General features: G+C 41.0%; 3 protein-coding genes, 2 long non-coding RNA genes, 1 other non-coding gene and 2 pseudogenes across 12 annotated transcripts; 4 read left to right on the forward strand and 4 right to left on the reverse strand.

Annotated features, from left to right (window-relative positions):
- Positions 1 to 53,387: 53,387 nt before the first annotated feature.
- LOC124591738 lies at positions 53,388 to 150,497 on the reverse strand. Of its 2 annotated transcripts, XM_047131766.1 has the most exons (10): positions 150,263 to 150,497; positions 139,005 to 139,169; positions 137,207 to 137,364; positions 136,980 to 137,130; positions 116,862 to 117,103; positions 93,518 to 93,821; positions 83,518 to 83,655; positions 77,148 to 77,300; positions 59,781 to 59,889; positions 53,388 to 53,990 (listed from the first exon to the last, which is right to left on the reverse strand). In XM_047131766.1, the coding sequence occupies exons 2-10, from the start codon at positions 139,012 to 139,014 to the stop codon at positions 53,813 to 53,815; spliced, it is 1,443 nt and encodes a 480-aa protein (XP_046987722.1). In that variant the 5' UTR covers positions 139,015 to 139,169; positions 150,263 to 150,497; the 3' UTR covers positions 53,388 to 53,812. The 2 variants fall into 2 exon arrangements, with proteins under 2 accessions (XP_046987722.1, XP_046987721.1); XM_047131765.1 differs by lacking the exon at positions 139,005 to 139,169 and having other exon boundaries at positions 150,263 to 150,494.
- A 139,411-nt stretch (positions 150,498 to 289,908) lies between these two features.
- Positions 289,909 to 886,606, forward strand: LOC124596524 (pumilio homolog 2). Of its 5 annotated transcripts, none has more exons than XM_047135690.1 (22): positions 289,909 to 290,178; positions 290,384 to 290,483; positions 328,410 to 328,565; positions 351,980 to 352,117; positions 549,438 to 549,552; positions 586,101 to 586,291; positions 593,979 to 594,121; positions 597,671 to 597,700; positions 629,814 to 630,123; positions 813,389 to 813,485; positions 814,423 to 814,509; positions 821,003 to 821,163; positions 832,888 to 833,029; positions 838,922 to 839,050; positions 844,544 to 844,660; positions 851,858 to 851,977; positions 859,144 to 859,465; positions 864,750 to 864,999; positions 865,280 to 865,507; positions 865,920 to 866,082; positions 879,418 to 879,586; positions 880,850 to 886,606. In XM_047135690.1, exons 2-22 carry the CDS (start codon positions 290,397 to 290,399, stop codon positions 881,115 to 881,117), a joined length of 3,423 nt encoding a protein of 1,140 aa, XP_046991646.1. In that variant the 5' UTR covers positions 289,909 to 290,178; positions 290,384 to 290,396; the 3' UTR covers positions 881,118 to 886,606. The 5 variants fall into 5 exon arrangements, with proteins under 5 accessions (XP_046991646.1, XP_046991647.1, XP_046991649.1 ...); XM_047135691.1 differs by having other exon boundaries at positions 832,891 to 833,029; XM_047135693.1 differs by lacking the exon at positions 851,858 to 851,977.
- Positions 336,247 to 336,363, forward strand: LOC124597094 (annotated as a pseudogene).
- On the reverse strand, positions 578,988 to 579,105 carry LOC124597708 (annotated as a pseudogene).
- Positions 638,828 to 638,900, forward strand: Trnaa-cgc. Its single transcript has one exon. It is a non-coding gene; the product is annotated as a tRNA-Ala (tRNA).
- A 114,039-nt stretch (positions 886,607 to 1,000,645) lies between the features above and the next one.
- LOC124596090 lies at positions 1,000,646 to 1,008,714 on the forward strand. Its single transcript, XR_006978281.1, has 2 exons — positions 1,000,646 to 1,000,812; positions 1,007,817 to 1,008,714. It is a non-coding gene; the product is annotated as an uncharacterized LOC124596090 (long non-coding RNA).
- A 102,886-nt stretch (positions 1,008,715 to 1,111,600) lies between these two features.
- LOC124595055 (elongation factor 1-alpha) lies at positions 1,111,601 to 1,114,772 on the reverse strand. Of its 2 annotated transcripts, none has more exons than XM_047133621.1 (9): positions 1,114,695 to 1,114,772; positions 1,113,859 to 1,114,037; positions 1,113,589 to 1,113,768; positions 1,113,345 to 1,113,512; positions 1,112,986 to 1,113,246; positions 1,112,608 to 1,112,883; positions 1,112,386 to 1,112,506; positions 1,112,135 to 1,112,301; positions 1,111,601 to 1,112,051 (listed from the first exon to the last, which is right to left on the reverse strand). In XM_047133621.1, exons 2-9 carry the CDS (start codon positions 1,114,000 to 1,114,002, stop codon positions 1,111,980 to 1,111,982), a joined length of 1,389 nt encoding a protein of 462 aa, XP_046989577.1. In that variant the 5' UTR covers positions 1,114,003 to 1,114,037; positions 1,114,695 to 1,114,772; the 3' UTR covers positions 1,111,601 to 1,111,979. The 2 variants fall into 2 exon arrangements, with proteins under 2 accessions (XP_046989577.1, XP_046989576.1); XM_047133620.1 differs by having other exon boundaries at positions 1,114,642 to 1,114,752.
- Positions 1,114,773 to 1,134,815: 20,043 nt separating this feature from the next.
- Positions 1,134,816 to 1,135,330, reverse strand: LOC124593690. The gene is made up of 3 exons (XR_006978141.1): positions 1,135,239 to 1,135,330; positions 1,135,007 to 1,135,142; positions 1,134,816 to 1,134,924 (listed from the first exon to the last, which is right to left on the reverse strand). It is a non-coding gene; the product is annotated as an uncharacterized LOC124593690 (long non-coding RNA).
- Positions 1,135,331 to 1,153,433: the final 18,103 nt, after the last annotated feature.

A 1,153,433-nucleotide genomic window follows, 5' to 3' on the forward strand; every position in this document is an offset into this window, starting at 1 on the left:
TGTACACGGGCAGCTGCTGTCAACAAATTTTTAACAATGGCAACATACTGATGGAACAGTTCAATAACAAACTCATTCTGCACACACAAATCATAGTTTGAAAGAAGATTGTCGATTATTAATTGTTCGCTTAGTCAGTCACAAAACTATTTAATACAGGGATGTTAACAACATGAATACCAAAGATGGACTGATTGACACATTTTATTATGTATCTGGCTTCAAGAAAGTGAACAAAAAAGTACTGGTTGCAGCCAGAGGTGTATCTTGACCGAGAAAGACTAAGCAGTTGCCTAGGGTGGTGGATTTCAAGGGACTGTGGATTCTAAGTGGTGGCTTAAAAACTGTTACTGGTTTTTATATATATATATATATATATTTTTTTTAATACAACTCTTGAAAATAGAATGTGAACTTAATTCACAATGAAATAGATATGAATAGCAGTGGTAACAATAAGCTCAAATTTCATGAATGGACTAGTCAGGCAATGGAAAAAGAACAGGTTATAATTTAGTAATGTTGTTACATTGTAACAATGTGACCTTTATTCGCTTTATTTGGTGTCATGCCTTCCCATTTGGTGTTTGTTAGGATGGCAAATCTCATAGTTCGCAATTGAATTTTGTGATTGAAGATGCCATTAACATTGTTGTGGGAGTAGTTAGTGTTGACACTAGACAGTGCCCATTCAAACTTCAGATTCAAAGAAAATACTGCCAGTAATTCTAACAGCAGTTCAGTTTAATTTGAAACTATAAGGAATGCTCTTGTATAGTGTTTAATTTGTGATTTATATTTTAGTAATAATTAAAATGAGTGACAATCGGATAAGAGTAAGTGGTTCTCGGTGCCGGGAACTCACGAAAGGTGAGTTGTGAGAAAGAGAAAATTGTGAGAAAGAATGTAAAAACCGATATGCTGTTAAAAATTAAAACACAGCCAGCTAGTTGCAGCTTGTGCTGGAGTCTAGAAATGTTGTTGTTGTTGTGGTCTTCAGTCCTGAGACTGGTTTGATGCAGCTCTCCATGCTACTCTAAGTCTAGAAATATCAGAGTGTAATAATGTGGCGAACAGTAACGAAAATAGTGCAGCATGTGGTTTGCCTGCATTGGCGTTTCCGATATTAGAAAGAATAATAATGGCATGGAAACAATTATTTCAGTTAGCCCAAATGATACACACACAAATGATAGTAGTGATTCAGTTTCTGACAATCCTGAAAACTGGATAATAAATAAATTCCTACACGATCGTATCACTAAGTAAGGTCAGGTGGCACAGAATATGATTGTGATACCAGTAATTCATGCAGGCAATATACTGAATTATCCAGGTACTTAAATAAAAGTTTGTTTTTCAGAATGGCAAGAAACAACAAAGACTGCTTTTAGTATACTCTCAAAGCAAGGGAAGTGTATTTCGTGTCCCAAGTTTATTTTTTAATGAAACATCAAAGTTTTCAAAACTTAATGAGGGATTTTACAGCTGGAAAAACAGTCAGTCCAAATTAACTACCCATGAAAATTCAGCTGAACATAGGGAATATGTGATACCTTTAAAAGCTTAAGGACAAATCAGTGGGAGAGTAGGTAAGCAACTAATATCCCAGCTTGAGACAGAAGTAAAATATTGGAGGGACATGTTAGCATGAGTTGTTGCTGTGGTCAAAAACTTTTCCATGTGAGACTTATCTTTCAGGGGTCCCAACTATGGGTCTGGGTCAACACTTTGCAGAAATTTCAAGAAGGCACTATAGCTAATAGCAGACTTTAATCCTTTTCTAAAAAACATAGAACTTTATGGAAACCAAGGAAAGGGAGCACATTATATCTTTCTTTTCAAGCATGTGAAGAGTTTGTATCAGCTCTGACAAAAAGGGTGGGGAAGTATATTGCAGATGAAGCAAAGGACACTAAATATTTTTTCACCATATTAGTCGTCACGGTATTACGTATGGATCAGCTGTCTTTTGTTGTAAGGTATTTATCAAAAGATGGATTTACTGTTGGAATATTTATTTCTTTATCCAAAATTCAGGGCATAAATCAGGAGAATTAGCTGATTCCTTAATAGATTTATTAAGTGAATATGCACTTGGGGGTGGGGGGGGGGGGGGGGGGGGGGAAAGTCGTACGACAATGCAAGCAATATGGCTGGTACTTCTTTTGGGCTGAAAGGTAAAATTAAACTAATCAATCCTCGTGTTGTGCGTATTCAGAGTGCAGCTCAGCATCCTTAACTTAGTTGGATCATGTACAGCAGAGTGTTGTGCTTCATTTTTCCATTTGTTGCAACAAATTTACACTCTGTTCTCTGCTTTGATGCACTCTGTAAAACGATCTCCAAAACCACACTGGTCAGGATGTGACAATGCCCGTTATAGTCTCAATATTAACTGGGTAGAAATAATATCAGCTTTGGAAGTTAATCAGAATAATGAAACTCAAAAGGCTTCACTAAGTTGTGAGACAACTGGAATGCTGAGCAGTCTGCAGAGTCTGGAAACTGTGATCATGAGAACACTCTGGTCAGTGATATCGAAGAGATTTAAAGCAACAAATAAATTGTTAAAAAATTTTGATACCAATATTGAGACTGTAATGAAGTTGTACAATTGTTTATTTGAATACATCGAAGAGAATGTTCTATGTATGATATAGATTAAAATGCTGGTATTGGAAAGAGTAATATAAATATGTACAAAACAGCCACAAAAAGGAAAAAACAAAGAAAACTGGAAGTGGGAGAAACAGCTGAGGTTAATACTACTATTGAAGCAAAGGAAGATTTTTGAGTGTATGCATTTAACGTTATTGTAGATAAATTGTTATCTGAAAGGGAGGAAAGAAAAAATCGTAGGAAGAGTTTTACAGAAATTTTAATTTCGTGGTAATTTTCCCACATGAGGCAACACAGCTATTGAAATGTGCTGGAAAAATTCAACAGTATTACAAAGACAACTTGGAAGAATTTTTGAAGCATGTGTGAAGAGAAACGAAATGAAAACCTCATAGACTGTTGCATGAAAAACCACGTTCTAGATATGTTTCTAATTTTGAGAGTATTTTTGTCAACCACTGCAACCAGTTGTTCAACTGAGCACTCTTTCTCACTGCTCAAAAGACTGAATAATTATTTGTGATCTTATTTGACACAGGATTGTGCCGACCGTCTTGCCATCGTCACCATGAATTCTGACTTATAACATAACAGCTAGACTATACAGATGTGATCGACAAATTTGCTACGAAGAAAGCATACTGTAAACATTTTGCCTGACTTGAATGTGATGAGTTCAGTATGCATTTATTAATTATTATTATTATTATTATTAGCAGCAGCAGCAGTCATTCAGTTACATACAGATGCAGATACTTGGTGATATATTTATGTCAAAATGAGGGGCGGAAGTATTTTTCTCTGCCTAGGGGCTGAAAATAGCTAAATTTGCCCCTGGTTACAGCACAAATTAATCATACATTTTGACTTGTAGTGACTGAAAGATATTAACCCGTAGATAGTTACGTAAGGACAGCGCGAACTGTTGTTTGATGATCCTTCTTATAGACAAGTGTATGAATAATGTTGAATTTGGATATTAAATTTTATTTTATTATGAGCAAAAGGTAAAACTCAGTGGCAAAGGAATCGCAATGAGTGAAATAGTAATCTGGTTTTAACTATACGTTAGATAAATGTGAAATTAATAAAATCAGACATGCGTACTTCCACCGGGATTTGCCCTTTCCCACCGAATTTAGCTACTCTGTGTAATTTTCTATGTTGAATACCTAACACACAAACATATTTCCTGAGATCAAGTGGGTATTTAAGTAATCGGCAAAATTAAGGTTACAAAACTAAGTAACCGAACCCTGGAAATAAGCAGTGGTTAATTCTAGAATATTTACATTCTGCACGAACTTTCACAACATTTTTATGCACATAGTGTATATCCATCATGAGGCTCGTCAATGAAAAGAAATGAAATATATTCATTATTATTGTTGTTGTTGTGGTCTTCAGTCCTGAGACTGGTTTGATGCAGCTCTCCATGCTACTCTATCCTGCGCAAGCTTCTTCATCTCCCAGTACCTATTATTATTATTATTATTATTATTAGGAGTGTAATAAGTGGATGGTTCCAGCTTCCTCTGTTACATCATCCCCTCCCCATCATAAAAATTAGGTTATACAGGTAAATATTTAACTGGGTAATCCATTGCAACAGAACCAGTTGCTAAACACATGCATATAATCATTAGCACTGAACAACAAAAATTTAAACTGGTTAACAGATATAACATAAAAAATTTCATGCTATACAACCAATTTCTAGTAGTGAATCTGAAGTTGATCATACGTCTGCAGTACAAAAGTACAAAATTTTCAAAATATACATTATTCAGTACTACGTATTAGTTACAAAATAATACAAAGAATTTCAGTTTTTTAGAAAGTTTCTTTATATACATGGAAAGTGGATAAGAAATTATATATAGAGGACTATTAATGACCTGCTTATTGGCATAAACAGCTTTAATTTAAATAAAAGTGAAATGATAGGCTACTTAAATCAGTGGTACTGTGTGTGTTATTAGACTACGAGACCACCAGTCAAAGCAATTTCAGAGTATGAGGCTTATTTTATCATGCACAACCGAGAATTTACACCAACGTTACCAGGTTAGTACCGTTCCAACTTGTTTGGAGTAGATTAGTGTGGAAAGCTGTATTAACCTAGTCTTTGAACTGAAGGCCACAATAACCACGCATTATTCTTGAAATTTGTGTGTAATTTAGATAAGTCTAGATTTTCTTCTTGAGAGTGACAAGACAGGTCTGAATACAAATTGGAGACCTAACATGGAAATAATGGGAGGAAAAAGCACGTAGACTGTGTAGAAGTAAAAAAAAGAAAAAAAAAAAAAAGGTTATTAGATAATTGATGCTGCAATGCTTGAATTTAATGGGGATAGATGAGGTTTGGCTAAACAAAAAGGCTGTGGTGGATAAGTGGCATTGTACATCCAGCCAGTGCTGTTGTCATTTGCTGGTGTCATCTCCAAGGAGGGAAATAAAATTTCTGATTATAAGTGGACCTGACAATGGTATGAGTGGTTCTATGACAAGGTGATAGTCATAGTTGCATAGCACCCAACATAAAAGATTTCCAGTTTTAGAAATCTCTGGGAAAATTCTTTTCAGTGGAAGAAGTGAATTTGGCAACCACGTTTTTTTAGTTGACTTTTTTTGCTTAACCTTGTAATAATCAGTGGGTGGTCTTCGATGATAAGAATGAGTTTCACTTAGTTTTGTATGATTCTCTGATGCCATTTTTAATGTACAGTTTAGGCGTATTTAATCTTTTGATATAAGTTAATTTCTTAGGACAACAGCTTTTAAAGCATCCTTTGACACTGATGTCCCAATACAAAATTACTCGAACTCCTTTGTGCTTATAAACTTAGAACACAGAGCTGTTTTAGTCTGCTGAAATTGCAACTGAACAAGCTGATCAGTAAGCTCATGAATTCTTGTACATAAGTGGCACAGCACCACATTATCATTGTATAATGATAATGTTCGGTGCTCTGCAGCTTGCATATGCTTTACAAGAGACATATTTTTGATACACTTGTATTACTGCATCTTCAGGTGTCCAAACAAGGTGTCTTTTATATTACAAGATTCTTAAAATTTTGTAGTTATAACTAATTCATATAAACATTGGACTCAAACATTTTGTACGGAGTCATTCCAATGTGTTGCACTTAAATAAAATATACACCTTTGAATTCCCAGACTCTTCTCTACAGAATTCATCACACACACACACACACACACATTGTGTTGAAGAAGCGGTGGTAGGTTTGGATGCTGCCCATCTCACATGGATAATTTTGTACATAGGTACTGCACATGCTCTGCAATGCACCTGGGAAACAGTGTATCAGTACCACTTATGAATACCACGTGTGAGAAAAGATGCTCAGAGCTCACATGTAACCAGTCCTTGGTAACTAATTGTATGAAGCACTTATAACAATAGCAGGTCTGCACCTGTATTCCTGAATTTGTGATTACTTTTACCCCCCTTAGTGAATAAACTCCATGACTTAAGACCTCTAGTTTTACAAAACCACACATGATGGAAAAATAATGAAGTTGGGAATGCATAAAAGCACCTTCGATTCATTTTTCTTTCTCCTCGTATGCAGGGTGACCCAAAAATCCATTAACATTTAAAATGCACTGATTCACTAAATAATGTAGCAGAGAGTTAAAACTTGAGACATATGCTTAAAATAATGTGGGATTTTACTAAAACCAAAAAGCAAGTGGAATAACCAGAAGACAGGTGCTGCTGGACAGCAACACAGCAGTGCTGCTGCATGAGAACATACGTAAAATGAGCTGCAGTGAGAGAGGGAGTCAGATGCACCAGCTGTTGCAGTATGTTTACTTTACCAGGTAAGGCTTTGTTAGTAAAGCCTTACTATCAGAATGAAGAATCTGTTACTGCAGCTTTACGATCTTCTCACCATAAGAAGGATATCTGAATGGGTAAAGATCCTGTGCAAGTGTTGCTGTAAAGAAAGTGATCACAAAGCTCCGTAGTGTGTGACCAGACGCAAGTGCTATTGCTGCCCAGGCAGTTCAGGTAGAAACGGAGACTTAAGCAGATTCATCTCCACATAGTGAAGTCAGCATTCATTACTAGAATTACTAGATGGGCATTCTGTTAGTAAAAGCGTGAAAGGCCTTTCAGATCATGATGCACAAATTTTGACACTAAAAGGCTTTTGTACTCAAACAAATGTCATATTTAATTACAAACTATGTAGGAAAGTTAATCCAACAGCAACAGAGTTTCTTAAAAGTTGTCAAGAAATAAGAGTGGCAGGATGTTTATAGAGCCGATAACATAGATGATAAATACAATGCTTTCCTTAACACATTTCTCATGCTCTTTGAGAGTTGCTTTCCATTAGGACGTTGTAAATGGCATACTAGCAGTAATAGGCAGCCAGGTGGCTGACTAGTGGGATAAGGATATCTTGCAGAACAAAGTGGGAATTATATCAAAATGTTAGAAGTAGTCACAATCAAGCTACAATAGCCCATTACAAACAGTACTGTAAGCTGCTTAAAAATGTTATTAGGGAGGCAAAGAATATGTGGTATGCAAATAGAATAGCTAATTCACAGGGTAAAATTAAAATTATATGCTCAGTTGTGAAGGAAGTGTCTGGTCACCAGCACAAGGTCGACAATATAAAGTCAGTTCACAGTAAAAATATTTCTGTTATGATAAATCAGATATATGTACAGTCTTTAACAATCATTTTCTGAGCATTGCTGGTGAAGTAAATAAAAATTCAGTTTTATACCAGAAATCACATAACTTTCTTGGAAAATGCCTTTCCAAGATTGAAGTCTGAAATACTCCCCTGTGATACAGACAAGAGGGAGACTGAGTCAATAATTAAAGCACTGAAGACTAAGGACTCTCATGGCTATGATGGAGTGTCTAGCAGAATATTAAAGTACTGTGCTGCACATGTTAGCCCTGTATTCAGTCATATTTGTAATTTTCCCTTTAGGAATGGTCAGTTATTGTTATTGTTATTTATTGAGCATCCACTTTATCATATACATTGACATAGAAGTTGTCATGTTACATTATATGAGTTTGTAATTATACAGTAAATTAATAACATAGGCCTACAGTAGTAAAACATATATAAATACATATCTTGTGCAGCGTATAGTAGAGAATAACAAAACAAACAATAATTAATTATGTATAGTGCATACTATTTTCACACATTTATTTTTCATATATGACTTATCACTGTCATTGACCACTATAGTAGAGAATAACAGAACAAACAATAATTAATTAATTATAGTGTGTACAGGGAGACTATTTTCATACATTTGTTCAAATATGAATTATCATTATCATTGACCACTATGTTCTGAAAATCCATGTACTCTGTAACACTGTAAAAACATTCTCTTAACAACGTTTTTTTAAGCTCATTTTTAAAAATGCAAAACTTTTCTATCTTTTTGATGCTTAAGGGAAGAGCACTAAAAAGGATTTTGGGGTGATATATGGCACTTTTGTGATATTGGGCTGTTTTGTGTGTTTCTTTGTGGAAATCATTCCTGTGTCTTGTTGGGTAGTCATGGCACTCACTATTTAAAGAAGAAAATTGGGGGTGAGATTTGAAAAAGCAGATACTTTCGTAGATATATAAAGATGGAAGCGACATTATTTGAAATTCTTTGAAAATTTCCTTGCAGGGCTCTCATGGTGCAGCCCCTTTCATTATTCTTAATACTCATTTTTGAATAATGAATGACCGGTTTGCCAGACTTGAATTACCCCAAAATAAGACACCATACCACAATAGACTGTGCATAAGAGCATAATAAGCACATATTACTGTTTTTTCACTGCAGCAGTTTTTCAGCATTCTGAGTATGTACCAGCATTTACTTAGCTTTTTATTGAGCATTTCAATATGTTTATCCCACTTTAGATGCTCATCTAGCCAGAGACCTAAAATTTTTGTGTTTGTAAAATCTTCTGTTCGCCAAGTTTCAAAACTATATTGGGCTTTACTTTATTCGGTACGTGGCTGAAATTCATCCATACTGTTTTTTTCTCATTTACAAATAAACAGTTATCTCTAAACCATTTTCCTGCTTCTTCTTTTGTTATTTCTACTTTGTGTTGCAAGTCAGTCTCATTCTGAGCTTTAATAAAAAAAACTTGTATCGTACACATACAACACAGCGTTAGCTAGTGTTAAACAGTTTGGTAGGTCATTTATGAAAATCAAGAACAAGAGGGGTCCCAGCACAGAACCTTGTGGCACGCCATTACTAACTTTCTTATATTCTGAAAAGTAAGAGGTTCCTTCGTGAACTATTTCTACTATCTGGTATCTATCTGACAGGTATGATTTAAACCAGCTGTGAACAGTACCACGTACACCATAGCAATATAGTTTCTCAAGCAATAATTCATGATCAGTCACATCAACTGGCTTTGTTAAATCTAAAAACACCCCACAGTTTACTTCGTTATAATCTATAAAGATCAGGAGAAGTTTTAGGAAATTATATACAGCTGTTTCAGTTGACCTATTTTTTCTGAAGCCATTTTGCTCACTGACTAATATTCTCTTTGTGTTCAGGAAAGCGGAGAGTCTTTCATGCATTATTCTTTCCTGAGCAATTAAAGTACTCAGTAGTAAAGTCACTTCATAAAAAGGGAGAAAGGGATAACTTAAATAATTTTAGACCTATTTCTATGCCATCAGTGTTTGCAAAAGTTATTGAAAAGACTGTGTATGTATGGATAATTGATCATTTTATATCACACGATTTGCTATCAAATTTACAGTTCGGCTTTAGAAGTCATTTAACAACTGAAAATGCTATATTCTCTGTTCTCTGTGAGGTACTGGATGGGTTAAACAAAAGAATTTGAACAGTTGGCATATTTTTTTGATTTAACTATGGCGTTTGATTGTGTTGGTCACAAAATATTGCTCCAGAAGTTGGACCATTATGGAATACAGGGAGTAGCTCATAATTGGTTCACCTCTTACTTTAGCAACAGGCAGAAATAGGTCATTATTCACGATGTTGATAATGACTGTGATGTGGGGGGGGGGGGGGGGGGGGGCACTCCTGTTCCTTACATATATATTATTATGGGTAACTCTAAAATATTTCTGTTTGCTGTTGACACTAGCTTGGTAGTAAAGGATGTTGTGTGCAACATTGGTTCGGTTTCAAATAGTGCAGTACATGACCTAAGTTCATGGCTTGTAGAAAATAAAATAACATTAAATCACAGTAAGTCTCAGTTTTTACAGTTTCTAACACACAATTCAATAAAACCTGACGTTTTAATTTCACTGAATGGGTATATCTTTAGTGAAACTGAATGGTGCAAATTTCTAGGTGTTCAGATAGATAGTAAGCTGTTGTGAAAAGCCCATGTTCAGGATCTTGTTCAAAGACTTAATACTGCCATTTTTACTATTCGAACGGTATCCGAAGTGAGTGATCATTCGACATGAAAATTAGTCTACTTTGCTTATTTTCATTCACTTATGTCGTATGGTATTATATTTAGGGGTAACTCTTCCCATTCTAAAAGGGTATTTTTGGCTCAGAAATGGGCAGTTCGGGCAATAAGTGGTGTAAGTTCATGAACCTCTTGTCGACCCCTGTTCACGAGTCTGGGTACCTTGACATTGGCCCCTCAGTATATATATTCCTTACTGTCATTTTTTTGTTAACAATATTAGCTTATTCCCAAGAATAAGCAGCTTTCACTTGCTTAATACTTGGCAGAAATCAAACCTGCATATGGATCGCCCTTCCTTAACACTTGTGCAGAAAGATGTGCGGTATACTGCTGCATCCATTTTCAATAAGCTACCACTCGAATTCAAAAATCTTAGCAGTAATCCATGCACTTTCAAATTGAAACTGAAGGTTTCCCTCATGGGTCACTCCTTCTAGCCTGTCGAGGAGTTCCTTGAAAAACCAAGCTGATTCTTATTCTGTGGTTGATTGCGTTTACTTCAACTTATGGACTGACTTTTTTCGGGTTCATAAACATTTATTTTTATCTGTTATTACTTTTATGTTGTAATTTCCTGTACTGACACATTCCATGACCTTGAGATTTGCTCCTCAATTTGGTCCTACGGAACTTGATGTGTAAATAAAATAAAAATAGTCACACATCGCACCAGCATTATGAGCGTTACTGTTCGGAGAGCAGTAAGGTGTAACCTTTAATGCTATTGGTACAAAATCCAGCATCATTGTGAACTGTTAGCCACTGGTTTTGTGACAAGGAGAACATGTGTGGTGTGGACACTTAAAAAAATGAGGGAAGATGATGATTGGTTGTTGAATGTGTCAAGGACTGATGAAGACAATTTCACTCTCTTGAGGGTCTGTCAACACCCGCAGCTGCAGAATTTGGACTACGGAGAACACTATGACTGTTGTGGAAACCCGATTACATGACAAGAAAGTCATGGGTTGGTGTGAATTTACCATATCACTCATGATCAGACTGTTTTTCTTTGAGGAAATGTGAAGTACTGATTTTCAAACGGTCAGCATGATGCGTGTGAGGTCCTCCGATATGTTATAGAATTGTACCATCCCTAGCCTGGCTGTTAAACACCTGCTTGAAGGTTTGATTCTTATGCAGGATGGCTCTCCACCCCATATTTGTGTGCATCATTTGGTGAGGATTGTGAGCTGAGCCCCCACTTCCTTCATACGTGGCCTTCCTGGTCTCCAGACTTCAGTTCATGTGACTGTTGGTTGTGGGATTACCTGAAGTCACAAGTCTACTTTGATCATCTGACGTCATTGGGATGCTAAAAGACAACATCCAATGCCAGTTTCTCACCATACCAACTTATGCTGTGCATAACATTGTCCCTTTAGGTATTTTTGATGAATGACAGCTGACGTATTGAGCATTTGTTATAAAGAACTACAAATCACGTTATGTTAATCATTTATTTTGTATAATGTGAATCACCATCTGTTGGTCATTTTCATCTCAAGCATGTGTGTCAGTTGTTACCTGTCTACCGGCATTATTCCACAAAGTACTGAACTTTCAAATGTTAATGGGCTTTTGGATCACCCTGCACTTTGCCTGCACTTGTCATCAAATCACTCATGCAGTTGGCATGCTAGTTTATTATTACATGTTTCACCCATGGTCTCCATTTGTAAATAACTCCCAAGTCCAGACCAATTAAAAGTATGATCAGTGTTGAAACAAGGAACACATATTTACAGAAATATGGTTGTGCTTTAACATCCAAATATGTTTTGGTGAAGTTTCACCATCAGCAGGCTCATTTATTTTCTGTTGAATAACATATAAAGAAATTTTACATGGTAATATATATAGCTTTAAGATTATAATATTTATATTTATAACATTACTAGCCTTTTCCCCACAGCTTTGCTTGTGTGTGTGTTTGACAGATGTATTGCGGACATCTCCTCCTCCTCCTCCTCCTCTCCTTCCCTCTCTGTGTTCACCTCTTCATTTGTCCCATCTCTCTGCCGACCTCATCCTCCCGGCTCTATATGTCTATCTCCTCCTTCCCACTCTCTCCTCCTCCTCCTCTGCCTCTCTCTGTGACTGCATCTTCTTTCCCCCTCCTTATATCTGTACCTTCTTGCCCCCCTTCCTTTCCCATCTGCCTACTACCCATCTACCCTTTCCGCCTATGTCCTGTGAAGTGTTTCTTCCTACTTTTCCTATTTCGGTGGTAGGTGTTGACAGATAAAACAATAACATTAATGGTCTGTAGTATTTTCATAGATTATTCTACAATGTACTTGCAATATATTTATTGGTTGCCTTATTTCTTGTGCTGAAAGCATCCTGCTAATCAGTGCCCATTTAACCTTGGATCAACTCTTCTCAGTGGACTACTACTACTTTTGCATCGAAAGACGCTGAAAGAGATTTCTGTTCTTTGATGTATCTACTGGAATTACACATGATGGTAGTTTGAATGACAATAACAATTATACAAAAATATTTCACCATCATCTGTTCACTGGTGAGCATTTCTTTGATCTCATGTAGATCACATTGTGGCACCACAGAGCAGATGACTTCATCCAGCAGGTAGAAGCACCTGTCCGCAGCCTGCCTCGTTGATAGCACAAGATCAGCACAACTCCAATCCGCATAGACCATAGAACACCTCCCGAAAGTGGGGTGCCACAAGTTACTAACTACCTTAACTGACAAACATCTTTCATTAGCCAATGGAGAGCAGAGAAATGGAACATCTCATTCCCAACAAAACAACATGTTACACTTGCCCCCCCCCCCCCCCTCCTGCGCACCCATTCATCATGTCCACCAACATCTATATTTTTAATTGTGTATCATAGTAGTCTGTAATAGTACTCACTTGATATCTGTTTTGGCCTTTATGTTTACTTTCTTTTGATCTTGAAATACAGTGTAATGTAAGGTTTGTTTTTATACATCTTTGTTATTTGTATTTCAGCTTGCTTATGAAAATTTAGTAGTTTACATATTTATGTTTACGAGGGTGGTTTGAAAAGTTCTCGGAATCACCACTACAGGTCAGCTCTAGCACAACGAGTTGTTCACGTGATATTCATTGGACTGTTGCCTGCAATCACATGTCACACCACTGCTCTTGGAATCGAGCTGTGGCAGTGACGTGGCTCCGTTGTTGTTCCCGCGTAGTGGTTTGTGAAGATGGAAAAAAAATCAAGATTCGAGCAGTGATTATGTAGTTTGTGAAAAAAGGTATGAAAGCAAAGGATATTCATGCCAATTTCCAGAATACACTGAGGGACTCTGCTCCTCCATATTCAACTGTTGCCAAGTGGACAAAATAATTTTAATTTGATTGGGAGAGCTTAGATGGTGATCCGTGCAGTGGTCAGCCAAGATGTGGCACTACTCCAGAAATCATTGCAAAAGTGCACAAAATGTTCAAGGAGGATCGCCGATTGAAAGTGCACGAAATTGCTCAAACTTGCCAGATGTCATCTTAAAGGACATATCACATTTTAACTGAAGAATTAGAAATGAAAAAATTATCTGCAAGATGGGCGCCGAGACTCTTGATGCTGGATCAAAAACCCATGACGTTGCCATGGCAGAATTAGAGGAACTAAGGTATGAATTGTTGCCACAACCACCTTATTCACATGATATGGCTCCATCAGACTTCCATTTCTTCCCAAAACTGAAAATGTTTCTTGGTGGATGAAGATTCACTTCAAACGAAGAATTGATAGACAGAGTTGACAACTACTTTGCAGGCCTGGAGGAAACTCATTATCGAGATGGTATCAAGGCACTGGAACATCGTTGGACCAACTGCATTAATCTACAAGGAGACTACATTGAAAAATAAAGAAAAGTTTCAGTGATGTAAGTACTTTTTTCTGTTCCATTCCAAGAACTTTTGAAACCACCCTCGTAGTTTAGAGACTTTAACTAATATCCATTAAATTGTGTTGTACTATGCCTCTAGGTCAGTCAGTCATTTGGTTGGTTTAGAGATTTATACACTTTTAAAGATTCAGTATATAATTTGTATCCATGTCAAACTTGAAGCATTGCTATTTGTCTTTTTTGGATAGACAGACAATCTTCACTATCTTTGGAAATAAGTCTGTATAGAGCTAGAAGCTCTTGCTGATGTGATGGACTTGTTCAGCCTTAAGTTGTTTGATGATTACCTAGAAAGCCAAAGGCTTGTTCACAACAAAGTATAAAATTTTTTTTTTGTATGTAAATACTTTGCAGTTCAGTTTTTAATGTACCTGGTAAGCTTTTATCTTTTATTTATTTCAAATTCTGGAATAAACCTGCAGTGAGATATGTATTTCAGTAGATGTACAACCTGAAACATAAATTTTGTTTAATTTTTGTGGTTTTTCTTATATGTTTTGGATTTTTTGTTTGCATTGATGAATAGGCTCAGTAGATATATGTACGAGGTCTGTACAAAAAATTCTGGAACTTTGTTCACAAAATTTTTCTACATGTACCTTTTACTTATTGTGCATGATCTTCAAAATATTCTTCTCCGCAATTGATGTATCATATATGAAGAAGGTATCTGTTCTTTCAGACATGTCTGAAAAAACAGATACCATCTTCATATAGATAAGGCTTACGAGCCAATGATCTTCTTCAGTGCGGATGCACTCGCATTACTCAAACTCTTACTGTAATCGGTAGATTGACTGTCGCAAGTAATGATTATAGTGGGCAGGGGCACTAAAAATGTAGTGTGTGGGCAGTAAGTTGGAAGTGTGGGTCACACGGGGAGCATGCCAGAGGTAAATCCCTGAAGTCGCACTGTCCTCTGTGTCCTCAATAGCACAGTCGGACAGAGCGTCTGCCATGTAAGCAGGAGATCCCGAGTTTGAGTCCCAGTCAGGGCACACATTTTCAACTGTCACCATTGATATTTATCAACATCTGTAAGCAGTTAATGGTCTCGATTTCGTTGTAATTTCATTGCTAAAAAATCAGTCCCAGTGCTGTTTCCATTTCCAGAAACAGTCTTGCTGGATTGTGCGAAGCGCAGTCTGTGAATTTTCTTTTACCTCATCTATCATTACAAATCTTCATCCTTTCAAAGGAGCATTTAGCTTTGGATAAAAAAAAAAGGAGTCCAGGTCTGGAGATTATGGAGGATGAGGCAGCACAGTGATTTCACAGGCAAAGGTCTTTCTAGTCTTGACTCATGAGCCATAGGATGAACTTGGTGGCAACACGATTCATTGCCAGATGCCGAGTCAGGATTTCATGACGTGATCCATTTGAAATGTTACATTCTTCTGTGATCTCTTAGACTGTTAGTCTTTGATTGGTAACGCACAATTTTGTTGATGTTCCTGACATGAGCATCATCGATAGATGTCGAAGGGCATCCTGCACTAGAGTTATCTTTAACTTCCATCTGGCCATTTCTAAACTGTGTGAATCATTCATAACACCAAGTATGGCTTAAACACTCATCACTGTAGACTTACTGCATCAGTTGGTGTATTTCCGTACAAGTTTTCTCGAGTTTCACGCAAAATTTATTGCAAATGCGTTGCTCCTCTAAATCTGTCATCTCGAAATTCACTTACTGTGTGACACATATTCTACTTTATACAACACTGAACAATAACAAACAGACATATAACAATGAAATGTCAGGCAATTACACAGGCATAATTTTGAGTCAGTGGTGTGTTGGAGCGAATCAGGTAAAATTCTGAGGCTAACCAGCCCTAGCATGCTCTGTAAATTATGCCGATAACGAAAATGTTCCGTGTGAAGAATGTGTAAGAGTTAGTTTAGAGAATCCTGGAATGTGCCACTGTTGTTATTTGAAAGTTAAAAACGCCAACAAAATCGTAACTAGGTCAAAATCGAAAAGCAAAACAGTCACAGATGCAAACACGCAAGTTATTCGTCCTTGCGACCAATGTGTCGATTATCGCCGCATGTTAACGGTAAGAAACTGAAATCAACAAACTACAAAACTTTTCAAACAAATTTCGGGCTTGCAGCCGGTCGTCGTTCAATACTTCGCACGATATTTCAACTGGGCACCTGCCAGTCATCTTCAGGTGAGCCGTCGCAGACTGGCGATAAAGTTCTCCGCTCCGCAATATATAGCGTACTGTAACTGTTCTGCGCATGCGTCGAAAACTTCCGTAGAAATACGACTGGCGGAAAATCTGTTAAACCGTGACAGCGGCTACCAGCTGGACAGTGCATGGAATCCCATCATCTCCACGATTTGCTCAAATCGAAGACGACAGAGTGCGTCAATGGCCGTGGCAAACAGCAACGCAGAGGGCGACTGAGTTCCGCTATTCCACCAGCGAGGGCGCGGCCGGCGGGCAGTGTTGGCTCAACTATCAAGTTTTCGACGCATGCGCAGAACAGTTACACTACGCTATATATTGTGGAGCGGAGAACTTTATCGCCAGTCTGCGACGGCTCACCTGAAGATGACTGGCAGGTGCCCAGTTGAAATATCGTGCGAAGTATTGAACGACGACCGGCTGCAAGCCCGAAATTTGTTTGAACAGTCAATTCGCCGGGAAAATTTTAAAATTCACATCAGACGCCTTTACGGGGAGGAGATGGCCTCACATATCCGAAGTTTCGAGAAGCTACGTGGTAAAAGAGCAAAGCTTTTAAGTTCATTAACCTTTTTATTGAGATGTCGGGACCATGGCATAATACCAAAATTTGCTAGAGTGACTTATTTCATTAAGACAGCTACTGCACGGAAGATTACTGAGAAGGCTAGTCATGCTATTGTCAAGGAGAGGATTTGCTATACAAGACGAAGGTTAGATGCTATTTCAGCAGAACTTTACCAGTTACATCTGAAGGTTGCAAGGTATCTTTCTCCTGTATCATGGGACTGGGTTGATGGAGTGACTTCGGCCAAGTTCGAGTGGATCCACAATGATGCTAACTGTCGGCAGATATCAAAATTTGATCGACTGTTGCCACAGAAGCCGTCGCCAGAAGGGATAATGGTACGACCTTCCGTTGTCAATCTCACGGAGAAGAATTTGGACGACGCTACGCTGTCTGTATTAAGCAAGGGACTCAATTTTGCACCTACACCTACAGCACCGCCATTAATAAGTATTTTGAATGGTGTTGAAGAAGCTGTACGACGTCTTCCTTTGGATGCCGCAGACGAAATAAGAAGAGAAACTTGCCGTGCTCTGTTGAAGGCTCCTACTCAACACAGTAATTTAACCTCTGCAGAAAGGGCTGCATAACGAAATCTGAGAGAGGACCCTGACGTAGTGGTATTGAAAGCTGACAAAGGTAATGCAACTGTTTTGTTACCTCGTGGTGTGTATAAAGATAAGATGTATGGTCTGCTAAGTGACTCTACCTATAGGAGGATTGATTACGATCCTACAGGACGTGTGCAACGAAAAACTTCAACACTATTAAATTCCTCCTCCTTACCGCAAGAGACCATCAAGAGGTTAAAACCACATGGTTGTGTACCTCCAAGACTGTATGGCCTTCCAAAGATTCATAAAGAGGGTCTTCCTCTGCGTCCAATAGTGAGCAACATTGGAGCTCCTACATATGATTTAGCTAAACATCTCGCTTCCTTACTGAGACCTTTTGTAGGCAAGTGCTCACATCACATACGAAACTCAGCTGATTTTATCAATAGACTGGGGACTCTTCGTCTTAGGAGTGTAGACCTTCTAGTAAGTTTTGATGTGGTCTCACTTTTTACAAAAGTTCCTCTTGCAGACTCTTTGACACTGATTGGTAACATGTTTCCTGTTGATATCACTGCTTTGTTCAGGCACGCACTTTCCTCAACTTATTTTATGTTTAATCAAGAATATTTTGAACAGACTGACGGTGTCGCCATGGGTAGCCCCCTCTCTCCTTTGGTCGCCAACCTTTTTATGGAGGACTTTGAAGAGAGAGCGCTTGAATCAGCTGCCCTGAAGCCAACAGTTTTTTGGCGTTATGTGGATGACCCTTTCATAGTGTGGCCTCATGGAGAAGATAAATTAATGGAGTTTCTACATCACCTCAACTCCATTCATAGCAACATCCTGTTCACCATGGAAATAGAGAAAGATGGTTGTTTGCCTTTCTTGGATGTCCTGGTTCGAAGGAAGAATGATGGTTCTCTAGGGCATTCAGTTTACCGGAAACCCACTCATACTGATTTGTACCTGCAAGCATCGAGTTGCCATCACCCATCGCAAACCATGAGTTTGCTTAAAACGTTTGTTCATAGAGCTCATACTGTCTCAGATCTAGATAGCTTATCTCAAGAACTCGCCCATCTAAAGACAGTATTCATCGAAAATGGGTATTCCATCCAGCAGATTAACAGGGCACTAACAGTTAAAACTAAGAAGCAGGAAGTGAATAAGGAGGAGAACATGCCGGAACAATCTTTAGCTTTTCTTCCTTTCGTTGGCAACACTTCGTTTAAAATAGCAAGAATCCTCCGAAAATTTCAGGTAAAAGTGGTTTTCCGCCCACCATCGAAGATTGCGGACCTTGTGGGATCAGTTAAGGACAATCTGTTACTACGAAAGGCCGGAATTTACAAGATACCGTGCCAATGTGGTATGGCTTACATAGGTCAAACCACACGCACCGTGAAAGAACGCTGCACTGAACATCAGCGTTACACCCGCCTTTTGCAGCCAAGCAAGTCCGCTATTGCTGAACATTGTATTTCTACTGGACATTCAATGGAGTATGAGAAAACAATGATTTTGTCTACAGCAACGTCTTTCTGGGACTCCATTATTAAAGAATCCGTAGAAATAAGACTGGCGGAAAATCTGTTAAACCGTGACAGCGGCTACCAGCTGGACAGTGCATGGAATCCCATCATCTCCACGATTTGCTCAAATCGAAGACAACAGAGTGCGTCGATGGCCGTGGCAAACAGCAACGCAGAGGGCGACTGAGTTCCGCTATTCCACCAGCGAGGGCGCGGCCGGCGGGCAGTGTTGGCTCAACTATCAAGTTTTCGACGCATGCGCAGAACAGTTACAGTACGCTATATATTGCGGAGCGGAGAACTTTATCGCCAGTCTGCGACGGCTCACCTGAAGATGACTGGCAGGTGCCCAGTTGAAATATCGTGCGAAGTATTGAACGACGACCGGCTGCAAGCCCGAAATTTGAACAGTCAATTCGCCGGGAAAATTTTAAAATTCACAACTACAAAACTTAGTCGCCATCTTAAGAAGTCAACTGCAAGAACTGCAAGAGAAAGAAGTCATCCATAGGACATGTGAAGACCATAACCTCAAGCAACCTGCCAACTGCAACATAAACAACGATCAGAAGAACAGAGTCCACATAGGGAAAACGAGTTCAAAATCTAACCTGAACGTAAGTCTTGCACAAAACTACATTTCCCAAGCTAAGACCGCAAATATTATAATTAAAAAACGTTCACTTTCTTCAAGCAGTAAAGAACAGTCAGTGTTGTGTAGTGAAAACTGTCCAGATCGCGGTATGTCAATAAATAGCATCACCCAAAAATGCTCATCTGTTTCAAACAATAAAAAATACACAGAAACATGCATTTCGGGTACCGCTCTGATAAACAACACAGAACAAAACAATATCGACCAGCTGAGACTGTGCAAAAAAGATCGACAGGTCCTTATACTCGCCGACAGTCACGGTCGTCAAATTGCAGAAAGAGTGTCTAGCCTTTTACCAAGCTACAATGTCATGGGTCTCGTGAAACCAGGAGCTTGTTTATCGGAAGTAACAAAACCAATTGAAAACTCTTGTAAAAACTTTGGACTATCAGACTACGTGGTAATTTTTGGAGGTGCGAACGATGTTGCAAGGGATCAAGCCAACGAAATAAAAATAGCTCTTAAATGTGTACTGCAGCAGACAATCCACACGAATGTGTTAGTTATTAACCAACCACAGAGGCATGACCTACCTTCCTGGTCATGTGTGAATCAATTAGTGATTAAGATAAACTCTGACATAAAGGATGTTTGTGGAAAATTTGAGCATGCAAATGTAATAGATGTAAGCACTCTTGAAAAAATCCATGCACACCAGACACGGACTTCATCTAAATTATGCTGTCAAACAATACCTAACAGAGAAAATATATAATTTTGTAAAGCATTACACTAGAAAACTTACCAGTATGTTGGATAATTGGCTCATAACAGGCAATGAAAGCTCAAAAAACAAAGCAGAACATGTTAAAGGGGTCAAAATTGACTCACAAGGAAGGATGAAACCCAAGGAAAGAACGAATAACACAAAAATGGGCCAAAACACATTAGATAGATGGCTGGGAAGAAACACGCACCAAGGGACAGGTAGACGTTATTTAGAGTGTTTCACAGGGGAATGTGTTACAGAACAAACTTACACATACACTTTAAAAGTCGTTCACCAAAATGTACAGTCCCTACCAAACAAACTTGATGAAATAAATGTACTTCTCAGGAATGAGTGGAAGGAGGTATCAGTTTTATGTTTTTGTGAGCACTGGCTAGAGAAGGACCATTTACAGTATTCAAACATAAACGGTTTCACTCTGGCAAGCTACTTTTGCAGATCAGTATCAAAGCTTGGAGGAAGCTGCATTTATGTAAAAGAAAACATAGACTATAAGATAATAGACTGTGTAAATCACTTAGGAAGCGAAAAACACTTTGAAGCCTCAGCTATTGAAATAACATCAGGAAAAACTATAACAATGTGTGTTTACAGATCACCCAACAGCAATGTAAACATTTTCTTTAAAAAACTTGACCTTGCACTAGGGAAACTTAAAAATACTTGCAAAACTATAGTTCTGTGTGGCGATTTTAATATTGACCTTTTAACACACAGCCACGAAAGAGAAAAATTCCTTAATATTATTCAAGAATATAACCTGTGCACTAAAATAAACTCCCCAACACACGTAACAAAAACTAGTGCTACACTAATTGATCCGATCTTTGTAAACACTGACATGCACACCTCAGAAAACTTTAATACTGGCTACAGTGACCACAATGCACAGCTACTTGCCGTATGTGGAAGTGTTGATTTGTCTATGAATGGAAGTGTCATCTACAAGAGAAAATTAAGCATGCAAAATATTGAGCACTTCAAACATATGCTAAGTACCCACTCGTGGAATAAAATCTACAACAGTTACAACACAGATGAAAAGCTGGATAATTTCATGGAAATTTAAAAACATTGTTTTGAAATTGCATTTCCAAAAAAGAAAATAATTTGTAAAGGCCCCAGCAAACCCAAAACTTGGATTACATCACGGATCAAAGTATCATGTAGAAGAAAAAGAGGACTTTTTGCACTATCAAAAACAGATAGCAGCCCTGAATTTGCTCACTACTTCAAAAAATACAAGGTAACTCTGAGTCGTGTAATAAGGGAAGCAAAATTAAGGGAAAATGACAAACTTATTATGGAATCATCAAACAAAACTAAGACAATGTGGAATACGGTACAGAGACTTACTGGAAAGGTGGAAACACACAAAAATATTGTATTGCCACAGGCGGGCAGCAAGATCACTGATCCAAAATTAATTGCTAACCACTTCAATTCTTACTACACCAATATTGCTCGTGAGTTAGCGAAGGAACAAATGGGAAAAACATCAAACAAAATATTACAGGAAATTTCTGGAAATAGTGTAACAAATACATCCCTGTTCCTCCGATCAATAAGTAGGGAAGAACTGTTAAACAGCATAAAGTCATTAAAAAATAAATATTCAGCCGGAGTTGACGATGTACCTGACTATATTATACAAGTATCAGCTGAACAGATACTCGCACCACTGCTAGATATATGCAATTCTTCACTATCAAATGGTATTTTCCCACAACAGTTAAAAACTGCAAAAGTTGTACCCCATTACAAAAAGGGCGATCGGCAGCAGATGGTCAACAATAGGCCTGTGTCACTCCTATCAGGTTTCTCAAAAATCTTTGAAAAACTAGTTCTGCTACAACTAACTGATTTCTTTAACAAAAAAAATATGATTTCAGGATGTCAGCATGGCTTCAGGCCTCAGTGCAGTACTGAAACGGCCACTTTTAGCCTCATAAATCGTATTTTAAATTCAGTGGATAATCACAAAAATGTTTCGGGATTTTCCTGGATTTAACAAAAGCATTTGATCTAATAGACAATGAAATTCTCCTAAGAAAGTTAGAGTGGTATGGTGTAAGAGACCTGCCACACGAGTGGCTGAAATCCTACATAGAAAATCGCTCTCAGGTAACAGAGGTAAAACACATGGGAAAAAACGAACTCCAAGCTTATCAATCGAAACCTTCCACATTAACCCACAGTGTGCCACAAGGCTCAATTTTAGGTCCCTTTCTCTTCCTAATTTTCATAAATGACTTCCCCCTACACGTTCAACACTCCGAACCAGTGCTATTTGCAGATGACACAAGCATATTAATTGAAGGTGAAAATGAAATGGCTCTAAGTTTAAATGCTAAAGTCACTAGTGAAAATGTCTCAAGAGTGGTTTATGAGAGGAATAAATTACTGATAAACCCTCAAAAAACAGTCATCTTACACTTCCATACACAACAAAATAAAAACCCATTAAAACCAAACATGTCAATGGAAAACCAAAGAATTAACAGTGTCACTGAAAAAAATTTCTTGGCATCTACTTACAAGACAATCTTAAATGGAATTCCCACATCACTTCATTAAATTCTAAACTATCCAAAATGACTTATGCAATGGGGATTATATGGAACAACACAAGTCCTGAAACAGTTAGAGCAGTGTATTACGATTGCATACACTCCCTATTGAGATATGGCATCATATTCTGGGGAAATTCTCCTCATAGCATAACCACATTCCGGAAACAAAAAAAGATTGTGAGGATAATGAAAAATGCCAACAGCCGAAAATCATGCAAACCATTCTTTAAAGAACTGGGGATTCTACCCCTACCATGTATCTATATACTAGAAGTTGTAACGTTCCTAAAAAAAGCATGCTAAAAAATGGAAATGTATTTATTCAAAATAAATCTGTACATAAACACCATACAAGGGCAAATAGTGACATACACAGACATCATTGTTATACCACACTGTGCAAGAAAGGTGTATATCACTCAGGTTCACATTTGTTTAATAAGCTGCCAAGTAACCTAAAGGCCATAAACAAAATCCATAGCTTTAAAAAATCTGTAACATCATATCTCTTGGAAAACTATTTTTACTCAGTAACACAGTATCTTGAAAAATAAGTTAATTTTGGTTGAACAATATAAAAATGTAATGTAACAATATAAAAATGTAACAATTTATAAATGTAATGTATACAATCAATGTAACAGTGTTTAATGTAATGTCATTTTGTCCAACATCTAAGGTATGGTATATGTACCACAAAGATTCAGGATGAAAATAAATAAATAAATAAACTTAGCACAATTACCACAATGCTATCACCCGTTTCCAGACACGAAAACTGATAACACTCGGGAGAGTGATGGGCTGATGACATGCTCCTCTATGTCCACATCCACTGATGCCTACTGGCTGAGGATAACATGGCAGTTGGTGGATACCATTGGGCCTTCCGAGGCCTCTTCAGATGGAATTATCACTCATTAATTTTGTGAATAACAGTATGCTGCAAACAGCAAGAATTTTGACATAACTGCAGACAAGTATACACTGATAAGCCAAAATAATATGACCACTGTCCACTAGGAAGTTGAAAGCTTCCTAGTGGCACTGATGGCACGTGACATAGTAACAAAAGTATGTAAATGGAGCAAACATGGACAGGGGATCATCCTAGGAAATATATTGGCTGCACATGAGGAAATCCGTTGAGGTAAGTGACTTTCACAAAGGGCAGATTATTATAAGGCAGAGCTTGTGAACGAGTATCTCAAAAATGGTGAAGCTGGTCGAAAGTTCATGTGCTAGTCATGAGCACCTACAGATAGATGTGGAAGGACAGTGAAACTACTACTAGGCACTAAATGGTTGGATAGCCATGACTCATCACAGAATGTAGGTTCTGGAGGCTTTTCTGCTCTGTAAATGGTGATCCGTGGCATCTCTGATAAAAGAGCACAATGCTGGTGCATGAAAAAGTGTTTCGGAACACACCATTCATCATGCATTATCGAAAATGGAGCTCTGCAGCAGATCACTTCTAAGAGTTCATATGCTGACCCAACAACATCATCAATTACGATTGCAATCAGTACAGGACAGTTGGAATTCAACTGGTGATCAATGTAATTGTGTCAACTCTTCATATGAATCACATTTTTGCTACACTAGGTCAATGGTCGTCGTCACAAATGCCATCATGGAGGTGAACTGTGGCTTGAAGCATGCAGCATGCCACTGATGCAGGCTGGTGAGAGCAGTACTATCCTATGGGAGACATTCTCATGTGCTTGCATGAGACCTGTGTTAGTAACTGAAGACATGCTGGCTGCATTCCTTCATGCTTGATGTCTTCCCCAATGGCGCTGTCATCTTTCAGCAGTATAACTGCCCGTGTCTCGGAAGCAGAACCATGCTATGGTGGTCTGAGGAACATTATAGTGAACTCATGTTCATGTCTTGGTAATCAAATTTGCCTGATGTATGTTGTTGTTGTGGTCTTCAGTCATGACACTGGCTTGATGCAGCTCTCCATGCTACTCTATCCTGTGCAAGCTTCTTCATCTCCCAGTCCTTATTGCAACCTACATCCTTCTGAATCTGCTTAGTGTATTTATCTCTTGGTCTCCCTCTATGATTTTTACCCTCCACGGTGCCCTCCAATGCTAAATTTGTGATCCCTTGATGCCTCTGAACATGTCTAACCAACCGGTCCCTTCTTCTTGTCAAGTTGTGCCACAAACTCCTCCCAAATTCTATTCAATACCTCCTCATTACTTATGTGATCTACCCATCTAATCTTCAGCATTCTTCTGTAGCACCACATTTCGAAATCTTCTATTCTCTTCTCGTCTAAACTATTTATCGTCGATGTTTCACTTCCATACATGGCTACACTCCATACAAATACTTTCAGAAACGACTTCCTGGCACTTAAATCTATACTCGGTGCTAACAAATTTCTCTTCTTCAGAAACGCTTTCCTTGCCATTGACATTCTACATTTTATATCCTCTCTACTTCGGCCATCATCAGTTATTTTGCTCCCCAAATAGCAAAACTCCTTTACTGCTTTAAGTGTCTCATTTCCTAATCTAATTACCTCAGCATCACCCGACTTAATTCGACTACATTCCATTATCCTCGTTTTGCTTTTGTCGATGTTCACCTTATATCCTTCTTTCAAGACCCTATCCATTCCGTTCAACTGCTCATCCAAGTCCTTTGCTGTCTCTGACAAACTAACAATATGATCGGCGAACCTCAAAGTTTTTATTTCTTCTCCATGGAGTTTAATACCTACTCCAAATTTTTCTTTTGTTTCCTTCACTACTTGCTCAATATACAGATTGAATAACATCGGGGAGAGGCTACAACCCTGTCTCACTCCCTTCCCAACCACCTGCCACTTGCCACCTTCAGAATTTGAAAGAGAGTATTCCAGTCAACATTGTCAAAAGCTTTCTCTAAGTCTACAAATGCTAGAAATGGAGGTTTGTCTTTCCTTAATCTAGCTTCCAAAATAATTCGTAGGGTCAGTATTGCCTAACGTGTTCCAACATTTCTACGGAATCCAAACTGATCTTCCCCGAGGTCGGCTTCTAGTAGTTTTTCCATTCGTCTGTAAAGAATTCGCGTTAGTATTTTGCAGCTGTGACTTATTAAACTGATAGTTCGGTAATTTTCACATCTCTCAGCACCTGCTTTCTTTGGGATAGGAATTATTATATTCTTCTTGAAGTCTGAGGGTATTTTGTCTGTCTCATACATCTTGCTCATCAGATGGTAGAGTTTTGTCATGACTGGCTCTCCCAAGGCCGTCAGTAGTTGTAATGGAATGTTGTCTATTCCCAGGGCCTTGTTTCGACTCAGGTCTTTTAGTGCTCTGTCAAACTCTTCACACAGTATCGTATCTCCCATTTCATCTTCATCTACATCCTCTTCAATTTCCATAATATTGTCCTCAAGTACATCGCCCTTGTACAAAACCTCTATATACTCCTTCCACCTTTCTGCTTTCCCTTCTTTGCTTAGAACTGGGTTTCCATCTCTGCTCTTGATATTCATACAAGTGGTTCCCTTTTCTCCAAAGGTCTCTTTAATTTTCCTGTAGGCAGAATCTATCTTACCCCTCGTGAGATAAGCCTCTACATCCTTACATTTGTCCTCTAGCCATCCCTGCTTAGCCATTTTGCACTTCCTGTTGATCTCATTTTTGAGACGTTTGTATTCCTTTTTGCCTGCTTCACTTACTGCATTTTTGTATTTTCTCCTTTCATCAATTAAATTCAGTATCTCTTCTGTTACCCAAGGATTTCTACTAGACCTCGTCTTTTTATCTACTTGATCCTCTGTTGAAGTAATACGCTTAACATCAGAAGAGGCATCAATGTTAGCACTGAATAGGGGATCACGGAGGAATTTTATAAGGGGGACTATGCTCCAGACTAAATGCTGAAAGCCATAATCAGTCTTAAATGATGATGATGATGATGATGATGATCCTCTGCTGCCTTAAATACTTCATCCCTCAGAGCTACCCATTCTTCTTCTACTGTATTTCTTTCCCCCATTCCTGTCAATTGTTCCCTTATGCTCTCCCTGAAACTCTGTACAACCTCTGGTTCTTTCAGTTTATCCAGGTCCCATCTCCTTAAATTCCCACATTTTTGCAGTTTCTTTAGTTTTAATCTATAGTTCATAGCCAATAGATTGTGGTCAGAGTCCATATCTGCCCATGGAAATGTCTTACAATTCAAAACCTGGTTCCTAAATCTCTGTCCTACCATTATATAATCTATCTGATACTTTCTAGTATCTCCAGGGTTCTTCCATGTATACAACCTTCTTTCATGGTTCTTGAACCAAGTGTTACCTATGATTAAGTTATGCTCTGTGCAAAATTCTATCATACGGCTTCCTCTTCCATTTCTTACCCCCAATCCATATTCACCTACTATGTTTCCTTCTCTCCCTTTTCCTACTGTTGAATTCCAGTCACCCATGACTATTAAATTTTCGTCTCCCTTCTCTACCTGAATAATTTCTTTTATCTCATCATACATTTCATCAATTTCTTCATCATCTGCAGAGCTAGTTGGCATATAAACTTGTACTACTGTAGTAGGCGTGGGCTTTGTGTCTATCTTGGCCACAATAATGTGTTCACTATGCTGTTTGTAGTAGCTTACCCACACTCCTATTTTTATATTCATTATTAAACCTACTCCTGCATTGCCTCTGTTTGATTTTGTATTTATAACCCTGTATTCACCCGACCAAAAGTCTTGTTCCTCCTGCCACCGATCTTCACTAATTCCCACTATATCTAATTTTAACCTATCCATTTCCCTTTTTAAATTTTCTAACCTACCTGCCCGATTAAGGGATCTGACATTCCACACTCCGATCCGTAGATCGCCTGTTTTCTTTCTCCTGATAATGATGTCCTCTTGAGTAGTCCCCATCCGGAGATCCGAATGGGGGACTATTTTACCTCCAGAATATTTTACCCAAAAGGACGCCATCATCGTTTAACCATATAGTAAAGCTGCATGCCCTTGGGAAAAATTACAGCTGTAGTTTCCCCTTGCTTTCAGCCATTTGCAGTGCCAGCACAGCAAGGCCGTTTTGGTTAGTGTTACAAGGCCAGATCAGTCAATCATCCAGACTGTTGCCCCTGCAACTACTGAAAAGGCTGCTGCCCCTCTTCAGGAACCACATGTTTGTCTGGCCTCCCAACAGATACCCCTCCGTTGTGGTTGCACTTACGGTACGGCCATCTGTATCGCTGAGGCACGCAAGCCTCCCCACCAACGGCAAGGTCCATGGTTCATGGATGATGTAAATCCTATGAAACCCATCTGGGTTGCTATCGGGTGCCACCACCACGTACGCCAATCAGCATCATGTTGTTTATGTGAATTACATGAAATGTGCATAGACATCTAATACCACATACCTCCACAAACATACCAAAAAACTGTTGGATCCCTAATATGCAGAATAAGTTATGTATTTTGTTGCAAAGATGGACAAAGAAGCTATTAAGCAGGTAGTCATAATGTCTCAGCTCATTAGTGTACATTCTGATAGTGGTATGTTGTAGGAAGACAGGGGCAATTCTGAATTAACATAGGACTTGACATTCAGCAAATCTCATATGACCAGGATGCAACAAAAGACATAGAAGCAGGCAGCAGTGTGGGCATAACCGGTACCTTGCACAGCCAAGCTAATTAGTGGCTGAAACACAGAAATCACTTTGCAGAATTTTTGAGGTGTACTCCTTAACTTTCACATCTTAGGTAGCTGTGTACCCATCTGCAAGCAGCACATGCATAAACACTGAAAAAATGAGGCATTCCTGTGCATGCCTGGATCAGTTGACAGTCGCCTCCATAAATTTCTGTTGTCAGTACTTGAGTGTATTTGTCTATATCTGGATGGCAGTTCCTAATTTAGGGTAGTTTTATTAGAAAATCAGTGCAAACAATCCTGTTGGAAGAACATCCACAACTGAGCATTATACCAGAGGTTGAAAATACCCTGTTCTGCACTCATAGGTAGCACACTGCGCCTAGTACACACCCACGGCGGCACTTGGTGGCCACAGCACAGTTGCAACACCTGAGGATGGGCTTAGGAGAGACCGAAAGCAGTCATGTGATAATAAAAGAAATTTACAACTGAAGCGGTACTTTCAACCTCTGGGAGAAATTCAGTGGTAGTGTCCCAGATGAGAACAGTCACGGGAAGTAGGAAATTCATTGCGCAAAAGATAGCTGGTGATAAAGTAATGACAAAAAATACAAGTGAGTGAAGTGTTACGTATCGAAATCTATGTGTTACATTTTTGCTGGATTATGATATGTCACTAAATATGAGAGAGAATAATACAGGTGCTCCTAACTTGAAACACATGAGGTGGACAAATATTCTCCTCAATTCTCTGAAATGTATCACGTGTTAATTATCTTCTTTATGTGGAGGTTCTGCAAAGCAGCATCTCCGTAGGACTGTGCCTAGCCCTGGAAAGATATCAACTCTTCTTCCGTGCAGCTGTTACAGGTGGAAGGAAAAACGATGTCTTCTCTAATTATGAAATGTCATCAACATTTCATCATTGAGTGTCTTGTACTTGTTGTCGTAACTAGGAACAGATACAATATAAATTAAATACATCTGCCTTGAAGGCTCATCAAGAAGTAAGTTACATTTCATTTTTTTGAGATTTCTTCGTTCATTGCTGCTTTCATTCTTGGAAAGGGTGTCTGCTCCTTGACAGCTAAGACACCACCAAACCACATCACGAAAATATGAAAGGCTCATCCATAGCAGGTGAAGATGTTTACTCCCGTTGTGCTTTGCCAATTACTTGAAATGGACACCTCTCCATTCAACTCTGCACAAATGTGAAACAGAACGACTGTGTACAGTATGTGTTTTGTGACTTATTCCCTACCTAATACCACTTTACTGTTTTGTCACGATCATCTTTCATTGTTATAAATAGGGAGTGGGAAATGTTGTTTGCCTAAATGGCATGTAACACTACAGATTCCCCTACTTAAAGGAAAGCTGTCAGGATAACTCTTCACTCTGCTAGTTACCAATGCATTCTCATAACATAAAACTACAGACAGAAGTATTGTGCCATCCATTTACAGTTCTCGACACTGTTGTTAGTATTTCTTTCAGTTTTATCCTTTTAAGAAAATGATAAGTCTTATGTGTAGTTTCAGGCAGAACGTGCTACGCAGTGTTACCTTACAAGTATTCATCTTATATACTTCATATTCCATTTATTTAATGCAGTAAACTGTTATGTAATGACCAATGTTTCAACAAAGATAGATATATCATTTGAATATGTGTATGGATCTTCTTGACAAGATTTAAAAAAAAAAAAACAATTGTTAAAACCCATCCTTGAGGTCTCTGTATTTATGCCGTTAGCTACTGTATTCTCTTTAATGTAAATGTACCATATAGATGTTTTTGTTTATCTATTACTTGAGAATTACATTCGTATTTTAACTGAAAATAAGTAAGTGTACACAAATGCTTATGTGAGTTTGAACATACTTTCCAACACTTTCTTACATTATTGTTATCTGAGGAATTGCCTGTTGGGTATACATCTACTATATGATCTCTCCTCCCCCTCATGAACCATGGACCTTGCCGTTGGTGGGGAGGCTTGCGTGCCTCAGCAATACAGACAGCCGTACCGTAGGTGCAACCACAACGGAGGGGTATCTGCTGAGAGGCCACACAAACATGTGGTTCCTGAAGAGGGGCAGCAGCCTTTTCAGTAGTTGCAGGGGATGATTGACTGATCTGGCCTTGTATCACTAACCAAAACGGCCTTGCTGTGCTAGCACTGCGAACGGCTGAAAGCAAGGGGAAACTACAGCTGTAATTTTTCCCGAGGGCATGCAGCTTTACTGTGTGATTAAATGATGATGGCGTTCCCTTGGGTAAAATATTTCCCCATTCGGATCTCCGGGCGAGGTCCACTCAAGAGGGCGTCGTTATCAGGAGAAAGAAAACTGATGTTCTACAGATAGGAGCGTAGAATGTCAGATCCCTCAATCGGGCAGGTAGGTTAGAAAATTTAAAAAAGGAAATGGATAGGCTAAAGTTAGATATAGTGGGAATTAGTGAAGTTCGGTGGCAGGAGGAACAAGACTTTTGGTCAGGTGAATACAGGGTTATAAATAAAAAAATCAAATAGGGGCAATGCAGGAGTAGATTTAATAATGAATAAAAAAAATAGGAGTGTGGGTAAGCTACTACAAACAGCGTAGTGAACGCATTGTTGTGGCCAAGATAGACAAGAAGCCCAAACCTACTACAGTAGTGCAAGTTTATATGCCAACTAGCTTTGCAGACGATGAATAAATTGATGAAATGTATGATGAGATAAAAGAAATTATTCAGGTAGTGAAGGGAGACGAAAATTTAATAGTCATGGGTGACTGGAATTTGACAGTAGGAAAAGGAAGAGAAGGAAACATAGTAGGTGAATATGGATTGGGGCTAAGAAATGAAAGAGGAAGCCGCCTGGTAGAATTTTGCACAAGGCACAGCTTCATCATAGCTAACACTTGGTTCAAGAATCATGAAAGAAGGTTGTATACATGGAAGAACCCTGGAGATACTAGAAAGTATCAGATAGATTATATAATGGTAAGACAGAGATTTAGGAACCAGGTTTCGAATTGTAAGAAATTTCCAGGGGCAGATGTGGACTCTGGCCATAATCTATTGGTTATGAACTATAGATTAAAACTAAAGAAACTGCAAAAATGTGGGAATTTAAGGAGATGGGACCTGGATAAACTGAAAGAACCAGAGGTTGTACACAGTTTCAGGGAGAGCATAAGGGAACAATTGACAGGAATGGGGGAAAGAAATACAGTAGAAGAAGAATGGGTAGCTCTGAGGGATGAAGTATTGAAGGCAGCAGAGGATCATCATCATCATCATTTAAGACTGATTATGCCTTTCAGCATTTAGTCTGGAGCATAGTCCCCCTTATAAAATTCCTCCGTGATCCCCTATTCAGTGCTAACATTGATGCCTCTTCTGATGTTAAGCGTATTACTTCAACAGAGGATCAAGTAGATAAAAAGACGAGGGCTAGTAGAAATCCTTGGGTAACAGAAGAGATACTGAATTTAATTGATGAAAGGAGAAAATACAAAGGCAAAAAGGAATACAAACGTCTCAAAAATGAGATCAACAGGAAGTGCAAAATGGCTAAGCATGGATGGCTAGAGGACAAAAGTAAGGATGTAGAGGCTTATCTCACGAGGGGTAAGATAGATTCTGCCTTCAGGAAAATTAAAGAGACCTTTGGAGAAAAGAAAACCACTTGCATGAATATCAGGAGCTCAGATGGTAACCCAGTTCTAAGCAAAGAAGGGGAAGCAGAATGGTGGAAGGAGTATACAGAGGGTCTGTACAGGGGCGATGTTCTTGAGGACAATATTATGGAAATGGAAGAGGAGGTAGATGAAGATGAAATGGGAGATACGATACTGCGTGTAGAGTTTGACAGAGCACTGAAAGACCTAAGTCAAAACAAGGCCCCGGGAGTAGACAACATTCCATTAGAACTACTGACAGCCTGGGAAGAGCCAGTCCTGACAAAACTCTACCATCTGACGAGCAAGATGTATGAGACAGGCAAAATAACCTCAGACTTCAAGGAGAATATAATAATTCCAATCCCAAAGAAAGCAGGTGTTGACAGATGTGAAAATTACCGAACTATCAGTTTAATAAGTCACAGCTGCAAAATACTAACACGAATTATTTACAGACGAATGGAAAAACTGGTAGAAGCTGACCTCGGGGAAGATCAGTTTGGATTCCGTAGAAATGTTGGAACATGTGAGGCAATACTGACCCTACGGCTTATCTTAGAAGAAAGATTAAGGAAAGACAAACCTACGTTTCTAGCATTTGTAGACTTAGAGAAAGCTTTTGACAATATTGACTGGAATACTCTCAAATTCTAAAGGCGGCAGGGGTAAAATACAGGGGGTGAAAGGCTATTTACAGTTTGTACAGAAAGCAGATGGCAGTTATAAGAGTCGAGGGGCATGAAAGGGAAGCAGTGGTTGGGAAGGGAGTGAGACAGGGTTGTAGCCTATCCCCGATGTTCTTCAATCTGTGTATTGAGCAAGCAGTAAAGGAAACAAAAGTAATGTTCGGAGTAGGTATTAAAATCCATGGAGAAGAAATAAAAACTTTGAGGTTCGCCTATGACATTGTAATTCTGTCAGCGACAGCAAAGGACTTGGAAGAGCAGTTGAACGGAATGGACAGTGTCTTGAAAGGAGGATGTAAGATCAACATTAACAAAAGCAAAACGAGGATAATGGAATGTAGTCAAACTAAGTCGGGTGATGCTGAGATTAGGAAATGAGACACTTAAAGTAGTAAAGGAGTTTTGCTATTTGGGGAGCCAAATAACTGATGATAGTCGAAGTAGAGAGGATATAAAATGTAGACTGGCAATGGCAAGGAAAGAGTTTCTGAAGAAGAGAAATTTGTTAACATTAAGTATTGATTTAAGTGTCAGGAAGTCGTTTCTGAAAGTACTTGTATGGAGTGTAGCCATGTATGGAAGTGAAACATGGACGATAAATAGTTTACACAAGAAGAGAATAGAAACTTTCGAAATGTGGTGCTACAGAAGAATGCTGAAGATTAGATGGGTAGATCACATAACTAATGAGGAGGTATTGAACAGAGTTGGGGAGAAGAGGAGTTTGTGGCACAACTTGACTAGAAGAAGGGATAGGTTGGTAGGACATGTTCTGAGGCATCAAGGAATCACCAATTTAGTACTGGAGGGCAGATCATCCTTTTCATGGGTTTGCCTATTCTTACCCCTCTTGTACCTATATAAATTGGTACAAATCATTCCTCCCATGGATGCACCTGACCAAGGCATAGGCCATTCCTGCTTTCGGGTCCATTTGTCCTTTTCTTCTCCTACTCCTCTTTTGTGATTTTTGGGTGTGCCCATCGTAACTTCATCAGTAAACACAGGTATTAGCCCTTTTCTACAATCTTTATTCACTTTAAATGAGAAGTTTCACCATAATCATTTTATGCTGGCTTCACCTGATTGTTTTATATATATATATATATATATATATATATATATATATATATATAAAAAAACAAAGATGAGGTGACTTACCGAACGAAAGCGCTGGCAGCAGGTCGACCTGCATATATATATATATATATATATATAATAGAGGGAAACATTCCACGTAGGAAATATATATCTAAAAACAAAGATGATGTGACTTACCAAATGAAAGTGCTGGCAGGTCGACAGACACACAAACAAACACAAACATACACACAAAATTCAAGCTTTCGCAACAAACTGTTGCCTCATCAGGAAAGAGGGAAGGAGAGGGAAAGACGAAAGGAAGTGGGTTTTAAGGGAGAGGGTAAGGAGTCATTCCAATCCCGGGAGCGGAAAGACTTACCTTAGGGGGAAAAAAGGACGGGTATACACTCGCACACACACATATCCATCCACACATATACAGACACAAGCAGACATATTTAAAGACAAAGAGTTTGGGCAGAGATGTCAGTCGAGGCAGAAGTGCAGAGGCAAAGATGTTGTTGAATGACAGGTGAGGTATGAGTGGCGGCAACTTGAAATTAGCGGAGATTGAGGCCTGGTGGATAACGGGAAGAGAGGATATATTGAAGAGCAAGTTCCCATCTCCGGAGTTTGGATAGGTTGGTGTTAGTGGGAAGTATCCAGATAATCCGGACGGTGTAACACTGCGCCAAGATGTGCTGGCCGTGCACCAAGGCATGTTTAGCCACAGGGTGATCCTCATTACCAACAAACACTGTCTGCCTGTGTCCATTCATGCGAATGGACAGTTTGTTGCTGGTCATTCCCACATAGAATGCGTCACAGTGTAGGCAGGTCAGTTGGTAGATCACGTGGGTGCTTTCACACGTGGCTCTGCCTTTGATCGTGTACACCTTCCAGGTTACAGGACTGGAGTAGGTGGTGGTGGGAGGGTGCATGGGACAGGTTTTACACCGGGGGCGGTTACAAGGGTAGGAGCCAGAGGGTAGGGAAGGTGGTTTGGGGATTTCATAGGGATGAACTAAGAGGTTACGAAGGTTAGGTGGACGGCGGAAAGACACTCTTGGTGGAGTGGGGAGGATTTCATGAAGGATGGATCTCATTTCTGGGCAGGATTTTAGGAAGTCGTATCCCTGCTGGAGAGCCACATTCAGAATCTGATCCAGTCCCGGAAAGTATCCTGTCACAAGTGGGGCACTTTTGTGGTTCTTCTGTGGGAGGTTCTGGGTTTGAGAGGATGAGGAAGTTGCTCTGGTTATTTGCTTCTGTACCAGGTCGGGAGGGTAGTTGCAGGATGCGAAAGCTGTTGTCAGGTTGTTGGTGTAATGCTTCAGGGATTCCGGACTGGAGCAGATTCGTTTGCCACGAAGACCTAGGCTGCAGGGAAGGGACCGTTTGATGTGGAATGGGTGGCAGCTGTCGTAATGGAGGTACTGTTGCTTGTTGGTGGGTTTGATACATTGCAACAGTACCTCCATTACGACAGCTGCCACCCATTCCACATCAAACGGTCCCTTCCCTGCAGCCTAGGTCTTCGTGGCAAACGAATCTGCTCCAGTCCGGAATCCCTGAAGCATTACACCAACAACCTGACAACAGCTTTCGCATCCTGCAACTACCCTCCCGACCTGGTACAGAAGCAAATAACCAGAGCAACTTCCTCATCCTCTCAAACCCAGAACCTCCCACAGAAGAACCACAAAAGTGCCCCACTTGTGACAGGATACTTTCCGGGGCTGGATCAGATTCTGAATGTGGCTCTCCAGCAGGGATACGACTTCCTAAAATCCTGCCCAGAAATGAGATCCATCCTTCATGAAATCCTCCCCACTCCACCAAGAGTGTCTTTCCGCCGTCCACCTAACCTTCGTAACCTCTTAGTTCATCCCTATGAAATCCCCAAACCACCTTCCCTACCCTCTGGCTAAAACCTGTCCCATGCACCCTCCCACCACCACCTACTCCAGTCCTGTAACCAGGAAGGTGTACACGATCAAAGGCAGAGCCACGTGTGAAAGCACCCACGTGATCTACCAACTGACCTGCCTACACAGTGACGCATTCTATGTGGGAATGACCAGCAACAAACTGTCCATTCGCATGAATGGACACAGGCAGACAGTGTTTGTTGGTAATGAGGATCACCCTGTGGCTAAACATGCCTTGGTGCACGGCCAGCACATCTTGGCACAGTGTTACACCGTCCGGATTATCTGGATACTTCCCACTAACACCAACCTATCCGAACTCCGGAGATGGGAACTTGCTCTTCAATATATCCTCTCTTCCCGTTATCCACCAGGCCTCAATCTCCGCTAATTTCAAGTTGCCGCCACTCATACCTCACCTGTCATTCAACAACATCTTTGCCTCTGCACTTCTGCCTCGACTGACATCTCTGCCCAAACTCTTTGTCTTTAAATATGTCTGCTTGTGTCTGTATATGTGTGGATGGATATGTGTGTGTGTGCGAGTGTATACCCGTCCTTTTTTCCCCCTAAGGTAAGTCTTTCCGCTCCCGGGATTGGAATGACTCCTTACCCTCTCCCTTAAAACCCACTTCCTTTCGTCTTTCCCTCTCCTTCCCTCTTTCCTGATGAGGCAACAGTTTGTTGCGAAAGCTTGAATTTTGTGTGTATGTTTGTGTTTGTTTGTGTGTCTGTCGACCTGCCAGCACTTTCATTTGGTAAGTCACATCATCTTTGTTTTTAGATATATATTTCCTACGTGGAATGTTTCCCTCTATTATATATATATATATATATATATATATATATATATATATATATATATATATATATATATATATATATATATATATGCAGGTCGACCTGCTGCCAGCGCTTTCGTTCGGTAAGTCACCTCATCTTTGTTTTTTTATATATATATATATATATATATAATTTTTTTTTTTTTTTTTGGAAGATAAGTTAGCACGCTTATTGAGTTATGGATGTTAGCACACCATCAATTTTCCTATCCTGCTACATCCTCCAAGGGCCTCACTCTTATCACTACTTTCTTTAATTTAACTGATGATGGATTCAGTTAAGCAGAAAATGCTACATACAATTTGTCAGTCCAGTTTTCGTCAATCAACCATCACATGTTCATTTCGAAACAACTTTTTAATTTGGAGAACCAGACTATTTCCGGAGATGAATTAAAATGCTGATGTGTGGATACAAACAGTTTTTTTGTAACAAAATAATTCAAAAGACTGAGTTCGCTGGCCTACCAGGCGGCTGCACTTGGAGGAATTGCACAGTCATGTCACATGACACTGACTGGCTCATACTAGGGTATCCAAACAACGTTCAAATCTGTGCAATGTTTGAGATCCAAAAGCAGAAACACTGTACGAGGCACTGAAAACTTTGTATAGGCCAGTGACAAGGAGGGCACTGGCATATCTGCATGTACATCAACATGGATACTTCGCAAATGACATTTAAGTGCATGGCAGAGGCTTCATCAAACCATCTTTACAATTCTCTATTATTCTAATCTCGTATAATGTACGGAAAGAACGAACACCTATATCTTTCCATGCGAGCTCTGATTTCCCTTATTTTATTATGGTGATTGTTTCTCCCTATGTAGTTTGGCGTCAACAAAATATTTTCACATTCAGAGGAGAAAGTTGGTGATTGAAATTTCTTGAGAAGATTCTGCTGCAACGAAAAATGCCTTTGTTTAATGATGTTCACCGCAAATCCTGTATCGTTTCTGTGACATTCTCTCCCCTATGTCGTGATAGTACGAAATGTGCTGCCCTTCTCTGAACTTTTTTGGCGTACTCCATCAGTCCCATCTGGTAAGGTATCGCGCAGCAGTATTCTAAAATGAGGATGACAAGTATAGTGCAGGCAGTCTCTTTAGTAGACCTGTTACATTCTCTAAGTGGCTTGCCAATAAAACACAGTCTTTGGTTAGCCTTCCCCACAACATTTTCTGTGTGTCCCTTCCAATTTAAGTTGTTCGTAATTGTAATTACTTGGTACTTAGTTGAATCCACAGCTTTTAGATTTTACTGATTTATCATGTAACCGAAGTTTAATGAATTCCTTTCAGCACTTGTGTGGATGACGTCACACTTTTCGTTATTGAGGGTCAATTGCCAACTTTTGCACAATACAGACATCCTTTCGAAATCATTTTGCAATTTATTTTGATCTTCTGATGACTTTACTAGCCGATAAACGACAGCGTCATCTGCAAACAACCTAAAACAGCTGCTCAGATTGTCTCCCAAATCGTTTATATAGATAAGGAATAGCAAAGGGCCTATAACATTACCTTGGGGAACGGCCGAAATCACTTGTGTTTTAATTGATATCTTTCTGTCAGTTACTATAAACTGCGACCTTTCTGACGGGAAATATCGAATCCAGCCACATAACTGAGACGATATTCCATAAGCACACAATTTCACTACAAACCGCTTGTGTAGTACAGTGCCTTCTGGAAGTCTAGAAACATGGACTCAATTCAAAATCCCTTGTCAATAGCACACAACACTTCATGTGAGTAAAGAGCTGTTTGTGTTTCACAAGAACAATGTCTTCTAAATCCGTGTTGACTGTGTGTCATAGGCCATTTTCTTTGAGGTAATTCATAATGTTCAAACACAATATATGTTCCAAAATCCTGCTGCATATTGACATTAATGATATGGGCCTGTTATTTAGTGGAATACTCCTGCTACCTTCCTTGAATATTGGTGTGACCTATGCAACTTTCCAGTCGCTGGGTACGGATCTTTCGTCGAGCAAACAGTTGTATATGATTGTTGTGTATGGAGCTTTTTTTATCAGCATACTCTGACAGGAGCCTGACTGGGAGACTTGCTTTTGCTAAGTGATTTAAATTGCTTCACTACTCTGAGTATATCTACTTCTACATTACTCATGTTAGCAGCTGTTGCTTGATTCGAATTCTGAATTATTTACACTGTCTACTTTGGTGAAGGAATTTTGGAAGGCTGTGTTTAGTAACTCTGCTTTGGCAGCACTGTCTTCAATAGTATCTCCATTACTGTCACACAGAGAAGGCATTAACTGTGTCTTGCCGCTATCATACTTCACATACGAGCAGAATCTTTTTGGATTTTCTGCCAGGTTTTGAGACAAAGCTTTGCTGTGCAAACTATTATAAGCATCTGGCATTGAAGTCCGCGCGCTAAATTGTGAGCTTCTGTAAAAGATCACTAATCTTGGAGATTTTGCATCTGTTTAAAATTGTCATGTTTGTTTTTCTTTTTTGTTACAGTGTCCTGATCCGTTTTGTGTACCAAGGAGGATCAGCTTTGTTGCTTGTTATTTTATTTGGTACAAATCTCTCAATTGCTGCAGATACTATTTCTTTGAATATATACAAGGTGTGATCAAAGAGGGGAATTTTTATTTCTCTTAACAAATACTTATTTATTCATCAATATCAGCTTTGTCCCCTTCAAAGTAATCTCACCCCCCCCCCCCCCCCCCCCCGATATAATACACTTGTGACAGCACTTTTTCCAATCTTAGAAGCACTCCTGGAACTCACTTTTTGTTATGGTGTTCTCCTTCAGTGATTCCGTTTTTATCTCATCAATGGGGGCAAAATAGTGTCCTTTTGTGGTTCCCTTCAGCCTCGGGGATGGAAAGAAGTCACATAGGGCCATGTCTGATGAATAAAGTGGCTGAAGCAACAAACGGTTTTCTTTTTTGCCAAAAAATCACAAACAAAAATTGAAGTGTGAGCAGAAGCATTATTACGATGCGATTCCACGAGTAGTTTTGGCACCATTCTCATCATTTTCTGTGTATTGCTTCACCCAAACAGTGCATAACTTCCAGCTAGTATTCCTTTTAGGTTTCAACATCATACCTATATAACCATGTTTTGTCACCTGTTATAGCCTTCTTTAGAAGTTCTGGGTCATTGTCATCTTCATTCAGCAATTCCTGAGTGATGTCTTTGTGACATTGTTTTTGATCAAAATGCAGCGATTTCAGAACAAACTGCTGCTACATGTTTCATGCCCAAAACATCAAAAACAAAACAAAAAATCACTTAACACGAGCCAAAGAATATGCCCACCCCATCATCAACCTATCTGAAGGTGATTTTGTGATTTTTGAGAACCATTTTCAAACTTCTTGCACATTGACATAAGTAATTGATGTGCCAGGGCATCTAGGGTGCAGTTGCCTTCAACGTCTTCTCAACCCTCTTTAAATGTTTATATCACTATTAAAGTCTTGTCTTACTCTTAGAAGATTCACCAAAAGCCACAGTAAAGATTTCAAATGCAGTGCTGCACTTTACTTCATTTTACAAGAAAAATATAATGCACATTCTTTAGTGCAACTTTTTGGAAAGAAGTATCCAGGTGGTCTACTGGAATGCATGACATGCTCTACATATGAGATGTGGCCATTATTTAAGTAATGACAGATGTAATGTTGTGGCTTAAACTGTTTCAACCCTAATGTCCGAAGACAACCTGTGACTGAAACTGGTCGATATTTGGGTTTTAAATAAAAAAGCAGCCGATGGTCAAACATACATTTTATACATTACTTGATGGCCGTTAATAGCCACCTTCCAGAAATGTTTAAAACTCATTACTAAGCATATGGCAGTCAATGTGATTCAGGTCTAACCCATAGTTTCAGTATATTTATTTCTCTAAGAACTTTTATATTTGCTTCTACATTTTTGTTGGAGCCATGTTGTAAGCAGAGACAAAAATTGATGACACTTTCAAAGGTAGAAACACAAAATATAGTTGCAACCATTAACTGGCTTTGTGATCTATATGTGGCGTGACCATATAGTAATGGGAATTTTAAAATTTTGCGGGCTTTATACATCTGATTTTCAAAACTTTTTTAAAAATCTTGTTGGTACACAAGCTCCTGATGTATATTTGCATTTTCAGCTGTTTTGAATATTTGGTTTATTGGTGGCACTCAAAAAGGTTATATGTGTTTTTGAGAGCTCAGTAAATTTTTTCTTTTGAAAAAATGGATCAAAGAACTTGCATTAAATTTTACTTGAAAAATGGAATAAAGTGCAGCACTATATTTGAAAACTTGACTGTGGCTTTTGGTGAATCTACTATGAGTAAGACAAGAGTTTACGAGCGATATAAATATTTCAAAGAGTGTCGAGAAGATGTTGAACATGACGACAAAACTTCTAAAGAAGGTTATAACAGGTGATGACACATGGATACACAGGTATGATTTCGAAACAAATGCCCAATCTTATCCCAATGGAAACTGCCTGAAGAGCTAACGCCGAGAAAAATTCGACAACTTCGATCACATGTGAAGATTTATCTCACTGTTTTCCACTGTTACAATGGGATAACACATCATGGGTTCCTGCCTTAGGGTTGTATGGTCAATAAGGAATACTACCTGCAAGTTATGAGCCATTTGGGTGGAACAATCTAAAGAAAATGATCAGAAATGTGCCAAAACCACTCACGGAAATTGCAACATGATAACATTCCTACCTTAATTCTTGTTCATGATTTTTTGGGCAAAAACAAAATCGTTATGTCACCTCACTCACTGTATTCACCAGACATGGTTCCCTACAACTTCTTTCTATTTCTGAGGCTGAATAGAAACATGCAAGGACGTCATTTTGCCACCACTGATGAGATAAAAACAGAATTGCTGAAGGAACTGAACAACATATTGAAAAGTGAGTTCCAGAAGTGCTTCCAAGATTGGGAAAAATGTTGGCACAAGTGTATTACATCTGAGCAGAATTACTTTGGAGGGGAGAAAGTTGACATTGATGAATAAATAAAAATTATTTTTAAAAGAAACAAAAATGCCTGTTATTTTTTTATCACACCTTATATTGTAATCACGGATTCATTTGTTGCTGTTCTCAGTAGCTTTAGCCATTTTCATGTATACTTTAGCTGATATTACACAAAAAACACAAAGACAGTAAATGTTGCAATGAAGAAAGTAAACAAATTGTATGAAGTGTGTTGAACATGGTACCTAAGAAACTGGTTTAAATAAGCTCACTTAAGAAAATGTCAGTTACTCCAATTAAAAGAACACACTGGTCATGTGGAGCACAGTACATGATGTAGAACTGGTACCATGGTGGGCTCCATTGCTGACTAAGTCTTGTCAGTGAAGACATGTGTCAGTGCCAGCCTGTTGTTTGGAAACAGCAAAATAAGCAGGGCCTGAGCAACACAAGCCACCACTTGGAGGTACCAAGTCAAAAGGGACGACAGAGGCACCACAACTTTAGATTCCCATTTGAGACGTATAACAATTACCACTACTTTATCGGAAGTTAACATGTTGAGAACTATGAAGGTTTACAATTGAAACAGCAGCCCACTGCAAGTATCGTTTAATGTGGTTTATTCAGATCAAACAATGACTGGTTTTGGATTTTTTACAAATCCATCTTCTGGTGGTTGTTACATGTTTTGTTGTTTTCTTGCTGGGGCCTCATTTTGTATCCATTATTGGTTTAGTGCACTAGGATGGACAGAAAGTGTTTTATTCACTATTTGGCAAATTTTACAATATGTTTATTTCTTATGTCATCCTTCATAGCATTTATGAAAATGTTTTAAAATTTATAAACACGAAATGTAGTGAAAACTTATATGCAGTACATTGTGTGTGACAAAATTGCCCACATTTTTGTTGTGAATTTTGAAATTAACAAATTTGTGGATGTGCAGTATGTGAGTGCTGTTCATTTCCCTGAAAACCACACCGTTCTCTGTTTAATGGCAGCACATATGGTAAACATTACATCATGCAGCCCAGTTTCACATGAGTGACAGAAACCAGCAGTGATCCAGATTGGCAGGCATGAGAGATGATGTCATGAACTTTGTCCACTCAGCAAACCATATTTCTCGGGCTCCTTTAGTTGTGTCCTGAGACTGTATGGGCTTAGTAAAATATATCTTTACTACTGCAATAGAATTAATTTAAGAAGCACAAAAAGAAGTAAAATTATTTAAAATAGTTTTTAATAATCTGTTGGAAGAAGGGGGCATCAAATGATAAGTCACTTATGTGGAAAAAAATTCTTGAACTAGCCCTGACAATAACATGGGTTGACATGGAGAGAAGATAGAACAACAGAAAGGAGCTACCACATCATTAATAAATTAGTAGCAGCCACTAGGAGATTTGTGTTCAGTGCATATCCCCATTAGTAGTGCAAACTGACATGGATGGAGGTGTACGAAGTAAAGGGGGAAGGGGAGGGGGTGCCAAATGATAAGGTGCTCATGTGCAAAAAGTTCTTGAACGGCACTGACCGTAACATGGGTTGACATGGAGACATGGCAGAAAGGAGCTATTGGCTTTAGACATGCCCAAGACCACATCATGTACGAGGTTGCCAGTTTTGTTGATTTATCAGTGTGGACAGTCCAAAGTGTGTACAGCAAATGGATTGGTGTACCACTCACAGCATGTAACACGGAGTAAGAACAGTGGTCATAAAATGACACTCACTGACTGGGAGTGGAAACGAATGTAATGCCTTGTCAATGACGATCAGTTTCAAACCTGATAGGAACTGGTGCTGCCAAGGGTGTGTAGGCATGTCGCAACCAGCTTCCGAACAAACACCATTAAGAGAACTACCTGCTGTAGCATCTGGAGCTGGATTCTGCACAAAAGGCCATTGCCCACAGTGTAATATAAAGCTGCATGTCTTCAGTGTGCTAAACACAGAAACTGGACAGTAGCTGACTGGAGGTGTGTAGTGTGGTCCAACTAAGTTGCGAATTTTCCCACCTTTCTAATGATGTAAGATTCTGAATGCACTGACAACCCAATGAGGCATTTAACCTGTTGTGTGTGGAGGGTGTAGTTCAGGATACCAGGGGCGGTTTGATGTTTCGTGGCCTTTCTTATACCATGATTTGGGCTCATCCTTTCAGGTTACCATGAACATGAATCAGAATGTTTATTTCAACATTCCTGATGACCAAGTACTGTCCCTTCTCCTGCATCTTCATTATGAGAATGCTTTAGACACCTGTCTCTCAAGAAGACACCAGCCATGTTCACAAGCCTCTCCGAAATAAACAGTAGCAATGCCAATATTGTATTAGGTACCGAAAGCTGGTTGAAACCAGACATTAAAAGCAGTGAAATTATGAACTCGGATTGGATAATGTTTAGGAAGGATAGGACCGATGCTATTGGAGGCGGTGTGTTAATTACAGTTAAAAGCTGTTTAAACGTAGTTGAGATTGATACTGGGTCGGACTGTGAAATAGTCTGAATAATCAGACAAGGATTGACCATTGTATTAGGATGTTTTTATAGACCATTAGCATCCGCAACAAACGTCGCAGAATGTTTCAGGGAAAGTCTTGGGTACATAGGAAATAAATATCCAAATTATCCATTAGTTACAGATGGAGACTTTAATCTGGCATCCATCAACTGGGAAAATTACACGTTTATCACAGAGGCAGAAGCAAAGATTCGTGTGTAGTTATTCTAGGAGTGCTCTCAACATACAACCTCGAGCAATTGGTTAGAAAACTAACTCGAGATGGGAACATATTAGATATCTTGGCGACAAACAGACCTAATCTTTTTGAGGAAGTTAATCTAGAAGAAGGTATTAGCGACCATAATGTCATTGTGGCTTCTATGTCATTGGAAGCTGGAGGGGTAAAAAAAAAAAAAAAAAAAAAAAACAGAGCATAGAGCTTTCTTGTTTGGGAAAGCAAATAAAAGTGTCACTAATGAATATCTTCACGGTACGCTCCAAGCATACACCGCAGGATACAAAGATATTGAGCATCTTTGGTCGGAATTTAAGCGTATTGTCCACCATGTGCTAGAGAAGTATGTGCCTAGCAAAAATATAGGCGAGGGAAAGGATCCACTTTGGTACAACAAACATATTAGGAAGTTGCTGAGAAAGCAGAGAATTTTGCACAGTCATTTTAAACGTAGTCACTGCACCACTGACAAACAGAAATTATGCGAAATAAAAGCAGCTGTCAGAAGGACAAGGAGAGATTCTTTCAACGAATTTGAAAGGAATATTTTATCTGCAGATTTGAAAAATAACCCCAAAAAATGTTGGTCATATGTAAAATCTATGAATGCTACAAATAATTCAATACCTTCTCTTGCTGACAGTACGGGTAATGTAACTGATGATGATAAACTGAAGGCCGAAATTCTAAACCTAGCTTTCAAAAACTCATTTACGTTAGAGGACTGCAGCACCATTCCCCCTTTCAATTATCGAACAAACGCAAGGATGGCTGACATAGTGTTTAGTGTATCTGGGATTGTAAAACAGTTAAGATCCTTAGACGCCAGGAAGGCATCTGGCCCAGACAGTATCCCTGTAAGATTATACGTTGACTATGCTACAAGTATAGCACCATTCTTATCCATCATCTATCAGAGATCAGCGGAACAGCAGAAAGTTCCATGGGACAAGAAGAATGCCCAGGTCATAGCAATCTATAAAAAGGGTAGAAAATCGGATGCACATAATTACCAGCCAATTTCACTGACATCGATTTGCTGTAGAATCACGGAACATATTTTGTGTTCAGACATAATGACCTTCCTAGACTATGAGAAGCTCATCTGCAGAAACTAGCATGGTTTTAGGAAACAGCGGGCATGCGAGACACAGCTGGCCCTCTTTGTGCATGATATACAACAGGCTCTAGATACCGGCTCCCAGGTTGATGCCATATTTCTCGACTTTCGAAAGGTATTTGACTCAGTTCCGCACTGACTTGCTCCACAAAGTGCGTGCTTAGACCGTAAGCGCGGTCTATCCGATGACATATGCAGTTGGATAGAAAGGTTTCTAACAGACAGGGAGCAGTATGTCATCCTGAATGGGGTGACTTCAACAGAAAAAAGCGTTACTTCAGGTGTGTCCCAGGGCAGCATAATAGGTCCGCTGTTTTTTACAATTTACATAAACGATCTGGTTGATGGTATTGACAGCAGCATTAGACTGTTTGCTGATGATGCTGTAGTCCACGGGAAAGTAGTATCACACGAAAGTTGGAAACAAATCAATGAGGATTTGCAGAAAATAAATGCATGGTGTAATGACTGGTAGTTATCTCTAAACATTAGTAAGTGTAACCTACTGTGTATAACAAGGCGAAAATCCCCATTAATTTACAAGTACAAAATAAATTCCCAGTCTTTGGAAGCAGTAACATCCGTCAAGTATCTGGGTGTGACTATTCTAAATGATCTCAAATGGAACGATCAGATTACACAAGTAATGGGTAAGGCGAACTCTAGATTGTGGTTTATTGGTAGAATCCTGAAGTGATGCAGTCCCTCTACAAAGGAAATAGCTTACAATACGTTAGTTCGTCCAGTCTTAGAATATTGTTCGTCCGTATGGGACCCTTACCAGTTGGGTCTGATTCATGAGATTGAGAAGGTCCAAAGAAGAGTGGCAATATTTGTGACTGGTACATTTAACCATCGCAAGAACGTTACAAATCTCATAGAAAGTTTGAAGTGGGACACACCTGCAGATAGACGGCGCACTAAACGGAAGAGGGTGCTCACTAAATTCCAAAATCTGATCTTCACTGAGTATGTAGAGCATATATTATTACCTCCAACTTTCAAATCGCACAATGATCACCATTCGAAGATAAGGGAAATATGACTTTGGCGTGAATTGTGCCCTCCACCACACACCGCTTGGTGGCTAGTGGCGTATATTTGTAGATATGTAGATGTAGAAGCCTGCACGCACCCCCCTCCCCCCCCCCCCATACACACACACACACATTCGTGGTATTACAAACACTTAGGCAACAATCATACCTCACCTCCACTGCTAAATCACCCAGTCTTAATCGTGTGGAATGTGCCTCGGGTTAAACATAGCGACCACCATTCCTGCAGTTTGGTAGCTTTATGGGATCTAATCATCAATGAGTGACTTCAGCTCAATGTGGTGTACTGGAAGAAACTTGTCGATTCTATTCCTTGTCAAATTGAGGGTGTAACTGAAGCTAGGTCACTGTTGCACAGTATCGTTTTGGTGTCTCCGAGGGGTGACTCACTTTTTGTCAGGTGCGCTTACATACAGTGGGTGGAGATGAAACCGTTGCAAGGACACATTATGTCAGCATATATGGTTCAAAAGGAACCATGCCAATATGGACAAATATGACAGACTCTTAAGTGGACTAACAGGATAGTAGCCTCTAAAAGTAATCCAGAATTTTTCATGATTCGTCAGAAATTTCATGCACGACCCGTGTCAGGAAATGACTAGATCTCTCAAATTCTTTCTGTATTATTACTTGGTGTAGTCCGTAAGTGATGACACTATGCAGGGACATGAGCTGAAATCATATGGTGATGATGGGTGCTCAAATTTCAGTTTGTGAATGCAATAAATGGGCTACATAACAAAGCAAGGTTGGAGGGACTCTAAATTTGTTTCTTGTGCTGTGTGCTCCACTGGGTCTACAGACTTGATTGTCCTGCATCACTTATTACACACTCAAAGGGCTTCAACATGTACCGAACAATTGGAGTGTATGCTGGGGAAATGCAGTCTGAACTGTCATCGATACATCCTGCTAAAATGATAAGTCAAGAAAAAATTTCCATATGGAAAGTCAAGATTTGTAAGTTAAGATCAGGTGTTGTTCTTGAAGAATACCTTGGTTGGACAATATCCTGCCACGCTACATACATAAAGCTCTCACCTGAGGTCTGTCATCTGTCAGGCAGCAAATGTGAGGCTACAAGTGCATGTGGATCTGTCATCTGTTAGTCTAGCTAAATACTGGAAGTTGTGTGTCACCTGCTTGGGGGACGGGAGGCAGGTCGTATTGAGGATGATGATGACTGGTCTATTGTATTTTTAGAGCACATACACTTACTGTGGTCACCAGCCAGGTTACAGAGATGTACAACATATATTAAAGAGCCAATGTGCTGATCAGTTCGGTACCACATTTATCAAGGTCAGACACAAATCACTTAAGATGACTTGGATAAATTATTGTAAATTAATAAAAATGGTACAACAGTAATGAAGGTGGAGCTTAAGAAGCTCATCAAAGATAAATTATTATAAATTAATAACAGTTTAATAAAAAAAGGTACAACAGTGGTCAAAGTCTTAGCTTAAGGAACTCATCAAGACACATCTATACATACACACATTTTTGTCTGCAGTTTAATAATTAATTAAGAAATCACAATTAATTAAATGTTGATAAAGTACAAAACTGAGTTAATTCAAGATATACGATAGGTACACAAAACAGCAATGCAGCATGTGTATGTGGTCTTCTGGACCCACTGATAACAGTATTTATAATTTACATTTTTTTGTTATTTATTAGGTTGATTCCAGCCAATTTATACGTTCTCAATCAAATTCGGCCACAATTCAAATTTTATTGAATCTACTGCAAAACGGATTACACCAGCAGGAAAAGCAGTTCATTTTACATATGGATGACATGCCACTTTTATTATAAATTATGAATTATAGACATTGTAAATTATGTAATTAAATTGTGCAACCATGATTTAGTTTTTTGTTAATTATGAACAAACCATTTATTTTACAAACACCTGCAACAAATTTTAATCAGCTTGGGAGTATGCAATTGTGCATGTAACTTGTTCTGTTCTAGCCATAAGAGTATAGAATTTGGAAAATTGTACTTATGTACAGTTTGAGTTTAACAACTTATCATTAGAAAAAGCCCAGCACACTGCTGTAAATAAGACCTTCATCTTGGCACCATGACCAAGGCACGATCTGTGTCGGGACAGCTATTTGGCTGTGCATTTCAAATTAATGTAGTTTTACATGCATATTTTCTCAGCACTTGTAAACTTTTTAGTGTTGAAGTGCTTTTTGGACTCTTTAAAATATTTCGGGGGTTTTCAAACTGTCAGTTTTCTCAAGTGTTATTACAAGAACTTTTACTTTTTTTCAGTGAATGCTAGTGATAACATTGTAATTTTTCATGAGGTAGCTACACTCTGATCTTGTATTTATACTATGGTTTAATGAACTGAGTTATTTTGAGCTTCAGTGCTCAGGATTTGCACAATGTTACACTGGTGAATACACTGTATATGGGCACTCTATTCAGTCTTAAGACTTAAACTTTTATTAAGTTCACTGTGTGCTGAAATTTGAAATTAATGGGGAAATAGAGCCACTTTAGGCCCATTTTATGCACCATATATAATCATTTTTTGACACAGTTCATTTGCTCAATTGTCCCAATCTCCACCTAAATGTGTCTCCAAAACGTTAGGACAAATGCAGTGAGTGTTTGAAGAGATGTCTTATAGTCTTGGACAGAAGAAACAGTCCAGACATTCTGCCAACATTACTACCATGAATCACTGTGACATTACATACCTCAGCTCAACAGATGCATGAATGTGATCTGCAATAATGTACCGATCTCAACCAGACAATCATTAGTGTAAAAACAAAAAAAACAAAAAAAAAAAAAAAAGAAGAAGAATTTCGGGTTCAACCTGCCTCGAGCAAGTCTCAGCTCAGACAGGACAAATTAATTCACAAATATGTAACACCTTTGAGTGTGGGAGTACTCTTTATTAGTGATTATAGATTTAGGACTTTATTGATTCAGAGTTGGCTGTACTGCCCAACTTTATAAATTACTGTACCCTGTTTTGATGAACAAATCACTTTGTACCCAATTCCTTCTGGGTCATATCATCTCATAAAATCTCTAAAAGCACTTCCTGCAACCTTATACACTGACCACAATCCCAAAGGTGCTCTGCTACCTACATCTACACCTACTTATACACTGCGGAAGCCACCATTTGGTGCATCTCAGAGATACCTGGTACCGCTACTAATCATTCCCTTTTCTGTTCCACGATGGAACGATAGAAAAACAACTATCTGTATGCTTCTGTAGAGCCTTAATTTCTCTTATTTCATCGTAATGGTCTTTAAACAAAATGTACACTGGTGATAGTTGAACAGTTCTGTACACAACCGCAAATACCGTTTCTCTAAACTGCCTCAATAGTGTTTTGTGACGGCACCATCGCAACCCCTTCAAAGATTCTGATTCGAGTTCACAAAGCATCTCTGTAATACTCTGGGTCACACCAGTGTTCTATAGGTGAGCTACACTGTTCTAAAACTCTACCAATAAACTTATCTAAACCATTTATCTCCCCTGCAACCATTCTTATGTGCTTGTTCCATTTCATATTGCTTTGCAGTGTCACACCTAGATACTAAACCAATGTAACAGAGCCAACCAGCATGCCACCAATGCTGTATTCAAATATTACAGGATTGTTTTCCCTACTGATCTGCATTAACTTACATTTTTTGACATCCAGAGCATGCTGCCATTCATAACACTAAATATAAATTCTGTTAAGTCAACCTGGATCCTCCTACATTCACTTGATGATGATACTTTCCCATGTAGTGCAGCATTGTCAAGAAAAAGTCACAGATTACTGCTTACCCTGTTTGTCAGATCATTTATGTATACACCCACCACCATAGCAGAGGTCACCAATGCACAACTGTGTCAGGGTATTCAACTTGAAGGTAAGCCAGTTTGAATCCCGCTGGTGGATGAAATTTTCACCTCCAGTATTTGGCCAGCAAGGAAAGTAGAGGAGGTGACGTAATTTTTGTGACCACCAGTCTTTGGGTCACTGTCATGGATCAAATTCCAAACTTCTTCACAGTGTCTCATGAAGCGACAGCATGTGACACGGTTGATGGTGATCCATCCATGGGATGGAGAATTGAAGCTTGGTGACTCTTTGGTGCTTTTCAAGAGGAGTAAGCTAAGTGCTCGTACTGGGTTTCACCCTCTCCTTTTCACCCATAACACTACTCATCACAGTCCTACAGACTTGACACTTCATAACAGGTCGGAGGAAGGCAAAGATAAACCACCTCTACTATGACCTTGCCATGAGCAGTGAGTGGCAGGCAGAGCAGGTTTCCTACATCTGTTTCCCGCATTGTAATTCCCTGAGTATGGAACTTCTTCTTCATATAGACAACACGAGAGGTCTTATCATACTTTCTTGGGGCACTCTTGATGATACCCTTGGCTTTGACGAATACTTGCCATCCACGACATCACGCTGGAAGTTTTTGCACCACTCACGTGACTGGGAACCTATTCTGTGTGGTCGGGTCTTTGTAACAGTCTGCAGTGGGGAATTGTGTTGAACACTTTCCAGCAATCTAGAAATATGGAAGCTGACTGTCGTCCTTCATTCATGGTGCATGGGATATCATGTGAGAAAAGGGCAAGTTGATTCTCATGCCAGTGATGCTTTCTAAATCCAATCTGATTTGTGGACAGAAGCTTATATGTCTCAAGGAAATTTTACTACATTAGAGCTTAGAATATGTTCAAGAATTCTGCAGCAAACCAGTGTTAATGATATTAGTCTGTACTTTCATGGGTACATTCTTTTACCCTTCTTATACACCTTTGACACCTGCGCTTCCTTCCAGTCACTCGGGACTTTGCACTGGGTGGGAAACTAGTGATAAATGTGAACTAAGTAAGGGGCCAATGCCAAATGCTGTAAAACCAAATTGGAATTCCATCCAGCCATGGTGACGTATTTGCCTTCAACTCTTTCAGTTGCTTCTCTACGCCAAGGATGCCCTCTATCTAGGAGACTCTGGGATAGTCACCCTCTACATAGGAGACTCTGGGATAGTCACCCTCTACATAGGAGACTCTGGGATAGTCAAATGATGGCGTGTCTTTACAATTCTCCTGCATAAATGATTTCTTAAACAGAAAATTAAAGACCTCAGTTTACATTTTTCCCTCTCCTACTGTCAATCCAGATTGGTCAACAACGACTAGTTATGAGCCTTCAACCTGCTTCGTAATTTTACAGAGGACCAGAATTTTCTTCGATTTTGATAAGATCTTTAGTTATGGTGTGACAATGGAAAGTGTTATACGCTTTGCACATTGATGTTTTTATGGACAATTTGTTGCACTTACATTACATAAAGAGCACCAGTGGTCAAACAGACAATATGCTTCATCAAGGATGCATCAAACCAATTATCCAGAATGGTTGCAGGACCCAGAATTTCATGGAGACCACTGAAGGTATATACGAGACATATTTTAGAGCGCGGTGCTGCCTACACTAGGGAGGAGGCCTGTCAACACACTCACAGCAGAGCACAGATACTATGTTCAGCTGGGGCAGCAGTTCCAGGAAATCCAGGTACTTACAGGAATCACAGATGTGCACACATAAAATAAGAGAGCACACTGAAATCCTGAAGCAGCAAAACAACATCAACAGGACAGCGACAAGGTCTCAACTTTCTGGATGCCAGCAATCCTGGAATAACAGACAGTGTGGTTGCGGGGCAGAAAACTTACCGGACACTGCCGTGACTGGCTAAACAAACAGCACAGGTATAACTGGTGTCAAAACATCAGTTATTTTAGTATTTTTGCACGTCTGATATTATGTAGCTATACATCGAGAGGGGTTTTAATGAGATTGACACTGGCTGTGGAAGCTACACATTTCAACAATTTTGTGCCCTTTTTATGACAAATGACTTCCTTACTAATGAAAGTAAAATAATTACCTCTAATTATGTTTTTTCATTAATTAAGTATCAATGACAAATACTGAGCTCTCAGAACCTGAGGTGGTGTCATATTTAGTTGATGTAGGCTCTTCCTGGCCCTATCCTAAGGGCAGAAGAAAAGGATTAATTTTATTTTTATTGCAATTAAGTGTCTTACACTCACACAAACACAACTTATACACATATGACCACAGTCTCTGCCAGCTGAGGCCTGTCTGGTCTCAACAGCCCGAGACAGTGGTCATGTGGCTGTGAGTTGTGTGTGTGCGCGTGAGATGTCTATTTCTGACAAAGGCCTAGTTGGCCGAACGCTCACTTTCTGACAGTCTTTTGTTGTGCCCATCTGCGAATCAGGATCTCCGCTATACTGTGAGTAGCAGCTACCCTTTTCATACTGTTGTTATATGTCATCCTGGATTTTCTGTTGTTTGATTATTAAGTGTCTTATTTAGTTAATGTTTATAAATATGACAATGGAGAATTCGAGGTGAAATATAAACATCTATATGAGGATAATCATGAAGCAGAGGTGGTACTGAATAACAGGCACGCTTAAAGAAAAGGAAAATTACTAGTAAGCTGAGTTTTGTCTGGATGCTCAACTGGTAACCATCCTTTACTACATGCCTACTTGGTAAATGGAACTTATTACAGATATTTAGTTAGAAAATAACAGTGAGAAATATTATATCATAAAAATAGGAATTTCAAAAACATTTACTGCACACATTAATACATTTCCTACCAATCAAGGAGGTTCAGGGATAGTAAGTAAACCAACAACTACATAACATGTTTTTATTTTGGTGGTAATACTGTATAACACATTATATACACAGCACAGCCTAATCAACGCCACATATTCTGAGTTCTTTTTCTAAATTAGGTCACTAATAGAACTTTTCGTTACAAATCTTAACAGTAGTTCATTAAAAATATTATTACAACACAGTCAAGGAAACATAAGCCACATAAGCCCTGCCATATTTTCCTACATAAATCCAATGACTCACATGACACACAGTAAACACTTTGGTTTTCAGTATTCACACAGAGGAAGATTATTCCTTCAGCACACAATCACTTGTGTGTGTAGTAATAATCCAGTGTACTTAAATTTACAACCACCACTGTCAGTCTAAAAATTTTCACAGGTTTCATACCTTACTTAATTATCAGTCTTCATCATCATCTTTCATGAGGTAAAAGTTAATTCATATTGGAATATTTATTGCTTGAAGATCCCATAGTTTGCTGTGAGGGTGTAGAATATTCAGTTGATCGAGTGAATGCATTACTGATTCCTTGCTGCAGCCGTTCAGTGAATGTCCTGTATTCCATATCACTTGCTTGTCCAAAATCAAAATCAGCTACTTCTATTGTATATCTGAAAGTAGATAGAATTATACCAATTTTATTTCACTTCTTCCACAATCAGACCCTTAACTCAACCTGATAAAAAGTTAAAAATAAAAGTATTTAAGGAAAGAAAAGCTGAATTTTATTTGTTCTGCATTCTTGAGTACTGAAGAGTCCATTATGAACTGCAGACTCAGTGTAAGAGTATGTACCAAACACAAATGGAGAGATGTTCAGAAGGACCTGCATTATATAATCATTGAATACAAAAGACAGAATTGCAATATGCACTTGGATAATAAAGTGTTCAACGTAGGGGTCTTCAGTGCTGTTACCAAACACATCAAACTGAGTTTAGTTAAGGAAGTGAAAATTAAAATACACAAATATACAAATGTACATTACGCACTAGATCAGCCATTACAACCAACAACAAAACAGATACATTGCCCAACAGAGAAAAACCAAAATAGGAGTACTGCAACAGGTATGTGTGGTTGGTTGATAAGTAATCAAAAGGTGGATAAACCAGAGACTCTGAAGCACCTTATGTCAGAACTCAGACAAGCATAAACTCATAAAATGCGTACCACTCCTGGTTCCTCGTCAACTAAATGAGCGAGTGAGTCCCCAGTTCATTTTACTGTTGACACCTCATCTATATAAGAAATACACTTCAATAGCATTACAGCGATGAGTAAAGATAGACTGCTACTCACTGCATACAGATGGCACTGAGTGGCCAACAGACTCAATGAAAAAGCCTGCTAGATATTATTCAGGTATCAGACTAAGACCTTCATCAGATACAGACAAAACTAAAAACATACACGACTACTCTGTTTCTTTGGGTGCCAATGCCCAACTGAATCTGAGTCGAACAACGGTTTTTGCTGGGTTGGATAATGAGGGTGCAGAGGAGGTGTGTGGCAGGTAGGGGGAAGCATAGTGGGGTACGAACTGGGGAAAGCAAATGGGAGACGATGGAAATACAGAAGGGGAAAGGACTACACTGGTGCAGTGGCAATGGCAGTTTTCACAAGTGGTTCTGTTTTCACGAGATAGGAGATGCCTGTGACAGGACTGGAGTAGGTGGTAGAGGGAGGATATATGGATTGTGCCTTGCATCCGGATCTAGTGCGGGGATATGCGCCATGGGGAAAGGGGAGTACAAGTGTAACAGGTACAAACAAGGATGTTTCACATGTTGGGTGGGTGGTGAAATACCACTGTGGGACAAGGCGAGGAGGACATATCTTATTTCAGGGCATGATGAGAGAGAGTCTAAACCTGATCCAGCGAATATGATTCAGTTGCTAGAGGCATGGGTGGTACTTAGTCACGAGCAGAATGTCCATATGTGACCAGACTGGGGATATGTGGGGGATCATAGCTGACTGGGGAGGCAAGGCGCAGGAGATCTGTTCCTGGAGAAGGTCTGGAGGTCACTAGAGTACTACCCAGATTTGGAGCAGCTGAATCACATTCTCTGACAGTGTTTTGATTACATTTTGTCATGTCCTGAAATGTGGAATATCCATCCTACAGTGGTATTCTGCTGGTCAGCCAACCTATGCAGTATCCTTATCTGTACCTATCACGCCCCTGCTCCCAATCCCTTACCCCATGGCTCACATCCCTGCAATAGATCCTTATACCCTCCCACTACCACCTACCCCAGTTCTGTCACAGGCATTTCCTATCCCATCACAGGGAGAGCAACTTGTGAAAGCAGCCACGTGATCCACCAACCACTGTGCCATGACGAGCTGCCTGTCCACATGACTGTGGCCAAGAAACAGCTGGACCACAACATCATTGAGCATGCTGCCCGACACAATGTGCTTCACTTCAACAACTGCTTCACAACCAGTGCCATCTGGATCCTTCCCCTGAACACCAGCCTTTTCACTGGTCACCCACCTGCGAGATTGCTTTTACCCTGTTGAAGTCAAAATTACACTTTGAACCTTGCTTGGTTACTTCCAACCAGGCCAACATCTTGTTTTGGTCACAGATGCCTCCCAGTATGGCCCTGGGGATGTTCGTGCGCACAACTATGCAGACGCACCCAAACCCCCTATTGCTTATACTTCCAAAATCCCGATCAGGAGCAACAGTGCTACTCACAGATTGAAAAAGAAGCTCTTGTTATTATGTACACCCTAAAAAATGTCATATGGTTTTAAATTTCATTTGATTACTAATCACAAACCTCTGGTTTCTCTTTTCAGTCCTTTGGTATCTCTTCCAGACAAAAGCATCCCATTGCCTGCTATGCTGGGCTTTGTTTTTGTTGCGCTATAATTGTGAGATCCACTTCCACCCCATGGCACACCACACTTATGAAGATGCTCTTTCTTGGTTGCCAACTGGTCCCGATCCAGCATTTGATCAGGACGAGTTGTTTAGATGTAGAAGCCCAAAATATCATAGATAGTTTTTCCATTACCAGTTCTCACATTTCGGCGGCTGTTGCCGCTGATCCTATCTTACGTCAGATTGTTCAATTTTTCCACCACAGCTGACCACATAAAACACATGGCCAAGCATCAAATCCCTTGCACAATTATTATGCTCTCTGCCCCCACCTCTCAGGTCTTGGTGTGTTATTGTTGGCTATTCAAGAGTCGGCGCCCAGGGTTGTGATCCCATCTGCATTGTGGCGGCTCGTCACGTGCCTCCTCCTCCACTTGGCCATTGGGGTGTTCCTCATACAAAATTGTTGGCCCACTGCCACATGTTTTGGCCATGTATTGACAATGAGATCCAGTGTATTGCATCGGCCTTCACACAGTGCACCACCCGTCTAGATGCACCATGAGCCTCTCTTTTCCCATGGCCCCCACGAGGGTATTTACGCTGAATCTGTGGGTCCCTTCTTAAATCCCTTTTGGATTTTTGTAGTTGATGCATCCTTGGAACTGCCTTATGTTGTTCACTGCCTGCTCGCATCCACAGCAGCTACGGTCACAGTCCTTGCAAAGATTTGTTCCTTGGGAGGATTACTGTGTATGTTTGTGGTGGACTACGGGTCACAATTTGGGTCTCAAGGTTTTGAAAATTTTTATACAAAAAATAGCATTCAGCCCCCTGCATGTCATCCTCAGTCCAATGGTGAGGCAGAGGAGATAGTCCGTACTTTCAAACCAATGAAAAAATACATCACGCAATCTTCTCCCAAGGTAGCACTTGATAGGTTTTCAAGCTCATACAGATTTACTCCAGCTGGTGACCATAGCCCAGTGGAGCTGCTTTGCGGCCGCCAACTGTGTACACTGTTTCACCTGCTCTGGCCAATGCCCAGCCACTCACTCACTGGCATCCTCCTCGCATGAGTTCTATCTGCGATCTGCTGTCTGGGACCACGAGTTTAGCTGGTGCCCTAAGTGGATGCTAGCATTTGTCAATCACTGCCAAGGCCGCTGCCTTCATGTCATGCTCTCCTCCGATGGTTTGGTGTCACGACACTATGACCAGCTCCACCCACTTTGACTAACCACACGCTGTAGACCCTGCCGTCCCCACAGGGTGGTCCATACCCCATTGTCTCCTGCAACGTCTTCATTCTGGATGGTGCCTCTGCTGGGTGCAGTAATTAGTACTGGTCTGCCTCCATCTCTGCACGCCCTGCTGCCTCCTTTGTCTCCACTACCACCTTCATCACCAAATGGAATTTTCTCTCTCTCTCTCTCTCTCTCTCTCTCTCTCTCTCTCTCTCTCTCTGTCCTTGCCCATGCCATCTCAGACCGTATTTTCCTGTGACGGCGCAGCACCCACTTCTAATGAAGACGTGGACATCTCCACAGTGATCAGTTTTCCCAAAGGGGGAAGGAATTTTGTAGCACTATACAGCCTAAACAGGCTTCCTCACATCAGCAAAGACGGCGCAGCAAGCGCAGTTCTGTGCAAAACAGCCATATATAAGCCAGTGCACTGGCCACTCTAATATTTGTGTGACTATTCAATACTTCACTGGTAGAGTGTGCCTTAATATACTCCCTGATTTTGTGTATTGTACTGACTATTACGCCATTCAGTGTCTTAAGTATTTTCCTTCACGTAGAAGTGAATTAAAAGTTGGTTGCTGGGAATTTTGTTATTGTGTTTGTGCACTGTTACAATAGCAACTTCATCAGGTAACAATACAAAAGGAATCAACCAATGACCAGCAATTACTCATCAACAAAACTGCTATAGTTGAGCTTCATTGACAAAGTGAAGTCACTGCACCTACTGATGATTAATTATCACACAAGTTATTTCTGCAATACTGTTCAATATGGAATGCTGATATTGGGTAACATTGTTTATGTGCCTCTCCCAGGACTATGGAAACTATAGAATGGCCCAAATTTCATTCACATCGTTTTCATACACATATTCAGAACAAGTGTGTGTACTACTGTACCAATCTAATGAAGTTTGTTGAAAACTTTGGTACTGAAAAACCTCTTAAGCTGGGAGTTTGTGTGTGTCTATTATCTGCTCAATATACATTCCTGTATACATGCATATAATAAATGCTTATTGTTATATGTAACCATCAATATATTATTATAAGAAGATCATCAATTGATTTCAATTTGATGAAGAAACCCATATCAAAAATTTACGTTTCCACCACTCGATCACCCTCATATCCTTCATGTTGCCTCACTGTGAACTGTGTAAATAACTCTCCATAAATCTAAAATGAGAGAGCCACTTACCCTTAAAGTCTTATACTTATTTTTATTACTGTTTTTATTTTTCTTGTACAAGTGATTATAGCAGTTCAAAACACAAAAAGATGTGCAGTTATTGATGTCTGGAGCTGGCTAAATACTTAACAAATAAAATTCTGCACTTCCTTTGATAATGTAGTCCAGAACCACATAGTTCTTACCATAATGCTCTTTTTTGCAGGGACGTTTGCTTACTTGGAAAAAAAAAAAAAAAAAAAAAAAAAAAAAAAAAAAAAAAAAAAAAAAAAAAAAAAAAAAAAACCTCTCACTGTGGTAGTTATATACTCACTTTCTTTAACAGAAAATGTATCAAGCTAGACTTATCAACTTAAATTAGAATAAATATTTACCCAGGACAACACCCCCCCCCCCTACCCCACCCTCTCCACCTGGGGATTCAATTTGTAATCTGTTCTGCACCACAATTTTGGAAGTGTTGCAAATATACAAACTGCAGAGATGTGTTCCTTTAAATACTTCTAGAGAAATGAACAAATAAAATAAAAGATCTAAATGTTCTGCAAACAATGATGCAGAAATATTAATCAGCTCCACACATGAGAGATGAGAATGTCATTCAGTGTAATTATCTCTGGAGTTGCTATTGGTATGCAGATCCACAAAACTTCGTTTTTTCTTTCTTCTGTGGTTACACCCACCAAATAGTTTTCAATGCTAGAATTCTGAACTGATTTATGGCACCCAGTCCTCCATTACCACCTCTCACTTCATGGAGATATAAGTCACTTTGGAACGCTTAAACAGTCATTAAAATATGGCATTGCACTTATAATTACCCCAATGCGCTAATTCCACTTGTTTGTCCTTTCAAAAGATCTCTTGAGTTTTTCTATCTAGTCTACATGGAAATTACTGTGAATGTCTAGTTCACTTGATAAAATTTCTGGAACAACTTCATTGACATCATTTCTTACATATTGTGGTTGTTGTTATATCCCCAAGAAGATCCTTCTTACCCTCTTGCTTATTCATACACAATTAAATTTATTAATTCTAGAACACAAATTTTCGAGCTAAATTTAGTGTGAATGTACAAATCAAATAGTTCACACAATTAAAACTTTACGTACCTGTTCTGACTCTGAATGTAGTACGCTATTCCAAAAACAATTATTATTACGGCTACCAAACTGCATGACACAGGCACTATGATGACTGAGAGCTGAGGTTGTTTTGTTACTGCAAAACATAAGATCTTTTATAAATTTGGCAGACAGGAATGTTTATCACATAAGAAGAAGGACAATGATTTCCATAAGCAAGAGAATAGAAACAAAAATAGCAATAATTCGGGAAATAATGATATAATACTGGAAAGTTCTAAGTGGAATACAAATAATGGAAGGATTTCAGATAACCACCCACCACATACATGGGGCACTGAGTGATCGATAGGCATGTAAACATAAATGAAGAAGTTGTTGACCTTTTAGACGATGATCTTTTTTCAAAGTTAACAAAAACTGAACCACACCAAATCAAACAAAACAAAGAACACATGCACGCATGCGTGCACACACACAACAGTGCGCGTGCCCCCAAACCCAAACCCAAACACACACACACACACACACACACACACACACACACACACACACACAAAGCATGCATACGGCTACGTTGTCTGAGCTGATTACATTGTTTTTGAAATGCAGCGTGACAGAGGTGAAGGGTTATGTCACATAGAGTGAGTGAGGGAATCAAGTAGTTGGGGATTAGAGGGGATGCGTGGAGTGAAAAGATTCCAGTGGCTACTAGGGAGATACAGCAAAGGAACAGATAACAAATGTGGTACCAGTAAGCCCACCCAGGCACAGGCAGTGGAAGTTACCTGTGGCACACAGTGATGCAGGTGACGCGTTAGGATATGAGGAGGAGGTGAAGGGGAGGTAAGGGGTGGGGAGGGGGGGGGTGACTAGACAGGGTATATACGCGGACAAGAAACGAAAGTTCCTGGACTTCCCAGTTAAAAATACCCATTCTCCCCAGGTGAAAAGACTTTTTCCAGGGTGAAATTTTATTTATTTATTTTGAAAATATATTTTTTTCTGTGTTAAGGGGCCGCATATTTTCCCTCAGAGCAGTAAAACTTATCAATCATTTGAATGGTAGAGGTTTTATACACCAGCATAGAACTTATCGCCATTTTAGGAAATGAAACATAATGAAAATCAACGTGTTTTGAAAAGAGCTTTGAAGCGCAGCACATGTATACTACATATTTTCTTATTCCAAAAGTATAAATACAAATACCACCAAATACAGCACATTAGCTTCCGAAGCACTGAAGTCTACATTGCTATGCGCTTTTGCCAGCCAATCACAGCTCATGTCATGTGATTTTGCTAACCAACAATAGCAGATATTCAGAGCATGGGATATGAGATGTAGGCAGCCAATGGCAACATAATTGTTAAGTAGTGCAAACACAAATTGTAAAAGTTAACTGTTTAAATTAATAAGCATATAGGATAGCTACATGCAGAGCTAAGCTTCTAAATATAATATTAGTCCTTTTTGCATGTGTTACCCTTTAAGATATATCAAACACAAATGTGACAGTAAATTTTTAAATAATGACATAAATGGTTGGTCTTCTGGGCCCAAAATTTTCTAAGTTGCTGGTCCTCAAAGTGTCAAGCTCTGAATGGGGTTCTAACACTCCTTAATTTAAGAAATTCATAGCACATCCTCACACACAATATAATTCATCTTACATAAAAGGAAATTTACTTTCAAAGTAACACTTCTCAAATCACCATGCGCAATAACTTCCCGCAAACTGTTAGAAATAGATTTGTTTGAACAGTTAACAGAGAGCACCAAAAAAATGGGTGTTACGGCACATGCACAGTAATGATGACGTAGGAAGCCCACGCTCAATGTTTGATCTGACATACGCTTTTTGTCGCATTTCTGTTTGGGATTTAGTACTTAGTGGGGCACAATGTGGCCATGTGCAGCACTGCAGCATGTTGTTTGGAGAGGATATACGGAGTTATTGTACTTAGGACAATTGTTTATCATATCTTATTCTGTTATTTGGCGACTTAAACATACTTTTTTTTTTAATTTTTACTCTGCAATACTATTATGTGGTGTCTCCATTTGTGTTTACATCCACACAGCAGTGCAAAAAGCTAATAAGAAGGAATACAAATTTTGTGAGGGGGGTGGGACAGTTAGTTGTTTGTATACACCAGACCCAAGGATGATAAGAATTTTATGACTTTTTCAAATAGTATGAAAAATTAACAAGGTTATCTGTGAAGCCTTGAAACTGTACAAAATGGTTCAAATGGCTCTGAGCACTATGGGACTTAACATCTATGGTCATCAGTCCCCTAGAACTTAGAACTACTTAAACCTAACTAACCTAAGGACAGCACACAACACCCAGCCATCACAAGGCAGAGAAAATCCCTGACCCCGCCGGGAATCGAACCCGGGAACCCGGGCGTGGGAAGCGAGAACGCTACCGCACGACCACGAGATGCGGGCTGAAACTGTACAACTGGCAGTTTATATTCTTCTCCAGGAGTAAATATAAAGCCTTGAGGCGAGTTACAATGATAAAACACAGTGCGCTGCCAGTCTACAATTTACCAAAGAATTGCTTTCTGTAAATTTAAGGCATAATGCCTAGATGAAGCACCACGCAAGTGTTGAAAGATGTCTTGTGATCAAAAAACATTGTATTTCACGGAAGGTAGATTTGTAAAAATCTGCTAAAGCTATCAATACATTTGAAACGAAACATTTTATTCGATAGTACTGACCAAATTTGCCGGCTTAGCCATCTTCAAATGAAAAGTTATGTATATTCGTACATGCATAGCATAAACAGATCTTACATTATGTCATAAAAGAAACTGGAGATCAGAATACTCCAAGTGCATTGGAATTTCATAAACCACACTAAAATGCATAATTCGGCATAAAGTGTACATTTGTTGTCCAAATTCACACTGAAGTGTAGGCTCTGATCTGTTATTAAGCTTTTCAGTGTAGTTTTTGGGATGAAATTTTTTTTGTAGTACCAGTACTGTGTTATCCCACGTTTGATTCTTTATTATGGCATTATGCCGTATGTGGCGGAAGATGAAAATGTGCACTTTAAATTCAGTGAACAGTTGAAACTTGCTAGTAGTGTGGAATGAAACATTTTGTTTCAAACACACCGGCTCCCTTTGTGGACAAGATTTATAAAAGCCACACTTCTTTAGCAAACCAACAAAAATAACTTTATTGTTCTGCAAGACGATTAATGTGTGATTGCCAGTAACATGGAAATAAAATAAAATCAGAAAACTGAACCTAATAAAATATTTTAGTCTTCCGAAATTATGTGAATGTATCTCGATTCGCTAGATGGCTCCCAGCCACAGAAATCCATTTTGTTTTCATTTGGTGCAGAGATGTAAACAAAGAGAAAACAGCAAAATCACGAAAGCTAAACACAGGTAATGTGGAGACTGCTCCTCCATTACAACTCAGACTGCATTACGTGTGCGTGAATCTGGCAGCTTTGATCCCCCCCCCTCCCCCCACCCCACAACACAAAATCTGGCTAGTATCTGACTGCTTACTGCTCATACAGCTAACTGCAACACTTCATGTAGACAGAGGTGGGAGAAGGCGCTGCTCATACATGCTCTGCACATGCGTGTGAGCCTGCTGGCAACTAATCAAACAAAACTAAAATATCAGTTGTGTTATGCTCATCGAAAGCAGTTTGTTGTTATGAAGTATTGCATGGTTTTTGTCCTAATGCCTTTGAAACATTTTGCTACCGGCAGATGCTTGTGTGTGCACTGTGTTTTGTTGTAAATGGCACATTTTATATGGAATTTAAGTTTCATTTTGCTGTTTTTCTCTTATTTATGTTTTACTGCTGCAGTGTGTTATTCTGCAGTTCTTATCAGTCAAAATTACAAAAATTTAACTGAAAACTAAAACAATGAAATATTTCCAGAATTCTAGAAAATTCCTAGGTTTTTTTCTGGTTTTCTCCTACATGAAAAAATCCCCAAGTTTTTCCAGGATTCCTAGTTGTCTTGGGGCATGTTACAACTTGGGAGAACTGACAAAGAGGGAGATTTTATGGTGAAAATAGTTATGAGTATAGAGTAATTGACTGGAGGTGGCATGGAAACAAGGATAGAGATGAATTTGGGGTTTTGCTCCTTCAGAGCACACAAGGAAAGGTAGTCAAAACACTGGCAGAGGATGTGGTTAATTTGTTCCAGTCACAGATGGTACTGTGTGATGAGAGAAGTGCTCCTTTGCAACTGACTCAATGAGTGTTTGGTGAATTACAAGCATTTGTGGATATGGCATGGGCGATCTGTTTGTGAAATAGGTTTGGAGGGCAGTACCTGTTTGTGACGGCCTTTGTTCATTCTTAAAAATACTGAGCAAAGGATTGTATATGTGCAGTTGAGCAATGTGAGGCTGTGGGTACGGCATCTTCAAGGTGGTGACAAGGATGTGCGTCACAAGCCGTGGCCCGGTCAAACCTGCACAGTTGTCATCTGTTGGTGTAATGCCTTGGAAACAATGTTGGAATACCTTCATTATCACAAACTCTGTGTGAGATGGGCCCTGCAACTGCTTATAGAAGAACAAAAAATCATCGAATGGAGATTTGTCAGGACCTGCTAGACCAATAAGAAGCTGAAGGTGACAACCTTCTGACTAGCATTGTCACTGGAGATGAGATGTTGAGTCAGCGCTAAGAGCCGGAATTCAAAAGACAGTCCACGGAATAGCAACATGCAAATTCTCCCTCAAAGAAGAAATTCAAGACACAGTCATCTGCAGGCAAAGTACTGTTCACAGTCTTCTGGGATAGCCAGGGTATGGTTCTTTTGGATGTCCTGAAGCCTGGAGAAACTGTCAATTCAGCATACTACAACACAATACTGACAGCTTAAGCCCAAATTTCCAGGATAAGGTCAGAGAAGAAGATCAACTTTCACCTGCAACATGATAATACCAGGCCCAACACCAATTTTGAAACCACACAACTCATTGCAAAATGTCTGGAATGTCTTATGATGTTCACTGTACAGCCCCAATTTAGTGTCTTCAGACTTCCATCTCTTTGGGCCTCTGAAAGATGGACTACATGGCAAACATTTTCAAGACTTGGATGCTGTTGTCAACTCTGTAAGGAAGTGGTTAGCTTCAGCTGGTTCCGATTTTTACAAGCATGGCATACAGGCTCTGGTTCATCGTTGGCAAAAGTGCATGACGATTGGTGGCGACTATATGGAAAAATGACAGTCTGTAGCTGAAATATTGCTCTATTTAGCTGTGCTGTTGTGATTTAATTATCTCCTGTAACTTCCATGAATAAAAATAGGAGGCATTACTTTCGGAAAGACCCTCGTTTATTGAGTGTATACCTTTACTCCTTTCTCTATCAAGAAATAATTATGCAATCAAGGTAACAATTATGTCAATTTTTACCATTGTTATACTGCACAAAACCACCACATGCAAAATAATGATTATTGATATAGCAGTTGATGGAAACAGTTGATATTGCTAATGAGGTTGCACAGGATCAAGACATCATTTAGCAGAGGAATTGTGGAAGAGGGCCACTGATAGACTGGAGTCATGAAATATGCAAACACTGATGCCCAGGTGCTTAATGTTCATAGGCTGACACAACAATTTCTAACAACAACTTTGCACCCAGAATGTTCAGAATACAAAGGCCAGTATTGATTTTATGCTTTCACAGGTAGTGCTGCCTAGGATATGACCAACTAGCTATAAGTCTGCATGACTGGCCACCAACAAACAGTGGCCAAGAGAAAGTTGGACAATACACTATAACTAGTCGTTATGGAAGTGCAAAAGATGAGATGATGGCAGATGAAAGACAGCAAATTGAAAAACTGAGTAGCAGACAAAATTGAGGAACATAGAGAATTATATTTAGAATTAGAGTGTGATGAAATTTCTGGCATTGTTAACGGCAAATTGATAAAACCAGAAGAAAGTTTCCCAATTACATAACTAAACTTGCTACGTGTAACAGTGCCAATGGAAAGACAAAGAAGTGCTCATACTACCACTCGACACCAAGCCTACACTTCGCATCGGGGAATGCAAGACCTTCAAAGAGATTCATGATAAGCTGCATCAGATTCATAATGTTCACCCAGTTGAAATCATTGATCTGCTTAGAAGCTAAATTCATAACATAATGTGGGGAGCATCTGGTGGCATACAGGGCCATACAATCAAATTTGATGAAATACAACATCAACTTTCTTTGTCGGACAAGCTGATAGATGATGGAGACGTTTGCGCATGACTTTGGCTAACTTTGCCCAAAGATTTCAGTTATTTCATATTGTTGTTGTTGTTGTTGTTGTGGTCTTCAGTCCTGAGACTGGTTTGATGCAGCTCTCCATGCTACTCTATCCTGCGCAAGCTTCTTCATCTCCCAGTACCTACTGCAACCTACATCCTTCTGAATTTGCTTAGTGTATTCATCTCTTGGTCTCCCTCTTCGATTTTTACCCTCCACGCTGCCCTCCAATACTAAATTGGTGATCCATCGATGTCTCACAACATGTCCTACCAACTGATCCCTTCTTTTAGTCAAGTTGTACCACAAGCTCCTCTTCTCCCCAATTCTATTCAATACCTCCTCATTAGTTATGTGATCTACCCATCTAATCTTCAGCATTCTTCTGTAGCACCACATTTCGAAAGCTTCTATTCTCTTCTTGTCTAAACTATTTATCGTCGATGTTTCACTTCCATACATGGCTACACTCCATACAAATACTTTCAGAAATGACTTCCTGACACTTAAATCTATACTCGATGTTAACAAATTTTTCTTCTTCAGAAATGCTTTCCTTGCCATTGCCAGTCTACATTTTATATCCTCTCTACTTCGACCATCATCAGTTATTTTGCTCCCCAAATAGCAAAACTCCTTTACTACTTTAAGCGTCTCATTTCCTAATCACAGCATCACCCGACTTCATTCGACTACATTCCATTATCCTTGTTTTGCTTTTGTTGATGTTCATCTTATACCCTCCTTTCAAGACACAGTCCATTCCGTTCAACTACTCTGCCAAGTCCTTTGTTGTCTCTGATAGAATTAAAATGTCATTGGCGAACCTCAAAGTTTTTATTTCTTCTCCCTGGATTTTAATACCTACTCCGAACTTTACTTTTTTTTTCTTTTATTGCTTGCTCAATATACAGATTGAATAACATCGGGGATAGGCTACAACCCTGTCTCACTCCCTTCCCAACCACTGCTTCCCTTTCGTGTCCCTCGACTCTTATAACTGCCATCTGCTTTCTGTACAAATTGTAAATAGCCTTTCGCTCCCTGTATTTTACCCCTGCCACCTTCAGAATTTGAAAGAGAGTATTCCAATCAACATTGTCCAAAGCTTTCTCTAAGTCTACAAATGCTAGAAACGTAGGTTTGCCTTTCCTTAATCTTTCTTCTAATATAAGTCGTAGGGTCAGTATTGCCTCAAGTGTACCAACATTTCTATGGAATCCAAACTCATCTTCCCCGAGGTTGGCTTATATCAGTTTTTATATTCGTCTGTAAAGAATCGCGTTAGTATTTTACAGCTGTGACTTATTAAACTGATAGTTCGGTAATTTTCACATCTGTAAACACCTGTTTTCTTTGGGTTTGCAATTATTATATTCTTCTTGAAGTCTGGGGGTATTTCACATGTGTCATACATCTTGCTCACCAGATGGTAGAGTTTTGTCAGGCCTGGCTCTCCCAAGGCCGTCAGTAGTTCTAATGGAATGTTATCTACTCCCGGCACCTTGTTTCGACTCAGGTCTTTCAGTGCTCTGTCAAACTCTTCACGCAGTATCATATCTCCCATTTCATCTTCATCTACATCCTCTTCCATTTCCATAATATTGTCTTCAAGTACATCGCCCTTGTATACACCCTCCAGATACTCTTTCCACCTTTCTGCTTAGAACTGGGTTGCCATCTGAGCTCTTGACATTCATACAAGTGGTTCTCTTTTCTCCAAAGGTCTCTTTAATTTTCCTGTAGGCAGTATCTATCTTACCCCTAGTGAGATCAGCCTCTACATCCTTACATTTGTCCTCTAGCCATCCCTGCTTAGCCATTTTGCACTTCCTGTCGATCTCATTTTTGAGACGTTTGTATTCCTTTTTGCCTGCTTCATTTACTGCATTTTTATATTTTCTCCTTTCATCAATTAAATTCAATATTTCTTCTGTTACCCAAGGGTTTCTACTAACACTTGTCTTTTTACCTATTTAATCCTCTGCTGCCTTCACTATTTCACTCCTCAAAGTTACCCATTCTTCTTCTACTGTATTTCTTTCCCCCATTCCTGTCAATTGTTCCCTTATGCTCTCTCTGAAACCCTGTACAACGTCTGGTTCTTTCAGTTTATCCAGGTCCCATCTCCTTAAATTCCCACCTTTTTGCGGTTTCTTCAGTTTTAATCTACAGTTCACAATCAATAGATTGTGGTCAGAGTCCACATGTGCCCCTGGAAACGTCTTACAATTTAAAACCTGGTTCCTAAATCTCTGTCTTACCATCTATCTGATATCTTCTAGTATCTCCAGGGTTCTTCCATGTATACAACCTTCTTTCATGATTCTTGAATCAAGTGTTAGCTATGATTAAGTTATGCTCTGCACAAAATTCTACCAGGCAGCTTCCTCTTTCATTTCTTAGCCCCAATCCATATTCACCTACTATGTTTCCTTCTCTCCCTTTTCCTACTGTCGAATTCCAGTCACCCATGACTATTAAATTTTCGTTTCCCTGCACTACCTGAATAATTTCTTTTATCTCACCATACATTTCATCAATTTCTTCGTTATCTGCAGAGCTAGTTGGCATATAAACTTGTACTACTGTAGTAGGCGTGGGCTTCATATCTATCTTGGCCACAATAATGCATTCACTATGCTGTTTGTAGTAGCTTACCCATACTTCTATTTTTTTTTTTTTTATTCATTATTAAACCCACTCCTTTGCCCCTATTTGATTTTGTATTTATAACCCTGTATTCACCTGACCAAAAGTTTTGTTCCTCCTGCCACCGAACTCCACTAATTCCCACTATATCTAACTTTAACCTATCCATTTCCCTTTTTAAATTTTCTGACCTACCTGCCCGATTAAGGGATCTGACATTCCACGTCCCGATCCGTAGAACGCCAGTTTTCTTTCTCCTGATATTACATGGCATGATTTATCTGCTGAAGGGAAAACATGAAATAAGTTACAAAAACAGAGCTTAAATTATGAATTGAGAATAACAGATCCTTGTGGTGAAAGTGTTGGTACAGTAATGATGTCAAAGGTGAAGGTTAATGAACTGCGACTATGGAGCAATGAAACTTCACCTCACGCAGATATATCAAAAAAGTCTTATTATAAAGGGAATGAAGATAGAAAATGCTTTTCATGGAGCAAAGTAGGTGTCTTACCAAAACAGTGTAACACAGGTTCAGTTTGTTTTAAATGATAAGAAAAAAAAGACTACCAATCAAATGAGTGTCCTAGCTTTGAAAAATGGAACAACTGTGCTACATAATCATCTTCTGTAACATCAGAGGGAAACTCAATAAATTGTAGTCACACAGACACTTAAAAAATTGAGAAGAAAGTTTTGAAGGTGAGATTGAAAATTTTTTTCTGAAGACAGAAACAAATGGACTGTGATGAGTGGTACATTGACAGAGATGTGACACATCATATAACAAATCTAAGTGACTGGCACACCATGTATGAGCCATTTGAAACTGCAAGAAAGATGGATAGTACCAAAAATGGTGTATAAATCGAATCGTATGGTACAGGCTGAACTAATGTACAGGTATTCAACGGACAGAAATGGACAGAGTGATATTTTGAAGATGTTCGGTTTTGTCGGTATGGATCTTGCAGTTTATTTTCTATTAAGAAAGCTACAGAAAAAGAAATAAATCAAATAATCAAAAATGATGGCAAGTTCTGGGTATTTTTCAAAAGCAATATTGCAATTGCCATTGTTGCATACAGTGGTAAATATGGGCTTCATCGCGCGGCTGTGAAGGTTGTGTCAAAAAGTCTTGTGTTATTGTAGAAACTGATGATACCTTAACGAGATGGCATGGAAAATGGATCATCAAAATAAACACTAAGTGTACCAGTATTTGAAGTATTGTGATATGCAGACAATGACTGATAGCAGCTTTTGGGGTCTATCATAAACAACTAAAATTGGAGAATTAGTTTATGCAGATATTTGCAGACCAATGCAAGAAATTATCTGCAGGGTCGTCAATACTTAGCTATTTTCAAGTGACACCCCCCCCCCCCCCCCCCTTGCCCAGGTTAATGTATCCTTTGTGACAAAGATGAAATTAAAGGAAAGTGATCACTGCACAAAATTCCACGCACAAATGAAAGCAGTTCTTCAAAAGAATGTGTGGTATGTTATTTATTATTATGATGATAGGTATATTGTTAATTTTTTTTAAAATGTGTGTGTCATGTGCACGCAAAGTTCAATTGCAAACAATTTCCAGGGATTTTTTCTTGGTGGGTGGACTGGAATAGGGTACTCTCAGCCTTGTGATGCCAATCAAGGAACTACTCGATCAAGTAGTAGGTGCTCAAGGTCACAAAAACTGACTATGGTTGAGGCTGGTGTGTGAAATAAAAAAATAATTATAAAACCACTAAACAGTAATAATGAATCCATAAGGAGGAAACTATTTGACAAAAAGAAGAAAATACAAAACTTGCCAGTGGAAAGAAATTTAAATTCCAAAGCTCCTCAGTATGGAAGTGATTGTAACAAGGACAGTCACGTATATATTACACACAATGTGATAACTGGTCAACCAAATGCTCTAAATGAAGTTAAAACTGATTCAATACCTGCAAAATCAACATACATATATAATTACATGAGTGAAAAATAATTGAATGCAAAGTTGTTGGCATGTGCAAATGAACATAACCTTGAAAGTAGTCATGAAACTATTTCGCACAGTGTAAGAAATACTGGGTCAACTCTAGCATGTGATTCCAGTTATCAGCTCTGAGCTATGATGTCACGTACCATCATGAGTTTACAATGTGAAGGATGCAAGCAGCCAGTTATTAAATGTTGTCTGTGGTTCCCTTACTAACAGGAGTAAACTATTGATTCTATTTTACATTACATAGGTCTCTTTTCTTTTATTTCTGTGGCATATTCGTTTGTTTTTATATTGCATATTGTTTTCAGTATGACCTGTGATTCGTGGTTCATGGTTTTGGATGTGATTGTTATGCTAACATATTATTTTCATTGAGGTATGCCATGCAAGAAAAAAAAAAAAAGAGTTGTGAAACTATATCACTGAATGGTTTTCGATTTTAGGGAGGTGTGTGGCAAGTTTGTTAAGTATGGGAAATCATCAGGGGAGTGAGAGGTCAAAGAGAAGATAAGCAAGTCATGTTTTGAGAAGAGGAAGAATAGTTCAGGTTTGCATCTGGCCATCCAATTCAGGATTTTCTGTGATTTCCCTAAATTGCTCCAGGCAAATGGGTTGGGTTAGGACGGTGGGGTGGGGTGGGGTGGACAGGGGGCTGAGTTGAATTAGGTTGGTGGGGTGCAGTGGACAGGGGGTTGGGGCTGAACTGGATTGATGGATACAGGCTTTAGTTGGTTTGGTGGTGCGTGTTGTTAATGTTTCTTGTTGGGTAGGGAGGGGCTGTTTTCGTGGGGGTGGGGACGTTGCATGTATGACAGTGCTCTTATTCACTGTTTTTTGTCTCTGTTCTGGTTATGTGTACAAGCCTCAATCTCTCAACTGATTTGGAAAGTCATGTCAAGGAAGTTTCATTTTTTGAATGAATGTACTTTTTTTATGAATCAGTTGTTTTTCTATTTTGGTGTTGGTATTTTAAGTTGTGTTATACAGCTGAACTTACTTTGTCAATACTGCGTCTTGTTAGTTTTCATGATTTTTTGTTAGGTGTGTAGTGAGATTTTGTTTTATAATTTATCTTTCAATATCGGTGTGTCAGGTTGAGCTATTAGATCAATTTAGATTGTCAACAGAGTTTCATTAGTTTTCGTGAGATTGTGTTAGATTTGTAATATGATTACTTTTATAATTTACTTTCCGGTTCACCTTTATCTCTCCCCATATATTTTTATTTTCATTTTCATTTCACCTCATGTTACACTTTCCACCTTCTAATACCATGTCACCCTCACAACACCCCCACAACGACCCCATTAAGTTTTATTTACATTCCCTCCGCAAACATGCTTGTTTGTTTGTTTGTGTGTCTATCGACCTGCCAGCGCTTTCGTTCGGTAAGTCACCTCATCTTTGATTTTATATATAATTTTTCCCACGTGGAATGTTTCCTTCTATTATATTGATACTTTTATAATTTATATTTTGGTATTGGTGTGTCAAGCTGAGCAATACAGGTCAACTTAGGTTATCAATACTGCATTTTGTTATATTTGAAGATTTTTCACTTAGTGTGTAGTGCTGCTTTTTGTAAGCTTTCTGTATTGATACTGTCTTTTGAGGTAAGCTATACAACTCAACTCAAATTGTCGAAATGCATGTTGTTATAATCATGTTGAGGTTGAAGCTCTTTTGTCCATGTTTACTTTCACAATATTTGTGTTTTTGGATGGGGCCTGCCTTTAGCAAAACACAATTCTGTTTTTTTATCCCAAACATGTTTCACTCAAGTTGCAACACCATCAGTGGGCTTTTATTTTATGGCTGTTAAACATAAAGAATGTTCTTTATTGTTTGTAAACATGTAAATATTAGTTTTTAAAATCATAATTACAGATTTTTGAAGAACAAATAAAATTATGTATTCATATCTTTTTACCACGTGGTGTGGTTTTCCTGATCTATTATGTTTTTATAGTGCCAGTTTTCTTTCACAACAAACCATGCAAAATCAACAAACTTATTTGAAAAGAATGATGAACATACCACTAGCACAAACAGGGTAGGAATTCAAAAGGAAAACAAAGTGTCAAAAATGAGTTTCTATTACTTGATGACTGTCTTTTGAAAAAGGTCAAGATCCTTGCCTGTTAAATAACCTGGAACTGAATTCCATTGGATGAACAAACACTTTAAATATTGCTGATATCTGTATTATGTATATTAAGCATGGTCCATGGCATAATTCTCTGCCTAATGTTCCATCTTCCAAAGCTCGAAACATTATATGAGGCTTTAATGATACAGAAAGCTGTTACAGGCTCAAAGGTAGGTCGAACTTTATATATGTATCCATGCAACAGTCAGTTTGTACCTTCATTAGACTGCTTCCTAAGATTTCAGAGTCACGCCGATGTATGCTATGGAGCTTTTTGTGGGGAAGAGCTGGCGGTGTTTGTTTTATTTAGAACTAGGGCCTACAACTTCTCTAATTCAAGTCATTCTTTTCTGTTGACATTGTTTTTGTGCTTTTGTATTTCTATGGCCTCTCTCTACATTGTAGCATAGTAATTATTAGATCTTGGTAAAACCACAGTGTCAGGGAAACAAATTTGGTGATTTCCAGGTCCTAGTACATAATCTGCTACTGCTGATTTATCCATCTTGCCCAGGTGACAGTAGCTTGTGTTCCTTCAGGCAAGTGTTAATGCTTCTTTTTTGTGCTTCCTTGGCCACAAGGGCAAGGGACCATATACACTGAGGTGACAGAAGTCATAGGATACCTTCTAATATCATGTCGGACCTTCTTTTGCCTGGTGCAGTGCAGCAACTCGCCATGATGTGGGCTCAACAAGTCGCTGGAAGTCCCCTGCAGAAATATTGAGCCATGCTGCCTCTATAATAACTCATAATTGTGAAAGTGTTGCTGGTGCAGGATTTTGTGCACAAACTGACCACTTTATTATGTTCCGTAGATGTCTGATGGGTGGCTAAATCATTCTCTCAAATTTCCCAGAGTGTTCTTCAAACAAATCATGAACAATTGTGAACCAGTGACATGGCGCATTATTATCCACAAAAATTCCATCATTGTTTGGGAACATGAAGTCTACAAGTGGCTGCAAATGGTCTCCAAGTAGCCAATCATAACCATTTCTAGTGAATGATCGGTTCAGTTGGACCAGAGGACCCAGTCCATTCCATGTAAACACAGCCCACATCACTATGGAGACACCACCAGTTTTCACAGTGCCTTGTTGACGACTCGAGTCCATGGCTTCTTGGGGTCTCCACCACATTTGAACCTAACCATCACCTCTTACCAACTGAAATCGGGACTCATTTGACCACGCCATGGTCTTCCGGTCATCTAGCATCCAACCGATATGATCATCAGCCCAGGAGAGGTGCTGCAGGTGCTACCATGCTGTTAGCAAAGGTACTAGTGTTGGTCATCTACTGCCATCGCCCACTAATGTCAAACTTCGCTGCACAGTCCTAACAAATATGTTCATCGTATGTCCCCCATTGATTTCTCTACTTACTTCATGTAGTGTTGCTTATCTGTTAGCACTGACAACTCTACGCAAACACTGCTGCTCTCGGTCGTTAAGTGATGGCCATCGGCCACTGGGTTGTCAGTGGTGAGAGGCAGTTCCTGAAATTTGGTATTCACACCACACTCACAAAAAAGGAAGGCTATAAACTTTGTGAACAGAAAGGGCACAAAACACATTCAATTTTAGTAAGTCTCTTTTATGTTTGATGATGACACCAGGATTCTGTGACCCCCAAATTCTTACATTATGGTGGCTTACTTCACCTGATGGGTGAAACATAGATTCGTTCGGGGGGGGGGGGGAAAAAAAAAAAAAAAAGAGTCATTGAAATGCAAAACTCTTATCTTCTGTTATGGTTGCCAGGACACAACTGCTGCAGTAACTGCAACTTGCAAAGCTTCATATGCAGGCATCACTGCAAACACACCACACTGTTGTTAGAGGAAGTTGATGTTACTGGCCTAGACATACTATGGACTTCCAAGATCTCTGTGTGAATGCATCTCAGATACGCTCGACATTTTCATAATATGCGCACAGCCAACCAGTGCCCTTCTCTTTGCATTATGCAACCAACTTCCAACAATTTTGTATTCCAGTTATAAATCTGCTTGTGCAGAGGTGGCTTCTTGCTGAATCAATCTTGGAATGCATGTTAGAATTGCACAATGGATTGACTTCATGCAAATTCCAATACAAAAAATGAGTTCTCTTGTAAGGTAATTGCTACATTGCTACAAACAAACAACAGCGCAGCAGTGTCAGAGCTTTAAACTTCCTTCTATTCAATAACATGTGCAATGTGCTCCTACCATTTATAGTTTGTCTGTAATAAACAACAGAAATCTGTTCTTTGTTTTTGAATCATCCTGTATAATAATGCAACAAATATTATGTAATTATTATAATGTACAAATGTCAAGATTACTACCTAGACAATAGCCATATTTGTGAAAAAATAAATGCAGACAGGCACAACAAAATGACTGCTAAGCCTTTAGGCTGAAAGCTCAAATGTATAACTGTCTTTTTTGTTGTGTCTGTTTGTGACTCAGCGTATCCTTTATAAAGTGAGTAGCATTCTACCCTTTTCATAATATTATCTGTATGTGTGTCATATAAAAAAGTACATAAAAATGATTTGCTAAAAAAATGGAAGGAATAAACCATAGCTTTTCATGTACGTTATGATGGCCTATATCTAAACCTAAATCAGCAAAGTGAGATTAGAACGACAATGTTCATGCTCTTCACTTAAACCTATTAATAACTGTTGCTTTTCTGTTTTCATTATCGTTATCATTATCATCTTTTGTCCCCAGCAGTGAACTCTGTTCTGGAGCATAGACTCTCCAGGTTTCTAATACCTCCTTTGTTTCCTCTATTAGTACGTCCATTCCTGCTACAGACTATCATGTAATTAATAAGTAATGTAGTTTCTTTTAGAAATAGGTAAAATAAGGGAAAGGCAACCACTTACCTACAGCAGATCAATGTATGGAGTATAGAAACAACTAACAGAAAACAGCATTCATACTAGTTTTTGAGCACTCGCTCTTTTTGTAATGAGAGTACACACATTCAGACACACAGGAACGAGTGTTTGAGTATTGGTGTCGTCGTGTGTGAGAATGTGTGTCATTTGCTAGAAAAAAGAGTGAGTGCTCAAAAATTAATGTGAATGCTGTTTTCTGTTACGTGTTTCTGTACTCCATGCATCAATCTGCTGTAGGTGAGTGGATGCCTTACCCTTATTTTATGTATCGCTCCATCTCGGAATTTCCTTTATTGTTACAATTTCTTTCAGCTTCTTTTTAGAGTTTGTTATCATACATTGTTTTCTTTTACAATATTAACTAGTTCTGCATCCTTGTTCCTGCTGTTCTCTGGAGTCCAGGGCTATTTTTGGCATTATTTGTAACAATAATTTTTATGTGGGTGAACTACCAACACACAGTTTAATTATGATTTACTGCTGAAAGTTTCTCTCTTTCTTGGAAATATCCAGTTTTAAGGCACCAGAAACTCACCTTTCATCCTCTCCCATTCATTACACACTAAATGCAGTGCACTCGCCTGGAAACAAATAGCTGCTGCCTTCATACATGTGGGTGTAGCATTTATTGGAAGAACTGTTAAGAAGTCATAGTGGCATTTTTCAACGTTATGTTGCTCCAGCCTATCTGACAAGCATTGGGACCCATTACACAGTACCACTATTTTTACGCTAATCATACACTCCCAAACCTCTGTGTGGTAGGTAGCCTTCAATTGTTGCCGCACTTATCTTCAATTCCTCTTTAGAAATGCAAAAATATATTGAAATCAGTTGTTGAGCACTCGTTGTCATGATACACTGTGACAGTGCCACTGCTAATTCAAATAGACAAATATTACAGCAGTAAGATTTAAGAAAGCAGTGAACTAGGTTGAGTAAGTCTGTCTTATAAAATTTATTCCTGCTAATCACTGCATATGCTTCCTGTTTCCTTATAAAAGATGGTCATTACGTAAACATACATTCTAAACAGTTCAGTTTTATAACTGTAGTCTACAGATACAAACTATGTGGTGTAAAAATTCTAAACTGCAGCGGCAGCAAATTTAAAAAAGGATACACACACCTGTCACAGTATTTCTGAAACGTTACTCTTCAGCGCAAATAACAAGTGAATCTCGAAAAAGTAACTTCAACTATTAATTCAGTAGCTATGAGATGGATTTTAATACTATACACATATAATGTGTTATCCTCAACTGTCACATATCCAGCGAGAAACACTATGGTGATAACTTCGTCCGTGTGACACAGAAACGAGTTTTATACATTTACATATGAAACAGTTGCAGTGTTCCAAAATTCAGTTCAATGTGGACAAAATACTTTTATTTATTCTAAAAACTCACCTTCATAGACATTAATAGCTACAGGCTTGATGATTTTTGACACATCATTGCTAATGATCAGTACAATAGTGTAAGTTCCTGACTCAGAGAAATAATGTGTAACTGTGAATTTACAGGTGTCCAAAATTCTTGATGTCATACATGTTTCTTCACCTGGAAATTACAAAAAAAGTAGATGTAACAAAAATCGGCTTTATAAGTAACATAATTTTAATTCTATGAATGCATGTTTATTTATGTTTTATCTACAAGGATTATTTTGAAAATACTGCACACTGTGCACGTGCAACCACTGTGGTGGTGTAATCGAGTTGAACTTCATGTCAGTTGTGACCAAAGACATCAGGCATGACAGTTGTATATGTGTTTGCTAGTTCGCATAGCTGTGTAGTGAGTAATTCATTTCTAAAATATAAGCTTAAATTGAGTCAGATCATATTACATTGGATACTCCCTGCAGGTGCAGAGTCCTGCATGCATTTGCAGCCTCATGACTGATTAAGACAGACTGTTTAAAACAGGCAGAAGAAATGCTTGGCACTGCACATTTTAGAGATTCTGACCTAGATAAACCTATGCTAGAGTGTTCTTTGGCACAGCAGTGTAGAAGTGTGCACAGAATCATCAAAGTGAAAAATCCACGCAATATGCACATTTACTTATATATAAAAGCCGACTCAGGATTTTTCTGTTGTGTGAGACCTCTTGTACAATATTGTGTGTCAATTGAAAGTTCTAGCCTCTCATATATTACTGTCCACATCACTTTTTCTACATAATCTTTCACTGATTGTATCAATATTCATTTGTATTGTGATGTATTGTGAAATTTCGAACATTTGCAAGTGCCGCGATAAACTAGTACTGTTATTGTCAATGGTACACTTAAACTAAATTGTGCACTTTTAAAATTTTCCTAATTCAAAACAAACTTTCTCTAATTTCATCGTACAATTACATGACAGATATGTTAGTTTCACAATTTTTTGACACTTAAAAAACTATATTTTCATAAGTTAGCAGACCCGCCCCCCCATGAACCATGGACCTTGCATTGGTGGGGAGGCTTGCGTGCCTCAGAGATACACATAGCCGTACAATAGATGCAACCACAACTGAAGGGTATATGTTGAGAGGCAAGACAAACGTGTGGTTCCTGAAGAGGGGCAGCAGCCTTTTCAGGAGTTGCAGGGGCAACAGTCTGGATGATTGACTGATCTGGCCTTGTATCACTAACCAAAACGGCCTTGCTGTGCTAGTACTGCGAACGGCTGAAAGCAAGGGGAAACTACATCCGTAATTTTTCCCGAGGGCATGCAGCTTTACTGTATGGTTAAACAATGATTGCGTCCTCTTGGGTAAAATTTTCCGGAGGTAAAACAGTCCCCTATTTGGATCTCCGGGTGGGGACTACTCAGGAGGACGTTGTTATCAGGAGAAAGAAAACTGGCGTTCTACGGATCAGAGCGTGGAATGTCAGATCCCTTAATCAGGCAGGTAGGTTAGAAAACTTAAAAAGGCAAATGGATAGGTTAAAGTTAGATATAGTGGGAATTAGTGAAGTTCGGTGGCAGGAGGAACAAGACTTTTGGTCAGGTGAATACAGGGTTATAAATACAAAATCAAATAGGGATAATGCAGGAGTAGGTTTAATAATGAATAAAAAAAATAGGAGTGCGGATAAGCTACTACAAACAGAATAGTGAATGCATTATTGTGGCCAAGATAGACACGAAGCCCACACCTACTACAGTAGTACAAGTTTATATGCCAACTAGCTCTGCAGATGATGAAGAAATTGATGAAATGTATGATGAGATAAAAGAAATTATTCAGGTAGTGAAGGGGACGAAAATTTAATAGTCATGGGTGACTGGAACTCGAGAGCAGGAAAAGGAAGAGAAGTAAACGTAGTAGGTGACTATGGAATGGGAGTAAGGAATGAACGAGGAAGCCGCCTGGAGAATTTTGCACAGAGTATAAATTAATCATAGCTAACACTTGGTTCAAGAATCATAAAAGAAGGTTGTATACATGGAAGAACCCTGGAGATACTAAAAGGTATCAGATAGATTATATAATGGTAAGGCAGAGATTTAGGAACCAGGTTTTAAATTGTAAGACATTTCCAGGGGCACATGTGGACTCTGACCACAATCTATCGGTTATGAACTGTAGATTAAAACTGAAGAAACCGCAAAAAGGTGGGAATTTAAGGAGATGGGACCTGGATAAACTGACTAAACCAGAGGTTGTACAGAGTTTCGGGGACAGCATAAGGGAATAATTGACAGGAATGGGGGAAAGAAATACAGTAGAAGACGAATGGGTAGCTCTGAGGGATGAAGTAGTGAAGGCAGCAGAGGATCAAGTAGGTAAAAAGACGAGGGCTAATAGAAATCCTTGGGTAACAGAAGAGGTACTGAATTTAACTAATGAAAGGAGAAAATACAAAAATGCAGTAAGTGAAGCAGGCAAAAAGGAATACAAATGTCTCAAAAATGAGACCAACAGGAAGTGCAAAATGGCTAAGCAGGGATGGCTAGAGGGCAAATGTAATGATGTAGAGGCGTATATCACTAGGGGCAAGATAGACACTGCCTACAGGAAAATTAAAGAGACCTTTAGAGAAAAGAGAACCACTTGCATGAATATCAAGAGCTCAGATGGAAACCCAGTTCTAAGCAAAGAAGGGAAAGCAGAAAGGTGGAAGGAGTATATAGAGGGTCTATACAAGGGCGATTTACTTGAGGACAATATTATGGAAATGGAAGAGGATGTAGATGAAGATGAAAGAGGAGATATGATACTGCATGAAGAGTTTGACAGAGCACTGAAAGACCTAAGTAGAAACAAGGCCCCAGAAGCAGACAACATTCCATCAGAACTACTGGTAGCCTTGGGAGAGCCAGCCATGACAAAACTCTACCATACGGTGAGCAAGATGTATGAGACAGGTGAAATACCCTGACTTCAGGAAGAATATAATAATTCCAATCCCAAAGAAAGCAGGTGTTGACTGATGCGAAAATTACTGAACTATCAGTTTAATAAGCCACGGCTGCAAAACACTAACACGAATTCTTTACAGATGAATGGAAAAACTGCTAGATGCCGACCTCAGGGAAGATCAGTTTGGATTCCGTAGAAGTTTTGGAACATGTGAGGCAATACTGACCCTACGGCTTACCTTAGACAATAGATTACGGAAAGGCAAACCTACGTTTCTAGCATTTGTAGATGTAGAGAAAGTTTTTGACAATGTTGACTGGAATACTCACTCTCAAATTCTGAAGGTGGCAGGGATAAAATACAGGGAGCGTAAGGCTATTTACAATGTGTAAGAGTCGAGAGGCATGAAAGTGAAGCAGTGGTTGGGAAGGGAGTGACACAGGGTTTTAGCCTATCCCCAATGTTATTCGATCTGTATATTGAGCAAACAGTAAAGGAAACAAAAGAAAAATTCGGAGTAGGATGAAGAAGAAATAAAAACTTTGCGGTTCACCAATGACACTGTAATTCTTTCAGAGACAGCAAAGGACCTGGAAAAGCAGCTGAACGGAATGGACTGTGTCTTGAAAGGAGGATATAAGATGAATTAAATCGGGCGATGCTGTGGGAATTAGGTTATGAAATGAGACGCTTAAAGTAGTAGATGAGTTTTGCTATTTGGGGACCAAAGTAACTGATGACGGTTGAAGTACCAGAGGAAAATTTTGATTTCAGCTCCCCTATTGTTTTTAGCATTTCCTGTTCATCTGTTGGGTATAGGAAGAGAGACTTGTTACTAGGGATAGTTTTAACCTGATTTGCAATGACAGCATATTGAAAGTTTTGCTTCAACAGAATCTCAGCTGCGTCAGAGAAATATGAGTTAAAATTATTTGCTATCTGCTCGGGATCAAATATTACAGAAGTTTGATATTATGGTATTCTCTCTGTTTTACCCCTGTTTCATGCCTTACAATGTCCCATATGGCCTCATTTTATTTTGTGCATTTGCTATGAAGGAACTATTTGCCATTCTTTTTACTTCTTTTATGACTTTAGTTAAAATCTTTTTGTAATTATTACTGAGACACAAACAAGATTTTTCCAGTGGTTGAAGTAGTGCTATACAATGTTTTTGCAACCAATCAGTTGATTTTTCTCACATGCTGCTCAGACTTTCTATTCTATTCACAATAGCAAACTTTCCTAGATTTCATTCTCCACTTGCTACTCCGATTCCCACACAATTTCTCAGTTTTTACTCCTACCATCTACACAGTTTTGATACTGCTCAAAACTACTCAACAGTATCCTACTGTTATAGTACAGGAAATTGTGGCAAAACAAGTGCTGTATTGTTAGATAGAGAGGCAAGCAAGTGTGCTGGGACTTAACCCAGTACACTGCTAGTAGTGCCACGTACCATAACGCGCCTGTGCGTAGCACATGAATATTGCACCATAATTAAGAATGAAATTAAAAGTTAAAGTTGATTCTTCAAACTTTGTCAGCATATGCTTTAGAGTAATAATGTTTAAACTGTCAAGTATCAGATTGATTAGGTCAATATTTTACCTACATACAATGTTTTAAGAAAAAAATAAGTGATACTAAATAATAAAGCTAGGAAGCCAGAAACTGGTCATAATGTGCAGAGTTACGTCAAAATTAACTGGCACAAGTCTCAACATGATTAAAGCAATATTTTGATCACAATCCACATTTTTAAGAAAAATTGAAGGCGCTAAATATTAAGACTTAGAAATGTGCAAATTTGTATGACGCTTCAGTTCAACATAAAAATAATAACTACGTGAGCCCATTAAGGTACCTCTAATAGTTTTTGAGTACTTTACTGAAAACTAAATTTGGAAAAAGTCCTTATTTGTAGTAGATTAAGTATCTGTTATATTAAGGCTAGAAAGTTTTAGTTACAGCACATGATGAAATCTTTTAAGTAATACAGCTATAACAAGTTTTAGGACCCTTATGTTACTAACAACCAACACAAGGTCGCAAAGTTGTAGTTCAGAGGTCATATTCTACTGTCAGTTCCATTTTAAAAAATTCTAGAAGCCAAAGTTTTAATGGAGACAAACTAAAAGTTTTTCTGTGATTTCAACCAACTTACCTACATACATGCAAAAATTCTAAACTGATTCATGACATTGTTATTAAATATTGTGTGTCCAAGAAAGCAGCCGTTTAGAGACTGCTACCGTGTGCTTAGGGCAGATGACAGCAGGTATTCCCTTGGTCGTCTGCTGTGCCACATATGTACAAGTACAGCCCAAGAGGCAAGACTAGCCTTCACTTCGCACCCCAGCACAGTAAGATCTGTGTCCGTCAAACACCAGAGTGTGCGCTGCCTCGGTTTCGTCATACACAGGCTGTTACAGAATGCTTGTTTTTAGTAAAAATAGACAGGGAACTCACGAGGACTGTACACCATTCTGGATCACTCAGATTTTGCAAAAGTAACTGTTAGTGTGCTGCCCATAATATTAACAAATCCGCGTAGGTACGATACACAATTTCGCAGCAGTTTTGTCATCACACATCATTGTTTTTCGTAATATTAGTGCACAATCCAGTACTTCTTTTCACATGAGTTCAAGAAGCAACTTTCTTACTATTTTTGATTACACCAGTGGTAAGTAAAAAGTCTGTGGAACAAGTTCATGACTGGGCTACTGGTGTGATTGTAGCTTTCCTTTGTTGCAGCACTAGGAAGGGGTGGGCAGCAGACCCATTGTCCCAGGCATCTTTAATACCAAGGAAAGACCCCCAGTACTCATTTGACGCGAGGATGAGTGGACCTGGGGTCATTCTGGAGGGACTGCAATGAGAAAAAACCCTGCCCCTATCCCGGATTGAGCCTATGACATTCACTCCCATTCTCTGACTGCTAGGCTACCATGGTCACAAGATCACTGATATAAATGTTTACTCTGTGTTGATATAATCAGTTTTATATACACATTTTCCTGTTATCAGTGCAATTGTGTGTCTAATGATCATGCTGTCATGTACTAAGTCTCGAAATATAACAAAAAGAATGCAAGTTTGAGTTAAGGTGACTTCAAACACCTCCATTTCATAATAAAACTTACTTAAAATTCTCTGAAGTATTTTTGGAAATGAGGCTCCTCATATATTCTGTGTGTGTTAGTCATTAACAAATAATAGGTGTAAAAAAATCTTGTATTCAGAAGAAAACTTCAAAGGTCAGTCTTTTATGTCTCAGGAGTCTTGCAAAATGAAGTAAACACATTATCTTACATAATTTCTAAAGTAATAAATACTCCCTCACAGTGTTCTGTCATCGCAATGCAGATAATATGTTCAATTAATACTTAAAACACTTTTGAATACTTACCAGTGGCATTATATACTCCCGAATATATGTAACGGCAATAACTGAAATTAGAAGAGCCACTACAAGAGACTGTCAGATTCAGCACATCACCATGTTGTAACCAATTATTTCCAGTGAACGAGACACTCTGAACTGGTGCTGCAACATAAAATGTCAGTCAGCTAAACAAAAGAAACTGTTCAATACATGATCACAGAGTAATGGATCCTTATAAATGGATTCCAGAGGAGACTCACATTACATATAAGATTACTTATGAAAAACATAATGTGATGAAAATTCTTCAGGTTATAGTACAGTAACAAACTAAATGGGAAAACAATGATAAACTGTTGAAGAAATTCATTTCAGCTGGTGTAGTACCCTACGTTCAAAAGCACACAGAATGCTGAACAAATTCTCACATCACATTGTGTAGAGAGTAATATGACAGAAGATTAGGAACACTAAAAATAAAAATGCAGCTATTAAGAACAGCTATTGGACAGCCAATTATCAAACATCCCATTCTTAAAGGTATATTACAGTACATCTCTTTTGATTGTGGCTGAATATCAAAATAATGTTAATTGAAGAATTAAAGAACATGATATAAAAGCTAGCTATTTCTCCATGTACTGCTTATTTACTTATTTAGCCTGACCAGGTTAGGGCCTTAATGCCCTCTCTTACACCTGACCAGGAACAACACATATAGAAGGAATACTACATAAGTCAATAATAATAATAATAATAATAATAATAATAATACAACCCTTTAGATCACATAACATCAACAGATACGAAGAAAGTAAATTGGAAAAAGAAAACACTACATGGCAAGCACCGCAATCATCTAATACAGCCACACATCGATCGAGACGCATCCAACACATGGCTAAGAAAAGGCAATATATACAGTGAGACAGAAGGATTCATGATTGCAATACAGGATCAAACAATAAACACCAGATATTACAGCAAGCATATTATTAAAGATCCCAATACCCCAACAGATAAATGCAGATTTTGCAAACAACAAATAGAAACAGTACATCACATCACAAGCGGATGTACAATATTAGCAAATACAGAATGCCCCAGAAGACATGACAATGTAGCAAAAATAATACATCAACAACTTGCCATACAACATAAACTAATAAAACAACACGCAACTGCTTCAACTCCATATTTACCCTCCTGACAGAGCGGTTCAACTGGGGCTGATCATGCAGCACGAAAGCTGGCACCAGCCCAACATTGGTACGGGTAGTTGCCGAGGCTATTTTCACCAGGTCACACTCAATACTGTAGCCCTGATCCCTATCAATACTGTTTCCCACTCCACCCACTATCATCACATGATCCTGCTTTGTGAATCCTTTGCACAAGGAACCTATATCCTCTACCACCTGGGTAAGACTTGCAGTCGGCTTGAAAAAGTTTGTGACCTGGTACCTGTCACCTAATTTATTCTGCAAAATCTGGCCCACACCTCTTCCATGGCTGCTACCTAGCAACAGAACTTTCCTCTTAATTTCTACTTTTTTTTTAAATAGTTGGTTTCCTAGTCAGATTCTGTTGCATCTTAGCTACATCTACTTCCACTGGAGCCTCTTCCTTACTTAACTGTGGTAGCAAGGCAAATTTATTGGTTGTGCCAATAGGGAAACTGTCAGACACTGTCCTCTTTCTGTGGCCCCTGTTCCCAGCTACCACTTCCCACCACAGTTTGCCCTCCTCCCCCCTTAACCTCTTCAGTTCCTCCCTCGCTCTGTCCAAATCAGCCTGAAGGGCTCTAATTTTCTCCTCCTGTTCAGCTATAATCCTATCTCTTGAGCAAACCCTGCAAAAGAATGGAAGAGTCTCGTTTGCTTCCCCAATTCCCATGCCGCTACAATTTCCCCACTGAAACCAACTGTCACTACAGCTGCACAAAACCCCTGAACTAAGTTTCCTACTGCAGCTCACACACTTAGTATCCATGGTAGTTTGAAAATTAGTTATTTACTAAGTGATAACAATAATATATTAAATACCGATGCAAAAGGACACTAAATATGTTTTGGAAACCAATATGTAAGTAAACTATTACCAAATGCACTTAAATTTGTGGTATAACGCTAAATATGAACAATCAAAAATTAGGCCTAAACAGCCGAATGTAACCAAAACGAACTTTTTGCGATAAGTGGAAGAATACGTAAATAAAAGAAAAACCTTTAATGGCAAGCTTGAAGAGCACACTAATGAATGTATTTAATTAATTAATCTATACCAAATACACTTAAGATTGCGGTATGACGCTAAGTATGCACACTCGGAAAGTAAGGCAAAGCCGCGAAATGTAAACAAAACGAACTTTTCACGATTACTGGAACAATACGCAAAGAAAAGAAAAACCTTTAATGGTGAGCTTGAAAAGCACCCTAATGAACTTATTTAATCCGTTAAACTACAGCAAATCCACTTCCAATTGCGGTATAACGCTAAATATACACACTCAACAAATTAGGCCTAAGCAGCAGTAAGTAAACAAACAAACTTTTCACGATTACTAGAACACTATGCAAATAAGAGAAAAACTTTTAATGGTGAGCTTGAAGAGTACACTAAAGAACGTATTTAATTAGTTAAAAGTATTCAACTACAATCAATTACAACCTAAATTACTTATCTTTCATGAGAGCTCTGTCTCCGTACGTGCGGCCTTGTGCAGGGCTACCCCTATCACGTCTCAGAAGCACATAGCCATTGAGATTTACAGAGCTGGAAGGGCTGCTCAGCTTAAGCCATGTTTCCGACATTTGTATGACATGAAAGCTAAGGTCCTAAAATATATTTCTGAACTTACTCAACTGGGCCGGTAACAGCCGCATGTTTCCAGCCAAGATTTGTAGTGTACAGTTGTCACAAATTGTATCCGCTATAATCCTGCAAGTATGGACAGCGGCTGTCCTGGACTCTGGCATAGCTAGTGCCTTGCAGCATGCGAGGGGGATGGGACAGGGGGAAGGGACCAAAGGTGGTAGGGGGCTGGAGAAAGTGAGGAGTTCCAGGTTGATTAAACTTCCCTAGCACAAAGTATGGCAGTGCGAATATGAAGGAGTGGGGAACAGAGAGTATTCATTGTGAGGGAACATGACAGACAACAATGGTGACTGTAAAAATAATTTACCTTCTGTATTAATGGATGAAATGTAATAAGTGTTAGTTCAGGGTGGGAGGAGATAAGCAGTTGATTCACAAGGATGATACTGCCAGCAGGGAAAAATAGGTTTAACAACTAAAAGATTAATACAGAAAGTTAACAATTAAATTAGAAATTACCAAAGTATGACTGATTGCGATTTTGTTCTTGGCCATTTAAACCAAGAAGGTGAGTGGGTAATGTAACCAGGAAAAGAGTAATAATAACAGTGCTACTACTACATGCAAGATAGAGAATTCTCAGGCACAAAGTGCTAACAGTAAATAAAATAAAATTAGGTAATACTACAATTAAGGGTAATAAGTGAAGGCATTAGTAAAAAAATAATTATACAGTTACAATTAGAGAAAAAGAGGTCAAGGCACAGGTACAAAGATAGTTCTAAAGTTGATACAATTTCAATATAGTATTTACAGTACAAGGAATCTTACATTAGATAAGTATTAAACCAAGGAGAGGTGTAAAGTTTTTGCTTTGGCTCATGTAGTTTCACTTGATACTATTCAGTTCCGTCATGTTTGTAACTGCCTTCTTTCCAGCTGTGGTACTGATAATTACTCTACCATCTTGAGTCCACACATTCTGAACGCCAAAACTTTATATCGTATTGTGTATGGACTGTAAACATATTATTTGAGAAACGTACAATAAGTTGTCAGCAAAAAGTGGGCTGCTATACATTCTACGTGCTACCTGAATACATAACATAAACAGAACAAATAGTTAATATTTTCTTAAAAACCACTCTTACTCTGACTTATAGTGGACTGGTGTGTGGAGCACAGAACCATGCAACAGAAAACACAGACTTTTGTGCTCTTGCTCTTTTTCTAATAAAGGGACCACATTTACACACACAATCACACAGACACCCCAACACAAACTCCTAAAGTGATACTGATTACTGATTATCAATTATTGACAGCAGTTGCCTGTTTTGATCTCAGGTGGGGAGAGGGTAAGGATGGACATGCAAGGCAAGGAGAGGGTAGTGGGCATTGCCGCCATTGAACACTACCTTTCCCAACATCCTCCTGATACCAAAACCACTGTCTCTTTCCTAATTCTCCAAGCCAACCACATCCTGACCCACAATTATTTAACTTTTGAAGGCAAACTCCACAAACAAATCCACAGTACTGCCACAGGTACTCGCATGGCCCTATCCAATGGTAACTTATTTATGAGACATCTGAAGGAATACTTCCCATCTGCTACAGTCGCAGGTTCGAATGCTGCCTCAGGCATGGATGTCCTTAGGTTGGTTCGGTTTAAGTAGTTCTGAGTTCTAAGGGACTGACGACCTCAGATGTTAAGTCCCATAGTGCTCAGAGCCATTTAAACCATTTGAACTTCTCATCCAGTCAACACCAAAACCCCTTTGTCTGGTTCAGACTCACTAATGACATTTTCATGAACTGGACTCATGGCAGGTACAACCATTGTTCTTTCCCCCATACGACGAACAGCGACTCTTAAATTCACTTCAGCTGGTCCTAGATATCAACCTCCACATCTGAGATGGCTCCAAACTACATCTGTTTATACTAAGGGCACCAACCACCAACAGTATCTCCACTTTGACAGCTGTCACCGGTTTCATGTCAAAAAGTCGCTTCCTTACGGCCTCTCCATCTGTTTTTCAGAGCCTTTCCTGACAAGCAATATCAATCTGCCTCATCCATTAACAGATCTCTTACAGCACTGTTTCCTCTGGCACCAGTGAACCTATTAACCAGTCACTGAGCAGCACTCCTCTGATAAACCATTCGCCTTGAAAAGCTGAGCAACTTCCTTCGCCAATGCTTCAACTATCTCTCATCATGCCTTTAGATGAGGGATATCTTACCCAACTCCTACCCACATCACCCAAAGTAGTTTTCAGCTGCCCATCCAACCTGCAGAATATTCTTGTCTATATCTGTTCCCACTCTGCTCCCAATCCTGCATCCCAAGGGTCATTCCCTTGTGGTAAGGCCACGTGCAAGACCGGTCCCTTACAATCACCCACCACCTCCTACCACAGTCCAGTCACTGGCATTTCCTAGTCAACCTGAGGCAGGATGACATATGGAATCAGCCATGTTATATATCAGCTATGCTGCAATTACTGTACAGTATTTTACATGGGCTGATAAGTAACAAGCTATCTACTGGCATTAATCATCATCACAAAACTGTAGCAAACTGCAAACCTGACCATCAAGTTGCTGAACATGCAACATACCACAACATCTGCTTCACTACGTGGGCCATCTGGATACTTCCTTCCAGCACAAGTTTCTCTGAGCTACATGTGTGGGAATTGTCTGTACAGCAAATCCTGCACTCTCACAATCCCCCTAACTGCTCTAGCATTTTTCCCACAACTTCACTTTACCTTTTCTCTTCTCTCTTCTGCCCACACCATTCCTTCTGCATCCAGAACATGTACTGCTTTCTCCCACTACCCTTTCTCTCCCCCCCCCCCCCCCCCCCCCACATGCAGGCTTTCTCTCTCTCTCTCTCTCTCTCTCTCTCTCTCTCTCTCTTTTCTCTGTCTCCTCCTTCACATCCACCTTCCTGTCATTTTCCCCTCTCCCAAATATGCCTCATGCATCCCTCCCTAGCCTCACCCCACCCCCATCAGCTCAGCAACTGCTTTTAAGAAACTATAATCAATAACTATTCTTGCTGCAGCCACAGGAGTGTGCATTTGGGTGTGAGAGTGATCATGTGTTTGAATGTGTGTATTTTTAATAGAAAAAGTGTAAGAGCTCGAAAGCTAGCATGAATACTGATTTCTGTTATGTTTCTATGCTCCATACACCAGTCCACTATGGCTGAATGGTTGTCTTTCCCTTATTTTATGTACTGTTCCATCCAGGAATTTCCATTATTGTCATACTAAATCAAGTTTTCAGATGTTTACAACCTTGCACAGCACGTGACACTCAAAGTTTTACAGCAAGTACATAATGTAAATGGTAAAGTAGCAACATATTTGAAACCAATATATTTTTACACTTATGGTCATTTTAAAACATAAAACAGAAAATTGTACATGGAAAACTGACCTTATCACAAATTAACAGCTAGGGTTACTTCACCCCGGATCAATCCACTACACACATCTCAGAGGTAAGGACCAACTGACTAGGAAATAGTGTGGCCATACTGTAAATGGTTTCTTTTTGTGGCAAATTAATTGGCTGAGTGAAAATAACCCCACTGAATGTAAATCACTATCCATAGTTGATTTTTAAATGTAATGTGTGGCATCTTAAAGTCACAGTGATCTGTCTTATATCAATGGGTCTTCATATATGAGTGACAGAACAACAGCTGTGGTGTCATGCATTTAGGTATAGCATTATGAAATGTGCATAGTGTTGGTAGGACCGGCAGTCTTACAATTCAGGCATAAAACCTTATTGATCATGTGACTGGAGAAATGCTGTAAAATGATCATATCACTATCAGCTCATCTGCTACGGAATTTTTGCTTGTATCCAGAGCCAAATTGGCCCAAATTGTTGTGAGGAACTGAATTACATGGCACTGCATGCAACAAGGCTACAAAAATGACTGTCAGTTCCGAAAATGGATGTGCAATTGCTTATTTGAACTGATACCAGACCAGATTGACTCATGCATATGACCCCATGCCCTTCTGGATAAAAATTTAGAGTTTGTTCTTGAGAACGTTATCTGGAATTTAACTGCAAACTTGGGAACATATTCCATACGCAGGAGGAGCAATTTCTTATTTTATCCTTTAATACACATTGTGGCCAGCTTCTAAGTAGTGGTACTTAACAAGTTTTTGGTAGGTTGTAGTGATCCGTATGATGGCTGTACCTGGCATCTCACTTCATTTGTAAATGCAGACTACCAACATACAATTAACATTTTGGTATGGAATGCAATATACTGGGGTTCTTATTTTACAGCTCTTTGAAAAGATATGCTATTTCTTTGTATGCAATCACTAAGTATTGAATGCTACTAGTATGACATTACCGGAGAAGCTTGTTATACGAGGAATCAGAGCACAAGATGTCAATAACACAACTATCAGAACAGTTAACAAGGAATTTTACTTGAAGGCTTATATTATCTAGTATTGCAGAACCTGCCTTGTGTCGTAACCAAAGATTCTGTACTGCTGATGGTATCTTAAGTTTTTAAGGCACTATTTCCTGCACACTAGTGTGTAAGGAAGCACTAGACAATTGTCATCTAACAACAGCCTAATAAATCATCCAAAATAACATGAGAATCATTTCAGAAGTTCTACACCATGTGAGATAGAACTGAATAAAATATTTTATTTTACAAAATACTATTACATAACAATGAAAATAATCAACTATTGACAATATAATGTAAATGGATTGATAAAAAAATCTAGTCAGCAAGCAGTGGCAAGAGAATCTCACACACACACACACACACACACACACACACACACAGGTTTAGCTTGTGTAAGCTTTCAGAGCCAGTGGCTCCTCCTTCTGGCAGAAGAGTTGAAGGGGAAGGAAGAGGGGGTGAAGGAAAAGGACTGGAGGGATTTGGGAAAAGGGTACAGTCCAGAAAAGTTATCCAGGTCCCTGTGTCAGTGGAGACATACTGGATAGGATGAGAAGGAAAGACATTTTTGGGGGCTGCACCGGACGAGATTTGAAAACCTGAGAACTTAAAGGTGAAAGACAGGGTAATACGAAAGACGAGATAACTACCAAACACTGTACAAGTCTTCATAAGAGTGAAAAGCTAAGTGCATTGTACGTAACAGTAGTGGGAGGGGGATGGCGAAAAACAGATTGGAAAATGATAGGTGTAGAAAACTAAAATGGAGTGAAGAACGGCATAGTTACTGTGAAGAAATGCTAAGATGGAAGGAATTAACATAAATTAAGACCAGATGGGTAGTGAGAGCCAAGGATTTGTTGTAGCACTAGTTCACTCCTACGGAGTTCTGAGAAACTGGTGTCTGGGGCACGAATCCAGATGGCGCATGTGGTGAAACAGGCACCAAAGTCATGAAAAACAAACTCCATGTAAGTGCTGGTACGTTGACAGAGACAATAACAAACACAAACACACACACAAATTTCAAGCTTTCACAACCCACGGTTGCTTCATCAGGAAAGAGGGAAGGAGAGGGAAAGACAAAAAGATGTGGGTTTTAAGGGAGACGGTAAGGAGTCATTCCAATCCCGGGAGCGGAAAGACTTACCTTGGGGGGAAAAAGGGACAGGTATACACTCGCACACGCACGCACGCACGCACGCACACACGCACACACACACACACACACACACACACACACATCCATCCATCCGCACATAAACAGACACAAGCAGACAGTCTGCTTACCCTCTCCCTTAAAACCCACATCCTTTCGTCTTTCCCTCTCCTTCCCTCTTTCCTGATGAAGCAACCGTGGGTTGCGAAAGCTTGAAATTTGTGTGTGTGCTTGTGTTTGTTATTGTCTCTATCAACGTACCAACGCTTTCGTTCGGTAAGTTACAGAATCTTTGTTTTTAGATATATTTTTCCCACGTGGAATGTTTCTCTCTATTATCTTCAAACTCCATGTAAGGGTAGATATGGTACCCGAGGAGAGAGGTATACTTGTGTTGATCCATTAATGTCTCCTGAATTATGGAATCACCCAGGGAACGTCACGGAAACATTTCGCAGACTATAATGCTCCCTCCTCTGGCCTGGACCCTTTGCTTTCAGACATTTCACGCCATACACATCAATGGCCATGGGTCCAATGGAGCATAAAACACGTTTCTTCTGAAAAAGCCACCTGTCACAACTCAGTGGACGACCAGGTGAGGTACTGGCATGCAAATTCCAGCCTTCATCGGTGATGAACAGCATTCAGCATGGATACATGGACCAGGTCCCTGCTGTTGAGGCCCATACGCAGCAATATTCCCTGAGGAGACACTGTTTGTAGCCTATTGGTTCATCTGGGTGGTCAGGCGTTGAATAGCTGCACGTCTATTCAGCCATATACATCTCTGCAGCCATCATTCACCCTTGTCACCTATGGCCCATGGTGCCTCACAGTTGCCTCAGCGTCAGTTTTGGATAGCACCAATTTGCATGCACAGTATATTTTAACCACGGCAGCACGCAATTAGTTTACAAACTTGGCTGTTTTGAAATTGCCTCCACACCTGGTCTGAAAGTAAATCCTCATGCCTTTTTGGACATCAGATAAACTGCTCTGCTTACACATTATGACAACTGCACTGTTTCTCACATCCCCCCGACACATTATATTCCCTCCACTGCTAGTGCTGCCATCTGCTGAAAGTGAGCAGTTATTGCATGTTGGTGTCAAACATATGCAGTGGTCACATTAATGTGACTAGACTGTGTACATGAAGAGACAGTTTCTCATTTCAGGCAGGCTATAATTTTAATCTGGTCATTAAAATGAAACACTGCACAATTTGATATTTTATTTGCTTTTTTCTGAATACACAAAGAGTTTTGGGGAATGCAAAAATGGCAAAGTACCTATATTTCAGAGCTATTCTAAACAACGAAATAAATTTGAATACAAATATTCTACTGTTATATACAAAGAGAGACCCCAAGACTGAAGTTGCAGTGTATCAACTTCTACTTCCTATCATAATGGAAATTTCATGATGGAAACAACAAACAAAACTGAAAGAAGGCAACCAATGACATTACTGAACTGAAATTCCAATCTCACTTCAAAACATTATTTTTAACTCATTCAAATACAAGCACTGAATACTCATAGATCTATTACATTTACCTCAAAAGACTCACCTTTGACAGTTATGTGTTTATAAAAATAGCCATATGTTTTATTTGGATCAGGCGGTATTATAGACGAATTGAGGCACACATATGGAGCAACGACTGATCCATTAATTGGAGAAGTTGTGCTATTAGTGACTGACAGTGGCACTGGTGTAACGGGAGGGCTCACTGGCAAATGCGATGTTGCATTTACAGGTATTGTTGTTGCATCAGTTGTGGCAGACCCTGCTGTAGTTGACGAGCTTACTGTAGTTATCGGATTTGCTGTTGTTGTCGGCACAGGGATGTCCGGTGAAGAAACAACTAGTGCCTGCAAAAAATAAATAAATCACATTATTATGACATATTACATAAAAGCCTAGAAACATCATTTTATATCATTTCATAATGAATTATACAGAGTTAAGAACATCTAATGAATGTGGTATATAAATTGTACCCTCATTCTAACATCCCACTCTGTGGGCAATACTTTTGTGAGATAATTTATTAACAACTTTCATTAATCTGAAGTCACCCAGTTGTTCACCAGTAATGATAATGGCCAGCAGATGGCTAGAACAAGAAGTGCAAAATTAATTTAGCACACCATATGATAGCGTTGACCCAAAGCCTGGCTGTGGAATTAGGGGGAACCATGTTGTGGTAGCTTATTAATGAAATGCATGGGTGTTCATTAAAATGTTAACTTCTAGTAAAGAGTCTCTCATATTTCACGTTTTATCAGTTGAATCACTTTCATTGAAAAACTAGTAACAACGTCTACAAAAAAGGTCAGAAGCATCTATCTTCCAATCTGAGTGGGTTTACTTTAAACAAATTGTTCCACACAGAAAAGTAAAGTCATATAAGGATCACTGGTATGGTATTTTTAATAAAAAGACAGCAGTGGACTGGAATATTGTTGTTGCTTGACACAATAGTAGCTCTGAAAAGGATTGCTACTCACTGTAAAAATGATACACTGAGTTGCAGACAGTGTCAACAAAAGGTCTGTTACACACTTAGCTTTCGGCCAAAACCTTCTTCAGAAAAAGAAATCACCCCATCCCCTACACACACACACACACACACACACACACACACACACACACAAGTAAGCAGTAAGCTCCAACTGCAGTGCCAGAGCAATCATTTATGCTTGAGAGGTACTTGATTTTGTGTGTGTGTGTGTGTGTGTGTGTGTGTGTGTGTGTGTGTGTGTGTGTGTTCTTTTCTTTTCTTAAGAGACTTTGGCTGAAAGCTAAGAGTGTAACAATTATTTCATTGTGCCTGTCTACAACTCAACTTGTCATCTTAAAAGTGAGCAGCAGTCTATCATTTTCATAATACAGTACTGTTGATATTCCAACCTGGACTTTCGGTTGTACAATATAATCTCTGACGTATGTGATAAGAGCAAAATTATATGATACATCTACATCAACGATTAACAAAACTAGCCAGCAGTCTTTAATAACAACCAGTACTTAGGTTACCTGCCTTGTTTCCATATAAATTGTACTGATGAAATATTTACTAAAATAATGATATGTAGCTTTTGTCTGACAGTCACTTGCCAAGTAAATCCAAGCAGCTTAGCCCTTGTAGTGTGTTGGGTTAACGTTGTGCACTGAAAAATAAAAACTGTAGAGAGAGAACTCAACAGACCGCACACTTGGTGAAAACTTTTGGAATTGATCAAAGACTTTGTTAATAAAAGGCGCAGAAACTTTCCCTGTTGGCAGCTGTAGTTCCTCATTAGTCCTGGAATTCCCTCTTCTTGAATATGGTGCTCATTTTTCCTTCTTGTTGGAGTAACCATTTTTCTTAAAAACCAGCCACAAATAACCATTTGCTATCTCTCTTCTGACTGATCTTTGGCTTCCTTATAAAGGTATTGGCACATGTGTATTACTTTCTTGTACATTTTATGGCCCAAAGTTCAGTTCATCCACTTTGTTAGAGATACATGCAGGACATTAAGTTGTTCGTTGCTCTCTTTCCTTTCACATATTGAATTTTTGGGCTAACACTATTGAGGTATACCAGAAATACAGCCAACTCCTCTTCGCCACAAGTCCACCCTATGAAAGTACCATCCACAGGTGGCACCAAAGTCTTATTGGTTGCCTGATATGCTCATTGTTCAAATTTCTCCATAAACAAGTTGGCAACAACTGAAATAAGAGTGCTGACCATCAGAAGCACATCAATTTCTTCGTAAGATTCATTGCTGACTGTAATTAGATAAGAACAATAATGCCTAAACAAAACTACTAGAGTGAAAAATGCTAACACAAAAATATTTACACTGATTTCTACAAGTCATAACACCTAACATGGGTGATTTTTAAGACCAAACAAAGTAAACAATGGTTACTACTGCTCCTATGTCACAACGGCAGAGAAATCGGGGCAAAAACAAATTGTTTTTTTCACTTAAAGTGGAGATGCTATGCTTAAAGCAGTAGATGAAAAATAAATATAGAAAATGCATATCTGTAAAGAATATGGCATTGACGATTGTATGTGCACAATAATAATTAAAAGAAGAGATAAATTACAGCAATTACGTTCAAGATAAGGAAAACTTATAGAAACGTTGTACCTAAAGATGTCTAGACTGCATTGTTAGTTTGCTTCAAGTAAGTTCTGTCTCAAAACACTCCCACATCAGTACCTTCCATTGCTGGAGAGAGGTGACGAACTGATATAAGAAATGGTTACGAGTTTTCTCCACCAAATCCAGGGATGATGACAAAACATTGGTGGCAGTTTATACTGACTTCATCAATCAAACAATATGACACAGACGATGTTTTCAGTGCCAGTGAAAGTAATTTATTTTGCCACTGTTCACTCAACACAACTTCATCTACATCTACACCTTAACTCTGCAAACCACAATGAGGTGCATGGCAGGGGGTACATCCTATTGTACCAGTTATTAGGGTTTCTTCCCATTCTATTCACACACAGGCTGCAGGAAGAAAGATTGTTTGAATGCTTCTCTGGATGCCGTAAGTATTCTAATCTTATCCTCATGATCCCTTTGTGAGAGATATGTAGGGGATTGTACTATATTACTAGAGTCATCACTTAAAGCAGGTTCTTGAAGCTTTGTTAACAGGCTGTCTCGGGATAGTTTGCATCAGTCATCAAGAGTCTTCCAGTTCAGTTTCTTCAGTATCTCTGAGACACACTCCCATGGATCAAATGATCCTGCGACCATCCATGCTGCCCTTCTCTGTATATTTTAAATATCCCCTGTTAGTCCTATCTGGTACGCGTCCCACACACTTGAGTAATATTCTAGAACTGTTTGCACAAGTGATTTGTAAGCAATTTCCTATGTAGACTGACTGCACTTCCCCAGTATTCTAACAAAGAACTAAAGTCTACTATCTGCTTTACCTAAAACTCAGCCTAAGTGATCATTCCATTTCACATCTTTACAAATTATTATACCAAGTTCCCCATCTTAGTATCACTTTGAAATTTTATCAAGACCTGACTGAATATTTATGCAGCTTGTTTCACACAGTACTTAATTACAGATAACTACATCATCTGCAAGAAGTCTGAGGTTACTACTAATATTATATGCAAGATTTTTAATATATAACATGAACAGTAAGAGTTCCAACACACTTCCCTGGGGCTCAGCTGAAGTTACTTTTACATCTGACGATTAGTCTCCATCCAAGACAACATGCTGCGTGCTCCCTAATCGAAAGTCCTCAATTAGTCACAAATTTCACTTGATCCCATATGACTGTACTTTTGACAATAAGCACATGTGCGGTACTGAGCCAAATGCTTTTCAAAAATCAAGAAATACTGCAATCACCTGGCTGCCTTGTTCCAAAGCTTTCCATATGTCATGCGAGAAAAGTGCAAGTTGGATTTCATATGATTGATGTTTTTGGGATACATGCTGATTGGCACTGAGGAGGTTATTCTGTTCAAGATACCTCATTACATTTGAGCTCAGAATATGTTCTAAGATTCTACAACAAATTAATGTCAAGGATACTGGATGGTAGTTTTGTCGATCACTTCTATTACCCTTCCCGTAGACAGGTGTGAACTGTGCTTTTTTCCAAGAACTGGACATGGTTTTTTGTTCAAGGATGTATTACAGTTAGAAAATGGGCTAAATCGGGTGCATATTCAGTATAGAATCTGACAGGCATTCCATTGGACCATGGATCTTTATTCTACTTACAAAACCATTTCAGCTGTTTCACAACACCACTGACACTACTACTTATTTCATTCATCTTTTCAGTGGTACGAGAATTAAAACGGGGCAGTTCTACTGGGTTTTTCCCTATCCAGTGCATAGTCAATTATTCTTTTAAACCTGAACCATAGTTCCTCCACATGCTCCTGTCCCATGCTGAAAGTTTCAAGTTCCTCACTGAGATATGAGACTACTCGTTTCTTGTTTGTTTTGTTTTAGGGCACAAAAACAACTAAGATCATATGCGCCCATGTCAGAACCATAGAACATGAAGGCAAAAAACGAGTTAAAAGCAGCTACACATTAAGCCCAATCGATAGAAGGAAAGACAGGTAAAAACTGGGACTTTCTCTTGGAGAAAGGGACATAAAATACACCATAAAGACAACATAGGTCCTGAACTAAAGATTAAATGTCCTTCGACATACTGCTATGACACATAAAAAGTGAAACACGGTCAACAGCCTGCACATCATTCATTAAAACAGCTGATAACTCAGACGGCAAACATAAATTAGAATGTAGGTGTTTAAAAAAAGGACATTCTGTCAGGAAATGGTGACCATCAAAGGTTGAGGACAATGAGCACAAAGTGGTGGGAGATCACCACTTAACAAATGACGATGGCTAAAAAGACAATGCCCAGCAAGAATGATCTTTTTGCATTGAGAGAATGGTGCCCAAGCAGCACAAAGCCAAGGTGATGAAGGGTTCACATCCATCCATTGGGAAAGTGGCATCTAGCGTGAAGTTAGCCCAAGCAGCCCTAGGAGCTTGTTCCCATGAAGGGAAGACCTGTGGGTCATGCAGAGTGGTTGCACAGTCTGAGGTGCCATGTCATGGATTGCACAGCCCCTCTTGCCAGAGGTTCGAGTCCTCCCTCAGGCATGGGTGTGTGTGTTGTTCTTACCATAAGTTAGTTTTAAAAAAAGTAGTGAGTAAGTCTACGGACTGACGATCTCAGCAGTTGGGTCCCTTAGGAATTCACACACATTTTGAAGACCAGTGCTGATGCCAAAGAGACAGGCGGCAACACAAAGATCATTGGAGGGATAGAGGTACGAGGACTGCAGCTTCGACAGCATACCACCATGACCAGGGATCCACATAAACATCACAGTGGCTCCACCAAGAGTGAGCAAGTGAAAGCTTTCCTGTACTCATTGCATTAAGAGATAGATGGTGTACAGCACACAGATGCTCTGAAGGGCACTGAGAGAGTCAGAGCAGATGTAACAATTGAAAATCCTGTGTCACTGGATGTACTGCATGGCCCGATACAGGGAAAAGAGATCTGATATAAACACTGAGCAGTGTTCCAGAAGCTGATACTGAAAAATGTTGGTACCAATGACAAAGGCACACCCAATACCACGGTCAGTCCAAGAGCCAGCAACATACACAAAGGTTACCACGAATTTTCGTGCAAAGGTCAAGAAACTTACAGTGACAGAGTGAGTCTGGAGTGGCGTCCTTAGGAAGCAAATGAGGTCCAAGGTGAACATTGGCCACCACACAAAGCCAAGGTGGTGAAGGGTTCACATCCATAGGGAAAGTGGCACCTAGTATGAAGTTAAGCTGCCAGAGCAGTATTCGAAAGCGAGGTGTGGCAGACAAACAGTGTTCGTATCTGCTGAGGAGAAAATCACAGCAGTATGACTATGGTAATTCGGCAGTCTGCATACGAACACTCAACCGGGCTATTGCAAAGGTGCCAGTGGCCAAACAGATGCCACGATGGTAGATGGTATTGAGATGGCATAAGATGGATGGATGTGCAGATGCGTAAGTGAAACACCGATAGTATAGTTTCGAACGGACAAGGGACCAGTACAAATGGAGGAGGGTGGTCCATTCCCCAGGAAGTACCACTGAGGACATGTAGGGCATTGAGGGACCACATACAGCAGGTGGCCAAGTAAGACACATGGGAGTAACAAGAAATTTTCCTGTCAAGCATATAACCAGGAATTTTGTAGTTTCAATGAACAAAAGAGCAACAGCCCAAGATGTAAAGGCGGTGGAAGAAACTCACTGCACCCCCATAAACTCCTAAAAATGGTTTTGTCAGTGGAAAAGGGAAAGCTATTACTGATGCGCCATAAGTAAAGACAATTAGACAACGCTGAAGACGCCGCTCAAGGAGAACTGCAACAGATGGCAAAATCATCAACAAAAAGGAGCCGGAGATGCCCAGTGGGAGACAGGTCATAATAGGGATAATGGCGACAGCAAAGAGGATGATGCTCCACACAGAACCCCGAGACACACTGTTTTCCTGGATAAAGGTGTCCGACAACGGAGAACCCACACAAACCTTGAAAACTTGGTGTTTTAAAAATTCCAGAAGGAAACGGGGCATTCAGCCTTGGGAGCCCCACGTGTAGAGAGTACAAAGGATACCAGTCCTCCAGCAGGTATCACAGGCTTTCACCAAATCGAAAAACACAGCCACAGCCTGGTATTTCTGCAGAAAATCATTCATGATATAAATTGACAAAGTGACGAGATGGTCAACTGCAGAACGGTGTGCTCAAAATCCCCACTGTGCAGTGGTTAGTAAACTGCAAGACCCGAGCCACCAGACCAGTCAAGCATGAATCATATGTTCCATCACCTTGCAAACACAGCTGGCGAGAGAAATGGAACAGTAGCTAGAAGGAACATGTTTGTCCTCGCTGGGCATAGGTATAGATATGACAGTGGCTTCACACCAGAACATGATCTAGCCCCCCCCCCCCCCCCCCCCTCCATAGTAAAAGTAGCACTGTAGCACTCATGATTCTGAGAAGAGAAGGGTATCGCATGAGCCGCCTCCACTCATTTCCGATAGAGGAAGGCAGGGGGTGGGTGGAGTTCGAAATTTCCACAAAATAATGCCCCAAGGTATTGGGGATAGCAATAGGGACCACTATGACATCATCTGCTATGGTGAGGCCGGATATTGGGGAATGGTCCTTGGTCCCAGGGAGGCGTTGGGAGGTTGGTCCACATGATGGAAGAGGGAGTGGAACTGTTAAAATAAATAGCAAATGAAATCCAGCTAGCTTTTTTGCTATCCTGAGGAATGCAATGACACTGTGCACACAACTGTTTATAAAGAACACAGTTTGCCATCATAGAGTGATGGTTAAAAATGTGGAGAATACGTCTCCACGCACGGATTGCATCATAGCACGTCTCAGTCCATCAAGGGACCAGATCATGGCACAGTAAGGATGAAGCGCAAGGAATTAAACATTCAGCGGCAGCAAGGATAACATTGGTAAGGTATTCTACCTGGCCATCACAACTGGAGAAAAGTCATTCGTTGGTCACCAGGGAGGAGTAAAGCCTCTAGTTTGCTTCAGAAAATTGTCATTTGCATTTGCACGTAGGTGGGGTAGGAGTCAGCAAACGGATATCACACAGAAAATGGCTGCCGTATGTCAGAGAGAACAGACGACTCGTGATGATGGGCAAGCTGAGCAGTGTAGAATGTGAGGTCTAAATTGGAATAGGTATGCGTGGAGTATAAAAGGAATGTGGGTGCTCATCATTAAGGCAGATGAGGTCGAGTTGACTGAGAAGGTCAGCCAAGAGGGCACCTCTTCGACAGATTCTAGGAAAACCCGAAAAGGGGGTGGTGCACATTAAAGTCACCGAGCAGCAGAAAGGTGTGAAGAAGTTGCCCAATAAGCTGGAGGAAGTCTGTCCTGGTGAAACTGAATGATGGAGGGAAGTAAACAGTACAAAGGGAAAAGCTCAAGTGAGGAAGGAAAATGCAGAAATGGTTCAAGTGGCTCTGAGCACTACGGGACTTAACATCTGAGGTCATCAGTCCCCTAGAACTTAGAACTGCTTAAACCTAACTAACCTATGGACATCGCACATATCCATGCCCAAGGCAGGATTCGAACCTGTGACCGTAGTAGTCACACGGTTCCGGACTGAAGTGCCTAGAACCGCTCGACCACTGCGGCCGGCGAAAATGCAGACTGCAATAGCTTGCAGCCGGGTCTTCAGGGAGATGTTGTGACTATGAATGTTATCCCTGGTGAGCAGCAAGACTCCCCCATGGGAGAGAATGCCACCCTGGGGAAGGGAGGAGAGATGGAGGGGGGAGGGATGGAGGGAAGGCCAAAGTGGGCCAGAAAGAAATGCGGAAGGTCAAAGCAGTCGTGAGGATGCAATTTTGTTTCCTGGAGGCAGAGTCAATTAGACACTGTGATTCCAAGAGCAGCCATAATTCCTCCTTGTTTGATCTAAAGCCGCATATATTCCATTGGAGGAAAGTCATGATGAGGAAAGTGAAGGAGGGAAAAAATGAAGGGTGTCACCTCGGCAGCTGCCAAGTGCCAGCCTTCGTAGATACTCTGCTATAGCGTGCAGAGGTTGGAGGATCCTGCTCCATGAGATCTACAGAGCCATTCACATTCTCCCTCGGATGGTCTGCGGAATCCAAGTCAGAAAAACGGTGACATGGAGGTCAGCTGGGTGAGGGTATCACACGGCGACACCGCTGAAGAGGATCTCCTAGTCAGCGAACGAGAAGACCGCTTGCCTTTGATTTCTTGGAGCCTTTGTGGTTGGCAAATGATGATTCAGATGTCTGTTGGCTGGAGACACATAAAAAGTCTCCACAGGAGTATTCCTTCTGTCCTTTCTGGCCTGCGGGTTGTGTAGCAGGTGATTTTGCAGTGTGAGGTGAAAATTTAGTGGCTTGTTGCAAAGCTGGAGGAGGAGCTGTGGATGTTACTGTGACACTGAGTGATTTTCCAGATGCGGTGCAGAATTTGAGGTCACAAGTCTGTGTGACCATGTCCTTTGTGGAGCGAGAGATAGCAAGAACAGCACTGTAAGTGCCGCATGGTTTACAACTAGCCAACAACTTGTAAGCAACAAGATAAGCCACTTTTTCCTTTACCTGGATCTCCTGGATGGCCCACTGTTCGAGATACATGGGACAATCACTGGGAGGAGGCTGCATGGTCGATGGTCGCCATTGCAATTGATACAGAGGGGAGAAGAAGGCAGACAATCGCTCTCGTGACAATCCCTACCACATGTTACACATTTAGCTTGGTGCTGACAGGACATTCGAGTATGGTTGTAACAATGACACTGGTAGCAGCACTTCGGGTTCAGAATATATGGTCGGACTGTGATAACTTCATAGCCTGCTTTGATCTTTGAGGGAAGGATTACTGTATCAAACATGTGAAAAAGAGTGCTCGTGGGCACTAAGGATGCACTACCTTTTTCATCACCTGATGGACTGCAATGACACCCCGATCAAAGAGGAAGATTTGGATTTCTGCCTCAGTCAGACCATTGACCAGCCTAGTGCGAATAATTTAGCATTCAATCAGCACTGATATGAACAGGATAGCCACGAAGGGGCGAAGCTGCAAGCAGTTGATGTGCTTGGGAATCAGAAGTAGTCTAATAAAAGCAAAGTGCCACTGCATAAATGAGAGCAGGATTTCCCAGGGCTAGCAACTGCATCAACACCTTTCATAATAATAAACGGATTTACCACAGAAAAGGACTAACCGTCTTCAGTACACGAAACCATGAGGAACTGAGGTGCAGCTAGGAGGGTCTTTGATTCATTAGCCTCATTCCATTTACACTTAATAGAGGTAGACTGAGGAAGAGACGTTTGGCTCATTGCAAGAATATCCCCCATGATTGCCAACTGGAAGACCCCCAAAGATGGGGCCTCACCCACCTTAGTTCCCACCTCAGGTCACACCTCCTGAACACCTGACAGAGGGACCAATTGTCAATTTGGGAAGGTAACAGCTCAGGTAATCATGCCTCCCTGGCCCTGGCCTATATAGGGGGAGCGGGGGGGGGGGGGGGGGGGGGGGGTATGTGCAAACACTACCTGTCAACACAGGCTGGGAATTACGCGTTACCCAGTCACCTGTTATAGGTCAAATGCATGGGCCGGCATTTGGGAGTACACAGAATGAAAGAAGAAAAAGAGGAACCTCAAACACCAAAGCAGAGGAAGGATAGTAGAATGGGAAGGGCAAGAGTAGGGTGAGGGGGTGATGGAAGGGAGGGGAAGGGAAAAGGAGGGGAGGGGAGGGAGAAAGGAAAAGGAGAGGAAAGGAGGGGGAGCAGGAGGTGGGGGGACAGGTAGAGGGAGGGGGAGGGATAGAAGAGGAATGGGATGGGAGGGGAGGGGATGGGAGGGGAGGGGAGGGGAGGGATTCTTCAGAAAACAGTAAAATGGAAACTGGAATCTAAGTTCTACAACAACTGAGCTGTACACAACAGTTAAGAAATAAAAATGTGACAAAATAAAAATAAATACTGATTGTGGAATGAGTAAAGACAACAAAATATCCTGTAGATGATTTAAAGCCTGATTAGTGTAATTACAATTACAGGCCACATATAAATAGTGAATCATATATGCACTGCAAATAGTTTTAATGTTCTACATAAATTAACCCATTACCAATGGTAAATCATCTCTGTAACATGTAAACAACTAATTAACATCCTTGAAGAATGATCATCATCATCTTCTTCTTCTTCTTCTTCTTCTTCTTCTTCTTCTTCTTCACTTCATGCAGTAGGCAGCACGACCTGTTCTGGAAACCATCTTGTTCGCAGACATACTACTCTGCACTGCCCAGTGGGCAATTCTAGGCAGATGATTTTGCTACATTATTTCTAAAAGGTTAACTAGTTGCATCTCTTTAAGAACAACAAGGTATTTTAAGAAAGAGTTTCCATTTTTTAAACCAGCTTTTCATGTATACAGTAAAAATGAATGTAACTTACAGTGATATGGTTTATATACAGTTCCGTGTTTGTCTTACAGTAACACAGTAAGGAGCGTCTGTTCTTGGTTTGTTTCATTTTTAATGTTATATTACCCTGTACTACAATGAATCATTGCTGTATTGTAATTGATATCACATCTGAAAGCACTTCTGTACTAATAAATGTAGGTTTCTTGTTCTGGTTGGAATAATAATTACTGAAAAGAGTTATTTAACTTATTTTACGTAATTTTCTATCCTTTCATTATCCTGACGAACTGAAGTTAATTGTGGCCACTGTGACTGCATTAGTGGAACCTAGTGTGGATTTGTGTAATACAGTTAACTTATTTTCATTTTTAATAGCAATTTCTTGTATCTGTCATTTATCATAACCTCACTTTGAAGTTTGATGCTTTCATTAGGTCATGTGGTCTACACTAATCTTCCTAAATATACTTTTTAAATGCAACCACACAAGCCAAAGCAATCCAGTAACTTTGGCTGGGCATAAAATCAGTTTGTTTCAAGAAAGGAGGAATTACGTCAGAATAAGATGGAAAAAGAATTTCCTAGATGCAGTCTTCGCTAGCAATTCAATGCTGGATTCGCGGATATTATTTAACTCAGATAATTGTTTTCTCAGTTATGATGAATTTGTAACTAATCCTCACGAAATATTACTACAATTCAATAAAATAAAGATTTCATTACCTTCTTGTTGTAAGATAAAGTCAAATATCAATAGAAGTCAGTTACACAGTTTATTTTTTTTAAATTTTGATTTCCAAATTGATAATCTGTAACTCATGTAATGAACATATTATCGCAACATGTCAACTGAAATCATAGGTAGCCAATTCCAACTGTGTAAGGGGGCTGTACAACACAGATAAAAGTGAGAACTGTGCTTGTTAATAAAGACAATATTACTGTCACAGAAACAATATCATGTAAGTGTGTGCTTGTCAGTTTCTATTTTTCAATCAGTAGGTATCCTTGATTTTCAAGGCGCACCTGCTGCTACCACAAGAGAGGTGAATTTTTAATTCTTTGCAAAGACATTAAAGCTGAAATAATACTATGGAAATCAAACGTGAAAAAATATGTTATATTCCTCTTATTCATCAACGGATTAAGTACTGTGTGACTGGAGCAAAATGCTTATTGGAAACAATAGAGGGTAAATGCAAAACCACACGCAGCCACAGTACAATTTTGTCGCTTATTAAGTATCTCTTCATGTTTGGTAGTAGTTCTTAACGCGTAGGTTAACTGTCAGGTGTTGAAAACATTGCACTCCCTAAAATTAAGAATCATTTGAGAACAAGAGGAGGTTATAATTGCGGGCTAGATCTATTTGGAAAGAGACTTAGTCAGGTGCAGTTTTGCACACGAGAAAGAAGTGTGTTTCATGCAATTTTCATGAGAGTAGTCACTATTTACTGTGTTGTCATGTGGAAATGACTGCAACACAAAGGAACTAACACTTTGTTACTAAATGAACAAGCATGAACTGATAGGTTCAGTAAATTTTGGTAAATGCAATACTTGTCACAATTTCATCCAAACCTTCAAATGAATGCAAGGTGCAGTTGTTCACCAACTGTTGCGTTATAAGATCAGTGACATACAAATGGGTAAGGGACACTTATGTACTGTGATAAAACATTTTATTTAAAACAGTGTACTGCTGTCTAAACACAAAGTAAGCTGATGATGAATTTCATGTGGTCCTTGTAGGACTGCACATTTAGTGACTAACATAAGTTCCTGCCGAAGAAGTAGCTGTTTACATTTATAGTAATGTTTTACAAGACTTTTTCATTAAATTTCATGAGCCTGTTAATATAGTATGTACATAAAAAGCTGCACTAAAGCTCAAGTGTAGTTCTGCAAGTTGGCACATGAAAAACTGGCCCCGAGTACTAGACTGCTCATTGCCACCTGTCAGTTGTCATCTACTGTTTAGAAGCTATTATGACTGTTTTGTATTGTCAAGATGAAAGCCTCAGCAACTTTGTTAAGACGTATGTAGTAAATATATATATTAGCAAGGTGTATCCTCTTCAAGAGAGAATTGTGGTAGTGTAGGCATACGTGTCTACCGGTTCATTTAAGGAAACATGTTAGTTGGTTGGATTAAGGGACCAAACTATTATGTCACCAGTCCCTTCTTTCTTGAACAGACAGATCTACATGACTGGACATCAGAGATGGCCTACCAATGCAAATCCAGGGGAAGAAAACCCAAAGGTCAACAAAGCCTACTTAAAGGACAGAAAAGAAGAGAGGAAGACATAGGAAGAACGGCAGGGGAGGTGCTCCATCTGGGGAGCATCCAGAAGCCTCCGAAAGCAGAGTGTAGTGAGAGAACATACATCCTCCACCCCCTGCCACTTACCAGAGGTACCCCACTCAGAAATTGACAAGGAAAGATTAGCAACGTGGACAGGGCAAGAGAAGCACAGATAGACAAAGTAGAACAGACCATGCGAGAGGGGGGAAGAAGAGTAAAAGAGCAGGTACAGTGGGGGCTGGGATGGATCACTGAGCCCAGACAGCCGCAGCCCAGTCTGGGCAGAGGAGGCAACAGAAGGCTCTGCCAATCCCTCAATGGGTCAATTAGGTTCAGTGGTTCTCTCTTAAAGAGAGTGCTAAAAGCCTCCTTCATGAATAAAATGTAAAACTAAGTAAAACATAAAACTAAGACGGCCACAGAGCATCATCTCTTAACACTAGGGGAAGCGAGCCAGGGATATTTAAGAGCCCACTGCAGATTGAGTACGTTGTGACAGTTAAGCAAAATGGGGACCCCTGTTCAATGGGAACCTCGATGACAGTGGGGTTGGTGCTGGTGATTGAGGAAATGACCATGAATCAGATGAGTATGACCAATGCATAACTGTAGAGCCTTCATGAGAGGCCTGCATGGAGGACCTCTACAGATTCGTAGTCTCCTTTATCACACAGTTTGTTTGGTGAAGTCAGAGGGAGCCATTCTGTATTCCAGATCCCAAAACTTGATGGCGTAATACCGATCAGAGATCTGCTTCAAGAATATCAATCTCAAAATTTGGTTCACTGGTAGCCAGTTTGGCCAAGCTATCAGTGATTTCATTCCCCGGGATGCCAATGTGGCTTGGGATCCAGACGTAGGTTACTGAGTGTCCACATTGTTCAAAGCCATAAATAATATTGTGAATAGCCATGTCCACAGGATGGCGAGGATAACACCGATTGAGAGCTTGCAAACCGCTCAAGGTGGGTGTCTCTGCAGATGCAAAAGGAGTTATCAGTGCCGAAAGGATATGCTCAAGAGCATCTTTTGTCTCTGCAGTGAAAACACTACAGCCATCTGCCAAGGAGTGTGGTACAGTACAACACGTGAGTATAAGCCAAGCCTATATGACCTGCAACCGTCAACCCATCAGTATAGACTGCTTCTGAAACCCAGGATGCGCCAAGGATGGGGAAAAATTGGTGGTAGAGGGTAGCGGGATGAACCGAGTCTTTCAGACCTCGTGCTAGGTCAAGATGAATCTGTGGCTGAGGCACGCACCAAGGAGGTGTACGTGAGTGCGTCTGCAGGACACGTGATAGAGGAAACAACTGGAGTTGAGAGAGGAGGGACCAACACAGATTGCGACGCTAATCCCTGATCTCAGTTGCCGCTGCAAGAGATAGACGTCCGTGTTTGAAAAGAAGAGACAGTAATTCGGATGCTCAGGGGAGCTGTGAATGTGTGTAGCGTAATTGACAAGCTGCTGTTGGTGCCTGATCCACAATGGAGGGACCCTGGCCTCCATGAGTAAGCTGTTCACAGGGCTAGTTCGAAAAATTCCTCCCACAAGTTGAATACCACAGTAGTGTATTGGATCCAGTATCTGAAATGCTGGGAGCGATGCCAAATGTATGCTAGACTAAAATAATCATGACGGGATTGTATCTGGGCTTTGTAAAGTTTCAGAAGGGTAGCATGGTCCACACCCCAGCTAGTGTTACTCAGGCAGTGAAATGTCTTAAGATGCAGTCAACAGTTTGGCTGAAGCTGGTAAAGATGGGGGATCCATGTCAACCAAGTATCGAAGACCAGTCCTAAGAAGCAATAAGTGTCCACCACATTGAGTAGTAAGTCATCGAGGTAAAGTTTTGGTCATGGATGGATGGTAAAACAGTGACAGAAGTGCATGACGCAAGTCTTGGCAGCTGAAAACCAAAAACCCGTGGGTGAGAGGCCATGCTTGCGCCTTTTGTATGGCACCTTGCAGTCGACGCTTACGACATCCACACTAGAGGACCAACAGTAGAGGCAAAAGTGGTTAACATACAAGGAGGGTAATACCGAGAAGCCCACAGCTGCTGCTTGACGATTGATGGCCACTAAAAAGAGAGGGACATTCAGTATATAGCTCTGCAAGACCCCATTCTCTTGGATATGGGGAGAACTGGGGGAGGTACCAACTTGAACCTGGACAATATGATGAGACAATAAGTTCTGAAAAAAGCTGGGAGTGGACCCCGGAGCCCCACCCGCATGGTTGTGTTGCCACGTGGTGTCATAAGCCTTTTGCAGGTCGAAGAAGATGGCTATAAAGTGTTGATGTTGGGCAAAAGCTGTCCAGATGGCAGACTCGGGATATACCAGATTATCAGTAGTGGAACATTCTTGACGAAAACCACCCTGAGACAGAGCCAGAAAACCCCAAGGATCAAGGAGCCAACACAGTCAATAGCTCACCATGCATTCAAGTAACTTACAGAGAACACTGGTGAGACTAACTGGGCAGTAGCTATCCATCTCTAGAGGGCACTTACCCAGTTTCAGTACTGGGACAACGATGCTTTCTCGCCATTGTGGTGGGAACTTGCCCAAGCTTAAAGGTGGCAAGGTGGCAAGGATATGATGCTGATAATCCACTGAAATGTGCCTGAGCATTTGGTTGTGGATGTGGTCTAGCCCTGGGGCTGTATCAGGGCAGGCGGCTAGGACACTGATGAATCCCGATTCACTGAATGGAGCATTATATGGCTCTAGGTGGCGTGTAGTAAAAGATAATTGCTTTCGCTCCACCTGCTGATTTAGGACATGAAAAGCAGGTTGATGATCTTCTAACACAGAGCATAATGCAGAGCAAAATGTTTGGCGACAGCTTCTGGGTAGTGTAGACAGTGCCATTCAAGGTAATACCAGGTACAATAGCAGGTGTCTGGTACCTGTAGAGACAACTGATCTTTGTCCAAATCTGTGAAGGGGTGGTACTTGGTCCAATGTTTGAAACATACCAATCTCGGCATTCTTACTCCTATTGTTTTATTAAGTGGTGGACCCAGGTAGGGAGCTGCTTAAAGGCAATGAGGTGCTCCATCTATGGGTGCTGTTTATGGCATTGGAGAGCATGCCTATGATCTGTAATGGCCCCTACGATTTCTGATGACCACCAAGGTACTGTCTTTCCTCAAAGCAGTCCCAAGGAAAAGAAGACTACTAAATCAGCTGCCGAAAAAATGGCTGTAGTTGTATTCTGGACTGCCTCATTGATATCTGAATGCGGCGGGGAGCTGAGGGCAACAGCAGAGGTCAAAGTACCCCAGTCAACACTGTTGAGAGCCCATCTGGGCAGGTGTTCAGGGGAAGTGACACTGAAGGAGGGACAGGAAGATCGGGAGATGGTCACTATCACACAGGTCATTGTGGATCCTCCAGTGGAGGAATGAGAGAAGACAAGGGCTGCAAATGGAAAGGTCAATAGCTGAGATTGTCCCATGCGCCACACTGAAGTGTGTGGGAGTACCAGTATTCAAGAAGTAATGGTCAAGTTGTGCCAGTAAATTTTTGAGGTGTTTATCGTAGCCATTGACCATGGTTCCACCCCACAATGGGTTATAGGTGTCGAAATCATCCAAGCTTAGAAAAGGTGGGGGGAGCTAAGAAACCAATGCAAACACGTTCTAGGACACTCCACCATTGGGAAGAAGGTAAACACTGAAGATGGCAATATCCTGAAGTGCACTTATCCGAACAGCCAAAGCCTCCAATGGCATGTTAAGAGGCATAAGTTTGCTATATACTGTGTCCAGGCAAACTCCGCCCAACACTATGTCATAGGTAGCACAATTCTTATTATATCCCCGGAATTCACTAAGGGGCTGGAGTCCATGATGCTGGAAATCAAGTCTCCTGAAAAGCAATGCAGAGGGCAGGGGAAGTGCTGAAAGGGTGATGTAGTTCATCCATGTGATGGAAAAAATCACTATAATGCCACTGGAAAATAATGTACTGTGAAGGGAACAAGGAGGCCGGTTATGCCCTAGGGTCACCTTCTGCCACTGGATGAGGGGTTATGGCATCAACACACATAGGTTTTGGGTTCAGTTGTGTGGTGCGATCTGGGGCCTCAGGGACTGCCAGAATCTCCACCTTGGCTTCAGGAGGGGAACAAGCACAATCTCGTGGCCTGGGGGGCTACTGGAATCTTCGCAATCATCATCATTAATTGAAACTGATACAGAGAAGCCCATGCAATCATCCAAATCCTCTAAGGAAAGGAATGATGATGAAGAAGAAGAAGAAGAAGAAGAAGATTCCAGTAGCAGCCTGTGGCTCCCTCAGTCACTGGCTGGTGTCCAGTTGTAAACCGGCAGAAACCTTGAAAGGAAATGTCCAAAGGAACCCCTTCCTGGTGATAGAAGCCAGAGGAAGGTGATTTGTCTCTGGCTGGGAGGTGGGTATCAGTATCACCAGTGGGTGAGAAGCCAACAATCTCAAATTGGGTGTGGGGGAGGAAGCAGCAAGAGGAGAGCCTCAAACCACAGGGGATCAGACATTGTTGAGCGGCCCTGAGGGCCCATCGCAGGAGCTGTAACAGGCAGAAGTGGGTGATGTCATCCTAGCTGTAGCATATGACACTGTTATCCATGCTGGGTGCAACCGTTCGTACTTGTTCTTGGTCTCTCGATAAGTTAGTTTGTCGAGATTCTTATATACTTGTAATTTCTTTTCTCTCTGGAAAATGGTGCAAACTGGCCCAGGGAGAATGGTGCTTGCCACATATGATACAGGTTGCAACATGAAGACGTATGTCGAAATTTCAAACACTTGAAGCACCGCATGGCAGGTAGGGGGGAGGGGGGGGGGGGGGCACATACAATTTCACATCGCATAAGTATACCATCACTCTGACCTTTTCAGGCCCTCAAAGGCCAAGATGAAAGCACCGGTAGCAGCCCCCTACTGTCCTTTGGCCCCCTATATACTTTGTACATGACAGACAAAATGCACATCTCTTTGCTCCAAGTTGGTGCATAACTCCTCATCAGATTACAAGAGCGAAAAATGATGGCCAAAACAATCTTTGGACTATTATGGGTACTGAAAGTCACCAATATGTCACCCAGCTTGTTACAAGTGAGCAGCACTTGTGACAGGGCTGCGGATGCTGGTTTGATTAAAACTGACCCACTTTTCACTTTAGATATGGTTGCCACTTCCCTCAACTTGTCTTCTATGTTCTCCACAAAGAATAAGGGCCTGGGACCAAGAAGGAATCCCCATCAGTTCTAACGCAAACCAAGTACTGGGGGCACTATTTCTCTGCTTGCCACTTAGCCCTATGTTCCTCCATGGCGTAGCTAAGAAAGGGAATATTTAGGTTTGTATCTCTCCACATTAAATGAGGACTTCCCTTCCATAGATAATGCTCAGACCGTATGGCTGCCAGTGGGATGTAACTTCTTCCACTTCTTTTGCGGCTCAGCCACCATAGTGTCATCCACTCCAAACAGGGCCTCTCCCCACGGGCGCCACACAGCCTCAGCAACTACCTGGCCAGTAATCGATTGCTTGGAGTCCCCATGCCCCAGTCACAGCTGGCACATACTCCTTGGCATACATGGGAGTTTTCAGCTCCCGGCACCAACAGTGCAATCCCTGCATGGTCACCGGCTACCATGCCAAGAGGAGAATATTTTGCCACAGGGTTATTACGCAAAATTTCATTATCTGCTGTATTATTCCACTAACTAAAGAATTTTCCGATAAGAGACTCTAATTCTTAAGGGCCATAATTCTTACGGGCCATCGGCAGCTGGCGTAACGAGAAATGCTATGCATTTTGGAACAGCGTAAGTAAAGATATTACATGTTTATTTTGCACTGATGATGAGCCTTTTTGTAAGCTACTGTCCTCATTTTCCTCAGTCATAAACTTAACAAACCATTGTCACAGAATCCTCTCACAACTGTGTCTGCACAACATGTTAGTGAGGTGACACTTTGTAAACTCCGCTGTTTTTTAGCAAAAGAAGAAAATTCTAACATGACAGCATAAATTCACCATTCATGACACCTCTCTGAAAGTGCAAATGGTTAACAATCCTGGCAAAAATAAATCATTGTGTTCTCAGCGGATTTCTTTTTATATGCTAACCAAAGCAGAGGTGACAGATCTTTTTGAATGGTCACCAAACAAGTGTGGGCTTGGATGGGCTCCACTTAATATTTACAGGAAATGTGAGCGTAGGCTTCAGTTTAGAATGGTACTTCCCCTCCAGCACTCGACAATTCCCCTACAGTGTCTGCCCATAACCCCCACCACTATCGCTCACCCTTCATGTGCCAGGCCAACTGCACATCTACAACCACAGTAATCTGTGCAAACATTACAGGGATAACGAAGGTTTACAGGGACATTGACAGTCATTATTTTTGTTTAGAAGATATTTCATTAACTTTCTTCTGAAGCTACAGATGTGATTCAGTTCTCTAGTGTAATGCAGGAGGTTAATATAAAGTGGGTTCCTGTTACTGAAAAAGGACTTCAAAGAAGGGGCTTAACAATAGAACAGGGCATAAAGGATTTTGTTCCACTGAGAACAGGTGTTTCTGCCATGCTGTTCAAACACGAGTGTTAAGGTGGAGGAGAGATATGAGAGACAGTAAGACAAAGACAGAGGGTATGGAAATCTCTCCACTTCTCTGCTTGCAGCCAGGATAACTGTGCTTATGTTGGTGAAATATGATCGAAGAGTCGAACATCACAGACATAACAAACATAGTCATTCATACCCAGTTTGAGATACCATGAACTCTCCTGAAATCTTGCAGGATAACATCGCTGTAATCAGTAAATGGTAGTGTAAGCATTTGCACAAGTTTCTTTTTAAGGTCCAGAGGGAGAGCTTTTTATACTTTAGTAGGGTATGGAGAGATGCTGATGCTTTGAGATTCTTAATAGCCATTTTGAGATTTACTGGTTTTGAACTTACGTAGATGCAACTGGAAATCATCAGCATAAATGTGGTGTCTGCAGCAGTGCAAAACTAATGACATGTCATTGACACACAGTGAAAAGAGAAAAGGATCTAATACTGAACCCTGGGGGACAACTGATACTACCTGCCTCCATTGTAGCTTAACCCGAATCATCCCAGCGTTGCCATATGGTAATGCAGCGCAAGCGTTGTCATTTCCGCAACTCAGCACTACACGCTTCTTGCAGCACAGATAATCGCATCGGAATTTCATTGTTGGAAACTCTAGCAGGTGTCTGGTACAAGCTTGGGTCAGTTGTTGCTTTGCCATCAGTGAGATAAGACTTGGAAAGTCAGCATGATGTCGGAGAAAGATGATCCCTCATATACGACAATGTAAAAGTTACTTTTGAATTACTTACTTATTCAATGCAGTAATGATACCTACTGGAGATTCTTGTTGAAATATGTATCTTTATTTCAGTATTGTCATTTTCCAAAAAAATTGTATTTTAAAAATAGTTTTATGGTATATTGTATTTTTGTTGCCATATGGCAATGCTAGGTCATACAGCACTTTTCCCTATTGCTGACATTTTTGGTATGCTATTACGTGTTTTATGGTGTTTCGAATAGTTTTATTTAGAACTGAAGCTTGATTACAATAGATGGATAACTTTCTCTCTGTTTTCACATTATTTTAGGCCCATTTAACTGAAAGAAGCCCTTGATTACTTAGAGAAAATTATGGGTGAAGATGACGAGCCAACAGCATTGTATTTACAACCCCCCGAAACCGAAGATGGAGCTGTTAGCGGAGGTGATGACAAGGAAGATGAAGAAGGTGGGTTACCAGATAACGTGTGCCGTGGACAGTTAAAAGATAACTGTGAAATAATTATGAAAAATGGCAGCTGTATTGAGACTATTGAACAAATAAAATCACGACAAAATGTGGAAGCAGAAACTGGAATAGATGACAAAATTTTGGAAAGTTTTAGAATGTTTTCAACAATCTGTGAGTACTAATAATGAAGATATTATGAACAATCAATCTTGCAAGCCTTCAGTGGAGTTACAACATGTTCAGTCAACAAGGTCTACGTGTATAATTCCACCATTCAACAAGAACGCAGATTTCAAATGGGTAGAAGACAAATCTGAACCAATTACTGCTGTATATCCTCCTGCTAATTACCAGGATTGTTTGGGAATGCCACCCAATGAACAATTTGAGAAATTTTTCCATGATGCTATATTACAAAATATTTGTGATGAGTCAGAAAAGTATGCTATATTTCTTGAGAAGCCTAATCCAAACAATACCTTGGAAGAGTTGAAAGTCTTTATTGGCATTTTACTTGTAACTGACTACAACTATCACCCATGTGTACGATCATTTTGGGGCAATGATGGTGATCTGAAGAATGAAATGGTCTCAAACGCTATGCAAAGAAACAGCTTTCAACAGATACTGCAGTTTCTTCACTTCGAGGGCAGTCGGAAAAAAAGGAAGTGAGGGGGATAAAATGTGGAAATTATATCCCATTACAGACCATCTGAAAGCAAATATGCTACACATTTCCATCCCGAGCAGAATCTTTAGTACGACGATGTACGATGGCATACTTCGGACGTCATGGCTGTAAGCAGTTTATAAAGAGAAAACCACTGCGATTTGAATACAAGGTTTGGCCTTTATGCACACAAGCAGGTTACCTAATAAATTTCAAAATATACCACAGTTAAAATCCATGAACGATTCAAGAGTATGACTTGTGACTACGATTGATGAGTTTGAAACAGATGTCCAGCAGCTCCGGTTCTCATTTTATTTCGATAATTTATTTACTGGACTTCCATTGTTAGCAGAACTGAAATCTCTTGGGTTCTATGGAACAGGAAATATCTGTGCAAACAGAATTCCGAAAAACTGCCCACTTGAAATCAAAACAATTCTAAAGAAAAGGTCAAGAGGATATGTTACTTCTATCAAAATGGAGGATACTGGTATAATTGTCACCAAATGGTTACATAATGCTCTTGTAAATGGTGCACCAAAATCATATGGAAAGAATCCCATTTCATTGGTGCAGTGTTATTCCAGAGAACACAAAAAGAAAATCAGTGTTAGAAAACAACAGATCACTGGGAGGCATGGACCAAAATGGACCTGATGTAAACCTTTATTGAACCGGGAATCGTGGTAAAAAATAGTGGAATTGCATCATGGTTGGTTGATGTGGGTGTGCATAATAGAATTGCCCATCCTACCATATCTCACTTAGAATTTCGCCACCACATTGCCATCTACTACTGCAATCACTATGGAGAAAATCCAAAGGCCCAGGACGCAGGCGTGCATTACAAGATACAACTTATGAAAATCTATGTTATGATGAACTTAACCATTGTCCAGTTTCAACTGAGAAGAAAAGGAGATGTGCTGGTGAAAACTGCTCCACAATCAGTCGAACTGCATGCTCAAAGTGTGAAACTGTACTATGCATAAAATGTTTTCAAAATTACCATTTCAAAATTTAAAAAAGGTACTAAACACATGTACAATATTACTGTATGTTCATATTTCATGCAAATAATGAAATTTCTCATGTCTTTATGCAATAAAAGCTAGTACGGATTGAAAAATTCTTGGAGTATTATTTTCCTCTGTATGACCCAGCATTGCCATATGGCAAAGCATTGTTAGGAGAAAGCGAGAAGTGTGAAAAGAAAAGTATTGATAGTTTTTAGTTACAGGCATCTCTCTAGTTATGGTTATGAACATTTTTCGTACTTTTTGAAAAAAATAATTCGGGACATAATGGTTTAATGGTGCCGCGCATGATACATCACTGGTGAGACATCAGATATGAGCAAAACAATTGCACTGCAATGGCCGAGAAATTTAGCCTGCTAAATTTAGCAAGTAAAATGTTGGAAGTCAACAGTGTCATAGGCTTTCCTGAAGTCTAAAATGTACATAATACTCGCCTCTGGTGTACCCGTGGCAAATTAAAACAAAACACATCAAGTCTCTGTTGCACATGCCTCCTTCTACAAGCTAAAAATTGCATGCAGAATGTATTAAACATGTTTTGCAAACCTCCACATCGTGCTCAACTCCAGGTTGTGAATAATTGTAGTGAAACTTGAAATCTGTAGAGTGGCCATAGTAGATACAGTCAACAAACCAATAGGTAAGTGTGTGTCTGTTATTACTCAATACATAATCTCTGTCTGGAGCAGAAAGCTCAACAGTGTGTTCAACTTCTTGTGAACTAGACACAACAGAACTGATGTCTGCATTCCCTGGCTGTGACATGTTCATCTTGCCATTCAGTAGCTCTGGAAACAAGAACAACATGAAGTTAAATCTCTGCATCTCAAAGTATCTGAACTAAGATCTAAATCAAATGCCACAAATCAACAATATGAATTACATTATGCACAGATAAAAATCAGCTGTAAATGCCCAGATTTGGAGAAAAGAAAGTGTAATGTCCGGACATACAGAAACAGGTTTAATACAGTGTGTTTCAAAACGAATATACAGGTTTAGGGCTTTGTAGCATTTATTATGTTCACCTTACAAATATAAATAACGCTTCAAATGAAAGAGCAACTCAAACAGTTTTGTTTGTGTACCTGTACGCAAAGGGAAGAAACTGTAACAACCAAAAGTGACTAAAGAACATGCTGAACAAGTGAGAGCCTTTCATGGATCGCTAGTCACGATTTAGCATTTCCAGTGATTGTATATTTCAACTATTACGAAAAGGATAAAGTGCTACTCACAATAAAGATGACTTGTGGGAGTTGCAGATATGTGCAATGAAAAGACTGTTCCACACTGAACTTACAGCCAAAGCCTTCTTCCGAGAAGTCTGGCTACAGCGGACAGAGATAGTAATTGTGCGCTTTTTGTGTACTTGTGTGTGTGTGGAGGGGGGGGGGGGGGGGATGCTTGTGTAAATATGTATGTGTTTTTCTTTCTTTTCTGAAGACAGTGTTGGCTGAAAGCTCAGACTGTAACAGTCTTTTCATTGTGCCTCTCTGCAACTCAATGTGCATCTTTACAGTGTACAGAAATCTATCCTTTTCACCATTGTTGATATTCCAACCTGGATTTTGCATTAAATAATATGTTTCAGCAATACTTTGTTACATACTTCTTCCCTGCTCATTCCTTTACTCCCTTGAAGCTGGAAATTTCTCTCACATTACTGTTTACAATAGTTAGTGAAGCCTGATTATCTTTTCAGTTTTTAAATATGATTAATTCAGTAATGACTGGATATTCTGTACAATATTATTTCATTTGCAGGACACAAAATGTGCTAAAAAGGCTCAAACATTATGTCAGTTCTGAGGCTGTTAGTATCAACACCAAGTGGAGGGGGGGGGGGGGGGCAGAGGTGCAGCCATGAGAATTATTTAGTTGCTTAAACAGAAACTTTACAGATTCTTCACACTTTATATAGTTTTATATTTATAGTTCATGTAATTATATTGTCATGCTGCTTAAACTTTCCTGATGTAAGAAATGTTACTGAGGGTCCTAAGCACTGTCTGGGTCAGGTGATCTCATCAAAACTCTGCTGCTCTTTGATAAAGCACTTTAGAGTCATCTTCAGGCTTCACGGTGAGTGTTTTGCAACATTCATATAGGGGATTATGGTAACTGTCATACTGTGACAAGTCCATATGCACATAGCAATGGTCATTCACTCTGGGATCCTCATTATGACACACATTGTTGAACTGTGATGAAACTGAACTATCACATGGCCAGCAAATCCAAAGCAGCAAATACTCACTTCTTAGTTTTTAATTCCGTCCTCTGTAACCAATGTGATCCTGCTCATGTTGTATCCTATGCCTTGCTGAAATAATACACACACTATCATTACATTTTCACTTTCAAATACATGGAGGGCCTCTTTGCTGACACAGACTCAAAAACAGTAGTAAGGGTTTTTCCTGGCTGTATTCAGACAGTGCTTGGTAGCTACCTATTTTTCTACTTGCCCTAACTATGAACAGTGTTGGTGTGCTTCTCAGATGAGCAATGTAATATCTCTACCAGATGCACATCCACGAAGATCTCGCTAAGTTAAGTGATTAATATTTAAATAAGAGCTAATTTAGTTAACATTACATTTTAGACTAGTGCATTTACTTATTCGCTAGGCTATCCAATGAAGGTTTTGCTTTTCTGAGCTTATTTAGATTGAAAAGAAAGTATTTCATAAAGGCCAGTAGTTGATAGGTTTGCTTACATTTTAGGCATAAAATTCACGCGAGTGTAGATTTTTATTTCTTTGACTAGACTTAGTGGTTCAAAGTTAAATTAATTCGGGTCTGTCATATAGTGTTTCAAAAGTAAGTTTAAAGGTTTGTTTACATTAGCGTTTAGTTACGTATTAGCACAGGTTACGAAACTTCAGTGCTCTTTTGCCAAGTTATTCTCTGCTTTTGTGTAAATTTTTCTATCAAACCATGAGTGACAAATGTGGTGGTTACTGTAGAAATCTGATGGACGGGGTCTTCTGTGAAGACCGTAGGTTATCGTCACTGGGTTGAATGTAGTGGTGAAGAAGCAGGGCTAGATAATGAGGCTCTTCCATGACAATGCAGGTTATGTGGAAAGGACAGAAAACTCGCTGAATGGGAGGCAAAAATTTGTGCCCTTAAGGCTGAATTGGAAAACATGAATTTGGAATTATGAAGGCTCAGGCAGGAAAACGAGATGGGGTGCTGGGAAAAAGTAGCAAGCAATTGGAAAATAAGGGCACTGTTGAAAAAACTTTCGAATTTCAGTTAGGAAATCAGTTTGTCTTGCTATCTGAAGTAGTGGAGGAAGGGCCTCATCCAGATTTAGCTGAATGTAGGCTGAAGCAAAATATTAGCTTAAAGAAAAAAGAGAGATCAGGATCAGATCAGAACAGGAAAAGAAGAATTCTACTTTTAGGTAACAGTCATTGGAGAGGTGTAGGCAGCAGATTCAGAAGAAATTAGGTGCAGGGTACCAGGTCACAAGTTTTGTGAAACCAAGTGCTAGCCTTAGGCAGGTGAAAGAAAACTTAGATCAGATTTGCAGGGACTTTGAGAAGGAAGATCAGGTAATTATAGTTGGGTGAGCAGGAAACAGCCTGGCTATGAATCCAAGATATGGTATTACAAGTGACCTGGATAAAATAGGAGCAGAAACTAGGCACACAAATGTGGGGTTTGTGGAGGTTTTTCAGTGCCACAATCGATAACTGTGTAAACACTGCTCTAAGGCATGTTAACACTGAACTGAACAGGATGCTCCAGACAACAGCAAAATCTCACATAAGTGTTGTTCCAGTTGATGCTATTGGTAGGTAGGGATACACTACACATGGCCTGCATCTAAATAGGAAAGGGATAGCTAAGTTTGCTTCTCTATTAGCAGATGCCGTACAGGGTGCCACAGTCACACAAGAGATTATCCCTGTGGTTAATGGGACCAGGTAGACAGGCTTTTTAGGTTAAAGCCAAAGTCCAGACAGATAACAATCAAGAAAAATAGAATAAATGAAGCTTCACGTACAGTAAATAGGGATATAAAGCTATGGGTAGTATCATTTTACGTCATCAAAATATCAGGGTAACAAAAAGTAAAGTAGATGAGCTGTTAGTATGTTTTGATAATCTCAAAAATAAGAAGGATACTGACATACTTTGTCTGTCTGAACACCATGTAACTGTGTAGATAAGCATCTGTATAAATGGGTATAATTTAACGTCTTACATTTGCAGATCTAGCATGAATAAAGGAGCAGTTGCCATTTACACAGAAGAAGGGTGTAACTACCAAACCACAGAAGTAAGCAAATTTTGTGTAGATCAGCACTTTGAAGTTTGTGCATGTTAACTACAGCTACATAATGTAGTGTTGATATTAGCAACAGTATACAGGTCCACAATAGAAGATTGGGAGCCGTACATAAAATAGTTTGACTGCCTATTATGGTGTCTGTGAGACAAAAAGAAGAAGTTATTAATCTATGGTGATTTCGGTGTAAATGTTCTAAGCAATTCTGATAGGTAAAGTGAACTAGAAGAGTTGTTAATGACATGTAACTTACAATCAAAGATCAATTTTCCTACACATACAGCTCAAGATGGTAGCACATTAGCACTCTAATAGATAATGAATTTGTACAGCAAGACGATTTAAAACTAACACATACTTTCCTTGTGATAAATGGATTATCAGATCACGATGCACAGCTGATTAACTTACAAAATTGTTGGGGATATGTGAACAAACATTTTCCAGCGTGCATAGTGGCGCACAAGATATGATGTGCAGAGTGCATTAGACTCTGTAGAACACACATGTTCCGTGATTGTTGATGGGCAACGTAACATATTTGCGTAGCCAAATGTATTAATATGTGTAGTGTGAATCAAGCTAAAGTTTATTTTGTCCCTTAAATAGTTGTTACTTGTCATTTAGCTGCGTTAATCTGCATAAACTAAGACAGGTTATGGGCCCAGCTACTGGATTAAAGCTAAATAATAAGCTTTAAGGTGACGTGTATTTGCACAAAAAGTGCACGGAAATTCATATAAAGTTGGATTGTGTACGCTATATGAAGAAGAAAAATAACTGTTAAATGAGTACAACATAGATACCGCAAATAGAGTGGCTTGTAGGGGGCAAAAATTACGCGACTTGGAAATTTGCCATTGATGCGTATTTGCACTTGGACGACTTACGGGACATCGTAAACGGTAAACTGGAACATACGGAATCACGTTTTGCTACTATGGATTGGAAGGCGAAATCAAAACTAATCCTTTTGATTGATCCAGTGAATTTGTTCACATAGAAAAGGCTACGTCAGCAAAAGAGGTATGGGACATACTGAAAAACTCATCTGAAGATGGTGGTTTAACCAGAAAAGTAGGATTACCTCATGAGCTGATAACCACAAGATTGAACAAGTGTGGAAGTGTGGATGAATATGTGAATAAAATAATTTCAATCTCCAATCGTCTGAGGAATATTGGTTTTGAAATTGCACATGAATGGATTGGAACTTTATTGTTAGCTAGACTACCAGAGAAATATTCGACAATGATTATGGGTTTGGAAAGTTTGGGAATACCCATTACAGTGGATAGTGTTAAAGATTATACAGGACATGAAGAATGAACCAGATTCTAATGCTTCAGAAAAAGAAACAGCATCGGCTTTATACCCTTAGTACAAGAAAAAGCCAATAATGTGTTTCAGATGCCAGAAAATTGGACATTTTGCTTCACAGTGTAATGAAAAATTAAGTATAAAAGAAAAGAAGCATGCCAATTCTTAGTAGTCTTGAGAGAGAGACTACCCATAAAGGTAAGGCATTTTCTGTCTTTTACTCTTTTAATGAAGCAAGTGACGATCATGCAGAATGGTTCCTGGATTCAGGAGCATCTGTGCACATTACCAAAGCTCCATCAGGTTTGTATGATGTTCAGTCAAGGACTGACATTGGTATTCCACAGCTGACAGATCTAAGTTAAAGTGTGAACTTGCAGGAAAAGTGGGTCTTATTTTCTTGTGAATGGGGAAAAGGAAATTGTTATTGCTCATGATGTACATTATGTAAAGAATATTGCAACTAATTTGCTGTCAGTAAGCAAATATTAAAGAAGGGTAATAAAGTTATCTTAGCTATAGAGGGAGCCAAAGTGATAAGACTCTTGTGGTGATACTGTAGCTACTGGAAGTAATGTAAGAGGTATTTACTAAGTGAATACAGTTCAAAATACTGCTGAAACATGAAATCACTCTGTTTATGCTGCAAAAGGTCTCTTGTGGCATAGGAGACTTGGCCATTTGAATAGGAAAAGTACGACTTTACTGGAGAATGTGGCAACTGGGATGGAAAATTAAAGAATGAATAATGTCCAATATGAGGTGTGTTTGCAAGGGAAGCAGGCTCGATTGCCATTTAAATCGAATCAGAGCATATCCACCAAAGTCTTGCAACTCATACACTCAGATCTCTGTGGACCTATGGAGAATAAATCCTAAAGAGGAAGCTTCTGTTTCCTGACATTCATAGATGATTTTTCTAGCTACATGTATGTTTATTTTACAAATAGCTAGAATCAAGTGAATGATGATGTGTTGTTTATTGCAAAATAGTCGAAAGACGGACTGGGAAGAAAATTAAAATTATTAGATCAAACAATGGTTCAGCTTATGTAAACAGTCAGTTTAAGGAACAGTTGAATGGAATAGGTATTAGGCATCAGACTAACATTCGCTACAGTCCTCCTCAGAATGGAGTTGCAGAACAAGCCAACAGAACTATTGTAGAAAAGGCAAGAAGTATCTTAAGCGACGATGAGCTACCTAAGTGCTTTTGGGCAGAGGCTGTGTCAACAGCATTGTATTTAATTAACAGACCATCTACCAAAGCTGTGAGACACAAGACACCTTATGAAGTATGGACTGGGAAGAAACCGGATTGAAAGCAATTAAAAGTCTTTGGATGTGATGCCATGGTTCAGATTCCAAAACCATTAAGAGGAAAATGGGATGCAAAATCTCAAAAATATATTTTTGTTGGCTACTGTGAGGATTCAAAAGGCTACAGATTTTATAATCCTGTGAATAAGAAGATAATAAGTAGTAGAGACGTAGAATTTTTAGAGGATTGTAGACCAAAAATAAGTATTGATTAATTTCCCCTAAATCATGCATATTAAATTCTGACGGTAACTGTTTTTTAAAATGATACAGTAATGCAACCATGCGTGATGTTGATAGTGCTGAAACAGAGGAAGATGAGAATAAAGAGGAAGCTGATGTGCTACCTGAGAATCAAATTGAGGAAGGAGATTCAACAGAGGAAGTCAGTTTAAGGCGGTCTTCACATATAGCAAAACCAAAAAAATATCCAGAGTATGAAATGTAAGCTGCCCCAACAGTCAACAATGAACCAATCACAGTTGATGAAGCTTTAGCAAGTTCAAATGCTCAAGATTGGAAAAAGGCAATTGAAAAGGAGCTGCAATCTTTTGTGGATAATGATACATATGAATGGGTTGACATGCCTGAAAACAAAAAGCCACTAAAGAATAAGATGGGTGTTTAATATTAAAAATCCTGAGAGTGCAATACCAAAATTCAAAGCCAGATTGGTAGTTAAAGGATATTCCCAGAAAGAAGGAATCGATTACAATGAAACTTTCTCACTTGTGGTGAAGTATTCATCATTAAGATACCTTTTAGCTCTTGCAGTAAAGGAAGACTTATTAATTCATCAAATGGATGTGAAAACAGCCTACCCAAATGAAAGGCTGGAAGAGGAAATATATGTGATTGCATCTGATGAAGTTAAGCAACCTTATAAAGGGAAAAGGAGAATTTGGCATTTGAAGAAAAGCATATATGGATTAAAGCAAAGTGGCCATTGCTGGAATAAATGTTTGCATAAAACTTTGATAAAACTAGGAATGTTACAGTCAAAGGCAGATCCAATTATATATCATAAAAGGAGCAATGAAGAAATTGCAATCATGGCCACATGGGTAGATGACTTTTTTATTTTAATCAATAGTGATAGCCAGAGGGACATTTTAAAAAACAGTTACCGTCAGAATTTAATATGCATGATTTAGGGGAAATTAATCAATACTTAGGCATGAAGATTCTAAGAAGTGCCAACGGAGAAGAATTATGGATTGATCAATCTCTGTACACAAGGAAGATCTTAGAAAAATTCAATGTGGCAAATTGTAAACCTATTTCTACTATGGAAAATAATGCAGAACTGCTATTAACTGATGATGACAAGACATGTAAGGAAAGTGTACCCTATTTGGAAGCTGTAGGAAGTCTACTGTACTTAGCACAGACTTCCAGACCAGACATTGCATTTGCCACTAATGCAGTAAGCAAGTTTTGTAGTGATCCCAGAGAAAAGCACTGCATGGCAGTCAAGAGAATATTCAGATGTTTAAATGGAACTGCTGATTGTAAGTTAAAATTTTCTAAAACTGGAAATGTAAATTTGGAAGGATACAGTGATGCAGACTGGGGAAATGAGCTGGAAAGCAGACACTCCATCACTGGAAGTTGTTTTAGACTAACGGGAGGATTGATATCATGGTCATGTAAGAGACAAAGAAGTGTTGCTTTGAGTACTGTAGAAGCTGAATATATGGCCTTGTCCTCCACTATCCAAGAAGCTCTTTGGGTCCATACACTGATGAGTGAAATAGAATCTCGTCCAACATTAAAGCCAACTGTGGTAGTTTGTGACAATATGGCAGCTATTAAAATTGAAAAAAAATAATGTCACCAGTGTAAGATCAAACATATTGACATAAGGCATCACTTTATAAGACATCATGTGGAACAGAGAAATATAGTTCTCAGTTGTCTATGCACAGAAGAAATATTATCTGCTCTCCTAACCAAGCCTCCCAGTAAGGACAAACTTCAGAAGCTGGTGAAACATTATGGTTTAAGCTCGGATGTATAGTGTTGAGTATCTGAAAAATATTTGTTCAAGGGGAAGTGTTGCAGATATGTGAACAAACATTTTCCAGCGTGCATAGTGGCGAACAAGATATGATGTGCAGAGTGCATTAGACTGTGGAATATACATGTTCCGTGTTTGTTGATGGGCAACATAATATTTTTTGCGTAGCCAAATGTATTAATGTGTGTTGTGCAAATGAAGCAACAGTTTATTTTGTCCCTTAAATAGTTGTTAATTGTCATTTAGCTGCATTAATCTGCATAAACCACAACAAAAACCTAGCAGGGTGTACAGTTTGGAAACCATTAAGTAAAAGTGTAAGGCTGCTCAACCTGGTATTTATAGAGCATTTCAGAGAAAGTTGAAGAAGTGTTAATTGGGGAGATGTACAGGGCTACTATAATTAAAGTTAGACTTTCAAAAGCGCTGTAGAAATAACACTACTGGTCAGAATGATGTCAAATTGCAATGAAAAATTATTGGAGAAGGGGAAAAACGTATGGCAGAAGAAGAAAAATATTGCAAAAATTGATCAAAAGAAGGCGTATTTGTCAGAATACGTAAATGAAATCATTTGTCTTGTGCACCACCCACTGAGGTTGGCATACACATGCCAGGTACACAGCTTTTCCTCCTTCTGCATCTGCAATGTTCGCCATGACTGTCTCAATGCAGAATTGCTCTCTGCTTGTAAAGCTGTATTGCAAGAATGATGACTGTGCACATGTCGCTCTCAGAAGTTCCGGAAACTGAAAAGTTTGATAAAAGGTGTTGGTCTGATGACTGCCATGGGTCTGGAGAAAATGATTTGGAAATTCAAAAAGACGGGTTCTTTTGGTGTGCAACCTGGTAGAGGGAGGAAACAAATTGATTTGACATCAGTGGAAGAAATGGCCACAGCAATGCAGGAGGAGATGAGTGATGGTGTGCAAACATGTAGTGCACATAGAATTGCCTCAAGATTGGACATACTCATGAGCACGGTGCGTAAAATCCTACGAAACATTCTTCTTTGCTATCCATTCAAAATTACCCATGTGCATGAGTTGCTTCCTGTTGATCTGCCAGCAAGAGACCTTTGATTTAGAATTACTTGCTCGCATGGCAGTGGACAATGATTGGCCGTGGAAGATTTTGTGGACAGACGAAGCCCTCTTCCATCTGACAGGATATGACAATACACAGAATTTTCGAATATGGGCAACGGAAAACCCACAAGCAAATCAATCAGTACCACTTCATCCTGAAAAGGTCACTTTGTGGTGTGGGCTTACAGCATAATTTATCAGAGAGACATATTTTTTTGAAGAGACAGGTGCTTCCAGTCCTGTTACCTGTACCGTCACTGGTAAGCACTATGAGTGTCTTTTGCACAACCATGTCATTCCAGCTCTCCAACAGCATGGAAGTGTGGATGGGATCATCTTTATGCAAGATGGCGCACCTCCACACATTGCGAATCCAGTTAAGCAGCAGCTGAAATGCGATTTCGGAAATGCTAGAATTATCAGCTGCAATTTCCCTACAGCCTGGGGTTGACCCAGTCACCTGATCTTAACCCGTGTGACTTCTGGCTGTGGGGCTATCTGAAAGATGTTGTGTTCAGTGTTCCGATTGCAAACTTAGCTGCATTGAAGGCACACATTCCGCAACACATTTTGAATGTGACCCCGGAAACACTTCGATCAGTTGTGGAACATGCTGTTTCTCGATTTCAACTTCTTGCAGAAAAAGGTGGACAGAATATTGAACATGTTTTGCACCAGTCGCATGGAAGTTAATAATCCAATTTGATTTTGATTGATGTTTTTTATGCGGTTTTTGGCCCCAGGACAATTAAAAACTGATTTTTCCCATCCGATTTGATATGACCTTGCTGGGGTGGATTGGATTACACAACTAGCAGTACCACACCTGTACACCCATGCACACTGAGTAGTGCAGTTTGTTTAACTTCAAACGTGTATCTTAGACACTGTTGTGTGATTCACTTGTAGTTAACCATTACTAAATTATGATGCTTACAGCACCATCTATTTCTACATTTTGTAACTATTTATTTTTCTTCTGCCATATGTTTTGCCCCTTCTCTGATAATATTCCATTGACATCATTCTGACCAGTGGTGTCATTTCTAAAGAGCTTTGAAAGTTTAACTTGAACTATAATCACCCTGTATATAATGAGCCAAATGCTAATGATAAATGCAACATATTTCTTGATAAATTTATATCCCTTTTTGAACATTGTTGCCCCCCCCCCCCCCCCCCCCCGCCCCCAAGAAATAGTAAATGTAGACAGTTCTCAAAGAAACCTTGGATTTCTACAGGTATGAAAGTGTCTTCAGAAAGAAAAGGAAAACTGTATGGCACAGCACGAATTAGTACAGAGACAGAAGTAATTTTACACTACAAAAATTATACTGAGAAAAGCTGTCAGAAAATCAAGAAATATGTATATTAGGGATGAAATTAACAACTCAGGCAATAAAATCAAATCAGTATGGAATGTTGTTAGAAGGGAGACAGGAAAAGTAATCACTGGGTTAGGTAGCATTACTATTAAAGAGAATGAGACCATGTTAACCAACAGAACACAAGTAGCTAATGTATTTAACAACCATTTCCTAAGTGTTGGTGAAAATAGTTCAAAAGAAAAAGCCAAGCAGTACATGGAAACATCAATTTTGAGACATCCTAATCAGATTAATTTCTACATAACAACCTCTTGTGATATATGGAAAATCTTTGAAAAATAAATTTTCTGTTGGAGTATATGACATCTCTAACAAGACATTAAAACAATGTGGAGCAGTTACAGCTGATGTTCTGAGCCACATATGTAATGCATCTCTAACTCAAGGTATTTCCCCAGACAGGTTAAAATATGCCATTGTCAAGCCTCTCTACAAAAAACGGACACCGAAGATGTCAATAATTACTGGACAGTATCCTTGCTTACAGCATTTTCAAAAATCGCCGTGAAAGCAATGTACTCAAAGAGTGATTAGCCATCTCAATAGTAATGGGATAGTTAGTAAATCACAGTTGGAATTTCAAAAATGCTGTTCCTTTGAGACAGCAATATACAGTTTCACTGCCCATATAACAGTCTTTAAATAGTAAAACATCACAAACAGGAATTTTCTGTGACTTACCCAAAGCATCCGATTGTGTGAACTATGACATGTTACATAAATTACAATTCTATGGTATAAATGACATATGGGTGGTTAAAGTCATATCTACAGAACATGAAGCAAAACGTTTCTTCATGTGGTTTAAGTGATTTAAGGAAGTTTCCCACTTCATCCCCAACTGGGATGAAATTACATTAGGTGTTCCACTGGGTTTGATCAAGGGTCCCCTTCTGTTCTTGATATATGTGAATGACTTGCCTTCTTAACTGAAACAAAAAGCTAAACTGACACTGCTTGCCGAAGATAAGAGCACCAGTAAAAGAAACTCCAATTGAAAATGATACAAATAACGTCTTTGGAAAAGTTATTTATTGGTTTTCTACGAATGGGCTTGCTCTGAACTTCGAAGAAACACATTACATCCAATTTTCCATTGCAAGGAATATGGTTCCTTCAATAAATATGACACATCAACAGACGTCAGTACACAAGGTAGCACAGTAAATTTTTGGGTGTACATATAGATGAGAATCTTAATTGGAAAATTCAAATTTCAGATCTCCTAAAGTGACTAGGATCAGCAACTTTTGCAGTCAGAATTATTGCCAATTTTGAGAATACAGAAATTGGAAAACTAACATACTTTGCATACTTTCACTTTCTGATATCTTATGGAATAATATTTTGTGGTAACTCAACACTTGGGCAAAAAGTATTCACTGGTCATAAGAAAGTAGTTAGAATAATGAGTGGGGCTCATAGTCACACACCTTGTAGGCATCCGTTGAAAAGGTTAGGAATTCTTACAACAGCCTCACAGTACATTTATGCAGTAATGAACACAATAGTGACATTCATTATTATAATACCAGAAGGAAGACAGACTTACACTATCCTCTACTTAACCTATCTTTCGCACAGAAAGGGGTAAAATACGCTGCTGTAAAACTTTTTGATAAATTACCAGATGAAATAAAATGTCTAACAGACAGCAGTAATAGTTTCAAAAATAAATGGAAATCATATCTCCTTGACAACTCCTTCTATACCATAGGTGAATTCTTGAACAGGAATAAATAAATCTATAGTTGCAATATATGCTTTTGTGCCATTTAAGGGAGTGGGGTACGTAATAAAAATTTTAAGCTTTAAAAAATCTTGATTTATCCATGCATTTCTTGTGTACTTGACACATTCCATGTCATAACAGTCACCGAGGGACTGATCAAAAGATGACGTAACTACCTAACAAACAATGATGACAACAGCAATGATGGTGATGGTGGTGGTACCAGAACGCACAACCTCATCAACGTCACTGATTTTAATGGACATGAGCATATTCATTCAATGAAGAGAAAAAAAGGCTTTGCTCACAAGAAACATTACAAAGATCGTAGACGTTTACTAGCAACTTCTATTTATTTTTGGCAATGTCGGTATTTATCAGAGTGAGAATGTTCCACAGCCTTCTATGCTACACTGGGATGTCCAGTGGCAAACAATTTTCACAAACTGACAAAGTTTCAGTAAACCTGTTAAGAGGAGTGGTATCTCACTCTCCTGTTCCAAGATAACGCAATCCGTCTAGGGTGCATTACTAATGTCTTCGATCTCTGGCCAAGCTGGCTTCCCACAATGCTATCACTTAGCTTGCAACACTGAGCTGTTGCCTGTGCCACCATCTCACTTCATAGATGATGAATTCGCATTATACTACAACATTTGCAACACGTGGCAGTTTAATAAAAAAGGCCAGAGCTCTTTATGTGTATTGGCTTTTTCCTATAAAATGTATTAAAACAAATTCTCTGTACAATAATGTTCCCTGGCAGTTTTAACAGATGGCCTTGCCACAGTGGATACACCGGTTCCCGTGAGATCACCGAAGTTGAGCACTGTCGGGCATGGTCGGCACTTGGATGGGTGACCATCCAGGCCGCCATGTGCTGTTGCCATTTTCCGGGGTGCATTCAGCCTCGTGATGCCAATTGAGGAGATACTCGACCGAATAGTAGCGGCTTCGGTGAAGAATACCATCATTACGACCAGGAGAGCAATGTGCTGACCTCTCACCCGTCCTATCCGCATCCCCCTCTGAGGATGACGTGGCGAACAGATGGTCCCAATGGGCCACTTGTGCCCTGTAGATGGAGTGGTGGCAGATTAAACAGAATGGGGTGTATGACAGTGCACATTTCATCTTCATGAAAAGAAGAGTTTTGGTTTGCATGAATTAAATATTGAGATGAAACCTGGTAACAGATATGAAAGAGGCACAGATGACCCTCCCAACCTCTGCCGATGCCAACTACCTGTCCTTCTGCTACCAAAGGTTGTGTGTCTTCCACAATCTTCCCTGTCATCACCGGAAAATCCACTATGAAGAGTGGACAGCAAAGATGATTTATGGATATATGTGACTGTAGGCTTTCCCAGCATAAACTATTGATGAACGTTTCTCAGGTCTCCAGCTGGGTGGTAGCATTGATATCTCACGACGTTTCGGGAAGTGTCACACTACCCATCATCTGGCGAAGTGTCGAGATTCATGGAGAGCGGGCTATTTATATGCGCGGTCACCCCCCTCCACTAGACCTCGGGTAGCTGCGGTGGACCAGCGGCGTGCGCGCGGTGGTGGGGATGGCGGTCGCCCTCAGCAGCCGCGTTCGGTTCTCAGTGTAAACATTCTGTCTGCGTCCGCGGCAGAGGACGTTGACAGGCGCGCTCTCGACGGATTGCCACTATCGCAGGGTTCCATGCTGCGCTGAGTTGGTATCCCTCATCTCTGTTGACCAGATTGTCGCGAATCGTTGTTTCTACGGATTCTTTGATAACGCTTTCCCAGAAGCCAGATGCGCGGCACAGTATCTTTGTGTTTTCAAAGTTGAAGGTGTGTTCTTCATTTATGCAGTGTTCTGCTATGGCTGATTTTTCTGTGTGACCTAGTCGCACACATCTGATATGTTCTTCGCAGCATTTAGATACACAGCGCTGTGTTTGCCCAATGTATTGTTTTCCGGCATTCGTATGGTATGCCGTATAATCCTGGTGTGTTAAGTTTCAGCACGTCTTTGGTAGAACGTAGGAGCTCCCTCGTCTTTGGTGGTGGTCGGAGAGCGGTTTTGATAATGTATTTGCCCAGAAGTCTAGCAATTTTGGCCGAGAGTGGACCCACGTACAGAAGGAATGCGAGTCGTTTGTCTCCTTCTTCTTCACCATCTTCTTCTGGGGTTCTCACTGCTTCCGTCTTCCTTTTAATTGCCCTGTTGATCTGTGTTTGGATGTGGCCATATTGTTGGAAGACTTCACTCAGGTGTTGCAGCTCGGATGGTAGGCTGTCTTTGTCGCAGATGGCGCGCACCCTATGTACCAGGGTGGTCAGTACTGTTTGTTTTTGTGCTGGATGGTAGCAATTTGTTGCATAAAGGTATAGGTCTGTGTGTGTCTTCTTCCTATGTACTGCATGGCCTAGTGAACCATCTGCCTTCCTCTTAATTAAAATATCAAGGAAGGGGAGGCATTCATTTTCCTCCATTTCCATTGTAAATTTGGTGTTTGGATGAATGCTATTGAGCTGTTCCAGAAACTCATCTAGTGCCTGTGTTCCAAGTCCCCACACAACAGAAGTGTCGTCGACATAGCAGAAGTGCTTTGGTTTCTGTCTGGCAGTTTGAAGGGCCACCTCCTCGAAACGTTCCATACAGAGGTTTGCAATCGCAGGAGCCAATGGGGAGCTCATGGAAACACCGTTAATCTGCTCGAAGAATTCCCCGTTGCACTGAAAGTAGGTAGTTGTTACTGTGTGTTCGAAGAGGCTGACTGTTTGTAGTTCAAAGTGCCAAGGAGTCTTGAAGGGGCACTTTCGTGAAAAGCGACGCCACGTCGAAGCTCATGAGTAGGTCCTCCCTTTGTAGTCGCATGTCCCTGAGTATTTTTATGAATTCGGCTGAGTTTCTCACAAGGTGGCTGCAGTGTCCCAAGATGTGTGTGACTAGGTCACACTCAAAACTCAGCCATAGCAGAACACAGCATAAATGAAGAACACACCTTCAACTTCGAAAACACGAAGGTACTGAGCCAAGCATCTGGCTTCTGGGAAAGTGTTATCAAAGAATCCGTAGAAATATGGATTCACGACAAACTGGTCAACAGAGATGAGGGATACGAACTCAGTGCAGCACAGAACCCTGCGATAGCGGCAATCCATCGGGAGCGCACCCGTCAACGTCCTCTGCCGCAGACAGAATGCTTAGACCGAGAACCAAATGCGGCCGCCGAGGGCGACCGCCATCCCCACCACTGCGCGCACGCCGCTGGTCCACCGCAGCCACCCAAGGTCTAGTGGAGGGGGTGATTGCGCATATAAATAGCCTGCTCTTTGTGAATCTCGGCACTTCGTCAGAAGATGGGTAGTATGCCACTTCCCGAAATGTCGCGAGATATCAACACTACCACCTGGCTGGAGACCTGAGAAGCTTTTCATCAATGACTAAGGGGTATTAAATTATTGCAACAAGATACAATTTTGAAATATAAGTAGGTTTTCTTTTCTTTGAGGCAAACCCTGCAATGTCATCCCTTAGGAGATTGAGGGAGGCCACCATTCCTAGACAACCATGCACAGAATTCAAGGAATTCCAACCTCCCCATTTACATCCACATACATATTTCACAAGCCACCATATGGTGCAAGGAGGAATGTACCTTGTACAACTACTAGTCCCTCCCTTTACTGTTCCACTCACTAATGGAGCAAGGAAAAACTGACTGTTTACACCTCTGTATGAGTCTTAATCTCCCTTACCTTGTTGCACAGTCCTTATGCATGATGCACATTGGTGATAAAAGAATCATTCTGAAGTCATTCCCCAATGCTGGTCCTCTGAACGTCCCCATCAGTGTTTCTCGAAAAGAATGTCTTCTCACCTCCAGGGATTCCCATTTGAGTTATACAGCACTTAAGTACGTCACATGTTGAGCAAACTTACCAGGAACAACTCTAGGAGCACAGCTCTGAACTGCTTCAATGTCTTCCTTTAATCTGGTCTGGTGGGGATCCCAAACACTCTGCAGTACTCAAGAAGGCATAGCACTAGTCTTCTACACACATTCTGTGTCATTTACGGATGAGCTGCACTTTCTCAATACACCAAAGTCGACCATTTGCTTTCCCTACTACTCACCTGAGGTGCTCACTGCATTTCATATCACTGTGCAATGTTATGTATAGATATTTAACCAATGTGACTGTGTCAATCGGTATGCAAATGCTGTATTCAAACATTAAGGAATTGTTTTTCTACTCATCTGCTTTAATTAATTTTTTACTCATCTGCTTTAACTTAATTTTTCTATATTTACACCAAGTTGCCATTCATCACATCAAATAGAAATACTGTCCACGCCATCCTGTACCCTCCTACAGTCACTCAAGGAGGGCAGTGAACAATCGCAGATTTCTGCTCACCGTATACTGGGTTCTATTGCTTACCAAGTCTTTAAGCCACTCACATATCAGAGAAACTATTCTCTATGCTTGAATCTCTATTAATAGTCTGCACTATGGCAATGTGCAAAACACTATCCAGATATAAAATGGTTCACAGGACGTTGTGCAAGGAAAGAACAAGCAGACTTTTAGATGATTGTTGCTTTCTAAATCTGTGGTGACTTGTGAACAGAAGCTTTTCTGCATCAAGATAATATATATTTGTATTTAGAATATGCTCAAGAATTCTGCAGTGAACCAACATTAAGGATATTGGTTCGTAATTTTGTGGATCTGTTCTTTTACCCTTATTATATACATAAGTCATGTGCATCTTTTTCCAGCTGCTTGGCACTTTGCACAGTGTGTGACATCACAATAAATGCAAGACAGTGGGGTCAATGTCGAAGAGTACACTCTATAATTGTGATTCTATCCATACCTGATGACTTATTTGTTTCCAATACTTTCAGTTGCTTCCTCATGCCAGTGATGGCTATTTCAATGTCCCTCATATAGGAATGCGTGACGCTCAAACCCCATTATCTCATACACTGCCTATCCCACTGCTGCAACACATTCCCCTTGATTACAGGGACGCTAAAAGTATGTGACGAGTTATGCTATGAGTGATGATTGAGAATTAGAAAGAACTGTTCACCCATTTCACTTTCAAAAAGAGAAAAACTACAGTGGAAACGTAACTTAATAATGTAAATACATGTGGCTACTCACTGATGGAAATCATATTGTCCACTCAAATTTTAATAAATTCAAATCTCCAATCATTTTCGAGATTGGTCCAGATGACACACTAAATCACATAGCATTTCAAATGTCCATCCTAATGTTACCAATATGGATAATTTGTTTGCTTCATTACTGCATTTGACAGCTTGGTTACTGCAGCTTGTAAAAAATTTTTATTTGATAAGTAAGTCAAAATTGCATACAAAGTTGTATGTCAGTAGATTAAATAGAGAATAATATCATGTACATGAATATTTGCATACGCGCGAATGCTTATGTATGTGTCCTCTCCTCAAAATAAAATTAAAATAATTTTGACATAAGAAATTTTAAAAAATGATATGAGCCTTAACCAAAGAGTGGTATCAAACCTTTTCTGTCTACAAAAGTATGTGGCCCCAGAGATAAAACTACAAGGAATGAGATCGGGAGAATGTGATACAGTCAAGTCATTTACACCATCATCCAGTGCACGTCCCATAGTGTTACAAATAATGTGGAGCACTTATGTATAACACACTATACTAATTTGTTATGTTCTAATTCTTGAATGTTTTTCACAAGAAAACACACGTTCTTTCCAGTCACACATACAACCAATCCATGGACTATACTGATCTGCAACTTATGATGAAAGTGAATATTCTGCCGTGGTTACTTGGAACATGTATCAGGTAGCCCACCACAACCGTAATTTACAAAAGTTACAAATATAAACTTATCCCCATACTAAGACATTGTCACTGAGGAGACAATGAGTGGTTCAGCAGACTGACACGAGTGAATATTATCAGCAGATTGTCTAACAAAATGAACTTTAAGTACAGGTATTGGTTATAAACTTCAGTTGTTGCATCCCACCTGGAATGTGTTGCTCCTCAACTCTCATTATTATTAATAAAAATGAAGGACTTTTGGACATACATTTACGATATTTTTCTTTAGTTTGGAAGTTAGGAACATGCGACCTTAAAGATCATAAAAATATTTGTGACACACTGTAAATGACATCAAAGTTCAATAAGCATTTTTTTTTTTTTAAGTCTCTTTCCAGCTTATTCACTGCTCAGAAGTACCAGTCAGCAGCACTTAACAATTCCTTATTTTTATTTGTCAACCTGAGTCATCTCAGTTGTTCTGGTATTTTTCCATTCTATTTTTTTTAATATTTTTTTGTGAGCCTAACAATATTGATACATGAATATAAATCATCTTGTTGGCCACTAGCAGAATTTCATGAAGTGGCAGTGTTTTCAGATAATTAAACTAGAATGGTTCCATCAACGATCATATTAATATTACACAAAGTTTTCATTTAAATTTCCAGGATAACAACTCAATAATAGATTCAGTTGGGAGAGCACACCGCAGAATTGCTTCAGGGTAAATTGTGTGATAAGAATCATTTGTGGTGTAAATTCAAGATCATGTAGAAACCTGTTCAAGGAACTTTGTACTCTAACCACTGTTTCTCAGTAATAATTATTCCTTAATGAGATTTGTTGCAAGTAATATACCTCTATTTCCAACCAATAGTTTCAATACTAGGAATAAGAACAATCTACATAAAGACCTTGGTCCAAAAAGGGGTGCAGTATTCAGGAACACACATTTTTCAATAAATTGTCAGCAACTATTAAAAACTTGGTTTCAGATAAAGCACAGTTTAAACACAGTTTGAAAGACTTTTTGATAGGCGACTCCTCCTCCCCTATAGATGAATACCATAACAGAGACAGCTAAGCCAGCTTAATTAAAAATGACTGTTAGATTTCAGTTTTGACAGCACTTGGTCACAACAGTCAAGATTAGGTATTCTGTGTATGGTAAATTGATTAATAGTGCATAACAATATTTCATTCTGACAACATGTTAATTTTGCAAATATTAGCTGTTCCAGTTTACTGCATTGTATTCACCTATTTTGACAATCTCGTGACAAATGATCAGGGTAGTACGTATTATATTAAAATGTTTTATGTTATTATGTTATACTTTCAGACATGTTTCACACACACGAGAATCATCTCTTTTTTGGGTCTATGGAACGAAAACTGAATCTAAGCCAATCCAAGACCTGTATACCAAAGGCACACTTTTATCTATTTTTATATATCACAGTAATTTAGTAGTGTGTGGATAACTATCAATCCTTTTGGAAATATTAAATTTTGCTTATTTCAAGGAAAATTCATGTCTTGAGGCATGACAAACTTCAACCTCAAGGACTATTATATAAAAATTGAAAGTTTTAAAATCTTGCCCCCCCGCCCCCCCCCCCCCCCCTACAAATATCTGTACAACCGTGTGTGTACGTACCTGTTACATTAAACATTATTCTCTGACTGCAGATGTGCCACACTATTAGTGCTACTCTCTCTACTATTACTTGCACTTCATATGGGCCTGGAGCGTACACAGGAGAAGGGTATGACACATTCCAGTATCTAACAGTGTCGTGACCTGTGCTCTGGAAGAGAAGTGTCAATTAACAAAAGTTTGCAAAATTACATACTGATATGTACCACATTCAATCCAATACTTACACTTGACTGGTGCTGGGGTAAGGCATTATCACGCCAGAGGAACAAGAACGTCCCAGATGGAGCATCACCCAGTACATCAAACAACTCTGCCTTGAATGTTATATTTGCACCCAGTACAACAGGACCATTGTGTGACAATGTCACAAAATAGCAATTACCTAAAAAGTGTACACAAATTCAATTATTTATTAATTTCACAACTTGCTCCTGTGCTACAATGAAAATAACTACTCTTACTTCTTTGATACTAATGTTATCATAGTGCTAATAAGTTGCAGATTCTGATGAAAAACAGTGTGTTAAAAACTCCAAGTAAAATAAGGAATTTCTGCTTGTTATGTGCATCACATAGTCTAGCTCCACTGTTCTGACTCTGAATATCTCTTAAATGAAAATGGTGCCTCCTTGTCACCATCACTAGTGAGCAAATTCAAGAATATGTCATCATCACAACATATCATGGAGCAAGGGATTTGTGAATTATGCTTGTTATGAAATGTGCATGCTGATAAACATTGTGTGTTGATAGGCCTCAAACCCAGACCTTCATCTCCACAGGAATCCACATATACCACACACTGTGGTTTCAAAGTTCACATGAACAATAATGACAGCACATTGCTCTTAAATCTACTATATTAAACAATTACTTTCTTTTTTCAAACTTAAAGCAATCTATATATATGAAGACAGTAACTGTTCTCGAAAGAACAGAATACCGTTGATGACCATGCAGCTTTTCCCTGAAGTAAATGATGACTAACTGAAATCCTCAGCTGCCGACAGGTGTTGTTGATATACCTCGATGTGGACAGCTGAAAATGTGTGCCCCGCCTGGGACTCGAACCCGGGATCTCCTGCTTACATGGCAGATGCTCTATCCATCTGAGCCACCGAGGACACAGATGGATAGCGCGACTGCAGGGACTTACCCCTTGCACGCTTCCCGTGAGACTCACATTCCCAACTGTCCACAATTCTACATACGTCATGAACCTTATAGACATTTGCCCATCCACTCATTACTCGCGCACACTTTGGCGATTCCCGTAAGAGTTTGGGCAACCTGTGTGCATTCGCACAGACGAAGGTCAATGGCTGGGTAGCCTTTAACTATATATATGAAGACAGTAACTGTCCTCGAAAGAACAGAATACTGTTGATGACCGTGCAGCTTTTCCCTGAAATAAATGATGACTAACTGAAACCCTCAGCTGCCGACAGGTGCTGTTGATGTACCTCGATGTGGACAGCTGAAAATAAGGATAAGGGATAAGTCCCTGCAGTCGCGCTATCCATCTGTGTCCTCGGTGGCTCAGATGGATAGAGCGTCTGCCATGTAAGCAGGAGATCCCGGGTTCGCGTCCCAGTCGGGGCACACATTTTCAGCTGTCCACATCGAGGTATATCAACAACACCTGTCGGCAGCTGAGGGTTCCAGTTAGTCATCATTTATTAAAGCAATCTGTTAATCTCCCAACATTAAAAGTCAAACCGTATAGCAGACTAGGACTTTAATCTGGATTTTTGCCTTTTGCATGCAATAAGCAACTACCCTAGTTTTCCAGCAACCTTTTTGGTTCAACTAAGGTTCGTAAGTCTGTCAAGGCTTCTCTCTCTTAACGGGTTCAAACAATGAAAGACTGAGACTTAAACCAGAATTGTAGCCCTTTATGGTCAACACTGACATATGGATTGTCACTTTTAATAGCCTGAATCATAGCTTAAATCTATCAAGGACTGTTTCCTTTATTCTCTAACCTGGTACACTGCATAATTTAACAACATAAATTAATACCTTTCAACATGTTGTTTAAAGTTCTATTACTTCATGAAAGAAAGACTGTGCAGATGTCCCTTTGCTGATGCTGTGAATTATCTCACCAAGTGGTGATGGTACTGTTCAGTGACATCAAAAGAACTGATCTTAGTGCCTGCTCTAAAATATTACAAGGCAAATGTGCTGAAACAACGAAAAAATACTGAGTCAATCTAACAAAACATTGGACAAAAGAAGATGAAAATAAATTATAACTGAAATAATTAAAATGCTATGGGAAATAAGTGTAGTTGTGTGATGTCTACATTAAAGAAACAGATGATCAAGCCACTCTGCAACGCACTAATACCTCCCCTTGAGTTGCTGTAGTATGAGTACAGACAAATGGGAAAAAATTAAAATGTGTGTCACTACCATTTAAAAGGGTGGATGCCAAACAAAATTTATCTTTTCACTTTTCCCAGAAAATAATAGGTAATCGCTTCAAATGTTAGTATATGAGCTAGTTGGTTCTCTAACCTGCTGATGGCTGTTTAAGGCATTTGGAGCCTTGGTTACCAATGATCCGATACTATTTTTATATACCATTACTTCTTGCTACTGTAGCACAATAACCTGTACAAACATTGTCCCAGGGAGTATCTTTTATTTTATTATTCTTATCAAGACTTACTTGGTTCAAAATTCAATGAACTCAGGGAACATTTTTTCGACAATCATAGAATTCCACAGAAAACTCATTTCGCACAGATGTTACGGCATTAGCCATGTTTACTTCTCCCAAACTTCACCTAGTTTGTTTCCATAAAGACTTCTGGTCCTATAACTGTCATAAATTGTTTGTTGTACACTCAATACAAACTTTATGATGGAAGGAAGACAAATCAACCATTGTACATGTATACAGGCTGTAATTTGTGACATTTATCCCCTTCTTTGGACAACATGTGGAGACCCATATGGCACAGAAGTCACATATTTTTAAGACTGTCATTTGCAAATTACAGAACTGCATACTGCTTGATAGTGCATCACACCTTGACCATGCGACTACCCTTCCTTAACTTCTGCCAGCACCAGCAATGATATGAACCTTCATTTGGCAAAAAATTTGCTGGAACATGGCGTTTCAGGCAATTCATACTGTATGGTAAAATGTTGTGCACCAGCATTCATGAATATAATGTGGGTTCACTCATTCTACAGAAAACCACCTCTCCCAGCGAACATCTGTCACACTCCATTTTCAATACTGAACTACAACTATGCAAATGATACTCACCTTCGAATGGGCCCAAATTTTGCAATACATCACAGCGCTAAATACAGTACTGACACTGGTTGAATAATACTGTCACATTTGACTCGTGCAGAGTGAGCACTAAAGATGTGCTGCGAACTAGCCACAACAAGCTATAACTCTCCCTAAAATCTGACAGTTTTGTGAAAGCAACTGGAAGCAGTTAATTCCATAAATTATCTGGGAGTAGGCATTAGGAGTGATTTAAAATGGAATGATCATATAAAGTTGATCGTCGGTAAAGCAGATGCCAGACTGAGATTCATTGGAAGAATCCTAAGGAAATGCAATCCAAAAACAAAGGGAGTAGGTTACAGTACACTTGTTCCCCCATTGCTTGAATATTGCTCACCAGTGTGGGATCCATACCAGATAGGGTTGATACAAGAGATAGAGGAGATCCAGCGGAGAGCAGCACGATTCGTTACAGGATCATTCAGTGATCGCAAAAGCATTATGGAGATGACAGATAAACTCCAGTGGAAGACTCTGCAGGAGAGATGCTCAGTAGCTCGGTACGGGCTTTTGTTGAAGTTTTGAGAACATACCTTCACCGAGGAGTCAAGCAGTATATTGCTCCCTCCTACGTGTATTTCGCGAAGAGACCATGAGAATAAAATCAGAGAGATTAGAGCCCACACAGAGGCATACTGACAATCTTTCTTTCCATGAACAATACGAGACAGGAATAGAAGGGAGAACCAATAGAGGTACTCAAAGTACCCTCCGCCACACACCGTCAGGTAGCTTGCTGAGTATGGATGTAGATGAACAGGAAATTTATAACCAAGGTTGTAACATATATGTGGCTCCACCAATTGAAGCTGTGCTCCTAATTTCCTGCCTATCTAGACCCTCAGAAATTACAAAATACTCTGGACAAAACAAATGTTCAAGACAAACAAGATTGCGCAATGCATTGCTATACCTCAATATCTTCCAACCTAATCTAGACCTTGAGCTACAATACAAATCAGCAGGTTTTCTTTCTTTTCTTCCACATTTGTTGGCTTCACCAACTCACAACCAAACTGTTAGCCTATCTTCCAATCTAATCCACACCTCAGGCTATGTTACAGATCCATCTGTCACCAAAATCAGGCTTAATGTTTTCACATTCATTGGTTTCATCTACTCACAACTAAACTCTTACCTTCCAACCTAATCCAGACCTAGCTACTGAACAGTCTGTCACCAACACTCTTTTTGTGGCCATTCAAGCTGTGCTCTTATGTCCCAGCCTATTCATACCCTCAGAAAGTAAGACATATAATGGGGAAAAAAAGCAGCCTAACCAAACTCCTTGTATTCTCAAGCTATTTGGAGAAAAACAGTCAAATATTTGAGACAATGAAGAATATAAACATTACTGTTTCACTCACTGCAATTTAAACTGTAGTATTTTGTCTAAGCCTAACCATACTCTTGGAAATCGTTACACGGAAACTGCGGCATATTCGGAAAATAGCAGCCAAATATTTTTAACAAACATGAATAGGAATGTCATTGCTTCACTTGTCGCAATTTGAGCTTTGCTTCTACATCCCAGTCCAACCAACCGAACCCCGCCCCCTAAAAAAAGAACCCAATATTTATGACAACCAAAATTGTATGTGAAGGAATAACTCTGCTTATTCCTATACAGTATGTATAAAAATCCATGTGTGTGTACACCATAATTAAGAAGTCATGTTGTAATTAGGTGATTAGATCACATCTGCTGTGCTGCTGTAATTAACTGACAAGATCATTTGTCGTGCTCGCTGTGATTGGCTGACAGTGGCAAATCGAACATCCACCATCTTAATTTCAGAGTTTTGGAAGCTAGTATGCTATATTTGGTGGATTTCATATTTATACATGCCTACTACAAAAGTATGCAAATAATACAGCACTTTAAAGATCTTACCAAAACGTTTTGTCTGCAGTACAGTTTGTTGTGCTACAGTGGGAGGCAGACCGATAACAATATGTAAAAATTTTACCAACGTTCTTTCTGAATAGGAGTATGTGCAGTTTGTGTATCAGGCAAAGTCCGGATCCCCTCAGAATTTTAAGTTTATGCTACACTCATCAAACTGCCACTTAAAATAGAAGACATGTCACCAGTGAAACCATTTAACTCGCTCTTATCAGCATGCACACTACATTCAGTTAAAATATTGGGCACTGTCACAGTGACATCATAGGTGTATAATTATAGAAGCTTCTCATGGTGCAGGAGGAAACAATTTGTTTAACACTAATGTCAAATAAAGAGCTGAGCTACAATGATCTTATTTCATCTGAGTGACTGGATGCAAGTCTGCCATGTCCGAGTGGCCAGTTGAACAGCCCGCAGTAGGATTTTTATTTATTTTAAACACATTTGTTTACTTCATATACATATCTGTCCTCACCACTGTCATAACTGACCACAGGATGATCTCCCAGGATGTCACAGAATTCTTGACACAAGCCTGCTTGGCTGATGCATCTGCGATCTCGTTGCTGGGAACTGTGATGTCCTCCATTACCGAAGGAGTGAAGCATCTTTTCCCGCCTTCCGCAGAGGAAACAGGGTGTTCTGAATGTTTTGGACAAATTTCTTTGCTGGTTACATACTCAGTATGTTCCATGAGATGCTCTGGGAGTCAGCATGTTTAATCTACTTTAGATTCATCAAGATTGTATATAACTCAGAATCTGTAACATGAACTCCCATTGTTAGGAGAATCTGAAGGATGTTATCTGCAAAACAATGAAACTGCCAACAAAGTCCCATTGCTTGGAGACATGGGTAGATCTGTGTGTCAATACAGCACTGCTTTAAAATACAAAGAAATACATGCCAGTAGATACACTCTGCCATATTCAACTTGTCCTTGCAATCCAGGTAGTTAAGCTAAGGCTCACATACTCAATTTCACAATCATACCTCAGGGTAGCTGTTGAAGCGTTCCCAATTCGAGTTCACACTGATCATCCAGAACATTACAACCATCGATCTACCATCGATATAAACCCATCCAGATGAGAGCAGCTTCACCAGGCAAGGAATGACTGTTAGTCAGACACATGCATGGTGCATGCAGTATCGCTGAGCATGATGTCCACATGTAGAATGGGGGAGGCGTGTGATCTATATGAGTGACCGAAGGCAGACTGTGATGGTCTGGAAGCCTGGCAGCACAGGTATTTCAGAAAATGCACGACTTTTTGGGTGCTCACGAAGTGCTGTGGTGAGTGTCTTTGACACTTTGACACAGGATGAAAACATGTCCAGATATCATGGAGTTGGGTGGCCACCCCTTATTACAGATGTTGGATGTCATAGACTAGCCACACTAACAACACAGGACAGGTGGTGAACTGTGGTGGAACTAACATCACACTTTAATGCTGGGCGGAGAACAAATGTGTCTGCACTCACACAATGCACTGGACACTCCTAACTATGGGCCTCCAAAGCCAACGATCCATGCACGTACCAATGTAAACATCTCAACTTTGGCAACTACGACCTAAATAGGCACATGACCATTGGCACTGGATGCTGGCACAGTGGCAGAGCACTGCATGGTCTAATGAATCCCGACACCTTCTTCATCATGCTGATGAGAGGGTGCAAATCCGTCGTCTTCCACAGGAACAGCTCCTCGACACCCGAACTGCGAAAAGGAGACAAGCCGGTTGCGGCTCCACTATGTTTTGGGGAACATTTATGCTGGTATCCTTGGGGCCAGAGGAGCTCATGCAAGGCACCAAGACAGCCAAAGAGTATCAAGCACTGGTTGCAGAACACAAACTCCTTCATGACTACAATATTTCCCTACAACAGTGGAATTTTTCAACAAGATCATGTGCCATGTGAGAAAGCCAGGAGTGTGTGATGATGGAATGGTTCAAGAAACACAGTGGCAAGTTCCAATTTATGTGCTTCCCCCCCCCCCCCCCCCCCCAAACTCACCAGATCTGAATCCTATCAAACACATGTGATATGTGACTGAATGTGGCGTATGATCTCATCGCCCTCTCCCCGGAATTTACGGGAATAAATTGACTTGTGTGTTCAGATGTGATGCCAGCTCCCTCCAGCAACCTACCAAGGCCTCACTGCTTTCAAGCCACAATGTGTTTCCACTCCTGTCCATGCCAAAGGTGTACATAACAGCTATTAGGTAGGTGGTCATAATTTTCTGGGGATGTTATACTGAAAAGGTGCACAGCCAAGTGTTTGTAACTCGTGTAGCTACTAAAAGAACAGTTGTGAACCCGCCCCCCCCCCCCCCCCAACAGAAAGCAGCTAAGTATCAAGACCACAATGCCCAACATGGATATTTGTGGGCCCAGCTTCAGTCTGTCTCAATAAGGGAAAGGAGGAATACAGCAGCCATTTAGAAGCTTTCAATAACAACAGGAAGCTGTTTCTTATTTACAGCCACACTTTCTCTCATTGACGTATTTGCCACCTTAAAGTGAGACAACAGTTCTCATCCTAATGGAACACAGTTTATATACCCTGTATGTATCCTCGGATGGGTTATCAGTTTACTCTTTCCTTCAGTTTTCAAGTATCCTCGTTCCCAGCATAATAATACATAACTTACCTTTCCAACTTTTGTAGTATGAGAAATGTTTAGTTGGTAGTTCTGTACCGATTTTGTCTGCTGAAACATATAGAGCCCTAAATGAAACTGAGTAAAATATCAGATTCATCCCTTGTCCACATACCATCTCTTCTAGGGCCTTTAGAATCTCATGCTGAAAATTCCATAGCAGTTGCAACCTTCCTAAGCAACCAAAGAATGACTTGCTCTAAACTGGAGATAAAAGTACGACCCACAGCCACTCCCAAAATACATTTTTTCTCACTTAAGCCACAGAAGTTTGCATTGCTCACGTAAGATTTTAAAATGTCATTGATAATGAAGTATTGATATGTGATGCAGATGTCTGCTAAGCACAATAAATTTTGTACACTTACACTTAGATGTTACGTGGTAACATACTGGCATAGGCCAAACAGTCAGGAAGAGGCTTGTTCTTACACAGCACAGATCAGCCCAATTCCGTCATGCTGCGTCACATTCAACATTTTTACTTACGATGGTTTAACAGACCCATAACCCTTGGACATATAATTACGTCAAAATATTATCAAAGTTCTTTAAAGTTGTATCTTAGGAACTCTACATTCACTTCTAGATACTTCCAATTTTCAATGACGTCTTATATGTCATAGTAATACTGAAAGGACAGAAAACAGAAAAATCATCCATCAGCAATCTTCCTTACTGTTAAAGTCATATTGCAAGACGTGATAGTAAAGGCACACACAATTCAAACTCTACCCACACTGAATCTGTTCATTTCTTCATGGTAGCAAGAATGTATCCAACACAATACCAGAAAGATCACCAAGGGTAGAAGTATTGGGTAAAAGTTACAAAAACATCTCAAAAACATTAATATCCTTGCCCACACACAAAAAAATATTGTCAGGGTGAGGAGGCTGATCATGATACCCACTCCAAATTTCTAGCAGTTACTTCATCCTCTGAATACACATACAGGGTGTTTCATACATACCATACAACGACCTTTTCTCTGACATGATTTATCCAGTATTTATCATGTGAAATACATTTTAGGCAAAGTGATGAGATCTTACATTGCCTGGAAACTGGTGAAAAATGGACAGAACTAGACTATGATTTCAGATAGGGAACATGGGAAAAATTAGGTATTAACTGAAGTCTTTGATATTGCTTAGCCAACTCAAAACTCAACTGTTACTTTTCGATCCAACCTAGGTCTTCGACTCACCCATAGATCAAAATGCAACTATGACTAAGATTCCATATTCACATTTGTTGGCTTCACCATCTAACAACAAAAAGATTTCATAGTCATATATGCTGGCTTCACCAACTCACAACTAAGACATTTAACATTGACAAACTCTCAACAAAATGGTCATCTTTCAATAATATCTATATGCCAAGCTATGCTACAGATCAACCTGTCACCACAACCTACAGTCCAAAAAATAACATAGACACAAAAAATACTGTCAACATTCTTTTCTCTTCCTGTCTACGCATGCTACAACGCCACTATGCCACAAAATCATTATGTCATGGGACAACGACAACATCAAGTATTGGTACTTTCAGTTGACCCAGTTATTACAGTACTTGCAGTTAAAATGAGTGCTAAGCACATTTTTCCTTGGTCATCATTCTTCAATCAAATTTTTCCAATCCAACATTTGGTAGCAGTGACTTGGCCAACACAACAGTGAAATGAGCTCCCTGTGACTATTTCTTACAGAGGTGTATCGACCACCAACAGTGACCTACAATGTGATCAATGTGATGTGATAGCCTCATGAAGTGGACCAGTCACGCTGAGATGCACAGATACTTCGTGGTATGGGAGGTGCACAAAGGCGAACATTACTACGCTTAGAAAAAGGCAGTAAACACAGTAAATATTTATTACTGTAAACTGAGAGAGAAAACAATTTTATATTCTAATAATTTGTTGTAAGTGTTAAAACTGCACATAAAATTTTATTCAATGTTAAGAGCTTTAGAAATGTATTCTCTAACTGCGATATTAAAAGGCACATCCAATGCCCTACCAAGTTTCTTATCCTTTCCTCTAATATTGTTCAAACTGTCAATTTCAGGTAGAGTATTTTGGTATTAAAGAAACATTGAAAATTTTGAAAACATTTTAGACACTCAAATGTTCTATTTTTAGTGCTTTTTTCAACAGAAAGCCACTGTTTTCTCAATTTTCCGGCAGCTCCCAGGCAGTCTAATGTTCACCATTCTATTCAGCCTTATCAGTCTGATTTATATACATATTTTACCTAAAAAAAGACTGGATGCTCTGTTTCTGAGATATAGTGTTTGTACGATAATTCTGAAACACCCCATGTACCTCGGCACTCCCCTGCACAGAGCCAATTTACTGGGGACAGCAGTTTAACATGCAGCACCACCAGTTCTCCAGTCAATGCTGTATCTGTGCTTGCACACCAGCATAAAAAGTTGTTCTGAAAATGTCCTATGTCTCATGTTTGGTATGTCCTTGCTGTCTAACTGACACCACTGCCAGTCTTTGTTTCAATATTGCATATCTTACCAGTTTTCTAAGTTGTCTTTTAAATTACACAAGCAGTATACCTAAACTACAATTTCATAGTCTCTGTTATTATTCTCATTCAACTTGCATCTCACACAATAGCTAGTTGTCAGACTTCTAGTGAAAACTGAATAAAATTTTTGTACATCTGAATACTTTGTTTGGTAATTTTTCTAAGACTGCAACAAATTCATAACAAGCATTAAGAAACTTAAAAGCATTGTTATTTTTTCCTCCTTTCAAGGTTCATTTACACTCCACAAATAAAAAGACAAAATGAAATTCAAACTATCAACAGACACAGGTGGACAAACAACTAGAAAAGCAATAACTTCAGCTGCTACAGAAACAGGTTGAACAGCAGCAGCTGCTACAATAGCAGCAGCAACAGAAGCTAATAAAAGCCACTACACACCAGGAGCGAGCAACTACGTCAAATGCTTAAATCACCATTACTGGCAGCTACCATTAACAACATAGACATTTTGATGAAAGAGTGAGCACGAGTAGTGTGTCCAACATTGTGGGTTCTCCAACTATAGGAAAAAATGATGTTAATGTTACGAACAATGAACCACAATGACACAAAGCATAGTCAACAATGTTATTTCATCTGCTTCATGTATTATCTTCCTCTCTTCCTCGTGAGATGCAAACATGCTAATAGTGGTCCAAAGTTGAGTGTACATCTTAAACAAACAGATATAACTATGTGAATATACACACACATCAAAAAAAGTTTTGCGTCACCCCAGTCCCCAGAACTCCTGAAGATAGACATTGACTGTGGATATTGTATCACAGACACAGTCCCTTTGGCTGTTGAGAGATGTCACTAAACCCACCCAAAGATGTAAACAACAACGCATGAGCAGCGCCTATTAGACGGAGGGGGTCCGACAGCCCATCAGTTCCAGTCATTCCACCATGAAGGAGGTACATGGCTTGTGTCCTCTGTAGTTCAACCATGCCTAGATGGTCAATACTGCGGCATGATCGCGTCCGCATTGTTACTTTGTGCCAGGAAGGGCTCTCAACAAGGGAACTGTCCAGGTGTCTGAGTGAACCATAGCCATGCTGTTCGAACATGGAGGAGATACAGAGAAACAGGAACTGTCGATGACATGCTCACTGAGGCCACCCAAGGGCTACTACTGCAGTGGATGATCGCTACCTATGGATTCTGGTTTGGAGGAACTCTGACAGCAACACCAACATGTTGAATAATGCTTTCTGTTTGCAATAGAATGCATGATGCGCAACTTCACTCCCGACATCCATGGCAAGGTCCACCTTCACAACCACATCATGCAGTGCATTACAGATGAGCCTAACGACATGCCGAATGGACCACTCAAGATTGGCATCACGTTCTCTTCACCAATGAGTATCGCATATGCCTTCAACCAGACAATCGTCGGAGATGTGTTTGGAGGCAACCTGGTCAGCCTAAACACCTTAGACACACTGTCCAGCGATTGCAGCAAGGTGGAGGTTCCCAGCTATTCTAGAGTGGCATTATGTGGGGCTGACGTATGCCGCTGGTGGTCACAGAAGGCGCCGTAATGGCTGTACTATACGTGAATTCCATCCTACAACCGATAGCGCAATCACGTTGGCAACCATGTTGGTAGCATATTGGCGAGGCATTCGTCTTCACGGGTGACAATTTGTGCCCCCATCGTGCACATGTGAATGACTTCCTTTCAGGATAACGACATCACTTGACTAGAGTGTCCAGCATGTCCTTCAGACAGGAACCCTATCGAACATGCCTAAGATAGATTGAAATGGGCTGTTTATGGACGACATGACCCACCAACCAGTCTGAGGGATCTACACCAAATCGCCGTAGAGGAGTGGGACAATCTGGACCAACAGTGCCTTGATGAACTTGTGGATAGTGTGCCACAACAAATACAGGCACGCATTAATGCAAGGGGATGTGCTACTGCGTATTAGAGGTAGTGGTGTGTACAGCAATCTGGACCACCACCTCTAAAGGTCTCGCTGTATGGTGGTACAACAATGCAATGTGTGGTTTTCATGAACAATAAAAAGAGCGGAAATGATGTTTATGTTGATTTCTATTCCAATTTTCTGTACAGCTTCCGGAACTAAGCTGATGCAAAAGTTTTTTTGATATGTGCATAAGAAGAAATTTGATTCTAATACGAAGCACACTATAAACCTGACCTCACCAAGTATCTTTCTATTTAAGAATTATTCTAACTTTTACCTCCCAACACCAAACATTTTACATTCTCTCATTCCGCCCCCGTCTATTAGGCATAAAATTTCTCCATTCCTTCGCCCGCATCTCGTGGTCGTGCGGTAGCGTTTTCGCTTTCCACGCCCGGGTTCGATTCCCGGCGGGGACAGGGATTTTCTCTGCCTCGTGATGGCTGGGTGTTGTGTGATGTCCTTAGGTTAGTTAGGTTTAAGTAGTTCTAAGTTCTAGAGGGCTGATGACCATAGATGTTAAGTCCCATAGTACTCAGAGCCATTTGAACTATTCTCCATTCCAACATACCTACGCCTATTACGTGAATCCTTCCGCAACCTAATACGAATGGTTTGTGATTCATGGAAAAAGATTCCTGGGCACCTAGGTACAAAGACACTTGTTTTGAAATTGTAAGTGATAGTTATAAACTCTTATAACCATGTTTCAAGTCTCTGTCGTACTTTTAACAATAACGGGTGCACTTGCAGAAAGGAGTTGTTAACAACATGTAACCTCTCTGAATATTTCCTACTGTTACGCATACAGTAATCGAATAACGATATCAATTTATACTTTTTTTTAAACACATGTGCAGCAAATTACTCTACTCACCAAGTGTAATGAAGTATATATTGACGACCAGTAAACACAATTTATGACGCTCCATTGTTGTCTATATGTGACTGTATGCTATAAACTAAGACAAGTTTCACGTATTACTCGACACACCACTGTCATACACAGCCACTGACATTTGACAATACGACGACACAGTCCAGGCTCAAAATAAACAACACCAAAGACATTATACGCCAAAAACTTTCTCACATCTCTTCCATCTGTGAGCTCCATCAATGGTTTCCGTCCATACACATGTCTGTGTTTCCATCTAGGAGTTTAACCTCCTTGGTTTCTATGTACATCTACAGAGTAAAGGCCCGTCCACACGCAACGATCTGTCTGCGCAAATGTCTGCGCACATCAGATCTGCGCAGACAGATCGTTGCGTGTGGACAGGAGTTTTGCACCAACCTGAGGTGTGTGCAAACATGGAAGTTGGAGTTGGAGGTTTGAGCGAAACCTCTCAAATCTGTGGGTTCAAACCACATCTGCGCAGACAAGTTGGAGCGTGTGGACAGCAGATCGCCGCAAATCTGGCGCGAAACAGCTCTTTGCTCAGTCTAGTGTTTGTATTTGTGCGCACAGGGCATTAAAATGGCTGATACTCGTCGGTGTTCTCGAGAGTTTGTAAGTGAAGTCATTGAAATATATATAAACCACCCATGTTTGTGGAAGATTAAAAGTAAAGAATATAGTGACGGAGACTAAAAGACAGCAGCATACACTGCTGTAATTGAAAAATTGCCGGCAGTTGCCGACACGGCAAACAGAGAAACAGTAATAAAAAAAATAAAAAAATTCGTTGCGAACTCTGTCTAGAATTCAAAGTGAAGTTTTGCATCCTGTAACAAAAGTTTGTAACAGGTTGCTTCTACACAGTAGCGAACTGAAAATGCCTACTCAGAAACAAAGTAAACCATAGCTCATTGGTCATGTAGGTATATAATCTCTAATAATATAGGCCTACTGTGTTTCAAACACGTCTACAACATTAAAAATATTATCTGTAACTTTGCAGACTTAATTTACTTGACTTGCCTTCATGAACTCATCCTACAGGACAGCGTAAATAGCTTCACATGTGTTGGGTATTATTTCACTCAACGCTTGTTTCGATATTGCCGTTGAAAATTCCAAATCATTGTAGCTGTTGCTACAAATCTTAACGTTACTGCCAGCCGTTCATGAGGAGAAATTGCCATTCTCATGAAGTATTTTTTCTCATAATATGAGGGGTTACAAGCTTTAAGAGATAATTATAAGTTTCGACATCCATCCGCAAATAATTTCGACAGTCGTTAGGTTCGCCCTGCAACTCTCGCAGTAAATTTACGTGAGAAAACTGCTTTCGCTTTAGCAGCCAATGTCTACACCATTTTTACCGCTTTCTCTGTTTCCTGCGGTTGGTCTGAATGTTTTTTGCAACACAAGTTGCGAACACAGACCACAACAAAACTTCCTCCATTTCTATATTTCAAAGTAACTGAATTAAATTTTTGACGTTTACGGAGAGCGTAGTCGCTTGCCACTGATATTTCTTTTCTACACCGACAGATGGCGGGCGAGTAGTAGATTGGGGTTTGTGTCGTGTGAACACACCACATTTGCAGCGATCTTTTGCATGTACAGACATCTGCGCCGATGTCTGCGCAGACAGATCGTTGTGTGTGGACTGGGCTTTAGCCATAGGGTATAAAAATCTCTACTCTACAGAGGGCACAGTAAACAGTCGCAATACTTCGCCTCGATTTTGTTGCCCACTGCGCCAGCAGCGCGCCAAGCGGCGCGCCAAGCGGCCAGTAAGTTAAAGTGTAGAGTTCGGCGCGATCGTGAAAGCTAAAGCGAATAGTAGTAGTTAATTTTGGTTTATACAGTGCTTTTTACAAATGGGAATGTAGTGTAGCGGAATAAATTGCAGCAACAACAAGAAGAAGATACCACATGTATTGTTTATGTTTCCTAAGGACCCTTGAAGTATACACCATCACATTACCAAACTGTCTCGTCAGGATTCGCTTGCAAACTACATGTATATTAATGATTAATGTTTCGTTTTTAGAGCAGAAAATGGATAGTGAATAGGAGACGAGAACATCTTAGGAAAAAAGACCATGTCTACCTTTACAATAATGTTAAGTTTTGTCTATTACACGTCGAACAAAACTAGTTCATGAATGCTGATACTAATAAACTCGTGTGGAATGCAGTTAACCACATTGTCTAACATTCCACATAAGCCACCTCATTTGACGCTAAAGTGGAAAGTGCCACAGAGGTTCGACAATCCGTCTAACGCTGTAAAACACTCATATAAAGATTTGAAATGGCTGCTTCTGTGCCATAGATCAGTGCCAGGTTCATCTGAATCGTCAACACAGACCTGCTTTTGGTTTTGCTATACGTGAAGACCGCCTTAAACTGACTTCCTCTGTTTAATATTATTCCTCAATTTGATTCTCAGGTAGCACATCAGCTTCCTCTATTCTCGACGTCCTCTGTTTCAGTTTCCATCTCTGTTTCAGCACTATCAACATCATGCTTGGTTGCATTACTGTATCATTTTGACTACTTTCGTTTATTTTAGGTCTACAATCCTCTAAAAATACTACGTCTCTACTACTTATTATCTTCTTATTAACAGAATTACAAAATCTGTAGCCTTTTGAATCCTCACAGTAGCCAACAAAAATATATTTTTGAGATTTTGCATCCCATTTTCCTCTTAATAGATTTGGAATCTGAACCATGGCTTCAAATCCAAAGACTTTCAAGTGCTTTAGATCCGGTTTTATTTCCCAGTCCATACTTCATAAGGTGTCTTGTGTCTCATAGCTTTGGTAGGTGATCCGTTAATTAAATACACTGCTGTTGACACAGCCTCTGCCCAAAAACACTTAGGTAGCTCAGCATCGCTTAAGATACTTCTTGCCTTTTCTACAGTAGTTCTGTTGGCTCGTTCTGCAACTCCATTCTGAGAAGGACTGTAGCGAATGGTAGTCTGATGCGTAATACCCATTCCATTCAACTGTTCCTTAAACTGTCTGTTTACATATAATGATCATTTGTTTGATCTAATAATTTTAATTTTCTTCACAGTCTGTCTTTCGACTAATTTGCAATAAACAACAAATACATCATTCACTTAATCCTAGCTATTTAATAAAATAAACATACATGTACCTAGAAAAATTATCTATGAATGTCAGGAAATAGAAGCTACCTCTTTAGGATTTATTCTCCATAGGTCCACAGAGATTTGAGTGTATGAGTTGCAAGACTTTGGTGGATATGCTCTGATTCGATTTAAATGGCAATCGAGCCTGCTTCCCTTGCAAACACACCTCACATTGGACATTATACGTTCTATAATTTTCCATTCCATTTGCCACATTCTTCAGTAAAGTCATACTTTTCCTATTCAAATTTCCAAGTCTCCTATGCCACAAGAAACCTTTTGCAGCATAAACAGAGTAATTTCGTGCTTTGGTAGTATTTTAAATTGTATTCACTTTGTAAATACCTCTTACATTACTTCCAGTAGCTACAGTATCACCACAAGAGTCTATCATTTCGGCTCCCTCTGTATCTAAGATAACTTTATTACCCTTCTTTACTATTTGCTTACTGACAACAAATTAGTTGCAATTTTCTTTACATAATGTACATCATGAGCAGTAACAATTTCCTTTTCCCCATTCACAAGAAAATAAGACCCACTTTTCCTGCGAGTTCACACTTTAACTTAGATCATTCAACTGTGGAATTCCAATGTCAGTCCTTGACTGAACGTCATACAAACGCTTTGGTAATGTGCACAGATGCTCCTGAATCTAGGAACCATTCTGCATGATCGTCACTCGCTTCATTAAAAGAGTAAAAGACAGAAAATGCCTTACCTTTACGAGTAGTCTTTCTCTCAGGACTACTAGAATTATCATGCTTCTTTTCTTTTATACTTAACTTTTCGTTACACTGTGAAGCAATATGTCCAATTTTCTGGCATCTGAAACATCTTATTGGCTTCTTCTTCTTGTACTTAGAGTATAAAGTCGACACTGTTACTTTTTCTGAAGCATTAGAATCTTGTTCATTCTTTACATCCTGTATATTCTTTACTGTAACACTATCCACTGTATTGGGTATTCCCAAACTTTCCAAATCCATAATCACTGGCGAATATTTCTCTGGGAGTCTAGCTAATAATAAAGTTCCAATCCATTAATGTGCAATTTCAAAACCAATATTCCTCAGACGATTGGAGATTGAAATTATTTTATTCACATATTTAGACACGCTTTTACACTGATTCAATCTTATGGTAATCAGCTCATGAAGTAATCCTACTTTTCTGGTTAAACCACCATCTTCAGATGAGTTTTTCATTAGGCCCCATACCTCTTTTGCTGAAGTAGCCTTTTCTGTGTGAATATAATTCACTGAATCAATCAAATGGATTAGTTTTGATTTCGCCTTCTGATCCTTAATAGGAAAACTTGATTCCGTAGGTTACAATTTACTGTTTACGATGTCCCGTAAGTCGTCCAAGTGCAAAGATGCTTCAACGGCAAATTTCCAGGTCGCGTAAATTTCGCCCCCTACAAGCCACTCTATTTGCGGTATCTGTGTTGTACTCATTTTACAGTTTTTTTCTTCTTCATATAGCGTACACAGTCCAACTTTATATGAACTTCCGCGTAATTTTTGCGCAAATGCACATAATCTTAAAGCTTATTATTTAGCTTTAATCCAGTAGCTGGGCAGATTAACGCAGCTAAATGACAAATAACAAATATTTAAGGGACAAAATAAACTTTTGCTTTATTCACACAACACATATTAATACATTAATACATTTGGCTACGCAAATATATTACGTTGCCCATCAACAATCGCAGAACATGTATATTCCACAGAGTCTAATTCACTCCGTGCATCATATCTTGTGCGCCACTATGCATGATGGAAAATGTTTGTTCACATAACCCCAACAGTTATCCGTCTCTAGAAAAAGCGTATGGAGTATCAGAACGTGCAGATCGCTGGACTTCGTGCAAAAATGTTACAGGAAAAGGAAAGTGCCTATCATTTTAAATACAGACAGCAACGGAAACTGTATCAGAGGGATCAAGAATAAACAAATTTTGAAGACTATAAGATCCCGATATTTAAAAGAAGATGCCCCTGACTTCTTGTTATGCCAGATTAGCATGCCACCTGCAAAATGGAAAGACAAAAATAAGCTGTTTGCTTTAAATTTATTATATTACAGCACTCAGGCATACAGGCTCTGTCAGAATACTTTATGCTTCCATCATTGCATACATTACAGAGGTATGTAGAAGGCATACAAATAAAATGTGGGGTAAGTGACAATATGTTCTACCTTTTAAAGCAGAAGGTACAGCATTTCTCCAACACTGTATGAAAAGTCTCTAACAGCAAATTTAACATACGGCAGCAGTTCTAACAGTGAGTGTAAACCCCGAGACCTCAAAGTCAATGTTGTTGTTGTTGTGGTCTTCATTCCTGAGACTGGTTTGATGCAGCTCACCATGCTACTCTATCCTGTGCAAGCTTCTTCATCTCCCAGTACCTACTGCAGCCTACATCCTTCTGCTTAGTGTATTCATCTCTTGGTCTCCCTCTACGATTTTTACCCTCCACGCTGCCCTCCAATACTAAATTGGTGATCCCTTGATGTCTCAGAACATGTCCTACCAACCGATCCCTTCTTCTGGTCAAGTTGTGCCACAAACCCCTCTTCTCCCCAATTCTATTCAATACCTCCTCATTAATTATGTGATCTACCCATCTAATCTTCAGCATTTTTCTGTAGCACCACATTTCGAAAGCTTCTATTCTCTTCTTGTCCAAACTATTTATCGTCCATGTTTCACTTCCATACATGACTACACTCCATACGAATACTTTCAGAAACGACTTCCTGACATTTAAATCTATACTCGATGTTAACAAATTTCTCTTCTTCCGAAACGCTTTCCTTGCCATTGCCAGTCTACATTTTATATCCTCTCTACTTCGACCATCATCAGTTATTTTGCTCCCCAAATAGCAAAACTCCTTTACTACTTTAAGTGTCTCATTTCCTAATCTAATTCCCTCAGCATCACCCGACTTAATGTGACTACATTCCATTATCCTCGTTTTACTATTGCTGATGTTCATCTTATATCCTCCTTTCAAGACACTGTCCATTCCGTTCAACTGCTCTCCCAAGTCCTTTGCTATCTCTGACGGAATTACAATGTCATCAGCGAACCTCAAAGTTTTTATTTCTTCTCCATAGATTTGAATACCTACTCCGAACTTTTCTTTTGTTTCCTTTACTGCTTGCTTAATATACAGATTGAATAGCATCAGGGAGAGGCTACAACCCTGTCTCACTCCCTTCCCAACCACTGCTTCCCTTTCATGCCCCTCGACTCTTATAACTACCATCTAGTTTCTGTACAAATTGTAAATAGCCTTTCGCTCCCTGTATTTTAACCCTGCCACCTTCAGAATTTGAAAGAGAGTATTCCAGTCAACATTGTCAAAAGCTTTCTCTAAGTCTACAAATGCTAGAAACGTAGGTTTGCCTTTCCTTAATCTAGCTTCTAAGATATGTCGTAGGGTCAGTATTGCCTCACGTGTTCCAACATTTCTACAGAATCCAAACTGATCTTCCCCGCGGTCGGCTTCTACCAGTTTTTCCATTCGTCTGTAGAGAATTCGCGTTAGTATTTTGCAGCTGTGACTTAATAAACTGATAGTTCAGTAATTTTCACATCTGTCAACACCTGCTTTCTTTGGGATTGGAATTATTATATTCTTCTTGAAGTCTGAGGGAATTTCGCCTGTCTCATACATCTTGCTCACCAGATGGTAGAGTTTTGTCAGGACTGTCTCTCGTAAGGCTGTCAGTAGTTCTAATAGAGTGTTGCCTACTCCCAGGGCCAATAACACAATATATTTCTCCCTCTATTTGACAGTTGCTTGTCCCACTTACAATAATATAGGGGTCATACTTGTGGCAACAAGCGACAATGACTAAAACATGGTAGGCCTACTGAACGACAAATTGAGCGTCAATCCCTTTTGCATGTAGAGGTACATGTCTGTGCTTCTTATGTGTGAATCTGTGTGTTTATATTCCGTTGATATCAACGTGATAATCTGCAGTTCTACCCAATGTCAGAAGTGTTTCTTCACGAATGTGTTGTATCTTGCCACTGGTTTCATGATTTTTATCCCTACTTGCGCTTATTTTAGGATCATTTTTAGAAACATCTATGTCTTCTGTTATTACACACAGTCTTGGACGCAAAAAATTAATTCAAATATTTCGTAAACCACGTAGGAAAGGGATGCAAAACAAACATTATGCTTATGACGCATCTGAAGTTCTCCTTTCTCGGCGCTTGGAGCGCTAGTGTCGTTCCAGCTGTCAGACAGTAACAACTTTTACAACAGTGAGTGTCGCGACTGTTATGTTAGACTGTGATGGAGGCAGCATAGCCTGCTGCACATGTTCTGAACGCCAAACCAGGCAAGTCATGTGATGTGTCATATCGACATCTCGCACTTTATATATCGAAAAATAGCGAGACACTGTGTTATAAAGGCTTGTACTGTAGAGATAATTAGGCCATGGCCGTGTTTTTACGAGACAAATGCTACGTAAATTTGCAAGTAGGTTTGGGTAATCTGTCAGTTAGTGTGTACATATTGGGCTATGATGCAGATAAAATGTATACACGACAGTCTCATTAATTTCCTCCAATCTGTGGTGGTTCTAAAACCCTTGTATCTATCTAAGTATGTATGTATGAGACTGTTTCCTATATAGTGTTATATTAACGCAATTAATTAGAACAGATTCGACAATATGAACAAGTGCACTAGAAAACCTAAAAAAGATATTTTATTGGTTGCCTGTTCTTTTATTACTCCAAAATTCTAATATTGACCTTGTATTTTTTATTTATTTGTGCATAGCGTATGGTTTTATGTTTCTGATGAGATAGCGAAAAAATGTAATAGATATTTTACTTGTCCGTAAAAAGCAGAAAGGTAGGCAATGTAAAACTGAAAATAATAATGGACAAGCACCTGGCGCAAATCGCTTACCATATTTACTGTAACAATTTCAAGCTCCTAAATGTGCTGTTTTTTCATGACACTTTGTTGCTGTCTACAGTGTCATTGTGAAGTAATTAATTAAAACAGAAATTCGACAATATCAGTAAGCAAAGTAGAAAATGTCGAAAATAATGTTGGCTGTCAATTCTTATCCCATTAAGGAAAAAAGTAAATGAAGTGGAATCTGAGCTATGGTACTATGGCAAAAAGCACATAACCATCGCTCTTCACATTTCAGGCCATCATTAGTTCTTGGTATCAAATTGTTAAGATTTCTGTAAATGCATGTATGAAGTTTCATAGTATTTCTGAAAGTGATCTGTATGTAGCAGTGAAGTGATAACCTCAAAATAAGCTGAAGCTCTATACAGTCTAAAAAGTGCCATCCCAAAATCACGTGACTTGAACTGCAGGAGATGTTGTAAACAAATTCACGTTTTATGGATATGGATGCTCACTCCATTGATATTTGTACTGTGTAACTTCCACAAGAAGGTTAATATAAGGGGAGGTGGCGTTACCTATGCTCCATACAAACATTGGCTGAAGCCAGGAGGGGCAGGGGGGGTGCCAGAGCACCATGTTTCTGTGTCCAAAATAAGAGTTTCTCCCTTGAAATTCTGTGTGAAACATGCCCTCTTTACTTAAAGCCACTGAATTGACAGTTATACCTGAGTATTTACTTAAATATGACACAATTTCATGGACAAATACTACTGATCAGAGAGTTGAGAATGTATTAGTTGATGCGGAATTTCATTTGTTACGCATACCTACATAGCGGCAACAGTAGATCGTTTTAATTTAACTCTTATTATTAGTTGCATTATTTCACAGAAGAAGATCCTGCCAATCATTTTATTCCACGTACCTACCAAAATGAACGATTTCCATATTGTCATCACTGGAATGGCGCTTTTAGTCAGCTCAAAACATGGTATGAAAATTGTTTCAAGTTAGACCATTTATATATACTCACTAGAACGAAAATTGTACACTTCATTACAGGCAAAGCCTCACATAATATTATCTTCACGAAATATGTAGGTCAGTTTCAATGCTGTCTATTTCGTTTTTTTATTTTTCCATATTCTAGAATAGATACCTCTAATGAATTTTATGTAACCATTATACTCAACAGTGGAGATCTATTCAGTTATCACGTCTGTAAAGGAATATTCAACAAAGGCTATCACACTTCAATGATAGTGTTATTTACAGCTCCAGTACTCTGTCTCTCAAATTCTTTATTTATCAAAATTATTAAGTAACATAGTTTAGTGTAATTCCATAAACAGTGAAACCAAAATGCAAAATTTTTAGATGCAATAGATTTTGTCTTCCTGTATAACTAAAAAGTCAGAATGTTTAATTTATGAACCAGTACAGTACCTCACACCACAATTTTTATAGATGATATTCTTAAAGAAAAATAACTGATGAAGATTTACTCAAAGTAGATGAAAATTAATGTTTTTGTACAAAACGTATTACTTGGCTACATCACTGTTTTCAGTCAATAATTTAGAGATCTGCAAACAATTTAGAATCACTTTTTACATTTTAGAAGCATAAGATCAATATAGTTCAGGGAACACATTCACTGCAACATCCATAAAAAATTAAATGGAAAAGTTTGCCCTAAATCCACAATTTCTTATTTAGTGATACAAAAGTTATTATGCTCTTTTAATTGGCTATTGAAAAGTTCTAGTGAAAAATCATTTTAAAACACCAGGGCTGTAAGAAATGCTGTTACAGATGTAGTACTTGATGTTTCTCTTGTGTTTGTGCTAATAATAATAATGAAAAAAGGTAAAAAGTAATCATGGCGATGCACTTGATGGAGTCACAAAGTGTACGTCAATATGTTTCAGAAAGAAGTTGATACATCACATTAGTTTGAGAGGCACCCACATGCCTTGCTCATACTGTGGCATAAAGCAGTCAGGCCTGCAAGATGAGTGGTCTGCCAAGCGAGTGGATTCATTCTTATTTATCGAGTAACATGAACTCACGTACTCACAATTAAGTTACAAATTATCATCCTGTATGAATAATACACAACGGAAACGCGCATCTGACTATCAGTGATTCACAGAACTCTGACTGTTCACTACGCACTGGCAATACCACATTTTCTTTTTGTCTTTTATTTAATGGCTTTTATCAACACGTGGCCACCGCACTGAATATGAATGGCGCACACATTATAAATTCGGGACGTCATGACAACACACAATTCGAAGGAAAAGTCCACCAATCTTTTTCTTTTCACTATCTTATTTATTCCGATAAATTCTATAACATAAACACACAAATACTATAACCTACAACAATAACACATGAGAAATTCCGCCCAGTGGGCATGGCTTTACATTGGTGAATCTCTATTTTATGGTCTCGTAACTAACGCTACAGTGCACTTTCTGGATAGGATGGTGGATCTTTTATTATATCTCACACTTCGACTCTCACAATCATCATCACGAAACTTTCCTCCAGATCGAGCGGTACAGAAGAAACAAGCATAACCCACTAATCTTTTGAAACTACCTTGCTACTCTCCCATGCAAACCACACATACCCGAATTACATGACATACATCACACTACAACATGGAATACAATACACTAAATAGTCACAACACTATCGCTTTCAGCTTTCCCACTTCAATTAGTATTTATCCCAGTTTCACACGACACTGCAACACTTTGTAGTTCTACTTTCCTACTATGAACTCTGGAGATATATGCACGTCTTCCTGTGCAATGCAAGCCAAGTGGCGTTGCTGGATAGACGGCCGACTCACCTTGCTTCTCTCTCAGAGTTTGAATCTAGCGTCACACGGAATCATATCACGCAAAGTAATATTAAGAACATATTCATCACACACGCGAGTCCTCAACTGATACCATGGACGAGTACTTCTCTTTATCCTTTGTCTCATACACAGATTGAGACTCACACAGTACTCACCACGTGGAAGTACTCGTCTCTAATTTAAAGTCCTGCACACGCCATTTCTTAAATATTTCAACTTATGGTACACACGCTATTTCTTAAATATTTGAACTTATTGTACACACGCTGGTAATTCAGCTTAACTTATGCACACGGAAGTATTTCAACTTATTGCTACACATGGTTTCATTGTGACCGTTGGTCACTTCCGAAGATTACTACAATCCCGTTAATATTACCTGCCTGACATTTAATTCTCCCCACAAAAGTTCCTGAAATAGAGAAATTATTATTTCAAACTACTCTTAAATATTCCACATGCATACCATATCTCCACTCTTTTGTCTTTACGGAGCACAACTAAGACAGGTCTTAACAGCACAAGATCCAGCGGCAGAGTGCTGAAACATGGCCGTTATTCAGGTCCTCTCGCACCTCTGTCGAGGCGGGGGAAGACCATGCTACCATATTGGTCAGCCACATTTCAGGCGCTCAAAGCTCAGGTAAATTTCATCTCTTTGGTCCCACCAAAGGTGACCAAAGGATCGTCTCAAAGATGATCATATATTCACATTCACTATCTGCGGTTAGCAGACGACCATACATTCATTCATTTCACAGATCTCACCAAACTGGATGTAGGGATTTATTTTGTGGGAGTGCACATGTGATCAATTAAATAAATAAATTGTCATTCTTTCCCACACTGGTATCCGGCTTCGCTGTATTAATTGAAATTGAGTTATTTTACAAAAAAATGTGTTGTTCTGACAAAAGTAATGAAGTATGTTGTACCTATTTTCAATGTTGGGCGGTACTGTGCCCTTTCAAGTTCCCTAGTAGAAAACATAGTAGACACTTCATTACATTATTCAGATTAGAATTTCGCTTCTTGAGGTGACAGTTTTTTTTTTTGCCGAAGAAGCTTTATTTTCTTATGGTACTGCTTGTTTTCTTTACACACTGCATTCAATTTGCTCTTCATATGAGAAGTAGCGTCACCATGTGGTGTGTCTGTATTGAATGAACCATCTTGTGGCAACACTAGAAGACAGATTCAAGAAATTTCCAAAGTATCAATACATGTTACAAGATTTTTTAATTCCATAAATTACAATTTCTGGAACAGTGGCGCCCAATCTCTACTCTTTACTTCATAGATTATCTGATTTTTTAAATTAAAACAGACCAATCTTCGAGTTTGTCAATCGCTTTGCTTCATAGATCACTAAGTATTCTGCATACACCCTCCCCATCGCCCACACCATCCAATGATCACTACTGCCACTGTAATAATATAAAATAAAAACTGAATCCCATCTACCACCCTCCCTAATCACAAATCTTACACATGAGTAGCAGATAAGGAGTAAGGCAGGCTAAAGAGGTTCTACCATATACATTTATTCAGCCACAGGTGTCCACAGGAGAAAAATGTATTTGTTTCAGGATCACTGAAAACATACTCTCTTGAGAATTTAAAGACTGGTCATTCACTTGTGCATCATGTTTTACTGATAATGTGATATCCTGTGATGGTTTCTGCAAAACACGTCTTGTCTTGGAACCTGCAACATTACAGTTGCTGAAATATACAGCATTTTATCAGTAGGCTATGCTCGAGTTCTATTGCCTGAAAATGTAATAATTTTTGCATTTAGTTACGTTATTTATAAGGCTAATGGCAGATATAATGTGATAACAAAAATAGTTCATTGTCTGTTTGGAGGACTATCAATTTGTATAGAGACTGGTTGGCAGTTGTATAGTTATTGTAAACCGCTGTTTGTAACCTATAACATAGCAATAGCATACAGAACTGTTTTGTATAGCCGTTTCCAGCGGTAAATATCAGACTAGAGCCATCCAATACAGCCAACAGTATGTTAGTAGAAATTTGAACTGCCACACCATTTTCTGAAGTCTAGCAGATATTGTTGAGAATCGAACGAAATTAACTATTAAATGAAGTGAAAGTAACCATGACATTCAATTTATGGAACAGAAATATTTTTGGGCAGCTTTGTATAGCCTACACACACTAGAATATACTAATCCATTCTCAGTAGCCTATTAAATCACTTTTAAAATAGGAACCTTGTTAATTTCATAATCCCATACACGTTTTTCAAACTATATATATATATATATATATATATATATATATATATATATATATATATATATATATATATATATATACACAAGAAGCACAAAAGCTTCCTAACAGAATAATTGGAACAGAGCACAGCAATAATGTGCACAAAAAAGAAAATAAATTAGCAGGCTATGTTATAGATTTTAAGTAAATTGTCACTTTTTGGTCACAATGTTCACTCAATGGATTATTTCAAACATAAACAAAGAAGTAAAATATACATCACACACGAATACCACATTGAACCACACTGTCAGGAAATTCTCTTATAGATACAGACCATCACTTAAAAATTACAATCTTGTATCAAACATCTAGTGCAACTTACACTCTGCAGGTATGAGGGAAAATGAGAAAATGCATGGCAGGGCGCTGTCTCTGAAGCGAACATATGTTAGAGATGTCTGGTCAATGTCAGCGTCTTGAATACTCTGAACATATAATATTATACTATGTTGGTTCCCAGTCATTTCGGCAAAGTGCCTTGATACACAAATTTTTTCTTGTGGTGCCTTTTGGGAACCTATTTCTCGTAAACATAAAAGTTTGAAGGCAATGAGTGAAACCACTGAAGCACACAGCCCTTATTTAAACAAGACTTATTTGTTTAGCTACAACATTTACCTGTGGAAAGTAACAGCTGATATTCCATTTCTGTTAGTGCATCCGTAGACAACACAAGTAACTATTTTTTCATTGTTATTTCATGCACAACAGAGCTATGGGCACACGCAACACACAATGTTCTGTGGTCTTAAGGAAATAGCGGAGTTTCTGGCTTATTCTTCCGGCCTTAGGCCATCTCCATAGATTTTAACCTCTTTGAGTTTCCATCAAGGATGCTCATTCTAATTTCATTTATGTTTGGTTGGTAACCAATACTTTCGTAGTACTAGTGTACTTAAACTGTGAAAAAAGTAGGGAACAAATTAATTTCTTTTGAAATAACCATTTAAAGCAGAATCTCTGACATGTATAGCGGAGATAACAGTGAGGTAGGTCAGTATGACCTGTCCGAAACCTCAAAACTTCAGCAAATATTACCAACACCCCCATGGCTTATCAGAAGATCTCCATATGGAGACGCAAGATTTAATAACATCTCGCAAAAGACATGATCGGCATCTAAGGCTTTTAACAACTTAGTTACATCGAGTTCACCTAAGGCCAGCAAAAACCAAGATTTGGAGCATTTAAGACTTTTAACAACTTAGTTACATTGAGATCACCTTAGGATAGCAAGAACCAAGATTTGGACCACCTGATGGAGTTTGTACTTGATAAAAATTGGATTCCTCACGAGATAAACAAAATGGTTCCAACAGAACAAGAATTGGATGTAGAGGAATGTTCGATACAAGTCGACGGTTTTTAGCAGGGCCATAGGAACATGCGACGAACACTGTAGATAATATTGCGACTATAAGATGATGTTGATGGCGATTTTTTCGAATGGGCTAAGGTACAGATCAGTCTTTCACCACAATATGCCATTTTAATATCACATTCGATTAGCTTCCCCAACTCATGACCAAACTGTCACATTCCAACCTAACCTATACTTAGGGCTAAGTTACAGATCAGCCTGTCACCAGAATGCGGTTTTCTTTCTTTTCTTTTCTTTTTTTTTTCAAACTCGTTGGCTTCGCCAACTAACAACAAAACTATTCATATATGCACCAAAAGGTGGCATGACACCGGCTATTAACATTGCGTCACTGGCCAAAAGCAGGCTACTTATATGTAACATCCCTCTTGATCCCAAGACCCTTCCAGTCTCTCAAGCAGGAGCAATAAGAGTCATGATAAGATTAGTCAGTTTATCAGAAACACAAAACAAACAGTCGTGGAAAATCTCCAGGTTAACGTTGAGGATAACTCTATGCAAATAGATAACAACATGTAATGGTTCATATGGATGTTACTCCTATTCCAAAATATTCCAGCAATATATCTCTGGAGAATTGCAGACGTTTTCAGAGAAATCCTAATTTTCATGAACTTACTGACACCTGGCCACTTGTGGTCTATATAGAAAGGTGGAAAAAACGTAGATCATTTGCACCCTATGGGTTTAGAGAAATTTTTACATCTCTCCCTACCAGAAATCTCTTCTGTTGATGAAAATAAAGTAAAAATAGCACCAAAATCTTCTGACAAGCCAATTTTTTAGTTCATAACAAAGTAATAAGAACAAAAATTTACAGGCCTACACATCCTTGTTTATTATTTATAAGGTGGAAACAATCAGAAAATCCAACACAGTCATTCAAGAAATAAAGATTTTAGACATTGTACAGTTTGTTTATTCAGTTATTGGTGCTTGCATATTTACCAAGAAATATGGTTCAGATCAAATAGTGAAATTACAGACCTGTGTATTAACTTTTGATTCACAAAGCTTACTGGAGTCAGCATCAGTACATGTAACAAGGTGCCTTGTTGACTAATGTATTGCATCTGTCTCTCTGTTCTATAACTGTCTTTGATATGGACACATTAGCAAACAATGTTGTTCACAGTTGAGACGCGTCAAGTGTAATGAACTACATCAATTGAAAGCCTGCTCTTCTCCCAGTGTTCTATGTGCTTACTGTGGGGGCCATTGTATATCCAGAGGTGGGTCATGTCCATAAAACCAAGCAGACGATGAGCTCAAGAACACATCACACATAATAAAATAGATTTCGAAGCTGCACTGAGTGATGATTACTCACCTACATATGCATCCGTCACAGGGAAAGGTCGGCTATCCCTGGCTATGTCGGGTATTTCTCTTTCACCAGCTACAGCATTCTGGATGTCCAACATTATTTTCCCACCACACCCAGAATCAAAGATGCTGGATTCTCAAAATGGCTATAGAATGACCTATGACAGTTGGATACAGCACAACAGAGTAACAAAACTCATGAGACTCTGAGGAATCAGACACAAATTTCAAAATATAATGAGATCCAGTAGTGGCTGTATACAGAAACATGCTCTGTCCCACTGAACAATCTGTTATTAGTATACATTGAAATCCATATTATTCTAGCTTCCAGAATTTAACAGCACATCAAGTATCTAATCATCGAACTACTCCTAATTCTACAGAAATAATTGAGGGAATAACAAAAGTTACTGATATTACAATAAAAACACAAGATATAATAGCAACATGAATGAAAGTGATATCAGCCAATTAATAACAAACATATTTCAACCTCACTCACTTTAAATTATGAAACCTTTGAAAGTGCTGCAATGGAACACAAGGTCAATAAACTCTAACAGAGAAGGCTTACAAAAGGAATCATATATTAATCAGACTGATTTAGTTGCTCCATGTGAAACATGGTTCAAGTCATGATATACTGTTGGAATAATAAACTGCACTGTCATAAGCAAAAACTGTCTATATGGGAAGGGAGGTGTCATCAGTTTAATAATAAATACTATTCCCCACACTATGAACTCTTCTTCGTTCTGCCAACATTCTGCTACTGATATTACACTCTGCTAACTGTGTTTTATTGATATTTCAAATTAGCATGTCAAAACAGATACCATAGGTTCCAATCATTTACCAATAGAGTTTCATGTAAACATAGAGTTAGATACTATGCACTTATGTTATACTAACAGCATATGGAAAATTAAAGAAGCTAACTGGAACACTTATAGGCGCACAATTAAATGGTCTATTGAAAACGGTGACATATGGAAGGTATACGATTATTAAGCATTAACTGACTCTGTAGAAACATTAGCTTCAGTCATTATTCAACAGAAAAAAGGTATCATGATCATGAAACAACGTTCCTGTCCTTGGTGGAATCTAGCATGTTCACAGAATCTGGCAAAATGCAGACTAGCTCTGCGACATTATCACCAGTATCCAACTATAGAGAATTTTTTGGAAGTACAAAGAATTATTGTGCAAGTTAACAGACTTCTAAAAAAACTAAAAAGGAAAATTAGATCAAATTCTGCTCTTCACTCTATAGGACGACTATTAAGACGAATATATAGAATAAGGCTAAGACCTTTCGTCACAACAGACTGGCCTCACTAATAATAAACCCTGCTAAGGCATGGTTAGGAAATGATATCAGTGTACTTACTCCTCCCTCAGATCCTTACTTGAATTTCCTACCTCCAGGTGAAATAGATCTCAACCATATAATATTTTGTCCTGTCTCTATAGATCATCTCAATAAAGCCAGTAAATCTTCAAGAGACACATATCCAGGTATAGACCATATTCATACTGGATGTTAGAGAACTTGCACACTGTCAGCAAAGAATTGCTTCTGAATATTTACAATTGTTACTGGATGACACAGGATCTACCGCTATCCTGTAAGACGCAAATAGTTTTACTAGTATTAAAAACAGGAAAAGACCCTAATTTGTACTCCAGTTATTGACCGATAGTGTTATCGTCATGTGTCACAAAAAATCTGAAGCGCAATCTGAAAGGAGACCAGAATGGTGGCTGGAAAGCTTTCAGTTAATGGTCAATAGTCAATGTGGATTCAGAAAAGGGAAGGGAATCAAAGATAATTTGTACACACTCACTAATGATAAAAAAATTGCATTATGAGAGAAAGGAGCAAATGTCCATGTACATATTCCCCTTCTCTTAGATAAATTAGGGGAGCTTGGTGTACAAGGTAGGCTGATATACAGCATTAGCACACCGATCTCTCAAAGAAAAATTAACTTAAATTCAAAGGAATTATGCATGGTCTCTTTCTAGGTTTACCACTAGGACAGTTGTAACTCCCTTACTTAAATTCATAGGAATTATGCATGGTCCCTTTCTAGGTTTACCACTAGGACAGTTGTAAGTCCCTTACTATATACTCTTTTTGCACACAATTTAGAAAATTCAATTCATCTACCTTCCAAAATTTTACAATGTGTGGATTATATATGTACATATTCCACCACAGACTCCTATTTTCAAGCTAAATCGAATCAGCTCACTTCTATAACTCACACAGATAAGTGGATGTCTATTAAAGGCCTCCTGATCTCCACAGAGAAGTCGGTGATCATCCTATTTTCTAAGTTGACTGATGTTAAGGGAGATGACGAAGTTCTGTTTGGGAGCTACACCTTCAAGATTCAATCTCAGCTTAGATTCCTAGGTATGATTTTTAATTCCAAGCTAAGCTGGTCACATCATATTCAAACTTTGATTATAAAATGTGAAGAAGGTTTGAATGTATTTCATTCACTCACCCATGTCTGGTAGAATGCACATCAGAGTCCAGTTCTCAATATGTACTGAGAGGCACTGATAGATCCTGCATCGATTATGGCTGTGTTCTAGTATATACCACACTGCTGCGCAGATACTCTTTAAAGGCACATTTGCATGTTGAGCTTTTCCTAGCATAAAACGTAATAACAAGTAATGAAATAAACAATTTGAGTAGTCTACAGATGTATAAATATTGTATGCAGCCGCTGGAAACATTTGAAGATTTTTGATCGTTATATTATTGGCGAAAGAGGCAGAGTCACCTTTCGTTTTCTACATCTTGTCCAAATTGGACATAAGTGGCACACCGCCATTAATACTACACTATTTTATTATTTTATTCACTAGTTGCAACCAAAGAGCACTAGTAAAAGCATAACGTAAGTGTACTTTTAATTGTGTTTTTATTTCAGAATATGCTGTAATTACTAAATCATGTATGTTTTATTTTGTGTCTTTAGTTATTGTAAGATTGTTGGGTGACTTGGCAGGGCAAAAAGTTTCGTACTTTTAAGCAAAAAGTTCCGTACTTTTAAGCAAAAAGTCGTCCAGGTCGATCCACCATCGTCTTCAGGTACTGTTTGATGACGAAGTCTGATTTTAGAGGAAACACAGAGAGAAGAAACATGGTTAAATACATGAACATACCTTTAACGAAAATGCCATGCTCAACTGCAGAGAGTTTGTATAATTTTTTAAAAATTCATTACTATAATTGACTGTATGGTCTCGATCCAGTTAGGAATGCGCCAAAATAAATTAATTAAAACTCCTTGCTAAATTAGACACTCTACAATTCTGAGCTATTCATACCTGCCTTGGAGCTAAACCTACAAACTTACTGTCAGTGGAGCCAAGGAAGATGCTACTTGACATTCGACGGCAAATTCTTGCTGATAAATTTTGTATTCAAGGCATGGTATGTAAGGGCAGCTCAGTCTGCAGAAATAAAGACAGCATTTATTATATTACGTTAGCTTTTAACAGATCTAGTTTCAATGTATGGCACCCTATCACTTCATAAATCAGATGTTCCAATCTATTACCAGTATTCAAGCATTGTCTAGATATACTCAGTTCTCAAGTACCAGTATATTATTTTAAATGAATTGCTTGGGAAAATACATTTAACAAACTCGGCACTCACTCCTATGTTACAGAAAAGTGGCCATACTTCACTTACCTTTACACTGACGGATCAAGAAGTTCTCTAAAGGAATATACTGGATGCATTTATATTAGTCACCACCATCAAGTACTGAAGATGGCCATATTACCCAAAACAGCTTCTTCATTCATAGCATTTTAGAGGCCCTTTAATTTATATTTTCAAGTTCATTCTCTTTGATTTTAGTTATGTGAGATCCCCAGAGTGTCCTTAAAAACATCAAGCATCACTGTTAGAATAAATAAACTGACATATTATCTCAATGTGATAAGGGAATTAATCACTGCCATAAGATAGGCCTAATTGTTAATCTTCTGTGGATACATTCTCAATTGGGTATAAAATACAATGAGAAAGTGTGCATCTTAACTGAACAAGTAATATCAACATGCAGTATTCTCGACTATAAAACACTGTACACAAATTGTATGCATGACGTCATGCATCTTGCTCTACTCCAATGGCAAGAGAAGTGGAATAAATGTAAACAACAGAAAGGTAGTTATTGAATCATGCTACAATCTGAAGTCATCTCCATACTGTGGTTCAGAGGGCTCAGGTAATCCATTTCATGACATGAACCACAAACTGTCTTCAATCCAACCATGCTTCCTTCCCACTTCATTTCTATCAAATTAACATTCACAATTCTCCTGCATATAAGTGCAGCTCTTAGGCAATCGTTTGTGTAAATCACATCTTGTTTTCTTGTGTGAAAGTTGAAAACGAATACAAGGATTTTATTAAAGTGATACAGTCATTGGATTATCAACTTCAACTAGCAACTACTCCTCTGTTATCCTGTAAATACATTAATCTATATAAAATAATGATAATTTCCTTAAGAATTTGTAGGTTGAATTGAAATTTACTTCACCTATATTTTATGACATGCTCAATATTGCAATATTTTTTGACAAAAATTACATATTTGATGGCTATATAAAAAGGGTTCTATCAAGGGCAAATAAATAATTTAAAAATTCTGACTCCTTGCTTTTATACACACACACACACACACACACAGATATATATATATATATATATATATATATATATATATATATATATATATATATATATACCATATGGTAGAAGTATTTCTACCTAGGTTTGTATCTATGATGGTTTCTCATTCTGATCCTAGATATCATGGCAATATTTATACCTCCATTGACAATATCATTTCTTTTATGTTGTTTGTTTAATTGACCACAGTATTACACCATTTAGCTATTCCTCAACAATAACAAATATATTACAAGCAGAAGAATTGTTTCTCTAGATCTAAATTAAACTTTAATGTCCATCATTGAGTAGTGCCAACCTTTAAATCTTGATATTTCTGGAACATAAAAATTCGATGTTGTAAGTTATTTTAATAATAATAATAATTTTTATTCAACATCAAATAATGTAGTGGATCTTTTTTTTTCTTTTTTTCTTCATTCTTTTCTTTTTATACTTGTAAACCATATGTAACCAACAGTAAAGTAACATGTTATTTTGTGCCAGTTATAATGTTGCTATACAAAAAAAAGGGGAGAAGAGATACTCTCTTCAACTGAATAATTTCTGTATCTTCACGTGTTTGTTCCTATAAGTGGTAGCGGACAGACATATGACTAGCTCTGCCATGCCAGTGTTGTTTAAAAATGTGTATTCTAACTGTATATTAAAAAGTGTTATAAAAGTTATTAGGAAGACCAAGTTTATTTATGTAGTTATGAAAATAACACCCGTTTGTTCATCATTTCTCCTTCACCAACAATCCTGCATCAACAGGATCGGAGCAGACATGAGGAACTTGTGTGAACTGTGGAATGGTGATCTGGTAACAGCATTGTCATAATCAGCTCTAGGCACAGTGGATCTAATGAGAAGAAATACATAAATTTAAATGATGAATGTTGATCTTAAATGTATTGACATTTAAGGTCTGTTGCCTTAGTGCCAGTGAAATTGCACCCAAGATATGTGTACCTTCCAATTTATTTAAGCTTTGTTTCCAATAAAGTTCTTTTAATTTATTAAACAGTTTCCATTATATTGTTTTGCCCCCCACCCCCCATGTTTTGCCACTATTCAATGGCATCCGCTTAAAGGACAATACCAAGTGGAATATGAACAAACCTTTCAATTCTTGTGAAAATAAATTTTTTTATATAAATGATTCATTTTATTGTTACAAGAAACTAATGAGACTTAGTTTGTATTTGTTACATGTCCATGAGATTAGGTGCAAGAGAAACATAGAAGGAGCAAATTAAAATTACATTCTGCCTACAAACGAGAGGCGCCAGGACTGCTGATGTCAGCAGTAAAGGCAGGAAGCCGTTATGCTCTATGCTTATATGGCCATGATTGGCATGGTCTCTGTTGCAGTAGATAAGCTTTTAATCTTCCAATTAGTATCCTTTACAGAAAGTGCATTTCTAAAGAAAAGTCGAAAATTTGTATAAAGTCAGCATTAAAGTGTGAGATAAATCATCAAGTTCTATAAGACTGTGTCAGAAAATAATTAGGTTCATTATTGAATATGCAGATAAATCTAATTTAGTTGGAAAGTAGCGATATAGTCAAAATTTCATTTCTGAAAACTTTTTTCATAATTTTGTTTAACACTATTCACAATGGAGTCAAAGGAAATGGCCATGTTGAAAACTCATTACAAAATGCAATATGTCGGAAATTCAAGCGTGGCAATAGTTGAAAGTAATGCACCAACTCGTGAACCGGCTGATGGATAACAAAATCAATGAGTAGACATGCCACTATTAAAAAAAATGATGACACTGGTGCTACAACTAATCATGGTGTCACTTTTATGATGCTCGATGAGACAATTTCTGTGTTCTTACCGAGAATCTTTTTTTCAAATAGTGAAACTGAAGTGTGCGACAGCAAAACTTTGTCTGACCTTTTGCTCACGACATCGCGAACGCCAGAACAGGAAACAGTTTGTAAAAGCAATGTAAATACTAGTGAGACACACAATTTGACACAACTCATGCAACTAATAACACAACAATTTACAAAACAACAGGAATTTTAGGGAAGTGTAACACAACAGCTTAAGGGTGTAACACAACAGTTTACAAAACAACAGAAAATTCAGCAAAATGTAACAAAGCAACTTAAAGGTATAGGACAACAGTTTACACACAAAAATCAGGATTTTAATAATTTCAAGAATAATACTAGTCAACAGTTCAGTGAGGTGAGCAATGAATTATCGAACTATCTGGGAAGTTGACAGAGCTAGGTAAACAACTAAAACAAGATATAATTATAGACATATTCCGCAATATAAATACGTTAACGAGAAAAATATCATTTGCAGACGACAAACAGGAACAACTTTCAGGTGAGTTACAAAACCTTAGTTAAGCATATTCACAAATACAATACACGCAATCCTATGTGGATGCATCGGTAAAAAATGTGATGACACAGTCAGCAAGTAGCAAGATGTATGCAAAAACTAACCTACAGAAATACACAAGTTGAGTCTAAGAGTAGCCCAGTTAAGATTACAGTCAGAATTGGGTAAAGAACATAGACATAAGTTATGTGGGGTTATAAAAAATAACTGAAAAAGCTGAAGCTGGGATGCTGAATAGGGGCAGCACCCTTGCTGAAAAGGTAGTGTCAGAGTGCAAAATTTATGCATATACCATAGAAAAAGCTCTAAAAGAGAAAGAAAGTCAACTTTTATGTAAAATAGATACAGTTTTACAGGAAGTAGAGGAAAGGTTATGAGGCAGTGTTGCTAAAGCTAATAACATTCCAAAACAACATTGGACAGAAACCAAACCCATGCTTTTAGAGAAGATAGATACTTCCACTGGTTACCCAAATACGGAACTAGCCCATCGACGGAAAATAGAGAAGGTTGTAGAATGCAGCACCACTTGCTAGCAGCTGTAACTGTTGAACAAGTGCAGTTGCCATGCACTACGCCACAAGCGAACATAAACTCACCTGTCACTGACAGCGCAGCATGTTTGTCAACATTACTTGCAAATGACTGATTACTTAGGCATCGACAATTTCCAATACATACCTCTGAAGGGAAAAGAACACACCTTGTGGTCTGTATCAGAACATTTCGAAATCGTTTTACATCGCGCCAATCTAACAGCTTTGCTTACTTCCTCTCCGTACAACCCATGAATGAATGTGTCCAAGGCTCTCTGGTCGGCTTCGAACAACTGAATTCGATTTTCATTCTCATCTTTTAATAACTCGTACGTTTGAGTGTTTATGGTTCGAATTCTGTCGGCAAACTGCTCGACAGATATGTGTCGTTGCATTTGCAAACTGTGAAGCTGCTCTCTGTAAAATCTGATCGCCATTTTACGTTTAAATCTCTGAACAACAATCGTTCTAAACCTATTGTAATCTTCTGTTTTCATGCAAATAGGCTCAGCGCTAATGAAATCTTGTGGTGCTCCCTGAATTCTTAATTTGGCAACCACTATCTTATCGGAATCTGTCCATGATCCTAACAGGGCGGCACCTTCAAGTTTACGAAAAAACACTTTCACATCATCTCCGGGTTTCCTGCTAAACACTGGTACTGAAGGCAATAATGAAAAATTCTTTATTGTTGTTGTACTTGTATTGCATGAACTATCATTTGACAAGTCTCTCGAAATGTTACGCTCGCTTCTTTCTGCTTTTAACTGCCGAATCTCTTCTTGCAGTTCATTAATAACAGTTTGCAGATCAACAACGTTACTCTTACTGGATGGCGACATTTCGTCTAATTTAACGCCAATGAGTCACTCAAATGTAAAATAGAAATCCATCACTGCCCTTCGTATTCTAGCCAAATTGGAGTAGACCAACCTGGATTCCAGCATTGAATGTCTCCACGTAGTTGGAAAATGTTCATGCAGCTGCTGCTCGAAGTTCACGTTGTGCTGCACCTCTTCAGGACTGTAGATTTTCCATAATAATCCCACTTCTGGCACCCCTTCTGTAAGAGCGTTAGTCTGTGTTGTTGCCCCGGATGATGATTAAACGAATATTTTGTCAGGATTTGTAAGGGGTGGGTCCTTGAGATACGGCAATACGCGTACACGTGAAGTAAGTTTAAACAGTTTTATTAACAAAGGCGGATTATAAAACACGCACGCTATGCGCGCCCATCATCACTGTGTCTGACATCCTAACACCGACAAATTATGGTCGTATGAAAAGGCTCCATGGTGAGCTAAGAAAAGAGACATATTCGCGCCCGCAGTCGCACTAGTTAATACTGCACGCTGCGGACGGCGGCCAGTCGCATACTCTCCATCACAGTGCACCCGGACGCGTGTCTACTGACCAAGCAAATTGTCAGCATTCCAGACAGGTCGGCTGGCGAGCGCGTGCTATTTTACTGCACGGCTGCAAGCAATCCATATACCCTTACAGTAAGTAGAGACGCACACATGACATTAAATAAGTTTCGTGATAGCACAACTGCACACTTAAGTGAATTAATACGTGGTTTAATATATGAGATAGGTATTAGTAGCCATTGAGCCACTATATACTTATTTATGAATATTTAGTTTTAAGTTAGAATTAATTTTTTCTTCCACGAAACGATGTATCGACACATCCTAAAGTGAAGAAAGAATAATGCTTGTAGAGTGATAGGTACCATATAAAAATAAGAATGGACTGCACTGCAAGATAAATATAGTTATTAGTTTATGGTATGTATGAATGTGACAGTGAAAAAGCATGTGAAGATGAAAACAGTTGCAGTACGTCACATATCGCAATGCTGAACTAAAGCTGAGCAGTACCAAATAATCAAGGGATCGAAAACAAACTATCATGAGCGTCAACTACCCATGAAAGTGCCAAACACCTGATTTACATTGAAATTTTTATGCATATTAGTTACTTCTGTAGACACTGTTTTACACTCATTGTACATAACATGTACTGATGATACAAGTCTGTATACCTCAGCATATGAAATGGTTATCCTTTATACCATGAACATAACAAGCAAGTATTGAGCTGCACTTTTAAACACTGAATAAATATTTGATACGATTGGTATTGTCAGATTTGAGTTGTGTTGGTAATCAACAAACTATGTTGTGAATATTTTTAGCATGGTGCAGCAGAGTCAGCAACTGTAAAATGTAATTATATTAAATTTCAGCCTCCAGTTGCATAAGCAAAGAAACTTTACCTAGGTTTTGGCTATAATAATGTAGCCTTCTTCAGAAATGTCACAATATAAAATGAAATTAAAACATGCCAGACTGGCTTTGTCAAATTTAAAATGTTAGTACTACAGTTCATAGTCATAAGACTGTGTCACTTCTACTAATGTTTTCCCAATAGGTCACACCAACGTGCCATAGGCGCTAAGTCGTAACTGGGAGCCACAGGCAGCGGCGCAGCAAGCTCAGCTGGTGGTCACGCATATGGGTGTGTGGATTAATACAGACTGAAAACAGTAAATGTTAACTGAGATTATTGCGGAAATTAGTTTATTACAATAGTTCGGACTATTAATGGTATTAAAACCATAAGACATTGAAGTTACCGTTCCATAAAGGGCAAAAGACATACAAAAGGTGTACTGTACATAAGTATGAATAAACATTAATAAATAATATTATTTGTTACCACAGCTAGAAATGTTACTGGAAAATAAACCATAATAACTGAGGTTACAATTCTATGAGAGGCAAATGACATTATATAGCGTAAAGGAATCTTTTAATGGGAAAAGGCCATTAGTTAAGGTTAACAATGTCTGAAACGTGTGGAACTTAGCTAAGAATTAACACCTGTGAATGATAATAAGGACAATTGTCTCATACATTTAGCGATTAGATATACAGTATGTGATCAGCAATTAATAGATAAGAAGGTCACAGCCAGCTACTGACGTAGGTAGAAGACCACATGAAGTAATGGATTTATCGGATAATAGGTACATGCAACACCACAAAACATTATGAAGATAGTATAGCCAGTGGAGTTATATGCAGACTTTATGACGATTACGTGAAATATGTATATAAACATAAAGATAAGAGGACAATGGCGGAATCCTTCGAAGAAGTTCTTATTTTTCAATTGCAATTGGTCATTAAGCAAGTTGTCTTTATCATAAACAATGTGTTGAAAATTTGCTTTTCTTCAAGTGTATCTAGTCATTGAAGTTAGCTTTTTGGTTTAAGAGTACTGTGTTTATAAGTGGATTAGGGGCATGCGAAATTTTGATTAGATGTTCTGCAAACGTCGAGCCATGGGTGCCATCTCCATTCTTTGTGGGTAAATGCTCTTTGTATCTAGCCGATAAAGCTCTACCTGTCTGACCTATGTAATAACTAGGGCAATCGCTACAGGTAATTTTGTAAACACCTGATCATGACAATTTATCGTTAGTGTTACTTAGAAAGTGGATTAAGTTCTTTTTAAGGTTATTATTAGTGGAATAGGGGACTTAAGAGCCCCAACTCCTTAAGATGCACCCTATTTTGTAAGATGCTTTGCCTGTAAACGGGATAGAAATGAAATATAAACAGGATAGAAATGAATGTTCTTGGGAACACAGTTAAGATCAGAAACGAGATGTAACTGATCACATAAATGCCTTTCCATAGAATTTCCTCAACCCTGTCGTGTATAGATCCTTCCTGGACAATGCTAGAGAGGCAAGAAGATGGACAGTTATCTGAACGGCGCGTAGTATCTATTGTAGCAACGCTTACTTCTTTAATTCTTTGGCATTGATAACTATGCTCTGACAAGAAGTCACTATGAATTGAAATGAAATGTATGTCAATGTATGCCATGAAGGATAACACAATCTATTACTATATGAATGTTATATAAAGAACATATAACCAAACGAGAGTAAAAAGTGTACTAAAAATAATTAGAATTCAACAATGTAACGAAATTGTAATTTAACAAAATGTACTAAAACAAAACGACAAACAGACTGGAACGTATATAAGCGACGATAATGGCATGTCGCAAGTGTATAGGATAAGAGTATTTTGTAATCATATTTGGATTTTTTTCTTCTGTGTATAGTATGTGGAAGGTACACTACAGAACCTCTCCAGAGGACACCACCTTGACGAAGCACTGTCCGTGCAGGTGAATAGGCTTGTGTATCCGCTTGAAGCTGTGTGCTATGCCCAAGTTGGAGAATCTACTGCCAGAAAGGCCTCAACTGATGGATCAGACTAAGAGAGGCCCACAACATCCCATCTTCCCTATCCACTCCTAGTCTTACCCAACTCCCTGACCCAACCCAAGGCGTGATGCAATCCGTGCTGAGGGGTGCATGGCACATGGGAAGATGTGTGGCAAATGATGCCTTGGGGATACCGGGCGACATCCCTGAGAAAGTAGCCTTACACTGTGCCGTGTGTTCGTAGTGTAGACCTTGTAGATCCCCAAATCTCATGGGACTAACATAGACATGAATAAAGAAAACAAAGAAAACCAAACTGAGGGGCAAATTGAACCCTCAGATATCCAAACATCAGGGTCAGTACCGATGGAAGGCATTTCTACTACTGAATCAGGGTCCAGACCTGAGCCAGAAGTGGGAACTGTAACCGAGAAGCTAGACCAGATCAAGGTCAAAGGCTTATCTGGGGCCCAGATGAGGAAAATACGCAAGAAAATAGAGGAAAAAGGAAGGGAAAGAATGACTTCCTAAAGACAAGTGGAGAATTAAAGGGACTTGAACCTAGGACCCCCAGGAAGAAAATGTCTCAGGTTGAAGAGGATACGGAGACCCCCACAATGTCGAAGACAGGTAGCAAGTGGATAAGGGAGGAATCAAAGACCCCCTCCTCCCTGAATAAGCGAGTCCAGAAAAAACTGAGGCAAGAAACAGGCCTATAGTACTGCAGTCTCGGTGCTTAGGATGGCAGTTATCCAGGAAGGGTATCGACTGGTGGCCATCACCTCGCAGCATGATGAATTGGTACATATGGCCCTCTTTGGAAAGATGGGGAGGGGGGGATGCTGGCCCAGGACTCAACTTCCAGAGGGTCTATCTAGATCGTGGTGCCCTCATTTTTGTCTGTGAGGGGGTGCTCACGGTGGGATGGATCAAGGACAAAGTGCCCATGATATCCCCATGGGAAGATTCGACGCTGCTGGTTAAGATGGCAGCGTAGATTCTTAAGACCACAAAGATATCAATATGGGTACCAAAGGTCCTTAAGGAAAGCTCTCCTAAGACTCTGTTTGGGAAAATAGGGGCCCAGAACCCAAAAGTCTCGACAGAAGTTTGGAGAGTGATCAATCAGAAGGTTGCACCAGAAAGACAAATCCTGGTAGTGGAGGTCAGAGAGAAGTCCCTGAAGGCAATGTGGGAGCAGGACCTGACATTGTTTTTAGGGTTCTCGCAGGTCACCATCACGGTTCTCAAAGACCTCAAAGATGGCAGCAAGACAGAGACTGGAGGTGCTGCAGATTAATCTGCACCACAGTAAAGGGGCCTCTGCTACCCTAAGTCGCTGCTTGGGGAGGCAGGAAGTGGATGAGGCCCTGATACAAGAACCCTATTTATATAAAGGGGTGTATCGGGCCTCAGTGGCACTGGAGGTAAGCTGATCTATGCTAGAAATCTAAGAAACTCCAGAACATGCAACATGTAAGAAATGGCATTTCTTTCATGACGATGATGGATTTCTGCTCCAGGGACGTAGTGACCATTAAAATGCAGCAATGTGAGGAAGGTATCACGAGGGAAATTGTTTTGGCCTCAGCATACCTTCCTTATGAAGACAGCTCTCCTCCTCCCTTGCAGGTGAGGAGACTGGTAGAGACTTGCTGTCAGAAGGTGACGAACTGCTGGTGGGATGTGTCGCCAATACCTTAGATTCGATTAGATTAATTATTAATTCCATAGACCTATAAAAGAGGGAATCCTCCTGGGTGTGGAACATGTCAGATAAACACATTACAAAAATGTAATTAGAAAAAGTTGTGTTTAATTAATTTTAATGATCCTCATTCAATAAACAGTAAAATTATGCACATGAATTAAATTTAAACTTCTAATATTTACAGATTGAATACTTACATCTGCTTTCATTAAATCCGTCATTCAGACATTTGCTAGTTTCTTGGCTATTACAATCAAGTATTGTCAAAAATTAAAGTAAATTATTCATTTCAGTGATCCTCAGTTAAGAACAGTCAGATTATGTACAAGATTTAAATTAAACTTCCACTATTTACAGACTTAAGACTTACATCTGCTTTCCATACATCCATCATTCACACAACAATCCTCATTAAGGATTAATTATACTGAGAAGCTGTGATTAACAACCCAATTCTTTGAATAGGTTTCGACATGATGTTCTTGGATTTACACTACTCATTACTCTTATTATACGCTTCTGTACTCTAAAAATTTTTTCTCTGTTTGTGGAGTTACCCCAAAATATGATACCATATGACATAATGGAGTGAAAATAAGCAATATATGCCAGTTTTTTTAAATTTATAACTCCTATTTCTGACATCATTCGCATTCCAAACACAGACTTATTTAGGCACTTTAGCAGTTCGTTAGTATGTTGCTCCCAACTGAATTTATTATCAAGTTGTAATCCCAAGAATTTTACACTCTCAACTTCTCCTATTTCCATGTCATCATATTTTATACACACACCATAAGAAAATCTCTTGGAAGTTCTGAACTGCATATAGTGGGTCTTTTCAAAGTTTAATGACAGAAAATTGGCTATGAACCACTTATTAATTTCAGTAAAAATTTGTTTAGCTGCCCTTTCTAAATTTATATTTGATTTACAATTTATTGCAATGTTTGTATCATCTGCAAATAAGACAAACTTGGCATCTGGTAATGTAACAGATGACAGGTCATTAATATGTACAAGAAACAGTGGTGGACCTAGTATGGAACCTTGGAGAACACCACTTGCAATTTCTTCCCAGTCAGATGATGTCTGATTGCTTACTGCTGAAGTGTTATGTAATGACACCCTTTGTTTTCTATTAGTAAGATATTTGCAGCACTACCAGTGACGCCATAATATTTTAATTTACTTAAAAGAATGCTGTGATTCGCACAGTCAAATGCCTTTGACAGGTCACAGAATATGCCAGTTGCCTCTAATTTGTTGTCCAATGAATGAAGGACATTTTCACTGTATGTGTAAATAGCTTTCTTAATATCAGAGCCATTAAGAAACCCAAACTATGACATTGACAGTATGTTATTTTCACTAAGGTGCTTAAGTAGACACTTGAACATAACCTTTTCAAAGATTTTTGAAAAAGCTGGGAAAAGTGAGATTGGTCGGTAATTTGATGGCATTTCTTTGTCACCTTTCTTGTGGAGAGGTATAACATCAGCATATTTAAGCCAGTCCGAGAATGTTCCTGTGACAAGAGATTGATTACACAAATAACTTAAGACATGACTAAGCTCACATGAACACTCTTTTATTAACTTTGTTAATATGTTATCATAACCAGTAGAATGTTTTGATTTCAAGGACTTCATGATGGATTCTATTTCTTTGGGTGAAGTAAGTGTCAATTCCATTTTACTGAGACTGCTTGTGTACACTGGTCAAGATATTCCATTGCATTATTTAATGAACCTGAAAACCCCATGCTATCAGTAACAGAGACAGAATACTTGTTTAAATGGTTTGCAACACAACATGCTTTTGTTACCAGGGTTTCATTTATTTTTAGAGCTATTTGTTCCTCCTCAATTCTGGTCCTACCTGTCTCTGACAGCTATATCCCATATTGTTTTTATTTTATTGCTGGGTGTATTTATCTTCTTCTCATAATGCAGGTGTTTAGATCTCTGGATAACCTTCTTCAATATTTTGCAGTAATTTTTGTAATGAGCTATAATGCTAGTATCAAAGATGTCCCTATGTATCAGACAGTTTCCTTTTTGTCTCACATGATATCTTTATCCCTTGTGTGATCCTTGGTTTCTTATTAGACTTCTGCTTAATTTGAGTTACCTTCAGGGAAAACAGTTTTCAAATAAGGTGCTAACGTTATTAATTAATGTTTTGTATTTTCCATCTGTGTCTTGGATGCTGTAAACATCCATCCAATTAATTTCTGTGAGCGATCTCCTAAATTTCACAGTTTTTGGATGTTTTATTGGCCTTCTGTACTAAGTTCTCATAGATGTTTAACCCTGACACTTTTCAAAATTTAATGTTAGGTGTTGCATGTCATGGCCAGATAGCCCATTTACTACTGGTTTTGTAATGTGGTTCAGTTGCCTAGAATTGTCTATAAATATATTATCAATGGCAGTCTTAGGACATCTGTATACCCTATTTGGGAAATTTGCGGTAGAAATTAAATTGAATGACAATGTAACTAATTTCAGTAACTGTTCACTGACAGTGTTTTTCAAGACAACTATATTAAAATCACCATCAACCAATCAACCACTAGTTCTTTGTTTTTTAATTTTAGATGAGATAATAAATCTTCAAGACCATTTATAAACAGGTTGAAATTTCCTGAAGGTGCTCTGTATATGGCTACTATTATAAAGGACCTATTATGAAATTCTATCGCTGTTGCACATGATTCTAAGTGCTGATCTAAGCAAAATTTAATAATGTCAATATTCTTAAATTGAAAACTGTTTTTAACAAATGTGGCAACTCCTCCTTTCTCCATCTTTTGTCTACAGAAGTAGGAGGCTTGCTTAAATTCTGTAAGGTTTAACGTATCTATACCAGTGGTCACATGATGTTCAGAGAGGCAAATTATATCAACTGGGTTCGATGACTCTAATTCATCAATGCACATAAGTAGTTCATTAATTTTACTTCTAAGCCCTCGAATATTTTGATCCACTAAAGAAATTTGGCATTTCACATGTACCAAGATGAAATTGGGTGGAAATAAAATTTCTGCTGATTGCTGTAAATTTTTAACCAACAGCTGTGTTCGCTGATCCACTGTGCCAGGATTATACTGTTTGATTTCTTCATCAAACTGAAGGTTTGTTTCAATCTTTACTTCTCTCAGAACTTGACTTCGTTCTGTCCTACCTATCCTAAAAAAGGTGCTGCTCCAACACCTATGACCACTGGTATATTACCATTCATGGCAATGCCTGCCCCCCCCCCTTACATTTCCTGCTATTAGCCCAGCCAGTTTACCCTTCCCTTTCCTTTTGATGTATAGGCCATGTCTAGTGTAATCCCACCTACTGAGAGAATCAACAGGAACCAAAGCAATATGTGACCCCGCACCCGACCCAAGCAACCGTTCCATCTCCAAATTAACTGTCCCAACAGAAGAGTTTAAATGAGGTCGTTAATGGCGCCTCAGAACAGACACAAACTCAACACTGGTATGTCTTGTTGATGATGCAATCTTTGCCAGGTCACACTCTATATTGCACCCAGGATCTCTGTCAATACTATTGTCTGGCCCACCCAGAATAACCACGGTGTCTTCCTTGGTAAAATCTTTACAGAGTGAACCTAAATCCTCTGTCACCTGACCAAGACCAGCACTTGGTTTAAAAAAATTTGTGACCTGGTATTCTGATCCTAACTGGTCCTGCAAAAGTTGGCCTACACCTCCGGCGTGTGAACTACCTAACAACAAAACTTTCTTTCTCTTTGCTGACATCCCTACATTCTTATCCAATTTTCTACTGTAAGTTTGTTGTGCCCTCTCTACACCTACCTCTGTCTGAGGCTCATCAGTTTATAACTGAAGCAACAGGTCAAACTTATTCTTCACATTCACCACAAAGCTGTCTGACAAAGTTCTAGTGAAAGGGTCCTGTAGCCACCTTTCATTAGTCCAGTAGCCCATTTTCACTAGCATTTCTCCTTGTTTTCCTTGTTTATCTTTTCTCATAACTCATAGTGGTGTGATTGAATGAATGTCGTTGTGTGTCACGTTGCTAGACAGTGGCGTAGTCTGCTGCAGAAAGTCTGCGATAGTCATACAGATTCAGCAGCAGTTGTACAGAATAGCCAACTCTCGTAGTGGTCAAGTATGCAAAGAGGTTTGCGCTACTTGTGAGAAATCCACATACGTTAGATTGGTGGCGGAAATGGCATCTTTGGGTTTTCCGGGCCACCAGCAACACACCTGAAAATAAGACTTATCTAAAGCATTTGTTTTAAAATAAAAGGGGAAAATAATCACTAGACCTGTGCGTAAGGAAACGCGTTGGATGTGCTAACAGGAAAGCTACGAGGTGAGTGGCTTAAGTGCAAAAACGTAACCTCGGAATGTAAGAGAAGATTGTGTATAAAATCATTTATTCCTAGGATATGGATGTGAGGCATGTACACAATTCCTGATAACATTAATTCCTAAAACATTAAAGAAAAGCATCGATACACACACCGTTATAATCTACACCTAAAATCATTGGTTTGAATCATTCATGCAACTGCTGTTGCCTGATAACTGATCGCAATAACTCGTGAAACGGTACACGTTTCGCAGTACACCCGCGTGTCCACGTGGTTTGTGGAGACACAATTTCTAGGTATCGTGGCCAAGTTGCAACAATATCACATCACACAATCATGAACAGTTAACATTCTTTAAAACAAACATGAGATCAGACAGTTAGTGATGACGGTAGCCCAACAAACTCTAATGTTCAACCACGTGGTCAGCTCCCCACGGACGAAAGATACATAAAGCAAGGAAAATTTACGAGAAGGCAAAGCTATTAATATTTAGAAAAATGAAAGCTTATACAGGCACAGCTGAAGGTAAACAGACATTCATACAGAAGCGAGTGCTCACTTCTTATCGACACCTTTGTGTGGCGCTCTTCCGGTGGATCCAAGTCTGTTATAGAAATTTACTAAAAGAAAATTCTGCCAAAGTTTTGCATTCCTTGCTGCAACAAGGCAAAGCAATCTTTCAGAGCTGAAAAGCGAGACCAAGTAACAACGCGCCATGCGGTCAGTCTAGCTCACCTTTCTTCGACTGGAGCACAGCTGTGGACGCTTCCCGTACCGGCGGCAGACTGCCTCCCTTTTAGTTCTCCAGCCTCTTCCACGCTCCGCATGGCCCAGAAAACCCAAAGATGCCATTTCCGCCACCAACCTAACGTAGGTGGATTTCTCACAAGTAGTGCAAACCTCTTTACCTACTTGACCACTACGAGAGATGGCTATGCTGTACAACTGCTGCTGAATCTGTATGACTATCACAGACTTTCTGCAGCAGACTATGCCACCGTCTAGCAACGTGACACACAACGACATTCATTCAATCACACTGCTATGAGTTATGAGAAAAGATAAACAAGGAAAAGAAGGAGAAATGCTAGTGAAAATGTGCTACCGGATTAATGAAAGGTGGCTACAGGACCCTTTCATCACCCCAAACGTCCCGGAGAAGACAGTGCCGCGAATTTTCTCGCCATGCAAGGATATTCGCCAACAGTCTTCGAAAAAAACATACCCTAACGAGCAAAAATTTCAACAGGCAAACAGCAGCACAAAAAAATTGATTAATCTCTTATATCCAAATGAGTTTTACCTGACCTTAGTCAATAATTGTGACCTCATGCAGTCTGCAAGGCAAACAGAACAAATTAAATTAAGCGTGATATTGTACGCTAACATCATGTCATCTGACCTATTACGACAACAAACGTGAGATATTATTTTAAAATTGCTTTAACCAATTATCAAAAGTTAACACAGAGACATAGATGAACAGGTACACAAAATATATACATATATAAACAAATACAACGATGCAAAATCATTACCAAGAACCATAGGAGTGTCAGCTGGTGCTGACATATATAAAAACATCTAAGTGAAACTGCAAAACTCAATGTGTATAATAAATACAGTGACACAAAATCATTAATGAAACCAATGGAATGACAGCTGGTAAATAACCACCTATGGAAAATAAGACATGAGCACAAAAACACATACAGAAACCAGCTCGTTGACATGCTGTCATTTTGCAGTTTCATCACATGGTAGTTTCAGTGGGTAGTCTCTTTAGGTGCTGGGGTGGGCGTCTGTTCTAAAGGCGACTTGGAGGATAAGCTACTAGGGGACCACAACACTGAACTGGGGAGTTCGCAGCGGCGTTGATTGTAACGTCCGTCGAAACTCAGGTTGTTCATCGTAGACAGCACCCCGTGACGTTGCCTCATGCCCGTTTCCACCCTCTGCGTCTGTTGGATGGTTCGACGTTGCAGATTTGCACGACATCGCCGCTTGTTGGCCCTGCCTCATCATCGAGAAGGCGGCTTGGCGGTCGTCGTCCGTGTGTTGCGGAGGAATGTGTTTTACGACACACGCCCCTGTCTCCTGTCGTGTCAATGGAGAGACACGTGCTCTTCTCCTTCGCATCAAGGTCGGCGTAAACTCGTGCGGGTGTCGGGCTTGAGACCCGCTTATCGCCTCTTCGCACCGTCTCAGCTAATGCGTCAGTGGTGGGACCCGTGTCCCTCCGAGCAGCGGGCGTTACCTCACCGCAGCGGCCGTCTGGACTGGCGGCGGTCATGGATCGGCGGCCTCGCCTGCCATGCGTCATACTTTCCCTTTCGCTTGTCAGATGACTAGCACATGGAGTGGAACGCCGGCCATCAGCTGGTCCTGCCGTGGTGACACGCCTGCGGGCCCCGGCGTGAGCCTGGGCTTGGGGGAAGACCAGCATCCCCTCCCCTCTGATGGGGAAACAGCTGTGACCGCTCGCCGCACCACTGCCTCGCCATTGATAGCAGGGTTCTGCAACGCCTGCCGGTGGACCAAGCCCTGTGCTTTCTGACGCGAAGGCTCCCTAGGCGGCCTTGCACCCACTTAAGAACTGCGCTCACAGAGATCGTTACAAAATATCATGTGTCCAGCTTACCACAAAATCAGCGGAGTTTCTTACTCCTGATCAATATGTGGAATATTGCCCAAAATTAACTTGACAAGAAGGGCCTTGTCAACAACACAAAAAAAAACAATGAGGAAAATTACATAACCAATATTCAAACAAACAAATAATCCTTTTCATAAAATCTAGTTCCAGCATTACATCTGCTGTCTATCATTCAGGGTAGATCTTGTACAAGGTTTGGTCAGGATTTGGATGGGATTTGGCGCCACTGCTAACTACAGACACAAAACTATACCTACTCCTAACTACGCCCTCACACAATGTATAGAGCTCATACAAGTCACCATCACCATATAGCCCGACTACAATTCCCGCATATAAACAAAATATTCCTTTCAACACCAATACCCATACCGTTGTTCATTGACTGCTGCTCCAAGGTTTGCAGTACACGTTTGCTGATCTGTGAAACATTTCCGAGACTTCTTTTCTATGGACATTGCACAATATAAGTTATGATTAATGAGACACAGAAGGTTCATTCAAGTCACATCTGGAATGGTAAATGTTTCAACATCTATTCATCAGACTAATGCAAAAAGTCAGTGGGCATAAAAATGGAAATAAAAATCATTCTATCCTATTAGCAAACAAATAAACACTTCGTCCTATAAGTACATACGCGCGCTCTGTAACTCTCAGGCGACCCGTTACGTCTGGTTTGCCACCTGTATCTACGGCTGCGGCTTCGCTCGCGCGGCCGCTGCTCGTAGGCGCTCTGACCGTAATTCTGCGTGGTGCCATTCGCATCGCACTCAAGCTCTAAAAGGAAATTGCGAAACCCCTCTACGTCATCCTTACACCGTCCTGCAAGGATAACGTGCCGCAACTGCATTGGAAACTTTCCCAGGCAAATACGAATAATTTCTGCAGGTCCATAAGGATCGTCAAGATGTTCATTCGCCTGCAGCATGTGCTCGAACATCTGCACAGGGCTGGAGAACTTTAACCTGTTTAACTCTGGTAGCATAATGAGTCCGTGTTTTACACGACTTTGCGCTGCCACTGACCAATAGATCGACAGGAAGTGTTGTCGAAACTTCCCAACAGTGTAGCAAATGCGTGCAATTACCTCATCCGCGCCGCTGGCTCACCTTCGAGGTAGCCTCACATATACTCTATTTTGTGCGCCCTGGGCCACATAGGAGGAAGGGAGAAGTCGAACTGCTGTAACCAGGCGCGCGGGTGAATCCCCGTAGCCGAGTTACGGAAGACTTCAAACTTCCTCACCGTCAGAAAATGTTTAAAGTCAAATTCGTGAGTTTCCCTTGGCGAACGTTCCTGGGGGTATCCGCGCCGTTCCCACCTGGTACGAGATCTGTGATCGTGATGATGATCAAATTCGCCATCGTTCGCGGAATCATTGTCGGAATAATGGCCCTTTCGTTCATTTCTTTCAACTTCATGGGCCATTAACCCTATTAGGTGAAGTTCTAAACGGGCCATGCGCTCACATAGTCCCTCGGTAACTCCTCTTTGTTGTATATTTATTTCATACTGTCCGCGCGGACATTTCGTTATCGACCGTATTTCGTCCGCATCCGCTGATGACGAGGTAATCGTTTCCCTATTATCGTCAGACTTACGCGCCACTGCGTCTGAGATCTTGGCTATTTCTTTTCGCATCTCTCAGTGGGCCGTGTCTTGTTGTGTTTGCATAAGCCCTTGCTCTCGCTCGAGAGCTATTATCGCCTGGCTGAAGGTTTCTACCTGCACGCTAAGGTGGACCGGGCACTTAGCCGCAGTGTCCTCTATTCGGGACGCAAGAGCCGCGTGGTCACTCTGGCATTGTTCTGCTAACACGCGGAGATCCCTGGCGGAATTTTGTCCTACTCGGGATTCAAGAGCCGCTTGTTCACCCTGGCATTGTTCTGCTAGCATACATAGATTCCCAGCGAACCTTTCTTCTTGCTCCATTACCTGCTTACTAATGACTTGCTGCCCCTCTTCTAAAGCAGAGATGCGTTGGTCAATGATCGCCAGTTTCTCCCCAACACCCTGTACTATTTCACTACTCAATCTTTTATTTGCTTCCTCGATATCCCTCTTATTACTGTCTAGTAATTGCCGTAGCATAGTCTGTAATGAATTTGCATCTATCGACTGATTCGAAAACGCTACAACGGGCTCAGGATGGACAACACTTGTACTTGCGTTTTCCGAGTTTCGTTCCTGGACGGACTCGACGTTTTGGTCTCGTCCTTGTTCAGGGTTATCATCTGGCTGGTTTTTCTGATTGTGGCTCCCTGAACAGCTGCGCATCTCCATCATAAGGGTAGTTACTCCGTGCTCCAAAATACAAGAATACTGCCAATGTCTCCTAATGGACTCACACTCCTCACAAATCAGCCAAGATTTACTATATTACACCGATACACCCCACAGGACAAGAACTAACCCACACTTGTAACACAATGGAATACTAAATCACAATGTCTATACAGTAATACATAAACAAGATAAAACATGTAAGAAAAAGGACACCTGTATCATAAATTCACGTAAATTCTGTGTTGCAGAAAGACAATATACCAATTAGCACATCCAACCGAAAATAATTAATCCTCACTGCGCTTCAGAAGATCTCTCCTATGAGCAATATCATGACATACAAATTTTTATGAGTTTTTAGTCTGTGATCAAATTAATTTATTTTCCGACTCGGCCAAACCTTTGATTAGTTGTATGGTTAGAGTCAGTGGCGACCCTAATCTTCTCACATTAGTTTCACAATCAATAAGCATTACCATTCCCACTCTTAACGTACTAACCCGTAGTAACAGGTTAGTTACACATGGCGACCCTGCCAGGATACGAACCTGGAATCTTCTGATTATATCGTAGTTAGATTTTACAGTATTTTAATTACATGTGTTTCTTTTCAACAGCGCCAAATAATTTCTGCGATATTCTATGTTGCAAACAGCGTTGTTGTTGTTGTTTAGAGTATTCATTTTTTGTTTCTTTTTGGTGTTTTTTTGTGTGGCGCCTTTCCATATATTTTTAATTATGCTATGCATGTGATGAAATCGTGTTGGTTCAACTTGGGTAGTGCAGCAGTATGTTGATAATTGATTCATGTAATTTATGTACATAGGTGCGGATAACGTTTCTCTTGTGCTTTATAATTAATTGATTAAAATGATGGATATGCACAGTCGATCTAAAAGTAGGAGTCGAGAGAGGGGAGATGAAAGTGGGGAGAAAAAGCGAAATGTTAATGTGAACACAGAAAGTGAAAGCCGGGATAGTGTAGTAAACGTGAAAACGAGTGCAATAAATAATGGGGGAGAAGCTGAGAGTCGGGAATCAGACGCTAGGCGTTCAGAAGATGTAGATAAGGTGCAAAATAAGCAACAGAATTCAGTTTCGAATAATATAGGGAATGAACCCACCAGTAGTCGAACTAGCGGTGAGCAGGTGGACATGACCAGGCTTTTAAAAATGCTGACCGAAATGCAAAGCGAAAGCAAGAAACGTTTCGATGAATTAGACGAGGCCAATGGTAAACGATCAGAGGAAATGCAAAACTTGCGGGAAGAGATAGTTGGAGAAATCAGTAAAACGTTAAGTGTTGTAGAGCAGCGGCTGGGAGATGTTGAGAACGAACAGGTGCGCCTGAGTAAATTGTTTGAAGCCCAGGAACGCACAATAGAGGCGAGGTTCCAAGCTTTAGAAAGACAGTCACGGGAAGAGCGAGCCGATCTATTGTCCCAGATGCAGGTAGCGGACGAGCAGTGTTCGGTGGCGATTAAGGGGCAAGTGGACAATAACAGCACTGCTATATGGGCCCTCGAAAGAGAGTTCGCCACTAACAAGCAGCAGATGGCTGCAGAAAAGCAGGAATTGCGGAACGAGTTGGTAAAGGTTGCAAAAATAGTAAGTAACAGTTTCGCTAAGAGTTGTAGCGAACACACATTACTGGCAGAAGGTAGCGGTGTAAACGAAATACAGTCGGTGCTAAAAGTTCGGCACCAGGAGTATGGCAATGAGGAGAGGTACGCGGGAAGAGAAAGTGATATCAGTCACAGGGCCGTGATCGGCAAAACAGAAACAGAAATAGCGTGTGGCAGCCCCGTGGAAACACCTGGGGAAATGGTCAGAACCGCAGCTGCGAATATGATAATAACAGGGGCCATGAGAATAATCATGGAAATCGAGAAAACAGGAATCACGAAAACCACGATAAGTCACGAGGAGAACGTGAAGGTATTGGGGGTGCAGTAGTCATGCCACCACCCAGAGTGCAGATTCGACCAGCGGATCCCCGTCATAACCCTCTCAATCTTTGACTTGTAAGTGGGGCGGAACTAAACAATGTCAGTAACAGTATAAACGCAAGTATTATGTTAATGAAGAAGGAGAAATGCTAGTGAAAATGGGCTACCAGACTAATGAAAGATGGCTACAGGGCCCTTTCGCTAGGTCTGTTACTCCTGTTATTTCCCACCTCTCTTTACCCTTCTCCCTCCTTAACCTGTTCAGATCTTCCCTAGCCTGCTCTAACTGTGCTTGAAGGGCAGCAATTTTCCCCTCCTGTTCCACTATTTTCCTATCTCTACTGCATATCCTACAGAACCACTGATGAGTCTGATCCATTTCCCAGGCCGCTACAGTCACCCCAATGGAGAAAACTACTGCACCCATCACACCAAACCACAGAGCTAAAATTCTACGGCATGTCAGGAACTTTTCACTCATGGTAAAAATCTTACTTTAACGAGAATAAGTCAAATTAAATTACAGAAAAACAAGAAAACACGTTTACGAAAGATAAGGTCTAGTCGCAACTGTATGTAAACAAACTTATTTTAGTGACAGTAAGTTAGAGTACCAAAAAGAAGAAAAACACGTTTACAAAAATTATGCCAAGTGGCAGCTGTATGTAAACAAAGCTACTACCATATGTACAAAGTTTCCAGATACCGGAATTTAAAAAGGGATACGCTTTTCTTAACTTGCTGGAACGGAACGGAACAATTAAATGAGATTCTATAAGTTTTACTGTGCTAAAATGTATGCAACCTATTGTGGGGCAGCAAGGACACCAATAGTAGAGGTGAGTACCTTCTTGAACTTCTTTTAGGTTAAGGGTCCGGACTAGGGGTAATGAACCTACATCCAGGAATAGCAGAAGGGAAGAAGTAGTTGACATAACCTTAGGTTCCATGATGATGGGCAGCTATATCAAACAATGGCATGTGGTGTTGGAGCCATCCTCATTGGACCACATGTACATTAAATTCAAGGTTGAAATGGGAATCAGACAGACCATGGCCTATAGGAATCCCAGGAAAACAGACTGGGCGACATATAGGAGGGACCTCGATTTAGGCTTATCGGAAATTAAAACCTCGATAAGGAATCCAGTAGAATTTGAGGAAGTACCAGAGGTTGTTACCTCTGCCATAGTGACCTCTTATCAGGACAACTGCACAGTCATCAAAAAGTGCACAAATAGAAGTGTGCCGTGGTGGAATAACACCTTGGAAATGCAAAGAAAACAGGTATGGAGACTGTTTAATACTGCGAGATGTAAAGGACAATGTGCTAAATATCGCAAGGCCCTTGTCAACTACAATTTTGGAATCAGACAAGCAAAGAAGGCATCCTGGAAGGCGTTCTGTGAGGAAGTGGAGAGCATGGGTGCACAAGCCAGACTTTGCAGAATTCTCACTAGAGTATGTAATATACCTAATATACAAAGACTTAATGAAAACTTCAATGCCCTGACATCGATTAGTACAATACCTCACTTTAAAATGATTGGTATTGTGGTGTTCGTGAATTTCATAAAAATGACACTAAATTAGAGACTAATTAGCAGACACTATTACAAAATAAAACAAACGACAATGATCTTAACAAACTGTGGCATTAATTGTAGTAATGGGAAAGACTTGAATTAGTGAAAATGGTAGGAATAAAATAAATGGTATTGATCACCAACTGTAATTATTCAAATAATTGGACTTTTATGAATGTAGTTTACTCATTCAAGAAGTTATTCTGTCGCTTGCAAATGAAAAAAACATATTGTAAAACGTAAATTTAGGATGAAAGCTGTAAAGAACTTTCCATCTTAATGACTTTATTAATTAAACTCGTATTGTTGTAACCGGATATACGCCTAATTACAAAATTCTAGGCATCTGTTACGAAGTCTGTCAATCAATACCTGTTTCGTTTTACCCTCTTAGCTTCAATTATTGTTAGGAATGTGAGTCATTGTGTAATTAGCGTGCATTAATTAATTTTGTGAAATTTATTATTGTACTCATATTTATATGGAATTTTCACATTTAAAAACATTTTCACATTATAAATTTCATATAGTATTCAATTCTGTAATTTTAGACGTGTTATTCTGTGTAATCAGAACATCTTAGCTTTGGAACTTTTAAATGTAAATGCAATTAAAAATATATTGTCATTATTAAGTAATAATGGTCCAAGTGACCATCCATTATTTAGAATATATAAATAGGGAAGCAGTGAGGCTGCTGCGACGGGCAGTTTGAGCTGATATCTCGAAGTGTAACCTGTGTTAGTTATTTTAATATTATTTTACTAAGATTTAAAGTTGTGAAAAAGTATGTTTCTTGATTTGTGAACCAGTCAGTTGTTTTACAAAGGCATACTGTACAACTTGGCCTCTTTGCAACGTGTCATGATGGATTTGATCAGCTGTTACGAATGAAAGAATAAATGTTTAAAAACTGGAACCGGTCACTTTCACTGTAAACCACACACTTCATGAAGATCCAGACAATCTACGAATATTTCAGTTATGTGGAGAAAAATTCCTTTTTAACCTTCTACTTATGATTGTAGATAACATCAGATGACATGCACTTTTGATAAGTCAGTTCATCTGTCTTCAAAGCTCTGAGGATTACCTTACTGACGAGTAGATAATAATTAAGTAAAAGTGTTAAAAGTACCAACCAATCCAAGAGGTACATTGAGGAAGGAGGATGGGGAATATACAAAAAGAGCACATGAGATGCTGGAACTGCTCCTCAAAACTCACTTTCTTCAATATGCTCTGCTGGACAACACAGACCAGAATGTGATACCAGAAAGACAATGGTTCTCAGGCACTTGAAGAGAGGAGTGTGTGAACTTTAATAAAATCCGATAGGTGGTGGGAACATTCCAACAGTTCAAGTCACTTGGCCCAAATGGAATTTTTCCAGGTCTCCTGCAGCAGGCAGGAGAAAAGCTCATAAGACTCCTATGTAGGTTATTCAGGATTAGCCTAGCAGTAGGAATCATTCCCAATGCTTGGAGGGCAGTGAAGGTTGCTTTCATTCCAAAGCCAGGGAGAATTGACCATATCAAGCCTAAGGATATGAGAGCAATCAGTCTGTCCTCCTTCATTCTCAAAACATTGGAAAAACTGGTTAATGTATAGGTTGGGGTGAGGAGGCTAAGCAGGGCCCCTCTACATTCAAACCAACATGCATATCAACCATGTAAATCATGTGAGACAGCTCTCCACCAACTCGTTGTGAAGGTGGAGAAAGCACTTAACTTCCAAGAAATAGCCCTCTGCAGCTTCCTGGATATCAAGGGGTCCTTCGGTAACACAACCTTCGATTCCATGGTAAGGGCAGCAGAGGTGCATGACCACTATATGCACATGGACCAGGGCCATGCTTAATGGAAGGAAGGTAGAGGCTACCATGCTGAATGAAAAGATGGTAATTAACATCACTAGAGGCTGCCCACAAGGAGGAGTTTTGTTCCCTCTACTGTGGAATCTATTGGTGAAAGAACTCATTGAGGAATTACATTCCTGACAATGCTTCTGCGAAGGATACACAGATGACCTTCTCATTGCAATACTTGGCAAATTTACTGACACAGTTAGAAATATGGCACAAGGATGTTTGTACATTCTGCAATATTGGTTCACTAAACGGGATCTGAGGGTTAATCCTAATAAGACTGTTGTGGTGCCATTTACGAAGTTGGAATTTAAAGCTCTTCAATGAAACTCTATCTGTGAAGGGGATAGTAAAATACCGAGGGGTAACCTTAGATGAGAAACTAACGTGGACCCCTCACATTAAGAGTATCTGCTGTGGCAAAAACTGGGGCCTAAGCCTCAGCGGTATGCACTGGTTGTACACCACAGTGGCCAGACCTAGTATTTCCTACGGTGCCAAAGTGTGGTGGAAGAAGGTAGAACAGCGGGTTGCAGCTAAGGAGCTTGCTAAGGTGCAAAGGCTGGCCTGCTTAGCCATAACAGGCGGTATTGGCAGCACACCAACCGCTGGAATGGAGGCCATGCTGGACATGCCTCCACTAGACCTTTGGGTCAAGGTGGAGGCAGCAGCTTGGGCAAACAGACTTAAAACTGGCTAAAACAGTGTTTCATTCGGATATCCAGTATCACACACTAAGATAGTGAGTGAGGTAAACGTAGGAATGGCTGGGGCACTGCTATATAATACCTCCCAACTGCTTCGACAAGCCTTACAATATAATAATTGGAAGCAGGGAGCAGTGGGAAAAAACAGTTCGACACAATACGGGTCACATAATTTGGTTCACCGATGGGTCGAAAATAGACCAAGGCATTGGGGCAGGGGTGTACGGGTCTCAGCCAAGACTGGAGGGCAATATCTCTCTAGGAAAACTGGCCTCCATATTCCAAGCTGAAATTACTGCAATCAAGGCATTTGTGAAGGAGAATATGCATAGGTGCTACAAGGATCGTAGCATCTACATCTATTGATACAGCCAGGCAGCCCTGAAATCATTGGCAGCCCCTGCAACAAGTTCTAAGATTGTTGCAGAATGCCACAGGGCTCCGGTGAAGCTAGGGGGAAGCAATAGCGCAAACCTAGTGTGTGTCCCTGGCCACTCAGGGATTTGTGACAATGAACAAGCCGACAGATTGGCTAGGATGGGGGCAACAACTCCATTTATTGGACCGGAACCTGTCCTGACAATCACCAAGGCTATGATCAAATTAGAACTGGCTTAGGAAACAGCACATAGGATGTGATTCTTGAGTTTCTCCCGGCGTATTTGATAATCAAAATATCCACGGGTATGCTGCCAGTCTATAGTGTCCAACGGGCATAATATTTCGGCGATCATACATGTCGCCATCATCAGGTGAACTGACGGACTGAGATCCTGTGAACGTGCCGGCACGGAGATCCGTACGCTATGGCTGCTCGGGAGGAACTGGGTTCGGTCGCGGCGGCGGCCGATTTACATACCCTCCGCCCGCAGCGCGCTCCCTCCGCCGTCCGCGCCGCGCGCCACGGTCGCGCGGTGGAACAGATTGCGACGGCGTCTGAGATGACGTCGGTGTGATGGCTCTGCCCGATGTGGTCGTCACAACTATACGTTTGCTCGATTTACTCTTGATTAACCCGATCGCTGGTTCCCAAGCCTTGCTAAGATTATAGCCACAGTCCCGGTTTATGAGGTCATCATTGGTGCGAATTTCGATGGCCTCTCTAACAACGCTGTCCCAGTATCTCGACGTCTGTACCAGAATCCTCGTGCGGTCTACTCCATGGCGTGATTTTCCGACAAACAATGTTCAGCGACCGCCGACTTGCTCGGATACATCAGTCGAGTGTGCCTCTGGTGCTCACGGCATCGATCCTCGACGGTACGCATCGTCTGACCAATATACGACTTGCCACATTGACACGGAATCTGGTACACGCCGGCCTTTCTCAAACCGAGGTCATCTTTGGCGCTCCTCACCAGTGCACGAGTTTTATTTGGAGGACAAAACACAGTTCTGACCCGGTGTTTTTTCAGAATGCGGGCGATTTTCCCCGAGAGTGCGCCTGTGTATGGAATAAATGCAGTGCCTACCTCCTCCCTCGTGACTTCATCCATCTCAACAGGTTGTGCTGCAGTGGTTGGGCGGGGAACACGTTGAATCTGCTACTCTGAGTACCCATTTTTTCGAAATACAGTTCTCAGATGTTCCAATTCCTGGGGTAGACTCTCTGCGTCAGAGATAGTGCGCGCCCTATGTACTCTAGTACCGTGGCGCGGGGCGCGGACGGCGGGGGAGCGCGCCACGGGCGGAGGGTATTTAAATCGGCCGTCGCCGCGACCGAACCCAGTTCCCCCTGAGCAGCCATAGCGTACGAATCTCTGTGCCGGCACGTTCACAGGAGCTTAGTCCGTCAGTTCACCTGAAGATGGCGACATGTATGATCGCCGAAATATTGTGCCCGTTGGACACTATAGACCGGCAGCATACCCATGGATATTTTGATTAGCACATAGGATATTAGACCAAGGTTCATAAACAAAAACATGGTAAGGTAATGATGCCCCAGCCATGTTTTAAAAGAAGGTCTGTAATCCTGGGATTGAACAGGAAAGAGATCAAACTCATGACTGGACTCATAACTGGCCACGGGAATTTCAAAAAACGCCTACACACAATGGGTATAACGGAAGAAGACCCTAAATGTAGGATCTGTGATGAGGGTGAAGAAACTGCATCACACCTACTCTTCGAATGCATGGCATTTGAGAGTAAAAGAAACAGAATCTTCGGTACAACTACACCTGAAGAAATTGTGTCTAACAAAAAACTGGTAGAGGGACTCCTTGCACTATTTAAGGTCACTGGTTGGCTTTACTAGATATGCAGGGAGCGATAATAAACTTAGTTTTGGTGTGGGCAGTGGCGGGTTAGACCTAAGCTGTTTTAGCTTTCCTGTCAAAATCAAACTGATCACTATAGAAGCTTTATGTAATACAACTGTAAGAAAGATGGTCAAAAACTAGGCTGCAAAGTGTTAAGTATACATGTGTTAAAACAATATGTGGGTGTGCATGTGGTAAACTAAAAACGGCAATAGTAAGTGTAACATGAATTTTCTGTGCACGCAACGTCGTAAAAACATCAATTTTCTGTGCTCGACAACGACGTAAAAGCGGCAAGAAATTTACCTTGTCGACGGATGTCGGATGTACAGCTGGTGTCCCCACTGAATAAGTGAGAGCAACGAGGTGAAATAAATTCCTTGGGCTGCTGATATGGAAACCAGTTGTCACAGCATCGAAGATTTCACAAAGGATCATGCCATGCTATTGTAAAGGCACGACATCGACACTGGCTTTGTACGGAAGATGTGAGTGCCAGCTGGGATGATAACGGACATTGTTCAGCACGCACATGCTTCACAAGCTAAACACTCTGCAGATACTGACTGACAGCAATGGGAGTATGAAGTTACAGTAAGCATTTTGTTAGGAAAGAAAACATATGTATGTATGTATGTGTTAACCTCTAGGGACCTGAAGTCAGAATTATACAGGGAATCACTAATTGTAAAATATTCATGAATATTTTTTTTTAAATTTACACACTGTTGCAGGCCATGTATCACATATGATACATCAGATTGCTCAGAAGACAATCTGCCACACAGTGAAGAAGTAAATGTTACTTTATTTTTGCTTATTTGCATGACATACATTCCTCCTCACGCAAGAAAATGCACAGAATTGTTAAAATTGTCTCATTAAATGTTCTCATAGAAAAATAAATTGGTAAAAACAGAATAAGTAAATATTACAAAAACTTTTTACAAATTTTTAAAGATGTTGAAGGATATTCTTATGAAGTATGAAACTTTTTGAAACAGTTTCTTTCTGAAGTAAAGCACAAAAACACCATACATTCAGAACATCTCACATTCATTTGCTTTGTACAACTCATTCCTCTGCAGCTTGATCTTTCCTTCGGTACCCATTTCTGGCATATGGAAAGCACATTTGTATATTTTGGCCTTTGGTGGTATTGGCTGAACCAATCTTCTCTTCTTTTCATTGTCCTTTTGTTTTTCTTCACTTTCCTCTTCATCATCTTTCTTTTCATATCTATCTGGGTTTTTTGTGTTTCTTTCGGTGGTGCTGAACATCTGATTTTCAACAATATCCACCTTGGAGGAGAAATATGAAATTTGTTTCCTTTGCTATTTCTCTTCAAGTGCAGCATTCAGTGTATGATCCAGCAATAGAAAAATCAAAGAAATGGTGCAGTACTCTTATTGTCCACCTCTTCATTCTACCTCTCATGGAATATTTCCTAATGACCTGTCCATAAGATTCATACCACCCATGTGAGAGTTATACATCTTTACAGCAAAAGGACGAGGAATCTCTATGTACTGACCTTGCTGCTTGCTCCACCTTCGACAAGTTTCCACAGGATTTACCCCACGGTATGTAGAGACCAAATAAATGGCATGATTATCTTGGCGTTTTATGATTGCAATTGCATCATCATCTCCCACCCTTTGGTCGAAACTACCTCTTCACACACGTTTGAGAAGTCCATCTTTTTGAAGCCAATGCTTTTTGGTAACCTCGAGGTCATCATTGTTCCATACCCTCGAAATGCTCTGTGATTGATGAGAGAACTCATAGATGCAAAGACGTGGAATATCGCTCCATGAAAATCGACGTTCCAGCTGGCAATGTATCTGACAACTTCAATACCACTTTCCCTCCAATATCTAATTTTCCAGGCATAGCTGTGATCTCTGAATTAATTGGTCTCTGCTCTCCCTCATACATACAAAATACAAGGGGAGTCCACTTGATGAAACCATTACAAAGTTTTTCAGGCCCACTGGTTGAGGTTTTCCTCTGACATTGTTTCATGTGGAGTTGCCCATGGAATGGCACTACTTGTTCGTCGATAGAAACCATTTTTGAATGTTGTAGACACGCTTTTCTAATCACTGACAACATTGGTCTCATTTTCCAGCATCTGTCATTGTTTTTTCAGTCACTGAAAGCATTGTCAACAACAGCTTTGAGAGATGCTCTAAGGCAGTAGAAACGATCTCTGCTGACGTTTTCTGCAACCATTGGATATCTAGTACATTGTTCCTAACACATCGTAATCTTAGGAAAACCAAGAAGTGAAATCACTATACTTGCAGCCCAGTGTTTCTTGATCTCATCTGGGGTGGTGTTGAGAGATTTTCCATCTGATGAAACATGCTTCATATTTTTTTCTGACATATTACTGAAGAAATCTTCATTTAAATGCTTACTAAAATGTTCAAACTGTTTCCTAACTCCTGTACTGACAGATTCTACATCAGAACTTGATGATGTTGACATCGTGGCAGTTGAGATACTTGGCGAAAATCTAAAACAGAAAGAACAATGTTGCTGAAAAAAATTATTTTGCAATAATTAGCTTTCATGCCTATTAAAACTACTAAAAACATTATGTACTTTGTTCTGTGGCACCAGCTTTGTGTTGAATCTCTAAACGATGGAGTTCCATGAGCTTGTGTTGGCACTACTGAACTTTCACTTTCTGTAACTTCATCTTCTTCAGATGCTGTCAGTTGTGATCCCTGAATGTGAACTTCAGCATCATCACCATCATTATCATCATCATCATCAATTTCAATGTCAGAACAATTAGTGTCAAAGACCTCACCCAGAAGCTATTTCTGAACCAGATAGACCTGTCAATAATATTTAGATTTTCAGTTTTAAATCATGTTCGCGAAGTTCTGTTTGTATAGAAGGCATTAGAAATCCCATTATTGAAGTCGTGAAATGTGCACTAAAAATAATAAAATAACGTTGAAACAACAAATGGAAAATATAAAATGCAGCTGACCGCCATTTGCTCGGAGGCATATGAAATGTAGTCAGAGATGCAATGTATCAAATATGATACATCTACTAAAATACAATTTTTCCGAAGTAAAATCGTCTTTAACGTCACTTTCTTTGATAGGATTATAGTCAGGGAGATGTTAACAATATTTCAGTATGGTACTGCTTTAGAAGTAAATAAACGATGAATTAACAATACTAACATTTCTTTCTTGAAGCCATGCTTACTCATCCAAAACACATTTGTTAATGACTGCTCCTGACACCTAATGGTCATTCTGAGAACTACAAGTAGGCTGCCTGCATGTTCTGCAGAGTGTATTGATTACAATACAGTCAGAGCTTTTACAAAAAATGGCAGACATTATGTAGGAACCTCATTTGAACAGATGCATCATATATGATAAAAGGGGTTGCTAGAGGTTGAAGAAGCTGACATGCACATATAAATTGATAACCATATGGGATAACTTCAATGGCTGAAAATAAAGGCTATGCCCATACCAGTCAGCGTTATCAACCCTCAAAAAGAGAAATAAGCTCACACACTGTGCACCTCCACATGACATCAGTGCACAATGGGGGCAATTGTGATGAATCATATTATTTTTTCTTTTCTTCCTTCATTCTTTTCTTTTTATACATGTAAGCCATATATAACCAATGGCCAGCGATAATATTGTGATACAAAAAAGAAGAAGAGAGAAGAGATACAACTCTTCATTTGATTAATTCCTGTATCTTCGCCTGTTTGTTCCTGTAAGTGATAGCAATCAGACATATGACTAGCTCCACTGTGCCAGTATTGTTCAAAAATGTGTATTCCGACCTTACATTAAAAAGTGTTATAAAAGTTATTAGGAAGAGCAAGTTTATTTATATAGTTATGACAATAACACCTGTTTGTTCATCATTTCTCCCATGTCGAGAATCCTGCACCAAGAGGATTGAAGCCGACAAGAAGAATTTGTGTGAGCAGCAGAGGGGCAATCTGGTAACAGCACTGTCATAATCAGTTCTATGCACATTGGAACTAATGAGAAGAAGTATGTAAATTTAAATGATGAATGTTGATCTTAAATGTATTGACATTGAACGTCTATTGATATTAGCACCAGTTAAAGTTCACCCAGGATATGTGTACCTTCCAATTTATTTCAGTTATTTCAGTTACGTTTTTGAATTATTCAACCAGCAGTTATTTCCATTATACTATTTTGCCTGCCCCCTATATATGCCACTATTCAATAATCAGATACAATCCTTAGAAGTAATACAATTTCAGGACATCATACAGATTATTCTTCTGAATAAGTCAGTTTGTAAGTTACAAACTAAGGGTTTGTTTGCATCAATAAATTTTACATTTTGATGCATTTTACATTTGGTAATAAACAAATAGCAATGTTACAAACATTATTGTTGTCAATGTTAGATCAGTTGTGAGTTACTTAAAACTATGAGCTGGACACACTCATAAAGCACTTTTCATAAAGATAAAGTAATCATCTAGGGAATAAAAAGGGTTTGCAATTAGAATTCGTTCTAACTGGTATTTTAATTTGTTAGTAGAGAGGGGTGTGAAACTTTTAGGTAGGGCATTGGCTAGCTTCAGCCCAGCATGAAGTGCATTTCTCTCATACAAAGCTGTTCTGTGGCTATTTATATGGTATCTGAATTTTTGTTTTGTGTCATAGTGGTGCAGATCACAGTTTAAATTTGGATTTATTGTTTCCACAAGCAATATAACTTTCAATATGCTTACACCTATAATGGTAAGCACACCTAATTTTGGAAACAGGTTCTGACATTTTTCTCTAGGCATAACAACGCAAATAATTCTGATAACCTTTTTCTGTAGTGTTAATAATGCACTTAGGTTAAATTGAGTTTTGTACCCCATATCTCTACAGCATAGTTTAAATTTGATGAGAATACTGTATGATAAGCAGTTTTTAGTACACACATATCCATACAATATTTACTAATTAAGTTTGTGGCAAATACATTTTTTGATAGCTTATGGGCTAAGGAATCTCCATGCATGTCACATTTGAGGTTGTCCTGGATTGTAATTCTCAAGAACTTCATCCATTTTTCCTTTTTAACAATGTCATTTCCTATGGGTATTTTCATGCCAGATTCTATTTGTTTCCTTGTGTTTAATTCCATTATTGGAATCTTTGAAGCCTTACATGTAGATGGCTTTCAGTGAAATACTTGACTATTTCATTAGTTACACTGTTGCATAGCACCTCCAAACTGTCAAAAGCTTTGTGTTCACACACAACTGATGTGTTGTCTGCATACAATAATTTTTTACAGTTAGAAGAACAATACTGTATATCATTAACGTAACTCAAGAAAAGATGGTGTCCCGAGACAGAACCTTGAGGCACTCCATATCCAATATCAGTAATTTTGGATCTGCAGACCCACTGTTTGTTTTAAACAAGACAAATTGTTTTCTATTGCTTGCATATGATTTTATTAACTTGTAGCCAGGTCCTCTAACACCCGGGCTCCGCAGTTTGTCAAGAAATAAGGTGATGTTGAGAAAGTCAAAAGCGTTTTTCTAGACTCCTTGTTCTCTATGGAAGTTATAATTTCGTCTATTAATTGTGCTGTAGCTACTGAAGTTGTCTTTGATTTTCAAATATTAAGTTGTGTTGACTCAGGAATGTCATTAGTCTAGTATAAATAACTTTCTCATATGTCTAAGAAATGCATGCAAGATTGAGATGGGGCAGTAGTTTTCGATTTTATTTTTATCACCTTTCTTGCAAATTGCGGTTATTTGTGCTTCCTTTAGACTATCTGGGAAATAACACGATGCAATTACATCATTTACTGCTTTGGCCATGGCATCAGATACTTCGTCTACTCACCTTTTCAGTGTGTTGATAAACAATCTATCATAGCCTGCTGATTTCGTATTTTTAATGGCCTTACTATATTTCTTATTTCCTTGCTATTACTTGGGCCAAGTATATGCTTTGTTTGATTTGAATGCCTTTTTATCTATACTCAACACTGTTGAAATGGTCATTGACAGATTTTCCAATAGAAGAAAAGTACTCATTAAAAACATTTGCTATCTGATATTGGCATTTTTGATATGCCCTTTATGGTTTATAGTAAGATCACTAGCTGATTTGTCCTTACAATTCCTAAGGCTGTTTATTACTTTCCAAACAGCTAATCAATGTTAGTAGAGTTTCTTAACATTGTGGCTACATATTCACTTTTAGTTGGATGCATATAACACATATTTAAGTGTCATAGGTTGCAGTGCTTTATTATTGATGACAGTCTGCCCCAATAGCTGAGTGGTCAGCATGACAGATTGCCGTCCTATGGGACTGGGTTCGATTCTCGGCTGGGTCGGAGATTTTCTCCGCTCAGGGACTGGGTGTTGTGTTGTCTTGATCATCATTTCATCCCCATCCGGCGCGCAGGTCGCCCAATGTGGCGTTGAATGTAATAAGAACTGCACCAAGGCAGCTGAACCTGCCTCGCAAGGGTCCTCCCGGCCAATGACGCCAAACGCTAATTTCCATTTTCCGTTGTTGATGACAGATGTTAGAAACCTCTTTCCTGTACTGCCACGTAGAAAAATTCTGTCAGAAGTATGTCCCATGAACGATGTGTAAGAATGGAAGAGAAAGGAAACCTGTTTATTAATCTAAAAACACCGATTGCTCACAGTTGCAAATAAAAGCGGAAGTGCAGAAAGAGAAAGAATGCTGAAATTTAGTTAACGTAGTGTATGGAAAAATAAATGTAATTATATATTACCTATGTATGGTATCAGTCCAAGGAAACCACTTTATAGAAAGTCTTGAATGTATGAAAGTCATGTACATGTCTTCACAATATATGTGTTACACTTAACTCTACATTCCTTCATTTAACATTATGAAACATAATTCTGTATTCCTTTATTTCCTCTCCAGCCACATGAAAATAATAATACGAGGGTAGGAACTTTAATAGTGGCAACTATTTATTTACAGTTCGTATAAAATAGATACGTGTTTCAAAGTTTTAGTGACCTTCAAAGTAGTTGCCAGCGATGTGGAAGTCGTATTATACTCTTAGCAGTGCCACTTGTGTTGACATTTCGAGTTGCGCGGTCTATTCCCTGACGAAGTTGTAGCAATTCTGAAGCAAATGCCGTGAAGTGTTTCCTTCAGTTTAGAAATCGAGTTGAACTCACGAGGGGTTAAGTCAGGGGAGTTCAGTAGGTTGTATAGCACTTAGTAGCCCTATCAGTCAAACAAATCAGTAACGGCTTGCACCGTACATGCTTGAGCATTGTCCTGCAAATTGATGGTCAGGTCCTGCAGAAAGTGCCATCACTTCTGTCTCTTAGCTGGTCTTAAGTTGTGTTCCAAAAGTGAACAGCCCCACAAACCAAACATCATCTTCATCTAGCCTGTATCAGTAATAATATCTTAGCTCAATAACGGTGAGATAACAGCTTCCATTAAAAAGTGAAATTAATTTCTACTGAAATGATTAAAAACATTTCACCATTAAAATCGGGTCAGTACAGGGTATTATCACGATGATCATTGCCACAATATAGCTATGTAGGTGGTTTTATCATCTCTCTACATAGCATTGTTTGTGGCGTTCAATATTTATACGATTTTTTAACAGGCTATGCGTATAGTATATCTGGGAGCATATTTGTGTGGGGAAGCGAACTTCTGCAATGAACTACTTTAATTTGTTTCTGCCTCTGTAGCGCATTACATCGCCACCAGCATATAAAACTAGCCATTCGTGCAAATGTGAAAAACCAACACAGAAAATTATCGACACAATTAAAGGAGACAGGGATAATGTAATTGGTTCCTAATGTTGGACAGATGATATATGTATTCAATAGCTAATGTATGTTGCGGTAATTATTGATCTTTCTTTTCATGTCAACCATTGATAACGGGAAAATACATCAGTGGTGAGTCATCCTTGGCAGCAATAGAGACAATACAAGGGCCGAGGAACGTAAAATATTTAAGCAAAATAAAATAAGAAGTGAATGAGTCATTGCAAGAAATCTAGATAAGGGCACGATTGTGTGTTCCTAGATTTTTTCATGTCATTTCCTACGGTGAAGAATCTAGAATCTTACATGCACCAAGACCGCAGTATTGTATGACTTGTGAGTAACGTGTGGCGTTAAACTGAAGTATGACCCACCATAGTATATAATACTGCTCATAGCCGTATTAGGGTTTGTTAAATAATAGGCTACATTTTCCTATAGGATAGTCGATATAAAAGAATAGTATTACTTTCCATCAGAATGAATCAGGCTATGACTCATGAACGAGTGAGAAGTGAAGTAGAAATTTCTCTGACACCGAACCTCGAGACAACATTTACGAACTACAAGGCATAGGCAAGGAGTTAGGAGACCCTTCCTTCCAGGACATTAATCTAGAAATTTAGAAACTGAGCCATTTCGAACCAGGGCAAGCGAATCTGAGAATTTTATGTTGGAAGTGAGCAATCTGCAAAACATGGCATCCACTTCCACAGAGATGAGAGTAGATGCCAGTTTAACTAATACGATGCTGACTACAATGCCTAGTAATGATTTTTTTGTGTGAAGCTAAAGAAAAGTAACAATTACATCAGTTAACTTTTAAAGAAAAAGAACGTTAGTATTGGTTAGCCCTAAAGGAGAAAGACGTGAGGATTAGTTAGCCCATAAAGACAAGGAATGTGACGAGGTGCTGTTGTTGAAAGTAAGTAAGCAACAGGAGACTTATAACAAGAATGTGAGGAGAGGTTACAATAGAGGGAAGAATTGAGAACTGAAAATCCCATCCGTCAAACAAACGAAGTTTTGATAAGACAAGAAGAAGGTACAGTCAAGAAAATCGTTGAGAAGCTCGGTACAAAGTGAAATAATTCAGACGAAGGACGGTTATGAAAAGCTATGGAATCCAAGAAGTTGATGACTGATGTGCAGAAATGTCAGACATCAAAGGATGGTCTGAACGCAAAGGTACAGGAGGCAACTACTAATTGTAAGGTAGACTCGTTCACTCTGAGACAGACGGAGCAAGTAGAGGAGTATATGAAAGCTCAGACAGAGAATATTGAAGGCGAGGTGGTGAAAAGGATGGAAAAGAAGCACGAAGAAATAAAGGAATATGTAACCACTTAAATTCAAACAGTCGTCGAAAGAGTGACAATGGAAACAGCATATGGTAGAGGGACTCTGCTTCTGAATTAAGATCAGAATTAATTCACATTTGTCTGAACTTAGGCATTGACCTTCCACAATGAAGGGCAGTGATTAAGTCAAGGATTGCATGGAGAAAAATGGAACTACTGTGCATGGCAGTCAGTGAAGTGTGGTGCCAGACAGGTCAAGATATGGTAACGAGTGCTGCTACGAGTCAGCCTCCATACCTGAACCTAGCAGCCACAGTCTTGTTCGTGAGAATGCGGCAACAGCTGTTGAGCCTATGCGAATTTTTCAAGCATCAAACTACAAGAAGAAGTTAATTCACCCTATGATATTTATAAAAAGTTTTAAATATATTCTGCTGAAGATTTGGACGTAACATCAAAAAAATACAGTTCGTCACATCACACACTGTTGGTGATGCTGCTCTGAGGTCTATAGAAGAAGCAGACTGCTGTCATACACCAGAGCAATTTCCAGAACTGTTTCTGACCAAGTACTGGATAACACGCATTCAGGAGAGGATGCACAAACAAGTTTGTAGTCCAGAGATGTACAATCCAAAGCAGCATAGTATGTGTTGTACCGTGCCTATTCGTCGAATATGGGGTGCGTAGGGAGCCTGCCTTGTCACATTGTCAGACAAACAATTCAAGCAAATCGTATGAAATGAATCAATGACAATATTTAACTTTGAGAAATACATAGATGTGTCGCAAGCAAAGGGTGACTGACAATTAAGAAGTATCTTCAGTATATACATTTCGTAATACAAGTGAAGTAATACAGTGGATGCTTCTATCCAGGTCGCTGGTCTTGACGCTTCTGTCGAACCTGTAGAACTCGCCGAGGCCAGTCGGGTGCAGTGCTTATGTTCTCTTCACAGAGAAGGTGCGTTGTCGTCCTAGAGAGGGGTCGGTCCATGTGCAAATGGCTGACGTCTTCTTCACAGGCCTCTCTGCTCTAACGTTCCCGACCGGGGTTCTGGTGCTTGACTTTATGCCAGAACAGTATGCATCGTTACATAGAACGTTCTATTGGTAAAACCTGTTACTGGGATGAGCCAATAACCAGACGATATGTAATGCGAATACTTAAGCCTAAACTGCCTGTTTCAATTAGTTAAAACTGATAAATATACCTGATACTGACTTAGAGCAATTTCTGGAAACAGTGGATTCCACCGACTACTTTCATGAGGATATAAAACGAAATCATGGAAATAGTGACAGTTACAATCAGCAGTGCAGGAGAAATAGCAAAAATAATCACAATGAAAATGGCAACAGGAGAGTCGAGTACTGGAATAATAATGGAAATGGTGGTTATAAACAACCACATGGCAACAATGCCTACCAAACTCCAAACCAAATCAGTATGACAACAATGTGCAGAAAGGAAATAAGAAGCACCGTGAAGATGCTACTGGAGGTCCTAATGAGGGCTTACAACAACTAAAAGCAAGTAGATATAGCTGACAGATGGCAAACCCAACAGGCAGGGCAGTTGAGTCCGAATTGGGGTTCACCTGCCATACAAAATCAGCTCGTAAGTAACCAAGAACAATGTAACTTGCAAAGGCAAGATAGCCACGAAAATTCGGCCTAATCAGAATCAACGAGTAAGAATAGTGGAAGTCATAGATGAGAGCCGATATGGCCTGTATGCACAGGTCAACTAAAATCGATGACACCTTGCCTTCCAGTAGTGGTACAGGGTCAGAGCACAGGCACCTCATTGTACGACACTTGCATGTTAGCTACAATGACAGGATTGATAAACGTAAAGAAGTATGTGCTGAGCCGAGTGCATGTCAGAAAACTGGCAAATGTGTAGTAAACGCTGCAGCCCATGCAAGGATAGGAGACATTCCACTTATCATCCTGGAGTATGACGAGAGTGATGAGCTGTGCTTATTATAATAAACTGTGGCAGGTATACAAAAACCATCTTTTCCAGTCAAAGGACATAGAGTAGTTAGTGCTATTGGTGTCAGATAGCAGGTAGGTAAGACTGAATGTGGAATGGTAGTTGCAGCTAGACCATGGGGCCATCCATTTCAGAAATCGTTAAGAATTCAATATTCCGTGACCCACAGTGTCAAGAGTGTGCTGAGAACACCAGAATTCGGGCATTACCCCTCACTACAGACGACGCAGGTGTCCGATGGCCCTCACTTTACATAAACACTGTCGTTCTCGTTCATTGAATTGACAGTGCTAACAGACAAGCAACAGTGCGTGTTATAGCCACAGCAATCAATGTATGACGTACAAAGAACATATCCGTTTGGACAGTGGAGCGAATTTAGCGTTAATGGGCTATGGCAACAGGTGACCAACATGAGTGTTGTTGCTAACAGCACATGACCAGTAGTGCCTCTCATGGGCTCATGAACATGATATTGATATTCATTGCGAAGGCATATGGAATGTTCTGGAAGGACGTGCATTGTCGTAATTATCGGTGGATTGTTGTCATTGATAAAATTATGTACTTACACTAAATTAAGCAACTAATCAAGAAATTGAAGAAATAAGTCCTTCGAAATAAATAAATAACTAGAGACTGCAGAGATGTTAGCATGAAAAATCAATGCTTCTAATTAACAAAATTGCAATCTAAAAATCCAGTAACCATAGACCTCACTATTTTGAGAAACAGCTTAAAAGTTATTAACAAGCGGTGTATTTTCATTTGTTATTTATTTTTATACCTTCCTCTGTAATTAATATTCTTTGTAATTACATTTTAATTAACTCTCCAATTGTTTACATCTCACAGTTTTCCAGTTTCCAGAATTTGAGGCCTTATTTGTATATTCTATGTGTTTAATTGGATAAAGTATGAGCTCTGTAATACCATTACATGTTACTAACCAAATCCAAACTGTAATTAATTACATAACTAAAAATAATATGAGAGACATTATTATAATTAAAGTTCAGAATGATTTTCTTATGGAAAACTAAAGATATTACTACAAAAGATTGTCATTGAATATTGTATTTTATACTTTATTCAGCTGTAACATCAGTTTCTTTATGTTTTGTAAATTTTAACTGTAACATCAAAATTGTACGAAATAAATAAAGCATTATTTTGGAAGCTATATGCTAAAATTCTATATGAAGTGATGGAGCAATGCTGAGATGGGTCAGTTTTGAAGTTACTTTTGGAAGTCAAAGAGATCAATGAAGTCTGTCCATGTTTTGTTTACATAACGAGTGTGCAGTTCGGATGTCAATTAATGTGAATAAATTTTGTGAAGCATGAAAATTTCCCATTTATTCATCAATGGACCAGACAGAAGAAACATAAGTAACACTCAATATGAATCGTTACAAGATGAGCCCTGGTTTCAGTTGATAAGAGCTGACGGTAGTAGTAGGGCAAAGTTCTTACAAACCCACTCTGCTTGTTTTCAAGTACATTCAAGATGGCGGCCATGAATGTGGCAATGTCACAGTGACACCATGGCAGGAAGTTCAAATTTTGGCGAGAAAATAGGTCAATTGGGTTCCCTCCACTGACCTAACCCCCACTCCCCTCTCCTCCCCTCCCCCTAACCTTCCATACCCTGGAAATTGACAGGAAAAGGACTCAGTCTGTGCTAGGATGCTGGATAGGATGAACATAAGTCTTTATTTTGTATGCGTTGTTTATTTAAACAATCCCAGTTGTTCACCATGAAGTCCGGAGTCTAACTCACCTAGTTCACAATACCAGCACCAGAGTGCGCTGTTGGCCCTCCCCCTATTCCCTCCAATGATGTAATCTAAGTTGACAGTCTAGGGAAAAATGGTAGGAAAAGGACTCAGTCTCTGTCTAGCTACTGGATTGGGAGGATGGATGTAATTGTTTGCAGGTTCAATGGATGAGATGTCTCTCCAGGAAACGACGGAGTGTAATGGGCATATTAGCTGTAACTGTGCATCTGAGGACAGTGTTAACAGCGATGATATTTGGTGAAGGCGAATACGCTTCATCAAATAATGAAGATGTCACAGGATAGGGCAAAGTCACACTTCGCATTTCATGCTGATAATGCGTATGCTGTAACTGTAGATCATTCGATATAAGTCAATCAGTCCTCCAAAGGACAAGAAGTAAGATGTTCACCCCACAGTCTCCACGCCCCACTGGAAGAGAGGCCATGTGCCGGGCTGCCCAACCCAAAAGTCTCTGAGTATGCTAGAAGAGGACATGTGGCAACTGAAGGGCAGCCGCACGTGTTAAGCAGGAAATACCCACGGCCTTCCTTCCTCCTATCCCTGACGCACGAACGCCTTTTGTCGTTGAACACGAACTGCTTCAGAAGGTATTACATCTGGTGTTTAAGCAATGTGTGAAATATTGTCACATACATAACTTGAAGATGTTACAAGAACTAAATATACCACTGCACAAAGAGACAGAGAGAGAGAGAGAGCTTTGCAGATGACACAAGAATATTTAAACAATTTGCGGTGTAATTACACGCTTCATTCTGAGGAATGTCGTCACCACCACACTTGAACACAGACCCTAAAAAGATCGCGGCCCTCTTGTGAAACGACCCCCAAGACACTTCGCGCACTTTTGTGGGAAATACCTCCGTCCTTGAGCATGGGCTGCTTCAACAGTTTCTAAATCCAACTGAATATGTCTGTAAATACACTTTCAAAAAAGGTCGCTGCACAGTAGTTTGCGTCAATTTTGCGATGTGTACCGCCACACTCGAACATGGACTCAGAAAGATTGCTGCACACTTGTGAGAATAAATGGTTCAAATGGCTCTGAGCACTATGGGACTTAACTTCTAAGGTCATCAGTCCCCTAGAACTTAGAACTACTTAAACCTAACTAACCTAAGGATATCACACACATCCATGCCCGAGGCAGGATTCGAACCTATGACCGTAGCGGTCGCGCGGTTCCAGACTGTAGCGCCTAGAACCGCTCGGTCACCCAGGCCGGCACTTATGAAAACCTCCCTGAGACGCATCACATGCTTTTGTTGGAAACAGATCCCGAAACCGATATCAGCTGCAATATCTGATTTTACGGGTCAGATTACGAAATAATTATCTCTGTATCTCTGAACAGGACGCTCTCCACTTGTAAGTTTTAGCTGCTTGTTTGATGTTTGAGGAAAATTTCCGAGTCCTACGGCTGCTGTACTGCTCATCACTTTTCAGAAATGGTGAGTGGTCTTAGTTTCGTGTTTGCTGTTGCTGGCGTCAGGGATGTTATTTCCCTCACTTCTCGAAAGACACATGGATGTCGAAGCACAGGTGAGCAAATCAGAACAATCACAAACAGAATTCGAAGCGCTGTCTGACGGAGCCGCAGTGGGGTAAGTGGCCTGCTGTAGCCTGTTGTGGTGTTGTGAACCACTGAGGGCTACGGCGGGGACGAAGCCTCTCCGTCGTTTCTAGGTCCCCAGTTCAATACAATACTATACAATACAAGGTGTTTTTCATGTCTAGAGAACCAGAAAATGCCTGCTCCATCTGTCTTTCACCATCTAGATACACGCAACACGCACAACAATCGATGTTCTCTCAGCAAAACGATGTTGCCAAATATGAAGAAGCAGTCAACCAAACAATTTACATTTGGGAATAACTGTCCAGTGCAAACACACGCCCATGTTGAATCTTCTCAAATTTCCACGGAGAACACATGCGACCACTAAGGCTGCTGACACATACTGAGTATTAGTTCGATATTCAGCCGTCTAGAGGGCGACATGGTTAGGTCAGCTACATTCCAGCCGTACGCTGGAGATATCAATCGTTCTGTCCATGGGCCACCACCATCACATACTCCCCGCACACCTTGCGAATCGTCCCAGGAAATCAACAACATATATTTTATCACTGAACTTACAATTAAATATTACGATTGAAGCCTCAATCTGATGACATTCGACAAGGAGCCAAGTATCGGAAATATCCCTTCCTGGCGACGGTAGCTCTGGAAATATCAAAATGGGTGGCATTCTTATGTCTGGAAATAATTTTCCACGTAAAAAGTATTTCATTCCCCTTATGGCTATTACTGTTTTCCACATCAAATCCATACGTTCCTTACGACAGGACAAAGCCGTTTTCTTGCACATATCGGAACACTGACCACAGTGCACATACTTTATAAGCCTGCAGATCACAGTGAATCTGTCACAAATCCCCTACTAGGTATAATATTTCGCCAAGAACTGAATGCTAGTGACACCAAACAATATTAAGCAAAATCCGCGATGGATGGACATGGCCCCTTTGGTTTACTTGCGAGTGGTACCAGTGTGTCTAAGGAAGAGAGACGCAATCGTCTTATAAGCGACCAGCTATATTTAAAAAAAAGCATGGTCACATCGACTATGTTACTGTTGCCCTGGTTAAATGTGGTCTTGGTTCTACCGGTGAACACAAACATCGCTAATGACATCCGTGCAAAAAACTTAATAAACTTTAGAAATCGAGATTGGGTTTTGGTTCCGAATGAGTGGTTTTCCACACAAATACCGCGACATTGAATGGGCCTATAGACGGTAATTGCCAGGGTATGTATTAACATACAGTAAGTAGGGGAGCATGTCGCCAGCTATGTAAGCTCGTAATAAAATCACCGGTTGTAGAAAGTGATTTGGCTAAGAAACATGATATGAAGCCAGTATTTTCAACTCCCTCATTCCGCCGCTAGACATTTCTCCAGTATTTGTAACACATTCTATCCCCCTGCCATGTAAGAGTTTCTGCTATATATGCACTGTGTTATAGGCGAGGGAGGGTGATGATTGATTGAGAATGATGACATACAGTAAATAGTGTGCTACGCAATAAATCACTTTTAAAAATGCAACACTAGATTGAGGTCGTGAGAGATATGCAAAGCCCAATGATCAATACACTGGCTTTCCTGACATACAGTGTTACACTTTCTGGTAGAAATGCTGTCTGCGATGTAGAATCAAGTCTTTCCATTCAACCATATACCTGCGCTGGATGTCTTTTAATGGTTACAGCCACTAGTGAATCATATGCATGGCACTCTCACATCTCGAAATGAGCCACCTTTTTCGAACCTGTCTGCTACAGTAAAATACTAATGTGGCTTCAGACAGTCCCTCTGCATCATGTAACTGTTTCTCAGTCTCTGCCCCACCATCACTGCAGCTTTGTGCATGTGATCATTCCATTTTAAGTAGGAACTGAGTGGAAGTCGGAAAGCGCTATATACCACCTTCTGCAACCCGTGTAGAAACAGGGTGAGTTGAGTTAACATGGAAGGACTGTGTTTTGACCACTCAGTGGAAATGGGAAGGTTTCTCCCACTATACGAGGTAATAGTAAAAAAAAGACAGTACAAGTAGTTATGGGAACTGGGAGGAGGACGAGGATTTTGCTACTGCATTGCGGTACTACATACAGGTACCGCAGTCTGAAGGAGATATGTGTCTCTCAAGGTGCATTTTGTACCATTCAACAGAGTATAAGGAACTACAAACTAAAAATCTCCGCCAACATCATCCGGGGGACACGTCGATGATATTACCGAGTCCCTGTCTTTAATATATATCGAAAACAAATGCTGGAATCGAACATGTGCGCTGACACCATTAAATACACAGGCATTGCTCCACTCAGTGATCAAAGTCCCATGCACAGACCAGTGTAAAGCATCATAACCTATTCTGTAGGAGGACTATATGCTGTAGAGATATACTGGATAAATGCACTGTTTTGCGTCAAATGTTTATATACTGTATTGTGAAGTTAATGTGGTTTACATTGTGTAGCGTTTGTATATACTGCAATGTAAAGTTAATATTGATTATGTTATGTGACGAGTAGAACGGAAGTCGTAAGGACGGTAGAGATATTTCCAGAGTAACAGCGGTGAAGAGAGTGTATTTCCGATACTTAGCTCATTGTGGAACGCCAATCAAATGAGACCGCGATCGTAAGATTTAACTGTATAAATGAGATCAACGACTTCGGTATTCGAGAGTGCGAATATAATTTTTTGGTCTGTTTGTTTCTAGCTATTCAGTGGTTTTAAGGATGTTGTACTTAGATAAAAAAATTGGTGTGTTCTTGTAGTCTATGAGTCTGGATAAGTTTGTAGAAAAAAAGCGAGCAGGCAAGGAAGAAGAAGAGAGAGTAACGCATTTGTGTTGAGGGGAAGCGATCGCCGAATTTGTGGAACAGTTCTGAGAGGGACTTCCATCCGTTGATGCAGAAGGGCTGATTACCGCTGAGTGAAGCGTGTGTAGAAAGAAAGAGCAAGTTCACAGTGCTTCCTTAGGAGTTGAGAGAATTGGGGCATGTAGTGGGTATTGTAAAGTTAATGTGGCTTACATTGTGTAGGGTTTGTATATAATGGATTGTAAAGTTACTATTGCTTATATTATGGGATGAGTAGAGAGGATGGCCGTGTGTGTGTGTGTGTGTGTGTGTGTGTGTGTGTGTGTGTGTGTGTGTAGATTGAGGGGGGCCGTGGAGGTAATTTAGCGATCTCTGTAAAAGTAAGCACAGGAAGCATCAGAAAGAAAAGCAGGATGGTACTTCGATAACGGGTCCTTAGGAAGTTAGGCCAGTAAATTCGATAAGAAGGAATAAGAATGATTAATCGATTTGTGCTGGGATATAGGAGGGTTGAGAACATTTGCGTATGTTGAGAGCTGGAAAGGTAGGACGTGGGGAGCGCATTCAGTATTATTTTGGTGAACAAGTTCTGTTAGGGTAAGAATTTGAATTTACAAATAAACTGAGAAAACACAAAAGCGAGCGGTAACTATTTTTGGGGGCACTATACAATTTCGGAGAGGTTGACTGGGCTCTTATTTTTTTTTTTTTTTTTTAAATTTTCAAATGATCGTTTATATTGAGAGGGGAGAGAAGCGCTGGGATGTGTGCGGACGGTGTGTGTGTGAACTCGCTCTCGACTATTCTGACAACAGACGTGAAGGTGGAGATGTGTCGCATATAGACCGGCAAGCAATGGAATGCGGCCTTAACATGTGTGTTGGACCGCACTGAGTTAGGACGGCGACAGACGACTCGCGTGGCCTGGCTTGGATAGTCATGTTCGGCGTGTAGGTGATATGAATTTCTCAGGTGTTCGGTGTGAAGCGGCTGTTATCAAGTCAAGTTTGAAGGGTCGAACAGAGGCCTTTGAGCGAATTGAGAGCTGTCGGACGTGTGACTTAATGTGGGACAGGTTGATTGCGCGCGTCTGTTGAGTTACTTTGCTGTGCGTTATTTGGACAGATTACGAGTACTGATGGTGTTTACAGTTATGTGTACTGCATTATTTAGGAGCAGAGCAGTTTGATATTGTGCACTGAAATTAGGAGCTGTTTGCGTGTCTGCCGACTGTGCAACATGACACCAGGTATATCAGGACGAGTGTTTTTTGTATGAGAGTGATAGGTATACTCGATGCGTAAATAAAATGTACGTTAAGTATTTGTGGGACGATATAGAATATGAGAGAGTTCGAGTTGGTTGTTATTTTTTCTACTCGGAGGGTTTGTTAGTTCGACTTGCTGAGGTGAGTAGCTACGAGAGCACGAGGCATGTGACTGCAGCATATCTCCGTCTCTCAGCGGTTAACTAAAGATGGGGCGAGCAATGTTCTCGGCTTAGGTACTGGGGGTGTGCTCTGGCCATGTGCTAGACCGTGTGGATTGAATAACAGTATTAGGGTCATAGTTTAGCTAGAATATTTATACAGGAGTATGTTCGACGCGAGTATAAAGGTCCAGACTGTGATGTGGGCGGTCTCGCGCTCGTGGTGTGAGAGTGAGGCAAAGCAGACGATTTTGAGTCATCACAGGTGACTTAGGTTAGTGGCTTCGTTTGCCACAATTTTCTTGTGTTTTTGTAGAGAAACACGAACTGACCATCAAAATTGAAGCTTGGCTTATTTGTATAGACAGAATGTGATATAAGTTAATGTGGGTTAGTACACGTTAGTGCACGTTAGTAAACGGAAGCAAGCATTAGTAGATGTTAGCCAACGCACATGGGTCGGTAAAAGGACGTGGTGGTCCAGGTGGATGTGGCAGTGGCGAAAATTGATTCCAAGTCTAGGTGGACGTGGCATTTTTCCGCATCACAGAGGTTAATTGATCAGATTAATTAAATAGTCATGTGGACTTTGTTACATTCACTTGCGGAGGTACTAAGCTAGGTGCGCGCGATGGCTCATGTGTACGGATGTGTGTTTTCGCCAAGATCCTGGAGTAGATAATCGAAGCATGTGGGCTGAATAATGAGAATCAGGTGATCAGTTAACTTAGTGAGAGCGTTATTTGTCTGACAGAGCCACGTGGTCGATTGCGCGTTGTGACGGCAAGGAAGTCTCCAACTCGGTAGAAAAAACATTCCAGTTCGAACGTGTCGGTTCCTGTCTATCGGTCTTGAATTGCAAAGATTATGGGGCTGAGGGTGTCCTTTGTGCTCCATCACACATGCTGGTGGGGCGGTATGTGGCGTGAGGGTGGTTTGGACAGAGCAAGCGTGTCGGTTCCTGTCCGTTGGTGCTGAGAATTTGCGAACTTTAGGACCGATATAGCTTTTAGCGTGTCACGTGATAGAACTTTCCAAACATCTCGGGCGGTTGTGTGAGGTAGGTATCGGCAGGTTCGAACCTGTTCAGAAAAATAAATTTGGGGTGGAACGTGTGCTTTGTCCAGCTCGTGGTCGACAGGTTCCATCCTGTCCAGCGTTAAGTGCTCGCGGGCGCGGTAAGATGTTTACGTAGTCGGACTCTGAGGCGAGCGCGGCTGTGCGGGCACCGCTGGTAGCTTGACGTCAGCCGGCCAGGGAGCTGCGGATGGAGCGGGCTCAGCCGGCCGCGCGTACGTCAGCCGCGCTCTGGAGTTTCGCTGTGTGAGCATGGAGAGGTCAGTTGGGACACACCTGCATGACCGTAATGTCTGAAATAAAGAGTCATTTTCCAGGTATTTACAGAAGACTATGTCCGTCGCGTGTATGGAGGGTGTGTGACGTAAGCGGGCGGCGGCGCAGCGATACTACAGTTATTACGCGCGCGCGAGAGCGAGTCAATTAGCGTGCGTTCTGGTGCAGACCAGACGTGCTGTTATATAGTCATGGCGGATTCCACTGTCGAGCATACTTTGCCGCCAAAAGTGTAGCACTGCGTTCTCGATCGCACAAGGACACGTGGCGAACGGCTGTGTGAGGTCGGTATTTGCAGGTTCGGACTTGCTCCGGGAATGGTCGACCGTTGTGTGATTCAGCTCCGAGGCAGGCAATTTTGGCGGGAAACGTGCGGAGGCGACGAATACACGTGGTGAGCGGACAAGGGGCCGCTGTGACGTCAAACTCGACAAATTCCAGCGTGTCCAGCGAAAACATGTTTACGACGTGGAAGCGATCGCTGGGCTCGCCCCCCGCGCTAGTGGCCGACCGCCTCACGTGACAGGCATAGGCAGTGTCTCCGCGCGCTGGCCAGGGGGTGGCGAGGATTTGAACTAATTCTGTTGGAGTGCGGACGTTGTGGTGAGTGCACTGCGATATCAAAGATGTGTGTGCTGACTGTGTTGGAGAACAAGTGATGACCGTACTGCTTGAAATAAAGTCTTCAGTCCCTTCCCCCCTGCAAAATCAGAGGACAAGAATTACGTTACTATAAGTGCAGTTTATTATTTAAAGCAATTATGATAGGCTACCAGTGAAAAAAGATGAGTGACGGAGAAAGCTCGTAGATGTGATCAATTATGGTGTTGGGATTTGAATTTGTGATAGATTTTTGTTATGGATGTAAGGAAAATGGCATTCTCGCCGAGAAAAACGGACACCTTGAACAAATAATAAATGATAATAATAAATAGAAGTACAGTTTTCGAGAGAATATCGTGTTGGAATTTGAATTTGGGGTAATTTTCTAGTGCAGGTAGGCCTATAATAATAAATGATAATGAATGATAATAAATGACAATGAATGATAATGAATGTTTATAAATAATAATGAATAATAAACAAAAGTAAGGTTTTGCAGCCATTATCATGTTGGAATTTGAATTTGGGGGGATTTTCTAGTGGAGGCAGGTCAATAATAATAAATAATAATAAATGATAATGATAATAAATCACAATGAATGATAATGAATGATAATGAATGTTAATAAATAATAATGAATAATAATAAACAAAAGTAAGGCTTTGCAGCGATTATCGTATTGGAATTTGAATTTGGAGGGAATTTTCTAGTGGAGGCAGGTCAATAATAATAAATAATAATAAATGAAAATAAATAATAATAAATGATAATAAATAATAATAAATGATAATAAATAATAATAAATAGTAGTGAATGTTAATGAATGATAATCAATAATAATAAAAAGACAAGTACGGTCTTTGCATGCATTATCCTGTTGGAATTCAAACTTCGCGCCATTTTTTTTCTTCTGGAGGCTTAGGTTAGTGGACGTAGCACAATTGAACTATTTTCCTGCCAAAATTCAAAATTCCCGCCATTTTTTCTTGGGGTTAGGTTTGTGTATATAGCACAATTGGCCTATTTTCCCGCCAAAATCCGCCATCTTGAATGACGTCATGCGCTGTTGCCAAGTCTACATGCCGCCATCTTCGATTACGTCATCGCCGCCATCTTGAATAAATTTGGCAACAATCCAACGTGCACTGGCACGTAGGTTGTCCCCCTACTGACAGTCTGTGCAAAATTGTTTTGCTACTGAAAGTCTCGTCTGCAGAACATGGCAGTCAGAGCTACCCCACAAGCAGCAGTAGTTTGGCGGGTTTGACACTGATAAATTCAGGTTTTGCACGACAATAGTAGAGCAGTGTAACTGAGGAAGTGCCTTTCCGTATTTGATGCCCTGTAGATCACTTTTTCAGGGTTTAACTGTCAGTGCAATATGGCGATCTATACAAAATAGTTTTGCTTCTGCAAAAACTAGTTGCAGATATTGCTCCCACACTGGCAGCAGCACTAGTTTGGCGAGAAAATTCAGTAAGAGTCAATCAGAAAGCTCCATTAGTTCACAAGATATCCTTTGTGCTGGGGCATAGGAGCCTCTACAGACTGGTTTGAACAAGAAGGGGGAAAGGTATCTATGGAAAGTTCTGAGAGTAACATGATGTCTTCTTTGTTCAAGTGTTCAAAGACAAGTTGAAACACACCATCCATCTCTGGCGGGATGCTGTACCTCATCCACCATTGTGGCATTAAGACATCTCCAGACCAGCAGCTGTAGGATACCGAAAATTTCAGCCATTTTTTTTTCTCTTCTTTAGGATAGAGTTTGCAATTATGTTTGTGTAATTGTCCTGATTTTCCCATGTGTGCTTAGACAGTGATCTCTTTACAAACAACAAGAATGCTTTTATGATTAACAGTGTTTTCACAAGCATGCACAGACATGATGAAGGTCTCTATCAGTGAGAACAGGAGCGAACGTTTACCGTTTCAGAGACATATGTTGAAAGCAGGACGTTATGATTTCCAGGAATGGTAACACATGACGGACGAGCTATCCTGTTAGGATCGGTAGGAAGAATTCTTCCTGTGTTACTCTGGGATACTTTTGTAAGCAGTTTCTGAAAGCATTGCAACAGATTTCTATAGTGTGTCCAGAGGGAGACTTATGTAGACATCAGTACAACAGTGACAACCTTTTAGCTGCACCTGTGAGGGTGGTTCGCTAGGCAAACATCTCGCTCGGCAATTAGGCTCGTGCTGGACCTGCAGGTATCAAGGAGATGCATCAGCACACCAGTGATGGTGACTAGGTAAACATGTGCACCCAGAGGCATCTCACATGTGCGAGAGAATGGACCAGCATGTGCACTCATCATATCCGGTCATCATTTCACCTTGGACCTCCATAGGGAACAGATCGCTGATACAATGCAGTCAAATTTCTTAACGATGGCTGATGCGTTTTTATATGGAATGTGTGTTTGTGCACTGCAATTTTTCGACTGTTTAAGCGTTGTGAGCGTGTTTGCAGGGCGTTATACATGCGTTATTTTGCCAATTTTACGTGTAGTGAACGTGTCTGTACATCAGTGTACAACATTATTTCGGTCTTTTACGAGTAGTTTGCAGGTCTTTAGGCTATTTATTGTGACCCCAAGCACGTCAGGGTGATTATTTTGTATTGGCGTATTAAATAAATTGTTCCAACTCCCCACTGAAAATAAATAAATACACTCCTTTCTCTCCAGCAGCTGAACACAGACTGTGTCCTTTTCCCGCCATTTTTCTCCAGACCGCCATCTTGGATTACGTCATTGGAGGGAAGATGGGGAGAGACGACAGCGCACTATGATGACGGTACTGTGTACTAGGTTGGCTAGCTTCCAGACCTCATGGTGAACACACTGTAGGGTGCTACTGCCTAAGACAACTCAAATTGTTGAATAAACAATGCACGCAAAATAAAGATTTACGTCCATCCTATCCAGCAGCCCAGTGTAGAATGAGTCCTTTTACCGCCAATTTCAAGGAAGAGGTGGTGGATTGAATGTGTAAACGTACTGGCCCTATCCAAAATGTGGTATGCTGCACAAATCCTACTGGTTGACTGAAAATGTATTGCACAAATTAAAAAATGCATTGGCTGGTTTATTTGCAAAGGTATGTTGTTTCGAGTAGCCAGGCATCAACTGAAGGACGAAACAATTTGATGAAGGCAGGCTAGCTTAAACAAATTGTGAGGCAAAACGTTCATCCCCTTTAGTGAAAATACTCATACATACGCTCAAATTACCAGCCAGTCAGTCGAGGCTAAAGGTGCACTGGCGTATCATGACAGAAAATAGAGATGAGAGAAGGATGACAGCAAATTTAATTCATGCCTTGAAAACTGCAACATACATTTTAGAGAAGACCTAAAATGTAAGATGTTATATGAGACAGAAAAAAATCGACACTATTGGGAAAAAACTCCATGACACACCAGCAAACCAGATGAAACACAAAGACTTAAACTGGAAGACGGTCTAGTCAAATTTTGCAGACAAACCTGTAAGTTTCAGGTTGTGCAGCTTACATGTTTATAAATGCTTTGTTTCCGACAGCTGTGCGACACCATAGAATAAAACTAACTAGTCATCCATACTGCGATTACTGTGGAATGTTTGACACTGCCACACACTGCATGGTAGATTGCTCCAGAGTTGCAGGTTTATGGAAATGAATGAAGTTTAAACCTGCAGGTTTGTTGTCAACCACTATTAACTAAATAAACACCAAGAAAATAATGTATATGGATGTAAAAGCGTTTCAAGACAAGAACACTCACATACTATATCTTCAATGACGGACAAGAGTCTATATATGAATTGAAACAACACTTGAAGAACGAAAAACAGGAAATGCTGAACAATAAATGGAAAAGAGAAAAGTTCTTACCATTTACACATCTAATTTAAAGTCAATGTAAAGGTTTTTTGATATCTGTAAATAAATAAATTTATATAAACATAAAAAAGATAACATCTTTCCATGCAGGAGGATGTGAATTCAAATCTCACTGAGTGCATAAATTTTTAATTTTAAAAACTATATCATTATGATTTTGATCATCATTTTTATAAAGTTAACTGATTTAAATGTAATTTTTTATTTCCTTTCCTTTGTCATCATTTTAATCATGTATGAATTTTTTATTTTTTTCATTTTTCTTTACATCATTCTCTTTCCAATAAGAATTTTTGTGAATATGAATTTAATTGTATTTATCTGTTATAATATTCAGTCGCTTGAAAATTCCAATTTATCAGTTAAAAAACAAAATACGAAATAATTCATTTATATGGTATTTGTGCGGTGGTGTGAAAAATGTATTTTTGTTACCAAATGTGCAATTTTTTACGCTGTAATCGTCAAACAAACACTTAAATCATAACCTAAATACCTATAGCAATATAGACAAAGTATCACAAGTGAATACTTAAATGAAAGAAAGGTTTATAAGTAATAATTAAATTCAAGCAACATGTGAAATAGATATAATGAACTCAATAATTTTGACAAAAGAAGGTGATAAAACAATAGAAATTAAATCGAAATTAATACATAAAATTAATTAAAAATGCATGAATAAAGATTTCAAATGGAGAATGAATGATGGGAAGAAAAGTGAGAGCAAATAAAGTTGTTGATATTATGATTAAAATTATATGATAAAGAAACAGAATTCAAAAATTATGTTTAAAGCAATAAACTGAATAAAAACGATCAAAGTCATTTCGATAAGGATACAAAAAATTAAAAAATTGTAAGCATGACATGATTAGAACCCACAACTTTCTACACAGAAAGTCATTATCCTGTCCATTACGCCACACAACCAGTCCATCTCATGCAACATTTTTAATGCTACTGTGTGTGACACAAAATCCCGACTTTTTTCGTCTATTACTCGTAAGTGAGGGTTCACCAGGGTGAATGACTGCAGCATGTGATTCACGAGATGTTAACCTACATCACCGTATAGATGGTTCCAGAATGTACAGAAAGTAGATCGCATTGCTGGGGACCTCTCCTTGTAAGGGTATTCACTGCAGTTCTGGAAACTACCAAAGTCTTCATTTTCTTTGAAAATGTGAACCAGCCAACATTTGACAAGAGAGAGAGGGGGGTGGGAGAGGGAGGGAGAGAGAGAGAGCTCAAAATTCACCTGTAAATAATAAATTTGGAAGCCCCATCATCGACTTCATAGTGTCTTAGACAGCTATGAACAGTATCGTAGCGACAGAAGGCCTGTGTTTGAAACTACCAAAGGTCTAATTCTTTTTTAGTTCTATAATTGCCGAAAGTAGCAGCGTGGTACGCGACACAAGTAGGGAATTATCTTCAGAAATGATATAGTTATTAAAATTACAGATTGAAATGTCTAACGCCAAAGCATATCCTCCATTTTGGCGACCAGTTAGACATATTGTATCAGTAAAACGCCAAGTTTTGTTAACATTACTAATCACAATCCTAAAAGCTTAGAGAATGACTAATAGCAAAGTATATAAGAAAGGTAGTCTGCCTTGCCACATGAAACACAGATGTAGAAGGGCATAGCATGTCATAGGTTATTTTTTTCAGATAGTTTTATATCTTCCTCACATTTTACTCGAAAATAGAATCGTCCAGTCAAGTATTCATCATCATTGGAAAGTGCAATGAAATTACTCCTGCAAATTTCAAAATGTGTTGAAAGTAAGTGTCAAGTGACTAATGTTAACAAAACTTTGCGCTGTATTGACATAAAGAACCACTTGCAAATACTGTCAGCTCATTAAAGTTACATGAAACTGGTATTTGAGGAAAAAAGCTCTTTGGTGACCTATTTTCACCAAAGATGCTGCACCTGTCATGTACACAGAAACGAAATGAGAAGTTAAATTTAGCATTAGATTTGACTAATTATTTATCTGTTGTATTGTGGCACGTAAGTCAGATTTACACTGGTTGCTCTCCATGGTGAGATTGAAAATCTCGAAAGTGTATTTAGAGATGAGATTCTATAATACTAATACACATACGATACTGGGACAACTTCAGACACACTGACGCAGTTCTTTGATGACATTTGTAGCTGGTTGATAATATGGAGAACGTGCTTTGGGGTTAAACATTTCAGACCTAAATTTTAATAACTGAATCATTTCTGGAGATAATTCCCTACACATGTCGATTTTAACGTGGGCTCTGCACCATGCAGTTACTTGGAAGTTTCGAACAAGGGAATTCTGCCACGACATAGCTGCTTTTAACTGACTGAGTTACAGTGATATGTAATTCTGTGGTTTCCAAATTTATTACTCACAAAGCTTATTGCGAGCTCTTTTTTTCCCAGCGCTGGCATGTTCACAATTTCAAAGAAAATAAATACATCAGCAGTTTCCATAATTGCAGTGACTATAGCGATTGAGGATATAATGAGCTGCTTCTTTAAATGTGGAATCACACTTGATGGAAGGTCACCGTCACATCAATAGATTCTCCACTGTAGTCCAAATGGTGCCACACATCGTCAGCGGAATGTCATCGACTCATCAAAGTTTCTTGGTCAGAATGTTTCGATGGCCCATTCACGTGGTCAGATGATATTGTACTGTTGCTGCTGGCAAGTAGCACGTTGATATTTGTTTTGTTTAGTTCAGCAAAAACGCCCATGTAGACAGATCTTAGACAAACCATCAGCTTCTGCCGTGGTAAGTTGGGCGCCTAAATGTTGAATTCCTATTCGTAATTTTTATTCGTATATTGCTTAACAGATAAAAAAACTGTTGTCTGGACATTCTGAAATATTTATAAAATGATAACGACTCCTCTTCCAGCTCCTTGTAAAGAGTGTGAAACTCTCCTTTACAGTCTCGATATTTTATTGTTTTTCTAACATAGACTCTTTTTGCTTGCTGTCCCTAAACAAGAGCAAAAGCAATCATTGCAAGCTGCTTTAAACCAAATTTCGTCATTTTATGATGATCTACCACGAACTACGAAATAGGGTCTCTGGTGGGTATGTTAAGAACCAGCTGCAGCACAGTCTAACGTAACAGTCGCGATATTCGACTGCTGTAAAAGTTGTTACCCTTTGACTGCTAGAGCGACACTAGCGCTCCAAGCGGCGAGAAAGGAGAACTTCAGACGCGTTGTAAGCACAGTGTTTGATTGCATCTCTTTCCAAGGGATTTACGAAATATTTGAATTGTTTTATTGCCTTCAAGTGTTTTTGTAATATCAGAAGACACAGATGTTTCTAGAAATGGTTCTAAAATAAGCGCAAGTAGGGATAAAACTCTGAATCCAGTGACAGTTATAGTTGCTATCGATTAATGCCAAAAGCACTACACTGAAAGTTTTCTTGTAGTTGAAATATTCAGTTCCACTATGAGGTGGACACTGGATAACTTTATATTTGCCATCCAACGAACCCACACAATGTGGGGATTTACTACTGTATCCCCTTTCTATATTCATCCAATCTTCAGCTGTAGAGGGCATCTGAAAATATAATGTTAAAATAATAATTAAAATTTGAAATAATTTTTTCGTACCATAGAATTATTAATAGAACCTAATTTTTGCAGCAATCAAGATCATCAGAAACAGCTGGCGAAGAAACGGTGGACGAAGTCGAGGAGACAGAAAATTATAACAGCATGGTGGGTTCCTCGACTCCTGCATCTATGGTTTATTCACAATCTACAAGTAAATCTAAGGAGAAATCTCGTCGTCTCACTGCTTCGAATATAGTGGAACAGCAAATGGCCACAGCATTTGGTCAATTAATGAATGTACTTAGTCAACGTCCATCATGTGCAAATGCTGAAGATGATGATTGTGATCTGTATGCTAAGCTATTAGCCAAAAAGATGCGGGAACTTCCTCAAGACAACAGGAAATTATTGACATATGAAATAGATGGTTTATTTGTCAAAAGAATTAAACAGAGGTCATTTTCGTGTGAAACACCATCCCCTCATAATTCATTTCAATATTCTAGTCTATCATCAGTGTCAAGTGGATATATAGTAGCACCAAACCCCTCAGCACGCGTTCAAACGTCATTTTCTGAACCTTCTACCCCAAATCATGACCCCTTCATTACCAATTCTATCTCCAATTTTGAAAGATCCCCCACTACATTATCACCACCACCACATCCTCAAAATAGAGATGACAACATAACTATTTACTCAACCGAATCCAGCCCTTCAAAGCCCACCTCTACAATTACAGTAATACCCGTACCGGTACCTGATGAAATAATCATGCCTAGAGACAAAACATTATTAACGAAGCATTCCAGAAAGCTTATGAAGATTCCGAGCAGCATGATACTAGTGCATAAGTAATAACAATTGCACAGAACACTGATTAATATTTTTGTACACCTAGTTCTTCAAACTAATAATATCAAACATGTTTCACATTACCTTTATTTCATATTTCAGAACGTTATTAATAGCTCTGCAGACTTCAGGTATAATTTTTGATATTGCTTGGGTGGATACTTTAAACAAATAGTGTAGACTTTTGTAACTGTCTCCAGATGTTAAATATCTTAGTGTTATTGCCAGATGATATTTAGCTGGTATAGCTTCTCTGAAGTCAGTATTTTTCTTCGAAACCATAGGTGAAATTTCATTCGGCAAATATTCAAAATCAGCGTAGCTCATCCTGCAGAAGTTATCAAACTGTACAGATGGTTCGTGAAGAAGCTCATTACATTTTTCTTTCATAAATTCTCTACAATCACAAATTGTAAATCAATATTTTTTCATAGGCCTAGTTATATTAAATGAAATACACATAAGAAACTATATAATGATCATAGATATATGGATGAAGCTATAATGTAATAATTTAACAATTACTTGGTACAGTTTCTATGAATTTTTAACATCCACCATTATCTTTGCCGTATTTTTCGTTTTCTTTCCTCATTTTTTTCCTTTATAATAAAGATAGGTTAAGCCAAAGGTTATGGCCGACACAACCACTATGTCCGTCAAGCTTGCTTCTCCAGAACAAACAGGCGCACTCGCGAGAGTGTGGATAGTTCCCCAAACATGGCCAAACGTTTGTAGAGGCCTTGAAAATGGTTCAAATGGCTCTGAGCACTATGGGACTTAACTTCTGTGGTCATCAGTCCCCTAGAACTTAGAACTACTTAAACCTAACTAACCTAAGGACATCACACACATCCATCCCCGAGGCAGGATTCGAACCTGCGACCGTAGCAGTCGCGCGGAGAGGCTTTGAGTTTGCGGCAAGCACCAAGCATGTGGAAGCATCATAACGTATTGGTATGTTCACAGGTACCCAAAATACATATCAGTCACTTATTAAAGCGATAATTCAAAATATCATTGTCAACAGATCTGGAGAAATCGCCAATGCGTCCTTAGACTGTCTTCATCAGATGAGAGGTTAATTTCTAAGTGTTTCGATTAGCTTAATTACTTAAATGAGATCGTTCTTGCAAATGTGAAACATCCCTCACTGAGTGGCTTTCATTACAACAAATATTAGTAATACTACTCTGTCAATTACACTGCTTGTAATTAGTGACAGCAGAAATGTTTAATAATCCTTGTGATTTTGGAGGCATATTTCCGACTCTAATAACTGGTTGCTGTATGTATCTATTAACATCAAGGCTCTTGAGGGAGAATCGTGAAGATTCAAGACAGCTTTTAGAGGATTAGCAGTTTAAAAGTGCCATAATTATGAAATACGTGTGCAGTATGAGTGATTGAACTGTGTTTAATTGATGTTGTTATGCTATTTTAAAGGAATGATAAATGTTAAATACAGTGAGTAAATAATGAAAATCTCGTTTTCCACATGTTAAACCGTGTCTCTACCTGTAAATTTTCCGCCATTTAATTATTGGTAGAGACTTGTTGGAGAGTGACATGTCCCCCACCCCCTCCACAATCTGGGTGTGGAATTGACCTGTAACATAGGCCGAGGTTTAGAGTCTGCACATTTTGAGGCTGTTGCTATGAAAGTGGGAAATACAGATCTTCCAGTTAAATCGGGAATCGTTTAACTGCAGTACTTGAAGGTAATCCAGGAAAAGCTTACTTATGTATGTGGTTGTAGTGTCGGCAAAAAATTCTTGTGTGTGCAGTTGCCATGTATAACACCAGGTGTAAAATTTTTCTCCAGTCTTAAACTGTGTCGGAATCAAAGTGAGGCATTCATATGACTCAATAATATTGTTTTCATTTCATTACACTTACATAGATGGCTGAGATCTCATGTGTTAACATTGCCAAGTCATGTAGGCATGTGGAGTATTAATGCACATATGTCATATTGAAAGCAGAATCAAACACAGGTTACTTGTCTTTAAATGATATTTTTTGGAGAAAAAGGCAATGTTGCTTCTTATTGATATAATACATTCAGGGTCACAGGCTCACAGCTATGCTTGACCAACCATAACTTGTGCTGAATGTGCATGTCGTCATATAATATGCAGACACAGTACATTGATCTCGTGAGGCACAAGGTTCATATAAAGAATTACGAACGTCGGTCACCAGATGGCACTAGACAAAGAATGTTAGCTGCGCTTTTTAGTTGGTACTTGCGACTCTCAGTTGCGACTTGTCACAGAAATCGCAGTTGGACCTAATAGCGAATAGCAGATATGAGCGTAGTACGAACTTTGGCCAACTGCGCTTTTTAGTTGCTACTTGAGACTCCTAGCCGCGACTCGTCACTGAAATCGCAGAAACCAGTACGAAATTCGGCCAACAGATGGCTCACGGCGTTGAATGTGAAATCCTACTTGGGACTGCTAACTGTGACTGAAGTCGCAGTTAGATTCTGTAAAGTTGTTACTGTGATATCTGCGACTTCTCAATCACTGTGATTTCTAACATACACGATTTCCTGCCCACCACTACTCAAAAACGTGACCGTGGCGTTCCGACAAATGTGAATCCATGTCAATACGTCAATAACAATGGTTACCGCAGTCTCGAACGATCACAAAAATTGATACACGGCCTCTGTCGTCATCTATACAGCACCACAGTCTAACATAACAGTCGCGAAACTCACTGCTGTAGAAGTTGTTACCGTTTGACAGATGGAGCAACACTAGCGCTCCAAGCGGCGAGTAAGGTGAACGTCAGACGAGTTGTGAGCATGATGTTTGTTTTGCATCCATTCCCTACGTAATTTACGAAATATTTTAGTTATTTTCTTGCCTCCAAGGGTTTGTGTAGTATCATAAGGCATATATGTTTCTAAAAATGATTCTAAAATACGCGCAAGTATGGACAAAAACCATGAATCTAGTGGCAAGCTACAACACATTCGTGAAGAACACTTGTGACGCTGGATAGAATTGCAGCTTACCACGTTAATATCAAAAGAATATAAACACACGGATTCACATGTAAGAAGCGCAGACATGTACCTCTACATGCAAAAGCGATCCACAGCTCATTTATCATTTTGTAGGCCTACTGTGTTTGTCACTGTCGCCTGTTGCCGCCAAGTACGACCTTCATCTTTATATTATTCTAAGGGGTACAAGCAACTGCCAAATAATGGGAGAATATCTTGAAAACATTATAGTGAGCTGACTCTTGAAGTTTTCCCGGCGTATCGAATATTCCATAAGATTTCGGGATTGCAGCCGGATCTCATCGACTTCTTTCCACGATATATGGGAGACATATGGGAGAAATGCTCTGGACTTAAACACCTCCTTATCCTCTTGATCTTGTTGGTGGTCACGTTTTTTCCTGCTTAAAGCAGCTGATGTGCAGAATATCCATTGTCGGGAACATTTCATCGAAAGTAGGCAGAATTTTAAAGAAACATCGTGTGAAAGCAATCTTCCGGCCACCTACAAAGACTCGTGCTCTTCTGGGCTCAGCCAAGGATGACCTGGGATTACGGAAGGCTGGAATTTATAAAATACCTTGCGAGTGTGGGAAAGCCTACATTGGTCAAACCACACGCACAGTACACGACCGCTGCGTTGAACATGAGCGCCACACTCGCCTTTTACAGCCAAGTAAGTCGGCTATAGCCGAACTTTGTATTTCCACAGGACATACTATGGATTATTCGGCCACGAAAATCTTGGCCCCATCGAGATCCTTCTGGGATTCAGTTGTGAAGGAATCCGTGGAAATACGTTTAGCGGATAATCTCATTAATCGTGATGGCGGCTTTTTATTGAATAAGGCCTGGGACCCGTTGATTTCTTTAATTTCAACCAAAAGAAAACTTTTTATGGCTTCTGACACGTCGAGCGACAAGTAATTTTAATAGTGAAATTTTATTGTTTTGGACACGTCTGCGTGCATGTTTTACTTTTTTCACGCATTCGATTGCGCTCCATAGATCCAGTAATATTGTAGAGGGCCTTGGAATCGACAGGTGGCGAGCATGCTACGGTAACTTGCGCACGCGCGCCTGCGGCACTTTTACGTATAAATAGAGCGACTTGCACTAGCAATCTCCAGTGTCAAACACTCGCCTGAAGATGGCTGTAAGGTTGTCAGCCGAGATATCGTGGAAAGAAGTCGATGAGATCCGGCTGCAATCCCGAAATCTTGTGGAATATTATAGTGAGCTGATTACATTACATTTCACGCAAAACCAAATATCTGAATAATTTTCAAACAATGTCAGTGAACAAGGTGCTAACAACATAATGTCATGACACGAAGGAAGCAAGGAAAATTAAGTGACTAACAACAGAAGTGAATGAAATACATACCAAAAATTACGCTTTTTGCAAGATACGAATAACTGCACTTAATCTAACCACTTCATCGTCAAAGTAGGTCTGTGTTGACGGCTCACACGAATCTAGCAGTGACACCTGAAGAGTTGAACTGGCTGCTTCTGTGTCATAGCACTGTTTTACAGCTTTAGATGGATTGTCGAATCTTTGTGGCAGTTTCTTCATCGTCAGTTGACGTGGCTTATTTGGGGTGTCAAACAGTGTGGGTACTGCATTCCAAACGAGTTTATTATTATTTGCGTTCAAGAACTGGTTTTGTTCGAAATGTAGCGAACAAAAACTAATATTATTATTCTGGTAAACTGTGTCTTTTTCATAAGGTATTATCGTCTGCTATTAACTAGCCACTTTCTGCTCCTAAAACGAAACAATCATTAATACACATGTAGTTTGCAAGTGAATCCTGACGATACAGTTTAGTAATATGATGGTATATACCTCTCAGGATCCTTAGGAAACCTAAAAAAAAAGACAGACGTGGTGTCTTCTTACTGTTGTCGCTGCAATTTATTGCGCTACAAACGCTCCCGCTTTGAAAAACCATAGTAGAAATCAAAATAAACAACCACTGTTTGCTTTCACGATCGCTCCGAACTCACAGTTTAAGTTACTGGCCGGTTGGGGCGCTGTTGGCAACAAAATCGAGGCGAAGTGGCGCGATTGTTATGTTAGACTCATAGACTGTGTACAGCACTTACTCGTCATAATGACGTTACATGTGAATTTACTAGCGTGCACTAGTATTCACCCGTGTGTTACTTACCGGAAAGTGTTTACTGCATCATTTCTATGCTGAAATGGAAATGTGGAATTATCCTTCTTGAATATTATAAAAGGTTACCACGGCGTTATTAGCAAATAAACTCTGGCCACAAGCAAGGAAAAAACACGTGACAAACAGTTTTTTAACTCATTTGTTTCACGAGCTTCTGGAGTAGGAGGTTCTAGAGATGGGTTGAACTCGTTCATTCCCGTGAACTACTTCATTCGTTTCACTCTTTGCCGTGAAGCATTCAAATGAAGTAGTTCATTCATCAAGTACGGAAGCCTGGAGAACTTGGCCAGTTCGCAGCTCAGCCGCGGCTACGCCTCCCTCGTACAATAAAGCTTCGCAATACTTCATAATTTTACCAACAGATGGCCGAGTTATGCAGTAACGTGCACGCAACGTTTTACGCTCTTACAGCGTCCGAGTTAACTATAGAGCATGCTAAGTGAAACATTATTTGTTGTATTCATGGACTGAAAACTAGGGCTACCAACGAAATGCAGTCCAATTTTATGTTCCTTTTGAAATTTAATGCAAAATAGAGTGAGTATATTTACCACTGTCACAAAGTCTATACACCTACGTTAAATAATTATTCAGAAGTTTTCCTGTAGATTTTATTGTTGTTGAAAATAATAACCCTCCACATTCAAAACGTAAACTGTCACCTGTAGTCATTGGTACGATTTCAAGTAAAATCCCTCTTTCAGTGTTATTAACAAACCTTTTATTTTCATGTTGGCTGCTCATGCTCACACAGCCAGCCTCTTCGTTTGGGTCTTTAATATTCATTTGTCTGCAAGCGCTGCCGACGGTAGGCTACTCGTAGACGCGAAGTATAACTGCACAAATGGTCACGGGTAATGATGCCAGTACTGCAGGAAGCAGCTGACGCTGCCTTCCCCTCGCCCCTCACCCCCACAACACCTCGTTGTTCCACACAAATACCGCGCGATTCGTCTACAGATGGGCTAAACTGCGATTTTCCGATATCAGTGATTTCTGTGAGTGCTACTTTTCAGTATCTGTTATTCTTAACTGTGATTTGACGCAGTTAAGGAACATAGGTCGTGTATCCCTCCGCTACTGCTATTTCTGCGATTTCTGCTACTTCCGCGATTTCTGCGACTTCTCCGATTTCTGCGACTTCTGTGATTTCTGTGACTTCTGCGATTTCTGTGACTTCTGCTACTTCTGCGATTTCTGTGACTTCTGCTACTTCTGCGATTTCTGTGACTCCTGCGATTTCTGCGACTTACCACCGTATGAAAAAGTTACATCTGTCCACACAGAAAATTGCATCTCAACAAACTTGTCATTGGTATGTATGTTTTACGTTTTTTCTTCCGTTGGCTTTAATTTTGTATTAAAGAAACAACTGTGAAAATATTAATAGTGTAATTAACATGTAAGTAGCCATACAGTACCGTAATAGTTCGTGTTTAGAAAATGAATTCAAACATATTGTTATGTTCTCAGGTACCTGAACTACATTTCAGTCACTCAGTAAAGTGATAACTCAAAACATCATTGTCAACAGATGTGAAGAAATTGCCACTGCGTCTTTAGACCGTTTTCGTCAGATGAGAGGTTAGTTTCTAAGCGTTTCGATGGACTTAATTACTTCAGTGAGATCGTCCTTGCAAATGTGATATTCATTATAGCAAATATTAGCAATCTACTCTGTCAATTATATTGCTAGTAATTAGTGACAGCAAAAATTGTTTAATAATCCTTGTGTTTTTGCAGATGCAGTTCTCACTCTGATTACTGGTTGCTGTTCGTATCTACCCACATCAAGGCTGTTGAGAGAGACTCGTGAAGATTCAAGACAGCTCTTAGAGGATTTGCAGTTTAAAAGTGAAATAATTGTGAAATAAGTGTGTGAGTGATTAAACTGTGTTTTATTGAAGTTGTTGTGCGATTTTAAAGGAATAATAAATGTTAAATACAGTGAGTGAATAATAAAAATCTCATTTTCCACATGTTAAGCCGTCCAATACCCGTAATTTTCCGCCACTTACTTATTGGCAAACACTTGGAGAGCGGCATGCCGCCGCCCCCCTCCCCCCAATTCTCCACAATCTAGGTGTGACACTGACCTGTAACATATCCCGAAGTCTACAATATGCATTTTGAGGCTGTTGATATGAAAGTGGGAAGTACAGATCTTCCAGATAAATCAGGAATAGCTTAAGTGCATTACTTGAAAGTAACACAGGAAAAGCTTACTTATATAGGTGGTAGTAGTGTCAGCAAAAAGTTCTTGTGTGTGAAGTTGCCATGTGGAACACCAGGTGTAAAACTTTTCTCCCGAGTCTTAAACTGTGTCGGAACAAAAGTAAGGCATTCATATGACTCAACAATACTGTTTTCATTTCACTACACTTATACAGATGTCCGAGTTCTGCTCTGTTAACATTGTAAAGTCCTTTAGGCATGTGGAGTATTAACGAAAACTGTCATATTGGAAGCAGAATCAAACACATTTGTTACGTTACTTGATATTTTCAGGAGAAAAAGGCAATGTTGCTTCTTATTAATATAATACATTCAGAGTCACAGCAGTATTTGACCAACCATAACTGATGCTGAATGTGCATGTCGTTATATAATATGAAGGGCTTATTTCAATAGTGGTACAAGTCCATTACCACCACTTTTCTGTCTATAATGCTGCTGAAATTAATGATCCAAACAAACATAAATAAAGGTTCATCTCTAGCAAGAAGCCATATGCTTGAATATTTCTGGTATCTCCACTGCAAATTTTTCAGCGCTCATTTAACTTTAGGACTCTGTATCTCAAAATAAACAAAAATAGACTTGTACCACTATTGAAATAAGCCCTTCATATGCACACACAGCACATCGATCTCGTGAGGCACAAGGCTCTCATTTCGAAGTACGTACGTCGGTCAACAGATGGCACTAGGAAAAGTATGTTAACTGCGCTTTTTAGTTGCTACTTGCGACTCTTAGTTGCGATTTGTCACAGAAATCGCAGTTTGACTCTGTAGCGAATAGCGTAGTATGAACTTTGCTCAACAGATGGCAGTGCTAACTGCACTTTTTAGTTGCTACTTGCGACTCTTAGTTGCGACTTGTCACGGAAATCGCAGTTTGACTCGATAGCGTGTCGCAGAGATGAGCGTAGTACGAACTTTGGCCTACAGATGGCACTGTTAACTGCGCTTTTTAGTTGCTACTTGTGACTCTTAGTTGCCACTTGTCACAGAAATCGCAGTTGGACTCGATAGCGTGTCGCAGAGATGAGCGTAGTACGAACTTTGGCCAACAGATGGCACTGTTAACTGCGCTTTTTAAAAGTTGCTACTTGCGACTTCTAGCCGCGACTTGTCACTGAAATCGCAGAAAGGAGTATGGAATTCGGCCAACAGATGGCTCACGGCGTTGAATGTGAAATGCTACTTGCGAATGCTGTGACTGAAATCGCAGTTAGATTTTGTAAAGTTGTTATTGTGATATCTGTGACTTCTCAATCACTGTGATTTCTAACATACGCGATTTCCTGCCTGCCACTACAGTAGACTCTCTACACTCAGTGATGGGCTAAACTGCGATTTTCCGATATCAGTGATTTCTGTGAATGCTACTTTTCAGTATCTGTTATTCTTAACTGTGATTTGTCGCAGTTAAGGAACCTAAGTCGCGTATCCCTCCGCCACTGCTACTTCTGCTACTTCCGCGATTTCTGCTACTTCTGTGACTTCTGCGATTTCTGTGACTTCTGCTACTTCTGCGACGTACCACCGTATGAAAAAGTTACATCTGTCCACACAGAAAATTGCATCTCAACAAACCTGTCATTGGTAAGTATGTTTTATGTTTATTCTTCCGTTGGCTTTAATTTTGTATTAAAGAAACAACTGTGAAAATATTAATAGTCTAATTAATATGTAAGTAGCCGCACAGTACCGTAATAGTTCGTGTTTAGAAAATGAATTCTAACATATTGTTATGTTCATAGGTACCTGAACTACATTTCAGTCACTCAGTAAAGTGATAATTCAAAATATCAGTGTCAACAGATCTAAAGAAATTGCCAGTCTTTAGACCGTTTTCGTCAGACGACAGGTTAGTTTCTAAGCGTTTTGATGGACTTAATTACTTCAGTGAGATCGTTCTTGCGAATGTGATATAGCAAATATTAGCAAATGTGATATAGCAAATATTAGCAATCTACTCTGTCAATTATATTGCTAGTAATTAGTGACAGCAAAAATTCTTTAATAATCCTTGTGTTTTTGCAGACGCAGTTCTGACTGATTACTGGTTGCTGTACATATCTATCCACATCAAGGCTGTTGAGAGAGACTCGTGAAGATTCAAGACAGCTCTTAGAGGATTTGCAGTTTAAAAGTGAAATAATTATGAAATAAGTGTGTGACTGATTAAAGTGTTTTATTGAAGTTGTTGTGCGATTTTAAAGGAATAATAAATGTTAAATACATTGAGTGAATAATAAAAATCTCATTTTCCACATGTTAAGCCGTCCTATACCCGTAATTTTCCGCCACTTATTTATTGGTAAACACTTGTTGGAGAGTGACATGCCACCCCCCCCCCCCCCCCCCTTACTCCACAATCTTGGTGTGACACTCACTGACCTGTAACATATCCCGAAGTCTACAATATGCATTATGCATTTTGAGGCTGTTGATATGAAAGTGGGAAGTACAGATCTTCCAGTTAAATCAGGAATAGCTTAAGTGCATTACTTGAAAGTGACACAGGAAAAGCTTACTGTAGTGTCGGCAAAAAGTTCTTGTGTGTGAAGTTGCCATGTAGAACACCAGGTGTAAAACTTTTCTCCCGAGTCTTGAACTGTGTCGGAACAAAAGTGAGGCATTCATATGACTGTTTTCATTTCTCTACACTTATACAGATGTCTTAGTTCTGCTGTGTTAACATTGCAAAGTCCTGTAGGCATGTGGAGTATTAACGAAAACTGTCATATTGGAAGCAGAATCAAACACATTTGTTACGTTACTTGATATTTTCAGGAGAAAAAGGCAATGTTGCTTCTTATTAATATAATACATTCAGAGTCACAGCAGTATTTGACCAACCATAACTGATGCTGAATGTGCATGTCGTCATATAATATGAAGGGCTTATTTCAATAGTGGTACAAGTCCATTACCTACACTTTTCTGTCTATAATGCTTCTGAAATTAGTGATCCAAACAAAAATAAAGGTTCATCTCTAGCAAGAAGCAATATGCTTGAATATTTCTGGTATCTCAACTGCAGATTTTTCAGCACTCATTTAACTTTACGACTCTATATCTCAAAATTAACAAAAATGGACTTGTACCACTATTGAAATAAGCCCTTCATATGCACACACAGCACATCGATCTCGTGAGGCACAAGGCTCTCATAGCGAAGTACATACGTCGGTCAACAGATGACACTAGGAAAAGTATGTTAACTGCGCTTTTTAGTTGCTACTTGCGACTCTTAGTTGCGATTTGTCACAGAAATCGCAGTTTGACTCTGTAGCGAATCGCGTAGTATGAACTTTGCTCAACAGATGGCAGTGCTAACTGCGCTTTTTAGTTGCTACTTGCGACTCTTAGTTGCGACTTGTCACGGAAATCGCAGTTAGATTCCATAGCGTACCGCAGAGATGGACGTAGAACGAACTTTGACCCACAGATGGCACTGTTAGCCGCGCTTTCTAGTTGCTACTTGCGACTCTTTGTTGCGACTTGTCACGGAAATCGCAGTTAGACTCCTTAGCGTACCGCAGAGATGGACGTAGTACGAACTTTGGCCAACAGATGCCACTGTTAACCGCGCTTTTTAGTTGCTACTTGCGACTCTTAGTTGCGACTTGTCACGGAAATCGCAGTTAGACTCCATAGCGTACCGCAGAGATGAACGTAGTACGAACTTCGGCCAACAGATGCCACTGTTAACCGCGCTTTTTAGTTGCTACTTGCGACTCTTAGTTGCGACTTCTCACTGAAATCGCAGAAAGCAGTGCTAAATTCGACCAATAGATGGCTCACGTCTTTCAATGTGAAATACTACTTGCGACTGCTAACTGTGACTGAAATCGCAGTTAGATTCTGTAAAGTTGCTACTGTGATATCTGTGACTTCTCAGTCACTGTGATTTCTAACAGATACGCGATTTCCTGCCCACCACTACTCTACAGTAGAGGGAGGACTGAAGTGAAGGGAGGATGAGTGACGTAGCGCCGATGTAGTGGGAGAGGGGAAGAGAGTGAGTGAACTAGAAAAAAGTGTGGAGTATGCTATCTCTGAAGAGTTTGAAGTACCAGTTCATTGAGATTGAGTGGTTAGTTCACACGTTCACTGGAGTAAAGCGTTCATTTGAACGACTCATTCACGAGCTCCCCATCACTAGGAGGTTCCAACTCTGCTAATGTCTCTTCCCCACTCCCCAGAGGCTATTCCGGAGTTCACTGATTCCGACTGTAGTTATTGAGCCACAAATTTGATATAATAGCAAATTATAGCAGATGATGCTCCAGATCTAGTGGATTCAGAAATACAATATCATCAGATTCAGAAATACAATATCATCACACTAACCTGTAGCGGGCCAGAGAGAGTGCCGAAATGACGGATGTTAAGTATGGCGGGAGATGAAACTATGAATTTGTCTAATGCCGAACTGCAGAGACAAATATTACTATACCAATTGTATGTCCCGAAGAGAAAGTGGTACATTGATAACACAAGATGAAGAAAAACAATATACAATTTTATAACGTCACAGAACAACACTTTTTTATTAATTAAAATTACTTTTTAAATTAAATGTTGATTTACACTGTTCAGTTACCTAGTTCCATATCCTCTTAACTGATTCAGCACAAATTTCTTTCCAGTGAAGCAATAAGAGTAACAAGATGAAGTTATTAAAGGTTGTAAAGATGTGTGCACTTACTTTAATGTAGTATCTGGCAAATACCTTTACCACATCCTAGAAGCAATTACTGGCAAAGTGGGACAATCAGAGTACCATGTTCCAGTTAGGAATGTTGCTGATTAAACAATTAATGCATTTGTTTATTGTAGTATCTGGCAGATACCTTCACCGAACCCTTGAAACAATTTTTCATAAAAATAAAATTCATGAGTGAGGAGGAAACACTAAACTGCATTTTCTTATATGACAATAGCACACTGTTTTTTATTTTCATCAAAATGGTATTTCGTTATAACTGATAATGTTAAAATTATCTTCACTGTAAAAATTACATGAATTAGTTTTCTTTATAAAAAGTTAGGAACAAATTCCCACACACTGAAGTTGATTAACAATTTCCTATCTTTTGTGTGTAGCATATACATCTTTGCTGCTTCCTGTTCTCACAATACTGGAAGATTATTGTCAACATCACTAGGCGCCTCATCCCTCATCCTTATACTGTGAAAAACAAATCAGGTTATGAACACACAGGATTTTGTCTGGATAAGCTTTATTTTGTTTCGAAGAACAGGGAAACAACTCTTCACCATTCCAAAGCACTGTTGAATTATCACCCAATCTTAGCGTGAAATTCGTTGTACACCCCCTCATCAGGTGTGTCAAGATTCTGGAACATTATCATTAACCAAGGTGCTATGTTGTATCCTTCATCTCGTAAAATTGAAGCATTGCACTGGTTCTCTCATAGTATCTGGTACACATCTGAGTTCCTCCATATCCTACCATCTTGTACAGACCTAGGCCATGAAGCATCAACACTAGTGAACATTTCACTGTAATCACATCACCTGCATATTTATTCTGGGAAAACAGTTTAGATTAATATATTCATCTCCATGTGCATGAAGTTTTATTACTGGTATGTGAATTGCAATTGAGGGGCTCCACCACACGTGGATACTGATATCTTGATTGTCAGTTAACTTTTGCTGTTTCTAATTTGTTTACATTTCTTGGAAAAGAGGATCCGGTGCCTCTTTTTTTTTTTTTTTTTTTTTTTGGAACCTGCTAAAGAACATATGAAAATGTCAATAACACAGTTGTCTTTTGGTGTATTCCTAAGTCTTATTCTACACCACGAAATAGTGAAAAAATGTTTTCATTTTAGATTTATTTGAACGGGCACCTTCTCCTCTTGTAATTTTCAGGAAGAAAGCGATTTGCCATCTAAATAATGTTCCACTGTTAAATGTACCGTGTATAAACTTTTTCAATTACTTTCTTCTGTGATTCTTTGTGCTATGTATGTCTTCCTTCTGCCTTTCGAGCACAGTAAATTCTGCCATTTTAACTAAAAAGCACGCGACAAAACTTAACCGCAACAGAACCTACTTAGTCGAAGTATGCTACAGAGCTCACTTCAAAAAACTGAAAATGTTTACCACTAGTGACAAACTTCTCTCATTTTATTCATATAATATCTGAAAATGTTCTTTGTTTTGAGCAACTTCCCCCATCACTTCACTCATGCTGAGAACATTCTCTGGTGATGTATATTCTCCAACCTGCTTTATTCTTGTGAACCACAGGATGTTCTCCAAAATTCCTAGTAGAAAATATATTTTCATTTTATTCGTGTGGCCCCATACATAATAATCTTACTGTAGCTCTTATAAAATTTTATGAGTACAGTTTCTAGCTGAGGAAGGAAATTAGTTATATTTTCTACTAGTGCCCTGTATAGTGTGTTTAAAATAAGTAGTAACTTTCAAAAGTTCATAGAGGAGGTAGAGGAAGGAAGTGTTGTTGCCAGCATGAGCTGAGTGCATCAGCTGGCAGTGATAATGCCACGCCTGCCTTAGGCTGTGACCATTAGCCGGCCACCAGGCAATCATTATTTGGCAGTAAAGAAACTACTATACTTAACAGAGAAGTTAAATCAATGAATCTTTTATGCATACTCACAATTATGATGTAAGTGGAGTGACCCCAAGAGAAGAACCATCTCTGCCCTCATCCTCATAACTGGTACTAGCACTCTTCAATTTGTTCTTCCAGTTAGTCCTTCATGAATCCAGGTAGTCTCTGCAGTTACCTTCTTGAGATGGCCGACAACTTGAGATCAATTGTGTGGGGTAACATTTGCAATGGCTTCTTTTGTCAGAATTTCAACCTCACTGAGCGTACACATCTTGTTTTTTGCCACATTACCTTTCACCTGAGCCTATGTATTCTCAATCAGATTCAAATGAGTGTGATATCAAGGAAGGCTGGTTACATTATGCCCTTTATTATTAGCCAGTTCGTTGACCTGATAGTGTGAAGTTTTTGGTTTGTAAAGTGCTACAAGTTCCATTAAATATCCCTTATTAATCTAGGTTTAACTTTCTCTAATGGAACATTTCTTTGCTCAGCACAAAATATCCACTTTCCTCCGCTGCACTGTCAGAGCTTTATCTATTACTACAGAGTGGTATGGTGCATTGTTCACTGCTATTCTCGAATTAGGAGGAATACTTTGCAGCAGAACATTGGAAGACCATTGTATGAAAACTTTGGTGTTCATTTTCTCATGATAGTCACCTTGCTTCCTGGAACGCAACAGCAATAAACAGTCTGGAATGAAGCCATGAGCGAATCCAGCATGAATGAAGATTATCCTGCTATCCTTGCCTATCGGTGCTTTGTTGTTCCTTGTGCTATGCGATCCTTCCGCCACATTGTCAATGTGTGACATACATTAACCCACATCTCGTCCAGCCATGCAATGTCTACAAATGAAACATTCCTCACTGTCTGCAGATATTGGCTTCTTCAGGCCACTATGTCACTTCCATTAACAATAAATGTCCGAGAGAAAAACTTTTCATACCAGAAACTGAGCTCATTAAGACAATATGTAAGTGATGACCTACCCCGATTGAGCAGTTCTGCTTCTTTGAGGCTGAAGATAAGTTTATCTAAATTAGGGTAGTCCTTGCGCCGATAATAAGCATACACGTCTGCACACTGCATCCTGCTGGAATGCATCCACCTTGATTACTGTCCATCATAATTTCTTTTCTTGCCTGGAGTTCCTAGTAAAGAATGACCTGGTGTTGCTTCATCACTCACATCTTCCTTTCTTTCCTTCTCTTTCCCATTTCTCAGCATCATAGAATGTTACTTGTTGCAGCTGTTCCGTTCATCACTATTGTAATGTCTAAACTCGGACCACCACTGTGTTCCACTCAAGTTCAAAATAACTGTGCACAGAGTGAGCAAAATCGCAACCTTGTCCATGGATTGTAATTCCTCTTCCACTGCTCAATCTCTATCTTTGGCGCCAGTGAACATGTTCTTGGACAACCTCTTTCATTGTGAAACTTGTGTTCAGACATACTGCACTGTTATATTAACGCAATGCCAATAAAAAAACACTTGTTTACAATACCTGACCACTGCAGAACATTTCAACAACATACCACTTCACAGAGAAAGCTGATGAAAACAGATGCACCTAACATGTACAATGGTACTGTTTATCAACAGCATGGCAACAGGGGTGCTTTATCACTAAACCGCAGGCAGTTTTGTAGGGAAGCCAGCTCACTACTGATGTTATCTTGTCAGCAACATCACGCCCGTTCTGTTAAGCCAGAAGACAAAAGTCACAACTGATTTTAAATGCACTATACATTGTTCTAATTCTGATGGATTGTTTTCCTACTTCTAGTTTGACTGAAAAGCATTCAGTGCAACATTGACTTATGTTCTGAACCTGTGACCTAAGAAGGCTGAGAATAAAAATTGTGACATCTTTAAGTTTATTCAACAATAGTTAATGTACTGTTTTACATATATTGACTCAATTTCTGCAGCTCCTAGATGATGATGATCTTTTAAGAAAAGTACAACAGCTGTTTAGTTGAAATATCTTGTATCTTGGTGTGAATGCAGCAGCATTTCCTTTTTTTTTTTTTTTTTTTTTTTACAGGTATTTTTAGGTAATGATAATTATGACATTCATTATGCTAATTGGGGCATCTGTCAGGCTATTATAAACTAGAGCTACTTCGTAGGTACAATGTCTGTAACAATGTTTGTGGTTGCCACATCAAGCTGCTGTTGTAATGCATCAGTACTGTTCTGTACATACAGTATGATGGGTTCTTTTTTGTTTTAGAATAATTTAACCACGTAATGTTTAATTGTTAGTAAAAACAATTATGCTTATGTGATAAATGGATGTTTCATTATGTTTCCTTTCAAATAGTTACATAATAATTGTAGTGTGTCACATCTAACTCAATTCCTCAAGCAGAAATGGACGAGTTAAGCACCTGAACTGAAATAGTCGTAGAACAGAAACGGAACATTTCTGGATATGGATTCCTATTAAAAATATAGTTTACCTGCTCTCCTCTAAAAGTCCTAGAAGTCTATAACAGGAATTTCTGAACACCCTATATTAATTGTATTCTTGACTTGTACTTTGTTGATAAATTTGTCATGCTACATCATCAGGTTATCCTGAATATTGTGTGTGCCTTCTTGTTCTCGCTTCTCGCGCACAGGGTCCCGGGTTCGATCCCCGGCGGGGTCGGGGATTTTCCTTGCCTCGAGATGACTGGGTGTTGTTGTTGTTGTTGTCGTCTTCATCATCATCATTCATCCTCATTATAGTCGCAGGAAGGCAATGGTAAACCACCTCCACTAGGACCTTGCCTAGTACGGTGGTGCGGGTTTTCTGCATTGTCCCCTAATGCTCCTCGGAGTATGGGACATCATCATCATCATCATCATCATCATCATCATCATCATCATCATCATCTTGATGGTCCCGCTCAGTACTGAGTTGTTTAAGAATGTGTTTCTGGAAGGAATTATTACTTTTGGAACATTTTGTAACATTCTGTTCATTTTTTCACATTGTATACAAGATACCACCCTATTTATTTTTGATCTGATGAATGGTATTGCTAATTCTTTAATACGGTGCAGTACAGTAGGACCTTTGTACTTACAGTCTTCACATTTCCATTTCAGAGCAAAGTTCTAGTCATTTTTCACTGGGAGATCTACTTTCCCAAAGTGTTGCACTATAGACATGTAATTTTGGATTTTACAGTTATACAGCATTTGTTACAAATTTCGATTACCAAAGCAGTATTTTTAAGCAACACTCTCTTTACTTCCTTTGTTTGTTATGCACACTTTATGTTTTGGGAAAATGGCCTCATTTCTTGTCAGAGTAACGATCTCTGTAATGTGAACTTACTTCGTCAGTCTCTGGCTAAAAAAATTTAGTTTATTTTCATTTTCTTAGGCTTATCACATGGGCAGGTGGCATGTCGTTGCCGGTCACTGCATCCAATTTCATACTAGAATTAGGAATATGTTTTTTTCCCCCCTTTCTTATGTTTACTTGTTACTTTCATAGGCACCTTAGTATTTATTCAGTGTGTCTTTATGTGTGGCTTAGCCGTAGGAGGGACAATCTGCTACATTAGGGACTACACATGTAGGCATATTTCCATTTTGGGTTGCTTGGCAGTATCTCATTATGTACGGTCCACTCACTCCCACTGCAATTTTACCATCATGATCTGACATGTTGCATCAGCCCTTATTTTATTAGTCTCTCAACAAAGTTGCTCAATCACGTTTGTCATCTGTTCAGGTTATGGAGTGAGGAATCTAGTGCGAGGACCACTGCGAGAACTTGTTGCAAGCCTCATCTGAGTGGCAGAACTCTCAGAATCTGGCAGATATGCTGTCATGGTTCATCCTTAATGCAATACATGAAGGGACAGGAACTATGACATTCGGCTATTTCTTGATTGAAGCAATATGGCCACACCACCTGTGGGAGTGCCAATTCGATTCAATTCGATGAAAATATGCTGCTGTTGCCCTCAGCAACTGACTAATTAGGCAGGAGCGCAAATAGCCTCGCTTTGTTTGCGAGCTCTACCGATATTATTGTTGTTTTATTCCTGTTCACACCACAGTTGCACTGGGACATGGGATTCATTTGAGACACTACAATGGCACATTGAGAAAGCTGCGTGTGCGAGTGTGGTCGTGACTGTGCAAGTTACATTTTAGACAGAAATTCCCCATGCCATGACCCTTAACTATGACCTGTTCCATGCAACATATTCAGCGCAATACTTATTTCATGGTGGGTCCGCTATTCTTTACAGCATTTTTGGATCTGCACACTGTCTCATTTTGCATCATAAGTTTCAGGTCTGCAATTTTTGACAGCAGCACAGCTGTAAGTGGACAGCACCATTCCATGTGTTATGCAAAAACACCTCACGAGAGGATGGCCTCAACAGTTGCTGCCCTGAAGTTGGCACGGGGAGCTGCTGCTACTTCACTACTAGGGGAACGGGTATAATGTTTCGAGATGGTCATCATCAGCACTTGAGTTAACTGTCTGACACACTCTATATCCACTAAGTGCATTTCTGTGTTGCCTAATCAGTTGATCCACACATACAGTTGCTTGGTGCAGCATCAATGTTAACAGCCAGCAAATATGAAGGAACATACCCTCCAGAGATAAACAATCTTGTGTATATTTGTAATAATCTCTATACAAGTATTCCTACAGTCAAGGCATCAAAAAGCATTGCAAATACACTTAGCTTTCAGTAATTTGTGTGTTTCATTCACATAACAAACATGACAACTAACGAACTTGTTTACCTCATTCTGCAATTTTCAACACGCATAACTTGTATAAATTCAAAGTTTTAATTTTATTTTTATGAAAACACTTTTGTAACAACACTAAATTACAAATGTAATCGTTAAATTGTTATATAAGCAGCCTGTCTCAGTCTTGTACCAGTTTTTGTAGGTTGATTTTGTTTAATTCACGAATGTACCAAATGATTTCACTGAAACATGTCGAGTTGTTCATTACATAGTTAGTCCGCTTACAAAGCAATACGTTTTGAGACGCTTGGATGAAGAGTCTCAGGCACCAACTTTTATTTAACGACTAATGGATTTCGGAATACCTGATGTACACTTTCCAATCCAGATCAACTGCATCCTTGAAGTTAAGTAAATGTGGCAATGTTCACATTTCAAGCTGTCCATACTAGTCTAACATGGGCAGTCCTCTACATCTCTGCAAAACTACTGCAGTCTATATCCATTTGAATCTGACAACTGTATTCATATGCCGATTTCCCCCTAGAATTTCTACAGTCATACTTTCTTTCATTACAAAACTGATAATGCCTTTTGACTTCAAGACCTGTCCTATCAACTGATCCTTTCTTTTAGTGGAGCTGTGTCCATATTTTTTTAAAGGACATTATATTTGCCATTGATTATAGGAATTATTTATTCCACAGCTGCAATTTCGGTCTTTGGGCCATTTTCAAGTGGTACTGCAAAAATTTTGCTTCAGCACATGTCAGATTTTAAAATGCTCTGACATGCATGCATGTCCTCATAAAAAAATAGGCCTTTTCATTGTAACAGTAACATCAGACAAGTGTGAAGCTCTGTACAACATAATATGTTAATTACTTGAAACATTACCAATGTTAACATAATGAGCTGAAGTAAAATCTTTTGCAGTACCACTTGAAAATGGCCCAAAGGCCAAAATTGCAGTTGTGAAACGAATAATTTCTACAGTCAATAGTGAGTATGACGTCCTCTAAAACATTCTACATGACTGTGAACCCCAAACATGAAAAATTAATCAGCTGTACTGTGTTCCTGTTGTGATCTCTCGTCTGAAGACGAATAACTACTGCAACTTACATCCTTCTGAAACTGTTTACTCTTCGTCTCCCTCTACAATTTTTAGCCCCCACACTTCCCTCCAATGCTAAATTGGTGATTCCTTGTGGCTCAGAATGTGTCCTATCAATCAGTACCTTCTTCCAGTCATATGGTGCCACAAATTTCTTTTCTCCCCAATTCTATTCAATATTTCCTCATTAGTTATGTGATCTACTCACCTTATCTGCAGCATTCTTCTGTAGTACCACATTTCAAAGGCCTCTATTCTCTTCTTGTCTAAACTGTTTATCATCCATGTTTCACTTCCATACATAGCTACACTCCACGGAAATGCATTCAGAAAAGACTTAAGTCCATATTTGATACTAACAAATTCCTTTTTCTCAGAAACACCTTTCTTGTCATTGACAGTCTACATTTTATATCTTCTCTACTACAGTCATTATCAGTTATTTTGCTGCCCAAATAACAAAACTCTTCTACTACCTAACTGTCTTATTTTTTATTTTTATTTACACATCTTGTTTCGTAGGACCAAATCGAGGAGCAAATCTCCAATGTCATGGAACAAGTCAGTAAGTGATATTACAACATAAAAGTAATAACAGATAAAATAAAATGTTTCTGAACCCAAAAATTTCAAGCCATAAGTTTAAGTAAATGCAATCAACAATATACCATAAGAATAAGCTTAATTCCCCCCCCCCCAGAACCATGGACCTTGCCGTTGGTGGGGAGGCTTGCGTGCCTCAGCGATACAGATAGCCGTACCGTAGGTGCAACCACAACGGAGGGGTATCTGTTGAGAGACCAGACAAACGTGTGGTTCCGGAAGAGGGGCAGCAGCCTTTTTCAGTAGTTGCAAGGGCAACAGTCTGAATGATTGACTGATCTGGCCTTGTAACACTAACCAAAACGGCCTTGCTGTGCTGGTACTGCGAACGGCTGAAAGCAAGGGGAAACTAAAGCCGTAATTTTTTCTGAGGGCATGCAGCTTTACTGTATGGTTAAATGATGACGGCGTCCTCTTGGGTAAAATATTCCGGAGGTAAAATAGTCCCCCATTCAGATCTCCAGGCGGGGACTACTAAAGAGGATATCGCTATCAGGAGGAAGAAAACTGGCGTTCTACGGATCGGAGCGTGGAATGTCAGATCCCTTAATCGGGCAGGTAGCTTAGAAAATTTAAAAAGGGAAATAGATAGGTTAAAGTTAGATATAGTGGGAATTAGTGAAGTTCGGTGGCAGGAGGAACAAGACTTCTGGTCAGGTGACTACAGAGTTATAAACACAAAATCAAATAGGGGTAATGCAGGAGTAGGTTTAATAATGAATAGGGGAATAGGAATGCGGGTAAGCTACTAAAAACAGCATAGTGAACGCATTATTGTGGCCAAGATAGATACGAAGCCTACGCCTGCTACAGTAGTACAAGTTTATATGCCAACTAGCTCTGCAGATGACGAAGAAATTGAAGAAATGTATGATGAAATAAAAGAAATTATTCAGACAGTGAAGGGTGACGAAAATTTAATAGTCATGGGTGACTGGAATTCGACAGTAGGAAAAAGAAGAGAGGGAAACATAGTAGGTGAATATGAATTGGGGCTAAGAAATGAAAGAGGAAGCCGCCTGGTAGAATTTTGCACAGAGCACAACTTAATCATAGCTAACACTTGATTCAAGAATCATAAAAGAAGGCTGTATACATGGAAGAAGCCTGGAGATAATGACAGGTTTCAGATAGATTATCTAATGGTAAGACAGAGATTTAGGCACCAGGTTTTAAATTGTAAGACATTTCCAGGGGCAGATGTGGACTCTGACCACAACCTATTGGTTCTGACCTGTAGATTAAAACTAAAGAAACTGCAAAAAGGTGCGAATTTAAGGAGATGGGACCTGGATAAACTGAAAGAACCAGAGGTTGTATAGAGTTTCAGGGAGAGCATAAGGGAAAAATTGACAGGAATGGGGGGAAGAAATACAGTAGAAGAAGAATGGGTAGCTTTGAGGGATGAAGTAGTGAAGGCAGCAGAGGATCAAGTAGGTAAAAAGACAAGGGCTAGTAGAAATCCTTGGGTAACAGAAGAAATATTGAAATTAATTGATGAAAGGAGAAAATAAAAAATGCAGTAAATGAAGCAGGCAAAAAGGAATACAAACGTCTCAAAAACGAGATCGACAGGAAGTGCAAAATCGCTAAGCAGGGATGGCTAGAGGACAAATGTAAGGATGTAGAGGCTTATCTCACTAGGCGTAAGATAGATACTGCCTATAGGAAAATTAAAGAGACCTTTGGAGATAAGACAACCACTTGTATGAACATCAAGAGCTCAGATGGAAACCCAGTTCTAAGCAAAGAAGGGAAAGCAGAAAGGTGGAAGGAGTATATAGAAGGTCTAAACAAGGGCGATATACTTGAGGACAATATTATGCAAATTGAAGAGGATGTAGATGAATACGAAATGGGAGATACGATACTTCGTGAAGAGTTTGACAGAGCACTGAAAGACTAGAGTCGAAACAAGGCCCCCGGAGTAGACAACATTCCATTGGAACTACTGACGGCCTTGGGAGAGCCAGTCCTGACAAAACTCTACCATCTGGTGAGCAAGATGTATGAAACAGGCATAATACCCTCAGACTTCAAGAAGAATATAATAATTCCAATCCCAAAGGTGTTGACAGGTGTTGACAGATGTGAAAATTACCGAACTATCAGTTTAATAAGTCACAGCTGCAAAATACTACCGCGAATTCTTTACAGAAGAATGGAAAAACTAGTAGAAGCCGACCTCGGGGAAGATCAGTTTGGATTCCGTAGAAATGTTTGAACACATGAGGCAATACTGACCCTACGACTCATCTTAGAAGCTAGATTAAGGAAGGGCAAACCTACGTTTCTAGCATTTGTAGACTTAGAGAAAGCTTTTGACAATGTTGACTGGAATACTCTCTTTCAAATTCTGAAGGTGGCAGGAGTAAAATACAGGGAGCGAAAGGCTATTTACAATTTGTACAGAAACCAGATGGCAGTTAGTCGAGGGACACGAAAGGGAAGCAGTGGTTGGGAAGGGAATGAGACAGGGTTGTAGCCTCTCCCCAATGTTATTCAATCTGTATATTGAGCAAGCAGTAAAGGAAACAAAAGAAAAATTTGGAGTAGGTATTAAAATTCATGGAGAAGAAGTAAAAACTTTGAGGTTTGCCGATGACATTGTAATTCTGTCAGAGACAGCAAAGGACTTGGAAGAGCAGTTGAACGGAATGGACAGTGTCTTGAAAGGAGGATATAAGATGAACATCAACAAAAGCAAAACGAGGATAATGGAATGCAGTCGAATTAAGTCAGGTGATGCTGAGGGAATTAGATTAGGAAATGAGACACTTAAAGTAGTGAAGGAGTTTTGCTATTTGGGGAGCAAAATAACTGATGATGCTCGAAGTAGAGAGGATATAAAATGTAGACTGGCAATGCCAAGGAAAGTGTTTCTGAAGAAGAGAAATTTGTTAACATTGAGTATAGATTTAAGTGTCAGGAAGTCATTTCTGAAAGTATTTGTATGGAGTGTAGCCATGTATGGAAGTGAAACGTGGACGATAAATAGTTTGGACAAGAAGAAAATAGAAGCTTTTGAAATGTGGTGCTACAGAAGAATGCTGAAGATTAGATGGGTAGATCACATAACTAAGGAGGAAGTATTGAATAAGATTGGGGAGAAGAGAAGTTTGTGGCACAACTTGACTAGAAGAAGGGGTCGGTTGGTAGGACATGTTCTGAGGCATCAAGGGATCACCAATTTAGTATTGGAGGGCAGCGTGGAGGGTAAAAATCGTAGAGGGAGATCAAGAGATGAATATACTAAGCAGATTCAGAAGGATGTAGGTTGTGGTAGGTACTGGGAGATGATGAGGCTTGCACAGGATAGAGTAGCATGGAGAGTTGCATCAAACCAGTCTCAGGACTGAAGACCATAACAACAACAACAAGCTTAATTTTTCAAGGAACTCCTCAACAGAATAGGAGTAGTGACCCGGGGGGGAGGGGGGGGGGGGATCTTCAGTTTCGATTTGAAAGTGCGTGGATTACTACTAAGATTTTTGAATTCTTGTGGTAGCTTATTGAAAACGGATTCACATCTTTCTGCACAAGAGATAAGAAAGTGCGATCCAAATGCAGATTGGATTTCTGCCAAGTATTAAGTGAGTGAAAGATGCTAATTCTTGGGAATAAGCTGATACTATTAACAAGAAATGACAGTAAAGAATATGTATATTGAGAGGCCAATGTCAAAGTACCCAGACTGGTGAACAGGGTTTGACAAGAGGTTCATGAACTTACACCATTTACTACCCAAACTGCCCGTTTCTGAGCCAAAAATATCCATTTAGTATGGGAAGAGTTACCCCAAAATACACTCCTGGAAATTGAAATAAGAACACCGTGAATTCATTGTCCCAGGAAGGGGAAACTTTATTGACACATTCCTGGGGTCAGATACATCACATGATCACACTGACAGAACCACAGGCACATAGACACAGGCAACAGAGCATGCACAATGTCGGCACTAGTACAGTGTATATCCACCTTTCGCTGCAGTGCAGGCTGCTATTCTCCCATGGAGACGATCGTAGAGATGCTGGATGTAGTCCTGTGGAACGGCTTGCCATGCCATTTCCACCTGGCGCCTCAGTTGGACCAGCGTTCGTGCTGGACGTGCAGACCGCGTGAGACGACGCTTCATCCAGTCCCAAACATGCTCAATGGGGGACAGATCCGGAGATCTTGCTGGCCAGGGTAGTTGACTTACACCTTCTAGAGCACGTTGGGTGGCACGGGATACATGCGGACGTGCATTGTCCTGTTGGAACAGCAAGTTCGCTTGCCGGTCTAGGAATGGTAGAATGATGGGTTCGATGACGGTTTGGATGTACCGTGCACTATTCAGTGTCCCCTCGACGATCACCAGTGGTGTACGGCCAGTGCAGGAGATCGCTCCCCACACCATGATGCCGGGTGTTGGCCCTGTGTGCCTCGGTCGTATGCAGTCCTGATTGTGGCGCTCACCTGCACGGCGCCAAACACGCATACGACCATCATTGGCACCAAGGCGGAAGCGACTCTCATCGCTGAAGACGACACGTCTCCACTCGTCCCTCCATTCACGCCTGTCGCGACACCACTGGAGGCGGGCTGCACGATGTTGGGGCATGAGCGGAAGACGGCCTAACGGTGTGCGGGACCGTAGCCCAGCTTCATGGAGACGGTTGCGAATGGTCCTCGCCGATACCCCAGGAGCAACAGTGTCCCTAATTTGCTGGGAAGTGGCGGTGCGGTCCCCTACGGCACTGCGTAGGATCCTACGGTCTTGGCGTGCATCCGTGCGTCGTTGCGATCCGGTCCCAGGTCGACGGGCACGTGCACCTTCCGCCGACCACTGGCGACAACATCGATGTACTGTGGAGACCTCACGCCCCACGTGTTGAGCAATTCGGCGGTACGTCCACCCGGCCTCCCGCATGCCCACAATACGCCCTCGCTCAAAGTCCCTCAACTGCACATACGGTTCACGTCCACGCTGTCGCGGCATGCTACCAGTGTTAAAGACTGCGATGGAGCTCCGTATGCCACGGCAAACTGGCTGACACTGACGGCGGCGGTGCACAAATGCTGCGCAGCTAGCGCCATTCGACGGGCAACACCGCGGTTCCTGGTGTGTCCGCTGTGCCGTGCGTGTGATCATTGCTTGTACAGCCCTCTCGCAGTGTCCGGAGCAAATATGGTGGGTCTGACACACCGGTGTCAATGTGTTCTTTTTTCCATTCCCAGGAGTGTATAATACCATACGACATAAGCGAATGAAAATAAGCAAAGTAGACCAATTTTTGTGTTGAATGATCACTTACTTCAGATTCCGTTCGAATAGTGGAAATGGCAGCATTAAGTCTTTGAACAAGACCCTGTAAGTGAGCTCTCCACAACAGTTTACTATCTATCTGAACACCTACAAGAGTAGTTTGAAAAGTTCTTGGAATCACCACGAGAGGTCAGTGCTAGCGCAAAGAGTTGTTCACATGATATTCATTCAACTGCTGCCTGTAAACACGTGCCACATCAGTGCTCTTGGAAGAGAGCTGTGGCGAAGACGTGGCTCTGTTGTTGTTCCCGCGTAGTGATTTGCAAAGATGGAAAAAATCAAGATGTAAGCAGTGATTAAGTATTTCTTAAAGAAAGGAATGAAAGTGGAGGACGCTCATGCTGTTTCCAGAATACACTGGGGGACTCTGCTCCTTCATATTCAACTGTTGCCAAGTGGACAAATGAATTTAAATTTGGTCCAGAGAGCTTAGACGATGATCCACACAGTGGTCGGCCAAGATGGGTCGCTACTCCAGAAATCATTGCAAAAGTGGACAAATGGTATGGAGGATCGCTGATTGAAAATGTGTGAAATTGCTCACGCTTGCCAGATGTCATATGAAAGGGTATATCACATTTTAATTGAAGAATTATCTGCAAGGTGGGATCAAAAACGCATGCCATCGCCATGGCAAAATTACACGAACTAAAGTATGAATTATTGCCACACCCGCCTTATTCATCTGATATGTCTCCGTCAGACTTCCATCTCTTCCCAAAACTGAAATTTTTTTTTGGTGGATGAAGATTCACTTCAAACGAAGAATTAATAGCCAGAGTTGACAACTATTTTGCAGGCCTGGAGGAAACTCATTTTCGAGATGGGATCAAGGTATTGGAACATCGTTGGTCCACGTGCATTAATCTAAAAGGAGACTACATTGGATGCAAGTACTTTTTTTTTCTATTCCGTTCCGAGAACTTTTCAAAGCACCCTCGCAGGAATTTGAGTTGTTCAGTTTCACTAATCATATGCCCATTTTGTGTCCTTAATCTTATTACCATAGCATCATCTGATTTAATTTGACTACATTCAATTATCCTTGTTTTGCTTTTGTTGAAGTTCCATTCCATTCAAATGCTCTTCCAAATCCTTTGCTGTCTCTGACAGAATTACATAGTCATTGGCAAACCTCAAAGTTTTTATTTCTTCTCCCTGAAATTTGATTCCTACTCCATTTTTTTCTTTTGTTTCCATTACTGCTTGCTCAGTGCACAGAATGAATAAAATCAGTGATAAGCTATAACTCTGCCTCACTCCCTTCTCAACCAACGCTTTCCCTTTCATGCCCCTTGATTCTTATAACTGCCATCTGGTTTCTGTACAAGTTGTAAATAGCCTTTTGCTCCCTATATTTTACCCCTGCTACCTTCAAAATTTCAAAAAGAGTATTCCAGCCAATATGGTCAAAAGCCTTTCTTTAATCTATTTCCAAGACATACTGTACGGTCAGTATTGCCTTGCATGTTGAACACTTCTCTGGAACCCAAACTGATTCTCCCTGAGGTTAGTTTCTACCAGTTTTTCCATTCTTCTGTAAGAAATTTGTGCTAATATTTTGCAAATACAACTTATTAAACTGGCAGTTCAGTAATATTCACAGCTATTGGCACCACCTTCCTTTGGAACTGGAATTATTATATTCTTTAAGAAGGTATTTCGCCTCTCTCATACATCTTGTTCACCAGGTGGAAGAGTTTTGCCATGGCTGGCTCTCCCATGGCTGTTAGTAGTTCTGGCAGAATGTCATCTACACCATGAGCCTTGTTGTGGCTTAGGTCTTTCAGTGCTCTGTAAAAATTCTTGTCAGTCTCTTATCTCCCATCTCATCTTCATCTATGCCTTCTTACATTTCTATAATAAGCCTTCAAGTTCATCTCCCTTCGTCTATATACTTCTTACAGCTGTCAAATTTCCTTTCTTTGCTTAGAACTGGTTTTCCATCTCAGTTCTTGATATTCATACAGCTGCTGCTCTTTTTTCCAAAGGTCCCTTTACTTTTCCCTACTGAAATATGCTTCGAAATCCTCACTTTTCCTACAGTCATTCCTTCTTAGCCATTTTGCACTTACTTCACACTCATTTTTTAGATGTATGCATTACCTTTTGTCTTCTTCATTTGCTGCATTTTTAAATTTCCTCCTTTCATCAATTAAATTGCCTTACATTTCTTTTTTCCTCAATTCAGTTAAGTACTTCACCATTTGTAGCTCGATCTACTCATCTAATATTTAGCACTCGTCTATTGCATCACATTTCAAATATTTCTATTCTCTTCTTGTCTACACAGTTGATTGCCTACATTTCACTTCCATACAAGGCTACACACCAGACAAATAATTCCAGAAAAAAATTCTTAACACGTTTTTAGATGTTAACAATTTCCTCTTTTTGAGAAATACTTTTCTTGCTGCTGCCAGTTTGGATTTTATATCTTCTCTACTTTGGCCATTATCAGTTATTTTGAAATATTAAAACTCTTCTTCTAATTCTAGTGCCTTATTTCTTAATCTAAGTCCCTCAGCATCACCTGATTTAATTCGATAACATTCCATTAAATTTCTTTTTACTTTCGTTGATGTACAACTTACACTCTCTTTTCACAACTCTTCATCCTGTTCAACTGCTCTTCCAAAATCATTGCCATCTCTGAAAGAATTACTATATCAAAGTTTTTATTTCTTCTTCCTGAACTTCAGTTCCCTTTCCAAATTTCCCTCACAATTTTCTCAGTCTACAGACTGATTAACATCAAGAACTGGGGACAACCCAATCTTACTCCCTTCTCAACTACAGCTTCCCTTTCACATCTTTGAACTCATAACTGCATTCTGGTTTCTTCCCATGTTATAAATGGCCTTTCGTTTCCTGCATTTTATCCCTGCTAACTTCAGAATTTCAAAGAATATATTCTAATGAATACTATCAAAAGCTCTCTCTAAATGTACAAATGCTATAAAAGCAGTTTTTCCTTTTTTAAACTTAAGCATCAAGGATAAGTCATAGGGTTAGTATTGCCTTGCATGTTTCTAAGTAGCTCCTGGACCCAAACTGATCCACAGGGTCAGGTTCTACCAGTTTTTCAGTTCTTTTGTAAGTAATTCGTGCCCATATTTTGCAACCATGACTCACTGAACTATTGGTTCAATAACATTCATGCCTGCCATCTTTGGCATTGGAATTATTACAGTATTCTTGAAATCTGAGGGTATTTCTCCCAACTTGCACATCAGGTGGAATAATTTTATCTTGGTTGGCTCTCCCAAGGATTCCAATAATCCTGAAGGAATGTTGTCAGCTCCTTGGGCCATGACCTACACCTTTTAGTTCTTAGTTGAATTATTCTCATAATATCATACCTCCCACTTCATCTCCAGATACTTCCTCTTCTCTTTCCATAACACTCTCTCTTCTCTCTCTATAATATTTTCAAATTCATTTCCCCTGTGTAAACTCTCTATATATTCCTCCCATCTTTCTCTTGTTTGCTTAGTATTGGCTCATCATCTGAGCTCTTGATGTTCATTTCTCTTTCCACAAAAGATCTCTGTAATAGTCATATTGGCAGTATCTGCCTTTCACCTAGTAATCAGTTGTTGTTGTTGTTGTTGTTGTGGTCTTCAGTCCTGAGACTGGTTTGATGCAGCTCTCCATGCTACTCTATCCTGTGCAAGCTTCTTCATCTCCCAGTACCTACTGCAACCTACATCCTTCTGAATCTGCTTAGTGTATTCATCTCTTGGTCTCTCTCTACGATTTTTACCCTCCACGCTGCCCTCCAATGCTAAATTTGTGATCCCTTGATGCCTCAAAACATGCCCTACCAACCGATCCCTTCTTCTAGTCAAGTTGTTCCACAAACTTCTCTTCTCCCCAATCCTATTCAATACCTCCTCATTAGTTACGTGATCTACCCACCTTATCTTCAGCATTCTTCTGTAGCACCACATTTCAAAAGCTTCTATTCTCTTCTTGTCCATACTAATTGTCGTCCATGTTTCACTTCCATACATGGCTACACTCCATACAAATACTTTCAGAAACGACTTCCTGACACTTAAATCTATACTCGATGTTAACAAATTTCTCTTCTTCAGAAACGCTTTCCTTGCCATTGCCAGTCTACATTTTATATCCTCTCTACTTCGACCATCATCAGTTATTTTGCTCCCCAAATAGCAAAACTCCTTTACTACTTTAAGTGTCTCATTTCCTAATCTAATTCCCTCAGCATCACCCGATTTAATTTGACTACATTCAATTATCCTCGTTTTGCTTTTGTTGATGTTCATCTTATATCCTCCTTTCAAGACACTGTCCATTCAGTTCAACTGCTCTTCCAAGTCCTTTGCTGTCTCTGACAGAATTACAATGTCATCGGCGAACCTCAAAGTTTTTACTTCTTCTCCAAGAATTTTAATACCTACCACGAATTTTTCTTTTGTTTCCTTTACTGCTTGCTCAATCAGTAACATCATGAAAAGGACATATTGCTACTCACCGTAAAGATGACATGTTGAGTTGCAGACAGGCACAATGAAAAGACTGCCACATCTTGAACTTTCGGCAAAAAGCCTTCTTCAGAAATGGAAACACCCCCCCTTCCCACACACATCACCATCACATCATTATAGGCATTTACTCGTTGACGAGTATGAAATGTTTTTTGTAGTGTTATCTGTGGATTCTTTGGTGGCTAAATAGTTCTATTCTGGAGCCACAGATTCTCCAACAGTAATGGCATACACAGTTGGTGTTGCCTGAATGGAGTAACAGGTTTGTTCCTCTCAAGAGCTCTTGTTCTCTCCTGCAATTTCTCTTCCTATTCTCCTGCAATTGTCTCTGCTTTTCGAAATTAAGCATTCCTTGGTGAACAATCTGTTGGCATTTGGATCTATCTAGAGCTGCAGTTTCACAATCACTTGTGTTTATTTGACATTTTGTCATATTTGACTTGAGGACACCTTTATATCATTTCGTTTGCCTTCTTTGATTGCGTTGGCCATTTTTCAATTGGGAGAACATGATTTGCTTAGGTTGGTTGGTTGGTTGTTTGAGGTTAAAGGGACCAAACAGCAAGGTCATCAGTCCCTTGTTTCAAATAGACTCCATTCTGCTAACGGGACATCTCAATATAGTCAGAAAAATAAAACGGATAAAGGGGAAACGTAAAAGGGCAGTCACGTTGTCATTAGTAAAAACAAATGAGGGAAGTTGGCAAGAGAACGAACCCAACACTATGCTGAAACAGCATAGGCAAGACCACCTGTGACTTAAAAGGTACAACTGCTATAATGCAGAAAGTACGTATGGGAATAGAAAAACTAACCAAGCCTTAAAAAGAAGGGGTAAAAACAGAGTAAAAGGGAAAGAAAAGAGGATTCCGGTCAGGGAGGTGAATCGGGAATCTCTGAACACTGCCTACAGTGGGAGACACCCAAACACTCACCGCCCTGCCCCAACACCAGAGGGAGATTAAAAACTTTAAAACTGAGAATAAAAACCACTCTCCCGGAGGAAACCTAGAACCAGAGAGACCATCCGGGAATCGTCAGCCAACATCAAAGGTAAAGTGTGGGGGAGTCTGTATTTAGCACGCAGAGCCAAAAGAAGGGGGCATTCAACCAAAATGTGGGCCACTGACTGGAAGGCTCCACAACCACATAGCGGGGGTGGCTCATCACGCAAAAGGAAACCATGGGTCAGCCTGGTATGGCCAATGCGGAGACGACACAGCGTGGTCGAGTCCTTGCGGGAGAGGCTAAAGGAAGAACGCCATGGGCCTGTATTCACCTTAATGGCACGAAGTTTATTAGACAGTGGAGTAGCCTCCCAAGAATTGGCCCATGACTGTGCAAAGTGGGATTTGATGTGAAGCCGTAAATCCGCTGCAGGAGGGGTTACAGAAAACGGGGGGTAAGTAACTGCTCCCCCAGCCAAACGATCAGCGAGCTCATTACCCGGGATACCCACATGGCCCGGGACCCATAGGAAGTCAATGGAACAAGCAGCATGGTGAAGATCAGCGAGATGGTCATGGATGGCAGAGACCAAGGGATGGCGCGAAAAACACCGGTCAATAGCAAGAAGGCCACTCATCGAGTCCGTACATAACAAAACGCGGTTGTGTTGGGATTGTTTAATAAAGGTAAGGGCCCGGGAAATTGCCATCAATTCCACAGTAAACACCCCACATGAGGGTGGCAGTAGATGATTTTCCGTTCCAACGAAGGACGTGAAGGCATACCCAACATGATCAGCAGATTTAGAGCCATCAGTGTAAAAAACAACAGCATCCCGAAACTCCCATAAAATTTGGCGGAAAAAGGAACGGAACACCACCGGGGGGATGGAATCTTTCGGACCGCGGCGGAGATCCATCCGAATTCGAGGCCGAGGAACTAACCAAGGAGGGGTGGAGGGGAGGGAGCGACGAAGACAGGACAAAGAAGGAAGCCGAAAATCACGGGTAAGAGACGCAAGGCGCAGCCCAACCGGTAAACCCGCCCGAGGGCGGGAGTCAGGCGGGCGACGTCCATGGTCTGGGAATAGGATAGAATAGGAAGGATGAGCGGGAGAAGAACGGATAGTAAGGGCATAAGACACCAGAAGCTGGGACCGCCGAACAGAAAGGGGGGGGGATCCCAGCTTCAACCAGGAGACTATCAACAGGGCTAGTAGGGAAGGCACAGGTGGCCAAACGGATACCATGATGGTGGACTGGATCCAGCACGTGCAGCGTGGAAGGAGCAGCTGAACCATAAACTTGACAACCATAGTCCAAACGTGACAGAACTAGAGCACGATAAAGACGGAGGAGGAGGGAACGGTCCGCACCCCAGGAGGAGTGGGCAAGGAAGCGAAGGACATTGAGTTTACGGAAACATCCTACCTTCAGGAGTCTGATATGGGGCAGCCAAGTGAGCTTGTTGTCGAAAAGAAGACCTAGGAAACGAAACTGTGGAACCACAGGCAATCTTTGTGCAGCGAGATAGAGCTCTGGATCAGGGTGGACCGTAGTACGGCGACAGAAGTGGACCACCCGCGATTTTAAAGGAGAGAATTGAAACCCGTGGGAGAGGGTCCATGCAGAGGCACGCCGTATAGCCACCTGGAGCTGCCGTTCTGCAGATGGCATCGAGGAGGAACTAACCCAAATGCAGAAATCATCCACATACAGGGCAGGGGCGACCAAGGGACCGACAGAGGCCACAAGTCCATCGATAGCAATGAGGAAAAGAAGGACACTCAAGACAGAACCCTGTGGGATGCCCGTCTCCTGGGTCCGTGGAGAACTAAAAGCAGTACCAACTCGAACTCTGAATGACCGATGGATCAGGAACTGGCGGATAAAAATCGGGAGGGGGCCCCGAAGACCCCACTGATGAAGGGTTAGTAAGATGTGATGGCGCCAGGCCGTGTCATAGGCCTTGCGAAGGTCAAAAAACACTGCAACCAAATGGCGGCGCTGGGAAAAAGCCTGCCGAACGGCGGATTCCAAGCGAAGCAAATGATCGATTGGAGATCGTCCCTCTCAAAAGCCACACTGGTAAGGGGACAATAGATCCCGAGATTCGAGGACCCAAGTGAGCCGACGGGCTACCAGCCGTTCAAGTAACTTACAACCAACATTGGTCAAACTAATTGGCCGATAGCTGTCAACAGATAGGGGGTTCTGACCAGGCTTAAGGACAGGAACCACAATGCTATCCCTCCACTGAGAAGGGAAGTCACCCTGGAGCCAGATACGGTTAAACACCCGAAGAAGATGGTGCCGTTGTGGAGCACTGAGATGTTGAAGCAGCTGGTTATGAATGGAATCTGGGCCAGGAGCCGTATCATGAGAAGCAGATAGAGCAGAAAGAAATTCCCATTCAGTGAAAGGTTCGTTGTAAGATTCTGACTCACAAGTGGTGAAACATAAGGTGACAGCTTCAGCCTGCTGTTTCTGATGAAGGAAAGCAGCTGGATAGGAGGCCGACGCTGATGCCACTGCAAAATGGGTCGCAAGATGTTCTGCGAGAACTAATGGGTCCGTACAAATGCCATCTGGGAGGTGAAGGCCTGGGAGGGGGGACTGCCGATGGCAACCTTGGAGAGAGCGAAGTGTAGCCCATACCCGTGACAGAGGGACAGTGGAGCCAAGGGAAGAAACGAATCGTTCCCAACATATCCGCTTGCTCTGTTTGATTAAATAACGGGCTTTAGCGCGAAGGCGCTTAAAGGTAGAAAGGCTGGCTACAGATGGGTGCCTCTTAAAGTGTTGCAAAGCTCGACGGCGATCACGGATGGCAATGGCAATGGCCGTACTCCACCACGGGACTTGCCAACGACGAAATTGTCCAGATGAGCGCGGGACAGCAAGGTTAGCAGCGCGAACAATCGCGTCAGACACGTCACGTAGGACGTCATCAATACAACCCGACAAAGAGGGAGAAAACTCGACCTGTGCAGTATATAGAGGCCAATCGGCACGGTGGAAAGACCAACGAGGTAACCTCTCCATCGGGGAGCGGGAAGGGAGCGTGATAATCAACGGGAAATGGTCACTATCACAAAGGTCGTCGTGTGGCGACCAGTGTAATGAAGGGAGGAGAGAGGGAGAAGAAAGAGAAAGATCAATGGCAGAAAAGGTACCATGACCAGCACTGAAATGAATAGGGGAGCCATCATTAAGAAGGCACAGGTCGTGGTCTGCAATAAATTGGTCGATAAGAAGACCTCGTCTAGATGGAAAGGCACTGCCCCACAAAGGATGATGAGCATTAAAATCCCCAAGGAGGAGGAAGGGAGGAGGAAGTTGCTGAAGAAGGGTGGTTAAGGCAGCAGGTGTAAGAGTCCTGTCAGGAGGGAGATAAAGATTGCATACTGTGACTGCAGAGTCTAAGTGGACCCTAACAGCAACTGCTTCCAATGTAGTTTGGAGAGGAATCCACGTGCTAGCAATGTCTGTACGGACCAACGTACAAACGCCACCAGAAGCCCGCAAGGGTCCGACCCGATTTCGACAGAAAACACGGAACCCACGGAGGGTCGGTGAGTGAGCATCAGTAAAATGAGATTCCTGGAGAACCACACAAGCTGCTGAGGAGGACGAAAGAAGGGATTTCAATTCCGGAAGGTGACGATAGTAGCCATTACAATTCCATTGGAGAACCACAGAACGATGGTTTAAATGAGGGCTGAACACGCTAAATCCAGTCATACCGCCGGGTCCCCACCCGTCACCGACAAGGAGGGGGCGACATCCATAAACGACAGGTCAGAATCCGGTTGTGAAGCCGGGGAAGGGACCTCCGGTGACACCAGAGGCTCTTTGTCCCGGGACTTATGTTTCTTCTTCTTTTCAGGCTGAGATCGAGGAGGGCTGTGTGGCATAATGGAGCCAGCTGCAGCAAGATCAGGAACAGAAAGAGACCGGGCGACCTGGGGGCCGATAGACCGCGGCTCTCGCGGTCGCCGCGCTGCAGCAGACCTTTGACCTGGAAGGTGCCGGGAAGGGGCATCCCGGGAGAGGCGCCCTTGACCGGCAGACGCCGAAGGAGTGGGACACTTCTCCGGCTGGGGAGGGGGAGCGGCGCCCAGAGGAGAAGGTGTGGGAGCCGCAGTGGAGGGGGGAAGGAGAGGGGTCCGGGACGGGGGTAAGGAAGGGGGAGGAAGGGATGAAGATGTAACCAAGGCGTAACTAGATGTAATGGACACAGGGTGCAATCGTGCATATTTCTTACGGGCCTCTGTGTAGCTTAAACGATCAAGAGACTTATACTCCTGTATCTTTTTTTCTTTCTTATAGACTGGGCAATCTGCTGAACGTGGAGAATGACTACCATGACAATTTACACATACAGGAGGGGGAACACAGGGACTCCCCTCATGGAGTGGACGTCCACAGTCACCACAGAGAGGGTCCTGGGTACAGCGAGAAGACATGTGGCCAAAACGCAAGCACTTAAAACACCGCATAGGAGGTGGGATGTACGGCTTCACATCACAGCGATAGACCATAATCTTAACTTTCTCAGGAAGGGTATCCCCTTCAAAGGCCAGGATAAAGGCACCAGTATCAATACGATTATCTTTAGGACCCTTCTGAACACGCCGAACAAAGTGAACACCCCGCCGTCCGAGATTGTCCCGAAGTTCCTCATCAGTTTGAAGGATGAGGTCTCTGTGAAAAATCACACCTTGTACCATATTTAGAGACTGGTGAGGGGTAATGGACACGGGAATTGTGCCAAAATGGGTACAGGCACGAAGGGCCGCAGATTGGGCAGCCGAAACAGTTTTTATCAGTAATGAACCTGACCGCATCTTGCTCAGGGAGTCCACTTCGCCGAACTTGTCTTCAATGTGTTCCACAAAGAATAAAGGTTTGACACTGGTGAAAGTATCTCCATCAGTCCTGGTGCAAACTAGATAACGGGGGAAAGGTTTTGCCCCTAGACGATGGGCCTGACCCTCCTCCCAGGGGGTAGCCACGGAAGGGAAGGCCGAAGGGGCAAGAGAAGCAGCACTTGAGGAATCAGTACCACGCAGAGAGACGGCCGCAGAAGAGCGGCCAGAGGTTTGGACCCTTATGCGTTTCATCTGCATAGCGTCCGCCCTGATACCACCCACTCCGATCAGGGGCTCTCCTCACGGGCGCCACCCAGCCACAGCAAGGGCCGTCTGGCACGGCGGCCATTGCCGGGAGTTACGATGCTCCAGGATGACGAGCAACCACTCCAAGGCATGCATGAGGAGGTCACAGCTCAGGTATCAGAAGTGTGATCCCTGTGTGTTCAGGGGGCTCAACCAAAAGGGTACATAGCGACCCCACCACACGGGCTGGCTACCGTGCTGGCTATGCACCCTAGCATCAGACAACGACGTAGAAGAAAAGGTGGAATATACTAGGAGGGCACACGTCGGAGACACTAGGTAAGGTGCTCTTCCCCAAATGGCTCACACTACGGAAGAGAAATTTTGGAATGGAGGTCAAACCCCAGAGGGGGACCAAGGAATGCCAAAAGGAGGAGATGATTACGCAACAAAGCCAGAGTGTAAAACCAACAGAACCAGGAGGATAGCGGGGGCCAACATAAGCAAGGACACCAATAGAGGGAGAGGAGAGGGCGAGGGGAAAGGGGTATGGAGGGGAAAGGAGGGGAAGGGAAAGGAAATGCAGCCCGGGAGAGAAAGAAGGCTGCAATGGCTCGGGGCCCCGTGCTCGCCACGCACGTATCCACGAAAGAGTTGTGGACCCCCTGGGGGGAGATTTGCTTAGGGAGCCGTGAGTTTGGCACGCAGGTGGTACGACCAGCCCAGCGAAGTTGGTGTATGACAATCTTTTGCTTCAATGCTAGTGGAGGTTGTTTCTTTCAAAATACTGTTGTTTGTTCACCGATCCTGCCACTTTACATTCAATACTCTCCTTAGGCAGTGTTGGTGGTATTTTTCTGAGGACTTTAAGTGACACCTGTAGGTGGCCCAGGTTTCATTGCCATAAAGAACTGTAGGCATGATAATGACATTGTAGACTGTAAGCTTAGTTTTAACTCTCAAATTATGATTATCAAACATTCTTTTCAAAAGACAACCAGATGCACACTTTGGTCAGTGTTGAATTTCTGCATCTGTGTTTGAATTTGCTGAAAGATGTCTCCCCCAGGTATGGAAAATACTCTACAATCTCTAGAGGTGTGTGTGTGTGTGTGTGTGTGTGTGTGTGTGTGGAGGGGTGGGGGTTGTGCTACCGGGTGGAGCTGCAGATAATAGATAGTATCAGGATAAGAGCATCTGATGCAGCACTGGGAGGCAATGGGAGAGGGGTGGGTGGCAAATGGGGAATGGAAAAGGAGGGAAGCAGAGAAGGCCAGAAGACAGTGGGAGCACTGGTAGAGAGTGGCACAGAATGAGGGAACATGAATTGTGAGGAGTTGTTATGACAGAAGGAGCGGGTACTGTTGGGAGGACGATGTGCGGACAGTTGATTAACGTACGTTAAGGCCAGGAGGATTTCGAGGGGGAGAATGTGTTGTAAGGATAACTCCGATTTGTGCAGCTCAGAAAAGCTGGCCGCGGAGGGGAGGATCCAGATAATACCGGTCATGAAGCTGAAATCAAGCTTATGTTCAGCTGGATGTTGTGTGACAGGGTGATCCACCTTGCTCTTGGCCACAGTTTGGCAATGGTGATTCCTCCTGGTGGACGGCTGGTTGATAGTCACACCAATATAAAAAGCTGTGCAAGGACTGCAGCAAAGCTAGTGTATGACATGGCTGCTTTCACATGTGGCCTGGCCTGTGATGGGATAGGACAAACCTGTGACACGAACGGAACAGCTAGTGCTGGGTGTGTGGAGTGGGCAAGTCTTGCACCTGGGTCTTCCATAGGGGCATAACCTTGTGGCAAGGCGTTGGGATTGGGAGTGGCAAAGAGATGGACTAGGCTGTTGTGGAGGTTGGGCAGGTGACAGACAACCACTTTAGGAGGGGTGGGAAGGATTTTGGTCAGGATGTTCCTCATTTCAAGGTCTTATGATAGATAACAAAGCTCTGACAAAGGATATTGTTCAGTTGTTCCAGTCCGAGATGGTATTGGGTGATGAACAGGGAGTAGATGGTTCTTGAGGGGTGGTGGGAGTACTGGGGGTGTATGGGGATATGGCACAGGACATCTGTTTGTGGACTAGATCCTTCTGTGAAGGCCTTTGTGAGACATCCAGCATATTGGACAAGGGAGTTCTTTTCATTGCAAATTCATATTCCCTCGGTGGTCAGGTTAATGTGAGGGTTTTATATATATATATATATATATATATATATATAATGGAAGGAAACATTCCACGTGGGAAAAAATTATATATAAAAACAAAGATGAGGTGACTTACCGAACAAAAGCGCTGGCAGGTCGATAGACACACAAACAAACACAAACATACACACAAAATTCAAGCTTTCGCAACAAACTGTTGCCTCATCAGGAAAGAGGGAAGGAGAGAGGAAGACGAAAGGAAGTGGGTTTTAAGGGAGAGGGTAAGGAGTCATTCCAATCCCGGGAGCGGAAAGACTTACCTTAGGGGGAAAAAAGGACAGGTATGTTGTAATGCAACATGGAGTGCGAGGGATATTCACATAAACTGCAGAAAACTTAAGTTTTCTCTGCATGCTGGAAGCAAATATTATTCAAATAAGATGACGACAGGTGCTCATATTTCTTTCCACTTATGTTGGGGCTTTTGACATGTCATGTACCACACAAGTTCTCAGTGTCTTCAAATCTGTATCTGTCATGATCACGAACAAAACGTGCAACATACATCACATTCTGCAGACAGATTCGAATGTCTGTCAAAAATTCTGCATTCTTTAGCAATAGTGCCAAAACTACATTCAACATATCTTCTAGCCCTAAGGAGACTGTATCTGAAAATGCTCTGAAAACAAATTATCTCATTATTGACACAGTAAGAAAGATGACATACCGAAACCTTAATCACCAATGATTACAAGAGGAAAGAAATCACAGCCTTCATACAGTTGCCTGCTTTGAGGAAATTTAGTTTCATTGTCAATTAACTTCTTATGAAGCAATCAATTCTTGAACACTGATAATTCTGACAATCTTCTATTTGCCCTAACATCGATGAACATGAGTCTGTGGTGGGAACCACACATGGGCAGCAAGATGGAGCAGCAAGATGGAGAAAAAGTTTTTATTGTTGTGATAAAGCAACCGACAGTCAACTGCCTTAATGAAACATATATGTTTACCATTTGTAGCCACCAAATTGTTGGGAAATTGACTTTAATTCCTCTTCCTTCAAGAAATAGAGGCACCCAGGATTTCCTTTTCAATTACCTCTTTTGATTTTCTTATTCATGAAGAGAAGTAAAAGAGAAGTATCCTGCTCATCAGATGCCAGGACAACCAAAGCACGGCAGCACTGGCAGATCAAAGTGAAATCAAAGGAACTGCTTCTCTTTCCAGTAGCACCACCCTGCACAGTGCAGTGTGGAGGCACAGTATGCTGCAGAGAAGCACTTCTCGGGGGCTCATGTGAAGGGGGCTTTAGGATAAAGTTAATAAGGCATACAAGGAATGAAGTAGTGGGATGGGAGTCTGAAAGACCATGGGAGAGGTAGTGAGACATTGGGCATGAGGGACGTAGGTTTACAGGCACGATGCTCTGAAATGAGGGACATCCAACCCAAGACCCTTCCCACCCCTCCTAAAGAGATGTTCTGTCACCCAACTGACCTCCACAACATCCTAGTCCATTCCTTTGCCACTCCAAATCAACCACCTTACCACAGAGATCACATGTGTGTGGAAGACCCAGATGCACTATCTTTAAATCCCTTATTTGATCTAACCTCTAAATTCCTTTCATCTTGATATGTGATTGGAGGCTTTCCCGGTGTATGTGTTGCTTCCAGGGCTCTCGGGTGTCCAGCCAGATGCGATCATTGAAGTCCCACGATATTTCAGCGAATAACCTTTCCGTCATCATCAGGTGGTTCTGATGGAATGGTCTGTCTGCTCATTGTCAGTGTTATTTATGTCTGTCAGTCGGGATTCAATTCCCTGCGCCAATGGTCCGATTGCGGCCGCCAAACTTCTGGTTGCGGCCACCGACATTCCGTTTGCGAGTGCCGACGCTTCAATTGCGGCCGCCAACAATCCGTTTGCGGGCGCCGACCCAGGTCCGCGCCGTCCCTGGCGTCGTGCCAGGTGGTGGAAGATGCAGACTCCCATGGAGTGTCCTCTGCGGCCGTCAGAGAAGGGTCTTGTGTCCACTTGTGGCATGACTCCTTGATGGAGTTAAGTAATGGTTGCCATGCCTTGCTTAGTTGAAAACCTGTGTCTCAGTTTATGAGACTGTCCGTTACGCGAATTTCAATGGCCTCCTTGAAGATGCTGTCCCAGTAGAAACTGGTAGGGGCCAGAATCTTGGTCTCTTTGTATTTCGCGTTGAGTCCAGTTTCCAAGCAGTGTTCTGCCAGTGCCGATTTGATGGGCTGGCCTAGGTGCATGTGGCGTTGGTGCCCTTTGCAGCGGTCTTCGACTGTTTGGATTGTCTGACTAATGTAGGATTTGCCGAAACCACATGGAATATTAATTACACCCACTTTCTTGAGGCCAAATACATCTTTCACTGTCCCCAGTAGGACCCGTATCTTGGATGGTGGTCGGAAGACCGTGACAATTTTGTGTTGTTTTAGCAGTCTCCCAATTTTTGATGTCGCATTGCCTGCATACGATAGAAAGGCAAGGCTTTTTTCCTCATATTTAGATTGTTCTTCATCTGGGTTTCTGCAGTGTTTCCGTTGTTTGAGGGCTGTCTGAGTCTGTCGTTTGCTGTATCCGTTCTTGTAAAACACATTTTCTAGGTGTTTGAGTTCTTTGTACAGACTGTGTTCGTCCGATATTGAGTATGCCCTATGAACCAGTGTGCTGAGCATCCCGTTGAGTTGTGCAGGATGGCGGCAACCCGAGGCATGTAGATATAGGTCCGTATGTGTAGGCTTGCGGTACACGCTATGACCCAGTGTGCCATTTGATCTCCGCTCTACGAGTACCTCAAGAAAGGGTAACTTCCCTTCCTTCTCGATCTCCATGGTGAACCGTATGTTGTTATGGACGGAATTTAAATGTTTCATCTTGTTGTGCAGCTGCTGAGTCATCTGGCAAAAGACCTGTTTCACACTACCCTGCTACCCCCTCTTTGCCTCGCGCATCCTTCCCTAACCCCTCCCCACCTCCGTCTACCCAGGCAACTACTTTCAACAATCAGTATTCAATAATCAATCTCACTGCTAACACAAGTGTGGAAATTTGGGTGTCTGTGTAGGTGCGTGAATGTGTGTACACCAACTAGAGAAAGAACAAAAGCCCGACAGCTGGTGTTAATTGTTTTCCATAATGTGTTTCTGTGTGGTTACCTTTCTCTTATTTTACATTTTTACCATCCAGCAATTATCATTATTGTTACCTCTGAGATATTTTGATAAGGGGATGCCCTTGTCATTTAACCATAACGCAGAGCTGCATTCCTGCAGGATAAAAGTAACAGCTGTGGATTTCTTGTGCTTTCATCCATGTGCAGTACCACCACAACAAGACCACACTGGCTAACACTGCAAGGCGAGATCAGTCATTCATCCAGATGTTGTTACTGTAACTAATGGAAAGGCTACTGCCCCTCTTCAGGACCCACAGGTTAATCTGGCCTCTCGACAGATAGCTGTCCATTATGGTGGCAGCTATGGGACAGCTACCCGTATCATTGAGGCATGCAAGCCACTCAAACTCGACAAGGTCCATGGTTCACGAGGGAACATACATATTATTAGCAAAGAAAAAAATCTGCATTATTAGCTGTCATTTATTTAATGTTCAGGATTTCCATATTTCTGGTTAGCACTATAAGAAGGTAGGAAGGGTAGCTAATGCCATTTTCATTTATTTTACTCTGTGGTTTGAACTATAGGAAGTATCAGTTACTAACTTTATGGCTGATGGAAAACCATTAAAAACTGCAGCACCAGGTCACAGATATCCACTAGAATACTAAAAAAGTGTATTAAGCTCAGATAGAAATGTATATCACCATTCATCTTAAATTTACTCTTTTTTTTACTAATGGTATATGTCATGGACAGCATGTGAAAACAAGAAGTCTGACAGCTTGAGTCAAGTAATCTCCAACAACTTCAATGCTCTGGAGATTTGATAAAACCATTCAGATAATCCAAGTCGTTCAGATGCATCTGACAGTACAGGGTGTGAGGTGCAAGTCAAGTCTAGGAAGGAAACTTTTCACAAGATCAAGAAGGCCTTATTACTTTGTAGCAGTCATGGGTGGGGAATGTAGGAACTGGTACAGATCCCTTTGGGAAGTTATTACCAGGTGATTATTTTTAAGCCAGAGAACCATCTCACTCAGTTTTATGGGGCAAGGCCACATATGCAAGTCTTGAAAACTATGCCACAAATAAATTAGCCAAAGAGTCACTGACATCCTAAACGGCTTCAAACATACATTTCATTTAAATGGATTAAAATTAAATACAACATACCGGTAGGCTCAACTTACACAGTTTACAAGTAAACAATCAAAATCAAATAAATTCCAAGTTACCCATGTAAATCAGGAACTCAAGGAAACATTTTCTATCAAATTCCTGGGTATATTTCTAGGAAATAATTCATCCTGCTCTTTTTACATTGCATTTGCAATGATAATATTGCTCAATACAAGTGACAAGGACAATAACAGAGTTCTTTACCAAATCTGCTTTAAATCTGTTGTAGCAGGTGGAATAACCTTTTAGCAGAATGCAAGAAGTGTACATAGTATGTTACTACAACAAAAAACTAGTGTTAGAAATATGTGTAATATTAAGCCTAGGGATTCATGCCAACCATTTTACTGAGATCTAAATATTTTAACTATCTGTGTATTTATAGTTCTGAACTGCTTTCATTTATTTGCAACAATCCAGAATTATTTGTAGGAAACAATTTTCAACATTTGTGTGATATAAGAAACAAAAATAACTTCATGTTACCATCTCCTAGATTAAAACTCTACTCCCAATTTCTTCGGTATGTGGCTATGAAAATTAATAATGAATTATAAGTGAAAACTTTCACAGTACAGAACTAAGTTTACTGAAAATAAAATTATGTTCCATCCTCATGGAAGAATATCATTATTCAGTCACGGAATTTTTAAACGGTGATAAATACTTCTTTCTTGAATAGTGTGATAAACTTTTACTGATGGCTGCAAATTAAGATTGATTTTGAGCTCTATTGGCATACTGCAGGACTATGTACCTCGATCATATATATGTGTGGGTGGCACACAAAGAAGGTGGTGGGACAATAATAGGGAGGTGGTGATAGGACAGAGGTGGTGGAAACCATTGGCTGGAGGGTATGGGGACAGTATGTTACTGTAGGTAGGTTGGTTGGTTGGTTGGTTGGTTGGTTTAAAGGAAGAGAGGACCAAACTGTGAGGTCATCGGTCCCTTGTTCCCGAAAAAATAATTACACAAGGAAAAGAAGAAAAGAAAGGAGACATACAGCACAATAACAAGAGAATGGAAGAACCAGAAAAATGACAGGAGGACAACCAACACTACTATGGACAAAACAGGAAAAGAAAACCACAGAGAGAAGCAAGAAACAGGTAGAAGGGATAAAAACAAGAGAGCAGAAGACTGTGGCTGGCCGACCATGAGAATAAAAAGGAAAAGCCAGCCACTCTGAGACACATTAAAACATCCAACCTAAAAGCATTAGAGTGGAGAACACAAAGGGACAAAAGTACATGCGCGGAAACTTATATAGAATGATAAAACCCACTGCCACGTACAAAACATAAAACTGAATTAGCTGATGAGGAGTTGTCAGCTCAGCCAAAGGAGGCCAGCTCACCAAGATATGGGCCACTGTCAGCTGGACGCCACACCAACACTGAGTTGGGTCATCATAGTGCAGGAGGTAGCTGTGTGTAACCCAAGTGTGGCCAATGCAGAGCCAACAGAGAACCACAGAGTCCATGCAAGAGGCCCGCATGGAGGTCTCAACACATTCATAGTCTCCCTAATGACAGGCACTTTGTTGTGTGCATACTGAGGTTATGTCATTCTGTCTCCCAAAGCCTCAAAACCTTGTGGCATAGTACTGAACACGGGCCAGTTGCAGAGAAGCTGATCTCCATAAGTGGTTTCCGTGTAGCCTGTTTAGCCAGCCTGTTGGAAAGTTCTTTGTCTGGTATTCCGATGTGACCTGGGGTCCAGGCAAACACCACTGAACTAATGGACCGCTCCAGGGCACAGATGGAATTCTGGATGGGTGCTACTGAAGGATGACGAGGGTAGCACTGGTCAACAGCTTGTAGGCTGCTTAAGGAGTCAATACACAGAAGAAACGATTCCTCGGGGCATGATCAGATATACTGAAGTGCTCAAGATATGGCTACCAGCCCTGCAGAGAATGCACTGCAGCCATCGGGCAAGGAATTCTGTTCAATATGGCCTCTGTGGACAAAGGCGAAGCCAACATTATGATCAGCCATTGAGGCATCGGTGTAAACCACTTCAGAACCCCGGAAAACTTCAAGAATCGAGAGGAAGTGACAGCAGAGAGCAGCAGGGTTAACGGAGTCCTTAGGGCCATGCGAAAGGTGCAGGCGAAGCTTCGGCCTACAGTTACACCACGGAGGTGTACGTAAATGGACCTCGAGGAGAGGTGGCGAAGAGAAGGACTCCAGTTCAGACAGAAGCGATCACACGCAAACCGCAATCGTTAGCTCTGACCTGGGCCACCTATGCAGGAGGTGAACTGCTGTGGTTGGGAAAAGAAGACGGTAATTAGGATGTTCAGGAGAGCTATGAATGTGTGCAACGTAACTGGCAAGCAGTTTTACACGTCTGATCTTCAATGGAGGGACTCCAGTCTCCACCAGTACGCTTGTCACCGGACTCGTTCTAAAAGCTCCTGTCACTAGTCGAACTCCGCAATGGTGCAATGGGTCAAGCAAACACAATGCTGAGGCCATGTGACTCCAGGACCCAACCCAACTGCCAACACACCATACGTTCCAGCAGCTTACAAAGAATGTTGGTGAGGCTGATGGGCCAATAGCTATCCACATCAAGCAGGTTTTTACCGGGTTTGAGGACCGGAACAATAGTGCTCTCTCGCCATTGCAAAGGAAAGACGCCATCGCACCAGATCCAGTTGAAGATGATGAGGATATGTCGCTTGTAGTCAGATGAGAGATGTTTAATCATCTGGCTGTGGATCTGATCAGGCCAAGGAGATGTGTCAAGGTAATGCGCAAGGGCACTGAGGAGCTCCCACTCTGTAAATGGGGTGTTATAGGATTCACTGCGGCATGTAGTGACTGAGAGGACTTTCCCTTCCAGCCACCGTTTGAGAGTGCGAAAGCCTGAAGGGTAATTCTCCGATGCAGAGGCTCAAGCATAGTGCTCAGCAAAGTGCTCGGCAATCGTGTTTGCATCGGTAGGTAACACACCAGTAATGGTAACACTGGGAACACCTGTTGCAGTCTGGTACCCGAAAAGATGTTTGATCTTTGCTCAGACTTGGGAAGGTTCGATATGACATCCAATGGTCGAGATGTATCTCTCCTAACACTCCAGCTTCCATCGTCTGATAAGTTGGCAAATGCAGGCACGGAGCCGTTTAAAGGCTATGAGGTGCTCCACGGAAGAGTGCCGCTTATGATGCTGTAGAGCTCACCATCACTCCTTAATTGCTTCAGCGACTTCCGGCGACCACCAAGGGCTGCCTTATGCCGTGGGCACCCTAAAGAGTGAGGGATCGCGTTTTCTGCTGCAGAAACAACTCTTGTAGTCACCTGCTCAAACATCTCATCAGTGTTACCATGTGGGGCGAGATTCAACGGTGACAGCAGAGGTGAAAGTTTCCCAGAGCTTGTAGGTAGCGGTGGTGTGGGTGCCACCGCAATTTCTTTGGTCTTAAGGGTCTTCTTTTTGGATTTCTCTCACTGCTCCTTGGGTTTCCCTGGTTGGGAGGACTTCACTGGCTCAATCTCCGGTACTGAAGATGAGCGTGAAGCTCTACGACCAGCTGCTTTTGAGCTCTTCAGCCACTGGTGGGTGTCATCTTTTCCACTAGCAGGAACCTGGGATGGGAGTGACCCAAGGGACCCCTTGCTAGCGAGAGAAGCTGAAGAAGATTTACACTTCTCCGGCTTAGAAGTAGGGTCGGGCATCCCCGATGGTTGGAGGAGTATTGCTCCTGAAGTAGGTGATGTGGGAGCAACAGGGAGGAAAATGCCCCCCACCATCAAGGGGGCAGGTGTAGTCTTCCGGCTCTGTGAGGTGACTGGGGTTGGTGGAGGTGATGGTGCCAGAACTGTTGTAGCGGCGGCGTAAGACGATGTCATGTGTACAGGATGCAGGCATTCAAATTCTCTCTTAGCCTCAGTGTAAGTCAGTCAGTCCAGGGCCTTGTACTCCATGATTTTCCTTTCTTTCTGGAGAATCCTGCAGTCTGACAACCAAGGTGAATGGTGCTCTCCACAACTGACACAGATGGGAGGCAGGGCACATGGAGTATTGGGATGTGATGGGCGTCCACAATCTCGACACGTGAGCTGGAAGTACAGCGAGAAGACATATGGCCGAAATTCCAGCACTTAAAGCACCGCGTTGGGGGAGTGATATAGAGCTGTACATCACAGCGGCAGACCATCACCCTGTCCTTCTCGGGCAATGTATCATCCTCGAAGGCCAGGATGAAGGCACTGGTGGCAACCTGATTATCCCTCGGACCCCAGTGGACATGCTGGACCAAGTGTACACCTCGCCACTCTAAATTGGTGTGCAGCTCATCGTCAGACTGCAAAAGAAGGTCCCTGTGAAATATGATACCCTGAACCATATTTAAACTCTTATGGGGCACGATGGTTACAGAAACATCCTCCAGCTTGTCAAAAGCGAGTAACGTCCGTGGCTGGGCAGAGAATGCTGTTTTGATCAAGACTGACCAGATCTCATTTTGAACAATCCCTCCACCTCCACAAACTTGTCCTCTAAATGCTCAACAAAAAACTGAGGCTTCATCGTCATGAAAGATTCCCTATCAACTCTCAAACAAACAAAGTACCGGAGCAAATAAGCGCCACTGCCATCCTTAGCGCGTGAAATTCCTCCTATGGTGTGGCCAGGGAGGGGAATGATTTGGGGTCATACTTCTGTGCGTTGAAAAGAGCCTGTGAACGCTTAGAGACTGCTGGTGTTTGACCACCAACAAGAGATGTACTGTGCTTCATAGCGTGTCATCCTCCCTGATGCCACCCACTCCGACCAGGGGCCCTCCCCACAGGCGACACCCAGCCACAGCAAAAGGCCACCTGATAAGATGGCCACTGCCATGGTGATGGGCATCTACTCCTTGACATATGTGGGGAGTTAATGGCGCAGGCATCAGCAGAGCGATCCCTGTGTGATCAGTGGGCTACAACCAATAGTGTACACAGCGGCCCCACCACAATGGACTGGCTACCATGCTGGATATCAGGTGCAACCACGCAAACAAGTCCATCATCATCACCAGCATAGTAAATTCTACTGCACAGTCGATGGAAGAATACGCACCCAGGAGAGTGACCTCGCCCAACAGTTGGAGAATGAGCAGAAGTGCAGATCCACGTCGAAAAAGGATGTGATAGGTCTCAGCGCATGATGGACATGATGCACCATGTAAGGTGCCCTTCCCCAATTGGCTCACTCTCTGGGAAAATTATGAAAAATGGAGATAAAACCCTACAGGGGACCATCACATAAAGGCCGAAACGTGAGAGACTCCTTTTAGTTGCCTCTTACAACAGGCAGAATACCTCGGGCTTGTTCTAACACCCGGACCCACAGGGGGTGTTACTGTAGGTTGAGGGATAATTTTAGGAGCAGAGAATGTGTTGTACGGATAACTTCCATCTGTGCAGTTCAGAAAAGCTGGTGATGGAGGTGAGGATCCAGATGGCTTGTATAGTGAATCAGCCACTGAAATCAAGAATGTTATGTTCAGCTGCATGTTGTGCCACAGGGTGGTTGACTTTGCTATTGGCCATAGTTTGGCAGAGCTCATTCAACCTGGTGGATGTCTGGTTGCTAGCCATATCAATACAAAAAGCTATGCAATGACTGCAGCATAGGTGGTATATGATATGGTTGTTTTCATAGGTGGCCCAGCTTCTGATGGGGTAGGATTGGAATAGAAATGGAATAGGAAGTGCCCCCACCAGGACACTGCTTCTGTTACACGTGGCAGTTGCATTCCTGTCCGAGCTGCTGGAGATGGTGGTCTTGTGTGCGCGGAGGTGTACTTATTTGTGTGAATGTGTGTGTGTGTGTGTGTGTGTGTGTTTTTTTCCTTTTCCGACAAAGGCTGTGACCGAAAGCTAACGTGTAAGTGTTGTTTAGTTGCGCCTATCTGCAACTTAACATGCCAGTTTTACAGTAAGTAGCAATCTATCTTTTCCTTGTATTCTTAATCATATGACTTATATTGACATATCTCCTGTACATTAAACCATAGATTTATGAATGTATGTAATGAGATAAAAAAATTCTTATCATGATGGCTCAATAATATCATATGTGATTTAGTGTTTATGGGGAATGATTACAGTAAAAGTACATGTTATAATTTTGCATTGTAGCCTTACATACAGAACTGAGGACACAATCAAGGACACAAGTGAGACTGCTTCTCGTATCAGTGTGAAGATCACGTCGTTCTTGAAGCTGTATAATGACTGCTGAATTTGCATTTGTGGTGATCATCGACTGCCAGTAACTGCCGCCTGCTAAGTGCACAGTATATTGTCTTTGGACTCTGTGTTCTTTGGATGGTGTGTGCTTTTGACTTTGGTGTTCATGTTTCAGTTGTTATTGTCTGGAATGTTTTTCCTGTGTCTAGTGTAATGATACGAGCCATAATAAAAGTGCCTGATCACAGTCAGTTGGAGCTTTCTGTGCGCAGTTAGGCACTATAGCTAGAAAACCCACACATTGTAGCTTTAATTATGCAACTGAGGGTACACTCAAGGACACAAGTGAGACTGTTTCTCATATCAGAGTGATGATCATGTCATTCTTAGAGCTGTAAGATGACTGCTGAATGAATCATTCTGCAGAAAGTGTTACTGCAGAATTAGGGAAATCACTTATGGAAGGACATTCAAATATAGCCAAAACAGACGCATATAGGAAAAATTAACTGGTTCATATACTTTGTAACATTGACAAAGCCTTTGATTTTGTGAGTCATAACATTTTACTCAGCAAACTCAAGTCTTATGGAATTAATGGCGACCCTTTCTCATGGATGGCATTTTACCTTCATAAGAGAAAGCAGAGCATCGCATTGGTAGACTGTGTTACAGGCGTTAAATTACCCTCAGAATGAGGAACATGTGGGGGTTCCAAAGGATCAGTATTCAGCCCACTCTTGTTCTTATATTAGATATTAATCTTCCAATGACTTCTTCAAAGAATGGTTCAAAAACTATAATTTTTGCTGATGGTGCAAGCATACTAAACAAGAGTCTGAACTCAGTCACACCAGACACAGTTTTTCAAATGATAGCTGAAATAACTTATTAGTGGTTCACTACAAACAGTTTAAATCTCTCACAAAAACTCACGTTATATTATTTCAGACAAACAAAGATGATTTATTAGTGCCACAAGAAGACACACAATGAAACATCTTGTGTAAAATTCCCAGAGGTTCAATGGATAATAAGTTAACATGGAGTCAACACACAGACAAAGTAATCAAGGAGCTGAAACTGGTATTACCCTTCTGAGGCAGTGCACTTAAAAGTAAAGAAAGTAAGAATATAATGTACAGTAGAAATGCACATCTTGTGGAGTTCATTTTAAGGACCTTCAGTTTCTTATACTCACTTCTCAGTAGATTTACTCCTTAATAGTTTTTGGTCCTGACAAAAAAAAATCTGTTACTGCTGAACTGTGATCTTCACAATTGCAACACTACCACCATGGATTTTGAACACACAGATCACATGAAACCCAATTTGCACTTTTCTCGCAAGACATCTTGAAAGCCTTGGATTAGGGCAGTCAGATAGACATAGGATTTCTCAATTTCTGAAAAGCATTTGACTCAGTACCACACCCACAGTTATTATAAAAAGTACGATCAAATGGGGTATCAGATGACATAGGTGACTGGATTGAGGATTTCTTGCTAGGGAGGATGCAGCAAGTTATCTTGGATGGAGAGTCATCAGCAGATGTAGAAATAACTTCAGGTGTACCCCAGGGAAGTGTGTTGAGTCCCTTGCTGTTCATGTTATATACTAACGATCATGGGGACAATATTAATAGTAACCTCAGACTTTTCGCAGATGATGCAGTTATTCACAATGAAGCACAAACTGAACAAAGCTGTAATGAATGTTCATGCAGACCTTGGTAAGATTTCAAAGCAGTACAATGATCGGCAGCTTGCTTTAAATGTTCAAAAATGTAAAATGTGCAGTTAACAAAACCAAAAAACATAGTATCCTATGAATATAATCTTAGTGAACTACAGTTGGAGTCTGCAAACTCATACGAGTACTTTGGGGGTAACACTTAGTAGGGACATGAAGTGGCATGAGCATATAGGCTCAGGTGTGGATAAAGTAGGTAGAAGACTTCGGTTTATTGGTAGAACACTAGGAAAATGCAATTAGACTACAGAGGAGACTGCTAAAAAATAGCTTGTACAGCCTGTATTAGAATATTACGCAAGTGTGTGGGACCCTTACCAAATAAGACTAGCAGGATATATTAAACATATACAGAGAACGACAGTACAAATAGTCACATGTTTGTTTGACCCACGGGGGAATGTCACTAAGACATTGAAATAACTGAACTGGCAGTCTCTTGAAGACAGATGGAAATTATCCTGAAAAAATATACTGACAAAGTTTCAAGAACCTGCTTTAAATGATGACTCTATGAAAATACTACAACCTCCTGCACCGCACACCCAGAGTGATCATGAGGATAAGATTAGATTAATTACAGCATACACAGAGGCATTTTAACAATTATTTTCCCCACACTTCATATGTGGATGGAATGGGAAAATCCCCTTATTACTTTACAGTAAGACATACACTCTGTCATGCACTTCATAGTGGTTCACAGAGTGTACATATAGAGGTAGAAAAAAATAATGTGCATTTGGATTTTGCCTCTTTACCTGTGGTTCAGTGATGAGTTTCACACTATGATTTAAAGATGTCCAACAACCACCTGCCTAATATAAATCAAGAAAAGGATCTCTAGCAAATCAAAAGAAGGTTAAAAACATGCCTCCTTGGCCACTCTTTCTATAAATTACCTGAAAAATTAGATTCAAAGATGAAAAAAAAAAAATCTGTTGGCTTCACAGAAAGTAACAATGTTCATTGCCAAAGAGCACGACATGTAGTAAAGTATTGTAAGTAGAACTCTGTATTAACAGACGAAAATAATTAATTTCACTAAAAGCTACTAATCTAATCAAGTAAAATTAAGCTCTAATATCTAATTTACTTACTTAATTTAGTGAGCTACGTGTGAATAGCATTAACAAGCATACTGATAGTTTTTTCGTAACACAATATATACACCCACTATGTTCAAAGATTAATTTTTCCATTTGGTACTGTCAGTTTCCCTCCATCCCTAAAAATGACAGATGTTACATCCCTGGTGCTGACTGTACAGTCTCCGTGCCAGGTGGGGTAAAAGCTGCTAGTGTAGGCCTCTTTTGCTGTTGCCTATGCATGTCCGCACTGAACACATATGCTTGCTTAACCCGCTCCCATGACAAATCTAGAGTCTGGTCACTGTATGCTATTTAGAGCTTATGTTAATTATGTTTAGTACTCGGAAAGGTCCCAAGTATGGTGGCTGTAACAGCAGGGCACAGCATCTATTTGCAACATCACATATGCAGCATGTCACAATTTCTTTATATTGTAGTCTGAGACTGCAGACATGTGTGTGTGTGTGTGTGTGTGTGTGTGTGTGTGTGTGTGTGTGTGTGTATTGCTGACAAAGGCCTTAATGGCCGAAAGCTAAGCTCTTTTTGTTGTGCCCATCGCGACTGAGCATCTCCGCTATATGGTGAGTGGCAAATTTCCTTCTCTAATATTGTTACATTTCATCCTGGTTTTTCCATTGTTTGTTTCTTTATATGTGAACACTTTTTGAATCCCCGTGACGACATGCCAAGGACAGGATAGCGTGGCTCTCTGGAGCTTCGCCTGTTGTTGTGTATATGGCAGTTCCAGTTCCATAATTTGCTGAAAAAACTCTGATTGCAGATGCAACTCTTTCCTGTAAACCATCTCATTGGTCTACACCCCAATGAAGTTCTAACGAGACTAGTGGAAGAGCAACTGTCCAGCAACTATGGTGGTCTTTAGTGTCCTATGCCATTGCTCCACCATTCCATTGCTTGAAGGATGGTAATTCAGATAGCTCAAGCAACAAACTCAAATTATTATCCTTGGTCTGTGGTGACATGGGAAATCCGTGTACTCAGGAATGGTGTTGCCCTCATCTTCAGTGATATATTCCCAACAGGAGTTGCTTCTGCCCAAAGTGTATATCTGTCCATGGGTGCAAAACACAATATCCCTCCAATGGTGGGAGCAGGCCCACGAGGTCTATACGCACGTGACAGAACCGACTTGTTATCTTGGGGGAAACTCTCACTGGCTGGCGCATTTGTCTTAATATACATATTTAAACTCAGTAGAGATGTCATAGTTGTTGGAGACTTCAATGCAAATTTCCTAACGAACTCCTGAGACAGAACAGACCTCGAGAACTTGATGTCCTCATATAATCTTGCTTCTGTTGTAAATTTTCCCACCAGAATAACTTCACGGACAAAATCATTAACTGATAATGTATTTATTGACATAACCAAGATTGATGATATAGCTGTCAGGCAAGTCCTGAATGGTCTCTCTGATCATGATGGACAAAGACTCATCATTAACAATTCAAGTATTTGTGAGATTAATAGTGGTCCCAACTGGAAAATTACTAGGAAATCTACTGATGAAACTATTGAGATCTTTAAATCATGTCTCCAAAATGTAGACTGGGGTCCAGTATACAGGGTGTTACGAAAAGGTGCGGCCAAACTTTCAGGTAACATTCCTCACACACAAATAAAGAAAAGATGTTATGTGGACATGTGTCTGGAAACGCTTTATTTCCATGTTAGAGCTCAGTTTAGTTTCTTCCACCTACGCTCAATGGAGTACGTTGTTATGATTTCATACGGGATACTCTACCTGTGCTGCTAGAACATGTGCCTTTACAAGTACGACACAACATGTGGTTCATGCACGATGGAGCTCCTGCACATTTCAGTCGAAGTTTTCGTACGCTTCTCAACAACAGATTCGGTGACCGATGGATTGGTAGAGGCGGACCAATTCCATGGCCTCCACGCTCTCCTGACCTCAACCCTCTTGACATTTATTTATGGGGGCATTTGAAAGCTCCTGTCTACGTAACCCCGGTACCAAATGTACAGACTCTTCGTGCTCGTATTGTGGACGGCTGTGATACAATACGCCATTCTCCAGGGCTGCATCAGGGATTCCATGCGATGGAGGGTGGATGCATGTATCCTCGCTAATGGAGGACATTTTGAACATTTCCTGTAACAAAGTGTTTGAAGTCCAGCTGGTACGTTCTGTTGCTGTGTGTTTCCATTCCATGATTAATGTGATTTGAAGCGAAGTAATAAAATGAGCTCTAACGTGGAAAGTAAGCGTTTCTGGACACATGTCCACATAACATATTTTCTTTCTTTGTGTGTGAGGAATGTTTCCTGAAAGTTTGGCTGTACTTTTTGTAACACCCTGTATAATGTAGAAAATGCCAATTCCAAATCAGTAATGAAGTGGTTCTAATATTTGAAAGTACCTTCCCAAAAATAATATATAAAACCCATACTAAAAAATCCACCAACAAGCCTTGGATTACCACTGGAATTAGGATTTCATGCAAAAGAGAGAGAGTTGTACATTGCCCCAAAAATAAATCAGATGACCCTAACCTTTTAAATAACTATAAAAAATACTGTAAAACATTGAACAAAGTAATTCAGAAATCAAAAAGTACGTATCTGTGCTCAAAAATTAATAACTCCACGAAATGAGACTGGTGCAAATTACCCCAAGACCCAAAATATTGCTCTTAACAATGAAGGTAAGCTAGTTCAAAATCAAGATATTGTAGCTAGAATCTTTAATGAGCACTTTTTAAATGTTGCTGAGAAAACAGCATGCAAAGGCTCTTCAGAAAAGGCAATAAAAACTCTGAAAGAACTTTTCCCTTACTCTATAGACATGATAGGTATGGGCCCCGTAACTGTGCAAAAAAATAGTTTCTCTAAAATGTAAAAATTCATTGGGTGTAGACAATACTTCCAGCAAACTGCTAAAAGCCAGTTGTAATCAACTCTCTAAAGTTCTAGCTCATATATTCAATGCCTCTCTAAATCAAGGTACCTTCCCTGACAGAATGAAGTATGTTACTGTAAAGCCCCTCTACAAAAAAGGTGATCCCACAGATGTTTCCAACTATCTTCCTGTCTCTCTTGTAACAGCATTTTCTAAAGTCTTTCAAAAATTAATATACGTCAGGATTGTCAATCACCTTGAAAAATTAGCACTAATTAGTAAACAACAATTTGGTTTCAGATCAGGTATATCTACAAATGAAGCAATTTACACACTTACAAATAACGTTTTAGAATGCCTTAACAAGAAAAAATTACCCGTTGGCATATTCTGTGATCTGACTAAGGCTTTCGACTGCGTCGATCACAGAATACTTTTAGGAAAAGCAGCCCAATATGGAATCTGTGGACCAATGGGTAACTGGCTTAGATCATATCTAGAAGACTGACAACAAAAAATAGTATTAGGTGTTAACACTCTACAAGTAGGAGAGGTAGAGTCTGACTGGAGAACAGTACATCATGGTGTTCCACAAGGGTCAATTCTTGTTCCCTCCTATTTATTATATATATTAATTACCTGCCCCTGTCCTCAAACACTGCTAGCAATATCACTATGTTTGCAGATGACACAAGTATAGTGATAGCCAGCAAAACCTCCACTGACGTATAGTTAAATGCCAACCAAGCATTTGCAAATGCTCTGAACAGGTTCATAGCAAATTCTCTAGCAATAAACCTCAGTAAAACCAATTACATGCAGTTTCAATCCAGTTACATAAGCCCAGAAGAGATTAACACTGCACACGAGAGCCAACAGTTACTGAGCGTTCAGTGCACAAAGTTCATAGGTGTTCACATAGATAACCGGCTCAACTGGGAATTCCACATACAGCAAACACCAAAAAAGCTTAGCTCAGCAACATTTGCACATCTGAATAACCTCCAAAATTGGAGACATCAACGTATCAAAGGCTGCATATTTTGGCTACTTCCATTCAGTGATGTGCTATGGAATAATCTCTTGGGGCAACTCACCACTTTCAAAAAAAAGATTCTGTACGCCAGAAAAAAGTAGTCCGAATTTATGTGCCTCCAAGAACCTAACGTTGCAATCTTTTTAAACAGTTAGGTATATTAACAACTACCTCACAATATCTCCTTTCACTCATGGCTTTCACACTTCTCAATTCCTCTGAATATGAAACAAATGAGGCATACCATCATCATAACACAAGACGGAAAGGTGATATGCACTGAGAACGGAAAAGTCTGTCTCTGGTACAAAAAGGGGTAAAGTACACAAGTACAAAATCTTTAATGCACTCCCGAGTAATATAAAGTGTCTAAAAGAAAATAAAATGCTATTAAAAAAAAGCTAAAGGAATTCCTACTGGAAAAATGTTTCTACTCTTTAGATGAATTCTTAGCAGAAATAAATAATTTGAGTAGTAATTCAGATTATTTCCTTTGTCACTGTATCTGTATTGTTTTTTCATCACTATTGTATTTTTGTATTGTATTGTTTATTATCTCTATTATATTATTGTACTGTACCAGTTTTGAATCATTAATCTACCATGTGTAATATACCAGTATGTATTGTATTGTACGATATCTATATTGTATCTGCTTTGACTCGTTCCACATCCATGCATAATCACACCATACTGGGTCTATGGAATATGTATCTCAAATAAGTAAATGTCTGCAAACTTCACATCTTTAACACGCCCTCGTCCAAAGGTGGCAACCTTTCTTCATACCCAGCCATACAAATTTCTCAGTCATCAGCTTGACGATGGGGTTCATGCTGGAACACACAAGGTTGTGAATGTTGTGAGAAGATGATTTTCACAGCAATTGAGGCACAGATGGCCTAGGCAGGGTCCTGGACACATCACACGAAATAAGGTCTTTCCTGCCCACTGACTGCACTTGCTTGAGTTTAAGATATGCTGGTTTGCTTTGTAGCGACTGTTGTAGCTGCTCATCTGTAGTTTGCTACACTCTCCATTGGTTGTAATTTATCACATGGCAGAAATTGCACAGATCCCTGAGGAAAGGGAGGGAATCGGCCAATACGTTCTCTGCCTCTTTAATGTGCCTTATATTGATAGTAAATTGTCAGATAAAATGCAGCTGGCAGAAATACTGAGAACAACCTTCTTTCATGCCTTGGAAAGTGAACATCATCAATGTATGATTGATGCACATAATAAATGGCTGAGCTCCAACATATGGTCAGAAGGGTCGTATGGCTTCATAAATGGTCAGAAATTCCAAATCATATGCAGTCCACTTAGTCTGTGCTTCCAATAGCTTTCAGGAGAAAACCCTGAAGACTTCCTACTGCCCACTGCATTTTGACGGAGTGCTGCAGCTATAGCCAATTGTGTGGCATCTACGACAATCGCCAACAGCACTCTGTGAACTGGGTGAGATAACAGTACTGCTATTTGTAAACTAGCTCTTAACTTTTTGAAGGATTGTTGTATGGTGTGTGTCCACAGTAGGGGCTATTTACACATAGTGTAGTTACCTGCTAGTGCATATGTCAGCGGCACCTGCATCTCCACTGCCCCCAGGTCAGCTAAGGAATGATTTGTAAGGCGCTCACCACCTCCTTGAGCGAGTGGATATCATCTGCTGGTAGCACATGACTGCGAAACATCATCTGGTTTTGGCGAAGAACCCATTTTGCTTCTTTTACCACAAGCCCAAATTTCTTTAACCCATCAAATACTGCTTTGAGGTGATCTTCAGGTAACTTGGCTGCCCACAAAAATATTTAAATGCCATTCGAATAACGAAAACCAGGTAGGAATATCAACAATGTAGGAAAAGATAGATGGCTACTTACCATAAAGAAGACGCATTAAGTTGGAGACAGGCACAATTAAAAGACACTTACATACAGCTTTCGGCCACAGCCTTCATCAGCAAAAGAGAAAAACATACCATTCATACACACAAGCAAGCACATCTCACGGACACACGACCGCAAACTCCAGCAACTCGCGCAATATCACTGTAGTGTGCAATATCTTACACCCTCTACTTAGAACCTCTTGCTTCATTTCAAGTTTAACTGTATCATCAGGTAAAACAACTGTGGTGCTTGCACTTCTGCCTATCATGCCCATTATCATATCACCCCTCCACGTAACTTGTGCTGTGCTCACTTGTAACCCAGCCCAGCGTAACAGATGAAATTTCATCTACAACTGACTTGTGCACATCAGCCAGTATAAACATGCATTTGAAAACCCTGAAACCTATGTCCAATGTTGCCTCCCGTTCACAATAAGTCGTGATGGGCGAGCTGGTAGTGGCAGTTGGGTGGAGTGTTCCACAAACTGCCTCTTTACGACATTGATTAAATGGAAGTCCGCCAACGTCTGAGCAGTCAACCAGATATCACTGATTTGCGTTTCTGTCAGTCACATACAAGCAGTATGACAACGTGAGCAGGCATACTTGTTTAGATGTCTCCATGGGCACAGAAGGATTGTATCAAATAACTTGGCTGGTCCTGAGTGTCACACACTGTCTGTCTTCTATTACTCCCCCATCAATGTCTGTGGATGTAATGGCTGTCCCTTCGATCATACTCTGGCGCTCTTGTGAAGCTACATAGCTTGCTGCACCTACTGCAGGCCACTGTGGTTGTTTGGTAATGTACACGGAAATGTGCATCGCATGGCCTGAACGGTGAACATTTTGTGGTACCAACATACTCGACCATATAACCCAGGAGTGTACAACCTTTAACTTTACTTGGGCTGCATTGGAAGAAGAAGAAGAAGAAAAGAAGAAGAAGAAGAAGAAGAAGAGTATTTTTGGGCTGGACATAACATACTTAACAAAAACAGTACAAGCCAATGAGAGAATAGCATCATGAGGCTGCAATTTCAGATTTGAAATATTCAATTTTTCATAACTTTACATAAAAATAATTTTATGGATTTTTTTACCAATTTCGTGATAGACGCTGGGTCGACAGAAGCGTCCGATCCCACGCGTCGGCTTTGACCCGCGACTTAAGGGTGTTGTCGTGTGTGACGTCATGACGACGCGGAGTTTGGTTTGAGTGTGGCTGTCTCCAGTTCTGTTTTATCTTATTTTATTTACTTTTCTGATCTGTTCGTTCTATCTCTTGAGATTTTTTTTTTTTAATTTAAAAACACTTATTACTTATTTTAATTATCTGTTTCCTCCAATTTCTGTTTTAGTTTATTATATCTATCTTTCTGAACTGTTCGTTCTATCCCGTGAGATTTTTTTTTTTTAAAGACAAAAAACACTAATCAGCTACTGAAGCATCTTTATCTTCTATGGGTTGAAGGGGTTACGACCCCTGGGGAGGTGGGTGGGTATTCATGCATGGCTGTCTTCACTTACACGTTGTAGCTACGCAAGGCGTCTAAATTTGTTTATATTTAGTTTGCCCCCCACCCAAAACACCCCATTTCCCGCCCTTGTCCCGTTATTGTCATTAGGCTTCTTGTGGAAAGTGTGTGTGTTTGTTTTTGTTTCCGCCATATTTGTGACGTCATGGGTCAAAGCAGACGGGCGGGATCGGACGCTTCCGTATTTCCTAGACGCTCACTTCTTTGGCCAGATTGGTACTTGATTTGGGCTGGACACCTCTGATCTAGCCCATTGGGACTTTACTTCTGTTGGCTGGATGAATGCTCCTTTACTTTACCTCTTTGCCCATTGTCTTGCTTGTTCGACTCCAGTGCTGACGACTCTTTTTACATTGTCACCAACTGTAACTTTACAGTGTGGAGCTGCTTCTCGAAGGATTGCCTTGGACTGTGTCATATAGGCACAGCATCCACTGTGTTGCAGTCATTGGCTACCTGTGTTATTGCTAATCACTCACCTACTCCACTACTGCATGTACCTTGTCAGTGTCAGTGACAGAACTAATGTTGTCTGTCCCACAAGTGTCTACAAACATTTTCACTGACAATGGCAGCTACGAGTCACACATGCCAAAGTATCTCATCTGAAATTGCTGCCCCCTCCCCAACACTTTGGGGATGCCACCAGAATTTAGAAGGCTCCCTGGCACCAATACACTCAAACTGTAGGACTTGCTGTATCCGTCGGTCTAAAGATTTACCCATGTGCTGGACCACCATGTCCTGCAAGTGTCTATACTGATCATAAGTAGGAGGTTTAAAATGACATCTGATACTGTATCCACCATTCGAGTGAAAAGGCTGTTAACTAACACTGAAAACTTTGTATCGCCATTTGTGATATTGTTCTGTGTAAACACTAACTCTTAATTTAACAAACCATAGTTCAGGTTTCTCCAGTAGAAGCTCTGGGCCTTGTTTTTCATCATTGGACTAGCGGCTGCATTAGATGCCGCAGTTCTTTCATCTGCCACACCTACTGTTTGTCAACGCAGCTTCCTGTCATTATGTGACATGTTCTGCATTTATAGGTCCCTAATCTGTCGCTCTGGTTCTTCTTGTAAATGTGATAGTTGGTCTTTCATCCAGTCTTGTCCAGCACCATAACTTGAATTCTTCTCACTGTGCACAGTGATTGAATTTGATGTTTCCTTTTGTGCTTTCAGAGCCACCATTTATAGGTACTGCCCTTGGCATGGCCTACAAGTACATATACTCCACAGCATACTGAGCAATAATTATTTATTTTCTTGATTACACAAAAACTGCCACTTAACGTTGGATAAACAGAGAAATGTCAAAAATATTAAAGCAAAGAATAAACATGGAAACACAATTCGGCTGGTTGGCCAAAGAATAATTAAGTCTCTTCAGTCACTGACCATAGCTGGCACTTCTCACAAAGTAATAGATTTTTGTACAGTTTTTAAGTACATTATTTTGTTCAATTTTTGTGGGTGGCACAGGGTTGTTTAGCTGTTACTGTACTCTTTACCTCTATATTTTAGGGCAACCAAAGACAGTACATTTGTATTGGCATGGACCAACTTAAATAGAATTTGTATGTTGTGTTTATGTAGGATAATGATTATTATATTTACTCTGCTAATAGTGCACCATTTCATATTTTAACATCTGAATTTCTGCAGTCTTCAGTTATCGGTAATAATTTCTATGAGAACAGTTCTTAGCACACACTTATGTGGTGGCATGTGAATGGTTTTTTACATAAATATTAATTTATTTTGCTGCATATTCCCCTACTAACATTGTTAAGCTACACACTTCAACAGACTCATTGATATTCCTACCTCCTTAGTGGAATTTCAACTACATTGTTTGTAGGATTTTAGTTTCTGTATTACTGTATGCCCAGTTTTGGGTTTTGGATTTCTGCCTTTCTCTCGCCTACAGTGAGTCCAGGGTGGTTTTGAACATTTTATTCAATTGTATGAGTTTTCATATTACTGAGAGGATGAGACCAATGACATAAAATCACAATGCAGCCCACGAGTTTCCCCTGACCTAGGTTCTAGGTGACTTTTCCATAACCCTTCCCACCCCCTAAACTCCACCAATCCTTTTCCTTCATCCCTCTTCCTTTCCTTCAACCCTTCCAGCTGAAGGAGCCCTGGCTTCAAACATTGGTGCATTTCCACAACATTTGTGCATTCCCTCCTGCGACTACATACAATTGTGCTCGAAGGTGAATAAAGCATTTGTATTTGTATATATCCAGCTTATGTTACGGAATTCTTGGACTGGTATTGGGTATTCCCGTAAGGCTAATTAAGTTTTGGCTGAATTAAGATGTGTCTGTAATATATTTATAAATATAATAGATTTTGTGTGACTACACCCTTGCAAGGAAACTGTGTACAGATTAATTAATTAATTAATTAATTAAATAGATTGGTAGGCACGTAAATAAATTTATAAATTAAATTTCTACAATTTTAAAGTCATATTAATTTATACCTTGATTTGTTCCATATACCTGAATTGTCTCCTCCTTGATCAGATCTACAGAACACAATGATTGAAAAATGAATGAATTAATTAATTTTTTTGTACATGGCATCTGCAACCTGTTTAATTATCTACAATATGCAGTGTTCTTACTGGTCACTTTTACAGAATACATGTATGTTATTAATGTAGGGCATGTTATCCAAGAACACTATCACTGAAACAGTAACGAGAAAGTATATAAAATACACTAGTGTTTTTGCCGCAAGATGAATATGGTGCTGTGGAGGAAGTTCTAGATGCAAAACAGGACAGAATGATCCTCATGGTCTGCTACTCTACCATTTCAGTTCGTTATTCATTTGGACAACAAGGAATTTACAGACTGTTTCAGTTAATGAGTAACTTTTTATTCCCATAAATGGGACCAACAAAAACTGTTTGAAGTGGTTCAGAAGGGGTTTACTTCATGACTGAGCAATTCTTTTTTGTGAAAGAATTACATGCCCATTCAGAAGCTGTCTTTGCCATGTCTGGTGAAAACGCATTGCATCTGTTAACTACTATCCTTCCTCAAGGTAAACTGTGGGTGAATACTGTAACTATTCATCAAAGAATGCAAACTATATTAGATGTCTTGACAGTCATAGTGCTGAATTTTCCCCATAACCAAAATAAACAAGTAATAGGGCTACTCGAACCTTGCACCCATACTCACTTCCCTTCTTGGTTGAATCAAAGGCTCTCTTTCAATTACAATCTTTTCTCTAATCTTAGATCCTCATATGATACTGGGAAGTGATTTCATAATGTGGCTTGTGTGGCCCACGCTGTCATTTACTAGGATTGTACTCACCAAGAGCAATAGCAGTAACTTATTACCAAACAGGTATCGAAAATGCTAACATCTCAAGAGAAAGTAATAACAATCAGAAACATTAACGCAAATTAAAAATTCCTGGTAGGCCTATATGAAACAGAAATGACATGTGCACAATCAAACATATCCTTTACTGCACAGGACACCAATGAAACTTGTTTTGCCTATTGCTGTCACGCTAATTTTTTATAATGTTTTCCCTTACTGGTACTACAAAGCTAGTACACTATATTTATGCATGTTCTTAACCATGGTAGAAAAAAAAGGGCTAAGAACAAATTGCCAGAAAAATATGATGCTTCATCGTTGGCCGACGTAGGCCAACTAGTAATTGCAAGAAGATAAATATTTTTCTCCCATCTAAACTTCCAAGAATATAATAATCACTATTACAAAATTCACAAAAATGTTCCAAGTATAAAAAAACATAGCTTTTACGGGTCTGTGTTGCCATCTCACTTTTTCTTTCCGTTAGTAGGTTAAATACACAATGTAAAACCTCCTCCCAGTTCTGCTCCGGCATCTCTTGATATTTCCGTTATTCATTCTTACCTCACATGCGAAAAAAGTTGCAGCTACATTCAGATAACAACAAATGCACTGATTACTCAATGTTTGTACAAACCGCCTCTTTGGAAATGCGGAATATGCTTTCCCAGTGTTCAATGGGGCTGAAAATGTCGCGTTCATTCGATGGAGATTATTGACGACACAACATCCGTTCGTTCAAATGTGGCAAAATGTTCTGCTTGCATAGTTTTGCATGTGGCTGATAAAATTTTATTCGCTAAATAATGATTAACGTTTTCTTTTTTCTGCAAGTAGTTTAAGTGGAATAAACCACTAAAGCGCCTTGTGTAGTTCCTGTGCCCCGTCAATCTAAAGGTTGATCGGGTGTTGAATCGAGCAATTTATTTAATCCACATTCACTAACATCTTATACAGGTATAAGTTTTTAATTTTACATATCAGTTATGTTACGCAAAACAGTTAGAGGTAGATAATTAATTGTGTTGCTGTCAGATACGTACTGTTGTCCCTCCTATGTGGTCACGAAACGTCAAATCATGTCGGCGCCGCTTAGCAATTAATAATGTTCTCCGTTTTGGCTCATTATAATTACACGTACTGCATATTTTTAATGTTTCAGTTCCCATTTGCAAATGAAGTGGCTCGGTGGAGACAGTGGTAACGGAATGCTGAACCATACCAATGGGCATGCTTCGTCTCCGCATGTAATAAGACAACAGGTTAGACCTCAGTTTGTTGTGATAGAAACTGTTCAACTATGAACCTAAAATGATTGAACTATATTGTAAGTGAATAACAACATGTATCCCCGGAGAAGGACGAACGTTTGACGATTTCGTAAATAATGCTGCACGTAAATACAGAAAAATTCTCATAACACGTGATGCTATTTTGCCCTACGGAATTCTTGTGAGGTTTGCAGCAGTGTACCAAATTTTGTTCTTATTGCCGCCATATTTATGTTAAGAAACATACTAAGGCAGTAACTCATCTTAAGTGGTTCCTTGGGGAATCTTAGTTCCTGCTTGTGGTAACTTACTGCCCAGTTTCTTAAACTGAACATACATTCGCTTAGGGCTACCATTTCATGATAGCTTAATGATCTGTGGTTTTTGAACATCATCAAACAGTGTTGCATGTATTATGGATTTTATGTTGTGAAATGTATGAGAAATTCACCATACTGTTTCAGATTAAAAAGGAGGCTAACAGGAAGCAAATCATATATTATAAGTAAAAATATTGCCTATTGTAGCCCTTGCTTGACATTGCCTACCAAGGGTTTCAACATATTTGACATGTTTGGTGAACGTAACGTTGATACATGTTAACTGCAAGTAGGCCTAATAGTAAAACTGCCTGTGAGTCGTTTTAACAGCAGACTGACACATCAGGAATTAGACCTACATTTTAAAAAATCAAATAAATGTTAAGGAAAATTTTATGTGATAAAGCACAGGCTACAAATATGTGGAAATGAAGTTTCTTAGAAGAAAATTATCCTTGCATTTGCCTCGGTGATTAGGGAAAACCCAATCAGTACGGTCGGACAAGAATGGAAAGCCTACTCTTAGAAATTACATAATGAAAATTGAGGTATGATATGACAAATGATGAAAAAGAGAACAGGATATGATTGTGCTTAAACTGGAATTCTGAAGATAACTTCAGTTTTAAATGTGATTGGTTCATTGGGGAATCTGAAATGAGAAAAAATTATTCCGAACACAGCAAATGAAAGGAATTTGTATACGTCAGTGTTTCATTGCTACAGTGGATGATAAAGAAATTTCCAGAAGGATCTTTTCTTCAGCAATAGTGTATGTGTACCATTTTCAATCATCCTGGCATATTAAACTTGTGTGTCAGATTGTTATTTGAACTTGAACCTGGACCTTGCTTTTTCTGGGCAGTGCCCTTGCTAATTGAGGTATCCAGTCTCATCTCATGACCGAACACCTTACAGCTGAAAATTGTTTGTGGATCTCTCTCTCTCTCTCTCTCTCTCTCTCTCTCTCTCTCTCTCTCTCTCTCTCTCTCTCTCTCTCTCTCTCTGAGAGAGAGCGAGACACATTAATTTTTGCGAAAAAATATCAAATATTGATATTTATTCTGTATTTACTTCAGAGGTCTTTGCAGGTGGAAAGAATATTGTGTATCTGAGAATTCCATGGCAAAACCTTTATAATGTCTCGGTGCACATTTTTTATCACTGCATATGCAATATTTGTAAGTACAAAAGCTAAAGAAGAATAATTTCTGGAAGTATCACCAAGGTTCATGCCAGTGTACGTAATACTGGCTATGCAAAGGTGGACATTATTAGTTAGGTAGTAGCGTAAATTGAAGGGTTAGTGCGCACTCCTCCCTCCTCCCCCCCCCCCCCCCCCCAAAAAAAATAATATAAAAATAAATAAATATTGTGGTAACACATTGATCTGTAGTGTAGCCTGACGGCTATGCATGCATCATATTTTATGCACCTCGCTGTGTTTGATGCATCATACCGTTTTTGATGCACTTTGCTATATTCAACACTTTGCATTATTTATCGCACTTTTCATTATAAAAACTAGAAATGCAATGTAAATTCAGAAAACGTATGTTACATGGTGGCTTTGGTGCATATTATGTGTTGTTGCATCCTGCAAGTGGTACAGTTACAGCTTCCACAGCTGCTGTTATGGGATGTCTCAGTTTGTTCATTATTATTGGTAATGGAGGCACATAAACAGAATCTTTTATAACCCCCCACCCCCAAGAAGTAACCACGTACTCCAGCTGTGGGGAAAGAAAGTTCTCAAGCCTATTGAGATATGTGCTTCCTGTAACAGTGTTCTCAGCAAAGAACCTTTTCTCGAGAAACTGCACCAAACACATTAAAAGTTGGAGAATGCCTCTCATGTTGTACAACTTCATGTGATTGTTCCGTACCCCATATTCTCACATTATGCCAGCTCACATTTACATTTAAATGGAATGTTGCATCATCACTAAACACTAAGCATGGAAGGAAACTTTCATCCTCCATCTTGCCTAGAACAAAATTACAGAACTCCATATGTTGTTGTTTGCACCTTCACGAAGAGCTTGCAGTAGCTCAATTTTGTATGGTTTCATGTGTAAACATCGACGCAACACATGTCAGACAGACAATAGGGGCATGTCGAGCTGCATGGCAAACCGATTTTTTTTTCAAACTCATTGTGAAACTATGGAACTAGGGTGGATGCATTCTATGTCTGTGTCGGACACTTGGGGGCGGCCTGGCAATTTGCCTTTACACAAACAACCTGTTTCTTGGAATCGTTCATGCCATCGCCTAATCCTCTGTGCTGTAGGAGGGTCCACACCATACCTAGTACGAAAGCTATGCGGAACAGTTATTACTGACCCGCACTGTGCAAAATGTAGACCACAGAATGCTTTCTGTTGTCCTGACACCATGTTTACTAGAACTGAAGTGGGCGCACACTGCTGCTACCTAGTAGGAACCATGTAAAACTCGAGTGTTTGCTCTTTCCAACAGTATGTTGTACACACACATATTTCAAATAATGTAATAGTTATGATTTTTTTAAGTCGGATGGTTCTTTCTGATACACTCTATATATCAGAGGAGGTCTGTTCAGTTAGCTTACCATGTGGTGACTAATCGAATATTTTGAGGAATTGTGAAACTCTGTCAAGGAAGTACAAAAACATGAAGACAATATTTGAAGTGACATCCTAAAGTGAAACCATGTGAGTTTCATATTGACACCCAACCAATGCCCTTCCTTTGGTGTATTCTTGGTATTCTCTAGCAAATTAGCAGCTCTGACTTCTCCTCTTTGCATTTTAGGCATTGCATTGTCCAAATGTGCAACACCTCCCCCACCCCCATCCCCCCTCCTTCCCAGGGGAAACTTTATGGGTGCTGTCCTTAGCAACTACAAATTTTCACACAAGTTGTATTTGATTATCTGAAAGAAATACTTAATGGCTTTACAATGACAAACAAAAGAAATATGTAGTTGTTTTATCTTTTTCCTGGAAGAGAGACATGTTTACAATGAATGAGCACCTCATGCCGTGATTACAAATTTTTTTCCTCGAAGAAATGCACATTTACTTCACAATAGATGTACACTTGCTACTATGACTAAAATCTTTTTCCTGAAAGAGATGGACATTTATGTTACAGTGTTTGACATGTCATTCTATTATTATGAATCTGTTAGCTGAAAGAGATATACAGGGTGTTACAAAAAGGTACGGCCAAACTTTCAGGAAACATTCCTCACACACAAATAAAGAAAAGATGTTATGTGGACATGTGTCTGGAAACGCTTAATTTCCATGTTAGAGCTCATTTTAGTTTCGTCAGTATGTACTGTACTTCCTCGATTCACTGCCAGTTGGCCCAATTGAAGGAAGGTAATGTTGACTTTGGTGCTTGTGTTGACATGCGACTCATTGCCCTAGAGTACTAGCATCAAGCACATCAGTACGTAGCATTAACAGGTTAGTGTTCATCACGAACGTGGTTCTGCAGTCAGTGCAATGTTTACAAATGCGGAGTTGGCAGATGCCCATTTGATGTATGGATTAGCACGGGGCAATAGCCGTGGCGCAGTACGTTTGTATCAAGACAGATTTCCAGAACGGAGGTGTCCCGACAGGAAGATGTTCGAAGCAATAGGTAGCATGGAACATTCCAGCCTATGACTCGCGACTGAGGAAGACCTAGAACGACAAGGACACCTGCAATGGACGAGGCAATTCTTCATGCAGTTGACGATAACCCTAATGTCAGCATCAGAGAAGCTGCTGCTGTACAAGGTAACGTTGACCACATCACTGTATGGAGAGTGCTACGGGAGAACCAGTTATTTCCGTACCATGTACAGCGTGTGCAGGCACTATCAGCAGCTGATTGGCCTCCACGGGTACACTTCTGCGAATGGTTCATCCAACAATGTGTCAATCCCCATTTCAGTCCAAATGTTCTCTTTATGGATGAGGCTTCATTCCAACGTGATCAAATTGTAAATTTTCACAATCAACATGTGGGGGCTGACGAGAATCTGCACACAGTTGTGCAATCACATCATCAACACAGATTTTCTGTGAAAGTTTGGCCAGGCATTGTTGGTGATGTCTTGATTGGGCCCCATGTTCTTCCACCTACGCTTAATGGAGCACGTTATCATGATTTCATACAGGATACTCTACCTGTGCTGCTAGAACATGTGCCTTTACAAGTACGACACAACGTATGGTTCATGCACGATGGAGCTCCTGCACATTTCAGTCGAAGTGTTCGTACGGTTCTCAACAACAGATTCGGTGACCGATGGATTGGTAGAGGCGGACCAATTCCATGACCTCCACGCTCTCCTGACCTCAACCCTCTTCACTTTCATTTGTGGGGGCATTTGAAAGCTCTTGTCTACGCAACTCTGGTACCAAATGTAGAAACTCTTCGTGCTCGTATTGTGGACAGCTGTGATACAATACGCCGTTCTCCAGGGCTGCATCAGCACCTCAGGGATTCCATGCGATGGAGGGTGGGTGCATGTATCGTCACTAACGGAGGACATTTTGAACATTTCCTGTAACAAAGTGTTTGAAGTCACGCTGGTACGTTCTGTTGCTGTGTGTTTCCATTCCATGATTAATGTAATTTGAAGAGAAGTAATAAAATGTGCTCTAACATGGAAAGTAAGCGTTTCCGCACACATTTCCACATGACATATTTTCTTTCTTTGTGTGTGAGGAATGTTTCCTGAAAGTTTGGCCTTACCTTTTTGTAACACCCTGTACATTGACTTTACAATGGTTTGCACTCCACTCCATCCCATTATTATAATTCTGCTTTTAGCATTCATCTGTTCTAGTTATAACAATTAGACTGTGCTTTCTCCTAGTCACACAAATATCCTACGACACTTTGTGCATGCTTAGCAGGCTTGTGGAATCTGTTGAAGATTGTCACTTCACTGGTTCTTAAAGTGCTTAGAGCAAGGCAGGCAAAGGCCTTGCTGCAGTGGATACACGGGTTCCTGTCAGATCATCAAAGTTAAGTGCTGTTGGGTGTAACCGGCACTTGAATGGGTGACAATCCGCACCGCCATGCACTGTTGCCATTTTTCGGGGTGCACTCGGCTTCGTGATGCCAGTTGAGGAGCTACTTGACCAAGTAGTAGCGGCTCCGGTCAAAGAAAACCATCATAACGACCGGGAGAACAGTGTGCTGACCACACGCCCCTCCTATCCGCATTCTCAGCTAAGGATGACACGGTGGTCAGATGGTCCCGATGGGCCACTTGTGGCCTGAAGACGGAGTGCTTTTTAGAGCAGGGTGATATGTCACTGCATCCCTATCTGGGCACTGATTTACGGTAGTGTTCCAAACGTACATTTCCCACAGCTGTCTTGACCCAAATCCTTGAACAAAAATTTAAAACATTCCCTAACACACAGTATTTACAAAGACCACATATCATCACTATAGTTACTATGCCAGAGCGCATGTAACTCTAGGAAGAGAAATGGTTTATCCAGAAGTTGTTGAAGGCACTTCTGTCCTGAGAATAGCTTTCACTCTTGAGTACATGGAGCCTATGTGCTGCAGTTGTTAAGTCATCTAACTGCTTAACCACAATATGTATTGGAAAGTCTAGTTTAAGTTTACTGATACTCTTTCTTTCATTATTTACTAAGCAGTAGTTCATTTCCATGCTCAGTTTTGGCACTAAGTCAGTGCTGGTGATATTTGTTCTCATTATTTACTTAGACTGTACCATCTTTTGTGCAGTGTATCCATAACATTTGCCTAGAAATTTTTACTTTCCTGAACCTGCAACCACATTTTTTTTCTGTTGGTGGGGGGGGGGGGGGGGGGGCCATAAGAGGGAGACTTACCTTCATGAAAGATGACTGTAATGCCTTCATCCATTGGGGAAACAACCATCCATTTGTTATTATTTTGTGGCATCCATTGCCTTTTGTTTAACACTGTTATCTTCTGCACACAGTCCTTTGGAAGTTCTCAGACAGATTGCAGCTTCTTACCCCCACACGTATCTTCTGGTCTTACCTGTAGAGAAGTATAAATACTTGCTAACATATTCTGAAATTGGGATCTACTGTTTCAACTTTGCATTTTGCCACTTTGTATCACCAATTAGCAGTAGCTCCAATTGGCAGAAGCTCCTTTTCTTGTGCAATGTACATGAATGAATGCAGTGTTCCATCCACTTTTGACAGCAACAATAGTATTCTGTACAGGTTTAACACACCCTATTCTACTACCAGTATCTTCAGCACACTACTTAAAATGTTCCCGGGAATGAAAACATCCAAGTCAATAATGTTGCTCAGTTGGTAGCCACTGTCTGACATAAGGCTGACAAGGAACATCTTGTCCTTTATGTCATCCTTGATCATTTATAAGTACTTTACAGTCTGAACTGGTTTGATCAGATGTGGTACTAGAATACTCTTCTGAGTGTTTACCATTGCTGATATTAGCATATCATATTCCCACTCCACTTCATTGAAACTCATAAGTGGTGCTTGATTTGTGATGTTACGCGTTGGTATTCCATATCGTTACCTCTAATGTAAAATAAAAAGTGCTAAAATTATGTTTTAAGGTGTGTAAATTAGAAGAAAACACCTCCGGAAAGTCATAGTACCAGAAACTTACTTTTTTTTACAACTCAAGCACTGCCTGTAAGCTTTACAAATTATTCATTAATAGTGATAAAAATTAGAGCTCTCTGCAAAGGTTTGTTTGTGTTCCTTCGATATTCTGCTACACTTAAGCTCAACTGTTTCATTCCCTGTGTTATAATTTCTTCATTTTTGGGTTCTGTGCCTCAATTGTAAAAATGGAATCCTTTCAGAGTCACTTTATCTGTCTGTTCTGTCCAACTATTAAGACCCCTTCTCAGAAATGGTTAGTGGTATCAATTTGAAATTTATGACACATGCTAAGGTCTATGGTCCCTTGGCAGTATAAAAAGTTTTGTCAGTGTAATCAGAAGATATGATCATTTATGTCACATATTTTGATATTCATAAACTCACTCATCAAAAGTTTTAGGGTACTACCCACTGTTCTAGAATCATGAAATTTAGCAAGAATCAAACTTTCACAGTAAGGAAAAAATCTGAAAATTATTAAAATGTAATGATATTATATGTAAAAAATTGTTGTTTGTTATCCATCTGTCTGTCAGTCCATCCGTCTTTCTGGTGAGATCCCTTTTTCTCAGGAACAGTTAGACATAGGAAGTTGGAATTTATGTCACATACTGAAGTCGGTGGTCTGTTTGCGGTGTAAATCATTTTTTAAGCTTCTGTGTCAGCACAATTAGAAAAGATATGACCATTCATGTCCTATATTTTGATCCCTTGCCAGTATTGATATCAATAACAGGCAAAAATCATCTAAATTCTCAATGCCCAGGATGTATGAAGTATATAAATATATAATTAAGGATTGAAAATCAGGTAGAGAAAGAACTGGGTGAATATCAGGCTGGGTTTAGAAAAGGAAGATCATGCAGTGAACAGATATTCAGTCTACTCTCCATAATACAACTTCGCGCACGCACATCGAAAAATCTAGTAATTACATTCATAGACTTCAAAAAAGCATATGATTCTATTGATAGACCAACCCTGATTAACACATTAGAAGAATTTGGGATTGATGATAAAAGCAGAAGTCTAATCCAGGAAACCCTTACGGGAACAAAATCGCAAGTGAAGTTTTTGGGTAGATTGTCACAACCGTTTGTAATTGGAACAGGTGTTAGACAAGGGGATGGGCTCTCCCCACTGTTGTTTAACATTGTCCTTGAAAAAGTGGTCAGGGAATGGAGAAAGAAGATGGCAGAAGCTGGAGTGAAAAATGGGATAACGTTAGGAAGAAATAAAACAAAAATTGAATGTCTGGCATTTGCTGATGACATGGCAATATTGGCAGATGACATCGAAACAGCAAAGATTCAGATAGAAATGCTGCATGAGATCGCTGAGAAGACAGGTCTACAAATATCGTATGAAAAGACAGAACTGATGATACAGGACAAAACAGACCCAACACAGACATTGCAAACTAAATATGGAATAATTAAGAGAGTTCATAAATTTAAGTATCTAGGGGAATGGATTACACCGACAGGGTTACCAAATGTTTCACTACAGGAAAGAGCAATAAAGATGGAAACGGCATACCAGCTATGCCGAAATGTATACAATAAAAAGTCGATCTCCATCAATGCCAAGCTCAGGCACTACAATGCGGTAATAAAACCAGAAAGTTTGTATGCGATTGAATGCATCCCACTGAACAGAAAACGTCTGTTGGAGAAATTGGAAATAAAAGAGAGAAAAATACTGAGAAAGATCTTAGGACCTAAAAAGGATGGACAAGATTATAAATTGCGATCCAATAAAGAGTTATACGAGAAAATTGAAAAACTGACAACATCCTTTAAAAAGAGAAGACTGAGTTTCTATGGGCATGTCAAAAGAATGGCACCAGAAAGGACGGCAAAGAAAATCCTGGAATACATGGAAAGAAGAAAGACACAAATTAACTGGCTGAAAGAAGTAAAAGAAGACATTGCAGAAATGAACATTATACCAGAGACAGTTTACAACAGAATGGAATATAGGAATGCCATCAACAAAATACAGGGGTTCAAAGACCGAACGCAATCAAAGAAGACGGGAACAACCTGGTCGCAAGAACGTAAAGAAGCCCACTCAGAAAAAATGAAGAAGTACTGGGAAGAACGCAAGAAAAAGCACAAGAAATGACTGATGCTTAGCGTAGTCCAAAGTTGACTGTAACGAATAATAATAATAATTAAGTTTGTATGAAATCCTTGATGCTTGAGTCCAACTCACACTTACAAGGGGAGGCCGCCAATTGTGAAATTCAGATTCGATTCATATTGCGCATAATAAAAGCTCGTGGCCAGAGATGTAATGTGGCAAAGCACCAAGATGCACTTCTCAGCCGTTGTCGAGAAAATCGACAGTTAAAAGAAACCGTTGCGGTGAAATACTCTCTACGATTAAAGGTTTACTACACGGTCGTGGCACAGCGGTAAGCGCTCGGGTTTGTAATCCGAAGGTACCGCCTCCATTTTTCCGTTTTTTTAACAGAGTGTACCAAAGCTCTCCCGTCCGCACTGATTTTCGATGGTGTTATAAGTTGTGCTAGGGATCGCATCTACCTTCTTTCAAAGTTGGCAGGCAACTACGCTGTTATGCGGCGGCTCGTTTCGGCCCATTCAACATCTGTCCTTCAAGTGTAACGAGCGAGTAACGGAGTTTATATTTCATACCTGCCACAGCGAATTTGTGTTCGTGGGGTCTCTATTCTAATTCGAACATTTGACTTACGCTATACGTATTCGTTTCGGAATATCGTTTCTACGTCTTCCGTTAACTATACGTGGTTAACATTATGAAGACAATTAATAACATTTGTGAAATACAACTTTGTTTGCGGAAAACATAATGATGTTCGAAGTCGCCAGTTTTTCCACGACAAACGACTTTCAACAACTTATTGTATGCATAATTGTTGCAACTGATTGCCGAGAAATATATATATATATATTTATTTATTTGAATTAAAAAAAAAACAAATACTAAAAAAAAAATATTTGCATGGTGCGAGATTCGATCCTGCGACCTTCGGATTACAAACCCGAGCGCTTACCGCTGCGCCACGACGCTGTAGTAAACCTTTAATCGTAGAGAGTATTTCACCGCAACGGTTTCTTTTAACTGTCGATTATCTCGACAACGGCTGAGAAGTGCATCTTGGTGCTTTGCCACATTACACCTCTGGCCATGAGCTTTTATTATGCGCAGTATGAATCGAATCTGAATTTCACAATTGGCGGCCTTCCCTTGTTAGTTGGAAATTATTATTACTATTACTATTAATATATTATTACTATTATTATTATTATTATTATTATTATTATTATTATTATTCCTATGTGGATTACTGTTTGTTTAGAACTAGAAAGTATGACCAGCTTTTTTTCCCATTTTAACACATCCGCTTGCACCTTAATGTCAGTGGCATCGTCTTCATCTAACTTACAAAACTGGATTTCAGACTTTGCCCACAAAATTCAAGATTTCTCGCTTCTTTATACACAATTTGTGTTGTGCCAGTTGCCTAATTAGACCTGTCCTTTTTCAGTTTTTCCTACATGCCTATGTAACACGTGTTTCGCACTTAGACATCCTATTGCACTCATGTTCACCACGCCAATCTTCCTTTACAGAGTTCGTCAGAGAAACGTTCTCCTTCTTCGATGACTATCAGTGACAGGGATCCTTTTTCCTGTCAGCACCTGGGCTGAAATAATGGCTGAAGGAGCCATGGTCTGTGGGTCCCAGAACCATTCATGTTTTGTCTGTCCCTATGCCCATCAAAGGCTATGAGAAACGGGGCAAGGATTCTCCAGTGCCCCAGGGGTGCCAGATCCCTCCACACAGTCAGATTCTGAGCTGATGTTTGTGGATGTGGTTCCATCCCCACTAGTGGCATGCAGTGATCCTGCAGCATGGCTGCCCCTTCACACCTAAGCTGGCGACAAGTCACTTGATCATTCAGTGGAATTGTAATATATACTGCAGCAGTGACAAGTTGAAGACATCCCCCTATATTTCTCTCCACATCAGGCTGAATCCTATAATGAACTCTTCACTGACTAGGAACTAGTCCAGGCTCTTGCCTCAGCCCATGACACAACCTCAGGCCCTGATTCAATTCGCAATCAGATGATCCAGCATCTGAATGTTCCCCAAAGGCAAAATCTCCTCAAGGTCTTTAGCTGTCTTTGGCTTCAGGGTGCCTTCCCCACACACCATCTGCTTAGGTTGAAAACAGCTATCCAACAGGCTTTTTCTAAACACCAACACCTTGCCGCAATCTTTTTGACCTGCATAAGGCATATGATACTGCTTGCTGTCCTTTCATTTTACTCACCCTCAATGACTGGGGCTTTTGATGCTCCCTACTGATTTTTATTCGTCACTTTTTATCCAGCTGGTTGTTCCGGCCTGGAGTCTGCACTTTGCTCAGTTCTACATGGGTTCAAGAGAACAGCATTGCACAGGACTGTATGTTGAATGTTACTCTTTTCCTCATCGTCATAAATCAGTTAGTGACCTCTGTTGAGCCATTGGTCACCCCTTCGTTGTATGTCAGCGAGTTTTGCATTTGGTACAGCTCCCACTCGGTAGCCTCTGTCAGCTCCAATGTGCCGTCTGGCGGACCCCTGCATGAGCTCTTTCCCATAGTTTCCAATCCTCTTCTACAAGAATGTGAGTCACTTATTTCTGCTGACGTGCCACAGTACATCCTGACTCGGAACTGTGCTTAGTTACCCAGCACTTGGATGTTCTCGGGTGTTGTTTTTGATAAAAAGCTTATCTGGCTGTCCTGTATTCGTCAGATGAAGACTTTAGCTACATGCAAAAGTTTAATGCTCTCTGCTTTTTTGCCCGTATATCTTGGGGTGCAAATTGTGCTATCTTACCCATGTTTACTGGGCCCTGGTTTTGATGCAACTGGACTGTGGTTGGCAGGTTTCTGGCCTGGTGGCTCCTTCAGCTATAAAACAGTTGGACCCAGCCTATTATCATGGCATGTGTTTGGCCACCAGTGCCTTTTGGATTAGTCCCATAGGCAGTCTTCTTGCCGAAGTGAGGATCTTCCCTCTTCTGATTCGACAGTACCAGGTCTTGATCTCCTGTCCAATTGCCATTTGACAATTTCTTGATCACCCCACATACCCATTCTCTTTACATCCGAGGTGTGTTGTTCTCATGCCCATCCTCTGGTGGGACTACTAGTTGGAATGTGCCTTGCTTCCTTCTGACAAGATATCCATCTCCTCTTCCTAGGTTGTTCTCGTGTTTTCTCGTGCACTCCCAGTTGGATGGTGACCAGGCCACAGATTAGGACTGTTCTCTTCAAAAGTCCTAAAGTCTTGGTCATCCCCATGGCATTTTGGCATCTGTTAAATCCAGTTCCTCAAGAGTTTCAGGGTGCTGTCATCTTTTACACTGATTGCTCTAAAACTGTGAATTAAATGGGATGTGCTTTTACGTTTTCTGTTGATATGGAACGCCATTCGCTGCTGGGAACATGTAGTGTTTTCATGGCAGAGCTAATAGTTGTTAGCAGAGCCCTTCATTTTATTTAATGACCTTCCCTTGACTGTATTTTAATAAGTACTGACTCAGTGAGCATTCTCCAGGTTATTGACCAATGCTAGTCTTGCCACCAGTTGGTCTCCACTATTCATGTCCTCACTGATCTCCACCATGCTGCCTGCTCAGCTGTCTTTCTCTGGGTCCTAGATCATGTGGGTATTGTGGGAAATGAACTGCCGACCCCTTGATTAGAAGAGCACTTACTTGCTCCCTATTCACTTTGCTGACCCAAAGAGCAGATTTGCGGGTGGACACGAAATCTCTGCTCACTCGGAAAGGGAATGACATCTGTGGGCTACAGCCCTGTCTAATAAACTCTGAGCAGTCAGTGAGACTACTGCAGCATGAAGCTCTTCCTTCCGCTTCTCCTAGAAGGAATCCAAAGTCATGTCATCTCCATGTTGGTCATACTAGGTTAACCCAGTTTTCTTTCGTGTAACGAGCCACCCCCACATGTGGCTATGGAGCCTCACTGACGGTAGCTCATATCTCAGTGGAGTGTGTCCTGCTGTTGACCCTCCATGATAAGTATTGACTTTGGACTCATTGTGTCTAATATTGGTGGACGATTAGTGGGTGGTTGAAGGGGTTCTCGGTTTTCTCCGTGAAATGATTTTTATTTTCAATTGTAAGCTTTTTATCAACCTCCAGAGCAAGGCAAGGGTGGTTGCAGGTGAGGAGTTTTCCACTTTATGCTTGGTCTGGGGTTCCCTGACCTTACATTCTTGACCAGACTACTCTTTCATTCCTCTTTTACTCTGCTGTTATCACTTTTAGATGTGGTTTGCCTCCTTCCTTCTGTACCCAGTTTTCTATTCTGGTGTCGCACTTTGTTGAATTGTGGCCCCTTTTGACAGTGATGGATTAGGTGTGGGGCAGCTGTGGGTGGAGCGTTTCCTGTTGCATGCAGAGCTCTGGGGACACCCACCTGCAGACTTGCTTATCTGCTTCATCTTGCTTTAATTATTAATGGTACAAAAGATTTTCATTACAACAGAACCTTATTGCCAAAATGGAATTGCTTGGTATTCTTTGTCATAGCGTAATATTCCTTGCTTGTTTTTTTTATCTTGCATTGCATATTCTGTTCTCTCACATATCAGTGCATTTCTTGCATATGCTGTATCAATTCCGCCACATAATCATCGAAATTATACATCAATCTGACTGGATGCTTTTGTAGTATCCCCAGAATGTTATATACTCTTCCTGAAAAAAAAAAAAAATATGTGTCGGGGTGTTGTATTGTACACAAAACCTGCACTGAACCCAATTCTCCCAGTCTATTTGCACTTTTACATAATGTCACGGAATGTCTGTTAATGTACAATGTGACCTTTCTAATGCTCTGTTTGTTTGAAGATGGTAGCTAGTAGACTGTATTTTTTCAGGGCACAACAATTTGCACACTCTTTCCATGGTTTTACTTACGAAATTGCTCCCATGTCACTCAATAGTACTGATGGTATTCTACGTCTGAGTATAATCTCTCTACCAGTACCCAAGCTACCTTATCGGTGTCTTGCTGTTCACTGGGCTCCATTATTATAAATTTGGTCAATGCATCCTGAAACATAAGGATACACTTGTTTCCTCAGTCTTTCACGTTCAAAGAACTTAACAAATCTATGTCACATCACTCAAATATGTGTTTGGGAGTCTTAGTGACATTCAGAGGCATCTTTATATGTGTGCTAGTGAGTTTGTTCTTCTGATAGCTCTCACGTTTTCAGATATTCTCCCCTATATCCTTAGTCATACTGCCTTATAGTCAGTACTTTCTGTTCTCTATCGGAGAATTTTGATACTGTTTTAATAACATGGCTTTTTTGCCCCCAGTGAAGCTTCTACGAGTCTCACCTCAGCTGTCTTGTACTGTGTCTTTGGTGGTGGGACCTGCCTTGTTGCTGGTCTGGAATGGCAACTGTTGTGGGAAAATGCAAAAAATGATATGCCAGGATTAATAAATGGGCCCAGAGTATCCATCCCCAATGCCTTGAATGGTTTGGCACAGGACTTGGTGACTGAGATTGGCTCAGTCTGCACAAGATATATGGTTCCTGACATATTTTTCTGTGTCCTGTTTCCTTGTCCTTATGGTCTGTTGCAACTTTAAACTCTGCCATACAAGTAACAAAGGAAGTATGTCACCCTGTAAATAACAACAATCATATCCTTATCTGTGATAGAATAGTTCTATTCTACTTTATACTGCTGTCTCAATGTGTACACCACCAAGTTTTCTTTACCAGCCACATCTTGAATAAGAATGCATCCAGTCACTAGATTACTTGCACTGCACAATAAAGTAAATTTGCTACCAAAATCTGGAAATGCCAATACTGAACTTGTTGTTAATGCCAGTTTCAGATTCTGAAACACAGTTTCACAGTCAGTTGACCACTGAAAGTTTATTCCTGTTTTCAGCAACCTACTCAGCAGTTCAGAAATGTCAGCAAATCCCATCACAAATTTCCTGTAATAATTACAAAGTCTGAGAAATAACTGAAGCTGTTTTATTATCAGTGGTGGTACAAAATCAAACTTCAGAACTCAAACAGGGATCAGTTCTGATACTGTCATGACCAATGACATGACCAACTAATTCACTTGTGTTGCTACGAAGTGACATTTACTGACACAGAGCATCAATTGTGCTGTGCATAACCTCTTGAAAACTTTCTCCAGCCTCAGCACGTAATTTTCTGTATCTGTTGAAAACTGCAATGATATCGTCGAGATAAACCGTACGCTCTTTTGGCTTCACTCCTGTAAGCATTCCATTTGATAGCCTCTGGAAGGTAGCTGGTGCATTAAGACCAATGGCGTTCTGTGGTTTTGATAATAGCCCCAGGTACCATAAAAGTGGTCTTTGGATGGTCTTCTGGAACCAATTCCAACTGATGATAGGCTTTTTCCAAATCAATTTTTGAGAAGTATTTGCACTGAATAAATTTGTCGAGTCTTTGTTATAGTTGGTATAGGATATGCATCTTTAATAGTCCTTGCACTCAGATAACAGCAATTGCAACAACACCTGTATAGTTTCATGTGCCATCTAATGATTTATTTATTTTTATTATTTTATTTCTTTTATTTTTTATTTTTTTAAGCAATGATGATTCTTGCATCCTATGCATAATGTTACCATCAGCCAACTGCGGATCAATAAATTCTTCCATTGCTGGTTACAAATGCCTCAGAATTCTGTACGCTGGAGCTGTACTACCAGTTCGTATTCTACGTTTTTACCACTGACGTTGCAGGCAGTGGTTCTTCTCGATTAAACAGATACGCAAATCGTAACAACAAAACTTCCATAGCAGCTTACATTTCCTCCTGAATGTTTTGCTTTCTCACCCATTGCAGATACATCAACGGCTTACTTGTGGCCTAGGCCTCCTTCCAACCTGACGTGATCATCTTTATTCAGGACATCCAAATTGACAGTTAATAACATCTTTGGCAGGATCACCTTGTCAATATCAAAATTCTCACTGGAACCATGTTATCCCCATCCAATTGCGCGACGTGTACTACACTCCTAGCATAAAGCAGTGTGATGCATTCTACTCGTCATTACACTCCTACAGCTCCACAATATACAACATTTCATTCAGGAGATTAGCACTCACACTAACTAATAGTAGCTGTCCTATGCCTCTTTAGTGCAAGTGCCTGGAGTTTATTTGGTACCACCTTCATGATAGGTGAATCTTGAGGTGCTGTAACATTAGTGGGGATTGTTACCAATGTTACAATAACAAGCAGAATGGAGAGCTCAGAACAAGCATTCGTTGAACGCTTATTGGGACTGGTGTTCACCAAATGTTTGTTTTGACGCCCTCCATTCTGTTTTTTTATTGTGACATTCAGGCTCTCAGTGGCCCACTACCCCACATCTATAACACTGGGGTTGCCGACACTGTTTCTTAACGTGGCCTATGTGCCCACATCTGTAAAACTTCACCTTAGGCAAAATGATACCCCCTGTTTGTGTCACAATATTGACTTCCTCAAGTTGTGCAGCCACCATAATAGCAGAAGCCAAGTGCTTCAGATTTTCAGTCCTCACACTCCTGAACATATCTGCTGACAATCCTGTTAAAAACAAATCCAATGTCCTATTTTCAGCTTCTTGCAAAATAACTTTGTTCATCTCCGTGCTCTGCATTAATTCATAGGTATTTGCACTGACTACAGATACTATCTGAAAATGTCTCTGAATTTGTTAAGTTTCTGCTACAGATTATTAACTTGCTCCCTCAAAAATCTTGCCTTGAGTTGCTTAAAATACTATTGATAAAGTCCTTTCTCAAACTGTTCAGAAGTCTGTTCTTTACTCAGACCTTCGTGGCATATGATCTAGGACTTGGCTAAGCCAATTATACCTAGCTTGGCCATATTTAAACATGCCTCATCCAATCAATTACGTAACTTTGTGACAATGTTTAAATCACTAACAAATACTGAAACATCCTCTGTTGATCTACGAACAAAAGGACTCACCAAGTTAGCTATAACAGAATGTATTGAGGAAATGGGTACAGGTGATAATGCTTAACCTCTACTGGCTCAGCTTGACTATGGCCATCTATGGTTTGCTGATTGCTTACTTGCATATGCAATGTGTTTTTATATTTCTGCAATTCAAGTTGCTTCTGCAGAGCTTCAGTTGTCACCTGCATGGTCACTGCCTGTGTTTCCGGCATTTGTGTAACTTCCACCCAACAATACAATAGCAAAATTACATAATAACCCACACAATTACGGTTCAGAGTACACTAGTCCTTGCACTGCTGTCATAAACCAATGAGATTCAGAACACTGGTGCACCTCGTGGCTACATACATGGCAACTCGTGTCCAGCCAAATAACAATATGACCATCTCAACGGTGGCTAGTAAATCTCTCTGTTTACATTTTCAAGTTCCTATGATGCACACAATGCCCTACTGTGGCCATAAAATAAAATAAAAAAGGCCAAAGAAAAATAAAGTGCCACTCACTAATTTGTGCAGCATACCTGCTGAACCTGTACTGCTGGACTACTGCTGATACCAGACACAACACTGCCAGTCAGCAACACTTTTGATGGCAGATGTAACCACTCTGAAACTGAATGGTACCTTACTTGATGGTGTTATGTCATTGATGTCAGGATCAAGCTGGACTGTCACCCCTTGGGTACGGATGGCTGTAGCTCGGTGGGAGATTGCCTGCGTGGTGCCCAAAGGCACAAATGAAACATCTTTAACACACAAGCATTTATTGTTCCAAACTACACTGTTTTCTTCATTCATGACTGCCAGCGTTAGCAGCAGGCAGAAGGGTGCTGGACCCACTGGAAAGCACTGACACCCAAATGTGTTGTGCCATCTCCTGCAGCTGTGGAGGCATTTAATCAATGTGCTGCAGTGTCACAGCACATTGACCATTGATTGCTTGGTCAGTGCTGTGTGTGCCGCCTTTGTTGTTAGTGGCTCAGAGCAATGGTTACCAAAGTGCTCTCACTGACATCATAGACTACGCCCTGGTAAGCACTCACTGGTGCTCCACACAGTGTGCAATGTCAGGCTGCATTACAACTGCAGTCTCTGACAGGAGTAAGGCCCACAGCAGCATTGTATGTTTACAGGAACAGAAGGCAAGCAGTGGCTAAAGCAGACCATTCTGCAAAGACGATTGGTGACTCCTTGCTGGTCCCACAAGTTAGGCTTCCAGAAAACTGGTGGTGGATGTCACCAACAGCTTCCCATCAGTCTAGATGTGTAGCAGTTAACTCTGTCTGGTAGACACATTACATGTCACATCTGCAGTCCTTCTGCTGTGTGCTGACTAGTTCTGGTCTTTTCTTCTTCTTCTTCATCTTCTTCTCCTCCTCCCCTGATGCCTTGCTCTCTCTAGGTCCTGCTGTTGTCCTGTTTACTGACTGTTCAAGTACAAGGGTGACCTATTCCAATAATTTGTAGCATGTGGGTACTGTATATTCAAGCAGCAAACAACCGTTGATAATCCATGATCAACTCCACACACCTGACAGCATAAACTATAAACTGTTGGATCCAGCAAATGATTTAGACACTGAATGATGAAGTATCCAGGGAGGTCGATTTATTTAGCCAACAGTGGTGATGGCTAATGGGATGTTTTGAAAATTATGGAACTCTGTCAAGGAAATACGAGCAGATGAAGACAATACTTGAAAACAATCTTTTACTGCTTATGTGAGCTAAATACTTTAAAGTACACTACTTCCATCTGTACAATCTGCAAAGTCCTCAGGAGGAAGGTACACAACATCAATTACTGAAATGCGTGTCAGAGCTATGTGTGTGTTCCTGCCCCAAACCACAGCCTTCATCAGATCTCTTTTGACTGACTGTTTGCAGCATACTGACTGAACTTTTAAACCCCACCCCCCATTCATATACCGCACAGTGGCCACGTCAGTCACTGCTTGTTGGCACATGTCTCTGCATCCAGCAGCATTATCTCATGTGATGCAACTTGTGAACATATAAGGCCAACCTCACACAGCGAATGCCCAGCCATGCCCAGTGACTCCTCATGTGAGGCCATGTGAGTTCCACTGATCAGTGTCCTACCTGTGGAGTTTTCTTTGTATTCTCAAGCAAGTCTGCCTGTGGCTTCTGTCCTTTGTCTTTTAGGTGGTGCAGTGTCCACATATGTGTCAGTATGACTATTGCTCATAAACTACAGAATATGCAAGGGGGTCCACTACATAACTTTAACCAGGTTTTTATGATCTTTGTCAAGGGCACATATGTTATAGATGGCTTTTTTAAGTGTGAATGATGTGGGAAATTTAGGGTTTTGGGTGGCTTGCATGGACCATTTCTAATTTGTAAACAATATATTGGAGGTTGTTTTGAGAGTCCACATGATTTCGCTTTATATTTACTAGTAAATGCCAACTCTCAGAGAGAAGTAATTATTGCGAAGGGTGTCAACTGACCTTCTGTAAGTGGTTGGATTTTATGTATTTGCAATCAGCAATTCATTGGAAGTTACAGAATTCAGTGACATGGATGTGAGCTTGTTACTAAAAAAAATTAGAGAAAATGATATACTCAGTTCAGTGTCAGGAGAATGTCATCAAGGCTTTTAACTTTTCAGTATCCCAACCTTCACAGGTGACTAAAGATATGTCCTTAAAGTTTCTGTAGCTGTCGATTTATCCATCTTGCCAACCAGTTTGTCGCCGCCGTCCAACTGCACCAGCTGCTTATGAAAAGCTGCACATCCAGACCAAAAAGAGAGAAGCAGAGCCAGGAAAGATTTGTTCTAGAACCCTTTCAATATTCAAGTAGTGTGCTACCAATTGCACTACCATAGATTGTGCTGTGGTATCATAGCATGTACTCTGTTAGAGTAAAACGTGCCTTCTCAGTATGACAACCCTGAGACAATGGTGAAGTCAGACACTCTGTTTTTCCTTTATCCCAGTTCTGTTAGCCTAGCAGCAGAGCAGGTGAGCCACTATGGAGCTTGGAACAGGGAGGAAAGGAAGTGACAAATTGGAATGCATGAATCTGACTATCAGGCATGCACATATGGCAAGGTTGCTACATCACATCCATAGGAGGTGGTCCAGCACCCTGTCTTAACTTGGTGCAAAAAAATTTGTTTATAGCATATAATTCACAAAGGGTAGAAGTTATCTCAAAATTAGCTTCATTTCCATCTCAAAATGTAACACTTTGTAGTTCAACACTACAGTGCCATCTGGAGGAATTTAGTTGTTGATGGAGAACCTGTAGTTATCACAAATATCATTTAAGTGGTAACAGGTGACTTGACTCGGTGGAGCTTGTTCACCATCTCTGTAGACCTGTTATTGATATGATTTTTTTTCTTTTTTCTTTATCTTCTTGGCGACCTCTAAGCATCTTGTGACCATATGAATGGTCGACACAATTGCTGCCACAATCATTACAGGCACTTGTCACAATTTCTGCTCAGTACCAAAGCTTATAGTTGTCATTCTATGGGTCTTGAGGTTTCCAGTGACCACATTAGACTCCTATGGATGTTCCTCATAAGACAGTTTGTGGTACAGAAAACATTCAGCAGTGTACGAAAATGAGCCAGAGGTCTCAGGTAATTTAGAGCTTTATTCCAAACTTTATGGACATATTTTTAAGTAAGAAAACTGTGTTGTACATAAAGACAACTAACTATAGGCAATTTAAAGACTTTCATTGTCTCAAAGATAATAGGTGTAGAATGTAGACATGTTCTGTATGCTAACATTCCCCAACACTTCAGTGTGTTTGGCATGAGCTGTACCACAGCCATATTTTTAACTAGTTGATTGATTTATCTTGGTTGCATTCTACCATGAAGAGATCAGTCTTATGGTTGGGTCACGTTAAGTACCTGTATCAACTCTTTTGAAGGAGGTGATAAACTTCTTTTTTGCATATGATGACAGCTTCTCCTCTGAGGTGCCTAAGAAGCCCAGTTACTCAGCAGTTTGTGTCTCCAATAACATGTCATATTTTACTTACAACAAAGGAACACTGAAGTTTATTACTGTGTATACAAAACAGTATTACTGAATTGTCGTTATGGTTAAGATGATTGCATGAGAGGGAGTAGGTTTCAGGTTCCAGTCTGGTCGACAGATGTAGCTTTTATGTCCATCCTTAAACCAGCTCAGATGAATTCCTGAGCAGTTAATTGAATAATCACATGAATGGATTCCTTTCCTCCTCTTCCACATCCTTGCTAGTGCCAAATCTCAAAATGACTATTTACATCTACACCCATATTCTGCAAACCACCAGGAAGTGCATGGTAGATGGTACTTTCCATCGTACCTGTTACTAGGGCTGCTTCTCATTCCATTCACGTGTGGAGTGCAGAAGGAATGATTACTTAAACATCACTGTGCACACTGTAATAAGCCTAAACTGGTCTTCACAAAATCCATGAGAGCAATACAGCATATTCCTAGATTAATCCTTGACAGGTGGTTGTTGAAACTTTATAAGTGGCTTTCAGGGGATAGCTTGCATCTGCCTTAAAGGGTCTGCTGGTTTAGGTTTGCAGAATCTCCATGATACCCTCCCATGGGTCAAACAAACATATGACCATTCATGCTGCCCTTCTTTGTGTACATTCAGTGTATCCCCCATTTGGCCTATTTGGTATGGATCCCACACATTTGAGCAATATTTTAGAATACGTCACATGAGTGTTCTGCAAGTCATTTCCTTTGTAGATTATTTGCATTTCCTTTGTATTGTACTAATGAAACAATGTTTGCCACCTGCTTTACTGCGACTGAGTACAAGTGATCATTCCACATCATATCCCTCTAAATTGTTGCACCCAGGTGTTTGTACGAGTTGCCCAATTCCAACTGTGATTCGCCCCATATGATTGTACTTTTGTAATAAACTTGTGTGTGGTACCAAGTAAGATTCTTGTTGGGAGTATAAAAATCCTGCATCTGCGTGTCTGCCTTGATCCATGTGTTTCAGAATGTCATGAGAGAAAGGTGTTGATTGGGTTCTCATGACGGATGTTTTCAAAATCTGTGCTGGTTGGCATGGAGGAGTTCATTATGTTGGAGCTCAGAATATGTTCTAAGATTGTACAACAAGTTTTTTGAATCACTTCTGCTACTCTTCTTCTAGAAGTGGGTGACTTGTGCAGTCTTACATCCACCGGGCACAGTTTTTTGTTCGAGGGGTCATGATAGATATAGTTAATGGAAGAGTTAACTTAACCACAAATTTTGTACAACATTTTATGGGGGGCTGTCGGGTACTGGAAGTTTGATTAATTTTAGTGATTTCACACCATTGACACTAATATCTATTTCACTCGTATTTGCAGTGCCACAAGCATTAAATTGGGGCAATAGTCCATTATTTTCCTTTGTAATGAAACATTTGAAAATAGCATTTCTGCTTTTGCTTTCTATCCTGAATTTCATTCCTGTCTTATCCTGGAGTGTTTTTTGCTAACCGTCCTTGCACATGACAAGAATTTCTTTCAGTTTGTGAGATATTTTGGTAGTATTCTGCTACAGTAGTCATTGAAGATTCATGCATTGACCTCTCGATAGCCAAATCATTTTATTCAGCATTTCTGTATCTATAGCCCTATGTCTAGTTTTACATCTATTCCACTCAGTGTATTATAAGAAAGTTGACATATGAGGAGCAACTTTTCAAACTGCATAATGTCATAGAAGGAGCAAAAAGTATTTTATCAGTCTTTTGAATTTTATGCAAAATACTTGGGGAGGGCTGTTGATAAAAATGTGCTTATTACAAGATTTTTATTTTTTTTTATTTTCAAGATGTTACGACTTTTGTGATGGACTAAATGAGATTTATTGTGTTCTTCTGAACAACATGCCTTTTGATGTAAGGTGTTTTGGACATACATTTTGATTAGTTTCCAATGACACAAAACTGGTAAATTCATTTTCTTTTTGGAAAATTCACTTTTTAATATTCAATAAAGCACTTTAATACCAGAAGCAGAAACAAAAGCATAAATCTGCATCATTCCCAGTGATAGAGTTCACATTATTTTTCCAAAACATGCTCCTCTTCTTTGCAATTTGATCAGTATCTTGGTCAGTAAGTTTGTTACATGGAAGGCTGATAATCTTGATGAAAAACTAAGTATTTCATTCTCTCTCCAATTTTTTCCAGATCCAAGGCTTAGTAATTTTTCTAGATTGCCTTTCTTACATCTACACTCTGCAAGCCATCATGAGATGCATGGCATAGGGTACCTCACATTGTACCAATTATTAGGGTATCTTCCTGTTCCATTCATGTATGGAGCGTGGGAGGCATGATTGTTTGAATGTCTGTTTGCGTGCAGTAATTATTCTAATCTTATCCTCATGATTGCTATGTGAGTGATATGTAGGGGATTGTAATACACTGAAGTGAAGTGCCAAAGAAACTAGTATAAGCATGTGTATTCAAATACAGAGATATGCAAACAGGCAGAATATGACACTGCTGTCGGCAATGCCTATATAAGACAACAAATGCCTGGTGCAGTTTTTAGGTCAGTTACTGCTGCTACAATGGCAGGTTATCAAGATTTAAGTGAGTTTGTATATAGTGTTATAGTCAGCGCATGAGTGATGGGACACAGCATCTCCAAGGTAGTGATGAAATGGGTCTTTTCTCGCACAACAATTTCATGAGTTTAGTGTGAATATCAGGAATCCAGTAAAATATCAAATCTCCAACATCGCTGCGGCCAGAAAAAGATCTAACAAGAATGGGACCAATGATGACTGAAGAGAGTAGTTCAACGTGACAAAAGTGCAACACTTCCGCAAATGGCTGCAGATTTCAATGCTGGACCATCAGCGTGCGAACCAGTCAATGAAACATCATCGATATCGGCTTTCAGAGCTGAAAGCCCTCTCATGTACCCTTGATGACTGCTTGACACAAAGCATCCCGTCTGATCACTTGCATCCATTCGTGTCCATTGTGCATTCCGATGGACTTGGGCAATTCCAGCAGGACAGTGCGACACCTCACAAGTCCAGAATTACTATAGAGTGGCTCCAGTAACACTCTTCCGAGCTTACAATATTATGAAAAGGAAAGTTGCTATTCACCATGTAGCAGAGATGCTGAGTCGCAGATAGGCTCAATAAAAATACTGTCACACATAAAGCTTATGGCCAATAACACCTTCGTCAAAACACACACACACACACACACACACACACACACACACACACACACACACACACACACAAACGTGCAAATGCAACTCACACACATGACTGCAGTCTCAGGCAACTGAAACCACACTGCGAGCAGCAGCACTAGTGAATGATGGGAGTGGCGACTGGATGGGGGTAAGTAGGAGGCTGGGGCAGGGAGGGGGAGGGATAATATGGTGTGGGTGGCAGACAGTGAGGTGCTGCAGGTTAGATGGTGGGCAGGGGAGAGGTGCGGAGGGGGGGGGGGGGGGGGAGTAGAAAAGGAGAGAAGTAAAAAGACTGGGTGTGATGGTGGAATGATGGATGTGTAGTGCTGAAATGGGAACTGGGAAGGGGCTGGATGGGCTGAGGCCAGGAGGGTTACAGGAACATAGTACGTATTGCAGGGAAAGTTCCCACCTGCACAATTCAGAAAAACTGGTGTTGTTGGGCAGTGAAGCAGTCATTGAAATGAAGGATGTCATGTTTGGCAGCGTGTTCAGCAACAGGGTGGTCCACTTGTTTCTTGGCCACAATTTGTCAGTGGCCATTCGTGCAGATAGACAGCTTGTTGATTGTCATGCTCACATAGAATGCAGTACAGTGGTTGCAGCTTAGCTTGTAGATCATATGACTGGTTTCACAGGTAGCCCTGGTGGAGGTCAAACCTCAAAGATGGCAACATCAGTACCTCCATCCATATCAAACCTACTAACCACCAGCAATACCTCCACTTCGACAGCTGCCACCCGTTCCATACGAAGAAGTCCCTTCCATACAGCCTAGCCACCCATGGTCTTCGCATCTGCAGTGATGAGTGGTCCCCCTCAAAATATTCTGAGCGTCTCACTGAAACCTTCACAGGCCATAATTATCCTCCCAACCTTGTACAAAAACAAATATCCCCCCCCCCCCAAGGGAGCTTGCCACTCTTTGGCGAGTTCATGCTTGGCTACCACGGGGCCCCAGCCTTTGTAGCACTTTTTCCCTTCCGTGCTGTATGTCTATCCTCTTACTATTCTATTTCCCTTTCCTTGGGGAACATGTCTGTGGTATTATTGGGAATGTTCTACATTCTGTTGCTGACCTGCGAACAGTCGTAACTTTTCTTTGGCTTCCATTTCCTTTCTTTGTTTTGCTTCTCATTCCTCTGCTTCGGCAGTTGAGGATCCTCATTTTTCCTTCTTCCTCCTTGTGTGCTCATGAAGGCCAACTTACGTATCTGACTTGTAAAAGGTGACTGGGTAACGCGTAATTCCTAGCCCCGGATCGACAGGTAGGGTTCGCATGTACCCCCTGGTACAAGCCAGGCCCAGGGAGGGATGATGCCTGAGCTGTAACCTTTCCAGATTGCCCATTGGTCCCTCCGTCTCTGGAGGTGTGAACAATCACCTAATGCAGGTGCGCCCCCTTGTGAAGGGGGCCTCCAGTTGGAAGGAGCATGCCATTGGAGACACTGACAATCATGGGGGATTTCCTCGCGATGAGTCAATCATCCTCTCCATCGATGTCGACAAAACGTATACGTAATGAGGCTACTGATTCAAAGACCCTACCTGCTGCACAGCAGTTCCTTGTGGTATTACGTACTGAAGACAGTCAGTCCTTTGCGTTCAATCCATTTATTATTCAGAAATGTATTGATGCTATTGCTGGCCCTGTGAAATCCTGCTCTCGTTTATGGAATGGCACTTTGCTTTTGGAGATGGCTTCCAATTCTCAAGCACAACTACTACCTGCTGCCTCGCTTCTCCACGGGCACCCTGTTTGTGTCGAGGCCTACAGAACTTTGAATCCTTCCCGTGGTGTAATTTACACCAGGATGCTTTACAGTCTTACTGAGGCTGAAATACAATGTTACCTCTCTGTTGAGAGTGTCATCGCCGTCCATCATGTAATGAAAAAGGTCGATTTCTCTTTGGTGCCCACCCGCACTCTTTTCCTCACCTTTCATAGAGTGTTGCTGCCGTCCAAGATTAAAGCAGGCTACGAAATCATCACAATCTGGCCGTACATTCTGAATCCGATGCGCCGCTACCAGTGTCATCAGTTCAATCACACTAGAACATCTTGTTGACACCCAGCCTAATGTGTAACCTGTGGTAGGGCTGCACACAAGGGTGAATGTCCGCCTCCTTCTCTCGCTGTATCGACAGCAATGGTGGCCATGCCGCCTCCTCCCGGGATTGTCCCATTTATCTAGATGAGCAGGCTGTTCAAGAGATTCGGGTAAAGGAAAAAGTGCCTTACCCAGTAGCTCTCAAGTTACTGGCTAGTCGCAAACCCTGTGTTCTCCCACCTGGCACTTATAGTTCTTGTTACCCCTTGCTCCATGAAGGACATGGTCACGCAGATGTGCGACCTCAAATTTGGCTCTGGGGTTGTGAGACCACCCAGTGTCAAGGTAGCATCGCTGTCTCCCCCCCCCCCTCCCCCCCCTTTCCACTGTGCAACAAACTTTGAAACTCTCGCCTAAAGGGGCGAAGCTACCCCCATTACACAACTGGCAGGTAGGAAAGGACAGAAGGAGTACTCCTGAGAAGACTTCCTCTGTCCCTCCAACCAAACAATACTCTAGTCTTCCTCTAACCAGAAGGGCTCAAAGAAATCCGCTAAAGACAAACGGTCTTCTTGTTTCCCAACTCGAAGATCGTGCTCGACGGTGTCGCCATGTTGTCACTTAGTATGGCCGGCCTCTGTCTCGCCGGTGTGCACCACCAACCATTTTTCTGCGTTTGACTCCAGAGACCAGCTGCACAAGCACGCGGATGCTTTTGTGGACCCCACGGAGTAGGATCCTCCTGCTTCTGTGCTCTGTAGTAGTGACTCTCCACCAGCTGTCCATTTGTGGCCACTGAGTTGACTCCCTGACATCTCTTCCTCCTCATGACTGTCCTCCAAGGGAATGTTCGCAGCCTTCGGTCCCACAAAGAGGATTTACGGCTGCTTCTAGCATCGCAGCATCCCCTTGTACTCTGCGTTCTGGAAATGAAATTGTGCTCTCAAGACCACTTTGAGCTTCCACATTACTTACCAATTCGTTTTGACCTTCCCCCTGAGGTCAGCATCCCATCTCATGGCGGTATCATGCTGCTTATACGGGATGACCTTAGTAGTCAATCCATTTCCCTGACTACCCATCTTCACATCTTCAGGATGTTACCGTTCCCCTTTTCCTTCCCCACCTGACTTTCTCCCTCTGTACCACTTATGTACCTCCGTCCTTCGATGTAGCCAGGGCAGACTCCTTCACCTTATTGGGCAGCTACCCCCACCGCTTTTGCTACTCGTTAACTTTAATGCTCATCATCCCCTTTGGGGTTCTCCCAGGAATTGCCAGAGAGGTGCCCTCTTGGCTGACATTCTCAACCAACTCAACCTCTTCTGCCTTAACACTGGAGCACCCACTTTCCTTTCTGACACCTCGCACACCTATACCCATTTGGACCTATCCTTTTGCGCTGCCCACCTTGCCCATCGTCTTGAATGGTCTGTTTTTTCTGACGCCTACTCGAGCGACCATTTCCCGTGTGCTCTCCGTCTGTTGACTCCTACCCCATCCACATGCATGCCCAAATAGCAGCTTACTAAGGCTGACTGGGAGCTTTACTCCTCCCTGGCGACCTTCGCAGAACAAGATTTCCTCAGTTGTGATGACCAGGTGGACTATCTCACCAACATTGTCCTTACTGCTGCAGAATGTTCCATTCCTCGCACTTCCTCTTTACCACATCGTGTCCCAGTCCCTTGGTGGACGGAGGCATGCCACGACGCAATTTGCGCACGGAGATGTGCTCTGTGCGTTTTTAACAGCCACCCCACATAGGAAAACTGCATTAATTATAAACAGCTGCGTGCAAAGTGTCATCAAGTTCTTTGGGATAGCAAAATAGCTAGCTGGATTTCATTCACAAGTTCTTTTAACAGTTCCACACCTTCCTCTCTCGTGTGGGCCAACCTCCAATGACTCTCTGGAACCAATATCAATTCCCCCATTTGTGGCCTGACAGTAGGTGCTGATGTCCTGTTGTTCTCTCCAACTCCTTGGGCTGTCATTTTGCGGAACTTTCAAGCTCTTCCCAGTATCACTCTGCCTTCATCCATCAGAAACGAGTGGAGGAGGCTCAGGCGATACCCTTCTCTTCTCCAAATCGTGAGTGCTACAGTGCCGCCTTCACTATGAGGGAGCTAGATCAGTCAAGTAGCAGTAGCCGACCAAGATAGGCGCAGCAACAGATAAGTAAACCGCGTTTGTGGCATTTACGAGTTCCTAACCAGGAGCGAATTTTATTGTATCATCTGTGTGCTTTAATAGTGTAGTTTCTTGAGTTTCTGCATGTAAATTTAACATCTAATAGCCACAGTTCACGTTTGCATCAGAAAGTAAACCGATTTTGTGACGTATTAAAAGTTCAAAATCAGGGGCAAATTATTTAGTTTCACCTGAGTGTTTCGGTAGTTAGGTTTTTGAATATCTGCGTATTACTAAACACAGCCAGGGTCTTCAGTAGAGTTGCGCAGCACGTGCCGATAGTCTGTTTATCTGAATAGTTTAGTTTTCCACGGTCTTTAGTATGGACAGGGACTGTGATTGTTGTGTGCGGATGTGAGCCGAGTTGGTGACACTTCGCTGTCAGCTTCAGGCTGTGATGGCTTCGGTTACGCAGCTTGAGGCTGCAGTGGATGGGCGCCACTGTTGTGGGCTGGCCGTGGGGATCCAACGGATGTCCAGCATGTCAGAGTCCTCTGATCAGTCCACACTGGTGGCAAACCCAGTTACTGCTCGCACTGAGGCCGACCCGTCACCTGTGTTCGTGTGGGAGGTTGCCCCTGGGCGAAGCAGGTGGAGAGACTTCCCAGGCGGCTGCACCCAAGGTCTCCCTGTTTTGTATGACAAACAGGTTCCAGGTGCTGTCTGTGGCTGACAATGTCACTGAGCCGGATGCTGTCGCCTGTCCTGTTTCAGAGGAAACCACTCAGCCTGCAAGATCCGGGCAATCGCAGAGGGTGGGATTATTGGTAGTTGGGAGCTCCAACGTTAGGCGCGTTATGGGGCCCCTTAGGGATTTGGCTGACAAGGAGGGTAAGAAAACCATTGTGCATACCGGGTGGAGTCATTCCAGATGTGGAAAGGGTCCTCCCTGATGCCATGAAGAACACAGGGTGCAGCCAACTGCAGGTGGTTGCTCATGTCAGTACCAGTGATGTGTGTCGCTTTGGATCAGAAGAGATTCTCTCTTGTGTCAAGCGGCTAACAGAAGTGGTAAAGGCTGCCAGTCTTGCTTGCAAGATGAAAGCAGAGCTGACATTTGCAGCTTAGTTGACAGGACCGATTGCGGACCACTGGTACAGAGCTGAGTGGAAGGTCTGAATCAGATGCTCAGACAGTTCTGCGACCGTGTAGGCTGCAGATTCCTCGACTTGCACCAAAGGGTGGTTGGGTTTCGGGTTCTGCTGAATAGGTCAGGTGTCCACTATACACAGGAGGCAGCTGCACGGGTAGCAGGCGCTGTGTGGCGTGGTCTAGGCAGGTTTTTAGGTTAGAGGGTCTCGGGAAAACACAAGAAGGGCCACACTCACAAAGGGTGCAGGTTGAACACAGGAAGAACGTAGATACAGGAACCATTGGTATAACTGTTGTAAATTGTCGTAGCTGTGTTGGGAAAGTACCAGAGCTCCAAGCACTAATAGAAAGCACTGATGCTCAAATTGTTATACGCACTGAAAGCTGGCTAAAGCCGGATATAAGCTCAGACGAAATTTTTGCGAAGAACCTAATGGTGTTCCGAAAAGATAGGCTAAACACAGTTGGCAGGGGTGTGTTTGTTGCTGTCAGAAGTAGTTTATCTTGTCGCGAAATTGAAGTAGATACTTCCTGTGAGTTAGTATGGGCAGAGGTCATTGTTGGCAACTAGAATAAAATAATAATTGGATCCTTTTACCGACCTCCCAGTTCAGATGATACAGTTGCTGAAAGGTTCAAAGAAAACTTGAGTTTGATTTCAAACACGTACCCGACTCATACGATAATAGTTGGTGGTGACTTTAATTTACCCTCGATTTCTTGGTGAAAATACATGTTTAATTCTAGAGATGCGCATAAAATATCAGCTGAAATTGTGCTAAACGCATTCTCTGAAAATTATTTCGAGCAGTTAGTTCATGAGCCCACATGAACAGTGAACAGGTGTGAAAACACACTTGACCTCTTAGCAACAAATAGTCCTGACTTAATAACTAGCATCAAAACCGATATAGGGATTAGTGAACACAGGGTTGTCATAGCGAGATTGAATATTGTTATCCCCAAATCCTCGAAAAATAAGCGAAAAATATACCTATTCAAAAAAGCGGATAAAAATTCACTTGTCACCTTCCTGAGAGACAATCTCCACTCATTCCAAATTAATAATATAAGTGTAGACCAGATGTCGCTTAAATTCAAAGAAATAGTATCAGCAGCAATTGAGAGATTTATACCAAATAAATTAACAAACAATGGAGCTAATCCTGCTTGGTACACAAAATGGGTTAGAACACTGTTGCAGAAACAACGAAACAAACATGCCAAATTTAAACAGAGGCAAAATCCCCAAGACTGGTGATCCTTTACAGAAGCTCGAAATTTAGCATGGAGTTCAATGCGAGACGCCTATAACAGTTTCCACAACGAAATCTGGCAGAAAATCCAAAGAGATTCTGGTCGTATGTGAAGTATGTTAGCGGCTAGAAACAATCAATGCCTTCTCTGCGTGATAACAATGGAGATACTATAAAAGACAGTGCTGCCAAAGCAGAGTTACTAAACACAGCTTTCCAAAATGTCTTCACAAAAGAAGACGGAGTAAATATTCCAGAATTTGAATCGACAACAGCTGCCAACATGAGTAATGTAGAAGTAAATATCCACGGAGTATTTAAGCAACTCAGATCACTTAATAAAAGTAAGTCTTCTGGTCCAGACTGTATACCAGATAGGTTCCTTTCCGAGTATGCTGATGCACTAGCTCAATACTTAACAATCATATAAAACTGTTCGCTCGACAAAAGATCTGTACCCAAAGACTGGAAAGTTGCACAGGTCACACCAATATTCAAGAAAGGTTGTAGGAGTAATCCACTAAATTACAGGGCCATATCGTTGACGTTGATATGCAGCAGGATTTTAGAACATATATTGTGTTCGAACATTATGAATTACCTCGAAGGACCTATTGACACACAGTCAACATGGGTTTAGAAAACATTGTTGCTGTGAAACATAACTAGCTCTTTATTCTCATGAAGTGCTGAGTGCTATTGACAAGGTATTTCAGATTGAGTCCGTATTCCTGGATTTCCGGAAGGTTTTTGACACTGTACCACACAAGCAGCTCGTAGTGAAATTGCGTGGAATATCATCTCAGTTATGTGACGGGATTTGCGATTTCCTGTCAGAGAGGTCACAGTTCATAGTAATTGGCAGAAAGTCGTCGAGTAAAACAGAAGTGATTTCAGAAGTTCTCCAAGGAAGTGTTATTGGCCCTTTGCTGTTCCTTATCTATATAAACGATTTGGGAGACAATGTGAGCAGCCGTCTTTGGTTGTTTGCAGATGATGCTGTCGTTTATCAACTAATAAAGTCATCGGAAGATCAAAACAAACTGCAAAAAGATTTAGAAAAAATATCTGAATGGTGCAAAAAGTGGCAGTTGACCCTAAATAACAAAAAGTGTGCGGTCATCCACGTAAGTGCTAAAAGGAACTCGTTAAATTTCGGTTACACCATAAATCAGTCTAATCTAAAAGCCGTAAATTCAACTAAATACCTAGGTATTACAATTACGAACAACTTAAATTGGAAAGAACACATAGGAAATGTTGTGGGGAAAGCTAACCAAAGGTTGCGTTTTATTGGCAGGACACTTAGAAAATGTAAGAGACCTACTAAGGAGACTGCCTACACTACGCTTGTCCGTCGTCTTTTAGAATACTGCTGCACGGTGTGGGATGCTTACCAAATAGGACTGACAGAGTACATCGAAAAAGTTCAAAGAAAGGCAGCACGTTTTGTATTATCGTGAAATATGTGAGAGAGTGTCACAGAAATGATACAGGATTTGGGCTGGAAACCATTAAAAGAAAGGCGTTTTTCGTTGTGATGGAATCTTCTCAAGAAATTCCAATCACCAACTTTCTCCTCCGACTGCGAAAATATTTTGTTGACACCGACCTACTTAGGGAGGGATGATCACCACGATAAAATAAGGGAAATCAGAGCTCGTATGGAAAGATATAGGTGTTCATTCTTTCCACGCGCTAAACAAGATTGGAATAATAGAGAATTGTCAAGGTGGTTTGATGAACCCTCTGCCAGGCACTTAAATGTGATTTGCAGAGTATCCATGTAGATGTAGATAGGTGCTCTCAGTTCGTCCCGTTCCTCCGTCCCAGGGCCAGACGCTATCCGCATTTAGATGTTGCAGCACCTCTCTCTTGTGGGCAAGCACTTTATGCTTAACACATAAAACCGCATCTGGGCTGAGGGCACATTCCCTGGATGCTGGTGTGAAGCCACTGTCATACCCTTACGTAAGCCCGGTAAGTACAAAAACCTTCCTTCTACCTACTGCCCCATCTCTCTTTACCAGCTGTATTTGCAAGGTGATGGAATGTATGATTCATGCCCGGCTGGTGTGATGGCTTAAGTCTCGCCATTTACTCACAAATGCACAGTGTGGATTTCGAGCTCGGAGTTCTGCAGTTGACCATCTCGTTACTTTGTCCACCCATGTCATGAATGGTTTTCTGCGGAAATCCCAGACTGTGACCGTGTTTTTCGATTTGGAGAAGGCCTACGACACCTGCTGGAGAACTGGTATCCTCCATACTCTTTAAATGTGGGGTTTCCACGGGCACTTGCCCTGTTTTCTTCGGGCATTTTTACAAGACTGAGTTTTCAAGGTGTATGTGTGGATTCTGCCTTGTCAAACACCTTTATTCATAAAAATGGTATGCCTCTGGGTTCCGTCCTGAGCATCAACCTCTTTCCTATCACCATTAACCCTATAATGGCTTGTCTCCCGCCAGGTGTCTCGGGCTCCCATTTTGTCAATAATTTTGCCATCTATTGCAGTTCCCACAGACCTGACTCACTGAGCGGTGTCTTCAGCGCTGTCTGTATTGTCTTCACTCCTGGAGCATCGCCAAAGGCTTTTGCCTTCCCACTGACAAAACCATTTGTATGAATTTCTGGTGGTGCAAATGGTTTCTCCCACCATCTTTACATCTTGGACCTGTTGCCCGTCCATTCGTTGACACTACGAAATTCCTGGGGCTCGTGCTTGATAGGAAACTGTCTTGGTCCTCCCATGTCTCTTACTTGGCAGCCCACTGTACGCGGACCCTCAATGTCCTACATGTCCTCAGTTCCTCAATGGTACTTCATGGAGTGCTGATCGAACCACTCCCTTCCGTTTGTAATGATCCCTTGTCTGTTCAAAAATCGACTATGGGTGCTTTTTTTTATGCATATGTATGCCCATCTATTTTATGCCATCTCAACACTATCCATCATCATGGCATCCATTTGACAACGGGCGCCTTTTACACCAGCCCGGTTGCGAGTCTGCATGCTGAAGCTGCTGAACTACCATTGTCCTATCGCCATGACTTTCTCTTCAGCAGGTATGCATGCCGTTTGTCTGCCATGCATGGCCAGCCCTCCTATGCCTCCTTCTTTGATGATTCCTTAGATCGTCAGTATGGGGCTCGTCCCTCTTCTCTGTTTCCTCCTGGAGTACGCTTTCGCCACTTGCTACGGCGGCTTAACTTCACGCTACCTGCAACTTTCCCAGTGGGTGTGAACCCTTCACCACCTTGGCTATGTGAAGCGGCCCATGTTAATCTTGGCCTTCATTCACTTCCTAAGGATACTACTCCAGCCTCGGTCTATCACCTTCAGTTTCACGACCTTCGCATGGAACTTAGCACTAGTACCTTTGTATAAACTGATGGCTCTTGGACTTGCTGTGGGGTCAGGTGTGCTTTCGTCATTGGCACCCGTGTCTTTCGATATCAGCTTCCGGCACACTCCTCAGTATTTACAGCCGAGCTTTTCGCCTTGTAGTAGGCCACAGAGTACATCCAGCAACACAACCTTCCCAGTTGTGTCCTCTGCTCAGACTCACTCGGCGCCCTCCAAAGTCTCTGTGCGCTGTACACTGTTCATCCCTTAGTGGAGTGGTTCCAGGAAAACTCTCACTTGCTCACTCATGGTGGAGCCAATGTCATGTTTCTGTGGGTCCCTGGTCATGTCGGTCTGCGAGGAAACGAGGCTGCGGCCAAGGCTGCAGTCCACTTACCTCAGCCCACGAGTACCTCTGTTCCCTCCAATGATCTCTTCAGTGCCGTCTGTCAGGTGGTGGTGTCTCTTTGGCATTGCCAGTGGTCCTTCCTTCACGGGAATAAGTTTCGGCTTATTAAGCCTCTTCTGGCACCTTGGACAACCAACTCTCGGCCCTCCCACTGGGAGGAGATTATTTTAACTCGGCTGCATATTGGGCACTGCCTTTTTAGCCATCGTCATTTGCTCAGCAGCACTGCCCCACCACTTTGTACGCATTGTGACCAAATTTTAACTGTCCACTATTACTTGCTGGAATGCCCTTTTTTTTACCAATTTACGTTCCAGCTTGGGTTTGCCATCTGATTTATCAGCCGGTTTAGCGAATGATGCACGGGCTGTCGACCACATTTTACTTTTTATCCACCGAAGCAATATGGCGAAGGCCATTTACTTTTTAGTTTTGAATCTCCATTTTTCTACAGTGTTTTTTAGCCCTTTTTCCATGTGCCTTGTTTCGCTGTCTCCTATTCTGTCCATTGGGACTGACATATCATCATTTCCCTCGTCTCTATGTTTGTGTTCTATAGTTTTGACTTGGGTGCGTATGACAGTTGTTTTTTGCACACTAAAACAAAACAAAAAAAATCTCCCTTGGCTTATCTTTCCAGTCTCCCACCACCTCCCAAAGTCCCACTATCTGGCCACAGAAGAGTGTTCCCCTTGTAACTCAGTACCACCCAGGACTGGAGCAGCTGAATTACATTCTCCGCCAGGGTTTTGACTACCTCTCTTCATGCCCTGAAATGAGAAATGTCCTGCCTGCTATCCTTCCCACCCCCTCCACAGTGGTATTCCGCCGTCCACTTAACCTATGCCATATACTCGTCCATCCTTACACAACTCCAGCTCCCAATCCCTTACCTCGTGGCTTGTACCCCTGTAATAGACCTAGATGCAAGACCTGTCCCATACTTCCTCCCACCACCACCTACCCCAGTTGTCACAAACATCACTTATCCCATTAAAGGCAGGGCTACCTGAGAAACTAGTCATGATCTACAATCTAAGCTGCAACCACTGTGGTGCAGTCTATGTGGGCATGACAACCAAGAAGCTGTCTGTCTGCATGAATGGCCACCGTCAAACTGTGGTCAAGAAACAAGTGGATCACCCTGTTGCTGAACATGCTGTCCAACACGACGACATCCTTTATTTCAATGACTGCTTCACAGCCTGTGCCATATGGATCCTTCCCACCAACACCAGCTTTTTTTGAATTGTGCAGGTGAGAAATTTCCCTACACACAGCCATCATTCCACCACCACACCCAGTCTTTTTACTTCCCTCGCCCTCTCTCCATCTCTCCCTTGTCCTCCGTCTAACCTACAGCACCTCACTGTCTGCCACCCCTACCATACTATCCCTCCCCCTCCTCCTCCCACCCCAGCCTCCTCTTCATCCCCACCCAGTCGCCATTCCCATCATGCACTGGTGCTACTGCTGCCGTTCACAGTGTGGTTTCAGTTGCGCGAGACTGCAGTAGTGTCTGTGAGTTGCATTTTGTGTGTGTGTGTGTGTGTGTGTGTGTGTGTGTATTTTTGATGAAGGCCTTACTGGCCACAAGCTTTATGTGTGACAGTCCTTTTTATTGTGCCTATTTGCGACTCAGCATCTCCACTATATGGTGAGTAGCAACTTTTCTTTTCATAGTACTGTTACATTCCATCCTGGATTTTCCATTGTTTGATTCCTTCTGAGTTTCAACACTTCCGCTGTCCACCAAACTCCCCAGACATGAACATTATTGAGCATATCTGTGATGCCTTGCGACATGCTGTTCAGAAGAGATCTCCACCCCCTCGTACTCATATGGATTCATTGTGTTAATTTCCTCCAGTACCACTACAGACGCTAGTCAAGTCCATGCCACGTATTTTGCGGCACCTCTGTGTGCTTTCGGGGCCCTACACTATATTTGTCAGGTGTACCAGTTTCTTTGGATTTTTAGCATATATTTCTAGAGTAATCATTTCAAGCTGGTTCGTGAAACTTAAATGGACTTTGTCGCGATAGTTTACATCTGTCTTCAAGTGTCTTTTAGTTTCATTCCTTCAGTGTCTCTGTGACACTCTCCCATGGATTAAACAAACCTGTGACCCTTCTCTGTTACATTCAGTATCCCCTGTTAGTCCTATTGTGTACAGGTATCACACTTGAGGAATATTCTAGAACCAGTTGCACGAGTGATTTGTAAGCAATCTCCTTTGTAAACTGATTGCACATCCCCAGTATTCTATCAATAAACTGAAGTCTACCACTTGCTTTACCCCTGACTGAATATGTGTAGTCATTCCATTTCATATCTCTACAAAGTGTTACACCCAGATATTTGTATGAGTTGGCAGATTCCGACAGTGACTCGCTGATATTATAGTCATAGGATACTATGTTCTTTCGCTTTGTGAACAACAAAATTTTAAATTTCTGAACATTTAGAGCAAGTTGCCAATCTCTGTACCACGTTGAAATCTTATCAAGATCTGACTGAATATTTTTGCAGCTTCTTTTAGGTAGTACTTCATTATAGATACTTCTGCAAGAAGCCTGATTTTGCTATTAATATGGTCTGCTAGGTCATTAATATATAACATGAACAGTAAGGATCTGAATGCACATCCCTGGAGCACACCCGAAGTTACTCGTACATCTGACAATGACTCAAACATCCAAGATAACATGCTCAATACAAATTTCACTTGATATCTCATATGATCCTAATTTTGACTATAATTGTAGGTGTGGTACTGATTCAAATGCCTTTCAGAAATCAAGAAATACTGCAAATCATACTCTTTATGCTAATATTTCCGATTGGACAACATTTATGGGGGAAGATTGTTAAATACTACTTGTGTTGCATGTCAGAGTATTTTTTTATTGAATGGGGACTTTGAATCAGTTATTTTCATTTGAGTAGTGGGTTAACTACACTGCTGTTGGCTGCTGTGTTGTATGCTGTCTCGTGTGGAATCTCATTTCTAATGAATTTGTCATTAATAGAATATTAAACACTATTGTCTTTAACACCATTACCCCTCCCATAAAGAGAAGCAAGGTGGGAGAAGAAAAAACCTTGGAATGTCCCGAGGGAAACATCAGAATAAAGAATGGTGATTTTGGCATTGTTTTTATCTCACCACAGTGGCCGAAGTATAGGCATGTGTAAAGGAAACATTTTTATGTGCTTATAAATAATATGTATTCCTGCAAATGATTTCACTTAACTGTTAATAGCTTTTATTTATAACCATTACTGACCATCTACTGTCAAATTTCAGGCTCCAGAGAGTGGTAGACCACAGTTGGCAAGATCCCAGGATGATGCAATGGTCGGTTACATGTTCCAGCGACCACATTCAGATCCAGATTTTCCCTTACCGCCACCTTTCACAAAACAGCATCCTCGCTGGGCACTGGGAGATGAAAGTATTGACGTGAGTGGAATTTTGTGCAATGTGTTGTTTAAAATACACAAGGAAGGCAACCTTCACTGCCTCTCTCTCTCTCTCTCTCTTTCTCTCTCTCCCCCTCCCTCCCTTTCTCCCTCTCCCCTCCCCCTCCCCCTCTCCCCTTCCCCTCCCCATCCCCCTCCCCCTCTCCCCTTCCCCTCCCCATCCCCCTCCCCCTCCCCCTCTCCCCTTTCAAACCCCTCTCCCCTTTCAAACCCCTCTCCTCTCTCCTGCCCCCCTCCCTCACTCCCCCCTCTCCTCTCTCCTGCCCCCTCCCTCTCTCCTGCCCCCTCCCTCTCTCCTGCCCCCTCCCTCTCTCCTGCCCCCTCCCTCTCTCCTGCCCCCTCCCTCTCTCCTGCCCCCTCCCTCTCTCCTGCCCCCTCCCTCTCTCCTGCCCCCTCCCTCTCTCCTGCCCCCTCCCTCTCTCCTGCCCCCTCCCTCTCTCCTGCCCCCTCCCTCTCTCCTGCCCCCTCCCTCTCTCCTGCCCCCTCCCTCTCTCCTGCCCCCTCCCTCTCTCCTGCCCTCTCCCCCTCCCTCATCTCCCTCCTCTCCCCCTCCCTCATCTCCCCATCCCTCTCTCCACCTCCCTCTTCTCCGTCTCTCTGCCTCCCCTCCCTCTTCTCCGTCTCTCTGCCTCCCCTCCCTCTTCTCCGTCCGTCTCTCTGCCTCCCCCCCCCTCTCTCTCTCTCTCTCTCTCTCTCTCTCTCTCTCTGTCTCTGTCTCTGTCTCCTTCTCCTTCCCCCTCCCCCTCCCCCTTCCCTCCTTCCTTCCTTCCATCCCACTCCCCCCAGTTGTGTCTGTAGAACTGTCATTTTGCAGTACCATGGCCATACCAATTGATCCCACAGACACACTAATTTCTTTGATACAAACAATTGTGAAGAAAGTTGTTTACGCTTCCTCTCCCTTCACTCAGCTTACAGGTGTTGTGTTTCATGTCCCAACCGGTCTCTTGTGATGGAGTGAAAGTTAATAGCTGAGTTAGGATAATTATCTTCCTCATATCGTTTTTTTGAAAATCTTGTATCAAGGACTTTTTAATAATCATATTAAAATATACATATTTCTTACTCAGAAGTATAAATGAAAATTAATTTATGTATCATTTTAACTGCATTAGAACATTTGTCTGATGCCTTTAGTCTTTGCTTTGCTGCTTGATATTTGTCTTGTTCCTAGCCCAGGATTTCATATAGTGTCCTAAGTATCGTGTGCTTTTCTTAGGCAGGATTTTGCATGGTGTACCTTATCTGCCACATTTTTCTTCTTTTGTGAGTCATTGGTGTTTCTTCACTTCCCCCTTGTAGTGCTCACACTTAGGAATTCGTCGTAATGTAATAAGTATGTAGCAGTATATCTATGGTGGTTTCCTATTAACAAGACTCATGTCTGGAGCTCAAGATGATCAAGATTACATAAAATCTTTACATTGAGGAAGCAATAGACTCAGTATCAATTTTTTATTGGTGCTGCAGAGAGAGTGTATTTCATTAAGATCAATAGTTTTATTGAGAGACAGCTGTCAGACTTACAAGTGTTCAAGTTTAAACAACACATTATTCCTGCTAACATACATAGTAAGTACTTCAATTAAATATTCTTGCTTGCATATCATATATATGAGAGTAGAATGAAAAGGATAGATTACCACTTATCATATAGCAGCGATGCTGAGTCGCAGATAAACAAAACAAAAAGCCTGTCAATCAAGTTTCTATCGATCTGATATAATTAAATTTTCCATGACATATATGAGTCTCAACTGTATCCATGATAATGATGTGTTTAGTCCCCCTTAAGCATCCCAACAACCACCACCATGATAATGATGAAAGCTGAAGAAATGAATTAAAATTTGTGCCACAGCCAGGACTCTCCATTATGTCCAATACCAGAGAGTTTCGGCAGTAGAAGGAGGGGAAAATAAGCTGAAGATAGGAATTGAAGTTCATGTTGGGGAGGGCATTGGACTAGAGTAGTCCGTGCAGCTGTGTTACCTGTACTGCTACAGTTAGGTGATGGCTAGCACACCAGAGAGACCCAGGTTCAAGGAGACCCGGGTTCACGTCCCAGCCGTGGCACAAATTTTAATTAATTTGTTCAGCTTCCATCATTATCATAAGAGAGCTTTCAGCCAAATAGGCCTTCATCAGAATCATACGAGGTGGAATCCAAAATTTTTGGGACTGGTGTTGCCATCTGGAAAGTAGGAGTAGTAGATCTTTGTACTGCTAGGTGGCGAGAGCTGCATATCTGATGAGTCAGTGTGGGGAGTGGCATTCTGCTGGGAGGACGTGTTGCATGTCCACAGTAATTTCTGTAATACTCTGTGTTTGGTGTGTGGCGATTTTACGATGGATCTGCGAACAGAACAGCGCGTGTGTATCAAATTCTGTGCGAATCTCGGGAAAAGTGCTATGTAGACCCTTGCAATGATTCGACAAGTGTTTGAGGGGCAGAGCATGAGCCGTACGCGTGTGTTTGATTGGCATGCTCAGTTCAGGGCTGGCCATACAGACGTTGAAGATGAAGATGATGCTCACACTGGAAGGCCCGTTAGCCGCACAACACTAGACATTGTTGCCAAACTTCAACAATTGGTTCGTGCGGATCGGCGTGAACCATTCAAGACCTTGCGGATGAAGTGGGTATTGGTTATGGGACATGTCAATTAATGTTAACTGATGAATTGGGCATGCATCGTGTTGCCGCAAAATTTGTGCCAAGGATCTAGACTGCCGATCAGAAGGCACAGCGTGTTGAAGTGTGCACAGATTCGTCAGACTGAATCTGATGATCTAATCTTCTTGTTACAAGTTATCACCGGCAACGAGAGCTGGATTTACGGTTATGACCCAGAGACAAAACAACAATCGTCCCAGTGGAAGAGTCCAGACTCTCCAAGAACCAAAAATGCGAGAGAGGTGAAGAGCAAAGTGAAGAACATGATTATTGTTTTCTATGATACCAAGGGAGTTGCGCTCAAAGAGTTCATTCCACCCAACCAATCAGTGAATTCCGTGTACTGCTGTGACACTTTGCAATGGCTCCATGAAAATGTGCAGCGACGATGGCCCGAACTTTGGCATCAAGGGAACTGGCTGCTGCATCATGACAACGCACCCTGTCACACGTCCTTGCTCACTGGGAAACAACATGGCGGTTGTACCCCACCCGCCGTACTTGCCAGATTTGGCACCTTGTGACTTCGCGCTATTCCCAAAACTGAAACTCAAGTTGAAAGGCCCTCAGTTCGACATTCTAGAGAGGATTCAAGAAGCATTGCTGTCAGTGATAAACACCCTCAAAGAACAGGACTTCCAGAAAATGTTTCACCAGTGGCAGAAGCACTGGGATCAGTGTGTACATGCGGATTGGAACAATTTTGTGGGTGTGGTGACCATTATTCCAAAGGTAAGGTTTTTAACAGGTGGCAGCACCAGACCCAAAAACGATGGATAGCTCCTCGTACACACACACACACACACACACACACACACACACACACACACACACACACTCACACTCACAAAAGCACATGTAAGTGCAACTCTCACACATGACCACAATCTCTTTCTGCCAAGACCAGACACAGTCTGGCCTCGACAGCCAAAGACTGTAGTGTTGTGTGTGTGTGTGTGTGTGTGTGTGTGTGTGAGAGAGAGAGAGAGAGAGAGAGAGAGAGAGAGAGAGAGAGAGAGAGGGGGGGGGGGGGGGCTGATTCTGATTCAGGCATTTTTGCCAGTTTGTTCCCACTGTGGATGCCCTGGATTCATTGCATGTTCCAGCAGAGAAAGAAGACAGCTATTTGACGACTACTGAACTGCTAAATGCCTACGTGTGCCAGTCAATTGGTGACGAATATGGTTGACCTGTGATACCAAGCCCCTTTAGCCACCAAATTCAGAAACCTAAGGAAGGTGACCACCCATCGAGGTGAGACCACTGTTGCTGAAAATTCTCTGTGGACGACAGTTACCAAGATATCAAGAAATGTCATTGACATCATTGTCAGTGGCCAACTTATCTGTCATTAGCAGACTAAGGCTCCATTATCTCTCTAATGTCGAAAGCTTATCCTAATTGGAAGTGTGCATTCCGTGATACAAAAGAGGTGGTGCTGTTGTCGTAAATGTGAAATGTGTCATGCCAACAGGAATGTGTAACGGAAGAAAAATTATCAGAGAGAGAACACAGACTTTATAACAGAATTTACTCATACTGTTGTCCTCAGGTGGGTCTTCTTGTAGGCGTCATTAATAGTCATAGTCTGTGGAAGATCAGAGGTCCAGATTGACAAAGCTATTTCAGCAAGCACACATAACAAATATTGCTCTGGACAAGTGTTTGCTGTTGAAGACCTTATTATCTCGCCATCAAGACAAGTTCTAGTTGTTGACCTAGATGATCAGTTAAACTGCGAAGATTTTGTTGATTGCAAAAGACTGCTCAGGCTCACAAACAGTGTAGTGGAGGAAGCTACTATCGAGTCACTATTGACATCTGGCCTGACGGAGGAACACCGACAAAGCTGTGTTGTGACAACATTTGAATGCTTTCAAATCAGGAATGGAGAAAAGACCATATAGTGATTGGCAAAGTTCTCTATCAACACTGAGGATCATCCACCAATTAGCCAGCAATTGTGTAGGGTGTTATCGGTTGAACTATGGGTAATTGGGGAGGAAGTGGAGGTGAGGCTGCCAGATGACATCATAGAACCTCTAGAGTCCTTGCTTCTCTTCTGTGGTCTATTTGAAGAAGAAAGATGGCAATTGGCATTTCTGTGTTGACTACTGATGGATGAACAAAATAATGAAAAAACATGTCAACCCAAGGCCACGTGTTGGATGACATACTGGATTGCCTGAAATGAGCATTAAGTATTTCTCAGCTATGGTCATGCAGCCAGGTTACTGACAAATCAAGGGTCATGAAGCTGACCAGAAGAAGACTATCTTCATAACATCTGACAAAGTTATGCTGTTTTGACTCTGTAAATCTCCAGCCACCTTCAAAAGTATCAAGGACAACTTGCTTCAACGCTATAAATCACAGTGTGTCTTTGCTATTTGGATGACATTGATGTGTTTTTAAAGACAGTTGAAGAATGTATAAGCTGCCTGACAACAGTGTTGAAGTGTGTTCAGACTGCAGGCCCTTTGCCAGAGTCTGAAAAAGTGCCTCTTTGTTTGGAAGGAGACAACAAATTTCTCTGAGACAATGTGTAAGAAAGGTTTTTCTTGCCTCCTTAGGCACTAACATCTTCTCCAGGCCAAGCATGGTTTGAGAATAATGCCAAGGCAGGAATTCACATGGACACTAGCAGTTGAGGGGTAGATGCGGCTGTAGTACAAATTCAGGAAGGTGCCAAAAAAGTAATAGCTAATGGTTTCAGAATACTCTCAAAGTCAGAGGAGAACTACTCTACAACCAAGGAATAGTGCCTTGCAGTTGTTTGAGCCATGAATAAGTTCCATCTGTATGTATTTGGCTAACCATTCACTGTTGTGACCACCATTCTCAATTCTGGCTGATAGCCTGAAGTTTCTGTCAGATTGACTGGCTATATGGGCATGAGGCAATTATCTCCGAGGCATCTCTATTACCAATTCCACCTGCAACAGCACCATTCCACCAATTTGACATCAACCTTATTCGGGATATTTCCAAAGTCAACAGATGGGAATCAATGGATGACAGTTTGTACTGACTACCTTACCAGTTATGCTGTCACCAATGTCGTGCCAAGTGCTATAGCTTCGGAAATTGCAATATTCCATGTAGAAGACATTTTGAAGCTAGGATAACTCTGTGTGACGGTGTCTGATGGTGGAAAAATCTTCGCAGTGCCTGAGCGGTTCTAGACACTTCAGTCCAGAACCGCGCGACTGCTACGCTCGCAGGTTCGAATCCTGCCTCGGGCATGGATGTGTGTGATGTCCTTAGGTTAGTTAGGTTTAAGTAGTTCTAAGTTCTAGGGGACTGATGACCTCAGATGTTAAGTCCCATAGTGCTGAGACATTTGAACCATTTTGAAAAATCTTCCACTCAAGACTAATACCAGAGATAATTTCATGTTTTGACATCACCCACAGGATGGCATCTGCCCACCAGTCATAGATGAATAGCCTCCCAGAATGGTTAAATAATGTATTGGCAGACATGTTCTCGATGTATGGTGGTTTTGAATAGAGATTGGTATACAGTACTCCTCTTTGTGGCATGTAGAGAGTAGCTAGAGACTAAAGACTTCACACCATTCTTTTTCCTCCATAGTTATGAGGCCAGTATGGCAATGGATTCAATGTCCCCTTTCAGCTGGATGATATCCAGTATTATTAAGTGAAATGCCTGATCACCAGGACCGAAGAAGCAAGACAGCTGGTGTACGGACTCTGGATACCCAGGGGAAGGACCAATAATACTATAATCCCAAGCACAGTCCAGTGAGATGCATCCTGGGATCCTTGGTATGTGTTTTTACACCTGTATGGAAAGTGGCACTGCTGGAAAAGTTGCTAAAACTCTACTTTGGGTCACATCATATCCTTTGTTACTTATTGGATGCCACATATGAAGTTGATGATTACAACCCTTCATCAAGAAGAGTGCAGATATGTCATTCATGGCCTTCATATGAAGCCATACTGCAGTCCTGAGGCACAGATTGATGATGGAGACTTCTAATTCAAGGAAACTGAAGGCATGCTTGACAATAGCGAAACTTCGATGGCAGGAGCTACGTTTGACGTTCATCATAATGAAGCAGATGTGACAATGTGACCAGAACATGATGATCCTTTGATGTTGCTATAAAGAGGATCCTTGTCATGATCTAGTTCCTGGGTGCTATAATCAGCTCTAGTGAGAACTTCTAAAAGAAAAGGTCACTTTTTCTCCAGGGGACGGAGAAATGCCATGAGCCATGCTGCTTGCTTGTAGAGCAGCTTGCCCTGTGCATATAGCCAGACTAAATTAATCCAATATTTGAGAATGAGAGTACTTAGTGACTTGCAACAAATTCCACACACAATTTCAAATCTTCACGAGACTTTTTCTTGGCCACACCCCCCGCAAAATGAGGAATGGAAAACAGTTTATTGCTTATTACATTCTCACTGTTCGTGCAATTCAACTGCCCCATCTGGCATGAGGTTTTAATTGCTTCTTTACTGCTAACTGGATTAGCAACACACTTTGCAGACAGTATTCCCATATACTACAGCATGTATCTGCAAAAATATATCATTGTATGACACATAGTTAAGGAGGTATGACATCATAAACATTGAGCTGTCTGAGAAGGAAACTGCAGGGTAAAATTTGCTACAAGTTCAGGTGAAATATGTCAAATATATGTGATATGTGTACTCAGGCAAAGATGCAGGTAAAAAGCTCCTCTTAAACCCCTGGACTGATTCCAGATAACTTTGTATGTACATTAATTACTATCTGGGAAGAAATATTGTGGGTTAAGAACCAGGAACCTCCTATTGGGATCAGGGTAAAAATGTATGGAGAGAATGCAGGAGGAGATGGACAGAGATAGGGAAGAGGAGAAGATGGACAGAGAGGGAGGGCAGGGAGATTGACTAATAAAATTGGAATAAATATATACCAAGGCAACTCAGCTTCTGTAATATTTGATGTTTGTATAAATAGCGACAACGGCCTTGCCGCAGTGGATACACCGGTTCCCATGAGATCACCGAAGTCAAGTGCTGTCGGGCGTGGCCGGCAGTTGGATGGGTGACCATCCAGCCGCCATGTGCTGTTGCCATTTTTTGGGGTGCACTCAGCCTCGTGATGCCAATTGAGGAGCTACTCGACCGAATAGTAGCGGCTCCGGTCAAAGAAAACCATCACAACGACCGGGAGAGCGGTGTGCTGACCACACGCCCCTCCTATCCGCATCCTCAGCTTAGGGTGACACGGCGGTCGGATGGTCCTGGGGGGCCACTCGTGGCCTGAAGACGGAGTGCAAGGCAACTCAGCTTCTGTAATATTTCATGTTTGTATAAATAGCGGCACTCTTCATCTAGGAGTTGAGTTATGTTATGTCTGTATGTTGATATCAGTAATAAATGTGCTTTCAGTGATAAATACTGCTCTTCGTTCATGATCTTGCTTTCGGATTTGGACAGAATTGTGGTTAGAATGTGACGGTACTTCAAAGTTCTTCTTTTCTTTTCCTTTTCCATTGGGCTATCTAAGGAGCACGTGCCAATTTCATTGCTCTCTCCTAAGTTCCTTCTTTCTTCTTCCTCCAGTATTATTTCATCTTCTCACTATGTATCCTTTTTCTATCCTCAGACCATTTTGACCCTGTCTTCTTCTGCCTTGGAACCCTTCCATTTTTAATACTTTCTTCTTAAAAATCTATCTCTCTGTTGCACCTCTTTCACTTACATTGTTTGTTTCCAAATCTTTCCTAACTTCTTGAACCCAGGCTATAGTTGACTTCTTGTCCCAAAATATTTAAAAATCTGTTTGGTCAAGTTGTTACCATTCATTCTGTATAAATGTCGAAAATATGGCAGTTGCCTCTTCTGTAACATCTCATTTATGTTTTCCCTATGTTGCAATCTACTTCTTCATTACTTATTAGTTTCAATACCTCTGTGTTTCTTAGTGGTCTGAGTGTTTTTAAAATGATTCTTCCTTCTAGGACTTTAGGTGTGTGTAATTTGTAATTCAGTTCTATCTATTCACTTGCACAGAGACATTCTGGTTGCTGTGTTGTTGTGCTATAATTTCGGGTTTTTAGGCAGAGATATTTTGTTGTAAATGTACTCTTTCACGTACAGCAAATTTTTCTCAGCTATTTTCTTGAATCATACCTCCCAAATATTTAAATTTATTAATCGTCTCTTTCTGTCTAGTATCTGTTACTAGGATTTCTGGTGAACTCTTTATGTACTTCAAAATTCTGTTATTACAGTTACTTTCAATTTCACATGCAACTGTTCCATTAATGTAAATATCCCACTCTACAGTGATTTTATGAAAATCACACAGGGCGGGGGGGTCAGCTTGATGGCCAGCATACAAAACTCATAAATAGAAAACTTCCACTGTAAAAGACATGCATCAAGACACAGTGGACACAATTATAGGACACAAATCAAGAAAATTAAAAATGGTAATAACAAGCAGCAATTGGCCACGGGAGAAGATTAATACCTGAAGTCTTCCGACAGTGCTATGAGCAACTGAGGAAAGAAGTTTTATTTTGAATCCAGAATCTATAGCTGCTGCACATTATTTCAGATGTTACCTTTGATGAAATAAGTAGAGGAATTTACCATAATGATCAGAAACTTGACCAGTGTAGCAGAAGGAGGATTGCAGGTGATGACATAATTGGGGATATATATATTTTCAAAAAGTAAAAGCCCTGGAAAGTCCAGGATGGAATAACAATAATATGAAAGGAATAGAGTTCTACTCACCCCATAGAGGAGGTGTTGAGTTGTAGACAGGCACAATGCAAAAGACTGATAAACATTTAAGTGTTCGGAAAAAAAGTCCTCTTCCCAAAAATATAAAACACACACACACACACACACACACACACACACACACACAACCACTAGTTCCCACAGCTGCTGGGGCCTGACTGCAGACTGTGCTGTGTCTGACCTGAGCGGTAGTCGGCTGTGGTAGAAGGAAGCAGTTTGGGGCAGAGGGGAGGAGGGATAGCAGGGTAAGAGTGGAGCAGTATGCTTTGCTGCCTGTGAGTGTTTGCAGTGACATGCCCATGGTAGTAAGTGGCAGACCCACAGGAAAGCTGGTCTCTTTGCTACGTGGGCGCCATGAAACTGGAAACAGAGGTAATTGGTGTTCGCTGTCAGTGCTCCTGGGTGTTGAAGTGTACAATTCTGGAACAAAAAATTGTGGGAGTTTTCCGGTCCAAATGTTGATGCCATGCGAGGGCACATCTGAATATGTTTTCTGCATCAGCAACCATCCTGGAGTTGACCTTCAACCATTGCTCTACATAAATGGTGCATTATGGGAGTTGCTATCCATTGTTGGCAACTCTTGGAAAACATTAATGACACGATTTCATCCTGGAGGGAACATCAGTAACAGCTTGAATGCTGGGGACAGGAATGGAGAGTGGTAGGATGGATTAGAGACAATTGTGAGTGATGCAACTGCTGTTCAATTCTTTTGGTTGGAGTAGATCCTTCCTGTGGGAAGGAGCAGTAGGAGGCCAAAACTAAAGTGAGCACTTCGTCAAAAGTGTAGTGATGATGCAACTTTTTCATTTTTGTCCTGAATGTGTGGACAAAACATCTCTGCTAGACCATTGGAAGCATGGTGGAATGGTGCCTATGATTCAGTGACATACCATTCTCCGAACAAAACCTGCCATATTCTGCTGATGTGAACTGTGGGCTGTTCTGTATCATGATAGCTTCTGGAGCCCTTCAGTTGCAAAACCATGAGATAAATCCTGGATTGTTTTTGTGGATAATGTAGAGGTCATCTGTGAAACAAATAGAAAACCGCTGCCTACATTGATGATGACTGACCAGGAGTAGCCCAAAGTAGGGGTTGGCAATATCTAGATAACTGCAAGACTGGTAAAGCAAATTACTGACTGACTGGTGCTTCTTGCATGCTTGATAAATCGCGTGTGCCACTACCATTTGGGCAGTATCTTTGTTGACATCTCTCCAAGGAGAAATGTTAGCAAATCAGGCGTTTGGTGAGGACCATTCCCCAGAGATCTTCGTGAGGGAGAGTCAAAATGCAGTGTCAGAGAGCTTGTGGAATGATCGCTCTGGTGTAACGATTGTCCCCTTGAAGCACAAGGATGCTGTTGAGAATAGACAGCTCATACCAATGACACCAATGTGCTTGCATGTCTGGGTGGCCTAGGTTCTTGCAGTCTGCTGGCCAACCATATTTTGATAATTGCCTCACTTATCAGAGAACGGGCTCTTCTGATGACCAATGGGTAGTGACTGCTGCATCCAAGGGCAGACTCACTACCACCTACTTTGCTTCAGCAGCCATGTGAAAACAGACTTCTGGGGCAGTGTCAAACTCAGGGTAATGCCACAGTAAAAGTCTTGATAGGATATCTGTATTCTCATGTGAGCCATGGGCCGGTACTGGATATTTTAATGATACCCTGAAAGGAACACCACCCATCATTGGAGGCAGTGTGCTGGCTTGGTTGGAACCAAAATATACTGGCCAATCTGCCGAGGGCATTGACATTTTAGTCACCAAAAACCACATGGAACGACAACAACAGTGATGGGTGAATAATGAAGACAACACAAAAGTATGACAAGTCCAAAGAGTAAACCGAAGTGAGATCCCAGACGTTGCAGTATCAAGAATCAAGCTACAACACTGCATATAATGAACAATATGAGAGTGCACCCAGAACATGAGTGAGGTCTGGGCCCCTATGCTGCTAGGTGCTGCTAGCTTTATAGCATGGCCACAGGTGCCGATAGACTGCTGCATGGGGCATGGCCCACACTGAGCACTGAGGCAGCAACAGCAGCGCTCTCAGATATTAAGAGCACAGCCTAGCAGCTGTTGTCCAGGTCTGTGTGTTCTGGCGGGCTTTTGAAATGAGCAGGCCATGATACCACAGAGGCCCCTGTTGCATCTACTATGAGTATGCCGTTTGTCAAGGAAGCTGCCTGATACTGTACCCAGGTGCTGAACTGGTCCTTGACTTTAATGGTATCATTACATTAGCTTCTTAGCTGTTTGCCAAACATTTGTAGAAGAGGGTAGTGCTTGCGGCAGTATGTTTCTCAATCGACAGTGGTTGTTAAGGTTCTGGTATTGATTTGGAACAGCAATGGGACCTCATTGTTAACCACTGTTAAAGTCAATCAGAGATAGGGAGAATGGTGGGACACGTAGGATATCAAGACAATAAACACCTGCAGTATCTTCCAAGATACATGTGCTGTGCTGTGGGGTAATTGGTATGCTTGGAAATGTGGTCTACATTTCCATGTGCAATACCATCTGAGCTGGAATTCTGAGGGTTCGGTGGGTGACTGGAAGATTTCAGTTTTGTGTCTTATTTTCCGGCAGGCTGTGCATTTGAATTAACGAAAGTAGCATTGCCGATGGGTTACAGAACAATTGCTGCAGGAGGGCAATAGCTGGGACCTTGGTCTGCCCATAATGTCTTCGTTGGTGGTCAGACACTCAGGCTGGTGCAGAGGCTGGGGCTGAGGGTGCGTTTGGCAAGTTAGGCAGGTGGCAAATGCCTGCGAGTGATCCCACAATGCTGCTGGAGACCAGATTGACTGTTCAAAGGCCTTAATGAGGTCTTGAGGAGGTCATTCTATAGGCCTTCATCTGGAGAGTGGAAGAGGATCATATCCTTAACCAAATATGCTGTGTAAGACTGCTTGCACTGATGGTTTGCGCATTGGAAATGGCAATCTCTCAAAAGGCCTTGTAGCCTTGGTATCCACTTCCTATATGACTATACATTTCACTTATGGCAGCCAAAAAACTTGACACCTGACTGTGATGTGCACGAGTCAGAGTAGTCTGTTTAGCGTGACTACACATTCATAAGCAGGGCGTGAGGTTAGACATCTAGGTTGAGCTAATGCTGTAGTTGGTACACTTCAGGGCGTTTGTGGGCCAAAAAGAATGCACATTGCTGAACATCTAGTACGATGTGCCAGGAAGTATTGTGCAACATGGGTCACACAGTTGGTCCATTGCTTGATTTTCTTGTTAGACGCTTGGAATGGCAGGGGTGCAGCCTGGAATCCTTTCACTAACGAGTCAGAACATTATGGGTGGTTGGAAAGTTTAAGCATTGTCCTGTTCATGACAGCCATCTTCTCAAACACCAGTCATGAGCCTGTTGCATGTTCTGTAGAAGCAGTAAAACTTGTGTGGTCACATTCATAAGGCAAGTAGTGCTGGAATGAAGAACAAATGCCAGTTCACTCAAAACTTAAAAAACACATGAAAACATGCCGTCCACATGGGGCAAGCACACACCTGGAAATGGAGGCCACAAAAACCAAATGCCTCATTGCCAAATGTTGTATCCGACACTGATCGAGGTGCCCAGATGTTACAGCCCATGAAGTATACATAAACTCAAGTCTCCTTCTTGGAGCTCGATTTATGCCACAAAATTGGGAGTTCACTATGTAGTCTGGGTCACAGCAAACAGATACACAATGTATGCTTAATTGACAGAAGGCCAAACTGAATAACAAAATACAAATTACGTATTCAGTAGGAACTGAAAATTTAATAACATGACATGACGATGGCCCAAAAATCAGAGTCCACAATTGGCCACGCTGCAGAGGCCTGGTCTCGGCGAGCTTTAAGTTGGCTGTTCCACACAGCGAAGAGTCCCAATGGGGAAAGCGGGCATTGGAGATCTGGTTGCACGATTCCAAGTGGGCCTCCGAATTCAAGAACTGCACATTGGCTCAGAGAGTTCATCCAGAAGAACTGGTTCAGCACCACTGGGCTCTGCCCTAAATACACACCGAGTGAGGTGGCACAGTGTGTAGCTCACTGGACTCGCATTCGGGAGGACAACGGTTCAAACCTGCGTCCGGCCACTCTGACTGAGGTTTTCTGTGACTACCCTAAATCGCTTCAGGCAAATGCTGGGATGGTTCCTTAGAAAGAGCATGGCTGACTTCCTCCCCATCCTTCCCTAACCCAGTGTTACTGATGATCTCACTGTTTGGGCCCCTCCCACCAAATCAACCAACCAACCTAAATACAGTGGAGTGCCAGGATACTTGTGGACCTACCTGCACACATGTGACTGTGCGGAAACAAGCAGGTCCAAGAGGATGGTGGCCACATGTGGCGAACCTGTTGACCAGGCATGCACTTGAAGTTTCTGTGCTGGTGCTTGTTGACGTGGTCCCTGCAGCTGGCAGTGTAGGCCGTCCATGATGCCCGACATTGCACAAAATCTAACAAATTTTTACTTTCTTCTTTGTTTCTCTTGCAGGATTTTTCGGTATATTCATCTAACATATTGTTTTGATGATCTTTTTTCTCATCAATTGTGTACTTTGGCAGTCAATTTTCCTAATATAACACTGAAATCATCTGTCTTTGCTCTTTTTGACTCTCTGCATCTGTACTGTATTTGTCTGTACTTGTATGTATCTCATCACTTTGAGATTTCATGCTTGCTTTAGTAGTTTCTAGCCGAGCATTTAACTGCCCCAGAGCATGTAAAATTACCTTGCAACCTTCTTCTTTGATGTTTCTGATTACCAATGTCTTGTAGTAAAAACAGTAATATGTGTAAAATTGTTCTTCTCTTGCTGCTGATTGTCACACCAATGTGCCCAAAATATATATACCTTGTTAAGGGAATGCTTTTTGGATGTACACTTTTTTAAACTACACTGAAGCGTCAAAGAAACTGGTATAGACTTGTGTATTCAAATACAGAGATGTGTAAACACGTAGTATACGGTGCTGCAGTCGGCAACGCCTATATGAGACAACAAGTGCCTGGTGCAGTTGTTAGATTGGTTACTTCTGCTGCAATGGCAGGTTATCCAGATTTAAGTGAGTTTGAATGTGGTGTTATAGTCAGCACACAAGTGGTGGGACACATCATCTCCGAGGTAGTGATGAAGTGGGGGCTTTCCAGTGCAGCTATTTCATGAGTGTATCGTGAATATCAGGAATCTGGTAAAACATCAAATCTCTGGCATCGCTGCGGCCAGAAAAATATTCTGCAAGGACGGGACTGATGACAACTGAAGACATCTGTTCAATGTGAGAGAAGTGCAACCGTTCTGCAAATTGCTGCAGATTTCAATGCTGGGCCATCTGCGTGCAAACCAGTCAATGAAATATCATTGATATGGGCTTTCGGAGCTGAGGGCCCTCTCATGTACCCTTGATGACTGCATGACACAAAGCTTTACGCCTCGCCTGGGCCCGTCAACTCAGACATTGGACTGTTGATGACTCTGAAAATTGTTCCCTGGTCAGACTAGTCTCTTTTCAGTTTGTATCAAGTGGATGGACATACACTCGTAAGGAGACAAGCTCATCAATCCATGGACCCTGCATATCAGCAGGGGACTGTTCAAGCTGGTGGAGGCTCTGTAATGGTGTGGAGCATGTGCAGTTAGAGTGATGTGGGACCCCTGATACGTCTAGATTCGACTCTGACATGTGCGTAAGCATCCCGTCTGGTAACCTGCATCCACTCATGTCCATTGTGCATTCTGACGGACATGGGCAATTTCAGCGGGACAATGTGACATCCCATACCTCCAGAATTGTGACAGAGTGGCTCCAGGAACACTCTCCTCAGTTTAAACACTTCATCTGGCCACCAAACTCTGCAGACATGAACATCATTGAGCTTATCTGGCATGCCTTGCAACATCCTGTTCAGAAGAGATCTCCACCCCCTTGTACGCTTATGGATTTATGGACAGCCCTGCAGGATTCATGATGTCAGTTCCCTCCAGCACTGCTTCAGACATTAGTCAAGTGCATGCCATGTTGTGTTGCGGCAGTTCTGAGTGCTCGCTGGGGCCCTACATGATATTAGGCAGGTGTACCAGTTTCTTTGACTATTCAGTGTAGTTCACAACAGACACTACCACCACAATAACAAAAATATGGATTAATTGCAGCTGATTTATTTGCATGACACTTAGCAATACCTGCAACAACCGATCACCTGTACTCAGAGACGTTATTGCTATCAGACAATGTGTGGCTGATGGGGCCGTAGTTCGATGCGGTGGGGTGGTTGTGAAATTGAAAAAGCAGTCATAGTCTTTTTGCAGTCCGTGCTGCCAATCATCCAGTTCATAGATTTTAGTTAATTGAGTGGCTCTGGGGAACACACTGCTGTGTATTTTGCATTTTAGGTCAATCGGTGCTACCCATGAGCATCAGACCATAAAACACCAGAAAAAAGTTCTAAATTCACTCAACAGATGATAGGGCAATGCTTCATGGAAAATACCAGTGGCTGAATGCCATGGAAACATAATGGCTAGACACAGGTAAAATGTCTGGTGGTAAGAGGGGTCCATGTATGTCTTCTGAAATTATAGCCACATTTGATGAATTACATAAAAAACTTACGTTCTTAGTGATCCTGATATTTGTGATTGGGATCCTGAGTACATTCCCATGACTCAAAGGAACCACAATGGCAATGACAACAATGCTGCTGCTGCTGCTGCTGATGATGATGATGATGATGATAATAATAATAATAATAATAATAATAATAATAATAATCGGAAATGACATAAAGTGGAAGATTCACATTGCAATTTCTGACAATTGCCGTGGCCAAAATGAAAATTGCAATATAGTTCTATTTTGGCACGATATAATATCTGGACGATTTCAAGTCGTTGAGTACAACTTCCCCATTAGCAGTCACATGAATTTGCCATCTGGTAGAAATTTTGCGACAACTGAAAATTGCAACTGCAAATAAGGTGTGTACAGTCTGGACGAGTGGTCTGATATCTCCAGATATCGGCCAAGAAAAATACATTTGCTGTATGTAGAATGAAAAGGGAGTACTTCTTTCAGGTAAGACACTTCAAATACGCATTTGTCTTCAGAAAGAATACTGTTGATGATCTGGCTGACACCTAATGAATGTATACAACTGGGAGGTGACATGTGAAAACCCACATCTTTATTCATCAAAACATTACGTCATGACATCTGGCACAGAGTAGTTTCAGGAAACATGGGAGACAAAGTCTATTTTTTATTCTTCAATTTAAATATGATGGGCCTAGGCTCATTAAAAATAAGAAAGCTGCTGATGTCTGTCTATCTTAGATGACATCCCCCCTGTTCATCTTGGAATTTTCTTGTCACTAAACCCAACAGTGTCATGATGATGAGAGTGATGAGTGATTAAGTACTTTCAAGCAATGAGCAATGCAGCTAAGCTTTCCAGTAACTCAGTGTAAATGTTGTCATATGATTGTCTGTCATCAAGTTTTGTTGTCAGCATACATGATTTGAGTAAATAATGGTATCTTCACTGCAGTAATGTGTTTATCTTGGTATATTTCATGTATTGTACTCTGTTCTTTGTTCATTTTATTTCTTTATGTAAGAATATCGATGTGAAAAGCCATCCAGAACAAAATGGTTGTTAGAATAAAATTATTCGGATTTGTGGAATACTGCAAACTTTAATCCTCTATTATCTCCGAACTCTTATTTTGACATTTACAGTTTTGTGCCCCTAAGCAGCACCAATCTTCTGTGACACAATTATTGTCAGCCTATATATTAGTTATTCATCAACACATTAATTCTTTAAACTCAGTTATTCCTTTTTAGACACTATTACTAATGCTTGCAACTGCCCCTTTATTGTGCTGATTGAGGCTTTCCTGCTGCTTGATAGGTTCCCGGGAATTACGCCGGATAATATTGTAAAAACCGCACAAAATTTCAGCTAGACAACTGCCCGCCATCTTCAGGTGCTACTGTCGCGTCGCTGAGAAGCTCCCAGCCGCATTTTCCCGCACCGCGGCGCGCTTCCGCAGACCGTGACCTGTTTCTCCAGCAGAGGGCTCTGGTATTCGATGCCGTATACAATTGGTCTTTGATTATGTTATGCCCCCGCTGGCGCCTCTGCTGTTCTAGAAAGCCAACATATAAATTGGCGAGCTTCTCTGCAACGCGACAGTAGCACCTGAAGATGACGGGCAGCTGTCTCGCTGAAATATTTGCAGTTTTTACAATATTATCCGGTGTAATTCCTGGGAACCTATCAAGCTGCCCCTTTGTTATTTAACAGCTCTCTTAGATATCAAAGAAATGAGGAAAGAGGGTTGGTGATTACATGTTTTGAAGTCTACCATGTGTCCTGAGACCTACGTATACACTGCTTCCTAAGTTCATAGGGATCTGTTTTCAGCGATATTTTTGGAATAATAAAAGTCGCTCTACGTAAATACAGTTCATTAATTCCTGAGACAAGTAAATGGTCCCTAATCTGACTTTTACGCAGTTTCACAGCGCTAGCTCCTTCTGACCACAAGGTAAAATTTGACTTGAAAATTACATTCTGAATGATTAAAGTGACTCACTGGCTCTCAGTATAATTTCTTCCAATATCCTGTAATACCAACAGTCTCCTTATTTATATTAAAATTCCCATATGGCATTAAGGGCAGCGACACATGTAGTAATCTGTGATCTCTCTTCCACATATAACTTTTGATACCTTGCTGAAATGTTGGCAGAACTTATTCCATCATTTTAGAATAGCTTCCTCTATTCACCAGCTCATTAAAGTATTAATAATGCAGATATTTCCTACAACTAACATGAACTGTCCTGACTGTGGGGCCACGCCCCCAACTATCATCATCGGCTGCTCATTCCAGATTGAACTGTTTGTCCTGCTTCTGCCGAAGAGTGTGCAATCTAATGCGCCCACCTCCTCCTGATAGTGCTAACTGTTCCTTTCTGGAACCTTCCAGACAAGTAGGTGATTATAATTGATTATTTAGTGAGGGTATTGATAATGGTACCCTTATGAGCTTTGTCTTACATTTGTGCTATTGGCTATATTGCAAAGATCAACAGCAATATTTAGCAGTGAAATTTCCTTCTAAAATTCTCAATTTCTTCTTGATTTATATTTAATATAATCTTCTTATTCAAAGTTAGTTGATTTTTCCAGTACAGAATTAATGTGGGTCCTGTGCATGGGGCGAGTATGATGTGTTCACTTTGTCTGAAATAGTATATACGTTCAGATTGTGAATTCTGTTACTCTGAACTGTTGCATCTTGAAATACCGTTCAGATAAACCATGTAGTTTCTGTTGATGTGGACTACTTCACCATTGCTAGTGCACCTCTGCTGGAATCTGGAAACTCAAATCAATCCTCAGTTCTACCAAAATAATAGACAGCTCTTCTGTTCAGCACAGTTACATTATATCTTTATTTATAATATCATAAATAAGATAACACTTCATTTACAATTTGAGAGCATACATTGATCCGACATTAACCCTGTATAATGTTCATGAACAATAGTTCTATACAATCAGATAGATATAATAGAATTTCTCTGTTTTTCTTCCATGATGTAAGTGCCACTGTCGTGCATCCCTGTTTTCTCAATGGCATGCACTGCTTCTCTGAGCTGGGATGTCATAGTGCAGAATAACTGCTCAACCAGCAGGTACCACAACACTTAGCGAAACTGTTATCATAGTGCCATTTTTGGAGAAGCACAGCGTCCTTGAGGGCCACTGTACTTGCATGAACAATATAACTTCCCAATGTTTTACAATTGTAAACATATTAACTTATAACAAATACTTTCGCTTTGGCAATCATCATTTGTTGGTCGGCTAGACAGGGATAACGCATCAGTTAACTAAAAAGTGATGTGTCACCCCATGACATGAACGCAGGCTAACCTAACAGTGTACGCATGCCACTTACTCCTGCCTGTGAATATGTTAACATATCATTAGCAGTGTCAGTTAATACTAGCACATTGATAACTATGGCCATGGATCTGAGATAATCTCTTATTTGTTTCTAAATACAATGAGAAGTAGCTGTTAACTGAAGTGTAAACTTTGATTGTGAGCATAATCACATAAAGAAGAACATGAGAAATACAGCAATAAATTAATTATTATGAACTAAGGTGCAGCACAATAAGACACACTTCAACTGAAAAAAAATTATTTACTCCAGCTTCATGAATGATGGGTGTCTTTCCAACTTAAAAAATAATTTTGATGTAATACCCACATTTTGTATTCAGAAGTGTATCGAACATAAAGTACATATTAAATATGTTTTTCACTGCAGTGTCTTTGAATAAAATATTATTGGTTGTGTAATTTCAAAGGATTATAATATGTATGATGAGCAAAACAGTAGTCAATATATTATCAAACTGTGCTGTGGAACTGTATGATGATGATGATGAATCATTGTCCAAAATATGTCAAAAAGAACTGATAATGGAATTATAGGCTTGTTGATGGACATAAACACTAACACCTCTTAGCTTTTTCAGAGTATTACCTGTGATAATTTTCTTCCCAGTGGCAGTCATTATGAGTAGTGAACCTCTCGGTGTGTTCCACATCTTCATCCCGTCCTGAAAGATAAAACATTGACCCAATATCCTAAATAATCTGGCATGCCCTTTTATTCGCGAAATAATTCTCACTCATCTATAGCATGAAATCTGTATTACTATAGGAGAAATCAATCAATGGTTCAAAGTCGGATGCACAAAACCGCATAGGTTCTCTTTTTTCCACCGGCCGAAGGTAGTAAGGGGAGTACTGAACTGTGAAGTTAAAAAGTTGAAATGTTTTTTTTAGTTCTTATTGGTTGTTGATTACTGCATCAGCATGGGAATATACACTGCAGCTTAACTCATCATTTGATTACTTAATGTAACACAGTACTCTTTAGTGAGTCAGCCGGAAGAAAAATTATGTTGTCATATTTACCCATTCTGCTGTTAATATGATGTTTCTATGGAAATACATCATGTACTCACCAAGCAGCTGCAAGAGAAAACACTCACAAAAATTAAGGGAAAGTGCAAGCTTTTGGAGCCAGTGGGTTGTTCTTCTGGCAGAAGGATTGAAGGGGGGCGGGGGTGGCTGGGACAAATGGAGGAGAAGGACTAGTGAGGTTTAGGAAATTAGGAGAGTTAACAGAAAAGTCACCCAAAACTCCAGATCGGGAGATTCAATGGACAGAATGAGAAGGGAAGGTTGATTGTTGGGGACTGCAGCAGATGAGATTTGAAAACCTGAGAGCTTGAAGGTGCAAGGCAGATTAATATGGAGGGCAGAGTTACTGACAAAACATTGTGCATGAGTTGATAAGGGGGAAAGCTAAGGGCATTGTATGTGGTAGAGGTGGGGGCCTGGGGAAAAGTAGACAGGTCAGGAAGTAAGAGATACAGAAAGCTAAAAGAAAATGAAGAAAGGAGTAGTTACTGAACAGAAATGCTGAGGCCGGAGAAATTAATATAAATTAAGGCTAAGTGGATGGTGAGAACCAAGGACATGTAACATGAGTTCCCACCTGCATACTGCTGAGAAACTGGTGTTGGGGGAGAATTCAGATGGCATGTGTAGTGAGACAGACACCGGGACTGGGGTCATGACTGTCATTTTTAGTCTGTGCTCTGCAACAGGATATTGTGTGTTTCCAGTATACACACTCTGTCTACGGCCATTTGTCCTCGCTGATAAACTGATTATACCGTAGGTACACTATAATGCAGGAGTAAAGCTTGTCCCCCGACAACCACATTATATATTGGGCTTCTGCAGCATTTGTTACGGGTGATGGAAAAGGAAAGTACCGTATGTTACACAAACAAGTTTAAGCTATAGTGTTTTGTACGTATGCTTTCTTCAAAAGAGATTCAGCAGATTACACTTCCACACACAGTGCACATTCTATGATTGCCATCTGCCAGGCAATAGAAGCCAAATTATGTGATGTGGGATTGATGTGAGAACTGTGAAGTGGAAATAAAGGGAAGCTAATGTGTCTGATAAAGTTAGCAAATACGTAACTTCTAAGTTGCTAGGGAAGCAACACCATCCTTAGAAAGAAATAGGTGAGCTAGAAGACTTCAATGAAAATGTTTTCTGCTGCACAATATTAGATGTGTATGCTTCCTGACTACACAATACATACTAGCGAATGAACGAAGCTGTGAATTTAGTGACAGTCAACGGACAATATTAAAGGACATTTGCTTGAAATGTCCATTAGCATCAAATTACTTATGGAGAGAAGTAATACTGTGACTGCAGTGAAGTACACAAGAGATCAGAGACCATGGCACAGCATCTGTTTCATTGATAAAACATCTGTAAAACAGAACCACACTAGATCAGTGTGAAAGAAAATAACTGGTGTGCATGGCAGCCTGAAAATTCTGATGTGTAACAGAGGTTGCCTTATTGTCATTCACAAAGGATCAGCTGACACTGCCGTTATTCCTCAGAGTAACTTAATGTTTGAGGTATCAAATTTAAAAATTGCCATTGTGAAATGATGTACCATGACTTACAAACCATTTATTGTGATACCTCCCACAAATTTGCTTATTGTGGTGGACAGTGCCAACATTCACTATGTGGAAGCCAACAAAGCCCCTCTGAGACTGCCATGTAATCTGATACTATCATTTTAACAATGGGATGCCCACAACTCGTAAGAAACTGGAGTGAAATTGCAGCTGCTTCCTAAGGCCCACAAGCATGCAAACTGTTCTGGTGAAGTAGGGGAGATCACAAAACAACTTCAGTAACAAGTTACTGGACTGCCACCATACTCTTGTCATCACAGTTGTACCAAGATTACATGGGCTCAGGTAAATTTGTATGTTACCGAGAAAAACATCGTGCTTCAAGTTGCACACATTAAGAGTTTCATGCACTTAACAGTCTAAAGCATCAGAAATTTTGCATGGGCTGACTGGTAAGACATGCATCTCAAAGACCAACAGCAAGAAATTGGCATGGGTTTTTTTTTATGGAGCCTAACATCGTAAAACAACTTTGCAACTTAGATTCATCTGGGTGGAAGAACGAAGATGAAGAGACAAATTTATTGACTTGAATCAGATAAATACTAAACTAACTATAATCTTGTCTATGTGGTTATTAAGTCTGTGGTTGTATTGCAGGTTATTAGCATGTAAGGATCTGTGTTTAGAACAGTGATTATGTAATTGCAGGTCAGATTTATGTAGAGGCAAATAGTGTTCTCCAGTAGCTGTTATGTGAGTGCACATTTAAGTAATTTTTTGCATTTCATGAATTTCATAATTTCTCATTTCATAAATTCATTAAGTACAACTACCCCAGACTGATTACCGACGTGAAGCTCACTACCCTCAACCAACAACCAGTTTATTGTTTTTAGTTGAACCCAGTCATATTCGACATACCAATCACAGAGTTTTTTATTACTTAGTTCTCATTTGTTATTTACTTGTGTGTCTGTGTTGGTTGGTACGGGTGTACTTCTCTGGACTTTATCATTTGCATCTTTCGTTCAGCCATGCTGCTGCAGAAATTTTTTTATCACTTCTGTAGTTTTTGGTTGTCAATCACTTTCTTAGTCATTTCCAAATGTTTCTTTTGTTGCACACCACTAAAAATATATGGGTTTGACTCTTAATGTGCTGTCTGTGATGTCATAAATCGTAATAAGATCAACACAAAATGACAGTTTTATGAAGAGCTTTAAAATGCTACCTTGTATTTGCAATTTATCAATAAAATGTTGCATTTCTGTAAAATCTCGAGACTTCCTACTTGTAACATTATTTGGTTGCAGAGGAGTCTTGTTTGTTTTCAGCCGGCTGCAGAACATATGGTTTTCGTAAATAACCACATGGCAACACAACGGCTTGCAGCAGCTGTTGCAGCCTCTTCACACATGCAAACTACAGTACATCATCTCCAGCAGCAGCATGCACAAGTTGGCAATGGGCAGGTAAATACCCTACCAGTTATTGGCATTGTTTTTCAGTCTTTTCATTTAGAAATTTGTTAATTTGTGGAAGTGAAGGTGTCTTGTTTTGTAGTCGTTCTTCACATAGCCTTACAATGTACTTAACAAAATTTAGTTCCGCTGTTCATGTGAAGATGATTTATGTGGGGCTGGAATATGTTGATATGAATATGTAAAAGAAAATGGGGGGGGGGGGCTGATAATTTGCACACTCATTAAGCCAAAAGCCATTTCCTCTATTCTCTTTATTTCAACATTTCATCAGTAATGTAAATTCAGAAACTCATAGAGGGTAATGTTACTGATCATTTCTCGTGAAGTAATAATGATGTAATTGTTCTTCACATAGCCTTACAATGTACTTAACAAAATTTAGTTCCACTGTTCATGTGAAGATGATTTATGTGGGGCTGGAATATGTTGATATGAATATGCAAAAGAAAATGGGGGGGGGGGGGGGAGATAAGTACATGGAAAGGATAATAAATTCCTTAGATTTCAATCAGGTACTTTTATCATGAGAGACTCGATACTTGCAGCTTTGAGATTCTACTTAGAAGGCGACCACACAGCAACTTGGTTTTTGTAGTTCTTTATTTTTATGCGACGTGAAGTCCTGAACTCAGTTATCAGTATTCAATGCAACTCAAAAAAAAATTTCTCAGAGTGACTTTAATTCATGAGAGGTATGGCTGCTTGGTTCTATTGGCAGTGCTTGAGACTCTTAGTTGCTTAATCACCAGTTGTAGTCTTGTTTCAGCATTATTATTATTTTCCATTTGATTCAAATACCTAAGTCAGTTTATGTTTAAATGCATCTGTTGCAGAATGATTAGAAAGTGAATTTGAAATTTGAAATGTCGCACAGAAGAAACTTTATTAGCATGGAGTGCATATATGACAGAGATCACATAATATGTCATCACAGTTCACAGATGTAATGCAATGCAGAAACATCATTTCAACAATTCTCTGGGTCCTTCCTGCCCTGGTCTACCTCCAAAGGTATGACAAGCTGGACAGATTATGTGACATGCCTTCCATCCACTGTCACAAGGATGGCCATGTGTAAACTTCCATCTCTGCCTTCTTTCGGCTCATGTACTCATGCCCTCTTCCACAGGTGCCGTGGAAGAACTTCTTGGAGGAGTAAGAAATCACCAACTTGGATTCTTACCAATACTCCATTTCGACATTTAACTTGGTGAAAGTTATACAGGAGCATAGTGTATTGCTAAGGCCAGTGCTTCTAGAAATCTACTCTGCTATTTTTTGACAGAGTTTGAATGCTCTCATCAGGTCTGCGCAGTCAGTGCCTCAGGTCCAGTTGACAATACCGTAAGTCTCTCCCCCTTGAGGAAGTGTGCTGGAGTGACTATTTCATCCTCAATTTGAGAAATAGTCCTTGAGTGCAGAGCGGCTTCAATATTCAAGATCACAGTTAGCCCTTCTTCGTCTATAGCCGAGCATCCAAGTACTTTTCTGAGACATCTTTTCATAGAGCTCACCATTTCTCCCTGAATTCTCCCCACCACAGTTCCAGTATATCTTTGTTCAGAGCTTGGAATTTTTGAGCATTGTCTCTGTAGATGGTGCGTGGAATACAACGTCAACCAATAAATCTTTGTATTGAATCAAAGGACAGATAAATAGTGCAACATAGCATTTACCACTGGTATTTCCTACTTCTGTGTTTAATGGTCCTGCAAAATCAACACTGGTTACTGGGAATTGTCTGTGCTGTGTTACTTGGTTGGCTGGCAATGCAGCTTCTATTTCTTGACCAGTGACACCGCATTCTCTTTTACATGGAAGGCAGTGATGAATGATCGTCTTTATCATGTGTCAGGCATGTATTATCTAAAAGGAGGTGCAAATCTCTGCAAAATACTATTCTCTGAAAAATACAATTCTAACAGAAATATGCATGTATGTGTGAAATATTAAAAGCTTTATGAAATGACAGTTTCCATCTAGAGTAAGTGAGAGTCATTCTTCTGTGGTTTACCTGGCATACTGTAAATGACCACTGAGCTGTAACAAATCTTCATCCAAAAATGGATTGAGACCTTAAAAAAAATAAAAAGTGTTTTGTAGTCTTAACCTACCAGAGCTTTGTAATTTCTTCCACAGTAAATTCTCCATGCAAACTTCACCTAGTCAGTCAGTTTCCTTTTAAAGTGAAGAATCTGGGCTTTGAGTTGTAGTACTGTCCAGTAAGAATTAAACATTTCAGCATCTATTAGTGGTGTGGATCTGGGGGCATGTTTTTAGTTTTGGCTAAGAGACAGCTTTAAGATACTTATTTGGCTAGAGACTGCATTGTTGTTGTACCCAATGTATGTAGGGTCTGAAGTGTGTTTTCTATGGGCAGATGATTGCAGAATTGTCACTACAGGGGCCATCCAAAGAACTGCCGAGCTCATATCTGTGATGCTGGCCTTGCGATAGAAATGCAGAAGTCTCGTTCCTATTGATGCTGCCAGCAGTTCCAATTGTGGCAATGTAATCATTTACTAAATATTCATTGAATGGGGGACATATTATTAGCTCCCTCTCAAGACCCCTCCTCCCAGTGTCTCCCAGACTGCAGGCCTGCTGCCACATATTGGCCATGGGACCCATTGTCCAGGTACCCTAAGGTCGCCCACTCTCTCTCAATTCTGGACCTTGCTGAAGCCTGCTCTCTCTCTCTCTCTCTCTCTCTCTCTCTTTCTTCTTCTCCTCTCTCTCTCTTTCTTCTTCTCCTCTCTCTCTCTTTCTTCTTCTCCTCTCTCTCTCTCTCTCTCTCTCTCTCTCTCTCTCTCTCTCTCTCTCTCTCTCGGCGCCCTGCCCTCATCGACCTACAAAAGAGAAAAAAAGACACATACAAGTCCCAGGACAAGGCCCCTTTGGTGGCTCTGGAGGTACTGAATTCCCCATCACAACCTGTTTCTGACAAGTTGTTGGTAATGGGTGGTGATCCAGTGGTGTGACCGGCTTCAGCCTGTTCGCCTCCGATTTGGATCCCCGTTCCATGCTTATTGAATGGAATTGTAGCGGTTACTATGTCACCCTCTGGAGTTGCAGCCCTTTATTTCCTTTTAGTCCACAGCTTGTGGTTGTTCTACAGGAATGATGCTCACTCTCTGACCCTTCATGGGTTACAGGCTTTCTGTTGGAACAGGGCCAGCATTTGAGGACTTCTGGTGATGTTTGCACATTCAACCATACGGGCATTGTTAATCGTGAATCCCACTTCGTACTACAATGGAAGTGGCTGCCGTCCAGGTCCACTTGGACTGTGCAGCCATGCTTTGCAGTCTCTATCTTCCTCTTGACAGGCCATCTACACTCACTGCTGTACCTGTCCTTCAGCGACTTCCTTCTCTCTTCTTCCTCCTCCTCGAGGATTTTAATGCCCTATCACCCCTTGTGGGTCAGTGCTTTTTAGTCTATTTGGGGTCTCTTCATAGAACAGTTCCTTGAGGACCATGAGCTGTGCCTTCTAAATGATGGTTTCCACACCCATTTTAGAGCCGTTTACAGCACATTCTCTGCCATTGATCTTTCACTCACTTCCCGTCCCCCTCTCGCTTCATTACACTGGTCACAGCACAATGACTTCTGCAATAGTGGCTACTTCCCATTGATTCTCTAGTTCTCTTCCCACCTCCTGATGGCCAAGTTATCCTCCTGGGCTTTCCATTGTGCTGATTGGCTCTGTATACCTCTCAGATTATGTTCACCCTTTTTTTTGTCAGGTTGTATTGATTATATAATAAATTCCCACAGTCAGCATTGACACCCCACATACAGCAGGCCTTTTTTGCTGTTGGATGCTTCCTTGGTGGAGCACAGCCATTGCCATCCCCATCTGTGATCACAGTCGAACCTTGCAATGCAGTTAGTGGCACCTTCCACTGGTCTTGTTACCTTTGAACACATTCATGCTAAAGCCTGTTACTTAAAACAGAGCAAGGTAGTGTGTTGAGGATGCTCTGTCCCCTCCCTAGGTTCCTCTGTCCCTCTGTCATGGGTATGGGCTATGCTCCGCACCCTCCCATGATGCCAACAAGTGTCTTCCATCCTGGGCGTTTCCCTCCCGATTCACCTTCGTACATATCCATCGGTTCTTGTGGAACACCTTGCAACACATTTTGCACCAGCATTCTATCTGGCTGCCTTCCTCCCCCAGAAACAGCAGGTTGTAGCTTCCCAATTGTGTTTTACCCATTGTCAGGAGAAATTCTCCAGTGAACCTTTCACTGAATGGGAACTACTTCTGGCCCTCTCCTCTTCCCATGACTCAGCCCCTGGCCCCGATTCCATCCATAACCAGTTGCTTCAACACCTCAGTACTCCACAAAGACGATATCTCTACTGGGTGTTTTTGACTACTCAGAGGTGTCTTCCCTTCTCAATGGAGTTACAGCCCTTCTTCATCTATAGTTGAGCATCCGAGTGCTTTTCTGAGACATCTTTTCATTGAGCTCACCATTTCTCCCCGAATTCTCTCCACCACAGTTCCAGTATATCTTTGTTCAGTGCATGGAATTTTTGAGCATTGTCACTGCAGTTGGTGCGTGGAATACCATGCCAACCAATAAATCTTTGTATTGAACCAAAGGATGGATAAATAGTGCAACATAGCATCTACCACTGGTATTTCCCACTTCTGTGTTTAATGGTCCTGCAAAATCAACACTGGTTGCTGGGAATTGTCTGTGCTGTGTTACTTGGTTGGCTGGCAATGCAGCTTCTATTTCTTGACCAATGAAACTGCATACTCTTTTACAAGGAAGGCAGCGATGAATGATGTTTATAATGTGGCAGGCATGTAATATACAAAAGGAGGTGCAAAGCTCTGAAAAATACAATTCTAACATAAAGATGCATGTGTGTATGCAAGATTAAAAGCTTTATGAAACAGTGGTTTCCATCTAGAATAAGTGAGTGACATTCTTCTTTGGTTTACCTGGCATACTGTAAATTACCACTGAGCTGTAACAGATCTTCATCCAGAAATGGGTTGAGACTTTCTTATTTTTTTTCTTATTTTTAAGTGTTTTGTAGTCTTAACCTAACAGAGCTTTGTAATTTCTTCCACAGTAAATTCTCCCACAGTAAATTCTCTGTGCAAGTTCACCTTGTCAATCAGTTTCCTTTTAAAACGAAAAATCTGGGCTTTGAGTTGTAGTACTGTTCAGTAAGAACTAAACCTTTCAGCATCTATTAGAGACTTTCTGGAGGGACAGTCTCTGAACGATCATCTGCTTCCGTTGGAAACCACAATTTGGGAGGCCTTTTCTCAGTGTTACAGTTTGTCACAGTTTCCTTTGATCTTCATAAGGCCTATGAAATGGCTTGGTGCACTGACATCTTAATTACACACCACGACCTGGAGTCTCGAGGCACCCTCCTGATTTTTATTCACCAGTTTCTGTTGTTGTTAAGAGTTCGGGTTGGCACCATGGACACAGGAGAATGGTGTTCCACAGAGTTCCGTATTAAATGTCTTTCTTTTCCTCATCACTATTAATGGGCTCGTGGCCTCTTGTCAGGCTGTTGGACACGTCTGCTCTACATATGGTATCTGTATCTGGGCTAGTTCCTACACAGTGGCCTCTGCGGAGAAACAGCTCCAGGATGCCATCCAGCATGCGCCTATGAGGACTTTCTTCCACAGTTTTCAATTCTCACCCCTTAAATTTCAGGTGGCACATTTCTCACCATACTACAGTCCATCCTGATCAAGAGCTCTGCCTTGCCGCCCAGTGCTTGACTGTGGTCCCCCAGTTCCGTTTCTTGGGTCTTTTTCCTGACAAAAAGCTCACTTGGTTGCCCAAATCCACCTTCTGAATATTGACTGTTTCTGTAAACTCTAAGCCCTTTGCTTTCTTGCCCACACTTCTTGGAGTTCAGATTGTTAGAACCTTTTGTACCTTTCCAGAATGAGATTTTCACTCTGCAGCGGAGTGTGCGCTGATATGAAACTTCCTGGCAGATTAAAACTGTGTGCCCGACCGAGACTCGAACTCGGGACCTTAGCCTTTCGCGGGCAAGTGCTCTACCATCTGAGCTACCGAAGCACGACTCACGCCCGGTACCCACAGCTTTACTTCTGCCAGTATCTCATCTCCTACCTTCCAAACTTTACAGAAGCTCTCCTGCGAACCTTGATTAATCTGCCAGGAAGTTTCATATCAGCGCACACCCCGCTGCAGAGTGAAAATCTCATTCTGGAAACATCCCCCAGGCTGTGGCTAAGCCATGTCTCCGCAGTATCCTTTCTTTCAGGAGTGCCAGTTCTGCAAGGTTCGCAGGAGAGCTTCTGTAAAGTTTGGAAGGTAGGAGACGAGATACTGGCAGAAGTAAAGCTGTGGGTACCGGGCGTGAGTCGTGCTTCGGTAGCTCAGATGGTAGAACACTTGCCTGCGAAAGGCAAAGGTCCCGAGTTCGAGTCTCGGTCAGGCACACAGTTTTAATCTGCCAGGAAGTTTTGTACCTTTATCAAACCTTAGTTCTGTCCTGTCTGAACTATGGCTGTCTGTCCTGTGGTTGTTAAGTGTAACACTCAGCTCTTCTTCCACACTACTTGTCTTGCTCCCGGTCCAATATCAATAGTCTTCTGGATCACGCTGGGATCCCCAACCCCCTTTGGTTCAGCAGTCCCAGCTTCTGGTTTCCTACTCCATCACTATCCACTATTTCCCTGCTCATCCCCCCTGTTCTGTTCTTTTCATGACTCCAGATGGATTTCCTGATTGGGCTCTGCCTCGCTTCTCTTTGCCGCAGTTTCTACCTTCTCTCTCTGTTCTGTTTGCCACATACTCTCCCGAACCTCTCCCCCCCCCCCCCCAACCATCCACACACACACCACCCCACTCGCTGGCCCTGAATTCTGATAGATCTCTTTATCACTCCAGTGGTGATCCATTGTTTTTTCCACTCACTTTCATGCAAGTATCTGGGCGCTGATGTTTTGTATACTGTGGAATATGCCTTCACATCCACTGTTGACACAGAAAACCGTCTCTTGCCTGCAACGTGTGGTGTGTTTTCTGCAGAACTGATGGCCATTTACCAGGCCCTTTGCATCAGTAAATGGTCATCTCTCACTCCAATTTTGTAATGAATGGACTCAATGAGTGACCTTCAGCCTGTCGCGTAGTGTTTTTCCTACCACCTTGTGGTCTGTGCCGCACACGACCTCCTCACTGATCTTGACCGTGCTCTTTATTCGGTTGATTTCTGTTGGGTTCCTGGCTGTGCGTGTGTCCAGATAATGATCTTGTCAGTTGTATGGCTGGTAGGCAGCCATGCACCCCATCACAGCTAGGGATCAACTGCTTGTTTTGCAATCAATTATCCTCCTACACTCCATTCTACTATTGCTTCAACTACTAGTACACTGGCAGTAATTTAGTTTGTTTCACTAATGAATACAGATAAACAGAATGCTCCACTGCAAGAATGACTTGGCTGGAGGTGCATATTATACACGAAGAAATCCAGCCATGTAGTCACCACAAATTCTCTCGGAATCAATATGTGCTCGGTCTATGTGTTTTCGATATTCCTGCGGTTCTGAAAGTTCCTGTTCGTGTTGCCAGCTCCCGTGCTTGAGCACCAGAAAATGTTGGGAACAATTAGAAAGTGAATTTCAAATTTAGATTACTTTTTCCACAGAGTTTCTACCTCAAGAAATTACGTAATATGTCAATAAAAATTCACAAATATAAAACAATGCAGAAGCATCATTTCAATGTTTCTCCACAGTGTCACATATGTGTTAGTTAACACATATATAATTATCATTTTGTATTAAAGCTGCATGTGAGTTGAGGGGAACTGTGATATTAGAGTGGGTCACTATATGGAGAGCTTTAACTGTACTTGTTATCTGTATGTGGTTACAAACTTAACAGTATATATGTTACTGTTAGTTAAGATGGTTGCCTATATCGAGATCTTGTGCCACACTCTAGTAGAACTACCTGCTGAATAGGTGACAGCTGCTTGGGAACAAAAGATTTCAGTAAATTGCACAACAGTTAGAAAAGATACGACATATTTAGCAGGGGATGGCTGTGTCTGCAATAGCATTTCACCATTCATTACTGAAGCAGCAGATTGTGTTAAGTGGCATTTTGGGTGAAAATACTCTAATACAACAACAAAAGAAAGTTGTAATGTTGTGTGTGGACAACAGCAATTCGCTTGATCCGTCTATGGCATGAGATGATGTTTGACTACGTAGTAGTGTTCCAAGAGCTCACAAGGGGCACACAGTTCTTTTGTGAGTACATGGGGCCCCATCCCTTGCATTACTACTTCCCTTTCTGTGTTTGCACCTCCATCGTTCTATTCTTCCCCCCCCCCCCCCCCCCCCTTGTCTAGTTTCCCATTGGGTAGTCTTCTTAGTGCTGATTGTGCTTGGCTCTGGTTCGTGTTTTGGACACACTATTTCTTACCTTCTGGCCTTCTAAAACATTTTATTATTAATTACACAGTCACATTGTTGGATTTGGCATGATACTTCTTTTCTAAATGCAGGAAATGTCATCCAGCCCAGCTTATATTTCACCTTTTGTGCCTTTCTCTCTTTTCACCCTTCTTTCTTGCAATGGTACTACCCAGCATGGTAGCCATTCCATTGTGTAGGTGTATGCGTGTGGGGGTGGGGCAGTGGCAGCAGGCTTCATCAAGTAACTGATTAATGGTAGCCCCCTGACCATGCAGGGATTATACCGTTGGTGCCTGATCTGGGAAGTCCCCAGGCAGGCTAAGGAGTGTGTCCCCATCATGGCTGGGGCATAAGGACTTGGGGCAATGTTTTACTGGCCAGGTAATTGTTGATGTTGTCGGTGGTGCCTGTTGTATAGAGCGCCCCTGTTTAGAATGGGTAGTTTCTCGGTGGAATTAATCTTCCTTCTGCTGGTGGCCACACAGCCCAAGCAGTCTCTTCGGAAGTTGAGACATGTTACAGTGCAGAGAGGTGTGACACCAAAATGTTTCCCTCCATGGCTATGCCATGAGAGAAACGTAAGGCTCAGGGACAAAGTGAGAACTACCCCTCCCCCCAATCGTTCCCCAATACTTGGTTTGTTCTAAGACAGATGGGGATTCCTTTTTGTCTATAAAGCTATTGATTTTTGTTCAACAGCTCAAGGACAAGTTTGGGGAAATGGCAACCATTTCAGAAATGAAAAGTGACTCCATTCTGTTCAAAGCAGCTGTCCCTGCTCAGTCACAGGCGCTGTTTGCCTGCGATGAGCTGGGTGACATACCTCTCACTATAACACCCCATAAACGTCTGAATATGGTACAGGGTGTCATTTTCCACCAAGATCTCCTTTTACAGATTGATGATGAGTTACTTGCTATTTGGGAGCAATGAGGTGTGCATTTTGTCCATAGTGTTCAATGGGAAACAAAAGACAACAGAATGGATACTGGGAGACTTCATTATGGCCTTCGTAGGTGATCTGTTGCCAGAAGAGATCAAGGTGATGGTATATTGCTGTGGTATCAAGCTGTATATTGCTCCTCCCATGTGGTGCTACAAATGCATGTGATTTGGACACATCTTCTCATTGCAATATCAGTTTTGTCTGTAAGGATTGTGACCATCTGTTACAGACACACACTCCTTGTGCCCCTCTCCTCATTTGTGTCAACTGTGGGGAGCACCATACTGCTGCAACACACCATCCTCTTAGTGACTGGACTAGTGCACTCTGTCTCTTTAGCATGTAGTCCTTGGAGCTGCTCCACAACAGCCTCTCCCATGGTGTTTGGAAGTCATCGTCGTATTGCTCCCTCCACATTCCCTTTGGGAGTGTGAACTCCCTATCTGCTGGGGACATCAGTCCCCAACCCCCAGCCAGAGAAGAAATGCTCTCCTCAGGCACCACTTACCAGGAAGGGCTCCCTCAGGACACCCCCTTCCAAGGTCTCCATTGACCTGCAGTTGGATGCCAGCCCATGGCTGAAGGAGCTACAGGTTGCAGATCATAAGACTTCGCATTCCTCCTCCGTTGCAGAATCTTGGGCAGATAAGCCCTAGCAGAAGTGTAAATCATCTGTGGACAAGCAGAAGTGCGCCAAAAAGAGGGAAATCCTGGTGTGCTCTGTGCCGTGAGGCCCTGTGTGTTCCCGCCTTTGTCGTATTCGAAGCAGTGTTTCTGGTGGTCCCTATGGCTCCAAACCCTGCTCCTCTCCCCCTCCCCAAGCACTCTCATTTGGAACAAATGTGTGTTGATGGCGTATCTTCTCAACCACTGGCAGCAGGTGGCCCTGAGGTATGTCTTGTCCCTTCACGCCCCCACAGGATATTGATAGCATGATCCTCTAGTGGAACTGTGGTGGTTTTTTCTGCCACTTGGCTGAGCTACATCTTGTTTTGTGCATTTCCCAGGTTTTTTGCATTGCCCTCCAGAAAACTTGTTTCCCAGCAATGCGGACCCATATCCTCTGCAGCTATTGGAGCCATTTTAAGAATCACACTGACTTTGAGTATTGAGTATTGTTCTGGACTCTCTCTATAGCAGACATGTGCCACTCAATATGACTTTTGAAGATGTGACAAGTCGTGTGAAGGCATATCTGGAATTTACTGTCTGTAATGTGTATCTCCCTCCCAATGATGAAACGTTCCAGTCTGCATTGTTTTCTGAGATATTCCACCCTTCCTAATATTGGGTAACTCAAATGCCTGTAACACTTCGTGGGGTGGAACTACGACTACTGGGCGTGCTAAAGCTATCGGAAACTTACTCGCAAAGCTCAATCTTTGCCTCTTAAATACTGGGATTCCCACACATTTCAGTGTGGCGTATGGGCCTTGTTTCGCTATTGTTCTTTCTGTTTGCAGCCAGGTCTTTTCCCATCCATCCAGTAGAGAGTCCATGATGTTCTATGCAACAGTGATCATTTTTCAGCTGTTAGGGCACTCCCTCGCATCTCTCACTTGGGTGACCACCCAGATGGGCTCTCTCCAAAGCTGATTGTAATGCTTTCATCACTGCCATCACCATTCGCACTCCACCACATGGAGGTCCAGAGCGTAACTACATCCATTCTGTCTGCAGTTGACTCAGTGATCCCCTGTTCCTCGGGATCCCCCCATCAGAAGAGAGTACATCGATAGACGCCTGAAATTGCTGTGGCCATTAAGGAATGCAGGCAGGCTCTCCTATACTGTGAGTGACAACCATTGAAGACGCATCCCATTACAGGTCTATGCCCAGGTCTACCATTTCATAAAACAACGGGAACGAGAATGGTGGGAGCAGTATGTTGCTACCATAAGACCATATATCCCTCCTTCGGAGATTTTGGTGAAGATTCTACACCTCTGTGGACACCAGTACCCTGTTGGTGTACCTGTTACCTCTGTAAATGGTGGTGTCGCCACCAACCCCAACACTGTTGCCGAACATTTTTCTCTTTACTGTTTATAACAACAATCAATTTTTGACACTTAATGTAACTGTGGTGGTTTTTTCTGCCACTTGGCTGAGCTACATCTTGTTTTGTGCATTTCCCAGGTTTTTTGCATTGCCCTCCAGAAAACTTGTTTCCCACCAATGCAGACCCATATCCTCTGCAGCTATTGGAGCCATTTTAAGAATCACACTGACTTTGAGTATTGAGTATTGTTCTGGACTCTCTCTATAGCAGACATGCACCTGCAGAATACACACATAAAAGAAGGCTATAATTAGGCAAGCTTTCAGAGCCAGTGGCTGCTTCTTCAGACAGTAGGATTGAAGGGGAAGGAAGAGGGGTGAAGGGAAAGGACTGGAGATGTGTAGAAAAAGGGGTACATTTTGGAAAAGTCACCAGAACTGCAGGTCAGGGGAGACTTGCTGGACGAGATGAGAAGAAAAGACTGATTGTTGGGGACTGCATCGAATGAGATTTGAAAATCTGAGAGCTTAAAGGTGGAACACAGGGTAATATGCAAGACAGGACAGAGATTGCTGCTAAAACATCGTGTACGAGTTAATAAGAGTGAAAAGCTAAGTGCATTGTATGTAACAGAGATGGGGTGGGGACAGCGAGAAATAGACAGGTAAAAAATTGAAAGATGTTGTTGTTGTTGTTGTTGTTTTCAGTCCTGAGACTGGTTTGATGCAGCTCTCCATGCTACTCTATCCTGTGCAAGCTTCTTCATCTCCCAGTACTTACTGCAACCTACATCCTTCTGAATCTGCTTAGTGTATTCATCTCTCGGTCTCCCTCTATGATTTTTACCTTCCACGCTGCCCTCCAACGTAGAAAACTAAAACAGAATGAAGAAAGGAGTAGTTACTGTGAAGAAATGCTGGGACAGAAGAAATTCATTTATATTAAAGCCAGATGGGTGGCGAAGACCAAGAACATGTTGTTGCATTAGTTCCCACCTGTGGAGCTCTGAGAAACTGGTGTCTGTGGAAAGAATCCGGATGCTACCGAGGTTACAATTGTCATGTTGTAGAGCAGGCTCTGCAACAGGATATTGTGTGTTGCCATTACGCACCTTTTACCTATGCCCATTCATCCTAACTGATAATTTGGTGGTAGTCACGCTAATGTAAAAGGCCAAACAGTGTTAACATAACAGCTGGTAAATGTGTTTCCTACAATGTACTTAGCTTTTCACTCTTATTAACTCATACACAATGCTTCACCAATAATCTCTGTGTTGCATATTACCCTGTCTTCCACCTTCAAGCGCTCAGGTTTTCAAATTCTGGTGCAGTCCCCAACAATCAGTCTTTCCTTCTCATACTATTCGATAAGTCTCCTGTGACTCGCAGTTCTGGGTGGCTTCCCAAATCTACCCTTTTCTGTAGACTCTCCAGTCCATTTCCTTCACCATTCTTCCTTCCCCTTCAACCTTTCTGCCTGAAGAAGTAGCCACTGGCTCCAAAAGCCTCCCTAATTGTAACCTTCTTTTATGTGTGTGTGTGTTCTGCTGCCACTTGGTGAGTAGATTTTTTTTAATCTATCCAGTTACATTAATTCCTTTACTCTACCACAAGTCACCTGTAACCTTATAATGCTCTGTTCAGTGAGTGGGAATTCCTCAGTGCCCTAGCCCTTTGCCATGACATTGCTCCAGGGTCAGACCCTATCCACAGTCAAGAGCTCAAACACTTATCAGTGGATTGGCATTGTCACATTCTTGCCATTTTCAGCTGTATTTGGAGCAAGGGTGACTTACCATCTAAGTGGAAGAAAGCATGATTTTTTCCAGTACTGAAATTGGGTAAACGACACCTTGAGATGGGCGGTTATCACCCAATTAGTCTTGTTGTTGATCTGTGCAATTTGCTCAAATTTATGGTGAGCCAATGGTTGTGTTGGTTCCTTGAGTCTCGAGGTCTTTTGGCTCTGTCCCAGGGCAGTTTTCGCCAAGTCTGCTCTACTGCTGGCAGTTTAGTCTGCCTGGAGTCTGCTGTTCAGTCAGCTTTTGCCCTATATTCAACATCTTATCACTGCCTTCTCTGACTTGCACAGGACTTAAGTCCCTATTACACGATGCGCGTAAACTATACACCTATGCACCAGCACCCCCAAGCATGCATATCTGTAACTACATACGGGTTCATGTAGACCTATTAAACCATCCGCATGGGCTATACCTGGTGCACATGCACAGTAGATGGTAATAACGTGCGAAACGCAAATATAACTGTCTGCTCTCTTGTAAAGTTGTTCGTTCTACCATGCGAAACACAATGGGGACCATGTGGCATATTGAAATGTCATCCCTTCAAATTATTTATGTGAGCTCAAGGTTCCTATTTAATAAGAAATTTTTTTATATCATTATTTATGAAGTAATTGTTGTTTTATTATGTAGATTACTACTGTTCTGAATTACAGACTCAACAGTTAGTTATGTATTACGACACTTGGTTACAGAGGTACATGCATATCTAAATTTACATTTTGCACATGTAGGACCCACTTGTTTTTGGAGCTATTGCCCTGGCAGTGACAATAAATCTTCAGATTAGGGCTGAATGACGACGAAAATGAAAAGCCAGACATTGTTGAGTTCAACCCTGGAAAGGAACGAAGGCAGAGGATTACATTGCTTATGAAAGAAATGAGGCCCGAAGACCCACGAGAATTTCAGTACTTCATGAGGATGGAAATGGCCTGTTTCGAAAAGCTGCTGTCTATGATTGAAGATAAAATTAGCGAGTGTGACACAGTCATGAGGGACACTATCTCACCTTCTCGAAAGTAAGAATTAAATAATATGTTTACATGTTTTGTGATCATACCAGCCTAGATCACTAATAAAATACCAGTACATACCCTGTTAAGTTGCAGGCTGGTTGTAACATAACGTTTCCTGGCAGTTGGGGAATCTTTTATGAGTCTGGCTTTTAGCCACAGAATAGCACAGCCCACCATTTCAAAAGTTGTGGGTGTATTCACTGCAATTTGCAACACTTTAAAGGCCCAGTACTTAAAGGTGCACTTGTGTTATTTTTCCAAGTTTGGAAAATGAAATGCAATGTGCAATAAGCTACTCAGTTTTGCTGTCCTCATCTGTTGCGCTGTGCGAAACTGCACAGCCTTTCTCACAATCACTGCCTGTTTCTCTTTTCTGGGATGCTGAAATAAAGCAAGAGATGCAATCAAATCAAACATGAACTTTGTAAGTTGAGGAATTACGATACAGATCGAAAATCACCTTGTAACGTTATATGCATATTACTCGGAAAGAAGCAATTGCCATTGTATCGTATTATGATACAGTAGGCACATACATACATACATACATACGTACATCTTTCCTCGTTGTATGCCTCTTTGCTCCATTTCATTTCTATAACACAAAGTAATCAAAAGAAAAAAAATGCTTTCACAAATGGCTAGTATAAAAGAAAGTCTACTGGAAAAAAAAAATGTTTTTTTGCATTTATGAAAACCTGCTTACTGTAAAAAATGTGGAAAATCCCAACACGAAAATCTAAAATTAGTTACTAGCCATCGAAAAATAAGCGAATCACAAGCAGAAAGTACTGTCGTACCCCCTTCTGGGCATGCACGAGTTATCGCTACCTAGTATGCAGGCACGGATTGCTGGCAGTTTAGAACTGCTCTCAATTCTGGCGCACGGATAATGTGTCTACTAATTTTCGTAGTTTCATTCGTTCTACTGCTAGATGGCTGCCCCGCTAGACCAGTACCGTTCCTGGCAGATCGTCATGTAATACCTGCTTTATAACACATGTCATGACCATATCCTCTTTACCCTCCATGACTGAAGGCTCCTGGACCAGCTCCCCATTTTTGCCTGTAACTTATTGTCTCATTGTACTTCCCGTTTAAAGGTGGTGCTTCCCACTGTATTCCCCATATATGAGAGAATGGAGTCCCACAGGACTATGTATTGAGTGTGCCTCCTTTTCCAGGGGCCAGCAATTGTCTGACTGCAGCTGTGAGGTCTACAGTGTCCCTGTATGCTGATAACTTTTGCATCTACTATTGCTCCTCAACTGTGGATTTATCTCGACGACCAAATGCTCGATGTGATCGAGTCCTATCATTTTTTTGGCATTGGTCTTCGATGCCTGGTTGACATGGTTTCCCCATCTTCACAAACTTAAGTGAATGTGCTGATCACACCTTAATAATCTTCGCTATCTCAGTAACGCAAGCTGGGGTGTTGACAACTCTACTCTTTTGCAGCTCTACAGAGCTCTGATGCTGTTGTATCTTCATTTCGGGTGTCTGCTCTGTGGCTCAGCATCAGCTTCATCTTTGCAGTTGCTGGATCCAATACACAATTGTGAGCTCAGAGTTGTGACAGATGCTTTTCAGACCAGCCCAGCGAACAGCCTACCCGCAGAGGCTGGCGTCCTCCTCTTATGGATTAGGCTCTTCAACTACACATTATACATTCACTGGTCCTCTCAGCATCCATACTACCATGTCCTTTTTCCCGGTAGGGAGATTTATGTCTCTCAACAGAGATCAAGGTCTGGAGATATGATCATAGTTCACATACGGAATCTCTGTTCTGAACTCCATCCTTCCTCACTATCAGGTCCTGTCAAGGAAAAATCAATTGTATATGCCCCCATCTTGTGCACCCCATCCTCAGATATGCCTTGATCTCTCCTTTGGACTGAAAGACTCAGTAGACCCTATGGTTTTTTGCTGTCTGTTCCTGGACATTTCCAGGCTCAGACATGGTAGACATTTATGGCTTTATAGTCGACAGATGATCCAGTTTTGCTTACACACAAGCAAGCTGTAGTGAAGTACACATCCTGCTGAATGGACACAGTGTATTCATTGTAGAATTGGTGGGCCATTTGGCCAAGTTGACTACCAGCATACTGACTATGGAGATGGGGATACCGGAAGTGGACCTTTGGGTCGACTCTATGCCAGTCGTTGTTGGAGGCTCGGAATGTGGACTGGTGTGCCCTGGTTTCTCCGAATGAACTGCAAACCATAAAGTAGACCGTGACCATATGGCAGTCCCCCCTTCCGTGCTTTTTGCATGGAATCTACTGTCCTCTGTCAGCTCGGCAATAGCCACACTTGGCTGACCCATAGCTGCATCCTCCAGCATTAGGATCCACCCCACTGTGAGCGTGGTGCCTGTCTCATCGTGGCCCACATCCTTATGGATTGCCCTAATTTGGCCACCTTATGGCGACACCTTAAACTCTCTGACACACTAGCTCTTGTGCTAGTGGACAACTCCAAAGTGGTTGACATCTTTTTATATTTTACCCGTGAAAGTGGTTTTTACTCTTTTTGTGACTTAGGGCACATTAGCCTCATTGGCCACTTCAGGGATTGGAGGGGGCCCCGTCACCTATTCTGACCCGAGGAGCCCATGGCTGCCCCTACTCAGTAATCTGACCTGACTGCTGCCCTTTCCACCATTTTAATTCTTCTTCTCTTATATCTGTTTTTGGTTGATGGGTTCATCATCATTCTTTTCTTTCTTGGTATCTTATCTTGTCCATGTAGCTTGTTTTCTTTTGGTAATGGAGGATGTGGAAGCACTGGTTAGATGCAAAAGATGTGCCTCTGGTCGTTTAACGTGTCCAGGGGCCCCCAGTTGCTGTCTGGGTGGGCCAACTTTTCCAGTTTCACCTTTTTACCTCTCCCTCATTTCTACTTGCTACTATCTCTTGGTTTTGGTTCTTGCATATAGTCTATTTTGGATGTATCTTTTGTGTCCTTCCTCTTTGGGGACTCTTCGCAGTTTGATAGACAAAGGTTTAAGTGGCCGATGACCTCATAGTTTGATCCCTTTACACAAGAAAAAGCTTTGTAACATGTGAAGAGTTAATTATAATCAATGAGCAGAATGTAGAAAATATTTTTGATGAACCTAGCCAAAAGGAGAAAGGGCAAAACAGTGCAAGGACAGTATTCCATTGGGTTATAAAAGAAGAGTTATCAATATAGTTAGAGCTCATCTGCGATGGGTCTAAAATCTTTGTAAAAAAGAGAGTGCAGTCGCTTGAAAGGTATGGAGGAATAGCTGAAATGATAAAAATGTTTTAAAGAATGGTGGAGTCATTGTTGACAAATACATGAGAATTGATTAAACCTGCTTTGAGGAAGCCCAACAGGACTACCAACAGGCGATGACCCAGAACTTAGCATTGGGCTTTATCTGCTGCAAGCCAATTTGAAAGTTTTGAAAGCGTCATATGGGTGAGTTCATAAATTCAGATGCACCAAAGAAAAAGTTTGTTATGGAAAGAGAAAATGCACCAATGGATGAAATCCGACTGGTGCAGAAGGTTTTTGAATCCAGGCTCATGATCTCATACGGATCTTGGATCCCAACCTCATCATTATTACTGAAAACATTTTTCTTATTAAAACTAATATTTGTAGTTCTGTCAAAGTTGCAGTGAGAAAAATCCTTTATTTGTGGTGACTATTTTTGGCATGATGTCCATTATCAAACCACCTCGTCTTCATAACTACTGGCACATAATACAACCAGTAAGTTTGCAAATAGCCGCAATCGACAGTCATAAGAAACATGCAGAGTCATCTACGGTGTATTATCGGTGCTTCTTGTTGTTTGGCAAAAAGCACTGATAATGTACTGTGGATGAGATTGTACACGTTAGTCATGACTGCCAATTGTGGTTATTTGGAAACGTACTGGTTGTATTACGTGTCAATACTTATGCTGGAGGTGGTGGATTGATAACGGATGTCATATCAGAAACTAGTCATCACAAATAAAGGATTTTTCTCATGACAACTTCGACAGAGTTACAAGTAGAGGTTTTCACAAAAGTAAGTTTTACTGCAACATGCTAGAGGTTCAAAAAATTTTCTTATTGTTCATAATTAAAGTGCAGATCTTGATATGTAACATTTTTAGTGTCTCTGTTGTTTGTTTTTCAGTGTGCCAGTAGCAATTTACTTTTGACAGAATTCTGACGACTAAAGGATCTAGGGTGGTGTTCGTGACCAAACTTTGTATGGATAAAGTCACCTATTCCTATACTGTGCAGTACTCTGTTACCCTATCAGGAAATTATTGCCTCTGCTCTTCATATGCTTACAAGAAACAACAGTCTCATTTGTACCTAGGGTTAAGTTGGTTGACCAGTATTTCAAAAAATACTGAAACATCACAGTCACATCATCGAAATTTGGAAAGTAAACTAAGAGCTGTGTAAAGATTTTTTAATCAACACTTTAATGCCATATGTAATAAAGGAACGGTGTCTCTTATTAATAAAATATTGTGTTCGGCAGACCAATCCTGTGTCATACATGAAGGGTTTTGAAATGAGAAGCGTCCGCCTACTTGCATCGTGCAAGTAATTCCACCAAAATGCATTCCATTAGCACAACCTTGTGACGTGTATTTTTATTGTCAAAATTAAAAAAAAATCTTGATTACACAGCCATAAAACTGTACTACCTTGTCAAAAAGGATGTGGAATCAGTGATACAGAAGATGTGTAAAAATTAATTGAAGTTTGCATCAGCAGTTGTCCTCGAAAGTCTTCAGTAAGATGGTTAGTTATGTGTAACTAGCTTCAAAATTATATGTTGCGAGCGAAATTTTTATGAATCTGAATGAAGTTTGTTAACCAAATGATATAATGGAGGAAAAACGTGTGGCTTTACAAATGCAGCATTTGTATAATTTGCTCAGTGCCACGAAATTTTTTATTTTCCGTGGTCTTTGTAATACATATGACTGGCTCATGTGATAAAACATCTGTGGTATGGAACAACGCGCACAGTATTTGGTTTCCAACCTGACATAATTTTCATTTTAGCCCAAAAATTTAATTTGTGATGTTTTTTTATTAACAATATTTTAGAAAGGTCAATAATTAAGAATATATTTAAAAACAAAGATGATGTGACTTACCATACGAAAGCGCTGGCAGGTCGATAGAAAAACAAACAAACACATACATACACACAAAATTCTAGCTTTCGCAACCGATGGTTGCTTCGTCAGGAAAGAGGGAAGGAGAGGGAAAGACGAAAGGATGTGGGTTTTAAGGGAGAGGGTAAGGAGTCATTCCAATCCCGGGAGCGGAAAGACTTACCTTAGGGGGAAAAAAAGGACAGGTATACACTCGCGCGTGTGTGTGTGTGTGTGTGTGTGTGTGTGTGTGTGTGTGCGCGCGCGCGCGAGTGTATACCTGTCCTTTTTTTCCCCCTAAGGTAAGTCTTTCCGCTCCCGGGATTGGAATGACTCCTTACCCTCTCCCTTAAAACCCACATCCTTTCGACTTTCCCTCTCCTTCCCTCTTTCCTGACGAAGCAACCATTGGTTGCTAAAGCTAGAATTTTGTGTGTATGTATGTGTTTGTTTTTCTATCGACCTGCCAGCACTTTCGTATGGTAAGTCACAGCATCTTTGTTTTTAAATATATTTTTCCCGCGTGGAATGTTTCCCTATTATATTCATATCAATATATAAGAATTTATATTTGATATGAAACCTGGAAATTTGCATGCAGTATGTAATTAGAAACAAGATGATGTGATTTTTTTTGTAAAAAGTGATAATTAGATAGGTGCTAATTAGCACATATTTGATGAATTGCGTATGTAAATGTAGCAGTTACTCAACTGGATGGAAGGAAAGAAAACTAAAACAAAAAAGTAATGACCAAAACGAGATTACAACTAGTGATCCAGCTAGTACCAGTCTCAAGCACTACTGGTAGGCCCACACAGCCCATCGAAAATTGTCCTACTTTTAGTGAATTAGTTGCCTAGGGAACTTAGAATCAGTATTCTCGAAGTTTTGGGTCTCATCAAACTGCTTGGGGAAGTGATATTAAGAGTTCTGAATTTCACATAATGTAAGTATAAGAAGCATTCAATAATCTGATTACTATGAGGTCCCTTTGTTAATTTCTTTTATAGCTGATATTAGTAGATGTAAGCTTTATCCAAAAGCTGCGGTGTTTATCTTCCTTTTTGTATGCTTCTCCACTGCCCTGCACGTCTTCTAATGGTTAAAAGTGATCTATTGTTAAAAGCAATTTCTATTCTGAATTTTCCATGCATGCATGCATGCATGCATTCATTCATTCATTCATTCATTCATTCATTCATCTGTGCTGGTGGATGGGATAAAGTTTGTTGCTTGTTTCTTGTTTTCAATCATTCTATCTCATGTCCTTCTATTAATGATTATTAGAAACAAATCTAAAATACTTGTCTGCCAGTACCTTCAATTCCACAGAAGTTTGTTTTATCCAAAGCATCATCTTCAGCTCCACACCAAAATTTGATCATGCTGGATTAATGAAAGACATTTCTTCCTCCCAGTACCTAAAGTAAAAATAATTTTGCCTTCAACCATTTTTACCAAAAGTCAGCGCTGAAGCTTCCTCCTCTTGTTTGTACCTCTGACTGTGGTCATCCCCACTCCCACCTAACCACCCCATTAGTTACCTTTAAGTCATTTCTTATCTCCATTGTCCCATTCCCTTTTTCTCTGCCCCTTCCTGATAATAGAACTCTTGACAGATGACGAAACTGCCATCCACATCATTAAGACAGATTCTGATTTGCCCATCCCAGGAACAAAGGCGGTACCAGTGCATTGATTAGCTGAAAGAAGTTATCTGGCAATTGTTCGACTATTACATCTGCAAGCCCTACCACTGTGATCCCATGCCAGAAGTTCAGTGTAACCTCAAATCATTTCTCAGACCCATAGGTCAATCTGAGAACATCACCCCCGAAAAGTCATCTCTCGTCTCACCCCAACTAGACCGTGCATACATCAACCTGTTACAGGGTTCCCATTATCCATAAACTGAACCATCCTGGATGCCATATTGTAGCTGGCCACTGTTCTCCCACAAAAGAAATCTTAGTTCCTGCTGTCAAATACACTATTGGCTATTAAAATTGCTACACCAAGAAGAAATGCAAATGATAAACGGTTATTCATTGGACAATTATATTATACTAAAACTGACATGTGATTACATTTTCATGCAATTTGGGTGAGAAATCAGTACCCAAAACAACCACCTCTTTTCGTAATAACAGCCTTGATACGCCTGGGCATTGAGTCAAACAGAGCTTGGATGGTGTGTACAGGTACAGCTGCCCATGAAGCTTCAACACTATACCACAGTTCATCAAGAGTAGTGACTGGCGTATTGTGACGAGCCAGTTGCTCGGCCACCATTGACCAGATGTTTTCAATTGGTGAGAGTTCTGGAGAATGTGCTGGCCAGGGCAGCAGTAGAACATTTTCTGTACCCAGAAAGGCCCGTACAGGACCTGCAACATGCGTTCATGCATTATCCTGCTGAAATGTAGGGTTTTGCAGGGATCTAATGAAGGGTAGAGCCACGGGTCATAACACATCTGAAATGTAACATCCACTGTTCAAAGTGCCGTGAATGCGAACAAGAGGCGACAGAGACGTGTAACCAATAGCACCCCATACCATCACGCCGTGTGATACGCCCGTATGGCGATTACGAACACACACTTCCAATGTGCGTTCACTGCGATGTCGCCAAACACGTATGCGACCCAACCATCAGGATGCTGTAAACAGAACCTGGATTCATCCGAAAAAATGACGTTTTGCCATTCGTGCACCCAGGTTCATCGTTGAGTACACCATCGCAGGCGCTCCTGTCTGTGATGCAGCGTCGAGGGTAACCGCAGCCATGGTCTCCGAGCTGATAGTCCATGCTGCTGCAAACGTCGTCGAACTGTTTGTGCAGATGGTTGTTGTCTTGCAAACTTTCCCATCTGTTGACTCTGGGATCGAGATGTGGCTGCACGATCCCTTACACCCATGCGGATAAGATGCCTGTCATCTCGACTGCTAGTGATACGAGGCTGTTGGGATCCAGCACGGCATTCTGTATTACCCTCCTGAACCCACCGATTCCATATTCTGCTAACAGTCATTGGATCTCAACCAACGCGAGCAGCAATGTCGCGGTACGATAAACCACAATTGTGATAGGCTACAATCTGACCTTTATCAAAGTCGGAAACGTGATAGTACGCATTTCCCCTCCATACATGAGGCATCACAACAATGTTTCACCAGGCAGTGCCGGTCAACTGCTGTTTGTGTATGAGAAATCGGTTGGAAACTTTCCTCATGTCAGCACGTTGTAGGTGTCGCCACCGGCGCCAACCTTGTGTGAATGCTCTGAAAAGCTAATCATTTGCGTATCACAGCATCTTCTTCCTTTCAGTTAAATTTCGTGTCTGTAGCACATCATCTTCGTGGTATAGCAATTTTAATGGCCAGTAGTGTACCTTCAACCCATTGCCCCCAGCATAGTTTCTCACATCAAAGATGCAAATTAATTTCTTTACTGTCTCTTACCCATCCCCAGCCCATTACCACCTGGATCCTAACTAGACACTGTTGATGGCGGCTCCCTATATACCAACGTTCCTCATGCCCATGGCCTTGCTGCTGTTGAGCACTACCTCTGTCAATGTCCTGCTGGCTCAACGACCCCTACATAATTCCTTATACACTTTACAAACTACCTCTTTACTCGTAATTACTTCTCCATTGAGTGAGAGAGAGGAGGGGAGGGGGGGCGGGGGGGAATACAAAAAAATTCACTTTGCCATGGACACTCACATAGAGGCCATCTAGGAAAAAACCTTCTACCTACCCAAGACCCCAAGCCCTACGTATGTTTCAGGTTCATTGATATCTTCATGATGTGGACCAAGGACTCAGACACTATACTCATTTCTCTTCAGCCTCAACACCTTCTCTTCCATCCACTTCATCTGGCACTCCTCTGCACAATGGGCCACATTCCTGGAAATTGGCCCTGACCTCTATGGTATTCCCATATAAACCTCCGACCACATCAAGCGAGTTCATCAACAGGACCTGCCTTTTGACAGGTGCCATTTCTTCCCCACTAAAAAGCTGCTATCAAGTAGCGTGGTCAACTGTGAACCACACATTTCTAATGACAGGTAATCCCTTGCACAGTATGTTGAGTCTTACTAAGGCTTTCACAGACAGGCATTACCCCCTGAACCAAGTAGGAAATACATTTTCTTTGCATATTCACACACGTCGCAAGTCCTCTGATCAACTCCACGAACCAGCTGCAGAGGAGCACTGCATCATCCAGTATCATCTCAGATTGGAACAATTAACGACATCCTTTACCAAGGCTTTTACCACCTGTCATTGTGTCTGGAAACAAGGAAAATTCTACACAGAAATCCTTCCCATCCATGTTGTTGTTGTTGTTGTCGTCTTCAGTCCTGAGACTGGTTTGATGCAGCTCTCCATGCATCCATATCAAAGTAATATTCCACCACCCTCCCAATACATAAAATATCAGTCCATCCTCATGCCACACCTACTCCCAACCTCTGTGTCTAATGGGTAACATCACTGCAGAACACTCAGATAAAATACATTCCAGTGGGAGGGCTGCCTTTAAAAATAGTCCTATCATATGCCATATCTGCTGTTAACTTCTGAACACCACTTTATGTGGGCATGTCCACAATACATATGTCAACCTTCAAAGTAAAGATTTGCAGTGTGACTGTATATAGTTACAAGACTTGACAGGTAAATAAGCCCAAGAAAAGGTAGCAGTTCTTTTTCATTTTGAGATTAGAAATTTGTCAGAAAATAACATAAAATACATTTTCTGAAAACAGGCTACTGGACATTAACAAAAAATTCTGAAGTATCTGCAGTTAGTTATCGCAAAATGCAGTCTTTATTTACATCAGATTCACGTATGATGACAGGTTTTGCAGTCATATGTGGGAGTCAATGTGCATAACGAGTGCTACATACTCTTAGCAAAGATAAATGTGAAAACACTTCACAAATTGTAAGAAGGAGCTGCTCCACCATGAGGAAGCCTTTAACCTTACACTGATGAGCCAAAACATTATGAGCACCTGCTTAATACAGCACCAGTACTGTGTGTCATGGATTGAACAAGTGCTTCATTGCTTTCTGAAGATATGTTGCACCAGATGTCTATGCACAGACAGGTCACACAATTCCCTGACGGCCAGGACGTCTTTGTGAGTTTACTGTCACACTCCTTAAAGAAGTGAAGCACAGTTCTGGTCTTGTGATATGTACGGTTATCCTCCTGGAACATGCTATTGACATTGGAGAAGCCATTAATCATGGAGGTATGCAGGGGGTCAGCAATGAATTTAACAGAGTGAATAGCCATCGTTCATGGTGATTTGATTATTAACAGAAGTCCCATGGAAGACTAGGTGAATGTCTGCCATAGCATACTTCTCCAACTGGCCTGCGTCTGTTGTGCTATGCATTGTCTGAGAGCAGCCATTTGCATGGATGACTGCATATCCAGACATGACTATTGGAGTTTATGTAACAGGAAATGTGATTCATCCTAAGCTTGCAGTGTGATTCCATTAATCCGTGGTCCAATTTCACTGGAATTGTAGTGGACAATGTCCTTGGGTCAACATGGGGACATGTTGAGGTAGTCTGCTGCTGAGCCCCATACTCAATAATGTGCACAGGATGCTATCCCTGAAACAGTTGTGCCTGTACCAGAACTGTAATCTGTCATCACAATCTGCCACAAATTGCTGTCTATCCCACTTTACGCAGCTGGCAAGCCTCTGACTTCCAAGTTCTATGATGAGATGTTGTTGTTGTGTTGTGTTGTTGTGGTCTTCAATCCTGAGACTGGTTTGATGCAGCTCTCCATGCTACTCTATCCTGTGCAAGCTTCTTCATCTCCCAGTAACTACTGCAACCTACATCCTTCCGCATCTGCTTAGTGTGTTCATCTCTTGGTCTCCCTCTACGATTTTTACCATCCACGCTGCCCTCCAATACTAAATTGGTGATCCCTTGATGCCTCAGAACATGTCCTACCAACTGATCCCTTCTTCTAATCAAGTTGTGCCACAAACTTCTCTTCTCTCCAATCCTATTCAATACCTCCTCATTAGTTATGTGATCTACCCACCTAATCTTCAGCGTTCTTCTGTAACACCAAATTTCAAAAGCTTCTATTCTCTTCTTGTCCAAACTATTTATCGTCCATGTTTCACTTCCATACATGGCTACACTCGATACAAATACATTCAGAAACGACTTCCTGACACTTAAATCTATACTCGATGTTAACAGATTTCTCTTCTTCAGAAACGCTTTCCTTGCCATTGCCAGTCTACATTTTATATCCTCTCTACTTCGACCATCATCAGTTATTTTGCTCCCCAAATAGCAAAGCTCCTTTACTACTTTAACTGTCTCATTTCCTAATCTAATTCCCTGAGCATCACCTGACTTAATTCGACTACATTCCATTATCCTCGTTTTGCTTTTGTTGATGTTTATCTTATATTCTCATATATGATGAGATATGAACTCCAAAACCTTGTCACCAATTTGTGGTTTCATTGTATTTCACTTGGTTTCTAGAGATTCTCAAGACAGTGACATGCAAACAGCTTCACTGTTTTATCTTAGAAAAGAGACTAAGGAAAGGCAAACCTACGTTTCTAGCATTTGTAGACTTAGAGAGAGCTTTTGACAATGTTGACTGGAATACTCTCTTTCAAATTCTAAAGGTGGCAGGGGTAAAAATAAGGGAGTGAAAAGCTATTTACAATTTGTACAGAAACCAGATGGCAGTTAGTCGAGGGGCATGAAATGGAAGCAGCGGTTGGGAAGGGAGTGAGACAGGGTTGGAGTCTCTCCCCGATGTTATTCAATCTGTATATTGAGCAAGTAGTAAAGGAAACAAAAGAAAAATTCGGAGTAGGTATTAAAATCCATGGAGAAGAAATAAAAACTTTGAGGTTCGCCAATGACATTGTAATTCTGTCAGAGACAGCAAAGGACTTGAAAGAGCAGTTGAACGGAATGGACAGTGTCTTAAAAGGAGGATATAAGATGATCATCAACAAAAGCAAAACGAGGATAATGGAATGTAGTCGAATTAAAGTCGGGTGATGCTGAGGGAATTAGATTAGGAAATGAGACACTTAAAGTAGTAAAGGAGTTTTGCTATTTGGGGAGCAAAATAACTGATGATGGTCGAAGTAGAGAGGATATAAAATGTAGACTGGTAATGGCAAGGAAAGCGCTTCTGAAGAAGAAAAATTTGTTAACATCGAGTATAGATGTAAGTGTCAGGAAGTTGTTTCTGAAAGTATTTGTGTGGAGTGTAGCCATGTATGGAAGTGAAACATGGAAGATAAATAGTTTGGACAAGAAGAGAATAGAAGCTTTCGACATGTGGTGCTACAGAAGAATGCTGAAGATTAGATGGGTAGATCACATAACTAATGAGGAGGTACTGAATAGAATTGGGGAGAAAAGGAGTTTGTGGCACAACTTGTCAAGAAGAAGGGACCGGTTGGCAGGACATGTTCTGAGGCATCAAGGGATCACAACTTTAGCATTGGAGGGCAGCGTAGAGGGTAAAAATTGTAGAGGGAGACCAAGAGATGAATACACTAAGCAGATTCAGGAGGATGTAGGTTGCAGTAAGTATTGGGAGATGAAGAAGCTTGCACAGGATAGAGTAGCATGGAGAGCTGCATCAAACCAGTCTCAGGACTGAAGACAACAACAACAACAACAACAACCACTTGTGTACTGCATCACATGCTGGCAGTGCCACCATTAAATCACATGGTGTGCAGTGGTCATAATGTGTAGGGTCATCTGTGTATATTTGAAAATTTTAGCTTTATTGGTCACAGTCCTCATTCTTGTTGAAGACCTGTTGAAAATGGGACCTGTAGAATGTCCTTTGCCATTAGTACAGTGGTTAAAAAAATATGATGAAAGAACAAATTGTTTATTTCGTGTGATCACTGAATTAGGGCTGCAATCCCTTAGAATGAGCATACATTACTTATCGCAAAATTCCGTTCAGAGGAGTATGAGTGTTGCCCAAATGAGGAGATAGTTTGAGTAACATAACTGTATCTCAGAAAGTGTTAACCCTCAGTCAAGGAAGGATTACACTGATCACGAGAACTGTTGTGTATTTTAATTCGCATGTTATTACCCAGTAGTTCGTGTGCTAGTAGAAAAACCTATTATGTAAATTGTTTTGTCATACTGTGTTCCTATCTTTGAATTCGAGCAAACATTTAATATGCAATATCTCAAAATACACTCATGCGGATTAGTACTTTCTTCCACCAACCCTTTCATACAGAATGTTGCCTTTTCCATTTTGGTGTAAGCAGTGAACAGCCTTTCCTATGTTTCCAGGTTTTTAGTTGTGCACAGCCAGATGGGTAACTGGTTCCTTCAGATCTCCTCAAAGCTTTCCCCCCCCCCCCCCCCCCCCACAGCATAAGCAGGTGCCGACAAAGGGTAATAATAAATGTTTAACTGTCACATGAGAAAAATAAAGGTACATGATTCATGCCTACAGACATGGTACACATTAAAATCCGTGTGCCGCAGTACATTAACACACCACTAGGGAAGCCAAAACAAAATCTCACAGCATATTGATAAAGTGGCGATGGATTTTACCATTTTATTTTTTCTCCTACATTACTGAGAGAGGGGGATTTTAACATCCACAAGGACTGCAGGTCTACACCCACAATGAAACAAAAAACCAGTTATGTAACTTAATTATTTTTTAAGTAGTAATTAAATCCCAGTCCCTATCACAATCCGCCGGCCGAAGTGGCCGTGCGGTTAAAGGCGCTGCAGTCTGGAACCGCAAGACCGCTACGGTCGCAGGTTCGAATCCTGCCTCGGGCATGGATGTTTGTGATGTCCTTAGGTTAGTTAGGTTTAACTAGTTCTAAGTTCTAGGGGACTAATGACCTCAGCAGTTGAGTCCCATAGTGCTCAGAGCCTATCACAATCCCATGTAATGTTGCCAAGCACATCACACTCTCGGCTATGAATGATGATTCTCATATTATCACTTAGCATGGAAGTGTTGAAGTTTCTATAAGCATAACCCATTTGAAATTAGATTGTGCAAAGGTCATGCACATATATGATGCTGAAGAATTGAGAAAATCATTAGGTGGGACGAGTTAGAGTTTACTTGATTTGTCTGTTGCAGTTTCATTGCCAGTATTATAGTATCTGATGAGACTTGGTATCACCAAATGACATTGCCTTCAAACATTTTTTTTTAAAGATACCTTTGTTCCTGGAGGCTAGAAAATACTGACATTCCCTTCAGACAGAGGTGGTCCTCTACTTAGCTACTGGTTGGCACAGAGTGGAACAATTATGGTACTGCAACACATCACTGAGGCTTAAACAGACTATCAAGAATCGGCCTCTCAATAGGAACAATGCTTCTTAAAGGCAGTTTCAGAACACATGTGGTTGAGACCACCCCTGATCTGCTGAGAAAACAATAATTAGTTAGGAAGGCATGAAACAACCTACATACAGCACTGATATCTACCCATTTCACTTGCATATCTTTGGCCCCTTTATCAGTCACTGAATGGTACATGGGTGATATGCAACAAGGTAGAGCAAGATACTATAGTAGTCAGCAAAATGAGATCCCTGATGGCTTGCAGCACTGTTGCCAGCTTTCAGTGGTGAAGCACAGATGGCTGCAGTTGGAAACAGTAGCAGTCAATAGAGTTGTGACGACACTGTGACATTGTCATAGAAGGAATCCAAATTGCATTACACAATTGAGGTAAGATGCATGAAGCACCTGTATGTCATAGAAGGAATCCAAATTGCATTACACAATTGAGGTAATGAAGCACCTGTACCAAGCTCAGTTACTGTGCAGTAACTGTCAGGGATTTTCTTTCACGGACTATATTATAGGATAGCTGGATCTGTCAAGTACTAATGAATTCCTGTGCTGAAGACATAAACTGCAATCCTGTGCACTGGCATTGTTCATCAATGCCAGTGAAAATCATATGTAGTTCTAATGATACACATGAACTGTAGTTACAATATTGTGTACTTAAAATATTCTTTACAAAAAAAAGAAGTAATTTTTATTTTGACATGTACTAATAAGTTAATGTCAAAATTCGTGCATGCTTGATATGCGACCAGCATACTGTTTATGAACTAACACTACTGGCTGTTCCAATAAAACTTCTGTTGGTGGAGAGACAATTATCCTTAAACATGATGCTAAAGGAAATAATGAAGTTAAAATAAGTGAACAAGCTTTTTTATTTCGTTACATGTGAAAACTGAAATTATTCTGACTATAAAGACATAAACTCCCAGCTTCTACACAGTATCTTGAATGTGATACTTCCAACTCCTAGTCTGTCTTTAGCCAAAAGAATTTAAAATGTTGCATTTCATGCATTATTGGATCATTTCGTGATAAAAAGAGACTTTTGCTAGAAACAGTATGCACTGTCATTTATCTCTAAGCTGTTACAAAACTTAATACCTGCCAGTATAAAGGTTAGCCATAAAATTTCGATAATCACTTGTTAGTTCTTCTCTACATTATCACACTTCTAAGCATATACATTTATCTCAGTGATGAATGACTTGACAGAGACCTTTACTCCAGAAGTCTACATTTTGGTTGTTTGGAAAAAATTCCGGCTCTAAAATCATCTCATAGTGGTTTTGGAAATGCCTGCTACACACAATAGTTTCTTCATTGGAAGAAATGGAAAAAGTAATTGAATGCTCTGTTAGAAGAATATGAGGGGTGAGGCAAAATTTGATAGCCCAAAGGAGGAGCACACATGACTGTGTCCTGTGCAGAATGAACTGGAGCATTGCCCTGGAACAAAAACACCCCATCGGACAGCTTCACATGATGATACATGTTGACAGTCTTCAGTAGCCTTGCCAGTAGGTTTCGGTAGTATGTCTCATTGATGGTATGCCCCTCTTAGAAGTAAAATCTGTTATCATCACAGCATGGAAGTCCTGAAAACCACTCAACACCTTCATGTCTGACAATTGTTGGGACATTGACTTTTCAGCAGTGTTGAGTCATTATGTTTTCACTGTTTGTTTTGCTCCTTTGTCTTGGTGTAATTTCCAACTGTGGGCTATGCAGAAATTTTCAGAAGAGGGGGCAAGATTATAAAATTACCACTTTTTGTGTAACTGATTCATTATTTTGAAAATGTCTTGTCCCTCAAGAACTAAATCTGAGATGAAGTATAAAACCTTATTGTATCAAAAACGATTGATAGTTATACCCTTGGCATGTTGTGCTAGGAATCTTTGTGACAGTGTGTTGAATCAGTCTCTGTGTACAGCTCAGTAAGTGCTCTCTAAGGGAGTGACAGAAAATATTGGACAGTAGACATGTTAAGTAACTGAAATCATAGAAATATCAAATGAGAGAGCAAGGTTCATTTTATTTGGAGAATTAACTATGAATAAGTGCTGTGCAAAATGGTTGTTGTATTTATTGAATGTTGACCAAAGATAAATGCAAATTAGAATATCTGACAAGGGAACCTCCCCATCGCACCCCCCTCAGATTTAGTTACAAGCTGGCACAGTGGATAGGCCTTAAAAAGCTGATCACAGATCAATCGAGAAAACAGGAAGAAGTTGTGTGGAACTAAAAAAAAAAAAAAAAATAAATATGTAACTGAGTAGTCCATGCGCAAGATAGGCAACATCAAGGATAATGTGAGCTCAGGAGCGCTGTGGTCCCGTGGTTAGCGTGAGCAGCTGTGGAACGAGAGGTCCTTGGTTCAAGTCTTCCCTTGAGTGAAAAGTTTACTTTTTTTATTTTCGCAAAGTTATGATCTGTCCGTTCGTTCATTGACGTCTCTGTTCACTGTAATAAGTTTAGTGTCTGTGTTTTGCGACCGCACCACAAAACCGTGCGATTAGTAGACGAAATGACGTGCCTCTCCAATGGGAACCGAAAGCAGTTCTTAGGCAGTTGATTGATGTTACTCTTGTTGTCCTGTGATACCTGCTTTTCACAATCTTTTCTCTGCCATACACGCTCTTTCTGATGCCCGAGACATACGGATTTCCCAGGGAATGAACTGACAGATATTTGGATACAAAAGATGACTTGACCCCTCTAATAAACCCTTCACTATCATAGTGACTAGGGCTGTGTAGCTCTCCTTCTTCCATTCCTTCCAGAAGGAATCCACTACCTTACGACAGCTCTGCATCAGTCATACCGGATTAACTCATGGTTTTATCGTGTGTAATGTGACACCTGACACAATGTGATTGTGGAGCCTTACTGACAGTAGCTCACATTTAGGTGAATTCTCCATCCTTCTGGCACTCTATGCTGAACGTGGTCTCCTGATTGTTTGTATCTAATATTGAAAGGTGGTTTTTCGCCAGTTGAACTGGCTCTTAGTTTCCTCTAAGAAAGTGGTTTTATTCTCAGATTAACGTTTCAAACTAACAAACTAATTCAGGCATGGGGGCGTGGGGGGGGGGGGGGGGTTATGGTTGTGTTAGGGTGTCACCTGCTGCATGCTGAGGCTGGAGGATTCTCACCCTACCTTCTCCACCACCCATCATGTTCATCCCTCTTTTCTCTGTTTTAATTACTTTTAGATGCAATTCTCTTTCTTTCTGTCACACCACCCTTTACGTTTTTAGGAGTGCCCCTTCAAACAGTGCTCTGATCAAAGCAAGACTGTAAGGTTTTGTTGGACAGGTTTTTATGCTTCCTCTGATTGAGTGGATTCTATTCCTATCTTTAACACTGTGACTGTTAAGTATGGGAGAGGGAACCCATCTGCTATTTCCCTCCCCCCTCCCAACTGCAAGCTAAACCATCACCTCCAATGACTGCACTCACCCACATACTGACCTGATTGATTGTCTCTTGTCAGATATGTGCCCTGAGAGAGAGTGTGTCTGCTATCTATCCTAAAAATTGGCAAAACCCATATACTTTCATCTCTTTAAATCATTTCCCAACTCTTGTATTGATATTGCTTTCAATGCCTGTCACAATTCAGTCAGATTTCTGGCTGACATTACTAACTACAGATAAACTATACCTGATCGAGGAGCTGATGACCTCGATGTTTAGTCCCTAACTCTCCACCCCCCCTTTCCCCCTCCCCCTCCAAACAACCAACCAATTTAGTAATGTTGCATCCATGATAAAAAGAATTCATTTGACCTTGTGTGCTGATATGTTTCTGTGTTTGGTATGTGAGTCCACAACATAAAGCCACGAAACAGCTATCAAAGCAGTTGGCAGACATTGCTAACCTTATATAAAAAGAAAGATCGTCTGTCAGAAACAATATGATAAGGGTTATTAGGAATGCAAAAGGGACTCTTTGTATTGCCATAACAAGAGCAAATTGAATACCATCGAAATCTTCTACCTAAACTGAATGGAAAAATACAACGAAAGAGGCACTGACAGAGGAATAATCATTGTGTCAGCGTAAAGAATGGTTCTTTTCAGTGGGGAAACATGTCAAATTCTGTGACAGACAATTCATGAATAGCATCTCTTGATGCCAACCTGTTCTCACATACAAAGAAGTTTGTGGTTAAAAAACTTTCTGTGAACAAAATGCATTTGGCTGTTGAGAGGGCAATGTGTGAACCATTTAATGACTGCTGTAGCAGGATATTATCAAAAGAGCTCTCATGGAACTCATAGAAATTCTGATTAATGTATAGGCTATTAGCGGTACCTAACTTAGTGTCCAAACACACATGAACGAGACAGGACTTTAAATTGACAGTAGCAAGACAAAATCAGAAATGCTGTACTCAGTTTTCTGTTGTTCATTTAGAAACAAAAATTGGCGCAATTTAATTCTCATACCACTGCAGAGACCATGAAATAGATACTAGTGTCAGCAATTTCAAGAAAAAGCAGAAATACTAAAATTGATCAAAGCTTCAGGGCATGAAGGAATCCTTACTAGATTGTAGACTACATTTGTGGCTGAGTTAACCACTCTGCTAATCATAATATCCCATACAGACATCTAATAAATAACCGTGCCTGCTAGTTTGAAGAAACTTAAGTCACACTTGCCCTATATCCTTGACATCCATTTGTTGTAGAACCTTGGAACATATTCTGAGCTCAAATTTAATGAGGGCTATCAAACATAACATCCAGGCCAACAAAAATGGATTATGAAAAACATCAATCATGTGAAACCTAACTCGCAGTTCTCTCAGACAACATCCTGAAATCTATGGATCAAGGCAGACAAGTAGATGTAGTATTTCTTGACTTCCAAAAAGCATTGGACTCAGTACCACACCAATGCTTACTATTAAAAGTATGACATATCAAGTGAAATTTCTGACTGGATTTAGGATTTCTTGGTAGAGAGGGTGCAGCTACTTACACTTAATGTCAAATCGTTGACTGATGTAGAAGTAACTTAAGGTATGCACCTATGAAGCATGTTGAGACCATTGCAGTTAATGTTACTGGTTACATCAGACTTTTTTTACAGGTAATGTAAATATCTGTAGTGAAGTACTGTCTGAGAAAAAACTGTACAGATAAAAGTAAGATTTCAAAGTGTTCAAAGACAGGCAACTTAGTTTAATTGTCCAGCAATGAAAATTTTGTGTTTCACAAAATGAATAACAAAAACATAGAACCCTATCACTACAATAACAGGGAGTCATAATTGTAATTTGTCAATTCATACAAACAACTGAATATAATAATTTGTAGGAATACAAGAAGGAGCAATCACTGGGCTAAGTTGTAGGTGAAGTAGGTAGCAGACATCAGTTAACTGGTAGAATAAAAGGGAAATCAGGCAGTCTACAAATAAGATTGCTTACAAAATACTTGTGCGACTCATCTTAGAATGTTGCTCAAAGTGTCAGCCTGTACCAGATGGGACTATTTGAATGTACAGAGAAAAGGGCAGCACAATTGGTAACAGGTTTTTTTGCCCTGTGGGAAGCAACATGGGGTTCCTGCAAAAACTGAAATGATGGACACTAGCAAATAGAGGAAAACTGTCCCAAGAAGACCAACTTACAAAATTTGAAGAACCACCTTTAAGTGGTGATTCTAGGAATATACAACCCTCTACATGTTGCCCCTGTAGGGATCAGACAGACAAGGTTAGGCTGATTATAGCACTCGCAGAGGCGTTTGATATAATTGGTACAATGGGAAGTATCCTCTGCCATCACACTTCACAATGGTGTGCACAGTATGGATATAGAAATGGAGAGACCAAAGCAGTCATAGATGAATAGTTTACATAATTCCCAGAACAACATTTTGAGGATGGTACATTGGAAAATTAGTAATAACTTAAACATGGACTACGTCAAAAATACTTGCATTTTTAGATAAAACACAGGCTTTACTGTCAGAGTGTACAGAGTGGCATTAATTTTAGCCATATGAACTATTCTATCGCCATTTGTCATTCTTAAGATTGTCAGCTGCCAAAATCATGCATTTAAAATGAAAAATGTGTGTATTAAAGCTGATGGTTGCTATTTCCTGAACGCAATTAGCCCACTGTACGTAATAATAAATCCCACTAATCAGTATAACGCCTGTTTTTGTGCTGCACACAAATTAGGTTTAAAAAACGAATGAAATTATTACGACTAATTAGTTGGAGGAGCCTTCCTTAGGTTGCCATGAACACACATTTCCAACGTTGAAGCCAGTTGTGACGCAGATTGTAAAAAGAAAATATAGCGTACACATTTTCCCCTTAAGTAATTTTTCAAGGTAAATAGTAGAATACACGTGACAGTTTGGGATAATATGACATTTACTTCATGAACATTATGACGTCTTTGTGTGTTTAATGCATCTCGTGGCTACGTCCATCGCTTGTTGTAGTTGGCTAGCCTGAACACTCGGCGCCTTTGGAAGCCAATGACCTTCGCTGGTGACGGCCAACTTGGTCACCTTGGAACGTCTTTGCCAAAGAGGCAACTCCGATGCTTTCCCTTGACTCTTTTACTGTGAAATCAAAGACGATTAGCTCTTTCTACGTAACTATGGACATGAAGTACTATCAGTATCTCTAACTTCAGTAGCTTTTGGAACATACGATAGCACACTATTTGGGTACCATTTCTGTGACAATAGGATGAAAAATACGGTACAATAATTTAACTTACAAGACAGTTACTAGGTTCACATATGACAGTATGCCAGGTCTGTATTACAGAATGGTTAACGCTGTTTGTGAACATCTCCCGAGTCCGCCAGTTGCTTATTACGACCAAATAGTCCGAACCATTGAGAAGAACGTTATATGTTGCGAAGTTTGAACAGTCCTGTGAGCCATTTATTATCTGTAAGACTCATAATTGCTTTTTTGTATTCGTAAATAGTAGACTTCCCTTATACGAAATCGCTTTAATTTCGACAGCAGCATTATCAGTAATGTGCGGAGTCGTGAATAGCCTTTCTAGACTGCAGGGTCAGTATTCCATCCACAAACAAAAAGCGGAAAAAACATACATGAGGTTTCGGAAGGACCGGCGCGCTTCTAAACTATTCTCATGGTGACCACCTTCTTTGCGAAAAGTTCGGGAAGTACTAGGCTACCGTTCGGATTCCTTTCTGTGGAAGACGAATTAGGCCGAAGCGAACGAATCGGGCAGTAGAGTGTAAGAAGTTCGAATGTTTGGGAAAAGTATAGAAAATCTGGAAAGGAGGATAAAATTAGACCATCTATTGTTTCATGTGTTAATTTTTATTGCATTTCTCTCTCATGAGCCTTTACTGATTTTTACCCAGTGATTATTTGATGAATTTTAAGAACCGTTTATTCTTTTACAGCAAACGTGTTTTCGCTTCAAGAGAACTTGCTGACATGTATATGAACTACGGCATAAAAATTCTTTTCACGACTGAGAAATGCAATTGCTTGTAAATCTCCACTCCTTCCATATTAACAATGTAAGTGTAGACCAAATGTGGCTTCAATCCAAAGAAATTATATCGACAGCAATTGAGAGATTTATACCAAATAAATTAACGAACGACGGAGCTGATTCCCGTGGCACCAAAAACTGGTCAGAACATTGTTGCAGAAACAAAGAAAAAAGCATGCCAAAGGTAAACGAACGCAAAGTCTCCAGGATTGGCGATCTTTTATAGAAACTCGAAATTCACCACTGTCTTCAATTGGGCGCGTATGGCCATAGTTGTTTTTGCGCCCTAAAACAAAACAAACAAAAAAAGGTCTTAATGCGAGATGCTTATAATAGTTTGTATGACGAAACGTTGTCTCTAAACTTGGCAGAAAATCCAAAGAGATTCGGGTCATATGTAAAATATGCTAACGACAAGATACAATCTCTGCACGACAGCAATAAAATACCGTCAATGACAGTGCTGCTGAAGCAGAGTTACTAAACACATTTTTCCGAAATTCCTTCACTAAAGAAGATGAAGTAAATATTCCAGAAATCAAATCAAGAACAGCTACCAACATGAGTAACTTAGAAATAGATATCCTCGAAATAGTGAATCAACTTAAATCACTTGATAAAGCAAGTATTCTGGTCGAGGCTGTACACCAATTAGGTTCTACTCGGAGTATACTTCACAATCATATATAACCGCTCGCTCGACGAAAGATCTGTACTCAAAGACTGGAAAGTTGTACAGTTCACACCAATATTCAAGAAAGGTAGTAGGAGTAATCCACTAAATTACAGGTCCATATCATTAACGTCGATATGCAGCTGGATTTTGGAACGTATTTTGTGTTTGAACATTATGAATTACCTCGAAGAAAACGGTCTATTGACACACAGTCAACACTGATTTAGAAAACATCGTTCTCGTGAAACACAACTATCCCTTTACTCACACGAATTATTTAGTGCTATTAACAAGGAATTTCAAATTGATTCCATATTTCTAGATTTTAAGAAGGCTTTTGATAAATGTACCACACAAGCGACTTGTAGTGAAATTGCGTGCACATGGAATATCGTCTCAATTCTGCGACTGGATTTGTGATTTCTTGTCAGAGGCCACTGTTCGTAGTAATTGGCGGTAAAGTCATAGAATAAAGCACAAGTGATTTCTGGCGTTCCCCAAGGTAGTGTTATAGGCCTTCTGCTGTTTCTTATCTCTACAAACGATTTAGGAGACAATCTGAGCAGCCGTCTTTGGTTGTTTTCAGATGATGTCGTTTATCGTCTAGTAAAGTCATCATAAGAACAAAGCAAATTGCAAAACGATTTAGGAAAGGTATCTGTATGGTGCAGAAATTGGCAATTGACCCTAAATAATGAAAAGTGTGAGGTCATCCACGTGGGTGCTAAAAGAAATCCGTCAAACTCCGGTTACACGATAAATCAGTCAAATCTGAAGGCCGTAAATTCAGCTAAATGCCGAAGAATTACACTAACGCACAACTTAAGTTGGAAAGAACACGCAGAAAATGTTGGAAAGGCAAACCAAAGACTGTGTTTTATTGACAGAACACTTAGAAAAGTAACAGATCTACCAAAGAGACGGCGTACACAACGCTTGTCCGTCCTCTTTTGGAGTACTGCTGCGCGGTCTGGGATCCTTACCAGATAGCCTGCCGGAGTGCCCGTGCGGTTCTAGCTGCTGCAGTCTGGAACCAAGCGACCGCTACGGTCGCAGGTTCGAATCCTGCCTCGGGCATGGATGTGTGTGATGTCCTTAGGTTAGTTAGGTTTAATTAGTTCTAAGTTCTAGGCGACTGATGACCTCAGAAGTTAAGTCGCGTAGTGCTCAGAGCCATTTGAATAATTTGAACCTTACCAGATATCATTAACGGAGTACATCCAGTAAGTTCAAAGAAGAGCAGCATGTTTTGTATTATTGCGAAATAGGAGAGAGAGTGTCACTGACATGATACAGGATTTGGGGCGGATATAGTTTAAACAAGGCGTTTTTCGTTGCGGCAGGATCTTCTCACGAAATTTCATTCATCAACTTTCCCCTCCGATCGGAAAATATTTAGTTGGGGGCCGACATAGGAAGAAACAATAATCGTAATAAAATAAGGAAAATCAGAGCTCGCACGGAAAGATATAGTTGCTCGTTTTTTCTGCGCGCTGTTAAAGATTGGAATAATAGAACGTTATTGAGATGGTGCCTCTGCAGCACTTAAGTGTAATTTGCAGAGTATCGATGTAGATGTAAATTCATTTATTTTGTTGTGTTCACCTAGTACTGACTATTATTCAGAGTCGACCACTGTCTTCGTTGCAATACCTTATGCTAAATCTTTCATGTTTTGATTTGGTAGGAATTTAAATTGTCCATGTTTAGTGGAATTATTGGTTGTAGTTTTCGACTCTGTTCAGAAATTCCATTCATCTTTTCTTTTCCTATAATTATTGGCACGTTGCGGCAGCATGCTGATACCATCAAGAGCGTAACTGTTCTATACACATTAGTTGTTAATTATAGATTCTCGAGAACCACGAAATGATACTTTCAGAACACTATCTCGTGCCCACGTAGTGGGAATAATACAGTCTGTGGCACACACAGGGCAAGAAGAGAGACGGCACCATGATTTTTCATAAAATTATATGCCATGAAATGTACTTCGTAATTAACAACTATGGTTAATTCCATTGTTGCGGACGTAATGTTTGTACAGTTGACGAAAAGTATTAATATTAAAATAATAATTTAAAAAAGTGGAAATGAATATGAACAATAACGACGAAGATTGGATGATGGAAGCTGTATTGAATTGTCATTAAACAAAGGGACGGGAAGCCTTCACTTTTCATGGAGTGACCCTTATGTATCAATAACAGTTAGCCACTTAAAGATAGCAGCATACTGTCGAGACACGTAGTGTTAATAATGGGCGGATCCCTCCCTCGGAGGTTCGAGTCCTCCCTCGGGTGTGTGTGTGTGCGTGTGTGTGTGTGTGTGTGTGTGTGTGTGTGTGTGTGTGTGTGTGTGTGTGTTGTCGTCCTTAGTGTAAGTTAGTTTAAGTTGTGTGTAAGCTTAGGGACCGATGACCTCAGCAGTTTGGTCCCATAAGATCTTGCCACACATTTCCACACACACACACACACACACACACACACACACACACACACACACACACACATGAATGAAGCTGGAAAGGCGTTATTTTTTATAAAAATGTGTTATGAATCTCGGACACGCTCAAAGAACTATTCCCTACCAGCGAATTGGGGATCAGTTGGCTGTTGATGTTAGTGACTTGAATTATACGCTCATCCAGATCAACATGTGGACGTATTTTCAAGAATGCGCTTGTGTGTATTGTCTTACCCAACGCCGGGAAATGGAAAATACTTGTATAGGTATTCGAATTGTCTCAAAATCTTTGTGTAATTTTATAAATGTTCTTTTATCACCCTATGAAACGGCTACGTCTGTTCAAGCACACCGGTATTGTCTTCGGTAACTGCTTTCCCTGCTCGCTCATGGCAATACAATTACTGTACCAGCATCACCTCATATCACCTTCACTCCGAGCTTACACTCATATACATGTTATTATAGATGGCTTTATTAGTACTTCGCGTTTTCAGTTGTTATTAGCCCACTAATGCATCCGCATGATGATAATACAAATTTCGTTTGCCATGTTCGAACAATGTTACAAGCAGCGAGAATTTTGTTTTTCCCCCTCTGGAAATACTGTTAAACCTTTGACAGCTGTGTCATACAGGAGAAGTTCTGCATAATCCCACGAGAAGAAATCAAGCGGGGTAAGATCAGTTGAACAAGCTAATTCCGTGACAGGCTGCATCGCCATTTGACTAAGAAGAGAGTTCGCAGTTTCTAAGACCTTTATGTCACGACTGACCATGTCAGTGTACAGATTACGCCATTTGCGTCTCTTAAGAGTTTCTTTCACGCACTCATAATGAAAACCGACTGTTGGGCGTGTTATCCTACCATATGGTACTGTACCCAGGTACATTATAAATTAATATATTACATCTTTTCGTGATGGCTGGGTGTTGTGTGATGTCCTTAGGTTAGTTAGGTTTAAGTAGTTCTAAGTTCTAGGGGACTGATGACCATAGAAGTTAAGTCCCATAGTGCTCAGAGCCATTTGAACCATTTTTATTACATCTTTCAAAGAATAATTCGTAGATTCTCGTATTCCGCTGGCAGGGTCACCACAAGACACGTTTGTCTTCGTAACTTTCGACTGAGTCGTTTCCGAACTAGTCTTCTTATCTGAAATACACACATTTCCTCGGCGTTAGCATCTATGAAAGTTTATGTTATCGTATAGTTACGGATAAGCGCATGGAAGGATAATTATCTGTGTAAGAAAGGGGAGATCATTTTCCGTAGTAACATATGCAGACATATCCAATACAGATTTATTATTATCTGTGCATTGTCTGTTCTTTCTGAGACGGCCGCTGTGGTCGAGCTATTCTAGGCGCTTCAGTCCGGAACGGCGCGACTGCTACGGTCGCAGGTTCGGATCCTGCCTCGGGCATGGATGTGTGTGATGGCCTTAGGTTAGTTAGGTTTAAGTAGTTCTAAATTCTAGGGGACCGATAGTGCTCAGAGCCATTTGAACCATTTGTTTTTTCTGACATATTACAACCAGGAAACGTGGTGATGTAAAAAACGTCATGATGGTGCTTTAAATTTATGGAACAGCGTCGCTTTTCAGTTTCTGTTCAAAAAATGGTTCAAATGGCTCCGAGCACTATGGGACTTAACATCTGTGGTCATCAGTCCCCTAGAACTTGGAACTACTTAAACCTAACTAACCTAAGGACATCACACACATCCATGCCCGAGGCAGGATTCGAACCTGCGACCGTAGCAGTCGCGCGGTTCCGGACTGAGCGACTAGAACCGCTAGACCACCGCGGCCGGCTTCAGTTTCTGTCTGTTACGCAGTTAGGACACAGTTTGGCTTAATATGAATCTGCTTATATATAAATTGTGTGTTCACGCTCGCTCTCTCTGTACAGAGAACCCGTAAAAATATTAGGGAAAGTAATTGGCAATTAACTGCGAATCATTCGAAATCTGATCACTATGTCTATTTGTGACGTTAAACTTCAAACCAATTTGTATGCGCTGGAAGAGAGCACTGTCGCGGAGAGAGGGGAAGGTACTGTGATTTTTGGCTGTTAGGTATGAGCTGTAAGTGAGGCGCAATCAATTCAGGTGAGTCGAGGTACACATTTTGTCGGAAAATTCAACACTAAATGTGCCAGAAGTACGAGCAACCGCGCTAGCTCGTGTGTGATTCGCGTTCGAAAGAGGTAAGAAGGGAAGGGGGGTGGGGGCACCTAGAAAATATGACTGTCATCAAAAGTATTAAAGTATTTGATATACTGTATGTTATTAAATGTCGTCATCGTCATCAGATTGAATCTTGCAGCAGGCATTTCAGTTTGTAGACAAATGTTACTAAATCACGTATTGACGCTGTAGTAGACACAGTAGCAAAGTTGGTAGACCTGCGCGCCTCATGTCCCCCTCGCGGGAGAGTGATGAACTCGTCCGGGTCTCGGCGTTGGTTCTTTGTCCGAGTCGCTGCAGTAGGAGTTTCAGTTGTCCGGAAAGCGCGTGGATGTAAAACAATGGAGTGAGGAGACGCTAGGTTACGGAGAGTCGGAGTGTATTGTAAATAGTTTTTATCTTCTTCGTGTGTTTGTGTTAGTGCGTACATCTTTGCATTTAATAACATTTTACGGCTGCTGTGGACGGGGTTTGGGAAAGAAGCAACTAAGTGAGAATTTTGTGCTGCGTTTTCTGGTTTTCCAACATCGTGCGTCTGTGGAATACATATTTTTTCTTGGATGATACCGGCATCAAGATTGCTGATATATCGGGATATGAAAGATATGGGACCAGATATGGTAAGTTAGTGGCACGTTGATATTGTGTATTATGAGCGGAGCGAAGTTATCGATCTGGCGACCTGAGAGCAACAAGTTGTGGCTATGGCGGACTAACGATATCCAAACTAAGAAACTTGCTTTGTGTTGTTGGCACAAGAATATGCTACTCCAATTTAATTTGCCGAACCGTGTTTGTTGCTTATTAAAGTAAGCGTTGGAATATTTGCTTCAGAAGGGTGTCGGATTTAACTAAATATGTAGATCAAAGGAACGATAAATTGAGTTGCTTAAAAGATTCTGAAACTAATTTTGGCATGAATACGTTGTTTGCACCGTTCATGGAAGAACGGAGGTGGCGGAAATTGATTTTAACGGTTGCTGTTTATGTATAGCAACATAAGCTTCTTACTAACATGACGTCGCTGATAGTAGTTCACAATATATGAGGAATGAATCCAGCTGTAATAAAATAGCTATGGAAACATCTGCCGGAAATACGGAATATTTTGATTTTGCGCGCGTATGCAGCACCGAGCACGTGTTTACAACTGCCTGACGAGTCTGTTGATAACAGCGCTGTGAAAGATAATACCGCACATTGTCTTACGATGTTCAGAATTCGTTCAAGGGCGCAGTTAGTTTCTTGTGACATTTTAAAGGAGTTGGGCCTCCGATTTTCCTGGATAACAGTGCAGCAAAGAAGTGCACACAGTCTCTCTCTCTCTCTCTCTCTCTCTGTCTACTTTGTGTGTGTGTGTGTGTTTTCGTTCGTTCCGAGCCCTATATGCGTTGTTTATTTTTTTTCTGTGGGCAATTAACCAATTTTATTATAGTATTCTTAACTTTGAGTAGTTCTTAAATTTCTTACGCTTTGGTTTATGATCAGGTTATTGTAGAGAACTAGCTTATGGTTTGATTGCTTGGCGGTCATGTAACTGTTGGCCTCCGCGGTGCCAGAAATGAAATGTTCAATGGACTACAGTGATCCGATAATTAATTTGTTGATCGACAGGCAGGCTCCGAAATTGGAAAATATAAGCTGAGTGCTAACTCGGTAAATTTGATTGCTCATTGCACTCATCAGTCAGCGTTAATTAGGCAGTAGACGAAACATATGTGAAGTTTGTAACTTTTTTTTCCTTTCCAGCGTTAAGATTGCCTTAAATCATTTGTGTGGACTAAATCTTGGGCCATCCGCTTTTCCTTTTGTCATACGTTTATGTTTGACTGCATTTGAAAAAGCTAACATTGAACATCATAATGATAATTGTAGATGGATGCTGTATTTTGGTTTGAGGTGTTTCGTTGCGATACACACGACTGTAGTCTTTCTGAGTAAGTGCACAACACCTCTCATATGATGAAAACTGAGTATTGTTGTTACGAAGAGTGGAGGAAGTACTGCAGAGTATCTGAAAACCATATATTACAGACCATTTTACTTAGGATTGCACATCCAATGTTACTTGCTATGGTAAGAATGCTGTAGTCAATATGGATGTAGTGTATCTTCCGTAAGAAAACTTTTGAACTTACAGTGATGCAATAACTGAATGATGATCTGCACCGGTCAAACTTGGAGACAATAGATATGTACCAATATTTTCTTGTCCGCTAACGGTAGTGGTCTGATACTGGTGCTACTTGGTAGATCGTGAACTGAATCTTAAACGTCATAGTGAACTTTGCGAAAGAACATGTAAATAGTGTGTCCACGACACAAATGGCTACTTCTGTTCCACACATTCAGAAACAAGCTGGACATTTGTTAATCATCTCTGTCAAATATTTATTTGTCGATCGGAAACCAACTTCTTCACTGACAGGCATAGGATAGGGAGATTACGGCTACCAAGCCGGCGACTCATTCGAATGTTGCTACGTGTGACTGCAAATTTCACTCTAAAATGCTAGATATCTTACAACAAATCTGTGCAGGTTTTGCAGGTGCACTGTCATTAAGAACAGTGTAGCGGAATAATTCAGAGGTGGGCCGTTGTATCTTTTGCAAGATGACCTGAAAATATGGTGCTCCATTCAGAAAATGAAATTTGCATTGTTTTATTTACGTTGCCCCCCGTACATGGTTCTTTACATTCATTTCCTCTTCGCTTTGTGTGGATGTATGTGTTTGCCAAATGATTCATTATGACCTGCCCTCGTATCTTAATAGAGGAGAAACTTTAGTAAAGTAATCGTTCGGATTTTGCCCAACAATATAACCCCAGGTTCAGTGTAAAGGTATTAAACGCGAAACTGAGTTTTTATAATCATTGGTTATGACATCTGTGCTATTGAGCGAAGAGCTGGTCAAAATACAGTTGGATATGTCGCGGGGTTTTGTAATAACTGTTGACCACAATTTGGGGAGCTCTGTATCCGAGAGGGAAAGACGAGCAGTAATTATTTTCATACCTCTGCCGATCCAATATCAGCCTCCATAGGTTTCTCTGTGCAGTGCTGCATGTGGTTTTCCTGTTAGAACTCGCTGTCAACTATATTGCTCTCCAGATCCCATCTTGGGAAGTATGACGTAAAGGCTTCCATGTAAAAAAGTTAAAATTAGTTAAGCTACATTGTCACAGTGGCCAAAAAGTCTAGCGAACTGGTGATAAGATACTAAACTACTTTAATGTGTGGATTTCTGTTCTACCGAGCATATTCCGTGGATTACACTGTCAGCATTTTCAAGTGGAAGCGAAATACATTAGGGCCTACGTAAATAAAAATTTGAAATTTTTCACCCGTCAAGGCGAAGAAATGCACTTGATGCGAGCTGTAAGCGTTTCACATTGCAAAACATTACGCACTACGCAGGCCAAGTTGTAACGGTAGCGATCACGTAATGCTCGTTAGCTAGCCTAAAGATTTTCTGAAATCAGTTTATTTTATGTGGTTTTCCTCGTCTTTATACGTTTGACTCTTGGGTTTCATGTCATTGATACAAAATTCATATCGTGTTAGTTCTCGCAACCACAGTAGTAAACATATGCATAGATTTCATGTGAAAGGATGCGAAGGCACGGTCTTTAGAATCTGGCAGCATTTCCTTATTGGGTATGTACACCACAATGCGTTAAATAAAGTCAGAAACGCTTTGACCGCGTGTGCTCAAAAATGAATATTTTGTGCTAACTAGTCATATTGCGCATGATGAATGAATTGTTGTGTATTTTCTCACAAGAATTTTTTGGTTTCCAAGCTTTGGAATACATGTGCCATGTACTGAAACCAATCACAGGTCGTCACCGCACGATGTGGCGCAGTGCTGAGGGCACTGGACTCGCATTCCGCAGGACGACGGGTCAAACCCGCGTCCGGCCACCCCGATGTAGGTGTTCCGTGATTTCCCTAAATCGCTTCTGGAAAATGTTGGGATGGTTCCTTTGAAAGGGCACGGGCGATTTCCTTCCCCATCCTACCCTTGTGCTCCGTCCCTAAAGACCTCGTTGTCGTCAGGACGTCAAGCATTAATGCCTCCTCCGCAAGTCATTGTAGTACAGATTTGGAATGTGCTCGTAGAAAAGTCGAGCGAAGGGTGGAGTAGATTTTATGTTTGTTTCAGATTCTTTATCCCTTTTGTTTGTCACATCGCTTAATCGTCATAAAGCAAACTGTTAATTCAAACGGAAGCATCTCATTAACGACCGTCAGGCTTCCAATATTTACACAACATGTGGCAGAAGGGCGCGACCAAGTAGGCACAATTATTACTGAGCAATACTTATTGCCGGGGCGCTTCAGTTAGAACTCTAGCTTCATAGCGATCTCGCTCGGGGTTGTGGAACTCTCTTGTATTGTGATTGAGTTACCTGCTTTGCAAACATAAGTAAAAGTTGTACGGAACGGGCGAACAAAGTCCTAAAAGCTACCTGTGAATATTTCAGGTAACCATGGACTCTTTCATGGCAGCATGGATTACAAATTAAACGAGTGAACTTTGGCCTATAATTAAGTGTACATGTGCTTCTTTCTATTTATTTATTTCTTTACTGCAGTAACATTTGCAAACAATACAGTTATGCAGGTTGTAAGCTTACATGATCTTGCGCGTGCTGCAGTAACATATGAAAGAAAGTTAAACATATTGCGTCGTTGGACAATAAACGTTTCTGCTTAAAGTCATGACACCATGATACTTACTTTCTTCTGATTTTGTGAACAAGGCATATGGCGTTTTCTTATCACTCACGAACTTCATGTCTTCATAGTACCAAATAGTGTTTTCATATACGCCTTCCAGTCCACATTCTGATCTGTTACTGTGAATTGAAAAAGATCGTGATTTGTGATTGAAGGCAGGTTTTATTATTATTTTTTACGAAAGTAATAGTCTCGGAAGCAACACGGACAGCAGTGGATAAATTTAAGTTTTATAGTTTACTTTCTTCAGTTCTTTGCGGAAATTCGTTGAGTGAATGGAATCTTTCTAGATTGCGCCAGGAATCTCAAAACGAACCAAAGAAGCTGACAAAACGATGAGTTGGACAAGAAAAGAAAAATGAAAGTAGAAACAAAGATACAGTATATAGAACTGGGCAAGGAAAGAGTTTGTAAGAAGACACAGAGAAGTATGAAGAAGATATGCTAAAAGCCAGTTTGAAAATAAATCTAGTTTGAAGATGACCAAGCAGAAGCTTATGATTGGAAAGAATGAGCTTTAGACCCAGATCAGACCGTAATTACAGAAAAGAAAGAAATATTACAATATTTTGCGTTTTATAGTAACCTATGCAGTAAAGTCAGTGATACCTTAATCCTAGACGAATTGGATGCTTCAGTTTCCTAAACCCCAGAAATATTCCCCTGAAGACATGATTGAAAAAGGTGCTGCACTAGTTAGTGATGACCTGTCGATATTTTAAAACTGATGAATGATGAATCTATAAAGCATTTAGCTAAAATATTTAAAAGTTGTTAGTTCGGTGGAAAATTACCAAGAGTTTGGAATAAATTAAAATAATCGTAATACATAACAAAGATAGTATTGAATTAAAGAACTATCGTCCTATCAGCGTTTTGTCAATAATGTGCAAAGGTTTTTCTAGAATTTTGATTAACAGACTAAGCACTTCACTTGATCTTGTCCAACCCACTAAGCAAGCTGCGTTCTGAAAAGATTTAGCACAGTTGATTATATCCTCACTACCTGAAACTTAGAATGGGGCTATATTACAGTCTACCGTCAATGGGAATGCCTTTATGGTCGCTTTCATCAGCCACTGCGTGTAGTATAAATCTGGTTTTGCGTGGACATTGGCAAGTAGTGAATTTCCGCTGACAAAAGTTGCCGTAATAGTTAATTGGTTGTTTACTTACGGTGTGATGGTTAAGTTCGTGAATGTGACCGTTACTTGGTCAGCGTACGGCGGACTGACGTCTGCTCTGCAAAATGCGCTCTGTTATGACTTCAGTTTACTGTAAAACTGAATAGCACCTGTTGGACCAGCGGCCGATTTTCACGCCCAGTTGGGACAGGTGCAGAGGGCTGCTGTGCTAGTCATGGGAGCTGCAGCGTTAGGCGGGTAATGGAGCGCCTCTCAGAGAAAGAATGCCAGTGGATATCCGTTATGTTTGCCATGAGGTCTCGCCAGGGGGCCCTGGCTGCGGCTGTGGAGCGCACTGGGTGCAACCGCTTGCAAATAGTGGCACATGTCGGTACGAATGACGATTGCTGCTTGGGTCCTGGGGCTATCCTTAGTTCCTGTCGGCGTATGGCTGATGTGGTGAAGACAACTAGCATCGCACGTGGGATGCATTCTAAGCAGGCTATTGTAGCATCGTACCCAGGGTCGATCCGGTGCACTTATTTAGAGCAGATTGGAAGGTTTAAACCAGAGGCTTAGATGACTGCGAAAGTACCGGATGCGTATTTCTCGACCTCCGCTATCGCGTACAGAATGGTAGGATTCCCCTTATAGGTGAGGCGTTGCACTACATGCGTGAAGCGGCTGTACGGATAGCGGAGTACGTGTGGCTTGCACATACGGGGTTTTTGTGTTAGAGAACCTTCCTTCCCGTGCTGCACATGTGTTTTTTTATGTTGGAGAACCACCTCCCCTACCCATGATATCAGATACGAATTGCCTGCCAAAATTGAAGTTATGCCAGCCACATTGTTCTCAGAGAATTCTCGTCCTCGCAGATGGAACATAGAAAAGTGTAATATGATATTAGTAAAGTGCAGGATCATCCATGGGAAGATCCCAACTTGGCATCGCCTGTTGAAGGTTACAATGCCCAGATAGTATTAGGTACAGGAAGTTAGTTTAAACCGTTAGTGATTAGCAACGAAATGGGAAGTTTAGGCTGGAATATTTAACGAAAGGACAGGTTAGTGACGGCATTTTTTATTGCGGTAAAGAATTCAATAAAATCTAACGATGTTATCACGCATTCAGAATGTGAATTAATCTGGGTGAAGTTAAGCATGACAACGGTCGGTCAAAAATTGTAATGGGATGCTTTTATAGACCGCCTGGGTCAGGAACTGTAGTGGTAGAGCGCTTCAGAGATAACGTGTAGAATATCTTTACTAATATCAAATAAATCCGCAAAACTGGCATTTCTGTCTGTCTTTGAACACACTAACCTCCAAGACTACTTGACGGATTTTTTGGGGGTTTTCATTGGGAACTTCCTGATTTAGGCTTTCCTTGATTCCCTAAATCGCTCCAGGCAAATGCCGGGATGGTTCCTCTGAAAGGGCAGGGCCGACTTCCTTCCCTAATCCAATGAGACCGATCACCTCGCTGTTTGGTCTCGTCCCCCGAACAACCCAACCCACTATTTGAGAACAAAAGCACTTGGTGACTTGCAACAAACTTTACACGTAATTTCAAACCTTACGAAACTTTTCCTTGTGGACAACCCCCACGAAATGATGAAAGGGAAACAGTTTATGATTACTACATTTTCGTTGTTCATGCAGTAAAACTGTCATCACGCATGACGTCATTTCATTTACATTTATTGCTTCCGTGCTACTCTATTTGCGACATGTGTAGCTTGACAGTATCCACGTATGATGCTGAATGTACCTACAAAATTATATAGTTTTACGACACACAGTTCAGAAGATACAGAATCAGTTATTGTATAGGAAGGTATCAGTGATTATAAGGCGGTGATAGCAACTACAAGTTTTACAAGGATTGTTAAGTAAGGTAGTAAAATATTGTTCCTTAGGAAAGGATACAAATTGCAGAGAACCTGAGTTGTACCGTTAGCCTCAAATATTCAACGCCGAGGAGGTGACTTGGAGCAAAAATGAAAAAAATAAATTTGAAAAGCTTTAATCTGTATGTCTTACCCTAAAATGTCCCAAGCAAGGTCTTAATAGAAGGGAAAGACCCACTGTTTTAATAGCAGAGTTAGGATACCGCTATGTTATAAAAGAAAAAAAAAGCATCACAGATTCAAGAGAAGCTAGAACTTAGCTTCAAACAAGAGCCGAACGAAGCAAAAATGAGCATAAGGGGAGCATTGAGGCAGCCATTCAGTGATTTGGGACACAAAATGTTGTCAATCGCCATGAGTAATAACCTAAGTATTACGTAAAATCAGTAAGCGATTCGAAATCCTCTACTCATTCGCTCAGTTACTATACTGGCACCAAAAGGTATAAAACATAGAGAAACCCGAAATACTGTATTCGATCTTCCGAAATTGTTTCATCATGGAAGATTAGAAAACGGCCCCTTCTTTAAATCATCGTAAGAATGCCGAAATGGCAAATATTGAGATAACCTGTTGTGGAATAGAAAATCAACTTCCATTGGAAAGTAGCAGGACGAGATGAGATACCTTTAAGATTCTAGAAGGATGATGCGAAAGAACTCACTGCCCTTCTAGCAGCAGTTTATAAAAGATCGCTGCAGTAACGAAAGGCCTCTAGCGGCTGGATAAAAGAGCAGGTCATTCCCGTTTTCAAGAAGTGTCGTAGAACAGATGTGTATAAATGTAAGCCTATGTCGATGACGTCAGTTTATTGTAGAAATATGGAACATGTTTTATGCTCAAGAATTATGACACTTTTGGAGAACGAAAATGTCCTCAAAAAAATCATCATGGATATAGCAGACAGAGATCTTTCTGTTTCTCCATGAGATCCGTTGTGCTGTAAACAACGGCTCTAAGGTTGATGTCGCATTCCTTGACTTCAGGAAAGCATTTGACACCGTTCCGAACTGCCGTTTAGTGGAAAATAAATATAGAAATACGAGCTTACCGAGTATTGGGGCAGATTTGCGGCTGGATTCAAGACCACCTTGCAGACAGAACTCAGCACCTGGCTCTTACCAGAACAGAATAGACAAGTGTAGTTTAATTTCCGGAGTATGCCGACGAAATGTGATAGGACCGTTACTGTTTACACTGTCCATAACTGATACAGTAGGAAGTGTCGGAAACTCTTTCAGGCTGTTCGCAGATGATACCGATGTCTATAAGAAGGTGTCTAAGCCAGAAGACAGTATCAATTTGCGGAATGACCTGCGGAGGATTGGTGTATGGTGCATGCTCTGGCAGTTAACCCTAGACGTGAATGAATGTAATATGTTGCGCAGGCATAGGGAAAGAAATCCACTACTGTACAACTATTGATAACGGATCTTTTGTCTAACCAAAATTTACATATAAATCTGTAATATTTCAGGTAACATATGTAATGTAGAATTTTTCTTCAGTTCAGATTCGTTAAATTTCGCATAAGATTTGTAAAATATCAAAAATAAATTAATCTTAAAATAAGAGCACTGAATTTAGAGTAACTTGTATCAGGGATTATTGTTTTCACTTGCAGGCAATTCCTCTCACTAGCCTTACATGCACCACTGAATAAATAAAGTGAAGCACCCAGAAGGGGAGGAGGAAATGACATGAAACGTAATGGGTTGAAGAGGTGTGTGTTACTGCAGTGATTACAAAATAATCTAGTGGTCAAAGAACTTAAGTATGAGTCCACAGAACAGTGTGATGTTGCGCGTTCCCCCATCCGCCCTCCTCCTGGCCAGGATGCATGCACCTATTCGGTTGAGAAGGGTGTCTTGTCCTGAGGCAAGCCAGGCCACAGCCGTTGTAACTTGTCTGTGGTATCGTGGATACTGGTACTAGGACGGAGTTAGGGGTCCTTCAGGTCTCACAGTTGTTCCATCCCGCATAGTTGGGGATTTGGCTGGTCACAGAGAACTTGTGAAGGTTACGCAGGCAGTTTACAGAGATACGAGCATTAGCCTCATGAAATACGGCACCACTATACTGTCGCATGAGAGGTAACTCTCCAGGATGCAGGCTTTCAGTGACTTAAAGAGTTACACAATCAGATATATCTGTCACTACCGGCTGTGAACTTAAGTCATACCCGATGCTCCCCACGCAGTGACACCAAGTGTGACGCTGCTGTGCTCTTCCAAAACATTGCAAGAATGGGCATCTCTCCAAGTTGCCGTCATACTCGCCGACGATGCTCATCTGGGGTAGCGCGGGAGCGCGATTCGTCGCTGAACACAGTGCAGCACTGTTCATCGGCAGAGCATGGAACCTCGTCGCAGCACCACTTCAAACACAGCCGTGGTGTGGTGTTAACGGCGGCCTACACATGTGACGGCAATTCCCTAGTCGGGAACGGTTATGTTCCCATGGAGTGCAACATCGAGTCAGTCAACCAAATACAGCACAAATCTGGATATTGCACGATTCGGTTAGCTGACATATTTGAAACACAGTGAGGTCCTTTTCAAATTCTTGTTAGGTGCTGATAACGCTATCTCACAAAAGTACGCGGCATTTGCGTGTCAGTCAGTGTTCATTCAATGTCTGACGCTTTTCACACCCCTTTTATATCCAACCATGCGCGGAAACAACACTAGCCCAATGCTCCGCAAGCCACCTGACACTCTATGGCGGTGGTTACCTCTGGCACCACTAACCGTTCCACCCTTTCGTGTTCTGCTAGCGAATGGTGCATGGGGCGAATGATTCTAGGTAAGCCTCTGTACTTGCTCTAATTTCCTGAATTTTCTCGTCGTTGTCATTTCTCGAGATGTATTTGGAAGTAATATATTATCAGACTCTTCCTGGAAAGCGCTCATTCAAATTTTCGGTAGTAAACATCTCTGTGATGCACAGCACTTCTTCTATACCGTCTGCCACACTAGAGTTTTGAGCCTTACCGTTACACTCTCGCACCGTCTAAACGATCCCCTTGTCTTCTATCAGTACTTCTGTTTAAGGATCCCAAATTGATGTACAGTACTAACTAATCGGCCGAAGAAGCGCGTTGTAAGCAACATTTTTCGTGGATGAGTTAAATTTTCTTAAGATTCTTCCTACTAATCTCTGTGGAATCTGATTTTCCTACGATTTCTTTATGTGGTTATTCCACCTACGGTCGCTCTGGATAGTTACTCCTAGAAATTTTATGATAGATGCTGTTTCCAGAACTTTGTCGACAGTGTAGATGTTCGGTAACGGATTTATTTTTCTGTGTATATGCAATATAGGGGACGTATCATTAGTTTCGCTTTACTTTGGATAAGATGTTAGGTAGTTTATAACGAATATGTAACGGTTGCTACAAGGAACGAAGTAGCAGATTGCAAGGGAGCCATACAGTACATTGGATGGGTGGATTCTAGTTGCTCATATTTCACTTTGAACTTTACTGTGGTAGAAGTTAAACATGTAGTGAACTTTCATTTGATGCAAAACACGATTAATAAGTAAAATAGCCTCTTATGTTTTTAGAGTTCTAACAGATTTGAAATTACTCACCATCATTTGATCAGTTGCAAGCAGAGAAGAAAGCAGCGTGCTCCCGGTTTCGTCTTTGAAGCGTTGGACTTGTTCCTGATGTCTGTTTCTGGCCGTTTTCGTGACTGATGACTCCATTGTTTGGTCCCTCTGCCCCCAATCAATCAATCCATCCGCCGTTTTCAATTGCCACATGTTTGCCTATGCATATTTGTATTAGTCAGCTTTTTGAAGTCTCGGATTAGGTTTTTAATGCTGTATATTTTCACTTTCGTTCTTTTTGATGTGTCGCTCAAACAATTACAGAATCCGTCGACAAATAGATTGTGTTAATTGCCAGTAAGTTACATGTGCTACTTCATTTTTTCTTTTTTTGTAATGCAGTTCAATACACATCATTACATTTATTTTTAGGATATCATTAAAGGCGTGCTTCCATGTTTTTTGCCAATATTTCGACGACCAACCCAGTCTTCTGAAGTCAGCTAATGCTCGTTTTGCCGTTATGTGTACTACTACCTAGAAATCAACCAGACACAAGAGGTGTCCCCCCCCCCCCACACACACACACACACACACACACACGCAGTCTGGTTGGAGTTCAAGTAGTGAGACTACGTCACAGCAAAACTAGATGCACCGGAAGAAATCGGCTGGGTCGGCCGTGGAAATATTGCGCATAAAATGGGAAAAAAAACTCTGCAAAACACTCGTAAGCACATAATTAAACATGTAGGACGTAACTTCGAATGTACAGTCGTCAAAATAAATGTTGGATATTGTCAATACTTTAATATTGAACGTTGTGATCCAGAAATACTTTATGTAAATACATGTTTGCAGTGTAACTCTAGTGGAAACAGCCCTTGTTCCTACCGCGAGGGAGTAGTATATGCCGTCTATGGCAACCGTGTCACATGTACACATTAAAACACTTACGCAGTGTGTCACTAGGAAAGTTGTGTGGCTTTCGTATGATTTGGACAGCACTAACGTACAACCAGAGGTCTCTAGAACAAGTTTCTAGCGACAGGATCAGTTGAGAATTCTCGCAGAAGTGGCCGCGTAAGAAAAACAGCAGGTGTGCAGGACCGATATCTGCAGATAACAGCAAGTGGAAACCCTCAGCACAATGCTATGTGTCCACGGCTGCTGTTCCAGACAGCTACAGGAGTGAAGGTGTCAACACAAACGATACGAAGTAAGCTCCATGAGCAGGTATTACATTTCGCAAGACTTCTCACGACTCCTTTAAGCCGGGTTCGGGGAGAGGCTCGTGTCGCATGAGTACGAAAGCACTCCTGGTGGAATAGCCAGCAGTGGACCGCAACGCTCTTTTCTTATGAGACCCGCACCAGTCTCCGCCCTGACAATATTGAAATTTGTGTTTGGAGGCAACGAGGCCAACGTTTGCACCACAATTGTATCGTAAGCCGACCACCCTTATCAAGGCGTTTCGGTCATATTTTGGGGTGGAATAATGAATGGCCACAGGACTCTCCTTGTGCCGGTAAGTGGATGACTGGTATGAAGTTCGTCCATTTGCTGAAAATAGTGAAGCAGGATGCACGCTAATGTACAACAATGCACGCTCCCGTCGCCACAATCGCATTGAATAAGTTGGATGGAAGGCCTTCATATTCTCCATATCTCAGCTGCATTAAGGATCTGTGAGCCTCGCTAATACGAGCAGTTTTTGATAGTCCTGCCCCACCAGAAACATTACAGTGCATCTTAGAGGCTGAAGAGGGTCAATTGGTTCAGTGGGAAGTAACGACAGAGGGAAGAGACTGTAGTGTTTGCAGTGGAATCTTTTGTGAGGTTTTATTTTTCGGTTGTATTTATCAAGTGTAAATCTTTTTATCCTCTTTATTTATGTTTTGTTATGACTTACCTGACAGGACAAAATAAATTTTGTTTCCTGTTACGTCCAGTATTAACAATAAAGCAGTATGCAACACTTATTTTGACCACTATACCATTTCAGTGACGCCGAGCGCGATTTATTACTGGAGCTTAAATATGCCTAGTAACACGGGGATATAGGCCTATCCAAACACCTTTTAATTTGAACACAGTTTACTTTTGTAAATTTTCTCTTCATCTGAGTCTCAGTAATCAAAAACCACCTGAATATAATAAACACCGTCTGTAGTTTTTTTCCTCTTCAGTGTGACCGTACAGTAGTTGACACATCTTTAATTCCTTGTTTCCCCACAATTTGGCGAAAGTACTGTTCCTCTGTCTTGCTTGACAGACCTTTAACCTGGCTTTCAGAATCCCAACTATTCTCCAATAGTTATTTAATGGAACGGGTGACAGGAGACATCCTTGTATTACAAGATTGATATACTAACTCTGTGCAAGTGTTGGTTGCCAATTTGGTGCTCTCGTGCTGCATTTTTTGTGAAGAGAAAGATACTATACATTCACATCAGTTTCCATGGATCATCATATTTCTTACAACAGAGGGGGGATTTTGAGATCAGCGTCATTATTACCGGAATAATGAGACGACGACACATATTCACATGTTCAAATATTAATCCGTCGCAGTCCGGAACCGCGCGACTGCTACGGTCGCAGGTTCGAATCCTGCCTCGGGCATGGATGTGTGTGATGTCCTTAGGTTAGTTAGGTTTAAGTAGTTCTAAGTCTAGGGGACTGATGACCTCAGATGTTAAGTCCCATAGGCTTAGAGCCATTTGAACCATTAGACCGTGGAAGTCATCATATCACGTGTTGTTAAGTCACGTTTACTGACCGGTCTCGGGCGTAGCCCATAATCAGAACATACGCCATATTAAACATACTTGCACCATGTATGTGTACATGACATTAAGAGGCAAAATGCTTAAAAACATTCACTGCTAGGTTTACATTCCATATGAAATGACTTAATACAGATTATTGCGGCTATATTCTCGACATCCATGCTAAACTGACGAAGAGCTGCCACTTCAGAAACTTAATTACCAGTTCACCCCCAACAGGTGGCATATTTGTTTAGTTGCACTGGCGTTAACAGCGTACATTGAAAGTGGACGAAACAAATCAGTAACAAAAACGATATTGTTAAAATGTAAAGATAATAGGAGCAAATGCATATAAGAAAATCTAAAAATAGAAGTGTGTGAGCCAAAATACACAAGTAAATCACGTTTGGTCTGAGGACTGACAGAAAGGGTGGACAGAGGAAGCATTTTGGAACAGTACACAAGCCAATCGTGATTTGTGCAGGTAAGAGCCAATACCACAACAGTGTCGAATCTAATATTAGAGAAGAATGAGCCACTTAAGGTTCTTCAGCAAATGTATATAAACCAGAAAGGGGAAAGGAAGAAGGTGTTAGGTACGGGGAAATGCCGTTATTGACTTAAAATGTTACTATACTAAAAAAATTTAGAAAACAATGAAGTATCAAAAATTATTAGGTGTTGCATGCATTTACAGATGTAATTAGGAACGCTAACACTATTAAGCCCATCTACATCTGCATGTATACTCAGCAAGCCATATTGCTGTTTGTAGAGAACGGTACTTTGTGTACTAGTCACTTCCTCTTTCTGGTCGCGTATGGTTCACGTGAAGAACGATGGCTGGTAAGCCTCTCTGTGGCCTCGAATATCACTGATTTTATATTCATGGTCCCTTCACGAGTTGTAGGTGGGAGGAAGCGCAATTCTTGGTTGACTTCTGGGAACAACCGCACTCGGAAGATTGACGGTAGACCATATCATGATGCAGACCTCCTCTCTTGTAGCGTCAGACGCTGTTTGCCTGAGCATCTCCGCGACACTTTCGCGCTTACTAAATAAACATGTAACGAAACATGCTGCGCTTCGTTGTAGAGTCTCTACTTTCCTCTATCCTATCTAGAAAGTATAGAACGACAATGTCGTTTTGTTAGCTAGATATAGGATAGAAGTGAAAATGTTGCAGTGTGAGGATAGGAAGGGGGCACGAACTAAAATGCACCAAGGCATAAGACATGTAGCAAAATAACTTAGTGATGTAAATGCCGTCCCAGTAACAAAGTTAATAACATTACGTAGCCTTAAAAATTTCGCAAGTCAAACAAAGCATTGAAAAATACAGTTTTTAGCGAGCCAACTACTACAGACCAGATCAGTACAGGAAAATTACATACATTCGATTGGGTTTCAAAGCGTGTCATAAAGCCGTTGTATATTCACCGGAGACAACCTAGTCCACAAGTGTTTAACTGGGTCTTGATATTCTGCATACTGTCACAGGGACGGAGTTGACGTCCAAGTTGGTCCCACACTTTTTCCATCGGGGGCAAATCTGGGCATCCTACTGGCTACAGGAGAACATCAACATCAGGCAGACATTTCGCAGAGACTTGTGCCTTGTGAGGTCGGGAGTTATCCTGTTGAAAAATGGCGCCACGACAATGTTGCATGAGAGGAAACACATGAAAACGCAGGATGTCCGTGACATGTCGTTGTCAGTTTCCAAATAACCACCAACTGTGACATGAAGCCACCGAACATCATGCCGCCAGGAGGTAATACAGCCGTCGTCCCTTTCAAACACTGGGGTTTCTCCCCAGGTCGTCGCCCTATCATACTTGCCGACAATGGTCGTCTGGGGTAGAGCAGAACCGCGATTCGTCGCAGAGCACCACTCCAAATACAGCCATTTCTGCTGTGGGATTAACGGGAGCTCATGCGTGGAACGCCAGTTCCCTAGACCGACTGCTGCTAGTCTTCATCAAGTGGAGTAGAATGACACAGAATTGTACAGGGTGCCAATACCTTTACTCGAACGCAGGTGTGATGGGATTATGATGTGCTTTCTGCACAATACGGCGATCCACGCCCTTGGTGGTCGAACGGAACCTTGAAAGACGAGTATGCCTTCCCTCACTTTCCCACGCAGTCCAGTATTGGGCCTTTGTCAAATGTGAATGCCCACCCCCACCCACCCAATCGGAATATTGGACGATCAGAACTGACGGCTAGATGGAGACCTGCAATGAGACTCCTATCAAACTGTCAGGTGCTAATAACGCTGTCGCTGGTGCTACTTGTCACAGGAAATTGCAGACCCTCCGATGTGATGAAATATACGTGCATGAATTACACTGGACATCAGACTATGTCTTATGAACGTTTTTAAAAAGACTTACTTCACATATAATTACTAAATCGCTAAGGTCACCCAGTCCAATTGCAGGTTGCCCATGTAAGGGCTTTAAGGACCAAAGAAAATTAACGCTTTAACTCATTTGTTAAATTATTAGATGTTGGAAGCTGTTTTATACTCAGGCATTCGACTCGCGACTCTTAAACGAATCGGATGTGTGTGGGGATTACAGAGTGTTATTATAAATTAAACTATAACGTCGGTAGCTCCTCATTTCACGCGCTTCCAGGTTCTCCTTGTGCTCTTTACCTACCATTTTTCACTTTCGCGCAATGTTATGTTTCAAACGTTCACTCGCAGTAAATTCTTCCCCACTGCGTGTCAGCATTTGAGCTGAATACCACTTCCGTTGGAAATTCTCGTCGTCATTGTGTATCTGCTGCTGCTCTTTGCACGAAGACTTCAATGACACTACGCTGCACCTAATCTGGTAAAACATTAAAGATATCTCTGGCTGGCTCTGAGCACTATGGGACTTAAGAGGTCATCAGCCCCCTAGAACTTAGAACTACTTAAACCTAACTAACCTAAGCACATCACACACATCCATGCCCGAGGCAGGATTCGAACCTGCGACCGTAGCGGTGCGCGGTTCCACACTGTAGCGCCTAGAACCGCTCGGCCACCCCGGCCGGTAAACGTTAAAGATCTCTCTCTCTCTCTCTCTCTCTCTCTCTCTATATATATATATATATATATATATATATATATATATATATATATATATATATACAACAGAGTACAACTGTTAAATTTTGTAGTTGCTGGTTTCATCAATGATCAAAGTGACTACAAACCAGAGGGTGCTTCTGTTTGATTGGGTATATCATAAACTTTATAGGGTCAAAGGGACTAGTGAGGTTTTGACCAGTATGGGTTCAGAAGTTCCTATATGATGAACACACAAACTAGAGGGGTGGTCAGTTATAGATGCTCGCGCAAAATTTAGGCCTATCATGTAATCCGGTGGTAGAATTGCACAAGAGAACAGGGCGGGCTTTAGTTACGATAAATATAACACTAAGACTGTTCAACATGTGTATGCGTCATTGATGAGCTTCAGAATCTCGTCGAAGTTATTAAAGAACCAATTTCGACTGGAGCCTGTTTGTTCATTGATCAATGCATGAGGTTTAGTTGACGATGGACAAGGCTCAAAATGCAAAATTCTCTTACCCACATCCACAGGACGCATCACATAGTACCCAGTTGCGCTGTTATGTGTTTGTATATGATCCCCATAACTGGTCGCAAAATCTCTGGTCGGTATAGACGCCGATGCAAGACCTACAGTGAATTCTGTAAACAACCAACTTTTTAAATTTTTATCGACAAGGCTTTGCCACAGGAACATCTAAAATTTTTTCTGGGTGTGAACACCTACTCGTACCCTAGCCCTCTTAAATGCGCACGAAATTTTATCGCAACACGGGTCATAGAACGACATGGATAGTTGTTTAAACTTCGTGCTTACTATCAAGCCTGACACTGCTGTCTGTTAGACATTCGTTCCTATCTTTCGGATATGTTTTCCTTTGTTCATTGTTTCACAGCCCGCATCTCGTGGTCGTGCGGTAGCATTCTCGCTTCCCACGCCCGGGTTCCCGGGTTCGATTCCCGGCGGGGTCAGGGATTTTCTCTGCCTCGTGATGGCTGGGTGTTGTGTGCTGTCCTTAGGTTAGTTAGGTTTAAGTAGTTCTAAGTTCTAGGGGACTGATGACCATAGATGTTAAGTCCCATAGTGCTCAGAGCCATTGTTTCACAATTCAGCTAATTGGTTACACTTAACCATGCTTCTTGAACGTTTGGAAAGTCGTTCAATGCAGGTGTAACGAAAGTTCCTAACATCTCCACGTAACGATCGGCTGTGACAGTTATTGTGTTTCCCTGTTCATTTGCGAAAAAATACGGTTCGATAAGCCCGTGTGATGAAACACAACACAACACCACACCACACAGCCACTTTACTAGCGTGTAAAGAGTGCTCATGATCGTCATTAGGATTTGTGTTTGTCCATTAGTGGTAGTTCTGTTTATTCATATAATCTATGAGGTGAAAATGCACCTCATCTGACATCCACAACTTGTTTAGAAATACGTCATTGTTTATTTTTGTTATCGTTTGTCGACACTTCCAATCGTAACAGGAAATTGTTGTCCTTCAATTGTTGCACCATCTGTAGTCCGTACAGATGAAATATTAAATCAGGATGAAGAATACTGCGAACACTCTCCCGGGACATTCCACCCACTGCTGCTTGCTTGCGAATTGAACGCCGTGGGCTTCGTAAGACAGACTCGCGTACATCATCAATGTTGGCTGGAGAACGCACACTTCTTGGTCGTCCTGTTGGTTTCTTCTTGAGGACAGATCCAGTCTCTTCAAAGTTATGAATCCAACATTTTATGGCGTGTTTAGACGGAACGGCATCACGATGTCCTAGATTGTAAAGACCTCGAAACTTCCTCTGTGCCGCTTCTGTATTAATAAAATATTTTTATGGCTAACGCACGCTGTTATCCGTTCCACTGATCCATGATTACTGAAATGGCGGACTGTTTAGTCGCTGTCACGAACTTGCAGTGCTGCCACCTGCCCATGGCTGCCAATACTCATTGCAAACATGCCCGTTATTCTGTGTCACCCTGTATTATTAATTTGTATGTCTACTTTTAATGTACGCTTTTAACACATTTACAAATATGATTGACGTTGCTTCACAACAGCGCAGTTTCGGATTTAAATATGGCAGCAGCTGGAGTGCCGTTTCGTTAATTGAATATACAATAGCAAAAAAACATCTCCCCAGAACAAGGAGAAACTAATATTAATTTTGATTGCTTTAAAATACTCTTACTCTTTGTCATGCATACGTTAGTGCTTGTAATTTCATAGCTGTTGCGTTTAATTTGGCAGATGTTTCGGTTATGTGCTACTCCCGGACCCCAGAAAAAACCATTTTTCACAATTGCTCTGTTGATTTTACGTTATATATGTTCAAAGAAAATTCAAAATATTGAAAAGGGGGAAATGTCAAATGCGTGAAAATACTGACATGTTACAATAGTATTGCGGAATACATATGATCAACTTTTTCTTGTAACGTGGTGGTAAGTTTTAGTTACGTCAAAAGTTCGCTTGTAACGGACGCGTGAATTATACCGAACACTGGGCATACCGTGCTCTTTTATAGCGTCTACACTTTCGAACGCTCATTTTTCTCATTGACTTCTCGAACTATAACAAGGTCACGTAATCATGATATGGGACCTTGTATTGACCAATCAACATTGCCAAGCGGACGAATTATACATTTGTTCCTCACTTTGGTACAAAGTCACATCCCAGAACAATTAATATTTTTAGCGCCCCGAGAAGGTCGAGACTTCTGTCTGTGAAGCAGGACTCGAGGAGAAAGGACCAGAGCAGAAGCGGACGCGTGCTCGGTCCGGAACGGCGCGCTGCATGCGGGCTGACGCGGCGGGATGGGACGTTGTCCGCGCTCACGACACTTGGCAACGCCGGAGCGTGGCCTGCCATCGGCTCCAGGCCTCCCCATGGCGCGGCGCCGCGCCGGCCTCGCTCTGCCCGCATCGTGCTGCGCTCCCTGCCGCCGCTCATTAGTGTGTAGGGAGACCGAGTGGTCGCCCCGCGTTCGTGATGACCTTGATAGTTCGGAGCAACGCCACCTCTATCCGCTTAAACGAGGAAGTTTCCCACCAGTTTTGAAACTGGAGAATGATTGTTCGTCACCTTGACGTGACCACCGTACACTCTGAAAACGATTGCATGTGTTTGCCGGGACACGGTTTCGAGAGTTGTGACATAAATACAGGGTGGTACAGATAAAAGTAGCCCCTGTAAGTATAAAGGAGCTGCAGTGAAATTACGGAAACGAAGAGCTGAAATGGGCTTCCCATTTATTTACAATGAAAAGTAACCGAAAATGCATTTATAGAAGACGTTGTAAACGATCCCTTGCAATATCAATACACAACTGTGCACGTATAAGCATATGTAGATACACCCGACATGAGGTTCAGATATCGATGGCGCGGTAACTTCACGGCTGTGACCTCTTTCAGTTCCTGTATTCTGTGTGGAATTGTTTCATAGACCTTGCTCTTCAAGTGTCCCCATAGGAAAAAAAGAAAATTACACGTCAGATCCGGCGAGCGTGGTGGCCATAAATATTTTTGTCAGTTCCTCAGCGAAGACACCATGGACTGTGTCCTGGGAGACTTCAGACGTAAGGCATGTTGCCCCATCTTGCTTGAAGTAGCAGTGTTGTCTTTCATATTCAGTAAGTTGAGATCAAAATGTATAAAAAATATCCATATATGCAACGGTGTTGAGGCTAGTTTCTAAAAATATCAGTTCAATGGTGCGCTTTCATGTTATATCGCACCAGACACCAATTTTTTCATCATTGAGTGGTTGGTTGCCGACACACACTGTTAGGGTTATCCGTTGCCCAGTCGCTCGTGTTCTGTGAATGCACATGACTGCAAATACGAAACCATGCTTCATAACTCTTGATGTAAGGGGAATGGTCTAACAAACCATCGTTGATGTTATTCGAAAGCCACGTGCAATTGTCTGCAAGTTTCTGTCATCTTACAGTAATTGCAGCGCAACAGTCACACGACATGGCTTCAGCTGAAGACTCCCCTGGCAACTTCTCCTGCTTACATGCGCCTGTTGGCCAGTTCGCGTGTGACTTCTTTAGGCTCGTGAGTTATTCTTCGGCCAATGTCTTCTGGTGTTTTGTTTTGCACAGATCCGTACCTACGCCAATTTTATACAGATTCTATATCGTTCTCCTTGCTGTTAGTCCTCTATTCGGTTACTGGACCCCGAAAATTTCGCGAATTTCATTAATCGAACTTGTTTTCACATATGCTTCCACAATTTCAATTCTCTCTTCTATCAAAAAAGTAATTTTGCAGACCGCAAAAAGAAACGTCTAATTTCAGTTGTGCAATATACTGAAATGCTGGCAAAACAATGTTAACAGTCGATTATAGCATAAAACTCAATTGTTTCAGAAGCAGAAATATTGCATTCTCATTCAGAGGGGAGGCGGGCTACCTTCAACCGCGACGCCCTGTATTGCACCCCGATTATTCGTGGATGTGTTTGTTGTGGTCTCACTGCGAATATAAGTTTGATTCAGCCCTTTGCGCTACACTCTGTTCATCGTAAGAATAAACCTGATGTAAACACACAAACGCGATAATTGGTCAGAAGCCGTAGCACACGTACAATGTTGTAACACTCTTGGAAGTAGGTCCTACTTATGTATTAGGTATCTTACTAGCAAGTTATGTTAAATGAATCTTTAAAATATTCTAATCTATTAAGAACCATCGATGTTTTTCTTAATCACGCTTTAGCTTAGTAGATTTTATTTCAAAAATAGTGTACAGTGACACTCTATACTGTTGTGCTCTGATTGTCGCGCTATTAATACGCATTATGAAAATGACTAAGCCTGGTTTCTGCTCAGCAGTGAAACATGCATTTACAACACGGCTAAAAAGTGCCGAGAAATTGGTTGTTCTTGAGATTTTTCATAAATTTACAGAAACAAATCGGCTTTGAAGTTTTCCAAGGGAATGTATTTGATACAGTTAAGATACAAATAACCCTGGATGTGTAGAGAAATTGGTGGCGTGGTAGATTGATAATCGGGTGCAATCCATGGATCGCCGGTTCAGATCTTACCTTTTTCGTTCTGTTAGAAATAACAACACTCGCAATTGTAAAATTCATCTTTTTTTTGTCAATAATGCACGTCGTCTTTTTCTGTTTACATATTTCACGCGATGTTTTGTGAAAGATTGTTAATAGAGGTTGCTTGAATTGAGAAAACAGAACAGTTTCATTTTTAGGACAAAAGTTAAAATCGGATACTGTCTATTTGGGCTGTGCCCATTGTTTTATACCACAGATGTAGTCTCATACGAACCAGAGTGATGCGTGTTACGGAAACATGAAAAACAATCATTTTCACAGCATCGAGTACACCATAAAAAATGCTGCATTTTTACATTTGACACAGTACTATTACAATACGAACCCAACAGAACTGATCTGGAGCCAAATTAAGTGATTTGTCGCGGGAAATAACAAGATTGTTAAGCTGCCAGACATACTGGAACTAACGCACGTAGCTTTTTCACATGTCACTGCCGAACGCTGGCGGAATATACAACGGCCCCTCACAAAAGAAGAGGAGAAAATGCGGCTCCTGTGTGGCTTCGTGGATTCTGTTGTTGATCGACTCGTTATCTACGCAGCAGACGACAGTTCCAGAACTGAAATGCATTTCTCGGATTCGGATAAGGAAGGAGCTAACAGATCACCAGACAATTGACTAATGAATACCTTCAGTAGCTTCAGTATTGAACAATACGGTGAAACCCCTGCAGTATGCATTTGCACCACACAAAGCTCGCTCAAAAAAAAATTACCCTGTGTTTAAGTTAGGAATTTTCGTCACTTTTGTGTGTAATTAGAATACTATGTTAAGTGAGAACGAGAGCTTTTTAGGCTTTCCGTCTGGTCACCCAAGAACCGTGCTAGAGCTCACGTCGGAAGTGCAACTGTTCAAATCATAGCATGTTAGTTGGGCCAGCTGGCTGTACAGTGCTATCAAAGTTAAATGCGCTCGTGAAGCTGTTGTTCCGTATTAGAGCTCAGTCTGTGAGCGTGATACATAATTAGGTTCATTCTTATGATTAACGGAGTATAGTCTGTCCTACGCAAAACTCATTTGTGCATAATTGCAGCACCCTCCATAGATTTGAACTGAATGCTGCAGTCAGGCTTTGGTCGCCCTCTACTTTTTTTTTAACCTCTGTTACCAACGAGGGTTCCTTTTTGCTTCAGGGGTGTGCCCAGTCAGCCGATCCCGTCTTTTAGTAAAGTTGTGCTGTAATTTTTGCTCCCCCATTCGGTTCAGTTTCTAATCGGATCTCAGCATTCTTATGTTGCAACACATTTCAAAAGCATCTGTTCTTCCCTGTTTTGTCGTCTAGACTTCAGTACAATGCTATGTACGAGGTGTGGCTAAAAAAAAACCGGACTAGTACGGGTGAAACAATAAAACGAATGCAATAAGGCTGAAAGTCGCGTGGCCTGTCACGTGACTCTCGCTCCGCCTACTGCTCGAGTTTCATCTGCCTCCTGCACTCAGTCTGCCCGTGGCGTCTGTTTTAAGTAGTTGACGTTTTGTCTGTGCGTCGGAAAATGTTGAGTGTACAGAAAGAACAGCGTGTTAACATCAAATTTTGTTTCAAACTAGGAAAATCTGCAAGTGAAACGTTTGTAATGTTACAACAAGTGTACGGCGATGATTGTTTTTCGCGAACACAAGTGTTTGAGTGGTTTAAACGATTTAAAGATGGCCGCGAAGACACCAGTGATGACACTCGCACTGGCAGACCATTGTCAGCAAAAACTGATGCAAACATTGAAAAAATCGGTAAACTTGTTCAACAAGATCGCCGTTTAACAATCAGAGCAGTGTCTGAGTTAACAGGAGTTGACAAGGAAAGTGTTAGGCAGATTCTTCATGAAAGTTTCAACATGAACAAAGTGTGTTCAAAACTGGTTCCAAAGTGTCTCACAATTGAACAGAAGGAACGCCGAAGAATGATTTGTTCTGACATCCTGGAAAACATTGAAAGTGATCCCACCTTCTTACAAAATGTTATTACTTGCGATGAATCGTGGTTTTTTACTTACGATCCCGAAACTAAACGCCAATCGATGCATTGGAAAACTCCTGGTTCTCCACGACAAAAAAAAGGACGAATGTCAAAATCGAAATTCAAGGCAATGATGATTGTTTTTTTTTTTTTTTTTTTTTTTTTTTTTGACATCAAAGGGATTGTGCACATTGATTGGGTACCAGAGGGAAACCAGTGAATCACCATTACTACATTAGCGTCCTGGCTACCCTACGTGAGCGAGTACGGGGAAAACGGAACGATTTGTGGAGAAAAAAGTCATGGATCCTTCACCAAGACAATGCCCCAGCTCACAGTGCGTTGTCAGTGAAGACGTTTTTGGCAAAACACAACATTCTCATCTTAGATCATCCACCCTACTCACCTGATTTGGCCCCCTGTGACTTTTCTCTTTTCCGTAAAGTCAAGTCAGCTTTGAAAGGAACTAGATTTGAGACTGTTGAAGCAGTAAAAGAAAAAGCGACGGAAGTAATGTATGGACTTACCGAAAATGATCTGCAGCATTGCTATGAACAGTGGAAAATTCGTATGGAGCGGTGTAGAGACCGAGGAGGAGAGTACATTGAAGGAGATAACATGAAATTGTAAATAATTGTAAATAAATGTTTTTTCCAGCATCAGTCCGGTTTTTTTCTAGCCGCACCTCGTATGTTCCGGACAGATCAAAACTGATAAATTTATGATCGCTCGTAACAGCTTCCTCTCTTTCACAAACTGTTTTTCTGCTGTTGTCAGTCTGCATTTTATCTCTCTACTTCAGCCTCGTTGGTATTTTATTACACAAGTAGCAAAACTCATCTACTGCCTTTAGGGTCTCATTTCCTAGTCACTAATTTAATTCGGCAAAACTCAATTACCCTTGTTTCACTTTCATTAATACACGTTTTCCAACAGGTTCCCTTTTTTATTCGGTTCCTTTTTTGACAGATCGGCGTTGCTAATCCATGCATTCATCATTTCTCTTTGCAAACTTAGCATCATCTCCTACCAAATTAGCGTAATTACTTCGGAAGCATAAGTTTGATTCTGTTGGTCTTCGGAGACTTTGTCCTATATTGGCTCTCTGCCATCAGTGGCTGCCCATTTTGCTCTTAAAAGGACGACTTGAAGTCTATAGTCAGAAACGAAATATCGGATGGAGGATGTATTCAAAATGATCGTCAATCTACACGGCAATACCATTGATAAGATTTGGGCGTAAATATCGAGAAGTTGCACAAATAGCAAGTTTAGGTGTTTCAGTTAACACGATACAAAAAAAAAGACCAGCAGGACACGATGCATCTTACAGGAAAGTGGCTCCTTGTCCTTCGCACTTACCGAAGTAATATAACACTTTGAGCATACATGTTTGTAAAAAAATTGTTTTCAGAGTACATATTACTCAAGCGAGGAGGACAATACACCAGATTCTGTGAATTGTTCATTTTGCAAATATTTTTGTAATGACGTGATATCAATTTCGTGATATGCAAAACAGTATAGTTTTGGGTTGGGATTGTGTAATTGTGTTTCTCATCCCATGGCACAGTTCGTTTTGTTGGGATGTGCAACAGCTCGTCAAAGTGGTTAGCTTCGTTCAATTATGTGGAACTTATTCCAATTAAAATGGAGTGTATATAGCCAACTTGTTGGTACTCAGATGTGTTAATATTCTGTGTAATCATGTGTAAAACTGTGCATCCTAACCAAACTAATTTCGACTTACTGATTATTAGTTGAATCAACTCAGTTGTGTAGGAATTTTTTTTTCATTTGTCAGATATCAGTCCAGAAAACCACGGACAGCTCAAGGTGCCAGACCACGAACATTACGCTTTACCCTGCCGCCGAAAGTTCATTGTTTTAAGTTGAGTCGGCGTATGCAGTTCGATAATGTGTTTTTTGATAGAACACATTTACGTATGTTGGCTAACGATCGTTTATGTGAATTCATAAAGTTTGCTACTGTAGTTAAGTGATGGACTTTCTAGCTGCTGAGCACTTGTATCGAAGTTGCTCCCTGAGTCCTGCAGTCAAGGCCGTTGGTAGTGCCGACTTGGGTGGTAAGTGAAAGATGATGCTGAGGTGCATTTCGATGATGGAGATAAAAATGGTTCATCGGCGCAGTCACTAGGTTGTTGAAAACTAGTATTTTTGTCACTAAGTGGACTAGGATCAATTTGTCTGAGAAAACTACTTGTAAGGATGTGTAGCGAGTTGCACAGGTAGTGTATTACCGTATGTGAGCAAAAGTGTCCGGGCACCTGGCTGAAAATGACTTAAAAGTTCGTGGCGCCCTCCATCTGTTATGCTGGAATTCCATATGCTGTTGGCCCACCCCGTAGCCTTGACGACAGCTTCCGCTCTCGCAGGCACACGTTCGATCAGGTGCGGGAAGGTTTCTTGGGGAACGGTAGCCCATTCTTCACGGAGTGTTGCACTGAGGAGAGGTTCGATGTCGGTCGGCGAGGCCTGGCACGAATTCGGCGTTCTAAAACACCCCAAAGGTACTCTATAGTCAGGTCAGGACTGTGCAGGCCAGTCCATTACAAAGATGTTATTGTTGTGTAACCACTCCGCCATAGGTTGTGCGTTATGAACAGGTGCTCGATCCTGTTGAAGGATGCAATCGCCATCCCCGAACTGCTCTTCAACAGTGGGAAGCAAGTAGGTGCTTAAAACATCAGTGTAGGCCTGTGTTGTGATAGTGCCACGCAAAGCAACAAGGGGTGCAAGCCCTCTCCATGAGAGACACGACCACACCTTAACACCACCGTCTTCGAATTTTACTGTTTGCACTACACACGCTGGCAGATAGTGCCACGCAAAGCAACAGGTGGTGCAAGCCCCCGCCATGAGAAACATAAGCACACCATAACACCACTGCCTCCGTATTTTACTGTTGGCACTACACACGCTGGCAGATGACGTTCACCGGGCGTTCGCCATACCCACACCCTGCCATCGGATCGCCACGTTCAGTACCGTGATTTGTCACTCCACACAACGTTTTTCCACTGTTCAATCGTCCAATGTTTACTCTCCTTACTCCGAGTGATGCGTCGCTTGGCATTTACCGGCGTGATGTGTGGCTTATGAGCAGCCGCTCGACCATGAAATCCCAAGTTTTCTCACCTCCCGGCTAACTGTGATAGTATTTGAAGTGGATCCTGATGCAGTTCGGAATTCCTGTGATGCAGTTCGGAATTCCTGTGTGACGGTCTGGATAGATGTCTGCCTATTAGACATTACGGCCCTCTTCAGCTGTCGGCGGTCTTTGTCAATCAACAGACTAGGTTGGCCTACGCGCTTTTGTGCTGTACGTGTCCCGTCATGTTTCCACATCGGAAACAGTGGACCTAGGGATGTCTAGGAGTGTGGAAATCTTGCGTGCAGATATATGACACGAGAGACACCGAATCACATAACCACGTTCGAAATCTGAGTTCCATGGAGCGCCCCATTCTGCTCTCACGATGTCTAATGACTACTGATGTCGCTGATACGGGGTACCTGGCAGTAGGTGGCAGCACAATGCACCTGATACGAAAAAGTATGTTTTTGGGGGTGTCCACATACTTCTGATCACATAGTGTATCACAAGATAGAATATGACATGACTTACAGAGGAAAGTAAACGGTACTGCACTGCCTGCAACATTTGGTCAGGGTTCTACACACACCGACCAGTGACAAAGCCACTAGAATCGCCATTCGGAAGGTAGGGTTCAAAACCCACATCCAGCCTCCCGTTTAGAGATTTTCTGTTGTTCCCTGATCAGTTACGATGAATGACGGAATTGTTCATTTGATCCGTCTGCCATATCCTCTTCGTCCATGGAATGTTAAACATCGCCCTTTCCTAGTCAGAGAGAGTTTTGTCAAACAAGGACATGCTGATCATAGCGGCCTAATTCGAAGCGGGACTAATCGCTGAAGACAATTTTACTCCAGTCAATTAGATTCCAGGCCGAAGACATGTCCGTAGACGCCCCGAACAGCTGTGCGATACCAACTTGACTGGCACCTGCCTTATGGCCCGATGGTCTGCGGTGCCATTTCATTTCATAGGAGGGCCCATTTGGTTGTCATCCGCGCCACCCGTCAGTGGCACATCGAAGATATTATACACCCGTTTTGTTATCCTTCTTAGTAAGGCATTCTGAGCTTACATTTCAGCAAGATAATACCCGCCCTTACGCTGCGCGGGATTCTACTACTTGCCTTTATGTTTGTCAAACCCAATCTTGGCCAACAATGTCTCCGGGGAGCATTATGGACAGGGCTCTCCAACCAGCTCGGGACTTTGACGATCTAACGCGTCCGTTGGACGAAATTTGGTATGATATCCTTCAAGAGGACATCCAACAACTTATCATTGCCAAGCTGAGCAACTGTTTGCATAATAATATTTTAATGAATAAAACGCTTTGTTGGCTTCCTCAATTTGTGAAGCTCTTTCCCTGGAATAAATCATGGAATTCCTCTGAAATTGTAGTTAATTGTTTGTCGCAACATGTACATTACATCGATTTCCGCCCCATTTGGATATTTCTTTGTGATGCGTAGTTGTTGGATTTTTTAAATAGTATATAGAGTGTTAATTATGTTACTGCTCAGAAATCAAAGCTTAGTGGACACATTATAATGAGGTAGTCTACGATCATCAGACAAAATATCAGTCATGCTCGTAGTAGAGCACACTTGCCACTTTAGAGTGCGGTAGATGGTGTGGAACTGGTACCAGTCGATCATGGGAACCTCCACCGCCGACATGTTACGGCACGGACGTGGTGTTCAGTTGCCTGGAATGACTACATTAAGGCTGTTATGAGTGAAAACGTGGCAGAAGGGCAGAAAAGAGCTATCGTGTTTCGACGTGGCCATGACCACACCGTGAATGAAGTTGTCGGATTTTGTGTGTGTGTGTGTGTGTGTGTGTGTGTGTGTGTGTGTGTGTGTGTGTGTGTGTGTGTGTGCCAACACTTAATATACGCTGTGTCTGCTATGAATAGTTCATCACCCGCAGTCACCTAACACGGAGTATCAGTGGCCGTGAAAACATTGAGAAGGGAAATGTGTCCAACGGGCATTGGTAGTAAGATACCTCAGACAAGGCCGTTGCTCCCAGCACCTAAAGCTGCAGGTTTTCGTCGGCAAAACAACTCACATTTGCCAGTAGATGACTGAAGGCGTCTAGTGTGCTAGTGTGGTCCGACGACTTCGAAAGACGTCTTCCCAGAATGCAAAACGAAGTCAAAGTTCCTCAGTCCCCTTTGTCGTCAGCGCAGGCGCTTATCTCCCGGTCTCCGGTGACTCGCGAGTCGTGCTTCCGTCGAGAGCACTCATAATATGGACAGATACCCGTTACTCTGACGTTTCCAAAAAGAGTTGCAGATGGCGGATTTCTCAAACTATAATGATTCTGTCATCTAACTTGTAACATTTTAGTGTAGTTCGTGAACTTTTTCTCGCTTTGTTTCGTGCGACGAAAACGGCTACGGCCGAGGGCGATGACGTAAACAGTATCACTGTTATTGCCATTACTACGGTGACTTCATAGGATAAGCTCGTACGTATGCACACAGTAGTCACTTCTTATGTATAGGCATATTGTGAATCCGAATCGGACGGCACTTGAAGAAAAATATAGAGGTACAAACGATATCGGGAGACAACCTGTTACGAAATACAGTTAGCATCTGATCAGCAACAAATGAACTATGGTTGATATATCCTGAGGAGACCAGAGAATACTTGTAGTTATGTTAGCAGCATTATTATTGGCTCCAGTTACTGCGCTAATTCGGGTTTATTTCACCTGTAAAGCAGTGCATCAAATAGCTGTTCGGAATACTGTTGCGTGAAGCTGGTGTGGACGAAAGCTGAGTCACGGATGCGTGCGTGGCGGTTCGCCGAGCTCTCGTGATGCCGAACCTCTGTGGCCTCGGCACAATTTACTTCGTCGATATCGCAGCTTGGAGGGTATATTCACGGACGCGTGGTTCGAGCAGACTTTCCAGCCATGATTTGGTCTGCATTTTAACTGGAGAGTTAGTTGCAAGCCTGTTTTATTACTTTCGTATTGAATACCACGTTGTCAAGGATCCTGCAATCTTTTCTTTTCTTCCCAGATAGGCTTCAGGTTATTAATGAGTATCATCTGTTATTAATTTATTTGGTGTGTCTGTCTCAATTGCCGTACATATTACTACTATGAATTTAGACCGCATTTGGTCTATGTTAGTAGATTGGAAGGAGTGGAGACAGCCTTTTAGGAAGACATCAAACGAATTTTTATCTGATTTTAAAACAGATATATTTTGCATTGTTTTTGGTGGATTTGAGTGTTGCGGTATTTAGTCTTGTTACAACGACCTTGTGATGACCGAATCCTGTATCCGTCATGGTGCTCCTTATTTCCACAGGTTTATTTGTTGCTAAGAGGTAAGGTATGTTTTCGCAACGATTTGCTCCTCGAGTGGGCTCCTGAACTAGTTGTTCAACATAATTTTCAGAGAAGGCATTCTGTAAGATTCCGGACCACGTTTTATGCCTACCACCGACTTTAAACGTGTATTTTCGCCAAGATGTCGAAGATGGATTGTGAAATCACCACCAACTATAATTGTGTGAGTGGGGTATATATTTGAGATGATACTCAAGTTTTCTTTGGATCTTTCAGCAACGATTATCATCTAAATTCTGAATTGGGGGCTCAGTAGATGGAACTAGTCATTAATTTATTCAGGTTGTCAAGTACAACTTCTACCCATACTCACAGGAACTGTCTAGTTCAATTTCACTACGAGGTAAACTACTTCTGACAGCACTGAACACTCCACCACCATCAACAGTGTTCATTCTAGCCATTCTGAACTAGATTAGGTCCTTAGTAAAAATGTCGGCTGAACTGATCTCCGGCATTAGCCAGTTTTCCGTACCTGTAACGATTTAAGCTTCAGTGTTTGGAGCTCTGGTTCTTTCCCAACACAGCTACAGCAATTTACAACTACAATACCGATTGTTGCTGTCTCTGCCCTCGTCCTGCGCTCGCCCTGCACCCTTTTAGACTGACACCCTTTCTGTAATTTGCCCGAAGCCAGAGAAAATGTCTTCTGATCCAAAGCGACAAACACCGTTAATACAGACATGAACCATCACCTGGAGTTGGCTGCACCCTGTGCTCTTCATGGCAGCTGCAAGCACCTGTTCCACACCTGGAATGACTCCTCCCAGTATGCACACGGAGTAAACCTCGATTTGGCAGCCATGGTACACAAAATACGGCTGGACATTGTTTAAATGCAACTGAGAAAGAACGCAGAATCCCCAAGACTGGCGAAGTTTTATAGAAGCTCGAAATTTAGCGCAATCTTCAATGCGAGACGGCTTTAATAGTTTCCACAACTAAACTCCGTCTCGAAATCCGACAGAAAACCCAGATAGATTCTGGTCGTATGTAAAAACATCTGGTAGCGGCAAGGTACATTAAATGCCTCTACCGCGCAATAGCAATGGTAATATTACTGGTGAGAGTTCCGCTAAAGCAGAGTTACTAAACACCGTTTTTCATAAATTCCTTCTGCAACCAAGACAAAGTAAATATTTCGCGAATCGAATCAAGAGCTGCCAACACGAGTAGCATAGAAGTAGATATCCTCAGAGTAATTAGGCAGCCTAAATTACTTGCCCAAAGTCCAGAGTGTATACCAGTTGTTTTCAGAGAATGCTGTACAATAGCTCCATACTTCGCAATCATACACAACCGCTCGCTCGTAGGAAGATCCATATTATGAATTACCTCGAAGAAAACGATTTATTGACAGTCAACACAGACTCAGAAAATACCTTTCTTGTGAAACATAACTAGCTCTTCATTCTCAGGAAGTAATGAGTGAGTGCTGTCAACACAAGCTGTCAAGATTGACCCCATATTTTTAGATTTCCCGAAGCCTTTTGAAACCGTTCCTCACAAGCTACATGTTATCAAATTGCATGTCTGTGGAGTTATCGTCTTAAGTTAGTGACTAGATTAGTGATTTCCTGTCAGAGTTCATAGTTCATTGTAATTGACGGAAAGTCATCGAGTAAACCAGAAGTAACATTTGTCGTTCCCCGAGGAAGTGTTACAGGTCCTCTGCTGTTCCTGATCTACATAAACGATTTGAGAGAGAATGTGAGCAACCCTATTAGATTTTTTGCACATGACACTTTCATTTACCGTCTTGTAAAATCATGAGATGGTCAAAACCAATTACAAAAATGACGTAACCAAGATATCTGCGTGGTGCGAAAAGTGGCAGTTGACTCTAAATAATGAAGAGTGTGAAGTCATCCTGACTAGAAGAAATCCGCTATATTTCGGTTACTTGATAAATCACACAAATCTAAAGGCTGTAGCTTCATATAAATTCTTCGGGATTATTGTTACTAATAATGTAAATAGGAACGATTACATCGATATTGTTGTGGGGAAAGCGAGCGAAAGACTGCGATTTTTTAGCAGAATACCCGAAAACGCAACAAGTCTACTTAAGAGACTGCATACACTACGCTTCTCCTTTTGCATTGTTGCGAAATTAGGGTGATAGTGCCACGAATATCATACGAGAATTGGGGTGGCGTTTTTCATTGCGGCAGGATCTTCTTATGAAATTTGTGACCAACTTTCTCCTCGGAATGCGAAAATATTTTGTTGGCACCCACTCATAATGAGAGAAGTAATTATAGTAAGGAAATAAATCAGAGCTTGCACAGAAAGATTTGAGTGTTAGTTTTTCCCGCGTGCTGTTTGAGAGTGGAACAGTAGAGGTATAGCTTGAAGGTGATTCGAAGAACCCTCTGCGAGGCACCTTATTGTGAAGCTGTAAATATAAATGTGGATGTAGAATCCATGTCACCCTTACATCTCTTCGAAACATTGACCGATGCATGCTGCGTGTGAAACGTAAAACAACGTGTACCAGGCCTGGTAAGGTATCTGAGGTGTGTGAACAGCATCAGATTTTGTTTGACCCATGTAAAGGACACGAGAGACACCGCACACTCGTGAGAAAGTGTTTTACCAGTCCCTGACAGTTTGATAGAAGTCCCATTTGTAGGTCTCCATTTGGCCGGCAGGTCGAATCGTGCAATATCAAAATTAGTTGGGCATTCTGATGGCCCAGTGTTGGACTGCATGGGGACACGAGGGAAGGTATACGTGTAGTTTCGAAGTTCCGTTCGACATCCACGAGGGAGGAATGACCTATTGTGCACAATCATAATCCGTTCACACCTGCATCTGACATCCAGGAACAAGTAATTGACACTCTGCAAAATTCTGTGTCATCCCACACCATTTGTCGAAGACTAGCAGCATTCGTTCGAGGGAAACAGTCACCCATATGTAAGCCGCTGTTAACTCCACAACTGAAATGGTTGCATTTCCTGCGCTGTTCCAAATGACCCCTTACATGAAGCCCCATGGGCAACGCCAGCGCCACTGTGGACAACAGCATACTGTAGCCAGAGAGAGGAGCCGAAAGGCGCGTTTCGCAGTCGAGCCACGCTATCCCACAAGCTGTGCACTAGGTCAGGATTGCGCAGACCGCAAACTTTTGCTGGCCCGACGCTCGTCGTCGATCGTAAGGGCGAAACATTCAAGAGATTTGCAGCAAGTAAGGCGACGACCCAGGTAAGGTCCCATCTTCCAATGTTTCGGAGAGGCACGATGGAGTTACTCTTGCCGTCATGATAAGGGAAGTTGGCAGTGATTGAGGGAACTAACGACACAACTAGTCGTCACAGACATCCTGCATCTTTGTGTTACCTCTCATGCAACATTGTGGCAGCACCATTTTCCAGCAGGAAACTGTTCGGTCACAGACAGCACAGGTCGCTGCGAACTGTCTCCCTGATGTTGAGGTACTCCTCTGGCCAGTAAGACCCCCTGATGTGTCCCCGACAAAACGAGTGTGGGACCAGCTTAGACATCTACTCCGTCCGTGTGACAATGTGCAAGATATTGAGGACCAGTTACAGTTTTGGGCTAGCTTGTCCCAGTAGAGAATACAATCGCTTTGACACTACTAGAGACGAATCCGTACATACATCTAGGCCAGTGGATGTGTAACGCGATACTGATAAATTGACTCATATGCCAAGTTTTTTGTAAATTTTGGCTCGATTTTGTAATCACTGAAAATATCACATACCCACTTATCCTCTGACGCTTCGCTTCCTCCCTCACTTCAGGGTGCATCACCTTTCTTGTCAGGCATAAAATTGCTCCCAGTTGATCTGTAAAGACTAAGGGGAATTCAGAACCGAAATACGAAAAGGGAGAATAATATTTGTGCAGAACTTCCGTGTAGTGTATGACTCAGTGCGTACGATTAAGTTTAATTTCTGAACGCCACTAATTGTCAGATGTTGTTTCATAACTATCCAGGTGTTTCGTGTTGCACATAACTAAACGAAGTGAGCCGCGAGGCAATGAAATTAGCAGAATGCCTATGTCAGCTAATTGTGTGTTTAGTATGACAGCCAGTTGCACAGATAGCAGTATATGGGTTCGTAAAGAAATACTAGGAAAACTTCGGGCTGTGCTAATAATATTAGAGTTTGCATACCACCCACACATGACTAATCGCTGGTGGGACTGTTACCCCAAGGTACCAGGGCCCGCCACTTAATGTGTGTGGCTTTGAGAAGACGACGACGAATTCCTGTTGAATTACCCTTCGAATTCGCCGGTAATATGTTAACAAATTGACATCATGCCCCTCGTCTGAAACCGTTAATAATTTTTTTTAATAGCCTTAAGTTCTGTGGCCTGTGCATTTAATTGTGGTACTTTCTGCCACTGTTTACCTGCAGAGAACTAAGTAATCCATCCCATGGCAATTTGCATCTCTTTATTGTATTCACAAGATAGGCCGCTATGCTCTTGGATGTATGTTCGTATTTTTAGTTGGTTAATGTAATTTTTTGTCTGAAAGGGGATCGAAAACATTTGGAGGCTGTGGTAATTATATTCACCTGTGATCTGCTTTTCACTTTCTTCAGTGTGAGATCTACAGATGTGTTCAAATTATTAGACTAAAGACATTTTTTTCCAAAACTTTACATATATTACACATTTAAATCCACATACAGATTATATTCGTACAGTCAATACTTTGTATGCATGCAGTTATTCTTAATCAACATTTTTATGCTGATTGGCGTACTTTCTATTAACTTTTCACATGACGTTTTAATATCATTATCAAGGTACCAGATTTCCTCTAGTTTCTCCATGAGATCGTGTTTGGTGGTTATTGTAAATTTCCTTATCCTCTGTTTCACAACAGCCCATAAATTTTCATTTGTGTCCATATCAGGGCTATTCCCTGGCCAGGGCAACACTTTCAGTTGCTTTTCTTCCAAGTACTTAAAACACTTTTCGCTTTGTGGCAAGGTAACCCAACATGTACACAAATGGCATCTTTATTAGGAAACTACTCACTTATTTGGGAAAAAGTTCCGTTTCAAGGATTTCTTTATATTGTCCTTGTCTCATTGTACCTTCGACAATGTGTAATCTGCCAGGACCTTTCATGGACGTCACACTCCAGACAATAATGGAAGTTGGATACTTTACACATTGCTGCACACACTCAGCTTTGAGCTGTTCTCCAGGTCTGCAGCGAACATACTGACTGCTTTTTTCCATCGCAGTGAAAACAAATTCATCATTCAAGCATGTGCACAAAATTGTAAGTTAGTATTCTAAATTGGGAATAGTAGCAAGTTGGGAATAGTAGCATAGGAGACATCAACAGCCCCAAAATTAAAATGTGCATTTCTTCAGTATCAATAAAACATCACGATTTTAAGCCAAAGCTCCTATCACGATTTCAAGCCAAAACTGCAAACTTAGGGATCAGACACATTTAATTTACTATATCATTGCGTATACGTTAGCCCAGTCCTCACTTGTCCACTCATGAAGTTGCTAAGCCCACTGCAATCCTTTGGTTTTCATGGCAGGTGTGATTTTCTGTTTTTTTCCCTTGGTCGGCACGCCTTTAAACCACATTCAAACGGCCTCCTCCTCACTGTCACAGGTGAAACTTTAACACCAAACCTTTCAGTTGATGGCACATGTCTGTAGAAAAAAGTTTACTGTTTATTGTTGCATGTTTGTAAGTGGTCTCATTGTTCGAGGACTGATTTTCCTTTTACAACCACATTTTCCTTTCCTGTTTGGCTTGTATTCACCACCTTTCTGCACCGAAAGTTTGATTCTGCTGTCAGTTTTCTGTGATATTCTCATTCTATCAGCAATTTCTTGCTGTGTATAACAATTTTCAGCAAGGAGTGCTACCACAGCCGAAACCTTACGAGGTGAAACATTTTTTTGTCTTCCCCATAATCACGCTTTCTTTGGGAACTCCGCATTTATTCGTATAGCCAAAAACTCGTAAGTTCACAAGCTATATAATGTCTTGTAAATGTAGCAAGATATTGATAGAATAAATAAACTGAAGTACACCATAGAAACATAAAACATTGCTGTAAACACAGTTTTAAAGCATGTACACAGATAACTAACACCAACACGATTTGGAAGGAAAATGACAAATGTTTCCAGCTGCGAAAAATTAAATGATCTGTGAGTTCCTTGGAAGATGAATTTCATGAAATCAATGAAACCATTAAAACAAATCAACTATTACACTTTTCCCTCCTATTTTTCACCAGAAAACTTAAGAGTATCAAAAATAACCGTTTAGTCTAATAATTCGAACACACCTGTAAAACTGAGACGCTGGGTTTTCCACTGTTGTTCGTGATTCATATTGCTAGTAATTAACATGAAATTTTAGACTCTGCCAGTTGGTTTCCTACAGCATAAAAGTATCATTCTTAGAGAATTAGTCAGCTTCTTGTCTAGGTCGAATAATTTGTGTGTTGTGTTTGACCAACCACAGCCGAAGATTAAGCACTCCAGAAATTGTACGACAGATGGATATGTTGTTGGCGAATATCATCGAAGTGGAGGTAGACATAGCTTTGGCAAAAATATTAAAAATGAGAAAACTTTCTTCTATAGAAGTGCTGCAGTCACTTCCGACTAGCAGCACAAATAGACAAGTTCTAGGCTTTGTAGCAGATTGCTCGTTACAGTGGATATTTTGAGCAGATTCCATTGTACGGAGGTCGATCAGTAAATAATAGCCTTTTATCAGGCGTGTTATATGTCCATTTACGTACACTAATTTGATGGTTGTTCTGCACATGTGCGTAGTTTCGAAAAACACCGAACGATGGCAGAGGCCCATCAAAATGGCGTCTACACAAAACTTTCTTTACAAGCAACGTGTTGTAATTGAATTATTCGTTCCGGAAAAAGAAACAGTGGAGAACACCCTTACACGCGTGTGTGCAGTGAATGTTAATAATGCTGTTCATATGATTACTGTGATCGGCCACGTTCATGACGTTCCGTCACAGCCACTGCTTCCGACATACGCAATGCACGGATTGCAGGTATTCATGCAGACCAGCGCGTCACTAGTCGACAATGACTCTAGCTGTATGTGAGTATTGGAAGAACGTATGCCATGAGCGAGACCCTTGGATATTCAAAGGTGTGCCCAAGATGAGTTTCAGACCACAGGATAAAAAATTTCATCTGAACTGGTCGAGCAGTCAGAGGGCATACGCTTAGAAACTGACGATGAGCGTATTTTATGCTGCTAAAGGTCATAGAACGTGATGAATACTATGTAGAAAAATAGTTTAAGAAAAAAAGTTGACTCGTATTATCACCGAATTCTAACTCTTCTCTGAAGAATAAATATATTCTGAGAAAAAATTATGGTGCATTGTTTATTGAACGACCCTCGTTTGTAGAGGAAGCGTTGCTTTGTTTTATTGTGGCACCACTCGAAGAATTTGAGCTGGTGCTGAATATAGGTTAATGTTCGTGGAGAATCAGCCAATGCTACTAATAATGTAATAATTTGATAACTACCGAAGTCACACATTTGATGAAAAGTACTTAGGAATGAATGAATGTGTGAAACGCCAAATAGCACAAACTGCAGATATCTGTTTCATTGGAAGCAGAACACTATGTAGCTCATGTTCCTCCGAATCGCGAACGTGGAACGAGTCACGTCACGATTGACGATGTCGTGGAAACATTACGTGGGTTACGGCTGAGGCTGCGTCACTGCCAGCTAGGAGACGGTCAGTGAGTAACATAATTATCGTTTTATTGGCGGCTGACTGTACCAGTAAGACTCGCTTTTATGCAGTGGGAAAAAGAGTGCTACCATATCAGATAAAAACTCTTAACACATGCAATCTTTGGTTTGAACACTGAAGATTCTACGCTACGGCATCTCTAAACGTATCGAATACGAGAAGCCAACACTGTATCTGCGTTATAACGACTCAAATTAGCAACGCGGAATTTTCCCACACTGCAATATTAATGTGCTAAAGAGAACTCAATTTTGAGCGCCACAACACAGCAGACAAATATGTAACTTGGAGTGAGGTAGAAGAGAGTAAATACGCATTAGCGATGGCACTCTGGTATTTGCAGAAGGCTAATTCTCAGTTGAAAGAAAGCAATCAATACAATGCATGTTGAAAAGGAATTGTACGAGACTAATAAATGAGTGGAGAGTTAATAAATTCCAGAAACATTTGCAGTGATTTAGTTACGAAAGGTCCGTTGCTGTTCATGTAACAGAGCGCAACAAAGTCTCTTTCCAGGCATCGCTGATATTTCCAATCCTGTTCAGTTGAACAGTAAGAATGAACTAACATTAACTGACTTGTTACCGATTTTCTTCCGACGCCTTTATATTCTCTTTAAAGTTTCGTCCATGTTTTTTTACAAGGTTTAGTATTTCATAATCAAAATTTTTAAATTTCATTCTGCTTACTTCCTGTGGGTCTCCTTCGGTTTTGAGGAGATGCTTATGTAAACCCAATATAAAATACTTTCGGTCAATCCAGAACATTTCATTTTCGTAATGAGATAGTAATATGTCAATCGACGCTTCCTGACTATCTCAAATGTTGACATATTTCTTAAGAAATCGCTGTCTGTCAACCAACTGAAAACTGAGGATTATATAGACGATTTATCTTTCGCAGTTTCTCTAGCAAAACTTTTTTCAAAAACTTGTTTTTACCACTGAAGAATGTTCACTTTGGCCTCGGATACACCCAACGCTTGTCCGTAGATTGCAAAACGAACTATTACAATTAAATGTATAAAAAGGAGCGAAAGGACATAATTTCAGTACGAGGAATAAAACAGCCAAATAAAAATTTATCAGGAATGAAACACAGTCAAAAATTTATCACGTTAGTATTCTCTACCACTTTCACGGAAATAAATAGCTGAGCGCTTCATTCATCCGTGATAACAAGTCGGTCTGCAATAGTGCTGGAGCCTTCAGCGTAGTTTAGGAAGAACACCAGCACAGTTTCTCGTTACTACTACGCATGCCAACTGGAGTACAGACCAATTAAGATGTTTTTTATGGGTAACATGCAGGGAGGAGAAACGATCGCTTCATACGGTGTTTCTGTATTTCCCGAATCACATTTCCGGCACCGGAGATCTGTTCCGGCTGCATTGTCAGAGAACGACACTTGTGCTAATAATAGGATATTCTGAAAAAACGCAGACGAAATGTTCAATCGGAATCGTATATATCTAGCTGCAGTGAATGTTAGCTGAACTGTGTGAATAAAACATTATAGGATGGAACTATAGTAGAATGCGAGTCCAGTGAACTTGAGCAACTGTACTGCAATTTGTGTGTGTGTGTGTGTGTGTGTGTGTGTGTGTGTTTGGGGGAGGGGGGCGGCAGTTCGCCGGTTTGATCTTCAGGTCATTCTCAAGCGAAACATTAAATTATACATAGCAGTAATGAGTTATGCAACAATGCTGTACAACACCCAAAACAATGAAAGTGAAAATTCACATCAACAGCTCGAAACAGTACACGTGTACATGACTACATATTAACTGGAGCACACAGCGACGTTTTGCATATTGTGCAGTGTGGTTACGTACAATGTGTTGCTGCCATGTATGTAAATAAATTAAAACCAAGAGCGGAAAATATCCTTCAGAAATTAAATATGCGAGTGATACTAAGAACGTTCAGTTCAATCAAAGTGGATGCAGACTTCGAGATTTGACGGGATATTTCCTTGAGTGCGATCAGTGAAAGATAAACTAAGGTGTTCTACGCACCACAGTTCTATGAGAACCTGCTCAGTGCAAATTCCTCCAGTAGGAGGTGGTTGCTCCAAGTATTAGTAGCTGTAACTCTTAAAACTACAGCAGACAAAAAATCCATTTCACAACCACAAAAAAAATTAATAATAACGTGTACTAGCGTGGGGAGTGGTACTTTATGCCCACCCTGAAAACTAGTAACAAAATCGTTAGTTGTTGACTTTTTCACAACTTACTTTTCAAAAGGATAGGGTCCTGAGCCTGGTAGGGTAGGGGTCCTGAAGGAGGGTCCTAAAACTGAAAATACTGAATGCCGTTCATTTGTGAAAAGTCACTTCTACTACGAACAGTTAATTTTTTTGTTAATTTAACTGAAAAATTTAATATTTGACAGAAGACTTCATTAAAAACAAATCTTTTTTTCAGTACACAGTGTGTGATTAGATAACAATATTTTCAAAAAGTATGTATTAAGCCCCACCCCCACTCTTCCCCTCCCCTCCCACCCCCTACCGTTAGTGTAGCCAGAGTTAAGACTAAAGTGTTCCATTACATTTGTCTTGTACATCTTCAGATATGGCTCATCAGATAGCAGGAGAGCCAAGTTCTTCATACGCATTGGTTTAAGGTCACCTATCCACTTCGATGTAACCTAACCAGAGTAGAAACTGATACGTCTTTTCGTTTTAATGACATGACATGTGAGTCGTGAGCTTTATTTATCATCCCTATGTATATGCTCACCTCACCGTGCCACGTAGTTATGTACTGTGCAAAATACCAGACAGCATTTGAATTTCTACCAAGATATATTTCTACCAAGATATATTTCTACCAAGATATATTTCTACCAAGATATATTTCTACCAAGATATATTTCTACCAAGATATATTTCTACCAAGATATATTTCTACCAAGATATATTTCTACCAAGATATATTTCTACCAAGATATATTTGTCATTGCCAATTTAATATAGCCACAAAGAAGGTACAAGGCTTTCTTAATATGCATAAGTATTGCACGATAGAGTTAAAGGTTGCTCTGTGCTTAGTGTCTCCTCCATTATACTCGCCCAACTCCTCCAACTTTCGTGTGCAATGGCTAACGTAAAAGTACATAGTTGGCTGTTTCTTCCATCACACCGAACAATATTGTGGCCGCAATTGGTTTTAGGTCCATATACATCCCTCATGAATGTGAATAAACACTCCCGTAGACCTTGAATATGGCAGCGGCAGTGTAAGCTTATTTACTATTTGCCAACACATCCGTCTGACAAGCTCAGGAGGCCGTCTGAGAGACTTTGAAGCGTACATGCACTTCAAAATTGTTATGTTAAATATTATCTTAAATATTAGGTAGCGTCGACAGTGTTTGTACGTATTGCCATATTGAAGCCATTTTTGGATCTAACAGTCGTCTGGATGGATGTTTCTGTGCTCTTTAGAGATCGAAAAGTTTCGCTGGCCCTGAAGCCGTATAGATACACTGTACACCGTCCGGACGCCTGCAGGTGGGCGGTAGCTTCGCTATCCGAAACCCGATGATTTACTGCACCTGACACTAGTTGATGCCGCTAGTAGACAAACTGTCGTTCGGAGAGAATTAAACTTATAACATCGTCAGTATATATTCTTTCTGACATTCTATGTGAATGCTCGTAAGTTGTGTGTTTCGTAGGTATTTCCTATATAATAATCAGCAAAGTAATTTGTTAAAAAATACAGTTAATGTAAAGTTGATGTAAGGTTAGATTTACGACAGATAGGATGTTGGTACTGGCTACTGATGAGTCTGCATTCAGCATTTTAAACGTTAGTAAGAATATGTGCAAAATACTACCGCATTTTATAAGCTTTTAGTAGTAGGTGACACGGGCCGCATTCGGTTAGGTAGACTTATCTTACGCCAAACTCAGTTTTAACGCGTTATCGAACTTGTTTCAAAAACTTTTGAAGTGGTTCTTTAGAATTCAGTGAACACCCATTTCCGATAACAGACAGGCGCGTAAATGACAAGTACAACTGTGTGCATCTTATCGATTTGTTTACGTCATCAGTTGCTGATGCAAATTGTCGCATAATCAAAGATAAAAGTCGCGTGACAATTTAGATTACAGTGGGATTATTGTCGTGTCAATGCATTTTTAATCGTTCGACCAAAATAATACTGTATCTTACGAATATATAAATTTTTTTTCGCTATAAGAGGCATTGAATGCCAGTTTTAGCCTGAGGCAGTGCAGTAGCAGATGCTATAGTCCTACAACATGATTTGGGAGAGGTCTGTTGTCAAAAAATATTTTATATCCATCTTTCGCCATTCGGGAGCGCACTGTGCGTAGAAGCAGTACATATTTTTTACTACTAAGAGCGAAGCTTTCATGAAACTTTAGCGATCGGTGGTTTCTTTCGTTAGAAACAGTTTTCGTTTTTTTTTTTTTTTAAGGAATAAATAAGTATGTGATACACAAGGGCACAACATTCCGCGGAACCTGATTTTCACTTTCTTTCGTAAAGTAGCATTGTAACTGTAATCGACGTCGCATTCCTCTTTGAGAATCGGGGTGGCCGTAAGCTATATGTAACATTCCGAAAACCAAAATTTTGCTGCTAATCATTTTCAGAGTGTACCTTAATTGTATTTTTCCGGAGTTGTTGTTACACGCTGTTATGTGTAACTGCAGCAGCTAAATACTAGGTCAGTCGTCGAAATAATGCGCAGAAAATGGAAACAGCACGGCTGTACAACCTTTTATCAGTCACGCCAAGAAAACCTGAAAGGTCACAGAATGTACCTGCTCGTTTGATTGTTTTGTGTATCACGTCAGCTTGCAACAGAGCTGTTGCAACATAATCAAATAAGTGTATCAAAGTTTAGGAACAGATTAGTAGAGGAAAAATTTCGTTAGTAGCCTCGCAAATTTCTGCACAAACGCTCTAATAATTTATCAGTTGATGCGTAGATTGGAAATCCAGTTAAGGTGCCTTAATTGCTTGCTATAACAGAAACAACGTTTCAAAGTACATATGAACAAGAAATACGCATATTGTTCTTCACCAGTTGTACTCTGATTTTTTAGGTATGTCTTGAATGTGTAAATTGCCTCTGTGAATCACTTGCAATTACTTGTGTTCCAGATCTACGAAACGATATTCCGACCGTTGTTAACTCCAAAAATTTTCGATTATCATCTTACTGTTTGTGGGGAAGTGGTATTCATAAATATGAAGCTTGTGAAGCGGACACCCTGACCTTCTTGTCGAGCTTCGTCCCCGTTTGTCGCAACATTTCAGAAAGAACCATCACTGAGTCAAAATACTTCCACAAAACTGATTCTATATATATTTATTCTGAGTGATTTGTACTCGGTAGTGGTTAGTGTTTGAAATGAACCGTAAAACTTGTTGCTGTGCTCAGTTAATACAGGGTGTCAAGCCAAGGAGTCGCCGATTTCAAAATTAAGTAGCTCGAAAATTAAGATCGATAGACAATTGCAACAAAAAGATATTTATTGTGAAAGCTCTAAGAATTTTATACATCAGTCATCAGTATTACAGAAATTTCCAAATAGCCTGAAAGTCTGCTAACACCTGGCGCTGTACAATGTACAGCTCGTACAGTGTCAGCGTGCATAATTAAACTCGTCCTCTGCAAGTGGTCTTTGTAATACTATACATTGTTTTCGAAAGGTCCACCACTCGCGGAATGGAGGTAGTGCAAACTAACAATGAAATTTACCATCGCATCCTGTAGTGCCCCACGAAAATGAATTCAGATGCCACTCAGATCGGCAAATCGAACTCCTGCAACGTGTGGTATGGTACCGCTACACCCCACAGACAGTAGGCATTAGGAGTCAGATCCGGCGAAGATTGAGGCCAAACCTTCCCTGCACCAGTAAATTTGCAAAAATCCGACGCAGTGACTCTGTTCCCGAAGTATTCTTAAATAAAAAAAAAGCGAAACGCTTGTTCGATGCGATGTGGTCTTGGTCGACCCTTCAACGCTAGCTGTGTGGCGACAAATTGTTTCAAAATTACAACGTAACGTTCGCTAGTGATGAAAAAAGGGCTAATAATGGCCCTGCTACAAACCGCAGCCCAAACAGTAAGTTTGGCAGAATCCATTGGTTTCACTTCATACAAATAGAGATTGTCGGAATCCCAAAACCGCAATTTTTGTTTATTAATAACTCGTTCTGGTGGAATTGTGCTTCATCTCTGAACCAGGTCCACCCAACACCACATCGTTTATCACCAACCATTGAGAGGATCTGGTTGGAAAACTCAGCCATCTGTCGCACAGCTCGTAAAGGTATGACCTGTTGGATTTGGAGTTTGAATGGAAACCTGTGTAGGCTCTATCTCGGTATTTTCTGCGTGCTGGAACGACGCTTCATACTAGTCTCTGATGCAGTTCTTCGGACGGATTTCATTGAATTTTGTTGAATAATTCCAGAAACCGTGGCGGCATTGTCAAGAGTAACTACAGTTTGCCCAGGGCCAACATTCCCTGCCAGATCAGCAGCCACGCTGCCTGTTCGTTCAAATATGGCGAAGAGCTTGAGAATGGTTTTCGCGTCGGGTCCGTTTGAAACATTAAATCGTATTCGAAAACAGATCGCTGTTGCCGTAGACTGGCCTAACGTGCGGTATTCCAGTACCAGCAAAAAACGTTGTTCAATAGAACACGTAGTTTCAACCTCTTCCTCCAGTACGCGCTATCCTCCTTTCATGTTTCGACGGTGGAAATGACTGCTCGGAGCTGCGGAGCACTATTTATAGACACTACGTATTGCGATTACAGCGCCATCTGTTACCAGTTTTTCTAATTCGAAACTTCTGTAAAAGTAAAATTCTTATAGACTTCACAGTCGCACTCGTCTATCGACCTTAGTTTTAGAGAAATTTAAAAGACAGGGACTCCTTCGCTATACAAGTACATTATATTCGTTGAGTTTCTTCATTCAAAACTGTAATAACATTTTCGTAGAGTGCGACCCTATACTGGATTTAAACGAGGACGATAAGGCACGGAAAAAACAAGACTGTCTTTTGAAATGTGGTGCAACAGCAGAAAGTTGCTGAGAGATCAGAAAACGAATAGTGGTACTGAATTGGATTGTGGGGAGAGGAAATGTATCGCACAGTCGGACGGAAAGAAGGTATTGACGTAAGACACATACTGCGCCATCGTTAATTTGGTAATTAAAGCAAGTGTGGGGCTAAAATTGTAGAGGCAAACCCTGATTTGACTGCAGTTAGCAGGTTCAGATGGATTTAGGTTGCAATAGTTGTGATAGAGACTTGGTCTTGAAGAACTGCGTCAAACCATTCTTAAGACCGAAGACAACACTATCACTTACTTCTTGATTCCTGCAACACTCCCTGTATTGAGCCAAAGCTTTTATCTGGTATAGATTGTGCCGATGACGCTCGAGGAGTTACCTCCACATTTCCTATATCTTCTATTAATGCAACTTGGCAAGCGTTGAAGATAACAAATATGTCTTCTTCCACGGACTAGGCCAACAGCCTGTTCTGCATAAGAGTCAACATATTTCTGGACGTCCCACGGTGCGCCTTTCCTAGGAGGAATAAATTGAAGCTAATTTTCATTCGCGATTTTCATCAAATTTCAGCATATTTGATTTTTTAAGTTGGTTTGGTATCTACGGATTAGTTGTCTAGATACTTTCCTATATCCACATTTCTTGTGCTACCCACCAGGTTAGCCGAGAGCTGCTAATGCGCTGTTCCTGGACTCTGATAGGCGCGCCGGCCCCGATCGAATCCGCCGGGCGAATTAACGACGTGTGCCGGCTAGCCTGGATGTGATTTTTAGGTGGTTTCCCACTTCCTACTAGGTGAATACCTGGCTGGTCCCCACACCCCGCCTCAGTTACACGACTCGCAGGCATTTGAAACACGTTCGCACTATTTCATGGTTCACGCTAGACGCAGACAGCTATGATTCACAGGAAGGGCATCTGGCCACCCCTTTCAAGTAACCTTGCCAAATCCGATTGTAACAATACCGACCCTGCGAAAACTGCGGGATAAAGGCACAAGCAAAAGCAAAAAGCATCCACATTTCCTATGGTGGAGCAACATATGCAGTAGGAACCTCTTTTCTGGTTCTTGGATTTCAACCTTTTCCGGACCTTAGATCCGGGGTTCATCTGTATTTTGTCACTCACGCGTCAGTCCCATACATCCGATAGGTCAAGTATGATTTCACAGAATTTATCTTTTTGCAGTGCTTTTCCGGTATCTACCGCATCACACGTCATCGATAATTTCTTGTTATTACATTCAAGGTATATGGAGAGTGTGTGTGGGGAGGGGGAGGGGGGGCTCATCCAGTCTTACTTTATCCACAGGTTTTTCCATCGAGATGTGTTTGTATCGGAATGTCGTGATCCTATTTTCTGCCGTCGAGATTTTATAACTACAGATTCTCTTTCAGGAATTTTGAGTAGCAGGTCATATACGAATATGTATATGCGCAACCTTCGCCTGATTTTTTTTTTTTTTTTTTTTGCTAAATCCCAGCAGGTACATAGCTTTCAGTGGTGAGCGACACCGTCAGCGTGGAAAACCCCTGGGGTTGTTATTGGCGGATTTATATCCTCGTCAGTAGACGAAGGCCAAAATCGTTTCCGGAAATATAAAACATATTCACGCAGTACCCGACGTGCAACAAGTAATCGAGAATATAATTTCGAAACACATTGCGTTTATTGGTTAGGATAAAGACGGAAGCTATGCCAAATATGTTCTGTCAAGTGCTGTAAAAGCCCTAATTGTAAAGAAATATGAAAAATTCTTTGTGATTTACGTAATTTTTTTTATTTTTGTCTCTAGATTTCAAGAGCGGCCTGCTTTCGCTATGCTTCAGTGACTGTTTCACATTAATCGCTCTGAATTCCCATCGCTGCTGATTCCAGTAATGTGCCAGCTATTGTGCAATCGAACGAGACCGGGCTTCATCTCCTATTTACATGCATTTCATTAAGTTCAACTTATAATCAGTTTCCATATTGGCAGCATTGCCTTTCGTGACTGTGTTATGACGATTATATTCACATACAACGACGAATCACAGTTTACGGATTATTAATGTGACAACATTAACGTATTTACGACGGGCTACGAGTCACCGGCGCTCGTTTTCAGGCATCAAAAAATACAGCGCACTTGAAAACTGTTTGTTACTGAGACTGCTATTAATAAATTAGCGTTGTAAGCAGAGTTTCACACGAGCGCTGCTTTTTAAAATCATACGTGGACATAAGCTGCTTCGTCTCAAGAAAGTTCATTATATTCGAACTGAATGTTCAAGGATTCTGCAGCAAATGGAAGTTAGTGATATTGGTCTGTAATTTTGCAGGTTCGTTCTTTTACCTTTCTTATATACTGGAGACACCTGCACCTTTTTACAGTTGCTTGAGACTAGGTGTTGGGCGAGATTCACGATAAATGCTAGCTAGGGAGGGGCCATTGCCGTAGAGTAATCGAACTAGAATTCCATCCGGACCTGGCGATTTTTTTTTTTTTTTTTTTTTCACTTGTTCCTCTACGCCAGGTATGCTTTATTTCTATGTAGTCCCTAGGGAGTCTGCCCGATGGTGAGACGACGGTATGTTTGTACGGTTCTTCTGTGCGAACTATTTCTTGAACGTGAAATTCAAAACTTCGGCTTTGAATTTACAAGGTCGTGTAATAGGGCTTCGAGACACCGGACGTTCCTTCTGCGACATTGCTGAAAGACTTGGCAGGAATGTAGCCACTGTACGTGATTTTTGACAGCGGTGGTTATGACAGCGTACGGTCGAAAGAACACCTAGCTCCGGATGGCCACGTGACACTACTGAGAGGAAAGACCATCTTGTTCGGTGTTTGGCTTCGGCGCATCATAGTGCATCTGCAGCAAATGAGCAGTGACACTAAGAGCTGTTACAAATCGGTTACTTCAAGGACAGCCCCAAGCCAGCGTGCATTCCACTGACCCCAGACAGCCGCCATTTCAGACTTCACTGATGACGCGAGAGCTCATTGGCGGGCAGGGTGGAGGTCTGTTGTGTTCACTGATGAAAGCTGGTTCTACCTCTGTGCCGGTGATGGCCGTGTGTTGGTTAGGAGCAGGCCACTTGGAGCACCTGCAACGAACCTGTCTGCGTGCGACACACACGGGACTACACCTGGAGTTACGGTCAGGGATGCGATTTCGTACGCCAGTAGGAGCACAATTGTGGTTATGGCACTCGCCCTGACTGCAAATTTGTACGTCATTCTGGTGATTCGATCTGTTGTGCTGCCGTTCATGAATAGCATTCCAGGGGGTGTTTTCCAACGGGATGATGCTCCCCCACATACCGCTGTTGTAACCTAATTTGCTCTACAGAGTGTCGGCATGTTGCCTTGGCCTGCTCGATCACAAGATCTGTTCCAACCGAGCACATATGGGACATCATCCACAAACAGGGTTATTTGCCCTGTATTGGCCAACGAAGTGCAGCAAAAATGAACTCCATCCCACAAACTGACATCCGTCACCTGTACAACCTCGCGCTTATATTAACCACTGATCTTGCAGTGTTAAACAATTACACATGTCACCTAGACAAATGTATTTCCTAAATTTAATTACTCCACATTAATTCTTCTTTGGCGTTGCGATTTTTTTCTGCCATTATATGATATAACCTTCGAACTTAACTCTATCGCGATGCCGCTTTTTCATTGAATTCCAAGGAGTGAAACTATTTCTAATGTTTTTATTTCCTTGTTTTTTCACCGTTAGTAGCTAGAAATGAAGTTGTAAAACTGTTTGGTGCTTTTACTTGACCGCTTCTTTGTGGTTCCACGGGCGTCTTCAACTGTTACAAAGAGACTTAACGCCGTGCGCGCGAGTATTGCTACCGTTGACGCTCTCAGGTGACTAGGCAAAAGTGGCGAGCGAATTCCGAGCGCGGAGCTGCGTCAGCCGACAGGACTGTGGAATGCAAGCCAGCATTGCGTGACTGTTTGCTGACAGAGAACGCATACGCGGCGCACGCAGCAGCGTGGCACGGTGTGCTGTGGCGTGGCGTGTCGTGGACAAGACAGACGAGGCGCTCCCGCTCCCCCTCGCGGGTAAATTTAGCAACACCGGTCCGGCGTGGCGGCCAGCCGTCCGACAGGGCCGCGTTGTGCGCAGCGTTGCCAAGCAGCGGCAGCCGGCGACGGCGTCTCGCCGCGGGCCGGAACTGCCGAGCCGGGAGGCGCAGGCGGGCGGCCGGCCGCCCCAGAGCCGAGGCGTGCTATTGATTCCACTCGCCAGTGACTCACCCTCACCTCACCCCGTGGAAATCCGCTCACGCTACTATCGATTTGAAAGTTCCCGCGCAATTCCCCCGCTGGCATTATCTTGCAGAGGACTTGATGATCTAAACGCATGCTGGTTAGCAGTCCGCGCCTGTTTCTACATCGTGGAAGTGACGACGCGGCCGGAAGGGACAGCCGCGTGACCACAGTAGCGAAATCCACAAACCGCTAACGGCCACGGGAGGCAAAGTGCAGTAATATCGTGGTCAGGTAGTAATCCGCGACAGCGAAGAAAATATCCACTTGTCACTCAAAGTTTAACTTCCACTGTAGCGCTAGCTTACGAGCGTGTATTCGAATCATTTTTGTATCAATTCCAGTGCCATTTTGACGATGTTCTTGAATGCATTTCAATTTGTCATATTCATGTTTTGGCCATTTTGGATTCAGTTCTCTGTTTGCTCATTTAGTCTTCATTTATTTTAGTTCTTCTTTACTATCCTGCCAATCGCGAATTTTTTTTGTATTTGTGGAGGGCGGAAATGCCACTCAGCTGCTCTTTCCTTGTTGTCCTGCATGTGCTGTTACTTTCAATTTGTAGTCATCACCATTTGAATACCTTTTTTTTTTTTTTGGTCCATTACGAAATTAGCTGCTAACAAAAACATTGTACTGTTGCCGTATTCTGCAGTGACGCATCATAGGCTAGACAATGTTCTGGGTTTGTGACGGCGGGGCGGGAGGGACACTTTTCATGTTCGTCGCATCGGTGCACTGTTACTGCAAGTTGAATCCAATGTTCCCAGATAGATTAGCCGTGCTATCGAATATATGGCCAATTTTTAAGACTGTCGAAAATTTTAAATCAAACACTGGATATCGTTATATTAATTTCGAGTACAAGACGCACCTGAATTTTTGAGGCAATATTTCGAAGAAAAAAGGCGTCTTACAGTGCGTAAAATACGGTACCAGTTTCAACTAGACACCTTAATATCTCGCACGAAACATTTTAACAAGACGTATCGGTGACTGTTTTTTTGGGGGGTGAGACCGATTGACACTGGCAATTGATGTTCCCATATAACTTTATTACATTCAGTATTCATCGCTATCAACACGTTTCGTGTCGTCCAGGAGAAATAAGTTTTTAATGCACCGAACATCGTTGAGAATAACATAGCATTCCGTAATATTTGCGGACACACACGACAACTTGTATTGTGTTATTGTGGCATACTGCTCTGTGTTGATGTTAGCTATTATACTCCTATCAGTACCAAAGTGGGAAGGATGCTCCAGAACTAGAGCAGAAATACCAATAGAACTCTCACGTATTGATTCCAGTTTTTGCCCTTGTGTAAATATACATGCAGTTAAAATACCAGGAGTTATTTTTAAAAGATGGAAAGAAGTTCATTCTCTCTCTCTCTCTCTCTCTCTCTCTCTCTCTCTCTCTCTCTCTCTCTCTCTCCCAACAGATCACACACTTGGTATCTTTGGATCGACAATTACTACATTGCTAAGAAAAGATGTTGCGAAGTGTTTCACTTGAACTGAAAAGCGTACATTGCATTATGTAGTATAAAGTATAAACTGTTTTCTGTACGGGTAACATCACAACTAAGTCGATTAACAAAAGATGGAATATACAGGGTTATTACAAATGATTGAAGCGATTTCACAGCTCTACAATAACTTTTTTTTAGATATTTTCACAATGCTTTGAACACACATACAAAAACTCAAAAAGTTTTTTTAGGCATTCACAAATGTTCGATATGTGCCCCTTTAGTGATTCGGCAGACATCAAGCCGATAATCAAGTGCCTCCCACACTCGGCGCAGCATGTCCACATCAATGAGTTCGAAAGCATCGTTGATGCGAGCTCGCAGTTCTGGCACGTTTCTTGGTAGAGGAGGTTTAAACACTGAATCTTTCACATAACCCCACAGAAAGAAATCGCATGGGGTTAAGTCGGGAGAACGTGGAGGCCATGACATGAATTGCTGATCATGATCTCCACCGCGACCGATCCATCGGTTTTCCAATCTCCTGTTTAAGAAATGCCGAACATCATGATGGAAGTTCGGTGGAGCACCATCCTGTTGAAAGATGATGTGGGCGCTGTCTGTCTCCAGTTGTGGCATGAGCCAATTTTCCAGCATGCCCAGATACACGTGTCCTGTAACGTTTTTTTCGCAGAAGAAAAAGGGGCCGTAAACTTTAAACCGTCAGATTGCACAAAACACGTTAACTTTTGGTGAATTGCGAATTTGCTGCACGAATGCGTGAGGATTCTCTACCGCCCAGATTCGCACATTGTGTCTGTTCACTTCACCATTAAGAAAAAATGTTACTTCATCACTGAAAACAAGTTTCGCACTGAACGCATCCTCTTCTATGAGCTGTTGCAACCGCGCCGAAAATTCAAAGCGTTCGACTTTGTCATCAGGTGTCAGGGCTTGTAGCAATTGTAAACGGTAAGGCTTCTGCTTTAGCCTTTTCCGTAAGATTTTCCAAACCGTCGGCTGTGGTACGTTTAGCTCCCTGCTTGCTTCATTCGTCGACTTCCGCGGGCTACGCGTGAAACTTGCCCGAACGCGTTCAACCGTTTCTTCGCTCACTGCAGGCCGACCCGTTGATTTCCCCTTACAGAGGCATCCAGAAGCTTTAAACTGCGCATACCATTGCCGAATGGAGTTAGCAGTTTGTGGATCTTTGTTGAACTTCGTCCTGAAGTGTCGTTGCACTGTTATGACTGACTGATGTGAGTGCATTTCAAGCACGACATACGCTTTCTCGGCTCCTGTCGCCATTTTGTCTCACTGCGCTCTCGAGCGCTCTGGCGGCAGAAACCTGAAGTGCGGCTTCAGCCGAACAAAACTTGAGTTTTTCTACGTATCTGTAGTGTGTCGTGACCATTATGTCAATGAATGGAGCCACAGTGAATTTATGAAATCGCTTCAATCATTTGTAATAGCCCTGTACATTTACGTACATGATAGACTGAACCGTGTCATTCGTTAAGTTGAAGGCTAAGTCTGACATGACCTTGTTTAACTAAGGAAATGTCTGAACAAAGCTGTTTCCAGGCGTTGTTTGTGTAGTGATAGCGACGGGATGCGTCATAGATGATGCAATTTGTCTACCTCACGGTCGACTCGACGCACAGACAGCATTCAGATCTTTGTTCCGTACTGAGAGGGAATTTCTAGGTACTTTGTAAAGCAAAATTCGATCTGATTGTCACTACCTTCGTTAAGGAAATAATACTTTTCGCGTGTGAGCGCAATGTCGCCCTTAAATTGAATGAAAATGCCATAAAAAACATTACATTAAATCTTGTTAGAATCGTGTGTGTCGTTAAAAATCCACCGCGCAGCGAGTGATTGGCGGAATGCAGGCTCGGTGGTGATGTTTCGCTAATACATGTGCATGTGTACTCTGAACACATTGTAAAGTGGTGGGATAGCAGGGTGAGCGGCCACTGCAGAAATGTTCACATTATTATGAATTTTGTTCTTAGCAATGCGGCTGCAGTTGACCCCAGTGGTGTGTGTGTGTGTGTGTGTGTGTGTGTGTGTGTGTGTGTGTGTGTGTGCAAATTGGTAGAGTATTACGTTGTAAAGACTACCCCGACAGGAATGCATAAAGGCTGCTCATTGTTTAATTAAGAAAAAAATTCCGTCGTGATATCGATGACCTTGTTTTTTCCCTAACCAATGTGATGGAATAATATTTGGTATCCTTTCACAGTAAGAAGCAATAGGTTGTCACGTAGTTATCCGTACAGTGTCATGGATTCTTGTTAACAAACGGCCATGGTTCCTTTCGTATCGTTGCCGAATTTCGTTGCGATGATTCTGTATGTCCACAAATTGGAAAAAGTACTGTCTTGAAGAGTAATATCGTAATATAATTGGATAACACCTATGTACTTCACGACAGTGCGTGTAGACGCCCGACAGCAAATCGTTCTCGTCATTCTCAGTACGAAGTTCCATGGTTATCGATACTTTTTCTCGTTGAATAATAAAGTGTACTTATGGCTATATTTGTTTCTGTAGTGCCACGGACCTCTTCAGAGTTGAAATGTATCGCTAGTGTAATTAGTTTTCCCAGGCTTGCAGAGCAGGGTTCAGTCAATTGGTACCAACGGATGAGTTACTGTGCCATTTTAAAAGTATTAGCTCCATCACTTACAAGGAAAAGCTCTTTTAGACGCATCTCTTTGGAGGACAATACTGTATTTCTGAAAGGGCGAATGAAGGAGATAAAATAGGTATAGCAAAGTTATAGGTTATAAATTTTAGAAAATTCACAAGCAACTACCACTTTGAGGCAGTACTACACATTAACAAACTTGCATCAGTGTTAGATTTCCAGCAAACAACTTCATTTATATCTTCAGAGTTGTCTTCATTTTAACACTGTTTGGCTATGTTTCATGGTCGCTTCTGCTGCTGCCCAGTTACATTCAGGGATATCGATGATTCCAGTTTGTGTGGCCCTAGTTCTTCGTGATCTGACTGGAAACTTCAGACGCACCAAATATTCTTGGATAGTTCAGCCTCTGGAACTAGTGTAATGATGTCTTCGTAGCCATTATAATGACAGCCTTGTCGGCCTTCTCTCTTTCTCCTCTCGTGCTTTAATCAGAAGAGTGGTTTGGTATGCAATAGTAAGTGATCTTCCCACACAAATCTCGGGGAGCGGGAACGTATTGTGCGTATTGAAAGTGTGCTGGGAAGTATGGGAGTATGAATGTTGTTAAAGTCTATGCAAGTAGTCTCATGTTATCTAAGGTCTGGTGGGACGATGTCTTAAATTGCTTGGAACCAAATGTTTTCAAGTACGGGTCCAATGTGCATTGACATAGCTGGAGTTCCTCAAGCTGTTCCTGTCAGTTTCCTTATTTCTGGTCTTGAGTATTTGTCCAGTAAGCATTTTGTCAGATAACAATCAGCAGTGTTGCAAAATGGAGTTTCAAATTTTGTGTCTGCTAGGTGATTATTAAGGTGGAATATGCAACTTTGTTTCGGTTTAAGGTGGAATATGCAACTTTGTTTCGGTTGGATTTTAACTATCTAGGCTTCTCACAATTAAATTAACTTTTCCAGATCTTCAATCGCAAAGCGTTCTCCTTAATCTACTTGTTTTGCTTGGATGCCTCTTGCCATGCTGTCAACGACGACAGCGTCGGAGATACCTATGGCTAGTCCTATCACAATTAGGTTCTCTCAATTGAAATTAAATTAGTGAGTGGCAGAAGTGGATGAAATCAGTGAAGATGAAGTGTCGTGAAATAAGAATGAAAACGGGTGAGAAACTCTCGGTCCTCAGTGTAATAAATATACGTGACTAATGTAAATGTGTACAGGACTGGAAGTCGAACACGATTATTATTGCTTCGTCGTGATAAAATTAATTTCGTTTTTACCATTACGGACAGTTTTTGCATATACCTCATGTCATTGCACCTTAATTGATTTAATTCTCGTAATCTATTCATTTAGCGATTGTCGATTGATAAATTACATTTTCTTTAGAATCAGTGATGAAATTAGGTGCTCTGAAAAGTACATTCATTGGAACCTGCTTAGTTCATTCGTACCTTGGTCTCTTCCTACAGTTCTACCCCCGCCTTCCCTCCCCTCCCCCTCCCCGACGCTTCCACCCATTACCAAACTGATGATTCCTATATGCTGCAGGACATGTCCTATTAACCAATTCCTACCTTTTGTTGTTGTGCTGTATATTTCTTTTTTCACCTGTTCGATTCGATGCTGTTAATTATCTGATCTACCCGTCTCTGTAGCATTACGCTCCAAAAGCTTCAATTCTCTTCTTGTCTGAACTGTGTATCATCCTCGTTTCAAGTCGGTACAAGGTACACTACAGATACCTTCGGAAACGACTGTCGTAACACATTGTGTTAACGATTTTTTTCCTTTCTCCAAAAACAGTTTTCCTACTTTTACTAGTCTGCGTTTGCTGTCCTGCCTACACTATGTGATCAAAAGTATTCGGACACCCCAAAAACATTTGTTTTTCATATCAGGTGCATTGTGCTGCCAGGTACTCCCTATCAGCGACCTCAATAGTCATTAGACGTGAGAGCAGAATGGTGCGCTTCACGGAATTCTCAGATTTCGAACGTGGTCAGGTGATTCGGTATCACTTGTCATACGTCTGTACGCGAGATTTCCACCCTCTAGGTCCACTGGTTCCGATGTGATAGAGAAGTGGAAACGTGAAGGGACAGGTACAGCACAAAAGCGTACAGGCCGACCTCGTCTGTTGATTCGACAGTTGAAGAGGGTCGTAATGTGTAATAGGCAGACATCTACTAGACCATCACACAGGAATCCCAAACTGCATCAGGATCCACTGCGAGTACTGACATTTAGGCGGTAGGTGTGAAAACTTGTATTTCATGATCGAGCCACACATCACGCCGGTAAATGCCAAACGACGTATCGCTCGGAGTAAGGCATTGGACGATTGAACAGTGGAGAAACATTGTGTGGAGTGACGAATAACGGTACACAAAATGGCGATCCGATGGCAAGGTGTGGGTATGGCGAATGCCCGGTGAACGTCATGTGCCAGCGTGTATAGTGCCAACAGTAAAATTCGGAGGCAGTGGTGTTAAGGTGTGGTCGTCTTTTCAAAATGGCTCTGAGCACTATGGGACTTAACATCTGAGGTAATCAGTCCCCTAGAACTTAGAACTGCTTAAACCTAACTAACCTAAGGACATCACACACATCCATGCCCGAGGCAGGGTTCGAACCTGCGACCGTAGCGGTCGCGCGGTTCCAGTCTGAAGCGCCTAGAACCGTTCGGCCACAGCGGCCGGCTCGTGTTTTTCATGGAGGGTGCTTGCACCCCTTGTTGTTTTGCGTGGCACTATCACTGCACAGGCCTACATTGATGTTTTAAGCAGCTTCTTGCTTTCTACTGTTGAAGAGCAATTCGGGGATGGCGACTCCACCTCTGAACTCGATCGAGCACCTGTTCATAATGCACAGCCTGTGGCGGATTGGTTACACGACAATAACATCCCTGTAAAGGACTGGCCTGCACAGAGTCCTGACCTGAATCCTATCGAACACCTTCGGGATGTTTTGGAACGCCGATTTCGTGCGAGGCCTCACCGACCGACATCGATGCATCTCCTCAGTGCAGCACTCCGTGAAGAATGGGCTGCCATTCCCCAAGAAACCTTCCAGCACCTGATTGAACGTATACCTGCGAGAGTGGAAGATGTCATCGAGGCTAAGGGTGGGCCAACACCATATTGAATTCCAGCGTTACAGATGGAGGGCGCCACGAACTTGCAAGTCATTTTCAGCCTGGTGTCCGGATACTTTTGATCACTTAGTGCATATTGGCCATCGTCAGTTGAGTTACTGCCTAAATTGCAAAAGTCATGTACTAGTGTGAAAGAAAAGGAGACAATTCTCTCAGCATAGCCTGATTCAATTTGACAATACTTTTTCTTACTTCTTTTGTTCGTCTTACAACTCCCCCCCCCCCCCCCCCCCCCCAAAAAAAAAAAAAAAATTCACTACACGTTCAACTGCTCTTCCTAGTGATTTGCCGTCTCCTACATAATCACAATGTCATCGGCAAAACTTAGTTTTTTTTATTATTTTCTTCCGTCTTTAATTCCCTTTCAAAATTTCTCCCTGGTTTCCATCACTGCTTGCTCAATGTACAGATTGAATAACATCAGGGATAGGCTACTGCCCGGTCTCCATTTTCTATTGGTCCTCTTCTCTGACTCTTGTAACTGCAGTCTGATATCCTTACAAGTTGTATATAACATCTTAAATTGTTTAATTAGTCTTGGATGTTTGCTGGAGAAATTATACAGCAACGTGTTTCGGATACTGTTAAAAGTTTGACCAGTTATTTCACGTAAATGTAGTCCCTTTTCTGTTCAGACTGATTGCCGTTCGATTGTTGTATCAGCCTCTCACGTTTTTATGGCTGTAAGATTCTAGTTTGAGTGGTGGGTTCATGGACTAAAATTCAGTAATATATTTTCATTTGTCTTGATTCTGTTGATGTCTTCGAAGTTTCGTATATTTCCTATCAATCTGCCTTTTGTCATTAAAGAACTTCCTTTTTAGTTCTGAGATCCTAGAATTTTCAGGGAGATCATTTTATGAATATAATTACGTATTCACAATGGTTACCAGTTCGCCAAAGGGAAGTCTCAAATAATGTTTCAGACGTAGAGGAATGTGTAATCTAGACGTAAAAGATTGGCATGAATGTCACAAAAATTATCCTTGGCTTCAGAATTCACAACTACAACATAATAAAGGGTAATAAAAAGTATGGGGCATCTATGAGGTTATATTTTAACAGAGTTGAATAGTTATTACCATTATATCAAACATGAATGAATTATGTATTTTATTTCATCGTAGTCACTCAGTCCTTCATGTGTGATTTGACATACATTCATTGGAAACCTATTTGTTACGGACTTCTACAGTACTTGTTTGGAATGTTGATACAGCGTCGTATGCTAACGAATCAAAGTAGTTACGGCAATGTCGATTTGTTTACAAAGAACTATCACAAGTTAGTTTGTGCTTATAAGCATTTTCCTTGATTATTGTGAATGAAATCTCTACATATAGTCCTGCATTTGAAGTTTTTTTTTCCCCCAACAGACCTCTGTCACCCTATTTACCCAAGTATAGATTGTAATGGATGTACTTCATCAATTCCAAAAAAATACGGCGGCGATGGTAAGATCGCGCTGTTGCTGGGTAAACGTTGGACGTCTACATTACAAAGTGCCTGATTTGGTCTTTCATTCCTTGTCTGCTGTGTTCATCTGGCAGGTTGAAAAGTAATAAAGTTGGGCAGTGGTTTCGTCCGTCTGTATGTTCTGCAGTTGTCATGATATTTCACTGAAAGAATTTGCTTGATGAGAGAGAATTTGTAGACGGCTTTTAAACTCACGACATTGTAGTGTAAAAGTCTGCTGCTTCAAACGTCTTAACTAAACTGGATGACTAATTTTCCCACGAAGGCCATTGCTTCCACATCCCTAGTTCGACTGATTCTTGCATATTGCACGTTAGTCTTTGACGCTTTTAACATAATACTAAAAGGATAAATAAACTACAAAGAATAACAGGGCGTTTTGCAGTCGGATCTTGTAGTAACAGAATATCACGGAGAGAGATGGTGCGTCACGGAGATGTTTACACCTAAAATACAGTTGAATGTTCCATGAAGAACACTGACTGACAGTATATTTCCTACCACGTGTATCACCCTAAATGGGCAATGATCAGAAACGGAAACCCTGAAAAACTAGGTCTCAAATGAAACAGGCAAAATGAATAGAGACATTTAGAAATAAGATTGGCAGAAAAAATGTAAGGCTAAGCCGGAATGGCTAGAATACAAACGCAAATGTAGATACATACACAACTAGACGGCAACCTTTACTCAAAGGAGGGAAAGTTGAAATGTTGAATTTGTATGCAGTGTGTCTGCTTGAAGGAAACAAACTCGAGGACAATGTAGAAAGATAGAGGGGTAGGTGAAGACGAGGCGGGAGGTACAATACTGTGAGAGTAATTGGACAGAGCACTGAGAGACCTAAGAAGAAACAAGCCCACTGCAATAGACATTCCCATTGAGATCCTTGGGAGGTCCAACCATGGCTAAACTATTCCGTCTGGTGTGCAAAATATTGAGAGTGGTGATTTAGCTTTAACGAAGAATCCAGTAATTTCAGTTCCAAAGCAACCAGGTGCCGATAAATGTGAATAATACCGAATCTCAGTTTAATAAAACTTGGTAGCAAAATATTGACACGGTTTATTTAAGTACAGAAAAACTGGTAGAAGCCGATCTTGGAGAACATCAGTTTGGGTTTCGGAGAAATTTAGGAACGCGCGAGGTAATACAGGCAAACATACATTTATAGCATTTGTAGATTTAGGTAAAGCTTGTAAATATGTCGATTTGAATACCCTAGGTTTTGGAGGTAGCAGTGGTAAGAAGACTGACTGCCGTTGAGAGTCGAATGTCGTGAAAGAGAATTTGTGGTTGAGAAGAGAGTGAATACTAAAGGGATAGGTTACAGTCTGTAGATTGAACAAGCAGTAACAGAAATCAAGGAGGAATTTGGAAAGGTAATTAAATGTCATGGAAATGAGAAAAAAAATAGATTTGTTGATAACATTGTATTCCTTTCGCAGGCGGCAACGGACTTCGAAGAGCAGTGGAATGGCATGTATAATGTCGTGAAAATAGATTACAAGATGAATATAAATAAAAGTAAAAGAATACTGGATGTAATTGACTGAAATTTGGCGATTCTCTTTGAATAGGATTAGGAAAGGCACACTAAAAATAGCAGATGAGTTTCGGTATTTGGGCAGCAAAATATTGATGATAGCCAAAGTGGAATAGATGTAAAATACAGACGCAAGAAAATAATTTCTGAAAAGAGGAATTTGTTAACATATGTAGAAGGATGCTAGAGATTAGGTGCGTAGAACGAGTAACTAATTAGGTGGTACTATGTCTGTCAAAGAAAGAAGAAGAAATCGGATGTAATTTTTGTCACATTTTGATAATGGGAGATTCGTCGGCATATCCAATAGCGACATGGGGGAGAGGGAGAGATAGTTTTACATCTGCTTAAACTTGTATTCTTACAAGCAGTCTGGGAGCATCATAACGAGTTGGAAATTTGATTTCCATGGCACAGGAGTCTGTAAGGAAACACCAGATAGTGTAATCTCTCCAACTTTTAGTCGTCTCTTATACACGCCAGCACCATATCAGTTATCAGCACAACGTTACCAGAGTACATTCCGCCAACTGGGAAGAAATCCAACGCCAGCACACTGTGCTTTTGAATGTGTAGGAGCAGCTGTCGGGAAACTTACAGAGGAACACAGTTCAGAACGCAGGTGTTAATTTTCTTCTACACACTACATTTCAGAAAATTGTACATATGCCGACATTTAGTTTTCAATTGCTTCAAAATAAGATTAAAGAACAATCATTAAAAATCTCATTGATTCCAAAGTCTACATAAAATTTTTAGATAGCATTGAACAATATTGTGCTGAAGTCGGTCGTTTTAAGGGATTAAACTCGATCTACATATTTTCCTCATTTCTGAGGTAATTATTGTGTAGCTGACAACAGCTTTCAATAATAATACGAAAATTCCATTCATACGATTATTGTTGCGTAAGATATTCCCCGCTTAAACGGCAAGGCGATCGCGACGCTGTTCTAACAAAAATGTTGTTATAGCAAAAAACTGGAGCTTTACAAGATTGAAGCTTATTTATTTCGTGTGGGTTCCTTCGCTGCCATAGCAGCTTTTTGATCCAACAGCTGATGTGACGATATATGTACTGTATTTTGGGGTATGCTGTATGAAAGACTGACAGGGCACTGAAAAATTAGTGTCAATAGACATAGCATTAAACCAACACACGTGCTCGGAATGGACGACAATTAAGAGGAAAGTCATCCGCGATCATTCGAAGGAACAATCATATTATTCCCTGATGACTCAGGGAAACGACCGAAAATCTAATTCAAAAAGGGAAGACGGAGTTTTTAACCTCGTGCATGAGTTTTTAACCTCGTGCATCAGAAAGCTCGTGTGATGTCTGGACCATTCAGTTAGGACCTCTGGATGCTAGTCCGTTATCTTGGCCGCTAGGAAATTGGAAAAAAATCCACTCCTATGTGAATACGTTGAGAATAGCCTCAGGAATTGCCTTTTTGTTTGGACTTTATTTTAACATTCATCTGGTACTAGTACATCCTGCTCTTTGCTTTCCGTCTCACTCTTTTTGTCAAATGTCGACGTAACAGAGTACGAACCAAGGATATAACTGGTTTCTGGTGTTCTACACATTTCACCTGGCGTATACTACTTGTTATTCGAATGTAAAACTTTGGTTTGTACCTGGTGTGTAGAAACCACGTTAGGTGAAACAGAGCACTCGTATGAAAGATCTCTCATAAAGTGCATGGTAATAACAGGACCGAGCCCCCATTGACTCGCGCCAGATGTTGCACGTACTCGTACTCACAACTCGGAACTGTGCGAGCGACAGTAAATCCTAAGACGACTGTAGTTTTTCGCGCTCATAATTTACATTTAACTGAAGTTGAGTTTTACCAGGAGTACATCCGTGGAAACGGTATGCAGTCAATCATTAGCGTTTTCACCAGCATGCTTAAGAATAGTGTTGTCCAGTCGGAAAATGTAGTGATTTTTATTCTGAAAAATTACGGCACGTGGACTATGTTGAGACTTAAAATTTCAAACTTCCTCTAAATACGTTTTGCATAAAGTTTTATATTTTCTGAAACTATTCGCTTTTGTCAGGGTTAGTTTTGTGTGAAATAAAAGGTACTATCTTAAAACAAAAAACACTTTGACAGTCATTAATATAAGCCTATATTATCGCTACGTGATCATTACCACTCATAAACTATGTAATTGTATTTGTATTTCTGATTTTTCAATGCATTGCCTCACATAGGCATTAATGCACTCTGCATTAAGGACGCAAACACGCGTTAATTTGACTTCATTATTTATTTAATTACCTTCAGTACATCATGTATTATCCCTCTTCCCCATACTTTAACAATATGTATACACACTTTTAAGGTTGTTTCTTTCAGGGTACTTCTATCTTAGATCCTCTGATAAAATGGGTATGTGGAATGCCATTTTTGGGATTTGTTAATAAGTACCATTACTGTTATCAGTGAACAAATTTTGCTCGCACAGAAATAATTCTGTGATGTTGTTGGCTGCCACGATATTTCCTTTTTCTTAGAATGTAGCAGAGCAATTAGTATGCGGTCTGTAATGTTTTTGGCCTAATGGATATTCTTCCATTGGTGGTGGACATATGTCGGCGGTTTTTTAAGTTTTTGAAGACTTGAGTGCCTACTGTCTGTAAGACCTGGAATGGCAAAAGCTGGGTAATGAGTAAACAAACCAATCTCTTACACAGCAAATATTTGTACACTGTGGCACCTTTCTCTCTCTCTCTCTCTCTCTCTCTCTCTCTCTCTCTCTCTCTCCCCTGTCATTGCAGAGATTTCTTTGGACATTCCTGGCGCCTATCTCATTCATCACTTAGTGTTTACAGACAGATTATCGGATTTGTACGAGTAGTATGCCGTCTGTTTAGATACTGCTGAACCTCTCGGTGCTTGAGGTTGGTTTTTAAAGCACTTGTGTGACGAGGTGCATGCCGCGTGCAGCGTTTTAGAGTTTTCCTCCTCTAACCGCGATTGACTGCTATAGTTTTTAATCTATGTGTAATACTTTCGTTTGTTCAAAACGTCTTCTGTACGTCTCGTTATTGTAATAATTGTCAGTCGGGACTTCGGAGGAATTATGCAGAGCTTTTCACATTTCGTTTCAGAAATTTTAGTCCATTATGTACAGCAGTGCAGGCATATGTGCTCTAAACTCCGAGCAGCGTTTATGGTGATTGCATCCCATTTTTGGTTATGGCTATTCAACAACTCGGAACTGAATGAATGGCGGAACTAAACTGTTTGCTTGCTAACGGGTCATTCTGATGTTATCATCCCGCGCCCACCGCATCTTACCCGTTCGTGAAGATATGAGAACCACGAACCCTCAAGAAGGGAGGACATTCTGAACTACTGTTTTGCTTCACGCGATACCGGAAATGGAAGTCTTAAATAATGTGACATACCATGGATAAAACCGTTGGTATCTAATGGAGTAGCATACACTGACTATAGTTAACTAGTTTCTTCTCCATTACCCATTTCGTCGATTGCATGTTAACCATTAGCATAGAAACAAATTCCAGAAATAAAATATTACCTCTCCCCCTCCCCCCCCCCCCCCACTCTCGTCTCTCTCTTCCAAAAAATAAGCCTCTAATGGCAGCCTATTACTGAAGCTGTTAGAGTAAAATGTCTTTAGCATACATTTCGAATATCATTGCATACAGTCGGCTTTTTGAGTGCTCACCTCCTCGTCCACGTATTAACAGTTTTATTTGTGATGACAATGTATATGATTCCGACGTGTTTTATGTTAGGGTAACAGTGTAGCGTAATCAGTGGTACATACTTCCAGGAGAACTGGTCGTGGAACACAGACGTTACATCATTATTTCCCTATGGTAGATTTGGAAAGCAGTGATTTCGATATTAATTGCCGTAGATGAGATGGTGGTTTTGATGTGATATGTTGTCACTACTGCACTTCGGCAAGTACGTTTAGTAGCTGCTGTTCAGCAGATAACTGAGTCGCGAATAGTGTAATGTACGGCATTTAAATTTAAATGATGTGACGTTGAATTCTTTCGTGGATGTAACTGCGTGGACTTCATGCAATTCGTCTTCGAAAGGAAAAGAGATGATCGTGCAATATTAATCGGTGCGAGACTGCTCTTGTCTCCGATGCGAGGCATGTCTGCCGTGGCAAGATAACTGTTGGATTGCATTTCACCTCATCATCCGTTGTGTGAAACTTCTGCTTGTGCCTTACATAGGAGAAAGTGTTGTGATAGATGTTCATCTACATGCATTTCATAAATGCAGCAGACCTGCTAGGTAGCATTGTTTATGATCAAAGTTATTTTTTCTTTAATGTCATCAGCGTTTTGTTATCCTGTCTCTAGTCTTCCTTAAATCTGATCATAATTTTTGAATTGCTGTTGCATAAGTTCTCGCATGCTAAAGTTTGTAGGTTTTATTTTCAGTATTGGGAACCCTTCTTAAAGTAAACAGTTGTTTGTGAGATTTCGCTTTAATGATTTCCAACTTAATGTTGTAACTCGGGTATTAAGTTAGAATTGCGCTACTACTCGTGTTTTGCTCAATTTTCCTCAAGGATTTCATAATGTTTTGAAGCAATAGGCATATGGCTGCAGCCGTTGGTGTGCCAAAAGGAAAATGTAGTGTTCTTGCATGAAGTCAGCCTGCCCTATAGTGACTGGTTCATTACTAATACTTCCTAGATGCTACTGTCATCACCTGCATTGTTAACTGTCTCGACTGAGGAAAGTCCAAGGTACTTATTCCTTTCTATTTTACAACTACCTTTTCTCTCAGGTAAACCCATAATCATGTTCCGTTAAAACAGTATGGAGAGGGATGTAGAAACTTTTCCTCGAATAAAAATGGTGTACTGCTGACAGGTGCCTATTGGACGTGTAGATTGATTCATCAACTATTTGTTTGTCACGCCCCCGAGTAACCAATTTGAATGAATAGGGGACTCGCATATAAACAGCTGGAAAAAGATTCTCCACAAAAAACTTGCATTTGGTTCCGTATCACACGACGTTCGGAGTGTGATTGTAACACTTGGAGCTTTTCATCATTCTGAATTCTGTCAGACCGTTTACAGATTGTGATGCCAATAATTCACGTAAATTTGTCTTAATTTGACATATGTAGCCTTTCTCGCGTTAATGTAATCACTAGCAGTAGTATAGACATTCTAGGATGTGAAAGAAAAGCTTTATTTCGCTACGTCGTGTTGTTTGACAACAAAGTAAGTGTGCAATGTGGTTGCACGTTAGCTGTCCTTAGCTGCTGCACCTGTGGTAGTGGCGGCGGCGGCGGCCTTCGCGCCAGTGTACACGCAGATCGATGGCGGCTGCAATACCAACAGGTCGCAGTACACCACGCGACACCATGCCAAAACATCAAGGCCACGTTGCTCACGTGCATTTCGCCTAGCCTTCGTTGGATGTTTCTTCCGCGGATGTTGCGCTGCTGTGCACGGGCAACGGCGGACGAGGGGGGGCTAACTGCAGCTTAAATCTCTAAATGTGCGACTTTGCAGAACGATGATGGCCAAAGTACGGCGGGAAGGTGTAATGAGACCTTCATAAAAATCGGTTAATTCGTGCCCAGTACGTTTGTGTCTTCATAATTCCAGCGGCCTACGATGCGAACGCACGTGTTAACAAGTAAAAAACGCAAAATTAAATGTGGTTAAAGCAGTGCACTACGATATCTTTATGGAAAATGTGGTTCAAACGATCAGTCCAGCCATCAAGAATTTGGCTTTCCGTAGTTTCCCCAAATAATGCAATACGAGTGCCTAATTGTCTCATCGATACTGACACTGCTGATTTTCATGTGCTTCGGCTGTATTTACGTACATTACATTGCATTTCATTCGGCTGGTCGCTGCACCAAGCGTTGTTTGTCTACAGTTCTGTTTCATGTTATGTAAGAATCTGATGCTGAATGCGACATGCCGTTACGCTGAGTTGCGTTTTCTGCGAAGTGCCTGAGAAGCTACGGACGTTATCTAGTAAACGATAACTGCTTACCTTCTCGGAAACAGTCCATCTCTGTTAAAATTAGAACGTAAAATTCTTTCTAATGTTCTGTTGCAGGCCTTGGCAACGAATTAGAAAAAAAAAGTACATTCCGTAATTTAATCTGTTGTTATTTTATGGTTTAAAAATCTTCAGACTGGTGTGCTACATTGCGTTCTCATTCCCCGATGCTAATTTCATCAAAAGCTATTCTGCTTTTTGATAATATTCTTTATTATCGAATAAAAACATTGAATTTACACAATTGGAAGAGTTTTGTGTTCCAATATTGTCCTTGTACTTATTTCTCTAATCACTCATTACGGTCCATCACACTGTCCGAAACCCATTGTTTACATCGTACAAAACTTTCACTCTTATTGACAAACATCTCTGGAATACTGTTGCATGAGTAATAATCGTAGATGATGATGATAGCGATTTTATTATGTCGCCAAAGAGATTTTCAAATAAAAAGTCTCTTTGATATAAGTAGGCTTTTGATATAAGTAGGCTTCATTGAAATTCTCCTCAGAACATTTCTTTGTGCATTTTGTTGTATCAAGTGGCGTACAATCATCTGATAGGTACTTTATTTTTACTTCATTTCCTAAATAAATCTTTCTTCGGATTTCCAGGTGGAAATAAACCTGTACTCATTCACAGATGGAACATCTGGTGGGCTAATGCCCTTCTAATAAACTCCGCACTATCAAGGGGATTACTGCTGCATGGCGGTCTTCCTTCAGTTGCTCCCGGAAGAAATCCACTGTCGTATGCCGCCTCTGCGTCGGTCATACCGGGCTAAGCCATCATTTCAGTTCGTGTAACAGCCTTATTATTGACGATCTAACTGATGTCCATTACGCGTTTAGGCTTCTCGCGTTTGCTGGGACATTCCGTGCCAAGTGGCCTAATTACGGAAAAATTCCCGGGTGACCATAATGGATTTTGATGAAATTTTGTGTGAAGATTCGCCCATGTTCCCACTGAACGTTCGTCAAGTTTTACCAACGAAAGACACACCTTTTTCGAAGTTTTTGAATTATTCGGACCCTATCTACCTAATCATCAAGACGTTCGATTGACTTTCCCAGAGAGTGCTAAACAACTGTAGGACACAATAAAAGATGACAGATTTGAGTACCCACGGTATATGGGACCATTTTCAATGCACCTCCACCTTCTTTTTTAAGGTGTTACGTATTCCCATAGCAAAACCAGATACAGGTTCTTAGGTGGTTTAGAACACCGTCTTCATAACGGAAATGCTTCAAGAGAGTTTGCAGAAAACACTCTTTTAAAAGTGGGCTAAAAAAAGCCATTTTTGTCGGTTAGAGAAAAATCGTCAGCATTGCCCTCAATATGTAAGCTCTAACGAAATTTTATATTGTAAGACTTATTGTAAAGTTACTGCGTGCAAAGTTTCAGGTGTACCGCGCAATTATTTCCGGAGGTGCTAAAAGCTGAACTCCGAATTTTTTTCCCGAGCTGCTATTTTTTCGCACTACTTTGCTGCAAATTGCCCAGAAAATCATTTTTTATTATTTTGCTTAAGAGCACAAAAGATTGTGTAAGATGAGGTAGCTTTGTTTCTTTCAATAAAATATTGCCAGAGATACTACTCTAAGTTGCCGAAAACTCACGGGTGCTCTGTTGATAGCTGCGCTATGGGATCAAATAAATACTACACCTCGGGAAGTACGTAATTAATGATTGTAAATTTTACCAGTGTTTATTAGGGACATTTGCGATTGTTCATAAAAAAATTCATTAAAGTCCGTGACACTCATGCGGGAATCTCTAGTTCACTTGGCGTCGAATGACACTGTTTCGAGTCGGTTGACTTTCATTGCCCTGTAACAGTCTTTGCCCTTCGTTATGTTGGCGGGGGTCACAGGCTGGAGTTCCTCACCCCATGTATGAGTCCTCGGAGACCATGCTCTCACCTACGTATTGTCCCGGACTTTATATCTTCTGCAAATATTTTCTCAGCGGTGGCGTGAATATTATCTATTACGGCGCTAATACATACTTCGATCACCAGAACGCCTTTCTGGTGGACGCCACTAACTCCGGGTCATCGAGGGACCTTGCAATTTAGTCCCTTACCCCTCAATTAACCAACCATTCTCAGATATGACGTATTTCATTAGCGTCGATAGCCAGAGACATGACGTATTTCATTAGCAGTGATAGACATTTGCTGGAAACAAGTAAGATACTTTTTCCTAGAGAACGAATCGTGTTACGTGATATAAACGATATCTGCTTGCATCATCACAGTTAAAAGTTTTTTGCTTATTTATTTGCAACATCCTCCATTACAATATTTGTAAAACTACATGTACGTAGTGTGTGTGTGTGTGTGTGTGTGTGTGTGTGTGTGTGTGTGCAATTCTGTGCTAGGCTGTCGAAGTGCTATCTGTAGAATGTTGTCTACCATCATTGATCTTCATGGGTTCAACAGGTGGTAATTTGCTGTGTATTCCTTCAAAAACATGTTTTCTCAATTGCTTGATCTGGCACATACTACCGGTTTGCTTCCGAAATGTTAACTGTTTCCATCAAATCAATTATAAAAAAATAGAAAAAAATAATTAAGATAATTGAGAGGTACACAAGTTCGCACGAGGGCTCCAGTCGGTCAGGGGTGGTTACTACTAACTCCATATCCGCCGTTACGATGAAAATTGTGTGTTGAACTAATTACACCAATGGAATACAGAGTAGATTGTTAAAAACAGAAACACTATATCTACTCCTCTGTTCATAAATCCTGGAAAGTACTGGAAAACACAAAATGATTCACCCAAACTTTATACAGAATTATATTAAATGGGGGATGTGTAAGGAGTTAAAAATCGTCAAAATGAAATTAGTTAAATTACTTCTGGGCGATAAATACAGTCAGTGGCTATACGATCAGTACTGGCGATATTGGAAGTAGTAGTAATGTCCCGTGCTCTCTACCGAAAGGTGAAGAAACACTACATACGTTGCTAAAGTTTTAAGAATGCTTCCTTGTTGAAAAAAATGGTTGTATCTGGAAGTAGTACTAAGCAGTGAATGAAACTCAGTACATATATTATAACTTGATGAAATCAGGCGGTCCAATAATATTACACATCCATAATCAACGTTTACTAAAGATGCCATGAGTTTGATGCAGCCGGAACCTATATGTGGTGTGGTCGAAACAGGAGGGCTGCGAAAGTGTCCGGAAGGACTGCCACTCCCGAAATCTTCAACATTAGTCCAAATATCAGCTGCTTTACCTTCCAGGGGAAAGCTGTAGGTAACTTGCTAACCAATCGAGTCCATTTAAATGAGCGACATTTCCGGCGGATGGACAAACCAAGGCACCAGTCTCCTACGTTTATTGTAACGTGGGCGAGCGTTGTCGTATTGAAACACGGCACCAGGAAAATGTAGAAATAAAGGTGCATATTGTGATCGAAGTATTTATAGATCTGCCGGTCGCTGAGCATATACAATCCTAGCCTCATAGGGTTGTTCACAATACCAGTTAACACTCCAGATAATGGTAGCAACTGTTAGACCACGTAAGCATAGCCAAAGTAATTTACTCCAAGCGGTGCCTTGGTCGAAATTAATCATTTGCAGCCAATCGGCGAGCCTTTGTCGTGCCGATTCAGTAGTCTACGGGTGTCTCACATATGATATTAGTGGAAGTAAGCCCTAGTTTCTAGTGGTAGCGAATACGGTTTTTCTAATGCGGCATCCCGATTGACGTTAAAGTTACGAGAATCTGCGTGTCAGGATTTTAAATATTTGCTATTTGTATTACATTCGCTCATTGGCTTTATCACTTATGAATAAATAATCTGATTAATTTTGTGATCAATATATTATCAATTAACAATTTATTTTCTTTTTTATAGGTAAGTGCATCATCTGTCAAGTTTCGCTGCTGTAATTGTGAGTACAAGTACATAGTTTATAATTATGTAGTGATCTCTTTGGAAACAATCTTCACTAAACTCTATTATCTACAGTGTGCGTGATTTGCCTCATGACAATTACGGTAGAGAAACCTTGTTTTTCCTTGCTTGAAGTCATACATACTGGAATGCGGGCAAGATACAAATTATTTGAAATCTGTATGATGAAACAGGGCGGCAAGGGGCCAGGAGGGAGAACAAAAAATCAGAATACAGGATGGAAATAACCTTGTGTGTTATATATACGTGACGAAACATTTATACCAGCTTACCAGTATTTGGAAAAAAATGTTAGCAGCACAGATTGACTATGCACGTGGTCCTGGCACAGGAGATTGTGTTACATTTATATTTGCTTTGCTTCTCGCCAGAGGCCGCGAGTGTGTTGACACAGTAGTCTTATCGTTGCCCCTCTTGTGAGTCAGACGTCATAGCGCTTAGGACCTTACTTACAACAGCTCATCCATTTTCGACTATCAGGTTTCACTCGTCTGGCTCTTAATGTAGCACTCTTTCAATAGACCTGAAGGATCTGATCCACATCGCAAATATATATATATATATATATATATATATATATATATATATATATATATATATACTGATCAGCCAATGACCACAGAAGTGCATTTTTAACTTTTCACAGCGTAATGAATAGTCCATTAAATTTCGGGCATTCAGCCGCTTAAATAAAATATTTTCCACTTATATTTCGGCCGCGTATCGTTCGCCCATCCTCCGAGTAAGTCGCGAGACTGAAATTTAATGGACTATTATGGCCACAGACCTACTAGCGATATAAACCCGTCCAGGTGATAATAGTCGCCTGGCGAGGAATGACGGGTAGATACACGCACGGTGCATGCAGTATCAGTGCTGTGCATGTGTCGAAAGGGGAAGGCCCCCGCGATATTTCTGAGTTTGACTGAGGGCAGATTTTGATGGTCCTGAGGGTGGCACGAACATTTCGAAAACTGCACGACTTGTCGGGTGTTCGAGGACTGCTGTGGTGTCTTCAACATGTGGAGAAACCAAGATGAAACCATGTCTAGACGTCGTGGGGTTGGGCGGCCACGCCTTATGACAGATGTCGTATGTCATAGGCTGGGTAAACTGGTGAAACAGAACATGCGCCCAACTGTAACGGAACTGACATCAGACTTTAATGCTGCGCAGAGTACAAGTGTGTCTGTAAACACAGGACACCGAACATTCAACGATGGGCATCCGCAGCCGACGACACATGCACGTGCAAATGTTACCACGACGTCGGCAACTACGACTGTGATTGGGACGTGACCATCGGCACTGTATGTTGACGCAGTGATAGAGCGGTGCATGGTCTGATGAATCCCGATACCTTCATCATGTTTTCTTCGTATCCTGAGAACGTCTATTAACAAAGTTTCAACAACCGGCTTTAAATGATGACTCTAGGAATATGCTTCACTCTACGAATCGCTCACATAGGTATCGTGAGGATAAGATTAGAATAATTGCTGCACGACCGAGCGGGGTGGCGCAGTGGTTAGACACTGGACTCGCATTCGGGAGGACGACGGTTCAATCCCCCGTCCGGCCGTCCTGATTTAGGTTTTCCGTGATTTCCCTAAATCGCTCCAGGCAAATGCCGGGATGGTTCCTCTGAAAGGGCACGGCCGACTTCCTTCCCCATCCTTCCCTAATCCGATGAGACCGATGACCACGCTGTCTGGTCTCCTTCCCCAAACCAACCAACCAATTGCTGCACGAACGGAGGCATTTAATCTTTCTTCCCGCGCTCCATCATCAATGGAACAGGAAAAAAAAAACCTTAATAACTAGTCCAGTGGGACGTATCCTCCGACATGCACCTCATGGTGGCTTACAGGATGTAGATGCAGATGCCGGTGGGAGGGCCGAATCCGTCGCTTCCAGGGAAACAGCTCCTTGCCACCTCTGTTGGCGACCCTGTTATGCTCTGGGGAACATTCACGTGGGCATCCATGGGTCCAGTGGAGCTCGTGCAATGCACCATGACGAACGAGGAGTATCGTGCACTGGTTGCAGACTTCCAGACCACGTAAACCTCTCCATGAGGACCACGTTTCCCGATGGCAGTGGCATTTTCCAACAAGATCATGCGCAATGTCACAAGGCTGCGAGTGCGATGGCGTGGTTCGAGGAAAACAGTGCCGAGTTACAGTTGACATGATGGTCCCCCAGCTCGCCAGATCTGAACCCTATCAAACACATCTGGGATGTGGCTGAATGTAGCGTCAGGACCCATCTGGGAATCTACAAAATTTCCGAAAATCAGATGACCTGTGTGTGTGTGTGTGTGTGTGTGTGTGTGTGTGTGTGTGTGTGTGTGTGCGCGCGCGAAAAAAAAAATGTGTGTGAAATCTTATGGGACTTAACTGCCAAGGTCATCAGTCCCTAAGCTTACACACTTCTTCTTCTTCTTCTTCTTCTTCAGTAGCTCTACAGCCCTTGGTGAGCCTTGGCTACTTCAACAATCTTCCTCCACACTTCTCTGTTATTTGCTGCTCTTTTCCACCCCCGGACTCCCATATTGCTGATATCCATTATTACCTCATCGATCCATCTTCTTCTAGGTCTCCCTTTTCGCCTAACTGAATGGATCATACCTTTCATCATTTTCTTTGGAATTCTATCCTCTGCCATTCTCTCCAAGTGTCCTAGCCATCGTACTCGCTGTGATTTAACAAATTTTACTGTGTCCCTGCCTTGTATTAACTCCTGTAATTCAGCATTGTAGCGTATTCTCCAGCCTTCTTCCTCCCTTATTGGCCCATAGATTTTGCGTAGTATTTTCCGCTCAATGCTGCTTAGAGCATTTTTATCGTGTTCTGTCAATGTCCATACCTCTGAGCCATATGTGATAACTGGGCGGACTAGGGAATTATATATTAGCAATTTAGTTTTTCTTGTAACAAGGCTACTTTTGAAAAGCTGCATATTTGCAAAGTAAGCTCTGTTTCCTGCTTGTATTCTTTCCCTTATAGCCTTTCCAATACTGTTATCATTTGTTATTAGGGCTCCCAAGTAGTTAAAAGAGGACACTCCATTGAAGCATTTCCCATTGATGTGTAGGTTTTTAGGGCTTCTTCTGGCCTCAGATTATGACATTACCATATATTTTGTTTTGTTTACATTTGCTATGAGGCCAATTTTTAAGGCTTCTGTTTACATTGCCCAGTATGTTTCTAGGAGTGTATTGGTATTTCTTCCTACTATAGCTATGTCATCAGCGTATGCACATATCTGGCTAGTTTTCATAAATATGGTGCCTCTTTTGTTGATTTTATTTACTGCACTATGCAGGGCAATGTTGAATAGGACAGTGGAGAGACTATCCCCTTGCTTCACACCTTTATTAAAGTCAAAGCTTTCACTTGTTCTGCTAAGGACCTTTACTTTTGCTCTTGTCTCTGTCATTGTCATTCTGATTAGTCTTATTAATTTAGCTCATATACCAACTTCTTTCAGTACTCTGTATAGTTCTTGCCGATTTATGCTGTCAAAGCCTTGTTCGAAATCGATGAATAAGAAATGCAGATCTATATCATATTCATAGAACTTTTCCATCATTTGCCTTATCACAAATATTTGATCAGTTGTTCCTCTGCCCGGTCGAAAGCCACACTGATATTCCCCTAGTATGCCTTCTGCACACTTCTGTATCCTTTCGTTTAATATACTTGTGAAGATCTTATAAGCTGTACTTAGGAGTGTTACACCTCTATAGTTTTCACATGCTGTTCTGTCCCCTTTCTTATAAATGGGGACTATTATTCCAATTTTCCAATTATCTGGCATAGTTTCTGTTACATTTAGATTAAAGTTCAGTCTTGATCACGTTATGTCTGTTTTAATGAGTAACCGGTTTCGGTTTTTTCTATAAAACCATCATCAGACCCATTGGCTCCCTTGGGTTGGTAGGTGGAGCTCTCCTTGCTGCTGTGCAGTGCAAGAGTTGACTGCACAGCAGCAAGGAGAGCTCCACCTACCAACCCAAGGGAGCCAATGGGTCTGATGATGGTTTTATAGAAAAAACCGAAACTGGTTACTCATTAAAACAGACATAACGTGATCAAGACTGAACTTTAATCTAAATATAACAATTAATTGGTCACTGTATTCCAAAAATGTTTACCAAAATAGTTTCTGTTTCCCAAATATCTGATATTAATGTGCGCAGTTCCTTTTCATTGTCTACTTCCAGCTCCACTCCTCCCTCCTGTGCAGCTGTCTCTTCATATTCTAGGCTGGTGCTTAGTGTATCTTTGAAATATTCTGCCCATCTTCCCACTATCTGTTCTTCCTCCCTTATCATTTTCCCATCTTTACTGGAACTGGCCATTGTTTTTGGTTGGAATCTATTCTTCATTTTGCCTATGGCATGATAGAACTTTCTTATTTCACTCCGTTCCTTTAGTTCTTCTAGTTCTTGAAATTTCTTCTTATTCCACTCTCTTTTCTTTCTCTTGCACAGTCTGTTAGCTCTTCTCCTTAATTCTCTATCTTGTTCCACATTATTTCTGGTTTCTCTCTGTAGCATTTTTGTTCTTGCCCTATTCTTTTCCTCTATTGCTGACCTGCTATCTTCATCAAACCACTCCTGGGTTCTTCTGTTCCTTCTTATGCCTATTATTTCCTCTGCAGCATCCTTAATTGCTTTTTCAAACCTGTTCCACCTTTCATCTACTCCTACTGTGGTCTCTTCATTGCTCAACTTTCTGCTTAGTGTTACTTGGTATTTTTTTACTTCATCAGGGATGTTCAGTTTGTCTGTATTCCATTTCATCATCTTTCCCATTCTGTTGCCATTTGTTAGTGACAGTTTCTCTCTCAAGACTGATTTTATCAGAAAGTGGTCTGAATCACAGTTTGGTCCTCTGCAGCTCCGTACATCCGTAACTGACGTGGAGTGGCGTGCAATCACTAAAATATGATCAATCTGATTGACTACTCCATTGGCTGCAGACTTCCAAGTACCCAGATGGATCCTTTTATGTGGAAAGCAGGTACTTTTAATAATCATATTATTCCTTGCTGCGAATTGGCATAGTAAGTCTCCATTCTCATTGTTTTCTTCATGTAGTGAATATTTTCCAGAAACTCCATACAGATGTTCATTCCTCCCTATTTTTGCATTAAAATCTCGTATTACTAGCATCAGGTCATATTTAGGTACTGCACCGTATACTTCTTCCAAGTCTTCGTAGAACTGTTCTTTAATTATATCCTCTTTTTTCCTCTGTTGGTGCACGTGCATTAACTATTGATATATTCCTAAATTTACCTTTTAGTCCGAGTCTGCAAATCCTTTCATTTATGGGTTCAAATTCTAGAAGGCTTTTCCTAACTTCCCTAGTTATTATAAACCCTGTTCCAAGTTGGCCTGTTCTTTCTTCTGGTCCACTATATACCAATGAGTACTCAGGTTTATCTATCTGCCCATTCCCCTGCCATCTTATTTCCTGTAGCCCTACAATATCATATTTGAATTTTAAAATTTCATTGGCTATTTCTTTCATCTTTCCAGGCTGAAGCATTGTCCTCACATTCCATGATGCTACTGTTAGATCCTTTATCCGTTTCCTTTGCCGGGGTCGTGATACATGCTTTCCATCAGTTTCCGAGGCTTCTGTTGAATTTCCGTAATATTCTTTTTTTTACGGTATGGGGTTATTAGCCCCATGCCCAACCCCCAACCTGGAGGACCAGGATTTGTATGAGGTTTACTCCTCTAGGGAAGCTGGCTTCACTACGCCTCTAGAGCCCTCCCTGCCCTATGTTGTGGGACACACTTTGTCTGGCTCCTCTGTCGGGACCAGTCCGGCTTGGGAGACCCTGCCAGTCACTATGCTACCGCCGGCATAGCTCTCGACTTCACCGAAGCACGCAAACCCTCCCGCCCGGCACTGAAGGTGCCTACTATAAGGCAGTGTCCCCTGAGAGGGATAAGCTTACACACTACTTGACCTAAATTAGCCTAAGGACAAACACACACACCCATGCCCGAGAGAGGACTCGAACCTCCGCCGGGAATAGCCGCACTGCCCATGACTGCAGCGCCCCAGACCGCATGGCTAATCCCGCGCGGCGTGTGTGTGTGTGTGTGTGTGTGTGTGTGTGTGTGTGTGTGTGTGTGTGTGTGTGTGTGTGTGTGTGTGCGCGCGCGCGCGCGCGCGCGCGCGCGCGCGCGCGCGCGCAGATGTGGTGTTGACTCCCTCCACCGACATACCAAGGCCTCATTGCTTCTTTGCCACGAGGCGTGGCCGCTGTTATCCATGCCAAAGGTGGACATACGGATTAATTTATTTAATACACTTAACGAATTGTAGCTAAAATTTCGCCAGAAGCACTGAGAAAATTTAATGTTTGTCAGCATTTAAGCATTTGTGTAGCACTCCTTGTCTTTACCTCCCTTCTGGTCACTTTGGGATTTCTAGCACTTGGGCTTTAATCAGAATCAGCAAGGCAAAAAGAAAAGGTGTGGCTTTAAGGGTAGGGATAAAGTAAGTTTATTCAGTCTCTAAATTAGAAAGCATTTAGTTCTGATTATTTTCAAATCGTTTTATGTAAACTGAGTGAACATGCACTAAGAAAGAAGAAAAACTACATAATACATAATGCGTGTAATTGTCACATTTTGCTTGCAAAAATTTCTAAACTGGTTGCCTTTGTGTTCAGACCGTAGTAGGGTTGCCACATGTAGGTGGGACCTTATCAGGACACTCTGAGATGGAGATGTGGAAATGAAGAATAAAATTCATTTAATATTGTTAGTTTTTATTTAGAACTCAATTGCGTGGAACTTTTTGCAGCAGTAGTAGTTGGTACACCATATTTTTCGGAAGATTTCACCTTTTTCTGCATGGTTTTTTTGGAGTTGTCAGATTTGTTCCACAGCCCCTGGCAACAGTCGATTTCTTTAATTTGTCAACTGAACCGACAACAGCGAAAATACTCGTTCCACACTGGCGTTGTGTGCGGGAATAGAAAACAAATAGTCGCATAGTTGTAGCAGTCGGCATTTGCGTTTAGGATTTTCGGTTCCTCGTGAAAGTAAACTCACCTTTCTTGCACGGAATGTTTAGACTTGCATTCTGCCGAATCAAGTTTAGTTTCTAAAAACTCTTCAGATACATAAACCCCTAAAAGCAGTTGTCGCTCGAAATGGTCACACCACTTTTAGTTACGTGTATAACAGCGTCTTCAATCACCACGCAATCTGGTGTTTCAGATAGCGTCAACCGAACAGATACATGATATTTATTAAAAGAAATAGGCTATTTCGCTAAGCAATGGAATGCTGTGGTATAGAGAGCCATTGCTCTCAAATTTCGAAATCAAATTATTATTTCTTAGTTAGAGTTCTCATTCGTTAATTTGCTCAAACTCACCTTGGTTTGGATGCCAATAAAATTGCCAGTATTTCTTTCATTGAGAGATCTTTGAGTGTCGATTAATATATTTCTTATTTCAGTTATCCAGACATCATTCTTTTCCACGTTTTTTTACATTTTTTCAAACAGAGCCTAGTTTGACTGTAGAAACGTAAATTTCTTATCTGACTACTGAAAAAATCTGAAATCATTTTACGTGGCCTGTTTTCGGTGTCAAAAAATTGTTGTAATGGAATCCAAAGCTTAAGAATTCTCTCAACTGCGAGCATTAACGACAGCCGTCTTGTTTTCGCGTAAGAGGGGAGAGTGTGTCTGATTATTGACATCAATGTATAAACAGAACTTTATCAGCTTCTCTGTCCTTACTATGAATACTGAAAAATAATTTAAATCTTTTCATGACGATTATTTCAAAGTCGACAGTTACGACCCCAGCAGCGCTTGACATAATACTGTAAAGAAGATGGGTAGGGCATCCAATTCCTTGTACATTTTTTCGTAGTTCGTTTTTAATTTGGTGAAACGCATTCTGCTGCCCGCGTCGATGAAGCGCTCCGAAGTTGATATTGGTATTGCCTCCACAAAAAGCGATTACTGCATTATATGATGGAATTTGCAGTTGTCTTAAAATGCCTAGACAAAATTTTGAAAGTGTCTCCGATGTTTTCTTATTCAGTGAATCTGCTTCTATTGGATTCCATCAGTGAAATATTGATCAACTAAAGCAACAATCTTTTCAGTTTTGTAGTTCGATGCCCTGGTGCCTATGCTGTAAAATGAAACGTCTCGCAATTGTTTTATGCATTCGGGCACGAAGTGTGGTGCGAGAAGATTTTCAACAATTGCTGTAGCTTTGATCCTGGCTGTAGACTGCTTTGCGGCAACTTTCGAGTCAGGAAACATTGCGGGACACGGTATTAGGATACAACCAAAACTGGACAACTTCGTAAGCTGCTGTTAGTTCTGCGGCGGCAGCGAACAAGTCTTCGGCATTTGCTTTAGTCATGAATGTGGAAATCGTCTTGGTGTCTATGCTACCGCGAATCTACTGTATTATTCTTCGGAGAAATGTGATGCCTCACATCTGTCTTACCTCTGAGAGTTATTTAGATGAAACTTCAAAAAGTCGCTGACCCGTACGTCCTTTCAACAGACCACTCTTTCGTGTAATCATCCGAAGAGTAACACTTCCTCTTTTCATCCTTAGGCATTTTCGTAAGCTATAAGTTTATTAGACGGTAAACAGTCGACCATAATATTTTTGTCATCTAAGTACGCGTCACTGTACACTTTGCGGCATATATACCCGTAGTAAATGTGGTGTCACCGCCAGACACCACACTTGCTAGGTGGTAGCCTTTAAATCGGCCGCGGTCCATTAGTATACGCCGGACCCGCGTGTCGCCACTGTCAGTGATCGCAGACCGAGCGCCACCACACGGCAGGTCTAGAGAGACGTACTAGCCACTCGCCCCAGTTGTACAGCTAACTTTGCAAGGAACGGTTCACTGACAAATACGCTCTCATTTGCCAAGACGATAGTTAGCATAGCCTTCAGCTACAATTGCTACGACCTAGCAAGGCGCCTTATTCAATTGATATTGAGATTCTATTAATGTATCATCAAGAGCGATGTTCTACAAATGTGGATTAAAGTTAAGTATTCCAGAAGCTACGTACTTTTCTTTATAGCATTCATTACGTATCCTCTTTCAGACCTCACGCCAGCCTGCGTGAGTTTAAGCGCGTGCCTTTCGGCTTCCTCTCATTGTGTCTAGGTTGTCTTGCCTAGACACAACAGTAAACGTTTCAAACATTCCGAACTTGCACTCGTTGTTCATATTGCTTTTGGAAGGAATCGTCTTACCCTGATCACTATTCAAATGGGGACTGCCCGATTCTTCCGCGTTGCGCCACTTGAATAGATCCAGCCCAGTATTACTGGAGAAGTCGTATTTTCTCAAATGATGGCGCTAGATCTAGAAGGTGCGTGCATCGTCGATACAGGATACGCAACACGCAAAGCCATCTGTGACACGATCTTGTCAACATAAATTTGTTGGCATAAATAAAACTGAGGCTGCATGTAACATGTTGCGAAAACAGACGGTGTTACTTCAGTGATTTGAGACAACCTCGTAACGGCATTTTTCAAGATCGGGACAAAATTGGATCTTGTTGGGATGTCGGGAAAAGAAGACCCATAAAACGGTGACTGTCCCGATATATCGGCTCGGATGGCAACCCTATCCCGTAGTCACATCACTCGCGCTTCAGTCAAGAGTACAGCCAGCATAAAACACCGTAGTGTGAGTTAGAAAACTGACGTAATTAACAGTAACACTTCTAGCAGTAGATAGCATCGATTCTTAGCGAAGAGTTTGTAGTTCATGTGATGTAAAGTGGCTGATTGCGCTGCGTTGAAGATGATGAAAACGGTAATGTATTAGTATTTGTCTGTGTAAGTAGATACAGGTTACAATACTTCTGTCTGCTCAGCGGAATTCGTGTGACGCTGCACTTTCTCTGCGCAAACAGTGTTGCTTGTGAGAGGTCCGACGCAGAGTGCGAAAGAAACTTCTTAGCTGTGAGGTGCTAGCTCGCGCCGTTGACAGGGCTCAGCCGGGTCTTTGACTCTTACGTGGTCAGCTACCTCTCCGTCTTCAAGGTTACCGGTACGCCTTCAGCATATCAAGCAATAGTTGTCTGGTCAATAGCGCGGAAATGAAAAGACGTCAGTCATAGAGGCACTGCCTACGCCGACGTGGAGTCAAGTGAATGCAGTTTTATTGCGTAGTACGTCGTACTTCCGTAGTGGCACGAAGTGAAAGTATCCGTGAGGTAGATGAACATCGTGACTGTACAGTCCCTTGCTTTACTCATTGGATGCATCTTGCGAGAAAGTTCCATCCTTTGCACTAAATCATGCGGTTATTATTGCCGAATCCAATCTCGAAGGCGCAGAAGCTGCAAATAGTAGTAGTAGTAGTAGTAGTAGTAGTAGTAGTTACGCAAAACACTCAGAGCGTGTATTTGAGAGAAGTTTAACTACCCAGAAGTGTACAGATGATTGAAAGAGGCAGAATTTTCCAATTACCGTTACAGCACTAACAATAAAACAAGTTAAGCTTCTTAAGAACCCGAATGGAAATGTTAAGATTAATTTGCTATAACATATTATACCGTGTTGTAGTTTTTTTTTATGCGAAAAACTATTTCAAGTGTTGAGTATATTTCTCAGTATTGTCATGAATAATCCGGAATTAAGTACCAGTTGTGTTGGATGGGTTGTTCATTCAAATATTCCATAAATGAGACAGGAATTAGATAACTCAAACAAATCATGTGCAGAGGCAAGTGTCACACCAGTGACCCACCCGTTGCGAACTAGTATGAACGCTACGCCACGGTGGGAGACGTACGGTAGACGGTCATATTGTCGACAATGGTCTATTTGCGGTATTGTAAGACGAGGGGTTTAAATTTTGTGGCGCATGATGTTCGACGCAACAGAACGCTCAGTTGTACACAATTTTAGCGGCAACACAACCAGTGGCTGTTAACAGACCTTTTCGATCGAATAACGTGTGGCGCAGCGTTGACTGAAAATGTGATTGTCGTCCTGTGTACGGTCTTTTGCATTATCAGCAAACATGCCACCCTTTGAAATCGCTTTGAACTACCTGAAGTGATGGTTTGTAACAAACCAGTGAAGGCCATAAAATGATTTATGGAGAAAAACGAGACTTAGTGTCACCGGTAGTTACTCTACATCTGCGATCCGTACCAGATAGGATTGATAGAGGAAATAAAGAAGATCCAATGAAGAGCATCATGTTTCGTTCGTTAGAGGTTCATTTAGTAAGCGCGAAAGGTTCACGGAGATCCGCAGCCTACTCCAGTGGCAGACGTTGCCGGAGCGGTGTTCTGCGTCTCGGCACGGTCTGCAGTTGCGAGAGCGTACGTTCCTAGAAGAGTCAGTAAATACATTGCTTCCTCGCGAAAAGGCCATTAAGATAAAATTAGAGGGATTCGAGGCCACACGGGTTTACCACCAGTCGTTCTTCCCGCAAACCGTACGCGACCGGAACAGGAAAAGGGCAAGTGACTAGTACACAAAGTACCCTCCGCCATACAACCTACGGCGGCGTACGTAGTATCGATGTAGATGTAAACTTGATCGGAACAGCTTCTACAGTGTCGTGTCGGATCCACAATCGCTTATCCCATGTGGCCTGCATTGACTCTGACCATTTAGTTGACTGAAACATTTGTTCTTGGATTTTTGCAAGGATACGCGTAAGGCACAACCCTCGATTTACATTAGGGTCTTGTGGTTTCATATGTTGTATACCGAGTGTCCATAGTTTATCTTCACAACTTAGGGCTTTGATACCTTTAAAATTACACTGGATGTTAGCGCATGGTTTTCAGCTTGTGATAACTTTTGTTTCCTCACTTATACACATCTGTGTGTGCAACCATAGTAGCACGGATAATGTCTAGTCGGAAATTAGTTGCTTTCCAGGTACGATTCAAAATCTCCACCGTTTGTCTTTAGACTTTGTCTGCAGCAGCTGCATCTTGTAGGGTAACGCCTCATGCAAGACATTGTGCACTGTTGATCGTCTCATTTCCATCTCTGTGGTCACCTTACGCCCAGATTTTGCCAGACTCCTTGCAAACTTCTGCCATACCTTTTCCAAGTTGCGTCTATAACAGATGGGCGACCTGCTCCCTTTGTATAGAGAACAATACCTGTTACCGCAAATAACGTATGCCAAGCCCGAATAGTTGGTCTGGACGGTGGTTGCCTCTCGTTCCGTTTTCGAAAGTTTCGTCGCACTTGGGTATCGGACGTCGTATGTGTGAACCAGGCTACACACTGAGCTTTCTCCTGTCGCATCCCCATTTATCAGGTTTTCGTGTTCAACTTTGCGTCAAAATTGCGTCATCTCGAAGGTACAAAAAATTTGAGTTACCTTTATCACATGTCAAAAACCATTTGTTGGTATCCAGCATAAAGTTGTTAAAGTCTTAAATTATAACGATAATTTATGGACACGCTGTATATTTACACATCACTTCGTTTTTAGTAACACTCTAAAACACCTGAAGTTACTTTATATGGTGTGTTAGACCGTTAGTGTTAAACGATTTTGGTTATGCTGAAGAAAGTTAACTGAAACGCTTCACCAAGAGGTGTATTCCCATACGCACGCGATCCTGTTGATCGAGGGCAATGATTATCATTCGCGTGGTTATGAAACACTGCTCTGCGTATTTCACTTTCTATTGTAGCATTATTAAGTTTTGTAGTCATCGCATTCACACATGTATCAAGGCAAGAACGACTATTTATTCGCCCCTGTGCCAGCCTAAACGCGTGTAATACCACGGCATCAGTAAGCAGGGGCTGAGGAAAATCTGCAGTCCGCGTCCTTGGAGTTTTGGAAGCAAATTTTCGAAGTATACAGCATACTTCTGAGAGTGCCTACCAGTTAATTTGTGAATTTCCTTGAATGAACAAAGAACAGAACAATAACACAAAGAAACGAGGTTCCTTGACTTCACACATTCCAGCAGAAAAGCTTGGACTGTCATCCGGAAGCTGGGAGAAGACCCTTCCCGCAACACAGTCAACGGTCTCATGCGACGCCGCCAGTCACTTAGTTTCCAAGGTTCTAGCAGGTAAAGCAAATATTTGGCAAGTAACTTGCTGATGTCAAGAAGTCTGCATAACATAAGCCGAATTCTCTTCTCCCTTTACGAACACTGTACTGGAGGCAGAAATGTGGAAAGATGCAGATGGGCTCTACCCTGCATTTTTGGTGTCCAGTGGAAATACAAACCGAAAGTGTGTAGTTAGCTTTTTTAACGAAGTTCTTCGCATAGGAACATAACCAGCAAAATGGAAGCTAGCTAAAATTGCTATATGGACTACTACTGGTCTAGTATTCGATTTAGTATCATTCTTTACAAGAGTTCGTAAGCACCGCAAAGTAGAGATATTGGGTGAATGTGTTCTGTAGCTGTTCCTTCTTTCCCTAGGATTTATGAATAAAAGCACGTCTGGCGACATGTGACGTTTGCTTTTAGCGACGCGAGCGCGCATTCCGACAGAGGGCGGACGTGTAGTTTCAACTTGACACACGCGTCTACGCGCCACAGAAGGAACATTATTTGCAGAGCGCGCGAATTTCGATAGAGGACGCTCCGGTGACGGCAGCCAATGCCCATTCATTTCCGCGCCAATTTTTGCTATAAAGATGACGCCGTGAACTAGCAGTCTCCAGTGGCGGACAGTAGCCTGAAGTTGGCTGGACGTTTGCCAGCCGAAATATTGTGGCAAGAAATCAACAAGATCCGGCTGGAATCCCGAGACTGTTTCCGACATCTAGCGATGAGAATCAGGATGGAAGGGCATTTAAAAGATGATTGTTTTGTTATTACACTGACCATAAATGTACAGATTTCCCACCCTCTGTCTGCTGTCACTGATCGGAGACGGGAGATTTTAGATCGTTACGCTTACCAATCGCAAATAATCAAATGAATACACTTACGTCGAATATCACTAAAATCTTGCCGTAATCCGATAAGGATAATAATATACGCAAATACGACACACTATTGATCAACAACATAAACAACATTTAGAGGATAAGAACTTCATTTATTTACTTCAATTTCTGCTAAAACTACTGCTCAGAAACGGTTGTTGCGAATCATACGCAAAACCAAAAATTATATTACGCGCACCATTATTTCCAACATTAAAAACAAAATCACTCCAAATCGTTCAAAGTTATACCGCTGTTGCATGTAACCCCATTTTGCGGTAATGTTTCTTACTTCGAATCAAAGGAAGAAAAAACGTGTCTGATAGGATATGATGCTGTTACAAAGTCTAACGTCAACTGCGAGTGCAATCTTCATTTTATATCCTCTGTAAGTCGGCCATCATTAGTTATTTTGCTGCCTAAATACCAGAACTCATGTACTACCTCGTGTCGTTTCCCAATGTAGTTCCTTCAGCATCACCTGTTTCAATTCGACTATATTCCATTATTCTTGTTTTGCTTTTGTTGATGTTCATCTTGTATCCTTCTTTCAAGAAACTGTCAATTCCATTCAATTGCTCTTGAAGGTCCTTTGCTGTCTCTGACAGAATTTCAGTGTCATAGGCAAACCTCAAAGATTTTATTTATTTTTCCTGAACTTTACTTCCCCCCCCCCCCCTCCCCTCACTTTTCTTTGGTTTCCTTTATTGCTTGCTCAACGTACAAATTGAATGACATTGGCGATAGGCAATAACCTGCCTCACTTCTTCTCAACCACTGCTTCCCGTTCCTGCCCCTCGACTCTCAGAACTGCTGTCTGGTTTCTGTACTAGTCGGAAACAGCCTTTCGCCCCCTGTATTTTATCTCTACCTACCTTCAGAATTTCAGAGAAAGTACTCCAGCAAGCACTATTAAAAGCTTGTTGTTAGCGACGCGAGCGTGCATTCCGACAGAGGACGGACGTGTAGTTTCAACTTGACACACGCGTCTACGCGTTCGTCTCTCCTTACCTATCTTCCAAGATTAGTCGTACGATCAGTATTGCCTCGCATCTTCCTATATTTCTCCGGAATTCGCTGAGGTCGGCTTCAACAAGTTTTTCCATTCTACTGTAAAGAATTCGTGTTAATATTTTGCAACCATGACTCATTAAATCGATAGTTTGGTAATATTCACAGTTGTCAGCACAAGCTTTCTTGGGAATTGGAATTATTGCATTCTTTATGCAGTCCGATGGTATTTTGACTGTTGACATCTTGCACACCAAATGGAATCAGTAGTTCTGGCGGAAAATCGTCTACTCCAGGGGCATTGTTTCACCATGGGTCTTTCAGTGCTCTGTCAAATTATTTTCGCAGTCTCGTATCTCCCATCTCATGTTCATCTGTCGTCTTACCTTTTTACAATATTGCCTTCAAGTTCTCTTATATGGACCATCTATATACTCCTTGCACCGTTCAGTTTTCCCTTCTGTACTGGCTTTCCATCCGAGCTCTTGATATTCATACAGCCGCTTCTCTTTCCTCCAAAGGTATCCTGAATTTTCCTCTAGGCGGTATCTATCTTTCCCCAAGTGAAATATGCTTCTCAATCCTTAAATTTGTCCTCTACCCATTCCTGCTTAGCCATTTTGCACTACCGGTCACACTTTTTTTTTAGGCGTTTGTATTTCCATTCGCTTGCTTCATTTGATGCATTTTTATATTTTGTCCTTTCGTCAAGCATTACACATAGCTTAACATCCAAGCTTGAGTAGGCTGTGCTTGTACCGACAACACAGGGAACGCAGCCGGTACATGGCGCCTGAGAAAGAACAAAGAGTGGTTGGCGGCTAACTTCTACTACTGCGTCAAACGCAGTTATTTTAATCTAAGTCAAAGGGTAAAGCTATCATCGAGAAGGTTGGATTGTGAACACCACTGTACTCAAAACGTTACATTCGGAGGTGATGTGCCCTAGGTTGTTGCAGATTTTTGGACGGACTTACGTAGCCAGTTGTAGAGGGACCACCAGTTTAGAAGGACTTTAAACCACAGCGCCGGCTTTGCATTTTTTCATCATCAAAAATTGTCAGAGATGAAAGACGCTGTAATTTATGTACTCACAGAACTGACGGGGGATAATACTACAGACCTTTGGATCTATAGTGTGGTACTAAAACATCGAGCGAGCGAGTCTGTTAATGTTTAGTAACAACCTCTCGCCGGCCGAAGTGGCCGTGCGGTTAAAGGCGCTGCAGTCTGGAACCGCAAGACCGCTACGGTCGCAGGTTCGACTCCTGCCTCGGGCATGGATGTTTGTGATGTCCTTAGGTTAGTTAGGTTCAACTAGTTCTAAGTTCTAGGGGACTAATGACCTCAGCAGTTGAGTCCCATAGTGCTCAGAGCCATTTGAACCATTTGAACAACCTCTCGTATGTGTGCTTGCAGGCATTTTTTGTTATCCGTTTGTGTGTAAACAACGTGATAATAGCTAACATAATGTGATAGAGACTCCTCCAAACGTTTTTCTGGATGATATCATGTCGACCGTTAGTGACCAGCCTGACCCGGCTAGTAGTGCCCATGGTTGGTGTCGGTCTTTTAACGTGCGTTATTACGACCGGGTAGCACATCGGATCGTATATATATTTACGGGGAGTACTAGGAAACTATCATTTCTCGTAAGGGTTTTCGGATTCCCATGGCTGTCAGGAGAATTCCCGAACTGTTACCAATAATCCCACGCAGATAAACTGCAAAGCTGGAGACACAATTTCCCCAACCCCTGGTATCAGTAATCTTATACAACAAAAATATGCAAAATAGAATAAAATTCCCTACTAATTGCTGTAAAAATTATCACTCAAGTATCCCGCTTCTTCCATAAGAGGGAGGGGGGGGGGGGTTATGTAGCCTTGAATTGGGGCGGTCAGGGAAAACGAGTATTGGGGATGGCTGGACGAGGTAAGTTCATTGGAAAACGCATCTAATAAGAAAATAGTAGTGGGACCAAGTCCTTATCCAGTTGGCATGCAAGCAGACATAGAATGAATTCAGAAACGCGCTGCTAGAATCATAACAGGTTGGGTTAGCTAATACGAACATATGATGGATTCGTGTGTAGCGTAACATCTACATCTACATTTATACTCCGCAAGCCACCCAACGGTGTGTGGCGGAGGGCACTTTACGTGCCACTGTCATTACCTCCCTTTCCTGTTCCAGTCGCGTATGGTTCGCGGGAAGAACGACTGTCTGAAAGCCTCCGTGCGCGCTCTAATCTCTCTAATTTTACATTCGTGATCTCCTCGGGAGGTATAAGTAGGGGGAAGCAATATATTCGATACCTCATCCAGAAATGCACCCTCTCGAAACCTGGCGAGCAAGCTACACCGCGATGCAGAGCGCCTCTCTTGCAGAGTCTGCCACTTGAGTTTATTAAACATCTCCGTAACGCTATCACGGTTACCAAATAACCCTGTGACGAAACGCGCCGCTCTTCTTTGGATCTTCTCTCTCTCCTCCGTCAGACCGATCTGGTACGGATCCCACACTGATGAGCAATACTCAAGTATAGGTCGAACGAGTGTTTTGTAAGCCACCTCCTTTGTTGATGGACTACATTTTCTAAGCACTCTCCCAATGAATCTCAACCTGGTACCCGCCTTACCAACAATTAATTTTATATGATCATTCCACTTCAAATCGTTCCGCACGCATACTCCCAGATATTTTACAGAAGTAACTGCTACCAGTGTTTGTTCCGCTATCATATAATCATACAATAAAGGATCCTTCTTTCTATGTATTCGCAGTACATTACATTTGTCTATGTTAAGGGTCAGTTGCCACTCCCTGCACCAAGTGCCTATCCGCTGCAGATCTTCCTGCATTTCGCTACAATTTTCTAATGCTGCAACTTCTCTGTATACTACAGCATCATCCGCGAAAAGCCGCATGGAACTTCCGACACTATCTACTAGGTCATTTATATATATTGTGAAAAGCAATGGTCCCATAACACTCCCCTGTGGCACGCCAGAGGTTACTTTAACGTCTGTAGACGTCTCTCCATTGATAACAACATGCTGTGTTCTGTTTGCTAAAAACTCTTCAATCCAGCCACACAGCTGGTCTGATATTCCGTAGGCTCTTACTTTATCAGGCGACAGTGCGGAACTGTATCGAACGCCTTCCGGAAGTCAAGAAAAATAGCATCTACCTGAGAGCCTGTATCTAATATTTTCTGGGTCTCATGAACAAATAAAGCGAGTTGGGTCTCACACGATCGCTGTTTCCGGAATCCATGTTGATTCCTACATAGTAGATTCTGGGTTTCCAAAAACGACATGATACTCGAGCAAAAAACATGTTCTAAAATTCTACAACAGATCGACGTCAGAGATATAGGTCTATAGTTTTGCGCATCTGCTCGTCGACCCTTCTTGAAGACTGGGACTATCTGTGCTCTTTTCCAATCATTTGGAACCCTCCGTTCCTCTAGAGACTTGCGGTACACGGCTGTTAGAAGGGGGGCAAGTTCTTTCGCGTACTCTGTGTAGAATCGAATTGGTATCCCGTCAGGTCCAGTGGACTTTCCTCTGTTGAGTGATTCCAGTTGCTTTTCTATTCCTTGGACACTTATTTCGATGTCAGCCATTTTTTCGTTTGTGCGAGGATTTAGAGAAGGAACTGCAGTGCGGTCTTCCTCTGTGAAACAGCTTTGGAAAAAGGTGTTTAGTATTTCAGCTTTACGCGTGTCATCCTCTGTTACAATGCCATCATCATCCCGTAGTGTCTGGATATGCTGTTTCGAGCCACTTACTGATTTAACGCAAGACCAGAACTTCCGAGGATTTTCTGTCAAGTCGGTACATAGAATTTTACTTTCGAATTCACTGAACGCTTCACGCATAGCCCTCCTTACGCTAACTTTGACATCGTTTAGCTTTTGTTTGTCTGAGGGGTTTTGGCTGCGTTTAAACTTGAAGTGAAGCTCTCTTTGCTTTCGCAGTAGTTTCCTAACTTTGCTGTTGTACCACGGTGGGTTTTTCCCGTCCCTCACAGTTTTACTCGGCACGTACCTGCCTAAAACGCATTTTACGATTGCCTTGAACTTTTTCCATAAACACTCAACATTGTCAGTGTCGGAACAGAAATTTTCGTTTTGATCTGTTAGGTAGTCTGCCTTCTATTACTCTTGCTAAACAGATAAACCTTCCACCCTTTTTTTATATTCCTATTAACTTCCATATTCAGGGATGCTGCAACGACCTTATGATCACTGATTCCCTGTTCTGTACATACAGAGTCGAAAAGTTCGGGTCTGTTTGTTATCAGTAGGTCCAAGATGTTACCTCCACGAGTCGGTTCTCTGTTTAATTGCTCGAGGTAATTTTCGGATAGTGCATTCAGTATAATGTCACTCGATGCTCTGTCCCTACCACCCGTCCTAAACATCTGAGTGTCCCAGTCTATATCTGGTAAATTGAAATCTCCACCTAAGACTATAACATGCTGAGAAAATTTATGTGGAATGTATTCCAAATTTTCTCTCAGTTGTTATGCCACTAATGCTGCTGAGTCGGGAGGTCGGTAAAAGAAGCCAATTATTAACCTAGCTCGGTTGTTGAGTGTAACCTCCACCCATAATAATTCACAGGAACTATCCACTTCTACTTCACTACAGGATAAACTACTACTAACAGCGACGAACACTCCACCACCGGTTGCATACAATCTATCCTTTCTAAACACCGTCTGTACCTTTGTAAAAATTTCGGCAGAATTTATCTCTGGCTTAAGCCAGCTTTCTGTACCTATAACGATTTCAGCTTCGGTGCTTTCTATCAGCGCTTGAAGTTCTGGTACTTTACCAACGCAGCTTCGACAGTTGACAATTACAATACCGATTGCTGCTTGGTCCCCGCATGTCCTGACTTTGCCCCGCACCCGTTGAGGCTGTTGCCCTTTCTGTACTTGCCCAAGGCCATCTAACCTAAAAAACCGCCCAGCCCACGCCACACAACCCCTGCTACCCGTGTAGCCGCTTGTTGCGTGTAGTGGACTCCTGACCTATCCAGCGGAACCCGAAACCCCACCACCCTATGGCGCAAGTCGAGGAATCTGCAGCCCACACGGTCGCAGAACCGTCTCAGCCTCTGATTCAGACCCTCCACGCGGCTCTGTACCAAAGGTCCGCAGTCAGTCCTGTCGACGATGCTGCAGATGGTGAGCTCTGCTTTCATCCCGCTAGCGAGACTGGCAGTCTTCACCAAATCAGATAGCCGCCGGAAGCCAGAGAGGATTTCCTCCGATCCATAGCGACACACATCATTGTTGCCGACATGACCGACCACCTGCAGATGGGTGCACCCTGTACCCTTCATGGCATCCGGAAGGACCCTTTCCACATCTGGAATGACTCCCCCCGGTATGCACACGGAGTGCACATTGGTTTTCTTCCCCTCTCTTGCTGCCATTTCCCTAAGGGGCCCCATTACGCGCCTGACGTTGGAGCTCCCAACTACCAGTAAGCCCACCCTCTGCGACTGCCCGGATCTTGCAGACTGAGGGGCAACCTCTGGAACAGGACAAGCAGCCATGTCAGGCCGAAGATCAGTATCAGCCTGAGACAGAGCCTGAAACCGGTTCGTCAGACAAACTGGAGAGGCTTTCCGTTCAGCCCTCCGGAATGTCTTTCGCCCCCTGCCACACCTTGAGACGACCTCCCACTCTACCACAGGTGAGGGATCAGCCTCAATGCGGGCAGTATCCCGGGCAACCACAGTCGTAGTCCGATCAGGGGATGCGTGGGACGAGCTGGCCGTCCCCGACAAACCCCCATCCGGACCCCCACGGTGATGCCCATTGGCAACAGCCTCAAGCTGTGTGACCGAAGCCAACACTGCCTGAAGCTGGGAGCGAAGGGATGCCAACTCAGCCTGCATCCGAACACAGCAGTTGCAGTCCCTATCCATGCTAAAAACTGTTTTGCAAAGAACGTCTGAACTAATCTACAGAGAGCGCAAACAAATCGACAAAATTTAAACGGTTATGAAAATACAAGATTGCCTAGTAAATGCAGTAATGCTGCTACTTGCGCACTGCTGACACTGCTCGGCGGCGGAAGGAGACTACGCGAATTTACACTATTCAGGTACTAAAACGCGATGCTACAACTCTCAAATACTATAATACGCCCGAAATTTATGAATTAAACAATGCAAGTACCAAAAACACGCAATGAAATTAAGAATTTAACTATGTAACAAATGGGTGAGCTAGGAGTATACGACTTGCTGCTCAGCTGCTTATCCAACGGCGGCAGGGAGCACACAAGTGGGATTTCTTGGAAGAAAGACAACATAGTTCTCGGGAAACGCTGTTGCATAGATTTGGATCACTCCTATTCGAAGAGACTGGATGACCATTATGTGTAGAGACCATGAGAATAGGAAGAGAGAGATGAGGGCACACACAGAGGAATATGGACACTCATTTTCCCCTTGCTCAGCATACGAATGAAATACGAAAGAAAAAAGGATGAGATTGTACAGAGTGCCACTATAAAGAGAAGAGCATCGTATGAAAACGTATTAAATGCAGCCGAGGTCAAAATACAGTTTTCACCTCAGCTGTGGTGTGCTCTTTAACGCCGTTGAATCAGAGCGGGTCATTTCGTATTCTTTCTCATAGTAATTTTAGTGTTGAACAATATTAATCGGATCAAATCGTATTATGTGCACAGCAGCTGAGGGTTCAAAACATGTTCAAGGCAAGTTTTCCAAGCTACGTTATTAGTCCGCTCTTTTGTAGCCGTTTCCCCTTATTTCATCTTACAGTTTACAGTGTGGTGTTGCTTACTTGACTGTGCTCTTTACACGAGGGGGGGGGGGAGAAGGGGGGGTAGTAGAATGAGAATTAGAGCTGCGAAAACTAAACGACAGCGTGAAAAGAAAGCTCAGATGTGTTTTTGGAATGCCCATTTTCAGTGAAATTTGCAATGTCCTTGCTTTGATATGATATTCGCGTGGAAGAAATTGGATAAATGCATGTTTTTATACGGTGATTGAGCATTACTGTCTGCAGTTGCGACGTGAGGAGACATATTTCGTTTTAGGTACTTCAACAGAGATCACATTTAAGTAATTTTGGGCCGCTTGAATCACAAAGAAGGCAATGTTCTACTTGGCGAAAGCAAAAAATAAAATTTACAGCATACCGAACAAAGTGAACATCGCCGACTCAGTTGTATGAAGAAAGTTAAGTCTCCAAAACCACGAACAAATGGAAAGCATTATGCAGGAAAGCGCAATGTGAATTCCATTGGTAAACCGAGAGGATTGCCAGACACTTAGAAACAGGATGTCGGTAAACTATGGAAAACAAGATTTAAGGACAGCTGGAAAGAGGTTGATAGTTGGCGATTCTATGTTACGGCACTAAACATCGATGCGACAGCAGCTGAAAGTGGTTGGCTGACTAATGAGGACGATGACTGTGACTGCACGAGGAAACAGTACTAAGTACAAGACTGTAAAACCCAGATATCTACCATCAGCAACCGCGTTAATATCTTTTTCTTTCGTGATGAGCGGTGGCCAACAATAAAATCAAGAACAAATTGAAATGAAATGAACGTTTCAGATCAAATTATGTGAAAACATGATTAGATAATAACGTGTTTTGGCAAGTGAATTGGTTCAAAACGTATTAAGTAGAATCCAAAAATTAAAATGACGCTTTCATGCAGTAGGAAGTGATTTAAGTCATGACTGATTCTGGAATATTATATAAATATATACATACGCATGTCCTGCCGACGAGAATATTAATATATTTCTTTTGATTAGGAAGAGACACATTCTCTCTCTCTCTCTCTCTCTCTCTCTCTCTCTCTCTCTCTCTCTCTCTCTCTCTCCCTCCCTCCCTCCCCCCCCCCCCCCCTCTCCTGTAGAATCATGATGTGTGCACTTCATGCGATTTGAAACTATGCTCCTCGAGTATGTAGATAGTGAACAGGTGCATATTATCTACAGCACCTAAAAAATCAGTCACTTCAGAAACAGTCTCTGTTGCGAATGTATTTGCAACGAGACTCTTTTTGTTTTGTAACACTTTTAAACCGTTTGCTGTAACAGTTTGCTACAATGGAATGGGAAAGATCAGTTACCTTACATACAACCAGGAATTGACCTAAAAGGGGGACATAAGCTTCACCAAAATTTCTATTTCGTGTTCTTGGCCTTTATTCTGAAGTTGTGTGTGTAGTGCAGGTTTTTTGCCTTATAACAGTATCCGAAATTTCACGAGAAATCCACATGAGATTCGCGCACGATGTGCCCTCCGCCATGCGCTGTGCAGTTGCTTGCGGGATGTACACGTGGATGTATTGCAGCTAGTTATTTTTCGGACGTTACCGCGATACTGAACCACTGTTGGTTCCGTTGTCGAGCGGCTGTAAGTCTGAGGGACGCGCCTCGCACAGCCTGTGGCGTGGTGCTGCTACGCGGAAGCGCGGATGCTGGGGCCGGCTGCTCACCTCACCTCGCAGCTCTCATGGCTTGGCGGCTCCGCGCGAGTGCACTGACCTGCTGCAGCGGGCCGCGAAAAAAGCGGCTAGTGCAGCGCCGGGCTGTGCACCTGGCCCGATACTAGGCGGCAACGCGCGGCGCTGCGCACAAACAGCGATCCACTGGCGGCCTCAAGCAGCTTCAGTTCGGTAAGGTTTCTTCTTCCAGATCTGGGACGGTGTAATGTGGACCGTAGCAGACACATTAACCATCAGTCGTCCCTTTCCGTTCTGTAGCTGTGCTGTTAGGTTGTTCGCTGGCGCGTGGCCTGTATAAAGTTCCCGGAAATGCAGCGAGATCTGGAGGCAAGGGATGTGTGAGTCCTAAAAGATGGCTCTCGATCGGAACTGGGCACTACTCGAACACTCAAGCCTACAAGTAGAAATTGCAGATCTAGGGAATATCTGTCCCAGTTATCTCTGGAGTCCTGGATAAAACGCTAAACCGCTCGTCCAGATTTGCAGCTCACAGAATAATTTTTGCCTTTTGAGACTTCACTCCTCCAAACATTGAACGAAACTGACGAGCTGCATGACATCGCATCGCTTGGGAAGTGGTATTTGGAAACCCAATGACAATTTCAAGAAATGGGGTTATTTGTAGCGCCAATTGAACTGTTTTTAATGTGCTACGTAGAAACTACACACATGCAAAATAGTCTGAATATGGAATTAATCGTGCTAGTGTTTAGTCGATCTCTGGTAACCTTTATGTGGGGGCCGCAAGATTGATGAGGAAATCTATATCTCACTATGTACAGCAATCCGATAGTATTATTATTATTATTATTATTATTATTATTATTCCGCTGCGCATTGCAACTTTATTCCAAAAGGTATGTTGTAAACTTTTAATTTGGTGGAAAAATAATTTTCTCGCCGTCTACTATAATTGACGCTAGTACTTAGAAACACAAATTTCTCAATGTGTTTGGCGGTTCGGTTCGTTTAGCATTGACTGGCCGCGATATCATGCGTAAATCTGCCAGAAACGTTTAGCAGTGTCCTTGGAGTCTAGAAATAACGAAGAGAATCGTCTTGAAGGCACTAACGGTAGTTAGTTTAGAAGAAAGCCTTTGTATTTTCCAAAACTAAGTTTATAGTTCAAATCAAATTTAAAACTAAACTATTTTCTCGGTCTGATGGCCAACAAATACCGTAACTTTTACATTTCGAGAAGTCGATGATGTAATAACTGTGAGGTCTTAAATACGCTGCTCTGAACAATCCAGAATATATTCGAAGGGTATGTAGGGAATTAAGAAAACAAGTTAACACGTCGTCCATATGTTACACTTGTCGTCTCACGCTAAGACCATTGCGAAACAAGAATTGGCTCACTGTCAGAAGAGAGTAAATGTTCCGGGCTTCATGCAGACCCAGATCTGCCGCGTTACGAGTAACAGGTGGATCACAGTGTACTATTGAAATGACGCAGCAATTAGAAACAAGTACGCGGGTAGTACGATTCTTGTAGGAAAAATGTCAGATTGTGTACAGATTCATTGTGAAACTGACGTGGGTTAAATTGATCAGGAAATTCGGGTCTTGCAGCATGTATTTCCTGTCTTTACGGCAAGATGAACGAACATCTAGGAGAAAGATTCTCCAATGATCAGGACGTACGTACAGCGGTTTTCGTATTTCGCCGTGACCGAGGAGCGGATTTTTGTAGACGAGGAGCTGAACGATTAGTAGAACGTACTGACCGTTGTTTACAAAGACTGGGTGACAATGTTGGAAAATAGTGCCATGTATCTGTTCACTTTGATTCGTAGTGGAATATTTAATAAAAGTTGCTGTTCCTGCCACAATAGTGTGTAGGTTACATTTTGGACTCCCGTCGTGTGCGGCTTCATTTTTTTTCGCAAAAATTAAAAGTGAAATATAACTACACGGTTGTAATGATTAAGCCGTTCTTCACAAGTACATACATCATTTAATCTGATCACACTTTTGTAGCCAATGGTAAGTCCTATGCTTGTATTTATAACTGTGACCTACAGGCGACGATTGGAGTTCATAAGTGTTAATTACTGCAGAGTTTAATTTTGTTTAAATATAAACACGATACTCGATACAGAAATTTTCATTGACACTTAGCTCTACTCTGATAACACGTCTCTTACTAATAGTTATCATCCGCAACTTATACTATACTGGTTGCTGCAGAATTATTCTTCTAACGTAATTCATAACCTATTTGACATCATAATCAATTTATGGTTGCGCTGACATCAGTGCTGAGGGTCAGATAAACCATGCTTGGAACAGTGAAGCACTCGTGGGAATAGTTTAGTTGTGAAAGTAAGCTATTTTAAAAGGAATTTCAAACATGCTGCCACAATAAAAAGTACGTGTTTCGATTAAAATGATTTTACCCATATTGTCATATTTTTCACAGCCTATGATGATTGTTTTACGTACGTTTACATGTTCCCTTGGAACTGAGATGACATCACAGCACAGAGGCTATGCAAAATTTGCCGAGAACATTGCACTCATCGTATCTCATAAAACTGAGTGCTGAGTTATTCGCGATTACGATGACAAATTTACATGAGAACAAAGTAATACGGTTAAACACAGCTACTTTCGTTGGTTTCGACGGTAAGCTGCTCTTCAACTACAGGAGAAACATTGTCATCTGTGCGAATTCGCTCACCTTTGACCAGGAAGGTGTTAAGTCCAGAAATACGAATAATGAGACAGTATGACACTCGTAAGGGGTTAGTTATAATTTTATTCGAGCAAAATTATTTTGTTTTGTTTTTGTTAACGTGTAATATATATAAGAATGGTCAAAGAAGAGCAAATTATAGATATGATTTTGCCTTTATAAAGGTATTGACGAATTATAAACTTTTAGTTCAAAGCCCAGAGAAAGATTTTTAAAGTTAGGGAGTGCATGAAAAGTCGTACTTTGGGATAAGGAGGTATCCTCAAACGAATAATGGGAATTGAAAACAGTCTTTCATAATATTCTTCTTTTACATGCGATACGCTCTCTAATCTCTGTGGGGAGGGGGTGGGGGTGGAGATTCTTCTATGAATAATAGGCACAATCTTCAAAATCAAAGATGAAATTCTATGACGTTTTCAGTGATCCAAATAATATTATAGGTGTCCTAGTTACTTCAATGTGGGTTCCTTTTATCGTCCGCACTGTAAGTAAACCCGAGCTGTCACGAGTTAAGTAGGATGCCTTTGCGCATGTAATTCATAACACTTAATAAAATATAGTGTTTTAGAACAAGTTTCCTTCGTTGATTGCGTTATCAGACGTTTCAGTAATTTTTTAGACTACGTGTTTATTCTGTCCCTTGATCTTAATCAGTGAATCTATGAAACTGCTTTCCTGGTCGACCTTGGAGAAGTAATTGTGCTTAAATTACCCGGTTCATATTTCGAAGGAAGCCCAGATTTTCGTTCGACCATCCCCATTTACATTCCCATTGGTTTCTAGAAATCATGTCAGTTGAATCGATAAGTTTCTGATGTTGCCATAACGACCACGATACCGACGGAATCCTAAGCTGTGAACCTATATTAAATCCATAACGGTCAATAGCTAATTTTGTTTCCGTCGAATCTAGTCTCATTCACTTGTTGCGCCTCACGTTTGCTTCTCACCCATGCAGTCAAAAGAGGAACTTTCCAACATCCAGATTTAGGTTTTCAAGAATTTCCCAAAATAGGGTACTGAATGGTTACGTGCCTATTTTTGTTGTTGTACGTTCGTCCACCTCGATTGTTTGCTCCGTATCTGACCACACCACTCAACTTTCACTCTTTTCAAGAGTTTTAACTGCCGCGTGTGGGTTTCAGGGCAAGTAGAGGGGTGATGAATTTTCGTAATGTGTGCTCACCCTGCCGTCCGTCATTATTGCAAAACAGTTTTTTTGTCACAAGTTGCCTTTGTTGTATTGAAACGTGGGAAAGGTGGTGGTTTCATTTTCTAAATCCATGGCTGGTAGTGAAGTGTTGTGCAATACTTATTCCCAGAGAAGCCGAAAGAATCACGTCCAGGAAAACGTCACGTGGGAGCCCGCCCGCTGACGTGGCGACTGCGTGAATCACCGCCCGTGTTTCGGCGCGGCGCCTGGCGTCTGCACGTCGCGGCCAGCGTCGCATGCCGGCTCGCGAGTCTGGTGTAGAACTGAATATAGCTTGTACGTCAAATAAAAGGAGTTGTCCGTGATTCGCGGCTAAAATCTTTCTCTAATTATTAGTCCGTCTTACGGCCTCGGTAATCGGGGTATACGAATTCGATTTTACCTCTAACCGTCAGAACATTACATGCTACACGCGGTGTTCGCCACACATTAGAATCAGATGGGGACTTAATTTTTACTCACACCTGTACAGTTAAACACTTCTAACGATGCGACAAGCGTTTGTCCAATGTAAAACAAATACGAGGGAAAATTACACACATTATTTTGAAGTTACGGGACGTTATTCATCATAATTATATTGGGAGACAATTAAAAGCCAACAGGCTCTATTTTTATGAAGGTTTACTTCAAGCCATAACCTATTTCAGACATATATACTAAATGATCAAAACTATCCGGACACCGCTATGTAATGTGAAATTGTTCACAAGATTTGAAGAGAAGCGGACCCACCAGTATATACGGAGCCGAGGAGTATTGTGTTGCCGGTAGAGAAGTAGTAGGTACAGCAAAATAGGTGAGTCAGGAGAGCTCAGTGACTCCGAATCGCTCAGTGACTCCGAAAGTAGACGAGTCATCGGATGTCTAAGACATTTCAATCGTTCTAAAGCTGGTCAAGTGATTATGGACACGCGAAGGACAACCGTAGCTAAATCATCACCAGGCAGACCTTACGTATTGACTAGCAGGTGCCGTAAAACATTGCAGAGGATGGTCGTAAAAAATCGCATGAAATCAGCGGAAGGAATCTCTCGGTGTTCCCGAGTGCTGCCAGCTAGGGCAGCGACTGTGCGTAGGGTACGAGAGTCGAGCAAGTCCTCACACGCCACACGTTTCTGTGGCCAGTGCTAAGTGGCGTTTGGGGTGGAGTGAAAAGAGCGACGTCAGCGGACAGTGGATGATTTGGAGTGAAAAATCACACTATACTTGTGATAATACGATAGAAGGGTTTGGCGATTGCCTGGAGAACGTTATCTGCCACCATATATAGTGCCAACAGTAAAGTACGTAGGAGGTGGTGTTACAGTGTGTAGGACTGATTTTCGTGTTTAGGGTGTAGTCCTCTAAGTGCATTTAAGAAAAATACTAAACGCCGAAGGATATGTTCACAATTTACAGCATGCGTACTGCGTACGGTAGAGGAACGGTTTGGAGACGGTGATTGTATAAGCATGACAGTGCGGCCTGTAATAAGTGCGACAATGACTTGTGAACAAAAACTTTCCAAAAATGCTCTAGCCCGCCCACAGTCTCGACCCAACCCAATGGAACACTTCCGGGACGGGGAGTTAAAACATTCGCTCCAGCCCGCAGCGTTCATCAGTAACTTCTCTGGCTTCTGCTCTATAGGGAAAATGGGCTGCCAATCCTGAAAGTGTCCCCAGATGAGTACAAGCCGTCATAAATGTGAAGAGTTGACACACTCCGTATTAACGTCCACTATTAGGAATACAGATACTTTTTAATGATTACTTGGTGTACGCCCACGTCTGCTGTAGCACTGTGTGTGTGTGAGACAATTATTTCGTTGTCAACTTGCTATTTGTTAAATTTGTATGTCTATTGATTTAGAAATACCAAATGTGAAGAATTACTTGGCCATCAAATGTATGTGAATTGAATCATGAAAGGCTCAGTATTCACCTCTGTGTGAAGTAGAGGTGTATGATCTTCCTGATACTACTTACATAGTGAATATCAGACTCGTAGAATTACCCTTCAGGAAGTAAATAAGAAATGTAAGTATAAAGGCTATGGTGGCCATAGCTTTGACTTGGACGGTAGCGATAGGCGCGGAAGGGGAGTTGAGCGACTAACACAGTACTGGAAGTTTATCCATTATGTAAATACACTGTGGAACTGTATTGTATGGGTATTTCTGCTGTTTATTGACAACCCGCCACACCTTCGTACATCTTAAAGCTGTAGAGCCGTATCGTCATGCATTTATGTCACAAATACTGGCTATTGTTTATGTCGGGGTGACGATTATGTATATATTTGGCAATATCTTAGATACACCTGAATGTAATACTAAAATATTGATGTTTTGGAAGACTTTTTGTCGGGTTAAGGAACAATACGTGTAGCAGACAATTAGTTGCTTGTCTTAAATTACCAATTAATCGTTAGTGTAATTCACACCAGGAATGCTAAACTATTACCTTTGCGGACGTTTCTGGTTCATTACTGTTCGGACAGTAAACTCGAGCTGTTGCTGCAAATAAACTGAACGTGTCGTCAGCCCTCATGAAGTTCAGACAGCCAACCGCAGATGGTCGGACTCGTAACTTAACTTCTGCAAATGAGTGAGGTGTTCTTCGCTTTGCTGACGTCTTTTGTATCACTTAGTGTACGTTTCTCCGTGACAATCGTCGTCAGTATTTGACCACTCTAGTCGTAAAACATTCCTCTGCACTCGCCAGCATTTTTTGCTGATTTTTTAAATTATTTTTGTAGTCGACGAGTCATAAACGCCGTTTACAGTAGACACCGCTGTTAAATTGAGCATATAGTTTTCGGTACATCTAACCAGAAAACTCCCGCTTTGGTTCTCTATCAGTCAGATTGCACGGACGAATAGGCACACATCTTCCACAGCCCTGACAGTCAATAGTTACGGCATAGAAAGATTGGTCTTACATGTAAAGATGCAGAGCTTCAACACAGGTGTCTCCGTTATGTCTGTAGCAGTACTTGACAACACACTAACTATCCGCGGAAATCGAAGCCAGAGTTAAAGGCCAGTACAGCAGTGGCGTGAATGAAGTGGAAGATGCCACATTTTTCTGTTTACCTTGGGAACATGCAGACGAGGAAATATTTCTTCTACAATTTCAAGGAACTAATCTTTGTCAGTGTTCCAGATATTTTCTAAGAAGACAAATCTTTCCTGCAAACAGAATGTGTTGGTGTTATCTGCAGATGTCATGCATGTTAACTGGATGGTCTCTGTAGGCGAATAAACAATGTGATGGTTTTACATGTAAAGTGTGTCATGTTCGAATCCATAAAGTTTCTTCTTTTTTTTCAGACACACATTCTTCTGGTAAAACAATTTGTTCTCTATGAAGTTCTCCGTTGTTTTATATGAAACACATTACTGTGTTCGATGATGTGCAGCTAATTTCCCACTGAAGATGCGACGGAATTTTGGCTATAAGTCAGTGAGACACTTTTGGTGGAGAATAACCTCCTTGGAGTCGGAAACTTAAATTTACTACTTCTGTTCGATGCAGTACATGAGAATCACACAGTATCATCAATATAAGAAACCAACAGTTTGTTGCGGCGAGTTAGGTGTGCACCATTCGTTCTACACTCCTGGAAATGGAAAAAAGAACACTGACACCGGTGTGTCAGACCCACCATACTTGCTCCGGACACTGCGAGAGGGCTGTACAAGCAATGATCACACGCACGGCACAGCGGACACACCAGGAACCGCGGTGTTGGCCGTCGAATGGCGCTAGCTGCGCAGCATTTGTGCACCGCCGCCGTCAGTGTCAGCCAGTTTGCCGTGGCATACGGAGCTCCATCGCAGTCTTTAACACTGGTAGCATGCCGCGACAGCGTGGACGTGAACCGTATGTGCAGTTGACGGACTTTGAGCGAGGGCGTATAGTGGGCATGCGGGAGGCCGGGTGGACGTACCGCCGAATTGCTCAACACGTGGGGCGTGAGGTCTCCACAGTACATCGATGTTGTCGCCAGTGGTCGGCGGAAGGTGCACGTGCCCGTCGACCTGGGACCGGACCGCAGCGACGCACGGATGCTCGCCAAGACCGTAGGATCCTACGCAGTGCCGTAGGGGACCGCACCGCCACTTCCCAGCAAATTAGGGACACTGTTGCTCCTGGGGTATCGGCGAGGACCATTCGCAACCGTCTCCATGAAGCTGGGCTACGGTCCCGCACACCGTTAGGCCGTCTTCCGCTCACGCCCCAACATCGTGCAGCCCGCCTCCAGTGGTGTCGCGACAGGCGTGAATGGAGGGACGAATGGAGACGTGTCGTCTTCAGCGATGAGAGTCGCTTCTGCCTTGGTGCCAATGATGGTCGTATGCGTGTTTGGCGCCGTGCAGGTGAGCGCCACAATCAGGACTGCATACGACCGAGGCACACAGGGCCAACACCCGGCATCATGGTGTGGGGAGCGATCTCCTACACTGGCCGTACACCACTGGTGATCGTCGAGGGGACATTGAATAGTGCACGGTACATCCAAACCGTCATCGAACCCATCGTTCTACCATTCCTAGACCGGCAAGGGAACTTGCTGTTCCAACAGGACAATGCACGTCCGCATGTATCCCGTGTCACCCAACGTGCTCTAGAAGGTGTAAGTCAACTACCCTGGCCAGCAAGATCTCCGGATCTGTCCCCCATTGAGCATGTTTGGGACTGGATGAAGCGTCGTCTCACGCGGTCTGCACGTCCAGCACGAACGCTGGTCCAACTGAGGCGCCAGGTGGAAATGGCATGGCAAGCCGTTCCACAGGACTACATCCAGCATCTCTACGATCGTCTCCATGGGAGAATAGCAGCCTGCATTGCTGCGAAAGGTGGATATACACTGTACTAGTGCCGACATTGTGCATGCTCTGTTGCCTGTGTCTATGTGCCTGTGGTTCTGTCAGTGTGATCATGTGATGTATCTGACCCCAGGAATGTGTCAATAAAGTTTCCCCTTCCTGGGACAATGAATTCACGGTGTTCTTATTTCAATTTCCAGGAGTGTATAATAGCCGATGACCGCGTACGAGTAAGGTCAAGTACATCCACCACATAGTTTTCGGTCTAGTCAACATTATTCATGGCCCATGCCTCATCGTCAACAGAGTGTTCGTGAGCGCGTCATTGTTCTTAGGGGAGAAGGGAATTTGACGGTGACGGAAACTGGGGCGCCGTGTGGAGCTCCTGAGCCTACTGCGCGACGATGGATAAAACATAGATACTGAAGAACCCAGTAGGCGTGTGGGAACTGGACGTTGGGGTGTAACAAAGCCTCACTAGACTAGTGATTCGGCGCCCCCTAAGGGAAGCTGGACAACGTAGCAAACGTGCGGCCGTCAAGGAGAGGCTCCGTTATGATCATAGAGTCCCCTGAATAGCGTATGCCGAAGAGAATATCAGTCACGAGTTTTGGAACGTGATACTTTCGAACGAATGTGTATTGCCCTGAGCGAATGATAATCCTGTAGGGGTATACAGGCAGCAAATACATCTGTGAGTCATCTCGCAGTGGTTGTGTGCCTGTTGCAGTTTGGGACTGGTCATGTTCCCGTGGACTTTGGATGCGTCACAGCGTAGACAGTCGGCTTGATGCTGCCCACTATACCCATGTTATGAGTAATGTTATGGTCCCATCAGTGCGGCTATCCTGCCAGCAGGACAAGTCCCCTGTACACGTCAGTGGATGCAGCAGCGGTTCGCAAAACAGAGTGAGTTTTCTCTACTGGATTCCTCCTGCACAAGACCGAAACTCTATGGAAAACATATCGACAGAGAGGATTTGGTGGCCTTCGGATCGTCACCCTACCGGCCTGGGAAGAGTTAGCAATACGAGGGATTCGTTCCGTACTTCGTGGATTCCGTTCCTTGCATACTGCAGTCATTGACCTTTGGAAAGAATACGAGGTCTGTTAATTCTGCATCATTTGTAATTTCGCACCAATGGTGTGATTGAGTGAAATGCGGTTGGCATCCCTGCACATGCCTGTATTTAATAGTTAACGGCCGGAAGTTTGTGTTAATTATTGTTCAGTGCTGTAAGGAGTAGAACGTTATGTCGCTGCCCCACAGTTTGCGAATTTGGAGATGGCGGAGTTAAAGGATCTGCATTAAATTCTTTGTGAAACTCAAGACAACCTTTACAGAGACACACCAAATGATGCAGGAAGCCTACGATGACGAGTGCTCAAGGTGTTCCCGGTGTTAACGATGGTTCACGGGGTTTAAAACTGGGCAGGTGGAAGTTCAAGATAGCCCTCATTCAGGACGCCCTTCGACGTCTACCGACAATGCTCATGTCAGAAACGCCAACGAAAATGTGCATGCCAATCAAAGACTGACTATCCGAGGGATTGGAGAAAATGTAACATTTCAGTTGGATCGTCTCATGAAATCCTGACACAGCAACTTGGAATGCATCGTGTTGCTGCCAAGTCCGTCCTACGCCTCATGAGCAAAGAGCAGGAAGACCTTCGCCTCGCAATGTGTGGAGGGCTTTTGGATCGGATATTCCGTAAGCGAATCATCATTGGTGTTGAGACATGGATCTACAGTTAATATGTTGAGACCAAGCTTCAGTCTTGAAAGTGGGTTGGGAAAGATTTTCAGAAATAAAAAAAAAGCTTGTCAGGTCAAATGTTAAAGCCATGCTGATTTTGAAGTTCATCATGAATTCGTGCCGCAGGGACAAGCTGATAATCCATGGTAATATCGGGAGTATGCTTTAGCTGCCGACTTTTAGATACTTCTTACCGCTCCTGACTCCACATCATGAAATGCAGTGGCTTTATTAGATCTGCAGTGCTACTAATGACGCTGCAAAGTTTTCTTACGTGTTTCTAGAGGGTGCGTCCTTATGCTCTGTGTCAATTAAAACTCTTGTTTACGTTTGTGAAAAGATCTGGACCGCGTAATGTGGTTGGCTCCTACGTAACATGGCGGGGAATTCAGCTTTCAGCCACAGGTATTTTCTGTGCTGGAAAAAGTAGACTGTGAAAAGCCGTTTAATGATCAGTTGTGCTTTTTCCATTTATAATGACGCAGTTAACGGTGTGCCGTGAAAGCCAGCTCAACACTTACGGTTGAGACCACGCAACCGGCACAAACCCGGGTACCATTGGGATGGTTACTGATACTCATCTTTTCACAAGTGCGCGTGATGAAAGGTTCATCCGTCTACTCGAAAATTCAGACTTCACACGCTAACTGTTCTTGTATCGTGGACTTCAGAGATGCTATCATTTTAACCACGCGAATTCCGTGTTACGCTGGTTGTAAGTTTTGCTGAAGTTTACATTACAGCGGCATGACGTTTGTGTAACAGGCACGGGGGACGGCAGGGGCGCCTACCAAAGCTGTCATAGGGTGCAAAGTATGCTGCAAATTGTTTGGTGTCTAAATATCTGTCCCAAATGGAGGTTCTTGTTACAATTAGATTTCTCGGCATATAAGAAAGATCTTTCTTATATGCATAAAGTAATACAGTAACGCTCTCTTCGCTTCACTGTGGAGACGTGCGCGACAGATAGAGGCTTGCACCGGGACTCTGGTTGGCAGATTGCGATGTCAGACGGCGGTTGGACTCCTGATTGGCCAACGCAGATAGCATTCACACACTTTCACTAGGAATATAGCACCGGAGCGATCACCTGAAAACACTCTGAGCACCCGGCGGAGAAACACAGCCTGCTTGGAAGGCGTCGCGCATCCGTCAGGTAAACTTTCAGCAAATCTTACTCGGTGTGACACTTTCTTAAGGCTAACAACCCGAAAGAAAGGGCCTAAGAACAGTTTTCGTTTAAAATGACGTCAGCACAGCTATAAGGTGGCTCCAGAGTTGACAGTTTCCCTACGGCCATTCCCGCGCAAAGAGCACACTTCTTTCCAGAGGCTCGTCAAAGCGCCGAGAGTCGCGAGGTGCGTTGTTGTGACGGTCCTTCAGCATCCGGCGCAGAGTTGGGCCTCAGTGGTTTTCTCGGCCTGGGGATCAATGCGCCTGCGTCGGCGGAGGTAAGCGCGGCGGCGATGGCGGCAGCGGCTCCGGCACCAGCTCGGCTCCTGACCTGGTGCGCGTGCCGCGGCGCGGCCTGAAGGGCAGGGTCGTTGGCCGGCGGCAGCGACACAGCGCCGCGCCGCGCCACTCCGGTCGATATGCCCGCAGCCGAGGCGGGCGGGCGGCACGCCGCTACACGTGCTCTGCCCGTCACATCGCTTCCGGGAACCTGGCGCCGAAATTCCCCGACAGCACGTACCTGCTGTCCTCGAGGTTCCACAACTGTTCAGTTCTAGAGGCGAATATCTTCCGCATCGACGTTTACAACAGCTGTTTGGAGATAAGAAAAACAATCGGGGGCCCAATATGGTACCGTACGCAGCAGCGCATCTCGCATCTCTTGAATCCGTCACGAGTATTGACGAAAGACTGGCGTTCTCGCGCAAGGGACATCTTAAACAACATAAAAGAGGCACGTATAAAACAGTCAAGATTTTATTCACGTCAAATCTGGGTAACATCAAGCTTTCGACATAAATCCTATTGCCTTGTTAGGTATCACGACAGTCATTTACTTATGACGAAGTGAGTGAGTGTGAAAAGCGTGAGGTTTTACTCATATTTGATACAACAAATTCCAGATTGTCTCATACAAGAAGGCCGTCGTGTATACGATGAGTAAGGACTGTTTACTTATATTTAAACGTTGGCAGTGCAAGATAAAGTTGCACAAGTGCAGCGCTGTCTAGTGATTGATTATGAAGCCACAGAACATAGTTTTGATTCAGGAATAATGACTGTGGGCTAAAGCAAACAACAATGGTTTGGAAAGTCGGTGCTCCGCCTGTTACAAATGCGTGTTGTAGTTAGAGTGTTGTGTGTAAAAGCTGCTCAAATTCATTAGGCGTTCTAGGAAGTTTGTCATAGAAGGAAACACACGTGGTCTCAGGATTCGCAACCGCATGATGTCGCGTGGAGTAATGGAGTGGTCAGGCCTAGTATCAAGACCCATCTATGAAATTTTGCACCATAGTTTAATCATCAATTATTTGTGCTCTGGCTTTTAAATTTACTGCTACTGAACGCTTCAGAATTTAAAAGCTTGCCAAAGGAAAGCTCGAGTATTGCAAATTGTGTGCAACGTGGGTACCGAAAGTGCTTACCGACCAACACAAAGCAAATAATGTTAAGCTAACTATTTTTTTTCTCACATGAAACGTGATTACGTTACACCAATGCTGTGGTCCCATTCAAATTGGCTAAAGTTGGGAACATTCAAGCAATCTCCATAGCCGAACAGTTACGGCTTCCGTTTTGTGGGACAAAAATCGCATTCTGTTGTTGATTTCATCCTAAGTGGGTTATCTGTGACAGTTGAAAAGTTTGGCGAAGCGCAGGGGAACCTGCTGTCGGGGATAGGCATCTACGATAACGATCGTCCACACATCGCTGGTCGTACCAACAGTAAGATTTTGGTTGGTGACTTCTCGACCGCCACCCTTCAATCCCGATCTCGCACACAACGTCTGCTACGTCTTCCAGCTTTGAAACAGTGCAATGGTGGACAAGTATTTGAAGATGACGTGGAACTCCACGATAGCAGTTGTCAACGAGTTCAGTTCTCAGGTTGAGAACTTCTTTGCGGAGCGGTTGAAGAGCTTTCTGCGACGATACGGAAAGTATAGTATCTGGTATCTAGGACATTCGCAACTGAGAGGCATGGTTAATTTATTTAAAGAGCTCTGCTTCAGTTGTAGTAATGATTATATAAACCACGACCGGTTTCGGGATGTTAAAAATCGCCATCAAATGTATAAACTTATTGTATTTGGTAACGCATAGCATCCGGTCGGGCCAGTCAGTGCAAGGGCTCCAAAATCACAACGTCTTCGCGGAAACTGTCCGTCGTCCGGGTTGCCTAGAGGTTCCCACCGTGCGGCTGCCCGGAGGGCCGACAATTTTCGCCCAGACGCAGGGATTTGGAGCCCTTGCATTGAGTGGCTCGACCGCATGTTACGCGTTGCCAAATACAATAAGTTTATACAATTCAAGATAAGAGTTTTAACATCATGAAGCCGGTCGCGATTTGTATAATCATTACAACTGAAGCGGATCTCTTTAAATAAATTAATGATACGAAGAGTGCATGGACGTGAACTCGGCGACTACTTGTGGACGTGGATGTATGCATGTACGAAATTAAATCGACCTTTTTTCTTTTTTAGAGACTAACTGCCGATACTTTTCGAATACACCTCATAACACCTCGAATACACCTCGTATAACAATTAATATTATGAAAGGAGATTCGGACCTACGTCTTACACTTTTTCGACCTAATGCCCATTCAGTATAAAGCTGTTTGCACTAAGAGATGTGGATATAGAACAACACAGAGAAGAGTCTGTTCTAGAAAATCGCCAAGAGGACAGCTGATCCTAGCATGCCCATTTGGCAGAGTAATACTTCAGTCAGTAGTACAAAATGCCGTTTCTCCCGGACACACAGAGGAGAATTTTGGATTTCATTGGCGCGCAGTTTGATCAATAAATTGACGCCACCACATCTCCACTTGCGAATGGAATACTGGGAACGTAAATTCACCTCACAAATCCGAAGCCTCTACCTCCGGATAAAGCGCACGGGCAATGTTAGCGGCACTAAACTGGGCATATCAGTTATTTAACTTGTTTCCCTGTATATTCATTATTGCATGGTTTGTTTTCAAGTACACGATTGGCACTGATTGTTTGCAGGTCAGTACCTTTAATAGTGGATGCTATTTTCTTATCTCCCACAAAGGAAAACTTTTGTCGATAATATCGTGGTTACTCGTATTTTACAGGACTTGGATTTGGTCAACAGTGAATTTTGTTCGTCGCCTTTGCTCGGATGATTCTAGAATCCTGCATCAACGTAATTGAAAGTGGACAAGAAGACAGTAGGGCAGACTATTACGAGTTTCGTAGATTTTTCACTGACCTGTATGTGTGAGACGAGGTGACAATCCAGCCAGTCTTGGCTAGTTCAGTTTGCTTCGCGTGCCCCAAGAATACGAATATCGTTACTAGTTGATCTTTCTCTTAGCGCGTGTCGGTGAATGGACGCTGACTGTGTAAAAAGTGCTCGGAAGTATTCAGTGTACTTCTTCAGCGGAAGTACCAGGTATCCATTATCAGTACGAGAAAGGATGGCGGCCACTACCCGGGATACCCTCTCGACCTAGGATACCTCAACCCATATGCTACGCTACAGATCGACGTTGATACGGCACTCGTCATCAAACATGGTGTACCACTGCTCATGAAAGTTGGGGACCTTTCACGCCATCCGAGAATATATACACCCATCGCACAATGCTTTCCAAAATTGTCGGTCTCTAATTCTCCAGATGAAGAGATCTGAGCGCTCCAGTTTGTAAATATGCAAATATATAATCATGTTTCTAGCCAAATAACTGGGCAACGAGAGGGAATAAATATAAAAAGTTTCTTTTGTGTTGTACATCGCTGTATCGAGCGAGGAGACGCAGTGGAAAAGGTGATTTCAGGCTGAACAGTAGTGACAGCATATATCACTGATAACAGCAGTGTGTGAAAGATATATTAGGGAATGAATGACGCATTTTTTCCACTAAGGGTGTCATTTATTAAACTTTCCCTTCGTTTCACAACTGGTTCAGGCTTCCTAGGTTATTGTTCAGTGATTATTCTAGAAAAATTGCTACATGTATGAAAATAGCAGCGTCTACATATGTTGTTTCCATTGTTTTGGATTACAAAAATTTAACTTTATTTGATGTTCGGATAGTTTGTGCACTATTTCCCTTGTAATGCGCATAAACTTTCAAAGCAGTTAATTATGTTAAACAAAAACAAATGGAAACACGAAGTCTGAAAGCGCTACCATATATGTGGTGGCAACGTTTGTAGATAATAAATGGCCAAGGTCTTAAAAAGCCGAAACCGGTTGTAAAACAAAAGTGAAATAACGGCTCAGTAGGGGTCATACCTCACTCGTCCACTACCAACTTTGGGTCTGTTGTGGTAGGTGCTGTTTTTCTTAGCTAGTTGCTGTTGAAGCTACTGTGACCATTGTAAGTTCAGCTATTTCAATCGTCTTATTTGCTATTCAAAGACATTACGGCATGCTAGGGGCAAGCTTGGGAGACGCGTACTTTACAGTAGTTTGTAGAGGTTTCGTGCTCATAGTTTCCATAATAGGTGTCTGAGGGCAATACCGGAAGCTTTACTATTTTGCAAAACAGTACTGCCGTGTCAGCGCATCACACGCGTCATAAATAAATTCATATCTGTTCACGAATTTGCATTTACTACCATGGGATTATGGCATATCATGTCAGCATTGAAGACTGATTTTCTGTTGAACTGTAATGTATGAGTCACTTCGTTGTGTCAAAACCTTATCGCAGAATGTTTTCTAAAAACTGCTCTAGTATCTGTGTTATCGCCGCGATGTAATTCGCGTGTCAGACGTGAGCGCACAATAAAGATGCGAACGAGCGGCAGGAAAGACAGCTGGTTACCGCTCAGCCCACTGCGCACAATCCGCTGCAGAATATTGCCGGGCGTCTTCTCATTCACCAGGTTTAGCAGCTCATCCGAGTTCAGATGCTGGTTTACACTATCGTGCATCGTTTGGCTGTCACTTTAGTCGACAGCATCTCAGCGACAATTTCGTGGTGGCAGTGTGCGACACACGAAAACCATAGCTCGTAAACGTTTGCATTTTATTATCCGACGCCCACAAATGAGCATGCGTGTCGTGCTCAAAATGAAAATTGTCTCGCTTGTTGCCGTAAACAACGCATCTTACAAGACAGCCTAACGAAGTACCATGCAGTGATAGAAAGGTAGTTCTCGAAAGAATGAGTGATACAGGCGTAGAATGTATTGTATTATTTGAGTTTGTTACTAGTTAGGGAATTCTTTTGTTACTAGTTACCGAATGCTTCTGTTACAGGGTTTCCATTTCACTCTCCAGAAGAACAGTACCGGTTTCTGCAGATGTAATTAGTACTGATTACAAGACCGCTGTGTGCTCACGTTATACTGGGAGGAAAACGGCTGATTTGTAGAAAACTACGAAAAACTATATTGATTGCCTTCATTGCGTATCAGAGTTTTTCCTCCTTGGCGTTACCTCAGGTCGTTTAGCTCTGTTCTTCATTTAGCATTTGATTCAATATTTGTAAACACGCACCGTTTGTCATTTTCACCCTGTACGTAATGAATTTATCGCAAATTCGGTTCGAGAGTCAAGTCAATTTTGTTTTTGAAGCAAAAGACAATCTAGCATTGATCGCATAAATTTGATATATTTTTTTAAAATTATTATTGCATATAGATTTCAATCACAAAGTGATTATTTTCAGAGCAAGACTAAGTCCAGTTGACTCATATAATCATGTACAAAATATGACTTCAGACGTATGTGTTTATAATGAAGAAGATGCCAACTGCTAGTTACATACCTGTTAGATTGCATGTTCTTCATTATAAATATCCTGTGTATGAAATTATGTTTTGTGCATGATTATATGAGTCCACTGGACTTAGTCTTGCACTGACGACGAGCACTCCATGGTTCAAATCGTTATTCAATAATTTTTTTAAAAAGTTCCATATTTATACGACCAATGCCGGAGTTTCCCTTGTCTGCAATACTTGTGTGGACGTGGTGCACAAACTTCCTAATGAAATCCAATCTCAAGGGAATTTTGTTTTTCGTCAGTTCGATAAAAAAAACTCCCGAAGATCCCACTTTCACGAATAAACAGTGCAAATTTTTCTATGCTACAATTTTCGTGTTGGTTCTACTCTCATTAAAGGTTGAAATATTACATAACCGCATATAGTGTTCGTATCTTCTTGCCATATTTTATTTTTTTATCATGGTTCGTGGTAAATTAGCCTCCTAAGCTGCATCACACCCTTTTTCCTCGTAGACTTGACTGCGGGAGGCAAGGGCTTTGAGGACATCGATTAGAACGAAGGAGCGTCAACCAAGATACGGAAATACTTCCACACAAATGACTGTTCCACTCACTTTGAGCATGAAGCCGTTTATGGGTACACAGTACTTGAAATTCATAACTCGAAAGGCCGTACGTGTTCGCCACAGAGCTTACAATCTTTGATTTTCATACAATATCGGCGCGAAAACAAACGGGTCATTGTGGTCGAACACTTTAATTAACGTGACTGATGTAGCTGCACGACGGTCAAACGTATGTTCACGACTTGTCGATTATCCTTCGTTGGTTGCTCGAGCTCCCTCCTCCGGCGCTATCCGCTGTCTTCCTAGTTTGAAATTCGTCAAAGAGGAGGAGGGGGGGGGGAATTATTTGAATTATGTGTATTCCCTCTAGTAGTCTCAGGCTTGCAATCACTTATCTGCAAATTTCAGAAATCGTCAGAATCAAAGCCGTCTTCACTGTCAGACGGACATTCTAGGGTCATGATTTCTTTACATCACTTTACGTCCTCGAAAGGAAGAATTGTTTAACTTCAGTCGCAGGTTGACTTCATTATAGTCGCATATGATTTGGTATAAATTTTCACGTGAATATGTTTATGTTTAAACTCTTCTTCTAACTTTGGATTCGCTGCTTACGTGTTCCATGCCCTGAATTTTTTGTAAGTCAGCCGCCCAGGGATATCGTACTACAAACTAATTCAGTTATCTAACCTCTCTACCAGTTTCAGCATCGTTGTAGTTTCTAATGAACAAATCGGATCGTTAGACGTTTTTTGGCGCTTGTTTCATTCAAAGAACCAAAAACGACCACAGGCAGTGGCTCACCTGAAGAAAGTATTACGCAATTGTAGTAATCCCTCTTACTTATAATCCAGACTATTTTATTTTTGTAACTATTTATGTTTAGCGGCTTATCGTCCAAGTAGCGATTTTCTGAAGCAATCTTGCGGTGACAAAACTGGTGTAGGACGTGTAGTTGAATAGAGTTTTACTGACGTTCTGCTCGTGATGTGTCAACGGTACTTTCGCATACGCTATCATGGAGCTGACTTTGTATGCAGATGAAGCAGGTGTTGGCGAACGTCCGTTGTGCATACATCATCTCGAAGTTGACATACGGTCCGGTCAGTCTGAAACTTCCCTCTTTCCTGGCGGCGGTGGAGCAAGCTCCGCCCTCAGCGCCACATTATATATATTTGTAAATTTACTGAAAGATGGTTATGACTCATCCGTTTTAAGAACCCTACATTTTCCACAGTATTGCATGTACAAATGTGATTGGTGCATGAATAGAATCGTAAACTCAGAAAGTTTCCATTTTGCGGTCTCCAAAAGTTGTATGGGTGCCCCTCTGTTCACACGATACACTTCCAAACCGTGGTAAAGTTCGTTCCATACCCTGTGTAATAACGTGCCGTCAATTGTCATCGCAACAGCATTGATGCATTGGCCGAGACTTCAAACTGTTCTTGCGGTCGTTAATGTATCACAAAGGAAAAAGTCATAAGGTGATATCAGTGGGTGTACCCCGTCTTGGTGGAAGATGAAATCCTCGGAATGAATAGTCAGTTGTGGAAACAACTGCGGCAAGGTCACATCCTTCTCACAGAAAACGTCCACTGCAGCTTCGTCTGTGATACTGCGCAGAAAATATTAACCTTCGGCGAATCTCGTTCATGCACCAAAATTTCATGTAGTTCAGTGCTACACTAGGACATTTAGTAATTTACCCTGCCGAGTAAATGGAAGTTGCTTTATCGCTTAATATCATCTTGGGGTCGAAATGTTTATCCTGAAGTGGTTCTTGCATTGTGATGCACAATTGAAGGCGCCGTCCATAATCTTCCACACTGTTTGCTGCGGTATTCAAAATTTTCGCTTGCGCGTACTGTTTTTTAATTGCTTACGAAACTTTCTCTCACATGCGACGCGGTTGCACTAGGCACACTTCGCAAACTGTACTTCTTTGTTTACAGACCCAACCAGTGTCCTTATGTAGTCAATACCAACGCACAATGCTCTATTTACATGGCGGTCCTTTTTCAGAATTCCTTCCGAATGCGTGCTGTAGTGTTGTAACAGATTCCAACATACAAAAACTTTTTTTTTTCGTTGCCATTTTGTCAAGGCACGCCAACTGGTGGACACAATGCTTACTCGATATCCACACATTTAATACTTAGTATAATACTGAACTTAGAATACGAATAAATCATTTATAGTAGCCTTGTATTTTTTTTTTTTTTAATCTTAAGTATTCAACGGGCTTAACGTGAAATGCCGCAGCCCCGCTTCGTCCCCTGTGCTGAGAGACTGTTGTGATAGATGTATATCAACCAGATTTATATAAGAAGGTATCACTACTTTTTGATCATGCGCTTGAATAGTACTTCATTTTGTCTTTCTCGGATCAGTTAGCCAGTAGAAAAAAAAATCCATAGACGTAAAGATAATTTCTAAGAGTGCTCCAAGGCATTACTCAAAGGGATTTCCACAGGGCTGTCACTGCTCACATAATAATTTTAAATGATGTAGATAATGTCGAAGGCTCCATGGGCTCCTCGCAGACCACACTGTTGTCCTATAGGAACGCTACAGCGCCAAAAGGCTACCGAAATGCAGGAAGACCTTCGGAGGATCCACGTGTGGCGCATGGACTGGCAGTTGACCCTGAATGTAAAAATATGTACAGTATTTTCACCTAAACAGGCAAAGACATTCATCACTATTGGATGACAGTAGTGCCGATAAATCACTGGAAACAGTAACAGCCGTGAAATGTCTAGGAGTAACTGACCCGAGGTTCTAAATTGTGATGACCACATAAAACTACTTCTAGGAAAAAAAAAAAAGTGTGTGAAGCAAAGGTTAACTGGAGGAATCCTAAGGAAATACAATTCGTTCACGAAGGAAATCTAAATCTATATTCCGCAAGTGGCAGAGTACTTCTGGTACTACTACCATTACCTGTCTTGAGAGTCCCTTTCGCGAATGGTGTTTGCTTGGACTGAGTATACGTGCATAAAAGTGCTAATATCTTGTATTTTGCCGTCGGTGTCATTTTGCGAGACATAATGTCTAACACAGTTTCCTCATTTTGGATACAGTATCTGTCTCAACATTGCCTCTAAGCTCGCCATATATGTTTTAAAATAACATTCAACAACAGTGTTCTATATTGATAGAATTTTAATATAACACAACAAAAGTACACCACCTTCAGATTGTCGAAATGCGGACTTCAGTCGCTCCACTATTGCTTGGAATTTAAATTTGCCCCCTACATCTACATAAAGAGCGTTTGGGAGGAAATAAAACTGCTGTCGTCGTTCGAGAGTTGATCACAACGGCCATTAACAAGTCCGTTTCAGAAAGAACTTAATTTTCATCTTGAGAAATTTATATCATAGTTACGGTTTGGATTAGTGAGGACGTATTGTTGTAGCGTTAACTAAAGCAAAGTGCGCGGTAAGATGACGTAGCAATATTTCAACTCAATCTTCTAATCTTATCTTTATCTGCTTCAGTATTATGGATATGAGTTGAGATATAAAAAAATACATTCGAACAGAAATTTATTTGCTGACATTTATGAAATAAGATTTTGCAAATGGTCGTATATTTGGAAGCGAAAAGGTAACAAGTAGGCGTCCACTTGAAGACAGTAGAATTGGCTAACAAACCCAAGTGCTGAGAGTGACGAGGGATGTCCGAACGAAAGGTTGCAGAAATGGAGATGGCTCAGAAATAGTTCGTGATTAAAGTAAGGAAACAAAAGAATTGTTTGGTATAATTTACGGAGAGAGTCATTAGTTTTCATGGGAGATTAGTTTCCTTATTCTACTTAGATACTAAGTAAATTATCGATTATGAAGCTTACATTAGATGAACGTTTAATTGCTGATCCCAATTCTACCGTAGATCTCTGCCGTCAGTTACATTTGTATTGTTGTACGTAAGTCATTGATCACCACGGGTATAAGTGAAACGAAATTTAATATTTTCCACCTGTGTTTTGACATCATCCAACGTCGCACTTCGTTCTGCTATTGGTCCAGTGATTGCTACAGTTGCACCAGCAGTCGGCTCCAATTCTGTGAAACTCAGCTGTTGGAAACGCTTGGATAACAGCCAGTGATATACGACGTATACTTGTTTACGTTAGTTTCACATTGAAAGATTTCTAGAGGTCGGTGATAATGGCGTCACGGTAAAGAGTAGGACGTCCAGTAGGGTGCACACCACACCATAATGCACACAGTGTCCTTCCAGTGTACATAGCCCTAAAGGCAGTAACCTCATCACCGAATAAATTCGATTGGCCACATCAAATGTGGACGGTTGTTCATTCAACAAAACCTGCCTTTGCGGTAAGAACGGCGTGGGCCATGGAGCCTTGTGCGTTGTGGTGCGGTCGGCCATATTCGGGCTGCGGGCCACGACCTGCTAGTGGCCTTGGCTGGCTGGCCCTGCAGCTGCTTTTTGTGGCTCGTCTCTGCCCCGCCAGCTGCAGACCGACTCTTTGTTGTCTCGTACCCTCCAGTCGCTTCCGCCCAGTCGTGTAGGCAGCGTGGCCAGCGCGCCTTCCTGCACACACACACACACACACACACACACACACACACACACACACCTACGTGCTCCCCCCCCTCCGCCCCGCTCTCTCTCTCTCTCTCTCTCTCTCTCTCTCTCTCTCTCTCTCTCCCCCCCCCCCCCACCCTCCCGCCTCCCTACCCCACCCCCATTGCGGAGGCCAGCGAGGAACCATCGAGGTAAACGTTTTCCGTGGATTCCGCAAGTTAAGTGACCATTTACACTTCACTTAATGCGCACACAAAAGCGAAGGAGAAATATCGCGAAGTCTTTTGTGGCAGTACTGTGATCGCAAGGCATTTTTATTTTCTTTTTAATTTCCTCCACTGTTGCTTGCAGTCGGCACTCTTTAAGTGCAGCATATTTCTTTTAATGCTGTATCGCGGTTGTTCCTATTGTGATAATCTTGACTTACGACGTCATAAAGACGTCTTCAGTTTGTATTATTCAGTTAAGACACGCGTTCTTTGCACCATGTCACCGTATTGTACCTTCGAAATCACTTTGCCGGCGGGTCATGTGCAAAGCTGATGTCTTTCCCGCTTGCGTCATCGGATGCACTTTCACGGCCAAATATGGCACTATTCTCACTGAGCCTATACGACACGTTGTAATAAAGGTCGTGCGACGCGACGCAGATGGGTGCAACAGTCGTGTTCCCACTGCCATGACACGATATGCGTTACGATGAGCGATGCGACTCGCCGTATGACAAGCAAGCAGACAACACGAATTACGACACTAACAGTAGCGACGGATGTAGCTTTGCTTCAACTACATAGCAGTTCCTTTTTTTTTTTATTTTTAGGCCCATCGGATGACTTGAAATTTCCCTTCCTGTGTATCGTACGACACGAGTTGGTGGAGCGACCAGCACTTCGTACTCTGCCGGCCGATACGGTAGATAAACGTATCGTTAGCGTATCCCTGTCACCCTACTGTTGACCATTTAAGTCGCTTCCAGTATGTTTCTATGCGCGTCGCATCGCGCATCGTATCGCATATTACCTTACCGCCTCAGTGTGAACTGAGCCTATAAAGCCGCGTACGTCAAGCGCCGCTCACAAACGCTAGGAGCAGAACCACGCAGAATAGAGCAGTGTTCATTGGTGCGCAGCAATGTTCCTGTGTGAGCGCGCGCGTCAGCAAAAACGGAAAACGAGAAATGCTGTCGAAATAGAGCACGCATAAACTAATTATTTCCTTTGATGTAACGGCACGGCGCGGAACGTGTTCGTCGTCCACGCTGCATCGAATCTTTTTCGTTGGTTTTGCCCGGCGCAGCTTTAAAGCCGCGTCCACACTGGGCGAGAAAATGTGTTCGGCGCGGCGCTGCCGGTGTGGTCGCCAAACTGCGCCGCTCTGCGCAACCACGATCAAGTTGCGCGCGGGGCGCATACACTGGAGCATAGCTGCGCCGTACAACATTCTGCTCCATTCTGTGTTGTTCTGCGCCGCGCATCCGGTGTGGGCGCAGCTTAATGTTTCCGCGAATAACGATCAGGACCGTCATGATCATGCCAATGCGTTTTGTCGATAAGTTCTCCCAGTTCTGACTGGCCGAAAACTGTTACTGCTGGTCAGTGGATGATCAGGACTACTCAAGAAATTCTAATGCAGATTCCAAAGAGCAAAGCCACAAGAGCTACTCGTCAGTGTAAAATTCCGAGAGGCAGCTCTCCTATCGAACAAAAAGAAACCAGACTCAGATGACTGGGAGGTGTCGAGTGAATGTAAATATTCATGTCGCGTTAGGCTTAAGTAATATTATTTCTTATAGTAACATTCATATTTGATTTTAACGTTATTAGCACGTCAGACACAATTCGTCTTGTAGTACATTGAAGTTTCTTGAAATTTTTTTATTCCCTGCGTGGGTTCGTTGATAAACTAAAATGGCCTATTCTTTTTCACTGAGGATGTCAATTTGAAAATAAGTTTTTCTTCACCATTGCTTAGTCTTAACTTCAGTTTCAAGAAGCCATTTTCTACTCCTCGTACGCATAGCATCAACAGATCATATAACGTTGCCGTAATGAATCACGATAAAATACTCCAGGAAAACTGGAATCTTGAAAACCATCAGAAAAGCCTAATACCATGGAGGCCTACTTACTAGTGAATCTGGCAGTATGTGTGTTTCTCGTGCTTTGTTTCTCGTATAACATAATGTACGATGTGTGACGGCTGTTTCTACATATGTACTTTAACTTGGTCAGTAATGTAGAATAAAACATTGGGCACACAAGATGTATTTCGACACCTGTGGACGTACATAGAAGGCCTCTCCTCCAACATTCACGTATTTCACATCTTGGTAGTGCGCACATGTTGAGAACAAAGAATGCCCGTAATAAAGTAAAAAACATAACACTAATCTCATTGTTCCTACAACAGAAACCCATATAAATAAATAAAATATCCCTTTTCAACAAGGAATTCGGATGTTGAACATAAACGATGTACATTACCTTCTGTTCGTTTAGCAAAAATCTTAAAGCCCGTTTGGTTGATAATTGTTGTTAAAATGTACCTTTATACACGCATAAGTTCAAAGAAATATGAAATTATCAAGTACAATAATGAAAGATACAAGCAATTTTTCAAAATCTATGTGAATGCTCGTTTTTTGTTTACTGCAGTCTAACTATGCTAATGTTTTTGTTACTCTTGCGTGAGGGGGACGGCGGAAGAGGGAAATGTAAAATCATAATAAGTTCTCTTTTACGTAATTACGTTAAACCCGATTCGTCCGTGTATATATGGATTTACCACCACACCAAGTCATAGTCATGTAGCTTGACATCTGTTATATCTTAGCCGGCCGAAGTGGCCGTGCGGTTAAAGGCGCTGCAGTCTGGAACCGCAAGACCGCTGCGGTCGCAGGTTCGAATCCTGCCTCGGGCATGGATGTTTGTGATGTCCTTAGGTTAGTTAGGTTTAACTAGTTCTAAGTTCTAGGGGACTAATGACCTCAGTAGTTGAGTCCCATAGTGCTCAGAGCCATTTGAACCATTTTTGTTATATCTTAATACACCTATTGTCTACTTCAAGATTTTCATGCCTTTTCGAAAAGCGGTTGGGAAAACAAATAACAATACAGGGAAAATGTGTTTTTCAGAAGTGTTCCAGCCTGTTAAAATGTGCTGTAGTTGTATGTGCTTTCTACAGCTATTTTATGACAATTTATACATCCAAGCGTCGGATTCGTTTCTTACAACTTTAAAATTAGATTAATTTGGAACTGTAAACACGATAATGTTAACATGTTTATATATCAACTATTTCCAAACACAATAGTGTTAACGTGTTTATATATCAACTATTTCCTGTTGCACAAAAAACACGTTTTTGATTGTCAATATATGCGTTAAGCCAACTAAGCGTGGTATTTTCCTAGTTTGAAAATTATAATAAGGTAACTACCAAAAAGCCAGTTCAGCTTCTAAACGATAAAATCTAACATGGCGTTGAAGGAAGTTTTGCGTTGTCAACTAGCGTTACGGGTGACAAGAGAACGAGACTCACACATAATATATTATCGCAAAGAGAGCAAGGTTTCTAGACGACGAGGACAAATTGCAAACGGTTATGATCGGTCATGACACCGTCTACTAGAACGAACCTATAGACTAGTCGTTGGTTCGGTGCAGCTTTTTTCCATTATATTAGCTTTGCGCTGTACCCATCCAGCCATCGTAATCGTAATGTTAATAATGAGGATACGAAGGTAAAGACAACACAACACCAACAGTTCCCGGGCGGAAAAAATCATGTTGACGGAATTCTCCAGGAAGGGCCGGACGCTGAGATCTGCGGCCGGAACTATTCAGGCGTTACGTTTACTGTGACTTGAATTGCATTTGGTCAACCACCACATTCTATCCATGATACAGATACATCGTCTTTCGCGAAACTGGCCCTTTTACCGTCGGGTTGCCTTTATTATGACGACTGTGCTAAAACTGGTCTCCAAAAGCCTATCCGATCGCAACAGCACACTTGCGCGCTCGTTTATAAAATTAGCTATTGACTTCAAAGAAAATTACTTTCGGGCTGATACATAAACCATGGTCAAAAATGTGCAACTGACCATGTAGTCACCACTAATTCAGTGGTCGCACAGTTTCTCTGACAAGACGGCCACAGCTCATGGTCAAGTGGTCAGAACTGCTGCGTCCAGATCACGGTGTCCCGGGTTCAATTCCCGGCCGATTGGGAGATTTTCTTTGCTTGAGGAATGGGTGCTTGTGTTATCTGAATCATTTCATCTCATCTTCATTAACCCACAGTTTGCCGAAGTGGCGTCAAATACACATACCCAAGGAGGCTGAAAACTCACAGATAGGGTCTCTTAGCCAATAATACCATACAATCATTTCATTTCTCTCAAGAAATAAGCTTCCTCACTGCTAAATTGGCCGTGCGGTTAAAGGCGCTGCAGTCTGGAACCGCAAGACCGCTACGGTCGCAGGTTCGAATCCAGCCTCGGGCATGGATGTTTGTGATGTCCTTAGGTTAGTTAGGTTTAACTAGTTCTAAGTTCTGGGGGACTAATGACCTCAGCAGTTGAGTCCCATAGTGCTCAGAGCCATTTGAACCATTTGAACCACTGCTAAACGGTGGAGTCTTACAAAAGAATTTCCTTTTTCAGGTGGTGGTAGTAATATGCGATTGTCTTAAGTTTTTGGGTAATAAAGTACTTTCTTGAAATATTTCTATTATTTTTAATAACTCGGGATGACTGCTGGTTTGAACGAAAAGCAATGGAAAATCTTTCATGTGTTGATAGTGGATGTTAGGATTATATCCTGAGGATTGTTTTTAACACCAGGTACACTCAATTTTCTTTAGATTTTCTGACCCAGCTGAACATCATTTAATGGGAAGCATGCAGTTCAACGTAGAATACGGACCACGGTGCAAATCGATATCCCTTTCCCTCTCCCTCTGCTCCTACCTGCTGCTCCCACCCGACTCTCTCCATCTTAGCCCCCTCTCTCTCCTCCTTCCTCCCTCCCCCTCCCCTCCACTTTATCACTCCCACGACACTAGGAGGTTGCTGCTTCTTCTTAACCCCTACACTATTACTTTTCAGATAGTAATTTGTGTACAAAGTTTAGATTAAATTGATCCAGGGCTTTAGGGAGAGTTTCGTACCCGCTTGTTGTATCTTGATACACACGTCACATGTATTTAATATATTTCACACGTTTCACCGACATGTCGAGCGAATCTGGCCTCGCAGTTTCGTTTTCACGCAGCTCAGTGTTAATGGCGTAATAACTCTTCAACCAAATTCATACAGTGATATAATTTTATAGGTACAGTCATCGTTATACGTGGATACTGAGAACGGAATGTGTTGCGAATAGAGTTAGTAGCAAAGAAGTAATAAATTTAAACGTCATGCCTTATGCGGCAGATTTACTGCATGAACAGGGAAAATGTAGTAAGAGAGAAACTTTGGTCCCAATCATTTTGCGAGGATTGTCAGCGAGTAGTGGCTTCCTAAACGTTTAAAATTATGTGTAAAGTTGGTTGGAAGTCACTAATGCTCTCATTCTCAAGTACTGGATGAATAATGGCTGGATATTTGTGCGAGGTGGGCTATATGTTAAATCACCAACATAATGTTCTTTCCCATCATAGCATGATTCAATTTTATTTACGCTGGAATGTCGTCCTCTGCTTTAGACAGTCCTCTTATTTCCATCATGTATGGCAGTGGCAATACGGCGCCTAAATGTGAGATGATCAGTTGGCTCCTCATTACGCCTGTACAGATTACAAGCATTTTGAACAAGAAACATCGATTAGATGTGCTATTACAGGAAAAGACCACGTTTTTCCTCTTATGGATGTTCTCTTTAAGGATATATTTTGATCTTCGCTATCTACTCAACCCATACGATTATTATATGCTTGGAACAGTTTAGATTGAGACACTGACTCTGCTTCTTGGCCCTGGAGAATCGGCCTACCTGTCTCAGTGGCAGAGCGTGGTCGTAATTGGTAGCCAGAGTAACGACACTGATATCATTCGACATGACAATTGATATTCCTGAAACAAAAGAAAGTTAATTAATATGTTGATTTCTTTCGAAGCATAACGTTTTAACGTATACGTTTAGACATTTACAAGAATTTTTATCTGAACAGGATTCGTGTGTTACTCTTTCTCCTTCTTGAATTTTTCTGGTGGAGACAAAATGGAGCTTTTAGGTATTATATTCCGGCGGATTGTCCCAGTAGCTTCAGTGCCTCTTTTCTTGAGATCTTGCAAAAGTCGGCATGGAATATTTTGTATCAGCTGATCAGCATGTGGACATATAACTCCATACCCCAGACCCTTGCCCTCATATTTTTCGCTGAAAGTTCCAGCTCCCTGATAAGGTTCCAGCCATATTAAATATCCATCGCTGGTACCTACACACCAGAACTTATATCCATATTGAATTGATTTTCCTGAAACATATATAATTATGAAAACACTTGAAATTATTTGGACATAATGTAATTTTTTTTAATGAGTATTCTTAATGACTCGTGCCTTTTTTGTTGGATGCAGTATTCATTAGAGGCCATTTTACAGTTGATTCAGGAATGCTGTCATTAGTCCAGTTAAAATTTTCTTCTTTTGTAGAATTGCGTTTTGATAGAATCCTGCTTATATTTTTTTGAGGAAGGAGTAGTAGCTGACTAAGATTTCTAATGCGTATTACCAGTATCATTTCCGTTGTTGCTACACACTGAAGATGTGCCAGGTATTTGTTCTTTCTGAAAAGAATTTATTTCCATTGGTGAATTTAGAGTCAAAGTCCGAACATGTGGGTCAATAATCCAAACATTTGCATTTAGTTGACTTGCAGGTAAGTTACCCATACAAGTATTATCCTCAGCACCTGGTTCTTCGTCAGTAATGTCACCTGTGGCATTCAGAGGAGTAGTTAGGAACACATCTACACCATTATTTGGTAAATAATCATTGCTGTACAGAAGTTCGTATAGTCCATTTAGTGTGATCGTTTTCCTGCGAGTAAATAGGAAAGATGTCACACAATCCTACCATCCTTCTGGAAGGATGTTTAGAAATAAGGTCTTAAATACTATCTATGAAACTGTTTTCAGATAATATTTCTACCACTGTATGTAAGATTAAACATTTAAGATTTTATTAACGTAAAAATAATATAAATAATAAATATTCATACTAAAGTTAACTCACCCATGCTAAACTATGTCGGTCAGTTCATCCATTGCTGCAGAAGAGTGATTTTCAAAGCACAACGCAGACGACTATGCCACCAGTAAGGGCACTGTTTGGCTACACTCTGTCAACAATGGACTTAAAACTAAAGTTTCATTGTTTGAAAAATGTTCCACAGCGCCAACAGTGTTAGTTATTTTAATTATCGTACTTCTATGCAGACAATCCTTCTGGAAGGATCATAGGGTCATCTGGGTTTATATCGAATGATATTATTTTCACATCGGACAGTCTCCATGTGATGAAAATCCCAAGAAAAAATCAGAACATCAATGGGAGGACCAAAATGTTCTTCCTTTAATAGCTCCCGAATGTTTGGTTTCAAGTTAGTCAAAGCACTTCTAAGGTCATGCTGTCTCCGTACAGGCGACTGTTCTGTTTTTATGATGGCTAGTGTCGAGTATCCGGTCTTACATGTGATTTAGATAACTACTTCCTTCGCCCCAGCCCCATTTATTGAAAATCTTCTTTAGCACTCCAGTCACATTTCAATTCAATCTTATCCCCTTGTACTTCATCAGGAAGTGCAGGCACATAAATTGTAAAGGGTGAACTTGCTAGTTAACAGTGCCAGTCTTCTGAAGATATTAGAGAAAAATGAAGTTTGAACTTTCCTTGAAGACTTTTCAGGTGTTCACTAGTTACAACTACTCATTCTTTGATACCACAGTGTTAGTTCATTGCATCGAGGTAATGGCGAAAACTTAGTTGTGGGAGTATCCAGGCGCGCTTTCACAGTTGTCTTTTCCAAAAACGCATTATGGCATAATTGGAATTCATTGATGTTGCTACATTGTCGTTTCAAATTCATATTATGAAGGCTCTTCAGTGAAGACTGCACAGTATGCTAAGGAAAATATAAAGCTGCCGTAGTGAATGAATAATGAAGCTCAGCTTTCCCTTGGGTGAACAGAAATATTTCTACCTCTGGTTTCAATTCATTCTACCTGTTAAGTATATTGCTCTTAGAAAAACCACCGGACGTGCGTAATGAGGATTACACGTGGGTATGAAATAGTAAAGCTCGGTGTTCAGCATTGAGATCATTACATAGGACTGGGAAAATGATTATTCACAGCACTTTTTGTTGACTACACTGATAGCCACTTTCAGTACAGTGTTCAGTTCCTCAGGTAAAGTTTTAGAAGCTATGGCTTGACCAATAAGATCAGGATTTTTTTCTTTGGCAATGCTTTGGAATTCAGTACAAATTCCCATAACTCTCTCCTAGGACAAACCATTTTCAGCCAATTATTCATTAACTGCAGAAAATACATCAGAAGCTTTTGATGTTGTTTCCAAATTTTTAGAAAACAATAGTTCTTTCATAATTTTTTCTCGTCCATAAATCGGCTGTGTACTGTTAAGTGACATTCTTGAGCTATAGCAGTAGAATCGTCACACTTCAGGGCAAAAGAGGAGACATGTTCAGTCTTCTAACTAGCTGTCGTTCCACATTCAGGGCCATTTCTTCGATCCTATGCAGCACACTGTTGTTTGAAAAAGGTATTTTGTTCATTTTTCGCGGACTGTCTTGTCCTAAAACAATTCGGTTTGCTTTAAGAATGTTAACTTTCAACATGCCGCCAGTAGTATGAGATTTTGTGTTGTTTGCTATGTAAAGAGAAGTTTCTTGTCATGCTTCAGTAAATTTCTCATTTTCCTTCCGAAAGTTCCCTGTGGAGTCCAATTTCATATAACGCCTTTTGGTTCATTTTTTGACGCCAGGTGAGTTGTAAGATGACGTTCGTGGCACACGGGCTGCAGTGAGTTGTTACTGATGGCATTTATGATAACCCAACACACTGTGACAGTTCAGTGAACTTCCATTCAGTAAACATGAATTTATATTTAATATGTTCTTCCTTATACAATCTTGTTTAGCAGTCATTTTTCACCCAGCGTAGAAAACCAATGAAAGTGCTATTTGCTTGTACAGAGCACGACAGGCGTAGTAATGAGTTAGGGATAAAGAGCGCATGCTGAAGAATGTGAGAATGTGTTGTCAGCAACATGTTGCTGACGCGCGATGCAAAGCTGATGCTGCCAACTCTGCAAAAAAATGCACTCGCCAACTTAGTCAGAATCTGAACTTTTCCACATGTCTGACCGTAAGTTTCTGGTTCCTTCTGAACAGTATGCACCCTCTACCCCCAAAATCCCCCCCCCCCCTCCACCTACAGGTGGAATCGGTGATTTACAGCCCAAAAGATTGCTTAAAATGACAGTGTGCGGTGCAGAAACGAGCTTTATGCGAGCCAGTCTCTATGTAATCGAAGTCACTTCGAGGACATATTCACTGAATTGCGGTCGGGAGTGCATTAACAGTCAGCACTTACTGCCATGGTAGCGATATTGTACACAAGGTTAAGTGAATAAATTGCATGTTAGAGTAACTTACTGCCCTTCTGGTATGTTCTAGCAGTGGTTCACATTCATATTTATCAGCAACCTAAACCTATCTGTTATTTTTTTCTATTCTCTCTCTCCCCCCCCCCCCCCCACTTCGTCCTTCTGCTACTCTTTTTCGCCAAGGGGATCATGTCTTGGATATTTCCGGGAATGCGCGTTGTTGCTGTTTCGATAGCCCGGCATCGGAGCATCGGAACAGTTCCTTATGTTTTTTTATTTCTTTCTTTGTTCTCCATCTCCTCCAGTTCCTCCGCTTCGGCGTTTGAGGTTTGTTTCTTCATCCTTCCTGTGGGCTGCTAAAGGCCGCACCACGCTTTTGACGTGTAACAGGTAACTGCGTAACGCATAATTCCCAGGCCCGGGTCGTCACGTAGGGTTAACACGTACCTCCTGGTATGGGCCAGGCCTGGGGAAAGGTCATTGCCTGGGCTTCCCAGTTGCCAATTGGTCCCTCCGCCAGAAGTTCGGGAAGTGTGGCATTCGGTGTGAACAGTTACCTAAGGCGAGTGAGCCCGCCTCTGAGCAGGGCCTCCAGTTAGAAGGAGCGCGCTATCGGAGATGGCGGCAATTATGGAGTATTTTTTCGCAGTGACCCAATGTCCACCTCAGTCTACGGCTACTAAACGTAAACGGAATGACGCCAAAGATTCACTCCCAGCTGCACCTCGATTCCTCGAGTTATCACGTATCGGGGGAGGTCGTGCCTTTGCTATCGTTAATCCGTTTATTATCGAGAAAGGTGTTGATGCAATTGCAGGCATTGTGAAATCCTACTCTCACTTACGTGTGGAACTTCGCTACTGGAGACCAATGGTGATTTTCAAGTCGATCAAGTGCTTACAGCTCCGCTCCTCGACGGCTATCCTGTTGGTGTTGGGGCCCATAGAACATTGAATTCTTCATATGGCGTTTTTTATACTCAGCTGCTTGATTGTATGACCTAGGGAGAAATCCAAACTTACTCTCTGATCAGGACGTCACTGTGGTCCATCGGGTAATGAAAAAAGCAGATGCAACCATCGTCCCTGCACGCACTGTTTTCTCACATTTGATCGAGTAGTGCGTCCATCAGAGATCAAGGCAGACTATAAAGTCATCACGGTCTGACCGTGCATTCCAAACCCGATGCGTTGCTACCAGTGTCAACATTACAGCCACACTTGGGTGTCCTGTCAAAACAGTCAAATGTGTTTCTAAGGGTGGGGACGCTCACGAGGCCGATTGCCTGGCTGCCCCCTCCTCCCCGCCGTATCAGTTGTAATGGCGACCATGCCGACTCATCCCGTGAGTGTCCCCTTTATCTCGATGTGCGAGCCATCCAGGAGATGCGGGTGAAGGAAAAAGTACCTTACCCTGTTGTTCGCATGTTGTTGGCTAGTAGAAACCTCTGCGTTGTACCATCCGTCACTTCTGGTACCGTTCTTGATACGACTGGTTCCACTAAGGACATGACGACGCAGACTTCCGACCTCCAGTACTGCAGTTGTGAAATCACTAAGTATCGCGGTAGCATCCCCGTGTCCTTCTCCTACAGCTGCGCAAGAAGCCACCAGATCTTCGCACCCGGTGACGAAATCACCTGCCACACAAACGGCAGGTCGGAAAGGACAAAAGCCGGCCGGGGTGGCCGAGTGGTTCTAGGCGCTACAGTTTGGAACCGCGTGACCGCTACGGTCGCAGGTTCGAATCCTGCCTCGGGCATGGATGTGTGTGATGTCCTTAGGTTAGTTAGGTTTAAGTAGTTCTAAGTTCTAGGGGACTGATGACCTTAGAAGTTAAGTCCCATAGTGCTCAGAGCCATTTTTTGGAAAGGACAAAAGGGATACCCACGCGAGGACTTCTGCGTCCTTCCAGCCAATAAACCTCTGAGTCTTCGTCTGCCAACCGTAAAGGGTCTAAGATATCGAATAAAGACAAACGGTCTTTCTCCTTCACCTACTCGTAGATCCTCTTAAACGGTGTCGCCACGTGATACCCTCACCCAGCCGAACCCATTTCGCTGTTTTTCCGCACCGACTACCGTGTGTCTGCACTTGAGTCAGTAGGACTACCCACGGAGAACGTCGACGCTTGTAGATTTGAAGGAACAGGATACTCCAGCCTCTGCGCCCTGTAGCAGTGAGTCTTGGAGGGGCTGGCACTCGGCAGCCATCGAGGTAACTCTATATTTGTTCCCTCCTCTCCATTCCCGTTATGATCCTTCTCCAGTGAAACTTTCATGGCATTACACCCATTAAGGAGAAATTACGGCTGCTCTTCGAATCGCAGCTTCCACAGTGACGCCCTGATCAGAGAGTAAGTTTGGATTTCTCCCTATCATCAGGCAGCCGAGTGTAAATAACGCCATGTGAACTGCGTCCTTGCGACCACTTTGATTCCCTCGTCTCCCACTCCCCCGAGGATGGTATTCCATCTCATGGGGCAGTCATGCTGCTCGTTCGTAATTACTTTCATAGCCAAACCGTATCATCGAACACCTGGCTGCAAGCTGTTGCAGTTCGCATTTTCCTTCCTCGTTTCACCTTCTCTCTTTGTAACGTCTACATCCCTCCGTCATTCGCTGTCACGACGGCAGACTTCCTCCACCTTATTGGTCAGCTCCCTCACCCCCTTTTTGCTTCTCGGCGACTTTTAACGCCCACCATCCCCTTTGTTACTCCTCAGCAACCTGTCCGAGGGGTTCCATCTTGGTTGACATTCTTTCCGAGGGCTTACCTCTTGGATGACCTCAATAAATTCAACCTCATCTGTCTTAACATTGGAGCACACACGTTCCTTTCAGACTCAAGCGCACCGATTCCCATATGGTCCTCTCGTTCTGCTCGGCCCATCTTGCCCTTCGTCTAACATTTCTGCAGTTGTGATGAGCTGGTAGATTGCCTTGGAACGCTATTCTTAACGCCTCAGAACGTTCCATACCTCGCACATCATCTTTACCGCGCCGTGCCCCGATTCGCGCGCCAGGACGTGTTTTTAACCGTATCCTACGATGGCGAACTGTATTCTTTGTAAACAATTGCGTGATCAGTCGTCGCGTTCTTCGGGGTAGGGAGGAAAAAAGTAGCTGGTTTTCATTTACTAGTTCTTCCACAACCTTTCCGTCGGCTCTCTAGGACCAAAGTCCATTCACAGATTTCCGGCCTGATGATGTCATTGTGGACCCTATTGCAATGTCCAACACCATGGGCCGCTATTTTGCGGAGGTTTCGAGCTCCCGCTATCACCCCGCCTTCCTCTCTCGGAAAAGAGTGGAGGTGGCTCGGGTGATATTCTCCTCCTCTCGGAATAGTTAATGCTGCCTTTACTATGAGGAAGCTAGACCATGCTATCTCTTCTTCTCGATCTTCCGCTCTAGGGCTGGACTATATTCACATTCAGATGTTGGAGCACCTTTCTCCTGCGAGCAAGCACTTTCTCCATCATACGTACAATCGCGTTTGGGCAGATAGAATGCTTCCCAGACAGTGACGCTCACGCGAAGCCACTGTCATACGTATTCCTAGGCCTGGTAAGGACAAACTTCTAGCTTCCGTCCCACTTCTCTCACCAGCTGTGTTTGGAAGTTGACAGAACGTATGCCTCAAGCCCGCCTGGTATGTTGGCTCGAGCCTCGCAATTGACTAACCACTGCACAGTGTGGATTTCGAGCACGCCGTTCTGAAGTTGATCATCTCGTCACTTTGCTAACCCATGTCATGAATGGTTTTCTTCGAAAAATACCAGACTGTGGCCGTGTTGTTTGATTTGGAGAAAGCCTACGACACCTGCTGGAGGACTGGTATCCTCCGCAGTCGATACACGTTGGGTTTCCGAGGCCGCATATCCCATTTCCTCCAGGAATTTTAAAAAGAGCGAGTCTTCAAGTTACGTGTGGATTCAGCCTTGTCGGACACCTTTATCCTGGAGAACAGGGTGCCTCAAGGCTCCGTCCGGAGCGTCATAACCTATTATGACCTGTCTCTCGCCAGGCATCTGCGGTTCCCTTTTCGTCGACGAATTTACTATCTAATGCCCTTTTCCATGGATTAGTCTCCTTGAGCGGCATCTTCAGCGTTGTCTCGATCGTCTTTACTCGTGCAGAATCGACAATGACTTTCTTTTCCATTGATAAAAACGTTTGTATGTATTTCTGGCGGTGCAATGGATTTCTTCCACCGTCTGTACATCGTGTGCCTGTTGCTCTTCCGTTCGCTGAAACTGCGAAATTCCTGGGGCTCTTGCTTGATAGAAAACTTTCTTGGCCCTTCCACGTGTCTTACCTGGCCGCTCGGTGTACCCGTCCATCAATGACTGAAGTGTCGTAAGCGGTACTTCCTGCGGAGCGTATCGGACTACCCTTTTCGGTTGTACCGCTTCGTTGTCCGTTCGAAACTATAGAGTATGGCTGATGCGTTTATTAATCTGCATGCCCGTCCATCTTAACATACGCCGCCACCGTGAGATACGTTTGGCCACTGGCGCCTTTTACACTAGCCCGTTTGAGAGTGTGTCTGCAAAAGCTGCCGAACTACCACTGTGATACTGGCTTGGTGTCCTCCTCGGCGGATACGCATTCCGTTTGTCTGCCATGTCTGGCCACCCGTCCTATGCGCTCTTTCGATGACTCCTTTGACCGCCAGTATGGGGCGTACCCTTCTTTTTACCTCCCGGAGTTCGTTTTCGTCTATTGCTCCAGATGCTTAACTTCACGCAACTTGTCATTTTCCCCATGGGTGTGAACCCTTCACCATCTTGGCTTCGTGCGGCAACACCTGTTCATCTTGGACCTCATTCACTTCCCGAGGAAACTACTCCGTATTCGATCTATCGCTGTAAGTTTCACGACCTTCGCACGCAACTTAGCAATAGCACGTTCGTGTACACCGATGGCTCTAAGACTTGTCGCGTCGGGTGTGCCGTCGCCATTGGCACCGAGCGTTTTCAGTGTCGGCTTCCAGAACGCTGTTCAGTATTGACAGCAGAGCTCTTCGCCCTGCATCAGGCTATCCACTACATCCGGCGACACAGCCTTGTTAATTGTGTCATATACTCCGATTCTCTGTACCCTTCAGAGCGTAGTCCATCCCGTAGTGCAGAGGTTGGCAAACACGTTAGTCAGCAGAGCCAAATATCAACACTACAACGAGTGACATTTTTTTCGAGTGCCAAATTTTTTAAACTTGAACTATATTGTTGTTAATTATGGTACTCGTAAGCGGACCTTTGCTAAAAACTGTTTAGGTAGGTACATTGTTATTAACTTAATTGGGGTACTCCTAAGTTACCATTTGCTAATAACGCCCTCAGCCTGTTTCAGGTACGTTCGCCGAGGTCAACCTCTTCCATTCTCATCATGCATACTTGTTTCGTCTACATCCTTTAGTTCATCGTCGTTGTGTGAGCCAACCGTCTCAACAATCTCTCTTTCTCAGTGCTCGATACTGCATCTCCTTTCACTTTACAACACTCTTTAATTTTATCTTAATAAACTTTCAAGTTTTAAGTTTGATATAAATTGTAGATACGTGGAATAAAATTTGATATATTTCTTAATGATATTGTTTATCGATAAAATGAAATTTTAAGGTATCCATAAAATTAAATTGTGAGAAATACTGACAAACACTGATGTGAACAATGTCGTCGTCTTGGAAAGTTCCAATAAGTCACGTTGGTGTATCTTTGTTTTTAATTTTAGGCGCGATTCCAGGTTCTTATGGCTAACGTGACTTTTCCATTTACTGTTAATACGATTCATGATTGAAAATGATTGTTCAAATGAATATCTAGACTCGAATGAGCAAAGAAAAGCAATCTCTACTTTTATCTTTTTTCGTCGGATAGCTCGCTTTTTTCTACATACACCACGAGAAACAGTTCCACACTCTTAAACGGAATTCATATTCCTAACATGCATCATTTTGGATGACTTCCATGCATTGCCCATCTCCACTTTTGAAGACACTGTCTCAAGCAGCGAAATCGGTATGGATGGCAGAAAGTATACGTGCTCAGAGTTACGAGAGGAAGTAGCAGTTTCGCCTACAACCCAGTCTAACACCTTTTCTATAAATTAGGCTCGCTCAGGCCGAAAACCAGCATCTGCGCATTAACCACGCAGTTTCAATCGAACTGTACGTGCGCGCCCGTATTGCGTGGAAGAGCCCATATTCAGTTGCCCAAAGAGCCGCACGTGGCTCACGAGCTGTGCTTTGCCGATCACTGCTTTGGTGTAACGCGTCCAAGAAAGCTCCCTGTTGAGGAAAGCACCCTGATGTTCATTTGGGTTCTTGCTCACGTGTCTCTCTGACGGGAAATTAGGCTACTGCCAAGGGTACAGTCCCTCTACATCGGCCCGCTAGCCCTTCCATTCCTTGGGATGACCTCCCTGTTGCAGTCTATCGGCATATGGCATAACTTTGGCATCACTATTAGTCTTCTCTTCACGGGACCAAACTTCGTGGATTAAACCTCTCCCAGCGACGTGGCCGACCTCCTCTCGGCCGTCTCGCCACGAGATCATTGCGTATTGGGAACTGCCTTTTTTGCGATCGCCATTTTTTAGGTGGTGATCCTCCACCAATTTCTGCTCGTTGCCGTCAACCTTTGACGGGTTGCCATTTCCTGATCGAATGCTCTTCTTCTGAACTTGTTACGTTTCAGTGTATGAGTTACCGCCCTTTTTAGCGAACGACGCACAGGATGTCGACCATATTTTACTTTTTATGCGTCGTAGCAATATGGCGAAAGACGTGTAACCTGTGGTTCGGGACCACTGCTGTCTCTGCAGCGTATTTTGTGGATCTTTCTCCAAGGGGAAGGGCTTTTTTTTTTACCTGTCTTCCCTTCCGCCGATTGGGCTTAACGTCTAGTCGCTTTTAATTTTTTTCTTTTTAGTGTTCCAAGGACGCTTATAATCTCAGCTGAAAAGAAAACCACCTTTACGATTTAGATGTTCTGCTAGGTAGTTTCGAAACTTTGTTAACCGGTACGCCAAATTTTCGTAGTCACAATCGTCCGTCAATTTTTTATCCATTTCGATCTGTGATGGCAGTCTTCAGATCTGACTGTCATTATGTGAAAAAGACAACGGAATAAGAACTGTGCTAATACAGCGTTTATTTTCTTCAATTATATGCGTTACAGAATCACATGTAGATATGACGCTGGTAATCACAAAGCTAAAAAAGATAAATTGATGTACGTTGGCTACCATGCACTGGAATTTCTCTTTATTGCTACGATATTTCAGCTCATTGAATTTTTTCGTATATCAGTGAATGGTACACGGAACATTGTTATGTGGGAACGCACCTCCAGGAAATTTATTTCACCTCGCATTCTTAGACCGTTCACTTAAATCTGTGAAGGCAGTATTTCCGGCGGATGGATGAGGATGTTCAATGTTGGTTTTGGACTTCGAATAGTCGATTATTTGTAGTCGATAATGTAGAGTTGGCGATTAAAGGTGGTTCGTTTACGTTAGAAACTGATCTTTAGCATCACGTACACTGTATTTGAAAGTAAGACTATATCGCGTTAAGTGATTTCAGCTAAGATTCATGAGTGATAAATACGTTGTTGGCAGGTTCTCTTGGTAAGTATTACTTAAGAAAGCATTTCTCAGTGAACGTGACTTTGAACCCTTGAAAGCAATATGCAGCCTGCGTATAACTATTTAGAAGTATAGGGCATATGTGATTTGTCTTTTTGCTTAATTAAAAGGTAACCTTCTTTCTCAAGAGGTCACGCTGTCTGCAGGAAATTGCTTGAAGATACAGGAAATACACATATGGCAGACTTCCAGCTTCGTAATTATTGGAGAATTTCAGATACAGGTGAAATGCAATCAGTAGCATACGATTACTGGAGTCGTCCAAAAGATACTACTAAATCTGGCCATAAACTTGTCAGTTGGCCGCGATTTTGTCTCGCCTGCATGTTTTCATTCATTTCAGGACACATTCCAGAAAATGCAATGTGTAGCATCCTTTATCGCGTGAATAAGAGTGGTAATAGTCTTTTTCAGTTGTACTTGATAGCTATAGGAAAAAACTGTAAGGGTTGCTCAAATTACTGCAAGCATCTGCATAAACTACTTTCGACGGTGAGATGGTGTTTTTATTGTGGTGACATGGTGTTTTTATTGTTCTTCGCTTTCTTCCTTCTTGGCATTAGAATATAGCTTTTAAAGCAGTGCTTCTCAACCTCATAATCATCAACTTTTCTTGTGAAATAATTCGCATAACTTAGGTCGTAGACATCCATAACACCTCTTAGTTCCAGTGAGTGGCGCTTTACCACCGCACGTAATCTTAAGCGAGTAATAGTGCTGTATCGCGAGCAACTAGTATGGCTGTGGAAATCAGCCTGAAGATATTTCAGGCACTAAAGTCATCAAACGACAGCTACATTTAATGTACCTACATTAGTTGCAACTGCGTTCTTATAGGAAAGTGGACTCATTTCATTCATTCACATTAGAGATACAGCACTCAAGCAAATTGGCTGGGTTTTCCGCAAAGGAGTACTCATTTTACGCATTAATCTAAGCGCATATCGAGAATCCGTGAAGTTGCGCAGACTGCCTAATCCTGTTATCCCACCCTCCTGCTGAATGTTGCGTGGAACTGAAGGCTGGAAGGCTAGTCCATAGGTTCGTTCATGTGAAGGTGTCATGACGGTTTGCAAATTGCCCTGATCAAGACACCTTTGCCCTCTTACATGGATGCGGTCGAAATTGTACATTTTGTTGATTCACAGAAACTTGGAACTGTGCATTTAAATACGACTTAGGAACCTGTATGCGATGTGTAACCTCCGACCAACTTGTAGCACAGTAATTACGATGTTTCCTGATACTGATATTCCGCGTTGACATTTCGTTCCGTGTATCGGTATGTCAAATAGTCTGTCATTTTTCTCCAACGTAAATAACTGCTTGCTCTAGGGCTTAAAATTAAATGTCGTACACGCAAAACGCAAAAACATCTGGTCAGTCTCTGTACTAACTCCAGCACAGCAGTAAACGCAAGAAAGCGTGACGTTGGAAATTCAGTTATTATTTCTGGAAACTAACACGCGGATCGCGCCTACTCGTCACCATTGATTTCGTCCAAATATATAGTATATGCAGGGCTTCGTCAGTAATGAGTGTGACAGAAGTGGGAGAGCCAGATGGCCAAGCGTTAAGAAAAAAACATACGTGTTTGGGGGGAAGGGGGGGGGCATGAGCCATTCTGTTGGCGTCGCTATCAGACATCGGTCGGAGCAGCGGAAGGAATACAGAGGGTCGTGGGGTCGAGTGCGCATGTGGATTTTTAGTATTTTCAATTTCTACGCTACACTGCAAATAAACCGAAATCATGCTCATCGTATTTATTATTTTCATATGTAACATGCATGAAAAGGAAAGCGAAGGAAAATTTGCGATTAATAATAAATTTCCAGCAACGGACTGTAAGGCATAAACAAGAACTTCAGACGTAAAATTTATTTTATTACTTTACAGTTGTTAATCTACAGGTACTGGGATGGTATTCATCATAAAATCAGAGGAATCGGTAATCTTCTTTGCGTCTCGCACACCTTATAAACACCGCATTTTTACAATTAGACGATTGTTTTAAAGTTCCAAGAGAAAAACAAACGTACTTTACATTAAGAACAAGTTCTCTCTCGTAGAACAATTTGACAGAACCACGCGTAACGTCTCATTTGTCGAAATACCGGCGAGGAGAGATGGTGATGTAGACAGGAGAGTATTTTGATGCAGTCTCCTCTGGATGTGATTTCTTTTTCTATCTCGATGAGATAAGAGCATTGTTGAAGTTCCTTTGATCAAGTTCTTCACCCGACGATAAAAATAGTCCCTTTCGATTCCACGGTGACACCTTCAAATTTCACTGTAGTGGAGAGGTCTCGGTATACACGTTTACTAACATCAGAACTATTGAAAGCCGGAGGAGCTGAGTTAAATCGCAGGGTATACAAGATTTTGTGTCCTGCCTGCAAAAAGGAAGAGTTGCCAGAAGAATGGAATGTAGGGTTAGTGTGTTCGATGCACAAGAAAGGAGATATATTCAAATGCGCCAACTACAGAGGCATAATACTCCTAAACAATGCGTATAAAGGATTGTCAAATATCTTGTTTAGTAGACTGTCACGCGTAGTAGAAAACATTATTGGAATTATAGATTTGGATTCAGACAAGGAAAGTCAGCTGTGAACAAGATATATATCCGGCAAATAGTAGAAAAGTCTAACGAATTTAATGTCGGTGTGCACCATCTTATCATTGATTTCAAGTGTGCATATGACACAGTAAATCTAGCTGAACTTTGAGGCAATGCGGGAATCTCGGGTGCCTGAGAAGTTGGTGCTTCTGATAGAGCGCACCCTAAGGTACCCCCAGTGTACTATGCGAGTGTGCAGTCGAGGCTGTCACCCAAGTTTCCCACACGAACTGGGCTAAGGCAAGGAGATAGATTTTCCATCCCACTCTTCAATTTGGTGCTCGAAAAAAATGGAGCGTGAATAGGTTACCCGGACAAGAGGTACTTCTTACTATACGTCTGTTCAACGGTTGGGCAGGTGATTTGCACCTAATGAGTAGAAAATTTAGAGATCTACAAAGTATCTTCTCAGCTCTAAAACTGAGGGCAGAGAAGATGGGCTTGAAAATTAATGAAGGAAAGACCAAGTATATGAATGATGGTACAAATCAACCCTTACAGCTCATAGTAACCATTGATGAAACGACTTTTGAACGTATAGAATGTTTCCCTTATATGGGCGCAAAGATAGAAGCAAATGGCAGCTCTTCTACTGAAATTATAGCTCGCATAAGCGCTTCTAATCGATGTTTTAGAATGCTGCGACATAAATCCAAGCTTCTGTCGCGAGAGATTAAGTGCGGACTCTATAAAACGCCGATATGTCCAAAACTTACGTAAGATTAAAAAACGAACGATTACAAAGCATGGCGAAAGACAGATCACACGAAAGAAGTATGTTGAATAGACTCTTTGGACCTGTGTATGGAAATGGGAGTTGGCGAAGGCGAAGGAATTACGAGCTTTATGCCTGCTGTAAGAAGGATGATGTCAGGTTCGTAAAGCTCTGTAGATTCAGATGGACTGGTCTTGTAATACGACTCGATGAGACATATTCCGCAAGGAAAGTATGCTGCAGGGAACCTGGAGGAAGAAGAGCAAGAGGTCGACCGAGGTTGAGATGGAGTAGTGAGGTTGGAGAAGACGCTGCCCGAGTTGGTTGCCATTTAGGTCTACACCGAAGTCGAGAGAGTAAATGGTGGAACATTATCGGGGAGGCTACTGGGACGTAGCGCCAATGGAGGAAGAAGAAGAAGAAGAAGAAGAAGAAGAAGAAGAAGGAGGTCTCTGTGGATCCATTCGGCCTCATATTGCTAAACAGGAAGATAATAGAATTTTTGAGCGGAATTGACAAGGAAGCTGCCGAAGTGGCGTCAAATCGAAAGGGGTGTTCAATGACGGTGTTCTCGCTTCAGGTGGGAGGAAAGATGCAGCGATTTCAGTTAAAAATATGGGAAATACAGTATTTCGCACCATCTTAGTCTTTAGTTAATGTCCTCTCAATAATTCATATAATATCTTTTCACTTTCAGGTGTTCCGGTTGAAGGTCTTCAGGGGTAGGGAGGTTTTTCGGATTGCTTCCCGAGAAATTCTAATGTACACAGAATGAGAGTAGTGTTGATGTGTGTTATTTCACATTACGTCCTGGCTCTCTGAAGTAGTGCAGCTGTGAAGCCAAATCTCCTGTTCTCTGTTGTGGAAGCATGCGATGAATATAGCTGCACATTTAAACAAAATGGCGATGTGTTTCTTCTTGTAACTAGAATGCGAATAGTAAGGAAGACACAACGACACCTCGTCGCCAGAGTAGCCAATGTATCGCCTATGCAATCGCTGACACATTTCTCGTGACATTAAAAGTTTGTACAATGTAGCAGAATTTCGAGGTCAGTGAGTTTATAAATTAGAGTCTCTGCGTGAGTGTTAAATTCATTATCTGTTTTTTTCTGCTCCCTAAATATAGTTGTGTCAGTAGCTTTTCTCTGTACGTTTAATGTTGGCCTAGATGCCAGTTCGTTCCGTTGAAGTACAATTACTGCTTGTTTATAAGATTTCTATATACGTACTCTCCGTAAGCATCGCATGCTGTGTATACTTCTTCAGTCTTAATTTCTATGATGGAGTGAGCTTTTTATAAAATAATTATAATAATTGCCAAGAGTGGCATTGACATGGTTCTACCGATATAAGTGTTTGGTAAGATGATCGCCTACAAGGGTACGCAATTGACTGCAAGGATACGCATTTGAAATAATATTGTATTCGGAAGAAATAAACAGGTATGAATGTTAGCACCTGCTTTTGGTGTTCGTTATTAAGTCCGTCGGACGCATTTCCAAAATCTCACGAAAGAACAGCTAATGCTATTTCCCTACATTCTACATAAGTTGTGCAGTGTCCATGAGCGCGTACATTAATAAAGATGAACTCATCAGTATGACATTGTTTAATTTTGTTAATTGCTCTGTCCATCACTTTTTTTTTTTTTTTTTTAGGCGTGCGGCAATCGGTTGGCGGTAATATTATAATCTGTATTCGGCGGAGTTGTATACTTGAAACGGCGAATATGTCGTCACTTTTCGGTACAGGGGCATAAAGTCCTAAGCAAGTTGTTGGTATATCTGTGCTGTTTATTTCATTTTTCACCTTGATTAATTTGCCCCGTCGGATGTCCCGAAATGGATGGTAAAATTTTTCAGGGAATGTCAGTTTCTGGGGCTTAAAATCTTAAATACAACTCCGTGCTAAATACTCCTGTTTACTAAGATCTATGATCTCTGCTGAGGATTCTTGTACGCCCTCTTGGCGGTTGTTGAGTATCAAGAACGTTGTTTCTGAATACTTGGATAAAGTGTCATGTCTTTCGTGTTCATTGCCGTCATATGTCATTTTCTACTATCCACTTGCTCTGCATCGTTAATTCATTGTTTCCTGTGGGAATCTGTTGCTTCTTACGTGATTATACCGATGAGATGGTTTCTTGATCATAGGCCCTTGCTTCCAACTTTTCGACCTAGATAATTGTGCTTTGGGGTTTTATCGTCTAAGGAAATACACTGTGTGATCAATAGTATCGGGATACCTGGCTGAAAATGATTTAAAAGTTCGTGTCGCCCTCCATCGGTAATTCTGGAATTCAGTATGGTGTTGGCCCACCCTTAGCCCTCACGACAGCTTCCACTCTCGCAGGCATACTTTCAGTCAGGTGCTGCAAAGTTTCTTGGGAACTGGAACCACTCTTCATGTAGTGCTGCACTGAGGAGGTGTTTCGATATCGGTCGGTGTGGCCTGACACGAAGTCGGCGTTCCAAAACATCCCAAAGATGTTCCATAGGATTAAGGTCAGGACCGTGTGCAGGCCAGTCCATTACAGAGATATTATTGTCGTGTAACAACTCCGCCACAGGCCGTGCATTATGAATAAGTGCTCGAGCGTGTTGAAAGATGGATTCACTATCCCCGAATTGCTCTTCAACGGTGGAAAGCAAGAATGTGCTTAGAACATGAATGTAGGCCTGTGCTGTGCTGTGCTGTGCTGTGCAGTGCAAGCCCCTCCATGAGAAACACGTCCACACCATAACACCATCGCCTCCGAATTTCACTGTTGGCACACACACACACACACTGGCAGATGATGCTCACCGGGCATTCGTCATACCCACACCCTGCCATCGGATCGCCACATTGTGTGCCGTGATTCGCCACTCCACACGACGTTTTAGCACTGTTCAATCGTCCAGTGTTTACGGTCCTTACACCAAGTGAGGCTGTCGTTTGGCATTTACCGGCGTGATTTGTGGCTCGACCATGAACTCCAAGTTTTCTCACCTCCTGCCTAACTGTCATAGTACTTGCAGTGGATCCTGATGCAGTTTCGAATTCCTGTGTGATGGTCTGGACAGATGTCTGCCTATTACACATTACGACCCTTTACACTGTGGGCTGTCTCTGTCAGTCAACAGACGAGGTCGGCCTGCACGCTTTTGTGGTGTACGTGTCCCTTCACGTTTCCACTTCACTATCGCATCGGAAATAGTGGACCTAGGGATGTTTAGGAGTGTGAAAATCTCGCGTACAAACGTATGAAACAAGTGACACCCAGTCTCCTGACCACGCTCGAAATCCGTGAGTTCCGTGTAGCGCCCTATTCTGCTATCTCACAATGTCTAAAGACTATTGATGAGGTCGCTGATACGGCGTACCTGGCAGTAGGTGGCAGCACAATGTACCTAAAATGAAAAATGTATGTTTTTTGGGGTGTCCGGATACTTTTGATCACATACTGTTTTTCCTCAAGGCATATTTTACAATCTGTGAGTGATTGTTTTTTGAAAAACTCTCCACACTTTGAATTCATCGTTCCTACTGGCTTTTTCCGGCTGCTGCTTCACAACACGTTGGAATTCTCGAAACAGGAAGTTATTTTTACTTTGACTAGATATGTGTATGCGACCATTTCTGCTTTGTGTAATTCCATAGTAGTGTGTGAATATCAGTACTGATAGTGTCAGCGTCACTAATCAGCTATTGCATTTTTTGTACTGGAGAAGTAAAGTGCTTGGATGGTCTATTTTCGTATGGAATCAAATAACCTTTACGCCATGTAGCTTGACACTAAAATTTCTGAGTGTTTTGGAATGTTATGTGCATGGTGATATACGTTTTCGTAAAATTTTGTGCACTATATTTCTTTGTAACCAATAGAAATTACCGATCGTAGGTATACCTTGAATTGCGGCAGCGGTCATTTTGACCACTTAACGTTTCTTGAAAGACCCAAGCGCTATCCTTTGCCCCACTAGGCGAATCTCTCGAGTATGGCAGGTTCTGAAAACAATTTGGGACAATAGTCCCACACTTGGATCTTCTGGTGGTTACTTTTTCAAGAGAGCATTGGAAATTGGGAAATAGTGGTGAGAGTGAAAAAGTAACTATCCTGATTGAGATTAGTAACGTGGAATGTAAGAACGAATAATAGTGAGTAAACTGGGAAATGTGAGAAATGAAAAGATATACAACATTAATATATTAGGACTAGCAATAAGTGCAGTGGGAAGGGGAATATGAATCTAACGAACATAAAGTAACCGTCAAAAGCAGACAGGAAGAAAAACCAAATGGTGTTATATTAATAAATCAGATTTTTCTTTCTTTTAGTAACGTGATGCTGCAATGCACGCTGAAGCTTCCTAGTTTCGCTATTACCTAAAGTGTGAGTTGTTCGTGATTCAGTTACTTAAAATAGGTCGTAAGAAGTCAGACGAGATAGGAGTGGTATTGTATTGTATGGAACTTGAGACCTAGAAACGACGGAGAGGCTTCGTCCCCGCCGTAACCCGCAGGGGTATACAATCCCGCAACAGGCTACAGCAGTCTAGTCAGCCCACCGCCGCCCCACCCCAGGATGGTTGTGCTGTTCGGCCCTCTGTGGACCTCCCTGGGAACTTCTCTCACCAGACGAGTGTAACTCCAATGTTTGCGTGGTAAAGTGTTTGCGCAGCAATCACCGACATAGTGTAACTGAGGCAGAATAAGGGGAACCAGCCTGCATTCGCCGAGGCAGAGGGAAAAACGCCTTAAAAAAACATCCAAAACTGGCCGGCACACCGTACCTCGACACTAATCCGCCGCGCGGATTCGTGCCGGGGACCGGCACCCCATCCCGCCCGGAAAAGCGTTAGATCGCACGGCTAACCGGGCGGGCTAGGAATGGTATACTTACAATTTTTGCGGTGAATTCCAGCTTAAGAGCCTAAAGGCAGTGAAACTGAAATGAAAATAAAAAGTGGTAATGATGGTTATATTCAAGTCAGTGGTGAATCAATCGAATGTATGTAATATGTTCGGAGAAGTCAATGTGTTACAGCAGGAACACTCTCTTCCATGAAAACCAGCCTGTTATTCAGGAAGGAATGACATTCGATATAACACAGGGAGAGGGGGATGAAGTAATAGGTATTAGTTGCTTTCACCATTTTTTGAGGACTTCTCGGAGTTCGGCAAAGACAGGACAGAGGAGATTTTTTGATCATATCTTGAATGCACCTGGAAGACGATGAAAACATGTTTGACCCATTTGAGATAAAACACACACACACACACACACACACACACACACACACACACACATATATATATATATATATATATATATATATATATATATATATATATATATATAGCGCTAAAACGTGTTAGATTAGGCACCTGGGCAACAAAGAAGCCCACGGTCAACGTGGTCAAATGCATTCATGGCAGTCTTGTATGCAGGACTGTGGGGCTGGGAGCTCGTGCTCGTAGCGCGCGCCGGTTTGTCGGGGAAATGTAGCACCACTAGTCCCCTGCGGCTAATAGACTCCATCATCTACCGCACCGCTCCTTGACGGTCTTGAGCAACTCAAAGTGGACAGAGCTGTTGCCGGGCCCGGCAGCTAGCGGATCAATGGCACAGATAGTTGTCATCGGCTAAATGCTCCCGCCACAGCTCGTAAGACACAGTGCACCGAAACCTCTGGCATCTGGCGGCGCCACTGGTGACGTCACAAGTGGCTTCACTAGTGTCCTCCGGTAAAGAGCGGCCTAGTTGTGTTCTTTCTCGGAAATCATTCGGAGTAGGGCAGATTATTTGAAGCCGTCTGTAGAACGATTATACTGCCCCCAACGTAAATTTATCGTAAGGAGCACGAAGATAAGAGAAATTATTGCTCGCATTATTTGCGAGTGGAAAAGGAAAGAAAATCACTACTAGTTGTACTAGATACGGTGGCTTCTCGGAGTGTAAATAGATACAGATAAATGAACGAACTTATAAAATTTCAATTCCACTTTTTTTAAAGCTCTAATACGATTTTCGAAGTATAATTTTGTTTTGTAACCTTTCAATGGTTTTGAATTTTTTGTTGCTGGATATTTATCCCTTTAATTGGTATTTGGGGCTCTGTTAACTACCATTGTACAAATTCGTTTTCTTTTCGTACGCTTTGACCTTGAAACAGCAATTCTGTGTTCGTTATTTTGTGAGGAATATCATTACTGAATCGTACTAGATGAAGTTGACGTTAAAGGCTTGAATGATTCTGAATATCCGTAATTAACGTGACAACGAGGTAAAGTTAATACGATGTAAGATAATACAAGCCATGCTATCTGAAATTCGCATGATTGATTTCTATTCACAAACTAGTTGTCTTTGCATAAAGATCAGAAGTGATTAAATTCTGAAGCTTTTCATTTAACAAAATTTTCACTAATTTTCTGGTTGGAAACAGTGTGTGTCCTACGGACTGGCGACCAAGTTTGTGCTATGTAATATAGAAGCATACAGAGTAAGTTTTCCCCGATATTCTATTTTATTACACTACGCCTTATACTTGTGCGAGTAATAGCACTACAGGTGCCTTATCCATTTCATTAGGAAAAAACACAATCAAGAGCATTTCCAACTAAGGTAGATGCGTTATTCATTAGTGTGGAAAGTAGATAATGTACGTATAAAGTGAAAGCCGCTTCACGAAGACGGCCAGTACAAATTTTTCACAATATATTAGACTTGGTCGGGGTCGGTGTTTGGCGTCGTAGCAGAGGAGATACGGGGAAAGTTGTCAGCCGTAAGCAATTTCTACAGTGTACCAGGGAAAAAGGAAAATAACGTGAAGTGATAAATGATACCGAAAAGTATATCCTGTATTAATCAGTTGGTCAAATCATGCAGAGGAACCATTGAATAAAAAACGTAGACATTAGCGCAGTGTATCAAGATTTAACAAGGCGATTAACATGAGCGTCTCCAGCGTGAGGAAAACGTACGAAAGTGATCTCAATTCAGTAAATCCATTCGCATACATATAAAAAATAGTACAAATAAAAATATTGCAAGACTTTAGCAGAATGTTCTTTTAATAAACGAAGGTTTAATTGCAGTTAGCAGTGTGTCAAAATAGAAACGAGTAACTCTGGCATTGTGGTCAGTTTGACCGCTGCTGACGTAAAAGCCTCGCGATTCTGGTGTTCAGAGACACTGCCATACTAGCCTACGGCGGATGGCAAGTGCAGCTGCGAGGAAGCTGCCAACCGCCGCGTCACACCAACTCAGACTGAGGCGCGGGTAGTCGACGGTTGGTCGATGGGTTGGCAAGCGTGCTGCGTGCGCGCTCTCGCGCGGCCAGCCGGCGCGACAGGCGCGCTAGTCCGCGCCAGCCCAGCCCAGGCCGTTGCCCGAACACTGAACCACTGGTGCCAAGGCCATGCGCTTGCCCTTCAACATTCTTGCACGGGCCGCCCAGACGTTAGCTGTCACGTGCACAGGTACATTAGTCGCACCTGCCACTTTATGCATAGTCCTTTCGTCGAGCGAGATGAGAACCGACAGAAGGATCCGTAGCGTTTTTGGTATTTGAGTCACTCAACTTGGTCCGCTGTGATCAGCGTATTTTACCCATGACGAACACAGTCCCATCGAATAGGATGTTTAGAGCTTTATGATAAGAGGGTAAAGTATGTATCTCTTTAAATGTTAGCTAGCTCCGCAGCAAAAATTGTACGCACAATTAACAAACGGAATCAGTTGGAACGAATTCCACATAGATGGAATACACCTTTGTAGTTTTCACTCAGAGACGTTGCTGCTCTTTTTGTGCTATATTCAGTAGGTTTATGAGCTAATTTTCATCCTCACATGAAGCTATTTGATCTTTATGCTAGTAGCTTATAATCTACTACGCAATGTACAACTTGTCATAGTTTTACTTTGTTTGTGTCGAGATTATTAAACGCTATAAAGTTACACAGTCAATTGTGACATCACAGTACCGTGTCCTCTGTATCATCCGACCTGAACTTCAGGGTACAGTGTGTAGTGGTTTTCGGGACCTACATTACTGCTAACATAATTGGGTGTACGAGAACATTAACACCATTCCAGTGTATTCACAACCGTTTACATTTTTTTTTTTTTTTTTTTTTTTTTTTTTTAATAACACGACATTTACGACACACAACGAGCGAGGCTACTTCGCCTATAGACATCCAAAGTGAGATATAGGAGGAAGAAGGAACGAGGGAATCCGTTGAAAGTTCTGGGTGGACTGAAACTGATGTTTGCTTGCAGCGTATGTGAGGTGCACTTTAACTGCTTTTGCGCTTCCTGCACCGCTGACAGATACATATTGTTTCTTTAGGGGCAGAGATTTTCTGCCGAGTATCTATTGCTGAGTTAAGATGGAAGTAAATCGTAAGCAATTTCCTTATGGCGTGAACTTTTCTGCTTGTGACTTGGGATATTTTTTAATTATGCTCTTTTGTTTCGCGCGGTCGATGTTTCAGTTGCGCGTTCTTGCATTTTTCATTCTGCGTATTTACACTTAGAAACAGCTGTTTGAGAATTTGTGCGATTTTATTTACATTACGTGATGGCATGCAATTTCATTTAACGTTCGACTCCATTTTAACTCTTCTGTTGGACTGCGAAGGCACTCGATGGGTTATCACAGTGGACATTGTCAACTGTTTATGTAACTTAAGGGTGGGCCCTGTTTTTTAAACGAAAGCTGCGAAGACATGGATAGCACTGGAGGTCAGCGCGAGCCTACCGCAATCTGCTTGAGCTGTGGCCAAGTGTTCGCCACTCAGAACTTCCTTTTCGGCGAGGCGCTCATTAACGTTGGTTGGCCGCGGAACAAGCGTGCGCGATAGTACCGCATGCTCTGCAACCCACACACCTGGGAGGAATTAGAAATCAGGTGATTTTGAGGGAGGATCTGTGCTGTATCAAAAGTTGCAGGCGGCGTCAGTGATGATTCGAAGAGATTCACGCGTCTACCTATGGCGCGTTGCTCATCATTTTTCGTGCAGTGATAAAGCCTTGGGCTCTTAGTAGTTTTCTTAAATTTCATTACGTTAATGCTAGTGTGGTGTAGTGCTGACAGCAGCTCTATGACTTTCGATGGTGTGTGTAAATGTCCTTGGTTTTCCGTCATTCTTACTACGTTCGTGTCTGTGATTAGTGGTTATAGATAATATATTATGCGTGTGCTTTGGGTTGGGCGGCGTGGTCCGCGCTTCTATAAAGTGATCTGTCCTGTATGTCATGTGTCGAGTGGCCAGAGCGATAAAGCCGAGAATGGAAAGGAGGCTTTTCCCTTGGCTGGTAATCCGAGAAGATTTCATCAATAAAATTCGACGAGAAAGCCTCCGTTCCCAGAATTTGACATAATTACAACTCAACTGATTCACTGTCGGTATATGCACTGTGTAAAAGCCACAGGGGAATGAATAACAGGGAAATTGGCGAAAAGGCGATACTCCGAATAGCAGGTTGGTCAGTGTTCATTGAAATTTCTCGGTGCGTCACTTAGTTTTTATAGCAAATAGAGAAGTTGACTTTGCAACACTTACCATTGCAGAGTGAATAAAATATATGTAGCAAGAGACATACATCGATGTAACATTTCAAGTACAACGGCATTGTGTTTGTTTTCTACAACTACATATCACGCTGTTTGTGATTTATTGTGATGAAAGTATTGTTACCGCTTCTCTCCCAACCAATTCTTAATTTTAAAAATACCATGTAACAGTGTTTAGAAGTCCAGGGCCGCTGTTTGGTTAGGTGTATAAAGCCAGTTCATAGGTCGGAGGCAAGGATATATCCCTCCCCCTTCCCTCCCTTAATGTAGCATCGGTGTTGCCGACGCCCGGTTGAAGTTTCTTCTGAAGACACGAACAGTAATATTTATTGAATTGTAATAGAATTCCACCACAGTGTGTTGGAATGGCAGCTATTTCGAAAGCTGCAGTAGATTATCCTAGAAAACTTTTTGCAAAGTTATGCAGATATCGTTACGTAACTGTGGACGAAACATGGGTCATAAAGACCCTTTCAACGTTCAGGTTTGTCTGAACAATGTTCGCAGCGCACCACTGTACGTTGGTCGCCAGCAACAGTTCACATTTGCACTTTCTAACCACAGTGTAGCTTTCGAGCAGTCCAGAATCTGTAGTCGGAGCGTGTAAAGTATTTTCTGGCCATGACAAAATTAAGTAAATTTGCTTATGAGATAATTGTCTAGTGCTATTATTTCTGACGTTATAAAAAGAAAAATATCAATGTGGGGGAAAATGGACAAAAGGTTGGCTTCTGAAACGTGTAACACTTTCACAGGTCAATCTTTCGAAGGATCTTAAAATTGAAAAATAGGATTTAACTGCCTAAGAATGGGCAAAGAGATTTTTTTTTTGCTGCTTTATGCTAATCCGTATATAAGGAGAAATGTCACTAACGAGAAAACCCTTAAGTACTTATGAAAGACATGAAGTAACACGGAGGTTTTTTGCAGCTGACAGAAGCTATACTAATGCGAAATTTTCTGCTACGATATCATGATCGTTGAGCGACATCGTTACGGAAGCGTGTCGTGCCACAATCAAGTACTAAGGCACGAATTCCTAAAGGTGACAATTGGAGTTTATTATATCTTAGGCTATGCTTTATACATCCTTTCAATATAAATATGCCTTTTTACTCTTGTCTGACGAAGTATTCATTTATACAAGATATACGACATAAAATGCTAGCATTTTTGTTCATCATTAAAAAGCAGAACTGACGAATGTGACGTTGTGCCAATCTCGCTAATACGTGCTGCTTTCGTTTCAATCCAAACTTCAGAAAACTTAGTAACTGAACAGTTGTTTTCAGATTCCAAAACAGCTAATTCTTCGTAACTTATTCGACACCTCCAATCTCAGTAGTCCCTTCAGATGGCAGCATGTGCGTCGTAGACTGTCGAGAATTAATCTGTTCTTTCAAGGCTGTTAGTCTGTCTATTGAGATTCTTAAGCTGGGCCTCGAACAAAATCTGACCTGTAATCTTCTGTACAAAAATTCTTTGCGCCGAATTTAAATGTCTCAGCTTTCCAGCATACACGGTACCAGCTGCATCAGTAGTACCTTCTTCCATTTCATGTTGTTTAATAGTCACTGCCGACAGTGCTTCTTTCATCGGTCTCTTTGCTGACTTCCTGATAGACACACACTTCGACGTCGGCGAAGTGCTAATGAACGAGGAATATGATGGTGGTGTATGAATACCTTCAAACGTACTACATTCCCCCAAGTCTACTTTCAACTTATCCATTTCATCCTCATTTGTGTTTACATTCTGTGGAGGCAGGTCGTCTTGTGGGTCCTGCAAAAAGAGAAGTAATTAGAGTGTAGGCCTACTCTTAAATTAATATAAAGTGAAATTAAAGAACAGTAAAACAAAATAGTTGCAAAACTATCTTAAAATCCTGTTGTGGATTTCAGGCTAGTTTTCACTGAAGCATTTCTGTTTTATTTTTAGTTTCCAAAGCCCGAAGCCGACAGGAGGCAATTTGCAAAGGAATTCGAAGTAAGAGGGAAATTCCCACTTGCATTGGGTGCAGTCGATGGAGAGCATGTACGGGGTCACTCCTCTAGCAAATATTTGATCATTATACTTTAAGTACAAAGATTATCAGAGTTCAGTTTTAGCGAGTATAGTTAATGTCGGCTATGAATTTATTCCTGTTAGTTTTGGAGACAACGGCTGCGTTTCTGACGGTTGTGTTCTTGAATATCTCAGTTTAACGGAAGGCTGAAGGATAATACGCTCAACATTCCGAACCGTAAAACTTGTAGGGATCTACTGTTTGTTTCCATTGAGGACGAAGTGTTTACGCTACTAGAGGACTTCATGAAACCATGCAGTTAAAAGAATTTGGCGGAGGATATTCGCCATCTCTACATCTTGTCAAGGGCTCGAAGAGTTTTGGAAATTTGGAATTTTATTCGCCATATTCAGAATTTTCAATACTTCGATTGAAACAACAAACCATAATGGCATTGTGTGTGTTGCATAATTTTTTTTAGTTAAATGTGCTTCTGCACACATTACTCTCTCAGATCTGGAAGTTTCTGTTACCGAGGAAAATTCTATAACAGGGTTAAGAATAACGTACAGTAAGAAGTACTGTATTCTTCAGAACGCTTTGACTGCTGAACTTCCTTTAAATCCCTTCTGTATGCGCTACGGGGGTTGTTAATTTTGTTTTCAACCCTTTCATGCTTCGCGTTAGGCTAGATTTCTTAAAGTTAGGGAACTAGTTTCTCGTGCTCCTTATTTTTCTATTACGATCCACTATATTATTTGCTCTTAATTTTGGTTTATACGGTTCTGTGAATTCAGTCGTAAATTCACGTATGTGAATCCTTTGGAGAATTACTGATAGCTATGCTTGCAGAGAGAACCGCAGCAGAATACGACTGTGCATTCTGACTGCAGCGTGCTCCTCGTAGTATTTGCATGTGCAGACTTGCACACGGACGTGTTTGAACATGAGCTGCGTCAATTGAAGCGTTGCCCGACTGCGCGCGTACCGAAAACACAAATATTTCAGTCGACGATTCATTAATAAGCAACAATTTGTCTGACAAGCACTGTCGCTACAGACGTAGTCAGTTATTGTAATGGGCTGAGGAAGACGAAAGCCGCTGAAAAACGCGTGGGGTCTGGTTGACTTTCTTTTTTCCTCAGGATCTCTGCAGAATTCAGAATTTGGGAAAGGTCACCTATTAAGCATCGTTATTGGGGGATCCATTTCGTAATGAATTAAATAAATAACGAAGATTAGCGCGTCAAAAAGGTCATCATGCAGCAGAAGCGCCCCGATGACGTAAGTAAAGCATCAAGGTTTTGAAGTTCTTCCGTTACACACCCTGTTTCTTAGATTTCGCATTTTGTTACAAAGAAAAAAAATGGGTTGAGAATTTTTCATCGAAGATACTACGCTTTAGACTTCTACAATACGCCCTAGAACCAAAAACAGTGTAATGGGTAAATTATGACCTAGCAGAATCAAATGTATTGATTCCAGTGGAGTTAATGTTTTCGGTGGGAGGAGGATTACGTCTCTGAACTTTTCCGTTTGCCGTAATACTCAGGACTCCCACAAGTATCAAAATGTGTGTGCTCGTGGCCTCTACGAAAATTCTAATCGATGCCGACCTAGCCGTTCAGCGCGTTAATCCGTATCCACCCATCTACTCACGAAATTCCTAGCATGTAATAACTTCGTTTGTTGAAGTTTCTCAAGCGAACTTTTTACGACCTTACGTAAATAAAAAAATAAAAAATAAGAGCTGCTTAGTGAACTTGCGCATCAAAACAGTTTGCCATTGCTTCAGTTGTAAGTTTCCCTGTTTGCCTTTAGGGGCTCCATGGTGCAGCTAGCTCGATCGCTGATTTGTTACGTAGTGTGCGTTGAGTCGAGATGGCGTTAACACAATAACAGCAATAGAAGGCGTTCCACAGGTGCAATTCAGTCAAAACTACGCGGTGTGAACCTCGTAGCGCATACGGTACTGCCGTGGTAAGGAGGCGTACGGATCCCTCGTTGCAATATTGGCCTCAAAGTTCGCCCGATATTAGTGTTTTGAACACACGTGAACGGTGATTGAAACTTTTTGATCCTAAACCAAATTATAAAAAGTACCCCATGTTTGAATATACATGTATATAAAAGATATACCCTTGTAAACTCGGACGTTTCTTTTGTAAATAAAAGCTTCGGTGTACTACTTGTACATTAAAATCACGCCCAAGGATTGATTGGCATTGGATGTTCATTTTGAAACACCCTGTGTAACAGGTAAACAGTAGCGAACTGGCTCACGCATTGTAATGGGAAAAAAGTAGTTTGCTAAGTAACTGTCACTGACGGGCTAACAGAAGAGAGAAGAAGCAAAGGTAGAAGATAGGGAATGCTGACAGCAGATGGAATAACGTAACAGGAAGTAAAGGTGACGTTGAAGAGAGTGATGTCACGGAGGACGAAATTCTGGTGAAACCCATCTCCTGACACATTTGAATTTGATGTGGGTTCTGTGTATAAAAATGGATACATAATAGTCGTTTCATTTGCAATACTAGGTCTTCTTTTTTGTAGACCATGCCCACATTCTCTTATGCCGGTAGGTACCACAGTTCTGTTACTGCGCCATTTTATTTAATGAATGCATTCCGCAACAAAGGAAATGACGTATTTGTCGGTTTTCTTGTGTCACATTTTCATAAATATTAAATTTTTGTGTATATTATTGTTACATACGCTTTATAAGATTTTTGTCGTTAATGTTCGGTATTTTTGCAGCTGCTGTAAGGACAAATTATTGTATACAGCTTTGAAAACATAGTATTGGAGAACGGGTTCTTCAGCATCGGTGGACAGCAGTAAGTGAAATGAGAGCAAATAGATAAACTTTCTGCCTTCGAAATTCATTATGTTGGATATTGCGCTGAACTTTTCGCTTGTCACGCGTCGTAGTTAAAAGTATATCCCGTTGTACTGATTCGTATTACGTAAAATAACACTTGAAAGAATTTTGTATAGCAAACTGGTATAGTGTTTTCAGATTCCAGAAGTGTTGGCTATTGAGTGTTCAAGATAAGTGTATGTGACATCTCCGGTCCGTGCTGGGCGTACCTGGTGACGCCACAGCTTTGCGCGTTGTTTCTGCGCTGTTGACCGCCACTGGAAAATTAAAACCGAATGTAATTGTCAGGGATGTTGGGCAAATCTTGCCTTCGTATACTCCACCGTACATCTCTCTTCACTGTCCTTATGTTCTCAAGGAGCCGGGTAACATAATTTTGGATCTTAATATGCGCGAGGTATAATTTTCTTCCAGTTCAAAGAACATAAACGTAGAAGGGCTGCTACAGCTCTGGTCTCTTCCATGTACAACTTTGTGATCTCCGTCATTAAAAACAAGTAATCGCTTTGCGGGTGTCTTATGAATATACACGTTGACGCTTGGGCGTTAATTCAGCAAATTATATATGTTCTTTGCAGACTGTATGTGCAGCAGATATATTTCATGTGAACGTGCAAATGAAAAGTGTTGGTGAAGCAGAAGACTTTTTCAATGGGTAGAACGTAGTCGTTCAACAAGCACACAGAATTTCTACACGTATCAGTGTTCTACATATAGAAATATGGCGGATATTACGTATATACTAATTGCACACTGTAATGTGGCCATTTATGATATGTGTAAATCGGCGGACTTCCGGCTGCCACGGAATGTTTACACTCGTTGTCAGCCTCACATACTAACAATATAGTGTGCCATAATAATAAGTAGGCATTGCAAAAACAGTGTAGATTCGTGTGCAGTGTCCTGCGTAATGGCGATGGTAGAGAGGAAGAGGTTACGAAGAAAACACAAGAGACGAAATGGCTATGTGGAATAAGATAGTGCTGCCTACATGTACGCCAAGGTGACCCCAGATGTGATTGAGACCTCTCTTCGTATATCAGCATTTCATTAAATTTACGTTCTGAGATTCCATTTATTTCGTGTCAGTGAAATTAACTTCATTGGTATATATTCCATGTGGCAGAATGAGCCGCAGTGCTTTGTTACATCCGCCAGTCTGGTCGCCCTAATCCGTAGTGGAGAACCAACTAAAATTGCTAGTGAGGAATATGAGGAAACACGTATGACGGTGAAAGTTTGGGTCAGACCTAGAGTCGTAGTCAGCTAGCCTAATGGGTAAGGCTACCGCTCACGGTAAACAGAAAATCCAAGCTAGAGCTGCTGGCAGGTAGAAGTTGTTTCAGTTACCACAACCTATTCATATTTTGCAGTATGTCGTAATTTTGCTGATGTTACGCTCTCCCCCTTAAGTACAATTTTTCCCAGCGTTACACGCATCAGAAAGTTTGTGTTAATATCTTCATTATGCTTTTGCGTAGTAAGTGCCTTCTGATTATGCACTTTAAAAGAAAAAGTTTTCGACTGTAGTGTTCATGTCTTTTAGTAATACTCTTGCAACTTCCAATTCTAAGTAGTAAAAGTCGCCATAAATAGACAATTACCTGCGGGTTAAGGAGCGCGACAGATGTACCTGAAGGACACCTTTTCCCTTTGTACTGTAATCGACTAAGAATCCCTTGATCTCCCCCCCCCCCCTCCCCCACACACACACACACACACACACACACACACACACACAATAATAATAATAATGATGATGTGCGCTTGATTCTTAAAATCAGATAACCCTTGCAATTTAACCAATAAAGTTCTTAGGAAATGCGTGTGTTACGCGAATGTAGCCTAGCATACAGCTGTGTTCTAAATTTAGCGTTTTTATCTGGTGAAATAACTTTGTCGAATCTGAGTGCTATATATAATCGGTTGAAAAAAAAGTACAATTCTAATCAACCGTTGCATTGTTCATTCCACCAGATGTAACTAATTTCCCAAAAACTTTACTTGCGATGGTTTTTACACTACAGGTAGGCTTGATTAGTATAAAAATTTTGGAAGATATCACCCAAAGGCGTTTCGCTACGCTGGTCTACCTGTTTGCAAACACTTCAAGTGACTTATCAGAGTAGTAATAATTCTGATCACCGTGTGTGCAACGTATTATTGTGACTTACAGTTAGTATGAACTTAGTTTGCTGTAAATTATTCCGATGCACCCTTTGTGTCATTTAACTGTAAGAATGAAATTTTCACTCTGCAGCGGAGTGTGCGCTGATATGAAACTTCGTGGTAGATTAAAACTGTGTGCTGGACCGAGACTCGAACTCGGGACCTTTGCCTTTCGCGGGCAAGTGCTCCAGGCGAGATACTGGCAGAAGTAAAGCTGTGAGGACGGGGCGTGAGTCGTGCTTGGGTAGCTCAGATGGTAGAGCACTTGCCCGCGAAAGGCAAAAGTCCCGAATTCGAGTCTCGGTCCGACACACAGTTTTAATCTGCCAGGAACTTTAAACTGTGAGAATGATTTATACATTAAAAGTGGTCGAAGCCAAAGACTCAACTAAATTGAAGCACATCGGTGATGTATAACAACGTAAGTACAATCCTCTAATTCAGCGTATGTTGAATATACCAGTGAATGGAGCACTGCGCTGATGAAACCTTTTCTAGTACAGCTTTCCAAGGAAACTAGGAGAGGACTGGGGTTTACTTCAGCAGGTTGAATAAAATTTTAATTATCCTGGGGTGAACTAGTCCAGCCTCTCTCAAACTGCGTATTCAGTGGAACAGCAGCAGACACAAATTTTCTGTTAAATACTATTGGAATTCTCTTGAACGGAGAAAAAATGCACGTTGAAAATTAAAAGGTTTAGAAGAGTATGCAACATTCCTGTGACTTGCTGCTGACGAACATTATGTGCTGTGATTCAACCGTCATTGCTCCCTTCTTTAGGTACCTTTTATACATCTCAGCGGCAGCGGCAAAATCGCCATTCCCGAAGCAAAATGCCAAGGACGAAAAGCAGCGCGGAAAGACCTGGGTAGGCGGAGTTACCGCAGTCCGGCTAAATAGTTCGCTGCTGCCGGGGTCAGCTTAACCCGCGTTCCGTCGAACGAGCGAATGAGAGATATTGTAGTTTGTATGCTGGATAGTATATAACTCTCTAAAGAATATGCATTCTTGTGTGGCCACCGTACACAGGGTATACGACTGAAATGCGTGTAGATGATCATTCAGTTGTTTCTTCGTCATGTAAGGCGGGTTTTTGTGTAATGAAAAATTGTATACTGCAGACGCAACCAATATAAATAGTTTCCCTGGCTATTCCAAACTATAATGCCACCGGTCATAGTTATCTGTCCCTTTTTTGTTGATTTTATTTTACTTGTGCCAAAGCGGCCGACCCTATGCAACTGCAGTTCAGCATATTGCTCCGTAAAAATTCACTTTGCACGGTGTCAGTTCGGTACTTCCCGCTATTACTTCAATTTTGACAGCTGATAGCCTTTTTTTTCACTCGTTGTATTCCTTGCGTTAGCAGCATCGAAGAGATGTACGTGACACATAATCAAATCAGACTTGTCGCATAGGAAAGTGATTGACGTACGTTGAAACACTTACATTCTTCATAAGTTGAAGGTCCATAGAGATCGGGCATTTCTAAAGGATAGCACAAAAATATTCTAAAATTATCGTATGAAGAAATAATAAAGATGTACCAGGAAAGAGAACGCTGCAAATCTTCCAGGAATAAAATATCTTCAGAAGTAGTTTCGATGAAGGTATAGTGCAAATCAGTTTCTTAACGAAAATGATAGACGTAAAGGGAGGGCACAATTACTGTATTCATTATGTAATTTTGTTAAGAAGTGATAATGGTCCATAATTTTATGTTGATAGTCTATGATTCTTACTGATTCCAGATGCGGTTAAGATAAGGCACATTTTTAGAAGTTTCTGGTAATTTCGAAATCAATAAACGCGCATGCTTGTCCGTAAAGAACTGAGATGCTATTGACCATTCGTAGGAAGTAATTTTTTTTATCTAATTCCACATCTTCTATCGTCGTAGCCACGTAAGTCACACTGCACGAAAATACCAGTTATTGAGCTACTTGCGGATATCAGTTTCTTCCTCGAGTACATGTAGTGTACACATAGTGTTAACCTTACTCCACTGTAGGTTACCAACCACTACTGCCGGAGCCGTCGCGGACTTTTATATTTGCACGATATTTTTGTGGCGTTGATAGCTCTGAAATTGACAAAGTCAGTGGAATGTTTAGCTGAGAACTGTATAAAAATAGTGGAGTAATTGTTATCGTGAAAGGTCATTACGCACGAAGCTTTCCGTGATTTGGGGGATACAGGATTACTGAATAAATGTTTACTTTTCTGTTTCAGATAGCGCCTTCGGCTAAAAAACTATGGGGAGTAGAAGAACAAAAGGACGACAGTAAAGGCATTCTGACGCTAAACGACCATCAAATGTGGCGCGACCCCACATGGAGTACTTCGGGTAAGTTCAACATGGGATTTTTTCACGATATGATCATAGCCAGTTCATGTAGCGTATGAAATTCGAAGTATTTCTGGCTAAACTGACCTGCCTGGTTGAGATTTTAGACAGCTATGTAAAATTTGCTACACTGATCTGTCAGTGAAGTTCATGCTCCATTTTGTGATCACGTACCCTTCTCTCCAAAGTAGACCACAAAGGATCAATAATATTGAGATCTGATGACTGTGGTGGTCAGCCCAGATGCGACAATTCATCTTCGTGCGCACGAAACCAGTCCTGGACGATGCGAACTGCACTATACAATGGGATGGACGTGAACAGCCGGAATTGGCGCATAATCCCTGTCAGTAATGCGACTTTGCAGAGTCCATGGAATACCACAGTATGTTTGCCAAAATCATCATTGAACCCCAGCCATGTTTCACGCAAACTCGACTGGAAATTGGAAAAGTGTGAAACGAGACTCGTCTGACCAAATGACATCTTCCATTGTTCCATAGACCAGGTTTTATGGCTTCGGCACCGAGTGTTTTTGGAATACCAACTTTCTCAGCTTTTGGGGCTCTTTTCGTGGTTTGGTGCTGAGAGCGTTCGCAATTGCGACATTCAATTCTGCATTTACTTTCACAGCTGTTCTCCGTGTTTTTCTTCACAATCCTCTCCAGTGATTGCGCTTCAAAATAACTTATCACACACTTGAATCTGGTGTAGCGACTTAGCAGGTGACGTTTTTCTTTCCGCTTTTCCCGTATGTGGTATATATATTAGATTCTGTGGCTCTTGAAATACCAAACACTTGGTACGGAAGCACCTACTAGACGAGCACCAAACATTTGTCCACGTTCGAATTCGCGTAACTCCGATATAATGCACTCAAAAGTGCACAGAACACGGCTCTGGCTACGACCGACACTAGAATCGTATGCAGGACTTTGCACAGATGCCGTCCGTGGTAAAAAACAACAGCGCAAGCTGCGGGCTTGATTGGCGTCGGCGTTTGTGTTAAAACACACATTTCTCGCGGTGTTTCCATATTTTTGTTCAACCCCTGTTGTACGTTCTTAATTTATATATTACACAAGTATTATTCCAACGACAGGGTTGTTTCCGTCAGGTTACTTGAGCGATGTGGACGTAGGAGTACAAAGTTTAATAAATCCATGTATTTGCGTCTTTTAAGTATTGCGCTACAAAATTGTTCCTAATAACATCTGCAACTACGCGATTTCTTCTGCTTTCTTGTACTTCGGACGTGCTAATGTTATAAGATTCGTATCAGTGTCGTCAGTTTCACCCTGATCATAACTTCTACTAGAATTTTTATTGTATGCAAATATGCCGATCAATATCCGAAAGGTATGCTTAGTAATACTAGTAAATCTCTTTCGCCAGTTTAGTATTTCTAGTAAATCCCGTCCGCCAGTTGTGAAAGTGGACCAACTATTTTTCATACATAAGTGTTGCCTGATCGAACAATTGACGATATGTGAACAGCCTGTAATTTTGTTCGAAGAGGTTTCGAGATTGCAGCCGGTCGTCATGAACTTCACTCCACGATGTTTCAATTGGACACGTGCCAGACATCTCCAGGTGAGCCATCGAAGACTGGCGAAGACGTTTTCGGGTCTGCCTTATATAGCGCGCTGATGTACCGTCTGGCATGCGTCAGTCACAGTGACTGAAGGACCACACGGCCCGGCGGCAACCTCCTCACTGGTGGAACTGCAAGAATCAGCAGCCTTCGGCGTTGCCGCTTGCCGCAATCTTCGGTATGTTCTGGCGCCTTCGTCTGGAGTAAATCTCGGAGACGACGGGATTCGACCCATTATCCAGCATGTAGCCGCTGTCACGCGACGGGTATTTCAACAGATTCTTTTATAATGGAGTCCTAAAAAGAAGTTGCTGTGGCCAGAATTAATGTTTTGTCATACTCCGTTGAATGTCCGTTGGAGATACAATGTTCCGCAACTGCAGACTTGTGCAACGTTTTTTCACTGTGCGTGTTGTTTGTCCTACATAGACTATACCACACTGGCAAGGTACTTTGTAAATTCCCGCCTTCCGCAATAACAAGTTATCCTTCACTGATTCCAGCAAGTCTGAAATCTTTGATGGTAGGCGGAAAAATTCTCTTTCAACTGAAAATTACTATTTATCTTGCTATTTTGAAGGAAATTTTTCGAACGAAGAGAAGTTAGGGACTCTGCTGCTGTGTTCTTCTCGTAATCGAATACCGCATTCTTGGTTTTAGCTGAGAATGCCCTGTTAATTTGTCGGGTCGAGTATCCATTTTCTGTGAAAACTGTCCTTAAATGTGCAAGCTCTGTAGGCAAACTGTCTGCATCCTGTATTATAGGCCCTCTGTACAAGTGTTATAAGCACACTCATAGCTTGGGATGGTTGATGCCAACTTGAAGAATGCAGGTACAAATCACTGTGAATGGGCTTACGGTAAACTGAATATCCCAGAGAGCCATCAGTATTCTATCCAAAACATCCAGGAATGGGAGAAAACCATCTTTCTCTAATTCCAAAGCAGTGATGTCCGACTGTAACTGTTTACCAGTTAGTGCCGAGGAATCAGCAAGAGGTACCTGTGTTGGTTGAATTCTACTTTTGCACCTACAGCAAGTGCGATTCCTCTCTACGTTTTTTGAGTGGAGCTGAAGAAGCTGTATAGCACCTTCCTATGGATGCTGCCGAAGAAATAAGTAGGGAAACTTGGCGCTCTCTTTTTAATCCCATCCTCACCCCAGTAATATAATCTCTGAAGGAAAGGGCTATACTACGAAATCTCCGAGTGTCTCCGGACATAGTGTTGCTGCAGGCTGATAAAGGCATCTCAACTGTTATGTTACCTCATAGTTTATATTTGGAGAAGATGTATGGCCTACTTAGTTATACTATGTACATGAAGATGGATCACGACCCTACAGCCCGTGTGCAACGGAAGACGTGTACACTCCTGAATTGGGCTGGATTGTTTTTGGGGGAAGAGACCAAAAAGCGAGGTCATCGGTCTCATCGGATTAGGGAAGGACGAGAAAGGACGTCGGCCGTGCCCTTTCAAAGGAACCACCCCAGCATTTTCCTGGAGCGGATGAGGGAAATCACGGAAAACCTAAATCAGGATGGCTGGACGCAGATTGAACCGTTGCACTCCCGAATGCGAGTCTTGTATGCTAACCTCTGCGACGCCTCGCTCGGTACTCTTGAATTCTTCCTCGTTACCTCCAGAGACCATCAAGAACTTAAGACCACAATGCAGCGCACTACCACGACTGTATGGTTTTTCTAAAGTGCACAAAGAAGGCCTTTCGTTATCACCTATTGTGAGTAATAGTGACACCCCCTCATACGATTTAGCCAAACATCTTGCTCTCTTGCTGAGACCAATGGTTATCAGATGTCGAGATCATACACGAAGCTCTGCTGATTTTATCAACAGACTGGGGGCTCTCCACCTGAGTAGTTCGGATCTTATAGTGAGGTTTGATGTACTATGTCTTTTTACAAGGCACCTCTTGCTGATTCCTGGGCACTAATTGGTAAACAGTTTCAGTCGGACATCACTGATTTGTTTCGGCACGCTCTTCCGCCACCCTGTTTTATGTTTAACACAGAATAATCTGAACAGACTGACGGCGTCGCCATGGGCAGCCCCTTGTCTCCCTTGGTGGCTAACTATTTTGTGGAGGATTTTGAGGAAAGAGCACGTGAATCAGCGGTTCTTAAACCAACTGTTTTTTGGCGGTACTTCATGATACTTTCATAGTGTGGCCCCACGGAGAAGGTAAGTTAATGGAGTTTCTACATCATCTTAACTCCATTCATGAGAACATCCGATTTACTATGGAATTAGAGAAAGATGGTTGTTTTGTTTAGACGGAACAGTGATGGCTCTCTGGGACATTCGGTTTACCGTTAAGCCCATTCACAGTGATTTGTACCTGCACTCTCAAAGTTGCCATCAACCATCCCAAACCATGAGTGTGCTTAAAAAACTCTTGTACATGAGGCCCATACAGTACAGGATGCAGTTAGTTTACCAAAAGAGCTTGCACATTTAAGGACAGTTTTCACACGACCCGACAAATTAACAGGGCATTCTCAGCTAAAACCAAGAACGCGGTATTGGATAAAGAGAAGGACGCGGCAGCAGAGTCCCTAGATTTTCTTCTCTTCGTTCGAAATATTTGCTTCAAAATAGGAAGAATCCTTAGTAATTTTCAGGTGAAAGAGATTTTCCGCCAATCATCTAAGATTTCCGACCTGCTGGGATCGGTTAAGGATAACTTGTTATTGCGGGGGGCGGGAATTTACAAAGTACCTTGCCAGTGTGGTATGGCCGATGTCGGACAGACAGTACGCAAAGTGAAAGAACGTCGCACAGAGCATAAACGTTGCACTCTCCTTCTGAGACCCAGCAAGTTTGCAGTTCCGGAACATGGTATCTCCAACGGACATTCAACGGAGTATGACAAAACATTAATTCTGGCCTCAGCAACATCTTTTTGGGACTCAATTATAAAAGAATCCGTCGAAATACGCATCGCTTGAAGCGGCTATGTGCTGGATAATGGGCGCAATCCCGTCATCTCCGAGATTTGCTCCAGACGAAGACGCCAGAATACTCAGATGTAACGCCGTAGACAGCTGATTCTTGCAGTTCAACCAGTGAGGAGGCTGCCACTGGGTCGTGTGGTCCTTCAGTCACTGTGACTCTGACGCAAGCGCGGCAATACTATCAGCGCGCTGCGTAAGGCGGAGTGGAAGACATCGTCGTCAGTCTTCGATGGCTCACCTGCAGATACCTGGCAGGTGTCCAATTGCAATGTCGTGGAGTGAAGTTTACGACGACCGGCTGCAATCCCGAAATGTCGTAGAATATATACTTCCCCGTGAAAACCTTGAATTTTACTATCTGTAAATTCCCTGAAACACACAAACCTTTTGGGAAAAGGGAAATAAATGACAGATGGCAAAATTGGTGCTGTTTACTCAGCAACAATACACTTTGTGAAACCTTGATATGTAACTAAAACATTTTATTGCAGGTTTCTTGGAACTACAAAGTAGTATTTTTCAGAGTTGTGTGAATCTCATACGCATCCTTTTACACCCATCCCACAATTAAATTAGTTAAGAGCAAAAGTAGAATGCAACCAACATCGGTGTTGGCATGTAATATTTAGGATTTACTGTTCATTTAAAAGCAGATTTTTTTCAACGGCCGTCCTTGAAGACATGTGAGAGTAGGACGAATTGAAGTATATATTATCTCTGCAACTGTGAACTCAGTTAACTGAAGTAGAGTCGCCGTGGTACGCTATACACATCATATTCTCGCGGAACAGTAGATGACTAAGAAATACAGTAGCCGAGAAAAGCCATCAACTTTAGTACTTAAAATTTGACTAAACATAGGCAGTTAGTGCCTACATATCAGACGATGTGTAGTAAAGAAATTTGGATTTTCGCTTCTGACGAAAAGCAGGATCTATGGAAGATTATACTAGGGGTTAAAATGTTGAGCTAATTATCTATAAATGTTCCATGAAAGATAGGGAAAACGCAGAAATTCTCACTGTTTAATGTAATAAAACGTATAGGAGATACAAAGAACGTAACGTTATACAATTGTACCGATCTAATAGCGATATGTAACAGCCGATGAATTGTACGGATTGCACCACATGAACGGAGAATTCATGTAAAACATAACTGCCAATGGAAAACTTGCAGTCAGTTTTTAAATTATTTACGAGATTTTTTCCAAGCGAGATTCACTGATTGTGCATATCCTCTGGTAAAATTAAATATGGGGCAGATAGCGTAAACGTTGAAGCTTTATATAAAGACAGTAGTTGGAGGGAAAACTTAGAAATCAGTCAAGAACCACCGAAAGCATACGAAACAGAGTGGGTGACAGTTACAGAGGTTTATGTGACGAGTGTTTCATGAATGCTAACTGTTAGTGGTTAGGAGGAATGCGGATGATAGCATATCCGTTTCTCGTGACGCGCTCTGAACAGAACAGAGGGCTGCGCGCGCGAATCGATTTCCGATTGCCGTCTGTTATTAGCTATCGCGGCGCGTTTCCGTAATCTTCTTCGGCGACAGGTACCGCCGGCTCGGCTCGATATCCGTCCAGATGGGACGCGCCGGGTGCATGCCGCCAGCCGCCTCAGCACAGAGGACTCTCCACTCGTCTGTTGGCGTCGGAGCTGTTTGTCTAGCGCGTTTTGCTCTGGGGCCGGAATATAAGAGATTATTGCCTTTCGCCGTTTCGTTGAGAAGTATGAAAGGTCTCGTTCAGTATGCGAGCGTGGAGTTCAGACTTAAAATTTGATTCTTAAAAAATGTCGTTTCCGAAGGTGAGACATGGAGTTGTTTCCTGGGGCCAATTCCGTTCTGTTTTGTTTTTTTTGCCACAAAGTGGAATGAATGAACTTTCGGTGACACATGTGACGAGTTATGTGCGCGATGCTATTGTAGACTGATTTTAATGTTCTCAGTACATAGCGAATCGCTTAATAATTTTCGGATAGAAATACAGTAAGTCTCTGTGCACTTGCGCATTACCTTTGTCGGTTCGTTTTACGTAACTAATATGGTTTAATTAATTGTTAAGGACAGTCAGTTTCAATGCTAGGTTGTTCCGCTGTCTACTGTAGCGATAATCGTTGTGGAGGTGGCCTCCTCACTACGCTAATGTGTAATATTTCCAAGAAATGAAGAAAGACTCGAACAGTGGGATGTTAATCGTCAGGTCGACTTCTGAAAATGTAAAAATAATTCCTTTCTGTGCGAAGTGCGTATTTTGGTCTGTAATAATACCACTGGTAATGTTTAACCGGTGACGTTTCGATGTATCAGTTGGTAATTAAAGACTTGACAGTGTTGTAGTGTACAGTTTGTGTGTTGCTAGCGCAAGAACAAAAGGGAAATATATCATTTTCAATGCCAAACATTTGTTACGATATCTGCAGTAGACCCACATAAATTGTTAGATTCATTTAGTGGATAAAAAAAACTGTACCTTATAGATAACAAATACAATGTTTTATCATGACTTTGTGCCAGACTACCAATCCATACATTTTTCGGGTGGAAGAAAGTCTTCCATGTAACCATCGTTGTTGTTTCCTAAGGCGGCAGTAGTGCAACTGGAATTGAATGCGTGCGGCGAACACGTAGCATGAGCAAAGTGACTGTTTATTCCAGAGTTTTCGGATTAATTGTTTTGGCCGTAGCCGAGACAACAACCAGTTCTTCCAACGTCAGTGGGTTTCAGGTAGAGACTCGAAGGAGCCGATCATAACAAATAGATTGCTTTCTTTGGTGCTGCTTTGCGGACAGGAGTTTCATCTTGTAGTTGTTTGTTTATTCAGCATTTAGTGACCTGTTAATCTCGAACTGCTGAAAGGGTTCCCTTGTATACACTTTATGTCAAAAATTACCTGACTAACTTTGCTTCATTATGTCAGACATTGTCAGGTAGTGAACAGAAGTATATAACAGCGTGGTTCAGATACAAAGTTAAACCGAATATGCCAGACCCTTAGTAACAGAAAGTACGACCATACCTTCAATAACAGTATAATGCCTAAGTACTTCAGTGTTGAAATTAGCTCCGTGGTTAAGAAAAGCTTCCCGTTATTTGCAATTTTATGTGAAAAGTGCCATGTCGGTACTTGTATACGATACATGAAATCTTTCCTTTGCGCCTGATTGTCTTTCTTGTCTTTCCTCATTAATTTATACCTCCCACAGTCTTCTTTCGGATATCGACATCCACCTACGTTTTGTTCTTTATTGCGAAATGCATTTAATGATAGTACTGTCAGCATCGCTTTTTGCAAATTATTTGCCGAGTAGAGACATAACGAAACGTGAGTAGATGCCTCACGGAGTTCTTGCCCCGTTGGAATTCAGTGAAATCTCAGGCGTGGGATTCGTATAAATCTGACGCGGTAGGAACTCTGTAAAGTATTTATTAAAGAATGTTCAACGCAAAAAATTACGTTATCAATGAAGTGATCCAAAAAAGTAACACTGAAACCGTGGTCACCAATGATATGATAACTTCTGATTTAGATGCTCCAGAAATGTCTGATTCACGAGATTGAAAGGTATGTCACGTTGGGTGAGCCTTCTTGTTCTGTAAAACATAGTACATGCGTGGCTTAATTATGTGGAGAAACGACGAAGAAAGAAATGTAGCAGCATCGTATAGAAGGTGGGCTGATTAGAAGTAATGTAAACCTCCACCTAATATGAATTAGTGTCATATTTGCCATAGAAACCAGTTTTGTTCAACGTATATATTGATGTCTGTAAAATTTTGTCAGTCGAATTTTATATCATTTATCGCAGACACAGCAGCACTTCCTTGAACGTAAAAGGAAATACCGTGCCTTCGATTGCTTTAATTACTACCGGTAACTTGGCAATAATAAGATCAGAGGAATTTGGTTACCAGAAGAGATGTTAGTCCATTCTATTTCACACGTGGAAACTGTGTGAGATAACACATCTTCATTGATCTGATTTGTTGATGGCAGTACTAGTTCAAATGATATCTGAAACTTGACCAGTTACGTATCCTTTGTACGAGATAATCTTCCATGTACTAGATTTCCTCCATGCTTCTGACATCGACAGTGTGGATTACACAGTTCCTCTGGTGTTACTTTGTACGTAAACACGTCCTTGTTTACAAGAATTTTGCACGTAGCAATCCTGCCGATGTATTAAGTGCGCAGCCTAGAATACAGCCCGTTTGTTGTTGTAGATTTATAATGAGAGAAAAGTGTCCCTCATATTTCTAACTTTTTCGTACCGTCCTCGTCGTTATCTGCTCGTTCGATCTGAAATGTTGGGATACATTTCAGAAGTGTTTAAGTATAAGATCGTATGCCAGCTCTTTCGAAAACAAACAGCAGTTCCCCATTGTCCTGCTAATAATTTGAATTATTCTGCTTACAGTGAGGTGACAAATGTCGTGGGATACCACCTTATACTATGTCGATCCTTCTTTCCCCGGCATAGCACAGCAACTCTACGAGGCATATACAAAACAAGTCCTCTGCAGAAGTATTGAGCCCTGCTGCCTCTATAGCCATCCATAATTGCGAAAGTGTTGCCGGTGCAGGATTTTGTGCACGAACTGATCTCTCGATTGATTCAGTCGGTCAAACTGGTAGCGCAAATCATTCGCTACAATTGTCTGGAATGTTCCTCAAACCAATCGCAAACTGTTTTGGCCCCGTGACATGACATCGTTGTTTGGGAACATGAAGTCTATGAATGGCTGCAAATGGCCTCCAAGTAGCCGAGCATAACTATTTATCGTCAATGATCGGTTCAGTTGGACCAGAGGTCCCAGGCTATTCCATATAAGCACAGCGCACACCATTATGAATCCACTACCAGCTTGCACAATGCTTTGTTGCCAAGTTGGATCCATGGCTTCATGGAGTCTGCACCACGCTCGAACCTTTTAGCATCAGCGCTTACCAACTGAAATCACGACGCATCTGTTTTCCAGCCGTCCAGAGTCCAACCAATATGGCACGAGCCCAAGAGAGGCGCTGTAGGCGATGTATTGTTAGCAAAGCACTCGCGTCAGTTGTCTGCTACCATAGCCCATTAACGCCAAATTTCGCCGCACTATTCTAACAGGTACGTACGTCCCACATCGATTATTACGTGTATATCACACAGTGTTGCTTGTCTGTTAGAATTGACAACCCTACTAAAACGCCGCTGCTTTCGGTCGTTAAGTGAAGGTCGTCGGCCACTGCGTTGTCCGTGGTCAAAGGTAATGCCTCAAATTTAACATTATCTGGAGCCACATCTCTCTGCAGGCGGCAGCTTTGACATATGATAAGTATTTAAGGATTTGGAAAATATTTTGCTATAATACTGGACAATTCAAAATGAGTATAACTACTACAAACAGTTGTACCATTATAATGCGTAGCGATCGAGATTGAAAAAGAAAGGGCAAATTTTCGACAGAGCGACTGCCCCTTTACTCGCACTCGACCGCTCACACATGGAGGTTCACACATTTTAAAACCGTCGTCTTCACCTTTGTAGCGGTAGTACTATAGACGTGCCCTCTAGACGTCTGGAAATGGCACCCATGTATTCTTTTTATGAGGTTATTTGAAAGATCTTATGCATGTGTCTCCTATACCGGAAACTGTTCCAGAACTCCAGTGGCACGTTTTTATTGCTGTCGCGTCGGTGACGCCACATACACTTTAGAATGTATCCCAAGGAATGTATAATCACTTCGATGTACTCCTTGTAGCCATGGGTAGCCATAGAGAACACTTGAATTATGCAAGTAAAATTTGAACCTTTTATATTCTCAATGCTTATCATGTATCGCTATGCATAGTAAGTATAGACGTTTGTAGTCGCCATATTCATTTTCAAATGCTCTGTATATATATTTACGGTGTCTGTCTGCAAATGTGTATCGAAGAAGTTAATAGTAGGAATAGAATAGTTAGCTATAGTCTGGCGGCTACAGCTCGGTTATAGGCTGATCGCTTTACAGATGCTGTTAATGTGTACCGCGGAGCAAAATTGCAATCGGCTGCCGCGAGATACGACAGAAACGAGAGATGTTCTGCCGACAGCTGATTTTAAGTGACCAATGGCCTAACTGCGGCAGGCGAGAGGTTTTGTAGCCCTGAATTGAAACTTAACGTCCTGACTTAAGCATAACCTAGTGATGTGAAATGTATCAGAGAAAACGGCGATCACAATCGCTTTCTTCGCGGCGCTTAAGGCTAACCTCTACGAGTGAACTCAAAACAGAACAAAGTCATAATATATTTGTTTGCAAAGCCATCTGTCGCAGCAAAATGTTAGTTTAAACAGTAAAAGTGAACTGTAATGCTCGCTGTCATTGGTTACCTGAAACAATCCTCAGTGTGGTTGCAGATCATAGGCGACACAAGCAGATTCCAAACGAGAAGATAAATATAGGAAGGAAAATTATAAGGAAATAAAGTCAACTCGATGGTGAAAATGAGGCGGTAAAGTATTAGAAATAAAAAATTACATTTAAGCCAGTTAAATGAATAAAAATAAGTGTTTTGATTGGATTTGGAAAAACTAGAAGCTTCGCTGCATGTGACGACATTCGAACCTTCGACATTCCACACTTCAGGTTTATACGCTAACCGCTACGCTATGCCATGCCATTGCACTTCAGAGCGTTGTTGTGTTTATGACATTGGATTCAAAGTCGCAACGATTAAATGACAGCCTTCAAAATTCAGCTTTACGCAATGCCATTTGAAGTTTATCTAATGTAAGTCGATCGCTCTGATTTTCATAACTTTATTAAATCACGCTGATCGCATCGTTTGCGGAAGGATCCAGTAGTGTGTGACTAATGCTGCGTACCTGCGTATGAAACGTGTGTGTGTGTGTGTGTGTGTGTGTGTGTGTGTGTGTGTGTGTGTGTGTGTGTGTGTGTGTTGCTGTGGTTATCATGTGTGATAGAGGGCTAGACCCAGGATTCGCGATGTAAACACATCAAGAAAGAAATCCGTACAAGGAATTGGAAGTGAACAAACTGTTGTGGCAGTTTGGCAACGGCGAACGATTCGGGCGTGACGTTGAGCGCTCTGATTGGAGGAAAGCAGCTCCAACGCGTGGTGTGGCCACTGTAAAGTAATTTTAATGGGACTCCAGTACAGTTTGTATTGAAGGAGGATTTAAAATAACAGTTCGTTCAAAACTCTTGTGCCGTACGCTAAAACATTTGGTGCCCGAATTAAATGATTGCAGCTCCTGTTCTAGAAATGAGGTGCTTTTTAGTGAAGACACAGTCTTTAAAGCTCCTCATATAGTACTCACTACTTCTGCTTCTTTGATTAGTGATCCGGGGAGATAACGTAACGAGCGATGACTGATTCGGCGCGTGTCCTGTGGCCTGGTTCGCGTGCTGCGAGGCGCAGCGGCGCGCGGCATTTCATCGCCCAGCATCCTCCATCCTTTCTGCCCGAGGGGCCGGCGCGGCGCGGCGCAGTGCGGGCTAACGGTACACGCCCGCACGCTGCGCTGACTCAGCCGAGTAGCTCCCGCCTAGCCTGCCGCAGCACAGCGCGGCCAAGCCACTAAAAACACCGCTCCACGACCCCTTTGCCGTTGGTACTTCCATTTGTGCTGCTGCATAAAACTTTTTGTAATCAAGACATCATTCAGAGATTTTGCTTTTCTCCAATTTTTGGGAATAATAAATTGAAAAACATATGACTTGTAGGTTAAACATTTTAACGATCACAGATAATATTGTGGGTAGAGCAAACCAAAGACTGCGATTCAATGGCAGAACACTTAGAAGGTGCAACAGGTCTACCAAAGAGACTGCTTACATTACGCTTGTGCACCCTATTCTGGAGTGTTGCTGTGCGTTGTGGGATCCGCATCAGGTGGGTCTGACGGATGACATCGAAAAAGTACAAAGAAGGGCAGCTCGTTTTGTATTATCGCGAAATATGGGAAATAGTGCCACAGACACGATATGTGAATTGAAATGGCAATCATTAAAACAAAGGCGTTTTTCGTTGAGACGGGATCTTCTCACGAAATTTCAATCACCAGTTTTCTCCTCCGATTGCAAAAACATTCTGTTGGCACCCACCTACACAGGGAGAAATGATCATCACGATAAAATATGAGAAATCAGGGCTCGCACGGAAAAATTTAAGTGCTCGTCTTTCCCGCGTGCCGTTCGAGAGTGGAACTGTAGAGACAGCATGAAGGTGGTTCATTGAACCCTCTGCCAGGCACTTTATCGTGAATAGCAGAGTAGATGTACATGTAGATGAACCACTTTAACAGAGGACTCCCTAAAAGTATTGATTAGTTTTAAGATGATAATTATTTTTGTTAAAAATGGACATTCACTAAAATCTGCTTACACTTTTCTGTGTTTATTAGGGTTTAACTTCGAGATTTGTTGTTGTGGTCTTCAGTCCTGAGACTGGTTTGATGCAGCTCTCCATGCTATTCTATCCTGTACAAGCTTCTTCATCTCCCAGTAGTACTGCAACCTACATCCTTCTGAATCTGCTTAGTGTATTCATCTCTTGGTCTCCCTCTACGATTTTTACCCTCCACGCTGCCCTCCAATACTTTGTATTTATAACCCTGTATTCACCTGACCAAAAGTCTTGTTCCTCCTGCCACCGAACTTCACTAATTCCCACTATATCTAACTTTAACCTATTCATTTCCCTTTTTAAATTTTCTAACCTACCTGCCCAATTAAGGGATCTGACATTCCACGCTCCGATCCGTAGAACGCCAGTTTTCTTTCTCCTGATAACGACGTCCTCTTGAGTAGTCCCCGCCCGGAGATCCGAATGGGGGGACTATTTTACCATTTATAAAATAAGAAAACATCTGTGTTAAAATAGGCACAATACGCCAATGAATATATCCTGTGACTATGAACAAATTCTAGCTATAGTTGAGTCGGCTTGAAGTCGCTTTCACACGATAGACTTCGTCTCGGTTGAGTACTCGAGACAAGTGACTACTGCAGCGCCCCTGCCGTCTTATTTCTTTACTGAGTCTGGTCTGTTTCGTGTGGTTAGACACCAGCGCAAAAATTGCATTTGTTATGAGAGCTGTCTGCTGTGTGGTTTGGCATCTTAACGGTGAAGGTGAGATTATGAGGGACTATCATTCGTACGAAAAAATAGAAATATAGTAGCAAAATATTGGAACAAGCAATGACAAGAGTTTATCACTGTCAGCAGCAGAATTCGTACTGGAAGTTCTTATCAAAGGTCGGGAAATAAATTCTTTACACTCCTAAGAACTGAAAGAATAGGAAAAGTGTCAACCAAACATTTCAGAACATACCTGTATATATTTGATTGCTCTAGAAAATATATATTTGCAAAGTTCACACACATCAAGCGATATCCACAACGCAGTAAATAGCGTCTTTTTACTTCAACCTTTATATCTTGTTTTCTTGCCGAGTGCCAGGTAACACAGAAAATTATTTTTCTCGTCAGATAACACTAATCTTTTCACGGTTGAAATAATTTTCATTAAAACACTTCATCTACTTACGTTCTATTTTCTGCATAGTGTAGGCTTTTTCTCTGTAGTACGTAAATATATCTTTGGTGTTAGATGTTACGTCTTACTTCTAAGAGAACACCACTAGGAAAAAACATCAGTACCTTTTGTAACTTTTTAAAGTGCCACGAGAACTAAGCGAACAACGCAGTAGATATTAAGGAAATACCAAAGAACATTTCATATAATAGGGTTGAGCTCGACCAGAATATAATTGCAGGTTTTAGCAGACACCGCGAAAGTCCCTTGTTTGTGCACATGCGCTGTGCGCAGCGTACAATCAGAAATTGAGAAGTCCCTACTAGGCACAATCTCTATATCATTGATGTCGTAGACACACGTCGTAGTTGGTTTCTGATGTACATGCAGGCACGAAAAGTACACGTAATTTTGAGTTGCCGATTTTGACCAGAAAGTCGCTCGTGTTAAACGGGCGTAAGTTGATCTCACCGATGCAGCGGGCTGGTCGCGGGCCTGCTTCAACCAGTAACGTAAAGCGGTGTATAGCAACGTCTCAGGATTGTCACAACTCCGTAGACGGCTACTGTTTCTGCCTGCAGCCGTTGGCGCTTCCTAGTTAAAAGCTGGCCACAGCGCTGCTAGCTGGTTTCGGGACTATAATAGAAGCTAAGAGAAAGTACGCTTTATTCTTAATAAGTAAAACTTATGGGAAACAGCCATTCAAGTTGTCAGTGCATCCCAGTTACATAAGATGGGTTGTCTGCATCCTTAGCCATCTCATTCTGCAATGTCTCTTTTCCTGCTTATCTGCGTTGTCTTGCCCTTGATTCAAGGTCTCTAGTAGCTATCTCTGATACCGTAAGTCTTCCTTTCTTTATCTAAATTTAACAATGGTTTTGCTCTGAAATGACAACAGTTTGAAGCAGTCTTTTCAGGGCTTCACACCTTGCAACATACTCCTCACTGACCGTTGCCACTGCATCACACACACCAAAAGGCCTGTGCTGTTTGCCACAAACACTATCTTGGGAATTCTCACCCAGATTACACCGTTGATGGGGTCGTCAGGATTTGTGGTGCGGCCATGAAGACATTTCTTCAGTAGATTTACGTCTAACAAATCTGTGAAAGTTTCTTTCAGTATCTCCACTTGCGAAATGAATAGCCGGTTTGTTAATTTCTCACCATTTTGCAGTGCTCTGATGTATTTTAATCATGAATCACACTCTGGAGGGCATAGACACTGAATGGGTTTATTGTCCGCCGCAGAGAGATGTTCATATAGCTTTTCTCACATCTTCTACGCTACTATCGTTTTGCCTGATGGCGACTCCATAATTATTTTAAATTCTTTCTATGAAAGATTCTGGGAGTCTGTTCTTCCCATTTGATCGCCTGCCACCTCCCAATTCCTTTCCCTGTTACGCAGTTTTCAGTCGTCTCAACCTCGCACACATTTGATTGTGTACATATTCTATGCACTCGTGCTTAGTGATAGTTACATTTTCTCCATATGGCTTCTCTTCATCAACTGCTTTGAAAGCTTTTGAGTCCCTATCTCCTAAATAATTGCCCTCAGAGGGGAGGGGTATTCAAAAAATCAACTTTCATTCTGAGAATTGTCAGTTGTACATGGTCACACCCACACGGTGTTTTGTTTAAATGTATGAACAAACCAGAAAAACAGGGCAATCATGTATATTGTTTAATTCATAGCTGTAGTTTTCAGCAAATGTAGTATATATCTTTCAGAATGGAATTCAAAGTAATTTGCCGAAACCGGTAAGGTATAATTGAAATATATTAGCAACTGACGACTGAATTTAATTCTGAAAAATAATTTGTACGTATTGTATATCATTGGAAAGGGAAAATTCCATAGATTATGATCAGTGGAAAAACAGAAGATTTCGAGTTGTCCAGAGCCTCTTACGCTGCCTTGCTACCGAAAGAGCAGCAATTTTCCAGAGCATTGTGGCAGGTCTAGAAACCAAGCTAGCCACCCGACGGTGAAGCAGAGTACCAAACGAGTCGCTGTTAAGTAATAAATTTACTACATATATACTCTGCAAGTCGCTATACAGTGCATAATGCAGAACACATCGTACCCAATGGAAAAATGACCGTCTATACGCCTGTACATGCGCCCTGATCTCTCATCTGATTCTCGTGATCGCTCCGCGAAGTATACGACGATAGTGGCAATATAGTGGTCGAACAGTTTTCTTTGAATACAGGTTCGCTGAATTAACCTAACAACGTTTCGCGAGAACTACGCCATCATTCGTACCAACTATTCCCATTGAAGGTCCCCCAACGTTACTGTTACACTTTCGTATGGACCATACCAGCAGCTAGCCTTTGAATTCGTGCCATGTCTGTCAGGAACACTGAAACAATACTCTAAAATTGGTCACGCTATCGACTTGCATGACCTTTCCTTTACAGATGCGTTGCATGTTCCTAGGACCCTTTCAACAAATCTAAGTTTTCAATTCGTCTACCCTAATAATATTTTGTGTGATACTCCCCAGCGCTTGTGATAGGCATTATCCTACGCTTATCCTCACTTAATGAGAGGTGCCATACATTTCACCAAGTGGAAATTTTGTCCAAAGTTTTCTGCTGTTTGCTAGTATGGTGACTTTCGGATATAGGTTAAACATGTAGTGACGTATACAACCATTATAACAGGTTTTTGTATTATAGCAGCATTAGGTTTAATACTTGCATCCATTAGACTAGGGCACTCTTAGTTTAGACGGCATTAGTGAAATCACCCGAGTTCGAGATCTTGTTGAAAGCTTTTAACTGTTTCGTCTTATCTAACGGAAGGTAGATTCCTTCGCAGTTAGGTCACTCTCCCTTCCTCATTCTATTTCCCGACGGGCATGACTGAAATGAAGTTGCGGAAAACAGTGGCAATAGAACCCCTTGTATATGCTGTTATAGTACTGAAATCTAATCACGGCCTGGGTCGTTATTTGAATAAACCAGATGTTTAATTCTCATATCTCAAACGATAAGCTTTCACGCGAACGTTTAAGTAAATTTGAAGGAGAGGAGCGTACATTATACAAGTGCGGTATTTCTGTTTTTAATGCTACAGTATTAACGAAGGAATGAGACGTGAAAAATTGTTCGCCTCTTTACCATATTAAGGAGGTACGGATTGCCCGAAAAACTACTGTAGCAATCGCCTGAACTCCCTTTCACATTTCATCTTCATTTTGAGTGTCATTTCTGAATCAATGGTACGTGAATAGCAATTTGACAAAGACTATTTGCAATTCCGTCATCGAACGTACGCGAGGAAATAAATTCACCTTTTGTGCTAGCTAGGGCGCTACGATATCTCGATGCACCTGCTGGCTCTTGTGTCATTTGAGCTTAGTCTACGGAAGAGCCATATAGTGTGTTTTATATGGTCGTAAAATGGCGCTAAAGTGGCTATAGTTCACTTGTGGTTGTTAGAGTAAAAGTTGTTCCACCGCTGGGAAAATTCCAGAGAAGACTGTGTGGTTTATGATGAAAGCACTTTTTTTTAATACTATCCTGTACTATTGTCCAACATTGCCACGTGTCGTATACTTGCTCTGATAAGTAAGCGCAGTCTGTCCTGTCACCATTATATCCTTTTAACACGCAATTCTACACGAAGGGCTAGGGTCTACGATGACCCGCTAAAGAGAATTTGTTTTGCTCATATCCCATTGCAATCTTGGGTTATTCACAAGTATTTTGTAGTTTGTGACTCAAAGTAAACAAATTTATATTAACCGCAACTGTGTTATTATAATAGCTTTTGACAGCGTGAATAATTTCAGTTTCACAATAATACATATTTTTCTAGTCCGTGGAAAATGGAAAAAGTCTCTTGACTCCTCCAAAATGTTCACTCGTTTTTCCAGTGTAATAATTAGTCCAAAATAAATATTAAGTAAAAAGTTTACGATAGTCGTGGTGAAGATTTTTTCCAAAATTACATAATATGAACTATTGCACCACAAAGTTACGTTTTGGTATTAGTGAAATAATAAACATAATTTTTAGAACAGAGAGAACTTCTTCACCCATGCTTACTGAAAACATCAGGTTTTTGATTGACTGCTCATATAATTATTATCTTAATATAATTGTTAATATGGAACAGTAAAGCTTCACAGTGCATATACAGTCAGATGCTTACTTGCGTTAATTTTAGTACAACACGCAGGTTTCTCCAAATCAATTGCCTGCAGTTACTCCAACAATTTTATTGAATTCCTAGCAATGGTCGTTTTTGTTAATTGTGACTGCAGAAGTGTGATTATTACGTAGTATACTTTTGGGTTAGTGACTGGTAGAAAACATTAGGAATGATGGCGCCTGTTGCTGATTTGTTTCGAATTTAGTAGGTGTGCTTAGTGCTGTTTTTGATCATACAGAGAATTAATTAGGTAATTAATAATGTAGGTATTGGCACTCAGTATTTTATAATTTATTGCTACTAAATTACAGAATTTGCAGTATTTTTCCACATACTCATTATGGTTTTCAGCTTAATTAAGCCATCGTTATAAAACAGTTGCAGTCCCTGAGAGAAAAAAGTTTTCTGTTAAGCAACATGCCATGTATGCCCAGCTTCCTCTACCTCTTTCTCGTAGGGGATTCAACGGCCAAGAATCCAACTTGGAAGTGACCCTACAAATGATAACCTGAGGGAGCGAGGGGGAGCCTATATGCGAGATGCTAAAACACCGCGATAAAACAGATTCTGAGAACTATGAACAGTCAAGTAGGTGATGGAGAAGCACGTTCACTTGCAAAAGAACAACTGTCGTACAACCAACCAACTTGCTACGAAGCATATCAAAATTAATGAAATGCACACTTTTTACCCTTGACCCTTGAAATGTATCTGCCCATTTCGTTGATCAATAGACGGTACGTAATGTTTCTGAGGTCGCATATGTCGTGAAATAATTACGATTTAGACTTGCTAATTAGTTCGGAATAACGATGCTTTTGTTCTTCTTAGCGGACTTCTTTTTCTTTGCAGTGTTTCCAGTGCTAAAGACTCAAACAGCTGTAATCCTAGCCAAATATACGTACTCACCAGGAAAATTTCCTCTTTTAATACCAATTAAATCTTCATACATCGACAGGTAATAACTCCCATCAGATATCTATAACACAATCGTATTACAATTGCGTGATTGCTTTCAAGTGCCTTGGCTCATTCGAATGTGCAACGTGAATACATTTTGACCTATCAAACGTCAGAGAATGAATGTCAGAATGATAGTTTAAAAACTTTTTTTGTTTCGGTTCGGTCTCGTCTCCGCTGTTGAGAGCGCTGTTCTTCCATGGCGACAATACACCTCCAAGCGGCGTCGTCGGGAGCCTAGAGCAAATAGAACGCTAAACTCTTCGCTTCTTGCAAATATGCTGTGTCCATGTACCTTGTATCACCTGGACATAATAGACCATTTCTTTTACAGCCAAGTGTCCCAAACTTCACTATTAATAAAAGAAATTTAATAAATGTCACGATTGTCTTCTATCGTTTTGGAGGATAGAGTGTAACCTATCACTTTTCCTAAAATGACATGTTACACCTCAATTTTTGTCCAGCTAATTTTCTATAACGAGCCCTTGCGAATCTCGAAAACTGTTTTAACGTAACTTCCTGCGGTGTTGACTGAATTTCTTGGTGGCTGGAGTTTTAGGGTGTTTCCAATCCGTGCTCTGACGTTTATTTTCTTTATTTGTAGTGTTGGCTCGATGTCTCATCGCCATTGATGATTCATTTCAGAAAAATTCCACTGTCGTGAGCTTGAGGGTCCAGTACCAGCGTCCAGATTCTAAATCTGTTTCTATTATTCTTGTGCTCTTTGTTGAGGTGTTTTGGGATCCATCTCGCACACAATTTATGGAAGTTGAACATATTTATGCATCATTTCATGTTTAGGAAATGACGAATAAGCATGTCTTCCCCCCCCCCCCCCCCCCCCCCCCCCCCTCATAAATAACCGCTCACCTTGTGTTCAGCATGGGGACACGAGATTGCTCATATTGGCAGGAGTGGATGTTGGTTGAGTCCTATTCTTTCCTCCTCATTCACTGCTCTCCGACTTATTTTTGGTCATTGTACAATGTGCTGCGTGTTTCGCGGACAGTCTGCTGATATCCGCTCCAGGTACATCTTTCAGAAACACCAAAGCGGATTACAAACGTTGTTCTTCAGTGGTGCAAATTGCGTGTGGGGCAGCCATGTTTAATTCGCAACTGCGTAAAGCGACTTGATGTGATAATTCTCCAACTTGCCATATGAGAGGATGACGGAGCCACATAACGGCTGGCGGTTGTACAAAACCATACATCCGACGTACGGACGATTACAGCGAAAGTGAACTGTTTATCCTTGGTATAATTTTCTTTCCTTTCTCAGTTCATTCATTTATTTAATGAACAGTAAGTTTTAATTCCATCCGAAAAAGCAAAGTGTGAATTTTTTTTTTAAACTTGAGTGCTGAGCTTCAACGTACAACTTCGATGTTCATTGCAGTAACGTTTAAGGCAGCATTAGATTACCCGTGCCATCAATAAAACAGTGAACGAAGTTTTGTCCGTTCAAGTTTTCAGTGTCGTCTAACATCATAATGACCGTATTTTTTTCTTCTCTCTCTCTCTCTCTCTCTCTCTCTCTCTCTCTCTCTCTCTCTCTCTCTCTCTCTCTCTCGTAATCTCCGAACGAGAATCATCTAAACGAAAAATTTCATTACAGAACTGAAATGCCTTTCAGAATCGACGTGAAACGCAGAGACGAAATGATACCCGCTACCTGTTGCTGCAAAGGCGTCAGATAAATACGTCTCCATGGTGACTGGTAGCCAAGTGTTGCCCTGACAACCTGTAGCTGTCTGTTTCTCGCTAGATGTCGGTGTATTTGCGCTGTTTTTTGCTCTTAAATGGTCTTGCTTTTTGCTTCGTCTCGCGTACGTTTTTATTTGTAGCTTACTTTCTGAAACCACCAATAACGGCTTCAACAACAACAACAACAACAACCACCTATTGCTACTAATTAAAGACGATACTGTTTTCCTGTAGAAACATGGAACTATTAATTCAGGTATACCACATTTTCCCCACTTTATTAAGTAGTGTGCAACTGAAAATTGTAACTGTCAAATTCTTACTATCTACTCCTTATGAGTAGATGAAAGCTAATAATTCAACTGTTCCCTAAGCATTTCACACGGTTGATGGCTCTGTCTTTCTCGGTGGTAAAGATATATGTCAACGGCGTCTGTTGAATGGGGTTCGAGGGAGACACAATGGCAGAGATTATCCTAGTCGCGCTTAGAACAAGGATGAATCAGTTCCATTTGGTTGGGAGTAGCGTAGAATATCGCCAGTGCTTTGTACTAAACACCAAGCAAAGTCTGTGTAGTCTGGTTCTTTTGCATTCCAAGAGGTGGCCTTTTTGCTTTTATCACACGACCATTTCTAGCGCATTGATCATTGTTTTCCCCACGTGTATGGCAAAAACACCTGTGCTGGCCTTCTGTAGTCTGATTTAGTTACTTAAAGGAAGCCTTGTTGTGCTGTGATTATTAGAAGTGTGAAACGACAGGAACCAAAAAAACTGTTTCGCAGTTGAGTTGTGATATATATTACACCGTGTGTAGTGATGAAAGGTGGCGGATTCAGGTGACGACTCAGTATCTTTACGCTTTTGAGGTTGGTATGGCAGCTCGTCAGCATTGCGTTTTCTACGGGGTGTGATCGCGTAGTTAAGTTAGATAATTTTTAAAATATATGCAATCAAAATCAATGTTGGTTTCGGTGCTTACGGAAAACGGTAACGTACTTACGTATGTCTATCTGTGGACATACAAAGAATTAACTCGTGTAGATAATTGACAGGCGAAAAGTTCTGAGTGAAAGCGTGCCACGATTACGGCGGTCAGAGCGCGTCCACCTGTGCAAACAGCGCTTGTGTCGTACATGATACCCAGAGTTCGTTTTTTTTTCCCCCCGTACGTGGCAGGGATGAGAATTTCTGGAAAACTTTGAAGCGGACACTTCATACTTTTTCTCAAGGTAATATATTGCGTCACAAAACACAATAAACAGTGCCCAAGAGGTGCAAAATATTTCTTCGCATTTTAAAGTATTTCACTGGTGGCTGAAACGTGAACTAGTAGGTTAAGTAGTTAAATTCACAAGTCTCCATACGTGATTTATTTACTGTTTACCTTTCAATGTGGTGTTTATCCAAATATCATAATGTATGGCTTCCTCCCACCTATTTCTCGCCCAGATACATTTGAAATTCGTAACCTGAATTTTGTCTGAGAGCATGTTAAGCCGGTATCATAATTCCTCATTCCTTGTTTTGCTGTAGACTTTCATTACCAAAAGTTCATGTCGTTGTCTGTAACACCTTATCTGTTGGCACACAGTCATAAAATCTGGTCCAGGTTGATTATTTCTCCACATTCATAAATATCCGTGAAGTGACGGCGAAAAGTATATCGTTGCTTTGTATTGAGGAGGAACTCGTTAAGCCAGCCTTAATCATAACAAAAAACGTGGATTTACTAACGAATTTAATCAGCTGTATAACAAATATGCTCCCCCAAAGTCCGGAAAAGCGAGAAGAAAACCTGTACCTTGGCTAACTGAAGAATTAAAACAGTCATGAACCTGGGACACTGTACATCGCGCATACAAACTATGGAACCACCCACCCCCTTGAAAATCAAATTTCTTTCAAGCAGAAGCGCAATAGTCATTCGAGCTGTGAGAAAGGCAAAACTCAGGTATGCCCACGCATTAACCAACAAATGAAATAGACCAGCTATCCTATTGAAAAACCTGCGTTGTCTTGGTATACCCAAAGTAAAAGCTGCAGCTGGTCACTACATCCAAACCAGTACTTTACATTACCTGTAACCACAAAGGAACGACAGACGAAACAGATACTCACTGATTACTTCACAAGGGATAAGACTGTGGCCACGAAGAATTCTATTTATATCATTTTAATTGCAATACCGTCAAAAAGAACGAGCCATCATGCTTATCACATCACAATGGCATTACTATCCAAGCGATGAAACTTATTGACTCACTACGGCCCATGTTTTCCCTGGAAACGGGGACTAGTTAAACTACTACCTAAAAAGGACGTTGCCACAGCTCTATTTGAATGCTGACCTGTCAGAATTCTTCCTGCAATGCCCAAAGCTTTAGAATATACAGTCCACGACCAGCTAACAGACCAACTACAAACAACTTATTTGACTAATACCAACCAGTTTACTGTAAACATCACAGCGCAACATCTGCCACAATATGGATAACAGATGAGCTGAAGCTTGCCATGGATGCACAAGAGGCAACTATCATGTGCTACGTAAACTTCAGCACAACCTTTGACATTTTACTTGCCAGGCTTAAGCAGCCTAAATTTCTCCCGAAGTGCAGTGCAGTGCAGTGGTTTCTTTCATACCTGAAGTCACACCAGTAATGCCTCTTGCCCGGCACTATAATAATGGAGACAGGTAGTATCAGGCGTCCCCTAGGTTTCGGTATTAGGTCCTATACCCTTTTCATTGTACATAAATGACGTGTCACCACATGTATGCTGACTTACAGTTGTATCTAAGTGCAAATACAGTAAACCTCAAGAGAGCTATCTAGAATCGCAGTACCGACTTGTGTGCACTATCAAAATAGGAGCAGTATATACCGTTAATGCGAAAATCCTTGTTATGGTGGCCATGGACGCGCTAATTCCTCTCGTTTATTTTTCCTGAAAATTGTGACAGTTTAGAGTACTACATTTTTATTTTATATTCAAAAATAAAACGAAACATCCTACTGTCAAACGACATATTTATTGAACAAAAAAAAAAGTAGAAACAATATTCAGAAACAAACACAAGATCTTGAAGAAACTTCTGAAATACAATGTATGTCAAATCTCAAAAAAGATACAATCAAGAAATTTACCGATTACACTCAAACAAATAAAATAAATACAAAGTTCAGGAATAGTACCCACACATAACAGTAGAAAAATGAAAGAACTACGAAAGTGCTATCTGCCTTTAGAGGTGGTGAATAACACAACGATTCAAACTATACCCTTCTTTATTTGGGCAATCTAGGCACTCGTAAATCGTGTCTGTTCGTTGTCCTCGGTTGGCGCATGATCTGCACTTTTTTCTTGGTGTTTTTGATTTTCCAGTTGATTCTGGTTTCACCACAACATGTTGGGGATTTCTGACGGGCCGTTCTACCTGCTTTTGTGGCAACAGTGCTCTTGTAACACTGAGTCTGAATTCTTGGAGGGACATTTTTGATCCAGAATATTTATTGTGCAGGGCATGTGCGTTTGTCAGCATCATTTCCATATAGTGGATAAAAAGTTTCTTGTGCCAGCGTATGGATTTTCGTTCCGAGAGGTAATATGATAATATCTGATCGTGCCGATCAACTCCCGACATAAATTTATTGTAGTTTACAATTGCCAAGGGCTTAGATTTCGTCTTCTTTCTTTTGTTTTCAACGTCAACCATTTCATTTGTAAATGCATTAGAAATGTAGCAAACCTCCCTCTTATCACGCCACTTACCTATCGTAACTACTTCCGCAAATCTGGCAACGGCTTCACCTTTTCGTAATTTTGCCTTGGGCGTATCCTTCCTATTCGTCCTCAGAGTTCCTGTGCAGTGAGTTTTCTCATCCACGAGCAACTTAGGCATTGCGAAGCTATTACGGTAATTGTCCATGTACACGTGGTGACAGCATTCAACTTTTCATCCAGTAAATGAACAATTTTTTGCGCATGGCCTCTTCTTCTTAAATCTTACATCATGCCAGTGTATACCGCGAATTTTAGGACCATTCCAGTGGGAGTTGTAAAAAAAATAGCTTTATGCCATATTTGTGCTTTTTTTATGTATTGGCGGAAAGGTAATCTTCCACGCCAAAGGATCATTGATTCGTCCAGTGACAGCTCCCGTCCAGGGTAGTACACTTGACACATCCTTCCATTGAAAAATATGATGACTGGACGTATTTTATACAACCTGTCGGATGGTTTTGGTTCGCCCTGTATTGGATTTTCAGAAAAATGCACTGCACGTAGTATTAGAAGAAAACGATTTCGTGAAATACTATCGGCAATTCCTTTCACGTGAAATAAAGGGTCCTTTGTCCAATAATCCTGGAACTTCCTCATCTTTACATTTCCAATGTGCAGGAAAACTTCCAAGAACACTAACAATTCGCCAACCGTCACATTTTTCCAAGAATTTATTCGTGATTGTTCTTTGGTTCCCATAGAAAGGAATCACTCAATTGCGTTTCGATTTGTTCCTTCTACAGCTTTCAATAGAAATTCGTCCGTCAGCAAAAGACGAAAATAATCTAAGGGAGTGTTTCCCGCTGGTTGAATTAGCAGTCCCTCATTTTTTATAAACGGGCAGTTTACCATTGTAACTGGCTCGCTTTTCCATGCAACACTTGTATCAGCTACATTACCACTTGTTACCACTCCTTCTGCCCTTTCCCTGTCGCTTGGATTCACAGCCATTTCTACAGTCTCAACTAAAGCAAACTCAGCTCCGTCAGACTCTTCACTGGATTCCCACCCGTCTTCCCCACTGGGCAATTCCGTTTCCGAATCGCTTTCTTCTAATATTCGTAATAATTCCGCGTCCGTTAGTTTTTGTACGTTTATTGTGTCCCGACTTTACTTTTTTAAGGGCTCGCCTTGTCACGATTGTTTCCATTTTCAGTCCCACAACAGAGAAAAACTGAAGGAAAAAACGCGAACCGCACCTGTAAAAATTGAAGAGAATACGTTCTTAGAGTTCCAGCGCAATAAACCACACCGAATGTCTCTGCCCGACTAAACCGTGGTGCCTCGCAACAGCTGAGTCTCTCGCCGCACCGGCGTGTCCACGGCATGTGCACCAGTATCGGCCGGGCGCGCTGGTGCGCCGATGGCAACCAATTTGTTAACTCTATCAATTCTACATGGGACAAATATCAACTTCTCTCCTTCAGGAAAGAGTCTTGGAGTAATAATAGATGAATATCTAAATTGGACTGAGCACATCACTGCCACGGTGCAAGACGGCATTAGCATCTCTCTTTGCCGTACGGAAATATAAAAACTTCTTCCCTCTTGACCTGGAAAGTAAAACTGTGCAAACACACTACCAATTATTGATTACAGCGAATTTATCCTGCGAGGCCTATCTCAGGAAAGCTTCCGGCGCCTGGAAATCGTTTTGAATGCCTGTGTTCATTATGTTATGTTGTTCGACTCTTGATCATATTTCACCATCATGTGCACAGTTTCCTGGCTGCAAGCAGATAAACGCAGAGATTTCCATGTCCTCTATCTTTGCCTCATAGACGCACATTTTCCCCTTATATCTCTCCTCGCCCTTAACACTGTTGTCTTGAACAACATGGCAGAAATACACGTTCCCATCACAGCAAAATTCCTTCTGTCCCACACCATCGTTCAGCCAATTTGTCGAAGTACTCCTTAGTAGCAGAAACCCAAACTCTGGAATAAACTCTCGCATTATGTTAGAGAACTGAATAACATCACCAGCTTCAGTAGACAGTTAATGACAGATCTACTAAAACAACAATAAGGATTACCATTGTCCCTGTACGCACTCCTTATCCTCGTACATCCTTCTTTCCAAACAGATCTCTCTCACTTCCCAGTATTCTTAGCTGACACTGCCTCGAAATTGTCGTCGTCGTCGTCGTCAGCAGCAGCATTAGTGCAAGCACTCTTAATTTGTCATATTGAAATTTTTATTTCGTAGGTAACTATGATGTATGTGTGAAACCCTGGTCCGTTGTAAGAGAGGGACTGATGGCCCTAATCAAATCAGTTTAATAAATAAGTAAAAACCAATGGCGTCTATGTGCAGTAGGATTTTTAACATGTGCTATTTTCGAACGCCATAAATTACCTCGAAGAAAACTATCGATTGACGTACTGTCAACACGAATTCAGAAAATATCCTTCTTGTGAAACACAACTGGCCCTTTGTTCACGCGAAGCATTAGGTGCTGTCTGCAGGGATCTCAAGTTGATTCCATGTTTCTAGATGTCCAGAAGGCTTTTGACGCAGCCCTTGTCTGGTTACTTAAGGTGTACTCCTGTGAGATACGGGACCCGTACCAGATAGGATTGACGGAGGACATCGAAAAAGTTCAAAGAAGGGCAGTCCGCTTTTATCATGAAATAGGGCGGATAGTGTCACGGATATGATAAATGAGCTGAGGTGGCAATCATTTAAACGTTGTGGCGACATCTTTTCACGAAATTTTAATCACCAACTGTCTCCTCCGAATGCGAAAATATTTTGTTGACGCTTATGTACATAGGGAGAGATGATCATCGTATTAAAATAAGAAATAAAAGCTCTCACGGAGAGATTTGAGATTTCCATGCGCGCCATTCGGGACTGGAGTAGTAGAGAGATTTTCTGATAGTTCTTCAATGAACCTTCTGCCGTGCATTTAATTAAGTTGAATTTCATAGTAGTCATGTAGATGTAGGTGAACCATTTCCCGTCTGACTTTGTATCTTCCAGCAGCCAAGTGAAAGAGCACGCAGTATTTCTGAAGCAAGGTAAAGGTTTCTTGTAAAATAGTACGGTGGAGACTTCATACCTACCTAAAAGTACAGGTGTGGATGGGTAACTGGAATAGATGCCACTAGTTTGAGACTGGATACAGACGAAAAATGGAAGATTCCCTTAAGAACGAAAAATGCAAATTCAGACTGCTTACTGCAAGTAATTTCTTTCAAATATACGAAAGGCTGTCGCGCAGACTCCAGTGCACTGCCATTTGCAAACTCTGATGTGACCATGCATGCGAGAATGCAGGCGAGCCAGACCTCAACGAGGACGATGATGAGGAGGCAACACGTTGACGAAGCAGCACTGACCAACAGTATCATCGCTGAGGAGGGAAAACTGATGCCAAACTCGTTGCCGTGTGGACAAAAGAAGTCAAGCAGTTATCATCTAACTGCACAAAGTCTCATAAAAATGTTTTCTCATTCGTAAAAGTTTGCTCTTAAACGTACGTTTAGTTGGTAAGCAGTGACATTGTTTTGGATATCACACATTTTTTAAATAAAATACACATCGTATAAATATCTGTACCTTTACTGAAGGATGTCCTATTGAAGGCAGGGAAGGGGGCGGATGTTGGTGTTGTTAAAGGTTGGTAATTGGAAGAACCTAAGATTTTTACACGACATTAGCAGAAATGAGCGTCCTCTTGATGGTAGGGGTCTGAGAGGATGTTCTTGATATAAAGCGTTGAGCGTTAGAAGCACCTATCATTATCCTTTTTAAAAAGTTGTATAATTGTAATTGTGACGCTAAAATGTGTTCTTTTTGTTATTTCTTGATAACTTAGGAATTTTGCCGTTTTTAAAGCTCTGTATCTTGGTAAGTAGATAGTGCAAAAACACGTTATATTAGTGCTCCACAAGAAAAAGTCTTAAGTCCTGTTTATCGTTGGATTCAAGGAAAAACCATCATAGAGGAAAAAAACTGAAACCATACCAATTTCGCTGTTTATCGGCTCACTCCATGTTAGTACATTGTCCTCGAGGTCGAAAAGTTGGACTTGCAACATACTAAGTGTGTGTAAAATGTGGACCTTCTGCAAAACCCAATGTTCCTGCCGACTGGACTATTTGTCGTTCTTGTTTGATTTCCAATGTAAGATGTTTCCAACTTCAGACCAGTTGTGTGAAGACCAGAAGGCCATAAAAGAATGAACCTCACAGCATTTTTACCGTTTCGGTCAAACCTGACTTTGTACTAAAAAAAAAAAAAAAAAATCACGTCATAAGTTATCAAGGCTCTCGTGAAGCCCATCAGCTCTAGGTTACCATAACCAAATTTCGTAAAGCTATACAAAAGTTAGTCGTGTGAAGACATACGACTTATATGAGACGCAAAGTTTTGAGAGAGAAAAGCCTGTCGGTGTAGTAGTTTTCGTTGCCTCTGTCTTTATAAGAAGAGAGTGCCTTAATTATTTTAAACTGTCTATGTAAACTATATTTTTTTAAAACTAAACTCCTCCCGAACAGGCCACGAAGGCCCAACGGCATCGGCCGGCCGCCGTGTCATCCTCAGCCCGCTGGTGTCACTGGATGTGGATATCGAGGGGCATGTGGTCAGCACACCGCTCTCCCGGCCGTATGTCAGTTTCGAGACCGGAGCCGCTACTTCTCAATCAAGGAGATCCTCAATTTGCCTCACAAGGGCTGAGTGCACCCCGCTTGCCAACAGCGCTCGGCAGACCGGATGGTAACCCATCCCAGTGCTAGCCCAGCTCGACAGAGCTTAACTTCGGTGATCTGAGGGGAACCGGTGTTACCTCTGCGGCAAGGCCGTTGGCATGTAAACTATATTAGTCAAGTAAATATTGGTTGAACGTACATTGTATTGGCTAAATTGCGTCACACAAAATAAGAAAGAGGCCTTCTTATGGATCAGCATGTTACCATAAAGCATTACCGCTAAAATTGTTAATGAAATTGTTGCACGTTAGATTACACTAATACACGGGGTGATTATAATTAAACTTTCAAACCGCTGTAGAAATAACACCACCGGTCAGAATGACGTCAAATTGCAACGGAATATTATCGGAGTAGGGGGAAAACATGTGGCAGACGAAAAATAGTTACAAAATGTAGCAATAGATGGCACTGTAAGCATCAAATTTAATAGTAATCGACAACAAATGACAAATGAATCGTACAATAATGTCTAAGGTGTACGTTTGAAGTTTAACAAACTGCACTATTCAGTGTGCATGGGTGTACAGGTGTGATACTGTTAGTTACGTAAACCCATCCACCACGGCAAGGTCATATCATATCGGATTAGTAAAATCTGTTTTTAATTTTCCTGAGGCCGAAAACCGCATAAAAAGCATCACTCACATCGGTTTTTAATTGTCCTCAGGCCGAAACCGCTTAAAAAGCATAAATCAAAATCAAATTGGATTATTAATTTCCGTGTGACTGGCGCAAAACATGTTCAGTATGCTGTCCACCGTTTTCTGCAATAAGTTGAAATCGAGAAACAGCACGCTCCACAACTGATCGAAGAGTTTCCAGAGCCACGTTCAGAATGTATTGGGCAATACGTGCCTTCAATGCTGTTAAGTTTGCAATCGGAACACCGAACAAAACATCTTTCAGATAGCCCCACACCACAAGTCACGCGGATTAAGATCAGGTGATCGGGACGGCCAGGCTATAGGGAAATGATGGCTGATAAATCAAGCATTTCCGAGAAGGCGCTTCAGCAGCTGCCTAACTGGATTTGCAATGTTCTTAAGTGCGCCATCTTCCATAAAAATGATCCTGTCCACGCTGTTGTAGAGCTGGAGTGACGTGGTTGCGCAAAAGACACCCATAGAGCTTACAGTGACGGTACAGGTAACATGACCGGAAGCACCTTTCTCTTCCAATAAATATGCCCCTATAGTAAATGATGCCGTAAACCAGCGCTACACAGTGACCTTTTCACGATGAAGTGGTACTGGTTAATTTCCGTGTGGATTTTTCGTTGCCCTTATTAGACAATTCTGTGTATTGACTATCGTGTCATATGGAAGTGGGCTTCGTGCGAGCAACAAAGGTCTCTCTTGCTGGCAGGTCAACAGGAAGCGACCCGTGCATATGGGCAATTTTGAATGGATAGCAAAGAAGGATGTTTCGTAGGATTTTAAGCACCGTGCTCACCGGTATGTCCAATGTTCGGGCAATTCTCCGTGCACTACACGTTTGCACACCACCCCTCGTCTCCTCCTGCATTGCTGTGGCCACTGCTTCCACTGATGTCGAATCAATTTGTTTCCTCCCTCTACCAGGTTGCAAACCAAAAGAACACGTCTTTTCGAATTATTTTCTCCAGACGCACGGCAGTCATTTTCACAGCCCGGAACTTTCGCGGAGTGATGTGTGCTGTCATCATTCTTGTCATACAGCTCTGCAAGCAGAGTGCGATCCTGCATTGAGACAGTCATGACGAATTTCGCAGACGCGAAAGAAGGAAAAGCCGTGTACCCGGCGTGTTTATACCAATCTGAGTGGGTCGTGCGCATGACAGGTATTTTCATTTACGTGTTGTCACATTGATCCATTTTCACACTATTTTTCTTCTTCTGCCATACGTTTTCGCCGTTCTCCGATAATATTCCGTTGCAATTTGACGTCATTCTATCCAGTGGTGTTATTTCTACAGCGTTTTTAAAGTTTAACTTTCATTATAGAGCCAGAGAATAGAAACTTGAAATTTGGAGAGGGTGTTGATGTTATGCTGTAGGCGTCGTTTAAGAAAAGACTTTAAGAAATTCCACCCGTGAGAGTGAAATAACGGATGAAATGGTTTTTTTTTTTTTTGAAATATCGCTATTAAAGCAATTTCGATGCTACACCTACGAAACTTTTTGTTTTCTCGGCCAAAAACAAAGAAATGCGTGTTTCAGTATTTTTGCAAATTTAAGCCCAATGGGAGTGAAATAGGGGATGAAAGTTTTTATGGAAATATTTCATTATACAATCATTTTGAAAATTTGTATTTGGTTTCACTGTTTATGGAAACTTAACCCCTAAGGGGTAATAAGTGTGAAACATTTTATGAAAATATTTAGTTCTGGAAGCATTTTTAAGCTAAATCATCAGAACTTCGAAATTCATTCCCTAAGGTTGTGAAATATGGTCAGAGTGATTCACTGACTCATCCTGGCACACCGCGAACTGCAAAGGATAAAAACTTTGAGGAAGGTGTGTGTCCACTAAGGGGATGAAATATGAGATGAAATTTTAAGAAAATATTTCTTTATAATAATATAAAAAATTTTAAACATAAATATACGAAAATTTGCATTTCATTTTTCGGTGAGATACAAAGATGGGTGTGTTAGGATACAAAGGTTTCAATGGAGAAATCACCACCAAAACTCAGCAGACGTGAAACGATTAGGTGCTTCAGTTTGTGAACAACTAAAAATTTGATTAAAGAAAAGAAAAAGTGCAGACCATACACTCCACGCGAGCGACGTAGCAGGCGTTAAGCTAGTCTTTTCTATAGATAACAATGAAACATACTGTACCTTTCGGGATGTTGATGACAAAGCTGCAGTAAAACTTTAAGACAAGTAACGAAATATTATATAGTCCCCAAACCAAACAATGTACATCATGTAATCAAAAGTATCCGGACACCTGGCTGAAAATGACTTAAAAGTTCGTGGCGCCCTCCATCGGTAATGCTGGAATTCAATATGATGTTGGCTCACACTTAGCCTTGATGACAGCTTCCACTCTGGCAGGCATACGTTCAGGAAGGTTTCTTGGGGAATGGCAGCCCATTCTTCATGGAGTGCTGTACTGGGGAGAGGTATCGATGTCGATCAGTGAGGCCTGGCACGAAGTCGGCGTTCCAAAACATCCGAAAGGTGTACTATAGGATTAAGGTCAGGACCGTGTGCAGGCCAGTCCATTACAGAGATGTTATTGTCGTGTAACCACTCCGCCACAGGTCGTGCATTATGAACAGGTGCTCGATAGAGTTCAGAGATGCAGGCGCCATCAGTGTAGGCCTGTGCTGTGATAGAGCCACGCATAACAACAAGGGGTGCAAACCCCCTCCATGAAAATCATGGCCAAACCATAACACCACCGCCTCCGAATTTTACTGTTGGCACTGCAAACGCTGGCAGATAACGTTCACCGGGCATTCGACATACCCTCACCCCGCCATCGGATCGCCACATTGTGTACCGTGATTCGTCACTCCACACAACGTTTTTCCACTGTTGAATCGTCCAACGTTCACGCCCCCTTACACCAAGCGAGACATCGCTTGGCATTTACCGGAGTGATGTGTGGCTTATGAGCAGCCGCTCGACCATGAAATCCAAGTTTTCTCACCTCCCGCCTAACTTTGATAGTACTTGAAGTGGATCCTGATGCAGTTTGGAATTCCTATGTGATGGTCTGGATACATGTTAGCCTATTACACGTTACGACCTTCAACAGTTGGCGGTCTCTGTCAGTCAACAGACGTATGTTTTGGGGGGTGTCCGGATACTTTTGATCACATAGTGTAACTAATGGAAAATTCATTTCATATTAGTTTTAAGAATCGTTGTAAAAATATTTCTTAAACTGTCCAATATACATCGTCCGTCTGCCGCGCGGGCAGCAGTGCCATCTAAGGCGTATTGCCACGGTTCGCGCGCGCGCGCGCGCGCGCGCGCGCGCGCATATGTGTGTGTGTGTGTGTGTGTGTGTGTGTGTGTGTGTGTGTGTGTGTGTGTGTTGGTTAGTTTAAATTAGATTAAGTAGTGTGTAGGGACCGATGACCTTTCAGTTTGGTCCCATAGAACTTACCACAAATTTCCAAATTTTTCATCGTCCGTCCAAGAAGTTCTGAAGACTGATTTTGTTCCTAGTACACAAGCGACGTCAGCGCGATAACTACGGTGGCAGCGTTGAATTAACAGCTGTTAACGACGAATGTGAATTCGAACAGTCTATTGTGAAAAGGCAGTGTTACTAGTGGAATCTCGCTAGTAACAAACTTTTTACTTGTATATTTTATCGACAAACAAATACTGAATCACACTTTTAAATAAAAGTAACATATTTTTAATCATTATTTGCATGGGAAGTCAAGCATTTACAATAAATGAAAATTTGGTACAAATTCCCCCTTAGGCTGATCCAGAAGTTCGAATTTGAGTTTCTGGAGCGTTTCAGCAATTTGGGCAGCAGTATGCGGACGGGCATTGTCGTACAACACAGCACCTTTTGACAACAATCCTCGACGTTTGCTTCGAATTACAGATTTTAGCCTGGCAGTAAGCATCTTACTGTTTATTGTTGTGCCCCTTTCCCCATAATGTTCCAGTACTGAACCTCGTGCGTCCGAAAAAACCGTATGCAGCAGTTTCCCTGCAGACGGTTGGGTCTTGAAATTTTTCTTGCACGGCGATTTTGGATGTTTTCATTCCATACTCTACTGTTTACTCTCCGGCTCTTAATGATGGATCTATGTTTCGTCACCAGTAATGATCCTGTCTAAGTTGTTGTCCCGTTCTGTACCGTAGCGATCCAAATGTTTTTGGCAGATGTCCAAGCGCGTTTGTTTATGCAACTGTGTGAGTTGTTTTGGGACCCATCTTGCACAGACTTCATGAAGCCCAAGTCTGTTGTGGAAGATTTCGTAGGCAAAACCGTGGCTAATTGGCAGACGATGTGTCACTTTATATAAGTACGAAGAAAAACTGAGGGGCCCACTCCGTAAGGTCCTCTCGTTCGATATGGCAGCGATGATGTCCGGACCGGATGCGCTGTCTGCTTACGGCCTACAGCAGGGAAAGACTCGGCATTGAATTTTGCTGCGGCGGCTGTTGCGGAGACGGTGCGGCGCGCGGCGTGCTGTGACAGGAACCGGCTGGCGGTCAGGCCTGGCTGGCGCTGTCAACGGCCCCGCTCTCGGCTTTGTTCTCACCGCGCACCTGCACGCCGCCTCCGCTGCTGACCTCTGATGCCCGGCTGCCAGAGACGCGTCATCCCTGCTGTATCATGTCATAGCCACATTAATGTCTCTCATTTTCGTTCAGCTTTCTCTACAATTTTTCCATTCCTTTTGGTGAATTTAATATGTAACTACTTTCGCGTTATGCGGTGTCTGTGTGTGTGTGTGTGTGTGTGTGTGTGTGTGTGTGTGTGTGTGTGTGTGTGTACCGCGGCTTTGTCTCCCCCGCCCCAACCTTCACCATACCTTACTATCTTATGATGATGCGTTATGTCTTTCAGTCGTAAATGTCGTAAGTAGTTTTGTAATTTGTAACTGTCGTGATTTAGAAATTCGTCGCACTTCCAGAACGACGAGAAAAAAAAGTTAATGTGTAACTAGCCCATTGCACATATAATTGAAGAATTATTCTAATGAAAGAAAACACCACCCATTTGATAGTGTAACACCAACAGACATAACATAAACTATTAACAAGTTAGGAGGCAGTCTGAGCAGACTTCTCACAAGGAAAGTTTTTAGATTCGAGCGAACATACCTATATTAAATTTTGTTTACGGGACCATTACATGCCTCTCAGTGTGCTGGTGATCGTCACTTTCCTGCACGACTCTGCAAATGTCTCCAGACGTCAAAGCAGATAACTTAATTATAAATGCAAGTGAGAATTCAAAGCAATATCAGTGACTACGAAAGACGCAGTGAAGAAAAGCAAGTTGATCATGTCATAACTGCACGTTCTGTATCATCAGTGCTGAACGCCATGTCAGTGACACTTCAGAGGTTGTCCACAGGTTTTCCAGTATCATAACCAGAGTTCTGCCATGCAGAATGAAATATTGGTCTGTATACTTCCGCAGATAATTGAATTTAAATGGCAATGCATTTTCTTGAAGAAGAATCTGCCACGTAATTTTGGCTGCATGTTCATGTAACTTAAGTAAGTCTGTCTCCCCCCCCCCCCCCCTCCACCCCCCCCCCCCCCACACACACACTGATTATCCAGGACATTATGACCACCTACCTAATTGCCGGTATGTCCACCTGTGGCATGGATAACTGCAGCGAAGCGTTGTGGCATGGAAGCGATGAGGCCTTCGTCGGTTGCTGGCGGTAGTTGGCACCATATTCCCCACTCCCCGATACACACACGTGTCACCTAATTCAGGGGAGGGAGCCATGAGCTTCATTTTTTTTATTAATGAAAAAAAGTGAAAATAAATAAAAGGGTCACATTATCATCAAATATATCAATTTGCTTAGGGCTAGTTTTTTCAAGTAGGCTGCTTGCCTTACTTATTATCATTGTGTTGCTCTTTAGTTTCTTTTGGGTGTACAATTCACAGAAGTAACGAGCTTACAAGTGTTTCCATTTTGTGTGATCTGGAAGATGTGAGACTAGGCACAAAAAATCCACTGCTTTGATTCCAAGAGGTAATCATTTTCATAACCATTCCAAAGAGACTTGAATGGTAAGAACGACATCAGTTTTTGTACAGTTGAAGGAGCTATTAAATTTTCAACTGAGCCGGTTTTAGTCATTAACAAAAATTTTCACACAGTGCTTATATATGATGGCTTAACTGATCAATCAGCAGAGTGTGCTCACAATTGAAGTTTGTATTTTATAGGTTTTAACACCGCATTGCCTCCAGTGACATTTGTGCTTATGAAGGACCCTGTTGAACAGATAGAAAGCAAGCAATTTGTTGTTAAGTATTTCGTTATACAGCTTACACTGAACTTCACAAACATATTCTGTTTTAATATGTCATAATTGTATTTTTATGTAATTCTTTTCATTAATTCAGCCTGTCTTTGTTCACATTGCAGATCATGCAGTTTCCCAACCCATCACTATGGTACCTAGGAGATCAGGAAGCTTTCCTGGTAGTGAAGCAGCAAATATTCTCTCCCCCCGCTCCTCAGAAACTGGTGGTTTAGGGGTCAAAATGGTAGAATACGTCCTCGGTTCTTCACCAACTGGCAAAGACCTTGAACCTCGTATGAGAGGGCTTGTGCTGGTATGTTTATGGCATTACATAAACTAGATTTCAGACACAATCCTATTATATACATATATTATGTACAGTGTGGTTGTAACTAGTTATTTCGTGAAATTGTTTAACATAACTAGCTTTTAGTAATAATATGTCTGATGTAAGCATGCTTGCTAATCCAGTTGCCAACAGGGGCAACATTAAATTTTGTTTCATAATTGTTGCTTGTTAGATATTGTATTCAGAACACAAGGACAAAAGTAATTAACTAACTGAGTAGATATATACATTTATTAGCAGCTTGCACGAAAATGGAAATGATCATTTTGGTTTCAGTGTTGTATGTAAGAATCACAATTGTGCAATTTCATAAGTGCAGTTATTTCTTTTACAGACTGATTATAAATATTCTGAGCAAAGGGGTAAATAGTGTTGAGGAGAAAATTTCACTAGTTCCATTATGAAACCTGTTAAGTGCACACATACCGAAACATTGTAAGAAGAGAATTTGGTGAGGTATATGATATGGGTGTAGATTGAGAGACAGTCCAGGTGTTAAGCGAGTAACAGCAGCTCACAAGTTTATGCATTTAGTGGAAAATGGTTGTTGTTAAAAGCATGCTGACTGCATGATTTTTTCCACTGAGTCATAACGTCATGCAATGCCCAAGTATTGTGTATGGGACATACTGTTCATAATACATATACACAGTCGACCCTTCCAACTTAGTGTAAACACCTTAACATAGGATGATCAAATTGTTTTTACGTTCTGTGAATTGTTATATACTCATTTGAGGAACTTGACTATTTCTGTAAATCAACTATGAAAGTTATTCTGTCGACATTATCCTTGAGAATATTGAGACTAGAGTTACATAATGAGGAACATAAGCCTAACTCATGTGTGGTGACTCAGTATGAACAGGTCAGTTGGGTCTGGAGGCCTCTGACAATCGGACAAAAATTAATTTACGTTAGCTGAATACCCAACTTCAGAATCCATTTGAGAAGAAAGTCATCTTATGGTTCAGTACTGCTGGCCTTCTAAGTGCAAATGTGGTCATTCCAGTGCCTTGTTATTAAACGTGGAGAAAGGTGTAAAAACTGGATTTGCTGCTTAGAATGATGATGAGACATGAACTGTATATATTGTTTTCATTCCTTGTTTACAATCACCACATTTTTTTTGGTTGTGTATTGACAGTGAAGTACCTTTAATTCCAAAATGTACTAAACATCGTATTTTGTTCTTAGTGCACATGTGTTAAATTCTCTACGACATTAGAGCGTTCAAGATACAGTACATCATCATTTTTTACAGGAACGCAAATGGGTTTCAAAGATGTAATGGAACTGCAGAAATACAAATGCTGAAACAGTGCCCACTGCGCCCAGAGATCGCAGTTAATGACGACAACAATACGTCATCCACAACAACTTGTTTCCGTTACAACGTAGAATGCGAAAGATAGTCCAGTGCAGTGTTTCTGTATCAAGTGCCCTCTTCCACTGATCAATGAATGTATAGCCTGCACGTCTATTAAAGTTGAGACAGATCGGTTTAAATTAACTATAAGTCAAGGTATCAGCTGCACACACTCAGCAGTGCATGGAAGTGGGCACTTGTTAATTGAGGTGCTGAAAAAGAGTGTGTTCTGCGTTATACATCATGATGCAAAGCTGCCCATGAGCTGTGGCATTTGGCTGGTTGAGAGGGAAGTGTGCTAACTGCAGTCTTGTCATGCCACTAGTGCATCCACTCTCTGCGGGCTTGTCTGGCTGAGGCGTTTGAGTTCGCAGATTCTCCCAGGTAACTGCGATGTCTGCTCACTGTGGCCCCTCCACATGCCTGCCCTGAACAAAGGCAGTTACATTAGGGAGTGGTTTATATTGGACAGGCTGACCTGTCCAGTTTGCTACACTCTGCACTAGATGCCTCCAGGAGTGGCAAGAGCAAGTGACAGAACTCAACAAACAATGATGGATAATGTTGAAAGCTCAAATTTTTGAAGGGTATTAACACAAGTCCATTGTTGGCGTTTAACCCTAGAGCAGACGTGCTCTTCAATGTTAAATAGCAGGTGCGTGGTGTATTATGTACACGCTGACAAGTAGCTATTTATTGTTATTCCTTCATCATTTATTGCAGTAATTTACATCCCATCATAGAGTGGCTACAAGTAACATTTAAGTTCATGCTTGACAATAGTTTCAACATTGGAATTATTTAGTTGGAGCTTAGTTGTCTTCGACCTCTGTTGAATGCAAACTGCTGTTTGAGAATTGTTTTTGCAAACGAAATCATTATATCTTCTTATTATTGTTGCGGTGTTATTCACTCCCTTTCCACAAATTCCGTGTCTACCTTTTTTCTTCATTGGTTGCTCTTGCATACACATCTGTTGAATTTTGTAATGACACAGATACATACTAACATTATTTGGTTAGCTTGGTGTCCCTTATCTTTTGAAAAGATAGTGTTTCAGGAGTTGAAAATAAAGGTTCTTTAGGTACATTCAATGTGGATGGATGTTTTTGGTTCTTTTCATTTGCTATCAGCTACCAGCCATGTTCAACAATGTATACCATACAGACATCCATTTTCTTGTCATTTGGTGCTGTTGTTGTTGTTGCGGTTGTGGTCTTCAGTCCAAGAGACTGGTTTGCTGCAGCTCTCCATGCTACACTATACTGTGCAAGCCTCTTCATCTCCTAATAACTATTGCAACCTACATTCTTCCGAAGCTGCTTAGTGTATTCATCTCTTGGTCTTCCTCTATGATTCTTACTTTCCATGCTTCCCTCCAGAACTAAATTGGTGATCCCTTGATGCCTCATAACGTGTCTTACCAACCGATCCCTTCTTGTAGTCAAATTGTGCCACAGAGTCCTCTTCCCCCCAATCCTATTCAGTACCTCTTCATTAGTTATGTGATCTACCCATTTAATCTTCAGCATTCTTCTGTAGCACCACATTTCGAAAGCATTTTTTCTCTTCTTGTCTAAACTATTTATCGTCCATGTTTCACTTCCATATATGGCTACACTCCATATAAATACTTTCAGATAAGATTTCCTGACACTTAAATCTGTATTCAGTGTAAACAAATTTCTCTTCTTCAGAAACGCTTTCCTTGCCGTACTCAGTCTACATTTTATATCCTTTCAACTTTTTACGATCATCAGTTATTTTGCTTCCCAAATAGCAAAACTCATCTGCTACTTTAAGTGTATCATTTTCTAATCTAATTCACTGAGCATCACCTCATTTAATTCGACTACATTTCATTATCCTCATTTCACTTCTGTTGATGTTCATCTTGTATCCTCCTTTCAAGATACTGTTCATTCCATTCAGCTGCTTTTCCAGGCCCTTTGCTGTCTCTGACAGAATTACAGTGTTGTCGCCAAACCTCAGTTCTTGTTTCTTCTCTGTGGATTCTAATTTCTACTCCAAATTTTTCTTTAGTTTCCTTTACTGCTTGCTCAGTATTCAGATTGAATAACATCGGGGATAAACTACAACCCTGTCTCACTCCTTTCTCAACCTCTGCTTTCCTGTCATGCCTCTAGACTCTGCATGACTGCCAACTGGTTTCTGTACAAATTGTAAATAGCTTTTTGCTCTCTGTATTATAGCCCTGCCTTCTTCAGAATTTCAAAGAGGGTATTCCAGTCAGCATTGTCAAAAGATTTCTCTAAGTCTACAAATGCTAGAAACATAGGTTTGCCTTTCCTTAACCCATCATCTAAGATAAGCCATAGGGTCAGTATTTCCTCGCGTCTTCCAACGTTTCTATGGAATCCAAACTGATCCTTCCCAAGGTCGGCCGCTACCAGTTTTCCATGTGTCTGTAAAGAATTTGTGTTAGTTTTTGCAACCGTGATTTATTAAACTGATAGTTCAATAATTTTCACACTTACCAATGCCTGCTTTCTTTGGCATTGGAATCATTATATTCTTCTTGAAGTCTGAGGGTATTTTGCCTGGCTCACACATATTGCTCACCAGCTGGAAGAGTTTTGCCATGGTTGGCTCTCCCAAGGCTATCAGTAGTTCTAATGGATTGTTGTCTCCTCCTGGTTCCTTGTTTCGACTTAACGTCTTTCAGTGCTGTGTCAGATTCTTCTTGCAGTATCATTTCTCCCATTTCCTCTTCATCTATGTCCTCTTTCATTTCCATAATATTGCCCTCAAGTACATAGCTCTTGTATAGACCCTCCGTATATTCCTTCCACCTTTCTGCTTTCCCTTCTTTGATTAGGATGGGTCTCCATCTGAGCTCTTGATATTCATACAGGTGGTTCTCTTTTCTCCAAAGGGGTCTTTAGTTTTCCTGTAGGCAGTATCGATCTTACCCTAGTGGTATATGCTTCTACACCCTTACATTTGTTCTCTAGCAATCCCTGCTTAGCCATTTTGCACTTGTCGATCTCATTTTTGAGAAGTTTGTATTCCTTTTTGGGTGCTTCATTTACTGCATTTTTGTATTTTCTCCTTCGTTGCCTAAGGATTTCTACTAGACCTTGTCTTATTACCTATTTGTTTCTCTGCTGCCTTCACTATGCCATCTCTCAAAGCTACCCATTCTTTTTCTACTGTGTTTCATTTCCCCATTTTTATCAGTCGATCCCAAATGCTGTCTCTGAAACTCTCTACAACCTCTGGTTCTTCCAGTTTATCCAGGTCCCATCTCCTTAATATCCTGCCTTTCTTCAGTTTTAATCTACCATTCATAACCAATAAATTGTGGTCACAGTCCACAACTACCCATGGAAATGTCATACAGTTTAAAACCTCGTTCCTAAATATGTCCTACCATTATATAATCTGTCTGAAACCTTCCAGTGTCTCCAGGCCTCTTCAAAGTGTACAATCTTCTTTCATGATTCTTAAACCAAGTGTTAGCTATGATAAAGTTACGCCCTGTGCAAAATTCTACCAGTCAGCTTCCCCTTTCATTCCTTACCCCCCGGTCCACATTCACCTACTACTTTTACTTCTCTTCCTCTTTCTCTTCCTTTTCCTCTTCCTTCTCTTTCTCTTCCTTTTCCTACAGTCATGTTCCAGTCCCCCATGACTATTAAATTTTTATCTTTCTTAACTATCTGAATAATTTATTTTATCGCATCATACATTTGTTCAATCTCTTCATCATCTGCATAGTTAGTTGTCATATAAACTTGTACTACTGTGGTAGGTGTGGGCTTAGTGTCTATCTTGGCTGCAATAATGCGTTCACTATGCTGTTTGTAGTAGCTTATCCGCATTCCTATTTTTTTTTATGCATTATTAAACCCACTCCTGCATTACCCTGTATTCACCTGACCAGAAGCCTTGTTCCTCCTGCAACCGTACTTCACTAATTCCCACTATATCTAACCAACCTATCCATTTCCCTTTTTAAATTTTCTAACCTACCTGCCTGATTAAGGGATCTGACATTCTACGCTTAGATTTGTAGAATGCCAGTTTTGTTTCTCTTGATAATGATGTCCTCCAGAGTAGTCCCCACCCGGAGATCTGAATGGGGGACTATTTTACCTCTGGAATACTTTACCCAAGAGGGTACAGTAAAGCTGCATGCCCATGGGATACATTTCAGCTGTAGTTTCCTCTTGCTTTCAGCCGTTCACAGTACTAGCACAACAAGGCTGTTTTGGTTGATGTTACAAGACCAGATCAGTCACTCATAAAGTCCGTTGCCCCTGCAGCTACTGAAAATGCTGCTGCCCCTCTTTAGGATTCAGACATTTGTCTGGTCTCATCAGATTCCTCTCCATCATGGTTTCACCTACGGTACGGCTATCTGTGTCGCTGAGGCATACACAGAGAGAGAGAGAGAGAGAGAGAGAGAGCGCTAGTATACCAGTTATCTGTTGTCACATTCGTATTTATGCCTGTTAATCAGCTCTGTTAGTCTACACACAATGTCAAATGGTTCATTAGAAACACAAAGTAGTTCTTTTGGCTCTTTGCCACAATACACTTCCAACTGACCAGTGTTTAACATCACTCAGAGCAAATATTCTGATGACATATTCAGCTGATTTGTTGCCAGTGTATTGTATGGAGCTGCAACCACCTCAGAATGCTTCTAGTTTCTTGTCAGTAGTAACATATTCTCAAAGATTTTAACTGATCATGCAGTTTTTCACAAATGCATTCAGAATGCTCCCAATAGCTACTAACCTATGTTTTGCATCTCATATCCTTAGTTTCTTTAGCACCAAACCTACTACTCTCAGAAGCAACAAAAATATCTTGTAACTAATGCAGGATCTCTAAACAATCATTCCTGTTCCATCATTTCACCAAAATTACGATGAATTTATGTGGTTTTCAGCCTTGAGGCCAGTCAAATAAAGTATGACTAATACTCCTGAAGCATCAATTTGATCTGTCATCTTAGCATCCCTATCTTCTTGCCTATTTCTATGAATGAATACATTCATAAAATGCTAAAGTTCGTCTTTCATATCTATACTTACAATTAAATTGTTTTTACAATATAGTATGCTACAATTTTAGGGCCTGGAAAGATATTGAATTTTTTTTCCCTCACTGGTACACAAGATGTCTTTCTATGCATATCTATTTTATTTGTTGTCCCCTACCAAAAAATATACAATCTTTAGTATCAAAGAAAGATAATTTCTCGTCGCACTCAATTTCAATCAGTATTGTGATCACATGGTAATATCATTTGATCCTCTCTACTAGAAAACAAATCATCAATATCTCCTCAGTCATCGTCTTCCCTAAGCATCTCTAAAAGAATCCGTTCTAATTCCTCCTCTGTCAAGTATTTTGTGGCACGAAAATTAGAAACAGAACTACTGTTATCATATAATGCAGTATAAGTCTGTAGAATATACTGCTCTTCTTCTTCTTCCCCATGTGGCTTCATGTAAATGTAAAAGACATAATTCTGACAATTCGAAATTTTAAGTTGCAGGAATAACTTACCGTTATCCTTGACTTGTTGATGCTGTTGCGTGTGACCTGTTGATTCATTTGCCTTGCTTAACTAAACATAGGCTAAACAATGACCAGAAAAGTGTCAGCAATTACAAGGCTTGGCATTTTTCCAGTAGAGGACAGATGATTACTGTGGTTTATAAAATACACCAGTGTGCCCCCACTATGGTTAATACAACAAACCAATAGTGAAAAACTCAAATGATCATGCTGTTTTGTTTGGAAAAGTTCTGGTTAGGTTTCAGGTGTAGGCTTATTTTAGTGTACGGTAGTTAACACAGAACCCGTTTCAGCTGCAATAGGCACAACATAAACTGTCTTACACACACACACACACACACACACACACACACACACACACACACACGCACGCACGGTGTGTATATGCCAGTTTGTGTTTAGCAGAGAATAGATGTGGCTGTAATGCTGATGTCGGTGTACCCTTTCATTGTTTCATTAGTGAATCTTGAAATGGTTCATGACCCTTCTACGAACACTACTGCTCCTATGCCTGCGTTGAATGATTGAATTACATAACAGAGCAAGATGGCTATTTTATTAAGGCATTAGGATCTTCACGAGTTGTCGGCTTAAGTGGACTTGTTTTGATGGAAGTAGTGTCATTTTTGACCTTGTTTTAAGTTTCTAATTCTAGAAATTAACTTTTATTGCTAGATTGATAAAGATTGTTTAGTTTGGTCACAAGGATATTCAATTTCTTTTTAGAATCCAAATGACAGTGAAAAGAAAGAAAAAGATAAAGCCCCGTCTCCTTTTGAAGCAGGCAAGAAGGACGTTGAAAATGGGAACAACCCACAGCCTAATGGAATCGTACAGAATGGACTTGGAGACGATGACAAAGGATTTAAGTAAGTATCATAATATTGGCTGGGGAAGATGAGTATGTGTAAAAAGGCATTTTTCTATTGTCACACACATAGGATTGTGTCCTCTTATGTTTTTACTATTTCTTTGTTCAGTTTTGTTTTTTTGGTCCTCATATTAATGATATCAGTTTTTTAATAATTTTGTGATCTTCAAGTTCTTATGGAACAGACAATTTTTCTCAAAAGCTTCATTCATATCTGGTTCAGATTGCAAAATTGTAGGATGGATTAACTGCAAAGATGTATGTAAGTAAAAAATGTTTTGCAGGTACATAGAATAATTTTTGGTAACTCTTTTCTTGATTAGTATATGCAGTACAATCTCTGTGTATTCTTCTTTCTTCTAGTGTTACCATGAAAATTTCGTTTGTATTTGAAATTTCTGCTGCTTTCATACGAGCTTATTTTTACTGGTTGGTGCATAATGTTAACTCGAGGCCACACAGTGTACATCTGCATGTTATAAAGAATGCTTTGTATAAAAACAAGATTTCCATAATGGCAAATGTTTTCTGCTTCAAACACAGTCTAAAGTGAAATACTCTGCTGTGTTCACAGCTTCCATATTACGTCACTACACATGTATTACTGTAGATATGCTTTCATCTGCTGGATTCAGAACACATTAATCCATATTATATTGAAGACCTCACATTGTCTCCATTAAGTTTCTTCTTTTTGCTGTTGTTTTTTCTGTGATGATCATCTTTCTGGCTGTAACGCGAAAATGGCGAGCCATCCAGTATTTTAGTGAATTTTGAAATGTGTATTTTGAAAAATGTAAGCATAAACATCAGATTCAGTAACAAAACAGCTTTACTGCAGGACTCTACATCAGTCCTAATAGAGCTTGGAGTCGATCAAAAGGCTCCCAATATGAACTTTGATCAGCCAACTACAGCTTTTTTGTTCCCCATTCAGTTGCACTTAGTTCCATATGCCATTGTTCCATTTGCAATAAAGTATGTGCATTATATCCAAGAAACGATTTTTGATTAATTTGTAAATGCTATAAACTTTTTCATGTGTTGTGTGAAGTGAAAAACATGTTGCATTGACAAGCTAATATGGTACGGAATGTAACTCTTGCTACAGATATTGCCTGCCAGCTTTTTTTGTATGTACTATGACATTTATTAGATTCGATAGCTCTTACTAAACTGAATGTACAGATTGAAAGAGAGAATCCTGAGTCCATCAGATATCTATACATGTATCAACCACTCAATACTCTTCGTTTCTGCCTTCTTCATTACGACTTTCATTCCACAATTTGTTTTATTGTTATTCTTCTTCCTTATCAGTGAGATAATCTTTGCCATTAACAGGGTTAAATACATTGTATTACTAATTTCTTTGTGTAATCATGATAGCAATCAACATAATATAATTCAGACTAAGGCCGGTATTACACTACGAAATTTCTTTGTCAAGGATTTGATCAAAGATGTGATTAAATATTTGTCAAATATATTTGACAAAGATCTTTGATGTGGCGCTACAAAGGGGGTATTTTACACTGTCGTCATATTTTTTGTCAAAGTTCAAGATGGCTGACAACAACAACTCGTCACTAAACAACAACAACAACAACTTGTTATTAAACAACAACAACTTGTTATTAACTGCAGCAGTTGCATGTACCACAATTGCACTATTTGCACATGCGGAAGAGAAGAAGAGGGGGGAAGGGGGGGGGAGGAAACGTGCCTGTGTGAAGCCGTGGGTTTTACGACGATACGATAAAAGCATTCAACAAAATTTGTTTTGTGAGCTTATAGTGGAGGAAGTCAAGTTGTACATCAATTACTTAAGAATGGATGAGCATACATTTCTGTATGTTCTCAGTGAAGTGTATCCTCATATCACAAAGCACAATATTCACTTAAGAACTGCTATATCTGTAGAAGACAGGCTCACTTTAACACTTAGGTTAGGTCAGTTCAGTTCTCCAAACTTCTTAATCTGTTTTTGTATTCAAGTTGTAAAGCGCCTTATCAACTTCACACATCTCTATTAATTTTGTAGTTGTTGGTACACACCAATTGTATTTACTGGCAATGTTTATAAAAACACTACAGATGACAGAACGCTGCAGCAATGCTAGCACTCCACATGGTAACATGTCACATTGCAGTGAACAGAAGACAAGTGACTACTTTGATTAAATGTACAGCGAGGCCCCAGATTTGATCAAATATTTGACGACATTTGACAAAGTTCCCTATTAAGCCATCAAATTTCTTTGACAAAAATATTGGACAAAGAAATTTGATAGTGTAATACCGGCCTAAGAAACACTCGTCTACTTTCTTATGTTAATGGACTGATGAGGCGAAGCATTACGACCACAGCCAGCTAGTGTGAAATTGAATGGCACCTGGTGGCTTTGCAGGCATATGGTACAGTAAGGAAAATACTGGCATATAAACACAGCAGATGTATGGGGAATCTTTCTAATCATCATGGGCCACAAATAGTGGAAATCATTGACATGCAAAGAGTAGACTGTTATGGACTGGTACTTGCGAACAAGCGTCCCAGATATGGCTAAACTATTTGACTGTTTGCGGGCTACTGTCATGAGAATCTGTGGAAAGTAATTGAAGGATCGTGAAATGACAAATAGGTAACAAAGTGTTGGACATTCACACCACATCATAAATGTGGAGGTCAGAGGTTTGCTTAATCTGTAAATTAGGATAGACAGGCATCTAATAACAGAGTATTACGCTGAGTGTCAGATCACACCATTTAGCTCATATTATTGAATTTGGAGCTGTGCAGCTTCCCTACATGTTCCAATGTTAACCCAATGATGTCAATTAAGACTGAAATGGGTATGGCGTAATTGAAATTAAACTGTGAATTGGTGGAAATTTTTCATGTAGTCACATTTCTTGATATACCTGGGCTATCATGGTGTCCAGATAAGTCATCATCCAGGTGTGCCTGATTGAAACGTGCACCATACCACAAGTATAGGCCAATGGGAACAGAAATACGTAGTATTCACCCAGGTTTGAATAAGACCTGTGGGGGCAACAGAAGGCACCATGATGACAGTGGAATATGTGAACACTATTGCAGATGTGCATTACTTCATGCTTGATGTCAGTACTGCGTATGACAGCATGTTTCAGCACGATAACTGCTGTGTCTAAGGCCCAGAATTGTGAGTGTTAAGAGGAGCACGATAGTGGAATCAGTTTGATGTCGTGGCCACCGTGTTCACCTGATCTGAATCTAGCAGCACACATCTGGGATGACAAGGGTTATTAGCTTGGTACACACAAACTCCTAGCCTGTAATTTATGGAAATTATGTGACCTCTGCGTAGATGTCCAATGCTACTTACCTTCGGGAGCCTACCAAGGACTTGTTGAATCAATGCCATGCAGGGTCACTGTGGTTTTGTGTTCTACAGTTGAATCAATGTCTATTAAGCAGCAAGTGATAATGTTTTGGCTCATCAGTGTGTGTATGTAGTAAGTATGTACTTTTCCTTAACTTTTGCTCTTTCTTTTACAGGTACAACAAGGACCAGTACTCATTAGCAAGGTGAGATGAAATTTCCAAAATGGAAAATACAATGAAAATACTGTGGTATGAAGATAATCTTAATTTTTATTGAAAATATCAGTAATATTTATGTATTGATTTATGTAGGTCTCACTTGAGAGTGTAGTTACATGAACTATGTTGCATTTTCTTGTTGGAGACTATCAGTTCTCTTTTGTTCCAAGCATAAGGCTTGTAAGAAAATGTCATTTTCTCTAGATGTAAACTGCATTGCAGCGTTGTCCAGAAACAGCCATAATTAGCTCCTTTTTCTTTTTAATTATGCATGCACCTGTTTTCTTTCAAAGAAAATTCTGTAGTGCAAGATTCACTACAGTGTAATGATTAAGCAGGTGATACTTGTAAGATTTTCTTCACAGTAGGCACCACAGTAAAAAATTTATTAAAAGAAATGGAGAAATGTCACCACCTTACTACTTGTGATGGTGTAACTTGCCAGCTAGAAGATCCAGCATGCCTATTTAATTGGAGCACATTACTAATGTTGTTCTAAACCACTGGTTGTCCACAACAGTTGGTAATCTTCTTTTTGTATTACCCATCCAGCCAGTTTCTTTCTTTAACAGTATTCATCCAGTATTCTAATTAATCTTGCACACTTAAAATTAATTCAATTGCATAGATAAATAGTTGAGTCTGGGACATCGGCCAGGAAGTTTCACACATAAAAGACATAGAATTTTGCAGGTTTTTATAGCCAGCAGCTCGTTCTTGTGGCAGCAATTTTTAAGCATGAGGAAGAGGGACGAAGGAAAAGGACTGCCGAGGTTTGGGAAATGGAAAGAATTCCATTACCCTCCCTATCTCCTAAACCTCGGTATTCCTTTTCCTTCATTCCTCTCCCTTTCTTTTCATACCTTTCTGTCAGGAGTAGAAGCCACTGGCTCCAAAAACTTGTGCATTTCCATATCTGTTGTGTGTTTTCTCCTGCCATTGCAAGGCAAATAGTCCTCTTTCCTTTTCTCTCTCTCTTTTTTTTCCGCCAATTACATTACATTTTCAGACATTGATTATTTTTGTCTGGGCATGCTGGAAAGTAATGCCTCCGAATCATATATGTAAAAACTCAAAAGTATTTTAAATGAAACAAATGTTATTAACATTAGACATCTGTCTTCTTCATGTCTACATAATTATTTTCAGTGAACACAGCAGCTGCTCCTTCATTTATTCAAAAGTAAAAGTTTTGTCAAATTACAGTCTTTCTGTGGCTGACTGTGCGTTTGTTTATATCATTATGGTAGAAAGTTTGCCTTTGTTCATGGAGCCACAATCACACCTCTGCTTATACCACTTCATCGCAAACAAAGTGAAGTCTCTGAAAGTGTTCTTTAAGTTTCGGGAATGGGTGAATATTGGATGGAGCCAAGTCAGGAGGATGATCGAAGTCAGTGAACCCAAGGTGTCAGATTGTTTCAGATGCCACAGCACTCGTTTGTAGTGTGGTATTGTCATGCTGAAGGAGAGGGTACTCCATGTGTGGATGAACTCTTTGAATTTGAAACACTATTGCAGCATGCCCTCATATTAAAATTAATTCAGTTAGTTAATAAACTTTTTATGTAACAATCTATGCAATATATCTAAAAACAAAGATGATGTGACTTACCAAATTAAAGTGCTGGCAGGTCGACAGACACACAAACAAACACAAACATACACACAAAATTCAAGCTTTCGCAACAAACTGTTGCCTCGTCAGGAAAGAAGGAAGGAGAGGGAAAGACGAAAGGATGTGGGTTTTAAGGGAGAGGGTAAGGAGTCATTCCAATCCCGGGAGCGGAAAGACTTACCTTAGGGGGGAAAAAGGACGGGTATACACTCGCGCGCGCGCGCACACACACACACATATCCATCCACACATATACAGACACAAGCAGACATATTTAAAGACAAAGAGTTTGGGCAGAGATGTCAGTCGAGGCAGAAGTGCAGGGGCAAAGATGTTGTTGAATGTCAGGTGAGGTATGAGTGGCGGCAACTTGAAATTAGCGGAGATTGAGGCCTGGTGGATAACGGGAAGAGAGGATATATTGAAGAGCAAGCTCCCATCTCCGGAGTTCGGATAGGTTGGTGTTAGTGGGAAGTATCCAGATAACCCGGACGGCGTAACACTGTGCCAAGATGTGCTGGCCGTGCACCAAGGCATGTTTAGCCACAGGGTGATCCTCATTACCAACAAACACTGTCTGCCTGTGTCCATTCATGCAAATGGACAGTTTGTTGCTGGTCATTCCCACATAGAATGCGTCACAGTGTAGGCAGGTCAGTTGGTAGATCACGTGGGTGCTTTCACACGTGGCTCTGCCTTTGATCGTGTACACCCTCCGGGCTACAGGACTGGAGTAGGTTGTGGTGGTGGGAGGGTGCATGGGACAGGTTTTACACTGGGGGCGGTTACAAGGGTAGGAGCCAGAGGGTAGGGAAGGTGGTTTGGGGATTTCATAGGGATGAGCTAAGAGGTTACAAAGGTTAGGTGGACGGCGGAAAGACACTCTTGGTGGAGTGGGGAGGATTTCATGAAGGATGGATCTCATTTCAGGGCTGGATTTGAGGCAGTCGTATCCCTGCTGGAGAGCCACATTCAGAATCTGATACAGTCCCGGAAAGTATCCTGTCACAAGGGGGGCACTTCTGTGGTTCTTCTGTGGGAGGTTCTGGGTTTGAGAGGATGAGGAAGTGGCTCTGGTTATTTGCTTCTGTACCAGGTCGGGAGGGTAGTTGCGGGATGTGAAAGCTGTTGTCAGGTTGTTGGTGTAATGCTTCAGGGATTCCGGACTGGAGCAGATTCGTTTGCCACGAAGACCTAGGCTGTAGGGAAGGGACCGTTTGATGTGGAATGGGTGGCAGTTGTCGTAATGGAGGTACTGTTGCTTGTTGGTGGGTTTGATGTGGACGGACGTGCGAAGCTGGTCATTGGACAGGTGGAGGTCAACATCAAGGAAAGTGGCATGGGATTTGGAGTAGGACCAGGTGTATCTGATGGAACCAAAGGAGTTGAGGTTGGAGAGGAAATTCTGGAGTTCTTCTTCACTGTGAGTCCAGATCATGAAGATGTCATCAATAAATCTGTACCAAACTTTGGGTTGGCAGGCCTGGGTAACCAAGAAGGCTTCCTCTAAGCGACCCATGAATAGGTTGGCGTACGAAGGGGCCATCCTGGTACCCATGGCTGTTCCCTTTAATGGTTGGTATGTCTGGCCTTCAAAAGTGAAGAAGTTGTGGGTCAGGATGAAGCTGGCTAAGGTGATGAGGAAAGAGGTTTTAGGTAGGGTGGCAGGTGATCGGCGTGAAAGGAAATGCTCCATCGCAGCGAGGCCCTGGACGTGCGGAATATTTGTGTATAAGGAAGTGGCATCAATGGTTACAAGGATGGTTTCCGGGGGTAACAGATTGGGTAAGGATTCCAGGCGTTCGAGAAAGTGGTTGTTGTCTTTGATGAAGGATGGGAGACTGCATGTAATGGGTTGAAGGTGTTGATCTATGTAGGCAGAGATACGTTCTGTGGGGGCTTGGTAACCAGCTACAATGGGGCGGCCCGGATGATTGGGTTTGTGGATTTTAGGAAGAAGGTAGAAGGTAGGGGTGCGGGGTGTCTGTGGGGTCAGGAGGTTGATGGAGTCAGGTGTAAGGTTTTGCAGGGGGCCTAAGGTTCTGAGGATTCCTTGAAGCTCCGCCTGGACATCGGAAATGGGGTTACTTGGCAAACTTTGTATGTGGTGTTGTCTGAAAGCTGACGCAGTCCCTCAGCCACATACTCCCGATGATCAAGTACCACGGTCGTGGAACCCTTGTCCGCCGGAAGAATGACGATGGATCGGTCAGCCTTCAGATCACGGATAGCCTGGGCTTCAGCAGTGGTGATGTTGGGAGTAGGATTAAGGTTTTTTAAGAAGGATTGAGAGGCAAGGCTGGAAGTCAGAAATTCCTGGAAGGTTTGGAGAGGGTGATTTAGAGGAAGAGGAGGTGGGTCCCGCTGTGACGGAGGACGGAACTGTTCCAGGCAGGGTTCAATTTGGATAGTGTGGATACGACTTCCTCAAATCCTGCCCTGAAATGACATCCATCCTTCATGAAATCCTCCCCACTCCACCAAGAGTGTCTTTCCGCCGTCCACCTAACCTTCGTAACCTCTTAGTTCATCCCTATGAAATCCCCAAACCACCTTCCCTACCCTCTGGCTCCTATCCTTGTAACTGCCCCCGGTGTAAAACCTGTCCCATGCACCCTCCCACCACCACCTACTCCAGTCCTGTAACCCGGAGGGTGTACACGATCAAAGGCAGAGCCACGTGTGAAAGCACCCATGTGATCTACCAACTGACCTGCCTACACTGTGACGCATTCTATGTGGGAATGACCAGCAACAAACTGTCCATTCGCATGAATGGACACAGGCAGACAGTGTTTGTTGGTAATGAGGATCACCCTGTGGCTAAACATGCCTTGGTGCACGGCCAGCACATCTTGGCACAGTGTTACACCGTCCGGGTTATCTGGATACTTCCCACTAACACCAACCTATCCGAACTCCGGAGATGGGAACTTGCTCTTCAATATATCCTCTCTTCCCGTTATCCACCAGGCCTCAATCTCCGCTAATTTCAAGTTGCCGCCACTCATACCTCACCTGTCATTGAACAACATCTTTGCCCCTGCACTTCTGCCTCGACTGACATCTCTGCCCAAACTCTTTGTCTTTAAATATGTCTGCTTGTGTCTGTATAGGTGTGGATGGATATGTGTGTGTGCGCGAGTGTATACCCGTCCTTTTTCCCCCCTAAGGTAAGTCTTTCCGCTCCCGGGATTGGAATGACTCCTTACCCTCTCCCTTAAAACCCACATCCTTTCGTCTTTCCCTCTCCTTCCTTCTTTCCTGATGAGGCAACAGTTTGTTGCGAAAGCTTGAATTTTGTGTGTATGTTTGTGTTTGTTTGTGTGTCTGTCGACCTGCCAGCACTTTAATTTGGTAAGTCACATCATCTTTGTTTTTAGATATATTTTTCCTACGTGGAATGTTTCCCTCTATTATAATCTATACAGTATCTCATATAACATTTTATTGTGCATTTTATGACAGCAGTTGCTTCTTCATTTGTTCTAATGTACAAGATTTTTCAAATTACGGTCTTTCTGTGGTTGACAGTGTGATATTTACACATTACTTTGTACTTCGGTTCAGGGCTACGAGTGGTTAAACTTCCTTCACCCTATTTTAATGGAGTATTGTAGCCTTGTGATTGGACTTCAGCCGTTTGTATTAATTATCCATTGTGCATTTTTTATTACTGTACACCAGTGAGTGTCTGCGCTTAAACAGGTGTTAAAGTATATTGATGTGCCAGAGCATTAATGTTTACACCCATCCCCTATTATGTTGCAACACATAAGTAGAAATTGTTTACTTTCTTTATGTTTGGTTCATCTGGATTACCATTGCAAAATGTAATGTTGCTGTAGAAGGATAACCATTTGCTCCTAAGTTTGTCATCAAATGACAGTTTTGGTAGAGGAGCTGTCATTACTGTAATCAAACTACTTTGTGAATTTTTTCACCTCCAAGGACATTTTGTTGTTGATTATGTATTGAATAGATTTCTGCATTGGTGCTTTAAATGATCGTAAACCGTGTCATTTAAACAGAATGCAGTTAGTGCATTTTGATCTTTGTGTGTATTACTAGCATTCACCTGTGTTGGTGTGTGACAGAATACATAATGTACTAAGATTTAGTTAATGCGAGGGAAACATACACGCTTAGGTTCTACTCCACTGGGATATTTTGCAATAAAATGATTGTGCAGTAATGAAATGGTTACTCTGGCAAGGTAATGAACTTGCCTCTCGAGAATGTACTATTAACACACAACTTACCTTCCTCCATGCTTCCTCTACATTTTGTACAGGGGTTGTAATGATAATTAGAGAAATTATATCATGCTCAGTAGTATAGGGATAACAGTTTCCTTCTAGCATCTGTAGACTGAAATGTTATGTTGGTGCACCAAGTGTAGTATAAAGTATTCTCCATTCACAATTCTGTGACTTCCAGATATCTGTCTGCATTTGGATGACATATCCACTCCAAAGTCTTTGACACAGATGAAATCTAGTCATTACTTCAATTTACATTGGTCAAAAATTGGAAATAGCCATTCTCACTTCAGCATTTAATGACTGTTTACAAAGAAATCTTTGAGCATTTGAAGAAGAATCCAGTTAGTGATAAAGAGGATCAGGCAGTGATTAAACTGCTGGCCTCATGTTTGGGAAACTAAGATTGAAATTTCTGCCACACTTCAGATTTGTTGTGTTTCACCTATATTGCTTAATGCTATAGTTGATATCCTGTTTGTCCTTTTCAGTATGCGTTCATGCTCCATTTCGAGTGACCTCAATGGTGTTGGGTAGTGTTATAGTTTTCCTTACTTCTTCCAAATAGTAATTAAAGAAGAAGGAAAGAAGGGTAGCAAGCATTTCTACGTTTAATTAATTCTTTAACTTCTTCCTTAACAGTGTATGCCACAGTTAGGAGGAACTAGAGAAAAGATGAGCTCATTGTGCTGCATAGTGAAGCACTTTCAAATTCTCTTTATCAGTTTAGCTTAGAGGCATTATTTGCCTGACACCTTATTTCATCATCAAATGCAAACCGTGTTTTATACGCAGCTGACACTTCGCACCCCCTCAGATTTAGTTATAAGTTGGCACAGTGGATAGGCTTTGAAAAACTGAACACAGATCAATCGAGAAAACAGGAAGAAGTTGTGTGGAACTATGAAAAAAATAAGCAAAATTACGTCGGTACGGTAGCTCAGCGTGTTCGGTCAGAGGGTTACGTGCCCTCTGTAATTAAAAAAAAAAAAAAAAAAAAAAAAGACTGAGTTCATCGATCAACAACGAACTTGAACGGATGTCTTACGACGTCCGCCCCGAGCAGATGCAACGAACAAAGGCGAACAGAATGAGATTAAAAAAAATGGTCAGCGTGAGCAGCTGCGGAATAAGAGGTCCTTGATTAAAATCTTCCCTCGAGTGAAAAATTTTAATTTTTTTTATTTTCAGACAATTATTACCTGTCCGTACGATGCGAGGTAACTGCGCCGTAGTATGGGGACGCTACACCTAAACAAACATCGAAAGACACGTCAGTCGACAACAGCGCACGGAAGAGGGAGTATTCCTGCTAACGAGGCTCCCTGACTGGCAGTTAACTGTTCGCTACTTTGGACGAGAGTGCGTTAAATACGTGAGATGTATTCCGTGGGCAATATGAATCCAGCAAATATAGCGGACGGACGGACAGATAATAATTGTCTGAAAATAAAAAATTAAAATTTTTCACTCGAGGGAGGATTTGATCCAAGGACCTCTTGTTCCACAGCTCCTCACGCTGACCACGGGACCACAGAGCTCTTCGTCTCAAAATACACTTAATGTAGCATATCTTCCGCATAGACTACTCAGTTTGTATATTTTGCTTATTTTTTTCATAGCTCCACACAATTTCTTCCTGTTTTCTCGATAGATCTGTGTTCAGGTTTTCAAGGCCTATCAACTGTGCCAATTTATAACTAAAACTGAGGGGGGTGCGATGGGGAGGTTCCCTTGTTAGCATCACCAACTTGTTGTTGTTGTTGTTGTTGTTGTCTTCAGTCCTGAGACTGGTTTGATGCAGCTCTCCATGCTACTCTATCCTGTGCAAGCTTCTTCATCTTCCAGTACCTACTGCAACCTACATCCTTCTGAATCTGCTTAGTGTATTGATCTCTTGGTCTCCCTCTACGATTTTTACCCTCCACGCTGCCCTCCAATGCTAAATTTGTGATCCCTTGATGCCTTAAAACATGTCCTAGCAACCGATCCCTTCTTCTAGTCAAGTTGTGCCACAAACTTCTCTTCTCCCCAATCCTATTCAATACCTCCTCATTAGTTACGTGATCTACCCACCTTATCTTCAGCATTCTTCTGTAGCACCACATTTCGAAAGCTTCTATTCTCTTCTTGTCCATACTAGTTATCGTCCATGTTTCACTTCCATACATGGCTACACTCCATACAAATACTTTCAGAAACGACTTCCTGACACTTAAATCTATACTCGATGTTAACAAATTTCTCTTCTTCAGAAAAGATTTCCTTGCCATTGCCAGTCTACATTTTATATCCTCTCTACTTCGACCATCATCAGTTATTTTGCTCCCGAAATAACAAAACTCCTTTACTACTTTAAGTGTCTCATTTCCTAATCTAATTCCGTCAGCATCACCCGATTTAATTTGACTACATTCCATTATCCTCGTTTTGCTTTTGTTGATGTTCATCTTATATCCTCCTTTCAAGACACTGTCCATTCCGTTCAACTGCTCTTCCAAGTCCTTTGCTGTCTCTGACAGAATTACAATGTCATCGGCGAACCTCAAAGTTTTTACTTCTTCTCCGTGAATTTTAATACCTACTCCGAATTTTTCTTTTGTTTCCTTTACTGCTTGCTCAGTATACAGATTGAATAACATCGGGGAGAGGCTACAACCCTGTCTCACTCCTTTCCCAACCACTGCTTCCCTTTCATGCCCCTCGACTCTTATAACTGCGATCTGGTTTCTGTATAAATTGTAAATAGCCTTTCACTCCCTGTATTTTACCCCTGCCACCTTCAGAATTTGAAAGAGAGTATTCCAACTTGATATCATAAATATAAGGCAACAGAAACACACATGCTAGGTACCAGCCCCACCAATCAATCCCGCATGAAACTTTGAAGCATAATTCTAATAGTATGCAGTTATGGGCTTCTGAAAGTGCAGCTTTTAAACTCTTGTGTGCAGAGTTTGTCACTTGCTCTACCCCAGTACAGCCTCCTAATGCCTAAGTGCAATGTATTGTAGATTGGCATGATAATGAGAGCTCTGTTCTTTGAGGAATGTTGGAAGCTGTGGAAGAGGTGGGGAAAGATGGACATACTTGTCCAGTGTGTTTTGAAATTTTGTTCAAGAACACATTACTTCATGTGAAGAATAGTAAGTAATGTGAATAAATGGTGTGTAAACCTCACTCGTACATTCATTCAATGTGAAACCTTAAATAGTAACCTCTATTTTTTAGTGTATATTTGGATTTCCCGTGAAAAAGTATGTAACTTTTGTATGAAACATTTCTTTGTTTCATTATAGACAATGCTGTAATATGCACATGTTGATATGGGGTGACACTTGTTGCAAAACAGTAATATATCTCACAGAAATACACATCTGATTAGGAAAATCAAAGTACATTATTTGATATTTGGGAAAATGCTATCATGTGACACCATCTACCCTCCTGAAATGTATTCTTAGACTACATTTAGCGTTATTATCTAGGTACAACGAGTAGTAACGTGTTCCCTTCGGGTTGCTTAATTTTGGTGAGTCCCCCTTTCACTATCTCGCGGTGCTAGTTTACTGAGTCCCCCCTTGCCTCTCACTGTCTCGCGGTGCTTAATTACTGAGTGTCTCCTTGCCTGTCACAAGTGTTTCAGTGCACAAATGTTCGAAATGTTGTCCGTTGTTTCTAATGCACATTGCAACTCTGTGTCTGAATGACAATCCAACATGTATTAGTGCCGCTGTGCTGTTGTTTGCACATTCATTGCGAATTTGCTGCTGCCTATCTTCAAGGGTTGTTGGTACATCGATGTAAACTCTCTCTTTTAGCCAGCCCCACAGGAAAAAATTGGCAGAAGTCAAATCGGGTGAACATGGCGATCTTGTTTGAGGACCTCCTTGTCCATTCTATTGACCCGGATAATTCAGATTCAGAACTTATCAAGCTAGTCGTTAATAATGTGCTGGGCCTCCATCATGTGGAAACCGTACATCCAGTCTCATTTGAAGTAGAACATCATCGATTACTGTGTGTAAAACATTATCCACAACTTAGCTGTACATTTGACCAGTCGGACTACTTCCTATGAAGTGTGGGTCAGTTTCCGATGTACATAAAATACCGCACCAAACGTTAACACGTCATGGACGTTGATGTTCAACTTGTCATACCAAATGGGGATTCTCCACTGACCAATAATGCATATTATGTCAATTCACTTCAACACAATTTGTAAAATTTGATTCATTGGAAAAAAGTATATGTGAAATGAAGTTGTCATTGACTGCCAGTTGTTCCTGTATTCAGCTACCAAAGTTGAGGCGATTGTGCAGTTCTCGATGCAGTGCTAAATGAAATAGATGTCATTTGTGTGTATGCAATATGCGTAGAACACTTCTTTGGAAAACTCCTGAACCTCGCGCAATTTGCAAAGACCTAGTATGACGATTTGCAGCAACCGCAGCTAAAACATTCACTGTGTTCTTTCGTTTGTCGCAGGCCGCGCTCAGACTTTTTCTCTAGGTTTAACACTTTCCATTTCAACAAACAGGTGGACAATTCTGCCAAACTTCGTTGCAGACAGAACATGCCTGCCGGGGAACAGAGTCGGATACCTTTGACGATCTTCGCAATGATATAAACCTTCTCCGCAATTGTTAAAATCGCGGAACAATTGCGACAAGATGTTTACAGTCCGTATCATTGACATAACATGCACAGCCTGCCCGCTGACTGAGCGCATGATCGTAGTGTGTGCTTCATGTGATTGTGGGAGGTGTGTCACATGATAGCATTATCAAAAATATCAAAGAAGTGCTTTGAATGTCTTAATTGGATGTGTATGTGAGAGTGTACCGTTTTGCAACAATTGTCATATCATTTCCATGTTTGCCAACTACAGCGCCATCTATCATGAAAAGATAGAAATTTTTCATACAGAAGCTACGTATTTTTTTCTGGAGAATTGAAATCTGCAATAAAAAATAGGGGTTCCTATTTAAGTTTTCAAAGTCAGCCCCACTCTGGCCTCTAGGGTGGTGCAGGCGATCGAGCGTTATGTTAATGGACGTCTCTCTTCAAGGTGAACGTTTATTACCACTTTTATTTTTTAATCTGATGGGTGTTTTGCTAAATATTCCAACAAATAGTTTCAAACGCCTCACCCTGTGTGTGTGTGTGTGTGTGTGTGTCTTTCTTTGAGGTGAACAATGTTTATTACCACTTTTTTAAATCTGATGTTTATTTTACCAAATATTCCAACAAGCAGTTTTAAATGCCTCACCCTTTGTGTGCGTGTAATCTCTCCCTCAAAATCAAAATGAATAAACTGAAGCAACTGAAGAATAATTATGAAATTAAATTAATGATTTTTATTTATAATTTAATCATGCCAGTCACTTTGTAAGAATAGCACATCTCTGGCAAATTTACCTCACTTTAACAGTGTCAGTTTTGAAATCCAGAGAAGATAAGGCACAACTGTGTTGTTTGTTTAATAGTACTATGCTACCTCTTTAAACCCACTCTTTCATTTGATTCATTTAAACTGCAATTTTGAATAACAAGATTAAGTTGGAAACTAAGAAATTTCTGGTACTAACTACAGCGAGAAACCACAGAATTCAACACTATGAACAAAGCATGGTACCAATCTCAAAATAGTATTTCACATACCTCTTATGCACTCCGCTGTACAGCACTTCGCGCTCGAGCGTTAAGTGGCTGCAAAGGTGTGAAACGAGTGACAAACAATGCGTGTGAAATTTTAATAGCTAGATTCCTACTTACTCGAAACCTAACACATTAAGTTGAAGACAGGCACAATTAAAACACTTTCACATTGGCTTTTGGCCATAACTTTCGTCAGAAAGAGAAAGATAAGCCATTTATTCAAACACGCGAGCATAATTTGTTCACCCATGACCACCAACTTTTGCTGCTTGGATGAGAAATTTAGGATCATCATCCGAACTGCCAGAGTTGGCAGTCGTATGCGTGCTTGTGTGAATGAGTGGTGTGCTTCTCTTACTTTTTCCGGCAAAGCATGTGGCTGAAAGGTAACGTGTAAGTGTCTTTTAATTGTACCTGTCCGGAACTTAATGTGTCCTCTTTATGGTATGTAGCACTCTACATACATTGTTGATATTCCAACCTGGAGTTTCCATTGTTTGAAAGCTGTATTTTCAGAACATACCTGTGTACTATCAGAATTATGGCCCAAATTTTCGTGCATTGTAGATTGCTGGGGCTGTTGCCTTTCTAGTGTGCTTTTGTCTACTTAAATTATGAGGTCAAGTTCATAATGTTGCCGTGTCAGTGCAGGCATTAGAAGCTGGTACGTCAGATCCTCATCATACGAGGGTTGTTCAAATCTCAAATTTAATTTTATGATATTCTGTTAGCTTAATGTGCAACAAACCTGATGTAGTAGTTTCATTCTGGGGACCCTTGGTTCCTGCCTGGGAGAGGCAGGCAAGGTCAGACATCTTCAGTATCGCCTACCGCTGCAATGGATGTAACACCCAAGGAACAATATTTGGGTTTGAAATTCTGCTTTCGTCTCAACAAATCTTCAGCTGATGCGTATACAATGTTACAGGAGGCCTATGGAGAGTCTTTTCTTCCCTAAAGCACACCTTGAAGGTGTTTAAAATTTCAAAGGAAAGTAGGCCCGGTGCTCCAGTTTTTGCTCTTACAGAAGAAAACATAAACACTACTGCAGTCATTGTGAGAGAGAATCGATGAATGACCTTAAGATCATTTTGTGAAATCCTGAACACTTCATTTGGTGCCACCCACATGTTGGCGAAAGGAAAAAGACACATGACACGAGTTTGTGCGTGATGGGTTCCAAGACTGTTGATTCCCAAACAGGAGGACATTTGCATGCAGGTCTACATGCAGTTAAAGTTGATGTTGGAGGAAGATCCGGAGTTTCTTTCAAATGTAATCACTGCTGATGAAACTTGGCTACATCATTTTGATCCTGAGAACAAACAACAAAGCTCAGTGTGGAAATCTCCTTCATCACAAACCCCCAAAAAAGCAAAAATGGTTGCTTCTGCTGGGAAAGTTATGGTCATTTAATTCTTTCATATTCATGGAATGGTTTGTCAGCATATTGTACCTGTGCGCGCGCGCACGCACTCACACACACACACACACACACACACACACACACACACACACACACACACATACATTAGTAACTGGACAATACTGCAGGGGTGTCCTGAAAACATTGCAAGTCCATATCAGGCGCAAAAGACCACATTTCCTTGAAGCAGGCTGGATGCTGCACCACGATAAAGCGCGGCTGTATATTGCCAATGTCGTTGCTGAATATCTTGCAGAAATCAATATGAAGTGCATCCCTCACTCACCCTATAGTCCAGATTTAGCCCCATGTGATGTTTTTCTATTCCTTAACATGAAGAAACGCGTTCATGGGAGGCATTATCAATCATCAGAAACAATGGTGAAGGCTGCTGAGGCAATTTTGAAGGTCCTCTCATGGTTTCCAGCATGTATTTGAAGACTGGCAGAAACATTATGACAAGTGCATCAGATTCATGGGAGACTTCTTTGAGAAGGACCATCAAAATTATGAGGTCCAGTGTTATTTAAATTCATATGCTTAAATTATGTAGTGGCAGGTGACTGGTGATAATCTTGTCTCTTTTTATAGTATTTGGTCATAAATGTTGGGATGAATTTGAGTGTGCCAAGCATTTATCATATTGTTACACAGGCAGTGTTATTTTAAGCAGCAGTGTGTGTTGCAGTCCGCTATTCTTGCGCAGTCTGTTTCACAAATCTGTTTCTGGAAGTGAGAAATGCAAATTATACTGAGTAAATGTGACAGAAGTGCAGTAACATTCTCCCTCTCTACATCTCATTTGGCAACATCCAGTTGTCTGGTTAACATTTTGGAACTATGGTTTGTGAAGGTTGTGTGAATTCAAGGAATGGCATTTTATTTAAAAGAACACCTCTCACCTGTTTTAGGATAAGTGCTGGTGAGAAGTTTTCCTTGAAACAAGAGTTCATTCCTTTCACTGTCCATTGCTTTTCTATTTTGCTATCTTTTATGATGTTTATTCCGTGTGCTGCGTGTAGATTACCTTGTGTATTGCATTTACACACACTTTTACTATGTTGCTAATGCTAATGTACAGATGATTGGTCAAATCCTTCCTTTTTAACATTGAATTTTGACCATTCAACTGTTTGGCATTGTTACTGTGTCTCTTATAAAATTACCTCTCTCATTTTATCATTTGACATGACTTACAGTTATTGATGCAAGATTTTCAACATGCCTTGCTGGATTTGGAACAAGTTCTTAACTTTTTTTTAATGAAATATGCCACAGTTTTCTTCACTGTTTACATATTTCTAGATTTTGGTTGTAATGAACTTCCTTCTCTTCTGATAGAAATGTAAACTGTACACTTCTAGGTCTGTAAGATGGGATATTTATTATAACAAATTAGTGTGGTAAAACATCCTAGAATGTGGACTAAATAGGTCATGCTGACTTCTATTGGTGTATAAAGGCATTGTTATTATGAATATCTGATGGAATATTACACGGTGTCAATTATTGAAGTATATGAAAAAAAAAAAATCATAACTTCTGAACAGTTTGTGTTAGGATGTTCCAACTGCATCATTGGGCTCGGGGCATGATGGGAATTGGTACGTGCACGCGCAGATGCCTTGTGGTTGTCGGCCTTTTGCTCATGAAAATGTCACGGTACTGCATGCCTGAGCATACCCAGCCTCTGTGCTGAGTCTGGCGAACCGCCACTTACCATCCGGCGGCAGCTCCTGCTGGTGCGCCAGGCTTGTAAGTTTCTTGCAGCTCCCAGCTCGCCTGCTCAACGTCTTGTTGCCCATCCACCTCTGGACCGCCTTTTTTCCCGCCGTCCCCGGGCTACGTTGCCATTTGGGATCCGTGTGCAACGTGTACTAGAGTCCCTCGGTGTGGAGTCTGTACAACCCCAAATCCAAGGTTTTAACCGCCTGCCACCCTGGTTATTGAAGAGGCCCGGAGTGATTTTAGATTTATTGCAGTACAAGAGAGATTGCACTTCTGCCACCGTTTTTAATGCAGCATTTTCTGCCATTTTATCTGAGCACCACGACTATGTAGTTGTTTTTACGGATGGGTCGAAACAAGGGGATTCTGTTGGTTGCTCAGTTGTTTTCCCATATCGTGTCCTCAAGGTCCAACTGCCTCAGACTTTTACTGTCTTTGATGCAGAATTGTTTGCGATCTTGCGGGCACTGGAGCACATGAGACATTCTTCCTCTCCTAAATTTCTTGTCTGTTCCGATTCACTCAGTGCCCTTTACTCATTGCAACGTTTGTATCTGGCAGACAAAATTGTCCAGACCATCCAGGATGCCCTCCTCTGACTACAGCGACTGGGGAAGGTTGTAACTTTCTGCTGGGTTCCGAGGCATGTTGGCACTGCTGGGAATGAAAGGGCAGATCTCGCAGCCAAGGAGGCGTGTCTCGCCCCACAAGTATCTCGGTGTGCTATCCCCTTGGACGCACTCACCTCGCTGTTGAGCTCACGGGTCATGCGTCGGTGGGAGGATGAGTGGCTGGAAGTGACTGACAATAAGCTCTGTATAGTCAAGCCCACAACACGTGTGTGGTGTACTTCCTTTCAGCCCCATCGACGGGACGAGATTCTCCTCACTCGGCTTCGAATAGGCCACAGCCCTATGACGCATGGCTTCCTACTCCGGCGAGAGGACCCTCCAATGTGTGGTGCTTGCGTCGTCCAGGTCACTGTGCGCCACGTTTTATTGGATTGCGTTTTATTTTCTGACCAGCGGGTCGCGGCTGACTTGCCAGCGGACCTGCCGTCTCTTTTAGGCAACACTCGGGCGAATGTGGTTAAAGTTTTAAAGTTCTGTGCCCTGTCAAATGTTTTTACAAAGATTTTAGGGAGAGGATTTTAATTTACTCACTGTGTGACAAGCTCACCCATATTTTATGTAAGTGGCCAGCCAATAACAATTTCCTGTGACATTCTTGTTGCTATATTTCCCCTTTCCTTAGGTTTTACTTTGTTATGTAGCATTTTCCTTCTTTTCCTGATTTCTTTGAGTGTGTGCTTTAGTTTTCTTAGGTCTGTCCCCATTCATTGCTTTTAATGTGTGTCAGGGCGCTGATGACCTCAATGTTGAGCTCCCATAAGCCCCAACACACCACCACCACCACAGCTTGCGAAGGCCTACCATGTGAGCAATAACAGCCCAATTGCGGATCAAAGGAATTTGCAACCAAGTTCAAGGTGAAGACAAGTGGTCCAAGTGTCCTAACAATCAAGAATTTTATTCGCAAGTTTGAGAGAACGGGTAGTGTTCATGATGGCAGTGTTGGCAATGTCAGTTGTCCATAAAAGGATGAAAAATGCCTGTAAACATTGACAAGACATGCGCTGTGTTTCAATCCGGGCCCAGGAAACCGATCACACGAGCTGCTCGTCATTTGGGAATCAACCGGTAGAACTGCGACAAATTATTGTTGAAGACCTGCATCTCTTTTATACAAAATTCAAACCCATCTGCTATTATAAGCCCCAGGGCTATAGAATAGCAGTTTTATTCTGCCAGCACAGTTGTCCACAGAATTGACAAACAGGACTTTGATGTGTGTGTGTGTTTTGGTTTAGCAATGGAGCCCACTTTTATTTGGATGGGTTCATCAGTAAGCAAAACTGGCACACTTGGGGACTGAGAATCTACATTTCATGATTGAAAAGTCTCTTCACCATCAACAGGTGACTGTGGTGTGCAGTGTCCGGTCACAGAGTAATCGGTGAAATATTCCTTGATGGCGTGGTGACTACTGAACGGTATATTAAGGTTTTGGTAAATGATTTCATCCCCATTATCCAAAGTGACCCTGATTTCGCCAAGATGTAGCTCCTGCAAGACGGAGCTCAACCCCACCGAAGTAGGAAAGTGATTTCATGGAGGAGCACTTTGGGGACTGCATTCTGTCTGTGGGGTACCCAGAGGCCACTGGCACGGGCTTCGATTGGCTGCTGTATTCTGAGGCTCTGAACACATGGGACTCGTTTTTGTGGGGCTATATTAAAGACATGGTGTACAGCAATAACCCCAAAACCATTGCGTTCAGGCAGTCATCGACAGCATCGACGTTCTGGGACTTCAGGGGCTCGCGCAGGATTTCGCTATTCGTCTGTGCCACATTATTGCCAATGATGACAGGCATATCGAACATTTCATAACCTAAATCCAAATATCTGTAGTGATATTTACATGTTAAATATAGTGCACACATGCCGTAGTTTTTAACTATTTTATGTTTTTTCATATGGTTCAATAATTGCCACCCTATTCTAGTTAGTACACAGTTTACAACTTGGAACTGTCATCAGAGCTGTGTGCCATGTGTACGGCTCTCCTTTGCCGAAGTGTCAGTATTGGTTATCAGTTCACCAGCAGTTAATATACATTGGAAAAACATCATTGACAACTGGAAAACCAACTCACAGTGGGAACTGCATGTTTTGCCTGGGCTAGTAGCCTGGTCCCTATTTGACTAACCTTAACCAATGGATAGCCAACACAGTAGCAGCACATGACAGGCCTCAACTAGCTACCAACTTAAGTTAAAATATAGCCTTGCATGGTTCAATATGTCTTTAATTTCCCTGATGATGCTGCAAAAATTGTGTGTTGTCTTTGTTCTTATAGTTACTGGAGGTTTTATTCTTTTGTTGAGTATAACCATCAAGCATCAGACGTAGTTAACTTGTGTGTTGGTTCATTCACTGGACATTTTACACAATCTTATAGTTAATCACTGTGTAGCATTTGAAAATGTATATAGTCAGTTGTGGAGTTTACAGTGTGTTACTGTCATCTTAAGAAAACACTAATAATTATCAAGTAAGTAACATGAGAGTCATTGAATATATCTGTCATTGTATTTGGTCTGGAATTTCATGAAATTACAATCACCTACTTTCTCCTCAGAGTGTGAAAATATTTTATTGGTAGCAGTCTGCATTGGGAGGAATGATCATTGACGTAAAATAAGAGAAATCACAGCTCACATAGGAAAATTTCAGTGTTCTTTTCCCAGCACACTGTTCTCTGTTCTTGGTACATTTAAAATATACAATCATTTTTGTTGTTTGGTATATTTTTGTAATTTTACAGTTAGTTATTTTGTTATAATAATGACAGAAGTATATTGTTGGGACTAAAGTTAATGTGAAACATGAAGATTACAAAAAGTTGAAATTTAAGCTCTTCTGTTGCTTGTTAAAACTATTACATTTCCGTGAACACAATGCTGAACATACCCCTTATCAAATTTTTAATATATTTTTTTCTTGTGTCCATTGTTCTGTTACATTACCGAACACCTGTGATGCAGTTATTTATTTCTCGGTTACAGATGTGGAGAGAGAGAGAGAGAGAGAGAGAGAGAGAGAGAGAGAGAGAGAGAGAGAGAGAGAGAGAGAGAGAGAGTGAGTGTGTGTGTGTGTGTGTGTGTGTGTGTGTGTGTGTGGGGGGGGGGGGGGATTAATTGTATAAGCTTCGTGTGTTTGGTGGCCTGGAAAGATACTTGGTAACGGTAGTTGCTGTGCTGTGCAGGTGGTGTACCTGTATATCATACATCAATTACCTACAACACATTGTTTGGCAACAGCACTGAATTAACAGTCTGTCATAGATTACTGTCTATAAACAGTTGCTTTATGAATTCATTGAATTAACACTATGCCGTCCGGCAACACCACAGTGGTGTCGTCTGCATAGTATCGCGTAGTGGCTGGCGACAGCACGTTAGTATCTTTTGCATTCTGTTGGTGTTTTGTTTAGGTAACAATAAATTAGACACTACAACAAGTTTCTTGTTTTTATAAGTACTTGTGCCCTTTCATCATGGTGGAGGAAAGAGACAATAGGATTATTTACGATGAATGTGCGGACGTCTTGTCTGACGTTCCGGACGACTTAGTCTATTGGGAAGAAGACATTGGATATCAAAACAACAAAAGTGAAGCAGAATTGTAGGAAGATAGTGAAATAAGACCAAGATGAATTCAGCGAACGCTACGGTTGCTAACTGATTTGGCTGAATCAGATGAAGAAGGCAGTGTACAGTGGTCAGACTTTGATTTACCGAGAACGAGTAATAAATTTGAAGGATCTTCGGGTCCAAACATACACAGATACACAGAGCCTCGAGGACATCGTAGAATTCTATATTGGGAATGATCTAATTGAATATATTGGCAACGAAACCAACAAGTACGACAGTCAAAATTGCAATAGAAGGAAACTGGATTTAAAAAATGCCAAATTTGTTGGTGTTAGGGCACCCAAACTTAGAAAATGGTTTGGTCTTGCCATCCTTATGGGAATTGTAAAAAAAGCATGGATCGATGATTTTGTTCAACGAATCCGTTGATACACACACCGATATTTCTCAAAACGATGTCCTGCAATCGATTCAGACAAATATTATCATTTTTACATTTTTCCGACGGCTTGTCAAAGTGCAATTCGTAATTGATTATTTTTCCAAAAAGTTTAAAGAAACGTTCAATCCTAGTCAAAACATCTCAAATTGAACGAACGATACCGTGGCGTGGACCGTTAAATTTTAAAGTTTACAATCCGTCGAAAATTACAAAATATAGCATACTCATTCGGATATAGTGTGGTTTGAGTACGGGATACATTTTTTCATTCAAGATATATTCCGGCACTGGACAGCCTTTAGCAGAAACAATGATAGAACTATTCACACCTTGTGATGGAATGTGGCATCAGCTCTGCATGGATGATTATTATAACAGTGTAGAACTTGCAGAGAAGTTACTTGAAAAGAAACTTCAAGTCTGTGGAACGATGCGGCAAAATAGAGGATTTCAAGAAAATTAAAGCATGCAAAAGTCAATGTGTTTGAAGCTTTCATCAACAGAAAAATGACAAGCGGCCGGTGACAAGCAGAGTAGTCCGAACTAGTGCTGCCAGCGCCAAACGAATAATTTGTACAAGACGTGCGGACGGCAAAGTGTTAACAGCCCTAATAGATTACTGTCTCTAAACAGTTCCTTTACAAATTCATAACTTATAATTATAGCAATTACACATTATTCATAATGTATGATGCTATCAAGCCTTACAGCTTTGTTTTCTCAATCACATTAATTAAAACAAGTATCTTGCGTTTAATGCCATTGTCATATAATAGCTTACCGGGAAGAAACTAACATCCATCAACAAATAGAGAAGAACTGCATTTTAAACTCTCAATAGGAGACTTGAAGAGTCGAGTTACTGTGGCTCCTCAAAAGTTACACTGAAAATATAATAAAAACCACATTTTATCATAAATATTTCCTTCTACATAACTTTCTTTTAAGGGAAACTGTATTGTTCATACATGAAATCGGGCAAAACAGCCCCATAATTCTGTTGAAGTGCAGTTCACAGGTTCTTATCATGGAATGGAGCCATAAGAGGACCTCGAATTGATGGGTTAGTAATTATGAATGGGACAAGAAGTCCAAAATCATGATTTTTCACATATAGTTCCATTGTTACTCGACAATAGTGGGAAAAACAATGGAGAGAAAGTATCTGCAATAAACATACTAGACAATATCTATTCAGTAGAGCCCTTTTAATAGTTACCTTGATACCCAACACACGTCCTCATCAAATGTACCTTGAGTAATGTTTGTTTACTGTTGCTCAGTACAAAAACAATACTTCAAATCGACTGCAATGAGACACCTCACATCAGTGTTACAATCTTCACATTAGGCAAAACCAATACAGCACATTTTCAGCTGTCAAAACGTCTGCTCGCTACCTCCTTTGGTGTTACGTCTAGACTCTCCCAACAACTGTTGCAAGTAAATTTACATTATTTGCTCAAAATGGCTAGCTATGCAAATGTGTAAATACAGGTGAGCAGTATATTACTCACTAAATGAAACTAGTAACCTGGCCGTGGTGGCATCACCTTCACCAAGAAGAGGGGAGGGGAGGTAGCAATAGCATATACTCCAGTACTCTTATAAGTGAAGCGCTGCAACTTACATTTCTTTAAGAGTCACTGAATGAAATGCCCATTTTGGACCAGAACAGAAATACAATGTACAATATTTCTCTCATTGGATGATTTCAACACTTCGCTGGCAGTATCAGTAAAGCTACCATCCCTGGTGATGTTGCTGTTTTCCAGAGCCGAGAGCATTGATTCACTGTCTGCGGTTTTGATTACACTTGATAATACCACACTCGGACTGATTGTGTTATATTCTCAGTTCCCTTGTCCACTATAGTATCTCACCTCCGAATTCTCGTCACACAAATGTTTGGTATGTTACAGGATGTTTTGCATTTTCTAATGCCACAACACTAAAAGCTAATATTTTGACTCCAAAGCTAATGATCACATACGATAATGTCTACTGCTTACAGCCAATAACGCCGAGTCCCAACTTCTATTCCCGGTGACTACTTAAAATTCTTTCTGGTAGAAAGTTCTCGAAGGAAGTCGACTTGGCCTTGATGCCAACTGAAAAGCTACTTCAGTCTAAAAGAAGCCAAATTTTCGTGCAATTCACTGAAGTAGTGTTGCATGGAAAGCTTGAATCAGGCAAGATTGCACATGTTTATTTTTAGCAGCAAAAGCACCAGCCGTTATTTTTTCGGGTTAGAGTGTTAGGTGCTGGATGTAATACAGCCATGAATCTTACTCTTCACAGTATTCCTGGCCAGTTCTGTAGGATTTAGGTCTTCATGGTTCGGCATCCGTAGGTAGGGAAAATTTTGTTGTTCATGGAAAAAAGAGGAAAGGCGTTGGTACTGTTTAATTAAAGAAACAGTTTGACTTTCCTTGTTTCTACGTATTTTTAATTTTTTTCTGTCCATTTCTACGTGTTAGTTGAAAGTATTTTTTTGTAATAGAAGAAATAACCAAAAAATGAAACTCTTCATTCACAATAATGAACTGTTGCCAGGCCCTGTTGTTTGTCAAGGTGGATAGTATCACTTTCCAGTATATATTCATCGTGTAGCATGTATGAAAAATAAGTGATGACTTATGTACTCAGGCACCTTGTAAAATCACATCCCATAGACAAAAAGTTTTTCCTCAGAATTGCATTGCTAGCCTTATGTCCAATTCCCTGTGATAAAATTTGTAAATTTTTTGCAGGGACAGTTGTATTTGTATTTTATGTGGTATCACAGAAATAACTGTGTAATAATACGTGTATCTATGTCCTTAGTGAAAAATTTATTGCGTACTTTTTACTTGTCCTGCTTCAGGGCAGATACTTGAATCCTCTTCCATTCGGCGAACACTTTTGCTGCTAATAAATGTGTGTTGTGTGTCACCTTGTCACGTGCAAGCCTTTAGATGTAACACTACTTCGGTGACTTGCCCATCTATTTCACTGTTTTTATATATAAGTGGCTTTTCATTTGCCTTCACAGAGCTGAGTGAGTGGAGTTCATTCCATACTTTTCCACCAGAAAAATGTTTGAAGTGGTCACTAGGAGTTGAATTGGAGACCTCGTCATTACTAGCCAAACACGCTAAAAACTAAATAACACGGTTTCCTTGCTTTCTCTACAGTTTATTAGTTTTTATTGTTGTGACATTAGAAGACTCGAAAGACCGTGTATCACAGCAATAATGTGTGCACTGACTATTGTAGAGCATATACTTGGGCAGACAAGGGAACTGGAAATATAATAAAATCTGTGAGTGTTAATGTCCCTCCTTTGCTAATATGCACACAATTGACTTGCTTAACTTTTGCTTGCCAACATTTGCTTGCACTTTCCGCTGACTGTTGCGCCTTTCTCGTTCTTGTCATCAGTTAAAATTAATGACTTCAACAGTAAGATGTTGCAGCTTTCCATGAAGGTATTTTCAGCTATAAGTTTTCACATGCACACTGAGAGATAAGGAATCGTAGCAATTCGAATTGGAATGTGACTACCTAGCCATCTGACCAAGCTAGTTCCTGTTACAGCTAGGTTTCCAATTCAATTTGCTCAGTAATACATTGTCGGTGTGAGGGGAAAAGAAAAGAATACATTGCTCAGAACTGAAGTGGAGGAAGGGGGTTGAGAGAGAGAGAGAGAGAGAGAGAGAGAGAGAGAGAGAGAGACGTTCCTCTTTCGCTGCTTAGGCAGTAGCAGTCACCAGTGATACACTAATTGGTGATTCACTCTAATTTTGGAATAAGTTCCCATGACAATCATGGATTTTGCTGAAATTTTCACACATTCCCAATAAACATTGGTAAAGTTTACTTTCACCAATTTAGTTCTCAGCCTTGTGATGCCAATTGAGGAGCTCCTCAACCGAATAGTAGCAGCTTTGGTCAAGAATACCATCTTATGTCGGGGAGAGCGGTGTGCTGACTGTCCCACGCCCTTGCTATCCGCATTCTCCTCAGAGGATGAGGACACTCGTGGCCTGAAGACGGAGTGAGTGAGTGAAATATAGTCATTTGATGACCCCATAGTGCAGCTATCAACTGTGCAACTCTGAATTTTCATCAAATTTGGGAGATAATATCTCCGGAAATATTGTCTTGAAAAAGCAAAACTGGGTCTTTGTGTGCAACATTTTGCAGTCTCTGGAGTGAAATAATAAAATAGGATTTCCTGACCAATTTTCGGATGGATAATTTGAAAATAAAGTTGGCTGAAAATAAGACACTCGGAAAAAATGTGAAGTTCAGATTTTTATATCTCCGAAAGTAAGTGCAGGATAAATCTGAAACTTTGCACATAGCAACTTACCAATACAAGGCTTTAGGACTAAAATTTCATTCTCCTACTGCTCTCCAATAGTTTACAGATTGATGACAAAGTTCATGACTTCTCTAGAAACGCCAAAAAATGGCTCTTTTTAGCCCACTGTTACAAATATATATATATATTTTCCACGTGGGAAAAATATATCTAAAAACAAAGATGATGTAACTTACCAAACGAAAGCATTGGTAGATGTCTAAAACATTCAGCTATACAAAATAATTTATTTAAAAAAGAATCCAATTAAAAGAATAGTTTTCTTTTTTGTGGCTCTAATAATTTGCGATAATCACATTTTCAAAATGTAATTTTTGGGTTCTGAAAAATTGCCATCGGTGACATCTGACTGGCAGATAGTTTTCTTTATGACTTTCTGTGTGACAGTGGTGTAAAGTATGAAGGCTGATAATAAGATGTATGCTACAACTGTTATGAAACCATAATCTCCACTGCATTGATAATGCACAATTAAACTGCGAAGTTTATAATCAGTTTGATTCTGTAGTTTCAGCAGAAAAACAGACTGAAATACGTCGCCCAAGGGGTACCCATTTAATGAGGCTTCTCTGAGTTATTCGTACTTTATCTCACTTCCTAGTCTTCAAAACTTTGATATTGCCTTCCCTAAAGAGTAGTAAACAACTGTAGAACATAATAAAACATGTCATATTTGGGTACCAGTGTAAGATGGATCCATTTTCAATGCACCTCCACAGAGGTTTTTTTGGGGGGGGGGGGGGGGGGGCATTATATACTTCCATTGCAAAACCAAATCCAGTTTTTAGGTGGCTTGGAACATGATTTTTCAAATTAAAATGGTTTAAAAGAGTTTGCAGAAGTCTTTTTGTAAAAGAGGCCCAAAAAGAGCTATTTTTGGCAGTTTTTATTTGGAAAAAAATGTCAACTTTACTCTCACTTAATAAATTACTGGAAACAGGTAGAAGAAAGAAATTTAATAGTATAAGACTTTGTATTGGTAAGTTGTTACGTGCAAAATTTCAAGTATATCTCGTAATTACTTTCAGATATATAAAAAGCTAAATGTCATATTTTTTCAAGGGTCTATTTTTTCAGCCTACTTCACTTCAAATTACCCATATGAAAATTGGACAGGAAATTCTATTTTATTATTTTACTTAAGAGACTGCAAAATGTTGTACAAGATGGCCTAGATTTGTTTCTTCCAAGAAAATATTGCTGGAGATATAATCTCCCAAATTTGCCAAAAATTCACAGGTGGACTGTTGATAGCTGCAGTATTGGGTCAAACAAATGACTATATCACCAAAAAGTACTGAAACTTTTCCAATTTTTATTGGGAACATGTGTGAATGTTCATACAAAATTTGTGTGTGTGTGTGTGTGTGTGTGTGTGTGTGTGTTTGTTTTGAGGAGGGAGGAGGGCCTGTAGACTACTTACAATGGAATTACCCTAATATTTATGCAACATGTCAGTGAGCATGCCAACAGTACTGGATTTTTAATAGACACCAGCTAAAGGCCATTAGTGCAAGCCTTTCTCCTGCAGAAATGTGGTAACTATAGATTTATAAGATTGTTTGTAGTACGTGTTAATAGTGAATTTCATTAATATTTCTAACCTGTTGAGGAACTTCATTGGTTGAAATGAATTACATGACAGGCTGTTTTTGACTTCAGGAAGTCTGTCTTCAGACAAGTAGATTTGCTTGTTGGATGTAATAACTTTATATTCTCTAAGAGAGTAGTTTTTCCTGCTTTTCAAGTATTAGGTACTCTTGCGGACAGTACAGACAGTAAGGCAAGGAGATTATAGTCTTGAAAAAGAAAGGCAATGAATTTAGAAATTCAGTTGCCCATGATGAGCAGATAATCAACATGTGAGGAAGTATCCACTACAGGTAGTATACTGGGAAGTTAAATGTAGTAAATTCAGAAACTACTGTTTAATGAAAAGTGCTTTGATGCTGATTAATGGTAAGAAATAACAAATACTCAAGGGATTAGCAGTGCTCAACTTTTGAATTGGCAACTCCCAGTGAAGTTGTGCTAGGCATAAGAATCTTAATTTACAATGTCTCATCTGGAAACTATTGAATCCCTAAACTGCGATTGTCTTCCCTTTAGTGCTTATTATTCCTTTGTAGTGGTTTTCTCTGGGAACCTTCCTAATAATCTGCTCGTCTGCCTTCTTTCACTGAACCGTTTTGGCAACACTTGAGCTTGCCTGCGCAGACTAGCTGAAAAAGTCTGTCACTACAAAATGTGAAGCAATTGTCAATTTCTTCAAAACATCTTGCACCAGCATAAATAGCATAATGACTTTTCATTACTGTGATAGTGGTTAGGTGTTATATCTCAATATACAGGGTGTATCAAAAAAATCATCAGATTTTTAAAAAATCGTAAATATTATGTTATGTGAGATATGTGCATAAACAACGTACTGGTTCCTGCTAGGTAGCAGCAGTGTGCGCCAACTTCCATTCTAGTAAAAATGGTATCAGGACAATAGAAAGTGTTTTGTAGTCTGTTTTGCGCAGTGCGGGTCAGTAATAACTGTTCAGCGTGACTTTTGTACTAGGTATGGTGTGGATCCTCCTACAAAACAGAGGATTAGATGACAGTATAAAAAATTCAAAGAAACAGGTTGTTTGTGTAAAGCCAAATCGTTGGCCCATCCCTGAGTGTTTGACACAGACATAGAACATATCCGCCTTCGTTTTACAAAGAGTCCACAAAAATCCATTTGCCATTCAGCTCGACACCTCAACATGCCCCCAATGTCCGTATGGTGTGTGTTGTGTTGACATTTACACGTGAAACTGTACCAAATTCAGCTACTGCAAGCTCTTTGTGAAGGTGACAAACGTCATGTGGAGATCTGTAATTTCGTTCCGGGGAAGATGGAGGATGACAGTTTTCTTCCACACTTCGTGTTTAGTGATGAGGCAACATTCCATTTAAATGGAAGGGTGAACTGTCATAATGTTAGAATATGGGGTACCTGAACAACCACGTGAAGTTGTACAACATGAGAGGGACTCTCCAAAATTTAATGTGTTTCGTGCTGTTTCATGGGGAAAGGTGTATGGTCCATTTTTCTTTGCTGAGAACACTGTTACAGGAAGCACAAATCTTGAGGTGCTTGAGAACTTTATTTATCCACAGTTGGAGACAGATTCGAATAACTTCGTTTACCAACAGGATAGGGCACCACCACACTGGCTTCTGGAAGTGCGGGAATTTTTAAAACGAAGGATTACTGAACGATGGATCGGTTACACTCAACCAAATGATTCACCCTTACATTACTGGCCTCCAAGGTCACCAGACCTGACTATATGATTATTTCTTGTGTGTGTGGGGGGGGGGGGGGGTTATGAAATGTGCTCCATTACCAACAACAATGAATGAACTGAGGCATCGCATAACAGCAGCTGTGGAAGCTGTAACACAAGACATGCTTGCTGCAGTGTGGGAACAATTTGAATATCATATTGACATATGTCATGCATCTTAAGAGGGCCATGTTGAACACCTGTGAAAAGGCATTAAAAAAACTTTTTTAGTTTCCTGTTTATCAAAAAACAAAATTCATTGCATATTTTTATTGGTTTTAGAAACATAGACGTGCCAAATCAGATGGCTCTTTTTGATACACCCTGATATATAGCTGACAGTATTTGTGATGTAGCACTGACGACTCACATCTTTCCTAAGTTATCTGGAACAGGGCATCGAACATGTCACTGAGTAAACTGATTAGTAGTTACGACATTAAACTCGGACATAAATGTCTTCACCTTCATTTAGTTTCCCTAAACGTGTGTAGTAAATGTGAAACGTGACACATGGGTTGGCGGGTCTCCACCCCACCCCACCTGTTTGCATCTTCATTATACCACCAACAAGCAGATGTGGCAGGCACGAGTGGAATGCCAATTCTCCCATTCCTCAAGTTCTTCAATTGCTGACAGAAAGGTTTTATCTTGGCCATTGACTGTAAATAAACATGGCTTTCACATTTTCATTGCTACTGCAGTGATCTAAAGAGCATCATAAAGACACACTAATGACCAAAAGACACATTTGTCACTGGCATCATTTGGTTATTTCACCCAATGCTCAACCCACTTGTTAGTACATCCACTTTTTGCCATAGCACTTCGATTTTCTTTACGTAGTTTCCTATTTAAGAGCGTGCAGTTTTTTTAGCTTGGGACACATGTCAAACAAAGGAAATGATACACAAGGGTTACAAATTACTTTACAACCTTAAAGAGATTTGCAGAAGAGAAGAAGAAGAAGAAAAGGACTGATTCAGAGGGTGTGCATCAGTGAAGGTGTGTGGTATTTATCTTGAAACAGCCCACAGAATATGTGCAGAAGCATGTGAGGAAGAAAAATGTGTTTGAGGTAAAACTGTTACTGTCTTTGAAAATTTCAGGTAGAATGAGGATTCATGCATTGCTTTAGAATTCTGCTATCATTTTTCTCACTGCTGAAAATTGAAATATGTCTCAAATGTGCAGATGACCTTTCAAGGTTGAAAATGCTCAGAAACAAATCTTGTCGACAATTGTCTTGGTAAAAATAATGCTATTAAGCCATCTGGCAGGATTCGAAGTAGAACAGCAGTCAAAAGCGCCCACAGATCCAAAAAAGAAATTTACTGTAACATAGGATCATAGAAGTAAGACTTAAACCAAAAGGACAGTGTTAATTTTCCTAGTTGCCAAACAATCACAAAGATTGTCACTCCAATAATAATACCTAATGTCAATAGTTATCCCCCCTCGCAAAAGAGAGAGAGAGAGAGAGAGAATTCAGTGTCATGGAAGAACAGAGTATTTTTTAATCATGGTGCTGCTGCACAAAATCAAACATTTCAGGGGAAATAAAGGGCTGTAAATGTCTTAGCAATCTACTGAAGCTGACTTCTTAATAGGAGAAATAGTTCATTGTTGGTGAGGATCGCCTTTCATCACTGTCAAACAACCCTTTTGAGTAGAAACATATGAAAGTGAGAGCAGATCAAATTGAGAAATTATGCATTCAGATTCAAATATTTGCAAATTTACTTACGGAAGCTATTTATCATGTCACTGTAGGAGGCTGGTTTAAGTAGCTACATCAAACTGAAAATGTGCGAGATATTGTGGTCAAAAGTAAGTCATTGGAGAGAAATCCTCAGGTAGCAGTATTATTACTTTGAATGACTGCTCAGATACCTTTTTTTTTTAATATAAATTTTACTGTTTTTTAGTAAAGGATATCAAAAACTTGCAGGCGTGATTGTTTATTATAGGTATGGAAAGGAGCAACAGCTGAATATAGAGTATCTTCAGCAGGAGTCGTGCTAGAAAATAATGTCTGCTTTACTGCAGTGAAATAACTGTACTTCAAACCAATGTGAAAAATGACATGCACAGCAAACGGTTCACTTAATCAGTTTTAATTATCTTAAGTATGAAATTGTAAATATCCAACAATGAAACTTAAGAGTGACAAATAATGGTATGTGCTGATGCAAAATTCCTGCGAACCTTTCCGATTTCTTCACATTTAGTATCAAGGCACGGTGTGGCAGTAGGAGAAGATTCAAGAAAGATAGTGGATTCCCTTCCGTAGTTTCATCCTCCACTTTCACTGTTACTAAGAACATGGTAATCATGAAGTCTATAAAACAGTTTAAGAAACTGGTGTAGGTAAATGACTAATCATAACATATTTGAAAAGACAAGCACTTAAAGAGTGTGTGTTACTTATGGGGTAGCATGTTACATTTCATTTCTACCACAGAACCTTGAAGGCTTATGATGCCATTACAGCAGCTGTTCACACCCTCAGTCCTGACAGTTACATGGAGTACGAACAGAATTGGACTACTGATCAGATATGTGCCATGTGATGAGACATTAAACTCTAACTTACATTCACGTCTTCAGTTCTATAAAAATCAATAATCGTGTTTCTTCCAAGCTGTTTAAGGCTTTCTTTCAGTTGATTCACATGAAAATGGTGTTCTATGTAGCTGAAAATGGTGTCCTATGTAGCATACTGCTTAGATTAAATAAAATAACAGTGAAAAGCAACAGAACAAAAAGGTTCTTGGGTAAGATACTGAGTTATTTTTGTCCTTGCCTGACAATCATATTTTAGGTTTTCTTTTGTTTCACGGAGTCCTGTATGTGAGAGTTGCATTTGCGTGAATGCGTGTATGTGTGCTGTCTATTTTGGAAGAAGGCCTGGCCGAATGCTTATCCATTTAGCAGTCTGTTTGTTGTGCCTGTCTGTGACTCAACATCTGTGCTAAATGGTTAGTGGCACTCCATCCTTTTCATAATGCTGTCATTATTCCGTCCTGGATTTTCCATTGTTAAATCAGAAAATCAATAATTTAATAAGAATTTTGTGAGTGCCAAATTTTGCTCAAAGTGCCATTAATACAGAGGCACTACATTTTGTGATAATGTAAGTACAGAAATACAGCAGTAGTGTTTTAATTAGTAGTCAACAAAGCCATTTCTCTTTTCTTTTACATATTTTCTTACAAGAGAATAATAAAATTAGTTGGAAAAAATATACTTCAGAGTTGACTTCCGTTTCTTGTAAAAATCCATTCTTTGGATCAGATGTTCCAAAGTTAACTGTAAAACTCCCTTTGCTGTTGAGGAAGGAATTGACAACATTGTCAACAGGTTTTTCTATTTTGCAACTGATAAACACAACTAGTTTTTCAGATGTAGTATGGCCTGACACACATTTGCCGTGGTCCTTCCTCTTTTGAATACATTGACGTTTTTTCAGTCTGTTGTTTCAGAGCAAGAATTTTTAATAGCTGTTTGAGATGGATGAGTACGAGACACTTTGATCCTACTGTATTTGGAGATCTTCGCGCCATCATTGACAACAACGTTTCAGCGGTATCTTTAAAATCAAAGAAGTCAGTTATATGTGTTGGAATTGCACGGAATGAGTTCATAGCTATAGCTCGCGGATTTCCTAAAGGAAGCAGAGCTTGGCATAAAGACCATGCACCATCTTGTAATGCAATGAATGCCAAACATTGTGTCCTCGATTTGATTCGTGTAAAACGCAATAGAGTTCCGACAACACAATAGCGCTGAACATGCATTTTTGAAAGAAAATGGAACTTAAAATGTTCCCAGTTCGCTTTGCATAACAAGTAGAAATTAATATTATCAAAGCAGTGATAGAGATGAGTTAAGATACCTTAATCTAACCACACTCAGCGAGGATGTTTTCAATAGTGATGCTGGTTCAAACTGGCATCATTGATGGCCAGAGATGGCTTCAGTTAACTTTAATATCTCTGTCTAGCATTGCTGAGATGTTGCAATTACATTCTCTTTGCAGTTTTAATTGTAATAGGGATTTTTGTAATTTATTTCTCTAGATTACTTACTCACTGATTTACGGTCATCAGAAACTTTTTGAAGCTTGTATATGCTGTTATTGAAAAAATGAAGGTATCATTACTGACAGAATTTTGTTGCTTTAATTCAAAGCCAGCATTTTTCTTTTTCTTCCCCCCCCCCCTCCCCCCCTCCCCCTCCAGTGTAGACTTGGTGGTGGTGGTGGTGGTGGTTCCAAGAGTACCATTTAGATGTGCAGTTGTTCCAAGTTATGGGTGCAAAATGCTACACACTGAATTTGAGATTTTCCATTGCAGATTGGTAATAGCTGCATTTTAACTAGCCAAAGCAGTGTTATACACTCCTTGCTTGTATCACACGCCTTCAAACAATGGTAGTCAATGTTCAACTACTTCTATTGATGTAGTATCTTTAATGTTTGATGAGGGCCTGTACTTTAATTTGAGACTACTGTTACTTCTGCAAAGAAATATGTAAGTTAAGTTCAGACTAAATAATAATGATGGTAATAATCACCATGAAATACGCAGTTTTCTTTAATGTAGTTGGATGGATAAAATTCTTCTTACCGTGCGGTAGAAACACTGATGGTTGGGGTCTTTCCTTTTCGTCCTGTCCGGTAAGTCTCCCTAGACCTTCTGTTCTGGGTGTACCCCTTTTCCTAGACCTTTCCAGTCCTTTTCCTTCACCCCTCATCATTGCCCTTCAACCCTTCTGCTAGAAGGAGGAGCCAGTGGCTCTGAAAGCTTGCATGATTATAACCTTCTTTTGTGTGTGTGTGTGTGTGTGTGTGTGTGTGTGTGTGTGTGTGTGCGTGTGTGTGTTTTGTGCTGCCACTTGGTGTGTAGATTTTTTATCTGTGCAATTTTCTTTTAGCTATATGTGGGGCCCTTGAGTAGGCATGGCCTTGAAAATTCTTTAAGAAAAATTTCTGGCGTGCAGGTTATGCTTTTGACTCGAGATGCATTTTTCGATGTTTTCAGCCGGACACCAGGCAGTAGGCAACCATCACCAGCAGAAGAGGACATCAACAAAAATAGTGGTAGTGGAGCAGGTGGGAAACCTCCCTCAGAAGGTGTTGAAGGACCTCACCATCATCACCATATGAATCATATGCCACATCCTCCTCACGCTTTGCATTTGGACAGTGTAAATCAACAGTTTGAACATGTCATGACAATGGACCCAAGCACTGCCAGTGCCATGGCACCTTTTGACCAAGGTGGCTATGTACCACCACAGCAACAGCAAGCTGATTCTCCAGGCGTGTTACCTCCAAGCTTCGATGTCCAGGTATTGTAATGATTATACTGTGAATTTCTTGAGTAATAAATAATTTAACTTTGCTTTAGTAAGTGTTCAGAATTATGTCAGTAATTAAGTTGCAAAGAAATATACAGTTGAAATAAAGGTAACAGATTTTAATAACTATTATTGATTATTGTAATTACTCTGTAGTTAGAAGTCGTGTGGATACGGATATCTGCAGATATACTCTCGAATATCTGCAGTTCATTGTGGATAAAAGCTTGTGAATATCTGTGGGTATATCTGAGAGTATTCACAGTGATAACTACTTCGTGGTTAAAATGTTAAAGAACAATGCCAGTATTATTATACAATTTTTGTCAAATGGTCTTCCTTGTGTTAACTGAACACTGTTGTGTGAAGGAATCCCATATGTTTGTTGTAAGGGTAGATGAAAGTTTCGAGCCTGCAGACATCCTTTAAATGTTTTCAAGGCCCGAGGTCAGTGGCAGTCTGTTTCCATCCTTACTTTCTGGCTATGAGTTCTTTATGTGCACCTGTTGACTCTGTGTTGCTACTGTCTTACTTTCTGAGCAATCTTTGTAGCTCAGTTTCAAGATGTTATGACATGACACTTTGCAGTCCTCAAGTGACCAACTAAAGAAAGCATCAGAGTAGAATCACTCACTGAGTGTGTGTTCATCAAATTATGGCTACAGACCTAATTCTATCTCGGATACAGCAAGCTGGCTGCACTTTAATGCAGAAAACCAAATTGAAAATGTGGATTTGTTAGAAATTTTGTTACGGTTTTGATGGCAAGGAAAAATTCAAAGATACAGTGGCTTGTTGAGTGTCAAAGTGTATTCTTACTCCAAGACAAAACTGTAACACCAAATTTGTTAAAACATTAAAGTGAGGTTGGAAATAATAGTGTAATTAGTTTTTCTTAATATCAGGTTGGATTCCATTGAAGCCGTTGTGTACAGTGACTGTGATTTAATTAAGACAGAAACGAAGTCTACATTCGGTTACAATTCAATCTGTTCTTCACTGCAGATCTAGGTTTCAGCTACAGTACAGCTGTCATCTGTACGTTTCTATTGTGTCACATACACTGAACAGGCTTGCTTATGAACTTTATTATGCGACCTTAATATGTACATAGCTTAAATCAAACTGAGGCACCTGTTTTAAAGTCTGTATGAACTCAGCTGTCTGATTTTTATCAAATTTTGTTATAGTACACAGCAAGAGAATGAAAAATGCCAAATTACAGAATTGTAAATCAAATACAAGAAAAGTAATGGCCGCTTGAAATTCTCAAAAGGTGCATGAAATTCAACAGACACTGCTCGTGGAAACAGCTGTAACTGCAGTTACAGGGGAGATAGAACATTGAAACAGATAATTTTGGAGTTGACTCTCTAAACATGTTATCTTCAAAACTGATGTAAAAAATAAATCTGCCTTTTCATAATTTGCTTAGTAAAAAATCAAGTTGGGGGATGACATTTCAGTTAAGAGATAAGTTAATATGTATGGCTATGTAATGCAACATACTGATGCAAATTGTATGCAGACTACAGCGAAAATGTGAAAAACCTTTTATGTTAAAAAGGGGATGTAACCAATGCACAATAATGTAGTAGTGTGAACAGACTGTGACCATTCCAAATAACGCAGCTGTGGAAGGCATTACAAATGGGTTCAGATTTACACCGACAGGAATGGTGTTTAAGGAATGGCTGAATGAGAACTGCCTCGAGACATCAACTTGTAAATCTGCTGTTTGTGTATATACGAGGCATAGACTTAAAGAAATAAGAAGTATAGAATTATGACCCTTTGTATTCCGGGTCAAAAAAGTGATCAAATACCTAAGGCTTTATAGCGATTAAATGCCCTATTCTAACACCTTAGTAGAACTGAATATCAAAATGCATCTTCAGTTCATCCAAGGTATGCTCAATTTTAGCTGACAACCTAGCAGCATGGCCCTCCTGAAGACAGATCTACACAGATGGACCTACACAGGGCAGGAAGTGCATTTGTAGGTGACAAAACTAAAGAGGGAGGCAAATTTAAGCTTCCTGAAGGTTGCGTCCATGCCTACTGTAGAATTTAGTGTTTTTAGAGGGACTGAAATACACAGAAGAAATGCAGGAAGAAACAGTCATAGATTCATGCTCAACATTAATGCTGTTAAAGTGCTAGTGTGTCAACAGTACCAATAATTATGTAGTATATTGCATTATAAAAGCAGTACCAAAAATTATATAGTATACTGCATTATAGAAGCAGTATATTGCATTGTAGTATACTGCATTATGTTATGAGTGAAGGTATGTAATGGAATAAAGGGAAACTGAAAAAAAGAGATACTCTGGCCAAGGAATTTGATACACTGATTGAGTGAAATAGAATAGTGCCACTAGCAAATCTTCTTCATACCATAAGGGCTATAATCACAGCCTGATGGAATGAAAACCTTCAACAGCTTTACAAAAATAAAGGGAGAAACTGTGCTGTAATGTTGACAAACTTCCAACAAGTCCTTGGTGCCAGAATTGTGGATGCAACAGAAACATTATAGTGAAAGTGGCATGACTTGGATTGAATCGTAGGAGGTTCTGGTAACACATCTACTGCTTCTACATGATCACATCTTCATATGAATGCAACAGTGAGGAAGATGTTAATCACATTATCTTCAGCTGCTGTAGAAGAATCAAAAATCTCCTCAAACTGCCGATTTTTTTCATAAAACTATTTGTGTAAAGGTTGGTAATCATTTCCAAGATGTAGAAGGGTCACTAACGGTAATCTTTTATGTAATTCATACGATAAAACACACTTAATGGGAGTGGCTGTGCATTATGTTAACAAAGAAAATGGAAAACTTGAGGGTCAAGTGTCGTATATCAAAGTGTTTGATAATAATATTAAAAAAAAACTTTAAGAAAATATTAAATTTGAACTGCACTGATGAAGTTATTACAGTCATTAGATTTCTTCAGTACTGTGCAGAACATAATGTTTGTTTCCAACAATGGTTCAAATATTGCAGCAGTTCATCTTAATTTTGTCTCATGTGGTATGCATATTCTCAAGTATGCAGTTACGGAGACCATGTAGATATGAGAAGATAGTGACTAATAAATTACTGTCAAGCTGTTACAGTTCACTTAGAAGAGAGAGCCTTTCTTAACTGCCTTCAGAAGTCATTGAAAGAAGATGTGGACAGATGGTGGAACAACAAAGTCAACATGCCCATAAACTCACCAGCAACACAGTATCTGTTTCTTGTGGAAGTTGAGACTGCCCTCCTTTTCTTAGAAAATAACGAGGGCAAAACCACATTTGTAATTGATTTACAGATTAAAGCAAAACCAGTTGTGATTAATAAATTGGAAATAACACCGCCACACAAACTCTCAAAGTTGTTAAATCCTAAATCCAAAAGAATGAAATTTTTGGTAGCATCAAGAAAAATTGACACAATGGAGCTAGAAATTATATAGCAAGTTACCATCCACCATTTGAAGACAATATCTGAAGTTCTCACAAAGAAACAAAAACCTGATGAATTTTTCAACAAATTTTAGGATTTATCAGAGGGTGACTCTGTGTTGCTGCAGATGAAATTATGAAGTATATCAACAAAAAACTTAGTTCTTGTAAGGAAGTGACCGTGTGGTGTGGTGACGTGCATTTGAAAACATATATTCACATCTACCCAATCTGGCATACTTGATATGCTGCATTCTAGAAATGAGGACACCATCTGAGAAGAGCTTTTTTTATTGATAGATGCATAATGCAAGACTAGCACACACCTATGAAGTCATGGATAATTGTCAGTTTATTTTCCTGAATGGATATCACATTTTAATTTTTAAAATCTAATTTCCAATCATTTTTGACAACATTGAAGCAGCATTAAATGGAAGAAGGAAAGAATTAATCTAAAATAAGTGATTTTTTTTTTCCTTATAATTTTTATATTAAATATTTCTTTCAAGATTTTGTAGTATTTTCCCCCATTCCTAACATCATTCAATTTCAAAGTCAGGCTTGACAACGTGTAATACGCCTACATAAACTTTTAACATTTGTGGCAGTAATGTTACCGTAGAGCATCTAACACTTCGAAACTTGAGTTTCTCCTAGATTATATAAAATGATTAAACAACTTATGGGAGTGTAGCTGGGTGACATCTGAAAAATTGGCCAATGTTTCAACAGTTGAATACCCCATTATATTCAAGGCACGGACACAATGAAAGCTTCTGTAGGCACACTTCACCAGTTAATAACCATAATATGTTTTTCTGCACAAGAACACACTTCACAAATATTTAGCACCACAACACAACTGAAGATGACAAGCATCAAAATTTTTATCAACCAATGTGCATGCAGTTTTTGTTTGATTAGGAAGAGAGCAGAATTCCAAGCATAATTTGAGCAGAAACCTTTGTCTCTCAATATGAGATCACTTGCTAATTTAATCTCAATTTCTTTATTAACAATACTACCCCAATAGCTGGAAGTGCATGCTAAAATCCCACCTTGTTATTTTCACCACTCGTACAATTCGTATTAGGTTGATAGTGCAATATACATCTAATCTTTCACTATAATAATTCTGTTGTGTTGTTTTTGTATGAACAAATTAAACAGTGGAAATTGCAGGTTGGGATATCAAGGGTGTAAGGAAAGGATAGATTGCTACGTACCATCAAGATGTCATGTTAAGTTGTAAACAGGCACAATTAAGACACTTATACATTAGTTTCTGGCCACAGCCTTCACCAGAAAAAGAAACCTAAATATGTACTACACATTCATTCACACAACATAGAGAAGGAGGCTGTCTTATCAACTTGTAAGAGACTTAACAATAGTGATCATTATTGTTATAAATTCTGTTGTCTGCTGCTTTCCACAGAACTGAATTCATTTCTTTAATACGCATCATACTGTGGGCCAGTTGTTTTGATATTATACAAATTTGCCTTTAGTGTTCGTAAAAATTTTGTGTTATATGGCCTGCGGAGTTTTTGGAAAAAGGAATGGATGCTACCTCCATTCAGTTATTCTGTATCAACCTTTAGACACATTTCTTCACCCCATACATTGTCACTGTACTTTGTTCTTTGTTGGGGACATTATTATACTGGGATTTAGGTATTCAAGCTCACATCCAAGTGACTGAGTTGCTTATTGCCTCATTCCCATAACTTTTGCATGTATGATAAATGACAATTGCTCTCGTTTGCCCCGCATTAAAACCATATTTAAAAAATCGGAGCCAGAATATCAGATTTGATTGTAAATCCAATTTTTGCGTAAGCTCTACCCATGTTTAAAATCTATCCAAGGCCCCACAGTCATGTAAGTGGTCTACTGTGAACAGTGGGCAGATGAAATAGGGCCTCGGCAGCCATTGTGGTGTAAAACTTACATGCAAATTCTGAATGTATTTACAACACCTTTATTTATAACACATCTTTCTTGGAATTAAGTAACAAACATAATATGAATTTTGTAAGATGCAGCACATTTCAATCTGTATCTGACTGTATGATGTTTTCATCAATATTTGAGCTTTTTACAGCATGTTTGGAGCATGGTGTCCACCAGCTCTTGTTTAAAAAATGTGAAGTCACTGATGCATCCCTTCTGAAACATGCAATTGCTATGGCTTTGGCCCTAATATAGTCTTGACTTCAGCATGTTAAGCAATCTGCACTTTCCATTATCCCTAAACACAGGGACTATTTGTCTCCATGTGAAAGCTGTAAAACTTCAGCTGTTGATCAATATTTTAATTCTTAACTTCAGGATTATATCACACACACCTAGGTGAAAGAAAGGTCGTCTACAATGGCAGTTAAGCAGCAGTTAATTGTATTGAAAATGGTGACAATTCTTTGATAATGTATAAAAAGGCATTTTTATTTGCCATCAGCTGTATAAATTATATTTACTTGTGGCCGGTTTTGATCATTTCAACCATTGTCATCTGGAAGACTGAACAAGCAGAAAAAACCATATTTAATATACACAGGAAAAAAAGAACAAAATATATTGGGTCCATTGTGCTTAACTTTTCATCATTTCTGTTTGCACATAGTTTTATTCTTGAGGTGTGTTTTGTTTTTGTAATGAATGATGTTCAAGTGATATTTCTTCATGTATTATCAATTAGATGATTTTTGTTTTATCACTAATGTCATGTGAATATTGCAGTTGTGATTTATAATTGGTTACACCCAATGTATATTACAGCCATAGCCTGATGTTTAACTTCCATTGTTTTTACCTAAAAGCTCATTTTTCTACTTAATATATGAGTTGCCAGAAATTCACTGTTGTTATCTGGTTGTTGACCAGTCATTTTATTGGTTATAAAAATGGAACTTTGACAATGTAATGAAAATTTGTGATGTTGATTCTTCTCCATTGAATGATTAGCTCAGTTATCACAATTACTATTTACAGGTTTCATTTATTAATGCTGTTAATTACTATTTACAGGTTTTATTTATTAATGCTGTCATATGGCTCATGTATTTTCTACTTGATTGATATGTTTGACAAGTTAGCGTCGTTTAGCCTTCGTTTTCCTAGTGCTACACTTGTAGATGTTGTTTGTTGACAGTAATCACTTGGTGCCAACTTTGAAATTGTTCTTGTTAACTAGTGTTCCCTCCAACTTCATGAACAGTTGTATTATAGATCTTGCTTTTGCTCTGGGACATTAGACTCATTAGTTCTCTGAAGTTACGTAGGTTTGAGACGGTAGTCACATGTTACCTGTCGGGAGTGTACGTGCAACTTAAGCTTTTCAAGGTGTGTCAGAATCTGGTTATGTTCCATTCCACATTCTGTCACTGTTACATTTGGTACATGGAAATGTCTACCGTGAGAAATTTGCATTTTAAAACCAACATATGATATAATTTTGTAAATAATCTGTGTTTTATTGATCAGAGGTATAATTTTTATATATCAATTTTTTGGTCTGTGTACATTTACATAGTTTTTTCTGCTTGTTCAACCTTCCAATTGATGGTTGAAATAACTGAAACTAGTCAAGAATTAATACAATTTATTGAACTTATGGAAAATAAAAATGCTTTTGCATAAATATCTCACATGTGTAGCAATTATATACACATATACTTGATAATGATTCAGGATTTATGTACTTCAAAGTTAAATCGAATGTTAGTATTAATCTGCAAATAAGTTGTACTAGAGAAGTTTTATACAGGTTTGCAATCAGAAATAGGTAATCAAATCAAGTGAAATGATGCAGAAGATTTGGTTCGACATATGGACTTACAGGTGAACATTTTATCCTTTTTTTAATATTATGTTTAGAAACAAAACAAATTCTCTTCTAAACCAAATTATAATTGATTAACGAACTGATTTATGAATGGTGAAATTGTAATTAGTTGCTATGTGATGTAATCTAATCTTCATGTAAAGTGAAACTATAGCTCTTATAAGTAACACTGTGTGGCTTTCTCAGAGGAAATTGTCTCCAGCATGAACATTCAATTCCTCAAATAAATTTAGGTGCTGTAGTTTCTCCATAACTTCAATTTCCACTACAAGTTTAACGTTGCCTCTTGGTGGCCTTTCCTCAATTTACAGCTTGAATTCCCTTAAAATAACATACTATTGTAATACTTTGTGAAGGTACTGCCAAATTTCCATTATTCTTTTCTTAGAAATGTTATCGTCTTCATCATCTCCGTCATCATCATCATCATCATCATCATCATCATCATCAGTCCAATGCCTGGCTTGGTGCTGATGTTCATGCTAGTTTTTTGTGTGTGAGCCTCTTCATCTCTTGGTTTCCCTGTACAGTTTCAACACCTCTCTCCATACTGCCATACACCCCACTTCCTCCAGTTTCTTGATGTCTCAGAATGTGTCCTGTCAACCGATTCATTCTTTTAGTGAAGTTCTGCCACAAATTTCTTCTCTCCTCAATTTCGTTCAGTATCTCCTAATTAGTTTCACTCAATCTACCCATATAATCTTCAGCACTCTTCTGTAGCACCACATCTCAAAAGCTTCTATTTTCTTCTTGTCTGAACTGCTTGTCATCCCTGTTTCACATCCATTGAAGTATACACTCCAAACAAATACCTTCAGAGAAGACTTTGTAATACTTAAATTTATATTACACAGTCTTCTTTTTCAGAAACGACTTTTTTTGCTGTAGCCAGTGTACATTCTGTACCCTATCTACTAAGACAATCATTAGTTTATTTTGCTGCCTCAGTTGCAAAACTAATCTACTACTTCTATTGTCTCATTTCCTAACAACAATTCCACACCACCACCTGACTTAAGTCAACTACATTTCATTAGCCTTCTTTCGCTTTTGTTGATGTTCTTCTTATCTCCTTTATTCAGGACTTTATCCATTCTGTGCAACTGCACTTCAAAAGACCTTTGCTGTCCCTGCCAGAATTATAGTGTTATCTGCAGATCTCAGTGTTTTTACTACTTCTCCATGAACTTTGATTCTTTCTCCAAATTTTTCTGTGGTCTCCTTTATAGCATTCTCAGTGTACAGGTTGAACAATGATGATACCAGGCTGCAACCCTGTCTCACTCCCTTCTCAATTACTGCTTCCGTTTTATGCCCTTCAACTCTTATAACTGCCATCTGTTTTCTGTACAAGTTGTATATAACCATTCAATCTCCGTACCGAGCGAGGTGGTGCAGTGGTTAGCACACTGGACTCGCATTCGGGAGGACGACGGTTCAATCCCGTCTCCGGCCATCCTGATTTAGGTTTTCCGTGATTTCCCTAAATCACTTCAGGCAAATGCCGGGATGGTTCCTTTGAAAGGGCACGGCCGATTTCCTTCCCCATCCTTCCCTCACCCGAGCTTGCGCTCCGTCTCTAATGACCTCATTGTCGACGGGACGTTAAACAATAATCTCCTCCTCCTCCTTCAATCTCTGTGTTTTACCCTTGTTACGCTCAGAATTTTGAAAAATGTATTTCAGTTTGCATCGTCAAAAGTTTTCTCTTAAGTATACAAATGCTATAACTTACGTTTAACTTCCTGTAACCCATCTTCTATAAAAAGTCATAGAATAAGTATTTTTTGTGTGCACCTACATTTGTCTGGAACCTAAACTGATTTTTAAGAAACCAGCTTCAAAATTTGAATTATTACATTCTTCTTGATGTATGAGGGGTATTTTGCTTGTCTCACACATCTTACACAGCAGTTGGAATAGTTTTGTCATCACTGGCTCTCCTAGGTTATTGTTCCTACTTACGTCTTTCAGTGGTCTTGTCAAATTCTCCTCACAGTATCATATCTTCCCTCTCATCTTCATCTGCTTCATCTTCTCTTTCAATAATATTGCCTTAAAGTTTCTGTCCTTTGTATAGCCCATCGATATATTATTTCCACATTTTAACTTTCCTACTTCACTTTACATTGGTTTTCCATTTGTTTTCCATTTGACATATTGATGTTTGTACACAAGCTTCTTTTTTCTCCAAAGATTTCTCTATTCCTAATGGCAATTTAATCTTTGCCCTAGCTGTATATCCTTACATTTGTCCTTAGCCGTTTTACCCTTCATGCCAAACTAATGTTTTAGACATTTGTATTCCCTTTCACCTGCTGCTTAACTGCATTTTTATGATTTTTTTCCTTTCATCAATTAAATTTAATATTTCCTGTGATATCCGAAGATTTGTACTAGACCTTATCTTGTCACCTATTTGCTCATCTACTGCCTACACTATATCGTCTGTCAGATCTACCCATTCACTTCCTGATTTATTTCTTTTCCTTGTTGCAGTCAATTGTTGTCTAATGATCCCTGTGAAACATTTGACAATCTTTGCTTCTTTCAAATTATTTGGATCTCATATTCTTAGTTTCATACTTCTTTGCAATTTCTTCTAGTTTATCTACAATTAATAATCAATAAAACAATGGAAAATCCATAATAATAAATTATGATGTATACACCTGCTCCTGGAAATGTCTGTTAAAAATCTTGCTCTCCCTTAACTGTCTGACTAATTTCTTATGTTCCATAGGACCTGCAATGTGATGTAAGTCAGCTTATCACATATTTATAATGAGTATGCAGACTTGTTGCTGTGCAATATTAATTTGTATTTCTTTCACTTTCACTACAGATTTGTTTTGGCTAACATTGGCATTATAGAGTGATCTGCAGTACAATTTGGGCGACATTATTTTCATTATACCTTTCGCAGGAGAGCTTCTGTAAAGTTTGGAAGGTAGGAGACGAGATACTGGCAGAAGTAAAGCTGTGAGGACCGGGCGTGAGTCGTGCTTCGATAGCTCAGATGGTAGAGCACTTGCCCGCGAAAGGCAAAGGTCCCGAGTTCGAGTCTCGGTCGGGCACACAGTTTTAATCTGCCAGGAAGTTTTATATCAGCGCACACTCCGCTGCAGAGTGAAAATATCATTCTGGAAGCTAACCGTTCCTTTTATTAGTACAGTAATTTGACAGTTATGGAGCTATTGTTACATGTTTACAAAGTATAAGCACTGCTATACTGATGATATATACTTCATTTGGTTAAGCGTATGCTAATGGTTGCTGTATATTGTAGTAGCCTATTTGTATAGTTATAATAGGTGTTGTTAATTCTGTAAATGTTTATTGGGTAGCAGTCTTTTATTTGACACATTAGCTTTCATTGAATTCTATTTTCGTTAATTTTTTGTAAATTAGGACTTTTCATATGTATTGTGCCAGCGGCCTTACCAGGGGGATAACACTGGTTCCTGTCAATCACCAAAGTTAAGCACTGTCTGGCTGGGCTAGCAGTTGGATGGGTGGCCATCCTGTCTGCCAAGTGCTATTGGCAAGTGGGGTGTACTCTGTCCTTGTGAGGCAAACTGAGGAGCTACTTGATTGAGAAGTAGTGTCTCCAGTCTCGTAAACTGACATATTGTGAGGACAGTGGTGTGCTGATCACATGCCCCTCCATATCCACATCCAGTGTCACCTGTGGACTGAGGATGACACTGCAGCTGGTCAGTACCTTTGGGCCTTCATGGCATGGCCTGTTGGGGCGGAGTTCTTGTTCCACCCCCCCCCCCCCCATATGTATTGTATTGACACATTGATTCCAGATCTCATATGTGTTCTTTAAACTGTGGGAGGAAATTTCTTCCAGTCTGGCTATGTAGAAGTTATTACAGCTGTTAAATGTTATTTTCTACATAATCGGCCTAGCATAGATTGGTGGTTTTGTTACCTGATCATAATTTCAATTGGAGGTTGTTAGTGGTCTGGAAAGCTAGCTTTATATTTGTAGTTCAGTGCATTAATGTTGTCCAAGATTGGGCCTCTATGAGCAGTTGATATGTATTTTGTTTTCTTTCTAGATATTGTTTCTTTGATTAGTTGTATTTCACTGTGTACTATGTTAGGCTAGGGTGTAATGTATTTGTTGTACAGTGTAGTGACAATGTTTGGGTAGAAATTGTTTTTGTGTTCTATGTATTGGAAAGCTAAGTCCTACCTTGTGCCCTATATCAGAACCTACACAACAAGACCTTGGGCAAATCAAGAAATAAAAGACAAACGGCATCAAAAAGAAATAATCAATCAAGAACTCTATGTAGTCCACTTATGTTTAAGCAAAAATGTAACACCACTTATTTTTTGATTGCATTACCAAATTAATTGGAGGTATGCGATCTGAAGTTTTCCCGGCGTATTTCCAATTCGAACAGTTCTCGGGTATCTGACCGGGTAGCGTCGTAATTCCTCCACAATATTTCGGCAGACGTACGCACTGCCATCTTCAGGTGGTTCCTGACAAATGCTGTGCTGTTCCTCTTGGCGCCCTATATATACTAGCCGTTAGTCCCTCCAAGGCTGACCATTGTATAAAGACTGGCCATACTATGGACTATGAAAAAACAAAAATACTCTTGTCAATCCTCTTACTTCTGGGACTGCGTTACTAAAGAGGCCATCTAAATCCAACTACAGGACGATCTAATTAATAAAGACAGCGGCCTTCAACTTAGTCAGGCTTGGAACCCTGCACTCAGCCTGGAGAGAAAGATGCTGTCCCAGAGATCAAGGACCGCCCCAGATGGCAGCAGCAGGGAGACTGCAGACCCCAGTTCAGACCCAGGCGCCACTTTCCCCACCACCTCCAGTAACCGCCGCGCCGGCCGCACCGAAGACACCAGGAGAGGAACGGTGGAGGGGGTAACGGCTAGTATATATAGGGCGACGAGAGGAACAGCACAACTTTAGTCAGGAACCACCTGAAGATGGCAGCATGTACATCTGCCAAAATATTGTTGAGAAATTACGACGCTACCCATTCGGATACCCTAAAACTGTTCTAATTGGAGGTACTTAAACTTCACAAGTATACAATACACACACTCGCAACAAAAAATTTAATAAGCTCAAACTTCAACTTCAACTTCTATTGAAGTATAAAGAACCTTACTGATATTGTGTTTACAGAACACAAAGCTGACCTGCCTAACAAAGGACTTGGATATTAAATGCAACTTAGCACCGAATTCACATGATTCGGCCATAAAACACTTGGTATCTGTTACGAAAGTTGTGCTGCATGTATCCAGCCTCACATTCAGGAAGAAAAATAGGCTCACAGTGAACTTAGGAACAGAATTGAGAGAGAATTAAATAACTAAAAATACAAATATGTCAGCCTTAGAATGTAGAGCTATCATAAACATAAACCACGAATTATCAACAAGTATTGCTTTAGATGTGAAACCTTCCAAAGGGAACATTATTGTTATGGACAGGGTCATAAATGCAGACTCCTGTCACCCTATGTTACAAAAACTCACATATTTTTGCTCCGTGCTTAACAGACTCCAAAATCTAGCACGTAAATACAATTTTGACCCTAAATTGTAACTATATTATACAATAAATACATGGCACCCGTGCCCAACACAGCACACAACTAAATACGACTAATTAAAGTAGTAGTATCAAAAAAGAAAAAGAAAAATACATAAAAACTTCCCAATCTTGGACAAAATTAACGCATTATTCAGACTTACAAATACACAGCTAGGTTTCCGGACCAGTAACAACCTCAATCTCAAATTGTGCTCAGTTAACACGAAACCACCAATCTACGTATACACAAAATCACATGTAACAGCATTAATTATTTCTAAATAGGCTAGACAGGAAGAAACTTTCTCATGTGGTTTAAAGAACACATTTGAGATAGTAATAATAATGTATCAAAATGTTTTCTCCACCCGCAAGATGGTCAGCAGACGGTAGATAAAATTCAACACACATTGCAGGTGCTTCATAAAATTTCAAAAGCCGTAGCATGAACATTCTAGAGGAAATTGAAATTTACATACACATGAGAAATAAACTGCAAGACTTATTTGAATGAACAGACAGATTTTAAACATCAATAGTATTTAGAGAAAATTTATTGAAATAATCAAAAAAGAACTGATAAATTCAGAGTGCCTACCGGCGAAAGATGATGCACTCTGAAATAAAACCTCAACATTGTTGCTCATAAGCATACTCCAGAAACACACATCTGAGCATCATTACAGAACATATGAGAATGTCACAAGTTAGGAAAAAATATTGAAAATAGAAATTAATGAAAGCATACATTTCAGATAAAAACCCTTATCCAGTAAACACCTACGATTTAATAATAACTTTGATCACTATAAACATAGACTATTACAAATATACAGAAACAATAGATACATGTACAACCAAATATTAAATGTATCACCTGTGTAACAGTGCTTATACTGTACAGAAGTATGATATTGCAGCTCCAAAACTGATGAACTACAAACTTAATTCAGCAAATTTAGAACAACAGTCAAAATGCAGTTGCCAAGAATTTTAAATGTTTGTTGATCCATTTAGAAGGTATACTTATAAGTAGCTATCTGTGCTCAATGTCCTACCTTAACATAAATATGTATAATGAAAATTATGTCACCCACATTGTACCCCAGGTCACTCGAAAATGACATTGTTGGCCGAAATGGACCTGAACTGAAAGTGAGGAAATAAAATCAACCCTACCCAACCCAATGATATGGCAATATCTTTGATGCACTCCAGCCAACCCACCCATTATTTCATGGGAGGCTATGAAACTTATATTTATAAATATAGCAAGGAAAGTTCTGGCAGGAGTAAAGTAGACCAGTGACTGAATAGCAGAAGCTTTTAGTCGATGACGAGCATACAAAAAGACAACATCTTTAAGATGTTTTACAACATAGTTAGCTATGTACATTGCAATATATTCAGAGTGTTTTGTCTGCGTGGAGAGAGAATTTATCTAGTTGTGATCCAATACGTCTAGATTTTCATTACATTCTGGCACTAGGCCTATATCAACATCATTAACTCAACTTCTAGAAAATATCACCAGACCAAACCACATTTCAGTAAACATATCCTTTCTCCATGACAATAATGGGGTCAGATTCTGGTGAACAATTCATGGTGCCTTTAGATTTCACTTCATTCATCATTAATGGCTGCTTGCAAGCAGAATGGAATTGCAAAGCAGGATGATTATTATTCCAGCCAAACTTGCCTTCCACCCTGTAGAAAAACATCTCTGCATGATCTTGACTGAATTTATACATTAACAAATACTTCAGGTAACGAGTCTCAACAAGATCAACAGATAGTCACTTAATACTGTGAATGATGCAAAGGAATCAAATTAGTGGAGTTTTATTCTGTGTCCTTTGGATTTATTTACCAGTAATATTTTTCAAACTCAACAAATAAGATTCTGCCGTTGCTAGAGAAGGGTTTCCAGAAAGCTTTGTCCGAGACCCATAAAACCGATTTGTAATTGAATCAAATGAACTTTAGCCATTGCAAGTGTCAAATAGCTCATCAGACATATCACAAAAATCTGCTGCATGTTTAGCATCTTCACTTCAGTTAAGTGCATTAGACTTGTGCACAGACCAAACAGCAAATATTTTTTAATTTTTTGTCTAGGATGTGTTACACGATTTTTTTTTTTTGTCTAGGATGTGTTACACGATTTTTTTTTAATTTATTTTTTATTTATTTATTTATTTATTTTTTACCAGAATGCAAAACTCTATGCCCTCATAACACAGTAATTTTGCAAATGTGACTGTGTTGCCACTTAATGACACTTCCAAGCAGACCGCACACCACCTTTGCTTCAGAAAGTAAATTTCTCACTAATTTCAACATATGACATGCACCATGTAATATGAAGACTTCATTAGAAATATTAGAATGTAAGAAGTAAGATCGCAAATTTATAAGTTTATAATTGCACCCAGTTTCGTGCCAAGTATTAAGTTAATGTTTAGACCATCAAATGTGAGGCGCATATGCTTTACATTAATTTATGTAGGAGTCAGAGAGTGTTCTGTGCCACACCAAACTTGTCGTCAGAAGACATGCTTTCAATAAACAAAAAGTATGCAGCTGGTATTTTCCAGTATGTTTCTGCCGATGGCAAGAAGCACTAAAGCTTCCTTGGCTTCATCTGACTCTTCATTCTATCCTCCAAAACCTCTATCAACATAAGCAACAAATTCTTTCAGATCCCAGTCCAATCAGCTCTTGATTGTCAACCATTAAAAAGACATGTGTGGTATGTCAGAAAAGTAAGGAGACTGACAATAATGCGAGCTATCTGGCAATGCTGTGTTGTTCTATTTTTGTAGACTGGTGTGTTCATGCCTTTTAGATGCTCAGTCCGAGTTTCAGCTAAATACAGTCATCACGTGATTTTTTAGAGTGCTGTCAGTGAAATTGTGTTTTTGTTGTGTGTTAGAAAAAGGAATAGCGGAATTTAGAACAATGTTATGCTATCACAGTTTGTGCTAAGCTTGGGAAATCCACAAGTGTAAGTTGAAGCAGCCTATGGGAAACATTCTTTACAAAGAGCCCAAGTTTTTTGCTGGCGCAAATCATTCTTAGAAGGCCGAGAACACGTTGTACATGGAGGCCTTCTGCTTCAAAAACTTACAAAAACATATCTGTGCTCTTGTGAGGTCAGACTGATGTTTAACAATAAGAATGATGGATGACGTGTTAAACATTTTCATCTTATATCAAATATTGACTGAAGATTTGCACATGTGAAAGGTTTGGGCCAAAATGGTGCTGAAAAACCACAGAACTTAGCAGAAGACCAGAGGGAATGTGTGCATTGATTTCCTTGAGAGCACTGCCAATGACCACGAATTATTTGGTTGTATATCACAGGTGATGGATCCTGGATTTTTGTGTATGGTCCAGAGACAAGGCTGCAAACTGAGATGTGGCACAGTGAGACACCTTCTAGAATGAAAAAAAGCTCGAATGAACGAATCAGAGATCAAAACAATGCAGATAATATTTTTTGACAGTAGCTGTATCGTTCGTAGAGAATTTGTTCCACCAGGGCAAACTGTCAACCCAAATGTTTTCGAAAGATTTCATTGAAAGGCTCAGGAAAAGATTGATCGCGTGGGACCGGACATCATAGACAAGTGGATGTAGAATCATCACAACATCCCATGCCAAGCGGCCACTTCCATCACAGTATTTTTGTCCTCGGAGGCACTGTTGTTGTTCTACACCCCCCCCCCCCCCCCCCCCTATTCACCCAATCTGAGACCTTGTGACTTTTGGATTGTGGAGATTATCAAAAGCATGTGACCAACATGTTGAAGCCCTATCAGATGGAGACCGATGACCTCACTGTCTGGTCTCCTCCCCCCCCCAAACAACCCAACCCCTATCAGATGAAGCCTTTCAGCACTGTTACCAAGACTGGGAATGATGACTCTACCGGTGTACAACTGTCAAAGGGGAAAATATTGTTGTTTAAAAAAATGAAAACTTTGGTGGTGGTGGTGGTGGTGGTGGTGGTGTTGTTGTTGTTGTTGTTGTTGTGGGCTTCAGTCCTGAGACTGGTTTGATGCAGCTCTCCGTGCTACTCTATCCTGTGCAAGCTTCTTCATCTCCCAGTACCTACTTTGGTAGATAAAAAAAATCAGTCTCATTACTTTCTCACACGCCATGCAAACATCACCATGTACCTGATTTGACCTTGCTGGACTGTTGAAAATGGTTTAGCAGTAAATTCTGGATTTCCATGTACAGATTTGTACTAGCAGTTCATGATATTGGGATGTGACAAATGTGAATCTAACAAATGAAGCACATATTCATAGATATATGGAGAATAAGAATAAAATCTAATGGAAATTATTTCAAGATGTCAGAGTATTCACTGTTCTTGCCAGTCAGATTTCTCTTAAATAATTCTGAAGACAAATCTGCAAAAGGTCTTCTCACTGAAGCCTGTAGTTCTCTCTCTCTCATTAAGTTTTTGGCTTGTAAACCTGTCACAATCTCCTTTAAACATTTCTGTTTCCTCTTCTTGTCTTTGCATGGAATTAGTTTTGCATGCTCCTAGTTGCGCAATCCAATTCTTTAATTCATTACACAATCTTTTACATGCTCTTGGACTTTTTACAATGCATAAATTTGGTCATTAGTAACATTATCACCACAAGCACTTGTTGTGGGTTGTGCTTCCATTTCCTGTTCAGCCACGGTAATGGAACTAGTTACTTCATATGATATTCTTTACAATTCTACAAGGGGGAGTCAAATGAAAACCTTTAAAATGCAATTGAATATTGACATTTCGTGCCATTGTTTTGAAAGTTGGTAATACTGTTAACAATGATGTAAGAAATGCCTTACAGGCGGCAGCATACTACGGACAAGTGAAACACAGTCTCGGTACCAGTTCAGAGTGACTGCCCCACTTGTAACATGCACAAAGGAAGACCAGTGGCCTGTCATAAGTTTAGTGAGTTGAGTAGGAAGTTTGGAAACTGTGTTACTTCAGCGACACACGCTCGGTGTGCAGGCCAGGCAGACAGCATTGTGACAGCAGAGCCTACTGCAGCAGTTGAGGCAATTGTAATGGGAAAATCACCACATGATGGAATAGCTGCAGATCTGAATATTAGTCATGGCTTGCTTACAGCATCATTCTTGAAGTGCTTAAGTTTCACAAAGTGTCTGCAAGATGGGTGCTATGGCAGTCCCATCGAAGATCTGCACTTCAGACCCCTGCCACATCCACCATACTATAAGAACTCGTACTGATGGTCCACTCGGAGAGGGAACAGAAGGAAAGAAATTCCGTTCCTATAAAGAGGTGCAGCAGGCGATGCACGAGTGGCTGCGCACATGACCAAAAGGATGTTTTGTCAGTGGAATCTGTGCACTTTCTACACTGGTGAGGAAGTGTTTTGAACATCATGTGTATCATATGTTCTGCTGTTATTCAATAAAAATTAAGATAATCCAGGTTACCGTTTGACTCCCTCTCGTACATTAATAAAAGTAGACATGCACTGACAATTATACCTAAGTAATGTGTACATTATTTTGGAATGCGAATAATATACTTAAACCGTAGTTAATGTATACATCAATTAAAAATGAAACTTGTGATAGATCTGTGATTCCGATCTTTACTGATTTCTCCTATCATTGTTATAGTGTTTTAATGATAAAGTTACTTGAGATTAGATCTAGCAGATGTATAGACATTAAAGGCGTGATGAAATTGGTGTTGCTTTTCATTTGAATGCACATACATCCAGTATATCTCGTAGTAAAACTTAAAAGAAATTCATTCATAAAATGTGAAACCTGACACGTAATTACAGCCTGTAAAAGCAAAGCAGCAATGCACAAAGTAAGAAATATGCCTACTTTGATATTATTGTATTGTCAGGTAAGTGTTGCATATATGTTTACAGATCATAAATATGATAAGGGAAGTTCTGTTAAAATGTAAATAGTCCAGGAGCAAAGAAGACAACTCACTGAATAGAAGTAGTGTTGTCATTGACAGGATTAGTCTGAAGTTAGCAAGTCGTCTTTCTTCCTTGTGTGCCCTCTGATGACTTGACACTTCTGCTACTCAGGGAGTGGTCTCCTTTACTCCTATGTTAATCAAGTGAACTTCACACCAACTGAGTTTGTAACATATCATTGTTTTACAAGTCAACGTTCCTGGTGAACTTTTTTCTCTCTGTGTTTAATTAAAATGAAAGTAGTTTCAAAATCTGCCGGGCATTAAATGTGGCAATGTAGAAGGTAAATATTAAAACTCCTGTCATATGAAGAAAGTATTGGAACCGGTTTTCTTAAGTGACTATTTTCTCCGCTGTCTGATTACTTCAGGTAAATGCTGTTGGCACATCCTATTAATGAAGGGTTACTTCTGTACGTCTTTGACTGTCGGTATTTTGTTAAATGATGGAGTGTATTCAAAGAACACTAAAAGACACTTCAATAAACCTTAATGTTACCTAGTTTTGTATAAACGTATGAAAGCAAATTTCTACATTAGGGCAGATTGTTTTATTATAATGGAGACCTCAGACAGTTGTAAGCCACTTTTGATTCCTCCTCCTGTAAGAAGTAATACAAATATGCTTTTATACAAAATGATTTCAGAAAGTATAGAAAGAAGTATATCCAGTAGTATAATTTAAATTAAATTAAATTTGTGCAGTTAAATACAAATTGCTGTTTTCTGAAGCACAGACTTTTCCATTTGATTACCCCTACAGTTAACATAAGATGATTTAACGTTACATCCAACAGACTTACCTAGAAATCAGACTAATCTTTTCGAGGATTTTATGAAGAAACATACTCTGGTCCACATTCCATCTCTGCTTCGTTTTCAACATTTTATCTTCTATGTCATTATTATTATCATCTCTTCTATGTCATATCATCATCATCATCAGAAACAATGTGTTGATGCCTTACAATCTTCATGGCCACTATCTTTTAATATTAACATTTACCTCGCTGTATGTTTACCGTAATACCAGAGTTTATGCAGTAACTGAAATACACTACAAAAACAATTATCCATAAATTCCCAAAAACTGGTAAAACTTGCTACAAAACCTGTACCCTTCCAGAAACTATTTGTTAATCCAGGTACTGAAGTGTGCTAGTCATATTGAGAAGGAGGAAATATGCTGAACATTTTGCAATTTAGAGTGGGTAGTGCAGTTACATACAAGAATCAAAATCCTTTGGCTTTTCTCTGATAATTTCGCGATTAAATAGTTTTAGCCATATGACATTTCTACTCCTGCCATCCAGGATAATCAGATACTAGTTTACTTGCATAAGAGTTAACACAAGTTTTTGAAGGAACAGCGATGAGTAGTTTTATCAGTGATTAACGACTTCAGTTACTCCTTCCCATCAGCATTGGCACGAGGACTATTACTTTCTTGGCTGAGCTTCATTACATGGCATTACATTAATACTTGTTATGTAAATCATTAATACGACATTTCATAATGACATGGAACATATCAGTTTAACATAATGTGTGGGTCCCCCCCACCCCATTACTCCTTCATCTAAAAATTCATCTTTTTAGTAGGAGTAGTTGCCCTAAAATTTGCAATTGTTAATTGCTGTGGCAGTTTCAATTTGTGTGGTTCCAAGACTTGCCAGACTCAAATTGGAGATACAGTCCAATTTGATCTGCACAGTTAAGTGTGCTTCTAGGTCTTCTGCTGAGATGTTGTTTTTCATTTAATGAACACTATTAATTTGTCGCACTGAGAGAATCTGAGACATGTGTCCTGCTTATCATACCATGGTATCAGGCATGCTATGACACCATTTTATGCTTTGCAATATATTGACATCTTTGGAAGTTCTTGCATTACTGAAGCACGGAGTGCCTTCCACAGGAAATTGTGTTCAATTTGAGTTTTTTTATGAGGTTTTACTATAGTATTTTCTATATTCTTAGAGAAACAGTAAAAGGTTCATTGCTAAGATTCCACGCCTGTTGCATTAATGTCGTAAGACGTGATAAGCCTTGGTTTCATTACACTGACATCCCTAAACTGTGTAAAATTTTTGGTTTTTGGTTGGCGATAGTAATTGCAGAAGTAGTTCACATTTTGGCTGTCGAGACAATGTAGCAGCAGTGACTGCATATTCTCAGCCATCAATATGGGTTCCAACTCTTATGGATTGTCGCCCTTGTTATAGATTATCATCTTAGTTACAGAGTTACAGGAAGTTACTAAAAATTATCGAAATAGACATCTCACAATTAAGTGTTTTAAAAAATACATTTAACTAATCATATTTTACTAAAATGTTTTATAGACGGTAATGATTTCTTTCCCGAGTACATAGTAAACCTATCTACAAATGATTTTGTACTGTGACCAACTAAGATAGATTATGCCAAGGTGAGATATGTGTGTGTTTATTTTGCAGTATTTGAAAACTGCAGAAATGTTAAGCATCCTTGACGAAAGTAAGTTTCAGTCTTTTCTGCTTAAACTGATTTTTTCATTTACAATTGTTTTCCTTCCTGGAGATTCTTTAGTTAGGGTCGGAAAGTTTCTGAAATGCAGCATTCAGAGGCCTAAATCACATTTCTAATATTTAAAATTTTGTGTGGGGCTGCCATATTTGCCACGAGATCACTGAAAGCCTCTCCTCGAGGTTGGCATTGGATTCCCTTCCAACCATTGTCATATATTCTTATCCTTAGATACTGTATGCAGTTTTCCACATCTTCTATTATGGCATTTATTGTCAGCCAAGAAGTACTGTGGGATGGGGGTGAAAACAGGGAAACATAGGAAATGGGCAGAGAGGGAGGAGGAGGGCACTGACAGAGAGGGAAAGGGTAAGGAAGTAAAATATTGACAGAGAGGATGGGGCAGGAACAAGGAAATTGGTGGGGGAGGGAGGAAGTGATGAACTGAGGGGCGGAGGAAATGCACAGTGAGGGGGAGGGAGGGGGCAGAGGTGCAGGAAGATGCATACAATGTACATGATATGTGTATATATGTGAAACCACAGGTAAAAAGCTGGTGTCTGTGTAATATTTGTTAGGGGAGAATTAGTTTCCATTACAGGTATGTCACCGTTTGTACTCAGCTGCTGTGTTGTGTGTAGGAAAAATATCTAGTGTAAGTATTATTAGATCTACCAAGGAATAATTGTCTGTATGTCATTGTATGAACTTAATGTCCTTTAGTTTAAGATCAACATTCTTTGATGCAGAGTGGCATAACAGCTGCTCACACATTGCATTGCATTTCACCATATCACCTGATCTTCTCCTAGAACACTGATAGTCTGAAAAATTTATTATTGCATTTCACAACAATTTTCAGTGGATGCCATCTCTCTGTATATAAAGCATGGTCATGAGAAGTTCCTATGGGCTATCTCACAATTTATATATTACAGTGAATGTAAACAGTTCTATTACACTTCCATGAGAGACAACTGCTACCCCCTCCCTCCACCGGCACTTCCTATTGGGTAGTTTTTGATCGTACGACATAGCTGGTTTGATGATGTACCAGAAGCATGTAATTTACTAAGAGAGAATTCCGCCATTTGTTAGATGCTTTGTAGAATCGTAGCATCTGGGTTCTTTTGAAATTGCTAAAAGTCAGTAACAGTTTGTTGATCTGTCCTTCTGCACACACATTTTATACCATCTTCAAGAGAAAAAAAAGTTCATTTATTCTCAACATTAGAAAATGGTTAGTAGTTAATGAACCCGGCAGTTAGTTATGTCTACCGTTTTTTGATCTGTGTAACAATTAATGAGCAATAATGTGATGCCGAAGTTTGATGTTGTACTTGGAATATGAAAGACGCTCATTCTTGCACTCACTATTTCAATTGCTTACTGCTCATGAGGTCAACACATTTTAGGTGTCAGTCATATGTTACAAATAATACCACATGACGGGGCGAAAGGGGCTGCATATGCTCGTGCATATTAACTTGCCATGAATTCTCAGTGCATTAACACAAGCTTCAAAATGCTGGTAGTGGTCAGATGAAGGAACCTCAATGTTTTTGTATCCTTTCTTAATGTGATAGAAACTCCTTATTCCTATATTTCTGATTTGTAATTATAAGTTGTAACAATCCCTGTTCAGCATTCCTGTTGCAGTGGTCAAACGATGGTCTGAAATAAATGTTACGTTTACATGATTTGTAGGCTGCTGGTCATGTGAACAAATTGAAAGTTCATTGACTTTATTTTCAAACCATATATTTTGAGGAAAGAAATTTTGCTTAATCTTTCCTTTTTCACTTTGCGAGCTCTTAGTGCTCAGCTATATTACCTACTTTGAATACTGACAACTTGAAGCTGAGTCTGCTGTCACCACAACAATGACTGGAGAGAGACTCCTATTAGTGTGGAATCCCCACCCCCACCGTTTCTTTGATTGAAACCCCCCCCCCCCCCCTTTTCCCTTTCCTGTGGAGATGAAGGCCATTCACTCTTTGAATCTTCCATCTGCAAACACGACCATCAGGAACCCAGACCCTGTATAAATCATGGAACTGGTGGAAGTACTAATTTTAACTCCATATTAGAATGACTATAATCACTCAAAACAGAAATGAGTTCAAAATATTTATGCAGCATAATGCTATTAAGCTATCTTTACTAGTTCACTATGATTCTGTACCCTGCCAGTACTACTCTCTGTAACACCTTCCAATCATTCTTGGAAACTTCTTAGCACAAAGTCCTGTAACATTTGACTTGAAATTTTTGACTTGGTTGTTAACATCTAAGCCCTCCTGAAACAGATGAACCATACTTCTTTCCATGATGTGACCCAGCAAGACTTTCCTCATCCTGTTGTACTTCACTCAAAACAGTTTCCTACTGAAAGCCTCCTCTGCCTTGGGTACACATACTTCTGTCTGAGTCTTCCATGTTTAACTACGAGGACAGGGCAGATATATTTATTGTACCAAAGGCGAAACTGTCCTATACTATTCTCTTTGTGTGGGAGTTACACGGGCCTGTCACATTAATGTGACCAACACCTGTGTTTGATGTAAACACGTGGTAACCACTCAGACCGCAGGTGGAAGCACAGGCATTTGAGGGTACATAAAGCATGTCGGGGGAATGTGTAAAATGGTGCAGTTGTCGCCGTAACCTGGAAAAAGGGTGATTTATGTGACATAGGAAAGGACATGATCATTGGCTTTCACGACAAGATGGCAGCATTTCCGAAATGACTTAGTTAGCTGCTGCTGTGGTTAAAGTATAACTGAGCAACTGAGAGCCCAGTGAACCGAGGGGTACCTTACCGTACGAGTAATTTATTTTGTGCGCCACGTGTAGCCAAAAGTACACGGATTGTGGCCGTGGCCGCGAATGTGATTTTGGGCAATGCCACGGAAGTTTCAGAGCCCAGACAAATGAGTCTCAAGTGGCCCTTCATTCTGCTAGTCAGGTATTAGTGAACTCATTGCTATTTGGACAAGATGGCTTGTATTGTTATGTCTGCTATGTATAGGTAACACAGCCAAATTATACCACTGCATTTGTGCATGAGGTAGTATGAAGCAGCATTGGTGTGGCATGAGCCATTTTTCATTTTTATTTCCTCTGTTTTTCATTTTTGCAGCTACTTTTTTTATTTTCATGAATGTATGGAAATCTTTTTTTCATTCCACATTAATAACCCAAAGACGGTTGGTTGATTTATTTGGAGGAGGGGACCAAACAGGGAGGTGGTCTGTCCCATCTGATTAGGGAAGAGTAGGGAAGGAAGTTGGCCGTGGCCTTCCAAAGGAACCATCCCGGCATTTGCTTGAAGCAATTTCGGTAATCGTGGAAAACCTAAAACATGATGACCGGACGTGGGTTTGAAGCGTCATCCTCGCGAATGCGAATCCAATATGCTAACTACCTTGTTCCGCTAAGAAAGCTAGTAAGTAGTTAAAGACACGTGGGACTCATAATTCCAAATGTTAGAACCAGGATATTCAGTATTTGTGCTGCCAGTTGAGAAAGTGAGATAGTATAGTTTTGAACGCTAAGCATTGACGATATTTTTCCTCCAAAACTCGTCCAGTACCGGTTGCTGCCGTGCACATTCGTTCCTCGTTTGTTTCAGTTTTGCTACGAGTCTCGGCACGATGATGATACCAGATGTTCTGTTCGTTTGCCGCCAGCAAACGCAAACATGAGGTGTCGCCGCGACTCTCACCTGTGGCCGCAATTTATCGCTATCGCCAAGTTGGCGGGAGATAACACTGTTGACACTGAGTTTATCGATTGCAACCTGGGCGCAGCCCTTGAGGGCCCGTCCAACGTAGGAAGAAGGGGCAGAAGGCGGAAGAGGGCGCGCTGTAGTGCGGCCAGTGGTGATAGCGTGCGCCGAATTTAACCCGTCTGAGCTTGTGCGAGACAAATAATTCAGTACTGGTTTTTCATGCCTTTCGTAAATAAAGTCAGGCGAATGCCTGGAAGCTTCCAGAGATTATACGTCACCTACTTTTCCACCTGAGTAAGTGATCCGGCTTTGCGGACGTCGCACGAGACACCAAATTACACCCCCCCCCCCCACCCCTCTCTCTCTCTCTCTCTCTCTCTCTCTCTCTCTCTCTCTTTCCCTCCCCATCTCCACCCCCTCCCTCCTATCTGTTTTACAAAAACTGCTGAAGAAAAAGATACTGAACCTACTGAGAAATTGTCGTGAAATAAAGAATCATACCCATCTCAACAATTTTATTTTTTATTTCAGCGAATTCTTTGTTTTATGTGGTTGTTCGACAAGTGACCCGTAACTTCGGCCAATACGATCGGCTACTTTTAGCACCTTTTATGTTTTTTAGGCGCCCACTAGATGCCACATTTCTCTTGTGAGAGTTGCATTGTTGTTAATAAATCCAACGTAGACATTGGGCAAATAACACGTCCTCATTGGACGTTTAAGGAAACAGCGTTTTGAAAAACTAGAAATTAATCTTGATGGTTTTCGATAGATCATTTGTGGTTGTTCAAAGGTCTAACTCAACAAAATTGCCTCGAATATTTCCGTTCAAATTTTGGTGATTATTCACCTTCAGAAGAGAATGTGTACATTTGTTTTTCCGAATTTCATCGTGGCGGTTCTTCCGTCTACGATGAATATCATCAACGTCGACAAAAATATATTGTTGTAGAACATGCAGTGCAGTTTGCTTGAAGAGTGCGCTGTGATGTACCACGAGATGCGCGCTTTCAGGCGCGTTGAAGTTTTCAGTACATTCGATTTTGCATTAACAATTATTGCACAAATCTTTCCCCTGTGGATTACGCACAGTTTGACCAAATCCCAAATACACTCTCCTGCCAACTGACACAAGGAAATCCACAAAAAAGTCGATGAAGGAAATGCAAAGTACGTGTACAGTATCGTAACTAGAGACGATACTTCCATATTCATTCATCTGGGACAAAGTTCAAAGATGAACCGAAATCAACAAAGTGGCCCGTGTCAAGAGAATAATTTCAAAGAGAATAATCGCTAGTTTCTTTGTTTACAGTGATAACGACGATTGCTTTAGAAGACCGAAGAAAAGTTAATGCTGAGTGACATACAATAGTATGTTTGTTAATAGTTTTTGATAAAATCACGATGAGCGACAGAAAACGTCGCATCGTTCGTCATTGCCAGCTGTCACACGTTAAGTCAAACAATTCTTTTTATTCCCTTAAGCCAAATAAGTAGTAGTTGGACAGCTACTTTCACCACCTGAAGACACTGTCGAGTCTTTCTAAGACCATACTTTTGCGTACCATGAGGATGGGAAAAAATTTGCAAAATTGCTTCGAACACATGCAAAAGGTGAATATTCAATAATAAAACGACTGCTAACGCAAAATGTTTTCTCCTGCGTCGGTTTTATATAACCTTGAAAGACAAAACTCGCATTGCTATATTAACACAGCTCTGATATAAAGAAGTTACGCATTAGTTCATTGTCGTAATTGTCTCGATTGCAGTTATCCTTTCTTTCTCCGAAATACACACTTTATTTGCTAGCAGTCTTATTTACGAGGCAGAACATGGCGTATTCTTCTACCGTTTCTAGTCGCCTCTCGTAGCGACTTTGTCGAGTGTAAACAGTTTTCGCGCTTTCGTCATAGTTCTTGATCTCAGACTGGTTATCTTAAACTGAATCACTAGTGAGATCTTTATGATGATCAACGTCACGAAAACTCAAGTGATTGCGGAAAATGTTATTTGCTCGGGGGAACTCTTACATCAAACAGCGAGGCGAAATTGCAATTTCGAGTGTTGCCGTAAATTAAAAAGGTACACAGCATAAGGCGCATGCCTTGATAGACTGATTGAAACTGTAAGAGTGCAATGGAAAGAATTCCAATAACATACCTGGAAGAACTGTTCGCAAATGAAGGTCCGGAAACGGTCATTTGTCGCGAACAAGAAATGTTACAACAAATATTGGGATTGAGGTTGCAAATATTTTGATTGAGGCCGTAAATAAGTACTCGTAAATGGATGTGTGTCAATCGGTAATAGTGTTAAGGGTGACTGTGGAGCTTGGTCCCAGTTTTGTAACAGTGGAAAATTATTGAAGATAAGTAAGATTTTTGGAATATGTTCATCAAACACATCTTAATACATCAGACTGGCCGTATCGGAGCTAAAATTGTGTAGCCTTTTCGTAGCGAACGTGGATTCGCAGCGACGTAAACTGGTTACGTCCAAGACAAGCCACACTACCACGTGGAGTTGGAAGACGGGTGGCGCCCGTTAGCGGTCGATTTTATTTTTTCGTGGCGGCGTTGCGGTAAACTCGGGGCGGCCGGCATCAGCGCGGCAGGTCGGCCGAGAAGCGAGCGCGTCCCGCGTAACGGTGCGGAGACAGCCGGGTCCTCCGGCCATTCACCCCGGCCTATGGCCGGCCCGGCGGCGCATCGGCTTCCAACACACTTCTGAGCCGCAGCGGCAGCGGGCCACGGAATTCTGGCGCCCCCACAACTCCCGCCACTGCTGCTTCATCTTGTTCTCTGTTGCCCACAAAGCGACGATGTTTTCTGTCGGCGACCGTGGAGAGATGTTGGAAAGCCCGAGTACAGCCCTGTGAATGCCAGGATGATTACACTCGAGGAAGAAACCCATGGGTTTCAAACACTTACACAAGGTGTTTAACAATTTATGTTGCAAAATTTAGAGATCTTAGAGTAGATTTAGTAGATCGAGTTTTACATGGGAATGCACGTCCGGAAACATCATCCAACGACACTGCAGAGCGTCAAAGATACAGGCGTCGGCGCCTGTAAATGTATGTATATACAGGATCATTCCGTGATGATGTTACCAACTTTCAAGAATGATAGAGACGGACAAATGTATCAATTTGAGGTAAGTGTCCCTGGTTCGGAAACGAACGAGTCGAAAGTTGCAAACAAAAATCATTCTGACACCTCTGACAGTGGAATACACGAAAGCTACTGGTACTGTTGTTGCTAAGATTGTTGGGTAGGAAACCTTAAGAGATGTTGTTTCGACCAAACAAAAAAAGGCCAGTAAACATGGGCCCTAGAATGCTTACCTGAAGAGCTACGAGCACTTGTTCATCCTCGATAGTGTGAAACCGATGTCCTCTATTGAAGAAGTGCTCACAACTCTTTAAGTTCTGCATTTTAGTGCGCATGGTTACTAGACATTTTTCTAGTCTTGCTCCATACTAACACACCTGAAAATCTCCTACACTGTAGTCTTGGAACAACACTACCAGTATTCCACTGTCAGGTGTATCAGACGGTCTCAGCGTATAACTGCCGACTCGTTCGTTTCCTTGAAAGTTCGTAACCTGATCGCGGAATCACCCTATAGCGCTGACGCTCCGTAGCGTCGTTGAATGACATATCCTACTAAGTCCCCTCTACAACCTCTTGAAGTGTGTAACATGAATTGAGAAAAACCCGGTAATATGCCTAAGCTATAAATAATTTACTTAAACATTTGGATAAGTTGCCGTTTGATTCGTAATGAGAAAATAATCAGATTGACGATGCATTTCGTCTTATTTATTAAGTCAAGAATTTTACTGACTCTTTTTGTCAATATACACATTACTATAAAGACTACCAGGCTCCTTTCGACCCTTGGGACAGTTTTGAGTGACAAGCGTCCTGCTGGCGACGAGATTTAAAACTATACTCGACGTCGTACCTGTTCCTACAACTAACTATACTTGGTCTTCCAGTTTTATTCGACAGCGGAAAGATGCTTGCATCGGATGAAGGCTTACTATTGTGCCTCAAATACCGATTTTACCGTGGCATGTAGGTCACCCAGAATGGTAGGAAAAATTGAGACCGAGTGCATGATCACTTTGATCTTCGTTAACTTAAAAATCTTGGGACTATTAGAACTGCTTCCGCGAGTACAGCAGCTTTTTCATGACGATTAGTGCAGGTCAAACACCCCAAGTTGCCTTTTGTCTCAAATCCTCTCGAAATTATAGCTGGCTGGGTGTGCAGTTCTCTGAGTGAACTTACCTATGGCATATCTGTTCCAACAGGTTAATGTCCTAAATACTGTCTTATTAAGTCTGTCTTTTAGGCTGATGCAACTTGCCACAGAGCATTTTCCCCTTTCCAACTTCACGTCGTCTCTCTCTCTCTCTCTCTCTCTCTCTCTCTCTCTCTCTCCTCTCCCCCTCCCCCTCCCCCCTCCCCCTCCCCCCCTCCCCCAGCCGTTAATTCCCCTTAACAAAGGAAGACATAATTACTTCAGTCCATTTAAAATGATCTGTAAATATAATGGCTGGAAAAACACGCAAATTGACGGCGATGAAACTTCGTATGCTAGATGCCTCGAGTTTGAGAATACATGCGCAACAAGAAGTCTTTGTTGGAATACCATTATCGGCGCTTGTATGTTGTTGCCATGTGTAATACACAGTTACTGCTAATAATAACTGATGAGCTTCATTTTAAGTCACGCCAGTTACCTAGAAAATGAGTCGCGTGCGAAATGGATTAGTGATGGTAAGCACTTTTGAAGACACTGTACTTTATGGCTTCTCCATAAACTTCCTGTCGACGCCACAAAGTAATAAAAATGTGCTATTACAAGATTGAAAGAATCACAGGTAGATATTGCACCAAACATGAGCATTGCTAATAACTGTTGGGCTCTTATCAGGCAGGACTAATGGAAGAGATAGAGGAAATCCATCGAAGAGCATTGGGTTTCGTCACAGGCTCGTTTAGTCGACGCGAGAGCGTTACAGTGAGGACCGATGACCGTCGCAGTCTGGTCCCATCAATCCCACAAACCGTTACAGTGGTGCTCAACCAACTCCAGTCGCACGCGTTGTGCATCACGGAGTAGTTTAGTATTAAAGTTCCGAGGGAGTACGTTCAGGGCAGAGTCAGACTGTGTATATTACTTCATCCCACATACGTATCGCGAAATGACCACAACGAGAAGATTCGAGAAATTGGAGCTTACGCAGACGTGTACCGACAGTTATTTTTCTCACATGCCTTTTGCGAGTGGAAAGAGGAAGGGGAAGATCAGATAGTGGTACCAGCAGTACCCTCCGCCACTCACCGTCAGGTGGTTTAAAAAGTATTGATGTAAATGCAAGTTGGTGAAAGAGGTGGCGCCGTGGTTGACATACGGTACTACCATTCTGGATGAGTGGGGTTCAGATCTTCATCCGTCCCTGCAAATAGTTTCCCGTGGGTCCCCTAAATCACTTAATGCCAGTGTCGCTTTGAAGACGACTTTTTCAGTGTCGTCGTACCCGTCACCCAACCCACCCATCCACCATCTTTGTTCAGTCCGTGGTCCGAGTCTGGTAACCTCGTCATCGTACTTCCGCTTTGCTCTCAGATATATGGCGTAGTTCGAAAGTGTGTGTCGCAGTGATATTTCGAGTAAATTGCCTATAAAATCTGCTTTTCCATTGCTGTTGAAATCTAAAATCCACATACACTTCCTTACTTCAAATCTTACTAGCACAGCCCTAATTAACAATCTTCAGATACAGTTAGCGGGGGAGGGAATACCGCAGATCTAAAATGGTATCAGTCCTATAGCGATGACCGCTCTTAGAAACGTCAGTTATAGTTACGACGCCAAGTTTATATGTCGAAAAAGAGGCCGAAGTTGGCTACTTCGATTTTCTGTTGCCACTGAGTTTACATCGTCGACCCGAGTCCCAGGCAGAGTTAAGTTGCCACGTAAGATCGTCGCTGCGGGAACTGGCGCGACAATTAAAATCTTGCTTTCCTGCGAGATACGGAGGTTATTATTCCAGTTGTAAAGTGAGTCGCTTCCGACTCCAATTTGAAGACGCATTGTGAGCTAAGCGTGGCGGTGAGTCGTTGCCCCCAGTGTTCTTGAGGCTGCGGCGTGTCCGTCAAGCTCCTTGCACCGAAAGCAGAGCAGCAACAAGTAACTTCCTTCGCCCTCCACCGTCCCACCATCGTGCCGCCTTGTGCTACGGGCAGGGAAATTGCTCTGCTCTCCCTGAGCAACTTCTTTGGGTTGCTGCGGCATTACACAAGGGTGGGTGGGTAGGTAGGTGCGTAGGTTGGTTGGATTTGTCGCCCGGTCATCGAAGGCGTTCGTAATGTAGCACCGACTGGGCTTGGACAGGGCGGGTAAGGAAATAGACCGTCTTGTTTTAGAAACAGTCTTTGCATTCGCCTAAAGTGCAATGATTTAGCGAAAATTGAGCCCAGTGCCAGAACTAGCGGCGCGCTATCTTGTTCGGAGTGCTTGGGAAAGTGGGAGGGGTAGTAATCGAAATCGTACCTCATATATATTTGACTAGCATCACTCTTTTTATGGGGTTCGCGTTTAGTAGTAACGCGGTCCAAAAAATTAAGCGGTGTGGGGTCAAAAAATTGCCGGTTTGAGGTAACAAAATTACACGTCTACATCGTCATACATTTCATCGTCAAATTACGAACGTTTCTAGAGGAATCTGTTGAAGGGCCGTATTTAACAAAAATGGTTTAACAAAACTTGTTTCACAACACTTGGTGGCAGATCAAAACTGTGTGCAGGACCGGGACTAGAATCTTTAACCCTGCTTATCCAGGCATGACTCACAGCCAACCCTCACAGCTTTACTTCTCTCTTACTTCACAGAAGTTGTCCTTCATGCTTAATAGGACAAGCACTCCAGGAAGAAAGGATATTGCGAAGGAGAAACGTTTCAGCCACAACTAGGGGATGTGCGTCGTGTGTTGATAGCTCACTCAGTAAGAGCATTGCCCGGGGTAAGATTCCGAATTAGAGTCAAAATCCGACACGCAATTCTACTCTGCTACCAAGTTTCAAAACAGTGCCCACTCCGCTGTAGAGTGAAGGATTGATTCTGAAAGAAGTACGGCGTTTTTCTTGCGGGACACCTGCATATGGCAAATTTTGTGATAGACAGCTGGTAGCTTTTTTCGTTCGTTGGCGTCTCGCAAGTATTGATACTAGCAAAGAATGGATATTTTGAAAACATTCTCGAGCGGAGTCGTACTAAATTTTGCGCATAATAATTGGCAAAATTAGTTTTTTCCCCGAAATTTAACGTGAAGACAATTCTCTTTATTACTATTGCATTTTCTCCTAGATGGTGTGTAACAACCAACTCAGAATTTCTTGCTAGAATCGAGTCTTGCACCTGCACTAAATTGTTGCAAGACTTTGTCTGACGCATGATAGATATTTCATCGGCGGCTAAAATGGTTTGTCAGCCCTTATTTTGAATTGTAGTTACGTAATAGTTCTATTTCAAAGCTGGTTCGTAATCTTCTGTATAGTTTCAAGGTTACTGCACGTTCTGCAGACCATGCAGTAAAACACCGTACTGTAGGAACCTCAATTTTTAAGTCAAACAGTGTTACTGTACTTCAGTATATGAGCTCCCGTTTCTTATCGATGCACTCACACATCTCACCAATCCTGTTGCTGGCACACACGCATACCCACTAAATCACCAATATGCTGAGAGACGCGCGTACGTTGTTCATTCTTCTTGTTAATGTGTGTTGGGCCTGGTTAACAACAGAACTGTGCCGAGTCGTCACCGCTGGGCTGCGAGTTAATGCAGAAGCGAGCACTACCTGGAAACAGTGTATTAAGGCCACGCAGAGAGCTGCAGCCCGCGCCCTGGTTCGCGTGCGTGCTGTGTCACGCGCTCGCGTGCCGCGGCGCCGTGCGTCCCGCAGGCCTTGTTGCACGTAGGGGCCGTGCCCTTCCGTGCCCTGCGGCCTGGCCTCTCTACACCCTGCTCGAGAAATGCTGGCCAGCTTGTTCTCGTATTGGGTCTCTCTCTCTCTCTCTCTCTCTCTCTCTCTCTCTCACACACACACACACACACACACACACACACACACACACACACACACACACACACACAAAACTGTATTATCTAACACAGTCGAATGCACTTATTGACCTTCCTCACAAATTCTATTTCTTTACATACGCCAGCCTTCCCATTATCAGGATTAGTGTGGACCCGAGACTGTGGATAACTGTAAAGCACAGATATACCAGAATACACGCTCTAGTTTTTATTTATTTATTTTACCGGAAACGCCGGCCAGTGTGGCCGAGCGGTTCTAGGCGCTTCAGTCTGGAACTGCGCGACCGCTACGGTCGCAGGTTCGAATCCTGCCTCGGGCATGGATGTGTGTGATGTCGTTAGGTTAGTTAGGTTTAAGTAGTTCTAAGTTCTAGGGGACTGATGACCTCAGAAGTTAAGTCCCATAGTGCTCAGAGCCATTTTTACCGGAAACTGCCATTACTCCACGTTACATTTACATTTGATGGCTCAATTATTTATGCGTTACTAGGCGAAAACAGAGATCTTATTTACGAAATGTACTTACAGCACACTGTATTTCGTATCATTTGCTTTCAGTTCACATTTGGGAAGTAATTGTCCTTTTTTTCTGTTTTCTTTCACTCCGACGTTATTGATTTTCCGGAGAGTCAGTACATCGGTCTAAGTATGGTGGATTATGTACCTTTAGCTCTCACGGAAAGGGCTAAGTATACATATAGACAGGAAATCTACCGCGGACGTACAATACAATATAGTCCCGCGGATGCTTTGACGAGAGCATTCTCGACGTGACAGGAGCAGCAAACTTTGTTTCCCAGCTTTGAAAAATACGCTTTTAGGTATTTAGTTTTGTGTTGCGGTATTTTCAACTATTAGTTACGTGTTTTCTAAACTGTATGAACTTTACGGTAAGCAGTGGTGCGCCACCTATGTCCGCTCACTGACAGCAGTCCTGAAATTGTTTTATGACCGAGGCTGTGGTTTGTGTTACCACGCGGCCGTAAATACTGTACTGCGTCCAGAGAACACCAGCTACTGAGAGCGCTGGAGTTGTAATCGACTTTATTAGTCCACCACCCAAAGAGCGGAAAGATAATTTTTCCGTACCATTTGCTGTAAAAGGGTAGGAACAAGAATTGAAGTCTTTGTACAGTTTAAATAACCAGCGAAGAAAATATCTTAAGGTAATGGATTAATATTGGCAAGTTCGTTTCAGAAATGTCGCAGGTGGGACTCTGCTGTGGAAGATTTAAAAAAGCCTTACGTTGGTGTTGACATTAATCATTGCCTCATTACTTCCAAATTGAACATTTAAAATAAAATATTTTTAGTTCAACCGTTACCGGGATCTAGCCTTTAATTTTGATAAACATCCTGCTAATTCTCGACGAGATCTTCGGGATGATTTCAAATATCTAAAATTGTAAATGAATTTTCTCGCTTATTTTCATGGTAAGTAAAACTTCATGTCTAAAATACGGACTTTTATTTGCGAATATGTTCATTGCTTGACGTTTCAGATATAAAAATTGCTACGATTTGTTCCGTTCAAAATTACCTTCACATCTGAAAAAAACTAGTGTTAGTGGTAGTGCCAGACTGTGAATCTGAAGGTATCGGGTTGGATCCCCAGTATGTATTTGTCTTAGCTCTTCTTCCGAAATCGACGTTAAATTGTAGGTGCTCCAATAAGTAAATGGGGAAAATTGGTTGAAAGCAGCAGAAGGTGCTTCCTGAAATGTGCAGTACCATAACCAAAAAAGTTGTATCTCATTTTCAGGTCGTATTCTTCGAGAACTTTGTTTCAATCACATGAACTCTGTGTACTGGCATTCATTTTCCGTCCAAGATAATTCTCTCTCTCTCTCTCTCTCTCTCTCTCTCTCTCTCTCTCTCTCTCTCTCTTGTTCACCACGTAACACAGTGCACATCTCGATGCATAGTCGATTCTCGGCAGTATTGGAAACAGTCTCTTGTTCCACAAAAACAGTTGTTCACATGATTCACAGTAATAATATAGAGTGTGATACCAAGAAGATTCGCATTCAGCGCCCGTGTGTTGCTAGTTGGATTGTAGGAACCGGCATTAGGTAAAAGACAGCATCCCAGCTGCGGGGCTCGGCCGGAAGGCGGTGCGGCGTGGGAGACGCTTGGCTGGAGCTCGCAGACGTCCGGTTGTTCAACCCTGCTCCGCTTCATACACGGCCAGCCAAGCCGATCCACCGCGGACGCTGCTTCTTGCGCCCAGGCCCACGGAGAGCGCGCCGCGGCGCCGATAGCTGGCCAAAACGACTCGATTTCTAGCCGTTCCGCCTGTTGAGGACAAGGCGGGACATCCCCAGCCGTTCACCGCAGTGGTCCAAATACCCACTCACCCAGAGCGCTTCCTTGTCTGAACGCTTTCAACGACACTCCTGCTCTCATCTTAAGTTTTGGATGATAGGTTGTGTTTAGAACTCTTTGACAACGATTTTATTTCTCTATCAGCGTCATTCATGATGCGTTTTATACTTACGACAGAAGGCTAGTTTACAGGCTGTCGCTGCCCAGTTGAGATTGTCGAATGCCTGATAAAGGATCGTTGTTCAAAATTTTAGTTCTCATTGTAGTAATACTGTCCCCCACGTAAAACCGATACGCCTTACGCCCGATAGTCAAGTAACAATCAACTAACTAAAAAAATGGATACTAGTAACGTTAAAACACATGCAATTGCCTGTTTATAAGAGATGCTGGAAATGGTGGCCATGGGTATCCAGGCATCGCTGACTTAGTGTGATACGTTACCAGCAATGCGCTATAATTGTGCAGGCGTGATGTTCATAATTTCTCTAGTCAAGTTCCGTTTAAGATCGTGTACTATGCGAGGATTGTCAGCATAAACTTTGATTTTTAGTGTACCCCACAAATAAAAATCACACTAAGCCAAGTCCAGGTGCTTCATTGGGCCATAGGCCTTCATTGACTAGAGTGTCTCCAGGGACCACGCTGTTATGCAGGCCATACTTCGGTTGGATGTGTGAGAGGGTTGCTCCATCTTCTTGGAGTACTGCGTACAGCTTCTCTTCTTCTGTTAATTGTGCATAAAAATAGTCCGAGATTTCTAGACATCAAGCACTTTTTTAAGGTGTAACTGAAAAATTTGGGGCCAGTAATAAGGATGCTCCACAACGCACACCACACCACACACCTGTCTTCTCTGAATGGAGAGGTTCTTCATGGAGACCATGTGGGTTGTTCTGCGACCAGTATCTGCAGTTCTGGGATTTAACATAACCTAACAAATGAAACCAGGCATCATCTGACATGAAGCAAAGCAAGTGGTCTAAGTAACCGTTAGCAATTAATGTTAAGAGCCATAAAACAGTGAACACTCTCTCTCTCTCTCTCTCTCTCTCTCTCTCTCTCTCTCTCTGTGTGTGTGTGTGTGTGTGTGTGTGTGTGTGTGTGTGTGTCCTCTCTTAACTTTTAGCTCTAGTACCACACCCACACAATAGGCTTTTAATTTCATATCTTTAGTACACGATGACGTGATGTAAGAGGCACACCAGCTCGCTGCGATAACCTTGCCGATCTGCGGGGAATTTTCGTAATGTCCATGCGAATTCTGCCTGTAGTTTCATGGATCCTCAATGTCGGTCGCCTACTACTGCGCACATTCCGAAGGATCTTAAAGCAATTCAGCAATTTGACCGTCTCACAACAAAAGGCGCACGAACACATAGTTGCATCAACTCTTCAATGAAATGCAGTGGAGACACTGTTGCCACTTCACAAGCACGTCGACTAGCGATGATTCACCGGTACGTGAGGCGTATCGCTTTTATATGGGACACCCTTTATAACAATCGGGGAATTCCCGTTGTGTGTTCCAGACTAATAGAGAAGACACTATCGAAAATATTTTTTCAGTAGTTTGTCACGATGGTATTTGTGTGGTTGGAGGAAACTTCAGTGTGATATTTGATGTTCTAGTATTGTATAGGCTTCTGTAACTCTCAATAGAAGTGTGTTTATATTTTACAAAGAGAGACAGGAAGACAAATCAGGGAACAGATTGTAGTGGACGACTTAATTACGTCTATAACGATAGTGAAATAGAGATTGGCGGGACTGCTAGCCAGAAAGATAAGAAAAGACTGAGATGACATTAAGAAACAGGGCCAACATGTACGCTTATACCTGAAGACCCTAATAATTTAAAAAGGTTGGAGGAGATTGCTATTCTCCAATGTCAATCACAGTAGCACTACTTCCTATTAGACTCTGGAAAACTTTTCTTCCGCTTCCGATTGGTAACAGTCACTCGAAATATTTTCTGTACGAAATCAAGATCAAAATTTTCCAGTCGTTTGGGTCCGCTACTGCTGGAGTATGCAAATATCGAAATAGGCCGGCAGGACACTGCAATAAAGATTTTACCGCTAGACTTGGGTGGTGACTTCTAGTTAGTATAATTAAGTGGTTTTAGACCTTGAACAAGCATCAGGAAAGGCATTGACAAAATTTATCTCAAGCGGACATTTTGTAAAATTATAGCTGTGCCTGTTTTATCATTGTATTCGGGAAATTGGTGTTACGTACGCTCCATTTAACATTTTCCCCCGTAAATACTACAGAACCAGCTGTCAAGTGAGGTTTAAGCAGTCAACAGACACACTAGCCGTTTTTACGCGTGTGTAGAGAAGGGGTTGCAGGATGATCAGTAGTATGGTTCAGTAATATGATTCCCACAAACGTCATGATTTCTCTCGGAATATCGCGTTGCAACAGAAGTGCCATAGCTGTACATACTAAAACCGGTGCTCAGAAGTTCGTGCGACGTAATTCATGCACAGACCTGTGCGGAGGAGTACCCTGGGGGAGCGCACGCGCTGGTCGTCGACCTTCTCGTTCGTGCTTCCTTCCTGGCTTTGTCGCGGACTGGTCGTTCAACCTACCAGCACGAATTTCGCACCGAGGCATTCTCTCTCTCTCTCTCTCTCTCTCTCTCTCTCTCTCTCTCTCTCTCTCTCTCTTCCCCCCCCCCCCCCCCCCCAATCATTTCAGTCGTGGAGCACCCGAGGGGAAAATGTGATCTCCAGATGAGTGTACTGATGTGTGAGACACAAACAGTGTGTCGCCTTATGTTACGTGCTGTGAAGTGTCATCTAGTTGAGTTTCTCGGCCTAAAAGTATTGCTCCAAATCCGCGTTGCCGCAACGTACTCTCACCTTTTTCCGTTCTGATAGCAGCTAGTGTGTTAGCTGTTATGGTGATATGATACAAAAATAAGTCTTTGCATCGCTGAGCTTGCAAATCCTTTTATAATAATGCCGTGTTGCGTAGAATCGTCAATGTCAAAGATTTATTGTTAGGTAGGGTTTCAGCTTACATGAGCGTACAAACATGCCAATATAATAATTTATCAGAGTATTGACATGTCACATAATTTAATTATACATTACAATTTCTTTTAATGTGTAAAACGATTGAACTTTAACCTGACCCATGTTAAATTTTGCGACAGGATAGTGAACAAAAATTATGACCCAGTTTTGATTAAAAGTTATTCCATACGTATTGAGATACTTACCTCTTAATACAACTCTGTAAGACGCAATACAATGCGTTTAAAATAGACGAGTGCCTGCTTCAAATTTAGCTTGCAAATGAAGTATTGTAATGATAGTGGAAGTATTCCTTTGTGGTTCGTGGTCCAGAATTGGACGCTGACTAGAGAATTAACGTTTTGTGTGTGTGTGTGTGTGTGTGTGTGTGTGTGTGTGTGTGTGTGTGTGTGTTTCTATAACTTATTGTACAGCTTCCAGAGCGTCTCTTTGAGAGTATTAAACACTTTTCGCATGCAGACATCACACCGAAACAAATATAAGCTGCTGTCAGCAGGCAGTTGCAGAGACGCTTCACTACCGTCGTGTGCTTGACGCATTTAAATACGTAAAATAGTGTTTGTTTCCATCCAACGAGTGTGAGGATTCACCAGTTGCCCGCGCAGCAGGTTGAGATGCTGTCTTGTATCCCGGGCCAAGAAGGCTGGGACTGAGTCCCGAAGGGCGTCTGCGTTCATTATTGAGCAACGCCGCCGTCGTTCACACGCACGTAGCACGCCATCAAGAATCGATCTCGCGACCGCGGCATCCACTACGTCGCCATTTTTGCAGCTGTTGCTACGGAGCTTGAAATGGTCAGCTTAGTTTCACGCGCCGCAAACGCGAGTAATCAATACGAAACTGTGAGTTCTTTTGCAGCGGGAAATCCTTTAGGAAAATGCATTCCTTCACTTCAGTGGATTACACAAGCTTTATTTCATTAGAGAATCTCGCTGTTTCTTAATAGGGAACAAATTTCTGTTTGTATTGAAAGTTTTTGTGATACAAACATTTCATTGCCATAACGCATTTATCAATAATTGTTCTTTGCCGCGTGTCTGATGATATATGAATTTACAAGTGATCCTCTTTGCTGCTGCTGCTGCTGCTGCTGCCGCAAATTTAAGAGTATTTCTGTTCGTCAGAATGCACCATCACGAAAAGGATTTCGTCCGGAGTACTGAGTCCAACGAACGCACGTTTTTACAGCAAGCCGTACATGAAAGTAAGTTGTAAGGGAACGGTTTTAGTTTTCATTATATCGCCTGGGTGCGAGCACATTTCAGTAGTATGGACAGCAAATTTATAATTAGTCGTGCGTTATTGCACACAGTTAATGCGGTACGTTGAAACCCTTGATACACAATTTTAGTGCAGCCGTCATTGGCGAATATTTGATGGCTGTTGCTGAGAATGTGGACACACTCTGGTCATTTCCTGCGTGGAAACACATCATTGTTCCTAATGCTGTTTGAGTAACCGAAACTTCATGTTTATCAATATTGATAGTTTCCAAAAACTGTCACGCCTTCTCGCTTCCTCATTAAATTTCAATCCCATTGTTAAATTTTGAAATAAATACTTTGTAGCCTTTGGCTACTTGGTTTCTACAAGGTAGACCACTTATGAGAAACTGAACCTTTTAGAGACAACTGCCAGAATGTGGATCTCCAAAAATTATTCGTGAATTGGTTATCATAAAGCTTATGGAAAAGAACGTCTCGTTAAGACCATGTTCTGTTTTAGAGCGGGAGTGTGAGCAATTCATTTATACAGTATATAAATTTCTTTGCCGAAATGCATTGTATGTCTGGTTAAAATGGTGAGCATAACTTCCATGTACCCTGTGCAGACATTTCTCGTTATGAAATTGTTTACAAGGTAGTGGAAAAGACCGTCCAGTTAAGGCACATGGAGCCCAGTTTTGGTTCGCGTTAGAGAGTATTGACGCTCTGCCCGGCAGCAAGCAGCGTGCCCGGGGGAACAGCGCCCGAGACGTCTTGTCTTTGCATCTGTAAAAGAGAAGCGGCTGCGTACCAAACAAAAACTCGGTCGTCTAGCGCGCGGCGTCGGAGCTGTATATACTAGCAGGCCTTGTGTCTCCGGAACAAAACAGCAGACGTACTGCGATCGATAGCCTCGCATGCCTTATTGCGAGCGCTCGCAGCGCTCCTTTTGCTTTGGCTCGCGCAGACACTGAAAACATGAAAATACATCTCAGTACTTGAGCCTAATTGTTTACACAAAACGCCATGTGTTGGATGGCAACCGTTCGAAAAAAAGCAAATAATAACCAGAAATTCCCCGTTCCGTTCAGCTCTTAAATAAGCCTGTTCGTTTTATGTGAAGAATCATCATCATCATCATCATCATCATCATTGAGAAATAAAAGTTTGTCCCGTAAAATACTGTAGATTTCTTTAAATAACACGTTACACGTTACACGTAGTTCGCAGTTAGCAGAAATTGTATTTTTAATTAAGATTTTTGGCAATTACTTCCAAGCAGTTACTGAAACTCTGAACTTGAATAGCTGGCGTAGAGTTAATTTCGCTGAGATTAGACATATACACGGTGTTTCAGACCTGGACGACAAAATATCAGGAATGGATTCTTCATATAACAAAGAAGAAAGAAAGGCTTTGTCAACAAGGGTGCGTAAATGAATAGTTATTCGAGCCTGTTACAGTTACACAGTGCACGTTAGCGAGTTCCTGTTAGCCGGAGGAAATTTACGACGCCAGTTACAAGTGGAACGTTAAATGTGTCCGTAGCCATTAGCAAATATGTGTAAGTGTTTTTCGAAATTTCCTGTGGCAGTGCTTTGCAGTCTCGAGATGTACACCAACCAAGAGCCGATGACCAAGCACTACATTTACGGTTTTTCGGAAGGCAGTGCATTGGAGCCACGTCGCGTGTGCCAGGAACACAACCCACTGCGCAGCTTACGAGACCGAAAGACATTTGAAGGAATTTATCGCCACTTCTGTCGGTACGACAGTTTAACATGTCCACCGGTAGCGGGGGTCTGACAAGACGTACAGCACCAGCGGATTAGGAAGGTTTATTCAACGCTGTGGATGAAAGTCCATGAATCAGTACAAGGCGGTTAGGCTTGCAGAGGAATGTGCTGCAAATGACGATCTGGAGACGTTTTCGTGAAGTCGTTCAGTATCCATACCATCTGCAGCGTGTAAAAGCCGTCTCTCCCACGGATTAGCCTCAAAGAGTAACTTTCTGCCAGTGATTCCTGCAAAAACGTGTTGTGACGCCCAACTTTGCAGCTGTTGTTATATTCACGAGTGACAGACATTCACAAGGAACGGAATCGAGAATTTGCCTAACCAGCACGTGTGAGCTGAAATAAATGCCCATGAAGCAATGCAGTCGCCTTGCCAATAGAGAATCTCCATTAACATCTGTTCAGCCATTGTTGGCGGTTGCTTGTTGGGATCCTACGTTCTTCCAGGGAGGCGTACTGGACAGAAATACTGATACTGAAATTTCTTGCGCAGTGCATTGCCATAGTATTTTGGACGACAAGCCGCTTGCATCTTGTCGACAACGTATTTTATCCACGATGGTGCTCCCGCACATTGCAGTGTATCTGCCCGGACGCACCTGGGTGCACATTTTCCGTTGTAGGTGGACCGATTGCTTGGACACAACATTCGTCTGACGTGAACCGACTGGACTTTCACCTATCTGAACACCTAAAGTCTCTCGTGTATTCGACTGCTGTTGTGGATGAACCTATTTTGTATGCACGCGTTGTGGCAGTCTTTCAGATGTTAGGAACTGCAACAGTAATTTTTAATCGTGTGCAGAATCACTGAGAACTCGCACGGGGGCCTGTATTCAGACAGGAGGAAGGCACTTCGAACATTTCTACTGATAAGTAACCAAAGTATACGATCTGGCGTTACAAAAGTACAGTGCATTTGGAGGAAATGAAGATTGAATTAATCTGTAATGATGCATTTCCGGACCCATAGTGTGTGTGTGTGTGTGTGTGTGTGTGTGTGTGTGAGAGAGAGAGAGAGAGAGAGAGAGAGAGAGAGAGAGAGAGAGATCGATCCATTGCTGAAGCTTTGTCTTAGATGTTTGAAACACCCTGTAGGCGATCAGTTTATAGCAATTATTTGACCTATTCAGTGTTCGTTCCGTACCGTGGAGTACACTTGAGGGCGAATACGTGTGAGAATGTGTCTGAGATGGTAGGATTTTTGTGCCTTTTGATTCAGTGTAGCCATATACGTTTCATGATTTATTTAGGACGTAAACAATGAATTTACTAATCTCGTTGTTGCCATTATTTTCCTTATTTTAGGTGGACGGCGTTTGAATTGTTGAACTATCTGTGGGCCTTCTTCTTTTAAATAATTCCCTTAGGCAGAAGTTGTGGAAAACAGGGTTTGAAAGACTTGTGTGAAATATAATTCCTACCTCTCTGATGAGAAGGCTACAGCCAGTAATAGACCGCTGGCCAATAAAGTAGCAACCTTATAAAGGCGATATGCAGCAAACGTCAGCTTGGCATGAAGTATTTTACATCTTTGGATAGTAACTAGGACTAATGAATCTGTATTATTTATACGAGGGAAGATTATGCAGGTAAGATTACATCGTATGTTATTCAATCACAATTGGGGTCTGAGTGTTTGTGAGAAGATAGTGTTATGCCTCGTGTATTAGTAGATCGCTTGTGCCTGCAGAATCGTAATGTCTCCTCACATACCTCAATTTGGGAAATGGGTCGGTTTGCAACAAGACCAGTATCCAGACGAACAGTTAACACGTCGTCTGTTGTTGTGGCTTCCTGGTGCTGCCATTTTAATGGCCAGCAAGTAGTGTAGATGTCGTCGAGCCTCAGGCATTTCACCCTGTGGGTACGTTGGTGCCCTGGTATAAGTATTTAGGAATCTCATTTAGTTTCCGTGTCAGTGTCCGCGCAAGAAAGCTGCTAGCATTGGTAGCACCGCGCCACTGCTAGCGACGCCGACCCGGTTTCCCGAGAAAGCGTTCTTCCTTTCCCGCTGCGCTGCCGCGGCCGCAGCCGGCCGGCGTGCTTTCTACACTTGTTTTTGTCGCGCAGCCGCATCTCCTGCCGCCTCCGCCGATAGATAGCCAGCCGGCGCGCCGGGAGCGAAAGTGGCATGTGGCGCCGCAAGAATGCACTCGCAAGTCCGAAATTCTGAGCCACGTGCAAACCAAGAAGTCGAGCTGTTTCGTTTGTTATTTGCTTGCATATTTGGAATTTATGGGATGTCCTCACTGCCTACGGGTGCTTGCTGTGTGTTGAAGAGTCAAAGGTACGGTTGTACACGGCAGAAGTTAAGTAGTTGAAGCGGCAGCCGGAAAGAAACCTTCGACAGGAACAAATGGTCACAGCGGAACGGCGTAAGACCTCCGCACCTTCTAGATCAGTGGTTCCCAATCGTTTCCACCTAGTGCTCCCATTTGCAACCCCAAAATATCTCATGCCCTCCTATGTTTGTTTATTTTATGTCTGTATAAATGTTTTGCTTCTTTCGTTAAAAAAAAAAAAAAAAAAAAAAACTTCGACTATAATCTGTTGACGTTCCATACGCACACACCGCAATGAGCTGTTATTGAAGTATTGACACGCAACACACTACGGCAGTTGGGGCGCTTTCTTTTAGCAGACGTTTTTACACAGCGTACAAAAGCAATAAAAATACCATTTACTTCTAGCGACCACAACAGGTGAAATACTGCATTAAGAATGCAGTGCGCAGACTGAAGAATATGTTGTCAGCAATAACTTGGTGACGCACGAGGCAAAGCTCATGTTGTCAACTTTACAAAAAAATACGCTTGCCAACTGTAATAAGAACGTAACAATTTTTGAAGTGACTCACTTCGTGGTTTGCTTTCTTCTGAACTTTCTGCTCCCCCACCCACCTATAAATCTCTCACGTCCCCGAGGGGAGGGGAGGGGGGGGGGGGTGCACCGTCACTCGCCAAATTGGAAATCACTGCTCTAGATATATTGCCAGTTCACACCTATCAATACCTGTAATTTTCTTCCATATTTTAATTTTGTCCCAACTACAAAAAATACATAAGAGTTTGTTGGTGCACCAATTTCCTCCGGAAGTAATAATTGCATTTAATTTGATTTATTACCTGTTTTACCTCTATACTGCACTGAGCAGTGCAAATGTCGACTGTATGCACTGTGTGTCTTGTTCGGAATCAAACTTGTCACAGTACTTGTTGTCGGCAACAGTAATGGACGTCCGCTTTACTCTATATCCTCAAGCATACATTCAGTACCATTTGGTTCTGTCTCGGGTTTGTTTTTCCGACTGTATTAGTTGTATGTTAATAGTGATACAGAGCAGTATGAGTATGTTCACAGATGAACAATTGACGGACGTGGATGCGGTGTACAATTCACAGAATGCACTGGGAAAGTGGTACGACGACAAAACTTCTGCATCTGTACACACACACATGCGATGTACCGAATTGTTCTGTGTTATAATTTTTGCATATTACCGGCTTTTTCGCTGTTATAACGATATTTTCGCAAAAGCTAAGATAACTGAAATAAACGGAATAAATAGTTTCATTATTACTCTGCAACGGGCCAACGGATACGACGGGACGCATACGCTAAGAGTCAGAAAATACCTCTGAAAACTCTCTCAAATTTTTTTTAATCATAGATTAGTAGAGTTCATGCCCTAATTTGTTTCGCGTAAGTAAAATTGTACTTTACTACATTTTTCCTGTCCTCACTATTTCTGCTTTTCGTCTGATGAATTCTATAAGTGTGTGTGTGTGTGTGTGTGTGTGTGTGTGTGTGTGTGTGTGTGTGTGTGTGTGTGTAACAAGTAACTATATCTCATTCTGTTAAAAAAATCCACAGAAGATAAGTTTCCTGCTAGGGGACGAAACACTTCTCGTGAATTAAAGACTAATATTGCAGCAAAAAAAAGTGTTAAGCGTAAAAGAGAATGAAAAATATATTATTTTAGTCAGTTGAAAGCTTGAGGCTCGATAACCAAAATTGGGATCAAAGAGAAATTAAAGTAGCTGCGCATCAATGGTTCGGAGCATCGACAAGGAAAAGAGAAAGTTATTGTGATTAGTGGCTTCTTTAAGCCTTCGAGCGATAGCAATGATTTCTTATTTTGTAACGATGTTTAGAGTCCGTTGCACGTGTGACACGGGCGAGTGGCAGGCGCGTCCCTTGGGCGAAGATCACCTGCGCAGGTCTGCACTTGTAATGCATCTGATTGCGCGGGGGATGTCGGCGTGGCGGCCCCTCGTCGCGCCGCAAATCGCGTTAGCCGTCTAATCAAATCACCGCGCCGCCGAGAGTCCTAATTTATTTAGGCGTCGGACCGGCCGTTGTTTGCTGTGTCAACCGTGTCGTTTTAATCCATCAGGCGCGCCGCGGGCAGTCGCAGCTGCCGGGGTTCCCACGGCGGCCGCGGGGGCGCCAGAAAAAGAGCGCCCGTTTTTCGCCCTCCTCACAGTTTCTCCGGGAGCCGGAAGCTCGGGGAACCCGTCACCGATGCAGAATGGGAGCGTACGGCTGACAGCAGAATAGCTGGAAAACCTCTCACGACCTGTGTGTGTACGATGCTCGGATCAGAAATTCCTCTGAAATTGTATTGTAAAACCGTGGAGACACTAGGTATAAAATTCTTGGATTCCGGAGGAATTGAGATGCTTTTGGAAAGGAACCTTTTAAGACGGTCTTCTCCGTGCGTCACCTTCTTAGTTAGTGTTCTGCGAACAGTATGTCATCAGAGAGAATATTGAACGTCACGATGTAGGTTCAGTTGTGTAGGAACAGTGTTGATACGTAAAATAAGTTACACTGACGGAAATAGCAAGGAAGAGGATGATTGACCGTGAAAGTTGCATACGCACTTCTGATAATGCTTACAACACTTATTCTAGCGCATAGTGATTAGATTTTTAAACAAGATAACAGCATGGAAGAGCTTTAGTTGCAGGATATCGTTTCTTTATTGTAACAAGAAACACACATTTCAATTACGCCACCAAATTAGGGGTAATGATTCTAATAATCGAAACGACTTATCGTAAGCACTATTTTGCCACTGGCAAATCTGTGCCGCCGATTTCTCCACTTTTGCGTGGAAGTGTAACTGGAGGTGAATTGTAGCTTCCCTTTCCCGAACTGATTTTTGAGGTGCGTAACTAATTGGGATTTTTTGTAGGTGAGTGATATTTCTTTTGTTGTGTTCTGGAGAAATATCACACGGTGCTGCCAGCAAGAACCACTAAGCCGAAGGTGATGGCAGTGACAGCAGGGTTTAACGTCCAAGTCCAGCGGCGGGTGGATTATCTTTATTGTATTGTTATCACACACAATACGAGGGGCATGCGTGTGGGTTTGCGGGGTGAGGGAACGAGTGGTTGCTTTGACTGTAGCAGGTTGAGTTGGATGAAGCTTGCAGTAGCAATTTAGACTGAGGTTGGAGATCGAGCGTCTGACCGAGGACGTCTACAACAACAATAATGAACAGTTCCCAGGAAACCATGACGAACAGAACCCTTCGGTTTTATCCAACTTGAAACATGTTTTTTCCCCTGCAGAGTGTGCATTTATTAAAGAGCTGACGTTTTGCTGTTGACACCAAACCTGAATTGGCGAAGATTTGACTGAGCATATGAAACAAGTCAAGATCAACCAACATTTAGTGTGTTCACAGCTTACAGTGTGTTCTGGTTGCTTTGACAGTTTTTAGATCCCAGAATGAAATTTTCACCCTGCAGTGGAATGTGTGCTGACACGAATCTTCCTGGCAGATTAAAACTGTTCTTAGATTCTGTCGCAAACAAATCCTGTACGAATGTGGTTCTTTGTAAGGTTGTAAGTTAACCAAATTTCAACATGTTCTGACGCGCACTGAATTCTTAATTGCGGCGTGTTACCTTAATATACCGTCCAGAAACGTGGCTGACGACAGGAATGGCTGGCAGCACCTACTCACTGTCAACCGAGAACGACGTTTCACGCTATCGGTCGACAGCGTCGCGAGAGCAGAGCGCGGCAGCTGCGGCGGCGGCTCCCGCTCGTGCGTCACGGCTGTCGCCCCTCCCCTGGCGTCCGTTATTAGTGTTGCGGCTCGGCCCGCTGAGCCGGCAGATATTAAACGAAGTTTGCCGCCGGGATTACGTGGCCCGCTCGGCTCGTCTCGGAGGGACGAGCGCTGCGCTGCGGCCGGGCGCGGACGCCGCCGCCTTCTAAATATTTGCGATGCGTGGCGTCTTGCGGCAGCCCTCTGGCCTGCGTCACGCACGCGAGGCGTGGGACCAGCGCGCCGCCGCGGGGGACCGCCGCAACCCCCTCGCAACTGCTAGTCTCTAATTGCTGTGCCTCTAATTAAATTTAATTGAAGGAACGGCGTTAAGAACTCGATAGCCTCCCCGAGCGGACCCCCCCCCCCCCCCCCGGTCTGTGTGTGTGGGTGTGTGTGTGACGCCTTCCATTAACGCCCCCTCCTCTGATCGTCGGCGGTTTCACTTTCGCTGTCGCGCGGGCAGTCAGCTGGCCCCAAATGGAATGTTGACCGAGATAAATGCCCCGACCTAAGTGTCAGCTTAATGTGAGTAGCAGCTAGACAAATGAGATACCTTACCGACACTTAAGGGGACTGCTTGTGTTCCGTGCGTCGCCAAAGGGTGCGTGGCATGGCGCGGTGGGTGGCGAAGACACAAGACCGCCAGGCAGGAGGCGCGATTCTCATTCCCGTCGGAGCAAATTAAGTCAGGATTTCCATGGGTTCCCCGAATCACTTCGTACGAATGTGGTGGCGATTGCTTGAATAGGTGTGGCTGCTTCCTTCCCGTATCTTTCTCCGGTTGAACAAGCGATTAGTCTCCAATTACCTCGTTATTGAGGCGTCATAAAACCCCTAATATTAGTAGTTTATCATCAGTTGCTCACCAGTGTCGAGACCACAAACATTTTCTATTTTGTGACAGTTGCCACGAAAGATAACCGAAAAGTATGGTGCCTGAGTAGTTCACACCTAGTGGCATGTCTCGTGGACAGCAGCTCTCATTGCCGTTTATCCTTCATGGTGTAGGCAGTGATTCACAGTTGTTCAGGAGAAACGGATATTTAATAACAAATTGTGTGCACAAGAATAAGGGGTAGTAATTTTCTTCACTTGATGTACGGTAACAATTGAATTCAGAGGTCTCGTTGAATTCAAAGGTTGCTACACTGGGTCTGGGCATTACAGACTAAGTGGAAAAAAGTATGAAAAACGTCGAAGAACAAAAATTCTTAATAATAACGCCCCCAACAAAAGAGTGAAAAGTACGTAAAGCATTAAAAAACTCTACGAAGCAGCATACCAAATGGTTCAAATGACTCTGAGCACTATGGGACGTAACAGCTGTGGTCATCAGTCCCCTAGAACTTAGAACTACTTAAACCTAACTAACCTAAGGACATCACACACATCCATGCCCGAGGCAGGATTCGAACCTGCGACCGTAGCAGTCACGCGGTTCCGGACTGAGCGCCTAGAACCGCTCGGCCACCACGTCCGTCGCAGCATACCATTTGAATTTAGACAGACGAAACGAATAAGAGAAGCAGTTACATCCGTCTTTGTGTTGAAGACTAGAAATCTCACTTTTACTGAACTGGAAAAGGAAATTCAATGTTAACTGCTAGGTGCTTTTACCACTATACAGTTAAGCTTCATTGGAAGGAAACAAGAATAAATTATGAATTGTAAACAGGGCGCTAAATTAATATAAACGTGACGGGAGGAGCAGCCTGAGCTAGGATAGGAATAAGGTAGGTGTGTGTTTGTTTGTTTTGGTTCACCAGTCTTCTTTCACTCTTGTGAGAACCTCATCATCTCAGAGCAGCAGTGGCACCCAGCGTCCTCAGCCAGAGTTCCCGTCTCTTGTCTCCTCTGCAGCTCCCTGTGGTACAATACAAGGTATTCCCTGATATCTTAACACATGTAGTACCAGCCTCTCCCTTCGTATTATCATTGCTCACTATACCTTCTTTTCCTCACGATTCCCCTGAAAAGTTCATTTCTTATCAATCCAGATATTTTTCCATATCTCAAACGCTTCGATTCTCTTCGTTTTCAGTTTTACCACTGTCCATGATTCACTTCCACACAGTGCTATGCTCCAAACGTTTGCTCTCAAAAGTTGGTTCCTCACATTAAGGCCTATGTTTGATATCGGTAGACTTCTTTTGACCAGGAATGCCGCTTTTGCTTGCGCTAGTCTCCTTTTTATGTGCTTTGTCCGCCGTGTTATTATTTTACTTTTGAGATAGCGCAATGCATTCACTTTATTATTCCGTTGTCACCAATTTTTGATTAGTCAGTGCTAATCTCACTTCTGCTACTCCTCGTTGCTTTCCTCTTTATTCAGTTTATCCTCAGTCCATAGTTTGTATACATTGCCTCCATATCTGTTTAAAACACAGTAAACTGAAAAAGCCATAAAAACCGCTAGAGAACAAATGAATGAAATTCACCAATGAAAATACAAAACTCATTAGATTTGGTGACAGTCATAGCTATACATTCAGTAAAGAAAACAAGCGAAATGTTGCTTGTGCTATGTACAAAACAAGAAAGACAAAATTGTAAACAAGTTAGAAGACGAGTAATGTAGTGGCGAATATAAATCAGCATGGTTTAAAAATTTACCAACTGAAGCAAGTTAAGTAGCTGACCAGTATAATTTCAGAGATAATAGTTGATCAGTATAACAGAAGAATGAACGATCAAAACAGATTTAAGCTAACACATTTACCCGTACAAATACACACACTATTGTATAAATACGGAAATCTGTCAAAAAATCACTTATGTTGGAGTACCCATTTCTGTAGATGTGAAAGCAGGTCAGTGTGGAAATCTTAAAAGGCTGAAGAGAGGCGACAGAAATACGGCTGTCATGGAAGATGACGACAGACAAGACAGAAAGAGGAAAAAATCCAGAAGTAATAAGAGAGTTCAGAAAGGAGGATTATCGAACTTGCAAGGCATGCCGTAGACACGACGAATTTTTACAGTAATTATATTTGAAGACATTACACTGAAAGTGAACGGGAAGAGGCAAAATGTGCTTTACTTAATTACTACATGACAAAATCATGGGGAGGTTAAGAGAGAAGCAATTGATTCGGTAGAATGATTGCTTTGATGATAAGATCTAATTGAATCTCTGCTCTGTCCCGTGTGATAGAGCATCTCAGATATTTTCTGGGCTGTTTAAGACTGCACGTTTATTGACATTTTTGCATGCTTTTTCTTACAGTTTGATTATTGCTGTTATAATTGAGACTGAAGACAATCTTTACGAGAACCTTCTGGATTTTCATTTCGGCTGCACCGCCGAGAACTGTCCAGCATCCACAGATATTATTGTTGTATTAGCTTTCGAAGAATCAGTATCATATGAAGTTAATTCAAAGAATTTACAGTCCCTGTTGATCACAAAGTAAATAATTTTAGTAGGATAGAGAAAAAGTGTGTCATGTGCAGTAAGTTATACGAGGGCGGTTCAGAAAGTAACCTCCGATTGGTCACAGTGCGGGGTGTGGGGAGAGTAGCGACGCCATCTGTGCGTTCACGCACTCAACAGGTCAGTCGACATCAAGCCGTGGTCGAGTGAACGTCGTACCTGCGCTAGTTTAGTTTTTGTGGCAGTTTGAAATGTGTGCTGCAATAGAAAACCCCGCCAAATATGAAGTGCGTGCTGTCATAAGGTTTTTTACAGCCAAAGGATATTCTGCAGCAGCTATTCATCGTGAGCTTTGTGCCGTGTACGGACCAAGAGTTATGATTGAAGGAGTTGTCCGTGAATGGGTACGTTTATTTAAAAGTGGACGAGAAAACGTTCATGATGAAGAGAGAAGTGGTAGACCATCATTGGTGACTGACGAACTCGTTCAGACAGTTGATGCAAATTTCGTGAAAATCGATGTTTCTCAATGTCGGAGTTTTCTACTGGCTTTCCACAGATTTCTAAGACACTCTTGTACGAGATAGTGACAGCAAGATTGGGTTACCGTAAGTTCTGTGCACGATGGGTGCCCAAAATTCTTACCGACCACCACAAAACTCAAAGAATGGCCTCTGCATTAGACTTTCTGTCACGTTATGAGGACGAAGGAGAACCATTGTTAAACAGAATCGTGACCGGTGACGAAACCTGGATTAAGTACGTGAACCCTGAGACAAAAGAACAATCAAAGATGTGGGCACATTCAAATTCGCCTACCAAACCAAGAAAAGCCTCGCAAGATTTTTCTGTCAGAAAACTGATGGCAACGGTGTTTTGGGATGCCAAAGGGGTGTTGTTGGTTGAATTCATGGAACGTGGTACGACCATTAATCAAGACGTATACTGTGAAACAATAAAAAAGTTACGACGGGCTATACAGAACAAACGCCGTGGTATGCTGACTTCCGGTATCGTTTTTTTGCACGATAACGCCCGTCCTCACTCTGCTCGCAGAACAACGGCCCTTCTTGAGTCCTTCAAGTGGGACGTTATCAACCGTCCACCTTACAGCCCAGACCTGGCGCCAAGTGATTATCACCTCTTCATGCATTTGAAGAAATGGCTCAGGTCACAGCGGTTTGATGACGACGAAGAGCTCAAAGATGCGGTCACAGGCTGGCTCCAGGCACAAGCGGGTGATTTTTATGCAGAAGGAATATCAAAGCTTGTGATGAGATACGATAAGTGCCTCAATCGCTATAGAGACTATGTAGAAAAATAGTGCAAAGATGTAGTTGTAAGATGTATATATTAAAATATTTTTATTTAACTTGGTGTATTTTTTTAAATCAACCGGAGGTTACTTTCTGAACGGCCCTCGTACTTACCACTATTATTGTGCTTAGGTGTAGTCATCAGATGGTGAACTTTTCAATTGTAGTCTTTACGTTTCTAGCGAAACTAACATTACAAAAAAAGGGGACTTATTTTCACGGATTGAACAACCGCACTATATATCTGACGTTGCGAGTGTAGGTTTTTAAATATGTTGTCTAGGTGTCCATGAACACGATTTCTATGGCAAATCGATTACAGCAAAAAGGGGACATGGTGGTGTTTCGAAAAAGATCGTTACAGGAACTGTCAGGTACTTGTACATGTGAGGTTTACGTAGCATTAGAACGTTATATTCTCCAGGCTACTCCAGCAGCTGCAGGCCATCACTCTCACGTGCCATCTGATTTTCGTAGTGTAAATTAGCTTTGCTGCGGAGGCAGCAACACCAAATGTTGTTATGCCGCGGCATATGGGGAAACAACAAGCGTAGCCAGAAGTAACGTGAGTTAAGCACAGGTGCTTGCTGTTACCGCCGTTGTAAGCCGAATGGGGATGTCCAAATTAACGTTAAATCAGATAGTGAAAAATATCTTGTGTGACAAAATACCCGTATGCTAGATCATTCAGTTCGGATGCTGTTTGTTCGTGACTGAACTTATTAAAATTTTAAAGGCAGTTGTGTTAATATAGGGGCATTACTATCTCTTCCACATTCATTTTACGGCAAATAGATAATTACATGCCAATGAAGAATGCAATTTCTCTGTTACAAATTGGAGCTTGGAAAACTTGTTGTAGTTTAAGAGCTCCAGACAAATCACGGAGACTTAAACTTGTGTAAAGATGAAACTGCCACTCTTTGCGGCAGCTTTACCCATCCGTGGAGCATACTAGGAGCACTCGTAAGACACGATGATGCACTTTCCGTCATATTCTTTTTCCTTGAAATGATATACTTTGAAGGGAGATGACTTCACAGAAATAATCAGCAGAATAAAATACAATTGACTACCATTTACATTGAAGACTGTTGGTAACTAAATTCAGTCGCGAATAACAGGCGGCGGCATGGAATGTGACAGCCCTTTTTCTATTCATCATCGAGTCGTCCTTCGTACCTGGACTGAAATCATTTGTATGAGTAATTTACTGTACAGAAAATTTCTTTCGACGGTGCCTTGTTATGTGAGTATTCGTCCTCCCGGTGATAAAATTCGTAAATAAAACACTGGCATCTCACCATTGCAAGTTCTAAATTTGCACGTCTTAAGAGCATAGCTTCAACTGTTGGACCAGACATCCACTGTAGTTATTTATTTATACCGGGGCCATCAGGGTGGCTATATGGTGCGACATACGGGTAGCGTTACATTTTATTCGTACTGTCATTGGTAGCACATACTTCACAGTAGCTTGATGTGATCTGCAACGCAGATTTCGCGATTCGTATATTGGTATAGTGGATTCATACATCCTCGAAAAATTCTGCTGTACTATTTCATTTCCGCGTAATACATCGTGCAGAAACCATTGTACAATTTTTCTAACTTGAAAGGTTACAGATTTGTGGTAGTTCCTTCGCTGATGTGCATGTCAGTTGTAAATGAAGCGATTGTTCGTGATGGAGCAAATGTGGAATGTTGCATATTCCGAGAGCGTCGCGATTCTTTGCAGTGAGTTACTCCAGCAATTTTAGCACGTCATTACATGCTGCGTTGTGCACTAAATACCACCAGAAGCTATATTTGCATCCAAGCTTCAAGTACGGTAGCTTACGGTTTTTTAACGGTATCGTTTTGCTTGGAATATTGGCGAATAGACTGGTAGATATCGGAATCAACTTGCACGATTTCAGAATTGCATTGTAGCGTTTCAGTGAAATGAAATGAATTGTCAGTTGTATTCGCGCCACGGATCCGGAAAACTCATTTATCCCTACTACGTAACACATATCCATAAAAGTAACTTTCTTGATCGTTAGCATTCTGTCTTTCCGAAATTTACACTAGATAGAACTTGCCATCGCCATGATGTACGGTTTTCCTTCGTCGCACTTTGTTGTATGATGTATGCCCAGTAGTTCCCATTACATGTTTCTTCAAAACTAGTTACAATTCATAGTACCTTATAAAGTACATTCCACGCGCAAGCTTGCTGTTTTATATCGAAAATGTTATCAGCGTTAAATTAAACGACGACCGGATAAAAAACATTCTTTGTACTTTCTGAGCGGCAGTTTTTATTAAAGCGAGCCGATGCGGCGAAAGCTCGATTGAAGGGACACCGAACGCACGAAACCATTTTGAGATAACATTCTCCCGTTGACTGGGAGTTGCCAAGGCTTTTGTAACACAAGAAGGAAAAAGTAGTATTTACATGATCAACTAGAGTAGAAGTCAACCTTGTTGCTACACATAATATTTTTGTTCTTGTAAAATTGATTGCTTGCATGTAATAACGGCTATACGCAGTTCAAGAATCAAACACGGTTACCGACGGTAAAAGCGTAACGTACATTTTCAGTACTGCAGATAACTGCGCTTACGGAATGTGAAACATGTCCTTGCCGTGAAGTTATTTATTTGGAGTCTTTGTGAGGTATTACATATTTGTACATGTGAAAACTAGAAAAGATTATTTGAACAATTATTATATGCACTGCGGCAGACTTAAGAAGTTGCCTGGAACTTACGGAAAAGTATGAAAGGTTATCACTATGTGACGATTGACAGGTTCATGCTGCGCAGCCTTGCGTCATTTTTCGCGCAAAATGTACACCGCCTCGCTGGGCACATACTAGCTTTCAAAAAACTGCAAGCCGTACGCGGAATGTGCTGTCGTAATTTCCTGGCAGTGCTCGTCAGCACGCGGTCCCACCCTGCGGAGCTTCCTCCGTCCACCTGCCTGACCCGTCCAGCGGTAAGAGTGCCCCGTGTTTCGAGGCGTAGGCAGTCGTCAGTGTTGGCATTAAATTTAAAAATGACGCCCTGTGAGGGAGCTGGCGCTTCGCTCGCGGAGTTAATGTGGCGATGCGACCGCATTACGTTTTCGCGTCGCCGAGGGAGCGTCGCCACTGACGTCAGTGTGAGGGCTTGTCCTCAGCTGTACGACGCCTCTGAGATTCAGAGTGCGCCTCGTTTCTCTTACAGTGTGTGGAAGACCCAGGCATGTGTACACTCTTCCGTGGAGGACATTAGAACGGAACATTAGGTTATGCGCCCGTTAACATTAAACGTGTTCCACAGCTATTGGTGACATATTTTCCTTAATCACTGCAGCAGATTTCTTTTACTGGACTGGCATCGTTACATATGCCTTGCGACTTCCCCTCCGCTTCCCGATAGTTTATGTTCCTCTACTCTTATCGCTCTAGGAACTCGGCATACATAACCAACAAAATATGCATTGCTTTAGTGTGAGGTATCGTACACGAGCGAGCGCTAAAGATGTTGCTGTAAAATTGATGTGCATGTAACCTCGTCAAAGAAAAATCGGGCGGCCGATTCCGTTCTCTCTTTGTGCAGGTCAAGCAAAAAATGAAAGAGAGATGCACCGCAGATATTGCGGAAATGGAAAGTGCTGTTGATGTGCGGTTTTCACAGAATGGCTTGGTTGTCATGGGCTCGTATTGTTAGTCAATCAAGGGATTGTGTATTTTTTGTGCAAACGACACGTTTTAAATGGGATGATGCCTGTTGACATTAATATACTAAAAGGAGGGTAAATTGGAATGTCAGCGGTGTTTGTTGCAGGATTCTAGTGCGAGTTGTTTACCAGATGATATGTATTGAAAAGGTCTCCTCCGACACTTGTGCAATACCTGCGGTACCACCCGCCAAAGAACAACACAGTTGAATACATAAGTTCTGTGGATTCTGACAAGTAGTGAGACAATTGACCATCACAGGTTGTGTTCAAAATGTCCACCGGCAGAGGCAATACCTCTTCCATTCCGGTATGGAACGACTACTTCACACGTGCTAGCATTTCAGTGGAGATGTCCGAACAGGCTATAGTAATACGTTGTCGCATATCATCCGTTGCAGTTACCGTCTTTTTAGACAGCGTCTTTCAACTTTTCCGTACAGGAAAAAAATCTGCAGACGTCAAATATGGTGAATAAACCGCCCTAGGTACAGGTCCTCTGCGTCCAGCCCAACGATTTGGAAATAAGTCGTGAAGAAATGCTATAGGGCTTCGTAAACTATCCACGGAAGATCATCTGTTAGGAAGGTGCGATACTTATGCGCATTCAGTGGTCCATCTGTGAAACAAGGACCTGTGAGCTGATGGTTCAGTATCCCAGACCATGTGTTTGCACTCTATGGACGCTGACGTTCCACTTGACGAAGCCACCGGGGATTGTTAATGGACAAATAGTGCGTGTTTCGGCCGTTTACCTGGCCATGTTTGGTAAATGTGGCTTCAGCACTGAACAATATACATGATACATCTGAAGTACCGTGTTTTAATACCCATGTACAGAAGTTAACACGATTCTTGTAATCGTTTCCATGCAGTTATTGATGGAGAGAGATGTGATAGGTGTGGAACTTATGGTGCTGGAGAAGGTGTAGGACACTTGCCCGACTCGTGTCAGTTCGTCATGCGATTTGGCGGAAGCTAACGTGCGGATCAACTGCTGCTGCTGGTGCAGCAGCAGCAGCGAGAACATTAGTTTCCCCCTTATCTGTCATCACTTGGTTTCTTATGTGCGTTGTCTAGGTATTACCCACCACTTTCACGTAACTGGCTGAAGAGATTGATAATTAATTGCCGAGATGGCTGACGTTCATTGGGATATCTTGCCACATACACCGCACAAGAAAGAATTGCATTCGTCCTTCGCTGTCCATACACCACGAGTATATTGGCTTTTTCTGCATTGGTAAATGCCAACGCCCAATCGCGACTTAATGCTTGGAATGTTACGAACTAACAAACTTGAAAGTCGCAATGTACTAAAGGGAAGCACACTGTACGCAAACACAACATCGTACGTAGCAACTATGCAGATTGAATGGCACAAACAAGTGTCGGTGTGGAAACTTTGCACAGCACGGTATCTCGTAAACGACTCGCGCTGAACTCGTGAAACAAACACCGCTTATATTCTGATTGATCCTACTTTTAATTTGTTGATGTCAGTAGCCATTGTTCCATTTAGAAAAGTGTGTGTTTGCACAAAAAATACACTTTCTCAGTATTGTTACCATCAGTTTATTGGCTAACAATAAGAGCCCCTGACTACCAATCCATTCTGTGAAAACAGTACATCAGTAGCGCTTTCCAGTTCCGCGGTATTTGCGCTGCAAGTTTTAGGTAAATCACCCTGTATACACTTCGTAATTTGCCTTCTTTATTTTTACTAAATGACAGTCGATGATTATTACAATGATACAGCCGGTGGCAGGTGTCATTTAGCTGTTGGATTTTCATTCCCGTTTGAGATACACGCGCTGATAAATCGTATGGCCCGACAGTGTGCGTGCTGTTTGTTTAAAAAAAAAAAATCCTCCATATAATTCCCGCAGGTGAACTGCTTGTGTTGTCTTGGCACCGTCATAATGTTAAACTACAATGAATTCGATTTCGTTTTCTCTATCACGTACAGGATGTTGATACCAGGTTTTTCAGTCTCTCACCTTTGAAAGCGCCATAAACTTCCCTTGGCGAATTTTACATTCAGGTACGCAAAACATAGTGAAGTATTAGAGTTACAAGATGGCCGAGAGAGACATTTTAACTTGATTTACCTGTTAATGATACTGGGGTTGTTAATCTTCCTCACTCAGTTGGTGCTTTCAGATTCAGCCGGCACCTGTTGTGCTCCCGTGAGGCGTCCTAACGGGGGCTACTGTTCGTGCAGAACGGCATTAAAGAGGCTGTGCCCTCCGCAGCTGCCCTCAATTGTCTGCCTGTTGCTCAGTACGATTCTATTTCAGGCTCGCCTCCTGATACGGCGCGCCATGTGCCATAAGGGCGTGCATGTCTTGCTGGATATTCTGTTTTAGATAATACTGAGCATCGTCGTTGCCCAAAGATAAAGAGAGACTGTACACGAGTTTAGTAATACCAAATTTTATTCTATCATTTGATTTCAATTGCGTAGACTTTAACTGTTCTCCCTTTATTAGTGAAACTACTCGTGGCCTGTACTAATGCCTGTCTTTAATCAAGCAAAGAAGTCATTTCGTACAGTCTTTTGTTTCGTAGATATGTTTCGAGTCTTCTACGACATAATTGTAAAAGATGTGCTAGTCTGCATTGTAAAAACTTAAGAGAGCTTGCATTTCGATTTTTAATAACACTTCTTTCACTGTTTTCGGCTTCTAATTTTTGTAAAAAACCATGGGACTTTTCGCAGCAGTCTCCAGTCGGTTCCTAGTAAACAGGCATTAGCTTGTTTTCTTCATTAACTGTTTTTGTAACACAGCTACATAAAATCGTGCTATTTTCATTACTAAAGTGAGAAAACATTCGTGATGTAGGACCATGCGTACACGAGGCTACTAATGGAATAGAATTTTTAAACAAGGAAGGTACGGCAGCAGTTCTAATGTAAAAGCAGTTCCCTGTACCAATTTCATAAAGATTGAAAATAGAACGCGACGCGTTTTTTATCTTTTTAGCAAGGTTTGTTCAGGAAAAGGTAAAGTATCTCTGAGGGATGACACAAGTGATATAAGGCAGACGGATTTTGTGCACGATTTACGTACGCAGATTACTATTTTGGATCTCTGATCCTGATTAAACCTCTATCGCTTATCAACATGTGACATGATATAAATGATTTTGATAATAAATGTGGTTAGTGTGCGTACTCCTGAAGCTGGGAAGACAGAGCATGCCCGGAAACATCTTCCACTAAATTGCTCTCGAAATCATAATTTTTTACAGTAAATATTTTCTGAACGATTTCTTAACTTGATATGGTAATCCATATGTGAAACGTGCATGCTTTTAATCTTGGACACTAAACATTGCGATTCGTAAATATGCGCTGATTTATACTGCCTCAGACAGGAATTAATATGGTTCAAGATTTCGTACAGTTGTGTAATTCTTTCAGATTTAAAACTTTTAATGAAAGGGAGGGAAACGGGTAAGTTAAATTGGTATTACTTTCCAGAATGAGATTTTCACTCCGCAGTATCCTTTCAGGAGTGCCAGTTCTGCAAGGTTCGCAGGAGAGCCTCTGTAAAGTTTGGAAGGTAGGAGACGAGAGACTGGCAGAAGTAAAGCTGTGAGGACCGGGCGTGAGTCGTGCTTCGGTAGCTCAGATGGTAGAGCACTTGCCCGCGAAAGGCAAAGGTCCCGAGTTCGAGTCTCGGTCGGGCGCACAGTTTTAATCTGCCAGGAAGTGGCATTACTTTGTTTGCCGTCGATATTTGCCTTGTTTCTTTGAGAAGACACTTTGTCAGTTCCGTCGATATCTAAACCCTTGACTGGAACTAATAGGTCTGGCGTGACTCAGAAATAGTGTGCGGTCGACGCTTATATGTGACATTGTTTGGGATCGATAGGCGATTTGGTAGTACTGTACTCTTGGTAATAGTTAAAAAAACTTATTGCCCAAGAGCAAAAAATGTAACTGTTGGTGATTTGTAAATGAACCGTGTGTGTTGTAACAAGGCTAGAATTAATGGCAATATGCAGAGAGTTTTAAAATTCCTATCACAGGCTTGTAGGTGTAAGGTAGGCGTGTCAGGAAACGTGCCGTTCGAATGTAAACTGAAGATAGAATCACTTTCAAATGCCCCGCATCATGGTACGCACACAGAGAGAATGGTCGCCGTGGTTAATTTCCCAGTACGGTTTTCGTGAGACGACAGCGGCTGCGAGAAACGGCCGCTTTCGCTACTGGCAGGGTTAACAGTGCCTCTCCACAGATGTGCCTTAACAGGACGTCCTTCGTCACATATTGTTGACGTCCTTCGTCACGTATTACAACCCACGACGAGTATTCGAAATTTTGTCCATGCCATGGGCGCCTGCAGAGGACACAGGTCAGATCTCATTTTCTCGGCAGTGAAAGTGACGTGATCGTAAAACTTTTTTTACGTCCTGTTCATACATTTCGGACATGCCTTCCTCATTAAAACTGTCATCTACCAAGCCCCCTCTACAACCCCTAGAATTGTGAAACTCGTATATAAAATAACGGCGAACTGTCTCAAGCCCGTATGTAGATGGTGGACAGTGAGCTAACACGGCCACCTAGGTAGCACGTCGGCTTCTAGCGGGTTGCTGGTGGCCTGCCCAGGTGATTTCAAGTAGCGCGTGCCAGAGGCGTGAGTGTGCGGAACGGCGGAGGCGGCGGAGGCGGCGGCGGCGTCGTAGAGGTTGTGGTCTCGAAATAGAGGCCGCTGGGCAGTCATCCGTCTGTCCGTCAACGCCGCGGGCCCCGCTGTCTCTGCCGCCGACGTGGCCGCGATGGAATTAACCTCAAATGTATTTTAGGGTTGTGGGCACGACTACCCCATTGTAATTCGCAGATTTGCACTTTTAAATAGCGTTATAGTAATACGCAAAATTTGCGTTCGTTTCTCTCAGTTAACAAATGACATTTTCGCTAGACGTCGGCAGGAGACATCACATCCGAATTACTCCACTATCGAATTCGGCGTGGAGGGCATTTTCAAATGGCTCGGAAACGCCTTAGCCACCGTGAAGTTCATGACTGTGCACAGGATTTTAAAACCGGAGTTCGTTGTACAAACTCAGTATTGTATCATGATCTTTTGTATCATTTGGTCGCCTGCTCTTCTTTAATGCTGATGATTACAGTACACAGTTTCAGAAACAAATATCATTGAGACGTATCGCGCCATACCTTAGCAAACTAGGAAACTCAACAAAAGTAGCACATAATTTATACATGATTAATACGGATCTGACAGAACGGGTTGGCGCCGTGTGTTTGACACTGGGTTTGCATCAAGTAAGATCACCATTCCAATAGTTGTCTTTCCATACACATGTAGATTTTCTGTGGCTTTCCTAGATCGTGTAATCTTGTTGTTAAGAGGCCCTCACACGTAAGTTATTGACACAATACGAGTTTTCTCAGTATTTTACGCCTAAAGTGCTGGGATAAGAACGGCGCATAATAGCCCAAGTATTCATATCCGGAGATGTAACTTAGAACTCTATCGACGTAGGGAACATGACGGCGCTCGACGATGTGAAACTTACATATATTGCGAATGAGTTGTTTGCGTTGGGAGAACGCCAACAGAAAATATCATAACGGGTGAAATTGGTTCGAGAAGCTTTCTGTGAATATATCAGTGTACCAGTTTCTCTTTCATGACTGTATACATAGTAAACAAGAACAAGTAATTACAAATTGAACATGTGAATTGTACGGTTTATCGTGTTCATGTGTTTTTCTATGTATTTCTCTGTTGTAGCTACTGTAGCAAACGAAATAAAATAATTATGCCGCTTGAAAACTTAAATTATTTTATCTACTGTGACAACATTTGCGACAAAATGAAACGTTACTCTTCCCTGTACAGTTGACATCTTATTTTGCTTTCATATACATCTTCCAGCCCATTTACTTTTTTCAGTTCTGTGCGAAAATTCGTTCGGGGGTATTTGAGTTTCTATTGGTCTCGGCAGGAAAGCTGATTTGTATTGTGAATACCACACGTAGCACAACAGTTTATTGAACGAACCAACGTCAATATTTCCAAAGCTCTGCAGTCCTTAACAAATTGCGCAAACCGTCAACACGGGATCTCAGATAGTCTATATTACTGCGTAATAATCATTATTGTGCAGCCGCTTACAATGATTTTCTTCATTCAGCATATCTTATGAATGTTATACATACGAGGGACACACTGAAAATTTTTAGGCAGTCTTGGTTCTAAAAATAAATGAAATTTGTTTATATTTGGCAGCTACTTGTAATGTTACACGAGCTAATTGCCGTGTACTCTGTCTGATTCTCTTAATAGACCCGTTAACTATCATGTAAATATTTTGTGTGCACACGAAAATGAATCTGAGTGGCGAACGTTTCCGGGCCACGATTTTAAATCGTTATTAACGCCAAAACAATTTGAAGATCATCCTAGAAATGCATTTGGCGAAGAAGATGCTCAAGAACTGCTGTTTCTGATGAAAGTGTTGCCGCTGTTTTAGCGATGCTGGAAGAAGATTGACAGACATCTTATGAATTCATTCTAGCGACATGGGTTATTTTTGTGAGCTAAATCCAAACCATTTTACTTCAACATTTAGACAAGAGAAAATTTAATTTTCGATCGGCTCCTCATAAACTGACTCCCCGATCAAAAAAAACAACGCATTGAGTGACGCAGAAAAACTGGAAAAATTCAAAGGTAATTTGGGGAAATTAGTTACTGGTGATCAGTCTTGGGTTAATTATTATAATCGTGAAAATCAAAAAATTAAACAGTCGAGTTAATGAGTCTTTCAAACAGACCTAAGCCTACAAAAATGCAGGTTACGAAGATGTTCCCTGGTTTTTGCTCTTTGAAACGTGCGCTATTGTTGCTACAGTAGTGCAAGATAAACGTACTTTTACTATCGATGAGTACACAAATGTCTGTACACCGCAAATTTTTGAAAAGTTATTGTCAAAAATGATTTTTCATCACGACAGTGCGTAGTGTAAGTAAAATTAGGAACTGCTTATCCGAACGCTCTAAAGGCCAGTATCGTGGACTGTGTACCACACATCCCTGCCCTACCACCATGTAATTCCGTTGTTTCCAAAAATTAAAGAGAATCGCCATTTCATCGTCAGATGAAGCGGTGGAACATAAAAATCAAACAGGTTTTCGAAGTTTCTTTGAGTGGGCATTATTACTTCGACTGATTTCGATGCAAAAATGCATTGACGTAAAGGGGAATATTTTGAAAAACTATAAAAAGCGTTTGAATTTTTTAAAGCAATCCATTTTCGATTTTCTTAAAATTTCAGTGTCGCCCTAATAGGAATCTCCGCGAAGGAAAAGTAGGCCAGGTGGCCGTGGCTCTCTTTCACATGTAAAGTATGGTGTGTGTCTGTTCCCACACATTCCGACATGGAAGCATTCAGTTCCACGACCTGGGGCACTAATTTGTATCTTTCCGCCATTTTGCCGATCGGTTCGGTATCCGAGCGCAACGAACGGTCTAGTTTTCGAAAGAGAGTCCCAACATTATTCAGTAGCATTTCGAATGCGATGCCGAACGGTCCTAGCGAACCGAAATGCTGTTGTCAATTCTCCTCGCGCCAACAAATGAAAAGCAATCTGCCTCAGATCCGCGCATGCGCATTGCGGCGCCACAACGGCAAAACTCGAAGCGGCTTGCAGCCGTTACAGGCATGTCATTCTTCACAGTACCGAGAAGTGTGGTTAGAGTTCGTAATACTTCCATGAATGCGAGATAACGATATAATATTGACTGTGTTCTGGAAACTGTCGTAAATGTCACATTATGTCATTTTATTCTTATTCTCATTCACATCGACGTCTTGTTTTGGATTCTACGTTTCGGAATATGAGTTAGGTATGGATTGTAGTACCACATCGTACAAATACTTCTATAGAAACACCCGAAAAATTCTTCATTCTTTTGTTTTCCGTCGTCCTTTATTTGCTTCAAAATTCATTGAAGTACGTTCCGTCTGCAAGTAATTGAAGGCAGTTTGTTTATTGCCATACGCGTTTCGCTTCCTTTATTTGTGATGATGCTTCACAGATAAAATAACCGAAACGCTTATTGGAATAAACTGCCTTCAATTAGTTGCGTAGACGGAACACATCTCCACGAACCCGAAAAATTGTTTAAGAGTGTGTCAAAGAATAAGATGATTTATAGAATGTGGTTGTAACTTGCTCCTATGATCCAAATGATGAAGTAGCCTACTTCCCTATATGATACATCAACGATTTGGTTCAAAGTTTAAAAATCGCCTTTTCGAGAGCGTGTGGCGAGTGCAGCTATAGAAGTTCGTTGTAATTTACAACATGAATTTGATGAATCAAAATTTTTCATATATGATGGTACAGTCTGAGAATGTGATGGGACCCTTTCATCCCTGTCTACTGTTGTTAAGGATTCGATCGCAGATAAATACTTGTGACACGCTAGAGTATAACGATGATTACTGCTAGTTTCATTCGCAGTAGTTTACGTTGTGCTCTTAGATTCCTGTATAAAAAAACTATCTAAAATCGCTACATATTCCGAAAAAAATGGTTAATTATTTTTGACAAGTAGTAGTATAAATGTCACTGTCAGTTGTTTAACGCACATTAATTTCATCTTTCGTTTCTTAAACACATGAAAGTCGCGAAATCGGAGATACTCGTTACTGAGAAAGCGCGCTCTTACGTGTAGATTACAATGAGTATTTCAGAAAAATGCTAACTCTCTCGATTAACGAAGTCTCAGAATATGTTGCAAACACGAAGAGGAAAAAAAAATCATTTTCGTATCCAGCGGTATACGAACCTGCGCTCTTTGCCACGGCAGTTGGTGGTCTTAAACAACTTCGCTATTACAACTTGCATGTTGTCGACTCTTAATTTTGTATAATTCCATTGGAGATTCGCAGCTTACTTCGTTGCCGAATGATGCGGGCATAACCCGTAAATGCACGACATTTTGGGAGGTTTCCGCTATCAGACTTCACAAAGCTCCTTCGCGTTGTTACTTAAAAAGTTTTAAACGCTTTTCGATAGTTGATAAGTGAACCATTTGCGGAAAAGAGTAAGCGAAGAGTAATTTCAGCTAACACTCATGTGATATACGTAAGCAGAGCCGACCTCCTGAAATTTAATGATTTTTTAAAACTCTTAATTACGTAAAAATAACAGGCATTTTGTGAGAATATTGACCAAAACTGTTTTTTTATGTTATAATCATTCACAGTAACAATAATACAAACCATATTTCTAACAAAGGAAAATAATTTATTATGAACTCGCTTTCCACCCGCACGCGTCCTGGTGGTTCTTCAGTAACACAATCACAAAACTCGAAGCTAAAACCGCACAACACGTTTAAAAAAATTAATTCTAGTTATAAGTAAACCGCACCGAACCGAGTCCGCAACTCATTGTCTAGTAGAGAGCACTGCTGCCTCTGGATCGTGGGGTCCCGGGTTCGATTCCCGGTCGGGCCGGAGATTTTCTCTGTCCGAAGACTAGGTGTTTGTATTGTTCTCATCATTTCATAGTCATCATGTGTAACAGTGGCTAGATTGGATTGGGTAAAAAATTTGGACTATGTATAAATTGGGACTGATGACTGCGCAGTTGAGCGCCCCACAAACACATCAACACCGATCCGAACGAGAGGGCCATACCGAAATTCAAAACATCTCGGTACAATCGGTATCAGGCCTCAGAAGCTTACTGAATAGGAACTTCGTATAAAAAACCGAAACTGGCGTTACTACCGAGGCTAACCTAGTGCACCGATCAGTATGAAGGATGTAGAATAGGGCCGCTGTCATAGAGCATTCCGTTGGCTTAAATACAAAAAATATACTCCACTGTAAGAGATTTAATTACTGGACGACGAGTGGGGCGGCTTTGAAGTGGAGAACGGAGAGCCCACCGGCTGTTTGTTTGGCCGAGGGCGGGCCGGACCGGGCCGGTAATCACACGCTCGTTTGGCGTCAGCTGGCGCCGCTCCAGCCAGCCAGCCGGCCGGCCGCAGGTGCGCATCCTGCCCACGCGTCCCGGCCCGGGCCAGCACAGGAGTTTCTGGTTGTTTACTTGCTGTAGGAGAGTATGCCCCTTCAGTGGACGCTGCCTTTAGGTGCGTGGATCCCTCCTCTAGGGTGAGGACCCATCAGTTTTAGGTGCCACATTTTTTTAAATTTGTGTCCAGTTCGCTAATGAGAGGGCAGCACACGATTGACATGAGACCCCCTTTCTGTGTTGGACGCACAGGATGCCATAAATGTACCAAAATTTTCAGTTTCCGCACAGTGTTAGGTACTAATGCTTGTTAATCGTTATGATGTGAACCAGTGAAAACCTTAATTATCGACTATTTAAGCCGGTTGTCTTGTACAGTGTTTTCTTTTTTTCAGTACTATTGTCCATTATAAATACCAGCGCACCTACCAGTGATTCACAATTGCTGAATGTGTATGAGAATTGCATATATCATGAATTCCTTGCCCACCTCCCTCTGCACATCTTCTCTCCCCCTCCCTCTCCCCCTCCCGCTCCCTCTCCCTCTCCCTCACTCCCCCTCCCTCTTCCCCCACCCCCTCCGCCAGCCGAAGTGGCCGTGCGGTTAAAGGCGCTGCAGTCTGACCTCAGCAGTTGAGTCCCATAGTGCTCAGAGCCAGTTGAACCCTCCCCGTCCCCCCCCTCCCTCTCTCCCCCCTCCCTCCCTCCCCCATCCCTCCCTCTCTCCCCCCGTCTCTCTCACTCCCCCCCCGTCTCTCTCTCTCTCTCTCTCTCTCTCTCTCTCTCTCTCTCTCTCTCTCTCTCTCTCCCCCCCGTCTCTCTCTCTCTCTCTCTCTCTCTCTCTCTCTCTCTCTCTCTCTCCCCCCCGTCTCTCTCTCTCTCTCTCTCTCTCTCTCTCTCTCTCTCTCTCTCTCTCTCTCTCCCCCCCCCCCGCTCTCTCTCTCTCTCTCTCTCTCTCTCTCTCTCTCTCTCTCTCTCTCATTCCCTCCCTCCCCGTACTGTCCATTTCCGTCTGAATATTCAGTAGAGTATCGTGTAATAAATTGAACTGGATTCGTCAAGATCTTTTCGAGATTTGTTTGTAGTAACAACGCTCCCCCCATTCTACATCATATACACATGTATATATTACTGCGTACGTGTATCCGAATCTTTCTTAGAGTATTGTGTAAAAATTTGATACTGTCTAACTAAACTCAAAATACTCTTTTTTTCTTTTTCATACAAAAAATACCATTACGGCGCGCGCGCGCGCGCGCACACACACACACACACACACACACACACACACACACACAAGAATAAAGAAACCGATTGTGGCGCTCTCAAGTGATAATCTTTCACAATTCATTTTAATTTCCTACTTTTCCGGTGGATTTTCCAAATAATGTCTCTCGTAGACAACTTGTGCTGACAATTGCGAATATAACGAAAATCGACCAAATCTGTCAAACCGTTCTTAATTAATGATATTTCATACATGCGGCAATTGATGTTAATTTCCGACTTTTCCGTTGTATTTTTCAAAAATTGTCCTTCATACAGTCGTAGCAATAACGAACCAAAAAAGTGAAATTGGTCAACCCATCATCAGGTGGCGATCTTTCGTATACGCGGCAATTGATTTTTATTTATGTAGATTATGTTTCATATTTATTTAGCGTCATATTATACGTTACTCGAAACTAGTTATGTAAATGGGTTTTCTATCAGTGTTTGTACATATTTTATTTTCATGTACTTTTTTGGTGGTGGGGAGGAGGGTGAATTAGGATATCAAAGCTGAGTCGTAGGGTTTTACGACTGAGAACAGCGAACAGCTCTTATTTTACTCTGTTCTACAATGCCAGCGGCGAAAATCAGTAAAGTGGTAAACGTCGGGGAGTGCGATTACATACGCCCATAGTTATCACCTCAAGGTCCTTTGAAATAGTACATTTACCAAGTATTTACCGCTGTTAGCTCTTGAAATTACTGTCTTCTACTTAGTATTCTCTGTTTAACTTTACAGTGCCATATATCCTGTGAATGCTTTCAATATTGTTCTAAAATGTTTAGAAAGAGTTGGAAGGGTGAAGTACAAAGAAGAACAGAAATCAAGGGGTATGGTCGCCGAGTGTAATTGTAATTGATTGTGTCCGCCTCGATAGCTGAGTGAGTGCTCAGCGCGGCAGCGTGCCATGCAAGGGATCCGAGTGCGATTCCCGGCTGGATGGAGATATTCTACGCTCAGGGACCGGGTGTTGTGTTGTCTTCATCATTATTTCATCCTAATCTTCACGAAAGTCGTCGAACTGGCGTCAGCTCAAAAGACTTGCGCCAGGCGACCGGTCTGCCCGACGGGAGGCCCTCGCCACATGACATTTCATTTCATTGATTGTAAGAGAACTTCTAATTTTATTTTCAATGGAATGTGATGATAAAGAAATTATTAAGAGTGATGGAACGAGTAAGAGAAATTGAAAGATTCCTAAAAATGTCAAGAGGAAAAACGTCCGTTTGAAAAGAAAAGCACTCATCAGTCCAAGGCTTTATTCTCATCTGGGCCCGACCAGACGCTGCTGTGTTCGGTTATATTGTTTATTACCATATGCCTACTTTGTGGTTCTTGCCATCTTCAGGTTATATCCGGTGCTCTTGATATCCGTAGGACATCAACGTCTCAGTTGCTGTCACACTACTCCTTTGATGTTGCTGGAGCTATAGCAGATGTTAAACTATTGCTAGAGCAGTTACAACTGGAGGCGGTTAGACGTGAGGCTTTTTGCTGTAGAGGAATGTGTGTATGCAGCAGAACCGATTAACTTTAAAAGACACGTTTTACTGATAAGTAATTCTGCCTGTGGGGTATTTGCATTATTTTCTTCAGTTGCTGCATCTTGTCGTCCCTTTCGGAAACGGTATACGCATAGTATTAAATTTCAGCGCGGGAAATCTTGTGGTAATCAATAAGATTAAGGTAAGGCAGACCTAAACTAGTCGTGGATTTTGCTGCGAAGTCTTTGCGTGGCTGTAGTTATCTCAGCGACGGCTAAATCGTTAGCACAAACTTGAATATAATTCTTTTATTGTACAATCGACCCAACTTGTTTTTTGTTAGCGAAATGATTTTGGCTTAGTCTTTCACCCGGGTTAGGTACTGCCTCTGTCTAACACGTTATAAACTGAAGAAACTGTTCGCTCACTATTCATCGTAAAAGTTGTTTGTAGAACTATAGTATCATTTGTTCAGCATGTTGCTTAAAACTATCATATATTTTAATGGTACCTTCATGCATGTTGAAAGATACCTCATTTTCCGAACTTTCATCTTACCACCTCTCCTCTGTAGTTGTAGCGACAACACATATTCGATGTGTTCGAGAATATTTCACGTGTAATTGTGTAAAGACTGCAACTCTCAAATGGCTTAAAGGACACACACACACAGGTAGCTCGTGATCGCCTTTTCCTGACAATTGTTAGGGTTGCTGGGTATTAATGTCTTTGTATTATTCTAAACTATTCGTCAGTGGGTCAATTACTATAAAAATTGTATTTTCGTCAAATTGTACATTAACTTTCGCCTACCCACGTTTCCAGTTAGCTGTTTCCAGTTAGCAGTCCATGTATGAAAATCGCTAAGTCAGAATCGGAAGTATGAGTATTGGAAAAATTCAAATTGATACAGCTATTATAAAGTACAAAATCGTGTGCAGTGTTCAGAATTGACATGTAGTAACTGCGATATCCGACATTCACGTAGTCCTTCTGGCTATTAGTTGCTGTAGGTTATCCAAGACGTCTTACATGTGTGTAGCAACGTCGCCCAGGGAACTGCCAATGTGGCCGTAGGAAACTGAATCTGTTCAGCGTAAAGTAACCCTTAACGCAGCGCTGCAAGGCGTTTCAGCTTTTCTGAGTAATGTTGAAGTCATTTGAGTGAATGTATGTTGTTTGTAGCACCGTATTTCCCGAATCATACAAAGTTCAGCACTTCATAAACGTCTCTCCATGTAGTTGCTTTTATTAATTCAACAGTGTATGTAACGTATTTATCACCGACCAAGGCAAGTTCCCAGGTAACTATGATAATATGAAATTTGTAAAATAACACTTTCTTTACTTCAGTAAAATCCATTTCCCAATATTATTGGCTCGACCGTGTAAGCGTCAGTTGCCTAACAATTACATATTCAATGAATATTACAGATTCCTGTGAAATTCTAAAAGATTCGTTACTGTGTGTGACACTGAGGTTGTTCCGAATTATCGGCCTCCCTTTCCAGAGAAATTAATTTTAAAGCAGGCTTAGAAGTTCATCAACAATATCTCGAAACATAACCTCACTGGCACACTCAATAAAGAGTTACCGCACTCCACAGAAATCTCTGATTAACATGTGATGTATAAATAACACTTGGGCACCTGATGATGGTAGCATGCTGCCGAAACCCATCGTGCCAATAAATATTGCAAAATAGGTTATGTTATAAATATCGTAATACAATCGCAGACTTCATCCAATTCCATGCAATATGGGCGTTATGCCCATGTGTTGCCGCCGTGGTGAAACGGCAGGTAAGAAGGGAAGTCCTTAGTGTGTGCCTGCTCGTGATTTTTTAATTTTTTTTTTTATTTTCCCCCGCTGCTTCATCTACGGACATGCTCATTCGGTGCATTCTTGAGCCGAGTCGGCACGGCAGCGGCCTCTTGTGGAGTACATGCAATTAGGGGTGGCAGCGCGCAGCTCCTAATGAGGCGCGTGCTCGAGCACCGTCAGCCCCTCCCAGCGCCACGCAGTCACAGTCGGACTGGGCCGCACCGCACCGCGCTGAGCCGAGCCGAGCTGCGCTAATAACGAGACCGCCGTGGCTTTCTTGCGGCCGCCTTTTAATACAGACGACCCCCCTCCCAGATCGCTGACGCCTCCTGCAGCCCTTAATTCTTGTCTGCGAATCCGTAATGAGCGATCGTTTATTCCTCGCGCTGGTTAGACATCCGTTCTTGACTGCCACGCTTCCACATTTCATCAGAATTAAAGCTGTCCGTTCCTTTTGCTAGTGATTACACCCGTCTCACCGATGTCTTCTCCTATAGAAGACGGTGGAGTTTTATATATTGGCATTTAATACTTAGCACGCTACGCAGCAAAACTTTGGCTGATGGTGCAGTAGTGAAACGTCCTTTTCGTCCGTGCCTCGGAGCTTCCGTAGCGTCGCTCGAAATCACACACACGGCCGTCTAGTCGTTCGGCTCGCGATGAGGTTGAGGGCGGTGGGGGGAGGGGACATTGTGACTGCGGAACTGGCTCGTTCGCTTCCCGCTACAGAGCGCTGCACTGTACCCCCCTACACACACACACACACACACACACACACACACACACACAGGCGCGCGCGCGCCACTATGCTATCTGGTGTGAATTGTAGCTTGTGAAAATCTTGCCATTTCGTTCAAAGTCGCGCTTCCCATGTCAGATAGTGATGCCGAAAAGTAGAGAGCTGCTGTGTTTTCGTTCTTGATTTCTGTAGAATAACAACTTTGCCTGGTAGGCGCTATCGTATTCCGTTCTTCCCTCCTAAGCTTAAATAGTTCAGCGTAATATCAGACAGCTACTCCGCAAGACTGTGATGACGCGATAACAACCCGAGGGGCGCGAAGTGGGCTTCCATCAAGAGTTTGCGAAACAGCTTTACGCCCCTGACACCCGCGGCTGTTAATATGTAACAGAGTAATGCATTTCTGTTTAACTCCATTAACCTGAAACTCGATAGTTGATAAAACACAAAGTTCCATTCGCGTTTTTTAACGATCACGCTTTATCTAATAAAGACCCCAATTTCTGTGCTTTTGTGCGACATATTTCTACAGAGAGGTTGACGATATTTTGAAAGTGGGTTTTCTGTCGGTGGAGACACCAGTATTACCCTCGTTTTAGTTTTCTGATAACCTGTTTCATATCGACCACATACCCTTCGTGAAATACACAATTGTTTTTATACGATACCGTTAGTAAACAGATAAGCAGTACTATTGGTTATGTCGCACGAATGTGACTTTCTGGATTGACCTATAGGTCCATAGGAAACTGTAAGTGTGGCACATGTTCCCAGCTCAACATTCTCGCGGTCGTCCTTTCACATATTGCGTCTACTGGATACGCAGTGTTGTTTCGCCGATTACTGTGCCACAGCGAGGTTTTGCCTTCAGTGTACTGTTTTGTATTAACGTTGGTTTTCTATTGTTTCGTTTACGATAGCTATTATTATACGAGTTACAGGTAGTATGTTAGTCCTATTTAACTTAAAATTTATTCGGGAGAATACCTGTCCGTAAGGAATACCATTGTATGCGCGCAGTCCTGGAACTCCATATAGATTCAGAACCAATCCCGTGGACACGCTGCGAACATCGTATCGAACATCGCATCGACTTCGATGAGACCTATTGATCCACCGATCAACGTAGCGCAGTGGAATCGTATCGAGGAGACCGGAGTTCGAATCACAAACCGCGATTTGAGATTTGCGTTTACCCGAATAACAATCCGCGATTTGTGATTTGCGCTTACCATGTTTCTTCCGAAGTGATTTCAGGTGAATAGTGCACTTTTTCTGTGAACAGACGTTGCTCGTTCCGTTCCATGATAACTTCTCCGATCAAACTAGGGTCCCGTTTCTAATGACTTCCATGTCGACGGTACGTCCTGCCTTGCTGCCTTCCTTCCGAAACAACGTACGCTATGAAAATTTCCTACAAAATTGTGTGCTGGTTCGGGACCAGAACCCAGAGCGTTGCCTTTCGTGAGCATTGTTCTCACTGACGGAACTGAAGCCGTGATGACTGGTCGTGAATCGTGCTTGGATAACTTAGTCGGTAAGAGCATTGCTCGCCAGAGACAAGGTTCGGGGCTGAGGTTACCGCCCGGCACACAGTTTCAATTCATCAGCAAGTTACAAAACAAGCGACCACTGTGTTGCAGAGCGAAATATTCATTCAGGAAACGCAGGCTTTGTAGCCATAGCGCGAAAAAGTATCCGAACATTTCAGCAAACTGAGAAATCAAGTTACACTTGATAGTGGTTACGAGCAGAGCCCTACACTAAATTAACATCGTTGCATAATTGCTTAACATCGTTGCATAATTGTCCCGATTTTGCGCTAAAATGATCACGGAGCTAAGAAGTGGGCTAAAGAAAGTATTTGTGGAAACGAATGATGAAAATCAGAATCTTTCTTCTTTTTTAACAAGTATGATGTGTGTATGCAGACTTATGCGACGAAAGAAAATTTGTGCCAAGGCCGGGGTTCGAACCCGTGTTTAGCAAGTGTTACGACAGCTGGTTCCTGTTACCAACAAGCTGGATAGGTCGCTCCGAGTCAGTAGAGCAGTAGCCGTACTCGCAGCCAGCGTCGTGCTTCGGCTGGCGACAGCGGAGTACTAGCGAGCAGCGGAGAGCGCCTCGCGCGCGCTCTACAGGTGGCAGGCCAGTCGCTCCGCGGCCGAGTGCGTCCGCCGCGCGCCTCAGTTGCGGTGCGGCTGCGGCGGTGGTCGTCTGGTTTGTGCGGCCGTGTGGCGTGTTGCGTCTCGCGAGCGGTGTGGCATGACGTGTGAATAGTGGCCGCGGCCGGCGATCCCTGCTCCGCCGCAATGGTGGTGCTCGAGGAATCCGCGGAAACTGTACTGCCCCAGCCGGTCGGCGACGTGTTCGCCGCTCGCCACAACTCTCTTAAACTGCTGCCCAAGAGATTCATCAACGTACACTCCTGGCTGGGACCCATCTGCGCCAAGCAGCTGAAGGAGTCACTGGTACTGACGCGTTTCCTGTTGCACGCATCTAGCGCATAAGGAATGAGGAGGATATAGCACCGCTTTGTCGGAAATGCACCCGCTGTTCTACCCAGGCTGCATCACGGTGCCTTTCCTCTTCTTCACTTCCCTTCACTGCTGCACGGACGACGCCAAAAAGATAAAATTTGACTTCCCCTTCCGGCTTCGCCTAAGAACACACACATGTTGATATCAGCTGCACACTTCACAATATTTATGCACAAAGAATTTAGTTCCGTGGCATTTTTTCTTAGCGAATACTTGTTAACGCCGTTAAGCTACAATTTCTTGAACGTTTCTCTAGGATGAAGTGAGTGTCGGTGTTAGTTTCTGAAATCGCAATCCAACAGCGCTGCTGGAGGTGATACCTCATTTACAAGTTCAAAAATTAGTTATACGGTGAATGTTTGTCATCTTGTTCATCGCAATGGACGTCATTTAGGAGTGCACTTTTTTTTAAAAAAATTGTTAATATCTGCATTCATAGGGAAGCTGTAGTGTTCGCCTGCGTGCATTGATGAAGACATCTCAGCATGAGATCTGCCGTTCCTTTTCATACACAAAAAGTGTGAAGTGGATGCGTGCGAACGATGGTGACGGAATGGAAAAAAGTTTATCAAGTTTCTTTCTTCAGTTGACTCAACTGTGACTCGCAGATTGTAATTTTTATCCTTGTAACAGCCTAGAGATTTGAAATCGTGCTTGCTTAAAACAGATGTTATCAATTTATCAAATGCATTGCACATTAACAGTGCTGCGCGTTCCTTCTTTATCACAAAGTTGTGTTATCGTATTTTTACGCTGTACAGACAGACTAGTTTGTTATAGATTTGACAGCACTGAGAGATTTACAAAGCACTTAGACGAAGGTTCAGGCATGGTCACCTTCATTGTATGTTCGCCTGCGATCTTAGATACCGAGGTACGAACGCTTCAACGCAGCTAGAATGTATAGGTTTGCTGAAATTGTCGGAAGTTCCGTAGAGAAAGAGCCAAGGCTTGTTTGTCCTTGGAGAACGCCGGCTTTAGACGGAGGCGTACAACAGTTGCCTTGGGTGCTGTGCTGCTTACGTGGAGCGTTTTCCGAGTAAACTACATACGTACTGGAATTGCTGTTGCGATATTCATTTTCCGACGTACCATGAGATTACTATTGGCTCGCCATGAAAATATTTATAATCCTGCATTGCTACTGTCCGCTTGTGCACCTCGATAACTGTAGCGCACAGCACGGATTGTGACTGACTGTACCGAGTAACATTTGAGGCGCACGACCCGCACAAAGCTCGGCTGGGAATGTAGGGCGCGCTCGATCCGGCATCGCGAAGTGTGCTTCGTTTACTGCTGAGCGCTTTGCGAACACACGGTACCCCGACTTCAGAAGTTACGTTGTCGGAAGCACTAGTGATGCGTTAACAATCGTCGGTTTATCAGGCAGGTGGACAGGCGTTGCAGCATACTTGGTGTTATCGATCCGTGCGATTTGAAACGTCCAGCATAGATACACTGACTTGCAAAGGCTGTATTTGAGGGCAAATGTTCTAAGGTATTAGGCCGCGTTATTTTCGTCTTCAAATTCTTCAGCTGACCATGGACACCGCAAGATCCTGAAGAAAATTACAACAGAGGGGTCGAAACGTCGATGGAGTTGGATAATTTGAAGAGGAAAATGACGCGGTCTGATACCCTAGAAGGTTTTACCTTCCGTGGCATCGATTTGCAGACTTACATGCAAGCTGCCTTGTCTGGGAACAAAACGGGGCATGTACAACGATACTATTATAACAAATTTTGAACTATCTGTAAAACTCTTAAATTATTAGTGATAAGAACGTTTCAGAAAACATTTAGCAGACCTTGAATTGTTTCTTTGGTGTGATGGGTTATGCGTGAAAAAAATATTTTATGCGAACTCCAGTAGAGTTGCCTAAGAACAGAACACACTATCCAAAACCAGACCGACGATGAACTTCTCGAAGTAATTAGTGAAACAGAACTTCTTGTCTTAGAAGTTCCTGTTTTAGTATATTCTTTGCTTGCACTGGACAAGCTCTGTTCGCTAGCTTGAGTACATTCGTCCTAAATGAAAGTGGAATAGGTAATACTCCTTGTGGAAGTGTACGTATTCTAACGACATGACTTTTCTTTGAAAATGCTTTTCTTTGAAAATGCGTTTCTTTGAAAATGCTTTCTGTCGAACCGCACAGCTTCAGTTTTCACATTGAAATATACGTACGCCCTCCAACTGGTCGGGCACGCCTGTGTGAACAAACAAGGTAGCACGCCGAGAAAAGCAATGGCTCAACCACATCAAATGCTGTATTCGTCGGTTCCTTAAATACTAGTGTTCCTGCTTTTCGTATTAGTGAAGCTACTTGTACTAGAGAATTTCCTTTGTCTTAACACCATGATAATACCTATAATTGATCCGTTGAATAAACCTGTCATGCACCTCAACTCCAGTATATGAGTTAAAGGTCAGTTTTGTTTACTGTACTTGGAAACGAAGAATTGTCCAGTAAGTTCAAACAGCTACTTCTTCCTGGTTTTGCAGTTCTTCGCCCAGCGAAATGATGATGGTGGTGGTGGTGGTGGTGGATGATTCGGGGGAGGGGACTAAACAGTGAGGTCATGAACCATTAAGGAAGGATGGGGAAGGAAGTCGGCCATGCCCTTTCAAAGGAACCATTACGGCATTTGCCTGAAGCAATTTAGGGAAAACCTAAATCCGGATGATCCGGACGCTGGTTTGAACCGTCGTCATCCCGGATGTGAGTCCAGTGTGCTAAACACTGCACCACCTCGCACGGTAGTGAGAGCGTCGAGAGTGTACCAATCCTGAGTAAGCAGGGCAGATGCTCTTCGCAGATACATCTGTTGGAACTGAAGCATAGCTATTTGAGCCTGTCCACGGCGTGGTGTATTCACCACCACCACCACCACCACCACCACCACCACCACCATCACCACCCAGCCAACAACACTTTCACGTGTATTGCGACGTGCAGGTGACACCTCATTCTGGTAATGTGTTTATTTCTAGCAACCTTCGCTGTTGACCCAGCGGCTGGGTTTGATGTGATGTGGCGGGAAGGCGTACGCACGGGAAGCCACTCTCACGGCGCAGCGCAGATATTGCTGCTGTTCCTTTGTGTTCGCAGCTGGCGCAACGCGCGAGCTCGCTTGCATGCCTTGCCTTGCCTTTCCTTTCCTTTCGCATGGAATGTTTCACTTCGAAATTGCTGTTCTTTTCAACATGGTTCCAGGACAGTGGACACCAATCTACAATATTCTCAGTGACAGATTCTGCGTCGCGGAATTAAGTAAAGTAACATTTTCCGATTGTACACAAGTTTCATTCATACTACACAAATCTTTAAAGTAACCATCGCGCGTGCCTCGCAATATGCTCTTCCCTCAGAAACTCTTTGCTTTCGACTCGTTCACATCGAGAAAGATCTGCTTGCATCATATCATAAATTTCTCTTTCCAAGATTCCCAAACTGAAATTATTTGTGATTTGTATTGTTTTGGGACGCCAATCATTCTGATACTTTGTCTCTGCAATGAGTCCGTCCGTTACTTTGTTCTCCATCTCCTCTTGTCTTTATATTTATTTTTTGCCGTATTCACTTCCTTCTCGTTGACGAGTTCTGTTTAGCATGAACCAGTTTCAATTCAGTTTTGTCAGCTAGGTCTTCTTACTTAATCATTTGCAGTAAACGTTCAGTCACGGGTACTTTTACATGTCTTTGATTTGTATTTAATATTTTATGTTTCTCACTCAGCAAGTCTTCGTTTACGTACTGTACGGGGTAAGTAATACTGGAAGCCATAACCCTAAGTTGCAACTGTGGTAGAAAATTTTCCCCTATTCTGCAGAATTATGTTCTTCATCGTACATAGTCATATGCTCGCGTTATTGAGTAAAACGACAATTGCAGTCTGTACAATTTTCTTTATATTTCCGGTTTGTCGCTGTTTCTCAACAGGCAATACGCAGATCCGTTTATATAGATTTTTGATTTGCCAATGACAGACAGGTCGAACATTCACTCGCGTCTATGCTTGGCTTTTTCCGATTATTCACAAAGGTGAACCTCAGATTATAAAGTAAATAATATCCCATTGGCGCAGAGGAACTTGTGTGAGAATCTATCGTCTTCCGAGAACCTTCCCGGTGTACTACGTAGTTCTAAACGTCTAGAATGTCAAGCATTCTGTTTAACAACATTCCTGCTCTTGTAATGTGTTGTATCATGCTCTTGTCTACGAGCTCCGATACAGATCGACTTGTTAATTCTGAGCACCCATTCTTACATACCTAATAGAATGTGTGTGAGTAAAGGGGGAAAAAGGTTTGAGTATTCTCACACCACACTTTTAACTTTCATTACTGACAGAAATCCTATTTCCGCAACAAAACCGTTCCTATCGGTTAACAGAACTCTTCAGTAACCAGTAGAGGCATAGGCTGAAGGTCATCCACAAACCGAAGTATTTACACAGTCTGCCTGAGACAGCTAGCATGTTTATTGTTGTCGATGCCTTCAGTCGGAATACTGGTTTGATACAGATCTACACACTAGCCCATCCTATGCAAGCCGCCTCATCTGTGAATAACTCTTGCAATTTACAACTCGCTCAGTAATTTTTGGTCCCCCGTCCTCTCTCTCTCTCTCTCTCTCATATCTAACTGATTATTCCTTGTCGCCTGAATTTGTATCCTGTCAACCGATCCCTTCTTTCAGTGAAATCGACTGTAAATTACTTGTTCCCACAATTAGATATACCTCAATAATATTACTAATGGTATAAACCTGTTACTTTCTAAAGTATATGCTGCAAAATTATATTTATTTAGTAGAGAACATTAGGAGGTGTTTTGTATTTAGTATTATGTTCTGCTAAGTACCGACGAAAACTTGAGTTAATTTTAGTAAAAGAATTATGAATCTCTTAATTATTTGCAGTGACCGTCTGTTAACGGTAAAAGAATTACATAGTTCGAGAATTACGAGGGACTTCAAAAACTGAGTTAAGAATGTGCCATGCCTTACTAAGACAATTTTACCACAAAAGTAGCGCGTTTTCAGAAAAGAGTACGTGTTCTGGGTTTCCCACATAGACAGTTCTGCTGCGGTACAGATAACAAGTGCGCTTTTAAAATACTTAGGTGGTTCACGGGCAGTCTTCTTTCAAGTTGGAAGTCACACTACTTTTTTCAGTTTTCCGTGCTGCCATTACGTGAAATTCAATTCGCAGTTTCGTCCAGTCAGCTGGAGATTGCGGCATAGTAAACTGCCCAAAGACTGTGATTTTATACAACTCCCTGGCAAAGACCAGATACCTTTGTGTACCTAATAAACTAAGGAAGTCTTCCTTTTACTGTTATTGCACTTCGTAATTAGTAATTGGTTCCATTTGTAGCATATCGTAAGTCTACACACCTCCACGAAGCCTAGAAGGTTTAAGTTGTGGCGTTCGTGATCAGGTAGTGGCTGATGTCGCGAAGAAATAGCGTGGATAATACTTGTAGCGTGTTAGCGCAGTAAGTCAAGTGTGTTGTACAAAAGGGTGTACGTTTGTTGAGACTGCAGTACGAAAGATTTTGTGTTGGAGTGAAATGCAAAAGCACGAGGATGAGGTAGTGGCGGGGCTTGGAAAGCAGCCATACTCGACGAAATACAGAGTGCAGCGAGAGGAGAGCTGGACGAATGAGAATTAGTGTGTGGAGACGTCGCTACGCGGAGGGCTGAGGGTCGCGTCCACTTGAGGCGACGGTACGCAGCGCCCGGCGCGTCGCCGCCAGCGCCGGCGCTGTGATTGCCGCGGATAATTCCGGGGTTTCTTTGTCTCGCCGCCCTCGACACAATGGGGGAAACACCGGCGGACGGCCATTGTTGCTGCGTCGAGGGGCAGCGGGGCTCTTGTCGTCTGCTGCTGCCGCCGCGCCGCGTAACGAGCGCGCGCGCGCGCCTCGCCACGACTCGCTCGTCTGCTGCTTCTTGAAACCGCGCGCGTGTCTTTGCGGTGCGCACTTCGTGTCAATGACTTCCATTCCTTCTCCTCCCACACCAGTTTACGGAAAGGTGGTGGATCATAATGCAGTAGGGGGGGGGGGAAATTAGAGGATGCACATATTTATTGTACTTTATATAGACGTTGATCCTCCTCCTGTCACGAAGCCAAGCAAACAAGGAAGAAAGATACTGTAAGGCCAACAGATTCAGCGCATATGGAAAAAAGAAACTGTCTTCAACTGACCGCATATAGCTGTAGTATCTCTCTTTCATGTTCTGGCCGACTCTTGATTCAGATGACGACGGATTAATGAAATTGACCTCAAATTTTTGGAACAAAAGTGTGTTAACTGTGTACATGTCGGTTTTTTCGGTCTTCTATTTGCGATATCTACAGGGTGTTTATAAATGAATATAGGGGTTTTAACGCTTTGTAATACTTATTATATTAAACTTACAGTTATAAATGATTTGTCAAATGAAAGAGCAACTCAAACAGTTTTACCAAGAACCTTATAACTGTTCAGTGTGAGTACCATTTGTCACACGGCACATAAACCTATAGCCGAGTTCTTCCCAAAAGTTGTTAAGTGTGTCTTCAGTGATTGTAGCAACAGCTGCTTCAATCCGGTTTCTTAATTCAGGGAGGTCTGCTGGTAGCGGAGGCACGTACACACGATCCTTGATGAAGCCCCAACGGAAAAAAATCGCCATGGCGTTAGGTCGGGTGAACGTGAGGGCCATGCAAAGCAAGCCCTGTCATTGGGCCCCTTTGCGGCCTATCCATCGCTTGGGTACAGTGAAGTTAACCAATTCAGCGGATTGCGACGGAAACATTGCGCGCTGCGCATGCGCACAGGTGCCAAACACAACTGTTTGAGTTGCTCTTTCGTTTGACATACCATTTATAACGAAGTTTAATGTAATAAGTATTATAAAGCGTTAAAACTCCGATATTCATTTATAAACACCCTGTATTTCGTGGCGAAAGATCCTACGTAAAATGTCTCCAAGATTGACATTACGCTTTCCGTCATTACCTGGTAAAACAGTAGCTCTTACATACGCCAGAATCGCCCGTGGGGAAATTCCTCTTAGTTGTTTGGTTTTCATTGCTCATACGTTGTCAGCAAACATAAGAGTGAAAACATGGGAAATAAACGTGGCTGTTAAGTCGTTCAGCAGGCTTCACTGTTTCATCTGATCACTACGGAAAGCGTCTTATGAATCTTGGAAACACTGACGATTGAAGTTTCGCTCTGAAATGTGTATCGTAAATAAAAACCTAAAATACGCTCGACAGACTTCTACTCATAAAATATATTGCTGTGAAAAGCTTAAGGACGAGATAGACAAAGTATTATAACAAATTAAAAACTCGGTGGAATTGAATTAAAGTGCGGGAGCATGTTGCCAGAGGTCTTCCGAATGTGCACAGAAAGCTGGACGTCACATGCCGTGAGGCCCAGCGTGTCTATAGCGCCAGATATGGCTGGCTCCGGTACACGAGGCGGTTGAAAGAACGGGAAAAAGACAGTGTGTGTCAATCAGCGAGCAGTTGCAGTGCACTTTAATGGTGTTCTTCATTACAACGTGACCCAGAGACAACTTGTGGATGACATCACGCGGGGAAGAATCATGGCAAACTGGAAGAAAGACGGAAGTGTAAAGAGTGTAGCCCAGGAGTTTGGGGCTGCTGACTGCCTTGTTTCGCGTGCAGTTGGAGCGTCCGAACCGGAGTCACTGCTGCCCAAAGGAGAGGAGGTGGTCGACCACGGCCAGCTACAGCAGCAGATGACCCCCCACACTGTGCAAGAGGCAAGAACGGATCCACGTCAGACAGCGGGTGCAGTTGCAACCACATCTGACAGGACTGCAAGGCGTGCACTCGCACGCTCGACAGGCGCACAGCGACTGCGTGAGTATGATCTCATGCCCGGCGACCAGTACATTGTCTTCCATTGACAGTGTAACATCGGCGATACCGTTTGCTGCTGCCGCCAAGTGTTAGGGACTGAACCAAGAGGAGTGGGGTCGCGTGCTCTTCCCGGATAAGAGCATATTCAGGCTGAGTAATGTTCCTGGACGTACCCTCATATAGCGAGAGATTGGGAGCACATAATAGACCCAAACTCATTTTGTCGAGAATGATTCTTTCGGTTTTACAGTGTGGGGAGGCGTAATGTTGGGTAAGCGTAGCGACCTACAAATATTTTCAACACAGTACAATCACCGACAACATTGCGACACTGTACTCTTCCCCATGTCCGTCTTTTCAGGGATACATTCGTCGCTGCCTTCATTTTTATGGATGACAATGCGCGACCGCATCGAACAGTGGAGATGGAAGAGCTTTTGGATCATGAAGATATTCGGCAGATGGACTGGCGTGCCCGTTCGTCCATGTTAAATCCCATCAAGCACGTGTAGGATGCGTTGGGAAGCCGTATTGCAGCTCGTCCACGACCAATGGCCATGAAGCAGTTGTCAATCGCGCTGCTGAAGGAATGGAACGCCCCACCACAAGAACCTCTTACCAGTCTTTTGACCCGCATGGATGCACGGTGCATAGCAGCATGCATTAGCATCTGTGATGATCACGCACCCTGTTAAAAACCATGTCCCGTCTTCTGTAATGTCCAGGGGACCACCATAAATCGCGGTGGTTTCAGTGTAATGATTGTCTTCGAATAAAAGTGCAATTTCTGTTCATGTCATTGCTTGTTTCATCCAGTTACCTTCTTTATAAACAGTAACAGTTCTATGTATGGTCCACATTTTTAAACCTAAATCACTTGGTAGTGACACATCATTCGGAAGTTACTGTTGTCTTTGAGTTTAGCACACCAGTGTGTATATCTTTGCGTCTCTCTGTATGCCACGTGGGACCATTACTGATTTCTTAAAATACAGCGTGTACGTAAAGTCCGTGGACACTTTCAATTACTTATTGCACAAGAACTAAACTATGTACAGATGTCACATGCAATGCATTTTGGAGAGAAACTCTGAAAGATTTTTTACAAACATTCGATATGCGAACCACGAGTGACCCGGCAGACGTCAGTACGGTAATCGAATACTTATCATACCCGTCTCAGCATGGCATCGTCGACCGAGGCAGTCGCCTCCCGTATTCTCTCCCGGAGAGGCGGTACATACACCAGATCTGTCATGTGTCCACACAGAAAAAAGTCACACGGAGTGAGATCTGGTGATCGGAGAGGCCATTTCATGAAACACCTGTCCCCTTGCGACCCGACATACAGAAAGCTCGCTCCGCACCTGAACTCGCCATGTTTGCGACTAGCGTTGACTATCAGCAAGTTACCATACTACGCTGTTGCGGTATACAGGGAGGGGGGGAAAAACTTTCAAGGTTTCTCTTCAAAATGACATATGTTTGATACCTGTACAGTGTTTCGTTCTTGTGCAATATGTAACTGAAAGTGTTCCCGGACTTCATGTACACGCTGTATATCGCTACAGTTGGCAGTTTGTGGAAGACCGGGGCTCGAACCGGAAGACGAATCCGGGCGTGATACAGAATTTAAAACATCTCGACGTACTGCGCTAGGAACTGCCAGTACAATATTTATCAAATTTTGTGGAAATGTTCATCACATGTTGTTGTTGTGGTCTTCAGTCCAGAGACTGGTTTGGTGCAGCTTTCGTTCATCACATACCAGTTATTAAATGTTATAACCCTCATTTCATTCGATGCTCATGTCGATCATCATTAGAATGAGAGACGACCCCATGGATTTGAATATACTCCAGCACTCATTGTAACGGTAAAACAACAAGTCCCTGAATGTCTTCTTGAAGAATTTGTTGATAAGACGTGTCAATCTACGAAGTTTGCTGGCTGAGGATTGGAATGAAAATATTCATCTTCCTACTGCATCCCAGACATACTCAAATCAGTATAGTGGGTAGGCCAGTCAAAGCATCTGTGCATTGCCCAAGGCGCTTGTGGTGAGAACTCAATTTGTGGGGTCGTCCATAATCCTGCCATTTTTTAACGGGGTCATGAATGGTTTACTATTCTTGCTACGTACTGCCGAGTATTCAGTGTCCCTTTGACAGCTCCCAAATCAGTCCCATTGTTGTATTCAATAACTCTCCACACCTTGATTCCAGAGTTGGATAGATATACGTCTCGAGAATCCTCTTCGTGTGTAGCCACTTTGGTGTCGATCTGATCGCCACCAATAGCAGCGAGACGCATCACTGAATCCTACAGAATGGCATTCAGTGTCCAAACTGAACATGGCTCTATACCAGGAAACTCGCTGTTGTGCGATACGTTGCCAGCCGTAAACATAGCATGGCAAGTCGAGATCTCAGTCTAGCTTCCAGTAAAACTTTTCGCGACGATTCGTGGTGACACCGCTTCTATCTTGGGCCCAGATTTCAGCTCTTACCATCCGTCTGTTCTTCAGAGGCAGTCGTACAGTCATCGTATGCCCAGGAAGAATCTATCCCTTCTTTTCGTATAGCACTATTGTTCTGCCCCATTCGTTCTGCAGTTACTTCACTACAGTCAAGTTTTCGTGCGATCTCTCGGTATGGTGCTCCTATGTCCTTCATGCCAATCATTCGATGTGGAAGATTGCGATAATCTGCATATGGTCATCCCCTGGGGATGATGTGTTGCGATCAAGTTCGAAGAACGTTATGCACACCCAATACCGATCATGTACTCACACCATTCTTCTTTTGCAGAAATGGCTCTAGTCTGTACTGAAAATGAGCTCACGTAAGGATGACATTTCAATCACCTTGTCCTACAGGCGTGTAACTACTTCAGTATTGGTAGCTTTCGGTCAAGATGTTCATGATGTAATGTTTTCCTTTCCGTCAGTCTAGCACCGGCCTTGGTAAGAGCTTCAGATGTAGTTGTGACTTTAGACAAGATGAGAATTCATTGGGCCTGCACATCTGAGACTCGTAAAGCAAACTCTTGCCAGCAATCTAGGCTTAAACTAATGCCTCTGCTGACAACAACTTTCTTTCACGTGGAGGCTGAACTGTCGCCGGTTCGTACCGTAGCGTCCGTTGGTATTTAGAGTTTACGGCTGATTATGAACTGCAATTTATTATTAAGTGTTGAGCAGTCTGTTGGTAAATAATCTCGTTGGCACACTAGTTATATTTTCACCATACTTCCATCGGGAATGTGTTCACAATATTTTTACAAGAATCTTCAGCCACCAGTAAACTTGTAAATGAAACATCAAAACTTCGTTTGCTAGCATGTTACTTGTATTCAACGCATGCATTCGCACCATAAATCGCACTTCACCGTTATGAATTATTTACCTCTTGACTAGACGTGATTGCGTTACTTAGTTACAAGAGGGTTTATAATGGCAGTTTATATTTTAGTGGCGTTATCAGTAAACCTTAACTGTAACACGTTTCTTGGGGCACTGTAACTAGAATAACACTCGAGGACTAAGTAGAGTGATCATAACGTGTATCCAGTGGGTATGAAAGTTGGCGAAGCCTAAATTAAGAAATGACGTATCGATGGTGTAGTATAGTAGATATGCATACCTGTCATTCGCTCAAAAATTAAATCATGCAGCAATAGTTGCAGCTGCATTTAAGAGAACTTATATCCGCTTCTCTACAGTTTATTAGGTTCGCTGATATTTAGAACAGCCGCAACTACGCATTCATACTATTCCTTTCACTTACTTATTTACTGTTAACATCTACAGAGATCTTAGGTTGCCAAATTAAAACTGTTTGGCGGTGTCTCGATCCCATCTTTGCATTCTGCTGCGCAATGTCCACGCAGTCTCCAACTTCTACTGCTGGCTACCGCTTCTAGGGGAGATGATATAACGGAGACAGGCTTAGCCGCAGTCTAGGGTTGGTCGCTGAATGAAACTCGGGACGGAGCGTACGCAGTTATGAAACTTTGGGGCATATTAAAACTGTGCACCAGACTGGGACTGTGGCAGAGCCACTGGACTTCGTTCAGCCGTAGGCCGGCCTCAGATACCTCAGTGGATGTAGAGATTTGCGTGTGAAGACGCAGAAACTGATTATCCGTGTTTGTATCATAGTACATGACTGCAAAGCTTACGTTGTCGGAAGAATAACGAGCTGGCTTGATGCAATAGTGTTAGACGTTTAAAATTCATGCATCACACTTATACGAAACCTACTTTTCTGCTTGTTTATAACATTTGTGCCCTTGCAGTCGTTGAAAAAGTTAGTACACCGTGAACATGATTTGTAATCGGATGATTTCTCTTCGTTCCGGGTACGTCATACATTAATATACGTGCTGGTAAACTTATTATTTACAGTAACATATCCGCCGGGGCCGAAAGGCGATGTGGATAGTAGTTTCCATATGGTATCGAATTAAGCGAGGAATCACTTCGTTGCCAACACGACAGGCTTCGCACTAGCTTACGTTGAGAGTGATATTTGAGTTTACCTTATGTGACTTAATTCTGCATAGAAAGAAGATAGTAACGCCATAACGACATATCCAAACTTGTCAACGCGTATCTCGAATCATTGCTATGGTATGCAATACGGATTGCACAAGCACGAAATACATTATAGTTTTGGAATGGAAAATGAAATCTTGATCATTGTACTTCATTACAGCTACATTATCTATCGCTTATGTGACTTGTTATTAATGAGGAGCTCATGGTTTAGTCGGCATAAGGTTCATTTTAATTGCGAGATAAATTCTGTGCTAAAATATCAGTGTGATTGGAATGCAATGAAACTTGTAAATTTTAGTTAGCGCCAGGAATATTGTTGTCTTGAAGTGGTGCTATGTAATTTTACTGCTTCACGACCGACTAATGAAGCAGTATCTGCTGTTGGCAACCATTTTCTGCGAAGTCAGTTTTCTTCGTCGTAATCACTCTCTGATAAGCTTGATGATCTGGAAAGCGCTCCACTCCTTTCTGCTCTGATTAGATTTATGCTGTACAGTTTTGACACTACCATTAGATAATTGACAGGTGTAGTTCTCGCGACGTTCATAATCTCACGAGTAAGAGCTTACGGCTGTAGCATCAAACGGTAGCGTTTCAAGCTAGACCTAATGCGATCTCTCCGACACAACACTATAGTCCTCTCTCTCGCGTATGAAGTAATTCGTGCACTCTAAAATTCTCTGTTGATAGAGTTCTGTTTTTGTATCATGTTAGTCGTAGCTTCAGATGAAAATTGTTAAGATTAACGCAATTGAAAGGGAAAACAGAAAGAAAGAAAGAAAGAAAGAAAGAAAGTCATTCAAGAGTTATTTTGATTTTGTCAGTCTTTGGCTGAGTAATGCCGCTTGACAAGTTCGTTGTTGTAGTTTCAAATTTTCACTGTGACGCCACGTATTTCGCAATATTGACTTGTTACTATCCATCTTTTATGTAAACGAGTTCAGCTATTGATATTACCATTTTAGTTCATGTTTTATGACTAAGGTATGTGCTATGAATATTCACTAGTTGCTGGTAATGAATTCGGTGTTACAGAAATGTTCTAATTGTATATTGTTTGCAGGGTCTATGTGACCCCCCCCCCCTCTCTCTCTCTCTCTCTCTCTCTCTCTCTCTCTCTCTCTCTCTCTCTCTCTCTCTCTCTCTCTCTCGTGTGTGTGTGTGTGTGTGTGTGTGTGTGTGTGTGTGTGTTTGGGGGGGGGGGGACTTTTTGCAAAATTCTGTTCTCTGAGGGATAAGTATCTTCACTCAGGCGTCTAATCAAATGACACTTTTATATCAATCGTCTCATCGTTCCTCATCATTTACGGATGCCTCGCAAATTTCCAACAAGTGGTTCACTTGTTCTGCTTGTTCCCCTTCCCTCGCTCTCTCCCAACACTTTCCCCTCTGTCTTCCTTTCCCCTCCTTTTTTCTGCGTGTTCCTATAGATGCCAATTGATACCGGGTCAATATGTGATCAGTACAGCTGGGGCCAATTACTGAGGTTAACACTGACATGTGACGAGCCGTCTCGGGGCGTAGTTCAATATACGGTGCTTCTTTGATGCCAGGGCGCAGCTTTTATTGGCCAGCAATTTGAAGTCTGAGTCCGGTGCGCGGGACGAGTGGTTGCCGTCGACCGGAAACGTTCAATTTTTGTCTAAGGTACTGCAGCGGCTGCGTTGATACATGTGTGCTCGGTCGGCATATGGTTACCATATGCTCGTGGAGATTGTTTTTGGGTCGGGCCGTCGGTGTCGTTAGCATGTGGAACCGTTTATGTAAGGCATGTGTTTGCGCTCTGGATGGGCGGAGTAAACGGTAGCCGATGTTTTATGAACAATGACGGCGGTCGCCCTCCCGGAGTCGCCGCCTGGCTGCTGCCTCCGCACAGCGAGATGCAGGCTCGGCTCGCCCACTTAGCGGCAAAAAAGGGGCTCGCTTGTTCAGTAGGCCGGTGTGGTGCGGCGCGCTTATATATGCGCTCGCAGACGGCCCTTTGTCTGGCTAGAAGCGCGTAGGAGCTGCTTTCCCTCTTGTTCTCGCGTACGCCCGTTTGTTGTGTCCGCGCTCGAGTGGGGCTGCGGACCGCCCACTCGCCGTCGGCAACTGCCGCGTCTGACAGGGATGCTGGCGCGTGCCACGTCATGGGGTACCTCGGCCTTGTCTCGCGTGGTGCACCCTCGTCGATTGTTCCGCGACAGCTTTCAGCTCAGGAAACACAATGAACTCCGCATTGCATTTCGTGGTCATCTACAGTTCCTGTCCTTTATACCAAAGCGGCTAGTACGTGAACAGTGTAGGTCGTTATTGGAACAAAAATGTTACTATACTAATAAAGCACACAGTCCCAAGACTGTGTGGAAAATGTGTGTGTGTGTGTGTGTGTGTGTGTGTGTGTGTGTGTGTGTGTCGGGGGGGGGGGGGGGGGGGGACGGCAAGGTAGATAGTGAGAGCGGGCTCCATCTTAAATCGCTCCATGCGCAGAGATTCCCACATAGTTAATGAATGAGGTTGGTCGACAATCGTGTAGTCAAACAGTAGGAGGTCGTTCTGCCATTTTATCCGCAATACTGTACATTCATTTATGTTAAAGTAACAAGTGATGATGCATTGTAAGTAATGCCGAAGTCTCACAGACGGCTCCGTATTTTTTCACGTATTCACTGCCGGAGGCGAAAGAAGCTAATGTGATAGGGTTTCCTGCGGAAAGAACCCTGAAATAGTGGATTTGTAGTCTGTAAGAGTACGATAAGAGTACGAATACTTAAACTGGTGATTTGGCAACTGCCGTTCAGTTGCGACACATGCACAAAATAGAGCAGTATTGGAACTGCCCAATATATCTTAAATATTTCTCTTAATTCTTTCCAAAATATGTCAAGGAAATGTTGCGTATGTCATTCATTTTGGTTGGAGAACAACACAGCTATTTTCGTAAATTACACTGTAGGAAATACTGCACCCAGCCACAAGTTTTCTTGAAATGATTTTATTATACCATTACTAGTTTCTGACCTGAGCCCTTCGTTGGATGAAAGCGTTGACTGCTTTGGTAGTTTTACATTCGTGTCTCGTTGAAAAGCCCTCCTTAACGCTTTGTAGGACAGTGGTTTGATTTTCGTTTACAATCCATACTAATCAATGAACTGAACTAAATGTAATCGCTATCGTCTGCCGATGGCCTAAGGCTCGAAACTATTACTAGTATAATAAAATCATTTCAAGAAAATTTGTGGCTGTTTGCCGTCTTTCCTACACTGTAGTGTTGAATATTATTCACATGCATCTTCTCATCCAGGTGTGTGATACTCAAAAGCTAATATGCTGTATCATTACTAACTGGACACACGGTAAATGATTAATTTTTGTTCTTCCACGTAGCCATCATGTAACATTCTTATGCGTGATTTGTGCTGATTCAGCATTGTATCTTGCTTTTAATCGCTGATTTGGGCTTTAGGTAGGCGAACACTGTGTTCGAAGAAATTGTGAGAAATCCGAGCGCAGTTGTCTGCTTTTAGTTTTCGGGGCAGGCTTGGGGTGATGCACGTAATATGCGTTGGCGGGAGAGAATCGATGCCACAGGCGTGTTTGCACGTGGCCCTGTGGGTATCACGTTGCGCACCGCCCCGCCCTCCTTAACAGGACGCGACGGCAGGGCCACGCCTTCCATCGCGTCCGCCCAGTAATGGCGTATCCAGTGCCACCTGCGCGGCCGTAGTTGATCGTCTCCGCCCAGGGCACTTGCAATTGCCACGTATGTCTCAACCGTTCGTAGACTAAAAAGTGAATTCACATTCGCAGCTGTAGCCGACAGCTTGATACCACAACTGCCATAGTCATACGATGTTACTGTAAACACGAAATTCTTTCTCAACAACTCCTGTATGTTGGCGTCAAGGATTTTAGAACTGAGCTGCTTTGCGGAGGGGACAATATTTACAGAAAGGGCTGATCCTACAACTTCATTCAGCGGAAGCAGATTACTGACGTTAGAGCGCTGTTGACAGATTTCCAGCGCGAAGTGCCGAGAGCCGCTGAACAGTGACTGCAAGCCACAGTTGACAACACTGAGGTGTTGTCAGAGAAATGTAAAAAGAAAATACGTCTCGTTGCCGGATTGGTTGTGGTAGATGCGCAGTGCAGTTGCACCAAGCCCGCTGTCAGGGATCTCATCTAGTTTAATGGTCTATAACCTGCCTCTACGGTGCGGTCCTGGACGGAAGAGTGGATGCAGAAAGACTGGAAAATCGCGATACTACGATACTAGTATTCAGATAAAGATTGATGGTATGAATTCTAGTTTTCAACATACACATTTCGATTTTCGGAGCACGCGCACGATCCGTCACATAATTACTGCCAATCGTATTTTAAGCTCACTGTTATACTTTTTTCTTTCGTCTTTTTATCTGTGCGTACCCCGTAATTCACTTCTAGATGAGTAATGCAATATCCTTACCTATGTTAAAGACCAATTTAATTCAAAGATTGCAGTGCAATGTCTGTCTTTTTTTTTTTTTTTTTTTTTTTTTTTTTTTTTTTTTTTTTAAGTCAGTTACAATAACGTATTACAGACTTTGTATTTAAAATTTGGAAAGCTGTGGAACGCTTGATAATCTGCAATAGTCGGCGAAACTCAGTTTACCATTGATATTCCGCAGAAGTGGCTGATTTCTAATGATTGAAAGTCTACTGGTCGACTGTAAGTCCGGCCTTCCTCGACCCGCATCACCGGTTTGTTGTTGCAACAGGCGTTCTTGATTCTGCACAACAGCGGCAGTAATAGCTGGGCACAAAACTTTTGTTGTTAAATTCACATTGTGGAGGTATCCTTTCCTGTTGAGAAGTGAGACGATAGACTGTGTGTTCATCCACGTTACAGACGTTGAGGCTAATAACAGACGACATGTGCACTACATCTGTTGATTGGTTCACTGTCGGTACAAATAACTTTGCTTATCAGATCATGTCCAGCGAGAGAGATCTTTTTCTATCAGAAGAGGAACCGCCGCTTAGAGAGAGAGAATTTGATGTCAACGAGTATAGCCACTGGATATCTTTCGAAGTAACTTTGGCGTCGGTGGACGAAACAATGTGTATAATTCATGAAAAGTGATAATGTCACCGGCCGCTACTTGTGCATGGTAAATTTGCTACTTCAATTTTATGCATCGTATTCAAAGGACTTGTGGAAGCTTTCTCTGCTAAATTTCTGCTACTGTCAGTTCGCAAGCCTAGCAGTGAATATTGATTCGCACAGCCTGGGGAAGCACGTCTCAGCGTTGGAAGGGACAGCCTGTCCAGTGTTTGGGAGCGGGCAGTACAGTACAAGGCGGGAAGTGGCGCTGCCATCCTGCGGATGTTTTCGGCCGGCGGCAGCCGCTGCGGCTGTGGGCAGCCGCGGGCTATCAGCCTTCCTTTCCTGCATCCTGCTTTGCTCTGCCATGCCCTGCCCTTTACGCACTCTCAGAAATGTCAGCTAGATGAGCTCTACATCAAGCGCTAAATTTGCAGCTCTCCGCGCTAGTCTGTCCCGTGTAAACATCTTCACCTAAGAATAACTACTGCAGCCTGCGTCTCTACCTATCTAATCTTCAGCTTTATCTTGTAACATCACGTTTAAAAAGATTCTAGCCTCTTCTTATCTGAAATACTTATCGTTCACGTTTCGCTTCTTAACTGTCTTTTACAAATTTCATTTCTACAAATTATTGTCTTCCTGTTTCCAGTCTGGATTTTATAACCTCTCTATTCCGGCCATCGTCAGTTACTTTGCATAATAAACAATAAAAAAAACGACATCGTCAGCATAGCCTGACTTTATTCGACTAAATTTCATGACTCGTGTTTTATTTTGGTGTGTTGATGTTCATCGTCTAATTTCATTTCAAGATATCCACTGAGTTCAACTTCTCTTCCAAGTCCTTCGCCGCCTCATACAAACTTGGCAATGAAACTTATTTTGTCAGTCTTTTCCCAGAACTTAAATTCCATTTCTAAATTTTCCATCTCCTCTTTACTTGTTTGCTCAATGTACAGATTAGGTAACCTACTGAGGATAGGCTAAAATCCTGTCTCACTTCCTTCTCAACTACTGCTTTCCTTTATGCCCTTCGACTCTTATGGGCAGTGTGCTTTCGTTACAAGTTGTACGTAGCCTCTCGGACCCTGTTTTATATACGTGTTACCTTCTGAACTGCAAAGAGCTTATTTCAGTCAACGTTGTCTAAAGTGTTCACTTAACCTACAAATGCTATAGATGTAGATTTGTTTTTCGCCTGTCGATCTTCTAAGATAAGTAGTAGGGTCAGTGTTGCATTTAGTGTTCTTACATTTCTCCAGAACCCAAGCTAACCTTCACCGAGGTGATTATGTTACCTGAAGCAAATCTGAATGGATGCGCAGTCTGTGCTGACTACGTTACCTATTCACGTTGGGTCTGTACCAACAGTCCAGCAATTTGTCCGCGAGCACATCTCGTCGGAAGTAAGGAATTTCCACTGACACTACGAATTTGAAATTTGCGTCACTTCGAGTCAAAAGTAAAGAAAAAGTAATGAATAGTAATTATTGTTACTTGCTAACTTTTTGACACACTAAACTATCTTTAGTCCAGCGCCACCTCAACACTGGTTGTAGAAATCAGCAAGCACGGTACCCAGTTCACTAGCACACGACACGTCGATGTTTCACGAAGCAATAAAATATTTTCAAGTTGTTGGACCATTTTCTTAATAAGAGAGGAATTACTGCAGTGTATTGGGCACTGTGATACGTAAAATTCCTATCAGACCAGCCTCTGTTTAAGCCTGAATTTATCCGTTTTTAAGTTACGGTATACTTCATGTGTAAAGAAGAGAATAACTTGCTTCTTCTTTGGTTTTGGAACGTGATTTCACCAAATTTTAAAAGAAAGCCTTTGTGCAAGGTGCAAACTTCCCTGCAACCTAGAGCAGTCATGACGTCTTTGCACAAAATGAAATTACATTTTTTCATCAATTCAACTTTTAGATTTCAAGTCTAGCGACCATTTCTCAGGACTGACTCTGAATATAATTTGGCGAAAGATCTGCATCGTGAATCAGATTTTCTTCAGGATTTTTCAAAAGCAGAGGCCAGCATCTGGTTTTCCCAGAACGAGATTGGGCAGTCATTACACAGGATTCGCAACTGTTTTTGCTGATTGGGATTTAACGTAACGATGTCGTGTGGTTCCACGTATTTACCTACATTACTTCGCAGTTGCTTACGCTGTGTTTTCCGAGAATAGAGCACGCGGCTTCAGAGCGGAGATCTGCAATTTAGCCCAGCCATCTTCGATTGTGGTAATTGGGTCCGCAGCTCGTGGTCGTGCGGTAGCGTTCTCGCTTCCCACGCCCAGGTTCCCGGGTTCGATTCCCGGCGGGGTCAGGGATTTTCTCTGCCTCGTGATGACTGGGTGTTGTGTGCTGTCCTTAGGTTAGTTAGGTTTAGGTAGTTCTAAGTTCTAGGGGACTGATGACCATAGATGTTAAGTCCCATAGTGCTCAGAGCCATTTGAACCATTTTTTTGTGGTAATTGGTGACATTGTAATTCCTGTCATAACTTCATCCTTCTTGAAACCCCACTATTTGATTCTTGATGGCCCGCTTTTGCCAGAATACGCAGACCTTGATGGGTTCATTCGAAGCTTACAGATGAGTGTTTGTGATAACATCATCGTGAGTTTCCGCGCTATCAGGGATTTGCTCGCCGCCATCGCTCTTCTCTCCATATCCATGTCCACTACGGGTGGCATGCACTTTTCCTTGTCAGATGTGTCCACTCAAGTCGCTAGTGACGATGAGGTGGTCTTCTGATATGACTTAAGTGTCTTCTCGTCAACCAGTGCTCAGAAGGAATATTTGATTTCTGTGCTGCAATCAGTTTGTGAGACATAGGTACTGAAGATGTGGGTTTTTCGTCTGTCTGTAATGTAGACAATTGTCTTATGCGATTGCCGTAAAGACAGAGCCAATGTATTTCGCTGATGTGACAGAGCCGAAGCCGTTAATTATTCCGCAGGTTCCGTTGTATATCAGTTTTTAACCACAAAAAATGTCATACGACTCTTGCCCAGGCGATCGTGTTTCTCACACTTTGCAGATGTCGGTGCGCCTGTTTTTTGAGCGCTTTAGCTAATTCGCTACATCGCTCAGTCATACGTACCGACGTTAATCACGCGAGACAGTATGTGAGGGCTCGCTTATTTAGCCTCGCCGCCCTCGCCATGCATACTTGCAGACGCTGACTGGACCCTGCCAACTAGCGTCACTTTCGTGGGACGTTCTAACCGTGGTACCGAATTCTTGGGACAGTATTTCCATAATAAGGGCTCGTTACATGTTAAATACCCATATGTCTCCTGTGTATTTATTTCAGCTCTAAAAAATTTGTTGCTCAAACTCTGTATCACCTGTCTGCTGTGCTTACTGATACCTGGGAAGACATTATGGGATCTTCACCATCTCACTTGGATTAAACACAGCTTCTTAAACAGACATGCGCAACCGTTTAATCCGCGCGTGGCGTACACTGTAGTAGTGGCACGCAGCGGACCGTTCACCCTATCGTCACTTGTCATGCAACGAACCACAGTCGCGTAGCATCGACGGTCAATATTGGGTTTGCAGCTCTCGCCCCTCAAAAGCGTGGTAAAGCATATTAATCCTTTTACTGGAAGCTACATACAAAGTGACTAAATTGCAGGAATGGAAGGATTCAGGCATGAGCGTCTGAGCGTCCTAGACGAATTCAGTCATTTCGCTTGATGCCGGTTTTAATTATGTCATTCTACATGTCGTTGAAGCGGACACAAGACTTCCAATCGATTTATCCAGGCTGAAGTTTCCATTTTGAAACCGCAGATTGTATTCATATCGATACCTGTTCGAAATTTGACCCAAGAGATTTGTTACAAAGAAAAGCTGCCATGTGAATTTTTTCCCCATCCTTCACGCAATCGAAGCTTGTGCTCCGTCACTATTGACCTCGATGTCTACTGGTCGTTAAACCCAATGTTCCTTCCTTGTACAAGTGCGTGCGCCACCGAAAACGAGTCGTCAGCTTTGCTAAAGCTGTTAGGTGCAGTTATTCTTACGTGCGAGTAGGCTGAGCAGGCTTCTCGTGTCGTTGGGAGCCCTCTGAATCCCACGTAACTGGGAATCATCCTCTAGCAGTTTCAGTGGGCTAACAACCTCTGCTGCAAGAGCAACAAGCATTTGTGCTTAGCCACGCAGTGTTCTCCAAATAAATATCGTCCTCGCTATTTAAACCCTTCTCAGTAGGCCATTAGTCCCTACGACACGTCGCGAAAACAGCGAGCAGCGGAAATAGGGTCACTCCAAGCGCAGGATCTGTATAGTCATCGTAAACCGTAGATTGAAATATTAATGGCGTTTTTAAAAAACGATGAGGAACTATTACTTACTGTCTGCTTCTTTCCGCGTATATCTTTTAATGAGACAGTTACGGACTGGATTGGTACCCTGAACTTGTACGGCATTTTGATCTACGTGTTTACGTTCTATGTTTTCATCCGGTGGCTGTCATTTAACGTAGCGATAGAAACCGTCAGTCAAATGTCTTAAAACCTAGAGCACGCAGAACTTAGTATGGAAGTGTGGGATTCGTACCTGTAGACATTTTTAAATGTGTACTGTCGTAAAGTAGCGAACCAGTAGTACTTGCTGCCTCAATTGTGAAGAGGACCCACATACATATCTCGGGGTCTATGAAATGTTTCACTGACGATGTTCGGTACAGACTAAAAATATACCAAAGAATTTTATGATACGTCCAAATTTTAAAAAAGGGAAAAAATGAACATCGATAATTGCGAAAAGATCAGATTATATATAGCTTAACGATATCGTTACCTACTCCCATTTGACTGTGGCCTGAGGTAGTCATTTGCGGGAGGTAAGGGGACTCACTGAACCTTGTCATGCGTGCCCTAAACCCTTCAGCTATTTTCGCCTCATTAAAGTGGCTCGGAGAACTGCTGTGATCATCTAACTTGAAATAATGTGTCAGCTTTACGGCGACTGCCCGTAGTGACTGGTGAGGTGCGCGCCGCTGCCTCCAACCAGACACGAGGCGGTCACGCTGTACCTAAGGCCATGTTAGCCAAAGAATAAGTCACTGCTGTAACTGAAGCACTGCGCTGTCACTTGTATTTTGTTCGTACCTATATTCTGTGTATTATTCTGCACCGCCAGCCCACCACGCCACAGAATAAAACACCGGGTCGGTCTCGAATGATTTGTGCTTTAGCATTTATTGCAAGATTCGAGGGTAACTTGGAATATGCTGTGTTGTCGGTTACTGGCCGCCTTGCTCTAAGGACATTCAACACCCTTAACACAAAAGTCTAAATTTGGACCTACATATTTGTCACGCCAAGGGCAGACGAAACGCAAAACGAACCAGTCGTGAATGCTGTGAGGGCTTTCCTACGACGAATTTAACTACCAGACGGACTCTTGTCGAGATTGTTTTTGTGCCCCAACTTTGAAGGTTAATCATTAGGTTGTACATGCACCATTTTGCTATCCATATTTGGTGACTGGCAGGTGGAAGGAGGATCTCAATTATGTCTTCAGTAGCAAAACAAATATACGAGTGTTACCGTTTTTACCTAAGTAAAGAACTACAGATATCCGGTATGATATTAACTACTTGCGGAGTTAGCTACAATCTCTGTGAGCCGTAAGTGATGACTACGTCGTGCTGTTTGAGGACAACTACAAAACAAACACTCAGCTGATTTTGTTGTCGAATTTCATCATAGGGAACTGCGTTGTTTGTTTCTGCAGAGTGGTCATTTCCCTCGGTTTGTTAACGTTTTATATTATTTCACTCGTGTACATTGATTTTTATTAATTTATTGAGGTAGTAACTTCGGCAAAAATTAATATTTCTTGGAATTTTCAAGTACATCTTCTGTAACAGTAAGATTTCATGAAAGGTTGAAGAGCGACAATTACAAAGGACGGAAATGATCATGAAAAAGGAAAACTGCCGCAGCAATGCCAGTTTATAGACAATTTACAGGCAGCAGCGCTAACCTTGAAGTACTTCTGTACCGAAAGGCGCTGCCGCCATTGAAGTTGACAGGTTGCTACAGGTATCACCAGAATCACAGCACTTAGTTTCTTGGGCTACTAGTGCATTTGTTAGCGGAATTTTTTTGTGAATTCCAGACGCTAATCTCTGAATGAGGTTGGTCAGGGAATCGTGGTTGTCCTATAGCAACCGCAACGCAAGTAAATGGACGTATTTTTACACACCATGTTAACTGGCCAAGTGGTGGCAGTGACCGGGATGCGTGTGGGCAGGTTAGTGCTCTCAGCGTGAGAATGTGCAGCGGGAGTCGTAGTGACGGGGGGGGGGGGGGGGGGGGGGGCGACCATAGTCACCTTGAGACCTTGAGAGCGGCCAGCTCGCGCGTCGCCTCGCCTCGCCTTATATAGCAGCCCTCTGGGCAGAGTCGCCCACCGCCACTAGGTCGTGTGCTGCAACAGCTGACTGGCTGGCCAGGGCTAGTGGCTGCCCGAGCTGTCGCGTCGCTCGGGCGTGTTATCGTATTCCGTCTGCGATCGATGAACGATTCGGTCTTAAAAACTTAACCACAGACTCGTTAGTTTCGTGGGTCATCTTCGGTAAATAACATCACCAGCGGCACAAGCACTTCAAATGTCTTACACAACACCGTTATCGGTTGCGGAATTGTGTTCAGGTTTGTTTTCAGAGTTATTTCAAACGATTAGTTCAAATGAAGCTCTTCTGGCTTGTTTCTGTAACACTCGTTTTGAACTTCGTGTTGTGTTGTCGGTTAGTACGTGTTTGAGGCATTTATTGTTCACTTGGTAAATATTTTACTTTCCCTGGACCATAAATCCTTACTCTGTTTGTCACTAAGGTAAACGGCAGATTACCAGAAGGTTACAAGAGGGTTCTGGAAATATTTTAGCTTTATTTTCCTGTGAGGCAGTGACAACGCAGGGAGTTCCTGTCGTTCGTTCAGACACTATAGTGCCAGTCAGTAATGTAAAGGAAAGTGCGGCACTGATGATCTGCAAGATGTAGGGGGATTGGGGGACGGGCGGTACGCTGTGTTTGTAAATTCTTCGCTTCCAAGGATGCATTTGGCCCCGACTTCATTTTTATGGATGACAATGCGTGGCAGTATCGAACACACAGGTGCTTTTGGATCGAGAGGATAATCAGAGAATGCACTGGCTTGCCATTTCCCCCGGCTTAAATCCTATCGAGAATGTTTGGTGTGCAGATGAGGGCGTATTGCAGCGTGTCCAAATGCACCAACGACCATCCAAAATGAAACGTCCTACCACAAGAGTTCCCCAACCACGTGGCCAGCTTGGGTGCAAGTTGCACAACGCGGCACTGCCGTCTGTGTCATCACACACCCTATTAAGAACCATGTCCCGTCTCCTGTAATGTCCAGGGGGCTATCATAAATCGCTGCGCACGTGAATAAAAGTTTCATTTCTGTTTGTATCATTGGCTATATCTTTGTTACCATTTTTACTTTGCTGTATGATCATATTTTCATGGAACTTTATTATTTAGCAGTGACAAATCGTGCGAAAGTTACTTTCGTCCTAAGTTTTACACACCCGTTTTGGTTCTTTCCTGCTGCATATTTGAGGATACACGCAGACGCGACGACATGGATTGATTTGTCTTTCCCTAGTAGTTAGGTGAGAGACGATTGTGTCTTTTATATCCTTGCCACCTCTTTCTAGGAGAATTTCATTGGCAGAAAGCATGCAGTGGACTACAGTGCGGATATCGCGAACTCGGCAATGAATAAGGTCAAAACGTTGTCAGTTGGCATGTGTTGTTGTGGTTGGAGGAACTCCTAAACTGCCTGTTTGTCTCGTAGCTGTCGTCGCGGTGAAAATCATATCGTCCAGCAATGAAAATAATGGAACCATATGTGGTAGGTGGTTTGTGTGATGTTCTTCTGATCCCGTGGCGTGAATGTTCTGGGCGAAGCTCATTGGTAAAAAACTTCGTCCAATTTTAAGTGATGAAAAATCTCTCCGCGACGCACGGTAGTCTTCGTTAATCTGATGTTCCAGTATTCGTGTTAATTGTTTATGTTTTTGTAAGAGTAAAGATCGCATCGATCAGAAATCCCCCAAATCTCGATTAGTACCTGTGTGATCGATTTAAACCGGTACAGTGGAGTTCGATATTCACACGCTGCTGTCCCGTGAATATTCGCTCTCCCAAAGCCGTTTATAGTGGCGGCATAGTCTTTGCAGGAGATAGGTAACACTCTAACAGACAAAAAGTATGTATCGCACTTTTTTTCCTTGAGAAACTTTGGACAGATTGGTGCTAAAACAGTAACTACGATCTTGTACAGATACGTTTTGGAGAAGGTCTCTGTGTCCTACAGTGCCGTTAATCTTCGTTCAAGCGATGTCACTTATGTTTTACTATATAAATTAACAGGAATCGTAGTGCTCTTCGCCTGTAATGCTACACAGCTTACCATACACTGCTGAACACGAAAGATTGAATGCTTAAGAACATTTTCCTTTTTGTGAAAAATAATTAGGTAAAAATTTTTCACTAAAACCTACCATTAGATCACAGCTCGTAATTATTTTAAACTTATTATTCATCTTCGCAGTCGTCCTTGGGGAAGTGATATTTTCTTAATGAATAAACCTTCATATAAATCTACCGAGAGAGAGAGAGAGCGCCGACGCCTCGATTAACGAAGTCTCAATAAGGCAGGCATAGTAGGCTTCAAGTCGAGGTCGTTGACACTGTTCCGAAGAGAAAGCCGCTATCTCACCAGGCTAGGTGCTCAGGTTTCTTCTGGTTTCGCTTCACTCCTCGTCAGTCGGTTCACCCGTCTCCCTTCTGGTCGCCTAAGTTCTCACCCCGCATTGTCTCGTTTTAAATAGCTACGTGTGCACCGGACTGACAGGTTAAGAATAGTGCAGTGACGTGCGCGTAAAGCGGCCTTTAAAACGACTAGCCTCTGGGTGACGCAGTTCACCGTTCTACCGACACTCTTTAGGCCGTTGTTCTTTTCCCCTAAATGGCCGTGGTGTTTTTGGACAGGTATTGAAATATTTGCTGTCTGGATCGCTGTGCGTCTGAAGTGCGTTCAGTATATTATCTAGTAGGCATTTGTCGGGGAAGTGGTTGGAATGTTTGTGGCTGTTGACGTTCCGCAGTTTTCTTGGGTGTCGGCAGCTGGCTACTCTAAACGAGTTAAAGTTCGATTTCAAGGCTTGCAGGATTAGTTTTCTGCCTTCAATGTGTGGGTGTTAGTGGAGGCGCAAAAGTTGTCCGACTGGTTGTTTTGTTGGTTGCTGCGTGATCAGTTGCCAGCACTCAAAGGGTTTCATCAGATCGATCTCTTCACGCGAGTCGCAGGCCTCCCAAGGCCGCAATACGGAGCACACGGTGCATCACAAGTACACGACTATTCAGCAGTCTTCCGATGACTCAAAACTGTCGATCGTGGATTGACTGGCGTTTGAGATACGGGCTTTGAGCGCTGAAATGGATGTTTTATTTTTAACGAAATATTAACGGCTGCAGAAAACTAAGTAGATTCATCGTTGCAAAGAAACAGAGCTGCTGCTGTTAGTAATGTAATTGTAGTTGGACAGTTTACCATCACAAGAAGATGTAATCCTAGGAGTTGTGTAGAAGCTTAATTCCATAAATGTGTCAAATCGGGACTACGACCTTAACAGTATTACGTTTAATTTCTGCTACGACTTTACTGCATGATTTAGACGTTATTAACTGTCTCAGCTTAACGATAGTTTACATGTGTACTAATTCCTTTAAATGATTTTCTTAAGTTCTCTGTGTCGCTTTTGCACTCACATTTCTGCCACACTTGTATTATACTCGTATAGCGAGTATTGAACTCGTCTATTATTTGTCAGTGCTCTCTTTTTCGTTCAGGTACAGAGCGACTGTAGCGTCACGCCGGGACGGGAAATAGACTGATAAGCCAAAACATGACCTGTTCCCCACCGAGAAGTTGAATGCCGCTTGGTGGTGGTAGGTGCTAGGAAAGTACTGAGACAAGACTGAGGAATCATTCTAACAAGGATTTTTATGTCCCGGTGCCTGTAAACGAGCGTATCGGAAATAGCGAAGCTGTAGTTGGAGTCACGAACGATACGCACCTACGTCACACGTTCTCAGGGAGACAGTAAGCGTTGAGTAGTGTTCTGAGTGCTTGCCTGTGAATGCCGCAGGTAATGCAAGCATTAAACGTGATCGTGGAAAGTTGTTTAGTGACTTTCTATTCCATTTGTAGCGAGTTGTCATCGCTGATGCTGGTTGTAAACGATAAATTCTGCAAAAGCAACCGAGACATTATTTGCAGGATATACGCTTTCTTCAAGCGGAAAGCACGCGCAAGGGCGTACCTCAACCGTCACTTGGAACCGTCAACAATGAAATCTCTATCCATGCCTTGACATGCGCGAACCGCCATCGTTCGTAGATCGGATTATAGTAGGCTTGTCTTTGTACTGTCGTGAGCATCCATCGAAAGTGGTTGAAGGACGTTGAAACCACGAATAGGCGTGAAGGAGTTGGTTGTCCACTCATAACACAACGTGCGTGATCTGGGACTTGGCAGCTTTGTATAGAAATGGAAATGTCGTGTGGCTAGGGCCTCCCGTCGGGTAGACAGTTCGCCTGGTGCAGGTCTTTCGATTTGACGCCACTTCGGCGACCTGCGCGTCGATGGGGATGAAATGATGATGATTAGGACAACACAACACCCAGTCCCTGAGCGGAGAAAATTTCCGACCCAGCCGGGAATCGAACCCGGGCCCTTGGGGTTGACGGTCTGTCACGCTGACCACTCGGCTACCGGCTACCGGCAGCTTTGTATAGCAACATAGGCGGTAGTATGCGACAGATCTGATGACAGGGCGCGTTGCTGTTGCGGGATTAAGTGTTTCGGAGCCCATTGTTGAACAGAGGGCCTCGCAGCATACAGTCCCTACGTGTTCCCAAGTTGACTCAGACACATTCAATTACGATTGCAGTGGACGTGGCATCTTCGAGATTGGTCCGTGGATCAGCGTAAAAGTTTTACGTGGTCAGATCTCTTTTCATGGTCGAACGAATCATGTTTCTTCTTTTACCGTTCGATGGTTGTCTGGATACGCCGTCATCCAGACAACGGCTGTTCGAAACACGCACTGAGCCACGGGCACAGATCGCTGGGGCGGTATTATGCCATGGGGGACACTCACACGGGCTTCCATGGAATCTGATAGTAGTCGAAGACACCGTGACAACTAAGGACTACGTGAACATCAACGAGGACTCTTCGTGTCCCTTCATGTTTGATGTCTTCTCTGAAGGGGATGGCATATTTCAGCAGTATAACTGTTCCTGTCACAAGGGCAGAATCAGGCTGCACTGATGTGAGGTGAGGAGCGTGGCAGTAAACTTACGTTGATATGGCCACCAAATTCGCCTGATCTGAATCCGATGGAACACACCTAGGACATTGTGGAGCGCCAACTCCGCGCGCACATCTACATGTACATGTTTACTCTGCAGTTCACAATTAAGTGCCTGGCTTATATAGTTTACGTAACCTACATGACTTGTGCGTAGGCATTGGGTGCTATATACCACCGGCAACATGCCAAGGGTTTGCCGAATCAATCCTACGCAGAATGGTGTTGTATTCCGTTCCAGAGGTGCACAAACACGCTATTATTAGCAGGTGTTTTTAATGTGTTGGCTCATCAGTGCATATTGCGTACTAGCGGTGGACCAAGATGACCTATGAATAACTTTCTGCCTTCTGCTATCTCTTAGACTCTGGCTCTCTCCGACGGTATTTCTTGATTTCCAGTAACTACTGAAGCTGATTTTTGTGGTTTATTTTTACTGAAACTCATAAGCACTAGCGCATGTTTATCCATTCATAGTGAAATTTGTTAATACGGCCAACTTCTTTCCCGCTAATAGTTCTTTGTTGTGCATCATTGGAAATCACCTGTAGTAACACAAGTATCGCACACCCCCATCAGTAACAGAGCGAAAACTGACCTACCGCCCCGTATAGGTGAGACCAGACTTACCGAGGGTGGGAAAGACAATTCTGGAGGCCAAGGCGCTCCATTACACGTCGTGCACGGCTAGTTGACAGTACTTACATACAGAATCACAACCGTTCATAATTTAATCGCAGTTGAATTCGTCCAACACAATTCTGCGAAAGATCTCTCGAAATTGTTCTTAATAAAGTGTTGCCCGGAAGATGAGCGACGAATCCAACTTTTGTTTTGTTTATACGGTGAATAAACAAAACCTGATTTAGGTCATCGGAAGAACTCAGACGACTCCACAGCGCTAGCGTTAAAATTCGTTAAGACGATTTTTTTAGGTGTCCTATTGGAAGTTACTAGGCAGGAGGAGGGAGCTGCAGTAATATGTTCTGTGCATTGTTATAGCGTATTGCTTTTTTAATTTTTAATGTCCATTACTTTTAAACCAGTGATTCAACACTGTGGAAATACATTTACAACCATATGAAATGACCGCTGCAGCGATGCAAGTGGATCGAAAAATGTTCTTCAGCGCTATCGTACGAGTTTTGATTGTTTTAATGTGCCCTTTCCCTCATCACACTTGGTTCTGGCTGCTTTGGGGTGAAACCCTAAATTTAAAAGTGGTACGTTAGAACAACTAAGAGGTGCAATCATTGAAACCTTTCTGAAATGTTGTCACGTTTAAAATAGGTGCTCGGGAAGAAGCTCCTTAAGCGTTGTATAGCAATTGAAATTAAAGAAATGAATATACGTAACATTACATTTATAACACATCACCTTTGTTACAATTAATACTTAACTTTGAGGTAAGTACTACATTCAAAGCTTTGCGCTCTTCTTCGCCAACCTGTACTTTCATACATGAACGCCACTCGAACATGGAACTATCTATGGGGCTTCTTATGTTAGATGAAAGTCTATTAATTTTTGGTTAAGGTCAGAGTGTATTTGTAGATTTCATTATCCACGCTGTTAGGTGTTAACCATGTATGAGTTGATTTGTTGTCCATTGGTGTTAACATTTTAGTTTTATATTTTACATTCATAATAAGGGCGAGAGGTTTTTCATGAGAAGTAATGGTAAATATATTTATCAACAAATACAGTCCATCTGCTAGCAAGCTAGTCACAGTAGTTCCGTGGAACTGAATAGTCTCTTCTCCGCCCGGCCCTCTCCTCCGCCTTTCCCTAAAACTATATTTCGGTAAAATGACAATGATATTCATTTGTCTCCACAGTGATGCGTTATAAATAGGAACGCAGATAATGTGTTATTTCAAGTAAATGGCCGCCGTACGTTGAGGCAAATACTGCCAGCACCACACATCGTCGGTCAGTCAAAATCAATAACGAATATTTAATTATAACATCGGTAGCTTGGCTGTTCAGCAGTTCGAAGGAAGTCCGGAAGTGTGTGTGTGTGTGTGTGTGTGTGTGTGTGTGTGTTTGTTTTGAAATACGGATGCCGAGGCGTTCCAACAGCACGTACGCGCGCGTGACTGTATGGACGTCAGCAGGTACTGGCCTGGCGAAAACGCGAAATGTCCTTTGGGCGTCACTGCTGCCGCTCTTACTACTTGTCCCACCCGGAATGCTTGCTACCTCGTGGTATCGAAATAAATAGCACTCTGGAAACTTAATGCAATCCCACAGAAAGCTCCCCACCTCCCAGCTTTATCGTGTTTAGGAAGGATGTGCAGTGTTTCGTTGACATTCAAGTCCCTGAATTACCTTTACTGTACTCGGGTAAGTTGTTGTTATCGCAGTTTCTTCCTCATTTGTCAACTTTGACAGTACCATCTTCTTTGAGCCAATTTTGCTTTGAATGAAATTTTTCGTCGAGTCCTTCATACGCAATACACAACTTCGGCGTATTTAAGTGTAAGGTAGATAAGAGGAGACAGTCCAGTGACTGATAGTGAAATGGATTGGCGTTTTAATAAAATGATTGGCATCAGTCGACAATAAGAATATTAATTTATAGAGAAACTTCTTGTACGCGTGCCTTGCGTGTAAAAAAATAACCAGCGATGATGGCTAGAAGACCTGGAAGAACAGGCAGTACACTTTATCTGGAAGATTCGATGAGTAAAACGGAAAGTAACAATAAGAAAGATGTTGGCATAACAGTATCATCTACTTGTACTTGGACATCATCTCCATTGACATCATCATAGCACTTACGCATCGATAAGAATTTTTATCACCACAGTTCCTTGAACACCACCTTTCTGTTTTGGACATTTTGCTTCGTGCTACAAGCAAACAAGGTCAAGGTACCGTGAGATCGAGGAAGCATAGGACGCCCGGGTTTGTATTTTCATTTCGAGAAAAGTAAAAAACTATATGACTGTTTCTTACATATTTGTGACGAAACGACCTTAATGGAAGAATAAAATATATAAAAAAAAACAGAATTTACATTTACATAGTATCATGGCAGTCTTCGTTCCCTCACTGAGTGTGGTGGCGCAGTGGTTTGCACACTAGACTCACATTCGGAGGACGGCGGTTCAAACCCGCGTACGCCCATCCCCTATTTCGATTTTCCGTGATTTCCTTAAATCGCTTCAGGCAAATGTCGGGATGGCTCCTTCGAAAGGACACGGCCGACCTCCTTTCCTAAACCGATGGGGCAATGACCTTGGTGTTTGGTCCCTCCCCCAAATCGGCTAACGAACTTTTGCTCTGGCATTGCAAGTATCCGAGTGAGACTCGCACGCCGTCTCGAAAGGATTAATTTTATGACAATTCTAATCATTCACAAGAACAGAATCACCTTCATCGTTCTTTTCGGAATTACTTAAAGACCCAACCACCTTGTGTTTCTTCACAGGTCTAATGGTAACACTGTCGCTGGAATCAGGAGGAACTTGGAAACAAACATAGTAACTACACTCCTGGAAATGGAAAAAAGAACACATTGACACCGGTGTGTCAGACCCACCATACTTGCTCCGGACACTGCGAGATGGCTGTACAAGCAATGATCACACGCACGGCACGGCGGACACACCAGGAACCGCGGTGTTGGCCGTCGAATGGCGCTAGCTGCGCAGCATTTGTGCACCGCCGCCGTCAGTGTCAGCCAGTTTGCCGTGGCATACGGAGCTCCATCGCAGTCTTTAACACTGGTAGCATGCCGCGACAGCGTGGACGTGAACCGTATGTGCAGTTGACGGACTTTGGGCGAGAGCGTACAGTGGGCATGCGGGAGGCCGGGTGGACGTACCGCCGAATTGCCCAACACGTGGGGCGTGAGGTCTCCACAGTACATCGATGTCGTCGCCAGTGGTCGGCGGAAGGTGCACGTGCCCGTCGACCTGGGACCAGACCGCAGCGACGCACGGATGCACGCCAAGACCGTAGGATCCTACGCAGTGCCGTAGGATACCGCACCGCCACTTCCCAGCAAATTAGGGACACTGTTGCTCCTGGGGTATCGGCGAGGACCATTCGCAACCGTCTCCATGAAGCTGGGCTACGGTCCCGCACACCGTTAGGCCGTCTTCCGCTCACGCCCCAACATCGTGCAGCCCGCCTCCAGTGGTGTCGCGACAGGCGTGAATGGAGGGACGAACGGAGACGTGTCGTCTTCAGCGATGAGAGTCGCTTCTGCCTTGGTGCCAATGATGGTCGTATGCGTGTTTGGCGCCGTGCAGGTGAGCGCCACAATCAGGACTGCATACGACCGAGGCACACAGGGCCAACACCCGGCATCATGGTGTGGGGAGCGATCTCCTACACTGGCCGTACACCACTGGTGATCGTCGAGGGGACACTGAATAGTGCACGGTACATCCAAACCGTCATCGAACCCATCGTTCTACCATTCCTAGACCGGCAAGGGAACTTGCTGTTCCAACAGGACAATGCACGTCCGCATGTATCCCGTGCCACCCAACGTACTCTAGAAGGTGTAAGTCAACTACCCTGGCCAGCAAGATCTCCGGATCTGTCCCCCAATGAGCATGTTTGGGACTGGATGAAGCGTCGTCTCACGCGGTCTGCACGTCCAGCACGAACGCTGGTCCAACTGAGGCGCCAGGTGGAAATGGCATGCAAGCCGTTCCACAGGAGTACATCCAGCATCTCTACGATCGTCTCCATGGGAGAATAACAGCCTGCATTGCTGCGAAAGGTGGATATACACTGTACTAGTGCCGACATTGTGCATGCTCTGTTGCCTGTGTCTATGTGCCTGTGGTTCTGTCAGTGTGATCATGTGATGTATCTGACCCCAGGAATGTGTCAATAAAGTTTCCCCTTCCTGGGACAATGAATTCACGGTGTTCTTATTTCAATTTCCAGGAGTGTATTTGAAATGTCAAAATATACTCAAAATGCTAAATATGCAAAAAGTACAAGAGCGACCTCGAAATCCATCCGCAACGAATGTTTGCGCGAAACACGAGCAAATTCAGCATCCGTCTGCAGTCTGTTAATTCAAGTAGGAGCTCATCTGTCATGCGTTCTTCCCCTATCAAAATTTCTGGGTTTACTTCAGTTGTTACTGTGCATACTAGCTTTGACATAGGTGTTGATGTTCTACAGACAACTGTTTAGGTAAGATTTTTCTTTCGAATTCAGTTACTCTTCTCGTATAGCTGTCATTCTGCTTGTTTTAATTTCTTTCACCTTTTTGGTTAGTTATGATTTAGGATTCGTTGGAATCTACTTTGCAGCTCCCTCTATTTTTCAGTACCTTCGTAATATTATTTTTAAACCATGGCATGCTCTTCGCATTCTCCAATTTTATTTTACTTTATTTTATTTATTTTTTGTGAGGGGGGAAATAAAGTTAAAGCATCAATTGCCTTAGAGCGGGAACAAAATATGTTTCATTGAAGGAAAACGAAGACTACATTTGTTTCTTGAAAAGCTACATCGAAGGAAAAAGTTCCAAGCTTTCTTGCTACTGTGCCACGATATCTTGGAACATTTCAAATACACCGCTCCAATGGTGATGAAGGTAGATGTGCGTTCCTCATTTTTCCTGAGTGTGGATGAAATAACTAACTTCGGTTCGTAACGTGCCGCATCGAAATGGAAACACTAGAGAAAGCATAGTGCCGGAACTTTTTTTTCTCTCAATAAAGCTAAACACTGTGCTACCTGACTTGGCTGTCGGGCTGGTCCGGCCCATGGGAAGCCTTTGCCCAAGGAAAGCGGGGAACCGGCAAGGTTTCTTGCGCATGGCAGCTAATTCGCAGGCAACGACGACCCCGTGTACAGCGGCGGGCCGCGCCGGGCCGGCCATTGTTCTCGCTCATCCGCCTCCAGCGACCGCAGGCGGGGCTCGCAGCCCGGCCGATGAGTTTTAATCTCCCGCCGGCTCTTGGCTGCCCGCCTCCTGCCGCCGACGTCAAAGATTTGTCAGGCACGGGCGCGCGCGGCTGCCAGGGAACCATCGCAAACTGTTCGACAATGCCGAGCACGTACAGGGGCGCTCTGACGGCGAAAGGCGTCAGGGACTAGAGCGGACAAGGATTGTGGTGGACACATGTACATTGCCCAAAGGAGAAAAAACCTGGCGTCATTTCACTTTCAATAATTTTTTCCCAATTCCTACTCACCAATGATCGTCATGCCTTCTACGTTTACGTACATGCTTCTAGTTTATCAGAACCGTCCTTAAAGGTAAGTTCAAAAATGGCTCTGAGCACTATGGGACTTAACACCTGAGGTCATAAGTCCCCTAGAACTTAGAACTACTTAAACCTAACCAACCTAAGGACATCACAGATCCATGCCCCAGGCGGGATTCGAACCTGCGACCTTAGCAGCAGCGCGGTTCCTGAGTGAAGCGCCTAGAACCGCTCGGCCACCGCGGCCGGCTATCTTAGGTTCACTGTATAATTTATTTGCACTGACGTCTGGTGTAAAAAGGAGTCTGCATTGTTCATAATTTTACGTAAGAATCATTGGAGGATTTCATCTGCCACCGCGTTCGATTTTTTATGTCATTAATATACCACCCTTCACCATTACACTATCATATGTCATTGTGCATTCGCAGGTGCTCTCTCAACAGGTACAATACAAAGTCTAGTGAGGCCTCAATCCAGGCTGAAAGCATATTAAATTACAGGAATACAAAAGACATCATTAAAGGCCAGTGATTCAAATGTTAACGTCGTGTGACTAGGGCCTCCCGTCGGGTAGACCTTGAATGGCTAATCTCACCCGTTCCGCCATAAATAAATTCATGAAATGAGTTTGCAGAAATTTAAAATCATTACATCGCATTCGGGAGGAGCGGGAGATCGAAATTTAAGCTTTCCATGATTTCTCAAATTCATTGAAGGTAAACGCCTATATGGTTCTTTAAATATAGAAACCAAGACAAAACTGCAGGTCATAATTAACTACTGCTTAACTTCTACATAGAAGAACCTATGGGCGATGTAATTAAGTAAATCAGAACTATAGAACATGTACTAAGCATGTACTAAGCTTCAGTACGAAATAATCCTTCTGGTAGAAAGCAAATCAAGCTGTAAAGAAATAAATGGTATTGATTGGGTTTTTAATGGGCTGTTTTCGAAATGAAGAAAACAAAATAAGTCGTAAATTTCAAGATTACTTTCCGGGAAGAATCGGACAACATATTAGTTTCTCCCACTAACGTTTCCCGAAATGACCACGACGAGAAAATTCGAGAAACATTCTTCATACGCGCCATTCGCGAGTGGAACAGGGAGGTGGGAAAGTTGGTGGTAGCGGAAGAACTTCCGCCTCTGTGCCGATATGTCATTATTTGCAGCGTACTTTGAAATGTAATCTAGTGTATTACCAGCCAACCCCACACCATGTTCTTTAAAGAAACGATCGCAAATGTATAACGCAACTTCAAACGTATGACTACAAATGAGTTAGTCCTAAATATTAGCCATTAATCATGTAAGCGAGAAAAGGCTTGAAATTATGTTTAAAGTTGTAAGTTGCCAAGCGCTCTCGTTATCAAATACTGGATGAGTATAGTGTGGATAATTTGCGCTCCGTTTAATAAGTTGTTAACAACTTAACATAAACTTGACAATGTGTCCTCCAGTGATACTGTATAATTTTGTTGGTGCACTCAGTAGTATATGTGGATACTGCCTTCAAAATGTACTGTGATTGGAGTGAGCAGTAAAGAAGTCGCAAACTAAAACGTCATGCTAATGCCCAAGTTTTACTGCATGAACAGCGAGAATGTAAGAAGCGATAAAAGATTTTTTTCCTTCATTTTCTGGGAGAAAAAGTTCATAAATGGTTTGAAATCGTGGGTAAACGTTGTAAGTTGTGTGTCTCAAATACTGGATGAATGTATAAATGTAATACTGGTAATCGCGCGCAGTGATTTATGATGCACCAGACATATACATTTTCTAACCGTGATACTTGTTAACATGGTCAATCTTTAACATAAAATTACACCTCTAATGAAAGAATTTTAAATTTTAAAATGCGGTCAATAATTTTGTGAAATACTGAAGATGAAATTTTTATTGCCGCGAGAAGCCTAGATATGTAATCTGCAGCTGAGACTTTTCCCAGATTAGCCGTTTAGTTATATAGTTGTGAACATGGGTTTATTGGCACTGAGTTGTTCGTAATGAGAAACGTTATAATATTGTCATTTATTTTAAACCATATTGTACGCTTACAAGAGTTTCTTTTGTTACAGGTAAGGAATCAAGATTCTCCCCATACTTAAATCGTAAGTACACTGCCACCTACAACTTACAAATTAATACAGCAAAGTATGTTAATATGTGTGGTCTAGGAGCCCACACTGTATCTCGTAATGTTGTACCAGTGTTATTTTTTGGAGACAGTCAGGCACACTCGATTTTAAATTTTCCCAAAGTTTCAAAGAATGTTACTATTCGTTTCATAAATTTAGTATTGCAGTAAGAAAAAGCATTTGAACTTACGAAACAAATAGTTATTACTTGCTACGGAAAATGACCACACCAATACACTTGTTCAAGAAGATTGGTTTTGTGTAGGGAAACTGTGGCGAACTGCAGCCTCTGATGTAAAATTTGACCAATCTGGTCACTGTTGGAGACCACACACGAGACGCTTTTGTGTTTAAAGGAAGTCAAGGGCTTGTAATTAAGACGTGTGTAGCTGTAACAGTTATTTATGCCTCGAGACGTCTTGTCTTCGATGTTGACAAATCTGTTTGCTGCATAAACCTCAGTTTCTTATCTGTTACGAATAGTGTCTGTAGTATTGTAATACGCCATAAACAATGAAAGACATAGTGATTTATTCAAATTGATGCAGGGAGACAACTGTAAAAGAGGCAACGTATTTGAGAATCCTCCTCTTCCTCATCCCAAAGACGTGCACACGACACTAGGCACGAGTGCTGCGGAAACAAGACTTGCCTGAGAATTTTGATGCCGCGCGGCCCATTTGCAACCCGTTTCATTTTTAATTTTGCGTCATTGCATCAATTTTTGAACTGTTACTAGTAACTGCAAAGTGTTCGTCTACATCTGTGACACTCTACAAAAACTGGCACCACCACCTGTTCACGCACTTGTCACATCACTTGACTACAGTTGGTAGGCAAAGTGCCTTTCGATGATAGTATCGAACTTCGGGCTCAGTCGCGTTCTTACCATCAGGTTGGCAACTGTTAACCCAGAAAATAGTAGACAAGTCAGATGGAGCCAACAAGATTGTGTAACAAAAAAATCTACGCATTGTTCGCCTAATGTATGCGAGACATTTTGAGCTGATGAGTTTACATTTGAAAACGGTTGCGGCGCAGTGTTCAGACGACGAAACCTACGAAGCTTATCTAGCCCCCTTTCGTTTGTTTCACTGTACCGACTACTGTGCTAAGTTGTGTTTAAGGACAGTCAGGCGGCACGGTTGCTGGAGTTTTGGGTAGTGCGTTCCGTGCGACGAGATGGAAAGAAGTGGTCGAAGGACAGCCGCGAGCGCTGGTAGTACGACCTACGCAGTGTCAGCGGCAAGCAGACCCGAGCGAGTTGCGTGCGTATTCAGGCGAGGCACGCTTGGGTGCCACACCCAAGGCGGCGCGTCGCCCGTCCGTGGGCGACGGCCGACGTGGGACGACTGCTCGGCCGGTTCGCAGTAGGCGGCCTGTGGCAGCGCCCAACGTCCAACAGCGCTGGTGTGAATGCACTGCAGAATCCTAGAGTACAGCGAAGACGACATTTAGTCGTTGTAAAGCATACCACCGAATTCAGGAGGATTCATTAAGCAAGTACGCACCACATTGGTTTCACAGAAGGTCAAGATGAAGTTCCAGGATAAGGCAGTTTAAATAACTCAGTTATCCAATTACATTGAGCTGACAAAAGTCAAGGGACACTCCGGATACTTTTTTATGCAGATGCATTACTTCAAATTTGCTGATTAATTTCGTGTACGATTTGTTAAATTTGGCTGGATCAACGTTTTTAGAAAATCGTAAACCGCTGGTCAGTTAAAAACGAATATCTCTAGAATCATAAGTGTAGAACGTGTGGTTTGATTTATATTTTAGTGGAAACCGTGCTACATGAGTTGGTAACTCTGTCATAACAGTTGCGATTCTTGTTTACGCTGTGGGTACGATGTTCTCGGTATAATGTGTGTAAATACTTCATTCTTTGTGCTATTGATATTTCTATCATCATATTTGAGCATCATAACAGCAAAAAGTGTTGAAGAAGTGTACTGTGTGTTCTAGAGCTTGCTAATGGGGTTAGGAATGAAAAGTTCGCCCAATACTTCAGCTCCTCTCACTGCTACCCCAAGTTCCTCCTGCAAAAAGAAACTTGCAAAATATGATAAACTGTGTTCAAAAAATAGAAATGAGAACGATAAAGACATTAACATCGTTACATATTTGAGATATTCTCAGTTTCCTGCTCATTGAATTTACACGTTGTGCACTACGTGGACGGGAAATAAAGGTCACTGAAGATGCCTGTAAAAGATGGGTCAGTCTGTAGCTTGACAGTTTCATGTGAAAAAAGTGACAGCTAGAATCAATTTTTTACTTCAGAAAGGAGCAAATATAATGAATTATGTAAATCAAACGTAAGGTATTTTTATGGGAAAATATTATTTTGTATAATGAAACTGCCACGTCCACTACAAGCATATAAAAACATAGATATTTTGCTAGACAAAGTGGAAAAAGTAGCAGAAGAATCAGCGAGAACTGCACCACAAGAGGCGGTTGAGGAAAATAGACTGCGAGGCATGTACAGACATAGATATTGGCTTCGGTGGTACTTGGCAGAGAGGGTACATGAGACCTGGAAATTTCTGTGCAGCTGCCGCAAGCATTGACACAGGTAAGGACCTAGATGAAGAACTGTCATGCAAACATTGCCATGGATGAGTGAAATCGCTAAATTGAATGCACACAAAAAGACGCAGCGTGAACCGAAGTGCTCCAACAATTCTGTAGAATCTGGAGCTCATGCTTGTCCGTTGCTGTCAGCATACCTCAAGGCAACTAGATACCAGAGAGGCTGGAGTGTGTCACCCACGTGCAGAAAAGAACGAGCACCCGACTTTGACGGAGGAAGTAGAAGCTGTTGAAGAAACCGCTGTGTAAAGGCAAGACTATTAGGCATCGTCTGACGGTACCATCAACCAACTGCCAGAGTATTATGACCAAGCGATAGAAGCAACTAATATAATCTAGACGGCATAAAGAAGGCTGTGTAGGCAACCATTTACCTTAAAATATCAGCAGATAAGACGATCCACAAGCTTTCTCCAGATGAGTATATATCAGGCTGAACTTCGGAGAAGTTTGCCCACAAGAACTCTTTACCTATGCCTGTTATGTTGGCTATAAAGCCACTGTATAGAGATTTGGCAAATCCATATCTTTTGAAGAAATGACTGACAGGGAAAACAAAAAAACGTGAACAATTCATTCAGCAGTGAAGTTTGGGCAAGAGTACATAACTCTGTATTTGTGAGGTAGCATGCATTGAAGCTTGGTATGTGGTACTGTCATCACATTTAATGTCAATGCTAGTACACTGAAGCTCTTGGAGGAGCTAGTAGTAAAGACTGGTTGGAATACGCGAGTCATACTTCAGGAACTGGACAAGGAGCGACTCGACAAGGCTGAGCTACAAGCACAAAAGGTGTTCAAGGAGGCAGCGTCTTTGAAGGGGAGGAAGATCATACATTCAGATGACTACGAGTTACGCTGGCGCTTTTTACCCGTTGTTTCTGTTAAAAAGTTAGTTTAATTTAAAATTAATATTTACTGATATTTCTGAAAAAATTCCCAAGTGACCCATTTTCTCAGAAACGATAGAAGATAGTCGTGACTTTTTATAGTTAGAATGGTACAGTATTTTCAAGTAATTGCTGGTCAGTATTTTTATTTGTTGTGCTATGCAAGGTATTGACGTTTTCAAGTAGCTTTACCGAAGGAAGTCCCTAACATATTATTATACAATTGTAATATCGAGGCAATATTTTCCATGATTGATAGCGCGCAAAGGGACAACTATTTTTCTAATTACTCATTGTTCCTAATTTCAACTACCTAGATACCGAAGTATCTGTGCAGTCGTATTCGAGCCCCTGGAAAAGAACACTGGAGTGCTGAGATGCTTATTGTGGTTTGCAGTGAAAATTTCGCGAAATATTAGGTATCTAGTAGACAATAAGGCGGAATCAATGTAACTTAATTGTGTCGATTTTCACCCCTCGCACAACTATTTTTGAGAATTTGTCTAATAAGGTGGGAGACTACCCAACTTGAGGCGCACTGTACAAGTACAGCGTTTATTCGCACTATCAACGCAAAGTTCTGAAATTGGTTTTTAATGACCTTCAGTGTGTGTGTGTGGTTTTTTTTTTTTTTTCACCCCTTCGTAGTTGGCATTCCTAGGTGCATTGGGTTAAATTCCCAGCGTTCAGGCTTTTTATCTTCCGATACGTTCTTTCTGGGACAGATTGCAACGTTATTTTTATCAACTATTGGCTGAATTGTTACTTGCGGTCACATACTTGGATGATCCCTGCCAGTTAGCACCGCCAATTCAATTATTTTGAAGTGTGGTTGATAATTTTGATTGTTGACAGGTATGTATTCCATTATTCCCCAATTTATTCTGGTAGAAACGCTCAGACTTAAGCTAGTTCAGTTTGGCTTTGCTGAGGCTGCTCGCCTGTAATACGCCGTGAATTCCGTGCTTACTGTAGTGGCAATATGTTCTCCCAGACAGCTCTCAAAGATCACGTTACATGAGGCTAATTTTTCTTTGATCCAAGCAGTTTGAGCGGCCGTATTGCTTGTCATGCAACGAACCTCCCCACACCGCAGCGCACTGTCGTAAACATCTTTTGTTCTCCGGCTTCGGCTGAATTGCAGTCCGTTTGCCATTGTGTGCAGCCTCTTCGCGCCTCTCAGAGGCGGGGAACTATCTTCACTGACTCCCGTCTCATGTGAGAACAGTTTCTTTCTGCTCATATTGTTCTTACATACTGAATAGGAGTATTTTAATCACAAATCTTTTGTATTCTCTCTCTCTCTCTCTCTCCAGTCTTTTTATTCATTACCCCATAGCAATGAGAAACCGACAGTGATTATTTCGCAAGTAACATACCTCTTCATATTTGCATCTACTCTGATTTTAGTGCTCTAGATGACAGTAAAAACTCTCACCTTCAACTGCAAGGATGACAGAGTATTTCACTTCTCTTTGTGTTCGATGAAATCAATTTCTGTGGGCAAATGTTTCCAGTGTAGACGTGTTGGTAGCATCATTGAAGCAGGGTTGTGCCTAGAAGACTGACAGCGGTTACCAATATCAGATGTACCCATGCTCACGAATTTCTTTTATCATATTTGGTAACAGCAACAGGACTAATGTGGCTTAGAGGTTTCGACAGTTCTGCTATTTACTTTGCCGAAAACTACAGTATATTTTATTTCTTCGATAAGGTATATGGGCTAAAGTACCACGTTTAGTATAATGCTCGATTTACAAAGTGCCTGGAAGTATCAGCTTGTGTGTAATCGCAACTAATTTCCATACTCATGTGAGCAATGGGAGTGTGCTACAATGTCGCAAAGGCTCTCTTGAGGGCGGCCTTGCGGAAGTGGCTCGAAGTTGCCTTTCCTAGTCTTTCTGTGTCACTTAGATGAGTTGTGAGTGCATGTTACTGTGTACATTGCAGGAAAGCAGTTGAAGATGTTATTAAGTATATTTAGAGGCTGAAGCATAGTACTGGAACATTGTCTTGTCTCAATAACCTATAGTTTGTCGCCGTGCATACATTCTCATCCAACGTCCTAATCAGTCAGCAATTCTATGACCTCTGAACGTCTCTGGATTTAAACGAGTACCTCGATCCAGTTAAGTGAGCAGAAAATTCACGAGCCTCGTCGTCCTCATCTTGGCGGTCAGTTACTGGCAAAGCTGGGCAACTGTAATCAGAAGGTTAACTTCGTTAAACGTTAAAGCATTAATTTACTGGAAATTTATGGGAAGTTACAGCTAATCGATAACTCGTTTACTGTGCATTGGTCCATAATACCTTGAGAAACGCCGCTGCCAATTGCTGCAATGCCGAAAGACACTCCAACGCCAGATTATTTCTACTGACTCTGTTGTCGATATCTGAATGCGATTTTTCTTCTTGGCTTTCCTCGACGTGACCCTGCCTTCACTCTTTTTGCAAACTGTACGTAGCGCGGTTCGTGTGCTCCCCTTATGTGTAGTTTCAAATTGTTAAGGTTCAAAAGATGAGCCCTAACTGCTGACTTTTTGCACAAGCACAGTTTACAATCGAAAAGTATCCCGTTGTGGTTACAAAAATAACGCAATCACTTCCATGCGGCCACGGATTTTCGTCACTTGCAGAGCTCGAATCCGATTTCATGGTTAGTTCCACAGTCAATCCACTAAGAGGTTAGAGTCCTTCCTCGGGCATGAGTGTGTGTGTGTTGTTCTTAGCATAAGTTAAAGTAGTGTTTGGTCCCTTAGGAATTCGCACACATTTGAACATTTTTTTCGCTCACTCGATTGTTTCCATCAGTCGCAGTCATTCCGGCGTATCCACACTCTTGGTTGACCCGAACCTGGCGGCACGGAGTCACTTTTGTCATAAGCAGTAGGTACCTAATTAACGATTAACAGACACATAAAAAGTTAACCCTAAAACGGCACGGCGGTTGAGACTAAATAGACGGTACAATCCGGTCGGATCCGATCTGCTCCCTCTTCGATGAGGTTTTGTTTGGATATAGGTGCACAATAAGTATTACCATTGTATAATAAGGTTTATTGACATTATGTTAAATGACAAAAATTCTTTTTGTGGAGACAACATATAATCGTTAGCCCTTACTGCCCGTTGAGTCCAGTCAAAGCACCTACACAAAATTTTTTTTTGTAAAGAAAAAATGAAATGTTTCCAGGAATAGAAAGAAATATCAAATATTTGTTTCTTCAACAGAATCATCAGTCACGCAACTAATACACAATACTGTTTTATGCTCCCCACATACGCATGAATTGCGTATGACACAAAATTCATTTATCTCTCTGCCTTTCGAATGATCACACAAGTTACATCATCTTCGTTTCATCTGCAAACTTTAATTGTATGTGAGAGTGAATTGTTCCTTTTTTCCCCCTAACACATTGACAGTTGTCAAACGAAGAGCTCTCGAAGTGCGTGAGTTGGACATACTTTTTACCATCACGGCTTTGGTCAAACCCAATGCGAAATTTTTTAGGAACGTGGCCCGTGCACTTACTGGGAATGAATCTTGGTTCTTATTAAGTTTGAATAAAAAGAAACTGTTCACAGCTGCGGTGTTTAACATTAGGAGGATACCTGGCTGAAAATGACTTAAAAGTTCGTGGTCCCCTCCATCGGTAATGCTGGAATTCAATATGGTGTTGGCCCACACTTAACCTTCCACTCTGGCAGACATACGTTAAGTCAGGTGCTGGAAGGTTTCTTGGGGAATGGCAGCCCATTCTTCACGGAGTGCTGCTCTGAGGAGAGGTATCCTTGTCGGTCGGTGATGCCTGGGAAGTCGGCGTTCCAAGACATCCCAAAGGTGTCCTATATTCAGGTTAAGACTCTGTGCTAGCCAGCCCATTACAGGGATGTTACTGTCGTGTAACCATTCCGCCACAGGTCGTACATTATGAACAGGTGCTTGATCGTGTTGAAAGATGCAATCGCCATCCCCGAATCGCTCTTCAACAGTGGGAAGCAAGAAGGTGCTTCAAACATCAATGTAACTTCATGTAACTGCCATAGTACTCGCAGTGGATCCTGATGCAGTTTGCAATTCCTGTATGATGGTCTGGATAAATGTCTGCCTATTACACATTACGACCCTCTTCAACCATCGGCGGTCTCTCGTCAGTCAGCAGACGAGGTCGACCTGTACGCTTTTGTGCTGTTTGTGTCCCTACACCTTTCCACTTCACTATCACATCGGAAATAGTGGGTCCTAGGTATGATTAGGAGTATGGAAATCTCGCGTACAGATGTATGACACAAGTGACACCCAATCACATGACCACGTTCGAAGTCCGTGAGTTCTGCGAAGCGCCCCATTTTGCTGTCTCACGATGTCTAATGACTACTGAGGTCGCTGATATGGAATACCTGGCAGTAGGTGGCAAGACAATGCACCTAATATGAAAAACGTTTGTTTTGGGGGGTATCTGTATACTTCTGATCACATAGTGCATGTCAATGGCCACCTTCGGGTCTTCCGTTTGGTAGTCTTTGTCTTTGTCTTTGCAGAATTTGTCCAACACGTCCACTCCATCTGTTGCTAGGTTATAGAATTCAACAATATTAGGCTTTCTTGGCTCATCGCTTATTCTTCCATTGTGATGGATTGTTAAAATTAGGATAACATTTTTGTTCTTTTTAGGGGTTAAAGAAACTCCCATTTTGATGTCTTGCTAGACGAAGTTTGCAGCACCATCTGGGGCCATTAACATGGATAGTGGTAACTCACGCTTGTTTTTACGTAGTGTACAGACCAACTTAAGCTTTTCGTGGGACAGTTTGTCTGCCAACTCATAAGAAGTGAACCAGTTATCAGTTGTCACATCTCGATTGCCCCCTGTCTCTGAGTCAGTAAGTCTAAGAACATACAGAGTCGGTATGAATTAATAGTACTTCTTGTTTCTTTGCTCTTTTCCAATATATGGGATGACTAAAATGAAATTGAACGTTCTGATGATTTTTAAATCATACTTACTAGGTGTTGATGGTATAAACATTCTGAAGGGACACCTTAGTGTTTCATCCAACGTCAAATCCTCTGATGAGCTATAATACTCCAAACAATGAGTTACAAAAGTAAGTGCAGTAAATTTTCCCTAAGCCTTTGTCGACTCCCTAGTACTATTTATCATCGAATCTCAAAATTTGTGGAATGAATGCAAATCTTTTCTGCGACATAACACAGCGAAAGACCGGTGGTCCATACTTCACGGAAAACATATCCTGTTGGCATAAGCCAGAATCTTTCAAGACAACCACTCATGAACTAGAGACCTGTGAAAGCTTTTATCTCAGTTATATCTGTGGGTGTAAAAAATGAATTGCTGAGGTCAATGTACTTGAGCTTTGAGTGTTTATTTCGTTATTAGTATGACCAACAATGTTTTTTATCTGTACTCGCTCGAGCCTTTCCTTTAGGTCCAGGCATGCGAGTAATCACATTTGAAGAAGAGATTCGTGAACAGCTTGTCGGTCCAGATTATTCGCTCGTCCATACGTAACTCAAAATTCCTTTTTTCTGTTCCTTCGTCTTCCCTCCTGTACCACTCATCCGCATCATCACAGTGGAAAATAACTTTTTCTTTATATCACTGTTCATAAGACTTCCATCGTCAGGTTCTTAGACTTTTCCAAGTCAGGATCGCCGTCCTCTTGGGCTGAAGGATCCTCCTGGCGGCGTAACGCAGCTAGAACTGCCAGAGGTGTGTGTAACAATTGTTTCAAAGCCATTTTCGTATCAAAATTGTGAAACAGATTTATAGTAAAATTAGTAATGTTGGCTACGGTCGGGTCGGATCGGATACGACCAAGAATTGACGTAACAAGCCAAGGTCACTTACGCGATAACTACAGTGACTCCAACAGCCATCACACGAGTGACTTGTAGGGTTCCTGGCTCGACTTCCTGCACTGAGCGATTAGAGTGGTGCAAAGGTAAACTGAACCGTTGCTTCGAATCAGACCCGAACCGTACCGTTTGAGGGTTAATAGTATTAAAGAGACCGTTAACTTAAAAAAAAAAAAGAGCCTTAAAGCTAAGCCGTTACTCGAAAGGTTGACTCCGTTAATTAACCATTAACGGTCTTGTGTACAGCTGTGGGTACTGATAACGGAAATTTCTTTTATCAAAAGGATTTGAAACGATTGCCATTGGTTTAAGCGCCACCATAGTAACTTCAGTTAGTGACCTGTGCTGCAATTACGTATCAATGAATTTTGGATCTTCTTAACGTACGCTCGCATTACATAGAGATATGTATTGATGTAGAATACAGTCGATAATATGTGTTAATTCTTCTTACGTGGTTCCGCTGTAGAACTTTTTTTAATAAAACTTAGGCATATTTTTATGGCTGTCCCTTAGTTTTTCGAGATTAAAAATGCTGCGTTCTCATTAAATTCTCTCGCTTGGCAAAGCTGCTCGCAGAGACGTCCGTCCCATTATTTTTACAGAATGTGTCCTTTACCGTCTGCTGGCAGCCGATTCAGCCCCGCGCGTTCCATTTCGGTCGCCGGGTTTCGGTCTGAAAGACGCTGGTGTGGCTGTAGAGGGTCGCGCCTGAAAAGATCCGCCACTGGGAGAGGCGGCGAGAACGCGAGCCCATTGAGAGAGCGGCGCCGGCGCCTGGCCGCCGTTCAAGGCGTGCAGTGGCAGTGGCAGGGGCTGCCTGCCGCCGGCATTTGATTAGCGAACCACCTGCGGCGCAGCGGGCCGCACTTGGCACAGCCGCCGCCCATCCGCCTCTCCGTCACGGTGCGCGCCTCCTGCTCTGCCAGCTCGTGCAATTAATATTCTCGCCACTGTGTGTTACTGCGCTGCTGTGAGCGCGTCCAACCCTTTGGCATGTGTGTCACAGTTAACGCAGCGTCTTGACGTTTATTCCACATCACGTGAAACGTTAACTCGCAGAATGCACTTTAAAACTTCACAACCAAATAATCTGACCCATAATTTATCCTGAAGAGAGAACATAAAACTTTTCTTCATCTGTCAACTTCAGTGTTTGTCTGTCTTTAAACGCACACAGAAACCTTCGTTGTTCATTCCACGATTAGATTTTTACCCTATTCTGCGTGCGTGACTTGTCTGGCACAAGAGATGTGCATCATTTGAATTAGATTCGCAGAAATAAGATACAGGGCGAGCCAAAAAGAACTGTACAACTGTGTAACGATATGGAAATTGATGGAGGTAACGTGCAGAATCGGTAGATGTGTCACGTTGTAGCAAACCACCTCAGGTTTCACATAAAAGTGTCAAGTGTCATTTTGATTCGATGTGACTATCATTTGTGAAGAGGCAAACGTCCCAACGGCAATCATTTTCTCCTCACACTCGTTGTAGCAAGTCGGGCGTAACTAAATCGTTTGGTAGGGGAAGAAAGGTACATAAGGTTTTTAATAAAAACCCGGAGATAGAATCCAATGGTGTCGAGTCTTGGGAGCGAAGTTGCCCTGCGATTGGCTCTTCATGGCGAATCCACCGACCTGGGAAGCGATTATCGACTAAATCTAGAACTTAGGTGAGGAAGTGTGGTGGTGCACCGTCTTGGTGGTAGTAAACCATCCCGTCTCTGTCCTCTTCATCGATCTGTGGAATTAAAAAGGTTTTCAAGCATATCCAGAAGCACAATGCGTGTGACAATTTTCTCCACGAAGAAGAAAGGGTCGTAACGCTTTCAGTTTGCTAAGGGCACAAAACACATTAACTTCGGAGCTGTCACGAACGGGTTCCGGGGTTGCGTGTGGATTTTTACTGTCCCATATTCCGCAGTTGTGGATGTTCACTATGCCACTGATATGAGACGTTGACTCATCGCTGACGAGTGTGTTCAGGAATATCTCGTCATCCTCCATCCCATGTAACATTTCCCCCACGAGCAGCCGTATCTGCATCACTAATGTGCTGTGCCATTGTGAATCTGTATGGATTCAAGTGTAAACTCTACGCAGTACTCGCCAAAGTCTTCTCTAGAATGCTGGTCTCGCGAGACGCCCGTCGCGTTGATGTTTGTGGACTGTGGACAGATATCGCTAACCTGTTCGACATAATTATCAACGCACGGGCGACCCGATAATTTTTACATGTCCAGTGCCAACCTGTCTCAACAGAGCTCTTGGGACAGTAGTAAATCGTAGGTCTGCTTTGAGGTTATTTAGCAATTCTTTGCGAAATTTAGGCCAAACAGTTGTTGCAAAGTTCGTTTCATGAAACCAAAACACATGCACTGCTTTTAAATGGGATTCCTAAAACCGGATTTCGTAAACCGATTTCCCAATACCGCTTCTGGGTGGTCATGTAAACACTTCAAAATCGATTACAGAAATACGCTTCTACGTGCCAGTTTTCCAATTCCACAACCAATTTTTGTTTCCATGTAAACGCACAACACGGTTTTCTAACATGTTTGAATTGTCAGGTTAGCCGGCCGGTGTGGCCTTGCGGTTCTAGGCGCTTCAGTCTGGAACCGCGTGACCGCTACGGTCGCAGATTCGAATCCTGCCTCGGGCATGGGTGTGTATGATGTCCTTAGGTTAGTTAGGTTTAAGTAGTTCTAAGTTCTAGGGGACTGATGACCACAGATGTTGTTAAGTCCCATAGTGCTCAGAGCCAATTGTCAGGTTATGTCTTGTTTTCAAAATGTTCGCCTAATGTGGATATGGTGATTTATTGTCCTGTAAAGGAAAAATAGAAATACTAGACTGAGTATGAAGCTGTCTACCTCTATAACTAAGAGAAATGGCGATTGTGGTGACTAAATCGGAAACTGAAACAGCTGTTTTCCAGACACCGTGTTCAACTGGGATACCAAATCCGTTTCAGACCGTAACATGTAAACATGACAGCGAGAAAAGGTTTCCGAAATTCGGTTTTTGTCTTTTCGGAAGATGTGTCGCATGTAAATACGGCGATAGCGAGCACGCTCCACACCAGCCATTTTAACTGTTCACTACGCTGGCGCTTCTGGTGGTTGAATGTGCTACTGATGCACTACGTGAATCGAACGAACTTAAGTTTGTTTGCTGCAAAAGACACATCCCCTGATTCTGTAAACTGTCGCAATAAAGTTCTAGATCATTCCAAAGCTGTTAAGTCCGTTTTGACCCATCCTGTACATTAAACGGATGATATATAAGCGGCAGCCGGTCAACAAAAATTCTGAAGCGGTATATATGAATACGCCGGGACTAATGAAATGTGTGCTATAGAGGGACTACATACCGGTTACTAGTTCGTTGCTACACACAACGCACTCGTTACATTTCAGGTTTAACACTATGGACCAGTTTTCACTGATACAGTTTCATGTCACCGTATCTTCATTGATTCAATGCCCATCATTTATTCGTTTCGGTTCAGCCAACCTGTTTCCAGTGAAAAAAATGTCATTTTATTCGGAGTTACTCGTGAAGTCGGGTACATATTATCTTTTATCGACGACCATGTATCTCTGTGCCTTTGTTCGGGCTACAGCTACTAGTTGATGGACAATCTCTTTCTCTCCTCTGTGTGTGTGTGTGTGGGGGGGGGGGGGGGGGAGATAATCACGCAGTAGTGTTGAAATAGTTGTAAATTTTTATTGCTCAGGAGCTCGTTTTCAGCCCACTTACTTCTTGGATCTCGCTTCTGTAACTTTTATAGAATCGCAAATATGTTAGCTGCTTCGTGCATGTGTAGTCCACTGGGATGTTGCCTACTGTAGGTGTGCTTGGCTCACCACAAAGAAGTAATTTCCTGAGATGAATGGTATTCCGTATTATATTGTCGTTTGTTCTCTGTACAGTGTGTCATTACCGATAGAGACGGATTCTGAATCACATTATCTTCTTCATTTGTGACTACCGAAATGCCCAATGCCTCGAATAGGGACATAACTAATAAAAACATAATTTTGTTGTGAACTGCCAGTCCTGCGTCTGGGAGCGTTCGAGATGAAATAACTTCAGAGGAATACGCCTGGAGTTAGAGACCAGGAGACGTAGGAATTGGCCCACCTTTACCCCTCCGAAGTAAAGTAAATATTACTCCTGTTTCACAACTGCACGATCTTGTTAAGTATTACGTAGTGAAAGATTGTGCCTTCCGAAAATAGCATTCCTGTAGAAATCGTACATCGCCCTTCAAACGCTATAAGTATCTGATAAATTTGGTCTTTTATCTGGTTTACAATGCTTATGGTAATGAACGTATTACTGGCTCAATTGAAGACGTTTTAAATCATAGTAGTATTGTGTACGAGAGATAAGCAGTTCGTGTGAGATACTTTTGAACACTTTTGTTTAATGTATTAGAATTCAACATCTTTGGTTCTAGTTCAGGGAGAGTCACATTCTGTCTCCATAAAATTGTGAAACAATCGTGCTGACGGCTGCGTGATGGTTCTTGGCCACATCATTTTCTTTAGTTTCTTTGTACAAATGGTTCCGAGGTCGTTACTGTATATGTCTTCAGATAGTGTGCAATTGCTTGTGGGGATTTCATTATACATAGCCTGTAGAAAATAAATAAATATTTATTTAAAGCTTTGTTTAAGGCACCTAAACGAGGAGGAAATGAAATGAAACGAAACTTCACGAGTTGAGAGGCTATGTGATGTTATTTCGGTGATTTCAAAATAGCAAAGAACTTGGCAGTATGAGTCCACTTTTAGGTATGATGATGCACCCTCTGTGGTGTGTATGCGTGCATGCACTGATACGTTTGGGAAGGGTCTCACGAAGCCGACGTAGCCTCTTCTGATGAAAGTTGGCCTACAGTTGTCGTAACAGCCACTTTATACTCTGGATACTGGCACTGGGACGGAGTTGACATCCTAGCTGGTCACACACCTCTTCTGTCTGGGAAGGATGTGGTGATCTTGCTGGTCGTGGGAGCACCTCAGCGACGTGTGTCGCGCGGACGAGCATGGCACTGATGAAAAATGACACCAGAGGACTACCGCATGAGAAGTAACACATAAGAACACAGCACGTCCGTGACATTGGCTCCATCACTACTACCAGCCACCTGTAGTCATAACAGATGGCTCTTCACACCACGACACCTGGAGAAACACCGCGGTGCCTCTCCAAAACGATTCGAAGTGTGGATACTCTCCCCAAATAGCTGTCATACTTACTGACGGTGGTGATCCGGGGTAGTGCAGAACAGCACTGACGGTGGGGATCCGGGGCAGTGCAGAAAAGCGATTCATCACTGAACACAGTGCGACGCCTGTCCCGATTAGGGCACCATTCCAAATCGGCCATTTGTGTTGAGGTGTAATGAGAGCTCATACGTGGGATAGGAACTCCCTAGCCTAGCTGCTGCTAGTCTGCGACCAGTGGTGCGTTGTGGCACAGAATTTTGCACAGAGTCCTTTACTTTACGATATGCCTGGTGCACAATACTGCGGTCAAACGTGGTCGACTGGGACTCTGACGACGATTATGCGTGCCCTCACGTTCCCACGCATTCCAGCATTATGCCACTGTCACCTGTGACCGACCAACAGATCTGGATATTGCACAATTCGACCAAACGACCAAATGGAGATCCACAATGACGGCTCTTACCAAACTCTGGTACCGATAACTCTGTACGAAGTTACATTGACATCCAACGATGCTTCATTTTTCCTTTTTTTTTCTCCATGCAGTGTTAAAACCTCCAGTTACCTCAAAAATACAGCATTACGCCACATGACGCTCTCGTACATTTACTGTGTTGTTACGAAGTGTAAAATACATTTTGAGGACAATCTGTACCTTACATCAGACATTCTGCGACTAGACATGAAAACAATACACTACTCCGTGCTCATTGTGTCCTCCAACGTCTTCTTCAATAAAACGTTGTCGTCGTCAAGCAGAGTCCTCCCGTGGCAATTTTAAGAGTTACAACCTAAAGCACATGCCTCGTTGGAGGATGAGAGAGGCTACGGCGATACGATGCAGACAATGACTAACATAAAATTTGCAACTGAATATGACGTCGGCCAGAGTCCAGTTCAAAATGCCCTTCACGCATTCCCTCTCCTGCGGGACGTATGAGGGCCTATTTGTGTTTTACCGTATCAAAGCTGAACACTGAAATTCTAATGTCGCCCATCCACCTGGCATCTTTTGCAGATGATCTTGTCCGTTGCACAGAATAGCCCAATCAACGAGGGAAAATTGGGAAAAATAGTGGCCGAAAATTTTTGTATTAGATAGGAGGGGGCGTCGTGAAGAACATAACTTAAAAGTCCCCACTGGTAGGGTGTGAGCGTCACTTTGTGTTTTTCTTGAATAAGTCAAAAACCGCAGTTTCTGGCGAATGTTTCCCGTTACAAAATTTATACTACATTTCCCACAAAAACGGTCATATTAATTTTTTATCTCTAGGTCTAATGCTTTATTCATCTCACCCCGATAAAAGAAGCAACTACACGGTCCTTCATAAAATTATACGTACGGTACCGTCCACAGCGCTCCTTATGGATCACCGGTGACGCAGTGCGCAGACGTGCCCGGGGAGTGTTTTATTTCCCACAGAGTACATGAACACGACGCGGAATGCAGATACAAGTTACCAATAATACTAATTCAAGAAACTTATATGACAGAATCTACATATATCTCTGCCACTGTTCTACACTGCCAGAAGGAATATTGAATCATAGTTATCCTGTACCGCAGCTGTAACGTTCTTCCGGGAAAGGCAACTTGCCCTATAACAATCGCTTCTTGCTTTTCATTTTACAGACTGACTGTACTTCTACAGAATTTCCTTCCAGTTCTCTGATGCGAGGCCACAAAATAACTTTGTGTACTTGTGTTGCAGCCACTAGGTGGTGAATTCATGAATCACCAGAAGGTTACTGCACTTCTCTCACCGTTGTCAACCATTCGGTATCTGCTGACAATGGCAGAATGGGCTGTACTGATTGGAGCCACAGTTTATCTTCCAAGATGGATTTGAATATGTATGATGGAATGCTTCTGATCATGTTCGAGTCTGGAACAGTAATCTGCTGTGTAACGCAGTGCTAGTTTTTGTCTGAAGTTCCATAACACCTAGGTGACCTGTTGTAGATGGACACAAGCTAAGCTTGTTGGCCTCATCAGTTGTTAGCAGAGCTGAGGGTGTGGTCATGCATTAGATACCCAGCATGTTGTGAAAAATGTTCTAGCCAGTAATGATGGAGATAAAATTTACATTCTCGAATATATATATATATATATATATATATATATATATATATATATATATATATATATATATATATATAACTCAGCAACTGGAGCTGAAGAGCCTGTCCCAAGTGTAACTTGCCATATATTTTTTTTACATAATAGCTCACTTAATAACTGCGAATAAGCTCCGTCTATTTAAGAGAACTGGTGGGCAGCAACAGTCTGCCTGCAAAATGAAAAGGAGCCAGTGTTCGTAGAGGGAGGAGTCACTTCTCCCGAAGGAGCGCTACAGCTGTCATGCAGGATGACTAAGAATCAGTTTTCTCACTACCAGGGTAGAACAGTGTGTACACATTTACGAGTAAGAATCAAATGAATAAACTTCAAAGTGTAATTTTTAAAAAAAATGGTAGTTCCCGCCATTGTTTTGTAAGTTAACAATACTGATGTGAGGAATGCCCTACAGGCGACAGCATACTACAGACAAGTGAAACGCGGGCAGAACACCAGTTCGAAATGGCTGCCCCGCTTGTGATTTTGCGCCAAGGAAAAACAGCGTTATGTCCTACGTTTTTTGAGCAGTAAAGGTGCGAAGTCTATTGAAATGCGTCGGCGAATGAAGGTCCAGTGGGGTGATCTATGTCACTCCAGCAAGCGTAGCAGGAAGTTCCGGAACGGCTGACTTCTGTGACAGACGCTGAGCGTCCAGGGTTAGGCATATTAATGTTGTGAGGACACCAGTCTACCTAGGCAGTTGAAGTCACTATGATAGAAAATGGCCGGTGACTGTGGATTAAATAGCCTCTCAGCACATCACAGCATTCATGAAGTGTTTTATTTTCACAAAGTTTCTGCGAGATGGTTGCCACGGCAGCTAGCTCCACATCTGAAAGGGCGACACATTGATTCCGCGGCGCATGGAGGCAGAAGGTGATAGGTTCTTCGCGAGAATAGTTACTGGAGACTAAACATGGATACACTACCACCAACCGGAAACAAAGAGAGCGAGCAAGGAACGCCGCCATTCATCACCACCTGAATCCAAGAATTTCCGAGCACATTGTTCATTTACAGGCAACGTTTTGCTGACGCACTTTAGGAATAAGCGACGCGTTCTCCTGGAACACTGTAAGTTAGGGGAAACACCATCACCAGTGCATCATATTCCAATATGCTAAAAACTCAGCCTCCGTTTGTAGAAAGATCAAAGCGTTGTGGACTTCTGACTTTTTGCGACATGATAATGCTCAGCCTCATACAGCCCGTGCAACAGTTGCAACCATCGATGAGCTGCTCTTCGATACTCGGCAACATCCTCCATATCCACAAGACCTCTCGCCAAGTGGTTACCACGTGTTTCGAATACTCACAGAGGCGTTGGGAGGAAAGAAATTTCGTTCCGATGAAGAGATGCAGCAGCCGGTACACGAGTGACGACTGCGCACACGACCAGCTTCCTATGCTCTGGAGGAAGTGTGTTAAACGACAGGGAGACTATGTTGGAAAATTATACTTATGTTCCACATTTGTTCGATAAAAAAATTTAAGGTTTTCGTTTGACTCCCCTTCGCATATAGATTCTGTCCATATTGTTAGTAAATCATGCTGCATTCCATCTAGTGGTAATGCACTTTGTTTAAAATAATCCCCTCCTCCCTCCCTCCTTCGGGACAGGTCTGCGCTCTGTGTTATCAGCTATTTATAAGACTTCAAGTGGGAGGGTCGCCATAAATTTCTGAAACACCCTGTAGTTGCTTCCTTGACGTAATAAGGTAGAGACCGTGCGGAATCACTTGCTCCCGGTCCTGTTTGCAGACCTATGAAGCAGAGAGGTGCATGACCACTGCGCCGATGATCCACCTTCCCTCGCGCTTCTACCCTCCATCCCCGCCCCGAACTCTGTTACACCCCCAGAACACAATTTCTCTCTTTTAATACGGCTTTACTGCACTTCCATACGATACATGCATTTAATATTTGTTCATAACTCTTTTAATTTAAAGGTAAACATTAATTTTATGCAATTTTAATAACTTTTTAACAATGATTTTTCCATCCGCTGCAACGCGAAATCTACGTCCTAGGAAAAAAGTAAACAGGGCGTTCTCTCTCTCTCTCTCTCTCTCTCTCTCTCTCTCTCTCTCTCTCTCTCTCAAGGAAATTTGTGAGTGTGTGGAAACGTGTTTGGACATGAAAGTCTCTATGATGTGCTTTCACCAAACCTTGTTATTTCCGTCGTAATTTATACCGTAGCTGCTGATCGGTACGAGTCGCTCGATTCCGTACGTTGTCAGCACTGGCCGGAAATAAGGAAACATTCCCCCTTTCACGTCCCCACAACACATGGCGGCAATGTGATTCTTCCGCTGCTCCATGCCCGCCTAAGAGCCAGTCGGACGGCCATCCGTAACCAAGCCTTACAGTTGTGTCCAGTTTCCAAGTTCTTGTGTTGGCACCAAAGTGTGATGGTGGAAGTATTTTGAGAATGGTGACAAGGGCCAATGTAACCTTCTTTCAAAAATGTGAAACTTTTGGAAATGTGTACAACAATTACGATGAATCACTTCAAAATTTAACCATCCGTCTCTAAAAGACAATTTTCCATTACGTTGTAAAGTTCAATAAACAACATTTAGCGGAAAAAATAATTACCTAGTCGACTCTGTTTTACTGAAATAGAAGAGAAATATAAGTATGATGGAATCACTTTATTCTTTTGTAAATCATACATCTTCATCGTTAATAATTTTAGGAGAGTGTCGTATAGACCTATAAACAAAGATGTAATAGTTAATCGAATATTCGATTGGTAGGATACAATTAATTGGTATGGTTATCTTATTAATTTAGATAACCGAAAAGGTAGATTAATTTAATTACTATTATACTATTAAAATGAAATCTGTATTGATAGGATGACAGCTTGCTGTTGGAAAGCGTAGATCCTATTATTGTCAGTAAAATCTGAATTTTACTTCAACAAAGATTGTTAAATGAAAATGTGAGATTCGATTCGCTGGGCCGAGAGTAACTCCATTCTGTCGTTGTAGCATATCAGGTTATACGACTACTAAGTTGGCACAGTTTCTCATAGAATTTGTACTCGTTGTACCATCCGTTGTCTGTATCTCACTTCCCACTTCTCACAGTAGGTCTGCTAATGCATTCTCAACTAAACGACGAGGTGAAGCTTGGGGTTGAACATTACGGTTCCTAAAGCCAGAAATATTACAATGTAGCACGACCTACGCTTGATTTTTGCTGTTACATCGTTTGCGTGGATAAGAGACAAAGTGCTACAGGCCTAAGGAAACAACACTACTGTCAACATTTGTGTTTGATTTTGTTGGTTACGTAAAGATCCATTATTATGCATGGAAGATCCATTATTTTCATGGAAGACTCTTGAAGATAGACGTAAACAACCCCAGAAAGTCTGTTAACACAGTCTCAAGAACCGGCTTTTAAGTGACGAGTCTAGGAATATATTACAACCCCCTGCGTACCACTCAAATAATCATCGTGAGGATAAGATAAGAATAATTGCTGCACGCACAGAGGCATTCAATCAATCATTCTCCCCACGCTCAGTATTGAATGGAACAGGAAGAAATCCTGATAACCGATACAATGGGACGTACCCCCTGTCATGGAAGTTACTGTTGTTTGTAGAGTATAGATGTAGCTTCCTTAAATCATACCGCTTTCAAACACAGTTGAAAAGGGCTTGCCAACTATTAATAGTACAATCGTCATCGTCTCGAGTAAACCGTTCTATTCTTACATGAAACGCATTGCTGACAACATGCAAATACTGGGATATTGAAGCTGCTGCATTTTTAAAATGTTTTGTGGGCGATCAATACGCAGCAATATGTATCCGTTAGGTTCGGCTATCGAAACACATTTTGTACAAAGAAATAACATTGGGAGCGTATTCATATTCTGGCTTTCCGCAAAGTGATCCTTCGTGTCAGGATGACGTAGAAGGTTAGTAGAATGAAATATTTCTCGGTAGATGGTGGTATTTCGCCGTGTCGCTTGGCAAATGTCAGCAGGCGGACAAGGAAAGGCCATTGGCGCCGAATTGTCGGCGTGGCATTTGTCGTCACATCTACCAAATTGTGCGTTACCTGGGAGAGCCCGCGGTAAGAAATGTTAGCGTCCTACTGGCGCCGTAGGAGCAGTGAAAAGATAAAAAAAAAAAAGGTTTTCGTTCCTGAACTTAAAAAGTTTTGGGAAGAGCGCTTAAATCTGTTTCTCCTTCTAAACGTCTCTGAAACATGTCAGAGCTAAGAATATCCTGAATGCAACCCTAACTTCGAGAGAACTATGCAGACTGTGGTCTGACTACTTTTGTTTTGCGACGGGTGCCAAGTGAACCGCATTGTTTTCGGAGTTGGGCACCTTTGTTCTGGCGAATGCCATTTCCGAGGACGTGTTTACTCAGTATAGTCGTCATTCACACGTCTGGGCATCGCACTTGCCCCATATATTTTCTACCCCCTTTTCTTGCCATGTTTTGGTATCTTCGCATAAAATTTATCTTCGTAACTACCTGGGTCCGGGGATTCGGCGGGACCCGCTTCAAGGCTACTGCTCCGCTTATGGTGGTGGAGCTGTCGCCTTTTGCAGCCACCGGGTTCAGAAGGAATGGCCGGGGAAGGAAACGCCTGCAGTCCGGTTTCCAGGTCGCCCCACTTCCAGTCGCAAGCTCTGTAGCGCATAAAAGGACCTACTTGGCCTGACCCAGCTTTCTCGAATAGGCAGTAGGGATTCGAGCATCTCTGGGAAACGCAGAGCTTTCTCCCGTGGAGAACGGTAATTCCCGCGAGGAAGCCGACGCCTTCTGCATAATTACTGTTGTTCGGTCGCTGTCCGTCCACTTGGTATGTTTAACTGATCTGTATTGCTCGATTGTTTTGCATAAAGATTCCGTCACTACAGGTGAATTAAAGTTTTCGCTTTAGAGTCACTATGCAACAAATTGAAGAGCCTAAAAGTTATGAATGTTAAACGAAGAGCCTAATTATAAACAAAAACGTTCTAGAAGCCATTGTACAGTGCACGGCGGAATCTACTAAGGGTAGCTGAATGCAGTTAAGTTTTAAGACCACGCCAGGTATTAAATACTTTTGTATTACTCAGCATCAAGTCACCAAATTTTTTATGTTTTTTCTTTTTTTTAATTGTATATTGCAACGCATTTCGAGCGCGTGTTGCTAATAATCAGAGGATGACTCGAAACAGAATATACAGGGTGTCCCAAAATAATGTAGACACTATTTGAAACTGAACATCTCTTTAATTAAAGGGTTAGAAATACAATTTTAGTGGTGTTAGGTGCCTTATGGTCCGACTTAAAATGGTAGATGTTCAAACAGGTATCGACAACGACTTAAGACTAAGCGGCATGCCAACTTTGTTTCCAACGGAATAGCCTCACAGGCTTGCTCAATTTGTCCTCTAAGATCATCCAGTGTGTGTGGTCTCGCAGCGTAAACTGTGTTATTGAGAGCACCGCACAGAATGAGGAGTTAAATCTGGAGATCGAGCGGGATACTCCACACTCCGTCTTTGTCCTATTCGTCTGGCAGGAAATGTACGATTGAGAAATGCCCTCACATCCAAGTGAAAGTGAGGTGGCGCTCTATCCTGTTGAAAGTAATAATCTTCATTTCCAAACACAACGCTAAGACCAGGCGTTATCATTTCCAACATTTCCAAGTAGGAGTCGCCCGTGACAGTGGAGGCAAAAGTTGCTGTTCGACACAGCAACGCTATTTAGAGCCTATGGAAGCCAGCTAACAATTTCATATCTTAAAATAATGCGTGACGGTATGAGTCGATTCACCGCGGACATTGACGTATGGAACTAGTTCCAAGAAACAGAGGCGGGATATGGTAAATACAAGGTGGTTATAATTAAACTTTCGCTACTTCAGCCAGTGTAGACGGATATCTTTTTATTGTATGGGTTCTCAACTTTGTGGGAATAATGATCCGACTGTGCGCTACAGAATTGCGTTGTTAGTAGTATCAGTGTCACGATTTGCATTTAGGCGCCTATCCTGCTACGGCGACGTAGAATTCAAAGAAAAGCATCAGTGCGAATTAAGTTGCAGTCAGTCAACTTGGGTCAGAAGGTGAGCGGGCCTGGTGCTCTTAGCTAGTGTCAGTGCGTTGAAGGAATACGGAGAGGCCCTCTTTCCGCACAGGGTTGAAGATGAAGGTGTGGGAGTTAGAATAACTGGTGATCCTGGGAATAGCTCCTGGGAGAGGCCGACGGCCAATTGCACCACAAATTGTTGAGGTTACTGATGCCGTGGCTGAGAATGCTGGACGCAGTGTGCTGTCTTAAAGCAGTACACAGCTGAACATTCTATGGTCCACAGTTCAAACAGTGCTGCCAACAAGTGTGGAATGGTATCCGTGTACACACCCGGCCGTCGTGGATGCAGATTGTCGTCACAGTGAGGAACATGGTACGCAAATGACAAATGTTACCCTCTCGTGTGGAAATCAGAAGTGTTCGTTTCAAAGGTTTATTCGTTATTTCGCTTCCGTATGCCCTTACAAATGATTCCACAAAGTTTCATTGTCCTGCGTTCGCTAGGGTTTCATGTGTGCCCTCTCAAGTAGCGAAAATTTGATTATGACCACCGTTTAGAAAAGCAATTAGACATATGCGATAAGTTGAAAATCTTACTGAGAAAATACGCTTTAGACCATTACCACCACAAGCACCACCACGAGCCATTTGTTACCCATCATTGGTTACAGATCGCCTCCAATCATAGGTATCCATGTTTGATCGTATCTCTTGTTATGTAATGTTGGTCCTGATTATCGACAAAGAAAATATAATGCACACGAGTACGTCAGCGATAAAGGCGACTCACCAAAAACCTTGTTGTGGCTGTTCAATTGGACGGAGAGTGGAACGACGACGTCAATGCTGTAATGATTGCCTTTCCTTTTCTTGTGAGACAAACGTTACCGAAATGTTTGTCTGCAGGGGAAACCCATGATTGAAAAGGTAGTAGTTAGAAGAAAAGCTGCCCGTTTAGAGAGTAGTTGTTTGATACGGCGTCACAGTCTGTTGTTTCAAACGGAAGGTGTCTCGAGACTCTTTCCCAGAGGTTTCCAAGAAGATGGATTCGTGTTCTAGGGAGTAAGAAAGCGGTGTGGTGCCTTGCTTAACGCAGTAGTACACGTGGGGAGCATAAGGGCGTCCTCTGCTGAACGGTCGAGTAGCGCCAGCGCCCAATGCGGTAATTGGGCCATGCGTCCGCGTCGTTTTACGACGTCCTAGCAGGCAGGCATCTGGCGCAGCTTCTCAGGCTGAGCGGTGGACGGCGAAACCGGCTGCTCTCCGTGACCTTGGCTGTGCGCGCATCTGCCACAAAAAAGGGCCGCCCGGGAGCGCGGTGCGTGCGTGGCTCGGCGTCGCTCAGCCCGCCTGGCCGATGCTCCTGTGCGGTACTGCACTGTTACTGCGGCTCTACGTTGCACGGCTAGTTGCGGTTCCAGGAAAATACCGGCCAGCATCCTATTACATCCCTAATTCTCTCGGAAATCATTGAGTTAGAGAAGATTTTTTTAAATGTAGACATAAGAACTTGGCTCCAGGCAGGTTTCTGTGACCAAAATTTCAACTTCTAATGCTGGAGACGCATTTTCAGAGGGTATTGAGACGCAGTTTACATTTTCAAACTGAAACCAGCTTAATAAGTTTCAGAAGTCTTTGTAGGTTCCGATGATATCGCTAGCATTAGGGATCCGGACAACCACGTGGTACTACTGAGTGGGAACACCATGGTGTTCGGCGTATGGCTCTACATCTACATCTACATTTATACTCCGCAAGCCACCCAACGGTGGGTGGTGGAGGGCACTTTACGTGCCACTGTCATTACCTCCCTTTCCTGTTCCAGTCGCGTATGGTTCGCGGGAAGAACGACTGTCTGAAAGCCTCCGTGCGCGCTCCAGTCTCTTATAATTTTACGTTCGTGATCTCCTCGGGAGGTATAAGTAGGGGGAAGCAATATATTCGATACCTCATCCAGAAACGCACCCTCTCGAAACCTGGCGAGCAAGCTACACCGCGATGCAGAGCGCCTCTCTTGCAGAGTCTGCCACTTGAGTTTGCTAAACATCTTCGTAACGCTGTCACGGTTACCAAATAACCCTGTGACGAAACGCGCCGCTCTTCTTTGGATCTTCTCTATCTCCTCCGTCAAACCGATCTGGTACGGATCCCACACTGATGAGCAATACTCAAGCATAGGTCGAACGAGTGTTTTGTAAGCCACCTCCTTTGTTGATGGACTACATTTTCTAAGGACTCTCCCAATGAATCTCAACCTGGTACCCGCCTTACCAACAATTAATTTTATATGATCATTCCACTTCAAATCGTTCCGCACGCATACTCCCAGATATTTCACAGAAGTGACTGCTACCAGTGTTTGTTCCGATATCATATAATCATACAATAAAGGATCCTTCTTTCTATGTATTCGCAGTACATTACATCTGTCTATGTTAAGGGTCAGTTGCCACTCCCTGCACCAAGTGCCTATCCGCTGCAGATCTTCCTGCATTTCGCTACAATTTTCTAATGCTGCAACTTCTCTGTATACTACAGCATCATCCGCGAAAAGCCGCATGGAATTTCCGACACTATCTACTAGGTCATTTATATATATTGTGAAAAGCAATGGTCCCATAACACTCCCCTGTGGCACGCCAGAGGTTACTTTTACGTCTGTAGACGTCTCTCCATTAGTAACAACATGCTGTGTTCTGTTTGCTAAAAACTCTTCAATCCAGCCACACAGCTGGTCTGATATTCCGTAGGCTCTTACTTTATCGGGCGACAGTGCGGAACTGTATCGAACGCCTTCCGGAAGTCAAGAAACATAGCATCTACCTGGGAGCCTGTATCTAATATTTTCTGGGTCTCATGAACAAATAAAGCGAGTTGGGTCTCTCACGATCGCTGTTTCCGGAATCCATGTTGATTCCTACATAGTAGATTCTGGGTTTCCAAAAACGACATGATACTCGAGCAAAAAACATGTTCTAAAATTCTACAACAGATCGACGTCAGAGATATAGGTCTATAGTTTTGCGCGTCTGCTCGACGACCCTTCTTGAAGACAGGGACTACCTGTGCTCTTTTCCAATCATTTGGAACCTTCGGTTCCTTTAGAGACTTGCGGTACACGGCTGTTAGAAGGGGGGCAAGTTCTTTCGCGTACTCTGTGTAGAATCGAATTGGTATCCCGTCAGGTCCAGTGGACTTTCCTCTGTTGAGTGATTCCAGTTGCTTTTCTATTCCTTGGACACTTATTTCGATGTCAGCCATTTTTTCGCTTGTGCGAGGATCTAGAGAAGGAACTGCAGTGCGGTCTTCCTCTGTGAAACAGCTTTGGAAAAAGGTGTTTAGTATTTCAGCTTTACGCGTGTCATCCTCTGTTTCAATGCCATCATCATCCCGGAGTGTCTGGATATGCTGTTTCGAGCCACTTGCTGATTTAACGTAAGACCAGAACTTCCGAGGATTTTCTGTCAAGTCGGTACATAGAATTTTACTTTCGAATTCACTGAACGCTTCACGCATAGCCCTCCTTACGCTAACTTTGACATCGTTTAGCTTCTGTTTGTCTGAGGGGTTTTGGCTGCGTTTAAACTTGGAGTGAAGCTCTCTTTGCTTTCGCAGTAGTTTCCTAACTTTGTTGTTGTACCACGGTGGGTTTTTCCCGTCCCTCACAGTTTTACTCGGCACGTACCTGTCTAAAACGCATTTTACGATTGCCTTGAACTTTTTCCATAAACACTCAACATTGTCAGTGTCGAAACAGAAATTTTCGTTTTGATCTGTTAGGTAGTCTGCCTTCTATTACTCTTGCTAAACAGATAAACCTTCCTCCCTTTTTTTATATTCCTATTAACTTCCATATTCAGGGATGCTACAACGGCCTTATGATCACTGATTCCCTGTTCTGCACATACAGAGTCGAAAAGTTCGGGTCTGTTTCTTATCATTAGGTCCAAGATGTTATCTCCACGAGTCGGTTCTCTGTTTAATTGCTCGAGGTAATTTTCGGATAGTGCACTCGGTATAATGTCACTCGATGCTCTGTCCCTACCACCCGTCCTAAACATCTGAGTGTCCCAGTCTATATCTGGTAAATTGAAATCTCCACCTAAGACTATAACATGCTGAGAAAATTTATGTGAAATGTATTCCAAATTTTCTCTCGGTTGTTCTGCCACTAATGTTACTGAGTCGGGAGGTCGGTAAAAGGAGCCAATTATTAACATAGCTCGGTTGTTGAGTGTAACCTCCACCCATAATAATTCACAGGAACTATCCACTTCTACTTCACTACAGGATAAACTGCTACTAACAGCGACGAACACTCCACCACCGGTTGCATACAATCTATCCTTTCTAAACAGCGTCTGTACCTTTGTAAAAATTTCGGCAGAATTTATCTCTGGCTTCAGCCAGCTTTCTGTACCTATAACGATTTCAGCTTCGGTGCTTTCTATCAGCGCTTGAAGTTCCGGTACTTTACCAACGCAGCTTCGACAGTTTACAATTACAATACCAATTGCTGCTTGGTCCCCGCATGTCCTGACTTTGCCCCGCACCCGTTGAGGCTGTTGCCCTTTCTGTACTTGTCCAAGGCCATCTAACCTAAAAAACCGCCCAGCCCACGCCACACAACCCCCGCTACCCGTGTAGCCGCTTGCTGCGTGTAGTGGACTCCTGACGTATCCAGCGGAACCCGAAAACCCAACACCCTATGGCGCAAGTCGAGGAATCTGCAGCCCACACGGTCGCAGAACCGTCTCAGCCTCTGATTCAGACCCTAGCGCATCGTACAGCAGCAGTTGGCACCACAGTGACACAACGAAATGTTGCAAATCTGTTACTTCAAGGGCAGCTCCTAGCCAGCGCCCTGTAGTGTGCATTCCACTCAGCCGAAACTACCGCCATTTGGAACTTCAGTGGTGTCAAGCTAGACTTCATGGGATTCATTGGAGGGTCAGGTGGAGGCCTGTTGTGTTTTCTGATGAAAACTGATTCTGCCACGGTGCCAGTGACGGCCCGTGGTGGTTAGGAGGAGTCAGTTGAGGGCCTGCAAAAAACCTGTGTGCGTGCTCACACACTGGACCTACATCTGCAGTTGTGGTGTGGCGCGCGATGTCGTCTGACAGCGTGAGCACTCGCGTGGTTATCCCACGCATCCTGATTGCAAATTTGTGCTGGAGTTTTGTGATTCGGCCTGTAGTGTCGCCATTCATAAACTACATTCCAGGGAATGTTTTACAACGGAGTAACGCTTGTGGACATGTTACCTTGGCCTGCCCGATCACCAGATCCGTGTCCAGTCGAGCACATGTGGGACATCATTCGACAACAACTCAGCGTCATCCACATACAGCATTAACTGTCCCTCTACTGACCGACGAAGTGCAGCAGGCATGGAACTCCAACCCACGAAGTGAGATCAGTCACCTATGCGACACAATGCACACGCTTTTGCATGCTTGAATTCAGCATTCCGGCGGTTACACAGATTATTAATGTACCAGCATTCCATATTTGCAGTGGCTTATGTCGCTCTTCCATTAACCTGTGATTTTGGGCGATTTTTTCTGTCAGTATCTTTTAAATTGTTACTGTTGATTAAATTTGAACGCGCAGATGAATGGGGGTCTCGCCAGGCAGCAAAGTGTTGCTAGTTCGGGTTATTTCAAGTTTTAAATGGTCATATTACAACAAAAACGCCACCACTGGAACGTACACACAATATAGTTTAATAGTAATACTTGCCTCTATCAATTCTCTGCTTCACTGTTTTCGCACCAAAACCCTTGCTGTGCTTTCCGAACGCTTGAAACTACGCGGCTCTCTTCTTAATTTTGTCATGGTACGCGAGATGTGTACTTCAGGTCTTCCAATTAACAATTCAGCGTCGACGACTGCATCCATGATAGCCTGACGGCACCTGCTGCTAGGTTTGCGAACACGTGTACACTGCCCAGTTCTCCCGCGACTGCTGCTTCGCTGCGCTCGACGAAATCTACTGCCATTCGTGTGGCTCCATCACGCCACACGTATTGCTAAAACGCGCGAGTAAATAGCGCTGCGAAGTCGCGATAGTACATCGCTCGTGTGCGTCGAGCCTGAGAGTGATCGAGAAAGACGGCAGATGTCCCCACAGCATGGCGGCCAGATGAAGCGCAGACGAGCGACGCGTCCTTGTGGTAACGGCGCCGCCGGGCGCGTTCCAGTGTCGTCACCGCGGCAAGGCCGCCGCTGCATCTGCTGACGAGCGCTCCACGGCGGGTCATCGGCGGCTGCAAGTGCACGCCCAGGTGCAACGCCGTCTCAGGCGGCCGGCGTGCCTGTCCTTGGCGCCAATATCTTTTCTTAATGTTGTTATGTTGCATGTATTTTCCGATCGTATTTTAGAAACTGTTTTCCCTCGTCCATTCATATCCCTCTTTTCTGGTTGGGCTTCAGTGTCCCACAGCGATTGAACACCTCGTGAAAGACCCTGCTAAAAAGATTTGCAAAAATCACCCTTCTTGTAGGTGGATTGGGATTTGAATCTGGTCCTTCCTACTACGACATAAGCGTCACAAATTGTGCATCTAGCTAAATCGTTCGTAACTGCTTTTCGACATTATACCCGTTTCAAAGTTCGTTGCTGCGTTTGCAATATATCAGTTTTCGTCGACTTCTACACAAATTTTAAGGCCTAAGTAGAGCAGCAGAGAGTTTAATATGGTGGGTTTTTTCCGGAGTTTCGTTCTCTCTCATCATTTCGTCCCGCGGTAAAATGCTGATGGATACAATATAATGATAAAACGATACACACCACGGATGTGTGGCGCATGTTGCCATTGTGCACTAAATGTTTTGGCATTAAAAGAAACCCTTAATCGCTGCGCAAGACTGCAATATATAAACCTACTTCGTAACACGTTTTACCTTTAAGGCCACACGGTTTGTAGAATTAAATTAAGGTGATTGATTTAATGGTGTTCGTAAACGCATCTTTTCTTCGATATCAGGTCTCCTGCACCGAGCAGTGATCAATCTTGCTAATTTCTAGATTTCGTTATTATAACTTCGGTTCATGTAAATAGCGTATAGTGATGAGGTCCAGTACGCCCAAATGTGTCCAGCTTCAATGTATCTAGCCAATTGCGCTATTAGTATTACGTCCAAGGTAGTAACCGAAACAGAGTGGCCTAGCGGTTAAAGGCGCTACAGTCTGGAACCGCACGACCGCTACGGTCGCAGGTTCGAATCCTGCCTCGGGCATGGATGTGTGTGATGTCCTTAGGTTAGTTAGGTTTAAGTAGTTCTAAGTTCTAGGGGACTTATGACCACAGCAGTTGAGTCCCATAGTGCTCAGAGCCATTAGTAATCGAAACACTGTCTTTGTCCTTGACATTGCATACTTCTCGTTTCTTTATCATTTCATTCACGTAGCTGGCATAGGCCACTGAATACAAGACAATCCCAACAGATGTATTTATAAAGCAACAGCGGGCGTTAGCAACGGGGGCCGTTGACTATTAACCAGCTACCGCTATCGACTACTCTGTTATGAACCAAATTGCTCCCGTCGAGTGTCTCTCACGTCCAGGCCGCACTTGGTTTCCAGCGCTGGTTGCGGGAGGTCAACGGCAGGAAACAAAGCTATGAAAAACATAATAAAAGCCGTGAGGCGAGTTTGTGCAGCGGAGCGCGCCAAGCGGGTTACAGCGGTCACCAGCAGCCCAGCAGGCAGCTCGGCTAGTCCAAGGTTGCGTCGACCGCTCTGACTCACGGCCGCGCCCTCTCGCGAGCGCGGGCTTTGCACAACGATGAAGCCGTGACCAGAACGCCGACCACTTCTCAGTGACAGTGCGCTATGCAGAAATAAGAACTCCTGTCACGGTAACTATATCTCAACAGGAACGTATACTTATGAACAGCAACTAAATAAATACTGTAATGTAAACTGAGGTGGTTTTACAGCTTTCATGTGCAATTATGCCTTAAATTGTGAATTTGTGAAACACTTGGCAGTATATCTTGTGTGACGCGCAATAGATATGCACAAAGTGACAATTGTGTTTAAAAATTAACACTTACTAGTTCACCATGAAAGTGAACGATAAAGTTCAGTAATTATCTAACGACAGTTAACAGCATTAATGTGAAATTAATACGTTGATAATGAGAACTAGAATGATTCTTTCATTTATGCACTCGTGATTGCCTCTTGTTCCTGTACGTTACAAGGACCTTATTTACAACAGTTCGACAAAACACCCTTGTTAAAGTAAATTTCTGGAGCGTACCTGAAACGCAGTGAACTTTATCCCCCCCCCCCCCCCCCCCTCCCTCGTAGTACTCGGACCTTATAGACTTTAAAGGAGGGCAAATTACCTGTGCACGCTTACTTGTTTCATCCGTTATGACAGTCGGTCATTTAATAGGTGTAGCTGCTATAGCGAATGCATCGACTGTGTACTCCTGACGCTGTTCACAACAATGAGAAAAAAATTTTACTGTTAGAGGAGCGCGCATCAAGTAGAAATGTTACCTCTGGGAAACTGCGCGAACACGAAAGTGACTCTTGAGCAAAGTGTGCCTCTCGAGAATACGGAAACACGAGTTACGAAAACTGCAGAAACAAAACTATCATCATCGACTTGCAGTTGTCAAATGACTATTATATCAGGAGACGACAAACCAAAAGTTTCAGTGGTACAGTGAGAACGTAACATTGATTTCCGACCAAAGTAGAAACTTAATGTCGCCCCCCCCCCCCCCCCCCCCTCACCTGTTCTCTTACGCTGGACTTACTTACGTACGGGGAACAAGCGTAAGGGTGTAAGCCACTGTCTCTTCACAGCTGTAAGGAATGGAGGGCCTGCAATGGTTTCGTAATTAGTATTTGGTTTTACGCGAGTCCCAGTATCTCACTGAAATGAAGGGTAATTCTAAGGTCCACGAAATATTTTACGTAACTTGCCTCAATAATACCGGCATTCTTTTCATCAGGGGACTGCTCCTTTCAAATTGCAAATACTCCCACTAATATAATTTGAATTAATAAATGGTAAGGATCCCATTGCGCACCACTTAGGATTTGTATGCAGACGATGCTGACGAAAATAAAATTAGGAAATTACACACGCAAGGTAACAGATAATGTTCCTTGTAGAAAAAACATTAAATGCAGACTGCAAGCCAGAGAGAGAGAGAGAGAGAGAGAGAGAGAGAGAGAGAGAGAGAGAGAGAGAGAGATTTTGTTAACATCGATACAAATCTGTTGGGCAGTCTGTTCTGAAGGTATCTATCTGGATTGCAGCCTTGTACTGATCTAAAATGCAGAGGATGAAAGAATTCCAAAGCATAAGTCTTTGAAATAAGATTTTACAGAAAAATGCTAGGGCTGATTAAGTACTGAATCAAATTTGGGAGAAAAGAACTTTTGGCAAAACTAGACTAAAAGAAAGGACCGGTTGACAGGAGAAGCCCTAACGCACAAGTAACTGTCAGTTTGATAATGGTAGGAAGTGTTTTTTTTTGTTTGTTTGTTTTTGTGTGTGGGTGAGCCCGCGACGGAGGGAGGGGGTGTAAAAATTGTAGTCAGACACCAATACGTGAATATAAGCAAGTTCATATGAGTGTAGGTTGCGCGATAGTTAGGCAGAGGTGAAGAGGCTTGCATGGGATAGATTTAGCATGGAGTGCTGCATCAAATCAGTCTTCGGACTGACGACGACGGTCATTCAGCCCATATTCTGTCCCTATTTGCCTTTAAAGGATTGTTCTCCCGAGCGTTAAGTATTGCCTTCTTACTCAGTGCCCACAAAATGCTTTTTGTTGCTTCTAATGCTTTTAAAAGTGAACGTTCGCTTGGATCCTGCGTAATTCGGCATGAATTCAGTAAGCAGGTTCAAAGGGAGAGTGCAATAGCAATGGAGAGATGATGAGGCTTGCACAGGATAGACTAGTATCGAGAGTTGCATCAAAGCCGCCTTCGAACTGAAGACCCTAACACCGACGCGGCGATTATTTTATGCAGGCTAATTTTTGTTTTGTGGGAAGTGGTCCAAGGGGATGTTACTTGTTTATCCATATGTCATATTGTTGGCTAGACCGGTCTTGACATTTTTATGTCTTTCTCAACAACCCATATTATTCCTTAGCTGATGATTAAGTCAGAATTTAGTAGGAGCGCTTAACTCCTCGGGTCTCATAGTGGACTGACGTATACTGATTACTATACCGACGCAGCCATCCGGCAAGGAATAATACGGGCTATGAGCTACTGAAAACGACGTAATCGTCTAAATAATTCTAGCCAGTAACATATTGTGAGTATTGACTTCAACCTCTGACCAACGCTGCCAGCAAAATAATAATAATAATAATAATAATAATAATAATTGTCATACAAATATAAATGAAAATTCTACGTTGGGGTGGAAAAAGCGATGTCGAAGTCTTCACCCGTAAACGCTGACATGCACTATGTGATCAAAAGTATCCGGACACCTGACTGAAATCACTTGCAAGTTTGTGGCGCCCTCCATCGATAATGCTGGATTTCAATATGGTGTTGGCCCACCCTTAGCCTTGATGACAGTTCCACTCTCGCAGGCAAAGTTAAGTCAGGTGCTGGAAGGTTTCTTGGGGAATGGCAACCCATTCTTCACGGAGTGCTGCCCTGAGGAGAGTTACCGATGTCGGTCGGTGAGGCCTGACACGAAGTCGGCGTACCAGAACACCCCAAAGTATTCAGGCCAGGACCCCGTGCAGCCAGTCCATTACAGTAATGACATTGTCGTAGAACCACTCCGCTAAAGACCGTGCATTATGAACAGGTGGTCGATCGTGTTGAAAGATGCAATCGCCATCCCCGAACTGCTCTTCGACAGTGGGAAGTAAGAAGGTACTTAGAACATCAATGTAGGCCTGTGCTGAGATAGTGCCACGCAAAACAACAAGGGGTGCAAGCCCTCTCCATGAAAAACATAACCACACCATAACACCACCGCCTCCGAATTTTACTGTTGGTACACACACGCTGGCAGATGACGTTCACCGGGCATTCGCCTTACCCACACCCTGCCATAGGATCGCCACATTGTGTACCGTGATTCGTCACTCCACACAACGTTTTTGCACTGTTCAATCGTCTGGTGTTTACGCTTCTTACACCAAGCGAGGCGTGATATGGCATTTACCGGCGTGATGTGTGGCTTATGAGCAGCCTCTCGACCATGAAAGCCAAGTTTTCTCACCCCCCCCCCCACCTAACTGCCATAGTACTTGCAGTGGATCCTGATGAAGTCTGGAATTCCTGTATGATGGTCTGGATAGATGTCTGCCTAGTACATATTACGACGCTCCACAATTGTCAGCGGTCTTCGTCAGTCAACAGACGAGGTTAGCCCATATGCTTTTGTGTTGTACGTTTCCCTTCACGTTTCCACTTCACTATCACATCGGAAACAGTGGACCGAGGTATTTTTAGGAATGTGAAAATCTCGCATACAGGCTTATGCCACAAGTGACACCCAATCACTTGACCACGTTCATAGTTCGTGAGTTTCGCGGAGCGACCCTTTCTGCTCTCTCACGATGTCTAATGCGGTAGCTGATATGGAGTACCTGGCAGTAGGTGGCAGCACAATGCACATAATGCAAAAAAAAACTTATGTTTTTGGGGGTTGTCCGGATTCTTTTGATCACATAGTGTAGTTACGAAATTGAACAGAAAAAGAGCAGCGGTCTTAACATAGTTTCTACAAGAAACTTGTCACATTTAATTTAGAGACCTCGTAGAGTGAGCTGTTTGTTCCGTTGTCGATTCAAACCAAATGTCGCGTTTCCCGTTCCGTCCACACAAACTTGGTGAATTTACGGATAACATCTATGTAGCTGCAGCGAAACGCGATGAGGCGGACCACATCCGCCTTGATGGAAATCTTATAGCCTCATTGCGAAGCAAAATTACTCTCTTCTTATTTCAGCAGTGAGCCAACAAAGCTTGATACGTCAAAGCAAGATCGGCGCCGTGTCTACCCAGCGAAATAGAGGAAGTCAGGCATCTCGGCAGGCGTGAAGGCTGACTTGTTATAAGGTGAATCCTCGTTTGCAGAGAACACGACAGCCGCGAGACGAGCAGAGTGTTACAAGAAGTTATACTCATTTCTGGAAGAAGCACGGGTCTCATGCGACGGTAAAACAGGGCCGGGAGTGATGCTACGTTCTGAGAGAGCGAGGTGGGGAATACGCCTAGATTATTCACAGAAGTCATCTGCAAATAGGAGAGACTGTAGGGCGTGCCTCTGTATACGCATTTTTAAATCTGAAGTTTCCTAATGTCAGGCAGAGAATCCTTTATATTAACATACGGTCTAATGCTCGATGTAAGTAACGCACGTCGACACAGAGACAATCGCAGACGGAGCAATATATTAGTTTGAAGACGGTGGAAGGAGGAAATTTCCCGTAACCTCGTTGCAAGATCGTCAGCACGGGTTAGCATGCCTGGAAATGATTGGAAATCTATTTCCAAAAATATTGTACACCCTCGCTCATATTGTTTGCCAAGTACGGCGTTGTTTTCACGTGTAACTTAGAACCTAGTTGGAAGCAGGTGGACTTGTGGTGGAGGTGTAACGGGAAAATATTCAGAGAAACGTTGAGACGGTTTCTGTAACGAAGAGGATTCTGGTTGTGAACAGGTTCTAGGTGGCTATAATGTAGCTGATCGAACGGAATGGGTATCACTTTCATTCTGTCCAGTTGTAATTAGCTCATGTGCTTCATGGCAGTTTGTTGTTGTTTTAGTAACTTTAAACGGCTAGTCCATCTTTAGCTGTTTCCGGCTATCCCATTTCGAAGAAAAGTTAAACAAATTTCGGACTCAGGCTCTTGGTTTTATTTGTTTTTGTTGTTACAGAAAAGTGATTGTTATAGAAAAATGTTGTGTCAGAGTCGACAGTCCATTTTGTATACGTTATTCCCAGTAGTGCTGAAGAACCAGCATTTTGTATTTTCAGTTCTAGCTTTGTAGTCGTGCCCTGTGTAGATATACGCAGTAATTTACGGGATATATCAAAACGCTACCGACAAACACGAAGGGGCTATAGAAAATGAAGCCATGTCAGCAAATATCATCCTACGACACTACAAAGCGTTGAAATTATGGGAGTATCCTACTTCCGCAAGGCCACTCCTTCGGCCTAACCGAACCATTACAATGACCAGATTGTATGCCGTTAACTCCATGTTGCCTTTGAAATGATTCACCCAGCCAGTAATCGGGGGAGCTACAGATTAAAGTGGACTCTGAACAACGGTGCAACTCGGTATTTTTCACATCGATAAACGTTCCCAGAGTTGACATGGACTTGGAATCGAACCCAATATTTTAGGATTTGTGGTCTGGCACTTAACCACCTTGTCACATATCGTTTTGTTACATGCTCTGTATAACGAGCAGGTCGATTTTTCAAGTATCATTATTGACGAGAAAAGTTTTGGCCGCGGTCAATAAGTTTGTACATAGGCAGTAATGGCATTCAAGGTCATAACATTCGTGAAAGCTACCCCTTAAAGCAATGTTGACATAGTAAAGTGGACAATTGTAAATAGACTTTCTCTCCTCTTATTGCATTCATTCGGTTATTAGTCTATACCATTTAAAAGCCGAACTATATGTTTGTCAGTTTTATTTCGTCATTTGTCAGTTTTATTCAAAAAATGGTTCAAATGGCTCTGAGCACTATGGGACTTAACATCTGAGGTCATCAGTTCCCTAGAACTTAGAACTACTTAAACCTAACTAACCTAAGGACATCACACACATCCATGCCCGAGACAGGATTCGAACCTGCGATCGTAGCAGTCCCGCGGTTCCGGACTGCAGCGCCTAGAAACGCACGGCCACCGCGGCCGGCTGTCAGTTTGATTCCGTCATTGTTCAGAAAGTTGATAATTTCATCATCTCGTGATGGGTAACCGGAAGAGCACATTGAACAGAGAAATAACAGTACTATATGCGATAGCTGAAGGCGCAGTTTTTGTTATCTTCGAAAAACAGCATATTTTTAATCGATTACTTACAAAACATTCCGTAAGCTAATGTCCATATTCATGCAAAGCTATGTTTTTAGAGTCTTGAAGCATTTTCTTTACACGTGGAAGCATAGAAGTATGTTCTTGGAGGTATGGAGGTAAGGAGTGGTCTCGTTGACTTGCAAAGCAGGCGGAGAAGCATTTATTTTTCTAACTCCATTGGTACAGTTAGAGCAGTTGGTGTGCACATTTGTTTTTTTGGCGCGCGCGGTTTGTTCCAGGCCGGCAACGAAGCACGCCTCCTTATCGCCACTACCTGAAAGCAAACAGCAGTATATCATCATCTCTGTTGGTTTAGCTTATCTCTCGACTCCACGGTTGCTGTGTTGGGAGGGGCATTAGTTTTATTTGTGTGTACTGACTGTATAACTTTAAAATACGCTTTGTGTTTAAAAAACTTAACACGTACTCAAAAAAAACTTTCAGAGATGTGCTCGAGAACGCTTTCCAGAACGGATTGTTTTGACCCTGTACGCGTTGCATCAGGACGTTACTCGTTTTGACTGACACATGAGACCTCTCAGGAGCTGTGTAACGACGCCTCTTTGTGTTTTAAGAGAGAAATAATTTTCTGGGCGCTGTAAAGGTTGTTTCCACGTTTTAGAAGGTACGGTCACTAGCTGTAACGCTGGAAGTGAAACTCGTCTAATATTCGCATCTTTCACATGAGACATAAAAAAGGCGAAACGGATTAAGTTCATAGTTCTCAAACTAAGTCTTAGCTCTGCCAGCGAGCTTAATATTCGTAATTAACATCTCGTTAAACTTTGCGTGTGCTGCTGAAAACTTACGAAATATTCTTGACAGGATGTTTTACACTTTTCTGTTGTTTCGGTTTCATGTGCTAATCATTTTCTGTCTTACACTTAGAAATATTTTCCTTCCTTATTCTCCTAACAGTTATTTCAGATGGTAATCCCGGCATTGCCTGTAGTAAATAATTAAGCGAATGTAATTCTTCCGTCGTAATTTAATATCTTTATTATCCTTTGTTTTATTTATAAATTTCGTCCTACGTCTGAAATAGTCACCGATGATACTTCCGCAAATGGAGTTAATGATCGAGCCTAATGTACGGTATAGCCATAATATAGGCCACCTCCCTGTGCCACTGTTCTGGAGGAGACGCCGAGATCGGAGAGTGCGCGCATTGGCGAGCATTGCTGCACGCGGAGCTATGTGGGTCGCAGAAGCGCGCGGCGCGGTACTGTTAGCCGGCCACGTAACGGCCCGGCGAACGGTCCCCACAGCGCCGACGTAAGCTGTGCAAGAAGACGCCGCTCCGTCCAGTCGTCGGGTTTCCCTTCCTGCCGCCGCTCTTCTCCACACAACGCGCTGCCCCTCGTCATTCTGTACCTTTGTTCAGCAACTTTACAGAGTTTGTTTTCACTTCTTACCTTTCTCGTTATTACTACGTCGTCGTTTGTTCGGCAGAGTACTCTATTAGTATAATGCTCAACTTAGGCATTGCTGGAGATGATGTCTTGATAAGACGAGATGGAACACATCTCTGGATAACTTGATCATCAGTGGTCCGTTAAATTCATAGCATTTTCTTGAAAGTACCTTTGCGTTTGTCGGCTGATGCGTTCTGTCAGTAATGTAAATTCTCGCATCCCAGTTCAGATACTAACAGCTCTACCGGATCACTACTAAGAGGTTAAATATGAAAACATTAAAAACAGTATGCAGCTCCGAAAGATGGATAATTTTTGCATATTATTGTGTGTAAGGTGTATGTGTGTAATAGATAATTTAAAGTGAGTTTTTTGTCTATAAACAGGCAAGTTTGTACTGTAAAGAAGCCAATAAGCAGAGTTTTCGGCATCTATTCCCAATAGCTACCATGATTTTTTTTTTCATGACGGGGACGACGGAAAGAGTCCTATCCGCTCGTGATGGTGCCATGTGCGAAGCTTCTCCAGTAAATAAGCAGTTACATCGACGCGAAAGCCACGTAAGTGGTGGTAACTCCAAATACTAGCACCAAGCTAGGAGCGGCACAACGTTTATTTATCTAACGAGCTGTAGTCAGATTATTTCACTTTCTAGAATACTAATACGCTTCACTTATACGTAGAAGGCGTACGTAGTACTGAAATTAACCAAAACCTGTCACGAAGTTGAGCAACACCATGCAGACGTGGCAGATAGTTGTAATTAGTTTCTGCGTTTGATAGAAATTGTTCTGAGCTTCCAGGTGTGTACCTTTCTCATACAGAGGCAGGGAGGGAAAATACTAAGTACAACGGAAATTCGACTGATAATTCACAATGTCCTCCATCGACATCAGCGGTGCCAGAAACCAGTCAAACCAGCAGAAAAACTGTACCAACTAGAAAATGGCCCTCAAGTATCACTATGAATCTGGAGAACGTATTTTCGTTATTTGCCTCTCTACAGAAAAGGGTACTGACGTTTTTTCACGCTAGCACCGAAGCGGTACCGGGAAAATCCAGCCTACATTTTCATAAAGCAAGGTAATAAGCAGACTCAGAGCCAAACAGAACACCGTAAACAGGTCGAGCAGAGACTTTTAAAACAGGTTTACCGGGAGGGAATGTTGGTTGACTGTGCGGAACCCATTGACCAGAGCGGCAGGGTGACGTCAGTGGCTCCTAACAGCTCCCCGCAGACGGAAGTCTTGCCCCGCGCCGTCGCTCGTAATCTGCCGCTCGATACGGCGTCAAGTGTGCCGCGGCTGCTCGCTGCCGCCTCACCCACCCTCTGCCACCTCCATATTTATGAAGAGCTGGAAATAAGGCTTACGTCTGTCTCTTGATAATAAAATCGTCGCAGTTTTCACAACAAAATCTAACTGGCTAGAAACACAAAACTCTTCCCGAACTTTAGTCTCTGCGAGACAATCGTCAAAGCATAGTCTGTCCGCTGCCAATGACGCATGTGTACTACTATACTTTCATTAAGGATGCAATAAATGCAGTATGGGATTGTGGCTTCGCCTTGATGCAAAATAGAATGGAAATGAAGTCCCATGCTTCTTGACAGAGCGTAGGGGAACAATTCGGGAGACCCGCACCGCTGTACTAGGGATGGTCCTAATGGAGGTGGTTTGACGTTACGTTCCTCCGACCGGAATGCGTAAGAATTATGATGAAGACGTCTCGCGCTACCGTTCTCGCTTCCCGACCTCGGGGTCCCCGGTTCGGTTCCCGGCGGGTCAGGGATTTTCACCTGCCCGAGATGACTGGATGTTGTTGTTGCAAAATACTTACGTTAAATTTCTTCCCCAAATTAGTTACAGCGAAAACGTCGCCATGATCATTGGGTATTTTTTGTTCTTTTTATTTTGGAGTCACTGCATGTTATCTATGTATGTCGCCGTTTTTCAGCGTAAAACATGTCACGTTCATTGGTCGGCTTTTAGTTGTCCTATAAACACAGAGAAACTCATCATCTTGATGTCCGTCTCAGTAGCGCAGCGGTAGCGTTACCGCATACCACGCAAGGGGACCCGGCTTCGATTCCCGACAGGGGACTGGGTGTTGTGTGTCCTTCATCATTATTTTCATTATCATTGACACGCAAGTCGCCGAGATGGTGTCAACTAAAAAGATGGCGGCCGAACCCCGAAGTGATGCATTTAATATTGTCGTCTTTTGTTGACCTTATATCTCTGACACGTGTGTCTTGACGGCACTCGCTTTTCGTTTGCATGTCCAAAAACTCTTCGCTTTAATTTCTCGTAATAAGCATTCGGTGATTGCTGTCGTTCATTGTATGTGCATCTTACAAATATCTGTAGTATAATTAGTTAAATGTTGTGAAATGTGATGGTCTAATGAGCTAACTTTAACAAATATAAATAAATTGTACTATTCACGAGGTTGTCAGACATCGTTTAATAATATCTTAAACTGCCGCTTGCAGAGACCAGCCGGATCTTAACTTGCGGTACCAGGAAAAATGGAAAAAACACGTAAGATACAGACGTAATGAGGGAAGTCAAGAAAAAACCGAGTAAGAGATGGGTACCGCAACAGGCAAATGTCTAACACGTAAAGTTTAGAAGAAGAAGAAGAAGAAGAAGAAGAAGAGGAAGAAGAGGAAAGGAAAAAAATTAATAAATTCAGTCGAATCGTATATTGTCCATTTCTACCCTAACTTTTTTCTGCCCTTCTTAGGAATTCCCAGCACGCAAATCTCCATTGATCGCAAACAACCCTCAGTTTTTTGAATGGCTTTCAGATCAAAATTCCGTGACTCACTGCCATAAAGACTGTAGTTTTTCCCTTCCCGTTACATTGGAAGCAGAGTTTCGGAAACGACATATACACTCCTGGAAATTGAAATAAGAACACCGTGAATTCATTGTCCCAGGAAGGGGAAACTTTATTGACACATTCCTGGGGTCAGATACATTACATGATCACACTGACAGAACCACAGGCACATAGACACAGGCAACAGAGCATGCACAATGTCGGCACTAGTACAGTGTATATCCACCTTTCGCAGCAATGCAGGCTGCTATTCTCCCATTGAGACGATCGTAGAGATGCTGGATGTAGTCCTGTGGAACGGCTTGCCGTGCCATTTCCACCTGGCGCCTCAGTTGGACCAGCGTTCGTGCTGGACGTGCAGACCGCGTGAGACGACGCTTCATCCAGTCCCAAACATGCTCAATGGGGGACAGATCCGGAGATCTTGCTGGCCAGGGTAGTTGACTTACACCTTCTAGAGCACGTTGGGTGGCACGGGATACATGCGGACGTGCATTGTCCTGTTGGAACAGCAAGTTCCCTTGCCGGTCTAGGAATGGTAGAACGATGGGTTCGATTACGGTTTGGATGTACCGTGCACTATTCAGTGTCCCCTCGACGATCACCAGTGGTGTACGGCCAGTGTAGGAGATCGCTCCCCACACCATGATGCCGGGTGTTGGCCCTGTGTGCCTCGGTCGTATGCAGTCCTGATTGTGGCGCTCACCTGCACGGCACCAAACACGCATACGACCATCATTGGCACCAAGGCAGAAGCGACTCTCATCGCTGAAGACGACACGTCTCCATTCGTCCCTCCATTCACGCCTGTCGCGACACCACTGGAGGCGGGCTGCACGATGTTGGGGCGTGAGCAGAATACGGCCTAACGGTGTGCGGGACCGTAGCCCAGCTTCATGGAGACGGTTGCAAATGGTCCTCGCCGATACCCCAGGAGCAACAGTGTCCCTAATTTGCTGGGAAGTGGCGGTCCGGTCCCCTACGGCACTGCGTAGGATCCTACGGTCTTGGCGTGCATCCGTGCGTCGCTGCGGTCTGGTCCCAGGTCGACGGGCACGTGCACCTTCCGCCGACCACTGGCGACAACATCGATGTACTGTGGAGACCTCACGCCCCACGTGTTGAGCAATTCGGCGGTACGTCCACCCGGCCTCCCGCATGCCCACTATACGCCCTCGCCCAAAGTCCGTCAACTGCACATACGGTTCACGTCCACGCTGTCGCGGCATGCTACCAGTGTTAAAGACTGCGATGGAGCTCCGTATGCCACGGCAAACGGGCTGACACTGACGGCGGCGGTGCACAAATGCTGCGCAGCTAGCGCCATTCGACGGCCAACACCGCGGTTCCTGGTGTGTCCGCTGTGCCGTGCGTGTGATCATTGCTTGTACAGCCCTCTCGCAGTGTCCGGAGCAAGTATGGTGGGTCTGACACACCGGTGTCAATGTGTTCTTTTTTCCATTTCCAGGAGTGTAGTTTACTAAAAGTACTCTAGGGGATTTTTACTTTCGTCATCTACAATGGACAGATTTGTTTACTTAAAAACCCTTTCACAACCCTAAAGAAAGGTGCTATTGTGCGAACAGAATGAGTTAATATGTTAGTAAGCGTATCCCCTCTTCTTACAGTTACACCTTCTGCGGTGCCTGATACATTGGACCCACACGAAGACTGGATCGAGTTAGGAATAATAGTACATCCGAAAATATTAAGTTCATATATACTTTAAAAATAAATACCCATTACAATGTAATTAATGTGAAGTATAGCTCGTTATTACTTTGTGTCGTCTAGTTACGACAGCGAAGAATGTATTTTTGTTCTTGTTTTTCTTTTCTACAGTAATCGTCCTTAAGACGATAAATCACACGAACTTCGAGGTCTTCATTAGGTTTCATCGTATGATAGGTTAATACAGGGCTATTACAAATGATTGAAGCGATTTCATAAATTCACTGTAGCTCCATTCATTGACATATGGTCACGACACACTACAGATACGTAGAAAAGCTCATAAAGTTTTGTTCGGCTGAAGCCACACTTCAGGTTTCTGCCGCCAGGCCAGGAAGTGGGAGAAGACAAGGTCTACCTGTCAGGAGTCAAAGCAAGAATAGCACAATGGGGAGTAGGGCTTTACATGGCCTCCACGCTCTCCCGACTTAACCCCATGCGATTTCTTTCTGTGGGGTTATGTGAAAGATTCAGTGTTTAAACCTCCTCTACCAAGAAACGTGCCAGAACTGCGAGCTCGCATTAACGATGCTTTCGAACTCATTGATGGGGACATGCTGCCCCGAGTGTGGGAGGAACTTGATTATCGGCTTGATGTCTGCCGAATCACTAAAGGGGCACATATCGAACATTTGTGAATGCCTAAAAAAACTTTTTGAGTTTTTGTATGTGTGTGCAAAGCATTGTGAAAATATCTCAAATAATAAAGTTATTGTAGAGCTGTGAAATCGCTTCAATCATTCTTAAGTAGAATTTCTTATAGTAACAACTTGACAGTTTTTGAGCGTTGACGGGGGTACCTATTTTTAACTGTGTCCACTCGGCTGTTTCTCGTGTTTATAGGCTTAATGTTCTACATTAATGACTTCGTTCCCAGAATGTCGGAGTAGTAACCAGGATTACTCTAACCTAACATGCCCCCCCCCCCCCCCCCCATATGGGTTTTTAACCGCAAGTTTATCAGTTTTCTGTGTGAATGAAGTCTCCAGCAGCTACTGTGGCTACTATGAATGTCTGTCCTTGTCTTCCTGTATTTTGGTCATAGGATGAGACCGCTGTTTGTTGATCCTACGAAGTGACGGAGTTCATAGGGCACTTATACTCAATATGAGTTACCGGGCTCCAAATCCCGGTGCGGGTATTATAAGTTTTGCTTCCTGTTGTCTCAAACCACTTACGGAGTTTGGAAGAATATCTTTGACAAGCCATGGTCACATCAGTCACTTATTAATCTCCATCTGAACAGTCTGTAATTATGATAACTTTCTCTTACATATATTATTGTGAGACGTCATAATACAGTGTCTAAGGAAAGACAAGCACCTTCAACTTTTCAATCCTGATTAATGTTTGCATGCTTTCTGAGCATAGGGGTTGTTCAAGCGAGAAACAATACGAAACAGAATACCCAAAGATTCGCTGTTGCGTGCTCGGTGCTCTTGGATTTGAAACTTTATGTGTGTTAGGTGATCCACTGTAACCTGCCTAACTTGTATTTCTCTTCGCACTATACATTGTTCGGCACTAACAGTGAGTGTATGACAAATGGTATTTGGTTTCACTATACGTAATACGGTTACCGAATCTATCTATATCTCTCTCTCTCTCTCTCTCTCTCTCTCTCTCTCTCTCTCTCTCTCTATCTATCTATCTCTATCTCTCGTGCAGGTTCGCCCACGCTGCTCATGGCACGCCGTCTTGTGTCCTCGGAACGATTGTCGTGTAGGGCGACGGCAGCGTACACTGTGTGTGTGTGTGTGTGTGTGTGTGTGTGTGTGTGTGTGTGTGTCGTAAAACAGGGCGCCTGTAGACTGCCTTCTGCAGCGTCCCACGCTCGCAACCTTCATTGACAGCTACGCCTCCCAGACTCGGAAGAAATGACGCCTTTGTGTTCAGGATAGAGGCGCGGTGCTGCTTAATCGGCTCAGAGATTTACTGACACGATTTCGCCTCCACTGTACGTCGCTTTCCGTAAATTTATTACCAACCTCCATGTTTCCTAACGTTCCCAGTCTAATGACGCAAGTTAAGAAGTACTCCTACTCAAGGTGGCAATGAATATAGTAGACGAAGCGAGTAGACGCTACTGTCGAGAGTCGGTTACCGATGGCTATGCGTTACAAAGTACTGCTTAACCATCACTTCTTTGTATGTGACTCGGTAGCTTTGTTCGCTGTAGGTGGATGTTACGATCATCAATTTGAATCTCATTGTTGTATCAAGGTCATTGCCTTTCTTTATACATTTCCTCCGCCACCCGTGCCATTAATCACATAGTAACAAGTTTTAAGAGTTTCTTACGTGGTGATGGGACTTAATAAATTCTTTTCTAAGTTTTCTTTTCGGACGTCGTATAAAATTTTCGTTTCGGAGGAGCTACACGCAAGAGTAACACTTATTATGCCGTTCTCCTGAATCTAAGCAACCATATGTTGTCGGCATGTGACAAACAGCAGCTGTCAGTCTTGCCCCATAGGATATAACTCTCTGCATAAATCCACGTTGTAACACTCGGAATCCCGTTATCATATTCACATAAGTGTACGCCCAAATAAGCGATTTACGAGAGTATTAGCATAGAAATTCGAAAGGCTAGTTTCAGAGCAAATCTTGGAATTATACTTAATGCGATCGGTGATAGCATCTGGTATTGTGGTTTAAAGACTCACTGCTTGGGATTGTTACATACCAGACTGAAGAAATGGGATAGGCGCTTTATAGACGTTTTCCGATAGTTGTAGGCGTGGTCATCACGATGCCAGACTTACCCCTATTAGATTTTTTTCAGACACCTCTATTGTAGACATTTGGTGGATTTGGTGTTTTCCGACGGCGATGAGGATTGGTCGGACTAGCAATGTTTCCCAAATGTGGCAAAGGATCAGTGAACCTTCATAGTTTGCACCACAAATGCAGCTCTCACAGGGGTCTGTTGAAACTAGAGCTGTATGTGTCCTCTGATATGCCAGCCTCTTGTAACATACAGACTTACTCAGAGACAGGAGCACTTTCCATTAGTTAATTCACAGACACCCCGTATTAAACATTTTTCATTCCGCTTACTGCACTGCAAAAGGTTATTCATTGTTGAGTTGCCTGCCGAAGTGGCCGTGCGGTTCTAGACGCTGCAGTCTGGAACCGCGAGACCGCTACGGTCGCAGGTTCGAATCCTGCCTCGGGCGTGGATGTGTGTGATGTTCTTAGTTTAGTTAGGTTTAACTAGTTCTAAGTTCTAGGGTACTAATGACTTCAGAAGTTGAGTCCCATAGTGCTCAGAACCATTTGAACCATTGTTGAGTTGATGGATGTAGCAATTACCAGAATGACGCCCTCCACATTTCCGTTATTACGCTCTACTCCGAAAGGAATTATCCACGCAAGTAGCGCACCTGGCGTAAATATAAAGGCTTGCATCAGACTGGTAGCCGGACATATATATTTATTTATATACGTGCTGCGTTGACGAAGATACTGCCACCGCGTGTACCACATGTGCCACTGCGACGTGGTAAAGCGTCGGAGACGCGCCCTATCCTGGTAGCGCTGCCGCTGCGTTGCGTCGCGCCGTGTTGTGCGTGTGGCGTGAGCGCGGTGCGCTCCGCTCCGCTCGGCTGGGCTGAGCGCGGCGCGGTGAGGCGGTGGATGCGCCGCCTCCCGCAATGCTTCACCGGCGTGTGAAGTTTTGTTCCGCACGCTGCGCCCGCAATCGATCCGCTTTGCCTGCCAACGAGTATGGAAAACGCGCCTCAGCGCCACGCGCCGCACGCCACACTGACGTGCTCAGCGGTAGCTTGCACACCGTCTAGTGTAATGACTGCGCCTGCCCACACCGTCGGCCGCTGCCGACCGCGTTTCTCTTTCCACGTTTACTGCTTGTGTAATATGTACATCGAAAATGGTGTAAAACAGCTCATATAATCGTAAATTAAATTGCAGCTCTTAATTTGTTACAGTCATTCGTATCTGTGCCCAAATGATTTTGCGAGAGTTCGTTAGAAGCATTGACATGAAGTAACGTGATACACCGTTACGAGACTGACTCTTCGACGAATGCAAAGGCGAAGTGATCTATTTTGGTGTCGTTAAACGGTATTGCTTAAAGCTCAGTATTGAATTCCTTACTAACTGAACGTACATGAAAAACTTACATTTATTCTGGTAAACATTTCACGTTGATTAATTTTTAACACCCTATTGTACAGTTTGTATCAAAGATTTCTCTCTTGACGACGTACTTCATACAACAGAAACTATTTTCAGCATTTCTGGTGACCTCCATAGCGTCACCAAAATCGAGAAAATCAGTGTTCATTTCATAGATAATGCTGAAGTTGCACTTTTCCCGCCATGACACCCAAGGGTGTGCAGGGTCCATTCCGAACAAGAAACTCCAAGGTTCCAAGGTAGACGGCAAAGATACTAATGGTAGATAGTTTAAAAGACCATGACTCCTGTTTTTTGTGCCCTGAAGTGTTACCCCTTTATATTAAGGATGGCCCATATGTGAATAAATGCAATCTTACTGAAATTACTTAAGTTTCGGGATGGTAAGGATTTTCACAAAACGCGACGGAACAATAAGAGGTGGTTAACAAAGACAAATTGCAATCCTCGTTGCAGACCTCATGCAGATACTTAGTATGTATATAAAGTAATTGCATCTTACAGATGAAATTCGTGCAGGTTGAGTGAACTCACGTGGATGTATGGAACACATGGAAGACTGGGGAAGATAACTCCTAAAAATCTCGCATACTCCCAACATAATGTAACGACCAACATCTGAGTACAAGATACCATACTTCATGTGCAAATACAGTTCAGGGGACCATGAATTTTTACAATGCGTACTACAAAAAATAAAATCACCTCATAACTGATTAAAAACTGGGTAGTGATCGCCATGTGTTCTAAAGAAGTTGCAAGCGCAAACAGAGGCCTAACGTTTCCCATGCTAAACACGTCTGTATAACAGATCACGGAAAGAAGGTGTGAAAAACCACCGCCCGCATAATGAAAAATCACATAAATCTACCGGAAATGTGCAAAGCAAGCAACAATCTCACCACAACACAGAACTGAGTCGGATGAATGTTTCCATTTCACCATCATAACAAGAAGACTCTGTACTACTAATCAGACTGGCACATTGTCGTCACAGCAGCAGGAGGAGACTGTCATTGTGTGTCAGTCATGAGGCCTCGTGAAAACGTTCAAAAATGGCTCTAAGTAGTTATGGGACTTAACATCTGAGGTCATCAGTCCCCTAGAATTAGAACTACTTAAACCTAACTAACCTAAGGACATGACACACATCCATGCCCGAGGCAGGATTCGAACCTGCGATCGTAGCGGTCACGCGGTTCCAGACCGAAGCGCCTAGAACCGCTCGCGCAAAACGTATTCTGCCTCCTAGCATCCCTATTAGTGGGAACGCGTCAAAGATCACACGACCTGTCAAAACAAAACTCGCAGTTACTATTAGAGATAACCTACCTCAGCAGACAGGTAGGTGACTGTATATCTTTGAAGCAGACAAGTGCCTGTCGTCGCGCACTCGAGTAAATGACAGATCAGTGATTACACATGTTAATTACAATTGCTTAAAGTTACAGTACTTTTAGAACCCAAATAAAAACCAAACAAAACTTGATTTTTTGATGAGCATTTGGCAACGCAGTTCTCCCCTCGAGTCAGCTCGTCACCAAGGAACAGTTGCTCCTCACGCGTTGCTGTCGCGGTGCCGCATTTAAAACCGCGGCAGTGTGTTGCTCATCTCTGGAGGCTGCGAGCCCTGCGATGGGATGTCCGGTGTGAGATTGCTGAGCACATAAAAGCGAACAGGATGCTTTTTTCCCCCCACATACCCGCTATTCGATCAGCATGGGCTTTCGAAGGGCCATTGAAGGTGGTATTGTTGGAAGTGAAGCGTCACTCTCCCCCCGTCAGTCACTACTTGGACAGGAAAGACTTTTATTTTCGTGAAGACGGATTTGATGTACTCGTGCAGTGAACGACAGTCAGCTTTGGCAGCGAAGGTCTCGCTTTCCTGCCGAAAGTAGTCCTCCTTAGCTACAGAGGCTGAGGACTTGGCAAAGGCAGCCGCCGCGTTCCAGGACGGCAGTGCCCACTGCACTGGACCATTAGAAATTTGCAGCCACGGGTGCCAGGTTGAAGAATGCCTCGTTAACCTTTTGAGAAGCGGCTGCCGCGTCCCGGAGGACGGCCATTTGCGCCCGCTGAACTTTGCGCCAAGAAAGGTCCCCCGCGCTCCCGCTGACAAGCCATCATCAAAAATTCACTGCCTCGTTGTCTTCCTGCGCCCCACCCAGTTCTGGTGCCTCGCTGCGATGACGGCGAACTTGCTTAACAAAGACTTACTATGCAAAATGGCAACTCTCACTCCTTCGGGGAATAAATTTAAAATATAATTTATAACAAACTACAGTTCACTGTCATTACATCATTACAAATCTAAGCGCATCATTTCTCAGACAATGACTTCTTTTAAAATGCTTTACGTCCGTTTGCTACTACCCAATATGTCGCAAATTCTGTTGCTGTCAGGATTGCTTTACTTACAACCTTACTTACAATATTTTATTTATAGCTGTACAAAACAATTAAGATGAGGAGTAGTTTATGTCCCTGTGATCAATGCCTTCAGAATTCCGGAAGGACTACGATGGTCGATTTTGACGCTCTAGAGAGAGATGTACATCGAGTCTATTTAAATTGGGCACAACAGTTTGGTTCTATTCTTCATCCGGCCACCGTGAGTTTGATTTGCAGTACCTCTAAGGCATTCAAGATAAATGATAGGATTGTTCCCTCAAGTAATGTTGCGGCATATATTCTAATCGCATCCTGTCCAACGGAGCTTCTACTCTGTATCCAGTTAATTGCCACAACTCTTCTCTTTCCTTCAATTTTATTGGTGTCCATTTAACCCTCTGTAGCATATCCAGGCAACTTGTCCTGTAGGCCCAGCAACTTCGTTTCACTGAATCCAAAAGTATACACGTCGTTTCACGGAAGTTTCACAATTTGGTGGTGCCGAACCATAGTTAATGACCACACTTACTAGCCAGGCAATCCTAATTTCCGTGTCAGGTGATACGGTTGTTAGTTCTGTCATTAAGTGGAGCTCTGAGCCTCAGGCGAGTGTGACGGAGTATATTGGCAGTAAAAGTGACACCAGGGGGTGCGGCTAAATTGCTGTCTAGCCGCTACGTGGGCGCAAGAGACGTTAAATCGTATCCCCGAGATAGCGTCTCATTCTCTCTGGCAAATTATACGGTCACCTAAAGCTCATCTTAGTGTGTTTCGATTTGTAGGATGTTTGTTTTTACTGTGTGACGTGAGTGAAGTACACAGTTTATACTATTAGCAGCTACTGCTTACAGAAGATCAACCGATTTACATGAAGTTGCTATATTTGTAATTCTTTTCATACGCATTGTAAAATGACTTAGCACTGTGGCAACTAAGCACGCTGTCATATACATTGCTGCTCGTTTTATAAAAGTTGACAGTCCATGAATGCTGTCGATGTCATACGAAGTAGTGATACCCATTTTTCCCCGGTGATGAATTTGGAGTCCCGTAAATCATGGTGTCGACGCTCGGTACCAGTTCACACATACGGATAGTTAAATTTTATTGCCTTCGTTGCTGCTGTTCGGCGTATCTTGTCGTCAGTATGTCTATACTTTTCGTATTACTCAAGTCTGTTTCAGACCATCGGTAGCCGCTTGTTCGCATGATTTTTGATTCGTTGTGTAATTCAGTTCACTTTCAAACGTGCGTGAGTAACGCGACAAATTTTTCGTCTTTACGATATTGCTGCACAGGCCTTCGGACTCGTCCGAACTCCTTGTTTGTCGTTGTCTTATCAGAACATGTGTTCCGCCTTTAATGACCGCGTCATCGAAGGAACGTTCACATCCGAAAGTTCAAGTCTTCTGACGAGAGAATTCACTGTACTAGAATCAGCGAAAGAAGGTCCCTGACAGCTGGTAGCACAAATGGCTGGAGACGAACAGTAGTCGTCTGTAGAGCCGCGGCAGTACTGAAACGTTCCCATAGAGACGTATACATAATCGGGTGACGTGGTAGGTCGAGGTGGGTGAGGAAGCAGCCGCGCGAAGTTCACTGGAACTGTCAGGGATCGTCTTAGGCCGACTGCTCTAGATAGTATGCTGTACTTGTAGCACCAAAGTTAGGAGACCCCAATCAGTTTTAGCTTGAGAGGACACCTTGTCCTCTACATTTAGAGACGATGCATCGTGCCTCTGTCCGGCACTTGAATGAGATTTGCAGGGTATCCATGTAGGTGTAGAATTTTTGTTCATTATGGCAGCATTCTCACTGTTGGAAGAAAGCACCTGAGCTCGGCTTCTTACCTGTGTAACCATCCAACTCTTTTTGGTCGGTACATCTTTGAACTGTGTAGCAACGTAGGTGCACTTTTTATTGTATTTGCTCTTGCTTATTGTTTTTGTTACTGTCTTGACGAATATTTATTACGTAGGAAAGAGCACTGATGACCACTGTGTTCTCTAACCCACTAAGAATTACAGCTAATTGTACTATGTAGAGGTGATACTTTCGACGTGAACTGCCAAAAAATTACGTTGGTTCAGTATGTTGTCATGCAGCCGAGGATGAACAGGGTGTTTGCTTATAGGGTGCTGAAAAGTCGAGAACCCGTTTTGGGAACCGCGGCGACCACACCCTTCTCTGAACTGTGGCGCCAACGCCCCTGCACCCCGGTTATTATGGAGCGAAACTTCGGATGTCTGCCCTCCACCCTTGGAGGATTTTGGCGCGCGCTCTGCCATCGCTCTTGGAAAAATGTATTAAACTCTTCACTGGCAAGCCCCGTCAAAATTTTATTCAATGTACAGAAAAATGTAGCTCGTTTTCTTCAGCATCACACTGTGTCTTTAGTTCTCTGTCGTCTCACATAGAATGGTTGCATCAAGGCAGAAAAATTTGGTGCCCGTTAAGGTATTTACAAACCAGGAAGTCAATAAAGGTAATTATTTATGTCAAGAACAAACTTAGTGTTCACAGAAGTGGATGGTCTCGTCTGTGACAGACGGCGTTGCGTAGTAAATAGATCATCGGTGATAACTCTCAACTCGTTCGAAAGAAATCTTTGTCGACCTGTGCATGTCAATGAATTCTTACTTTTGGGCCCTAATGTTACGACGCTCCGAACTTGCGTATCTCGTTAACTATGCCTTTCCTGAGTTAATAGTGTATTAAGTACGTATCCCAGAAATTAAACAGGACTTACGGTTCTACCGCGTTTGGTCACAGAGTGTTATATTTTTTCATTCTGCAGTTTGTAACTGTAGTTGACACAGTTGCTGAAATAGTCGCAGTATGTAAACATTTTACTCGCTTGGTGCATGTCGGACCCCGCACTACAGGATTGTAGGTGATCTTCCATAATAGAAATATTTACACATTTACTAGCAGCACACAGATCGTTGCTTAAGTTAAAAAAATTGTTCAAATGGCTCTGAGCACTATGCGACTTAACTTCTGAGGTCATCTGTCCCCTAGAACTTAAGAACTACTTAAACCTAACTAACCTAAGGACATGACACACATCCATGCCCGAGGCAGGATTCGAACCTGCGACCGCAGCGGTCGTGCGGATCCAGACTGTAGTGCCTAGAACCGCTCGGCCACTTCGGCCGGCTTGTTTAAGTTGAGCAGTGGTTTGTTGATATACTTACTAACATCGATAAAGCTTTCTCTCCAGTTGTTTTTGATAGCATACGCTTGATGCACTGAGAATTGATGAAATTGTGCTGGCTCTTGACTGGAACCCGTAACCTTCCCATCCGCACATAACGCCGAATGACCTACACAGGTACGACCCACACCCCGCCCTCTCAGCTTTAATTCCACCAGTAACTCTCCTACCTTCCAAACTTCACAGGAGCTTTCCTGCATGTTTTACTCGACTGGCACTCCTATAGAAAAGGATATTTTCTTTCTCTTATCCCAGGCGATGCCAGTGTTCGCCGACCTTAGGCACGTTCTTAAAAATCAGTATCACTCCTTCCAAGACGATGGAAGAAAGTAGCTTAGATTTTTTTTCCCTACAGATATGTTTCGGGGAAGACGACGAGGTAGGGCGTGAGACCGGGGGCGGTGTCACGGTACCACGATATTTACAGCGATTAGAAGCCCCACCCACTACCCAGCAAAATGGGATCTATAGACGCTGCTCGCGTGAGACACGAAGCGTGACGTCAGTTGGTACACAGACGTCACGTGCTGTTGCGTCGTACGTGTTCCGCTAGCGGACGCTTGCCCATAGGGTGTGTGGCTGTGTGGTATGCCAATTTTCGTTTATGCTGTTCGTCCTGTGCAGGTGAACTGATGTGTCAGACGGCCATATGTCTTTCACATTTCTGTCCTTCTCCGTCGCCTGTTATCGACTACACAACTTTCTTTTTCAGGTGAATCAACATTCTATCGTCTATGATGGAACGTAATATCTGCAGAAGCTGACTGATTTATAGAGGGATCCCTAATCAGGTCTGCAGGTAACGACTTAGCACTGACTGGATTGGTCAGAACGCTCTGGTAGGCGTTTCATTACGTTTGGAACGGAACCCTCAATCAAAAGTAATCGGTTCCCAATCATATCTTGCGTTGAACTTCATAAACACTTCGCGATTTCTTGTATGTAATGTACACTACCAATGCAGCATTGGGTCTTGGTTGTTAATCACTGTAGTCCTATGAACTCTGTTGGATTGATAGGTTGACGGATGGATGGATGGGCGGGTGATTGGGACGGGGAGCTGTTAGGGAATAGGTACTTAGTTTACAATGCAGTTTGTTCTGAAACGTACCATAGTCCGAATAGAAAGTGGGCGGTAGAATGAAATGTTCCAGTGCTCTCTGCTTTTAGTGCTGTTTTGAAGCATGCTGGGGGTGCAAAATCGAAGTAGTAGTATTTTCCTCGTATGTAATTCTGTTAGAGGGTTTGTCGTATCAAAAAAAAAATGGTTCAAATGGCTCTGAGCACTATGGGACATAACAGCTATGGTCATCAGTCCCCTAGAACTTAGAACTACTTAAACCTAACTAACCTAAGGACAGCACACAACACCCAGTCACCACGAGGCAGAGAAAATCCCTGACCCCGCCGGGAATCAAACCCGGGCGTGGGAAGCGAGAACGCTACCGCACGACCACGAGCTGCGGACGTTAGTCGTAGCGAAAAAATTATTTTTTAGGTACATGTCTACGGTGCTCGTACACATTAAAGATTTCCGCTCCACAGTACCGTAACACGGCGCTAGAGGAGCCAAAAGAAAATGGCAGAGTCCCTTGATAGGCGAAATATCGTACGGTAATTCTTTTTTGGCAGCAGCGGAAATGTTGAAGCTATGTCGTATCAATCTGCACGACTAAAGAAATCATCTGGACTGGCCTGACATAGCTGCAACATTTCCTGTGCGGCCGAGAAAAAATACCGCACGATATTTCGCTTCATCAACTGGCTTGTGCCACTTTGTTTTGTCTCCTCTATCGGCCGGCTACAGTACTGTGGCATGGGAATTTCAATGTGTACCAGCAATGCAGACGTGTACGTGCAAAATAAATAAATAAATAAAATAATTACGTAACTTAATTTTTCGAGGTGGTAATTAAGTTTGGCAACCTTTCGTAGGTAGGTATGCTATATGTTTTACTCTTTTTACTTTCGGAAACATATTTTATTTGTGGTTGTATATACAGGGCATATCAAACTTTTTGGTTCAGATTGAAAGAGGTGGCAGTGGGTCCACAACCGATTATATTGAGATAGGGGACCAACGGTCGGAAATTCATATTTATTGTGTTATGGACACACACAGCATACACAGCCTAACAATTTAGCTCATAGTACTTGTTGAAAGTGACGACCGACAGTCTCAATGCATGCATGGAAACGGCACATGAAAAGAAGGCGCAGTCTTTCAAAGACCTTTGATGTCTTTTGTACTAGAAGACAGGCAGCTTGGACCCAAGCAATCAGGTCTTCATCCTTTTCTACGGAGTGTTTCACACACTTAACGTCTTGACGTAACCCCCGAGGGAAAAGTCAGGAGGTATGACTCCGCCGATCCTGCTGGCCACGAGACGTCACTTCCCGTTCGAATCCTACTGTTGAGGATATGTGTTGTTCAGGTGCTCGCGGACATTAGCATCGAAGCGGGCTGGTGCACCATTGTGTTGAAGCAACGCCCTTTCGCGGACAACAAAGGGGCACAGTCCCTCCCGCAGGAGGCTCGAGTCCTCCCGCGGGCACGGGTGTGTGTATTGTTCTTAGCATAAGTTGGTTTAAGTAGTGTGTAAGTCTAGGGACCGATGACCTCAGCAGTTTGGTCCCTTAGGAAGTCACACCTAATAGAAAGGGGTACAGTCCCAAAGAACTGGTCAGCCCATCTCGCAGGAAGACCAGCTAACTTGTACTAGTGGGGAGGCAGCGAATAAGATCCTATTGTTATGTGGTGTACGCTATGTATGCCCATAACACAATAAATATGCATTTCGACCATTGGTTCCCTATCAATATAATCGTTTGTGGGCCCTCTATCACCTCATTCAGCTTGACCCAAAAGGTTAGAGACACCCTGTAAAGTATGCGACAGATACTGAATAGTTAGACGATTCTTACTGACCTGCTTCGATAGACTCAGCTCTTCAAATTTTCTCTTTGCAGGAGACAGAAAATTGTGAAATACTGATATCTATAGTTACGATTACTCTTTTTAATTAAATGCAATGAATCTTGAGTAATTTGCGCCGTGAATAGCTGCTCTCGTCTAGGAAGAGGAAATTCACTGAGGGTAAAGTGACTGGCTTGAGATCCGCCTGCTGACGTGGAAATGGACTTGGCGGCGGCGGCGGCGGCAACGGCGGGGTGGTTATTTGTCTTTGGTGGTAGTGTGAGTTGGGCGGGGCGTGGCCGACGCTAATCAGCCGAGTGGGCCCCGCCCTGCGGAAATGAGCCGCCGCGGCCGTATCAGATCGCCCGCTACCGGCGCCAACGCCCTCCCCACCTGCCGCTTCTCCTCTGCCGCCCTCTTACCCTAAAGCGCTTAACGGCAGCCGAGACGAAAAATAAAGATAATCGTAAATTCGGCAAATTATAAATTAATACATCCGTGGGTGGTCGCGGTTACTACTCTAGTTTTGACTACCTGTACATTTTTCTCTCGATGTATACTGACGGGGAAAAAATGTCGCTATACGAAGGAGGAGTTGTGCGACATACAGGAAAGTTGGTAGACACATTTTTGCATCTGAAAGATGTCTGTTCAAATTTCGTGCCAGTCGCATAGAAGCGGAGCTAGTAGCGGCACTGTGAGATTGCAAATCAGGTTTGCTTTAAAAACGCTGTAATGTTCATTAGCGTTACTTACCTTTGAGATTGGACGTGGTGAGTTGACATTAGTAAAGAATGCTTTTAAAGCGGCAAAGACGCCATTATCAGAAACTCACGGAGCTTGAACGAGGTCGTGTAATAGGCCTGCGTGAAGTTGGATGTTCCTTCTCGGATTTTGCAGTAAGACTTGACAGGAATGTAGCAACTGTACATGACTGCAGGCAGCGATGGTCACGGGAATGTACGGCCGCAAGAAAACCGAGCCCTGGACGGCCACGTGGCACTACGAAGAAGGAAGACCATCGTGTTCGGCGTGTAGGTCTGGTGCATCGTATTGCATCTGCAGCAGCAATTTGACCAGCAGTAGGCAACACGGTGACAACGAGCTGTTACAGATCGATTACTTTGAGGACATCTTGGAACCAGGCGGCCTGTAGCGTGCATTCCACTGACACCAAACCACCGCCATTTGCGATTTCAGTGGTGTCAAGCGAGAGCTCATTTGAGTTCAAGGTGGAGGCCTGTTGTGTTTCCTGATGGAAGTTGGTTCTGCCTCGGTGCCAGTGGTGCAGTTGGTTAGGAGGAGGTAAGTTGAGGGCCTGCAACCAACATGTCTCCGTGCTAGATACACGTGACCTACACCTTGATTTATGGTCTGGGATGAGATTTCGTATGACAGCAGGAGCGCCGTCGTGGTTATCCCACGCAGGTTTGTACGTCAGTCTGGTGACCCGACCTGTTGTGCTGCCGTTCATGAACAGCAGCATTCCAGGGGGTGTTTTCCAACGGGATAACGCTCGCGAAAATAAAACAGCTGTAAATCAATATGCTCTACGGAGTGTCGACATGTTGGCTTGGCCTGCTTGGTCACCAGACATGTCCCCAGTTCGGCAAATATGGGGCATCGTCCGAAAACATCTCCAGAGTCATCCACATACAGCATTAAGTGTCCCTCTGTTGACCGACCAAGTGCAGCAAGCATGGAACTCCATCCCACAAAGTGACATGGCACCTGTACAACACAGTGCATGCACGTTTGCGTTCAATAGTCTGGCGGTTACGCAGATAATTAATGTACCAGCATTTCACATCTCGCACCTACAGTGACTTGTGATCTTGCTGTGTTAATCACTTAAATATTTTACCTAGACAAATGTAGTCCCGAATTTTCAACACTCTACATTAATAGTTTTTTGCTGCTGCGATTTTTTTCCGTGAGAGTAATCTTGACAGTTAAGCAGTATCTAATTGTTCTCACAGTGACTGCTTCGTTCCCGTTCCATGTTTTTTATCGATGCTCAGTCGGCAACATGTACCAGGAAATAGCGTGTAACACCTTTTCAGCTACTTTATATAGTATTTTACTATCGCGAATAAATTAGTGTTATTTCAGCGTGGTGAAGATGTGCAAAAATTTTTATAGAAGTGCACGCTCCAATGTGTAATTATTATTATCGATTTTAATATATTTAGAAGCAGCCAGTGTCTTTTGCTGCTCTTGCCAAACAGAGTGTTTGTGGCCATCTCTTGCAGTAAAAAGATTGTCTACGAGGAATGACATTATTCTCTCTAAGAGTTTAGTCCATATTCTGCAAGGGCGTTGATAACCTTGCCATTGAACGTCCTGAAACCAAGAACATCCACTATAAAGGTGCATTCTAGCGAAGCAATTGAACAGTGATTGTGAAGTTAGAACCTCCAAAATCCATCATATTCCGTAGTCTCTCACTCTCTCTCTCTGCCCAGGCCATATAAACGTAAAATTTGTTTCCTGATTATTTCACGCAGCTTTATCCGTGTGAAAGCAAGAAACATTACAGAATGATAACGGAACGTAAGGCATTAGTTCGTGTATGTACTTCATATTTTATGAATTTTACCAACGCCACATCAACCACAACATCTTCATACTGTCAAACTTTCATTTGAATGAAAGAATTTCGATACAAGATTAAAGTTTAATTAAGAGATGAAAGGAGAACCGATAATTTAAACGAAAGTGTTTTGCACTATAAACGAATAGTCAGTCGCATATTACACTGTTAGAGAATGGGCAAGTCAATGGCTGACGGAGCGGTGCATGCGTATTTACCAACCACCTTATACAGTAGGCGTCATATGAAACTGACATTTCTTGAAGTAGATGTAAGGATAATTCTCAGATTCCAAAGTGACGTAGTTATGCGTATTCGTCATTATTATTGTTTCAGTGGTCGTCGCGTGAAGTCTAACGGATAAGAGAAATTCGGCGTACTGATATTGAGAAATTGCACTTGATCGGCATGTTTTAAATGTAAATAAATGAATTACAGTGAAGATTTTAATTTTGCATTCGGTTAGTAGAAACGTGAACTAGGGGCTGCTCGTTTTTAATTTCCATTGTGAATTTTTCGCACAATTCCGATGCTTGTTTTGGACGTACTGAATGTGTGCGCATTTGTCTCAGTCAGGCTTCGTCGGGTGAAGAGGGTACAACTCGAGGGCGTCATCCTTCACAGGCTTGACCCTCTTTCAGGAGACGGGTAGGTGTCGAGCCAGGCTAATGAGACGGGCCGGTGAGAGTGGCCATTGTGCTGCACCTGTTGTTACCCGAGCACAATGCCGGCCGCCCTTTTACTAAACACTAGTCCGCAGCTTCCGAAACTTGCAACGAGATCATGACTGTCGACGCAGAGCAGATTAGAGACAGGTCGCAAGTGAAACCTGCGACTTGCGAGACAAAGCACTGGATTCTTGTGTATAGTAACATACTGTTAGGCTCACTGAGATTTTTGTTGGTCAGAAACATGTAGATATTTTTAAAATGTTAACCTTTCTTTACTTAAAGAGATAACAACCAGCTTCTTTTTATGTGGCTTTATTTATGCAATGACGTATTACGGTTTTTTACGTGTCTTCAAAAGTGACTGGTTACTAAATTTCTCCAACGAGTTTAATTCTCAGCCATGGAGCTCAATCACAAGTAATGATTAGTAATGATAAATTAATCTGCCTTTCTTGGAAAATAAAATGTTAACACAAAGTAATAGGGTACTACGATTTTAGAGAAATGCCAAAAACGCTTGACTTTGTAAATATTGTAGCAGTTTTACGTGTTCCCGCATTTGACTACGTCGAAGAGCATCGGTAATAGTTTCAAAGTAACCTACAATTGTAGCTGATGCAGTGGCTTAGCGAACAGGCGTCCTTGTCAAGACGCTTTACTACACCCTCCACCCCCAGCCGGCGCCCGGCGTACGATACTGCCGAGGCGCCAGCCCCCCCCCCCCCCCCCCCCCCCTTTCCAGAAACACATACGATAATATAATAGAATTTACTGTAATAATAATAAAAATATATCTCCTGGAAAATCTTGTCTGTCTTTGATACCATTTGGCGCTCCTCTGCAGGAGGCGCTGGGGGCCTGCCCCCCCCCCCCCCCCCTCTCACACACACACACACACACACACACACACACACACACACACACTCATTCGCTTCGCTACTGAGCCGAAGTTGTTGAAGGACGCTAGTGCGGCGCTTGAACGCAAAGTAACTAGTTCATATCGTGGCGGTGGAACAAACGCTCGCTACGTATGCGGTGCAGGAAGCTTAGGCTATTAACGATACCATCTGCCACATAGTACTCAACAGTTTTTCGTACGTTACCCAATGAAGTCTGCCTGCCAGTAGCCTAAGATGTGCTACATTTTTAGTTACTAGCTCTCTTCTTACTTCCTGCAGTTCTTAGTGGTACAAAGAGCTGCCATACTCCTTAGCCACCTCCTACCCTCGTTTACTGATACTAATCAGGTTGTGTTCTGATTTTTTTTTTTTTTTTTTTTTTACTTCGTCATTGGAACCTGTCGCTGTATTTTGCTAACTTTGCGAAACAATTAATACCGATTTTTTTAAGTGATAGGACGTGAGTTATGTCTTTTCTTCGATTCCCTGTGCTCAGTGTATCTGGACCCGTAGCTCTTAGAGCCTTCGAAAATGGGTCTACTGTAACCTATTTTTTTGTGAATTTGAGTTTTATGGCTTTTGTATTCAGTTAAAATACGTTCGCTTCCTTAATTGCTGTTCTCTTTTTGCAAACTGAATACTGTCGCGCAGTCGTATACCAATGCGAGATATTTTTCATTTGTTTTTGGTGCCGTCATTCACGAGGTGCATTGAATATAAATCTCATTTCCGGAATAAAACTTAAAGTCGACGACGTAATAAGAGTTTGTCATCAAAGCGTAGACAGTAACAAGGACGCTTGCAAAGCCTGCCACAACATAGACTGAAAGGCACAGTTGCCTAGAATTGCGACAGCAGTGAAGTATTGTCATAGAAACGTAAGCAAAATCGCTTTACATGACTGATGATAGTAGACGCTCGAAGCAGTCACTCCAAGCACCCTTCATCTGTCACGGATTATCTCATGCCGATCAAGCCGTAATGCTCTGCTCAGAGATAGGTGAAACTTCAAGCTCTAACCATCTTTGTTCTCATGTGCAAGAAGTCTCCACGTGTCTTCTTTACTTACATGTCTTTAATCTGCTATATTGGGGGGGGGGGGGGGGGTTAAACATTACCTTTAGCGTAGATAGCATATCGGACGTCTGGTTTTAGTCTTACATTTTTTACTGCTGTCTCATTTAGTAGACGCACAAATAGGTGTCTTTGAAGTGGGACAAGCTGCTTTTCTCAGTTATTTCCCAAGGATACTGTTCCGATATGAAACAACCCGTGAGTTTAGGCGGGAAACCTAGAAGTAGATCATATTTGCCCTGAAAGCCAATTTTATGACTAGGTTAATGTCATTTATATTATAAATTCGATAGCAACACTCATTCTCACAAGATACCCTTTAGTGTATATTTCTGTAGTCGTTTTAGAAGAGGTTACTCCTCCCTCCCAATTTTTTACGATACTTTCTCGTCAAGAACTGGTGGGCTAATTCCACGCAACGTCCGGAAAGCGTCTATAGGCGATCAGATTACCTGTAAAAAAGGGACAGAATTTTTCTTGGCGTTCTGAGCGTCCTCACAGTCTACAGGAACTGCCCCTCTAGTAATTAAAATGTTTGCAGTCAGGCACAGGCTTCCTCCGGAAGCAGCTTTCTGACAAGTGAACGGTCCCCTTGGCGTGCGTAGGCGTTTCCTCGCCCATCCACTTTGCGCCGAGCCGCTTCAGTCATCAGTCTTTCCAAGTACTCTCGACTGCTGTGGGGCTCTATGTTCGGTGTAGTAACTCGTCGTGCGCTGCGCATTGTGAGTTACACGATGTAGCCCAAGGCGTGTCATCGTTACAACCAGAAAACACCGGTTACCTGCAAAGTGCCGAGCTCACGCGAGAACAAGGCGTGGTCACAGTAGCGGTCGCTCGATACACGACTCGAGTATCACCACCATACATTTTTTTGGCTATCTACGCTAGTCTGAAATTATTTTGCCTCGTCTTTCCTAAGATTGATTTTAAATAACAAACCCTGCAATTCATCTGGATATTATTTGCAGCGATGTCAGTATCTAGTCGACACACTAAGAAAGATGATATATGTACAGTGTTACTATAAGTAACAAAGGAAGACCTGCCTCAGTTTAAAATATGAACAAACTTTTTCGATCACATGAAGATGATATAGTTAAGAATTAGTTCTGTCAAGTTGTTTAATGCTTGTGTTCGCCCTAAGTGAGAGCAGTAGCCTCCTGTGGAACGTGAGTATTCTTAAACCTACAAGCCTTATGTAAAGCTCCCTACATAAAAACATTTGCTGCTGCTTCGAGGAAGCATTGGTTTCGAGGTCTTTTCAGCCATTAAAAACCACGTACTTGATTCTGCTATGTATGAAGTCTGAAATGCAATTGTACACTTGTAAAAATGTAAACAAGTATTCAGCTACGAAACGTCACCGCAGAACTGTGTCGAAGGCTATCCGGAAGTCAAGAAACACACAAGTCTAAGCTCCACTGCCTCCAGCCTTCTGGATCTCTTGATAGAACAAAGCAGGCTCTTTCACATGATTGGCCCTCGACGAGATTATGTTGATTTCTTCAGAGAGGTTATTTCGGATCCTTGGAAAATCGCCATATGCGAGTGCAAGATACTTTTGTTCTGCAGCAGATCTGTATTGATAAGATAGATTAGTGGTCTGCGCATCTGTCTTGTCAACCTTGCTTAAAGAGTAGAGCGACCTACGAATTTTTCTAATCACCTGAGAACCGCTGTTGCTCAAGTACCTACGGTGGACTGTTCCGTGCAGAAGTATCAGTTCTTCCATATGCTCCGTAAGAATCTAACGGGTACCTCATCAGATCCACCGATCTCCCCTATATCAAGCTTCTTTGTTTTTCAAATTCCAACCGCAGGACAGGGATCGACTGTAGATACTGTCTTATGATCTTCGCTGAAGCAATTCCTAAACACATAATTATTTTAGCTTCCTTTTTATCCTCGGTTATGTTAATGACCATATGGCCGGCCGGTGGTGTGGCCGTGCGGTTCTAGGCGCTTCAGTCTGGAACCGCGTGTCCGCTACGGTCGCAGGTTCGAATCCTGCCTCGGGCATGGATGTGTGTGATGTCCTTAGGTTAGTTAGGTTTAAGTAGTTCTAAGTTCTAGGGGACTGATGACCTCAGATGTTGAGTCCCATAGTGCTCAGAGCCATTTGAGCGACCATGTGTATAGACAACACTGTTTCATTATTTGTTTAACATTGTATGAGAACATTTAGTTTTTTCTGGCAACCCGACAGGCAGTACGTTTCTTTCGAATTCATTGAAATGTTTTTGCGTAGATACTTTCAAATTTATTTGGGCTTGATTCAGTTTTTTTGTCGTAAATGATTTGGTTTCTTTGAACATGTTGTAGGTAACTTTCAAATATTATTGAACCATGTTTAGTGGTACCATAGTTAACTATATTCCTCGGCACAAATTTATTTAACAAGTGGTTACCTGCCTCAGAATTTGCGCCATGTACTCGTATTTACACTTCCCTCTCTAGATCTAAATGTTACCTATTGAATGCTCAACTTGTTTCTCATCATCTTGCTATCGCCCACCTTACATTTCGTAACTTTTTGCAACACTCTTCACTATTGACGCTATAATAGCCTTGTCACAGATTCCTTTGTTTACACTTACTGAAACTAAAAGTTCGAACACTTTCGCCACTAGATGTAATACGTTTCACTCGCGGCTGAGTTATTCAATAACGCGAACACGGTAGGTTTCATGATACGCATTTTGTACATCATATGAATTTTTGTCGTTGCAACCCGTCCTAAACACTCACGACTGAAGGTCTAGAAATCCAGATTTGGAAGTGTTCACGGACATAGAGCGTGGGGGACAGCTGCCCCGATGTAGCCTTGCCCCACCCGTTCCGCAAAACCCACGTGCGCGGCTGGCTGTCTTTATATGGCGATCACATCCGGCCCGCTCGTCTGCCGCCCACAGCTTCTGTGCGCCTTCCACGGGACTTAAGTGTCCCAGTCGGTGCTCCTAAAACTTCACTACTCTGTGCTGATAGGTGAGAAATTAGACACCGTATTTGTTAACGCTTTACTAGCCTCTGGAACACCGACACAGCCAGTTCACAATTATAGGACTGCCGTTCAATTGAGGACATCTTCTGTGTATTTGCTACCGGTCGGTAGCAGTTCTGGTTGAATTTCGTATGGCAGTGGCTATTACGCACTGCCTCCAGTTCCCGTTGCCAGCAAAGTTTCGTTTTGTATCACGTGTTTAAAGCAGTAGCGTTGCGGCTTCGGTATGTATTAGGTTGGTGCATAAGTTCGTGGGGTTTCTCCAGTAGTTTAATACACACAACAGATACACATACATACTTTAGTCATCGATAATATACATCGAAGCGCCAAAGAAAGTGATATAGGCATGCGTATTCAAATACAGAGATATGTAAACTGGCAAAATAGGGCGCTGCGGTCGGCAACGCCGATACAAGATAACTGTCTGGCGCAGTTGTTAGATCGGTTACTCCTGCTACAGTGGCAGGTTATCAAGATTTAAGTGAGTTTTGAATGTGGTGTCATAGTCGGCGCACGAGCGGTGGGGCACAGCATCTCCGAGGTAGCGATGAAGTCGGGGACATTCCCGTACGACTATTTCACGAGTGTACCGTGAATATCAACAAAAGCAAAACTAGGATAATGGAATGTAGTCAAATTAAGTCGGGTGATGCTGAGGGAATTAGATTAGGAAATGAGACACTCAAAGGTGTTTTGCTATTTGGGGAGCAAAATAACTGATGATGGTCGAAGTAGAGATGATATAAAATGTAGGCTGGCAATGGCAAGGAAAGAGTTTCTGAAGAAGAGAAATTTGTTAACATCGAGTATAGATTTAAGTGTCAGGAAGTCGTTTCTGAAAGTATTTGTATGGAGTGTAGCCATGTATGGAAATGAAACATGGACGATAACTAGTTTGGGCAAGAAGGGAATAGAAGCTTTCGAAATTTGGTGTTACAGAAGAATGCTGAAGATTAGATGGGTAGATCACATAACTAATGAGGAGGTATTCAATAGAATTGGGGAGAAGAGGAGTTTGTGGCACAACTTGACTAGAAAAAGGGATCGATTGGTAGGACATGTTCTGAGGCATTAAGGGATCACCAATTTAGTACTGGAGGGCAGCGTGGAGGGTAAAAATCGTAGAGGGAGACCAAGAGATGAATACAGAAAGCAGATTCAGAAGGATGTAGGTTGCAGTAGTTACTGGGAGATGAAGAAGCTTGCACAGGATAGAGTAGCATGGAGAGCTGCATCAAACCAGTCACAGGACTGAAGACCACCACAACAACAACAGCAACAACCTTGAATATCAGGAATCTGGTAAAACATCAAATCTCCGACATCGTTGCGGCTGGAAAAAGATCCTGCAAGAACGGGACGACGACGACTGAAGAGAAACGTACAAAGTGGCAGAAGCGCAGCCCTTCCGCAAATTGCTGCAGGTTTCAGTGCTGGGCCATCAGCAAGTGTCAGCGCGCGAACCATTCAACGAAACATCATCGATATGGGCTTTCGGAGCCGAAGGTCGACTCGTGTACTCTTGATGTCTGCACGACAAAAAGCATTACGTCTCGCCTGGGCCCGTCAACACCGACATTGGACTGTTAATGACTGGAAACATGTTGCCTTGCCGGACGATTCTCTTTTCAAATTGTATCGAGCGGATGGACGTGTATAGGTATGGAGACAACCTTATGAATCCATGGACCTTACATGTCAGTAGGCGACTGTTCAAGCTGGTGGAGGCACTGTGAAGGCATGGCACGTGCGCAGTCGGCATGGGACCCCTGATATGTCTAGATATCACTCTCGACAGGTGACACGTACGTAAGCATCCTCTCTGATCACCTGCATCCATTCACGTCCATTGTCCATTCCAGCGGACGCTAACGCTGGGATATCTTTTCGATTCTGCGACAGCAAAATCACGTAGTTTTGAGGCGAAGAACTCGTCGAGCCATGTTCGGAGCGCATTTTCGTCTGGAAAGAGAGTTCCTTGAAGGTTGTTCGATAGAGAGGGAAAAAGTCGAAAGTATGAGGACGCAAGGTCAGGCAAATAAGATGAGTGCGGAATGACTTCCCAACCCAACTCTGTTTTTTGTCACTCCAGCTTATTGCGGACGGAAGTTATCACTACAAGCAGTCTTTCTGGTCGTTGTTCTTGGACTGCGACTACAAGACATCTTATTTGTTAACAGTAAACGTCAGCAGTGATTGTTACAGCTCGGAGAAGCAATTCGTGATATACCACTACGTCGCTGTTCCACCAGATGCATAGCATTATCATCAGTGGATGCTAGCTGGTTTCCTTGTGTTAGCATAAAGACACTATTTCTCGTCACCATAATATGATACGGGATAGGAATGGTTGGTGCTGTTGATGAACCAATTGATGACGAGCAAGCAGGACGTACATACGGTACGCCCACCCGCTGATTTTTTGTGATTTTGACGTAGGGGATGCCGTACGTATACACACGATTTTTGAACCTATCACATTTGCTAGTTCTCGAGTACACCGATATGTAGCATTGTGGATTAATGCGTTTAAACCATTTTCATCAAATCCCGAAGGTCTTCTTGAATGTTTTTCTATTTTCTTGCCGTGCTCTGTCCAGTGGCACAAATGTTTCCGGCTGCCTCCGATGCTGTCACCCCTCTATTGAACTCAAGCAGAACATGTCGGAAATGTTCCGATTTCTCCATTTGGCACTCCATTTTCTATCGTCCACAGTTTCATTCACTATCTCCACATGACAATATAAAAACTCAAATAGCGACAGTAAACTACAAATAAAAGATGACAATCTATGAATAAACTTGTAGCAACCGGTATACCAACATGTAAAACAAAAACTCGCGCACCAACCGAAAATAAGTGAATTTTTCTGTAACAGATTCTCTTGTGCAGATCTTGGGTTTCCCGCACTTTACTTCATTGTCATCTGGCCGTGTCTGTGACTACAATAATTAAGTCCCCCCAACGGGAATGGTTCGCTCTTGTATTCCATTCTTTGCTGCACTCGCTGCAAGTAGGTCGGCCTTCACATTCCTCAGAATCCTGGCAGTAGCAGCTATTTGTATGGGAAATACTAACTCCTATAGCCCTTACCATTGAATGTTGGCAACGCGAGTAGCGACTCAGTTATTATTGCAATTTGGTCACCATGGATCATCATACTGCATCTTAGCTCTCTTTCGATGCCAGAGTGTTAACGCCGTGTAAACTTAACGCTTCTTTCGATAGGTGGGATCTGCGTAGGCGCAACCAATGGAATCATATTTTAAGGCGGCATTTCATTGTTGGATTAAGTAGTTTCCTTTTTGCTGTTAAGTTGAATTTTTTGTATAACTCGGAGAATTTAAAAAAATAACAAGCAAAAAATGGTTCAAATGATTCTGAGCACTATGGGTCTTAACATCTAAGGTCATCAGTCCCCTAGAACTTAGAACTACTTAAACCTAACTAACCTAAGGATAAAACACACCTCCATGCCCGAGGCAGGATTCGAACCTGCGACCGTAGCGGTCACGCGGTTCCAGACTGTAGCGCCTGGAACCGCTCGGCCACTCTAGCCGGCAAAATAACAAGCATTTTCGTTGCTCCGCGAAAGAAAGAAAGAAAGGAATTTACAGTGCCGATTTTGGAAGAGAACAACATAACGTGCGTGAAAAATTAATAGCATGATTTGTGGCATCACTGACGCAGAATAATCGGTAGTCAAGTGTTGAATTGAAGGTGAAATAACGTAACCATCAATTAATACACGCTAATACTAAAATCGAAGTCAGTGTGCCAGAACGATAACTTCGCTAAAAAGTTTATTTCCTTTGGTCTGTAATGGCATAGAGAATTCCCGAGGTGTAAAATATCTCATTTTTATGTAGGAGGAGGATAGGAGATCGGATGCACGTGCCAAGTATGCTAAGAGTACTATCGCAGCAGACGAAGACTCGTTGTTGATGTAAATTAGTGTTTGTATGAACGAATAAATCCAATAGTGATGAATATAATCGAAAGAACAAACATCCGTTTCGTATTTCACTTCCTGCTAGATGTTCATAAACTTCATGACAGAGAAAGATGTTTTTAACTAAAAATTGCCGACTCACCGCCGTATCGACGGGTGTAGTTTTTGGATCGGAAATCAAAAAACAGGTAGCTTAGGGTAAAAAATTAGCCCATCTACCTGAGGGGTTAGTCTACAACGGTTCAGCTGTTTTCTTTGTCCCTCGGTAGCTCAGAGAACAACTACATCCAGTTCCAGAATTTTTATATCGAGAAAATAGTTCAGTTGTCAACAATGCAAAAGGAACGTTTGACCACATTAATTGAAAACATCTGACAACATGTAGGGTAGGTAACATTTTAAATGTTTCTCAGTTGTTTTAATCTTGTTGCGTATCGGTGAATACAGTCGCTCAGAGTCCTAGTTCGGACGGATTGATCACTTTACTGTGGCGTCTTAATTATTGTTTGGTCATTCCCCATCACATCAGAAAATCATATTATGTAGTTGCTGTCTTCTCACTATTGCTTGCAGAAGATGGCAGTGTTAAAACGTCCGTGAAGAGAAGTATCATGACCCCCGCAGTTTGTTCTACTGTTCATGTTTTTTCTTATCTAGAGTCATATTCGTGAGAAACTGTTAAAGGAAACACTGTTGCCTAAAAATCCAGGAATACTACTAACGTGTTTCTTCGCTTCGTACGATGCAGTGAACGTCTGTGACCCGCGAAAGTGGACCATTTCCGATTGTGGAAACTTGTGCGTTCTTATAAGCTGGGGACGATATTTCACAAATTGAGTTGAGTAGAGGTGCGACACGAAGGCTGAGGAACTCACGACTCCTCTGCGAGGCAACCTCGTGAGCGCGAAAGTCGTGGAGCCCGCAGCTTTGTGCTAGGCCGTCGACCCACGCGCTGCCCTGCTCGTCAGCGGGCGACCATCTCCGTAGCTGGCGGCGTCGTAATCGCGTGCGGAAGCGCAACAGTAAAACAGCAGGTAATGTGATACCTGTTGTAACGTTATTTGGGAACTACAGTGAATCACAGTTTTGTGCAACAGCAACTGTAAAATTTGTTGAAAATACACAGGGAAAATATTCAATTGCACCTCATCTTCTCATTATAGAGTACGAACCAGATGGCTTATCAGATATATTCGCGCACTGCGTTCTTTATCATTTACATTATGTCACTTCTTCATTTACATTTCACATATTTTATGGGCATCAGTGGCTGACAGACTCTGCGCATTCAGAAACAGCACGAGTGGGCGAGTGTAACTTAAATATTCTTGGCATATTCGTTATCTTGTGTATTAACCACAGCCATATTGCACATGAACATTGTTGTTGTCTCTAGCATTGATGTCTGTCTTTCACAGATAAATCAAATGAGTCAGTGTACCTGTCAACCATCTGTTCCTTCAACATTGTTAATGCACTCGCTCTGTGAAGGCTATATATATATATATATATATATATATATATATATATATATATATATATATATATATATATATATATATATATACGCTCAGAAAGTGGGGCATTACTTTTTTAGTTGACAAGGATAGCATGCACGTTAGAGAATGGGGTTTGGTGAAAGAACTGAGTGATGGCGTCGTTAGAGACGTACCATCATCAGAGAGTTTACGAGATGAATTTAGCATGCATTAAAATAGCATCAAATTTTTGTAGTGGCTTGGTAACTGAGAGTGTACTTTGCAATATAGGTACAATTAAATCTTGAGTTCAGTAAGAGTACTATAACATATTTCTGTCAGCATCAAAAAATGGTTGCTTGTACAACCACAAATAAAGAAAAAGACTGCTGAAGTTCGTTAGATGCTAGTTTATGGACATACATGTTAAACTGCTTCCTGCTGTTCTAAGTGACAATTGACCTTCTGTTTACTCTCCCTGATCACTCACAAAGATGTGAGAAGGCTGCGGATTAGTTTTTAGGGACACACATTCTCTGCTGATATGCATATGCCCTGTCGGTATGCCGAATTTTCCAAATGCAGTGTTTGATGAGCAATTTAGGAGCTAATTTAAATTGTGCTTGAATTGTTATAGAACAATCACGCAATTTCAAAACTCGAGGACACAGTTAAAATCCATTTCCTCGGTCATTGGATTTTCATCTTGCCTATTTTCTAACATGGTAAACTGTGCTCAATGTGGATCACAGCTAAGAAGAAAAACTAATATTTGATATGAGATGAGATACTAGTGTAAGTGAAGCTGTGAGGATGGGTTGCGAGTCATGCTTGGGTAGCTCTGTCGGTAGAGGCGAAGGTCCCGTGTATGAGTCCTGTTCCAGAACACACTTTTAATCTGCCGGGAAGTTTCAGTATTTGAGGATGTTATGGGAATAAGTTTCCTTCAATTGATTGGAAACTAAATTTAACTTTGGTAAGGCTTTGCAATGTTCATGATTCAAGAACAATTTTTTACTAATGTTTCGATGATATCACTCTTAAGAATTGTAAATCATGTAAATAAATCTGTATGTGTCTAAAGCATTTTAAGTCCATTGTTTTTATCTATTTGTCTTCTGTTTTGTGGTTAAACTGAATCAAGCTGGTACTCAGCTTTTGTCAGAAGTAAAAATAGGAAAAGAATAAGGAAAAAGAGAGGAGGACTGGGACTAAACTCTCAGAGTATTAACTTGGGCCAGTATGCATCGGCTATCTTATGACTACGACAACCGATTCCATTGAAAATGAAGTGAAATGATTACATGGCATTTTTGAGGTGCTAAACTAATATTTTCCACTTTTTGAGGGTATCTGTTGGATAGGGACCCATCATGGTAAATGGCTTAAGGGTGAAATACCTGACATAGTACACTACTGGGTGGTTGCTATTAAACTTTCCCTACTTGAGAGGGCCTCCATGAAAAACAAGTGACTGTAGTACAGTGAAACTTTGTGGCAACATTTGTAAGGACACGCAGAATAGATATATTGAATAAACAGTTAAAAGAAACACATTTTAATTTCCACATATCAGGGTAACGTTTGTTATTTGCGTACCATGTTCATGTTCCAGGTAACAAATGATGCTCAACGTGATGACTGTGCATCCATGACATCTTAGAATCATACTAGAGATTGCTCTGCTGCTGGCTGAAACATTCTCATTTGAGATTTTGGCTACATCCCTCACTATGCTCATCTTCAACCTCCAACATGTGTTAGTGTCCTATTTGTAAAACCCATTGTTCAGGTAACCCCACAGCCAGAAATCACACGGGTTCAAATCTGGTGATCTTGGTGGCCATGCAGTTTGAAATGATGAGCCAATGATTCACTTTTCTCCAAATGTGTTATGGAGTAACCGAGTGACCTCACGAGCATTGTGAAATGGAGCTTTATTGTGCATCAAAACAGTTGAGTGCAAAGCATTTCTCTCCCATACGGCAGGAATCAGTGTTGGTGAAGCAGATCACAGTAATGTGTGCCGTTCACACTGCATGTCATTGGTCCTGGGAATCAGAGTTCCTCCCTGTGTTACCGTACCAGTACCAGTGCCTAATGTCAAGTCATGAAACCAACACTACTAAGAGTGCAAGTCCTGCTGTGTGCAGTCTAAACGTCATTCTTATGAAGTTGGGTACTTGTGCAGTACGGTAAATAGTTTTTTATCTACACTGGCTCAGGTAGTTAAAGTTCCATTATAATCGCCCTGTGCATCACAGTTCAGTACATTGATTGATCACCATCCCAGCCTCGAGCGCTCCTCTTGAGTCTCTCTCTCTCTCTCTCTCTCTCTCTCTCTCTAAGCCTGATAGTATTCTAAGGTGCATTTGTTGTAATATGTTACACTGCCAAAGTTACTCAAATACAGTACACAGCCGGGAAAACATTCCGTAGTTGGTTTCATATTGTGCTGCATTTTTAGACAATCTGTTCTAGACCATGACCATTGTGAGTACATAATTTTGGTGTCCACAAATGTGTTAGCGCATCTGATTCAATTGTGTTCAACGTATCTTAGCAAATATGTTCTATAAAATGCTTTCATCAGTCACTCTGAGCATAATTGCTTAATGTCATACGTAAGGTGGCATCTAGAACAGGAACACACAATAATAATAATATGGGTAGCACCTAAAATATTACAGTTTAAATTACTGGATGTTGAAGAACAGTGCGTGGTCTTCAAGCTATTAACAGTAATTTATTTATTCACAGCAACTGTTCCGCAGTCAGCAGCAGCAACAAGCTACGCCTCAACAGTTGCTCTTGCAGCAACAACAGTACCTAGCAACACAACAGCAGCAGCAACTTGGTGAGTTTACAGTTTTAATTTAATGTTACTCTGCACTAAACTTTCAGGGTCCTTCTTAAAAAGAGTTTAGAAAAATCTTTTCATCTTTTAAAACCAGTTCATAGGAATGAAGTGTACAGCATTCATAGTAAATGTAAGATCTACTGCCTCCTTTTTTATGGTCTATTTGTCATTGGAAAGCTGTTGACTTGTACATATTGTAAACAATTAATTGATTTACTCAGAAACTTAAAGACCAGAAATGCTAACATTTTCAAATTTTCATTTTCCTCATATGTTACTTATATTGTACATATTTTGTGTACCGGTGAAATTGTACATATCCATTTTCAAATTATTTGTTTAGTTACATTTACTTGAAGTAGCATGTTGACTCCATAACAGTTGTGCGCACCAGTAACAATAAGTGTAGAATGTCTTAGCAGTTGCATTACTGAAATTTCACAGATGGTGCTACAGAGTTGTACATGTGAAAGTTCAGTATATATATATTATTGATTTCTGCTTTAACCTTCATAAAGTGAGAAATGAGACACAACTGAGACTGTACCTGGACTGCATAGTTATTAAAAAAAATTAATTAGATGATAAAATGTAACTCATATACTACGTTACCCTTAAACCACTCATTTAAGACCTAAATATTCTATGCTGGTCTGTAATACACTCCATGCAGGATCACATGACTGCCATAAGAAATCAATTTTTCAAGACATTTAAATGACTACCTAAGTTTCAGCCCATGATATTATCAGCCATTTCAGATTTATCAAAGCTCGTTCACTGGTTCAGCTGCCCATATTTTATTTCTGTTTTAAATTTTCAGTTATGGAGCAGTTTTTTTCAGAACACATGTAACAGACTTTGGATCTGAATGCAGAGAGACCTAATGAAAGTGAATGCTATCTTGTAGATCATTTTAAGTGTTTCTTTGCAGGGCTGGCTGCCCCTGCTGCAGCATTTACGAGTGCACCTTATGTGATAAATGCACCCCAAGAGCCTTATGTTGGAACACTTATTGCAGGTGAGGTTTTATTTTCCATGTTATTTGTTTCCTTGTGTTTTAATATTGGAATCTTCAAACAATTCATAAATTTCATCATATTAAATAGAAGAGTGAGGGTATAGTCATACATTGTATCATGATACTTGGTGTCATTTTAATTTTTAGTTTGCTTTAAGAGAGAATTTTAATATCCCCCAATGGCAATCACATTTTTGTCAGTATTTTGTATATTATTCAGTTTTTGGTGTTTATGCTTTACACTACAAAAATATCAGTGCCCTTTACTTGTTTTTATTGTATCCTAGAAGGCTTCTTAACAAAAGAAATGTGGCCTAAAATAATATCAGAATGCGTGCATCTAACAAGAAGTGAATTTTGTTAGAGGACATTCCTTCCTCTTACACAGAAATATTAATACTTCAAATCTATAATCTTACAATGAAACTCGTCAATGAACTTGCCAGTTACGAAGTTTGCGGAAAAAAGATTTATATTACCAGCTACAGAAGCTTCATAATACATAATTATTCAAATGGGATTTTAAAAAAGTGCTTTTTTCTAAACCAAGCTTAAAGAAACCAATGTTTCAAAAAACTAAATCCTCGCAGATTAAGAAGATAAAAGTACGTGGATGTTGGGACTGTTCAAATGTAATATATGTTAAGGAACAGAGATGAAACAAAAAAAAAATTGTTTCGATAGAAAAACAAAAGTAGATGTCAACTTTCTTTGTTTACATGAAAACTGTGATGAAGGCTACGGCGGTTGTTCTGTTTTTGTAGTATTTAAAGACTTTTTTTTCCTTTTTATTAAGTATAGTATCTATACAGCCACATGCATTCTGGATTGTAATATTAACTACAAATGAATGGAATTGTTCAGCTATATTATCTGAAGAAGAAACCTGCTGCCAGAACCACCACCACCACCACCCTTAAGCAGGAGTAAGACATGAAATGGTGGGAAAGATGATGTAACTTACCAAACGAAAGTGTTGGTACTTTGATAGAGACAATAACAAACAAAAACACACACAAAATTCAAGCTTTCGCAACCCACGGTTGCTTCATCAGGAAAGAGGGAAGGAGAGGGAAAGACAAAAGGATGTGGGTTTTAAGGGAGAGGGTAAGGAGTCATTCCAGTCCTGGGAGGGGAAAGACTTACCTTAGGGGGGAAAAAGGGACAGGTATACACTGCCACGCGCGCGCGCCCACACCCACACACAAACAACCCCCCCCCCCCACCACACACACACACACACACACACACACACACACACACACACACACACACACACACACACACACACACACACACACACACACATTTTTCCCACGTGTAATGTTTCCCTATATATATATATTTCATTATGCACTATCTTTAAAAAACAGAATCTTAAACTGTTACATTGAACCACAATACATTTACTTTGGGGACAGTTTGTTATACTTCTTAACTAATTGATTTTGCTTGGAAGTGATAGGGATACACACTCGATATGCATTGAACGGTGCATACCACAATTAAGCAACCATGAGTATCATTGTGTGGACTGTAAAACTTCAATTAAAATGAGAATTAATTTTTTTATGTTCATACAGCTCACAATAAAAATGTAGTAAATTGCTTTGTTTTTTTTTACTTAAGATTGCTGTAGTCAGTGCTGTAACCACACATATCTAATAATGCCTTGTACAAAGGAAGCAGTTGTGTCCTGATAATAGGTTATAGTTCATTTGGTGATCACATGAGGGTACTGTATTCCTGCCAGGTTCCACTAAAATCTCTTGAATTAATGTAGTCCTGGATCTGGTCTCATTCTGCAATATAAGCTGTGTACCAGACTGGGACTCAAGCGTAGATCATCTGTCCTTCTCAGGCAAATGCTATACTGATGAACTGTCCAGGCATGACTCGCTCTTATTGCTTTACCTCCAACAGTACCTGTTTCCTACTTTTGTTGGTTTGCATGTAAATTTTAATCTTGTGCTATTTGTAATTTGACATGTACACTTTGGAAGAGGCAATTATGTCCTTGTTCACCTTCAGTTATGCTTCAAATACTCTCATTATGTACAAATACTGCTTGTACTTAGCCTTGCTAAATAATTAATATTTTTAGTCTCTTCCCCAGTTTTGAACCTGATACGTAATTTACATCTTGTGTGATAGTGTTGGCACTACTGTCTGTGAGTAACTTCATGAAGTGTTCATCATCATCACACTTCCTCTTGTAAATACTGTTCTTCTGAATGATCCAGATGAATTGTTCATTCTGCTGTGTCGGTTTTTAAATGTGTTTTTACATTCTTAAGTGCACAAAACAATATCAGATGGTTTCTGTTACTGGCTTATGACTATAAATTTTGTGGTAATGGTGGAGGTGTTAAACTGTGTAATTTTTTGTTGAAATGTATTAGAGAAGACATTTAATTTTCTTTTTTTGTGATTTGTTTTTAATCTTGACATTTTCTTTAATATATTAATTTTAATTTTTCAAGGGATGCCAAAAATCTGTGTTCAGGAGAAGGTTTTTGTAACCAATTGTCATACGACAAGAAATCTTAAAACAATGATAAAGATACAAAACAACAAAATTTTAGTTTAAAGGGCATGTGGTCTCTGGTGCCTTGTTACAGAGTTATAATTAAATTAAGATTTATTTCATTTGTTACCACTTTCGTGAAAATAGCCTTCCCATTAGTGATAAAGCCTGTAATATGCAATCTCCAAAGTGAACAACGCATGTACTGAAGCAAAAGTACTGTGATGTGGCTGGTGGCACAATGGGGACAGCCCAGATGTGTGGTTGTGCCACTCATTCATTGCATTGAGTGAACTCATACAAAAAAGTTGCACATAAGCCAAGTCTCCGTCAGTAAACATATCAATAGTGCTGTATATCAGTGTTAATATAATAAGAATGCTACTGGGAAAAATAAACCTGAGATGGAACCAAGCAATATTGAATGCAGCTTGAGGGCAAAGAGTAAAGTAGGCATTACTGTTGTCAGCAGCAAGTTCCATAAGTAACTGGAACAAGTTTGTTCCCAAACAAGACGCATGGTGTATACTGTTACCATTCACACTGTTTGACAGATATTTTCAGTGCAGCATAGATAAAAAGATAATTGGAAGTTTAAAGTAAAAGAAATGCAATTACTCTGTAATGAGCCACTGGAGGCCAAGGGTCCCTGATATCAAGATGCTCAGAAAATATCCTGGAAAAATTTTGTCTGTAGAGTCTGGGTTCACCCTGCACACTGACAAAAATCTTAACATTTGAAGGCAAATAAAGTGTCTTTTATGTACCTCATAAATGCCCATGTAACTTTAATCAAACTGAAAAGTGACACATATAACCAAAATATAAATACGGATTATTAGTAGTAGCAGTAGTAGTAGTAGTAGTAGTAGTAATTAATAATAATAATAATAATAATAATAATATGTGCCCTTAGCAACGTAAAATGGTTGTGGTCACATTGGACCAACATGAGACAGTTACTATATCGTTAGCACACAGGAGTAATTTACTGGTAACTCAGAAATACTGTGGTTAGAACTCCTCTTTGACGAAGTAAATCTTAACAAAACCACCACCTGTCATCATTGTGGAAGCACAATCGCTTCCCAAATGGGAAATGCGCACCTTTTCTGTTAGTACACACATTCTGTTTGGTCCAGAAGTTGTCAGTAGTATCCAGCATTCACAGTATGGCATTTGTGGAGAAAATAATGAGAAAAACTACTTTAAAAAATAAAAACAGACTGTTGCAAGAATCTCCTCCATGGAAGGACAGATTTTTCCTTCGACAGGGGCATATTTGTCCCTTTTTGTGCCATTTCATGGAGGCCCCCCCCCTTACCTTGTGGTATAATGGTGGTGCACTCATGTTTCATTGCAGATCACAGTGCCTAGTGCAAAAAAAATTTCCCCTTCTGTTTCGTAGCCTGTCAGTAGTCATTTGCACACCCCTAGACAATGAAATTTGTGCTTCGTGGTGAAAAAACGAGGCACCTACAGAGACCCTTTATCTAAATCTAAGGTCGTCAGTAGTGACCACCATAGCATTACCATGTATTATTGTGACCTCAGTAGCAATTTTCGCAACAGTCATTCAGTGATCATCTGTAATAAGCTGGCTAGCAGTGTGAATATTCTCTTCAGGCATGTTGGTCCTTGGGCGATGTTGGTGAGCCGCAGTCTCAACTACTTCTTGACCCCTAAAAAACTGTTTGTGCCATGTGTACACTTCAGTCCTTTTTTAGAATGTTGTCCTTGACCTGTGCCGCAAGTTGTCTTAAAATCTTGCACAGTCGTATGCCCTCTGTTACGAGAAACTTGATTATAATGTATTGCACAACAGATTGCGGTACCTCTTGCTCTGACATTGTTATTATTACTGGGGAAATGGTACAGCAACATTCTAGTTGTAGAGAACAATCACTGGAAGTGAAAACAACAATGAGCAGAGATCACTTCACACTAGTTTACAAAAGTTCATGAAACAAAAATTCCGGTATGTTTTATTCACCCTCATATAATGTGTCTATTTAGAGAAATCTGCCTGTAACATTATATGTTGGTAATGTAAAGTCCCTTTTTTTATTTATGTTCATGCATTTAAAGAATGGTAATATTCAATAGTGCAGGCTTAAAGTGTTTTGAGGATTGGATTCTTCTTAGCTTCATAAAAGAGGGAAATGTAAAGTGTACTGTAAGTCTAAACCTTTCTAAAGAGTAAGTCTTATTTTGTAAATGTCTTCACATAAAATGTTCGCTTTGATATCTTAACTTCTGCAATGAAGTTTCAAGAGTTTGAACCGCTTTTAAAGACCAATGGAGCTCACGTAATAATAGATACTGAAAGTTGGCTAAAACCCCAAATCGATAGCACTGAGAATTTTGGAGCAAATCTGAGTGTGTATAAAAAGTGTAGGTTAACAGAAAATGGAGATGGTTTTTTTGCCACAAAAAACAAGTAGCTCAGATCTGTCAAGATAAAAATTGAAGCTACATGCAACATTGTGTGAGCAAGACTCAGTATTAAGGGTGGGCATAAACTTATAATTGAATATTTCTGTTGACCATTTCGCCTCACCTCTGGTTGTAACTGAAAAATTCTGTCACTAGTACATATATTCTCCTATTAAACTGTCGTTGTCGTCGGAGATATTAAACACCCAATGAGTGCCTCAGATAGTTACAGTTTTGTAAGTGGTAGGTTTGACAAAGACACATTGCAAAACAATAATACATGTTTTCTTTGAAAATTACTTTGAATAAATAGTTCAAAAGCTCACTGGCAGTGGAAATATATATAATGGCAACAAATAAATCTGAGCTCTTAGACAATATTCTCATTGAAACTGGTATCAGTGACCGTGAAACAATTGTACCAACAATGTTGCAAAGCTGCATAGGGCAACTAAAACAAGTAAAAAGATTAATTACATTTTCAGTAACCTTGATAGATGTGTCGTATCTCAAAGAGAAACTCCAGACATTTACTTCTGAGCAGAAGCTTGTAGAAGAACTGTATCTCAAGTTTAGTAGAATAATTGACAATGCGCTGGGTGAATACAAGGTATGCCCTGGGTAAATACAAGATATATACTTAGTAGAACAGATCATGACGTCGTGACGAGTGTTACCCTCTATATAGTCATTGTAAAGAAACTTCTGAAGAAACAGTGAATACTGTCCAACAGGTTTAAAACAGGGTGGGGCTGTAGATGGAGAGGTACTAAACGAAACAAGATTATGTAAAAAGGGCGATTTGTGAAGCCTTCAACAGCTACTGTAGCAGGATCTTATAAAAACACCGCCAACAAGGCCCAAAGAGATTGTGGTTATATACATATATCTTATCAGATGTATCGGGAAACTCGTGGGTGATATGGGAACTGAAATTGCTGAAATTGAAGGTAGTAAAGCAGAAGCAGAAATGCTGGATTCCGCTTTCAAAAGTTTGTTTGCAAAGAAAAAATCTAGGAGTACAGCAACACTTTAATTCTCACACCATTGCATAGATGAATGCTATAGATGTTCCTGTTGGTGGCATTGTGAAACAGCTGAAATCACTAAAATGGAACAAAGCCTGTTTAGTTCTGTTAAATTCAACTCTTTTGGTGGCATCTCGTATCGTCTTGTACCTGGTCAGGTCAACCTGTCCAGTATAAACTAAACTTTGTTGATAACTGTATTTATGTGCACCTACCTGGAACACGATGACCTTGTTGTTCAGATAACTTAGAAACTATGCATTTGACTGCAGGAGCCAGAGAGAAGTGGGTAAATAATTGTGCACATTTTTAGTCTTCTGTAAGTGTGACCAGTTGTTTAAAATTTTCCATCGATTTTCTGCTATTTAATGCAAATTTCTGTTATATATGCTCTGGTTTGGAAGATTGGTGATTGTTAATAATGGTGAAGCCATTATGACACAAGGTAATGTCCTTCATATATCTGTTTATATGTTGAATCCTATTGTATTTTATTTAACAGGGCCAACAGTTGTGCCCCAATATTACGGGGTTGCTCCTTGGGGCGTCTACCCCGCAAACTTAATCCAGCAAGGTGCAGCAGCTGCAGCAGCTCAACAGAGGCGTCCACTCACCCCTTCATCGGCAGGAGAGCTGCCCTCCACAACGACAAATCTCACACAGGTATTTTGTTTGAGCAGCTGCTGCCACATTCAGCAAGTTAAGGTCTCAATATAAAAAGTTATTACAGATATAATTTAAAGTAGAATAAATTTTAGATACAGAAGAAACTCCATGTGGTGGTTTTATGACAGGAAAGAATTTTTAAATACAGGATGTGTTGTGCTTACTGTAGTTACATCACGTTTCATGAATAAACTGAAGACCCAATAAGTAAGACTAGCTATTTTCTTGCAGTTTGTGCCTTAATCACTTTTTGTGAGAGTGGTGGGTTAAATTCAGCAGCTTCTTGAATAAATGTTTGTGAACAGTCACCTCTGCCATTGCTGAAATATCTTTATCTAAAACACAGGCTTATGTGAAAGTAGCATGTAATATGAGACAAACATCACCGTAACAAGCAGTTTCCACAGGGCTGAGGGTAATTTCCGATGAGGAAATGTGTGAGAGTACATGGTTGCTTCAACAATTTCAGCAAACCGCCCCCCCCCCCCCCCCCCAGAAAATTTTGCAGTTCTATGTTACATACATAGAAAACAGTACATTCTAGAAGGGCTTTATAATTCAGTGACTGACACCAGCAACAGTAAGATAATTACTTGAATAGTTAATTGGAATAAAGCAAATTTGAATGACAGTATGAAGGAAGGTAACTGGGAATAAATTTTTATGAGAAATCAGCAAACTCGAGTTTTTTACGTACTGGATCCCTGTATGTATAAAGTTTGTCTGGAATAAGTTTTACAGGAATGAACCATCAGTGCTACCTCAGACGACTCAGAGGTACTATCCCATATATCTTGCTGAGAGAAACCATTATTTTCCCTAGCTGTTTGGAGTCTCTTGTGAAGAACAAAAGATGTTTCTTATTGTTTATGCACACCATATCCTTTACTGTTGGAGAATGAACATGAGTGCGGCAATTGGGTTTTTCTCCAAATGTTGAAAACAATAATAGAAACATTCGAAATGATGAAGGTATATGTTGACACCTATTTGATATGCAAACAATTGTGTGAGAACAGTACATAGCGATTTTAAGAGATAAGATTGTCATTAGACAGTTAATCAGGGAGGGGGTATTGTTGCAGAAGCAACACTGACAAACATACGCAGAACCAATGTTTAACATGTTGAAGCATAATAAATTAGTTTTAGTACAGATTATATTGTCTCTCTTCGTGAATGAGATATTTGAAAAATTTATTCTCCATTTTCTCAGTCTGTCAATAAAATTTCGTGGAAAGTTCAGCAGTTGCTCCCAATTTCCTATTATACGTCAACAGTGGTGTTGAGACATGATGCTTGAAGTACGGTCCAGACAAAAAAAAAAAAGCTAAGTCATTGAACAGACAAGAAAAGCAAATAAAGGTCAGAAATTTTATGTAACAAAAAGGCTCATTGCAATCTTCACTTGGCAAAGCATCATTTACAGGGAACCTTTCTCAGAATGATTTGTTACTGGCAACTTCTACAAATATATGGTGCACTTCCTTCTTGGTGTGTTAGAACCTTGTGATCCAGTAAGCAGTGAAGCAAGGTGACATGCTGCATGTCAGTATCACTGCAAACTGCCCATGTGCCCCCCCCCCCCCCCACCCCATCCCCCTTCTTCCCAGGATAATAATTGAAATTCATTGGAAGACCCCACCCAACTTCCTTCTCTGTTTACGTATACATCTAGATCTATACTCCAAAAACTAGTGTGAGGTGCGTGGAAGCGGGTATGTCCGATTGTACCAGTTATTAAGCTTTCTTCCTGTTCCATTCACTTATGGAGCAGGGGAAGAATTATTGTTTGAATGCCTCTGTGTGTGCAGCAGTTATTCTAATCTCATCCTCACGATCCCTATGTCAGCAATGCATAGTGGGTTCTTGTATATTCCTAGAGTAATCATTTAAAGCGTTTTCTTGAAACTTTGTTAACAGGCTTTCTCGGGACAGTTCATGTGTATCTTAGAGTCCTCCAGTTCAGTTCCTTCAGTATCTCCGTGACAGTCTCCCATGGATTAAACCAACCTGCAACTATTTGTGATGCCCTTCTCCATATACATTCAATATCCCCTGTTGTTAGTCCTATCTGGTATGGGTCCCACACACTAGAGCAATATTCTAAAACCGGTTGCACAAGTGATTTTTAAGCAGTCTTCTCTGTAGACTGATTGCACTTCCTCAATACCAGGTCAACAAAATTCTGCTACATGGAGGATATTGGTCTTGCTTGTAGAACCAAAGATCTCGGACGAGCAGAGACAATTTTCACAGAAGATCTAGCCGTTATGAGCTCCTATTTTAGAAATTGGAGACTTAAACCCAGTACAAGTAAAACTGAAGTATGTACGTTCCATCTGAACAACAAAAAAACTAACACAGAGCTCAGAGTTAAACTTAATGGAAACACTGTTTGCCACAACACGTACCCTAAGTACCTTGGTGTCACCATATACTGCACCCTTTCACATAAAAACATCTTGAAAATACTGTTGCCAAGATAAAAGCTCATAACAATATTATGATATGGGGAGCTTCAGCAGATACCTTGCCCACATCATCCATTCTGCTGGTCTTCTCAGTAGCTAAATGTTGTGCCTAGGTGTAGCTAAACAGCTGTCACACCAACTTGATTGATGTCCAGTTGCACTACACTATGTGGTTAATAAGTGGGACAATCCGACAAACACCCAGAAACATCTACCTACTCGCAGTCCGTAGAAGTGAAGTCTTAGAGAGTAACGCAAGCTAAGAACCTGGAATTACTAGACTCCATTCACCGCTCAGCAAATGGAACAGTTAGATGCCAGAAGTATCTAGGTAAGAAACCTATGGGATCAGGATTGTCATCTTATTGAAAATCCTGAAGAGCATGAGTGGTTCCGAAAGAATAACTGCGATACTGCTGGCACAGACCTCGACAGGAAGCTGTCGGTCCAATTGAACAGAGCTCTCACTGGGCATGGTCAATGCGCAGACTCACTTTACAATTGGGGTGCTTCAAAGTGTCTGGTTTGTGACTGTGGAACTCCGAAGAAGTGAGTCAAGCACATTAGAGATGAATGCCCATTGCATTCCTATCAGGGTTGTTGGCGACCTCATTAAAGCTGACGATACTGCTCTTACATGGATTAGGAACTTGGATATTGATGTTCAGTTAGTTTTGTGTAGTTTTATCTTTCTGTATTCTTGTTACACACATATACTAAAGTTATATTCCTGTATTTTTACTCTGCATGTGGGCCACACAAATAAAAACGTCCCCATTATTCTGCCAATAAAATGAAGTTTACCACCTGCTTTACCCATAAGCTACAGCCAGGTATCTGTAAAAGTTAGTCAATTCCAACAGTGACTCGCTGATATGATAGTCATAGATAGAACATTTTTCTGTTTTGTGAAGTGCACAGTTTTACATTTCTGAACATTTAAAGCCCACTGCCAATCTTTGCACCACTTTGAAATCTTGTCAAGATCTGACTGAATATTTATACAACTTCTTTCAAATGGAACTTCATTATAGATAACTGCATCATCTGCAAAAAGCTTGATTTTACTATTAATATTGTGTACAAGGTAATTAATATACAACATGAACACCAAGGGTCCTAACACACTCCCCTGGTGTACACCTGAAGTTATTTCTACATCTGAAGAGGACTCTCCATCCGAGATAACATGCTGTGTCCTCCCTACCAAAAAGTCCTCAATCCAGTCACAAATTTCACTCGATACTCCATAAGATCATACTTTCGATAATAAGCATAGATGTGGTACCGAGTCAAATGCTTTTCGGAAATCAAGAAATACGGCACCCACCTAATCGCCTTTATCCAAAGCTTTCAGTATGTCACATGAGAAAAGTGTGAATCGAGTTTTATATTATAGCTGTTTCCGAGATCCATGCCGGTTGACATTGAGGTGGTCACTCTGTTCAAGATACCTCACGTTTGATGTTAAGGATATTGGATAGTAGTTTTTTGGTTCACTTCTACTACACTTCTTATAGACAGGTGTGACCTGTGCCTTTTTCCCAGAACCAGACAATATTTTCTGTTCGAGGGATTTACGATAGATTATAGTGAGAAGAGGGGCTTAACTCAGCCCTAAATTCAGTATAGAATCCGACAGGGATTCCATTGGGCCCTGGAGCTTTGTTCAATTTTAACGGTTTCAGCTGTTCCTCAACAGTACTGACACTAATACTTATTTCATTCATTTTTTCAGTGGTACGAGTATTAAATTGGGGCAGTTTTCCTGGGTTTTCCTTCATAAAGGAAAATTTTAAACTGGAGTTAATCAATTCAGCTTTTGCTTTGATACCCTCAGTTTTACATACAACCAGAATTTCTTTGGGTTCTGTGAAATATCACTTGACAATGTTCTGCCGTGGTAGTCATCAACTGCATCACGCATTGCTCTCGTGACAGCGAAACGTGTTTCGTTCAGCATCTTTCTATCTACACTCTGTTTTACTCCTGTTATGTTGTAATATCTGTTTCTTTAGAAGTTTCTTTACAGTAAGTGTATACCATGGAGGTTCCCTCCAATTATGGTCTGTTCTACTGGGTACATATCTATCCAGTACATGGTCAATTACTCTTTTAAACTTGTGCAAGAGTTCCTCTACATGCTCCTGCCCTGTGTTGAAAGTTTCAAGTTCCTCATTGAGATATGACATTAATGATTTTTTATCTAATTTACTGAATATAGACATTTTTCTGCTTGTTTTAGTTGTCCTTTCTAGTTTGCTAATAATTGTTCCACCGCACCGCGGTCAACGATACCAGTTTCGATGTGGACATACTCAAAGAGGTCAGGTCTGTTTTTCGCCATTAGATCCTATGCATTTCCATCGTGAGTGGGGTTGCAAACTATCTGTTGTTGGTAGTTTTCAGAGAAAGCGTTTACTGAAAGTTTCACAGGACATTTTATTATGCCCACTACTAACAAAACTGTAATTTTCCCAGTTTATTGTTGGATGGTTAAAGTTTCTACTGGTGATTACAGCATGATTGGGGAACTGAGGTTTTCTCTAAAGTTTTTGATTACATCAGGAGATATATCCTAGTTTGTACACATTTTATGTATGTATTTATTGTTTCTGTAATGTGGCTGACATTTCCGATGGTGTTGAACTGAATGGTAAAAGGACAAACAAATATATATAAAATGTGAGAGAGCTATTTACTAATCTCCTAGTTACAAACTGTAATACTGAACTTTCAAAGAGACACAAAATAACTTAACCAAAAAATTCTTTTTTTCTGTGTATATTGTTTATCTACGAATACGCAAAAGTCAGTCAAGCATTTAGCTTCTCTGGCGTGCCACCAGTTTTATTGGCAGGGAACCCTTTAAATCCCCCATCCGAATCCCACATTCGGTCTTCGTGACAATCGTATAACTTGGATGATGAGTAGTCACTTGGCCACAGTCGCGTAATCTCGGCACAGGTTGTTGTTGTCCTGGGACCTATGTGCTTATCACCTTCTCAGCACACACCATAGGTATCGCGCCGGCTTTAATGTTGGTCCAGTTTGTGTTTGTTTCATTGCCACCAGGTCACCAACTTTGTACTTGGGGGCTTTCTTCCAGCAAAAGTTGAAGCTAGTGTGGTTTTCGTCTTGCACCATGCTGGTTTGTTGCTTAGCATATTCCTTCTGTTTACTGTCTCTCTCTTCAAATGAATCAATAATTTCTTGTAATAGTAATTTTGTGATGTGAAGATCAGTTTGTGTGTGCATCTTAACTCCTGTCAAAAGCTTAAATGGTGTTCTCCCAATACTTCTGTGGTATGATGAGTTTATGGCACATTCAACTGATGGTACCACCTTATACCATTCATTTGGGCTTTCAATGCTAAGCTTAGCAATGATTTCAGCCAACGGAGGACTGATCTTCTCAGTTTGTCCGTTGGCTCTAGGAAGTCATGTTGTTAAAATGTATTCAGTTACATCTGTAATGCAGTATTCCATGAAAGCAAGCCTCTCTATCAGTAATTACCTGGACTGAATTCCCAAAAGGGACAGAAGAAACCTTTCTTTCCTGATTTCTTATTCACAGTTAAACATTTCACTCAATTGGAGGTAACACTATGACATTTGGCAGTCACATCTGGTATATAATATTCTTTTTACTTCCTCTTCAGTTTGCCTTACTGCATAATGACCTTCCTCATGCACCAACTTGATGATTTCACATTGAATAGCGCATGGAACCACCAAGGTGTCTCTTCAGACATATAAGTTGAAAAGAATTCCATTTGTCATTGAAAAGTTGTCCTAAGGCTGTTCTTTGAGAATGCTCTTGATTACTGCTAAATATCATCTTTCTCTTTAGCTTTTTTGATTGTAGCTATTAAGGTATGTGCGAAACCAGACAGTATGTTCTCACAGCAACTTAAGGCATGTATGTGTTTCGTCCTAGAATCAATCGGTCTTTGATGGTGTAAGAACACTCTTCCAAGACAAAGCTCAACTTGATATTCTTGGTGATAAGTCCTTTTTATCGATAGTGTTTTGGAATGCAGTGCAGCCTGTTGAAACGAAACTAGTAATTACATCTGGAATTGCCTTAAGACGTTCACAATAGCTAAAACTTCAAGCTCATAACTACGGCATTTTTCCTCTTGAGGTGTTTTTTTCCTCTTAAGGTGTTTTTTTTTTTTCTTACTTGTATGCAAAACTGGCTGCAGCTTATCTTCTTATCTTATCTTCACCTGGAGATTTTTGTAATAACGCTGCTCTAAAACCTCCTTTGCTTGCGTCTATGTATAGCTCGGTTTTGTATTCGCAATGAAAGAAGATCTTTGAGCATGTTGAATGCTTGCCTCTGCTCATCTTCAAACTTATATTATTGATTATTTCTCAGTAAATTGCTAAGAAGTTAGCAGTTGCAGAGAATTTGAGATGTTGTTGTTGTTGTTGTGGTCTTCAGTCCTGAGACTGGTTTGACGCAGCTCTCCATGCTACTCTATCCTGTGCAAGCTTCTTCATCTCCCAGTAACTACTGCAACCTACATCCTTCTGAATCTGCTTAGTGTATTCATCTCTTGGTCTCCCGCTACGATTTTTACCCTCCACGCTGCCCTCCAATACTAAATTGGTGATCCTTTGATGCCTCAACACACGTCCTACCAACCGATCCCTTCTTCTAGTCAAGTTGTGCCACAAACTTCTCTTCTCCCCAATCCTATTCAATACTTCCTCATTAGTTATGTGATCTGCCCATCTAATCTTCAGCATTCTTCTGTAGCACCACATTTCAAAAGCTTCTATTCTCTTCTTGTCCAAGCTATTTATCGTCCATGTTTCACTTCCATACATGGCTACACTCCGTACAAATACTTTCAGAAATGACTTCCTGACACTTAAATCTATACTCATGTTAACATATTTCTCTTCTTCAGAAACTCTTTCCTTGCCATTGCCAGCCTACATTTTATATCCTCTCTACTTCGACCATCATCAGTTATTTTGCTCCCCAAATAGCAAAATCCCTTTACTACTTTAAGTGTCTCATTTCCTAAGTGTCTCATTTCCTAATCTAATTCCCTCAGCATCACCCGACTTAATTCGACTACATTCCATTATCCTCATTTTGCTTTTGTGATGTTCATCTTATACATTTCATCTCATCTCATACACTATCCATTCCATTCAACTGCTCTTCCAAGTCCCTTGCTGTCTCTGACAGAATTACAATGTCATCGGCGAACCTCAAAGTTTTTATTTCTTCTCCATGGATTTTAATACCTACTCCAAATTTTTCTTTTGTTTCCTTCACCGCTTGCTCAATATACAGATTCAATAAAATCGGGGATAGGCTACAACCCTGTCTCACTCCCTTCCCAACCACTGCTTCCCTTTCATGTCCCTCGACTCTCATAACTGCCATCTGGTTTCTGCACAAATTGTAAATAGCATTTCGCTACCTGTATTTTACCCCTGCCACCTTCAGAATTTGAAAGAGCGTATTCCAGTCAACATTGTCAAAAGCTTTCTCTAAGTCTACAAATGCTAGAAACGTAGGTTTGCCTTTCCTTAATCTAGCTTCTAAGATAAGTCGTAGGGTCAGTATTGCCTCACGTGTTCCAACATTTCTACGGAATCGAAACTTATCTTCCCCGAGGTCGGCTTCTACCAGTTTTTCCATTCATCTGTAAAGAATCTGCGTTAGTATTTTGCAGCTGTGACTTGTTAAACTGATATACTTTTTAAAGTATCCTTTTATATCTATTGCTGCAATAGATTTAGGTTCTAGAAAGTTTTGAGCAGCTATTGTCTTCTGCGAAGGAGGTTAGATTTGTCCACACTGTGTAACACAGCCAAGAAACTCATCAGTTCCACTCAGGAACTGCCATTTTGCAAATTAATTTCCAAGTTATATTCTGCTTCAGGTTTTAACACTAAAGCAATTTGTTGAAGTGCCTCATCACTCTGTTGGTATTGTAATATCGTCCATATTAACAAATATTATGTTCTCTTGAGCCAGTGCCCAAAAACAGTGTTAACAAAATGTTGGAACACAACAGGTGAATTTTATAATCCAAATGGAACTTTCCTGAATTGAAACTGCCTTGAATGTGTCAGATATGAGGTATATTTATGACTTTCCTGTTCAACATCAAGTGGGGGGGGGGGGGGGGGGGGACATTCTTGGGGTCTAGTGTGGAAAACACAAATGCATCTTGTAGTTTATCTGAAAGATCTTCTATGGTGGGCAATGGGTAACAAACTTTCACTGTGATCTTGTTTAATTTTCTGTAGTGTATACAGATGCGATAATCTCCATTTTTCTTTCTTACAACTGCTACATGGCCAGCATATTCAGATGAACTTTGTGCTATTATTCCCCGATCAAACCACATCTAGATAGACTTGCCTGCCAACAATATCTTTCTCAGTTGTTCTCTTACAACAGTCTCCATTCTGAAATCAGTGGACTTTGTCTTTGTTGGGGTGTAACTAGTCACTAAATCTTCTATATGTTCCTTTGTTTCATCACTAACAGGGCTTTCAGTATCCAATCCTGGTTTGTCTGCTATATGGGTACACCCTCTTCTGGCATCCCAAAAGTAACTGTACCCTTGTTTATTGATATTCCAATTTGATGTAGAAGGTAGTTTCCAACTACCATTTCTAAATTCATAGTGTGTCTAGAAACTTATAAATTTGTTTCAATTTTCAAATCATAAATCCCAACAGTACCTGTACAACACCCTGTGGAGAACCAAAGTTTTCCAAAATCCCGTCAAAACTTTTGCAAACTTCGAGGATCCATAATTTCAAAAACATCCTGTTGTAATAAATAAAGTTGACTGCCCCAGTCAGTTATCGGTTACTTATTTGTACATTTTAAAATTTACGGTTGTTAATACTCTGTTAACAGTGTTTGCATTCATTGCCGCTTTTCAGTTATTCTTCTTCTTCGTGCATTCAGTTGAGATATGGCCAAAAGTGTTGCAGCTGAAGTGTCGTTTGCCTTTGCGCTTGACCTAATGACCACAGGCACCACAATTGAAACACTTTTTGTTTGGATCCCAAGCTGCACTTTCAGTATTTCTGTTACTTAGAGTCTTTATTGGATTTATAGGATTGGGGAGAAGAGAAGTTTGTGGCACAACTTGACCAGAAGGAGGGATCGGTTGGTAGGACATGTTCTGAGACATCAAGGGATCACCAATTTAGTATTGGAGGGCAGCGTGGAGGGTAAAAATCGTAGAGGGAGACCAAGAGATGAATACACTAAGCAGATTCAGAAGGATGTAGGTTGCAGTAGGTACTGGGAGATGAAAAAGCTTGCACAGGATAGAGTAGCATGGAGAGCTGCATCAAACCAGTCTCAGGACTGAAGACCACAACAACATAGAGTCTTTAGCATATTTACTACTGAAGTTTAAATTTTCATTTCTGTAACTTTTATTATTTCTTTTTGGCAATGACTTCACAGCTCTTTCGTAATGCCTCATTTTTTCCTTAGACTCTTTCCTCTTTTACACTTCCAGCACTATGAAGTAGAAGTGTGCCCGAGTTGTCTTCTGTCCTGTCAGTTACGTACTTAAATAGCGAGTTGTTATCAATATCAGCATGGCTGGCAATTTCCTCCATTCAGAGAAAATATTCTTGGAGAGACTGTTCCGATGTAGTCCTGTGGTGAATAAGCAGTTGACGGATCTTGTTTTCACATCAAATTCCTCCTGCAAAACACTCTAGAAATGACAGAGAAGATTTACATATATCTTGTGAACACGGTGGGAATAGTTTTTTGCTTTGTTGCCCATTCCTAAATTGTCTCGCTATCCATTTGGATTGCATGCTCCTCTTAATCATTGGTATCGTGATCTTTCTCTTCATATTCTGTGTTATCATTTTTCACCCAAAGTTTGTCAATGTTGAATAAATTAGTACAAATATCGGTAGTCATTTCTGTTTTCATCCTACTAGCTAGACATACTATTTTGCATATTGCCCCTAACTCCACTTCTGAAAATGATGCTTTAGTAAATGACTTCTTAGCATCAAGTTCAGTTGCTATTGATTAAAAAGTAAAACAAGTAAATTCTCTGAAGTATTTTGACTTTCTTCTGTCATCTTGAACTGTTCTGAAAATTAATGTGTGTAGAGATTTACACACACACACACACACACACACACACACACACACACACACACGCACACACCACATCCCACGCCGGCTATTTCTCCTTTAGTCGCGTTTTACTTGCAATACTCTGCTACTACCAATCGTAGTTAAAATGTGAATCCTTACCATAGATTGAAAATCAACACCATTGCACATTGCTACATCACAGGCAAAACTGTATTGTCACATGTTCAGTTTATTTCAGGTAGAGCCCCCAAAATTTGTAGGTTCTGACTTTCATGAAGACATGTTTATTAATCTCCTAGTTACAAATTTTAATGCTGAAGTGTCAGGAAGAAACAAAAGAACTTACCCCCGCATCTGTGTGGGTAGTATTGGCATGCATTGCAGGGGCTGAAAGTTTGGATGGGCATAGTTGAGCAGAGAGAGGTGGTAGGAAGAGATTTGACAGATACTGAGAGGGAGTAGGATGAGATGGGGAGGAAAAGGTAGACAGAAGGAGTGTTAGGAGTAAGAGATAGAGAGATAGGGGTTGGGGAATGAAGTGATGGGGAGATGGAGAGACATAGAGGGGCATGGGATGGGATTGTCAGAGAAGGGTGAGGAGGAGATGTGTGTGTAACTTGTATGCAGTTGAAGCCAGGGGGGACAAGGTTAGAAAATTATGAAGACTGAAGAAAAGATAGGTGATGCAAAAGAGGAAAATGTAAATTTCTTACACACTGTTTGGCAAGAGACAGTCCAGGAAAAGGTCAGAACTAATATGTGCTGAATGTATCATTATTGTTTTGTTCAAAATCATCTTCTTTCTTTCTTTCTTCTTCTTCTTCTTCTTCTTCTTCTTCTTCTTCTTCCCCTTTTTTTTTTGACTCTTGACATTTTGTATGTTGTAGCCATTAATTTGGTCAGCATGTATCGATTTTATAAAACTGCTGCAATGTGGGGTGCATTTAGATTATTAAGATTGCAGCTCTAGCTGAGTATTAATACCAGTACTAAAATTATTAGTCACCCAATAACCCTGAAATTGCAAGGTATAACAATGAAAATAGTGGTATATATGTTAAGTTCATTGAATTGTTCTGTATAATTTTATATTGTTATCTTTTAATAATCTTTCTTAACAAGCAGGTGCAAGGACAGTATCAAGTAATACCTGCCTACTACGATCAAGGATCAATAGTTATGGGCAATGTACGAGGTATTGGAAGTGCCACTCCAATGCGGCTAGTCTCACCTGCACCTGTTATAGTAAACACAGGCACCCCTGGTAAGTGCCCCAGCCTTTTAGATTGAAACATTTATACAGTGCTGTTTGTGACACATGCAGTAGAAAACTAAATTAGGTGTACATCATATGAAGTACAGGGTGTTTCTAAAAGAATATATGTATTACAAAGTATCATTTTGTCCAAACTATCAATCGCTGCACCTCGGCTTGGCTATTGGAGAAACGAGTACGTAGTCTAGTTTATATTAATAGCTGCTAGATGTCAGTTGTCCTCTGTTTTGCTTGGTAACCATCATATGTTTAAAATGGTTACTCTGCAGAAGAAATCATTTTGTGTTCTTGAGTTTGTGAAGTGCAATTCTGTGATTACAGTGAAAAGACATTTCAGGTTGAGGTACCAAATTGATCCTCTGAATGGGTGGAACATTCACAGACGATATCGACAGTTTCTAGTTACAGGATGTGTATGTAAAGGAAAGAGTCCTGGCCACCCTCTTGTTCCTGAAAAAAATGTTGCACGAATTCAAACTGCTTTCCAACGTAGTCCTTCAAAATCAACTCGTCATGCCAGTTGGGAGTTAAAAATGCCTACAACAATAATTTTGCGTGTTTTGGGACGCCAGTTCGTTATGAGGCTGTAAAAGTTAAAGCTGTAAAAGTTAAAGCTGTTACAAGCTCTGCATCCTGATGACATATGCAAACGTGTGGCATTTTGTAACGAGATTCTTGATGCTATTGACAATGATAACACTTTTGTACAATGCATTGTGTTCAGTGATGAGGCAACTTTCCATGTTAGTGGTCAGTTAAACAAACACAGTGTTCAAATTTGGGGCCTACAGAACTCACATGCAGCCATTGAACATGTACGAGATTTGCCCAGAGTCAATGTGTTTTTTTGCGATATCCTGATCATGTGTTTACGGCCCATTCTTCTTTGATGGAAACACGGTTAATGATCAACAGTATCTCGCTACGTAACAAAACTGGTTGTTTCCGAGGTTGCACGAAGACAACTTCGTTTTTCAACAAGGCGGGGCACCACCTCACTGGAGTCGTCAAGTGCGTGAATATCTAAATGAAACTCTACTGAACCGTTGGATTGGTCATCAAAGAGCTGTTGATGTAGCATGTCTCAGCTGGGCTCCATGGTCACTGGATTTGATACCCTTTGACTTCTTCCTGTGGGGTATTGTTAAAGACAACGTTTATGTACCACCACTCTCTCAGAACCTGGAAGAGTTGAAGAACCGGATCCATACTGTCACACCATCAGTGACTAAGGACATGCTTGCCCGAGTATTGGAGGAATTTGTATTGATGTATCATGTCGCTGATGGAGGGCATATTGAACATCGGTAATCTGAACTTGCTAGGTTCGTAAATGTGTGTGTAAAGTTTCATATTCGTATGTCTTAAAGTTTAATAAATATATGCATTCGAAATATGTATATTCTTTTTGGAACACCCTGCACTAAGTGTAATAACTGCAAAATATATCTGCAGTCATCTGCAAGTTCTAGTAGTACAAGTATGCTTTGATTATGGAACTTCCTGGAAGGTGAAATTGTGTGCCAGACATGGACACAGCCCATTGATCTTGCTGGATGAGATATCCATACACAACTCACAACCCACCCACACAGCTTTCTGCCAGTAGCTCATCTCCTACCTTGCAAACTTACTTTTTTCTTCTGAGAGGCTGGTCCCGCAAGGTATGCAAGAGAACTTCTGTGTAGTTTGGAAGGTAGGAGATGGAAGCGTTGGCAGAAAGCTGCGAGGGCAAGTCTTATGTCATATAGATAGTGCAGTCGGTAGAGCACTTGCCCACAAAAGGCAGAGGTTCCAGCTTTGAAGACAACTGCCCACACTCTGCCGTAGGAAAACATTTTGAATATGATTGAACTAACAATAAGACTGTTGTCTTCATACTTGGGGAAGCAGTGTGTTTTGATACACTAATTCACTTAAAGATATTCAGCATAGGAAGTGCAAATGTGGCATGTAATAAAGAATGTTAAGATTTGGCAAGCTATTACAAATAAGAAAAATTAAGTGCAGAATTTCTCAAAATGAATAATAATCCAGAATGAGATTTTCACTCCGCAGCGGAGTGTGCGCTGATATGAAACTTCCTGGCAGATTAAAACTGTGTGCCCAACGGAGACTCGAACTCGGGACCTTTGCCTTTCGCGGGCAAGTGCTCTACCAACTGAGCTACCGAAGCACGACTCACGCCCGGTACTCACAGCTTTACTTCTGCCAGTACCTCGTCTCCTACCTTCCAAACTTTACAGAAGCTCTCCTGCGAACCTTGCAGAACTAGCACTCCTGAAAGAAAGGATATTGCGGAGACATGGCTTAGCCACAGCCTGGGGGATGTTTCCAGAATGAGATTTTCACTCTGCAGCGGAGTGTGCGCTGATCTGAAACTTCCTGGCAGATTAAAACTGTGTGCCCGACCGAGACTCGAACTCGGGACCTTTGCCTTTCGCGGGCAAGTGGTCTACCAACTGAGCTACCGAAGCACGACTTGCGCCCAGTACTCACAGCTTTACTTCTGCCAGTACCTCGTCTCCTACCTTCCAAACTTTACAGAAGCTCTCCTGTGAACCTTGCAGAACTAGCACTCCTGAAAGAAAGGATATTGCGGAGACATGGCTTAACCACGGCCTGGGGGATGTTTCCAGAATGAGATTTTCACTCTGCAGCAGAGTGTGTGCCCGACCGAGACTCGAACTCGGGACCTTTGCCTTTCGCGGGCAAGTGCTCTACCAACTGAGCTACCGAAGCACGACTCACGCCCGGTACTCACAGCTTTACTTCTGCCAATACCTCGTCTCCTACCTTCCAAACTTTACAGAAGCTCTCCTGCGAACCTTGCAGAACTAGCACTCCTGAAAGAAAGGATATTGCGGAGACATGGCTTAGCCACAGCCTGGGGGATGTTTCCAGAATGAGATTTTCACTCTGCAGCGGAGTGTGCGCTGATATGAAACTTCCTGGCATATCATATTGGTAGAGCACTTGCCCGCGAAAGGCAAAGGTCCCGAGTTCGAGTCTCGGTCGGGCACACAGTTTTAATCTGCCAGGAGGTTTCATGAAGAATAATAATAATAATAATAATAACTTTCATGTGGCATAGTACAATCATGTTACAGTACATAAGGTAAATTTTAGTTTTAGTGTTGACATTTCTGAACGACATTTAGTGAGAAGTGTATCCAAGAATTTGTGATAAGTCATGTTACATGAGCAATGAGACATTAATGATGTATTTCTTCGCCAAATAATCATTCACGTGCACATCTACATCATACATCATACTCTGCAAGCCATTTAACAGTGTGTAGTGGAGGGTACTTATGGTACCACTAACTGATCGTCTACCTTCCCTCAGTTCCCTGTTCCACTCACTACTGGCATTTGAGAAGAATGATTGTTGATAAGCCTCTGTATTAGCTCTAATTTCTTGAATTATCTTGTGTTGTTCATTTTGTAAGATGTATGTGGAAAAATTAACATGTCTAATTCTTCACAGAAAGTGCTTGCTCAGAACTTGAGTACCAAAGTTCTCCATGATGCATTGCGCCACTCTTATAACATCTGCCAAAGGAATTTGTTGAGCATCTCTGTAACAGTCTCGCTCCAACTAAACAATCCCTTTTTGAAAAGTGCCACTCTTTGGATCTTCCCTCTCTGTTGTACCAGTTGTACCTGGTAAGGATCCCCGATAGATGAACAGTACGCGGGAATCTGTGAAACAAGTGACTCGTATGCCACTTCCTGCGTGAATGGATTACTTTTCCTTAAGATTCTTCCTGTAAATCTGTTTGGCATCTGCTTTTCATACTATTAGCTTTATGTGATCATTCCATTTAAGGTTGCTATAGATAATTACTCCTAGATATTTTACGATAGATAAGGTTCCCAGCAGTTTGTTAATTGTACAGTAGTGGTTTTCTTTTCCTATGTTTGCACAATACGTTACATTTATTTATGTTCAGGGTCAACTGCTGGAGACCGCACCATTCATTAATCCTCTGTTGGTCATTCCGCAAATCGATATTATCTTTTGGTGTTGCTTCTTTCTTATAGGCAACCGTATTGTCAGCAAACAATCTTTGGATGTTTCCTACTACATCATTTACTTACAATGTAAACAGTAATGGTCTGTCACACTTCCTTGGGGTGACGCGTTCTTTGTCATGACAATATAATCAACCAATTGCCTTTACATCTTTGACCTTCCATGTAAGAGAGGACATTGTCACAAAGAAGGAGACCGTAAGGTTTCATGCTGTGTCCTCCCCCCTCCTCCCCTTCCCTCTATGAAAGTGTAGATATTGCAGACATAAAGCTGGATGTGACATTTGTAGCTTTGTTGAAGAAAATGTAGATTTGTCATTTTCTTTAATTATTATTAGTTTGTGTGATAAAGCATCCGGTGCCCTGTTCGCATAGATTTGAAGCTCGAAGAAATTAATCTGTGATATGACAGAGAATATAAAGACAGTCTGAATTTCTCCAAGCATTTACATACGGATCAATTTTCTCGTGTACACAAGTACCTATCAGCTTCCTCCCCTATTCTTTGGGATGATGTAGGTGGTACAGTACTTGCTGCTCGCAGTCCATGTTTACTGTGTAGTTCTACTCTAAAGCAGTGGTTACAAAACAGCCAATGTAACTGAAGAAAGTCTCTCTTTACTTTTGCTTTTTGTTGACGCACCTAAAGATTTTATTGCTACATTGTGTCTGCTTTATATGAATATGTCGAAGTTTCTTTTCTTGTGAAAATGTTGTATAAGGATTTTGCATTTACCAAGTTGAATTTTTTTACCATGTCTTAGGCAATCACAGCTATGAATAGTCATCTTGTGTATTAGTCCTTTATTATTGGATCACTACAAGTTTTATGCCACTAAAAACCACGTCTCCAGATGAACATTGACTAAAACACCAGAGCGGAAAAGCTCAAGACCTTTTTACTCCATAATAAAAGACTAATTACAACTCAAGTGGTTACTAATACCCAAGATAACAACAGTCAGGTTTGAGCTTTGGTCAAATAGTGAAAAATCCACTAGGAACACAAATTTTTTGTAGCTAAATGTTCTTGCAAAATTGCTTATACTGTGTGTGAATTCCTAAGGGACCAACCTGCTGAGGTCATTGGTCGACTATACTGTCATGACAAAGAACGTGTCACCCACAAGAAGTCATGTGATCCTCTTCAATCATTTGTCCAATGCAGCAGTGTTTCTTGGAACAACAATCTATTTCACTAAACCTTAATGAAATCCATTGTCTGCAAACAAATTTTTAAAAAAATTCCTGAGTGTGATTGGCTCTCAGAAGCTAATCAAAGTTATTTGAGGTATAGGTATTGAGTTGTGACATTAGGTAAATCATAAAGCATAATCCTAGGAAAACTTTAAAATGAAATTTCCGTTGGTATCACAACACTGCATCAAATGTTCGATCTAAACTAACTACTCGGGCAGGTGCTGGGCTGCAATTGTTTCAGCTGTAAGAAATGGCAAATTCTAAAACAGTTATGTCACATCTCAGGAGCTCCATCCAGTGGTAATGTATAAAAAGATGGACAGACATATTCAACTGTTATTAAGTAAACTGATCATTAGCAGTTTTTACTCTTGAGTAAGGAACATCTTCAAACATTTTTGAAAGGTCCTGGGAAAAACAATATGGTTGTATTCTTTCTCAATTTGTGGAGGAAGATCAGCAGCTGTAGTGCATCTTGTAAGTGTTCTTGTATAAAATAGATTGTATTTGTATAAAATAGTTCTCACCATCATGGTGGATGGTATTTCACCATGTTTGCAATTTGGAATTCCACAATAATCAGTTTCTTCCAGTAGATGGCTCTATTTGTTCTGCATTTGATATACTCATGTCATATTTCAGGAAGTAATATGAGGTTACTGGGCAGTCAACCTCAGCAGATTGCAACACCACCCTCAGCCTCAATCTACAACAGCAATCAGCAGCCTTCTCTCTACAACTCATCTGCATCAAATGGAACTACTATTGGAGGTCAGTACAGACTGGTCAAGCGTAAGCTCAATCACTGCATTAAGGTGCAAATGAAAATGGAGGAAGGAGATACTTGCCTCTCTTCTGTAGCATCTGCCTGTGAAGTCCAAGCTCGCATTTCTTCAGCAGTTGGAAGTGAACCTGTTTAATTTCATCCAAAGTGTTTTAATATATTACAGAGCCCAACAACAACAGCTCTACGATAGATATACACAGCAAGCTCAGCGTTCACCATTCTTTTTTCTCATCCTTTTAATTATGTTGCACAGGCTTAGCCTAAATGATTCATAGGATTTTAAAACATTGTTTATTTAAATATATGTCCTACAAAGATGGGTGGTACATAAAAAGACAGGTACACTCCAAGTTTCAAATACATTTTACAAATGTTCAATGTGTGTACTCCTGGTACTTCGCACACATCCGGTGGTAATCCAATTCATCCGTGTATGTTTCAATCTATGTCCATAACAGCAACAGTGATGTGTTCCTGCGGCTCTTGCAGAGTTGTTGGCATTGGCACCACATAAACTTTGCCCTTTACGTAATCCGACAGGAAGAAATCGCACAATGTTTTATCTGGTGACCTGGAGGGGCATGACAACAGAGGAACATAACTCAAACCATCGTGCCCCACCAGCAATATGGCTGAGAAAGGTACAGACAATTGTGCTCCAGTGTGATCAAGCCTCATCCTGTTAAAGGATGAAAGTCAAGGAGTGAGCAGTGAGCAGTGAGCAGTCAGTCGTGTCAACAACCACAACTGCAACATGTCCAAGTACATGAAATTTGTCACCGTCTGCTTGGTGAAGCAAAAGATGTCATACACGTGTGTCTTGGATGTGGTACAGAAGAAATTCACTTTTGATGAATGCCTTTCCAGCTCCTCACAAACATGCGGCAGTTCAGTACCCTGCACTCTCACTATGTCATGATTCACGTTTCCCTATGGATGGAAAGCCGCCTCCTCGCTGAAAATCAGTGCTTCTGCAAAGCCATCATCTTCTATAGCATGGTGCATTCAGGTACAAAAGTTGGTGGCCGTAGTCGTCTGGAGTCAAGTGGCGTAACATTTGTAGATGGCAGAGTTTGAAATGCAAACGCTGCCTCGAAACATCCCACACTATTTTGTGGAGAATGCCCAGTTCATGGAATAAAATGCTCTCGGGTTTCCAATTGTATCAATTGCTTAAAACTACACAGCTTTCAGCCAAGCAGTTATTCAATGTTATCGCCGCGAGACTCTGCATTCCTACACACCCAGTTCATGGCTTGCACAAGTGGTTGATTTCTGTGGGCTGTGCACAGAGATCTTTTTCACGCATTCCCCAATTTCCTCTTGAGACTCACAGTTGCCCTGTGCTTTTCGCTTTATACTGACCGCCAGTACCCCTGATCTGCTAAGACCACTGCAAAATATTCTGATGACCAGATGCAGTTTTCCTGTATTTGCATACAAATACACATTGAACTCTCATACCGACGAACACTGTTCATATTATGACAAACTAAAACTCTACTCCTGCATTGGCTCCATCTTGTAAAGTGCTGCCACAGGCCTGCCATTTAGCGTAAATGCGAGCCAAGAGGCTGGTTTTTTAAACTGGGTGAGTGTATATGTCTGTTCATGCATCACCCATCTTTGTACATTGTATACTCATCAGTAAGCATTGCTTTGAAACCCAGTGAATTGTGTAGGCTAACCGTGTCTTTTATATATGAACTAATGTCGGTTGTTCACTTACATCTTCATTATCCTTCTGCCTTTAATCAGTTTAATTCCTTCTACTGTAACATTTATTATCCAGCCAGTCATCACCAGATGTACTGACAAATTAATTTTCTTTTACTTTATTGTCCTTACTGAATAAATTCCTTTAGTCACTCAACCCAGTTTTAGTACCTCTTCATTTCTCATTTTGTATTTCACTTCACTGTATCTATCTACCTCAGAATTCACATTTAACAATCTTCTAAAGGGGCGGAAATCAGTAGATGTGATGTACATGCACAGACAAACAAATGATTACAATTTCAGAAAAAATTGATGATTTATTCAATGGAAAGAGCTTCATGAATTAAGCAAGTCAGTAATGCATTGGCCCACATCTGGCTCTTACGCAAGCAGTTATTCAGCTTGGCATTGATTGATAGAGCTATTGGATGTTCTCCTGATTGATATGCCAAATTCTGTCCTTTTGGCACATTAGACCATTAAAATTCCAAGGTGGTTGGAGGGCCCTGCCCATAATGCTCCAAACATTTTCAGTTGGTGAGAGATATGACGACCTTGCTGGATGAAGTAGGATTTGGCAAACACGTAGACAGTCAGTAGAAACTCTCACAGTGTACGGGTGGGCATTATCTTACTGAAATGTAAGCCCAGGACGCCTTACCATAAAGTGCAACAAAACCAGTTGTAGAATATCATCGAGGTACCACTGTGCTGTAAGGGTACAATGTGTGACAACCAAAGAAGTCCTCTTATGAAAAGAAATGGCCTGGTTGTCGAGCTGTTTGGTGTGTGACAGTCAGGCTGGTATCCCACCACTGTCTGGGACGTATCTTCACTGGTCATCGGGGCTCAGTTTGAAGTGGGACTCATCACTGAACAGTCTACTCCAGTCAGTGAGATTCCAGCCCAAAGATGTGAAAACTTAGCTAACTTTCAGTGGACAGGATAATGTTCGAAACATCTCTTGGGGATATGCGAGATGTAGATGAAATTAAAATCTTGTTTTGAAATGCTGTTCTTTGAAAACCTTAGGCTGTCCACCGAGGAAATGTTAATTATCTACTACTGAAATACCAGGTGTAGAAGTATGAAACCTGTATTTGGATGCAATAACTACAAATCATTTGAAACTGATAAAAAATGTTTTATTCAAAATAATCTCCATTGCTATTTATATATTTCTCCTACCTATGAACTGAAGCATTGTTCAGTGAGTGTGTGTCCCAGTGTTGCAGATAGGTGATAATCGGACGGAGCAAAGCATGGAGAGTAAGCCGCATGGCCCAGTATTTCCCAAGTGAGCGTGCCTCGATCATTTCCGTGACTCGTTTTGCTGTGTATAATGGAGCGTTATCATGGAGAGATATGACTTTGTGTTGCCTTTTTCCATGTTCTGACCATTTTTCACGTATGCTCAATTTAAATTGATCATTTGCCATTGGTAGTGGTCAATGTTAATGGTTTCACCAGGTTTTAGCAACTCGTAATAGATGACACCATCCTGATCCCTCCAAACATAGGGCATTGTCTTCTTTCCTAATTGAATTGGTGTTGCAGTGGCTGGTGTGGTTTACCTGGATTCACCCTTGATTTACGATGCTTAGGATTCTCAAAATATATCCATTTTTTATCACCTGTCAAACGGAGAAACAACTCTTTTGTATCTGTCGAGCAACATTCCATAAGTGGTCTTTAAATTTACTTGCAGTGTTTCATTCAGTTCATGCGGAACCCATTTTTCTCACTAGTTGTCGGGAGGGTGGGAGGGTGTGACAGTCGGGCTGGTATTCCACCACTGTTTGTTGGGATGTCTCCAGACAAATCTTCACTGGTCATTGGGGCCACTGCTGTATTCACAATATCCGTGTTTCATACTAAATCAACAGTGGTTAAAACACTGAACTTGCATTTCACATAGTAAATGTCCAAGTCCTGTTTTAGGCTGGCCGTGGTGGCCGAGCGGTTCTAGGCGCTTCAATCCGGAACCGCGCTGCTGCTACGGCCGTGGGTTCGAATCCTGCCTCGGGCATGGATGTGTGTGATGTCCTGATGACTTCAGATGTTAAGTCCCATAGTGCTCGGAGCCATTTGAGTCCTGTTTTAGTTTTCTTATGTTTTAATGTAATGCAAGTGCTTGGATTTCTTGTTTTCTTCCACATTGATACCTAATCACAGCTTATGGACGCACACCACCACCACCTCCTCCTCCTCCTCCTCCTCCTCCTCCTCCTCGTGTGTGTGTGTGTGTGTGTGTGTGTGTGTGTGTGTGTATTGGTTTTGCACAGTAGTATGTTGTCATTTGTAATACTGGTTAATTTTTTGAAATAAGTGCTCTAAGTAGTCTGTAACTTAGTTGGAAAATACATTGTACTTTTAATTTATGTCTGGATATTTAATGTGTTTTTGATTGGTTTCCCATAGCTTTCTGCATCAAATTAAATTGTTCTGTGAGTTCCTGTTGGGTTTGAGTATAATCTTCATCCAATAAGGCCTGCAATTCGTGACCTTCGAACTATTTCAGTGGTTTCCCGTGCTTGTCGTTTCTTATGTCAAAATCACCACTTTTGAATTTTTTGAACTGAGAGCATGTTCACCGAAAGCATCGACGAGCATTTGATGTGATTCTGCAGCAGTTTTCTTCAAATGATAACAGGAAACCAATACAGTGCACAAATCATAGTTCCTAGGCACAAAACTAGACATGTTTACGCATTTGAAACAGATACTGATGTGTGGAACTTGGGTTATTGTGTGTTGACATTCATAGTCAGCCATTACAGGAAGCAGGTGGCACTGCAGGCGCGATCTCATGGGCCCTACACTGACCGCTAGCACCATCTATAGGGAAATTCCGGTTTCATACTTCTACACCTGGTAAATGAGTTACTAAAAAGTTTCTGTAATTTCAAGCTCTTTGATGAACTTGTTCTTCACCTAGAAATTTCTTTATTAATTCTTCTTATTTTCTCTTGACAAGTAGTTCAATCTTCTTGCTGGAAGGAATAAGTTTTTTCCTTGGAAACACTGATTTTGATGTTCTGAAGTCGTTTAGAATTTTACAATACAATTTCTAATGTAATTCAATTAGTTGTCAACACACTCCCGTGATGTTAAATAAAAACATATGTTGGTTTTGCACAGTAGTATGTTGTCATTTGTAACCCACAATTTAGTTTCATTTAATCAATTAATACTGGTTAATTTTTTGAAACAAGCGCTCAAAGTGGTCTGTAATTTTGTTGGAAAATACATCGTATTTTTAATGTATGTCAGGATATTGTGTATGTTTTTGATTGGTATTTCATAAGAGCTCCTAAAGTTCCCTAATTCCTCATTGGTTTATTACCTTTGTGGTTTTCTACTTGTTACTTACGTGATGCACTATAGTACTAAACTTGCTTTCAAAATTACTGCCACACCTGTGTAGTATTAATCACAACTAACTGAATGGTGCTGATTCTTAAAGTAAATGTATACGTATTAAAAGAACATCAGATGTCTAACTCATAATTCACACTTGCAAACTTACAGTGCAAAATTACCTAAGGATTATATTATTTTGAGGTATGCCTTGTTCAGTAGTTGTGTGGCTTCAGTTAAAAGGCCACCGTGAGACTTTGAAACTGTTGTTGAATTTCAGTGTAGTTTTATTGTGTTGAAACACTTTAATTTGTAAGTGGTTTTACTATCACAGGGAGTGATATTTTAGAGAGATCAGTGTGTGTACAAACTAACATGGTGGTTGGCTGCTTGTACAGGGCTGCAGTCAGGGTCAGGTGTAGGTGGTGGGTTTGCATCACTGGCCAACTCGTTGGGATACAGCAACAGCAGCTGCAGCCTTGGGACCATAGGCTCACCAGCTGCCTTAGGATCAGGTACTTGCTTATGTTAACGCGCGCGCGCGCGTGTGTGTGTGTGTGTGTGTGTGTGTGTGTGTGTGTGTGTGTGTGTATTTTGGACAGTAGAGATTTAGGTTTAGACTAAATTCATTGTTATTTTCATAGAACAAGGAAAGATATAATGCTCCTATTTTGTTTCACTATTCTACCAATTTTAGGGCAAATATGCAGAGCTGCTGAATTAGTGAAAATGTCGTAACTGTAAACTGAGTAATTCCGTTTGAGCCTGTGTCTCGTTTCATAACCTGTTATATCATTCTTGTTTGGTGATAAACAAACTAAATTGGGCTGGTTTTAAAATGTTTTCTCATGCTCTCTTATTCCTCTGGTGTAAAAAGAACGGCTGCAGTATAAGTTTTTGGTATCTGTAATTCACACAAATGGTTTTGTGAGATGTGTTAATGCTGTAGCTTCCATTGTATAAATGTTTGGCATCTCTAAAACTACTTCTGTAAATACATTCTTCTACTCTTTAACAAAGTTGCTTTAGAATTGCATTAACAACTAATGTTCTCCTGAATATGTGTGATAAATGTACAGATGATTTTTGTGGTGTTCATATTTTATGCATAATCTGTATCCTGCTTATGTGTCTTAAAGCAACTGTGATAGTTTCGGAGAATGTTTTTAATAGGGTAGTAGAGCTTGAGACCTTGAATGGCTTACTTTGAATACTACCATAGTGTAAAGAAAAGAAATAAGTGTGGAATGATGGCATATTCATGAATTTGCAAAAGCAAATGTGTGGGTATGTGTGCACTTCTCTGCTGCACAAGATCTGATAAAACATTGAAGGCAAAGTATTTGTGTGATATGCAGGCAGTTAAGTTTTCAAAACTGAAAATTTCCCACAATTCCTGTTTGAGAATTGGAGGTGGTGGAGGGCATTGAGGATTGCTTTCACTTGTTTCTAAACTTCTGCTCCAGCCTCATATGTCAGCTCATATTGTATTGCATTCATCAGCCTTCAGTTTCATCATCATATTCATTCAAACAAGGGTAGCGATGGAGTAGGCTTGATAATGAAAAGGAAAATAGGAATGTGGGTAAGCCACTATAAACAGCATAGTGAGTACATAATTGTAGCCAAGATAGGCATGAAGCAGACAGCCCCCATAATAGAAAAAATTTGTATGCCAGCTAGGCTTTCAGGTGCTGAAGAAATTAAAATAATGTATGATGAGTTAAAGGAATTTACTGAGATTGTAATGGAGACAAAAATATAAGAGCATGTGCTGAAAAGTAATGCCTCTCAATTTTTTATGTGAAAACTCTCAAAGCTTTACTGGAATATCTTTATTCTTCATGTCTACATATTTACAGCTCTTTGCCACTTAGAGGGCTCCAAATTGTAGCATGAAACATTGCAGTGTGTAACGGTGCATGAGAAACAGCATGCTGTAAACGAGTTTTGAATTTGAAGAGTTCATCCACACTTGGAGCACTGTGACATGTACAACAGTCCGAGGCCTTTGCTGATTGTTAACAATCATCTTCCATACAGTCCCAACTTGACTTCATCTTGATTTTCATCTGTTTCCAAAATCTAAAAAACGCCTTCATGTATTTCACTGTGGTGGTGGTGAAGCGATGCAAGTAGAAGTGAGGTTGGGGCTCTGGCAACAAAGTCAAACATTCAACAGTGATGCTATCAACAATCTGCTCTCTCATTGGGAGAAGTGTGTGCATTGCCAGGGTGACTATGTTGAGAAAGAAATATGTAGACACGAATAATACAGACGTATGTTTCATTTAAAAAAGCTTGAAGAGTTTTCTTGTAAAAAAAAAAAAAAATCAGAAGCATTACTTTTCAGTGTGCCCTCATGATTGTGATGGGTGCCTGGGATTTGGTAGTAGAAAAAGGAAGAGAAGGAAATATAATAGGAGAACATGGCCTGGGGTAAAGGAATGAAAGAGGAAGCTGCCTCATAGAATTTTGCACAGAGCATTCGTTAATAACCATGGAAACTTAGAAAGAAGATTGTATACGTGGAAATAGCGCAGGACATGGGAAGGTTTCAGATTGATTGTATAATGTTAAGGCAGAGGTTTTGTAACCAGAGTTAAACTGTAATGTATTTCCAGGGACAGTTGTAGTCTGACCATAATTTATTGGTTATGAGCAGTAGATTAAAACTGAAGAAACTTCAAGAAGGTAGCAAATTAAGGGAATGGGACCTAGATAAACTGAAGGTAGCAGAGTTTATTGGGAGTTTCAGAGGATGCTTTAGGCAAGATTGGATTAAAACAGAGAAGGAATACAATGGAAGGTAAATGGTTAGCTTTGAGAGATGAAATATGGGAAGCAGTAGAGGACCACAAATGTAGAAAGACAAGGTTGAGTAAAAATGTCTAAATAACACATGAGATACTGAATTTAAGTGATGAAAGGAGAAACTATAAAAATGCAGCAAATGAAAGCGAACAGGAATATAAATGTAAAAAAAAGTTGACAGAAAATACAAACTGCCTAGGCCGGCATGGGTAGAGGAAAAATGCAAGGCTGTTGAAGCATGCATAACTAGGGGCAAGATAGCTACCACCCATAGGAAAATTAACCCTTTCACTGCTACAAGCATTCTCTCTGCATTCCGTGCTGAGGATGGCGTTTGTTATGGCTGTACTGCTTACCAAATGCTTGTGCATGTGCTGAGAGACTGCATTCTGGCTGACAATGAAATGCTAATCATCCGATTTTTGGAAACCTATTAGGTGAAAAAAAATTTGATTCTTGCACATCTTACAGTCTGATATCTTTGCTCAATAAAGAATTGCATTCCTTTTCATTATCCATCATACATACAGCACTGCGTCAAATTAAGCGAGACATTCATAAAATATGAAAGGTTTTGCTGTGGTAAAAATGCATTGTGTAAACTTTGCGTTTGGTTGATTTGTAACTCATACTCTGCAATGTATGAAACGTAGATAAGATATTTAGAATTGAGAGCAGAACAATACCTAGTCCGCAGCACATGGTCTCGTGGGCAGATTCTCGCTTCCTGAGCACAGGGTCCTGGGTTTGATTCCCAGTGGGGTCAGGGATTTTCACCCGCCTTGAGATGACTGGGTGTTTGTGTTGTCCTCATCATTCGTGAAAGTGGCGAGATTGGACTGAGCAAAGGTTGGGAATTTGTATGGGCGCTGATAACTGCACAATTGAGCGCCCCACAAACCAATCGTCGTCGTCATCGGCATCATCATCATCATCATCATCATCATCATAACGATACCTCATTTTATTCTCAAGTTATTAGATTTTACATCTGATTGATAGTCATGAGTAACATGCCCATTCATATTCTTGCGAATCACAAATCGTGGTCGTAACAATCGTCATATCTCGTAAATGATTTGAGATATCAAAACAAGTTTTTCTTTTTCTTTGCAAATGATAGCAAGCTGTGAGCACACATGTTACATGATAAATACACAAAACATGTTTTATTCACCGTGATGTGAAAGTAACGTGCACTATACAAAAACCAAGTGGCATTGGTATACATGTCCACACGACCTGGTGAACAGTGCAACAGGACATGTTATACACATCCACACCAGTGAAAGGGTTAAAGACACCTTCAGTGAACTGTGAAGCTGCTGTATGAAGAATAGGACCTCAGATGGTGAACTAGTACTGAACAAAGAAGGGAAAGTTGAGAGGAGGAAGGAGTATATAGAGGGTCTATAATGGAAACCAACTTGAGGGCAGTATTATAGAAGGAGAAGAGGAAGTAAATGAAGATGAGGTGGGAGATACAGCACTGTGAAGAATTTGACAGAGCACCGAAAGACATAAGTGGAAACAAGGTTCCTGGCCTAAATGATGTATTCTCATAGTTACTGAGACACTTGTAGGAGGCAGAGAAGACAAAATTATTTGACCTGGTGTGCAGGATACGAGACAAGTGAAATATCCTCAGATTTCAGGAAATCCTGTAATAATTCCTATGCTAAAGGAGGTAGTCATTGAAAGATTTGAATATTATCAAAATGTTAAGTCATTGTTGGAAAATATTGATATGAAATATTGAAGAAATGGATGCGTACCTGTGTTCATAGCGTTTGTGTATTTAGAGAAAGATTTTGACAATGTTAATGGGACTAAAAGATATTTTGAGGGTACTGGACTGCATTTATAAGAGTCTAAGAAAATGAAAAAAGTAGTTGAAAAAGAAAATAGAGAAGGTTATAGCTTACCCCCATATTATTTAGCCTGTACATTGAGCAAGCTTTGAAGAAATCAAAGGTGAAATTTGGAAAGGGAATTAATGTTCGGGAAGAAGAAACGAAAACTTTTGACGCTCGTCGATGACATTGTAATTCTCTCGAAGATGACAAAGGACTTTAAAGATTTGTTGAATGGAATAGGAATGTCTTGAAAAAAGTTCATAAGATAAACATCAGAAGAAGTAAGACAAGGTTAATGGAATATAATGGAATTAAATCAGGTCATGCTGATAGTTAGTTTAGGGAATGGAGACACCATCTGTAGTAGGTGAGTTTTGTTATTTGAGCATCAAAATAAACTGATGATGGTGGTGGTAGAGGGGATATAAATGCTGACTGGTAATAGCAATAAATGGCTTTTTTTTTTTTTTTACATCAAACATGAATTTCAATGTTAGAAATTCTTTTCTGGAGGTATTTGTATGTTATGCAGAAGAGAGGTGTGGAAGACAGCACAGATAAGATGAGAGTAGAAGCATTTGAAATGTGGTTCTAGAAGAATGCTGAAGATTTGATGGGTATATTGAATAAGTAATGAAGAAGTGCCGAATCAGATTGGAAAAAAAAGAAATTTATGGTACAGTTTGGTTAAAACAAGGGCTCAGTTGATATGACACATACTGAGGTACCAAGGAATTTGGTAATGGAAGTAATTGTGTGTGTGTGTGTGTGTGTGTGTGTGTGTGTGTGTGTGTGTGTGTGTGTGTGTGTTGGGGGGGGGGGGGGGGGTAAAAATTGTAGTGGGAGACCAATCTACAACTACAGTAAACAGGCCAAACAGTAGGGTGTAGGTTGTGTGGTAGTTATGCATAGGTGAAGAGGTGGGGTGTACTAGTGTGGAGTGTTGCATCCATCAGTCTTCAGACTCAAGACCACAATATCTTCATTCATGCATCATTCATATTCCATACCCATTTGCCTCCAAGAGATCAGTTTGCCCATTGAAGCTATACTTTGTTCTAAGAATAAGTCTGATGTAAACACAATGATTGGTCAGCAGCTGTAGCTCTCGTACATTAGTGATGTTCTGCTCTTGGAAGTAGGTCCAACTTACATAGTAGACATCTTATTACTGTGTCACGGTAAATGCAACGTTAAGACATTTTGAATAATTAACAGCCATCAATGTTTTTTTAATCATACTTGAGCTACATAATGTTTATTTCAAAAATCTTGTACAGCAACGCACTCTGTAAACGCCATTTTCTCGCTGTTAATATGAATGTGAAAATGGATGACACTGCTTCCTGCTTCATAGTGAAACATTCACTTGGAACACCATTAATGGCAAGAAACAAGTTATTCTTAATCTTTTTCACAAGATCACAGAGAAGAATCAGTGTTCACATTTTTCGAGAAACACTAGATAGTAAATATAATGATAAATTCCAATTGTGTGCAGGGCGTAATTGGTAGCATTGGAGAATAAAAATGGTATGCATTCTGGAGTAGTAGTTCAAATCTCATTCTTGTGTGTAATTTTTTTGTTCAGTTTGAATACATAAATCATTTAAATATGAAGTTCATCAAGTATATGTTAATTATCTCATACTTAACTATCATTTTCAAGAAAAATGCACGTCTTCTAGTTTCTAATTACATATTGCATGCAAAATTTTGGTTTTCATTGCAAATATAAATTCTTAGTTACCATTATTTTATAAGATCGTTGAAGCTAAGAAAACATTAAACAACTACGCTCTCTTTTGAGAAAAATCAGATACTCTTTATTTGAATATGCCCGTTGTTTTGTAGGACACGTGGGTTTTTTGCCGATTGCGTTGTTATCAGTGAAGCAGTACTGTAATGTATTCCTTGGAGTCTGATATAGAAGGGGTCCAGAGATTACCAGACGACTGACTATTATACCTTCAGTGGCTTCAATATTTAACTATGTGGGAAATCAGCAGTGCACTTTTATGCCCCACATAGCTCCTGCAGAAAATTTGCTCTTGTTAGTCAGAAATTTTCATCACTCATGTTTTTAATTACAGTACTATGTCAGCTAAGATCGAGAGCATGGTATGTTTTCCGTTTGGTAATCTCGCGTGAGTTTTGCCATAAATTATTTCCTTCTGTTTAAAAATTAAATGACATTCAAAGCTATTTTGTTCTCTGCTCATCTCATTTTACATCTTTACTGCAACTGTTCACAACACAGCAGGTTAGTTGGATCACTCACACAAGTTAAAAAGTGCCAGTAAAGCTGTTGCTCTGTATCATCACTGAGCCTGTGTACTTGACTGTACTTCAGATAGCTTGGCTTCAGTTTCATGTGAAACGAAATCCAATGAGGTTCCAGCAAATGTGGTAGAATACGTAGTGTAATGTTTACATGAGGCTTATTCTTATGTTGAACGGACTCTCTCTCTCTCTCTCTCTCTCTCTCTCTCTCTCTCTCTCTAGCCCCCCCCCATCCCTATCCCCCTCCCCATTGAAGATGCTATACAGGCAAAGGTTAAATTAAGTATTGTCTTCATAGGCTCAGTGGCCATGAAAAGCCTTCGAACATTGCTGTATATTCCCCCCCCCTCCCCCCTTTGCTTTTTTTAATAATTGTTGTTTCTACTGCCTTTAAGTATCAGCGGAAGCTGTTCAGTACCATATGCTGCAATTTTCATAAAACTGTTATCTTTCCACTTTTTATCCACATCCAGCAGATTATTTACATACATTTCCTTAAATATCTGAAGTACTTTCGATTTCCTGTGAAACCACACTTCCCCTCCCCTCCCCCCCCCCTTTTTTATACATGTAATAAGTACACATTATAACGATAAAATAGTGTTATGTTGTTCACTTGCTCATACACTGAATGTATAAAGGCCTCCTCTTCTGTAATTTTTAGCTCTCATTCCATATCCTTGCTTAAATAAATGTCATTTGTATGTCAGTATATGTTAACTGTTTTGTTGTACAGTTTTGTGATTGTGGCAATTCCAGGTCTTGGTTTGGGAACCAACAGCTCTGGACGCAGAGATTCCTTCGACAGAAGTACCTCTGCTTTCTCCCCTTCGCTTGATTATGGGCGTGGGAAATGGCCACAAAACTACGGAGCGCTAGGTGGATAAGAAGTGTTTTGTTATCTGTAATGCATGTTACTTACATTAATGTCAGTAGTTTAGGATACTATTTAATTCCAGAATGTCAGCAATGTTGAAATTTGTTTTTCTGTGATGCTGTGTTAGAGAGAAACAGTAAATCTTGACAAGTGTTTTATTTATTGCAGCAAAGCAGATTTTTTGGGAGAGCAGCTTACAATTTGATGGGAAGAGAAACTCTTGTTATTTTACTAATTGCTTAATCAAAATTAAAATTCTTAAACAGGAGCTTTATTTACACACTTCCTTCACTCAAGTTTTCACAATAGAAAATTTGTCTTTAATTGCATATGCGTCTGTACTATTGCCCTGTTTCCATACTTCTGCAGATTCTGTGTGTAAATTGGCAAATTGTGATGGTGATTCTGAAAAGCAGATTTTTCAAAGCTTTTTTTTATGTTGTACATTATAAAACATTTTCTGCAACTTTTCAAGACCAACATAAGTTCAAAATTTTATGAAGCAGAAATCCCCCCCCTCATCATGAGACACAGGCAGTTTTGTTGCATAAAGTTTAGCAGTGAGAGAACTTGGTATAATCTGAACTGTGCAGTAGTGTTAACAGTTCGTATGTGTTATAATTACATCCAAAGTTTGTACAACATTTCAACTAGGAATTGTACAAAGAAATTGGCATGTAGCAGGATGCAAATCTGCTTCCTTAAAATCTGTAATTGCACGCCCCTAACCATAAGCCCACGGTGAACAGATATTATTGAGCATTATTATCATCATTCATCTTATGATATTTTAAAAGCTTTTAGTCTTGATGTGTAATTGAAATTTAGTTATAAGAAATCACAAATCCAATAAGGTGCCTCCAAAGCAATGACTGGTGGATGTCACGTGAATGATTTCAGATTTCAGGCCAAATGCCATCGTAGGCTCATTATTTTAGTCACTCATGCTTTAATAAAATGCTAAATAAAATGTCTCAGGTCATAAATCAAAAGATAAAACTAAAAATAAATACCAATAAGACTAAGGTCATGGTTATAGACAAGAAAGAAGGTGGAGGCAAGACTGACGTAGGAATAGATAATGAGCAACTTGAACAAGTAATTGAATTTCACTATCTCTATAGCATTGCGAAGAAAAACAATAGATGCCTCAAGGAAATCAAGAGAACAACCAACACTGGCCAAGAGTCTTTCCAAAATACGAACAAGTGTATCACTTCGATACTAAGAAAAGATTTGTAAAAATCTTTATGTGGAGTGTCCTGACATGTGGATGTAAAACCTGACTGTTAAAGACTCACCTCAAACCTGTGGGTATGTGATCCTGGAGGAGAATGCAATAAATACAATAGAAAAGCAAACAAGATGGTTCTACAGGAAATAGGAGAGAAGAAAGAATTATTGAAAATTATAGGCCAGCACAAAGCATAACTTGTTGAACACTTAATTAGCTGTGATGTTCTGGTAAAAAAACATTTTCGAGGGGATGTCATAGGTGGCCAAGAAAATGTTGCTAAGGGTCAGGGCATGGCCTTTTGGAAGAAGGACAAAGAATAAAAAGAAGAAGAAGAAGTAGTGCTTTGATAGTGTTGGTGATACAGAAGTAAGATAATGTTAGCTGTGTTTTGATTTGCTTTGTAGTTATATGTTGAGCATCAGTAGTGTGAGTGTTTGTATTTGGGAGATCCTGCACTCATTTTGATGAGAGATATTCAAAAGAAAGCTAAAAGATTACAGAGTAACTTCTAGTGCTATGCCAGCATTTAATGTTCAGACCCTTGGTCCTCCAGTGGTTCTACCACCAGTGATGTCCCTGCTGTCCCACTGGAAGACTTTTAGGTCACACATCTGCCAAATTTAGCTGGTTGGGTGTTCCATTATTACATTCTGGAGGTTATCTAGACTATAATCTGCTTTTATGTTCCTGGAATTTACGTTTCCTTGCTGTTTAAGTACTTCCATCAAATTTCCTATGTTAAGTAACACCTGATTTTGCGTTAACTTCTTTATAACTTTTCCGCGATTTATGCTTTATGAAAAAAATGTTTGGGGAGAAAAAACTGACGTAAAATGACTTTGGCGTGATGCTGGCCATCGAGTATTGTTTACACTGAACCAGTAAACGGATGAAAGTTAGAACAATTCATGCCATTTCTTGTGTCGTTTCCAAGCTCTGCTCGGCTTGGTGGCTGATGGGAGTAACTAAGTTCGTTCAAATAAAGATATAATGACCAAACGCAACCATTTCATAACTGTCTCTACTGCACATGCATAGCTTCATGATTATTGTGATCGCCATGACATCTTTGTCGAACCATATTTATCGTGTTTTGTCATTTTACCACTTGTAGCGCTAGAGGACAGCTTCACTGACTTTGCATTACTCAGATGTTTTTGGTTTTAACACAGCACCAGTTACGTATATTTTCATGCTTAGCAAGACTTATTTCGAGAATTTATTCTCATTGCCAAGAGCAACATTTACGTATGTATTTTTTGTCATGTTTCACAAACAAACAGTGTTAGAGAGTTTGCATATGTTTGGTTTTCTAAATAATTTAGGAGGCACAGTACCGATAACCTGAGAACGACAACCACAGGCAAGAGATGCAGAACAACAAATATGCAAAGCACCACATACAATACTTACATAAATATTTGTGCTTGACAACGTGAAAAAATTCTCGAAAAGTGTCATGGTAAGCAAAAAAAATGTAACTGGTGCAGTGTTTTATTATGTAAATAATGAATGACAGCTGCAGGCTTTTCAAAAACATCAATTATGAAGTATGAAATTAAGTCAAACATTTCTTCTTCCCAGACAATTACCAGTTCCAGTTACACCAAGTGGTTTTTATTAGATGATATACAAGTCCTTGACAAGATTTTGATGCCTGATATGTACATACATCATACATAAAAGTGGGAAAATGCAAGAGGGGATCCTGTGTGCAACTTTTACCACTTAAAACATTATTTCCCCCATTTTATACCGTTTATTTAAAGTTCCTTGAAAAGTGTAAAAGACACTGTGAACCCTGCCATATCATGTCTCCACATAAGCATTTTAGTTTACCATTGTAGCTCAAGAGTTTCACCTTTTTCTTCCCCTCCACGAAAAAACCACTGGGTTCAAGAAACATGTTGCTATGTGTATAGAGTTAGATTTGAGCTACATTAGGATTTTTCTCCCATCATTAATCACTTCAGTGATGCTTCCTTTCTTCATAACTTCTATCCTAATTTTGAAGGTTTCATGTAATCCCATGTTTAATTATATTCGTATAATGTTGCATGGACATTATCATGTGTTATTGGGTAATAGCTCATTGGTTGTGTGGCAAACTCCAGATACATTACAGTGTCTGTAGTTAAATTTTATTTTTAATATGAGGTGATTATTTTCTACCACTTCTGCTTGAGCATATTATTTACAACGGAGTACAATGATGCACCAATATCACTAAATCCTGGAAAATCGCAGATTTATTAATTATTTCATGTGCACTCACTTTGTGAAGTAGCTTTAGAATTGGTTAATTACTTTCAAATTTCCAGAAAGCCCACCAATTTTTTATTTTCTTCTTTTATATGGTTGCTGGTGTCAGTTGGGGAGAGAGTCCACTTCAACAGGATTCTAGAATTGAGTAATCTTTTAACCCACAAAGGCGAGAATTTTTACATGGAATTTCTGTATGTTGTTACTTTTCTGTTCACTTAAATTTCTTTGAATCACTGGTCTGAATTCCATTATCAGCATTTTCTTAAATCTTCAAAATAAATCCCCAGAAACTCAAAAGTATGCTTCATTACATATAGCAACTGTTAGTGTAGTAATTATCTACAGTAAAAATAATGATTCAATGAAAGTTCCATCTTCCCAATTACAGCCTCGGGCTTAACTCAGGAATTATTTCTTTTGAAAGTTGTTGGCAGTTCCTTCCTTTGAGACATTTTATTTCGGACTCATGATTAGTATACACCTTGGAATATAGATAGACAAACTTTTGTAGCAGTTGTACGTATACCATGTTGAGGATTAAGAGCTTCAGACAAAATAAGTACATAACATTGCAGGGCACCATAGAAGCAACTGCACCATACAGAGCTGCTTTAAAGTCAACATTGACTATTGTGGATTGTATGTCTACACCCTTCTTTGATAAAGCAAGCAAAGAATTTTACAAATAAGTATCATAATGTACTTGTTTTGTGACAAATTGGCTTCCTTTCTAGGCTTATTGATAGCAGCAAGGCTAATTTCCACAATACAGATTTCTATCAGTGAGAGGAAATACTCCATTACATACCAAACTGTGATGGTTGAGATGAGGAAGGGTAAAAGAAAAGGTTATCATGTCTCATTCCATATTTCAGTTTGGGACAGGATTGTTTACTTACTTGATCATGTAGAGAATTGTGCGGAAAACCGCCATACCACCCTTTGAGCCCCAGTGGATTATGCCTCAAATCACCATTTTATTCATTTTGTTTTGAAGTACCAGTGCCTTTAGTGTGAAAATACCATTGCTACAGAAGTGCTGAAACAGGTATTTACTGGTGTTGGCTGTTTCATGGTAAATGCACTCATTCTTAAAAACAAAATGAATGAAATTGTAGTTTGCAGCAGAAATGACTGGAGCTCAAAGGGTTAAGCATTCGTAAAATCGTCTTGAAACTTCATTAAGATTAAGTGTGTCCCATGTCAGAGTATCAATTGTTTTCTGTAATTAAGGTCAGAGGCATGTCTTGATGTTGGTTCAAATGCCAGCCATCCACAAAGAACCTCACAGGCCATGACATCATGCAGTCGCAGTTTTAGAGGGCAAGAAAGGGAACGACAAAATACTATTAGACTGCTTAAACTGCAGCTTCTGGAAAGTATGGGAAGCAGTCAAAAACATTTCAGGCCAGTATTGCAGGTCACCTGTATCAGACTGTGATGATGTCAAACACTAAGCCGCTACATTTAATAATGACTCGCAAAGTACCAAGCGTTTACCAAATTTCTTTTCATTTCTCACATTACGGGTGGAAGGAACGAATGGAATGGGCATTTAGTTGGTTTGATAAACCGTTTCACGCATTAGTGTGAACTTCAGAGTAATTGTGTAGCTATAGTTGGTGTGATTGAAATGAACTGTTATTCCAGTCTGTACTTGCTCACATTCTTGTTATTCACTGGAATAATATTTCATTTAAGATGGTAAAGCATGGAGTGGAGAAGAGGTGCTTAAAGAAATGAACTAAGTGATATTGATAAAACAACATGACAACTCACTCTGTTAATAATAAATGTATAAGAGGTGACCAGAAAGTTTCCATTTGAGGGAATTGCTGTTGCATACATTCAGCATAGTGTGACTCCAATGTGGGTGTACGAGTACCAACATTTAGGCTACAGGATTAGTGTGGCATTTGTCTCTTCCCAAATGTGAGCAGTAAATGCAGAAATTTGAACTATAGTAACGTTATTATCAAATATATCCAAAAAGGAACAACATGCTGCTATTCTTTTCTTGGCTGCAGAAGGCCAAACACCAGTAGACACCTGTCAGAGAATGAAGAATGTGTATGGGGGCAGCATGTCTGCGAAAAACACTGCTGTTGAAAATTGTGACAAGAGGCACTGCTGCTTCATGATAAAGCATGTCCCTGTATTGCGAATTTCATAAAACAGAAGTTATGCCATCTCAAGTGGGAGACACTTGAGCATCCAACCTATAGACTTGCGCTCTCTCCATGCAGTTATCATGTCTTTGGGCACTTAAGAAAAAGGCCTTGAAGGATCGACAATTCCTGTTGGTCGAATTTGTGCCACAGGCAGTTATGGATTTTCTTGCAGCAGTACGTGGTGTTTTACCAAATGTGTATTTTCAACCTGGTGCATCAGTGGTACTTACTACTAGGTGGTCACTGTGATTTTGCCAAATATGCGTACTGATGCTGCACTGTATGGCCTTGGAAGAGAAACTTTTTGGTCACCCTGTTTAATATGCTTGTATATGGATTTCTGTTTTTAATTTCAAAACTTGACTTTCCTAAGCTCTTACTGATAATATCTTCTATTACTGCTACTGTTCTAATGTATGTAATATACGGTGCATGTTACAAGTAGCTCAAAGTTGCGCAGCATGTAATCTTCTTTTCAATCAGTTTGATGTAATATTTTGTTGGCATGCTTTGAATACATGTATCATAAAAGTTATTGTAAGCATTTCTATAGGCTTGTGTTTTGTGTCATTTATTGCTGCTTTCCTACATTTGTGGTCTAACAACAAGCTCTAGTTCAAAAGTTTTACAACTTTAACAATAATGTTATGGACTCATTGGCACTTACATAAAAAATTACTATTTTATATTTCTGACTTGGTTGTGGGGGAATAAACTGGGGAAATAAATTTATGGGGACTTTATGGTTTTCTTTGTATGATCTCCAGACATATATGGAAGTTCACATTCCATGAAAATACACACTTGAGTGTGTGTGTGTGATATGAATTGTAATTTTCACAGTGATGGAAATTGGAAGTAACTGACCCTTGTCTTGTAGCAACTACTGCATTGGGCAAAACTTATTACTCCATGTCTCCATTCTAAACACAAGAACACACATAATCCAAATCATATAACACTGGTTATTATAAGAGCAAATGTCATTGAGTTTAGATACTTTGAAATTTTTACTGATGATTATAATTATGTAGACATATAGCAAACACATTTGTAAAAGGAATTGGGTAAACTATCGAACAACAGAAAATACAGGATGGAATGTAACAGTATAATGAAAAGGATAGTTACCACTCACCATATAGCGGAGATGGTGAATCGCAGAGAGACACAACAAAAAGACTGTCAGGAAGTTAGCTTCCAGCCGACAAGGCCTTTGTCAAAAATACACACACACACACACACACACACACTTCTTTCCAACTCCCTCTCAGCCCTCTCACAAATCCTCTGCCGCCGCCCCCCCCCCCCCCCCCTTCCTTACTCCTTGTTGTCACTCTTTCCACCCGAAACCCTCCATCTTTAATTTACTATAAATGGAATTTTGGTATCTCTTCGCACTGTTATTGTATTTGTTAGTAACTTCTTATTCTGTTAATAACTAATACTTTTCTAATTACTTAAAATCTGCATTAATGATTTTTATCTGTCTCAGGTACAGTGACCGCCTCTCCAAGTCCTCTTGGTCTTACATCGGGATCTTTGACACCCCCACCTACTCTTGGAGGAAGTTCTGGAAGCCTCCAGTTGGGAACACTAGGTGTAGGAACTGGCCGTGGTGTGTTGTCTGCGGCACCAGGAGCAGAAGCTGCCAAGTTCCGCAATGGCGTTGGTGTTGCTGGGTTAGCTGCTAATGGAGTATTTGGATCAACAAATTCGCTCTTCACAAAATTGGGTTCAAGTAACAGGGGAGCAGCAGGTGTCACCCCTGGTGTTGACAAACCACCTGGTCGCAGTCGTCTCCTGGAAGATTTTAGGTATTATTTTGAAAACTTCTTAAAATTTAATGACTTCTAATGTTCAGAATGTGTCCTATATTCTTGGATGCAATCTCTATAGGGTTAAAGGGAAACTTTGAATAGGACTTAAGAATGCAGTACATTTTAACAGCTCATTCAACTAGCAACTTTTTAACACTTTCGTGGGTGCAACTCAGCGAAGATAACTTTTTTTGCTATCCTATTAGAAATGTAATCAACAATAAATATATTTATTTTTTGATACTTATATTTTTGTGATTTAGGACCGTTTTGATACTTATATTTTTGTGATTTAGGACCGAAAACTATCACCACAGCACCTTTGTGAGGTATTAAAAAAACTGGTGGTAAATGGATTTCCCACTTCCCCTTCTGTTTGCTGTTAACGTGTTGCCATTATGCATAAAAAAGAATATTTGTTCCTGGTATTTAAGTTTACTTACAAAAGTGTGAAAACAGTCCTGAAACTTCATCGTGCAATGAAAGTATACTACTGATACGGGTCACCATAATGTATATTGCAGAAGTGATGCAATGTGTTCCGACAACTGTTGTGATCCTACGACAAACAGAAACTAATTGTTGTAGCACTTTTCATACACCTGGTGCAGTGTACTACCACACGATGTCAGTATAGACAGAGGTTGTAAAACATATTCCCGCAAGCTTCAGGATACCTTAAGTTGGTGGTAAGTATGCTTCCCAAGGACCACAAATGATGGGTTAATTTTGTGGTAAGTATACTTCTCAAGCCACTTCCAGAAACTACACTGGTGGTAACCATACTTCCTAATAACCATTAAAACACTGTTATTCGGTGGATTATATACTTCCCACAGTCCTGAAGGCTATATTTTACAACAAACAGAAACTACAGCTGGTGCAGCAGACTGCTACTAGATGTCAGGAGCGTACAGAAATGGGAACACACATTTTTTTTAAATGCTGTAAAGAAATACGTTTAGTGGCCCGCGAAAGGGTTAAACCTTGAGATGCAAATAACTCACGAGATTTGTCATGTGTGTCTGACATTTCTTTCGGGAGAGAAACTAATTCTTCGAACATTGCAACAATTATATTTTCTAATTTTGATACTTGTTAAAAGATTCTCGTATATGGAGAGTAAAATGTTGTGAGATAAATTGTTTACTACTTTTTCACAAATTGTATGACAGCATATACCGAACGTTATACCATATAAAAAGTAACATCTGAGAGATGTGTTTCTATTAAAAGGTACATAATTGGAAGAGTTACGAAGATTGATTGAGACTTTGTTATGGAAAACAAATGAGAATACATTGTGTGCAGTAGAAATGCCAGAGGATTTTTCATGAGAATTGCATTCCCAATGTGATGCTGATCATCACTTACTAACGGCATATGCAAAAGCTGGCAAAAAGTATTTCATAAATATAATGCTGTGCAATAAAATTAAAATTTTTGATATTTGAAAGGGATTGTCAAGTACAGTGAAAAGAAGAAACTTTGTTTAAGGGTGTGTGTATCAGTGATGTAAAAAAATTGGAGAAGGTTGTAAGATTCAATAAGTAACTTCATGGGCATGTTTGTGTAGCTGCTGTGGGTAGAGCAGACAACAATGTATCAATATCTTCTGGAAATAATGCTGATATTCGTAAATTGACATTGTACTATTGGTATATTGACAATATAAATATGTTTCCCTGATATATCAGACTTCAGTACTTGTATTTGCTATATACTGGTGTTGGGCAGTATAAGTTATTACTGTTTTTCACTCAGCCTATCAAATAAACTTAACAAAATATTAATTAATTATTTGTATTATCACATTAATATGATACCTTATACCTTTAAAAACAAAGATGATGTGACTTACCATACGAAAGCGCTGGCAGGTCGATAGAAACACAAACAGACACATACATACACACAAAATTCAAGCTTTTGCAACAGATATATTGTCTGCTCGTGTCTGAATACGTGTGGATGGATATGTGTGTGTGTGCGCGAGTGTATACCCGTCCTTTTTTTCCCCCTAAGGTAAGTCTTTCCGCTCCCGGGATTGGAATGACTCCTTACCCTATCCTTTAAAACCCACTTCCTTTCGTCTTTCCCTCTCCTTCCCTCTTTCCTGATGAGGCAACAGTTTGTTGCAAAAGCTTGAATTTTGTGTGTATGTATGTGTCTGTTTGTGTTTCTATCGACCTGCCAGCATTTTCGTATGGTAAGTCACATCATCTTTGTTTTTAAATATATTTTTCCCGTGTGGAATGTTTCCCTCTATTATATTGATACCTTATGATGTTCTGTTGGTAAGTACTTAATTAGTTTTAATGTTTATTTTGACTTACTTGCAGTCCAGTCTCTCTCTCTCTCTCTCTCTCTCTCTCTCTCTCTCTCTCTCTGTGTGTGTGTGTGTGTGTGTGTGTGTGTGTGTGTGTGTGTGTGTGTTTTCTTGATTATTTCCCAGTGTATTTGAAGTAGCTAAATCCAGTAGATCAGTTAACATCCCTACTATGTTGAAGCCAGTTGTGTGTCTCCATCTGTTCATTTGATGTAGTGTTGAGTCATGTTTGTGAACTGTTACAGTTGATAATGTGACATAGCATCTTCTGCAGAGTTGTTAACTGAGTTTGGTGTATGTTTACAAGCTAATCTGGCGAGACATGGCTCTTAAAAGTTTTATATAGGGACATTTCACAGAAAAAAATAGAACAGACACGAAATGTGAAAATTGCATTTAAAGTTTAAGCACTTTTGAGAACAGATTCTTAAGATTTTGGATCATATCATAAGACACTGGAGACGACTAAGGAAATTAGAGCACTTTTGTCCTATACTGCGAACCTTGCTGCAGCAGTAATACCATTCTACAAGTCAGCATCAGCTCTGCATCACAAAACAATGTCCTTCAAAGATGTGACAAGACTAGCCACATACTCAGGACACTGTTTCATCAATACAGGCCTTTAGACTCGTTGCTGCTTCTATTACAGCTGAGAGGCTATTGTTGCTGCTTCTGTCCTAACTGAGACAGTTGTCAAAGGCAAGCAGCACTGTCAATGAAAACAATAAACTACTGTCACAAGCTCATACCAAAGTTTTTTTTTTTTTCTCTCTCTCTCCAATTATTTTGGAAATAAATATATTTCATAAGTTCTTGCAAATTCTTTTGTATTCACAAAAATAATGGAGTTTCACTTTTACAGTAGAGGAAAGAGTAGTTTTACTACATTAAGCTCATCTTCAAATTTTTCAATAGTGACTGTATTTTTTAATTCATAATTTTTTTAGTGTTCAAACACAGAGTATTTGATATCATTATTTTGAGGTAATGTTTAATTATTAAATAAAGCTCTAAAAATGATACTGTTGCTGGTTTCCAAACACTGTTTTCCCTTGACATCTGTATTACTGTTTTGGGTTTATCATTATTAACCAGTTCTATAAAGTTCGTCATTACCATCTTGCGATTAGTCTAAGACTGGCGCTGCTTCTTGCTTCCCATATTGCACTTCCTCAAATCGTGCCAGTTTCCTAGTATAAAAGGAATGAAAAATGATAGTTTTTTTGTATAAATTAAAGAAATTTCTGGAAATCAACAGCAGAACACACAAAATTAAATAGTTTGTGTTTCAAACCTAGTAACTTTTTCAAATAAGGATATTGGTTTGTGTTTTTATACATTGGAAAGAATATTTTACTTCTGATGTAAAAGTCAAGTGATTCATTGAAAACTCAGTTTATCACTATTCCAAAAAAAATGTTTTCTGTAATCAGGTCTCCAATTTATGTAGCTATACTAGATAATAATTGTGAACTGCATATAATCACTGTGGAGGCCATAGTAAGTATTGGTGATATAGAGACAATCTATTCTTCAACAAATTTGTTGTCAAGTAAGTACACTCTGGGCTCATATTTCATCAAATGTGGATGCCAAAAACATATTGTGAAAAGCTTCTGAAACAGTTTCAAGCTAAGGTGATTCTTTTCTACATTTGTCAAAGTTGATAGAAAATATTTGTATTGTTTCACAAAAAGCCGAAACAAATATACTCATTGTGGACTCGTACAACAAAAAAGGATTACTAACATCTGTTGGGGAAGTATTGTGCACAGTGTTTAACATCATTAGAGATGGCACTACATTTGTGGACAATCTTATACCTGGGGACACATTTAATACTAAATGTTATGTTACCAGAGAAGGAAAGTTGCTACTCACCATATAGCGGAGGTGCTGAGCTGCGAGAGACACAACAAAACGATTCACACGATTATAGCTTTCGGCCATTAAGGACAGCGCGCGCCCACACACACACACACACACACACACACACACACACACACACACACACACTTACTCAAACGCAACTTGCACACACATCTGCAGTCTCAGAGAACTGAAACGTGATGTGTGTGCAAGTTGTGTTTGCGCGCGCGCGCGCGCGTGTGCGTGTGCGTGTGTGTGTGCGCGCGCGCGTCTACTGCTGACAAAGGCCTTAATGGCCGAAAGCTATAATTGTGTGAATCTTTTTGTTGTGCCTACCGTGACTCAGCATCTCTGCTATATGGTGAGTAGTAACTTTCCTTCTCTGATATTGTTACATTCCATCCTGGATTTTCCATTGTTTAAATGTTATGTTACGTTACTTTTATCTTGCGTGCTAAATGAGGTTCAGAAGAAACTACATAGAATGTAGTTGCAAACCAACAATTCTTTCCACATTTTTGTCCATCCTTATTTAGTACTTAAAATTACAACATGGTAGTCCTGCAGTGAAAATGTTTTCTGTGCTGTGTTGCAGTTGATACCTGGTATTGAATGAGTATCACTAATTTTAACTTACCAGGGATTGAAAGGATGGGAGGAGTTATATATGTGTGAAGTGCTCCAAGCCACCATCCTTTAGTAATTACAACAGGAGTCTATATGTCTCTGCACTACAGGAATTGTGGAACTCATATGGGTTTGTGTATGTCATCCCATATTAGATTTACAAAGAAGACTTATGGCCAGTCTTTAAATGCCCACATAAAATCTAAATCAAAAATCATGAAGCATAGTGTACACAATGAAAAAAACTGAGGGAGAATAAAAAAAGCTCAGATGGTCCATCTTCCAATTCCTCCTCTCCCCTTGCTGTGTAAATATGATTGAAATCGGTGCTGTTCAACTGATTCTTTAATTTTTCTAAATGTCTTGAATGTGTGTGTAATGCTTTCAATGAGTACTAAGCTGCTTTAAATTGCACTGTAAATACTCTGGTAACCTTGTTCGTGTGATTTTCAGAAATAACCGGTTTCCAAGCCTTCAGCTGCGTGATTTGGTGAATCACATTGTAGAATTCTCTCAAGATCAACATGGTTCAAGATTCATTCAACAGAAACTTGAGAGAGCAACAGTAGCAGAAAAACAAATGGTATTTTCAGAAATTCTTGCTGCTGCCTATAATCTCATGACAGATGTATTTGGCAATTATGTCATTCAAAAGTTTTTTGAGTTTGGAACACCAGAACAAAAAACCACCTTAGCACAAAAGGTAAATATTTCACATTTTAGATAGGTTGTAGATACTCCAACACTCTCCATTCTTGTTATTGCTAATGTAATTGTTATCTTAAAGTTTAATGATGTCGTGTTTTGGTATGTGTTGTAAAAAGAACTTAGTGTAATTGTTGCTTCTCCAGTTTCACTGGAAAATGTAGTGTACAATTTTCGGTATTACATGTAAGGGGCACTACTTTTGAGATTTATTTGACCTTGTTCATGTGCTTATTACCACAATTACAAAAAAATTAAATTTCAGTATTTTTGTTTAGGTACGGGGACATGTTTTGCCCCTTGCACTGCAGATGTACGGCTGTCGCGTAATCCAGAAAGCTTTGGAATCGATTTCTCCTGAACAACAGGAAGAAATTGTTCGTGAATTAGATGGACATGTGTTGAAGTGTGTCAAAGACCAAAATGGCAATCATGTTGTACAGAAATGTATTGAATGTGTGGATCCCCATGCTCTTCAGTTCATTATTAATGCATTTTCAGGACAGGTATGTTTACACATGGTCTTTGGTGCTGCTTTGTTACTACATTCACAATTTTTTTATTAAAATAAATTAATGAAGGTAAATTACTTCATGTATTTTATTTAGCAATTTCAATTGTCTAGCTAGTTCACTGTCACAGACATTTGTGTAGCACTTCACTGGAATGCCATGCTTTCATAGCTCTCCTTCAGAGCTATTTGTCACTTTCACAATTACATGTAAACTAAAAAGCCATTACTTAATATTTCATAGATACTGTTAACTATCAAGTCTTATAATGATTGAGATTTCCATTCCCCCTCCCACCCCCACCTTGTAGAAAAGACCCACACTTGAATCATTTGAAGCATATAAAATATACTGTAATTGATTCAAGTTCAAAAATAATGTTAAGCTGTGTTCCTCTTTCGTATAGGTGTTCGCGCTATCAACACATCCCTATGGTTGTCGTGTCATACAGCGCATTCTAGAGCATTGTACTCCAGAGCAGACAGCACCAATTTTAGAAGAGCTTCATCGGCACACAGAGCAGTTAATTCAAGATCAGTATGGGAATTACGTCATACAACATGTTCTAGGTGAGTCAAATTTTAGTGTTTGTATTTAATGCTCTTGCATCTTTCATTACATTTTGTTCCTTCCCACTGCTCATGACAGTGGGGAGATATCTTTTGAAGTCAGGATATTCCTTCTAAATTAGTGTGGTTTTTCAGAATTAAAATGCTGATATCAGTTGTGTTGTAAGTTTAGATTAAACATGTTAGTGAAAGCTAGGTCTGTTTACTACATGAAGTATGCTTATACAAAAAGTGACAGAGAAATAGGTGTTTGAAACTACTTTCAGATTAAATCCGAGGCTGGATTGGGACACGAACCTGCAAGCTTTGCTTTTTGCTAGCAATTGCTTTACCAACTAAGCCGCCTAGGCACAACTTGCAACACCTTCTCAGCTCAACTTCCACCATACCTTTCGTAGTTCTCCACACAGTTTTAATCTGTTGGGGGCTGGCACACATATCTGTAGAGTGAAAATAGTAATTCTGGAATTTTCAACTGATTTAACATTTCTCTGAAAATTTGTGATATATACATAATTTCTTAAGGGAAGATTATGGTAGAATTTCAGTGTCACTATTGTGAAACAAATGGGGTGGGATGAAAACGTGGAGATTTCATTACCAGAAATTGTGCCCAATATTCTTAAGTCGTTGTCGTTCAGTGTCTATTATAAACATCTCAAACAAGATCATTGTTACAGAATGTGGGCTGTCACAGCTGGTATTAACACCCTTGCTGACACAAAGTGATTGACAGTGAAGTGTAGTTGAGGGCGGAAGGGTGCAATGTTGTCGGTTTGCTGGTGCGTGTGCACACATTATGGCTGTAGGAATAACAGCTGTCTGTGAACTACCGTCTCGCACCACTTTTTAAATATGCGATACTGAGTTCGCTTTATGGGATTATTGTATCCTTGTGTCTTAACGAACACACTCCCGTGTATAAAATGACACAGTGTTCCTATTATTTGTATATATCGACAAAAGCAACAGGAAGTGCATTGTTTTTACAATGATTAGAATGAATCGTGTTCAGATGTTGTATTTGGAACGTAAGGAATTTTAAAATGGATCTAAATTTTTCATATAAATACAATAACGAGCAACACTAAAGTAATATAAACTGCTTGAGTACTTAACCAGTAACTGTAGCATGCAAGCAGTGTGTCATACTTGGGCAGAAGAGTATTCCTTAATAATGAGATGAGATTTATTGTGCAATTGCTGTACACACCATTCATTTAAAAATACAAAATGCAAACACAATTAAAAAAACAAAGTAAGGCAAAGAGTAAATGCCAGTTTGCTCAGAATCACTTTCTCCCTTGGCACTGTTGTTATCTGTGTTCTGGTTTACCGGACTTGTCCAAGGATATAATTATATTTTCTATATTACTCTCGGCACTCACTTCACTTTTCCACGCTTCTTTAACAACACATTTCTGGTTGCATATGTTTCTCCACTTCTCTGACTTTATTTGTGCCAGTGCTTCCTCTAACAATCGTTGAATTTTTACTACAGCGAAGTTTTTTTTAAATTATTATTAACTTCTCATTTTTTTATTTGTTGCCATGTAATTTTTAATTTGTGCCCAAATCATTTCGATGGTGTTAAAGTGGCACTGGTATGGTAGAAGCCTAAGAACCCCATGACCATGTTCTTTACCTACCTGTACCTTATTTTTCTTCACTGTTTCCATGAGCTCTACCTTACATAAATTGTTCTGAATTTTCACATTGTGGCATTTCAATCATTCAACAATGTCAGCTTTTTTCGTTGCCATCTTTGGAACTTTACCTATGTAACTGAATGGTCTGGGGCATTATTCATTACATTGACAGACAGCCGATTTAAGTTTTCCAGTAGCTGTGCCTTCAACAACTTTAGAAAACTATCATGGTTCATCTGCTCGTGGTAGTTGTTTGTTTTTGTTGATTTGTAAAGGAGGAGACAGTTTGGTAAGAAACAATATGCAGTTCCAGCATGCAAGAATGCACCCTTTTCCACTGGAACAGCAGGACTTCCACGTATGATATCATCTGTCCACTCTTTACTAACAGAATGACCAGTGCTTACCTAGGTTTCGTCGAGCCACACACTGTCTTAAAATGGCGCTTTAATGATAGTTCTTAAATAGACAATGCCATGCTACAATGTCACCTCTCTCCATTATAGCCTCTCTCCATTATAGCCTCTCTCCATTATAGCCTCTCTCCATTATAGCCTCTCTCCATTATAGCCTCTCTCCATTATAGCCTCTCTCCATTATAGCCTCTCTCCATTATAATTTCCCATCCATTAATTTTTGTGCACAGAAAACTGAGGACTCTGACAACCATTCAAAGACACTTTGCTGCATCTGAATAACTCTGCTTTGCGAAGAATAACACACAGCTTTTTTATATTTGTATGTTTTTTTTCTCTAGTAATATCCATATATGTGGTGATGAACAGCATCTTGTTGAAAATAGTCCAAGTTTGTTACGTGTGGTTCTGTCCTCCTATTTCAGGGTGTCCACTGTTTGGATGAACCAGGCTCTTCCCTTCTGCACAGTATTTCTCCTTACAACTTTTGATGACAGTATTTTTGTGGATCTTCAAGGTATCTGCAGTTCTTTTGACTACCTTTGTTAGAGGCAGTGGAGTTGCACCATTGTTTCTCTGTTTCTCAATATTCCCACACTGAGCACACAAACTCGTGTGTCTGACCATGCAAAACATGAAGAGGTCACTGAACTTTCCATTCAGCAGCCACAGTATTTTGCACACTTCCACGACAAACTTAAGATATTCTGTAGCATCAGATAAACTCACCACATGGAGAAACTAAGCACACAACAAAACGAACCACAACTGTTTATGTTACCGGTCACGAGCGTCGTCTACAACTGTCTCCAGTAGACACTACCTACAGTAGACACTATCTGCAGTAGCAGAGAGATTTGACAACAGTGAATGGAACAATTCTCTGATTGGCTGTTGCTATGGTGGTTGCACTGTGAACAGGTAGACATCAGTCTCTTTCTTATTCTGATCCGGGTGTTGGCCTTGATCTGAGGCGTACTGTTTTACTTAACTTTATCTCCTACTATAGGAGATACCCTCAGACTTAATGAAGATGTAGCTAGTTTATTATTTTCAGACTAAATGTGCTCAGCTTACCGAAATTGCTAAACTGTTTGTTAGTAACTGTGCAGCAATTGAGTCTTTACATCATCCAACCCTTACCAAAGATCGTAGATAATAATTTTTGAAGTAATACTGGAACAACCGCAATTGTATTTAACAGTTTATAATAAAAACACTCAGTCCAGATGAGAACAAATATTTATTTACAAGCAAGTTTCAACTGATTCCCTTTGGTACATACAGCAGTCCCACGAGTTGGTTTAGTTTCCAGAATTTATAAATATTTGTTGCAATATTGACTGTCTTTGTTATAAAGATATCACTGTATAGCACTCAAGTGTTAGGGATCTTGTGCAGTATAAGATGTGGTGCTATTTGCTTTATATCACTTTTAAGGCACATAACTTGTGTAGGTCCCTTCCAGTATTCAAATACTTCTGCACCTTTCTGGTCAGTTTAAACACTATGTCAGTTCTGTATCCTCATAGTACTCTGCTGCTGCAATATATCAGCGTTTTTAGGGTCCCCTAGGTCCCGTACCTCAATCAGTAAAAACAGAAACCTTATAGGATTGCTTTGTTTTCCATCTGTTCGTCCGACAGTTAACAAACCTCTTTCTCAGGAGCAGATAGATGGATCAAATTGAAATTCGTCACATAGTAAGGTATACGGTCCCTTGGTGATGTAAAACATTTAAGCTTCTAAGTCGGTGCAATCAAAAGATACAGCCATTTATGTTACATAATTGATACTCACAAACTCACTCATCAGAGCCTATAGGGTACTTCCAATTGTCCTAGAACCACGAAATGTGGCAAGAACCAGTGTTTCACAGAACAGATAAAGGGATATATAAAAAAAAAATAGAGGGAAACATTCCACGTGGGCATGTGTGTCTATCGACCTGCCAGCGCTTTCGTTTGGTAAGTCACATCATCTTTGTGTGTGTCTATATATATATATGAAACTCTTTGTCTTTAAATATGTCTGCTTGTGTCTGTATATGTGTGGATGGATATGTGTGTGTGTGCAAGTGTATACCCGTCCTTTTTTTCCCCCCTAAGGTAAGTCTTTCCGCTCCCGGGATTGGAATGACTCCTTACCCTCTCACTTAAAACCCACTTCCTTTCGTCTTTCCCTCTCCTTCCCTCTTTCCTGATGAGGCAACAGTTTGTTGCGAAAGCTTGAATTTTGTGTGTATGTTTGTGTTTGTTTGTGTGTCTGTCGACCTGCCAGCACTGGTCGACAGACACACAAACATATATATATATATATAATGTGTGTGGGAATGACTAGCAACAAACTGTCCATTTGCATGAATGGACACAGGCAGACAGTGTTTGTTGGTAATGAGGATCACCCTGTGGCTAAACATGCCTTGGTGCACGGCCAGCACATCTTGGCACAGAGATGATGTGACTTACCAAACGAAAGCGCTGGCAGGTCGATAGACACACAAACACACACACAAAATTCAAGCTTTCGCAACAAACTGTTGCCTCAACAGGAAAGAGGGAAGGAGAGGGAAAGACAAAAGGATGTGTGTTTTAAGGGAGAGGGTAAGGAGTCATTCCAATCCCGGGAGCGGAAAGACTTACCTTAGGGGGAAAAAAGGACGGGTATACACTCTCTCTCTCTCGCGCGCGCGCGCGCACATATACAGACACAAGCAGACATATTTAAAGACAAAGAGTTTGGGCAGAGATGTCAGTCGAGGCGGAAGTGAAGAGGCAAAGATGATGTTGAATGACAGGTGAGCTATGAGTGGCGGCAACTTGAAATTAGCGGAGATTGAGCCCTGGTGGGTAACGGGAAGAGAGGATATATTGAAGAGCAAGTTCCCATCTCCGGAGTTTGGATAGGTTGGTGTTGGTGGGAAGTATCCAGATAACCCGGATGGTGTAACACTGTGCCAAGATGTGCTGGCCGTGCACCAAGGCATGTTTAGCCACAGGGTGATCCTCATTACCAACAAAAACTGTCTGCCTGTGTCCATTCATGCGAAGGGACAGTTTGTTGCTGGTCATTCCCACATAGAATGCATCACAGTGTAGGCAGGTCAGTTGGTAAATCACGTGGGTGCTTTCACATGTGGCTCTGCCTTTGATCGTGTACACCTTCCGGGTTACAGGACTGGAGTAGGTGGTGGTGGGAGGGTGCATGGGACTGGTTTTACACCGGGGGCGGTTACAAGGATAGGAGCCAGAGGGTAGGGAAGGTGGTTTGGGGATTTCATAGGGATGAACTAACAGCTTACGAAGGTTAGGTGGACGGCGGAAAGACACTCTTGGTGGAGTGGGGAGGATTTCATGAAGGATGGATCTCATTTCAGGGCAGGATTTGAGGAAGTCGTATCCCTGCTGGAGAGCCACATTCAGAGTCTGGTCCAGTCCCGGAAAGTATCCTGTCACTAGTGGGGCACTTTTGTGGTTCTTCTGTGGGGGATTCTGGGTTTGAGGGGATGAGGAAGTGGGTCTGGTTATTTGCTTCTGTACCAGGTCGGGAGAAAGCTGTTGTCAGGTTGTTGGTGTAATGGCTCAGGGATTCTGGACTGGAGCAGATTCGTTTGCCACGAAGACCTAGGCTGTAGGGAAGGGACCGTTTGATGTGGAATGGGTGGCAGCTGTCATACTGGAGCTACTGTTGCTTGTTGATGGGTTTGGTGTGGACGGACGTGTGAAGCTGGTCATTGGACAGGTGGAGGTCAACGTCAAGGAAAGTGGCATGGGATTTGGAGTAGGACCAGGTGAATCTGATGGAACCAAAGGAGTTGAGGTTGGAGAGGAAATTCTGGAGTTCTTCTTCACTGTGAGTCCAGATCATGAAGATGTCATCAATAAATCTGTACCAAACTTTGGGTTGGCAGGCCTGGGTAACCAAGAAGGCTTCCTCTAAGCGACCCATGAATAGGTTGGCGTACGAGGGGGCCATCCTGGTACCCATGGCTGTTCCCTTTAATTGTTCGTATGTCTGGCCTTCAAAAGTGAAGAAGTTGTGGGTCAGGATGAAGCTGGCTAAGGTGATGAGGAAAGAGGTTTTAGGTAGGTTGGCAGGTGATCGGCGTGAAAGGAAATGCTCCATCGCAGCGAGGCCCTGGACGTGCGGAATATTTGTGTATAAGGAAGTGGCATCAATGGTTACAAGGATGGTTTCCGGGGGTAACAGATTGGGTAAGGATTCCAGGCGTTCGAGAAAGTGGTTGTTGTCTTTGATGAAGGATGGGAGACTGCATGTAATGGGTTGAAGGTGTTGATCTATGTAGGCAGAGATACGTTCTGTGGGGGCTTGGTAACCAGCTACAATGGGGCGGCCCGGATGATTGGGTTTGTGGATTTTAGGAAGAAGGTAGAAGGTAGGGGTGCGGGGTGTCTGTGGGGTCAGGAGGTTGATGGAGTCAGGTGAAAGGTTTTGTAGGGGGCCTAAGGTTCTGAGGATTCCTTGAAGCTCCGCCTGGACATCGGAAATGGGGTTACTTGGCAAACTTTGTATGTGGTGTTGTCTGAAAGCTGACGCAGTCCCTCAGCCACATACTCCCGATGATCAAGTACCACGGTCGTGGAACCCTTGTCCGCCGGAAGAATGACGATGGATCGGTCAGCCTTCAGATCACGGATAGCCTGGGCTTCAGCAGTGGTGATGTTGGGAGTAGGATTAAGGTTTTTTAAGAAGGATTGAGATGCAAGGCTGGAAGTCAGAAATTCCTGGAAGGTTTGGAGAGGGTGATTTTGAGGAAGAGGAGGTGGGTCCCGCTGCGACAGAGGATGGAACTGTTCCAGGCAGGGTTCAATTTGGATGGTGTCTTGGGGAGTTGGATCATTAGGAGTAGGATTAGGATCATTTTTCTTCGTGGTGAAGTGGTATTTCCAGCAGAGAGTATGAGTGTAGGACAGTAAATCTTTGACGAGGGCTGTTTGGTTGAATCTGGGAGTGGGGCTGAAGGTGAGGCCTTTGGATAGGACAGAGGTTTCGGATTGGGAGAGAGGTTTGGAGGAAAGGTTAACTACTGAATTAGGGTGTTGTGGTTCCAGATTGTGTTGATTGGAATTTTGAGGTTTTGGAGGGAGTGGAGCAGGAAGTGGGGGATTGAGTAGATGGGAGAGACTGGGTTTGTGTGCAATGAGAGGAGGTTGAGGTTTGCTGGAAAGGTTGTGAAGGGTGAGTGAGTTGCCTTTCTGGAGGTGGGAAGCCAGGAGATTGGATAGTTTTTTGAGGTGAATGGTGGCATGCTCTTCTAATTTGCGGTTGGCCTGTAGGAGGATGCTCTGAACAGCGGTGTGGATGTGGGAGAGGAAAGATTGAGGACTTTTATTAAGGATAGGAGTTGACGGGTGTGTTCATTGGCTGAGTTGATGTGTAGGTGAAGGATTAGGTGGGTGAGGGCAATGGATTGTTCAGTTTGGAACTGGTATAGGGACTGATGGAAAGAAGGGTTGCAGCCAGAGATGGGAACTTTAAGTGTGAGGCCTTTGGGGTTAATGCCAAATGTCAGACAAGCCTGAGAAAATAGAATATGGGAGCGTAATCTGGCTAGGGTGAAGGCATGTTTGCGGAGGGAATGTAAATAAAACTTAATGGGGTTGTGGGGGTGTTGTGAGGGTGACATGGTATTAGAAGGTGGAAAGTGTAACATGAGGCTGAAATGAAAATGAAAATAAAAATTTATGGGGAGAGATAAAGGTGAACTGGAAAGTAACTGGAGACCTGGTGTGAAAAAAGGCGAGAAGGTGTTGGTTACAGCTGGGCTATGTTGGACTTGGGTTGGTAGACAACGATGTGCACAAAGGTTAGGTGGTTGTGTTGCCGCCAAAACACGTTAAAGGACGGAGAAATTCGGGAAAATTTCGAAAAATCTGCGTGTAATATATTAAAAGGAGTGGTTTTGTGGTGGCAGATTATGAAAATGAGGCTAACAATTGTCTGACGAAGAAATAATGACGTTAAAACCTGTGGGAAGCGGATAAAAATTATCAGTGATGTGGGAAAAACGTAAATGGAAATAAAGCGAAAGTTATTAGAACTAGCCGAAATGGTTGTTTAAAAGGTGAAAGGAACTGTTTGTGAACTAGAAATGGTGGATTTTATAGCGGCGGTAGTGTTGAAAGCGGCAAAAGAATTTTTTTGGTTATGGTTTGGAAGTGGGTTACGTATTATTGAGTATATATAGGCGGGATAAAATAGTATAGCAGATTACGGTAAAAAGGAGAAGGTGAATACAAAGTGAAACTACTGGCAAAAACAGAAAGAGAAAATAAGACGACAGAAAAGATTTCGAAATGCAACAGTGACAATAACAAACGTAATTGTTGGGTTCAAATTACTGATATCAGTATAATAGAGGGAAACATTCCACGTGGGAAAAATATATCTAAAAACAAAGATGATGTGACTTACCGAACGAAAGCGCTGGCAGGTCGATAGACACACAAACAAACACACACACCCACACACAAAATTCAAGCTTTCGCAACAAACTGTTGCCTCATCAGGAAAGAGGGAAGGAGAGAGAAAGACGAAAGGATGTGGGTTTTAAGGGAGAGGGTAAGGAGTCATTCCAATCCCGGGAGCGGAAAGACTTACCTTAGGGGGAAAAAAGGACGGGTATACACTCGCGCGCGCGCGCACACACACACACACACACACACACACACACACACATATACAGACACAAGCTGACATATTTAAAGACAAAGAGTTTGGGCAGAGATGTCAGTCGAGGCGGAAGTGAAGAGGCAAAGATGATGTTGAATGACAGGTGAGCTATGAGTGGCGGCAACTTGAAATTAGCGGAGATTGAGCCCTGGTGGGTAACGGGAAGAGAGGATATATTGAAGAGCAAGTTCCCATCTCCGGAGTTTGGATAGGTTGGTGTTGGTGGGAAGTATCCAGATAACCCGGACGGTGTAACACTGTGCCAAGATGTGCTGGCCGTGCACCAAGGCATGTTTAGCCACAGGGTGATCCTCATTACCAACAAACACTGTCTGCCTGTGTCCATTCATGCGAATGGACAGTTTGTTGCTGGTCATTTCCACATAGAATGCATCACAGTGTAGGCAGGTCAGTTGGTAAATCACGTGGGTGCTTTCACGTGATAAGATTGGTGTGAAAAAATTTGAAGAGTGTGTAATAAAATATTGGGAGAGACATTGGATATGGAGAGTAAGTGAATGGGGGAAACAGAGAAAGGGAGGTAATTGAAAAGAAAGGTGAAGCAAAGGGAAAGAAACTGTGGTGAAGCAAATTCATTTTACAAAAGCAAAGTGCAGGGTGACCGTTATTGAACTACATGAAATAAAATAATATAATCATAACTTCTGAATGGTTTGGGTTAGGGTGTTCAGACTGCATGGTTGGCTGTGGGGCATGATGGGAATTAGTATGCACCCTATGGTTTGTTTTAGCGATGAAGCCTATTTTCATTTGGATGGGTTTGTCAATAAGAAAAATTGATGCATTTGGGGGACTGAGAATCCGCATTTCGCGATCAAGAAGTCTCTTCATTCATAACAGGTGTCTGCGTGGTGTCCATTGTCCAGTCATGGAATAATTGGTGTGATATTCCTTGATGACACGGTGACTACCGAATGGTATTTGAAGCTTCTGGAAGATTATTTCATCCCCATTCCATTATCCAAAGTGACCCTGAGGTCGACAAGTTCATGCAAGATGGAGCTCGATTCGATCGAAACAGTAGAGTGTTTGATGTCCTGGGGAAGCACTTAGGGGACCGCATTCTGGCTCTGGGGTACCCAGAGGCCACTGACATGCGCCTTTATGGGATGCCATATTCTCCAGATCTGAACACATGCGTCTCCTTTTTATGGGGCTCAATTAAAGACATGGTGTACAGCAATAACCCCAAAACCATTGCTGAGCCGAAAACAAACTTTCAGGAGGTCATTGACAGAATCGATGTTCCGACACTTCACCTGGTCATGCTGAATTTCGCTATTTGTCAGCACCACATCATCGCCAGTGATGGCAGGCATATTGAACATGTCACAATCTAAATCTGAATATCTGGAATTCAGTGTTCAGTTTATTCACCATTGACCACGTACAGCAGAATAGGTCTGATCATTAAATATAAATTAACAATAACTTTACAGTAAAGTTTTGACAATTTAATTCGACTTCTTTTAGGAATATTCTTATATACTAATGTCAGTGAGTATTTCAAAATATTCTGTTATCTTATGAAATGGGTGTTCGAGCAACCAGTCATAAATCTTAGGTTTGAAAATATGACTGGTCAGTGATCGAGCAGATGCTGGAAGTTTATTGAAGAGTTTTAAACTCATTATTTTGTGTGTGTTTGCAGTCTTTGTGAGTCTGTGTCTTGGTATGTCGAAGTCCAGTTTGCCTCTGGTGTTGTGAGGATATATGTTCTCTTTGGTCTCGAACTCATTAAAGTTGCTTTTGACATAAAGCAGTGCTGTGTAGATGTATAGATTCATAACAGTTAATATCATGTGCTTGATAAAGAGGGAAGGCAGTGTTCCTTAGGGTTAACTTTGCTCATTATTCTGATTGCTTTTTTCTTTGAATTTTCAGAATTTCACTGACAAAGCAAGAATGTCCCCATAACAATATACCATAGGAAATGTGTGATTGAAACAGGCCAAAATATACCACCTTTAGATACTCATCAGTGACTACATCTGTCAGTCTCCAGATGACATACGAGGGGGGACCCAAAAATAGTCGGAATTTCTTTCTAGAAAGCATATACTTTATTATTTTCAAATACAACCTTAATCTCCTTCGAAGTACTCTCCATTAGCATTAATACACTTGTCCAAATGTTCATTCGAAGCACCTTTTAAATTTGTCCTCTTTGATACCTGCTAGCACTTTCATGACTTTGCATTTTACATCCTTCACATCCGCAAAACGCTCAACTTTCAAGTCTCTTTTCATCCTCGGGAATAGGAAGAAGTCCGAGGGTGCTAAATCCGGCGAATAGGGCACGTGGGTCAAGGTAGTCGCCTTCGTTGAGGGCAAAAACTGGAGAACGCTGAGAGCCGTGTGCGCGGGAGCGTTGTCGTGACGCAGGAACCACACGCCCCCACAGAGCCGGACGTTTTCACGACAAACTTCTGCGAAGCCGTTTCATGACCTCCAAATAGAATTGTTAGTTTACTGTCTGGTTTTCAGGGACAAATTCAGTGTATGATCCCTTTGATGTCAAAAAAAAAAAAAAAAAAAACACACAGATCATCATTGTTTTCACATTCGATTTCACTGGTCGAGGTAAGCCAAATGACTTCCATTGTGATGACTGTTGTTTACTTTCTGGATCTTACCCGTAGCACCATGACTCTTCACCTGTAATGATTTTGTTGAAAAAATGTGCATCATCTTTGAATGTGTCGTTCATTTCGAGGCAGGCTTGAACGCGACGATCCCTTTGATCTCTGGTAAGAAGCTTCGGCACAAATTTTGCTGCCACTCTTCGCATCCAGAAATTGATGGTCAAGGAGTGCTGAATTGAGCTCCAGGACAACTCGGACAAGTTCTCGAGTTGGTCGATTGTCCTGCGTTGATCTTCACTGATGAGATCAGGGATTTTGTCTATGTTGTCTTTGCTTCGAGCAGTTGAAGGTCAATCGGAATGGCGCTGATCTTCAACCACCATTTCTCCCTTTTTAAACTGAGAAAACCATTCGTACACTTGAGTTTTACTAAGAGCATGGTCTTTGTAGGCTGTCTGAATCATCCCAACAGTTTCTGCTGTGTTCTTGTTGAGCAAGAAACAAAACTTCACTGCCACACATTGTTCATAAGAACTAGCCGTTTCCTCGTGTCATGTCTGCACTGTACGCACACTCAAATAACTGCCAAAAAAAACCACACTTCTCAGTGTTGGGTGACACTGCGTGGCAGAACGACTCAGCAGAGCTCCTACTACAACCCTCTGACGGCACAACCTGCTACTACAACTGCATTATGTGCAGCATTACGATTCCGGTTACTTTGGGGTGCCCCCTCGTATAATGACTGTGCATGTTGAATAAAGTGTGTGCATGCTTTAAATTGTAACCAATTTATGTTTTATTTTTTATTTATTTATTTTATTTTTTGTATAGTTCACGAATTGTCCCCCTGTATGTGTTACTGCTTTTTTTCCCCCTTTATCTGGGCAGTTATGCTTGTGTCTTGTTTTGAGATCTGCTGTGTGTTAAGAAAGAAAAGGAAAAAAAAGAGCAATGCTCTCAGTTCCCTCCATAACCACAACCTCAGAAATCGCAACATACTTGGAAGAAATAGCCAAATATTTGTGACAACACAGCTGTGCTATTACGATGATGATGATTGAGGATGATGATGATGATGATGATGATGATGGAAAATAGTGATACCACAGACGACATCACCAAAAAAGACGGTGAAGATAAAAATTCATGTAAAACATCTCTTTTGGTTTATTTTATTTCTCCTTGTATTACCAAAATGTAGACAATGAATAAATGACATAATTTTAGAACAGATGCATAACTTTTTAGGCATATACCTTACGTCCATAAAAGTTTGTAATTTTGATTAGTCAGAACATATTTTTCTCAAAGAGCCCCTGTAAAAAAGAGGGGGAGGGTTGGCTTATAATCAGGCAAATACGATATATTTAATACTGCAGCATTGTTGAGGTTTACTTCCTCAGCAGTCTACATCCAAATGTCTTCGCTGTGTGTTTACTTTCTAATATTGGATTTGGATCCCCGTCTTATTTATGACTATGAGTGTGTTACATGTCTTTTGTTCGCCCAGGCTGACCTTGCGTTGCAGTGAAATATTATCATCAAACAATGGAAAATCCAGTATGGAATGATGACAGTATTATGAAAAGGATAACTTGCTACTCACCATTACTAGTGGAGATACTGAAAAATTATCTGCCTTTCATTATTCTTTTAAGCACTTACTTTACTTAGTTTGTGCTAAATAACCACTATTTGTCTGGATATGCATGTAAAGATCTTTTTAAAATGTATTGACATCTTCTGTGGACTGTCTCTCGTACAGTACACAATCTGAAATCTGTTGACACAAAAAAGTTACACAGTAAAATAATCATACACAGCAAGTAACAGATTCCCTATTGTAATTTTTGGCAGTTAGTGTAGGTAATTAATCTTTGACAGTACTACGTCTGTGGGTTCCATTGATGGAGATTCTTTCATAATTTTTGAAACCATAACTTTTATGAGCTTTTCTTCAAATTCCAGAACACGGGAAGCCAGAAGACAAGTCTCAGATTATCCTGTCTGTAAGGGGAAAGGTGCTGGTGCTTTCACAACACAAGTTTGCTTCCAATGTCGTAGAAAAGTGTGTCACTCATGCTACAAGAGCTGAGCGTGCAGTTCTGATAGAGGAAGTCTGCAGCTTCAATGAAAAGTGAGTTATAATCTTATCATTACAGTTAAATGTGTGTGTGTGTGTGTGTGTGTGTGTGTGTGTGTGTGTGTGTTTCTCAGGCACCATAGTTGCAGTACTAAAAGTGTCATTTGATTGCTTTGTGCATTTACTACTGCCAATCACCATAAAAAGAAACTTGTGTTTATTTTGGTGTACAGGTACAGTAAATTGTGTAGAGGACAAAACCATCCTCCTTACTGTCAAGACATAGATATGTATATATATATAAAGAATGAATATTTTAATTATCAGACATTTTATCAGTAAGAGCACAGTTTCTGTAATATTATACTGTTTATGTTTATTTTGGTTGGTGTGAAGTGAAGTGAAGTGAAGTGTTTCAATCCTTCTATTAATAAACATTTCCATTGATTCTTCTTCATTTGGAAGTGTATGATTTTTTTTCATTGAGTTGTACTGGGAATCCACACTATTTCCAGAATATCATCAGCAATTTGTAGTACCATAGTATAATGCAACTTATTCTCCTCTTTGCCTTCAGTTGCCAGCCTTCTTAATTTTCTTTGTACATGTACATGTACAAAAATGTTAAAAATCGGAAACCAGTGTCATGCACTCCTTGTAAATTATTCTTCTCCAAAATGTCAAATGTTTAATAATTCATATAACATATTCATGATTAAAATCCAGACTCCCCTTCTCTCCTAACATTAGTTTTAAAAAAAATGTTGGGACAGCATTTATATTGACCTGCTCCAATAAAAGTGTGAACAGAAAGGGAATATGGATAGTTATAATGGTGATAAGATATAATCAAAAGCTGGTGGATTGCCGTTGATAGTCTAAAAATCGAGCATGATATCACTGGCTGAACTGGACTTCCTCTGCTCTACTGTAGTAAACTGTAAACAGTGTGATTAAAAACACAGTCAAGTCATTACAAAGTGTTTGCTGGTAAATGAGTTTGAATGGAAGATTTTGTTGATGTGGGAAGACTGTGATTTGTAATAGTGTGTGCTTGCATTTTATTACCACAATTATTACTTAATTTTCTGCAAATGTCAGTATGGGTTTCATATTTCAGTGAGAGTTGTTGCATATTTTTCTCATTTATCAGTTTAACATTCACTATTAGGATGCATATAACTACACATGCAGATTTGTTAGATATCAGCAATAGATAATACAGTCTGTATATATCAGAGATTGACGTGTTATATAAAGACAATAGATATGTATAATAGACTCTTAAATACTGTATTTTCTTTTCTTTTCTGGCAGTGCTTTGCATGTTATGATGAAGGACCAATATGCAAACTATGTTGTACAGAAGATGATTGACGTATCGGAACCTGCACAGCGCAAGGTTCTTATGCACAAAATTCGACCACATCTGAACTCGCTTCGCAAATACACATATGGCAAGCATATAATTGCAAAACTTGAGAAATTTTTTATGAAGACAGCATCAGCAATGGGAGTTGGCGGCCCCGTCGTTGTGAGTACTGATCTCGGCCCCATAGGCCCACCGAGCAATGGTGGTCTATAGGGATACACATCGGGCAGCATACTGCCAGAGCATCTGCCTTGTATGTACTTTTAGTATAAGGTTTGACCTTACACTTTTAACGCAAGTTTTGGAAGAAACTGATCAGCACATATGAATTTTCAGTGAAACGCATTTATTTTAATTTTTTTCTAAGTTGTGACATTCTCGCAAAAACTGCTCTGGAAGTAATGCATTTGGATTTTGTATGTAATGTATCATCATCTTGGTGATGATCTGTGTGAAGATGTGGATATTTGCAAGCATGAGATAAGTCTCGCCGAAGAATGTGAATAAGATAAGAATCAAAGATAGGCACAATTTTATTGGTGTAAATACTGTTTTGCTGACGTTAAAATTAACAGTCATTCAGTTAACCTGTGAAAATATTACAAAATGAAAGTTATGCAGCTTATATGGCATATCTCATGAGATACAATCTGGTTTATAGACAACTGATTGCTGATAACTGAAGTAAACTAGGTGAGCAGTGTGACGGGAGTATTCAAATATTTTCATATGCAGTGAGTATTGTGTCAGCAAACAATCAATTTACAATAAATAAAAATTCCTGTATACTGTTGCTTGAAACAGCATGCACTAGTAAGCATGTTTCAGTCTAGGAATACAGTTATTTTGTTTTAGACTTTCTTTTTTTAGGAGCCATTTAACTATGTAATTTCTTTCTGTTACAATCAAAACTAAATGACTGTATGTAAACATTTATTGGATAAACACAATGAAATTAGTACTGGAAGGCATTGGAAATAATAACTGGAACGTGACATGTCTTTTGCAGGAGAGAATGGAGTTCACATTCACAAACACTGTTTTCACATGGGGAAATCATTATTTTAACATAAATAATTTTCATTAAATGGAACATCAAATTGTGATAAACCCCTCAGGTAATAGTTGCTAAGGGATTTTAAAGAAAACTAAGAAAACATTTGTAGTTATTGAAATTTAAGAGAAGATGGCAACCGTAAACATTAAATCTTTTTTAAAGTTTTTGTCATATATTTACTGATCTTGAGGCAACACACACACACACACACACACACACACACACACACACACACACACACTGCTAACATGCAGAGGGAATAATTGATGAAAGTGGTTATGACATCAGTCTCAAAAATTGATGTATTTAACACAAGATATGAGGTTGTAGTATTGAAAACAGTAAACTCCATGCTACCTTGCTGGTTATTTCTCTGTCTTATATATTTGCTGTGGATGCTTAATATCATTGTTAAATTAATGATTTTGAATTTTACTGTAGTATTAGAGCCAAGGTAAAAGGGCTACATGCCTTTACTGAACTGGTGTAACTTTCAAAGCTCACAGTTCTGAAATTAATTCCTTTTTGGGTATTATTCTTATTTTGATGTACATACAGATATGCTACCGCTGTGGATGTTTGAAATTGGTGTTTTTAATGCATTTGTTTTTATGAAATGAAGTAAATGCATAGAATATATATAAAGAGCCATTATATTGATATATTTTGGATGAGTGTTTACAGTGGCTCAGCTTCCATTGCAGGAAGTTCTTCAGTCTGTGTCACTCGATACTTTCCCAGAGTGATTGTATGTAGAAACCAAATCCCAGTTTTTTAACAGTGAATTGTAATAATATGATATGTACAGTTGATAAAATATTTGTACCAAGATTATACATACATATATATATAAATAACTTGTTATTAGTTTCTTTGTAAGTAATATCTGTTTAACAAAAATCATGTCAAATAATGAACATATGCCATATTCAGAATGTAAAGTGTACAGGCAAAAGACAAAAGTACCTATTTTTCATAATCAGATTAACAATAAAAAATAAAAGAGAACAAAAAATTCTTATTCAAAGAAAAATTATGAAATGGAAATGTAGAACTGAACATGTAGCATAACAGGAGCTGCGTTCATACCTATATAAAGCTACATGGTTGAGCACTTGTGACTGCAGACAGTTTTTATTCGTGACACAAGTCCCTCTGAGGACTTGCTATCCATTTCATATATTTGAGTTTTTAAAAAGATACACGTTAATAGAAACAACTTCTTTGTGTAAAGGATTCTTCCTGGATATTTTCAACTATTCTGCTGAGCACAACCTGGATTAACTGTCAGATATATTTATTTCTACTGTTCCTTAAATGTGCAACTAAAGATAATTAATTCTTTTGTCTACAGGTCCCTCTCTAAGAACATTTTTACTGTATATTTCACAGTGGCGTTCTAAACCCTTAGAAGTTATTTTGTAATTTGCACAACATTATTTGTATGTAATGCATCCATTTTACAGTGTTCGATAATTTACCTCGTAAACATTTGGCCATCCAAATTACACAAATGAATAGAAAATTTAGTTACTTATGTAGTTTCATTTTGTGTAGTTGCTCTTAATTTCTGTTTATATATTCTTGGAATTTTCTTTCTTGGGCTTCTTTGGAGATGGTAAACTGTCTTGACATCCAGCTTACTTTTTGTTGTAGTGTATTTATGTAATTATTAATGTCATAAAATTACCATTATTGATACATCTCATAAGAGTAATGGGTGCAATACCTAATTTACTCTTCGTGGGGGCTTCAGGACAAGAGTTCTATCAGCTCTTTGTTGCATTCACTTGTTGTAATTTTCTGTTTTTAAACTGAAGTTGATTAGTCATTATTTGAAAGAGGGATCTTGCTTGGTTTGGTACAAGAGAGATTTTTTCAAAAAGCATTTTGATAACCAGACAACAAGGCTTGCAGGGTCTTGCTGGATGGTTTTGGATTTACCTAAGTGTTGAATAATACAGTGATAGATAATTCATTTACCTCATGGAATTTCTTTGATTGGAAAATCTGATAAGTTCTGGAACTAAATATAAACATTTTCTGAAATGAAAGAATCCCTGCATGTACTTGAATGTTATTTTTTCTTTGCATAAGGAATGTTATTTCGATGTCGGGAAATTGCAAGACAGTGTCTTTATTTTCTAAATGACTAAATGTTCTGCAGTCATGACCTTGCTGATAAATGAGCACACAAATGGAAAGTAAGATCTTTTGCCAAACATTTTTGTGCTCTGTGTGACAAGTTGGAGCTCGGATGGAAAATTTGAAGTAGTAAGCATAGGTAGTTCCCAGTTTTTATAAAGGGATTTGTTTACAGAAGGAATAAAATCTCTCCATATGCTAAATTGAGCCCTCTTTTCAAAAGGTAATATATTTCGAAAAATCCTGTGTATCACTGTGGAACGGATCGAGGTATTACTGATCAATTCATAAAGTAGTGTCTGGAAGCAATCATTATTGACAAAATTATAGCTATTTTGTGTGTTCACATTCCATAAATTTTGTCACAGTTGTTGAAGAGTGGTACCCTTTCAATTAAGGTTTGTCAGATGATATGTGAACTGTAGTTCACAAGTACTCCTGTTCTCTGTATGCCCGTACTCCATGGCATCATGTCACACCTTATTTGTTTTTTAACTGTGCTTGTACCCAAGGTACATTTCTCAACATCTTTATTCATAAATCCAGTAGGTGAGGAGACAGTGCACATAAAAGTATTACTACATATTTAGGTTTTTCTGTGGTTTGCTTTTTTCTTCTTTTTAAAATGCTCTTGCTGTTCCTCTTTCAAATCACTAGATGGAGCCTATGTTCTGCAGCTCATAAGAGCAATTTTCACATTCATTTCAGCCGTTGTGCAGCAGAAAAAATTCCTTTAATCTACCTGATGTTTTAAAACATATTATCTGTTTGTATTACGGCTTGAATTTTGTAGATTCGCGGCATGCTGGTTGCTAAATTTTTTCCTGTCCGTCATTATTACTGTATATTTTTAAGGAAAAATGCATGTCAGTCTGAATTTTAAATGTTTGTGTAAGTAGTCACATAATCCCAGTCAGTCACTTTCATGTAAATAATTCATTATTTCATCCATTTTGCCTCAGTCTGTGAATGTTTTCATGAATGTAAGCATGATGTCTATGTAATTGATAGTTAATCATTATAAATAAATATATATTTAAAGTTTCATCAAGACTGATGTAAAGGATTAAAAAGTATAAAAATAATGTGAAATGAAATCTATTGATCAAATATTCGCATTTGTATAATGTATGTAATGAATGGTTTGCACAGTTTTGGTGTTTATATATTGTAAAAAAAATATAAATCAGCTAATGCAAATGCTTGTATGAAAACAATTTAGGCTGTTTTGTACGTAAATATAAATAAATATATACATATATTCTGTCATCCATTCCTATGGAAACTTTTCCATGTGTTTTAAATGTAGAAAAGAAATGTTTAGTTTTTATATCATTTGTGAAGCACATCCATTACTTAGTGCACATAACATATATATAAACTGAATGTAAATTGTGTGTAAATCTATACATAAGAGTTTTAAGTGCATCTTTTTCTATTGTTAACATGGAAGCAGGGTTTGACAAAGATATTGCTTTTTGTTCAAAACATGATGGATCCAGTCAGTTGTTTCCTTCACTTGACGTTGAATTCAGTAGCCAGTGTCCTAATATTATTTATTTATTTTTTTGCATTCACTGGTTCCATTTAAAATAAAATGACAACTATTTCATGGTTTGTCCCCAAACACATAAATCACACACAATTCCAGTGATGTACACTGTTGGGTTTGCACCTGTGTCCAGTAGCTGTTTTCTTTTATACACATTTTACATAATTTCCAAATTGCTATAAATGTGCTGACACTTTCAGCCTTGAAACTGCTGTCAAAAACCGTTTTTACTGCTTAGTTAGTGCTGATAATCACAAAAGTGGAGATCAATTATTTTCCAGAAATAAGATAAGTTACATAATGTTTTTATCAGTATTCATTTGTATTTTTTAAGAAACTGTCCCCACAGGTGTTACTTTACATGTGTTTCATTATCTTCAAACAAAAGTGGTCATTCATTGTCATTTGCAACACATATTAGCACTCTTGATACAGATTGGGAAAAGTAAGTAATGCAGTAGTTTTTCTATAGCATTCAACACTGATATCAGCATTCTTACAATTTTTTTAAGGCAGTGAAGGCAATTCATTATCTTCATGTGGTTAAAAATAGTGTTTGTTTACATTATTTATGGATACTCTGTATCCCTTTTTTTAAATATGAAATAGTTTTAGTTGTATGTAGATTTTTGTCAAGTCCCTATTGGGTGTATCATTATATATAAAAGCTTTTTTTTTATAATTTTGTTATATTGTATAAATGTCATGGAACCCACTACATGACCAGCAAACTCTTAGTTGTAATCCACTGGATCCTACATGGAGAAGGTGTAAATAGATCTGTATGGTAAACAGGATTGATTTTTTTCTGTATCTAAATTCCTAAGTTTTTCAAATGTGTTTGTGGATTAATCTCTGTAGAAAACTTATTCAAGTGACATGTATATTGTTGTACAAATGTAACAATTTACTTGTGAGTAAAATAAACTTTCTGTAATGATCATTTAATTCAAGGCAATAGGCTCTTTCAGTTTGAAATCTTTTTAAACATGTGAAGTAATGGTGTAATTCAATTCTTAATAATACTGCGCTGTTATATTTCTCCATGCTCTTCCATTTCCATGCCAGTTTTTGCATTTGTGTATAGTTCATCCATTTAATAGCATTTCTTTATCGTCACTTACAGTTAAAATTATGGTTACAGTTATTACTGCATTGCTTTGGAGTGAAAAATAAGTGGAAAACTGATTTCCTGACATTCGAATGTGGGTTAGTGGAGGAGTTCCAACATGTTATCATATTCAATATTATTGGGAAATACATTATTGATCAGTGTTTCATGGAAAACTTCACACAAGTATTTTTATATGTAACAACATTAAACAACTGAAAATAAACTAGTAAAATAATTTGTACTTATGTTGTCACAGCACAGGAAGAAGTCATATGTATCCAGTTTTTTGCGTGTATGCCATTCATTCATTCTTTCGTACGTTCTGTTCCATAGTTCCTAGTGTAAAGTAGAATCCCCAGGAATGTGGATCAAGCCAAGGTGCACATTAACAAAAGGAAGAAACAAACATGAAAGCTGCATTAACAATTAACACTGAAGACATATGAAACTCATTACTAATTATATGGAAAACAGTTACTTCAAGAAAGAAAGACTGCTGCCTTACACCCTATACTATGTAGTTGCAATTCATCCACTTTCATTTCTTTAGGCTTTTATTGTTTGAAAAACTGACAGAACTTCTAAGATCATTCTGGAATTTGTTTCATTTATTCTTAATTTACATAAGAATATCTTAAATTCAGAAATAAAAACCTCATATATTGTGGTTCTAAAGGAGTGAGTGACATTTTTGGTATACTGCTGTGTGAATGCAGATCCTTGATATCATACCTATTGGTGTATCGAAACAGACTTCTCATTGCAGGCAGGGAGAAGATGAGTAGTAGAAAATGGATCAGGTCTAGTAACTAAGCCTGTTATTTCTCCTTCAAAAATGAAATAAAATAAACCTTATCAGTTTGTAGGATCGTCAGATTTACTACTGCTATGTGGGCTCCTGTAGATAGGTGATAGTGGTGGTGGTAGTAGTCGTAGTCTCTCTCTCTCTCTCTATCTCTCTCTCTCTCTCTCTCTCTCTCTCTCTCACTTTATTACAACACATTTTGTGATAACCTGTTAAAATAGGTGGGAAGGGGAATGAAGGATTCTTATACAAAAGCTATTTCATCTCTCTTTGTGCGTGCGAATTTGTTCATTTTTACGTACAGTGTTAAGCATTGGAAATCCGTAGATAATTTTTTTTTTTTTTTTTTGCTGCCAAGGCCATATATATATAAATTATGAATCATTTGCACTATTTCAGATTTTTTGTTTTTCATATTGGATCATTATTTACTTTGCTGTTATTTAATAAGACTAATTACTGTAGTGTTTATTGATGAAATCAGTGTTACCAAGTTTCTTGCCCAACTTTGTGTGAAATAAGTGAAGCAAGCCGTGAAGTTGAGATGAGGGAGGACAAATAGTTTGTGTTGGTGTAAGTTGAATGCTTGTAATAGATTTTGTCTCAGATTTACTAACTTTGATATTGTAACAGAAATCAGAACCAATGAATACACACCGTGGTATATTAAGACAGGTCATAATACACTGAGACATGAATGCATAGAAAAACTGAAGAATACAGCAAGTCACAAAATTACCATTCCAATCCATAGACACAGACTATTACAGCAAGTCACAAAATTACCATTCCAGTCCATAGACACAGACTATTGAGGGGAATGCTTTAATTATGAAACAGTATGGTGCCCTCCCCCTCCCCTTTGTGTTTGTGTGTTGGGGAGGGGGAGTGTAAAAGCATGGCAGTATATGAAAGTGTGTTGTCGTTGTTGGTCCTGGTCCTGTTCCCAATTTTTTTCCTCTGTATTATGATCATTCTACACACGTGGACAATGGAAGTAGAGAGATTGTTGGCAATGTAGGACGGAGACCCATCACCATAGCAGATGTAGTTTTTTGGTGGATCTCTGATGGGTATGTCATCAGAACTTGTAGTGACATTTGGCTGGATCGTCGAGTACAGGATGTGTGTATGAGGGGCATTTGGAAATGATTTATAATTTTGTTGTTTTGCAAATACACTATGAGCACATCCTCTTGTAGGGCGATGAAGTACACAATGGAGATGCTAGATGGCAGCTGTGAACAGTATGTACAGTCAGAGGACAGCACTTGTTTGTTGGCAAGTAGAGAAAGCTGTGGACAAGTGCAGTATTTTCCTTTCTAGTGTGTGTATAGGCAAGCATGTGCATGCGTGGACTTTACTGCAACACCATGAGTAGGAAGCACTGTGTGGCATATTTGTTAAGTACGATGCGGTTTAAGTTGGTGTGGCTGCTCATTACCACGGCTGTGCATGAACTTGCCTTCGTCTGCAGGCAGGGTGATGCTGTACGGGTGTGTCTCACTACTTCCAACTACAGAATGACGAACACTTCTTCAGCAATAGTCTTCTGTATTTTTACAGCTGTGTACATCAATTGTGAAGCCAGCGAATATTAGTAAGACATAAATGCAGATACATCAGTTGATACATCGTACCACATCAAACTTGATCTGATCAAACAATGGAGAATCCAGGATGGAATGTAACAATATTATGAAAAGGAAAGTTACTACTCACCATACAGCAGAGATGCTAAGTCACAGATAGGCACAACAAAAAGACTGGCACAAATAAAGCTTCCGGCCAGTAAGGCCTTCGACAACATTAGACCACACACACAAACACATGACTGCAGTCTCAGGCAACAGAAACCACACATACACTTAAGATCTAAGATTTGTGATCTTCATTTGTATTGAGCATTTACTTTCTAGTATGTCTGTTTTCTCTGAGGTGTTCATGACCCCTTCAAGGGGCACCACCAAGGCATAAATGTCCACGTCCAACAAGTGCTACTGCACTCGGCATACCGTGCCTTGCTGTCGCTGTGTTACATGACTGTATATGCCCCATTTGCACAGATCACAGGTTGGAGCACATACAGTTTATTTTTCACACTGCGTAAAATATTTATAAGAGATATTACCTCTTTTACCAGTGTAAGCGTCCTCAGTGGAACATAGGTCATTTTCATAAATAACCCATGTTACACTACACAGGATGTAAGGTGACTATTATGGATACAGGTGGAGCACATGGTATTTGTGGAAAGGAGGAGTCAAAACAATGGAAATTCATAAACTTTTAACTTCAGTGTGTGATCAAGAAGCTCCTGCACAAAATACTGTTTACAACTGGATCACTGGGTTTGCTGGTGGAAGAGAATCTGCACTCAAGAATGTGAGTACTGGTCGTCCGTCAACATCATGGTCCCTGGGGAGCACAGGTTGTGTCTCAGTTGATTAGAGCTGGTAGGTGCATAACCTTTTTTATGAACTGGGATGGCAAATAGGCCTCGGCAACACAAATGGTGACTCAGTTATTCATGACAGTTTGTGTTCCATGGTACTTGACACAGGCTCGTAAGGAGAACAGTTGACAGTCCTCAGTTATTGGAAACGAAGAATGAGGATCCACATATTTGGGAGAAACTGGTGACTGGTGATGAATCGTGGTTTCACTACGATACACCTGAAAAGAAAATCCAAGCCATGCATTGGAAACATCACGGGAGTCCCTCGCCCAAGAAATTTCATTGCTCCGTCTACAGGCCTTACATGACTTTGATGCGGGATTCAGCTACGGTGACAGAGGAAGTAGTGAACAGGAGTGCTCCTCCACCACAATAACTTGTGACTCCACACCATTACTGCTATGACTGAAAAGTTGACATTGCTGGTGTTCACCATGTCTCTCCATCTGATTATGCTTTGTTCAGGAACATGAAGGATGGACAATGAGGTAAACAGTTTAGCAACAAACAAGAATTACAGGCAGCTGTCCACAAGTGGCTGCGTAATACTACCAAACAGTGGTTCAGTGACACAATAATGAAGTCACCATGAAGGTGGTAGCAGCGTATTGACACTGTTGGTGAGTGGATTGAGGGATCCCATATACAATGGCTCATATTGACTAATAAATGAAGAACATAAAACTACTATTGGAGATAATTTCTGAATGCTCCTCGTAATATCAGCTCAATAGATGGATAGTAAGATTCCTGCACAACAAAATTTTGTTGGTAGAGATCACCACAGAGCAGCTTACCATTCACTAGTTCAGTTGTGGATGACAACAATTGATGAACACGCCTACCATCAACAACTACTCCCTTACACGATTTTAGTGCAGGTGCAGAAATTCCACAGTTGAGTGCTCAAAGTGTGGAAGGTAGTCACCCATACTGATGTCACAAATGTTGATAAACACTGATATCAGGATACAAGTACGTCAGAAGCCATATTTGGTGATGTGACTCACTTGCCTACATAAGACTCTGAATTCTGCACACCAACAGGCCCCTATTAAAAAGATGGTGTGCGAGGTGTTCACAGGGTGAAATGATATGTCAGAAGTGTTGACAACACCTCAATCATGGACGTGAGGTTGCTTGTGTGTGGCCTACCACCTGGTCTCGGGGTTACCTGATCTCAGCGTTATTGAATAAGACAGAAAATCTAGGGAAGAAATGGTACGAAAATTAAAAAACACCCACACGGGCTGATCAGTACTTACCTCCAGATGTCACAACTCCGGTATTGCTGATACGAAGTAATACTTCTACCTTTCAGAAGTGTGTGATCCTCCTTCGGGGAAGAAAGGTGAACTGTCTGATAGGTACACTCCTATTGTGAGGAGGCAGATGGGCAAAAATGGAGCACTGTCAGAGGTTGTAGATTTTAAATTAAGGGGTCCTCACACGTTCAATAATATTCTCAAACTGTCAATATACTAACCGTCTGAGGGCGCTTATTGATATATTGTCAATCATAGAAATACTGTATTGATGGATCACAAAATATTCTGTTAGTATTGTCAATACATACTGAACGTCTGAGGTCAGGTGTTGACTGTTTTGACATTATTTCCATTCAGATGTTGACAGAGCTTCATGAGCCTGGCACACAGCGATAGTTTGCACTGTTTTTTTTTTTTTTTTTTTTTTTTTTTTTTTTTTTTTTTTTTTTTTTTTTTTTTTTCAATTCGCCATTGTGTATATCATACTTCACATTGATTTTTTAAGAAATCTTTTAACACTCAAGAATTTTAAGAGGTGTGTGCAAGGATAATCATTGTATACGCCACTTTAGGATTGTTAACGGAAGATTCTCTATGACATTGCTTACTTCATTAATTTAAAAATATATCATAAATTGTATTATACATGGCAGTTTTGAAAAATACTCGCATTTCAAAAAATATGCCATATATCTGCAGAGACTTGTAAGAGGTCTGTCAGTTTCACCAAATCATCACTAGGTGCAAAAAGTTTGATGTTTATTTCCTGAACAGGTCCTTGCCAAGCAGATATAATTGCTACTTAGGTTTCCATAGAATTTTACTAATTGTGCTTGCTGACAGTACATAACTAAACTTTGAGCATTGGAATGATGTCTCTGTTGCCAGATTAAAAAGTTACTTCTAATCACTTGTCGAATGCAGTTGCCTCTCTTGTTGACGTATTATGCTTCTCCTTTCTATCATTAATAAAGTGTCGCATGATGCAGGACTCGTCGGAAAACAATGTATAAAATCTTTCAGGTCTGTGATTCCTATTTCAGTCAGTAAATTAACATGTGACCAGTGGCTCCTTTTTTCAACCAATCTTGGACCCATTTCCTCTTTTTTGTTGTTTTCCGAGGCTTGCAAGCTATAGCTTTTATAATTACAGCACACGCTTTCTTTTGGGTCCTTGTCAACTTAACCTTGTAAAATTGCGTTGTCAACTGACGATTTGGGCAATATTATTGAAGGCGTGAGGTTGCTTCAATATATTGAAGGTTGGACAAACTACTAGTGTCAATAAATATTGAACATGTGTAGGCCCCTTTAGTTTGCCTTATGCCAGCTGCGGGTCATAGAAGATACAAGAGACAGAGGGCAGAAGTAACTGGATTGAAAGAGGAAGAGTAAGTGAGAAGTACAGAGAAAGAAAAGGAGGAACATACTTCTAATGACCACTTTATAGGGATACACGTCTAAAGGAACATTGCATTATTCTTATTAACAATACATGCACTGTGATATAAAATTTATCCACCGATACCGGGCAGTGACTTCCTGTTAAAATGTTCTTCCCTGTACGGTAATTACACAATGTGTGTAAAAGTGCAGATTGTGACACAGGAACAACGGCATATCAAAGTTTGGACATGGCCGTGAGTCTTGTATGGATAGCCAAAGCAGTTAAGCTAAACGATCGCGAAAAATGGGAAATCTTGATTTTAGCCCCGGTCTGGCACATATTTTTATTGTCATCATTTCCTTACATAGTTGGTTGGTTGTAATCTTAACTGCAAATATATTTCATGTATTTCATAACGAGTGTAATTGCCGCAGTGCTTGTTCCTTCGGATATGCATACATGTCTGAAGGAACATTGCATCATTCTTCTTAACAACACAGGAACTGCAATACTGTATTTATCTGCCAATATAGGACACCTTCTTTCAATTAAAATGTCCTCCCCTCTACAGGAATTACACAATATGTGTAAGCATACAGATTGTGATGCAAGAATGATGATATATGGAAATTTGGGCCTGGCCGTGAGTAGTGCACAGATAGCCAAAGCCATTAAGATGACTGCTCGTAAAGTGCGAAATCTGGAGTCTAGTTCCAGTGCGGCACAAATTTTCATTGTTTTCAGTCTTGTATATAGCTGATGGTTGTTCATAATTATAACTGCAAATAAATTTCATGTTATTCCGAACAGGGTCCATGACTGATAAGTCATACTTACAAACACCGACAGCTGCTGTCGAAATAAATCAACAGTTCCTGACAGTTCAGAAATATGACTCTCTCTCTCTCTCTCTCTCTCTCTCTCTCTCTTTCTCTCTCTTTCTCTCTCTATTTCCCTCCTTCCCCAAACATGTAGGGGCTCTGGGACGCTATCTGCAGGTAAGAGCTCCGGGAGCTGTAGTGTTAGTTAAACAGTTGTGGAGGTGGCTCATCTATGTTTTCAGTGTCCTGTGGAGGCTCTGACACTTGCTCACTGGGATTGTCAAGCAAAAGGAGGATACTAAGCTCTGAGGTAGGTGTCCTTAATTTAGTTGAAGGTTACTGTACATCATAATTCTCTAGGTGCTCATTCACAAGTGTGATTAGTACAATGTAACTAGTTTGATTAACTATGGCACAATACCAAGCAGTCTTAGCCACGAGTAAAAGCTCAGCTTTTGTTAATGCAGTGGTTAAGTTTTCATTATTCTTCGTTGAGTCTGGCTGATTTTATTTTTAATGTGACAGACATAATAGGACAATATTTAATGTAAAAATGAGTCAGAAATTCTTTAGTGGTTAATGGATAGACGCTTCAAAGCTCTTCTGATTATTAAATTGCCAATATTTCACTGCAGTTGAACTAGGAGGTAGTGGATCTGTCATGAGTGAAGCAGGAAATCTCTTATCAGATCCTCCAGTGACAAGTTTCATAAAAAAGTGAGTACAGAGAAACCATATGGATTCACTTAATAAGTGAAGAGAGAGCAAATTTTACAGTGTTGGCTTTAGCATAACCATGTTGACTAATCACCATGTGGAAGAGTGAGCAATGAAGTACCATCTCCCCCCAAGTAGTGCTGGCAACAAAATCTACTCTGTTTTATTCTTAAGTTACGGCAACAAACGTTTTAAAATTGACCTGTATATGTAATGTAAACTGAAATCTCGGAATACTCTACGCAAAGCTAGAAAGTGATGCAGACAAAACCCAAAACACTTACTAATTTTCCAAACCTAAAGGATTCATATGTACGAAGCTGTGAGCTACTGATAAATAAAATGAACAAATAGTACTCTGAGGAAGTTGTACCTTTTTCTTAAGTTACTGTTTGTAAAGCAGGCAAGTTTTATATGCAGTTACAGGAATACTGATTGTCTGACATTCTATTGTGACATTATAGAAATTTTAATGCCCAATAATCGATTATCAACTTAGTATTTGCATGCTGAATTTAATAACATGGAAAAATTCAGATGGTCTTATTAAATCAGAATGTGTTTTATTATGTGGCTATGAAAATATAGACAGTGAAGGCATGTAATATCTTCACACTCCACAGACTTCGTAGAAATATTTCATTGCTTGAGCACCTATGTGACTGTGCAGATTATAGTTGAAATTATTTCTTTGAATATATATGTTGTGACTGTGTGGGTAAATATACAGTAGTCTTTGAATTAAAGAAAAAAATCTAAATTTCTTTTGACAGTGGTTGCAAAATGTAGAAATATTTTTTCTTTGTTTCTGCTATGTACCTGCAACTATTAAACTCTTCACATTTCATGCAATGTGACATTGTTATATTTACTCTGTGATGAGTATTTGATTACTCAATTTAGCATGCCCCTAATGTTTTAGATTTAGTGTATTTCACTTTAAATCTATAATGATATAATGAATTTGTAATTGAAGACTTATGCTTCAAATTCTGACTAGCAGCAAGAAATTTTAGTTCACTTAAAGTGTGTCACTTATTCAGAATTTTTACTCAACCACAAGTATTTCAGATTTTCCATATTTAAAATTTCCCCAACTTAACAGATCATTTGAATTCAGCATCTTTTTTCATTTTTGCGAAATCGTGTTTCACAGTTTAGCAATACATATGACTAGTAGTAGTATAGGTAACCATTCACTTTAGAGTTGAGGTATTGAGCAATCAACAGATGCACAAAAAAGACTAAAAACATCGCTGAGATTTCAGATGATGTCCATTCTTCAGAGCTAACACACACATCTACTCAGTTACCTTGTCTTGGCATTGTTATTCAGCAGGGGTGAGGGTTTTGTCGAAATGGGTGTGAAGAGAAAGGAGGCAAGGAGGGAACAGTGGCTTAGTGTTGAGATGTGGATCTACAATTATGTTGTTGAGACCAAGATTCAGTCTTGACAATGAGTTGGGAAAGGTTCCCCAACACCAAAAAAAGCTCATGATATACTCTTCCACCCCTACACAACCCCTGATCCCAGCCCTTTACCTCATGGCTCGTACCCTTGTAATAGACCTAGATGCCAGACCTGTCCCACCACCACCACCTACTCCAGCTCATTCACAAATATCACCTATCCCGTCAAAGGCAGGGCTACCTGTGAAACCAGTCACATGATCTACAAGCTAAGCTGCAACCACTGTGGTGCATTCTATGTGGGCATGGCAGCCAACAAGCTGTGTGTCCACATGAATGGCAACTGACAAACTGTAGCCAAGAAACAAGGGGACTACCTGGTTGCTGAGCATGCTACCAAACATGACATCCTTAATTTCAATGACTGCTTCACAGTCTGTGCTATACGGATCCTTACCACCAACACCACCTTTCTGAATTGCACAGCTGGGAACTTTTCCTACAATATATCCTACGTTCCTGTAACCCTCCTGGCCTCAACCTTCGTTAGTCATTGTCCTCACCCATCCAGTCTCCCGGATCCCATTCCAGCAGTATTTACCCCTCATTCCACCATCACACCCAGTCTTTTTACTTCTATCCTTTCCTGCTATCCCCACCTCCCCCCCCCCCCCCCCCCACCCCTTCCCTCCGTCTAACCTCTCGACTGCACTTAGCTGCCCTACCCTCTCTGCCTCCTCCTTGCGTGCTCCCTAGCAGCAGTGCACTATCTGCCACCCTTATTCTACTGTCCCTCCCTCTCTTCGCCCCAGCCTCCTCCTCAACCTCGCCCAGTCTCCACTCTCATCCGTGCTGCTGCTCGCAGCGTGGCTACAGTGGCCTTAGACTGCAGTGCGTGTGTGTGTGTGTGTGTGTGTGTGTGTGTGTGTGTGTGTGTGTGTGTGTCATCTATTTTTGACGAAGGCCTTACTGGCCGAAGCTTTATTTGGAACAGTCTTTTTGTTGCGCCTATCTGCGACTCAGCATTTCTGCTGTATGGTGAGCAGCAACTTCCGTTTTCGTAATACTGTGCATTCCATTCTGGATTTTCCATTGTTTGATTCATATTTAACTGAAGAGAGTACAGAAGATTGCAATAAAAAGATCACATAATGTGCAAAAATCAGCTTACTGAATCTGAGGAGGTATCAAGGATGGGATCCCACAAGTTTCACTCTTGAGTCTCTCATAGTTCTTAATACATGGTAATGGCTTGCCACTCTATATTCACAAAGATGCGAAGCACCCAACAAACAAGAATTAGTTGAGTAAATTGTAAATAATGTCTTTCAGAAGTTTATTAAGTGGTTCTCTGCAAATGGCTCTCATTAAATTTTGATAGCACAGTATAAACAGCTCTGTACTGTAAATGGCACAACACCATTCATAAATATAGTTTGAACAGAAGTCTGTAACCAAGGCAGAATATTCCAAATTTCTGAGTGTGTGCACTGATGAGAGATTGAATTGGAAGAAACACATGGATCATCAAATGAAACATTTGAGTTCAGCTACTTATGCTGTTAGGGTTGTTGCAAATTTTGGCAACCATGACTATTTTCATTCACTGCTTTTGTTTGGCATCATATCTTGGGGTAATTCATCATTAAGGAAAAAAACATTCATTGCACAAATGCATGTAATCACAATAATAGCTGGAGCCCAGCCAAGATCATCTTGCAAAGATTTATTTAAGGACCAAGGGATATTCACAGTAGCTTTTTGATGTTCAAAATCAATAACCAAGTGTGTAGCTACAGCACCCGGAGAAAGATTTGGTTAAATCTAACTATGACACAGAAAGGAGTGAATTATGCTGCCACAAAACTCTTCGTTGACTTACCAAATAGTGACAAAAGTTTGACAGATAGCCAACCAACATTTAAAAACATATTAAAAGAATTTCTGAATGACGGTTCCTTCTACTCAGTAGATGAATTTTTAGATATAAATTGGTAATCTTACAACTAAAAAACCTTGCATTGTGGCATGTAAAGAAACGTTTTGTTAAACTGACACATTCCACAGCGTTACAGTGCCATATTCATGATCTATGTAATAAGCATTAATATAATCTAATCTTTCTTTGAGGCTAGCACTACATTGGCATCTCCTACAGTTATCATTGTCAGAATTGGTGGGAAAGTCACCTAAGCTAAAACACCCTTGTGTGCACATCACTTAAGTGAGCTACCTGGCTAGCAGCCTCTGAAGCGTATTGCACCTAAGATTCATTTAGGAGCACCCAGCAATTCTTAGCTCTATTGTATGGATCCCAAAAGTCACATTCCAGATTGTTGTACAACCTTCAAAATCTGTGGTTCAAGCCTTCTACCTTGGTCAGAACCAGAGGCTTTTGATCAGTTCTGTGGACAATATTCTACACTGTGAGCTTCATTGGAACTCCATGGGGGAAAGCTGTTCTCAACTCTCTCCGCCATTTGCTGGGCTGAACCAAATATGATCTCAGAGTCTACAAAACAGGCATCATGTGTTTCAATCTGCAATTGGTTACAGCTTGTTACCTAAAGTTAGCTATGTGTTGGGTGTAATATCCTGAGTTGTTGTGGTTCCTGCCTCCCCTGTGCTGTGACCCTAGGTATATCATTGAAATTTCAATCATGTCAAGTGGACTAATGGTGACAGAGCCTTTTCTTCCTGTAGACTAGACATCCATGGAAGAGGATAGTATTTCATGCACCTTCGTCATCTCTGTACACAACTTTTGGAAGTTCGCAAAACACACCCACTCACAGCAGCTTCCAATGACTTGATAGCAGTCAGGTTGATTTCCAGCTCGTTACAAACAGCTTTTACAGTGGAGACTGCATTGTGACTTATGCAGCATATGTCACAACACTAAATAAGTAATTTTAAATTAGTCTGACTGATTCTGTATTAATTTTTTGAACTTATGTTTTGTCAGTCATATGCTCACCAATAGACTTGTGTAACAAGATCAGTAGTAGTGATATTTTAAGACATAAGTTAACAATATACACTACTGTTGAAGGGAGAGGGGGGGGGGGATTAATTGGAACATACTACAATAGTTATAATGTGCACAAAACACAATATTGCACTACAATGGCTGACTTCTTAACAGTAAGTTTACATTGAGATCATAAAGTTTCAAACACTGACTCAGAAGAACAGGTCAGTGAATGGAAAAGTGGAAATATTGCCCTAATCACATAAATACCTACCATGCAGTATTGGGAAACAAGGTTTTGGGTGTCTGTAAGTTCCCAGAAATGTGCTTATAAATATATTCCGAAATTAGGGGAGAACAACTGAATGTGAGCACAGTTGCCAAAATTTCGAATAAGCACAAATCTAGTTTACAGTTAACTATGCAGTATGAATCTTTCATGACACCTGTGAATGGTTTAAAATACTTTCTTACTGGCTAGGTTAGCCACACAATCCACAATCAGTCTTTGGTCTCAGCAATCAGCCACTTCCAACTTCTTTGGTCCATCTCTTTTTCTCCAGTTCATCCCATTGTACTCTTCCTCTCTCAGCCCAGCAATTCATCTGAGCTATGGTCTCCTCCTTTGTATGTTACCTTTGATGTCTTCTTCCATCACCTGCCTGGTAATCTGGCCTTCTCCATGCATTGGATATCCATACCATTTCAGTCTCATTTCATTAATCATTGCTATTGGTGTCCAGCATTTTTATGACTCCTGCAGTTCACAGTTTTTCCTTTTTTTTTTTCGGCTGTCTCCATCCTTCATTGGGCAAAAAGTATGTTTGTGATTAACATTCTCAGATGTCATGAGTTTTCGTGAGCAACTTTCTGAGTACAGATATTGACCTCTTTCCTGCTTGAATTCTCGCCATTATTTTTTGGTCCATCTCATTTCTTTCACTGAGTTCTGCCCCAAGATGTTTGAAATGTTTTACCCATTCAAAATTTTTCCTTCTACATCTAAAGATTTGCCGTCATTCTCTCTGCTTGCTTCACTTTCAAGCCTGCTCTATTGCTTCTTCCATTAACTCCAACACTCTTGTCATCTGAACTAAACACTCTTGTCATCTGAACTAAATGTTGTTCTTTCTGTGCTATAAAAACTAAATAATCCGCATAGGCCAGGGTATTGATCCTTCTACCCAGTTGAATTTCTGTCTTTAGGCTTGTTATTTTTCTCAGTGTTCATTCTAGTACCAGATTAAAACAGAAAGGGAAAGGTGTAGTCTCCCTGCTCCAGTCCAGTCCTCACATGCAACTTCTCTGACATCTTTCCAGTCACTTTTGACATGCTTGTTGTCTCTTGTATACGTGCTTTTATTAGCTGTATTGGTTTAGGGGGAAAATGAGGCCTTTCCAGTTTCTGCCATATTGCTTGCCTGTTCATGGTATCATACACTTCCTGGAAGTCCACAAAAAGATAGTGAATATCTCTGCGAAATTCCCAGCTCTTTCCTTGCCTCATTATATGTAGCTGGTTTACAGTTGATTTTTCCTTTCAAAATCCTGCTTGTTGGAATGCAGGTACCTCCTCAATATATGGTGTTAGCCACTTCAGCAAGAGCATGCTCATGTTCTTATAAGGTGTACACAGTTAGGTAATTCATCTGTAGTTGCTGCATATCATTGGGTCTCCTTTCTTAAGTATTGGGCACATGACAGATTCCTTCCATTCTGTCAGCACCCTTTCTCTCTTCCAAATGAAACAGATCAGGTGGTACATTCTCTCTTGTAGGATCTCTCTTATCTCTTTCAGCACGTCTGAAAGTGTTCCATCTATTGGTGGTGCCTTCCCTCTCTTCAGCATTTTTATGATTTCACCTACCTCTTCCATGCTCAGCACTCTATTCTCCCCTGCTCGTACTGTTACTCTATTTTTCTCTGTACAGTTATTATTCTTATGCTGTTGTAACACAGTTGATGGTTTCATCCACATTCAAGAGATTTTTCACAGTAGTTTTTCCATCCCTCCATAGCTTTCGTTTCACCTATTATCTTCATCCTACTTGGTTGTTAATCATGTCAATCCATATGTTATATCCTTTCTTGAAGAACCTGACTGTCCTGTAGAAATCTCTTGTATTGCCTTCTGTTCAGAGGACTTTTCTTACTTCTCTAGTTACTTTCATGTATCCCAACCTTGTCCTTTCCTCTTGCTCATTTGCCAGCCATAACAGCATTAAAATATCAGAAACTAAAATTTTGAGTTGGTCCTATCTGGCATGAGCTTGTCACACAGAGGAAAATATTGGAGATCAGCTTTTATTTTTAAATAAATTGTGCAAAATGAACAAATTTTTAATGCAGCTGAATTTCTAACACCTTATACACTAACGTGCCAAAGATGAGTACTACCATAAATTTATCCCACAAAAAATAACAAAACTAGAGGAACATCAACACTGCACATCTTACACTTGGTGTGGCTAACAATCCTTGCATTTACCTCTCTGCATATTAACTTGAGTAGCACACATGCCTTCTCCACTGCATCCACTCTGGACAAGGGCTCAACTGCAAAGGAATTTAAATTTTGTGTTTTTGCTCTGAAAATGTTATGTCTGATTTCCTACCCCAATCTTGTCCATTCTGAGTATGTGCTCTGCCTCTAATACCCTCATCTTCATGTTTTAGAAATTAAATTATAAGTAGTGTCAAAACAAATATTCTGGACTATATGGTAACTTTACCATGTAAGTGTCACGATTTGTGGCAGGGGAAAATGTTGCTTATGGTGACATTGTTTTTGTTGTATGCAAAAATGGGATTTTACAATACGCTGAATTTTTTATTCACCTCTTGCTATGTGTAGGATGGAGCAACTATTAACTTAAATCAGCTCTTCATATTGTATGACTACAAATCTTGCTCCCTTCTTCTGTCTTAGACTATACTGTTATACTGCATAAATGGTATACAGTGTGAAACTCACTGTGAGACACCCTGGTCTGGACACGTCTGATGATGTCAAATATCAGAGTCCATAATGAATGAAATTTTCATTCTCCAGCATAGTGTGTGCTGATATGAAACTTCCTGGCAGATTAAAACTGTGTGCTGGACTGAGGCACGAACTCAGGACCTTTGCCTTTCGTGGGCAAGTGCTCTACCAACTGAGCTACCCAAGCACGACTCACGACCTGTCCTCACAGCTTCAGTTCTGCCAGTACCTCATCTCCTCATATCAGTGCACACACTGCTGCAGAGTGAAAATTTCATTCTGGAAACATCGCCCAGGCTGTGGCTATGTTAGGTCTCCGCAATATCCTTTCTTACAGGAGTGCTAGTTTTGCAAGGTTATATGAGAGCTTCTGTAAAGTTTGGAAGGTAGGAGACGAAGTACTGGCAGAACTGGAGCTGTGAGGGTGGGCCATGAGTCATAATGGGTAGCTCAGTTGGTAGAGCACTTGCCAGCGAAAGGCAAAGGTCCTGAGTTTGAGTCTCAGTCTGGCACACAGTTTTAATCTACCAGGAAGTTTGATCAGGGTCCATATCATTGAAATATCATAGTTTACCTCATCAATTATTAGGTTGGTGCATAGGTTCAAAGTATTTTTGTTTTGCATGTTGGTATTCTATGTGCTATGCATTTATTTATCAATTGTCATTTTTTTTATTTCTAGTGGACTGTTGCTATTTGAGTTTATGCTTTGTCATTTGGAGATAGTGAATGGAACCGTGGATGCTACAAAATGGACTGACAAGTGGAGAAATCGGAACATTTCCAACATAGTCTTCTGTTTGAGTTCAATATGGGGGTGACAACAGCACAGACAGCCAGAAACATTTGTTCTGTGTACGGGGATAGTGTCGTTGGACAGGGCACGACAAGAAAATGGTTTTCTTGTTTTAAGGAGGCTCACTTTGACAGTGATTCTCCACATTCAAGGAGACATTTGCGCTTTGACACAGATCATCTAAACACATTATTATACGATGATCCATGTCAGTGTACTCAAGAACTTGCAAATGTAATGAACTGTGATAGTTCCATTGGGAGACATTTTCATACAATGGGGAATTTTTCATTCTGACAGGGGTATTAATTCTGTAATTATTAGCAGTTCCACTTCACTGTAATGTATTCACATATGTTGACAATCTCCTGATAAAAGATCAGGGTCGTGAGTATTACATTCAGATGTTTTATATTTTTTTGTTTTAAGATTTTCTGACTTGATCCACATCCATGAGAATCATCTCATTTTTGGGTCTACAAAAACTGAATTTAATCTAACCTAATCAAAAATTGGGTGTTTGGGTACCACATGCTCTAAGCCACAATCACAAAAATCAGCAGGTGACCATACTACACGTGCACCTCTCTCGTCATCAATTGGCTCGTGAACAACACCAACCATTCCTACCCTGTATTGTTACTGGTGACTACAAACGGTATGTTTATGCTAACATAATGAAACAAAAGGAGTGATTGAGCCCAAAGAAAGCAGCAACCCCCCATACAATGATCTGTGCACATCCACAAAAGATAATGTTATGCATCTGGCGGAACAGTGGCGGTATGGTGTACTACGAATTGCTTCCCAAGATGTAACCATCATTGCTGACATTTATTGTCAACAACAGAGATGTCTTGCAGATACAGTCCAAGAACAATGACCAGAAAGACTGTGTGAAGTGATGCTACACCACAATAACGCCTGCACGCGTTCTGCTAGACTTACAAAAAGCACTATGCAGGTGGTGGATTGGGAAGTCATTCCACAACAACCTTATTCAACTGATCTTGTGTCCTCAGGTTTTCACATTTTCCTCTGTTCTCTATCGAACAATCTTCAAGGAACTTCCTCTCCGGATGAAAATACACTTTGAACACGGCTCAATGAGTTCTTTGCCTCAAAACCACGTGGTGTCTACAGTTGCAGAATCAAAAAGTTGCCCCAGCATCAGCAGACTGTTGTAAATAGTGATGGAGAACATGTTATTGATGGCTAAAATCTCTGCTGTGTTTATTAAACTTGTGGAAAAACCCTATGAACTCAATAGTTTAGAGTCTAAATCTGCAAAACCCAAAATACCGGGAATTTGATTGTTTTTGTAATTGAGAGATGCATTTGGTTGTATGATACAATGAAGAAGAAGAAGAAGAAGAAAAAGAAAGAAAGAAAAAGCTATGGATCTTATCCTTCACCTTGTATGGTGGTAACAAGGGGCAAAGGGCTATGCAATAGGATTACCAAAAATAAAATCTGAAGATGGGACAGGTTCTATGTACCAGTGGGTGTTTGTAATGGGATATTTGCTTCTAAATTTTGAAAACATAAAAAATGGTGAATTTTACCTTCCTTTATTGAGTGGATATGGCTTTTAGCTCAGCATGTGCCATGAGATCAATAGACAAGAAACTGATTGTATTTTGCATGCACGTGCGCATGAGAGCCGCCCCCCCCCCCCCCCCCCCCCCCTACACACACATACACACTTGTTTATCATGTGACCAAATGATATCCATGATAGAATTACATTGTAATCATATTAATTTGTGGTGTAGAATGGAGAGAATCATGAGCAGACCCCTCACAAGAAAATAGATCCCAATTTCATGTCTACAGCCACAAGCAGGTGATGCACACACTCTTCAGAATAAAGGTTAACGTTTACCTCTGGATCTCAGTCTTCAGAAATGGCTGTTCTCACTCTCACTATTTGATTTTCAGCCTTCTCATTCACTTGTGGTCTGTGTAATCTCTACTTGAGCATCATGTCCTCGGGTGTCTTTGCCAAATGGTATGTTCCACTTAAATCTAGACAAAAGCTTTTTGTTTATACTCTCCCTTCCATATTCCCAATATATGAGGCACTTCCAGGAAATAAGTACCGTTTTGGGAAAATACTCATAAAAACATTTTTTCAAATCAAAATTTATTTTTACAAGAAAGAGCATTTCTTAAACTATTTTTCTACATAGTTTCCACGATTGTTCACACACTTGTCATAGTGTAAAACCAATTTCTCTATGCCCTCGTCAAAGATACATGCCAACAGTGTAGACAGCCACTGCTGAACACCATTTTTTACATCATCATTGCTGTTTTGAGTGACACCAGCAGAAAGGAGATATGATGGCACGAAGCAGGACAGTGCCTTGACTGAGCATTCCACGTCTTTTGAATTGTGTTCTGTAGTTTTCTCAGTGTTTGACAATGTTGTACTGCAATGATTGTTTCACCTCTGGGAAGTAAAACAACAAGCAGAATGAAACTTCCTGACAGATTAAAACTGTGTGCCGGACCGAGACTCAAACTCGGGACCTTTGCCTTTTGCGGGCAGTTGCTCTACCAACTGAGCTACCCAAGCACGACTCACACCCCGTCCTCACAGCTTTACTTCTGCCAGTATCTCCTACCTTCCAAACTTTACAGAAGCTCTCCTGCAAGCCTTGCAGAACTAGCACTCCTGAAAGAAAGGATATTGCGAAGACATGGCTTAGCCACAGCCTGGGGGATGTTTCCAGAATGAGATTTTCACTTTGCAGCGGAGTGTGCACTGATATGAAACTTCCTGGCAGATTAAAACTGTGTGCCAGACCGGGACTCGAACTCGGGACCTACGCCTTTCGCGGGCAAGTGCTCTACCAGCTTTCCGAGCGGCTATCAGCGAGTTACAGAGAATCTCGCTCCTACATAATGCACTGTTGCCATGCTTCGTGACAACTGAATTATTAATTCAACTGTCAGTTTTCTTTTGTTTCTTTGTTTTTTCTTGTAGCTGTATAGGTGTGAATGTATATCTGTAAATGTTTAGGTGCGATTAAAACAAAAACAAAACCCTGGTAACAGCAATAAATGTGAAATACTTCACAAGCAGGCAAGGGGGATTATTTACTGCATTTATAACTTTTTCAAACGCAGGTCTCCTACTGTTGACAGTTGAAGACCCAAGAACGGACTCCAGAACCATGTGGTGTCAGCAAGAGAAAGTGTCAGAACTGTAGGAACTGGTTTCGTGTCACCTGGAAAGCACTGAATTCACAAGGTTGCTGTAACACAAATGGATGGTTTTAACAACGATGTTTTAAGGTCTCAATGTGAATGAGAGTGTGTTACAGTTATGCAGGAGAAAAATAGGTTCAATGGTAAACGCTTTGTCACTGTAAAGAATTTAAAAAGGTGTTGGTTCCTGATATCTTAAGAAAAAGAGTTTTTAGTCCAAAGAAGTGACATAGGTACAGCACAAACTACGTCCCATATAAAGATTCATGATACAACAGGAAGTAGTTTAACCGTGTATTACCTTTTTGAAACATGGGCCAATTAGAATCATTCCAGGAAGATTGGCTGGAAAATGAGTGATGGTACTGGTGGTTTTAAAGTTTTCATAGGAATAGGTTCACGGTTAATTATTCTGCATGCTGACTCTTCTTCTGTTTTGTTTCTGAGAGTAAACTTGTATTTATGTGTAAGAAAAACAGAATGACTACCATTCGGAAATGAACACTGTCAGTTTCATGATGTGGTTCACAATTCTTGTCACACCTTGCTTCAAAATCGGTCATTGCTAGTTATAATTCAACTGTTACAGAGAAAACACCAGAAAAGTGGATAAATCTTCCTAGCTTAAAAATAAAAATATTACGCACAGTATAAACCAGACTCGTGTCGATCTCCTGCAGCTCGTTAATTTATACAAGACTCGTGACAGAACATACAAACTTGACTTCCTAGCACATGAAGGGAGCCACACACTTTTACGTTTACCCACCTGTCACTGTCAGTGTAGCCCTATGGAATTAATTTGGGCAAATGATAAGGCTATATGGGAGAACAAGAAAACATTCATGATAACATTCACTGAATCACTTATGCATGAGGCAATTGACAATATCCCACCTGAAGTGTGGGCATATCTGTGCGGCATGCTGAAAAGCCTCAGAAAGAATAATCTGACATGGGAGTGATGATGGGTATAAGCCTCGAACCTGTCATCAGAAACATCAGATTGTTCAGAAACAGACTCAAAAAGAAATGATTTTGGTATTATGATGTAGAATTTGGACAAAGTAATAATATTTCTTAGTTTTAAAGCCTCGTGGCTTAAAAAATGTTTTTGTCAACATATCAGTTGCATACATAATAATGAGAACTTCCTAGCCTTTTTGATTAGGACTTTGTATCCTTTGAATTATACAGGCTATAATGTTCAACATATTACCCAAGGAGAAGTTAAGCTTCTCCCACCATTTGTATGCTCTAATAACATGCAAGAATGCAGCTGGATGAATTTGTCAAAAGTCCGATATTTCCACATGTAAACCCATCATTTTCAAGGGACGAACTGGATAAGGCCTAAAATGGCACTAACTGTTACTGTTCGAGATATAAGTGGTTTTCTATGTTATCTGTCATTAATCCCTGCAGTTATTCGCAGATGATGGTTAACTGTTTGCTTGTTCAATGGATTATAAATGTGTTCTCTCACTGTTATGTCAAACAAGTTAGCTTACACTCATAATGCCCATTAACAGTGAAAAATATGACAACTTAATGACCATTTTTATGCTAGACTTTTCATTAGTCTTTCCTAGCACTAATTCTTTTTTTTATGCACAGTGATTACACCTCACTACAGTCTAACACATCAACACACACATTATACACATTTTTAAAAATTCTATTGAGTAGAAGTAGTTGTCAAGCAAATATAATGATTTTGTTGGTGCTTGAAGTTAATTTTATTGTGTATGAAATTTTTACTTATAATACAGTTCAATCCATCGAGCAGTGTTCACAATGTCGTCAAGATGTAAATTAATATTTCTCTCATGACGACTGATCAAAATTGATTTTAATATTTACTATTCCCCTTGTAGATTTGAATATATAATACGATGTACCATAGGCAAATGAGCCTGACTGTTGTCCGTGGCAATCCAGTTTGGCAACATGGACTTTGTTTGCCCACTCTCTGCTGCTGCGCATGTGCAGTTCTCCTCCCTCCACTGCTCTGCCTCTATGCACAGAAGCATCATCTTACGTGACACGAGCTATACATAGTTTCATGTTCCATGCATCATTTGCATGATAAATCATAATGATGTGTAATGGGTTATTATATGTTGACATCAATTTTTTTTTTTTTTTTTTGTGAATATGCCTCCACGCTTATCGTTTATTAGGTTTTTTTTTTTTCTTTTTTCCTTTTTTTTTCTTTTTTTTTAAAGTAAAGACAGACAGGTGTTAAAAATTACTACCCATTACTATTTACACTTTACAGTAACAGATACTGGTAATCTTCTGCGGAATAAGAGTTGTCAAACAGCAACATTTTCTGTTTCGTTTCAAATTTTACTTTGCTATCTGTCAGGAATTTTATATCAGTGATAAAAACTTTTGTTTGCAGCATTGTGAAACCCTCTTTGTGATACAGACAACCTTATTGTGATGCAATTAATATCATTTTTTCTTCTCGTGTTGTAATTATGTACATCATTGTTCCTGTTTAAGTGCTGTAAATTATTTATAACAAATTTCATTGGGGAATAATAATGAATAATTATCACCAAGAGGAATTTAGGGCGTGAGATTCTGCCCCAGCAATCAAATCGGTTACATACCCGTGTGTTGTGTGGAGACAGGACTTTTCTTATCAACAAGACTTCAGTGACAGCAAAATATGGGAACTGACGTGGTCCACAGACGTCTCATCCAGTGATCTCCATAGAACATCAATTAGAAAGCTTGTAGTGGGACACCCTCTCTAAACACTACATTTTTTTATTAATGTAATAGAGGGAAACATTCCATGTGGGAAAAATATATCTAAAACCAAAGATGATGTAACTTACCAAATGAAAGCGTTGTCATGTTGATAGACACACGAACAAACACAAACATACAGACAAAATTCAAGCTTTCGCAACCAACGGTTGCTTCATCAGGAAAGAGGGAAGGAGAGGGAAAGATGAAAGGATGTGGGTTTTAAGGGAGAGAGTAAGGAGTCATTCCAATCTCGGGAGCGGAAAGACTTACCTTAGGGGGGAAAAAGGACAGGTATACACTCTCGCGTGCGCGCGCGCGCGCGCGCCCACACACACACACACACACACACACACACACACACACACATACAGACACAAGCAGACATTTGTAAAGGCCCATTGGGGAATAATAATATTTACAAATGTCTGCTTGTGTCTGTATATGTGCGGATATATATATATATATATATATATATATATGTGTGTGTGTGTGTGTGGTTGCGATTTTAAAATAATATGTTTTACTTTAATATACATTAACTTAGTGTGACATTTGATCTGTTCTTGTATCTAGCTAAGACCAAAAACGATAGCAAATAAATAAATAAATTGTTAAGTGTCTCCTGAAGTTGTGGCTGTACAGTCTAATTCTACACAGACACCCAATAGTTGGAATTGTGGGCCTGAATTGTCATTTGTACAAAAAATCTTGAGTTTATTCATTAGACTGTTCTGGAAACTGCTGCTTTTATTGTTTCTGTACTTGAGATGGCAATGTTAAACACAATAATTGGTAAAAGTCTATATAGAGTGCCCTTCATTACAGATGCCACACTTACATCAAATATTATCAATACCTGGTACTCTGAGGCTGAGAGTATTTTTGACAGATCACATATCTTTAATTTTCCTGGTTGGCCAGAAGGTTGGTCTGATTTCATGGCCAGTTTGGACTCTACTTATCTTACTCACTGTTGCACCACAGAATGGGAAGTGTTCTATGTGTTGGACCACATGGCTCAGGTGAATGGTATCATGTCTTAGTTTCTTTGACAGATTTGACCTAATTACACAGGCAGAATATGCACTGGGTTGGGGGTGGAGGTGGGTTAGATTTTGCATGAGTAATGAAAAGGTGAACAGGCATGGGCAAGGGAAGAACTAAGCTAAATGAGAAATAAAGAGGTGAGGGTGAGGGCTTGCGGTGATGAGGTGTTCAAAGCCATAAGGTGTTAATAGCAATTAAGATAAGTCTGCGGACCACATGTCCTAATGCATAAATGCAATTTTTATAGCACTGTACTATATGAATTAATAGCAACCCCACTTTCATCTGGTAATTTGTTAGCCAATACCTATATTACATAATATCTCAATGAATGCAAACATTATAAACAATCTTGTGCTTGGATGAATACGCTAACACACACAACATTTCAGTAATACTCCATGAAGATAAAAAAGAAGTCATTAATTATACAAAACAGTAAATGACATATAAACATGGAGAGAAGAAAGAAAGTCTTCACCTGAGTGCAAAAACATACTCCAGACCAGTTGCACAAAGACTGTATTACTGCACCCAGAACGTAATGTTTGTCAATACCAGTCATTATAAGATGACACCTACATTTACTGTTAGTGTTTGCATTCGCAGTTATCAGTACCAGGAACCGTAAAATGGTGTCTGTCTGGCCTGTGGTTTCACAATCAAATGAAGGCACCATTCCCATCTACCCTTGTTTCATATGCCACGCTGCCCCAACTCCCCCACCCCCTTCCTCCCACAACTTTCGTCTATTTTCTGTTTACATCTTCCTTTGATTATACAGGGTCACTTTCCATTTAATCATGCAGAATCAACTCCACCTTTTTTCTTGCTCCCCTCCCCTTACTTGTGCATCCCAAAAGTAATCATTGTAAAAATAAACAGATGTGGTGTTTTAACCAGCATGAGTGATTCGTGTTTAACTGATAGAATAGATGATTTCATATAAGATATGAAAAACTGTACTGTAATTTTAATGCTATTTGTGGTGTACTCAAATGCATGTCTTTTTTATATTTAATGTTGGAGTACAGGGTCTCCTCTAAGGCCTGGTGTGCACAATTGCTGCTCTTCATTGCATCTTTGGTGTTAGTAAATTTTAAGATATTTTATTGTACTGTGACTTTGTAAGTGCAGTGGCATTATAAGTCAATAAAAATAAATTTGCTGAGTGCCCAATGCTCCTCCACAATCCTCCTACCCATTCTGGTGCATATTCACCCAAGCTTCTTCCTATCCAACTTACTCAACGATGTAAATAATATTATGTGGAATAAATATGTATAAACGGTTGCGATAATTTGTTTATGCACTGTAAAGAAATTTCCCTTTCACCATATTGTGTGTTTTTGCAACACCTAATAGATTAAGTCTCCCTTCCATATTTTAAATTTCTCAGTGCTAGAGATTGCTGGCTGTCATTTATATAAGCTGAGATTATTTTGTACTCCTCCCACTGTGTCTCTCTTGTCCTCCTATCCTTCCCTTTCCCATCCCATCATCCCTTACTCGTACTACATGTAATAATGATGAACTTTTGTTTGAATGTGATCTTTTGCACTTTTATGATTCTTAGTTTTCACATGAATCTCACTGGAATCTTATAAATTCCCAGAGAAAGCACGTGTTGACAGATATGAAAATTACCGAACTATCAGTCTAATAAGTCATGGCTGCAAAATACTAACACGAATTCTTTACAGACAAATGGAAAAATTGGTAGATGCCGACCTTGGGAAAGATCAGTTTGGATTCCATAGGAATGTTGGAACACATGAGGCAGTACTGACCCTACGACTTACCTTAGAAGATAGATTAAGAAAGGAAAACCTACGTTTCTAGCATTTGTAGACTTAGAGAAAGCTTTTGACAATGTTGTCTGGAATACTCTCTTTCAAATTCTGAAGGTGGTCAAACACAGGGAGCAAAAGTCTATTTACAATTTCTACAGAAACCAGACGGCAGTTATGAGTTGAGGGGCATGGAAGGGAGTGAGACAGGGCTGTAGCCTATTCCCGATGGTATTCAATCTATATATTGAGCAAGCAGTAAAGGAAACAAAAGAAAAATTTGGAGTAGGAATTAAAGTCCATGGAGTAGAATTAAAAAGTTTGAGGTTTGCTGATGACATTGTAATTCCGTCAGAGACAGCAAAGAATCTGGACGAGCAGCTGAGTGGAATGGACAGTGTCTTGAAAGGAGGATATAAGATGAGCATCAGCAAAAGTAAAACAAGGGTAATGTAATGTAGTCAAATTAAAACAGATGATGCTGAGGAAATTAGATTAGGAAATGAGGCACTTGAAGTAGTAGATGAGTTTTGCTATTGGGTGAGCAAAATAACTGATGATGGTCAAAGTAGAGAGGATGTAAAATGTAGACTGGCAATGACAAGGAAAGCGTTTCTGATGAAGAGACATTTGTTAATATCAAGTAAAGATTTAAGTGTCATGAAGACTATTCTGAAAGTGTTTGTATGGAAGTGAAACATGGACAATAAATAGTTTAGACAAGAAAATAAAGGAAGCTTTCGAAATGTGGTGCTACGGAAGAATGCTGAAGATTAGATGGGTAGATCACGTATCTAATGAGGAGAGAAGAGGAATCTGTGGCACAGCTTGACTAGAAGAAGTGATTGGTTGATAAGACATGTTCTGAGCTATCAAGGGATCACCAATTTAGTACTGGAGGACAGTGTGGAGGGTAAAAATCGTAAAGGGAGACCAAGAGATGAATACATTAACCAGATTCAGAAGGATGTAGGTTGCAGTAGGTACTTGGAGATGAAGGAGATTGCATGGGATACTTACACCTTTGGGGCACTAATTATTACCACTTTTTGCATATACTGAAACATCACCTTAAGGCTTGATTTCTCTACTGAAAGATGAGCAGAGATGCTTTGTTAATACGTGCAAAATACGATTCTTCATTGGTATACCAGTGTTCAGCATAACTGAAACATCTGGTTTATTAACGCACGCTATGATGTCAAAATCACTGTGCTTGTTTCCTAGGCTTGTATGGTTTCGGTGGATAATCTTGAAACTGTATTTGGATTGGTGGATTGTATCTGCAGATTTAACTCCAACCTAAGTCTGCAGGGTCCATTGTCACCACATCTTTTTTTTCTTTGTTTGAAGCCATAAATATCCTCATTAAGCAAAACAGATGTACAAAAATGCCACACATGTAAAATAATAATAAAAAGAAAGATTCCAAGGGAGTTCCTGACAGATAAATGAAAAGCTTATTTCTTTTTGGGTATATTACTTATGTATATCTTTCATTCAAAACCTTAAGAAGGCTGTTAGTTTACCACCTTCAAGGTATAATGCTGCTTCACTGAGCATCGCAACAAACAAGCCTGAGATAATAGAGTATTGTAATGTTACCTAAGACGAAATCGATGCACTGGATGTGAAGTGCACAATTTACTCTACCCAGCTGGTGTTCCAGATGATGGCCTTACACTGTTCTATACCATCATGCGTATTTCTGTAGTAAATACATGAGTGATATATTCATCACTGACAGAAAATTGAAGAATCACATTTTTGCTTCAAGTTTGTAAAATGACAGTTGGTGAGACCATATCTGAAGAGACAGCTATCAACCCACACTTTCTGCAGAAGGTAGGACTACCAATTACCAAAATTCTGAAATGTGGATCTTGTAAACCTAGATTTGATCTAGCAAAACAAGTAAGACACGATATGTGTCCCAGATCAAAGATGAGAAAACAAAAGGTTACTGTATTAGTTACAGCATACAAATATGCAATGACTAAGAAGTGTGTATAATGACTGTGTTCAAAGCTATGTACATTTGTTTAATTCGTGGTTTAAGTAATGTACATAATTTCATTGCTGTAGTTCCTACTGTTATCCATTAATATCAGAATGTCAACAACTACTTTGTTACTTTGAAATCTTCAACATGTTCACTGTGGTCAACACTTATAAATGTCAACAAGAGCCACTAACCCTCTGTTTTTAAGTGTCAGCTGCAGTGAATGTGTAAAAAACAAGAAAATTTTTGCAATTTATTTGAAAGTCTTAATTCAGCTTTCTTTTTCAGATGTATTTACTTTGAAATATTAAAACTGATGATGGCCCCTAATTTTGAAATCTGGATAACATCATCCGAGTACTGCAACAAGAAGTGCACCATGTACAACAGGATCAACACATTCTCTCCTCTCCACAAATTTGCACCTCAGACATGTTGAAATCACTGGAAATTCCCCCAAATATTCAATATAATACTACAGTTCATCTTCCATATTTCAAGCTTGATGCATTACTTGTTTTTTTACATGGTGAGTTTCCTCAGTAGGCCTATAAACGATGAAACACACAAAAAGCTAATTCTCGCAGTCTTCTCTTCTTTGGACTTCCACTACCACTTCAGAAACTCTGAAACATACATTACAAAAACAGATTACACCCCTCACAAATATGGATTCTGTTACTGCAATTCATAGCTGTTTTACTGTAAAAAGTACTGACTATGGTCACTGATGTAATTTTGAACATTCAAAAGTTTTCAAGTGTGCAGAAACATGTTACTGAAACCAAATATTTGAGTGGTTCTGAAGTTAGAATACAGTTACTATACAATTTCAGACTCACAAAAAGTTATGATGATTGCAACTTAAATGCTGAATCCATTTCTTATGAGAATACGCCGTTACCACAAATAATCCACATAGATGCATTGAAAGAATCTTTACAGTGTAACATAGTGTATCAGAATACTGTAGGTACAAAGAATGAAATTCTGCAGTTTTACTAGGCACTTGACTTTTCTTGTGCATCATAAAATTATTATACGAAGTTACTTACCATCCATTGTCTGGTGTTATACTCATGAATGTTATAAATGGCAGATTTAGTTTCATAGTTGTGTTGTGTGCAACTTAGAACTGTTTCAGTGGCTGTTGGAAGGCTTCTTCAAAGCTAACTCTTGTTTAAACATGTTGAGATGTTAAGTAATGTAGTCGTTGAACTTTATTTTTAGTCACTGAAGTATATAGTGGTGAAACTCGCTAAAAACAGGAAGAGAAATGCAGCAAAACTGGAGATACTGTGGGAAATTTGCATTTGCAGAACATGATGCTGAAATAGCAGGTAAGAATTCATATGAATGTCTCGCCTGACATTCAGAAAATTCGTAAATCAAATCAGTGTCTAGTAAATGCGCTCTTCATTATTAATCATAAGTACCATTAGGGAGGATGTAAGTATTAGAATGTTAATGTTAGAATGGACAATGTTTAGATCTTAGCTGCGCTGCTTGGAAAGAAAATGCTGTAGGACAGATTGAATAAAACTATGCTATCAGTACTGTTTGTGGGCCAGTACAGTGAGAAAGATCTCCTAAGTGCAAAGCAGGCAGTACTGACCTTTTTGGGTTGTACCAAAAAGATGCAAACTCTGAACAAATGTTCCAATAGTAATTACGTTTCATTCTTGATAATTTAGTCCTGTTTTCTTGCCAATTGGCAGTCATTGTCTCATCACTATTTCCTGCCTGATGCCAACATGACGTTATTCGTACAGGGTCAGGTGCTGATGCTATACCCATCTGTTTTGACCTGTAATGTCATGGTGAGCCTTGATGTTTTTGAGTGTTTGTGTTTGTAGATTGTGTGTTGTAGTATTTTGTGGCTGTCTGTTGTGCTGGATGTTTGTTAGTGAGTTGTTTGACATGAATTGAATGTTTCAGGTTGCTATTGAAAAAAATTGTGCTGGCTTTCTGCTGAGTTACTTTGAATTTGCATATTTTGGCTGATGGGTTCATATTTATGTTTGGATATATTAGTGCCATGTGTTTCCTGTGGTCGGAAATTTAATATTTTTCTCGTTTCTTCAGTTGTGAAGAAGATACAGATATTTATGAGTAGCTCATTGCTTGTTGCAATGGGCAAAGTTATTTGAGTATATTGAAACTGGTGGTGATGAAAGTTTTCATGAATTTTCGGGATTTCCTTGTTAGTGTTCAGTAATTGTCTGATTGTTATTGGTAGGTATCATGGGTACTGATGTACGATCCTTGGTAAGGATAGATTTCTGATATTAGTTGTGTGAGCATGGTTTGGTTTGTTGAACTGAGAACTTTGGTTTAAATAGAGTAAGAGAAAGTGTGGTATCTAGGGATTTGCTTGAACTATGTGGGTGAAGTGAAATTTGCAACACCATGTTTTAGAGTGGTTGGTTCCTGGTATCGAGGCTTTGTTGGAGCTATGTAGATCAAGTGAAAATTGTTTGGAGTTTCTGAGTTCTGTATGGGTTACTGGTATTGAGGTCTTCATTTGCGACATATAGGTCGTGTGAAATTTACAGCAGCAATAGTTTTCATTTTTGTAATTTTTTTGTAAATTTTGAGGATTTTGTGTGCTTGATTTTTGGGCAAATATTTGTTTTGCAGTGATGTCATTATTGGCAGTGAGTGGAAAAAATCGCTATTCTTTTGAAATTGTGATTGTTTATTTATGTCTTGTCACATTAGTAAATGTATATACTGTGAAAGTGCAGTGAGAATGGTTAATGCCTTGAAGATGCACCTACAAAATGACTGTTGTTAAACACTAGAGGCTCTGCCTGCAGTTTCTTGCTTACAATTTGATGCAATATATGATCAGATTAGCTGGATATGTGCTTCAGCATTTGACAACTTAATATTTGTTCAGATGCAGGAGTTTTTACTCATAGGTACTTCATTTGATGTTGATTTGTATCTCATTGCCGATGGAGTGGTGTACTCTGCATACAAAATTCATGTTACTAAACAGTACGTACTTAATTCTTTTCTAATTTGACATGTAGTGATGATATTCTACTTATGTTTGTTCTTTTCATTACTGCCAGGTTCTATCAAAAAGTATTCAATAATTCATTCAGTATACCTTTGATTTATTTTCAGAAACACATCGCAAATCCAGTACCGTACCAGGACTACAGGACTGTACAACCAAACGTTCTCTGCCACCATCCTATATTTTCTGGGATGGTTACTAAGGATAGGCCATGGCTAATACCCAAGATCATTATTTTATATTTTACCATCTGTGCCAAATTAATGTGTCCAGTAATATATTAATTTTATGGCACTGCCAATAGTATTATCATAGATACACTTTAAGAAAATGAAATGGTTTACATTCCACTGTGAAAACCCACTGCCATAAAATGTTTATTGAAGTGAATGACTACTGTATATCTTGTGTTGGAGTGAGTGTTGCAATGAATTTGATTTTTTAGTATGATATGTTAAAAACAACTGCAGTAAAATAAAGTTGTTTATTGTAAAAGGGGTTATGTCTCTTACATATGTTATATCATCTCATTTTATATGTGTGTTGTTCTGTCCATCCACCACTAATGCTTATAGGTCCATATTTTTTGACTGAGTTGCTTACATTTCTTCAAAAGTAAAGGTGTGAAAAATATGAAATCAAAATATTTTGTGATTGACTCTCCATGGAATGTTGAATGTTTCGTTATAATATATTCACTTACTGTGAACTGTTAGACATCAGCAGTATTAGGTATAAATGTAATACCTATTAGGACATGAAAATTTCTGCCAGACTGCGACTTGAACCTACCTTTCTCTCTTGTTGTGAGGAAATATTCCATGAAGTTCTGGGTTTGCAATCAGATGTTACTGAACCAGTCTTTTGACTGCATAACTTCCAGCAATGTGAATGGGATGAAGAAATACTAAATATTCATCTTCCCTAGAAACCTCAGCAAAGATTCACTGTGTATGTGTTTAGAATAAGTTGTAATGAGCCAATTGTAACACATTCAGCGAATGATATACTGCTTCTTATTTGTCATGTTTTCAGCTCTTTTTCTTTGATTATTTCTACACATCACCTCTCCTCTGCTTGTAACTTTGGATTGATCAGTCTGTAAGAGTACATCATGGGCTCTGAAAATGAACACTAATATACAACAGTTTACAGCAGTTCACATAATATGCAAAAAACTGGTGATTTCTCAAACTGGGGAACAATCAAGAATGGGATGCCGCAAGGTTCGGTCTTGGGTCCTCTGCTGTTCTTAATATATGACTTACCATTCTATATTCATGAAGATGCAAAGCTAGTACTTTTTGCCGATGATACAAATATAGCTATCGCAGCCAACAGACAAGAATTAATTGATGAAATTGTAAATGATGTTTTTCAGAAAATCATTAAGTGGTTCTCTGTAAATGGGCTCTCATTAAACTTTGAAAACACAGTATATACAGTTCCACACATTAAATGGAATGACACCATTAATAAATATAGACTTCAGCCAGATATCGGTAGCTAAGGTAGAATATTCAAAATTTCTAGGTGTATGCATTGACGAGGGGTTGAATGGGAAAAATCACACTGAAGATCTGCTGAAACGTTTGAGTTCAGCTACTTATGCTATTAGGGTCATTGCAAATTTTGGTGATATACATCTCAGTAAAGTAGCTTATCATGCCTATTTTCATTCTCTGCTCTCGTATGGCATCATATTCTGGGGTAACTCATCACTGAGTAAAAGAGTGTTCATTGCACAAAAGCGCGTAATCAGAATAATTACTGGAGCTCATCCAAGATCATCCTGCAGACACTTATTTAAAGAGCTAAGGATCTTCACTGTAGCCTCACAATATATATATATATTCACTTATGAAATTTGTTATTAACAATCCGAACAAATTCAAAAGTAATAGCAGTGTACATGGCTACAACACTAGGAGAAAGGATTATCTTCACTACTCAAGGTTAAATCTAACCTTGCCTCAGAAGGGGATAAATTATGCTGCCACAAAAGTCTTTGGTCACTTACCATATAGCATTTAAAAGGAAATTAAAAGAATTTCTGAATAGCAACTCCTTCTACTTATTAGATGAATTTTTGGATATAGTAAGTGGGTAATTTCCCCACCCCCCCACAAAAAATTAAAAGTATTAAGTGTCATGTAAGATTTTGTGTAATGTAATATCTTGGATGGACACCTTTTATTAACTTAACATGTTCCACATCATTACAAAGTGTTGTATTCATGTTGTATGGAAAAGTACTAATCTAATCAGTTTCTTCTAGATATGTTCAGTTTGGTTTGACCTTTTGGGTATGACATGATCTTGAAGAAATAGAACAAGCAGAAGTAGCAACTGTTACGACCAGTGCTTGATTTGTAAAAAAAAGTAGTAATACCAGTACTGTGACCTACCAGGGACTGCTTTTTTTAAATTAATGTCTTAAAACCTTATTTTAATGGTTTATTATCAGAGGTATCGATACGATATACCATCACAAATCGAGCACTGGTTATAGCAACAAAAGCAGTCATCTGGTTTAAAATAGTGACACTAACTGTACCTGGAGTGCTTTGTCATCTCACAGCAATAAAAAAAAGAAGATTAATGTTTGACAATATTATAAAAAGGATAGTTGCTACTCACCATATAGTGGAGATGCTGATTCACAGTTAGGCACAACAAAAAGATTGCCAAACAAAGCTTTCAACCAAACAGGCATTCATCACAATTAGACAACATATATTCAGTATCTCTGCTTTTTGGTGAGCAGCAACTACCCTTTTCATAACATTGTCATTATTACACAATGAATTTTCCATTGCTTATCTCTTACTGTGTGCTCTCCATCAAGATGGACACAATTTTCCCTCAAGGTTTTTCGCATCAGATCTGTGGCTGAGTAGCAGCCAACTGAATGTGGCCTCCAACTGAATTAGTGATAAGTAAAGAAAATAAACAGAGAGGAAATTTGTTCAGGGCATAAACTTGAAACTGATATTAAATTGACAGATTCTTTGACCAAAAGTTGGCTTACACTACACAAAGTGTTTTCGCAGTAGAAGTTTTCTTCTTAATTGAAATTCATAACAGTTTCTGTTCATCAGTGTGTTTGAAAATTATTCCCAAACTAAAAATATATGTAAAAAAGAGTGGCAACTGAAGTATAGTAAGTTTGTTTTCATGGCTATTATTTATTTCCGTTTATCTGCTTTCCTTTCCTGATTTTCTCCAGCTGGTATGCATGGCACAGCTGTTTCTGCCAGAATGATGGATTTTCATTTCCTTACAATGCAAATGAAGGTGAAAAAAATACTGCTTAAGCCAAACAAGGTAAAAAATAGGGAAATTCCATGTAACTGCAAAAGAATGAAATACTGTTTAACTGGAGCTTCAGTAGTTACGTGAGGCTATTTGTCTGTATGGAGGCTGAGAAGCTGGAAGACTGCAGGAAGGCTGAAGTTTTGGTACAAGAACTGCTCCCCACACAACAATGACTTGTGCCTGTGCACATTTTTGCATTTATGCAAAAGCAAAGTCTGTTACGTGGTATTTGTTCTTCAGTAACAGTATGTCTATAGGTAATAAGTTTCCAGTAACATTACAGTGAGAGAGATACAGAAGATGAAATGGGTTGTGGCTAAGACTGTGAATTCGTTTGTTTCTCAGGTGCATGGTACGATGATGTAAATTCTTTATCAGATGTAAATTCTTTATCAGAGGCCATCAACTGATTTGGACATAAACCTACATGACTGAAGTCACTTCTTTTGTCTTCGGTGAATACGGTTTAAAATAATATAACATATCATACTGCTATGTTACTTACCTGGTTTATGCTTCAGGAGCAAAGTTTGTGAGAATTTCAGGTCTCCTGATGCAATAAATCCATCGTTTTAGGATGATCTGGCCAATAATTTACTTATTTCTGCAAAAAGTGTTTGGGAACAATAACTTCTTAATAGAGACTCTGCTTCTGTGTATCTAAGAAGAATGACAAAATTTTTGTGATTGAAATGGAAATGTCTAGTTGGGGGCACTGAATTGATTGTGTAACTTAAGCCATAGCTATCGTAAATGTAAATGACATGGTTGAGAGATGGTTATGACAGTTCACTTCATGGTTTTATGGCTGGTGAGTGCCATGTCTAGACTTCTGAGGGGGGATTTTTTTTTTAGGGGGGGGGGGGGAGGGGGGGCTCATGTGAAAGTTTACGGTGTCATCTCATATCTGTAACTGAGTAGGCTGATGACCAAACAAAAAGATAGCACCACTGTAGTTTATTTGTCGCAGTAAACATGATGCTGCCACAGGGTTTTGATGTCTGCCTGATGGCTCTCCTGCTATGCAGTGCTGTGACGGGAGACCTCAGCAACATCTTTTGACATGCATCTGGCTGGTGTTAGGCACTTTTCCAGATTATTGAACCCCATTCACAAAAGTTTCACTATGATATTGATGACAATGATACAATTAACTCTGAAACACACATTGCCTGAGAAAGCAGAGAAATGTGATTATGATTTTTGCAGAAAAGTTGCTGAACATATCAAGAATGTTTTGTGTTCAGTAGCTGCAGAAGACTGTTATCATCAAGACTGCTATGCTGAATTAGTGTCAAACCCCTCCTCTGTTTGAAATGGGGGCCACACTCTTGGTACCAAGTTTGATGCCGCTTTGGAAGAAGTATGCAATTTTCTGGATTCTTCAGATAAATCCCAATATTCACTGTAGGATTTACTGCAGAAAGTCAATGAATTACTCCCAGACTGAGATACAATTACTATAAAAATGCTTAGAATACAAATTGACTGAACATTACAGTTATGGAGTCATTCCCCAGTCTGGTTAAGGTTCATTGATGATATACCTTCATGATCTGGACTCGGGGCCAAGGCAACCTATCCACATTCCGTCAGAACCTCAACACCCTTTCTCCTGTCTGCTTCACCTAATTCTCCTCTACACAGTGTGCCACCTTCCTGGAAGTTGACCTCCACCTCTCTGATGGCTCCATCCACACCTCAGTCAACATCAAACTCACTAACCACCAACAGTACCTGCATTTCAGCAGCTGCCATCCCTTCCACACACACACACACACACACACACACACACACACACACACACAAAATCCCCCACATACAGTTTAGCCACCTGTGGATGGCATATCTGCTCTGAGGAAAACTCTCTTGCCCTGTATGCTGAAGGGCTCACAAAGGCTTTGGCAGACAGTAACATCCCCCAATCTAGCCCACAAACAAATTTCCACTGCCGTATCCTCACACGTCCACGATCCTCCCACCATCCCCAAGAATCAACTGAAAGGAGACCCCCCCTCCTCCCCCCCCCCCCCCCTCATCACCCAATATCACTCTGGACTGGAACAAGTGAACCACATTGTTCACCAGGGCTTTATCTCTCTTCCTGCTCTGAAAGAGGGACATCCTACCCAACATCCCTCGCACCCCTCCTAAAGTGGTGTTTCATTGCCCACCCAACCTACACATCATCCTAGTGTATCTCTGTGCCACTCCCACTCTCATACACTTATCACAGAGATCATATACATGTGACACACCAAAGTACAAGATCTGCTTAATCCACACACCCAGCACTTAATACTCTAGACATGTCACTGACTTGTCCTACCCCATCAGAGGCTGGGCCACCTGTGAAAGCAGCCATCATATACCAGCTCTGGTGCAATCACTGCACAGCTTTCTGTATTGTATGACTACCAACCAGCTGTCCACCAGGATGAATGCCCACCCCCAAACTATGGCCAAAAGCAAAGTAGACCATACTTGGGGCACAACATGCAGCTTAACATAAACTGATTGATTTTCATGGCTGGTTCACAGTCCAGATTATATAGACCATCCCCTCCTCCACTAACTTGTCTGAACCACACAGACTGGAGTTATCCTTGTAACCTGTTCTCTGTTTCTGAAATTATCCCGGCCTCAATCTACAGTAACCTGCTGTCCCCACATCCTCAGCCCAACAATTTGTGTCCTCTCCATCCTGTCACCCCTCCCAGGTTAAATTGCTTTCAGCATGTGCCCCTTCCCATTGGCTGCTACAATTGTGCCAGCCCATATACCTGCCACCCCTCCCTCCCACATTCCTAGCTGGCAAACTGGCCATCTCCCTCCGAGCTACTAGCTACCCATTACCAGATCTCCCAGCCCTCCCACCTCCTTTCCCTCTACCCATCCTGCTTGACACTACCCCACCACAATCAGCCCACCTGCCACAAAATCAAAATAGCACTGACACTGTCAGCCTAGCTGGCAGCAGGGAGAGAGAGAGAGAGAGAGAGAGAGAGAGAGATTGTTAGTTTAGCTCATCAAAGGATAAATCATAAAGCTAGCAAGTTTCATTCTTTTGTTTGTTCCTATCGACAACTCAGTACTTCTGTTTTTCAGTATGTGGTCTCCTGCAATCCTAACATGCTTATCTTGGTTAAAACATGCATATGAACTTCTTTGAGCAGAATTTCACTAGAAATATTTGTTGTCATAATAGATGTCTTCAAAAGATGAACTGTTTTTCATAAAAACAGAAAGATAAAGTTCAAAAAATTGCATTAAGGGGTGGTGGAGGCAGACGCTCACCCCCTAGGGGAGGGAACTTTTCTGTTTCTCACTACTACATCCAGTATGAGTACTTTCCTAAAGTTTCGAAAGCTTATAAATTATTTCCTCTTATTTTCTTAATTTGCTTGGGGTATAAGAAAGGTGGCAAGCCAAAGGTTGTCCATTGATTATTCTTAACTGTTAAAAAAAGTTATGTCAAAGAAATAACACAGATAAATAACTATCAACTACATTCCCTGAGTAACACATATTTAGAACCATGGGCATGGCATGTCATTAACAACATGGCTTAACACTGTATCTTACTTTTATTAATATTAGCAGCAAAAGCAAATCGCTCCATTGCTATCCTAGCACCCCCCCCCCCCCCCCCCCCCGCCCCAAAAAAAAAGAAGAAATTCAAGGTAAGGACATGATCATCCTTGTGAATTTTGCCTTGAGGGAGTATCCTGTGCGGCTTGCTTCCTGTGTTGAAATATGTATCTAATACTCTTTATTCATGGGAAAGCAATTTATAAGTAGCCAATTTTTTAATCAGTCATTTTGTAACACTAAAATAAAAAATATTGCAAACATACAAATCTGCTAGGAGATACACAGAAAACCTAAATATTTGGAGGCCATAATGATTAAAAACTATTTTGTATTTAATGTTTTTTGTGTAAACTTGCTGGAGTCTGTGAGTTATGTAATACACCAAGGAACATGTGCAAGACAATTGCACCCTAGTTTCCTTTGTTCAGAACACAATAAAAAATGAATCCAATATTTTTCTTGGACAATGGCCTTGCCACAGTGGTAACACCATTTCCCGTCAGATCAGCAATGCTAAGAGCTGTTGGGCTCGGCTAGCACTTGGATGGGTCACCATCCAGGTCTGCCAAGTGCTGTTTGCAAGCGAGGTGCACTCAGCCCTTGTGAGGCCTACTGAGAACCTGCTGGACTGAGAAGTAGCGACACTGGTCACGAAAGCTAACAACGGCTGGGAGAGTGGTGTGCTGACCACACGCCCCTCTGTATCCACACCTGGTGATGCCCAAGAGCTGAGGACGACACAGCAGCCAGCCAGTACCATTGGGCCTTCAAGGGTTGTTCGAATTGTGTGTGTTTTTTAATACTTTCTTGAACATGCTGGAACCATGTTATAAATGGGTCTACATCCACTGACTATTACATCAAATGTTTGTTGATAGTAAATATTGGAACTGAGAATAGTTAATTGAAAATAATAATGATACAGATGTACATTTAATACCATTTAGATGCAATTCTGACAATTAGTACTGACGCACAAATCCATGAGGATATCACACTTAACAGCATTGGCTGTAGCTGTAATTAATTTCCTCGGGAAACTTGGATACATTTTGTTATAAGGCACAGCTTCCACTACATTTTGTTATAAGGCACAACTTCCATCCGTTTGAACCTGCTTACAGTAGTCATACCTAGTTGCAACTCTGTAATTTTTATCCCATCCACTTCCCTCCAATATCAAATTGACTTGACGATTCCTTGATGCCTCGAGATGTGTCCTAACAGTCAGTCCCATTTTTTAGTTGTGCCATTAATTTCTCTTCTTACCAAATTGATTCAGTACCAACTACTCAGTTATCCGGTATACCCATATAATCTTCACCATTCTTCTGTAACACTACATTTCAGACACAATATTCTTACGCAAGTTCATTTTCAGGTTGTGTAAACACATACTTTATCGCCCTAAATGAACACTGACATAACAAGATTGAATAGGCATTTTATTGTGATGACTGTACTGTAGTGTAACCAGAGGATTAGGTTAGGGTGGCTAGGTGACAGTTCGGTTACGTGTGGCCAAGCTGAATGTGGAAGCAGAGTGTTAAGAGTAAAGTATTGTCCCATACCTGTGCAGATAGTATTGTACGGGTGGGAACAGTGGAAGTGGTGGGGGTTTCGCTGTGTGCAAGCACTATCTGGTAGCGAGGATTCAGTTCAGTGAATGAGGCCTACTCAAAAATAGAACTCCTAAGTTACAGTTAGCGAGTCTGCAAAATATCATACGGACAGCTCATCCCACTATGACTAATAATATAACTGACTGGAGTGCCTAATAAGAAACTCAGAAACAATTACATTTCTTTCATAGGGCAGTATTGTAAGGCTCTACGGATTGCGCGCAGCCGTACGGTGCGTTAACACGTGTTCGCCAGCCGACCTGTCTGGGATGCTGACGATTTGCTTGGTCAGTAGACGCGCGTCCGGCTGCCCTGTGACAGAGAGAAGGCTACGCGACTGGCCGCCGTCCGCAGTGGGCAGTATTAACTAGCGCGGCCTCGGGCGCGAATATGTCTCTTTTTCTTAGCTCACCATGCAGCCCCTCGATACGACCGTAGGGCCGGTGTTAGGATGTCAGACACAGTGATGATGGATGTGCGTAGCGTGTGTGTTTTATAATCCACCTTCGTTAATAAAACTGTTTAAACTTACTTATCGTGTTCACGTATTGCCGTACCTCAAGGTCCCACCGCTTACGAATCCTGACAAAATATTCGTGTAATCATCATCCGGGACAACAACACAGACTAACTCTTGTACAGAAGTGGTGTCAGAAGAGGGAACTGGAAAATCTAAAGTCCTGAAGAGGCGCAGTACAACATGAACTTCCAGCAGCAGCAGCATCAACATCTTTCCACTACGCGGGGACATCCAATGCTGAAATCCAGGTTGGTCTACTCCAGTTTCGCTAGAAAACAAAAGGCATTGATGGATTTTTATTTTACATTTGAGTGACTCATTGGCGTTAAATTAGACGAAATGTCGCAATCCAGTAAGAGTAACGTTGTCGATCTACAAACTGTTTTTAATGAACTGCAAGAAGTGATTCGGCAGTTAAAAGCAGAAAGAAGCGAGCGTAACATTTCGAGAGACTTGTCAAATGATAGTTCATGCAGTACAAGTACCACTGCAATAAAGAATTTTTCATTATTGCCATTAGTATCAGTGTTTAGCAGGAAACCCGAAGATGTTGTGAAAGTGTTTTATCGTAATCTTGAAGGTGCCGCCCTGTTAGGATCATGGACAGATTCCGATAAGCTAATGGTTGCCAAATTAAGAATTTAGGGAGCACCGCAAGATTTCATTAGCGCTGAGCCTACTTTTAGAACGATTGTTGTTCAGAGATTTAAACATAAAAACGCGACCAGATTTTACAGAGAGCAGCTTCACATTTTTTGAATGCAACGAGATGAATCTATCGAGCAATTTGCCGACAGAATTCGAGACATCAACGCTCAAACGCACGAGTTAGTAGAAAATGAGAATGAAAATCGAATTCCGTTGTTCGAAGCCGACCAGAGAGCCTTGGACACATTCATTCGTGGGTTGCATGGCGAGGAAGTAAGCAAAGCTGTTAGATTGGCGCGATGTAAAACGTTTCAGGAAGCGGTAGAATCAGCTCTTGGTTTCGTTGAAGCACTAAGACGCCCGAATGAGATGCAGAAACAAGAGCGTAGAGTTTTCAACACAACAGTACAGTGCTACAGATGTAATAAGCTGGGTCAAAAGCGTAAGGATTGAAAGGAGAATCGAATCTGTTATCATCGTGGGATGCAGGGTCATGTTTCGAGAGATTGTCGCAACAAGAAGAAAGGTAATGCGAACAACAGAGAATCTGCCAGACCTTTAAACGAGTACGGGGGACGTACGGGCCACCACTCTGACCGCCCTCTGCCAGAGACAGTGATTCCAGTTAGTTCCAGCGAAAATCAGACCGAAAATGACTTCGTGATAGGTGCTGTATATCGTGGGAAAAACATCAAACTACTTATAGGCACAGGAGCAAAGATCTCATTAATGTGGTGGTGCATAGATAAACGGGATAAATTGAAACTGCCGCTGTTAAAAGTGTGAGGGTTAAACGGAGGAAAGTTACGTAACTATGGAGTAGTTGACGTAGAATTAATTCTTGACCAAGGCCAAGATGAAGGTGAAAATAAAGATAAATACATAGCAAGGGTGCAAGTAGCTTCAAATAACGAAATGCGTTATGACAGTGTACTTGGATTTGATTTCTTGTCTGCTAAAGAGGCAGAGATATTTGTCACAGAAAGAAAGATCAGATTAGGCCGTAGTAATTACAACCCAGGAAATCGTTCTTCAGATTGTACTCAAAGGAGCAGCAATACTGACGTCGTGGGAATGGACGCCCAAACGATGCAACAGTTCAAACCGCCCGAGTCGATGTTCAAATTGATCAGCCTCAGCAAATTCCCAAGGGAGCAGGAAAGACACTCTACGTTGAAGTTAAGTCACCCTGATGCAAGGAAGGAACTTTGCTATTAATTGAGCGATCCGAGAAAAGTGAGTTATTGGATACAATGCATTGTTATGTTGCTAGAAGCGTAGGTGTCGCTACAATGGTGAGACAGAATGTCGCCCAAGTCCCGGTTACAATAACGAATATGAGCAATGAGGATGTTGTTTTGCCACGAGGAACGAAAGTTGCTGAAGTGTCGAGCGTAAGTAAAAGTGACGTAATATAGTTCCAGATGAGGCAACAAATGCCGTAGTTATAAACACAGATTTTTGTAACAGTACCACAAAATTGCAATGAGGAGACGAAGTTAATAGTGAACTGAAGCACAAGATTTGGAAGAAGATAGAACATTTGACAGATGATGAAGAGAAGATTTTAGCACCTTTTTTGTTGGAGTATGCAGATTTATTCCGAGAACGTGCAAATTTACCTGTCACTCATTTAGTTCAGAATCGTATTCATACAGGGAATGCAGCCCAAATCACACAGAAACCTTCCCTAATACGGTTTAGTCAAAGAGAGTTGGTAGAAGATATGGTTAAAGAACAATTAGAAGCCGGAACTATAAAACCAAGAGATCCTTCAGACCCACCGTAGTGTTCGCCTGTTTTAAAGAAGAAATCAATTGCAGTAGAACCACAGTTCCGTTTTTGTGTTGATTGCCGATCTTTGAATGCTGGCATCACACCCGACATTTACCCCTAACCGAATTTAGTGGAAACCTTGGATTACTTGGGCAGATGTTGAATTTTTTTAGTATGTGGTTTAACAAGTGGTTATCCCAGTTAACAATGCATCCAGATGATCAAGCTAAAACTTCATTTGTAAGAGCAACAGGAGTATATACGTATCTTCCTATGCCGTTTGGAATTCGTAATGCTCCATCTACATTTCAGCGCCTGATGGATTCAGTTTTACGAGGGCTCCCCCGAACACAAGCACTTCTTTACCTTGATGATGTAATAATTTTTGATGAAAACATGAAGCAGCATACTGAGAGACTGCAAGCTGTTTTTGAGCGTATAAGAAATGCAAACCTGTCTTTATCAATAGATAAATGTAATTTTTCACAAAGTAAAGTTAACTACCTCGGTCATGTTATAACCAGTGAAGGTGTTCGACCTGATCCAAAATTAATTGAAGATGTAAAGAATTTTCCTGAACCACAGAATTTTAAAGAACTATAATCATTCTTGGGATTGTCAAATTTCTACAGACGATTTATAGCCGTTTATGCGAATATAACACGTCCAGTGACACAGCTGCTGAAGAAAGGAGCCACATTTAATTGGTCAACAGAATGCAAAAAGGCAATGGAAGAGCTTAAAACTGCTCTAACCACAGTCCCAACCTATCCGGATTTCAGTAAACCTTTTATTCTTTCAACTGATGCATCCAATTTTGCCATAGGTGCAATCTTGTCTCAAGAAGTTGATGATCATGAATATCCAATCTCATTTGCTTCCAGACAATTAAACAAGCAGTATGTAATTATACTACTACTGAGAAGGAGCTTTGTGCTTTGAAATTTGGTATAACACATCAAAGATGTTTCTTAACACTAAGAGAATTTACAGTTATTACTGATCATACCGCACTTAAATGGTTATTGAGCTTAAAGGATCCAAGTTCCAGATTAACAAGATGGACATTAAGACTGAGTGAGTACTAACTTAAGATTATTCACCGACCTAGTAAACAAAATGTGAATGCTGGTGCAATGAGTCGAAAAGTCAATGTTTGTGTTACAATAAGTCGAGAAGAAGAGTTAAAGGCAGCTCAAGAAGAAGATCCACGATGCAAATTATGGAAAAATGATCAACGTTTTGTCGAAATAGATAGAATATTGCACAAAATCATTAGTAAAGGAAACCGCCTATTTATTTCAGAAAGCATGAAAGAGCAATTATGAGAGAGGAACTCGGTTCTTGATTATCAGGACATTGCAGTAAAAAGCCACAAACATTAGAATAGCTCAAATGTTTTGGTGGCCGAGTCGCAAAGCTGACGTTTTCGAGTTTCTTTCACAATGTGATTCCTGTACAGATGGAACAATGTAGGAAAAAGTAGAGCGCCATTGCAAGAACTGCCAGAAACAAGTGAACCATTTGAACGAGTAGGACTAGATGTCGTAGGGCCGTTGCCTAAGACTAAAGATGGAAACAAACACATATTGATAATGTTAGATCATTTCTCCAGATACCTTCTCATGATACCAATACCTGATCAGAGGGCTGAGAATATAGCTAAAGTTTTTGTAAAAGAATGGATTCTTATGTTTGGATGACCATTAAGTATAATTAGTGATCAAGGAACGAATTTAATGAGTGAATTACTTAAACAGATTTGTAAGTTCATGCAAATAACTCAGTTAAGTACTACACCAGCACACCCTGAAGGAAATGGAAGAGTCGAGCGAGTCCACAGAACAATTATTAAAATGGTTAGCCATTATGTAAGCAGCAAACACGACAATTGGGATGTCTGTTTACCATACTTGGTAAGTTGTTACAATGCCAAAATGCGCAGTTCAACTGGTCTAAGTCCATATGAGATCGTCTGCGGAAGAAGAATGCATTCACCCTTGGACGTTGCACAATCGGCTGCCGGAATCAGCAATGAACACGTAAGGGATCTAGCACGCAAGCTAAAGGAAGCATGGAGGGGAGTGAAACAATGGAGTCATCAATCCTTTCTTCAGCAAGCAAGACAACACGACCGCCAAGCAGCAGTGCCACAGTATTGAGTTGGTGATCTTGTGTATATGAGCCATGTGGTGTTAAAGAAGAGTTAAGTCAAAAGGTTTAAGAAGTTTTGGAAAGTACCCTATCCAATCTTGGAGGTGTTGTCGCCAGTCACTCTTTAGCTCCAACTGCCCTTTGGTTCAATTGTCGTTCATGTCAGTCGTGTAAAGCCATTTCTGGGTAGATTTCCTGTAGTATCGCAAGACGACGAGGACCGACCGAGAGGCAGACCCGCTGTTCCCAAACCCAGGAAGCGAGAATCGCGAGGTCGCAGTGCAGTCTTCGAGACCGAGGGATCATCACATTCCGAGCAATCCTATTCCAGACACCATTACAATCTGTGTAAACGTGTGTAGTGTGTGAGAGCGCAATGCATGTGTTTATTTCAGCCATGTGCTAATGTAAATGTGTTGTGAAAATTTAGTATTGAAGCTAGTGCACAAGTGAAACTAAACCAGGTTACCCCAAGAAACTCATTTATTTTATGTTGATTGTTATCATTAGTATTTATAACTAATTAACCATGTTCATTTTTATTCTAATGCTTGCTATGATAGCGTATTCTACTAATGCTGTAGTAATAGTACCACAGTTGACAGGTGTTTTGTTTGAACCACGATCAGACATGGTAGTTTCAACAAGTAATACAAAACTTGTCCTCAAGTACAATCTGGGTGAAATCCAGAAACAGTTCAGTTCTGTAAAGAAACAAATTGACCTAATTAGGCATAAACGATCCTGGTTTGATTTTGGAGGGGGTATCCTTCGTACTGTATTTGGTACTTTAACTAGTCGAGATCTACTGAAAGTTAAAGGCAAAATATTAGCTCTTGAACAACAGTCTATTACAGATACAACTAACCTCTCTAATGCAGTTATCGTATTAAAGAATATGCAAATAACCATTACTAACCACACAGTTTTCATTGAACAAATTGTAAAGCAATTTATCTCACATTTCCACGTACTTCATAATGAAACGAACGCAGATATCCAAGAACTATTCCAAGGATTAAATGCGCTGAGTGCACACTTACTGATAGTTTATCAAATGCTAAAATTGATGCCCTTAACTTAAGAACAGACTTAGAAAGTAGTTCAAATGATTGTTTGAGCAGCGTACTACTACATCCAGAACAATTTTTACAGATCCTACTATCAATTGAATGAAAGCTAGATGTAACATATACCATGCTTTACCCTCTTAACTCTTATAATTTATATGCTTACTGTAAGTTAACCACCACACACTCCTTAATGATTGAAGATGAATTAACTGTTATTGTTTCTATTCCCATTGCTAGATCAAAGCATAATTTTGAAATGTATAAGATTTATACTTACCCTGTGAAATGGAGACAGGCAGGTATTCATGTAAAGTATGAGTATGTACTGAATGATTATCTACTGATAAGCAAGGATCAAAGATATTTTGTGTCCCTAAATGAAAATGATTTGCATATGTGTAAACATAGTCATAATTTAATTTGCCCTGAATCGGCAGTATTCTTAGGCAGTAGAGGTTACAGCTGTGAGGAAGAATTTTTTATGAATCAACCCTCAAGAGACGATTGCCCTACAATTTTAACACATCTTTGTCATCCATTTCTTAAACGATTTTCTGAAGGTATAATTTTCTCATTTAACTCCACCCTTAATTTCACATTACACTAAAATCGAATAATAGTGGATTAATCTTGAATGCCACACATTGTGATTTATCATATCATGTGAACTATTTGATATGCCTAGTGTGTTGCCAACTACATTTCATGCAACTGGACATTTGCCATTAACTAGAATGTTATCTGTTTATTACAGTGTTTCATACATATCAACATATGGAAAGCATTCCTTATCAAGTTTTTGTGTAGACAATAATTTGATTAAGGACATCCATGAAAATGCAATCTCTTCAAATAACGAGTTAAATTTCATTGAAGTAGCAAATAGAATTAAGTCCTTCGATTCCTCCAATGATGTTAATGTTTACTTGATTGTCAGTATTGTGTTTTTATTGCTTTTATTAATTTGTCTTTTGTCAGCAGCGTTTGTCAAGTATGAAATAGTCATTTTGAAAGTACGCTTCTCTGTACCGAATGTTACTGTGTCTGCAAATGGAATACATGCTGCAATGCCTTCTGATACCTCAAATGGCTAAATAGATTCATAACGCCCAGGAGGTCGTTTTGAGCCACCTCTGGGGAGAGTGATGTAAGAGTACGGATTGCACACAGCCGTACGGTGCGTTAATACGCGCTCGCCAGCCGACTAGAGATGGGCAAAACTGTTCTTTTTAGAGATCGGATCAGAACTGTTCACTCCCTGAAATGAACTAGCTCTTTTTCATGACTCACCACTCATTCACAATAGAAAATAAATGGAAGGCACATTGCCCTTTAAACTTGGTTTATTCCAGTACTATACCTGTATTTTGATCTTATTTGGTCCTATTTTGAAGTAACACAGATAATGATTAAGAATTTTGTATTGTTTATTGAAATTTCCACGATATGACAAAGTTTTTGATCATTGATTTATTTTGCACTATCGTGGTTTTTTGGGTGATCGGAAAATGTTGTAACTTGAGATTTACATTAACAATATATTTGGCTATAATGTATTATAATTTCATTAACCTCGTACAAATACATCGCAAGCCATATATTTTTGAAGTGAACGTTTCCTTCCGAAGACGCCTAAAATCGCAAAATCCGTACCAGAATAAGAAAAAAAAATTGACTGTAAGACTAAACTGCTGCATATAGCCTTACGCAGAATAAAACAAGGAAAATATTGATGTATCACATTTTGCAATAATTTTATCGGTTCGCTCGTAATTAAAGCGTAAATTCGAGTGTCCATAATAAAAATCCTATAGTAAGAGGAGTCATCAGGAACCTAATCTGATTAATAAAAATAAAATAAAAACAAATGATATATACATAACATAATAATGTAATATACATAGCGGTATCACTACGAAGAACAATATCCAGTAGAGTCGAACTCCGATGCAGAGGCACTGAGTCAAGCAGGTCGAGCCCCGAGCTGTATTACTGCGTGAGCCAAGACCGCAGAGACCAGAGTGACACCTGAGTTGCTTTGCTCAACACTCTGGCTAGAGTCGAGAACGGTGGGGTGAGCGTTGAGAGGGCGAGTTCCGAGAGTGGGGGGAGTGGTGAACGGCCACCAGTCACTCGCTCCGAGACAAATCGTTCTCTTGCGAGCAGGTTGTTGCAAGTAGTTCTTATGTTCTCCGCTAGGAGGCTCTCTGTCCTGTTGCTCGCATCAACTGTCCAGAGGGCAGGACGTGCGACTGAAACGATCGCCGACGGAGTGCGATGCTAAGTTAAGCTGCGGAAGACACTGCATGCGGCAGAGGAAGCGCAGAGACAGCACGGCATATGTGAAACACAAAATTCAATGGGACACTGCACAATGCAGGCAGCCAAGGCAGAAGCAGGGCAGAGGCCGGCGCTGGCTGTGTTGTGTGGTGTGCAGTGTGCTCTGACCAGCGGAGGCCCCGCTGATCTGCTCCGACTCTCTCTCTCTCTCTCTCTCTCTCTGCTGTGGGAAACGTTTGGAGCTACCGTTGTTTTTTTCTGAATCACTGATTGTTCACTCCTTTGAAAGATTCAACTCTATGAATCAGTTCAGGAGCGGATCCCCCATCTCTACAGCCAACCTGTCTGGAATGCTGACGATTCGCTTGGTCAGTAGACTGCACTGTGATGGAGAGTAGGCTACGCAACTGGCTGCCGTCTGCAGCGGGCAGTATTCATTAGCGCGGCCTTGGGCGCGAATATGTCTCTTTTCTTATCTCACCATGGAGCCTCTTGATATGACCATAATTAGCCGGTGTTAGGATGTCAGACACAGTGATGATGTGATCTACCAAGTGATCTGCAACCAATTTCTGTCATACTACATGGTCAAGACCACTGCCAAGTTGTGTGTCCACATAAATGGCCAGTGCCAAACTGGCCAAGAGACTGCTGGATCACCCATATGCTGAGCATGCCACCCAACATGATATGCTTGAATTCAATGACTGCTTCACTGACTGAATTCTTTCAACGCACACCACCACCCTGATTTCAACCTTCCCTGCTCCCACTCCAGACCTACACAACCTTCTATCCCACCGGTGCGCTGGCAGAATCCTTTTCCCTTCTCTACTTTACTCCACTTCCCCCACAGTCCCAGCATAGCCTGCAGATGCTGCAACTAGCAGCTCATTAAGCTGTCTCTACTGTGTCCCAGCATGCTCCCACTCTCTCTCTCTCTCTCTCTCTCTCTCTCTCATGCCTGTTCAGTTTACTTTCTCCATTTTCTAGATTCGCCAATGACTCTAAAATATCGTCATTCACATTTCACAAGTCGGATTTCAAAATATTTATACAAACAATTTTCGTCAGTTATACATGAGTACATAAAATACACGTAATTTGTTTTTCATTATAAGTGTCAATCACTCATAATGAGATTTGAAAGTGAAATCATGTTTTAATGTATAGTTTACTGCAATAGGTGGGCAAATGGTGCCACCTGCAAAATTGCAAGATTCAGTTTCTGGATTCTGCTATCTCTCAATTGTAAAATCACAGTTCTTTTATTTTGGTTTATGCTATACAGTACTGAGAAGTTCACAATCCATGTTGCTTATTCATGTTGCTTGTATAAATTCAGTTACTGCTCTTAAAATATCTTGGCAAGCTGTTGTACCACTTGTGTCTATTCATAAATTATTGTTTGTCTGAAGTAATGGTATTGTGATCAGGTATCTTATTACACACAGTTGATTGATCTTAACTGTATATGGAAAATAAAAAGTATCTGCAAAAGTAAATATCTTTTTTATGTTTTCTTGTATCATGTCCTGACATGAGGTCCTTCCTACACAAGATTATACCTACTGAACCCAGAGTCCTTTTTTGTAGCTCTTTGTCTAAGGTACATATCACAAAATATTTACGCTGGATAGCACCTTCGTGGATGTAGATCTGGTGCAAGTGTTACTGCTCTCTTTTACAACAACAGTGTTCTGTTACTGTGTGTACTAACCCAAGGAAATACTATTATTAGAATACGCTGCCATTTGTCAAAAGGAGGGAATTATGTTTAATCCAAGAGCTATAATGCTTATCCCTGAATTAATTAAAAATTTGGCGATTAACACAAACTGAATTCAATATTATCCATTTGTCGCCGGCCACGGTGGTCTAGTGGCTCTAGGCGCACAGTCTGGAACCGCGGGACTGCTACGGTCGCAGGTTCGAATCCTGCCTTGGGCATGGATGTGTGTGATGTCCTTAGGTTAGTTAGGTTTAAGTAGTTCTAAGTTCTAGGGGACTGATGACCACAGATGTTAAGTCCCATAGTGCTCAGAGCCATTGAACCATTTGTCAAAGATAATTTTAATCCAGAAAGTTACGCATATGCAGTGAAAGTTTCATGTACTTTTTTATTTATTCTATTGGGCCTTCAGCAGTATAACACTATTTAGCCAAGGTTTTCTGTACTTGAAATGTGTTTATTGTTTATGGATTCATCACCTCAACAAACTCATTGCATTAGTATGTAGACTACTCCATAATTTCATTGTAAGATGTGCATATTAACACTTTGTATAGGTATCCAGCCCCCATTTGTAATTTTAGTTTTCCTAAATTTGCCTGATGAACTTGTAATTGACTTAACAGTAACTCTTACAGGCATATCTTGTAAAAGGTGCACAACTTTGCTTCCGCCGTTTTTTTCCCCAACATCTGAGGCTTTAATGAAGCAAATTGGTTACACATGTATCATTCAAAGTATTTTCCATCGCTGGCCACTACTTTCTCCCATCTTTCTGGCGGTGTACAAATCCCACGTCGAAAAAATCGTTCATCTTTTGAAGCGATCCAATTTGCGACTTCTTCATGCGATCGGAAGTGTTGGTCAGCCAGGCCATGCGCCATTGATCTAAACAGGTGATTGAGGGAGCAATGTCTGGAGAATACGGCGGGTGGGGTAAGACTTCCCATTTTAACGTTTCCAAGTACATTTTGACAACTTTTGCAACGTGGGGTCGAGCATTGTCGTGCTGCAAAATCACTTTATCGTGCTTCTCACTGCAATGCGGCTGTTTGTCTTTTAATGCTCTGCTTAGATGCATTAAACTGTGTTCAGTAACGAGCACCTTTGATTGTTTCACTTGGTTTTAACACCTCATAGTACATGACACCGAGCTGGTCCCACCAAATGCAGTGCATGATCTTGGAGCTGTGAATATTCGGTTTGGTCGTTGACATGGAAGCATGGCTGGGATATTCCCATGATTTTTTGCGTTTAGGGTAATCGTAACGAACCCATTTTTCGTCCCCAGTCACAATGCGATGTAGAAATCCTGTTTTTTACTTTGAAAAAACTGTTCACAAACACACAAACGCCGTTCAACGTCTCTCGGTTTCAGCTCACACGGGACCCTAGTTCCTTCTTTCTGAATCATGCCCAAAGCCTTGACACGTTTTGAAATGGCTTGCTGTGTCACTCCCACTAATCACGCCAATTCTTCTTGAGTTTGACGCGAGTCTTCACTCAGCAATGTCTCCAATTCTGCATCTTCAAAAACATTCTCTCTTCCACCACAATGCCGGTCTATGACGTTAAAATCACCGTTCTTGAAGCGTTGAAACCACTCATGACACGTTCTTTCACTAATAGCGTCCTTACCATACGCACTTGAGAGCGTTCTATGAGAATCAGCCCCTGTTTTCTTCATATTGAAACAGAGTCAAGATGGCGGCTAGAGTAAAATTAAGCAAGTGTCCTTCCAGAAAAACATACATTTTGCCGTAAAAAAGAAATCGTGTGAAAATTGTATGGACGAAATTACGAAACTGAATGAACGCATAACGAGCTTACAGTTCATAATCGGCAGTTTGAAAACGGATATTTCGGAAATAAAAGAAAATAGCGAACTGAACGCGCTAAAACTTGCGCGAGATAGTTCGTCCGTTACGGAAAAGTGGTCAAATGTAAAGTGCAATAACAGCAAGACCAAAGTGCAAATTCGGAAAACCTGCGAAAGTTACGCAAGCTTTGTGCACGAAAACACATTTCAAGTACTTTCAATCGCCGATAATGAAAATGCAACTTACAGTTCGCGTGAACGATGGGAAAAGCAAAAAGGCACTGTGAATAAGGTAAGAAAATTTACTGTCGCAAACAAGCGTGAATGAGGTCAATGTAACTGTGGCGACCAAAAATTGTGCCGAAGTGTTTAGTAAAACGATTCGCACATTGTGAACTCCAATAACAAAAAACTGTTTGTGTTTTCAGACAGCCTTAGTCGCGGACTTGCGAATAAAATAAAAGAAAAAAACTGAAACATAATCGTGTGGTATAGTGAAACCGGGAGCCCCACTTAGTGAAATTAAAAAAATGACTTCATCCGCAAAGGCAAAAAATCTGCACGATAAAGACTTCGTTGTACTTCAGGGAGGCGCGAACGACATCTACAAAAATGAAACAGCGAGTGCAACGCGCGATCTTAAACAGTGTCTGAGGAACGTCACTCACACTAACGTAGTAATGGTCAGTATTCCGCATCGCTATGATCTTGTAAGATGGTCATGTGTTAAGAGGAAATAAAAAGTGCCAACAATCACTTTGCAAAAATCTGCAGACATTTTAAAAACGTGAAATGCGTTGATATGAGCAATATTGGACGTAGATTCGGCACGCAAACGAACGTCACCTGAGTGGCTTGCGGAAAGAATATCTGGCAAACCTGATAACCAAGGTAATAAAAAGTCACAAAAATAAATTCAAAACCAAAAACGATAATTGCATCGCCAGACTCCATAACGAAAACACTTTAAAAAAAGGTAAAACCATTAGAACCATCATCAGCACCAGCAAAGCATCTAAAAAAAAAAACGTTGTGTTAACAGAAAGAACAGTGGACAGCGATTTCAACGACAAAAGAACTACAGTTTCTCATCATCCAAATACTATTTTTGACGAAAACAAGAAAAACGAGAAGACTGCAGGTTCACAAGAAAACACAGGCAGTAGTGGCAAAACCAGCATTTGAAGTGTCAGAAACAGCATCACTATCGACAACAACAAATAGAAGGCTGTTGAGCAGAAGAAATGCTGAGCCTCCTTTTCAACTCAACGATTTTTTATGTGTGGGCCTGAAGAAAAAGAAGGGACAACAGTAGGTAGTGTCAAGTGTCTCCCCCCTCCTGTCTCAAGACAGACTCCAGTGGATTCTCAGTCAGGTAGCAGCACTTTCATCAAAATATAAGGGGACTCTTAAACAAAACAGATCAACCAAAATATCCACGGGTGTACTGCCGGTCTACAGTGTCCAATGGGCATAATATTTCGGCGATCATACATGTCGCCATCATCAGGTGAACTGACGGACTGAGCTCCTGTGAACGTGCCGGCACGGAGATCCGTACGCTATGACTGCTCAGGGGGAACTGGGTTCGGTCGCTGCTGCTTACATCTAATACTTTCCCCTCTTTGGGGAAGTGTGAGGGGGAGTTTGTAGCCTTTCAGCTTTTACTCCCCTGTGTACTTGTGTGTGTGATTATTTCTGTACTTTTTTGATGTCTGTGAGATGTGATGTTTGTTCTGTGTGAGTCTGGTACTTGCCTGAGGTTTGGCGAGATAGTTGTAGCATTTTGGGTAGGAGTAGGATTTGGGAATGGGTATTGGGATTTTTCTCTTCGACTTAGTCGTCGAAGATCGTCATGGGGCGATTGTGTTTATCGCGGGACATGTCATACCGACCTAGGGAGTGGATGAGGGCGTTTCCCGACCTGGAAGTACCTTCATAGAAGGCCCTTGCCAGGTCTTGAAAACGCTCTCTCAGGAGTGGGATTTCCGCAGCGGCATGCAAATCGTCGATAGGGAATCCAAGGGGTAAACGCAGTGCCCTCCTGAGGGCGCGGTTCTGCAGCCTCTGGAGTTTGTCCAGGTGCTGCTTCGCCGCGTATCCCCAGACAGGACACGCGTATTCCATGACTGGCCGGATCAGGGCCAGGTACACATTCACTCCTACTGAGCAGGAAAGGGAGCTGGATGAGTTGAGGATTGGGTACAGGATGGACATTCTGGCGCAGACCTTCCTATGGACCTCGTCTATGTGGGGTTTCCACGTAAGACGAGAGTCCAAGGTTACGCCAAGATACTTGGCGGTTCTGCGCCAGGGGAGTTGGGTTCCGTTTAGATGAAGGTGGAGGGGGGGCCGTTGAGGAGGTTCACGCCTTCCGAGCCTACGGGTGATCAGCATCGCCTGCATCTTTTCAGAATTGATAGTGATTCGCCAGTGACGGGCCCAAGTTTCTGTGACATCTAAAACCCTTTGTAGCCTACGGATGATCAGGTCCTTGTTCGCGTTTCTTGTGTAGAAGGCTGTATCGTCAGCGTACTGTGCAGTGTGCACCAGGGGGGCCGTTGGAGTGTCCGCAGTGTACAGACTGTACAAAACGGGCCCCAGGACCGATCCCTGTGGCACCCCAGCACGAATACGCCTTCTGGTGGAGGTGGCCGTTTCTACTTTGACAGAGAAAGTTCTGTTCGAGAGATAGCTTTTAATCTGTTTAACTATACTCCCGGGGAACCCTTGGGTGTACAACGTTTGCTCGATTTACTCTTGATTAACCCAATCGCTGGTTCCCAAGCCTTGCTAAGATTATAGCCACAGTCACGGTTTATGAGGTCGTCATTGGTGCGAATTTCGATGGCCTCTCTAACAACGCTGTCCCAGTATCTCGACGTCTGTACCAGAATCCTCATGCGTTCATACTCCATAGCGTACGGAGTCGCCATGGGTAGCCCACTCTCACCGGTGGTAGCGAATTTGTACATGGAGAACATCGAGGAGGTAGCCCTGTCGTCATCCGAATGGAAACCTACTTGCTTTTTCCGTTACGTGGACGACACGTTCGTCATCTGGCCACATGGTGTGGATAAACTCCTTGACTTCCTTACACATCTAAACTCCATACACCCCCACATCAAATTCACTATGGAGACTGAAATGGAGGGCAAATTACCTTTCCTTGATGTCTTGGTCAAGAGAAGGGCTGACGGCACCCTAGGTCATAGGGTGTATCGGAAGACAACGCACACTGATCTGTATTTGCACGCAGACAGCTGCCACCACCCTTCACAGAGGAATGGGGTACTTAAAACTCTAGTACATAGGGCGCGCACTATCTCTGACGCAGAGAGTCTACCCCAGGAATTGGAACATGTGAGAACTGTATTTCGAAAAAATGGGCACTCAGAGTGGCAGATTCAACGTTGTCTCCGCCCAACCGCTACAGCACAACCTGTGGAGATGGATGAAATCACGAGGGAGGAGGTAGGCACCGCGTTTATTCCATATACAGGCGCACTCTCGGAGAAAATCGCCCGCATTTTGAAGAAATACCGGGTCGGAACTGTGTTTTGTCCTCCGAATAAAACTCGTGCACTGGTGGGGAGCGCCAAAGATGACCTCGGTTTCAGGAAGGCCGGCGTGTACCAGATTCCGTGTCAATGTGGCAAGTCGTATATTGGTCAGTCGATGCGTACCGTCGAGGATCGATGCCGTGAACACCAGAGGCACACTCGACTGATGTATCCGAGCAAGTCGGCGGTCGCTGAACATTGTTTGTCGGAAAATCACGCTATGGAGTATGAACGCACGAGGATTCTGGTACAGACGTCGAGATACTGGGACAGCGTTGTTAGAGAGGCCATCGAAATTCGCATCAATGTTGACCTCATAAACCGTGACTGTGGCTATAATCTTAGCAAGGCTTGGGAACCAGCGATTGGGTTAATCAAGAATAAATCGAGCAAACGTATAGTTGTGACGACCACGGTGGACAGAGCCATCACACCGACGTCACCTCAGACGCCGTCGCAATTTGTTCCATCGCGCGACCGTGGCGTGGGGCGCGGACGGCGGAGTGAGCTCGCCGCGGGCGGAGGGTATTTAAATCGGCCGCCGCCGCGACCGAACCCAGTTCCTCCTGAGCAGCCATAGCGTACGGATCTCCGTGCCGGCACGTTCACAGGAGCTCAGTCCGTCAGTTCACCTGATGATGGTGACATGTTGAAACGCGTATGTATTCAGTACCAGCGATGGCGAGGCATGACAGAATCTCTGACCAGAGAGTTATTTATCGTTGCTAGTCTGCACTTGACTGTGCGAGAGTTCAGTTGCTTGTAGCGAGTCGGCAGGAACAGTGAGTTGCGAGTTGTACTCAGCCGGAAGTTGTGTGTGAGGAGTCTGCCGGCGTCGACATGGGTCTCTGGTCAAGGTTCGGGACGAGGTATATTGTTAAATAAGGTAATGAAGCAGCATTGCGCACATCTGATAATGTAATGTATGTTAATTGTAATTAATTTGTTCAAGAAATGCCCCAATAATAATTTTGTTTTCAAAGCAATCGTTTTTAAGAAAAGAGTCATTAGAATTGAAACAATATTTCCTATGCTTTTCCTCCCAGAATCAATTTATCAGATTAATTATTGCACAGGGCCTAAGGTCAGCGCAGCTGCCCTTATAAAATTTATCATGTTCATCTTAACGTTAATTTTGTGGGGACTTAACATTTTTGCACATTTCTATTATCATTGACTTTTATTACTGTGGGAAGCTAACATTTGGCACTATTTGCAATTATATTCAATTCTTTTCATTTTCATAATACCACAGGGAGGTTACACTTGGCGACATCCGGCCAGGATCGTATTTCTTTGTGAATCTTCTAAGAAACAGTCAGATATCTGCTCTTATTTACTTAATACAATTAGCATTTGGCACAACGCTTTTACTAATTTTGTGATTTTCTTCCACAGATCATCGGCAATTCGTTGCTCTCTCTTGTATTTGTGTTTGTTGCTTTTTGCATTGTGCTTATTTCATTTGTGAATAATTGTGACTATTGTAAAAATGCCGCGAAAGACTGTGAATAGTGCATCGCGAAGTATAATGAGTGAAATAACCGAATTAAACAACTTGACCGATAGTAATTGTAATACGCAATGTAATGATGACAATCCTCCATTTAGTAACAATCAGTACGTACCGACCACTAATAATGATTTTGATCTTAGTGATGAACAGACGAATTCAATTGTGTCCTCTGTTAATTTGACGACAATTGATGACGCGGGGCGTTCTGTTGCAATGAGCGCTGCCCAGCTTAATGCAACTGGTTTGCAAAATTTAAGTAATAAACGGACAAATTTGTCTAATGAAAATGAACAGTGTAGTCAGAGTACGACAGATTTATTTAATTCCTAGGTAGTGACTAATAGTGCGCATCCGATTGGGAAACATTTTCAAGAATCACAGAATAACCAAATGGTTACACAAAACGTGACAATTGCAAGTACGTCATCAAACAGCACAGAGAATAGAGCCGGTAATATTGACTTGGAACAAATTATGGCAAGATTGCTACAACAACAATTTAGTGAACAGAACAAAAAACTTAATGAAATTAGTGAAGATAACAAACAACTTAGGGAAGATTTCAAACAACAACTTAAGGAAAATTCCAAACAACAGAATGAAAATAACGAAAATCTCAAACAACACTTTAATGAAAAATTAGATAACAATTCCAGACAATTAAATGAAAAATTAGACAACAATTCTAGACTGCTTAGTGAACAAATTAGAGCCGTTGCCGCGCAGTGTCCTGATACTAAGGAACAATTACGTGTGGAAATTGAGGCTTGTGGTAGGAAAAGTAGCGAAGAAATTAGATCTGTTGCTCAAGAATTAAGGGATATGCAAACAGCTACAACAGAGACACTTAGAGAGGAAATTAGCGCAGTCGGTAAACAATGCTCTGAAAAAGCTACACAATTACGCGACGAGTTTAAACTAATGACAGCAGAACTTTCGCGCACAATGGATGCAAAGATAGACGCGAAATTCGAGCAACAGAACACTCAAATTGACGAACGTTTTAATCTTCACCTACAAAACAGTGATACGCGTTTCCGCAAATTTATACAGGATCAAAATAAAGTAAAACGACAAGTAATGGAAACAATCACAGCACAGAGACAAGAAGACAAACATAAATTGTTCGCGAAGGCAAAAACATACGTGGACAGCAATATTGCTGCAGTGTCCGATGAAATTAATACCATCAAACAGTCGAACACAGAATTACGTGACGAAATTTCTGATTTTAAATCGAAAACGGACAAACACACAGCAGACTTTCAGACAGTGACAGACAGACTCGAACAATTAGAACTAACACAGGATTCCCATGTCATTAAAGCAGATGTTAAAAAATTGAACGAAACCGCACGTAAAATTCAAAAACAAATTAATGGTTGTGACACTAAAACCGATGATCAGGTAAAAATACTGACTGAAAAATATGATGAAATGGCCATTCGTATTGACGTTATTGAAAGTAATAATGACAGCAAATCAGACGATACCTCACCGGTTTCATTTAATCAAACACCTGAATTCCAAAATCTACAACAGACAATCAATGAGATCGATTCAACTAATAACACCTTACTTAGAAATGTGGTGCTACAGAAGAATGCTGAAGATTAGATGGGTAGATCACATAACTAATGAGGAAGTATTGAATAGGATTGGGGAGAAGAGAAGTTTGTGGCACAATTTGACCAGAAGAAGGGATCGGTTGGTAGGACATGTTCTGAGGCATCAAGGGATCACCAATTTAGTATTGGAGTGCAGCGTGGAGGGTAAAAATCGTAGAGGGAGACCAAGAGATAAATACACTAAGCAGATTCAGAAGGATGTAGGTTGCAGTAGGTACTGGGAGATGAAAAAGCTTGCACAGGATAGAGTAGCATGGAGAGCTGCATCAAACCAGTCTCAGGACTGAAGACCACAACAACAACAACGTAGAAAATTGTCATGTTTACAGCAAGAGGTAACAGAGATAAAAAATGTTTCAGTTAATAACACATCACAGCAGACGCCACTTAGTGAACATTCGTCAGACTCACGCAGCGCGTATAACTTGGGTAATCTACAGAGAGCACGGGACTTAGATTCAGAACAGTCACAGTCAAACAGATTCCCATACAATCCTGAACCTGTTCCGTCATACAGAGATGATAATTTTGATTACAAACATTTTCTATCAGTGAGAAAATTTAAAGTACTTAATAATGACAGAGCACAGGTACACGCTTTGAGCTGTATACGACAATTTATTTTTGTACTTTCACCGCTATTACCTGTAATGCAGAAACTAGCTTTGGACTGGATACAACATTTTGCCTTTGTATTTTCATCAGCATTGCTTATAATGCAGAAACTGGAATTAGCATGGATACAACAATTTGCTTTTAGATTTTTACCGGCATTGCCTGCAACGCAAAAGCTAAAATTTATTTGCAGTGCGTAATAGACCTCAGGGGATTCATTACACTTTAATGAATATGTGCCGTGGCGTGCATAGGGCCTCGAGCTGTAGTAGTGCTGTTTCATCTTTAGTTTTCTGCACTACTGCCTTCTCTTCTACTATCCTTTATATCTATCAAAACAGCTCTTTAACTATTGCTCTACCTAGAATTAAGAAACATGTAATGAAAACCCAATGTGACAAAGTTATACCGAATGTACAATTTTCATTAGACGCTCCAGAAATGACAACTACGAGAACTTTAATATTAGATCAAATTGTAATCATCAGTATGTATAGCATTTTCAGCAATCGTCAAAATTATCAGCAGTCGCAACCACAGTTTTGTAACAATAGAGGTTTTTTCTCCGCAATAGTATGAAAGTCAGCCGCTTAGCATACCTAACCAACAATGAAGTCTACAAGGTCAACCAAACTTTAATGTTTCGCCGTGTGCATGTATAGTCTCAGCTCCAACAAATAGTAACGCACGGCAGCAAGGAAATAACTACGTACAGAAAAGACAGTATTTCAATTCCTATCGCAATGCACCGTATAGGAATGACTATCACGACAGACGTAAAAACGATGAGCATAATTACCAACATACGTTTAATAACAGTCGATCTTTTCAGCAGCAAGAACATCAGCAACAACATATTATCATGAATGAACCAGACAGCAGGTGTCACCCTCAGCGTAATACGTCAGGAAGATATAATAATATAGTTCAAATAGTCGAAATGCCACAACATCCTCCAGAAAATTATAACACACCAGATAGAATTTGACCAGATACAGTACAGGCTGCATATTCCAGTAACGCAAGCAATACTTTTGACACGCAGAATCTTGTTCACGAGAAAGTTATTTGAAACATGCTTTGTTGAATGCACCACTTTTATCGCACACAGATCTTAGCAGAAATTTTTCCATTGCCACCGACAGTTCTAACACCGCTTTAGGCATACATATTTTTTCAGGAAATAGAAGAAGATGGCTCTACAGTAATTAAAAACATCGCATTTGCAAGCCGCATTCTGTCACCTGCTGAACGAAATTATTCTCTTACAGAACTGGAAACGTTATGCGTTGTATGGGCTTTTACGAGATTTAGGCATTTTCTTTATGGAAGACACACCACCGTTTACACAGATCACAGAGCGATACAATTCGTACTTTCAGCTAAATTCACTCACGACAGATTAAGCAGATGGAAACTTTACTTGCAGGAATTTAATTTTACAATAGTTCACATTCCCAGTGTAACGCCGGAAATGCATATCCTCCTATTTCCATCTATTGTACTATTATTTTTTTTCCTTGTTTTGTTACCTCAAGATATGACATTTCTGTCTCTTTATATATTGTAATTGTTTTACTGTTTGTATATATATATTTATGCACTTATGTCGATGTATAATTGGTTTGTTTCGTAAATATTATTTGTATTTTTGCGCTGGGTCTTGCCTAGGGAATACTGCTATCGAACCATTACATCGATGGGTCGTGTGAAGAATCAAAGTGTGTAGGATCTTTGGTAGTGTTAACTCTGCCGCGTGGAGTGCGGACAGAGGGGGTCTGGCTGGAGTAGCGAGTGGAGCAGGTGTGTTGTGTGTAGCTCCCGCGAGTTGCCGCGCTTTCGGGGTTTGGTAGCATGTAATTGCGCTCGACTTGCGATAATAGTTTCTGACATGGTGTCGCGGACGGGAAGCATTAGCTGGCGCACATCAAGAGCCCGTTTCGCCTGGTGACCGTGTTGAGAAGAAGGCGCGCCAACATCCAGCTTCCGCAACAGCGACGGCCGACAATGAGTGACTGTCGCCACCTCCTCGATCGACGGCTTCAAACCTTCAATCAACCAACAAGGAAGACTGGAAGCACGTAAAGTTTTAGAACTGTATGGCAGACCTCAGCTTTTCAAATTGTTCCATTTGCCTCGCAAAATTACAGCAACTTAGCATGAACCTTTGTTGCTCATTGTCCCAATTGCATTACCAAGCAGGGTCCCTTCCTTTTCCGAAATCAACCCGAGTGTCGTTGAAATTCAGATGCCAGCATTAAAGTACAATCATTCCATTTCACTGCTTTAATTTCAAAGTTCAATTTAAGTATTCATAGCTGGCTACAATATTTAGATTACGCAAGCACAAATTAAGAGTGCGAGTTTTGTTACCGTATTTTAGCTTACCTGTGACTGCAGCTCAGCTTGGTACGTACTAAATTCTACTATTGTTAATTGTTCGGAATCATTTAATTCAAGTTCAAAGCTAAATCTCTTATTTCTAAATTGCGTACATTCAAGTAGCTTTTGAAATGATTGTTGAGGTAGTCCAAGACTAACCGTATTTTACTAAATTTCGATGTGCTTAAGAAAGAAAGCTTCTTATTAATTTCAGTCACTAAATAAACTTTCAGTTTTCCGGTTTTATTAATTCTTTTGCCAAATCAAGTCAGAGTGCAGCGAAAGTTATTACTTCTGACAAACTTTCGGTTTTCACACTACACGTGTCAACCTTCAGTTGCCACGCTTCTAGTGCTAATTATATGTGTAATTACCTTTCTTTTTCAGTTACTATAGTAATTGTCCTTAGGATTGGCGACCGTAATTTCCCCCAAATCTCAAATATCTAATTACTGCTAGTTAATTGTTAACGTAATGGCCGCACATTTACTTTCTTCATTAACTTTACCCCTTTTCAAAATTAATTTCCACCAGTTTCATTTGCATTTTTCCTTTCATTTAGATGTAACCCTTTCCTCCCTCTTTACCGACAGATTAACTTCGGTGACGATTGCTTTTCCCAAATTTCCATTAGGTACACGCGGTTTAATTTTTCACTGTCATTAAGGTCGATAAGTGAGGGGGAGGTTACACCGGCACACAAAATATTGTAGCAGACGCACTATCCCATTCTCTCAGCAACAATCAGCAAGACATCGCAACCAACTTCTGCAAAGCAAATTTCAGCGTCATGTACATTCAACAAGTTGCATTTGAAAATTTCATTTCGTCATCATTACAGGACATAGCACAAGAGCAGAATGAAGACAACGTATGGAAAGAAATTAAACGCCTTTGGCAAGATAGGAATAATGTTACGATTAGAAACCATTACACTGTACGCTATGACATTCTGTTTCGCCGCTCTCATCCTGACAGCAACAATTAGTTATTATGCATTCCTGATTAACTGGTTAACAAATTAATCTGGTATACTCATTTAAGTTACACACATTATGGAGCTAGAAAATGTTTTCTTATACTGAGACAGAACTGTTATTTTGCCAACATGGAGAAACGTATACGACGAGTTTTAGCGTCATGTAAAATCTACCAGAAAGCTAAGTCAGACACAACTTCACATATTCCTCCATTATATCCCATTGTACCTGTTAAATTAAGACATATGGCCGCTGTAGACATTTTTGGTCCGATTCCCAGAACTAATAGAGGTTTTTGCTACATCTTTGTCGCTGTTGAACTCACTTCAAAATTTGTTACCTTCACTCCGCTACGCAAAGCTACTGCTAAAACTGTTTCGAAAGCATTTGTAAAACATTTTCTATTTCATGTAGGGCATGTGTTGAAAGTAATTTCCGACAATGGATCACAGTTTCGATCTGCTATATGGACACGTATGTTACGAGCTAGAAACATTTCTCCGATCTATATATCCAAGTACCATGCTTCTTCGAACCCTTGTGAACGATTAATGAAAGAAATTGGTAAACTGTGTAGAATATACTGCCACAAAAGACGTATTGATTGGGACACACACATATTCTCATTCCAAGATGTAATTAATTCCATTCCAAATGAATACACTATGCTATCTCTGTCTGTTATACTGAAAAATGTTGAACCACCTAACAAAATTAAAGAATTAGTAACATTTCCTACATCTCGTCGACTACGACACCATGAAATAATTGACATTGCGCTGAACAACATCAAATGTGCCGCAGAGCGCCGGAGAAGACAGCAAAAACAGGTTTGTACACGCCGTGACTTTCACATTGGACAGAAAATATTAGTACGTACACCTTATTTATCCAACAAAGGAAAAGGTAGGTGCAGTAAATTTGAACTTCTATACGCTGGTCCATATCGGATTCGCAGCATTCCTCACCCCAATGTTGTACACGTCGAAATGTTGAGAACCAGAAAATACAAAGGCAACCACCATTGGTGAAACATCAAACCTTTTATTGAATGAAGACACTTTATGATTTAACATGCTATAATGCCATTTTGCTAGTTTTTGATCACTTATGCAATTATATTCACATGACTAATTACCAATGATTATCGTATTTTTTCTTGGCAAGTGCCCGGCAAGGTAAGGTTAGCAAGTCGCTTTTCTTGTCGTTACACATCAGACCGTGCATATTTTCCCAGATGAATTTACACATTTTATGACCACTCTTGCAATTATATTTATGTAACTACTTACTGATGATTATCGTATTTTTTCTTGGCAAGTGCCCGGCAAGGTAAGGTTAGCAGGTCGCTTTTCTTGTCGTTACACATTAGACAGTGCACATTTTCCAGATAAAATTACGTATGTTACGAATAATTATGCAATTCTATCTAGTGATATATTAATTTTATCAAATTTTTTCTCTATTAAAGTCTTCAATTCTCGCCTCTATTAACTACACAACATACAAGCTGAACACAACGAACATCACATTTTTTGTCTTTCTTAGGTATATACGATTGTTTCATGTTTTATTTGTATGCACTATGAAATAGTTAATATATAGCAAACACCAGTTGACTTTGACATTTTGCCTTATGATATCTCAACATCGTGACTACTTTACTGTTACATTGTGATACACTGAGTACATTTTTGCCACTGAACACTATATAAGTTTTTCACATATTACGTTTTCTGTCATGTTATGCTGTATGCTTAATTATGTTACCATAAACCAGTCATTATTTAATGAGTATATGATTTAAATGCAAGATATTAATCTCTGTTCATCAATTTCAGAAAGAAATGATGCGTGAAAGAAATAAATTAAACAGAAATGGGAATTTCACTTTCGGAATGATCGAAAGAAGATGCAAACCTCGTGAGGAAGAGTAAATGGATCAGGATTAACAAGCATTGACAAGAATATACTATACACATCGTAGAATAGCAGTCTTAACTAATTTTTTCTTTCAGAATACAAGGCGATTGATGCAGGCTGTCAGACAGAACTGCTCTGTAGTTATTTAAGTATTTGTTGCAGTTTGCTTTGACAGCAGGTGTTATATTGCATAGTATAATGACTAGTTTTGGAAAGGACAGCTATGGAACACATTTTTATACACATTTCACTACCTGTTAATTCGAAGTTCACTACTTTTCAGCATAAAATGCGTTTCTTCTTTCAGCTTAATAATCCATTTTTTTATATATTTTTGCAGGAGAAATTATTTATGAAATTAATATACTATAAGCAGTTGTTCATTAAATCTATGTCATTTATGAATGTGATTACATATACTCTACTTGTTTCATAACCTTGCTACAGCTGACTCATGACGAATGACGTTACACATTTTCATTTACAGGAACAACCCAGAAGCAAATTTTTTCTTTTTCTCTTCTTGCTTTCCCCTATAAATACCCAAAGCAATGCATTGCTAACAAAAAAAATGTATTACCAGTTTAAGAGAGTTCTGAGTAATACTGATTAGCTCTGAATAGTATGTCACTTGAATAATGAATGCTAGTGATTACTGTATTGAGATGACCAATGATTAATTAATAATGCTTTGTAACTGGGAAATGAATGCTACTGATTACTGTATTGAGATGACCAATGATTAATTAATAATGCTTTGTAACTGGGAAATGAATGCTACTGATTACTGTATTGAGATGACCAATGATTAATTAATAATGCTTTGTAACTGGGAAATGAATGCTACTGATTACTGTATTGGGATGACCAATGATTAATTAATACTGCTTTGTAACTGGGAAATGAATGCTACTAATTACTCTATTGAGATGACCAATGATTAATTAATAATGCTTTGTAACTGGGAAATGAATGCTACTGATTACTGTATTGAGATGACTAATGATTAATTAATAATGCTTTGTAACTGGGAAATGAATGCTACTGATTACTGTATTGGGATGACCAATGATTAATTATCAACATTATTCTGTAATACTATGTTATTGACTACCTCCTGTTTTAAGTAATGACTTCTGATGATTTGTAATTAGGCAACGAATTTCAATGTTCTCTGTAAAACGAATGACTACTGATGATTTGTAATTAGGCAATGAATGCCAATGTTCTCTGTAAAACAATTTATGAACATTTTTCTGTAATACTACATACATGGTACAGAAATGTTCAATAACTGGGCTATGAATGCCGCAAACTACTAATGTAATTCCCAATGAAGACTAATATGTGACTTAATGTCCTTCACCTTCTGACCTAACTACCCTGAATTACTGCAATATCCGCTTGTCCTATATATCCTCTTGATCATGGAGCACTATATTTGGTTTTTGCACTAATTCTACGTTGGTGTGCCTTGTAAGAGCGTGGTGTTGACATGACATGCTGTCCACCACTGTGAGCGATGGAGACGTTATTATGGTCCCACTGTTTGGTGTACCTGATGTAGTGCCAAAATGATAACATGGAATATTACTACGACATTTCAGTGTCTTGGCTACGCTGATAAACACTTCTGGGAAAAGAACTTCAGATTGTCTCACTTGGTGTTGTACTTCTGTGGAAAGATATGGACTTTCAGTGCAGCTACGTGCAACCTAAAGTGCTACAACCATGATGCAATCCTTCCCTTTCCTATCCTAATTCTTGTAACATAGTGAAAATCATTTTTTTGCTAACATCATTTGTATTCATGGCCTATACATTTTTTTCGATTTGCTGATATATTCTGAACTACAGTGCGTGTGCACTTTTGTCATTTTTCTAACATGATTTCTACTTATTGTATATACATTTTGTGATTTGCTGATATATTCTGAATTTCAGTGCGTGTGCACTTTTGTCATTTTTCTAACATGATTTCTACTTATCGTATATTCATTTTGTGATTTGCTGTTATGTTCTGAACTATAGTACATGTGCACTTATGTCACTTGTCAACATGATTTTTGCCATTACGTTTATTTGTTGTGAAAATGCTAAAGAGTTTTTCAGTGTGTGTGCACTTTTGTCATTTTTCTAACATGATTTCTACTCATTGTATGTGCATTTTGATTTGCTGATATGTTCTGAACCACAGTACATGTGCATTTATGTCATTTGTCAATGAGATTTGTGCTCATTGTGTTTATTTGTTGTGAAAACGTTGAAGAATTTTTCAGTGCATGTGCACTTATGTCATTTGTTAATATGTTTTGTACTCACATTTTGTTATTGTGTAATATGTTTTGTACTCGGTGCATGTGCACCACATTTACTTCATGTTCTACATCTGAATATTCTGTGATGGTAAAGTTAATTAGCTAACAAAAATTTGTTGCTCATGACAAGTCCAAATGACTCACCATCACTGCCAAATTTTTCCTCCCCAGCGGAGGGTTATGAAACGCGTATGTATTCAGTACCAGCGATGGCGAGGCATAACAGAATCTCTGACCAGAGAGTTATTTATCGTTGCTAGTCTGCACTTGACTGTGCGAGAGTTCAGTTGCTTGTAGCGAGTCGGCAGGAACAGTGAGTTGCGAGTTGTACTCAGCCGGAAGTTGTGTGTGAGGAGTCGGCCGGCGTCGACATGGGTCTCTGGTCAAGGTTCGGGACGAGGTATATTGTTAAATAAGGTAATGAAGCAGCATTGCGCACATCTGATAATGTAATGTATGTTAATTGTAATTAATTTGTTCAAGAAATGCCCCAATAATAATTTTGTTTTCAAAGCAATCGTTTTTAAGAAAAGAGTCATTAGAATTGAAACAATATTTCCTATGCTTTTCCTCCCAGAATCAATTTATCAGATTAATTATTGCACAGGGCCTAAGGTCAGCGCAGCTGCCTTTATAAAATTTATCAGGTTCATCTTAACGTTAATTTTGTGGGGACTTAACATTTTTGCACATTTCTATTATCATTGACTTTTATTACTGTGGGAAGCTAACATTTGGCACTATTTGCAATTATATTCAATTCTTTTCATTTTCATAATACCATTGGGAGGTTACAATGTATGATCGCCGAAATATTGTGCCCGTTAACGTTAATGAAAAGGATAGTATAAATAATGCTCAGATTTTGTGCTTAACTGAGCACCATGTTACTGATAAATGTGCCTTGCCATATATAGTAAGCTATAGTTTAGTAACATACCATTGTAGGGAAAGTAAAGACAAAGGTGGAGTAGCAATTTATGTTAAGAATAGTGTAGCATACTAAGCTATAGATATTATGAAATATTGTGTGGAACAACAATTTGAGGCTACAGAAATAATAACTAAGTTCTACACAATAATAGTGTTGGCTGTCTACAGGGCTCCTTCAGGTGACATAAACACTTTTCTACATTTAATGGAACTCCTTCTGTCAGGGTTACTTTGAAAAGCAAAGGATGTTGTAGGTTTAGGTGATTTCAATATAAACTTTATGACATAAAATAAGAATAAAATTGACTTTGAGGTTGTGATTACCTTACGTAGGTGATTTCAATTTAAACTTTATGACATAAAATAAGAATAAAATTGACTTTGAGATTGTGATTACCTTACATAGGTGATTTCAATATAAACTTTATGACATAAAATGAGAATAAAATTGACTTTCAGATTGTGATTACCTTACGTAATCTGATATCAGTAATAAACTTCTCAACAAGAATTACATCTGAGTCCCAAACTATGATTAATAACACTTTTTAGATATAAGTAGACATCAGACTTATACTGTCAGGCAGGTTATAAGTGGGCTTTCAGATCATGATACACAAATTCTCACTCTTTATGATGTTAATCTGTTAAAAAAAATTCCTCATTGGAAATTCATAAGAGTAATGAATGAAGAGGCAAAAGAAACTTTCAACCATAGGTTGCAGCAGATGGATTGGTCTTTAATATATAGCCATGATAATGTTGATATTAAATTTAGCTGTTTTATAAATGAATTCTGTGCTCTTTTTGAGGAAATATTTCCCAAGAAATGGGCTGGAAACAGTGCCTCCAATTCTGTAAGTAAGCCTTGGATTACAAAAGGTATAAAACAGCCATGTAAAACCAAAAGGGAAACTTATGCTGCAATAAGATTATGTAAAGATATAGAAAAATGGGAACACTATAGATTATACTCTAAAATTTTAAAGAAACTAATACAGAAATCAAAAGCTCTTTATTATGAGAAGAAAATACATAATTCTAATAATAAAATAAAAACAATTTGGAACATTGTAAAAAAAGAAACAGGAAGAGATACAACAAGCAAAGAAGATGTAAATAAAATCAGATATGAAGGTACCCTAGTAGATAACCCCAAAACTGTGACAGAGATTTTTAATAAACACTTCCTATCAGTAACTCAACAGATTGGTTGAAAGCCCAATGTTGAAGAAGCTATAACTCTTTGTCAAGCAGTATATTTAAACACAATTTCAGAAGTGCACCTTAATCCTGTCACTGTAGAAGAAATTCAAAAAAAATCATCATGTCTCTAAAGAGTAAGAACTCTGCAGGGGTTGATAATATACCTAATAATTTATTGAAATATTCTTGTTTGTGGATGAGGAACATTCTCTGTCATACTTTCAATGCTTCCCTTCAGAAAGGTGTTGTTCCCAGTAGACTTAAGTATGCCATTGTGAAGCCCCTGTACAAAAAGGGCGATAAAGCTGAACTAACTTACTATTGACCTATTTCTATGCCGACAGCTTTCTCCAAAATTCTAGAAAATCTAATACATGTAAGAATTACTGATCATCTCATGAAGAATGGAGTTCTCAGCACAATCCAATATGGCTTTCAAAAGGGCTGTTCAACGCAAGATGCAGTCTATGCAGTTTCAAATGAAGTCTTAGTAACCCTTAATGTAAAAATGCTAGCACTTGGTGTCTTCTGTGATTTATCCAAAGCATTTGACTGTGTTGATCACCAGATTCTCTTGCAAAAAGCAAAATTAGTAGGAATAAGTGGTGTTGCAGGCAATTGGCTACTGTCGTACCTCCAAGACAGAAAACTGTCTTGAATAGCTTGGGTGGAGTATGTGGCGTTTCCTCACATTCTGAATGGAGTTCCATTACATGTGGAGTGCCTCAGGGCTCAATTCTAGGACCACTATTATTCCTGATTTTTATAAATGATCTACCATCATGTACAAGCCTGCCATGTAAATATACATTATTTGCTGATGATACCACAATTTTTATGAGCAGTAGAACAGACAGTAATCTTAAAGAACTCATTAATCACATAATCTCAGATGTGGTTAATTGGTTCAAGGTGAATGTTATCTCATTAAATTCCTGATTCAGTTCTGTACAAAAACAGAAAAAGTGAGACAGAGAAGTGTGACATGTGGTAATCAGCCAGTAGTAAGATTGGAAACAACAAAATTTCTTGGAGTGCACTTTGACAAGAAAATGAACTGGTCTTCACATATTATAGATCTCTGTAAGAGGCTCTGCTCTGCTTCATATGCTTTACAGGTTGTCATTGTCACTACATGTGTTGAACCTCACACTGCAAAAGGGGCATACTATGGCTGTTTTCACTCACTCATTGAATATGGCATTATTTTTTGGGGCAACCAGCCATTAGCAAAGGAAGTGTTCATTGCACAGAAGCGAGCTTTAAGCATTATATGTGTAAAAATAGCTTTCAAAAACTTAAAATATACACAACTACATGCCAATAGGTTTTTTCTCTCATGTGTTTTATATGTAAAAATATAGAGATATTTCAACCAAATAGTAATTATCATGATCATAACACATGCAGTAAGAATGACATACAAAGCAAGCATAGAAATTTGAGCTTGGTGCCAAAGGGTGTCCACTACACTGGAACAAAACTCTTCAATGCTCTTCCTTCTGAAATAAAGACAGAGATTCATAACGAGAGTAAGTTTAACAAGGCACTAAAAATATTTCTGCTAGAAAAAGCTTTTTATAGTCTAGATGAATTTTTAACTAAATAAATGATAAAATTTTAATATTATGTAATACAAGTTAACATAATGCCACTAAGAATGTTATTTAACTTGAGCTCTGTATCTGTGTGTGCTCTGTATCTGTTTTCTGTAGTGCTTTAATGTATTTCTTTTTACTGTATTGCTGCTCAAAGAATTCACTGTGTAAATTTTTATATAATTATGTACGCAAATGTCTGTATATGCTATAAGATTATCACATTGTATTTGTAAAAAAACTGACTCATTCCATGTCCTTGTGAACCCAACACAGTTGGACCTAATGAACATGAAATAAATCAAATCAAATCAAACAGTAAAACCTCCTGCAAATGCACAAAGGTACAGACGGTGTTTAGAAAGGACAGATTGCAGGCAACCGGTGGTGGAGTGTTCGTCGCTGTTAGTAGCAGTTTATCCTGTAGTGAAGTAGAAGTGGATAGTTCCTGTGAATTATTATGGGTGGAGGTTACACTCAACAACCGAGCTAGGTTAATAATTGGCTCCTTTTACCGACCTCCCGACTCAGCAGCATTAGTGGCAGAACAACTGAGAGAAAATTTGGAATACATTTCACATAAATTTTCTCAGCATGTTATAGTCTTTGGTGGAGATTTCAATTTACCAGATATAGACTGGGACACCCAGATGTTTAGGACGGGTGGTAGGGACGGAGCATCAAGTGACATTATACTGAGTGCACTATCCGAAAATTACCTCGAGCAATTAAACAGAGAACCGACTCGTGGAGATAACATCTTGGACCTACTGATAACAAACAGACCCGAACTTTTCGACTCTGTATGTGCAAAACAGGGAATCAGCGATCATAAGGCCGTTGCAGCATCCCTGAATATGGAAGTTAATAGGAATATAAAAAAAAGGAGGAAGGTTTATCTGTTTAGCAAGAGTAATAGAAGGCAGATTTCAGACTACCTAACAGATCAAAACGAAAATTTCTGTTCCGACACTGACAATGTTGAGTGTTTATGGAAAAAGTTCAAGGCAATCGTAAAATGCGTTTTAGACAGGTACGTGCCGAGTAGAACTGTGAGGGACGGGAAAAACCCACCGTGGTACAACAACAAAGTTAGGAAACTACTGCGAAAGCAAAGAGAGCTTCACTCCAAGTTTAAACGCAGCCAAAACCTTTCAGACAAACAGAAGCTAAACGATGTCAAAGTTAGCGTAAGGAGGGCTATGCGTGAAGCGTTCAGTGAATTCGAAAGTAAAATTCTATGTACCGACTTGACAGAAAATCCTAGGAAGTTCTGGTCTTACGTTAAATCAGTAAGTAGCTCGAAACAGCATATCCAGACACTCCGGGATGATGATGGCATTGAAACAGAGGATGACACACCTAAAGCTGAAATACTAAACACCTTTTTCCAAAGCTGTTTCACAGAGGAAGACCGCACTGCAGTTCCTTATCTAAATCCTTGCACAAACGAAAAAATGGCTGACATCGAAATAAGTGTCCAAGGAATAGAAAAGCAACTGGAATCACTCATCAGAGGAAAGTCCACTGGACCTGACGGGATACCAATTCGATTCTACACAGAGTACACGAGAGAACTTGCCCCCCTTCTAACAGCCGTGTACCGCAAGTCTCTAGAGGAACGGAAGGTTCCAAATGATTGGAAAAGAGCACAGGTAGTCCCAGTCTTCAAGAAGGGTCGTCGAGCAGATGCGCAAAACTATAGACCTATATCTCTGACGTCGATCTGTTGTAGAATTTTAGAACATGTTTTTTGCTCGAGTATCATGTCGTTTTTGGAAACCCAGAATCTACTATGTAGGAATCAACATGGATTCCAGAAACAGCGATCGTGTGAGACCCAACTCCCTTTATTTGTTCATAAGACCCAGAAAATATTAGATACAGGCTCCCAGGTAGATGCTATTTTTCTTGACTTCCGGAAGGCGTTCGAAACAGTTCCGCATTGTCGCCTGATAAACAAAGTAAGAGCCTGCAGAATATTAGACCAGCTGTGTGTGGCTGGATTGAAGAGTTTTTAGCAAACAGAACACAGCATGTTGTTATCAATGGAGAGACGTCTACAGACGTTAAAGTAACCTCTGGCGTGCCACAGGGGAGTGTTATGGGACCATCGCTTTTCACAATATATATAAATGACCTAGTAGATAGTGTCGGAAGTTCCATGCGGCTTTTCGTGGATGATGCTGTAGTATACAGAGAAGTTGCAGCATTAGAAAATTGTAGCGAAATGCAGGAAGATCTGCAGCGGATAGGCACTTGGTGCAGGGAGTGGCAACTGACCCTTAACATAGACAAATGTAATGTATTGTGAATACATAGAAAGAAGGATCCTTTATTGTATGATTATATAATAGCGGAACAAACACTGGTAGCAGTTACTTCTGTAAAATATCTGGGAGTAGGCGTGCAGAACGATTTGAAGCGGAATGATCATATAAAATTAATTGTTGGTAAGGCGGGTACCAGGTTGAGATTCATTGGGAGAGTCCTTAGAAAATGTAGTCCATCAACAAAGGAGGTGGCTTACAAAACACTCATTCGACCTATACTTGAGTATTGCTCATCAGTGTGGGATTCGTACCAGATCGGGTTGACGGAGGAGATAGAGAAGATCCAAAGAAGAGCGGCGTGTTTCGTCACAGGGTTATTTGGTAACCGTGATAGCGTTACGGAGATGTTTAACAAACTCAAGTGGCAGACTCTGCAAGAGAGGCGCTCTGCATCGCGGTGTAGCTTGCTCGCCAGGATACGAGAGGGTGCGTTCCTGGATGAGGTATCGAATGTATTGCTTCCCCCTACATATACCTCCCGAGGAGATCACGAATGTAAAATTAGAGAGATTAGAGCGCGCACGGAGGCTTTCAGACAGTCGTTCTTCCCGCGAACCATACGCGACTGGAACAGGAAAGGGAGGTAATGACAGTGGCACGTAAAGTGCCCTCCACCACACACCGTTGGGTGGCTTGCGGAGTATAAATGTAGATGTAGATGTAGATGTAGAATTAGGCTCGTAAACTGACAGTTTCAATCAAGAACAACTTTATGATGCTGACACAAATCGACTAATGTTTGAATGAGGTTATGTTGGCTGAAGTCCAAGCTAACTGCCTGACATTTGCGCTCTGTTTCTTTCGTCCGCTACTTACCATTGTCGCGACCTATCGGCAAATGGCGGAAGCAAAAGGGTACACCTTGTATATGAAGAACAGAAATCTTTCTAAAACGAACTCATTACTCATATGATTTGTTTACTTCACAAAATAGAAACAAACACTTCAAGTGTCAATGAGTGCATTGTACAGTATAGCATTTAGTATTGCAGTTTTAGGCAACCTGTTTTTCCAGTTGGAAAGGAAGCTGCCTACAAAATGCTTTTTTTGATGTGCACTCCTCTCATACTTAGTTGTATGGGTAGCCACATTTTATGTTAAGTGCATCATAAGGAAGTTTTTCATCATAATTAGGGAGTCTACAGTTGCCCAGTGAAGAACTAAACACACTATGTATCATTACTGACCTGGTTATATTGCTGGTATTCTTTCATAATACTAAACTTTTGAAGTCTCATTCTCTGAAATTGGTGATAGACATGACATCATTGATTTAAACTAGATATTACTTCGCATTTCTTAGCGCCAAAACACACAATGATGAAGATTAACTTCTGCTATAACTATTTTTTTAGTTCAAATAAACCAAGTCAGCTACTACACTTGATGAATTCTAAAACAGTGGCAGGTTCTTTCCATGGCGAAGTCGTCATCCAAGTCCACAAAAAAGTAAATCTTCAGAAAATAGCATTTGAAAGAACTTTGTCACTGAAGCTTTACTAATACTTTAACATAGAGAAGTTATTTGAAAGACTACGGACAGATTTTCCAAACAAGTTCTTTAAACAATCACACTGAGTGACTGTAACAGTAAGACCTGTTCATATTAGTGACTTTGACATTGAAATGTGGAATGGATGAGTGTACTCTATGAATTTTTACATTGAGATATTAAGATGAAAATCGTAGTCATGACTCTGCCGTGGAGAAGTTACTATGATGATTACTAGGACCTAAATTCCTATTGCTATATAAAGAGAACAAGTTTGAAATTAGTGGCAATAACATTATGGGGAAGCAAGTAATAATTTGGTTTATCTTGTAAGTAGGCTGTTTATGTTTTCTCTATGTAAGTAGGCTGTTTAGGTTTTTTTATTGCTAACGCCACCTCTGTATGAAAATCACTGGCTGTGCTGTGTGCAGTCTGTGGCTGCTTTGCATTGTTGTAATACTCGCCATTGTAGTGTTAGGCAGCTGGCTGTGAACAGCACGTAGCGTTGCGCAGTTGGAGGTGAGCCGCCAGCAGTGGTGGATGTGGGGAGAGAGATGGCGGAGATTTGTAATTTGTCATGAACTGCTATATTTATATATGATGATATCAAGGTAAATACATTGTTTGTTCTCTATTAATATCTTTCATTTGCTAACTATCCCTATCAGTAGTTAGTGCCTTCCATAGTTTGAATCTTCTATTTAGCTGGCAGTAGTGGCGCTCGCTGTATTGCAGTAGCTTGAGCAGCGAAGATTTTTGTGAGGTCAGCAAGGGACTGGATAACAGCATTGCTGGTTCTAAGGACAATTCCAAAAACTTTGTGAGTGCACAAGTGGTGGTTATGGACTTGCTATATTATTCGCAAGACTCTTCAATGGTGATTGTGCACCTGCACAGTCACAACAGATGGTTGCTGGCCGTCTCTACAAAGACTACAGTGCGTCTGCACCTCTGGTGGCCCACCAATACCATTATTTCTACAAGGACTGCAGTGGGTCTGCACTTCTGGTGGCCCACCAATACCACAATCTCTACCAGGACTACAGTGGGTCTGCTCTGTGATGACCTACCCACCAATATTCTTCAAAACTTCGACTGACTCCGCTGTGGGTTTGCTCTGTTGTGGCCCATTACCTGTCTGCATGTCGAGAGTCAGCACTGTCTTTCCTTTGGAAGGACAACACTACTTCTTCAAGACTGCATGGAAATCCACTACTTCTGTGTGCATTTTCTTTTACTGCTCAGACTTTGAGAAAAACTCTGCATTTTTACTGTGATGAACGATCAGGACTGTCTTTATGGACTGTGAGAAAATTTGAGCTTTTGACCAACATTGTGTCAATAAGTGTGTGCATTTGATTTCTTTGTTATTGTAATTATGAAAAATTTTATCAAATCATTATTGGCCACTGCCCAAAAAAAAAAATTGTAAAATTTTTTGTGGGGAGCATGGGGGCTATGTAAGTAGGCTGTTTATGTTTTCTCTATGTACTATGTAAGTAGGCTGTTTATGTTTTCTCTATGTAAGTAGGCTGTTTAGGTTTTTTTATTGCTAACGCCACCTCTGTATGAAAATCACTGGCTGTGCTGTGTGCAGTCTGTGGCTGCTTTGCATTGTTGTAATACTCGCCATTGTAGTGTTAGGCAGCTGGCTGTGAACAGCACGTAGCGTTGCGCAGTTGGAGGTGAGCCGCCAGCAGTGGTGGATGTGGGGAGAGAGATGGCGGAGATTTGTAATTTGTCATGAACTGCTATATTTATATATGATGATATCAAGGTAAATACATTGTTTGTTCTCTATTAATATCTTTCATTTGCTAACTATCCCTATCAGTAGTTAGTGCCTTCCATAGTTTGAATCTTCTATTTAGCTGGCAGTAGTGGCGCTCGCTGTATTGCAGTAGCTTGAGCAGCGAAGATTTTTGTGAGGTAAGTGATTTGTGAAAGGTATAGTTTAATGTTAGTCAGGGCCATTCTTTTGTAGGGATTTTTGAAAGTCAGATTGCGTTGCGCTAACAAAATATTGTGTGTCAGGTTAAGCACAGTCCTGTATAAATTGTTCAAAGGGGACGTTTCAATCTCTGTGATAGATGATGGGAAATAAAAAACGTTGGCGGATTATTTTATTCATACCATGTCCACCTGTTAAATTTTTAAGAGGATAGTAGTTAATTAATTATCAAATTACTCTGATAACCAAAGCTATTGTCTAGTTCAGAAAAATTACAGCAAGAAAATTATAACTACAGCTATCATTTTATTAACGTACTTAAAGGTCAAAATAATAATATTATTTTCTGGCTGTAACATTTTATTTAATGACTTTTGACAAATGATAAAATGTTTACTGAAAGACTGAAATGAGGGTTTTCAAACAATTTATGTCATTCTGGAAATAAACAATTGCTAGCTCAAAATACATTCCTGAGCATATGGCTTCTGAATAAAGCAAATTACAGATTTCTCTTAAAAGAAACGCACAGTGTTGGCATTAACTGAACTTGGGTAAACTGATGAATAATGAATTTTACTGAGACATCACCTAAATACAAATTTTGATGATTTATGTAAATGTGGTACATCTACTACCAGCATAATAGAAAAAAGAAATAAGAATGTTACTGAAGGAGTAGATTTACTTGCAAAGTTTCAAGTTCCTCATCTGTACAATAGAAGCGCGTGTTCTGCTGCCCCCACCTCCAAAAATGAGTCTACAGTTCTGAAACCCAAACTGGTGCATGTCAATCATTGTTTATGAAGCTACTGTTGATTGCTTTAGCATCGCAGATAATCTATGTGGATTATGAAAACCTAGCAAATTTGGGATATCTTTAACCCAGCACACAGCTGCAAGTTTCTGAGGGAACACATATTAAAAATATATAAATAAAATGCTGTCAAATAATAATCGAGCACTTCCATACATGCTACACACAGATTTACAAAAGAAAACTTCGATAGTGACATACAAGGGCAGTCAAATTAATACGAAAAATATGGAAAAAAGTAAGCAAACTATTCATTAATGCAGAAGTACTTGCCATAGTTGTTAACACATTTATTCCACTGTAATTGCCTTACAACAACAATTCCTTTGTAGAAAAATGATTGCAGTTGCCAGACACGCACCTCTTTACCTGAAGCAAAGGGACAGCCATGAATGTCTTTCTTCAGGCCTCTAAAAATACAGAAATCACATGGGGAGAGATTGGGACTTATGGAGAATATGTAAGTCATTCCCAGCGAAACTTCTATAATGTACTCTATACAGCCTTGGCAGGCGTTTTATTGGCAGATTGCTTAAACTATGCTGCAGCGTTTTGTCTGTGAAGTCTTCAGATAACCTCCATACAGTCGCAATCTCTCCTCATGTGATTTCCATATTTTTGGAGCCCTAAAGAAACACTCTTGGCCATTCGTTTGGTTCACACCAAGAGGTGCACACATGGGTACAATCATGGTTTCGTAGACAACTGCAAACATTTTTCCATGAAGTGACTAACCATCTTGTCTCACAGGGGCATAAATGTATTCACAATTATGGTGATTACTTTTGAAATACTGAACAGTTTACTTACTTTTTTCCATCAGTCTTGTTTTCATTTGACTGCCCCTTATATATGGAGCTTTCATCTCGTGTGCTCTTTCTGAGGTTTTGCATCAGTGTAACCAAATATATTACGACAAAAAAAGATGAATGTGACAGGTTTCAGATCCCGTGCAGAGCCAATGACAAAATATTTTGATTTCATTCATCACTTTCAAATTATTTTTTAATTCTGTTATGTTGACTCAATGATAAATCTGTAATGGCAGATCCATGACTAGGTTGGGATTTCTTAATTAACACATACTAAGATAGATTTTTCCATGTAAGCAGTACAAATCTTCCCCTCTGCCTCCACCCTCCCCCCTCCCCCAACCATACAAAAATTCATATGACCAATTTCATTTATCAGTTTCTTTGAGTGGCAGTGGCAGTGTGCGTAACCACAACTCAAACACACATAACTGATCACAGTCTCTGACTGCCAAGCTTAGAATGTGAGCAGCAGTGCAAGATGCTCAAAGTTATGCCTTGGCAACCAGGGACTGTGGTCACATCTGCACAAGGTTGCATTCGTGTGTTGTGTGCTGTCTAAATCTAATGAAGTCATGTTTAGCTGAAAGCCGTGTTTGACAGTCTTTTTGTTGTGCCTATCTGCGAATCAGTGACTCCACTATATGGTGAGTAGCAACTATCCTTTTCATAATACTGTCAAAAATAAATCTTCCTTTTTTATTGCTGTGAGATGACAAAGCAGTCCAGGTACCGTTACTGGCGTCACTATTTTAAACCAAACAACTGCTTTTGTTGTTATAACCAGTGCTCGATTTGTGATGGTATGCCATACCGATACCTCTGGTAAGTCACAGTACTGGTACTACTACTTTTTTACAAATCAAGCACTGGTCATAACTGTTACTACTTCTACTTGTTTTATTTCTTCAAGATCATGTCACATGCTTAAAGGTCAAACCAAACTGAACATATCTGGAAGAAACTGTTGTAAATAAGTGGTCATTTTCATAGCCCATTATGTACCCTCACAGACTAATCAATTCGAAGTTACAAGCAGAGGAGAGGTGATGTGTGGAAAGAATCAAAGAAAAAGAACTGAACACATGACAAATAAGAAACTGTGTATCACTGGCCAAATGTGATGCAATTGGCTCATTAAACCTTATTCTAAATATATAGACAGTGAATCTTTGATGAGGTTCAAGTTGCAGTTTGGCAGAAATTTTCATATGTCACTAATAGATATTACATTTATACCTAATACAGCTGATGTCTAATAGTTCACAGTAAGTGAATAAATTTTGAATAACTGAATATATTATAACAAAACAGTCAACATACTATGTAGAACCTAACACACACACACACACACACACAATGTAACATTAAACAATGATTCTTTAATTACTTTCTCTGGATAGGGATGGGAGCAGAGATCAGAGATTGTGAACAACACACATATAAAATGGGACAATACAATATATGTAACAGACATTTTACTGCAGTTGTTTTTAACATGTCATACTACAAAATCACATTCATTGCAACACAACTCCACCATAAGAGGTATAAGTACCATCCTCTTCAATGAACATTTTATGACGGTGGGTTTTCACAGTGAAATGTAAACCATTTCATTTTCTTAAAGTGTATCTATGATACTACTATAGACAGTGACATGACATGAAAATATTACCAGATACATTAATTTGGTACAAATGGTAAAATAAAAATAATGATCTTGGGTACTGGCTGTGGCGTATCCTTAGTAACCATCCCAGAAAAAATAGGGTGGTGGAAGAGAATGTTTGGTTGTGTAATCCTGTAGTGATTCTGTTGTGGTACTGGATTTGCAATGTGCTTCTGAAAATAAATCAAAGATACATTGAACGAATTATTGAATATTTTTTGATAGAACCTGGCAGTAATGGGAAGAACAAACGTAAGTAGAACAACATCACTAAATGTCAAATTAGAAAAGGATTACGAATGTACTGATCAGGAACATGAATTTTGTGTGTAGAATACACCATTCTGTCGCCTATGAGGTGCAAATCAATCTCAAATGAAGTACCTAGGAGTTAAAACTCCTACATTTGAGCACATATTAAGTTGTCAAATGGTGGTATATCATCAGCTAATCTGATCATGTATTGCATTCACATTGCAACTGGGCAGCTGAAGATAGTGATACTACGGATTTACTGACAGTCATTATGTAGGTGCATGTTTAAGGCATTAAGCATTCTAACAGCACCTTCACATTATATACATTTACTAATGTGGGTTGACATAAATAAACCATCACAATTTCAAAAGAATAGAAATTTCTTCTACTCATTCTTCATATTTTGTACATCCCACCAAGAAGGTGAACCTACAGGGCTAAGAAACAAATGAAGGTAAACATAAACAAAAGACAACCAAACTATGCTTAAGTTGTACACTATATTAACAAGACTGCTTAATATTAGATTTGTTAATGCCAGTTTAATGTGTTCTAGTGAATTCGAAAGAAAGCTGCTGCTACTTTAGTTATATTAGGTAGCTGCAGGCTGTCTTTCAGTGTGGGACCCATACCATGTTGGGTTGACAGTGGAGATAGAGAAGATCCAAAGAAGAGCGGCGCGTTTCGTCACAGGGTTTTTTGGTAAGCGTGATAGCGTTACGGAGATGTTTAGCAAACTCAAGTGGCAGATTCTGTAAGAGAGTCACTCTGCATCACAGTGTAGCTTATTGTCCAGGTTTCGAGAGGGTGCGCTTCTGGATGAGGTATCGAATATATTGCTTCCCCCTACTTATACCTCCTGAGGAGATCACGAATGTAAAATTAGAGAGATTCGAGCGCTCACAGAGGCTTTCTGGCAGTCGTTCTTCCCGCGAACCATAAGCGACTCAAACAGGAAATGGAGGTAATGACAGTGGCACGTACTTGCGGAGTATAAATGTAGATGCAGATATAGAAACTAAATTTTCTTCATTAATCAAGTATTTTTTTAAAGAAAACAGTAACCTAAATATGTAATTACATAGGACAGTTGACAACACACTACTTGCCATCCATCTAAAGAAGGAATCAAATCCTTGTACTAAGATAATCAGTGGAAGGAGTCACTAATGAGATATGTTTAAAATTTTCCTTTGAATTGGCTGAGATAACTAATTACTTGTTGTATATTAGACACGAGCTTCTCAAATATCTTCATACCATAGTACATAACTTTGTTAAATCCTCGTTAAGGATGCAAAGTTTACACAAAAGCTATATTTCTGTCTTGTATTGATAATGCAGATCAAAGTTCAGCTTGAACTGATTTTTCAAAACCACACTACACCAACACTAAAATAACTCTGTGATTGTGGCAGTGGCTAGGAGTCAGCCAACTGATGACTGATTTTTTAGGCACCATACAGGTTTCTCGGCCACAATTCGATGCACAGGAAGGCAGCAGCCAACAGTTGCCCTATCCACCATCCCCAATGATGTACTTCTCGCTGCTGCTGACAATGACAACAATAAAAGTAATCTGAATGTATGTTTTGCTCTATTTGCATTGCATGTGCAGCTGTTTCTCTTTCTAAGTATGTGGAATGATGTACGTAACAAACAACCCTGTGCCACCATAGCTGTCTATCAACCAACAGGTAATTTTAATAAAAATATAGAAGAAAACATAATAATCGTTTATCACTAAGTCTGCCAAAGGTTCACAAAAGCGTTTGACAATAACCACAAGAGTTTTATACTATTTTCCCACTAATATAATATGAGAGGAGCCAAAAAATTTTAAAACTTTCCAGATATTACTGTCAGACAACTTTTTTCAATCTTTATTTTCCAATTATTTGAATCGCTATCATCAGATGGTGCATATTTATTGCATGTTCGCAGCATTGTTGGAGTTGTGCAGCTGTGGCCAGGCGTGAACTGTACATACTTCTCACCACATTCGGTGCGTATATGTTTCGTTCTCTTGCCATAACTACAAGAGTCACAAGAATGCTGCAAATATGCAATAAATATGTACCATCTGATGATAAATCGCTTGTCAGTTTAAAACAAGTCAAGGTAAATAGAAACTGAAGAATAAAACCAAAGGCATTTGTCTGCTGTATACACAATTTTAAATCTGAACTGAAATTGCTTCTTCTGGCAACTTCTGACCTAAAAATGGATATTTAACAAAAACATAGTGGTATAAAAGACTACAATGATTGCTTGTGCTATTTAGAAGAAGATGTAAACATTCAATAACAGTAACATGAGCAGTGACAGAGACCAATATGTTCATTATTTTTACTTTTCAGCCAATAAGCTGGCTGATAATCTGTAAATCGCCAGAATGTAGCCATAAACACAAAAAAGACACAGAGTGTAAAACCAAAGTAATCTACACCATTTTGATAGAAACAGACCAATGATCCTTGGAACACAGCTTTATTTTTAACTAATCAAAACACACACAAACTATGTCCAAAGAACAAAATCATTTTATATAAAGTGATCTACTTCTCAATTATAAACATCTACATCTACATGGTTACTCTGCAATTCACACTTAAGTGTCTGGCAGAGAGTTCATCAAACCATTTTCATACTACTTCTCTACCATTCCACTCTCGAATGGCGCGTTGGAAAAAGGAACGCCTAAATCTTTCTGTTCGAAAACTGATTTCTTTTATTTTATTATGATGATCATTTCTCCCAACGTAGGTGGGTGTCAACAACATATTTTCGCATTCGGAAGAGAAATTAGTGATTGAAATTTTGCAAATAGATCTCACCGCAAAGAAAACCGCCCTTGTTTCAGTGTCTGCCAACCCAACTCGCGTACCATATCAGTGACACTCTCACCCCTGCTGCGCGATAATACAAAACGAGCTGCCCTTCTTTGCACTTTTTCGATGTCCTCCGCAAATCCTACCTGGTAAGGACTACACACCATGCAGCAATATTCCAGCAGAGGACAGACAAGTGTAATGTCGACTGTCTGTTTAGTGGGTTTGTAGCATCTTGTAGGTGTTCTGCCAACAAAGCGCAGTCTTTGTTTCGCCTTCCTCACAATATTATCTATGTGGTCTTTCCAATTTAAGTTACTCGTAATTGTAATTCCTAGGTATTTAGTCGAATTGACAGCCCTTAGATTTGTGCAGTTTATCGTATATCCAAAATTTATCAGATTTTTTTTTTAGTACCCATGTGAATGACCTCATACTTTCTTTGTTTAGTGCCAATTGCCACTTTTCACATCATACAGAAATTCTCTCTAGATCATTTTGTAATTGGAATTGATCGTCTGATGATTTTAGTAAATGGTAAACTACAGCATCATCGGCAAACAATCTCTTAGGCTGCTCAGATTATCACTTACATCATTTATGTAAATCAGGAACAGCAGAGGGCCTATGACACTATGTTGCAGAACGCCAGATATCACTTCTTTTCTACTCGATGATTTACCGTCTATCACTACGAACTGTGACCTCTCTGAGAGGAAGCCACTAATCCAGGCACACGACTGAGACGATACTCCATATGCACGCAATTTGATTAACAGTCACTTGTGAGGAACGGTATCAAAAGCCTTCTGGAAATCTAGGAATATGAAATCGATCTGAGATCCCTTGTCGACAGCACTCATTACTTCATGGGAATAAAGAGCTAGCTGTGTTGCACAAGAACGATATTTTCTGAATCCGTGTTGGTTATGTATCAGTAAGTCATTTTCTTCGAGGTGATTCATAATGTTTGAGTACAGTATATGCTCCAAAATCCTACTGCAAATCGAGGTCAGTGATATGGGTTTATAATTCAATGGGTTACTCCTATTTCCTTTCTTGAATATTGGTGGGACCTGTGCTACTTTCCAGCCTTTAGGAATAGACCTTTCGTCAAGTGAGGGGTTGTACATGATTGCTAAGAAAGGCGCTATTGTGTCTGCATATTCTGAAAGGAACCTGGTTAGTATACCATCTGGACTGGAAGACTTGCCTTTCTTAAGTGATTTGAGTTGTTTCGCAGCACCTACGATACCTACTTTTGTGTCACTCATGCTAACAGCTGTTCTGGTTTCGAATTCTGGAATATTTATTTCGTCTTCTTCTGTGAAGGAATTACGGAAAACTGTATTTAGTAACTCCACTTCAGTGGCACCATCATCGCTAAAATTTCCATCGCTCTATCACAGCAACGGTATTGACTGGTTTTTGCCACTGGTGTACTTTATATACAACCAGAATCTCTTTGGTTTTTCTACCATATTTTGAGAGAAAAGCTCAAAAGCTCAAAAGAAAAAAACTATTAAAAGGATCTCACATTGACGTACGCACTAAATTTCGAGCTTCCCTGAAACTTAGCCAGTCTTTGGGGTTTTGCGTTCTTTTGAATTTGGCACGCTTTTTTCGTTGCTTCTGTAACAGTGTTCTGACATGTACCATGGTGGATCAGCCCGTCTCTTATTAACCTATGCAGTATGAATCTATCTATTGCTGCCAATAATGTATCTTTGAATTTGAGCCACTTACATAATTGGCTTGGAAGGAATGGAGACTCTCTCTTAGGAAGGCATCAAACGAATTTTCATCTGCTGTTTTAAACACGTATATTTTGCGTTTACTTTTAGTGGTTTTGGTTGATATGGTTTTGAGCCCTTTCTACAATGACCATGTGTTCACTAATACCTGTATCTGTCATTATGCGCTGTATTAGATCAGGATTATTTGAGGCTAAGAGGTCACGTGTGTTTTCGCAACCATTTATAATTTGTGTGGGCTCATGAACTAATCGTTCAAAGTAATTCTCATAGAAAGCATACAGTACAAATTCGGAGGATGTTTTCTGTCTACCACCAGCTTTCAACATGTATTTCCGCCAACAAATCGAGGGTAAATTGAAGTCTCCACCAATTATTCCTGTATGAGTGGGGTACTTATTTGTAATAAGATTCAAGTTTTCTTTGAACTGTTCAGCTATTATATCATCTGAGTCAGGGGGTCGGTAGAAGGAGCCAATTATTATTTTGGTACAGCTGTTGAGTATAGCCTCTACCCATAGTAATTCGCAGGAACTATCTATTTCAACTTCACTACAAGATAAACTACTACAAACAGACACAAACACACCACCACCTACTTTATTTAATCTATCCTTTCTGAACACGGTTTGTCCTCTGTAAAAATTTCAGCAGAATTTATCTCCGGCTTTAGCGAGCTTTCTGTTCCTATGACGATTTCAGCTTCAGTTCTTTCTATTAGTGCTTGAAGCTCTGGTACTTTTCCAACACAGCTACGACAATTTACAACTACAATACCGACTGTTGCCTGGTCGATTCTCGTCGTTTCTTTGCCCTGTACCCTTTGAGACTTGAACCCTTTTTGATCTTTCCCGAGACTGTCTAACCTAAAAAACCGCCCAGTCCACGCCACACAGCCCCTGCTACCCGTGTAGCCGGCTCCTGTGTGTAGCGGACACCTGACATTTTTAGCGGAACCCGAAACACCACCACCCTTTGGCGCAAGTCGAGGAATCTGCAATATACATGGTCGCAGAACTGCCTGAACGTCTGATTCAGACCCTCCACTCGGCTCTGTACCAAAGGTCTGCTATGGGTCCTGTCGACGATGCTGCAGATAGTGAGCTCTGTCTTCATCTCGCTAGCTATACTGGCAGTCTTCACCAACTCCGATAGCCGCCAAAAACCAGAGAGAATCTCTTCTGATCCTTAGTAACACGCATCATTAGTGTCGACATGAGACACCACCTGCAGTTGGCTGCACCTTGTATCCTTCATGGAATCCAGAAGGACCCATTCCACATCTTGGATGACTCCCCCCAGTATGCACACGGAGTGCACATTGGCTTTCTTCCCATCTGTAGCTGACATATATCTAAGGGGCTCTATCATCTGCATAACATTGGAGCTCCCATTGACAAGCAATCCCACCCTCTGTGCTTGTCCGGACCTCTCAGGAAGACCGGCCACTGCCGCAACAGGTGAGGCCGCCCTTGCTGGCTCAGAAGTACTTTCAGCAGTGAGCAATACCTCAAACCTGTTACGGAGGCGTACAGCCTTGCAGCTAGGACCAACTTTCGCCTTCCGCCCAGGGATTCGCGACCCCGCCACAGTTCGACAATCACTGTCAGGCAAGTGTCGACTGGCAAGGACGTCCAAATCCGAGGGCGCAGTGGCATCAGAGATCCCAGGCGGTGCTACAGGTTCCAGAGGCGCCAAAGCGCACGCCTTGGGTGTCCCAATATCACCACGGCCCAGGGCAACAGCCTGGGGCAACAGCCTGGAGCCTGTCGACAACGGCCAACACAGCTTCCAGCTGTTTACGGATGGTAGTCAATTCCCCCTGAATCTTTACACAACAGGCACAGTCCCTGTCCATCCCCAACAATTTTTTCCCTCTCTTTTATCTCATAAGCCGTTCAAAACAAATAGATGACTGACGACTACGCGAATTTACACTATACAGGTACTAAAACACGATGCTTCAACTCTGAATACGCCCGAAATTTGTGAATTAAACTATGCAGGTACCCAAAAACATTCAAAGAAATTAAGAAACAAATAAATGAGCTATGAGTGCGACTTGCTGCTGGCTGCTGCTTATCCAATGGCAGCAGGGAGCTCACTCATTGGCGTGAAGTCATGACTCCACCTGCCTACTTTGACCAGTAATGCCATCAACATAGAGTACAATATTTCAGGCACATGCAATATGGTGGCCATGACGTCACTCATTACACCTGCGGACAAACATAACATACATGTGAAGTATTTAACTCCAGCAATAGAATGAAACTAACAGGACAACCAAATGGAGAGGACAAACTAAGTAAATGACAGTAAGAATAATGAGATCACTGCAAAACAAATATTCGCCCAAAAATTCAACCACACGAAATCCTCAAAATTTAACCAAAAAATTACAAAAACGAAAACTATTGATGTTGTGAATTTCGTGTGACCTATATATCTCAAATGAAGACCTCAATACCAGTAACCCATAGAGAACTCAAAAACTCAACGCAGTTTTCACTTGACCTACATAGCTCCAACAAACCAAACCATGCTCACATGACTATCAGAAATCTATCTTAACAAAGGATCGTACATCAGTACCCATGATACCTACCAATAACAATCCAACAATTACTGAACACTAACAAGGAAATCCCGAAAATTCATGAAAACTTTCATCACCACCAATTTCAATATACACAAATAACTTTGCCCATTGCAACAAGCAATGAGCTACTCATAAATATCTGTATCTTCTTCACAACTGAAGAAAAGAGAAAAATATTAAATTTCCGACCACAAGAATCACATGGCACTAATATATCCAAACGTAAATATGAACCCATCAACCAAAATATGCAAATTCCAAGTAACTCAGCAGAAAGCCAGCACAAATTCTTTCAATAGCAACCTGAAACATTCAATTCATGTCAAACAACTCACTAACAAACATCCAGCACAACAGAGGGCCACCAATTACTACAACACATAATCTATAAACACAAACACTCAAAAACGTCAAGGCTCACCATGACATTACAAGTCAAAACACATTGGTGTAGCATCAGCACCTGACCCTGTGCGAATAATGTCATGTCGGCATCAGGCAGGAAATAGCGACGAGGCAATGACTGAATGAAACTTAATTACTGTTGGAACATTTGTTCAGAGTTTGCATCTTTTTGGTACAACCCAAAAAGGCCTGCTTTGCACTTAGGAGATCTTTCTCACTGTACTGGCCCACAAACAGCACTGACAGCACAGTTTTATTCAATCTGTCGTACAGAATTTTCTTTCCAAGCAGCGCAGCTAAGATCTAAACATTGTCCATTATAACATTGAAATTCTAATACTTACATCCTAAACCATTTACTCCCTAATGGTACTTATGATTAATAATGAAATGTGCATTTACTAGACACTGATTTGATTTACGAATTTTCTGAATGTCAGGCGAGACAGTCCTATGAATCCTTACCTGCTATTTTAGCACCTTGTTTTGCAGATGCCACTTTCCCACAGTATCTCCTTTTTTCTGCATTTCTCTTCCTGTTTTTAGCGAGTTTCATCGCTATATACTTCAGTGACTAAAAATAATGCTCAACAACTCCATTACTTAACATCTCAACATGTTTAAACGAGAGTTACCTTTGAAGAAGCCTTCCAAAAGCCACTACAACAATACTATGTTGCGTACAACACAGCTATGAAACTAAATCTGCCGTTTATAACGTTCAGGAGCACAACACTACACATGGAGAATGAGTACATACGTCACAATATTAAATAAATACTATAACTCTATATTCTATGGAAAAATACGATATTCTAACCACATTCATTTTAACCGATCAGCTTGCTTGCATACCAGAATGCGAATGTTTATTACGTTTCCTGTCTTCTCTCTGGCAATTTTGCGTTCCGCTTTTCGTCTCTTAGAAATCACAATAGCAAAAAGCTTATTACTGAGTCATTGCAACAGTTCCATGCAGCACCTACCACCTCGACGAGAACAATAAGAAACACAGATCTTTCTGCCCCCAAAAATTTCGTCTTCAAAGATAATACTCGCAACGCCTTCAACTCATGGAGGTAAAAATAGAGGAGTTGTCATGGCTTCACAAACTTGAAGCCGACCCAAGTGAAGATCCGCCATTTTAGCTACCACAAAAGATTCGCTTCTGGTAGTTTGATTCCGTGTAGTCGTGAAGTGTTTTGATGAAAAATGCCGGCTTACGTCGCTTACTGCTGTACTAATCGTTCTGATTGTAGTCTAAAGTTTGAACAAATCACATTTCATTCGTAAGTGGACTTATTTAGGCGTTATTTTCTTATATATACTTGAAATTCTGACGCACTGTAAAGTTTTACATTATGGTTTTATTTCTGTGATATTACATTAGATTTCCTATTAATCCAACGCAAAGAGCTCTCTGGAGGTGAGCAATACACTTTGTTTTCATTGTTTGGTTGTTCCCATATAACTGAAAAGTCCTGGCAAGAAATATCCTGGAAATGGGGGCTAATGTTTCAAAATGCGATAATTTAATATAAAAGTAATGTAACTACATGTAGCTAATTAAATCTTGAGTAAAATGTGCGGTACACCTGTTACAGTGGTTAAATTATAAGTACATAAAGGGTTACATATTTGTTGAAGCAAAGTTACCTATCTGTGTCCAGGCTATTTAGATCATTACATTAATCACTGTGTTGTCGTGTTACCCTGTAAGTTGCTGTTATTTCCCACACTGAATGTCACTTGATAGGTACAGTTTAAAAACATAGCAGTTGTGTAAACTACAATGGGCCTGACAATATTAAATTCTGTTCTTTTCCTTCGTAATTTGACGAATCTTTCACTTTCTTGACATGACAGCTGGCTTGTTTATACCACCCCTGCATAAATCCATGGGACACCAAAGGAAATAAGGCAAGTTTCTTGCAAACTTGATCATTTAAAATTTGCTTTTGACTTGAAAATGCAACGAATACAAATCGGTGCCTCTAAACTATCAATCATTGCTTTTGGAGTTCTGGCTTTATCAATTATCGACACAAACTCAATGAAAGTGAATAGAAATGGATTACGAAAGCACGCTTTTCATAGCACACACTTCTCTTCTCGGTTATTCGGCCAGCCTCTGTGGCCGAGCGGTTCTAGGCGCTTCAGTCTGGAACCGTGCGATCGCTACGGTCGCAGGTTCGAATCCTGCCTTGGGCATGGATGTGTGTGATGCTCTCTGGTTAGTTGGGTTTAAGTTGTTCTAAGTTCTAGGGGATTGATGAGCTCAGATGTTAAGTCCCATAGTGCTCAGAGCCATTCGAACCATTTAATTATTCGAAATTTATAAACAAAAAGGAATTACAGTACTGAGGCCAGAAGCGTCATATTTTCGTGTCGTATTACTGTATCGAATACGCATTTAAGACCAGAAAAACGTTTGAATTTGCGTTCCTTATGCTGTATTGTTCACTAAAACAGTGTAACATTTACCATATAAAATAAATATCGCGTGCAGACGACAGAAATAACGAACGAGAAGGAATTGCAAACACTCGTCTGCTAATGTTTTTTTGGGGATCCAAGATGCTGGCAGGCGCCACCCACTGAGTTCAAAGCAACGTACAGCGTAAGTCTGTAGCGCCACTCCCCTTATTCTACCTCCTTGCTTCAACTGGATGTGGTAACTTCTGTGAACTGTGTCACTTTACATGCTTTGCTGTCGCTAGAGACTTGTATCTACTTGCCTTCGTATGAGCCCTAATTTCTGTTATCTGATCTTTGTGGTCCTGACGTGAAATGTACAGTCTTAGGCATAAAAACTGACCGACAATAAAACCGACCGTCCATGACAACGCTAAGTCCGGCCATCTGCACAGTCTGATAACGTTGTAAGACGCGGAAGTGTACGGAGGAAGTGTTATCTACTTTTGAGGTATTGTTGTGTGGTGTGAGCCCGTGGTCTACCTAGCCGGCACGATAACTCAGCGTGTTCGGTCAGAGGGTTGGTTGCCCTCTGCAATAAAAAAACTGAGTTAATGGACCAACGACGAACTGAAACGGGTGTCTTGCGACGTCCGCACGAGCAGCTGTAACGAACGAACAAAATGAGACTAAAAAAAAAAAAAAATCTGTAATCGTCGTGCCTTCTGATCTTTCAGTCGCGTGTACGCGTCCAACCGTATCTCTTTTTTTTCCCATATTTAGCCCTCGTCTAAAGTTATGACTCTGACTGAATATCGAAGATAATTCGTTTCACATTCTACCCACCACAAATACTTCCAGAAACAATTTCGCAGGACAGCTCGTGGCTGTGTAGCGATCAGAGCAGCTTACGCCCGAGGGTTTCCTTGTGCTGCAGCAGCTACCGGCCACTGGCCAGACGCCACCCGCCGCCTGAAATCGGGTGCCGTCCAGGTGAAAGCGGCGCGACGCTGTCAGTGTATCTATCAACTGTCATTTCCAAATTGAAGTTATAGTTATCATCTTGCAATTAAGCATTGGATTTTGCATACTTGAAAATCATGAACTATGGTTAAGCGTTGTAAAATTGGGTCGCAAGTGGAAAAAGGTGTAACATCTGCAACACAATATCTACTTTTGGTATAACAGAGGGATGAATGCAGAGGAGGCAGCTCGAAAGATTGGAACTGTGTGTAGAGCGAGTGCTTTTGTCAAAAATATGCCAGAAAAAGAGATTCTTGTTTCAACAAAGATCATTCTGGCAGGAATGATTTTCCACCTTAAGGAAGTCTCATCTACTGATATAAGTGATGGATTACCATTTAACCATCATGCGATATTTGCATTCAACTGGCAATGTTAAAAAATCTCGTGTAGGACTACTGCAAGCTCTAATTCGAAACAACAAAAATCAATGCAGTGACTATTATTGCAGTTTTGCTTGAACGTCATCGGGTCGCTCATTGAGCATTGCTATGCAATACTGTTACTGGTGACGAGTTATGATGCCTTTATCATTAACTTCCTAAGAAGAAATGAAAGACTGAGCCCTACCAATAGACAAAACTCGAGCAAAGAGTAGTGTGAACGTAATATTTTCCATCTGGTAGCTCCAAAAGCGAGGTTTGCACTACAAATTCTTCCCCAAGGGTGTGTCCATCACAGCTGGAATTTGCTGTGAACAATTTAGACACCTTTTGCTCACAGTGTGTCTGTGTAATTGATTGGTGCATTTGTTGTTCAACAGATAGCAGTAGTCACTCTCACTGGAATCAATAACTGTGTGTGTGTGTGTGTTTTCATGTTCACGCATAATCTAAATCAATACTATCAACATTAGAGAGACTAGCAACAATAAATATTGCACCAAGTATTTTAAGGCAATGGCTAGTTACTACAAACTCAAGTTTTGCTCAGCCCAAGTAATGCATATTACGTTAAGTAAGTGAGATGTACTAACTCCATAATATCGTTAGCTGAGGCAGTGCGTTCTTTTGTGCCACCGCGATTTTTTTTATGTTGGCTGAGCATGGACACTGTAACAGACACTTAGCCGTAAACAAAAAGAAATCACCTTGGCCCTGACTACAGTGAGCGGACATCACTGCCTGCATGTTCTTACAGTAACCAACGTGGGTTTCTACTCACAGGTGCAATGGAGCAATTGGAAAGAGTATCATGTCATTATTCATCAGAATATTAACCAGTGATGAAATATCCACTTTATTTGAATCCCAAGAAAATAGGAACCTTCTCACAAAGTAATGTGAGGTGATATCAAAATTTATCCAACACACAAAAATTAACTGCAGAGCTTTCATGCATGCAGTAATAGCACACAAGGAAATGTATACTTCCTTTCCTCCTCTCATATCAACAGACTTGTTATAGTATGAAATAACAAAATAAACACAAGAAACTGAAGTTTCTGAGAAGCATGTAACTCATTTCCTCTTCTCATATCATAGTTTTTGTTTTAGTATGTTATAAAAAATAAACAGTTTAGGGTTCTGAAGCATAATATGACACCAGATCCTTATCTTAGGCCCTATCACAAAAGCAAACGTATTACATTAATTGTGCATTGAATTGCTTGATAAATGTTACTGTCAGTTATACAGCTGAAATGATTCACTACACAGGTACTTTGTTTACTCTTTTTATGTGGATGTCATTGCACTTTCTTGTATTGTACGAGTGAAGATCTGAGTTGCTTTTATAATTATCAATGTGCATTTTTATATTAACAACACTTTTTTTATATAGAGATATGGAAAGGGTAGAATATTTAAGTGTTGAAATAACTGTCTGGAAGGTGTTAGCCTTTTACTGTTTGAAACTGTTCTAACAGATGATTTTTGTTAGTTGAAGATGGTTTTCATGTTTGCCTTATCATTAACCCAGAAGTTAGGCCATAGGTGATAGCAAAATGGGTGTAAGCAAAGTAGACAGTTCTGCTACACTATCTACTACACACAGTACTAATTATGCATAATGCAAAGCAAGCAGAGCTTAACTTGTTAGTCAGGTAGAGAACGTGTGCTTTCCAGTCTAAATTTTCATCAATTTGCACAACTAAGAATTTTGTGGCAGCTACCCTTTCAGTTCTTTTATTTTGAATTTTGAGGGTCACATCATGATAAAACTTTGTTTTCCTGTGATGTATATAATTAGTTTTTCAAATATTTAAGTTTAGCCTGTTCTGTTCAAACCAGTTTTGTATGTATTCCAAAAATGTTGTTGCAGATGTTAGCAATACCCTATTTATGTCTGTTACAACAATATTTGTGCCATCAGCAAACAAAGTTATGTGCGTACCACTGATTGGAATCTTGATATCATTTATATATATAAGAAGTAAGAGAGGTCCTAGAACGCTGCCCTTAGGTACTCCGATTGGTACACTCTGCATGTCTGATCTGTACACAATGCTTTGGTTTTTATTGTTTGCTGAGGTAATTTCTGCTACCTGTTTTCTATTGTGGAGGTATGACTGAAACTATCTTAATGCAACTCCTCGTATACCTATAGCTTCTAGTTTGTCTAGCAAGGTATCATGATCAACAGTATCGAATGCCTTCGATAAGTCCAAGTTTATTCCTACTGTATTGTTATTTCTGTCAAGTCTTATTATAATGTTTTCGACAAACTGGGTAATTGCTGTTTCTGTACTCCTGCCTTTGTGAAAACCATGTTGGCTTACAGACAAGAGAGAGTTAAATTATAATTATATTTCTCATGACAGTCTCTATTATTTTTGAAAATATAGATAACAAAGCTCTTGGTCTATAGTTTACCACTTCATATATTGTATCCTTTTTATACATTGGTTTTATTTTTGAAATTTTTAATCTTTGTGGGAACGCCCCTTCTGTTAATGATATGTTTCTGATATGTGAGAGTGGTTCTGCTATGACACTAGCACATTTAATTATGACTGAACCTGGTACCTTGTCAATTCCAGAGGACATATTATTCTTCATTGTTTTTATTATCTTAAAACTTCTAATTTATTTGTGGGACATTGCAATATTGAATTACCACTTTTCTCTCTTTGAACTGTAGTACTACTATTACTAGCAAAATTTTTACTCAGATTGACTAGAGTATTTATGTAATAGTCATTTATCTAATTTGCTAGAGTACCATTTCTGAGTAACATACCATAATTATCTACATTTTTTCCAAAACTCTCCCAATAAACCCAAGTTGACCATTAATACCTTATGCGCTGCAATCCTTACATGAATGTTCCATTTCATATGGGTTTGTACATTATGGCGAGATATTTAAACAGCATAACTCTATTGCTGTATTTCGAACATTACACAACTGTTTTTTCCTACTCATGTGCATTACATAAATTTTTCTACATTAGAGCTAGCTGCCATTCATCACACCAACTAGAAACTTTGTTTAAGTCGTCTTTTATCCTCCTACGGTCGCTCAATGAAGACACCTTCCCACACTCACAGCATCGCCAACAAACTGCTGCAGATGGCTGCTCATCCTGTCTGCCAGATCATTTACAAAACAGAGAATAATAGCAGTCTTATCACATTTCCCTGGGGCGCTCCTCATGAGACCCCTGCCTCTGATTGTTGACAATATACTGGATTCTATTACTTAAGAAGTCTTTGAACCACTCATATATCTGAGTACCTATTCTGTATGATATTCATTACAGGATATGAGTGATGGTGCTGCAAGCCATGCTGGACAGCACCACAAATATAGCCCATGAATGCAGAGAATGTCACCTTAGCATATGCCATCTCCATGACGTCATCATGATGTAATTTAGCCAGTCAGGTGCCATCCACTGGGTTTTAAAACGTGAGCCTGACCAATTTTATGACAGCCAGATTTTATATAAATTTCACGTGGCATGTTAACACAACATAGTAAAATTATTATGTCAAACCGAAAGCTCAGCATCTTACAAAAATCTCTTTAGGGTCCTTGGGAGTCTTGCACTTACATATCAATATATTTAATCCTTAATTGTATTTGTTGTTATTTTTATTATGTTCAGTGAAATGAACTTGCAAAATAAAAATAATGTCCATGTAGACTATGCATCCCTGTTTACAAGTCAGAATGGAATTCTACATTCCGATACCAAAGACATTACCAGGTTGCTGCTGTACATCATGCAGAAAACTGGAAATCCTGAGATATTACAAAAAACACGAAGTAAAAAATTATTATTAGCCTATCCTATAACTATTATAATTAAGTATAAGGTTTTGACTCAAGTATGGTCAACACTAAGGTTCGTATTAAACACGATTTTAATGTTATCATTTTGTGTAATGCTGAGAGTACTCTTTGTATAATTATGAAATACTTCAATTAAGTATGAGAGATAAGGAGGTTGTTTGTGTTGTTACCCCTGGACTTCAATTACACGAAATATTTGTGAGGATTCCTAAGCAGTGGGTCCCTGAGGTACAGAATATGCGAACACCAAGAAGTAAATTTAAACTGTTTATTAACAAATGACTGATTATAAAACACGCCTGCTATGTGCACCCAACATCACTGTGTCTGACATACTAACACTGGCTAATTACGGTCGTATCGAAAGGCTGCATGGTGAGATAAGAAAAGAGACAGATTCGTGGCCTAGGCCGTGCTAGTCATACGGCGTGCCGCGGATGGCGGTCAGTGGCTTATTCTCCTTTGGCGCACTGCGGCCAGATGCATGTCTACTGACCACTCCAATTGTCAGCATTTCAAGATAGGTTGGCTGGCGAGCGCATGTTACATATTGTACAGCTATGTGCAAACCTGTAGCCCATACATCACTCTCCCCAGAGAAAAAGAGGAACCATATGTAGCACAAACGAACTTCTGGGTGTTGTGAATTTATTTTGCTATTCGTGGCATCAGAAGGCATTGCAACATGTATTCCATTTGCAGACACAGTAACGTTTGGTACAGAGAAGCGAGCCTTCAGAATGATAGTTTCATGCATGACAAATGCTGTTGACAAATTAATAAAAGCAATAAAAACACAATACTGACAATAAAGTATGCGTTAACATTACTGGATGAATCGAAGGACTTAATTCTATTTGTTGCTCCAATGAAGTTTAACTCATTATTTAAAGAATTTCATGGCATTCAAGATTAATCCACTATTATGCAAAGTTTAGTGTAAAGGGTAGCTCAGGTGTATCATAATTCTCACATGTAAATGTGACATCAAGGATGGAGTTAAATGAGAAAATTATACCTTCAGAACACTGTTTAAGAGACAGATGTTAAAGGTGTGTTAAAATTCTAGGGCACTCATCTCTTAGGGGATGATTCATAAACAATTCTTTCTCACAGCTTACACTCTACTATCTAAGAATACTGCTGATTCAGGGCAAATTAACTTATGACTACGGTTACACATATGCAAATTATTTTCATTTAGGGACACAAAATATCTTCGATCTTTGCTGATCAGTAGATAATCATTTAGTACGTACTTTACATGAATACCAGGCTGTTTTCATTTCACAGGGTTAGTATAAATCTTATACATTTCAAAATTATGCTTTGATCTAGCAATGGGTATAGAAACAATAACAGCTAATTCATCTACAATCATTAAAGAGTGTGTGGTGGTTAACTTGCAGCAAGCATATAAATTGTACGAGTTAACAGGGTAAATCATAGTATATGTTGCATCTAGCTTTCTCACAATTAATACACTCCTGGAAATGGAAAAAAGAACACATTGACACCGGTGTGTCAGACCCACCATACTTGCTCCGGACACTGCGAGAGGGCTGTACAAGCAATGATCACACGCACGGCACAGCGGACACACCAGGAACCGCGGTGTTGGCCGTCGAATGGCGCTAGCTGCGCAGCATTTGTGCACCGCCGCCGTCAGTGTCAGCCAGTTTGCCGTGGCATACGGAGCTCCATCGCAGTCTTTAACACTGGTAGCATGCCGCGACAGCGTGGACGTGAACCGCATGTGCAGTTGACGGACTTTGAGCGAGGGCGTATAGTGGGCATGCGGGAGGCCGGGTGGACGTACCGACGAATTGCTCAACACGTGGGGCGTGAGGTCTCCACAGTACATCGATGTTGTCGCCAGTGGTCGGCGGAAGGTGCACGTGCCCGTCGACCTGGGACCGGACCGCAGCGACGCACGGATGCACGCCAAGACCGTAGGATCCTACGCAGTGCCGTAGGGGACCGCACCGCCACTTCCCAGCAAATTAGGGACACTGTTGCTCCTGGGGTATCGGCGAGGACCATTCGCAACCGTCTCCATGAAGCTGGGATACGGTCCCGCACACCGTTAGGCCGTCTTCCGCTCACGCCCCAACATCGTGCAGCCCGCCTCCAGTGGTGTCGCGACAGGCGTGAAGGGAGGGACGAATGGAGACCTGTCGTCTTCAGCGATGAGAGTCGCTTCTGCCTTGGTGCCAATGATGGTCGTATGCGTGTTTGGCGCCGTGCAGGTGAGCGCCACAATCAGGACTGCATATGACCGAGGCACACAGGGCCAACACCCGGCATCATGGTGTGGGGAGCGATCTCCTACACTGGCCGTACACCACTGGTGATCGTCGAGGGGACACTGAATAGTGCACGGTACATCCAAACCGTCATCGAACCCATCGTTCTACCATTCCTTGACCGGCAAGGGAACTTGCTGTTCCAACAGGACAATGCACGTCCGCATGTATCCCGTGCCACCCAACGTGCTCTAGAAGGTGTAAGTCAACTACCCTGGCCAGCAATATCTCCGGATCTGTCCCCCATTGAGCATGTTTGGGACTGGATGAAGCGTCGTCTCACGCGGTCTGCACGTCCAGCAAGAACGCTGGTCCAACTGAGGCGCCAGGTGGAAATGGCATGGCAAGCCGTTCCACAGGACTACATCCAGCATCTCTACGATCGTCTCCGTGGGAGAATAGCAGCCTGCATTGCTGCGAAAGGTGGATATACACTGTACTAGTGCCGACATTGTGCATGCTCTGTTGCCTGTGTCTATGTGCCTGTGGTTCTGTCAGTGTGATCATGTGATGTATCTGACCCCAGGAATGTGTCAATAAAGTTTCCCCTTCCTGGGACAATGAATTCACGGTGTTCTTATTTCAATTTCCAGGAGTGTAGTAGGATCTGTAAAAATTGTTCTGGATGTAGTAGTACACTGCTCAATCATTTGAACTGCTTTCTAAGGCTGTTCTTAAGTTAAGGGCATCAAATCTAGCATTTGATAAACTATCAGTAGTCCTTAACAAAAGAGTGTTTAAATCTGTGTGTGCACACACAGCATTTAATCCTTGGAATAGTTCTTGGATATTTGCATTCGTTTCATTATGAATTCCCCCTCCCCCATGAACCATGGACCTTGCCGTTGGTGGGGAGGCTTGTGTGCCTCAGCGATACAGATGGCCGTATGGTAGATGCAACCACAACCGAGGGGTATCTGTTGAGAGGCCAGACAAACGTGTGGTTCCTGAAGAGGGGCAGCAGCCTTTTCAGTAGTTGCAGGGGCAACAGTCTGGATGACTGACTGATCTGGCCTTGTAACACTAACCAAAACGGCCTCGCTGTGCTGGTACTGCGAGCGGCTGAAAGCAAGGGGAAACTACGGCCGTAATTGTTCCTGAGGGCATGCAGCTTTACTGTATGGTTAAATGATAATGGCGTCCTCTTGGGTAAAATATTCTGGAGGTAAAATAGTCCCCCATTCGGATCTCCGGGCGGGGACCACTCAAGAGGACGTTGTTATCAGGAGAAAAAAACTGGCGTTCTGCGGATTGAAGTGTGGAATGTCAGATCCCTTAATCCGGCAGGTAGGTTAGAAAACTTGAAAAGGGAAATGGATAGGTTAAAGTTAGATATAGTGGGAATTAGTGAAGTTCGGTGACAGGAGGAACAAGACTTTTGGTCAGGTGAATATAGGGTTATAAATACAAAATCAAATAGGGGTAATGCAGGAGTAGGTTTAATAATGAATAAAAAAATAGGAGTGCGGGTTACCTACTACAAACAGCATAGTGAACGCATTATTGTGGCCAAGATAGACACAAAGCCCACACCCACTACAATAGTACAAGTTTAGATGCCAACTAGCTCTGCAGATGATGAAGAAATTGATGAAATGTATGATGAGATAAAAGAAATTATTCAGGTAGTGAAGAGAGACGAAAATTTAATAGTCATGGGTGACTGGAATTCGAGAGTAGTAAAAGGGAGAGAAGGAAACATAGTAGGTGAATATGGATTGGGGGAAAGAAATGAAAGAGGAAGCCGTCTGGTAGAATTTTGCACAGAACGTAACTTAATCATAGCTAACACTTGGTTCAAGAATCATAAAAGAAAGTTGTACACATGGAAGAATCCTGGCAATACTAGAAGGTATCAGATAGATTATATAATGGTAAGACAGAGATTTAGGAACCAGGTATTAAATTGTAAGACATTTCCAGGGACAGATGTGGACTCTGACCACAATCTATTAGTTATGAGCTGTAGATTAAAACTGAAGAAACTGCAAAAAGGTGGGAATTTAAGGAGATGGGATCTGGACAAACTGATTAACCCAGAGGTTGTACAGAGTTTCAGGGAGAGCATAAGGGAACAATTGTCACAAATGGGGGAAAGAAATACAGTAGAAGAAGAATGGGTAGCTCTGAGGGATGAAGTAGTGAAGGCAGCAGAGGATCAAGAAGGTAAAAAGACGAGGGCTAGTAGAAATCCTTGGGCAACAGAAGAAATATTGAACTTAATTGATGAAAGGAGAAAATATAAAAATGCAGTAAATGAAGCAGGCAAAAAGGAATACAAACGTCTCAAAAATGAGATCGACAGGAAGTGCAAAATGGCTAAGCAGGGATGGCTAGAGGACAAATGTAAGGATGTAGAGGCTTATCTCACTAGGGGTAAGATAGATACTACCTACAGGAAAATTAAAGAGACCTTTGGAGAAAAGAGAACCACTTGTATGAATATCAAGAGCACAGATGGAAACCCAGTTCTAAGCAAAGAAGGGAAAGCAGAAAGGTGGAAGGAGTATATAAAGGGTTTGTACAAGGGTGACGTACTTGAGGACAATATTCTGGAAATGGAAGGAAATGTAGAGGAAGACGAAATGGGAGATACAATACTCCATGAGAACTACTGACGGCCTTGGAAGAGCCAGTCCTGACAAAACTCTACCATCTGGTGAGCAAGATGTATGAGACAGGCGAAATACCCTCAGACTTCAAGAAGAATATAATAATACCAACCCCAAAGAAAGCAGGTGTTGACAGATGTGAAAATTACCGAACAATCAGTTTAATAAGCCACAGCTGCAAAATACTAATGCGAATTCTTTACAGACGAATGGAAAAATCAGCAGAAGCCAACCTTGGGGAAGATCAGTTTGGATTCCATAGAAATATTGGAACACATGAGGCAATTCTGACCTTACGTCTTATCTTAGAAGAAAGATTAAGGAAAGGCAAACCTACGTTTCTAGCATTTGTAGACTTAGAGAAAGCTTTTGACAATGTTGACTAGAATACTCTCTTTCAAATTCTAAAGGAGGCAGGGGTAAAATACAGGGAGCGAAAGGCTATTTACAATTTGTACAGAGACCAGATGGCAGTTATAAGAGTCGAGGGACATGAAAGGGAAGCAGCGGTGGGAAGGGAGTGAGACAGGATTGTAGCCTCTCCCCGATGTTATTCAATCTGTATATTGAGCAAGCAGTAAAGGAAACAAAAGAAAAATTCGGAGTAGGTATTATAATCCATGGAGAAGAAATAAAAACATTTTGGTTCACCGATGACATTGTAATTCTGTCAGAGACAGCAAAGGACTTGGAAGAGCAGTTGAATGGAATGGACACTGTCTTGAAAGGAGGATATAAGATGAACATCAACAAAAGCAAAACGAGGATAATGGAATGTAGTCGAATTAAGTCGAGTGAAGCTGAGGGAATTAGATTAGGAAATGAGACATTTAAAGTAGTAAAGGAGATTTGTTATCTGGGGAGCAAAATTACTGATGATGGTCGAAGTAGAGAGGATATAAAATGTAGACTGGCAATGGCAAGGAAAGATTTTCTGAAGAAGAGAAATTTGTTGACATCGAGTATAGATTTAAGTGTCAGGAAGTCATTTCTGAAAGTATTTGTATGGAGTGTAGCCATGTACGGAAGTGAAACATGGACGATAAATAGTTTGGACAAGAAGAGAATAGAGGCTTTCGAAATGTGGTGCTACAGAAGAATGCTGAAGATTAGATGGGTAGATCACATAAGTAATGACGAGGTATTGAATAGAATTGGGGAGAAGAGGAGTTTGTGGTACAACTTGACAAGAAGATGGGACTGGTTGGTAGGACATGTTCTGAGGCATCAAGGGATCACAAATTTAGCATTGGAGGGTACTGTGGAGGGTAAAAATCATAGAGGGAGATCAAGAGATGAATACACTAAGCAGATTCAGAAGGACGTAGGTTGCAGCAAGTACTGCGAGATGAAGAAGCTTGCACAGGATAGAGCAGCATGGAGAGCTGCATCAAACCAGTCTCAGGATTGAAGACCACAACAACAACAACATTATGAATTACTTGGAAATGTGAGATAAACTGCTTTAAAATCTGTTCAATGAAAACTGTGTGGTTAGTAATGGTTCTTTGCATATTTTTTAATACGATAATTTCATTACTTGAATTTGAACTGGACTGTTGTTCAAGAGCTAATATTTTGCCTTTAACTTCTAGAAGATCTCGACTAGTTAAAGTACCAAATACAGTACAAAGGATACTCCCTCCAAAATCAAACTGGGCACGTTTACATCTAATTAAAGCTTTATGTGGCAAAAGCTTTAAAAAAGAGTGAATTTCTTGTTCATAATCAGCAAATGTAGACTGTGCCTGCATTTTGGCTGTAATCCAGTTATTATACCAAGATGTACCCATTTCCAAAAGGGTATCATTGCCCTTAACAGAACGAATTAGATCAATTTGCTTCTTTGCAGACTTTAACTGTTGCTGGATTTCACTGAGATTGTACTTGAGTACAAGTTTTGCATTACTTGTTGAAACTACCATTTCTGATCGTGGTTCAAACAAAACATATATACTCTGTGGTAATATTACTACAGCATTAGTAGCATATGCTATCATAGCAAACATTAGATTAAAAATGAACATGGTTAATACAGTTATAAATACTAGAGTTAATGATAGATGAATTGCTTGTGGTAACCTGTGGAATAAAAGTTTTAGCACTTGTGTAATAGCTTCTACTAAATTTTCACAACACATTCACATAAGTACATGGCTGAAATAAACACACACATTGCAATCTCACACACTGCACACATTTACGCAGATTGTAGGGGTGTCTGGAACAGGATCGCTCGGAACGTGGCGATGCCTCGGCGTCGAAGACTGGACTGTGCTCTCGCGATTCTCGCTTCCTGGGTTTGAGAACAGCAGGTCTGCCTTTCAGTCGGTTCTCATCGTCTTGCGACACCACAGGAAATCTACCCAGGAATGTCTTTACATGATTGACATTAACGACAATCGAATGAAAGGGCAGTTGGAGCTTAAGAGTGACTGGCGACAACACCTTCAAGACTGGATATAGTCCTTTCCAAAACTTCTTAAACTTTTTTGACTTGACTCTTCTTTAACACCACATTGCTCAAACACACAAGATCTCCAATTGCTGCACTGCTGCTTGCCGGTCGTGTTGTCTTGCTTGCTGAAGAAAGGATTGATGATTTCGCTGTTTCACTCCCCTCCATTCTTCCTTTAGCTTGCCTGCTAGTTCCCTTACGTGTTCATTGTTGAGTCCGGCAGTCGATCATGAAAAGTCCAAGATTGAATGCATTCTTCTTCCGTAGACGATCTCATATGACCTTAGGCCAGTTGAGCTGTGCATTTTTGCGTTTTAACAACTTACCAAGTATGGTAAACAGACATCCCAATTGTCGTGTTTGCTGCCCACATAATAGCTAACCATGTTAAGAATTGTTCTGCGGACTCGCTCGACTCTTTCATTTCCTTCAGGGTGTGCTGGTGTAGTCCTTAACTGAGTTATTTGCATGAAATTACAAATTTTTTAAGTAATTCACTCATAAAGATCGTTCCTTGATCACTAATTATACTTCATGTTCATTCAAACTTAAGAATCCATTCTTTTACAAAAAATTTAGCTATAGTCTCAGCACTCTAATCAGGAATTGGTACCATGAGAAGGCATCTAGAGAAATGATATAGCGTTGTTAATATGTATTTCTTTCCATCTTTAGGCTTAGACAACGCTCCTACAACATCTAGTCCTACTCTTTCAAATGGTTCACTTGTCTCAGGCAGTTCTTGCAATGGCACTGAACTTTTTCCTACATTATTCTGTCTGTTACAAGAATTACTTTGTGAAACAAACTCTAAAACGTCAGCTTTGCGGCTCGGCCACCAAAATACTTGAGATATTTTAATGTTTGTTGCTTTTTTACCGCAATGTCTTGATAGTACAGAATCGTGTTGTTGCCTCATGATTTTCTCTTTCTTGCCTTCTGAAGTAACTAGGCGGTTTCCTTTACTAGTGATTTTGTACAGTATTCCATCTATTTCGACAAAACGTTGACCATTTTTCCATAATTTGTATTGTGGATCTTCTTCTTGAGGTGCCTTTAACTCTTCTTCTTGACTTATTCTGACATAAACATTGACTTTTTGACTCATTGCATCAGCATTCACATGATGTTTACCAGGTCGGTGAATAACCTTAATTGGTACTCACTCAGTCTTAATGCCCATCTTGTCTGGAACCGCGCGACTGCTACGGTCGTAGGTTCGAATCCTGCCTCGGGCGTGGATGTGTGTGATGTCCTTAGGTTAGTTAGGTTTAAGTAGTTCTACGTTCTAGGGGACTGATGACCTCAGATGTTAAGTCCCATAGTGCTCAGAGCCATAAATGCCCATCTTGTTAATCTGGAACTTGGATCCCGTTAGCTCAATAACTGTTTTAGTGCAGCATGGTCTGTAATAACTGTAAATTCTCTTCGTGTTAAGAAACATCTGACATGTTTTATACCAAAAATCAAAGCAAAAAGCTCCTTCTCAGTAGTAGTATAATTACATTCTGCTTTGTTGAATTGTCTGGAAGCAAATGAGATTGGATGGTTGTGGCCATCAACTACTTGAGACAAAATTACACCTATGGCATAGTTGGATGCATCTGTTGAAAGAATAAAAGGTTTACTGAAATCTGGATAGGTTAACAGTGGGGCTGTTGTTAGAGCAGCACAAGTTCTTCCATTGCCCCTTTGCATTCTGTCGACTGATTAAATGTGGCTCATTTCTTCAGTAGCTGTGTCATTGGACATGCTATATTCGCATAACCGGCTATAAATCATCTGTAGAGATTTGACAATCCCAAGAATGATTGTAGTTCTTTCAAAATCTGTGGTTCAGGAAAATTCTTTACATCTTCAATTAATTTTGGATCAGGTCGAACACCTTTACTGGTTATAACATGACCAAGGTTGTTAGCCTTACTTTGTGCAAAATGACATTTATCTATTGTCAAAGACAGGTTTGTACTTCTTATGTGCTCATAAACAGCTTTTAGTCTCTTAGTATGCTGCTTCATGTTTTCACCAAAAATTATTATATCATCAAGGTAAATAAGTACGGGGTGAGCCCTCATAAAACTGAATCCATCAGGCATTGAAATGTAGTTGGAGCATTACGAAGTCCAAAACCTATACAAAGATGCTTGTCTACTCCTGTCGCAGCTACAAATGAAGTTTTTGCTTGATCATCTGGATGCACAGTTAATTGGTGATAACTACTTGTTAAATCACATACTGAAAAAATTCGTCATCTGCCCAAGTAATCCAAGGTTTCCACAAAATTTGGTAAGGGGTGTATGTCAATTGTAGTCACGGCATTAAAAAATCGGTAATCAACACAAAAACGGAACTATGGTTCTCCAGAAACTGATTTCTTCGTTACAATTACAACAGGCCAACACCACGGGGGGGGGGGGGGGGGGGGGGGGTCTGAAGGATCGCTTGCTTTAATAATTCCGGCTTCTGGTTGTTCTTTAACCATGTCTTCTACCAACTCTCTTTGACTAAACCGCATTCGGTAAGGTATCTGTGTGATTGGGGCTGCATTCCCTGTATGAATACGATGCTGAACTAAATGAGTGACAGATAAATTTGCACGTTCTCGGAATAAATCTGCATACTTCAACAAAACAGGCGCAAAAACCTTCTGTTCATGAGCTGTCAAATGTTCTATCTTCTTCCAAATCTTGCGCTTCAGTTCATTATTAACTTCGTCTCCACATTGCAATTTTGCAGTACTGTTACAAAAATCTGTGTTTATAACTGCAACGTTTGTTACCTCATCTGGAATCTGTATTACGTCACTTTAACTTAGGCTCGACACTTCAGCAACTTTCGTTCCTCGTGGCAAAACAACATCCCTATTGCTCATATTCGTTATTGTAACCGGGACTTCTGCGACTGTCTCACCATTGTAGCGACACCTACACTTCTAGCAACATAACAATGCATTGTATCCAGTAACTCACTTTTCTCGGATCACTCAATTAATAACAAAGTTCCTTCCTTGCATCGGGGTGACTTAAATTCAACGTAGATTGTCTTGCCTCTACCCTTTGGAATTTGCTGAGGCTCATCAATTTGAAGATCGACTCGGACGGTTTGAACTGTTGCATCGACGTCAGTATTGCTGCTCCTTTGGGTACAATCTGAAGAACGATTTCCTAGGTTGTAGTTGCTACGGCCTAGCCTGATCTTTCTTTCTGCGACAATTATCTCTGCCTCGTTAGCGGACAAGAAATCAAATCCACGTACACCGACATACCGCATTCCGTTGTTTGAAAATACTTGCACCCATGCTGTGTATTTGTCTTTATTTTCACCTTCATCTTGGCCTTGGCCAAGAATTAATTCTACGTCAACTTCTCCATAGTTACGTCGTTTTCCTCTGTTTAACTCTCGCACTTTTAACAGCGGCGATTTCAGTTTATCCCGTTTATCTATGTAACACCACATTAATGTGGTCTTGTGTCTATAAGTAGAGTAGTTTGATGTTTCTCCCACGATATGCAGAACCTATCAAGAAGTCATTTTCAGTCTGATTATCGCCGGAACTAACAGGAATCACTGTCTCTGGCAGGGGGCGGATTGAGTTGTGCCCCGTACGTCCCCCGTACTCGTTTAAAGGTCTGGCAGATTCTCTGTTGTTCGCATTACCTTTCTTCTTGTTGCGACAATCTCTCCAAACATGACCCTGCATCCGACAATGATAGCAGATTCGATCCTCTTCACAATCCTTACGCTTGCGACCCAGCTTATTGCATCTGTAGCGTTGTACTGCTGTGTTGAAAACTTTGCGTACTTGTTTCTGCATCTCATTCGATCGTCTTAGTGCTTGAACGAAACAACAGATGATTCTATTGCTTCCTGAAACGTTTTACATCGTGCCAATCTAACAGCTTTGCTTACTTCCTCTCCGTACGACCCATGAATAAATGTGTACGAGGCTCTCTGGTCGTCTTCGAACAACTGAATGCGACTTTTATTTTCATCTTCTACTAACTCGTACGTTTGAGCGTTGATGTTTCGGATTCTGTCGGCAAACTGCTTGATAGAGTCTTCTCGTCGCATTCGCAAACTGTAAAGCTGCTCTCTGTAAAATCTGATCGCGTTTTTACGTCTAAATCTCTGAACAACAATCGTTCTAAACTCATAGCAATCTTCCTTTTTCACGCAAGTAGGCTCTGCGCTAATGAAATTTTGTGCTGCTCCCTGAATTCTTAATTTGGCAACTACTAGCTTAGCGGAATCTGTCCATGAGCCTAACAGGGCGGCACCTTCAAGTTTACGAAAGAACACTTTCACATCATCTTCGTGTTTCCCGCTAAACACTGGTACTGATGGCAATAATGAATAATTCTTTATTGTAGTTGTACTTGTACTGCATGAACAATCATTTGACAAGTCTTTCGGAATGTTACGCTCGCTTCTTTTTCTTTTAACTGCCGAATTTCTTCTTGCAGTTCAATAATAAGCGTTTGTAGATCGACAACGTTACTCTAACTAGATTGGGGCATTTAGTCTAATTTAACGCCAATGAGTCACTCAAGTGTAAAATATAAATCCATCACTGCCTTTCGTATTCTAGCGAAACTGGAGTAGACCAACCTGGATTTCAGCATTGGATGTCCCCGCGTAGTTGGAAGATGTTCATGCTGTGCTACTTGAAGTTCACGTTGTACTGCGCCTCTTCAGGACTGTAGATTTTCCACTTCCCACTTCTGACACCACTTCTGTACAGGAGTTAGTCTGTGTTGTTGTCCCGGATGATGATTACAGGAAATATTTGTCAGGTTTCGTAAGCGGTGGGTCCTTGAGGTACGGCAGTACGCGAACACCGAGAAGTAAGTTTAAACAGTTTATTAACAAAAGACTGATTATAAAACATGCTCGCTACGCACACCCATCATCACTGTGTCTGACATCCTAACACCGGCTAATTACAGTCGTATCGAAAGGCTCCATGGTGAGCTAAGAAAAGAGACATATTCGCGCCCGAGGTCGCCCTAGTCATACGGCGCGCTGCGGACGGCGGCCAGTGGCTTTTACTCTCCCGTGGCGCACTGCGGTCAGATGCGCGTCTACTGACCAAGCAAACTGTCAGCATTCCAAGATAGGTCGGCTGGCGAGCGCGTGTTACGTACTGCACGGCTACGTGCAAACCCGTAGACACCTACAAGATAAAAACAGCACTTGAATAAAAAACTATTTCTAGCTTTCAGGACCATTAGTTCCTTCTTCTGGGAAGATGTAGAACACTTGCGTGACACATTAATGAGTACTGGTCCAGTGTTTAAGATCCCCACCAGATCATATTAAACCAACGCATTGAAGCGACTCAGAGGCGGGATGCTAGATAGGTTACCAGTAGGTTCCAACAATGTGCGAGTATTATGAAGATGCTCGGGGAACTTACATGAGAATGCCTGGAGGGAAGACAATGTTCTTTTTGTGGAACACTATTCAGAAAATATAGAAGATATGAGTAACTAGGGCTTGTATGGAGGCATATAAATAGCCTTTGTTCCCTCACTCTACTCGCGATTAGAACGGGAAAGAAAAGATTTGTAACGGTACAAAGTACCCTCCGCTATGCACCATTTGATTAATTGTGTAGTATATACAGAGGGGTCCAAAAAATGTGTCCACTGTTTAAAAGTCCATAAATGGCAAAATAATTGACGGAGTTGTCTCATCTTTGGTAGTGTAATAGTCTGTAGTTCCGGCAATCGCCACACAAGCGTTGTATTGCGTTGTTTTGTTTTGTCAGATGACAATCGCCAGATAGTCAGTGTTTTGTTCTTAGTTGCACCTAAGGTGCGCGTCATATATCTTGGCGGCCGAGTTTAGGTTCGTTCTGCGCATTTGACGTCACAAATCACAGTCAGCCAATGAACAGAGAACGACGTTGCCAGATCTCGACTGCAGTGCAGAGCACGGACGAGTGTCTTCAATTTTAGAAACGTTCAGTCATAAATGAAGTAATTGAACAAAAGCAATGTCTTGATAGCAGACTTTCTTTTATAGAAGGTTTGGAAAAAGCATTCTTTACACCAATTGCTTCATATTCTATTAATTAATTAAACCAAACAAACAATAAGCCTCCTAATTCAGGCGATAGCAAGGAAAGGTGTTTGTATCAGTCTCACGAACCGCTTTTTCGCAATAAAGAACAGTGGTAATTGTTTATTTCCTATTGTACTTCGACGCAACGTGAGTAATTCATAGTCATCCCAACAGTGTTTGTCGGTATTTTGCAAACGTTTAGAGTGCTCCAGGAGATGCCAGAAATGAGTAGCTGCGTTGGCGTAATGGTAAAGGTGTTGGGCTGCTAATCGGAAGTTTCTGAGTTCAAGGCTTGTTGCATACTAAATATTTCATTTATTTAAAAACAATAGCGAAGTGTCTTACTTAATGAATTTTATTCGTTTGAATGTAATGTTTTGAAATTTCCTGTGCTTCATTATAATCATAATAAGTTTTCAGTTTTTGTAATTTTCTCCTCCAATATTTCTTTTCACAGCAATTAAAAACAACGAAAAGGCACACATACAATATTCATGTTATCCGTTTTGTTTGTATATCGCCTCTTCCGCAGTCGCTGTTTTACTATTCATATTGAGATATATTCTTTTGCGGCAGTATTAAAAGTATTATTTAGAGCAGAATTTCGGCTCGTACGTTGCCGAGCTATTTGATTGTCTGACGGAATTCTTTGCTTCGCTGCTTTGGCAACATCATATTCAATGGTTTCGTCGACTGATCTATGTTTTGGCAAGTATTTGCTGTCCGTTGTGACAAAAACAAAATGTTTGCACTTTGTGCCTCACTGGCAATATATTTTAGTTTTATGTTTTATTACGTCCAAAATTCAGTTTTGTGTACTTCGCCAACTTCGTTTTAATCAGAACGTTTTAGAAAAAAGCGAAATGACTCTGGTATAAAGAAAGTTTTGTTACAGTTGCTAAAGATAGAATATTTCCCAATTTATAAACACTGTTTATGTTATAAAGGGTGTTCATTTTATGGGGACATTGAAATCTCTTGAAAACGACACACAGAGCCAAAAGAAATCCTAATGAAAATTAGTTCCTCCCGGAAGGGGACATCCAATTATAACAAATTTGACTACAAATTCGTCGAATTTGGTATCATTGGATGTCCCCCTCTGAGACAAAAAAAAATTTAGTTATAAATTTGTTTGATCCGATGTGTAGATTTGCGGATATTTCAATGTCTCCAATTAAAATGAACACTCTGTATAGTTGGAACCATGAACGACTGCGGTCGATTTAAGGCTCGTTCTACGCACCTGACGTCACGCATCCGCTGACAGCCAATGAGTGTTCAGTAGTTTTCTGAACGGTCTGCTGGGAATGTCTTGGCGAGTGCGAGTGTTAAATGTGATTGTAGTTATTCTTTGGTGAATTTTTATCGCATTTGTTGCAAGTTGTCATGGCTGATAATGATGGTAAGCGACAAACTCTCCATAAACAGGCGAGGGACATAATTTACCGGATTCACGCTTTTTTCAAGCGTGAAGCAGAAAACGGTGGACCTATCACGGATGTCGCCAGATCTCAGGAACGCACTGCAGAAGCGACAGGCGTTAGCTTGAGAACCGTTCAGCGGATTGCCAATGAAGGAAAGTTATCTACGGAGACCTGTGGAAGCCCACTTTTCAGATCGCCAGGGAAATATCGCACTCGTGAGAGGACTGTAACTAATTTAGATAATTTCGACAAAGATGTTCTAAGACGAGAAGTGCTCAACGTGTACAACACAGGCGAATTTCCTACTGTAAAAAAAATCACTGTGAAAATGCGTGAAACCATAAATTTTAAAGGTAGCATGACTTCAATGAATAGAATACTTAAAAACATTGGATTCAAATATGTACATACAAATGACGGAAGAAAGTTTTTAATGGAACGTAGTGATATCGCTGCTTCAAGGGCACAGTTTTTAAGACGTATTATTGAAGTAAGAAAATCCGGGAATAAGAACATTTTTTTCTTGGACGAAACATGGGTGAACCAAAATCACACAAGGAAAGCGTGTTGGAAAATGAGTGATGGTTCGGGTGGGTTTAAAGTACCAGTTGGTAAAGGTGGACGAATAATTGTGCTTCACGCTGGTTCTGCTTCTGGATTCATTCCAGAAAGCAAATTAGTGTTCTGGGCAAAAAAGAGAAATTCAGGGGATTATCATTCCGAAATGAACTCTGAGACATTTAAATTGTGGTTTAGGAATCAGTTTCTCCCTTACTTGCCTGCAAACTCGGTGATTGTAATGGACAATGCGAGTTATCACTCTGTTGTTGTTGACAAGACACCCACAACAAGTACAAAAAAAGCCGATATCATGTTATGGCTTGCAAGTAAAAATATTCCACATACTGCCAACCAAACTCGTGCTGAAATGTTGAATCTTGTAGTGCTTCATAAGCCTCGCACAAAAGTTTATGAAATCGATTGTATTGCACAGGAACATGGACACACAGTTTTGCGTTTGCCACCGTACCACTGCCGATACAATCCGATAGAGTTAATTTGGGCACAAGTGAAAGGGTATGTCGCAGAACGAAACGTGACATTTAAAATTGCCGATACAGAAGGGCTTCTGCACGAAGCACTTGACAGAATTACTTCTTCAGCATGGGCTGAATGTGTTCGGCATGCACAAAGGCTACAGGAGGAGGACATGGACAGGGAAATTGTAATTGACAATCTGCTTGAACCCATCGTCATAACTCTAAGACCTGATGATTCGGACTGCGACACTGACTACAGCGATGCAGAAGACTATCGCAGCGATTGACAACAATGAAGGGTAAGGCACATACACAATAATACTCATGTTTTCTTTCTTGTTTTTGTTCCACAGTTGCAATTTTACCAATGGTATTGAAATATATTCCTCTTCTGCAACTGTAATAAGCGTCTTATTTAGACCAGACGCGTTTTTCTCTTTTGAAGCATCTTCATTGGACAGCATTTTGTCTCCTCCATTGCCAAGTCACCTTTCGTAGTTTTGTGCTGAGGTAACACAATATTCAACGTTTGTGTCGGCCGATCAGTGTTTTAGCAAATAAATGCTTTTTGTGTGTGCCACACACAAAAATTATATTTGACATAGCTCAGAGCAATGATACACAGTATATTCAAGTCCTAATGTTTTTGTAAGTCCACAGTTTTGTTTAACGTATTTTGTGTACTTCCTTTTGATTGATTGAAGTGCTTTAAAATAAAGTCAAACGCGCCCGGTGTAAATAAAACTTTTATTACAGTCGCGAAAGACGGAATATTTCTCAATATTACATACGACACCAATCTGGTACTTAAATTAAATGAGATGTTGTTATACAGTAAATTTTATATGAAATTTAGGTATCTTGTCCACATTTCATTCTCAACATTGTGGTAACTACAATCGAACATACGGAAAGTATACGCTATGAACTTTACCTCTGCAACTCTTCAAAATTTCGTGCAATGGTTTACTACATTTAATGCTGCAATATAACTGCGTTGAAAATCGAAACAAAATTAAGTCATTTATGGGGGGAAGGTATCAGTCAAGAAGATGTGTCAAAATCAAATTTTTGGGCCAAATAGTTTTTGTGAAATCGAATGATAAGTGTGTCAAATCAGTCGGAACACTATGTGTCTGCACAGTGGTTACAAAATCGCGCACGGCGTGGAATGCGGGGAGCACGTCTCTGTAGCAGCGAAAGGTTTAATGCGGCCGTGGTGGCTTTACTTCATAAACAGCGCGCTCCCCCCTAAACGTAAGTTTGAGAACTACACTGCTACGGCGCTGCTTCTCTTGGCGCGTACAACTGGCAACGCTGCAATCTCCTGCGTCTGGGCGGGCATGCGCGAACCGCCATAAATGAATTGAACTATAGTTACTCGAGTAAACATGGCTGGCACATGGCTTACATTCAATGCAAGGAAGTCAGTTTTGAAGTGGTATTTTAAGTACGAAAACATTAATGAGGTTCAGCGGAAATGGCGAAATGAGTATCAAACAGAGCCACCGACTCATTTAACGATTCGTCGCATCCGAGACAAATTTGAAGTCGAAGGCTCTGTTAAAGATGTACACAAACAACGATCTGGACGACCTGTAATAGTAACAAGTCCAGCTAACTCCCGTCGTGTGTTACAACAATACACTCGCTCATCACAGAAGTCTGTCTGACAGTGTGCCCGTGAAACTGGAGTGAGACGCTCAAGTTTGCCTGGAGTAAATGTGTGGTGTGGGTTGTCTTACCGGGGCTTGATTGGGCCATTCTTCTTTGAAGGCACAGTTACCGGTGAAGCTTCAGACATCCATTTTATCTGCCATCCGAGACTTGTATGGAGACGGAAGAGTTTACTTTCAACAAGATGGTGCTCCAGCCCACTACCAAAATCGTGTTATGGCGTATCTCGACGACAATCTACGAGGAAGGTGGATAGGGCGTAGAGGTGCTGTGGATTATCCACCACATTCACAAGACCCAACTCCTCTGGACTTTTACCTGTGGGGAACACTAAAGGGCGTCGTTTATCGACAAAAGCCGCGCATATTGGATGAACTTCGAGACTCCATCGTTCCTTCATGTGCAAATATCCAACTGAACACGTTGCAGTCAGTAGTTCGTGCTACAGTTGGACGGCATCGTTTGTGTGTGGATGTTAATGGTGACCATTTCGAACACATACAGTGATATCTTTAAGTTGGACTTTCAGCTACACTTTCAGCAAAAATGAGACAACTCCGTCAATTAGTTTGCAAGTTATGGACTTCTAAACAGTGGATACGTTTTTTGGACCCCCCCCCCCCTGTCTCTCTCTCTCTCTCTCTCTCTCTCTATATATATATATATATATATGGAAGAAAATTGCGAGTGCCTACTACATTAAAAAATATTACCTGAAGCTAACCTAAAGCTCCGTGATTTGTTTCAAATGTTTTGTACCACATTTATCTGTACCTGATACGTTCTGACAATCAGTGGCTTTCATCTACAGCAGTCTTACAATTTGAAGATCCCAGTATTGCTTAGATCTATTAAAAATCCCTCATTCAGCTCTTTTTATCGAAAGATCACGTAAAAATAAACTGGATTTTTGAGAAACTGGAAGGTGTGATTGGCATATAACTGTTTGTTTATAGAACATCGATCAAAATTTAAGCATTTCAGTAGCACAGATAGCGCAAGAGCACATATCTGGGCTAAAGTAATATATTAGACTTTGTTTGCGCCATATTTAAATGCAAAGTCCCATTTTGACGCATTTTTCATAAAAAAATGAAGCTACTATGTCATGCCCGGAAACATATATTAGAAAATGAACAAGCATCCGAAATGTGATCTGATGCATGTTATGTACAGATATCGTACACAGACTGGAAAAACGCAAGGGATGCTCTACTACATATCCTTTACCATATTTGATCAGTTTTTCCGCATTTGCCACTGCTGGTATGGGTGCAAAGACAAATTCGTGCTGCAAACGTCTCAGTGGTAGTTACGCTACTAAGGTGCACTTAATCCGTTAAAAAACATTTAGAGCATTGTCCTGAATGCGTAATATGTGTTATGCTATAAATCAGTCTGCCATCCAACTGGTAATTTATAATCAATTGGCTTCAATCAATCACGTAAGACTCTAATCTGTAACTCGACTTTGCTGCGGATTAGTATGTCACTATAATCGAGATTATTCGCAGCCGAACGTTGTTTCTACGTTTAATTCTCTTAACGGAAGTTTCATTCAAACAATCTGGATTGACTTGATGACTCAAAACGACAGTTGAAGGCAAGTCTGTATAAAGACCATGACCAACAGGTGATGACTTCACTTACGCCGACGGAGCAGCTTACAGATCTAGTCATCAGGCGCCGGTCCCACTTCCGGACTTTCTGATGGCGTCATGAAGCGACTCCTCGGGGCTTGCGAGATGAACGTAGGCACAGTTTCTCTCATGATGTATAATATACAAATAAAGGCTTGTCCAGTTTTCGTCCAAGGAGCTGGGAGAGTTCCATTCATTTGTTCAGAAGGGGAGGCCGACAAGTGTTTGCCATGTTTCAGCCAGTCAGGGATGACAAAAGGGATGAGCACGCCCTGCAGCCTTTCTCAAACGATTTTACAAAAACTATTCAGTAAAAAAAGTCAGTTTTGCTTTACTTGTTATTTTATATGCCAGGTTCATTACGATGTGCCATCATTTCGCTAATGCTCGTAGTGGAAGTAAAACACTTCGCGTATTTCGAAAAAGTTTGCAATGAAAAATAGAAGTCGTATGATTTTGCGTCCAGTGTGTATTAGATAACATGTTGCTGCGTATTATATTTAGCAAACATATTGAATTTTTCTTTGGACTTGGTTGGGGGCCTCGAGAAAATTGATCTGACGTTGCGCACTAATTTGCGGTCACTGCGCCAGCGATAAAGCCAGAGTGAAATATCCACAACATTCTGATTTTTATAATGCATTTGAGATATCGAAATGAGATTTTGGCAAATGATAGCACACAAAGAGTAGAGTATTTCGCTGTATGGTTGTTACACATAACCTCATTATGCACAATGTTATTCAACTAACTACAGACTTTTCCTATGAAAAAATGTAATTTTTAAGAGCTGTAGCTGATGAGATGAGGAACTGGTATTGGTTTTGGAACAACATAAGTGAAATTATTACGCTTTTATTTTGTAACGAGGATGTGCTTTTTCATAAGATGCTGACCTTATTTTTCCTCAGTTCGCCACTTACTAAACTTAGTAAACCACTATTTCAGAATTATCTCGCAGTTGCGTCTGCACAACTTGTTAGTGAATTGAGACCATGTAAACTCCTCTGAGTTTTGGCAAAGGAAGCAAATATTAACATGGTAACAAGGCAAATTTGTAGATTTTATTGAAAATTCCCCACTGTTGACTCTTCTCTGAAAGTTGCAGATGGTTAACAAACGAGGCGAAAATAAATCGCTGCATTTTCGGCGGAGTTCTTTTTAGATACTAACCAAAGAGGCGACAAATCTTTGTCAATGGTCACCTTGCGAGTGTGACCGTGGAGGAGCCCCACTTAATATTTACCAAAAATGCGAGTGCAGATTTCAGTTTAGATTGGCATTTCCCCTACAGCGCTCTGAACGCCCCCCACCACTGCCGCTCTCTCCCTGTGCTTCCCCAGGGGCCCTATTCTGTCTCGTTCGTACCGATCAGTGTAGTAGGCTTGTCTCGGTAGTGACGTCATTTTCGCTTCTTTATCGAAATATACTGTTCAGTAAACTTCTGAGACCTGTTACCGAACGGTCCTCCCACCGATTTTACGACAGTTGTACCGAGAGGTTTTGGATTTCGGTGTGGCCCTGTCGATCAGTGAGCTGTGATTTATGTACACTTATAATTTGTTATTTTAAACATATTTAGTGGTTTTAGCATTGGATTTAGTGATTGTGTTACTAAAAAATCACCAGAGGGCGCATCTGGTTGGAAAGCGAGTTCATAATAGACTATTTTCCTTTGTTAGAAATATGGTTAGGTTAGGTTGTTACTGTGAATGACTACATAAAAAAAAGTTTTCGGCAAATATTCTCTCAAAATACGTGTTATTTTAATGCAAATAAGAGTTTAAAGATCATTAAATATCAAGACATCGGCTCTGCTTATGTATATTACGTGAGTGTGAACTGACGTTATTAGTGACTTTGTGTACTTTTTCCCACAAATGGTTTAGTTAGTAACTATCGAAACGTATTGACAACTTTCAAGTAACAACGGAAAGAAATTATGTGAAGCCTGATATTGGAAACCTTCCAAACTATGTCGCATTTATGACTTACGCAACGGCGTTTGGCAACGAAGTCAGCCTACCTTCCTCTGCACAATAGTACCAGAATTGAGGACTAAGCTTCTAAAATTTGGCGTGGCCAAGTGGTTAGCGTGCGGGAATGCCATTCAAAAGTCCATCGGTTCGCGCATGCATGCGTAAAAAAAATTTTGTTTCCTCTTCATATATGCAACACATTCTGAGACGTTGTTATTCGTGTAAGTTAAGATCTTTCTGCAATATTCGTTATTACTTATATGTAAAAGTGCATTCCTCAGTAATGATTTCGTGATTTCTGTGTGTTTAAAAAACGAAACATGATATTGCTGTGAGTGAAACAACTGGCAGTGACCTTTATATTTTTTCTTGTCAGAAATAATTCGCCATTTTTTCCGAATATGGAGCGATTTCCGAGTTGCAGTTAGACAGGAATCTAAGAGCACAACTTAAATTACTGGGAATGTAACTAGCAGCGGTCATCTTCATAATCTTGCTTGGCACAACTGTTTATGTGCGATCGAATCCTCAACAGTAGACAGAGATGAAAGATCTCCACCATAATATTTTTAGACTGTAGCACCATATACGAAACGTTTTCATTCATGAGATGCATGTTACAAACTTCGACGAACTGCAGGAGCTGTCGAAAATGCGTTTCTTCAATTTTGTTTTTAAGACCCAAATCGTTGACGTACCATATACAGAAGTGGGCTAATTAATCACTTGGATGTCTAGGAGCGAGTTATAACCACATTCCGTTTATCTTCTTATTCTTTGAAACTCTCAGAATCAATTTTTCGGGTGTTTTTAGATGTATTAGTAGAAAGTGGTACTACACACTATTCCTAACTCATTTTCCGAAACGTAAAATCCAAAACACGATGTCAGTGTGAATGACAATAAGATGACATAATGTGGCATTTACGACATTCTGCACAATACAGTCAAACACGCTATCGTTATTATACAGGCATGGAAACATGCGGTCAGGGAAATTTCTATGAATTTCAGCTGAGAATCATGGAAATGGATATACCGACCCTGATACTGTTTAGGAGGAGGCAAGAGCGATGAAGGTGGGCATGTCAGCTCGATGGAATGCGGCGTCATGCGTTATGGCAACGTAAACGCAATTTTCGGTACTTGGAAGAATAGCGCGCCTGTGTCGTCTGCTAGCCGCTTTGTGTTCGTGGCGCTGTGCGCGCTGCCGTGCGCATGCGGGGATCTACAGCTGCTTGCTTTTGATTGGCTTGCGCGACGCGAACCGACAACAGCGCTTCGGTTCTCTAGACCCGAACGGTATCGCTATCGAATGCATACTGAATAATGCAGGGGCTCTAATTCGTGTACTCGACCGTTCGGTGCTCTTGACCACCGAAATGATCGGGGCAATGGCGGAAAGATACAGAATAGGCACCCAGACGACTGCACGCACATCTAGCGGCCATGGAATTTTGCATGCACAATATTATCCTACCACTGCCTTCGAGAAAACCAAAGTATATCTTCAAAAGGAGTACAACCATGGTACCTCTCGTGATGTATATACAAATAAAGGGACATCAAAAAGTGTTCACTGTGCATCGGCCTCCGCATCCTGTGCGACCTTTACAGCGTGGTTAGGGTGTCGGAACATTTGCGATTTGCAAGTCAGTGAAAAACACAGGAAATCAGAGAAAGAAGGGACACTGAGTAAAGTAAGGTAAATCTAATATTAAATGACAGAAATAAAACAACAAAAATAAAAGTAAAGTCCAATTCACGTTTTTTGTCAACTCAGGACAAGTGACCTCAACTTGCATAGCTGTGCTCGACTATTCTTATTGCGGAAATTATGATCTTCGCCAGATGATTTTCAACTGTTTTTACACGTGAAGTACATACAAGCCCTATTTACTACGAAGCAAACGCGAACGTACACAAGCAAACGCGCTTTCGCGAATATGAATAGACTTTTACTCTGGCATCAACAAAAGGCAAGGCACGCTATGTGTCTTTTTTTTGCGCTAAATCTTTGTCGCGTTAACATCAGTATTTAATACAGCGGGATGGAGAACAGAACCATACAACTTGTTTCATTTATTTTAGCGATCACGCTGTTGGTCATGAAAACCAAACGGGGCACACAGAGAAAAATACGGATCTCTGACTTTTTGCACCAGCGTGAAAGAACTGGCGGTTCGGCTCTGATCTGTGATTTGCAGATGCAACCATCGCTTGGTGTATTGGGAAACTTCACCCATATGTCGATGGATGATTTTTGCCTTCTTCTAGCAGCAATTGAACCGAAAATTTCAAACCAAGACACAAATTATCGAAGAGCCATTCAGCAGGCTAGCACTAACATCTCGCGTCTTGGCAACAGGTTACAGTTATGGCAGCCTCAAATATCTATTTCGTATATCAACAGCATTTGTTTTTCAAATAATTCCTCGTGGATTTTATAAAGGTAAATTCGTGGACGCCGGCCGTTGTGGCCGAGCGGTTCTAGGCACCTCAGTCCGGAACCGCGCTGCTGCTACGGGGCAGGTCGAATCCTGCCTCGGGCATGGATGTGTGTGCTGTCCTTAGGTTGGTTAGTTCTAAGTAGTTCTATGTCCAAGGGACTGATGACCTCAGATGTTAAGTCCTATAGCGCTCAGAGCCAAATGCGTGGAAGATAAGAGTCAATGAAAATGGGTGATTTAATATAAAAATACACAAAATACCTTTATGAGAGGCTACTTCATAACCTAAGCTCCGCAGTTTGTAGAATAAAACATGTCATTATCAGAGTGAAAAATTTTTCCACTTATTCTGCATCTGTTTTTAGATGTACTAAATCAGTAGCTAAACTGTGACATTAACACAGATATCTCGAATATAAGTCATGTGAATGATTATGTCCTTTGTATATTTCTATTTTACATTAATCAACATTATTTGTTTTTGTTTATTTTAATGGGATTTATTTCTCTTGCACTAATTACAGTAGAGAGATCAAATGAAATATGACTTAAATATAAAATTTATGCATCATATATTCACTATGTTGTGTCTGTTGATGTGTTGGGGAATGATGTACAGGCAATGTCAACTGGCAGTACTTCCTCTGGAGGATTGAAATTATCCATGTCTGCCTGGAAAAGTACCTCCTGTATTTTGCGCTGTACAGTGTTTTGTACATAAGCATCTCAACTTTTTAGTTTGGACGCAACAAACTCCCCAAAGCAACCTGATAGGGACTTTTCTCTGGCTTTCCTTCTTTTATACACTCCTGGAAATGGAAAAAAGAACACATTGACACCGGTGTGTCAGACCCACCATACTTGCTCCGGACACTGCGACAGGGCTGTACAAGCAATGATCACACGCACGGCACAGCGGACACACCAGGAACCGCGGTGTTGGCCGTCGAATGGCGCTAGCTGCGCAGCATTTGTGCACTGCCGCCGTCAGTGTCAGCCAGTTTGCCGTGGCATACGGAGCTCCATCGCAGTCTTTAACACTGGTAGCATGCCGCGACAGCGTGGACGTGAACCGTATGTGCAGTTGACGGACTTTGAGCGAGGGCGTATAGTGGGCATGCGGGAGGCCGGGTGGACGTACCGCCGAATTGCTCAACACGTGGGGCGTGAGGTCTCCTCAGTAGATCGATGTTGTCGCCAGTGGTCGGCGGAAGGTGCACGTGCCCGTCGACCTGGGACCGGACCGCAGCGACGCACGGATGCACGCCAAGACCGTAGGATCCTACGCAGTGCCGTAGGGGACCGCACCGCCACTTCCCAGCAAATTAGGGACACTGTTGCTCCTGGGGTATCGGCGAGGACCATTCGCAACCGTCTCCATGAAGCTGGGCTGCGGTCCCGCACACCGTTAGGCCGTCTTCCGCTCACGCCCCAACATCGTGCAGCCCGCCTCCAGTGGTGTCGCGACAGGCGTGAATGGAGGGACGAATGGAGACGTGTCGTCTTCAGCGATGAGAGTCGCTTCTGCCTTGGTGCCAATGATGGCCGTATGCGTGTTTGGCGCCGTGCAGGTGAGCGCCACAATCAGGACTGCATACGACCGAGGCACACAGGGCCAACACCCGGCATCATGGTGTGAGGAGCGATCTCCTACACTGGCCGTACACCACTGGTGATCGTCGAGGGGACACTGAATAGTGCACGGTACATCCAAACCGTCATCGAACCCATCGTTCTACCATTCCTAGACCGGCAAGGGAACTTGCTGTTCCAACAGGACAATGCACGTCCGCATGTATCCCGTGCCACCCAACGTGCTCTAGAAGGTGTAAGTCAACTACCTTGGCCAGCAAGATCTCCGGATCTGTCTCCCATTGAGCATGTTTGGGACTGGATGAAGCGTCGTCTCACGCGGTCTGCACGTCCAGCACGAACGCTGGTCCAACTGAGGCGCCAGGTGGAAATGGCATGGCAAGCCGTTCCACAGGACTACATCCAGTATCTCTACGATCGTCTCCATGGGAGAATAGCAGCCTGCATTGCTGCGAAAGGTGGATATACACTGTACTAGTGCCGACATTGTGCATGCTCTGTTGCCTGTGTCTATGTGCCTGTGGTTCTGTCAGTGTGATCATGTGATGTACCTGACCCCAGGAATGTGTCAATAAAGTTTCCCCTTCCTGGGACAATGAATTCACGGTGTTCTTATTTCAATTTCCAGGAGTGTATTTGATACTTAAAAATTGTAAGTGCAGTCCTAAATTCACTGCCTCCTTTAGGCCTACTGCCTTTTTTCTCATTTCTGGTGGCCCACTTCCATCCATAGTCTCCTCTGAAGTACTTTCGAAGACAAAAATCGCCTCTGTCAAGCCTTCATGTTCTACAGGTGCAGGCGCTGTAGTGTCTTCCAGCACATCCTCTTCTGTTTGACTAAGTTCCTGAAAGATAGTAATTTTTTTTAATTATGTGAATCATTTTAAAGTAATATTTGTTTCTTGTAATGCTACAAGAATCGTTTTTCAAATTATTAGATTAAGACATAATGTGAAAGTAGCTGTATTTTGATTGACATCAGTTAATTTCTTACTTCGATGCAGGCACTTTAGTTTTAGTTTACAACAGAATTTATGTAGTAACTAATTCACTGGCAGCACATAATCACACTAAGACATAACATGACAGCAACATACTAGTAACATGACGTTGACGTAAATTAGTTTATTGCTTTTATACAGCCTGTTTAGGTTAAAACAGATTGTCCGAGGGTAAGTCAATCATTATCCGCAATTAAGTTATAATTTTGTTTATTTTGGTAGTACTGTCGTTTTACGTTGATGACGCATGCTTTGTTTATTTGTTGTCATATCTTTGCAATTTTCAAGCTGCTAGGTTAGTTTCGTTATCGCTGCTGTGCTGTTAAACATGGATGCTTCGCTGTCTATTTGCACCAAAGGAGAGCAAAGTACAGTGATCCGTTTTTTGTGGTCGGAAGGCATATCAGGGGTCGAAGTTCATCGAAGACTTTCGGTACAGTAGGGCAACAGTGTTTTGCCACAACGGAGTGTCCATCAAATGGATTGAAAATTTCCGAAATGGTCGCACAAGTGTTGCGCACGATGAAGGAACCGGACGACCGTTTACCGCCACAAATGAAGAAACCATTGAGCAGCCACATGAAATGATTCTCTTAGACAGACGATTAACTATTGACTAAGTGGCATATCGTCTGCAAATTAGTCACGGTTCTCCCTACAAAATCATCCAAAACAGACTTAGGTTTCATAAAGTTTGTGCAAGAAGGGTCCCAAAACAACTCACACAGTTACATAAACGCGCTTGCACATCTGCAAAAAACATTTGAATCGCTATGGTAACGAAGGGGACAACTTCTTAGACAGGATCATTACTGGCGACGAAACATGGATCCTTCATTACGAGCCGGAGGGTTAACGGCAAAGTATGGAATGGAGACATCCGAATTCGCCGTGCAAGAAAAAGTTCAAGACCCAACCTTCCGCAGGAAAAGTGATGCTTACAGTTTTTTGGGACGGACAAGGTCTACTACTGGAACATTATGGGGAAAGGGGCACAACAAGAAACAGTGTACGTTGCAGTGAGATGCTTACTGTCAGGCTAAAGCCTGCAATTCGAAGCAAACGCCGAGGATTCATGTCAAAAGGTGTTGTGTTGTTGCACGATAATGCCCGTCCCCATACTGCTGCCCATACTGCTGAACCGCTCCAGAAACTCAAATTTGAGGTACTGGTTCGTCCTCCATGTAGTCCCGATCTTGCCCCTCCTATCACTTGTTTGGTCCACTCAAACAGGCATTAAGGGCCGTCGATTTGCCTCGGACGAAGCAGTGAAAGAAGCGGTGTATTCCTGGCTCGCAGCTCAACCGAGAACCTTCTTTTTTTATGAGGGCATCAGGAAGCTTGTACAACGATGGACCAAGTGCGTTGAAACGCAAGGAGACTGTGTCGAAAAATGATGTTCTTGTAAGTTTCATAAATAAAGTTGTATAACTACTTTGCGGATAATAATTGATTTACCCTCATATATTGTTACTATTTTATTAGCAGCAGCCTTAATATTAATTAATATTAATTTCTTTTGTTACAGCTTCCTCAGGATGAAAATGAGGCGTCAGGAATTGCCCAGGGCTCTGAGAACCAGTGAAACTTCCCACAATGCTTTGGAACTATTGATGAGAAACATTGTGAGATAATTGCACCTGCAAATAGCGGAACATAGTTTTATAATTATGAAGGATATTTAAGCATTATGCGTTTAGGGGTAGCTGACATTGATTACTGCTTCATATACAAATATATGTATACAAATATGTATACAAATATTGGTTCACAAGGACGTATTTCAGATGGTGGGGTGATGAAAACCACTTTCTTCTGAAAGCAAATGGAGAATAACAGCCTTGGTATTCCAGAGGAGGCACCACTTGTGGGAGGGAGCAAGAGCATACCTTACATATTTCGTTGGTGACAAGGCATTTTCTCCCCATGAACATTTATTAAAACCACATCCAGGCAAACATGCTCAAGGAAATGACGAATGTGTGTTCAATTATAGACTGTGCAGAGCAAGGAGGGTGGTGGAGAATAAATTTGGAATTCTTTCATCTGTGTTCCCGGTGCTGCAAAGCCAATGTTATTGGACATTGAAAACAGTATTTTATGCTCTCATCTGGACAATTTTTTGTAATGAAGCAAGACCTCAAGGAGTGCTTACACGCCTCCAGGGACAATTGATGAAGAAACTGAGGATGGAACTGTGGTTCTGCATAGCTGGTGGCAAGGAACACAAAATGACCGGCCTTTTTTGCCTCTGAGATCTGTCCCAAGCAGATTTTTTTTTAAAGAAGCAGAAGTAAGAAATGAATTTGCAAAATATTTGAAATCAGAAAAAGACCAGGTTGAATGGTAATAGAATTGTGGTTAAAATTGATTAAATACTGTTTGTACTGCTCTCATGAAAGTAAAACATAAACGAATGAAAACTACTATTAACATGTGCTTATCACTTTGCTTACCTCTGAACACCTGCTTCTCCTGAGTTCGTATTCATCCAGGAAGAATGACATCAGTCTAAATGCAAACCACTTACATATATATTTTTCTACTGCACCCATCCCTGAGGTTGTGTGTTCCTTCGCTCTCTCTCGCCGGAATGAGGGCACTAGAGAGTTCATCTTCTTCTTTACTTCGTCTGCTGGTATTTTGAGACCTTTGGCAATTTCAGGCAACATTCTTCTTGTTTAGAATTTTGTTGTGAGAATCTTTAGTGTCCCACAAACACCTATGGGATCTGTACTCTTCAGTTAAAAGGAGAAGAGTATCATCTAGCCACTCCATCGCTCCAAAATCACTCCACAAAAATGTTATACACAACAGTTTGCACGGAAAAACAGCACACTGTGGCAAATCAAGTACCTGTTACAGAAGCTGGCGCCGAAGTGGCGAGGATGCAAACTTCCATTGATTGTTTGCCTGAAAACCGAGAATCAGCGGATAACAAGCAAACACCCATGAATGCAACCCCCAAACGACCAAACAACGTGCGCATAGCGTTCGCACCGGAGGGAATGTGATTTTGGTTATGTTCACTTTAGAGCAGACAGAGCTATACACAATGCGATAGCTTATATACTTGGATGCTGGAGTCCACATTTGTACGACAATGATTTATTGGACTCAAATGGTTTGCACCTTGCAGGGATAGGTTGTATATTAGAGAAGGGGTACAGAAGTGGATAACAACACAAAGAATATGCGTGGGTGCGAAAAATGTCATTACATGTTACAGAAAGTGTTGGGTTGTTTGTGGGAGATCAGACAGCGAGGTCATCGGTCAACAGAAAGGGAATTTCACACATTATACAAGGAGGGAGCTTGAGGAAGAGGAATCCGAATTTTATATTTGGAAAGTGGAAGCATTAGTTTTTTCATTTGTTACATTAAATTGCACCCAGAAATACTAAAAGGAACACAGTGTTACGAGCTGCCATCACATACTGTGAAAATTTGGTTTAAGGTTAACCTAAGTTTCTAGTCCAATGCAAATTTCTGTGCATTAGTCATACCTCTCTCACTACCCTTCCCTTCAAGAAATACAGGTTTTCTTTACATGATGTATTTGGCTGTTAGTAGTTCAAGTGGCTTATTTGTACTGGGGTTAGCTAGTGAAACCACATAAATACTGACCACTGAAGTTTGCAAAACTTTTTCACACCCAGTTCAAAGAGCTGCTTAACAATAAATAGGTCTGTCACAAATACATATTTAAAGAAACAGCTTGCAGTGTCTGAAGGTTTCAGAGCATTTCTTTATGCAACACTAAAAATTCCTAACAACATACAAATAAATTCCACCTACTAATCAATCTGATTCTACACATAGTATTTTTTTCAATTCAAGTTGTAGCTATGTAGCAATCCATTTTATTATAAAATATTAAATTCGGTATAGGTATTTATAAAAATCCACTTTATAAATGTAGTAGAGGGCAAGCTATTTAGTACCCTCATGTTATACAATTCAGACTGCTGTCTCACTGCTTCAATTAATCTGTGGTCATTTATTGTAATTTTAACAAAAGAAATAACGAAACGTAACAATTTATAGCAAATAACAAACATCAAACACGAAAATCATGACGAAATGAAAAATGGAGGTCTGACCATGGCCGTGTATCATAAGGAAATGAGCTTGTGGGTCACATGCTCAGCAACAGACAGAATGATGTCACTGTCGAAAAACTTTTCTCCAGAGAAACCAGGACGCTAATGACCATGCAGTTGAGCGCACCACAGACCAAACATAATCACCATCCAGAGAAACCTTGAAGGCTAATTCACACTGTCCATCACGGCATCATGACGTCATCGCATCATCATGTCAAGGTGTATTCACACAGTACTTCATGTTATGGCACGTCAAGGCAATTCTAGTCACATTATCGCAACTCAAATTGCTGTCCTCAACTGTTCTTTCTGCGGGCGTGCACATACACAATGCGGTAGCTTATATATGTTGATGCTGGAGTCCACATTTGTACGAAAATGACATTTATTGGACTCAGTGGTTTGTAGCTTGCAGGGATAGCTTATATATTAGAAAAGGGAGACAGAAGTGCAAACCAGCACATAGATAGTGCATGGGTCAGAAAAAACGCCATTATGTGTTACAGAAGGGGGAATTTCACACATTATACAAGGAGACTGAGGAAGAGGAATCTGCATTTTGAATTTTGGAAAGTGGAAGCTTCAGTTTTTTTGCTTGTTTAAGTCAAGATGTATCCAGAATTACTAAAAGGAACACAGTGCTATGAACTGCCATCACATCCTCTGAAAATTTATTTTAAGGTTAACTTTAGTTTCTAGTCCAGTGGAAATTTTAGTGAATTAGTCGTATCTCCTTCAATACCTTTCCCTTCAAGATATATGTAAGTTTTCTTTACATGTTGTAATTTGCTTTTAGTGGTTCAGTGCCTTACTTGGAGCCACATAAATACTGGCCACTGAAGCTTGAAAAACTGTTTCACACAAAATTCAGATAGCTGTTTAACAATAAATAGGCCAGCCGCAAATACATACTTAAACACACAACATGCAGTGACCAAAGGGTTCAGTGCATTTCCTTGCGTAACACTAAAAATTCCTAACTACATACAATTAAAATTCGCCTGCTAATCAATTTTTGTCTATCCATGGTACATTTATCACTTCAAGTTGCAGTATGTTGGCAGTTCATTTCATTATAAAATCTTAATTATGGTACCAGTATTTATAAAATTCTACTTTATAAATGTAGTAGAGGGCAAGCAATCTCATATGTTCATGTCATATAATTCAGACTGCTGTCCAACTGCTTCAATTAATCTGTTGCCATTTATTGTAAATTTAAATAAAGGACTAACTAAATGAAACAATTTATAGCAAATAAACAAAAACCAAATGATATCAATCATGAAAACCACAATGAAACTAAATTTGGAGATATAAACATGGCTGTAAATTGGGAGGAAATGGGTTTGTCAGTCTCGTGATCAGCAATTGACGGATGACATCAGCCATCAAACTTGCCACCAGAGTAACCTTGATGGGGATGGGAAAGGACATGACGTGACAGCCAGTGTGAATTGGCCTTTAATGTTTTGGGCTACTTAAGATGGTCGACATCAGCTTCTTGTTTGTGAGATAATGACATCTCCCTTTATTTTTTACCACCATGGTCGAAAGACAATGAAGTGGAGAGATGAGTGTAAATGTGCAGGACAGCACACTAGTGGTCAAGTGATGGTAGAATGAAACAGTACTTACTTTTCAGACATGCATCATACGTTATCTTGGAATTCTGTCACAGCAATAAAATAATGAACATGTAACCCCGAAAGGGTAGTCTGTACCCCACTAAATCACATATTTAAGTCTTATTTTTCTTATCTGTCCCCCAGTACTATTTACACAACTGGAAAGTTCTAAATTGCTTTTTTTAGCTTTCTGCTGTGATTGTCTAATGTTTTTCTTCTTTTTGTGAATTGTATGAGACACAACCATATTAACAATTTCTTATTGCAACCAGTTCCACTGTTGTACCATACTCTTGACATGAAACTACAATACCAAAACTAGTTGCGCTAAAAGATAATTAATGCTGTTGTATCTAATGCGGTTAAAAAAACCTTCCTTCTGTTGGAAATCACCTGCAAAATATGTCTTAAATTTTGTTTTATGCCTGTTGCCTATGTAGAGCTAAGTACATGTTACCACTCCATTTGTTCTTTAGTCCACATCATTTTCTATGACATGTTACCCCCACTATTTACATGTGGGTAGTTTGAAAAGTTTACAGATCAGCATCGAATGTCAGAGCTAGCACAATGAGGTTCCTGTGTAATAATAGGTCACATGAGTAAACACATGATGCATCGGCAGTCCAGGTACAGGTCCGTGGTGCGGACATCTCTCTGTTGTGAAGATACAAAAATATCATCGAGATTTGAGCACTGATTAAGTTCTTTTTAGAGTTTGCTAACAACTAATTTACCACAGGTTTTTGTGTTGTGTTAATAGAAGTTTAGTTTTGTGTATTTGCTTCGAATCTTAAAAAAGCTCAGCAGCTTAAAAGATAATCAGAGGGCTTGATTTAAAGTTATTTATTCACTGTCTTATAGTCTTATAATACATTGCACCAGCCGAAGTGTAGCCCCATTGTAAATGCTGTTTTCGAACATGGGATTAGTTGGTAGACGTTTGTAAGAAGCTGGAAATCACCCTGACTACTGTCCAGCGATTGGCAACTGTTACAAATAGGTATGTTGGATGAACTAAGACTCATGTACCTGTGATACCTGCACCAGAGGTGTCTTTCACTGAAACTGAGCTAGTGGGACTCACTTCAACTGTTTTGGGGAAACCTGTTTTATTCAGTGTGAGGTGGAGCCAAATGCAAAAGGGCAGGGGTCTATTAATCGATAGCAGTTCAAACAGATGCAGAATGATGGTACCCCTTAGTAAAATGACAGCAAGGGACTGGAAAGGATACCAGATGCACTCGGTGTGTATGCCTGGGGGCCTCATTCAACCTGTTGAAGAGACAATTACAACAGCCACTGAGAGAACAGAATAGAACCAATTGCAGATTGTGACATATTTTGGAAGAAATGACGCGTATCACCTGGGTTCTGCAGTCTTTCTTGGGTCATTCCAGTGATTGGCAGAGAATGTTGAGAAGGCCAGTGCAAGGCTTTCAACAAAGCTCACAATTTGCAGGATTGTCCGCAGAACTGGTCATGGCCCTTTGGTTCCAGCAGGTAGCTGATGTGATGTACACAAGGTTTCTTTTCCTTTTCCTTTTTTTTTTTTTTTAAAAAAAAAAGAATAGGTGACTCTTGTCTGTGCCACCCTATAGATACCACAAACTCGTGGGAGATATACTGTATGAACAGGCTATACCAGCACTGCAATACGCCGGTGCAAAGCAATGTCAGACACTGTAGCTCACTCTCATAATATTAAAATAGGTTGTACTGACAAGATCTTGCCCACACTCAATGACGTGACTAGAAATAATCGTCTGTACGAACACTACAAGGCCATTTAAGATCGGATATCCAGCTTTCCACACTATATATCACACTACAGCTCGCTACATTATTATGTACAAAGTACTTTGGTTGGTATAATGGGGTCACTGCTAGCTATCTTGATATTAATTACAACAACGCATCTGATTGTCAGGGTCCACTAAGTTCGAAAAATAAACTAACACTAAAGCTAGTATCAGTCATCACAAGCTGGTTCTGTGACCGAGCAGCTCTAGGCGCTTCAGTCCGGAACCGCGATGCTGCTATGGATGCAGGCTCGAATCCTGCCTCGGGCATGGATATGTGTGACGTCATTAGGTTAGTTAGGTTTAAGTAGTTCTACGTCTAGGGGATTGATGACCTCAGATGTTATGTCCCATAGTCTAAGCATAAGTAGAGAGGATATAAAATGTAGACTGGCAATGGCAAGAAAAGCGTTTCTGATGAAGAGAATTTGTTAACATTGAGTATTGATTTAAGTGTCAGGAAGTCGTTTCTGAAAGTATTTGTATGGAGCGTAGCCAATATATGGAAATGAAACGAGGAGGATAAATAGTTTAGACAAGAAGAGAATACAAGCGTTCGAAATGTGGTGCTATAGAAGAATGCTGATGATTAGATGGGTAGATCACATAACTAATGAGGAGGAATTGAACAGAGTTGGGCAGAAGAGAAATTTGTGGCACAACTTGACTAGAAGAAGGGATCGGTTGGTATGACATGTTCTGAGGCATCAAGGGATCACCAATTTAGAATTGGAGGATAGTGGGGAGGGTGGAAATCGTAGAGGGAGACCAAGAGATGAATACACTAAGCAGATTCAGAAGGATGTAGCTTGCAGTAGGTACTGGGAGATGAAGAAGCTTGCACAGGATAGAGGAGCATGGAGAGCTGCATCAGACCAGTCTCTGGACTGAAGACCACAACAGCATTAACAACAACAAGTCTTTATTTCCTGCAACTGATTCTATGCAGGTGCAAGTTAGCGTTTTACTTTACGAGAGCTGGTTCTCTATTCCAAACCCCATCAAGCGGAAATTTTATAAAGTACGTAAATAAAACAAAAAACCTAGACGTCACCATCACTTTTCAACTACATGAACTTTAAATAATCCAACAAAGCTCAACCACTTCAGGCATTTGCCTCCGTGTCCCACTAATATTTAAAACTCAAAACCCAGGGCTCGATGATCTCTGTGTGAGATAGCTTGTTCTATAATAAATGGTTCTTGACTTGTCGTTTAGGGACAAGCGGGTAAACTTCCGATTGTTTTTCAATAAACAGCTTTCACGTAGGACAACCGTTCCCTTTAATGTGGACTACACATTCCGTGCACCCAACGAGGTTTACTGTATTCCAACGCTCATACCGGTACAAACACCTGTCTAGCAAGCAGCACAACGCATTATTAATCACAAACAGGACAAACTAATCTCACACTTCAATAAATCGGAACTTTTCCTGTATCTAGCGGGTCTGCACTCTACCAAAATCGGCGAAATAATCATTTTCCACACAAGCCGACAATATTCTCAAAATATCTTTCCAAACTATTTAGAAATGCTTTGAACACACTCGAGTTCTTTCCCCATTGCAGACTAATTCACATATTGTACGTGTGAGCTGATCCCATCATATTCTTGAGATAATCTCTTCCGAGGCTCACTACTTGAACAATATTTCGATAGTACTACTGAAACTATAAAAGCACAAGCCAAGACCCGTTCTTTGCGAACAAACATATCACGCTAATTCTCTCTTTAACAGTAACTGTTTCATGGAGGTAAGAAATCTATTCTTACCTCCATCAAGTGTTTCTTCTTTGCAGACGCCGGCAGAAGTTCGTGGTGGCCAGCTGCAACGTAGTTGTTAACTTTGCTGCACGCAGCGATACAGCAGTAGTCTGGGCATTGCAAACTCGCTGACTTGATAGGACACAGCTTTTCTGGACCATAAGGTGTCACATATCTACGACATTTCAACGCAAACCTATACAAACAAACTCTTCATTCTCCTAGCACCTAAACGCGGTAATAAATTGAGGTGATACAAACAAGTGATGCGCTTTTTCTCGGGCTGAAGACGGTTTGGCGCATTACACTCTCTGTCCAGTCCAGATAACTATAGCTGTAGGGAACCCAGAAGTATCGGTGTAAGATCGAAAGAAATGGCTCCCACAGGCGAGAGTATTAAAATTATAATGGTAAACTGCCGAAGCATTCGCAATAATGCGCCAGAGTTTGAAGATCTCATGGAAAGCAGTGAAGCTCACATAATACTAGGTACAGAAAGCTGGTTGAAACAGCAGTGAGATTTTTGCGGAAAATTGAAGTGTATGTTGAAAGAATAGGTAAATGGGAAATGGAGGTGGTGTATTTGTCAGGGTAGACAAGAAACTCAAATCCACAGAGGTAGATTGTTTGGGCAAGACTCAGTACCAGGAGTGGGCATAAAATGATAATTGGCTCTTTCTATACCCAATTAGACTCATCTCCTGGTGTAACTGAAACTTTAGAGAAAACACCAGTTCAATTGTACGCAAGTTCCGCAAACATACTGTAATAATCTGCGCATCATCCAACAATTAACTGGGAAAAATTACAATTGTGTTAGTGGTTGGTCATGACAAGACATCCTGTGAAACTTACTAAATACTTTCTCTGAAAACTACCAAGAATAGATAGTTAGGAATGCCACTCATGATGTAAACATATTGGATCTAATGGCAACAAATAGACCTCACCTCTTTGAGGTTGTTCACATCGAAACTGGTATCAGTGACCATGACTCAGTTGTGGCAACAACGATTACCAAAGTACAACTACAACAAGCAGAAACATATATATGTTCGGTAAACTAAATAAAAAATCGGTAGTGTCATATCCAGTGGGGAGCTTGAAACTTAAAGCACAGGGCAGGAGCATGTAGAAGAACTCTGGCTCAAGTTATACTGGATAGATATGTACCCAGTAAAACAGTTCATAGGGGGGGGGGGGGAATCTCAATGGTATGCAGTCACTGTAAAGAAACTTTGGAGGAACAAGGATTACTGCACAATAGGTGTAAAACAAAGTATAGGACTATAGCTAGGGAGATACTGAATGAAATGTATTTGGCTCTCAAGACAGCAATACCATAGCAGAATACTGTCAAGCGATCTTTCTCAGAGCCCAAAGAAATTCTGGCTGTATGTAAAGGCTGTTAGTGGCACCAAAGTTAGTGTCCAGTCCCCAGTGAATGTGACAGGAACTGAAATTGAGGATAATAAAGCAAAATCGGAAATGCTTAACTCCATCTTCAAATGTTCCTTTACAAAGGAAAACCCAGGAGCATTGCCCCAGTTTAATCCCTGCACCATTGAAAAGATGAGTGAAATAAGTATTAACATCAAAGGTGTTGAGAAACAGCTGAAACTGTTAAAATTGAACAAAGCTCCAGGGCCAGATGGAATCCCTGTCAGATTCTGTACTGAATACTGTACGACAGCATACACTGTTGTGCAGTCAACTTAAGCTCTAATGCTGGTGATGTAAACAGCCAGATACTGTGTTTTAAACTGTAAATTCCAGAGATTCTGACACTTCTCCAGTAAAATTAAAGAGCAAAACTGGTAAATAAAACATACTGAGTGTGATTTGTGGCTGTAGTGAAAAACTTGATTTTCAATTTGTTTTCACAGCAACCAACAAGATTTTTTATGCCAGTTTGTGACAACAGATGAAACTTGGGTCCACTGCTCTAGCCTGAGGCAAAACAACAGTCAAAGTAGTGGAAACATGTTGATTCACCACCACCAGAGGGCAATGGCAATATGGTTGGCCAGAAAGGTCATGGTGTCAGTTTTCTGGAATGCAAAAGGAATTCTGCTGATAGACTGTCTTCCCAGGGGCAACACTATGCTAACTTACTGGACTAAATGCAGCAAAAGATACATGAAAAAAGACCAAGTTTGGTAAGAAAGAAATCCTTCTTTCATTAAAGTAGTTTTCACCATGTCAAAAATACATGAGCTATGATACAAACTGTTGCTACATCCACCCTATTCCCTCATTTGGCTTCATCAGACTTCCATCTCTTCCCCAAGCTCAAAATTTCTCTGTGGATGGAGATTCTCTTCAAACAAAGAACTGACAGCCAAAGCTGATGGGTATTCTGCAGGCCTGGAGGAATGTAATTTTTGAGATGCTATCAAGGCATTGGAACACTGCTGGACCAAGTACTTTAATGTACAGGAAGAAGTTATACTGATACGTTTTTTCTTTCTCTTCCATTCTGAGAAATTTTCAAACCATCATCATATGTTCAGTTTGTTCTAACACTCTTCTTCCCTCCCTTGTTCTACCTCCCCCTCCCCTACCCCCACCATCTCCCTCTCCTTATTCCAGGTTTCAACAACAGATTACTACAATACTGTCAAAGAAAGATAAAAGAAATTTACCCCCCCCCTTTCCCTCCTTCCCTAGAAACCAGACTCAATGGTGCCATGACGGAATAGCTGTATATGCAGATCATACTGCTAAATGGCGTCAAACCCCAACAAGCGACAGAAGTGACAGAATTACTCAAAAGGCCAACAACAATAGAAAAAAAACTGGAATGTTGACTAAGCAAGTGGAGGATAACATCTAACCCCACAAAATGCAAGTTAATATTGTTCTGACACCAACAAATTACGAATTTGCAAGCACAGAAACCACACAAACTAAAATTTGTCTCTGGTACCCAGAAATCACCACACATAAAATACATTAGAATTCACTTAGATGAATTATTAAAGTGGCAAAAACCACAATAGAAAAAAAGAAAAGCAGAAAATGGACTAAACCTATTATAATTCATGAAATAAAAAATGTGTGGTGTGGACACATGACTTTACTACTGCCCCATTACATTGACCTCTCAGTACAAAGAAAATAGAGGACAGACTTGGAGAGCAATGTGCTAGATACAGACTCAACAGATTAAAGTGTGCTGGGTCCAAAGCAATGTGCTAGATACAGACTCAACAGATTAAAGTGTGCTGGGTCCATGAAAAATCTACATATCTCCTTCAGCACAAACCTTACATTGTCAACATTTCACGTACATATCCCCCCCCCCCCCCCCCCCACACACACACACTCACACATCATTCTAGAAGCTACATCAGGTGTATTCCATCAGTCACTCATAAACAATGAAGAAATAAATAAGATTCTTCTTAGATCAACCACACCTACTAGAACATGTGATGCCATAGCATAAAAAAATGACTCCATGACAACAGGAATTATTAATGATGCAGTAGGTTGTAGAAAGTAATGAATATTTTCCTCCCTTCATCCTACATTACAAACTTCATACTAACCAAATAAATATCCACATTCATAACACAAAAGATTGACAAATCAGCATTAAAAACAACTGCTGGAAGGAGCTGCGCATGACCGCAACCCGCCCTCTTCTTAAGAGATGAAGTGAAAGACTGTGGCAAAAATAAAAGGACCTTTCTGAGATGAAATAGCTTGCATGCCTTAATGATTCATAGTGTACTATATGTGCACCCGCAATGGTTCTGGTGTCTATGGAGAGTCCAGATTTATTTATGGTTTCTGTAGAAGGGCAGAAGCCTTCAATAGTTGCAGGGGCGACAGTCTACATGATCTGACCTTGTAACATTAGCCCAGATGGCTTTGTTGTGCTGGTGGTGCAAATGGCTGAAAATTGTTAAATCTTTTTCTGGGGTCATGCAGCTCTATTGTATGGTTAAATGATGATGACATTTCCTTCGGTAAAATAGTTACCCATTCAGATCCCCAGTGGGGACTATTCAGGAAGATGTTGTTATCAAGGGGGGTGGAGGGAGGAGGAATGGTGGCATTCTATGGGTGGCAGAGTGTGAAATGTTAAACCCCTTAATTGGATAGGGAGGTCATAGAATTTAAAAATAGGAAATGGAAAGGTGGTGGTTAGAAAGAAGGAATGAAGATTAGAGTTTAACAATGAGGTCATTAGACATGGAGCACTGCTTTGAATGTTTCAAGGATGGGGAAGGAAGTTCAGAGGAACCATTCTGTCATTTGCCTGGAGCAATTTAGGTAAATAACAGAAAACCTAAATGTGGGTGGCCAGATACTGATACAAATCATTGTCCTCCATAATGTAAGTCCAGTATGTTAACTATTGCTCACCTCAGTTGGTTGGAAGTTAGGTATAGTGGGAATTAGTGAAGTGGGGTTGCAAGAAGAGCAGGACTTCAGTCTGCCCCAAATTGTCTGGGATCTCTGTTGTATTCAGGACTGGATACATATCCATCATTGTACAACTATTTAGTAGATGTAGTTGCAGCAAAATCAATACCTGGACTTCTTTATTCCGTCCAAGCAGTTTTTCAGCACCATCACCATAGGTACTTTCTTAATTGACACCAATGCATTATTGCTGGTTAATGGACTCCTCCATCACCAGTTGTAGGTGACGGGGTACCCAGTATACACTACGCAGGTGATTTACTCCCACTTGCAGTTCTGTGTTGTGTCACTGGTCACAACTCTTTCCATTCCTGTTCGATGTTCCACCTTCTCATGTAATGCAGTTACATTGGCAGATTGCTTATGGCTATGGTTCAAATTTATCCTGTCTAGATCTTCTTCATCTAGAACATCTGAATTCATGACCAACAATCTCTTAGACAAATCTATGTCTTCGGTCCCAAAAGCATCAGCTCTGGGGTGCTCAACCATTGCAATTTCCCCGTAATCTGCAGTACTTCATATTCACACTGATCCTCAGTGCTCTTGAATGCAGCTTAATCAGTTCATCTTTTACGAGAAATCAGTCCTGTCACAAGATTAAGCCAAATAAGATGTTCTGTCCTGTTCCCTTGTGTTGTTGTGCACTTCAAGCATGATCTGTCACCCAGACTAAGTGTATGTCAGTTATGAGACATGCGCGGCTCATGTTCATCCCGTTTATTGTTTGTCATCTTCTCTTACTGTACTGCAGTCTTGTTTTCTTATTCCATTTACTGGCATCACTAACTTCCTGCCTTACCTGCCTGTGAGTGGCAGCAGCAGCACTTATCGATAAGTGCACTGTCTTACCATCTCTGGAGTGACCGATAGTATTTCCGGGTCGTCGTGTGTCTGGTGTTGTGGTGGGAGCTCACTCGGGACACAGCAGTAGTGGAGTCTGTCTGCAGCAGCAGTGAAGTCACAGATGGAGCGCCAGTGAGGTACAGAGATCCAGTGCTTGCCAACCACTGGTGACACGCATGGACTGTCCGACGGAAGGAGACTAGAGCTGGACAACTGTTGGTCAGTCGTTCGGCTAGTCGTCTCATCGGGCGATATGTATTTGGTCTTTTGACCGTTTCTGGGCCTCGGTACTTGGTCATCATGCTAGATGTGGGTCGGTTCCTTCCCTGTGCAGATATGTCGTGGCCAATGGGCAAGAGTTACCTCTGCATGGATGGGTCCAAGCCAGTGTGCCCAAGTCGCCGTGTCTCCGAGTTCTGAACGGACATGGAGTTGAGTCGGGTTGGAGCTGCAGTCAGCTTTGGATAGCCAAGACTCACCCAACCATTGCCAACACACGTAACTTGAGTGAGAATGACCTGGGGTGGTTGTTCAGTCGGTCGTCTCATCGGATGACGTGTATTTGGTCATCGACCACTTGTGGAAACTCTCTGTGTGTCGAATTGATTCGTCCTTGTTGTTCCACAGTGATTGCTTGTACAATTGTTTGGGTTCTTGTGCAAGTGTGTTTATGTGGAACCGTGTGTAGCTTCTGTGATTTCCACTGAGCAGATGAATGCTGTCTGCGTACTGGAGTAGTCAGTCTGTTGGTTGAAATAGAGCAGCGAGTGTGTCGGATGGAAGGGAATTGATGAGGCTGTTGGTTGGTTCCTCAGCTGTCCCTATATCATGTTGCCAACTGATTGTTCAGTGTTACAGTTGGCTGCCTGTCTCACCTAAACTGTGGTTAGTGTTTCCTCCCCTGGCTGACCCTTGGAACACTTCTGAGTACCACTGTTTGTTGTTTGTGATTGTCATTTCATTTGGTCACAGGTACTGTGCCAGGCTTACAGCCATGTATTAATATTGTCTGTTTATGTTTGTATTGTATTGTATGTTAACTGGGGACCTAGAAATGATGGAGAGGACGAGTGTAACCCCTATGCCCCTATGTTTGCATGGTAGAGTAATGGCGGTGTACGCGTACGTGCAGAACTTGTTTGCGCAGCAATCGCTGACATCGTGTAACTGAGGCAGAATAAGGGGAACCAGCCCGCATTCACTGAGGCAGATGGAAAACTGCCTAAAAACTGTCCACAGACTGGCTGGTTCACCAGACCTTGACATAAATCCGCCGGGCGGATTCATGCCAGGGACCAGGCGCTCCTTTCTGCCCAGAAAGCCGTGCGTTAGACCGCACAGCCAACTGGGCGGGCCTGTTTATGTTTAGTATATGGCCTTCAGCCAAACTTCATGACAACTATTTTAAGATTAGGCCTTCAGCCGTGTTTCATTTAAAATTCTTGTTGCTCTGTTTTAAGGCCTTCAGCCGCATTTGTTTCAGAATCTGTGGCTTTAATATTTGAATCCTTGCCTGTAGGGTTTCTCTTTAGTTATCTGGAATTCTTCAAATGGTCTTCAGCTGTGTTCTGTAAATGTTTATTTTAAGGTTGTCTTTAATTATTCTTGAGTAATTGTTTGGGCCTTCAGCTGACAAGATATTTCAAGTTTTCTTAAGATGTTTGTCTGTTGTACCATGTAAAATCTTATCTTTAAAGCCTATCTTTTATTATGTAAAGAAAATTTTTTATTGGTCCTTCAGCCAAAGAATTAACTTGAGTTTTCCTTAATATGGCCTTTAGCTGGAATTTGTAAATGCTTGGCTTTTAAGCAATTTCCTTAGCTGATCTGGAATATTATTTCGGCCATTAGCCGAGAAGATATTGTAATTTTGCTTAAGTAAGGCCATAACTCTAAATCCTGGTGTTTTAAAGGCAGTCATTCAAACTTATTCTGGAGAAGTTACTTGGGCCCTCAGCCATGAATTGATCTTTGTTGTTTTAAAGAGGAAACTGTGCATTGGTTTGAGCAGTAAAGTTGTGTGTGTTCGTGTATAACTAACAGTAATTGACCTTGGCTCCTTTCCACAACGTGATCCGCTCTGTCCTGCGAAGCCAGATTTCAAGTTTACCTCATAAGCAATTTTCATTCAAAGCTCTCAAAGTTAATTATCTGTGTGGTCTTGCTACGCAGTCCATATGATTATTCTCTCAGACTTCTCCACTTTGTTGTGATGTGTTGGTGCTGTAGGAGAGCTGTAATCTGTTCAAGCTACTAAATGATGTAAACAGCTTAACAAAAACTCTTCTCTATTTTACAGCCAATGGTTGTGATACACAGATTCAATTACAACAATGGCTGAACCCATCTGCAGCTTGTGACAGCCGATTTAAAACAATCGTGTATTTTACTATGACATTAGTGAATGAGAGTGATTAAGTAAGTGGTAGTTCTTAAAAAGATATTTCATTTTTTTGTACTTTTTTACATTACTGAGCACATCCCTATGTTCCTTGAGCTCCAAGGCATTGCCACATTGTGATGTCCAAATAACAAGCCCTCTGCCACAGATAAGTGGATTATTCGCTGCAGCGCCTTGCCGATGTCTGGAGCTGATGCGACTTACACTTTATCTGAACAGCATACGTCAAGAGTGTGCAGAGTGGGATGTTATCCCTTACTAGATACCTAAACAACATTTTCAGCTCTCATGATCATCTTTCATTGGCCTGAGATCATATGAATGGAGCATATTATTCCAGAGAATCCCACGTTATAGTACAGATTCTCCCACTTAGACGAAAGATGTTGTGAAACTCAGGATGCTTAAGTAATTATAGCACAACATAACAGCAAAATATTCTCTAAACAATAATAATCCTGGTTGCTCAGGTGTAACAATCCTTGTTGTGCCTTTACATCATTAATCACAAGAGCATAAGTTTCTGAAATTTATTGAGACAAAAGAAAGACTGATTTCTTCTTTACCATAAGGAGTTACATGCTAACATTTTAATAAGCAATTCTTTTTACAACTTCAAATCTCAGATTCGTTATAAGTCAGCTTGTGAGGAGAAGTGAATACAAGTTCCCAGGTGAGTTCATTATACTTCAACTATTATGGAGAATACTGTACAGCATCATATCTGTGTAGGAGCTGTGCTTACACATTATTCTAGGGCAAATACTGTGCAAATACTTTTTTAATCTCCTCAATGGGTGTGTCCTTCACCTCACCTCTCTAGACAACAGAAATGATACAGGTCATTCTTTACATGGATTCACCAGACCTAAGCATACGCCATTCATTCCATGGGTCCGCATACCATTTCATCTCCAATATCAACCCAAAATGGAGCACACTCCATCTCAAATCTTGAACAATATGCACAGCCTTTAACCTTTCTCCTTCTTCATTCTACAATAAAGTTGCTCCTTAGTATATCAATTCTACCTTAGCTATCTTATACCAAACATGTGCTTCCTAACTCCTTCTTTTATAGCTTTGACCTACTTTTCCTTGCAAAGTTATGAGTTTCACATATGAAAATAATAAAAGCCTGCTCTTATGGTACTCTTCCTATGTTTCTTACTTTATTTGTTATTGATAATATTCATGCTCAGTTACAGCTGCTGGACAATTGTCTCTCTGGACTACTGCTTTTTGTTAGTCTGTCACATCTGTCTACACCAAGGGGATGATTTTTGTCCCCATTCTTCCCCCTGTTTTTGTGATGTGGCTAACACATTAATTTATTATGAAATGGATAGATTGCTACTTGCCTTACAGTGCAGATGTTGAGTCACAGACAGGCACAATAAAAAAGACTGTTAAACAGGTAAGCTTCCAACCAAAAAGGTCTTCATTGGATTAGACTACACACACACACACACACACACACACACACACACACACACACACACATAAACACACACATGCACATTTATACAAACGCAACTCACTCTCACCTGACTAGTCTCTGACTGCTGAGGCCAGACTGGATCACATTCTTCGACAGGGTTTTGACTACCTCTCATTGTGCCCTGAAATGAGGAATGTGCTACCCACTTTCCTTCCCATACCTCTCACAATGGTATCCCACCCCCCACATACAACATGCTCATCCATCCCTGCACCACTGCTGCTCCCAACCCTTTACCTCATGGCTCATGACTCAGATGTACGACCTCTCCTATACTTCCTCCCACCACCACCACCACATATTCCAGTCCAGTCACAGACATCACCCATCTCATCAGAGGAAGGGCTACCTGTGAAACCAGTCATGCGATCTACAAGCTAAGCTGCATTCTGTGTGGGCATGACAACCAATAAGCTGTCTAACCACATGAATGGCCACCAAGAAACTGTGGCCAAGAAACAGCTTGACCACTCCATTGGTGAGCAGGCTACCCAGCACAAAATTCTTCAGTTTAATGACCGCTTCACAGTCTTCACCATCTGGATCCTTCCTGCGCAACACCACCTTTTCTGAACTGTGCACATGGGAATACTTCCTGCAGTATATCCTATGTTCCCGGTACCCTCATGGCCTCACCTTCATTAGTCACTGTCCTACGCCCACCTATCCTCTTTCCTGTTCCCACTCTGGCACTATACACCCCTCTATTCTTCCAAAACACCCACAGTCTGTTTTGTTTACTCTTTCCTTTTCTACTGCCCCCCCCCCCCCCCCTTCTTGCCCTCCATTTAACCTCCTGACTGGACCTTGCTGCCCTACCCTCTCTCCGCCTTGCCCCTGTATGCTCCCACAAGCAGCACTTTACCATTTCCCACCCCTACCTTGCCATTCCTCCCCCTTCCCACCCTAGCCCCCTCCTTACTCCCACAACCCAGATTGCTACTCCCATCACGTGCTGCTACTCTCAGTCTGGCCTAGGCAGCCAGAGACTGTGGTCATGAGCACATGTGTGCGCTCATGTGTGTGTGTGTGTGTGTGTGTGTGTGTGTGTGTGTGTGTGTGTGTGTGTGTTTGTGTGTGTGTGTGTGTTAAACGCCTTTTTTGGCCAAAAGCTTACTTGTTTGACAGTCTTTTTGTTGTGCCTATCCGCTACTCAGCATCCCTGCTATATGATGAGTAGCAATCAATCTTTTTCATAATATTACCATTAATCCAGCCTGCATTTTCCATTGTTTATGTATTTATCACAAGTATATCCTCTGTGTCAGTTAACTGTGTGTGTGTCTTGTTGCCGTTCTTGTGTTACTGCCTCATGCCCTACCTTGGTAGGTTCTAAGTACCACGATATGGTCTGCAGAAAAGAAGGGTTTCTGCAATAAAAATTTATGAATGTGGAAAGAGGGATGGTAGAATGTACTCCAGCCAGAGAAGTAAGAAAAAGAAAATTAAGAATTATTATGCTAGGATCAAAGGAGGGAAGAAGACAGAGGCCCCAAAGACAGAATCCCATACCATCCCTGCCCCCACCCCCACGGCTGGATCCCTTCCCTGATGGGTTCTCTGCCAAGACACTGCCTGATGAAGTGTGTTCAGAATACCCCAGAGAACAGATGTGTTTCTGTGTCACCCTTATGGGCCCCAAAGATTGATCCTAATGTGCCCCTATTGCAAGCATAACACTTTTGGAGTAACAACACATTTGTAATTTGTCAAACAGTCATCACTGCAGATAAATCAGTTTATTGTCATCTTCTCCACTTGCTACTACTGGCTTATGATATATGAACTCCCATATAAAAATTCATAAAGAACCCAACCATAATATGTCATGCTATAGAAGAAGTACAAAATTCTCATTATTTGTCAGTCATGTAATACATGATGTTTATTCTACAACATCATATACTATAATTATTGGATTATGTTTATACGGGGTGGTCCATTGATAGTGACCAGGCCAAATATCTCACAAAACAAGCATCTAATGAAAAAACTACAAAGAACGAAACTCGTCTAGCTTGAAGGTGGAAACCAGATGGCACTATGGTTGGCCCACTAGATGGCACTGCCATAGGTGAAACGGAGATCAACTGTGTTTTTTAAAATAGGAACCCCCATTTTTTATTACATATTCGTGTAGTATGTAAAGAAATATGAATGTTTTAGTTGGACCACTTGTTTTGCTTTGTAATAGATGGCACTGTAATAGTCACAAATGTATAAGTATGTGGTACCACGTAACATTCCACCAGTGCGGATGGTATTTGCTTCGTGATACATTACCCATGTTAAAATTGACCATTTACCAATTGTGGAAAAGGTTGATATTGTGTTGATGTATGGCTATTGTGATCAAAATGCCCAACGGGTGTGTGCTATGTATGCTGCTCGGTATCCTGGACGACATCATCCAAGTGTCTGGACCGTTCGCCAGATAGTTATGTTATTTAAGGAAACCAGAAGTGTTCATCCACATATGAAATGTCAACCACTACCTGCAAAAAATGATGATGCCCAAGTAGGTGTTTTAGCTGCTGTCACAGCTAATCCGCACATCAGTAGCAGACAAATTGCGCGAGAATCAGGAATCTGAAAAACGACGGTGTTGAGGATGCTACATCAACATTGATTGCACCTGTACCATATTTCTGTGCACCAGGAATTGCATGGTGATGACTTTGAACATTGTGTACAATTCTGCCACTGGGCACAAGAGAAATTATGGGACGATGACAGATTTTTTTCACGCGTTCTATTTAGCGACGAAGCGTCATTCACCAACAGCCGTAATGTAAACGGGCATAATATGCACTATTGGGCAACAGAAAATCCACGATGGCTGCGACAAGTGGAACATCAGCGACCTTGGTGGGTTAAAGTATGGTGCAGCATTATGGGAGGAAGGGTATTGGCTCCCATTTTATCGATGGTGCAATGTATGCTGATTTCCTATGTAATGTTCTACCGATGTTACTACAAGATGTTTCACTGCATGACAGAATGGCGATGTACTTCCAACATGATGGATGTCCGGCACATAGCTCGTGTGTGGTTGATCGGTTGAAGTGTTATTGAATAGTATATTTCATGAAAGGTGGATTGGTCGTCCAAGTACCATACCATGGCCCGCACATTCACCGGATCTGACGTCCCCGGATTTCTTTCTGTGGGGAAAGTTGAAGGATATTTGCTATTGTGATCCGCCGACAACACCTGACAACATGTGCCAGCACATTATCAATGCATGTGCGAACATTACAGAAGGTGAACTACTCCCTGTTGAGAGGAATGCCATTACATGTATTGCCAAATGCACTGAGGTTGACAGACATCATTTTGAGCATTTATTGCATTAATGCGGGATTTATAGGTAATCATGCTCTAACAGCATGCATTCTCAAAATGATTGGTTCACAAAGGTACATGTATCACATTGGAACAATCGAAATAAAATGTTCAAATGTACCTATGTTCTGTATTTTAATTTAAAAAACCTACATGTTACCAACTGTTGGTCTAAAATTGTGAGCCATATGTTTGTGACTATTACAGTGCCATCTATCACAAAGTGAAAAAAGTGGTCCAACTAAAACATTCATATTTCCTTATGTACTACACGAATATGTAATAAAAATGTGGGTTCCTATTTAAAAAAAAGCAGTTTATATCCATTTGACCTATGGCAGTGCCATCTAGCGGGACAACCATAGCACCATCTGGTTTCTCCCTTCAAGCTAGACAAGTTTCGTTCTTTGTAGTCTTCTCGTTTGATGCTTATTTCATGAGGTATTTGGCCCAGTCATGATTAGCGGACCGCCCTATATACTATTGTCATTTCTTTCATTGTATAGGAGTCTGGTCCCAGACTCCTATAGTCATCAGGAGGGAGAAGGGCAGGATGTTGTGGTGTGGGCCTAGTTATGCTCGAGAGCACCAAGAAAACATCAGTGACAATAACACATTTGTTAGGTGGTAATACAGTGCCGCACCACAGCAGTGCCTTATCAGCCGTGGAAGGCTGTCATGCATTCGACTTGCAGTACTGCTAGTTCAGCAAAGCATCAGGTGGTGGCTGTTACATCACAGGCCAGCTGCTGACCTGTGGACGCTGGCAGCTTCCAGCTCTACGTATCAATTATCAAACTCAAAAAGTGCACTCATTGACTTCAAAGATTTGCACTCAGGAGTCAGGCCCCAGGCCCACCTGAAGTGCTCACAGCATTTGACTCTCAAGCCCCAATTAGGAGATAGGAGCTGGCAGCACTGGTGTCTGGCACAGGAATGGGGTGGGTAGCAGCAGTGATACCCCCCCCCCCCCCCCCCCCCCCTCAAATGTGGATGATGGACAGTGTCCAGGTCACACAGGTGAAGCCTCCAGCAGATCTGCAGGGTGATTGTGGCCACCATGACACATCAACATTGCCTTGTAAGTTGGCAATGCAGCTGGCAGCAGCAGCATCCTTCCAGCTGGACTCGTGGTTCCATAGGTGATTGAAGACGGCTAGGCATGCCAAGGATTGACCTCTACAGCCTCCCCTCTCGCTGGAGAGCTGCAGCTGACATAAGGGCGGAACTGCGCACTGGGCAGTTGGCTGTCAGTGACATCATGTGTCCTGTCTTTATCTCACTGTCAGGTCTCCTAATGACTTCAGACTTTTGCAGCTTCACCTTTCAGAGGCTATTTTCTGCAGGTTGCATTGTGCCTAGCCTTTCTTACAACACTCTACTTTGTCACTAGTATGATGGTATCTTTCAGCTTCCTCAATGTCATTATGCTTTGCATGCAGACTTGGTCACTTCTGTGTTTGCCCAACTCACGCAGGACTTCCTCCTAGCTGGCAATCTACTGGTCACAGACACAGGCGGTTTGACTTCTGGGAGCTACCAAGGTAGAAATTGGATGGATTTTTAATGTTCACTAGGGATACTGCCCTGTGGCATAACAATTAACTAAAGAATCACTTTAAATCCCTCCCTCTGTAATAGGACAGAGGTCCGCCCCTCGTGGTCTCGCGGTAGCGTTCTCGCTTCCCGAGCACGGGGTCCCGGGTTCGATTCCCGGCGGGGTCAAGGATTTTCTCCTGCCTCGAGATGACTGGGTGTTGTTGTGTCATCTTCATCATCATCATTCATCCCCATTACGGTCGGAGGAAGGCAATGGCAAACCACCTCCATTAGGACCTTGCCTAGTAAGGCGGTGCGAGTCTCCCGCATCGTTCCCCTACGCTCTGTAAAGAAGCATGGGACTTCATTTCATTTTCAATAGGACAGAGATAATTTTAATGTCATTCTATGACTAAAATGAGAATAGGATAGTGAGAGATACATTCAAGAAAAAGATTATAGAATATAAGAGTGGAAGAAACTGCTCCAGGGAAAAAGAGATATGGAATTTTGAAGCAGCTAATTCGGACCTGGCAGTCATCAATCCGCCTAATCTGTAGAGGTGGTAGATTCTCCTGGGGTTTGTATTTCTTTAACATGTCAATACTGTAAATCTTTTTTCATTAACAACATTTAATTTAAAGTAAAATATTCTTACATAGAAACCACTGCAACAGTTATAACATTCTTGTAATATTTCAGTCTAATAAGATGCAGACCCAATTTAATATACAGTTACATATTAATGCTTGTGAGGAACTTGTTCAACATTAGGCTTATGCTCTGCTGCTGGACCAGGGATTGTATTTAACACTAATCTTTACACCTCAGCAGATGAAAACAGATGAATATGAACAACATTCCTTATGTTATGCAAACCAGTAAACTTTTTTGTGTTTCTTCCCATTTAGTAATCCCTGAATAACAAAATTAAGGCTGAATCACCTCATGTAATCAGTGAAATTAATCAATAACATAATAAATGTACCTAAATATGATTTACATTCATGGCGAGGAAAAAAAGTTTGTACTGTATTGTACTAAGCCATGTGAGAGGCATTACTAATGATAAGCGATGTCCGCTAAATTAAGTTTGGTGATGCCATTGGAAGTTGTGGCTGCACTTGTATGCTCAGAAACAGCATGCATAAATCTTCTGTTTCATTGACATAATGTTTCTTGACTCATGTGTTGACAATTATTTCAACATGTAACTATTTATTGTTGTTGATCTGGTTGCTATGCAACTAATCTTGCTTATCTCTTCTGCTGTGATAAATTATACTTACATGGAATTTACCAAATTACAGAGCTACTTTTCCCTAAATACTGTCACCAACTTTGGTGCCACTACTATGTGTACTTGCCTATATCTTCATCGTTACTGACTTCTATTACTCGGGGCAACATTGTATCTTTTTCTCTTGTTTCCTTCAAAATTTATTGTAAAATCCCAAATTTTCTCTCCCTTTTGCACTTCCAGTTCACGTCTTGTGCAAGGGAGCCAAATGGGCTGTGACGACCAGTCCTGTCACAGTCACGAAACAAAGTGTGGCAACCAGCCCTGTCACAAGATTAAGGTAAATGAGATGTTTCATGGTGTTACCTCATATTGCTGTGTGCTTCAAACAATATCTGTCACTGGTAATATGTGTATGTCAGTTTATATCATAAGTGATTTTCAGTCACTGTTCTTGAAGTTAATTTACCCATGCGGTCCATCTGTGCAGTGCCACATGACTGTTCCCTTGATTGGATTTCTTCACTTTGCTGTGATGTACTGGTGCTGGAAGAGAGCTGTAATCTGTCCAAACTACTAAATGATGTAAACAGCTTAGCAGTAATTCTTCTGTATTTTACACCCACTGGTTTTGATGCACAACTTCAATTACAGTGATGGGTGAACAGATCTCGTAGTTGCTAACAGACTATTTAAAACAGTCAAGTGTGTTACTATGACATTAGCGATAAAAAGATATGATCTTAAAAAGATATCTCATTTGCTTCTGCTTGTTTACATTCTTGAGCATGTCTCTCTGTTCCTTGACATGCAGAGCTGATGTGAATTACACTTTATCTGCACAGATATAATGAGAGCACGCAGAGTGGGACATTTTTCCCGCATCAACTACCTAATCTATGTTTTCCGGTCTTACAAACATCCTTCATCAGTCTGATAGGATAAAAGCGTGACACGTTATTTCAAAGAAAAAACCCTATAGCAGTATGTCACCGCTAACAGTTTTCATCAGGTGGAACAATGTTTTACTGAATTCTACTATGAGTTGTCCAAGGTCAATTTTAGCATGATGCTTATACAAGAAGCCTAACCCTAGTATCATGCAGTAACCATCACCTACATAGGGCTGTTCTTACATACATTCCTGGAAATATTTTGCTCCCATCTGAAAACTTAATATTGCTGAACCAGAGAATGCATGTCATTACTCCCTGCTCTATTTAATCTGTACTGTGGAGGGTTTAATTACCTCTTTCTCATGAGGTCTGAACTTCCCCAGACACATGCAAAACTACATGTAATAAAAACTTAAATTGGATTGAAAATCTTTAATGAGGAATGCAAAAATCCTCACAGTAATTATGATTAGACTTTAAAAATGCTGTAAGGGTACTCAGAAGTATTCATTGTTTTTTTTGTGAATTTCTTTATTGTTTCTTGTAATGACGTGCAGGATTATCCCATCATCTGATGACATAGAGTATATATGAGCAAGATGACATTGACATGCCATCATGAATTTGAAGCTTAAGCTTCAACAGTTAAAAAGTTAATGCCAATAAGAAACCTAACAGGCATGAGGCTAGTTTTGACAATACTTGACCAGTATGTCAATGTCATATTGCACCTATGTACTCTATGGCCATCAGATGATTAGGTAATCCCAAAATGCAACACAACAAGAAAGAATAAGGAAATTCACAAAAAAGGTGAATATTTTTGAGCAACTTTACAGCATTTTTAAAGTCTATTACACAGTAAAAACTTCTGTTCCTTATCATCCACCATGCCAATGAAGCAAAATTCCACCTCTCATAGTGTCAAAATTTACCTGACACTTCCATTATCGTTTAATGAATGGTAATTCCCATCTCGCCTGTTCATATTATGCCCTTTAGCTTGCCTACAGTCCCATTCTTGATGCCCAACTTTCCCATGTTTCCTACATTGTGGCTGATGGCAACCACATCATTTATGGTCCGAACAACCACAATGGCAACATTTGACATCAGTGGGAAAAATATTCCTCCTATCACAGATTCATTCCTACAGCTATTTCTCCTAAAATTATTACTGTGCCTATGGCTCCATTTAAATCCCATGAAATTCTGCATGTATTTTTCTCAACAAATTGGGTGACAGTCCCCATAAAAAGACTTCTAAAGCTTCCTGCAGAAGGACACTATTCGTGTTGTCACTGTCTATTATTCTATCTATGAAACTTTTGATGGATTCATCCTGCTTCTATGACACAGCACTTGGGATAGTACCTACTATTGTACCAAATCTCTCCTCGGCATATCCTGAGCATTTTTCAGGTCCTCATGGTTCATTGCATAAGTTTTTGTATCTCTGTTAAACAATATTTGGCAATTTGCAACAAATGTTTATTTGTCCAACAAACCAGATTTGCATTTCTCTTCAGGTTATCCATGAATGCTAGTACATTGCCTGAAAAAGAAGCAACTAATCCAGTGGTAGTAGCACCTAGGATGGGTATTACTAAACAGGACAAGGCTCTGTCCTTCAAAGGATCTAACTGCCTATGCAGATCTGTATTACCTGCTCTCATTTGAGCCATCTGATCTAATGAAGACCAAACCACTTCCAGAGTGTTAACCACCAGTGCCTTTAGCTAGTTAGTTAGCTATTAGATTTTTCGTAGATCATTTGAACAATTCTTTTATCAAAATGTTATGGAACAAGTCAGTCCATAGGACATGTATGCATGAATAGTGTTAACATTAATGAACACATTATTTTTTAGTACTACCCTTCCTTTGATTCAGTCACTGTAAAGCACTAGGACAAACACAATAGGATTAATACAGGGACACTCTGTCTTAACACTGCCATAACAACTCATTATACAGGGTGTCCCAGCTATCTTGTCCACCCAAAATATCTCTGAAACAATAACAGCTATTGGAAAATGACTTTCACCGGTATCAATGTAGGGCTGGGGCCCATGAATGTACATATTTGGAAACATTCTAAAATGAAAGCATATGTGTTTTTTAACACAAACTTATGTTTTTTTTAAAATGGACCTCCTATATTTTTTCTTCAGCAATCCATAGCATGACAAAGCACTTACACAATGGCATTGATTGCATCGCAATATTCCCATTACATCCAGAGATATTGAGACGCGAAGTTGATGCTTGAAATACCCGACATGCGCTGCTAGCGCACGTCCTGAGGCTCAGGCGTGAACCCCATGCTGCCCGTAATCGCGATGTGATTGACAAGTAAGTGTCCCTCTTGATAAGTATGGAGGTGTGATTACACATATTTGTGGTGCAAGTTTCACTCTGTATACAGGATGTTTCAGGAGTAATACTAAATATCATAGGAGGTGGCAGTATAGATGAGTTGCAATAAAGAATGCCATATAACAAGTGTCCAACTTTTATTGAGTACAGAGATGCAGCTTAGCTCAATGCATTTTCATTTGTATGTTGGTACACTGGTTGCTATGGGCATATTTATCAAATGTCAGTAGTGGGGTGTTGATCAAGCTGTGAAGTGGTGTTTTGGATTACATTGAAGTTTTCATTGTGATTTGTTGGCCAAGTCTACTGTACTGTAACATGTAAACATGCCACATGTATTTACATATGCTGAGTTTGCCAATAAGGTATTTGTGTATGGATTTTGCAATGGAAATGTGGCTGCTGCTAGGAGAGAATACAGCACATGATTTCCTAACAGCAGACTACCAGATTCAAGAGCATTTGTTCATGCGTTCATTACACTGCGTGACACTGGTACAGTGCACAGCAGTCATATTGCATCTAAATCTTGTAATCTACCCTTCCCTCACATCATTTATTGATCATCACAGTCTTTATGATTAACTCTTTTAATAAGTTCTGAGAGGAGTAAGATTTACAATAAACTTGTGGTGCCGATGAGGTCGACACCAACATCCATATATGTTCGTCTTTGAGCTCTGAGCATCATCTTTGGATTCTGAGCATTGTCTTTGGGCTGTTCCACCATGTTCAGTTCTTTGTGAGCCTTGCATGTATTTAGGTGAATAAATGAACTACTGCTAAATGGGTGTTGTTTGGTGTAACCAATCCGAACTTCCCCCTCACTGGCGACCCCGAGTTGTAACGTCTTCCATTTTCGCCGTTCTACTGTGTCCGCGACCTCCGCATCGGTTATTTTCGCATGTATTACATCGACACAGCATTCGAACAATGAGTTTGGCCCAGCACCTAACGCCGGATTTTGTGATCGACATGCATCGTGTTGCATGTGATGTACACCCGCCAGGACGGCAACATGAGGCCTCTCACTCGATGATTCTGCCGATTTCGCCAGACGTTTTCGAGCCTGCAACAATAAGTGAGGTTAGGAGTGCCCATGACTCCAGCTATCAAACTCCTTTGTTCCGCCACATGTACCCTCCCTCATCAACTGTGCAGTTACCTGTCACGGATCTCTATGCAGTGCAGGACCAATGCTGGTTTCTGCAAATGCTTCGTCAGACAACCTACTACCACCAGGACAACGATTTTCCACGCCGCAATCCATACAGTACCACGCGGATACCTGCCACGTGGCCGGAACTGCTTCGTTCACAGGTCTACCTCCTCAGAATCTGACCACGCCCGTGCCTGCCTCGGTTCAGCATCACCACATACCTTCCTACTTCAATACCTCGGCCTGCAACAGGAACAATAACTTGTTATCTGTGCCTGACCTCCACCTCCGTCCCACTGCTACACCTCAGTGTTTTGTGCTACGACATTCACCTTATCCACACACTGTTTTGAGTGGAGTGACTATCAACAGTGAACATTCACACATTCCGTCCCATGTGCTTCTGGACAGCCTTCACCTCCGCAGCCTCCCTGCAACACATGCGGCCCCAGCTCTGATCATATGTCGAGCTTCCCGCGGACTAACTGTGTTCTCAAACTTTGAACTTTTTCTCACCTGTCGCCCCCGCGCCAGCTCCAGTCGAGCTTCTGCTACTGTTCTCAGCACATCTCGGTGCCTCATCCATGTCGGTCTTCCACAAAGCGTCAATCCAAACACACCCGCAACATGGTGAGCTTCCACAACCGCAATCAACACATTATGGTGTCTCACCCGCGTCGGCAATCCGCGTCGCAACGGATTGCGCTCAACCACAACATGTCACCTTCATGCTGCCACCCAAATAGCCATTGTTGCCACATCCCCTGGAGACACACTCTCCTGGAATACTACAGCAACAACAGCTCGATTCAGGCAGTGCCCCGACGAACTCAACTCAACCTGCTCTTCCAAACATTCTACAACGCTTACCAAGTCTGCCGCCGTTTAATCCTGACAGAGCAACAACCTGGTTCAAAATTGTAGATGAAGTGTTTGACCATTACAAACTCAACGAGTCAACCAGGTTTCTGTGCCTCATCACCCACCTGCAGGACCAGGAGAACTTGATTGCTGACCTGGTCAACGCCCCAGACTCATCTACCTGGTACACTCTAGCCAAAAAGACAGTTCTACGTCAGCTTGCACGCTCAACTGAGGCAGCAATACGGCAAGTGCTCCACGTTGAGCAACTAGGCAACGACAAACCTTCCCAGCTCTGGAGATGGCTACATGCCCTGGTCAGCGCTGATCTATTCTCTGACCCAACTCTCCTCACCATCTGGTCAGATAAACTATCTCCTCACATCCGCTTTGCTCTGGCTCAAAGGTCCCCTGAAACTGTCTAGGAATGAATGACAATTGCTGACAAGCTACACGATGCATCACCACTCTATCTCAGGTTCAGGCTCATCGCTCTGTGGCTGGACACGGCCGGGGCCGTACTGTGCCAACCGTTCCGCTCGCTCCGGAGAGCAGTAAACAAGCAACTGGGACGTCACTGGCTCTGCCCACGGTTACGCCCATGCCTGCAACCAAACCTCAGCCATTGCCACTGGCAATGAACTTTCCACAGGAAATGCAACCACACTACCCATACTGTTACTTCCACACACGGTTTGGTGAGGCGGCACGGAACTGCAGAACACCCTGCTACTTCCCAAACGCCAGTCGCAGGTAGGTCTGGGTGCCGCCTCCTGCACACAACATGACAGGCAACCCCCCCCCCCCCCCCCCCAAGTGCTCCATTCTGTCCAGGAACGACTGGATAATTGCGGACAACTTTACATGAAAGACATTTCGTCGGGATACCTCTTCCTAGTGGACACAGGCACTGATGTTTTTCGCTACTGCCTACATCCTTGGTGTCATTGAACATCCGCCAACATCATACTTCACTGCAAGCCATGAATTCAACTAAACTACAATGCTCAGGTTCAACTTCCCACGTTGTCTCACTCTCCGCAAATTGGAAACTCGAGTGGACTTTTTTAGTGTGCAAAATTGACGAACCTATACTAGGCATTGACTTCTTGCGACACCACAAACTTTCACCGGACCTAGTGTGAAACACCGTGCTTCATCACCTGTCCAAGACTCACTTCCCCCGTCCTGTGTTCCATCGAGCAACACCCCCCCTCCCCCCCCCCCCGCCGTCCCCCCCGTGACACAACGGTCCGGGCCAAGAAACCACGCACAAGTGCCTTGTCGAGCTTGAACACGTCACTCGCCTGCACAAGGAAAACCTCGAGCTCTCCCTCTGGCTCCACAAAACACAGCTCCAGCTCTCCGATGCATCAAAGGAATTACAAGGTCAGTAAGTGCGACGAATTTGCTTGCAGTCCCAGCAATTGAGCCTCTGTGTGTTTACCTCCCGCTACCCCTCATAACTGTGCTATCAAGACTGCCATAACATGTACTGACAGTTCTGCAGGGCCACACCATCCTAATGCGTTTGACACTCGGCCGGACACAAGTGTGCATGCGCGACGAGCGTCACATGTTCCCGAACTGATGGCTCCTACCCCGCCCCTCATGGACAGCACCTCAAACTGTGCAACTTCGGCTCCTGCACGCCGCCGTGCGACCGCCACTGCAACATATATAGTGCACTCGCGCCAAGCGTTTCGCCTGTGACTGTGCTGCCACAGGCCGCGCACTTGGACAATGGGCTCACTAACAGCTCACGAACTCTACCAAGCTCACCCGACCACGGTGCCCGCGCCACTGACAACATTTCCGTCGTCACCAACGACACAGTTCACAAGCTTCGCCTCATGCCAGGTCCCCTGATCTCCAGTAAACCATGGCAACTTTGTCCCGAGTGCCTCTCTGACCTTAAAAATCAGATTTCTGAACTACTAAGCTCCGGCGTCATTGAACCCTCTGCCAGTAGCTGGTCTACGCCCATACATATGACACCCAAGAAAGATGGGTCCCGGCGCATGTGCGGAGACTACCATTGACTAAACGCACGAACAATTATGGACACCTAACCCATACCTAACATTGCCGACTTTACCAGCTCCCTCGCAGGTGCGACTACGTTCTCTGTCATTGATTGCAAACGGGCCTACCACCAGATCCCCATGGCACCTTAAGACATTGAGAAGACAGCAATCAGCACCCTGATCGGGTTATTTCAGTTTCGATTCATGCCCTTCGGTCTGAAACATGCAGCCCAGACCTGGCAACGCTTCATCAGTGAAGTGCTATTCGACCTAAAATTCTGCTTTGCATATCTTGATGACATTCTTGTGTTCAGCTCCTCCGTCAAGGACAACATTCGACATGTGCAAACTGTTATGAACACTCTCGTGGCAGCAGGCATCGAGACCAACCAGGACAAATTGCAGCTACATCAACCCGCTGTCACTTTTCTTGGTTTTCGGGTCTCTAACGACAGCATCTCACTGCCCCCTGAGAAAGTACAAACAATACTAAACCAACCCAGACCTTCGTCATTCAAAGAGCTCCGGTGCTTTCTGGGGATGCTTAATTATTATTGTCAACATCTACCACAGGCTGCGGTGATTCAGGCTCCACTGACGGATGCCTTGGCAGGCACCAACACTTCTCGATCTCGGCCCGTTCCCTGGACCCCTGCTATGACTGACTCTTTCTCTGCCCTCAAAAATCTTCTTGCCGAGGCCTGCACCATCGCGCATCCTCATCCCAATGCGCAGCTTTTCGTCACCACAGATGCAAGCAATACTGCCATCGGCACTGTCCTTAGCCAGACAATCAACAGCCAAACTTCGCCTCTGCAGTTCTTCTCGCGCAAGCTCACCAATGCACAACAGAAATATTCCGCGTTTGACAGGGAGTTGCTCGCAGTCTACGAAGTGATCGAGCAATTTAAGACTGACATTGAGGGACGTCCTTTCTATGTTTTAACGGACCACGAACCCCTGGCAGCGGCCATTACAAACCCGCCAGCTGACTCGCCTCCTCGCCGCTTCAGATACGTGGACTTCATATCTCAGTTCACCACCAATGTCAGACCCATAAAGGGTGCTGACAACATAGTTGCTGATTTCCTTTCATGAGTCAATGCTGTCCATTCGCTGTTAGACCTCTCTGAAGTGCCTAACATCCAACCCACCGACGAGGACACACAAACCTGATTTCAGACTCTACCTCTTCACTACACTTCATCAACAGCACCTTCCCTGGGATTTCTGGTGAGATCTGGTGTGATGACAGTACAGACACGTTACGCCCCCTCATCCCTACCACACTCCGTCGAGCTGCCTTCAACGCACTGCATAATTTAGCCCACCCCGGTGTTCGTGCATCTGCCCGCCTCGTAGCAGAGCACTTTGTGTGGAGAAATGTCAACAAGGACTGCCAGCAATGGGCACGCTCCTGTGTTGCGTGCCAACGCTGCAAAGTACACAAGCACACGTCATCCCCCCTTGGCTCCTTTTAGATACCTCCTGGGCGTTTCCAGCATATTCATATTGACATTATCGGCCCTCTCTCCCCCTCTAACGGCTTTCGTTATGTTCTCTCATCTATCGACCGAACAAGTCGCTGGGTCGAGGTTGTCCCCCTCCCCAATATTACGGCAGAAACTGTTGCTCGAGCTTTTGTCGAGTCATGGGTATTGCATTTCGAATGTCCAGCTATCATCACAGCTGACCAGGGCAGACAATTTGAGTTGGCCCTGTTCAATGGGATTTGTAACATTTGCGGCATCCGGCGCATCCATACCACAGCATATCACCCACAAAGTAATGGGCTAGTTGAGCGCTGGCACCGCACTTTCAAGGCGGCTCTTCGGTGCCACGACTCTCTATGGACGGAGGCCCTTCCCCTTGTGCTACTTGGCATTCATGCGACCTATAAGGAAGACCTCAAAGGCACAATAGTTGAGTTCATATATGGCCAGAATGTTGTTCTCCCTGCCAAACTTGTGAGCCCTTCCGCTTCTCTCCCTCAGTCTGACTTACCTTCCTTCGTGGACCGCATCAGACGCCACTTCATCAACCTCCATATCCCTCCGCCTGCCACGCAATTCCCACCCTAAGGTTCACATCCCGAAATCTCTGGACAATTCTGAGTACGTCATGCTCCGAGATGACACTGTCCGTGCTCCCCTTCAACCTCCATATACCAGCCCGTACCGAGTTCTCCGGCACACAGCCAAATGACATCCAGATTAAAGATTCAGCTGTTACAGTCTCTCTCAACAGACTTAAGTCTGCTCATGTTGAGCCTTCTTCTACCCCCCGTCAGGCCACGACCACGCCACTCACTATCGTGGCTCAAGACACTCCGACCACTCCCTCCACATCGGACTTACACACTCGATCGAGTGACTTCCAGCTCCAATCATTGATCTCTCCTCCAACCTCGGCCTCTATGCCGGTCTTACCCACTCTGCCAAGTACTTCCAGTTCCAATCGTCGAGCTGTCCTCTGACCTCGCCCTCTACATCGGTCTCACGCACTCCGTTGAGTGACCACATGCTCCCCACGTTGAGCTTACCTACGATCATGCCCTCGCCGCTGGGCCCTTCGCCGGTCCCTTCGACCTCTCCACCGTCACCTGCCCTGCCTCGCCCTGTCGAGGTTTCTCACGCCCACCCCCCTCTTGAACGTGCCCTTGCTCGAGGTGTTTGTGCCTGTCCCCCCAGACATAATCCACAACATCTCAATAATATGCATGATTATACACTGTTTGTCGTGTGTTGCTCTTCATCCAGTGCTCAGGACACGACCTCCACCATTCCCTGCCACCTGGTGAAATGTGTTCCCCTCCCACCCAACGTCAACCTGGACATGCTTTGTGTGTTCGCCACGCCCACCGGAGACATCGTCATCGTCGCTCTGTTCCACCTGCAAACCACCGGCCTACCTGTCACCGCACAACCAGCATGCCCAGTATGACGCCCAGCTCGCTTCAATGACTTCCAGGTTCGGTGGCCAAACCTTCCTTCACGACGACACTGTCGAGCTGACGGTGGTCCGGCTCCTGCGGACCAAGGACCAACCCTGCTGATGCCATAGTCCCCCCCCCCCCCCCCCGGCCTCTCAAGAGTACTCTGTACTGGGGGGGGAGGGGGAGGCGGAGGGAGGTGGGGGCTATTTGGCGCCGATGAGGTCGACACCAGCGTCGATATGCGTTCGTCTTTGGACTCTGAGCATCGTCTTTGGACTCTGAGCATTGTCTTTGGGCTGTTCCGCCATGTTCAGTTCTTTGTGAGCCTTGCATGTGTTTAGGTGAATAAATGAACTACTGCTAAAGGGGTGTTGTTTGATGTAACCAACCCGAACTTCCCCCTCAAACTTCTTACTTATCTTCTTTTCTCATAGTTGGCTCCAGTTCTTTATGTCTAGGGGCTGATTCTTGAAGCTGAAATTTTTGAAATTGTTCTCATGGTTCCAATTGACATAATTAATGTTGAAGTAAGCCTGTTCAGATTTTTTGTTTTCTTCACAATAATTTATTGTCTCACAGTTTTCTATATCACATAGTCTTTTGAATTTTCGCATTAACAATGCTGAAATTACATTGTTATTCCAAATCACAAAATCATGTCCGATCACATCAGAGGCATGGCCACTACTACCTCACTCTGTAGTAATAACAATATTCCAAAGGGTTTATAAATTTTCTTGACAAATGAATTTTTATTAATTTATATTACTATTTTGTAAATGAATCCAGAAATGAACATGATAAACAGTGCTAAACTGTGTAATTATTAATAGAAGTTTTAAGTGTTCAAATGTTTCCAAAAGAAAATAATTTCAACTGTACATTCAGAGCTAGTACATATTGATTGTAACAAAAAAAACAAAGTAATTTCTTTTTACAGATTTTAGCTTGTAAAATAATACATCGTGTACAAAGTCATATGAAATTCTTTTAGAAAAACAGCTGAGACAATATTAACCTATCAAAATTTGAAGATATTTCTGGTATCCACTGCTCCTGTTGAGGAAAAGTAATGCTAGAGGAGGGTGTCCCTTTACAATATGTAAACGAACAGACTGTAGATGAAGTAGAAGACATTATTCAGTCAGTAGAACATAGTCATTCAGCAAGCACATGTAGAATTGGGCCTGTTGTGTTATTGCATCATCTTACAGAACCCCGTTATATAAACTTTCTTGAAAATGAGCTTCCAGCATTATTGGAAGAGATTCCTTTGGCTACAAGACTGCATATGTTCATCCAACATGATGGGGCTCCTGTACATTGTAGTTATCAGGTGACACATCATCTAAACCTAACATTCCGTGGAAGATATATTGGTAGACATGGACACGTTTCTTTGCCACCAAGGTCCCTGGACCTTACCCCGTTCGGATTTTTGCCTGCTGGGATGGTTGAAAGGTGAAGTCTACAAAGAAAAAGTAACCACAAGAGCTGATTTGATCTTTTGTATTACGAGTAGTGTAGCCCTCATAAAAGAACGCAAAGATGGCCTCAGAAGATCTACATATTGTGTCATCAGAAGTCAAAAGTGCATTGAAGTTGGCAGTGAAATTTTTGAAAATCAACTGTGAACGTCTTCATTTGCTTTTCTTTAAGTCTGATTGGGTTACATACTAACAGCTTTAACTCTGTACTCAATAAAACTTGGACAGATGTTGTATGGCATTTTTATTGCAATTTGTCTATACTACCACCTCCTAAAATATTTACTACTCCTCCTGAAACACCCTGTATACAAAGAAAAAGAAGAGATTATGTATTTATAATGGTCAACATATCTCTTAATCTGGTGCACTTTCATGATTGTTATTAATAAATATTTCCTGTATACTCTTCATTTCTCTTTCCATACATTATTTGGGATTCAAAAACCTGTTGCCTTTTTGCTTTACTGCACAAGTGTAACAACTTACTGCTCTTAGGAAAATACACTATTTTATTCATCAAACTTTGCTTCCAATTTACATTAATATTTCCTTTATGCAAGGATTCCAACATTAAGGAGAAACATCAAGAATGTTGATTGAGGTAGTAGTCTCAACAAAATCAAAGCAATAGCCAGTCATGTTGGACAATATCAGTGTCCCTTATTTCACCTAACTCATGTGTTATCAGAGTTGCTGATATTTATACTCATGTAAAATGATAGAGTACCATTTTCCTTCATTGAGAATGGGTGTTATGATGACAAATGCATCTACACTTACAGTTTCTGTTTTCTTTTTATTCATTAATAAACTTGTAAGCATGAACACTTGTCAGTTTCAGGTAAAAACAAAAATTTACAGCCTGTACTTTACAGATGTATTTCACAGTGTATATTCTAAATATGCCCTCAGCTTGTATGCTGATTCCTAACTTAACTTTTACCTGACAGCAGCTGACCACATATTTTTGTGCCGTACTATCCAACTAATTTCTAAATGTGTATCTTTTATGTGATCTCTCACATTTTCACAGTGTGACTGATTAATAGTGAATACCATTACCAGATATTCACATTTTCATGGGATATTTGTAGATCCATGAAGTTGCAAGAATGCTTATAGCTTGCTAAGAAGGTGCTGGATGTTTCACAGCTGAAATATCTCAAGAAAAGAAGAGTAATTTACAGTCACTTCTGAATGTTGGATGGTTATACATGAGCTACAAAAAACGTATTATATTTTCTGCAAAATGGGACTGAGATCTATTTTCTCAACTTCTTTTTACTTTATAGTGACAACAGGCACTTTTTGAAAGATGACTGTTAGAGTGCTTCAGGATCATTTTGATCATAAGTCCAAAAAGTCTTCCCCCTGTATCCCTGTATATAAGGCAGTGATGTTCATGGCAATTTTTTGGACTTGCAGTCAAAACTGGGTTTATGAATATGGTCCAGAAATACTCAAGCAGTCGTTTTACTGAAAATGACTACTGTCACTCAAAAAACAAAAATCAACAAATGAATAGTGTTGTGAAATTGTGGGTCAACATGAGGAGAAAACCTGGTCAGAATTGACAACCAAACAATGTTTCTGCAGTACAGTAATGAATAGCTGGATATGATTCACACTGTACAATAATTTCTGGCAAAACAATACATTAGTTATTTCACAGCAAGCACTATCATCTGATATAGATGCAGTAGAGAGTTACAATGATTTAAGATCATTGAGGGATGTTGAAACAATATTCAGGTAGAGTTGACATTAACTAATGTGTCAACTGATCTGTCATACACATTATATGGTGTCTGAAGTAGCTATCTGGGCAACTAACTACAGACCACTGATGGCAACTGTTTGAGGTGGAGTACATTTATGTTGCAAAGAAATGAAGAACACATGTCTGAAATCAGATATAATGACATTCAGACTGCCTTGGTGTTCACAACATTATTGCACAATTTGCTTATCCATTGGATTTATCCCCATGTAAAAATGGCTTTATAAACACAGCACAGGCAGTCGCCATTATAAATGGATTTTGAACTCTGCAGATGTCAGTCTTACTAAGCAATTGTGGAACCTATGAACAGAATGCCACATGCAATCGTCTAATACATTTACTCCTTCATATTGATATTGAAAGTCACACTGGAGTGTTAGTTTCAATTTATTGTTAGTGTCACTGCTTTGGGATGAATGAGAATGAAATAATAGCAACTGCTCTGCAGTATATTATTGCATTATGTTGTTCTATTGCAGGTGAGTTGCCTCATCTGGGTAGACTAAGTGACCTTGGAATACAAATTTTAAGCTTTGCTTGATAATACATTATTTTGGCTCCTTTTCATACAGTTGGTTATTTTGCCCATGGCTGCTCGGCTGTTTCGTATTTTTCTTTATCATCAAGCTGCATGGGGCTTCATTTATTTACACACTGTATACCATAGATCTCATCATGTAGGAAAGTCTACATGGCTGTGAGATGAGAGATAAACCATATTATACATTAAAAGGTAGAAACAGCTGCTTCAGGCAACTTTCATTAAGTATATTAACAACGTATTATGACTATTGCTAATCTACTCACACTGGTAACTATAGAAATTGTTTTTATTGGTAGGGCATCAGTATTTTATATATGTATAATAGAGGAAAAACAGCTATTCAGAAAAAAAAGCCAATGCTCCTTCTCTTATACTGCTCACCTCATGTTTTTATCCAAAACTTCAAACAAAGTACTTTCCTTATGGCAGACTCAACATCAGTTTAATACAGTCACTTTAATAAAGTGGAATTTACATCCCTCGGTTCAGATTTTCTGGTAAATTATGGAATATTTCTTTACTTCATTTCTGAACCTTGCAGCATTTTCAGTTTTTTGCCTGATATCAACCAGAAACCTCTTACACTTTGCCCCAAAATATAAAACTCCACTATGTACTATATACAGGGGTGCATAGTGTGTGTGGAAACTATTTATACTTCAAGTACTGTGGTTGTGAATTTCATAGTTCATCTGAAATTCACTGTTGTTTTTAACCGCAAATACTATTACAGAATATGTGTGTTTGTAAATGTAAGAGTCCCTGTCCCTAAAGAAGCCTCTCATTACACTCTTATGCAGAATATGTACTATTTTGCATTCCAGAAGATTATGCCATAGGACAGTACTGAATGAAAATGTTTATAGTTCGCTAGCAACCCCTCCCCTTCTGCTATCTGTAACTCATTTTTACATGTTTGGAATTGCATGATATAAGTCTTTGTTGGATTAAGGGTCAGCTGCTTGCAATGGACTAGTTGTAAGTCTGTTCCATGATTCTCCTGGGTGTGTATGGTATGGATGAGTTTGGACTCTTTATCAATGTCCTTGTGTCATCATTAAATATATGGTTTTTGAAGAGTCCTCCACTGTCTTTAATAATTCATTTATGTACGCCATGGTGGGAGTAGGGCGAACACTTAACATTGTGGGGTATCACATTTACAATTTCTCCACTCTGGACTAAGTCTCATAGCTGTAATATCATTGTTAATGTGACATTTTTATTTTCTGCTCCAAAGAAATGACTCCATCCACATAAGGGGAACGCCATTAATGCTAAACCATTTTAGTTTCCATGGTAGAATTTCAAAATCTGCACAATCAAGTATGTTGGCGAGATCAAAGAAAATGCCAACAGAGAACTTTTTGCCACAATATTCTGTTGTAAGCTACATTCTTGAAAAATTATGAGAACAAGGATTGGCTTAGTGTTAGAGATCACTAGCTTCCTTACATTTTTATAAACGGTTGTTACTACTGCACTCTTCAGTCTTTCAGAAAATGTATCTTAACACATATACCTTGACATGTACACTGAGCAGCGAGAATGTTATGACCACCTGCCTAATAGCCAGTATGACCACCTCTGGCATGGATAACAGTGGTGATGCATCATGGCATGGAAGCAATGATGCCTTAGTAGGTCACTGGAGGAAGTTGGCACCACATCTGCACATACAAGTCACCTAATTCCTGTAAATGACAGGGAGGGGGCAATGAACTCTGATGCCACATTAAGTCACATCCAAGATGTGTTCGACTGGGTTCAGATCTGGTGAATTGGGGGGGGGGGGGAGGCAGTCCATCAATTGGAACCCAACACTATGTCCTTCGAACTGCTCAATCTCGCTCCTGGTCTCATGGTCTCATGACATGGTACATTATCTTGAATACCTCTGCCATTGGGAAACACGATCATCATTAGGGTGCATGTGAGGACTCATGGATGCCCAAGACAATGTTCCCCAGAGCACAATACAGCCACTGCCAGTTTGTCTCCATCCTGCAGTACAGGTTTGAAGAAGCTGTTCCCCTGGAAGATTATGGTTTCGCCCCTCCCATCGGCATGATGAGGAAGGTATCGAAGACACTTACCACAGCACTTATTCAACACCTGAATGACATACAGTTTCCAAAATGCTCATGCTTAGCCTCTGGGCCACAACAATCTGCCCTCAGTCAAACTCAGATAGATTGCGTGCCTTCCTCATTCTCTACACGGACAGCACTCTCACTGATACTACATGCGACATGCATGTGTCTGACTAGTAGCATTCCTTGTCAGATGACACTGCTATTACCTGGATGGGATTATACTGACAGTTGGTTGGTGGTCATAATGTTCTGGCTGGTCAGTGTATATCCTGTACCATTGTTACCATTGTGAAGTGCATGGCAGAGCATAGTTCCCATTGAACTACATATTATGACTTCTTCTTGTTGTATTTGCATATGAAGTATGGTAAAAATTATTATTTAAACACCTCTGTGCACACTGTAATTTGTCTAATCTTGTCTTTGTGGTCCATAAGAGGATGATATCTAGGGTTTATACTATATACGTAGATTACTAACTTGGTTCTTGCAACTTTGTATGTAGGTTTTCTTGGAATAACTGGTGTCTACTTTCAAGTGTCTGCCAGTTTAGGTTTTGCAACATCTCTGTGATGCTCTCCCATCATTCAGATAAATCTATGACAAATCGTGCTCCTGTTATTTCTGTTTGGTATGAAACCCATACACTAACCAATATTCTATCATGGATTGCATGAGTGGTTTGTAAGTGACCTTCTAGACCGATTGCATTCTTTTTAGTGTCCTACGAATGAACCAAAGTTTGCCCCTCTTTTACCTATGACTGAGTCTACATGATTTTTCCAGTTCATATACCTACAGGTTGTTACACCCACTTATTTGAACGAATTGACTGATTCCAGTTGTGACTTATTGGTAGTACGGTCAGAAGATCCCTTTTTTGTGAAGGGCACAACTTTGTATTTCTGAACATTAATGTGAATTGTCAATTTTTGCACCACTTTTAAAATTTATCAAGGTGTGACTGAATATCTGGGCAACATTGTTTTTAGGTAGTACTTCATTATAGACAACTGTATCATCTGCTACAACTGTGAGGTTACTATTAACATACTCTGTTAGATCAATATACAGCATTAATGGCAAGTGTCCCAACAAGCATCCCTGAGGCATTAAGAACACTTTGACATCTGTAGGAAAAACACCAGAGACAATATGCTTTTTCCTCTGCACCAATCAACCAATAAATCTCAATCCAGTCATAAATTTCATTTGATACCGCATAGATTTTACTTTCAGAAATAAGCATATGTGTGCTACTGGGAAAAATGTCACAAAAGTCAAGAAATACTGCAGCTACTACCTGACACCCCTGAACCCCTGATCCATGGCTCTCAGTTTGTCATGTGAGAAAAGTGCAAATTGGGTTTCACATGACTATTGTTTTTGGAATCCTGCTGTTGGAATGGAGTGAGTCATTCTGTTCGAGATTCATCATGACATTTGAGCCCAAATTATATTCCAGATTCCACAACATATGGATGTCAAAGATATTGGAAATTAGCTTTGTGGATCATTTCTAGCACCCTTCTTTGAGGCAAGTATGTCCTGTGCTTTCTTCCAACCACTGATCACAGTTTCTTGTTTGAGGCACATATAATTGTTAAAAGATCTGGAAGTCAAACATAATCTTGCATGGAGAGACAAATATCATTGATGAAACCAACAGCAGTCTCATAAACATTTTGGCATGTCACAGTTGGTCAACAGTACAATGATGGTAATAAAAACTCGGCATCAGTAATCAGTCATGTTGTTACAAATATAGACAGTGATCATTGTGTTGTACATGTAAAAGATCTTGGACTCTCTGATCATTTCTGCCTAATATTAACAGTAAAAGCTGTGTTGGATAAGTCCACCACATTGTACACCTATAAAATACCTCTTTCAGAATCCAAAATTCAAGGTTTTAAAAGGGTATTGTTAAACCAAAGCTGGAATGAAGTACATGAAGAGAACTTGATGCAAAATTCTCTTAGTCATGTACAATATTTACACTAAACTTGGAGCAGTCTTTTCCAAGAGTATCCATATCAGTAGCAATGCCCAATAAAATCAAGCAGATTACATTAGATCTAAGAAAGTTCTTCTATACCATGAAATATCATGGTTCCACAAGAGAAACTCATAGTGAGAGAGAGTTCCTAAACAGTTATCAAGGGGTACAGATAGATCCACAGGAAGGTGTTTAGTCACAAAAAGTCAACAAGTGACATAGCAGTCTTGGAGGTTGCAAAACAAGAAAAGACTGAATCACAATAATGTACAGATAAAAGATCGGGATGGTTCAATAAAGAATCCACAGAAACTATCAAATTTTATGAATGAATATTTTTCAGAAACAGCAGAGAAACTACAACAAAAATTTCCAGAACAAAATGATGTACCAATAAAAATGCAGGAAATAACAATTAACAGCATATGAAGTCAGGAAAACAGTACAAAAAGTAGAACATAATATTTTATTCATAGCTATTATTTTCTCAGCAACTGTAGTATACACACTTCATAATGAAATGCAGACATCAGTTGGACAGATATTTTTATTTTATTAGCCGATTTCAATACCAAGTAAGTTTTTGTAGTACACTTCTTATACTTTATTCAGAGGCCACCCACTATGATATACATCGCTGACAGTTGTGTGTGCAATGTCTGTGACTTGATCAGACATTTCAGTTGGATCTTAGCATCCATGTTGTACAGTTGTATGTCTTTGCCTGTGTATGAATTTGTTCAGTAAAGTGTAAGTCTACAGCACCTTGTTGTACATTACTTATATTGTGTCTGCACCATACTCAACTTCCACACTTCATGTAATTGCATGGCAAAAGTCTAATGATTTATAATGTCCCTATTTTTGTGGGCTTCTGATGATGAAAGATTACCCTCTTAAAAATGGTAAAGTGAAATAAAAATATCTTGCCAGCTGATGACTGAATTTTATTCTGAAATAAAAATTAAGAAGTCAGCATGTGTAAATGAAGTGCAAATCTCCGTACTCAAAGGGACATAGGCATTGCATTAACTGACATATCAAATGAATCTTTCAGGACAAGTAACTTCCTGGAGTACCTGACACAGGCAAGAGTGGTATCTCTACTAAAGAAAGGTGAAGTAGAAGATAAAGAAAACTGCAGTCTCATTTTTCTGCTGTCATCATTCTCAAACATAACAGAATCTATATAAATGACAGACTAATGAATTACATAACTAAATAGAATCTCATCAATGAAACTATTCAATTTGTGGAGTAATAGAAGTGCAGAATCAATCAGCCATAGGAGAGTTTACAGCACTGGTACTTGATGCACTAGACAAGGACGAATGTGTCAAAGGCATATTTTTAGATCTATCAAAGTCCTTTGCAACTATTGACAAGATTTTACTAACAAACACCAGAGTGCTTAGGGATAAGAGGAATAGCCAATCACTGGATACAGTCCTATCTAAATAAAATAAAAATAAATAAATAAATAAATAAAAAGGGGTACAAATGGTAGAGGCAAATCTGTAGTACATTAATAGCACTGCATCTTAGGATGTTTATTGTTTTTGCTTTTTAGGGCAACATCTAAATCACAGATAAGACACTGGTCAATGGCCATGAATTCCTTCTGTAGGTCTCAAAAAATAGAGAAATCAAATGGGGAGTGATCAGAACTGTATGAAGGATGTGTAAGGGCTTCCCAGAAAAACTTCTGAGGTGTACTTGAATCAACCTCAGCTTGCCTGTCCTGCATACAGTCCCAATCTCTCCCCATGTGATGTCCACATTTTTGGGCCCTGGAGAAAGTCATTTGTAGCTGTTGACTTGCTTCAGATGAAGACATGCATGCCTGGGTACAATCACAGTTCTATAGGCAATTGGAAACATTTTTCGATGAAGGCACTGACCATCTCATCTCACAGTGGGATATTTGCATTAACAGTTATAGTTATTACTTTTGAAGTAATAAACAGTTTACTTGCCTTTTTTCATCTGTCTCTTTTTCATTTGACTGTCACTTATAAATCTGTAAAATTAAATATGGATGGTAGCTTCATAGATTGCAACGAAAACACAAAATTTGTAGAAATTAATGTTGACATTCGGCTGATGTGAGAAGAACACACAAACACATTAGTAAAGAAAATGTCATCAGCATGTGACACCTTCAGTCCTGTCATCAGTGTATAACAGACAGTGTCATATAGTTCTACATTATTGCTATACCACTCCATCTTTAGTGCTGGAATCATTCTTGGCATCTCATACACGAAATACGAACACAGTCTTAAAACTACAGAAAAAGACCAGTGGAATAATAACTAAAATTAATAACCTATCTCCCTGTAAGGATCTGTTTAAACAGCTGGGGATGCTAACTGCACCATGTGGGTAAACCTACCAATCTGTTAGGCACATCAAGGAGGATGTGAACTATTACATCATAAACAACAGCTTTCATGATCATGGACCATGAGCCAGACTAAAGTTACATATACCAAGAGTAACCAGACAGAAAACACAGAACAGCATTTTCCACAGGAGAATAAAATTATACAATAAATTTCCAAAGAAGATCAAGCAGACCCTTAAATCCAAATACTTAAAAAGTCAGTTAAAGCAGACTTCTTAAATAATTCATGCTGAAAGTCAAAAATTATTTTGATAAAACAGAGTAAGAAATGTTAAAAATGAACATTGTTTAATAATAAAAAAAATCATAGTTTAAGGAATTTTTAAATTAAAGAGAGTGTGAGACACACACACACACACACACACACACACACACACACACACACAGAGAGAGAGAGAGAGAGAGAGAGAGAGAGAGAGAGAGGGGTGGGGGGGAGGGACCAGTGATAATAAACTAAGGTGATTAAAGTCATGGTATAGTGATAAGCACATATATACATGGCGGTGGTACCACATTAACAGGGTATAAAGGGCAGTGCACTGGTTTGTACTCAGGTGATTCATTTCAAAAAGTTTCTGATGTGTTTATGGCTGCATGACAGGAATTAAAAGACTTTGAATGTGGAATGGTAATGGAGCTAGAGGCATGGGACATTCCATTTTGGAAGTCATTTGGGAATTCAGTATTTTGTGATCAACTGTGTCAAGAGTGTCTTGAGAATACCAGAACAGATTTCAGGTGTTACCTCTCACCATGAACAATGCAGTGGCCAGTGGCTTTCACTTAGGGACTGAGAGCACCGACATTTGCATAGAGCTGTCAGTGTTAACAGAGAAGCAGCACAACATGAAATACCCACAGAAAGCAATGTAGGACATTCAATGAATATATTCAGTAGGACAGTGCAGCAAAATTTCATGTTAACGGGCTATGGCAACAGACGACTGGTGTGAGTGCACTTGCTAACAGCACAACATTGCCTGCTGTGCCTATCTTGGGCTTTTGTCCATATCAGTTGGACCCTAGATCACTGGAAAACAATGGTTTGGTGAGATGAGTCACGATTATGTTGGTAGGAGCTGGTGGTAGGGTTCAAGTGTAGGGCAGAGCCCACGAAGTCTTGGATCCAAGTTGTCAGCAAGGCACTTTGCAGGCTGGTCTTGGCTTCATACTGGTATGCATTGTGTTTAAATGGAATGGACTAGATCCCCTGGTCCAAATGAAACAATCATTGACTGGAAAGGATTGTGCTCGGCTACTTGGAGAGCATTTTCAGCCATTCATGGACATTATGTTCCCAAACAACGATGAAACTGTTATGGATGACAATGTGCCACGTAACTGGGCCACAGTTGTCTGTGATTGGTTTGAAGAACATTCAGGACAGTTCAAGCAAATGGTTTGGCCACCCAGATCACCCAACATGAATCCCATCTAACATTTATGGAACATACTTGAGAGGTAAGTTCAAGCACAAAATCCCACACTGGTAACACTTGTGCAATTTTTGATGGCTATAAAGGCAGCATGGCCCACTATTTCTGCAGGGGACTTCCAATGACTTGTTGACTCCATGTCATATCAAGTTGCTGCACTATAGCAGGCTGTATCTGAAACTGTAAAAGAGCCTTGCTCTTAGCCAGCTAATCTTTATTTTTATTAATTTATTTATTTATTATCATCCCAAAGATCACATTTGTGATACAGGATTTGTCAGGATACATTTCAAAAACTGTTGTTGTTGTGGTCTTCAGTCCTGAGAATGGTTTGATGCAGCTCTACATGCTACTCTATCCTGTGCAAGCTTCTTCATCTTCCAGTACTTACTGCAACCTACATCCTTCTGAATCTGCTTAGTGTATTCATCTCTTGGTCTCCCTCTATGATTTTTACTCTCCGCACTGGCCTTCAATGCTAAATTTGTGATCCCTTGATGCCACAGAACATGTCCTACCAACCGGCCCCTTCTTTTTGTCAAGTTGTGCCACAAACTCCTCTTCTCCCCAATTCTATTCATTACCTCCTCATTAGTTATGTGATCTACCCATCTAATCTTCAGCATTCTTCTGTAGCACCACATTTCGAAAGCTTCTATTCTCTTCTTGTCCAAACAATTTACTGTCCATTTTTCACTTCCGTATATGGCTACACTCCATACAAATACTTTCAGAAACGACTTCCTGACACTTAAATCTATACTCGATGTTAAGAAATTTTTCCTCTTCAGAAATGCTTTTCTTGCCATTGCCAGTCTACATTTTATATCCTCTCTACTTCGACCATCATCAGTTATTTTGCTCCCCAAATAGAAAACTCCTTTACTACTTTAAGTGTCTCGTTTCCTAATCTAATTCCCTCAGCATCACCCGACTTAATTAGACTACATTCCACTATCCTCATCTTGCTTTTGTTGATGTTCATCTTATATCCTCCTTTCAAGACACTGTCCATTCGGTTAAACAGCTCTTCCAAGTCCTTTGCTGTCTCTGACAGAATTACAATGTCATCGGCGAACCTCAAAGTTTTTATTTCTTCTCCATGGATTATAATACCTACTCCGTATTTTTCTTTTGTTTCCTTTGCTACTTGCTCAATATACAGATTGAATAACATCGGAGAGAGGCTACAACCCTGTCTCACTCCCTTCCCAACCGCTGCTTCCCTTTCATGTCCCTCGACTCTTATAACTGCCATCTGGTTTCTGTACAAATTGTAGATTAGATTAGATTAATACTTGTTCCATAGATTATGAATACGACACTTCGTAATGATGTGGAACGTGTCAGCATTTCGCTCCCTGTATTTTACCCCTGCCATCTTTAGAATTTGAAAGAGAGTATTCCAGTCAACATTGTCAAAAGCTTTCTCTAAGTCTACAACTGCTAGAAACGTAGGTTTGCCTTTCCTTAATCTTTCTTATAAGATAAGTCGTAAGGTCAGTATTGCCTCACATGTTCCAATATTTCTACGGAATCCAAACTGATCTTCCCCAAGGTTGGGTTCTATTTGTTTTTCCATTCGTCTGTAAAGAATTCGCATTAGTATTTTGCAGCTGTGGCTTATTAAACTGATAGTTCGGTAATTTTCACATCTGTGAACACCTGCTTTCTTTGGGATTGGTATCATTATATTCTTCTTGAAGTCTGAGGGTATTTCGCCTGTCTCATACATCTTGCTCACCAGATGGTAGAGTTTTGTCAGGACTGGCTCTCCCAAGGCTGTCAGTAGTTCTAATGGAATGTTGTCTACTCCTGGGGCCTTGTTTCGACTCAGGTCTTTCAGTGCTCTGTCAAACTCTTCACGCAATATTGTATCTCCCATTTCGCCTTCATCTACATTCTCTTCCATTTCCAGAATATTGTCCTCAAGTACGTCACCCTTGTTAGACCCTCTATGTACTCCTTCCACCTTTCTGCTTTCCCTTCTTTGCTTAGAACTGGGTTTCCATCTAAGCTCTTGATATTCATACAAGTGGTTCTCTTTTCTCGAAAGGTCTCTTTAATTTTCCTGTAGGTAGTATCTATCTTACCCCTAGTGAGATAAGCCTCTACATCCTTACATTTGTCCTCTAGCCATCCCTGCTTAGCAGCTTTGCACTTCCTGTCGATCTCATTTTTGAGACTTTTGTATTCCTTCTTGCCTGCTTCATTTACTGCAGTTTTAATTTTCTCCTTTCATCAATTAAATTCAATATTTCTTCTGTTACCCAAGGATTTCTACTAGCCCTCGTCTTTTTACCTACTTGATCCTCTGCTGCCTTCACTACTTCATCCCTCAGAGCTACCCATTCTTCTTCTACTGTATTTCTTTCCCCCATTTGTGACAATTGTTCCCCTATGCTCTCCCTGAAACTCTGTACAACCTCTGGGTTAATCAGTTTGTCCAGATCCCATCTCCTTAAATTCCCACCTTTTTGCAGTTTCTTCAGTTTTAATCTACAGCTCATAACCAATAGATTGTGGTCAGAGTCCACATCTGCCCCTGGAAATGTCTTACAATTTAATACCTGGTTCCTAAATCTCTGTCTTACCATTATATAATCTAACTGACACCTTCTAGTATTTCCAGGAGTCTTCCATGTGTACAACCTTCTTTTATGATTCTTGAACCATGTGTTAGCTATGATTAAGTTATGCTCTGTGCAAAATTCTACCAGACGGCTTCCTCTTTCATTTCTTTCCCCCAATCCATATTCACCTACTATGTTTCCTTCTCTCCCTTTTCCTACTCTCAAATTCCAGTCACTCATGACTATTAAATTTTCGTCTCCCTTCACTACCTGAATAATTTCTTTTATTTCATCATGCATTTCATCAATTTCTTCATCATCTGCAGAGCTAGTTGGCATACAAACTTGTACTATTGTAGTAGGTGTGGGCTTTGTGTCTATCTTGGCCACAATAATGCGTTCACTATGCTGTTTGTAGTAGCTTACCCGCAATCCTATTTTTTTATTCATTATTAAACCTACTCCTGCATTACCCCTATTTGATTTTGTATTTATAACCCTGTATTCACCTGACCAAAAGTCTTGTTCCTCCTGCCACCGAACGTCACTAATTCCCACTATATCTAACGTTAACCTCCTCATTTCCCTTTTTAAGTTTCCTAACCTACCTGCCCGATTAAGGAATCTGACATTCCATGCTCCGATTCGCAGAACACCAGTTTTCTTTCTCCTGATAACAACATCCTCTTGAGTAGTCCCCGCCTGGAGATCCGAATGGGGGACTATTTTACCTCCGGAATATTTTACCCAAGAGGACGCCATCATCATTTAACCATACAGTAAAGCTGCATGCCCTCGGGAAAAATGAGAGCTGTAGTTTCCCCTTGCTTTTAGCCGTTCACAGTACCAGCACAGCAAGGCCGTTTTGGTTAGTGTTACAAGGCCAGATCAGCCAATCATCCAGACTGTTGCCCCTACAACTACTGAAAGGGCTGCTGCCCCTCTTCAGGAACCACACGTTTGTCTGACCTCTCAACAGATACCCCTCTGTTGTGGTTGCACCTATGGTACGGCCGTCTGTATCGCTGAGGCACGCAAGCCTCCCCACCAACGGCAAGGTCCATGGTTCATGGGGGAGGGGGAGGTTTCAACAACTATGGTATATAATATCTTTACAAAAAATTTTTCTATGTTGAACTCATATGAATCTATCTCATGTTTAATACTCACGATAGGCCTATGATGTGCCTATGTTGTGCCTATTGCAACTCAGCATCTCCGCTATATGGTGAGTAGCAACTTTCCTTCTCTGGTATTGTTACATTCCATCCTGGATTTTCCATTGTTTGATTTATGTTTAATACAACTCATAAGTGTTTTATAACATAATTTCTTATGTGCTTGACAGACCTATTTCTTGATGTTGTGATTTGATTTGTCACATTTATGATATCATATATTCTTATGCAGTTGAGCAGAGCTATTTACTCATGCTGTAGTGACATTTGTTAAGCAAGTGGTTCTTAATCTTCTTAAGTGCTTGACAGACATATTCATTGATGTAATTTCATTTGTCACATTAATTTAAACATATATTCTTATACAGTTGCACAGAGATATTCATTTATGCTGTAATAACATTTGTCAAGCATGTGGTTCTTTATATTCTAATACAGTTGAGCATAGAAATTCACTTACACTGTAGTAACATTTGTCAAGCATGTGATTCTTTATAACAGTTTTAAATTTATCCTTATTTTCGAGCCCTTTGATATGTTTTGGTAGTGCATTAAAAGTTTGATGCCTTGATTACATACATGTTTCTGACTTCATGTCCTTGTTACAGCTTGTAAGTGGAGATCTTTACATTGCCATGTGTCATAATTATGGTAGTCTGTATTGGTTTTCATTTTGTCCTGATTTCTTTTGATCACCAACAGACATTTCAGAATATATAATGATGGAATTGTTAAGATTTTCAATGCTTTAAAAGGGGGCCTACAATGTGTTTGAGGTGGGGTCTGGGCCATTATCTGAATAGTGCAATTTTGTAATATGAAAATCTCATTTAGAAGACAATTTGTAACCTATATGCCTCATCAGCCCATTTCCACTCCACCAGACCTCTCTTCTTCTACAAAATCCTGCAGCTATCTGCCCCTCATGTTTCCTTGGATGGTATCATTCCTTGGATGGTATCATCCAGCAAGCCAACTTCAAACATCAACAACATGCCAGACTTCGCCTCAAAAATTTATCCCATCTTCTCCTAAATGACCTGAACAATGGTGTTTCTCTTCCTGTCCCTCTGTAGCTCCCTAAATTGCCACACTATCAACCATCACTCCTCTCCTACAAACCAAGCTTGGCCAACCTCCTTAACATCCCACAGCCTTTACCACTGCCTCCCAGGCTGAGAATAACCCATAAACACAAGAACCAGCTACAACAGTACAATGTTCTTTAATCTAATCCCTTGCTGAATTATCTGCATTATCTAAGGGTCTCACTTTCAACCCTAAATCTGCCTTTGATCATGCTACTTTGGTGAAGGACCTACTTATTTCCTTCAGACATAACATTAATTGGAAATATTGCGTTGCAACCCAATCTCAAAACCTTTCCAACAGCAAACTTTACGTTAAACCCTGCCTTCAACAGTTCAGACCACGATCCCAACTTGGTCCACCACCACTACCTCAAAATCATCTCTTACAAGCCGTCCAAGAATTCTTCACATCTCAACATTGTTTCACAACCCTTCCTCAGGTGACTATAGCATGACCCTAACCTGTCCTCTGCAGAATTCCAGGCTCTACATCCCATAAAAGCTGATGACTCCAACAACATCCTCCTATCAGACAAAGGATCTACCATTGTAGTACTTAACCAAAAGGAGTATGTTAATGAAGATCTCAGGCCCCTCACAAGGACTAACATCTCAATCCATAGAATTTCTCACCCAACCCAAACCATGCACCCCCACCTTTTACCTTCTTTCTAAGATCCACAAACCCAATCATCCTGGTCGTCCTATAGTTGCTGGGTTCAAACCACCAACCGAACGTGTATCTGCCTTAGTTGATCAGCACCTGCAACCCATAGTAGAAAGACTCTCCTCCTATATCAAAGATACCATTCATTTCCTAGATCATCTGAAATCCATGCACATCTCACTCCCACCACACACCTTGTTTGTCACCACTGATGCCACCTCACTCCATATCAACATTCCCCACATTCATGATCTGTCTGCTGCTGAACATTTCCTCAGTCAGCACCCACCTTATTGCAAAGCTGTGACATGCTTCCTACTCACTTTAATCGACTTTATACTTATCAACAACTACTCCACCTTTGAGGGGCAGAGTTACAAACAGATCAGGGGTATGGCCACAGGAACCAGGACAGCTTCTTCCAATGCCAACCTTTTTGTAGGTCACTTTGAGGGGGCTTTCCTGGGATCAATAAATCTTCAGCCCCTGATTTGATTTAGATACATTGGTGACTTCTTTACTGTTTGGACTCATAGTGAGACTGACCTGTTAAGATACCTGGAATCTCTTAATACCTTCTCCCAATTAAATTTCACATAGTTCTATTCTGAATCCCATGAAACTTTCTTTTATGTTGATCTTGTTCTCACTGAAGGCCAACTACAACTTCTGTCCATGTTAAACGTACCAACAAACAACAGTACTTACATTTTGACAGTTGCTATCTTTTCCATGTGAAACGTTTCATCCCATCCAGCCTTAGCATTTGAGGCTTTACAGCAATCCACCACCATTCTCACCTCAGCCTTCACTGCACCCCACCAGCCTAGTTCAAAAGCAGATTTCCCGGGCCATCACATCCAATCTTGGTACTGCTGATCCCTCCAAAAAACAACTTCAGAGCACACCATTGGTGACTCGGTATTATCCTAGTCTGTAACATATTAATTAGCTACTTTGATAGGGCCATGACTTCTAAAATTATGCCCTGAAATGAGATCCATTCTGTCTGAAATCATGCCCAACACACGTAGAATAGCTTTTCATTACCCTCCCAATCTCCACAAAGACCCTATGCTCCTTCTGCACCCATCTCCCTACTCTATGGCTCCAACCCCTATGACTGTCCCTGCTGCAAGACTTGCCGTATGCACCCTCCTACCACCACCTATAGCAGCCCTGTAACTGGCAAAACATGTAGTACCAAAGGGAGAGCCACCTGTGAAACAACACGTCATATACCACCTGTTATGTAGACACTGTTCGGCCTTTTACATCAGCATGACTACCATTTCTCACCACAACCCTCACACCTCTGTTACATATAATGCATTTACCTTTTCACTCTTATTAACTCATGCATCATGTTTAAGCAGTATCTCTGTCTTACATATTACCCTGTCTTCCACTTTTAAGCTCTCAGATTTTCAAATCTCGTCCAATGCAGTCCCCATCAATCACTTGTACTGACCAAGCAAATTGTCAGCATTCCAGATAGGCTGGCTGGCGAGCATGTGTTACGTACTGTAAGACTGCATACAGCCCGTAGACCCTTACATCACTCTCCCCCGAGAAAAAGAGCAACCATAGGTGGCTCAAAACAACCTCCTGGGTGTTATGAATCTACTTCGCCATTTGTAGCATCAGAAGGCATTGCAACATGTATTTCATTTGCAGACACAGTAACGTTTGGTACAGAGAAGCTTGCCTTCAGGATGACAATTGCATATATGACAAATGCTGTTGACAAAAGACAAATTAATAAAAGCAATAAAAACACAAGACTGACAATCAAGTATGCATTAACATTACTGGATGAATTGATGGACTTAATTCTATTTGCTGCTTCAATGAGGTTTAACTCATTATTGGAAGAGATTACATTTTCATGGATGTCCTTAATTAAATTGTCTTCAGAAAAACTTGATAAGGAATGCTTTCCATACATTAATATGTATGAATCATTGTAATAAACAGATAACATTCTCGTTAATGGCAAATGTCCAGTTGCATGAAATGTAGTTGACAATACAAGAGGCATATCAAATAGTTCACATGATAAATCACAATTTGTGGCATTCAAGATTAATCCACTATTATTCAATTTGAGTGTAAAGGATAGCTCAGGTGTATCATAATTTTTACATGTAAATGTGACATCAAGGGCGGAGTTAAATGAGAAAATTATACCTTCAGAACATCGTTTAAGAAATTGATGATAAAGATGTGTTAAAATTCTAGGGCTATCATCTCTTGGGGGATGATTCATAAACAATTCTTTCTCACAGCTGTACACTCTACTATCTAAGAATACTGTAGATTCAGGGCAAATTAACTTATGACTATGTTTACACATATGCAAATCATTTTCATTTGGGGACACAAAATATCTTCGATCCTTGCTGATCAGTAGATAATCATTCAGTACATACTTTACATGAATACCCACCTGTCTCCATTTCACAGGGTAAGTATAAATCTTATACATTTCAAAATTATGCTTTGATCTAGAATGGGTATAGAAACAATAACAGTTAATTCATCTTCAATCATTAAGGAGTGTGTGGTGGTTAACTTGTAGTAAACATATGAATTGTAAGAGTTAAGAGGGTAAAGCATAGTATATGTTGCATCTAGCTTTTGCTCAATTGATAGTAGGACCTGTAAAAATTGTTCTGGATGTAGTAGTACACTGCTCAAACAATCATTGGAACTACTTTCTAAGGCTGTTCTTAAGTTAAGGGCATCAATTCTAGCAACTGATAAACTATCAGTAATCCTTAACAAAAGAGTGATTAAATCTAAGTGTACACTGACAGCATTTAATCCTTATAATAGTTCTAGGATATTTGCATTAGTTTCATTATGAATTATGTGAAAGTGTGAGATAAATTGCTTTACAATCTGTTCAATGAAAACTGTGTGGTTACTAGTAATGGTTCTTTGTATATTCTTTAATACGATAATTTCATTAGAGAGGTTAGTTGAATCTGTACTGGACTGTTGTTCAAGAGCTAATATTTTGCCTTTAACTTCCAGTAGATCTCGACTAGTTAAAGTACCAAATACAGTACGAAGGCTACTCCCTCCAAAGTCAGACCAGACACATTTACTCCTAATTAAAGTTTTGTGTGGCAAAAGCTTTAAAAACAGTAAATCTCTTGCTCATAATTAGCAAATGTAGACTCTACTTGTATTTTGGCTGCGATACAGTTATTATACCAAGATGTACCCAATTCCAAAATTGTATCATTACCCTTAACAGAACGAATTAGATAAATTTGCTTCTCTACAGAACTGAACTGTTGCTGGATTTCACTAAGAGTGTACTTGAGGACAAGTTTTGCATTAGTTGTTGAAACTACCATGTCTAATCGTGGTTCAAACGAAACACCTGTAGTCTGTGGTACTATTACTACAGCATTAGTAGAATACGCTATCATAGCAAACATTAGAATAAAAATGAACATAGTTAATTAGTTCTAAATACTAGAGTCAACAATGAACATAAAATAAATGAGTTTCTTGTGGTAATGTGTGGAATAAAAGGTTTAGTTTCACTTGTGCACTTGTGCAGTAGCTTCAATACTAAATTTTCACAACACATTCACATTAGCACATGGCTGAAATAAACACATGCATTGCAATCTCACACACTACACATGTTTACACAGATTGTAGGGATTTCTGGAACAGGATCTCTCAGAATGTGGTGATGCCTCGGCCTTGAAGTCTGGACTGTGAGCTCATGATTCTCGCTTCCTGGGTTTGAGAACAGCAGGTCTGCCTCTCAGTCAGTTCTCATCGTCTTGCGACACCACAGGAAATCTACCCAGAAATGGCTTTACACGACTGACATGGACGACAATCAAACGAAAGGGCAGTTGGAGCTTAAGAGTGACTGGCAACAACACCTCCAAGATTGGATATAGTCCTTTCCAAAACTTCTTAAACTTTTTGACTTGACTCTTCTTTAACACCACATTGCTCAAATACACAAGATCTCCAACTAGATACTGTGGCACTGCTGCTTGGTGGTCATGTTGTCTTGCTTGCCAAAGAAAGGATTGATGATTCCGCTGTTTCACTCCCCTCCATGCTTCCTTTAGCTTGCATGCTAGATCCCTTACGTGTTCATTGTTGATTCTGGCAGTCGATCCTGCAAAGTCCAAGGGTGAATGCATTCTTCTTCCATAGATGATCTCATATGGACTTAGGCCAGTTGAACTGTGCATTTTGGCATTGTAACAACTTACCAAGTATGGTAAACAGACATCCCAATTGTCGTGTTTGCTGCTCACATAATGGCTAACCATTTTAATAATTGTTCTGTGGACTCACTCAACTCTTCCATTTCCTTCAGGGTGTGCTGGTGTAGTCCTTAACTGAGTTATTTGCATGAGCTTACAAGTCTGTTTAAGTAATTCACTCATAAAATTCGTTCCTTGATCACTAATTATACTTAATGTTCATCCAAACTTAAGAATCCATTCTTTTACAAAAAATTTGGCTATAGTCTCAGTCCTCTGATCAGGTATTGGTATCATGAGAAGGTATCTAACATTGTCAATATGTATTTGTTTCCATCTTTAGTCTTAGGCAATGGTCCTACAACATCTAGTCCTACTTGTTCAAATGGTTCACTTGTTCTGGCAGTTCCATTTAAGTGAGGCATGATCTGTAATAAATGTAAATTCTCTTCCTGTTAAGGTTTCTTAACTGTTATACTAAAAACCAAAGCACAGAGCTCCTTCTCAGTAGTAGTATAATTATATTCTGCTTTGTTTAATTTTATGGAAGCAAATGAGATTGGATCTTCATGACCATCAACTTCTTGAGACAAGATTGCACCTATGGCAGAATAGATGCATCTGTTGAAAGAATAAAAGGTTTACTGAAATCCGCATAGGCTAACACTGGGGCTGTAGTTAGAGCAGTTTTAAGTTCTTCCATTGCCCTTTTGCATTCTGTTGACTAATTAAATGTGGTTCCTTTCTTCAGAAGCTGTATCATTGGACGTGCTACATTCGCATAACCAGCTATAAATTGTCTGTAGAAATTTGACAATCCCAAGAAGGATTCTAGTTCTTTCAAATTCTGTGGTTCAGGAAAATTCTTTACATCTTCAATTAATTTTGGATCAGGTCGAACATCTTCACTGGTTATAACATGACCAAGGTTGTTAGCCTTACTTTGTGCAAAATGACATTTATCTATTGACAAAGACAGGTTTGTGCTTCTTATATGCTGAAAAACACCTTTTAGTCTCTCAGTATGCTGCTTCCTGTTTTCACCAAAAATTATTACATCATCAAGGTAAACAAGTGCTTGTGTTGGGGTGAGCCCTTGTAAAACTGAATCCATCAGGTGTTGAAATGTAGCTGGAGCATTACCAAGTCCAAATGGCATACAAATATACTTGTATACTCCTGTTGCTGTTACAAATGAAGTTTTTGCTTGATCATGTGGATGCACTGTTAACTGGTGATAACCACTTGTTAAAACATACTGAAAAAATTCGACATCTGCCCAAGTAATCCAAGGTTTCCACTAAATTTGGTATGGGGTAAATGTCAGGTGTGGTCACAGCATTCAAAGATCGGTAATCAACACAAAAACGGAACTGTGGTTCTCCTGAAATTGATTTCTTCTTTACAACAGGCGAACACCATGGTGGGTCTGAAGGATCTCTTGGTTTTATAATTCAGGCTTTTAATTGTTCTTTAACCATGTCTTCTACCAACTCTCTTTGACTGAATGGTATATTCAGTAAGGTTTCTGTGTGATTGGGGCTGCATTCCCTGTACGAATACGATACTGAACTAAATGAGTGACAGATAAATTTGCATGTTCTCAGAATGAATCTGCATTCTCCAAAAAAACAGGGGCTCTGATTTTTCTTTCTGTGACAAATATCTTTGCCTCATTAGTGGACAAGAAATCGAATCCAAGTACACCATCATAACACATTTTGTTATTTGAAACTATTTGCACCTTTGCTGTGTACTTATCTTTATTTTCACCTTCATCTCGGCCTTGGCCAAGAATTAATTTTACGTCAACTTCTCCATAGTTATGTAGCTTCCCTCTGTTTAACCCTCGCACTTTTAATAGTGGCAGTTTCAATTCATCCTGTTTATCTATGCCACACCACATTAATGAGGTCTGTGCTCCAGTGTCAATAAGTAGTTTGACGTTTCTCCCACGATATACAGCACCTATCACAAAGTCATTTTCAGTCTGATTTTCGCTGAAACTAACAGGAATCACTGTCTCTGGCAAGGGGCAGATGGAGTGGTGTCCCGTACGTCCCTGTACTTGTTTAAAGATCTGGCAGATTGTCTGTTGTTTGCATTACCTTTCTTCTCGTTGCGACAATCTCTCGAAACATGACACATCCTGCAATGACAGCAGATTTGATTCTCTTTACAATCCTTACGCTTGTGACCCAGCTTATTGTATCTGTAGCATTGTACTGTTGTGTTGAAAACTCTGTGTTTTTGTTTCTGCATCTAATTCAGTCATCTTAGTGCTTCAACGAAACCAACAGCTGATTCTACTGCTTCCTGAAACGTTTTACATCGTGCCAATCTAACAGCTTTGCTTACTTCCTCTCCATACAACCATGAATAAATGTGTCTGAGGCTCTCTGGTCGTCTTCGAACTACTGAATGCGATTTTCATTTTCATCTTCTACTAACTCGTATGTTTGAGTGTTGACGTTTCGGATTCTGTCGACAAAGTGCTCAACAGATTCATCTCGTTGCATTCGCAAACTGTAAAGCTGCTCTCTGTAAAATCTGATCACGTTTTTACGTTTAAATCTCTGAACAACAATCGTTCTAAACTCATAGTAATCTTCTGTTTTCACGCAAGTAGGCTCTGCACTAATGAAATCTTGTGCTACTCCCCGAGTTCTTAATTTGACAACCACTAGCTTAGCGGAATCTGTCCATGAGCCTAACAGGGTGGCACCTCCAAGTTTATGAAAAAACGCTTTCACATCATCTTCGGGTTTCCCACTAAACAATGGTACTGATGGCAATAATGAAAAATTCTTTATTGTAGTTGTACACGTACTGCATCAACTATCATTTGACAAGTCTTTCGGAATGTTATGCTCACTTCTTTCTGCTTTTAACTGCTGAATCTCCTCTTGCAGTTCATTAATAACAGTTTGTAGATTGATAACGTTACTCTTACTGGATTGCGACATTTTGTCTAATTTAACGCCAATGAGTCACTCAAATGTAAAATAAAAATCCATTACTGCCTTTTGTACTCTAGCCAAACTGGAGTAGATCAACTTGAATTCCAGCGTTGGATATCCCTGTGTAGTCGAAAGATATTCATTCTGCTGTTGCTTGAAGTTCACGTTGTGCTGCACCTCTTCAGGACTGTAGATTTTCCATAACTATCCCACTTCTGACACCACTTCTATAAGGGGGTAATTTGTGTTGTTGCTCCGGATGATAATTAGGTGACATATTTGTCAGGATTTGTAAGTGGTGGGTCCTTGAGGTACAGCAGTACGCGAACACCGAGAAGTAAGTTTAAACAGTTTTATTAACAAAGGCTGATTATAAATCATGCACGCTACACACACCCATCATCACTGTGTCTGACAACCTAATTACGGTCATATTGAAAGACTCCATGATGAGCTAAGAAAAGAGACATATTGGCACCCGAGGCCGTGCTAGGTAATACGGCGTGCTGCGGACGTCAGCCAGTGGCGTACTCACTCTGCGTCGCATTGCGGCCGGACACACGTGTACTGATCAACCAAATCGTCAGCATTCCACATAGGCCGGCTGGCGAGCACGTGTTACATACCGTACGGCTGCGTACAACCCGTAGGCCCTTATATTCAGCATATTTCAGTACCTCTTGAAGATCTCTTCAAAACATTGACTAACTGCTTGGGCTAATGTGTGTGCCAGTATGTTATATACTTCTTTAACATGTTCACACCGGCATGTATCACCAGTGGCTCATGTTAGATTCTCCCACTGCATGGCATTGATCACCAATGGCTCATGCATATCAGCCAGGTGCAACGAACAGCTATGAACACAGTTTTGTGTGATCCTGCAATGAGACAGCTTTCTGAATAAATGAGGTATCTCCTAATCTGTGATTAATTTAGAATAAAATTATTTTGTGTGATCCCTCAACGTCTTGAAAGAATTGACTTACACCATTTTCAAAATAAAATGTCAACATTTTAAAGTAGTAGCCTAGGCCATTTGAATATGACCACTGCCCCACATTGAGAAAAAGAAAAAGCAGCACCGCCAGGTGAAGGAAAGCTTGAATTCATGTACCGGCCAACAGTGAGAAACACAATTCTCAGCACCAGCATGAATGTGTTAAGATTTTTAGTGTATATTGCATCCCAACTTGCAAAATTTTCGTTTTTTAATTTTAAGATTGCATTTTTTATGTCCTTCATAAAAACTTTTACAAATCTTTAAGAGTTTTCATCAAGGGCAAAAGGATTTATGTTGTTGTGGTAATCTGTTACATGACATCAGACTTTGCTAGATTTATAGAGAGTTCACTGAAGAATTGTGGTATTTGAAATAGAATTAGTATTTCCTTCTTTTTTCTGCAACATTAATTTCTGAAATTTCTTGATTATAGGATTTGACACTTAATTCAAATTTATTGACTGTCCACACAGCCTTTATCTTATCTTTATGGTTTAAAACTATCCCGTCACTTACCAACAGCGCTGCTGCTTTGAAAATTCTTTTAAATAATATTGTACTGAGTCTAACATATCTGCTTTATAAATTATAGAGTGCAGCAATCAGTCATCCTTTTCAAATTTTATTATGCAAATCCAGATTTTGGCTAGTAGCTAGTCATTCTCAATGCACTATTTTTTATTGTCAGTGCATGTAAGTCCCTGTTGTTTGGGCATCAGTCACAGTTGTTTGAATACTCAGTACTGGGAATTGTTTTAAGACTTGTTGCTAGGAAGCAGTGTAAGGTTTGGCCCAGGGGGAACAAAGTAGCTCCTGCCATCTTGCCAATATGTAGCAGCCATTAGCATAATACTATGAGAGTATGATGGCTATAACATTGGCCCTACAGAACTTACTCCATGGTATGTTAGCTCAAATGCATGTTCATTGTTAATAACAGTGATGCAGTGTATTGTCTTTTCTTCTTCTTCTTCGTCTTCTCTCTCTCTCTCTCTCTCTCTCTCTTTTTTTTTTTTTTTTTTTTTTTAAAAAAAATACTGTTGTATAAAGAAGGTGGGTGAGTATTCAAAGAACTATGACTGACGCCCTGACACCTAGAAATCAAAGAACTATGACTGATGGCCTTACACCTAGAAAACTATTTAGGAATTTTTCAAAGTTTTCATTCATTTCCTCTCTTTTAGCTTATTACTAAACATTAGCAAGATTTCTTTGGCAGAGTTGATTCTTATATTGGTTTTCAAACTTGAAATGTTTCTGTGTGTCTCTGCAGCTCAATGAACAGTTCAAAATGGTCTGAGATACCTAAATCTAAACAAAATTTAGATGCAACAATATTGTGAAAAGGAAAGTTGCTGCTCACCAAACAGCAAAGATGCTGAGTCGCAGACAAGCACAACAAAAAGACTGTCACAAACATAGCTTTCAGCCAGTAATGCCTTCATCAAAATTATATGACTAACACATACATACACACTCATTCACGCAAATGCAACTCACACACACACATGACTGTAGTCTCAGGCAACTGAGAAATTTGCAAAATTTAGATGCATATTTTTGTATGTAATTCTGTAAAACATTGTTGATACAGGTCGCTGACTGGCACTTTTCTCTTGTAGATTCAAAGACATTCAGTTTGAAACCATGTTTCTTTACTAAGTCAGTGAATCTCCAACCATAACTATTTTCAGTTTTGATATAAATGTTAAAATTAGAAGCTATTACATTTTATCCTCTATAAAGATCTTTGTGTATACTTTGAAACTTTGAGAAGAAGATTTTTGTTGTTTATCTACCTTGGAGTCTGAGTATCCAGATTACTGTACCTCTAACATTTGTTGATAAATCCATTATGTCTACATGATAACTCTCAAAGATACTCTTCATTTAAGTAACTAAAATAATTTCTGGTTTCACTAATTGTATCAGTATGGAGTAGTATACGCAAGCCTCTGTGTGACTTGTTTCTAATGCAAGTGTTTAATCGTGTTATCAATAAACTGGTGCTCGTTTAATCAAATAATTCTGATATTTGCACATTCTGACAGAATGAGTTTCAATCCAGTTATTTTAGAGCTTTTGTTATTCGAAGCCTCAGTGCTTAAGCCAATGTATGATATATTTGCTCAGTCTCTTACTTATGTGTTTTAGCATATTTCTTTCCAGGTAATGGCTTGGCTTTGTCTTTCTTATTGCCACACATCTGATGAACCCCAACACTGGTTACCAATTTCCCTTATAATTTGGCAAGTATCTGTGAATGTCTTACTAAATATTTCTGAGCCTAACTTATTTATATGTAAACCATCTTTGGCAAGACACTTTTGCACTTATAAATTTGTTGGGCTCAATGGATAGCACTCTTGCTTTATTGCACTGTTCTTTAATATTGTCATATATTTTCTGCTCAGAGCTGTCATTCACTGATCTCCTGTACACAATGTCAGTCTGGATGTCATATACAGGATTCTCACTAATTGAATTAGAGTCCTTGTGTGGTTTACAATTTCTTCTTCACTGCTGCCTCAGAGAGAATTTGTTCCCACATGGATAAAAACATCTTTGAGATTCCTGTCACATTTATCTGTTGTGCCTTCTCTTGAATTTAAAACATTGTTGAAATGTTTACATAATTTGTGTGTCCTGGATTCCTGGTCAAATATCAATTCAGGCACAACTATATTTTTTAACAAATAGTCACCTATAATGATGAATTCACTTTCTGCCTAAATTTGTGCCCCTTTTTGTCTTCAGTATACATTACTCTGATCCACTTATATTTGTTTATTCTTTTGTTTATTTATTTATTTATTTCATGTTATGTAGATCCAATTAGTGAGTCAATTGCAAGGATATGGAACATGTCAAATTGTACAGTTTTCAATTTAAACTTACAATAAATACAAGGGCAATTCAATGCCAAATTGTACATAATTTAAGTAAGACATACTATAAATACAGTAATAGATACAATGTCAGCTGGATAACATAACAGCCATTTAACAGAAAAGGAGTTTCAAATAAAGGTTACAAATAAGAGCACAAAGTTAAATCAGATATCAGGCCTACAAGAGTAAATACAGCTACAGCCAATCTGTTGTTACAAAAAGTGTGATAATGCTCAAATGCTCAATAAAATCAATTGAACTAGTTCTAGACACAATAAGTTTAGTGATGCTATACATTTTCTTTCAAATATTCATCCACAGTATAAAAAGATTTCTTCGTCAGGTAATCTTTGAGAACTTGTTTAAATTTTGGCAGTTCTGTATGACAGGCAGGGAAACAGGGAACATGTCGCAGGTAGAGATCAAAACAGTGGACGGTATCATAAAGAACCCTGAGTTGGTTGCAGAAATATTTAATAACTACTTTTTGAGAGCAGCAGAGAAGATAGGCTGTAATGGTTCTAAGGAAGAATCATTGTCCCTCCTACAGAAAGCTATTAGCAACAGAATCCCACAATTATCTTTACTTCCAGTTACTGTAAGTGAAGTCATAAGAGTGATTAGATCATTAAAAAACTAAAATTCTGCTGGTGTGGACAATATTTCTAGTAAAATACTGAAACACTGTTATAAATTTGTTAGTCCCATCTTATGCAACATATACAATACATCCCTACAAGAAGGGATTGTCCCTGACAGACTAAAATTGGCTGTAGTGATTCCTCTCTTTAAAAAAGGTGATAAAAACAATGTTACAAACTATCACCCAATATCCCTATAAGTACCTTCTCGAAAATTCTTGAAAACCTCATGCACATGAGGATTGTAGATCATTTCAACTTCCACAGTACCTTAAGCAAAAATCAGTTTGGTTTTCATGCTGGTCTTTGTACTGAACAGACAATATTCTCTTTCAGCAACCAAGTTTTGGAAACCATTAACAAAAAAATGTCTCCAGTGGGTATTTTTTGTGATCTTACGAAAGCCTTTGACTGTGTAAACCACCAAATTCTTTTGAAAAAGGCAGAATACTTTGGTTAAGGTGGTACTGTTGACTTGTGGCTACAATCATATCTAAAGGATTGGAAGCAGACTGTAACACTTCATGGTTCTTCTGGAGAACCTGCCTTATCTGAGTGGGGCACAATAACGTGTGGTGTGCCTCAAGGCTCCGTTTTGGGCCCACTGCTATTCATCATCTTCATTAATGATCTTCCACTTTGTTCTGAGACAAACAGCTAATTTACCCTGTTCGCTGATGATACCACAATTCTAATTGATGATTTGATAGATCGCAATCTTGAACAAACTACAAATACTGTTTTTAATGACATCTTAAAACTCATTGTATGAGGTTCCATACATCAGAAAGTAATCTCGATGAAACTAACATAAAATGTAGAGATCAACCAATACAGAAAGTTGAAGATACAAAATTCCTGGGTGCTTATATACGCAGCAAATGTAACTGGTCAGCTCACATTCTTCATCTATGTAAAAAACTTAGCTCGGCAACATTTGCATTACGGGTAATTTATTCAGTGGTTGAAGTTGACGCCATTAAGGTTGCCTACTTTGGCTACTTCCACTCATTGATGTCATATGCTATCGTATTCTGGGGGAACCAACCACTTGCAAAAAAAAGTTTTCACTGTCCAAAAAAAAAGCAATCAGAATAATGTGTGGGGTCCATCAACGACACTCCTGCAGGCACTTGTTTTGAAAGATAGGTATCCTAACAACTGCCTCACAGTATATTTTTTTCTTGCTGAATTATTATTCTATCCATTCTATCTACCAAGACAACAGTAAATTCCATGGTTATAGCACCAGAAACAAAAACAATAAATATGTCAAAATGAAACGTCTCACTCTGGTACATAAAGGAGTTTACTACTTCAGCATTAAGCTATTCAGTGCTCTTTGTACCTTCAGATTCCTTTTCTTCCATAATGATATCATGGAGAGGTTTACGCATATTCGAAGAGCCCATGTTGCCAAACAAGTCAAGAGATGCATTACTTCTTCTCAACATACCTCTTGCATAATGACAATTATGGTAACATAAGAAAAATTGATCTTATACAGAGGAGCACAATAATATTCCTTACTGCAGACTGCCTGTGAAGGGACAAATTAATCTAGTACAAGGTGTATGCTCAGTGACTCCTCATAATACAGTGAGTCCAAAAGGTATTCATCCAACCTTAATGTATAAAATATAACAAGCACAATCATGAAAAATATAGTTAAGAAATAATCAATAACTATTCCCTTACACCAGTTAATATCTATATTTAGAAATAAAATGCCATTTCGATTCATATGTTGCTTAATTTGTGAACAAATCCATATTATTTAAAGTTTTGCCCCAGTTATTGGTAGTCCTATCAGTACAGTGAAGACTATTACATACACATTTGAACAGAACAAAACATGTAAAAACAAGTCATAAAGTGGTCTTCCTGTGGTTCTGTCTTAGATGGAAAAACAACAGCTACTTAAAGAAGTCAAGAAAAATCCAAAAAGTAAGTGCTAACAGCTACTTAAGGAAGTCAAGAAAAATCCAAAAAGTAAGTGCTCCATAACTTTCTACTGCAGTTCAAATGCATATGGGCTGAACAGCCCATAGAAAAGCATGTGTCAGTAAAATCAACAGAAGGAAGCAGGTTGCATTTGCAAGAGAACTAAATCAGATGGGTTTGATTCTGGAAGAAGGTTGTATTTACTGATGAGAGTAAATGAGTGAGTAACAGTATGGAGAAAAAAGAATTGTGAACTAAAAGAGAGAAACTTAACAGCTCAGGTAAATATGGAGAAGGTTCAGTACTTGTCTGGGGCCGATTCAGTGTAAATGATGGGGGGGATTTTTATTTTTATCAATGGAATTAAGGGCCACAAAGTTTACGTAAACATCCTAAAAAAACACACATCTTTAATTCATAACATGTAACTCTAGATGTAAGGCTGTGGCTGTTGTATAATACTCCCCATAGGATGCTGACACCACTACAATCCCCAGAAATTAATCCAATAAAGAATTTGTGCAACAAAAATATGACAGATCATCAGATATCCAATAGAACTGATCTAAATAATGCTCCACTAAAGGAATGGCATAAAATCAGAATCTCCAATGAAATCGATGTCAATGAGAATGCAAGAGATTATGAAGAGGAAAGGAGGGTCTACTAAGTACTAACTGTAATGTTCTATGTTCAGATTGTCATTTACAGTATTGCAGATGAATACTCATTTCATATCCTAAACTGTCCGTCTTTACTTTTAAATGTTTCTGTTTAAATGTTTATGTAAATGGAAATCTGTATTTCTTTATTGTATTCTCATTATCACTGATTAATAAAACACTTTCATGTCCCTGCTGTGCCTCATTCTCAATTTTCCACTATCTGTACATTCTTAAACATAAGATCATGTATTAGACAAATACTTTTTGGAGTATATGTATGCGTAAATGTAGGTGCAGTGAGCCATATAATCCTCATTTGTATTGCTTTCTCTCTACTTTCCCACAAAGCAAAATACAGTAAGACACATCATAAATGGCACTGAGAAAATCAGTTTAAATGTATTCAAGGATATTCATGTGCATGTATGTACAACTGGAGAACAATAGGATATCATGGAGCTTTCCCAACAGCCCAGAGCATTAAACATACAGACACAAGTAACTTTCATTATAAATAATTTAATTCTCTCAGATGAATGGTTGCTATGATGCAGGTGGTTTGGTCATGGAAATGAATAATATTTTGCTGATAGAAATAGTGACGATTACATTTTCTGAACTTCTGGTCACACACACTTGGCAGAAAAACTGGCTCACAACTGGTATAAAAATTCATAGTCCAAGGAAAAACTTTTTGCTTCCTACAAAAATCACAATTCTGTATCACTTTTAGCTTCCTATAAAAATAAAAATATTATCCGTCACTATCTACCACAAAGTTATTAATAATTCAGAAAAACATAAATGATGAATACATCTCCATATCATAATGTAAGACATAGTGAAACATAGTAAAGTGGATTTATTCAATTTGTTATCAGTCTGCTCCTCTTAAATAACTAATATTTTGTTGTTGTTTTCCATCTCACTCATTTTCTTACACGTAGTATATATGCAGCATGCACTAAAACTGTCGAAGTTGTGTATGTTGTCCAATTCAGAAGAATGCCTTTTGGCTGAAAGATTACTTGTTTAGCAGTCATTTTGTTAATCTGTCTGTGACTCAACATCTCCACCGTGTTGTGAGCAGTAACCCATCCCATTCATACTATTGTCTTCATTATCTATGTTGTAGTTCACAGTCTGCTGATTATAATAGTATATTTATTTATTTTGGAATCCATGAGACTTCCATTTGCCACCACTGTTAGATATAAAATGGAAGACTGCAGCAATCAGTTGCAAAAATCTGTGTAAATGGATGGATTCTGACAGCCATCATCAGTTATAGAAGTAACAGAAGCAAATACAAGATGGTGTAACGCAGTAAAATTGCAAACGAGAAAAATATGTACATTACATCACCCAATGTGGTCACACCAAACTTATGCTCAAACACATGTATCTTTGAAATTTTAGTAAGTAGTTACACATATAAATATATTGATGAAAAGCATATCTGACAGAATATGAACTGGAGTTATTGTTCGCAGACTACAGCAGAACCAATGGTTTGACCACTTTGACCAAGAGCATCTTCTATGTGGGTAAATAGTCAAGCTAAAGTTTATTTTTGTAAAAATATCAAGACAGGTTTATGTCATTACATCACAATGGTACATTAGACATAACATACAGAGTGTCCATAATTGAAGTTCTAGTTTCAAAACACTGTAGGAATAGAACCACAGATCAAAACGACATCAAATTTGAACAGCAAATTATTGACATGACACATGACAAAGCATCATGGAACTAAAATAAATTTAATGAAAATCTGACCAGCAGATGGAGCTGTAAGTGTCTTAATATAAGCTGGGTCCATTACCAGTGACAGATGAATCACAATATGATGGCTATCGTTGCACATTACACCATCCATACTGTTCAGTGTGCATAACTGCACAAGTTCAGCAGTCAATAGTTGTGGCACTAATAGCTAGGTGAGCCCATCCACCATGGCAAGGACACAACACTGTATGGGAAAAATTGGTTTTTAATTGTCCTGAGGCCAAAAAAAAAAAAAAAAAAAAAAGCACCAATTTTTAATTGTCCTGTGGCCAAAAACCACAGAAAAAGCAAACTGACATCTGTTTCTAACTGCCATGAGACTTGCAATGTTGAATGTTCAGTATGCTGTCAACATTGTGCTACATTTTGAAATCGAGAAACAGCATGTTCCACAACAGATCACAGTGTCTCGAGGATCACATTCAGCACGCACTGCACAATTCATGCCTTCAATTCAGCTACATTCATAACTGGAGCATTGAACACAACATCTTTCAGATGAACTCACAGCCAGAAGTCACACAGATTAAGATCAGCTGATCTGGATGGCCACACTGTAGGGAAATGATGGCTGATAATTCTAGCATTTCCGAAATACCTCTACCACAGCTGCTTCACTGGCTGTGCAATGTGTGGAGAAGTGCCATCTTGCATAAAAATGATACTATCCACATATCCACCTGTTCAAGGATTAGAATGAGGTTGGTGCACAAAAGACTCTCATAGCATTTACCAGTGACAGTACAGGTAACAGGGCCTGCAAGACTCATCTCCTCAAAAAAATAGGCCCTATGATAAAACAATGCCATCAATCAGCACCACACAGTCACCTTTGCGAAATGAAGGGGTACCGGTTGATATTCATGTGGGTTTTCTGTTGCCCATATTTTGCAAGCTGCATATTGACATGTACTTGGAGAGGGAATTGGGCTTCATCTGTCCACAGAATATTCTGTGACCAGTATTTATCCACTTCCTCACAAGCAAGAAATTCCAGAAAAAAATGTTTGTTTTGCTGGCATGTCAGCAGGAAGCAACTCCTGAACATGGATGATTTTGTATGGATAGCAACACAGGATGTTTCATAAGATTTCATGCAGTGTACTTGCAGGTATGTCCAACATTTGGACAATTCTCTGTGCCCTGCATGTTTGTGCACCACTGCTTGCCCCTCTTGCAATACTGTGACCATATCTTCAACAAACATTGGATCAACTGTTTTCCTCCTTATGCTACATTCACTTTGAAAGAACCTGTCCTTTCAACTTTTATTAGTGTTTTCTCCAGACCCTTGGAAAACATTGGACCAATGCCTTTTTTCACATCCTTGAGTGTCCGGCACTTTTTCAGGGCTACTGGCGCAGTCACATTCTTGTAAAAAAGCTTTACCAGTAGCATATGATCCTTCTTGGAGGCAGTCATGTTGGCCGTCTCAGACACAAACTGAGTAACAGCTGTGTGCTGTGCATGCATCTGCTGGTGTGCATGTTCTGATGCTTACAGTGCCATCTATTGGTCAAATTTTTATTACTTATTTTATTATTTTCTTCCACGACATTTCCCTCTGCATCAATGATAGTCTGTTCAAATTTAACATCATCGTGAGCAGAGGTTCTCTTTCTACAACATTTTGAAACTGGGCCTCTAATTAAGAACACCCTGTAGACTGTTGATATTAGAAGCTACCAAATAATTAAGTAAACTAGCAGTTTTAATACAAATATAAACATAAGTGTGTGAATACCTCAAAAAACCAGTTACAAAGATGTATGAAGTGCCATTTATGAATGGCAAGGGGATACATTTGCATATAAAAGCATAAAATTTAAAAAGCCATAGACATAATCTTGTACAAATATAAGGTTATGTGAAATTTAATAAAACACAATTTTATTTAAAATATAAAACATTGACACAGAAAAGGACAAGGATGTGGGAAACTTGGCTATCAATAGAGGACTCTGGTAAATGACTATACATGGGAATAATGAATCCATTCATGAAAACTAACAGCTTGTGCTGACAGATAAGCTCACTTAGAAAGTGACAAACTCTAAGATTTTTACAAAATTAAAAGGAGTGGTTAAAAGTAAAAATGTTTGCTACCCCATCTTGATACAAATCTAATGAGACATCAGGACCATGTCTTAGTTTTCATGAATAGATTCATAATCACATTTAGTCGTTTTCTGGAGTCCTCTGTAGATGGGCATGTTTCTTACACCTTTGTCAGTTTCTGTGTCACTGTTTTATTGTTAAATAAAATTGTGGTTTATTAAATTTTACATGATCTTACATTTGTACAAGATTGTGTCTATGGGTTTTTTTTAAAAAAAATTATGCTTTTCTATGCTAACATACGCTCTTGCGATTCACATATGGCACTTTCTACATTTTCGTGACTGGTTTTTCAATGTATTGACATACTTATATCTATATTTGTATTAACACTGTTAATTTACTTTTTACAAATTACAAATTTCAGAGACTTTCTTGACCACATACATAGACTGAAGTGGTGATTAACAATTTGTACCCAAAGCTGGGAATCAAACTTGGGTCTCCTGCTTACTTGGCAGGTTTGTTAGCCACTAAGCCACCTTGGCACAGCAGTTCACACAACTCCACCAATTACCCTGGCATGCCTACCTCCTCAATCCAAATTCTCACTGCTACCCCATAGTCTATTTTAAATTTCCCCTTACCCATGAACAGAATTTCCAAGGCTCTCCATGTTCTGGAATAGCACATCAGCATCGAACATAAAAGGGGGTCCAGACTGAAACCCAGGTATAGGTAATTATACAAATGAAATGACATGATTTCAGAAACTTTACTGGTCTCGTACAGATATGATTTTATGTATACAGACTGAAGAGGCGAATGAAAATTTGTACCAATGCTGGGAATCGAGCCTGAGTCTCCTGGTTACTAGGCAGGTGCATTAGCCATAAGCCACTTTGGCACAGCAGTTCACACAACTGCACACATTACCCTGACACGCATCCCGCCTCTGTCTACTTTAAATTCCCCCTAACACATGAACAGAAGGTACACTGGGGTGGCAGTGAGAATTTGGATCGAAGAGGAAGACATACCAGGGTGATCTGAGCAGTTGTGTGAACCACTGTGCCATGGTGGCTTACTTGCTAACGCACCTGCCAAGTAAGCAGGAGACTTTGCTGTTTCAGTCTATACACTTTTTTTATAAATTATTTGGTAGCTTCTAATATTAACAGTATTTGTTACATCTATATGTACCAGTTTTGATGTAATAACGTGTACCTATGTTGATATTTTTACAAGAATAAACTTCAGGTTGACTGTTTTCCCACATGGAAGGTTCCCTTGGTTAAAGTGGACAAGCTGTTGGCGCTGTTGTAGTCTGTAAACATTAACTTCAGGTCATGTTCATATTCTGTGAGATGTGCTTTTCATCAGTGTATTTCTATAACTGACTGTATATTCAAACTTCAAAGACACATGTGTTTGAGCACAAGTTTCATATGACCACATTGAGTCATATAAAGCACATACTTTTCTCATTTATATTTTTGCTGTATTACACTGTCTTGTACATGCTTGTATCTTATTTGTTTCATTTACCTCTAGGACCTCTAGTCAAAATCAATAAGCAGGTTACTCATGACTGATCATTGCATTCTCCATTTGTATAGTATATTTAGTTTCAACTAAAAGCTTTTTGATTGCGAAAAAATGGTAATTGAAGTTGTTACAATGGTGTGTGACACTGAAATCAGCATGAGTTAATCAGTAATTTTAAGAGGATTGACACCACTCATTAGAAAGTCCTGATTTCATTCCTTCCTGTGACTATTTTACTTTTTCCAATAATTCGTTGACTTAGAAGATACTCGTAATTAAAGATTGGCAACATCCAAAATTACTTTTGCTGTTTGGATCATTATGCTTGTTAAATTTTGGGGGTCTAACATTATACTTTTGTTACACTATTTTTTTTTTAATCTGATAATGCCTGTAGTTATTAATTAAGTTACTAATTAATAATCTGAATAAATCAACAAAATTTCAAACATGGCAATCTTGCTTGAAAATAGGGAATGCACTGTGGAGGCATAGAGTGTATTAATACTTTCTTAACCAACTATAATTTAGTTAAACCAGATGATTGTTGGATTCAATAGATCTGCTCTAATGCTAGTTCTGACTTGTATCATTTTATAAACTAAATGTAATTGTCAGTACAAAACACAAAATACCATTATGTCAGTCTATAGATACCTCACCCCATCCAAATATCCACAGTCCAGGCTTAGCATTCATCACAATAACATCATGCAGTAACTTGTGTTGTAATTTCGTAATTTCTGTGTGTGAATCTGAATGTGGTAATCCATACAATCCACAGCTTTGTGTTTAAGAAAGTGTGTGATCAACGTTTATGTGATAAAAGTCCATGAGTTACAATCATTCTGTTACATCTTAATGAAAGTACATGACTAGCTAGCTCACTTCTCATGTCTTTGTCAGTACTCACTAATAATCATCAAAAGTGCTGAATTCTTTATTATGTTTTTTCTTCCTTGTGAACTGTTGACTAAAATACAATGATGCTTATAAACTTTGCTGAACTGACAATGTTGTGTACGAATTCCTTGGACATGCATTGAGTTATATGTGAAAGTGACATCTTGAGAAATATTTGTTGTAAACTTATCTAAAACCACCACTGAGTTATTGTGTTGTTTTCTAACATAAGTAGGGTTTCTTTTTTGGTTGAATCAAATAAGCTACGAACTCATAGTTGTCTAAGTAACTACGTAAAGAAGTGCTCATTGCTTGATTAGGTTAATGAAAAGAATAAACCTGACAATAAATGAAACTAAAGTATATGTTGTTGAGTCTATTATTAAAGAAATTAGAACATCCAAACAATTTTTTTATTGTTTGAGACCATGGTGCAGCCAAGGAAAAAAATGTATGTACTACAAAGTAAGTAATATTACATCAAATCAGGAACATCATCAAATCAGAAATGGCCCCAAACTTTATACAAAAAGTTTAATTTGCAGTTAAAAAATGCACAAGTATTCATTTCCACCATAGAAACTACTTTCAATGAGTTCTTTAGCAAGAAAGCAAGATATTTTGACCTGACCCTTTTTGAAACTCAAAATATACATGAATCTTGAAGTAGAAATCTTTCAGCGAAACAATGTTTCTCAAACAAATTACACAAAATAAAATAACGTTGACAATGAGCTTGCCGGCCGGTGTGGCCGTGCGGTTCTAGGCGCTTCAGTCTGGAACCGCGTGACCGCTACGGTTGCAGGTTCGAATCCTGCCTCGGGCATGGATGTCTGTGAAGTCCTTAGGTTAGTTAGGTTTAAGTAGTTCTAAGTTCTAGGGGACTGATGACCACAGATGTTAAGTCCCATAGCGCTCAGAGCCATTTGAACCATTTGACAATGAGCTCACTAAGTTTTCCCTGTTTCAATGACACTCTTGATTGCAGTATAAAATGAAGAGCACAATTAATTATAGAAACTCTCATCCATATCATTACTCAGTCCTGCCCACAGTTACTTTCTCTAATCTTGTATAAATTGCTTAGCTACTACTCTGAGGGTCACAGACAACATGAATAGTTACAAGTCTCTTGTGTAGCTTACCGTATGGTTTTGTGAAAATCATTGAGATGTTCTTTTCTAAGCTGCTAGAGTTTATAAATTACTAATTACAATCAAATCATCAGTAAGGTTTTTGGTAGTCTTACGTCCACAAGAAATGTCTGTGACTAACTGCATGTCATACTAAAATCTATAGGGGAAAAGACAATGGCTATTGGTACACTTGTGGATTTGTCTACGCAGCTTAGTGTTATTGATCATGATACATCACTAAATAAATTGGAAGGCAAAGGAATTTGAGGTTTTCCAAATGAGTATGTTAGATGCTGATAACCACTCCAGCAATAAATAGGTGCACCTAAACAAGTCATACTGTAAACACAAACAAAACCCTAATCAGATACAGAGGCAACAAATATCTTCACTTGGCCCACTACGATTTCGTTTGTATACTTGACAGCAGAAAAAATGCCCATAACTGAAATCTGAGATTCTCACTGAGTTAGTTAGCAGTTATTCACATAACATGATGTACAGCACTGTCAAGACAGTTTTCCCATACCATACCACTTCTTTTCTGCTTATATGTTGTTGGTGGGGCTGAGGTCTAATGCAGAAGGTGGTCAGTACTGAAGAGTAATCTTCTTCTGTTCTGCAAACCATCCCTACACTATCAAACAATGGAAACTCCAGGCTGCAATATCAACAATATTAGTAAAAGGATAGATTGCTACTCACTGTGAAAACGACTCATTGAGTTGCAGACAGGCACAACGATAAAACTGTCACACGTTGCAGCTTTCAGCCAAAGCCTTCTTCAGCAAAGAAAGTACTCACATATTCACACAAGCAAGCATCATACCTCATATACATATGACTGCTACCACCAGCAGCTCTGACCATGATTGTATGTATAATGTAGTATCAGTTATATACAGGGTGTCCCATTTATCTTGACCACCCTAAATAAATGTTTGTCCAGATGAAAATTACAAAATGTTTCAAGCAAATGTTCTTTAGCCATCAGGGGGACATCAATCAGCATGATTGCCTTTGTTGTAGCTTTGTTTTTTACAAAGACATGAACAGCAGTTTTATTCGGTAATTCATTTTCTCTCCTAAAGACCTATTCAAAAATGTATCACAGTGTCCCATTCACTGAAACACAATGTTATTAATTACATAACACAACTTCGATTTTGAGCCCAGGATCACAAACTCGTCCACTTGCTGGAGTTGTTAGAAAACAAATGAAAACCAAGTAAAAACATAATACAAAATTGACTTTGACTCTCCTATAACATTGCCCAGGAGTAGAACATTCAAAGGTGCTCAAAGTGGTGACCCTGGACACCAATACACTGGTGCACTCATTGCATGAAAGAATTATTTACTGCTTCCAGTGTTGCCTGCTGAAGAGAATTACTAGCAAGCACGATACATTCCTGCATGTCCTTCGGAGTTGTTGGAATTTCGCAATAGGTAATGTCTTTAATGCATTCCCAAAGAAAAAAGTCCACAGGATTTAAATCAGGAGACCTAGCAGGCAAAGTAACTGTTCCTCCTCGACCAATCCATCTGGCAGGACACCTTCGGTTCAGAACATGATGTGCATACAAGGCATTATGTGCTGGACATCCATCGTGTTGATACCGCATAAGCATTCTGGTTCTTAGCAGCACTTCATCCAGAAGAGGAGAAAGAATTCGTCTGAGGAAGTTGGCATATGCTGTGCCATTTAGACTACCACTGATGAAATAAGGACCAATAATTGTAGTTCCAAGCATTCCACACCAGATGTCAATTCTCCATTGACACTGATGTTCCAACTGTCTAAGCCATCGTGGGTTGTCGCTGGACCAATAATGCATGTTACTTGTATTTACCTGTCCTTTGTTTGAGAAGGAACATTCATCGGTAAATAGAACATTGGAGAAGAAGTTCGGGTTGGTGAGGATTTGCTGCTGTGCCCACTTACAGAACTGTACATGATTCTGGAAGTCATTCCCATGCAATTCTTGATGTAGGTGTACATGGTAAGGATGGAACCAGTGATGTGTAAGAATACGATGTAGACTGGTTTTAGGAATGCCAATCTCGTGTTCAAGCAGTCGTCTGCTCACATGTGGATTCATAGCAATGGAAGCGAGAACAGTAACTTCGGCAGCTTCATCTGTGCAAGTGCTACGACGATTGTGTTGTTGTGAGTTGAAACTTCCCGCTTCCTGAAGTATCGCAACAAGGTGAGAAAATATCCGTCAGGAAGGTGGGTTCTTGTCAAGATATCACTCTCTGTACAGTTCCGCTGCTTGCAGAGCATTTCGCCTACCTTCAACAGCAACAATAAAAGACACGTTATGTTGATGCAGTTTGTAGGGATGACAGCCTTTACTGTATGCCTACTCTACACAACAGTATTTAAAAGGACTAAACTACTGTACAAAATATACATACGAAAACAGTATTGCAATTACTGTTCTGCTAACTTACATTCCCCATGGATGAGTAGCATTTCTGCCTTCTCTTCATTGGTGTACATTCTACTCACACAACTCTTCAACTGATGATGATTGATGGAATGACAGGTGTACACTCTACTTATGTTAACATTTGTCCTCTGTCAATGCCAGCATGTGGATGCGTTCCATTACCCCCCATTACCTGCACTAAGTGATGGGAGCGTCAACGTCAATGTTGTGTTATGTAGTTAATAATGTTGTGTTTCAGTGAATGGTACACTGTGATACATTTTTGAATAGGTCTTCAGGAGAGGAAATGAATTACCCATTAAAAAATACAGGGTGCCATTTAAAAAAGTCATACCACTGTTCATATCTTTGTAAAAAACAAAGCTACAATGAAGGCAATCATGCTGATTGATGTCCCCCTGACAGCTAAAGAACTTTTGCTTGAAACCTTTTATAATTTGCATCTGGATAAACAGTTATTTAGGGTGGTCAAGATAAATGGGACACCCTGTATAAAGGCTATTTTTTCCACCATGAACAAACTCTAGGGATTGATGGATGAGAGGATATGGGACAAAAAAGGTCTAATGAACTTATGTCCAGAAATGCATGGTTTCCATGCTAGAGACCATTTATTCAGTCATACATTGTTACAGAGACTGTGGTCTAATACACGCTGTACCATGCAGGCACCGTGACAGTATGTGTTGAAAATGGTTTCCATGTGCCTCATCCCACAGATAGCATGTTCTGCCTCATATCGACCAAGCTGCATCTGAACAGTGTGAAAGGCAGCATGAATCTGCTGCTCCAGTGTCTCCACATCTGTAATGGGCTCTACATACTTGATACTTATGAGATGGCCCCAAAAACAGAAATCGCATGGCTTGAGATCCTGTGAACGAGCAGACCATGCAACTGGATCCCCTTGTCCATTCCATTGACCAGGAAAGACATGACTGACTTGTGTCCGGACGTTAATGGGGAAGTGGGCTGGAGCACCATCATGTAGCAGCTCAATAACCGTTCGAATTGTCAATGGCACTTCTTCCAGCAGGGGAGGCAAAGTCACCTGCAGTAAACACAGATAGTTCCAGCCTGTTAGGCAATGAGGAAAGAAGACTGGTCCCAAAATACGGTCACCAGTTATCCTGGCCCACACATTCTGACCGCACCGAGTCTGATGATTCACTGTCACCATACCGTGGGGGTTCTGGATACTATCCCACAGACGACTGTTATGAAAGTTGAAGATACCATTCTGCATAAAGGTAGCCTCATCTGTGACTAGGATGGATGACACAAATCCACGAACTGTGGTCGCCTGGTGAAGAAACCAGTGACAAAACTGCTCCCGAATTGAAAAGTCTGTCCCTAGTAAGCCCTGCACATGCTGTAAGTGATAAATGTAGTAACAATTGTCATAGAGAATGTTCCACACAGTCATCTGGCTTACCCTGTACTGGTGGACCAACAACTGATAACTGACACGGCAGTCACCTTTCACAATGTTAATCCCATTCTTCTCCAAGTCTGGTGTCTGAACATTTTGGGTATGTCCTTGATTTCCTGCTTTCTGAAACGATCCTGTCTCAGACAATCTGTGAAGCACTGTTATAAAAATTGAATGCTGTGGTTGTTATTGGCAGGGACAGGTCTCTTGATACAATGTTGCTGCCCACCACCTGTTGCCATTTGCCTTTCTGTAAGTAAACGCCATGTCGGCAAGCTCTTTGTTCGAATATGGATCCACTGTGTACACCACTGTATCAGATCCACTACAAAGTGAGTCAGCAAGAGAAGTGAATCAGACACAAAATTACCAATTACTACAATAGGAGAGGGTACTAGGGCATTATGTAAGAGGAACAGTGCCATCTTCTAGGAGGAAACTGTGTACTGTAACTGTGGTCGCATGGTACAGCACGTATTAGACCGCACTCTCTGTCATACAGTATGACTGAATAAATGGAAACCATGCATTCCTGGACATAAGTTCATTAGATCTTTTTTATTCCATATCCTCTCATTGATCAATATCTAGAGTTTGCACACAGTGGAAAAAATCACCCTGTATATACTCTACTATCAGTTACATATACATTTCTTTTCTGCTCATATGTTTTCCATGAGGTTGAAATCTGGTTCAGCAGCAAGTCATTCTGTAACACAAACTGTCCATTCACTGCTGCTGATGTGTACTGTGGAGATTGGTCCTGCTTGAAAAAAATGAACCACTCTTTCAGCATTTAGTCATAGAACTGACTGAATTCTCCTGTTCCCAATACCTTGTATTATAGAATAGTGTATTCAGGAATGCCGTACCGTGTCTTGGCATCCATTACTGTCAAACTCTCTTCCTTCACAATAGTAATGACATAACGATGAATAGCTTGTGGACTATATGGATAACGCATAAATAAAGTGCCTGAAGCAAAGTGAGGTGGTTCGGGTATCTGATTTTGAATGCTGCACTATCATTCACTATAGTAGAAAAAATGCTGTGCTTACAGACATACACAGATGAGACGCAACATTACGATCATTGCCAACTGTGAGACTGAATGCTGTCTGGTGATGTTGCAGGCACATGATGTGGTAATGAAAGCACATATATCGAGCAGAGTGGAGTGGGGAATCATTCTAGTAACAATACGAGCGGTAAATGCGGAAATCCACTGACATAAACAACTTTGACAAAGGTCAGATTGTTATATCCCAGCACCTGAGAACAAGCATCTTGGAGATGGCAAAACTGATTGACCAACTGGTACTGTCATGAATATCTGTGGAAAGAGGTTGAAGGAAATCACAAGTAGGCAACAAGGTGTTGGACATCCATACCTCAATCACAAAATATGGAGGTCAGAGGCTTTCCAACCCTGTGAAACATGTTAAGCAGTGATCTGTGGCAGATACGATGACAGAGTATACAAGTATTTCAGAGCACACGGTTCAGTGCAGATTGTTGAACATGGGGTTCCACAGCAGGCGATCCCTACATGATGCTACGTTGAACTATCACCATCTTCAGTTACTATTGCAGTAGGCACAGGATCATCAAGATTGGACTGTGCATCAATGGAAAGGTGTCACCTGGTCATATGAATCACACTTCTTGTAACACAAAGTTGATGGTACTGTCCACACATGACATCATCCAGATGAATGGGTGCTTCTAAGATACACTGTGCCACAGACGCGGGCCGGCAGGGCATTATTACACTTTGGGTGACATTCATAGAGGATTCCATGGGGCCTGTGGTAGTAATCAAAAGCTCCATTACAGCTGTGGATTACGTGAGTGTTATTGTGGACCTTTTATACTTCACATTTACCCCAGTGGCAATGACATCTTTGAACAACATAATTGTCCATGTCACAAGCCCAGGACTATGCTACAATGGGCTGAGGAACATGACAGTGAATTCACAATGATTGCTGGCCACCAAATTCACCTAATCTGAACCAAGTGGAACACATCTTGGACAGTATTTAAGTGGCAGTGCTGCACCCACAAGCCACTGGCCCATAATTTACAAGAACTGTACAACCTATGCATAGATATCTGGTGCCACATCAGCAAGCTCCTCGTGCAGGCCCCAAAGGCCTAAGGGATGTCAGCAGGCCGCTGTGTCACCCTCCACCTTGTGGTGTAATGTGGATGCAGTACTGAGAGGCAAGTGGTCAGCACACTGCTCTCCCGGCTGTGTTGCCAACTTACCAGACAGGGGAGCTGCTACTTCTCATTCAAGTAGCTCCTTAATTGGCATTATGAAGCTGATAGCACCCCATCCATTCCTCCCACCAAGGAAAAAATTCTCACTGGCTACAGATGTGAACATTTAGTGTAAGGACATGTTGAATCCATGATGTGCAGAATCACTACTATATTGCATCCAGAGGTGGTTATTAAGCAGGTGATCACATGATTTTGTTCCATTATTGTATACAACTTACCACATTAGACTGTCAAAGTAAAGGCAGTAAGTGTAGGATCCAATACACTGACCAGTGTGTCTAGTACACAGACAGGCTGGTTGCAGGCCCTCACCTGGCCTCTTAACCAACACATGGCATCACCCACACCAGGGCAGAACCAGCTTTCATCAGAAAATAAAACTGCCCTCCACCCTGCCCTCCAATGAGCTCTCACTTGACATCATGGAAGTCACAAATGGCACTGGTTTGGGGTCAGTAGAATGCATGCAACAGGCTTGAAGCTATCCTTGAAGTAACCAATTTGTAACAGTTTGTTGTGTCATTGTGGTACCAACTGCTGCTCAGTTTGCTGCTGCAGATGGTGGTCTTCCCTCCCGGTAGTGTCACAAGGCAGTCTTCTTGTGACAAACACTGCCAGCAATCCTGTATAGTGGCTACATTAGTCAAATCTTTCGGCAATATAAGAAGGAACATCCAGCTTTCCGTAGTGCTATTACACATCCTCATTCAAACTCAGTGAGGTGTTGATAATAGTCATTGTCTCCTTAAAGCCATTCTTGACTAACATCAACTCACCATGCCCAGTGTTCGCCCCCGGCAGCTGAGTGGTCAGCGCGACAGACTGTCAATCCTAAGGGCCCGTGTTCGATTCCCGGCTGGGTCGGAGATTTTCTCCGCTCGGGGAATGGGTGTTGTGTTGTCCTAATCGTCATCATTTCATCCCCATTGACGCGCAAGTTGCCGAAGTGCCGTCAAATCGAAAGACTTGCACCAGGCGAGTGGTCTACCCGACGGGAGGCCCTCGTCACACGCCATCATCATCACTGTGTCCAGTCTCACTCACGACCTTTACAGCATGTATTTAAAGCAAACCTGATTAACATCCTCATAGTGGAGCTACTAGTGCCACTCTTACATAACTGGCATGCAAATTTAATAGACACCATCTTCCAGGTGTAGAAATATGCCTGCCAACTTTTATTTCTGTTGCAAAATTGCTTCTTGGTGTTGCACACTTATTTACTTATTGTCAGTGTATAATATACTCCAGTAGTCTACAGTAAAACCACTCCAGAATAAGCTTTAAGTGCAGCTGAAGTTTACTAGGAGGACACATTTGTCAATATAGACTTCTGCTGCAAGAGCAAAAGCATTGAATGCAGTATATCAGCATACACTGCATCTCATGTTATACAGTGAGGAAAGTTTGGAACCTAGCAAGTAGGGGAATGTTTTGAACATCAATTATTAGATGCTGCTGCACTGTGTCATGTTTCTAATGTTTAGAATGTTTTTAATGTGGCAGCCCAGGAAACTATATTATGAACTTACCGACTAGCGGCCATCCCGATACAGCGAGCATGTATAAAAAACAGATTCTGTAGGAACACCTAACATGTACAATCTTGTTTCCACTTAGATAGGAGTTCATAATTACTGTATAGTCAAGTAGGCATGTTTTGGCTTTCAACACATAAATTTACTGTTGTAGGAAATTCCAGAAAAATTGTTGTGTCATCAGTTTCTGAAGTCATGTTTCTTATCAGTTTACCCTAGAAATGAGAAATATATAATATTCAGTAATAAACTGATACTCAGACTAAAAATTAGCTAGAAAATCAAGTTCTGTGATTAAAAATAAAATTAATGTTTTTTGAAACTAAATGTTAACATTATGCAGTGAACTAAGAATTTTTCTACAGAAAAATATATTCAGCTGCAGTTTAAAGCACATAAACAAAATTTCCATTTGGTGGAAATCACTTTCAAATACTTGACATTAATGTACAAACATACAATTTTCACCTGAAAGTTTAATCATGTTTAAGAACCAACCATGTATTTCAGTTATTGCATAATAGCAGCAGAGGCCACCATAGTGCAGTTCAGTTTTAGTGTGTGTCTTCTTGCAACCTTTGTATTGTTCAGTATGTTTCATTCAGTACCAGCCTCTGTGAAAATTTTTACAGAGCTACATTTTGTATTGCTGGAGAAGTTAAAAAATAAAAAAACAACATTAAATGATAATACCCATCAACTTCTCTTCTTCTCGTGGCATTACAACCCCATGTGGGTTTTAGCCTCAACAAGTTTCCTCCATTCTGCCCTATCCAGCACAGTTCTCCACCATCCTTGGACTAATACTCATCTGGTTATTACACTTCATTACAGAAATATGTCCCAAGAAGAATTGAGCTACACTTCCCAAAGATAAGTTTTCACTCAGTTATTGATTTAGTTGGAGTGTTGATGATGTAAATTGGAAATGAATTATTTATTTCTGAACCAACACTTCTCCAGTCAGTGGCATATCCCAGGAAATGAAAAAAACAATCTGTAAGTGATAATCTAGTGAGGAGAGCTGTGATCGATTCGAAGCCCTACAGGTTTTTTAAACATTGATGGAGTAGTGCTGTTCTAAATAACTTAGAAAGAAGGAGCAGTAAATCGGTTTTAATACTCTGTAATGAATTGACAAACTTTACTTCTTACCACAGAAAAGTTTTAAGCTCACAACAGATTGTAGCATGCATTCTTCCTAGCCTATGCTAGGTGTTCTTAGTAGCAAAAAATTTTGTTGTTTATGACTCACAAATGTCGACACAGAACGTGCTTTCTTTTTAAAATAAAAAATAATAACTTTAAAACATTTCCATTACATTATAAAGTTACACTGTTAGAAATGCAACAAACAATGAAAGCATAAAAAATAATATACCTGTGTATGGAGTTTTATCAGTGTAATTTGTCACTAGCTGTTGTGGTGGTTCTTGCTAGTAGCTGATTATTAAAGGTTATGACTTTCTGTTGATTTGTATGGTTGAAGTTTCCTTATGTCAGCTAGTTTCTTCTCATTTACTTCCATATAGTCAGGTGGATAAATAGGAGCCCATGGCAACAACGGACAGCTGACTGTAGAGAGTAACAGTTTATGACACAATCCTCTTCCTATTGAAACTCCATAAATTTACTTACATGGGATGTCACTTTTTCACTCTGCTTCCAATAGACTTCGCTGGAAATACTGATTTCCTGAAGTACTGGGCCAACAATTATGAAAATCAAAAATTTCTGCTGTCTGTACCATTTTAAAAGTAAATGTGGTTGTTCTTGTTCTGTCCACTCGGTGAATACATTCTGTCTGAAGTAGCAATCTTTCTCTTTATGACACTAAAATCACAATCATGATGTGAAAGAATGACCATTTACTTGAAAATAGTAGTACATGTTGTCTTCTTCCAGTAATAATGAGAGTTTGGAGAAATCTAAGAACAGTGTTATTTTTGTCTGACTGGGACATCCATCAGAAAATATGTGTAGGTACCTGGTAGAATTTGGTAACTTACTATTAATGTCATTTAAGATAGAAGAGCAAACTTCATCTAAACTTTTCTTAGTCTCTCCTGTGTGATATATATAAAATTTTGCAGTACTGCCTCTCATGATTTGAATATTAACTGTATTATTGGTAAGATGTCTGCAGTAGATAGCTTCCTGTGCTGATATCTCATGCACGCATTTAGAGCAGATACAGCACCTCTCCGAAAATGTTGTTTCTGCACTAAACTGAAATTTTACATCCTGTCTGTAGACCAGGGATATATGGTAGAAGTGTTCTTTCTACATAAATATGTATGTACTGCCTCTATAATCACTATATAGATACAGTAGCAACCTAAAGCATGGATGCAATAGCCACAGAAATCATCAAACCACAGTGAAACATAAGCCAAACAACTCAATGTTCCTGAAACCAGTATCTAAAGAGGAACTGACAAAGGTTAAATGAAAAGCTTCAAAGGTTAAATAAAAAGCTTAGGGGGAAAAAGTCTGCTGAACATTATGAAGTGTCAAACTACATAATCAAGCACATGGTACCAAAAGATAATTACACCATTGTTGGAATTTGTCAACTGCTCATTCCAAGAAGAAGTATTTCCCGATCAAATGAAATTAATTAAAGCAGTGCCTGTATACAAAAAGGGAAACGCTAATGATCCTAATAATTGCAGACTATTATCCCTATTAGTATCAGGCTTCTCCAAAATATTAGAAATGCTCTTGCTCAACACACCAACTGCTTACCTAGAAAAGTATAATACACTAACTCCAGCACAGCACAGATACCAAAAAGGGAAATCAACACAAACACCAATTGAAAATTAACAGAATCTATTGTGCAAGCCTTGGACAACTGGATGGTACTGTCTGGGGCTTTTCTTGACTTATCCACAGCATTTGACACAGTTAATCGTGTAGGCATGGTAAAGAAACTACAGAATACTGGCAGTCATGTACAAGCGACAGACTGGATAACATTGTACCACAATAACAGGAGGCAATCTGCACCCACAACAACTTACACAAATCAGAAGTTAGAAGTATTAAGTACCTCAAGGATCCGTTATGTGACCTATCCTCTTCAGTTTATTTGTAAATAATGTACAAACATTTGAAAATGAAAATACGATACTGTATGCAGATGATATGAAGTGCTAAATCTTTCCAACAGTTTCAAACCACTTGAGAAAAACACTTTCATATCATTCAATGAAATGAAATGATCATATGGCATTGTTGGCTGGGAGGGCCTGTTGAGGGAAGTTCTACCTCTGGGTGCAAGTCTTATTTCAGGTGACACCACATTGGGAAACTTGTACATTGGTGGTTATGAGAGGGTGATGATGACAACACAACAGCCAGTCCACAGGCAGAGAAAATCTCCAAACCGGCCGGGAATAGAACTCAGGCCCACTGCACGGTAGGCAAGCATGTTACCATCCAGCTAAGCAGGTGGACATATCAGTCAATAATATGGACAAGAAATTAATTATTAATCAGAAAAAAAACTATTTACATGGTTTTCAACACTAAACAAAAGGAAAAACATACAGTTGTTTATCTAGGTGAAAAAGAACTGGAAGCAGTAACTTATTAAACATAACAACAGACAGTGAGCTAAACTGGAAGCAGCAGATAAAAATTGCATCCAACAAGCCAAGCTTAGTAATACTTGTAACGAAACAAATGGCTCACACACATCGAGACCTCTTGTGCATTGTCTATCATGGAGTCTTTGATCCATACATGCAATATGTAATCACAGTATGGGGGAACTCAACCGTCAAAGAAATGGAAAGAATATTCATACTAAAGAAGAAAGCCATTTGAACTATATGGAAAAAGAAGCAAAAAGAATTTTTTACAAATTGTTTCAAAGATCTTAACATTTTGATGTTCCCAACACTGTATATATTCAAGAGCATTCTGACAAACTAGAGCTTGAAAGCTAGTGTGAATGCTGTTTTCTGTTATCAAACAATGGAAAATCCTGGATGGAATGTAACAATATTGTTTTCACAATACAGTTTTCTGTTACATGTTTCTACGCTCCTTGCTTTGATACACTGTAGGTGAGTTGTTGCCTTCAACTTATCTTATTTATTGCTTCATCCGGGAATCTGTATTATTGTTAGCATTCGTATTTATAATACTAGAAAGCAAAATCTATTATCTATCTGTAATGTTTGAATACTCCATTAGCAGTGTAGCGCTTGACACAGTCACGTCGATTAAATATTTGGGCGTAACATTGCAGAGTAAAATGAAGTAGGACAAGCATGTAATGGCAGTTGTGGGGAAGGCGGATAGTCGTCCTCGGTTCATTGCTAGAATTTTGGGAAGATGTGGTTCATCTGTAAAGGAGACTGCTTATAAAACACTAATACGACCTATTCTTGAGTACTGCTCGAGTGTTTGGGATCCCTATCAGGTCGGATTGAGGGAGGACATAGACACAATTCAAAGGCAGGCTGCTAGATTTGTTACTGGTAGGTTTGATCATCACACGAGTGTTACGGAAATGCTTCAGGAACTTGGGTGGGGGTCACTAGAGGAAAGGAGGCGTTCTTTTCGTGAATCGCTACTGAGGAAATTTAGAGAACCAGCATTTGAGGCTGACTGCAGTACATTTTGCGGAAAGACCACGAAGATAAGATAAGAGAGGTGAGGGCTCGTACAGAGGCATATAGGCAGTCATTTTTCCCTCGTTCTGTTTGGGAGTGGAACAGGGAGAGAAGATGCTAGTTGTGGTACAAGGTACCCTCCGCCACGCACCGTATGGTGAATTGCGGAGTATGTATGTAGATGTAGATATATCACTCATCCTTAGTGTGACACAAAAAAGTGTGTGTGAAGAATCTTAATAATTTAGAAGGTATGTCATCTACACCAAATGTTTTGCTTTGACTGGTGTCTTTAAGTGCTTTGTCAGATTGTCCTTGCAGTATCACATCACCCTTTTCATCTTCTAATTTACAATCAATATGTTCGTCAAATTCTTACCTGTATACAGCTCTCCCATATATTCCTTTCACCTTCCAGCCTTCAATTGTTTACATTATTTTATGGTGGTACTGACTCCCAGCTTCTAAGTATTTAAAAAAAATCATGATTTGGTGCATAATGCACCAGGAGAAAGAAAACTGGCGTTCTATGGATCGGAACGTGGAATGTCAGATCCCTTAATTGGGCAGGTAGGTTAGAAAATTTAAAAAGGGAAATGGATAGGTTGAAGTTAGATATAGTGGGAATTAGTGAAGTTCGGTGGCAGGAGGAACAAGACTTTTGGTCAGGTGAATACAGGGTTATAAATACAAAATCAAATAGGGGTAATGCAGGAGTAGGTTTAATAATGAATAAAAAAATAGGAGTGCGGGTAAGCTACTACCAACAGCATAGTGAACGCGTTATTGTAGCCAAGATAGACACGAAGCCCATGCCTACTAGAGTAGTACAAGCTTATAAGCCAACTAGCTCTGTAGATGATGAAGAAATTGATGAAATGTATGATGAAATAACAGAAATTATTCAGGTAGTGAAGGGAGACGAAAATTTAATAGTCATGGGTGACCGGAATTCGAGAGTAGGAAAAGGGAGAGAAGGAAACATAGTGGGTGAATATGGATTGGGGAACAGAAATGAAAGAGGAATCTGTCTGGATAAACTGACTAAACCAGAGGTTGTACAGAATTTCAGGGAGAGCATAAGGGAACAATTGACAGGAATAGGGGAAAGAAATACAGTAGAAGAAGAATGGGTAGCTCTGAGGGATGAAATAGTGAAGGCAGCAGAGGATCAAGTAGATAAAAAGACGAGGGCTAGTAGAAATCCTTGGGTAACAGAAGAAATATTGAATTTAATTGATGAAAGGAGAAAATTAAAACTGCAGTAAATGAAGCAGGCAAGAAGGAATACAAACGTCTCAAAAATGAGATCGACAGGAAGTGCAAAGCTGCTAAGCAGGGATGGCTAGAGGACAAATGTAAGGATGTAGAGGCTTATCTCACTAGGGGAAAGACAGATACTACCTACAGGAAAATTAAAGAGACCTTTGGAGAAAAGAGAACCACTTGTATGAATATCAAGAGCTCAGATAGAAAGCCAGTTCTAAGCAAAGAAGCAAAAGCAGAAAGGTGGAAGGAGTATATAGAGGGTCTATACAAGGGCGATATACTTGAGGACAATATTATGGAAATGGAAGAGGATGTAGATGAAGATGAAATGGGAGATACGATACTGCGTGAAGAGTTTGACAGAGCACTGAAAGACCTGAGTCGAAACAAGGCCCCGGGAGTAGACAACATTCCATTAGAACTATTGATGGCCTCGGGAGAGCCAGTCATGACAAAACTCTACCATCTGGTGAGAAAGATGTATGAGACAGGCGAAATACCCTCAGACTTCAAGAAGAATATAATAATTCCAATCCCAAAGAAAGCAGGTGTTGACAGATGTGAAAATTACTGAACTATCAGTTTAATAAGTCACAGCTGCAAAATACTAACGCGAATTCTTTACAGACGAATGGAAAAACTAGTAGAAGCCGACCTCGGGGAAGATCAGTTTGGATTCCGCAGAAACGTTGGAACACGTGAGGCAATACTGACTCTACGACTTATCTTAGAAAATAGATTAAGGAAAGGCAAACCTACATTTGTAGACTTAGAGAAAGCTTTTGACTATGTTGACTGGAATACTCTCTTTCAAATTCTAAAGGTGGCAGGGATAAAATACAGGGAGCGAAAGGATATTTACAATTTGTACAGAAACCAGATGGCAGTTATAAGAGTCGAGGGGCAAGAAAGGGAAGCAGCGGTTGGGAAGGGAGTGAGACAGGGTTATAGCCTGTCCCTGATGTTATTCAATCTGTATATTGAGCAAGCAGTAAAGGAAACAAAAGAAATATTCGGAGTAGGTATTAAAGTCCACGGAGAAGAAATAAAAACATTGAGGTTCGCCGATGACATTGTAATTCTGTCAGAGACAGCAAAGGACTTGGAAGAGCTGTTTAACCGAATGGACAGTGTCTTGAAAGGAGGATATAAGTTGAACATCAACAAAAGCAAAATGAGGATAATGGAATGTAGTCTAATTAAGTCGGGTGATGCTGAGGGAATTAGATTAGGAAATGAGACACTTAAAGTAATAAAGGAGTTTTGCTATTTGGGGAGCAAAATAACTGACGATGGTCGAAGTAGAGAGGATACAAAATGTAGACTGGCAATGGCAAGGAAAGCGTTTCTGAAGAAGAGAAATTTGTTAACATCGAGTATAGGTTTAAGTGTCAGTAAGTCATTTCTGAAAGTATTTGTATGGAGTGAAGCCATGTATGGAAATGAAACATGGACGATAAATAGTTTGGACAAGAAGAGAATAGAATCTTTCGAAATATGGTGCTACAGAAGACTGCTGAAGATTAGATGGGTAGATAAGTAACTAATGAGGAGGTATTGAATAGAATTGGGGAGAAGAGGAGTTTGTGGCACAACTTGACAAGAAGAAGGGATCGGTTGGTAGGACATGTTCTGAGGCATCAAGGGATCACAAATTTAGCATTGGAGGGCAACGTGGAGGGTAAAAATCGTAGAGGGAGACCAAGAGATGAATACACTAAGCAGATTCAGAAGGATGTAGGTTGCAGTAAGTACGGGGAGATGAAGAAGATTGCACAGGATAGAGTAGCATGGAGAGCTGCATCAAACCAGTCTCAGGACTGAAGACAACAACAACAATGCACATCACTTAATAATAACTACAAAATTTCAGTCAAACAACAGACACACCTCATGTATAAGAAAACAACATTAGTTACAGAACACACATCCAATTGTGATCATTAGCATCAAGGCCAACATTATACAAAACAGCACAAAAATAAACACAGGAGAATATCTTATGTATTAAGTTTGGATTTCTGCTTTGTTTTGTTAACATATTATCCACTTGTAAATTGAGTACTCTCCCACCTTCTATAATTTTGATGCAGGTGTTGTGTAATGTTCCACATCTAATATACATTCTGCAAGTCACCATACAGTGCATGGTGGAGGGTATCTTGCACCACTATTAGTCATCTTACACAAATTGTGCATTGGTGGCAGTATAATCATTTTGCAGTTCTCTAAATTACCTCAATGGCATTTCTAAAATAATAATAATAATAATAATACCCGTGGAGGCCCGGGAAAAGAATAGGCCTCCGGTATGTTCTGCCAGTCGTAAAAGGTGATGAAAAGAACAAACCACTAATAGGGCTAACCCCCCTCTTAGTGTGATTAGTTGGTTCAGGACAGAACTAATGAAGCCTCGGGCAAGCGCTGTCATGGTCGGGGACGACGCTTGAATCCTATGCCCATCCACAATGGTAATGACACTGCTAGCCACACGGAAAATGATTTAAATCCAAATAGAGGTGTTTTGCAGGATATGCTTCCTGCAACCACTCTAGAAGGAAAACAAAGACAGAGGATGAGATGGTCAGATGAAGTTAACAGACACCTCATGTTCTATTATTACCAAGCAAAAAACTTAGGAACCAACACAACTGGATACAGATCACACGTATACACAACATTTATTACCAGATACCCAGAATTAAAATTTTTAACAGAACAATGACTAGCTGATCAGATCCGTGTAATAATAAAAAATAACAGGATACCCCAGTCAGAACTAGAAAATATCAAACAACAAGTACAACAAATACTGGAACAAAATAATGTGCAACCAGAAGAAGAAGAAAATACAGTAATGGACTCAAATATCCCAGAGCAAACAAACAAAGAACACCACACATCAATTAAACAATCAGACGAAAAAGAAATCTTAAGACAGCCACCAGAACAAGCAAGAATAGAACACGAAGTGACACACATGTTAGATATAGAAGAAAAATTTCAGCTGACGTATATAGAATACAAAGACACAAATACAGACATTAGACCATTCTTGCATAGACCACCAAATAACCCACAAGTCGAAACAACAATAACAACTATCAACACAATCATACACAACAAAATAAATGAAAACACAACTATGGAAGAGTTACAACTACTGGTTTATATAGGAGCACTCACTACACTAAATATACACACTAGGCAGAGACCAGAACCAACCAACACACAGAAGAAACCCACAAAACCAGCATGGCAACACAGGCTACAGATCAGAATAGAAAAACTGAGAAAAGACATCGAACAGCTAACACAATTTATAAGAAATGAAATATCAGACAAAAAATGAAAAAGGTTAGGTAAAATCTCACAACAAGATGCGATAGAGCAATTAGATGATAAGAAGCAGAAATTACAAGCATTGGCCAAATGACTTAGAAGATACAAAAAAGTGAAAATAGAAGGAAACAAAACCAAACATTCAACACAAAGAAAAAGAAATTTTACCAGACAATAGATAACACACACATTAAAATAGACAATCCACCAAACATAACAGACATGGAACACTTCTGGAGCAACATATGGTCAAACCCAGTACAACATAACAGACATGCACAGTGGATACAAGCAGAAACAGACACATACAAGATGATACCACAAATGCCCGAAGTGATAATTTTGCAACATGAAGTCACCCAAGCAATTAATTTTACGCACAATTGGAAAGTTCCTGGAAAAGATAAAATAGCAAATTTCTGGCTAAAGAAGTTCACCTCAACACATTCACATCTAACTAAATTATTTAACAGTTACATTGCAGACCCATACACATTCCCTGATACACTTACATATGGAATAACTTATCTGAAACCTAAAGATCAAGCAGACACAGCGAACCCAGAAAAATATCGCCCCATAACATGCCTACCAACAATATACAAAATATTACCTTCAGTCATTACACAGAAATTAATGACACATACAACACGGAACAAAATTATAAATGAAGAACAAAAAGGCTGCTGCAAAGGAGCACGAGGATGTAAAGAGCAGCTGATAATAGTTGCAGAGGTGACATATCAAGCTAAAACTAAACAAAGGTCGCTCCACTACACATACATTGATTACCAAAAAGCTTTTGATAGTGTACCCCACACATGGTTACTACAAATATTGGAAATATACAAAGCAGATCCTAAATTGATACAGTTCCTAAACATAGTAATGAAAAATTGGAAAACCACACTTAATATCCAAACAAATTCAAATAATATCACATCACAGCCAATACAGATTAAGCGTGGAATATATCAAGGAGACACATTAAGTCCTTTCTGGTTCTGCCTTGCTCTGAACCCACTATCGAACATGCTAAATAATAAAAATTATGGATATAATATTACTGGAACATACCCACACAAAATCACACATTTGCTATACATGGATGATCTAAAACTACTGGCAGCAACAAATCAACCAATTACTAAAGATAACAGAAGTATTCAGCAATTATATAAATATGGCTTCTGGAACAGACAAATGTAAGAAAAATAGCATAGTCACGAGAAAACACACTAAACAAGAAGATTACATATTGGATAACCACAGCAACTGCATAGAAGCAATGGAAAAAACGGATGCCTATAAGTATCTAGAATACAGACAAAAAATAGGAATAGATAATACAAATATTAAAGAAGAACTAAAAGAAAAATATAGACAAAGACTAACCAAAATACTGAAAACAGAATTGACAGCAAGAAACAAGACAAAAGCTGTAAATACTTATGCTATACCAATATTGACCTACTCATTTGGAGTAGTGAAATGGAGTAACACAGACCTAGAAGCACTCAATACACTTACATGATTACAATGCCACAAATATAGAATACATCACATACATTCAGCAACAGAAATATTCACATTAAGCAGAAAGGAAGGAGGAAGGGGATTTATCGACATAAAAAACGTACATTATGGACAGGTAGACAGTTTAAGAAAATTATTTATAGAATGAGCAGAAACCAGCAAAATACACAAAGCAATCACTCATATAAACACAACAGCTACACCACCGCAATTTCATAACCACTTCTACAACCCTTTAGATCACATAACATCAACAGGTACGAAGAAAGTAAATTGGAAAAAGAAAACACTACATGGCAAGCACCCCTATCATCTAACACAGCCACACATCGATCAAGACGAATCAAACACATGGCTAAGAAAAGGCAATATATACAGTGAGACGGGAGGACTCATGATTGCAATACAGGATCAAACAATAAACACCAGATATTACAGCAAGCATGTTATTAAAGATCCCAATACCACAACAGATAAATGCAGACTTTGCAAACAACAAATAGAAACAGTAGATCACATCACAAGCAGATGTACAACACTAGCAAATACAGATTACACCAGAAGACATGACAATGTAGCAAAAATAATACATAAACAACTTGCCATACCACATAAACTAATAAAACAACACATTCCCACAAAATGTACTGGAGAATGATGAATACAAATTATACTGGAACAGAACCATTATAACAGATAAAACAACACCACGTAACAAACCTGACATCATACTCACCAATAAAAGGAAAAAATTAACACAACTAATCGAAATAGCCATACCCAATACAACAAATATGCAGAAGAAAACAGGAGAAAAAATTGAAAAATACTTCCAACTGGCTGAGGAAGTCAAGGACATGTGGCATCAGGATAAAGTTGACATTATACCAATCATACTATCAACTACAGGAGTCATACCACACAATATCCACCAGTACATCAACGCAATACAGCTACATCCAAACGTATACATACAACTACAGAAATCTGTAATTATATATAAAAACAAAGATGAGGTGACTTACCGAACAAAAGCGCTGGCAGGTCGATAGACACACAAACAAACACACAAAATTCAAGCTTTCGCAACAAACTGTTGCCTCATCAGGAAAGAGGGAAGGAGAGGGGAAGACGAAAGGAAGTGGGTTTTAAGGGAGAGGGTAAGGAGTCATTCCAATCCCGGGAGCGGAAAGACTTACCTTAGGGGGAAAAAAGGACAGGTATACACTCGCACACACGCACATATCCATCCACACATACAGACACAAGCAGACATATTTAAAGACTTTAAATATGTCTGCTTGTGTCTGTATGTGTGGATGGATATGTGCGTGTGTGCGAGTGTATACCTGTCCTTTTTTCCCCATAAGGTAAGTCTTTCCGCTCCCGGGATTGGAATGACTCCTTACCCTCTCCCTTAAAACCCACTTCCTTTCGTCTTCCCCTCTCCTTCCCTCTTTCCTGATGAGGCAACAGTTTGTTGCGAAAGCTTGAATTTTGTGTGTATGTTTGTGTTTGTTTGTGTGTCTATCGACCTGCCAGCGCTTTTGTTCGGTAAGTCACCTCATCTTTGTTTTTATATATAATTTTTCCCACGTGGAATGTTTCCTTCCATTATATTGAAATCTGTAATTATTGATACATGTTCAATTACCCGAAAGTTCCTAAATGCAATGTAACATATACCGTACAGTTAACAGGAAGTCACGCTTGATCAAGGTCTGCGTCACTTTCCATTTTTAACCAGACATAACGTCTGAGAATGGTAAGAAATAATAATAATAAAAGTCTTCCATCCTAGGATTCCTATTTGAGTTCAAAAGCACATCCAAAAATAAACATGTGTTAATCAAAGCTACCATTAAAACAAATAACAGATTGCCTCTGAATTGCTTTGATACCTTCCTTTAATCCAACATAATGGGCATCCCAAATACTTCAGCAATACTCAATAATGGGTGACAGTGTCCTATACATGGTCTCCTTTATAGATCAGCTACACTTCTCTAAAAATTTTCCCAGTAAACTGAATTCAGCCATTCACCTTCTCTACTGTCATCCTTTCATGCTCGTTCCACTTCACTTCATACTACTTTGCAATGTTAGGCCTAGATGTTTAACCGACAATACTGTGACAAGCAGCAGTCACTACTTTGTAATACTGTACTCAAAAGGTTGTAGGATTGTGTTTTCTATTCACCTCCATTAGCTTACATTTTTCCATACGTAGCGCAAGCTACCATTTGTAACACTGAATAGAAATTATGTCTAAGTCATTCTGTACCATCCTAGTGATGACACTTTACGATACATATGGTGTCGTCAGCTAAATCACAGATTGGCAATCACATATATGTACAGGGAGAACATGAACAGTCCTATCATACTTCCCTTGCGTACGTTCAATGATTCCCTTGTTTCTGATGAGCACTTACCATCCAGAGCATCACACATGGATCCATTACTTATGCACCCTTAGCCACTCATATCCGGGAACATGTTCCATACCCTTGGGCATTCATTAACAGTCTACAATTGGACACTATGTATTACAGTTTCTGGAAATCTAGGAACATGTAATCTGCCTGTTGCACTTCATCCATGGTTTGCAGGATATGCAAGTTTCATATGAGTGACGATTTCTAAATCTCTTTTGACTTATGGACAGAGGTAAATCTTTCTCAAGAAAATTTATCATATTCAAACTTAGAACAGGCTCATGACTTTTGCAGGAAACGGATGTTACAGATATTGGTCCATAATTTTGAGGGTAAATTTTTTTATCCTTCTTATATTCTGGAGTCATATGTACTTTCTTTCAGTCGCTTAGGACATTGCATTGGGCAAGAGATTTGTGACAAATGCAAGCGAATAAGCAAGGGGCCCATGTCAACGACTATTGTCTGTGAAATCGAATTGAAATTTCGTCTGGACCTGGTAACTTCATTGTTTTCAACTCTTCTATTGCCACAACAGATTGACTGAAGAGTGAGTAGATAAAAACCATTAACCCACTTATTCATTTCACGTAGGACTCTGTAGGTTGAAGTCGTCTCCAACTAAAATATTATGATTGTGGTACTTCCACACTACTGCGTGTAGATTTACTTTGAATAATCCTAAATCTGTTACAGCAGAATTGGGTGGCCGGTAAAAACATCTGGTCATTACCCTGAGTTCACCTAGGCCAATTACGTCCAGATAACTTTGGAGTCTGACTCAATTTTGATATCGAGAAATACTATACTTTCTCTTATTGCAATGAACATTGAATTCCTTCGGCATTTAACCTGTCTTTTCAGTGTGCTTCCATGCTTTCTACTTCAGATTTTATCCATTTCTCTGTTCCAACTGTAATATGAGTGTGCCAGCTTTCCTGGAGGGTAATAAATTCAGAAACTTCATTACAAATTTTTTGGAAATTTACAGCTAAAATTTTGACATTTGAAATATCTTTGCTTTGTATGTGATAAGATTTTGATCACTGTGTATTGATTGGGTAGTGTTCATAAGAGCACCTTAAACTAGCATCTGACCTAGAAAGCCCAATGTCCACTCTACAAATACTCTGCTAACCAAGTAGCTGCTTCTCCTGTGTAGTGCACTGCTAACCTATCTAGTAAAGTCTTACAGTTCTCCACCCTTAACTCAGGTCCAAACCTCAGCCAAGAGAATCACAGAATCAACAGAGCCTCTGGTTGTAAGACCCTCCGGCTGGCTCCTATTCAAAGGACCCCGATCAATTCTGGGTATTGTTAGCTTTGCTTGCATCCTATGGGTGAGACCAGCAGTCCTCATCACTTCACTTAGGATGACCTCTTAACCTAAGTGACAGGCTTTATTGGTGCTGCCAAAGCCAGAAACCCTAAGGTGACTGCACCCTGTGCCCTCAATAGCAGAAGGCAGGGATCTCCACATCTTGGATGAGGCCCACAGCAGACATCTTGAGGGCATGTTGGACTTCTTTCCAGCTCTAGGTATTATTTTGACAAAGAGCTCCACAACATGCCTAACACTGAAGCTCTAGATAACTAGCAGACCCCTCTCCCTATGTACCTGCTTGGACCCTGTGAAGGAGCAATCATTTGGCCATTCACAGGGTGAATGGGTGAGGCTAGATGGCTAGTTCCCACATTGACACACTGCCTCGAGCAGTGCTTATGTGTTACAATATACCACTCACTCTGCAGTGAGAGCAGTTCCACTTTTTCAGATATGCTGAAAGGTTCCTCAGCAGCCGCACCTGTGGGTGAAACAAGTGACACCTGAGGTGTCCCACCTGACAGGCCAGTTTCTCTGCTGCCACTATACCCCGAGGCAGCAGCCTGTAGACAGCGGTCAGTGATGCCTTCAGCTGTTTGTGAGCTCCAGCCAGCTCCTCTTGCATTCACACACATTCTAAGATTCTAATGAAAACAAAAGGTAAGAAATCCTTGTCTTTTAGACAAGGATTTACACTACCAAACTTGTTAAAAACACATATGCAAGCGACTGGAAAACTCTGAGCTTGTCATTCTCTCATTTACTGTATGCTGGCAGACACAAACGACCTACTCTCCTGGTGGTTCATGAAATGAGGCTGGTGCCTGATTGGGATGTGTACAATGGTCATTGGCTGTTCAAAATAAATGACAGTGATGCTACACATGGTGTAAATCAAAAGTGCACAGTTACTAAACTGTGAGTCTTAGCCTCTAAAATATGTAAACATTCAAGAAATTTAAGAACTGAATACCAAATGCACACAGAAGAAGCTAAGTAACTTGCTTCTATTTAGAAGCTTGTAATGTAATATACAAACCAATTATTTACCTTCTTGGCAGTTCAGAGATGGTGGCTGGCACTTGACATTAAACAAGGTGCAAATAAGCAAGACTGGACACATGTTCTGTCATCAATGTCGATTTTTTAATACCTGAAGGTGGCTTGTTTAAACTGATCATTTTAAAAATGTGACATGCAGCTATTGAGTCAAATCATAATTTGTTACAATTTTCCTTGCTTAGTTCTTGTTATCATGTAAGGTTATGTTCACACAGCTCTCTCATTCCCCAAGGCATTCTTTAATTTTCCTTTTTACTGTAGTAATAGATGCTTCTTTGTTTTTGTATTTCTTTAGTTATGTCTGCTTTGCCACTGTGCACTTCCTGCCCATCTCATTTTGAATAAAAACTTCACCAGTTTCTTGCTGGATAAGGCTGCTGTGCAAGTGATGTTTCAGAAAGGCCACATTTTCCGTCTTTCAGCAAAGTGCTGGTCAATCACAGTCCATAGCCTCTGTCTTTGTACACCTGGGTCTATCACATCGATTAAAAATTTTGGAAAAAATCTTACATCACACAAATGCAGCACTGCCTCCTCAAACTACATGGATTATATACACAATGAAGGCTTGAGCAGGAAAATAAATCTGCACTGTCTCAAGCACAGCTTAACAGAAAAGTACATGGTTGATTTCAAAAGGATGTGTCTCATCTGCCAAGGCTAATGGTTTCTGGGCACAGCATTATTAAGGAGGGAATTGAGATACGAGTGTCAATGTATCTTGATAATTGAGATAAGGGATTTGCCCTCTGTGCAGCTTGGTAATCAGTTTTTGCAGCAATAAGATGGCAGAGCCAGCTGTCAGCACTGCATAGGGCAACAGTGGACATAAATTGCCGACTACATATACAATCAGCAGGGGCACTATTAAACTGTGGTGGAACAGCCAATGTGAGATTTAAATACTCACTGCCAATACCTATATAAGGTGTTACATTAGCACTTCACCAGCAGATGGGAAGAGCAGTTTTTTCCCAAATGTGTTGCTGTGACCTTATGCAGTAATAAACCTGTGAAGATTTTGTTGCACCAAAATGCCACAAAATTCTTAATAGGCACATAAATCTCATTTTTAGTTACCTATATTCAATCTGACCTCTCATTTGACACACATTTATCTTCTCTCCATTCATTAGATTAATTACATCCTGTGTTATCGAAGTATTTCTGTAAGGCCTTGTTTTTTTTGCCTAGTTTTTCTTCTGCTGTCTTCATTGTGTCATCATCACTCAGAGCTACCTATTCATCTCCTGTTGACTTCCTTTCCCTGTTTCAGTTAATTGTTGCCTAAAGGCGCCATTTAAATCTTTGATAATTTTAATCTTCTTAAATTCCTGCAATTCCTTTGGATTTAGACTGCATTCGCTACTAACAATCGCAACTGAACAAAAAATTATTGACAATTTCATGAAGGTATCTGCAATAAATTCTGACTTTTATTATACTACTGGTAATATCATGAAAAATTTCATCACTATTAGATCAGTATCTACTGACCACGAGCATCAGAGCCCCAGTGATCAAGCTGCTTATTAATCCACTACTGCCAACAATAGCAGATATCTTCAATCATTCCTTGACCCTAAGTGATTTCCCTATGCACCGGAAACAAATGTCAAGACACTACACCAAAGGAATGCTGCCACAGCATAATTTGACTGCTGCCCCATTTGTATTCTTCCAGGGGTGTCCTAGGCCTTTGACTATGTATTCCAGAGCCAGATTACCCACTACTCATCTACAAAACTTGTAAGAGGAATACCAACCAGGCCCACACCAATTATAGTGTACATCTACTTTAATAAAAGAAAAGACGACCTGAAGCTAGCTACAAATAGAGAAGATGTAATTATAAAGTCCTTTTTAGATTTTAGCAAAGCTTTTGACACTGTCAACTGATATTTTACTTGCCAAATTGAGCAGCCTGAATTTCTCTCAGAGGGCAGTACAATTATTTTGTTCATACCTAACATCTCACCAACTATGTGTCATGTCTTGACAACATGGAGATGAGGTATCAAGCAATCCACAATTAGATAATTTTTTTTCTCATTGCACGACATCTCATTATTTCTATCTCACTGTAAACACCACATGTATACTGATTATCTCCAGTGCAAAAACAACCAGCTTAAGACCTCTACTGAGTGTGTCAAAGGTGGCTCATGTGCATCATTAAAATGGGCAGGAAACAGAGTTAAAACTCAACCCATCTCAAACCCCAGTGTCCTGGCTGGTCATTCTTGGGCTCATCAGCCCAAAATGTTAGGAATCCCTCCCAAAGTTAATACTAAGTGGGACAAATATACATTTCTCTTCCTCAGCAGAGAGCCCACTAAACTGTGCTGGGCATGTAGCTACAATGTTCAAGAAGGCATCAGCATCCTCTACACCTTACAGAAATATAAAATGCCCTTCCCTCTTGACCTAAAATGGAAATTGTACAAACCCCTCTACTTCCAATTGTCGATTTTGTATTTCACAGAATTGGTGACCTAGAAAGAACAGAGAGGTTTCGTCCTCGCCATAGCCCTCAGTGGTTCACAACCCCACAACAGGCTACACCAGTCCACTCACCCTACAGTCGCTCCACTCCAAACCCAGGGCTATTGTGCGGTTTGGCCCCAGTGGAACCTCCCTTCCCAGGAACGTCTTATAACAGGTGAGTGTAGCCCCAATGTTTGCATGGCAGAGTAATTATGGTGTATGCGCACATGGAGACAAGTGTTTGCGCGGCAATCACCAACATAGTGTAACTGAGGTGGAATAAGGGGGCATCAGCCCACATTCACCAAGGCAGATGGAAAACTGTCCACAGACTGGCCGGCACACCGGACCTCGACACTAATCTACCACACGGATTCATGCCGGGGACTGGCAAGACTTCCCGCCCGGAAAGCAGTGTGTTAGACCACACAGCTAACTGGGCGGGCTAGTTGTCGATTACAACAAATCCTTTCCTTGGCACTGGTAATGAAAGCCTGCATATTATATATCCTATAGATATTGTCCTTTCTTTCAAGTCTCTCCATTTTATGGCCAGTAACTATAGCTAGTGAAACAGGCTTACAACAGTTTCACAGCATACAGCTTAACTTCTCAATTTTATAAAAACCACCACTATACTAGTCCAAAGAACTAAAATGATCTAGATGAACCAAAAGGAGAGATCAGTGAGTACTCACTAAATGAAGTTGCACGTGTGAAATTCCTAGGCATCCTGATGGATGCTGCAAATGCGGGAAAACGTTAAGCTAATGCAGACAAGTGGGAAAAAAAACTTTTTAATGTTTGAATGCATTATTTGTAGTGTGCTGCTTGGCACAATCACATTGATTAAATATCTAGGCCCAAATGTTGCAAAGTGAAATGGGACCAGCACATAAAGCTAGTCATAGGGAAGGTAAATGGTCAGCTTCTGTTTATTGGAAGAATACCACAAAAGTGTATATCAATAAAGGAGACCATGTGCACCCCGTTTCAGTAAGACGTGGATGGATGTTGATGCTTTCTTGCACATTGCAGCTTAGGTTTTCACATATTTCTCCCAAATTCTTTGAGGAGGGAGAGAAACAGTTAAATGGTGATCTGGAAATCTGCTCAGAGGAATGGATGATACATGGGCAAATAAAGTTATTTGCTGGATTCCAAGAGATAAGAAAAGGGCAAGACAATGGCAGTGTGTAGATTAAATGGATATGCATAGCTGAAGACTCGTGTACAGAAAAGTTTAGAGCCTACCCTTATCCAGCAGCAATGGTTTCAAATAGCTAGTAATGGTTGTGGAAGGATGCATACTCCAGAATGGATGATGAGTATCAATCTTACACTTTCCATAATATTGTTAATGATTATGATCTAATTATATTGAGAGTTAATAGTCAATGAGGCAGAAAATAGTTACTCCAGATGTTAAGTTATACAAAAATAATTAATACTATTGTGTAGTCTGCAGATCACCATTTGTAATTGTATAGGTATATTATATTCTGAACACAATGTAGAGTGGTACAGCAAAAAATTGGTAACTTCTCTAAACTTAGGTATCTGTTTTAAGGTAGAACAGAACAGAACAGTATATAAACAGCAAAGAACGTAATTGCCAGTCTCTCCTTCCTGATGAAGGAACTTTTAGTTCAAAAAGCTAGTTGGTACGTGTCATAAGTGACTCTGCAGTATGCAGATTTTCTCTTAAGTGCTGGCCACTCACAGATTCCGTTTCTTTAATTTATACGGTGTTTGATACATGTACAGGCCAAGTAAACATGATAATATATTCCAAACACTTGTTAATTAACATACCATTTTTCTTATTTAAAATGGGCATTTCATACCTTAGGTTAGTATCTGTTAGTACACTTACAGACATGGCTGCTTCACCCTATTTTGTAACTTCAATCCACACAAATACAAGAAGACTTTCACAGAGCATGTGTGCCAATGACTATCAAGTGGCTGTTTGAAGACAGCATGATTATTTTACTTTTGTTTCTTTCCTTACATCTGACTCCTGAGACCCATGTTTCACAGTTACTAAGTTATCACTTCATGGCAACGTGTGTCTACAAACAATCAAATTCCACCATTCAATAAAACTACATTTCTTGAAAATTTCCTGTTTTGAATATAATTTCCTCTATTAGGTAAGGGTGCAACTGAACATATGAAGATGAGAAAGGACACCAGAGATATTTTGTGCCACGAAGAACTCTACTCAAGTATGCCATCAAATAGTGTTCCCAGACTAGCTGTTGCAATAGCAGTAATTGAGTAATGTGCACAGTTCAATATTTCTATGTGTAACTAATTATAGGCACTTAAAATATGCAAATTATGACTATTACATCAGACAATGCATAAACCACAAACACTTAGAATAGGCAGATTAGGGTATAAAGCTCCAACAATGCCATCAGTGACAGCAGAAGAGGCAACCTCACACAAATATGCAAGTATTGTGGAAATATCCTCGACCACTATGAAGTGAGAACTGTTATGACTAATGGTATTACTGAATATTAAACTGTAGTGCTGCATCAATATCAACACCTCCAATGACATTGTCAACACAGACTAAAGGTATATTAGCTGAACACCCCAATCTGTTTTCTGCAACCCACTGAACAGCATGACAAGAGGGTACTTATTGTACCAGTTAGGGAGGCAGTCAAACACCTGTGACTATTCATGCTGCCTTTGTGGATGTTCAACATCCCTGTTAATTCTATCTGGTGTGGGTCACAAATTTAAGCAATAGTCCAAGACTATCCACAAATGTGTCGGCACTAGTCTTCGTAGACCACTTTCACCCAGTATCATGTCAAAGGAACTGGAGTCAGCCACCATTGTACTTACAACAGAGCCTACATGATTTTGTTTTATGAACTGATAAAAGGCATTTTACCAACTTTTTCAAGTTGACAATTTTGCTATTTGTGTGTCTAAATAAAGCTGCCAATCTTCACAACAGAACATACCCAGAGGCCTGACTGGATATTTATGCAGCTTTTCCCCAATACTACTTTATTACAGGTCACTGCAAAAATCTGTCCGTACAAAACTCGAAATGTCATTCACATACAACATGAACAGCAAGACTTACAACACATGAAATTTAACTACCTGAACATGGAGGCAAGAAAACTACTTCCAAAATATATCCTTCAACACAGTAAAATCACTTGTTAAGCTCCTTTGGACAGCACAGCATTTTTGTTTGCCTGACAAGTGGCAATGCCAGAAACACCACAATACAGTATCAGGATGTGTAATTCATAACATCAGAAATATGCTTCACATTTCAGTAGTCTTCAGAGAAAATTCATAAAGGCATAGGGTTTCTAAATTCTGCCAAGACAATGAAAATACAGGTACCCAATTTCATATTTGTACAAAGGGTACTTAAATTTCCTGCAATTGTCTTCCCACCAATGCCATGCAAAGGTTTTGTTACATGCTAGTTCTTTATGCACTGCAATGTGTAGGGTGATTGGTTGAAATATCACAAGCTTTGTACAAGTACAATCCTATTTCTCTGGACTATGTCCACAATTACATTACTTTTAGGAGTGCTAACTACTTTATAAATTACATTTGCTCAGATGGACATGTTTCTTCCAAAACTGTTCTATACCTAAAAATACCAATGCAACAGATTATACCCTATTTCAAAGATAACAACACATAATGGAAGTGTCCTTTCCTCACCAATAACCTTACGAAATGTTTATTAATTATTACTTATAACAGTGCACCAATTTAAATTCTTTTAAATATGTACAATGTTGACAAACAGTATGCTTCATTTTAAAATATGTGCTCAATGTGCACATCTTTCTCAAAGCCTGTGTGTGCCCCTTGTGATTGAGCAAACTAGGGTGTGGGAACTTACCTGCTCACACGACTGGGAAACTCAGCAATCCAATCCACTGCAACAGCTCTCAACTGTGCTGAATAAATACACTAATTAGGCCTAGTGCAAAAATTTTGAAACTTGGAAACCTGTAGTGTAATCAGTATTGTTCAAGCCAGGTAAGTATAAAATACTGTTCAGCAAATATGTTCCACCGGACAAACAGCAGATCATGTGCAACCTTAGACTTGAGTTTGTGGCAGATGTGAGACTATTTAGGAGACAACTTATCCTCTTGAGCAATATACATTTAAGTTGCTGTGGAATTTTAAACTGTAATAAAGTGATTTTATCATAAAGAGGCCCAGAGTAAGATAAATTTACCATTAATGAGACTAGTGTGCTTCTGGAATGTTCAATGGATACTCTACTCCAACAACACCTCAATCCTGTCTAAAAATCATTGATAAATTCACACCACAGCTTACACCTTGTTTGCCTTTGCACATCCATTCAGGGAAAGCCCAACAAAGTTGGGGTTACTGCAAAGAAAAATACATCCAGATACCCATGCCTTCAATTTTTACCTCAAATCATGTGTAAAATTTTAATATTAAACTTGCATTCAGAACACTGAACTTTATACAACCAAGTTTGGTCTTGTGAATGGATTAAACTCAAAATAAACTTCAAAGTAACTTTGCCCACAAAATAAAAGACATTTGAAGTTTTGTAGGGCAAGACTTGATTATGCCCACACATTCAATGGCACAAAGATATCCTACCTGTGCAAACTAAAGCTTGAATTTACATTACTTTGCACAACCAACAGCTGTGGTGATGCTTTACATGTGAAATACCATTTCCTCAAAAATCAGAAAACTGGTCTACTTCATAAGTTTAAAAATAATCTATTGGCATAGTGTTTTTTCCTTTATGATAGAAGTGTTGCACAAGGAGCAAATGTTTAATCTTTTCTTCAAGTACACTCATTCCTTTCACACAAGCAGTTGTCAATGAAATCAATGTACTCATCTAATTTGACAGCATGAAAGGTTTTTACAGGACTTTACTACAAGCAGCCTTCAAATCTTACTGTAGTTTAACTTAACCACTAATGTGAATAATTTAAATCAAAATTTCATTTTAACTGCATCAAGAAGCTTTTGTCCACATCATCATTAACAAACTTTGTACAAACTTATCTGAAATTAATTGAAAATGGGCAGACTACAGTACAAGGAATAAAATTGCTCTAAAATAAAAAGTGGCCCAAAGTATTAGTTCCTACCACATCCTTTAGCTGTCAAACTACAACTACCAGCAGTTAAAGCACACTACTGCACTTAAAGGCCCACTCAAAATGTGGAATTCCAACATCCTGACTTACCAAAACACCATGGAGCTTCTGCTCTCTCTTTGACATATTGAACACAAACTGATCCTCCACAAAAATTTTCCCAAATTAAGAGCCATTTACTCATGTTCTAACAAACTAGAGCAATAGACACCACCTTGCAAAACTAAAAATGCATGAGAAATAGCACAAAGAAAGTTAAGAAACATGGTCTGTCACAATAGTGTAATCTGGGTTTGCACATCAAAAGACTAGAACTAATATTTTACAGTGCAGTCTCAAACTCAACATTACTTATTTATCAACACTAAATATCTAGCCCCTCTTACATTCAAATGGAGCAGGTAACAGCAAAACATTCTGAATCATGGTTCAAAGCTTCTTTATTGGCCCTTGTGTTTAACCATTAAGTTATGTACAGAAGCTGTTACACTGTAATACAACATATTCAAAATGTGAAAACAAAAAAGGAATGGAAAAGAAAGTCTCTCTCTCCCGTAACTGAAAACAAAAAGTATCCGCTTTTACACTCCTCATAATATCGACAAATTACAAAATTAATACAGCCGGGCTAAAAGGAGATAACCGGCCTTTCCTTCTGAACTCTTTTCGATGGAAACAATGTTTTAATAGCCACTTGGAAAGAAAGAGAAGGCAGCTCATGTTGAATAAGCGAAGATGGACAATGGGCGGTGCAGGGAGCTGCGAGGAAACCGCCACTGATGGACCAATCAGCACATCTAGTTATTTCTTCTTCTGGGCCTTCTCAGCTGCCTTCGTTACCTTACCACTGGTGACATCCTTGAATGTCACATTCTGTATGGAAGAATGTGTGTTAATATTGGATCTATATGGAACCTTGTATAATATAAGATGAACAATATCACAAAATTACACACCTTAATTACACCAACAGCAACCGTCTGCCTCATGTCACGCACAGCAAATCTACCCAATGGAGGGAACTCCTGGAATGATTCCACACACATTGGCTTGCTAGGTACCAAGTTTACAATAGCAGCATCACCAGATTTGATTGATTTAGGATTCTCCTCAGTTGTCTTGCCTAAGAAAAATTTTCACTTTGCATTAATAGTTCACATTAAGATACATTCAAAGTACGTTTCAAATATAAGTGCAATTCACTCACCAGTACGACGGTCACACTTCTCTTTGATTTCAGCAAACTTGCATGCAATATGTGCTGTGTGACAGTCAAGCACTGGTGTATAACCATTTGCAATTTGTCCTGGATGATTCAAAACAATAACCTGAAATGTTCACAAATGTTGTACTCACAGGTCAAAGTAACAGTGACAGTTTAGGATGACTGCAGCTGTCTAATATTGACACAAACACACAATGAACTCACCTGTGCTGTGAAGTCAGCAGCACCCTTGGGTGGGTTGTTCTTAGAGTCACCAGCAACATAACCACGACGAAGTTCTTTAACAGAAACGTTTTTAACATTGAAACCAACATTATCACCCGGAACAGCTTCCTGCAGAGCTTCATGGTGCATCTCCACAGATTTCACCTCAGTCGTCAAATTAGCAGGAGCAAATGTCACAACCATACCAGGCTTCAGAATACCTGTTTCTACTCTACCCACAGGTACTGTTCCAATACCACCAATTTTGTACACATCCTGAAAATTAAATGCGATTAGTAGTTATTTTCTTAAATTTAGTACCGAGTTAACTATTCACTTAATTCCAAATTCCGTAATGTACACTTAATTTTATCTTACCTGAAGAGGAAGTCTCAGAGGCTTCTCAGTTGGTCTGCTAGGAGGAAGGATAGCATCAAGAGCTTCAATTAAGGTCTTCCCCTCAGCCTTCCCTTCCTTACGCTCAATAGACCATCCCTTGAACCAGCTCATCTTGTCAGAATGCTCAAGCATGTTGTCGCCATGCCATCCAGAAATTGGGACAAAGGCAACAGCTGCAGGATTGTAACCAATCTTCTTAATGTAATTGCTTACTTCCTTCTTAATTTCCTCAAACCTAGCCTGAAAGGAACGCAAACCTTACTAATTTACACACACACTACCCTAATAATTAAGCATGTTCAGCCGCAAGTTGAAATTTTCAATCATTTCTCACTTACCTCACTGTATGGTGGCTCAGTCGAGTCCATTTTGTTCACACCCACGATCAGTTGTTTCACACCCAAAGTGAATGCCAACAACGCGTGCTCTCGAGTCTGACCGTTCTTCGAAATACCGGCTTCAAATTCACCTGTACCAGCTGCTACAATCAACACTGCACAGTCGGCCTGAAAATATTTGTGAGTTATGTATGTCACTTGCTATTAATCAAAGCACACTATACCACATGGTTAAGCAATGTACCTGTGATGTTCCTGTAATCATGTTCTTAATGAAATCTCTGTGGCCTGGAGCATCGATGATGGTCACGTAGTACTTGCTAGTTTCAAACTTCCATAAAGCAATGTCAATCGTGATACCACGTTCACGTTCTGCCTTCAGCTTATCCAACACCCAGGCATACTTGAACGAACCCTTGCCCATCTACAATAAATTGCATAGTGAAAATTTTACAAGTTACATCAATATCGACGAATATCACCAATGTCGCTGTAAGCAATATTTTGCACTTACCTCCTGGGCTTCCTTCTCGAATTTTTCGATGGTTCTCTTGTCTATTCCACCACATTTGTAGATCAAATGTCCGGTCGTGGTCGATTTGCCGGAATCTACGTGACCAATGACGACGATGTTAATGTGAATTTTTTCCTTACCCATCTTGGTAGTTTACAGGGAGTTCTTCAGTCAAATAACTGAAACGAAAATTGCTAATTAGTTTCAACATACGCCACGTGGTACTAATATAATGAATGCATTTTAACACGTAATAAGATAACTAGAACACTATTGCCGTTGCACTAATCACGTAACCAGCAAAATTGTTGAATTCTACGAGTCCCAATAGAACGAAGTAATCCACACTACCTAGCTAGAGAGACAACACTTTCTCATACAAAGCAAAATAATTACGACTAAGAAGAAAGCATCTTCACTCTTGCTCAATTGAATACCAAACGAAACTACTAAGATAGTCAAATCCTAACATGGCAGACATCTTTGTAACTCTACAGCGTGGGCTCAAAAATCTCTTACTTTATCAAATTACGAATTTTAAGCTTCTCGTAAAAAAATCACGCATTATACTCTACGCGTAACAGAACAAAGCAATATCATATAGGAACAAACCGATCACGACGGTTTAACTACCACGCGGCCATAACGACCGGCATGATCACTTGCAAATCTATCACTACGTTACCGAGGAAAGTATCAAAAATACATATAAATATTAATACTACCAGAAATACAAGAGTTCTAACATTTAAAAAATCAAGCAAATGCTTTCGGATGGCAAACCTTTACTGTGATATCCACCCGATACGCAGAACACTGCAGACAGTCCTACTCACCTCCAGATGCCACGGCAGAAAGAGAACGACAGAGCCAATAGACATGCGCACTTGGTGGGCAGGCAAGTAATCTCGTAGAGGGGGAACTTCCGTAAAGGAAGGTAAAGGAAAGTTGACGGTTTTGAATATGAAATTTGCTTTTGAACAAATTGAATTAATATTTAACAAATACTTTTTGTTTAATTTTATATATATTATTCTTTTAAAACATTTTTAGGAAAAATCAATAGCGTACAGCGCTTTGGGGACGTCTGCTAGATGGAACAGCCAATGGGCATCGTGCAGCCATTACTTGCGCGGGGTTTTCAACTTCCTATAGTACTGAAAGCGTAAGCAGCTGCCTGCGTTACTAAAATGAGGCGGTGAAAATGCTGTAGGAAGCAGCTGTTTATAAATACTCCATGAAAGTGCAAGTGAAAAGCAACTCATGTGTTGGTTGTTGTTGAAACTTTAACGGGATTATTACACTGATCCGGATCTACTGAACTATCAAACTACGATCAGAAAAACATTGTGTGTGGTCCTGCTTCTGGATTGCAATTGAGGTTATTCATTCATGAAAATTATTTCATTTCTCACTTAATGCAATCATACGAAAATTAAAAGGTTGTTCTGCTGGTATGCTGTTCGAAAGTAAATAACCACTATATTTCTCTAGTAACGTTTTACTACAATGTTTAACGTTGTTATTTGTATTTTTTTAATTGTTGAAAATTATTTTCTAAGATTATTTGACGTTCAAATCACAGGTCAGATACAAACTAAAACGGTAATCAACGCGCATTTTCTTACAGTGCGTTTGACGTCCACACATACAACCATTACTCGGCAGTCTGGGTTTTTTTTTCATTTCGTTTAAAAGTGACACTAAACAATTCCGATTAATATCTTATTTCACTGCTCTCATTTCTTGGGGTTCAACCCCTTATACTTTCAAAATAGGTTCGCCAGAATAAATTTTTGTACAGGAACTCATATCATTGTAAGAGGCTAGTCTGAACTCTCTACATCTGTTTTGCCTATTTAATTCATAACCAGTCTCCCGTCATTCTGTTTATTAATGCGTTAGTTTCTAAGTACAATAATGCAATAAATCCGAAAGCGGAACAACGCCAAGTCTCCCCATAAGAATTACTTGCATAAGCTTTCGCATGTTCTCGTTAACTGTAATGAAAGAATGAAGCTGTGACCCACCAGCTACGAAGGAGGCTAAACACTAGTATATTGAATACAAATTGTAGGCAGTGATGGGCAGCTTTCGGGTATTTAAGGAACTTCATTGCCGATAGCAGACGCCGCTTATAGGGAAATTAAAGAAGCCTTTGGAGAAAACGGAAGCATTTGACAGATTACCAAGAGCTCACACTGCAAGCCAGTACAAATCAAGGAACGGATGGATGAAAGGTGGAATGAATATATAGTTGGGCTATAAGAAAGAAACGAACTTCGAAACAAAATTATAGGAAGGGAGAAGAAGCATATGAAGATGAGATAGGAGATGTGATAGTGCACTGAAAGACATAGGTCGAAACAAGACTCGTGCAGTAGACGGCATTCGTACAGAATTATCGAGACCCTTGGGAGAACACATCCCGATAAAACTATTCCACCTTGTATACAAAATATATGAGACGGGAAAAATATCCTGAAACTACAAGAAGAATGTAATAATGCCAGTTCGAAAGAAGGCAGATGGTTGAAGCTGCGAATATTACAGAACCATCAGTTTAATAAGTCATGATTGCAGAACACTGACGCGAACACAAACAGTGTATAAAAAAATGAAAAGGGTGTTATATGCCGACCTCAGGGAAGACCAGTTTGGGTTCAGGAATAATGTAGAATACACAATACAAGACGGAAATTGTAACCTGAATTTGTAGATTTAGAGAAGGCTTTTGACAAGTTTGATTGGAATACATTCCTTCCAATTCCGAATGTAGTAGGAAGAAAATACAGGGAGCAAAAGGTCATCAACAAATTGTACAGAAACCATACTACAATTACAAGAGTCGGCCACATGCAGGTGTTTCAGATAGTGGTTGAGAAGAGATTATGACAGGATGTAGCCAATCCCCAAAGATATTCAATATCCAAATTAACTAAGAGGTAAAGGAAACCAACGAAATGTTTCGAAACGGAGTAAAAGTTCTCGGAGGTGGAACAAAAACGTTCTGGTTTGTCTGTGACCTTTTAGTTCTATCAGAGACAAAGAAATTGGAAGATGAGTTGAACGGAATCAGTTGCGTGCGCAAGTAAGATTATGAGATGAATATCAACAGAAAGTACAGACGAGGTAATTTATTCTATATTACTGTATAAAGGCAAGACGTTGTTACCAAATCTCGGAGCGGTTCTAGGCGCTTCAGTCTGGAACCGCGCGACCGCTACTGTCGCAGGTTCGTATCCTGCCTCGGCATGGCTCTGAGCACTATGGGACTTAACTACTGAGGTCATCAGTCCCCTAGAACTTAGAACTACTTAAACCTAACTAACCTAAGGACATCACACACATCCATGCCCGAGGCAGGATTCGAACCTGCGACCGTAGCGGTCACGCGGTTCCAAACTGACGCGCTTAGAACCGCACGGCCACACCGGCCGGCCTTCGGGCATGGATGTGTGTGATGTCCTTGGGTTAGTTAGGTTTAAGTAGTTCTAAGTTCTAGGGGATTGATGACCTCAGATGTTAAGTCCCATAGTGCTCAGAGCTATTTGAACCATTTTTGAACATGGTGTTACAGTCGGCGCACGAGCAATGTGACGCAGCATTTCCGAGGTAGCGCTGAAGTGGTGATTTTCTCGCACGAAAGGGACCTACGACGATTGAATAGAATCGTTCATCGTGACAGAAGTGCAAGCCCTATGAAAATTGCTGGAGATTTCAATGATGAGCCATCAATAACTGTCAGCGTGCGAACGAACCATTTAACGAAACATCATCGATATGGGCTTTCGGAGCCGAAGGCCCACTCGTGTACCCTTGATAACCGCAGGACACAAAGATTTATGCCTCGTCTGGGCCCGTCAACACCGACAGTGGACTATTGACGACTGGAAACATGTTGCTTGGTCGTACGAGTCTCGTTTCAAGTTGAATCGATCGGATGGACGTGTACACATATGGAGACAACCTCATGAATCCATGGACCTTGTACGTCAGCAGGGAACTGTCCAAGCTGGTGAAGGACCTGTAATGGTGCGGGGCGTGTGCAGTTGGAGTGATATGAGACCCCTGATACGTCTCGATACGACTCTGACAGGTGACACGTATGTAAGCATCCTATCTGATCGCCTGCATCCATTCAAGTCCTTTGTGCATTCCGACGGACTTGGGTAATTCCAGCAGGAGAATGTGATGCCCCACACATCCCGAATTGCTAAAGAGTGACTCTAGGAACATTCTTCCGAGTTTGAACACTTCCGCTGGCGACCAGACTCCCCAGACATGATAATTATTGAGCATATCTGGGATGCCTTGCAACGTGTTGTTCAGAAGAGATCTCCACCCCCTCGTACTCTTACGAATTTATGGACAACTCGGCAGGATTCATGGTGTCAATTCCCTCCAGCACTACTCCAGACATTAGTCGCGTACGTGCCACGTCGTCATGCAGCACTTCTGCGTGCTCTCGGGGGCCCTATACGATATTAGGCAGGTGTACCAGTTTCCGTGGCTCTTTAGTGTTTTTTGGTAAATATACATGGTGGGTCTCTTAAGTGTTGTCAGGCGCATTTCCTCTGGTGCTTCAGCAGGTATTTGCAATTTCGTTTCAGCATTGTGTACCAGGTGTCAGCCCAGACAAATTGTGCTCATCACGTCTTTCAAGCGACGCCCGTCAGCAAAACTATTGTGCAAAAATCTGAAGTAAAGAGTTTCGCTAACAACGTTTCCCCTTTACCGCGGGATGCCCAGTGTCAATGGAAAGCGTTGGTTTGTTTCCCGTTACAATCAAAATTATTTTGAAAGCGGAATTTTACGTGCCCATTCGATAGATCGTTGCCAAGTTATTCTAGTCCGATATTCGATTTATTGATGTGTATTAACAGGGGCAGTAAAACACGAAGAATAACTCGCAGATCTTCAGCGACAGCAACGCACTGTCCCAAGCTGACTGCTACCGCCAAGCACGCAGGAATGCTGACTGTGTGTCGTTGCTGGATTGCAGTGTTGATTCTTTATGTCTTGCTGCTCCTGTTAATACATACTGATAAAACGAATATCGGAATAGACTAATTTGGGAGCGCTCTAATGAATGTTGTTGTTGTTGTCTTCAGTCCTGACACTGGTTTGATGCAACTCTCCATGCTACTCTAACCTGTGCAAGCTTCTTCATCTCCCAGTACCTACTGCAAACTACATCCTTCTGAATCTGCTTAGTGTATTCATCTTTTGGTCTCCCTCTACGATTTTTACCCTCCACGCTGCCCTCCAATGCTAAATTTGTGATCCCTTGATGCCTCAAAACATGTCCTACCAACCGATCCCTTCTTCTTGTCAAGTTGTGCCACAAACTTCTCTTCTCTCCAATCCTATTCAGTACCTCCTCATTAGTTACGTGATCTACCCACCTTATCTTCAGCATTCTTCTGTAGCACCACATTTCGAAAGCTTCTATTCTCTTCTTGTCCAAACTAGTTATCGTCCATGTTTCACTTCCATACATAGCTACACTCCATACAAATACTTTCAGAAACGACTTCCTGACACTTAAATCTATACTCGATTTTAACAAATTTCTCTTCTTCAGAAACGATTTCCTTGCCATTGCCAGTCTACATTTTATATCCTCTGTACTTCGACCATCATCTGTTATTTTACTCCCTAAATAGCAAAACTCCTTTACTACTTTAAGTGCCTCATTTCCTAATCTAATTCCCTCAGCATCACCAGATTTAATTTGACTACATTCCATTATCCTCGTTTTGCTTTTGTTGATGTTCATTTTATATCCTCCTTTCAAGACACTGTCCATTCCGTTCAACTGCTCTTCCAAGTCCTTTGCTGTCTCTGATAGAATTACAATGTCATCGGCAAACCTCAAAGTTTTTACTTCTTCTCCATGAATTTTAGTACCTACTCCGAATTTTTCTTTTGTTTCCTTTACTGCTTGCTCAATATACAGATTGAATAACATCGGGGAGAGGCTACAGCCCTGTCTCACTCCTTTCCCAACCACTGCTTCCCTTTCATGCCCCTCAACTCTTATAACTGCCATCTGGTTTCTGTACAAATTGTAAATAGCTTTCCGCTCCCTGTATTTTACCCCTACCACCTTCAGAATTTGAAAGAGAGTATTCCAGTTAACATTGTCAAAAGCTTTCTCAAAGTCTACAAATGCTAGAAACGTAGGTTTACCTTTTCCTAATCTTTCTTCTAAGATAAATCGTAAGGTTAGTATTGCCTCACGTGTTCCAACATTTCTACGAAATCCAAACTGATCTTCCCCGAGGTCCACTTCTACCAGTTTTTCCATTCGTCTGTAAAGAATTCTCGTTAGTATTTTGCAACTGTGACTTATTAAACTGATAGTTCGGTAATTTTCACATCTGTCAACACCTGCTTTCTTTGGGATTGGAATTATTATATTCTTCTTGAAGTCTGAGGGTATTTCGCCTGTCTCATACATCTTGCTCACCAGATGGTAGAGTTTTGTCATGACTGGCTCTCCCAAGGCCGTCAGTAGTTCTAATGGAATGTTATCTACTCCCGGGGCATTGTTTCGACTCAGGTCTTTCAGTGCTCTGTCAAACTCTTCACGCAGTATCTTATCTCCCATTTCGTCTTCATCTACATCCTCTTCCATTTCCATAATATTGTCCTCAAGTACATCGCCCTTGTATAAACCCTCTATATACTCCTTCCACCTTTCTGCCTTCCCTTCTTTGCTTAGAACTGGGTTTCCATCTGAGCTCTTGATATTCATGCAAGTGGTTCTCTTTTCTGCAAAGGTCTCTTTAATTTTCCTGTAGGCAGTATCTATCTTACCCCTAGTGAGACAGGCCTCTACATCCTTACATTTGTCACCTAGCCATCCCTGCTTAGCCATTTTGCACTTCCTGTCGATCTCATTTTTGAGACGTTTGTATTCCTTTTTGCCTGCTTCATTTACTGCATTTTTATATTTTCTCCTTTCATCAATTAAATTCAATATTTCTTCTGTTACCCAAGGATTTCTATTAGCCCTCGTCTTTTTACCTACTTGATCGTCTGCTGCCTTCACTACTTCATCCCTCAGAGCTACCCATTCTTCTTCTATTGTATTTCTTTCCCCCATTCCTGTCAATTGTTCCCTTATGCTCTCCCTGAAACTCTCTACAACTTCTGGTTCTTTCAGTTTATCCAGGTCCCATCTCCTTAAATTCTCACCTTTTTGCAGTTTCTTCAGTTTCAATCTACAGTTCATAACCAATAGATTGTGGTCAGAATCCACATCTGCCCCTGGAAATGTCTTACAATTTAAAACCTGGTTCCTAAATCTCTGTCTTACCATTATATAATCTATCTGATACCTTTTAGTATCTCCAGGATTCTTCCAGGTATACAACCTTCTTTTATGATTCTTGGACCAAGTGTTAGCTATGATTAAGTTATGCTCTGTGCAAAATTCTACAAGGCGGCTTCCTCTTTCATTTCTTCCCCCCAATCCATATTCACCTACTATGTTTCCTTCTCTCCCTTTTCCTACTGACGAATTCCAGTCACCCATGACTATTAAATTTTCGTCTCCCTTCACTACCTGAGTAATTTCTTTTATCTCGTCATACATTTCATCAATTTCTTCATCATCTCCAGAGCTAGTTGGCATATAAACTTGTACTACTCTAGTAGGCATGGGCTTTGTGTCTGTCTTGGCCACAATAATGCGTTCACTATGCTGTTTGTAGTAGCTAACCCGCACTCCTATTTTTTTATTCATTATTAAACCTACTCCTGCATTACCCCTATTTGATTTTGTATTTATAACCCTGTAATCCCCTGACCAAAAGTCTTGTTCCTCCTGCCACCGAACTTCACTAATCCCCACTATATCTAACTTTAACCTATCTGTGGTGTCACCGCCAGACACCACACTTGCTAGGTGGTAGCTTTAAATCGGCCGCGGTCCATTAGTACATGTCGGACCCGCGTGTCGCCACTGTCAGGGATTGCAGACCGAGCGCCACCACAAGGCAGGTCTCGAGATACGGACTAGCACTCGCCCCAGTTGTACGGACGACTTTGCTAGCGACTACATGGACGAAGCATTGCTCATTAGCCGAGCCAATAGTTAGAATAGCCTTCAGCTAAGTCAATGGCTACGACCTAGCAAGGCGCCATTAGTAACATTGCATGTATCTAAAGAGTCTCACTTGTATCGCCACAATCTCCAGATGTACCAAAAGGATGGATTAAAGTTAAGTACTCCAGAAGCTACGTACTTTTCTTTATAGCATTCATTACGTATCCTGTTTCAGACCTCACGCCATCCTGCTTTAGCTAAACGCGTGCCTTTTGGCTTCCTCTCATTGTGTCTAGGCTGTCTTGTCTAGACACAACACTATCCATTTCCCTTTTTAGATTTTCTAATCTACCTGCCCGATTAAGGGATCTGACATTCCACGCTCCGATCCGTAGAACGCCATTTTTCTTTCTCCTGATAACGACGTCCTCTTGAGTAGTCCCCGCCCGGAGATCCGAATGGGAAACTATTTTACCTCCGGAATATTTTACCCAAGAGGACGCCATCATCATTTAATCATACAGTAAAGCTGCATGAATAGGCACGTAAAATTCCGATTTAAAAATCATTTTGTTTCTAATGGGAAGAAAACCGACGCTTTCCGTCGATATTTGGCATCGGATGAAAGACGTGACGTGCAGTAAAGCGGAAACATTGTTGGCAAAACTCTCGAAAAGTTCTTGATCGATTTGCTTCAGATTTTTAAACGATATTGTACTAAACATTCAGACGGACATACGCTACATATTTTTTAATATCTCTGGTTAGAATATTATCGGAGAAGGGGAAAACATATGGCAAAAGAAAAAAAAATAGTTACAAAATGTAGCAATAGATGGCGCTGTAAGCATCATAATTTAATAGTGGTCGACTACAAATGACAAATGAATCATACAGCAATGCCCAAGGTGTACGTCTGACGTTAAACAAACTGTACTACTCAATGTGCATAGGTGTACAGGTGTGATACTGTTAGTTACGTAAGCCCATCCACCACGGCAAGGTCACATCATATCGGATGGGAAAAATCGGTTTTTAATTGTCCCGAGAACAAAAACCGCATTAAAAAGCATCAGTCACATTGGTTTTTAATTGTCCTGAGCCGAAAAATCGCATAAAAAGCATCAATCAAAACCGAATCGGATTATTAATTTCTGTGTGACTGGCGCAAAACGTGTTCAATATACTGTCCACCGTTTTCTGCAACAAGTTGAAATCGAGAAACAGCATGTTCCACAACTGACCGAAGTGTTTCTGGGGTAACATTCAAAATGTGTTGCGCTATGCGTGCCTTCAATGCAACTAAGTTTGGAATCGGAACACTGAACACAACATCTTTCAGATAGCCTCACAGCCAGAAGTCACACGGATTAAGATCAGGTGACTGGGATGGTCAGACTGTAGGGAAATGGCGGCTGATAATTCCAGCATTTCCGAAATGGCACTTCAGCAGCTGCTTAACTGGATTTGCAATGTGCGGAGGTGCGCCATCTTGCATAAAGATGATCCCATCCACACATCCACGCTGTTGAAGAGCTAGAATGACGTGGTTGTGCACAAGACACTCATAGCGCTTACCAGTGATAGTACTGTTAACAGGACAGGAGGCACCTGTCTCTTCAGAAAAATATGACCCTCTGACAGATGATGCTGTAAACCCGCACCACACAGTGACCTTTTCAGCATGAAGCAGTACTGGTTCATTTGCGTGTGGATTTTCCATTGCTCATATTCGACAATTCTGTGCATTGACATATCCTGTCAGATGGAATTGGGCTTTGTGTGTCCACAAAATCTTCCACGGCCAGTCATTGTTCACTCCTATGCGAGCAAGAAATTCTAAAGCAAAGGTCTTTCTTGTTGACAGTCAACAGGACGTAACTCGTGCACATGGGAGTAGTAAACAAAGTTTGTTCTGCCCCACTCTCCATTGTTGCCAAATATATTTAAGATGGCGGATCCAAGATGGCAGCGATAGATATGGCGATGTCGCAATGACGTCATGGTGGGAAGTTTAAATTTTGGCGGGAAGATAGGTCAATTGAGCTACCTCCACTAACCTAACCTCCCCTCCCTAAGAAAATGACGAGAAGTTCAAATTCCAACAGGACAATGCAACACACCGCAGCTACCTCTATTAACCTAAGAAAATGGGGAGAAAATAGGTCACTTGGGGCACCTCCACTAACCTAGGTCATCCGACTGCCACCTCTTCCTGTGAATTGGCGGGAAAAGGACTCAGCCTGCACTGGACAGGATGGACACGTCTTTATTTTCAGTTTTTATTTAAACTATTTGAGGCAGTACTAGCATCAAGTGTGTTCACCATGAGGCCCAAAATCCAACTGACTTTGTACACAGTACCGCCACCACAGGGCGCCTTTGCCCCTTCTGTGATGTAATCCAAGATGGTGGTCTGGAGGGGAAAAATGGTAGGAACTAATAGGAACCCTTAATCCAGTCATGTGTTAGACTGCAGCCAGTAGGATGGCGGTATCTGGTAACGTTATTGGAGGGGATACAGGGTGGATCCCCCCCATGAACCATGGACCTTGCCGTTGGTGGGGAGGCTTGCGTGCCTCAGCGATACAGATGGCCGTACCGTAGGTGCAACCACAACGGAGGGGTATCTGTTGAGAGGCCAGACAAACATGTGGTTCCTGAAGAGGGGCAGCAGCCTTTTCAGTAGTTGCAGGGGCAACAGTCTGGAAGATTGACTGATCTGGCCTTGTAACATTAACCAAATCGGCCTTGCTGTGCTGGTACTGTGAACGGCTAAAAGCAAGGGGAAACTACAGCTCTCATTTTTCCCGAGAGCATGCAGCTTTACTGTATGGTTAAATGATGATGGTGTCCTCTTGGGTAAAATATTCCGGAGGTAAAATAGTCCCCCATTCGGATCTCCGGGCGGGGACTACTCAAGAGGACGTCGTTAGATATAGTGGGAATTAGTGAAGTTCGGTGGCAGGAGGAACAAGACTTTTGGTCAGGTGATTACAGGGTTATAAATACAAAATCAAATAGGGGTAATGCAGGAGTAGGTTTAATAATGAATAAAAAAATAGGAGTGCGGGTTAGCTACTACAAACAGCATAGTGAACGCATTATTGTGGCCAAGATAGACACAAAGCCCATGCCTACTAGAGTAGTACAAGTTTATATGCCAACTAGCTCTGGAGATGATGAAGAAATTGATGAAATGTATGACGAGATAAAAGAAATTACTCAGGTAGTGAAGGGAGACGAAAATTTAATAGTCATGGGTGACTGGAATTCGTCAGTAGGAAAAGGGAGAGAAGGAAACATAGTAGGTGAATATGGATTGGGGGGAAGAAATGAAAGAGGAAGCTGCCTTGTAGAATTTTGCACAGAGTATAACTTAATCATAGCTAACACTTGGTTCAAGAATCATGAAAGAAGGTTGTATACCTGGAAGAATCCTGGAGATACTAAAAGGTATCAGATAGATTACATAATGGTAAGACAGAGATTTAGGAACCAGGTTTTAAATTGTAAGACATTTCCAGGGGCAGATGTGGATTCTGACCACAATCTATTGGTTATGAACTATAGATTGAAACTGAAGAAACTGCAAAAAGGCGGGAATTTAAGGAGATGGGACCTGGATAAACTGAAAGAACCAGATGTTGTAGAGAGTTTCAGGGAGAGCATAAGGGAACAATTGACAGGAATGGGGGAAAGAAATACAGTAGAAGAAGAATGGGTAGCTCTGAGGGATGAAGTAGTGAAGGCAGCAGAGGATCTAGTAGGTAAAAAGACGAGGGCTAATAGAAATCCTTGGGTAACAGAAGAAATATTGAATTTAATTGATGAAAGGAGAAAATATAAAAATGCAGTAAATGAAGCAGGCAAAAAGGAATACAAACGTCTCAAAAATGAGATCGACAGGAAGTGCAAAATGGCTAAGCAGGGATGGCTAGGTGACAAATGTAAGGATGTAGAGGCCTGTCTCACTAGGGGTAAGATAGATACTGCCTACAGGAAAATTAAAGAGACCTTTGCAGAAAAGAGAACCACTTGCATGAATATCAAGAGCTCAGATGGAAACCCAGTTCTAAGCAAAGAAGGGAAGGCAGAAAGGTGGAAGGAGTATATAGAGGGTTTATACAAGGGCGATGTACTTGAGGACAATATTATGGAAATGGAAGAGGATGTAGATGAAGACGAAATGGGAGATAAGATACTACGTGAAGAGTTTGACAGAGCATTGAAAGACCTGAGTCGAAACAAGGCCCCGGGAGTAGACAACATTCCATTAGAACTACTGATGGCCTTGGGAGAGCCAGTCATGACAAAACTCTACCATCTGGTGAGCAAGATGTATGAGACAGGCGAAATACCCTCAGACTTCAAGAAGAATATAATAATTCCAATCCCAAAGAAAGCAAGTGTTGACAGATGTGAAAATTACCGAACTATCAGTTTAATAAGTCACAGTTGCAAAATACTAACGCGAATTCTTTACAGACGAATGGAAAAACTGGTAGAAGCGGACCTCGGGGAAGATCAGTTTGGATTCCGTAGAAATGTTGGAACACGTGAGGCAATACTAACCTTACGACTTATCTTAGAAGAAAGATTAAGAAAAGGCAAACCTACGTTTCTAGCATTTGTAGACTTAGAGAAAGCTTTTGACAATGTTAACTGGAATACTCTCTTTCAAATTCTGAAGGTGGCAGGGGTAAAATACAGGGCGCGGAAGGCTATTTAAAATTTGTACAGAAACCAGATGGCAGTTATAAGAGTCGAGGGGCATGAAAGGGAAGCAGTGGTTGGGAAAGGAGTGAGACAGGGTTGTAGCCTCTCCCCGATGTTATTCAATCTGTATATTGAGCAAGCAGTAAAGGAAACAAAAGAAAAATTCGGAGTAGGTATTAAAATTCATGGAGAAGAAGTAAAAACTTTGAGGTTTGCCGATGACATTGTAATTCTATCAGAGACAGCAAAGGACTTGGAAGAGCAGTTGAACGGAATGGACAGTGTCTTGAAAGGAGGATATAAGATGAACATCAACAAAAGCAAAACGAGGATAATGGAATGTAGTCAAATTAAATCTGGTGATGCTGAGGGAATTAGATTAGGAAATGAGGCACTTAAAGTAGTAAAGGAGTTTTGCTATTTAGGGAGTAAAATAACAGATGATGGTCGAAGTAGAGAGGATATAAAATGTAGACTGGCAATGGCAAGGAAATCGTTTCTGAAGAAGAGAAATTTGTTAACATCGAGTATAGATTTAAGTGTTAGGAAGTCGTTTCTGATAGTATTTGTATGGAGTGTAGCCATGTATGGAAGTGAAACATGGACGATAACTAGTTTGGACAAGAAGAGAATAGAAGCTTTCGAAATGTGGTGTTACAGAAGAATGCTGAAGATAAGGTGGGTAGATCACGTAACTAATGAGGAGGTACTGAATAGGATTGGGGAGAAGAGAAGTTTGTGGCACAACTTGACAAGAAGAAGGGATCGGTTGGTAGGACATGTTTTGAGGCATCAAGGGATCACAAATTTAGCATTGGAGGGCAGCGTGGAGGGTAAAAATCGTAGAGGGAGACCAAGAGATGAATACACTAAGCAGATTCAGAAGGATGTAGGTTGCAGTAGGTACTGGGAGATGAAGAAGCTTGCACAGGATAGAGTAGCATGGAGAGCTGCATCAAACCAGTCTCAGGACTGAAGACCACAACAACAACAACAATAACAGGGTGGACTCAGCAGCTCTGGGACCCCAGTCTTGCTCAGTCAGCCAGCAGCAGCAGAAGAGGAAGAACTATGAAGGGTTTAAGCAGTTGCAATCCACAGCCATGCAGAACAGGAGGAAATGGAAAAGCAAGTATCCCATATCACATATTTCTCTGTGGTTAGCATTATTATTATTATATTATTATAATTATAATAATTATTATTATTGTTTGTTTTCGCATCTTGGTCCATATGTAATCCTTCCTCGTCCTTGCTCAGCAGTAGCCCTTGACGCATCTAAGCCCACAGGGTCAAGCACCAACATGCCGATCTCTGCCACATCTGGACCTGTAGCAACCTCAGCTGCCATCTTGTCGAGACCTGCACCGACCTCTGGACCTGTGGCAGCAACAACCTCCAGCATGTATGAACCTGTATAGTCTGTCGGTAAACTGAAGAGCGAGCGCGCGAGTCCCCACTCTGCCTGCCCTGCTACGTCACAGGGTGCTTCTACAGGCTGTTTCACAACGTAGTACCGTCCCTGCCGAAGCGCGCGGTTTAAATCTGTGAGGACGCTGTGTACAGATACGTCCCGTGTGCGTTTATTTTCAAACAAATGCGTTAAGATTACAAGGAAAACAAAAGACGATAGCTTCTTCGAAACAAAACATTATAGAGTAAATAATATTAACATAAGAACGGAAGTCAGGATTCTAGTACAAACATAGAACCGAATGCCTATTCATATAAATGTATGTTCCTCTATTCGTGAGACGAACCAGATTTAGTGCAATCAGTCTGTAGAATTTAAGACTTGTTCTTACTTTGTGTTTCTACTAAAAGGTAGAAGTTTTCTTTGAAGGGCTGCATTAAAACTTAACAATTCTTGCAACACGAAGAGTGTTTAAAAAGTAACTAGAAATTTATAATTACGTGTGTTGTATTAGTTCGATTTGTATTAGTTCGATTTGTATTAGTTCGATTCGCACTGCTTTTTTTTGTCATTGTCTTCGTAAACATGTCTGAAAAGTATTTCCAGGTAAATCCCATTTCACGCAATGTGTTGTGTAAAACATCTTTTTGCAACGAAAATGTATTTTTTGTTTCACGCCAGTGAGTAATTTCCGTAATGTGGGCATTATTTTTTGGTTTATGTAAAAGTCCTCCATCGTTTGTCGAAAGACCGATTTTGTGAAACTGTCTATAACGATGGGTTTCCGCCCTAAATTATTAGTTTTCCTTCGCGGCGATTCCAGTAAACCATGCGCCTTGTTTTCGCGTCCCTTCCTTATGCGTCCTATTTTGGCGAGGCTGACGTTTGAATAAACTGCAGCCCTTTCATTGGGACTGGTAACATTAGCCAACAATTCTTTCTGTGTCGCCTCCTTAACACACGCTGTAATAACGTTAGAGACGATCGAACGCTCGTTCTGCGCAAGTATCTTCTTCGTATTCTGCACATCTCCTTGCGATGCAGGGCGATTATCCATCACTTACGGATACTGAAGTATATCAGTGAGTACACTGAGTCAACTGACTGAGGTCGGCAACTAAGATCCCACGAACAGAAACGACGTACATCACTGCACGCCGAAATACACCGCTACATAGGTAACGGGCAACAGATTTTGGGTTGCCCTGTAGGCCAGTGGCAGGGTTCTTCCGGGAAAGGCCACTTCCCCCACCAAAAACGCTGCTCGCTCTTCAGTTTACAGACAGACTATAGCGACCGCATGGGATCCTGTAGCACACATAGCCCACTGGCTGGAGCAGGACAAGGAGTTGTTGTTGTCTGTTCCACTTATCGATTTGTGTGATGTGGAGATGCGATCTGCTCCCAGCACATCGAACGCTGCTGGTGGTCCTAAACAACAGCAAGATGGAGGACTGTACTGGTCACCAACATACAACACATCCCAACAGAACATCCATGTGCTAGTGCAACCACAGAGTGCGGATGCTGTGGATAAGAAGGCATCGAGTGTACCCATACAATTTAACTCCCAGTGGAACGAAACGTGTAAATGTTGGTATAGAAGCACATCATCTCTGGGGCTTTCATGTGAGAATAGAAATTGAAAATGCATCAAAGGGTGTTAAAGTGCCAATTTCCGAGTTCGACTGGGATGAAAGATGTTGCGCAGAGCACTACATCAGTCAGCAGATGACTACAGAGTTTTATACAACCCATTCACCCCCCAACACTCACCTTACTGGTGTGACACTATCTATTACAACAGTGTATGGTGACTGTGCACTATGTGTGAAATTGGGTGATAACTGTGTTTATCTAAGGCACACCTCAGTTACGAAGTTACTTGTGTATGATCTGGATACTGCACTACGTCTTGCTTTGGAGAGATTGAACTGCTGGTTGCCGAGCATAGACTCCACATACAGTGATGTAAACTTCCTACATGTGCATAGTGTACATGTTGATGATCTGAAGCAGTACCTTTGTTTGCACATGAACGCTGAACCGAAAGAGAAACAGATTAAATGTGCTTGTGGAAAACCTGAGTACTGTGTGGCATCCACTGGCTTGAGGGAGATATGCGCAGAATTTATTGCGTGTCAAAAGCTTTGTTTGAGAAATATTGTACAGGTGCGAAGAAGAAGATAAAGGAAGAGTCTGATGATTTTCTTGAAATACTGCATCCTATGTATGATATTTAAATAAATAAATAATGTATGTGTGTATAATCTCAGACTGTGTTTGTGTTTTATTTCATACCTCTCTCATTGTAGTCAAAGTATTATGCTTATTAATATTTTTTTCAATGCAACATCTATAACGATGCAGCTTCATGGCAGGGTGGGTGAAACGTCCTCATTGCAAGGACTTTTTTGTCGGTGACTGGTCCTATGAATATGCAAAAGAAGACTTGAGGAAGAAGAAGAATGGAATTCTCCTTCCTGCAATTATTGTAGGTCCATCCAGTTGTGGCAAGACTAATGTCCTCATGACGCTGCTAACACATATAGATGGAGTTCGATTTGAACATGCTTGTGTATTCACAAAAACACCGTTTCAACCCAAGTATTAGCTGTTACAGGAGATAATGCGCAGTGTAGATGGTGTTAATACACGACATTCAGTGAAAACGATGATATCTCTCCACATGTAAAAGCAAAGCCAAGCACAGTCTTCATATTTGACGATGTTGCTATGGAAAACCAGGACCGAATTTGAAAATATTTCTGTTTCGGTCGTCATATGGGTGCTGATGTATTTTATCTAAGCCAGACATATTCCAGAATCCCGAAACAGTTGGTTAGGGATAATGCAAACCTCATTATGGCCTTCAAACAAGACAACCCGAATTTAAAGCACATTTACCAGGCACATGTCGGAACTGACATGTCGTTGATTGATTTTGTAAAGATATGAGCTGATTGCTGGAATCATTCATCGTATGGGTTTCCCACTATTGATAAAACAAGAAAACTGGGTGACGCTTGATACAGGCGAAACTTTCAAGAGTTTCTGCATATACAGGGTTATTACAAATGATTGAAGCGATTTCACAGCTCTACAATAACTTTGTTATTTGAGATGTTTTCACAATGTTTTGCACACACATACAAAAACTCAAAAAGTTTTTTTAGGCATTCACAAATGTTCGGTATGTGCCCCTTTAGTGATTCGGCAGACATCAAGCCGATAATCAAGTTCCTCCCACACTCGGCGCAGCATGTCCCCAGCAATGAGTTCGAAAGCATCGTTGATGCGAGCTCGCAGTTCTGGCACGTTTCTTGGTAGAGGAGGTTTAAACACTGAATCTTTCACATAACACCACAGAAAGAAATCGCATGGGGTTAAGTCGGGAGAGCGTGGAGGCCATGACTTGAAATGCTGATCGTGATCTCCACCACGACCGATCCATCGGTTTTCCAATCTCCTGTTGAAGAAATGCCGAACATCATGATGGAAGTGCAGTGGAGCACCATCCTGTTGAAAGATGAAGTCGGCGCTGTCGGTCTCCAGTTGTGGCATGAGCCAATTTTCCAGCATGTCCAGATACACGTGTCCTGTAACGTTTTTTTCGCAGTAGAAAAAGGGGCCGTAAACTTTAAACCGTGAGATTGCACAAAACACGTTAACTTTTGGTGAATTGCAAATTTGCTGCACGAATGCATGGGGATTCTCTACCGCCCAGATTCGCGCATTGTGTCTGTTCACTTCACCATCAAGAAAAAATGTTGCTTCATCACTGAAAACAAGTTTCGCACTGAACGCATCCTCTTCCATGAGCTGTTGCAACCGCGCCGAAAATTCAAAGCGTTTGACTTTGTCATCGGGTGTCAGGGCTTGTAGCAATTGTAAACGGTAAGGCTTCTGCCTTAGCCTTTCCCGTAAGATTTTCCAAACCGTCGGCTGTGGTACGTTTAGCTCCCTGCTTGCTTTATTCGTCGACTTCCGCGCGCTACGCGTGAAACTTGCCCTCACGCGTTCAACCGTTTCTTCGCTCACTGCAGGCCGACCCGTTGATTTCCCCTTACAGAGGCATCCAGAAGCTTTAAACTGCGCATACCATCGCCGATTGGAGTTAGCAGTTGGTGGATCTTTGTTGAACTTCGTCCTGAACTGTCGTTGCACTGTTATGACTGACTGATGTGAGTGCATTTCAAGCACGACATACGCTTTCTCGGCTCCTGTCGCCATTTTGTCTCACTGCGCTCTCGAGCGCTCTGGAAGCAGAAACCTGAAGTGCGGCTTCAGCCGAACAAAACTTTATGAGTTTTTCTACGTATCTGTAGTGTGTCGTGACCATATGTCAATGAATGGAGCTACAGTGAATTTATGAAATCGCTTCAATCATTTGTAATAGCCCTGTATAGCAGGGTAAGAGAGGATAGTAGATCAGTATACGCTACACCATGGACAAATTCGCACGCATGTCTAGCTCTCAACCCGAGAGAATGGGTGTACACAGACAGAACATTCGCCTGTACATGGATGCGAAAATTCGAGCTATTGTGCATGAAGTTGGAGGTATGTGCAGGGAACTAGAGACGTATTACCAGACTCTTCTGAGAACGGTGAATGCTTTGAATGAGTTAGTTAACGAAGTCAGCTAGAAAGTAACCAGCTTAACTGAAAAGGTCGAGGCTATTGAAGGGAAAATAGATGTAGAGTTCCTTGTTGTTGAGGAGGGGAAGCAGACACATAGTAAGTGGAAGAAGAAGAGCGGATTTGTAAAGCCTCACGCTGTGGAGATGTCTGATTAGTATACACCAAGGTGTCAACGAAGCAGAAAGTGATTCACGCGTGGAAAGCAGTTCATGAGAAATTACGGTTGCTGAGGTTATGGCATATGGATCGACAGCAAACACTAAGAGAGACCTTTAAGCTGGTTACTGAATCTCTCAGACAACTCTCAGCAAAAACAAAAACACACAGTAACGATGGTGTTGCCATTAACGAATTCATTATCCGTCATTAGAACATTCGGCGTTAGCAGGGGAAGACTGTACATGTTGGGCATGCATCCTATAACTGTAACTGATGACACAATACAGATTAGTGATAAGCGGTTTGAGAGAACATCTAGCTTAATGAATCTTATTTTCCTAAGACCTACCAAAAAACCTATAAATTATTCCATTAAAGATAGGGAAACGTACCATGAAATACTGCACATGACTGATATACACAAGATCGCGAAAAGCCTGGGCAACAGAAATATAAAACCATTATAAAAGCAATTCTTGATGGCGAAACGAACAACTACAACAGCAGTGATGATGGTTTTGACATTGAGCATAAAGCAGTGAACAATCGAATCCCACAGTATATATATTATGACGACCCTAACGAGCTAATAGATCGACTACGACTGCTCATCGCATCAGCTACTGCAGGTAATACAGCTCATTCGAATGAGGCTGTTTCTGTAATCTTTGAGCTGAGAGAGAGAGAGAGAGGTATCATCGAATAAGTATGGAGACAGTAGTTCGAGAAATGCTAAATCACTCAGCCATATACTACACCTGGACATCCATACAAATGCCTACGATGAAGTAAATGGGGGATCTAGCTTTATCAAGCTCCCTAAAGATATAGCTAATAAGCATGCATGCATTAATGTCGAAAATAGAAAGGATCAGGCTTATTTTGCGAAGCTGACCCTCTGACTTCAACACCAAACTCAACTTTGGGGTGTGCAATAATTCGATGTAAAGCATCGCATTGCATTTAATGGTGGGATTCCACAGATCATTGACTAGCTTAAACTCCGTTTCCACGACAGGAAAGTATGCCCTTGGAAATCGAACAGGGTTGCTGTACCCTCCTGCCGGGTTCTCGACCCTCGTGATGAGATTCACTCCTCAAAAGTGTCTGCAGTCACCGAGTATTCTAACTGTCGTATGATATCACTGACCTGATGTCCTTCACTAAAAGGACGAGAGAGAGAACTGCCACTAGACACAGGATCATCTATATTAGTATTAATACTATTTTGAGTCCACCCCGTTAATGATGGTGTTGGGAGGGGAAGTCGGTATGTGGCGAGGTGCACGTACCTTGCATCCTGACAAGGCTCATACGATGTTGATGATGACAGAGGAGGATATTGTGTTGTTACTGGGTCAGTGAGATGGGAACAACCAGGCTGTGGCAGTGGCTGCTGATGCTGTTGTAGACCTGACCCAGTAACTTGAGGGGCAGTGGTTCGTTGCTCAGCACACGAACGCCAGAGTGGCGATGCTGGGATGGTGGCGGCAGCAGTGGCTACCCACACAGCGAGAAGTGGCGCCCTTATAGGTGAGGCGTGCCTTACCGAGTGCCGCTTTGGTGAGGAAGATGGTTTAGCTGCCACCGGTATGCACACCACACTGTATATTCTACACGTCTGCTGTATAAGAAGTGATAAAATAAATAATAGTTAAGTACACTGTTTACCGCTGCTGGCGCAGTGAAAGAAAGATTTCTGACAATCAGAGGGAGTAAATACCTTTCTCGCTCTGGCTCCATGGCATTAACACTTGATCGGGCGACTCCACTGCACCCTCAAAAAAGTCATCATAATCATCTTCTAGTAGGGCCAGGTCAGAGAACCTTTGTATGTCCTCGTCTGTCTCGCCTACAACAACAACAACAACAAACAAGATATATAAACCGATTTGTTACAGAAAAAAACTTCCTATACTACTATCACTACTACTAGAGGCATGTAATCTTTTTTTAAACTTACAGGTATACTGCTTGGGCATCTCATTATTTGCTGGAGGTTGTTCCTGCATCTGCTGGTGAACAGCCTCCAGCTGCCTGTCCAATAAATCAATGTCCTCTAGAGCTGTACCTGTAACAGGACGAGACATAATTTTATTTATTTTGAATGTCGAGTTAGACAGAAAGATCACACATGGATTTTTTTTCTATACTTATGTGCGTATTGTTGTTGCTGGTTATCCACAGCTGGAGGCTGTTCCACGTAGCGTTGCTGCTGCTGCTGCAGTAGATAGTTGTTTTCAGCCCCCACCTCTGCCTCCAGCTGAATTTGCATTTGCTTCAAGTGGGCTAGAGGAACAAAAAAAAAAAGTAGAAGAAGTATGAAATAAGAAAAATTTTAATCGCTACTATACAAGAACAAATTACATTGAAAATTATACTCACGAGGCAATTCTGGGTGTGAACCCAACACAGAAGGCTGGACTTCCAGAATCTGTCGCGGTCCAGGCCCCTCCTGTCTCTCCTCAGACTCCAAGACAAAATCCTGGAGTTGTACTATAACAAGAAGACAGAATTAATAAGGCGAATTTAACATACACACGAAAATTTACATTCAAATATAAATTATTTGCTCACTGCTAATCCTGTCTCCAGAACTCTAAGCCTCTTGCCGCTCCAATCTGAAGCGTTGCTGCAGCTACTTCTCTTCATTTTGTGGATAGAAAAGAACAAGTAAACATACATACACGATGGAACGTACAACAAGGCAGACAGCAGCGGACTGAGGACGATTGTGGTTGGTTGTGGGTGTATATATAGACCGAGGCGACCAATGAGAGAGTTTCTTTTGAATGTACAGTCAATGGGAAGCTTTTATCGTATGTCACTATTTCTGGAAGGGCTTGAAGCGACCATTCTCTCTCTCTCTCCAAGTAACAAGAATGCTTTTATGATTAATGGTGATTTCACGAGTGTGCACAGACATGATGAAGGCATTTAGCGATGAGAAATTTACCATTTCTGAGATGTATATCGTACGTGCATTCGTATGTTGAAAGCAGGATATTACGATTTCTGGGAAGGGTAACACGTGATGCCTCGTTAGGACCATCAGGAAGAATGCAATCGCTGTTACTCTGGGCTATTTTTGTGAACAGGTCCTGTTGGGACAAGCATTTCCATTCAGACAAGCTGAGACGTCCTGAAAGCTACAACAAAGGCGAGGGTTAACTATTTCTGTGACACTTTACCAGTTCTGGGAAGGGGTTGATAAGTAATGGACAGGCTGTCCCATGAGGATCGCAAGGGAGAAAGCAGTCGATGTTATTCTGGAACAGATTTCTATAGCGTCACCTGTGACGTGAGTATAATAATTGAAGAACTCTAACTGTAGACACGACTATCACCTGCCTTCGGCAACAGCATGACAGCGATGGCTAGCGTCCGGTGCTGGCTTGCGTCCGGCTGGCCCTGCAAACCGCGTGCGTGCGTTAGAACAGTTTGCTGATATGATGCGTTTTTTACGTGCACTGAGTGTTTGTGCAGTGCATTATTTTCGGATGTCTAAGCATTGGGAGCATGTTTGCAGAGCATTACACATGCATTATTTCCCTGATCTACGAGTAGTTTGCACGTCTGTATGCTAGGTACTGCATTATTTCGGTAATTTACGAGTTGTTTGCGTCTCTCTACATCAGTATACTGCATTATTTACGAGTAGTTTGCAGGTCTGTAGACTACTTACTGCACAACAGGGTGAGTGTTTTGTATCAGTGCAACAAATACGAAGTTTCGGACGATTCAGATTCCTCAGTAATAATAATCCGGTAACTTTCCTGTTTCCTGTTAAAACTGACTGGATGGAAGAAAACAAAACTGAAAACAGTACAAGATACGATTTTTGTTCAAAATCATGTGCCAGGAGAAAAACTATTTATGGAAAAACAATTAGTCTAGTAGTTTAAATGCGCTGCTACCGTAGGTAAAACTGACTGCTAGAGGGCCACACGGGGTAGCCATGCAGTCTAGGGTACTTCTTCTCTCCAGCAGCCCAGAACAGGCTGAGTCCTTTTCCCGCCGTTTTTCTCTCGAGACCGCCATCTTGGATTATATCACAGGAGGGACAATGGTGCCCTCTGATGTCGGTACTGTGCACTAGGTCAGTTGGACCCTAGACCTCTTGGTGAACACACTTGATGGCGGTACTACCTCAAATTGTTTAAATAAAGACTGAAAATAAAGATATCCATCCATCCTACCCAGCACAGGCTGAGTCTTTTTCCCACCAATTCATAGGAAGAGGTGGCTTAGGTTAGTGGAGGTAGCCATGGTGTGTTCCATTACCCTACTGGAATTTGAACTTCCCGCCATTTTTCTGAGGAAAAGGAGGGGAAGAGGGAGGGGTGGTTAGGTCAGTGGAGGTAGCCCAATTGACCTGTCTTCCGTGAAAATTTGAACTTCCTGCCATGACATCATTGTGACGTTGCCATATCTCTAGCCACCATCTTGGATGCGCCATCTTGGATCCGCCATCTTGTATCTGCCATCTTGAATACATTTGGCAACAATGGAAAGTGGGGCAGAACGGACATTGTTCTACTACTCATGGGTAATTTTGAATGGATAGCAAAGAAGGATGTTTCATAGGATTTTACGCACCATGCTCATGGGTATGTGTAATGTTTGGGTAATTCTCTGTGCACTACATGTTTGCACGCCACCACTCATCTCCTCCTGCATTATTGTGGCCACTACTTTCACTGACATCGAATCAATTTGTTTCCTCCCTCTACCAGGTTGCACACCAAAAGAACATGCCTTTTCGAATTTCCGAATCATTTTCTCCAAACCCATGGCAGACATCGGATCAGCGCTATTTTTCAAACTCTTCAGTGTCCGGAACTTCTGCAGAGCAATGTGTGCACAGCCATTATTCTTGTAACACAGATCCACATGCAGAGCTCGATCCTGCATTGAAACAGTGATAGCAAACATCACAGACGCAAAAGGAGAGTAAGCTGTGTACCCGGAGTGTTTATACCAACTTCAATGGCTCGTGCGCATGACAGGTGTTTTCATTTACATATTCTGACACATACAGCGCAAACTGTTGATCAATTTTTCACACTACTTTTTTCTTGTACCGTACGTTTTCCCCCTTCTCCGATAATATTCCGTTGCAATTTGATGTCATTCTGACCAGCGGTGTTATTTCTATACGTTTTGAAAGTTTAACTTTACTTACAATCAACCTGTTTATAAGAGACATTGTTAACATAATTTTTTAAAAGTTCTGTACAGTTGTTGTGTTAAAATGGACTGCGAAAAAGAAAATGCTGTGCAATGGAAATGATGTGTAGCTTTGCGTTCTGTCTAGCAGTCAAATTAAAAATTTGTGTTAAGTTCCTGTGGGACCAAAATGCTGAGTTCGTCGGTCCATAGGCTTACACACTACTTAATCTAACATAAACTAACTTGTCCTAAGGACAAGACACATCCCCATGCTCCAGGGAGGACTCAAAGCTCCGACAGGGGGAGCCACGTGAACCGGGCCAGAGTACCCTAGACTGCATGGCTACCCCGTGTGGCCCTCTAGCAGTCAGTTTTACCTACGGTAGCAGCGCATTTAAACTATTAGACTAATTGTTTTTCCATACATAGTTTTTCTCCTGGCACATGATTTTGAACAAAAATCGTATCTTGTACTGTTTTCAGTTTTGTTTTCTTCCATCCAGTCAGTTTTAACAGGAAACAGGAAAGTTACCGGATTATGGTTAGAATATTACTGAGGAATCTGAATCGTCTGAAACTTCGTAATCCTACATCTACATCTACATCTACACTCCGCAAACCACTGTGAAGTGCATGGCAGAGGATACGTCCCATTGTACGTTATTAGTGTTTCTTCCCATACCATTCACGCATGGAGAGCGGGAAGAATGATTGTCTGAATGCCTCTGTGCATGTTGTAATTATTCTAACCTTATCCTCAAGATCCCTATGTGAGCGATACATAGGGGATTGTAGTCTATTCCTAGTCATCAATTACAGCGGGCTCTCGAAACTTTGTTAATGGACTTTCTCCTGATAGTTTACGTTGTCTGTTTGCAGGTTAAAACTACCTGAAACGCTGTCATTGTAGCTATTATCCTCACAGACCTAGCAGTTAGAGAGGTCACTCATACCCCCTATACCAGTGATCCCGACCGATTTACCCATTTATTTTAGGAGACTTCAACTCTCAATGGAGTTTTCGTTGGCTTCAACAATAAACAAGACTCAAGGTCAGCGATGGGGAGAAAGAGGAGATGGACAGAGAGTGGTGGGGGGGGGGGGAGAGAGAGAGAGAAATGTGTATAGAGAGATGTACAGATAGAGGAGGGAGAGAGACAGGAGGAGGGGAGATGGAAAGAGAGAGTGGAAGGAGGAGGAGATAACAGAGGGGAGAGCAGGAGGTAGACAGAGAGAGGAGGGCGAAGAAGATTAGGACATATATCCAATTCTCATATATATTTAGCTGTCGACGGGTTCGTTGGTATTTTATACACTATGTGATCAAAAGTATCCGGCTGAAAATTCGACGCGCAAGTCGCCGAAGTGGCGTCAAATCGATAGACTTGCATCCGGTGAACGGTTTACCCGATGGAAGGCCTTAGTCTCACGACATTTTTCATTTACCTGGCTGAAAATGACTTACAATTCGTGGCGCCCTCCATAGGTAATGCTGTAATTCAATATAGTGATGGCGCACCCTTAGCCTTGATTACAGATTCCACTCTCGCAGGCTCACGTTCAATCAGGTGCCGGAAGGTTTCTTGGGAAATGGCAGCCCATCCTTCACGGAGTGCTGCACTGAGGAGAGGTATCGATGTCGGTCGGTGAGGCCTGGCACGAAGTCGATATTCCAAAACATCCGAAAGGTGTTCTATAGGATTTAGGTCAGGACTCTGTGCAGGCCATTCCATTACAGGGATGTTATTGTCGTGTAACCACACCGCCACAGGTCGTGCATTACGAAACGGTGTTCGATCGTGTTGAAATATGCAATCGCCATCCCCTAATTGCTTTTCAACAGTGGGAAGCAAGAACGTGCTTCAAACATCAATGTAGGTCTGTGTTGTGATGGAAATGGAAATGAAGTCCCATGCTTCTTTACAGAGCGTAGGGAAACGATGCGGGAGCCCCGCACCGCCTTACTAGGCAAGGTCCTAAAGGAGGTGGTTTGCCGTTGCCTTCCTCCGACCGTAATGGGGATGAATGATGATGATGAAGACGACACAACAACACCCAGTCATCTCGAGGCAGGAAAAATCCCTGACCCCGCCGGGAATCGAACCCGGAACCACGTGCTCGGGAAGCGAGAACGCTACCGCGAGACCACGAGGGGCGGACCTGTGTTGTGATAGTGCCACGTAAAGTAACAAGGGGCGCAAGCCCCCTCTAGGAAAAAAGTGACCACACCGTAACACCGCCGTATCCGCATTTTAGTGTTGGCACTACACACGCTGGCAGATGAAGTTCACCAGGCATTCGCCATACCCACACACTGTCATCGGATCTCCAAATTGTGTACCGTGATTCGTCACTCCACACAACGTTTTTCCACTGTTCAATCGTTTAATGTTTACGCTCCTTACACCAAGCGAGGCGTCGTTTAGCATTTACCGGTGTATTGTGTGGCTTATGAGCAGCCAGTAGATTAAAAATGAAGAAACTGCAAAAAGGTGGGAATTTAAGGACATGGGATCTGGATAAACTGAAAGAGGAGGAGGAGGAGGAGATTAGTGTTTAACGTCCCGTCGACAACGAGGTCATTAGAGACGGAGCGCAAGCTCGGGTGAGGGAAGGATGGGGAAGGAAATCGGCCGTGCCCTTTCAAAGGAACCATCCCCGCATTTGCCTGAAGCGATTTAGGGAAATCACGGAAAACCTAAATCAGGATGGCCGGAGACGGGATTGAACCGTCGTCCTCCCGAATGCGAGTCCAGTGTGCTAACCACTGCGCCACCTCGCTCGGTAAACTGAAAGAACCAGAGGCTGTACAGAGTTTCAAGGAGAGCATAAGGGAACAATTGACAGGAATGGGGGAAAGAAATACAGTAGAAGAAGAATGGGTAGCATTGAGGGATGAAGTAGTGAAGGCAGCAGAGGATAAAGTAGGTAAAAAGACGAGGGTTGCTAGAAATCCTTGGGTAACAGAAGAAATATTGAACTTAATTGATGAAAGGAGAAACTATAAAAATGCAGTAAATGAAGCAGGCAAAAAGGAATACAAACGTCTCAAAAATGAGATCGACAGGAAGTGCAAAATGGCTAAGCAGGGATGGGTAGAGGACAAATGTAAGGCTTATCTCACTAGGGGGTAAGGTAGATACTGCGTACAGGAAAATTAAGGAGACCTTTGGAGAAAAGCGAACCACTTGTATGAATATCAAGAGCTCAGATGGAAACCCAGTTCTAAGCAAAGAAGGGAAAGCAGAAAGGTAGAAGGAGTATATATAGGGTCTATACAAGGGCGATGTACTTGAGGACAATATTATGGAAATGGAAGAGGATGTAGATGAAGATGAAATGGGAGATAAGATACTGCGTGAAGAGTTCGACAGAGCACTGAAAGACCTGAGTCGAAACAAGGCCCCCGGAGTGGACAACATTCCATTAGAACTACTGACGGCCTTGGGAGAGCCGGTCCTGACAAAACTCTACCATCTGGTGAGCAAGATGTATGAGACAGGCGAAATACCCTCAGACTTCAAGAATAATATAGTAATCCCAATCCCAAAGAAATCAGGTGTTGACAGATGTGAAAATTACCGAACTATCAGTTTAATAAGTCACGGCTGCAAAATACTAACGCGAATTCTTTACAGACGACTGGAAAAACTAGTAGAAGCCGATCTCGGGGAAGATCAGTTTGGATTCCGTAGAAATATTGGAACACGTGAGGCAATATTGACCCTACGGCTTATCTTAGAAGCTAGATTAAGGAAAGGCAAACCTACGTTTCTAGCATTTGTAGACTTAGAGAAAGCTTTTGACAGTGTTGACTGGAATACTCTCTTTCAAATTCTGAAGGTGGCAGGGGTAAAATACAGGGAGCGAAGGGCTATTTACAATTCGTACAGAAACCAGATGGTAGTTATAAGAGTCGAGGGACACGAAAGGGAAGCAGTGGTTGGGAAGGGAGTGAGACAGGGTTGTAGCCTCTCCCCGATGTTATTCAATCTGTATATTGAGCAAGCAGTGAAGGAAACAAAAGAAAAATTCGGAGTAGGTATTAAAATCCATGGAGAAGAAATAAAACGTTTTCTGCATACATGGATTTAGAAACATTTAGGCTAGTGTCATCTGCTCATCATTTACTCCTATTGGCTCTCCAATCAGTGTTAGGGACGCAAACAAAAGCGCGGAAGTGCTGGTATAATTACGAAGCAAGGTTTGAACGACGAGGAGCTGGCGCCTGGCAACTTGTGCGAATCGATTAATTCCTTTTACACAAGATGTTAATCGGGCTTATACGAGTATTAATGCTCAGCTAATGGCACCGCCTGTACGTGCACCATATGTATGTGCACCGTTCGGATTTTAAGAGCAAAAGCAGTCAGCCTTAAATAACTTAAATAATAATAATAACAATAAATAATGACTTAAATCAATAAAAATAATAATAATTGGAGCGAGACATATAGTTCAATTTTGATCCACCTTGTTATCGGACCTTGGTTTTAGATGAGTTTTAACGGTTTGAAAAAAATCTTGCTTCATTTCGATTTTACGTGCAGAAAACGCATTTTTCTGGGAGTTATTGAAGCGCGCCACTTCTATTCTTTTAAACTTGTGCGAATCGGTTCCACTTTAGCACGAAGGTAGATGAATGGATAAAGCCAAAATGATTTTTTTTTGTCTGTTGATCTTTGTTCGTTGCCGAGATACGATGGTTAAAAACCGAGCTAAATGTAACACTTACAATTCGTTCTTACGTGAATTGAATGCGAGTAAACGGTTTAAAGTGAATCAAATAAATAAAAAATTCATTCTTACGTTAAAATTAAAAACCCGCTTTCCAAAATCTAGCTTCAGTCGAACTTTACGTGCAAAAAACATGTTTCTTCAGTTTTTACGCGTGCCACTTCTATGTTTCAAACTTGTGCGAATTGGTTCAAATGTTATGTATGAATGCATGCATTCGCGGCGATGTCCCTTAGTAAAACATTCTCGGATTTCAAGCCGCGTCAGGTGGTTTACTGCCCACGAGCTTTCGGCAGAGATCTCCTCTGCCATCGTCAAGTGGATGACTGTCGTTTGGTTGTCATTGCCGTCGCTGATGACGCCGCTCGTGACGTCACTGGTGCACGGTCCCGCACCATATATGGTAATTTGTTGGCCGTGCGACTGCCGGGCCCGTTTCAGCTCCCTCAACACCGGATCCCACGCTGTACTCAGCTGCAATCCAACGTCTCTATTGAAGGTGTTGTCAGAAATTCTAATCTCTATGGCTTCGTTTATCACGCTATCCCAGAAGCCACTAATCCGTTTAATAATAGACGTCTCATCGAATGCAGTTCGGTGTCCGTTTTCCAAAGCATGTTCTGCTACAGCTGACTTTTCGGGATGGCGCAGACGGTAACGCCTTTCATGGTCTATGCGGCGCTGCTCAATGGTGCGAACGGTCTGGCCGACACAGAACTGCCCACATCCGCACGGTATCTTGTAAATTCCTGGCGTTCTGAGGCTTACACCGTCTTTCACAGACTTCATTAGTTGCCGGATCTTTGCCGGAGGCTTGAAGATTGTGTCTATTTTATGTCTCTTCAGGAGCCGACTAATCTTCCCTGTTGTCGAACCACAAAAATCTAATTGGTGATCAATCCTGATTTTAAGTTTGGTGCTTTTCTCATTTCTGCTGCTTCTCATTACTTTCGCCTTTCTTCGATCCACTCTCAATACGTTTTCTGTACTCATTAGACTGTTCATTTCAATCAGCAGATCCTGTAATTCTTCTCTCATTTTCACTGAGGATGGTAATGTCATCAGCGACTCTGATCATTGAAATTCTTTCATCTTGAATTTTAATTTCACTCTTGAACCTTTCTTTTATTTCCGTCGTTGCTTCTTCGCTGTACAGATTGAACAGTGAGGGCGAAAGACCACATCTCTGTCTTACACTTGTTTTAATCCGAGCACTTCGTTCTTGATCTTCCACTCTTATATTTCGCTCTTGGCTCTTGTACATGTTGCCGCCTTTCCCTATAGGTTACCCCTATTTTTCTCAGAATTTCGAACATTTTGCACCGTTTGACACTGTCGAACGCTTTTCGAGGTCGACAAATCCTTTGAATGGGTCTTGATTTTTCTTTAGTCTTGCTTCCATCATTAGCCGCAACGTCAGAATAGCCTCTATGATGCCTTTACCTTTCCCAAAGCCAAGCTGATCGTCATCTAATACACCTTCAATTTTCTTTTGCGTTCTTCTGCATATTGTTCTTGCTAGCAACTTAGATGCATTAGCTGTTATGCTGATTGTGCGATAATTGTCGCACTTGTTGACTTTTGCAATCTTGGGAATTGTGTGGATGATTGTTTCCAATAGTCTGATGGTATATCGCCACACTCATACATTCTACACACCAATATTCTTACGGTAATTATAAGAAGCGTTTGCAAAAATATTTGAGCTTTCGGGTTTTACATGCGAAAAATCACGCGCTTGCACATGAAATATAGGGCTCTAATTAAAAACAGGTTGTTAAGTTGATAGTAGGGAAAGGAAGAAAAGGAAAAGTAGTAGGTGAATATGAAATGAAAGAGGAAGCCGCCTGGTAGAAATTTTGCACAGAGCATAACATAATCATAGCTAACACTTAGTTTAAGAATCATGAAAGAGGGTTGTATAAGTGGAAGAGGCCTGGAGGCACTGGAAGGTTTCAGATAGATTATATAATGGTAAGACAGAGATTTAGGAACCAGGTTTTAAACTGTAAGACGTTTCTAGTAGCAGATGTGAACTCTGGCCACAATTTGTTGGTTATGAACTGCAGATTAAAACTGAAGAAGCTGCAAAAAAGTAGGAATTTAAGGAGATGGGACTTGGATAAATTGACAGAACTAGAGGTTGTAGAGAGTTTCAGAGAGAGCATTAGGGAACGATTAATAAGAATGGGGGAAAGAAATACAATAGAAGAAGAATGGGTAGCTTTGAGAGATGAAATAGTGAAGGCAGCAGAGGATCAATTAGGTAAAAAGACGAGGGCTAGTATTAAAATCCTTAGGTAACAGAAGAGATATTGAATTTAATTGATGAAAGGAGAAAATATAAAAATGCAGTAAATGAAGCAGGCAAAAACGAATACAAACGTCTCAAAAATAAGATCGAAAGGAAGTGCAAAGTGGCTAAGGAGAGATGGCTAGTTGACAAATGTAAGAATGTAGAGGCATTTATCATTAGGGGTAAGATAGATACTGCCTACAGGAAAATTAAAGAAACCTTTGGAGAACAGATAACCACTTGCATGAATATCAAGAGGTAAGATGAAAAACCAGCTCTACGGAAAGAAGGGAAGACAGAAAGGTGGAAGGAGTATATAGAGAATCTATAAAAGGGCTATGTACTTGAGGGCAATGTTATGGAAGTGGAAGAGGACGTAGATAAAGATGAAATTTGGAGATATGATACTGCGTCAAGAATTTGACAGGGCACTGAAAGACCTAAGTCGAAACAAGGCCCCGGGAGTAGACAACATTCCATTAGAACTACTGACGGCCTTGGGAGAACCAGCCATGACAAAACTCTGCATCTGGTGAGCAAGGTGTATGAGACAGCCGAAATACCCTCAGACTTCAAGAAGAATGTAATAATTCCAATTCCAAAGAAAGCAGGTGTCGGCAGGTGTGAAAATGACTGAACTATCAGTTTAATAAGTCACGTCTGCAAATACTAACACGAATTCTTTACAGACGAATGGAAAAACTGGTAGAAGCCGACCTTGGGGAAGGTCACTTTGGATTCCGTAGAGATGTTGGAACACGTGAGGCAATACTGACCCTACAATTTATCTTAGAAGATAAAGGAAGGCAAATCTACGTTTCTAGCATTTGTAGACTTAGTTAAAGCTTTTGACAATGTTGACTGGAATACTCTCTTTCAAATTGTGAAGGTGGTAGTGGGCAAATACAGGGTGCAAAAGCCTATCTACAATTTGTTTAGAAACCAGATGTCAGTTGCAAGAGTCGAGGGACATGAAAGGGAAGCACTGGATGCGAAGGGAGTGAGAGAGGGTTGTAGCATATCCCTGGTGTTATTCAATCTATATATTGAGCAAGCAGTAAATGGAGCAAAAGAAAAATTTGGAGTAGGAATTAAAATCCATGGAGAAGAAATAAAAACTTTGAGGTTTGCCGATGACATTGTTCTTCTGTCAGAGACAGCAAAGGACCTGGAAGAGTAGTTGAACGGAATGGACAGTGTCTTGAAAGGAGAATATAAGATGAACATCAACAAAAGCAAAACGAGGATAATGGAATGTAGTCGAATTAAAACAGGTGATGGAATTAGATTAGGAAATGAGACACTTAAAGTAGCAAAGGAGTTTTGCTATTTGGGGAGCAAAATAACTGATGGTGGTCGAAGTAGAGAGGATATAAAATGTAGACTAGCTATGGCAAGGAATGCGTTTTTGAAGAAGAGAAATTTGTTAACATCGAGTATAGATTTAAGTGTCAGGAACTCTTTTCTCAAAGTGTTTGTATGGAGTGTAGCCATGTAGGGAAGTGAAACATGGACGATAAATAGTTTAGACAAGAAGAGAATAGAAGCATTCGAAATGTGGTGGCACAGAAGAATGTTGAAGATTAGATGGGTAGACCGCGTAACTAATGAGGAAGTAATGAATAGAATTGGGGAGAAGAGGAATTTGTGGGTCAACTTGACTAGAAGAAGGGATCGGTTGGTAGGACACGTTTTGAGGCAGCAAGGGATTACCAATTTAGTTTTGGAGGGCAGCGTGGAGGGTAAAAATCGTAGAGGGAGACCAAGAAATGAACACAGATTCAGAAAGAGGTAGGTTGCAGCAGGTACTTGTAGATGAAGGAGCTTGCACAGGATAGAGTAACATGGAGAACTACGTGAAACCAGTCTCTGGACTGAAGACCAGAACATGAACAACACATTGATTATCGTTTCATTGTTTATACGTTGAAGATTTTACTAATCAGTGGTTCAAAATCGTCGAAAAATCTTTGAACGTACAAAACGACGCATCTGTTGTTGTTGTGGTCTTCAGTCCTGAGACTGGTTTGATGCAGCTCTCCATGCTACTCTATCCTGTGCAAGCTTCTTCATCTCCCAGTACCTACTGCAAACTACATCCTTCTGAATCTGCTTAGTGTGTTCATCTCTTGGCCTCCCTCTACGATTTTTACCCTCCACGCTGCCCTCCAGTACTAAATTGGTGATCCTTTGATGCCTCAGAACATGTCCTACCAACCAATCCCTTCTTCTAGTCAAGTTGTGCCACAAACTTCTCTTCTCCCCAATCCTATTGAACACCTCCTCATTAGTTATGTGATCTACCCATCTAATCTTCAGCATTCTTCTGTAGCACCACATTTCGAAAGCTTCTATTCTCTTCTTGTCCAAACTATTTATCGTCCATGTTTCACTTCCATACATGGCTACACTCCATACAAATAATTTCAGAAACGACTTCCTAACACTTAAATCAATACTCGATGTTAACGAATTTCTCTTCTTCAGAAACGCTTTCCTTCCCATTGCCAGTCTACATTTCATATCCTCTCTACTTCGACCATCATCAGTTATTTTGCACCCCAAATAGCAAAACTCCTTTGCTACTTTAAGTGTCTCATTTCCTAATCTAATACCCTCAACATCACCCGACTTAATTCGACTACATTCCATTATCCTCGTTTTGCTTTTGATGATGTTCATCTTATATCCTCCTTTCAAGACACCATCCATTCCGTTCACTGCTCTTCCAAGTCCTTTTCTGTCTCTGCAGAATTATAATGTCATCGGCGAACCTAAAAGTTTTTATTTCTTCTCCATGGATTTTAATACCTACTCCGAATTTTTCTTTTGTTTCCTTCACTCGGGGAGAGGCTACAACCCTGTCTCACTCCCTTCCCAACCACTGCTTCCCTTCCATGTCCCTCGACTCTTATAACTGCCATCTGGTTTTTGTACAAATTGTAAATAGCCTTTCGCTCCCTGTATTTTACCCCTGCCACCTTTAAAATTTGAAAGAGAGTACTCCAGTCAACATTGTCAAAAGCTTTCTCTAAGTCTACAAATGCTAGAAACTTAGGTCTGCCTTTCCTTAATCTATCTTCTAAGATAAGCCGTAGGGTCAGTATTGCCTCACGTGTTCCAGTATTTCTACGGAATCCAAACTGATCTTCCCCAAGGTCGGCTTCTATTAGTTTTTCCATTCGTCTGTAAAGAATTCGCGTTAGTATTTTGCAGCCGTGACTTATTAAACTGATAGTTCGGTAATTTTCACATCTGCCAACACCTGATTTCTTTGGCATTGGGATTATTATATTATTCTTGAAGTCTGAGGGTATTTCGCCTGCCTCATACATCTTGCTCACCAGATGGTAGAGTTTTGTCAGGACTGGCTCTCCCAAGGCCGTCAGTAGTTCTAATGGAATGTTGTCTACTCCGGGGGCCTTGTTTCGACTCAAGACTTTCAGTGCTCTGTCGAACTCTTCCCGCAGTATCATATCTCCCATTTCATCTTCATCTACATCCTCTTCCATTTCCATAATATTGTCTTCAAGTACATCGCCCTTGTATATACCCTCTACATACTCCTTCCACCTTTCTGCTTTCCCTTCTTTGCTTAGAACTGGGTTTCCATCTGAGCTCTTGATATTCATACAAGTGGTTCGCTTTTCTCCAAAGGTGTCGTTAATTTTCCTATAGGCAGTATCTATCTGACCCCCTAGTGAGATAAGCCTTACATTTGTCCTCTACCCATCCCTGCTTAGCCATTTTGCACTTCCTGTCGATCTCATTTTTGAGACGTTTGTATTCCTTTTTGCCTGCTTCATTTACTGCATTTTTATAGTTTCTCCTTTCATCAATTAAGTTCAATATTTCTTATGTTACACAAGGATTTCTAGCAGCCCTCGTCTTTTAACCTACTTTATCCTCTGCTGCCTTCACTACTTCATCCCTCAAAGCTATCCATTCTTCTTCTACTGTATTTCTTTCCCCCATTCCTTCCATTTGTTCCCTTACGCTCTACCTGAAACTCTGTACAACCTCTGGTTTAGTCAGTTTATCCAGGTCCCATCTCCTTAAATCCCCACTTTTTGCAGTTTCTGCAGTTTTAATCTACAGTTCATAACCAATAGATTGTCGTCAGAGTCTACATCTGCCCCTGGAAATGTCTTACAATTTAAAACCTGGTTCCTAAATCTCTGTCTGACCATTATATAATCTATCTGATACCTTTTAGTATCTCCAGGGTTCTTCCATGTATACAACCTTCTTTCATGATTCTTGAACCAAGTGTTAGCTATGATTAAGTTATGCTCTGTGCAAAATTCTACCAGGCGGCTTCCTCTTTCATTTCTTACACCCAATCCATATTCACCTACTACGTTTCCTTCTCTCCCTTTTCCTACTACCGAATTCCAGTAACCCATGACTATTAAATTTTCGTCTCCCTTCGCTATCTGAATGATTTCTTTTAATACATCATACATTTCTTCAATTTCTTTGTCATCTGCAGGGCTAGTTGGCATATAAACTTGTACTACTGTAGTAGGCGTGGGCTTCGTGTCTATCTTGGCCACAATAATGCGTTCACTATGCTGTTTGTAGTAGCTTACCCGCATTCCTATTTTTTTATTCATTATTGAACCTACTCCTGCATTACCCCTATTTGACTTTGTATTTATAACCCTGTATTCGCCTGACCAAAAGTCTTGTTCCTCCTGCCACCGAACTTAACTAATTCCCACTATATCTAACTTTAACCTACCCATTTCCCTTTTTAAATTTTCTAACCTAGCTGCCCGATAAAGGGACCTGACATTCCACGCTCCGATCCGTAGATCGCCAGTTTTCTTTCTCCTGATAACGACGTCCTCTTGAGTAGTCCCCGCCCGGAGATCCGAATAGGGGACTATTTTACCTCCGGAATATTTTACCCAAGAGGACGCCATCATCATTAACCATACAGTAAAGCTGCATGCCCTCGGGAAAAATTACGGCTGAAGTTTCCCCTTGCTTTCAACCGTTCGCAGTACCAGCACAGCAAGGCCGTTTTGGTTAGTGTTACAAGGCCAGATCAGTCAGTCATCCAGACTGTTGCCCCTGCAACTACTGAAAAGGCTGCTGCCCCTCTTCAGGAACCACACGTTTGTCTGGCCTCTCAACAGATACCCCTCCGTTGTCGTTGCACCTACGGTACAGCTATCTGTATCGCTTTGGCACGCAAGCCTCCCCACCAACGGCAAGGACAATGGTTCATGGGGGGAAGGACGACGCATCTACCAAACTAGAATTATGTCCATCCCGGTACAAAATGATATATTGTTTGATCGAGCATTTAAGCTTTACTGATAAGCACGCAGATAATTAAACTAACGAGCGGGAAGAGTTAATTACTTCCCCAAGGGGACCATTTATCACCCAAACCCACCTCCTGTTACATGTATGGTGAGTAATTTAAGAACAAATAGACATAGCTGTATTTACTTCCAGGGTGTGGGATGCTTTTATAATATGGAGTATTCAAGAGTGGGGTTGCATCTAAAATAGCAAGTGCCCCAGAGTGGGGATGCGTGTCTCCTAAACTTAAATGACATGTTGCGTCAGATTGCACGGCATGATTGATACCATATTGGATGACATGATGGCATGTGTCATGTTATACGACACGACATAGTGTATAATATTGTTTGACATCATGCGTTGTATTACATGACGTGGGTACTAAAACTAACAAATAACGAAGCGGAAATATGGCAAGATGTTTTCACTTAAATGTCTTTGAAGGTGCGTGATATGTGGAAAAGCTAGTTCCCGTCTTTTACATCCCTAAATCTGCTCAGGTTACGTTTCCAGAGTTTACATTTCACCGCCATTTATATCATTTTTGGTTGGTACGGTGGTGTGATCTGTTCAAATAAATGTTCTTCATCTTTTAGAAATTTTGTATGTATAGCATTCCCACATTCTGCTCGTTTGAACCACTAGCACAAGTTTAAAAATCGATTTTCAAATCGATTTACGTGGACACCACGTAATGTTCCTGCTCATGCACGTATAGAATAATGCATAACATAAAACAGTTAGCTTGTTTCAGAATCTACCTAATTTTGGGTTCGAAAATAAGATTGTAAATGCATCCGCAATCTTTCATCACATTACTCTTCACTGAACTGAAGTAAATAATCAAAAATAGCAGTTGAACTTGTTTTTTCTCCTAAAGGCAAGTTATGTGACGCACAAAATAATTGATTTCAACTTAGCACGATTAGTTTGTACTGATTTTGCAAGATTCTGACGAGTTCTTCTGCACTCTTAGTTAACAAAATTACTCGACTTTTCAGGTGCTTCTTGTTACTGGACTCCAAAGTATGCAAGTCATAGGGGGAACTGCATTTGATCGGAATACTACTGATGCTGAAGAGTATGACAAACAGCAGTATTAGCGATTGCCAGTAAATAACTAACCCTTACCATTCTTTTACTCTTAATTAGTATTTTGCTGCCCTGTAGAAGTGGGAAAACGTTGAAAGCAGCCAAGTTGTGAGAAGCACGTGAATCACCAAGAGCAGCGAAGTCAGCTGCCCATCGGCGCTCGAAAGGCGAAAGTGGTAGGGCCAAGGGTCAGCGGCTCACCGGCCAATGGTTATTGCCTTGGAACACAACCACAGGATGTCAGCTTTTGTGAAGAAACAAAGATAGCATCTCATGTGGAACGAACTCCTGCCGAAAACCTTTATGACCTGTAAATGGAATGAGAAGGATCGCTCTTTTTAGCAGAAGGTACCATTGCACTGGAAATGTAGAAAGCTGGCGATTTCCCGAGAAGGCACTGAACGCCAGAGATAAACATCTCGAAGACGGGTAGGGGACCCGCAGTCCTGGGCCTTTGAAAACTTGAAACACTGCAGAATGTTTTGACTCTGCAAAATACAAATATTTATGCAATGTAAAACCCACCAACGTGGGTTCACATAAATAAATTGTAAGTTAGAAAGAGACCGCAGAAGGTGACGATACAAAGCGCCTCATTAGTCGAAGAAAGAGACAGAGAGAAAGAGTGACAAGACTTTTTTTCTGTAGAGGATGGCAGGACGCAAGATACCGGTGTTTTGTAGCAGCAGTCTGATCAGTCGGAGCTCGGAAGATCTGGAGCCAATACAATCAAAAGTCAAAGAGAGACACGAGATGCAGCAGTGCAAGATGTCCTCAATCAGAAGTCAGACCTCGCCTTCAGATGCAACCTTCATGACGATCTTTGGGAACTTCCACACCAGACTTGTACGCTGAGCGCTGATGCATTAGAGACTTGGAAGATTTTTGGGCTAATCTCAGCTTAGCTGCTGACGAGGGTCGTTAGTTCCGCCAATGAATGATTCCGCAACCACTTTAGCACAACATGGAGTATTGCAGTCTGACAGAGCCGCAACTGAGAGGCTATGTGTAGGAGCAGTAAAGTCATTTTAAATTACACTTCAGGTTTCACTCTGAAGACTTGCATTTTAACGCCGTGAACTGTTGCTTTCAACTCCGACCTTATGTCTGACGTACGAGGGTAATCCTAAAAGTAAGGTCTCCTATTTTTTTTGTAAGTACATAGACCTGTTTATTTCTACAGTGGTTTACATCAGTTTACAGCTTGAACATTTAGCTATTTTTCGACATAATCACCATTTCTGTCGATGCATTTTTGTAGACGCTGTGGCAGTTTTTGTATGCCCATGTCATACCAGCTCGCCGCCATGCTGTTCATAAAGTTGCTTGGTCTCAGGTGTAAAGTTGTATGCCCAGGTTTCGTCACCCGTGACAGTTCAGTCCAGAAAGTTGTCCTGTTCGGCTGCAAGGCGGTGAAGAAATGCGCGGGAAGCATCAACTCGTTACCGCATGTGGTCCTCAGTCAGCATGCGTGGCACCCATCTTGCGCACACCTTCCGGTAGTTCAATGTTTCCGTTAAAATTCTGTGAGCGGTGCTTCGGGAAACCTCAGGAACCAACGTGCAGAGATCATCCAGGGTGATCCGCCGATCTTCACGCATGCTTTGCTCAACCTTCAACACTGTCTCCTCAGAAACTGACGGTCTCCCACTCCTTCGTTCGTCGTGAATTTTCGGTCTGACCAGCTGCAAACTCTCTACACCACTTACGAACATTTTTGACATCCATGCTCGACTCACCATACACTTCCGTCGATTGGCGATGGATTTCAATTGGCGCGGTGCCCTTTCCGTTCAAAAACCGAATAACTGCGCGCAATTCGCACTTGGCGGTAACATCCAACGGGAGCTCCATTCTCAACGGCTGCCAAGCCAAGACTGAGCGCCTCAGCGCGGCTTGCGCATGTTTACACACAGCGCGTGAAGCACTCTTCATAACAGTGTGACCAACTGTCACACAAACAG

This window comes from Schistocerca americana, chromosome 2 (assembly GCF_021461395.2).
Source record: "Schistocerca americana isolate TAMUIC-IGC-003095 chromosome 2, iqSchAmer2.1, whole genome shotgun sequence".
Classification (NCBI taxonomy): Eukaryota; Metazoa; Arthropoda; class Insecta; order Orthoptera; family Acrididae; genus Schistocerca; species Schistocerca americana.

What these genes read in the sequence shown, in the direction of transcription:
- LOC124591738 (XM_047131765.1), bottom strand. Translation starts at nt 150,317, where the DNA reads ATGGAGCGTCATAAATTGTGTTTACTGGTCGTCAATATATACTTCATT. An exon ending in TACCCCAGCACCAGTCAAGT is followed by an intron (nt 137,131 to 137,206) that starts GTAAGTATTGGA and finishes CTTCTCTTCCAG; the next exon opens with AGCACAGGTCACGACACTGT. An exon ending in AGCTATTAATGTCTATGAAG is followed by an intron (nt 59,890 to 77,147) that starts GTGAGTTTTTAG and finishes TATGTTTTGCAG; the next exon opens with TAACAAAACAACCTCAGCTC.
- LOC124596524 (XM_047135690.1), top strand. Translation starts at nt 290,397, where the DNA reads ATGAAGTGGCTCGGTGGAGACAGTGGTAACGGAATGCTGAACCATACC. An exon ending in CGTCTCCTGGAAGATTTTAG is followed by an intron (nt 859,466 to 864,749) that starts GTATTATTTTGA and finishes TGTGATTTTCAG; the next exon opens with AAATAACCGGTTTCCAAGCC. An exon ending in CGTCATACAACATGTTCTAG is followed by an intron (nt 866,083 to 879,417) that starts GTGAGTCAAATT and finishes TTCAAATTCCAG; the next exon opens with AACACGGGAAGCCAGAAGAC.
- LOC124595055 (XM_047133621.1), bottom strand. Translation starts at nt 1,114,002, where the DNA reads ATGGGTAAGGAAAAAATTCACATTAACATCGTCGTCATTGGTCACGTA. An exon ending in TCGAGAAGGAAGCCCAGGAG is followed by an intron (nt 1,113,769 to 1,113,858) that starts GTAAGTGCAAAA and finishes AATTTATTGTAG; the next exon opens with ATGGGCAAGGGTTCGTTCAA. An exon ending in CTGAGCCACCATACAGTGAG is followed by an intron (nt 1,113,247 to 1,113,344) that starts GTAAGTGAGAAA and finishes CGTTCCTTTCAG; the next exon opens with GCTAGGTTTGAGGAAATTAA.